The sequence below is a fragment of the Lissotriton vulgaris genome, chromosome 7 (assembly GCF_964263255.1).
Source record: "Lissotriton vulgaris chromosome 7, aLisVul1.2, whole genome shotgun sequence".
NCBI classification, from domain to species: Eukaryota; Metazoa; Chordata; class Amphibia; order Caudata; family Salamandridae; genus Lissotriton; species Lissotriton vulgaris.
This window is the reverse complement of record NC_141695.1, coordinates 470,531,216-471,684,648: the sequence shown is the minus strand read 5'-3', so window position 1 is coordinate 471,684,648 and position 1,153,433 is coordinate 470,531,216. Positions and strand designations below refer to the sequence as shown.

The following is a 1,153,433-nucleotide window of genomic DNA, read 5'->3' as shown; positions in this document are numbered from 1 at the left end:
TCCACCCATCGGGGAGACACCCTGGTGTGTGTCCATTGCTAGTCCATACCTCAGGGTTGAGGGGGCCACCACCCGTCTGTTCTGGTAGTGTGTGGCTCCTGGGCCATCCTGGTGGCGTTGATCAAATGTTTCTGGGGTTGCCTTGCACGTCGTTTGGTTAGCTGATGTAGTCCGCCGTTTGGGGAGTGACATCCGGTCGCCCTTCCGATGCTGGGGAGTCCGGTACGCCATAAATGGCCTCTTCATCGCTGGGAGATTCCTGTGTGCCGCCTTCCGCCACGTCACTCTGCGCTGGGGATCTACTGAGTTCCATCACCAGGCGAAGGGCATCCTGCTTCTCCTGGCGTGCGGTGTCTGCTGGGGGGGAGTCCTCGTCTCGGTGTTCGTCCCCGCCCGTGACCTCTGGTGGGGTCGACGTCTTCTCCTGTAGCCTCCGGGTTGTCGCCGGGGCGCGGATCCCGCAGTTGTTCTTAGGTCCGTATCTACTCCACTGTCCAGCCATGATTCCACTTCCGCAGGGTCCGTAAAAAAATGAGTTCGTTCTCCAGCCACCACCCTCAGTTTCGCGGGGAACAGCAGGGAGTATTGCAAGCCCAGCTGTCTCAGGCGCTTCTTCACAGCCATGAAGTCATGTCGTTGCCGCTGCACCTGTATGGTGTAGTCCGGGAAGAACATTACCGTTGCGTTTTCAATCCGGACCTCATTGAGTTTCCTCGTTTCGCGTAGTATGGAGTCTCTGTCCCGGTAATTCATCACGCGGAGTAGCATGGGGGGATCGGGTTGGAGCCCGTTGCCAAGGGTTTGGTGGGGACTCTGTGAGCTCGTTCTATTACGAAGTGTGGAGAGAGAGATCCCTCTGGCAGAATGTCTTTCAGCCACCGTTCCATGTGTTCCTCCGGAGACCTCCCCTCCAATTTCTCCGGAACCCCGACCAGGCGTACGTTGTTTCTGCGTGTCCTGCCTTCCGCATCTTCAGCCCTGTCCTCCAAGAATTCCACCCTGTTCAGTAAGTCCTGTATTTGCTTGTGCGACTGGTCAGTCCGGGGCTGAAGCTCCTGTATGGTGCCTTCAAGGGTTGTGTTGCGTTCCGCTAGCTTCTTATGGTCCGCCCGTAGGTGCGTCAGGTCCACGGCCACGCTGTCTAGTTTGGTGGCCAGGGAGGTGCGGGCCAGTTGCATGGACTCTTCCAGCCTTTCCATTGCTGCCAGCATTGTATCGAGCTTTGCCGCTGTTTGATCTGGGTCCGTGCCTTTCCCAGACTTATCCATTTTGCCTTTTGAGATCGCGCCTCCAGTCCCAGTGCGTGTTCTAGGCCCGTTAGACATCTTTACCACGGTGTCGCTCCCATGCCAGTGGTGTGTCCCGTCTCCTGGGGGCCTGCCGATGCGTGGATTCACCGAGTGTCAGGGCAGTGGAGTATCCCTCGGTGTGCACAGTTTGCGTGTGTGCAGACGTCTGTGCCCGTGGCTTCGTGACGGCGGTTCTCAACTTCCGGGGACCGTTGGGCCGGTGTCTCACCAGCTGCGTGTGGGGTGGGGTCTAGGTGTGCTTCCCCTCGTCGTGTCTAGGCGCTGCAGTGAGCCGTGCGGGCCGTTGCGCCGCACACTTGATGCCAGTGGAATTGTGGGCGCCGTGTGTCCTCAGCGTGCCGTGGTCCGGCCGTGGACAGGTGCGTATTCCTGAAGGTGGGATGGCGCAGATCGCTTCACTGGAGCGAGGTGAGGGTCAGCCGCGTCCGCCACCCAATTGCGCGCCCCTTTCTGCTAGAGGCAGTACTGGGCCAGTCACACCAGCCGTTGTGTGGAGGGGCAGGGTCCCCGGGGGGGTGCTTGCAGGTCCCCGCTGCTGGTGGAGCTGGTCTCCCCCGCCTACCTCTGGTGCATGTCGGTCCAGCCGGCTCCCCCCAGGCGGTCTCTGGCTGCTGACCGGTCAGGCATGGGGGCGGGAGGCACCTGTTGCGTGGGTCTTCAGATCGGGCCAGGACCGATCTCCGGTGTCGCCAGCACTCCGCAGTACCTTTTGGTCACCTCGTGCGTAGGCCGCAAGTTCTGGCCTACCTCGTGTGGCGAAGCCGCGGTCTTTCCTGATCGCCAGTCCGGGTTGGGTGCCTCGTGGGCGGCCTCCGCGCCACAGAATTCCCGGTGCTTTTTGCGGTCACCGATCAGTCCCAGAGTTGGCAGGGTGGTGAAGGGAGACGTCCCTGCGCAGCGCCGGCGGTTTTCGGCCGGCTGCGAGCGGCGGTTTCACGGATAAATGCGCCGGGAAGGGGAGCTCGGAGCGGAGCTCTACCCAAAGACGGCCATTTCCTTTGCGCGCTTAGCCACGCCCTTCTGATGTCAGTTTTTCTCATTGAAACATTCCTAACCATAGTATTTTACAGTAGATAAGTTTTCATTTATAGGATTGCCAGTTATGAGAGTTTCAAACTTTTCAGAATGCAGTGGCAATTTGCGAGGTAACTTCAGCTTGCTCAAGCCTGCTCTTTGTTGTTCAATGCAAACATGGGATTAAGTGTTCCAGTGCACAAACAGTAGGAATCCGTTCAGTCATCGAACAATGAGTGCTTTGGAGGACGCCTGTCTTAAATTCCTCACATTGACCACGTGCTTGTTTACTTAAATTTCAACCTGGGTGGAACTGGAGTAAGTGCTGATGGAGTATTTATCCTATAAGGAAGCCCCATAAGTTATGTTCCCCGGCATGCAGCTATTCTGCCACAAAGAACAGCCTTCTTCCACGGCTAGCTCTGAGTTATGGGGTTTTGGGGAATGCTTAAACTCAGGTTGCCCCATTCTGTGGCAGATCAGCATGGTCTTTCTGGAAAATGTGCATTTGAGGGGTGTGCCACAGTCCCACCGAGCAGAGGAACAGAAGGTCATCCTGGGAAGAGGACTTGATCAGTTGGCTTGTGCCCTTGGAGGTGTTCTGGATGTGTTGTCAAGACCATTATTAATGGTAGGTTACTCACCAGTAATCTTCATTACTCCGTGTAAACGGTCTTCCCATCACAGTCTTTACCATATATGTCTCTGCTCCTCCCACCAGAACAGTCGCCAAGTAGATTAAACACACCTGTTTCACATCTCCCCCGCTGACCTATCACAGCTTCCCATACTGACTATAGATAACATGAACACCAACCTCACTTACGGGATTCCCCAAGTCTAAGTAACATTGAAGCCGACAGTCATGGATTGAGGGGGTGGGAAACTGGACTGTGACAGTGAGGTTGTTGACTCAGAGCAATGATTACCGGTACGCAAACAGTCATTACCTCCTTGTCCGACCTCCCCTTTCACAGTTGTTACAATATGAGCCAATACCCAAGCAGAAACAAATAGCTTCATTGAAATGCATCAGCCAAAAGGATGCTACAAAAATCATTTATTATCACAACCAGAAAACTCATTCATCTCTTAGCAATCCTGTAAAGCTCCCAGAAGAGAGACACCAAATTTGATAGCAACATTCTGTCTCACACACAACAATAATGTTTCATAAATGCATTAGGCAAGGCCCATGTAGCAGACTTTGAGGCCCCTTTGAATGCAACCCTTGAGGCTGCCACCACTCTGCTCGGCAGTCCCTGAATAACAGTAGGAAGAGCTTCACCCATCACTTCATAAGCGAAAATAATAGCCCATTTTAGACACCTATTTATAGTAGTCTTAGACAGCTTCAATCCCTGACCAGCAATGCTAAATGTACAAACAATGTATCCACCTTCCGTAACTCAGCCATCTGCTCCATATAGACAGAGAGGGCCCTCGCCAAGTCTAATGTCTGATGTAACTGCCCTTCCTAAGACCCTGGGTAGAGATCAAAAGCAGGGAAGACCATATCCCCTGAACAATTAAAAATGTATAAATCTGTTGGGTCAACTAGGGACTCGGTCTAAGCACTGCCCAATCTGGGGCAGATGTCATAAATAGTTCAGAAAATAACAGCCTCCAACTCTCCTATCCTCCATGCCGACGTCACATCCACCAGAAACAACACCTTCAGAGTCAAACACATCAATGCAACGTGATCTAGTGGCTCAAATGGAGGAAACTTCACGAATGGAGGATACTGCAGGGTGCCCAACACTAATGGCAAACCCCAAGGTGGAACGAGAAATATATACCCCGGTCTTTTCAGAAAAAAAGCTTTTAAAAAGCCTAGGAATGAAAGGCATCACAGTCTCACAATCCGGATTCCTAGGAACTCTATTGGCCGCCCATTGATCCCACATGGTGGAAATAGCTAGGCTCTATTCCAACCCTTCTTTTAAGAAGTACAGAACTCTTACTATCCTCAATACAATTACTTATTTTGAGACAAACCACTTCTCAAAAGACTGCCACTGCCTCATATAGGCCTTAAGTACTGCTGGGCGCCTGGACTTTTGGATAAACAGAACACCCTTTGCCTCAAGAGAAAATTATTCAATACACAAGCCCTCAACCTGAGGCATCTCGGAATTGAAAGAGACATCTTCTGACAAACCAGGGGATATGAATTTAGATAAATACACCACATTGAAAGAACCGCCGACTGTAGCGGCAACCGATACCATGGATGACATGATAAGCATGGAACCACCACCAACACCCTTGCCCAATCTTGCTTCACCTTCATCAAAACCTTCTGAATCATGGGAATTGGGGAAAAAGCATTGGTCACAACCTGTGGCCAATTGAAGTGTAGTTGACGGTATCGGAGGAGAGTAGTGGGGTGGGACAGGGGAGGGGAGAGGAGAGGGGATAGACAACAACAAAAAAAAGGGGAAAAAAAGAACTTACCTGCTGACTGCAGCCTGCCGCATCGCCGGACTTCTGCTCTTCTTGTGGCTCCACTGCAGGCAGAGACTCCCCTGCGGCCAATCCTGAAGTTGCTGTCATACTTAGGAGCAACTTCAGGTTTGGCCTGAGCGCTGATGATTTGAGCTTCCAGAGATGCTGGGAACCTGTGCTTGCTCTCTCCAACCCGGCAACTTAGCTGGGTTGGAGAGAGCTTCAGTACACATGAGGTTTTGGCTGACCTGAGACGGCTGGCCAAACTCTCATGCCCACTGACAGCAGTGCTAACCACTTCCCAAAGGTGCATGTCATCCGACTAGCTACTCCCTCAATACTTGACCTGGAAACAAAATAAAATAATAACAAACAGGGGTTTATTATCCTTTATTTTTATTTTATTTTTCAAGCTGCTGGCAGGGGGGCACGACGCTCCTCAGCCATAGGGGAGGAGCTGCTGCTGCAAATGAATGACATATAGCATCGCATTTGATTAATAATTAATAAAATGCCATGCCGATCTTCTGCTCAATCTCTGTTTTACACCCGTATCACCAGCATTATTTTTACTGTAAAAACGGAGCCCGTTAGAAATCAGACATAAAATATAAGCAAAGCCAAGGGCTTCTTGGCTGCCGTACAACAGACTCACTGAACGGACCACACAGGATTTATCATACATTTCTGTGTCTGCAAAATGTTACTGCGGAGGAGAATACAGACAAGTCAGCCTTCCAAAGCCACATTTATTCCTCCTGGCACAGTAAGCAGCCTTTCTAAATTGTAATTTTCCAACCATCCATGACACTTGTGTCTTTGAAGAAAAGCGCATCAATGCCTCACTTTTTCAGCCCCAAAGATTTCCCATGCATATGACTGGCTGCAGCTGGAGTTAAAATATTTGATACTTTTTACAGCACCACGCATAGAGAGCAGCTCAATATCCACAAGCCGCAGTGGTATTTCTTTAAAATAGGTTACTCAAGTAAGAAGAGTGTCTTACAGTTTACAAGAAGAGATAATAATTCCTGCTCACTCTACTCCTGTCAGACGTACAATGAGTGCCTAATTTGTAAAATATGAAGTCCAGGTGCTAAAATATTTGTTGGAGGTCACACCCTCTCCCCCCTGGCTCCACCCACTTCCTCTACAGCGCGCCCTTACCTCCCCATACCAATCTGTTCCCCCACCAGACCTGCAAACACCCTTAAACCTCCCTCCCTCCGGCTGTCTTCAAACACCTGCACACTTTCCCCTCTGCGCTCAGCCTCTAGGGTTGTATGGCATTACAACGCGGGCTTTTACCCCGCATGCCATTACAACGCAGGGATTACAACGAAACTCGTTACAACTACTTTCGCTGGAGGGCGCTGGATAGTGGAATAGTTTAATTTTCTATTCCAACTCCAGCCCACGTTGACAGTAGGGAAGGTGTTGGATAGAAAATTAAACTATTCCCTAACCAACAGCCCCCTCCAGCGAAAGTCGTCGTAACGACTTTTGTTGTAATCCCTGCATTGTAATGGCAATGCGGGGTAATCCCCGCGTTGTCATGGCTGTTCCCCGCCTCTAGCTAGTCAAGCTCTAATCCCCCCACCCTCTTCTGATGTCTCCAAGGCCTGCACACTCACCCTCTTCTTCTCCCAGTCCCCATCTCTTTGAGGCCTTCTCCCCTCTCAGCCATGAGCATGAACCGCCCCCCATGTCAAGTTCTTGCCCGGCTGTCTTCTACTTTCCTTCGGGTCTTTTTGCTATGCCTGACACCTCCCCATCCTACACGCTATTCAGCCCCCTCCCTCTCGCAGGCCTGCATACTTGCTCCTCTCTTCTGCTTTCTAAGCATAGACTCGCCCCTCTTTCCTGCTCTCTCCTACAGGGCTGCGCCCCCACTCCCTTCTGGTCTCCAGTCTCCTATACTAGACTGACACGGACCGACCCCACACGCCCTTCTGTACTCTCCCCCAGGCGGACATCACCTGCCCTCCTTAGCCCTCTCCAGCATGCCTCCAAACCACTATCTCTCCTGCGCTCTCCTCTGTCCATGCTGGGGGGTTATCCTTGCCGGGCGCACTCCCAATTTTCAACCTTCTGTAGGAACGCACTGCACACCTCCTGCAGGGAGGTGCCCCAATGTGAAGTCACTATCTCATTCTACAGACTAACCACTCACAAGCAAGTACATCATGTACCAGGAAATGCCTGCCAACAAACCTTTGACCCCCACTGACCCGCAAACTCCCCTGGGAGGCTGCATCCAGGTCCTTGGACTGAGGCCTCAGGATTCTTGCACTGTTCTTGAGCTTAATTTGTGCCAGGCACATTCTTGCATGGCAAGCCCTCCTAATCCAGTGCACACTCTGGATATATGCTTGTGAAAAGCTCAGTTGGGAGGAGGATATTTGAGTTTATTTTCTCTGCCTTTCTTGTGACCCGATTATCGCAACTTAGTTTTGGAATTGTAAATGTTAGACTGCACATTTCGGTATTTTGTGTAAGCAATATTGTTGTTTGAAAATAAATATGAATAAACTGCTTGCTCAAAAAAGAGTGCAGAGCAATAAGAAATATTTTGAAATTTGTCCATGACATAATCCTACCGCTTCAGGAGAGATGATTTGGAAGAGGTTGCACAACTACGGTGAAACTACTCTCTACACAAATAAAATAAAGTAGGAAATGATACCTTGAAAAGGGGGCTGCTGAAAAAAGAAAACACTTGTGCGTGCAGAATGTCAGTGTGCCAGTCGGTCTGCCTTAATTATAGCGCTGATGGTCACATGGTCAGCGACTGGCTGCCGCCCCCCTCCCAACTTACCACACCAACTCCCGGACACATGAAACATGGTTATCTTTGGAAGGCGGGGGTCGCGGGACCCCCGGCCGTATTTATTAAGATATAAAATTAAAGAATTTTAATAGCATGATAAATACATTATACAAAAATCAGCAGGACATTAGATACAATATTGTCAACAAACTTGAGAGGCTAACCTTAACAGAGACTCTAATACAAGTTGTTCCTAACCGAAACTAACATCCTCAGCTAGATTTTTGTATACTACATTTCTGGCCATATGGCAAGGTCGCTAACCGGTGTCAGGTCTTATTAGCTGCGCCTCACCTAGGGATGTGCGCATGCGCAGCCGGGCCTAGTAATTACCCGGTCCACGCCGTGAATCCAATTACCAGCTGCGCCTCACCAAGAGATGTGCGCATGCGTAGCCGGGCCCGGTAATTACCCGGTCCACGCCGTGAACTCCATTTACCCACTAAAGGAGGGCCCTTACTCTGCGCCATCCGGTGACGTCATGAGTATGCGCGCGCGGGGTGGCTACCAGCCTAAGGAAAGCGTGACTACTCCAACCCGCGCCCCTTTGAACAGCAATTACCTTGCCCCTGAAGTTCTTATGAGGTGCCAAGGGCACCTCCCCTTGGGCGGGAACCTCCATGGGATGATGCCCGCCCCCTCAGACCTTAAAATAGCTGCTCACCGGTCATGACCTTACCGCATGCCCCAAACCTAATAAATACGACGACCTATGGAAGAAAAGAGCTAAAGGACAACTACTCTAACTAAATATCACATCAAAATCGACATATCGCTACAAAGGAGAGAAGGTCCTAACACAAACACCACCACACAGCATATTATAGCATAATTCACTAAACTGGGAAAAAGGCCTAAAATACACTTACAACAAAATACTTTAGTCACATAACGCACGTTAAACCAGGCCTTGTGCTAGTAATAACCCAGCAAAGTATATGTACATTGAACTAAAACAGCTTCGACCGAGTAGTTCCAGGGATGGTGGGTGGGAAAACGAGAAGCCCCGAGCGCGGGGCACGACACACTGTGGGGGAGCGTCCAGAGAACAAGAGGGTCTCCTGGGCGCTCCCCGCTTCTTTATCCCCAAGGGGCCAGGTGAGGGCGGCACGCCCCCACCCAGCCCCTCCTGCAGCCCGCCCCCCTCCCGACCCGGAAGCCCTAAAATGACATCCGGGTCAAAGGGGGGCGCAAACCAATCGGTGGCGAGGCGCGCCCGGAAGGGCACGCCCCTCCACCGAGGAGTTCTGAGGAGGGGGACGGTCGCCGCACCGCCATGCGGGCGGGGGGGCCAAGAGCCCCCCCTTTTCACATGGTCAGCGACTGGCTGCCGCCCCCCTCCCAACTTACCACACCAACTCCCGGACACATGAAACATGGTTATCTTTGGAAGGCGGGGGTCGCGGGACCCCCGGCCGTATTTATTAAGATATAAAATTAAAGAATTTTAATAGCATGATAAATACATTATACAAAAATCAGCAGGACATTAGATACAATATTGTCAACAAACTTGAGAGGCTAACCTTAACAGAGACTCTAATACAAGTTGTTCCTAACCGAAACTAACATCCTCAGCTAGATTTTTGTATACTACATTTCTGGCCATATGGCAAGGTCGCTAACCGGTGTCAGGTCTTATTAGCTGCGCCTCACCTAGGGATGTGCGCATGCGCAGCCGGGCCTAGTAATTACCCGGTCCACGCCGTGAATCCAATTACCAGCTGCGCCTCACCAAGAGATGTGCGCATGCGTAGCCGGGCCCGGTAATTACCCGGTCCACGCCGTGAACTCCATTTACCCACTAAAGGAGGGCCCTTACTCTGCGCCATCCGGTGACGTCATGAGTATGCGCGCGCGGGGTGGCTACCAGCCTAAGGAAAGCGTGACTACTCCAACCCGCGCCCCTTTGAACAGCAATTACCTTGCCCCTGAAGTTCTTATGAGGTGCCAAGGGCACCTCCCCTTGGGCGGGAACCTCCATGGGATGATGCCCGCCCCCTCAGACCTTAAAATAGCTGCTCACCGGTCATGACCTTACCGCCACAGGCCAGCATTGTTAACCGACGATCTGGCCTCCCCCTTCCTAGCCTAAACCAGGTGCCTACTTATTTTGCAAAACCCCTCCAACCAGGCCCATAGATTATTAACCTACAGTACATTCCCTGCCTCAGTCAAGTGCACCCTGTCCCCCAGGTAAAACTGTGCGCCCCAGATACACCCCTGTGGAATCGTCTGGAACGGGGGGCTCAAAATAGGTTGTCCAACTGTGTGCCGATCCTCTCTAACGAGTGATTCAACGCCCTGACCGAGTCCCCCCCCTCACCACTGTCACCAGGGATAAGTTGCGACCATATTACTGTGTCACCCGGGCAAATCCCGACCACCCACCCGCAGTAGAGATAATCTCCTCAATAAGGGTGCGCCTCCCCAGTTTGTCAAATCATTCTCCCCTAGGTGAAGTATCACCACTGACGGGGGAGGTGGGGGGGGGGGGGGCGGGCTGCTGGGCTAAGAGTCCCTGGAAGAATTTCCTAACTGGCTGAGGCATAGACCCCCTCTCCCAAAGAATGAGATATCCGAACCCCTTTCGTGCCGCCCTTTTCCTACGGTCACCTAAAAGAGAAACATTGACCCGGACATGTCTTGGCCACCCCCTGACAGCGGAAATGATTTCCTCAAGAAAGATGCGCCTACCTAGGTTGGCCAAATCGTTCTCCCCCAGGTGAAGTATCCCCCCTGACGGGGAGCGGGTTGTTTAGGGCAGTAACTCAAGCCAGAACAATTACTAAACTGCCTGGGGCGTAGGCGCCCCTCACCCCTAAGGGGACGGAAACCCCTGTTCCGCACTCCTCCTACATTCACTTTCAAGGAAAATAAACATTTTTTGGCAGGCCTCACAAGAGTGGCCCACAACCAAGTCACCAGTGTCCGTTGCACGTCTTGCTGCTTTCGTTGAGCTGTTGAAGCCTGCTGATGCACCGCGGCGAGTTCCTCCCCCGCGTGACAGGTTTGAGAAACTGCAAAAAACAGAAAAAACACCAGGCGTGAGTTACCTTGCACGTTACAACACGTCAATCAGCACACATCATTTAAGAACCCCTGAGACAGGTCCATGACGGCATCCGAGAGCTTTACATGAGCCCCAGTTGCGTTACCTGAGAACACAGTCGTTTTTCTGTTAGGCGCGAGGAGATTAAGTGAATCGCCCAGAATCACAGTATGTTGCGCCTCTTTGCTGGGACTCAAACCCTGTTCCCTCGGACTGAAGATCGACCACCCTTGCTGGTAGGCAGACTTCTACCCCTCGCCTGCTTGCACTGTGATCTTGGGTCCTGTTACCAGACCCTCACACCAAGTCTATGAAACCGTGTGACTGGAGGTATTGCCATTTAATATATTGAATCCTTCCTGACAGAGGAGGCAGTGAATAGACCAGGAGTAATTTCCGTCTGGACTCAAATGCTGAGGAGCCCCCTCACAGGCAGGTGGTGTGAGGGGGTCATGCTGTCTAAAACCCACTGCTGGCTCCAAACTCCGCTGCTGGGAGTAAAAGAGGGGGGGCGGTCACTTACCCGGCTTACCTGACCAGCTTTATGGTCCCCCCCAGGAGGTTTGCAAGGACATTCTCAGAGACCCTCCTATAGACTATTCTTGGGAAAGTAACCGCCGTAAGGATAGGGTCTTTAACCTGTGTGAAAACCTCCTACAGTAGCCAGGGCAGTATATCATATTGCGAGTGCATCGCCTAGGCTTTACGGTAACCTTAATATTGTCAAGAACTGTTGGTCCTCCTTCCCCGATACCACCTTGTTTCCATAAAGAAAATGTTATTAGGGCCAGTGGATATTTATAGTTTTGCTGCATTTGACACCTAATCCAGCCTCTGCTGGTAGTCTGCAGATATGTACAAAAGCAAATTATGTCTAGCTCAAACTGTTCAAGAGTTACAAAAAATTGCAGCAATAGCTGTTGCCTTGCCCTCAAAGGACCTTTGTCGCTTATTGCTATGGCATTTGCATAGCGCACAAATTGCCATTGACATGGATTCACAGCGATTGGCTCACATTGTGCTATACTGTTTCCAAGTATGTAGCACTAAAAAAGGCCACAGAATAAACAGCTGCTCTCTGTTGGAGGGAGAAAGGATGCGACAAAGGAGGAGAGTGTAGGAAGTGGGGTGTTAGCAGGAGACACACAGTTGTCGAGATATTGACAGAGTCGTTTTAGAGGTAGGAGGGTAAACAATTTAGAGGGATGTGTTTAGAACAAATACATATGTTTGTTATACCCCTGTTGTGTTCTTTTTTCATTTACACATTCATGAGATTATAGACTGGTAAAACAAGCTGCTCTACATTCCTTCAAGACTTAGCCTGAAGGCTGCTCCCCACAGCTACCACTAGGATAGCTTTCTAATAAGGTTGTCTTTAACCTACCATCAATAAGGGTCGTTTGGACTGGTGCCATGTGCCCCCTAGAATAGCGGACAGCATATGCCAGGGAACCTTCTCCCACTATGCTCACAAGCACCTCAATGGCTCCCTGCGCGTCTCCCATATAGAGCACTCAACATGAGCAGCACACTAAATTTCCACACCTCATTAGAGCACTCCGAGGTATATCTCTGTCCCTACCCACGGGAGTCCCCACTGCCCGAAGGAGCCCCCAGTTCAGATCTACACAAACAACCTATCCAGAGCTAAAGTGCTGCATAAATCGTCGAACTTTCAAACCTGGCTCTCTCCCATGATCACATGCTTATTGTTTGTTGTTAGTGTGCAGTCCTAGCCGCCAGGGGTGGCAGCACCGTACATAATAAACTCATCTTAGAAAGAAAACAAACACAGGGACTTGCTGCCTGTACGTGTGCTCACACTGCTGGATGTTCATGATATAACCATGTAACGCACCCAACATGGGAATGAGCCATGATTCAAATATCAAAATACGAGCCACCCTGATCTCTGGGCCCGTCCCAGCTAGTAGATGCAGAAAGAAAACAAACGGAGATGTTATGGCATGACGTCATGCCAGGCGAGCCTTGTAGGGGAAGGGAACTCACGTGAAGAGAGCCATTTTTCTAGGGATTTCCCTTCTCTTTTGACATAGTTGTCGTAGTGTCACCAGGCTTTAAGTGGAATCTTTTACTATTGTATACAAGCCCTAGTTGCTGTTTATTCATCTTAATACAACTAACGACCGTCGAAAACCTTGTAGTTCTGCTGTTTACTTGTATCACATAATTGGATGCAATGGCAGAAACCGCCAAACACAATTAGGGCCGCACGCTATGCTAAGCCCGGGTGTTCAGCTTACGTAATTTTATCCACGTATATCGTTTTCTTAAAAACTGTACACATGTCTCTATTTCGAAACATGAATTTGGATTGATCTCGAAATGCAATAAGCAGTATCATCCCCGATATTACTAACATGCTAAACTAGATGGTAGCTTAGGCTGCCACATTTAATCTCCTGCATGCCGAGAAAAATTCCCCTCCCAGACTCTCGTGGAACATCATGTCCTTTGTTTTTAAGTGCTTTTATATATCGCCAACTTAACCTGCATCTGTAAAAGTGCTTCACAAAGAAACAGCAGCGCTACATGGATAGAAACTTACCATTGGTCATGCTACAAAGGTACTGTGCATGTGCAGGCAAAACCTGAGACCCCGCCTGCATCGGTACACAACATTAACTTCCAGCCGGCTGCGCTGAATATCTCTAAATATACCTGAGCTCTCATAGCGCTCCCCTACGCACAGCTCGCACTCAATGATAATCAGATACACAAACAGTGAACACTTACAACATGTCACAAAATGGGTGCTCAGACTGCATTTTCAGCCTGCCGAACGGAAATATGACAGGATCATTTAGATGTGTGTCAGCCACGTCAGTGAGCGCTATCCAGTTGTAGGAAAGGTATCGTGTGTAATTCTGCACAAAGCATAATTGGGAAACCTTATGTTTGTATCTCGTCGAGAAGCACTTAATGAGGACTGCCGACAAACACTGCCAAAGCACCGAGACAGTGGTGGAGAGGAAAGCTGGGTCCTGTCCCCTGAGTGGATTCTGGCAGTGAGATATGGACGAGCTGGGCCCTATGTGGCCTCGCTCATTGCTTTGCACTGAAACTCCTGGCTGGTGCGTGCAGCCTACAGGGGATTAGTCCATAAAGGTAAACTACAACCATTACCGTGTACCATTCCCAACTCTGGACTGTCACAGTGCGTGTGTGTCCTCTACGCATGTCCATCTAGATTCTGTTTACACCAAATGCGTCACTGTATTTGAGCATGTGTACCGAATTCACACATGTGAAAACACAGTTCCCCACTTTACCCGAAGGTGTCAGAGCGCTACACAATCGGACCCGTTACGTTACACGAGAGAACTGTTGCAGGAATAGAGCCAACAACATTTAGTACGAACAGACTGTCTAAGCAAAAGTAAAAACAAAATAAATAAATCTGACATTTTAGTTGACTAACGAACTTCTTGGCGAACAATAGCAGGCCAGATAATCAAAACAACGCATGCAAAATGAACACAATTTCACACAGCAAGCACAGGATGTACTCCCCCCTATTTTCAAATATCTTGTTTGACATTGGCAAAGCCACTTTGTAAGAGAGTATTCCTGTCTGAAAGCATTGCCTGCTAGCGGTGATTTCTTTGCTGTGACAAACCTCCTTTAAAAAACGGCTTTATATATATATATAAAGCACACAATCAACAAAAACGGAAAAAACGTTGCTTTCCGTATTTTTGCCGATGCACACGCGCCATTACTGGAAAATCTCTAACCTGGCCAGCTCCTGGGACTCAGCCACACACTGGAGCATTTATACACGTACTCATAGGCAAGCGCCGATATTCGCGTGGCAGCAACAGGATGTGGTGACTGGATGCCCGCATTAACCACATGGTCGAGGGGACGCATTCAGTTCATGACCTGGAGAATCCCTGCCCATACCGCTATACAGGCCAAATTGGTAAGCTCCTCGTGGGGCTATAATGACGTTCTCCCCTGATCCCCAAGGGCAACACCAGCAGTGAAAAACATTACCGCTAAGGTAACTAAATAACGTGCATTTTACAGTACATTTTTATATCGCTGCACTGACCTCACAAGAAACCGCATGGCAGCTTAAATTAGATTGAGTGAGTGGAAGCCGCAGCTCGAACACTGGTCACCAAGCTCAAGAGTCAGCAACTCGTACCGCTGAACACTCCACTGGCTTCCCTCCCCTCCACATTTTCAGACTCTACACACGCGGTTCAAACCCCGCAAGAGCGCCTTAAAAAACACGGGCAGTAATTCGAGGAGTTTAAATGACGCTCGATCAGCATGAAAGCACACAGCTAAGCAAAGAGAGTAAACCTTGTGTAATCTTGCACTAATTAACCACTGCGGGCCGCTTTTAATCACACCCATCTTGGTATTAAAACATACACACGGGAAGCTTTAGCGGCGCCTTCTCCGGACGACACAGGCACTAGTATTGTAACACTGCTCCCGGTTTGTGCCCCAGAAAACCAATGTGCGCCATGGATATAACCCCTCGGGCCCTCGCAACCTCTATACGCATGGCAGTCTTCCATTATAGTGTGCTATACAGTTTTCCAGCTCGAAGCCACTTAACTTTAAAATGCTCCTGCATCTTCGAGAAAGGCTCCTCCAATGACGACGCTGATGCTTCCGAACCAGAGACCTGAAAGTTGACTCGCCTTCTGCTTCGGGCAATTTTCACCATCGCAAACAGGCGACATTCCGCTCTTTCCCAGGATCAAGCTCCTCCGCCATTCCCGCATTGCAGGCACCAGTTGCTTGTAGTTACGAGACCGGAAACCTGCAGAGGGGACAAAAAGAAAGAAAATTAAACAGCCCCACGGTGGGGCGAGGAGCGACCCTGAGGAGCGCGGGAAAAACGAGAAGCCCCGAGCGCGGGGCACGACACACTGTGGGGGAGCGTCCAGAGAACAAGAGGGTCTCCTGGGCGCTCCCCGCTTCTTTATCCCCAAGGGGCCAGGTGAGGGCGGCACGCCCCCACCCAGCCCCTCCTGCAGCCCGCCCCCCTCCCGACCCGGAAGCCCTAAAATGACATCCGGGTCAAAGGGGGGCGCAAACCAATCGGTGGCGAGGCGCGCCCGGAAGGGCACGCCCCTCCACCGAGGAGTTCTGAGGAGGGGGACGGTCGCCGCACCGCCATGCGGGCGGGGGGGCCAAGAGCCCCCCCTTTTCATTTTGCTCCTTGAATTGAATTTGTAGCAATACGGTGCTAAAGAAACGAAGTAGATTATTTAATGGAGGCAGGGACAATGTTGCTGCACACCAGTGAAGTAGCAATTAGAAGAAGGCATTGCTGAGTTGTATATTTATTCGCAGCACCGCTCTCATAATAGGTCAGTTAGCAAATGTGCTTCTGAAGGCCCCTCGTGCTTTTTCTGTGTTTGATGTGTCACAAATGGATTTACAGCCAGCTGCAGGGGGCTGTGGAGGGATTATTCTTATTTTCGAAAGGGTTGTCTCATTCAGGGAGTGATGTAATAGAAGAGTGCATAACTTGGGGACACTGGAAATGAGGGACAAGTGAGACGTGATTTGGCTGCACACTGTTTGTGTCACATGTATGTGACCAGAACGATTCTTTGCGCTGTGTCGATTCAATACACACCGTGCCCCGCCTGACGCCTGTGACATAATTGCCGGGGCCTGAGCCTCTCTGAGGCCTCAGAGGCCCCAGCAGATGGGAAGCAAGACAAATGTTCAACGGGACATCCTGATGCTATCAGAGAGGTGATGGTTCAAGTGGCCATCACCTCGATCCAGTAAAAGCAGCATTGGATTTTATTTACTGGCTGCGCTGCGGGTTACTGCTGGAGTCACTTCCCACATTGTGCAAATCACATTTTCTGAAAGATTATCACACCTTTTTTTTAAAATCCATTTGGCCTTCGAAGATTTTTTCATTTCTTTTAAGCACTGCCAGCTAAGTAAAAGTAAGTATACACTTTGGCACACAGGGGTTAGATTAAGGGCAAGGCCCTGCGCTTCCGGCAGCCTTGGCGCATAACAGTGCACTCAGTGCCCCGCCCGATGCCAGTAACATGATTGCTAGGGCCTCAGCCTTGGTTCAGATGACTGGTATCTCGAGCCAGTAAAAGCGGCAGTATTGTGTTTATTACTTACTGCGTTTACTGGTGGTGGCGCTGATTTGTTCAGAGGCCTGCTGCTGCTTCAAAATGCCCGCCTCGACGTTGCGCTAACTGGCGCTGGAGACTCATCCAGTGCGTGTGCTGGTGTATGACGTCCACCGTCCCTGGAATGAAAAAAGTTTACGCACGGCACGCTGCGCCGCAGCCCCCTGCACTATACAACCAAATACAGCCCAATCAGTGGCACGCCCACCACCAGCAACACCGAATGCAATTCATTTGCATCATCGATATGGATTTGTCGGGCTCGCTCTCTCAGCAGCCCTGCAGAGAAACACTCTTCTGCACAGACGGAGAATTCTGGAGACTGTCTGTGAAGTGAGCAACACTACAGAAAGGCAATTATATTTAATATACTTTGGCCATGACATGCAGACTGCAGTGCAGTCATGTTGATGATGTAGTTTGGCAGTGGCAGTATAGACCCGGCCCTGATAAAAAGGTGCCGGTGCTGAGCACCGGATAGCACCGGCACAAATTAAGCACTACTCGAATATGTCAATCTCGTGCCGTTATGAATAATAATGCTGGTGATACGGGTGTAAAACGTAGGTTGGGCAGAAGATCGGCATGGCATTTTATTAATTATTTATCAAATGCCCAACCTCCGTTTTACACCCGTATCACCAGCATTATTTTTACTGTAAAAACGGAGCCCGTTAGAAATCAGACATAAAATATAAGCCAAGCCAAGGGCTTCTTGGCTGCCGTGCAACAGACTCACTGAACGGACCACACAGGATTTATCATACATTTCTGTGTCTGCAAAATGTTACTGCGGAGGAGAATACACACAAGTCAGCCTTCGAAAGCCACATTAATTCCTCCTGGCACAGTAAGCAGCGTTTCTAAATAGCAATTTTCCAACCATCCATGACACTTGTGTCTTTGAAGAAAAGCGCATCAATGCCTCACTTTTTCAGCCCCAAAGATTTCCCATGCATATGACTGGCTGCAGCTGGAGTTAAAATATTTGATACTTTTTACAGCACCACACATAGAGAGCAGCTCAATATCCGCAAGCCGCAGTGGTATTTCTTTAAAATAGGTTACTCAAGTAAGAAGAGTGTCTTACAGTTTACAAGAAGAGATAATAATTCCTGCTCACTCTACTCCTGTCAGACGTACGAGTGCCTAATTTGTAAAATATGAAGTCCAGGTGCTCAAATATTTGTTGGAGGTCAGGTAGGATTTTTGTCTGCAACTTTATCAATACAATGTCAATATATGACTTGTAAAAAAATAAAAGGGTATTTCTGGAAAGTAGGACAACTCTGTAACACGCCCAAAACAAACATTCTCGAATTCGGAAGGTGAATGAGCAAAGAACAAGCCGGTTTCTTTTAGTTTTATCCTGTCGAATTGACCTTTACTCTTTGAACATGCAGCTTGGCGTTTACTTTTCTTTGACTGCAAAACAAGATGATTTTGAAAAGTGAAGCATTAGCAATCTTGATGGTGTGAAAGGGAATGCTGTAGGATTTCATTTTTTTTCGCACATACAACAAAATGTAAATACCTGTAAATTTACTGTAAAAATGTTTAAAATGTATTAGCAGTAAGTTTTTTCTTTAATACCTAAAGTGATGGAAATAAAGATTTTAACAGGATCAGAATACATTAATTAATTGGTGTGCAATTGACAAATATTTGCTGAAACCAAATTTCACACACACATTATAATTTCTGTACTCTATAGTTTATCAGTAAAATGTCTGTACGAATAAGTGGCCATTTCAATAGAAAATGTGCTGTCCACAAATGACAGTGTGCAACCCACCATGCTGCAATAATTTATGTGTGACAGCAGTGTGCTCCTAAACACACTAGCGGCTACGTAGCAGACCCTTACCACTGTCTAGCTGAATAAAGTGGCTCTTTTTCTACACTTGGTCTTGGTGTGATACTTACATTTTTCACAATCTGAACGAGTTAAGTGATGTAACATTGATGGCAGCAAACCCATTCAGAAAAGTATCCCAGTACTACAGCCTGAAAGAAGTTGTTTTTAACAGGAGAGAGAGCAAGGCCATAGATGTCTTTTTTTCCAGCCACTCCTTTACTGATGTACATCCGCTGCAGTGTTTTGTCGATGTGGGAAGCAGTGTTGGTTTCTCCGCTATGGGGGAGGAGCACCACCCTAGTGATTTTAAGAAGTGGGAAGCAGAAACATAAAATGATAATAACGTAGAGTAATTATCATTTTATGCTGCTTCCTGCTGCTTTTCGGTGGGGGTGTCTGCTCTGCTCTTGGAGCAGGGCAGGGGAGGAGTAGTTTGCCCACTTCTAAGTGAGCAATGACTGTTTGGTCGGCCCTCTTGGGGCGCCTAAACCAGTCATGCACACTTTCCCCGTTCTCCATGCTAGCAGAATTACAGCTTGCATGGCGAACATGCCCAAACCCCCATTCCCTGGTTGGTCGTCGAACCAGGACTTTCAAAACCAATCACAACACTGCATTGCAGCATTGTGATTGGGCGATGGAGCCTGGGTGCATACCAATCACAACGCTGCATTGCAGCGTTGTGATTGTTCAGTGAAGCCTGCTTACTGTTCCTTGATGTGAAAGAGGAGAGCAGGAGCAGAGACACGGGACCCAGCAGAAGGCAAGGTAAGTTTATTTTTAATTTTTATTATTATAGCACCAAACACGACTGCCCTTGCCTGAAGAATCCCCCCCCCCCCGTGCCTGCCCCGCTACCCGCGAGCCGTGCCGACCGCCACTGGTGGGAAGATTGACCTACATACTTCAAACCGGTTTCCTTTAGGTTCAAAATATATTTCTGACCAATCTAAGCACTAAAAGTATACTTATGTAATTAACACGTTAGAAATTACGATAAAGAATAAGACCGAAAAGTTATTTTACTTTTTACTACCAGGCTTTTAAGACTGCAGAAACTATGTCACTCACTTTTTTATAAAACCGGAAATGCATAGAGTTCACTGTAGAAAGTGTTGGAGTTTCATTTGTACTTGTCACGACTAATTTTTCATATTTATTATTTATATGTATAAAAAATACCAAATATGTCATTATTTTGTGTAACTTGCTTTTATTTGATCAACTGTATTACTTTTTAGTCCATATTTTTAAACATATGGCACAAAGCAGGGGTGCCACTCTGGCCACAACATGTTTATTGGTATTTTAACTTTCCAGAAGGGAGGGGAGAGAGGGAGAGGTAAAGGAAAGCATAAGGATGAGAGGAAGAAATGGGGCCCAATTGAGGGATGTGATGGAGAGAAAGAGGATAATGGAAAGAGGCGTTACAGGTGAGAAAAGGGAAGAGAACATGGAAAAGAAGGATAGATGAGAGATGAGGAGAGGGGCAAATGTGTGATTGGAAGAGAGAGACTGGGCAAGACAAAAAAGTGGAGCTGAGGGAAAGGGTCTAGAAGCAGACAGGAGAGAGGTAGAAAGAAAGGGAGGGTAAGACAAAAGCAGGAGGTAAGGGGTGCAAATAGAACAGGGAGAAATGGGAAGGGGGAGAGATGAAATGAGGGGATTAGAGGAATGGAGTACAAGAAGAAGGGAGTGAAAATACAAAAGATAGAAAATATGAAAGGATAACCCTTTTGCGGAGAAACAGTCTCGTTTTGCAGCCATTCTGGATGCGGGTCAAAGTAGGGGGTGTTTTTTTCTGGCTACTCCCCTGGCACAATGTAGGAAATTGGGTTGCTGGTTAACTGGGATGTGAGTCCTTTCAGGGTAACGCACAAGCACAGCTCAAATTAACCTTTGCTCACCCCCGGTAGTATGGAACAGACCAGTCAGGCTTAACTCAGAAGCGATGTGGATTGTATTTATGCAACACTTTAAACAGTAAAACAGTGAAACCCCCCCACAAAAAGCATCCTACATCAGCTTACAAAAATAGAGCAACATTTTATAAATAAAACAAGACCATAATGACAAAAATCTAATCAGTAGAATCCAGGGATATTCAATTTGAAATATGTAAGTAGTAAAAGGGCCAATAATCACAAAGTGCCAACTGTGGATATCTAGTCACACCGCACAGGGACAAAGCCAATTCAGGCCAACCGCGGTGGCGTGCAGGCTGGCTACAGGGTCCTAGTTAGGCAAGCTGAACAAAGAACCTCAAATCCTGGTTTGCGGAGCTTTGTGTGCATCCCTGTTGAAAATGTGTTGCACACCCATATTGTTGCGTTCGTCCGAGATGTGTTGAGGATGCTGCGCGAGGGCCTGTGTCATCATCAAAGATCCATTCAGCTTGCAATGATAAGCCCAGTGTCGGGATGCTGTGGGCAGTCGGGGTGATGCTGTGAAATCTTTTGTCTCTGGCAAATTGTTCATGCCACACAGTGCAGCAACCAAATTTCCTCCGCTATGTTGCACAACAGGGCAAACAGCACAGAATCATATCTGATAATATTGGCTATTGGCATGCTGCTGCTGTTATTTCCTGCACTTTCAAATTAGATTGCCTTGTCCAATGCACAGAATGTACATGGTGCAGAATACATGTATATTTGCATGTTTGTGATCTTTGTAGTATAGGATGTGTACTTGTACTGGGAGCATGCCCTTCCAGCACAAATTACTATGTCTAGACACATTTCTGAAGTATCCCACACATTGGATGTGCGCTGTGCACTTCAGCACACATGCAATGCATGCTTTTTTGAGAAACTGAAAACATTTTCCCATATCAATGTATATTTCAAGGACGCATTGTTTTTTGGTGCAAAGCTTGGTATGGCTATTTTAGTAGATCATTTGTTATGCCCAAACTTATTGGTGTTTGAGCTGATATTCCCAAGTAATGCCTCAATAATGTACCCCTAAACAAAATGATAAAAAAAACGTTTTCCACCATCACTGAGAAAATGACACCTTTCTAGTGCACAATACCTTTTGAGCTGCAGAAAGCATCACCTTGTCTCACTTTTTGACAGTGCAAAGCCATAGTAAATCTTTTCCAACATTTTGATAGGTGTATTGCCAGCCTCTGGAGAACTTGAAGGACATTAGTTTGGATTCCTCTGAAGATTTTTTGGGTTGGTGTCTGTGTGTGTGTTTCAGTGTGATAAACATACAAGGATATTGTAAAGTATGGGAAATCTTAAGGTTTGGTATATATTGACATGAAAAGGAGAGTATCTATATTTAGGGGCATTTTACAAGAAGCAAACGCCGCCTCAGTGTCACTTTTTTTGATGTTGCAGCTTTTCTTTTGCGCCATTTTCACTAAGTTATACTAAAGCCCCTTAGCGTCACTTTTTCACTGCTAACAACCATTATCTGTTATCACTAGATCTGCTTGCGTCTGTGTTCAGTAATGATATGCAAGGTAGTTGTTCCCTCTAAAAAACCATTGCAAAGCTGAGGCTGCCATATGTACAAGGATATTCAGAAATGGTGCTACTTTTGGAAAACAGGTGCTGAGTCCCATTAGCGGCAGATTTTTACCAGTAGGGAAAAGAATGTCTTAAAAATGACACATGCACACTGTTATAAAAGCAGAATATCTCCAAATCATTTTTCAAGCTCAACTACGCCATGGATTTGCTTCTATCGCAGCTCGGAGCATGAAGGATATCACCACAGAGGCAGGGCAGAAGAAGGGAGCGGACATACCTCCACAGGATAACCCTAAATGACCTTAGGGTGGAGGAGTTTATTGCCAAGTACTGGCTCTGGAGGTAGTCCATTGTCCACCACCTGCACCAGATTGCACCAAGGCTGCAGACAACATCGCAGTGCGGCACTAACATCCCTCCACAGGCCAAGCTACTGGTTGTCCTGCACATGCTGGTGTCTGGAACTTTCCAACACACCACAGCCATAGTCGCAGGAGTATCCCAGGCAGCCTTCTCTAGATTCCTCCCCACCGTCATCAATTCCGTCATAAGCCTCACACCCCAGTACCTCTCCTTCCACAACACAACAAAGCAACAAAAAATATGAGAACAAGCAAGGCTCATATTCGATTGTAGGATTCCCACATGTGTTGGGGCAATTGACTGCACACATGTGCAACTTGTGTCTCCAATGGCAACATTGCACCTCCACTGCAACAGTAAGCCCACATATTTGATAAACGTGCAGGCAATCATTGACCATCTGGGCCTCTTAATAAATGTCCTTGCGAAGCACCCGGGCAGTGCTCATGACTCATTCATCTTCCGTCATTCCGCCATCAATAAGCGTTTCCAAACTGGGACCTAACGGAATGGACTACTGGTCGGTAATTACACTTCAAGCACATGACAGACCACAAGTGAATTATGTAGGAATACGTTGACAGTCTTGGGTTGAATAAGACAGCGCATACGTAGTTGGTGTGAGCCTACATACTTGCACCATACTACATGGCCTAGGCTCAACACAATCCTACGAATCACACATGTGGAGACTGCCTAGGCCACTGTGGGTCACATGTACAATTGAACTGTGCTGATGGAATATCACTATTCATGATGCTCTGGTGGAGCAGCTCTTCAAATCATATCAATGTGGCAAATCAGTTCTGTCTGCATGGCATTGCATGAACTCATTGGTATTCAGTAAAGCAAGCCAGACCAAATGGCAGCATTTAATCACCCTATGTTAAGGATGTATGCGATGGGAGTTGCGTTGGCCTTTCCCATCTAACACCACTAGATCTCACACATTTCCACACAACCTAAGTTCAGGGACCCTGGGACATTAGGGTAGGTGATTTGATGATACATAATCACATGTCTCTTTGTGATGTCCAATTACTCTCTGTCCTGCATTCCGCATGACACATAGAAAGAGGAATTGCATTGAGGGTGTGTTTTTGGTGCTGAAATATGTCCCTTAAAGCATTATGTCATGTGAGGACACTAAGCTGACTCACCTGCACCATAGTGCAAGGGGGAAGTGTTGGCGCTAGTCACTATCATGTGATGGTGCATGTGTGAGCAAATGCTGGCTGTGCCGTATGTTAGCTGAAAGGCACATTCAACCACTTCACTTTGGATGTAGGTCAGCGCAGCCATATTACATCCATTACTTCCCAGTGGCTACAACTGCTTAATAAGGCCCTGTGTGTATTCAATAGTTCCAAAGACCCTCACTAATGCAACACCGTGTAAAAGGATGGGTCCAAACTGTCTCAAGTCTGTGCTTCCACATGTAAAATCCCATGGTCATGAGATGTAATCCAGACCTGTGAAACTGAGAAATATTGTCACATATGAACATCATATGATCGTCTCTACCATGCTATAATATATCAATTATAATCTATACTTCTCACATCCTATGTGCACACTGTTTTGTTGGATACAAACCACTACATCATTCACCCAAGGACCCAGACTGTACAGCAAGGTGCAGCTCACGCAAGACCTACATCTCCAATGACAGCCAACAATACAGTATTCATGGAAATAATGCGCCGGGCTTGGAGCAATGCTGCACAGGTTCTGCCAGCGCAGCCACAGAACCCTGGACACTGAATCATGTAAAAGATATATCCAACATTGTCCACAAGCAGTGTGGCCCTGTAGTTTAGTTAGTCTACATGTTGTACTGTACAGCACGCAATTAACACATACCATCAACCCCTTGTGTACTGTCACCATAGCTGACATTGTGCACTGCCATGTGTACACTGTCCTACCACACATTGATATCCACTCACTATCCTTCCCATGGCAGAAAACAGTGCATAACATTGCCTCCAAAGCAATATATGTGTGACTGAAGCAGGTCACATCACCTACCCCTGTTACATGTTGTCAAATCAGACAGGTATCAGTTCAGGAATGGCAATTATAGACACAATTGATGAATGTGAGACATGTGTCTACTCCATACTGGTGACAGCTCATGACCTGCGTGACATTGGCACTTAGCAGTGTGAGAAATAGAACATTAAATAGGACAGCACACCTGTATGTGTTGCACAATGTCAGTCATTTTGAGTCCCTACTTGTGTGTAAGCCACATAATGTCATAGCACACCTTTTACAGTAAGCTTGGTGTATGAGTCAATCAGGATGCATAACAGAGTGGAAATTAATGTTGGCCATCCCTTGTCATGACTCTTAACTAATTCCACGCCTCCTGTCTTTGCAGCAGATCAAGGATACTCTCTGATATTGTGGGTCATGGCTTCTATGAAGAACCCCTAAACAGAAGCCTAGTGGAACTACAACCATGCCCTATGCAGCAACAGGTCCATCATTGAGCAGATATTTGGAGTATTCAAATCCTGCTTCCGGAGCTTTGACATGTCTAGGGGCAGATTTCTTATACTCGCCACCTATGGTGTGTAAAATTATATTGGTGTGCTGCATATTGTATAATATATGTGTCAGGACAAATGGGCCATGGGCTGATGAAAATGGCGAGCAGGGAATTCTGGAAAATGAGGAGGAGGAAGAAGAGGAGCCTCATTAACCTGGACCACAACATGGTAGAGAGACAACATCATAAATAATTTCTTCTCAGAACCATGATTGATTAACATGATACTAAACAACAATGAATGATCAAACATTGTTCATCTATTTGTAAATAAATGTCTGAGCAGTACTACTGTGTATGCATTTTTATTCCATAGTCACAGTAAACACCTAAACATTCAAATCTGTCCTACTACTAATTTTCACACAGATAATATATGTAGCAGTGTGTAACAAACAGCATTGAACATTATCTCGTACAAATGAAATAGTGTGCCTACCAACTACGTTTAGCAGACAGCCCTCCATTGCCTGCCATAAAAAATGGACTACGGGATAGCTACCTTGATGGGGACAGCAAAAACCCACCTTGCCCCCTTGAGGACAACACTCAACGCAGCAGCAAGAATGGTCACCGGAATTAAGAAATTCTAGCACATCTCTCCAGCCCTCAGAGAACTCAGATGGATCTCAGTGGAGTTGCCAGTCAGCTTTAGAACAGCCTGCCTCATGCACAAAGCCCTGCATACAGCTAAACCAGAATACCTGCCCGCCAAACTCAAAAGGGCAGGCCAGTCCAGAAACCTCAGAAGCTCCAGCTCTCTACTGCTCATCCCGCCAAAAACCTGCAAGCACAGAACCACAGCCAAATCTTTTGCTGGAAATGCACCTAAAATCTGGAACTCCATCCCACCCCACATCAGAACAATCCCCTTGTTTCCAAAATTAAAGAGCCTACTCAAAGCCTTCTTTCTCTACCGACCTCGAGAGAACTTACAGACCATGGATAGCCCCCCAACTGACACTCCATCTGTACTAAAATTCGAGACTGACAACATGGTAGCAGTTCAAGAAATCCTTTTGTGTTTAAACATTTAGATTGCCTATTATGTATGGTTGAATATCAGATTCTACCATCTGACGCAGTTCAAGAAATACTTGTGTGTATAAACTTTTTGACTGCCGATTATGTATGGTTGAATATCAGATCCTACCATCTACTCGTCTACCCTGTGGCCATATGCCAGTCCCACGCCTGCCCTAACCCCCATGTTCCCACACTCTCCTGTATCACATGTCTGTTCATTATTGTATATGTTGTGAAGCGCTCTGATACCTTTTGGTCCAGCTAGCGCTATACAAAACTACTAAAATAAATACAAATAAATAACATTGTGTGGTAACGTAGGTAGTGTGCAATGACTGTGTGTGTGTCTCTTCTGCTGCTTGCCACGTGTACGGCTTCAAACTGGTACTCGAAGAAAGATGACTTTAAAGTGTTCAACATATTATGTGAATGGGAACACAGTCCAAAAACTGCAGTCTACATATGCTACATCAATACCTGTATCCACATGTCAAATTCATTAGGTGATCTCATATCACACATACAAATGCTACATACTACACTTTGATAGTGCAACAGTGCTGCATGTGGACACCCAATGCTATTGATGCAGAGTGCAGTTATGGTGTGTTATATATGTAAAGCTTTCACTAAAGTCCAGGGCATCCTTGCTAGATCACTGATAATGGAAGATGCACTAAGGAAGCATCTGGTGGCAAATTGAATAAAGACAGCTCCAATGCGCTGTCTGAACTTGAGTACTCACAAGGAGACTTTCAATGTAAATGCCTAGTTTTTTCAAGGTTTAGTAAAGTTCAGAGTTCTCAGTATTTTTGGCAAATAAAGCGACCCAAGTCACAGTCAAATTAATGTGATCTGCCATGATTTGGTAAAGCAGAAAAGCTGGATGCCTGGGGCTCTGGATCCTGGGTTAACAAATTAGTGGTTTTTTAGAGTTCGATGGATGTAAAACATCTGACAAACAGAAATCCAGTCCAGAGTTGAGTGGCTTAGTTTGTTATTTCCCTCAATGGCTGCCTCAATTAACCGGTTCCATATTATGCGAGTTTTTCTCATTCAAACATTAATAACCATAGTGTTTTACAGTAGATTAGTTTTCATATATAAGATTGTGAGGTATTCAGGTTTCACACTTTTCAGCAAACTGAGAAGTAACTTCAGTTTGTTCAAGCCTCTCATTGTTGTCAATGCAATCATGAGCGTAAGTGTTTCAGTGCGCAAAGAGTAGGAATCTATTCAGCCATCGAACAATGAGTGCTTTGGAGGATGCCTCTCTTGCATTCCTCACGTAGATCATATGCTTGTTTACTCATAGGTCAATCTGGATGAAACTGGAGTAGGTGCTGATGGAGTATTTATCCAATGATGGCGCTCCATAAGTTTTGTTCTCTGAATTATAGCCATTCTGCCATAATGACCAGCTTTCTTGACAAGAAAATAAACGTCTGCTGCAGTCCACTCTGTGTAATTGGGTTTACACTTAGGTTGACTTTTTTGGGGCCAGATCATCAAGCACTGTTTTTACGGAAAAAGGTGCATTTCCATGGGAGTGCTACAGTCAAATTGAGTGGAAAAAGTACAAGGTTGTTTTGGGAAAAGGACCTGTTCAATTGGCCTGTGCTGTTTCCATTAGGAAGTGATTGCACTCACTGTATTCCGAAATACGCAGACATGGAGCAACTTGGAGATGTTCTTAATGTATTGTCTAGACCATTATCAATGGCCGGTTACTTACTGGTAATAGTCATTACGGTGAACGACCTCTCTATCACAGTCATTGCCATTGTTGCACGGATATGAATTTACCTTAACCTCTTGGCTGCTTGAGTTCTTCTCCCTGCTGTGCTGGACCACAATAGAAATGGGTGTGGTCATGACGAGCTCAGCTCATCATGAGCACACAAGAGGTGTACCTCATGACAAGCTGAGCTCGTCATGAGCACCGAAGGGGCTAAGGAAATGAAAAGACAAGAGGCGCTTGGCAAAACAGGAACAAGTTTGTTTAATCAAACACAACAGATGGGAAAGTCGCACCAGAATGTGTCTGAGAAAGTCTCTGAGTTTACACAGTTTTGTCTGACATTATATACATCCCTGAGGTACAATAAAGTAATTTCTTCTTTCCTGAAAAGCAACTCAGTCATAAATTAACAAATTTGAGAATCTAATGAGGCACAGATGGATTGCGACCTCAGAGAGAGTTTGGGGTGGGCCAGTGTGTATGTGTCCTGATGTCTGGCATCGAGAGCACGCGATCACTACGTGTTGTGTGCATGTTTTGTCCTGATTGGCTGAGTGCTCCTATCTACATTTAGTATCTAGCTCTGTGGTTTGTCTGGGGAACGTGAGCCTTTGGCCGAACGTGATTTTTTTTTAGGGGACAATTTACTCAGACCTGTTTGTGGTGCAACTATCTATCTGTGGCATCGATCAGAGTTTTCCCTGGGTGCATGTTTGTCTTTGGGTTAAGAGAGACGCCACCTGTGACCTGTTACTCGATAGGCATGGGCATGGGTTGCAGGGCCTGACTGACCTAGTATCTCTGACTTGGGGTTGATGAGAAGGTCAGCTTTGGTGAATCCAACTGCAATGATGTGAGTTCATTGGAAATCCTGCAAAATAACATGGCAGTCACTGGTATTATTTTTATTGACATTCTCAAAATCGTGCATTCGGTTGTCATAGAATACATCAACATTGTCCTTACTGATATTTACACAGTTATATTTGCTTAGGTCATAGTGTACATCAACATTGTTGACATTGTAACAACACTGTCATTCATGCATGGACTATGGCATACATTGACATTGTTACTGCCGGTATTGACACTGTTGTGCGGGCACAGGTTCTGGCATAAACTGACATTGCATTTATGGGCATTGACATTGTTCTAAGGCACAGGCTATGACATATGTTGACAATAAATGTATTGGTATTGCCGTTGTCAGCCCTGTACATATCATGTAATTCATTGACATTATATTTACCTATTCCAACACCAAATATGTGTATGCTCATCTCACCAGAATAGTCATCAAGCAGATTGAACACACCTGTTTCCCCCATCTTTCCTATCATAGCTTCCCTTCTGGACTATAAATGATGCAAACACCGACCTCACTTCTTGGACTTCCCAACTCTTACTAAAATTGAAGCCAATAGTCAAGGACCGAGGAGGTGGGAAACTGGACTGTGACAGGGAGGTTGCGGACTCAGAGTAATGATAACCAGTAAATAAAAAGCCATTACTGCCTCGTCCAACCTCCCCATCACAGTCATTACCATATGAGCCCAAGCAGAAAAACAGCTTGAATGCAGTTGAAATGATGCTTCAAAAGTTATTTAATACCACAACCAGAAAAGTGGTTTATATCTCAGCAATCCTTTAAAGCTCCCATAACAGACACACCAAAATTGGTAGCAATATTCTATCCATCACAATGATAATGTTTCAGAAATGTATTAGGTGAGGACCATGTAGCTGAATTCGGTGCCCCTTTGCATGCTGCCCATAAGGCCCCCACCCCTCTGGTTGGCCGTCTCTGAATAACAGTAGGAAGAGCTTCACCCATCATCTCATAAGCATAAATAATAGCACATTTTAGCCATTTATCAAAGTAGCATTAGATGGCTTTAGTCCCTGACCAGCAATGCTAAATGTTGCAAACAAGGTAGCCACCTTCCGCAATTCCGCCACTCTCTCCATGTAGACAGAAAGAGCCCTCTTTAAGTCCAATGTCTGATGTAACTGCTTTTTCTGGGAACCTGGGTAGGGATCAAAAATGAAGAGGACCACATCCTCTGAGAAATTAAGCAATAAATGGACTTTTAGCACAAAGTGCGGACTCTGTCTAAGCACTGCCCTACCTGGGAAAAATCACAAAAATGGTTCCAAATACAACTGAGCCCCAGGCTCCCCCGTTCTCCTTGCTGAGTTCACAGACACCAAATACAAAATCTTCAGAGTCAAAAACATCAATGAATCCTGATCCAGTGGCTCAAATGGAGGAAACTGCAGCACGTCCAACGCTAATGGCAATCCCCATGGTGGAACGAGAAATATATGCATCCGTCCTCCAGAAAAAACATTTTTAAAAGCCTAGTTATGAAACTCACCAGAGTTTCACAATCCATATATTTGGAGCTATATTGGCCTCCAATTGATCCTGCAAGATGGAAATAGCCAGGCCCAAGTCAATCCCTTTTTTCAAGAAGTGCAGAACTCTGACTATGTAAACCGTCAATATAAGTACCTTTTTTGAGACATAACCTCTCAAAATACTGCCAATGCTTTATATAGACCTTCAGTATTGCAGGCGTCTGAACTGTTGGATAAACAGAACTACTTTTGGTGAACATACTTTTACCTCAAGAGATATCATTTCAATAGCCAAGCCCTTAACTGGAGTCGCCTCACACTTTGAAGAGACATCCGCTGACAAACCAGGGGATATGAATTTAAGGGAAGGGAAGACAATGAAAGAACTGTCAACTGAAGCAGCAATGGATACCATAGATGATGAGATCAGAACCACCACAGACAGCCTCACCTAATCCTGTTTAACATTCAATAAAACCTTCCTAATCATGGGAAATGGGGAAAAAGCGGACATCAAATCCCAGGGCCAAATGAATGACATTGCATCCACTGTTTCCTCTAAGATGCGCACCTGGGCGCGCACGCACCTATGTCTCCCCTAGCACGCATTTTAAAATGTAAAGCGCTCACGGGCAATGGAGGACCTTCGAGGCGTCACTTTTAAAATGCGTGCAGCATGAAAACGGTCTGATTGTGTGCCTTTTTGTAAGTAATCATGTTAATCGCAGCGCCCGTCATGCGCTGCAATTAACATGATTACTTTAACAAAGGCACATTATCTGACCTGCAGCTGTGCCCTATGAACAAATGAAAGGCAGAAAGTCTAAAAGCACTTCGTGCTTGTAGACTTGCTGCATTTCATTTGTGAACAGACAGGGGCAGACAGTGTTGTGGGCTCGGCTGGGCAGTGTTTGGAGTCTAATCTGCCCAAGTTTTTCACAGCTCTTAAAAGACCAGTGGCATATTTTCACACTTGTGAACTGATTATCAAGGCTTTCATTTTTACTTTTGGTTCTAGTACCCATTAGCCCCCATTCTGCCTATTCCTTTGTGGTAGTGTGAGAATCCATTTCATGAAAATGAATAAAGTGTGGGGTTGCCAAAAGAAAAATGCCAGCCATGTGTTGTTTAAAGAGCCTGCAACGACCTGTATTGACACTAAATATAGCTATAAATAAAAAAGTATGTATTCATTTGTAATTTTACTTTTCTGCCTTTGATCTCATTAAATCAGTCATGGATCATTCAGGCAGCCCTAGAACACAATTAAAAGTGCTTTTATTTATATTGGCTGTTGGAAGTATGCACAGATAAATGCTGAAAATATGGCTTTAGGTGACTGTTTAATTTTGTACTGTCTGGACATCAAAATATTGACCTGGCAACTTTAATCATAAGACTGGAAGTTTGTTGCAGGATCAGCACATTATTTATTTTCTCCACCCTCGATCTCTGATTAACACCATAATAGCAATAGTTTAACTTGTATCTGAAACCCTATGCCGCTGTCAATAACATGCTGAGTTACTTCAGGTGTCTTGGAATGCACCATGTGTTCAGACAACTTACTCTCGCCCTTCACTTTCACGCTCACCCTGCACTCACAGTGATCACAATGCATTCACACTGATCACCATGCACTCACATCATTCACCCGCTCACCGGCACTCACAGTGATCACTCTGTACTAACAATGCACTTGCGCTGTTCACCCTGTACCTCACTCTGCAGTCACACAAGCACACTACACACCCTGCACCCATGTGGCACTTCACTCACCTGTACCCCTTACTGCTCAATCTGCAATCTACTCAAACAACCCCATCACTAACCATGCATTCATTTGTCCCACTCTGCACTTACATTCGCACCCAAATTCATATGGTCACCTCACTCACCCTTCAGTCTCTCCTCTTACCCTACTCTCACACTGCTGCATTGCTCATCATGCACTCACATGGACACCCCTGCCACCCACACAGTGCAGAGGGATAATGTGCCTGCTACAAAGAGTGTGTACCATGCAGATCACAGAACTGAGTGTGAGTAAACTATGACTAGCGCTATAAACAAATGAAATGTTTGTCAGAAAGGTGCAATAGCGATATGAGGTGCATTGTTGGTGAGTGGTACTTAGGGAATTCATGGAGAAGGAGGAAATGGGGGAGTGGGCACCAAAAAAGACTGTTTGCGTCCCTGAGCAAGCCCTAAAAATTGGAAGGACACTAACCTATTTAACCTGATCGTACTGTTAAAAAATGATGTAACCAATACAGCCCTGCAGCCACAGGCTGTCACAGAACTACACATCACTGGCATTGACCAGGCTGGCAGCTCTGCTGACTTAACGCGCTGGTGCTGAAATTAATTGGACCGGCACCAGGGTGCTATTAACAATTGAAAGTACATTTTGAAGCAGTGAGAGAAATGCCTCACCTAGGCACTACTAATTTTGTGAGGCAACTCTGGAGGAGCAGCAATTGTTATGGGCCACTTCACCGGAACAACTCCCCAGGCAAACGCCGGACCCAGCATGTTTCTATGGCTCAGTAGCAGCTGCACAGGGACAAACTTTGGCCTCTCATAAAAACTGTACAAATGGCCGGTATGTTTCTCAATGTGGAAACCATACACCCCACCAGGATGTCCGGCTCAGCTCTGTCAATTTTATGCCGACTTGCCCTCTTTTAGAAAGCAAATTTTCGAATCCACAAGAGGCCTAGTAGACGCGGTGTGAAACAGGCAAAGGAGATGAACGGGTAGCAATCACATATTCAACCTGTCTGTCGCACACTTCACTCCACAGCGATAGGAGGCTCCACCATTCCATCAAGTCATAATTGCCCAGCGCGCATGAACATGATTCAGTATCATTCCCCGTAATTCCCCCTCAGCCACTCAGAACTTACCACCAGGTTGCCTTTGACTGCGAAGGCAATCGCTGCTTCTGTACCGCTTGGTCAGGGCGTCGACGTACCTGCTCCAGCCTTCAGCCATTATGGCTGTGCCCCCTCTTGCCGTGCTAACGTGAATGTACACCCACTGCCAAGCCCCACCCACATCTAGTGAAAGTTACGATTCTGACTCAGCTTTATTTTGCTTGGAGGGAGCAGTCAGTAGACAACTCAAATAAGCGCTGAGGAGTTAAAGTCAGTCAGTTAAAATAAGCATAGGAGTTAAAGTTAGTCAGTGAAAATCAATCAGTCAGTATTAGTGCATGATTACTAGCACTCCGGAGGACCCGCAATTACGTGTGACTTTGCATTTCAGTGCCGTGATGTAGACCACCACCCTGAAATCCTTTAGTCTAATGCCTGAAGCGTGGTGCTTGGCAGGGCTGAGACTTCAGAGATGATTTAAGGCATAGCAAAGTGGTCTGTCCCCAGCCTTTCAGGGGAGCCTCCTGAAAGTCTTGCCGTGATGACCTTGAATAATTACTACACGGATTGTTTTGAATATCATTATCTCTCAATTTATTTTTAAGGTGGGTGATGTGTGAGAGTCTACTATAGCCATTCTGCAAAGAAATGTTTATTTTTCATACAACATCCATAAAAAGGTTTCTTTTAGATAGCAATAGGACCAAACATATGAGAAAAAACACACACTTTACAATGTGCAACAAGCACGGGCTGAATTTACAGGGGATACGTACAAGACAGGGCCACATGGACCACTGTCAGGAATAGGCACTTCTAGAACTTAGCACTGGGTAGAATTAGCACTTAGAACATAGAATATGAAATTACTGTAGCACAAAATATAAAAATAGAGCACACAACCAGCAACTACTGGTAACAGGTAAGTACCACCTACGCAACCATAACCACCTTAGGAACAGGTAACGCAGGGAACCAGGACCTCACTAGAACCACCTGTACTAGGAGAAAAACAACCACCTAAGTATCATAATACCTGTAGGGGTATAAGCACTTTACACATGATGCATCACAACACATTCAGAGGTGTAGGGAAGGAAAACACATGATGCAGAATCTACATTCAGCGGTGTAAGAACAAGGCACATGATGTATAAAAACACATTCAGAGTTGCAGGGAAGGAAAACACATGATGCCTAAAAACATTCAGAGGTATAAGGAAAAGAACACAATTGCGCAGAAATTACACTAGTCACCACCTGTGACAGTCCCTAGGCCCTCCAGCCTCTCTAGGGCTAGGAGGCCCTGTGTCCCAAAGTCAGGGGGGCCTAAAGTAGCAGCTGCCCACAAAGTGCTGGGCAGCTGGGGAAAATGATGGGGCCAACGTTGGAGCCTCCTGGGCTCAAGAACACAATGGGGCCAAACACAGCGTGGAAGCCTCGTCAGGCTCGGTAACAAAGATATGCCCCTGAGCCTTTCTGGGCTCTAAAACCACTGTGGGACACAAGAGCCTCTTGTGGCTCTAAACAAATGTGGCACTGAAGAGCCTTTTCTGGGCTCGTACTACAAAGAAGCCACCTCACTAGGGGAGCGGTGGGGTCCCTCACGAGGGACCCGTGCACAACGGTGGCGGCTTGAGCCTCTCGGTGGCTCAACCAACAAAATATGCCCCCAGAGCCCTTCGGGGGCAAACAATGACCTCTCAGGGCGCTAAAGAAACACTGCTCCTGTCGGTGGAGCGCCCCGCTATCAACCGGGGCCGCTCTGCTTTCAATTGGGAGGCCCCAGCCCTCCTGCACTCACCGGCTCTCCTGCGGCGGCTGCTCTGGTGCCGCGGGCGGAGGCTCCTCTCCCTCTCCAGGTAGTGCGGGCACTACCAGGCGGACCGGGGCTCTCCCTCGAGACCTCTGCAGGTGGTGGCGGCTCGGCTTCACTGGGCTTCTCCGGCTGGCTGTGGCGGGGCTCTCTCCGCACTCGGGGAGCCTCGCTGCACGGCGGCCGGTGCTGTTCTCCTCAGCCGGCCGGACTTCCTGCTTCCGGTTGTCCGCTTGTCCTACCCCCGGCCTGCCTGACTTTCTGGTCGCATGCCGGGCTGGGATTTTCGGCTGTCCCGGGCTGCGGCGGTGATGCGGGGGGGACACACAAGGGGAAGGCTCCCTCAAGAATCAATAATAAAGCGGGGTGGCACCCGTTAAATACATAAATAAAACAGGGCTAAAATAAAAAGAAAGTGCTCCTAAGCGCTAGGGGCCACAGGAGCGGCAGACAACGCGGGGTGGGCACCCGCGCCGCAAACCACAGGCAGGGGCTCTCCAGGCAGCCCCTCGGCACGGCAGGCCCCCCAGCAGGCCTTCCCCCAGCACAGCGCCTAGGGAACAGGGTCCCAGCTCAAAGTAAGGAAGGCTGGGGCAAATCCAGTGCTCTCCTACGCTTGAGGGTGAGGTCCAGATCCAGCAAAGCTCCTTAGGCAGGCAGGGAGGCAAGGCTGGGCCCAGAGCCAACTCACTGGGCCTCCAGGCAGGGAGGCAATCCAAGTGGCGGTCCTCCTGCCCAGCAACAGCAACACCCCCCTCAGGATCCTGGAAGAGAACAGTTTCTATGGGGATACAACCCCATTTTTATACAGGTCATTCCTTTGTCTTTGTCACAGGGTGAGGGGAAAAACCAGTCCCAGCTGGTTGGTGAGCACCCTGGATGTGCTCAGCCCCTCACTCTATTCACTGGCAGGGCTAGTGTCATCAGTCGCACCACAGGGGACGGAGCCAGCATTGTGTGGGGAAAGCCCAGCCCTATTCAGGACCCAGGTGCACTCCTCCCTAGCCATCAGCATGCTAATCTCACACTCACCACCGGGCAGACCCATCCAGCTCCAGCCAATCACACGCCAGACACATTTTACACTAGTATGCCAACTCCTAGATGTGGCACTTCCACACAAGACACAATCATGCCACATACATCATTGCGAAGCATACAATCACACGAGTCCGCACATGCCAACCTCGAGCCTGCACACCTCACGCATAAGAAACTACCAGGGACACAGACATTCCCAATGCATTCCTATGGGAGGGCAGGCCAACCTTACTCCACGCATTCAGAGTGCGCACGCACTTTCCACCTGGACACAGTGAATGTGCGCAGAAACCAAAAATCACTACCACCAATTCACATTCACAAAGCAAAAAGTTTAGGGGTGAACCTGCCAGAAGGGCCAAGTCCAACAAGTACCATTTTGAGATTTTTTTTGTCTTGTTTCAGTATTGTTTTTACTTTGTCTCCACCCACTAGGACACTAAATTTTATGTCTGCCTCTACCTGCACAGTATGTCGTAAACTCCTGACTTGAAGAGGGTGAGTTAATCAGAGTAGGCTTACCGGTGCTACTTCACGACTACATATGTTGCTAACTTTTCTGCTGCTTTTTAAATGCTAAATCTTGTTATGTTTTTAAGTGTTGTTAGTGTGTATTAGACAATACACATATCACAGATGATACATGCCACAGCTCACCTGTGTTTTGCACGTGTGCTTTGCACCATGTTTCTTGGATGGTGCATGTCGCATACAGTTATCAGGCAGATATGATATCTAATTATTGTCATATTATACTTCCTTTTGAATGTTGGGGTTTAGATCTGCCAGTATCACTTTTTAGGGTGCTGTACGAGTGGACATATATGCACTTCATTGAGGTCCTGACCACCACCAAAAAGTGTAGGTAGATCCTTTTTTGGTCTTGAGGCATTGCCATCAATAGATAAACAGGCAATAAACATGTTGACCTATTACACCAGCACATATTCCCACACACCTTAGAGTGGGAGTGTGCGTTTTTCTAGTTTTAACTAGGGTAGTGACCACAACTTATTAAAATTGTTCTGAGTGGACCACTATTCCCTGTTTTAATTCACACACACACAATATCACCACCTACACACGCATTTCACATTAGGGCCCTCACACGCACTGCATGCAGGAGTGGACCACTATTCCCTGTTTTAATTCACACACACACAATATCACCACCTACACTCGCATTTCACATTTGGGCCCTGACAGGCAGTGCACCCAGTTGCTTAAGTAATAAAGATCTCCGCCAAGTAGGCCCCATCACGGGCACCTGATCGGGTAGTGCAGCACCGGCCTGAGTAGGAGCAGACCCAATGATGAAGCAAGACACCTGCTTGTTGGGTGAGTGAGGGTCTCTTTCCAATAAGGAGGAACCCCTTCTCCTGTCCTTGTGAATACCCACACACTAGGGTTCACTTGCAAGATCACATACCCCCTCCTGCATTACTCGTTAGGAACTACATACTTTTTTGGTTACATTAGTATAACGCTGAAAAATCGTAGAGTGAGAATAATTAATGTACAAAAATACAGCTTGTGTCATGGCCATCAGATATCAGGTACAATTAGCAAATAAGAAGTAAGAGGACTCCATATATCACAGGGTTTTGAGGTTCTAGGCAGTTCTTCAGCGTTGCAGGTGAATTGATCCCAGCAAATTACCATGTCTTGCAGTCAACATTTAGTAGTCGGCGCAGGTTTACCTCCCCAGCATATTGAAACTCTACGTTTAGCAAGTAAGAGCGCTATCGCCAGCAATCTCCTAATGGGGTTTTAACATCGGTAACATTTCCCAGGAGACATAGTTGGGGAGTACATGCTATGGGTGTCCCCACCATCAATAGCAAAGTGTGTGGGACCTGTTCCCAGAACAAATATACTTTCGAGCAAGCCCACGCTAAATGGTAAAAGTCAGCATCCGCGGCGCCACACCTCTTACAATTGTTAACCTCGCGTAAACCATACTTATATAACTGAAGAGGGGTATAGTATATTTGATGTAAATATTTAAAATGTACTAATCGTAGATTGCCATTCGCCTTTACTTGCCCCATCAGTCTACTGCAGGTGCTCCAGTCGTCAACAGAGAGTGGTTCTGAGAGAAGTGCATTCAATTTCTCTAGCTCCCTCCCTCCCGTATTACCCCTTTTCTTCTGTGATGCACAATATAATCGTGTGACTGGTTTAGCACGTGTCGGGGTGGTGTAGAGAAGCTGCAGAGCCTCCAGATTTGGGGGTTCTGCCAGAAACTGAGGGTACAGCCGATCGCAACCTTGTGTACACAAATGTTTGCATTGCAGAGTTCTTCCCATCTCCAAGAACAGTGGCGGCCTCCACAAACTGACCCCGGGGAAATACGTCCCCCATGATAGACAGTCCCACTTCATGGAGAGCTTTCAGTGCACATGCTTTTCCTGTCACCAAAATTGTAGTGTGATGTAGGAGTGGCATATTTGGTGCATAAAGCAGCAATTTACGCGCACACCTTCCCAACCCCTGCCATGCCCTGACTGTGTTTTGCACCGTATCTATTTCCCCTTTGTCAAAAACTGTGTGCTGGTTAACTATCATGGCTTTAAGTGGTATTGGGTGTACTGCACCTGCAACATTGCAGGCACTGCGCGGTGCCTGCCATGTTGTGCATGGAAGTGCACAACATGCCTTCCCGGCATTGTGGCGGGCGGTGCTAAGTGCACCGCCCACCAGAAGGACAGGAATGCAGTATGCGCCTGCCACTGTGACGGGCGCATCCTAATTGCCCCAACGGGACCCCTGCCCTTATGGTGGGTGGTCCGTTTCCCGAAAGGTGTCCGCCTGCCATCCTAATGACCCCCTTGGTGTCATACGCTTCCATGTATATTTCGAGAGGAATGGGGGCCAAAAACTTGGCCGGTAGGCCATCAGTGCCCCCTGCCTTTCCATTTGGCCTTGCGGAGTTCTTCTAATGTTAGCAGTGCATTAAAAACTTTTGTTGATTACGTGAAGGCCACACCAGTGCTATGTCGTCGAGATATTGCGCTATGTCTGCCTCTTTCGCTGTCTGACGATTTTCATACATGGATTGATAATAGTTTGCAAATGTGTGGAGTATGTTGGGTGTATCATAATGTGTATTGTCGCCCTCTGTGATGGCCTTGACTATATAGTTCCGCCCCAGTGAGTCTGCTATTCTACTGGCCAACGTTTTCCAAGGCCTGCCCCCTTCGCTGTAGTATCTAGCTATGTGTCTGAGCGACATATGGCGTATTTCTTGATCGACTACCTCATTGTATTTGGTGACCTTTGTTTTAATACTCGCTCATATAACAGGATCTGCAGTGGCACTATATTCTTGCTCTAGACCACCTAGCTCCTGCTCCAACGAACTCATGGTGCCACACAGGGATTTCAAGACTCCAGCCTGTAGACCTATACATGCACCCCATATGGTCACCATGAACACCTCCCAAAGTGTCCCCACACATGAAATTGACTCAGTATTATGTGAGAAATAATCTGAAATAGCTTCCCGAATACCTTTGCAGAAAACTTGGAGGAGGGTTGGAGCCGCCACTGGAATTGTGGAGGATTGTGAGTCGGTAGAGATATAGTGAGAAGGACCGGGGAGTGATCCGACAAGGTTCTAGGTAGGTGTCGGTCATTGGCAGTCCAGGTAGCCACATCATTTGTGATCAGCCAGTAGTCAATGCGGGGCCAGGACTGGTGTACCTATGAATGACATTTGCCCTCTCGTGAACTTGGATATCGTAGGCGCCAAATAACTGTCAGTCCCAGATTGAGCATGCCGTTTAGTATAGACAAGTGGAAAGATTTAACTAACATTCCTGACCCGGAGTGAAGACTTGGCAGACTGTTGTGAGAGACAAGTGGGTAAATAAAGTAATTTGTCAAGGCTATTCTATAGAGTTTCAGAATCCTCCTTAAAAAGACTGATTTTTTTCTTACAATAGTTCCAAGCAACAAGGAGAAAATAGAAGCTTTCTATCAGAATTTGGTAATTCTCAGAAACAAAAAAGCAATAGTACACGTACCAAAATTTGAAGAAGGGCATGGTTGGCTCTCCCTGGTGTTTCTGGTGAGGAAGCCCTCAGGGGAATATAATCTAATAATACATTTGAAAGAACTAAATGCATTTATATAGACAACCAATTTCAAAATTAACTCTCTCAAACACCTGATTCTATTGGTGGGGGAAGGGAACTTTGCAGCATCAACAGATCTACAGAATGCTTATTTTGAGTTCTGTTGTTGTGATTGAAAGCTTTCCCCAGAGTGTTCAAAATATCCTAGTATCTGTGGTGACAATGTTACATAAGCAGAACATCTAAGTTCATCTTTATTTAGATGATCTACTTATTGTTGCTGAGACTTGAGATTCTGTGATCAGGAATGTTTAGGAGGTGGAAGGGACATGAAAACAGACATAGGAAAACAGGTATTCTCTCCATTAATTTTGTTAGCCAAATTGATTTACATTTGGGCAGACCTACATTTCATCTTGATGAGGGTTGTTCATACAAATGGGAAATAGAATAAGATTGTTTATTCATTAAGCATAGTGTTTCCCATCAGTCAGAATTTCAGATTCTCAGTTTAGACATTGAAGAAAATACATTTGCAGGTTTGGTCTGCCAGACGTAGATTTATTTGCAGAACACCTCCACACCTTCCTGCCTAAGTTGTCCTCAAGGTTTCAGAATTATTTAGCCTTGGCTGTGGACATTCTAACATCGCAAATATTAAAATAAATAGCTGTATGTATTCCCACTAATCGCTCTTATTCTCAGCGGTTAGCATAGATCAGGCGAGATGAAGCAAAAGAGGTATTGGTGTGTACTTATTGACCAAGGAGATAATAGTTTCCCCAACTGAAATAATTGATTGAAGGTCAGGTTTGGTTTATTTTTCTGAACACTTATCTTCTAATCCCTCCAACTCTACTATCCATTTAGGCTCTACAGCAGTTTAGATTTCCAAAGTGAATGCTGAAAGAGACAAGCTTAGAAATTTAGGCATTTTTCAGTGGTAAAATCAATTTAAAATGATGTGGAAATAACCATTTGAATCCTATTCAATGTCCACCTGAGAATATTGCAGATTCTATGCAGACAGGGCTTGAGAAAGGCTGCCATCTCATTTTTTTTGTTTTGGCAAGCCCTTTCTGATAACGAAAAATTAGTTCCTTTCAAGGGATTTTAACTTTTGAGACCCTGGGTCAGGAATTTATTTCCTGATTGGGACCTTTTATTGGTTCTGGAGGTTTTTAGTAAAGTTCCTTTTGAACCTTTGGAGAACAATGGCCTTACATTTCTCTCTTTGAAACTGGCTTTCCTAGTTAACAGCAAGAATATTAGGGGAGTTGACACCTCTCTTATACTGTCCACTATTTGTTTGGGGTTTTGAGGACCACATAGTCTTAAACTGTGATCCCTAATTTGTACTATAAGGAAATTCTCCATTTCGCGCATTGCAAGAAATAATATTACCAGTCTTACCAGGTAATGAAGATGCTAGTTAAAGCAATCTCTTGATGTTGTTAGAACTGTTAAAATTCACCATTCTAGAAATTCTGTTCACAGGAGGAGTGATTCACTGTTCATTAACTTGGGTCAAAAAAGGCTTTCCATTCTATGCTAGGTCACTTCAAGGAAGTAATCTAAACTTCCTACACGAAATCTAGTCTCAACTCTCCGAGATGTTGTTGAGCCTACTCGCCTAAGGAGATAGCATTTTCATGGGCTTAGTATGGTATTCCTTAATGATATTTGTGCAGCAGCCACATGGACAAGACAGTCTACCTTTGTTACACGTTATAGATTAAGCTTTGCATTTGGTTAAGAATTGCAGTTTGGTACAAAAGTTGGGAAGTAAAGAAATGTATTGTAAACTGTTGAGTATTGGACGTTTTCATGTTTTTGAATACATTCTGTTGTTGGCTTGATCCCTGTCGTTCCCATTTCTCTTCCTTGAAACTGTTGCTTTGGTATACGTGCAATTAGACAGTAAGATGTTTAAGAGTGTGGATGTGGATGGCAATGTTTTAATTACCAATAATCCTCATTACTCAGATTCCACATTCTTCGTCCCAGTACTCACATTACCTCCCTCTCGCCGTCGTTTATGTGATAAGTGGAGTGCTAATAACTCCTAGAGTTAGTAATGGAACAATGTTTGTGTTTCTCTTTTACACTCAAAGGGGACATGAATAGTTCTAATTGAAAAAAAAGATGGTTGCTTGAAAGGGGTCTCTGTCACGACCAACAGCACCACTCATGTTCATGGGTGTCAATCAGAGAAAAGAAACAGGAAGTGAGGGTAGGGGCAAACAAAAGGAGAATGAATGATAACAAGATAAAATACTTTCTAATGTTTATGTACACTATGATAAATAAGAGATAATTTAGGGATTATTTGCAATAAATATGAAAAAGGTGTTTTTGGTTTCAAAGGAGTAGACTGGCCATTTTGCGCAAGGCGACTAGGTGATCTCAAAATCATGAGTATAGTGACCGATAAATGAGGGCAGTGGGCGATTTCTCTGTTAATATAATAGAAATCTGATCACATTTTGAGCTTATCAAGGACTGTTTATGGATGATCCAGATGCTATTGCCTCACACCAGTTTCATGCAGAGAAGAAGAGGAAGAACTGGGGGGCAGAATGTACTTTATTGAGAAGTAAATGCAATGCCATCTGTTGTGTGCATACAAATCCATGTCCCATGTTGATAGCAAATTTTATTAATTTTACTGTTTGATCAAATTGAGAAGAGTGTGAAAATCATTTTAAACCTATGTCGAAGTTCATTGAACTGAGCATAATTATTTACATATGTCTACATTTTCAATTACACTGTTTTCTATTGTTAGCAATATTAGTATTGTCTGTCTCCTATACAATGTAACAGATACTCCACACTGCAAAAGGAAATCTTCCAAATATTGGAAGAGATCGAAGAGGTGTTTGTGTTACATGGGTCCCTTGAGCCTGTGCCCTCAGCCCTAGGCTTTTTAATCGTTACATAGCATTACTTGCACATTTTAAAAGGAAACATAGATTATAGTTTTTCGTATGCTGATGAGCAAGACCCAATACTGCAGATTCAGCACAATACTGATATTACTGAAATTATTACTCAACTTTGGACAGCCTTTTTAAATTGCATGAAAGATGTTACCAAATGGATGCTTAGTAATCATCTCAAGTTAGGCTTCAGTAAAACTTAAAATGTTGTTTTAGCACCCATATTTCTATACGATTCACATTAATCTTTATGTTCCTGCTTTTGTTCCAGTAACTGAGCGTTCTACATAGAAATCCTCTTTGGCACAATTATTTTTCAAACTTCAGACCATAAATTGTTTTCACAGGCACTGGTACCTTCTCGACTGAATTGCGACAAAGGGCTCTGTCTTTGACTTACCTCGAAGTGGTTCCTGATAAAAGACTGGAATTTTTTTAAAGTACTGAGTATCTGCTGCATATCACTGGCACATACAATTCAGCACTAGGGTACACATGCATCAAACCAAATACCAGTCGCAAAGGGGCAGATTCGCAGAAACTGCCCCTTTGAAACCAGTATTTTTGCATTTGAGATGCACCATCCCAAATGCAAAAATCGCAAATTAAGGAATCACAAAATTTGCGATTACTTAAATTGCAATTGCAATCTAGGAATCGCAAGATGCGATTCCTTAAATGGAATGCATAAAAGCAAAAAAATGGTGGTTTTGCAATTAAGAAGCGCAAACTACCTTCAATCTAAAGGTGATGGTAGTTTGCGATTTCCCATGTTACACACACACATGCCCTTGGGGCATATGTGTGTGTAACATGTGGATAAATTGTCATTTCAGGGGTGCAACAGGGTGTCCTTTTGACACCCTTGAAACTGAATGCACAATTTGCAATTACCTAATAGGTACTGGCTAATTGCGCATGGAATTCCCATTCATTCCCAATGGCCTCTAGGCCCATAGGAATGAATGGGAAGCAATTCCTTAATTGCGGTTTCGCAATTAAGGAATTTGTAGGAATCGCTGTTTTATTTGTGATTCCTACATGCATAGCCAATAGCAAATCTTTAATTGCGATTCCTTAAAAATAGCAATTAAGGATTAGGTAGTGGCTATTTTGATGCATGTGTACCCAGGTTTCGTCTCTGTTTCACACCAAAGACAAATGCAGGTGAAACAGCAAAAAGGGAAATTTAGGAATAAATACTGGTATTAAGGAAAGGTCATCTGGCTGGGAAAGTATGAGCTCGCACACAACGTGCACTTGTTTGGACATCGTAAACATAAACATAAACACAAACACTGCACAAATAGCCACTGTGTGTTTGATCTCTTTTAAAATGGAACTTATATCCGATCCCACCACAGACACATGCACTTTAGGCTTAACAAAGAGGCGAGCGTGACCTAAAGAAGGGCTGTTGCTCAGATCCATTTTATTACACCCGAAGGACAATGTAAACAATGCAGTGCAAGGCTGCTGCGAGTTGGGAAGCACCTTGCCCAGGGTAAAAACAGACCATATTATTCTGTGCATGGTAACAAAAAAAAAACAGACCAGTTTCCTAACCGTAATTTTTATTAATACCGGATATCCATCCCGTCACCCACACGATGTTCTGAGCTCCTGTGCAAGCCAGGTTGTGGCACAGCTGCTCCAGACTATGAGTAGGTAGTATGATCGATCTGCACACACTGTAGTACAGGAAGGGAGGCAATTAATTCCTAGGGGTTTACACGAGAAGCACAAAACAGGAGGCAGGAACACGCCTGCATTATTAGTGTGTCGCCCTTCCCCCTGCGGCTGCTAATGACAACATAAATTAGCATGAAGCACACCTTCCAGGGTGCCCCCCATTCCCACAGGCCCAGCCTGAACAGCGCTCTGAAGACCTGCCAGACACTGGGGCACACCACAACCCTACCCAAAAACAAGCACTGGTACCACCACTGGTGAGCCACCCGGCCGCTACCATTTAATGTTTGCATGCACCTCCCTGGGACGGGTGCAGACCAGGGAGTATTTAATAAAGGGTGACGTCAGCGCACTTCGCTGATGGCAAGGACTGAGTATCTGTCTGGAAGTGTTTCATGTGAGCTCTGCTGCAAGGTGAAGGCTCTAACCTCCTCCCCCCACCCCCAATATATGTCCTAAGGGTGCCTGGTGGTAGCCTACACCAGGGGACCACAACTGTGTCCCAGAGGGCATTACATTGGCGATGAGGCGGAATCCAGACTCCGCGAGCAACCACGTGGCTAGCGTCGGGGTTGGCCTGGTAGGCGGTTGAGCGACTGCAGCCCGGTGAGTGGGGAGAGCACACCAAGTGGAACAAGAGGTGGGGGTGTGAATCGAGACAGCCATGCCAGATTCACTGGAAAGAAAGGCTGCCGCCGGGGCCACTGGGGGTCGGCCGAGCCGCGCACCTGGGAAGAATTTGCCAGAATTTAGCCAGTTGGCAGATCCCGCGGCACCGCGATGGAAGAAGTGGCTGGGGCAGTTGGAGAACTACTTTGTTGCTACCCGAAAGACAGACAACTCGGTGAAGAGGTCGCTGATGCTACTAATGGGTGGCGACAAACTTTATGAACTGTTCCAGGACCTGCCTGACACCGGAGACAGTGGAGATTACAACAAAGCTGTGCAGGCCTTAAATCACTACTTCGATCCGCAAGTAACCCCGATTATGAACACTTTAAGGTGCGCCAAGTCAAACAACGGAGGGAAGAATCGATCGACATGTACTATGCAAGGTTATGAAAACTGGCCAGCACCTGTAGTGGGGTCGATCGAGCCTTTGAGGCTAGGGCCCAGCTAATTACAGGATGCAAGTCATCAGAACTACTCAAGCTAATACTCTGCCAACCGGGGATCACGTTGGAGGAAATACTGTTAATGGGTGAGGTCCCATGAACTGGCAGACGCACGCGCAGGTGAAATGGAAATGGCACTTGCAAAGAAATCATGTGGGGCCAGTCAGTATTTCCAACGCTGATCAAGGAAGAACGGGTCGAGGCGCTAAAGAAGGCGTATGGCTAAGGGGCTGGAAAGGAGGCCAAACCGGAAGAGAGGCACCGAAGGCATGAGTGCCGAAACTGTGGCATGGGAGCACACAAATCAAGAGTGTGTCCGCACAAGGGAGGCAGTGCATGAAATGTAACAAGTATGGACACTTTGCGAAGGTATGACAAAGTGGGAAGCCACAGGTTGGAATTAGACCTTATGAGTCAAGGCCCACGAGGTCAGCAAATAAAGTACAGGAACAGGAAGGGGCAGACAGCGGGAAGCGGCAATCGTCAATGACAGAAGATGAGGAGGACAACATGTTCTTGAAATGCCATATCAGACACCCCCACGTGCCAAGTATGGATTGTAGACTCCTGAATAAGGGCCCTGATTGACACCGGAGCTTCGGTCAACATACTGGATGCAGATTAGTACAGGCAGCTCAAGCCGAGACCCCAATTGATGCCGACGACAGCCCGGATTTTGACATATGGGGGAGATACGCCGTTTCCGCTACAAGGAGTGGTTGATGTGGAGGTGAAGTATAAAGACAGAGTCACGGCTACCCTGTTCTATGTCACATGTGACAGGGCCGGATCACTCTTGAGCTGCCACACCACCGAAGATCTTCGCAAAGCACATACATCAATCACAGGTAGGCCAAGCTGTTTAAGGGACTCGATGTCTCAAAGGAGTAGAGGTCCAGCTGCACATTGACGAGGTGGTCCAACCTGTAGCGCCGGAGGGTACCCTTTCATCTCTGACCCTTGGTAGAGGTGGAGCTGGATGGTTTGAAGCGGGAAAGAGTCATCAAGAAGATGTCGGGCCCCATGCCGTGGGTGTCCCCCTTGGTGATAGCGCCCAAGCCGAGGTCGGACCAGGATGAATGGGTACCTATTGCCTATGCCAGTCAATCGCTCACAGCGGTGGAGACCAGATATGCGCAGATTGAGAGAGAAGCTCTAGCCATCTGGTGGGCATGTCATTATTTTCACATCTATCTCTGTGGGCATCGTTTCACCATTGTGACTGACCACAAACCACTAGTACTCCTCTTCTCGGGGGCAGCGCAAAGCGGACCACCTCTAATGGAAAGGTGGGCTGTCCAGGTCCAACAATATCAGTTTGAGGTGGTGTATCATCCAGGAGCCAGCAACTCGGCAGATTACTTGTCGCGACACCCACTGGCTCCCAGTGAGGTGCAGGGGCACTAAGTAGACAAAGGGGCTGAAATATATGTGAGGCAACTGCTGGAGGAGGCTCGTCCTCAAGCGTTACTGCTAGAAGATATCCGAAAGGCCTCTTCCGAAGATGAATATCTACAGATGGTAGCCCTTGCGCTGCAAGATCACCACTGGAAGTGGTTCCTTAGTGGAAATGATCGAAGGTCAGCCAGGAGAAGGAGTACTGGGAGAGCATGTGGGTGTGTCGTGGTCAGCTGAGTGCGGCAGAGAATGGAATAATCCTGCTGGGTTCACGGATCGTAGTACCTACCACACTCCAAGAGCGCACGATTGATCTAGCACATGAGGGGCACCAGGGAGTGGAGAAGACAAAGGCTCGTCTGCGGACAAAGGTCTGGTTTCCGGGCGTGGATCGGATGATGGAAGATAAGGTCTCGCGCTCTCATGCATGTATCATAATGGGGGCTGATCCTCAGGAAACTCCTGTCATCACCAGCGGACTCAGCCTATCACCCTGAGAATGAGTGAGTTTGGACTTAGGAAGTTTTCCTGATGGCCTACAAATGGCCATGTTGGTCGATAGCCATTCGAAGTTCTCAGTGGTTGAGGTGGTGGCCTCAACGGCGTTTGAGTGTCTACAGCTTGCTCTGGATAAGACTTTTGCATTGCTGGGACTGCCGACAGAGATATGTACAGACAATGGGCCGCCGTTCCAAGGGCAAGAATTTCAAAGTTTCCTTAAACAACATGGTATCAAACACAAGAAGGTAACGCCGCAGTGACCGCAGGCGAATGGAGATGTCGAAAGGTTCATGAGAACCTTGAACAAGGCCCTACAAATCGGGGTAGCCCAAGGTGTCAACATGGAAACCTGTCTGCATCAGTTCCTGAGAGCATACCGCCAAAACCCACTTTGCACGACGAAGTGTGCCCCCCATGATCTTCTACTGAAAAGAGCAGTACGGGATGGAATACCTATCAGTGAAGCATGGACTCCAGCCGTTATTAATATAGACAGGTCCCTGGCCCGCTGCAAGAAAAACAATGACCGGGCCAGCCAGAGAAGAGGGGCGAGGCCGGCCGAGATTCAAGTCGGGGACTATGTGGTGAGAAAGGACAGCTACTCCGGGTCCAAGTTTCGCACGCCGTTTGAGCCTGACCCATGGAGAGTGGTGCGGGTCCAAGGGACTCTAGTGGTGGCCGAGAAAGGACACCAACGTATAGCCCGTAATGTCTCCTGGTTTAAGAAAGTACCAAGGCCCGGTACGGCTGTGATAAAACCTGATAAAGAACCGTGGGGAGAAAAACCAGTTGAAGTGCCGGCAGATTAAAATCAGCCCATGGGAGCTACCCCGGAAATACCTGACAGAGTGGTCGAGCCGAGTGTAACGGGGCGTGGAGATGGTAACTCTCAGGAAGGAGCCGAGGAGAGAAAGAGCCAGAGCCAACACCATTGTTATGAGTTTCGTGACAATCCAGTGCAGAGCACCAGGCTGCGGGACTTTGTGCGGTAAGGCTCCTTGGAGTGAATATTGTTCTAAGTGTTGCCACATGCTCGTGTGGGTGCTGCCACCTGTATGTTGCCATAATGACTGGCCGTGTTTTGTTTGGACAGTATTCTTTTTCAAGTTGCCATGTTGGATGGGATGTAGTGAGCCACCCGGCTGCTACCATACAATGTTTGCATGCACCGTCCTGGGCCGGGCACGGACAAGGGAGTATTTAATAAAGAAAGACATCTGTCTAGTAGCGTTGTAGAAAACAACCGAGCATTCCCATGTCCCACATTTCGGCATAACACACTGCAATAAAAGCAAGTAGTCCCCAAATGGACCTATCAACACATATGGTGTAGGAAAATTGTAGTTTACCGGTGCTCCAGAAAAACCGAAATGGATGTCTTGGGAGTGCCAACCAATGAGGAACCAGAAAAGAAGAATGAGGCAGGCCTTAACCAATGACAAGCACCAGGTGTGATTACACTCAGTCTTGTGTTTACAGCCTATCTTCTATACAGCACATGCGCTGCCTGGGCTCGACCTAAAAACAGGAAGTGAGGTTGTTGTTTACAACATCCATACATGACAAATTTTAAAGCAGGCAAATTGTAGATTTTTTTTAAATAATCGGAAGAATGTATTTTCCCCCGTGACTTTGATTGAAGCAGAGACAATCTGTCCAAATTGGCCGATTGAGATACATGGTGAAAGAAACTCAGCATTTCATTTTTGGCAGTTTGATAACATAGTGCAAAAAAAACGGAGTTTTTGTATGCAGTGTGTAAAAATGCCCCCCAAAAAATTTAAGGAATGGCACACCCTCTAATATACACCTACAAGAATTAATTGGCTCAGGATGTATATTTCAGAGTTCAAGCTTCCTTGTTTCCAGCGGATCATGATTGGCAAACCGAATTTGGTTTCTACATGCAGGAATGGGGAGCTGGAGTTTAGTCTTGAAATCGGTAGTCTCCCTCTTGAATCGGGAAGGTTGGATGTATGAGCATTTATGGTAAATATGGAAAGTTGTGATAAGTCGGTGTAGGAAAGTGGGTTTCTGTTGTAGTAACCCTCCCACTTTTTCCCAGTCTACTGATGCACTTTTGAGTTGATGAACCCTGGGTCCCTGCCAATCAGGTTCCCAGGGCCTGTGTTCTTTCCCCAAAACTAACCCAATTGGCATCTCTGGCCACAGGTCAGCCCCTGGTAAATGGTACCACATGTCAGCCAGGGCACTGTGAACAGGGAAAACCTCTAAGGGCTGCAGCAGAAATTGTGCCACCCTTGAAGGCCCTGTACCTTTACACACACACTGCCTTTGCAGGCTGTGTGTTTTGGTGCAGAATACAGTGAAGAGTTGACATTGCACACATCCCTGTGTGCCATGCCTACAACCCACTGTTCTGGCATAGATCAGTCACCCCTCTAGCTGGGTGCACTATACCAGTGATGAGGGTACAGGTGCATGAGTCCTGCACCCCTACAGTGTCTAAGTCCATTCTTAGACATTGTACGTGCAGTGCTGCCATTAAGAGTATATGGTGCTCAGAGTTTCTCATTACAAACTCCACAGCACCATAATGGCTACACTGAAAACTGAGAAGTTTGGTATCAAACTTCTCAGCACATTAAACCCACACTGTTACCAGTTTGGGACTTAATGAAAATGCACACAGAGGGCATCTAGGAGATGCCGCCTGAGAAACAACCTACCACTAGTGTCCTGGCTGAGTAGCTGATTTCAGCTGGCAACATTTTTCTGGACCCCTTAGTCGAAAGCCTGCTGCTCTCTGGGGCCTTATACAATGCATATCCTGGGACTAGGTGTCACGCCTCCTCACCCAAGATGGGCAGGCTTGTGAGCTTCCCCAGGCCACTTGCTGCTTTTTGCATTTGGTCCCCACTGGTTCTGACCACCCCCTTTGGGCGGGAGAACCGGCGGGAAAAACAAGTGAGGAAGAGAGGTGTGCCCAACTCTACCAACTCCACCTCTCAGGTGGGTGAGGCAAGGTGAAGCACAACACTTAGTCCCCTCTATCTTGTAGATGGGGGGGCTCAGCCAACCAGGGAAAGGCTATGCCCCCTTGCCCTGGAGGGTAGCATCATAGGGGGGTGTACCCACCCCAGGGAAGGGACCCATTGGTCCCAACATTTTTACCTACCTGTACCACCCCTAAACCCTGAACCCTGCTTCCTCAGACTTAAAAAAACTACAAGAAAAATAGAAGAAGGACCAAACAGGAATGCAGAAACTAACAAGAGGAAGATGCCCACTGATTTGGCCCCAGCCCTTCACCCCAAACCTGCTCCTGCAAAATCCTGGTGTGTCTGCAGCCAGCAACCTCGAAAACCCTGTAGGACCTACCTGCCTTCAAACACAAAGACTGTGTCTCCAGTAAACACCATATTTGTTAATCTGCAACCTCTGGCTCCAGTCGGACACCGTGAATCCGCATCACTCTGCACCTGCGGTCCACGGCTACAGTGGGCAAACACCACGAGGAGGTCCCCCCGGCAATCCTCAAGCGAGATCTGGTGACCCCTGACCTGCCTCAAACCTCCAGCTGACACCTGCAGCTCAAATCTATACGGTCCCCCCAACCGCAACCAAGAGAGGGTAAGAAGATCCGACCCTAAAAGGCACCCCTGCCCCCGACACCCCTCGGTATTGGGTGGCCCAACCGACAGTGCCTAACCAACCCCAACATCCCAACTTACCTCTCAAAGTGGTGGTCACATCCAGACGACCTTCATCTCCATCCTACAGTACCTTTGCAAACCGGAGGTTCCCCACTGCAAACAACATAGCGCCCGACGTGGAAACAGCACCAGGCCACCCTAGTGCCGCTGGGGGTGCACCTTTGGTGCTACTTTGTTTCTCCATTTACCCTGAGCTAAAGTGTAGGAGCTTTGCTGGCACAACCAAGTGGCCTGCTCATCAGCAGCCACCAACCAGAGGTCCCCTATACTTCATTAGATAACATTGGACTTCAGCACTCTGCACCAGGCCGCCGTAGTGCTGCTGAGAGTGTAACAAGAGTGTAGTCTCGACCCTGGGGGACCCCTGTGTTTACCCCAGTACCTCAACACCCACTACCTAATACTTACCTTAATACAGATAACACGATTTTCCTCCGTAGGATAACATTGACTGTTTTATTCTTGGAAATGTTTCTAAGTGTGGAGTTTGAAAACCTAAAGAAATTCTTTAAAATTGCACTAACTAAACAAACGATTTTACTTACCTGTTTACAGGAAATGTCCAGTGTAGTATCCAGGTATACAAGACTGTGTAAGAAAAGTAATCTCAAAAGTAACAACTGTAATTTAACTCAAAATCCCATTCAAAGTATATGTACTGTATTTACAAAGCATTGCATTTCTCAATAACAATACTGTAAGTTAAATCAAAGTACATTTACCATTGCAATTCAAACTGTTTGCAAACTGCATTACTACTGTAAAGTATGTGTTGATTACATGCGCCTGGCGTGCTTGGTTCTAGAAAATAAAACAACTAAAAAAATATTTTTATACAAAAACAATTTGTCTTAGGTTCAGTCTTTGAGTGTGTGATTTCATTTGCTGACTGAGTGTGTTGAACAAATGTTTAAAACTGCCCTCTGACACTGCCTTACTGCTCGACCACACTTCCACAAATAGAGACTGAGATGCTATCTACTTTACCTCTGCCTACCTTTGGGGTTCCACTGGACTCTGTGCACACTATACCTCACTTTGGTATAGTATACACAGAGTCTGCTTCCTACAGTCGGCAGGTGGTGATGGGAAAGAGTTGTGCTTAATCTTCTTATTGATTGTTCTGGGGGAGGAGCAACTACTCATATGATAATGACTGTGGCGCAGGGAGTCCAATGTGGAGGTAATGTGGAGAAGTTCATCATACTCACAGTGTATGTGGTTGCACACGTGTGTGAGTAGGTTTACATATAGAGTAAATAAGCATCATAGTTCTATTGAGTTTGCTGTTGATCGGTTGGAAGGCGGCTGATTAGGGACCAGATCTTGCTCTTAGTGAAGTGTTTCTTTCTTACCTGTAGCTTCAGTCTAAATGTAGAAGAGCTCCTAATTTTATTTGCTGGTATCCTGTGTTGTCATCTAAACAATGCAAAACTGCATAGTGATTTACACTAGCAACATTTTATTTATGTCAGGTGAAAAATCAATGGAATGCCTCTCTAGTGTCTCTTACATTAGATTGTACCAGAAACCGCATCTTCAGGTGCCCCTTCTAAAATAAGTCACTTGAGGAAGAAGAGTATACTGGTCTGGCGTATGCTGTGCTGAGAGACTGACTAATCTGTTTAATCTTTTTTCTGGTACATGCAATGAAACAGCTTACATGTTTGAGGTACAGAGAGAAGCAGCACCTCACAGTGAGTTGCTTACTGTGTCTCTCTTCTTATCCTCCAGCAATCATTGACCATTGGTGAATGACTCTCAAATCTGCTGCACCCTAGAATGGGCTGACTCTCTATACTCACATCAGACCCCATTTCATACAAAAAGAAATGGTGCTTCCTGACTCCAGTGAAGATTGGCAGCAATAACATTCAAACACGAAAAGAGAACCTACCATCAAAATGGAATTGAACACAGAACATTGCACTCTTTTAGAGACATATTAAGGATATATGAAGGAATCTTAGAGTATCACCTTTAAAACTGACAGAAACATTGGGTAACACTGGGAGCACTATTAAAGTATACAAAGTTGTTGCCAAGTGGATCCAGCTTCAAATGTAATTCAACAAAATTGGAATTGAAGTTAGTAAGATTTGGAATCAGTAATGCACGGCCATTCAGCCGAAAGATTAAGGGCAAACACAACTCTATCCGACTCAAGAATCCAACCCAATTCTAAGCTATGTTATGTTTAAGCCCCTTCTCCATGTTAGTCTTTCACTTCCCAGGTCCCTCTTTCATAGCACTACGTAAGAAAGTGATTTACTGGTTGAATGGGTTGTGAGTTCTGGTCAAGCAGCAACCACAATCATTGTCAGCTAAGGCACAAGCAAACCCAAAATTAATGTGTGATCAATCCTCTGGTAGCTTGGCACATAGGCAATGTGTAAAGTATCTGTGAAACACTTCAATCTGTAAAACAGTGAAAATCCCACACAAAAAGTATGCCACATCAGGGTAGAAAAACAGAGCAAATTCAATAAATTGCATGAGACCAAAATTACATAAATGCAATCAGTGGATTTTGGAGATATTCAATTTTAAATATTGAAGAAAGAATAGCACCAAGAAGCAGAAAGTGCCAACTTTGGATATCTGGTTTGCCATGGACCGGGACAAAGTCACAAATTCAAGCCGACCTTGATGGAGCGCGTGCCGGCTCCATAGATCCATTTAGGCCCATGGAACAAAGTACCTTAAATCTTAGTTTGCGGAGGGTTATGTGGATCCAGTTTGAAGATGGATTTGGCAGCTGAATCGATGCATCAGTACAGAGAAGCATCAAGGCTGCTGGGCAAGGACCTGCATCGTCATTGATAATTCTGTGGACAAGGCCTGCAATGCATCTGGGATGCCGGCATGAAGTTGGGGCGATGCACCAGTTCCAAAGAGCTGTGAGGCTACGCTGTAAAATCCGGCGTCTTCGTCAGTGCCACCATTGAGGAGGGATGCGAGGGCCTGCGCTGAGAATGTGTTACGCAAACAAGGCACTGCAGCGGTTCCGTAGAGCAACGATAAGATGCATGTCTTTGCGATAGGTCCAATCCCTGCAACAGGGCGATGCAAAGGCTCTACTTGGGTTTTGTGATGCAACAGAGCAAATGCATCACGCTGGTTTCACAGAGGCTTGTAAGCACCTTCAGCCCACTTCAAAGGGTCCAGGACTAAAGTGGCACCACTTGGCAGGGTAGACTCACAGGTAGCAGAGTCCAGGTGTGGGGCAAGGTTGTTGGAAACTTCTATTCCTGAGGGTCAAATCAGAAGGCCAGACAACTTGTCCTTGGAGTCACTTTAGGGTTCTGGGTTGATGCAGGTACAATTCTTCTCACCCAGGCAGGAGGGCAGTTGGCCGCAGGTGAGCACAGGAAATCAGGAGTCCAGCAGAGTTCAGTCCAGCAGAGTGCAAGCCCTTCAGCAGCACATCATTTCCTTCTTCCCGGAAGAGTATCTACTGGCCCAGAAGTGTACTGAAGTGGTGGTGTCTGAGGTCTAATATCTATACCCAGTTGTGGCTTTAAAGTGTATAGGAAGCCTCTAGAGGTTTCCTTCGAAGTCCCTAGGCATCCTGCCCTCCTCGTCCTGGCTCCAGACTAATTACAGGGGTTATGCAGCCCTTTTTGTGGAGGCAGGATGCAGCCTATTCAGGTTTAAATGGGGCTGTGTCCGGCTCCTTCCTCCCATCTTGCCAGTAATGGAACATCCAGGCACACCTAAGCTCCCTTCTGTGTGTGGCTGTCTAGGAGGAGTACACAAAGCCCAACCGTCAGCTACACCTAGTCATGTCATCAGAGACAGGCTACAGGCACTAAATGGCTACAGCAGAAAAATGCCAATTTTCTAAAAGTGTGATTTACAGATTTGCAATTTGAAATCAGATTTCACCATAAGTTACGATTTCACATTGTGATTCCAGAGACACCAATAAACGGGGTATCTCTTCCCTTTTGGGATTTACACTTATAAAATGTAATAAGGCAACTCTCATTTTATCATGTGGAAGAAAAAGGCCTTGCAGTAGTGAATAGTGAATGTAAGAGTTTTTTAGTACCAGGACATGTAAATATTAAAAGTACATGTCCCACCTTTTAAATGCATTGTACCCTGCCCTCTGGGCTGCATACAGCCTACCCAAGGTGTGACTTATATGTATTAAACAGGAGGGTCTAGGCCTTGCAAATGATTAATTTTGCCAGGTTGAAATGGAAGTTTAAAACAAAACACAGGGGCTTTGCAAAGACAGACCAGATAGATGTTTACAGGGCAACTTAAGCGACTGGCACAATCATAGCAACAGGCTAACTAGTATCATTTAATGTAAAGGCCCTGGGCACATGTGGTGCCATTTTACTAGGGATTTAAAATTAAATAGGCTAATTGCATATAAGTTCATTGTTACCGTGTTTAGAGGAGAGAGCACAAGCATTTTAGCACTGGTTAGTAGTGGGAACGTCCCCAAGTCCTATGGCTGTCAAAAATGGAGTCAGAAAAAATGGAAGAGGAAGGCAAAATGTTTGAGGGAAGGCCACCCTAAGGCTGACAGGTCTGACACTCTAAAATAGCCCTAAAAAGCAAGACATGTGTCGATCTAGAGAATCTTTACTTTGCTTTGTAACTGTCTTTCATAAGTGTTACTTTGAATTATATAACTGATAGTCCACGCAATAATTTAAAATAGTGCTGACATATTGTATCTTTTCATGCTGAAAGTGTTAAACCCCTACCCTGAACACAGTATCTATTATCTGCCCTGACCTGCTGACCTGATACTTGCATTATATATCCGTCTATAGGGTCGTTCTTCAACTAAAATATGCTGCTCAGAATCAGGTCATCCTCTTCACTGTGGGTCCAGGAGATCTAGTAATAACAAAAAAAGAGAGATGCCTACTACTTTATAGCTTCAATCCTACTCAAAAAATATTTCCACTGAATTTCTACCAAAACGTGACTAGAACCTTCAAAATAATTCTCCACGACAAAACCTTGAACAGGTGATAACTAATCTATATTTTAACTCTGTATGGCCCATATTATGAGTGGTCCAATAATACTCCAAGTATCTTCGGTCCCCATAGAGTTTATGATACCAGGGATGTTGCAGAGTTACTGGGGGATTGCTACTATTACCGACCAGGGGCCATATTACAAATAGGATGCACGTTTCCTGTTTATACCACGGGGCACCTTCAAACAGATGCACCAGGAGCAAACAGTAACAGTGCACCTTATTATGTGGATTCCCTGAGGGCAGCACATTCAGTGAAATATGGAGCAGCTGCTTTTAAGCTGCTTTGTGTTTCTCTGTGCATGCAACAACCCTAGTACACTTTGAAAAGTGGCAAGTGATTCCCATGTGCGTGACTGCATCGCTTGCAAGAGGATGCGAAAGGGGTCCAGATGAAGGCTACCCTCCGGGTATGCCCTAACGTCTTTATATGTGGCTCACTTTTAGTGACCTCCTGTTTGTCTTTTCACCTGCATCGTAATAGTGGCGGGAACAGAAGCAAGGTGATTCTGTCATTCACATAGGGCCACAGCACCACGCAAACAAGGTAACCAACTTTCAAGATGAGAGCCCTCGTGCTATATGTGAACCAGCGCTACAGTTTAAATTTCAGCACAGACTATATCAGACTATATCATACACCTGAATGGCTACCTAAAGTGGGCCTGCTAGATGAAGTGCGCTGCACCGGATGCTCGACCCCCTGCACGACTTTCCTGTATTTGTCCTGGGAATGTCCAGGAATAAGTCTCTACTGGGTGTCCGTTATTGATGCAATAGATGGAATGATGGACTTGCACATAGAGCACTTCCTCCTGACTGCGTTGCTGGGGACCATCAAGGAGGTCCCCCTGGAGAACCAGAAGTTAATCACACTTCTCCTATTACTTGGCAAGCGACGGGTGACAATTGTTGTGGTAATCGCACACTTTCTAGTTGGAGGATTGGCTTAAAGATGTGACATATTAGGGGCGTATTTCGATTTAATGGCAGTCCAAGCACTACCCGGAGATATGTGTAATGGAAGAAATTGCTTTAGATAAATAGGATGCAATGGATACAACGATTTGCTAATAGAAGATTTCATGTAGTGGACATAATGAGCATATATTATGTGAGTTCTGCAGTCATGTTTTTGATTTCTCTGCTATGACAACTGCGGAATGTATCACATTTTCAAGAAACAGAAGTTAAAAAAAAGAAATGAGTCGGTAACTTCTCCAGAAAGGAGAAGGGATCCCACGGAGAGGATACAGTGCAGGAAGAACTGTCACTTCCCAAATTCAGCCCTCTGACGACCTCAAGGAAAGACAGAGTGGGACCTGAGGCTTTAGCTGGGTGCAGAAAAGAGAAAAGCTGAAGCTAAGAGAGCCTTGGAGGAGAAAAGGGTCTTGGTAGCTGGAGTAGCAAAGAGGTGCACTTGAAGGCCAAATAGCTGTTAGAGTCTAGCAAAAATGGTTGGAGCACCACTACTGTGTCCATTGCAGAATAAAGAGTTCATATATTCAGAGACTTGGTGCCTGACTTTAAGGAGGGAGTTGAAATAGATAGGCTATTTCAGGCAGTAGAAGAAGCTGTAGTGGTACAGAGGATCTCTGAGGAGGTTACCCTAAGAGAATCATTGACAAGTGCAAAAAAAGAGCTCGCAATCAACACCGAGATGGTCTCTTAGAATCCACACCAAGGGAACCAGAATCAGATATAACAACCTGTGTAACCACATATGGCCCAGCAAGCAATAAATTAAAGAAGATTGTAAGCAAAAATTGGAGGATTTTAACTTCAGCTAATATCCAATGGCCCAAACCTAGATTTGCAAATAAGAGAACCCGCAATCTTAAAGATATCTTGGTCCATACAAGACCTCAACCAAAGAAACAACTGGTGATTATGAACTCACCATTGGACATAATTCCTGTAACTGGCCATTATCCATGTGGATCATGTTCAGTTTGTCCTTTGACAAAAGCCACAAAAGAGATACAATTACTCCCGGACTTCAAATGGAGACTCCTGCATCATACCAACTGCAATACAAGCCATGTTATCTACATGATCACATGCCCTTGCAAAAAGAACTACATAGGCATGACATGTAGAAAGGTAAAACAACGATTGTGCGAACATCGAAGCAACGTGAAATGTAAGAAGATCACAACAAAGATGTCAAACCACTACCTAGAAGCAGGCCATACTGTTAACGATCTACAGTGGATAATTTTAGAAACTTTGCGAAATAAAGATCACAATGCTGAGAGAATTCTTTTTGAAAAAGAGCAACGATGGGTACACAGACTTGGCACCGACCTATCTTTTTTCTGGTACATGCAATGAAACAGCTTACATGTTTGAGGTACAGAGAGAAGCAGCACTTCACAGTGAGTTGCTTACTGTGTCTCTCTTCTTATCCTCCAGCAATCATTGACCATTGGTGAATGACTCTCAAATCTGCTGCACCCTAGAATGGGCTGACTCTCTATACTCACATCAGACCCCATTTCATACAAAAAGAAATGGTGCTTCCTGACTCCAGTGAAGATTGGCAGCAATAACATTCAAACACGAAAAGAGAACCTACCATCAAAATGGAATTGAACACAGAACATTGCACTCTTTTAGAGACATATTAAGGATATATGAAGGAATCTTAGAGTATCACCTTTAAAACTGACAGAAACATTGGGTAACACTGGGAGCACTATTAAAGTATACAAAGTTGTTGCCAAGTGGATCCAGCTTCAAATGTAATTCAACAAAATTGGAATTGAAGTTAGTAAGATTTGGAATCAGTAATGCACGGCCATTCAGCCGAAAGATTAAGGGCAAACACAACTCTATCAGACTCAAGAATCCAACACAATTCTATGCTATGTTATGTTTAAGCCCCTTCTCCATGTTAGTCTTTCACTTCCCAGGTCCCTCTTTCATAGCACTACGTAAGAAAGTGATTTACTGGTTGAATGGGTTGTGAGTTCTGGTCAAGCAGCAACCACAATCATTGTCAGCTAAGGCACAAGCAAACCCAAAATGAATCTGTGATCAATCCTCTGGTAGCTTGGCACATAGGCAATGTGTAAAGTATCTGTGAAACACTTCAATCTGTAAAACAGTGAAAATCCCACACAAAAAGTATGCCACATCAGGGTAGAAAAACAGAGCAAATTCAATAAATTGCATGAGACCAAAATTACATAAATGCAATCAGTGGATTTTGGAGATATTCAATTTTAAATATTGAAGAAAGAATAGCACCAAGAAGCAGAAAGTGCCAACTTTGGATATCTGGTTTGCCATGAACCGGGACAAAGTCATAAATTCAAGCCGACCTTGATGGAGCGCGTGCCGGCTCCATGGATCCATTTAGGCCCATGGAACAAAGTACCTTAAATCTTAGTTTGCGGAGGGTTATGTGGATCCAGTTTGAAGATGGATTTGGCAGCTGAATCGATGCATCAGTACAGAGAAGCATCAAGGCTGTTGGGCAAGGACCTGCATTGTCATTGATAATTCTGTGGACAAGGCCTGCAATGCATCTGGGATGCCGGCATGAAGTTGGGGCGATGCACCAGTTCCAAAGAGCTGTGAGGCTACGCTGTAAAATCCGGCGTCTTCGTCAGTGCCACCATTGAGGAGGGATGCGAGGGCCTGCGCTGAGAATGTGTTACGCAAACAAGGCACTGCAGCGGTTCCGTAGAGCAACGATAAGATGCATGTCTTTGCGATAGGTCCAATCCCTGCAACAGGGCGATGCAAAGGCTCTACTTGGGTTTTGTGATGCAACAGAGCAAATGCATCACGCTGGTTTCACAGAGGCTTGTAAGCACCTTCAGCCCACTTCAAAGGGTCCAGGACTAAAGTGGCACCACTTGGCAGGGTAGACTCACAGGTAGCAGAGTCCAGGTGTGGGGCAAGGTTGTTGGAAACTTCTATTCCTGAGGGTCAAATCAGAAGGCCAGACAACTTGTCCTTGGAGTCACTTTAGGGTTCTGGGTTGAAGAGATGCAGGTACAATTCTTCTCACCCAGGCAGGAGGGCAGTTGGCCGCAGGTGAGCACAGGAAATCAGGAGTCCAGCAGAGTTCAGTCCAGCAGAGTGCAAGCCCTTCAGCAGCACATCATTTCCTTCTTCCCGGAAGAGTATCTACTGGCCCAGAAGTGTACTGAAGTGGTGGTGTCTGAGGTCTAATATCTATACCCAGTTGTGCCTTTAAAGTGTAGAAGAAGCCTCAAGAGGTTTCCTTCGAAGTCCCTAGGCATCCTGCCCTCCTCGTCCTGGCTCCAGACTAATTACAGGGGTTATGCAGCCCTTTTTGTGGAGGCAGGATGCAGCCTATTCAGGTTTAAATGGGGCTGTGTCCGGCTCCTTCCTCCCATCTTGCCAGTAATGGAAAATCCAGGCACACCTAAGCTCACTTCTGTGTGTGGCTGTCTAGGAGGAGTACACAAAGCCCAACCGTCAGCTACACCTAGTCATGTCATCAGAGACAGGCTACAGGCACTAAATGGCTACAGCAGAAAAATGCCAATTTTCGAAAAGTGGGATTTACAGATTTGCAATTTGAAATCAGATTTCACCATAAGTTACGATTTCACATTGTGATTCCAGAGACACCAATAAACGGGGTATCTCTTCCCTTTTGGGATTTACACTTATAAAATGTAATAAGGCAACTCTCATTTTATCATGTGGAAGAAAAAGGCCTTGCAGTAGTGAATAGTGAATGTAAGAGTTTTTTATTACCAGGACATGTAAATATTAAAAGTACATGTCCCACCTTTTAAATGCATTGTACCCTGCCCTCTGGGCTGCATACAGCCTACCCAAGGTGTGACTTATATGTATTAAACAGGAGGGTCTAGGCCTTGCAAATGATTAATTTTGCCAGGTTGAAATGGAAGTTTAAAACAAAACACAGGGGCTTTGCAAAGACAGACCAGAGAGATGTTTACAGGGCAACTTAAGCGACTGGCACAATCATAGCAGCAGGCTAACTAGTATCATTTAATGTAAAGGCCCTGGGCACATGTGGTGCCATTTTACTAGGGATTTAAAATTAAATAGGCTAATTGCATATAAGTTCATTGTTACCGTGTTTAGAGGAGAGAGCACAAGCATTTTAGCACTGGTTAGTAGTGGTAACGTCCCCAAGTCCTATGGCTGGCAAAAATGGAGTAAGAAAAAATGGAAGAGGAAGGCAAAATGTTTGAGGGAAGGCCACCCTAAGGCTGACAGGTCTGACACTCTAAAATAGCCCTAAAAAGCAAGACCTGTGTCGATCTAGAGAATCTTTACTTTGCTTTGTAACTGTCTATCATTAGTGTTACTTTGAATTATATAACTGATAGTCCACGCAATAATTTAAAATAGTGCTGACATATTGTATCTTTTCATGCTGAAAGTGTTAAACCCCTACCCTGAACACAGTATCTATTATCTGCCCTGACCTGCTGACCTGATACTTGCATTATATATCCGTCTATAGGGTCGTTCTTCAACTAAAATATGCTGCTCAGAATCAGGTCATCCTCTTCACTGTGGGTCCAGGAGATCTAGTAATAACAAAAAAAGAGAGATGCCTACTACTTTATAGCTTCAATCCTACTCAAAAAATATTTCCACTGAATTTCTACCAAAACGTGACTAGAACCTTCAAAATAATTCTCCACGACAAAACCTTGAACAGGTGATAACTAATCTATATTTTAACTCTGTATGGCCCATATTATGAGTGGTCCAATAATACTCCAAGTATCTTCGGTCCCCATAGAGTTTATGATACCAGGGATGTTGCAGAGTTACTGGGGGATTGCTACTATTACCGACCAGGGGCCATATTACAAATAGGATGCACGTTTCCTGTTTATACCACGGGGCACCTTCAAACAGATGCACCAGGAGCAAACAGTAACAGTGCACCTTATTATGTGGATTCCCTGAGGGCAGCACATTCAGTGAAATATGGAGCAGCTGCTTTTAAGCTGCTTTGTGTTTCTCTGTGCATGCAACAACCCTAGTACACTTTGAAAAGTGGCAAGTGATTCCCATGTGCGTGACTGCATCGCTTGCAAGAGGATGCGAAAGGGGTCCAGATGAAGGCTACCCTCCGGGTATGCCCTAACGTCTTTATATGTGGCTCACTTTTAGTGACCTCCTGTTTGTCTTTTCACCTGCATCGTAATAGTGGCGGGAACAGAAACAAGGTGATTCTGTCATTCACATAGGGCCACAGCACCACGCAAACAAGGTAACCAACTTTCAAGATGAGAGCCCTCGTGCTATATGTGAACCAGCGCTACAGTTTAAATTTCAGCACAGACAATGTCAGACTATATCATACACCTGAATGGCTACCTAAAGTGGGCCTGCTAGATGCAGTGCGCTGCACCGGATGCTCGACCGGCTGCACGACTTTCCTGTATTTGTCCTGGGAATGTCCAGGAATAAGTCTCTACTGGGTGTCCGTTATTGATGCAATAGATGGAATGATTGACTTGCACATAGAGCACTTCCCCCTGACTGCGTAGCTGGGGACCATCAAGGAGGTCCCCCTGTTGAACCAGAAGTTAATCACACTGCTCCTACTACTTGGCAAGCAACGGGTGACAATTGTTGTGGTCATCGCACACTTCCTCAGTTGAAGGATTGGCTTAAAGATGCGACATATTCTCAGAGTCTATTGGGGGCGTATTTGGATTTAATGGCAGTCCAAGCACGACCCGGAGACATTTTGGGCCCCCTCTCCAGACCTATCTAGTAAAGCAGGTGCAGGATGTGACCCGGACCACCCCCTCCCCCCCCCCCCACACTTGATGGGGAGATGAGTAGCTCCCTTTACCCTTGCATAGTGTCTTGCTGATGGAATGAAAGTCGATCTGCCACCGTACATCTTCTCTAGTGCTATTTTGGACTGTGACAGCCTTTTGTTTCTTTCCCTCTTCATCTCGTCTTCCCTCTATCACGCTGTTTTCTTTACTTTTCATCATTCACACAGTTTTGTGATGTGTAATGGAAGAAATTGCTTTAGATAAATAGGCTGCAATGGATATAACGATTTGCTAATAGAAGATTCCATGTAGTGGACATAATGAGCATATATTATGTGAGTTCTGCAATCATGTTTTTGATTTCTCTGCTATGACAGCTGCGGGATTTATCACATTTTCAAGAAACAGAAGTTAAAACTTCTCCAGAAAAGAGAGGGGATCCCCCGGAGAGGATACAGTGCAGGAAGAACTGTCAGTTCCCACATTCAGCCCTCTGAGGACCTTAAGGAAAGACAGAGTGGGACCTGAGGCTTTAGCTGGCTGCAGAAGAGAGAAAAGCTGAAGCTAAGAGAGCCTTGGAGGGGAAAGGGTCTTGGTAGCTGGAGTAGCAAGGAGGTGCACTTGAAGGCCAAATAGCTGTTAGAGTCTAGCAAAAATGGTTAGAGCACCACTACTGTGTCCATTGCAGAATAAAGAGTTCATATATTCAGAGACTTGGTGCCTGACTTTAAGGAGGGAGTTGATATAGATAGGCTATTTCTGGCAGTAGAAGAAGCTGTAGTGGTACAGAGGATCTCTGAGGAGGATTGTAGAAGTGCCTTTAGAGTCATATTTGTGGTGATGAGAGGGACATCGTACTGATTAGATAAGGAGAAGAGGTTGAGATATCCCACCATAAAGGAGGCCTCTGTCAATAAGTATAAATTAACTCCAGAGGAGTGCACGTTGAAATTCAGGCTTAGTCAAAAACCATGTCACTTTGTGGGGTACTTTGAAATGTTTGTTAAAAGTACTATTGTTGTTTGATAAGGTGTTTTTAACAGTTTTATACGTTTTCAAAGAGAACTGAAAAAAAGCAAGTTGGTTCAAACATGAGATAAAATACAGATGGAATATGAAATTTAGGTTCCTCAGAATATAATCTTGTTAACCTGTACTCTGTTGTAAGTATTTGCACAGGGTGGTCTCAAAGAGTCTGCCTACTCCTGTTTGAAAAAGTTTAAAAAAAAGTTTTTATTAGCATTTAAGCAGTGAACATCTTAGAGGCGACGGCCTCAGAACAGAAAGCACTGTAGTCGTCGACAATAAAATATGGCGGGAGGAGGGCGATTCTGCATAAAGGTAATATATCTTCTTATCATGATAAATGTCCTCCATATTTAAATCCTGCCTTACCTAGCATATTTCACGATGGGATGGGGAAAAACTGGGCCAGATTGAGAGTAGGATGCTTGGGCAATCTTTTTGATTATAATGGTATCATCTCTTTTGAGAGACTACAGTTCATTTATAAGCTGCCAAATCATATGTTGTTAAAGTACTATCAGATCCGAGATTACTTCTCAAGGCACTTGAAGCTGACTAAAAACCCTGGGTCTGAGGTTTGGGATTTCATATATGATGAAGCAGGGCAATCTATGACTGGGTTATGGGGTACAGGGGTAGTTTTAGGGTTTAGGGATAGGTATGGGTTTTGGGGGGGAACAACATTTACAACACAACTTTTACAACGCACTACCAATACCACAAAACTTTTACAATGCAACATACATTACAACGCATGCCATTACAACGCAACCATTACAACGCATGACACTACAACGCATACCACTACAACGCATGTCATTACAACGCAGTCATTACAACGCATACCATTACAACGCATACCATCCCAACACATAGTACCCTTACACTATCCAACACTTACCCTACTGTTGCACCCCCCTGGAGTTAGAATAGTAATTTTTACCCCTACACTATCCAACACTTAACCTACTGTTGCACGCCCTGGAGTTAGAATAGTAATTTTTACCCCTACACTATCCAACACTTACCCTACTGTTGCACCCCCCTAGAGTTAGAATAGTAAATTTTAACCCTACACTATCCAATACTTACCATAAATGCAATGTAATGGTATGCGTTGTAATGGTATGCGTTGTAAAGGTAGTATGCGTTGTAGTGGAATGCATTGTAAACGTAGTTTTTAGACATGCGTTGTAATGGCATGCGTTGTAATGGAATGCGTTGTAATGGATGTTGCGTTGTAAAAAATGTGTTGTAAAGGTATGCGTTGTAAAAGTATGAGTTTTAATGACATACATCCGTTTTGGGGTACAGGGGTATTTTTAGGGTTCAGGGCTTGGTTTCGGTTTTGGGGTATATGGGTATTTTTAGGATTCAGGGGTAGGTTTGGGTTTTTGGGTACAGGGGTATTTTAAGGGTTCAGGGCTAGGTTTGGGTTTTGGGGTACAGGGGTATTTTTAGGGTTCAGGGCTAGGTTTGGGTTTTGGGGTACAGAGGTATTTTTAGGGTTCAGGGATAGGTTTGGGTTTTGAGGTACAGGGGTATTTATAGGGTTCAGAGCTAGGTTTGGGTTTTGGGGTACAGGGGTATTTTTAGGGTTTAGGGATAGGTTTGGGTTTTGGGGTACAGGGTATATTTATAGGGTTAAGATGGGTTAGTGTTTAAGGGTGTTGGGGTATTTTATGGAGTAAGGGTGGGTTATGATTATGGGGTGCAGGGGTATTTAAAGGAAGCAGGGTCGACACCTGGAGCTGGAATGTACAGGACCTGGGAAGAAAAACCAATGAAATATTGGGCACAACACTTGCTTTTTTTTCCGTAATCCCGCGCCCCGCACAAGCCCACACCCCCAGCACACGCCCACTTCGACTGCCTGTCAAGAAATTTTATTTTCCCTGATTTATTGGAAATTGGAGGAGTTGACTACCTCCTTATTTTTTTAAATTGAATTCTGTTACCTTCCAAATCGGATACTGCCCGGTCAAGAAAAATTACCATTGGATTTTCTCAATTGGTATTCAGGAATCATCGCTGTGCTCACTTCGTCATTTCTCACACCCCATCCCCCCCCCACCACACCGGGGGAATTAGCCCCGCAGTCAAGGGGTTAATGAAGATTTGTGGAATAAAAACATGTGTATATAGAGTTGGCGATACCTTACTTGAACCTGATATTCACCCTCAAGGGTATTTTGGCGAAAAGATTGATATGCTAGGTTATAGGTGGTTCACATTTAAATTTAAAGGAAGATCAGCCAGGGCCAAATTGTACGTTGCAAAGAAAGGTCCACTAGTACTTGGGTGGATTGACCAAAGAAAACTTCATTTTGTCTGGATCCTAATAGTGAGGATCAGGTCAAGGTATTTGATGATGGAACTAGAGTTGCTGACACTATGTCTTCATTATTTCCTGAAGTCTTTAGCAATGTCTTGGGCAAATAAAAACATTTTGAGCATTGCATTGTTTTGAAGGAGAACCCTATTCCTAAAGTTCACAAGTGCAGGAATATTCCAACTTTACTCAGAGATGAAGTAACAAATGAGTCAAACAAATTAGTGGCAGCTGATGTCATTGAGCCTATTAATGATTTGGAATGGATTTCCCCATTAGTCGTTGCTTGACGTAGCAATGGCAAAATTTGTGTATGTGTCGATCTTCGCCATCTCAATGAGAACATTGTAATCAACAGCTTTCCCTTACCAAAGATCAATGAGATGGTAAGCAGTTTAAAAGGAGATAAGGTTTTTTCAACAATCAACTTGTCCTCTGCTTATCACCAGATCCCTTTAGCAGAAGAGTCTAGGAGACTTACTGCATTTATCACCCCTTTTGGCTGTTTCCAATTTAAAAGAATGCATTTCAGGTTAGCATCTGGGGCTGCGGTCTTTCAAAGGCTTATGTTTAATTTATTTAACAAGACCGTTGGCACCAGATTCTTCCAAGACGACATTCTGGTCTTTGGTGAAAATAGAGCTTGCCATGATGAGACACTTAGAAATGTAATGAACACATTAAAAATGAACAGGCTCACTGTGGAGGTATTTAAGTGCAGATTTGCAGAAGAGAAAGTTTCCTATTTAGGACACGAAATAGGTATAGATGGTGTCAAACCCAAGGCTAACTTAGTTAATGCCATTAAATAAGCTGCTATTCTAAGTAATATAGATGAATTAAGGTCCTTTTTGGGACTGGTTGAATATTGCTCAAAGTTCATTCCTCATTTTGCTTCTAAGTGTTTTAATATGAGACAGTTATTAAAGTATAATGCTAAATGTGTGTGGTCACAGAAGTGCCAAGATGAATTTTCAAATCTAACATCAACTATTGACAAAGTTCATGCATTAGATGGTTTTGAGACGAATTTGGACAGTTATATGTCCGCAGATGCTAGTGGGAAGGGACTTGGAGTGGTTTTGTTTCAAAAGAACATCAATGGAAAATAATTGATTATTTCATTTGCTTCAAGAGCCTTAACGCCAGCTGAGACCAGATATCCTGCAATAGAAAGAGAAGCCTTAGCCTGTGCTTGGGCTCTTAATCGCTTCAGAGCATTTGTTTGGGGAAAACCTGTTACCATATATTTTGACCATAAACCTTTGGTCAAGCTTTTGACAACTGAAGGTACGGTGAGTGCATCAGTAAGAATTGCTAGATTGTCGATGTGTATGCAAGATTTCATTCACAAAGTAGTGTATCTTCCTGGCAAAGACAATCTTTTGGCCGATTGTTTATCTAGGTTGCTGGTCAAATTAGAAGAGTGTGAGAGGACAATATTTACGATAATTTTCAAGTAGCCTTTGTTCATGATGAAGGTGGTTGTGTAGTGAGCAAAGAGGAATGGTTGTCAGAAGGAAGGATGGATTGGAAGGATACAGGATGGATGTTATTCTCAAACGTGTGATTGAGTGCATTCATAACAATTGGTCTGATTATTCGAAGAGTGATGAGAAATTAAGACCATTTTGGGAGATAAGGTCTTAATTGAGCATGGAGAAGGATAGTCTTCAGAGGTGGGAGGATTGTTCCACCTAGTGAATTATGCAAGGTGATCATTCAGTTATGTCATGATGGCCATTTTGGCATTGTACGTACAAAAAATGTGATGAGAGATTTGTTTTGCTGGCCCGGAGTAGATAAGGAGGTAGAAAAGTATGTGAGGAATTGTATTAATTGTTCTTCAGCTGATAAAACCCTGCAAACCTTACGTCCTCCTATGTTGGAATATGTACAACCCTTATGTCCTTGGGACTCAGTTGCCATTGATTTATTTGGACCTGACGGTAATGATCAAAAGTATGCAATTGTTTTACTTGAGCTTTTCTCAAAATGGCCAGTTGTGGAAGTGGTTGAAACTATTGATACCTCTCCGATCTTAACCTTTTTGGATGGAACATTTATATGTGAAGGATTACCTAGAAAAATTTTAAGTGATAATGGTGTTCAGTTGTTATCTAATGCAGTTAGGAGTTATTTTGAGAAGGTTGGTGTTTTTCATAGAACCACTTCATTATACAATCCTAGCGGGAATGGTGCAGTTGAGAGATTTAATCGTGTGATCAAAGGTGTTGTTCAGTCAGCGTGTAATGCTAGGATTGATTGGGAATCTCAACTGTTCAAAGCAGTTTGGGCTTATAGAGTGACAAAAAATGAGTACACTGGTCTTTCCCCTTTCGTGATGATGAGAGGACGTAAACCTAGGTCCAAATACAATCCAATTTGGTGTTATGATTCTACTGTATGCTAGTGGTCACCTTCAGCGGTTCGTGATAAATTAATTGAACATCACGCGAAGGTTGAGGTTTACAATGATAACAAGAAAAAAGGTGAGAGCCAATTCTTTGAGCCCAAGTAAGGGGTGGAAGTACTTAATAATGCTGTGAGAGTTAGGCGTAGAAAGGTGTGGAATATGCATAGAATTGCCTTAACTTCAAAGTTGTTTGCAGACGTAAATTCACAAACTAAAACTCCTGGCAGTTTCCATTGGTTGGATGAAGACATGGATTATAGTAATGTAGATAAAGGTGATGCAATCGTGAATACTCCAGGTGATGATTTGGTAGAAAATTCTAGAGTTCATTCTCGGTTGGATAGTCATGAAAGTTGTGTGAATGAGGATGTGCGATTTTTCCTTCGTCTTCAGCTCCTCTCAGGATGGAGAAGCGAGCAGAGGGGAAGTAAATTGTGAAGAGTCTAATTCATCAACCTCTGGTATTATTGACCAAAATGTGGGTAGATCTAGGAGACCTCCTAAATGGTTGGAGGACTACGTAGTAGAATGAATCAGAGCTCGGAATTCACAGTAACTTTGTAATGAATTGTAACTATTTTTTATTATTGTTTTATTCCTTATTATGTATTATGGTTATTTTATTATAAGATTGGGCATGTGTTGTATTCTTACTTTAAGTATTGCTAGGCAACTAGTAATGTTCTGCATTAGAATTGTTATGTTGTAAAGATGCAGGTACTGTTCACTTGAAGTGACCGGTGCAGGGAAGCTGGAAGGACATCTATGAGCTCCAGACAATAAACTTGTACAAATACTTCTTGCCTCAGTGTATTTATACATAACAGCGGGGTCCATTAATTATATGCCTGATATTAATTTATGATTGATGTCCCCCTTCTTCATTTATTCGTTATTCATTTTCATGTGCTCCTTGCCTAGTTATTTTATCTGTGATATTATGCTTTGATATTGGCTACATGTAGTATTGATACTGCTCTGATGTATTTGTTTGTATTATGTATTACCCAATCACTGAAATAAAATAAAATGGGGAGAAGGAGAGGGGGAGGGCGAGGCAGGACAGGACCATCAAAACATTAGAATGGCACATACTGACAGAGGCAGGAATAAAATCATAATGAGATTGTTCAAACTGTTAAGCAGAAAGGAGACAGCCCACAAGAGTGCATGTACATCTATAGGGGGTCCATATTTGCATTTTATGGGGATCGGACACTTAGAGGAGATCTCACCTCCACAGGCAATCGTGGCGGGGGTCCCGGAGCCATAAGTAGGACAACAGAGATTCCCAGATATGTTTATCGGCAGTAAATGTTCCAAATAATTAGCCAATTGTTCCTGGCAGTAAGTCGCTTCTTGTACCCAGGACTCAACCTTGGGTGTAGGTTTTCTTCCCTGATGCATACGAACAAAACATTTTGCTAGGACTAATAGCATAGTCGCGAGGTGGTGAATCTCAGATGGAAGGTCCTTCTCATAGTCTAAAAGTCAAATTAAAGGAGTCTGCAGCACAGGGTGATCTGTGATCTGTTGCAAATGTACTTTGTACCAATATTCTGAAACCAGTGGACAGTCCCAGGCTAGGTGTGGAAAGGAGGCCAGGCACCTCACACAACACACCACCGCTACCAGTCCCATGCACTGTAGTTGTGCCGGTGTCTGATATAAGTGGTGAAGGAACTTAAAATGAATATGTCACAGTCTATGATTAGGTGAGAGGGATGCGATCTGCTTGGAGCTATATGTCTATTGCTCATCTGGAATTGGAGGGTCTATGTGCCATGCTCAGAGGTCTCGGGCTATTGGGGTACAGCTAGGTGCCTTGACATTCATAATGGTGTATAATCGAGTGACTAATTTAGGGGGAAGGTACTGGTCAAGGGCATGTAGCAGAGGTGGATGTTCGGGGAACATGTCGTATAGAGTCCTAAATGTGGCGGATAGCTGATAGTAATGTATGGTATCTAGTCCAGTGGAGTGTAGGGATTCGCCTGGGCAGAGGGAGGAAGAAAGTGGCCTTCAGGGTATAGATCTGCAAATGTGAAAGGTTTCTCTTACATGCTTGTGATCTAGTGCCATCATCTTGTAAGGCATGCAGCACTGGGTTCCATGCTAAGGGGAGGGACGGGGAATATATCTTCCTGGAAGACAAAAGCCAACAAATCTGGATCCCCCCCTACTCAGCAGGTCCACAGAAATAGGACACTGGGGTCCCTCAGGGCTCAGCGTTGAGCCCTACTCGGTTTGATATTTGTCTTACCCCTTTAATCCAGTTAGCAGACCCATTTGGAGCAAAAGTGATCTCCTATGTGGATGACACACAGTTGCCCTTCTCCTGGAATAATGGGAAAGTGGGGGATAGCTCTCATGTAAAAACTAGTTTTACCTCAGTCTTCCTCTGGCTAGAAAACGTACAACTGAAATGCAATGCAGCCAAAACAGAAATTCTCCTCTTCTGGGAATTCCCCCCGCAGTTCTAGCTCTCTTTTGGGCCAGATGATGTGCCCCTGACGGATCCACAAGAAGGGCTAGACAACATTAGGGGATCTAGTTCTATGACAGGCGGTCATTTAGACCCCAAATCAAAAGGCTGGTTGGAACTTGCTTCGGTTTTATGAGATCTCTGAAGAAATTTCTGCTCTCTTTCCATTCCATGCTAAGAAAACAGTCGTTCAAGCACTCATCATGCCCCGTATCGACTATGGCGATGTTCTGTGTGCAGGCCTTCCGGAATATCACCTGGACCAACTTCAGTTGATCCAAAATCGGCTGCTTGGCTTCTGCTCAATCGAGCATTGGGCCGCATCTTCAGGATCGCCATTGGCTGCCTATTGGTGAAAGAGTGAAATTTAAGTCTCTGGTGCTGGTTCAAGTCGCCCTTTATGGCAAAGGTCCTACCTACTTGAGAACCAATTTAAGCTTCTACAACTAGTCTAGGCAACTGCGAACTTCAAATAAATTCCTGGCACTCACCCCCAGGATTCATTGAGAGTGAGCTGGCGGCAGATCACTTACCTTGCTTGGGGCAGTAGCATTTAATCAGCTCACTCTGGAACTATGCACTGTAAGCGATCCATGGTTATTTAAAAGGAAGGTGAAATCTGTTTCTTTTCAATAAGTGTGTTCGCTCCCTTCCTAACCGTCCAGTTGGTACGGCGCCGGGACACTCCTGTGCGCAATATAAGTGCCAAATAAAATCAAATATATGCAATTCAGTCTGGATCGTTGGTGCAGGCCATCACACGCCCATCAGGCACATTCAACTATGTTAATCTCTTTGCAACCTAGGCTTCATCCTGGACTCCTCCCTCACGATGACCAAGCAAGTGAACGCCGTCTCATCATCCTGCTTCAACACCCTGTGCATGCTCCGAAAGATCTTCCGATGGATCCCCACCGAAACCAGGAAGACAGTCACCCAGACCCTCATCACCAGCCGTATGGACTACGGGAACACCCTCTATGCTGGAACCACAGCCAAACTCCAGAATAGACTCCAGCGCATTCAGAACGCCTCAGCACGACTCGTCCTGGACATCCCTCGCTGCAGCAACATCTCTGCCCACCTGAAAGACCTGCACTGGCTCCCCGTCAACAAGAGGATAACGTTCAGACTCCTCACACAGGCGCACAAGGCTCTCCACGACACGGGCCCGAAGTACCTCAACAGCCGCCTCACATTCTACACACCCACCCGCCAGCTCCTATCCGCCAGCCTCGCCCTCACCTCTGTCCCACGCTTTCGGAAGTCCACGGTCAGAGGAAGATCCTTCTCCTACCTGGCAGCCAAGACATGGAACTCCCTCCCCACTCACCTACGGCTGACCCTGGACCATCTCTCCTTCAGGAAACAACTTTTTACCTGGCTGTTCGAGCAGTTGCGACCCCCCCCTCCCCCTCCCCTCAGCGCCTTGAGACCCTTGCGGGTGAGTAGCGCGCTATACACATTTTGTTGATTTGATTTGATTTGTTTTGCACAAAGATTTATCGGTATGGTATAGTGCAGTAGTTAGTGGGCAAGGAGATATAACATCTGCCTCTATGGCCCAATGTTATAGAAACTGTGTTAGATGTAGCCAGTAATGCAGGTATTGAACCTGTGCGCTGAGTGCATATAGCAGCATGTCTGAAAAATTGAGGCCTCCTTGTTGCAAAGGAAGTGTGAGTATTTCCCATGCAATTTGTGGTTGCTGTCCGGCCCACACCAATGATATTAAATTGGAATGCAGTTGCTGTAGAAATTGAAAGTTGAGCAGCATGGGGATATTGATGAAAAGATATAGAAATTTTTTAGGCACTACCATTTTGGCTATTGCCAGTCTACCCAGATAAACTTTCCACACTGGAATTATTTCCTCCAGCCAAGGTATGACTCTCCCACAGTCAGCCTACCAGAGTTTATTTGTGTTGTGGCTCAGCCATATGTCGAGAAAGCGCACCAGCTCCTGCGTCCACTACAAGGGAAATCCAGATTCAACCGGGAGTGTGTTGTCCGTAAATGAAACCAGGGTAGATTTTGTCTAGTTTATATGGATTCTAAAGTGGCTTCCAAATCTAATGACTTCTTGTATGATGGGGTCAAAGTTGTCTTGTGGGTCCCACCTACAGTGAGATTAAGATTTTGTGTGTGTAAAGTTAAGCCCTCGCTGAGCTTGGTGTTGTCTCAATCCGGCTCCAGCAGCTCTATTGCAATCGTGAAAATGACTGGGGACAGCCCTGGCAAGTGCCACATGTTATTGGAAACGGGTCTGAATTCATCCCATTTAGGTATAATGTGGCCTAATTCCCAGGCGAGAGAGGAGGAAGAATAAGTAGGACCTTTCCAGTGAGTCATACGCCTTTGTGGCGTCCAGCAATGGCTGCCAAGTCAGGTTTCATGCTGTGAAGCACACAGAATAACATGCACAGATTATGCACTGTGGGATGGCCTAGCACAAATACCAACTGGAACACAAAGAGGCCGTTGGCAATAAGTTTGGCGAGTATTTTATTGTCAACATTTATCCTTGAGCGTGGCCTATAAGAATCCCATTGGTTTGCTGGTTTAGCGGGTTTGAGTATGGTTACAATGACTGACTCAAAGCGATGGTGGTAGTTCACCCACTGCCAAGGAGGCTTCATACAATGCTAGTAGATGTGGGATCAGTAGGGTAGTCTATTCTATATAAAAAGAGGTCGTAAAGCCATCAAGATCTAGTGCCTTATCACTGGGGAGTACTTTTATTAGTTATTGTATTCTAGAAATGAGCGGTGGGTGCGATCAAGCCAGACCAACTGTATTGTGTCCAGGTAGGATGCAAGTTCCTCCTGGCTCGGGTTGCAGTAGCTCTGTAGACACTAGTATAGAAGGAGGTAAATGTGTTCAGCAGCCCAGTGGGGTTGGATTGCTATCTCAGTTGGTCGTCTAGCAGTTCCACTCCATAATCTGAGGTCCGAGATCTGCGGAGCATGCTGGCGAGTGTTCTGCTGGGTCGGTCGCCCTCTCCATATCCATTACCTCGCAGGTTAGAAAGTTCAGCGCTCATACTGCTTCTTCATTATACTCTGTATGTGTTTTATGAAAGGTTGCCATAGTGCTAGGGGACTTAGAGGCATTGTACTCCAATTCTAGCGCTCGGAGTTGGCGCACTAACGCTGCGAGGAGTGTTCTAATCAACTTAAGAACGGCAGCCTGTTTTGCGATACACACTCCTCGAATTACAGTCTTAAAGGCCTTCCACAAGATCGACGGAGAAGAGACAGAGCCTTCATGGAGAATAAATTAATCTGCAATAGCAGTACGTACCTCAGTTTGGAAAACCGAGTAAGGCCCCAGGAGGTAGTTGCCACATGAATGCTCGTGAAGTAGCCTGTGGTGGGGAGATTTCCAGGAGCACCAGGGAATGATCTGAAAGGGTTCTAAGTAGGTGCGAGTCAGCAGTGGCCCAGGTAAGAATATTTTGAGTGGTTAACCAATAATCTATACATAACTACGTACCATGTTCCTTTCGCTCATGTAAGCGCCTCCAAACATCTATTAGATAATTATCATCTATTAAAGTGTGTAGCTGAGTGGCTGCATGGGGTAAGAAGGAGTTCCTGGAGGAAACATACATCAATGTGGTGCCTGGCAATGTAGGCATGCACTAGTCTGGGCTTGCGCTGATCATTAACACCCCGGACGTTCCAGGTAAGACATCCAATCATTGGCATCATATCTTCTGAGGAAAGGTATCTAAGAATGGATAGACTGGTCTTTGAAGTTGTGCACCAGAGACCAGTAGGGACAATAAAGAGGAGGCTGTCAGGAAATGTAGAATATGGGGGGATTTGTCTAGGATGTTGAAAACTGTCAGCATAGGAACTGAAGTAGTGTCAATTGCTGAAGGCTTGGTCTGCCTGGGGAAAAAAACTGAAACAGAAAAAGTCAAATTGATTCCAACACCCATCCACTCCAGACCCTGAACATAGCTAAAATCTGTTGCCCACTCCCCCACGTCATACCTCATCCCATAGAAAACCAGTTTGTGTGGAATCATCCCTGAGGGCGGTAACAAGCCAAGCAAACTGCCCAGTCAGGAACAGACTGTGTGGCAGGAGCACACGTACCCAGGGTTGTTGTCCAAGGACTCCAGATATAGCTTAGTGGAAGCAACGGATATACCTTAGATAAACAGCAAAGTATGATCGTACATTCAAACTCAGAGCGCCTCTGAAACCAGTAAAAGGGGCAATACATCTCATTGGAAAAGTACCAGTTCTACTAGATCAGTCATCATCATCCATGCCGTTCTCCATCCTGGTATGTGGGTACACCCGAAGTGACCCTGCCCCTGCCATAATGTTTTGGCAAATTTAAAGGCGATCTTTGGGTTGCTAAAACAGTGAGATTCTCCCTTGTGTGTCATGCGCAGCTTTGCAGGGTAGGGTAATTAATATTCCCTTTTTGCAAATGTCTCTTGGTAGGCAGGAATTCTCTTCATGCAGCCTGCACCGTGGTAGTAAAATCAAGGTAGAAGGAGAGCGAGTTTAACTGGTATTGTGCTTCCTAGTGCTCCTGGGAATAATGAAGGAATGTGTCTTGGTCTTAGTATCTAAGCAGCTTGGAGACTATAGGTTGAGGTGAAGTCCAGAGGTGGTCGTGGCATCAAGGTGCAGTGGGCGCACTCCACGATAAAAACCAAGGATAGAGCCTCTATAGAAAGCTCTCAGAGCATAGAATCGATGTAGTCTTCCATTTTAGCTATGGCTGAGGATTCTGGGGCTTGAGTAATTTGAAGGATTATGGAGTCAAAAGCACGCCTCCAATTCTTCGTTCTTCGCTTTAATAAGTTCAAGGACCTTATCCATCCATAGGAGATGTTCACTGGCTGTAGCCTGCGGTTCAAACTCATCTGACACTCTGGCTTTCAGATGGTCCAGACTGTCTTCATGTTTGTTGATCCTTCCCTTAATGCAGTCTAAACAACTGGCAATGAGATCTAGTGTAGCATCTATTGCTAGGAGGCTAGATTTGACTGCTACAAAAATGTATTTGATGTCATCATAGTGTCCAGCATCCCAACATAAGGTATAAGGTATCTTCTGATAAATCTTAGCTTACCTGTCATGTGTGCCTCTTGCCTTCAAATGAGCTCTTCGATTGGCTTGTGTCTTGTTTCCCAATTGTGCCTTCATGTGGGAAGCAACGATCATTGACTGCGTGGTCAGGATGGGCAGGAGAGCTACTCAATTACGTAATAATGAGTGGCTGAACAGCTCCGCCGCAGGCAGAACAGCCAAACTCGAGTGTCTACGGTGAGCAAAGATGATCATCCGGTCCTGGGTCCCGCAAGAAGCAGGCATTTAGTGCCGTTAATTTCAGCCAAAGTGCAGGCCTCCAATAAGGAACAAGGCCGCTCGGGTGATTAGGTTTAACGGGCACCTAGGTCGGCAGGTGTTTCCATCCAGAGAGCCTCTCTCATATGTGGCCGGGGGCATAATTGTCATGCAGACCAGCCGGGTGAGCAATGGGAAGGTTCAAAGTAACTGTTTAGTAAACAGCTTCTCCTCTCTCCAGGATGACAGCTGGAAATGGGAGGGAACAAGCATGTCCCTAATGCTCCAAGACCCACCAAGAAGGGCCCAAGATTGGTCTGCATTAAGTAGCGGGGCTTGGCCCAGAAAGTTACGACAATGAAGGGCAACTGATCAATGGTTTTCAATTCACTATGGCAGGAAAATCAGAAAGTCCAGCTCAGTGCCTCAGGTCCTCACCTCACAGCTCTATGAGCTAAGTGGGGGCCTGCTTTCAACAGTGAGATTCTGTGCAAAGTATAGCAGCCAAAGCAGGTAGCGCAGCCCAGTTCAGTGTAGTAGCCAAGGCAGGTAGCGCAGCCCATTTCAGTGTCTCATCATAATGATCTTTAGGAGGGGCCTCGCAGTAGCATAGTCGCCAGGTGCACTTTACAGAGTGTTGGTAAGCAGGTATTGGCCGCAATGTGTAAAACCATGGCCATCTGTCTAGGAAGCCCAGTGCCCGAGTCTTAATCCTAGCTAACTGCATGAAAACGTAGGCCCTCAAAGCCTCCGCTCGGGGATCCGTTTATCCAGTCTGCTCCGCAACTACGGGCCTATCTGTTTCTAGCTGGTGTCAGAAGCAGTACCTGAATTATCTTGATTCCGTGGGAGCGAATGACCAAGGCTTCAATGCTGAATATTTCCCAAATTCCCAAACACCCCTGCACCCGGATTTCTCCAAGCCCAGGAATGGAAGGGAAAGGGGAAGTGGATAACAAACAACAAAGAGAGACTTCCACACCGGTGCCTTCTTCACTACCTCTTGTATTCGAGAAGCTGGTGAACACCTGAAACAATTAACAGATAATTACTATAGTTCAAACAACACTTGGAATTCTACTCTCTCCCTGCTCCACCACTCTATACCTGTTACTAAGTGGATTTTGCCTTTCTCTTGTGGAAAAGTTCTTCTTCAAATAAAACTTCTCTTGAAGAATTGTAGGACTAGAGTTGTTGTTCGTGTTTGGTTTGAAAGTAGCGTCTGGTAAAGGGGGTAAATAACAGTATTACCATATGCATATACTAATACTCCAATTTACTTGAAGTAGTTCATTGATATCTTGCCTTTAGGAATATATTGTAAAGATTCCAACTGCACACTGTACTCTAGGAACTGCAGTTTATCACTGGAGAGTCACTTGACTATATAACGATTGAAAACCGCTTTTCATTCATTGCTTGACTGAATTGAATTGACATAACTGATAGAGTCTATATGAAACTGCGCTGACTATACCAGAAATGATTGTCTCTGCCACTCTGTAGATATAATTCTAGAATAGCGCTGGACAGCACAAGCCCTGCAATGACGTTTTAAATGAGGAATTGAAACTTCTTACCGCTCAAGTACTGAATCGGAGCGGCTGAATTACTTGCCAACTGGAAATGTTCACAGAAGAATATTGCCGCTGAATTTCCCTCCTACTCCACAGAACACTCAGAAATGCGGAGCTGAGGCAGGACACGGGACAGAGCAAATATCGGACTAGGGACTAGACAGTATCCCTCAAGAGCCCAAAATCAGGAGTAGAGAATTATTTAACGGGAAAGGGACTATAACTAGACTGCACAAGGAGACTATGACAGGAGCCAAAAGGGGGACGTCTGACTGCTGGGGAAGGACAGTTGAAGTGCGCCACATAGAACGCGCAGGAAAGGGAAATGGCGGACCGCGAGAGGAACACTAGAACGCTAACCTAACATCCTAGTGGCGCAATCAGGAAGCGTGAACCAACCCTCCCTCTGACTGCGAACATGAACCTGTTTCTGGATGGAACCCCAGATTGGAAACTGCAGTAAAGAGTTACCTTGAACCTTGAAACTTGGGACTGACGGGAGCCTAGTGACCGAACCTGGCATGGACCTGACAGCTGGAGCCGATGTTGGCCCCTTCCTAACTGCACTCAGCAGGGCCCAAGCTCTTGGACACCACACATCAGTCCTCTGTCCCAGGCCAGCTGGCCCCAGGGGGAAGCGCTTGCAGAATCTTCTTCTCCTCTCAGTAGCTGCCCTGGGCACAAGTCTGGATCACTCCACAGTGGTAGCACAGGGTCACGCGGTCTCCGGTGACTTTGCAGGGTAGGGGCATTCGAGGGCAGTCCAGGCCACAGTGAAATCAGACACCTTACAGCCATCTCCCACCCTGCCAGAGCTCGCAACTCGTCTGAGGGGATTCCCAGAAAACAAGGTCAAATTCTTAGGGATTATGCAGATTTAGACTAGCCCGTTGGTGGAGGATAAGTGCCAGATACTAATTTCGGATATCAGAGCCTCTCTACCAAGCAGCCATCTTGCTGCCTGGTGCCGCCCTCTCCAAGTTCACAATAGTTGAGGAAGATGTTGAGCCTCTAAACTTTTCTACAGACACTCATTGGCGTTCTATTAGCTTGCTTCACATGATACAGTTCAATGGCATCCCCGATTACCTCTTTTACATGTAGTAGATGGATATTTTAATACTCATATATTTCTTCAGATCTACTTCAATCCAATTTTTCTAACTGCCCACTTGAAGGCAACATTTCCTGCTCCATGCAACGTCCATGTTTCCATGTTAGACAACATCTACATCTTTATAGTACACATTATTGTCTATAAGATATATTGTAGCTTTCTTCAACTATTTCTATCCATTTGTTCCTGCCAGATTTTTTGGGTTTTTGTTGGTGCACCATTCACTAGAATAACAAGCAGTTCTTCCAAATCTCTTTCTATACCCACAGTTTCAATATTGCGTTTAACATCTAAAGGTACATATACAACTCTACCTTTATGCCCTTTCTGAAGTTCAGTGAATGATACATTTAATGTTACAGTTTGCTTCACTCAGAAAACTAATATCCCATGGATATTCTGCATATCTCCAGGTTAGAAACCAAATTGGGATTCCAAAACATATATGTAAACTCAACAGGACGACAATACCAGTACGCATTCGTCCCTGAGGTAAAGTAAATAGGCACCAGCACTGCAAGTATGCCTTCCTTTTACCTCTTCACCAATCTCTTCCTTTAGATTTTTAGGAACCATCTATTATTTTGCAATGGAACTACTTTCTTTTACTTCATACTATTGGCCAGTAGTTCAAATGCATGCAAGTAATAGGTCTCTCTTGCAAGTAGCTCTTGTCATTAAAGAAAGGCACAGTACTAGTGGTGTCACTGACAATGTCATGAGTGATTTAATATGTGACGTCATCAGCAGTGCATTGTGGGGCCCGAGATATAGTTAGCTCAACTAACTAACGGCTGAATTTCACATGTTTTGTACAAGTGAAATGTCAGCCTAACTATAACGTTTCTGTAACCTGTGCTTTTTTCAGTGAATTTCCAAGGTTTTTAAAATGTTAATTCCTAATTATAACATCCCTGAAACCTTTGTTTTTTTCAGTGAATTTCTAAGGTTTTTTAACTAGCAGTCACGTTTGCTGAGCGATGGAGAAAAGGGGCTGGGCCTCCAACCAGTTCTCAGGAATTCAGCTGTGTAGGACTTACAGGAGGTACCAGGAGGGCCTCTTGGCTCCCAAGGTCCCACAGGAGTAAAGTGGATGTCATCCCCCAACCAGTAGTGCGCCAGGAGGCTCGTTTACAGAATAGTAGAGAAATGCGGGCAGGGCCTCCGAAGACCTCTTAGCAATCCCACTGTATGGGACCTGGGTAGTTGGCCTCAAGGACATCCTTGTGGGCCATCTACCCCTCCTGTTACCTCCAGTAAGTCCCAGACAGCAGGATTACTAAGTTCTGATACCAGACCTCATCCCCTTTCTCCACCAGTCTCCAAAATTGCCTCCTGGTGTGATCTTGGCTGGGGGATGAAGTCCCCTTCACTGGTGGGGGTTATTAGGGGCCAACTAGCCTACCTGTTACCGCCAGTAAGCCCCACACAGTGGGACTGCTGAGAGGCGGTCGCAAGCCATGCCCCCTTTCCCCACCACTCTGTAAATGCGCCTCCTGGTGCACTCTCGGGCGGGGTATCTGGACCTGCCAGTAGGTAATGAATGTGTGTGTATGATATAACTATATATATATCTTTTTGTTGGTAAGATTTTATGCTTACTACAAAAAACTTACATTTGTGTTGTAAAGGTATGCATGGTAACGGTATATTCTTGGTAAAAATGTTTGTGGTAAGACTGTTGTGAAGGCATGCATGGTACTGGCATGCGTCATTCTGTCATACAACTGTGAGTGCTGTTGTTGTGATGAACTCATTTGGGCTAACATTCATGTATCTAACATAACATAACATGTATATTTGTAAAGCGCATGTTCACCCCTAAAAGACATCTTGGTGCTCAATAACAGATGTTTATTGTTACCTAACTCAATGGTACTCATTTTATTGACCTCAGAAAGGATAAGAGGCTGAGTGGACCCACCAGAATTTAAATCTGTGACCATGAGGTCGAACACAGGCTGCTGCAGAGGATGCATTGGTCCACTAAGCCACCAGACCTGGCTAAAACTCTAATTAGTGAAATAATTCAAATCAAACCATAAGAACTGATGGCCATATTTATCAAATATTCACGCAACGCAACAATCCACCTTGCTGCACTGCGCTGAGTGAAAAGGCAGGAATGCTTCGTATTTATCACTATATGGCGTATTCCTGTGTTTTCTGCTCTTGGATGACTAGTGGCACCACAGCCACCCTTATGTTATGTTGCAAGGGTGCCTGCATTGCAAGCTGGATTGTTTTTGTGCAAGAAGGGGCACTTTCCTGCACAAAGTAAATCCCCAGAGTAATTTTCCTGCTGCATAATGCTCTTCTGGGGAGGAGGCTTACAAATCTGATGCATTCCCAGGTCTACCAATATTAGTACATCTCGGAATGTATCAGAATCCATGGGTGGATGCGTGGGAACACCTACGCCCCACTCAGGGCATGCCTTTCTGCCCCAGAGTAATGAAAAAGTAAAAAAAGAACAATTGATGGACAGAATGCAGAACAATGTCATACATTAACCCCAGTACAGAGATCTGGGCCTAAATCCATTGTTCACCATGCCATTACAGTTTGAACCCAGTCATATGCAAATCAGTCTTGACCCTGCGCCCAATGGGAAAAGTCCAGCCCGAACTACCAGGCCAGTTACTCCCTGGACTGGAAACAAGCATCCTAGGACCGATGTCGGGCTTTCAGCCCTCATCAGCCAGGATAGCTTGGCTCCAGTGGCATGGAGAGCACATGCCCACATCTGGGTATACCTGTCCCACTCGGGGTGACAAATGCTAAAAGAACAATTGATGGACAGAATTCAGCACAATGTCATACATTCACCCCAGTACAGAGCTCTGGGCCTAAATCCATCATTTTTTTGCTCACGATGCCATTCCAGTTTAAACCCAGCCATATGCAAATCAGTCTTGACAGTGCGCCCAATGGGAACAGTCCAGCCCGAACTGCCAGACCAGGTCCTCTCTGGACTGGAAACAAGCATCTTAGGACCAGTTTTGGGCATTCATCCCTCATCAGCCAGGATAGCTCGACTCCGGTGGCATGGAGAGCACGGGACCCACAACTGGGCATACCCGTCCCAATCGGGGTGACAAATTTAAAAAGAACAATTGATGGACAGAATGCAGAACAATGTCATGCATTCACACCAGTACAGAGATCTGGGCCTAATTCCATTGTTTTTTTGCTCACCATGCCATTCCAGTTTGGACCCAGCCATATGCAAATCAGTCTTGACAGTGCGCCCAATGGAACAGTCCAGCCCGAACTGCCAGACCAGGTCCTCTCTGGACTGGAAACAAGCATCTTAGGACCAGTTTTGGGCTTTCATCCCTCATCAGCCAGGATAGCTCGACTCCGGTGGCATGGAGAGCACAGGACCCACAACTGGGCATACCCGTCCCAATCGGGGTGACAAATTTAAAAAGAACAATTGATGGACAGAATGCAGAACAATGTCATGCATTCACCCCAGTACAGAGATCTGGGCCTAATTCCATTGTTTTTTTGCTCACCATGCCATGCCGGAACTGCCAGGCCAGGTCCTCTCTGAACTGGAAAGAAGCATCAGAGGACCGGTTTTGGGCTTTCATCGATGGATTTAACCCAGATCTCTTGACTGTGGGAGAATGTCTGAATCATTCAGCATTCTGTCCATCATTTGTTGCAGTTACACTAGAGTAATGCAAGGCAGCGGTTTGCACTGCCTTGCATTACTCTAGAGTTATCAAGTTAGTCAGGATCACGCAAGGTGGCCTTATGTGACCTGATAAATCTCCTTTTGGTTTTGCATTGCCCTTGCATCCCCTTTGTGTAGCGCAAGGGTGATGAAAAAGTTAATATATATGCCCCTAAAGTTTTAACCCTTGGGGGCAAATTTACAGGGATGGTGGCACACAGCAGTACAGCATGTTATCTTACTGCGCTGCCCTACTCCCCAGGGAAAGGGCTGGAATGCACACTATTTATCCAATACGGTGCATTCCTTTCCTTCCCCCCTGCACTGGCACGATTTCAGCAGCCTAATGTCAATGCATTTACCCCTGCACCATGGTGCGAGGGAGCTTGTGTTGTAGACAGGATTGTTTTTGTGTAGGATGGGGCACCTTTCTGCATCAAAACAATCTCAGAGGGGTATTCCTTTTTCTATGTGTGCTACAGAATGCAGCACACATAAAAATGAGGAAAAAAGCGAGGAAAACTTAAGATATTACCTATCCTTTTTTTTTCATAGGTGCGTAGTGGACAGGCGTCACATGTGAAACGCTGAGCCAGTCTGAGTGTTCTAGTCAACAGAAAGTTTTTTTCATTTAGTTTCTAACACCATAATTCTGGACTCTAGACTTCCAGCACTCAAACACCAGTTACTGGCTAAAGGTGTTGCTCATAATAATCATACAAGGCTTTTAGGGAAGCTAAGAGGTTGTGCTAGTGTTTCATTTAGCTCCCAGATCTGTCCCTGCTCCACTCCCAACTATTTTTTTCTCCACTTCTTCCTCTCACCAGTGTATCTGTCTACTTAACCATTTAGTCGCTTTCTATGCTCTCAGTTCTGTCTTTCTCCATCACTCTCAAAATGTTTAATTTATCTAGTGTCGCTTTCTCTATTTTACTACTGCCTCTGACGTCTCATCCTCCTTCTCCTCTCTAGTTAGGTCGAGCCTAGGCGGCGCTCGCGCTGCCGCTTAGCGTCTTGTGTTAATTGGTTTGTGGTGTTTCAACTCCACCCATTACTTGCTTTTGTTTTTCATTTGTGTATGTCAGTGTCCTTCAAAAATCCTTCCTTGCCAGTGATCAGTCCTGCCTCTTTGTCCCTCCTTTTTCTCTTCCATTCCTCCCATGCATTAGGGACTAAGGGCCAGATGTAGCAAAATCAGAAATACCGACTCTTAATTACCGAATTTTACCGATTCGGTAATTAAGAGTAGGTATTTCTAATGTAGGTACCAATTCGGTAAATTTTACCGAATCGGTAGAAATCGGTATTTACCGATTCGGTAAATACCGACTCGGTATTTGCTATTGAATCCTATGGGCCTTGAAGCCCAAATGATTCAATATCAAATACCGATTCGGTATTTACCGAATCGGTAAATACCGAATTTTGCAAGGGTGCAGGGGGTGTCACTTTGACACCCTCTGGCACCCCTGTTTTAGGCTTGTGTGCCATGTGGCACACATACATGCCCTAAGGCATGTATGTGTGCCACATGGCACAGGTGTACATGCACAGATGTGCATGTACACCTGAATCGGTATTTTACCATGCAATTGTATTGCATGGTAAAATACCGATTTTCAAAGCCCTGTGTCAATGTTATAATCGGCACCTACATACCAAACATGCATTTTCGGTAATTTTACCGACCGGTATATTTACGGATTCGGTAAAATATACAGAATCGGTAATTTTACCAATTCTGTAATTTTACCGAATCGGTAAAATTACCGATTCGGTAAAATTACCGAAAATGCATGTTTTTTATCCCCCTACATCTCCATGGCCATTTACCGGTCGGTAACGGCCGAATTCGGCCGTTACCGGCCGGTAAATGGCCAAAATCGCCCACCTACATCTGGCCCCAGATGTTTGGTTCTGATGAATTGCCCTGATGGATAATGATAACCTGTGGCAAGAAACATGCTGACCTTTATGTACACTACCTGATGAGCTGCATTGGATCATTAGCTCCACATTCAGCCACCACTGCTTTTAATCATAACAAGGGGATACACAAATTAAATGTGTTAGGGTACCTCCCAGCTACTTTTAATTCACACTAACCTGATCTACACCTAAAGCACCTCCGTTCACACGTCACATCGGCGTCTTATTCTAAAAAGACCTCCGGCAAAGAGCCCCCTGGAGTGGTCCATTGGGCATCAATTGAGACCAGGGTTTTTTAGAGTGAGGGAAATACTGGGCGCACTGCTCACGGTAGACGCGCAGGAGGCGTAGAAGGTATAGTATTAGGTATGGGTGCATGCAGGTGAGGGGACAAAAAGCCCTAAACCCCTCCAAGAGTGTGTGCCGAGACACACACCGTACACAATAAGCAAAAACCTGTTGCACACCAGTTAAAGAAAGTACAGAAATTGACCCCCCCCCCCCCCCCCCACCCCCGGAGTGTTAGGACTCCTGTTTCTGAGCAAGCAGATACCATGATATGCTTCTGAGTTTCTCACCGACATTTCTCCATCATACCCCTTGATCTTAGAGGAACTGCGTACCCTATTGAACTATATAAGCTGGTGTAAGGCCACAAGTACCAAATGCAAGGCAGTAGTTTTGAAAAGGTGTGCTGAAGCTTACTTTATGAAACCCTGGAGATTGAGTCAGAGTTGAAGGTAGAGACGGAAGTGGCTTTTGAACACAATCAATGAGGTAATGAAACTTAAGCCGATGCCACAGCAACAATGCAACAATGAAAGATAAATGACTTGTAACACACCTCGCTCAGGCGCAGGGTGGTAAGTAAATAGCAAGCCACATACTTAACAAAGGCGCGCCAGCAGCAGAGGAACATTAAAAGGAGAACTGAAATGTTTAACGATATGGAAAATAACTTACCTCCAAAGCAAGCATTTAAAGTATATTGAAAACCAGTAATTGTACGCATTTAAGAGAGTGTGACTGGTACACTGGCTCAGTGGGCTGAGCACCTGCTGCAAGGTTACTGTGTAATTCACAAAATTACAGTCCATCCGATCTTATGGTTCTTCTCGTCCTTCTAATGACTGATTAAGTGACCTCCAGGTGTAACCAAAAATCTACACAACCTTAACACTTGGGAAGTGTGGTGAGCCCTAAAAAAACATTAATATTTCTTAACAATGACCAGAACATTTTTACTGATATGACTGTTTTTTTACTATTAATGTTTGTAGGTCGTACCTAAAAACAGCTTTAGCTGGTGATTTTTGAAGACCAATTGTGTAACACATCAATACTCGGAGTGGGCTTGATTGAATCCATTCCTTATCATTTGCTAATTTCTTTTTCAATTGCTTTCCTCCCACAGAGTATAAGTTCTTTACCATCCTTTTTGAATGAATGAGTTGTATCCTTACATTGCTTAAATGACAGAACTATTTTTTCTCTTTTGTTTAGTACTCCGTGGGACTACGGATGTCGTCCATGCTCCCTCACCTCTTCCCACTGACCGTGCCTTCCTACCACTCAGCAACAGGGAGCGGCTTCTCCGATGCTCCTCTGCCCTTTCCCATGGATTTTTTCTATTTTATTTCTGGTGGGACCTGTAGCTGCCCCTTTCTCTTGAAGGTGCTTTTAAACCCTTTCTATATTTGTTTATCTACTGCCCAAAAATAACTGCTTCAAGTTGGGGCTCTGCCAACTTGAAATTGTAGAATGGTCAATTATTTTAATTTTAAAAATGTGCTGTTATAATGTTGTGGTGATACTATGGTCGTATTATTATGCTGGTTTTTATTTTTACATTGACACATTAAGTTTGGTAACCAAAATCATATGGTCATGAATTCCAGATATGTATTTACAACATTCAGAGCCTGCGATTTCACAAAACCCCTGTGTAGTTATAGTCAGTTCAGGATTCTCATACGAAGAGCATTTTTTGTCACTTGAATAACTTTGGCACCATTTGACAAATCTGCAGTAAATCTTCCCCAAAAAAAGTCATCCATTTTGGCTCCTTATTGTAAAGATTTGCGCTGATCCTTAAAGCGGGAGACAAGGAAAAATAACAGGGGGGGGGGGGGCGGGTTCCAAAAAGTGTGATTTCCCATGTTAATTTCTGTAGGAAACTTCGCTCTCCGACACAGAAAAACTGTACGACTGGAATTACACCAAATTTGAGGAAAGTTAACATTTTACTCAGAAAGCATGCTTTCTGTGATTTAGTCAAGTCAAGTCAAGTCAAAGAATTTATATAGCGCACTACATACTCAGAGGGTCTCAAGGCGCTTAGGGAGGGGAAGAGGATTACTTGTCAAATATCCACGTTTTAAGTTGCTTTCTGAATGCTAGGTGGTTCTGGGTAAGGCGAAGGTAGGTGGGGAGTGAGTTCCATGTTTTAGCAGCCAGGTATGAGAAGGATCTGCCTCCCATGGTTGTCTTGTTGATGCGAGGTACAGTGGCGAGGGCTTGGCTGGAAGAACGTAGTTGGCGGGAGGGGGTGTAGAAGGACAGTCGTGAGTTGAGGCATTCTGGTCCGATGTCGTAGAGTGATTTGTGTGCGTGGGTTAGCAGTCGGAACGTGATCCTCTTGTTGACGGGTAGCCAGTGGAGGTCTTTCAGGTGACCAGAGATGTGTTCGTTACGCGGGATGTCTAATATGATTCTGGCTGAGGCGTTTTGGATTCGTTGGAGTTTCTTCTGGAGTTTAGCGGTAGTACCTGCGTAGAGGGTGTTTCCGTAGTCCAGTCGGCTCGTGACCAGAGCATGGGTGACTGTTTTTCTGGTTTCGGTGGGGATCCAGCGAAATGTTTTTTTGAGCATACGAAGAATGTTGAAGCAGGATGAGGATATGGCGCTGACTTGTCTGTTCATTGATAGTGAAGAATCCAGGATAACGCCTAAGTTCCGTGCGTGGTCTGTCGGGATGGGTGCTTTTCCAAGGGCTTCCGGCCACCAAGAGTCGTCCCATGCAGAGGGGGATGTACCTAAGATGAGGACTTCTGTTTTATCTGAGTTCAGTTTCAGACGGCTGTGTTTCATCCATTCGGCAACTTCTTTCATTCCTTCGTGTAGGTTAGTTTTGGCGGTGCTGGGGTCATTGGTGAGAGATAGGATCAGTTGAGTGTCATCCGCGTAAGAGATGATGTTGAGGTTGTGTTGGTGTGCGATGGCCGCGAGGGGGCTCATGTATACGTTGAAGAGGGTGGGACTGAGTGAGGATCCTTGTGGTACGCCACAGATGACTTCAGTGGCCTCGGACTTGAATGGTGGAAGGCGGACTCTCTGGGTTCTTCCGGTGAGGAACGAGGTGATCCATTCAAGTGCTTTTCCTTGTATTCCGATGTTTCTGAGGCGTTGTAAGAGGGTGCTATGGCAGACTGTGTCGAAGGCTGCGGAGAGGTCGAGGAGGATGAGGGCGACTGTGTCTCCATTGTCCAGTAGAGTTCGAATGTCGTCTGTTGCTGCGATGAGGGCGGTCTCAGTGCTGTGTTTGGCTCGGAAGCCAGATTGTGAGGAGTCGAGGGATTTGTTGGCTTCGAGGAAAGCGGCGAGCTGGTTGTTGACAGCTTTCTCGATGACTTTGGCCGGGAAAGGAAGGAGTGATATTGGGCGGTAATTTTTGAGTTCGGTGGGGTCCGCTGTGGGTTTTTTCAGAAGGGCGGTGAGTTCAGCGTGTTTCCAGCTTTCCGGGAAGGTGGCGGAGTTGAAGGAGCAGTTGATGACGTCTCGGAGGTGCGGTGCTATGACGGAGTCTGCTTTGTTGAAGATGTGGTGAGGACATGGGTCTGAGGGGGATCCTGAGTGGGTGGAGTTCATCAGGCGGATGGTGTCCTCAGTGGAGATTGGGTTCCAGTCGTTAAGGGTGTTCAAGGGGGGAGAATGTTCATCATATGGTTGGGTGGGTTGGTCTCCGGGTTGGTTGTCGAAGCTGTTGTGGATGTCTGCAATTTTGTTGTGGAAGAATGAGGCTAGGGAATCGCAGAGGGCTTGGGAGGGGGTGATGTCGTTGGAGTTGGCCGAGGGATTGGTAAATTCCTTGACGATGTTGAAAAGTTCCTTGCTGTTGTGGGCGTTGTTGTCTAGTCGATCCTTGAGTGTAAAACAAACCCGTTCATCAGTTTCGATAAATTGGAGTTTAAAGAGAGCCTTGGGTTAGGAATGAAGGGATTAATGCTCAGAAAAAATTAGGTATGTATGAACATTTGGTTCTGTGGAAGTCCATTTGCACCAAAACAATAGGCCCTGTGGCCAACTCCATCTGTGCTCTCTCCCCTGGGTTGGGCATATGCTCAACTTAGAATATAATCAGGAAACCACTGAAATTCATCGAAAAAAAACAAAGGAGAGTGTGATGTCGTAGTTAAGTGTTTAAATAAGACAGGAACTATCCTCTAATGACTGAAAACAAAACTGAAGTTTGCCAGTTATAGTTTAGTGAACTAACTATAACTTGCACCTAAGTCATACACTCCTGGATCTGAGAGGCTCCCGCCCTCTTGAAAAAAACGAAGCTGCCTAGGGTGGGCTAGGACCTGGAGGGTCTATACAATTGGAGAGGAATCCCCAGTCCCCCTTGCTAGTATAGTTATTTATGGAGAGGGTGGGCTGCGTCCCCTTCCCCAAGCCTTTGTAAGGCACCAGGGATATAAATATAATATATTATTTGAAGAGAGGGCACTCCCGAGCCTTAGAGAGGCCTTAAGGACCTCATCTCTGGGGACAGTATTTTTCTTGGGGAGAGCAGGGCCCCACTCTTGGAGATGTAGACCTGCCCCGGGGACCCCATACCCTGGGGCCATTAAAGCATTGTCCTAAGGCCTCCATCACTACTGTATTTCCTGTGGGAGAGCTGATTCTGCCTGGGCAAGAGAAAATGAATGGAGCAAGCTGGGAATCCAGCAAGGGTGATGTGTTTTATCTAGGAAACCGGATCAATATTGTGACCTTATGCCCCTATACGGCTATAATCAATATATATCCCTATAATGGCATAATAATCAGAAGCATATTTTCAGTAAATCGCCTCTGCAGTCCGTGACACAGCAGAAGCCACTTCCTCAGATTCCTAGAGAGCACACCGAGTTCTTGCGACACACCTAACCACCAGCAACCTGGGAAAGCCCCGCTTGCTTTGTTTTGATTTGTAATAGAACTCCTGCGAGCACTGTAAGAACAACCAGTTCTTATTGACATCTTTATTGATGTCTTATGTCCAACACCTACGTCAAACTTGGCACCTTTCAGGTATAAATATACCAACGTTGCCTTAAGCAAACTCACGGTGGTGGTGAATACTGGAGCAGAACAGCTGTCCCCTTGCAGAGAGCCCAGCATATGCGAGAACGCCACAGACGCTGCTCCTCCTCCTCTTTGACGCGCTGAGAAAGACGCTGTCTTTTCTCCTGCTGAGAAAATCCAGCTCCGGCGCTTTCAGCCAACCCTTGCGGGTGACTGGGATATCGGGTCCTAAGAGGAGATACCAGACCTCTTACATTCTATTCCAGAGGTACGGTGCTGACTAAACCCTTAGAGAGAATTCTTGAATCCGACTCTTGGCAAAACAAACTTAACTTAAACTGCTACTTACTTACTCCCTCCCACGTATTAGGCTTAGGTCAGGTATATGGGGGTAGGCGTAGTTAGAAGCACCAGTTGAGGTCGTTAGCCAATGTATATATGAATGTATATATTGTATATATTTTATTCATCTTAGCAACCTTATGGCCAAGAAACCATATCAATGCTTTTACAGTATTACTTCGTGATACTCCTTTTACTGTACACACTTTACATTATAACAAGTCTTGCAATTGTGGCAATTCATTTCTCTTGCATGAGAAGAAAGACTGCTCAATAAATAATATCTTTTATTGAAAACGCCCGTCTCTCTATTCTCTGCACCCTGGTGAAATTAAATCTGCACAACTGACTGAGTGAAATAGCTGTCTATTGTTTCACACGACTCTAGAGATTGACTCTTATTCTGAGGAGCAAAGTTGTCATGTTTATGCGGTTGTCGGAAGCTGAATCCCTTCTAGTCTGAGCCAGGGAAGCTGATCACTTCCTATTCAGTCAAGAAAGTTTCCAGTGACCTCTGAGCTAGCTGGCGCAAACCTAAATTAAGTCTAACATAGTCAGTAGAGACCTAGAAGACCTCAGTCCTACGTCTACACTGCTGTTTATGTTATTCCAATGCGCAGGGCCTATAGGGAAAATAGGAACTGCACTACAAGGGATGAGGTGGCCTTGGGGCTAACCCGCTGCCTATGACGATTTCCCTTGCTGTGGGTTCTCTGGCTGGGCTCAAGGACATCCACATTCAAATAATACCCAGCGCCTGCCTGCACCCTCTATGGGAGCTACATGGGAAACTGGCTGGGGAGCCGACAGGAATGATAACTAAGGAATGATAAATAAGTGGCAGGAGTGGCTCATTTAATATTCATTGATTCATGCAAGGAGCGCCCCATTATGCCCTGTAGGGGATTTTAAATTGTATTGTTTCTTCCTGGTGGTACCCCTAGAAGGGCAGGGGTACCACCAACCATTTTCCATTTTTTTAATGTTGTTTTAGGCTGTCCCCAGAGCAACAATTTGAAAAAAAAAACACAGGGCCTCATTAGGATGTCTGTCCGACCACCTCTGACAGGCTGTCAGTGGCAGTCCAACCCACATCCAATAGAGAGGTCGAACCGCTGCATTATTATGCGGTTGGTCGAACTGCATTAGTCGGAGGGACCGACCAATGCTTCTGATGGGCTCTAGGAGCCCATCGGCCCATCCGTCAAATTGCATTCCCAACAATAGGGGTGATGGCTGCTCAGGCTCTACAGTACAATTATGATGCTCCTTTCCATGGTGGTCCGACCCCCATAGAATGGCTGTCAGAAAGGGACTTTTGGGGCACTAGCAGGGCTCCTGTCACCCATTTGCCTCCACTATAAAGCCTGGGGGCACCACAGATGCCCCCCAAATAACCATACCACGTGTTCCGGGCAAGAAATTGTGCCTGGCACACGGTGCATAGATGTGTCAAAACATCCCTTTTTCCATTGCAGCTTCCATTGTGGCCCTTTTTGGGCTGGAGCACAAGCCACAATGGCAAGAGCTATGATTCTGCTTCCCTACACGGTGATGGCATCATAATTTGGCATGTGGGGCCACTGACTAATTGTCGGTCAGTCCCAATCCCACTATGATGGCGGTCGGACACTGGTCTGACCACCATTGTAATTAGTCCCACAGTAAGTCTCCTGGGTTATTAAATCCATGACCCAAAGAGAGCTTGCCATATTTATTTAAAGCACTCTGAGCTGGAGCTGCATGGTGTTCAGCTGGAGTGCAGGGACCCAGTGTGGGGCTGTGTAGCTGCAATTTGTAGACTAAAAAATGTTAAACAAAAGACTCCACTACAGGTTTAATGGTTTTTAAAAATGTTTTTAATAGTGCTTTATTGAAAATATTTTGTGACAATCACTATTATTAAAGCAAACACAAGGAGATGAGCTCTGAGACTTTTCAGACACTCACCCCCAGTCACAGATCTGGGTTGAATCCATCATCATTCTTTAGTTCACTTTGCCACCCCAGTTCAGACACAACTAAATGCAAATCAGTCTTGACCCCATGCCTCATGGGAACAGTCCAGCCCAAACTGCCAAGCCATGTCTCACCCTGGACCAGAAACAAGCATCCTGGGACCGGTTTTAGGCTTAATTACACATGACTCAACTCCCGGAGAGGGAGTGAGAGGGGGTCCTAGGGAAAATATTTAAAGACCCAACCAGTTTCAATCCCCAATCCTACAAATACATAACAAAAGGAAACTGGAGGTCTAGTAAGGAAAGGTAAGAAAAACTACACAGAACGAAAGTAGAAGCAGGACTTACACCAAATCATTTAACTGTCTGACAGTCAGTGACAGTGAAAGAATGATGATGCTAATGCGACTAAATGTCAGAAGAAACCCTGAGGAGGGCAGAAAAGTGAGGATTCCCATCAAACGCCCTTAATGGCCAGTGTCATCATTTGGAAAACCAAAGTAAACCCTGTCTCCTCAGCTCTTCTGGCATCGAGCCAAACGCTGGTAGACTAGGCGTGTTAGAGACAAGGATAAATAATGCAGTGCAAGAAAGTGAAAAAGTGAGTGAATTAAAAAAGATACATCAGTGGTCCCAGATACCTTTATTGATGACCACTGGTGAACTTCTTAAAAAGATACATATACAGTGTCGGTTTTGAATTAATAAACCGAAAGTGGTCTACTAGTTTCAGCCGTAGCGGGTTTAAAAGACCCAAGGCTTTCTTCAGGACCTCGTCAGTATAGCTACTGCATAAAGTACACATTTGAAAAGACAGTGATAACAAAACAGGTTAAAAGCATCACAGTATTAATACATGTGACCAATCACAATACCTCTGTACAGGATAGATGATTATTCAAACCTGTAGGGATAATGAAAGCATCAAGACCACAGTGAAAAGCTTGGTTAAACAGTGTCTCCTAAAAACGTTCTGTGTTACAGGGCAATAATACAAACGGAATGCACTCACCTATCCTGTGTGAGGTAACAAACCTCACCTCACCTGGCACTGACTCAGGCTTGAGAAAGAGGCATCACCCTAAAAAATGAAAGTAACAAATACAGGGTAGACCGGTGAGTCATACCTAGGGTCTGGGCAACATGTTACCATCAGATTGATTGCCACAAAAGAAAAAGAAAGTTCCATTAGTCCTTGTAGTTAAAAATATATTGAAATTATTGGGTCCATGTGTGACATTTCCCCGACAAATATGGTGTGCTAGAAAGAGAAATGTGCAAAGCTAGATGTAAAGGTATTTTCAAAAGGGCATATTGTTGGCAAGAGGCCCAATATAATTTCTGCTACAAACACTAGGGAGTACATCTAGTTGCTGTTGGTAGAGAAAAAAAGGAGAGATATGCCCCATATTTACAAATGCAAAAAGCAATGTTAACTCTGCAGTGTGTGGAGTACTGTCAGCCTCTCCACACACTCGGAAGACATCACAACAAACAGGGACAAGGTAAAGAAACACTTTCCCTAATTTGTGAAAAGAAGGGGGTCATAAAACGTCCTGTCAGCGCTTACCTCTCCGTCGATACCTCGGTTTGTGTCCTGAGGCAGGGGGAGGTAGCGTTCCACCGTGTCTCGTCGCCATTAGTGCCAGCCTCGATGGGTCACGTGACGTGCAGCGTCACCATTGCTCAACCACTGAGAGGCTGCAACTACAGGATGACGTCATCAGACTCGAGGTTGTAGTCCGGAATATCATGCTGTTGTAAAATTAGTGCTGGCCGCCATGGAACACATGACACGTAGCGTCACTGTTGAGTATCCAATACCAGGCCAAAACTACAGAGTGATATCATCGGACTCGAAATTGTAATCCGGGCAGTGTATACCAAAACAAACAGAGCAATTACAATGATGTGGAGAGAGGACCCATAAGGCACTCGAATATTAGAGCGATCCAATTGAGGAGCGATGGTTAATCATTACAGGACATTTATTATGTAGACACCATATAGAATTTTAGGCTAACAGCCCTCATCAGCCAGGCTAGTTTGAATCCAGAGGCAAAGTGAGCAAGGGACCCACATCTGGGCATACCGTGCCAAATTAGGGCGAACAAAGCAAACACAAGGAGATGATGGACAGAGCGCTGAAACTTTTCAGACACTCACCCCCAGTCACAGATATGGGTTGAATCGATCATCGTTCTTTTCCTCACTTTGCCACCACAGTTCAGACACAGCTAAATGCAAATCAGTCTTGACCCCGTGCCTCATGGGAACAGTGCAGCCCGAACTGCCAAGCCATGTCTTCCCTGGACCAGAAGCAAGCATCGTGGGACTGCTTTCAGGCTAACAGTCCTCATCAGCCAGGCTAGCTTGAATTCAGTGGCAAAATGATCAAGGGACCCAAGTGAGGGCATGGTTTTTAAAAATGTTGTTAATAATGCTTTATTGAAAATATTTTGTGACAATCACTATAATTAAAGCAAACAAAAGGAGATGATGGACGGAGCGCTGAAAGTTTTCAAACACTCACCCCCAGTCACAGATCTGGGTTGAATCCATCATCATTCTTTAGCTCACTTTGCCACCCCAGTTCAGACACAGCTAAATGCAAATCAGTCTTGACCCTGTGCCTCATGGGAACAGTCCAGCCCGAAATGTCAAGCTATGTCTTCCCTGGACCGGAAACAAGCATCTTGGGACCGCTTTTGGGCTAACAGCCCTCATCAGCCAGGCTTGCTTGAATCCAGTGGCAAAGTGAGCAAGGGACCCACGTCAGGGCATACCCTGCCAACTTAGGGCGAACAAAGCAAACACAAGGAGATGATGGACGGGGTGTTTCTAAGTAAGGACACACAGGGCCCAATTCACACAACTAAGTTAACTTAAGACAAAATCCTAAAGTTACTACCATTTACAAATTTTGGTATTCACAAAAGGCACTTACTCATCAATGAGTAAGGGCCTTCTGTGAATACCAAAATGAGTAAGTGCCTTCTGTGACTTCTGTGAATACCAAAATGAGTAAGTGCCTTCTGTGAATACCAAAACGAGTAAGTGCCTTCTGTGAATACCAAAATGGTAGTAAGTTTAGGATTTTGTCTTATGTTAGTTCTGTGCATCGGGCCCACAATCAACACAAAGGCTCTTGTCAGGGCCACCATAGTTCTCAAAATATTGTTAATTTTCCTTTAAAAGATACTTTTTTTAAATTTTGTGAATCTTTGCGACAACATCGCAATGGTCGTGGAGACATCATAAGAATGGAAAACATAAGCAGACATTCACGGCCACCAGCAGATCCAAGAATATTAAAAAAATAAATCCATTTGAAACATTGCACTACTCATATTACTATATACATGCATCTTTAAACATGTTACAACTCATGTTTTGGTACTAAGTTTCTTTAAATTCCATCTTTAAGACCTATTTTACCATTTTGCGGTTATTCGGGATGTTGTGATGTCGCTGTTAAATGTGACAATAGCAACTTTTCCATAAAGTGAAGAACCCATTTACGCACACATATTACAGTATTTTACACACTAGAGTTTTATTAATTTACATTTCAAACTCATGTTTTCTAGTGTATTTTTTGAACAACCATCTCTAAAACCTATATTCCGTTTTTGCAGGGAGGTCACGTTGGTCATTGTGAATAGTCTAAGAGTAGGTTTTTGCAGTGTTCAGAAATTTTTTGGGCGCTCAACTTATCACGGTAAAGTATTTGATTAATTTGGTATCAAAGTAGGTGCTTCTTGGACAGAGGAAAACCTTAACCTCTGTGAAGAAAGAGGTACACAAACCTCTATCTTATTCTGACTGGGCAAGGATCCAGAGCACCCTATACACAATTAGATATCGTTCCTATGTTAAACTTTTCACTCATTTAGGATAGATCAACCAAATGTGTTATTTTCAAAAAGTTTTTTATTGTCATCAGCGTTCCCCACTTGGGAGTCACTGTGCTTTTCACTTTAGCCTACACGTGTTTCATCACAGCATGTGGCTGTGAATCTTCAGGGCTGATCTAAATGATCGAGGCGCGTGGTCGGGGAACCGGTGATAATTCCAACCCGGTCCTTATCGGGTGTTATATTAACGTTCAAAAGATATACGGCACCAGTCGGTATGTCCGGTTGCCGTCGGCGAAAATGCTTAACTGTTAAGTATCACAGTTGCGAGTTTCCAATTAGTGGTAATCAGGCCGTGTTCAGCCCGTGTAGAAGCTTACTCCAGCTTCGGTATCGGTCACCAAGTGCGGGAACCTTCACTAAATGAGTGAAAAGTTGAACATAGGAACGATATCTAATTGTGTATAGTGTGCTCTGGATCCTTGCCACGTTGGTCATTGTGATACCCTCGGTTACGTCGCAAAAGCGGAAAGCGAAAGCAGGAATTCAATAGCTACCACCACATAAAAAAGTTATAAATATATAATGCATTCTAACCATGACTCTAGATAACTCACTATTTAAATAAATCTATAGAAACATTTATCACAATCTCAATATCTCAATAACAATGCATATTAATGATTCAGGGATTTCTTTTTTTATATTTCCACCAATATTCACAACCATGTCTGATATTCAAGATGACTCCATGACGGTACATGGGGTGCAGCACTGGCAGTCGCGGCATTGTCACATATATCACGCGTGATAAAAAAACTTAATTTTGGACACATAACTTTTGTCACAATTACACCCATTTCTCAAACATGGGGTCAGAGTATTGCCACCCTGACCCCTTATATTAGCTTTCCCACAAATCTTTAGCCCCAGGAACCATTCCCGGATGATAAAATGGCAGCCGCACCTTTCTGTTTAGGTTCAGATTGCGTGCAGCCAATTAGTGCATTCCTGTTGGCGCACGCATATGCAATTCATTGCGAAACCTTCACGAAATATCCGCGGTCAGAGATATATCTATAATTTTTGGCTTAAATTTCTCAAAAACTACTGGACGGATTTTTACTAAATAGCAAAAATCACAATCTGCGTAAAATCTACATTTCTGCCAAGTTTGGTGTAGTTCCATCCAGTGGTTTGGGCTGTAGGTTCGACAATGCGTGCCTATCGGAATTAACATTACAAACACACCCTTTTTTTGCACCCCTATTTCTCAATCCCCACTGCACAGATCATTCCCAAACTTTCCATGACAACGAGAACCTACTTGGCCACTTTTTGGGGAAAATTTCATGAAGAATGGTCACACTACGCCAAAGTTATTGCCCAGTCAAAAAATACTTTTCATATGGAAACTAGGTTCTAACTATAACTCCATACTGATGATATATATATAACACCTACAGGCAGTTGTCAGTAGGTAGTTATAGTTAGGTCCAAGTTTCCAAGGAAAATGGCAATTTTCTGCTTTGCTAATAACTTTTTCAAAAGTAATTTGTCACTCAATTCAGCTACTATCTGGAAGGTTTAGGGGTGATCCGTCAAGCGGGGAGGGGGGCAGCGGAAGGGGAACTCCCAAAACACATTTTTCCCAAGCAATTGTACATGATTACAACCTGTACTTCTGAACGGAATCACACCAAATTTTGCAGAAAACTTTATCCTGGTCTAGAAAGAGTGCTTTTTGCAATTTGGTGTAACTCTGTTCAGTAGTTTTGGAGTTATTAAAGAACAAATATGTATGAATAACTAGAGATCTGGATCCACCACAGTGATTGGCTGGCTGCAACCTGAGAGTAAAGGTGTGGCTGCCATTTTGTGAATCGGGCGGGAAATATATAAAGAAATTGTATATAAGGGGTTGGGATACATGTGGCTGATCAAGGGATCTGTGCGGGAAAATGTGGACATTTTTTTGGGTGCCCATGAGAAGCTGTGGATCCACTGTGGCACTCACTGAAGCCCCACTTGTGAATCCACGATTGATCTGCAGATCCAGTAAACAATTGAAAAACAATATACCCACTCACAGACCTTCTCACACACTCTCTTATACCCCCACAAAACCACTCACACACCTGCTCAAACATCCATATGCCTACTCATGCATCCATACAGCCACTCACAAACCCCCTCACTCACACATGCACTCACTCACACATCCACTCACAGCCCCAGAAAACCACTCAAAGGCCCACAGAGGCACTCTCACACAGCCATGTGCACAACCATACAGCTACTGTCACACCCACTCATAGACCGTTACAGCCACTTACATATCCAATCATACCTACATAAGACAAAACCACTGACACATCCAATCACAGACCCATACATCTACTCACATATCACTCACAGTCCCACACAGCCACTTACATATCCACTCATACACCCACCTATCAAACACTCACATGCCAACTTTCACATCTACACAACTACTCACACACCCATACAGCCCCTCATGCATCCTCTCAGAAACCCAGGAAGCCACTCACACACTCACTCATACAGGCACTCACAAACCCAGTTACACAGCCAAATAGCCACTCTCACACCCTCTCACACACACATACAGTTACTGATACATCCACATAGAGAAACACTTATACACCCAATCACAAATCCACAAAGGCAGTTAGACACCCAGTCAGATACCCAGGAGACCACTCATGCACTCACTTACAAACTCATACAGCCACTCACAATCCAAGCACATATCCATACATCCACTCTTACACCCACTCACACACCCATACAATCACTTATACATTTACTCAGAGACCCAGAGAACCACTCAGACACCCACTTCACAGACTAACACAGGTACTTTCACACTCACACACCAACTTACAAACCCACACAATCACTCACACACACTCATCCAGCCACTCTCACACCCAGAGACCCAGAAAACCTCTCACACACTCAGTCAGAGACCTAATAAACCACTCACACACCAATTTATACACTCATACAGACACTCACACACCCACTTACAGACTCGGGCCACAAACATGTTGGAGTAGGGACAGTGTGTCACAGGCATCAGTGAAGCAATGTCCACAGAGGTGGCTCTTCGGCTGGAGGCAGCGGCAATGTTTCGGCAAGGTCTGGGCTGCATTGTACATCTAGGTTGATGTGTTGTGCACTCAGCTTGCGGGGACCATGTTTTGGGGCAGGCAGCTGCAATGGTCGGAGTCGCAGAGATGTGCCTGTTCCAAAATGATGCTTTGGAGGCGATGAGTTGGTTTCTTGAGTTTCAGCACAAACACTCATTTTCCAAGGGCCTGGGACTTGATTTGGCACCACTTGGCAGACTAGGGCTCACAGCAGAGGAGCCCAGGTGATAGTAGCAAGATGCAAGTAAAGTCTTTAATGTCCCTGAGACTGCAGAAACAGAAGAAAAGCCCAAACAACCCCTTTGAGAACCTTACAAAGGCAGAATGTAGTGAGTAAATGCCAGCCCTCTCACTTCCAGGCAAGAAGGCAAGAAGTAGCAAGCAGCAGGCCAACACAGCAAACCAATCAGCAAAGTGGCAGTCTCTCCTGGCAGCACAACGGCCATTCTCCCTGGCAGAATGTCCTCAGTATGGAGACTTAAAACAATTATCTTTGTAGGACACAAGACTATTCCCTCCGTAGCCCTGGCTACAATCACACTACAGGGGGGCTATGCAACTCTTTTTGTGGGGACAGGCACAGCCCTGTTTGGGTGCAAGTGTCAGCTTCTCCCTCTAGCTCATGAAGACCCATCAGCCTGGTGATGAGCCTTCAGGATATGCAGGCCACACCTTATCTCCCTTTGTGTGTGACTGTCTATAGTAAATGTACAAAGCCCACCTGTTATCCAACCCAGACATGTCTCTCATGGACAGGCAGAGGCACAGAACATTTAAAGTAATAAAACGCCAACTTTCTCAAAGTGCTTTATATTGTGAGTCCATTAACACCAAACTCCAATTTTCTATCCATTCCCAATTGGAAGTTACACTTGTAAAGTGTAGAAGATAGCTCCAATGCTAAGCTATGGGAGAGATAGGCCTTGCTGTAGTGAAAAACAAAATTAGCCATTTTCTACTACTATGACATGTAAAACTCAAACGTTCATGGGGCTACCTAGGGCCTACCTTAGGGCTGACTTTATGTAATAAAAGGGAAGCAGTGGGCCTGGCAAGCGAGTGAACTAGCCAGGTCAAAATGGTACTTTAAAGCTGCACACCCAGGCGCTGCAGTAGCAGGCCTGAGACAGATTTGAGGGCTACTCATATGGGTGGCACAATCAGTGCTGCAGGCCCACTAGTAGCATTTGCTTTACAAGCCCTGTGCACAAGTAGTGCACTGTACTAGGGACGTATTAGTAAATCAAACATGGCAATCGTGTAGCAACCAAATGCCATTACATTTTAGACACACAGCATATGTACTTTAGCACTGGTGAGCAGTGGCAAAGTGCCCAAAGTCCTAAAGCCAGCAAAAATGAAGTCAAAGGAAGTAGGGAAAAGACAAAAGGTTTGGGCTTACCCCCACAAAAGGGGCCGTTTCCAACAATAAGCTTAACCCACCAGAGAAATACAACAAATATGGCCACTCCATCCCAGCATGCCATAAAATGGGAAGCTGCACCTAACCACATCCTGCTTTGTTTTTCTGTTTCTCAGAATTGATGCCTGCGACCAGCCAGCCAAGGTGAGAGTATTCTGCTTGTTTCCTTCTTGTTGCTTAAACATTTTTCAAATGTTTAATGCTGTTGTGTCTTTTCTATAACACCTGCTCTAGTGGTTTTATGGTACTTTAGGGATATTACCAAAGCGCTGAACTAATGCAAGGGCATTTGGACATGCTGGGCGGTTCTTTTGTGCAAGCGGTGTGCGGAAAGCTGCAAGCTTGTCTTTGATCCATTTCTCTCTGTAATATGGGTGTGCTGAGCTCTAAAATGCAGTTTCTTAGCAGTGCCCCACTAATAATGGCGGCCTGGTGTCTTCTAGTGAGTTTAGCGATGGAAATCAGCAGTGTTGCTAGGCAAGTAAACCAGTTTAAGGAAGTTTAGACAACAAAGCTTTCAACTGGAATTATGGAGTGAGAGGTGAATGCTGGTGATGGTTGGAGGAACAGGCTGTGCCCTCCTTCACCTTGCCTTCTATGAACATCCTTCAAAACATACATTCAGCTGTGGATGTTGCCATAAGGGTTAGAGGGGCTGAGCTGGTGCTTTGTAAGGTGCTTCACATGGACCCTGATCATTTGCCAGATAATAATGAGGAATATGTCAAAGGAAGATTTGTGCAAGGAGCAGACTTGATGGAGGTACTGGCTCACATAAGGGATAACCTGGCATTTTCATCACCTATGGAGACACCTATAGAGGAACATCTTATGCTCATTATCAGCCCTGAGCATGAGTCCCTTCCTTCGCACCATTCTATTAGAATGGTGTTGACCAATGAGTGAAAGGATTTGGAGTATCAATCCTTTCCTCACTTATGCTGGAGGGATAGCCTTTGGAGGGTTTTTCGGATGACTTTCCCTCAAATCTTAAGGTTGACAAACTTATGGCAGGTCGTTCTACTCAGGTGTTAGCCATCTCAGAGGATGCTCTTCCTTCTGAACCTGTGGACAAAAAGATCAAGACTGCAATGAAAAGGTTGTATTCTGCTTCTAACTTTTCGGTCACGGCTAAGGCCTATTCTATGAATGCTGTGCAGTCCCTGGTATGGGATTTCCAGGTGTTAGCTAAGAATATGTCTGAAGGGGCTGATTGTTCTTCTCATGGTGCCATGGAACAACAGGTCCGCTATCTGTCTGACATTTCCTTTGATCATTTGTGTTCTTTTGCAGTAGCATCTGGGACAGCTATTTAGGAAGCAAGAATATCTGGATGCACTCATGGAATGCCTCTCAGAATCTGGTACTTTTAAAGTTGCCATTCTCTAGTTCCAAGGTGTTGGACAGGAACTGGAGGATCCGGTGAAAAAGACAGTTGTAAATAATAAACTGATCAACCTGCCTAAGCCTTTCATAAGGGATAGGGGATTTGGTTATCAGAGAGCTTTCGGTCAGAATGTTGCCAGGGGATTCCACTCAGTTCTTGCGAGGCAACCTTAGATTCTACCAATTCCGGTTCCAGCATCAATCCAGTTTGACTGCTCAGAATCCCCTTTGTTCCCCTCCAAAGGCATGACTATGCCTACAATCTGCCAATGGAGGCCAGCTACAGGCATTCAGTCATGTTTGGCAGGTGTCAGTCTCAGATGCTTGGGCTCTGGAGATTGTGTCTTGTGGTTACAGGATTCCTTTAGTCTCTCCTCCTACTGCTTTTTTCAGGATAACCCAATTCGCTGAACCCTCTGAAGAAAAGCAGTCTTCTGGAGGGTGTTAAATTGCTCCTGGACAAAGATGCAATTTCTGTAGTTACCCCCGGGTAAAGAATGCCAGGGGTAATACTCAATCCTATATTTGATTCAGTAGCCATCAGGGGTGTTCCAGCCTGTGCTGGACTTGAAGGGAGTAAACAGGTTCAGTCCCCACCAATCATTCCAACTGGTGTTCTTGCAGTCCATCGTGCCATTTATCAAGCCAGGCGATTTTTTAAGTTCAATAGACATGCAGGATAGATACCTTCACAAACCCATCCATCCAAATTCCTGTCAGTTCCTCCGGTTTGCAGTAAATAGCATCCAATACCTATTCAAGGTCCTGCCCTTTAGGGTGTCCTCTGCCCCCAGGGTCTTCACCAAGGTGGTGGGTATAATTTGTTTGTTAAGTCTTTATTTTGACCATACTGATCATAAAAGACAAGAACTATATAACATCACAAACAATCATATAATTCATTCTGCTAGTATTCAAGTTTACCTGTATTTGGTCGATTGGCTCATTCCTTCACCTTCGACTTTTAAGGCACAAGAAGATACTCAGAATGTTTATGCAGTCATGGAGAAGGCCAAGTTTCCTCTCAACCTGGAAAAGTCCCCTTTGACCCCTACACAGCTGCTCCAGTTCATTGGAGCTGTTATTCAGACAGATCTGGGACATGTACTACTGTCAGATGAGGGGAGAGTCAGGTTGATGTCTCATTTGGAGTCTCTACTAGCCAACAGGACAGTCCTGGTGGGAACTTGGTTGTGGAGTCAAGAAAAAATTGTGTTGACTTTGGGCATCATCCCTTTGGTTTAAATCATGTTTTAGTGTTTTTGAGCATGGGAGAATGAGTAACAGAACAGAATACCTCAACTACATCAACCAGAAGAGGAGGGCCAGGAAAAGTAGAGGAAGGAATAAAGAAAGGGAGAGCAGAACAGTGAGGTTAGAGGGGGCAGGGTGCATTTGGCTAGAGGATTGAAGACACTCTTACTCACAAGGGTCCCAATGCTCCCTAGTAATGTGTAGCAACATATGGTTTTATGCAGAAACAGAGGTAGGGGTAGAGGAGCTTATTAGGTAGTGGTTTGATCTGCTGGTGGAATGTGCAGCACGCACAGGTAGGTGGGTATGTCAACTCTCTGAACTCTTCTGCTAAGAACTTGATGCAGGGTCTCCAGATTATGTTAAACTGTGGCAACTGATTCTCCAAAACTGCCGTGAGTTTTCCATGCCCAGTAAGTCCCAGAACTTGTGGAGCCAATCTATTTGGTTTGGTATTTTGTTTGTACCCCATCTAGTGAGGAGAGTTTTCTTGGCTGCACATAAGGCCAGTATTATTGCCCAGCCTCTAGAGGACTTCAAAGGGTAGGTTAAGGCATTCGGGAGGCCCAAAAGCACATAGCTTGGAAATCCGATAAGAGTAGTGCTATACTTCCATCAACAGCTTCCAATATGCCTTGAGAGTATGTGTGTATCTGGGGACAATGTCCCAAGAGATGTGTCAAAGTCCCTATGGCCCCACAGAAGTAGTTTGGGGTTAAGGCAATGTCTCACTATATGTGTGATCCCAGTAAAGTTTTGGAGTTCATGTGAGATGTTTTTTGATGGGTCTCGCAATTTTCATGACTCACAACTAGTGGGCTGCAATGCAGGCTATCAGGGGTCCTGATGTTATGCCCAATTCAGGTCTGGCTTCCTATCCGTTGAGGAGTTTGTTCCGTAAAAAGCCAATGTTGCATACACTGGTTACCCTTTGGAATCTACCTCAGTTGTTACATAGTCTACAGGATCCTCTGTTTGAGCCACCCTTGACCTCAAATATGATATTACAATTTGAACAAAATATTAAGACAGATGATTTTAGAATATATGGTCACTGAATTAAAACAGTTACATCCTTATGCTCCTAGGTCCTGATTATGAATATAGATGAATTCCCTTCCAAAATTCTCTGTGGCCAGAATTATCATTACTGGTCAAATTATTCATCTAGAATTCCTAACATTACAGTTTGGTCCCCAAGAATGGGGACTTGCTGTTTGGTTGAATTCCTCCCGGTATTCCCAGTTCTGTGCGGATTAATTGCTGATGTTTCAGCCAAAGACTTATGCTACCCTACCAGTTGGATTTTCCAGCACTGAAAATCGGGTTCGGTGTTCCCACAAGAGAAAAACAGGAGCGTTAGCACTGGGCTAGTCATGAACTGGCAGAACATTATCCCACATAAGGATACAGCTACACCTGTCTTGTATGTTGGTCTTAAGGTCTGTAGTTTCCACACAAAGAATTGAAGATGGAACTCTGCCATGTGCGCGCCTTAGGTCTCAAAAATCATAATTTCACTATAGCTTTGCGACTAATGATACCACCAAAGAGAGGTCTTCCATGGAGACCTAAATGCACAATTTGTAGCCCACTGCACTGCAAAGGCATATCGCCTCTTATAAAAAGGCCTCCTGATGATATTCTAATACATTAGACGTTGCTGTAGACACAGAATCTTGGGATCTTTGAGAACACCATGAGTCAATAGAGGCCCAATGACGATTGTAGGATCTGTTATTAGACCCCCTTCCAGAGGTCAACAGGGAACTTTCCCCGGACAGAGACGATCCCATGTTAAGAAAGACCTCCCTCTGAATCTCCAAGCAATAGTCTTAAATGGCCCTGAGTCACTGTGCGTTTCTTTAGATGCCATATTTGATCTGGTTCTAAATTCAAAGTTTTTTTTTTCTGTAGGTCAGGTGGCATACACTACAGTTGCCACAAGGATAGTGGCCCATTATGTTTGATAACCCCATGTGCTCCGCACTGTGGTTTCTGTTGTAAACATCCTTTTTAGAGTTTCTCGAGTGGCTAAACAACTGTGATACTAACCTCAAATTTACCTATACCATAGGCACGGGTAATATTACTTTTCTAGACATAACTATCTTCTATGAGAACCCTGAATAACTGGTTTCTAGGGGAGACGAACGAGCCCCTCTGTTCCCTCCTCTCTCTCCTTTTTGGTAAGATATTTATTTGTTGAACCACAAAGTACTCGCTTATTCATCTTTACTTTCTAACTTAGTCTGTTTTGCCCTGACAAAATCGGTCATATTTTCACCTATTTATTTGATACCTCTGTAGTGGTTAGGAAATAAGCATATATAAGTACCATATGCAGGCACTGTCGAATACATGTAGAAATGCACCATTGGATCACTGAAAAGTCTACAGAACATTCATAAGCTGTCTTTCAGAGTAGCTAATTATAGATTTTAAATTGCAAAATGAAATAGACTGTTTGTAGTAAGAAGAGCTACTTTCGTTGAAAAAAGTGAATAGCTTAAATTTATTTTTGTCGTTTTATCTAGCACATAGGAGGGCCAAAGGGCAGTCAGTGGTGCACTTTACTTACAGATAATGAGAATAAATATAAAAATGTGACATAACTTCTAGAAAAATAACACTACGTATAACAGAGTACAGGTAAAAATCAACTGCTAGATGAAGAAAACATACATAATGTAGTTTACTTAAAAAGTGGTTATGTTGTGAGCAGCATCTTTCATTGTAATGAGGGAAAAGGACATATAAACGAAATATTGTACTGGCTTTCCCTGAACTCCTAACTGGAAGACAATTATAGTGGTGATTTATATCACAAGCAATTATTGTGCATACAGAGGTGTGGCCACCCAATAGAACGCTCATCTCTTTCCTGAAATTTCTCATATTAACATTAGTTTCCTATATATTAGAGCACAAGGCAAATCCCTATAGATGTAAGAGATATCATTTTCACGTGACCTTATAAACGCCTCTCCATAAATGATCACCTGTGGACACCAACATTTTTTCTGCAGGCTAGGCAGCAGGCAGTGGCTCTTTGGTTTCTGGCTTCTCACGCAGGGCAAAAAAAGTTCTCACTGCTTACTGATTGTAAACACGTGTTATTTAGTGGTCTTTAAATAGTAAACGTCGGAGTAGAAGTGGTTAAATGCATGCCATGAGATACAATCTAGCAACACAAAAATCCTTTTAACCATTCCTATATATATATTTTCAGTTTTCTTCTCATCCTCCCGATTATTTGATGTTAACACTGTTGGGTCTCCCTGCTCTGAGAAGAGTAGGATTTTTGGTGAACATACTGGCAGCTTGTAAATCTAAGCTTCACTTTTGTCTTTGTATGCTGGGTCATAAGTTCTTCTCAATAATGATAGATCCTCAATAAAAGTCAGGCAAAGGGTTGCAGGTTCAGAGATTAAATACGCATGAGATTTCAAAACCAAATGATCAGAGAGGCTGAAATAAGGCCTGAGAGAGTGAAAAGTCTAACACAAACTTGCTTCTCTATTGCGGCTGTGACAATAATTTGTTTCTGTCCTGCTCTGATTTTGCCGTTTAGCACCCTAAGAGCTTACATCCTGCAAATCAGAATGAGCCTTTGTAGTGCACACTCTTAATAGCCCTGCCAGTGGAGATTAGTGAGAGCTTGCCTGTCCGCAGTGGCGTGAAGCTTAGCGGGAACAGTGCCTTTGTGGCACCTCTTGGGGATCAGGCATCAGGGAGCTCTGGTCCAAGCCTCCTCTGTCCATTTCACAGCCGTACATGGTTTGCCAAAATCCTGGGGGATCCTTGGTTGTTCATGTGCTTGTCATATACATCAAGGAGCTAGAGGGGGTAAAGAACAGGTCGCCCCCCCTCACAAAATCATAAACAATGATGGATCTGTTCTGTAGGTGAACAAACTGCACAGTGATCCTTCCAAACGCATAGTCATCCAACTTTGTGTGCTGGAACAGCAGTTATACTTATGCCGTCTATTCGAGAGGGACCTGAATGACCTGCTATTCTTAAAATCAAATGTGTCTGTGAGCTCTGTCTCCCATGGTCTGTGCCACCCTCTAGGGTGAATGACCAAACATAGACAGGAAAAGAAAAAGGGTGAGTAAAGTTGGCAGTGCCTCATGGGAGTAACACCATGGGAGTTCATAGACTGGTACTCGCCTGCATCCTCAGGTTCTCATCATCCCTCCAAACTCTATACGTTTGGAGGGATCACTGAGCAGTTTGTACACCTACAGAACAGGTCCATCGTTGTTTATGATGTGCTCATGTGCTTGTCCCATCTACTCCTTTGTCATGTTGATTATTTCCTTCTGGAGTATGCGCTACACTTTTGTACGTTACACTCTTGTTAGTACCAATGCATGTTTACTGTTATCATTACTAGTGCTTGTTGCACTGTGTTGGTACCAATGCTTTTTTACTGTTGCCATTGCGCTGGCATAGTTCGAGGACAGTCTGCTTACTTTGCTGCTGGGCAACCATCATGCTTGGAGGGGTGTCCAGACTTGTGCTCACCAATGTGTCCTGATTGCACGTATAGTTTTTATTTACCTTACTGCACATATATGTTCCTACGCAATATATAAATCTTCAAGGTATGTTGATGTGGTGTTAGGCACAGAATATCTATACTTCCTCTATATGTACTATAAAATATTCGGTCCTCAATATTCTTGCACGATATTCCGGGGGTCGTTATTTAATATTACAACCAGTATTTGGGAAAGACTGCACCTATGAAGCACTGCCTTAATGTTTGGTCGTAGCTGACGGCCATGCCTCCCGAAAAATATACTTCTGGCTATGGCCATGCTCACACACCCTAATATTATTGACCAAGCTATGCCCCTGTGGGCACATTCACTCAATTCCTAAGGAACCCGAGAAGGAAGGAGATGAGCACATTTGAAATTCAGGATGTTAATTTTTTTTAAATGTTTATATAAAATCAAATGTTCATTTATTGTAACCACCAGAACCGGATTTGGACAAAAAGTAGATCCGTGCAATAAAATAACCCATTAGCGAACATGATAGTTAAAAAAGAGGCCCACATTTGCAAATTTTGCAAGGTATGTAAAACTGCATGCGTCTTTGTTTGCTGTAGGTAGTGCTGGTGGCAATATCAGTGAAATCAACTGGAACAAAATGGCCCATCTAGCCACAAAACAGGCCTACAAACTTAGTCCTGCTAAGCATGGGCATCCGCAGAATTTTTTCCGGGGGGGGGGGCTAACCTGGCAAACGCAGGGGCGTGGCTAATGTTAATCAAAAGGCGCGTGGCTAAATGGCAGACAATCAGGATCGGGAGGATCGGGTAATGCTCATGCCAAGCTGAGAAAAAAAAGTGGAGATTTCTGCATTTGAAACTGGACAACAATTAGAACACACGTATGAACCCTAATAATACCCCCCGGCCCATTAAAACTCATACATTCCCTGATCCCTAAAATTAGCCCCCTGGCACCCCAAAACCCGTAACCCATACCCACCCTGACCCCTAAAATTGTCCCCCTGGCACCCCAAAACCCATACCCGCCCTGAACCCTAAAATGTCCCCTCTTGCAACCCAAAACCCATACCCACCATGAACCCTATAATTACCCCCCTGGTACCCCAAAACCCATACCCACCCTGAACCCTAAAATTACCCCTGCACCCCCAAAACTCATACCCACCCTGAACCCTAACATTACCCCTGGCACCCCAAAACCCATATCCACCCTGAACCCTAAAATTACCCCTGGCACCCCAAAACCCATATCCACCCTGAACCCTAACATTTCCCCTGGCACCCCAAAACCCATACCCGCCGTGAACCCTAATATTACCCTGACACCCCAAAACCCATACCCACCTTCAACCTTAAAATTATCCCTGCCACCCGAAAACCCATACCCACCCTGAACCCTAAAATGACCCCACTGGCATTCCAAAAGCTGAACACTAACGGCCAGATTTACAAGCCCCTTGTGCCATTTTTGCGTCACTTTTAACATGGGAGAAGTGACGCAAAAGTGTCCCAAGGGGCTTGTAAATCTGCCCCTACAAGCTTACACTACATTTGCATATTCGGAGGGGACTGTCCTCCATGACGTTTCCATGCATGTAAGTCTAAAGCACCGTAATCTAGCTATGCAACCATTAGGTAATGCTGGTGATGCTGTAGAATGCATTAAAGTTACTGGAACTTACTTAAAAACTGCTGCCTGCTCCTCTGATACTATTCAGTGGAGTTGGGCTGATCAGCAGCACTGTCGTCCTGGCACCAGCCCCTCCCGAAGGTCTCACTTTCTAGATAGGTGTGGGTCAACTGTCTCCTGGATTCTCCTTGCTTGGGCCTCCTCTGCTTCTTTGTTGGTGCCCTTGAATGCAAAAAGAGACAGCTCCATGGCCCTGGTTACCATTTATCTGGTGAGTAGCGCCGTGGATGTGTATTACATACAAGTGCACAGACAGCAGGGGAAAAGGGATGGCAGTGCAGGTGACACTTTTCCTTTGTAAAGTAATTCCTGCTGGCGTCATAGCCCAGGGTGTGCTCTCTGTGCACTTGTAAGGAATACACATCTATACAAGTGCACAGACAGCAAACCCTGGGCTATGATGCCAGCAGAAATTCCTATACAAAAGAAAAGCGTCACCTGCACTGCCATCCCTTTCCCCCTGCTGTGCACATTTTCCCACTCCCACTCCATGATGGTGGGAGTGGCAGCTAGAAGTGGTGATTTGTCATTCTGAGGGGTGTGAATGTTATACGAATGTGTCTGCCTGTCTGAGACACTTCCTGGAACAGCACACGCACACACACACAGCCGCACTCGAGTACTTTACTCAGGTCTTTAAAAGACCATTTACTTGGTAATGAGGCTTTGTTGTGTTTTCACCCCTACTTAGAGCCCCTGCATCTCCACTCTGCACATGGTTTTGGCTAGATGAATTAGCCCCCCTCCCGAAATTTGAGGGAGACGAGTTGACGTAAGGTTTAAAAGAGGGGTGAATGAGGGATTGAAGACGCAGACTGGTGACCGTGATGGGGCAGACATTTAATGCAGTTTCCTTTCCAAATGGGTTTTTTGTACAAATCTAATTTGACAGACTCGCAGACAGCAAATGCTGCTGCCTTTCCATGGTGTCTGAACATTTTTTTCTGGAAGTTGGGTCGACGAGCTAATCGGGTTCTTTTATTTCTTCATGGGGTGTTGATGAGTGGGTTGCAGGGCGCCTGCATTTGTCGCCTCTGTCATTGGTAGCCCCCTGCTTCCATCTGAACGCCGAGGATCACCACACCCCCCAACCACCGGCACCTGGAGGGGTCGCCATGATGTCTAGGGTGACCAACTGGCATGGGGGCAAATTCAGGACCGTGAGAGTAAAAAGTCAGGACAAAGGGTCAAAATTTGGGACAAAAATTCAGGCCAGGAGGTCAAAATTCAAGACAAAAGGTAAGGTAACTGACACATCAGAGAAGGTTGCGCAATAGTATATAAGTAAGTAAATAGACAACCACTAAAGTACAAGAGAAAATAAGTTTATATTAGGTTGAGACAATTGTGCACTTCATGGTTTGTCAGTATACGCACAGCTTTAAGCAAATGTGCAGGTCTTTTTGTGGTAACAAAACCACCTCCACCTTTCCAGCTCCCAGAAAAAACACCTGATGTCCGGTCCAGCCAGTCTGGCCTTGACACCACCCACCAATGGCACCCCTCATCTTCACATAGACCCTCTCTCATGTGTATTTACCTTCTTCTAAAGTGCTACTCATCCCAAGTATGTGGGGAAGAGTTTTGTAGTACGTTACAACACACACATATTATATAGAGAAAATCACTCATATAAATGGGAAAGTCAATGTACAGGAAATGTTGCTTAAGATAATGGGGCTTACAATGTGTAATCATACTTTCGTCCATCATTCAGTCTTTCACCATTCATTCTGTCCTTCCATCTGTGTGCCCATCCATGCAGCCGCGTCGGTAGTGGGAGTAGCTGCCTGGCAGTGATGTCGTGAGAGGGAGGGGCAGAGTGGGTGGTAGTAATATATGGATTACGGAGCTTTAAAAGTAAGTAAACATATAAATAAATAAAACAAATTTTGTTGCGTGCACTGCATCCCCAAATGCGATGCAGTGCACGCAACGAAATTCGTTTTATTTAGATGATATTTTCCTCATCTGGGGTGGGTCTACTGATGATTTCCCGGGACTCCTACACTGGCTTAATAACAATTGCAACGGCCTCACATTCACCCTAACCCATAGCAAGACTAGCATTTCCTTCCTTGATCTCACTATCCAACATCAAGATGGGGTATTGTATACTTCGCTTTTCCGCAAACTGACGGAAAGGAACACTCTGCTAAGTTATGACAGCTGTCACCCCAGGGCTCTGAGGGACAGCCTGCCATACTCCCAGGGGCATATTATCAAGGGGGTTTATCTCCGCTTTTTTGGCTTTAAAAGCCAAGAAAGCGGAGATAAAATTATCTCCCTATTACCAAGCTGTCGCTAACACCAGTTAGCGACAGCTAGTAGGAGATAGCGACCATCTTGGGCCCCACTTTGCATGTCAGTGATATTTATCACTAATGAGATGCAAAGTGGGCGTGCCAAGATGTTAGAGACTGAAAACAGTCGCTAACATCGCTATCTCCTATTACCAACTTTTGGAGATATTCGCGCTAAGCGGGAATATCTCCAAAAGCTAACACCTGCCCTGAGCAGTTCTTAGCCATGTTATCCAATGGGAGGTGGATAACATGGCTAAGAGCATTTGCTCGATAATGCATGAATATCGCTGACTTTTCAGCGATATTCATGCATTTCGGCCGTTTTTTATCGCATTTGCGATAAACCTTGTTAATAGCAAGGTTTATCTGCGATAAAAATCGCCGATGTGCGGCGATAATTTTTGTCTCTAAACAAGTTAGAGACAAAAATTATCGCTAGTTGTTGGTAATATGCCCCCCAATTCCTTAGATTAAGGAAAAATTGCTTTAAGAAGGAGGACTATTTCAGTGAGGCGAATACCCTATTTGACAAACTCAGTATTAGAGGCTATCCAAGGCATCTAATTAAAAACTCTATGAAAAGGGCCTGGATTTGCCCCAGTGAGACCCTTTTGGAGCCAAAACCTAAACAAACCTCTGACAAAATGGTATGTGTCACCACCTTTTCGACCATCTCCAACCGTGTCAAACAAAGTATAAAAAGAAATTGGCACATACTGAACTCAGGTCCACTTAACTGGGAAACTCCCCTCTTTGCGTTTAGAAAAAGTAAAAATCTTAAAGAGCAGCTAGTTAGGGCAGCCCTACCAACTGTAAATGCAAAAAATACCACACTCCACGACCATTGGTCGTTACCACCCCTCCGAGGTCACTCTAAGTGCGGATCATGTGTTGTGTGTGATTTTTCAAAAGACTGCAAAGAGTTTGTATACAAAGAAGTAAAGAATGAATTAAGAACCTTTACTAACTGTAATAGTTGCAACATCATCTATGCTATCTTTTGTCCCTGCGACCTAATTTATGTGGGCCAGACCAAGCAGAAAATCAAGCTGCGAATATCTCAACATCGAAGTCGGATCCGGTGCAAAACACCTAATGCTCCTCTGGTCGAACATTTTGTCAATAAAGGGCACACGGAAAATGAAATCCGCTGGACTGTGATTACTCAAGTCATCATCCCACTCAGGGGCGGTGACCTAACTCGAATGCTCAACAGAGAAGAGCTTAAATGGATATTAAAAACGGACAGTTTGAACTCACTCTGGATTGAACCTCCAAGAGGAATGGACTGCCCTCATCTGAATTCTGAATCGCAATCTTGACCTCGTAAATTCTGACCTGGTTTGAACAGTCGCTTACATTGTTTTTCCTGTGTAACTTTTTCTCCAAACTTAAAGTATTGTTTTTTAAAACTTACATTTTAACATTTTGTCACCCTCACCATGCACTGTGCACCACCGCCTAGTTTAAATGCACTTTGCCTGACCCAGTATGGCCGCCCAGTTACGTGTCCATCGTTTATTTTTATGCTGCGCACGCCCCATGACCATAGACCAATCGGCTTCCCTCCCCTCACTTTATCACTCCTCTCCTCCATCAACCGAGCACGCCAGGGAACAGACTGAACTACCGACTGACCCGGTAAGTTCCAAGCAGCCCATAGCTCTCCAACATCCTCCTTGCTTAAGCCGCATTATTCTGATGGCTCTTGCTTTCCGAAAGGTAGTATCCTGGCACCGTCGGATTACGCTGTTGTAACGCTGTCTAAACGCGCCTGATTCTGGTAAGAAGTATCTCACGGCCACCCGCGTTCACTCGATCCCAATTTTTGTCCACCCTCCTCTAACAACCTTCCCAATTTACAGGGCTGCCGAACCGAATACAGGCTACACTTCCTGCCGGTCACGTACCAGTGCACTGCCCTGGTAAGCCTGGTTTTAATTGTCACAAAGCACTCCTCACAACGAGGTTAATCACTCCTTGTAAACTACCCGCACTTGCCGCTCTGGAGTTCGTTAAGCGCTCTTGGTATCACTCGAATAGCCAGTCTCACTGCGCCTCCCACCATATAGGCACGGTCTAGTAATTCTCACCTCTCGTAGAAACGTAATTCACTGTTCGCACTAGCCGTTCGTGCTCTCGTCATCACCTGAACAGCCAGCACCACTGTATAGGAATGACTGAGGAAGATCGTCTTCGTTCTGCCTGAACACTGGCACTTGTAATGAATCCATTCCTTGCTCGATCCCCATATCGGCACCACGTCGGCCTCATTGCACAACTTCGGAACAATCGAAGCCACTTTTTAAAGCGACACCACCACTGAAAACCTTCACTTGAGGATGTTACCACGACTTGCGTTGGGGGTGCGGATTTCGAATAGTTTAATTTACTATTCTAACACCAGTCCCCGTGGACCCTAGGGAAGGTGTTGGGATAGTAAATTAATTATTTTTAAACCTTTACGCCCTCCAGCGCAAGTCGTGGTAACGACTTGCGTTGTAAGAGATGCGTGCTAAAGGTACTGCGTTGTGAAAACATCGTTGTAAACGATGTTTACCTTCACTTGACTATGAAAAGAAAGATTGCCCTAACTCACGTGTAAATATAGCGAATAGGTTCACCTTTCACCGCAAGTCACTTGATTAAGTATACTGATTGCTTTATGTCTCTGTATTTAAATGTATATATCTTTCTCTCTATTTCTCCCTTAGGCAATTAGAGGCTAAATAACGTTAAGGCATTAATTGAATGTCCTGATGATGGTCCCCATGATTGAGTAGGGGGACCGAAACGCCGTCGACCTGTCTAGCACCATATGCAAAACTTGATTTCTATGTAATGTAATGGTGCTCTATTGATACTTCTGTACAATTGAATTTTAAACAGAAAACGTTTGTTTGCCTTAAAAAGCCCTTCTATGTTCTTAATTTACCTTCTGTATTTGATCTGTTAGTGTTTGGGCACAAGCTTGTGTACCACACTGGTGAATAGTTGAAGGTATTCTCTCTGTATGGATCATTTGTTCATCGAGTAAACTTAAAGACCTCTGTCCGGCTGGACATGTCGCTCCAAATATAAATTTGATTCTGTCTATATTTAGTATCTCATATACTCTTGAATTCATGGGACCGATGTTGTTCTAAAAAAAACGGACATTGCTCCAGCATGCCGGTAAGTTTGGCCCACCTCCAGCCGCTCCGCATTGGATGATAACCTCTGGTTTTATTCCTTATCCCCTAACCGCCACCTATCTTATTTTCAGCAGATTCAACTTATTTAGGGACCGCTTGCCTTTAAACAGGGACAATCCACACTGGGCATACCTACCGCAATCGCGTTGGTACGTATAATTATCCTCCTCGACTCTGCTCACCTTTTAACCTAAATGCACCTTCCCTTACGCACTGTTTTTTCCTCTCAGCCATACCACACCCACCAAGGAAGTCGGTATAAACACCTACAAGCTGAGCCCCAAGAGCATCGTCTCTAACTGGGCGGTGTTACCCGTTCCATTAAGGTAAAACGCTCATCCTATCACAGCCCGTCCCAAGCTGTTTTCACTCGACTCCCCTTAAATAAGAATTACGGTTTGTTTCACAGAACAAGCCGTCTCCATTATAGAAGTTGGCTACTAAACCAAGAAACCTCGCCGAAAATTCCCTGTCCTACCTCGGACAAGTCACCCGCACAAACGAGGTAAATGCCTATTACACCTCTTGCATGTCGAATTCACGCCAACCTAGTCACCAACCTTGAACACACAGCGAGTTATTAATCTCACAACTGTCTGTCTGACCAATCCCAGTTTCACGCTGAACAACTGCCAACCCTTATTCGCATGACCAACCTAGTCACCAACACACTGCGAGTCACAAATCTCACAACTGCCCGTCCGACCAATCCCACTACTTATGCCCTTCAACTCAGTCACCATTTGTACACTGCGATTCCGATGAAAGTGAGTTTTACAACTGTATTCTCCCCATCACACCGTTCAATGTAGTCACAGGTTGATGCTCACTGCGATTCCGATGACAATGAAAAAGCATATGTGTTATGAACGCACACTGATGTCTCTCTCTCTCTCTCCTTAAAAACTTGAAAAGAGTCCCTTTTCCAAAAATTGAAATCTTTTCTTCTCCTTGTTCCTTCTTCATACAGGCGCATCATTGTTCTTACCAGGAATAGCTTATTTGTACAGTCCTGATGATGATCCCATTGTATTCTTGAGCGCGGGATCGAAACGTCGACCTTTTAAGTAGCCATACAGTGAAACCAATTTGTATTAAGTGCTGTATAGACTACTCTGGTAAACACTTGCCAACACTGATCTAAAAAGTGTCCAGCTTGCTCACTTCTCCTCTGCCTGGAAATCCTCCTTCTCTATTTCAAAAACTATCCTTTATTCCTTCACTGTGTTTCTCTGTTCCGAGTCAAAACACAGGATTGTGCTCTTTATTTTTGAAATGTTGCTGATGCATTAAGATTTTATAAAATTCTACTATCGTTATGATAATAAATTCCTTGTCCGGCTGGACTTGGACAAATATAGAGCAGCCTATTATGGTTTGTTTCGCTATTACTGTGTATCCTTGAAACTGCTTTGGACCGTTGTTTTACTTAAACTGACTTAACCCTTGGTCCACGGCCACCTTTAGGGTCCCCCTTCTTTTTCTTAAAATTGCCACAAATGGACCATCACCTCTTGTGATGAAAAAATACGAGCAAGTCATCACGTGGTTGAAATCTAAGGAACCACTGCAGGATACCGATTGGGTGAAGATAGATCGGACGGATCAGGAGCCTAAAGAGACAGTGCATGAGTATTATGAACGACCTTTTAAGTAGCCATACAGTGAAACCAATTTGTATTAAGTGCTGTATAGACTACTCTGGTAAACACTTGCCAACACTGATCTAAAAAGTGTCCAGCTTGCTCACTTCTCCTCTGCCTGGAAATCCTCCTTCTCTATTTCAAAAACTATCCTTTATTCCTTCACTGTGTTTCTCTGTTCCGAGTCAAAACACAGGATTGTGCTCTTTATTTTTGAAATGTTGCTGATGCATTAAGATTTTATAAAATTCTACTATCGTTATGATAATAAATTCCTTGTCCGGCTGGACTTGAACAAATATAGAGCAGCCTATTATGGTTTGTTTCGCTATTACTGTGTATCCTTGAAACTGCTTTGGACCGTTGTTTTACTTAAACTGACTTAACCCTTGGTCCACGGCCACCTTTAGGGTCCCCCTTCTTTTTTCTTAAAATTGCCACAAATGGACCATCACCTCTTGTGATGAAAATATACGAGCAAGTCATCACGTGGTTGAAATCTAAGGAACCACTGCAGGATACCGATTGGGTGAAGATAGATCGGACGGATCAGGAGCCTAAAGAGACAGTGCATGAGTATTATGAACGACTATTAACGGTCTTTAAGCAGTATAGTGTGTTAGATGTGATGGATCCTAGGGACATGGGACAGTTTGTTTTTAAGTTCATACTAGGATTAAGGCCTGATATTTGTCTTATGATCCAAGTACATTTAATTTGTTGGCAGAACAAACCGCTGGACGAGATTTTGAGGTATGCTAGATACTGTAGTGATGAAATAGACTCGAAGCACAAAAAGCTCAAGGACAAGCTGATTCTGGTCCAGATGCAATCTGCTGATAAGGGAGGTACTTAAGGAAGGAAACAGAATGGTCAGAAAAAGGGAAATGGGCACGACTCTAAGCCAAGGGTAGATGTAGCGACGTTGAAAAGGACTACCGAGTGCCACCATTGTCACCAGATTGGACACTGGAGACGTGAGTGTCCCTATAATCCTGCAAATCAGGAGCAGCAGGAGGAGGAACTGGTTCAGGAACAGGTACCTCAGGTGACGGCAACAGCAGTAGCAAAGACCAAGTCGATAAAAGGGGGGACTTCGGCTCCTCGAGTACAGGTTCCCCAGCCACCAAAAATATCGACAGGAACTCGGACTGTCTGGCAGATGCTTCTCCTTGAGGAGAGCGATGATTTTTACATGGACCCGTTGGCCTGATGGTGCTTGAGAGGGTAGAAGGACTGCACTCTTGGGGCAGTTCTGGAGGTAGACCAGAGGGGACCATTTGTAGAAGCTGATGTTGATGGTCACCCTATCACCTTTCTAGTTGACACTGGTGCTACCCGTTCTAATGTGAGATCTGCAGTAGTCCCAAACCTACCCCTCTCGGGACAGACAATCCAAGTTGTAGGTGTTGCCAATAGGAAAATAACAAATTCTTTGACAGAACAGATTCCTGTGAAAATAGGGACGTTCAGGGATAGACATCAATTTGTGGTGTGTGATTCAAGTCCTGTTTGTTTGCTAGGGAGGGATCTCCTGTGCAAACTTAATTGCATCATCTATTGCACCCCAAGGGAGTGGAATTACAGACTAATGATAATGACGCTACCTTTAAGGTTGCGAATCAGCATGTGTGCATAGAGATGTACCCTGCTTTGACAGTGGAAGAACTTCCTTTGGATTTGAGAGACTCAGTTTCACAGGTGGTGTGGGACTTTACTGGAGAAGACATAGGCTTGATCAAGAGTGTTGAGCCAGTTAAGATTCAGGTCAAGGAGAATGTTGATTTTCCCAGAACACCTCAGTATACTTTGACCCCAGAAACAATTGCAGGGATAAAGCCTGCAGGGATAAAGCGTGTGATTGAGTTTATGATTAAACAGGAAATATTGAAAGAGATATTGGGGAGTCCATGTAACTCGCCAATTATTGGATTGCAGAAACCGAGTGTGAAGTTCAGGATTCTACAGGACCTGCGCCAGGTGAACAACATAGTTGTTCCCTGTTATCCAGTGGTATTGAATCCATCTGTGATCTTATTTCAGATACTGTACCAAGCTGAGTGGTTCACTGTGATAGATCTCTGTCAGGCTTTCTTTTTAATACCTTTGCATGAAGAGAGACAATTTTTATTCGCTTTCAGGCTGGAAAATCGTATCTTAACGTGGTGTCATATCCCTCAGGGGTACACAGAGAGCCCATTGATCTTTAATCAGATCTTGAAATGAATCTTGAGAGTCTAGTACTGCCGCAGAACTCCGTTCTCGTCCAGTACATAGACCACCTCCTTGTTTCGTCAGAGACTGAAGATGCATGCAGGATTGATACCATTGTCCTACTGAATCATTTGGCAGAGAACGGACACATGGTTTCACCAAATAAGTTACAGTACTGTCTGAACGAGGTGCAGTATTTGAGGCACAGGATAGAGAAGGACAAAAGGAAGGTGTCACCAGATAGGATTGAGGCAATATTGTAAATGACGGTGCCTTCAACCCAGAGAGAGGTCAGGATGTTCTTAGGGATGGTTGGCTACTGTCACTAGTGGATTGCCAACTTCTCATTAAAGGGGAAGCCTTTGCAGAGACTGATGCACAAGGACGTGAGCGATCCGGTACCATGGGACAACGACTGTAGAAGGCTTTCCTTGAGTTGCGAGAGGACCTTTGTCAAGCTCTGGCCCTGGGAATGCCTGCTACAATATGCCTTTTTAGGTCACGGCCTATTCCATTCTGCAGGAATGAATAGGACGAGTCTATTGCGGTGAAACCAAGAGTTAAACTAAGCTCTCCAAAAAAGCGGATTTCCACGATTGCATGTGCTCTCGTGCACGAGCTTTTGTCCGAGCCGCCTGCCTCCAAGAGCTTCAAATCCAAGCCATCTGTTACTTCCCCTATAAACACAACAATGGTCCCTAGCAGGGAGATGAATGATTGAAAATGAATATAGACTCAGTCAGTTCTATATTAATGAATACATACCCAGCCGGGCAGTGGTCTTCAAAGTTTTATATTTAAATGAAAACATACAGAACAAAATAACACCTTCAACAAATCACGTGCATGGGGCACAAGCCTGTACCCAACCACGACCATGCACAGACAGAAACATACACAAAGGGCTTACAAGGCAAAATCAACAGTCTCTGTAAGGTTCCAATTTCTGGACAGAGAAATTACTTATAGGTACCATTACAATGTTTTATATTGTGAATTTCACAGGTATATGGTACACAGTGGGTCGACGACGTTTCGGACCCCCTTGTTAAATAATGGGGTCCATCATCAGGACAAAGCAATGGTTGCCTTTTTAGTTATTAGCCTCTTTAGCCTAAGGGGAGGAAAGGAGGACAAAAAAGTACATTAATTTTACTCACATGCATAATGAGGGTGACATTGTGCCGTGGTAGTCGACCTATTTCGCTTGTGTCCTGGTGGAGACAGCGAGTGACAGGCATGTGACTAAGTGCGGGCGCACATACTGTTGGTGACTGGGTAAGTGCTAAGGTGTGAGTGGTTCTCAGAGCCAGGAGTGACATCAAGATTAGGTAAGGAACGACGCAGTGATGCTGGAGAATTCCAGGTGGTTTTAGGTGCTGAGGTACGTAAAAATTACATCATGATCTGGTGAAAAACGCCGCAGTGATGTGAATCGTGTTCAGGAGAACAATGATACTTATACATTATCGCAGAGGACAGCATAGTCAGGTAAAAAAACGGCGCAGTGATGTGATTTGTGGTATTTATCCATTATCGCAGAAGACATCATATTCAGGTAAAAGAACGGCGCAGTAGTGTGAATTGCGGTCAAAAATACAGTAGGGCTCACCAGGACAACAGTAAGCAAGCTCATATAAGAGCGCGCAGACGGTGGGTGAAATCGGGAACAGTAGGATAATCTATTCCGTGGTTTTTGAAATTTTTCTAGGGAAGAGAGGGATTGTACACGATTAGGGCAAACGACAGCCTTTTAATTACTTTAGGCGGTCATTAAGAGCGGGTAGGCTTACCAGTAATTCAGTTAGAATTTTTCGAGGGTCCAGGGGCGGGAAAAGATTAGTATCTTATGTCCGCTTGTACCTGTATACAAAATTAGCGTTTTAAAACAGGGATCTGGGAATTGGTCAGGGGCGCATTTCAGAATGGAGGGTAGGCTTACCAGTAAATCAGTAAGTGATTATCGAGGGTCCAGGGGCGGGAGACGATTAGTATCTCTTGTCCGCTTGTACCTGTATACAAAAATTGCGTTTTAAAGCAGGAATCTAAGGGAATTGACTATCCAACATGAAAATGGCCTACTATATACTTCTTTATATCATAAACCCACTGAGAAAAAAAAACACGCTCTTAAGCTATGATAGTTGCCATCCTAGGGCCCTAAAAGAGAGTTTACCCTATTCACAGTTTCTTCGGTTGCGAAGGAACAATTTCCATAAAGAAGATTATTTCCATGAAGCCGGTCTCTTGGCCACCAAATTGAGACAAAGAGGTTACCCTCGTCGCCTCATAAAAAACTCTATGAAGCGGGCTTGGTATTGCCCACGTGAGACCCTTTTGACAAATAAACCGAAACCCACCTCGAACAAACTGGTATGTGTCACAACCTTTTCCAGCGTGTCCAATAAAGTCACGAAAACTATTAAACATAACTGGCACATTTTGAACTCAGGCCAATTGAACTGGGAACGCCCATTGTTTGCCTTAAAAAAAAAAAAACATCAAAGATCATTTAGTGAGGGCTGCATTACCGTCCCCCACCCCACTCAAAAGAACGATCAATGACCATTGGACTACAACACCCCTCAGAGGTCATGCGAAATGTGGAACATGTGTGGTATGCGAATACACTATTGAAAGTAAAGAATTTGTTTATAAAGAATCCAAAAATGTTTTGAAGACCTTTACAAACTGCAATAGTTGTAATGTTGTATATGCGATTTTATGTCCATGTAACCTCCTTTATGTTGGTCAAACCAAGCAAAAGGTTAAGTTGCGGATTTCCCAACATAGGAGCAGAATACGTTGCAAGACCCCCAACGCCCCGTTGGTTGAACATTTCATTTCCAAGGAACACACGGAAAATGATATCCGCTGGACCATTATAAACCAAGTGACATTACCACCAAGAGGAGGCGATTTGAGTCTCCTTCTCAATAAAGAGGAATTGAAATGGATAATAAGGACAGATAGCCTGAACTCTGGTCTCAACCAGCAAGAGGACTGGACTACACTAATCTGACCTTTTATTCCAATAGAAAAGACTTAACCGTATGAACTAAAAGCACTGTGGCCTTCGCAAATACTCTTATGTACAACCTATGTACTCTAGTTTTAATAATGTTTTTGTAAATTCCACACTCGTTTGTTTCACAAATGTCACTGCGCCGCAACCCTTCCCTTTATGGGTTGTCTATCTGTCTATAAACCTCACTCACTCTCCTCACTCAAAATGGCCGATAACATTGTCCTTCCTTTATGCTTATGGCCCCCCGTCAACCAATAGCTGAGCACAATAAAACAGTGCTCGCAGGACACACCGAACCAGGAAATCACTCCTTGCCGACTGACCCGGTAAGCCCCATGCTTTTCCCTCGCTCGACTTTCTATCATTTTTACCCATCCAGCCCGAATGTCCCCATTGATATTCCCTTCCTTTACCGGCAGGCCCCCTGGTTCCAGGACCCCAGCGCGACACGGCGCTCCCGGTATTACCCGGCTCCGAAGGTAAGCCCCAGCCCGACTTCTCTGGAATGCGCCTCTGACCAATTCCCTTAGATTCCTGCTTTAAAACGCAATTTTTGTATACAGGTACAAGCGGACAAGAGATACTAATCGTCTCCCGCCCCTGGACCCTCGATAATCACTTACTGATTTACTGGTAAGCCTACCCTCCATTCTGAAATGCGCCCCTGACCAATTCCCAGATCCCTGTTTTAAAACGCTAATTTTGTATACAGGTACAAGCGGACATAAGATACTAATCTTTTCCCGCCCCTGGACCCTCGAAAAATTCTAACTGAATTACTGGTAAGCCTACCCGCTCTTAATGACCGCCTAAAGTAATTAAAAGGCTGTCGTTTGCCCTAATCGTGTACAATCCCTCTCTTCCCTAGAAAAATTTCAAAAACCACGGAATAGATTATCCTACTGTTCCCGATTTCACCCACCGTCTGCGCGCTCTTATATGAGCTTGCTTACTGTTGTCCTGGTGAGCCCTACTGTATTTTTGACCGCAATTCACACTACTGCGCCGTTCTTTTACCTGAATATGATGTCTTCTGCGATAATGGATAAATACCACGAATCACATCACTGCGCCGTTCTTTTACCTGACTATGCTGTCCTCTGCGATAATGTATAAGTATAATTGTTCTCCTGAACACGATTCACATCACTGCGGCGTTTTTCACCAGATCATGATGTAATTTTTACGTACCTCAGCACCTAAAACCACCTGGAATTCTCCAGCATCACTGCGTCGTTCCTTACCGTATTTCTTTTCCTTTACTGTGCGCAAACACGCAGACCACAGCCTCTCTCTCATTCAGCTGTACGTTCGTCTATTCCATCCCCCCTCCCTCTCATGCACGCTCTTCGCTCTCCAAACCCATTACTCAGGCCACAGACTCCATTACTTGCGTGCTATTCTTTTAGATTATACAAGATGCATGCTCTTCGCTCTCCAAACCCATTACTCAGGCCACAGACTCCATTACTTGCGTGCTATTCTTTTAGGTGATACAAGTCATCATTGCATCCAAATATGTGATACAAGTCAAACAAGTAAAAACTGTAGCACCCGACTTGTATTTTGCTGTTTCTGTCATTGCATCTAAATATATGATACAAGTTTCATGCTTTTGGTAAATTTTTTCTTTTCCTTTACTGAGTGCAAACACCCAGACCACAGCCTCTCTCTCAGTCAGCTGCACGTTCGTCCATTCCACCCCCTCCCTCCGTCTCATGCACGCTCTTCGCTCTCCCATTTTTTTATCGCAAACCCCATTGATCAGGCAACAGACTTGCTCCATAACTTGCGTGATAGTCATGATTTTTAACAGTGACATAAGACCTACTCACTATGGCCTCTGCCCCACAGAACATTTGTAACAAAGACTAACACAAATCTCTGCAATTGTGTGTACCATCATGTTTTTTTTATTTGTGGGACGAGGGGGGGGCGTCTGGGGACGAAACCACACCAGGATACTGGAGTGCTTTAAGCTCAGCCATAAAGATTCTTATCTGTTGGCGGCATCAGCTGTGAAATGCAAATCTGAGCTAAAGGAAACGAAAACACAATGGCCCATCCACAGTCACATCATAAGTACAACGTGTGCCGCCCGACTTGTATTTTGCTGTTTCCGTCATTGCATCTAACTATATGTAACAAGTTTCATGCTTTTGGTACATTTCATTTCTTTTCCTTTACTGCGTGCAAACACGCAGACCACAGCCTCTCTCTCAGTCAGCTGCACGTTCGTCTATTCCACCCCCCCTCACTCTCATGCACGCTCTTCGCTCTACATTTTTTTAATCTCAAACCCCATTACTCAGGCCACAGACTTGATCCACAAATTGTACTTTGCTTTTTCCGTCTTTGATTTCAATTATGTGATACACATCATAAATACAAAGGGTGGCGCACAACTTGTATTTTGCAGTTTACGTCATTACATCAAAATATGTAATACAAATCACATTACAATTGCAAAGTGTGGCAAAAGAATTGTATTTTGCATGTTTACATCATTGCATCACAAAAATATACAAGTCACATCATAAATACAAAGTTTGTCGCAAGACTTGTATTTTGCTCTTTACGTCATTCCATCCAAATATATTTGACAAGTCACACCATAAATACAAAGTGTGGCAACAACTTGTATTTTAATGCTTACGTCAAGACATCAAAATATGTGATACAAATCACATCATAAAAATAAAGTATGCCGCACAACCTCTAAACATTTACCAATGATGTTCACTTTTTTAACGCAGGCCATTTAAGTATGCCTTTCAAGTATGAGCAAGTCCTAATGTTTCTCAAAACCGCCCACTGCTTCACAATTTTAACGACTACCAGACCATGTCTCAGATTTCTACTCCCCCCCCTCCCCACAGCAATACCAAGAGCTTATTGTACTTCCATCCTCCCAGTCTTGATTTCTTCACAAGATTTACTTTTTTTTTCTAGTGGAAAAAAAAAATATCTAGTACTAAAAAAGGTGGTGTTACTTTGACCACAATAGCTACATTTACAAGACAAGCATTTTTTATCCCTTGTTTTTCTGACCTTCTGCCCTCTGTAACACTCTTTTTTTGTGTCTTTCTAGCCTCAGCATCACCACTTCATCACTCAGCGCTAACCCAGCATCACTCAATACCACCACATTATCACTCAACACCACCACACAAACACTCATCAACACCACAGCACCACTCATCACCACCACAGCACCACTCACCACCAACACAGCAACACTCAGCACCACTCAGCACCACCACAGCATCACTCGGCACCACCACAGCACCACTCAGCACCACCACAGCATCACTCAGCACCACCGCAGCAACAATCAGCACCATCACAGCATCACTCAGCACTACCCAGGCTATAGGTGTCACACTTGCAAACGTTATAACTATTAGTATTGTAAATAACAAATATATTACTTTAACTAATTTCAAAACAAAAACATAACAAAAAATTGTCATTTACAAAACCAATAGCTCAAACTTACCTATTGCGAGACCTATTGCATTGCAAATGCTTGTTCATTGTTCTGCTATGAATGAGAGGGTTGTGCATTGGCAGTCCTAGTTCAGGATCATGGAGGTGTCCATAGACCAGTTGCCTATTTCTCAGCTACTTTAGATCCAGTAGCTTCTGCGTTGCCCGGATGTCTCAAATCCATTGCTGCAACAGGTGTCAGTATTGAAAGATGTGAGAGCATTGTGATGGGTCATCCATTGACTATTTTTGTACCACACTCAGTTGAGTTACTAATGACCAGGACCAAGGCACAGCACCTGACGAATAACAGGTTCACATGCTAAGAGCAGGTTATACTTGCTGTGGAAAATGTGACCCTCAAGAGGTGCTCTGTTTTGAATCCTTCTACCTTGATGCAGTTGCCAAACATGCTTGATGAAGATTGTGAGGACCAAGATTGTCTTGATGTGACTGAACTTTGCACCACACCGAGACCTGACATTGTTGATGAACCATTGAGCGACCCTGATGAAACTTTCTTTGTTGATGGTTCATGTATAAGAGACAGTGTTGGTCAGCTGAGAGCGGCTTTTGCGGTATGCACAATTTCAGGAGTTGTTTAAGCTGCATGCCTAGAAGGAGTATACTCCGCTCAGGTGGCTGAACTCATAGCAAAGGGAATTCGGATTACCATTTACACTGACAGCCAATTTGGGTTTGGTATGGTTCATGACGATGGACAGCTATGGTCTCAGAGAGGTTACATAACTTCGTCAGGATCACCAATCCGGAATGGAGAATTTATTAGGCTGCTTCTAGAAGCCTTGCAGGAACCCCTAGAGATTGCTGTTGTGAAGTGCACGGCTCATGGTAAAGGAACAGACTTCGTGTCACTTGGGAACCGCTATGCGGACGAAGTTGCACAATTCTGTGCCGAGAAAGGTTATTCATTCACTGAACAAGATGAAGAAGGACGCGAGGAAAAGACCGAGTTAGACATGATGCTTACCATAGCAGATACTTGGGATGAGCTCAGATGCATGCAGGAACATGTGTCAGACCATGAGAAAAATGTGTGGATCAATTCAGACTGTGTAAAAGGAGATGTGGATATTTGGGTCTCGACTGATGGGAGAACGGTTTTGCCAGATGAACTGTTGAGTCCGATGGCGAGACAAATTCATGGTGCAGTTCATTTGGGAAGAGATGCGATGATCCGAGTGTTCAGACAGACACGGTATAATCCAAAGTTTCGTGCAGTGGCAGAAGCAGTTTGTGAAAGGTGTATTAAGTGTCAACAAATGAATGTTGGAAAGAGGACTGCAGTCACCATGAGTCACATTGGGAGGTCTGAGAGTCCGTTCAATAGAATGCAATTGGATTTTATCGAGATGCCAGATGCAATCACTTAAGATACATTTTGGTGGTGGTGTGTGTTCTCACGGTGGGTGGAGGCATACCCGACACGTAGGTGCGACACACTTACAGTAGCTAAGCTATTGTTGAGGGAACTAGTGCCTAGATTCGGGGTCCCGACCTCTTTGGAATCGGACAGAGGAACTCACTTCCATAGTGAGATCATGAAGATGATTTGTACAGCACTGAACATTGATCAGAGACTCCATTGTAGTTACCGACCAGAGGCTTCTGGGATAATGGAGCAGATCAACGGAACATTGAAAGCTCGGATTGCGAAAGTGTGCTCATCCACATCTCTTAAGTAGCCAGATGCCTTGCCTTTGGTGCTAATGAGTATGCGCAGTACCCCAGACAGGAGAACAGGTCTCTCGCCTCACGAAGTTCTGATTGGGAGGGCAATGAGGTTACCAGCGGTACCATCGACAGCCTTGCACAGATGATCTGATCCTTGATTATTGCAAGGGACTCACTGATGTTATCCGTTCTGTGTCCCATCAGGTGCAGGCTGCTGTGGTTCCGGCTTCCAGTGATCTCTGCCACGACCTGAGTCCGGGGTACTGGGTGCTGGTTCGGAAGCACGTGAGAAAAAGCTGCTGGAATGCTCGTTGGAAGGGGCCCTGCCAAGTCATCCTTATTACGAACACTGCTATGAAGTGTGGAGGGCTACCGAACTGGGTGCATGCTTCACACACCCGACAAGTTCCCGCAACCTTGGAAGAAACAGATCCTCTCCTTGATGAAAATCTAGCTGAAGTGGCAGGGTCACAGGAGGGGACAGGCCAAGCTGTGAGGGTGCCTGAAGAAGCTGGTGACTCACCAGATCAAGCTGAAGAGGGTCACAACGGAAGTGGATCTGAGATAGTCTCTGAAAGGGGAAGTGGCTGTGAAAGTGACCCAAACTCAGCTGAAGAAGACAGTGAGCAAAGTGAGGACCAGCAGAGCAGGGGAGCAGTGGCCAGGAAGATAAAGGCGACTGAACCTGAGGTTGGTTTCCAAGAGGGATCTTGCTCCTGTGTCTGAGGAGTCTGAAATCGATGGAGACCGCGAAGTGCAAGTTCGCGGAGGATTGAGAAGATCAATGCGAAAGAGAGTCCCTTGTTGAAGGTACGCGACTCCTGAGTGGTCCTACCCTGTGACTGATGCCAGGCATATTGAGATCGGGGAGGGTGAGGGCAGTGACAGTGATCAGTAACAGTCCTAACATCAAGCTGGACGTGCTGTTCTTTGTGCCGGGACTTGAGATCGAAGGTGTACTGACCATCACTGTTCCAAATCCACCGATTTAAAGCAGAATTGGTCATCTAATTTTGAGTAGATTGCTTTTTCCTACATTTGGCCCTGAAATATCTGTTCAAGAATCAATTGTTATTCGTCTTGAACCTTTGAAATATATGTTAGAAGCGGTTGGAACCAATCTTATTATTGATGAATGAGACTGTTGTAAATACTTGCTGTAAATACTCTAGGTCCGAGTGGAAGAAGAAGAAATTTAGGGAATAAAAAAATTGCTGTTGAACGAATATCTTGAAAGACAAGTCCTGAGACCATGGAGGCTGGGAACCTGAATCGTAGAGCTAGGTGCATTGTAGGCACACTTATAGGAGGAGTTATACTCTTCATTATTCTAGTAGTTGTAGTCTCGTATTTAGTACCACATCAGCAGGCAGTAGAGGTCGAGGGTACACCTGCACCTACTACTCCTAGCAAAGAAGAGGTAAAGGTAGGACGTGACAGAGCTTTGCTGCTAGAAGAAAGCTGTAGATTACATGTAGATCTGTCCAAGGGTAATTTCAAGCTTAATGCGTATGCAAAGTTGTTGTATGAGTTTATTGATGCAATAGATGCGTAAGACTGCTATGTGTGCATGCAATTGCCTGCTTCTGTAGATGTGGGTATTAGATACCATCATCTTCCATTGACATATGGAATTTCAGGTAGTTTGCTGCTTAGCATATTTTATGGTCGCAATCATTTTGAATATTTATTTTCAAATTATGATGTGGTGCTCCCTGAAGTGCCTGCCTATAAACATTTGAACAAGTATGATTATTATAAGTCAGAGGACCGACTTGGAACGTATTTTATTCCGACCCAGGAGTTGGATACAGCTTATGCGCATCATCATAATTTGACATGCCTGCTGTCAGACACAGAGAAGAAATTCATTGATCAGGTAGAAGAGAGATACCGAAAACAAAAACAGTTGCGAGATTCAGGACAAGGGAAAGTGGATTGGACAGACGAAGAGAAGCTGCACAAGTCAAAAGGGAGTTATTGTCCAATAGCTCTAGATGAAGTACAGAAGGGGAAGTTGTGCATTCACCGACCACAGACATATTATGAGAATGTCAACGTAGGTCAGACCACGTGTGAGCATACTTTCACTTTGGAGTATTATGCAAAGGATTTTTTGCAGAGTGTGGTGCAAGTGATTCCGATGGTGTATTTTTTCTGTGGGAGGAATGCTTATGTGCGACTGCCTGAGAAATGGTATGGGACGTGCCTTTTAGCGATCATTTTTCCTAAGATTTATCATACAGAAGATTTCGAACTGCTGGAAGGAGGACAACATGTGAGAGTGAAGCGAGGTAAAAGTGCAGGAGCCATAGCTGGGGATATTTTTGGAGCAATGATACCAACTTTGGGAGTGATCATGAATGATGTGAAGATAAGACAATTGGCGACTGTTCTGGATGAGTTGTCAATGACTACAGCGAAGTCGTTGGTGTTGGTGGAAAGTGAGATGTTGTCGATAAGGTCTATGGTTTTACAAATTCGTCTTGCATTAGACGTCTTTCTAGCTAACGAGGAAGGAGTCTGTAAACTTTTAAAGGTTCAAGAATGTTGTACTTATATACCAGACAATAGCAAGTATCTGGAGAAATATATCAGCAACTTTACTGCGAATCACTGTGAGATTGAAGACTTGACTGGAGAAACTGTGTGGGAAAAGATTGGAAAGGGCTTTGGAAAGGTTGGAAGTTGGTTTGCTAACCTTGGAAAGGGATTCTTGGTTACATCTTGAAGCCCATAATAATAGTGGTGTGTTGTGTGATTGGATTGTGGGGATTGGTTAGAGCGTACAAGTGGTACAAGTCAAGTCGATTGGAGAGATCAATGCGAATGCAAGAGAGACGAATGGAGAGACTGCAGGACAGTCAGTATCAAAGTCTGAAGAACATGGAGATGCTCAGGAGAGGAAAAATGGCAACAAGCTCTGTATAAGTCGGTTCTTCTCTAAGGATGATGTAGGGTGTGATGATATGGGTCCTCAAAGGGGGGAATTGAGAGAAGGCCATGTTATTTTGAAATTTGTAGGAGTGCACTATAATCCCGAGTAGTCAGCACCCACATATTTAGAGGGCCTACTAATGTAGTTTCGATATATAACGTTAGGGTGAGAATCAGCGCTATATTTATTGATATGTTTATTAATTAGAGACTAATGTAGAGTTTTAGTCGAAATGCAGTGTTGCCTAATACAGAAACGTAATCACATGTGAAATGTCATATTAATAATGAAATGCTTTTGAAATATGTGTGTTTATTAATGAGTGAATTACCATAGGCTTTTAATATGGAATATACTGCTTATATTGAAGGTAGAATTAACGCCTTGTAGTAGTAAAAAGTAATGTTATGCTGTGTTGTAAATGCCTGGGACATGCTGAAGCCAGTAGAGGCCTAACTGTAATTTCTCTTGTTAGCATTAGTCGAGAAGGAATGATTTTCTCTCTCTTGGGAAAGCTGTCCTCAGCAAAATATGAAATTGTAACTTCGAATGTTTGCAGAGATGTTCCTATGTATTTCAGCTTGCAGGTTCAAGGCCACAAGGCATGTTAGGTAGAAGGGTCCATTGTTTAGGAGTTAGGATAATAGGCGTGAACTGAGAAAAGCTGCCAAAGAATTTGGGAGTGCAACATTTAGCGAGCAAGGTGCCTGGGACCCAAGGACACACCAACAGATGCTGGATGGAAAGGTGCCATACTGGAAAAATCCAAAGATCTTCACCTGCCAGAGGGTTGTACCTCTGGGCGTGTCGACTGTTTTTGGGATTTTGTATTACGGACAGCACCCGAGGATGGAGAGCAACTTTTAGTTAGGGAATGGACAGAACAGGATGTAGCAAGCTGTAGAGAGAGGGTCTTGGGGAACTCAGGGCAGAGTGGAGTGTAAGAAGGAGCATCTTAGAACAAGCTCGATAGTCAGATTATCTGCCTAAAGAAAAGTGAATGTACTTCTTTGGAAGTCTTCACTGCTGACACCTTTACTCTTGTCTGATCGGAATGTTATGTAGGGATGTCACCTTAGAGTAGTGTAGGGACAGACTAAGCATTTTCTTTCCTTTTTTTGTAAATGCAGTCGAAACTTCAAGCTGGGACTGTTCGTGGTTGCCTAATGTTACTCAAATTGACTTTGCTTTTTATCCTGAGTCGTTTAAGAATCTTGCCTAGGATTATATTTGCATTAGTGCCAGTTTATTTTCTGAACCTCTTTCTGAGATGTTTGTATGTTCAACTATTTTTGGCTATGTAATAAATCTTTAAAATTTTAGTTCATAGTCAGTGGTCCTTTGAACTTGCTTGGATTTATTTGGAGGTTGCTTAAAGTCATCATTGAGAAATCTTTCTTTATACTTCTAGAACAGGTAAAAAGTTCCAGACGACCTGGTTTGGGATTCTAGAGATGGGTAGGAAAATCTAGAGGAAAATCCCAACTTCCCCAGCTTTAAGGACCTGCGCACCAGGTGGTCTATCGCAGCCGTAAACAATCAGAACCAGAGTTCCCGACAGGCTCTCACCTTGTTCCCAGGGGTGGCACCTTGACTGTTGTAACCCATGCCAAATGTGCAAGCAGTGAGTCTGATTGGTTCTGAGGCGGCAGACGGCAGCTTTGGTTTTTCGTTGGGGGAACAGCCTCTGCTCAAACCGTGAATACTACACCGAGGCTCATGAATCTGTCAAGAAAGAGGATCTGAAACTGCTTTCCAGCGCGACGCCAATATCAGTGCATCACCATTGAAACAAATATTTTAATAAAGAACTTCTAGAGAGCACTGCACCCGACCTGCAGCATTTCCCAGTTGGTAAGTGAAGGTGTGGCTACCGGCCAGAGCTAACGACTTTAGAGCTGATGAACCAGGCTTGAGTTTCCGTGTCAGCTCAACATTCTGTGACTGTGGGCGAATCACTTAATCTTCCCATGCCTAAATTCAAAACCAACATTGGTAAATGCATTAGGTTTTGCCATATTGAATAAGTACTAAGTACTAAAGCAATGCCATAACGTGCAATACAAAGTCATATTACAATTGCAGTATATACGAAGTCTCTGCATGCTGTTTAGACGTGACCATCCATACCTAGCATTACACGTTGACTTGTAAGCTGCATGCTGCCTGCCAGCATTCTAGATGTTCCTACTGCTATCAAGGTTTTAAGTGAGTGTGCAAATAGGCATTGCACATTCTTTCAGGAGCTCACATGGCCCTTGAAATGCACGGACTCCGGTGGCGCATTCTGTTGCTTATTAATCACACTATTGATGTTGATGAACAAGGAAAAGTCTACAGGGAAACCAATCTAGCTCACTCACGTGCTTCGCAACTGCACAGCAGTTTGTGACGGGCTCTTGAATAAATGCCTTATTGCTAGTTGGTTATATTCGTAATTTCCCATAGAGACAGGTTTGATGTATAGTTGGCTGTCGACAGAGGTAATCATGTCGATATATACTGAATATTATAGAAGTGACTGGTGAATGAAAAGAGCCATTCATCTTATATCGCTTGTCCACAGTACTCACAAAGGTATTTTGTTAACAGACAGTGAATCCTTGGGAAGATAAATTAATTGAATAACTAAAAAGATGTGTGTGTTTATGGCAGTGAGTAAAGTGTGGATGTGGCAGTGAAGCGCCTGTGTTTCATACTAGAGAGATGTGTGGGTTTGACAGTGAAGCGATGTCTCTGTGTGTTTGAAAGGGCAGGATTTTACTTCTAGAGTCGGCTTACCATTCTCCAGAATCCCGACACAGGTCGACTAGACCTTTTTACCTGTCATAGAGTGAATTAGGAAATCTATCTACACAATGATTAGTCAATTTCAACCAATTCCCCTTTTACCCCCAAAGAACCACTGACTTGGAACTAAGTTCAAAGATTTATTACAAAGCCAAAAACAACTGGATGTATAAACATCTCAGCAAAAGGTTCAAAAGATAAACAGGCACTAATACAAACATAATCCTACGGAAGAATCTCAGACGACTCAGAAATAATACAAGAATCAATTCAAGAATCATCAGGCTAACAAGAACTGCTATAACCTGAGTTTTAGTATGCATTTATAAAAGGAATAAATCCAGGTTAGTCTGTCCCTACACTATTCTAAATGACATACCTACTCAACAATATCCCATTCAGAAAAGGTCTCAGCAGTGGTGACTCTCAAAGGAGTTCACTCACTTTCCTTCGATCTCAATCTTCCGACTACTCAGTCATAGCTAAGCTCTCTGCCTGACCAACCGCTCTCTCTGACTCCTCCGCCCATCTGCTCTACCTCCACCCTCGGGGTGCTGTCCCTAATACAAAACCCCACAATGCGGACGACACGCCTTCAGGTACGCCCCTCTAGAAGGTGTTGGTTTTCAAATTTTTCCATTATGGCACCTCTCCATCTTCGTCCGTTAAAACGTCCTTGGGTCCCAGGCTCTCCTTCGCTTCAAGTTGCTTCCTTGAATTCCTCGGCTACTCCTCCACATCTGAGCCTAGTATCCTAACTCTCATACACAATGGGCCCTTCTACTCCACTATCTACTTGGTCCTGCACCTGCAAAGGAACGCATGTGAATCAGCTCACAATTTCTAAATGTTGCAATTGACTTTAGCTAAAGGAGCTTTCTCCAAAAACATTTCTACGATTTAATGCTAAGCAAGGCATTTCAATCAGGCCTACACGATTTCCATGAAATGGGCCTCTGCACGTTTATGTGCGCCAACATCCTAACATAAGCAATACATTTTCGTTCCTTAACATCAATCTTTAATGCAAAATACAATTCTCTACCTAAGCCATTCAATCACCTTTAAAAGGTACAACTGTGAGTTTTAATAAAGCAGTTCTAAAGGCACAATGGTGATTTGTTAAACACATCTCTTATTAGTGAAATACTTCACATCAAACACCATCTCTATGCTAAAACAGCATTATTGATTCGTAAAGCACGTTACATTAGCTCTCAGTGTATTTCTAATACCAACTACATTAGTTCTCAAACCTACATTACATTTGAACATGATTAGTAAGTCCTCTATATATGTGGGTGCTGACTACTCGTGCATATGATGCACCCCTACAATTTTTACCTCTGTTTTGCGCTCTCTCAGTTCCCCCCTTTGATGACCTGTGTCATTACCATCACCATCACCACACCATCCCTGAAGGTAAGAACCGAGTTAAACAGAGCCTGTCGCCACTTTCCCTCGCTTGAGCATCTCCATCGCTCTGATACTGACTGTCCTGCAGTCTCTCCATTCTTCGCTCTTGCACTCTCAACGATCTTTCCAACCTAGTTGACCTATACCACTTATACACTCTTACAAAACCCCACAACCCAATCACACATGCCACAACTATGATGAGGGGTTTCAGTACAAACCCAAGGAAACTCCTTCCCAAGTTTGCAAACCAGTTTCCAACCTTTCCAAATCTTTTGCCAACCTTCTCCCACACGTTCTCTTGCGTCAAATCCTCAATTTCATAATGAATGGCAGTAATGTTACTTATATATTTCTCCAGATCCTTAGAATTGTCTGGAATATACGTGCAACATTCGTGGACCTTCAAAAGTTTACAGACTCCTCCTTTTTTAGCTAGAAGGACATGTAGAGCAAGACGGTTTTGTAAAACCATCGTCCTTATCGACAACATCTCACCCTCAACCAACACTAATGACTTAGCTGTATTCATTGATAGTTCATCCACCACAGTAGCCAACCGCTGTATCTTCACGTCATTCAGAATCACTCCCAACATGGGTATCACTGCTCCGAACACATCTCCAACAATTGCAGCAGCACTTTCACCTCGCTTTACTCTCGTCTGGTGCCCTCCCTCCAAGAGAGCAAAATCCTCAGTATGGTATATTTTGGGAAAAATAATCGCTAGATAACACGTCCCATACCATTTCTCTGGCAATCACACATACGCATTCCTTCCGCAAACAAAATACACAGTAGGAATCACCTGCACCACGCTCTGCAGGAAATCCTTTGTGTAATACTCCAATGTGAAAGTGTGCTCACATGTAGTATTACCCACATACACATTCTCATAATACGTCTGTGGTCTGTGAATGCACAGCTTCCCTTTCTGCACCTCATCTAGAACTATCGGGCCATAGCTCCCTCTTGACTTGTGCTGCTTCTCCTCATCCGTCCAATCAACTTTACCTTGCCCTGAATCTCGCAACTGTTTTTGCTTTTTGTACCTGTCCTCTACTTGTTCTATGAACCTTTTCTCTGTCTCAGATAGCAAACATGTCAAATTGTGTCGGTGAACATATGAGGTGTCTAACTCTTGTGTTGGAATGAAAAAATATCCAAGTCTGTCCTCTGACTTATAATAATCAAACTTATTCAGGTGCTTATAAGCAGGGACTTCTGGAAGCACAGCATCATAATTCGAAAATAAATACTCAAAATGATTTCGCCCATAAAATATGCTAAGCAGCAAACTACATGAAATTCCATATGTCAATGGAAGGTGATGGTATTTAATACCCTCATCTACTGAAGCCGGCAATTGCATACACACATAACAGTCTTTCGCATCCATCGCATCAATATACTCATACAAAAACTTTGCATACGCATTCTGCTTAAAATTGCCTTTAGACAGATCTGCATGTAACCTACGACTCTCTTCTACTAGCAAAGCTTTCTCAGCTCCTACTTTGACCTCTTTCTTGCTAGGAGTGGTAGGTGTCGGTGTTCCCTCAACCTCCACTGCCTGCTCGTGTGGCACTAAATATGAAACTATAACTACTAAGAATATAAAGAGTATCACTCCTCCTACAAGTGTGCCTACAATGCACTTAGCCCTACGAGTCGGGTTTCCAGCCTCCATGGTCTCAGAACAGTGTAGTTCGTTCTCAGCAACAACACAAAGTCTCTTTCTTGGCTGCTTGAATCTCTCGAACCACACCTGGAAGCAGAAATCCCCTTGTAGTTTTTAGTTCTTCATTTACATCAACAACAAACAACCCTAACCCTTCTCCGTCCTCTGTGGAAAGTCCCTAAATTTCTTCTTCTTCCACTCGGCTCTAGGTTAGTTCAACAGCTATTCACAAAAGTCTTTAATAATCGATGATCACACTTGTTCCAACTGCACTTAGCATGTACTCCAAAAGTTCCATGCGAAGAACAATCGATTTGTGAGTTGGTATTTCTGGACCAAATGTAGGAAAAATCAGTCTATTCAGGATTAAATCACGTATCTTGCTTAGGTAAGGGGGATTAGGAACGGTGAGTGTCAGTACGCCTTCGATCTCAAGTCCTGGTACCTACAGCACCACATCCAGCTTAACATTTGGGTTCGTACTGGTCACTGTCACAGCCCTCACCCTCCCTGATCTCAGTACACCGGGCATCTGTCACAGGGTAGGTCCACTCAGGAGTAGCGTATCTTCGGCAAGGTACTCTCACCCTCCTTGACCTTCTTGGACCTCCTTGCTCTATTTCTTGTTCACCTTCTTCCTGGTCTGAATCTTCAGATACAGGGGCAAGATCTCTTTCGGAAGCCAGTCTTATGTTCAATCGCCTCCACCTCTCAGGCCAACGTGTCTCTGCGCTTCTCACTCTTCTGCTTCTCGTTCGCACACCCTGCTCATCACTACTTTCAGCTTGCTCTGTGTTCGAATCACCTTCACAGCAACTTCCTCTTTCAGAGGTAGACTCAGAGTCGCACTCGTCGTGATTTCCTTTAGCTTGATCAGATGAGCTCCCAGCCTCTTCAGACACCCCCGAGCTTGACTTCTCTAGTGGATCTTCCACCACATCTGGTTTTCATCTACGAGAGGAGCTGTTTCTTCCAGAGGTGCTGGAACTCGTCGGGTGTGAGATGCATGGACCCAGTTCGGCAATCCTCCACACTTCACAGCAGTGTTCGTCACCAAGATAACCTGAAACGGTCCTCTCCAGCGCACATCCAGTCAGCTTTTCCTTACGTTTTTCCGCACCAGGACCCAGTCACCTGGACACAGGTCGTGACAAAGGTCTGTAGAAACCGGAATTTCAGCAGTCTGCACCTGAAGGGACCCAGAATGGATGACATCAGAAAGTCCTTTGCAATAATCAAGAATCAGATCATCTGTGATATTCAGCAAGGCTGTTGAAGGAACAGATGGTAGCCTCATAGCCCTCCCCATCAATACTTCATGAGGTGAGAGACCTGTTCTCTTGTCTGGCATACTGCGCATGCTCATTAGCACCAACGGTAATGCATCTGGCCATTTCAGGGACGTAGATGAGCACACTTTTGCCATTCTGGCCTTGAGTGTTCCATCTACTTGCTCCACTATGCCAGAAGCCTCTGGTCGATAGCTACAATGTAGTCTCTGGTCAATGTTCAGTGCACAGCAGAGCATTTTCACGATCTCGCTATTAAATGCGTCCCTCTGTCTGATTCCAAAGAGGTCGGAACCCCGAAACGTGGCACAAGCTCCCTCAACAACAACTTTGCTACTGTGAGTGTATCGCACTCGTGTTGGGTATGCCTCAACCTACCTGGAAAACACACACACGATCACCAAGACATACCTGAGGCGATTACACCTCGGCATCTCAATGAAGTCCAGTTGCATCCTATTGAAGGGTCCGCCGGACCTCCCAATGTGACTCAGTGTGACTGGTGTTCTTTTCCCAACGTTCATTTGTTGACATGTAACACACCTCTGACATACTGCTTCTGCAGCCGCTCGGAATTTCGGGTTATACCACGTTTGTCTGAACACACGCATCATCGCATCTCTTCCCAGATGTACAGGACCATGTATCTGTCGTGCCATCGGACTCACCAGCTCATTCGGCAACACAGCTCCCCCATCAGCCGAAACCCACAAATCCAACTCTCCTTTGACACAACCAGCTGTCCTCCACACCTTTTTCTCATAGTCTGATGCATTCTCCTGCATGCACCTCAACTCATCCCAGGTATCAGCCACTTCCAGTATCATGTTTAACTCAGTCCTTCCCTGCGTCCCTTTGACAGTTTGTTCAATTCTCCATTCCTGATAGGGGAACCTGATAATGTCATGTAACTCCTTTGAGACCACAACTGCCCGAAGTCATGAACCACACCGAACCCATATTGGCTGTCAGTGTATATGGTGATCCGAATCTTGTTGGCTGCCAAACAGGCACGCGCCAACGCAATTATCTCAGCCACCTGAGCAGAGTATACTCCTTCCAGACAAGCCGCTTCCACTATTCCAGAAATAGGACAAACAGCAAAAGCTGCTCTCAACTGACCAGTATTGTCTCTTACACATGAGCCATCAACAAAGAAAATTTCATCAGGGTCTACCAATGGCTCATCAACAATATCCGGTCTAGGTGTGGTACACAGTTCAGTCACATCAAGGCAATCATGGTCTTCACAATCATCGTCTAAGACATTTGGTAATGGCATCAAAGTAGCAGGATTCAAGACCGAGCACCTCTTAAGGGTCACATTCTCCGCAGCAAGTATAACCTGCTCGTAGCGTGTGAGCCTATTATTTGTCAAGTGCTGGGTTTTGGTCCTGGTCATCAACAATTCTACTGAGTGGGGAACATGTACCGTCAGTGGAGGACCCATCACAATGCTTTCACACCTTTTAATACTGACAGCTGTTGCAGCAACGGATTTGAGACATCCGGGCAATGCTGCGGCTACTGGATCTAAGGTAGCCGAGAAGTAAGCAACTGGTCTACGGACACCTCCATGATCCTGTGCTAAAACTGCCAAAGCACACCCCTCTCGCTCACAACAGAACAGTGAAAATGATTTGGTGTAATCAGGCATTCCCAGAGCCGAGCGCGACACAAGTCCTCTCGCAGCTCAAGGAAAGCTATCATACAGTCTTTGTCCCATGGTACCGGATCACTTACATCCTTGTGCGTCAGTTTCTGCAATGGTTTCGCTTTCAGGGAAAAGTTGGCAATCCACTGGCGACAGTAGCCAACCATCCCCAAGAACATCCTAACCTCTCTCTGGGTCAAAGGCACCATAATTTTCATGATCGCCTCAATCCTGTCAGGCGACACTTTCCTCTTCCCCTTCTCTATCCTGTGACCCAGATACAGTACTTCAGACAAACAGTACTGTAACTTGCTGGGGGATACCTTGTGTCCATTTCATTTTCTGCCAAATGGTTCAACAAGGCAATGGTGTCAATTCTACAAGCTTCTTCTGTCTCTCACGCAACAAGGAGATCGTCTATGTACTGTACGAGAACGGAGTTCTGCGGCAGTACTAGACTCTCAAGATTCCTTTTCAGCAACTGATTAAAGATCGATGGGCTCTCTATGTACCCTTGAGGGATACGACACCACGTTAATACACGATTTTCCAGCTTGAACGCAAAAAGAAATTGGCTCTTCTCATGCAATGGAATCGAGAAGAAAGCCTGGCAAAGGTCAATCACAGTAAACCACTCAGCTTGGAACGGTATCTGAAACAGTATCACTGATGGATTCGGTACCACTGGACAGCATGGAACAACTAAGTTGTTCACCTTTCGCAAATCCTGCACAATCCTGAACTTCCCGCTAGGCTTCTGCAAACCCATGATCGGGGAGTTGCATGGACTGCCCATGACTTCCTTCAGAATTCCCTGTCTAATCATGGATTCGATCACAGGTTTTATTCCTGCAATAGTTTCCGGAGTCAAATTGTATTGGGGTGTTCTTGGGAACTCAGCATTCGGTTTTACTTGAATCTTAACTGGCTCTACTCCTCTAATCAAACCGATCTCTTCTCCTGTAAAGTCCCACACTTCCTGTGAGACTGTATCCCTCAAATCCCAAGGGAGTTCCTCCACAGTTAAAGCAGGATACAATTCTATGCACACATGCGTATTAGCAACCTTAAAGGCAGCATCATCATCGTTTCTCTGTAACTCCACTCCCTTGGGGGTACAATAGATGGTACAGTTGAGTTTACACAGGAGATCTCTCCCTAACAGACACACAGGACTGGAATCACACACTACAAATTGGTGTTTATCCCTGAAACTTCCTATCTTCACTGGGACTGGCTCAGTCAGTGGGTTCGTCATTCTTCTGTTCGCAACGCCTACAACTTGGATAGTCTGTCCTGAAAGGGGTAGGTTGGGGACTACTGCAGACCGTACAGTAGAACGGGTAGCCCCAGTATCAACCAGAAAGGTGGTGGGATGGCCATCCACATCAGCCTCCACGAACGGTCCTCTCTGGTCCACCTCCAGAACTGCCCTGAGGGTACAGTCCTCCTCCCCACTCAGGCATCGTCCTGTCACTGGGTCAAAGTAATTATACTCATCCCCTTCAACTATGAAAGGCATCTGCTTGTAAACCTTGTTCCCTGCCGAAATCTTCGGTGGCTGGGGAACCGGCACCCGAAGAGCTGAAGTCCCCCCTTTAACCGTCTTAACCTTTGCTATTGCTACTTTCTGCACCGGAGGGGCCTGAACCTCCTCCTCTTCCTCGTCTTGTCCTTGATTTTCTGGGTTAAGGGGACACTCGCGTCTCCAATGTCTGACCTCATGACACTGATGACACTTGGTCGTCTTCTTCAGAGTCGCCAGATCTATCCTCGGTCTCGTACCGTCCTCATTGTCCCTTTTCTGACCACCCGATTTTTTCCCTAAGGTTCCACCTCTTGACTGACCCTGTCCTCCCGATTGCATCTGAACTAACATCAGCTTATCCTTAAGCTTCTTTGTCTTAGAGTCTATCTCGTCACTGCAGTACCTTGCGTACCTTCAAGATCTCATCTAGAGGCTTGTTCTGCCAACAAATTAAATGTTGTTGTATCATGAGACAAATATCGGGTCTCAGTCCTAGGACAAACTTAGACACAAACTGTCCCATGTCCTTTGGATCCATCACATCCAATCCGCTGTACTGCTTAAATATCTGCAATAATCGCTCATAGTACTCGTGAACTGTCTCCTTTGGTTCCTGCCTAGTCCGATCTATCTTCACCCAGTCGATGTCCTGTGGTGGTACCTTAGTTTTCAACCATGTGATCACCTGCTCATACTTTATCATCACCCTGGGTGAGGGTCCATTTGTGGCAGCATCTTGTTCTGGCTCCACTGTGGGCCATTCAACACTGACCTTACATGCTATCCACAGGTCTCTGGAACCACAATGTCAAACAGAGTATTCAGATCAATCCACAATACCTTTGAGATCTTAACAAACCTCTCTACCTGTTTGTACCATTCCACCGGACTCTCACGCAACTTCGGAAATGAGTTCGTAAAGGCGGCCAAATCTCCCCTACTCCAGGGTACATGTACAGATCCCCCGTAAGCCACCTCCTGCAAGGGGTATGCCTCCACATGCATCAACCCTCCTCCCAGAGATGTCTCAATAGCGTTTCGCCTCACACTCTTTTTCTTTGACCACCTTTCCTCCCATTTGTCCAATTGGACCCATGTTCGGAGTCCCACAACCAATTCCCTGATGTGGATTTTTAATCCGATCACCCTCTTCTCTTCTAGATCTTGGTCCGAGTACTGCAACCTATGGCCACCCTGTAATGCTTTCGTCCTTGTCAAATCCACAGCGTACTTGTTCACTAATTCAGACAATTTCTCATGAGCTGTCTTAGCCCTTCGAGTAACATCTTTCGCCACAAACAACAGTTCATCTGGTTCGTAGAGTTCTATTCTCTCTAGTGGCAATGTGCCTTCCACTATTTCCTCCACTTCTGATTTGAGTCTCATAACATCAATCCTCCTTGCCTTTATTGCCGCCCTCAATGTACCTTGACTAGATGTTCCATTAGAGTCCCCTCTGCCACAGTCCTGACTCACTCGTCTGTCTTCTTCAGGTGTGTTATGGGGGACCCTTCGGTTTTCCCAACCTTCGCGGTCCCACTCCGGTCTGTTATCGCTAGGTGCGTGGTGGGACACCCCCCTACTTTCCACACTCCCGCGATCCCATTCCTGCCTGCTTCCGCTAGGCGCGCAGTGAGACACCCCCCTATTTTCCTGACTTCCATGATCGAAATCATCCCTCGACCTGTTGCTCTGGGTATCCACAATCGTCTCCCACGTTCTCAAATCAGGACTTAATTCCCTAAGCGACCTTGGCCGTGGTCCTCTCAGATCCATCGGTCCTCTCAAATCCCCCTGCTCTCTAGATGAGTCTGCCGATGCTGCCAAAGGGGTGCTCCTTTCCACAGGCCTTGGCAATTGGCTCCATCCGTCCGCCACATTAGTCCTTCCTTCGCTGACACTTCTCTCTCTGTCTGTTTGTGGCAGACACTCGCTTTGTGCCTGTTCTGGATTGTACACTGATACTATGGGACCTATGGTAACAGGTACCGTAAGAGTGTCTGGCAGTCTCTGAGAATGGACGCCCTCTTCGTTTTGTACATTTTGTACCGTAAATCTTCCCACTACTCTCGTCCTTGGAAAAAGTTGAGGTGTCCTTTCTCCCTCCACCGAGCCAGACCTGTCCCCTAAAGGGCCCGAACCGCTCGCCAGTGGGACGCCACTGTCCACGACAGAGGCTTCCCTGTCCATTGCTGATGCTGGTCTTCCCTCTATCTCAGGATTATATGGAGGTGGTCTCTCCGACAACAGTCTCTCTATCAGGCTGTCGTCTGTCTCACTGTCCTCATCCTCAGTACTCTTTCTCTACGCATCCCCTGTATTGACCAACAACGGGTACAACATGTCCCCTTCGATGGTCTGCACTCTCCACCTCTTGGCCAGTGCATCCCATCTCGCATCTTGAACCCCCCTAACTGATATTTTCACTCTTTCTTGTCTCCTATCTCTGTTCTTTTCATGGGCTGCCCTGATCCACGCATTCAATGCTTCAAACTGTGTTGGTCTGGGCAAAGGCCGCAAAGAACCCATAGTCGCTTTTAACTGATACAGCACCTCCAATTTAAACGTTCCGTATCTAGGAAAGGTCAATTCCTCGCTTCCGTCAGTCATCTTACACCAGTTCTCAAGCCACAATATGGTATGCAACCCACCATTCGTAGCCATGTAATGGGCTGGAGTATCCTCGGGTGGAGCCTCCTCCCCACCCGAGGTTCTAACCTCTTCTCGCCTTTGAAACAATTTCGCAACACTTTTAAACATTTCATGATGAAAACCACAACGTTTCTTTGTTTATAGCACTCTTTTACTTCCCAATGACAATCCACCAATACCAGCGCGGCTCCACACTAACCGCCCTATCCCAGAGCAGCTCCACACTAACCGCCCTATCCCAGCGTGGCTCTCTCTGACGTCACTCGCCTCCGCTTCGCAGCAGTTCCCCTCCTCTCTCAGCTCGTCTCCCGGTCACGCATGAGTCCCAATCATACACTTGAAATGATCACTTCCGACCAAGCAACCACTTCCTTTACTGTACGTCCACAGTCTGACTGTAATTGTCACCGAACTGGCAAATGTCTGTCCACAAAACGACCGGACAATCGCCTCAACTGATAGGTTACAAACACACGGCAACATCCGACCAGCGTCCGTTACCCACGCACTCACACATTCGTTCCCCCTATCTCGGTCCTGCGGGCGATCAATGGTACCTCATGACCCCCTTAACAATGGTCGACAATTACTATGGGTGTTCGATACACCCGAACCACTTAAACTCCCCTTGAGCTTAAGATTTTCACCGGTTGCGCGCGCTCACAACCTGATCTCCTTTCACACTACAGGCACTCAACTCCGCAAGACAATACAACACAACAATACAAACGTAACCGCAATCTAACAACGCATGACCCTTTTCATACTCACTCTCTTACGACCTGCTGCTTTCTGCCACACCGTCACTCTCCGTCAGTTTCCATGGAACGCCATCCTCTGTCCGCGGTTCTCTGGACACTCATCACTGAATCTCTATGGGCCTCGGGGAAATCTTAACCTAATATAGATTACCCTCACTCTAGAAGGTAACCATCCTACTCTGCTACCAACTAAAAGGGCGGGATTTTACTTCTAGAGTCGGCTTACCATTCTCCAGAATCCCGACACAGGTCGACTAGACCTTTTTACCTGTCATAGAGTGAATTAGGAAATCTATCTACACAATGATTAGTCAATTTCAACCAATTCCCCTTGTACCCCCAAAGAACCACTGACTAGGAACTAAGTTCAAAGATTTACTACAAAGCCAAAAACAACTGGATGTATAAACATCTCAGCAAAAGGTTCAAAAGATAAACAGGCACTAATACAAACAGAATCCTACGGAAGAATCTCAGACGACTCAGAAATAGTACAAGAATCAATTCAAGAATCATCAGGCTAACAAGAACTGCTATAACCTGAGTTTTAGTATGCATTTATAAAAGGAATAAATCCAGGTTAGTCCCTACACTATTCTAAATGATATCCCTACTCAACAATATCCCATTCAGAAAAGGTGTCAGCAGTGGTGACTCTCAAAGGAGTTCACTCACTTTCCTTCGATCTCAATCTTCCGTCTACTCAGTCATAACTAAGCTCTCTGCCTGACCAACCGCTCTCTCTGACTCCTCAGCCCATCTGCTCTACCTCCACCCTCGGGGTGCTGTCCCTAATACAAAACCCCACAATGCGGACGACACGCCTTCAGGTACGCCCCTCTAGAAGGTGTTGGTTTTCAGATTTTTCCATTATGGCACCTCTCCATCTTCGTCCGTTAAAACGTCCTTGGGTCCCAGGCTCTCCTTCGCTTCAAGTTGCTTCCTTGAATTCCTCGGCTACGCCTCCACATCTGAGCCTAGTATCCTAACTCTCATACACAATGGGCCCTTCTACTCCACTATCTACTTGGTCCTGCACCTGCAAAGGAACGCATGTGAATCGGCTCACAATTTCTAAATGTTGCAATTGACATTAGCTAAAGCAGCTTTCTCCAAAAACATTTCTACGATTTAATGCTAAGCAAGGCATTTCAATCAGGCCTACACGATTTCCATGAAATGGGCCTCTGCACGTTTATGTGCGCCAACATCCTAACATAAGCAATACATTTTCGTTCCTTAACATCAATCTTTAATGCAAAATACCATTCTCTACCTAAGCCATTCAATCACGTTTAAAAGGTACAACTGTGAGTTTTAATAAAGCAGTTCTAAAGGCACAATGGTGATTTGTTAAACACATCTCTTATTAGTGAAATACTTCACATCAAACGGCATCTCTATGTTAAAACAGCATTATTGATTTTTAAAGCACGTTACATTAGAACATGATTAGTAAGTCCTCTATATATTTGGGTGCTGACTACTCATGCATATGATGCACCCCTACAATTTTTACCTCTGTTTTGCGCTCTCTCATGGGCGTGGCAGTAAAGTGATGACCCTGTGTATTCCATACAACAGAGAGTAATGTGCAAGTGTGGCAGTGAAACGATGTGCCTCTGCGTTTCATACTAAAGAGATGTGTGTGACCGGCATTGATGTGATGTGTAAATGTGGCGATGAATGTTATGGTGATCAAACCACTCACCTGAAATCCAGGTAGTTGGTAGGGGTGATGAAGAAGACTATTCCTCAGCTCTTCTGGACTATTTCCCAGCCCCGCTGATATAAACAGTGACGCTAGCAAATACTCCGAAAGGGGCGGGGATTGGGATGACTAACACAGAAAAGAGAAGACACTGCTTCTTCACTCCTGGACCTGTCAGGTTCTTAACTAGGAAATTGCTCGGTCTTGGTATTCTGAAAATAAACATAAATCTTATAAACTTCTAAATTAGCTTAACTTAACCTTTTACCCTATTACATTCAATGATTGTGAGAGTCACCTTGCAAATCAACACCAGACTCCTAGTGCAATGAATGTCCTTCCTGTATGCTTTTGTAATACATGTTAGATCAAACTGAAATTCAAGAAGAAAAAATTGTCAATCCCTCCCTCGCTGGCTTTATCTTTCAAAAATATATATATATATACTGAAAAATAACTTCACCTTCGATTCTAGTGTTAACCTCCAGAGATCTAGATGAATACACAAATTGTAGCTGGATTGCTCTCCAGACTTAGTACTAGGAACTACTTGGTTCACAATAAAAGTGGCATAGAATGAACTGGAACAATTCAATAATAATATTGATGCAGTGTTACACAAGATTATCACATCTGTCCACAAAATCATGAAATAGTTAACGAAGTCTGTATTGCTCAATGTCTATGAGCTTAATACAATTTTTCCCTGGAAACGTTATTCAAACAGAGTCACTTCTAAGTTCGTGTGTCTGTGCTGCTCAATATCTACGAGCTTTTACCAACATTCCTGGAAGCGCTATCTACACACATGGAAAGCACTTAAAGGGCATCCACATTAAAGCGCTACAATAATGCAAACAGAGGCACTATTATAATCATGTGAATCCAAAAAGACAATGTCTATATCCTTGAAAGCGCCACCAACATTCCCTCGAAGGCGCTAAAAGATAATGAACCCGAGTTCATAAACTGCTCCCGGGACTTAGCTTTTTGACGTGCTGCAGCTGTGGTCTCTGTTCCTGGAAATCCCTATGTTGACTGTGGTTGCCAAGCGACGACACATTCAGACGGCGTTTCTTCGAACAAGTCCAACGAAGGCAAGCAAAGGATTAGAGCCCCATGGCTATTTATAGCAGCAGAGGGGTGTTGCCGAGTGTGTGCCTAATCAGCAGAGAGGCACGTTTCAGCGTACGTGCCAACTAAAGAGTACAGCAAGGAATAGGAGCATGTAGGCAATAACAAACAAGCTTTTACAATGCAACGGTTTCGCCTTTGCAAAAGTTTGAGCTACTGGCATTGTAAATGACATTTTTAGGTTTCGACCTGACGAGGGGCACACAGTGCCCCTCCCAGTTCGAAAACTTTTGTTTTCAGTAGGGATGTTTGGACCGCCTCTGTTTCCAATTGGCTAGCTCCATAAATGGAGACTAGCCATTGGGAGACAGAGGCTGTCAATCACGCTTTCTGGTGAAAACGCGATTCGGGGGCGTTTCCGTGTCTTTTTTTAAGTCACGCCCTCTCCTCTTCCCATTGGCTGGAATTTTACCTTCCAGCCAATGGGAAGGGGAGAGCACGAAAAACACGCCCCCGAATCGGCCGGCCTGGGACACCCCCGTGACGTCATTTCCCGGGCCGCACTGTGATTGGCTGCCGGCCCGGGACCTGACTTGTTTTTATAGCAGATACCTCGGCTGCTTCAGCGGGTATGGGGTTTTGGCCAACTAGTTATTAGTTAAATATGTGGTGTGGCAAGCACTGAAGTTGTTGATCAGAAGGGACAGAGCATGTGATCGGGTTATTGAGCAGGCGCGAGCGCTGAAGGGTCGATCAGAAGGGACAGAGCAGGTGATCGGGTTATTCAGCAGGCGCTGGGGGGTCGATCAGAAGGACAGAGCAGGATCTGGCGGTTTGTCGTCAGGTGCTGCTGGGGTTATTGCAGTAAGGGCTGGTGATGATATTGTATCAGGTGGCGGTCAGTGCAATAGCATTCGGGTGAGCGCGGTTGGTCTGTGGCTTGGTGCTGCAAGCGCGGGTTTCCTGCAGCTGACTGCAGGTGGATAGTGGCGCTGCTGATCCGTCCTGGTGCTCCCGCAGCAGGTGGTGTTATTTGTGGTGCTGCAGTCGCCGCTGTGATTAAGAGGTATAGTGGGTGCTTCCCAACAGGCACAGCAGGTGTAGTGGGCGCGTTGTGCCCCCAGCATCGCTTCCGGATCTGGTGCCTCTGCCCTGCTCGGTCCCCTACAAATGGACTATCTTTTCCATCCTACTTTTCCCAATCAGCTCGCCCTGTCCAATAAGGTGGCGCAGGTCCCGCCCGCGGAGCGCTATATATATATATATAGGCTGAGGCGGAACGGGTGGGCGGGCTGAGAGAGGTGGGCTCGCTCGCGCTGGGCCGCTGCAAGGCTGAGGGAGACTTCAGTCTGCGCGCAGGAGGTGGCGCGCGCTGCTGCCGGCCGAGCTGGGAGCGGAGCGGGCATCCTGGGAGGAGCGAAGCAGAGGAGCTCGTGGAGGACCGCAGCCCGTCCGCGGGAGATGTGAGCGGGGCCCCCGGGGAGCCCCTCGGGAGGCGCGCAGCCGGGGATGCTCGGGAGCTGCAGGGGGAGCCCCACGGGGGCACTGGGACTATTGCTGGGACTGGGAGTGCTGGCCCTGGGCTCAGCCGCCGCCAGAGGTAAGATGCAGGATGGAGGTGGGGTGGGATGCTTCTGAGACCCTTGCCCGTCCGTGCTGAGGGGCCCATGTGCCTCTACATCCCATGTTCGTCAGTGTCCGGCTTTATGTGTATGCGCCCCTGCAGCCCTTGCCCCTGCATCCTCACCTGTGTCATTGCTACCAAATTGCCCCATGTGTCCCTGCATTGTATACATGTGCGCCATGCCATCCTATACTCATTCACACACCCTACAAGATTCTAATTGCCTGTCCACGCTGTACTGTAGCACATGCATCCAACCAAAGTATACTCCTCGCCCAGGGCCTCTCTGTGACCCTGCACCCCATGGCCTCTCTGTCGGTCGTGTGTCTCGCTCCCTTATTCCACTAGTCTCCATGTCCCTGCATCCCATGTCCCTCGCTGCTTTACATCCCCTGCTACTCCGTACACCCCATTCCATGACCCCTGTGACCATTTACTCCAAGCCTTTAAATGTCCCTTCAATCATGCCACCTGTTTCCACGACATCCAATTCCAATCTGTGCCCCTTAATTCCGAGCCCTCTGTGCCTCTTCATTCCCTGCCCTCTGTGCCTCTTCATTCCCTGTCCCTCTGTGCCACTTCAACCCATAATCCTCTCTGCCCGTCTACTCAACCCTCGGTTCACTTAGGACCCCTCACCCCAACTCCTCTGCAGCACGAGTGAGCCTAAACCTAACTCTAGTCTCCTCTTAAAAGACGTTCAGTCCCAGCTCCGTGTCCCCCCAGAGACCTCCCTTTACTCGCCAGTGTCACAGACCCTCTACAGCACCCAAGCCAGCATCCTACTCCTGCCACGGCACCCTATACCACCATAACTCAAGAGAACCCTTCAAACTCTCCTATACCATTGAGACTCCTTGACCTCCGCTTCAGCACTCAAGAACCCCATCACCAAAGACTCTCCTCTCAACCACACCTGCAGCACCCGAGATGCACCAATAACCCAAAATCACCCAAGAGAGCGTTTCAGTTCTTCCTGCATCCCCCCCCAAAACACCGACAGTGAATCAACACTGCATCAGCACCCAAAGGACTCGCTCAAACACTCCGGCAGCGCCTAGAAGATCTTCTGGACAATACACCCTTCAGCACCCGAGAGGCACCGATAAACCTTTCGGCAGCTTGGTGGACTCCATGTGCTAGATCACAGCTTTCCAAACTGTGTGGCGCGACACATTACTGTGTCGCACCCCAGCCGTAGGTGTGTCGCGGGAAGAGATGCCTTCTGCCGGCAATCGGCAGAGTCGAGCTGCAGGGGCTCTTAGAAGGGGCGAAACAACAACAAAGCCCCATTAACATACACAAGGTCTTTAATGACCTGTGAAGTGCTCGGGTGCGGCTATGAGCGTGCCCGGGATGCCACACATGAGGGGGGAGGGAGGGGATTGAGTGGGGGCTGAAGCCCTGTGATGCCAATAGGGGGGGAGGGGATTGCATCATCTGCATTATTTGTCGATCCTGCATATCTTCGTATAACAAGCATTTACAATGCAAGGCAAAATCGTTGCATTGTAAATGCTTGTTATTTTTGTGTTGGTTTTGAAAATAGATAAATAAATTGCATTTTTATTTACAATGCCAATAACTTAATCTCTCGCAAATGCTACACACAAAGACACAGACCCACAACGACACACAGCCACACACACACACGGCCACACACACACAGCGCCACACACACAGCCACACACACACATCCACACACACAGCCACACCCACCTTGTGCTCACACTGAGCCATGTGGCAGGGCAGCCCCTTGGATTTTCCGTTTTTAAAAGTGCAATCACTACGATTATCAGCATATTTCTCATGTTGACTGCACAAGATGTAAATTATTCTGCCCATTTGCTTTCTAAAACTGTTTCAAGTGAACATTTTCGAGCACAGGCAGGCACTGTGCGGTACTGCAGTCCACCAAAATGCAACCAACGCATTTTCTTTTCCTATGTCTACAGAGTAATTTGACCTGTGGCTCGAGAAACTCGATATATTCAAGCCATTATGCAAGGTTCAAAGTTCACCAGAATCCGCCTTGTCTTTCAACAACACCCACACAGAGGTAGCATGGTTACCAAGCAGTAATCAAGCATACTACATTTTGATTACCTTTTGTCTCTTATTCAGAAGAAATAAAACTCCAAGCTTTGTCTGGGTGCTGCCTGCACGAAAAACGGTCCCAATTCAGTAACCAAGCTGTGTATTCTCATGTTTTTCTGAAACCTTTTAGGTAACTCATCCCTTCTTCCTTCACATCTGTGCAGAGTCTCATATGGTGGATCAAGGGCATCCCCAAAGCGCTAGCATTTCCCTTATTTATTTTGTAAGGCGCTGACTTGTAATGAGGTCACTTCGTAGCGATATCATTTGTCAGGCGTTTGGCTGTGGCGCCTTACAGCCATGTAAACTAAAACATCCAATTAATTGATGAAAGATTGCCCCGATGGTCTCAGGGTCAAATCTGTGCAGGTCAACTCTGCCTTTCATCCTTCTGATATAGATTAATTGAGTACTACGGCTTTAGATCACAGAAAAAACATCCGATATCGGAGTACTAGACCCCTCGAGGTATCTACAAATGCTGGCTGAATGAATGAATGAATGAATAATAACTTATATTGCGCAACTAAAACCCGAAGGCATCAAGGCGCCTATCAAAAAAGTTCAAAAGAGGGCAAAACAAAACTACATGCAGGCTTTGGCAAATAGCCGAGTCTTCAGGGCCTTTCTAAAGGACTGCATAGTAGGAAGGGACTTAATTTCCACAGGTAAAGTGTTCCACATTTTCGGTGCTAAGCTAGAGAAAGCTCTGCCGCCCCATTTAGCTCTGCGGACGCGGGGTACTGATAGCAGAGACTTATTAGTGGAACGCAGATTTCTGGAGGGGATATAAGGAACCAAAAGGTCTCTTATCCCACCTGACCTATTTCTTGATAAGGCCCCATAGGTCAGACACATTATTTTAAAGGAAATCCTGTCCTCAATCGGGAGCCAGTGTAGAGATTTCCTTGCAGAAGTGGCTGACGCACGTTTGGGTAGGTCTAACACAAACTTGGCCGCCGCATTCTGGACCATTTGTAGTCGCTGAAGCAACCCCTTGTTGAGTCCTGCATACAGCGCATTATAGTAATCAAGTCAGGAGCCTATAAGTGCAACCACGACTTGCTTTCTCGCCTGCTGAGATAGATAGTGCTGGCTGGGGGTTACGTCGAGTTTCTGTCTGCAGCACAGATTCCCGAGAGCTGTCAGGTATATAATTGCGTGCTCAGACAGCAACCCCCTGGGGAAGTACATTTTGAGATAAACGACTTTCGTGTCGAGAGACTGTCAAGCGCAACCAAGTTCCATGCGCTGATTTACAACACAGGCAGACTTCCCTTCTCGATTTTAAGAGGGCTGGCATTATGTGACTGAACATTAAGTAGAATGTGAGGGTTCTCGACCAGCTGCTGGCCATGACTGAGATCAATGAATACAAGATCAATGATCCAAGTCACTTTGAAAAATCGCCATTCCACCAATGCTCCAGGGATTCACATGTTCGTTAAAAATGTAATTGTTCATTTTCCTGTTAATGGTCTGACACTGGGGAGGGGTCTCCTGTCCCACCTAAAGGTAGCCAGAGAGTGGATCGAACACACGTGACTTGCCGAAGATCACACCCATTTAGTCAATGTGTACCGTAGGGTAGGAGTTATTTTCTGTTTCGGTGTTTCCACACATGGGCAACTCTCACTCAGCAAACCAGACCCCCTCCCTATAATGTCGGTTGACTTCATATTTCCTCCCCCTGCTTCATTCTGTGATCAGAAACTTTAAGCTAAGCGCGCAGTCTCCTAACAGCTAAATACAATACAGCTGCGCACCTCATTAATTTCACCACTGTATGAGCATTAAAAATCAACAGCAAAAATTAACAGCAAAATACACATTCTGTTCAGAGCGCCTGAAGCGGGGGCATACCCACCAGCGGCGGGGTGTGCAGACTTACATGTGGAGTTTGCTGGTCACCGTGTTCCTGGGGGCGATGAGGGCGCTGCTCTTCACCCTGGCAGCCTAGCGCCATTAGTGGAGAATGTTTTTATGCCGAAGAGACAGCTGACTATGGCAGGCGCTGGCAGAGGAGGAATTAAGAACTCAAGTATGCACATTTTAGGGTCACACGCAAACACCACTTATTATTATTATTATTATTTGGAATCTTGTATAGTGCGCTGTTACCCTCGGGCATCCCAGCGCTATTCATGACTCAAGGGTGTAGAGCAAGGAAGACAGTATTAAGCCGGGAACAGGTGAGTCTTGAGTAACTTCCGGAACCGAATAGTACAAGTCTCTGTCCGTAAATTCAAAGGCAGCGCATTCCATAAATTGGCTGCGTTCACAGAGAATCTTCTACCACCCGTCCGGGCTCTCTTCACTCTGACCACTTGTAACAAAAATTTGTGGTCAGAGTGCAGGGCTCTGGTAGCCTTGTAAGGGAGCACCATATTACCCAAGATGGGGGGTCCCTTCCCCCAAAGGATTTTATGAGCCGTACAAAGCGATTTAAATTTTATCCTCTCCCATACCGGAAGCCAATGCAGCGCTCTTAATGCCGGTTTTACTGACTGTCTCCTTGGGATATTCATCAACAGCCTTGCTGCTGCATTCTGCACTTGTTGTAGTTTATTGAGCGTCGCTTCCGGAGTGCCCAAAAAAATCACATTGCTATAATCCAACCTCGAGACAATTAGTCCTTGGATAAAAAGTTTCCTAGAGGCCGGAGGGAGAAGAGGTAAGATCTTACGTGCAGATCGGAGCAGACCAAAGCAGACTCCGGCAGTTTTTTTGCGTGGGTCTTAAAAGACAGGTCTTGTTCCAGCCACACCCCTAGGCTTTTGATCTCCTTTTTGGGGCTTGGAGGATCGCCAAGGCAACTCGGCCAGCTGCCTGGCAGAAGAGAAAGCCCCGAGTGTCCCAGCAGCATCATCTCTGTTTTAGAGCCGTTCAGTTTTAATGCTGAATTGCCCATCCATGTGTGCACCTTGGACAGGCAAGAGTGCAGTAGGTCCGGTTGATTCACCAATTGGGAGAGGGCCACCACCAGCTGGGTATCATCAGGGTAACTGATAATTTTGATACCAAATGGTGCCACCACATCCTCCAACGGTGCCATATAGACATTAAACAATGTGGGGCTCAGGGAGGAGCCCTGAGGCACACCACATTGTAGGGGGATAGGGGCTGATTGTGCACTACCTTCCCAGACTTGGTAGGTTCGATGGTTCAGAAAAGACGCGAGCCACTTTAAGGCCATTCCAGTCAAGCCTACCTCTGACAGTCGCTGGAGCAGCACCTGATGGTTTAAGTGTCAAAAGCCGCAGTGAGGTCTAGGAGGATCACTGCCACCGATCCTCCTGAATCCAAAAAGCTCCTGGCTTCTTCCATGACTGCCAGAAGGGCCGTATCAGAGCCTTGGCCCGGCCTGAATTCCATTTGGGAATTCCGCAGCAAGCCATTAGACTCCAAGAACTGTGACAATCGCCTGTTCAACAGTCTCTCCGCGATCTTACCGAACCCGGGCAGCAAGGAGATCGGTCTAAAATTAGCCAGGTCAGATGGATCTAGACCAGGCTTTTTCAGAAGGGCCTTTACTACCGCTTTTTTCCAGATGGGTGGAACCACCCCCTGCGCAAAAGATGCGTTGATAAGATCTGTTACTGGTGCAGCGATAGTAGTTGCTATCTGCTTGAGATATCTCATCAGGACAGGATCCCTAGGCGAGCCGCTCTTGATGGCCCCTAGCACCTTGAGAACTTCGTCCATGGTCACCGGGCCAAAGACGTCAAGCTCGATTTCAACATCACCCCGCTGTTTGACTATATCTAATTCCTGGGCTGGTCGTGGTAAGGAACTCACGATGTTTTCTACTTTCGTGTGAAAGTAGTTAGCCAGTTCCTTACATTTCTTTCGAGGACTCTCATGGTTCTCTGGCCACTGGTTCAGTGGCCAAGATGGCAAAGGGCCACAGTTTCACCCCTTCCTTCCACTCATTCAGTTTAAAGAGCCGCACTGAACACTGCCTCAGAAATCACGAGTCACTGTGATTACCGAGTGACCAAATTAAAAAAGCAGACGTTAAGTAACATGAGGCAAAAGTGACAATTGTGAGCAAACAAAATACACGAGGTAGCAAAAGGTACATTACATATACGAACTCGAAAGTTTCAAGACGGAGCTTCGCAAGTTAGCTACTGCCCGGCCGCCATCTTCGGCGGAATGACAAAAACACGCCTTTGCTGAAAAAAAAAAAGCAACCGCCCACTGCCGGAATGACGTTCACAAAGGGGCGGAGAGTGAAAAATTCGCCGGAACGCCCACGAATCTGCTCCGGCAATGACGGACAGATCTCTCTTCCAATGGCTAGCCTCCATTTATGGAGCTAGCCAATGGAAGAGCAGGCGGGACAAAGCCCCCGTACTGTTCTAACATAAGATTTCGCCTGCGCGAACGCTGCTGCGCAGCGGACGCCAGGCGAAACCTAAAAATAAGGAAAAAAAAAACAAATAAAACAAATACTGCCTTAAATACACATGGCAATTTGTAGGGGAAGGGAGACTTGATTAATGAGCTTAAAACCTGCTGAAACACAAAGGACGCATTTGGATAAACCAGTTGCCTGCTGATTCCTGACAATGAAGCGATGTGTAAAAATGCATTCACACTCTTTAACTCACAATAATAAGCTTTTCAGTGTCAAAAGTAAACATTGTTTTTCCCTTTGGAGCACTCCTCTTCTACGTAAACTGTATTTTGTTCCTTTTTATATGTGCTCTCACAGCGACTGTGCTGTATTATTTTGCTCTATGAGACACTGCTAAAGGTTGAGGCCAGATGAAATAGTTAGTAGTCATAAAAAGTGACAAAGGCAACCTTCCAACATGTTCTCTCACTTTAAAGTCCCTCTTATAAAGTAAACAGTTACAAAAATCCCCCAACCCCAAAAAACCTCCTGTACTATAATTTTTTTCCCCGACTAAACGTGTGTTAGACCGAGGCTCCCTGGTTGGCTGAGGTAGGTACCTTAGGCCAAATAGGGACCCTCATGTCCACGTCAGGGAAAGGAGGACACCTTCTCAGATAGCCCCCTCTCAGCTCCCCCCCCCCCTGGGTAGTTTGGCATGAGCAGCCAGGCTTATCTTCAAGGCAAATGTGTAAAGTATTTGCAAGCACGCTCCCAGCAACCCAATGATGACACCACAAATGGACTCAACACGAGTTTCATAAAAACGAGTATAAATTTATATTAAAAGATATACAATAAGACCACACAATATAAATCCAACATATGCGTATTTGTGATATTCCTCCTGGCCGGTTGTTAGGCCAGCCAGTCCTTGTAAGGTCTGGCGATATTAATGAGCACTTCTAATCGGTCCACTGTAGTCCCAATATAATGTTATGCAGTTCGTAAGGCTAGAATCAGTCACTTTGCAATGTAAAAATAATGCAATGTGTAACACAACAATCAGGCACTCTGTTATGCAGAAATAATGTAATGTGTAGCACACTAATTCGGTAGTTCGTTATGCAGGAATAATGCAATGCGTAATATGCTAATCAGGTAGTTCTGTATGCAGAAACAATGCAATGCATCATATGACAATCAGGTAGGTCATTATGCATAAACAATGCCATGCGTTATACACTAATCAGGTAGTTTGTTATGCAGAAATGATGCAATGTGTAATGCGACAATCAGGTACTTCCTTATGCAGAAATAATGCAATGCAATGCATAATACACCGATCACGGTGCCTTAGGCAGTCTCTCCGCTACTCCTACTGACTCAGCCTCTGTCAACAGTTGCCCCCAACACGGGTATGGTGTAACATAAAGTGCAGCTCCGCACTCCGGCCCGCCACTCCCTTGGCAAGTACGGGCAGCAATATGAGCCAAAGCAGAGGCTTGTGCTGCAGGAATGAGAGAGGCCGAGATGTTCTCCCTCCGAGCCCGCACCCCGCCCCAGGCATCGAAACACGTTACCTGGGGGGGGGGGGGGGGGGGGGGGGGTGCAACCTCACTCTACTCTCCTATTCCAGCGACTTGGGCCTCCGAGGCAATCTTTGTGAAATCCGGGCAGTGGGACTCGGGCTCTCCCTCTACAAGGTCGGCTTTAGGTCCAGCTCCGGCAACGGCAGACTCAGGCCGGTGGCTCAGCTCCTCCCGGGCTGGGGGTCGGGCCGCTACTGCTATGAAAATCTCAGGCTGCCACAGGGCACACGCACACAGCGTCAATGAGACTCACTTGAGCTTTGGGTGTACAATCACAGGGCACTTCTCACGAAGATCTCAGGCTGCACGAAGCACACACACACAATGTTGCTGAGACTCACTTGAACTCTGGTGCACAATAACAAGGCAATCCTCGCGAGGGTCTCAGGCTGCACAAAGCACATGCACACAGCTTCGCTGAGACTCTCCTGGAAACTTTTGTGTTCCTGAGTTTCCACAACGGGGAGCTAGCTCACCTCGGACCCTTGGGATAAGTTACTTCAGGACTTAGCACAGCAAAGTCCTTTCAATTAGGGGAAAACATCACACTGCAAAGTCCCTTTAGCCTCTCCTTGGTTAAAACAGCAAACTGCAGGCCAGCCCCAGAAGACACAGTAATGGTCAGTCTTTTTCTTCAGTTTCTTCTGTTGTTTTTTTCCTTGGCAAAGGTTTCTCTTCACCACATTTTTCTAAAGTTCAGGGGCTTCAGCTCTCATAGTTATACCCCTAAATGTCTTTGAAGGCTTTGTGTTCAGGGAGGCACTGACCCCAGTTCAAACCAGTTCTGGGTGCCTCCGTGCCAGTGACACCTTCTTCCTTTGATTGGTGGGAGTCTGTATTCTCAATCACTCTGCAGGAGATGAGATCATTGTTTTATGGCAGCAACCCAGGCCTCTTCACCTCTAAGGGCTATTCCTCCGCCTACACTCCAGATGCAGGTCAGCCTGTTGCTGTCTCACCTCCTCCCCTGGGAAAAACATTCTAGAGATCCTATCACTTTCAAATCCAGACAGTCAACCCACAACCAGGCAGCGACACAAAGAAATGTTAGAGCACAACAACGCAGCCTCTTCTAAAACAGTGGCTTCTAAACACACAGTGAAAAGACCATCTTCATAAAAAGATGTGTTATTACATTGTGAGTTCAGGTACACTAAACTTCACCACTCCATCTTAAGCCTTTGGGAAGATAGGCTGGAAAACATATTACACAGCCTCCCCATTCTACCCTATAGCCAAGATGTCCTTTCAACATGGAAAAGTGAAATGGAGATTATTTCACTGTCAGGACATGGTACACACCTTAGTACCTTTCGTTACTTTCACATGCACTGCACCCTGCCCAGGGGGTTCCCTGGACCTACCATAGGGGTGTCTGATGTGGATAGATAGGGAAGGGTAAGGTCTGGTAAGTGGTTGCACTTGTCAGGTCATGGACCTTACTAGTAAGCCACACATACCAATCATGGAATACCAATTACCATTATACTTGATACAGGGAGCACTTGGACTTTGACACTGATCAGCAGTGGCAAAGTGACCAAAGCATCTAATTTGGCAACACCATGTCGGAAAAAAGGTCTAGGGGCAAGCAAAAAGTGTAGGGAACTTTAGCCAAAAAGGGCCTAGTCCTGTACAACCCCCTCCCAGCCAAAAGCCAGGGTAGACCAATCAACTACCTTGATGGACTTCCCTGCTTGGGGCGATAGAACACATATGCAGGGCCACTACAGCTACACCCTCCTGTTCTATGCCTTCTTGACCCCAGGGAATTCTCTTGGTCACTACTCCCTGTGCCAACTATGCCGTTTCATGGGTACTTCCAGGCTATTGGGGCCTCTCTAGGGGTGTTGGTCCCTTGCCAACGCCCAACTAGAGTGGTATCCCTGGAAGACCTATCAGTCAGGAAACTGCTCCCAGTTATCCTGTCCTCCAGGTTAGAAGTGGGTTTACCCTGGTCACTCCTTGGGGACTTAGCCATACTGGCTGGACACAGTCACATGGGTTTTCCCATGGGGGGACACCTTCCTCCCTTAACCTTTCATTTAAACTTCTGTGCGTGCCATTTAGAAATGGCACCCACAAACTTCAGGACTGCAGAGGTCTGGTGACAGACGCCCAACGCTTTCCTGATGCTAGGTGTTCTTTCTTGCACAGCTGGCAAGTAGGTGCTAGGCCTCCAACTGAGTGCCTTTCTAAGGAACCCTCTAGCCACCTCTGGGGTGGAGGGGTGAACCTCTGGGGACACTGCTCACACTACCTCCCTCTCCCTTGAGGCAGTGCGGTAGCCTGCCTGCCCTCCCCCCACTACTCTGGCACCTAGCGGTTCTACTTCGCCTCTCTAGGGTCTTTTAGGACCCTTGGACCCATGATCAGGGGTCGGGCTCTTGTGCCAGCTCCGGGGAATCAAAGAGCTCACACTTTAACCCGGTTTGCACAATCCTGGAAAACAATTACTGAGCCTAGGCTCCCTGTGGGTAAAGTTGAGCAACCCCTTCAAATCATTTGCCATGCTCACCAACACCCAATCATCCAGTGCACACTTGTACTCATCCACACTTGGCACTGGCTGTACGCTGCCACCATTCAAACTGGACTCCGCCTGTTTAACCTTAATGTCCAGTTCCCTCATGCTTAACTCATGAGCTAAGAGAATCCTTTTCTCTTCCAAGGCGAGAACGTTCCTGCTCTCCTATGCTCTCTTTTCTCTTTCAATGAAGCTTCTTCTCTTCTGCTTGAGCTTTAAGTTTTAAAACCTCCAGCTCATACTCTCTGACCCTTTGGTTTTCCACCAGCCTCTCTGGTAAAAAAAAATCCTCCCTGAATGGCTACTACCAGCCCCTGAGGCTGGTCCCTCCCTGGCAAATTGTGGACCAAATCCATTCCCTGGGTCATCCTCATCCACCTCAACATCACATGTCTCCTGAGCCCCTTTGGCTTCCCACCAGACCCTCAAGACCATTTGCAGCTCCTCCTTCTTGGTGCTACTTTTCATGGGACATCCCATAGCTCTGCAGAATTGCCTCAATTGATCAACTTTGAAGGTCAGCAATGCCTCAATGTCGAACTCTAATTCTGCAGCCTCACAGGCTACTTGACTCCTCTAAGACATGATGTGTGGTTTTAAGGTTGCTCAAAAATAGAACCAACAAATCAAGAACACAATATGTGGTTGCATCGTGGTCTGCGCTAAACTTGTGATGTACACCAATCACTGTGAGTGAATTTGCAAATTCACGTTCAAATCCCACCGCTGCCACCAAATGTTAGACCCGGGATCCCTGGTTGGCTGAGGTAGGTACCTTAGTCCAAATTAGGACCCTTGTCTCCACGTCAGGGAAAGGAAGGACACTTTCTCAGATAGCCCCAGCTCACCCCCTTGGTAGCTTGGCACGAGCAGCCAGGCTTATCTTTGAGGCAAAGGTGTAAAGTATATGCAACCACGCTCACAGCAACCCAATAATGACACCACAAATGAACTTCGCACAAATTTCATAACAACGAGTATAAATTTATATAAAAAGATATACGATAAGACCAAACAACTCACCTCAGGCCCTTGAGGATAAGTTACTTCAGGACAAAGCACAGCACAGCATAGTCATTTCAAACAGGGGGACACAGCACACAGCAAAGTCCCTTTATCCTCTCCTTGGTTAAAACAGCAAACTGCAGGCCAGCCCCAGAATACACAGGAAGGGCCAGTCCTTTCCTTCAGGTCCCTCTTCATCATGAAGTAGCTTCAGTCTTGTTCAAACTTGATCAAGCCATTTCTCCAAAGTTCAGGGGCTTTAGCTCTCATAGTTATACCCCTAAATGTCTTTGAAGTGTTTGTGTTCTGGGGGGCACGGACCCCTGTTCAAGCCAGTTCTGGGTGCCTCCCTGCCAGTGACACCTTTTCCTTTGATTAGTGGGGGTCTCCATTCTCAATCACTCAGCAGGAGATGGGACAATTCTTTTATGGCAGAAACCCAGGCCTCTTCACCTCTAAGTGCTATTCCTCCCCTACACTCCAGATGCAGGTCAGCCTGTTGTTGTCTCACCTCCTCCCCAGGGTCAAGACATTCCCCAGATCCTATCGCTTTCAAATCCAGACAGTCAATCATCAAACAGGCAAAGGCACACAGAAATGTTAGTGCACAAAAACCCAGCCACTTCTAAAAGAGCGGCTTTTAAATACACAATGCAAAAACCACCTTCATAAAAAGATATGTTATTACATTGTGAGTTCAGGCACACTAAACTTCACGTTTCCATCTTAAGCCTTTGGGAAGATAGGCTGGAAAACCTATTACACAGCCTCTTCATTCTATCTTGTGAGCAAGATGGCCTTTCAACAGTGAAAAGCGAAAATTAGTTTATTTCACTGTCAGTACATGGTACACACCTTAGTACATGTCCTTCCTTTCATATGCACTGCACCCTGCCCAGAGGGTACCCTGAGCCTACCATAGGGGTGTCTGATGTGCATAGAGAGGGAAGGGTAAGGTTTGGTAAGTGGTTGCAGTTGTCAGAACAACATGGCAGTTTGATAAACTGCGCGCAGGCCCTGCTGTGGCAGGCCTAAGTTCTCTCTTTTAAGGCTACTTGTGTGGGTGGCACAATTAGTGCTGCAGGCCCACTAGTAGCATTTGCATTGCCAGCCCATGCACACATAGTGCACTTTACCTGGGACCTTGCAAATAAGGCAAACATAGCAATCATGAACAACCAATTACCATTATACTTTATACAGGGAGCACTTGTACTTTGACATTGATCAGCAGTGGCAAAGTGACCAAAGCATCTAAGTTGGCAACATCATGTCAGAAAAAGGTGTAGGGTTAAAGCAAAAAGTTTAGGGAACTTAATCCAAAAAGAGCTGAGTCTTACAACTTGGAAATGTAGATTGTTTAAAAAATATGTTATTCCTGCTGTGAGCAATATAAGCTCCTTCTAAAATGGCCACTGTAGTACAATTTGAAGTGTGAAAATGACTGTGGTAGTGACCCTTTGTTAGGACGAGTCTAGGCAGCGCATACGCTGCTCTGCAAGGCATGCTGTAATGATGCATGGAATAGAAGCTCTGCCTATTTCCCTCCCATCTTTTCAATTGGCTCCTGTTACTGTCCTTTCAAAATTGTTGCTTTCTATTTGTGAATAGGCTTAGCAGTCCCTCCTTGGTACCGCCTTGTCTGCATTTGCAACTTCCCATAAAGGTTGGGCTTTTTACTATTCCACCCACGACTTTGCAGGTCGCCGCCCTCTTGTATATTGTTATTACTAATCTATTTATTCAATTTACAGCACGTCCTCTTAAACTATAGTGGGCGTGCTTGTTTATTTATTTAATTTACGACATGTTCCGCTTTCACGTTAGCAGCCACGCTTATTTATTTATTTAATTTACAGCATGGCCGCTTTCACTTTAGCAGCTGCGCTTATTTAATTCACAGCGCATTCTACTTTCACCTTAGAGATGGCACCACACAACCTTTCTTTAATTACTTATTTTTGGGGGAAAGCGCCCTATACTGCACTTTCACTTTAATGTTGGCCGCGCCCCTTTCTTTAGACGCTGCTCACTGTAACCTGAATACGGCGAGCTTCGTCTGAAGAAAGGGGCGCAGGACCATTAAAGCGGTCTCGCATTTGCGAGAGTTTGAGCTACTAGCATTAGAAATGACAATGCCTTTTATATATGTGTTGCTTTAAAAAACACGTAAATAAAAGGCATTGTCATTTACAATGCCAATAGCTTAAACTCTGATAAATGAGAGACCCATTGCATTGAAAATGTTTGTTTATACATTTGGGAGCATGTGCTTCCTAATTGTGGCAGTAGTCTTTTCCATCCAGCACAACCACCTAAATAATCAATCAAGCAGAAAAGAAAACATGTGTTCGAATAAACCGAACAGTGAAACGCAAGTTTACAAATATCAATGTTTTGCTGCCATACATGGGACTGGTTGCTATTTAGTTCATGACAGTTTATTAGGTCGACCTTAGCAGCAGCGCACATGTGCTGCTCGCTCTGCGAGGCATGCTGTAGTAGGGCATGCTGTGGAAGCCTTGTCCACTCTCCGCCCATATTTGTCATTGGCTTTGTATCATTGTCCTTCTTAGATGCGGGCTTCATATTGGTCAATAGGCTTTTTAGTCCCTTCTATGTACCGCCTTGTCTCCATTTGTTACCTCCCATAAGGACTGGACGTTTTACTTCGTTGTTACCCGGTACGTGTTATATAGGCTGGAAGCACTAGTTTCTTTAATTAGTTTCTCCTCCTGGAAGTATGACATGCGCTGCTTCAGCTGGTTTTTAAGGATGTTCCTCAACGTCGCAGCGTGCCACATGCTTTTAGTAATATATGTATTTTAATTACAGCGCGGGTCCACTTTAACTGTAGCGGCCGTGCGTATACACAAGGAAGCAGCACAAACCACTTTTTTTTCAACAGTGGGGCATTCGTAGGGTTAACAGTGGCACCATGCATTTCTTTCATCCTTGAATCATTAGCGCTGTACACTAGCCCCCAGAATACCAGGCCACTCACTGCACACTGGCGCACACGGGCATTACAATGCCCTGCACAAGTAAAACATTTCAAAATACCCTGCTAGCTGTAGTCGAAAATCCTCGGTGTGGTAAAGCATTTACAGTTGTCGCCCTCACCCCCTCCACCCCTCCTCCCCGCACCCACCCCCTAGACCCTTCACTTTAGGTATAAAGCACATGGTTGTGCCTTTTCCACAGGGTAGATTAATCAAAAGAAGATTCAAGTCACCCGCTTTGAACAAGGCACTGGTGGGACCTGCCTATAGCTGCTTCAGAAGGGGGAGCAGCCACGCAGTGGGAAGGCGGCTCTTGTTTATGTTTAGGTTCTCTGACCTTTGTTTCGTCAGAGAACCGTGAGCCACTTTTATTGTCTGCCTCCTCTCAAACAGAGCACTGTCCATCAACCGAAATACACAGATTGTGCATTAGATGTGGGCAAGTGCTTGAAGGCTCTGTCTCAACTCTAGGCCATCTTGAAGCCTGGAGCCAAACATGAGCCGAAGCTGGCCCCTCCCCCTCGGTAATCAAACGGAAAAGCAGAAATCCTTCCTCCCCTCCAGCTGCACCTTTATAGCGCTGTGAAGACCATTGGGTTTTTGTATTACGTAATCAGCACAATCTACCCAGCAACTCAAAGGTGCTCTTTTACTTAGCAGCCTCCACTTGCCCAGAATTAGCAAAACTTACACATACAGCTAGATTCCTACATGAATCCCGTTTTGCGAGTCCTTAATAGCGATTATTAAGGAATCGCTATTAAGGACTTTCAAAACGGGATTCATGTAGGAATCGCTAAATAAATTGCGATTCCTACACATTCCTTATTTGTGATTAGCAAATTGCTAATCGCAAATAAGGAATAACTCCCCTTATATATAATATATAATATAATATAATAAGGAATAACTCCCTATTCATAATGAATAGGGAGTTATTCCTTATTTGCGATTAGCAATTTGCTAATCGCAAATAAGGATGCGATTTCAAGGGTGCCAGGGGTGCCCTGTAGCACCCCTGAAATTTAATCTACATTGGTGTTGCGCACACACATGTCCAAAGGACATGTGTGTGTGTAACATGCAACTTGGAAAAATGCATTTAAATGCATTTTTCTAAGTTTTCTCTATTTACCACGAGGTTTGACCTTGCGGTAAATAGCGGCCCAAAATTGCGATTTCGCAATTTTAAAATGGTTCATGAATTGCATTTAAGGAATCTCAAATAGAGATTCATTAAATGCAATTCCTCGCAAATGTGTGAATTCTTTATTAGCGAATTTTGCATTTGGGATGATGAATCCCAAATGCAAAAATTGCACTTGCAAAGGGCCAGATTCTCAGAATCTTGATGAATCTGGCCGATAGCCATTAACATTTTGATTGTAGTTAGTAAGTTTAAGAATGCTAGGCTAACAACTATAACACCCTTTATACAGTACAAGGCGGACACTGCATTTGATGGCTGTAAATTGAAAGCCTGCACTGCCTATTTTTTCAATGAAACTTCGGTGTAATCCACCGCTGGAGGATGAATGCCTTGAAAGGCACTACTGGCAGTGAAGTGTATGATTAATATATTGTATACAAACCATAAGGCACATTTGCCCACCAAATTCTCAAAACGGGATTTTGGGCCATGATGTTACATAACCCATGCAGAGGTCTGAAACAGACACAGAAACCAGAGGAAGTTAAAAATGTCTGCAGCATACACTGTCTGTGTTAGAGCTTTAGGTTCAGACTTCACTCATTTCAAACACATTCTCACAGAGCCTCCTCTGGTTCGGAGGGAGGGAGAAGTACATAATAGCCAGGGACACTGGAAGTATGCGACAGGAGACTACCAAATTGTGTTACATGGTGAACCAGATTTTGCGGCAAGAGAACTCAAATTATGCAGCACAATTAGTGTTAGAATTATCTTGTTATCTTTTAATTTTTACACATGTTAACACTATCTACGCAAAGGTTTTACCTCATGGGAACCGCATTCCCACCCAAAAAAAGAAATGGCCCACAGTCAACCGTTGCGAAGTGCCTTTCACTTCTCTGCAATATGTCACAGAGTGTAAAGTAACTTTGGATCAGTTTGATCTAGAAACTGTTTTTCTGTTGAAATGTGCAGATTACGCAGCACATGAAGAATTGTGTGGCAAAACCATAATTATGCTGAAAACGATGCAGCCCCAGTGTTGTATAATTTGAGTAGCCTTGATTATGGCCTTTGGTAAGATAGTGCTTTTATTGAGGGGTGTGTGGATTGTTTTTATTCATTCACAGGTCCAATCCCCTCCTCCCCCCTCACCTGAGTCATCTACCCAGCTTATAGGAGAGGGGGCGAGAGGAAGAAGGAAGGGGACAGGATGGAGGTTAAAGGAAGGGCTGGACCTGGACCAAACTCAGCACCCTGCTTTTAAAGTGAAGTATGGGCCGCTTTCAGCAATGAAAACTAGATTTTCTTGTTCACAATTTATTAGTTTTCAGTTTGTTGACATTGGAAAGGTGTAAAAAGCTGAGATGACTTTGACAGCAGTTTCTCTTTTGACTTGCAGATTACACCAGATATCAGCAATGAGTGCTTAGCTCACTGAGTTATCTTGGTGGTTAAAAGCCAGTTACTGAATTTTTAATCAGCGCCCTCTGAGGTATGGGCAGCGAAAGCGGAGATAAATATTCTCAGTGAACAAACATTTATTGTCTCAGTTTTAAAGAGTCTTTTTGCATTTGAACCTATTTAGCGAAGCCTACCTCTTTCATTTCTGTACCTACTAGGAAAATCCTCAGAGCAGTGAGCTATAGTGTTCAATGCAGTTATTCCGGATTCAACAGCTTCACGTGAAAAGAGATTCAAGTTTTTAGAGAAGTAAAGGCTAAGTGATCAAAGCAGCATTATAAGTGTGCTGTTACAGTCACTGTAAACAATTAGCAGGCGACCTGCTGGAAGTAATGAAAACCCAAGGGCAGATTGAACAGTTCTGAAGGCTATCTATATGCATATTCCAATAACAAAGATATTTTCTAGAGTAACCTTTCACCACAGTGAATGTTAAAAGTAGAACTCTACCAGAACTAGAGGTGATCATGTTCTATTGATTTGTTCGTTTGTGTTTGCAAATAGATGCACTTGACGTTTCATAGCGTATTTGCAGAAGTGATGTCTTAAAGTAACTCAAAAACAGAATATTTGTATTTGTATTTTGTATTTGTATTTGTGTTTATATAGCGCATAAATCACCCGTAGGTCTCAGAACGCTGGCAGATTGTAGAAAGGAGTGACCGGTAAACCAGATAACTAAAAGAGTCATGTTTTTAGGAGTCTTCGAAATATCATGTGGTTGGATTTGGTCCTGATGTTTAGGGGAAGGGCATTCCAGGGGTCGGGGGCTAATTTGGAGAAGGACCTATCACCATTCCTGACAGTGCGAACTTTGGGAACGGTTAGGAGAGACTTGTTGGCGGACTGAAGGGTTCTGATCGGACAATGGTTTACAAGTTTCTTCCCAAGGTATTTGGGACCTTGTCCATTGATGGTTTTGTGGACTAGGCAGCAGACTTTAAGTTTATGCGCTTTCTAATGGGGAGCCAGTGAAGGGTTCTGAGATTGGGCACGGATGGGGAGCGTCGGGGGAGATCAAGGACCATTCTGGCTGCGGTATTTTGTAGGACCTGGAGTTTAGCCAGGAGGCTCTCATTGATGGATACAAGTAGTGCGTTACCATAATCCAACTGACTAATGATTAGGCCTTGGACTAGGGGCATACGTGAGGAAAGGGGGATCCATTTAAAAATGTTCTTGAGGTTGCGCATCAGCCTGAAACTTGTGCGCACTATCTTGTTGACATGGCTGGCCATGGACAGCTTGTCATCAATTGTCACTCCCAGGTTTTGGACCGTGGTCTTGGGAGGTGGACAGGGTCCTAGTGATGACGGCCACCATTCATCAGTCCAGTGTTTGTGGGCATTTCCAAAAAGCACGATCTCGGTTTTACCAGCATTGAGCATCAAGAAGTTATTTGTCATACAGTCCTTGATTGAGATCATGCACTTTTGGAATCTCAGTTTGGTATCACTAGGGTCAGGGCCTAGGGTGATCAGTAGCTGTGTGCATCAGCATAGGACATGGTATCAAAGCCGTGCACCCTTATTACTCATTCAAGGGGGGATACATATAAATTAAACAATGTAGGGCTCAAAATTGATCTCTGGGGCACCCCCTTGTCGTTATCTTGGCTATTAGAGGTGAAAGACCCAATTTGCACCTTTGAGCGCCGATCAGTTAGGAAGCTTTTGATCCAGAGTAGGGTTGGACCCTCGACACCCATCTCCAGCAGACGCTCCAAAAGAATGCTGTGTGAGATGGCGTCGAAGGCCGCCGACAGATCGAGCAAGACCAGGATGGCGAATTGTCCTGCATTGAGTGTCAGCCTGATATTCACCACAATCTCTAGCAGTGCCGTTTCAGTGCAGTGGTGTGCCCTGAATCCAGACTGAGATGGATCAAGCAGCTGGTTGGCCTCTAGGTGTTCACACAGTTGTTTGGTGATTAGGGATTTCATGATTTTTCCGAATATTGGTAAGAGGGAGATAGGCCGGTAGTTGGAAAGCAGTTTGGGGTCGGCAGAGGTTTTTTTTGGGATGGGTCTTATGATGGCCTGTTTCCAGTGAGAAGGGACCGAGGAGTGGGATAGTGAGAGATTGAGGGTTTTCGTGAGATTGGCAATCAGAGCAGGCACAATTTTAGCAAGAATTTGAGAGGAGGCAGGGTCTGTGGGGGATCCAGATTTAATTTTGTTCAATGATTGAGCTACTTAAGTTTCGAAGAATGGTTGAAATTCTTTAAGAACTGTGTGTACGCGGATGAGGGGACGTATCATCCTGATTAGGGGGTAAGATGGTTGCCATTGCGTTGGTTGTCTTGGGGAAGGTTTCATGGATAGTATTGATTTTATCCTGAAAATAGGATGAGAGGGTGTTGACCCATTCCTGGGATTCAATCGGTGGGGGGCTGGCAGGCCGGAGGCTTCGTAAAATCTTTAACTATTTTGTATAGTACTTTGCGTGAGTTGGCTGCCAGATTTATCCTGTTCCCCAAGTAAGTTTTTTTTGCTGCAGCTATCTCATTCATAGAGTGTCTTTGTGCTGTTTTGTAGTGTTGTCTATCTGTTGGATTCTTAGTATGTTGCCATTTACGTTCAGATGCCCTTGCCAACTGTTTGGTTTTATCTAAGTCGGAGGTAAACCATGGGGAGAGTTTGTTAAAACCTCTGGATACCTTTTTGGGGGCAACTAAGTCTAAGGTGGAGGTCATTGCGTGTTCTAGGGCATTTGCTGCTTTATTAGGATCAGTGCACTTTGTGATGGCGGGGGGAGGAAGTGGGTGGTGAAAGATTTGATGTTGATCTTGTTCCATGGCCTGCTCCATTTCACGAGGTTTTTGACCGGTGGTGTTGTGTTTGTGGAGATATAAAACCTAATGACAAAGTGGTCTGACCATAGGACGGGGAGTGTTTGATCAAGCACCACGTTGGATGAGTTTGTGAATAGGAGATCTATTGTGTGACCTGCCTTGTCAGTGGGGCCAGTTGCTAACATGTTTAGACCTAATGAGTTAATACTGGTGGTGACGTCACTGGTGTGGGGATCTAGAATTAATTCAGCTTGATAGTTAAAATCCCCTACCAAGATGAAGTTGCCAGAGACTAAGGAGTATGGGGCTATTGTCTCCATGAGTATGTTGACAAAATTGGTTTTGGTGCCAACAGGCATGTAGGGAAGGGCAACTTTCCATTGCTCATTATTTCCTGTCACGAGGGAGACGATACACAGTTCGCCCCAGTTATCCAAGAAGGTGTCAAGAACATGCATTAAAATATTTGTCCTGTAGATGATTGCGGTGCCCTCTCCTCTTTTCCTGACTTGGTCCAATCTGAATATCCTGTAGTCAGGAGGCATGGCTACAGCGGTGTCAGGTGAGGAAGACTCTTGCAGCCAGGTTTCAGTCACGAGAAATATGTCCGGCTTTTCGCTATCTAGCAGTGACCATATTTCTAGTGCGTGCTTAGGGAAGGACCGAGCATTGCAGTACAAACAGGTTAGTTTCGATAAGGGTTGGAATAAGGGTTTGCTTTTGTTGTGATTAAGTTTGTCTGGTTTAGTTAAGGATTGCCGACTGGGTCGGGGGTGTTCCTGATCTGAGGCATTACTTTGTCGAGGGCGGGGAGCAGTATTAAAGGAGTGTAGCTCCTGACTCGTGTATTGTATTATGGCCCGCTGCAGAAGATAAGAAACCTTGGCAGGGGACCTGGTGATTGGCGACGGTCTGGCGTGGACCGGCGCAGACGGGCTTGCCTTTGACGCGCCGCTGCGCACGTCCGCTCGGCGCAATCCCTTTTGAGAGGGAGTGGGCGGGACCATGCAGCAGAGTGTGGAATGCTGACCTTGCGTTCCACACAGGAAGTGAGTACTGCCTCGGTGGCCCAAAATAGTGTATAGCCCCTCCGTTCAATCGGCACAAGCCACGACGGACCAGGGGGACACCAGGACACTGGAGCTAAGGGCAGTAGTGCGAGTGAGGAAGCGTGACTTTGATATTGTGCAAACTGCAAGTATAATTTGTAAAAGTGGCAAGTAATCACTAAGTTAAAAAGCTGGACCAGTCAAGACCTGGCGCTTACAATTAAAAAATAAACACACATTCACTTTGGACCAGAACTTGTCTCAGTGGTACCTGGAACTAAGGTTTCCTTTCTGCTGGTGTTTGTTGTGCTGTGCTCGTCCGCTCGGCGCAATCCCTTTTGAGAGGGAGTAGGCAGGCGGGACCGTGCAGCAGAGTTTGGTACGCTGACCTTGCGTTCCACACAGGAAGTGAGTACTGCCTCGGTGGTCCAAAATGGTGTATAGCCCCTCCGTTCAATCGGCATATGCCGTGACGGACCAGGGGGACACCAGGACACTGGAGGTAAGGGCAGTAGTACGAGTGAGGAAGCGTGACTTTGATATTGTGCAAATTGCAAGTATAATTTTTAAAAGTGGCAAGTAATCAATAAGTTAAAAAGCTGGGCCAGTCAGGACCTGGCGCTTATAATTAAAAAAGAAACACGCATTCACTTTGGACCAGAACTTGTCTCAGTGGTACCTGGAACTAAGGTTTCCTTTCTGCTGGTGTTTGTTGTGCTGCATCCTAAAGGAAAAATAAGGAAACCATCTGAGGCCATTATCAAAAATAAAGCACACATTTCAACCCTAAAGGTTGCAAGGAAATTGAGGCGAATTTAGCTGCGGGCGGGAGCAGACCTGTCCAACCTTCTGTTTTATCCTTTCAAAGATTTACAGGAACAATGTATAGGAAGATATCCTAAAGATGACCAAATTTGGTGCAAAACCAGCCAAACTGTTTAAAGGTTATTGGAGGGCTCCCAAATTTGTTTTCAATAGAAGATTTTATCCTCTAATAACTCTGAAACTCCTGTTCGCTCCCTCACACTCCCTATCTCCACTCTATACTGCCTGCTCACAAATGCTACCTTCCTGTACCACTTCAGGGTGTGCAACAGTCCACCTCTCTCCCCCCCACCCTCTGGGTGCCCCATCTTCCTGTCCCATTCTCTGTCTCACACCTCTGTCATTCTCTCATGCACTCTTCACACAACTCTCATATTAGTACACATCAGATCTTCAAGCGCAATTTCTTTCCCGTGCCTTTTGAACATTTCCTTCCCTCAATCCTACACTGTCCTACACTTCTTATGGTCTCTTCTGCGTACACTCTTTGTGCATCTTCGTCCAACTCACCCCTTCTTTCTCCCTTTCTCACACACTCTCTCTGCTCCTCTATCTAGAGTTCATTCACCACTTCGTACACATACTGCCTCGCTCTCTCTCTCTCTATATATCTTTCTTTCAAATTATTCTGTACAGCTCTCACCCCTTTCTGTTCACCATGTCACATTATTCCTCTACACAAATACACTACACATCACACAAATCCACCCCACACAATTCCACAGCGAAAAATTCGAATTCAGACTACATAGTTCCACTCCAAACAATGTACATTCACTCTATTCTAAACCAAAACACATAGATAAAAGACATTATCATTTACACTACCAATAGCTGTAACTCTCACAAATGCGAGACCTATTGCATTGCAAATGCTTGTTTTTGTGTAAGCTCCAGAGACACAAACGCTACAGCAAATGTAGCTTGATGTGCACATCAAATAATTTGGGAGATTGCCAATTCGGTTCCAGCCTCTATGTGAAGTTTCACAGCAGGTAATTCATGGAAATTCATGCCATGTTAACAACAAAACACAAATTTCTAAGTGTGAGCAGCGATACAGCTCTTTTAGATCTCACCGAAGCCTTAAGTGTGGACAGGAGCACAAACCTCCGGCAATTTCTAATCCAGTAGTCAATTAAAGGTTGATCAGCTTCAACCTTCAGCCTTCTGCTTTAAATCTGTATTAGAACTTTGAAGCTGAAGCGTCCAGTTTAAACCAGTTCTTGGAAATTATTATTGGTTTGTGAGTCTACAGATGGCAGTGGTGAAGTTCTAATAATAATAGGATTGCCAGGTGGTCGGACCAAGAAAGCGGAATCGGTGCCAGGAGAGATTCCATATTGGGAAAATTCGGATCCAGGAGAAGGCTAGCCTCTTGAGAAGGGGTTAAATGACAGAGAGCAAGATTTAAAACATTCAGTGAGTTCACTACCGTGGCTGCGCCTGGGGTCCTCTAATGAATATTAAGATCACCAAGCAAAATAAACTTCACACACCTAAGAACAAAAGGAGACAGATGATCTAAAATAGTGGCACACCAATTCCCAGAGTATCCTGGTGGCTGATAAATCAAGGCCCCCAAGACCGTTATACTGTGTGTGAGGCATAAAGGACAAAATAGCGGTTCACACTCAGCAATGGAAAGATAGTTGCAATTCCCCCTCCTATTTTACGCTATCTATCCAGTCTTACTATCAAATAGTTTGGGGGCAGCGCGACAATTACATCTGGTGCAGAAGCCTTATTGAGCCAACCCTGTATAAGGTACATGGCATCTGGAAACTCTTCCCCTAAATAATCAAACAAGTATTGCTGATGTCTGGGTGGGGACTGACAGTTGATACTATAAAAACCAGAATGTATTCCTATAACAACCCCTAGCAGAACTAGCAGTGTGACTCAAGTCGGTATTTTCTTTAGTTTCTGAATGGCTGAAGTCATCTAACTTAGCTGAGCAAGAACAGTGAGAGCAGAAAAGTGGGCTCACCAGTGGGTCCAAGGCATTTGGGGGCACAAGCATCAAGCGATTTTTGAATCGCAAACGGTGTGAATCGCAAAATTGGGCCGTTTGCGATTCCGAAATCACTTTTTGGGATGCATCGTTATTTTTTTATTATCGCAATTTAAGAAATCGCAATTTTTTGCGATTTCTCAAATTGCGATAGCATTTAAGAAATCGCAAATATTGCGATTTCTTAAATGCTATGCATGATTATTTTAAATTTGCGAATTCGCAATTTTAAGGGAAAAATTACCATGAAGTGAACCTTCATGGTAATTTGCGAAAAGTTTCAAAAATGCAAAAAAAAGCATTTTTGAAACTTACATGTTACACACACACATGCCCTTGGGACATGTGTGTGAGTAAAATGTACTTACATGACATTCTCTTGAAATTGCATTCTCATTTTGCGATTCCTTAATTGCGAATTCGCAAAATGAGAATGCCTTCCATTGATTCCTATGGGCCTCTAGGCCCATAGTAATCAATGTAAAGCGATTCCTTATTTGCGATTCGCAATTAAGGAATCGCAAATAAGGAAAATTAGGGAATCGCTAAAAAATTTGCGATTTTTTAATGCATATGAATTTGCGATTCCTAAATTGCGATTCCTTAATTTTCGCAATTTAGGAATCGCAAATTCCTACAATGATGCATGTGGTTGTTGGAGCCTTCCAAACAGACAGGTCGATGTGTCATAAGGTAATCAGGGCCATATGGACAATCTAGACAATCTACAAATGTAGAGCTCCTCATATACGTAAAAGGAATTTGGATCATTTGGTTATTATCTGGTATCACAGCTAGTATGCTCAGTTGTGTACTTTAGGAAAACAGCAATTTTGAAATCCAGCAAAAGGTTGAGAACAGCAGAAATAACAGGAAAAAAACTGAGCAAAGACACATATTCCAATCAAAAAGTGCTATCTTGACTTGAACTTAAAAATAACGTGGCTTCGAGGCAAAAGATGGGAGAAGCAAATGCAGTAGAGCCGGAAGACCCCTGAAAATGGCATAAAAAAAGACGCACCCCTATCTCCACAGAAATGGAAAGGAGATACATTATTTAATAGGGCCCTTTGATGAAATGTTGTTCAAAGATCAAATGTAATCACACGGAAAATAAATCCAGCCGTCGCTATGTTCAAACCTGAAAAGTAAATAGCACTCCTTTCCACTCAAAACACGATATTGTTGTTTTTGTAAAAGTATGTTAACGATTCACACAACAGTACGAACATTTCCCCAAAATGCAAATCATTTGTCCATGGTTACACAACTAGTAATCAGGTAGCCTACCTAAATACACTCGAAGGCAAACTTATCATACAGGTTCTTCCCAGAACTGCTAAACATTTGTCCACACAGTTATTCAACTAGTAGTCATGTAGCCTAAAATCAAGCACAGGCGACCTTTCAATATGAAAAGGGGGGGCCCTTGGCCCCCCCGCCCGCATGGCGGCACGGCGATCCCCTCTCCCCTTGCCTCCCGGTGGTGTGAGGGCGTGATCTCCCGGCGCCCAATGGTACGCTGGAGGTGTGCGCCACACCACTGGTCGGTCGACGCCCAATCCCTGATCCGGAGGCGTGGTGCAGTCTACCGGGTCAGAGGGGCGGGCGTCGAGGGGTGAGGGGAGGGGGCGGCCGGCCCTCTGCCCGCGTCCCTGGGAATAAAGGAGGGGGGAGCGCTCAGTTGGCCCTTCTTGTCGCCTGACGCTCCCCCACACTGGTCGTGCCCCGCGCTTGGGGCCTCCTAATTTTCAGTTTTCTCTTTCAGATCAAGGATTGCTGGCTGGAGTGTAGGGTAGCGCGACGTTAGAAGCAGACAGACGGAGAGTTGACCGTAAAGATCGAGGACGGTGGATCTGTAGAGTGCAGGACACGCAAGTCATCAACAGTAAGAGGAAGCGGGGGGCTTGCATTTCATTGCTTCGTGGGGCCGCCGGGTGGGTCTAAATTAGAGTGTGGCCACCCCTATCATTCGGAATAGCCGGTGTTGCGGTTGCTGTGGCGTGGTGCTCATAGCGCCCTGCACATCCTCCGTCTCGTGAAGGTACAGGGCGCACTAGTTGCGAATCTGAGCAGTAAACAAATTGATCAATAGTGAAAATGCCAGGAGCCAAGGGCGCTAAAGGGTCAAAGATGGAGTTGATGTTTCAGGCCATGATGCGTAAGATGAATGCCATGGATAAAAGATTGAATAAGGTTGACGGCCTAGAGGCCCGTATGATGGAAAGGATGGATGATATCGCAGGCCCGCGCGGTAGGGCCAAGCGGCAGATTGGCGCGCCTTTACTGGAGGGAGATTCCGATTCCTCGCCTAAAAGGGGCAAGGCCAAACGGCCAAGGCGCAATGCTTCCGCGCGTGCACCGGTGGCAGTGGCCACCACCCCGGAGCCGGTACTCCCGGCTCCCGCCTTGCCAGCAGGGGCCACTCCTGTCGGGCCGGCGCCACCTGCCCCAGTTGGCCCACTTCCATTGCCTCCCGTGCCGGCACCCATGGCGCCGTCACCGCCGGTGGTGCCGGCAGCAGTACCGGATTGCGACACTCAGATCCCTCCTGAGTTAACGGCGCAGATAGCGGCTATACTTCCTTGGCTGCAGAAGGGGGGTATGATGCCCTCAACACTAAACCATGCCGCGGAGGCGGCCAAGATGGTGGAGAAGATAAGGGCGGGAACAGTTACGAGTGCGGCTGCGGCCTCTGTTTCTCCTTCTTCTGCAGGTTTGGATGCCGCTCGGCCCAACGGAAGTGACGCAGGACGAGCCCCGGTGTCCAGTAACGGTAAGGAGGTAGCCCTCCCTTTTTGGGAGACGGGACAATCCCGTCTAGGAGTGAAGATTTAGGGCAACATGTTTCTCGGGCAGTGAAAGAGATGATTTGGGCAGGAAAGTACATATATATTTTCTCTTTGCTGTTAGACAATAGGGAAATGGAAAATGCCAAAATGCTAAAGGAATGGATGCATCCTAGTGAATGGAGAGTACAGTGTGCAAAGTTTAGGGTGGAGGAAATTGGATCAGGGCCTTCTCCATCCTTACAGCTTTCACTGTTGAACCCCCTCCAAACGTGCATGCGGCAATGGCTTGCTATCAGAGCAGGATCGTAGGTTGGAGTGAGCAGTATACCGGGGACGCATGGCAAGAATATGATGTTAATTTCAGAAAGGCGAAGGAGTTCGACTTGTCGTTGTCATGGGACAAGGTGGACTCACTGTCGTGGCATAAACAGTTCGCAGGGAGCACGGCCCCTGCCCAGCCCGGGACCGTAGCCAGTGTGTTCCCCGCTAAAATCCAGCAGCCCTTTCGGGCGGCGCCGGGGAATGAGTTCCCAGGGAAGAGTAGGGGAGGCGGCGGGGAAAGAAAGGGTGTGTGTTGGGACTTTAATAAGCATTCTTGTACAAGACCGGCCAGCACATGCAGATTCAGACATGCATGCGCAATCTGTGGTCACACTTCCCATCCCGAGACAACATGCAGGAAAAATGGTAACCAGAGTCAGAGAGGGGGAAAGAAACCAGAATAGCGCTGGAAGCACGGTTAGCCCCTCCCCTGTTAATGTCCTGGCAATGATTCCATGGTTGAATAGATACCCAGACCACGGTGCAGCTGCGTTACTGCAGGAAGGTTTCTCCCAAGGTTTCCGGATCCTGGCTGGGGGATACACCAGCAGTGGGCACTGTAGGAATCAGTTATCAGTACAACATAATCCTGCGGTAGTTATGGCTAAGATCCGAAAATAACTGTCTTTGAGCAGGATAGCGGGGCCATTCCAAGAAGTCCCAATGCCTGATTTTGTGTGTTCACCATTAGGCATAGTCCCCAAGAAAGAGAAGGGTGAGTTTAGACTGATCCACAACTTGTCGGCACCGAGAGGGGCGTCCTTGAATGATGCGATAGATGAAGGAATTTGTAGTGTGAAGTATGCTTCTCTTGACCAAGCAGTGGAGCTATTGCGGGAGTTGGGGCAGGGCACTCTCATGGCCAAATCAGATATTATATCCGCCTTTCGTTTGTTGCCGGTGCATCCTTTGGACCACCACTTACTTGGTTTCACTTTTGAGGGAAAGTTTTACATGGACAAATGTATGCCTATGGGTTGCTCGATCTCTTGTGCGTACTTTGAGACTTTCAGTTAATTTCTGTAGTGGGTCATGAGACAGGCCACGGACCACAGACAGGTCATGCATTATTTGGACGACTTCCTTTTCCTGGGAGCGGCGGGGACTTCGGAGTGTGCCTGGGTATTGCAGGAATTTTGAGTGCTCATGCTGGCTTTCGGGGTTCCGTTAGCGCCCGGGAAGACGGTTGGCCCGACCACCTGTTTGGAGTTCTTGGGTATCGAGATTGATTCATTGGAAGGGTGCTTCAGGTTACCCAAAGACAAAGTATCGAAATTCAGGGCGGCATTAGGCCAGTGCCTTCTAAAGGAGAAGGTTACCTTGCAGCAGCTACAGGAGACGGTGGGCCAATTGAACTTTGCATTGCGAGTCATCCCAATGGTACGCCCTTTTTCTCGGTCGATTGCCCAAGCTATGAAGGGTTTGAGAGAGAAACATTACCGCACTAGGCTGTCAGCGGAGGTTCGCCAGGATATGCGGATATGGGTGGCATTCCTGGAGGATTTCAATAGCAGGGTAGTGTGGCCGCCCCCCCCCAAGACATCGGCAGAGTTGGGATTATGGAGCGACGCTGCTGGTAGCGAGGGCTTCGGCACCATCCTGGGCACCAAGTGGGTCGCCCAGAAGTGGCCTTAGAATGGGGGTCGTGGGGATTAACCACCAACATCGGATTCCTGGAATTATTCCCGATATGGGTAGCATTGATGGTCTGGCCAGCGCACCTTAGCAATCAGTCAGTGGACTTCTGGTCGGACAACTTGAGCGTGGTAGAATGCATTAACCAGCAAGCGGCACGGTGTCCATTCATACTGCGCTTGGTAAAGGAGATCGTGCTACAATGTTTAAAATGGAATGTGACTTTCAGGGCCAAACATGTGCCAGGTATTCTCAATAATGCAGCTGATGCCCTTTCTCGCTTCAAAATGCAGGTGTTCAGGGAACAGCTTCCAGCAGCAGACCCATCGCCAGCACCTTTCCCGGTTGCTCTTTGGTGGATTGGTGCCCCAGACTACCGTACCTCGTGGCATCTAGCTTAGCCCCCAGAACCAAAACGGCATACGAAGGGGCGTTCTTGTCTTACTGTACTTTCCTCGGGCATGGTTGGGAGGCTAGCTGGGCACATGAGGACAGTTTTGTTGCATACCTAGAGCTGATGCACAAGGAAGGGCGCTCGGTGGCAGCCGCAAACAGGCACAGGGCAGCAGTTTCATTCTTTGCACAGGCCAAGGGCGTGAGGGACCCTACGAACACATTTGTAGTGCGCAAGGTGTTGAGGGGCTGATGTCGCATTCAGGGACACTCGACAGATTCGAGAAAGCCGATTGGGCTGGTAAGGCTTATAGCCCTTTTGTTAGCACTCCAGGGTGTCTGTAGTTCGTCTTGGGAGGTGCTGCTTTTCAAAGCGGCGTTCACGCTAGTGTTTTATGGGGCCCTGAGACTAGGCGAGCTAGTAGCCGCGTCCAAAGTTGACAAAATTGGCGGCCTGCAAGTGGGCTGCGGGGTGATCCATGATGATACCATGTGGGTAACGATTCAAAGATCAAAGACCGACCAGGAGGGAAGGGGGGAAACAATAGTGCTTCACCGGGCTCGGACCAACCCTTGTTGCCCAGTCTTGCATGTGGAGGCTTTTAGGAGGCAGCGGGACGGTACGCCGGGGGGGCACTATTGTGTCACATGGATGGTACTCCTTTGACCAGGTACCAGTTTAGGAAGGTCCTGGACCTAACGGTCGCAAAACCAGGCCTGGATCCCGCGGAATTTGGCTCCCATTCTTTTAGAATCGATGCAGCAACTGAGGCAGTGGTAAGGGGACTCCCAGCCGAAAAGGTTAAAAGGATTGAGAGGTGGTCTTCAGAGTGTTACATACTCTACGTACGTGTTGACATGTTGTGACATGGCCGATGACTCACGCTTGTATCTCTTGGTTTTGCAGTTTCTCGAACCTGTCACTCGGGAGAGGAACTTGCCGAATGTCGGCAGAAGGCAGCAGCATTGCAACACAAGCAACAGGAAGATCGTCAGACAATGGTGACTTGGATTGTGGGCCACTCTTATGTTAGGTGCGCGAAAAATGTATTTCTTGCAGGTGACAAGATGAGAAGGGCCGAGTGGGAGGGGTTCTCCATCTCTTTCTTCGGGAGGGGAGGCTTGGGTATTAGGCAGTTCAGGGATTACTTTCTGGAATTATTGTCACAGCAACCCGCCCCCCCCCGTCAGTGGTGATACTTCACCTGGGGGAGAATGATTTGACTAAACTAGGGAGACGCATCCTGATAGATGAAATCATATCCACTGCGGGGTGGGTATCTAGAACTTGTGCGGGTTGCACAGTAGTCTGGTCGCAACTTATTCCTCATTGGCAGTGGCGAGGGGGGGACTCGGTCAAGGCGTTGAATCACTCGGTAAAGAGGATCAAAGCACAGTTGGACAAATTGTTTCGAGCCCCCCGGTTGCAGACGATTCCTCATGGGTGTATTTGGGGGGAGCATTTCTACCTGCGGGACAAGGTACACTTGACTGAGGCTGGGAATGTCCTGTGGTCGAATAACATTTTAGCATGGCTAGAGGGATATGGGAGGGGGACATGACCTTTCTGAGGAGTAGGAAGGGGGGAGGCCAGATCGTCGGGTAACAATGCTGGCCTGTGGCAGTAAGGTCATGACCGGTGAGCAGCTATTTTAAGGTCTTAGGGGGCGGCATCATCCTGCATAAGGGCGCAGCTTGTAAGACCTGACATCGGTTAGCGACCTTGCCATATCGCCATCAATGTTAGTATGCAAAATTTTCAGATGAGGATGTTAGATTTGGTTAGGAAACAAGCTGTATTAGAATCTTGTTAAGGCTAGCCAATCACAATTGTCGATATAAATGTATCCAAATGTTTCTAAATAATTTTGCATAAAATTGTATATTTTGTTTAACAATTTTATTATTTTGTATCTTAATAAATACGGCCGGGGGGTTTTGCGACCCCCCGCCTTCCAAAGACAAATCCTGTTCCATTTCGTTGTGTTCTGGGTTGATGTGGGCATACAGGGAGAGGGGCGGTAGCCGTCACTGACCATGTCAGTTCTCTTACTCTCAAATGCACACATGAAAGTGTTCATGCGCAAATGTATCTCATTTCAAAAGCTGTGCTACTGTAATGGTTCCTGTAGTGCCTGAAGGGGCAGTGAAGGACTATGCCACAAAATGGGGCCTAACTATATACTGCGCACCAATGACATACACAGACACTAGCTATCAGTTAGGGGCCGAAGACCTCGAGCGGTCTTGTGCCCATTTATTTATACCTGAGGGCTGACCCGCCCCCAGGCTGTGTGCATGCGTGCGTGCATGTCTGGACGGGCCAGGCGGCTCCATCAGTACATCCCTCCAAACCTATGGATACTCAGTCCAGCCTCACTTAGGTCTCACAGTGTCTCAGAGTCTCCATGCATAGTCCTGGAGTCTCTGGCTGGGAGTCGGGTTTGGTCGTAGGTTGTACCTCCGCCTTCGTTGCCCGTCGGTCATATTTTCTCTCACTGGTGCTCCTGACTCTCGCTCTGTGCTGGCCTGGGTGGTGTTCGGCTCTTCTTCTCTTCTGGGCGGTGGTTGCTCGACGCTTGGTTGGCTGGCGGGTGTTTCGGGGACGATCGGGTAGTCTTCGTCGCTTTCGACTTCCTCCGATGCCTGGTCCGGCGCGGCCTCTTCTGCTGACACCCGCTTGAACCAGGACACGTTCCGCGTCACCATCCTCGAGCCGTGGGACGCAGACACCATGGTGCCATGAATGTTCACGATCTCCCACACCTCGGGCTCAAATGTTGTTTGGTACTTCCAACTGGGGTGGCGAGTCGTGAGGACCACGCGGTCCCCGACTGCCAGTGGCCTAACCCCAGCTCTCCACGCTCGGCTGGCTCTTTCGTTAGTGCGTCGTCTTCGGTACTGAGTCTCTTCGTGGTTTAGCTCTGGGGCCTCCCACGTTGGGCTTGCCGGTACACAGTCTCTTGGCTGTCTCCAGAACATGACGTGCGCCGGGGAACACTTGGTGGTACAATGTGGCGTCTGTCGGTACGCATTCAGAAACTGCGATAAACACTCCTCTGGTGCTTCTCCTTTCTCCACCCCTATCTGTAATGCACAATTCATAGTCCTCATAAACCTCTCGACCTCTCCATTGGCCTGAGGCCATTGCGGTGTGATTTTCCGGTGGCGTATGCCTCTTCTGTTTAGATATGTCTTGAACTCTGCCCCCTGGAACGGTGGCCCATTGTCAGACCTGATCTCATCCGGGAATCCTAGCATGGTGAATGTTCGATCCAACGCTGGTTTGACGTGGCTGAAGGCGGTGGAGGGCACCACTTATACAACCGGAAATCGAGAGCATGAGTCAATCAATACCAGAGACTGTCGACCGTCCGGGAATGACCCAAAGTCAATGCTTATCTTGGACCAGGGAGTGTTGCATGCCTCCTCCGTGATGACAGGGTGCGGTGCGGACTCCTGACTCGTGATGACATAGGAGTGACAGTTCCTTATGGCCTCCTCCACCGCACTATCCATGCCCGGGAACCATACTATTTCCCGTAGGCGGGCTTTAGTCTTGGCTACGCGTTGATGTCCTTGATGGGCGAGGCATAGCACTTCCCGCTGCAGGCTCGAGGGAACGACGATGGAGGTACCTCGCAGAACCACTCCGTGGGGTCCAGTGCTGAGTTCGCTTTGAGCTCGCCACATTTGTTGGCGAAATGTATGTTCCTCCGTTGTGAGGGCGCCGGCTCCATCTAGAAAGTGCTTCCAACTGCGATTGTTTAAGGTTTGCTTCACTCGGCGTAGGCACTCATCTAGATCAGTGGCAGCTCCGATCTCTTCCAGTGTGAGGGCTTTAGGGCAAGCGTCTTGTGACAGTACTCTGACGAATTCTTCGACCTCCTCCTTGTCTTCTTGTTCCGACGTGCTGGACACATGTCTCAGATGCCGCAAGAGGAAGTCCGCGGGATTGTCTGCGCCGGGGTGGAAGATCACCTCAAATCTGTATGTCTGGAGCTGGAAGGCCCACCGTTCGATTCTGGGTGGCACCAACCTGGCAGTTCCTGCGAACAGCGGGACTAGCGGCTTGTGATCCGTCACGACTGTGAACTTGTGGCCGAACAGGTACAGATGGAAATGTTGACATGCCCACTTTATGGCGAGGGCCTCCCTCTCAATCTGCGCGTAGCGCATTTCGGTCGCTGTCAATGCCCGACTGGCGTATGCCATAGGCACCCATTCGTGCTCTTCTGTTTTCTGCATCAGCACTGCCCCTAGCCCTACAGGGCTGGCGTCCACGACTACCTCTGTTTGTCAATGAGGCCTGAAGTATGCCATAACTTGATCGTCTAGCAGAGCTTCCTTCACAGCACGGAAAGTGTCGTCCTCTTTCGCGGACCATGCCCACGGTTGTCCTGACAAGGTGAGTGCGCACAGTGGTTCTGACAGGGACGCCAGGTTGGCGATGAAGCGACCACAATAAGTGGCCATCCCCAGGAAGCTGCGGACTTTGGTTGCTGACGCCGGCTTGGGTGCTGAGCGGATGGCCTCCGCTTTCTTCGGGTCTACTTTGAGTCCTTCGCGAGAGAAGATGTAGCCAAAGAATTCAACTGACTCATTGTAGAATGAGCATTTTTCTCGGTGCAGTGTTAGTCCGTGTTCCGCTAGGCGCTGGAGTGTTGCTCTCAAGTGTCCATGATGCTCCTCTAGGGTCTTGGAGAAGACCAAAATGTCATCGCTCAGATTGATAACACCGGGCAGCCCCAACAGCGTTTCCTTGATTGCATTTTGGAAAACCTCGACGGCCGAGGACACACCAAAACTCAGGCGCTTGTATCGCGGGAGGCCGACATGAGTCGAAAACGTTGTGATGTTCCGGCTGTCGGGGTGGAGCTCCAGCTGGTGATAGCCTGCGTTCAGATCCAACTTGGAGAACCATTTAGCTCCATTTAAGTCTGCCACTATGTCATCCATAGTGGGTGTGAGATTGCGCTCCCTTTTGACTGCCTTGTTCGGGAGGCGCATTTCCACGCACAGTCTTATTGCGCCCGGCTGTTTGGGTTTGGGCGCCACGACGAGGGGTGACACCCATGGGGTGGGGCCTGACACCTTTTTTATCACCCCGAGCTCTTCAAGCTTCTTCAGCTCTTCCTCCACCTGCGGCCGCAGGTGAAATGGCACTCTCCGATGCCGCAGTGCTGTTGGCCGGACTGTGTGGTCAATATGTAGCTTGAACGTTTTCCCTCGTAGACGGCCTAGGCCTCGGAATAGTGTGGGGAATTCCAGCAGTAGGGAGTCGGCGTGTCGTTCATGTAGTTGGTTGGCGAAAAACACTAACTGGGGGTCTTCAGCCGTGTGGCAGCTGAGCAGGGTGCCTCGCTTGCCACCGGTCACGTGGAATCTTGTGTTCACTTTCTGGTCGTTGCATGACACCATCATTGCGATAACGCCGCGCAGAGGCAGGGGGTTGTCACTGTTGTATGTGTATATCCTGGCTTTCGAGGGCATGAGCGGTGGGCGAGGGAGCAGCAGCTCGTATTGTGTACTGTCCATGACATTCACTGATGCTCCAGTGTCGATCAATGCTTGAACTGGAGAGCCCCCAATCTGGACTTCGCACATCGGTGGCGGCCTCCTTCTTGACCCATCCCGGCCGACGAAGGAGACAAAGAAGACATTGTCGTCGTCGTCATCCTCTAGGCGGAACGCTATTTGATGCGCGTCGCCCTCCGGTTCGGGGTCTTCAACAGAAAGTTGACGTATTCCTTGGGTGGCATTTTTCCCGCCATAGCCTGCGCGACAGCTGCCGCTTCTGCGACATACCTTCGAAAAATGGTTTTACTTGCCGCAGTTGGAGCATGATTTTCCACGGGCAAAGCATCGACCGTTGAGGGGGTGTTCCATCCCACATTTGCCGCAGGCAGAGCGTGAAGTGGACGCCGAGGGGGGCGGTCTCCTTCGGATTACGTCCACGTGTTCCTCTTTAATGGACAAGTGCTTGGCTGGCGCAGTAGGCCTGTCCAGCGCGGCCTGCATCGCATCCGCTCTTGCATTGGATAGCTCATGCGACCTCGCCAGCACGAGGATCTCGTCCAGGCTGATTCGTGGTTGTCTCAGGATGAGGCGTCGCAGCTGAACCAAGCGACAACCTTGGATAAGCTGGGCTCTGATTTCTAGTGTTCTGTCCGACAGCCCACACGCTGTCGCGAGCTTCCGCAGCCGGGCGTAGAAGACGTCGACGGATTCACCCTCCGCTTGTCGGGCCTGGCGCAGCTTGAACCACTCGTAGTCCGGGTTGACGCGGGGGTCAAAATGGCGGTTGAGAGCTGTGATGGCCGCCATGTAGTCGCCGTCGCCGTCGCCGTCGCCGCCTCTATCCGGCAAGGTTTCGAACAGCTCATAGAGCTCATCGCCCCATAGCACATGAGGAGTGAGCGTTTGACTTTGTCGTGGTCTCTCTGACGCCCACGAAATAGTGCTCTAGCCGTCTGAGCCAAAGGCGCCACCGCGCGGCAGCTGTGGCAGGGTCGGACAGTTCGCTGAATGACGGGAGTGGCGCCGCCATGTCATGAACCGTCGCGGTAGGCCCAACGTTGGCGACGGGGACTGGAGCTGGTGGTCCTGCTTGTGCCTGGCCTGCATTGGGTGGTGGTGGAGGTGGTGGAATAGGAACTCACTGGGTTGTGCCGGCGGTCGCAGCCCCACCTGTTGCCAGCTGGTTCATGTCTGGTAGTGTAATGGCACGTGGCTAGCGTGCAGAGGCGGGTGTGGATGGGTCACGTGGTGACTGGCCGCAGAAATAGACTGGAGGGCCTCCTCTCCTTCTCTGGGGGCAGAGCCGAGTTGCCTGTGAGGCAGCATATCCTATCTTGACCCTTCGGGGCCTGGATGGGGGCGTCCCCCTCTTCAGAACGGTCCCGCCGGTCGCTCCGCGAGATGCGTGAGCTTCTGTCCGGTCTCTCTCTCGCGTCCGCGAGAAGTGTGAGCGATCACGGGTGCAGCGGGGGCCGATACACTCCCCCCGAGGGCTGCCATTTCACCGCTGCGGGCCCCTCCCACGCGCAAATTAGTTCGGGCGCTGGGTCACGGTGGGGCAGCGCTAGGCCGTAGCCGAGGTGACAGAGGTGCGGGCGAAACGGCGGACACAGCGGCACCCCTTCGGCTCACCTTCAGCGCCGCGACAGGCGCGAAATTTCCTCCCGGCAGCAGGGAGAAGCAGGGGCCGAGCAGCACAGCGGGGCGGCACCCGCAAGGGAACTCGGCACAGGCCGCGGCTCTAGCGCAGGTGGCGCGAACGCGGCACTGATGGCGCCGCGGGACACGGCAGGCGTGTCCGTGGGGGCGAGGCGTGGGCAATGTACCCGCCTCGTCGCCAGTGTAGTGCCTGAAGGGGCAGTGAAGGCCTATGCCACAAAATGGGGCCTAACTATATACTGCGCACCAATGACATACACAGACACTAGCTATCAGTTAGGGGCCGAAGATCACGAGCGGTCTCGTGCCCATTTATTTATACCTGAGGGCTGACCCGCCCCCAGGCTGTGTGCGTGCGTGTGTGCGTGTCTGGACGGGCCGGGTGGCTCCGTCAGTACAGTTCCCACAAACAACCGCAACACTGTTGTGTCTTTAAAATATGTTAATTCCTCTCTCGAACGTAAAAACACCTTTTAAAACAGCTGCAATACTAAAGGATAAATCGCGGCTTCTGTGAAGCGTTTGCCTAGTTTGTGAGAATTCCTTTCTATAGGGAAAAACAAAGATTTGAAATCACACTGGGGAAAAAAACGCTGAGTACAAAAATTAAATAGCACTTCTTTCCTCACCTACTTAGTAAATTAAAGAGCTGAAAAAGCTATTTCTTCATATGAAAGCGACTAGTAAAAAGTCATCCCAAAACTGCCCTAATGCTGCAAACTGAACCAAAATCACACAGAAAAAAAAATCAAGCAAGCGCTATGTCCGAACCTCAAAAAATAAATATCGCTCCTTTCCAAAAAACAGGGTGTCAGAGGCAAGAATGTAAAATAAGTTTCTGTCAGAAGCAGTGGGTAGTTAAACTAGAAGTCTTTACTCCCCGTTAAAGGTACAGCCTTTCTCACAGTAGGAGTAACATCAAGAGGAAGGCGAGGGTGAAAGAGAAGGAAAAACATGCAGTTGACAAGCAGGCTCGCATAAAAACAAGTTACACACAAATGCGGATGAACACAGTACTTTGGCTCCAGGAACTGATAAGAACCCCTTTTAAGATATATTACATACAAAAGATTTCACAAGCACAGCGCAGGCGAAACCTAAACAAGAATGCATACTTGTGTAATGTAAATGGTGCACCAGTAAAGCACTCTAATACCTTCGGATTATGTTTGCGCTATATAAAAGTGGCAAATAAACAGGATGCCAGTCAAGAAGGGTCAAACACTGCCAGAGATTGAAGCCTTATTGGAGCATGTAATGTGGTATATTTATGAAAGGAAACAGGCAGCGGTTTGAATTTAATAATAAGCCTTGTTCTGGTAAAGTGTATGTAGTCAAACATGGTCTGCCAATTTTACACTTGAGACAGCAGTGTGTACTGCCTGTGGTACTGCAAGCAGGTGCACCGGAATGCATGTAAAAATGTAGGTTGTTACAGTTCAGTAGGTCAGTGTCCTAGTTTTGGTGTTTTGCAGCAGTTGCAACATCTTGTTCTTGTTGCTCAAAAGAGTGTACTGTATGATATCTATTTCATTCTATGGACTTCTTTCCTTGGTTCTACTTGAGAGAAAGTGTCATTCAAAGTGTCACACATTTCGTTGTTAAATATATTTCCCTCATAAGTACACTGAAACCATGTAAATATCACAAATAAGGAATCTGAAAACTTGGCAGCTATGCAAACACCTAGAAAGAATGGTTTACACTGATCTGTGAGACAGGCCCATCAGGCACTGCCTGTTTGTCGTGTAAGCCAGTCCAACCCTGGTAACCACCTGGGCATACTGACATACAACAACTTTATGATCATTCACCACACACAAGAACCAAAGCAGTGTCATGGTTTAACAAATGTTTAGAACTCCCCACCTATGAGGTGCTTCTGCGCTGCAGAATATTTGCCCTCATACTGATGAAATGGGAACTTAGTTAAGTGCCAAACAATGACACTATTTATCAGAGATAAAACCATGCAGATATTTAAACTAGCAGTGACTTGACTTCCAGAGCACTGGCAATCATGCTCAATCGCGGAAGTGGCCCTGTAATTTGTTACGGGTTTTTCGGTACACAGTGAGTTATTGTGCAAGTGTTCTACCAATCTGCAAATTACTGCTTCTAGTATTTGAGCACCTTAAAACTGGTTGGTAACTCCATCAAGGGACTCCCCAAAAATCTCTTCACTCCAGTAAAATAATGTTAGAACTGGGGGTCACTAGTTTGCAATGTTATACACCTTTGACCAAAAAAGGACCCTTGCTGCTAAGTCAGAGAAAGTGGATTACACTCTTGGATATCCCCTGCTCACCCCCTTGGTAGCTTGGCATGGCAGACAGGCTTATCACAGAGTCAGTCTGTTAAGCATTTGTGAAAACACACAGTAATACAGTGAAAACACTACAGATGGACACCACACAGGTTTTATAAAAATAAGTATTCTTTATATAGACTCAACACAAGACCACAAACGACAAAAATCCACAAGACTGTACTTAAAATAGACCTAAAGATGGTAGAAGTTACCTAATTCAAGTTGATGATGAATGCGACAAAGTTCTCACAAAAGTACCTGGATGTGTAATGCAAAACAAACAAAAGGTTCACAGGAAGGGAGATGACTTGGTTCCTTGCTTCGGGGGAAACGATGCTTCACGCCTCAATGCTCAATGCATATGTATAGACTAAATTATGCTGCATACGTATATAACTTATGCAGCAAAATATGCATCTTACTCTCTGGCAATATATTTTCATCCATTGGAGCCACAAATATTTTTGTAAAATTTGAAAATTATGTGGCCAGGTCCATGACAAATACTGTAAGTCCTTAATGCAGATAAAGGCTGCAGCCAAAGACATGCATACATTCATGTATCATCAACACTGTGCATTTCCTTATCAAAAATAATTCACGAATGGTAAAGAAAACCAAACTTTCTAAATCCAATCTGTGCTCACTGTTAGCCGCATTTCAGGAAATAATGTTTTCAAGTTAACTGCCTAATAAGATTCTTGTTTTATAAAAATAAAACATGTGTGACTGAATAAAAATTGTCACTTAGCTGGATCAAGTGCAGTTGGACACAGAGATTCATCTATTTGTTATTGCTCAAGAAAGATCTGGGTTCAAATTCATAGATAAAACAGCGTAACATAACTTAGTCAATCAAGTAGACACATGTTGGTTCCACATCCTTATGAAAAAAACACAGGGTTCTGGGACATTATAGTTAGTTGGACTTTTCACTCTTAAAAAAACATAGAAATTCCACTGTTATAGTTAGTTCAGCGAACTATAACTCGCGCCCCCACAATGCACTGCTGATGACGTCACATATTACATCATTTATGACATGGTCAGTGACATCACTGTTGACATCATCCAGTGACTGTGTTTTTCTGTGAAGTTTAAATATGTATTATATATATGCTAAGGTGTATTATAGAATGAGTGAGTGTATAAGTGTCTGGATGGAGGATTTAGTAGGTGCGTGACTGACTCTATAAGTGAGTGATTAAATGTGTCTTACTGTATGCATGGGTTAGTGACTAAACTGTATGAATGTCAGTATCAGTCTGTAAGCTGCTGCATGGGTTGGGCAGTAGCTACCTGAGTGTCTATATGGGTATTGATTGGTATTTGTATGGGAGACTGTGTGTGTGTGTGTTAGGTGTGTGACTTGCATAGATGTGCGAGGGGTTGACTTACTGGGTGTATGGGTTCAAGAGTGCATTTGGTGACAGCTATATGGGTGGGTGAGTGTGTGTATGGGTGTGTTGGTGAGTGAATGGATGTCTCAGTGGTACATGTGTGAGTAACTACATATGTGAAAGGCAGTGTTTGTGAGAGTTGGAGTATATAAATGACCATATGTGAGAGTCCGTGATTGTGAGATTGGCTGTATGGATGAGTGTGTACTTGTATCCGTCATTCTATAAGAGAATAAGTATGCTTAAGTATCTGTATGAATAAGTGAGGTGGTATGTGTATAACTATATAGGTGAGTATATGGGAGTGTGATTGATTCTCTGCATGACTGACTAGGTGTGTGAGTAACTCCATGGGTGATTGGCGGTATGTGAGTGTCTATATAGGTGTATGAGTGCATATGATAGTGTTGTATTCATGCGTGACTGTATGTATGAGTGATTGTATGGGTGAATGAGTAGATGTGTGTGTAGACCTAGGAATCAGTGAGTGCATATGTAGTAACTGGTATTGATGTGTGGATGGTTTCGAAAATGGTAGTTTGTATTTTTCATTGGGTGTATCAAAGGTTATATTAGAATGTGAGGAGGTGCATCGATTTTCACGTGGATGATGTCATCATTTGAGATGTCATCAGTGATGTCACTGACCATATCATGAATAATGTAATATGTGACATCATCAGCAGTGCATTTATGGGGGCACGAGCTATAGTTAGCTGAACTAACTATAACAGCGGAATTTCTATGGTTTTGTAAGAGTGAAATGTCCAACTAACTATAACGTCCCTGAAACCTTTGGGTTTTTTCAGTGAATTTCAATTGTTCATAAATGTTAATTTCTAACTATAACATCCCTGAAACCTTTGGTTTTTTCAGTGAATTTGAAAAGTTTTTTAAATGCTAATTTTTTAACTTTAATGTTCATTAATCCTATGGTTTTTCCAGTTATTTTCAAAGTTATTTTTAGTGATCTTGTGTGTTTAATATCCTAAAAATACTCTTTCTTTTTTTTATCGTTATTAAAATTATGTAATGTCTTGTGTTTTCCTAAATATATATTTTTTTATAAAATATTGAAGTTGCGTACCCCTCGCGTACCTATCTCGGTGGGTGTGCGGAGTCAAGCTGCTATTTTACCAAAGCCGTGAACTATGCGAGATGGGTTAGTGATGGGTACATGATGCCAGTTGCCACGCAACTCACATGCATATAGGATCTCTTTGTGTGCGCGTTTGGTATGCGACGTGTGCGTGGCCACGCGTAACATCTATACATATGGGATCACGTTGAGTGTGCGATAAATATACAACGGGTGCGCGGTGCCACTCCCCGCATAGCGTTATGTGCGTATAGGTTCGTGCTTGGTCCGCGACTCCCCTAAAAAAAGAAATATGTTTGAAAACTATGGGGCCCATTAGGATGCCACTGCCATGAGGGCGGTGACGATCCATCCGACATCCTTGCCCGCCCGCCACCCATTTCCCCCCCGCCATATTACTATGGCGGGGGGGGGCTGCGGCGGACAGAAAGACCGTCTGCCGCTTTTCCGCCCCGGTCACCTTGCGACCGGGGCGGAAAAGATTTAATATGGTGGCGGCGTCTATCAGACGCCACCATCCATATTAGAATGGGCTTTGTGAGATGCAGGCAGGCGGTCTTCACTTTGGGGGCCCCCTGCAGGCCCATGGTGATTGGAGGAGTGCATAGGTAGTAACAGGGTGATTACTGAACTGTATAGGTAGTGTTCACGGGATTGTAAAAGTGCTTTGGTTTTGTCGCAGTGATTGGATTAGTACATGGTACCGGCTAGGTGACTGGATGAGTGCACAGGGAGTGACAGTGTGATTGCTGGAGTGCATGGTTAGTACCTGGGAAAAGGAAGGTGAGAATGAGCTGCGTGTAGGTGGTTAGAGGACTGCATGGATAGTGCAAAGGTGATTGTAGCAGTACACGTGTTAGTGACTGGGTCATTGCATGAGTACATGGGTAGTGCCTGGATGATTAGAGTACTGCAAGGAGTGTATATGGTGCATTTATAAGTGCTTGAGTATTTGCGGTGTGATTGGATTAGTACATGGTACGGGCTGGGTGATAGGAGGAGAGCATGGGAGTGACAGTGTGATTGCTGGAGTGCATGGTTAGTACCTGGGTAATTGGAGGAGTGCATGAGCAGTGTCTAGGTGGTTAGAGGACTGCATGGGTAGTACACAGTTGATTGTAGCAGTGCATGAGTTAGTGCCTGGGTCATTGCATGAGTACATGGGTAGTGACTGGATGATTAGAGTACAGCAAGGTGAGTGCATGGCGGATTTATAAGTATTTGGGTTTTGGCAGAGTGATTGGATAAGGACATGGGACTAGCTGGGTAATTGGAGGAGTGCATAGGGAGTAACAGGGAGATTACTGAACTGTATACGTAGTGCTAAAGGATTGTAGAAGTGCATGAGTTAGTGCCTGGGTCATTGAATGGGTAGTGACTAAATGAAACAATTCTTTCACTTGTTTTATACAATCTAAATTTAAAAAACTTTCAAACTTTAGAATTTAGTTCTGTAAAAGAGAAGAAAAAATACAGTTATAATATACTATGTTATAGTTTTCAGAACACAACATAATTCTACCATTACTTAACCTATTCAGTTTGCCTTTTTGCTGTTCTCAGAATCTATTGAATTTCACCATATACCGTGATTTCAATGTTGCTAATCATGTAATAGCGGGCAAAAAAATACAATCAATAAGATTGTTAAAAAAAAAATCTGTGTTCAAAATATTTACAATAAACTTTACTATCTCTTCACAATTCCTAAAATAAACATCCTCAATAACATTGCATATAATACAAAGATCAAATATATGAAATATTTTTTTCTAAAACAATTTTGTAAATGCAATACGCAAGAACAGAAACAATAATTGAATCAGCAATTCTAGATATCTTCTCTATAGGCCAAATGATGTTTCCGAATTCATTTGTTATTAGGAATATCCAAAATAAACTCCTTAATTCATAGTCACACCTTCCAAATCGGCTTAATGATGTTTCTGAACTCGTTTGTATAGAAAATTATCAAAATAACGTCATTAATTCCTGTTGACATCTTCCCAATAGGCCGAAAGATGTTCTCAGAACTTTGGAATAAAAAATATTAGATATGAATTTGATAATTCATAGGGCAACCAATATTTGAATTGCAAATGGGCATCATTACAATGTGTCCATCCTTTATTGCACTTTAAATACACAGTGTAGTGTCCAAATGTTGTAGATGCTCCATCATGGAAAATAATTGCTACAGCTTTGAAAGTTCTTCCTGAAATTGACAGTTGACTTGCCACAAAATCTTTAGTATAGTTTCCAATTTGCTTTCATCTTGTCTGCAACGTTGTATCATTAAAATGACATATTGTCCAAATATTTCTATAAATAAAGTTGATAATATTTCAGATTTGCACTGACTAAATTCCATATTTTGATTTGCTGATTTTACTAAATTAAAAAAAAAACACTTTTAAAATCTGGTATTGTCAAATATATGAATCTCTCAGTGTCTATTTCAGTGGTAGAAGTAAATGTACAGTCATCACATTCATGTTTCCATCTGTAACGAATTCCAAACAGATTTTCAATTTGTATTCCTTCCTCTTCCAATACTGCAAGCATAAACATGAGAAGTTCCTGAGCATCTTGATGAACATTCTGTATAAATTGTGAAGAACCAGAACATATATCCAGAAGATTCCGAATGCCAGAAACAATTTGGAGTTTAGTTTTATCAGTACTCAATTTTTCAAAAATAGAATGCAACAAGGAACAAAACCTTTTTCCTCTATCCTCCATTTTTTGCTGTTGGAGATTTTCTTGAAAAAATACAAAGTTCACTACTACATTAGTATAGCAGTTGATACCCGAACTATTTTCCAACTGATATCCTGCAAGCTCTTCAACAGTGTCCTTTTTTAGGTCTCGCCTGGCGTTAGCAGCGCATGCGCTGCCCTTGCCATGTGACAGCTTTTTGCAATCAATACGGATTCAGAAGGGACTTGAAGCCCTGTCCCTGTTTCCCATTGGATTTCGCATCATCGTTTATGGTAAATGGTGGTGCGTGATTGGAAACCTGGCTTCTTGGTTACCTCCTTGTCCACTTTTAGGATGGCCCATTTGGACAGGCCGCTGCCATATTTGGTCCTGTGACATAGGAGGGTCGTAAGCACACTTGTTTTTCTTTCTCTAATTCCACTGCGAGCTCGGGTCGTTGTCCTAGGTGTGGCTTTCCATAGACTCTGTTTATCTTTAAGTAAACATTACCAACCCAGCACCAAACCAATGGCTCACTCTGCGTGGCATTTGCTCTGGACAAAACACGGTTATGGATATGAAAGCGCTCTTATCAGGCTCACACTCGCTGAATATAATGCGGAATGATAGCTGGCAGCAGATGTTCTGCTTCATTTAAAGAATTTGTATCCCCCAGTCACTCTGTACATGTGCATTTTGATGAATGGAGTGTTTTTAGATGATACCAAGTTATTAAATAGTTTTGTGTGTGAACTTCAGCACAGTCTTTCAAAATTGTATCACATTTTTTGTCAACATTTAATTGCCCTGTATGATTTCACGTGCTTTGCAGTACAAGCAAATTTTCTCCTAAAACTTCTAAACGGAAACCCTTTTATGTAAGCAGACTTGAAATCCTATGACATGTTGGATATTATTATTGACTGGTGTATTCTTTCACCTTTGTTACTTATTTTTCCGTAACACTAAGCGCTGACAACATAAGAGGTGAAACAACCACTGTTATTTAAACGGCTAATTCGGGTTCGAGGAATGTGACTGGACATTTATGCTCTCACTGCCAGAATCTCAAGACCGTAGTCTGCTTAATATTGCACTGACCAGAAGTGATACAAAAAGAGTACAAAGTTCCCCAGTGGGAGTAATAGAACAAGGTGAATGTGCAACGTGGAATACAGGAAAAGGGGGGGGGAATCCCTTTTTGGAACTAAAACCCTCACACACCCAGCAAGCTAGGTGTCATGCTTCACCATATGGGTTCTGCTCCTCGTCAGATTGGCGCTGCAATGTCTGACGGGCACCCGTAAAGGGGCTCTTTATCGGAGATCTTTTGTTCCAGCCATATGGTGCATGCGTGTGAGAGGGCAAAGGAAGTGTAGTTGTGAAGTGAAGGTGAGATAAAAAAGGTAAGTCAATCCACAATATACTTTATTAAGGTGGTAGACTCCCTTGGTTAAAAGGGGTGGGTGGGGAGATATAAACTGGGAAGGCTCACAGTAAATTATCTACAACCCTCAGGTTAGGTCAACATGTTTCTTGCCGTCATGGCAATTCTTCAGGACCTAGGTGTAACGTACTACACAATGTGAAAAGAAGAAAAAATTAGGAAAAATTACAACCTCATCCAGTAGGTCAGTAAAGGCAGGCCAATTGGTCCTACTATGATCAAGCGACCTAGAAATGTGAAAGCAATAGAGGAATAAGGTCAGTATGAGGCTCTATTGCCCGGTAGATCGTTGATACATCTACATATTGCACACACACAATTAAAATTAAAAACAAGGATGCTGCAAAGCATCACGAAAGTGAAAAACAAGCTCAAAAGTAGACTAAGGACGAAGGCAATGTAGAGGTATGGAGTACTGTCCTTACCCTAAGGGTTGTCCTAGGGTGCCTTGCAGTCTGCTCCCGTGGGACCTGCACAGAGTTTGGTAAGGTACCTAGGGAAAAGAATATGCCCAGTTGGATGCCACCTTTTTTTAGACAGAGGTTGGGGCAGAGGAAGAGGGCGCAAGCGAGGAGGCCAAAAGATCGTACAATGGCAAGATCAGACAACCGCACCAACCTTGGTAGAAACCAGGAGCACGACCCGGGGAAAGAGAGCCTGATTGTGAATCTCTCTGACAGGACATTGACCCCTATTAATACCAGGATTCTTGAGAAGGGCCTGGACTTTGTTCCCACCCCTACTCCTGACAGTTTCAATGAAATGTGCGAAATCATGCAACTATTCAGGAAAATACGGCTATGTTCCTTTTTTTAATGACAAACCTGAAAACGAGAGAACTGACATCGGGTTACGCAAACCGTCAACCTTCACACCCACTGACAACATGGTTCCTCCGGAGGTTCTAGCCTTTGAAAAGGCAGTACTCAGGAGATTGAAAAACAAACTGAATACCAACAGTTTCAATAACCTGAGCACGGCTGAGAGACAAGCAGTGCTATCACTAGGCAATGACACAACTATTGTCCTAAAACAGGCGGACAAAGGGGGCACCACAGTGATCCAAAATAGCTGTGACTATGACAGAGAGTGTAAACGCCAACTGGCCAATACTACTCATTATAGACCATTGACTATAGACCCCACCAAAAGGCTCACAACCACCGTCACTAGCCTTATTTTAGAGGGTGAAACTAATGAATGGATTTCCAAGAATGAAGCAGCATTTCGTCTGACCACTGACTCAGCAATTCCCTACTTTTACACCCTGCCTAAGATTCACAAGGGGCAGACACCTGTCCCTGGGAGACCAATTGTGCCAGGCATTGGCTCATTACTGGAGCCCCTCTCCAAATTCTGTGATGTCTTCCTACAGCCAGTGGTTAGGAAAATTCCACCATTCCTTCAAGACACCAGGGATGTGCTCCCTCTTATTGATTCCATCGAAGGGAGAGAAGGCGTTGACCTCCTCCTCACTCTTGACGTGGAAGCACTTTACACCAACATCCCCCAACAAGCCACCTTAGAAGCCGTTGAGTCTACACTCTTACTTGAAGAGTGGTCTTCACCCACACTGGTTTAATTTATCATGGCCTGTTCAAATATAGCCCTGACGGAGAATTTCTTCCAATACGGTACACAACTCTACCCCCAGATTAGTGGAACTTCTATGGGTTCGACTTTTGCCCCTAGTCTGGCCTGCATCTACATGGCCACCTTCGAAGAGAAGATTATCAGGTCTGCACTCAACCCCTTCTGTAACAACATCACACTCTGGCGCCGATACATAGATGATATTCTGGTTCTATGGAGAGGCGACCGTGTGACCTGTGAATCTTTCTGTGCCTGGATAAACCAACAGAATCCTTTCCTCAAATTTACCGGCACCATGTCTGACAAAACAATACCCTTTCTTGACCTGAGAATTAATCTTAACGACGCAGGCATCAGCACAAGCCTTTATCCCAAAAATACTGACAGGAACAGTCTTCTGCTCTATGACAGCCACCATCCGAAAGCCCTGAGGGATAATCTCCCCTTTGGGCAGTTTCTCGGGGTACGCAGAAACTGTACCGCCAGATCCGAGTACCAACAGGAAGCGAGGCTCCTTCAGCACAAATTACAGGACAGAGGGTACCCCACCGGACTTATTCATAACTCAAATAAAAGAGCTTTGAATAACCCCAGGGATGTTCTACTTGAAACACGCTCTAGAACTTCTGAGGAGCTGATCACTTGTGTGAGTTGCTTTACAAAAATCTCAGCCTTCATAAAGAAAACAATAAACAAGCATTGGAACTTTGTCAATTCCGGGGGCTAAGACATCCCACGTCCTCGTTTCGCTTTCAAGCGGACTTCCAACTTGAAGGACTCCTTAATCCATACTAGGCCTAAGAAACAGAACATGACCAACCAGAACACACTATGGGGTCTTCCACCAGTAATTGGCCATTTTCCCTGTGGCGGGTGCGCTGTCTGCCCCCAAACAATCCAGTGCAAAGACATTCAACTCACCGAAAACTTTGTGTGTCGCCTACAGAGACACCCTAACTGTAACAGTACAAGATGCATCTACATACTCACACTGAATTGTTTTTGTATCTTAGCCCCCTGTGCTCCCCTTTATTGTACCATTACTATCGCCTAATTAGCTACACCCCTGTTAAGTCATTCACAGTGGGTCCACTCCTAATAATGAGGTTCCATACCCATAGGAAATTCTTCAGCAACCTTTTTGATCTTGATTATAACTTGTTAACGCCACCTTCTATGTATGGAACCACTGCGCCCCACCTTGATTCATGCCTTACCATACATTGGCTATGACTCCCTTGCCTTCGGTTATACTCTCCGCTCTATATTTCCGTATTGGCTAACTTGTACGTAGGTGGTTTTACTGAGTCGTTTAACCAACACTTTGAGCTCATTTTTTCAAACAACCATGCCCCCTCCTAACTATCAGTAGGTTGGCTTGTCCTCCTTTCGTCTGGACAGTTGGTTTCCTCTATTCCTCAGACCATCGCTACACCCAATCTGGCCGCCACGTTTTCCCTTCAGACCGTTACACGGTCCACAGGTCTACCGGCACTCAGTTTTCCGGCAGTGGCGAATGCGCAGTCAGGTACTATCCGCCACGCCTACTCTCAGCACGGACATGGCGGGAGTATGTGGTCTCTTTATATACGGCATTCCGTCATGGAGGGCGCCACCAGCTGCTCTTCGCTTTGACCCGGCGCTGATCGTGGGGGTAGGTGTAGACGGTAATGACCACACACCATTATGGTAAGCTGAGCTTCGACGACCGATTCTGCCGCTCCCTGGATCACGCTGCTAACGATCGGGCAACGTGCACTTCTTCCTACCTGATTGCACCCGTACCTCCACTATCGTGATTTGCACTACATTGATTCCACCATCCGTGTAAAGCACACGGATGTCTGCTGTGGATGCTGCAGGCCTGCGAGTATGGCCGTACCGCGTCCGCCGTTCCCTCTGCAGTACCCTCTGCCGGGATCAGGTGTTCGCGTGTCGTCCCTTTCAGCGGGCTGGTGGCGTCTAACAGCACTTTTGGCCTCATTTACTACAGTGCGCGTTTGGGGCTACCATGATATTCACACAGTGCTGGTTTTGGGGTAATCTGAGAGGCGGTCATTTGCCTGTGTTGTTGCCAACGAGCCCCTTGTGATCAGCTTTATTATAAGTAGTCCTCCTTGCCCTGTCCATTACTGGCATCCAACTGGGCATATTCTTTTCCCTAGGTACCTTACCAAACTCTGTGCAGGTCCCACAGGAGCAGACTGCGAGGCACCCTAGGACAACCCTTAGGGTAAGGACAGTACTCCATACCTCTACATTGCCTTCGTCCTTAGTCTCCTTTTGAGTTTGTTTTTCACTTTCGTGATGTTTGCAGCATCCTTGTTTTTAATTTTAATTGTTTGTGTGCAATATGTAGATGTATCAACGATCTACCAGGCAATAGAGCCTCATACTGACCTTATTCCTCTATTGCTTTCACATTTCTAGGTCGCTTAATCATAGTAGGACCAATTGGCCTGCCTTTACTGACCTACTGGATGAGGTTGTAATTTTTCCTAATTTTTCCTTCTTTTCACATTGTGTAGTACGTTACACCTAGGTCGTGAAGAATTGCCATGACGGCAAGAAACAAGTTGTCCTGACCTGAGGGTTGTAGATAATTTACTGTGAGCCTTCGCAGTTTATATCTCCCCTCCCACCCCTTTTAACCAAGAGAGTCTACCACCTATAAAGTATATTGTGGATTGACTTACATTTTTTATCTCACCTTCACTTCACGACTACACTTCCTTTGCCCTCTCACACGCATGCACCATATGGCTGGAACAAAAGATCTCCGATAAAGAGCCCCTTTATGTGTGCCTGTCAGACATTGCAGCGCCAGTCTGACGAGGAGCAGAACCCATATGATGAAGCATGACACCTAGCTTGTTGGGTGTGTGAGGGTTTTAGTTCCAAAAGGGAATTCCCCCCCCCTTTTTCCTGTATTCCACGTTGCACATTCACCTTGTTCTATTATTCCCACTGGGGAACTTTGTACTCTCTTTGTGTTACTAGTTGGTTGGACTCGTACACTGGACCCCGTTAAATATAGTCCAATATGGTTCCCACCTTTTGTTGACTAACCAGAAGTGGTCAAGGCAGGAGGTCCCTTTGCTATCAATTGGACATTATTAGCACTGTCCAATGATTTGGGCTGTTCAGTGAATGTTACAATTGTATAATACATTGTTTTGTTGTTATGTTTTTCGCATTGTACAGCGCCAACCCCATTGTAACATGATTTTTTTTTTATCTAGATGCTCTTTCATGCTGATTAGGGAATTCTGGTAATCATTCCAGAAGAATCATTGTTTGATAGAGTCTATCATTTGTTGATGTTGGGGGTGGGGTTAAGAATTTTGACAGTTTATTTCCAAACGCTTTGTGTCCATTTGAAAGTAAAGCGAGCGTGATCTAATAAACTCTTTGTGGTGTTTTATGTGTACTGCTTAGTATGCCAAAGGAGTTTATATTTTCCTTTTATTTTTTGGGATATCATAGGTTTTTCGATTGCCATTTGTACTGGCAGAGAACAGTTCTAGTTTTAAAAGTATCACATGGTAGGTTGGTATTTTATGATGCAGAGTTCTGTTTATGGTAATACCGGGTTTTTTGGGTTTATTGGTGGTATGTAACAATGCCATTTTTTCGCTGCCGTCTTTGGAGTTTTTTGCATGACAGTGATACACTTATGTCTGGTGTGTGACCGCATCATATTGCTTTTTTATCTTTCTACTTTCAGCCATACATCAGCGGCAAGGCCAATACTGTACAGCAGGTCCAAAAATTTGGGGATAAAAAGTTTAATGACATGACCAAAGACAGGGGGAGTAACAAGGAAACATGAAGGGCTGGGAGGTACAGGGGAAAGCAATAGTAAAGCAGAAGGGGTAGGATCAAACAACAACTATGCGGGAGGGGGTGGGAAGGACAAGGCAACCAATCACATTGCCGGATAGCTTGGGACAGGCACGCGCAAGCTGCAGACACATGCACTCTTTTGGAGTGCTATCCTAATAATAACAACGCAATGCAATAGGTCTCGCATTTACGTGAGTTTAAGCTATTGGCATTGTAAAGGACAATGTCTTTTATTTATGTTGTTAAACGAAAAACAAAAATAAAAGGCCTTGTTATTTGCAATGCCAATAGTTCAAACTTGTGTAAATGCGAGACCTATTGCTTTGCAAATGCTTGTTTTTTTTGTTTGGAATCTCCAACTTCACTACAGAGATTCTCATATCTTCATTTTTCGACCTACTACACTAAGTTGGGAGTATACAGTCTTCTCAACCGATTTTACACTTTTACACAATTTGCATCTGCACTAAGCTTTCTCTCATCAAAATCAATCAAATACAATTCAGATAAAGTTCTGACTCTGGACAATGCAACATATGCCATTCCCTCTTTAAAAATGCTTCTTCCACTGTTTACCAAAGCGCTGTCTACACTTAAACCTTGAGATTTATGAATGGTCACCGCATATGCGGAAGAAAGAGGAAACTGTTTTCTTCGAACATACAAATCTTTAACAAGCAAAACACTAACAGAACATTGTCAAATATGTTTTACTTCTTCAATCTGATCAAATGTAATGTTCAAAAATTAAATTCCTTCTCTATTTTGATAGTTAACAAAATCAAGAACTTTACCCATTGCTCCATTTACTAAACCTTTTTCCACATCTAAATTACACCATAAAATTATCCGGCAGTTTCCACATACAAATAAATTATTTTCTAAACCAGCAGTTTTAGATAGAGATTTTTCTGAACAATTCAATTTCGTTTTTAATTTCTCTAACAAAATAATAGTAATTCCTTTGTGCTCTTTTTTATCAATGGCTTCCATTTTTATTATTTGTTGTATTTCCAGCTTTAAACGTTCTTCATTGAATGTAGAACACTATTGCAGTGTTAGCATTAGGCAGATTATAGATTTATTTTCTCCAATTGTTTTGTATATTCTTTCTGGAGCAACATTTTAATTTGGAAACAAGTTTGTAAGTAGCAAAGTTGTAAACCTTCTTTTCCATGTTCTGTCAATACACCAATTCTTATATCTTGGAGAATGTCCCCCCCCCCGCCACTATGGCGGGGGGGGGGACTGCGGCGGATGGAAAGACCATGTGCCGCTTTTCCACCCCGGTCACCTTGCGACCGGGGCGGAAAAGGTTTAACATGGTGGCGGGGTCTATCAGACGCCGCCATCTATATTAGTATGGGCTTTGTGAGATGCAGGCAGGCGGTCTTCACTTCTGGGGCCCCCTGCAGGCCCCCATGGTGAAGGCGAGGAGGGGGTGCACATGGGGGGTACCAGTGGGACCCTCCCCCTGCATTTGCATACACAATGAGGCAGGCACCGTGCGGTGCCTGCTGCTTTGTGTATGCAAATGCATTACATGCATTTTTAGCATTGTGGCGGGCGGTGCTGAGAGCACCGCCGGCCACAACGTTAAAAAAGCAGGATGCGGGGGCGGAGCTAGCCAGCAAGCGCAATGGCTGCCTGAAACCGTATCTCCGCCGAGCACACCGCAATTATCCTGATTTGACACCGTTTAGACCGACGATCGTCTCCTAATTTCTGCTTCCCCAGATTGCCAAAGGCGAGGCGCACAGCAGTGGCCCTTGAAGCAGCGAAACTACGTTCCCTGGACCGAGAAATGACCTGATTGAGTTCCGGAGGTGGTAGGCTGCTAGCCTGCGCTCTCTCGTGCTATCTGTGCCTGGGCGACGTCGCTTGACGTGCGGCTGCTGAAAGAGGTGTGGTCCGGAGCTCCGCCGCATGGCCGACCCTGCGTGAGAGGAGAGCTTGATACTAGAGAGGCGCCACGCAGCACCACTACTCGGAACAGTACCCCCCCCTGGGGGTTGATCCTGCGCCCACCCCTGGCCGACGGAGTGTGGTCTGAGCCCCGGGTCTCCTTGTGGGCCTTGACCTTGCACCCGGAGTCTGAGGAAGCGGCGAATGCTGGACATATTGTGGAGGCGGACTAGAGTGACTCTGATTGACAGCGGCCTAGTATCAACATAGTGCTGCTGGATCTTCGTTGCGGTGGCTGGACCTCCCACGCCTAGGAGAGAACGAGGTGGGACTGAGGCGTTCCAATTTTAACGTGATCAAGGTAACGTGCCTAGTGCCCTTGGTGTCATTTTGTCAAACTTTAGCTGCGGGCAGGAGGGCCCCGTGCTCGTCGGGATCCCTTCAAATCGTATATTTTTGGCTTTATGGGGTACTGACACTCATTGCATCTCCTCTACGGAAGATTCTCCCGATAGCTGACTTGCACGGGCGGGAGCCCCCGCGAAGCTGTTCGCACGTAGGCCTACGCCTGTACTGCATTGCACTGACGGAGCGCCTGGGCCCTGGAAATCGACAATCGTTCCACGAGGTGGAGGAGCTGGGTGGTGCCATCCATCGACGCACTAATCGACGCTCTCACACCAAACTGAGAGACAGAACTCAAAGCAGGCTGCCCTACGCACAAAAACGAATACTGCAACAGAGCCCACAGACAGACGACGGGACTGCGTCGAGATCTGAGGAGACTCAGGGCAGAAATTCGGACATTAAAACCATGCTACTATCCATGGAGCAAAGTCTGCAAACTAGCATCTCCGCTCTGGGCACTAAAATGGACACTATGTCATACAGGATGGACCGCATGGCGGAATGGCTAGATAAGCATGCTGAGCGCCACGATATGGCCGAAAGAAGGATGACTGAAGTGGAGGAGGCGCAGACAGACCTAGACACGATGAACAAAAGGATGGAAAGGATGATGCAGGCCCTACAGGATAAAACTGAGGATTTGGGAGCGCGCTCGAGACGGTGCAACCTCCGCATCATTGGCCTTCCGGAGAGTACAAACACAGGCCCGATGGAGCACTTCGTTGAAAAGTTACTAACAACCCTACTGGGAGATGAAGTGTTCCTAAACATGTTCACGGTGGAGAGAGCACACAGGACACTGGCTCGGCGCCCAAAGCCCGGGGCACCTCCTCGCCCCATAATGCCGAAATTGCTTAACTACCGCGACAGAGACACGGCGCTCAAACTGGCGAGGACCAAACAGCAGTTACAATACCAAGGGTCAGCCATATCTTTGTACCCAGACTTTATGGCGACGGTGCAGGAAGAGCGCAAGCAATTTATTCCCCACAAAAAATGCCTCCGGGAGATGGGGCTAGACTGTGCTCTGTTATACCCAGCTAAACTACGCATTAACCGACGTGGTCATTCGCACATATTCACGGACCCCAAGACACTTCAACAGGCTATGAAGCGCTGGTCGAGGGAACAGGATTCGAACAATGAAGAGACTCCGGAGGCGGAAGGGGGTGAAAGCCGCTTGGACGACCAGGACTGAGTTTGGCCACGGAGCAGAGACCTGCTACACACTAGCGCAGCATTTGGCAGTTGGTACCTTTGAGAACCTTCCCCCTGGAGGGGAAGTGAGTGAGGATGATTTGGACTGCGGAGCAGGCAGACTATAAAGATAAGTGATTCGGGGAATGGGAGGAGGGAGGCATAGTTCGGACGATGCATGTCCTTATCTCTCTGGTTACTACTTTTGCTCCATTCTGGACTGGGGACATTGATCAAGCAGAGGTTTGTGCGGAGGGTGGAGCACTGGGGACTACATAAGACAAGCTAACGGTCATGGAGACGTTGCTCCAATCAAATACTTTGTGCATGGCGGGGGCGGGTGGAAGGCTACACGAGAGTTCTGAGATTCTGGCAGAGTCTATGACCCTGGGCTGCCTTTGCCCCTGCGCATTAAGCACAGTTGTGATGTTGGTATGTTATGTTGGGGTATTGAACTCGGGGAGGTGGGAGGATAGCGGATACTGTCGGACCAGGTTGGGGAGGGTCTGCTGTGGGTGGGCAGGAGGGGGGTTAGAGGGGGAGGGGCAAAGTTCGCAGAATGTTTGCTGGCTCAGCATGATAGCCAAATGAATACATGTTCTACTGTAGTTACTTGCTACTGTATTGAATCCCAATGGCTCGGATGTCTAGTGTTCCAGGAGCGAATTCTGAGAATCCTGTAGACACCCTTAGAGCTTTGACCTGGAATGTCAGAGGTTTGAACGACCACAGGAAACTGAGGAAAGTGTTACATTACTTACAGAGACACCACATTGACCTAGCTCTTATACAAGAAACTCATCTACCACTAACGAGTACAATGCTGCAACACAGGGGCTTAGCAGGGAACACCACAGTGGCAGGGTTCACCACACACTCTAGGGGAGTCCTGACGTGGGTTAATCCGTGATCTAACCTAGATTTAAGAATAGTTCAGGTGGACGCAGAGGGGAGATATCTAATATCCAGATGCACTGGGAAGGGTCATGACTTGATTGTAGTCAACGTATATGGTCCAAATTATGACTCTCCTGAGTTCTATGAAAAGCTAGCGCGATGCTGTGGGGAATATTCCACCGCGCAGATGCTCTGGGGAGGGGACTTCAACTTGGTGATGGACCCGGAGTTGGATAGGTCTTCTGGGCCCAGCGTAGGCCTTCTGCGGCTGCTTTGGCACTCCAAGCTGAGATACTGACATTGGACTTAGTTGATGTATGGAGAGAGAGGAACACCAACAGAGGAGGTTACACTCACTATTCGTCATACCACGACATCCACATCAGGATTGACTACTGGTTGGCCTCATATTCCATCACTAGCCAAATATTGTCATGTACGGTACCCACACGCACCTTTTCTGATCACTCGCCAATACTGCTGGTTATGGAGACGCCGATACGTAGGATCCCTCCTTTTACATGGCGCTTTCCCCCGTACTCGTTGCTTGATGATGCCTTCAGAGGGGAACTAGCAGAAGAAATAGATATCTTTTTTGAAAAGAACATTGGCTCTGTCGATAGCTTTCACACAGTTTGGGAAGCGTTCAAGGTCTTTATCCGAGGGATAGCTATGACCAAACATTCTAGTGTTTTGAAGGCTATACGACAGCGACTGCGCTATCTAGAGTCTCAACTGGCCGACTTAGAGAAACAACAGCTGACGGACCCGGACCCCACTATAACAGACAGAATTAGATCCCTTATTTCGGACTTTAATGAGGAGGCGGACAGGGTATGTCATATGGGGAAATATGCAACAGCAAGAACTTACGGTGAAAGCGAGCGTCCAAGCTCACTATTAGCCAAAATACTGCGCAACTGCAGGAGGGCCCCAAAACTGACTGAACTTGCTACGTCCGCAGGGGACATTGTCACGACAGATGAGGAGATCCTGAAGGAATTCCGAGACTACTACTCCAACCTATACACTACAAAGACCGAAAACCTAGAGACTGACATGGATGACTACCTAGAGCACATACAAATGCCATTCCTAGCACAGTCTGACAGAGAGTTTCTAATGTCCCCTATACAGGCAGACAAGATATCTGACGCATTAGCTAGTATGCGTGTACATAGCTCCCCTGGGATAGATGGATTAACGGTGGGGTTTTATAAGGCGTTCAAGGATAAACTTGTTCCTCACTAATCCTCTTTATTTGATGAGATATGCGAGGAGGGCTGCATGCCACAGTCAATGAGAGAGGCCCTATTGGCCCCCATCTTAAAACCTGGTAGACCCCCTAATGTTTGCAGTTCGTATAGACCACTGTCTCTACTGAATGTAGATGCCAAAGTATACGCCAAAGTTTTAGCCACTCGCATGGCTCTGATTGCACCTGAAGTGGTGGCTCCGGAACAATCTGGCTTTGTGCCTGGAAGGAACCTGACCTACAACATACGCACAGTGTTGGGGACCTTGCAGCACGTGAGGCAGGATACGAAGGCTGTTGCCATCTTTTCAGATATGGAGAAGGCCTTCGACTCCGTAGAATGGCCATTCATGCTGAGGGTTTTGCGTAGGCTGGGCTTAGGGGAGCCGTTCCTGCAAATGATTGGTGCCTTGTTCTGGAGACCATCAGCCAGAGTACGCCTAGGAGACCGTGTTTCAGATCCATTTGAATTTAGTAGAGGCACGAGGCAGGGCTGCCCACTATACCCGTTGCTTTATGTGCTGATTGCTGAACCACTGGCCTGCGCGTTGCGGGAGTATCATTGGCACCGTGGAGTCAGCTTCCCGACATACAAGATAGTTATCTCGACCTATGCTGATGACACGCTACTCTATGTGCGTAACCCGGAGACGAACCTGACCCCAGTGCTGCGGTAGGTGGTGCGATTTGGGGCTCTCTCTGGACTCAAGATTAATTGGGATAAATCAGTGGTGTTCCCGCTGACCCCGGTGACTAACCACTTCGAAATGGAATATCCTCTACATTGGTCAACGGACCCGGTGCGATACCTAGGAATAATGATCCACACGGATGCAGAGGTGTTGTTCCGTGAGAACTATGGCGTGGCATTTAGTAAATGCGAGGACGATGTGGAGAAGTGGTGCAGACTCCCGCTGTTGCTAATGGGTCGAATAGCCATCATGAAGATGGTGATTTTACCCCGGTTCCTCTTCCTGTTAAATATTTTGCCCATCATACTCTCGAAGGCTTTCTTCGGAAACTTGACGAAACTTATGGTTCGCTTGGCCTGGGGTGGAAAGCAACCGAGGGTGAAATGGAGCACGCTTACGCGCCCGTACGAGCTAGGTGGCCTTGGCGCCCCAGATCTTGAGCGTTATTATAGGGTTGCTCAGGCTGCCCACTTGCACACGTGGATTCATGATGAGAGAAACATTCCACATGTGAGGATGGAACAACTCTTCGCAGACCCTCTCCCGCTACCTGCTACAATCTGCACCCCTGTGGATCGTAGAATAGGAGTGCTGAACTCGATTACCGCTACAAAACATGCCTGGAACTCGTTGTTGAGGGCCAAGGGGGGTGGTTTGATCTACTCCCCACTAATGGCAGTGGAATGGATGCAATGGCTACCACCTGTCCAGGAGAGGGGTGTTATCCGTGCCTTGCATGAGTTGGGAATTGAGACTGCTGGTGAGCTGTTCGCTGATGGCAAAGCTAAAACTTGGGCCCAGGTGGCCCAGGCATTGGACGGTCCATCGCTACTACAGCGGTTTCAGTTTCATAGAGTCCGAAGTGCCCTAAAGGAAGTTTTGGGCTCAGATCTAGAGGAGCCGCCGGAGTTTCCGGAACTCTCCCATGTTATAGAAACGAAACCATCACGTAACATGACAGCACACCTATACAAGGCAATTACTCCACACAGGGCGCAGGAACCCTCTAAGGCCAGACTTGCCTGGCAGAGGGATTTACAGATTACGATAGACGACTTCATGTGGAAATACTGCTGTACTATCACTAGAAAGCTGTCCTTAAATGGACGACAACAGTTAATTAATTTTAAATTCCTGCAGAGGGTGTACTATACCCCGGAGCGGCTGCACTGATATGGCCTTAGGCAATCCTCCGAGTGTGAGAGATGCCATGCGCCTGTTGCCGATTTCCACCATTTGGCGTGGGGATGCCACAGGATACATGAGTTCTGGGTGGCGGTGATAGCGGAGTTGGTGAAATACTGAACTACGAGCTACCTATGGACCCGGCCCTGGCGCTGCTGGGACATTCAAAGGCATTGCCAGTGGCATTGAGACGATTGACAGACATGGGCCTGTTATTAGCCAGACGGGCAGTAGCACAGTGCTGGATGAGGGGCCCGACGCCGACTAAGAAAAGGTGGGCCAGTGACATGGTATACTGCTGCACCCAATCGGAACACTACAGCGAGCTTCTTTCCCCCCATGAGCCGCCGAAGAACTTCTGGGGTCTATACAATACCTTTAGGAATACCAGAGAGGACACTGCGGATATACAGCAGGAAGGGCAGGTGGAAGCACAGTAATTCTCACACTGGTTAAGGATCAATTTAGCTCACATAGTGGGAGACACTTAGATGGTGGTCTGTGGGGACTAGTTGCGGGCTCTGTGGATCGAGTGGAGCACGGAAACTCGGATTCATCACCGCACGACGAGAGCTGAAGCATTTCCTGGCTACCTGATTGGGAAAAGTGAGAGTGCACTCAGGACATACCAGGGCGAGGACACACGGGACGGGGTGTCATGAGAACAGGAGTGTTATGTAGAGAGACAGTTAGCAACATGCAGGCCAGCGAACCGGTTGCCTAGTTGGGGGGGGGGACTTGAGTAGTTTCAGTATAAGGGGGGGGGAGTTTAACCTAGGGGTTTTTTCATTAGCATGAGATGATTTTAACTAAAAATACACCTTCACTGCTCATTTCGGAGAATAAGGTTCACACGGAACTACCATATCACTGGTGAGAGCTTCTGCGTAATGCTCTGGCATGGTTATAACTGTTAAATGCAACTGTTATTTCTTCTCTCAGGAACCCGTGCGCCGCCGTATCCCAGGGTTGTCGGCAATGTGGCTGTGTATCATTGTCTGATTAGTTGCTTGACTGTATAAATGCCGTGTATGAACCTAAGTATACCAATAAAAGTGTTTTAAAAATTAAAAAAAAAGCAGGATGCGCCCGCCACTGTGGCGGGCACATCCTAATACCTCCCATGGGACCCCCGCCCTTATGGCGGGCTGTCCCGTAATCCGATAGCATGGCGGGCAGACTAAATCCGCATGTCATCCTAATGACCCCCCTGTGTGTCTGGTAATTTAATATGTGTATAAGACCAAGAGATTATGTTAACTAATATAAAAATCATATATTTCTAATTATATTAAAGTTATATTACTATTAAAGATAATTTTGCGAAGCGCCGGTTGCGTGACTCCCATGTGACTTTAAAAGAAAACTTTTCATTGGTTTACAAGGTTTTCCATTCTAGAAGTTGAAAGAACCCTCCCATTTTTCTCATTATTGCTACACCATCCCAGGAGACATACCTGCTGTATTTTTTTCATCGGCTTTGTATGTTTTTGGGTGTTTTCCTTCTTGAATAGAAATGGCTTCCTCAAATCCTATTGTCAACATACCATCTGAAGAAGAGAAGTTGACCGACCTTTGAAAAAGAAGAAGGAATCCATTGTGTGGAAGTTTTTCACTATTCCAGTTGGTGAAAAAAAAGTGAATGCCCACAAGGTTAGCTGCAGTCTTTGCGAAAGAGTACTGTCAAGGGGAAGTGAGAAGAAGTACTCATGCGGAACAACTAGCATGAGCAAGAATCTTCAGACAATTCCCCTCAACCTATGGCACGTGAACAACTGTGACGTGCCCAAGAAGAGATGCAGCAGAATTACCAGGGAGCTGGTACCAGCACTTCTAGAGCCTAAAGCACCTCATCTCGAGGTCCGGACATTCGTCCTCTTCTTGCTACTCTACAGCAAAACTACATGAAATGCAAGGCTGTGGTTTGTTGTGGGGAGCAATCTGTAGAATCACCGCTGGAATTGTTTTTTATGGCGGCAATGACTGTTTAGTTGCAAAAGTTAAAATTTAGTTCTGTTCTTTTTTCGCGTTTAAAAAAACACACCATAAAGATATACACTATGAAAAAAAAGTACAAATAAATTAAATAAGCAAAAAAAGAAGAAAAAAAGAGTTATTTCAGAACTATTCCATCTGTTAAAAAAAGATAAATAAGTGCATGATGATGCCTGGATAATTGTATAAGTGCATGTGTAGATCTTCATTGATAGAAAGAGTGCCTGGGTCATTGCATGAATGCATAAGTTGTGACTGGATGGTTAGAGGGCTGCAAGGAGAGTACATGGTAAATTTATAAGTGCTTGGGTTTGGCAGAGTCATTGGATTAGTACATGGTAGTGGCTGGGTGACTGGGGGAGTGCATGGGTAGTTATAGGGGGATTGCTTGATGCATGGGTACTATCTGAGGAATTAAAGGAGCAAATGAGAAGTGTGTAAGTGGTTAGAGGACTGCATGGGTAGTGAATAGTGGATTGCAGAAGTGCATGTGTTAGTGCCTGGGTCATTGCATGAGTACATGGGTAGTGAATTGATGATTAGAGTACTGCAAGGTGACTGCATGGTGAATTTATAAGTGCTTGGGGTTTAGTGCAGTGATTAGATAAGGACATGGTACTGGTTGGGTGATTGGAGGAGCGCATAGGTAGTAACAGGGTGATTACTGAACTGTATAGGTAGTGCTCACTGGATTGTAAAAGTGCTTTGGTTTTGTCGCAGTGATTGGATTAGTACATGGTACCGGCTAGGTGACTGGATGAGTGACGGGGATTGACAGTGTGATTGCTGGAGTGCATGGTTAGTACCTGGGAAAATGAAGGTGTAGGTGGTTAGAGGACTGCATGGATAGTGCACAGGTGATTTTAGCAGTACACCTGTTAGTGCCTGGGTCATTGCATGAGTACATGGGTAGTGCCTGGATGATTAGAGTACTGCAAGGAGTGTGTATGGTGCATTTATAAGTGCTTGAGTATTGGCGGTGTGATTGGATTAGTACATGGTACTGGCTGGGTGATTGGAGGAGAGCACGGGGAGTGACAGTGTGATTGCTGGAGTGCATGTTTAGTATCTGGGTAATTGGAGGAGTGCATGAGCAGTGTCTAGGTGGTTAGAGGACTGCATGGGTAGTACACAGTTGATTGTAGCAGTGCATGAGTTAGTGCCTGGGTCATTGCATGAGTACATGGGTAGTGACTGAATACTTAGAGTGCCGCAAGGAGACTGCATAGTGAATTTATAAGTGTTTGGGTTTTGGCAGAGTGATTGGATAAGGACATGGGACTGGCTGGGTAAATGGAGGAGTGCATAGGTGCTAACATGGATATTACTAAACTGTATAGGTAACACTCAAGGGATTGTAGAAGTGCATGAGTTAGTGCCTCGGTAATTGCATGAGTACATGGGTAGTGACCAGATGATTACAGTGGTGCAAGGGGAGTACATGGTGAATTTATATGAGCTTGGGTATTGGCGGAGTGGTTGGATTAGTACATGGTACTGGCTGGCTGATTTGAGGAGTGCACGGGGAGTGACAGTGTGATTGCTGGACTGCATGGGTACTACCTGGGTAATTGGAGGGGTGAATCAGTAGTGTGTAGGTGGTTAGAGGACTGCATGGATAGTGCACAAGTGATTGTAGCACTGCATGTATTAGTGCATGGGTCATTGCATGAGTACATGGGTAGTGACTGGATGATTAGAGTACAGCAAGGTGAGTGCATGGTGAATTTGGGCTTTGGCACAGTGATTAGAAAAGTACATGAGACTGACTGGGTGATTGGAGCAGTGCATAGGGAGTAACAGGGAGATTACTGAGCTGTATATGTAGTGCTTAAGGGATTGTAGAAGTGCATGGGTTAGTGCCTGGGTCATTGCATGGGTAGTGACTGGATGATTAGAGTACTGCAAGGTGATTGCCTGGTGAATTTAAAAGTGCTTGGGTTTTGGCGCAGTGATTAGATAAGGACATGGGACTTACTGGGTGCTGGGAGGAGTGCATTGGTAGTGACAGGGTGATTGCTCAACTGCATGGGTACTACAGGGGTAAGTAAAGGTGTGAATAAATAGTGTCTAGGCAGTTAGAGGATTGTATGGGAAGTGCACAGGTGATTGTAGCAGTGCATGTGTCAGTTAATGGGTCATTGCATGAGTACATGGGTAGTGACTGGATGATTAGAGTACTGTAAGGAAAGTACATGTTGAATTTATAAGTGCTTGGATAAGTACATGGTGATGGCTGAGTGATTGGAGGAGTGCATGGGAAGTGACTGGGGGATTGCTGGAGTGCATGGGTACTACCTGGGTATGAGCAGTGTCTAGTTGGTTAGAGGTCTGCATGGGTAGAACACAGTTGATTGTAGCAGTGCATGAGTTAGTGCCTGGGTCATTGCATGAGTACATGTGTAGTGACTGGATACTTAGAGTGCTGCAAGGAGACTGCATAGTGAATTTATAAGTGCTTGGATTTTGGCAGAGTGAATGGATAAGTACATAGTGCTGACTGTGTGATTCGAGGAGTGCATGGGGAGTGACGAGTTGCTGGAATGCATAGGTCCTACATGGGGAATTAATGGTGTGAATGATCAGTATCTAGGTGTTTAGAGGACTGTATGGATAGTGCAGAAGTGAATGAAGTAGTGCATGGGTAGTGTTTTGGTTACCTAATCTTACCTTTTTGAAAGTCTTTGAAACAATTCTTTCGCTTGTTTTATATAATCTAAATTAAAAAAACTTTCAAACTTTAGAATTTAGTTCTGTAAAAGAGAAGAAAAAATACAGTTATAATATACTATGTTATAGTTTTCAGAACACAACATAATTCTACCATTACTTAACCTATTCAGTTTGCCTTTTTTGCTGTTCTCAGAATCTATTGAATTTCACCATAGACCATGATTTCAATGTTGCTCATCATGTAATAGCGGGCTAAAAAAATACAATCAATAAGATGGTTTAAAAAAAAATCTGTGTTCAAAATATTTACAACAAACTTAACTATCTCTTCACAATTCCTGAAATAAACATCCTCAATAACATTGCATATAATACAAAGATCAAATATATGAAATATTTCTTTCTAAAACAATTTTGTAAATACAATATGAAAGAACAGAAACAATAATTGAATCAGCAATTCTAGATATCTTCTCTATAGGCCAAATGATGTTTCCGAATTTATTATATATAAAAAAATAAACTCCTTAATTCATAGTCACACCTTCCCAATAGGCTGAATGATGTTTCTGAACTTGTTTGTATTGAAAATAATGTCATTAATTCCTGTTGGCATCTTCCCAATAGGCCGAATGATGTTCTCAGAACTTTGGAATAAAAAATATTAGATATGACTTTGGTAATTCATAGGGCAACCAATATTTGAATTGCAAATGGCATCATTACAATGTGTTCATCCTTTATTGCACTTTAAATACACAGTGTAGTGTCCAGATGTTGTAGATGCTCCATCATGGAAAATAATTGCTACTGCTTTGAAAGTTCTTCCTGAAATTGACAGTTGACTTGCCACAAAATCTTTAGTATTAGTTTCCAATTTGCTTTCATCTTGTCTGCAACGTTGTATCATTAAAATGACATATTGTCCAAATCTTTCTATAAATAATGTTGATAACATTTTAGATTTGCACTGACTAAATTCCATATTTTGATTTGCTGATTTTACTAAATTTTTAAAAAACACTGTTTTAAAATCTGGTATTGTCAAATATATGAATCTCTTAGTGTCTATTTCAGTGGTAGAAGTAAATGTACAGTCATCACATTCATGCTTCCATCTGTAACGAATTCCAAACAGATTTGTAATTTGTATTCCTTCTTCTTCCAATACTGCAAGCATAAACATGAGAAGTTCCTGAGCATCTTGATGAACATTCTTTGTAAATTGTGAAGAACCAACACATATATCCAGAAGATTCCGAATGCCAGAAACACTTTCTAGTTTAGTTTTAGCAGTAATCAATTTTTCAAAAATAGAATGCAACAAGGACAAAACCTTTTTTCTCTATTCTCCATAATTTGCTGTTGGAGATTTTCTTGAAAAAATACGATGTTCACTACTACATTAGTATAGCAGTTGATACCCGAACTATTTTCTAACTGATATCCTGCAATCTCTTCAACAGTGTCCTTTTTTAGGTCTCGCCTGGCATTAGCAGCGCATGCGCTGCCCTTGCCATGTGAGGGCTTTTTGTAATCAATACGGATTCAGAAGGGACTTGAAGCCCTGTCCCTGTTTCCCATTGGCTCGCGTCATTGTTTATGGTAAATGGTGGTGCGTGATTGGAAACCTGGCTTCTTGGTTACCTCCTTGTCCACTTTTAGGATGGCCCATTTGGACAGGCCGCTGCCATATTTGGTCCTGTGACATAGGAGGGTCGTAAGCATGCTTGTTTTTCTTTCTCTCATTCCCCTGCGAGCTCGGGTCTTTGTCCTAGGTGTGGCTTTCCATAGACACTGTTTATATTTAAGTAAACATTACCAACTCAGCACCAAACCAATGGGTCGCTCTGCGTGGCATTTGCTCTGGACTAAACACGGTTATGGATAAGAAAGCGCTCTTACCAGGCTCACCTTCGCTGAATATAATGCCGAATGATAGCTGGCAGCAGATGTTCTGCTTCATTTAAAGAATTTGTATCACCCCAGTCACTCTGTACATGTGCATTTTGATTAATGGAGTGTTTTTAGATGATACCAAGTTATGAAATAGTTTTGTGTGTGAACTTCAGCACAGTCTTTCAAAATTGTAGCACGTTTTTTGTCACAATTTAGTTGCCCTGTATGCTTTCACGTGCTTTGCAGCACAAGCAAATTTTCTCCTAAAACTTCTAAACGGGAAACCCTTTCATGTAAGCAGACTTGAAATCCTATGACATGTTGGATATTATTATTGACTGGTGTCTTCTTTCACCTTTGTTACTTATTTCTCCGTAACACTAAGCGCTGACAACATATGGCCGAGATACCCGCCACCCCCTCTCAACACAATCCCCAAAGGAGGGAAACCGGAAACAGTTCTTGAAGTTTTTTGGAAGTGGGATGGAGTGACCATCCCGGCCGTATTTATTAAAACAAAATTAAAACATTAAACGTTTCATGTTATGTACAATTTCATTACCATATTGCGATGTTTGGCTAACTTTAACAGATTCTCTAATACAGAGGTTCTCCTAGCCGAACTAGCATCCTACAAAACATTTCTTGACATATTGAAATTGTACAACCTAACGTTTAAGGGCCAACGGCAAGGTCATAACCGGTGTCAAGATCCCTAACCAGACTTACCCCTCCCACTTGGGGTGGGCGACAGCACAGTACCTCAAGTGCAACTATTACCAATTTCCCTTGACTTGACGGGGGCACCTAAAGACTCGACGCCAGTTAAAGGTCGTTCGAATACTCGTGTGAGGTATCTAGAAGGTACCGTAGACCTTATCCCAACCCCACACAACTTACCGCATCTGCCGTCGCAGATGTCACTGGCCCCGGGAAATTCCCCAGGAGGGGGCTGTAACCCCTCCTACAAAGGAAGGGGCCTTGACCGCCTTTCCTTTACTTCCGGCGACCCATCCTTAGAAGGGACCGCCTCCCCATTGAGGGGCCAATGGCCACCTCTCCCGAGCGCTCCCATCCGTGTTGGGTGACGCCCACTCATAGGGATCTACTAATTAGTGCTCACCGATCATGACCTTACCGCCTACCAAAATAAATACGACAGTGCAAATTAACCTACGAATACATTGGCCACTATGACCGGAAGAGCATGCATAAAAATTCAACACTAAACTGAATATCTTTAATGGCAAACATACTCAAAACGACCATTCTTTATTAACTCATCAACATGGCACTACGACCTGTATACGAAAACCGAAGCAAAATTAATCAACTTTATTATACACAACTGGCTGTCTTCAGGGGCTGGTGGGTGGGTCAAAATTGGCTCTTCGTTCTGTCCCGAGCTCACGTGCAGCGAGGAGGTGCAGCTTCAGAGCACAAGAACAAGAGGATGTCTTCTGGTCTTGCGTCCCTTTTTATCCGTCTTCAGGGCGGGCGTATACCCGCCCCTGCCTGCCCCGAGGGCGTGGCTGGCTGCGTCGGTGTCTAGGCCAGCCCACTCTAGGGCGGGAACGAGCGCGCCCCAGCTACGCCGCTTCGGGCATACCAGCTGAGACGCGCCTCCCGCCCAAAAATGGCTTCCCGGGGGGATCGAGGCACTCGGCCATACGTTCGGGGGGACCGAGTTGGTCGCCCCTTTCCATATGGCCGAGATACCCGCCACCCCCTCTCAACACAATCCCCAAAGGAGGGAAACCGGAAACAGTTCTTGAAGTTTTTTGGAAGTGGGATGGAGTGACCATCCCGGCCGTATTTATTAAAACAAAATTAAAACATTAAACGTTTCATGTTATGTACAATTTCATTACCATATTGCGATGTTTGGCTAACTTTAACAGATTCTCTAATACAGAGGTTCTCCTAGCCGAACTAGCATCCTACAAAACATTTCTTGACATATTGAAATTGTACAACCTAACGTTTAAGGGCCAACGGCAAGGTCATAACCGGTGTCAAGATCCCTAACCAGACTTACCCCTCCCACTTGGGCTGGGAGACAGCACGGAGGCGTACCTCAAGTGCAACTATTACCAATTTCCCTTGACTTGACGGGGGCACCTAAAGACTCGACGCCAGTTAAAGGTCGTTCGAATACTCGTGTGAGGTATCTAGAAGGTACCGTAGACCTTATCCCAACCCCACACAACTTACCGCATCTGCCGTCGCAGATGTCACTGGCCCCGGGAAATTCCCCAGGAGGGGGCTGTAACCCCTCCTACAAAGGAAGGGGCCTTGACCGCCTTTCCTTTACTTCCGGCGACCCATCCTTAGAAGGGACCGCCTCCCCATTGAGGGGCCAATGGCCACCTCTCCCGAGCGCTCCCATCCGTGTTGGGTGACGCCCACTCATAGGGATCTACTAATTAGTGCTCACCGATCATGACCTTACCGCCACAGGCCCGGATAGTTGACCGGCTATCCGGGCCCCCCACAAAACTCCTAGCTAAAGGTCATGTTCCAACGTTTTTAACCATGCTAAGAAGTCTCCTATGAGTAACTCATTTCCCACCCGAGACAAATGCACACCATCCCCTAGATACATACTGTCATCATTAATACAACCGTGCGAGATAGAATGCAATGTCCTGGAACGAAACAACCTACTCACTTTGTTATTAAGTTTCCTAACAGAATGGTTCAAAGCAGGGATCGAAACAGCGCCCCGCCACACTTTTCGTGGGATCATATGAGACCACGCAATTGTGCACCCCGGAACTTTCCTCGCCAACCAACTTACAGTGGAAAGCATTGCCTCCAGGAGAAGTCGTCTACCGGTGGTGACCAAATCATTGCCCCCTAAATGTACTATGACTATAGACGGCGGTGACCTCGTCCGCCCTAACAAACCCTCAAAGAATGCCTGAAACTGGTCAATACAGAGACCGCCCCTTCCGTAGAAGGACATTCTGTACCCGTATTCCCCAGCTACGTGAATCATGTCACCTGCTTCGAATACGTCAGCGGCACGCCTCACGTATGAGTGGCCCACGACCCACACCTCCTTTCTCACAGCCGGTGATGTCTGACCGCTGGCCTGGTGTTGGGTCGACTGCATAGTCCGCCCCGCCTCGAAGGCTTGCGTAACTGAAAACCAAACAAAAGACAAGAAGCGTGAGTACATTATTACAGCTTCACAACATGTGCAACCGCACATACCTCTTATAACAATTGGAGGACCAACGCCCCACTCGTTTTACTTGTTCCACATTAAGACCCCTGGCTGTAGCTTCAGTGGCAGCCCCTATCCGAAAGGAATGGGTCCCAAACTCACCCGGGTCCAAGCCCGCTGCGGTAATTGACATCGCGAGCACCCGCTGAAACTGAAACTTCGTCAGTGGGGTGGCGTCCGCGTGTCTCAACAATGTCCCCCCCCATGATGCCACCCTTCGTGCTAGGTAATCTTCTAAACACTTCACCGGACACATGGAAGACCCTGAAATCCTGCGAATGACTATGCAGGCTCCCACCCCACCTTGATCGGTTTTTGACTTGACAAAGGATACAGTCATCGTCTCACCCCTGATCTGAACGTGTTCCCGGCACAAACCCCCCACCACATCCCGCTTGTTCCTTGCTACCAGCTCACTTATCCTCATTGCCCCGTGAAATGCAAGCGTAAAAGCAGCTCGGAACAAACAGGCCTCGAACTGAGACGAGCATGTGGCGGGGAGTGTGGCCAGCAACTGGGACAACCTATCCAGCCCAATCGGGCGCCTCTCATCTACTTTGCGACCCTCAAGCCGTTGCCACCCACGCAGCGCTTTCTGTACCACAAAAGACGCTGTCGGGTCCTGGATATTATGTGCCCTGGCAACAAAGGAAATGGCAGCACGATGCCTCTGGGCTGTAGCCACCGACTTCCCAGCCTTACGCAAGGACATCAGAAAATGTACTACCCAATCCTCATGCCCCCAAAGCCCCTCTCTCTCAGTCCCCAAAAAGGCTAAATAAGCCCGAAACGCCCCTTCGTATGCCTTCCTCGTCCTTGGTGCTAAACTCTCTCCCACGAGGTAACGAAGTTCGGGGCACCGAGAGACCAGAGAGCTTCGGGAAAGGGTGCTGGCTCTGGGTCCGCTGAGGGAAGGAAACCCAAGAAAGCCTGCATTTGAAAACGAGACAGTGCATCAGCAGCTTGATTCATCACCCCTGGGACATGTTTTGCTCTGAATACCACATTCAGTTGCATACACAGTAAGACAATTTCCTTAAGCAGCCTTAAAATCATTTTACAACGTGCTGCCTGATTATTGATGCATTCTACAACGGTCATATTGTCAGACCAAAATATGACAGAGTGATTTTTGAATCCATCGGGCCAGGTTCTGAGGGCCACCAAAATGGGAAAGAGTTCAAGGAAAGCAATATTACTCGTCAGCCCCTCTTCATGCCACCATGTTGGCCACCTTTGTGCCGACCATTTTGTGCCGAAGATGGCGCCGAAACCCATGCTTCCCGCTGAATCCGTCCATAGACCCAGCTCTTCAGAGGACAAGGCCGGTTTGTTCCAGACGACTCGACCATTGAAATCCGCCAAAAATGCTAACCAAATGCGCATGTCTTGGCGGACCTCGGCCGATAATCTCGTGCGATGATGACCCTCTTTTAGGCCGACCATCGCCTGGGCAATTGAACGGGAGAAGGGGCGGGCCATCGGGATCACCCTTAGTGCAAAATTCAACTTCCCAACCAATTGCTGCAATTGATGCAGCGTAACTTTAGATGCAATAATACACATTTGCAGGGCTGCCCTGAATTTCAACACTTTGGCAGCTGGTAAACGAAAACAACCCTCACTAGAGTCCAACTCGATCCCGAGAAACTCGAGGCAAGTCGTGGGACCCACAGTTTTACCTGGTGCCAATGGCACGCCAAATTGATTCATTAAAACACAAAATTCAGTCAAGGCCCGAGCACATTCATCATCCCCAGCGGCCCCAAGGAACAGAAAGTCATCGAGGTAATGCATCACATTTCGAAAACCCGTTTTCTTCGTGTAAACCCATTGTAGAAAACTACTGAATTTCTCGAAATATGCACAAGATATAGAGCACCCCATCGGCATACACCTATCCATGTAATACGAACCTTGGAACATGAATCCCAAAAGACGTTGGTCTTCCGGGTATACCGGGAGCAAACGGAACGCTGACTCGATATCTGATTTCGCCATCAGCGTCCCGGGCCCCAGGCGATTCAAAATGGCTACGGCCTCATCGAATGATGCGTACCGCACCGAACATATCTCCGGATCAATTGCGTCGTTTACAGAAAGGCCATGAGGCGCTGATAAATTGTGAATCAATCGAAACTCACCTGGGTCCTTCTTGGGGACCACCCCTAAAGGTGAACAAACAAAATTCTTTACCGGGGGAACACTAAACGGGCCGGCAACCCGACCTCGGGTAATCTCTTTCTGGATCTTATCCTGCACTACAGTGGTATGCTGCAAGACGGAAAGTTGGTTTTTGCACGTCCCGACACCCTGAAAGTTCCCCACCGGGATGCGGAAACCATATGAAAAACCGTTTCGTAGCACCCCAGCAGAAGTACGATCCGGGTATTCACTGAGCCAAGGAATCATTGCCAGGGTATCAATCGGGGTTGGTAAAGGCGCCCCTCGGACTATATTAGACCTGTTTAGCGCCCCCTCTACCCCCATTTTCACCCGATTTGGCTCTGCACGAGGACTCAGGATGGGATGCCCCACAACCACTACATTCGTGTTTGAATTTACAAGATCCCGGGGGCCTAGTACATTTACTTTTGTTGAAATTGAAACAGAAACCCCTCTTCCCTGTATTGCCGGCGGGTCTCGGGTAATCGTCTGTACCCGTACCCGACCGAAAGGGGGTCCCCCCATTTTGGCGGGAGGACTCACCAACAGTACTCCCCACCAACGGCACTTTCAACATCCCCGACTCTTTCATTTTATTCCATGTCAAAGAATCGTAACAGTCCCAGGTTAAACTTTTGTTATGCTCCATCGCTTTCCTGAAAAGGTTGTCATAACAGAACCATTGGTTACCTTGGTGCGATGTCGAGTACCCCATAATTCGTGACTGATATACTGGAAATTCAGGGAGCAATTCAGGCCTACGTTCCCCCAAAATTGACGTAAAAATTCCCCAAGCATTACCCCAGTTGCCAATATTCTCATTCACTTTAAAGGCGGCCATTTTTGCGCGCCAAACACTTGGATGCATCAGATCCTTTTGGCCCTTAACAGTTTCAACCTCATAATGATCAACGAGCAAGGAGAAAATGTTTACGTATTCCCCCGCCCAAATCTTTTCCTTTATTGCCAAAGGAACATGTTGCCCCAACTTTTCTCTACGAGAGGGTGTTGACTCATCCCTTGCAATCGGCAATGGCCGCTTACCTGCACCGGACGCTGCCTCCGCCACTCGTGGCTTGTCTATCACCGCATCCGACGCGGGCACCTTGGCTGTATCACGTTTCTCGCGCAACTGTTTAATGAGTGCTTGCGCCTCGGCAGCCGTGGCGCCCTCGCTACTGTCCCCCAACCACGCCGCTAACTGTGCCGCCAACTCGGGAGGCATATCTTCAGCGGATGTCGGGGTGACTACTACGGGGATCGGATTCCCCTCCTTCGGTACCGGGGCCGGTACCGGGGCTGGCGCCTCGAGCGGGGAACAGGGAACCGGGACGTCTCCCCCGACCGGCCCCCTTCTCGGCCTCTTTGGCTTCCCTCCGGCCGGTGGACGCCCCGATCCCTCCTCGCCGTCTCGCTCCGCCAACCGTTTCTTAATTTCGGACATGTCCTTCATGAGGGCCCGAACCAACTGCTCAGTCGACATTCTCTTCGCGCCTTTCTTGGGCATCTTTTCAGACGAAGTATCTAGAAGACAAAAAGAGAGATTAAAACGCTCAAAATTGGCTCTTCGTTCTGTCCCGAGCTCACGTGCAGCGAGGAGGTGCAGCTTCAGAGCACAAGAACAAGAGGATGTCTTCTGGTCTTGCGTCCCTTTTTATCCGTCTTCAGGGCGGGCGTATACCCGCCCCTGCCTGCCCCGAGGGCGTGGCTGGCTGCGTCGGTGTCTAGGCCAGCCCACTCTAGGGCGGGAACGAGCGCGCCCCAGCTACGCCGCTTCGGGCATACCAGCTGAGACGCGCCTCCCGCCCAAAAATGGCTTCCCGGGGGGATCGAGGCACTCGGCCATACGTTCGGGGGGACCGAGTTGGTCGCCCCTTTCCATAAGAGGTGAAATGCCCACTGTTAATTAAAGGGCTAGTTCGGGTTTGAGGAATGTGACTGGACATTTACGTTCTTACTGCCAGAATCTAAAGACCGTAATCTGCTTAATATTGCACTGACCAGTAGTGGTCAAGGCAGGAGGTCCCTTTGCTATCAGTTAGACATTATTAGCACTGTCCAATGATTTGGGCTGTTCAGTGAATGTTACAATTGTATAATACATTGTTAGGTTTTGTTGTTATGTTTTTCGCATTGTACAGCGCCAACCCCATTGTAACATGCTTTTTTTTATCTAGATGCTCTTTCATGCTGATTAGAGAATTCTGGTATTCATTCCAGAAGAATCATTGTTTGATAGTGTCTATCATTTGTTGATGTTGGGGGTGGGTTTAAGAATTTTGACAGTTTTTTTCCAAACGCTTTGTGTCCATTTGAAAGTAAAGCAAGCGTGATCTAATAAACTCTTTGTGGTGTTTTATGTGTACTGCTTAGTATGCCAAAGGAGTTTATATTTTCCTTTTATTTTTTGGGATATCATAGGTTTTTCGATTGCCATTTGTGGTGGCAGAGAACAGTTCTAGTTTTAAAAGTATCACATGGTAGGTTGGTATTTTATGATGCAGAGTTCTGTTCATGGTAATAGCGTGTTTTTTGGGTTTATTGGTGGTATGTAACAATGCCATTTTTTCGCTGCCGTCTTTGGAGTTTTTTGCATGACATTGACAGACGTATGTCTGGTGTGTGACCGCATCATATTGCTTTTTTCTCTTTCTACTTTGAGACATAATGCACAGCGGCAAGGCCAATACTGTACAGCAGGTCATAAAATTTGGGGAAAAAAAGCTTACTGACATGACCAAAGACAGGGGGAGTAACAAGGAAACATGAAGGGGTGGGAGGTACAGGGGAAAGCAATAGGAAAGCAGAAGGCGTAGGATCAAACAACAACTATGCGGGAGGGGGTAGGAAGGGCAAGGCAACCAATCACATTGCCAGAGAGGTTGGGAGAGGCATGCGCAAGCTGCAGACACATGCACTCTTTTGGAGTGCTAGCCTAATAATAATAACGATTTGCAATGCAATAGGTCTCGCATTTACGTGAGTTTAAGCTATTGGCATTGTAGAGGACTTGGGGCCCGATGTAGGTAAATTTACATTTACCACTTCATAAATACCGAATCATACCGAATCGGTATTTATGAAGTGGTAAATTAGAGGGGGGGGGGATGTAGGTATTTCAGATTCGGTAAATACCGAATCTGTATCCCCCATTGCTTCCTATGGGCCTTGAAGCCCATAGGAATCAATGGGCATTACCGATTCGGTAATTACCGATTTGTGCAAGGGTGCAGAGGGTGTCACTTTGACACCCTCCAGCACCCCAAAAAAAGGCATGTGAGCCATGTGGCACACAGACATGCCCTAAGGGCATGTCTGTCTGTCACATGGCATAGGTGTGCATGCACACATGTGCATGCACACCTGGATTCGGTATTTTAACACCCAATTGGATTGGGTGTTAAAATACCGAATCTGAAGGGCCTGTGGGACTGAAAGTAGTCCCACCTACATCCCAAATTTAAAAAATCGGTAAAATTACCGATTCGGTATTTTTGCGATTCGGTAATTTTACCGAATCGGTAAAATACCGAATGGGACAATAAAAGGTCCCCTACATCTCAGTAAGCCAAATACCGGTCGGAAAACGGCCGAAATCGGCCGTTTCCGACCGGTATTAGGTACCTACATCGGACCCAATGTCTTTTATTTATGTTTTTAAATGAAAAACAAAAATAAAAGGCATTGTTATTTGCAATGCCAATAGCTCAAACTTGCTTAAATGCGAGACCTATTGCTTTGCAAATGCTTGTTATTTTTGTTTGGAATCTCCAACTTCACTACAGAGATTCTCACATCTTCATTCGATTATACACTTTTACACATTTGCATCTGCACTAAGCTTTCTCTCATCAAAATCAATCAAATACAATCCAGATAAAGTTCTGACTCTGGACAATGCAACATATGCCATTCCCTCTTTAAACAAGCATTTGCAATGCAATAGGTCTCGCATTTGCGAGATTTTAAGCTATTACCATTGTAAATTGCAATGCCTTAAATTTATGTGTTTAAAAGGGAAGCATCCTTTACAACGCAACTTTTACCACGCAGTGCTTTTACATCGCAACTTTTACAACGCAAACCATTACAACGCATTGCGCTGGGGGGCGCTCTAGGATAGGGAATAGATTTAATTTACTATCCAACACCTTCCCTACTATCCACGGGGACTGGAGTTGGAATAGCAAATTAAACTATTCACTATCCAGCACCCCTCAACACTAAGCGTTGTAAAAGTTGCGATGTAAAAACATTCATAGTAAAAGCATGCGTTGTGATGTCATACATCCATTTAAAAACCTGCAATAATAAAAGGCAGTCATTTACAATACCAATAGGTAAAAGTTTAGAAAATGCAAGACCTATTGCATTGCAAATGCTTTTTTCTTTTGTAGCTTCTTCGAATTTCCATTGTGATCATGCATGTATTTTTGTATACATGCCTTCCGTTAATGTTATGAATCATTCATAGTTCTACATGAATTGCTCTAGAAATGTTGTTCTATTATACATTATATAATCTCTGTTTTCCCAACAAAATGTTTATAATCTTATATTTTATATAACTGTGATTAATAAGGTGTTTGTAAAACTCAAACTAGGTAGACCTTAGGTGTTAAAAACGTTTAGAAATGCTCCATTGCCAGCCTGTGGGTCCATCTCCACAGACCCACGTGTACAGGCGGGTATGGCCATGCCAGTTGTACTCACCCAGGACGGCAGGTGATGGCTGCCGATCTGCTTGGAGATGGTCTCCCTCTCCTGCTCCAGCAGCTCGTAGGCCGCAGTCAGGCGTCTCAGATTGCTTCCATTGTTCTTCTTAAACCACATCCTGAGCAGGAGGCCAAGTAGCATCCACCTGACGCCCAAGCCCAGGTATCCGCAAAGGTGGACAGACGGGTATGAGGTAGAAGACGGCCCTGCACCGGTAGGAAAGCATCTCCAGGAGCAGCAGGTTCACAGCCGTGGGGGAGAACTCCGGGGTCCCTCTCTCTGATGGTGCCTTTGGGGGCCCGGATCCCTGCTCCCCCATTCTGCTGCCAGAGCTCATACGAGGGTGGTGGCGAGAAAAAGGACCAGGGCATGGGGGGAACGGCCAGGTGAGGTCCTGAAGTGGGAGCTACAGAACTCATAAGAACAGTGGAGATCAGAGACTGAGTGAAGAGATGCCCTGAGGAGAGCCACCCGAGGGGTGTGGAGCCTGTAATCAGAATCACTATTGCAGATAGCGCCTGGAGAACGAGTGCTCAAAAACCAGGCACTGACCTCCGACACGAATGGCCTCAGGTGTGAGTGTGCAAGGAGAGGCCCGACTGCCAGCCCTTATTTCTTTCAGGTAATAGAAGGTCAGACACACAGCCACAGTTCAGGGAGTAGGGTCTGACTCCCAGCTGCACAACTCGCTGCCCGGATACTAACAAGCCTACGGCAGTGCTGACCCCGGCACTGCACAGGCACACACCTGGAGCAGTGCACATTCAGGAGCCCGCGCAACAAGCCCTACACCGCGCTGCGGTCCGGCAGCCTTTCTGCTTGATGATGGACACCCACCCCTGCACCAGTTTTGTTGAAAAGAAACACCCGGGGTGGCTGTGCCCCACTTGGATCGTCGCACAACTCTGACTGGAAGTTGTGCACCACAGGAGCCGTCCCTGAACCTCTGTAGACCTGGGCGGGGAGGGGGGGGGGGGTTGAGACGGGGGAGTGTTGTGCCTGGTCAGACCGCCGTGTATCTGTCCCTTGCTGAACCCAGACAGGGAATTGTGTACCCCAAGTCTCACTGCCCGGACAAGGAGGTGTGTACGCAAGCCTCACCCTCTCCTGAACCAACAGAGGGGCAAGTAGCTGCTTCTGCTGCCCGCACAAGGAGTGCTCTGCCAGTGATATCGCAGGAGCCGACAGTGCTCTCCCCTTTATGAGGTGCTCGGCCCCAGGTTGCATTGTTTTATTGTCTCATCCCATGCCCGCCATCGCAGCAGCTGCCATGGCTGTGAGTCTCCCGATAGGTATGTCTACCTCCGGACAGGCGGACAAGGAGGCGGGCCGAGTGACACATTAAGCACGGCGCAAAGCACACGGCACCCGGGGGCGGGATGGGGTGATGGGCTTCGAGCCACAGGCGCATTGTTAAAAGTGTGCGCCCCTGTTATTCATACAGCGTGGTAAGCGTTCTGGGTATAAAATGAATGCAAAACATAAGGCGTGCCTGCTGTTATAACAAACAAGGAGCAAGGGGAGCGAACCAGGCACCATGAAAAAACAATGACTTTTAGGCTGAGCACTTAATGCCTCAATTTCTAGCCGCTTACATGTCTGCAGACGTCCCCAATTTGTAGCGTGGGTCAATACTACACCCCATAAACAACAAGTTCCCGCTGGGCCGCCGCGCTGCCTGCGACGACCCGGAAGCGGTTGGGCAGCCGGCCAATCGCAGCGCGGCCCCAACCGGAAGTCCCGCCCCCATCGCGGCGCAAAGAGAAGAGACTGTTGCGGAGGAGGAGAGGTGAGTGGGGGTGGGGTGTGCGCGTGTGTCTGTTGTAGTGTGTCTGTGCGTGCGTGTGTCTGTCTGCGCGTGTGTCTGTTAAAGGGGGGTGCGTGTGTGTGTATGCAGTGTGTGTATGTGCGCATGCGTGCGGGAGCCTTTGTGTGAATGCGAATAGCAGGCAGGGCGACGCGACGTGCGCGCTCACGAGCTGCAATCTCCAGGAGGCTCGTCACAGTCTGATGTCCACAATATTCCCAGAAAAGCGGCAACATAAGTTGTCTCGCATAGACAGCAAAAGCTTCGCTTTTGCTTTCGTCTAGGCGAGACCTAAAAAGCTTCTTCCACTGTTTACCAAAGCGCTGTCTACACTTAAACCTTGAGATTTATGAATGGTCACCGCATATGCTGAAGAAAGAGGAAACTGTTTTCTACGAACATACAAATCTTTAACAAGCAAAACACTAACAGAACATTGTCCAATATGTTTTACTTCTTCAATCTGATCAAATTTAATCTTCAAAAATTAAATTCCTTCTCTATTTTGATAGTTAACAAAATCAAGAACTTTTGCCAATGCTCCATTTACTAAACCTTTTTGCACATCTAAATTACACCATAAAATTATCCGACAGTTTTCACATACAAATACATTCTTTTCTAAACCAGCAGTTTTAGATAGAGATTTTTCTAAACAATTCAATTTCGTTTTTAATTTCTCTGACAAAATAATAGTAATTCCTTTGTGCTCTTTTTTTATCAATGGCTTCCATTTTTATTATTTGCTGTATTTCCAGCTTTAAACGTTCTTCATTGAATGTAGAACACTATTGCAGTGTTAGCATTAGGCAGATTATAGATTTATTTTCTCCAACTTTTTTGTATATTCTTTCTGGAGCAACATTTTCATTTGGAAACAAGTTTGTAAGTAGCCAAATTTGTAAAACTATTTTCCATGTTCTGTCAATACACCAATTCTTATATCTTGGAGAATGTCCCCCCCTGCCATATTACTATGGCGGGGGGACTGCAGCGGACGGAAAGACCGTCTGCCGCTTTTTTCACCCCAGTCACCTTGCGATCGGGGCGGAAAAGGTTTAATATGGTGGCGGTGTCTATCAGACGCCACCATCCATATTAGTATGGGCTTTGTGAGATGCAAGCAGGCGGTTGTCACTTTGGGGGCCCCCTGCAGGCCCCATGGTGAAGGCGAGGTGGGGGGTGCACATGGGGGGTACCTGTGGGACCCCCCCCTGCATTTGCATACACCATGTGGCAGGCACCGCGTGGTGCCTGCCGCTTTGTGTATGCAAATGCATTACATGGATTTTGGAAAGGGGCGACCACTCGGTCCCCCCGAACGTATGGCGGAGTACCTCGATCCCCCCGGGAAGCCATTTAGGGCGGGAGGCGCGTCTCGGCTGGTATGCCCGAAGCGGCGTAGCCGGGGCGCGCTTTTTCCCGCCCTAGAGTGGGCTGGCCTAGACACTGACGCGGCTGGCCACGCCCTCGGGGCAGGCAGGGGCGGGTTTACGCCCGCCCTGAAGACGGATAAAAAGGGACGCAAGACCAGAAGGCATCCTCTTGTTCCTGTGCTCTGAAGCTGCACCTCCTCGCTGCACGTGAGCTCGAGACGGAACGAAGAGCCAATTTTGAGCGTTGTAATCTTTCTTTTTGTCTTACAGATACTCTGTCGGAGAAATGCCCAAGAAAGGCGGGAAGAGTTTGACGACTGAACAGATGCTTCGGTTTCTCATGAAGGAGATGACCGAGCTGAAGAAACGGGTGGCAGAGAGAGACGGGGAAGGGGGGCCGGAACGTCCGTCGGCTGGAGCAGCTCCAGGAGGGAGAGCCAAGAGGCCAAGGAGGGGACAAGCCGGGGGAAACGTCCCGGTTCCCTGTACCCCGCTCGAAGCGCCAACCCCAGTACCGGCGGAGGGGAATCCGATTCCCGTGGTGGTCACCCCGGTGTCCAATGAAGATATGCCGCCCGAGCTGGCAGCACAACTTGCAGCGTGGTTGGGCGACAGTAGTGAGGGCGCCACGGCTGCCGAGGCGCAGGCGCTAATGAAGCAATTGCGCGAGAAACGGGATGCAGCCAAGGTGTCCGCGCCGGCTGCAGTAGTTGACAAGCCACAAGGGACGATTGCGACCGCAGAGGCAGCGTCCGGTGCAGGTAAGCGGCCATTGCCGATTGCGAGGGATGAGTCAGCACCTTCTCGTAGAGAAAGGTTGGGTCAACATGTTCCTTTGGCAATTAAGGAAAAGATTTGGGCGGGGGAATATGTGAACATCTTCTCGTTGCTTGTTGATCATTATGAGGTGGAGCATGTTAAGGGTCAGAAAGATCTCATGCATCCCAGTGTTTGGCGCGCAAAAATGGCCGCCTTTAAAGTGAATGAGAATATTGGCAATTGGGGCAAAGCATGGGGAATTTTTACGTCAATCTTAGGGGAACGTAGGCCCGAGTTGCTTTCCGAGTTGCCGACCTATCAGTCGCGAATCATGGGGTACTCGACATCACACCAGGGTAACCATTGGTTCTGCTACGATAATCTTTTTAGAAAGGCTAAAGAGCATAATAAAAGCTTAACCTGGGATTGTTATGATTCTTTGACATGGGATAAAATGAAGGAGACAGGTATGTTGAAGATGCCATTGGTAGGAAGTAATGTTGGCGAATCCTCCCGCCAATATGTGGGGACGCCCTTTCGTTCAGGTACGGGTACCGACGATTACTCGAGACCTGCCGGCAATACAGGAAAAAGGGGGTTCTGCTTTAATTTCAACAGAGGTAAATGTACTAGGCCCCAGGGATCGTGTAAATTTAAACATGAATGTAGTGGGTGCGGGTCGTCCCATCCTGAGTCCACGTGCAGAGCCAAAACGGGTGATAATGGGGGGAGGGGAGGCGCCAAACAGGTCTAACGTAGTCCGAGGGGCGCCTTTACCTACCCCGATTGATACCTTGGCGATGATTCCCTGGCTCAGTGAATACCCGGATCGTACTTCTGCTGGGGTGCTGCGGAACGGATTTTCGTATGGTTTCCGCATCCCGGTAGGGGACTTTCAGGGTGTGGAGAAGTGTAAAAATCAACTTTCCGTCCTGCAGCATACGACCGTGGTACAGGATAAGATCCGGAAAGAGGTTACTCGAGGTCGGGTTGCCGGCCCATTTAGTGTACCCCCGGTGCAGAATTTTGTTTGTTCTCCTTTAGGGGTGGTCCCCAAGAAGGACCCAGGTGAGTTCCGACTGATTCATAATTTGTCAGCTCCACGTGGTTTTTCTGTAAACGATGCAATAGATCCAGAAGTATGTTCGGTGCGGTACGCATCCTTCGATGAGGCCGTAGCCATTTTGAATCGCCTGGGGCCCGGGGCGCTGATGGCGAAGTCAGATATCGAGTCAGCGTTCCGATTGCTCCCGGTACACCCAGACGACCAGCGTCTCCTGGGTTTCATGTTTCAGGGTTATTATTACATGGATAGGTGTATGCCGATGGGGTGCTCTATATCTTGTGCCTATTTCGAGACATTCAGTAGTTTTCTACAATGGGTCTTCACAAAGAGGACGGGTTTCCAACATGTAATGCATTACCTTGATGATTTTCTGTTCCTTGGGGCAGCCGGGGATCTCGAATGTGGCCGGGCCTTGGCCGAATTTTGTGTGTTAATGAACCAGTTTGGGGTGCCATTGGCACCGGGTAAAACGGTGGGTCCTGCGACTTGCCTCGAGTTTCTGGGGATTGAGTTAGACTCCAGTGAGGGTTGTTTTCGTTTGCCAGCTGACAAAGTGTGGAAGTTCAGGGCAGCCTTGCAAGTGTGTATAAATCGATCTAAAGTTACGCTGCATCAATTACAGCAGTTGGTGGGACAGTTGAATTTTGCCCTGAGGGTGATACCAATGGACCGCCCCTTTTCCCGTTCAATTGCCCAAGCTATGGTCGGCCTAAAGGAGGGCCATCATCGCACGAGACTATCGGCGGAGGTCCGCCAGGACATGCGTATTTGGTTAGCATTTCTGGCGAACTTTAATGGTCGAGTCGTCTGGAACAGACCAGCCGTGTCCTCTGACGAGCTGGGGCTATGGACAGATTCAGCAGGTAGCATAGGTTTTGGTGCCATCTTCGGCACAAAATGGTCGGCACAGAGGTGGCCGACATGGTGGCATGACAATGGTCTGACAAGTAATATTGCTTTCTTGGAACTTTTCCCCATTTTTGTGGCCCTGAGAACCTGGCCCGAAGGGTTCAAAGATCACTCTGTGGTATTTTGGTCTGACAATATGACCGTGGTTGAGTGCATCAATAGTCAGGCAGCACGATGTAAACTGATTTTAAGACTCCTCAAGGAAATTGTCTTACTGTGTATGCAACTGAATGTGCTATTCAGAGCAAAACATGTCCCAGGGGTAATGAATCAGGCGGCTGATGCACTGTCTCGTTTTCATATGCAGGCTTTCGCGGGTTTCCTTCCCTCAGCGGACCCAGAGCCGGCACCCTTTCCCGAAGCTCTCTGGTCTCTCGGTGCCCCGAACTTCGTCACCTCGTGGGAGAGAGTCTAGCACCAAGGACGAGGAAGGCATATGAAGGGGCGTTTCGGTCCTATTTAGCCTTTTTGGGGACTGATAGAGAGAGGCTTTGGGGCCACGAGGAATGGGTGGTGAATTTTCTGATGTCCTTACGTAGGGCTGGGAAATCGGTGGCTACGGCCCAGAGGCATCGCGCTGCCATTTCCTTTGTTGCCAGGGCTCATAGTATCCAGGACCCGACAGCGTCTTTCGTTGTACAGAAAGCGCTGCGTGGGTGGCAACGCCTTGAGGGTCGCAGAGTAGATGAGAGGCGCCCGATAGGTTTGGATAGGTTGGCCCAGCTGTTGGCCACACTCCCTGCCACATGTTCATCTCAGTTTGAGACGGTTTTGTTCCGAGCCGCTTTTACGCTAGCATTTCACGGGGCGATGCGGGTAAGCGAACTGGTAGCAAGGAACAAACAGGAAGTGGCAGGGGGTTTGTGCCAGGAACACGTTCAGATCAGAGGGGAGAAAATGACTATCTCCTTTGTCAGGTCCAAGACCGATCAAGATGGGATGGGTGACTGCATAATCATACGCAGGATTCCCGGGTCCTCCATGTGTCCGGTAAAGTGTTTAGAAGATTACCTGGCACGAAGGGTGGCATCATGGGGGGGGACCTTGTTGAGACACGCGGACGCCACCCCACTGACGAAATTTCAGTTTCAGCGGGTGCTTGCGATGTCAATTGCCGCTGCGGGCTTGAACCCGGGCGAGTTTGGGACCCATTCCTTTCGGATAGGGGCTGCTACAGAAGCTACAGCCAGGGGTCTTAATGTTGAACAAGTGAAACGAGTGGGGCGTTGGTCCTCCAATTGTTATAAGAGGTATGTGCGGTTGCACATGTTGTGAAGCTGTAATAATGTACTCACGCCTCTTGTTTTTGTTTGGTTTTCAGTTGCGCAAGCCTACGAGGCGGGGCGGACTATGCAGTCGACCCAACACCGGGCCAGCGGTCAGACATCACCGGCTGTGAGAAAGGAGGTGTGGGTCGTGGGCCACTCATACGTGAGGCGTGCCGCGGACGTATTCAAAGCAGGTGACATGATTCACGTAGCTGGGGAATACGGGTACAGGGTGTCCTTCTACGGAAGAGGCGGTCTCTGTATTGACCAGTTTCAAACATTTTTCGAGGGTTTGTTAGGGCGGACGAGGTCACCGCCGTCTATAGTCATAGTACATTTAGGGGGCAATGATTTGGTCACCACCGGTAGACGACTTCTCCTGGAGGCAATGCTTTCCACTGTAAGTTGGTTGGCGAGGAGAGTTCCGGGGTGCACAATTGCGTGGTCCCATATGATCCCACGAAAGGTGTGGCGGGGGGCTATTTCTATTCCTGCTTGGAATCATTCTGTTAGAAAGCTTAATAACAAAGTGAGTAGGTTGTTCCGTTCCAGGACATTGCATTCTATTTCGCATGGCTGTATTAATGATGACAGTATGTATTTGGGGGATGGTGTGCATTTGTCTCGAGTGGGGAATGAGTTACTCATAGCAGACTTCTTAGCATGGTTAAAAACGTTAAAACATGACCTTTAGGTAGGAGCTTTGTGGGGGGTCCGGATAGCCGGTCAACTATCCGGCCTGTGGCGGTAAGGTCATGATCGGTGAGCACTAATTGGAAGATCCCTATGAGTGGGCGTCACCCAACACGGATGGGAGCGCTCGGGAGAGGTGGCCTTTGGCCCCTCAACGGGGAGGCGGTCCCTTCTAAGGATGGGTCGCCGAAAGAAAAGGAAAGGCGGTCAAGGCCCCTTCCTGTGTAGGAGGGGTTACAGCCCCCTCCTGGGGAATTTCCCGGGGCCAGTGACGTCTGCGACGGCAGATGTGGTAAGTTGTGTGGGGTTTGGGGGGAGGTCTACGCTACCTTCTAGATACCTCACACGAGTCCTCGAACGACCTTTAAGTGGCGTCGAGTTTATTGGTGCCCCCGTCAAGTCAAGGGAAATTGGTAGTTGCACTCGAGGTACGCCTCAGTGCTGTCGCCCCTCCCAAGTGGGGGGGGTATTTCTGGTTAGGGATCTTGACACCGGTTACGACCTTGCCGTTGGCCCTTAAACGTTAGGATGTACAATTTCAAAATTTCAAGAAAATGTTTTGTAGGTTGTTAGTTCGGCTAGGAGAACCTCTGTATTAGAGAATCTGTTAAGGTTAGCCAAACATCGCAATGTGGTAATGAAATTGTACATTAATATGAAACTGTTTAATGTTTTAATTTTTTGTTTTAATAAATACGGCCGGGGAGGGTCACTCCCTCCCTCATCCAAAAAACTTCAAGAACTGTTTCCGGTTTCCCTCCTTTGGGGATTGTGTTGAGAGGGGGTGGCGGGTATCTCAGCCATATGGAAAGGGGCGACCACTCGGTCCCCCCGAACGTATGGCGGAGTACCTCGATCCCCCCGGGAAGCCATTTAGGGCGGGAGGCGCGTCTCGGCTGGTATGCCCGAAGCGGCGTAGCCGGGGCGCGCTTTTTCCCGCCCTAGAGTGGGCTGGCCTAGACACTGACGCGGCTGGCCACGCCCTCGGGGCAGGCAGGGGCGGGTTTACGCCCGCCCTGAAGACGGATAAAAAGGGACGCAAGACCAGAAGGCATCCTCTTGTTCCTGTGCTCTGAAGCTGCACCTCCTCGCTGCACGTGAGCTCGAGACGGAACGAAGAGCCAATTTTGACCCACCCACCAGCCCCTGAAGACAGCCAGTTGTTTGTAATAAAAGTTGATCGATAATTCTATTTCGTTTACAGGTTGTGGTATTATCGTGTTGATATTGAGTGAGTAATAAAGTTGGTCTAATTTATGTCTGTTTTGTGATTAAAGAAATTCGGATTTAGTGTCCATTTATAAGCATGCTTTTTTCGGTCATAGTGGCCAATGTATTTTTAGTTTTGTTAGCATTGTCGTATTTATTTTGGTCGGGCGGTAAGGTCATGATCGGTGAGCACTAATTGGAAGATCCCTATGAGTGGGCGTCACCCAACACGGATGGGAGCGCTCGGGAGAGGTGGCCTTTGGCCCCTCAACGGGGAGGCGGTCCCTTCTAAGGATGGGTCGCCGAAAGAAAAGGAAAGGCGGTCAAGGCCCCTTCCTGTGTAGGAGGGGTTACAGCCCCCTCCTGGGGAATTTCCCGGGGCCAGTGACGTCTGCGACGGCAGATGTGGTAAGTTGTGTGGGGTTTGGGGGGAGGTCTACGCTACCTTCTAGATACCTCACACGAGTCCTCGAACGACCTTTAAGTGGCGTCGAGTTTATTGGTGCCCCCGTCAAGTCAAGGGAAATTGGTAGTTGCACTCGAGATACGCCTCAGTGCTGTCGCCCCTCCCAAGTGGGGGGGGGTATTTCTGGTTAGGGATCTTGACACCGGTTACGACCTTGCCGTTGGCCCTTAAACGTTAGGATGTACAATTTCAAAATTTCAAGAAAATGTTTTGTAGGTTGTTAGTTCGGCTAGGAGAACCTCTGTATTAGAGAATCTGTTAAGGTTAGCCAAACATCGCAATGTGGTAATGAAATTGTACATTAATATGAAACTGTTTAATGTTTTAATTTTTTGTTTTAATAAATACGGCCGGGGAGGGTCACTCCCTCCCTCATCCAAAAAACTTCAAGAACTGTTTCCGGTTTCCCTCCTTTGGGGATTGTGTTGAGAGGGGGTGGCGGGTATCTCAGCCATATTAGCATTGTGACGGGCGGTGCTGAGAGAGATTTTCCATGTTCTGTCAATACACCAATTCTTATATCTTGGAGAATGCTTCCATAATCTTCATCATTACCTGTCACATATTTTTTATAAGTTCTTTGTATTAAAAATTTGACCAAATGTTAAAATTTCCAATAATTCCCCAAGATTTACTGGTGTCTTCATGCACAAGTATTTTAAAAACTGGTTGCCCTTTTACAGGAGTAAGTTGCAGTAGATCACTAAAAAGTAGCACATGTTTTCCTCCAAATTACACATCATATTCTGTTTTTAAAATGTGCTGCATTCTTAAGGGACAAAGGCAAGCATTTACTTTGAGGCCATGCTCACCTCTTCAATAATTAAAAGTTTCATATTCTTTTGTACTCTTCAAAATTCCAAACAAGCTTCTCCAGAAAGCTTGTGGTATTCCAACTTGTTTTTATGTTCAACAAGTAACATGAGTAAATGATGTAAAGTAATCCCAGTAAACCCAGTTGGAGCAGTTACAACACAAGATAAATGTGATTCAGTGGTCAAAACTTAAATTAAGAAACTTTTTCCTGTACCAGCTTGACCACTGATGTACATTTAAATAGGTTTAAAAGATGTGCAGTTGCATTCTTTTTTTCATGAAGTAAACCATGGTCGATCTATTGTGTCACTTGCTGATATATTTCTTTCTGTTAAATATTTAGTTGCTGTTCCAAATTTCCTCAGTCCATAATATTGTGTTGTGCTTGATGCATTGCTGTTTCCACTTCACTCATGGCGATTGCTGCTTCATTTTCAGTTTCAAGAATTGGTTCTCCTAGTGAATCTTGACTCAGTGGAGCAGAACTTTCTTGTCTCTAGCAATCTCAGCTGCTGCTAGCTGCTAACTTCCTGTTCAATTTCTTCATTCAACATGTGGAGATAATTTATAAAAACTGTGCATTCAATGCTATCTTTACATGCATTAAAAGAATCTTCATAGCACTGAAAATGTTCAAGTAATTCCAGTTCTGTACGCCAAATAGTAAAATTCCCTTTTATCAGGAGCATCGCAACTCAGTTTCTTATGACTAATCAGATTTCCTTTACTATGTTTCACCAAACATCCTTCTGAATCAATCACTGCCTATTTTTCTTCATTTATGTTCTCTGTACATTTCATAATATTTCTCTTAAAACTGTAATATTGCAGCACTTCATAGAGACATATGTTTTCAAGATGATGACTTCTATTTGGATACTACGTATCCAACATGTTTGTTTTAACAATATCTGTGCTTTACAGTTCATTTAATGCTAAATATTTGACTTTTTGTATAGATTTAAGTACTCGATTTCGTGTTGCAGCAAGACCTAAACCACGGGTACTCATAGTACAGCCCGCGGGCCGCCAGCGTCCCGGCAAGCCTTCATTGGCGGCCCGCGGACCTTGCTGACATCATAACTGTGTATTTAAAAACAAAATTTAATAGTGTCTTCAAACACTGCTGGTTGCTGCAGCGCGAGTCTAAGAGACTCTGGCGCTCTGTGGGGGCCGGCCGCTGGGTGAATCCAGTGATAGTCACAGTGGAGCTGCAGTGGCCTAAGAAGAGGTGAAATAAAACAAAACCAGAGGGAGGGAGACAAACTGATGGCGGGAGGGAGACAGAGGGAGGGAGGGAGACAGAGAGAGAGGGGAAGGGAAGGAGGGAGACAGAGAGAGGCAGGGAAAGGGAGGGTGCTAGAGGGAGGGAAAGGGAGGGAGACAGAGGGTGACAGACAGAGGGAGACAGAGGGAGGGAGACAGACAGATGGAGACAGAGGGGGGGAGACAAAAAGATGGAGAGAGGGAGAGGGAGATGGAGGGAGGGAGGGAGACAGAGAGAGAGAGGTGGAGGGAGGGAGGGAGACAGAGAGAGGGAGGAGGGAGACAGAGGGAGGGAGACAGAGAGAGGGAGACAGAGAGGGAGACAGAGAGAGGGAGAGAGAGAGTGAGAGACAGGGGGATACAGAGAAATGGATAGGAGGCAGAGAGAGGGAGACAGACAGAGGGAGACTGACACTGGGAGACAGACAGAGGGAGACAGGCAGAGGGAGACAGACAGAGGGAGACAAGCAGAGGGAGACAGAGGGAGGGAGACAGAGGGAGGGAGAGAGTCAGAGTGAGAGAGACAGAGTGAGAAAGACAGACAGAGGGAGACAAAGAGGGAGAGGGAGTGAGACAGTTAGAGTGAGTGAGACCGTCAGGAGACAGGGAGAGAGGGAGAGAGAGGGAGTGAGAGGGAGTGAGACAGTCAGAGTGAGTGAGACAAAAGGAGACAGGACGACAGGGAGGGAGGGAGAGGGAGAGGGAGAGCAAGAGCTAGAGAGAGAGTTAGAGAGAGGGAGGGAGACAGAGAGAGAGAGAGAGTGAGAGAGAGAGAGAGAGAGAGAGAGAGAGAGAGAGAGAGAGAGAGAGATGTGTGTAGGCTGGGTCTGGTGGCTCAGTGGACGTAGGCGTCCGCTGTAGGGACCTGTGATCAACCTCATGGTCATAGTTTTTTTGTTGCTCTAGCCCAACCCCTCCCCCACTGACCCCGCCCCCACTGGTGCAGCCTCCGACACAAACCACATCGTAAATTTGGCACCCGAGAGAAACTTTGTGAGTACCCATGACCTAGACTAACCCAAATTATTCCTCTTGACTTTGACTTTAAACTTGCAGAGGACAACCGATCCGAACATTCGTAGGGGACAGTCTCTCGATTGGACAGCATCATCAAACTAAAGCTGTACAATTTCTCACTAAGACTCTTCTTGTGGGAAATATCTTCTTTCTTTCAACTCCGTCTTTTCTGATTTAGTTATGTATGGCATAACTTACCGAGCAACAGCAATGGAATTATCCGCAACACACTGAATATCCATATTAGCATTCCACATTGACAAAATAACTAGATTATAATCATTAATATACCTTGATTGTTCACTTCTTTTGAAATTGTAAGTATCTTTGGGAGATTTTCTAGTGATGTTATGTCAAACTGCTGACATGAAACTATTGACTCTTCCTTTGGATATTACTGGAGGTGGAAATCCAAAACGAACTTTGGTATAAACTTTTCCTTCGACTTGTATTTGCGTTGACAGTATTTGCCACATCAATGAGTTTGAAACCGTAAAACTTGTTGCCTTAAGGTGTTTTCTTCTCTTGTTTATGGCATAGCACATGTAACATAGTCTCAAATAAAAGATAAACAGTCTCATCTGAATCAGTTCCAAATTTGGGTGCATTCTTGATCCATAAAAGCATATGTATATGAGGAGCACCTCTAGCTTGAAACTCCTCTCTCTAAAAGAAATCAATAACTTCTCCATGAGTTTTTACTGCAGATAAAAGACACCATAGCTTGAAACCTATGATTAAAATATCTGAACACATTTACAGGATCCAAGGAATGTTGTTCTCCAGGTGTCTTGAATTCAGTGTTTTTAATATTTGAATTTGCTTCTCGAAGAAATTCAAGTAAATAATCCCACGCATATTCAGCACACCTTAGCCTAACAAACCACGTAGGAGTTGCTAAGTTCCTTAACATACGTTTGAGTTTTCCATGATGATGATACCAATACTCATTAGTACCACGTTGACACGCCATTTAATTAATTAATTGAGATTCTAAATAATCATCTCTCTGATTTATTTTGTCCAAGAGTTCCTTTGCAGAAACATTTTGAAGATGAACTCCTGTCTTTAATATGTGGTTCACTGCATATGAAAGTCCAGACAAGTCACTTTCAAACAAAAGATCCCGACAATGCCAATATACCTGACGAACCTACGATGCCGCCACCCGCCACACACTGAACACCGGCCACAACCCCTCCTGCTACCTGGCCACCCCGAAACGCACCCACGGACCCTTCACTTGCCAGGAGTGCAAATTCACCTGCATCCGCCCAGAACCAGCACCCGCCAAACCTACACCAGCAAGAATCACCTCAAGTGCATCCTGCTCAACACCGGCTCCGTTCACAAGCACGCCGTTGAACTCTGAAACCTCCTAGACACAACAGCACCGGACGTCCCCTTCCTCACAGAAACCTGGATGAACGCCTCCTCAGCCCCCGACATTGCCATAGCCATCCCGGAGGGCTACAAGATCACCCGGAGGGACCGCATCAACCAAACCGGAGGAGGCATCGCCATCGTCCACAGAAACACCATCCGCATCACCACCAACTCAGACGACACCATCACCAACGCCGAACACCTGCCCTTCCAGATTCACACCGACCACAAGACTACCCTCAGAGGCACCCTAATCCACAGACCCCCAGGCCCACGCACACAATTCAGCAAAGCCATTGCAGACTTCGCAAGCCCGCACGCCCTCGTCTCCCAAGACTACATCCTCCTAGGAGACCTCAACTTCCACCTGGAGAACAACAATGACAGCAACACCACCACCTTGCTGGACAACCTCTCAAACCTCTGACTCAAGCAACTGGTGAACATCCCCACCCACTACGCCGGCCACACGCTTGACCCCGTCTTCTCCTCCAGCAAGCACATCTCCTTCAGCCACTCCACCAGACTCCACTGGACAGACCACAGCTGTGTCCACTTCACCTTCAAGAAAACCACTACCCACCACCTCCCGCAACAAGCCCCCGCAGAAGCTGGAGCAAGATCACAGCCGACCAGCTCACCACCTCCCTCAGCCAGAACCCCTCCACCATCACGACGGACCCCGCCGAAGCAGCTCGCAACCTCGCACAATGGATCACCGACTGCGCCGATGAACTCGCACCACTGAAGAAACCACTGAGCGGGCCCCACAGCAAGAAAGCCTCATGGTTCACGGACGACCTCATTAACTCCAAGAAAACATGCCACTCCCTGGAGAAATCCTGGCGCCAGAACCAGACAACAGAGAACATGACAGCCCTCAATAACGCCACCCGCAAGCACCACCAACTGATCCGGACCGCCAAGAGAACCACCTACAAACAGCGCCTGGACAACAACACCCACAACAGCAAGGAACTCTTCAGCATCGTCAAAGAGCTCTCCAACCCCAGCGCCAGCAACAACGACATCATACCCTCGCAAGACCTCTACGACTCACTCGCCTCGTTCTTTCACCGCAAGATCGCCAACATACAGCTTCGGCGCACAGACCAAGGACCGAACCAGCGCACCCAACCGCCACCCTCTGCACCTGGAACCCAGTCAGCACCAAAGACACCGCACGCACCATGAACACCATCCACTCAGGCTCCCCTACCGACCCATGCCCACACCACATCTTCAACAAAGCCGACTCCATCATCGCACCCCAACTCCGCGACGTCATCAACAGCTCCTTCGCATCAGCCACCTACCCAGAGAGCTGGAAGCATGCCGAACTCAGTGCCCTCCTGAAAAAACCCGCCGCGGACCCCACGGACCTCAAACACTTCCGACCCATCTCGCTCCTCCTGTTTCCTGCCAAAGTCATCGAGAAGACGGTCAACAAACAACTCTCCGCCTTCCTCGAGACAAACGGATCCCTCGACCGATCACAGTCCGGCTTTCGAGCCAACCACAGCACCGAGACCGCCCTCATCGCAGCCACCGACGACATCAGGTCTATGCTCGACAATGGGGAAACCGCCGCACTCATCCTCCTGGACCTCTCAGCAGCCTTTGACACGGTATGCCACCGCACCCTGATACAACGCCTCAGCGACACCGAAATCCAAGGTGCAGCCTTAGAATGGATCACCACGTTCCTCGCCGGCAGAACACAAAGAGTCCGCCTCCCACCGTTCCAGTCAGCAGCTACCGAAGTCATTTGTGGCGTCCCACAAGGATCCACATTCAGCCCCACCCTCTTCAACGTCTACATGAGCCCCCTCGCAGCCATCACACGCAAACACAACCTCAACATGATCTCCTACGCCAACGCCACACAGCTGATACTCTCCCTCACCAATGACCCCGCCAGAAACAGCCTCTAGGAAGGAATGAAGGACGCCGCGGAATGGATGAAGCTCAGCCGTCTGATCTCTGACAAAACGAAAGTCCTCATCCTCGGACCCTCGCCCTCTGCCTGGGACGACTCCTGATGGCCACCTGCCCTGGGCACCGCACCCAAGCCAACGGACCACGCACGCAACCTGGGCTTCATCCTGGACTCTTCCCTCATGATGACCAAGCAAGTCAATGCCATCACATCGTCCTGTTTCAACACCCTGCGCATGCTCCGAAAAATCTTCAGATGGATCCCCACCACAACCAGGAAGGCGGTCACCCAGGCCCTCGTCACCAGACGCCTGGACTACGGAAACACCCTCTACGCCGGGACCACAGCCAAGCTCCAGAAAAGACTACAGCGCATCCAGAACGCCTTGGCAAGACTCATCTTGGACATCCCCTGCCACAGCCACATCTCTGCCCATCTGAAGAACCTGCACTGGCTTCCCGTCAGCAAGAGAATCACATTCCGACTCCTCACCCACGCACACAAGGCTCTCCACGACGCGGGCCCCAGGTACCTCAACAACCGCCTCGCATTCTACACGCCTACCCGCCAGCTCCGCTCCGCCAGCCTCGCCCTCGCCACCGTCCCAAGTATTCGCAAAACCAACGCCGTAGGAAGATCCTTCACCTACCTGGCAGCCAAGACATGGAACTCCCTCCCTACCCACCTCCGGCTGACACAGGACCATCTCGCCTTCAGGAAGCAACTCAAGACCTGGTTGTTCGAGCAGTAGCGACCCCCCTCACCGCCTTGAGACCCTAACGGGTGAGTAGCGCGCTCTACAAATTCCATGATTGATTGATTGAAAGATGAAATATATATGGGATACATTGTCAAAATCTTGGATCTTTTGAGTACAATCTTCCAGTCCGATATTCTGATGCTGGAATCTGTACTGGTCGTTCATCATAGTGTCCACTTTTTCCAGTGGGGAAGAGCTGTGGAAAACAACGAGCTTCCAAACTTTTTTCTCCAAACACTCATGGGAGTCCCCTTCACTTTCTTCATTTGGAATAATTCAATAGTATTTCCCAACACTTCTTTGGAATGTAAAGGATGTACAATATAAGGTTCATAAATTTCTTCAGATTTGGACATGTCCACTTTTTCAATTTGGCCACCTGAAATTTCGATATCATCTCCGAAAAGTCTTCCACATACACATGTTTGTAGTAATCATTGTTTTTTATGAGATATAATGTAGCCTTTTGCACTTTGCTCACATCTACTAATTCTTGCCATATTTTCTGACTCTTTGTAGGAACACCATTAACTAGTATAACTACAGGTTCAGTTTCCTCTTTCTCTACACTACAATAGTTTAAATATAATGGTAAATACACAACTCTTCCTTTTAATACTCTTTGTAAATCTGAGGGAGGCAATTTACCTGTTTTAGGCTTCATACGAACAATAGCCTGAAACGGATGCACAGATTGAAACAGAATGGACTCATAAGTATTTAAATCTACCAGCTCAAGAGGAATAGCTACCAACTCTAGGGTATTATGTAAAGGTCTACCTGGCATTTTGTTATCCTCTAATTTGGTATAACAATATTTACAAATACGTTGATCACTACCCAAATCAAAGCAATCGTCTTTCAACAAATAAGTTGCAAATTCCTTCCACTTATCATTGTTTTTTTCACTTTTTATATACAATCAACATTCCTAGTTTGATTTTTATAGTGAGTTTGTCAACAACAAATACAAACATAGGGCTCGATTAGGATTGCGGTGAATCCGCATCCTCCGGGCCTGCGGAATCCACCGCCGGCCCGAAGGATGCGGATTTACCGCCGCGATGAATGAAAAGACCCCCCGCCACATCAGGATGGCTGCGGGGTCATCGGGGGACGGGAAGGCCGTCCGCCGCTTTTCCGCTGCGGTCGGCTTCTGACCGTGGCGGAAAAGCTCTAATATAGTGGAGGTGTCTATCAGACGCCGCCAGCCATATTAGGATGTGCTTCAGGACATGCATTGCCGCCACGGAAAGGCATACGGAAAGGCATGCGGTCAAATATAGGATTGTGAATGTACACTCAGTACCTAACAAATCTAGTGTTGTAAATGTTTCTGTCTATTGTCTCAAATTATGCGGGTCATAATTGATTGTTTTTTTCCTTGCTTTTTTATTGTGTACTAATATTTTAAATGGTTTTAGCCTGACATATTTTGCAATTTTTTTTATATATGTATGAAATCATTCTTGTAATAAAATATATTGAGATAGAAGTGCATCCTTATGCCCTTTTTTATTGTATAAATTTGTATTTCGAAAATTGGTTTCAAGGGGATATCTATGTTACTTAGGTATACTACATTACTACTACAATCCCAAGTATACACTGGGTCTTTACTATGTCTCCCTAGAACTTCATCCGCTATTACTTCTTCTACATTTCTAGGAACCATCTTTTCTTTTTCAATTGGACAACCGTTCTTCGCTTCATAAGCACGACCACTGGTATCAACTGCGTACACTAATGTATTGGTTAGAAAATAGCTCTCTTCATTAAAAAAAGGCTTCGAACTTGAACTGTTCTTCCATTAACCCAAAGTTATGGTTTTGTTAATTAGTCTCTTCATTTTACTTTTGGCCTTCATAAAATGTATTGGCTTATCTAATGATCAAATTCTGTTTAAAACTAACATTATATAATTTCCTTTTTAATTCAAAAGCCTTCTCAACAATAGTTTCAATCTGTTTCTTCTTTTCATAAAATGCTGATCTTTTTTTATATTTCTTCCCACCTTTTAATAAATTAAATATTACTCTGTTGTGAAACATTCTTTTCCTTATCTCATCAAATTGTTTCTTTCTCCTTTTATCATAGATTGTTTTTTGAAAACTGGATTTTCCCATTAATTTCTCCTTTTTCCTTTGAATTTTTCTTTGTTGTTGAGGTATTCTTTATACTTTCTACATTGTACAAACTGTTTCTAGTCTTTGAAAGTGTTCTCTTGCTGTTGTCTTTTCTTTAAATAATATTTTCTTTTGTTGTTTCCTCTTTACTGTTTTTTTAGTTGTGGTAAGTTTTTTTTAAAATGATGATGAAGAACATCTGTAAAAAAAATTTAAAATTATTAATATAAATCTATAAAATATACCATTTTATTACTAAAAAACCATGTTCTACATAAAAACCATTAAAACGCTTTGGGGGCCATTACGATGTCGGGCGGATTGACCCCGCCCGGCTGGCAGTAGCCACCACCGGCCTGGTGGGAGCAATCCGCCTGACATCCACTCCCTAATGCCCCCCGCCATATTAGTATTGCGGGGGGGACAGTGGCGGAAGGAAAGACCGTCCGCCGCTTTTCCGCCCCGGTCCCCTTACGGCCGGGGCGGAAAAGGATTATTATGGTGGCGGTGTCTCATTGACACCTCCAGCCATATTAGGATGAGCCAAATCGGATGCCTTTGCCGCCACGGAACCCATGCGGTCTTCACTCTGGAGGCCCTGTGTGGGCCCCCAGAGTGAAAGAGGGGTGGGGGGTGCACACGGGGGTACCTGCGGTACTCCCCATCATTTGCATAAACAAAGCGGCAGGCAATCCTAATGGGGCCCTTTGTTTTGAAATCACAATGCATTTACTGCAGTACACAGGTACTAACTGAATAATTGTAGGAGTGAATGAGTAGTGTTTAGGGGTTTAGAGGACTGCATGGGCAGTGGATAGAGGTTTTTAATAGTGCACGTATTAGTACCTCCGTCATTGCATAAGTACGTGGGTAGTGACTGGATGATTAGAGTTCTGCAAGGAAAGAGAATGGTGAATTTATAAGTGCTTGGGTTTTGGCGCAGTGATTGGATAAAGACATGGGACTGGCTGGATAATTGGAGGAGTGCATAGGTAGTAACAGGGAGATTACTAAACTGAATAAGTAGCACTCAAAAGGATTGTAGAAGTTCATAAGCTAGTGCCTGGGTAATTGCATGAGTACATGGGTTCTGACTGGATGATTCGTGTACTGCAAGGAGAGTACATTGTGAATGTATAAGTCATTGGGTATTGGCAGAGTTATTGGATTAGTTCATGGTACTGGCTGGGAGAGTGCAGGGGGAGTGACAGTGTGGTTGCTGGACTGCATGGGTACTACCAGGGTAATTGGAGGGAATCAGTAGTGTGTAGGTGGTTAGAGGTCTTCAAGGCAAGTGCTCAGAGGATTGTAGCAGTGCATGTTTAGTGCCTGGGCCATTGCATATGTACATGATGGTGGATGGGTTATTGGAAGAGTGCATGGGTAGTGACGGGGATTGCTGGAGTGCATGGGTACTACCTGGGTAATTAGAGGAGTGAATCAGTAGTATGTAGCTGGTTAGGGGTCTGCATGGATAGTGCACTGAGGATTGTAGCTGTGCATATGTTAGTGCCTGGGTCATTGCTGGAGTACCTGAGTAGTGACTGGATGATTACAATGCTACAAATAGAGTGCACAGTGAATTTATAAGTGCTTGGGTATTGGCAGAGTGATTGGATAAGTACATGGTGCTGTATTGTTGATTGAAGGAGTACATGGGTACTGACAGAGTAATGGCTGCACTGCAAGGGTAGTGCTTAGGGGATTGTAGCAGTGCATGAGTTTGTTCTACTGTTTTACCATTTTACAGCTACTTTTAATGGTGCAGAGCAGGAATATTGACGTATAAATATCGAGGGACATAAATATCCCCGCAAAAATATTCGTGAGGAAGAAAGACCGACAAAAAAGTAGTTGACAAGAATATCGACTGACAGGTAAGTAATTTCGATTTCAAAAACATCGACTTTTCAAATATCGTTTACAAAAATGCAGTTGACAAAAATATCGAATTATTAATAGTATTATGTATTTTAGTGTTTTAATGAGAATTGTTTGTCATTTTATTATATGTTTTAAAATGTTACTAGTTATTAATTTATTTTAAGTTTAATTTTGTGTTTTTAGTTCCATAGCGGGGTGTGGGTTTATAGGGGAATAGGGTGGGAAGTAATATAATTATGTGGATTTAAATAATAATTTATAGTAGTACTTTTTTTGTTGTTGAATTTTGCGTTTTTATTTCTGTAGTGGGTTGTGGGTTTATAGGGGAATAGGGAGGGAAGTAATTAATTATATAAAATTTATTGAAAAATTAAAGTGTTTATTTAATAGTTTAATAATTCGTTGTTAAATAATTTCAAATAATCAATTAATAATTATGTTTATATGTGTAAATGGTGTGAAGGGTGGTAAGTAATTCATTTTTTATTGATTAATTATTAAATATTTTACATCAATTTCTATTCTGTCCCGTCTGCTTTCAGGTACTCCTCTTCAAGAATCCACATTGTGATTCCCACAGACACTTTCTCCTCCTCCAGCTGCCGCACGTTCCTGAAGTCCTTCATTGGGTTCGACAGCGGTTTCCGACACCACTTCACACGTAAGCACCCAGCTTTCCTGGTATAGGTAACATGGGTATTAGGGTATCTACAGGTGGGGTGGCTCTCCAACCTTCTGTCTTACATGAGGCTTCTTCAGGGTCCAATGAGAAGGGTCCTTAATCTTTAGAAATCCAACCGCGACTTGCACATAGCCTTGTACAGAGCACGTAGTTGTGTTCCAACACTGCACAAGCTCTCCGAGGGGTCCTTTTTTACTTACCTTGGGTGGTATGGTGTGCATTGTGTATTTCTCCATGTGGGGGATACTTGAATATTCTAGAGAGTATTATATAATAAATACATATTTTTATTAGTACTTGTGCTTCATTTCACTTAATCTATACTATAAGACTGCATTCTGATAAAAACAAGCTGCTTTACACTCCTTCTCGACTAAGCCTGAAGACTGCTCTCCACAGCTACCACTTAAAGAGCTGTCTAAGGTTGTTTAAGACCACTAAAATCACTATACGGGTTGTCTGGACTGGTGCAAGTTGCCCACTTACATTAGTGGACATCATATACCAGGCCAGCCTCTCACTTGGAGGTAATGTGGTTGATCTGTCCTTCAAAAGATAGTTTTGCACACATGCGTTTATATAGCACACATAAAAAGTGGGAATAGTTTTAAAAGATAGTTAATCTACTGAATGGGTTCCCTTCCATTACAAAAACTATGCTTTAGAAAATGCACATACACTTGCACTATGGCGCAAAGGTAATTTTTCACATGACAGTCAAAAGTGCACCAGCCCTGGGGGAAAGAAAAAATTTGGAATATCTTAATAGATATAGTGCCTTTTTTCTTTCTCCCTTTGACACAATGCAAAGTAGTGCAGCAGCTTTGGAAGCTGCTCTGTGCTGTGTAAAATATTAGTAAATCTGGGCCTGAGTCTTTGCACGTAGTAGTGCATTGTATTGTATTGCGATATTTATAAGGTGCTTACTACCCCATAGCAGACGCTGAAGCTCTTACCTACATGGGCAGCATTCTACACCATGTGAGATATGTGGCTGCAAGGGTGTTGTTGTCTTTGGAACTGAGCGGTGAATGAAGGGGTGTGAGAGACAGGCAAGATGGTTTATGGTTTTCAGTAAGCTGGCAGCTTTGAGCAGCTCAATAGGTCAGTTTACGGTATATCTTATGATCATAGTCCAGAACGAAGAAAGGAATATCAGTAAGAATACAATACAATTCTGCTAACACCGAGCAAGAGTTCGAAGCAAAACCATTACTCGTGAAATGAAAGAAAACAAGAAATATTCGTATTTATATATGTAGCAGTCCATGAACACAAACCCCATGAAACACCTCTTAGCATGAATCCATTTTCTTTGTACTGTAGTACGTTTTACAGGACAAGTGGTGCAAAGGCGTCACTAGAGGGGTGCGCTGGTGAGGACCGCACCGGGTGACACTGTCACATGGGGTGACATCGTGCAGGCCTGCCAAGTTATGGAGTGACGCTAACGCATTTCTGGCACATCTGACACCTGTGCGTGTGCCCGGGCGGCCGGGCTGGCAGACTTCACTTGCCAGCGTAGGCTCAGTAACGGTTATAAATCTCCCCTTGTTGCGCTACAATCTTACAATATGTCCTCTGCCGCTTGGAGACTCGGGCGGGGCCTGCCCTCAGCAGAGTCCTTGCGTTGCAGGCTCTGTGGCGCCGTGGTGGGGGGATGTGACCTCAGGTCAGTCAGAAGTGGCGGGCCCCAGGGGTAGGCCTCTGCCTGACACAGGACATGCTGCTCGGTGTGAACTCTGCTCCCACCGTGTCCGCTCCAGCCTGCCTGGAAATGGGACTCACTCCTCTCTGCTGTGCAGTGATGTGCTCTGGCTCCGAGCGCCCACGCTAGGAAGTGCTGGGGGAGGTCCCATGAATACCTGCCCCAGGACGTGAGCAAGTGCAGAGCAGGTCCTCTGAACGGCGGCGCCAGGAGCCCAGCCAAGGTAAGGGTATTATACTGCACGGTCGGGCCTCGAAGCCCGGCTGAACCCCGGCCAGGGCCTTGTACTGCATGGTCACCAGTGCAAACCTTATCTGAGGAAAACACTTTTTTTCCTAATGTGCGCAGATGTTGGGACTCAGTGGGTTAAAGATTTCAGAAATACCAGAGTTTTTTTATTGCCGGTAGTCTCAGGCAGGGAAAGGTCTATAGATGCATCTGAAAGGAGGGACGAATAACGAGCACAACATCGCAGGGCGAGGGGTATTTGTGTAGCACTCGGGTGACAGCGATGAGAGTGCTTACACCTTTTCTGTAGCTGTTCAGACTACAGCTTCCATGAGTGGATAGAGAAGTATTTTGGATGGCGGGTCTCTAATGTCTGTGTGTGTGGGGCGGTGGTTGTAGTCCCATTTTGATACATGGTGGTGAGGGTTCTCATTAGGGGAGAGCGTCCAATGTCCGTTATGATCTTGGCACCGCTGGTATCAGAGCAGTAGGACCGAGCAAAGTTCTATCGGAGGCCGGGCGTGCGAGAATGGAGGGCACCCTCTGTCAAAAAAGACTGCCGTGATGGGTGGGTGGGAGTCAGGATGTAAGAGTTCATCCACGCAACCTGTGCAGCAAAGAAGTTGGTCCCGCGGGGCTCGCGCTTGCAGGGGTATACAAAGAAGTGCGTGCATGAGGTGTTGGGAGCGGAAGCACGAGGCGCCTGCTGGCAATACAGGGCAGTCTGGCACTACGACACTCACTGAGGCAGGCAGCGAGACCTCCCTCCTGAACCACAGACTATGGCTCACCCTGGCACTAGAGGGGGACACGTCATTGTGACACAGGTGAAAGAGCACTGATACCCTTTCAGTGTGGGTGGTTTGCAGGGTCCCAGGGATGCCTCCTTCTTGTGGGTTGTGTCTGTGGAACGTGAAAGCGCATTTCCCCTGCATCTCCCTTACCAGCAAATGTCACATTATTCATCTTGTTTATGGGGCATTTCATAATTTTAGCTGTTGCTGCCTTCGAGTACTTGTGAGTGTTTTGGTTGGGCTTATAGATTCTTCATCCTGTTGTGTGAGTCAATTCAAGGGCTGTCTTTTATGTATGATTAGTGGCTGGGACATACACAAGCGCTTTTTAACGAAATTGTTGGTTACTTCTCTGGTTTGGTAGACCATGCTGGCTATCCTGCTCGTCCGGGGCTGTCGGGCCTTTAGCGGGGGTCTGGAACTAGACCCCTGTGGCCCATTGGCCCGGACCGCCCAGGGCTCAGAAGCTGGAAATCGTTGACCTCTGCAGGTCCGTAGCATAGAGATGTGCATCTGCGAGCTAAGACCGGCCCGTGCTGAGGGGTCATTCGCGCTGATGGTGCTGAGCAGAGGGGATTCGCCCCCCGCAAGTCCAAGGCATAGGGAGGGGCTCCTGGGACATGTAGCCTGTGTGCAAAGACAGGGTGCATTCAGGTCTTTTGTGGAGAGAAGGGCCTGGATGACGGACCCCTGGGGACTCTAAACTATTTACTAAGGGTGTGCGAAATTCTGCAAAATCTTAGGAAATTCGACGTAATTATGCATGTGAAATTTTGTTATTGCAAAATGTACCATCACGTATATTTTTTATGCAAAGACACATTTGCATCAAACATTTGCTGGAAAAAACACAATTGCTGCGAACAACAGCTGCTTGTGCTCTGGTTCGCCACTGTATCAATAGGAAAGGGGAGCCAATGCCTAAGAAAAGAACTTACCTTCCATAGGTACAGTCGTGAGGGGGTGACGCCATGAGTTACCCGCACTTGGTGACACCAACCCTAGTGACGCCACAGAAGTGGTGGAAAATTCTCAATAGGACCCGTACCCTCCAGATATGCCCCCGCCTCCCCCTAATCTGACATAGACATGCAAAATCCCCACATTGAAATCACCAAGAAATTCGGGTGGGGTAAAAAAGGCCATGTTTAATCACAACACTGTATAAACATGACAAGCAAATAACATGCATATCTGATATTTACAATTACACTTTAAAACATATCATGCTCCTCCCACGTTCCCAGCCCTAAGGGAGGAGCCCCATCTGGCTCACATCTCGCAACTGGGTATCCTACGCCAGGTGCCGCGCACCTGCCCCTTGGAGTGGTGGGCCCCCACCTCTGGTCCATGTCCGCCATTACCAGGGCCCACCCCTCGACCACCAGGCTGCCCAGGGACGCCCAGGAGGCTCGAAATCTGTCACCCTAGCCTCCCCAGCCGGTGGTCACTTCCTCCCTGCGGAGAGCTTACCATATCACCCCTCAGAGCTGGCCTATGGAGTCCGCCAGGCGGCCTCCCATCCATTTTGTTAGTCACTGTTTACTGATCGGAGGTCTCTTCTCCGCCACAAGGGTGGCCAAGGCCCTCGGGCTGACACCCTCCCCACCTGCGTTCAGAATAAAACGACCAAAGTTCTCTTATAAAAGTATCTGTTCCTAAGTCCGACAAATGTACCCCATCTTGGTGGTACATCGCTTCTCCAGAAATCATCCGGTGTTGTATGTAGCGCAAGCGGCCCTTCACTGAACACAACCTTGCCAGTTCACCATTTAATCTTCTTACGGAAACGTTCAATGATCTTGCACGCACTCCTGGGCCCCACGTCCTGCGTGACAGCATGCCTGACCAAATAATCCTAGCTGATGGAAAAATATGCCCCAACCAGGCAAATTCTGCAAGTAGGGCCTCCTTGACCGCCAAGCGTCCTCTGTCGACCATGTTGTTGCCACCCAAGTGCAAGATAATTCAATCAGGTGACTTGTGCCCTGTCTGCGCCCTGAGTTCCTCGACGAGCCTCCTCAAGTGCCGGATTCGCATCCTCCCGTCGCCACGCCATAGGAATTCGGTCTCGCTCAATTCTGCTGGCTTCACCACCTGCCGTTGCTGCAAGCGCACTGTCGCGCGACGCACAAACGAGTGCCCGAGTACCCACACCACTGACACAGACATACTAATCAGAAGGAGAGAAATGAAACGGTTAGACACAATCCGGCATGCGACCGCCACATTTTGTCACAACAATTCTGGCCTTACATATCTCTTGTAACACTCCGACGTCCAGCGCCCAATGCCCTTTACGGCATTGGGAGCGAGGCCAGCCCTTGCCGCCAGAGTGGCAGCACCAATTCTAAAGGAATGCGAGGAGTATCCTGCTGCTCCTGACCCCAGTTTTTCCAGAGCCAACCCAAACACTGCTTTGAACTGGTATTGAGACAGGCAATCCCTATTCTCATGAATGAATAACGCCAGCCCCCCCGCCTGCATACGGGATACGGGGCAGGCCGTTACTCCAGGTGCTGGCTGCAAACGAATGGTGGCCCCCTTTCCCACCTGATCTGTCTTGGAACGTCTCAAAAGTACCACCAGACCCCCCGGGGAAAGGATCGTGTCCCGGAACTGCAGGCCCCCCCCATGGTCGGATCTGGAGGCCCCCACTATCTCACCCAGACGGAACGCCCCATAGAAGGCTAGGCAGAAAGCCGCCCCAAGCATGACTCCTTCAAACAGTGAGTCGCATATTGAAGGTAACACCCCAAGAACATCGATCAAGGTCGGGAGATCCAAAGGCCTACGACAGTCCCGCCTTGGCCCCTCAAGTTTGGCCCATCCTGCCAAGGCCTTCCTGATTAGGAAGGAGGCCCCCAGGTCCCGCTCCCCCGCCAGTTTAGCAAAGAAGCCTATCGCAGAAATATTGGCCCTAGCATAAGCCACAGCTCTGCCCTGGTCCCTTAATGCCTGTAAAAAAACGTAGATCGTCTCTGGAGACAAGATCCTCGCTGTCCCTGCCTGTTCTATGAATGACCTATAAGCATTAAAATGCAGCTGATAAGCACGTTTGGTGCGATCACTCAGGGCGGCACCTACCAGCCCCGCTAAAGCGGGGCTCCGATTGTCCACAGTGATGTAGGGAACATAGTCATGCGTTCTTCCACCTGCGGATGGAACCTCCGGAAATCCTGCAACTTGGAACGAGACAAAGCATCAGCAGTGTGGTTATTAACACCTGGTATATGCGCAGCCTTAAAATTCAAATTCAATCTCAAGCACGCCAGCACTAACAGCTTCAATAACCTTAGCACATGCTGGCAAGTGGGCCCCTGCTTATTGATCACTTGGACCACTGCCATGTTGTCTGACCAGAAAGTCACTGCTCTGTCCCTGAAGCGCTCTTCCCAGATCGTGACCGCCACCCAAATGGGGAAGAGTTCCAAAAAGGCTATGTTCTTTGTCAAGCCTACCTTGTGCCACGCCGTTGGCCATTCCGCCCCACACCAGGCAGGACCCAGAATTGCGGCAAAACTAATGCTGCCAGCTGAGTCAGTGAACAGGCCAAGCTCAACGCTGCACACCGACGGTGCGGGCCATACTACCCTCCCATTGAAGTCCCTAAGGAAGTCGCGCCACACCTTGAGGTCATCCTTTACTCCTGCTTTTAAGCGCACCCAGTGTTGTTTCTGGGTAAGACTCACCATTGCTCTAGCAATGGACCTCGAGAAAGGGCACCCCATAGGAATGATTCGCAGAGCAAAATTCAGCTGTCCTACCAACACCTGTAACTGGTGCAAGGTCACCTTAGGACCTGCCAGGGCCGCTTCAATGGCCTGCGAAAAGGCTCGCACTTTATCCATCGGCAACCTACACTCCCCTGCTACCGTATCAATTTCGATGCCTAGAAAGGACATGCATGTGTCAGGGCCCACCGTCTTGTTCGGTGCCAGCGGCACTCCAAATTCTTCAAACATAGCTACTAGCTCACCAAGGGCCTGGGCGCACACATCTGATGCCGCCGGGCCCATCACCATGAAGTCATCCAAGTAATGTATCACATCTGTACACCCAGACCTAAGTGAAAATACCCACTGCAACATGGAACTAAAAGTCTCAAAGTACTTGCAAGAGACCGCGCACCCCATAGGCATACATTTATCATAGTAAAATTGATGGTGCACCTGGAAGGCTAGTAAATGGTAATTGTCGGGGTGTACGGGCAACAGGCGAAATGCTGACTCTATGTCTGTCTTAGCTAACAATGCCCCCCGACCCAGGTCCCTCACTTTCTGAACAGAGGCATCGAAGGATGAGTACGTTACAGAGCACAGCGCAGGATCAATGGAGTCATTCACTGACGAACCTTTTGGTGCGGAGAGGTTGTGAATCATTCTGAACTATCCTGGCTCCTTTTTAGGCACCACCCCCAGTGGGGAACATACATAATTCTCCCATGGAGGAGCCGGGAAAGGGCCCGCTACACGGCCTAAGGCCCATTCCTTGTCCACTTTTGTGGCCACTACTGAGGAATGTGTTCTCGCAGATAATTGGTTGTTACACTGGCTAATGGGGAGACATGCAAAGCTGGGATGCAAAAACCTTCAGAAAAACCATCAAACAAAACCTTGGCTGCTGCCCTGTCTGGGTACAAGTCCAGCCAATAAATCAGTCTTCCAATATCTACCGGAGTAGGTCGATTATGCCTGGGGGGCTTGGTATCCTTGGGAGCCGCACCCCCAAGCTCTTTGGCTTTCTTGTTGCACTTGAATTCAGGGTGGGAGGGGTGACCACAAAAGGCGCATGCATGTTTAAACTTGCATTGCCCGGGGGGGCAGGTGTTCCCCTTGCTATTGAATGCCCAGCAGGCCCCTCTCTTCTCCCCCGGCCCTGCCTGGGAAGTCTGAAAAGGCTGCCTAGCGGGGTGCTCCCTACTGCTCACACTTTCTAACCAGGCATTCACCTCTACCTGATCCCAACAAATGGCTGGGTTCTCCTCTTTCGCCCAATGAAATTCCCTATCATAAGTCAACCAAACTGAGCCCCCATGTGTGGAGTGTGCCTTAACGATCTTGTTAGTGTAAAACACCAATGTAATAGCCAACTCTGGCCTTTTCTCTAACAATACTGTGACATAAACATGAAAACCAAACAGCCAGTTTGTTATTGTTTCCTCAACCCTAGGTCTCCTATCCCTGAAGGATAGCTCCTTCCCATCCCTGTCCTTGTATTCCTCGTCCCTTCTCTTGGGCCTGATAAGGGAGAATATATCAACATATGCGCCCTTCCAGATTTTCTCTCGCACCTCCATAGTCACGTGTGTCGCTAGCATCCCTGACTGAGACAACACATTCCCTTGCACCCCCCCTATCTCGCTGCTCCTGGCTGCTGTTTCACCTGATTTACCTACTGTAGGTACTGCCGCTAGTGCTGCCGCGGGGGGCTGCGCTCCAATTGCCACGCTGGGGGTTGCCTTGCGCGATTCAACTATGAGCGCTAGCTGTCTCTGAATATCCTGTAATGCGCCTGCTCTGGCACCTGGGGTGGGACCCAAGGTGCTGCCGCCCCTGCGCTCATTCTTTCTACCACCTTATTTGGGGCAGATAATTGCCCCACTAATGTGGCCACTGATGCCAGTAAGCCTTCTATTGGGTCCTGAGCGACCGCCACTGCGTCCACCGGCTGCGGTGGGAGTGGGGGCGGTGAATCCACGATTTTTGGTACCCCGCCCCCAGGGGCCAATGCCTTCAGCGCCTCCCTAATCTCCGACAGTAAGGACCCCACTGGATCTGATGGCGCGGGAGCCCCAGCCCCTGAAGAGGGATCTACGCCCTGTGGCACTGCCGGAATGGGTGTGGGAGGCACAACAACCTCTGCTTCTAATGGAGGAGTGGGGACGGGACCTACTGATCCCTCGTCCTTCTCTCCCCCGGCAGGGCTAGGCCTACGCTTCTTCTGTTTGGCCCCCCCCTTCTTCTTTGGCTGCGATTTGGTTTTCTTTTTTAATGGAGGTAAAGCAGCCCTCAGTGGCACCCCATCCCTGCGAGGCCGCTCCACTACCTTAGGCTGCTCTTCTTGTGATGAATCACTATCCTCTCCGCTCTCAGGAGCGTCTTTGCTCAGTTTTGCCAGAAGTAACTTCATAATCTGTGCTATCTCCGGGTCAGAATCCTTCCTTTTTTGTCCTCCCTTCTTGGGCGCCATGCTACCTGTGCTTTGCTATCACGCGCTAACTCGGGATAGCTGTTACCCTGATGCCGCGCCACGCGCTCCTTGTGAGGCCTGTTCTGCGTCTCGCGTCTTCGTTGCCTAGCAACGGTTCCTCCCCGCTCAGTGCAACCTCAGACCCTCCGACCTGCCTCGCTGCTAACCCGGCCAAGATTTCCCCGCTCCCGGTCCCTCCCCAAGCACCGCCCACGTTGCCCGGCAGGAGCCCGCACCACAAAGGAGCCCCGCACACAGCCGCAAAATCCCCCGTAAGGCAGTGACAATCCTAAAACCGTCCCAGCACTCACCGTGACTCACGGCTGCCCACGAGGCCCCCCCAAGCACCTGACTCCTTACCTGGCCACGTGGACGACGCACGATTCTTCTGCCTCGCTTCCCGGAAAGCCGATGCCGACGCCGCTAGGTTCACCCGCTCTTCCTCGACAATCAAGTTTCAGAATGCCGGCCAGGATCACTGTGAATGGCTTCGGTGCCGGCGTGTGCAGTCAGGTATCCTGGAGTGGTAGCGGGAACAGAGACCCCGGTCACAGGGAGTTGACCCTAAATCGGCCAAATGTCTCCACCCCCTACCACCCAGGACACGCGTCACTGCCTGACCCGGAAGTGGAGGCGGCTGACTGCCGATTGGGCCACCCGGCCGCCCAACCACCAGCGACCAGGGGCGGGGTCCGGAGGAGCCGGGTCCTAAATGCACGCGTCCTGATTCTCCGCGCTCGTCAAAGTCCGTTTTTACTACATTATGTAGCTTAAACTCGGGAAAGAGGCATGTGTTGTGGATGCGAAAAAAATGTAAAAACGAATTGCAGAAAAAGTGTGTGTGTTTGTGTGTGCCGTTTGAGTTTTGGATACAAATTGCCGGCAAACATTTTAACTTGAGTCTTGCCCAGGGTGTGTCAGGTGCAAAGTGAAACACATTTAATTTATAGTGAAATTGACAGATATCTATGACTGGTGCACTACTCCTTTGGCAGAACGAGCACAGGGCTGTCTCAGTGACAGACACAATGCCGGCAATGGACAGGTAGAAAGTCACCAATCTGAAATACAGATCCTGTACTCCACCAGACAAAATAAAACATGCGCAGAGAAAGTCACATTTATATCATCACCCATTACTTACTGTTGGAATACATCAATATAGGCCATGAGACGTATGGACCCTCTAGACCTGAACACAGCAATGCGCTCCCACAAGTGATGTGGATACACGAACTGGCGCCTGCAGTCTCACCTGATTCCCATCATCATCCCTATGTGCATCGTGAGCCAATGCAAAGCGCAAGAAAAGAGTGCAAGCCTGTCACGTATGCCGGGCCTTTCACCTGTCAGGACATCACTATCGCAGTAAAAGTTTAAAGAGTTAAAGAGATGCATAAAGTGATGCGGTTCTCGAAATGTTAACTTAAGAGCGTGTTTTTAAAAGAGCAGGATGTAGTTATTTCAAAGCAGCACGTTATCTGCTACCATCATCTGCAGACGAGGCTTCATTTAAAGAGCATCACCAGCATAACAGTTCAGTCCTATTGGAGCCCCTCCCCCAGAGACTACAGCCTGGGTTGCAGGGTGGGAGGCTGCTTTTGGTTTGCTTCCTGCTGTGCAGATGGGGATGGTCAAGCTCTCGGCCCTTTGTTATCTTGAACCTGGGACCGAGCGCGTTGACACCTGATCCATCAGAGGTTGACAAAAGAGGCAACAGAAGAATGGGGGAGGGCTGCAGGAAGGGATGGGAAACTGAAGATGTTCTGTAAGAGGAAACGCTGTGTTAATCCCATCCGCATTTAAAGAGGCGGATAATTGAAATGTGCACAATGTAAACCAGTTTGTTAGGTGTTTGCCCTTTTGCTCTTGCTTTTAATTTTACATGTGCAATGTTTCAGGTGTTTCCCATTAAGTGCTGCTGGCTTGAGACCTCTGCATTCGACCTTAACAAGCTGCTTCTTACTTTATTCAGCAAAAACAGTGCACACCCCTAAGTTGCACAAACCTTGAAAGTGAATAATAACAAAAACATTTTGTGCTGGTTTGCGTCACTTTGGTGATGAGAACACATTTGCAAACGTTTGTAAATCTGCTCCCAAGAGCTCATAGTAGCAAGTGCAAGACATTATGGCCCTCATTTATGGGAATTTGGTATAGGGCAGCAAAGCAAGTCAGGTTGCTGCACTGCCGTACGCCAAAGTGAAAGGGCCGGAATGCACTGTATTTATACAATACAGTCCATTCCTGTCCTTTCTCCCTGTACGGGCGCCGTTTCAGTGGTCTAGCTCCAATGCAGGCACTCTTGCCCGAGGTGCAAAGGAGACTGTGTTGTCGGCAGGATTGTTTTTGCATAGGAGAGCAGATTCCTGCACAGAAACAGTCCTAAGAGGTGTTTCCTTTTTTCCACCCTCCCCATCCTGAAGGAACCTAATTGGCTCCCCTTGCAAACCTGCAACTGCTTCAAAACCAGCTGCATCATTTACAAAGCTATTATGACTAGCACCACCACTTATGTTGCAGAAAAACTCATGATCTCTGGTGATCTCTGCGCACCTTTAGCCAGGACACCATCAGACTGCAAATCAAGAAGTGTAAAAAAGACAGGATATCAGGAACGTTCCATCTATGCACCCAGGATCTGGAACAACGTACCTGAATCCATCAGGAATGTCACAACACCGCTCCAATTTCGGAAAGATTTGAAGACTCACATCTTTAATGAACACTATACCAACACACTCAACCCAGCTTCAGCTCCTATTACTCGTTGACGTTATGATTATCTATGACCATGTACAGGCGCTCCCCTGCCTTTTGGCTAAGGTTGAGCTGTAGGAATCCCATAAATATATGTACAGTCATACATGACAATATATTTTAAATTATTTTATTTTGAAAGACTGCACGAGTTGAAAATTGGTCATCAGATTTACATCTGTCGTGTTATGGCTATGGTGATAAAAACTCTCTACAGTCAAAAAATGCTCTAATGAAGAGCATACCACTTGCACCACTAAATGTAGGATTTTCCATTGCTACCCAGCTTTAAAATCTACTTATCTCTTTGGGACATTAAAAGTAGTATAAAATAGAAAATAAGGATTTGATTTAGAGTTGGGTCATAATGGAAAATCGCCCAATGTTCAGGGGAGGTGCTGAACCTGGATGAGAATCTACTGCAGAATGCTATTAACTAAATCGTATATATTTTAGAGGATCTACCAATGGTGAAGTCTCCTCTAGATTTAGTGCTTTCTCTAATGCAAGGACTCCTTGTTAGTACCTGACTCCTAACCAGGTACTAAGGTTTCTATGGTAGTGATAATTCAGAGCAAGAGTCTTCATTGGCAGAACATCCACCAAAAGGAAGACTTGCCCTGTTATTGTAACACCCATCGTTAAATCAGCTTGCATCAAAATCTCAAAATGATCAATACATCTGCTTAACCACACCAATCCAGGAGAGGGAATACTGCTACCAGGAAAATAAATAATATCCAAGACAAACAAACCTCTGCTAAATCTTAGAATCAATAATCTGGAATAAACCATTTGCTGGAAAATGAGACAGCACCCTGAGACATCCTTCCATTATCTATAATAGTGTCAATCATAATATCCACAGCCATTCCTTAATTCCAGTGCAAGAGATCTCATACCACCACAGCCAGTTACATAAAGAAGACAACCCAATACCCACTAGCAGACTCTGAACTTATTCATTTCTAATGTACCCCAATGTAGGCCTGGGTAGTCACCTAACCTTTCAACTACATTTACGGTGCCATTGTACTACATAATGGATTTATGCTGACCTTCTACCTAGTTATGTGCTGCATAAATGGCATGTGGATTTTGCCAAAAACTAGGCTAATTTATTATGCATGAGGATTCTCAGATTCACAGCAGGACTACCAACTTCTGCATCATAACTATGTATACAGTATGCCTTTCGTTATCCTTGGCTGACATGACACAGCAAGGTAGAACCCCTGAGGGTACCTTTTGAGTATATAAGCACCATATCCTTGCTGGGGCAGGCAGAGGAGGAAAACTTTCATGCTGACATGCTGACGCGAGATGCTGAGGTTCCTGCACTCCAGCACGCAGTGGTCTGATATTCCTCATGTGGTGTCCATCTCGAGACCAAGACAGGGTCCTTTGTTCTCTCACTTTAGGTAACTCTGCTCTATTTCTTTGTTTCCTTTGTTTTGATTGAGCTTGAACAAATGTAACAGCAGTGCTTAATTTGTGCCGGTGCTTTCCGGGGCTTAGCACCTGCACTTAATTCTTAGGGCCGGGTCTACACTCCGTATTGACTTTTTTAAGTTCACCCATGTTTCCCAGTGAATGCTGTAAAATATTTAAAGTTGTATGCGGCATAGGCGCATGCCTTATTACGAGGCTCATTCAGCCACTCAGTGAGGGACTGCCCGAGAGCACACAGCTGAGCGAGCAATGCATGCAAATGCTCCTCCCTAAGGCTACTGGAATATACATAGTTCTTCCCGGCTGTAATCACTCCTGCTTAAAAAGCTGCGCAGCCCCCATAGCAGGTCAGCCTTCTCAAAAAGGCACCTCCCCCCGTACTCTAACTTCCGCCCCCGCACTCTAAGTTCCGCCCGACTCTCTACTACTGCTTCCTGCCCGGCCTGCAGTGATCTCTGGATGTCACTCTCTCTTGATAGTGGAAATAGGCAGGCATTTTCATTTCTAGAGGGAACATATGAAAATAAATGATACAGTGGCTCCATGCCTGCTAGTTAAGTCTTGAACCCTGTCTGCCACGGGTGCCACCGAACTGCCCTTACAAGCCCCAGGAACGGAAGCAACTATTACCACTGTAAGAAGAGTGGGCAAGTGTGAGGTGCAGCACCTTCTATATCACGTTTCCTTTCAGGGCACGAAACGGGGTACCATGCGATGGCATCCCCCCAATTATTTTCCAGGGTGGCGTGATAAGAGCGCGCCAAACCACGCATTTCCGGGGCAAACTAAAAAGCTTGGCGGCAGGAGAGAGATTTAAAAATCCCGAGGGAATCGCAGGATTGCTCTTGCAGATAAAGGAGGAAGATAAGTGTGTTTAACAGTAAAGACAGAAGTTGTGTGTGCTTAAAAAAAGACAATTTGCCAGGAGCAGAAGAACTTGTAACTTCCGACAGGAGGAGACATCCGAGTAAAAAGTAATTTGTTTTTCATGCACTTATTTGCTTCAAAGAAGTGGATGCAGACGAGCTCTGGAAACGCTCACATTCTCGAAGCTGGAATGGTGCAAACGTTGAGCATTTAAAAGTTCATACCTATGCGGTGACCTTTGGATTTGTATAGTTGCTGTCTTCGCTGGCCCAGCAAGCCTCTGCTTGGGAGTTTGCTCTTCGGTTTTGTTTTTTTACAGTTGAGAAAGTGCGAGAGAATCACCTTAGAAAGGTACGTCCCGACTGTTCATGTGTTCACTTGTGTTATGCTGTTTCGATTTCTCTCCCGTCTATGAAAAATGCTGCCCGTTTGGGAAGTTTATATTTTGTACAAAAAAAAAAGCTAAATTGGTATCTTTACTGAAACATGACATTAATTTGCATTTCACGCACTGGTCTGTTTATGCGGGTGGCTTGTGTTAAACCATTATGCAGCACGGGGGAAAGCCGTTGCTGTGTCCGAGGCCGCTCAGCCCTCAGGAGCAGAGTACAGTGAAGTACAGTTGCTTTTAGATGACAGTCCGGGGACAGGATGTGTGCTGAGGATGGGGGTCAGAGGGAGGCACCGGCCACATTGTACATGGAGAGCAGCAATTTGCCGATCATTAGCGCATTAGTGAGCTACTCATTTGTCTGGGTGAGGGAGGGACGGGTCTGCTGTGAAACTTGGGACAGGGTAGTAATGGTTACTGTACTCTTGTGACAGTCTGCTTAATGTTCTGGTACGTTTCAGTGGTGCTGGTGGTCCACAGTTTTTAGGGTCCTTCTTTCCTGTTTGTTGCACTTCACCCGATGTCTCTAAGCGTAATATTATATATTACTACAGCAGCCCCTCCCAGCTACTTAATGCATGTATATGCCTCGGCATCACTACTTCCTCTAGTGCACACAAGTTTATTTTTTTACCCTCTCGTGAGTGCAATAGTCATGTTACTGTTTCCACCCTTTTCCTGAATTGTTACTAACAGGTATTAGTACCTCGTATTACAACTGACTTTTGAGGATGTGAGGGAGCTAATAAAGTGGGTGGAGCCAGTGGAGGAAATGGGTGGAGCCGGAGAAAAGTAGGTGTGGCCACCAGCAAACATTTGAGCACCTGCACTTCATATTTTACAAATTAAGTACTGTGGTGGACACGGACAGAGAAAATGCACATTTCCCCATTGTGCAACGAACAAACTCCATGCGCGTTGTGGACATATCTTTTTGATTTAGAGAAAAGAAACTCCCGAGTGGCTAGTTTTTTGTCTCTGAACAAAAAAGTTTGCCGAGGGGGCGCTTTAAATAAACATGACGGACCTTCAGTGCGGTCAATGGAACCGTTGTGGCAGCTGTGGTTTCACACACAGTATTCGGTGACAGGCAGAGATCGCGCAATAGGGCCGGCAGTCATGACTTCCTGCCCTTTGTGAATCAGCGTCAGTCAGTTAGGATCTAATAAGGCCCTTAGACAACTGAGTGATGCACATTTTATCATTCTCAGAAGGATGAAAGGCTGAGTAGTCAACCCTTTACTGCATCTTGCAGGTGGATGCATTCAGGGTTTGCAATAGTGGAACACATACATACATATATTCATAGCATATCATGGCGTTAAGTACAATGATTATTAGCACAGCAAATTAAACTTTAGCTGTTACAACGTGCGCTTATGTGCTGGTTACATGTTTGAAGGCCAGCACGAAGCCCCCCCCCCCCCCACCCCGCCTTCCATCCTTCTGAGGGTGCCATTACATTAGGTAGTATTAAAATCTGATATTTACAGCGCTTAGATAAGGCAGAAGTGCGGCACCGGCGCATTACAAACTAAAACTACAACACGTATTGCATTGCCCAATAATCATAGAGCAGCCTTTCTTTTCTATGAGGTTACATTTAAATAATGCAGTGTATTATGACAAGCCTGACGGTACCAAAGAAATAAAACAAATCACATTCACAGCAAACAAGCATTTGCAATGCAATAGGTCTCGTATTAGGAAAGTTTGAGCTAATGGTATTGTAAATGACAAATTTTTTATTTAGGTTTTGTTTTTGAAAATAGCGAAATTAATAGCTTTGTCATTTACCATGCCAATAGTTATAACTTTCGCAAATGTGGCACCTATAGCATTTGTAATGCAATATGTGTTGTATTTACGTGACTTACATGTATTGATATTACAAATAACAATGGTTTATAATTTTTTTAATAATGGCAATAACTTAAACTTTTATAAATACCATTTGTGAAGATTATGTTCAGTGTATTTTATTGTGACGAAAATCCAAGAACATAAGTCAAATATTAACATCTTTTTCTTACATTTGTAATAAAGCTTGAAACATTGAGATAACATATTTGAACCAGTTGTTGTTGAATGGTTGCACAGATTGATGCTGTGGTGGAGCTCAGTGATGTTGTGGTGCCAAGAGTGATGCTGTGGTGGTGCTGAGTGATGCTGTATAATATGCTATGTTTTGTTTTGCTATCCTATGTTTTGTTTTGTTATGCTATGCTATGCTGTTTTGTTATGCTATGCTATGTTTTGTTATGCTATGCTATGCTATGTTTTGCTATGCTATGTTATGCTATGCTATGTTTTGTTATGCTATGCTATGCTTTGTTATGCTATGCTATGTTTTGCTCTGCTATACTTTGTTATGCTATGCTATGTTTTGTTGTGTTTTATTATGCTATGCTTTGTTTTGCTATGCTATGATTTGTTATGCTATGCTATGTTTTGCTGTGTTTGGTATGCTATGCTGTGTTTTGCTAAGCTATTATATGTTTGTTATGTTTTGTTAAGCCATGCTATGTTTTGTTGTGTTTTGGTATGCTATGCTATGTTTTGTTGTCTTTTGCTAGGCTATGCTTTGTTATGAGATGTTGTGTTATGCTATGCTTTGTTATGCTATGCTTTGTTTTGGTATGCTATGTTTTGTTATGCTATGCTTTGTTATGCTATGTTTTGTTATGCTATGCTAAGCTTTGTTTTGTTATGCTATGCTATGTTGTGTTTTGTTATGCTATGCTTTGTTGTGTTTTGTTATGCTATGCTATGCTTTGTTATGTATGCTATGGTTTGTTGTGTTTTGCTATGTTTTGTTTTGCTGTGTTTTGTTATGCTATGCTTTGTTATGCTATGCTTTGTTATGCTATGCTTTGTTGTGTTTTGCTATGTTTTGTTTTGCAATGCTATGCTTTGTTATACTATTCTATGTTTTGTTTTGCTATGCTTTGTTATGTTATGCTATGTTTTGTTATGCTATGGTATGTTTTGTTGTGTTTTGTTATGCTATGCTTTGTTATGCTTTGCTATGTTTTCCTATCCTATGCTTTGTTTTGTTATGCTATGCTATGTTTTGTTATGCTATGCTGGTGAGGGTGAGTGAGGGTGGGTGGGTGAGGGCGGGTGAGTGGGTGAGGGTGGGTGAGTGAGTGAGGGTGGGTGAGTGAGGGTGGGTGAGTGAGGGTGGGTGAGTGAGTGAGTGAGGGTAGGTGGGTGAGGGTGGGTGGGTGAGTGAGGGTGAGTGTGTTAGAGCGAGGCTGAGGGTGAGAGGATGCGAGGGTTGTGAGGTTGTGTATCCTATGCTTTTTTTGTTATGCCATGCTATGTTTTGTTATGCTATGCTGATGAGGGTGTATGAGGGTGAGTGAGTAAGGGTGAGTGAGGGTGTGTGAGGGGGTGTGAGGGTGAGGGCGAGGGTGTGATGGTGTGTGAGGGTGAGAGGGTTGGGAGGGTGAGGGGGTGCGAGGTGAAGGTGTGAGGGTGTGTGACGGTGAGGGTGTGTGCGGGTAAGGGGGTGTGAGGGTGAGTGAGGGTGTGTGAGGGTGAGGGTGTGTGCAGGTGAGAGGGTGCGAGGGTGAGGGGGTGTGAGGGTGAGGGGGGTGAGGGTGTGAGGATAAGGATGTGTGAGGGTGTGAGAGGGGGTGTGAGGGAGAGGGTGTGAGGTTGAGTGAGGGTTCGTGAGGGTGTGAGGGTGTGTGATGGTGAGGAGGTGTGAGGGTGAGTGAGGGGGGTGAGGGTGTGTGAGGGTGAGAGGGTGTGAGGATGTGTGAGGGTGAGAGGGTGTGAGGATGTGTGAGGGCGAGAGGGTGAGTGAAAGTGAGTGAGGGTGAGTGAGGGTGTGTGAGGGTGTGTGACGGTGAGTGAGGATGGGTGAGGGTGAGTGAGGGTGTGTGAGGGTGTGTGAGGGGTGAAGGTGAGTGAGGGTGTGAGGGTGAGTGAGGGTGTGTGAGGGTGAATGGTTGTGTGAGGTGAGAGGGTGTGTAAGGGTGTGTGATGGTGAGTCTGCAAAGAAACAGCAAATACCTACAAAACGTACCATTTCTAAATAACAGTTTAAATAAAGGTTGCTCTCCCACACATAAAAAATAACCACACCACCCAAACCAGCTTTAGTATTAACTGCAGACATTTGATTTACAAATGGCCACTGAAGCATCCCTTTATCAGCGCAGCTCAGTCTGCAGCACACATTATGTTTGCACCTTCACGCTGGCCTGCCGCATTTCAAGAAATCGCTTTTCTTGGCATGAAAAGCAGGATATATTGTAGGGTGGAGGGAGTGACTGATGGGCTGAGAGCCCCTCCCTGCGAGGAGGAACCAGACCTTCAGCTATTGCAAAAATGCGGTAGTAAATGCAGCACTCACTGCTATGGAGCCCGGCATTGCTTTCCCGCAGATCGCTCGCGGTGCACACGTCCATTTTGGACGTTCTGTTTTTGAATAAATGTATAAGGCACTGCCGCTCACTTAATGTCAGAACAAACCAAAGAAAAAGAATACAATTAGATGGGGTAATACAGGCGAGGCCCCTGGAAGTGGAATGGTGTCATGTCAACATGGACACAGTCACAGTGTTGGCGAGTCGCACGTTTTTTTTTTGTTAGTTATTTATTTTCTTTGTTATCTTAACAAAGGCCGACAATTCAAAGTAGAATGGTTTTCGGTTATTCTCACAAGAAATCACGATGTGATCAAATACCAGATATGCGCCTTCTTCGAGATAAATATTCCCGTTTAAATGGTTTTTAAATAATTTCTGTACATGGCTGTTACAACAATGGCATTTTAGTAGCTAGTCGGATGCTTGAACTAAGTCTTAATTTCTGTCATCTTTTCTCCTACTCACGTCTCTCCCTTGTCCCTTCCTTCTTTATGGAAAACAAGGCAGCGCTGGGAGGGGGGCTGGGCACGAAGGAAGGAGAAATGTGAGTCACGGCGGCCGTGAAGTGTGAAGCAGATCCCTTTGAAGCTCTCGGAGGCAGGAGCAAATGGTAAGGGGAGGAGAAATGCTGCTGGGGTGAATGCCTGAGGCCAAATCCGGATCGTAAAAGTCAGCTTTGTAGATGGACGGCATTAGGTCTCTCTCTACGAGACCTAAAAATGATGCTTCAAATTCGTAATAGTATGTCTTTATTTTTCTTGGGAAGGCAAAATCCGTCCCAGGTGTTCACTTCCAGATCACAGTGTGTTAGTCACTGAATCACGGGCACCTTCACTGCGTTCCTTCTATAGGGGTGGAAATCGCACCCTGCCAGAGAGTTAACCCGCAGTGCTGCTGATGTAGGTCGAACGTCGATGCACCTCAGGGGGATTTGATGCAAGGCAACACGCAATGGGAGACTTCAACGGCTGAACACAGCCCTGCGAGCGGAGATACAGGACATAGCGGATCAAGCCACATATTCGTTGACACATTAAAACTTTAACAACACCACACCCTGCACTCTCCCTCCTTACCCCCCAGTTTCCTTGTTTATTGGATATTTCAGGACATTGTAAAGATGCATAACGACTGGTCCATAAAATATTAGTAGATGGACTGAAGGGGAAGCCTTTGGCACCCCGGTATAAGCAGAATAACGAACCACATCGACTCATTCACCTCCAGCAAGGCCATACGTCCCCCAAAAACCATCTAGTTTCTTCGTCTACCTGCTTGTAGGTATGTAGATTCTTAAATCGTATTACATTTTGGTACAAAAGCACATGGGCAGTATGTACGTGTAGACAGCTAAAGCGCTAAAAGACAAACAGGCCTGTGAAATTGCTTTATTGTTGTACCTCAAGAGGGCCAAAATCTATCATCAAGGTATCCAGTGAGCCCCGCATGGAACTGCGCAGTTCAGAAATACCCATCACATAGCGCATGGTGTGAGGAGTTGATGCGCTTCTATAGGAATCTGACCTTTCGTTGTTGGTGACAAGGTTCTCATACCGCCATATGTCCTTTATATACGCACTAGCGTTTCCTCTGCAGGCTATTCTGATCCTACAGAATATCCAGCCACAAGCGCGTTACTGCCTATAGTGGAAATATTTTAACTGCAGATATACGAAAGGCGCCCATAATAAACTTTCAATAACTTGTTTTGCTCGTTTGATGGATGAGCTCATACCAGGATCTAGGTACCTTTAGCGAACTTTTTACTTCATCGTCTGTTTCCACCCTGGGGTTATCCTGCCAGTAGTAATGAAACGTGTGAGAAGTTGGCCTGGTATATAATGCTCACTAATTCTTAGTGATCACTTTGTACCATGCCAAGCAACCCTTATGATGATGGTTGTAATTCAACCTTATAGACCAGTTATCCTAGTGGTAACGTGGACAAAGCAGTCTTAGGCTAAACTCTGAAAGGCATGTGAAGCCAGCTGTTATACCATACACAACCCCCTTGAATACCAAATGAAAGGGACACCACACAGATATATATTGAAAATATATATTGATTTATTAACTATAAAATCCCCTGGACTCTTTGTGAGCACAGAAGCACAAGCGTTAAATCACAAGACAGTTTAAAATACACAAAAGTTGCACAATATGGATGAGCCCTAGGGGCCACCTAAACCATATACTAAGAAAGTGGTATAAGAGATACCAATAGGAAAGGGAACAGGCCTAGGGCCTTGGGAATCGCTGGAGCTATTCGAGACTAGCAGTGACTAAGTCGGGAAAGGCCCGCTGGACTCGGGTGCAGTGTTCAAAGTGCACGCACTTTCCAATGCAAAGTCTATGGTGCGTAAAAGTTACACAAAGTTAGTTTAAGGGCACTTCCGCTGAGCCTAGAGGAACAAAACTTAAGACACAGACCCTAGAGGTGTGTACCAGTGTAGGGACACTGGCGTTGCAATGTTACCTCACCCACAGGAAGTGGGTGCACAGGGTCGAAGTGGCGTCGGGTTTTGACACGCAGGTTCTTGGCGCTTGAAGCTGAAGATGCTGCAGGCGATGTGAAGGAGAAGTGTCCGGTGGATCCAAGGGTGGATCTGAAGCGGTGAAGAACTGAAAGCAGAGGGGACAATGTTCAAAGTCACTGACCAGTGACCACCGTGGAACCAGATTGGAACCAGGCAAAGTCGGGTGCAAACAGGTGATGAGGTGTTGCTTCTCTCTGCAGCCACGTAGACACGAAGAGGTCAAGGACGTCCAGGAGTCGATCACGAGCTGCCCTCAAAAGCTCTAGCTGATGGCGGTGTCGGCAACTCGATTGAAGCAAACAAGCCTTGGCTAATGCAAGCCACGGGGAAAGTGAAAAAGGCTTATTACTCGGACCAGCAAGGTCAGAGCAGGTACTCCTTTCTACAGGAGCGAGGGCAGGTCTGGAGCAACCAGACCCATAGTGTAAATCATAAGTTTCGTCGCCAAGATGGCCGCTGATCACGTGACAAGCGGCCGGGATGGCGAGTCAAGTGGCACAAAGCAAAAGGGCCCCACGCAGATCGTGGAGATGCTGGAGGGCTGATCTTTTGTGCAAATGCTGCTCGGTTGTGGGGCTTCTTAAACCCCAAAGCACAGAGTCGAGGGTGCCTCGGGTGCTGCGCAGTCAGCGTTTTGGGGGTCTTTCAAGATGTCCGCTCCCACGTCTCTCGGTGCCTCCACGGGTCCCTTCTTTGCAGGGACTGTGGATCGGGCTGGGAGAAGTCTAGGAAGCTGGGTCTTGTCAGGCTCTGCACTCGGGCTCTGGCGGGAGGCGGCGGCAAAGCAGACGTCGAGGTGCTGGGTGATGCCTGTGTTCACAGGGTGGCCCCTCCTAGGCCACAAGGGAGATTCTCTTCAGTCTTCTGTGCAGCAGAATGTCGAAGTCCAGTCTTCTTCTTGTTTAAAGTTGATTTCAGGATGATCTGCTGTGCAATGGCACTGCTCCCACTCTTATTCCCAATCTGAGGGGTGGATCACCTACTAGGTCCCTCCTCTGGGAGGAACCAGGAAGGGGGGCGGTTACACCCCCTTTCCTTTGTCCAGTTCCGCGCCAAGCCTGGGTCTGGAAAGTCCCAGGACCGGTTTGGACTGGCCTATGCACGGGGACACCTTGTGTGCCCCGGGCATGTCTGATTCTATTCAGCCCTGTCCTACCCAATACACAAAACCCTGTCTGGGGTGGTGCTCGCACCGCCCAAGGCAGGAAACCCTTTGTCCAGGCCACCATCTGCCGAGTTTCGGTCAGCAGCAGGAGGCCAGACTCGTGTCTGTGGTGGCAGCATCCATTTTGTGATGCTGAGGCTCTGTTTAACTTTAACCGGGGTTTAAGGCTACACACATGTCGTGTCCCTCTAGAAGGGTGGAATGCTATCCCCGTCGCCAGAATTGGCGAGGGGATAGTATTCCAATTCGTATGACACCTTACTCGACATGTTTTGATAAAGCCAAACCAAAGATAGCATTTAACCGCGAGGATTATAATGCACTTAAGAGTATATGGTATGGCAATATCCCGGAACAGCTTAGGGAGTGGTTCCCGACAGCTGCAGACAGGCTCAGCTCATGCTAGAGCACCATCTCACATATTTCCAAGCACTCTGCCTCCAGGATTGATGAGGCCTTCCATAGGAGTGGCTGATAGGAACATATGTGTCCAGTTTAGGGTTAGGCACAGACATACTGTACCTAAGTAAGAGGTAATTACACCAACTTACCCCAGCTGAGTGATCAGCCAGTTGTGTCAAATGTGGAGGCCAGGCCAGGGGTGGCACAATACATGCTGCAGCCCCTGGTAGGCCTTGGATATACCTATGCCCTGGGCACCTATGGTGCACTGATACAGGGGCTCACAAGGTGACCCAGTTCCAATTCGTAATGCACCTAGAGTGCATTGGCAGTAATTTAGAGAGAGAACAGCAGGCTGTGGGTCTGATTAGCAGGCCCACAGCCACATTAAGTCAGAAACCAGTGAAGCAAAAAGCAAAAATTTGGGGTGACCATAGGATAGCAGACCCTACTCTCCTACATAACCCCCCCCCCAAACGCAGGGACATTAGACTAACCTTGACCAGTTGTGTCTTCATGTTCTAAGTGGAAGTACCTGGAGAGACCATCTGCGTTGCCATGGTCAGTCCCTGGGCGGTGCTGCACTGTAAAGTCCATCCCCTGTAGGGAAATGGACCACCAGAGTAGTTTGGGGTTTTCACCCTTCATCTGATTAAGCCACAGGAGGGGCTTATGGTCGGTCTGAATCTTGAAGTGAGTGCCAAACAAGTATGGTCTCAACTTCTTCAGGGCCCACACCACAGCAAAGGCCTCCCTCTCTATAGCTGACCAACGTTTCTCTCTGGGGGTCAGCCTTCTGCTAATGAAAGCAATGGGCTGGTCCTGGCCATCTACATTAAGCTGTGAAAGCACTGCTCCCACTCCCAACTCAGAAGCATCTGTTTGGACAATGAACTCTCTTGAGTAGTCAGGACTCTTCAGGATAGGTGCAGAGCACATGGCCTTCTTCAGGTCATCAAATGCCTTTTGACAGATTTCTGTCCACTGAACCTTTTTGGGCATCTTCTTGGATGTCAGATCATTAAGAGGAGTCACAATGGACCCATAGTTCTTAACAAACTTCCTGTAGTACCCAGTCAGGCCCAAGAAAGCTCTGACCTGAGTCTGGGTGGTTGGAGGGGACCAGTCCTTGATGGTCTGGATCTTACTCTCCAGAGGTTGAACTTGGTCTCCACCTACAAGGTGGCCCAGGTATACAACCTTACTCTGCCCTATCTGGCACTTGGTTGCCTTGATAGTGAGGCCTGCCTTCTGCAGAGCCTCCAGCACTTCCTTCAGGTGGACCAGGTGATCCTCCTAGGTGGAGCTAAAGACAGCAATATCATCCAGATAAGCTGCACAAAAGTCATCCAACCCAGTAAGGACTTGATTCACCAACCTTTGGAAGGTGGCAGGTGCATTCTTCAAACCAAAGGGCATTACCATAAACTGATAATGCCCACTAGGGGTAGAAAATGCTGTTTTGGCTTTAGACTCCTCAGCTAACCTGATTTGCCAGTAGCCAGCTGTCAAGTCAAATGTGCTCAAATATTTGCCAGAAGCCAACTTGTCAATGAGCTCATCTGCCCTTGGAATAGGGTGTGCATCTGTCCTGGTGACAGCATTGAGTCCTCTGTAATCCACACAAAACCTCATCTCTCTCTTGCCATCTTTGGTGTGAGGTTTGGGGACCAGAACCACTGGGCTAGCCCAGGGGCTCTCTGAAGGCTCAATGACACCTAATTCCAGCATCTTTTGCACCTCAGCCTTTATACAGTCCCTGACGTGGTCAGGTTGCCTGTAAATCTTGCTCTTTACAGGAAGACTGTCACCAGTGTCCACCACATGTGTACACCAGTTAGTCTGACTGGGTGTCAAGGAGAACATATGCCTGTATGCCTGTAGAACTTGTCTGCAGTCATGTTGCTGATGTTCAGTGAGGCTGCCACCTAAGGCCACACCATCAACTGAGCCATCCTCAGGGTTCTGAGTGAGCAGGTCTGGGAGAGGGTCACTCTCTTCCTCCTGTCCCTCATCTGTAGCCATGAGCAAGCCCATGTCTGCCCTGCTGACATATGCCTTTAATCTGTTCACATGGAGCACCCTGTGGGGGCTCCTGGGAGTTCCTAGGTCCACCAAGTAGGTAACCTCTCTCTTTTTCTCCAGAATTGTATGGGGTCCAGACCACTTGTCTTGGAGTGCTGCTGGGGCCACTGGCTCCAACACCCATACCTTCTGTCCAGGCTGAAATTCAACAAGGACAGCCTTTTGGTCATGCCAAGCTTTCTGTAATTCTTGGCTAGCCTCAAGGTTTTTGGATGCCTTTTCCATGTACTCTGCCATCCTGGAGCGGAGACCAAGTACATAGTCCACTATGTCTTGCTTAGGCTTTTTGAGAGGTAACTCCCATCCTTCCTTCACTAGACACAGGGGTCCTCTTACAGGGTGCCCAAACAACAATTCAAAGGGGCTGAAGCCAACCCCCTTTTGAGGGACCTCTCTGTAAGCGAACAAAAGGCAGGGCAGTAGGATGTCCCATCTTCGCCTGAGCTTTTCAGGTAATCCTTTAATCATGCCCTTTAGGGTCTTGTTGAATCTCTCAACAAGCCCATTGCATTGTGGGTGATAAGGAGTGGTGAACTTGTAGTTAACACCACGTTCCTTCCACATAGCTGTCAAATATCCTGACATGAAGTTGGCATCTCTATCAGATATTACCTCCTTAGGAAACCCCACTCTGGAGAAAACTCCAAGTAAGGCCCTGGCCACAACAGGAGCTGTTGTGGTCCTAAGTGGAATTGCCTCTGGGTACCTGGTGGCATGATCCACTACCACCAGTATGAATCTGTGCCCAGATGCTGTAGGGGGATCCATTGGACCAACAATATCAATCCCCACTCTTTCAAAGGGAACCCCCACCACAGGTAGTGGTATCAGGGGGGCCTTTGTTGTTCCACCTGCTTTACCACTGGCTTGGCAGGTTTCACAGGAGCGACAAAACTCCTTGGTGTCTTCAGACATGTGAGGCCAGTGAAAGTGAGGGACAAGCCTGTCCCAGGTCTTGTTCTGGCCTAAGTGTCCTGCTAGAGGAATATCATGGGCTAAGGTGAGAAGGAAACCCCTAAATTGCAGAGGTATAACCAACCTCCTGGTTGCACCAGGCTTGGGGTCTCTACCCTCTGTGTAAAGGAGTCCTTCATCCCAATAAACTTTATGGGCACCTTCAGCATTCCCAGCAGCCTCAGCAGCAGCCTGCTGTCTGAGGGGTTCAAGAGAAGGACAGGTTAACTGAGCCTGCCCCAAGTCTGCCCTAGAAGGTCCCCCTGTCCCCAGAAACTCAACCTGATCAGGTTCAAGTTCTTCAGAGACAGTTCCTTCAGGGGTCTCAAGATCAGTTTCCTGTGAAGCCTGATCCTCACTTGTAGGCAGTTGGGAAGGCGCAGCCTTAACCCTCCTGTTCTTCTTCTTGGAAGGTGCTTGGTCCATTGTTCCAGGATCCAAGACCTGAGGTTCAGAGAGGCACTTTTTGGCCTGTGACCTGGTCACAGCAAGGACATGTGATGATATCCCTAACATCTCTGCATGAGTCCTGTACTCAACTTCTGACCATAGAGAGTTCTCCAGGTCATTGCCCAACAAACATTCTACTGGGAGATCAGCACTAACCACAACTTTCTTTAGGCCAGTTACCCCTCCCCAGGAAAAGTTAACAAGTGCCACACTATGTGTAGTAGTGACATTGCTGGCATTGGTCACCAGGTAATCATCGCCTGGCATGTATTGTCCAGGGTCCACAAAGTTAGGTGTCACCATTGTGACACTGGCACATGTGTCCCTGTAAGCTTGAGCCACTTTATTGTTGATCAAAGGCGTCTGTCTGTATTTGCCCAGATTACTGGGACTTATGTCAGGGGTCAAATCTATGTCCCCTTCACAAATCAGAACAGCCTGTGTAAGGGTTCTGACTAGGTCAGAATCTCCTTCAGTTCCCAAAGTGATACCCACTAATCCCTTGGTCTGAGGACCAGCACTGCTAACTGTACTAGTGGGTGCAGGTGCCTTAGGGGCTGCAGTGCTGGGGGCTCCACCCTTTTTACACTCACTTGTCCAGTGAGAGGTGTTCTTACAAGTTTTACACCAGGGTTTCTTCTGACCTTCTTTCTTCTTCTTCTTGGAAGTTTGGGACCCACCCTCTGTCTCAGTTTGGGGCCCTGTTGAAGACTTCTGGTCTTTAGATTTCTGCTCCCCACCCTTCTGGTCTGTTTTCTTCTGGTCACCACCCTGGTTCTGGTTCTGGTTCTTTTGCTTAACTCTGGTTCTTACCCATTATTCTGCCCTCTTTCCCAATTCTTGGGGAGAGGTCAAATCTGAGTCAACCAAATGTTGATGCAACTGCTGGTTCTGACAATTATTTAAAATTTGTTCTCTCATCAGCAAATTATACAATCCTTCATAGTCTGTAACCTTGCTTCCCAGCAACCATCCCTCCAGAGCCTTAGTGGCACACTCAACAAATTCAGACCAGTCCTGAGTCTGTGTCTTCTGGGCATCTCTGAACATTAACCTGTACTGTTCAGTGGTTAAGCCTAACCCATCAATCAGAGCACTCTTCAGGACTAGGTAGTTTCTAGAATCCCCATCACTAACTGTGAGGAGTCTGTCTCTGCCTCTACCTTCAAAGGAGAGCCACAAGATTGCTGCTCACTGCTCCGGAGGGATCTGCTGTACTCTGCAGGCTCTCTCCATTGCAGTAATCCATTTATGGATATCATCCCCAGCTTTGTAGGGGGGCACAATCTTACTCAGGTTTCTGTTATCAAAAGACCTGTCTTTATCCTTGTGGATATTGCTGCCACCAGTGGGTTCTATTACCCCACTCTCTCTAGGCTGTCTTGCTCTAGCAAGTTTCTCTTGGGCCAGGGCAACTTCTAATTCTTGTCTCTGGATCCTAAGCTCAGCCTCTCTCATCTTGGCCTCATGTTCCCTTCTCTGAGGGCTAGTCATCTCCTTTCTAGAGTGACCATGAGAGCCTCTAGAAGCATGGGAGTTGTCAGAGTCACCTGAGTGAGTCCTTCTCCTCCTAGGCCTCTGGTTAAGTCCACCTGGGGGTCTGAATGGGTTGTTACCTGATTCATTCCCATGTAAGCTTAAGTTAGCCTGGTTCAGTCTACTGACCAGCACCTGACTATTTCTGTCATCATCTGACTCACTGCTTTCCACCTCCTCCTCTTCCTCTTCCTCTTCCTCTTCCTCTTCATCTACCTGAGGAGCTCCAGTGGTGGAGGCTACCTCATCTACCAGGATGATAGGGGCAGGGGTGTCTACAGTGTCATCCTCTGAAGGATGGCCTCCTTCAGCATTCCCTGTGGGGTTTGCTTTAGAGGGGTTTAGAGTCTCAGACTGGTCTAAAAGCTCTCTTAGGTGGTCTGTAGTAGGGGAAGGCCCTGTCTTCAGACCCCTCAAGACACAAAGCTGTCTTAATTCCTTAAAGGAAAAAATAGCAAATTTGGATGGTGCCCTTGGAGGGTCACTCTCAACAGGAGTAAGTCCACTGGACCCCTCTGCTCCAGACATTGCTCTAGTGTGGGTGGATGTGTTGCAATCTACCTACACTGGTGTTTACCTACTAAACCTATCTAGTAGTTGTAGCTAGGGTGTGCTACTCCCTTTGCTCTACAACAACTAAGTTCAGTAGAACTTAAGTATACTAGTCTTGTTTTATATGTACCTAGCAGGTACCTGTATGATCTTTCAAATGATAATCTCAAAGATTGTAATGGTAAAACAACAGCAAGCTCAGATCCCACCGCTGCCACCAATGTGAGAAGTTGGCCTGGTATATAATGCTCACTAATTCTTAGTGATCACTTTGTACCATGCCAAGCAACCCTTATGATGATGGTTGTAATTCAACCTTATAGACCAGTTATCCTAGTGGTAACGTGGACAAAGCAGTCTTAGGCTAAACTCTGAAAGGCATGTGAAGCCAGCTGTTATACCATACACAACCCCCTTGAATACCAAATGAAAGGGACACCACACAGATATATATTGAAAATATATATTGATTTATTAACTATAAAATCCCCTGGACTCTTTGTGAGCACAGAAGCACAAGCGTTAAATCACAAGACAGTTTAAAATACACAAAAGTTGCACAATATGGATGAGCCCTAGGGGCCACCTAAACCATATACTAAGAAAGTGGTATAAGAGATACCAATAGGAAAGGGAACAGGCCTAGGGCCTTGGGAATCGCTGGAGCTATTCGAGACTAGCAGTGACTAAGTCGGGAAAGGCCCGCTGGACTCGGGTGCAGTGTTCAAAGTGCACGCACTTTCCAATGCAAAGTCTATGGTGCGTAAAAGTTACACAAAGTTAGTTTAAGGGCACTTCCGCTGAACCTAGAGGAACAAAACTTAAGACACAGACCCTAGAGGTGTGTACCAGTGTAGGGACACCGGCGTTGCAATGTTACCTCACCCACAGGAAGTGGGTGCACAGGGTCGAAGTGGCGTCGGGTTTTGACACGCAGGTTCTTGGCGCTTGAAGCTGAAGATGCTGCAGGCGATGTGAAGGAGAAGTGTCCGGTGGATCCAAGGGTGGATCTGAAGCGGTGAAGACCTGAAAGCAGAGGGGACAATGTTCAAAGTCACTGACCAGTGACCACCGTGGAACCAGATTGGAACCAGGCAAAGTCGGGTGCAAACAGGTGATGAGGTGTTGCTTCTCTCTGCAGCCACGTGGACACGAAGAGGTCAAGGACGTCCAGGAGTCGATCACGAGCTGTCCTTCAAAGGTTCTAGCTGATGGCCGTATCGGCAACTCGATTGAAGCAAACAAGCCTTGGCTAATGCAAGCCACGGGGAAAGTGAAAAAGGCTTATTACTCGGACCAGCAAGGTCAAAGCAGGTACTCCTTTCTACAGGAGCGAGGGCAGGTCTGGAGCAACCAGACCCATAGTGTAAATTGTAGGTTTCGTCGCCAAGATGGCCGCTGATCACGTGACAAGCGGCCGGGATGGGGAGTCGAGTGGCACAAAGCAAAAGGGCCCCACGCAGATCGTGGAGATGCTGGAGGGCTGATCTTTGGTGCAAATGCTGCTCGGTTGTGAGGCTTCTTAAACCCCAAAGCACAGAGTCAAGGGTGCCTCGGGTGCTGCGCAGTCAGCGTTTTGGGGGTCTTTCAAGATGTCTGCTCCCACGTCTCTCGGTGCCTCCACGGGTCCCTTCTTTGCAGGGACTGTGGATCGGGCTGGGAGAAGTCTAGGAAGCTGGGTTTTGTCAGGCTCTGCACTCGGGCTCCGGCGGGAGGCGGCGGCAAAGCAGACGTCGAGGTGCTGGGTGATGCCTGTGTTCACAGGGTGGCCCCTCCTAGGCCACAAGGGAGATTCTCTTCAGTCTTCTGTGCAGCAGAATGTCGAAGTCCAGTCTTCTTCTTGTTTAAAGTTGATTTCAGGATGATCTGCTGTGCAATGGCACTGCTCCCACTCTTATTCCCAATCTGAGGGGTGGATCACCTACTAGGTCCCTCCTCTGGGAGGAACCAGGAAGGGGGGCGGTTACACCCCCTTTCCTTTGTCCAGTTCCGCGCCAAGCCTGGGTCTGGAAAGTCCCAGGACCGGTTTGGACTGGCCTATGCACGGGGACACCTTGTGTGCCCCGGGCATGTCTGATTCTATTCAGCCCTGTCCTACCCAATACACAAAACCCTGTCTGGGGTGGTGCTCGCACCTCCCAAGGCAGGAAACCCTTTGTCCAGGCCACCATCTGCCGAGTTTCGGTCAGCAGCAGGAGTCCAGACTCGTGTCTGTGGTGGCAGCATCCATTTTGTGATGCTGAGGCTCTGTTTAACTTTAACCGGGGTTTAAGGCTACACACATGTCGTGTCCCTCTAGAAGGGTGGAATGCTATCCCCGTCGCCAGAATTGGCGAGGGGATAGTATTCCAATTCGTATGACACCTTACTCGACATGTTTTGATAAAGCCAAACCAAAGATAGCATTTAACCGCGAGGATTATAATGCACTTAAGAGTATATGGTATGGCAATATCCCGGAACAGCTTAGGGAGTGGTTCCCGACAGCTGCAGACAGGCTCAGCTCATGCTAGAGCACCATCTCACATATTTCCAAGCACTCTGCCTCCAGGATTGATGAGGCCTTCCATAGGAGTGGCTGATAGGAACATATGTGTCCAGTTTAGGGTTAGGCACAGACATACTGTACCTAAGTAAGAGGTGATTACACCAACTTACCCCAGCTGAGTGATCAGCCAGTTGTGTCAAATGTGGAGGCCAGGCCAGGGGTGGCACAATACATGCTGCAGCCCCTGGTAGGCCTTGGATATACCTATGCCCTGGGCACCTATGGTGCACTGATACAGGGGCTCACAAGGTGACCCAGTTCCAATTCGTAATGCACCTAGAGTGCATTGGCAGTAATTTAGAGAGAGAACAGCAGGCTGTGGGTCTGATTAGCAGGCCCACAGCCACATTAAGTCAGAAACCAGTGAAGCAAAAAGCAAAAAATTGGGGTGACCATAGGATAGCAGACCCTACTCTCCTACAAAACGAAACACAGACGTCTCAACTAAGGGTTCCTTTATGCAAGCAGCAATAGGATATATACAGGAGGTAATGTGCCTGGGTGATATTTGTAACCAATTCTCCTGCATCTGCCTCTTGCTAGGGCTCTAAAGATGGTCAGAAACGTGCACACTGCCCAACCAGAAAAGTAGAGCAACACAGCTGCGTGCAGAGAGAAACAGACAAGCATTGGCATAGCCAAAAGGTCTCGCTTTTGGACCTTATAAGTGTTTAGCCATGCAACAGTTGATGTTGTTGCACCAAGGACATTGTGCTGCATAACTAAATATTTATAAGGTCCCAAAAGCAAGACCTATTGGCTAAGCCAATGCTTGTTCCTAAATGTTCTTGGGTGAAAACTCATGTTTACAAGAATCACCTTTGAATGATTCTCTTGAGACCAACAACGAAAATATTTGGGATCCAGAAAGAATTTTCAATTTTATACCGTTTTGCAGTATTTCAACTTGACGAGGTATTCATTTAGAAAAGAGGCAATTATTAACAGACGCCGCCCCAATAGCGTCAATGAAAGGCAGGGCTGGGTCTGACAGCAAACAAGCACCGGAGTCTGCACAAAACAGCCCAGGAACAGTGAAGGAGAGGCTAGCGGACGGTTACAGGGCACAGAGAGGTGGCAGTGCGGTGCGGGGAGAGGGCGACGCGTAGGTGCAGAGAACCGCCAAAAACATTTCCCAGCTCGCCACTCCCTGCTGGAGGTACCATATTTAATTATATTTCGGCACTGTGAAGGTTCCACCCTCAGTCTTGATAAGGAAATGATACCATACTCTGAACTTCTCATTGAAATATAGTGGTTTAGGCAGGTACTGTGTTGAATAGAAACTGCCTGCACTTCTCCGCACTGGTCTAAAATGTACTGGAGGGCACCGGTACTGCTCGGTAACAAACGTATATTTGGAGGTAGTGAGTACCCGCGTGTCTGTATTTCCTTTTAAACCTCTGGCACCTGCAAGCGTCTAGATACCCTATCGGGTGATTATCCGCGCTTTATTAATCCTGACTGATTGAAGGCACTGTTCAAATGATGGGTTTGCCTTAATTCCTCTTGAGTGTCACAAACATAATTGTGAACATTTCACATTTACACATGTTTGATCCTTTCCACCCTGAACAGTCTGTGATTTTTGCTTTTTATCGTCTGAAATACTTGTTTTCAGTGGCGGGGGCGGTATTTAGTGAAAGAGGAAGCGAATCGGTGCCCAGGGTACCCTTCACATACATCCATACACATTCTCCTGGGACGTACCAAGACTAGAGGGGTTTATTTCTCGATACTGCCATCTGCCGTCTCTCACACTCACACCCCCTGGAGACACTCTTCTTCCTTCCACTTGCCTGCTGTCTTCGCCTCACACACTGTTTTGTTTTAAAACTTTCGTTCTTCTCACACTAGTCCTGTTCACATATCCGTGGAGTGTCTCTCCACACACCTGGCCATAAAGTGATGGTGGACACGGACAGAGAAAATGCTGAATTTCCTAATTGTGCAATGAACAAACTCCATGCGCGTTGTGGACATATCTTTTTTGATTTAGAGAAAAGAAACTCCCGAGTGGCTAGTTTTTTGTTTCTGAACAAAAAAGTTTGCCGAGGCGGCGCTTTAAATAAACATGACGCACCTTCAGTGCTGTCAATGGAACCGTTGCGGCAGCTGTGGTTTCACACACAGTAATCGGTGACAGGCAGAGATCGCGCAATAGGGCCGGCAGTCATGACTTCCTGCCCTTTGTGAATCAGCGTCAGTCAGGTAGGATCTAATAAGGCCCTTAGTCAACTGAGTGATGCACATTTTATTATTCTCAGAAGGATGAAAGGCTGAGGAGTCAACCCTTTACTGCAGCTTGCAGGTGGATGCCTTCAGGGTTAGCAATAGTGGAACACATACATACATATATTCATAGCATGTCATGGCGTTAAGTACAATGATTATTAGCACAGCAAATTAAACTTTAGCTGTTACAACATGCGCTTATGTGCTGGTCACATGTTTGAAGGGCAGCAAGAAGCCCCCCCCCCCCGTCCCCCCTCCCCCGCCTTCCCTCCTTCTGAGGGTGCCATTACACTAGGTAGTATTAAAACCTGATATTTACAGCGCTTAGATAAGGCAGAAGTGCGGCACCGGCGCATTACAAACTAAAAGTAGAACACGCATTTCATTGCGCAATCATCATAGAGCAGCCTTTCTTTTCCACGAGGTCACATTTAAATGATGCAGTGAAAGTGAAGTAAAGAAATAAAACAAATCACAGTCACAGCAAAAAATGATGCTCCAAATTCGTAATAGTATGTCTTTAATTTTTTTGGGAAGGCAAAATCCGTCCCAGGTGTTCACTTCCAGACCACAGTGTGTTAGTCACTGAATCACGGGCCCCTTCACTGCGTTTCTTCTATAGGGGTGGAAATCGCACCCTGGCAGAGAGTTAACCCGCAGTGCTGCTGATGGTGGTCGAACGTCGGTGCACCTCAGGGGGATTTGCATGGCAACACGCAATGGGAGACTTCAACGGCTGAACACAGTCCTGCGAGCGGAGAGGGGCCTGTAACACACGGTTACACACCTGGGATGGGACAGGGCAGTCAGACGTCAGCCAATCGCACAAAACCTGCTTCGGTCGGGGGAGGGGGACATAAGCTCCTCCCGTTGCACGACTGGTTGCTGTAGCCTTTCTCCTCGAGCCGTAACTGTGATGTGTATGTGCTGCCTCGTTCGTTCCTACACCTGTCAAGGTAGGCTCTCTGTGTCCTCACACACATTTATAGAGTTGGTTTCTCACACTTCCCTTCTCTATTCTCTCCTCACCCTGTACCTGCTGCCTTTCTTAACTCCCCACAGTAATCTTCCCAGCCTCTTCATCGTGCTTCTCTTTTGCACCTGCCCATTGAGCCTCTCCCCGCGGGCAACTAAATACAGCGGTTTATTTCCACCTGCACTAATACCATGTGCAGCCTCGCGCTTCGCACCATCTCTGCAGCGCCCTCTTTTCTTCCATTCAATTATCTCTGCAGTCTTGCTCTCTTTGAACATGTCTGTAGGTTCTCTCTCTCTCTCTCTCTCTTCCTGCCTCTGCACTCTCGCCCTCCTTGAACCCCTGTCTGTAGGTTTTCTCTCTCTCTCTCTCTACCTCTACCTGCCTCTGCACTCTCGACCTCCTTGAACACCTGTCTGTAGGTTCTCTCTGTCTCTCTGCCTGCCTCTGCACTCTCGCCCTCCTTGAACACCTGTCTGTAGGTTCTCTCTGTCTCTCTGCCTGCCTCTGCACTCTCGACCTCCTTGAACACCTGTCTGTAGGTTCTCTCTCTCTCTACCTGCCTCTGCACTTTCACCCTCCTTGAACACCTGTCTGTAGGTTCTCTCTGTCTCTCTGCCTGCCTCTGCACTCTCGACCTCCTTGAACACCTGTCTGTAGGTTCTCTCTCTCTCTACCTGCCTCTGCACTCTCGACCTCCTTGAACACCTGTCTGTAGGTTCTCTCTGTCTCTCTGCCTGCCTCTGCACTCTCGACCTCCTTGAACACTTGTCTGTAGGTTCTCTCTACCTGCCTCGCACTCTCGACCTCCTTGAACACCCCTCTCTCTCTCTCTCTCTCTCTCTCTCCCTGCCTCTGCATTCTCGACCTCCTAAAACACCTGTCTGTAGGTTTTCTCTCTATCTCTCTCCCTCTACCTGCCACTGCACTCTCGCCCTCCTTGAACACCTGTCTGTAGGTTCTCTCTCTCTCTCTCTCTCTCTCTCTCTCTCTACCTACCTCTGCACTCTCGCCCTCCTTGAACACCCGTCTGTAGGTTCTCTCTCTCTCTCTCTCTCACTCTCTACCTGCCTCTGCACTCTCGCCCTCCTTGAACACCTGTCTGTAGGTTCTCTCTCTCTCTCTCTCTCTCTCTCTCTCTCTACCTGCCTCTGCACTCTCGCCCTCCTTGAACACCTGTCTGTAGGTTCTCTCTCTCTCTCTCTCACTCTCTACCTGCCTCTGCACTCTCGACCTCCTTGAACACCCGTCTGTAGGTTCTCTCTCTCTACCTGCCTCTGCACTCTCGCCCTCCTTGAACACCCGTCTGTAGGTTCTCTCTCTCTCTCTCACTCTCTACCTGCCTCTGCACTCTCGCCCTCCTTGAACACCTGTCTGTAGGTTCTCTCTCTCTCTCTCTCTCTCCCTGCCTCTGCACTCTCGCCCTCCTTGAACACCTGTCTGTAGTCTCTCTCTCTCTCTCTCTCTCTCTCTCTCTCTCTCTCTCTCTCTCACTCTCCCGCCTCTACACTCTCGTCCTCCTTGAACACCTGTCTGTAGGTTCTCTCTCCCTCTCTGCCTGCCTCTCTACTCTCGCGATCTTTGAACACCTGTCTGTATGTTCTCTCTCTTTTTTTCTCTCTCTCCCGCTCCGACTTATACTACAGTATTATGAAAACAGAATTCCCGAGTTAGAAATGTTTGAGAGAATGTGTGACATTTTGGTGATGGTAGTGTGTATTGTTTTTTGTGCAGCTGTGTTCTAATTTTGCTGTGTGATATTGTCTTATTTTGAGGTTGATGTGCTGCATTTTGTGACTGGTTTGTTGTGGTGTGCCTTGCTATGTTTTATTTGTGTTATTATGTTGCTGTGTGGTTGTGTTATTGTGCCACATTCCGTTGTTTACTCAGGAGATGACAACAAATGCTGTTGAATTTCTTGCCCAAAACATCACATTCCTTTACATTTCTATTGACAACCATGTACCACCGTTTAAGGTGGCACAATACTGCTGCTCCTCCCATTAAACAATTTAAGACACTAGTCAGCCCAAAACTGTGGAAGCGAAGGTTAATTTAGTGCTTGGCCTGCACTCTGGCTCCCTTTGCATACCTCTCTCTAGGGACTTTCACTCTTCTCACACCTGTCCCTGATGTCCTCTTGGCTGCAGTCAGTCTCCTCTCACCATCCCCTGCAGTCTTTGCCCCCCTACACCTCTTGCTATTTTCAGCAGAAGCCTTACTACCCGTACATTTCCCTTCAGACCATCTCACCCATCTGTCCAGGAAGTGTATTTTCCTCCTCCAGTCCAGTTCCTGGTGCCTTTCTCCTTTCTCTGTCCTACCAAATGCACGTGTGTGCTGTCTCTCTCCTCGCAGCTGTTAGTACTGCAGTATGCCTTCTCACAGCTGTCCTTGCAGTACACTTCCTTCCTCACAACTGTCCCTGTAGTTTCTCTCCTCCTACCTGTCCAATCATTTTGTGCCTGAGACCATTCCTTTCAGTCTCTCACCTCACGCTCGTCAGTGCAGTCTCTCTCCTCAGACCTGTCTCTGCATTTTCTCACCACTCACGTCAATGCAGTCTCTCTTCATAGCTGTTGTTTCAGTTTCACATCTCCGACATGTCACTGCAGTCTCTCTCTCCTTTCCCACTCCCCCTTTGAACCTTCAGTCTCTCTCCTCAGAGCTGCCCCTTCAGTCTCTCTCCCTACACATGTCCCTCCAATTAACAATATAAAGCGTAGTAGTGCACCACATCAATAACCAAAAATGTATGAGAAAAAATACCAGAATCAAACTAATAATATTTATGTGGTTCTTGTCTTTATTTTCTTTTGTTAAAAAGTATAACACATATGCAGTGAAGACAGTCAACGCGTTTCGTCCATAACAATGGACTTCTTCAGGGCTGCAATACAACATATATATGTTCAACATGTAAAAACACCAAACTTCACAAGCTCGCCTTACAGCAGACAACCCTGGTGTTATTCGGCTATGCTGTGAATAATGCAGAACAAAAACAGACTATGAAATTGCATGCCCTTTAAATTTGCAAAGAGGTATTACAAGAGAGTATCAACAACAATTGCTCCTTTAAGTTAGCATGCTCTTCAGCTGCTGTAAATGAGTAAGGACATCAAGGCGCCATGTTGCCTAGCAGCTGGCTTCTGAGAGGGGCTGTAGGTCGTGCAGAAACTTTGAGCCACCGCTTTCTCCCGGACTCTGTCGACATAGGGGTATCCACAGGGCCGGCGCTAGGCATGGGCAGTGTGGGCGGCTGCACAGGGCCTCGCACTCAGCCCACCAGCATGGGGCCCAGCACTGGTGGTGTGTCCTGTTGTTTCCCTGGTGGTCTATTTCAAAGAAAGGTGTCGCCTGCAATTAAGGTCTATTGGAGGGGGGCCCCTCCCTGGGCCTCCCAGGGATGGTGTCCGGAGGCATAGGGGAGGGAGACGGAGACGCTCCCTCAATTGCAAGGAGACTATTTACAGACACTGTGGGGGGCCAATTGTCCAGCATTTTGGCGCCCCACAGTTTTAACTTTTAGACCACAATCAATTCTCACACCTATCGGACTGAAGGTGTGAGAAATGCTTGTGGAGTAAATGTTTAAACTGTGGGGACGCAAAAAATGCTGTACAATGGGCCCCTCACAGTGTCTCTAAATGGTCTCCTTGCAAGAGGCCACTTTTCTAAATTAGAGGGGCCCTCGCACGTTCCCTTTTAGCCTAGGGCCTCGCAAATCCTAGAACCGGCCCTGGGTATCCAGCATTGTGCTTGGTATGTGTCGGGGCACAGGTTGCACGAGCGCCTCAGTTGTGCATTAGGAGCATCCTTGCAGAGCGAGCAGGTTAAAAGGGAATAAAGCAGCAAAGGTGGATGATTTCACCGTTCTAGCACTTCACTCCTCGGCTGGAGGCGTTGTCGTCTGACAAAATCTCAGCAATTTACGATTATATGGTCTGCTTCTTCAGAACATTGACTCTGCCCTGGTTTTAAATGTTTTCCATTAATTACCTAGGGGAGATGGTGGGGTGGTGAGAGGCCCATGCTTTTTAATAAATAAGTTACATTTATTAAAACAAGCATTTACAATGCAACGGTCTCGCCTTTGCAAAAGTTAGAGCTATTGGCATTGTAAATTACAAAAAATGTATTTATGTGTTGGGTTTGAAAACAGATAAATAAATGGTATTGTCATTTACCATGCCAATAGCTTAATCTCTCGCAAATGCGACACACAGAGCCACACACACACACAAACAGAGCCACACACACACAGAGCCACACACACAGAGCCACACACACACAGAACCACACACACACAGAACCACACACACACAGAACCACACACACACAGAACCACACACACACAGCACCACACACACACAGCACCACACACACACACACACACACACAGAGCCACACACAGAGCCACACACACACACATAGAGCCACACACACACACATAGAGCCACACACACACAGAGCCGCACACACAGCCACAAAAACACACATACAGCCACACACAGAACACACACACACATACACAGGGGCTCCCCGGGACGCGGCACAGCTGAGGCTCTGACGCAAGCAGCACATCTGCTTGTAGGATTTATACTATGGTGTAAAGTGGTGGCAAACGCATGTGATATTTTGTAAGTTGCAAGAGGATGGGCGCGAGAATGATGTAATCTGGGTCAACAGCAGATACTGAAAACAAGATCTTTTATTTTTTTGGCGCATTTTTTTGGCGCATACACGTAATGAAGCAGATGGGGTTCTAAAGCCATGGCATACTTTTTCAATTCACCCTCCAAGCCCCAAAACAATGGTGATGGCCCTCTGATTGTTATTAATGCAATCACCACCATCAAACTTCCATTCCCACCCATGACACAACACAAGCAGTTGGTACTGAAGGATGACCAATACTTCAGAGTTACCCCCCCACCACGCAGGTACCACAAACACTCACCTATGGTGGAGATGAAGGTGGTGTTGAAGTCATAGCCGGAGAAGCGGAAGAGCATGCAGGTCTTGCCCACCCCCGAGTTGCCGATGAGCAGCAGCTTGAACAGCAGGTCATACATCTTCTTCGCCAGCATGATTGTGGGATAATCTGAAGCTCACCCCACCCCCGTCTTACTGACCAATTTACGCCCCAGGGTTAAAGGCCTTTACAATCTGCCCAGGTCAGGCCTGCACAGCTGAATCTTGCTAACAGTCTCCGGATGGTCTCTAGACAGGACTGCTGCAGAAGCACGCCTCGCAGCCCGATAGGCTGAGATGGACAAATGTCGTCTGTTGAAGCATCAATAACAGACAACAGGTATTAGGGTACATTTACGGACAGTCCGTGAATTATTGGCTGGGGTCACCCCATCTGTGACAAAATTTCACAGGACTGTGCTTCTCAAGTACCATAGAAATTAGATTGTAAGTTACATTAAAAAAGTGAGAATTTGCTGCTTTTTTCCCCCATGATCTTTAAACGGCTAAACATCATTTTAAGTGAAAACTGCTGTGCAACTAACCCAAGGAAACTCTCAAACCTCACATGCCAGTTACTGTTGTCACAAGATGTGGATTTCTATGGTCTTATAACTCCCCCAAAGATACAATGGCTTTTTCAATCAACATTTTGCAGTTTATTTTCCACATTTGCAGGTTCTCGACGATTTTGGATCTTGTTAGAGGAGGTGAACTCTCTGCATGTGAGAATGTGCAGTACAACGTTGCAGTTTATTTTGCACCATGAATGTGGAAAAGTTGTCCACCGTGCAGCTTCAAGCATGAGAGTCCCTCGAAAGCACTGCAGTATTTTAATCCAGAGCCACGCTGTACATATAAGTGCAGTGCGCATGATTGAGGAGTTTTTCCTTTTGTGGATGTGAGGGCATGCTGTAGTTTTAGTCATGTGTGTGGCTGTTTCTGAGTACCTTAGGGAACAACGGCTGGTCAGCTCACTGTATTTAAAAGTGTATGCGTAGCACAGCAAGAAAAGTCGATCTTGTATCGTACTAGGTCAAAAAATGGTTGTCCACCGCCTAATGTTTGCATGCAACCTGGCCCTCAGCAGGGGAAGTGCTGGATAGACACAGCCCCCATCAGTATGTCATTTGGCGCTGGTTGTGTTACTGCAAAATGTAGCTGTGGCAGAGTGTGAAAACTATTAAGAGGACAGCAGAGCCAACTAGAGCAAAAATCCACTTATGCTTTAACATCTCCTTTCAAACACCACTCTCTCAAGCGCCTAAAAGCAAATTAATTGTGCAATGCCCGCTTTACAATTTGGATAAATAAATCACTGTATCTTATCTTCGAATCATAGTCCTAGGGGCACTAGCTGCAGGGACTTGTTCTGTGAGAAAACTGCCATTCTTTCCAGTTGAAATATTGAAAGCACCCAGGGGGCAAGGCATTTGCGAAAGCTGCGCTACAGAGAAATAGAAGAGACTGAAAAAAACAAGACGCCCACACTCACCAGGTCTTCTGTGTCGGGGCTCTTCTCTGGTGCTGCGGCATGGAGCGGGGCTCTTCTTCACACAGGAGAGCCCCCGCTTGGTGCTAGCCTCTTGTCCGGTCCTCTCCCGGGACCAGAGCCGGGTACGGGTGACAGCGAGATTGTAGACAGCTTCCGCCCGCCTGGGGGAAGCAGAAACGGCACCGGCTCACCTCTCTGCAGCGTGGGGCTCTCCCTCACTCCTGGGAGCCCCGTGGAAGACGCCGGCTGGAGGAATTTGCTACTGCACCCCGGGGCTCTCATCTCGTCTGCCGCGGGGAAGGGAGGTCACTTCCGGGTGTCTTGTCGTCCCGCCCCCGGCCTGCCTAACTTCCGGGGTCGCGGCTGCAGCCAATCTCAGCGCGGCCCTGGGTTGGGGAGGCGGGACAGCGCCTCACAGAGGATCCCCGGTTAATTTTATTTATTTAATGGAATTTTATATAGCACGAACATTACCCGAAGGTGTCCGAGTGCTTTACAAAAGAACCATTTACAATACATAAGTACTTAGGATTACATAAACGATACAAACAGAAAAAATCAATCCGGCAACAAAAAACGCCCAGAAAAGTATGACGACAAAAGGGGCGGGACTTAAAAAAAGTCACGGAAACGCCCCCGAATCGCGTCCTGATGGGGAAAGAGTAATTGACAACGATGTCTTCCAATGGCTAGCCTCCATTTATTGAGCTAGCCAATGGAAGAAGGGGCGGGTTCAAGTCCCCAATACTGAGATAACATTAAATTTTGCCTGCGCGAGCACTGCTGCGCAGTGCTACGGCCAGGCGAAACCTAAACAAAAAAAGAACACGTACACAGAAAAGGGAGAGGAGGAGGGACGAGGGAGGTGGTCAATCTAGTTAACAAGAGGGGGGGGAGCAAAGTCAACATTGACAACCTGTGGGGCTGAGAGCACAGCTTAGAACACAAGCAGTAGGGATGCCACCCCGCCCCCGAGGCATTCAAGGGAAGAGTGCAGAGGGCAAGGAAAGAGGGAGGGGAAGCATAACCTGTCCAATCCGCACAGGAAGCACTGGCAGCAGGCTCTGTACATGTTTGTTAGGGGGAAGGTGGGTTTGCGAGAGGCCCGTGTATTGTAATAAAAAAAAAGTATTATTTATTACCAAAAAACAAAAACACCATGCGTTTAGAAAAGGGAGAGAGGAAGAGGTGGTCAACAGACAATGGGAAGGGGCAGGAGCAAAGTCAACACAACAACAGGTGGCACAGAGCTTGGAACTCAAGCTGGAAACTAAGATAAGAAGCTGAGGCAAAAGAGAAAGTAGTGTGCCAACACTATACATGGCCCATAGGGAAATAATCAATATAACAGGGCCAGTCTGCAGGGTGGGAACAAAGCAGCCTAAAGGCACGGCAAAGTAAAGCCTTTCCCTACCAAACCAAAGGAATTCTGAAAGGCTGCAGAAGGAGCCAACGAAAGTGATGGGTGTGGTAAATGCCCCTAGAAGGAGATGCAACATGTTGAGAGACAGCGCGTGCCCAGTCTAGGCTTGACCTAAAAAACACAAACATAGCAACCTACATAACACGTGACACAATACTCAAAGTGAATAATGACAGACATTATAAAACATGTGAATATACAAATGCAAAAAAATACAATATATAATATATATACACATTCACACACAATTGGTACCAAATAAAGTACATCAATAAAAATACAAAACAATTGCCCCAAAACGAAAAATTATTCTACACCCAACAATGAAGAACTTATAACACACAAACACATTTCAGAGATATTGAAAAAAAAGGGGACAAATAGATTTTAACAACATCAGTTAAAGACAATAAATATGTGAATAAGTCCTCTTGCAGATTACAGAATAAAGCCTCTCACCTCATAGTGGTCCTTGGAGACTCTATGTTACCTTTATTACACATCTATCACTACACATGACAATTACAACATATGTTTTACAATGCATATACATCTAACACCTGATAAACTACAACATGGTAAGGCAGAACCTGCCACATCTACAATACATTGTATTGGGTTTGACAGTAATGGACTTCTGCGGTTCAGGGAACAGTAGAGTGAGTTGAGGGGTGGTAAGGAGATTTAAGGGTTCCGAAATGGGGAGTACCAAAGGTCGAAAGGGGTTTTTCGGGTTCAAGAAAGATAGTGTTAGTAGCTGTGAGGAGTTTTTAGGGTAAAGGAATGGATGGTGTTTAGGAGTAGTTAGGCATTTTGGCGTTCAGAAAAGGTTTGATTTAAGGGGTAGTAAGTGCTCTTTAATCTTCAAGGATAGGTAGTGTTTAGGAGTAGTCGGAGGCTTTAGGGTTTAGTGATGGGTAGTGCTAAGGGTAGTAAGGGATCTTTAGAGCTCAGAAAACAGTAGTGTTATTAAGAGTTGTTTATGATTCAGGGATGTGTAGTTTTTGGGGTTATTAAGGATTTTGTATGGTTCAGGAAAGTGTAGCGATAAGGTAGTCAATTGTTTTTATGGTTCAGGCATTGGTAGTATTTACTGGTAATAATGGATTTTTGGGGTTCAGGGATGGGTAGTATTAAGGGATAGTAAGGGTTTTTTAGGGTTCAGGGATGGGTAGTATTAAGAGGTAGTAAGGGTATTTTAGCATTCAGTGATCAGTAGAACTAAGAAGTAGTAAGGTGTCACCTATCCAATGACCACAGACGGCTATGTTGCTTTAGGAAGCGATATGCATTCGGATTGATACAAGAAGGTATGTGTTTCTCCAGGGATTAGACGTCTTGATTCGCCACTCTGTCCTGCGCTGCCATAGGCGTTGTTCCTTTCTTTCTGTTCCTTCTCCCTCCTCGCGCTGGTTGTCCCCTCGGTAAAGGAGAGAGATGCTATTAGCACAGGTCCCCTTCATTAACAGCCCTGCCTAGCATCACGCATCAGGCGTTAGACTAATGCATTTCAGTGTGGTGGTCCGCAACATCGCACTGAAATGCGTAGTCACGCATAATTATAGCGCCTCCCCTCCTCAGGGCGAACCAAATCATGTACCACCAATACAGAAAAACTAATGCTATTCTCGTCTGGAGTGGCGCACATGCCATTCAGGCTGTTCACAGCAGGCTTTTTGGCGTCAGCGAGTCTGCAGCTATATGCTGCTACGCTGTAACAATTCACCGACACGCACAGCAGCGTAAGTCATGACGCTGCAGCGCGAGAGGTGAGCAGGCGGCTACAGTTCAAATAAACTAGTGTAAGGCTGCAGCAGGCAATAGCACTGCTCGTAGTATGACCAAGTTGTGCAACGGTAAAACAGCCAACGAACCCGACTGTTGGCTCAACTGACTCCCGCACAGTCAGTGGCAGCCGTTTGAGTTGCTGAGCCAATCCAACATGCCCAGGCTGGTGATGTTTGCTGCGGCGCGAGTCGTTGGTAGGGTGCAGCGGCCCGTATGAAGGATCGTGTCTCAAAGTTAGTAAATTGTGCTTCATGATGATTCTCTTGTCTCTGCTGCAAAATGTGTTATTAAAAGTGTGACGCAGTTCTGCTGGTCGGACAACCTGCGTTTTACTGTAGTTCAGCATGGATAACTGAATGATTCAACAATATTAGAGCAAGTCTAGGAAAAAAACTAGCCTGTGAGCGATGATCAGTTGACGTAAAGGTGCGGCTCTGCAAGAGTGGCCGTTTGCCCTCTGCCTCTAGAATGCAGCAGAAGCAGGGCAAGAAGATCTGCATTGAGCAGGGGTTGCTGAAGTCAGATGGCAGAGGCGGCATTGAACATGGAAACGGAATGTATACTTCCTGAAGTTCACTGAATAGTGGACTTTCCTGGAATGGAGATTTGTTTCTCTTTCAGCCATGTAATCCGTTGCAAAGGGACTAGCACAGGTGTAAATGAAACACAACTAATGTGGGAGGGTGCAGCACTGATAAAGGGTTCAAACTGCCCTTCGTGAAGACAGGAGAAGAAGACCCAGATGGCTGGAGAGGGGAAAGAGTGCATTATACATCTGAAAACAAATAGAATAGAATAGAATATGCTCTTATATAGCACATGGCTACCCGGGCGCATCCCAGCGCTGGAGACATGTGGTGAGGAGCAGATGGAATTTTATGGGAAAAGCCATGTCTTCAATTGTCTGCGGGATGAGAGGTGGTTGGTTTCCTGACGGATAGGAAGAGGCAAGGAGTTCCAAAGCCTTGATGCGTTGTAGGAGAAAAGGTGTCTTCCGGTGTGGGACTTCCTGATTTTAGGGACCTCGGCTAAATGTAGATCATTGGAGCGAAGACTCCTAGATGCTTTATGGGGTTTGATGAGGTTGTTGAGAATAGGAGGACCTTTTCCCTGCAGATTTTTGTGAGTGATACAAAGAGCTTTAAAGTGTATTGGCTCTTGCATCGGGAGCCAGTGGAGTGTTTTAGAGCCGGTTTGGCTGGGGAGCGGTTGTTAGTGCCTGTAAGGAGTCTTGCTGCCGAGTTTTGGACTACCTCAAGTTTGCGGATAACTGAGGTGGGGGCTCCTAAATAAGGGGCATTTCCATAATCCAACCTCGACAAAATGAGCGCTTGGATTAGGATTTTTTGGGAGCTCTCAGGTAGGAGGGGCAGTATTTTGCGTTTTGACCTCAGCAGGTCGAAGTTGATGGCAGCCGTTTTTCTGGCTTGGACTCTAAAAGTGAGCTCGTTGTCAAGCCAGAAGCCCAGGCTCTTTATTTCCTTTTTAGGGATTGGGGCGGGTTCAATACATGATGGCCACAGTGTGTATGGGTTGAAGATTGCTTAGTTACCCAGCAACATGAGCTCCGTCTTGCTGCCATTGAGTTTAAGATAGGACAAACTCATCCAGCTGGCGACTTCTTTAAGACAGGAGCTCAGGTTTGTGGGATCCTGCTCTGCCTGGTTCAGTGCCACAACAAGCTGAGTATCGTCCGCATAGCTGATAAACTGAATGCCAAAGGGTGCAACTATCTCAGCCAATGGAGACATGTACATGTTAAAAAGGGTGGGGCTCAGGGAGGAGCCCTGAGGAACCTCACATTGCAGAGGTAATGGGCGTGAATGGGTGCCACCTTCAAACACCTGGAAGTATCTTCCTTCGAGGAACGATTCCAGCCAGGAAAGGGCCCTGCCTGTCTATCCCAGTCTTTCGAGCTGGTGTGCCAGATTACAGTGGTTCACCGTCTTGAAGGCTGCACTGAGGTTTAGGAGGATGATGGCTACGGACCCTCCGGTGTCCAGGATCTTTCTGGACTTCTCCACCACCGCCACTAGTGCAGTCTCCATGTCCTGGCCTGGACGAAAGCCCATCTGGTAGTTTGAAGGTTTCAAGATATGCAGAAAGTTGGCGGTTCACATGTCTTACCGCAACCTTACTAATACCAGGGAGAAGGGAGATGGGGCGGTATTTGGCAAACTCCCTGGGATCTAGATCGGGTTTCAATAAGGCTTTCAACATTGCAATCTTCCAGTCCTGGGGGACTAAGACCAATTCAAGAGAGGTGTTGACTAGATTGACAATGGGAGTGGTTATAATAGACTTGGCGGTGGGAGGGGTTATAATAGTCATGCGTGCAGAGGCCTCTCTGCTCATCTGGGCAGACTTGTGCGGGCTATGTATTCACAACACAGTATGTTAGAAATGCAAGTTATAACTTTTTGCAGATGCTTCCTAGGGACTCGTTGAGCAGCTCTTTCCTGAGAAGTATGCATGGAGTGCAGGTTTCAGCTTTAGGCCGAATTTTCCAGTGCATTTGAATTTTTCTTGATTTATTTCATTTGCGCAGGGCTGCTTGGCAACACCCCTGACAGTTATTTTTGTTCCTTGTGCTAACTGTACATCACACAGGAGTCTATCTTCTTACTGACAGTAAGCTGTGTTACTAGAAGTCGCTCGCACTAACTCGTTTTGGGTCAGGTGACTCTGAGAGCCACTGTGGTGCTTGGCAACATAACTTTTCAGCACCCAAAGCATCACTGAGTCAGAAGAGCCTGTCGTGTAGCTCTTTGTGACAGGCTGCAACTGGTGTGATGTTTCCACCAGCAGGGCTTGGCAGGTAGTGGTAGGCATGCAGGACCGGGACGCACCGCTCAGTAATACAGCTTGTACTTATGATGTGACTCGTCTTAGAGTTCCTTGTTGCTCACCTGGGTATAATTTCTTATATTTAGGTTTCCCTCATCTTCACTGCTTGAGTTTGCTCGTGGGAAAGTGTAACTCATAGTCCTTGTGATGTCACTCATAATTACACAGAAATTAAACAAATGTCACACATAGCAATTTGAAACCTTGGCAGCTATGCATTAACAGTATGCCACCTAATTGCGAGCGCACTCTCCCTCTGATTTCCTATCGTGTCTCTCCTCCCCTTGAATGCTGCACCCACCCCGGTGATTTCCTCGCCTCGCAGACATTGAGAAGCCTCTTACGTCAGCTGCTTCGCTGGGCCTTGATGTCCTACTGGGCTTTTTCTAGTTGCCGGTGTCTTGTTTAGACTCCCCTCGTTCCCCTCCCAGCAGTCATCAAATTATAAACCTCCCCAAACGAAAACAAGCATTTGCAATGCAATAGGTCTCGCATTATAAAAGTTTGAGCTGTAGGCATTGCTAATAATAATGCAACACTAGCAGCTCAAAGATTCAGTAATGTGAGACCTATTGCATTGCAATTATTTTTTTTTATATAGCACAAACTTGAGTGAAAGGTGTGTATTTATTTTTCATTGAGTACAGTGTAATTATGTGATGTGTTATTATGGGGCACAGAGTGGTATTGTGTGGAGTGTCTTTATCTTGCATTAAGTAGAGTAAATATGTGACGTGCAATTATGTAGTAATGAGTGGTATGTAGAGTGTATTTATGTTGTATTCAATACAGTGTAAATATGTGATGTGTAATTATGTGGTACTGAGTGGTATTATGTTGAGTGTAGTTATCTACTCTACTCAATGCAACATAAAATACACCCCTCATACCATTCAGTACCATACAATTACAAACCACTTATATTTACACAGTAATCAATGCAACATAAATGCTCTCCACATCATAACACTCAATGCCACATAATTACACAATATTTACACTTTACTCAATACAACATAACTACACTCAACATAATACCACTCAGTACCACATATGCTGGTTTCAAGGGTTGTGGTCAGTTTCAGATATCGTACTGCAGTTAGTTTCACATACTGTGATCAGTTTCACGTATTGTGGCTGATTTGAAGAACTGTGGTCTATTTTATGTTGTGTAGTTAGTTTGAGGCAGTCAGGTGCTAGCCAACAATGTGCAGAAGAACATAGTCCAGACAGGCCACAGCCACACCCACTGACAGCCAACAATGTGCAGTGACAGTATAGACAGCTTACAGCATGCTCACACGCATGGACAGCCAACTATATGCAGTGACCTACAGCCCAGACAGCCCTCAGCCTGCTCGCATGTATTAACAGCCAACCATGTGCGATGAAGCATAGTCCAGACAGCATGCGCACACTCGCGGACAGCCAACAATGTGCAGTGACGCACAGTGTACATAGCCAGCAGGCTGCTCTCATGCACGGGCAGCCAAATATGTGCAGTGAAAATGTAGACAGCCCACAGCATGCTTACACGCATCGACAGCCAACCATGTGTGATGAAGCATAGTCCACTCACATGCATGGACTGCCAATAATATGCTTTGGCACACAGTGTACACAGCCCACAGCCTGCTCCAAAGCACAGAAACCCAACCATGTGCAATGAAACACAGTCCAGACAGCATGCTCACACTCACGGACAGCCAACAATGTGCAGTGATGCACAGTGTAAACAGCCAGCAGGCTGCTCACATGCAAAGGCAGCCAAATATGTGCAACATTTTATATAGCACTGGCTAGACCCGGCTGGCCTTACATATGTTAAGCATTTTTAAATAGTTAGATCAGTTAAATTTTTAAATAGTTAAGTGAGTTACTAGGACGAATCATGACATCGAGAAAAGCCGGGTTACATAGTTACTTACATCCATTACTAAAACCTTAAATATTGTAGAAACCAATTCCAATGGTGCATAGAATGGGGATAGAGGGGAGTTGGAATATAGAACAGAACTAGGTGAATCGTCATAGAGGATCGAACATCAGGGGAACACAACACAGTTAGGGTAAGCGAGTAGAAAACAAACTGGAAAGTGTGAAATCGAACAGCAACATCCAGAGACCGACCCCTCGCTGCATCGGATCGGATTAGAAATGGGAAGGGATGGGTAGGGAGGAGGAGAAAAGGAGCATAATGGTGACCATAGGAGTAAAGCGTGGTGCAGAAGTTCCAGCAGGGAGATCAATTGAGGCAATGGTCAGACTAGAACGCATTACGCGCTGACAGGAGGAAGGAGTTAATTTGAGAAACTGAGCAAACCCCAAAATGGAGGATCCAGGAATAAACCCATTTACTTTTGTGACAAAATGGCGGGAGAACAAAAGTTCAGTTAACAAATTCTTAAGAAAACCTACACCCGGGAGCAGGGCTGAAGCGAAAGGCAGTCACCAGATCTGGCGGGGGGAGGCTGTAGTTTATTGATCATTGTAAGGTGCTCGAAGTCAGAGGGAAATCAGAGTGGATGACTAGGCAGTGGCCCTTGGAGAGGAAGACAACTGCGGGTCAGGGGGGCGTGCTGACCTGGGCACATTGGTACAGGGCAGCAACGGTTGCGGCAATCCCGTTGTTGCTGTTGCTGTCGGGGGGCTATAAAATCCATCCGCAGTCCCAGCGAGGTGAAGCAAGACACCATGCAGCCCCGTCTCAGGCCCGGGAGGCAGGGGAACGGACGGAGAGACATTCCCACGTCAACTCAACAGCAACCACCAGTCAGAGATTACTAGCCATGTACCTGCAACGTGCGTACTTTTTGCCACATGGCGCCCACTGAGCTTCATGAAACATTAAGCCCGGCAGTCGTGAAGTGGGCACTGTGTTGGTAAAAGGCGTGCAGCTGCACACGCACCCACATAAGTACACATTGAAAATATAAAATAAAAACTTAATAGAGATAGTTTAAATTTGGTCAGGTCGAAGCGTTGTAGTGTGAATGTTGCCATAGCACCTGCGGTTGTAAAGGCAAATCGAGTGAAACGCTTCTGCTGCATTTGGTCAAAGAATACATACCTTCAAAAGGTTTCTTTCAAGCTCATCATCGTGCGGCAATTACCTCTCCATGCCAGCGATACGCGGATACAGCTACAGTATGTTTTCTAGAGTGGAGCTGTTGTTTTAAATCGTCACGGCACGAAGACACGCAGCTCCAGCAATACGTGGCACAGTACGAAGACACACAGCTGTAGCCATGTGTGACGGCGCATGGAGAGATTAAGTGCTGATAAGCAGGGGCAATACTGCCTTGCTCGTTACTGAAGCGAAAATAACTAAAACAAAACTTAATAGCCAGCATGCATTAAGGTCTCCAATAACAAAGGCAGGCTACAGCCAGGCTACAGCGTGCTAACCAAATAGCAAAGAAGTGCAAGCAAAGTGAAAGAACACTGTAGTTAGGCCCCACTATATCAGGACTACACAGAAATTAGAAAATCACCAACAGCCAATAGAAAAGGACATTACAACAACACTACCACAACTAAGCCAATAGCAAGCAAGAAAACAAATAACATGAAATTTCAGCCAACATACAAATTACTTTATGTCTCACCGAGACATCGCATGCGCTGCCAAGGCGAGCCCTAAAAAATGTAAAGAAAATGAAGGGATATCCAGCAGGGTAGGGAACGGAGAGAGAAAGGACTCTCTGCTTCCTATCCTTTACTATTCCTTGCTTCTTTCCGCTGGCCCCGCTTACAGACCCGTAAACAATGCATGCATGTGCAGCTACCATCCTAGCCGATGTCCAGTTCCCCTGAGGACTTTCCTGGAGCCGTGACCCGCTGACAAGGTCACAGCCGCCTCGCCCAGCATGCCTTCCTTAGGGGCCGCCTCCGCCTCGCGGTGTGTGGTAGTTCCATCGCCCTCCGGTCCTCTCACGTCTCCATTGTCTCTGCTCGCAGTCTCCTGCTCCTTCTTTCGCTCTCCTTCTCCGGGATTTGGACTGCCAATTTTAAACTCCCTCTCCTCGTCGGCGTCTTCTGGGTCTGTCTTTCCCGGCAGGCCTGTTGCTCTTGGTTCCCTTAGAGAGGGCGCCTCTTCATTCTCCATGGTGACCCCGGGGCATTCCTAGCCGTCCTCCTGTGGCTCCCTGCAACATAAGGGTTTCTTAGGGTACAGAGATGGGTAGTAAGGTTTGTTTTGGAGGAAGGCTAGTGTTATGGGTTAATAAGAAGAGTTGTTTTTGGTTTTCAAAGATTGGTAGTGTTAGGGATAGTGTATGAGTGTTATGGGATTTCAAGTGCTAAGGGGTAGTATTAAATGTTTATGATACAGTGATAAGTACTGTTTAGAGGTGGTAAAGAGTTCTTAAGATTTAAGGATGGGCATTGTTACAGGTAGAGAGTTTACAAGTTTCAGGGATTAGTGGTATTAAAGAACTTTTAAGGTGCAGTAGTGCTAACGGGTAGTAAGAAGAGTTTAGGATTCAGGGGTGGCAATGGTCAGGGGTAGTACGTTTTTTTTCTTTTCTTTATTTTACATTGACAAATATAAGAAATTCTGAAGTTCTAGTTGTACTGTACATTTATTATTTATGATCCATCTCTAAATAACTATAACTTTATTAATTCTTTCTAAACAACAAATCTTAAATTACACAAACAGTAGAACATGTGAAGTTAAGCTATACCTTAAATCTAAATTCTGCACAACCTTCACAATGTTATAAGTAGCGCACCTCCATGCATACTGTTTCCAGCTCACTAACCACTCAACTATAATTTGCCACTCTGCCATGCACTGAGTTTTCACAAATTATGAGATGTGAGATATTATAAGTGTTTTTTATAAATGGTATCATTTCATATGGTGTAAGCAATGTAATATAAAAGGGTATAAGCAGTGAATGGAGAAGATGTGAGTTATAGATATAATTGTGGAGTGGGGTAGAATGTCCTGGTGTTGCATACAGTGAAGTAAAGTGTCACAGCGTGGAGTGGTGTGTCATACAGTGGAGTGGCCTGGTGGGTTTTAGAGTCTTGGAAATTCTTGTCAGTAGAGGGGAGTGCCACAGAGTGGATTAGACTAATGTACAATGGAGTGGAGTGACATGGTGTAGACTACAGTGCATTAGTGTGGAGTGGCATATAGTGGATTCGATTAAAGTGGCATAGAGTGGAGTAGAATGAAGTACAGAATGGTATACAGAGTAGTCACAGACTTAAGTGCTTGGAGTAGCAAAGAGGGACTTGCGCAAAGTGTTTTAAAGTGGCGTGGACTATAGACTTTTTTTTTTGTAGATTTACTTTTATTTGATTTGGTTTAAATCATAAAAAGAGCGGGTTAACCGCTAAAAACACGTTGATGCTTGTGACTTAAAATTCATGAATAAAATACACATTAATTAATTACTTCACGTTAAAACCTTTTTGATCAGTGAAACAGAGGAAACAAAGAAAACAGTACAATTAGTGCCTTTAGTCTTATGAAAATTATTCTAGTTTAAGTTGACAGATTCTTATTCTTATATTGGCTTGAGATCAAGTTCCGTGTCTTTCTTTTATAGTGCTTTTGCCGCTAGGCTTATGATTTACATGCTAATTGCACTGTTGATCCTCCTAAACATTTTATTACTGCGGATCTGCAGGTCCTTATCTGCTCTTTTTTCATTAACGGCCACAGCAGTTCTTTCCGTTTGAATGATAATGCCGGCAAAATACAAAGTAAGTGGAGCACTGATTCATTTCCTTGTCCACAGAGGTGGCAGTCCATTGAAGGCCAGGTGCGTTTCCATGTTGGCGTTAGATCTTTAGTTGGGTACACTCCCAGTCTCATTAAAATTAGTTGCGGATTCATTCAGTTTGCAAAGTGTTCCAAAAGATATGATTGGGCCTTTGGCTTTTTATATGTTGGCATCACCATCCATGCATGTTTTTCTTGGGCAAAGTGGCTTTATCCTGTTCTTGGGACCTTTGATTAATTGTTTTGTTGACCAATGGTTTAAACTCCGGATAGGCCGGTATGTTGGGCCATGCTTCCTCTAGATTTAAATTGCAGAAAACACAGTTGATGGACAGAATGAAGAACAATGTCTTACATTCACCCCAGCACAAAGATCTGGGCCTAAATCCATCGTTTTTTTGCACTCCACACCACCCTAGGTCAGACAATGGCTATTTACAAATTAGCCTTGACCCTGTGCCTCATGGGAACAGTCCAGCCCAAACTACCAAGCCATGTCTTTCCTAGACCGGAATCAAGCATTCAAGGACCGGTTTCTGGCTATCAGCCTTCAGCCTGGATAGCTTGATTCCAGTGATGTGGAGAGCCTGGGACTCACGTCTGAGCATACCCAGCCCACTCAGGTGAAAATTGCAAAAAACACAGTTGATGGACAGAATGCAGAACAATGTCTTACATTCACCCCAGTACAAAGATCTGGGCCTAAATCCATCGTTTATTTGCACTCCACACCACCCTAGGTCAGACAATGGCTATATGCAAATCAGCCTTGACCCTGTGCCTCGTGGGAACAGTCCAGCCCAAACTACCAAGCCATGTCTTTCCTAGACCGGAATCAAGCATCCAAGGACCGGTTTCTGGCTATCAGCCATCTTCAGCCTGGATAGCTTGACTCCAGTGATGTGGAGAGCCTGGGACTCACGTCTGAGCATACCCAGCTCACTCGGGGTGAAAATTGCAAAAAACACAGTTGATGGACAGAATGCAGAACAATGTCTTACATTCACCCCAGTACAAATATCTGGGCCTAAATCCATCGTTTTTTTGCACTCCACACCACCCTAGATCAGACAATGGCTATATGCAAACCAGCTTGACCCTGTGCCTCATGGGAACAGTCCAGCCCGAACTACCAAGCCATGTCTTTCCTAGACCGGAATCAAGCATCCAAGGACCGGTTTGTGGCTATCAGCCTTCTTCTGCCTGGATAGCTTGACTCCAGTGATGTGGAGAGCCTGGGACTCATGTCTGAGCATACCCAGCCCACTCTGGGTGAAAATTGCAAAAAACACACAGTTGATGGACAGAATGCAGAACAATGTCTTACATTCACCCCAGTACAAAGATCTGGGCCTAAATCCATCATTTTTTTTGCACTCCACACCACCCTAGGTCAGACAATGGCTATATGCAAATCAGCCTTGACCCTGTGCCTCATGGGAACAGTCCAGCCCAAACTACCAAGCCATGTCTTTCCTAGACCGGAATCAAGCATCCAAGGACCAGTTTCTGGCTATCAGCCTTCTTCAGCCTGGATAGCTTGACTCCAGTGATGTGGAGAGCCTGGGACTCACGTCTGAGCATACCCAGCCCACTCAGGGTGAAAATTGCAAAAAACACAGTTGATGGACAGAATGCAGAACAATGTCTTACATTCACCCCAGTACAAAGATCTGGGCCTAAATCCATCGTTTTTTTGCACTCACACCACCCTAGGTCAGACAATGGCTATATGCAAATCAGCTTGCCCCTGTGCCTCATGGGAACAGTCCAGCCCGAACTACCAAGCCATGTCTTTCCTAGACCGGAATCAAGCATCCAAGGACCGGTTTGTGGCTATCAGCCTTCTTCAGCCTGGATAGCTTGACTCCAGTGATGTGGAGAGCCTGGGACTCACGTCTGAGCATACCCAGCCCACTCGGGGTGAAAATTGCAAAAAACACACAGTTGATGGACAGAATGCAGAACAATGTCTTACATTCACCCCAGTACAAAGATCTGGGCCTAAATCCATTGTTTTTTTGCGCTCCACACCACCCTCGGTCAGATAATGGCTATATGCAAATCAGCCTTGACCCTGTGCCTCATGGGAAGAGTGTGGAAAAGTAGGAAAATTGATGTACATAAGCGGCGTTCATTTGCCCTTTCCCACTCCCATCCCTGTAAGCACCATGAATACCGTGAAATATTGACCGCATCACTCCGCCAGTAAAAGCCCGTGCCCATATGTACATGACAGCTATTTTAGGCACCATGGCCTTTTTGCCCGTTCATTGGAATCACCGGCTTCCCTTCTACGCTACTTGAACCCCCCCCCCCCTGCGCGACCCTGCTCTGAAAAGCAACCCTCCTGCTTGACCCACGCAAAACCCCCCTTTTTTCTTGAAGAAGCATCCTTCGTCTCAGCTGACATAACCCTCCCCAGCTGTATCTGACTGCCCCCGTTCTCTCACGTACGGGTCATAAGACCTCTCTCTCTGTGCGACTCTGTCCCTGTGCACACCCTGGCTTCCCCCCCCTCCCCTTCTCCCTCACACGGGTAAGTCATAAACCTTCTTCTTCTGCAAGACCCTGTCCTTGGGAGTCACGGCCGCGCCTGACCAACACCTCCTTTCCTTTCATGAATAACCCCTCTGTTAGTAAACCCTCCCTCCGCGATTGACTGTCCACACATGTCTGAGGTCATCGCCTAAGCCAGGATATACTGTTTACTGCCCCTTATTGTATGGAGTCACTCCTCTTCAAAGGACCCACTATTGATCCTGGCCTCCCCACCCCCTGGGCTACGATCAGGCGCACATATCCTAAAAATCGGCGGAACACTCAGCTGTGTGATTACCCTCTCCTCTTATCGGCAGGTCAAGGGTCTCTATTGTGAATATATGTGGGGTAGGATTGACACGAGGATTATGGGGATGTCTTTTCCTTGTTTCACAATGTCGTGATTGTAATACGGAGTGTTTTGTAAGGTATAAAAGACGATGTCTCAGCTCACTTGTTAGAGCACCTCCCGAAAGACACTGTGTTTCGTGTCCGAAATGACAGGCTCTCCTCATGAGTAATAAATCCTGTTCTTGTGATTCCTGCTCCCAGCGCCCGTCTCTTTATTTGGTAACTATTCAGAATGGGAACTAAGAGGCGACTTGCGCCAGCAGCCCGGGCATCGATACTAATATGGGCTCCCTTTCAACAATTTGCGTCCCAACGCGGGGTCCATCAGTGACATTAGGTCCAGTAAGAGAGATCCAGACGAAGAGGTGAACATCTAAATGATCGGAGTATACCTGCCTTGAGAGGGCCCTCGTCCGGCTGCCGATTGAATGAACTTCACCGATTCTGAACGGACCTCTCCCGAGTAACCTACTGTCCTGACTGGAATCCCACAGGAATGCTGCATAGAGTAAGAGAACGATCGGGCGCTGGAGGGGGAAGACGAAGAACTGTCCGTATGGTCCGGTCCGGGTAAGATTAAGTAGGGTGTTTTTACGCCTGATTGGTAGGGTGGTTTTTATCCATCTGATTGATTGATTGATTGTATTGGAATCGGTATTTGAATACTGATATTGTTGTTATTGGTTCATTTAGCTTTGGATGCTACTTGAAATATTGGTTCTCTTCTCGAGAACGAGACATTCTCTGTTTGCAAACAGCGGTGAATAGGAACGTTCGTCCCTCTTTGCAGATAGAGAAGGGTAGGTTATGCCCCTTTATGATTCGTCAGGCCTACCTTTCTCCCCACTGATTGTTTGAAATCGATTAATAATAGATTGTTGCTCTTTGAGATCTTCCCTGTCTACAAACAGAGACGAATAGAAATATTCTGTCTTCCTTTGCAGATAGCGAAGGGCAGGTAATGCAGACGTTTGTCCCCGTTGTAATCCGTCATGCCTGTTTTTCTCCCCACTGATTGATTGATTGACTGGACATTGTTGTCCAAGGAATTGTTTGTTTGAGGTCTTTTCTGTTTGCAAACAACGTGGAATAGAAATATTATGTCTAGTCTTTGCAAGTAGTAAAGGGTAGGTTATGCCCCTTTATGATTCGTCAGTCCTACCCACTCCCCACTGATTGACTATTTATTGGGGGTAGCTCACCTGGTCCGCCCAGGAGGCTACCCTAATGGAGGGACATATGCTCCCCACTCATTGGCCATTTATTGGAGGTAGCCCATCTGGTCTGCCCAGGAAGCTACCCTAGTAATTGGAGGTACATCATTTGGTCCGTCCAGGATGATACCCTAATGAAGGGACATGTGTTCCTCTCTGATTGATAATCTAGTTCCACCCCGGACCATTTATTGGAGGTAACTCATCTGGTTCGTCCAGGAGTACCCCTAATGAAAAGGACATATAAAAATATGAAGTGATCACCGTACCCTGTTAACAGAAACTTTAGCTCGAAACACGCTAAGGAAAAGAAGGAAAAAGAAAAAGAAATCGGGCTAAGTCAGTAACCCCCTGATGAGCTTTCGACTTCACTAAAAATAAGAAACATTAGAAACAGTTCGTAATAAGAAATATAAAATGGCAAAAAGCTTGACAGCAAGACAGCCATGAGGTAGCTAGGTTCCGCTGCCCACTCCTGCCCCAAACATGTCTACCTCATTGCCCACCGCGCCCAAATAACGGTCACATGAAATAGATACAAATCAATAGGTACCTACCACCATTCCGGAAGCTCCCGAAGTGCAGCAGGTCCGCGGTTACGCCCATCCGGAAGGCGAGGCCTCGATGCGTGCAGGGCTCGGCTGGCCGCAGTCGGAAGGGGAGGCTGTGGGGCGGACGGCCCGAAAATCGTAATGATCTCTCCTTTTCCCCTCTTCTGCTGCCCTGCAGGCCACGGGGGGGATGTCTTGCCTCAGCCACCGACCCCCCCCCCCTCTCTCGCCTGATCCGGCTCTCATCGAAGGCCGAAGCCAAGGCGAGGACGGCGGCGCTTCTTTGCGAAATAATGGCTGCGACAACACTCTTGAAATGGCCCTGGATAGTTGCAGGTAGTCCCGCCACATGGCAACCCCTGAGAGTGACAGGTAGTCCCGCCACATGGCAACGCTTGAGTTGCAGGTGGTCCCGCCACATGACAAGGGGGGGGATGTCTTGCCTCAACCACCGACCCCCCCCCCCCCATCTTCATTGCCTGGCACGGCCGTACCAAAGCGCTGGAGCCGGAGAACGGCGCAGGGTCGCTGGAAGAGGGAGGCGGCGCGAACGAGCCTCCCCCACCTCCCTCCAGGTGGAGGCTTCCAGCGACACCCCAACGCTCCCGCTTGAAGAAAGGGTCCATATCAAAAAGCGGGTTTCCTTGCCCGGGACGGGCACATGCCCTGTACTCCTCAACCTTGAAGATTCTAAAAGAGCCGGGGGGGCCGACCTCTCCACGAGGCGCCCCCCGCCCTGTCCTCCGATGGAGCCACGAGACGTCGGTGCGCTCCTGCCGGCGCCAGCCTCAGTTTGGAAATGACTAAAATCCTGCAAAGATACAGATTTGTTCAGTTCCGGTGGAACACCAGAATGACCCGGTAGGAAAAGATTGTTGCCCCCCTCCCCACTTTTGACTGATGGTTCATATTACTAGTCTGACACCCCATTACGAGAAAACTTTTTTGAACTGCCAAAAGAGGTTCTGGTCCAACCACGAGTCATTGGAGACATTCTGACTATACTGGGACCTGCCTGACCTCGCCCAAAATGGCACCGATACAAAAATGAAACTTTCAAACTCCTTGTTCACCCGGATTGCTCAAACCTTGATGCTCCGAGATATGTATGCATTTTTTTGGACAATGAAAGTCGATAAGATGGATAGTGATTATGTGCTTAGAAAAGACAGCGATGTAAGATAGATATTGATTATGTGTTGGGACAATGAACTGATTTAGGGTGGGTACTAATTATGTTTGGAAGCGATGAATTGGTGTAAAATAGGCACCGAGTGAGCATTTGGATAATGAATTAATATTATTGAAAACTTGAATTCTTGACATGCATCATACTCGCCCTGTAGGAAGGTTCGATACGATTTTATGCACTGCTGCACTTTGTGAAATAAATGATCACCGACTTCGTTCCTCTTATGCACAGTTCCAGTCCGCTCCGTGGCCGGCCCACCGGGTTGTAGGCCCGTATTTGTGCGCCAACATTATTAATTAAAGGTATTTTGAAAAGGAAAGTATAATTGTAGTGGTTGCATTAATGAGTTTTTTTAATGTGTTACTACTGTCTGTAATATAAGCGAAAAATGAGCAGCCTTATTAAGGTTGAAGGGTAAAAAGGCCCGATATTTAGCAGCTACACCATGTGTCACAGGCAGCCGGAAAAGTGTTTTTAGACGCCCTTGAACGATACCACAGAAATACCACCTGACTGCCACACTTGCACACGACCTAAAAGGCCACGATCGTGTGATTCATGTAGATACGCAGACCCTCGATGATTATCTATCTGACACTACTGATCCCTCTGGGCTTAAACGCCGAGATGGTAGAGAATGCGCCCCGTGGAGATAGGTCGAGTATGTGGTAGGTAAAAACATTTTCAGATTTATGCGCGTTGACGTGTTTTGAATGCTGCCCCCACCCCCCCCTTCTTTCTCCTCCCTTCTGCAGGTTGCGCCGGAACATCGGCTGAAGTATGGAGGAGTGATGATCAAACAACCGACGGAAAGGGAAGGAGGGGATTTGAGCATAGTACTTATGCTAGACTTAGAGATGACTGTTCCTCCTTAGAACGTAGCGACTGGGAGGATGGACTGACATAGAAACTTGACCGGTACTGTATGACGGAAATTGACTCGAATTAGCACGTTAGATAACGTAACTATGATGTTTAACTAGATAGGGAAAGGAAAAAGAAGAGTCCTGGGGTAAGGGTTACCCAGGCACCACCCGTCTGGGAAGTTAGAAATGTTATTGATGTTCGAAATGTACCACCTCCTTCTCACACTCTTATAGATATAACCAAGCTGTCCGACTGTTCTCCTGATCAATACCCTCTGTTGCCTCAGCCTGGAGAACTTCCCACCAAAAGAAGAAACTCAAAAGTGGTTTAAGATCCAACCGTGGGCAAATAGCCCGACCAGGTTAATTTCTGACCGGCTGACCGAGGTGTAAGTATTGGCAATCAAGAACGCTCGCAAAAATAGCAAGCAAGAGGAAAAGGGAGGAAAAGGTAAAAAGAGCTCAGCCCATAGATAAATAGAATATTAAAGATACGCAGCATGCACAAGGAGATCTTTTTGGCCAATAACTGTCCTGTGTTTTGTCGTAAATATCTTTGAATGTAATACATGTACTGTCTTCCTTCGTCTGAGTTTGTGTGTATGTACTGTAGGGGTTATGTCTTCCCTCTGTTTGCGTCTCTCCGTTACCTGACCCCTGCTGTTCTGTGTTGTGAGCGCACTAAATGACCTATTTTCGTACACGTCTCTCTCTCTCTCTCTCTCCCTCTATCTATCTCTGTCTCTATCTCTCTCTCTCTGTCTCTACATGTCATACGTGTACCGAATGGCTCGTTTAGATCGCGGACGACTCTCACTCTCTACGAGAGTCCCCCTGTTCCATCTTCCTTTTTATGGTAAAATTGTGCCTCGCTGGCACCAGTCTGATTGGATACTTATTGAACGCGAAGGTGTTCAGCGAAATTGACAGAAACTAAAATGATTGTATCTCGCCATATTACTACCTCTCCTTTCTGCAAAATGAATGAACTCGAATTGGCTAAGAAAGAAAGGACAGGTAAGACGACTAAGGTCCCCCAATCTGACCTTTTATAGGGGAACTATATGTCAATGACCCTTTTTTTTTTTTTTTTTTTTTTTTTAGTTCATCAGAGACAAACGCCAACGTCTAGATTGATCCCCAATGCCCAGATTGCCCCACCCCCTTTTGCACCCATGCGCGAATGCCCGAAGCGTCCCCACCCCACTTGATTGACCCCAGCTGCTGTCCCCGATATATACATGATGACCATGAGTAACTGTCGTCCCTCGAGAAAAACTTGTTTTACCCTGACTCTCGATGATAGCGCCCCCGCCCTGTTTGAAAGGGTTAGTCAGCTTTTAAGGGAAATGTTAGACTGTTAAGGCTCAGGTTTGAAAGACAAGTCTCCGCTGGAGGTTCCGAAATGTTGAATTTGATGAAATGCGCAGTTGATAGGAGTCTGATTTCTCTCTATTTTGTGTCATGAATAGACGATGAATAAGCTTGGTATAAACTCAGTAGGAATGCCGACATATGCACTGCTTGGTAATAAACTTCTGACTGTGACCGATGAACGTATCTCCCAAGTGCGTAGGATTGAGGGAGGAATTCACATGCATAAATGTCTTCTCCTGCCAGTTCTCTAAAGCTTGTTTTGTACCTATTCAAAGATATACGATCACCGGAGGAGAAGGGTCGGACGTGCCGTACAGCCTGGCTGCAGATCTTGAGACACATGTGACCTCGACCAAAGGTGGAGCTGCAGAGCAACAAGATATGGGACGAGACAGCAATTTCAGACGTGGAAAATGAAACTTGACGGGCTGCCCTGAAGCCCTCTGTCTGCTAACCCACATGTGCCTGAAGTCTTCGCCCCTTTTTGGGCCCGATCGATGGGCCTGCCTGCTTGTTATCCTTTGCTCCCTTGGTCCCTTGGAAGTGTCTGAAAAGATCTGACCCCACTCCGCCCTCTCTTCCCTTGACTATCCAACACCCCCTCTTTCCCACATGACTTTTTGACTCAGAAAGAAGAAACAGCATTTACGTGGAAATGAGGTTTGCAAACGGAAGTAAACAGAAATATAGGTGCCGAGCATAAGAGACCACCAAAAGGATTGGTTAGGGACCAGGACTGTGGTGTAACAGCAGAGGACTGACCGCACCCTGCAACGCGTAAGGATAGATCCAAGCTGGACCTTTAGCTCCACCGCCGGTGCTCAACAGCGCCAACGAAAAGATACAGACAAGAGCCTACCAGTGATGGCTCACTGCTAAAAAGACACTGTGACGAAGAGATCTTATTGGACTAAATTCCTCCCTCAACTACTTGGTCAAAATGTTCATTGGTCACATTTTTTGAGAAAGTCAGAAGCATTTATGCTATGTAGTGCGTTTGAATGTTAGGAACTCTACAAAATACAATTTCCTATGTGCTGCATTCTGCCAAACACATCAACTGTCCATGATTTTATGCCATATGTTAGTATTGACAAATGCTAATTCTTCAACCGCACCTGTTTATATGTACCCCCATCAATTAGGAAAATGAACTTTGTTATGTAAAAAGCGGCGACTGTGGAAAAGTAGGAAAATTGATGTACATGAGCGGCGTTCATTTGCCCTTTCCCACTCCCCTCCCTGTAAGCACCATGAATACCGTGAAATATTGACCGCATCACTCCGCCAGTAAAAGCCCGTGCCCATATGTACATGACAGCCATTTTAGGCACCATGGCCTTTTTGCCCGTTCATTGGAATCACCGGCTTCCCTTCTACGCTACTTAAACCCCCCCCCCCTCCTCTCTCGCATGCATAGAACATGAAACCCTCTCCCTCTGCGCGACCCTGCTCTGAAAATCAACCCTCCTGCTTGACCCACGCAAAACCCCCTTTTTTCTTGAAGAAGCATCCTTCGTCTCAGCTGACATAACCCTCCCCAGCTGTATCTGACTGCCCCCGTTCTCTCACGTACGGGTCATAAGAACTCTCTCTCTGTGCGACTCTGTCCCTGTGCACACCCTGGCTCCCCCCCCCTCCCCTTCTCCCTCACACGGGTAAGTCATAAACCTTCTTCTTCTGCAAGACCCTGTCCTTGGGAGTCACGGCCGCGCCTGACCAACACCTCCTTTCCTTTCATGAATAACCCCTCTGTTAGTAAACCCTCCCTCCGCGATTGACTGTCCACACATGTCTGAGGTCATCGCCTAAGCCAGGAGATACTGTTTACTGCCCCTTATTGTATGGAGTCACTCCTCTTCAAAGGACCCACTATTGATCCTGGCCTCCCCACCCCCTGGGCTACGATCAGGCGCACATATCCTAAAAATCGGCGGAACACTCAGCTGTGTGATTACCCTCTCCTCTTATTGGCAGGTCAAGGGTCTCTATTGTGAATATATGTGGGGTAGGATTGACACGAGGATTATGGGGATGTCTTTTCCTTGTTTCACAATGTCGTGATTGTAATACAGAGTGTTTTGTAAGGTATAAAAGACGATGTCTCAGCTCACTTGTTAGAGCACCTCCCGAAAGACACTGTTTCGTGTCCGAAATGACAGGCTCTCCTCATGAGTAATAAATCCTGTTCTTGTGATTCCTGCTCCCAGCGCCCGTCTCTTTATTTGGTAACTATTCAGAATGGGAACTAAGAGGCGACTTGCGCCAGCAGCCCGGGCATCGATACTAATATGGGCTCCCTTTCAACAAGAGTCCAGCCCGAACTACCAAGCCATGTCTTTCCTAGACCGGAATCAAGCATTCAAGGACCGGTTTCTGGCTATCAGCCTTCTTCAGCCTGGATAGCTTGACTCCAGTGGTGTGGAGAGCCTGGGACTCACGTCTGAGCATACCCAGCCCACTCGGGGTGAAAATTGCAAAAAACACAGTTGATGGACAGAATGCAGAAAAATGTCTTACATTCACCCCAGTACAAAGATCTGGGCCTAAATCCATCGTTTTTTTGCACTCCACACTACCCTAGGTCAGACAATGGCTATATGCAAATCAGCCTTGACCCTGTGCCTCATGGGAACAGTCCAGCCCGAACTACCAAGCCATGTCTTTCCTAGACCGGAATCAAGCATCCAAGAACCGGTTTCTGGCTATCAGCTTTCTTCAGCCTGGATAGCTTGACTCCAGTGATGTGGAGAACCTGGGACTCACGTCTGAGCATACCCAGCCCACTCGGGGTGAAAATTGCAAAAAAACACAGTTGATGGACAGAAAGCAGAACAATGTCTTAAATTCACCCCAGTACAAAGATCTGGGCCTAAATCCATCGTTTTTTTGCACTCCACAGCACCCTAGGTCAGACAATGGCTATATGCAAATCAGCCTTGACCCTGTGCCTCATGGGAACAGTCCAGCCTGAACTACCAAGCCATGTCTTTCCTAGACCGGAATCAAGCATCCAAGGACCGGTTTCTGGCTATCAGCCTTCTTCAGCCTGGATAGCTTGACTCCAGTGATGTGGAGAGCCTGGGACTCACATCTGAGCATACCCAGCCCACTCGGGGTGAACATTGCAAAAAACACAGTTGATGGACAGAATGCAGAACAATGTCTTACATTCACCCCAGTACAAAGATCTGGGCCTAAATCCATTGTTTGTTTGCACTCCACACCACCCTAGGTCAGACAATGGCTATATGCAAATCAACCTTGACCCTGTGCCTCATGGGAACAGTCCAGCCCGAACTACCAAGCCATGTCTTTCCTAGACCGGAATCAAGCATCCAAGGACCGGTTTCGGGCTATCAGCCTTCTTCAGCCTGGATAGCTTGACTCCAGTGATGTGGAGAGCCTGGGACTCTCGTCTGAGCATACCCAGCCCACTCGGGGTGAAAATTGCAAAAAACACAGTTGATGGACAGAATGCAGAACAATGTCTTACATTCACCCCAGTACAAAGATCTGGGCCTAAATCCATCGTTTTTTTTTGCATATGGCCATGTCTGAACTGGGGTGATGTGGAGTGCAAAAACACGATGGACTTAGGCCCAGATCTCTGTACTGGGGTGAATGTATGACATTGTTCTGCATTCTGTCCATCAACTGTGGTTTTTGCATTTGTCACCCCGAGTGGGATGGGTATGCTCAGACGTGAGTCCCATGCACTCCACACCACTGGATTCAAGCAAGCCGGGCTGAAGACGGCTGGAATGCCAGAAACGGGTCCTCGGGAGCTTGTTTCCGGTCCAGGGAAGGCATGGCTTGGCAGTACGGGCTGGACTGTTCCCATGAGGCACAGGGTCAGACTGATTTTCATATGGCCATGTCTGATCTGGGGTGGTGTGGAGTGCAAAAAAAGATGGACTTAGGCCCAGATCTCTGTACTGGGGTGAATGTATGACATTGTTCTGCATTCTGTCCATCAACTGTTGTTTTTGGATTTGTCACCCCGAGTGGGATGGGTACGCTCAGACGTGAGTCCCATGCACTCCACACCACTGGATTCAAGCAAGACGGGCTGAAGACGGCTGGAATGCCAGAAACCGGTCCTCTGAAGCTTGTTTACGGTCCAGGGAAGGCATGGCTTGGCAGTTCGGGCTGGACTGTTCCCATGAGGCACAGGGTCAGACTGATTTGCAATGGCCATGTCTGAACTGGGGTGGTGTGGAGTGCAAAAAAACGATGGACTTAGGCCCAGATCTCTGTACTGGGGTGAATGTATGACATTGTTCTGCATTCTATCCATCAACTGTGGTTTTTGCATTCCTCTTGATTTAAAGCCTTGATCGATTTCTTTAGGATTGAATAAACAGAATTAGTCAATTTGAATTGGGCAATATTCAGAGATGTTGCATCCTTAGTGTTTAAAAGTTCAGAACCATATGTAATTGCAGGTAGAAATTTTGATGCCACAACCTTAAGTAAGTGAGTGGTAGAACTGTCACTAAGTTTCTTTTGCAAAGTTTTGAATGCAAATAATAGCTTTTTGGCTTTTGTTTTTCTCTGTTCTTGATGTTGTTTGTAGTTAAGGTGACACTCCAAAGTAAATCCCAGATACTTGTATGTTCCCTCGCAGTCCAAATAGTTGCTGTCGATCGTCCAAGTAAATTTTGGTATTTTTTTCTGTCGACTAGAAAAACACATGACCTTTTGTTTTTTTGAAGTTTATCTGTAGTTGGTTTAGGTCTGTGTATTCTACTAATTTGTTAATCAGTCGTTGTAGCCCACGAGGCGTTTGGGAGAGCAGCACAATATCATCTGCATATTGTAAACTTACTGTTCTGACGTTCCCCCGTTTTGGGGGGTCACCTAATGTTGCACTTAGGTTGTAGTCTAGGTCTATAGACTTGAAAAAACCTGCTTTAGATGCTTCCAAACCAGAAAAAAGTTTGCCCTATCTCTCTTCCACCCTTTCTTGCCAAGGTTAAATAGATACAGGCCAATGCTATTTTAACTAAGTTCATGGAAGAGAAGCAGGTCCTGGATGTCTCCCAAAATGGCTTAAGGTCACTACATAGTGTACACTACATAGCCTCCTCGCAGCCACAGAGCAAATTCCCAGCTCTTTAGACAAAGGCAGATTGTCTGTACTGATCTTCCTTGACTATAGTGCTGGATTTGACATTGTCCCACACAATCCTGCTTCAGTATCTACAGGAGATTGCCATGGGTAGACCTGCCTTAGCCTGGTTTGTTTCCTTTCTTTCTGATTGATTTTTCCAGATAATTTCCCCTCACATGCTCTGCACCTTGGCGTTTACCAGGGCTCCTCTTTTAGCCGTACATTGTTTAAATTCTATATTAAACCCCTGGCCCAAGTTGTGAAAGACCTAGGGTTGTGCTGCAGAGGACACTCAGCTTGTGTTCTCATTTACTAAAAACCCAACTTCGGACTTGGCTAATTTCCAAAGAGGTATGTGGGCTGTTGCAGAGTGGATGGCTGCCAACTGTCTGCAAATGAACACAAGTAAAATTGAAATTCTTCTTCTGGGTAAAGATAACCACTTGTGGCGCTACCATCGGTGGCCTCCTAATCCCACGTCAGTGGTTAAAAACCTAGGTGTGTGGGGGAGGAGCAATAACTTTTGAAGCACATGTGAAATCTGTGGTAGGCATTTGTTTCAGGCTTTTATGTGGACTAGAACCCATTCTGGTTTTTTTTTAATCCCCACATTCAACAAGTCATTATTCAGGCAACAATCCTCTCCAGGTTGGATTGATGTAACATTTATACTTGGGTACTAACAAGGTTGGCATTAGAAGACTCCAGCTGGCTCAGAATGCTGCGGCTATGATGTTGTTTTCTCTCCCGAGTATTGTGAGGTAGAGTGGAGGAGTGTATAATGTCGTTGAGTAGACTAGTGTGTTCTAGAGCAGCATGGAGTGTGATGGCATACAGTAGTGTACTGTGTCATAGAAGAGAGTAGAGTAGAGTGTCTAAGGGCCAGATGTATGACCTGCAAAATAGCGCATTGCAAATTGTGAGTCATTTGCGACTCGCAATTTGCACGGCGTTATTTTGCATGTACAACAGTGTGTCTGACACTGTTTGCGATTCCTAATGGGGTTGCAAATTGCTAGGCTCATGAATACTAATGACCCTCTCACAATTTGCAAGCCCATAGGGAATGACAGGCCCTCCCAGGGACGGTGGCCTGCTGGGATCAGCAGACCACCATGTCTTGGACTGCTTTTTTAATAAAGCAGTTTTTTTTAAATGCAGCTAGTTTTCCATGAAGGAAAACGGGATGCATTTAAAAAAGAAAAATGAAACTTTTCAGTTTCGATGTTTTAAATGCAAGCAGTGGTCTCTGGGACCACTGCCTGTTCTTAAATATATTTTACAGCATACTCACAAAGGGGAAGGGACCCTTCTCCTTTGCGAGTGGTTTACCACCTACTTGAAGTAGGTGGTAAACTGCGAGTGTTCTGTGGCCGCAAATGCGGTCGCAAAACACTAGTACATAGCATGTTGACTGGCTATTAGGAAGGGACTCCCCTTCCTAATAGCGATAGTGGCAAATGCAATTTTACTAGTCAGTGACTCGCAAAATAGCATTTGTACATTCGATTACCCTTTTTTGCGGCCGCAAACGAGAGGTTCACCCATTTGCGACTGCAAAAATGGGCAGTATATCTGGCCCTATCTGTGGCATATCATACAGTGCCATAGAGTGGAGAAGGGGCAGAGAGCGTAGTAGACTGTTGTGGAGTGGAGATGGATATAGTAGCGTGGAGTGTCATTGAGTAGAGTGTTATACATTGGCATAGAGTGTACTAGAGTGTTATACACTGACATAGACTGGATTGTAGTGTTGTACAGTGGAGTGGCATAGATTGGAGTAGAGTTTGTTGCACTGATGTGGCAGAGTGTGGCAGACTGGATTACAGTGTTGTTGAGCAGTGACATAGAGTGGAGTAGTGTACAAATCGGTGTCGTCTGGTATACTGTCATTGGGTAGTGTGTTGTGGTGTACTGTGTGGTGGCATAGAGATACCTGGTGAACATTGTAGTAACGTACAGTGGAGTGGCTTAGAATGGAGATGCATACAGTGGAATAGAGTGCCAACCCCTGGGAAATAGCTGTTTCCAATGTCTTGGCGTAAGCTTTGCCGCTCCCGCCAAGCCATAGCAAACTGTGCTCGCTTTCAGCAAGCGAGAACATTGAAAATGGTCTTGCTTGCTGAAAGCTAGCACAATTGCTTTTACAGAGAGGGAGCTGCATGTTAGCAGCTCTCTCTGTGTCAAAGAAATGCCTTCTCCAGCAGAAGGCAGGGAGCCGGCAGCAACAACAGGGGCCTTGAGGCTCCCCTGCGGTCCCCAACACTTAAATATGGATGTCCTGGGTGGAACCAAAGCACCCACACTGGAGGTCGGGCCCCAAGCGATGGGGACCGCGGAGGCAAAATTGGGGTGCTTGGCTCGCCTCTAAAGAAAAATAAAAAGGAAAACCTGAAAAAATAAATAAAGGCATAAGAGGCTGGGCCTTGGGGGTGGGGAGTCCCAGGAGCTGAAATGGGCCTCCCTCCCCTAATAATAGATTTCTTTTTTTATATGGGATTGGCAAATCACTGCAGGCCCCACCCCTTTTACCACCACTCTGGAAATGAACCTCCTGGTGCATGTCTGGTTGGGGGAAGAAGTCCCCTAGGTCCATAGGGTCCTTGGGGGCCAACAAGCCCTCCTATTACTTCCGGTAAGTCCCATAGAGTGTAATTGCTGAGAGGTCTTCAGAGGAGACTGCCCCTTTCTCCACCACTCGGCAAACACGCCTCCTGGTGCACTTCTGGATGGGGAATAAAGTGCCTTGGCTCCAGAGGGTCCTTCGGGGCCAACAAGAGCGCGGTTGCTGAGAGGACTTCGGAGGCCCTGCCCCCTTTCTCCACCACTCTGGAAACATGAGTACTAGTTAAAATGGTAGCAACTGACCATGTCATGATTGATGTTTTATGTGAGGTAATAAGCAGTGCAATGTGAGGGCATAAGTTATAGTTAGCTTTGGTAAATATATATATGCCGAATTTCACTGGTTTTCTACAAGTGAAATCTGAGCTTTTTCAGCCACTTTCTAAGGTTTCTTTAGTTCTATTTCCTAACTATAATGTCTCTATAACATTTATCGTTATCATGTGAGTATAAAAGTTTGTCTATTAAAGTGCATGTTCATCAATGGTTTCCTGATGCTGTGGGGTACATATCCAAAAGTTAAACAGATTGCACAATTACAGGCACGTATACAATTGTTTAAAAAGCCAGGTATTTATATTTTCCCCAAAATAAATAATAAAAAAAAGTGAATTTTGTTTGCGATCATAGGCATGATATTAGCGAGTTCCTCAGGCCAGAAGTGTATTTTTAGGGGGGCATGGCTCCCATCTATGACAAAACATGAAAGTTGTGCTCTATAGGTTTATTTTTTCTCAAATACTGGTGCTGCTACTTCATATCGACCCCCAGAATATCGTGGTATAAGAGTATCGAGGACAGCACATTCCTTGAAGATGTTTATATCGCACAGGTAAATATATATGTGGAATAAGTTAAATAAAATCTATACTTGCTATCCTGTCAGTTTTTTGCATTTGATATTCTGGTTTCAAAATTCAGCAAGCACAATGTGTGATTCTTTGTGAAGGAATATGTGGATTTTTTTATGTTTAACAATAAAACACTCTCAATCAATTTCCCACAATCCAAATTTCTTAGAAATTTGGTCTCAAGTTGGAAGGGGTATGCATCCTCTCCAAGTAGGGACCACAATCCTAGTCTGGGTGAGTCAGATTCATACCATAAATTAACCAGTGCTCGCACGCTGGTAGCTGGGGACTGAGCAGGCAGCCTTAGTTTAAGGAGGCAATGTGTAAAGTATTTGTGCAACACGTAAAGCAGATACCAGAACTGGTTAGAAAAATATAGCTTAAATTATTAAACAAAACAAGACCAAAATGACAAACATCCAATCGACACAACCTGTTCTGAATTTTTAAACAATATCCTGAAATGTAGTGCATTAGAAAATTAAAGCTCCTGAGGTGCTATTTGGTCCCGCTTGAATGGTCAAATCAAAAAGTTCCAGCTGACTGTGATGGAGTGCAGGTCAGATACTAGGACCAGCCTTGTCCCCCTGAAAAAATGCCTGAGTGTCTTTGGGTGATTTTGTGTGTTTTGTGGTTTCTATGCAAGTCTCTAAAGAGTTCATGTGCTTCATTTGTAGTGTGAATCATTTGCTACATAATACATTTTTACTGAACCTTTATGTGGACATGCTATACTTTGGAGGCAAAGTAATTACTGAGAGATTGGATTATTGTGTACACAAGATTATTGTTCAGAGGCTGTGTGGTTTTGGTACCCCATATTTTTAAACAGTATTTTAGTATTTTGGTGTTTTTCACTCTTTATCAGTTAAAGTATATGCACTTGGTTTCAGTGTTTTGTATGGTTACACAGAGGTGTTTTGATTGTGGGGAAGCGATGCCAAGATTTGCTGGAAGTATTAGTTTCACTGATTCCACTAATGTGTCTTACTGGTATTGTATTGTGGTTAATGTCGGACCCTGCAGGATTGATTTCTTCCCAACACCGAGTCCTGAAGATGCTTTTGCAGAATGTTTGGCCACCTGAGAACAAAACGTCAACATTCTATACCCTTTAACACCATTGATTACAGCTCATGGTGCTTCTATCCTAGCCAATCAGTTGAAAGATTATGATTTAACCACTGGGACTATGGATTTTTAAATCTATTTTGTTAAGCGCATTCTGTGATTGCCCAGATCCCTGCAATGAATGCATATTATTCATTTTGAGGGATTGTGTGATTGTGCGACTGTTAATATGTTAATATATTGATGTACTTCTATGTATATAATGCTTTTGTACTGCATGTAGTCACAATGTATATGAGGAAACATTGGTTGAGTCATATAATAAAATAGTTCTGCTAATAGCAATATACTTGTTTGAATACATGTGTTATTGGTATGCAATAGGATCATCTTCATGACTAACTAACTATTTAGTGATGTATAAACAATTTCTCCTGGAACATTTTAGTATGTACACTTTCTAAAAGTGGCATTTTTAAAGTTGTAATAATGAATCCAGCTTTACCATTAAAGAGGGATTTTTATAACAAGTCCATAGGAACCAAATATGACAGTTATACTCATTCTCAATCAGAAATTACACTTATTAAATTTAATAAGGAATTCACTATGTTTACCTAGAGAGGGGTAGGCTTCACAGTAGTGAAAAACGAATTTGGGAATTTTTCACTACCAGGACATGTAAAATTAAAAAGTATATGTCCTATCTTTTATTTACATAGCACTTTGCCCTATGGGCTACCTTAGTCACCCCTAAGGTAGAGGGATACCGTTTGTGAAGAAAAAGGGGAGTTTTTAATTTTGGTAAGGGTTTTTAAATGCCAAAACAACATGCCAGTAAAATTGCACATACATGCTCTGTATGGGCAGGGCTGAGACCTGTTTAAAGGGCTACTTAAGTGAGTGGTACACTCAGTGCTTCAGACCCACTAGTAGCATTTACGTTATAGGCCCTGTGAACACATAGTGCACCTTACTAGGGACTTATACATAAATTAAATATGCCAGTTGTGCCTAACACAATGTTACCATGTTAAGGAGAGTGAGCACATGCACTTTAGCACTGGTTAACAGTGGTAATGTACCTAGAGTTCTAAGGCCAACAAAAACAAATCAGCAAAAAGTGAGGGAAAACAGGTAAAAAGTGTGGGGAAGACAATCCTAAGGCTGATAGGTCTAACAAACTTGAAATCCTATCTAATAGAATTTATAGTAGTGGGGTGTAAATTTGTAAAGTAGCTGACCCACAACTTTGTGTATTTTCTAGACGGTTCATGATTTGTGAAATGTAAAGCTTACGATGTTCTATATTTCTACAAAATAAAATCAACTGGCCCCAGCTCATCGCCCTCCCTCCCACACCTCTTACCTCAGGTGGTGGATGTCCAGACTCCACACTCAACATGGTAATTGCTTTAGGGCAGATAATGACCCGATGGTGTCCACCACTGGACGGTGAACTTCAACAAGTCGTCCACACTACTGGAAAAGAGAATGTTTCTGGTAAAAACACCGGAAACATTTTGTTTAGCAAAATCACATTTGAAACAAGGGAAATGCTTCCCGCAAGTCTTGAATTCGTTTTTTTATTTTGCTGCATTACTGAATACGTGACGTTACACAGTAAAACAAAAGTGAAATCAGGCAGCCCTATTGGAATTTGTGGAGATCCACAAATTTCCTACCCCACAGAATTTCTACATTTCTCTAGATAACAATAGTCCCCTGTTGGAAATGGGGGTTGCCCAAGTCTCAAAGGGGGTAGCATGGCATCAAGCGGGCAGGCCAAACTTGGAGGACATGTGAAGCACTCACGCAGTACCCTCAGTCAACACACCAGGCACACTACAAAAGAGGCAGGACACCAATCTGAGTTGGAAAATTAAGCAGTTTAGTATCTCCAACCTGCAAGGCAAAAATGCATTAACAGTGTAGTGTCATCATAACACGGCGCCAACTGGCACCAGAGCCAAGTGAATAAAGGGGGGATTATTTACATGGGACCAAAAAGGGATTGAGTCCATAGTCCATAGCTATAAGGAAAAAGGATGGTTAATCAAACATTAGATCTGGAGCCCAATCTGGCGGGGCCAACTCAGACTCTCATCCTACAGGGAAGGCTGTAATTGCAAAATACCACATTAGCATAGATATATATATCATGCACAATAACGCCAACCCAACCCCTGTAAAAGAAAACATCAGGGCATCATAGTACCTATTAGACAGGAGCACCTGTAAGAAATCAGTACTGCAGCTCACAAACTTGGGGCGCAGCCAGGGGCCTGGAATAACTCCTCAGGCCAGCATAGGGGCACACCTGTAATAAAAGGGCACAAAAGCATACCAACACCCATCAAGGGTAAAATCACAGTATACCTGGGCCTCAATAACATTAGTGTAGGCATAACATTAGCATAACCACATCAGCAAGGTAATCAGCCTACAATTCAAACTAGGCACGGAAGCGCACCACACTTTGGCAGGTAACATGGAAATGCTGCGTTACCTTAGGGCAACCAATATCCTAACTAGGATTAACCATGGCAATTAACCCTTGCAGGACCCAGGGATAAACAAGCCACTAACAACCAGGCTAAATTACCCCAGCCCTTCACTCCACTCCACAGTGCCTACACCTAGCCAGGGGTTAACTTGTCCCCGTACCAATCCAAAAGGGGGGTTTCAGTAATGTCCCGGTCTGGTTTAGGGGCCTAAACGGGGCTCAAAAACAGTTCCCAGGGGCGAGCACTAGTCCTGGGGTGAGCACCGACCCTGTGCCCCGACTTCCACACAGGTTAACCAAGTCCCCACTCACCGGCCTCTCCTCGATGGCTCCTGCGGGGCCTCCTCTGCAGGGGGGAAAACCAGGCACCGACAATGTGCCTCGAGTTGCAGGACTCCCCGGTGTTCTGCGCCGGTCACTCAAGCCCACAAGGCCCCACTCAGGCCTCAGCGCCGCAACCGGGGCTCCCTCTTCACTATGGGGGCCCCGTTACACCACTCCTGTTGGTTTCAGGCCTCCTCTTGACTCCACCCCTTTTTAGGGTCCCAGGGCTCTCCCCAATACGAGCCAGAGCTCCTTTCCAGGGGAGGGGGGCAGGCACCGGCAATGTGCCTCGAGGCCCCTCCCTCCCTGCGGCATCACTCGGGCCCCCTCCCTCTCCTCTTGGGGGCCCGGGGCGGTCACTGCACCTCTGGCGGCCTCTCGCAGATGCACAGACCGGCGGGGTAGCCTCCCGCTCCGGTCGCTTCTTTCGGGGCTCCCCCTTCGTCCACGGGGGCCCCTTACCAACGCTTCACCCGGGTTCCCTTGTCTCACGGGGACCTAGGGCTTGGCGACGCTCTCCTCGCTCTGGCGGGCCGGCACCGACAGCGTGCCCCGGCCCCGCCTTTCCCCCCGGCCCCTCGCGTGGGGCACAGACCAGCGGGGTGGCCTCCCGCGACGGTCGCTTCTCTTGGGGCTCCCTCCTCGTCACGGGGGCCCCACAACGGAGCTTCACCCGGGTCCCCCTCCTACCTCACGGGGACCCGGGGCTTCGATTTCCCTTCTCCCGGCCCTCTCGGCCGATAACCAATCCCTGCGCGGCCTTCAGGGGTCACGGCCGCGCAGGCCAATCAGTGCGTGGCGGGGGCGGGCCGATGACGCGGTCAGGCCCCCGTCACGTGGGCAGGTCGAGGCTGGCTTCTCGGGCCTAGCGAGGCCCACTTCACATCGGCGGCCCTCTCCTGGCACCGGGGGCCGCCGCGACGATGCACACCACCGCGGGGGGCCTCCCTGGCAGCGACCAGGCAGCGCGAGGCAGCGCCAACACTCCCCGGGCTGCGACGGTGATAAGGGGTAGGCTCCCTTTATTTAATTATTTATATGGCGGACAGCGCGCCAAAACGAGGGTAGGCTCCTCACAGTTTCCTCAGCGCCCGGGCTGCGACGGTGACCTCCAGCTGCGATAAGGGGTAGGCTCCCTTGTAATTAATTAATCAGGTAGCGAGCGTGCCTCCTCAACCGGCGCTATTCACAGGATGCCAGTCTCCTCACCCAGAGCGCGCGCCACAACGAGGGGTAAGCTCCCTCAGCGCTATTCAGTCAACAACTTCCTCAGGCCACACAGCAGGCACAGCGCTATCACTGGAAGGGGGCGCTTTTCTCGGAGGACAGCTCCTCTCTCAGCCCACACAGTTTTCAGGGCCAACAGCTCTCCAGGGGTCACACCAGCCCCAGCGCTTCCACACACAGCGCTCTACAGGCAGTCCCTCACAGGGTCAGAGCTTCCACAGGGGGGGGGCCACAACTTCCTTGGGGGCATCAACCTCCCCAGAATAGCGCTTGATAGGCAGTACCTCACAAGGGCAACAATCTTGGGATTTACAGCGCTCAGGTAGGCAAACCATGGCTTCCAAGTAGGCTCTTCACGGAGGGGGGGCGAACAGCTCCACAGCCAGCCCCAGGGGCACACTCCTCACCTCCTGGGGGGTTCAAGCCCACAGCATTCCTCCTCTTCTGGGCACCTTTTTCCCTCAGCGCTGGCGTAGCTCAAGGTCCCACGGCGTCAGGGACCTATGAAGGGTCCTCCCTTGTCAGGGGCCCATGGGGACAGCAGCGGGGGGGGTTTATAGGGGTGCCGGGCCCAGCTAACAGGCCCATGTGGCGGTCGCACCTCACAGCAGGTCCCCCTCCCTTCCTTGTCCCAGCGCTGACTGAACCTCTGGTGACACTTCCCCCTATTTATACCCTCCTCCCAGGCAGTGCCAGGACCTTCTAGAATGTTGGCACATCTAGCCTAAACTGGTTCTAGGGGAGGGGGTGAGCACCCTGGGTGCCAGGCTTTCCCTCCAAAAGCTAGGGGTAGCTGGGTAATATTAACTAGACCGCTGACCTATGTCAGTCCAGTGGCAAAACCCATGGCCATGGCATCCATTTTAAAAGCAATACATTTCAGTCAGGTGCAGTTTTAAAATGGGGGATATTTTCTGTACACCATTTACAACATGTAATTTTACATTTTCACAAAGTGTCTCACATTATGTCAGGTAATTACATTTTTCAAAAGGGGTCTCACACCACTCATGGCCTATACAGGTTTAATCCCATGGGGGAGACATTCTAGGTAAGGGGGTCAAAAGCGAAAAATTTTGGGGGAAAAAGGCCAAGTCCAACATCCCCCATCTGTGTGATGGGGCTATAGCCAGTGAAAGGAAAAGCTCCCTAAGCCCCCTAAGACACAATTGGCCAGATGTACGCCCACCAATTTGCGACTAGCAAATTGGAATGTATGTGTCTCAGACACTGTTAGCGATTCTCAATGTATTCCCAAATTGCATGCCTCATAAATATTAATGAGGCTGGTGCAATTTGCGCCCCCATTAGGAATAGCTAGCACTCCCAGGGATGGTGGTCTTCTGCGGTCATCAGACCACCATGTCTGAGACTGCTTTTAAATAAGGCTGTTTATTTTTAAATGCAGCCCATTTTTCATGAAGAAAAATGGTATGTATTGAAGGGACCACTAACTCTTTGATTTTACTGTAGTTGTTTAAAGTTGGCACAATGACAACACCTTATGAAATCACAAAACCACCTCTTTTTTTTAGTGTAACCAGCTTTTAAATGGGTACAATGGTTAAGACTGTTTGAGAAATCACATTGTAGGCGTTGATGTAAGCGCTTACAGCACTGAACGAAAATTTGCATTGCTGTTCAGCAGCTTAGGTTAGACTGCTTAGCAAATCTTTGATAATTTCCTCCTATTCAAGTGTACCGTGGTCAGTCTGGTGAGTCACGGCTTCCGAGTCCTATTAGCTGTCCACACTCCCAAAAGACTGTGGTATCTGTCTGAATTTTCAATCTAGGAAAGGGCTTCCTGTTGACTGCTCATGTCCATAAAGCTGTGCAAACTTTCTGGCCTTTCAAGCCTGATTACTAGTCCTTGAGACAACCAGGTTATCGATACCACCTAGGGAGGTGAGTTCCAATATGATTGATAGGGAAGATATAGACACCTAGAGATGGAAAATATGTGATAGCAAGTCATACCTCTTTACCTTATGTGTGCTACCACTTCATTCTCAAGACACCTTGATGTAATTAGAAATGTTTTCATAATTTTTTTTTGTGAATTTTATTATTAAAAATTACAAGTATAGTAAATGTGATTATATAAATTGATAATTATAATAGTACACAGCTAAGTCACCTCACTGGCATCTTTGCAGCGGCTGCACACACCCACGGATAGATTTTCACTATTTGTGTGCTGAAGTCTACATTTGAGTCCTTCAAAACAGTGAACCTTCATGCAGCAGGTATTTGGGGTTCATTACCTTTCATTGTACTGTAGAATATATTAAGTACACCAAGTAAAATGTATGTTTTCATTAAATTATTTTTCCAGAGCTGGGGGTGAATGACCATGCAGCATCATGTAGCAGACTTAAACAAGCACATCCTGTCTCTCTGATCCCCAGTGTATAATTCATTTATGGTCAAATGTCCAGCATGGAGTTAGATTGAGAAGCCTGCAAGACTACTCATCATCAACAACCTTGTTAGAGGCAGCTCAAGCAAGGAATCACATTCCACAGTTAGACATTGCGAGAAATGTGGAAAGCAACACAATTCCTCAAGGTATTTTACAACAGCGAGTGAAGGAGCTTGTTTACTGTGAGCAGATATTTACAGACTATTAAGCAAAAAGCTGAAGCAAGTGTCAGTGCTGATGCTGGAACGAGTGAGTGCACAAGCTTTATTTCGATATGAAATATCTTAAAAAGCACATGGCAGTTAAAATACAATTCATTTGTAAAAAACATTAAATAAGCACTTAAACAGGGATACAACAGTAAAAAATCATTAAACCAATTACAGCTTTGGACATAATTAAAAAGTAGTCGCCTTATAAAATTATCTTAGGTCTTTCAGTCTGATCACCCATGCCCAACTAAGAAATTTGGCCAACCCACAAGCTAGGGTGGTGTTAGGATCTGTCTGCAAGATTCTAAGGGCAGAGGCATGATTCTTGGTCTCAAGCTGACGGCAAACAGGTTTTAACCATTTCGACCTTGGTTTATTATAAGTGCGACATACAAAGAAAAAATGTGGGATGGTTTCAGGTGCATCGGTACAAAACGGGCAATTGGCCGGTGTTTGGTTGAGGGGTTTCCACTTACAGGTGCGTTCACGGACCGGAAGAGTTCTCAGTCTGAACTGAATATATAGAGCCCTATCTCTGGGTTTCCTAATGAAATCCAGATAGGGTTCAAGACGATGTACTGTCTTATGTAGACGGAACTGAATGAAATGAAATGAAAATTATATTTATATAGCGCATAATCTACCCTGCTTTGGTTAGAATCAGAAAGGCGACAGGATAGGGCGCTAACAGGTTCTTCTGAACAAATGAGTTTTTAAAAGCTTTCTAAATGCCAGCAGATTGTTATTCTCTCTAAGAGTAAGAGGAAGGGAATTCCATATTCTCGCAGCATTGTGTGAGAATGAGCGGCCACCCCAGCGGGCCTTGTTTATCTTGGTAGTGGTGGCCAGATGTAACGAGCTGGAGCGGAGAGCTCTGGGGGGAAGGTAGGGAGTGGCTAGAGGATGCATTATGGCTGGACCTGTTCTACGAATAGCTTTCTGGACCAGGCACATGACTTTGAACTGTACTCTAGCTGCCAGAGGAAGCCAATGTAGCTTCCTCAGGGCGGGTTTAGCCGACTGCCAGCATGGAATTTGGAAAAGCAGTCGGGCCGCACAGTTTTGAGTGACCTGGAGCTTGTTGATCGCAGCCGCCGGAGCTCCCAGATAACGAGCGTTGCCGTAGTCCAGGCGGGAAAGTATCAGAGCCTGTACCATGACTCTCCTTGCCTGGAACAGAAGCAAAGGGAGAACTTTCCAGAGCATTCTCATCAACCCAAAACAGGTGGATGAGGTTTTGGTGGCCTGGAAGGTTAAATCAAGTGATTTATCTAGCCAAACTCCCAGACTTTTTATCTGTGGTTTGGGAGGAGGGGGGGGGCCTAGACACAAAGGCCAGATGGGGGTCAAGATGGTGGGTGAGGGGTTGCCCAGTAAAATGAGTTCCGTTTTTTCCCCATTTAATTTAAGGCAGGAGAGTTCCATCCATCTGGCCACTGAATACTAGACGACCCCTGAGCGAGGTTCAATGAAACCACCAGCTGGGTGTTGTCTGCATAGGTGATAATTCGAACACCGAATGGATGAACTCAGGGCCGGTCCTAGGCATGGGCGGTATGGGCAGATGCCCAGGGCCTCGCGCTCAGGGGGGCCCGCCGCCGGCCCCACAGAGTAGACCGCAGAGCAGGGGGCCCGATATGAAATGCGGGAAAAGCGCTGCGCCCACTCGCGCAGGCAGTAAGGCACTTAGAGGGGCCTCACATCTTCTCTTTCGCCCGGGGCCACAGAAGGCCTAGGACCGGCTCTGGATGAACTATCTCTGCTAGGGGCCTCATGTAAACATTAAAAAGTGTAGGGCTCAGGGCAGAGACCTGAGGGACCCCACAACTGAGTGGCTGCTTAGTGGATACAACCTCTCCTTCAAAGACCTGGAAGAAGCGCTCCTACAGGAAGGAGGTGAGCCATGTTAGAGCCACGCCCGACACTCCCATGCCATTGAGACGATGTAATAGAGTGGCATGGTTAACCGTGTCGAACAGGATGCTAAGATCTAATAATATGATGGCGGCTTTTCCTCCCTGGTCCAGTACGGTTCTTGTTTCCTCTGTCACTGTCAGCATTGGATTCTAAGTATTCCACTAGGATGTTGTTGATGTGCTTCTCGAGCAATTTGCTCATCCAGGGCAACAGGGAAATAGGACGGAAATTAGCTAGGTTACTTTGGTCCAGATTGGGCTTTTTTAAAAGGGCCTTGACCATTGCACATTTCCAGGATGTCGGAACTGTGCTCGAGATGATTGAGGTATTAAGGACATCAAGAATGACTGGACAGATTGAGTTGATGACCGAAGTGAGGAACTGTGGCGGTGCTGGGTCTTTGGGGGATCCTGAGGTAACTTTGGGAATTATTTTATCTAAAGCGACAGAATCGAAGGGGGTAAATTTTTCCAGCGTACAGGGGGCCCGTATGCTGGATTTCACTATTGTAGCAGCATCAGGTTCAGTTCTGACAAAGGCAAAGGATGAATAGATGGTCTGAATCTTCTGATAAAAGAAAGTTGCTAAATTATTACAGGGAGTAAGTGCCCCGTCTAATGGTGCTCGCTCTGGGGGGAGGGGAAATCAGTGACTTGGCTATCAGGAAAATTTCCTTAGGAGCATTTGCCGCAGAAATATTTTTTGTTTCGTAAAACTGGGCTTGAGCCGCCTTAATTTCGGTTTTGTAAAGCCTGATTGTGGCTCTGTAGTCTGCCTTCCTGTGCAGTGAGCGGTCTTGTCTCCAGCTCCTTTCTAGTTTACTGCATAATTGTTTCATGTCCCTTAATCTAGGGGTATACCAGGGGGCTACTTTTTGCCTTTTTATACAGTGCAGGGGTTCCTTCGGGAGGACTGATTCAAGGGAGTTATGGATACAGATGTCAAAGTTGGTACTGGCTATGTCAGGATTAGAAGCTTTCGGAGGTTTGAGTTCAACAAGCGCAGATTCTCATTTGGGGGAGGAAAGTTTAGGCCACTTTCTACCCTAGTGTTTTTTAGGTTCTTGGGCAGAGGGGGAATTCCTCGTTACCCATGTGAGGGGAATTAAATAGTGGTCGGTCCAAGGTAATGGAAGGGGCGGTTCGGTATTTAAGGTGGCAAGATTGCTATACACATGATCTAAAAGATGACCCTTATTAGGTGTCGGAAGGAATCCCTTTTGAGCCAGGTCGATCGTTTGAAAGCTCAGCCGGAGACTGTTGGCTGCTGAATCAAGTGGATCGTCCAAATGCAAGTTTAGGTGCAGCACTGTGAAATTCGCCGAGGTGAGCGCTAAATTGGCGGCTAGGTCAGCCATGCCAGAAATAAGCTGACCTAGCGGTCCAGGTGGTGGATAGACCAGAAGGCCTGTAAAGGTGTTAGTAGAGGATAGTTCTAGAGAAAACAACAGGCTTTCACAGACTGATGTAGTGGTAGGGGTAATGCGGCATTTATACTGTTCCCTATAAATGATGGCTAGACCACCTCCTCTGCCCATATTTCGGTCAGATCTCTTTATAGTATAGCCTTGTGGGGTTGCCCAAACGGTGGCTGGATCGGCTCCCAATTGGAGCCAAGTCTTCGTTACAAAGAGCACATCGGGGTTGTGCTCTTCTAATAGAAAGGCCAGCTCTGTATGGTGTTTGGGCAATGATCTACAGTAAAGGAGGAGCATCATCCATGTGCTGTAGGTGGGGTTTCTCCCCATGGTGTTGGATGGTAGTTCCCAGTTGCAATAAGCGCAATTGGTCATAGTGCCCGAAGGGCGCATGGAGTGTAGACATTTAGGGTTGACGACTGTTCTTAACCCATGCAGAGATAGGGAGTCATAAGTAAGTAGGTTACCAGCCATGGAGGCAGGGGTCCTGGGATCTGGGCACGGCTGGGCGCGGACTGGCGCAGACTGGCTTCTCTTAGGTGCCTCTTCGGCGCTTCTACGGCGCTGCCGCTGCGTGTAACCGCTGCGCGGTGATGACATGTGACCTAAATAGATTGGGTTCTTGGAAAGGCTAGAGCGTCACCCTGCCAAGATGGCCGCCCGCTAATGGCACCACCAGGAAGTGCTAAGCGCTCTGTTCTCCCTCCACAACAATCAGCATAAATCGCTGCGGCGGAACGGGGAGTCAGCGCACAATTAATCGAGTGACACAAACAATTTAAAAAAGGTACGTGATTTTAAAAAGCAGTTGAAGCAGTAAGCACAATGTTTTGCCCCCAAGCGATAGCGCAGCAATGATCCAAGTTTCTAGTTCTAACTCATCTGTCAACCTGCCCAGGTTGGTATCTCTAGAATCTTGGGCATCAGCCCATAGCCAATAAGCTCTTTTGATCTCCAGTTTAGACACTGATACACCTGTCTCCCATGCAAAATTAAAACCAATAGCCAATAAAGACTTCTTTACCCTAGTAAGCCAAACAATTTTTATGGGACCCCTGCATTTTCATGACTTCTCTAAGGCCATCTGCGTAGCTAGATACCTCAGGTGTACGCCACAAACGAGCCCAATAGAGAAGAGGGCGCATGATAATGAGATCTTTAATTGATCGGCGTCCAAGGTCATATTGGAGTGGTTTGCTTGGAGTACCCCTAGGTAATGAAATGAGCTCCCTAAAAAACGTATTTTCAGCCATAACAACGGGATCAACATTGTTGAAACCCCAGAGCCCAGCTCCATACAATACACTACCTATGGCTTTTGCAGAATAAACCTGCAGTGCAGATGCTATGGGTCTGGATATTGAGGCTCTATGTTCCCTCCCAATGACTCCCAGGACACGTTTATGATTCAGGGCCATTTTTTCAATATGTGGGTGCCATTTCAATTGATCAGATATCCTTATCCCTAGGTAGTCACATGTTTTAATACGCTCTAAGGGCACCTCGTCAAGTGTAAGCATACAGTTGGCTTTCTTGCTAGGGTTGAAATAAAGGAGCTTGGTTTTGGTTGTATTAATGACCAAGGACCTTAAGTTACAAAATGTGCAGAACCGGTCCAAAAGCTTCTGGAGCCCATAGGTGTTTTAGATACCAATAGCGTATCGTCAGCAAAGAGCATGGCGGGGACTTTGACACCGGCCAGGGTAGGGGCATGGGCATCAATATCAGACCGAAATGAAACAACCCCATTTACAAACAATGAAAAGAGGGTCGGCGCCAGGACGCATCCTTGGCGGACGCCTCTATTTACCAGGATTTTGTTGGTTTTCTGCTCCTGAGTGCCCCACCGGATGCAAGCATAATTTCCATCGTGCATACGGGCCAACAAGTTCAAGATGGGCAAGGGGAACCCCCATCTCCCACAAAACCGTCCACAGGGGCTCTCGGGGAACCAGGTCAAACGCGGTCTTTAAATCGATAAAGGCCAAATACAGACCGCCCTTGCCAATGGTTACTATCTTCCAGTGCAGCAAAACCAGCCTAAATGCCTGGTCAACAGTGCTTGTGTACGCCCTAAAACCTGCCTGGAATTGGGAGAAGATGTTATTCTCCTCCGCCCATGAAAGGATCCTCTCCAGAAGGACCCTGCCAACCACCTTCTGGCCAGCATCAATGAGGCTGATTGGACGATAGTTGGCAGGGTCTCCCCTTTGTCCCTTCTTATAAATCGGGATCACCTCGGCCCCTTTCCAAGAACTCGGAACCGGAGACCTCTGGAGGAGGGCGTTAATCAAAAGGTAGAAGAACTTAGCCCATTGCTGATATTGGCACGAAATAGATTGCCTGGAATGCCATCCTGGCCCGGTGCCTTCCCTGGTACAATTTTATTAATGGCTATCTCGACCTCTTTTTGCCCTACAGGATCGATGAGGGACAAAGTATCTATCGTAGGTGATATTTCTGTCCAGGGGGCCTACTGTTATCTGTTACCCCCTACCCCTTCATACAAACTCCTGAGGTGATCGAACTACGGCCCATCAGTAATATGATTGGGTATTGGTTCTGTGTCAAAATATTGTGCGACCTTAAATGATTATTTACTGAAACAAGATGATATATCAAAATTCAGAGACCATTTTTTTTACATTTTTTACTCTTCTATGTGTTATACATATTATTTATCATTTTTAAATGTTTTTTCAGTTAATTACACAAATTACATTCAAATACATACATTACATATAATCTCATAACAACATAAGAAAAAAGGGGGAGAGAAGGTGCTATACGATATATTCGGTCGGTGTTGAATTTGAAGGAGGCAATGCGGTGGAATAGAACTACGCGCGTTTTGGCCAGTAGCCTTCGTCAGGTGACCATCATTCGCAAGTTAAAGACATGACAATGTGCCACATAGATCTAAAGAAAAAACACATAATATACATATATAAATATATTGGTCGCTATTATACAAAAAGTCTTACATTTTAAAAGACTTAAGGGTCAGTAATTACATTTCATGATATATATAGCAGCAACAAACATTTTAATTTTGTCCAACTATATTGCCCTTTAGTGTTTCACTTATTTATCACAATAAAAACTTCCAGTATCTACAACGTCAGTTTGTAAACATACTCATATCCTTGTGGATAACTGTCTCTATTGTGTGTATGTTTAAATCAATATACAACACCAGATATTATAAGCTATGTATTGAATGTCTCACATTTCACAAATTCCTTCACCTTCTAGTTTGGAACCTTCATTTATAGGTAAAGTGTAGATCCAAGAGGAAAAAGGGAAGGAAACAGAATACAGCATAGATTTACAGGAGAATGGCACTAGGTTGACTAACTAGTACTCACAGACGTGGTATCTAGTGGTGCTTCACTTTAGTATTCCCAATAGTTATTATTCCTGGAACCAGCGTTTCATTTGTACTGTAAAGAAGAGAAGCGTTTTTTTGAGGAATTGTGGACCTTTAGTATTGCAAAAAAGGGTCTTACTGTGTTCAAAATTGTACCTTGTGGGGATCTTTTACAGGTCCCTGTAGTTAGTGGACATCTGCATACTGGACAGGATTTTTTATCCCTCGAGAAGAAATACCAAGGATGTTTCCTAATTTAAGTGCTGTGTGTCGACCTGAGATAAAAGCAAAAAGATGGACACTTATAGCTGAGAGAAATGCTGCAAAATCCAATTTTTTTGTCTATATGTGCTTTTCGTAAATTTTGCCTTTTTTCACTATTGGTCCCCATGGGGAGTGACTGCCTGTATATTGCCGTTGACTGTATACAAGTTTAAGCAAAAGGCCCATAAGTTGCCTCTATTTATCTGTGTGTCCTAAAGTATAAGTGCATTCACGGGTATATTTATTCAAGCCCTCGTGTTTGCTTAGAAAACAAATGCAGTCACGGGTATATTTATTCAAACCCTCGTATTTGCTTAGAAAACAGATGTGATAGTACATTTCTGTTGTGGCTCAATTATGAAGGGTGCTTTGGTATCCTTGATACACCAACAGTAGGTTAATAGATTCATAAATAGAAAATACGGGCTGGATATTCCTAATTAGGCAGTTGCGGGTGAGGCTAGACTGATTTCATTTTTTTGCGACTATTACACTGGCTTCAAATGTAACAGTTTAAAGAAATTAATGTTATTACCTTTCACAGCGCCTTGATTTAACTGCAGAGGACTCGCTCGTTTATGTCAACATTCTTATTTCGAATTATGAGCCAAAGACATCCATCTAATTGTTTCTCACTCTGAAAAACCACCAACAGTATCATTTAGTTACATATTAACCCACATAAGATACTAGTCCTTACACTATGTCATCTAATTTCTTTGACAAATATTACCTGATATGGGTCTGATAATCGAATAATCTTTGTAATGTGTCGGTTAGATTGTCTAAAAAGATAAAATTAATACGAAGGAGACAGTAATAAGCCTCTACACTTCCATTGCGCTAAACAACGTTATACATAATTAATGCAACCCGACTACTGCCGATTTCGGAACGTACCTTTACTTTTGTGCGGGTTTACGGAACACAGGGGTTCTTGACTGGCATCTGCTTGTCTTTGCAGCCCAATGTTTTAACAAAATGTCTCTTCATTACAGGCGTTTTTATATAACTTCAATCCCGTGTTTTTCCGCTAATGCTTGTCAGGTGTTCTGTTTTTGACAGGTGCATCTAAATGACGTGTGTTCGCATCATAGGGTTTGTTGTCCGGGGAGATTTCTAGTTAGTTGAACCATAGAAAACGGACTAGGCCGTTATCATTTGGTTACGTTTTCTCCTCCTATGGAAATAAACAACAGGCTCAATGGTTTTACTGGGGATTCCCCACCGTGTAGAAACACTTTTTTAAGTGCGGCACCGCTCGTGTCGAAAACGCTTAATTGACTTTGACACCACACATATAAAATTATGACGGACGCATCCATATTGTATAGAACTGACTAAAAGGGTCAGTTGGAAAATTAGTAATATTCAATCTGATGACATAATATGTATTGGTCTTTCGTCGTTAATATATCAGTTAGGGAACTTAAATAAAACCATTATATGATGGCTTCTTCCCATAGGATTTCATAGTATGATGACTTCTTCCCATAGGATTTCATAGTTTTACCCTATTCAATGGTATATCAACGAGGGAACTGAAAAAAAGACCATCATATGATGGCTCGTTCCCATGGGATTTCAGAATGTAATCCTGATCTTACTGTATCCAGAGTAAATATCCAATATACTTCACGTTTGCGGCGAATTTTGTCCACACAGATCCCTGGTTTCGCCATAATTTTTTCTAAAAGTGTCCACCGTATCTCTTCTGGCTTGTGGTCACATTCCACATAGTGGGCTACTAGCGGGGCATTCATTTTTCTTGTATGAATAGCTGATTTATGCTCAGTGACTCTTGTGTACACTGAGCGAGAGGATTCTCCAACGTAGCCTTTGTTACATGGGCAAACTAACAAGTATACAATATTTTTGGTCTTACAATTTGTCATACAAGTCAGGGATATAGAGATACCATTGAACTGTAGGTCTTTAGTCTCAATGGCTTGTGGACAGATCTTACAGATTCCACACTTGTGGTTGCCTATTACCGGAGCCCCAGTAATAATGTTTCTTTGACTACTTTCCTTCATTGCTGGCATTCGTATCTGCCCCAAAGAATATGAATATATGAATGTGGACAATCCTAAAATGGCCAGTATATACGGCATTCCAAAAGTACACAAGAATTAACACAATCCGCCGTTCCGCCCTATTGTCACCACCATTGGCAGCGTTACTGAGCCCATATCCAAATATCTGGATGCAATTTTGCGTCCACATATTGGGATACATTCAAGATACCAGACACATTATTATCCAACTTGAAGGCACAGCGTTCAATGCTCACAGACAGTGGATGGTGACATTGGACGTTGAAAGCCTCTATTCCAACATCCCATGTGCAGGTGCCATTGAAGCCACTAAATGGTTCATAGAGTACTTTAACATCCATTGTAACATGCTTTTTATCTTTGATTGTCTTAACATTATCTTGGAAAATAATATTTTTTAATTCAGAGGGAACCTTTACAAACAAACAAAGGGAGTTAGCATGGGCGCTTCTTGCGCCCCCACGATTGTAAACATTTATGTAGCACATTTCGAAGAGAAGCACATCTTTTACGAAGTGGCACCATTTTTTGAATCAATATTTTACTGGTCAAGATATATCGATATCATTTTTATTTGGGATGACAATGAAGACACATTACAAGAATTCACATTTTGGCTTAACGCCTGTGATCCCAACTTAAAATTTTCTGAAAAAATAAGCAATTCAGAAATAGAATTCCTGGACCTTAAGATAAAACACCATAAGGGACAGCTTGCCATGGATCTCTTCGTTAAACCCACTGCTCGAAATACACTCCTCCATTACAGCAGCTTCCATCCAACATCACAGAAGGACAGTATACCATTCAGTTAATTCCTTAGGTTAAGGAGAAATTGTATAAGATTAATTGACTACGATGACAGGGCTGCTGTAATGAAGGAGAAATTCAAAGAACAAGGTTACCCACATCGATTAATACGCGAGTCATATAAAATGTGCAAGATACTATGACCGACAATATCTTCTTACAAACACTAAAACTAAGCGAGATGCTAGTTTGGTGTTTGTAACTAGACATTCCCTGTTGAACAACCAAATCCGCCTAATTCTGTATTCAAATTGGCATGTATTGAATATCAATAAAACCAGTAATGATACGATACTGAAACCACTCTTTGCATACAGAAAGAACAAAAACCTAAAAGACTTAGTAGTCAGATCACGAATGCCAGCAATGAAGGAAAGTAGTCAAAGAAACATTATTACCGGGGCTCCGGTAATAGGCAACCAATCAATCAATCAATCATGACACTTGTATAGCGCGCTACTCACCCGGAAGGGTCTCAAGGCGCTTGGGGGAAGGGGGCCGCTACTGCTCGAACAGCCAGGTCTTGAGTTGTCTCCTGAAGGCGAGGTGGTCCTGGGTCAGCCGAAGGTGGATGGGGAGGGAGTTCCATGTCTTGGCAGCCAGGTAGGAGAAGGATCTGCCTCCAGCGGTGGCTCTTTGGATGTGTGGTATGGCGGCGAGGGCAAGGCTAGCGGACCGTAGCTGGCGGGTGGGCGTGTGGAAGGTCAGGCGGTCGTTGAGGTACTTGGGGCCCAGGTTGTGGAGAGACTTGTGTGCGTGGGTGAGGAGCCTGAATGTGATCCTCTTGTTGACGGGGAGCCAGTGCAGGTTTCTCAGGTGGCCGGAGATGTGGCTGCTTCGAGGGATGTCCAGGATGAATCGGGTGGAGGCGTTCTGGATGCGTTGTAGTCTTTTCTGTAGCTAGGCTGTGGTTCCGGCGTAGAGAGTGTTTCCGTAGTCCAGCCGGCTGGTGACGAGGGCCTGGGTGACCATCTTCCTGGTATCGATCGGGATCCATCGGAAGATCTTGCGGAGCATGCGGAGGGTGTGAAAGCATGAAGAGGAGACGGCGTTGACTTGTCTGGTCATCGAGAGGGAGGAGTCCAGGATGAAGCCCAGGTTGCGTGCATGGTCTGTCGACTTGGGGGCGGTGCCCAGGGCTGGGGGCCACCAGGAGTCGTCCCAGGCGGAGGGCGATGGTCCAAAGATGAGGACTTCCGTCTTGTCTGAGTTCAGTTTCAAGCGGCTGTTCTTCATCCACTCGGCGACGTCTTTCATCCCTTTGTGGAGGCTGGTTCTGGCGGTGTCGGGGTCTCTGGTGAGGGAGAGGATCAGCTGGGTGTCGTCGGCGTAGGAGATGATGTTGAGGTTGTGTTGGCGTGCGGTGGCTGCGAGAGGTCTCATGTAGACGTTAAAGAGGGTGGGGCTGAGTGATGATCCTTGCGGGACGCCCCAGATGACTTCGGTGGCCTCGGAACGAAACGGGGGGAGGCGGACTCTCTGTGTTCTTCCAGCGAGGAACGAGATGATCCTCTTCAATGCCTTCTCTTGGATGCCGGTGTTGCTGAGGCGCTGGACTAGGGTGCCTTGGCAGACAGTGTCGAACGCGGCGGAGAGGTCCAGGAGGATGAGTGCCGCTGTTTCCCCGTTGTTGAGAAGGGCTCGGATGTCGTCGGTGGCTGGGATGAGGGCGGTCTCGGTGCTGTGGTTGGCTCTGAAACTGGACTGCGAGGGGGTCGAGGGATCCATTTGTCTCGAGGAAGGTGGCAAGCTGTCTGTTGGCGATCTTCTCGATGACTTTGGCAGGAAAAGGGAGGAGCGAGATGGGGCGGAAGTTTTTGAGGTCGGTGGGGTCCACTGTTGGTTTCTTCAGTAAGGGCGCTGAGCTCTGCATGCTTCCAGCTCTCCGGGAAGGTGGCGGTGTCGAAGGAGGTGTTGATGACGTCTCTGAGTTGGGGTGCGATGGTGGAGTCGGCCTTGTTGAAGACGTGGTGGGGGCAGGGGTCAGTCTGAGATCCGGAGTGGATGATGTTCATCGTGCGGGCTGTGTCTTCGGTGGTCACTGCGGTCCAGGTGCGTAGGGTGGCGGTGGGGTGCGTTGGTTCGACGGTTGGGTGCGAGGATGGTGCTCCGAAGCTGTTGTGGATGTCGGCAATCTTGCGGTGGAAGAACGAGGCGAGGGAGTCGCAGAAATCTTGTGAAGGGGTGATGTCGTTGTTGCCGGTGCTGGGGTGGGAGAACTCCTTGACGATGCTGAAGAGTTCCTTGCTGTCGTGGGCGTTGTTGTCCAGTCGATCCTTCAGTGATTTCTTCTTGGTGGTGCGGATGAGCTGGTGGTGCTTGCGGGTCGCGTGTTTGAGGGCGGTCATGTTGTCAGTGGTCCGGTCGAGGAGCCAGGCTTTCTCGAGGGTGCTGCAGGCCTTCTTGGAGTCCTTGAGTTCGTCGGTGAACCAGGGGGCTTTCTTGCTTCTGGGTTTGCTGGGAGGGTTCTTCAGCGGTGCGAGGTCGTCGGCGCAGGCAGTCAGCCACTGCGTGAAGTTGCGGGCTGCTTCGTTGGGGTCCGGTGTGCTGGCAGGTGGGTTCTGGCTGAGGGAGGTGGTGAGCTGGTCGGCGGTGATCTTGCTCCAGCTTCTGTGGGGAACCGGTTGCGGGTGGTGGTGGGTAGTGGTTTTTCTGAAGCTGAAGTGGACGCAGCTTTGGTCGGTCCAGTGAAGTCCGGTGGAGTGGCTGAAGGCGATGTGCTTGCTGGATGAGAAGACGGGGTCAAGCGTGTGGCCTGCGTAGTGGGTGGGGGTGTTGACCAGTTGCTTGAGTCCGAGGTTGGCGAGGTTGTCCAGCAGGGTGACGGTGTTGCGGTCCTTGTTGTTCTCCAGGTGGAAGTTGAGGTCTCCTAGGAGGATGTAGTCGGCAAGTGTGGAATCTGTAAGATCTGTCCACAAGCCATTGAGACTAAAGACCTACAGTTCAATGGTATCTCTATATCCCTGACTTGTATGACAAATTGTAAGACCAAAAATATTGTATACTTGTTAGTTTGCCCATGTAACAAAGGCTACGTTGGAGAATCCTCTCGCTCAGTGTACACAAGAGTCACTGAGCATAAATCAGCTATTCGTACAAGAAAAATGAATGCCCCGCTAGTAGTTCACTATGTGGAATGTGACCACAAGCCAGAAGAGATACGGTGGACAGTTTTAGAAAAAATTGTGGCAAAACCAGGGTTCTGTGTGGACAAAATTCGCCGCAAACGTGAAGTTTATTGGATATTTACTCTGGATACAGTAAGATCAGGATTAAATTCTGAAATCCCATGGGAACAAGCCATCATATGATGGTCTTTTTTTCAGTTCCCTCGTTGATATACCATTGATTAGGGTAAAACTATGAAATCCTATAGGAAGAAGCCATCATACTATGAAATCCTATGGGAAGAAGCCATCATATAATGGTTTTATTTAAGTTCCCTAACTGAAATATTAACGACGAAAGACCAATACATATTATGTCATCAGATTGAATATTACTAATTTTCCAACTGACCCTTTTAGTCAGTTCTATACAATATGGATGTGTCCGTCATAATTTTATATGTGTGGTGTCAAAGTCAATTAAGCGTTTTCGACACGAGCGGTGCCGCACTTAAAAAATTGTTTCTACACGGTGGGGAATCACCAGTAAAACCATTGAGTCTGTTGTTTATTTCCATAGGAGTCCTGATTATACCACTTGGCTGCAGGTTTTCTGCTCTTTAGATGGTTTGTAGCCCGAGTATCAAGGAAAAGAGCGGCCATCATATCAATTGTTTTGGCATAAATCACATCAGCCTGGGCGAATCCCAAATCGTTAATGCAAATTGCAGAGAGCTTCTCGGTCTGGTCTCTTACAATCTCCCCAAGGGCGCTGGTTTTTTGTTCATCTAAGATGAATTTTTGCCATTTAATGAATCTTCTACAATTTGAAGGTATTATCTCCCTAGTCACCATCCTCGGTCTACTACTAGACTGAGGCTTCCCATTAAACAACTGGTTCCGCATACAAAGGGACAAGGGGTTATGGTGGCCATGGATAGATGGGATGACAGTCATGTCACTCACATGTTTCCATAGACTCTTGTCGACCAAAATGTAATCTATTCTGCTAGGGCAGGTAACCTTATTGTAGGTGTGGGCTCCCGAGAAATCTGATGGCGTACGCCCGTTAACAGCTACCAGGGCATGCTCCATTAACAGGGCATTCATTTGAATGACAATCGGAGTCCATTTTTTAATTGGTGTGATCGTCAGTTGTGGTATGCCCCATCTCGCATCCTCATCGGAAAAAAAACCTCCAGCTCCATCCACAGCCAGCGGTTTGAAAGTACAGTTAAAATCGCCTGCAATTATGGACAGAGAGTCAGTGGGGAAACTTAGGAGTGAGTCTGCTAATTCAGAGATAGTCGGAGATTTAGCCCCCCCTTGCAGACCTCTGGGATAAATGTTAAAAAGCTCCAGGGTCACTGTAGCCTGAGGATCACTAATCGTTAGCCTCATCAAGTCCATTGATGTACTATGGTGGTGGGTAATTTTACAATTTAATGCAATTTTGACCCAAATTAACAGACCGCCCGATGGGCGACCCCGCCCAGAAGAGATAGCTGGAACATGGAAGGAAGAATAGCCAGACTTGTACATTGGTTCAAGACACCAAGTTTCCTGAAAAATACACGTCATATTTATAAATAAGGTTATTCCAATCCGGAAGTAGTACTTTTTTGTGCAAGCCCGCTACATTCCATGAAATAATGTTAAGGTTGCCGTTGTGACCATCAACGTGTGGCGAGACTAACCCCTGGTCAGAGCCTTTGTCACTACCGTCAATTGGGATCACATGGCAAGTCTTTGCAGACACTGTGGGCTCAATTTGCCCATGATTACCATTTCCTACCAGGGCGGTGTAGTCCAGAGAGGTCATCGGGCCCGAAGGGTGATCTAAGCCTTGGACACTATCCTTATTGCCCCCATATGTCATAGTGGCCAAGGTTGGGAGTGGACTTTCTTAAAGTTCTGGTGACCTGAGGGGACTATTATCGATAGTTCTGGAAGGGACAAATGAAACAGGAGAAGCCAGAGAAACCCCTACCTGTGCCGGAAGTCAGTCAACAGCTTCCAATCCGCTGTACCGGTTTTGGCAAGGGATCAAAGGTGGAACAAACTGGGGGCCTAACCAACCTCCACAGTTCCAGTTACCTCCAGGGTTAAAACTCCCAGCTCTCCGTTGTATTAAAGTCCAACCATCATCAGTAGGTGGAGGGAAACCGGATGGATAAAAATAGGACAGTGGGAGTGCTAGAATGGAAGTTCCTGGACCATGATTTTTCCAGTTGCAAATGTATCTCACTGTCCCGGGATCGTCAAAATTCACTAAAATGCAGTCTCCCCTAATGTCCTTGTCTGAGTGTCCCACCCATCAAACCCTTTTGACCATCAATATTCTACTCACAATATGCATAGGTAGTGGCCTAAATTGATTAAGCCAGGCCATAACCTTATTGCGTAGAGATGCATATGATTCATGGTCACCTTTTTCCAAAACTGGTATTCCTGCTAAAACTACCAGATAAGGACATACTTCCGGCGGAAGGTCGATATTAATTCCTTCACTGGCAGATAGTTTCTTGGGGGACCCATCACCCAAATTTGTTCGAGATATTTTTCTCAGTGTTGCACCTGGGCCTTTGCCTGTAAATTAGGAGAGGGAACGGCTGCAACCGGTATGTCCTAGGGCCTGGGTGATGGAATTATACGGTCATTAACGGCCCCCACGCCCGAAAAATTAGAAGGGGGCCTCAGCCCTAGATTCTTTCGCCTTTTTCCGCGAGTCAGCCTTACCAGCGGACACAATACCAATCCTGTCTAGTTTTTCCTCGATCTTGGTTAACCTCACAAGGACTGTGCGGAGAAGAAGTCTGAAAAGATCTCCTATCTTGTTAATCAAGGGGTCCTCCACATCCAACCCGGTAAGTACCTGACTTCCTAACCCATTAGCCTCCGGGGACAATCTCACAGGGGTTGTGGTTACATTAGAAGTGTGTACGATTGCCTTGCTAGTCTCGGAGGACTGCCCTTTGTCAATTGGAGCTTTTCCCTGGCGTTTGGTGACTTTTCCCAACTTTTGAACATTAGTAGTGACCTGACGCTGTGTAGTTTTTGGAATGGCCCTTTGACGCCTTTCCCGAAGTTGTCTGGTATTATGCTCCTTAACAGGACTTGGCTCTGTTGGAAGTTTGTGGGAGGTAATCAAAAGCAAATCAGAGGCCGTGGTTTGGTTCCCTTCAGAAAAATTATCAATATCACAAACCGGTGGGTTGGAAATTAAAGACTCCAAGGTGGGAAGTGCATCAGGATTAGAAGGACTGTAATGATTGGCCGGAGTCCTTGTATTGGCTATTGGACCCATTGAAGATCTTCTAGCAAGTGCCAGATCCTGAGAAAGAAACCCGCCTCTCCATGATTGTAATACTCTGATCAATGGCTGAATTCATCCTAGTAATGAATTTGTCCATGGAACCTATAAGGTTTACACTGGCCATCTTACTGCTAACTTCCTTAGCTGCCATTTACAAATGAGTCGCAACAATAATACAATTACGAGGGTACAATGTACAGACAACAAGACCCACCCGATGGTAAGATGTAAAGGGGGTGGCCCGCCCTGCCCTTGAACGATCTTGAACGGGCTTAAACGGGCCCGCCCTTGGCCCGGGCTTCGCCCGACGGCAGCCAACGCGCGTCCCGCGTGCGCATAAGATTGTCAATCTAAGTAGGAGATGCTGAGGGCGGGGCGGGAAGAGGACCCAGGTGCGGCCGCTGTCAGAGGCGCTGTGCAACCTGGTCCTCGCAGTCCCGTGGGTGTCAGCAGCAAATGCCCACAATCGTCAGAGTTCTCCGGTAGCTGGCGGCGTCCCAGGAATGAAAGCATCAGAGTCCCAAAAAAGCGTTACTTCAACGCCTCGAGTGGCTCCCGTGAAGCGGGGGCAGCGAGGCACTATATGGAGCTAAGGGCGGGGCGGGAAGAGGTGCGGCCGGTGTCAGAGGCGCTGTTCTCCGGTAGCTGGCGGCGCCCCAGGAATGAAAGCAGCAGAGTCCCAAAAAAGCGTTACTTCAACGCCTCGAGCACAAGTAAATGCTTAAATAGAAGAACATCATTGAGGTCAACTGTGTATGCTGAAGAATGTATATTTTGTGGAAAGGTATTATGCTACAAGGAAATATCAACATGTGAGAAATTAATCAAGGCTACAGAGCTTAGAGTTGGCAAAAGGCTTTGAGAGCGCACAACCATTAATTGTGATTAAGATATCTTAGCAGTTTGTAGAAGGGACATTGTGGCTTCAGAAGCCCATTATCATGCTTTCCGTTATAGGAATTATACAAGGATTAAAGCAAAGGAGGAAGATCATGCATCTATCATTCAAACTGATGATCATTATAAAAATATGAGAGATTAAGCAGACGATGAACTAGTTCAGCACATTAAAACTGTGAATATTCCTAACAAAGAGGTAATATGTGTGACGACTCTCACTGAAAGGCTGGAAACCCTCATGACACGCAGAGGAATACAGGAATAGACGAATCAATCAAGAAGCATATTGAAAGGGAACTGGAGTTTGGTGACAGCCTCCACATATTCCTAGACAAACAAAGAAAATGATTAGCCCAACCTGAGAGGGTCATGTAACAGGACGCTGTTTGAGAAAACCAGAGGGTGAAAAAAGAAATATCAGTTTTAAAGGTTAAGGCAACAGACATGATTAAGATCTCTAATCAAACATCATCGCGCATAAGAACAATGAATAAAACAAAGTTGACATCAACACCATGGCCATATCATCCATCAGACATTGATAAAGATTAATTTCCAGTGCCTTATTACCTTAAAAGGATCTTAGTAGGACTTTTGAACGGAGATCCAGGAAACACAAAATCTTCCAAAAGGGCTGCCTTACTTATGCAATCATTCAGTCAGAACATTATATATGCAGTGACAAATGGCCAGCAGAAACCCCCCAAGCAATTGGTGCTACCATACACCGTAAAAATGCTGACAGGCAATGTTGAAATCATTCGCTCTCTAGACAGACTTTGTCATGGGATTTCATACTCCCATCTGGAAGAAAATGATACCCCCTTGTGTCTTCCAAAACTTGCTGCTACCTTAATTGAGCAAATTGTTCTTCCAGATGACATTTAGCCTCATTCCTTCACTAACTTAACCTAGGATAACATTGATGGGCTGGAAGAGACTCTTATGGGTAAGGGGACAACTCATAGAGCCAACGGTATAGCTGCGCATCCCATGTTGTTTGGACTACAACATTTTAAATCACCTTTCCCAAGTACTGAGAAACAAAAGCATAAGCATTAACTACCACAAATACTGAAGAATTGTTCATGTATGTTTCTGGTTATTGAGTTGGGGCTCAAGCATTTATAACAAGTATTGAAGTCATGCTGAAATGTTTTGCCCAACTGAAGCTAGGACAAAATAAGAACATAATCTGGGTTGTTACAAGACAAGAAGCGAGCCTCGCACAGATAATACCAAGTTTTAATATAATTACTAGAGACCTAGTTAGTGTACCACTTGATACCATTGGCTATTTGCCCACCATTAATGCCACTGTTTCTGAAATTTTCAAACAGTCAGAGTAAAAATCCTGTCTGCAAACAGACATAAAGAGGAAACATTTGCACAGCTCGGAGACAAATGGGATCTCTCTGAAGAACTAATGGACAAATCGGAGCAATGTTTGTGCTTGCTGAATTCACCACGTGAATGCCTTGAGATTTTGCCTATTATGCAAAAAGAAGGGTGGGATGGACAGTCATGAACTTCCACTTTGCAGGGACTGTCTGAGGAAACATGCTGAGCGTGCAAATTATCAAACCGCTGTAAGCAAGAGGTGTCTTCTAGATGATCCACAGACAACTAGTCCAATTGGGAGTGGGGGGAAGTTGGAAAAACAAGAGGGACAGAGCAACTGGTAGTGGACTGGATGAAGGGACAGCCAACACCTCATGCTGTGTTAGATCTACTAGCTTGTAACTGCATTAGGAACTGCAAAGTGCCGACATATTTCTGCAGTCTAAATTACCTCAAATGTGCAGACTCCTCTGCTGTGAAAATCAAACAGACGCAGGGAATGATATCTATTTAGAAGACGATGATGATAAATGTGAATGATAAAAATGGGGTTGTGTTCACTCATGACATACATTGGCTAAGTAAGATGTAACAACTAATATTTGAAATTGTATGTGAAAATAATGAATATAATCTGTATATGAGATATACAATGACGTTTATTGTTACTACTTTAAGGACTATATTATTATTAATAATCATTAATTGTTTTTAAATAGTATTTAATTTAAACAATCTGGTGGAATTATATACATTTTTTCCACTTATTATGATGAATGTGTATGATATTTATCAAAAATATGAAAACCATTATTTTTAATATCAGACAAAAGGAAAAGAGTGATGATATGCTGTCACCTTTTTTTCCCATCTCTAGACATCTATACCTTGAAAGCAAATCATATTAGAACCCATACCCGAGTAGTAACAATGGCCTAACCCTGAGCTGACTTTTTGATACACTACTCTGCTGCCATCAGCTCGTCCACATACATAGTTAAAGAAGTTCAAATGCTGTCTCTGTGTCTGAGAATGCCCTGAAACGGTCATCGGAGATCCTAGATGGTCTTTACATTTCCCAAACAAACCCTCATAGACCTTGAGTCTCACTCTACCAGCTCTCAGTCCATTTTGCTAGCCCTCAGAGCACCTCTAATGAAAGACGGTGGGACCAGATGTGGAAAAGAAGGCATTTATTCCTGAATCTGCCATGACCTGTGATGGAATGTCATCAATCACTGCATCACATGTGGAACCCTTAACCGGAGTATACACAGAATGGCATTCATTGGTCAGTACTACATTTGTAATTGCCTCGGTACACAAATCAGTCTCAGTATCCACACAACCAATCATGACCGGGGTCTTGCTAATTTCAAAATGTCCCATCTTTTGGTATAATAGGCAGCGTTTGACAATGGCTGGACACCCTGTAAAGTTAGTCAGGTGACTCTTTGAACCACACCTGTAACATGCATTAGAGATTGTTTTTCTGAACATTCCTGTATGTTGTGCTTCTAGTGTGCACAAAACATACAAACTCCACTTGATGATCCCCTTCAACAGCCACGCCCTCATAGAAGTGTCTGCATTAAGCACTTTGTTGAAAAACAAGGGACCTTTTTATACTTCGAGTCGATGACCTCTATGAGTGTGGGATTCTGGAAACTCAGAAGTCTTTCTTGTATCTTCTTGGATGAAGAGCTGCAAACAAATTGGTCATGAATGTACTTGTCCAAGTTTGGACCAAATTCACAAGTGGATGCCAAAATCCTGGGGGCGGAGATGTATTCCTCAACCCCCTCTTCAGTAGATTGCTCACGTTTTAAAGACATTGTTGCGTTCCAGCATAATACTGGGTTCATCTGAGTATTGCTTGCGCAGGTGCGCAACAGCTTTAATATATAAATTCCACCGTGACTCACCAGACTGACCACGGTACACTTTAATAGGAGGAAATTATCAAAGATTTGCTAATCAGTCTTACATAAGCTGCTGGACAGCAATGCAAATTTTCGTTCAGTGCTGTAAGCGCTTACATCAACGCCTACAATGTGATTTCTCAAACAGTCTTAGCCATTGTGACCATTTAAAAGCTGGTTACGCTAAAAAAAGAGGTGGCTTTGTGATTTCCTGAGGTGTTGTCATTATGCCAACGTTAAACAACTACAGTAAAATCAAAGGTAATGAACCCCAAATACCTGCTGCATGAAAGTTCACTGTGTTGGGGAGCTCAAATGTAGACTTCAGCACACAGATAGTGAAAAACTATCCATGGGTGTGTGCAGCTGCTGCAAGGATGCCGGTGAGGTGACTTAGCTATGTTCTATTATAATGATCAATTCATATAATCACATTTACTGTGATTGTAATCTTTAATAATAAAATTTAAAAAAAAAAATTATGAAAACATTTCTAATTACATCAAGGTGTCTTGAGAATGGCACACATAAGGTAAAGAGGTATGACTTGCTATCACATATTTTCCATCTCTAGGTGTCTATATCTTCCCTATCAATCATATTGGAACCCACCTCCCTAAGTGGTATCGATAACCTGGTTGTCTCAAGGACTAGTAATCAGGCTTGAAAGGCCAAAAAGGTTGCACAGTTTTATGGACATTAGCAGTCAGCAGGAAGCCCTTTCCTAGATTGAAAATTCAGACCGATACCACAGTCTTTTGGGAGTGTGGACAGCTGATAGGATGCACTCCACTGACTCGAAAGCCAATACATACAGCTTTGGGATGGGAATATTCCCTGCATTATGCACAGTGTGTTCCCTGTCCTGGGTGCTTGACTGGGAGTATCTGGTATCTTAGTGTTTGGATATTTGGCCCCAGCCTTGTGCTAATCTAATGTGTTTGTGAGGAGGCTTATGCCTTTCCAATGATGTGATTATGGTCCTGGACATGTCCTAAACCTGAAGGAAATGGACTACTCTACCTGCATAGGTTCTAGAATGTGGAGTAGTAGGGCCAGTGGACCAAATTTGAGTAATCTTTGTTGACAATGCATTTTTTTAAACTGTGTCACAGGAGTAGCTACTTGTATAAGGTTCCGCTGCTGCAAGCTAACGCAGATCCTTGCACTAACATCCCAAGACCATGTATTTGTGTGATTAGCATGTTACGCATATAGTACATGTTTTAGTGAATCATAGTGAAGGAGGCCTGTAGGTTCTATGAGAGAAGCCCATGGTCTGTTCGCTGCTGGATTCTACTGTCAAAGTTGTAGTCATTTTAACTAGACTAGATTTTAGCAGGACTGGGCTGAGGACCATTAGATTGTTAGTGATGTGCAATATGGCTTTCGTAAGGGTTTGGGTACTGTGGAACAGGGTCTTAATCTAACTATTCTTCTAGGCAAGTACACCAAGGCAAAAAGGGGCAGGTTGTAAGTGGCATTTGTTGATTTAACAGCGGCTGTTGACTGCGTTATACCTGATAAGCTATGGAAGAATTTAGAGGGAATGGGGGTGGAAAAGCAACTTAATATTTCTGAGGCGACTTTACTCAGAGGTGAAGGCAAGAGTCCGTTATGGGGCTGGGGATAGTGCACCAAGATATTTAGTATAATGAGAGGAGTAAGACAAGGTTGTGTCCTGGCACCCTTCCTCTTTACACTTTATATAAACGTTCTAGGATGGTTCTGGTGGAAGAGTGCCAGGACCTACGCTTAGTTGGTAAACGCCCCATCTTCGCACTTCTGTACGTGGATGATGCAGTCTTTTTGGCTCACACTCCGCTGGGCCTCCAGCGGGTAGTTACTAACTTTGTTATGTTTATGTCTGACCTGGGTCTTACTGTTAATACCTCAAAAACATTTGTAATGAAGTGCAGGGTAGGCAGTAATAAAAGCAGAGCCTTCTATATAGATTCTGGAAGGATCGAATGTTCAAAAACGTTTTCTTACTTAGGGATTTTGTTTGGCCGAGTGGGTACCTGGACAGAGGCAGTTAAAGCCAGGAGATTATTATTTACAAAGGCACTGGCAGCCCTATCAAACTTCAGTAGAAAATTGGGCACACCGGCAACGGTAGAACTGCTGCAAAAATACAAAGCAAAGTGTGTATCAATTGCCACTTACGGTGCCAGCATCTGGGGCCTTGCGGATATTAATTCTTTACAGGTTGCTGAGAATATCTTTCCTAGGTTTTTGTTGGCCGTCCCAGACAGCACTTCCACCTACATTTGTCATACAGAATTGGGTATGCCATATTTAGCAGACATTATAAAAATCCAGCCGGTTCTACCATGGCACAAGATCTGGACCACTGAGGAAACGTTATTTAATCGCCAAATCTTGAACGATAGCAGGGGGTCAGATGGGGCCATGCATATTAGATGGTTAAATAATATAAAAACATTCACATGCAATCTTGGCCACCCAGAATATTATAATGAGTAGAATCACCAGGAAAGAACTTAAAAGTAGTTGCCTGCATCTGTTGGAAGCAAACCGAATTACCACGATATGATAAAATCAATTGTACAGGCGCACCATCTTTCTTTAATTACATTCAATATTCAACTGTATATAAGGATCATTGCAGGTGACTACGACAGGTTCATGTTAACCTGCTTTAGATTACGCATTATACATAGAACAATTAGTTTCCCAAATTGAATGATTGGTCCAGACTGATGTGTAAGTGCCCGTGCGATGATTCATGGACACAGTCGTCATGGCATGAATTTTTCCTTTGCAAATTTTATTCTGTCCAGAGAAGGAGGTGGATCCTTCCAATTTTAAGATCTCTCAGTCTTAGACAATGTCACCTTGCACTTCTGGTCCTACAATCTCTAGAGAATGAATTTGTTATCACTTCCATTATTGTGTTTTTAAAAAATGTTTTTAAATGTAGGAAAACCATTATGATGTGAGACCCTTTGAGCATGACTAAGCGAATGGACTACTGTTTTATCACAAAATTAACTATTTTATGAATTGACAATCGTGATGTATTTTTATGTGCTTTTACAATTCTCTTAATTAAGAAATCGAATAAAGCTTTATTGATTTGATTCCATGGTCTGTTCATGTTCACAAGATGGAGGTGAAGATATTTCTCAGAGTGTGGAAGTGTATTGCTGATGTTACTGAGATTGGAGGGAGGAAACCTAGACACTGAAGTGGAGGAAAAGGATACTGGCTCTCTTCGAAATTAAATAATGTTGTTTTGCTCCGGAGAGCTACTGATTAGACTCCCTGAGTAATATTATTTAGTAGGTGGTAGGGGTAAATGGTGGAGCTTTAATCCTTGTAGTTCAGAGTGTGAAGGGTCCCATAGAAGATGTCAGCCTTTTGTCTCTCTTTCTGACCACTTTCAGGTGTGACTGTTGATAGCCAGCTTCAAAATGGAAACTCCTCTTTGTGCTTCTGTCAAGATCATCACTGTAGATAAAGGCTGAGGCTGGACACCCATGTGAAAACCATGTGTCTAGGTGGAGAATAGATTTTTTAAATGCAGACAGAAAATACACCCCCCCCCCACCTATCTGCTGTATATATTTTGTGAACTCATTATGTATTTTAATTTGCATTAAGAATGTATGTGTACGTTTAACTTTAGCGGTTGTGTATTTTGAGTGCATTAATCACCCATGCTAACACTATAATGCTGTCTGATGTTAGAGCAAGAGTCTATTCAGAGGAGTTTCATAAGTCCTTGCCTAGCATCCAAAATCAATGAGGCAGAAAGAGTCTGTTATTTGAGCCGAAGTTTTGATTTAGAATAAAGAGCATAATATGAGTCTGAAATGAGTTCTGACTGGTTGTGTCATTCAGGTGCTGATAAGTAATTGCTGTATAGTCCACTGAATAAGGAAAATTAAAATCAAGGTTACCTTTTCTTGTTTGAACCAGCCTGTGACAAGAACTGGCACTTGGAAAGTTTTCTATTGGTCAGAGCGAACCATTATCCATTTCCAGGCATATGTAATTGCAACATAAAGCTCATTTGATAAAATTGGAACCAATCGCTAGTACGTAGGTGTACTGAACAGATAGTGGGAGTAGGCCTACTGGTTTTTATAAATGCTTTTCTTTAGAAACTAGGGGGGAGAGATCTGGAAAGTGTCAGGATCCCACCAGGATGCTCCTTTGACTCATCTCAAAGGGAGAGGGAGAAGCATGCTTCATCCAGTGGCAAAATGACTCCTCTCTTTTGAATGAGGTATCCTGAGGAAAGGACCTGAGAGAATGGGCATTTCATGTAAGTGACTTGGATGTGAAAGACCTGGGATAACAAGGTCACATCTGTATGCCGTCCTTTGTTGAGGTATATGGAATTTATGCATGTTAGTTACTTCAGTGCTAACCTTACATTGGATAGTTGATCATTATTAATCAAACCACTGTCATCTAATTAAGAAACGGGAGACTAGATAGCATATGATCTGAATTTAAGGGTTTTGAATCAAATTGGCCAATATGTCTTTATTTTTATGTTCCATTGTGTTCTGTTTATTAATGAGTGTTAACAACGTTGGCTGTGATGTGCTTAAGACTTTATCAGAGCAATTTGGGGTCATAATAACTGCACTTGTATATGAGTAGGGGCTTTAATTGACCCCCTTGTTCCCGTCCTAGTTCTCGTTTACCAAGGAGGAGATGCTCCGCAGATTACACAGAGGACTACTGAACAATAAGAATTGGTATCTGTCAGACAGACATCTTCCCAGAGATTATGGCACATCACATGCAGTCTGATTTGGAGGAAGCCATGTCTCCCTGTCCTGTAATGAATAGAGAATCCTGCCCTTGAAGAGGAGAGGAGCTTGACCAGAGTAGGCAAGAACATGTGTCCCTGGTGCTGTCCGTCCATCTAACAGAGACCCCTTTGAGCATGACTACTGTGCTTCTGCCTCAGAGCCTTTCACAGTCACTGAAGCATAGGATCTGAAGCGCTGCTAAAGAGTTCCCAAGAAGTTTACCCTATTGAGACCTACTCTCACTGTCCACTAGATATGTCCAAGTGTGCCTTAGCTGTCTCTACCATCGCAGCTCATGACATTTGACCCAAGAGTGTCTCACTGATATGTTGCTCTAATGAAAAAGAGAAATCAAGCCCTTTGCTCTGGCTGGGTGTTGCCAAAAAGACTTTGTAGTGGCTAGCCCATCAGCACCTCCTCACAAGGTGGGCTAGGCTGCTATAAGTGAAGCTTCTATCTTCAGGCACAAGACTACTGTGTGCTTGAGTGACAGTGCAGCTGGTCAAGGCACTGACCAGAAATGCATATGAATGGATTATGTCACCCCTCTTTGAACTTTAAAGTAGTCAGCAGTGGCTCAACTGTTGTCATTCAGATGGGAGACAATAAGTGGACTGCATCGTTGTCTCAGCCCCATGAGGCCTGACATGCTGTACTGCAGATTCACTAAGTAATAGACGTGGAGAAGGCACTGTCAATGGCTGTGAAACCCAGCCTGCAGCCAATGGCAAGTACCCAGAAGAGGGCAGCCATGGAAGGAAGCTGCCTGAGGACTCTGCCATGCAGCCTGGTGCTGCTCCCAGGACCGGGACATTAAGCTGACACACCTGTGGCCAGCAAGTCTTCACCCCAGGAGGGAGGATCAGGACTGATGTGGAGTGAGCTCATTTGGGAGTGCGTCACTTGTCCTATGCCCCACTAGGGTACCCTGACGCTAAGGTAAGTGGAGGGGCATCCTCATTAAAAAGCAGTGTCCTGCATTAGACACTCAGAGTACATGAACGTCTGTAATATGTATTATTGCGCTATATAGTATATTAAAAGACTTCCTTTTTATAAAGTTGAGCACTGGGCTCGAAATTCTGATTATTGTGCTGTTGGGTGTCAGTTGAATACTGAACTTGTTGTACAGTGCACCAACATTTCTAAGAAGCATGTGACTGCTCAAGTCAAAGGCTGATGGCGTTGTACATGGCACAATTTACAGAGCCATGGTATGAAGGTTCCAGTGACAAACGCTCCTAGCTCCTACGGCTGTAGAGTACAAGACCTGATTATCTTGTGGCAGCACCGTCTATCAAGCCCTGAATAGCTGATAAGAGGGCCTTCTATGGATTGAAAAGCTGGTTGGATAGCATAGTCTCTTGGTGGCTGAACGACTCACTTCCCTGGCATGAAAACCCAGACTAGCAGCTCACTCTGCCAGGGCATAAGCAGCTGACAGAAAGTAGTTTTCCGGCGAGAAGGCAAGAGAGGCAGTATTCCATAGGAATCTGATGAGAAAACGATTAATAGTTTAAAAAAAAGCTGAAGTGTAATTGGGAGCATGGACAAATCCAAACTGATTATTGGTAGAATCATCATCTTAATCAAAGATAATCCCCCCCACCTGGGCAGGTATGGAGGAGACCAACCCTCAGCCAAAGTTGTGATTTTTTTTAAATGACTTCCATTAGATTTATTTTAATGGTTTCTTTGACATTATTTGAATATAGAATACCAATACATTTACTGTGTTTAGAAGCTGGTGTCTTTAAGCATGTCAGGAAGACAATATTGATTCAAGAGTAAGGCCTCCGATTTTCCTATATTGAGTTTGTAGCCAGAAACTGCAGTATATTCATTTAATAATGTAACAAAACTCAGTAAGTTATAAGCCATTTGTTCTAAGATAAAAGAAATAAAAGAAGAGATAATGGGCAACCCGCTCTGATCCCTTTATGAAGGTGAAAATAATACGACTGATTGCCACTGACCCAAATGGAGGAAGAAGGCTCAAAGTATAATAAACTAATATTTTGGAGGATTAGGGGACTTAAACCACGTCATTTCAAAGCTGCTAACATGAATTTCTAATGAACCTGATCAAGCTCTTTTTCGGCATCAAAAGTTATTGCTGCTAAGGGGGAATTAAACTTGGAAGCCAAATGTATGATAGTGAGGAAAGTTCTGGAATTATTTAAAATATATTGTTCATTCACAAACCCCGACTGATGTAAACCCCTAAAACGGGAATAACTAGATCAATGTGCAAGGCCGATATTTTAGCTAGGATCTTAAAATCAGTGTTATTTAGGGAGATTAGTCTATAATTACTACATTGTGATAAACCCTTATCTTTTTGGGGGGCGCAGACAAAACAGAGCCTGAGAACTTTGCATCTGACCTACAGATAAAAAGTGGGTAATTGTAGGAGAGTAGGGTCTGCAATCCTATGATCACCCAGATTTTTTGCTTTTGTTTCACTGGTTTACGACTTTCTCTGGCTGTGGGCCTGCCAATCAGACCCACAGCCTGGCTGTTCTCTTTCTAAATTACTTCATGTACCCTAGGTGCATCTACCAATTGGTACTGGGCCACCTTATCAGACCCTGTAACTCAGGGCATAGGTGTACCCAGGGCTACCAGGGGCTGCAGCATGTATTATGCCACCCCTGGCTGGCCTCCTAAATTTGACACAACTGGCTGCATGACAGCTGGGGCAAAGTCGTGTAATCACCCTTTGCTGTAGGTGTAGTATACCTATACCTAACCCTAAAATGGACACACAGATTCCTATCAGTCACTCCTATGGCAGGCCTTGACAATCCTGAAGGCAGAGTGCTTGGAATCGTGTGAGATGGTGCTCTGGCATGAGCTGAGCCTGTCTGCAGCTTGCGGAATCAAGTCCTAATAGCTGTTCCATGATATCGCATACCATATACTCTTAAGTGCATTATAATCCTCGCGGTTAAATGCTATCTTTGGTATTGCTTTATCAAAACATGTCGAGTAAGGTGTCATACGAATTGGAATACTAACCCCTCGCCAATCCTGGCGACGGGGTTAGCATTCCACCCTTCTAGAGGGACACGACATGTATGTAACTGTGAACCCCGGTTAAAGTTAACTAAAGCCTCAGCTCCACAAAATGGATGCTGCCACCACAGACACGAGTCTGACCCCCTGCAGCTGGGAGTCCTTCCAGCGAGGGGAGCCTGGACAAAGGGTTTCCTGTCAGGGGCGGTGCTAGCACCGTCCCAGACATGGTTTTGTGTATCCTGGGTAGGCAGGGCTTTACAGGAAGGTGACTGCTGAGTGGCACCCCGGTGCTCACTACGCATAGGCCGGTCTGAACCAGTTCCAGGGGCACACCAGCCCCTGGCCTGGGGAAGTCCAGCATGGCTGAGGGGTGTAACCACCCCCCACCTAGTCCCACCCATAGGCAGGACCTAGTCACCGGGTCAGCCCCCTTTTTTAGTATAAAGATGGGAGCGGGCCCCCTGTTAAAATTAGATCATCTTTGGAATCAAGATACCACTTTCTTCGAAAGGACTTCACGATTTCTTCTTCAAGATTCTCCCTTGTGGCTAAGGAGTAGTCACCCTGCATCCGCAGGCACCATCCTAAAGAACACTGCGGCCCGCTGCAAGTCCTTCATCACGAATCCGACGACCCAGCACGACGAGACCCGGCTTCCCTGGCACCTCTGACCTCTACTCACCTCTACAGCAAAGCTGAGAACCGTGAGTGCGACGAGACCTCAAGGGACCGACGATCGCCAAGACTGCACGACATCTTTATTGCAAGCCCACCGAGTCTTCCACTGGTGAGTGCTTTGGGGTCCGAGAAGCCCCAACCCTGCGCAGCTCCAGCACCCAAGATCAGCCTCCCTGCATCTCCACGATCGGCGTGGGGCCCTTCTGCTGTTTGCTGTGCACCGCGTTGTTTGGCTACTAGCCGGCTGGCTTGTGGCCTTCTGAACGACGCCCGACGACAACTCTTCTGCTGGTCTGGTTGCTCCAGGCTGGCCCTTGCTTCCTTCTTCAAGAGAGGCACCCCGGACCCTCCTGGTCCACTCCAGACGCCATTTTAGGTCCACCGCGTGGGCTTGAATTTGCCAAGGCTTTGTTGCCCAATCCTGGGTCCAGCGACGCCGACAGCTTCCATCTTCGTGGGACAGCTCGATCCTCCATCCTGGTCGCCGACAACGCCTCCTGGTCCGTGAGATCTTCGAGTCAAGCGTCACCCACTCACCTAGTCGAGGTGGCTACCATCCGGTGCCCTCCTGGTGCCCATTGACTACTGGCTAGTAGTCTCGAACTTGGTCCCCTCTGCTTTCAGGTGTCATCTTCAAGATCCAGGCTTGGATCCGACTGAACTTTCTTCACTGGTCACCGGCCAGCATCTTTTCTTCCGGCTCCTGGTCCGTCTACGAGGATTCCCGACGTCTTTTCAGACCTATGCAGCTGCAGCCCCTGGGCTAGGTAACTTCGGCATTTCGGTGCCCCAGCATAGCCTCACTATCCAAGGGTCAGAATCTACTTTCGTTTTCTCCCTACCAGGTCGGGTTCGCCCGAGAACACTAACTTTCTAATTCCTAGCTACCATAGACTTTTGTCCCGCATCTCGCGTGAGAGTGCACACACTGCACCCGAGTCCCCTAGGCCTCCTAGACGTAATCTAACGATTCCCTAGTCAAGTCCTAGCGATTCCAAAAGCTATTAGTACTGTACTCACCTGCTAGGAATTTCGCATTCCACTTTCAGAGTATATGGTTTTCCGTGCCCCTCGGGCATTTGTATATACTGTGCTAACTTAAGTATTTTTGTAAGAGTTTTGGTTTGTGCTTAGTACCCTGTCCTCATAAAGAGTACAGGGCTGTTGTGATCTTTAATAAATAACTGTTTATTTTCATAACACTTGTGTGGTGTCCTTTCACTGGGTATTCAAGGGGTATATGTGTGGTAAACAGCTGGCTTAACACGCCCTCTCGAGTCTTTAGCCTTAGACTGCTCGTATCCATGCTACTAGGATAGCTGGTCTATAAGGTTGACTTACAACCAATCATCAATAAGGGTTGCTGGACTGATACATAGTGTTCACTAGAATAGTGAGCACTGCATATCAGGCCACCTTCTCACATTGGTGAGCAGCGGTTGGGATTTGAGCTTGCTGTTGTTTTACCACACGTATCCTAAGAATATCTTGTTGAAAGATCACATAAGTACTGTTAGGTACACATAACTAAAGCTTAGAATACTCTGAGTTCTACTGAACCAGCTGTTGTAGCTCCTCAAGGCTTAGCACACCTTGGCTGCAACTCTTAGCAAGGGATCAGTAGGTAAACACATAGTGTAGGTAGGTGCATCACTTACACCACACTAGAAACAGTATGTCGGACAAAGGAGGAAACACTGAGGTTCCCCTTGTGTCAGTTGACCCTCCACAGGTCATCTCTTCAAGATATACTGCGCTTAGCTTCCATGAGTTACGACAAGTGTGTACCTCTAGGAAGATTAAGCAGGGGTCTAACCCCACAACTGCCTTTCTGATTGGTCTCTTAGAGACTCATGATGCAAGGAGGGCTGGTAACCCAGACCCTTCTAATTCAGATGGCAACATGCCCTCCTTACAGGGTCCCTTTGATGCCCAGGACCATCCTCTTCAGGAAGCAGATGATGCTGATGATGAGGATGATGATTTGGTATCAGGGGATGAGGCAGAAAAGGAACAGGTAGAAGTCAACAGACTAACCAGGTCCAACTTAAGCAGACATGAGATGGGCACTAGGGGACCCTTGGGGCCACTCTCAGGTCAGCTTAACATTGGGAATGGACGAGATAGATCTCTATCAAGAGGCTCTATCAGATCCCTTCATACCAATGGCTCTCAACGTTCCTCTCAAAGGGGAATGACATCTCCCCAGAGGAGAATGTATGAAGCTAAGGAAAAGGCAGCCAACCTGAGGATTGAAAGGGAAGAACTTGCCCTGGCCAAAGAGAGGCTTGCCTTTGCTAGAGAGCAACAATTGAGTGGGACAGTCCCCACTGGTGGCAGCATTGTACCTAGCAATAGGGAAAGGAGTTTTGATACAAAACACCTTGGTAAGATAGTGCCCCCCTTTAAACAAGGGGATGACATCCACAAATGGATTACTGCTTTGGAGAGGGCCTGCACTGTGCAAGGTGTTCCCCCAAGTCAGTGGGCAGCTATCTTGTGGCTCTCCTTTGAGGGTAAAGGAAGAGACAAGCTCCTCACCACAAGGGTGGAGGATGCTAATGATTACCAAGTCTTGAAAAATGCACTGGTTGATGGGTTTGGCCTAACCACTGAGCAGTACAGGGTGCTGTTCAGGGATACCCAGAAAACTCAGTCTCAAGATTGGGCTGACTTTGTAGATTGTGCCACTAAGGCTTTTGAGGGCTGGTTGCTGGGCAGTAAGGTTACTGATTATAAAGGATTGTACAATTTGATGATGAGAGAGCAAATTTTAAACAATTGTCAGAACCAGTTGTTGCATCAGCATCTTGTTGACTCAGATCTGACCTCTCCCCAAGAATTGGGAAAGAAGGCAGACAGATGGGTTAGAACAAGAGTTAAACAGAACCAGGGCCAGAATCAAGGTGGTCAGAAGAAAGCAGACCAGAAGGGTAAAGATTCTAAGGGGGAACAAAATGACCAGAAGTCTTCGACAGGTCCCCAACAACCCAAAGAGGGTGGGGGTCAGGCTCCCCAAAAGAAGAAAGAAGGCCAATCTAAAAGGTGGTGCCAATACTGCAAAAGTAAAACTCACTGGTTTAGTGAGTGCACCAAGAAAGGAGGAGGGCAGACTCCTGCCACTGCAGCCCCTAAGGCACCTGTGCCCCCTAGTACAGCCAGCAGTGGTAGTGCACCTCCCAAGGGTTTAGTAGGGTTAACCCTGGGTTCTGAGGGGTGTGACAACTTAGTTGGTACACTCACTCAGGCTGTCCTTGTTTGTACAGGGGATGTGGATATGTCCCCTGACATAAGTCCCAATACTTTGGGCAAATACAGACAGACACCTTTTATTAATGGAAAAATGGCTCAGGCCTATAGGGACACTTGTGCCAGTGTCACAATGGTGACACCTAGCTTTGTGGACCCTGGACAGATCATGCCAGGTACAGAATTCCTGGTGACCAATGCAAGCAATGTCACTACCAATCATAGTATGGCAATTGTAGCTTTCTCCTGGGGAGGGGTAACTGGCCAAAAGAAGGTTGTAGTTAGTTCAGACCTCCCAGTGGATTGTTTGTTGGGCAATGATTTGGAGTCATCACAATGGTCAGAAGTGGAGCAGAGGACTCATCTGGAAATGTTAGGTTTGCCAGCACATGTGTTTGCTGTGACTAGGTCACAGGCCAGAAGATGCCCCACTGAACAGGTGCTGGATCCTGGAACAATGGACCAGACACCTTCCAAGAAAAAGAGCAGTAGGGTTAAGGCTGTGCCTTCCCCCTTGCCCCAGGTTGTGGATCAAGTCTCAGAGGAGGCTGACCTGCAGGAATTGAGGGAAACTGAGCCTAGAGAGTTTGAACTTGATCAAGTTGAATTCTTGGGTTCAGGGGGACCCTCAAGGGAAGACCTGGGGAAGGACCAGTTAGGCTGCCCTTCTCTTGAACCCCTCAGACAGCAGGCTGCTGCTGAGGCTGCTGGGAACGCCACAGGTACCCACAAGGTATACTGGGAAGATGGACTCCTGTACACTGAGTCAAGAGACCCCAAGCCTGGCATGACCAGGAGGCTGGTTGTACCCTTGTCTCAGAGAGGTTTCCTACTTACCTTGGCCCATGAGATTCCCTTAGCAGGACACTTAGGCCAGACAAAGACTTGGGACAGGCTTGTCTCACACTTTCACTGGCCTCACATGAATGAGGATACCAAGGAGTTTTGTCGCTCCTGTGTCACTTGCCAAGCCAGTGGTAAGTCAGGTGGCACAACAAAGGCCCCCCTTATACCAATGCCTGTGGTGGGGGTGCCCTTTGAAAGAGTGGGGATTGACATTGTTGGTCCAATGGAACCCCAGACAGCATCAGGGCACAAGTTTATACTGGTGGTAGTGGATCATGCCACCAGGTATCCTGAAGCTATTCCACTTAGGACCACCACAGCCCCTGTGGTGGCAAGGGCCCTAGTTGGAGTGTTCTCCAGAGTGGGCTTCCCTAAGGAGGTTGTCTCTGACAGAGGTGCAAACTTCATGTCAAGCTATTTAACTGCTATGTGGAAGGAGTGTGGTGTCAATTACAAATTCACTACACCCTATCACCCACAATGCAATGGGCTTGTTGAAAGGTTCAACAGGACCCTAAAAGGGATGATTCATGGACTACCTGAAACACTCAGGCGTAGATGGGATGTCCTGATGCCCTGCCTTCTGTTTGCTTACAGAGAGGTCCCACAAAAGGGGGTTGGCTACAGCCCTTTTGAACTTTTGTATGGGCATCCTGTGAGAGGCCCCTTGTGTTTGGTGAAGGAAGGATGGGAGAGACCTCTCAAAAAGCCTGCAACCAACATAATGGACTATGTACTTGGTCTCCGCTCCAGGATGGCTGAGTATATGGAGAAGGCATCAGAAAACCTTAAGGCCAGTCAAGAACTTCAAAAAGCTTGGCATGACCAAAAGGCTGTCCTGACTGTTTATCAGCCTGGACAGAAGGTGTGGGTGTTGGAGCCAGTGGCCCCAGCAGCACTCAAAGACAAATGGTCTGGGCCCCACACAATTCTTGAGCAAAAGGGAGAGGTCACCTACCTGGTGGACCTTGGAACTCCCAGGAGTCCCCACAGGGTACTCCATGTCAACAGGCTCAAAGCATATGTCGACAGGAAGGACATGAGCTTGCTCATGGCCATAGATGAGGGACAGGAGGAAGAGAGTGACCCTCTCCCAGACCTGCTCACTCAGAATCCTGATGATGGGTCAGTAGATGGTGTTGTCTTTTGTGGCAGCCTCTCTGAACATCAGCAGAAAGACTGTAAACAGGTTCTTCAGTCTTTCAGACATATGTTCTCTCTGACACCCAGTCAGACCAATTGGTGTACCCATGAGGTTGACACTGGTGACAGCCTGCCAGTCAAGAGTAAAATCTACAGGCAGCCTGATCATGTTAGAGACTGCATAAAAACTGAAGTGCAGAAAATGTTGGAATTGGGAGTCATTGAACCCTCAGATAGCCCTTGGGCTAGTCCAGTAGTTCTAGTGCCAAAGCCTCACACCCAAGATGGTAAGAGAGAGATGAGGTTTTGCGTAGACTACAGGGGTCTCAATGCAGTCACTAAGACTGATGCCCATCCAATACCAAGGGCAGATGAACTTATAGATAGATTGGCTTCTGCCAACTACTTAAGTACATTTGACTTAACAGCTGGGTATTGGCAGATCAGGCTAGCTGAGGATGCCAAACCCAAAACAGCATTTTCAACCCCTGGTGGGCATTATCAATTTGTGGTAATGCCCTTTGGTCTGAAAAATGCACCTGCCACCTTCCAAAGGTTGGTGAATCAAGTCCTTACTGGGCTGGATGACTACTGTGCAGCATATCTAGATGATATTGCTGTCTTTAGCTCCACCTGGGAGGATCACCTGGTCCACCTGAGGAAAGTGTTAGAGGCTCTGCAAGCAGCAGGCCTCACTATCAAGGCCACCAAGTGCCAGATAGGGCAGACACAGGTTGTATACCTGGGCCACCTTGTAGGTGGAGGCCAGGTTCAGCCACTGGAGAGCAAAATACAGTCAATCAGGGACTGGGCTCCTCCAACCACCCAGACTCAGGTTCGAGCTTTCTTGGGCCTGACTGGATACTACAGAAAATTTGTCAGGAACTATGGTTCCATTGTGACACCATTAAATGAACTGACAAGTAAGAAAATGCCAAAAAAGGTTCAGTGGACAGCAGGCTGTCAAAAAGCATTCGATGACCTAAAGCAGGCCATGTGCACAGCACCTATCCTTAAGAGTCCAGACTACTCCAAACCATTCATTGTCCAAACAGATGCTTCTGAGTTGGGTGTGGGAGCTGTTCTTTCTCAACTGAATTTTGATGGTCAGGATCAGCCCATTGCTTTTATAAGCAGAAGGCTGACCCCCAGAGAGAAGAATTGGTCAGCTATTGAGAGGGAGGCCTTTGCTGTGGTTTGGGCCCTGAAGAAGCTGAGGCCATACTTGTTTGGCACTCACTTCAAGATTCAGACCGACCATAAGCCCCTCTTGTGGCTAAATCAGATGAAGGGTGAAAACCCCAAACTGCTTAGGTGGTCCATTTCCCTACAGGGGATGGACTTTACAGTGGAACATAGACCTGGTACTGATCATGGCAATGCCGATGGGCTCTCCAGATATTTCCACTTAGAACAAGAAGACTCACCTGGTCAAGGTTAGCTTATTGTCCCAAAGTTTGGGGGGGGGTCATGTAGGAGAGTAGGGTCTGCAATCCTATGATCACCCAGATTTTTTGCTTTTGTTTCACTGGTTTACGACTTTCTCTGGCTGTGGGCCTGCCAATCAGACCCACAGCCTGGCTGTTCTCTTTCTAAATTACTTCATGTACCCTAGGTGCATCTACCAATTGGTACTGGGCCACCTTATCAGACCCTGTAACTCAGGGCATAGGTGTACCCAGGGCTACCAGGGGCTGCAGCATGTATTATGCCACCCCTGGCTGGCCTCCTAAATTTGACACAACTGGCTGCATGACAGCTGGGGCAAAGTCGTGTAATCACCCTTTGCTGTAGGTGTAGTATACCTATACCTAACCCTAAAATGGACACACAGATTCCTATCAGTCACTCCTATGGCAGGCCTTGACAATCCTGAAGGCAGAGTGCTTGGAATCGTGTGAGATGGTGCTCTGGCATGAGCTGAGCCTGTCTGCAGCTTGCGGAATCAAGTCCTAATAGCTGTTCCATGATATCGCATACCATATACTCTTAAGTGCATTATAATCCTCGCGGTTAAATGCTATCTTTGGTATTGCTTTATCAAAACATGTCGAGTAAGGTGTCATACGAATTGGAATACTAACCCCTCGCCAATCCTGGCGACGGGGTTAGCATTCCACCCTTCTAGAGGGACACGACATGTATGTAACTGTGAACCCCGGTTAAAGTTAACTAAAGCCTCAGCTCCACAAAATGGATGCTGCCACCACAGACACGAGTCTGACCCCCTGCAGCTGGGAGTCCTTCCAGCGAGGGGAGCCTGGACAAAGGGTTTCCTGTCAGGGGCGGTGCTAGCACCGTCCCAGACATGGTTTTGTGTATCCTGGGTAGGCAGGGCTTTACAGGAAGGTGACTGCTGAGTGGCACCCCGGTGCTCACTACGCATAGGCCGGTCTGAACCAGTTCCAGGGGCACACCAGCCCCTGGCCTGGGGAAGTCCAGCATGGCTGAGGGGTGTAACCACCCCCCACCTAGTCCCACCCATAGGCAGGACCTAGTCACCGGGTCAGCCCCCTTTTTTAGTATAAAGATGGGAGCGGGCCCCCTGTTAAAATTAGATCATCTTTGGAATCAAGATACCACTTTCTTCGAAAGGACTTCACGATTTCTTCTTCAAGATTCTCCCTTGTGGCTAAGGAGTAGTCACCCTGCATCCGCAGGCACCATCCTAAAGAACACTGCGGCCCGCTGCAAGTCCTTCATCACGAATCCGACGACCCAGCACGACGAGACCCGGCTTCCCTGGCACCTCTGACCTCTACTCACCTCTACAGCAAAGCTGAGAACCGTGAGTGCGACGAGACCTCAAGGGACCGACGATCGCCAAGACTGCACGACATCTTTATTGCAAGCCCACCGAGTCTTCCACTGGTGAGTGCTTTGGGGTCCGAGAAGCCCCAACCCTGCGCAGCTCCAGCACCCAAGATCAGCCTCCCTGCATCTCCACGATCGGCGTGGGGCCCTTCTGCTGTTTGCTGTGCACCGCGTTGTTTGGCTACTAGCCGGCTGGCTTGTGGCCTTCTGAACGACGCCCGACGACAACTCTTCTGCTGGTCTGGTTGCTCCAGGCTGGCCCTTGCTTCCTTCTTCAAGAGAGGCACCCCGGACCCTCCTGGTCCACTCCAGACGCCATTTTAGGTCCACCGCGTGGGCTTGAATTTGCCAAGGCTTTGTTGCCCAATCCTGGGTCCAGCGACGCCGACAGCTTCCATCTTCGTGGGACAGCTCGATCCTCCATCCTGGTCGCCGACAACGCCTCCTGGTCCGTGAGATCTTCGAGTCAAGCGTCACCCACTCACCTAGTCGAGGTGGCTACCATCCGGTGCCCTCCTGGTGCCCATTGACTACTGGCTAGTAGTCTCGAACTTGGTCCCCTCTGCTTTCAGGTGTCATCTTCAAGATCCAGGCTTGGATCCGACTGAACTTTCTTCACTGGTCACCGGCCAGCATCTTTTCTTCCGGCTCCTGGTCCGTCTACGAGGATTCCCGACGTCTTTTCAGACCTATGCAGCTGCAGCCCCTGGGCTAGGTAACTTCGGCATTTCGGTGCCCCAGCATAGCCTCACTATCCAAGGGTCAGAATCTACTTTCGTTTTCTCCCTACCAGGTCGGGTTCGCCCGAGAACACTAACTTTCTAATTCCTAGCTACCATAGACTTTTGTCCCGCATCTCGCGTGAGAGTGCACACACTGCACCCGAGTCCCCTAGGCCTCCTAGACGTAATCTAACGATTCCCTAGTCAAGTCCTAGCGATTCCAAAAGCTATTAGTACTGTACTCACCTGCTAGGAATTTCGCATTCCACTTTCAGAGTATATGGTTTTCCGTGCCCCTCGGGCATTTGTATATACTGTGCTAACTTAAGTATTTTTGTAAGAGTTTTGGTTTGTGCTTAGTACCCTGTCCTCATAAAGAGTACAGGGCTGTTGTGATCTTTAATAAATAACTGTTTATTTTCATAACACTTGTGTGGTGTCCTTTCACTGGGTATTCAAGGGGTATATGTGTGGTAAACAGCTGGCTTAACACGCCCTCTCGAGTCTTTAGCCTTAGACTGCTCGTATCCATGCTACTAGGATAGCTGGTCTATAAGGTTGACTTACAACCAATCATCAATAAGGGTTGCTGGACTGATACATAGTGTTCACTAGAATAGTGAGCACTGCATATCAGGCCACCTTCTCACAGTAATAAAGAGTAATAGCTCTGGAATTAAAAGATGTTTAAAATGTAAGTAGAATTGCACAGTAAAACTATAAGGTCTGGGAGTTTTATCTTTTGGAAGTTGAGTGATAGCTGTTAATATCTTTTGCTCAGAAATTGCAGTATCTAGGTAGGACAATTCTACCATATGGTCGAGCAATTTAGGAAATGAGAGAAAATAAGCATCTAATGGTTCATTACTAGGAGAGGACTCTGGGGTATATATTTTGGTCTGATATACTGTAAACCACTCTAGTATTTTGGAATCACTGATATGTCTGACCCCATTATTGTCTGTTATGACTACTATCTTACAATTCTGCTTCTTATTTTAAGGTAATTAGCCAAGAATGTACCTACTTTATGGCATTATCAGAAAACAAGGAGATATAGAGGGAAAATGCTAAGGCTCACCCTCCATGGTTTATACAAGTCATGAACACCTCTGAACCAGAGATCAAGAGCCTAGCTATGTTACTATAGTCATATTCACAACACTCATTGGGGTTGGAATAATGTGTTTAGTAGAATAAAAATAAAAATTGTTCTTTTTCTTAGTGTCCCCTCATTCACCAGGGTTGCCCCACGGTGACATGCTTCATCATTGGGGCCATCCCAGTCCCCTACGGGCTGGGGCGTGCTTTGACTTGCGAACTATGTAGGAGCACTTAAATTAGACTATGTGTGGTGCGAGAACTGTGATGCGGTGGAGTGGGATATGTGTAAGTGATTAAAAACACCTGCCTAGTAAGCTATACATGATTTATTCTTGCTCCTAGGTGGTAGAACTAAAAACGGGATATAATAAATAGGGTGCCTAAAGGACAATGAGTTTAGGTGTACCTATTAGCTCCTATCTGTCAACATGTTTCGAGCGTCCCCCAAGCTCTTCCTCAGGACTACACAGGGACCAGCCCTGTGTTCGCCACTCCTAATAATGCCCAAATGAGCTACTAATGAAAAAATTTGAAAATAAATCAAATTAATGCTGCAAGGGATTAAAGCATGCATCCAGTACCTACGTAAGAAATTAATCACGTGGTATATGTTGCATTGCCTAACTTTGCCCCATGGACTCGGAGGGTTTGTATCCCATCAATTTGATTACAGGATACTAGTGGCAGATTCACCTACTCTCACGCCTCTGTATGTCCGGAGGTGTGAGAGTAGGTGAATCGGCCACTAGTATCCTGTAATCAAATTGATGGGATACAAACCCTCCGAGTCCATGGGGCAAAGTTAGCCCCTGCTACATATACCACATGATTAATTTCTTACGTAGGTACTGCATGCATGCTTTATTCCCTTGCAGCATTAATTTGATTTATTTTCTAATGTTTTCATTATTAGCTCATTTGGGCATTATTAGGAGTGGCAACCACAGGGCTGGTCCCTGTGTAGTCCTGAGGAAGAGCTTGGGGGACGCTCGAAACATGTTGACAAATAGGAACTAATAGGTACACCTAAACTCATTGTTCTTTAGGCACCCTATTTATTCTACCCCGTTTTTAGTTCTACCACCTAGGAGCAAGAATAAATCATTCATAGCTTATTAGGTAGGTATTTTTAATCACTTTCACATATCCCACTCCACCGCATCACAGTTCTCGCACCACACATAGTCTAATTTAAGTGCTCCTACGTAGTTTGCAGGTCGAAGCACGCCCCAGCCTGTAGAGGACTGGGATGGCTCCAATGATGAAGCATGTCACCGTGGGGCAACCCTGGTGAGTGAGGGGCACTAAGAAAAAGATCAATTTTTCGTTTTCTTCTACTAAACACATTATTCCAACCCCAATGAGTGTTGTGAATATGACTATAGTAACATAGCTAGGCTCTTGATCTCTGGTTCAGAGGTTTTCATGACCTACTTTATGGTAGCCATTGAACATTTTAGCATTAAATTTAAGTAGGCTACCACAAGCATTTTTACCAGGATTGTTTATTATATTGCGTTTTAACATTTATAAGTTTAGATAAGGTGTCTGTTTTAATGGAAGAGAAGTACTTGTGTTCTAAAGATTTAATTTGTTTTAGGAGCTCTGAAGATTCTTTGAATGGTCTCTTTTTTTTTTTGCAACATAACCTATTATGAAACCCCTAGCGGTAGCTTTAAGTGCTTCCCAAATAAAATTCATCTTTGTTTCTGAGGAGAGATTATTTGAAGAATTTTTTTTTGTTATGAATATGTAAATTGTTCATTACATTACATTGTATTTCAAGCAATAGGGTATTGTTAAATCATCACCTATGAGAGGGAGGCATTTGAGTAGGGGAGTTCAAATCCAGTATAACAGGAGCGTGCTCTGACCAGAGAATAGAGCCTATCTCAGTATGTGCCATAAATCGGAAAACAGTATTAGTAAGAAATATATAATCTAGTAAACTGTGGATGGGGAGAAAAAAAGTAAACTCTAACTCATTGAGATGGGAAGTTATCCAAACGTCAACTAACCTTCTAGATGAGATGGCTTTCTGAAAGGTTTGTGCATTTTGTTGGGAATTAACTGGTCTGGGAGCGACAATCAAGAAAGGGATCGATTAACTGATTGCTATCACCACCTACTATAAGATTTTCTGACGTACATTAAGATAGTGGAGTAGAAAAGTGATTCCAAAATAACATATCTACTCCACTGGGGCCATAGACATTGCACAGAGAAAACGAGGTATCCTTAATTTTAACATTTAGTAAAAATATTGTCTTTAACTTCACTCAGCAATTGAATACATTAAGATTTGTGGATCAGTGTCATAACACCATTTCTGCTGTTAGCAGTAGGAGAGTTAAGGCACTCCCAACCCATTGTCTACATAAGTAAACAATATCTTGTTCATTAAGATGTGTTTCTTGTAATGAAGCAATATGGCAATATCATTTTGGTAAATGAGAACACCCTTTGCTTCTAAACCCGGATTACTAAGACCTTTAACATTCCATGAAACAATATGTAAACTACTCATTAGAAGAATATATAAGAACCATCAAACAAAAAGTATTAATAAACCTAGAAACTAGACACTGCATAATGAAGATGAAGGTGTTAGATAATATTTGGTGGAATAATAAAGAATAAGGCTGCATAAAGTAAAGGAAGCCATTTGAAAAAATATAGAAACCAAGTTGAAGAAAAAGAGAAGAGTTAAGAAAATGAAAGGAAGAAATTGGGGCGTAAGAAGACTCCTCTATAGTTGATAAAGAGAAAAGATGATGAAAAGCAACAAGACTTTAGTCATAAGAAATAGGCTCTAAAAAGGAAATATTAATGATGGAGGGCAGCAAGGAAAACAGAAGCCTTTCTGGGTGAGAACCACTGATAAAAAGAGAATATGATGAGAGCAAGTAAAAAAGGAACAATAAAAATGAGAAAAACACAACAAAGATCTAAAGAAAAAGATGAGACCATTCCAAAATACTACAAACGGTAACTTGCCAGGCACAAAAGGGAACAAAAATTGGTAGACGAAACATTTACCCTAGAACAAAAAGACACGAGAGAACACAACTTTCTGATCCGTTTGACAGGATAAGGGTGGGAACCTGTAGGTAAAAAGAAACATTCAAAGAAACAATTTTAAAATTTACTGATATCCATATTTTCTACCTTATGAATGTGTATGAATTTCTTAAGTTCTGCTGGGTCTTCAAATATGCTGTCTGTCCTTGTAAGTAGCCCTAAAGAAACGAGGATGAATACGGCTGTAGTGAGAATTCATAGAGCAAAGCGTGTGTCTATGATCCAAAATTCCTGTCATCGCTTAGCAGTGGCCCTGGAAACATCTTGACTAAAGAACATTTTTTGGTCCGACCTGACCATTTACTTACATTTTTTAGCAGCTACAAGAAGCGTCATTAAATCAGAATATTTAAGAAAAAATGTAATAACCCCTCTTGGTCTGAATATTGAGTTCGGCTGAGTTTTGTAGGCCAGCTATTTTTGGAATGTGAAGCTTCTAGAAGTTAGAATTGTCAGGCCCTTCAGAACCTTGGTATCCCATAAATGTGCTAATTATTTTGCTGATTTCAATTTTCTAACTCTTCTGTTAACTTTTTAGGTTGAGCTTAGCAGCGCGCATGCGCTGCCTGCAAGACCTGTTGTATTTAGTTAAGGACTTAGCTCCAGCCTGCTGCTTACCATTGGTTTCACCCAGTGTCACTCTTCTTTGCTGCCTGCTAACTGGTTTAGGCAACAACACATCACTTATGTTTTTTTACACAACAGCACCTGCCAAGTACAGTTTTGTTACGTGTTTTTTGCATATGTGTTCGTTCTGGGAACACTTTTTTTATTGCTTTGCATTTCGCTTCCATGTGAGGCCATAGGATCCCTCTACTGAACCTAGCTTGTCCAGCTCCTGTTTACGATGCACCACTAGTTCGGCTGGAACCCCTTTGATTTCTGTCTGTGGCTGTGTCCAATATCTGAGCTTTGCAGTTCCACATAATGTTGCCAGGTACTTACTTTAAAATAGCTCCTCCTACCTAGAAGCCACTCTACGTAAAGGTTCTACTGTTCATTGGTCTTGCCTTGCACATCCGAGCTCTGCTGCCAGCACTACAATGTAAGGTTAAAAAAAATGTTGCCATGGTGCTGCATGGACTGCAGATTAGCAGGGGCCTGGCACCCCAGGGCTGACCTTTGGATGTGTCTGCCAGTGTAAGAATACATTTGCAGGTAGGCTGCCTGATGAGCTGCCATTCGTGCCTTTTGCAGGCTCGCAGACCCACGCCCATGACAACACAATTGTTCTTCCCCCCCTTCCCATCTGCTACAGAGTTGACATCCATTCTTTTCTTTTTTGTCAGCCAAACTGCACTGGCCGTGATTAAGGTGTCTGGGTTTGAAAGCGCACATTTTATTTCCCCACCGCCATTTTGCCAGGCATTCCCAGCCCTTCTCTGTACACTTAACGTGTCAGCTGTCAGGGGCAGCAAACTCACGTTGGTAATTCATGGATGAGTTTCACGTAAGCTAATTGGCGGACGCATTCCCCACATCCACGTACACATGGAGTGCTGGGTGATAATGCTGTCTGTGGAGGCATTAGTGTGGCCCCTGGACAATAAGAGCAAGTGCTAGCTATGATCCTAGGCAGGGAAGAGTTGAGCTAACCCTCAGCACGAAGCCGCTTGTGAACACTTCTCTTGGCGTAGAGATGGCTGGAAATTCTACAGCCTGCAGCCTAATGGTAACTCTTGCTTAGTTACTTATTGCTATATTTGGGTGCTAAATTTCCACTAAAAACGTGAAACATTGCCCATACACAGTTAATGTGAGTAGAAATGACATAATAATATGCTGCATTGTTCTGCGCTATACCACATAATTTACTCAACGCTACCACATAATTTGGTCTCTCATCGTATAATTCCAGTGGTTCTGCCTGCAAGTCACACAGCATCGCCCAGTCTCTTCTTTTGCATTGTGTAGCATAGTGGGTGTAGTTCCTTCCAAGCAAAAGTGTACTGTGGCAGTCTGCACTATGGCAGAGTAAAAACAATGTGCAAAGCATTAACTGACTTAATTTAATAATAAATAATCACTTCTGTTTTATATGGTGTTTCCGTTTTACAGGGTGCTACACACTGCAACTCTTGCTATCTCCGATATCTGAAAATTGCCTAATTTAATCATACACAATACATCAACCCCGAAAGGATGAAATGCTGAGTTGACCTTGCCCTCATTTGGACTTGTGAGCAGCAGATTGCAGCAGCGAATGTTTAACTCATTGAGCCATCTTACCGGCTTACATTTCCGTGGACCTAATTGTCTTTTGCAGCCCTTTTAGAGAATAGTACCAAATATAAAATTGTAGCTGAACTAGTGCACCTTTTTAATATAAATAAATATGCTTGCAATTTCCCTGTTATTACATAAAAACAATGTCAAACGAAATGTATTCTTAGAGATGGTGGTAACTTTATGAAACCACTTTCTGGTAAGCCAGTAGATAGCTCAGGGAGACAATCACTCACTGCTGGTCACTGCTCTGAATTCTGGTGGGAGCAACTCACCGTTTCATCCTTCTGAGATTATTAAATGGAGTAAAGCCTAGTTGTGTAACAATGTATGTTTAGTTCGTTGCACATTACGCACTGCAAGACCTAAGTGTGCTGGTGGTGCACAGTAGCTGACTTGTGTTAGGTGGGTTTGTGCTATGTGTGCGTGCATGTATGTGTGTCCCCGTGAGCGTGCCATCAACTTTTTCTCCTACACATTCCAGACTGGCGCCCCTATCCACGGTGCATTAGCCGAGACCTTTTGAATTTACTAAAATATGTAAACAAAATATTCACTTATGAGCTTCCAGCCTCTCTTTATCCATTGGTTTGTTGTTGTATCATTCACATTTGTTTGTGTGTGATTCCCAAAGCATGGTGCAGTGGGCCAGCCTACTTCAGCCTTTGACCATTTTCACTGTGAGTGAAGGTATTCTGGTCTTACAGAAGGAGCGCATCCACACACAATGTAGTTCCTTTCAGTGCCAGGCGGTTTACTATTGCAATGTGTGTTTTTTTCTTTAAACAAAACAGTGCGCTTTAAGTCAGTAATAGTTTTTATATGATTAACTTTACGAGGTCCCTGCAGCTCCCACAATAATAAAGTTTTCCAGAAACTATGAAAAAACGAAATCTGCATTAATAATTACTTTGTTTGCACTCGCCCAGCGGAAAACCTTCTACACCTCAGCGCCTCGGGAGGAGTTCTATCTAGCGGCCATCTTGTCTCGTCACCGCCACCACCGAACACTCTTTTCAACCTTGAGCAGCCATCAGGGTCCATCTACTTCTCTCACTGGAAATCATTTAGGGCCCTCAGAATCCGTCAAAGCGGCAACCACTGACCCAGAACCAGACCATTCAGCCGCGAGCACTCAATATGATAGCTTCCCTGGCTTGAAAAGCCTGACAAAGAGAGCAGTCTTTACGGCATGGCAGGTCACAGGACGTGCGTCCCTGGCTTGAAAGGCCAGACAGGTAGTGCAGTCTGTTGGCCCATGAACAACAGACTATCCTGGCTTGAAATGCATGGGGGTCGGCGGGTACTGCAGCCTCTCAAGCTGCAGGCACTCAACGGGATGCACTTCCCTCGATGGATAGGCCTAACAATCAGTGCAGTCTGTCAGCTCATGAACAGCCTTTGCAATGGCTTTCCCTGGCGTGAAAGGCAGGCAGGCAGGCACTTGACTGTCCTGAAAGGCCAGGCAGGCAGTGCATTCTTTTCGGGGTGTGAGCAGCTGAGCTGACAGGTTGCACATCCCTGACTTGAAATGCAATATCAGACAGCTTGCACAGTCATACACGTTCTAAGCACTCCACTGGAAGCTCTTCTCCTGCTTGCTCCCCTGTCCTGCTTTTGGGGCATGAGTACCCATCAAAATGAAAATCACTTATGCCAACCAGAAGTACCTGTCAGAGCTTCAGCCTCTAGCACAGAACTGGCTCTTTAAACTTTCCGGGCTTCTATAGCTTGAGGACCACGCTTCTCTCACAAGAAACGCTTTATTTTCAGCAAACTATCCCACAGGGGTGGCACAATCTCTCAGGGCTTGAACCCATGGTAGACTGCACTGGCCTGACTGCAAGTCCCTAGTAGGTGTTGCTATCTGACAGAGCTCAAAGAGTCAACCAGATGTGCTTTCCTGTTGACTAATCTACGGCAACTGTGCAATCAGTCATGGTTTAACATCCCACACCCCGTGTGCTTCTGTCACTCAAAATGGTAAAGATGTGATGTAATTTATTGGTGCTATACTTTGTAAACATATTTGTATATACAGAAACATTCGTTAGGTACTCTTCAGTCTGACAGCGTAGAACAGAATATTGTTTAAGCTAAATGCTCGAGGCTAAGAAGTAATGGATGGCTTACCCAAGCCCAGGCTTAAACAGTTTCTGAACAGTATGTGTCAACTCCATGCAATAGTATGACTGGCTATCTATCTCAACCGTACGTTTGGGGCTCAGAAGTAAATATGAAACAAGCATTGGCATAGCCAATAGGTCTCGCCGTTGGTAGGTGTAAGTAGTTTTGTGAATATGAGTGCTAAGTAATATTTAGCAAAGTGTCCTGTTAAAGATTTTTTTTACCAATTGCAGCAGTTTACAGTTGTAGTGTAGTTGAAGGCCTATTAAAGGGAGTTTGTGTTGGCTAGTGCTTAGTATCTATTATAATGCATTTAAAACACCAATAAAAATGTAGTCACTTTTTTGTTATTTAAAAAGCACACATTTGTTTATTATATGCACACTACTAAATACGATGATGTAATTGCTAAATATTTACAATAGGTAGATAAGACTAACTTTAATGATAGTTTGAAAATATATTTGACCCCTAGTGTGGTATGACTGCTAGTGTGTTGGCAATGCAATAGGTCTGGCATTTGCGAGAGTTTGAGCTATTGACATGGTAGGGTACATTGAAGGGGCAGAGAATATACAGAGGGGCGAAGAAGGCAGGGTACCTTGATGGGGTGCAAAGAATACGGATAGGGGGCGGAGAAGGCAGGGTACATGAAGGGGTGCAGAGAATATATAGAGGGGGCAGAGAAGGCAGGGTACATTGATGGGGTGCACAGAATACTCAGATGGAGAGGAGAAAGCAGGGTACATTAAAGGAGTGCAAAGAATGTACAGAGGGGGCAGAGAAGGCAGGGTACATTGAAGGGGTGCAGAGAATATACAGAGGGAGAGGAGAATTCCAAGCATAATCGACGAATTGAGAGAAGATACAGCAGGAAAGGGGAGTGCAGAGAGGTACCAGAGCGTCTCTCTGGAACCTTTTTGTACCTCCCTTTCCTGCTGATTATGCAGGTACTGAGGTAGAAGATTTTGATTAATCCAACAATACATTTTCTTACACACACACACACCGACAGGGCAGACTAGTGCATACAAGCAGGCTTTCGATGTCTACTGTGCACAGACAACCGTCAGCAGACATGAGAGAATTGCACACACACACACATGACATCCGTAGGCAGACACATGGGAGGACTATACACACAGAAAAGACGTTCTAATGCATACAAGCAGGCATTAGAAGCCTACTGTGCACACATACGAAAGGGTTGTACACACACAGGAAGGACATTGTAATACACACAAACAGACATTACTGTGTACAATTCAGCTGGTTCCTGTAGCCAGATAACAGATACGTAATCTATAATGCCACGCGATGCAACTAGAGTTTCAAAGCGCTGTATATCCAAGGTGAAACACAGTGCACTTAGAGTAAAGAGACACCCTGCTCACAGACACACTGACGCCCCTAGCTCCACCTGTGCCTTTAATCAGATCAGACATGGTGAAGAGGGGGTCAGAGCAGCCTACCAGCTCCTACGGGCTATTAATACAGTATTCTGGCTCCTTCCCAGATGGTGGTGTTTGTGTATCTAGCGCCGTGATGCACACACCGGGTCTTAAGTGACGTCTGACCTGGCAGCAGGTCTATGGCGGCCGAAGCAGGCAATGCGCGTCTCATGGTGACGGAGAAAGTCCCATTTCAGAAAGCATTTAGGGCCCTGCATTACAGCCTCGGGCTCTGCTTAAACCGGGGGCAGTCATCCAGTGAATGTGAATAGAGGACGGAGGTAGTAGGGTGGTCGTGGTGGTACCCGGCAGCCAGGCGTGCACATTGTTGCTGTTGATGAAGGCAGCAAAAGTGACTGGAAGCTCACGAGAAACACTGTGGAGTGCTAGGGAAAGCACCCAAGCCAAGTCTGTGGCAGGGCACTGAGTAAGGGCCAGGGAGGTGGGGGGTAGATAGAGGGGAAGGGGGGCTGGTGAATGAGAGAGGGGCTCAAAGTTTGTAGATGCCAGGCAAAAAGCTCGTAGTGGGCGCTGCTTAAACAAGTGCGCGGGCATCGCACTGAAAGATTAAAAAAAAAGGAATGCAGCATCCCCCGAGTGGCACGCGCACGAGACCGAGCACCAGGCCGTATGTTTTGAATTATCGAGCCTGTGTCTGGGCACGATAATTGAAAACATATGGCGCACATGCGTGTGCGGCGTATTGCTTGCGGTTACCCGCGTGTGGTGAACTTTTCGAAAGCCCCTTACAATAAGTCTCGCAGTCTAGCGCATGCGCGCTGCTAGGCGAGGCCTAAAAAGTAGGAAGAGAATTATGAGAAAATATTTTCAGTTTGTTTTGATTTTGTAATACTTTTTACCGCATGAAAAGCATACATTTTTAACAATAGGGCACAGCTAGGCTGCACAATGTGTATGAGTGACAAGATGTGACAATTGAGGTAATCAAAGAAGAGAATCCACCCATAGCCCTAGAATACCAAAATATTTCTTTAAATGTGGATTAATGACTTGCCTTTTTGTAGACCTCGATATATTCCACTATCCAAATTCAATTCTAATCCTTTTTGGAGACGTTTGGCATGTGAGGTAAACGGCAGTGGTGTTTTGTTTCAAATACCCCTGTGATCCTATTGCCCTTCACTCTCTTTTAGATGACTGACCCATTGCTTGGCTATAATTACATACATCGTGTACTTGTATTGGACAATGTCTAACTTCCTCTTACTTTAACTCTATTGCAGTTGCAGAGCAAGGATTTCAAACAAGGGTTTTGAGCCATTCATGAAGGAGGTAAGTTAATTTTAGGCCTTAATGTTACATGACCGCCTCAGTGGCACCCACTTGGTTTCCAACTTCCCTCCAACTGTAGTCAGCTGGCAGTCTTCAAGCAGCACGCAGACTCCAACATTCCATGCATCCTCGCGTTCCCACAGCACCACTCTGAACATTCTACAACATGTTTTCTCAGTTCACGTTTACACAGGCACATCATGTCATTAGACGTGCTTGATAGGCCTATTAATCCATAAAAATACAAGATGTTTGCAAAAAAGCCTCAGAACCTACTGGACCATGGTTTGCACATTTGAATATATGAAGAACAGGCTGGTTTATTTCAAAATTGTCAAATATGTGTTACTATCTGCTGGTTTCTACAGTACGCAAATATTATGCTATTGTGTCAGCAGAAATGTTTTACATGTCATGGAAGGTTCATGAAATTACTTGCGTACATCTGTTTTTTGCTTGCCCACGTGTAAAAACGTATTGTGAGATGCCAGCAGGAGATTGGTCCGAGCAAATGTCTCTTTGCAAGATATGTTCGGCACAAACCTGTCTCCCGCAAGTGAATATTATGTGAAATTGCATAATGCGCAATTTATAAATTTAATGCAATTCACATGTTTTAAATGTTTTTTATTTTTATTTTGGCCATGTAATCAAAGTGTCTCCTAGGCCTAGCCACTAGCCTTCTCGGCGGCCCTCTAGGGAGCTCCAAGGCGTAGCACACAACTGCCACAAACCATGTTATGATGAAATGAGGAACTCATTAGGATACATAAGTACCATGCATCTGAAGTAGCACTGTTGTGACGGAGACTGCATTGATTCTGCTTGTTGACTCACCTGAGAAAGTGAGAGGCTTGAGCTGACATATTTTGACCCAGGCTGTGACTCTGTGTGAGAGCGAACTGCTGATTTTGAGCTGGGACTGGCTCCATGGATGCTAGGCTCAGCTGCTGTCCCTTGACGGACACTGCTGAGTGGCCAATGATGTTGGCTGTGCACCCGATTGTTGCGCCTGCTCCATTGTGCCCCCGAGGTGGAGTGACTTTGCCAGCTGTGGGATCCAGGGCCGATGACCACCATGGCTGGCTGGAAACTGGTGACAATGGTGGGGTGCAGGCGCGCAACACCCATAGGGCTCAAAGGGCTTCAGCCCTCACAGTCGTGTATGTCCACCCCGGCTGAGACACCTTGCCGGGCACACACACAGACAGTTTTTGAGCTGCTGCAGGCTGGCTGGTGTGCACCCAATTACTTCACAAGTCTTTAAAATACCATTTACTTGCTAATGAGTCTTTGTAGTTTTTTCACCCCTTCTAAGAGCCCCTGCATATCCGCTTCACCTATTGCTGGAACAATTACCCCCATTAAATTTTTATTAGCCCGCCACCTCCAGAAATGTGGCTCTAGTTGCGCCTCTTGTGGGGTGTGTGGAGAGAGCTTAGGGGCTGCACTAGAGCTGCTGTATGTGGAGCGGGACTCCCCTGCTGCATGTACAAAGCAACTGCTCCCTGTCAAAGGGATGTGGGGCCCGATTCACAGAACTAACTCAAGACAAAACCCTAAACTTACCTCTTTTGGTATTCACAGAAGTTAGGATTTTGTCTTAAGTTTGTCTTAAGACAAACTTAAAACAGACTTAAGACCGACTTAAGACAGGCTTAAGACAGACTTAAGACAGACTTAAGACAGGCTTAAGTTAGGGTTTTGTCTTAAATCTGTGTTAAGTTTGCTTTAAGTCTGTCTTAAGTCTGTCTTAAGACAAACTTAAGACAAATTCCTAACTTCTGTGAATACCAAAAGTAGTAAGTTTAGGATTTTGTCTTAAGTTAGTTATGTGAATCCGCCCGTGATAACTAACTCCAGCAGAGAGAGCGCTCCCTCAGGTGAAAGGCATATAGGAGCGGTGATCTGTAATATGGTAACAGAGGTGACCCTTGGAACATCAATAATTTTCGAACAGCCATTATTTGTGCTTTTGCACTGCAGCCTGCAGTCTACATCTACCAAGCACCTAGAGGGTTGATATACTGATGCAGTTCTTCAAGACAAGTAAATGATAAATGAAGGGAAAATCATTCAGAGAATCTACCCCTACAGTTACAGAAACCTCTAGTTACAGAAACCTCTATTTGATTGTAGTGTAGTTCCTATATCCCGGATAGGCTCTGTGCATTGGAATAATATACAGTATAGATTTCACATAGGACTGAGGTCAGTATGTCTCTATGAAGTACATTAAACTTAAATTACTTGTGTGTGCCAACTAACTCCGAGGTCACTAGAAACCTCTTGAATGAACAAGAAGGGATTAGTCTCTGACAACTGCATAAACATGACAACTTTGTTTCCCTTTGAATCGGAACAATCTCAGAATTGTGGAAACAATAGATTACAGTTTCACTCACTCAATCGTGCATGCTTCGTTTCTACAGTGTTGCACAGAAATAGTGAGATGGGCGTTTAATTAAAAAGGGTTTATTGAACAGTCATATTTCTTGTGCAAGAGATATGACCTGCTTCAATCGTAAGACAGAATACGAAGTATAATACGTACAGCGTTAGCAGTAAAATAAAATAATACTGTAATAGCCAGGCTTGTAGCTGTGACATATATTCATAAAAATACATGCATAAGTAACAGGCTAATATACTCATCTGATGCTTCTAAAATAATCCTACCCCAGTGTACCTTACCTAAGTGTAGTACGAGGGAAGAAGTAGGTGCTGTTTTAGCTATACTCTAGTTTTAGCTAAAGTTTAGTTTTGCCAACAGTTGCCAAAAGTTTCTCTATGTTCTAGCCTGCTCCATACCTTAGAATGAGAGAGGTTGGTATCTCTTTCCGCGACTCGATCTCTAACCCCACAAGGGGAATCAGAAACACTGGAGCTGGATTCTCGGCGAGGAGGATGTCAGCGTCTGGTCAGTGCATCAGGCGGGGACTTGACTTCCTTCCAAACTTGCCATGGCGAGCCGCGTCGTGCAAGTAGGCAGCCAAACTGTGCCTTGCCATGGCAAGTGAAGGTATATTTATACCTTGAAGGTGTTTAGGAATGCCAGTATTGACGTACAAGTCAGGCATAAGAACGTCATAAATGAACCCCTAAGGAATAGATGTTCATGTATTATAAACGATTTCTTGGGGAAATCAAAATCCAAGCAAGGGGAAGTCCTAAAGGCTTAAGAGTCTGGGTTTCCAAGAACTCGTTGTGACGAAGAAGAACGGATGTAGTTGACCATGCTTGTATTTCGTTAGCATGAGCAATGCCTAAATAAGGGCTGGATTTCCATGACTAAATAAGGGCAATGTGAATTGTACCTATATAAGGGCATGAATCGGGAAATCTATATACGGTATCTAAATTGACACACAACACTCACTCCACTTTCGTATGAACGACATTACTAAATCCTAAACATGTAAAACATATCTAAGGATAGCTACACACGAAGTGCTATAAACAAGTCTAAAATACATTGTAGAAATGCATTAAAACTGTTGCTTATTCATAAAAAGCAATGGTGCTTTACATATTAAATCAAAGTTTCAATCAAAGCATATGTAAACTTTTGAATGCTACATGAATGAATAAAAAAAAAAAATATATATATATATATATATATATATATATATATATATATATATATATATATATATATATATACATATACATGATGAAATGGCTTTTAAATACAGAAGAAAAAGGGCTGATACCATTTCATGTCAGATTACATAAAAATGTTGTGGACAAGGTTACATATTGTCTGTGGAAGTATTCAAAGAATTCTGATCTCTATGAATAGTTCTACTATAAGCAGATTACTTGTGCCAATAATGAAAAATACAAATTTGGAGAAAAAAAAATAATCATAGGAAAAAGTTCCAAGGCTAGTCCCTTGTTTTGAAAAAATGAAGGCCAAATTCAGAGTCTCTCAGTACACTGTGTGCCAAAGTCAGTGTTAGGGCTTGGAGAAAACATGACATCTTCTATTTCTGTAGACAAAAAGTTGTCTACCGTTGTAGGTGAAAGTTGGAATACCTTGTTTAGAAGATTAATCGCACATAGATGTGAACTATCGCCTTCAGTATTGGTTGCATCAGCAATATTCGTATTGAATGTTACCTGTGTGCCTGTTGTTTCCTCTCATACTTCAGAAGTAGTAATTTGCATTTGTGAGATCTCAATGAATGCCGTCATCAGGATTGGTTGCCGCTGGGGACAACACAGAGCATGGGCCGTTACAGGGTCCGGCAGAGTATCGACGTCCGTAGACATGACTGATGGGTGTGTTAGACAGATGTCTAGCACGCATTCTTCACCGCAAAGCAGCCAGTGTAGAACAGGTAAGATGCAATCTTGCCAGATTGGTCTGATTGACAGAAACCATGTGGTATTTAATTCTCGTAGACGAGGTAAACCCAAAATTTGGACGATGCGCTCACAACACTTCATCTCCAGCAGAGCATTTTCCACGGTGAATTGGGTGTCACTGGTGATTTGGCTTGCCATATCGTAGCAGTAGGACCAAAAATAGGATCCCTGCAACGAGTGCTATAAGGAGCGTCAATCCGCCAAACACAGAGTGCGCGAAGTTTGGAATTATTCTGAGGACTGCTTGAAAAGGTGCTAACAGTCCTGCACACACGTTCTTAAATACATGTACAATACCGCTCCTATCAGACATGTACAGTTTGTATTCGAAAGGGCATGTATCTCAGCAGAAGTCCTTGCGACTTGTACATCATAGGTTTCTTTGGCCGAGGTCAATGGCACTTTTTGTTGCAAAAGAATGGCTGCTCAGAGTATCAATTCGTATAGAAGATATGGGCCATAAAGGCGACTTCCTGGCCATCTTGGTTTTTGGAAACAATACTTGCTTACCGCAAATGACCCTGGATGTAACAGTCACTAGGTATGGGATATCTGGCAACATGCCACAGCAGCTGTGATCGTTCAACATGAGGTAACTTCCATTTGAAAGTTGTCCAAAAATTGGATCAATCACTGCAGCTGGTGAGCCTTGCAGGTGACATGATAAGTTGGTAGTGGAACCATCGCAGGCTCCGTGTAATTTAATACCCTCACAAAGGAGAGAACCGATTAGTGCGTTTTCACAGTTTGTACCACTAAGAAACACTTCACGTCCCCCACTCTAACATCTGTGTGTGTGTGGTAAATCCCAGGATGTCTTGAAGTATTCTTTCCCAACCTTTCATATTTGCTTGCTGGTATATGTTTTAGGCAATGCTGAAAATGGAAAATTGTAACAGGCAGAGTAATTTTACCATTTGTGATCCACTCAGTAGCTGGTTTCTCTGCCACTGTGAATGGTAATTTTTCCAGTTTTTCAATGCTCAGCACCGTCTAGTCTGCTCCTCTTTGTGCCAGTTTGATCTGTTTATCAGTGAGATTGAATTCTGAAAACAGTGACGTAGCGTTGATTAGAACCCAAGGCACATAGCCTGCACACAAGTTTTGTAGCATCCAGCCTAATAGCATGATAGAACGTAATTGAGACTGACCATTTGCAACATGACCAAGTCTTGTTCCATGATGTCTATGGCAGAAGACACAATGCCGTCCAATGAATATATCCTGGATGACAGAGTTGTTAACCCATTGTCTACTACAGAGAGAGATTTCTCTAAATTAATGCGAACAATTTCTCGTATTTGTTCTGCAGTCTCTGCTTGGGTAATCTTCCATATTTCGTTATATGCAGCATAGATACCGGCATATATGAAACATTTTTGATGCGATTTTCTTGGTCTTAGCAAGAGTTCCCCAAGGTCTGCGCCATTTTTAAGTAAAGATAACTGTTGTTTTACATCCTGTAGTGTAGCTTTCAGTAGCCAAACAAGGCATAGTTTCCCTACACTGTATGCTGTTATTACCCCAGGATGCTGTCTTTCAACATATCGTGGGTCTGGCCTATTGATAGTGAAACCCTCTGTTTTGTTCAGGAATCAATCTTGACAGTTGTTTGTGTCTATGGGCCAGAGCAACCATTTGTTCCAATCTGGATCTGATATGTTGTGATGAAAATATTATGTACGTCGACACCCCCCCCCCCCCCCCCTGTAGTGCTATTACTTGCAGGTATAGGTATGGTCTGTGTGTTCATGTCTTTGATCTTGGCTATCCCAAGGCAAGACGTTTGTTGGACAGTGTCATTCAAAAACAAAATTTGCTCAGGGATGATACAGGCTCTAAACAAATTTTCTACCCCATGCACTTGCCAATCTTTTGAACCCCAGACAGATTTTGTCTCAATGATGTCTTTCCAAAAGTCAAAACCCTGTCTAGACAGTTGGGCAATAAAGGCTGCAGAATAAATCTGTTTTGTATTTATTAAAATACTTTTCATTCCTGTTTTGTTCACATTCTTTTTTAAAAACATGATTTTATTGTTAATCCATGATCATACAGAAAGAAAAAAAATTACATTTGAATACATCAGCCAGCGGTTCAGAATACATAGTTTCCTAGTTAACATTCATCCTAGAAAAGAAAAAAGGACATAGAATTTATTCACCCATATAAGTAACCACTGGACCCCATATTTCGCAACCAAGTTTCGTTATCACTTTGCCTTTCAAAGCATATAAACAATATTCAGTTCAGTTCATTCAGTCTTCATTTCGAACAAATTGTTCATAAAAGACAATAAATAACAAATAGATAAAACAAGGGTTCAGATGATTACAATCTTACAGAACAAGAGTAGATATTCTTAATTTTTATAAGCCAATACAAGCAGGTTACATTTCTAAAAGAATAAACAATGCAGCCTAACTAACATTAGTTACTATATTAAAAGACTTTTTATATTAGAAAAAAATCTGTTTAAAAAGCTGGACCCATGCAACGTTATACCAACTAAAAACGATTGTAGAGTTATTATAAAATATAAGGTCGTGTGGTGAAATATTAAGTAGAAGACTGTGTTTGTAAAAAGAAAATACAATATCACTGTCGCAGTCTACTTGCTGTCAATCTGACGTCGGATTCTCCACATCCAACCTAAAAACTTTGCCAGGGCAATCACAATTACCTACTGGGTGCTCGTCTTTAATATACGCAGTGCAGTGGCACTCAATCGGGATGACCTGCTTGGCGCCTTGATGCCCTTGGGCTAAGTTGCGCGGTATAAGTTTCCTTTCATTCATTCATTCATATTAATACAAATAGGTTTGAGCCATTTAATTCTAGGAGAATTATATGCGGGACAAACAAACATTATGTGTAGAATTGTTTCATCCTCGGTCGGGCAAGATGAGCATTTGCTACTGTCGGAATCAAGCCAAGTACTAGTAAAAACTTTAATGGGTAGGGTACCTACCCGGAACTGAAAAAAACTGTTTCCTGTCATTGGGCTTGCTTATAATGCTCCAATATTCTTCAAAAACGGGTTCCGACTTGTGGTCCAAAAAGGGACTACTTAATGTTGATACTTTAGAGGAGCCCATATTTGCCGCTCTGATCATAGCCCAATACGCTTCTTTATAAACTTTTTTTGAGGGAAACATATTATTAATCGGATCTTCCCACAGGTGCCTCATGCCCATATTCACGAGAGAGATTTTTATGCGCGGCAACCAGCTGATCTTATGGGATGTATCAGCATCTCTAATGTCTTTGAGGGCTGTGGCATAGTGTGCTAGTTCTGGAGTGGACCAGATTCTCCTCCAATATGCCAACTGCCTAAATTTTGCAACTTCTGCCAAGAGGGTGCTTCCCAAAACAAGATATAAAGGGGTTAATGGCGTACTTTGAGGTAGGCTAGTTAGGCCTCTCAAAAATCTGTTTTGGGCTAGTGTTAGTGAGAGCCGATTTATGAAGCCCCATAACTCTGCACCATAGAGTGTATTGTATATCTTGAGTGCAGGACCCACAGGCTTGGTTTGAGACAACCTGTGTTCTTTTAATATTACACCAGCCAGTTGGCTATGTTTTAACGCCAAAGTTGCTATCTGTGGTTTCCAGCCTAATTTGCGGCTGATACTAATCCCTAGATAAGTAAAACTATCTGCTTGCTCCAATGTCTCCGTATTCATTACTAGACTAGCCTTAATCATTTTACGTTTATGAAGCACCTTAAGTTTTGTTTTTTCCACGTTTACTGCCAGCTCGTGTACCTTACAGAATGACTCAAAATGGATTACTGCGCGCTGGAATCCGTCTTGTGTTTTAGACACTATCAGAGTGTCGTCAGCGAACATTAATATTGGCACCTTTTTACCTGCAACTATAGGTGCATCAAAGGAAAGATCTTCAAAATGATCGACCACACCATTTATGTATAAAGAAAATAAATGGGGGCCAGTACGCACTCTTGTCGCACCTCTTTTTGGATTGGAAATTTGGGGGTAGTTTTGCTTTGTGGTCCCCAGCGAACCTGCGCGTAATTATTTGAATGTAACTTAACTACTAACTCAAGGAGCTCAGGGGGCATCCCCAAGTCTTTCAATACGGCCCAGAGCTTATTTCTCGGGACCGTATTGAAGGCTGCTTTAAGGTCAAGAAAGGCAGCATATATGGTACTAGTAATACAGTACGCCAATAAGTTAAAACAAAGTAAAATACTTGTAGCTCAGCGCTTTAAACTTGATTCAGTTCTCCACCCTAAGCCAATGGAGGTCACTCAAGGAGCCAGAGACAGAGGCTGCTCTGGGAACCCGACCGAGAAACCTGTCCGCTGAATTCTGTACCCGCTGTAGCTTTCGTGTCACGTCTTTGTTAGCTCCTAGGTAGAGAATGTAGTCCAGTCTAGAAGTAACAAGAGCCTGGACTACGGTTCTCTGGGTATGGCTAGGCAGCATCCAAACAATTTTCTTCAGCCATTTCAAAATGGTGAAACAGGGTGTGGCCACCTTCATGACTTGTTAACGCATAGACAGTAGGCCATCAATGATAAAGCCAAGGTGGGAAGGCTGCGGCAGCACACCCATTTCAATAGGTCAATGTTGAGGACCCCAGAGATCTTTGTCTTTCCCCAAAATCAGGACCTCTGTTTTTTCACCATTAAGCTTAAGAAACTTGGCTTGCATCCAAGATGCAATTTTTCTAAGCCCAGACCGGAGAGCAGATAGCTCTGACTCCTTCCCGCAGTAGGAGAACAAATAATCTGGGTGTCATTGGCGTACAAAAATAAAGACAACCCAGCCTTCTCAACGATCGCTGCCAGGGGTCAAACATAAATATTAAACAACAGAGGACTAAGGATAGACCCCTGGGGAACTCCATAAGGAGAGGAGTGGATCTTTGAGTTGGCTGCAGGAGAAAAGACCTGAAATGTGCGATCGGTGAGGAAGGAAGTTAGCCAGCTAAGTGCAGGACCAATGACCCCCAAAGATTGTAAGGCCTTTAGCAACACAGCGTGAGATGGCGTGTCAAAAGCAGCACTTAGATTAAGTAAAACAAGAGCTACCATGTCGCCGGTATCCAAGCGCTGGCGTAGCATTTCTGTAATGCCAAGGAGAGTAGTTTCAGTGGAATAGCCGGTTCTGAAACCAGATTGCGATGGATAAAGAAACTGCCGCTCGTAGTCGTGTTCCTTGACAAGAAGCCTGTAGCGTGGTGCAGTGCCCTTTAATCTGCTGACAATTTCCCCACTTGGATCATCGTTCTTAGAGCCCGTGTGCTCCAACGCTTGTGCACTATCCGTGCTTGGGGACCCTGGTGACCGTCTGAGCCTGCGTGCTCCATCGCGCTGCTTTGAAGAGACTGTGCCTGGGGAGCTTGGAACTTTGCAGTGCCCGTGTGCTCCATACCGCGTTTTGTCATCTGCCCGTGGGAGTCGTGGTAGGAAGTGGGAGCGGGACTGCAAGGCCCAGAGGTGCTTGCACAAGGTAATCGCGCGCACCTGGTGCCTCTTCCCGCCCCCTCCTCCCGGCAAGCATTTAACGACTCGCGGCCCCCGCTCCGCAGGTGCCGCTCGTAGTCGTGTTCCTTGACAAGAAGCCTGTAGCGTGGTGCAGTGCCCTTTAATCTGCTGACAATTTCCCCACTTGGATCATCGTTCTTAGAGCCTGTGTGCTCCAACGCTTGTGCACTATCCGTGCTTGGGGACCCTTGTGACCGACTGAGCCTGCGTGCTCCATCGCGCTGCTTTGAAGAGACTGTGCCTGGGGAGCTTGGAACTTTGCAGTGCCCGTGTGCTCCATACCGCGTTTTGTCATCTGCCCGTGGGAGTCGAGGTAGGAAGTGGGAGCGGGAATGCGAGGCCCAGAGGTGCTTGCGCAAGGTAATCGCGCGCACCTGGTGCCTCTTCCCGCCCCCTCCTCCTCCTACTTAGCCCAGCTTCCGGACGCGTACGCGGGACGCGCGCGAAGACCGGGCAAAGAGCGGGCCGTTGTGTGGCCGTTAGGTGGCCGGAGAGGCTGGGCTGGGCCCCGTCCCTTTCATTCTTGTGTGTTACCCAGACCCGAGTTCTCTATGCATAACACTGTTTGTACACTCTGTTTATGTGTTGTACTGCGTTCCTGAACCTATTATCCTGTGTTAGTATAGTTCCTTTATTAGTGCTGGCTAGGTAATTTTAGGAACAGTTACTCCTGTATAACTATCACAGTTGTGTATCCTCTTGCCATCATGGACACGGCCTCACCTGGGACAGTGGGGGTAAACCCTAATAAGGGCACACTAGATAATTATTTTAAGAAATCTATTTCAGAAATTGAAAGGGAAGAAGCTCTAGCGGAGAGAAGGGTGGAGCGTCGTCGCTCTATCGAGGGTTATAAGGCAAGACCCCCCTTGGCTACGTCCCCGCATATTTTATTACCCAGTACAGAGGTGACCCCTATCACTGAGGATCCCTTCACATCGCAGGGTATCCCAGAACTTCTAAGGGACATTGCTCCCACACCACCTTCTCCTGGGGACCCATTTAGTCCGCCTACTGTCGCTCCCCCACCACCTTGCAATTCTGATGCAGCCCAGAAACTTACGCCAGCTCCTATCCTTATGGGAAAAACCACTGCCAAAAATCAACTAAGGAAGATTGAGGCCCAGATAATCCATGGTCCTCCGCCCAAAAAGAGAATGAGGAAGGGGGGTACTATACAAAAGGGCAAAATTAGTCACTCTGAATTTGGCAAGGGGAAAGGGGGGGGTGTAGCCTCTGTTTCCAAACCAACTGCGGGTACTAGACCTGCTATTTCTACAGTGACTACACAAGAAACACCATCCCTTACACTAGTTACTACCCCTCCAAGTGCAATTTCGGAGGAGACTCTCCCGCTCGCCCCTACCTTGGAGTTCCTTGGGCAAATGCTCAGGACGCTTGCTTCCCCAATTGTAGACAGATTATTGGCCATTGAAAAACGGCTAGGGAACTTGGAACAGGCTATTCTAAATAGACCGGACAACCAGAAGGCCCCTTCAATACCTAGTATAGCACTGACTGCAGTCAGTTCACTCAATAGCTCAAAACCTTCTACATCTAAAACGGCCCATCTAACATCTACTAATCTAGCCAAGGCGGCCCATACAACTTCCACCACCACTACAACGGCCTCATTTCCTATGCCCAATGTTCCCACTAAAACAGTGTCCTATAATCCCTTAGGTACTACAACCTCTGCCACTCCTTCTAGAGCTGCCATGAACAAGAATGGTGCCATCCCGAAGGGTGGAAATAGTATAGCCACAAGACCAAGCCACCCGGCTGGAGAGAGGGTACCCCCTAGTAAAGCACCAAAACGTAGGATTCCCCAGGTTGAACTTCCTCCGGAATCACTACCTTATGTAGTGGTGCTTACGGGTGTGCCCACCCTGGACCCTGATAAGCGAGAAGGCCCACAGCAACTTAAAAATAAAACCATGTACTGGTTGTCCAAAAATAGACCACTCCCGGAGAATGTTAATGGGGACATAGTGCACGTGCGCCGACTCTCCTGGTTGGGGGGGCGGGAGAAAGATATAGAAGGCGACTTGATTGTGATTAACTTCAGGGACCCAGAAGCTGTTAGGCACATTCGGAGCTGGATGCCAGGGAACTTAGGCAAATCAATTATGCTGTGTGATCTTACCTATTTCTACCCTAGAGCCTTAGTAGCTCCCCTGTCATGCCCATGGCCTCCCATGCCCCTGACAGGGATTAATGGTCCAAAACAAATTAACTATTATCTCCCCTCGCACCCTGGCCCCATGATCCCAAAGAATGCTCATGGGTGGGAACTTGTCCCACAAAGGGGCTATGGCACTAATTATAGGAGTTCGGACTATTCTTCTCAAACAGGGGAGATGGACCATTTGCTTCTTTTTACACCTTTGGAAGTTAGTAATAGATTTGAAGTTTTCTCTGGCTTGGACTCCTGTGATTGACGCCTGGGGTCCTTTCCTGGTCATTTTGCTGTAGAGAGGGCCTTAAGTGGACAGAATGGAAATGTTTACGTTTCCGGTGTTAACTCCCCTCGCCAGTTGTCAGGTGATCCCTATGGCACGATCTAAACCCTCCCAGTCACATTAAATCACAGTCCACCTCCCCCTCTAGGGGTTCCTATCTCAAATGTATGTAGCGGTAGTAACACCTCAGGGGGGCAGGGACCCAATTTGCACACTCCTTCTAGAGCCCTGAGGGTACTATCATGGAATGTTGCAGGTATTTTCAACAAAATACACACGGAAGAATGGGACTCCCTAATAACAAACAATGACATCTGCCTCTTTCAAGAGACATGGGCGAGGGAACCGGTTCTTAAAACTGGCTACGCTATATTTGAAATCCATGCTACCTGGAATGGCAAGGGTAGGCCCTCGGGTGGTTTGGCGGTGTGGATAGCATCTCATATTGGCTGCAAAGCGGAAATTATAGCTACGTCTTCTCAAGACATCCAGTGCGTTCTATTAAACTGGAAGGGCGCCCCCAAGTTGGCAATAATAAATGTTTATTCCCGCCCAGTAGGCCCAACGGCGGAGTCCACCACACTTGAAGACCTTGCGTCCTTCTTGGGCCAGTTGCCGACAGACTCCAAGGTGGTAATGGGTGGTGATTTTAACTGCCACTTCGAGCCCTTAGAGGGCTTGAGGGAAGGGGCCCTTACTGCAGAAGACGATTTCTGGGGTATACCAGTGTGTCACTCGCCCCATCCTAGATCCTGGTCTCCACTTGCGGTCCAAATTATGTCACTAACTCTTAATTTTGCGTTAAGAGCCTGCAATGGACGCACACCTTCAGACACCCCCTCTAAATGTACATTTAATAGACTAAATCATGAGTCACGACTGGACTACATCTTTGTTGATACCAGCCTTTGGCCAAAGGTGGAGGACTTTAATATAATCCCCCGCACTGATAGTGATCATAATGCTCTCCTACTCTCCTTGGCCTATCTTCCTGAACCTGCAGGACCCTCTCCCCCGGAGGAAAGAGATGAACGGGGAAACCTGGTACTAACTTCAAACAGGCGTAGGGTGAGATGGCAGAAATGTTCCAAGTCGGAAGAAAATATTGGAAAAATTTATAATCTGGTGCTGCCTAAATTTGAGGCCTTGGATGAACTAATTAGTCTATCCAGTACCCAGGACTTACAGAAAACCCTACCTTTTATTCACAAAGACAGTGGGAGCATTGGGAGAGGTCCTCTACCCAGAGGTGCCCTAGCCCAAGTACAAGACTAGAACTTCCACCTGGTATAACTCTGATTGCAGAAAGGCCAAATCTGACCTTATCACCGCAATCAAAGAGGGTGTACCCCGTACCAGGGTGTCCGTTCTGCGACGACAGTACAAGGACACAATGGCTCGTGTGAGGTCAGACTGGGACTGGGATAGATGGCAGGATCTTTCAGCAGCCCTAATAACTAAGGACTCAAGAAGATTTTGGTCCTTAGTCACTACTGGCTCAGGGGAACCCAAAGCTGCAGTTGAGCCCAATATAGCAGCACAAATATGGGAAGATCACTTCGGGAAACTCTATGCAGATGTCGTGGAGAATACCGATGCCACTGTTGCAACACTCCTCTCCCTTCCTGGAGATACCTTGGAGTTCACGTTAGGGGAAGTGGCTAGCGCAATAGATGGTTTAGCGTTGGGCAAGGCCCCTGGCCTTGATAAATTACCTGGTGACCTTTTTAGGTCCCATCCAGAGATCTGGGCGCCTTACCTTCACATCCTTTTCAATTCACTTGCACGTGGAATGGCGATCCCCTGTACTTGGCTGGGGGCAGAGATAGTCCCTATCTTCAAGAAGGGCTGTCCTCTGCTCCCATCCAACTACAGGCCGATCAGCCTGATAGATGTCCCCCAGAAGATTTATTCGCGACTCTTACTGGATCAACTCATGGACTGGATGGAGGAAAATGAAATCTTAAGTCCTCTCCAGGCTGGCTTCAGGAAAAATACGTCCACCATGGATAAAATCTTCCGCCTAGTTCTCCTCTTCTGGAAAACGGTGACTATCGAGGGCGGGAGATTGTACATGGTGTTCGTAGACCTGAAGTCAGCATTCGATCTGGTACCGCGAGGAAAACTCTGGGAGGTCCTGAAGGAGATGGGAGTGCCCACTAATCTACTCCAGGCCATAATTAGACTCCACCAGGGCAACTTCGCCCAGGTACGATGTGGGCGGGGTGGAGCACTGACAAAAAGGTTTCCTGTTTCCCGGGGGGTCAGGCAGGGCTGCGTCCTTGCCCCTACTCTTTTTTGTCTATATGTGAACAGTGTCATCCCACACTTAGCTAACGTTAGGGACAATGACGCCCCAGTCTTGGCAGGCAGGAGGGTACCAGCAATTATGTTTGCTGATGACACCCTCCTGCTTTCCAAATCACCCATGGGAATCCAGAGAATCCTTGATGGCTTTGATCTTTTCTGTAGGCAGTATGGCCTTGAGATAAACGCAGGGAAGACCAAATACATGATCTTTAACCCCTCCTCCACAACTAGACCCAATCCATCCCTAAATTCTACGGTCCTAGAGAGGGTCAAAACATTCCAATACCTGGGCGTAACCCTCCAAGAGAACCTTTCATGGGGACCACAGATCGCAAGCTCGCGAATAAGGCTTTCTCAACTTTCTGGGGCTATTTTAAAGGTTACAAACACCTCAACATTCAAACCTATAGCTCCTGCAATTGAGATGTATAAAGTCCAAGCGAAATCTGCTGCACTTTATGGTAGCGAGCTATGGGGGCACCAAGCTGCAACTGAGTTGGTGAGTGCTGAAAATAACTTCATGAGGCGTCTTTTGGCCCTCCCAACTGCAACTCCCCTGTTTCCCTTACGTCTTGATCTGGGTTTACCGTCCATCAGGGAGGATCTCAAATCCAAACCCATAAGATTTTGGCATAGACTCTGGTCAACAAAGGAGCTTAGTCATTATAGGCAAGATCTTGTGCATGTTATGAACCTAAACCACAATGACAAGATCCCCTGGCTAGCCTTTGTTAAAAAAGAATTGTTCCGGCTTGGTTTTAATGAGCTGTGGGTGGCTCCAGAAATTGGTTGCAACAAGGTCCCCAGGAAAAGACTAGTGGAAGCATACAAGGAACAAAATCTTGCATCCCACATGACTGCACTTAGTATCGGCACCTTAACTCACTGTTTTACTCAATCCAAAAATTCTTATAAGTTTGAAACTTTTATGGACTTCATTTACCCGACTATGGCAAGGAAGCTGTTCATACCGTGGCGGTTTGGCTCCCTACCTATCAAATCCTTCACTAGTAAATGGACCAATGGAGGGGACAAATTATGCCCTGGCTGTAATTTGTGCGATGAGGAGGAAATCCATGTTCTGTTTTTTTGCCCCACCTATAAGTCCCCAAGGAAATATTGGTTGGTGCCCCTATGCAGGAACATGGCTATAAGGAACTGTCTGACATCCTATAGAATATTGAAATCTGATCCCTCCCCCCACTTTGTTTTTGCAGTCTCAAAATATCTCCTCGCCATGTGGCGTATTAGGTCCAAGTTGATTAAGGGCAAACCAACATAGGATGAATGTCTCTGCCACTGTCTCACTGTAACTTCTGGCTTCCGTTGGTAATGCCTTCCATCACATTGACTATTTTATTCCCACTGATATGAATTGTATTGTTCCCTTTTTTATGCATTTTATCTATTCGATTTTAAATGGCTAAGAAATGTGGTTACTTGTATTTGTATACATTCCAATGATGATTTTAATATGTTGTATGTATTTTCACGTATCTTTTATGGTCTAAATGGCCGAAATAAAGACTTTTGGATTGGATTGGTAATGCCAAGGAGAGTAGTTTCAGTGGAATAGCCGGTTCTGAAACCAGATTGCGATGGATAAAGAAACTTCTGAGTTTCGATGAAATGGAACGATTGACCGTTGATATGCTTATCCAAAATCCTGGAAGTAAGGAGATTGGCCGGTAGTTCGAAGACAGCGCAGGGTCAGAATTTGCCTTTTTTAGCAAAGGGATGACCATTGCATGCTTCCAATCAGAGGAAACGATGGACTCCTTAAAGGAGGCATTTAAAAGTTCCACGATAGTTGTAAGTGCTGGCAGTTCAAGCTGCTGCATTACTGTGATAGGAAGGAGGTCACGGGGGAGCCAGATTTAATACTACCTAGATGCTGTTTAAGGGTAGTGATGTCTAGTGGTGACCAATATTCCAGCTTATTGGTGAAGTCTGTAATGCGCGCATCTCTGCAATCGATCAAAGGGGCTAGCTAGGAATGAGTAGATGGTGGTGGAGCAGAATTTGTTGGCTTGTTACTGTCCAGAGTAGAATATATTGTTTCCAATTTGTTCATAAAAAATTGAGCAAGGTTCTCGCATTGCACTTCATTCAGACTGGGGGGAATGGGCAGGGTTGCAGATCCTGATAATTCTTTAACCATCTTAAATAATGTTTTAGAGCAATTCTGTGCATCAGTTATAGTTAAGGAGGTATTGTCTGCCAAGGCTGTCCTACAAAAAGAATGAAACTCTTTTAGTACGCAAATAAGCACCTGTGGCATCAGGTGCATAGACCCTCCTCCATCATCTTTCCATATTTTTACATTTACTTTTCTCAATTATTAGCCTGTCAGAAAACCAAGAGGCGGGGGGACGGTGATTATGCACCTTCTTAATGGAGGGAGGAAGGCAGATGTCCGTGGCTTTCTGGATCCAATTTTGAAGAGCCACTAAGTCAGACGTAAATATGCTTTTTAAAGATAGGGTCATTGGTGGATAGAAGTTTATTAGAGATAACAACATCCATCTTTCTCCAGTTCCTAGCTAGTTTTTGAGTACCACAAGTCGCCACATTCGAATTCTCTGGAATCACTAGCCTGAAACCAACCAAAAAGTGGTCAGACCAACACAGTGGAATAGCTGTGGAGCACTCAATGTTGGATAAATTAGAAAAAATTGTAAATTACCAGCTTTGTGAGTGGGGCCTAAATACCAGAGCAGAATATTTATTGTTGCCAAATCAGAGATAAAGGTATTACTAATAGTACATGCAGGATCCTCCAAATGGAGATTAAGATCCCCCAGAATGGAAAAATTCACAGAGCTAAGAAGGAAGGGTGTAACTAGATCTGGGAAAGTTGTGGCCCATGGGCCAGATGTCCCAGGGGGGGCGGTAGACCAGTATCCCCGAAAAAGTGAAATGAGGATTTAAGGTCAATTTAAATACTGCAGATTCGCAGCCAGTAATAAGCAAAGCATCAAATTTACAACTATATGCACGTTTGAAAATTATAGCAATCCCACCACCTGTTTTGCCATCCCTAACTATAGCATATTTAGGTGGCAGAGCTATGGCTACATCCGGGCAAGAGCTGGCATTGAGCCATGTTTCTGTAAGAAAGATAGCGTCAGGCTGTTTGTCTAATAAAAATCGAAAACATCAGCTTTGGAAGTGAGTGACAATTGATGTCGAGGAAAGAAAATTCCTTAGTAAGTGGGGTTCCACATTTAACGCACAGATGCATTTGCTGTTTGGGAGGAATATTGGGTGCTAAGACACAGGGTGCCCTACATAATCCTATGTGCAATGTAAGGTTGCATCCCAAGCAGGAATCAGTATCTTCCTCCGTATGGAGTAGCATACAATCTGGCTGCGGATTAATGCGATACTCGAGCAACTGTTTTGAAGAGTAAGTTATAATGTCCCTATTGATTGAACCAGAGGTCATGGCCCCGGGTCCTGGCCAGGTACGGACGGGCGAAGACGGGCTTGCCTTTGACGCGCTGGTGGCGTGCCTGCTTCGCGCACGTGCCATTGGAGCTTTTTGTAATGTCCGGCTTAGATAGGGAACGGAAAAACTAGACCGTCCCTTTCCCAAAAATGGTGTTGCGTGTGGCCCAAACAGGAAGTATGCCACTTTTAGTTACCCCGAGACCACCCTCCACTCAAATAGCCCGCTTATGACTGCAGTGGACAGGGGAGGGATCTCAAGGAAAAGCGCTATTCCACACAGTAAGCAAAAACTAATAACACTTAACCTCAGAGCTGCTATTAAACATTCCTCCCCAGTGCTGCGCTGTCCATTAGAACTAGTGCTGAATGGACGTTCAATGGTCGTGCGCAGCACTGGGGAGGTAGTGCTGCCGTCGGCCAATGCACCGAGGCAGCACTTAAGGGGTTAATGCAACATATACAAAGTAGAATACAAAATGACCCCATTAAAATATTATTCTGTTTAAAATTCAGTCCTAACACAAACATTTAAATTCTCTTATAACCCTTTCTAGCTAGTAAGTAGCAGCAGTAAGGTTCTCCTTGTTTAAACTAAAGCCGTTCTGTTAGTAAAATCCTTTGCGTGCGAGCGCCGTAGCCTCTCTTTATAGTGTCCGGCTTGGGGCACTATATAATTTAATTTGATCCATCCTCATTTGAAGAGGCTCATACAGTCTGCATTTCGAAGAATGTTGAACTTTTGGTTAAAGTGGTAGCCCTATTTTCTTATTACATTTGAATACCCCATGCACTTATAGCGACTCAACCGAGGGAAATGATGAAGACACTACAAAACAAACAGGGCTGCCCAGAAATCTGAAAAGATTCATTGGGTCAGCACTTTCCATGAAGCGAGATGGCACCTGTAAACAATACCATAATCCGGAAAGGCTTTAAGAGTTGAATTGTGGTCTAGGACACCAGCGAGACACAATTCCGGCTAGTTTTGACCCCCTTGTGTGATGTTGAACAAATACATCTCTCTCTTTGAGTACTCACTTTGTAGCTATTCTCAAATGAGCACCTTTTAAAAGTTGCCTAGAGCCCATAAGACTTTGGGGGTAATTGAGTATTATGCATATCGCCGAAAAGCACTTAAACTCCTCTACATGGGTAGTAAGCGCTGTAGAAATGCAATTACAAATTATTATATTAAACTAAATGCATCCAATAAAGGAATTGATTAAAACTAACAACAATATGTTTTCCCGTATAGCTTAGTGCCCAAGGCACCAGCCACGGCTCAACGCAGGATGAGTGCCTACTACACCATGACTGACTGAATACATCAATCGCTGCTTAGAATAATATCCACAGAGAGCCAGCCGGTGGTTCTTTTTCTCAGAGGAAGTTCTGGTCCAGCAATGGAAGAACAAGCATTTACAATGCAATGGTTTCGCCTTTGGAAAAGTTAGAGCTATTGGCATTGTAAATGACAAAATTTGTATTTATGTGTTGGTTTTGAAAACAGAAAAATAAATGGCATTGTCATTTACATTGCCATTAGCTTAATCTCTCGCAAATGTGAGACCTATTGCATTTGCACCCACACATACACACAGAGCCACACACACACAAAGGCACACACACACACACACACAGAGCCAGCCGCACACACAGAGCCAGCCGCACACACACACACACACACACACACACACACACACACACAGCCAGCCGCACACACACACACACACACACACACACACTCAGAGCCAGCTGCACACACACACAGAGCCAGCCGCACACACACACAGAGCCAGCCGCACACACACACACAGAGCCAGCCGCACACACACAGAGACAGCCGCACACACACACACAGAGCCAGCCGCACACACACACACACACAGAGCCAGCCGCACACACAGAGCCAGCCGCACACACACACACAGAGCCAGCCAAGGCTGCAAATAAGATAAAAAGTAACTGGGTATACGGTGGTTAGCTAGCCATGTTTAATGCTAGTTTAAAGCTAGCTTACCATGGTTGGTTTGTAGCATGGCCACCTGTTTGAATGATAGATTTACCATTTGCATTATGCTTCTATTAATATGTTTATATTTTTCCAACTTTTCTCTTTTGAAAGTTTGGCCTAAGCCATTCTTAAGCTTTTCACTGTGACAGTGTGCCCTAGCTGATGTATCCGTTCTGGGTCAAGCAGATTCCCTTCTCTCAGTTTTAGGAACTAGACATGCCCAAACCATCACTGAAGTTCAGCTTTCTTGAGTGATTCCGCTAGAGAGGAGAGCTGACAGCCTATGTGCACAATCCTATGGCATCTTCCCATTGTAGGTTAAGCAGGACCCATAGGTCTAGAAATGCTGCACTATTAACCCTTATCCTTGCACCCTTAAATACCCTTTGAATCGCCTCTCATCACCTTAAATCAAACTACATCTATATGTTTTTTCCTGGCAGAGACACAGAACTCCGCACAGGAGGGTCTCTGTAAAAAATGTTAAGTCCTTCCCTTTTGGTAAATTATGAATCATGTACTGGTGAGGGGGCGAGGGGAACACCCATTTGTGGGGTGGGGTTGAGGGTGTGCCCCTTTCTGAACCTGCCCTCCGACGGCCCCTTTGCCAGATCCCGTCAGCTGAGTGGTGATTGTAAATGCTGACCCACGAAATGACCAAAATCCTCCCTCGAACTGGATGACAGCCAGTGCCTGTGACGTCAGACATGTATTTCCTCCCTCTGAACCAGTATCCTTGTGTAATTAACTGGTGCTCATATAAAGCGCTGCAATACCTTCGGGTAGAGTACGCGCTATTAAAACTACAAAGATTTTTTTTAAAACGCTGCCAACCCTGGCAGATGCGCGTGACAGTTGATGTAATAGCAAATGTGTGCACGTAAACTTCGTAGTGTTTTGTGCTTCCGATCCTCCCCGAGTCCTTCCTCTAGCATTTATTGATGGATCAGTTTTACGACATTAAATATCATCTCCTTAATCTCCCCTTCACTGCAGACTCCGATTTTGTCTTCGATTTTATAAGGTGCCCAGGTTAGCCGAAGGGACATTAAAAGCTCTTTGACCGTGATGAAATCTTAGAGTGACTTAATGATATCAAGGAAAGTGAATGCTTTTGCCGATTTATATAGCGCAAAAACGCCCCGATGGTATCAGAGCGCTTTACATGAGCACCAGTTCCGTTACACAAGGACACAATCATTTTTTGTTTGGTAGGCGCCGGGAGATTAAATGGTTTGCCCAAAAACACATGATGTTGAGCCGAGCGCTCGAACCCGAGCTCCAAAGTCGGCATCTCTGGGTGTAAGGCTACATGATCCCCTCCCCTCCCTTGTACGTGGATTCTAACGTTGGCGTTATTGTGGAAGGTACTATTACTGGAAACACTTTGTGCAAGATTACAAAGATGCAAGCATGCCTTTTGCCCCCATTTCGTGCCAGGCCTCCAGTCGTGGCCATTCAAGGAGCCGTGATATTATCGCAGAGTTAATCCACTGCATACTTCTGTGCGATCACCATAGGAAGAACAACCTCACGTGCGCAGAGGAAACCTCACATCCACCGGCACAACATGCAAACCCAAGTATCACTTTGAATGTATAGGCACGGTGTCGGGATGCAGGATCCTCTTCACCATATGCCCAATGAAAACATCAAATGCCCTTACATTCCTTCTGAAAACAAGGAAAGGCACGGACAGCGGGAGGGAGGGCGGGAAAGGCACGGACAGCGGGAGGGGGGCGGGAAAGGCACTGACAGCGGGAAGGGGGCGGGAAAGGCACGGACAGCGGGAGGGGGGCGGGAAAGGAATGGACAGCAGGAGGGGGGGCGGGAACGGCAAACGGCAAGAAAGGCAAAGCAGAAGGCAAGAAAAAGTACTCACCTGGACTTCTTCTGGTGGCGGTCGGCCTGCAATGACCAAAACAAGCCTCCCCCCCCGCCCAAAAAAAATAGCTACCGTCCACCCCCGCAATGACGGCAATAAAGGGCCTGGATGAGAAAAAATCTCAGGAACGCCCACAAGTCGCCTCGCAGAATGACGGACGCCTCTCTCTTCCAATGGCTAGCCTCCATTTATGGAGCTAGCCACTGGAACAGAGAGGCGGGACTTTTGTCCATACTGGTAAACAAAAGTTTTCGCCTGCACGAAACGGCGCTTGCGCAGCTGTTTGCCAGGCGAAACCTAATGATGTAGCTCAGAATGTTTAGGAACAAGAATCTATATTTTTTGCAATGACCTATATGTGGACATAAATTCAGATGTAGACATAAATATCTACTTTCTGTTGATAACTCTTCATGTTTGAAAAAAGATCAGAAGAAGGAAAACCATTTCTCCTTTTCGTTGTTTAAAGTGCAGCTTCATTTATCCTGTGTGAGCTGCTTTTCACATAGGCTGCTGGCAGCAGACACTATGACTTCACAACTCAACTATGATAAGTTCTTAGACTTAAAAAGCTATGTCAATTGATGTCACAAATCAACTACAACAAAGTAGAGATTGGCTTTAAATATTAGAATTGCAGGCTTCCGTACATTATAAAGAAGCATTGGCAAAGTCAGTAGGGCTGGTGTTGGCCGCCAGACTTCTGGCTATGTAAATGCTTTTTTTTTGTTTCTATTTCTTTTTTAACGTGTGAATGGCAAAAATATCTTCCTTACGGTCCTTTTGCGGTTTCTATGTCATAGAAAGCATGGGCGAACTTTAACAAAGGTTCTCTTGCTACTCAACGAAAAAAAAACTGCCCCAGCGGCAGATACAGGAAGTGATTAGTCTAGAAGGGCGGGAAAGATGAACAAGGAGCAGAGGTGGAAAGAAGAGGGGGCTGGAGAAGAAACAAGAGTGTGGCAGGCTAGGAGAAATGAGGAACACACATGTGAAGGAGGGGCTAGAATGGGACAGAGAAGAAAAACAGAAGAGAAGCAGCAACAAACATGGAAGGGAACCAGTGGAGCGGACAGAGTATAGTTATAACATAGACCCCTCATGCAGTCTGAATCAAGTACTCAAGTGGAGGTGGAAGCAAATACCCAAGAGTATGAGGTGAGAATTGCATACTTGACTGAGTAGAGCCAAGATAGTATTGGCAAAAACCATCCAGCAAATGGCTGAAAAGGATGCTTGAAAAATCAGAATGGTAAAAAATGTGCAACCCAAATACAACTTTATATATAGTGAAAGTGATGAATATCTCTCACAGCAATGCTGTCAAAACCTGGACCTAAAAAATATGCCAACACAATGTCACAGTAGACCATAACAGAATAAAACACCAACAAAACGCAACACAACAGGAGAACAACAAAAACAAGACAACAGCACAACAATACAATATTGTTTTTTTGCTTAGGTTGTTTTTTTTTGTTTTTCTTTAAATTTATTTCCTACGTAGAGCAGGCTTGGGTGATAAAAAAATTATAGGGCACAGATGTAGGAGGAAAAAGAAAAGGCAGTTTGCGAAGACAGATGGCACAAATAATTGATACACATTTGTGCATACATTGTTTTTGCAGGTGTTAGCACACAAAAGCAAGTCCTGCTGACTTTGCTATTCCTTGTTATTTAACCGTGGACCTTTTCTTGCTAATAGGGGGGGATAGATAAAGTCCAATATTCAGTGACCTGTCTGCTGCAAATGAATCTGGTGGAGATACTTTTTAGATGTTGAACTTGAATTTTAATCAGGGTTGGTTGCGAACTTGCGACCCACAGACAGTAGCTTAGGCTAAGAAGCAGGATGATAGTAGGTGACACTGCTGCAAGGATTCTGGTCTCCACCAGGTCTTTAAGTGGGATGTAAAAACTGGAGGGAAGGGGGTTCTCAAAGGGGCGTGGCCAGTGTCACTAAAGGCGTGGCTTAAAACACTCTAAGAAGCGAAAAATCTGTGCTTAGCATAGTGTGACGCCCAACTGGCATTTTGCTGCATCTGTCATTGCATCCAGATATATAATACAACAAGTAACAATTCTTGATTTTCTTTTTCAGTTTCACATCAGTTTTGTACTCTTCCTCCTTTAACCAGGTTTTTTCTTCTTCTCATCGTTTCTTCTTCCATTTCCTTTTTTCACTGTCTTCTGATCTTTTTTAACATGGTCGCTTTCTTATTGTTCAATAAGCTACACCACACATCTACAGTCAGTTTTTAGATTTTTTCACTCATTGGTATTACATTCCTTTCTTCAGTTTATCTTTCACGTTCCTAATTGGATCCCTCATGGTTCTGTTCACATGATTTTTTCCCTCTGCCCTTCATTGGGTCTACCCCAAGTATCTTTCTACCTTTGACCTTCACACACATTCTGCACTCGCTTTCTGTCGTGTTTCTGAGTGGTTTCTGTGGGTTTCCTTTTCATATTTCCAATCCTCGCTTTTACTTCTGTTTTGCGTTTATTATCAATTTTCGCTGTTTCTTTTATCGGTCTCCATTTATCTTATCATTTTTGCATCATCACTGTGTTTGTTCGTATCCTTCTTTTTTTATATCCATGTTCATCTGGTTCCCATAGATTAGTTCACATTGTCAGTTTGTCTCAATATATATATATACACAGAACCATTTGTCGGGCCAGGTTCCTGTAGCCCGCTCCATGACTCACCTTTTTGGTCCCATTTCTATGCACGTTACTTTACTTTATCACGCATGCTCACGGACGCTCGCATTTGACTTCTGCACTCCGATCACTTTCGTTATGTCTGGTATTCTGACATTTTGTGGCACAGCATACAAAAATACAAAATAACATAATGCATGCTAAGGCACAGGCCTGTACTTTGACTCGTACCTCCAGAGTAGGGATGGGAAACATTCCCTTTTTAACTTTGACAGAAAGCAGATAGGAAACTAGGGGAAAATGTGCAATTTCCACTCCTGCCTTTCATGGATTAGAAAAAGTAAGTCATTCAGGTGGAATGCAAAACATGAATTCCTCATTCTGGGCATTGAGGAATGCAAGGAACGAGAAATTATTGTGCTGCATGGCACCAACAGGACTGCCCACTGTAATTAACTTAATGGTAATTACATTGTGTTTATTACTATGCCTGGTCCCTAACAGTGCTCTTCAAAACAACTTTCCCAATCAGGAAAGCTTATCTGTAGGTCATGCCTGCTAGAGTGCCAGGAAGACCTTGTGGGCACTCACTGCACCCAGACTTTCTTGTTGGAGAAGTTGCAATGGAGCGTACTGTCTGGAGTCCAGACAATGTATTTACTTCAATACAGTTAGCATTACAGAAAGTACATTTCCCAGCCCCTCTCTGTACATTAGACAAAATGTGATTTTTTTATTTTGCCGGGACAGCAGTTGCCTTGTGCTTGTGAAATCTATTGTACTTAATATACATCTTAAAATGGGCTTGCATCCCGCCACTAGTTTTCATTTGTTCAAGTGCTTGCTGCTTACGTTTCCTCTTTCTATTGGCTGTAGCTAGCTATTTCCTGTTCTTCGTGTGCTTTTCTTATCAGTGGCGCTTGATTTAAGAACTCCTTTTCATCCACTTTTGATGACCTACTTTGTTATCTGTGAGAAAGCGTGATAGGCGGCTGCATGTGATTTTACATTTGTTCTCTGCCCTTCACCTAATCTCCACTCTGTTGTTTCCCGCTATCCCTTTTATTTGTTTACCAACTGGCTTCTGCCGTGGGTTCTTTTATGTTATCAATTTAAGTTTAGATGAGCACCAGTTGAAATAAAGTAAATGATGAGCAACTTTCTGTAACTGAACTCACTTAAGTTTGAAACTGGGTTGTCTGAGCAAGAGGTAATGGACAAGGAGATTGTACTTTAAATCTAGGCATGAGCATCCGTGATTTGCCCAGAATTACAGGATGTGGACCCACCTCTGAGACTCGAACCCTGTTCTTTAACTTCAAGGTTGGCACTCAAGCCCCTAAGCTACATTCTCTGTTCGAATTGGGAAGATCAGCATATAAAATGGCTGGCACTCATTTGGAATGCAACATTTTTTATGTATTTAAATTATGTGTTCAAAACGAAAGCAGCGGCAACCATCTTGTTTTTTATATCATCATTGCTTTTTGACTTGTTTTGTACATGGGTTGCTGGCTCTGAGCAGTTAGTGGATAAACTGTGAATTAATGGGTCCACTGGTACTTGAGGACATGTGCCACACAGAGTAGGTAAAACCATTCCTTATAAGTGCTATGCACCCAGTCAAGCACAGTCTTCTGTGAATAAAGCTGCCTGCCAGTCAAATTGTTTACGCTTCACAGATGTTTTTTGCAATTCTTCTTTATGTATAGCTATTTAATATACTTGCCAAGATTTAAGATTCAAAGCACAGCTGTCTTGCTGTTTGTTGGTTTGTCTTAGTCCTTGGAAGTGATTTCTGACTGCTGTGGTACCCCGAGAAAAGGCCTTATATATGCAAAGGATTTACAAAAAGGGGGTGGTGATGAACAGAGTGTCTGAGTTAAACAGACCACTCTTACCAAGTCCAAAGATCAGGGCTTGATCCAGCACCGTTATTTATCTCACTGCCCCATCCCAGCTCAGAACCTGGCTATATGCAAATCAGTCTGTCCCTGGCCCAGTGCATCATGGGAACAGGGCAGACTAAACTACCAAGCCAATTCTTCACCAGAAAGGAGACAAGCTACCGGGGACCGGTTTCTGGCATTTCAGCCTTCTTCGGCCCGGCTTGCTTGAATCCTGATGGAGCAGTGAGAAAGGGACTCATGTCTGAGTATACCCTGCCACACCTATAGTGGCCTAAAACGATTTACAAAAAGGGGGTGGTGATGAACAGAGTGTCTGAGTTAAACAGACCACTCTTACCCAGTCCAAAGATCAGGGCTTGATCCAGCACCGTTATTTATCTCACTGCCCCATCCCAGCTCAGAACCTGGCTATATGCAAATCAGTCTGTCCCTGGCCCAGTGCATCATGGGAACAGGGCAGACTAAACTACCAAGCCAATTCTTCACCAGAAAGGAGACAAGCTACCGGGGACCGGTTTCTGGCATTTCAGCCTTCTTCGGCCCGGCTTGCTTGAATCCTGATGGAGCAGTGAGAAAGGGACTCATGTCTGAGTATACCCTGCCACACCTATAGTGGCCTAAAACGATTTACAAAAAGGGGGTGGTGATGAACAGAGTGTCTGAGTTAAACAGACCACTCTTACCCAGTCCAAAGATCAGGGCTTGATCCAGCACCGTTATTTATCTCACTGCCCCGTCCCAGCTCAGAACCTGGCTATATGCAAATCAGTCTGTCCCTGGCCCAGTGCATCATGGGAACAGGGCAGACTAAACTACCAAGCCAATTCTTCACCAGAAAGGAGACAAGCTACCGGGGACCGGTTTCTGGCATTTCAGCCTTCTTCGGCCCGGCTTGCTTGAATTCTGATGGAGCAGTGAGAAAGGGACTCATGTCTGAGTATACCCTGCCACACCTATAGTGGCCTAAAACGATTTACAAAAAGTCCCTCACCACCCCTTGTTGTAAATATTTTTGTCCACCCTAAGCATGGAAGGGTATTCTCAGATGTGAGACCCTTGCTCATTGCACCATCAGGATTCAAGCAAACCGGGCCGAAGACGGCTGTAATGCCAGAAACCGGTCCCCGGGAGCTTGTTTCCTTCCCAGTGTAAGAATTGGCTTTTGTAGTTTGGTTTGCCCTGTTCCCATCATGCACTGGGACAGGAACAGACTAATTTGCATACAGCCAGGTTCTGAAACTGGGATGGTGCAGTGAGCTAAAAAACGGTGTTGGATCTAGCCCTGATCTCTTGACTGGGTGAGAGCTTTCTGCTTAATTCAGAGACTCTGTCCCTCACCACCCCTTGTTGTAAATATTATATATGCAAAGAGCACATGATGCAAATTGTGGGCTGAGTGTTTAGAGTTTACTTTGAGGGCACATAGAGCCTTGTTTGTGAAGAATTTATAATTCTGGCACTCTTCTTCGACAGGCACAGTGTTAGATTCTATTCCACCTCCAAATAATCTGTGATGGCTGAGGTTGAACACGTTTTAGGGAGCACTGTAGTTTTTGTACACTAATCTTAATCCCTGCACTGGGTGCAGCATCCATGAAAAATGCGGGTGTGTGTGTGTGTGTGTGTGTGTATGTGTTAGTTACTATCCTTGTGGGGACTTGAGTATGATAACACACTCACCCTGTAAGAACTTGATTGCGCTGTGGGGACCTGAACCTAAGTCCCCACAAGGTAAAGTCTTCTAAATGATTGGAAATTACTTCAAAAGCATATGTGCCGATTTTTACAACTTTTGTGAAAATTGCCTTGTGGGGACCTGTGTTTCACCAAGTGTGTTTATGTTTGTTGCTCGCTCTGCCCCTGTAGACAGGAGGTGGTACTGCAGCCTTAAACACACTTATCATATTAAACACACTTCAGCAATTGGATCCTATCTAGCAACACAGAGGACAGTGATTTTAAAGAAGCATACCCATAAGACAAATAATACCTGGAGAAGTGTGGCTCACTGGTTAGAGCAGGCAGACTCTGAAGCAGAGGTCAGACCCGGGACCAGGGTTCAATTCTCGCTTCGGTGCCTGACCTAATCATGGGTTCACACTCTGCAACTCTGGGCATTAAGCTTGCTTAATCTCCACAACGGCCCCCCGACGGCTGGATGCCTGGCTTTCACCTTGGGGATGCCCTGTAGGGGCTATCTCACAGGGAAAAACCAGGACGGGTTACCAAGGCAAGCGCGGAGATACCCCTTCGGGGGTCGATTCTGGTGCTATATAAGAAATATAATAATAATAATAATAATAATAACATAATGGCCTTTTTAATTGTATGGAACCTTTTTTCCATCTTTTTAGAAGCAAATGAAGCTACTGACATTGCACTTTTATTTTCTTTGAAAAGCATTGGCACAAACAATTAATTAAATCCTAATTTTAACACTTTTAACACTTAACCTATTCACTATTTAAGATCTTTCTTTACCTCAAAGCGCAATCATCACTGCATGCAATATGGGGCAACTGAACAGCCCACGTTAGACACTGACTCTTGCACAGACAGTCTTTGTGCTTGTAAAACTGTATGTTCTTGGTGGTAATATTTTTCAAAACGTGTGAAATTGAAATCCCCGATAAAACTGTCAGTGTTCTCAAAGAGTTAAACCTGGTATGCAAATTGTAAGTCAAGATTTAAAAGTCTGATAGATATAAATACGTTTATAAACCACACAAATATAAGCATGTGGGTCACGTTGCATTATTTCTTATTTATATCAATTGTAAGTTTGAGGAGATCCGGATGGTTACAGTAACCATGTATTTGCTGTGCAAAAATGTTCCCCAATCTAAGCTGCGCTTCATTTCTTTCTGTCTCTGCACGCTCAGCCCAAGTAAAATGAGAGGCACTCTAAAATGTGATGAAAGCATATTGCCATTTGTAGCTGTAAACGCATTAGAAAAGCTGAAACCTTTAACTTTTCTTTTGTGATAGTATAGTTTAAACAGCGTGCAAAAGTGTAATTTCTGAGAACACATAAAACGGGCTTTCTCATCTCGTTAAAGCTTCAACCGGAATATCTGAGAATGAATTCCTAGTGGCTTTCTGCGCATAAACTTAAATTCGTCAAACACACCACCCACCTGGTCCATTCTCAAGACTGAAGTGAAACCAGCCTGGGAAGTTAAAAACACTGTTCGAGGCCAAGGTCAATGTGCATGTGAAAGCTTAGGAGCAGCTCGCTCAAGGTGCCTTAATTGCTCCTTTCAAAATTAATAGCCTGCCATCCCCTCCTCCCACGGCCTCAGGTTACAGGGAACACCATCACCTTCGACTGAATGGATACGATCAACTCCTTAACTCCCTGAAACTCGTCAGTCATGTCCTGCTTCTGAACCCAATACATGGAGCTAGTCGGAAGTTATCTGCACACGTTCTCTTAGGGGAGTCAGTGAGATTTCTACAATAAAAAATTACAGAAATAAAAAAAGATAGTTGCATAATCATTTAGCACATTAATTTTTCTAACTATTTGTCATTGTTATGGAGCGCAAACTTGACCCGTTGTTTCTAGAGCGCTTTACATGAGCATCAGTCACATTACACAAGGACACACACGTTTTTAGGCATTGGGAGATTAAGTGATTTGCCCAGAATCACATCGCCGAGACTCGAACAGGATTTCCCAGTTCAAAAGTGAGCAGCTTTGGTCATAACGCCAATTAAGCTCCCCATTAGACTATTCACTTTATTAACAGAGTAAGCTCAATAAGTGCTAGACCTATTGGCTATACCGATGCTTGTTAAAGCTTCCAATCCAGGCTTCTTGTGCAATGCACAATAGCAACATACATGCTTTCATATAAGGAGAGCGCCACTACAACAACCTTATTTACAAATGGATTGGCAGTGTTATAACCCAGGTGCGCGGCAAAAGGCGCACCTCCAAGCAAGCTTCTCCAGAAATTGATTTGTAGCAACACAACCTGGCAATTTCTAGTGTTTATTATGTGAAAATAAGTTTAGCAGAAAGACAATAACTCTGTTATTTTGCATTCTTCAGTCTTCATTTTTCATAGTCTTTCTAAACTCAAAAAGATAATGCAAAGAGTGGCATCCAGCTTGAGATCTGGAGCTCCTTGAACCTGCTGTTTGTTGCTTTTACAGATGAGAAACACTAGTGCTTGCACATCATTGTGTGTACCATTTGGAGCATCGGCCTAAAAAGGCGCACACAATGTGCACAGATGATGAGATCATTCTTTATTAGATTTGTTTTAAATTAGATTTGTTTTACCTGCCTTTCCAAAGTCACACTCCTCACATTAATCAACAGCATGTCTGCAACAACCGTCTTTCTTCATATATATATATATATAGATATATATATCTATATATATATATATATATAGATATATATATCTATATTACCTACTGGCGGTCGCCAGTAGGTAGTTATAGTTAGGATTTTTTTCAATGGAAAATCTCAAAATTCTATTTGGAATAACTTTGGCGCCAGTTGACGAATCTGCCTGAAAATTTCCTCAAAAGGGCCTCGTCGAGCTCCGGTCCTTCCCTGAAAGTTTGGGGGGGATGCGTCAAGCGGGAGCCGAGATAAAAGGGGGGTCCCAAACCGGGTTTTCCCCATGTTAATTTCCATAGGGCGGTCGACCTCACTGTTAGCCCGAACGGCTGAATGGATTTACACCAAACTTGGCAAAATTGTAGGGACTGGTAGCCCGATGTGCCTTTGCTATGTCTCAAGATATGTGCTCCACTGGATTTTGAGTAATTTAGGTTAAAAAAAATATATATATCTGTAAGTGCGCACCGGGCGCGCCACGCGACTTGCGCGCGGAAAGCTGATTGGCTGTCGGGTGTCTGTAAACATTCTAAACAGTCCGGAGCGGCCGCCATCTTGTGTCTCGGTAAAATCGAGACACAAGAGGTGGCCAAAACAAAGGGGGAATTGACCATAAGGGGCAGAGTAGACCTCCCCTGACCCCCTAGGTTTGATGTGGGGGCTATAAAAGGGCTCCACGGGAGAACATTTATTTATTTATTTATTTTTGCGGGGGGAGCACCCGGTACGCGCACCGGGGAGCGGACTGGGGAGCGTACCATGGGGAAAAAAGAATGAGAGACTTTTCTAAAATTGTATGTTTATTAATTGCTCTTTTTGTTGTTTTTATTTTTATTTTATTTAAGTACCAACATAAAGGTACCAATGCAGCGTCTAAAATTTAATATACACCGTCTCCTTTGTAGATATCTTTCATGTTGTTATAGAAGTTATTGTTGAATATGGAATTCATACCATAGTCTGTCAGGAAAGCAGAAACAACATGGAGGCAGGAGATGATAAAGAGATGTTAAAGACACATTGGGGATAATATAGTGGGAGACAAGAAGTAACTATGAGCAAACTTACTATGTAACACAAAAAAGTGGCACAGTATACTATAAGTCTGACTTTACATTATAATACATTTGGTACTAGTTTAAGAATTACATATAAAAATGAATAATGTCTGAAACAATTTTAGAATTATTAAATATAAATTTATTTTTCAGATTCTTTTTCCAAATTTAACAGAACTTCTAATATTTGATTGTCGGAAATGTCCTCATTTTGAATCAGGAAATCTACTGATAGTACACATTGAAGTAGTTCATAGTCCCGTGATTCATCGATGAATTCTAAGTTATCATTTGGTTCAATAACTTTTTCATTGTTGCTCTCCAGAACAATTTGGAAGGAAATGTTTTGCTCTCCTTCCATTTTCGTGCTGTAATTTGCATTTTAAAAAAATATATCAGTAGAGATAGGGCACTGTTGGGTTTAAGTTTAGACAGGTAGTTTGGATTTTTAAACAGTGATTTTATCTTTGGGCAGTGTATGGTATCAGACTGGAAGTAGAAATATAAAAAAGTGTATGTGATAAAGTAACAACGTTGGGAATAGGTATAAGGGGGCATGGTAGACACTCCCTGACCCCCTAGGCTTCCTGAGGGGGTCTTAGGAGGCCTATATAGGTAAGCGAACGGAGCGCTTACCGTTGGGAATGGGTATAAGGGGGCATGGTAGATACTCCCTGACCCCCTAGGTTTCCTGAGGGGGGTCTTAGGAGGCCTATATAGGTAAGCGAACGGAGCGCTTACCGGTGCGCGCACCGGGAAGTGCACCAAAGTGAAAAAAAGTATGTAAGAGTTTTAAAAATGATAGCAAATTGTTATTATTGGAAGGTAGTTCTGAAAAGAACTTTTTTTTTATTTTTGTTTTATATATTTTTTTTTCTGAACATTTTTTGTTTTTTTTGGTTTTTATGAACTTTTTTTTTTAGGGAAGAAAAAAAAAACTGGGAATTAACAGTGGCTCAACAGGAGCAAAAAATAAAAAAAAAAGCTACTGCTTTCTTTTTTTGCTGAAGTGGTGGTTGTCTATAGCATCATTAATGAGGGAAATACTTAGTTGCCCGTAGGTGATGGTCTTTCCACAATAAATGCAGACCATCTTATATCCACCAAATTTATTTTGTATGTTTGGCACCATTTCGCGCCCTTCTGGTGCTGCAAAAGAAATTTCACCTGTGGAGGTGCTGGCCTGATGATCTCTGTTCTTCTGAACCACGTCCCGTACCTCAGCCTGTGCCAAATTGTTAGGATGCCATCTCTCCATGTGGCGGATCATTGTATAATTCCCAAAGGAATACTTTTTATTTGGGTTGCCCCTGGAGAGGACTTTGTCACAAATCAAACAGGTGACATGTTGGGCATTCACTTTTTTTTGCCCAGCAGGGATGGAGAAGTACTCCCATATAAAATGCACTTTCACATGCCTTTCCCTAGGTTCTTCCCGCAAGAATCTCCTAGGCTGTTCTTCCTCATCATCTTCTTCCTCCTCTTCTTCAACTCCTGGAAGGATCTGGGGTGGCGGACCTTCTTTTCTGGGTGGTGGTGGTGGTGGTGGGGATGCACCGGCTGCAGCTACTACTGAAGCCATTTCTCTGCTCACAAATAGCTCTTGCTCTCTCAAAGAAGAAAGTAAGAATGAGGAAAAAAGGAGGGGGCTTTCATCATTTGGAGAAAAAAAAAGTTGAGAACCAATAAAAAGTGTTATTTTCAGGTCACACGTTACGCGCTCCGGCGCGCTTACGTTTCGCGCTCTGGGTTGCGCCACGGAGCGCTTCCGGGTGCATTTACGCAGCGCGCTTAAAGAACGCAACACGCGTTTACGCGATACGTCACGCTTACGCAGCGCGTCACGATGTTGTTTTCGTTCGCGGCAATTGCGCTGACGGGGCGTTTACCGTTACGCGCACCGGGGCACTAAACAGAGTTGCGCTTACCGGTGCACTGCCCGGCGCGCGTAACGGGAGCGCACCGGTGCAAAATTAAAAAAAACAAAAAAACAAATGCAAAATTAAAAAAAATTGTATTTAATTAAAATAAAAAACATTATTCATTTTAATGAAGTATCTATTTTACAGCTATTGATATTTGCTATTAAAAAAACATTGAAATTCACAGAAAAAACTATTGGTTTGAGACCATATATAGTTAGGTGAATATTTTAATCATACAAAACCAATGAAATTCCCATATATAGTTAGTTGCACTAACTATATATTTCGCGCACCCGCAGTCCACTGCTGAAGATGTCACATATTACATCATTCATGACTTGGTCAGTGACATTACTGATGACATGACTGATGACATCTCAAATGACATCACTGATGACATCACTGATGACATCTCATTTGACATCATTGATCACATCACTGATGACATCATTCTTGTGCTAATACGATGAACCTCTTCAGACTCTAATATAACCTTAGATACACTCAGTGTATACAGACACTCACACACTGTCACTCATCCATGGAGTTACTCACACACCTAGTCAGTCATACAAAGAATCAATCTCACCTCTATTTCCTCAACTATACAGTTATACACACCTTACTTATTCAAACATATACTAACACATATTTACTCTCTTATACAATCCCTGATACAAGTTCACAATATTCCATACAGCCACTCACACATTCACTGGCTCTCATGCACAGTTATTTATATATGCCAACTCTCACATGTACTGTGTTTTACATATGTTCTTACTATGACATGTAGCATTCAGATATCCATTCACTCATCAATACACTCATGCACACAGTCAACCGCCCATGTAGCTGTTTTCACATGCACTCTTGAACTCATACACCTAGTGAATCAACTGCTCACACATCTATGCACAGAGTCACACACCTCCCAGCCACCCCTACACACACTCAATCTCCCATACAAATACTTGGGCAACCAATCAATTACACATATAGCCTCTCGTATAGCTAATGATCAACACATGCAGCAGTTTACACCACAACAGACATACTGATGCACACATTCAGACAGTTTAGACACTAACCCATGCATTTAGTACAACACATTTATTCACTCACTCATACAGTCAGTCAGGCACCTACTAAATCCTTCATCCAGACACTTATACATCCACTCATTCTTCAATATGTAAAACATATTTAAACTTTACAGAAACACACAGTCACTGGATGATGTCATCAGTGATGTCATCAGTGATGTCATTTGAGATGTCATCAGTGATGTCATCAGTGATGTCATTTGAGATGTCATCAGTGATGTCACTGACCATGTCATGAATGATGTAATATGTGCTATTAAAAAACCTATGAAATTCACTGAAAAAACCATAGGTTTCACAACTGTTATAGTTAGGAATTAGCATTTAAAAAACCGATGAAATTCACTGAAAAAACCATAGGTTTCACACCAGTTATAGTTACCTGGAAATTTTACTGACATAAAACCATTGAAATTCCCACGTTATAGTTAGTTGGACTCGCTATAACTTGCGCGTGTAATGCACTGCATGACATCACATATTACATCACTCATGACATGGTCAGTGACATCACTCATGACATCCCTGATGACACCATCCTTGTGACAGAGTAACAGACCTCCTTTCAGTGTAATGTAACCCTTGAAACACATATTAAAAAAAAAACCTAACATTTTCACACAAAAAAGAGATATCCATACCAGTTACAACCAATTCAGTATTATGACCATCTATATACACATTCACTCATTCATCAATAGTTCTATATAGTCACTCATACATATACTCACTCATCATATGTAGTGATACACCTATACATCCTGTTACACACCGACAGTCATCAAAAAGTTACTCGCACACATACTCACACATGCAAATAAACTATTGAACATCCATTTATTTGCATATACAGCTATACACACACTACCACCTTACTTCTAAGGAAACATACACATACTTACTCTCTTAAACATTCACTTATAGAAAAACATACTTATTTAAAAAAGAACTCTTTCAATCTCTCACTCTCACATATACTCACTTATATACATCAATACTCACATATACTAGATTAGAACAAATTTAGTTAATGATAAAGATACTAGTGTGACAGTCATTCACTCACTAACACACACATATACACACTCATCCACCCATACAGTCCTGCACATATGCTGTCTTCTAAACTCATACAAACAGTGAGTCAGTCACCAACCCATGCAGCCAATTATATATAAAATGAAACTCTGATACAAAAATTTAAATATTTAAACAATACTCGCTAATATATGTATTCACTAAGATACACTTAATAAGCCAGTTAACCAATCAATTTTTTTTAAAAAAAACATCCATTAAGACACTTATTTACACATGTATTCTTCCATCGACCTTTACATATACATATATAAAACATATTTATTTTTCAGAAACACACACATTCACTGGATGGTGTCATCAGTGATGTCATGAGTGATGTCACTGACCATGTCATGAGTGATGTAATATGTGATGTCATCAGCAGTGCATTACACGCGCAAGTTATAGTGAGTCGAACTAACTATAACGTGGGAATTTCAATGGTTTTATGTCAGTAAAATTTCCAGGTAACTATAACTGGTGTGAAACCTATGGATTTTTCAGTGAATATATATATGTCTATATCTATGTATATATATATAGATATATATATAGATAGATATATCTGTCTATGTATATTTAGATATCTATATATAGATCTATATCTCTCTCTTTTTAAAATTTTTGCTGCCTAAGTGTAAAAGCGCATAAACCTTAGTAGTAATGTAGAGTTCTGGATAGGTGTCACATGACATGCAAGACACTGCTTTTTAGCAAGTTTGCTGTAGGAGTTTGGATCACTGCTTGGCTGCTCAGGGGTACGAAATTAAGCCTGAGACAGATATTAACAAAAAATACACTTGATAGGTTTACTTTACTTACTATCTAGAAATCCAACTCTATGAAGGCTCACAGACACACCACTCACCAATGTCAATGCAAGTTTTAGATTGATATGAGTACGCCCCATCCTCTATGCACACACCTCAATCCATGAAAGTAACAATTGCGGAATCGTTAATAGGTGCATTCACACGTTTATTTAGATTTTTTACATTTATATGTTTATTTATTTTATCCACAAGAGAAGTTATTTTCTCAGTGGAGAAACTGTTCCCATCTTACAGTAGTGAAACATTGGGGAATGATGCATATATATGGTGTCCACACTCCCGTACTCCACATCGTGACAAAAACTTTTTTAATACAATCTTGGCATACATTTATATGTGTTTTCACTTTTAGGTATGAATAATTAAGGTAAGCGGTTGTCATTACCCACAGTTGCATTGTTATGTGAGGTATCGATGGATTCCCAACTACCGGCCATGCAACGTTGCATTTACCATCCTGATCATAAGCATTGCCACACTTGGGGAAGTAGATGTGCTTCTGTGAATCAACATCTTCAAATTCACAGTCATGCATTGCCATTTTGTGGCCATTGGTTGAATGAGCACTAAAACATTGTGAATTAACCTTCTGGATTCTAGGCCTAGTTTGCACCCTCTTAATCCACTGACATCCTGTGCAGTCTAGACATATTCAGCGCATCTGACAGAGGCAATTTTAAACTGTGCAGAAGTTCGGAAGTAAGTGCTTCAATTGTATTGAAGATCTCGTTCCAAAACATCGTTCTGTAAATTGTTTTCCCCTGGTTTCCTCATTTGATTAGATGTCAATGTACCGGACTGGAGCTATAATAGTAAAACTAGTGTTCCTGGAATTAGAAGTGGCGAAAATTAGAGAATGTTGGAGTTCAGAGATAATACTGTCAGCTAAAAGGAAGCAATTTCGGAGCAGGCGAAGTCAGCCTGTCCTGTATCATTATAATATTATACTCTATACAAGTACCATTGTTTACTGTTTCGCATTTTTCTTTTACAATTGCTGTGTACATTTCATTTTGTTCTCTCTTCCAACTTACTATAAAGCGCTCCGATATCCTTCGGGATCTTGTTCGCACTATATAAAACTTTATACATAAATATTGTAAATGGTCGATGCAGGTGAGGAATACTTTTGAAACCTGTGCTGTTTGCATAGTGCATATAACCACACAAATCAAAGTTTGAAAACGTTTACATTTCACTGATGTACCAGAGTGACAAGGCCACACCTATTTCCAGACATAGAACAAATCCTTAGGATACACACTAGAAAGTACTGTGTGAGTGCCCCAGGCACATACTAATCCCATTCTAAACCACTGTCCCACATATGCAAATAATAGCCAAAGTAATCCATAGGTTACAAAGATCAACTGACTCTTGTCTCAACAATATCTCAGGAGACAATTATTCATACATGCTCAGGTATTACAGAGTACAAATTACAGGCTCAGACATAACACAGAGCGATTCCCCTCTTGTTATATATACCTTTGAGTGCAGGTTCTTCATTTTTTAAAAATATATATTGTATTACATTTTCAAATATTGACATGACAGATTAAACTAATCATGCATTATACTCCAAAACAGGTTATCATTTACAAAATTAACATTCCCAACTGCGTCTCCATTGTAATAAATGCATACAGTGTTTCTCCAGCTCTTAATAATACCTCTAATGATAACATTCGCCGTTGGCTTCCATATTCACACCGGCATGTATATGGCATGTCCAGTTCTTGGATATAACGACTGAGTGCAGAGGTTCGTAACTAGGCTACATTGAGGGATCACTGTGTTGCGTGCTAGCCAAACGTCTTTTAGTAGTACTTACATTAAAAGATATTGCAATATTGTTCCACTTAGAAAGCCCTGACTTGTGGAAAATGAGAAGGGCTGTAAAGAGAGAACTAAGAAATATGTAACAACAAAGAAGAAAAGAAAAACGAAAAAAAATACATATATAAATTAATGTAACAATAAGCCAGAAGAAAAACAAAAGATTGGTCATCTAATATATGGTGTGGCTGGTAGCTGGGTGTGTGCCTAAGTATGTTGAAGCCATGTGTGGCTGGTGCATGAGATAGGGACCAAGTGCTATTGTGACAGGATGATTGGTTCCTTCTAGGGTATCTCATTTATGAGTAAATGCGTATGAGCGAGGTAGCTTGTCTGTAGTGTTCTATATAGCCAGGAGAGGAGGTACTAGTCAGCTGGGTCTTCATCAACGACGCTCACTGGCTGTGAGAAGGAAGTACTATCTGCGCCCTCAGGGTGTGTGTGTTTTAAGCATACGGTCCCAAGGCTGCGGTATTGGATACTTCTGCAGTCCCGCTGTCTCTTCATTGTGCAATGTTGTGCTCTCGGCTTGTGCCCATCCCATGAGGGACTGCACCCAGCTGGTTGATGCTGGGGTGTCTTTGTGTTTCCATCGTTTTGTGATCAGGCGCTTCGCCGTTATCAGTCATAGGTCTCTGAATCTAGATATTACTTTATTTTCCTTTGGCCGTGAATATACGCCTAATATGCAGACTCCCCATGTGTGCTGTAGCGGCAGCTTGGTGTATTTCGTTAATGTCTCCACTACAGCGTGCCAATATGTCTGGAGTGTGGTGCATGACCATAACATGTGCAAAAGATCAGCACCTGCCATGTGGCATCTAGGGCAGGCAGAGTTCATAATATTAAAGTATTTATTTATTTAATCGGGGGGAAAGGTATGCCCTATGTAGTATATATGTCTGCATAAGTTTGAATCTTGAGTTACGTGGTTTATATGTGGAGCTAGCCACAATCATGTCCAACTCCTGTTCCGTCCATGGGAGTCCCCTGTCTACAGCCCACTTTTCACGGAGACTCGTCAGTGGCTTCTGTGTGTATATGTGAAGAGCGTCCACCAACCAATGTACTCCACATGCTCCTGTCCCCATGACATGAAGGTATTGTAAGAGCAAATGCGTTTTTGGCTCTGCTGACAAGTCCCCCCAGGTTGCTGTCAGTATAAGCAGTATAGCAGCGTGTAAGAGGAATTGACCTACAGGGATATGATTTTCCATGACCAAAGTTTCAAAGGTTAAAATGATGCCTTCTGCATACAGGTCCCCCACCGTTTCCAATCCTGCCTCATGCCAAGTCCTTAGTTCTGTATCTTATACCCTTTCTCTGCCTCTAGGAGTACCTGCTAGTGGTATCAATGGGACGTAGGGAAGTTTGTCTCGAGATATCGGCCAATATAGATGCAAATATTTTGTAATCTGTGTTTAGAAGCGCTAACTGGTGATAGGAGCCAAGGAGTTCAGGGTCTCTGCCTGGTTTAGGCAGTGAGACCAGTTGTGCTTCATTTTGTGTGGAAGTGAGAGCAGAGTCTTCGATAGCAGCTTCATATAAAATCAATAACTGCGGTGTCAGGGTGTCAGAGTATGCCTTGTAGAATTCAACTGGCAGGCCATCCGGGCCTGGTGATTTGCCTTTGGACAATGAGAATATGCTTTCTCTGATTTCCTCCTGTGTAATGGAGGTACACAGCTCCTCGATTTGCTCCGGAGTGGGTTGTGGTAATGTTATCTCTGCGAGAAAGGATTGGATATCTGTAGGCGTGCCTATGTTATGTTATGTTAAAATATTTTATACCGCGCACGTTCACCGAAACGGTTTCTTGGCGCTCTTAACAGATGCGGGGGGAGGGCAGAGGTCTACTCAAATGCTAACTGAAAAAGAAACGTCTTCAGTGTCCTACGGAAACACTCATAGGTAGGGCAGTGGCGAAAAGAGGAAGGAAGGGAGTTTCAGAATTTAGGAGCTAGAAAAGAGAAACGGAGGCCGCCATGTTTTTTGCGACGGAATTGAGGGGTGAGCAGAAGGTTATCAGCAGAAGAGCAGAGATTTCTCGTGGGTGTATACCGTTTCAGGCAAGAGGAAATAAAGGCAGGCGCAAGATTGGAGAGGGCTTTGAATATTGTGCAACCAAGCTTAAAGGTGCAACGTTTGGCCACCGAGAGCCAATGCAGGCTACGTAATAGCGGCGAGACGTGCTGATGCTTAGGCTGATGATATATTAAACGAGCAGCCTGGTTTTGTATCAGCTGCAGCCTATGGAGCTGGTAGGTGGGGATCCCAGCGTAAAGGGTGTTGGCAAAGTCAATTCTGGACATTACAAGAGCCAAGATGACGAGGATAAGTGCATCTCTGGTGAGAAATCTACAGATTTTGCGTATCCTACGCAGGTGGAAGAAGCAGGATGATGTTACAGCACTAATCTGAGGCTTCATAGAAAGATCACCAGAGATGACCACACCAAGGCTTTTCACAGAATTGACGGGACGGGGGGGGATCCCGAGAGAGTGGGGCCAGAAGCTGTCAGTCCATGGATTGGCGGATCCACCTACCAGCACCAGCTCGGTCTTTGTGGGGTTTAATTTAAGCTGGCTGTGGGACATCCAGTCTGAGATGTCTAGCATAGTGGTTTGGAAACTAATGCGGGAAGAGGGAGAGGAGTCTAAAGGAAAAATCAACTGCAAATCATCCGCATAGTTGAAAATTGTTGCAGAGGATTTGCGAAGGGAAACTATCAGGGGCTGCATATACAGATTAAAAAGCAGAGGGGATAGAGCGGAGCCCTGAGGGACTCTGCAGGAAAGAGAGGAAACAGGAGCAGAAAAAGTGGAGAGATGTACGGCTTGGGAACGCTTATCCAGGAAAGATCTGACCCAATCGAGGGCTACGCCCTGGATGCCAGCGTTGTTGACACGGTCGATCAGTATAGAATGATCGACCGTGTCGAAAGCCGCCGACAAATCCAGCAGGACGAGGGCTTGGGAGATGTTATTATCAGCAACTGTTCTTAGGGTGTCCATAACAGCCACAATGACCGCCTCAGTAGAATGGAGAGGGCGGAAACCGGCCTGTTGGGGGTCTAAAAAGGACGAGCTCTCGATGAAAGTGCTAAGGCAGTGCGTGACATAGGTCTCCAAGATCTTTCCTAGAAAGGGGAGAAGGGAGATGGGCCTGTAATTACTTAGGACCGTAGGGTCAGCGTTAGATTTCTTTAAAATTGGTATGACCACTGCCTGTTTAAAGGAGTCCGGAACTACTCCAGAAGACAACGAGTTGTTAAGAAGTGTCAAGGCAGGGTCAGGACAGGCCAAAAAGATTTCTTTGAAAATCTGGGGGGGGGCAGCAGTCATTGGGGGAGCCGGAGCTAACTTTGTGCAGCAGCCTATGAAACTCAGTGATAGAGATTAGAGGGAAAGCATCTAGGTGCTGTGAATTATTAAGTGGTAAGGGAAGAGGACAAGGGGATGGGGGCAGGGGGATATTGTTTTTAATAGTAATGATTTTGTCCAGAAAGTATTTACGAAGGACTACTACGAGACATGCATAAATAACGCTACAAACATCCAGAGAGAAACCTTCCAAATCCTGAAAGAGCTAAGTAAGAAGGAGGAAAAGGCAGACATATTGATCGACTGTGATACCTTCCAAGGATATTTCCTTGAAAAAGTAGCGACTATCTTGTCTGATATCAAGAAGGATAATCCAGTCTCACACACCGAACAATTGCCTCCTTTAAACCCTCCCTCTACTCCTATCTTTACCAGATTCCCCGAAATCGACCCTACCACCCTAAGACAACTTGTAACATCTACCAAGTCTGGCTCCCCCGCTGATCCTTGTCCACCCGACATCATCCGACTAGCAATTCCGATTCTAGAGGATCAGATCTTAGACCTCTTAAACACCTCACTAGCTACTGGATCATTACCAACTTCCTTTAAAGAGGCACGCGTCAGACCCCTGATAAAAAAGCCTGGGGCAGATCCAACTAGCCTGAAGAACTACAGGCCAATCTCCCAACTGCCATTTCTGTCAAAAGTACTAGAACAGCACGTGCTAAAATCTCTGTCATCCCGCCTGGAATCTCACCATCTTCTCCAGGAGCGGCAAGCTGGTTTTCGTGCCCACCATAGCACAGAACTAGTAATGCTGTCCATACTAGATGAGCTCAGATGCATGGCTGACAGTAAAAAGCCAAGCGCCCTGATATTACTAGATCTTTCAGCGGCGTTTGATACTGTCAGCCATGCACTACTCCTGGGCAGATTGGCTAGGTTCGGGATAGGAGAGCAAGCCCTCAAATGGTTAACAGCATTCTTATTAGGGAGGACGCAGAGGATCCAGCTAGCAGATCAGGTCTCCAATGTGGGCACCTTAGCCTGTGGAGTCCCGCAGGGTTCTGCGCTTTCTCCACTCCTATTTAATCTTTATCTACAACCATTGATAGAGTCCCTGGGAAACATAAACTGTAAAGTTTTTAACTACGCCAATGATACTCAGCTGCTGCTGAGTATCGACAACACACCATCGTCTCAGTCCACGGCCCAAGACATATTACGTTTTACAGTAAACTGGATGTCGTCCAATTTATTGAAAATCAATCCAGATAAAACGGAAGTTCTCGTAGTTTCAACCTCCACTTTCCCCTGGAATGATTTGTTTTGGCCACAAGAACTTGGACCTTCCCCAAAACCGTGCCCTTGTGTTAAGAGCCTCGGTATGAAAATCGATCAGGAACTCTCGATGACTAACCAGGTGTCCGCTGTAGTTGGTTCTTGTACCAATTTGATCAGGCAACTGTGTAAGCTCGTCCCCTTACTCTCAAGGAATATGCTTCGAACCATTGTTTCAGCCACAATAGTGTCCAGAATCGACTATGGCAATGTACTATACCTTGGCCTCCCAAAAAACTCAGCCAATCGTCATCAGGTCATTCAGAATGACGCAGCACGCCTGATATTTGGAGTGCCGAGGCGGACTCATGCTTCCCCTCTGCTCCATAGGCTACACTGGCTGCCAATAGTGCAAAGAGTCGAATTCAAGAGTTTGTGTATCTGCCACAAAGCAATTCACGGACAGGCGCCAGCCTATATAAAAGATAGGCTTGAAATATATGAACCCAAGCGCGCCGGTTCTTTTTTGCTATCCTGCCCATGCTTTAAGCTGGCAACAAAAGGAGGCAGATCCTTTTCAGTTCAGGCTCCTATCATCTGGAATAAGCTACCGGAGGCGCTTCGTAGAGAATCCAACCTTCTCCACTTTAGGAAGTCCCTGAAGACTCTACTTTTCAAAGACGCATTTATATCTCAGTAGTTGGTTTCTAGCTTCAGACACTTCTATTCCCTTATCTTGTTTCTTGTTGCTGTACTTGGTCAGTTTACAAAAGGGGGTGGTGATGAACAGAGTGTCTGAATTGAGCAGACCACTCTTACCCAGTCCAAAGATCAGGGCTTGATCCATCACCGTTATTTATCTCACTGCCCCATCCCAGCTCAGAACCTGGCTATATGCAAATCAGTCTGTCCCTGGCCCAGTGCATCATGGGAACAGAGCAGACTAAACTACCAAGCCAATTCTTTACCAGAAAGGAGACAAGCTACCGGGGACCGGTTTCTGGCATTTCAGCCTCTTCGGCCCGGCTTGCTTGAATCCTGATGGAGCAGTGAGAAAGGGACTCATGTCTGAGTATACCCTGCCACACCTATAGTGGCCAAAATCGATTTACAAAAGGGGGTGGTGATGAACAGAGTGTCTGAATTGAGCAGACCACTCTTACCCAGTCCAAAGATCAGGGCTTGATCCATCACCGTTATTTATCTCACTGCCCCATCCCAGCTCAGAACCTGGCTATATGCAAATCAGTCTGTCCCTGGCCCAGTGCATCATGGGAACAGGGCAGACTAAACTACCAAGCCAATTCTTTACCAGAAAGGAGACAAGCTACCGGGGACCGGTTTCTGGCATTTCAGCCTCTTCGGCCCGGCTTGCTTGAATCCTGATGGAGCAGTGAGAAAGGGACTCATGTCTGAGTATACCCTGCCACACCTATAGTGGCCAAAATCGATTTACAAAAGGGGGTGGTGATGAACAGAGTGTCTGAATTGAGCAGACCACTCTTACCCAGTCCAAAGATCAGGGCTTGATCCATCACCGTTATTTATCTCACTGCCCCATCCCAGCTCAGAACCTGGCTATATGCAAATCAGTCTGTCCCTGGCCCAGTGCATCATGGGAACAGGGCAGACTAAACTACCAAGCCAATTCTTTACCAGAAAGGAGACAAGCTACCGGGGACCGGTTTCTGGCATTTCAGCCTCTTCGGCCCGGCTTGCTTGAATCCTGATGGAGCAGTGAGAAAGGGACTCATGTCTGAGTATACCCTGCCACACCTATAGTGGCCAAAATCGATTTACAAAAGGGGGTGGTGATGAACAGAGTGTCTGAATTGAGCAGACCACTCTTACCCAGTCCAAAGATCAGGGCTTGATCCATCACCGTTATTTATCTCACTGCCCCATCCCAGCTCAGAACCTGGCTATATGCAAATCAGTCTGTCCCTGGCCCAGTGCATCATGGGAACAGGGCAGACTAAACTACCAAGCCAATTCTTTACCAGAAAGGAGACAAGCTACCGGGGACCGGTTTCTGGCATTTCAGCCTCTTCGGCCCGGCTTGCTTGAATCCTGATGGAGCAGTGAGAAAGGGACTCATGTCTGAGTATACCCTGCCACACCTATAGTGGCCAAAATCGATTTACAAAAGGGGGTGGTGATGAACAGAGTGTCTGAATTGAGCAGACCACTCTTACCCAGTCCAAAGATCAGGGCTTGATCCATCACCGTTATTTATCTCACTGCCCCATCCCAGCTCAGAACCTGGCTATATGCAAATCAGTCTGTCCCTGGCCCATGTTTACCCCTTGTTGTAAATAAGTACTTGGTCAGTGGCGCTTTGAGACCTGTCGGTGAGTTGGCGCGATACAAAACCCAGTTACAAATTACAAATTATAAATTACAAATTTAACGAGTCACATAGGGCCTCGGTGGGTAAGGGGGGAGGGGTGACCCGGTCTGGAAGGGAGAGCTCATTCACTATGGAGAATATGTCTTTTGCCTTAGAGGCAGACTGCATTATTTTGTGGGAGAAGTAGGTTGTCTTAGCCGAGAGAATGGAAGATTTGTAGATTTTTAGGCGGTTCACAAATTCAAGCTTGAGTAAAGGGTCGTAGTTGCGTCGCCATCGCCGCTCGGCCTGGCGAAGAGCAAGTTTATCCAGTTTTAATTGATGGGGGAACCACCGCTGGGCGTCATGAGGGCGCAAGGATTTTATGGTTTTCAGAGGGGCCACAGAGTTGCATGCAGACAACAGCCATTGTTCAAGGGCAGAGGCCTGATGAGTTATTGAGCCGGAGAGCATAGGAACTGTAGATGCCAATATGGAGTGAAGTTCTGTCAGGTTAGCTTTCTTCCAGTTACGGGCTAGAACATTGATCGAAGGGGGGGACGACAGGGAGTAGATAGATTAAGGGAAAAAGAAATGAAATGATGGTCTGACCAAGAGCAAGGAGTCACTAAGGGGGGCGAGATTTCAAGATTTGCCGTCCAGACCTGGTCCAGAATGTGACCCTTGCAATGAGTGGGTGTCTTGATAAATTGTCGGCAGTTCATGCTTAAGAGGAGGTCCGAAAATTCCTCCGATAAGCAGCTTTCCCGGGGATCAGAGGGCCAGTAATTACAGTCACCAATAATGATAACTTTGGCGTTATTGATGATTAATTGGGAAATGAGGGCACCGACCTGTTGTGGAAAGTAGGGTGTGTAGTCAGGGGGTCTATACACAAGGACACAGATGAAAGAAGACCTAATGGAGGTGAATTTGATTACAAGGCTTTCTGTTTTGGGGATCGCAGTACATGCCAAGGTGGTAAAGGTATGCTCTGTACGGATGATAGCTGCAACCCCCCCGCCAGCTTGTCCCGCTGGGAGGTTAGATTGCAAGATATAATAACCAGTAGGAATAGCGGCGAGAATGTCGGGACCAGAGTCATCGGTCAGCCAAGTTTCGGATAGAATTAGAATATCCACGGCACTGTCATCTAGTAGATGAAAAATTTCAAGCTGGTGTTTTACCAAAGACCGGGTGTTAAGATACAGCACTAGTAGCTGAGATTTGTACAGTGCATTGTAATGAGATATAAAAGCGGCGTGTATGTCGGCCTGTGCGTGCACAGTAGCACCCTGCATTGTTCGTGTGGATGTGGCCGGTGTAGTCGCCACCTCTTGATGAATCAGCCATGAGAGTAGTTGGCCTGCCTTGTCACCTTGGCGGTGTGTTTTCGCAGCATGCGCAGCATAATTTAAGCAACTTAACCTGTCTAGTAATCGAGAGTGCTCTTCACTCTCATTATTTGAAACTGCAGTGGCCTCCCCGGCCGCCCCATGTTCAGTCAATGTATTCTTCTATCTGCTTACGTGCCCATGCAGTGACCCCTTATAACCATTTTGAAGGCATTCCATTCTAATTGCGGTGTGGAAACTGTACCCACGCTTTCATCAAAATGTTGGGCAGTGGCAGTGGCTAATGAGTTACGGAAAGAGGCGTCCAGCAAAGTATATGGTTGCAGCCTCCAAGCTAGAATAGGTGGCCTGGCATTTTCCCTCAACAGTTCCAGTATGTGGGGGATGTGATCCGAGTGCGTCCTCTCCAAGTATTGTGCTATAGTAACATTGGGCTGCAGAGTATTTGAGATCATGAAAGGGTCTAGGCGCACGTGTAGTCCATGGGCTCCCGAGTAGTAAGAATATATTCTGTCTGCGGGGTGCTGGTGCCTCCATGCATCTACTAAATGCCACTATGTCGCCCAGTCCTGCAGCGCTCTCTTGGCATTGGAAATATCTGTGCCTGCGAGGGGAGGGAATGAACAGTCTAATGCGATATCTAACACAATGTTGTAGTCGCTTCCCAATAACATGGGAGTATCAAATCAGTGTGCTAGCAGCTGCAAGATATTGTGTAGAAAGGCCCCTTGATCTGTGTTGAGTGCATAGAGTGATGCAATCACTATAGATCTACCGTCCAATATACCTTTCACTACAACATACCTGCCTTCAGCATCTATTTTGGTGTTAATGACCTTAAAAGGGATACCTGGTCTAATCCATATTAAACACCCACGTGCAAATGCTGAATAGCTCGTGGCATATAGTTGTCCCCGCCAGCGTCTATGTAGGTGTGTTAATTCCAATCTGGGTACGTGTGTTTCTTGGAGGAGGACTATTTGTATGTGGTGTCTCCAGAGATAAGAATAAACTGGTATCTGCGTGACGGTGTGTGTATTCCTCTCACATTCCACGTGCCTATTTTAACTGATGTCATTGCATATAGATAATGTTAATGTGAGGAAAACAATTGAAGATTGCACAGGGAAGTTAAACACTACAGTCATAAAGTATTGTGCCCCTGGCGACTCGTCCATGGCTAAGCTTCTAAGCTTCTGTACCCAGCGCACTGTAGATGACGACTTAAACAAAAATATACATATAAAAAATTCCAGAAGGGCGAACATGCAAAAGGCAATCGTCCAAACCATGCATCGAGGCAACATTTAAACTATGACTGGGGGGGTGAGCTATGCACTATGCTATGAAAATAGATAGTACATTATTTTTGCTGTCTCTCGGGGAGGGGGGCTCCCTTACTGCTGGCCGTTCTAATTGGGTAGAGTCCACAGCTTGTATTTCAACATCCTGGACACAAGTACATACCTATATTAAGGATACAATCCCTAACATTGTCTTACAACTGGCATGATGGTCACATCTCTCTAACTATTCACATTGTGCTAGGTTTACAACTGTTTGGGCATAGAGACCAGCAAATATTACTCAGAAATGTTTGGTGCACAATTAGTTATACTTGCTTGCTTGTTTGGTAGCAGGTATAGCATCTTGCAATAGAGAACTAGAGTGGTGTCATTAAACGATAGCGTCAGATGTCTGCGGGTGACATTTGGAAGTTCACATGAATCTTGCGCGGCCCTTAGATCCTCCGAGAGATCATCATCAGTGGCTTGCTCCTGTTGACTGGAAACCGAAGTGACCTCCTCCATCATTAATCCGCTAATATCTGCTACAGCCTGAAGGGCTATACGCTGTCCATCAAACACCTGATCTGGATCCGGACCCATATGTTGGGAAGACAATGACCGTTGCTTTCTCCGTTCAGTTCTGCGGCATCAGGAGGATCCACTATGTGTCTGTGCTCACTGCGCCAGAACCTGCAGAAGTGTATGTGTCCAGCCAGTCCTCTGCCATTTCTGGGGTGGTGAAGAAATGCGTTTTATCATTTGCAACAACTCGTAACCGTGCTTAATATAGGAGGGAATATTTTAAGTTGTGTTGGCGGAGGCGCTTTTTGACTGCCATGAAGGAGAACCTTTGCTTCTGGACTTGTATCGTATAGTCCGGGAAGACATCACTCTGTGGTTATCAACTTGGATGTACTGTAATTTCCGGGTTTCGTGCAGTACAGTGTCTCTGTTTCTATAATTAGGCAGATGGATTAGGAATGGCCTTGGATTCGATCCTGTGGGCAGAGGTCTAGTTGGCACCCTATGTGCATGCTCTACCATGAAGTAAGGCGAGAGAGTCCCCTCACGGAGCAGGGAGCGGAGCCAGGTTTCAGTGTAGGTTGTTGGATCATTCCCTTCTTTTCTCTCCGGTAAGCCTATTACGCGGACATTGTTCCGCCTAGCCCTCCCCTCGGCATCTTCAACTTTATCCTCTAGATATTCCACTCCATTTAATAGGTTTTGAACATGTTTGTCAGCTGCTGCCACTTGAGGAGTGAGATCGGCGACAGTGGACTCCATAGAGGCAGTGCGGTCCGCTAGCTTACGGTGGTCAGCACGTAAATGGGTAAGATCAATTGTTACTTTATCTATTTTATTTTCGAGGGAAGTGAGAGTTTTATTTACTGCGTCTCCCAATTTCTCCACCGCTGCAAGCACTGCGTCGAGCTTGTTGGAGGTGGAATCTGCGAGAGTTTGTTCCGCCATTTTTACCGGTTTGTCTTTAGATTACAGAGGTGGTGCTAGGGGGCCTCCCGCTCCTATCTTCGCACGGGTGCCCTGCAACACAGGTTCGGGTTGTGTGAGTGCAATTGACACTGACTTGAAAGGGTGCTCACCTTTTCTCCACCCCAGCAAGCTTGGTGTGCCAAGAGCCCAGTGTGTTACTGACCGTCAAGTGATCAGTGCAGAGAATTTCCGCCTTCCTCTTGCCCCCTCCGCTTTTGAGCCATATTTTCCGCTTTTCACAATATGATGAACCACCTGTAGTAAGTTGTTTTCTACCGGTGCTCTGTCCCCAGATCGCCGCTGCACACCAAGAAGTGTCTTCAGCTGTGTGTGATTCCGTTAATGCTTCGACATTTCTGTATCTCAATGGAGGGACGCGAATTGTGTGGGAGAGTTACAGGTTCCCGCAACAACAGCTGGGTGAGAGGTGGACTGCTGCGGGGCCCGTGTTGCGGGTAGTAGTGGCTGCCAGACGCACTGTTGCTTTGGGGGGAGGGAGGCCGGGTAACGCCACGATCACAGGTAACTGGCTGCACGTATCTTCATTGCTCCTGTGTGCCTGTGGCGTGCAGCTCGGTCTGATTCATGTTTGCCAAGGCCCCCGGTCACTTGCTTGGTAGGCTTCTATCCCCGATGGGGAGCGTGCCTTACAAGTTGCCCCCTCTGTGTCTGTCTCCAAGAACTATGTCATCTACGGCCCAGTGAATGATGTCTGGCTGTGGTTAGATTAGGAAGGCCATTCTAAGCCTATAAGAAACCACTCAGTCCAGCAGGGGTGTGAAACGTGCAGCTCAAAATGGGACCGCCGCTCAGTCTCTGATGTAAGGGGGATCCAGCTCCACCACTCCAATAGGGCAAGTGTGCAAGGGAGTCCAGGAGAAGAACTCTTAAGCCCCCAGGTAGGAGCGCTACTCAGCGTGACCAAAATGCAGCAAATCCACAACGGGCAAACGGGGGAAGGGGGCCTGTCTGAGGAGTCACGATGCAGTCACCGCCTCCGGGGCCTTACGCTGGTTGAAACCCCGTGCCTCCCCACTGCCGCCTGCATCCCACCTGTGATTCAGATGTAGCAGGGCGAGGGCACTCCAAGTGCGCTCCGTTCACTCGGTGTCACAACACCACAGCCCCCAGGTCTGGACCCATGCACTCTCCGGGCAAGCCTGCGAGTCAAAGTCAAGTGTAAGTGCCAACAGAGCAGCAAGGTGCCACCGCTGGAGCGCGTCCTGGTGATTCCAGTCTGCCTGTATTTTGGGCCGGGGAGTTGACAGTTTAAATATGCTGTTGACTGGAGTTACAACGCAGGGGTTCCCAGTGCAATAGGATGTCCTACGTTCGGGCAGCTTGCATTCTGTGCTCCAGTGCCTTTTAAAAAAGCAGATGCGCCACTCGCCCCGGCCTTGTGGGCGGGGCAGGACTCTGGCCTCTTGTGATTCGCGTTCCCGGTGCGCTGCAGTCTGCCTCGGCGTCGCAGCAGGCCAGGAGGCATGGCATGCGGCGGGGTCCCCGGTCACCGTCCAGCGAGTTGCAGAGCCTCAACTCGAGCCCAAACGCCACGTCAGTGAGCCACAGCCGCCGCAGTATAATTATGAAGGAGAAATTTGGCCATAGCAGGGATTCCTTGACGGAGCTCTAACTGATCACGTTTTGCTCCATTGCTGGCTAAGCCACGCCCCTTTGAGTGCTTGTTCTTCATGGAACACAGCTATTTTTCAGATTTACAAACATCAAAAATCTAATTCTCACACAACAGCTATCCTTCAAATTATCCCTCACATCAAAATGTGGTCTCAGCTATGGCATGTGTACTGTAATAGGTGATTGCCAAAACCTACCTCGAACACAACTCTTGGATGCCCCTTAAAGTATATGCTTCACTTCCTTCAGAAGAAAAACCGAGGAAAAAGCTTTTTATGTTACAACCTAAAATCTGTACATACTTGATAGTAAAAACGCATCAATGTAAACTTTAAAAAGTGATATTTCTGTTTTTAGAGCAATAGATATATCCCGAATATTTTCTGTTCCTTGAATTGCTTCTTGATACAAGGTGTACAGTTTTGTAAAATAAGGAATTAACAACATTTAGTGACATATTCCTTTCGTTTAGAAAATATGAGACTCAGATTTCTCTCTCAGCATACATCTCTAATCTGCTGATATGCTCTTGTGACAATAACAAATAAAGGGTCTCAACTGAGTAGCAATTTGGAAATTTGCATGGCACCTGATAATGCTCTGCTTACCGTTGTGCCAGGAGCAGTCATTTTCTGGGATGCTTTCACTGTTTATGTGCCTGTGTCAATCTATCCTAAGCTTTCCTGCCCTTCACTTTCAGTAGTAAGCATGGGCATAAATGTAATGACACTAGCAAAACTGACAAAAATCCAGTATGTTGTGCTGCACAAATTTTTCACTGTACGCATTTTCCCATTGTTTTGCCTACGCAAGATTGGTTTATGCAGAAAATGTCTTGCTTCAAGGCTGTCTAATATATGAGGCTTCAGAAGGGGTGAAATAGTTGGGGAAAAATGTTTTGTCTGCATACAGTTCTTAGCAAACACAAACATGTAGATCACATCACTAAGGGAGGTGGTGTAAAGCAACAGAAGGAGAGGACCAAAGTCAGAACCTTGGCGGATATCAGCTGGTAGTTGGTGGTCTGAAATGATTTGATGGAGTGCCAGTACACAGAGGCAGGCCAACCAAAGAGGTGGCAGGACCAGTTCGAGCCTATGAATCCTATGGGCCTTAGGAGTAAAAGTAAGGTAGGTGGTTAATGGTTTCAAATGTAGCAGATAGTCCAGTAGTATGATAGCTCAGAGAAAGTTGCAATAGGCTGATTTTATTAAATTAACTTTGTGAATGAGGGAAAGTTCAGTGGATGGAGGGCTCACAATCCTAACTGGAACACATGGGCCGCCAATAACCAACATAGAGTCCAATCACTACTGACACTTAGCGATCATAAAACTTGAGGCAGGTCTATTTTTGAAAACAACGACATGCCATAGTAATAGTACTAAACAAATTACAACATGCTGACATGCAACAGTAATAAAAAAGAATTCAATCAGAGAATAGACTCTCTTGAACTGAGGTGACCTGAAAAAAGCACCTCCCCATAGTACTGATCAAGGAGAGAGTGCTATATCTATGATGTGTCAATCCCGCTAAATAATGTGTAAGACCTGTGTCCTAAACTGTGAACAGCACTAAGCAATGTAACATGTATGTATGTATGTATGTATTGGCATACTTGTATAGCGCAATGGCTGTCACCCGACGGGCATCCTGGCGCTTAGACTGTTATAACACATACATGATGTTTCCAGCTGCCGATCCATTTACATTATTCTAGGGAAAAGGTATGTTTTTAAGGCTTTCTTAAAGAAAGGGCAGTCTCCCAAACCCCTCAAACCCAATGGAAGGGAGTTCCACAGTCTCGCTGCGGTGAACAAGAAAGACCGACCACCCATCCGGGACCTCAGAATCTTGGGCACTACTACCAAGTAAGCTGAGGCCGAATGGAGTGATCTGGACGGGGTGTACCAGGAGAACAGGTCCTGCAATGGAGACGGACCTTGTCTGTGAAGAGCCCTGAATACCAAGCACAAAGCTTTAAAGTCAATCCGCTGAGGGACTGGCAGCCAGTAAAGGTCCCTGAGTGCCGTGGCAGAAGAGTCAGAACATCGGCGAGACAGTGCTAGTTTGGCGGTGAAATTCTGTACACGCTGCAATTTTCCCACCAAGGTCGCAGGTGCCCCCAGAAGTAGCACGTTACAGTAGTCAAGCCTACTTAAAATTATACTCCGCACTACCTCTGGTCTAACCTGCACAGGGAGCATGGGTAGATTCTTCCGCAGCGAGCAAAGCAGTGCCATACAAGTGGCCACCGTTTTATTCACGGATACGTCTAGCTGCAGGCTGGAGCTAAACATCACCCCCAGGTTTCGAGCGGATTAAGCAAGCAAGCTGGTACCCTGAAAGTCAGGAGGCCAAAAATCCTGTGGAAGAGGCCTAGGGGTACGATCCATGGAGCAGTGCAGCACCTCAGTTTTGGAGCTGTTAAATTGCAAGGAATTGTGGCCCAACCATTCCGCCGTAGTGATCATGCAGCGGTGGAAGATCTCCTGTGACACCGCCTCCTTACCCTCAAACGAGAAGATGAGTTGGGTGTCGTCGGCATAATTGGTGACTGCTATGCAAAGGATTTTATCAGCTTGATCAGGGGGTGGAGGTAAAGATTGAATAGGATGGGGCTGATGGCCGACCCCTGAGGCACGCCCTGTCCAACCCTCCTGATGTTAGATTTAAAGGGTGGCAGGGCTACCACCTGGTGCCTGTTATCAAGATAAGACACCAGCCAATCAAGGGCCAAGCCGGATACCCCAACATCCTCCAGTCTCCTGGTCAAGATCGCATGGCTGACCATATCCAACGCGGCCGACATATCGAGCAGCACTAAAAAGGCTGCTCGACCCTGGTCGGCACGCGTCCGAAGATCATCAAGAACAGTCACCAATGCCGACTCTGTCCCATGGGCTGGTCTAAAGCCAAATTGGGCCACGTCCAGGCAATCAGTGGTCTCAAGGAAGTTAGAAAGATGTTTTGTGGCCAGTTTCTCAAGGATTTTAATTGGAAATGGCAGTAGAGAAATAGGCCTATAGTTAGCTCGGCAAGTGGGATCCAGATTTTCCTTCTTTAGCAGTGGGGAGACCACAGCCAGCTTCCAGCAATCCGGGACCTGTGCTGACCTGAGGGACTGACAGCAAATGGAGAAAAGTGGGGGGAAAAGCTCTTCCCGGAACAGTTTCCAGAATTTGGGTGGAAGAGGATCATGCGGTGAGCCCAAGGAAACACCCTCAGCCAATACACAGAAGTCCTCAAAGGACGGCGGAGGGAATTTGTTCAGCCAGGCTAGCTTGGCACCATCCTCTGTGGTCTCAGTCGAAATGGGATTGAGCACGGATTGAGGGACAGGGCCTGATGAAGAGGCGAGATTGTTCAAGATGGTGGCGATCTTGTCCTCAAAGGCCTGTGCCAACGAGTCACAAAGAGCTTGGGAGGCAGGGATATCATTTGTAGTACAGGCAGGATGTGCAAGGTCTTTAACGATCTTAAATAGGGCCTGAGACTTGTTGGCAGCTGCCATCAGCGATTCTTATAGAAATGTAGCTTTAGCAAGCTTAATCTGTACTTTATAGGTCGCCAACGCCTGTTTAAAAAGGACGCTGTCTGATTCAAGATACTGCTTTCTCCAGGCAATCTCAGCCCGTTTACACTGGAGTTTGAGCTGCCGAAGTTCTCCTGAGTACCATGGCATAGCAAGATTAGTCCTGGCTCTAATTTTTCGCTACGGGACCAAAGAGTCCTGAGAAGCCAGAATTCGCTGGCAAAGGGTCTCGTAGCTCACGTCCACACTGTCTCCCAAAGTAAAGCCAACCATGAGCAAAGTAGGTAGGGTTGATTGTTTAAGGAGTTTAGACCATTGTATGCCCACCTTAGTGACTCCTGCGCTGCCTTTCTTTACTGTAGCGGCTGTAAGTGAGAGAGAGAAAAGGACGAGCGCATGGTCTGTCCAGCACTGGGGTAGGACATCCCACAAAGTCGCTTGACGTACGTCAGCGAAGATAAAATCAAGGATGTGACCCTTTGAGTGGGTTTGGGAGAGTACGAGCTGCTGTAACTCGATGTTACGGCAGGCCTGGACCAGCTCTACAAATGCGGAGTCCGTCGGTCCATCCGGCCATAGAATGAAATCCCCTAGCACCATAAGCCTTGTGTGAGAGTAAGATAGATCGTAGATCAGGTCTATGAGCTCAGACACAGCAGATAGCGTGTTAGCCGGGGGTCTGTAACATAGCAGCCCAGTGTGTAACACACCTCCCAGACCCTTAAGGGAAAAGCCCAACAGTTCACAGTCAGGAATAGCCTTAATGTCGAGCTGGGAGAAATCTAATGTCTCCCTAAAGATTAGCCCGACTCCACCTCCTCTGGCCCTCACCCGAGGATTGTGTGTTATTTTGAAGCCGGGGGGGCAGGCTATCCCCAATTCCACTGTGCTATTCGCTCTGGTCCAAGTCTCTGTCATGAAGAGTACGTCTAGATCATAAGACTCGATGAGTAGCGCAATTTCTTCACAGTGCTTGCTGAGAGATCTCACGTTCAGCAAGCCACAGGACAAGGATTCTGGGTGCCTACAGATGGTATTAGGCTTACAACTGGGAGTGGTGCCAAGATTCAGGCTTACAAGTTCATCACGGGAATATGATAAAGCGGCTCGATGCAGAGAGGCAATATTTCCGGCACCTGGCGCATCCTGTGCACGAACGGGCGCAAATGGGCTTACCTCTGGCGCACCTCCGGCGCTCCGCCGACGTGCCCGCTGCGCGCCTACGCTGCGCGCTTTAGGATCAGACATCTTATGTAGCCGTACACACAGGAGTCCTGCAATGAAATCACTAGCCCCCCAACCAAGATGGTGCCTGCTATTCGGCACTCACCTATTTCCCTCACCTAAGATGGCGGCTAAAATCGCAGCGACGCGATGTCCCCACGAGCCCAAGGTGCCCTGAAGCGCTCTGAGTCCCGCAAAATGCAGGGTGAGGTCCAATTATGGTGCAAGGAGAGAAGCTAATCTAAGTATTGCCCCCAAATAACTAACAGAGAAGGATAGCGCCTAGCGCCAAAGATCGTCAGCGCGAGCGCGCAGTAGAACAAGTGATTTAAAATATTTAAAACGAGCAGTGCAGCAGCAAATGATTCAGCGCGCTATGTCAAAATAGTCATACAATAAGCACAGGTTTCAGAATCCAGGACATTAAAAACGATGCTTAATTTAAAAACATGGAGAATGGTAATCGGATAAGAAAAACTACATGTCACAGAATGCCTCATTATGGGCACGACTGGGCCAGAACTATAAATAGAGAAAGTAAAGATGGACTCAGTATACCGTGAGCAAGACCCGTGGTGGGTTGAAACGCATAGGTGGTGATGGTAGATGTGATGATATTTGCACACATGCAAATAAAAGTCTAGATTGAGTATTCTCCTGGTGTGCTGTGACTCCTTGTGGCTATTTTTTGGTGGTTGAATAAGCAAAACCAGATGCTTTACAAAAAGTAAAATGAAAAGTTTTCTTTTGATTATTTTATGACAAGGCAGTGGTCCACGGGACCACTGCCTGCTCTTAAAAATGCTTTTACAACCATTGTCAAATGGAAAGGGGTTCATTGGGGATCCCTTCCCATTTACAAATGTGTTACCACCAACTTGAAGTAGGTGGTAATATGCAAATGTATTGCGACCTTATTCACGGTCACAAAACATTCATGCATATCGTTAGGATTCGGTATTTGGAAGGGACACCATAAACACGCCCCTTCCAAATACCGAATCGCAAACCCATTTTGCGGTTCGGTATCAGGTTACCAAATCGCAAGTTGGGGCTTGCTGCATCTAAAAAACATTTTTTGTGTTTGCAAACTGGTCGATTCTGCAAATCGGCCCATTTGCGAAAGCAAAAATGCTTGATGCATGTGCCCCAGATTTTTCTATTCACACTTAACTCTGAATCAGCCCTTTTTCAGACGTTTTAGGCAAATGTTATTATCCCCATTGTTGGTAGATAATGCAACTAAGACAGATTTAGACTAACAGACTGATTTAGAGTTGGGTTGTAACCTTCATTATAGGCAGGGTAACTGGAATTCAGCAGCCATGGCATTTTCTGCATAATTATGGATCTCCACATTTGGTAAATGATCTGCCAACTGCTTCCTAATTTGCAGATTTTACTAAAAAAGCTGTTTCAAGCTCAAACAGATAAAAAGTTACTACAAATGCAGGAAAATGTTTATAAGGGAAGGCCCTTCTCAAATGTTGACTGGTCACCTTTCAATTGTCTATTGCTAATTAGGTGGAACTTTAGCCCAACCAATATTACCATTTAAAAAAGACAAAATAATCAAGTAATATTGTCACAAAATGTGCAGCATTACACCACAAAACTTGCCCTTGCTTGCCACATAATTTAGTCAACCCTACTGCATAATTTAGTCCTGCATAATTTCAGTGGCTCTGATCATAGGTCTAGCATAAAACAAGTAATATGCTGACAGATTCAACACCAGTAGAGATTCATCTAGTGAGGGAATTGCCACCTCCTTGTTATATAGAAGTCATTGGGAAAATAAATCTGGCAATTTCTGGTACAAGGGATAAAGAATAGGAAAAACCACAGGTGGAGTTTCACCTCCATGGCAGCGTATGGATATTCCACAATACGGCTAATGTGGGATAGTGAGAAATTTAATTTACTTCTCCATATTATTCATACCTTGGACAAAATTTTACTTGTTTTTTTTTCATTAGAGTTATCACTTCCTTCAAAAAATAGTAGGATTGTCAGCAACTCAAGGCATTTAGGCAAACTAGATATTTGACACCCAGCGGGTCTATTTACTAAGATTTAATGTTGTGATTGCGTCACAAAAGTAAAGCAAGATGATGCTCACTTTTTCACCTATTTGTTTGCCACTGGCAGCTTGGATACGCCAAGATTTGATAATCAGGGGCATGCGCTGGTCTCCAGACTGAGAAGACCGGATCTCCCTCTATGCGGATGATATCTTTTTGTACTTGACCTCCCCTAGAAGATCCTTGATTGTGATTTTGGACATCTTCACGATCTTTGGAAGGCATTCTGCGTTAATCAATAATCCAGAGCAAGTCCCTCCTTTTCTTGGTAGAGGGCGAGCCTCCGATCCCACCACGTGGGTGTCCACTACAGACCCGCACTTAAGGGTTTACATATCTGGGTATCTTTCTATCTTTAGATCTCTCTCTTCACTATTTCTGCAACCTCCAGCCCCCTCTGAATCAGCAGTGCAAAGACATTGCCAGGTGGAAGTCGCTTCCTCTCTCCCTGTTGGGAAAGGCCGCTCTTTTTAAGATGATGTCCCTACCCCGGTTCCTGTGCGCTCTCCAGAATTCCATGGATCCGATCCCTGCATTCTATTTCCAGGAGGTCGAGAACCTTCAACGGGACCTACTGTGGGGCGGTAAACCTTGCATTGCCCTTAGCAAACTATCCCTGAATTGGTACGATGGACGCATCAGACTCCCAGATATAAAATTGTATTACTGGGCGTCTCATCTGTCCTTCATTAACCACTGCACCTATGCCCAGCCCTGTGACCCGGGATATATTATGGATAGATGGCTCCTCTCTGGAGGGACCTTCAGTAGAGTCCCTTACTCTAGGCCCCGGCGCTATCCACTTACGGGCCCCACCAAACATGCAGTGCACGTTTGGCATAAGTCTACCGCCCGTTTAGGTTGGAAACTAAAGCTGGCGCTCGCAACGCCACTATGGGACTCCGAGCACCTTGGTGGCTTGTGGAAGAGTAAGGGTTTCGACAAATGGGACGTCATAGGTATTGCACGCATAGGGGATATATGTGACAAATCTGATATTAAGTCCTTTGCAGAGCTGCAGCAACAATATAACATGGCCGAAACGGAGCGCTTCCGGTACACACAGGTTCGACACGCACTTCGCACACATCTAAAGCCCGGCACTACTTTGCTGGAATCATCCCCCCTGGAATAGAGTGCTAGATGGTCACCTCCCTGATAGCACCATTTCCCTGATATATAAAAAGCTGGTCAACAACATCTCGGACCCTCTTGCAGCCCAATACCAGCTCGTCTCTGCCTTGTGCAGCTAAAACTCCTCCGCCATATTTACGTAACTGGGCCCCAATTGGCGGGAATGGGAAGGGTAGATGAGGGTGCTTGCGGGCAAGGATGTGGCCAGCTGGGAACCTATTTTCACATAGTGTGGGTCTGTACATTGATCCAACCTTATTGGCGTGATATTCATGACATTATCAACACTGTTCTACCTGTCCAGCTCCGTGTGGAAGCCCACAGGAGTCTCCTAAACGTCTGGGAACCTGCTGATTTAAATGTTTGCTTGACACAGTGGGTTACGCTGGGGCTTATGTTAGCCAAAAGGAATATCGCCCAGCGGTGGGGGGCGCGGACCCCGCCCATGGTGCAGGATTGGGAGAGAGACTTGGACTGGGCAATGTTTAGAGAAAAGACTGCATATATTGCACATGGATGTCTGAAAAAGTGGTCTTGTGTGTGGGGCCCATGGAACTCATATCGTGGAAAAAGATGTCAGCCTCCCTTGGGCCCAGCAATGGACGATCCCCTGTCACCCTAGACCTTCCATCATGTATGAATGTATCTTGTAAAATCACGTACTGTACCATTGGTGCTTACTGAGTGGCTCCCTTTGAACTGTTATGCTATTGCTGATGCTTGTTTTTTTCTTTCTAAAGAAAAATGTTTTACAAAAAAAAACTTGTTTTGTTCTGGAAAATCATTTCCACGTTCCCATGCAACACCCAAGGTTTCTGTCGCTAAGCCCTATTTACTTAAAATAGTAGACAAGGTTAAGTGTCAGAAAATAAAGCTAATTTCACATTGGCACTATGAAGGAGAAACAAATCACTTCTTTCCTCCTTTATTTTCTGACTTTGCTTGTCTGCTGTACTGAACAGCACACATACAAAGTGGGAACATGTTTAAAGTTATTCTAAGATTCGTATCTTGTACCGAAAGGCTATCCTTCCAGTACAAAACCTAAGCTAGGCTCACAGAGACACCCTTGCACTATAGTGCAAAGGTGTATCCGTGGCACACAGCAGCACATTTCTGCGCCGGTGTTAGGGTGAGGGCAGGAGAGGACTATATTTCTGTAAATATGGGGCTCTCCTGTGCTCTCCTTCTCACGCAGCACAGCATTTGCGGCTGCTGCACAGTTCTGTCTGCATGACTAAATGGTAAATCTAGCCCCCAGTTAGTATGCAGCTCTTAACATCCACAATGTTGGCAGACTGGAGGCACCCATTTAGAGAAGAGTGGGAATGCAGGAGTGTAGAAATCCATCATTGGAGGATTATCATTTGGTGGAACATTTTGTTGTGAAATTACTATGCATGCTTTCCTTAAGCCGGATGTAATTTCACTGGCAGTTTTTGATTATTTTTTTTAATGGCCCACAATTATCTAGCAAAGGACTAGGGGTGTGTGAAATTTGCTTAATGGGCTTTTCCATAACCTGCTTTTCTGTATCTATGCAAACTTTAAAAGAATTACACAAAATTATGCAGAGTTAAGTGAAATGCAAACTTGACATTTAGCACTGTATTTTAGCATGAAATGCATCCTCATATTATTTTTTGACTCAAGGACGCATTTCACAAAAAAAAAAACACACTATAGCAGTCATTAGCCTTCTGTTGTTCCTGGGTGTTTGAGGTACATTTTTACCACAAAAGGCATGTTCACTGTAATACTTTACTGTGAATGGTGAATATTTGCATGAAGTAGCATGATGATATAATTTTGTCATTTCAGACATTTGGCAAAACAGGAACTTTTTCTTTCTTATATGCCTCCAATTTTCCTTGCAGCAAAACGGGCTGCATTTTTTTTTTAAAACTGCTTTATTTAAAAAGCATTGAAAACCCCAGCAGGTCACCATCCCTGTGAGTGCTGGCCATTCCCAGTGGGTCACAAATTGGGACCTGCCTTATGAATATTAATGAGGCAGGTCATTTGCGACCCCATTGCGAAGCGCAAACATTGTCTGAGACACTTATGTACATTCCATTTTGTGAGTCGCAAATTGGCGGCACAAAATGGCACAATTTGCGACTCGCAACATGGAAAAGTCATGCATCAGGACCTATATCGTTTAAATGATGTTCTCCTAATAGGTAAGATAAGGGGGCTGATTTCAAAATGGAACAATCTACCCCTGTCAATAAGGGGGCATGCCGTTCTGATCCACATATCTGTCCTGCCTTTGTGTAATTTGATGTTTTCTGCCATTCCCAATGATGTACAGATACAAATTTTCAAATAAGTGCAGGGCATTTTTTGGGCTTTTCTTTGGGCTAACAAAACATGTAGATTAGCTTTGGATAGACTTTGTAGGCCAGTAAAACAAGGCAGCCTGGCCCTTCCTGATCTGAGAGAATACTACACTACGAATTTTGTATGTACCACATAAAGGTTTTTTGAGGCCCTAAATACCGGTAGGTATGATACATTGTTTTAGATCTGATCTTTCAAGAATATGATATTGTTGATTTTTTTATGCCTTACGAAAGTTGCTAAAAAAGTTTGATATAGGACTTTACAGTGGACAACGTAGGCAGCTATTTTTGGGCAGATGAATGTATCAGAGATTATTCTCTTGTAGATAATAATGCTGCCTCTAAGTGGCAGAGCAATGAATATTGTGAGATATGGGATTTTCTGAATTGGAAAAGCTGTCAGGAAGTAGAGCCCAGCATCAAACATTTAAAGGAATCTATGCAATCGTCTTTTATTAGGATTAGGCATTTCCTACGGGATATATATCCAAGAGACATAATTGCCAATATAGAACTCACATAGGATCTGATAGAATCCAAGACCTGTAAATCAAATAGCTGCTGGATTTCTTCCTTACACAACCATAGGGCAACTAAACTCTATGAGAAGGTGCATGAAAAATAGCAGTCGAAAGAAAAACTCCAGGTATCTGTTACAACTTGGAATAGGAAAAACAAGTTACATTTTACCCTGCTAAAAGAGGCCCGTCTGCGCCGAATACAATTTTACACCAAAGGGCTTCTGTATAGAACTCCCGCCTTCATCCATTAAGTTAATCTGCAGATTGTTTTAGGTGTGATACAGAAGGAGTGGGGAATTGGACCCACATTATATGTGACGGCCCAAGATTAAAACAGTTCTGGGATGAGATTAATCAATTCTGTACTTTCACGCTACAATTGGAGTATCCGTTAGATGTTCTGACAATGGTATTAGGGTACTCATCTGAATTTAAGGTGGGCCTTCTACAAAAAAAGTGATTCATTATTATTGTTTTATTAGCCAGATCCTTAATTCTTCAAAAGTGGTGATATATAGAAATTCCAAAATTTCATAACTGGTGGTCCAATTATGTAGAATTAAGGAGTCAGAAAAGAGATATACATTAAGGTCTGGAGTTATTCATTATAGGACTGGACACAGTAATATGAATCACAAACTACTAGTGCTAGTATCAGGGATTTGAGTTCTGCCAGCTGCTCCATACAGTCCCCTAGGGACAGAGTGTGTGTTTTTTTCACGACTAAAATTTCCATCATGCATGCACTCCTTTATGATTATGCATGCCGTGGAATATTGCTGTCTTGTCCCAATGACAGGCTGTGCAGACCCATCAGTGTAAATGATAGTCATATCGCTCTACAGGCATTATTTTATTTGTCAGAGGATATTCTTATTATTACAGAAAAAATCAAAACCAAAGGGAATGATGGATGGAGTGTTGAACATTGCAAGCACTCATCCCCAGTCAACTGATCTGGGTTTAATCCATCATCATTCTTTAGCTCACTCTGCCATCCCAGTTCAGACATGGCCATATGCAAATCGGTCTGACCCTGTGCCTCATGGGAACAGTCCAGCCCGAACTGCCAAGCCATGTCTTCCCTGGACAGGAAACAAGCATCCTGGGATCGGTTTCGGGCTCACAGCCCTCATCAGCCAGGCTATCTTAAATCCAGTGACAAAGTGAGCAAGGGGCCCACGTCTGGGCATACCCTGCCAGCTTAGGGCGAACAAAGCAAAACCAAGGGGATGATGGATGGAGTGTTGAACATTGCAAGCACTCCCCCAGTCAACTGATCTGAGTTTAATCCTTCATCATTCTTTAGCTCACTCTGCCATCCCAGTTCAGACATGGCCATATGCAATTCAGTCTGAACCTGTGCCTCATTGGAACAGTCCAGCCCGAGCTGCCAAGCCATGTCTTCCCTGGAACGGAAACAAGCATCCTGGGATTGGTTTCGAGCTCATAGCCCTCATCAGCCAGGCTATCTTGAATCCATTGACAAAGTGAGCAAGGGACCCACATCTGGGCATACTCTGCCAACTTAGGGTGAACAAAGCAAAACCAAAGGGGATGATGGATGGAGTGTTGAACATTGCAAGCACTCCCCCCAGTCAACTGATCTGGGTTTAATCCATCATCATTCTTTAGCTCACTCTGACACTCCAGTTCTGACATGGTCCTATGCAAATCAGTCTGACCCTGTGCCTTATGGCAACAGTCCAGCCCGAACTGCCAAGCCATATCTTCCCTGGACCGGAAACAAGCATCCTGTGACTGGTTTTGGGCTCACAGCCCTCATCAGCCAGGTTACCTTGAATCCAGTGGCAAAGTGAGCAAGGGACTCAAGTCTGGGCATACACTGCCAACTTAGGGTGAACAAAGCAAAACTAAAGGGGATGATGGAAGGAGCGTTGAAAATTGCAAGCACTCACCCCCAGTCAACTGATCTGGGTTTAATCCATCATCCTTCTTTAGCTCACTCCGGGCTGGACTGTTCCCAGGAGGTACAGGGTCAGACTGATTTGAATAATGCCATGTCTAAACTGGGGTGGCAAACGGCCAAACCATGTCTTCCCTGGACCAAAAACAAGTATCCTGGGACTGGTTTCAGGCTCACAGCCCTCATCAGCCAGGCTATCTTGAATCCAGTGGCAAAGTGAGCAAGGGACACACGTCTGGGCATACCCTACCAACTTAGAGCGAACAAAGCAAAACCATACGGCAGAAAAGCCTGATTGTAATGTAGAATCAAACCTGTAGTCTACATCTGTTGTAGTGAGAGAGTTAGCCCATTGCATCCAATGTGGATGTAAAGCTTTAGCTTTTGTAACGCTCACTTTTATAACAGCCTATAATTCAGTGCAGAGGTTATGTCAATTAAAGTATTTTTCCCGTAGCTAGTGCTCACTCTCTCACTACAGCAGTCTGTACCGCTGTGAGAATTTTCTCAGTGGGTGCAAAATGCATTTCAGCGTTTGTGTACAATTGTGTGAATTGTATGCAATCTGTACTGTATTGAAGTGATATAGGTGTTCCCGGTTGGTCCAGCTACTACACGGATCACCAGGTTGGTTGTATTTACATGTTTAGAAGCTATCATATCAGCTTGTACGAACTTAAAATGTTTGTATGTTTCCTGTATCCAATGGTTGATTGAAAAATCAGGTCTAATCAAGTCGTAGAATAGTTTTACTTGTTCTGCATAATCCAAAATGTATGTTCTGGCAAAATGTAAAAATCCTAAAATGGATTGTAGTCTTTCAGGGTCGTTGGAAATCGGAGCAACTCAAATTTTTCGAAAAAATGTTCTGCCACGATTTTGCCTTCACTTGATAACTCATCTCCCAAAAACAGGTCATTGAGATGGGCAATTTTAGATTTTTTTAAATTTAATTTGTAGCCCATGTGAGTATTCCATAGATTTGTACTGTCTACTCTGGCCAAGTGTTATATTAATTCATCAACCGTCAGATAAATAACATCTACATATTGCAACGCCTCCTCATCAAATTTTGAAGTTACTCTATTACTCTGCCTGAAAACAGCCAAGGGCTATTCTTTTGTCTCTGTGACCCTAGTGCCAAAAATGTTGTCAAATATCTGCCTTCAGGTGGCATATTTTGGCTGAAAAATCCATTTGAGATGTGTGATTTTGTACATTTTTTCGCACAATATTAATAATTAATGTGGCACTGTGCAGTTTGTACTGCAAATGTTAGATTAGATGTGTTTAAATGCTGGTAGTGTAAAACTAGATGTTATGAATTGTTCAGTAGTATTACAGAAAACAAGGGATTATTCATTGGATGAGGTGCAATTTTCTATTACACCCTGGTAGTCAGGTTGTTCTAGGATTTGCATAACTTTTTTTTAGCTTCATGTTTTATTGGGTCATGTCTCTGAGGAGTGGTTTTCAATGGGATTTTGTCATGAGGTGACTCATCATCCCCCCCAGCATCATTGCGGTATAAAGCAGGAGCTAGTGCTAATGACCACACCTTGGCATATGAATGTTTAATTGATTCTGGAACGAGGTCAGATAAAGCAGGTCAAATTACCGCTTCCTTCATTAGGCATTCCATTATGACCTCAGGGCCCCAGTCTTTTTCAGCCAAAAGAATATCAGAACCAAATGTCAAGTTCTCCCAAAAGAGAGCGTTGATGTTTCTCTTATATCCCCCTCCAAATGAAGTGGTATTTTGTATAAATGATGGAGGACGCTTACCTTTTTATCAGGTGTTTCCACCCTGATCTGCTCACCGAGCGCTGCTACCACCAGATAATCCATCCGGTTCTGGGGAGGTATTGTGACTTCTGCTGCGCTGTCCAGATCGTCACTGTCCATTCCCTGTAGAAGCAGAGTCCTCAGTAGCCTGGGCATGCCTTACTTTAATCCCGGCTACCATCTTCTTATTAAATTCAGATTACCGTTTTTTTGTTTGTCTTTTTTAATGATGTAGTCTGATGAACTTGTGATTCCCTCTTCGGTTTCACACACTCGTCTAATCTGCGCTCGGACCATCCCCCTCTCTTCGAACGTGTATCGGATTAATCCTGAATGGAACGAGAGGAACGTGTATCCGTGTCTTGGTACTTGTCGGACTTTTTAATATTATCAAGATTTCTCAGATTTTATTTCTTATCAGTGATTTCCTATTGAGGAGACCCACCCCATGTAGTTTTGTTTATTTTTTTTGTTTATCCCATTTATTCTTGGAAAATCGAGTGCTTGCTCAGAGCTATCCTTTTCAAAATTACTCTTAACCTGTGGTTTACTAGGTGTGGCTCCCAAATTATCATAGGCTTCTTCGACAATTTTAGGCAATTTACGCTCCTGCTGGGCAGGAGTGGAATCCCTCAAGCATTGGTGTATAGCTAAAGCTGCTCCCTCCTCTTTTATGTTACTCAACATAATTGTGGATACTATTGCAAAATTGCACATCAGTTTCATCCCTAAATCCAAGGCAGGTGCTGCCCCATACTCAGTCATAAGCTGTTTCAATACATGAGGTAAGACAGCCAGTGGAGGGCTACAATGAGTTCTGGTGTAAACGGCAGTGAAGACTATACCCCAAGGGGCACAATCTTCCACCGGGGGAGCCATCCCCATTAGCAAGCAAATTATTCATATTCTGTGTTTTTCCTGTGGGCACATATGGGGAACACTGCCTTGAGCTGGATTTTTTTCTTTGCTATGCAGAACTGAATTTGCTCCTCACTGGTGGGAATCTTTCCCATTATGACATTCAGCATTTGCAGGCTAATATCCGTACTAGGCAGTTGTGATTGTGCAGCCAGATCTGTCCGCGCAGGGTTAATTGTGAGTGTTCACACTGTGAACTTTGCTGGAGTCTATGATCACTCCCACTTCTTTTTACCTATTCTCACTTCCCTTTACCTCGGTGAATTTATGCCAAGTTCCTGGAGCCAGACTGTACTAGAATGGTCAGACAAGTAAGCTGCACCTCTCATACCCTCTATTCATGACAACCTAAGTGTAAGGTAAGTTATTAGCATCCATTTGGTGATCTAGAAGTGGATTGCTCCCTTTTGGGAATGCAAATGCAGGAATCGTGGCTTGCTGCTCCTTGTAGGCCAGAATCCTTGTTTATGTAGCCAATCACAGGGGGCGGCAAATAGTGACTCTCCTAATTAATATTCATTAGGCAGGTTGTTCTGTAACTGGAGATTTTGTTATGTGAGCTAATAGTACATAACAGTACTCAAACAAAAAGGAAACCCCAGGAGTTACCCGAGGACCCTGGGGCAGTGGTTCTTGGAATTTCAAAAATATCACTACTAACAAGGACACATAATATGATGATGCACTTAATGCAACCCAACCACGTACTTTATACAAATAAATATAGATGGACACTAAGGGCCCAATTCTGATCTTGTTTGAAAGGGCTCTGAATCAGATTTGGTTTTAACTAAACAGATCCGGAGCCCTTTTTTCCAACCGGCTCGTTCCCAATTCCGAACGACGAAGTATGATGCCTGGAAACCCTAGGCACTGACCGAATCATTACCAAAAGACTTACAGAGAGATAGAGCCCTCCGCAGCTGAATCATTCAGCTCTACAGATTAGGTTTTCCAAGTGAGCAAGTATAATGAACAATTCGGACAGCCTTTATGATTTGTCTTGCCCAGATCCAAAAGGCTGCCGGATTTGGTCTTTGGGGTCCCATAGCATGCCCCCTTCTCCCTGGGCCCTCCTGTTCGTGCCCCCTTTCAGACTATGCACAGTGCGACAGGAATCAAGAGGTGCCGCCATAGGGTGCATGATGATCCCCAACCTCCACTTTTGTAAATAGGAGACTGTGTATGCGTTCGGTACACAGGCTCCCTTTGAATTCAATGGGAGTACGACCGAATCGTATCCGGATGCATTGAAATGCATTGTACTTGTTCGGACAGACTACTCTGACACGAGTCATACAGAAAGCATTCCGGATATGAGTCATTCGGTGTGCTTTCCGAACGAGATCGGAATAGGGCCTCAAGTATTAAATAAACACAATGTAAGGTACCATATGCACATTAAAAAGTTTTAATATGGGATAACATGAAGTGGAGGAGAGCATTCTGTCTGTACAGTTCATTAAGTTTAGGACTTTTTTGGCTTTCAAAATGGATTTCAACTAACCAAAAGGCCATTTTGCTGTTGCAAACACTGATTTTTCAAATCCACTGCAAAATGGCTATATTGATTATTAGGCTTTACATCCCACAAAGTTTTCAGTAATATAGAAGTGGAGCAAATGTTTTTCATTGTTGTGCTGTTTCTTGCCTTAAATAGAATGGAGAGGGAACTATAATAAAGTTTTGCACAAGGTAAAAACGACAGAGGCAGGCTGTGAAATTATTGTACAGATGCATGACATGCAATAGTTTTAAAAATAGTGAAATAGTTTTAACAATAGAAATAGGTTGATCCATGTCACCTTTGTCTAAAACATGAAGTAAATTAAGAACAGGGCAGACTGATTCATATATAGTTTCCCTGTGATGCAGTAACTTGGAATAAAACTACAGAGAAATGTTAATTAAAATGACGAAAGGAGGTAAAAACCTTTATTAACCCCAAAGTCCTAGGGAAAGATATTCCTCCATCACAAATGCTCTTTAACCAAATTTCATGCTTCTTTGAAGAGAAGATCATGAACATTCAAAAAATCGTTATTACAAAACGTTATTACTGATACTGCCCTCTCGAGGCATGCCATTTCTGAGCACGAAGATGGAAAGGACATGATCAATCAATCAATCAATCAATCAATCAAAACACTTGTATAGCGTGCTACTCACCCGGAAGGGTCTCAAGGCGCTTGGGGGAAGGGGGCCGCTACTGCTCGAACAGCCAGGTATTGAGTTGTCTCCAGAAGGCGAGGTGGTCCTGGGTCAGCCAAAGGTGGATGGGGAGGGAGTTCCATGTCTTGGCCGCCAGGCAGGAGAAGGATCTGCCTCCGGCGGTGGCTCTACGGATGCGTGGTACTGCGGCGAGGGCGAGGCTGGCGGACCATAGCTGGCGGGTGGGCTTGTGGAAGGTCAGGCGGTCGTTGAGGTACTTGGGGCCCAGGTTGTGGAGAGATTTGTGTGCGTGGGTGAGGAGCCTGAACGTGATCCTCTTGTTGACGGGGAGCCAGTGCAGGTTCCTCAGGTGGCCGGAGATGTGGCTGCGTCGAGGGATGTCCAGGATGAGTCGGGCGGAGGCGTTCTGGATGCACTGTAGTCTTTTCTGTAGCTTGGCTGTGGTTCCGGCGTAGAGGGTGTTTCCGTAGTCCAACCGGCTGGTGACGAGGGCCTGGGTGACCGTCTTCCTGGTTTCGATCGGGATCCATCGGAAGATCTTGCGGAGGGTGTGAAAGCATGAAGAGGAGACGGCGTTGACTTGTCTGGTCATCGAGAGGGAGGAGTCCAGGATGAAGCCCAGGTTGTGTGCGTGGTCTGTTGGCTTGGGGGCGGTGCCCAGGGCTGGGGCCCACCAGGAGTCGTCCCAGGCGGAGGGTGATGGTCCAAGGATGAGGACTTCTGTCTTGTCTGAGTTCAGTTTCAAGCAGCTGTTCTTCATCCACTCGGCGACGTCTTTCATCCCTTCGTGGAGGCTGGTTCTGGCGGTGTCGGGGTCTCTGGTGAGGGAGAGGATCAGCTGGGTGTCGTCGGCGTATGAGATGATGTTGAGGTTGTGTTGGCGTGCGATGGCTGCAAGAGGTCTCATGTAGACGTTGAAGAGGGTGGGGCTGAGTGATGATCCTTGCGGGACGCCGCGATGACTTCGGTGGCCTCGGAACGAAACTCTCTGTGTTCTTCCCGCGAGGAACGAGATGATCCACTTCAATGCCTTCTCTTAGATGCCGGTATTGCTGAGGCGTTGGACTAGGGTGCGGTGGCAGACAGTGTCGAACACTGCGGAGAGGTCCAGGAGGATGAGGGCCGCTGTTTCCCCGTTGTCGAGAAGGGCTCTGATGTTGTCGGTGGCTGCGATGAGGGCGGTCTCGGTGCTGTGGTTGGCTCTGAAACCGGACTGCGAGGGGTCGAGGGAGCCATTCGTCTCGAGGAAGGCGGCAAGCTGTCTGTTGGCGATCTTCTCGATGACTTTGGCAGGAAAAGGAAGGAGCGAGATGAGGCGGAAGTTTTTGAGGTCGGTGGGGTCCGCTGTTGGTTTCTTCAGTAGGGCGCTGAGCTCGGCATGCTTCCAACTCTCCAGGAAGGTGGCGGTGTCGAAGGAGGTGTTGATGACGTCTCGGAGTTGGGGTGCGATGGTGGAGTCGGCCTTGTTGAAGACGTGGTGAGGGCAGGGGTCAGTCGGAGATCCGGAGTGGATGGTGTTCATCGTGCGGGCTGTGTCTTCGGTGGTCACTGCGGTCCAGGTGCGGAGGGTCATGGTGGGGTGCGTTGGTTCGGTGGTTGGGTGCGAGGATGGTGTGCTGAAGCTGTTGTGGATGTCGGCAATCTTGCGGTGGAAGAACGAGGCGAGGGAGTCGCAGAGATCTTGTAAAGGGGTGATGTCGTTGTTGCCGGTGCTGGGATTGGAGAACTCCTTGACGATGCTGAAGAGTTCCTTGCTGTCGTGGGCGTTGTTGTCCAGACGATCCTTCAGTGATTTCTTCTTGGTGGTGTGGATGAGCTGGTGGTGCTTGCGGGTTGCGTGTTTGAGGGCGGTCATGTTGTCAGTGGTCCAGTCGAGGAGCCAGGCTTTCTCGAGGGTGCGGCAGGTCTTTTTGGAGTCCTTGAGTTCGTCGGTGAACCAGGGGGCCTTCTTGCTTCTGGGTTTGCTGGGAGGGTTCTTCAGTGGTGCGAGGTCGTCGGCGCAGGCTGTCAGCCACTGTGTGAAGTTACGGGCTGCTTCGTTGGGGTCCGGTGTGCTGGCAGGTGGGTTCTGGCTGAGGGAGGTGGTGAGCTGGTCGGCGGTTATCTTGCTCCAGCTACTGTGAGGAACCTGTTGCGGGTGGTGGTGGGTAGTGGTTTTTCTGAAGCTGAAGTGGACGCAGCTGTGGTCGGTCCAGTGAAGTCCGGTGGAGTGGCTGAAGGCGATGTGCTTGCTGGATGAGAAGACGGAGTCAAGCGTGTGGCCGGCGTAGTGGGTGGGGGTGTTGACCAGTTGCTTGAGTCCGAGGTTTGCGAGGTTGTCCAGCAGGGCGGCGGTGTTGTGGTCCTTGTTGTTCTCCAGGTGAAAGTTGAGGTCCCCTAGGAGGATGTAGTCGGCGGAGGGGAGGGCGTGTGGGCTGATGAAGTCTGTGATGTCTTCGCTGAATTGTGTGCGTGGTCCCGGTGGTCTGTAGATAAGGGTGCCTCTGAGGGTCGTCTTTGGGTCGGTGTGAATCTGGAAGTGGAGGTGCTCGGCGGCGGCGAAGGTGTCGTTGGAGTCGGTCGTGATGCGGATGATCAAAAATTCTATCTGTTCATTTGAAGCGGTATCATTGGATCACACGCGCAAAGCTATTATGACATGCAAATTGGGGTCACCTTTAGATGCTTGTCCCCCGTCAGTCCTTCAGCAGATCATTGATATAGTCAACCCTGTTATTAATCAGATTGTTAACTTCTCTTTAAGTTCAGGGATTGTACCAGAAGATTGGAAATTAGCTATAGTTAAACCTTTGAAAAAGAAGCCGAACATTGATCCATCGGTCTTTTCCAACTTAAGACCTATATCACTTCTTCCTCTATTAGGACAAATTACTGAAAAATGTGTCCAGAAAGAACTAACAAGATTTATAGAGGCCGCTAATATCCTCCATCCCCAACAATCGGGTTTTCGACCTAAACATTCGACTGAATCTGCACTCCTAGAGAACAGACTCACTTAAAACTATTGCTGATAGGGGTAGGAAGGCTGTGTTGATTTTACTCGACCTATCGGCCGCATTTGATACTATATCGCACAGCATCCTCCTCTTCAGGCTTAAATCATGTGGTGTCTCACACATTGCCCCTGAGTGGCTAAAATCTTTTCTTTCAGGACGCAGGCAAGCTGTATCCCTCGGAACCTGCTTCTCAATGGAACGTAACATTACAACAGGGGTTCCACAGGGCTCTTCCCTAAGTCCCCTGTTTAAAGTTTACATGACCCCACTTATTTCATTAATAGCTTCATTTGGGATCGAGGTTACGTCCAATGTTGTCGACACCCAGAGGATTATATCCTTAGATCAAAATTCTAAGGAGCCAGAGCTAAATTTCAAAGAATGTTTTACCAAGGTTCTCCAGTGGATGAAAGATAACCATCTTAAGTGCAATACGGAAAAAACTGAAATACTACCTATAGACAAAGAAGTTTCTTTTTTGCCGGAAGAATGGTGGCCAGAGGATACGACAACCCCGCCAGAAATGGTTATGACAGCAAGAAACTTAGGGGTACAGTTTGATTCCGCCCTCAGTTTCATACCACATGCACTAAAGGTCGCAGGGACTTGTTTTAATCTTATAAAGTCACAAAAAAAATTATTCGACTTTCTTCCCCTTGCAGCAGGAAAATCAGTAGCGGTGGCCTTAATATTAGCACGGTTGGACAACTGTAATGGTCTCCTGGCAGGAGCCAACAAAGAAAGTATTAAAAAGACTTCAGGTTGTCCAACATGCAAAAACACAACTGGTTTTAAAACTCCCGCGAAGATCTTCTGCCTCTGCTGCTCTGAAAACCTTGCACTCACTTCCACGGCACATGAGAATACTTTTTAAGATTCTCCTGATTACCTTTAGAGCCTCACTTAAACGGGGCCCCGTTTACCTTTCGTCAAGATTCACCCCTTATACTACAACCAGAACCCTCAGGTCTTCGACAGCCAACCTACTTAAACTTCCCCGGTTTAGATGCAAAACTAGGGGAAGAAAAACTCTGATCACACTAGGCACAGGGCTTGGAATCTTTTGCCTCCCCATTTGAGAATACATAAATCCGAAACTCAATTTAGGAGAGGATTAAAAACTTAGACTTCCGGAGCTCCGGACGCATTATGTCTTTCTTTAATTTAAATACCCTTGGTACAACTTCTCACTTCCATATCAGCGCCAGGATGCTCCTTTCGGAGTGGCAGATTCGCGCTTTATAAATAACAATTTTCATTTCATTTCATTTACCAACAAGCCAACAAGTTTTCCATCTTCACTGCTATGCTTAACTTACGTAATAACTTTTACATTGTTTGTCCTTGTATAAAACATGAATCCCGTGACGTTTTTGTTTCATAAGCATAAAAGGCAAATAAACAAATAAATGTTTAAAATATTTTTTTGTCCGAAGATATAGCAGTAAACTGAATATTGTGTTACATTTTTGCTATGTTTGCATACAAAATATAGGGGATACATTAATAGCTGGTTCTAAAGTGTAAAAGATAAAAGTATTTTTTAGGTGAAATAGTGTTCCAGGCAAATTAATTAAATGTAAACAACGTACCACAAGCAGTTTCTCTGTTTCGTGCCCATATGGAGCTTTGTCCGATATACTTTCATAGTCTGAGCAAAACGCTATTCTTCAACTTTTTTCCTTATACAAAGAACAAGGCCACAGAATTAACGACAGGAGGATTTTCAGAGCACAATTTACTAATGCACAATCACCCCCCTCCCCCCATTTCCCAATCACCCCCTTAACCACCCCCTCAGCTTACAAGTAGTGTCTTTAGTTATGTCAGTCGGGGGTGGACTCGGAACCCAAAACCTCCCTGGCAAACATTTTTAAACCAGCCCCTCTACGCGGGATGCCATTCCTGAAACTGGTGCATCAGACTTTGCTGGTGGGATGCTTGCAGTCCACCCAGATCTTTTAGTAGCCCCCAGCCTGCAGCCTACTGTGGGAAAGAGAGAGTTGTCAGTCCGGTCCTACAATCAGTAAGCCCAGAACAAAGAACACAGGTGCAAGAAGCTTGCGAAAGCACCGCCTGTTTCACAATGTGGGTGACGTTTCTCACTGGCTAACCAAATATTTAAAGCAAACTTTGGGGAAAGTTTTATTGAGCAAAAAAGTCAGTGCTATCAATCCCATTACTTTTATTGCTTTGATTGTGCAAAAGGAATGTGATTGATTGCTTTTCGCTTTTGTCTTCTAGCAATAAAACGAGGGCTTAAGAATTCTGGAATGGATTTTAACGGTCGGAACCTTTCATTCTGTCCCTGAGATGTTTGGAGTCTTCATCGGACCGGCTCTCTTTCCCCTTTGTGACTTCCAGCACAATGTTATCACTTGACAAACAGGTTTAGAGTAGCAGATTTAGCCTCCTGGTCTAATTATCCATTAATCCCCTTTTCTCTTCAAGTAAAGCTGCTGTAGTTTCTGCAATACTTCTACATTTATTTGAGATGACTGATTTAAGAATTTAAGTGTAGAAACATTATTTTGCTTAATAAATGCACCAGTGAGGGAGCAGATTCATCTTGTGGAGGAGTCATTTTGTTCAGCACTTGATTTCTAGACAGATTGTTATGGCAGGTCTTGATGTTCAATGGGATTCCCAAGATACCGGCCACACACATCGAAGTTTATCTCAATCTCGTGTTAGGCTAGTACCTCAATTATAGCAGCAAGCAGCTAATTTTCAAGGTAACAGGCCCTTGCTAAGCTGCACCAGAAAGGCCTCGGGCTGTTCCTCCCAGCCTCACACCTTGGGGAGGCTGTTTCAAGCAAAAATATGTGTGATCACGATTTTCTCAGCATAACAAGTGACTGCTTCTGTATCATTCCAAACATTTATTTCGATTAGTAGAAATGTATGCGAAGTGTATCTGTATTGTGGCCTAAGCTTGTTTGTTTATTTTCTGCTGGTTAGTAGGGTGGGCCACTTTCCGTTATCTCTACTTTGCACATGGAGACTTTGGAATATGTTTGTTTGATGGGGTGACCCATGAGTCACCAAGTGGGACTTTACATGTGCTAAAGAGGGTTTTCTTAGATGGCGTTGCTGTGACAGAGAGGAAACAGAGCTGTCCAATCCTAGTGTGCGTAGGTAAATTGAACTAAAAACTGTATCAACGGCTGAACCATATCTTTTAGGGCCCAAAAGCATTTATGATTGCTTTCTATTGACTAGATTTCGGTTTGATCTTTTTCACTATCAACTGGCACAACCACATGGTGTTCACAGCGTGCAGGGCCTCATGCCCTGTGGCTGCGACGGTCAGTCTCCTCAGGACATGATGCACTATTTAATGTTTTGTAGTTTTTATAAGGTTCCCAGAAAGTCTTTTATTATCCTTATTCTTGAAAAGGCTTGTTTTAGGAATGTGAGACCTACTTTACATTTTATTTACAGCTTCTCTCTAATGACACGGTCTTGTACACGCTCAGTTTTTTAAGGGCCGCTACTAGGCTTAGATCAAGCTGCGACTAACCATGGCATTGGGATCTATACATCTTACTCTGTGATTAGACCGCCCAGGAAGTACTGTATCTCAATTTTGTATTCATGTGAAGTTTTTATCAATGCTTGTATGACTTTTATGGTTTTATTTTAAAAAACGAATACACTTTGATGATGATGATGAGTCGCCATGTGTACATTCGGGGTTTCATTCTATAAATCCTCCCTCAAGATCAGGTCCTTAGTCTTCTAAAACACATAGCAATTACCTGGTATAGAGTTTATAGAGTATGACTTCCTTGTCATACTGTCATTGAGTTCTGATCTCTGCACCACTCCATGGAGCTAGCCTTCTGTAATGTCCTATTCTATTGTTGTTAACCTATTTCTTGTTCTGTCACTTTAAGTGGAATGTAGAACCTTGTTGTTCCTATGGTTTGTGAGCTTCTTGATGAGACAGTTGCCTGCCTTTGGTGCTGGATGGGGTTTCTGATTCTTGGATCCTAATAAAACTACCCTACATCATCTTTGCTGCCTTTGGAAGTTTATTCAACCTTGATGTTACATTCGGCGACCATGGAGAATTAAGGACCAACTTATTTTATTCAAGAAACCTCAACACAATTTTGGAAACAATTTGCTTCAACCCTTTACAGATGATCTAGATTCATTTTTATTCCTGGACATTTCTACAAAATATCTGGTGAGGTGTATGTGTGACTTATGGTGCGCAAGCTCTGAACTTTTCTTAAACTTTTCTAAGCTCTGAAGTTTACTCTTCCATGTGATCTCCACGTTACCATACCCTCACATCTTCTGACGTGATCTCTACTATTGTTTCCATTCTTTAAAAGAGAAGAAATACGGCTTCATTTGATGCACTTTTTCGTGTTTAGACTGCACCTTGCTTTCCTGCACTTATGCCTTCAACTGGAGTAATTATTTGATGACATGTGTTCTTTTCATCCAAAACGAAATGTTTACACTGGCTCCAACTCGTTAATACTTGAAGCCTGATTTTTATCTTCAGATTACATTATCCATTGTTTCATGGCTTACTTTTTGCTTTCTCACAAATAAACAATCTCAACCTCCATATCTCATACCTACTACAGTGGACGACATTTTGCTGCATTTTTTTAACTGTTCGCATTCCTGCTGTGAGCCGTGGAGTGTGTTTGTTTGAGTCTCAATTCTGCTGCGAGCTGTGGAAAGCGACTGTTCGACATAGTTGATGTCTCCTGTGACGTGCATTGATCTTCCGGTATCCTCTGCGTAACGTCATCACGCATCTTCACATTTATTCGGCCATTTTGGATCGGGATCAAATCAGTCGCGGACACGCATCGCTTTCATTCTTGTACTTTCCGTGTTCCTTCAGATCATTGCAACTGAGAAGAAGAAAGAGAACTGTCGCGGACACGCACCGCTTTCACTGGACTCTTTGCGTGTTCCTTCATCACGTAGGTAGGGAGAAGAAGAAGGGGAACTGTCGTGGACACACACCGCTTTCATTTAGCACATTGCATGTCCCTGTGTTCACTCTGCATTTTGTGTGTCATTTGTTTGGTCAAGGTTGTGAGGTATGTGAAAGTGCATACAATTATTGTTATTATGTTCTAGTCCTTGATCCTCACAGCCTTGTGTAACATTTTACAGTGTTGTTCTATATGAGGTGTTTTCTTTATTGACTCATATTTTATTATGCTCAAAATATATTTATCTGCTCTGTGTTAAGTGAAGTTCCATCTTGAGATATTAAGCATAAGCACTTTTGGAGTGACAAATTATATGCTATTACTAGTTTCTACTGATTTGAATCTCACCACTTTCGTTTAGTTTACAAAATATTTGTATTTAGCACAAGTGTTTCTTTTACCTTATGCTTTTTATTATTCATTTTAAAATGCAAAATGTACCAGCATCTCTTTTTTCTGGTCTTCTCCTGGGACCCTGCTCTACCTTGGATAAAATGGAAAAAGGTGTTTACGCATTATGCAAGGGTTTGTGGCACGTCCCTCAGTGCAGAAAGAAAAACTTCTCTTTTGATGCACTGTTTGAGCTCTGAAGGTCAGGAGGTTTTTGATAATCTTCCTGACCTCGCAAATAGTGATGCTACCAGTTTAAATGAATTTGATATAGCAGTGAAGAAATTGAATTTGCATTATCTGCCAAAGTTAAGCACGGTTCTTGAAAGGTACCATTTCGGTAGAAGGATGCAGAGACAGGATGAATCTGTAGAGCAGTATATTATGGAATTACGCAAACTGGCTGCTACATGTAATTTTGCCTCTTCCCTTGATGAACGTCTACGGGATAAGTTTATGTTAGGCTGCACTATTGACAAAGCTTGTGATAGTTTATGGCAGAAAGATGATCCGTCTCTTCATGAGGTTATAACAATTGACAAAACCCACGAACATTCTAAAGCTTGCATAGACACGATCAAGAAAAGCGACCCTGTTAAATAAAATGGTGGTGAATCCATTTTAGTTGTAGAAAAGGTTGTAAATGGAGTTTCCTCCCAAATTGGAGAGCAAATCCCAACCAGGTCCTTCTAAGCCTTTCTCTGGTAGATGCTTTTAGATGTGGTAATACAATTCACTTAGCCAATTTTAAAGGATGCCCTGGATTAAAAGCCTCATGCAGTGTTTGTGGGCGCAGAGGCCACTTCACTAAGTGCTGCAGATCAGGAAAAGATAAGAAAACAATTAGAGAAATAGATCTTTATGACAATGATTCAGATTCTGATGTTACAAACATTTGTCAAGTCAAGAGTTCAGGTGGTGATGATCCAATGGAGGTTGTTTTAATTAATGATGCTCCTGTTAAGATGTTATTCGACTCTGGGGCGATAGTGACATTAATTCCCAGGTCATTCTTTGAACAACATCTTGCCAACAAGGTCAAACTTTCGAAACCGGATATTAAACCGAGGGGCTACAGTGGAGAAATTATTGATTTACAAGGGTGTTTTTGGGGCACTATCGATCTCAAAGGGAGAATTGTACCAGGGAAAGTGTATGTTTCTATGAAGGGGGATTCGCTCATAAACTGGTTCCACCAACGAGATTTACATGTTATTCTTGATCCCAACATGAATCCTTCTGTATGTTTAAAGGAGTTACCCTCTATAAGCCAGGTTGGTGACGAAAAGAAGTCATGGGTAAAAGAATTTCCAGAAGTTTTTGAAGCAAAGTTGGGTTGTCTCAAAAACTACTACCATCATATCAAAGTGAAACATAATGCCCTACCTAAGGTTGCTAAAGTTAGGAATCTTCCTCTTCTTGCCAAAGAAAGCATGAAAGTTGAATTGGACAAGTTAATATCCAATGGCATTATACAAGAAGTAGAGGCCACATTTCTCCGATTTCTATGGCCCACAAAGCGAATGGGGAGGCTAGGCTCTGTGTGGACTCGAGAGAGCTAAATAAAGCTGTTATTGTGGACCATTACCCCCTATCTAACATCAGTGAGATGCTGTGTTCACTAGATGGGGCCAAACACTTCTCCTCACTCACTATTTGACCTCGGCCTACCATCAGGTCAAATTACATCCTTTGTCCCAAGACCTTACGGCATTTGTAACTCCTTTTGGTACTTTCACATTTTTGAGAATGCCGTTTGACCTTATTTCCGCCGCCTCTGTTTTTCAGAGAGTGATGGAACGTATTTTGAAGGGCATAGAGGGTGTGAGGATTTACCAGGACGATGTGCTGGTGTTTGGTACAGACATAAATGAGCATGACAATAGGTTGAGAGCAGTTTTGAGGAGAGTGTGTGATGCTGGTCCCACTTTGAGAGCAGACAAATGTTGTTTTGATGTGGCCGAGATACAGTACCTGAGTCATCTCCTGTCTCCCAATGGAATTAAACCAAAACGTCCCCTTGTTGACACAATTTTAAATTTAAAAACCTCAAGATAAGGATGAACTGGTAAAGTTTCTAGGAATTACTGAATTTTATCCCCAATTTTACAAGTGTTACAGAACACTTGAGAAATCTTCTATAGAAAGGGTGGGAGTTTCTCTGGTGCAAGGAGTGTGATAAAGAGTTTGTGAATCTCAAAAGCCTATTGAATAAAGCACCTGACTTGAGTAGCTTTGATCCCAAGAAAGCATCGCATCTGATGACTGATGCCAGCTCAAAGGGCCTTGGGCTGTACTTTTACAGAAAGGAGAAGTGGAAAATAAGACAATTTTGTTTTTGTCAAGGCCATTGAGGGATGCAGAATTCAATTATTCTGTGATTGAGAGAGAAGCGCTGGCAATATTTTGGGCTATACGCAAGTTACGCAAGTTCTTATGGGGTTGTCAGTTTTCGGTCTTAACTGATCAGAAGCCTTTGAAGGAAATTTTCTCAAAGAAAGGTATTGACTTAGTGTCCCACCGCATTAGAAAATGGGTGGTGGCTTTACAGGAGTTTAACTTTTTAATCAATTATCTTCCTGGTGCCAGCAATAAATTAGCAGATGATTTGTCCGGATTAGCTGGTGTGTCTGAATGTGTAGACAACACTTCGGTTCAGGAGGAAGGTGATTGGTTTGATGGCAATGAACGTAATGAAGAAGTTGATATCTGCCTCATTAGTGCAGGCATAATTTCTGAGGAAGAGTGGAAAGATTCAGTTGTCAAGGATCTAACGTTACAGAAAGTCATCTCAATGGTGTTGGGTCAGTGGTGTGATCAAAAAGATTGCAGCGTTGAAATTAAAGGTTTCTGGGATGTTAAGGAGGAATTGGCTGCTGTGGATGGTATTCTCTTGAGAGGCAGCAAGTTAGTTCCTCCTCAGGGAAAGTCTGCTAGAACGAGCTCATTCAAGTCATATGGGTATTGTGAAAACTAAAGAAAGAGTGAGGGAATTGTATTGGTGGCCTGGCGTTGATGCATATGTTGAAAGGGTTGTTAGGAATTGTTTAGATTGTGCTGGCAGTGATAAAGTTTTCAAATTTAGAACTCAACCCATGGTAAAGAGGGAACACTCTCAAGGGCCATGGTGTGATATTTCTATTGATATTTTAGGTCCTTTAAGAAGAAATGCATCTGATCGATGTCTTTTAGTTTGCATGGACATGCACTCACGTTGGCCTGAGATTAAGATAGTTAGCTCAATTGAGTCAAAAGTTGTGATAGATTTCCTTGATGAATTATTTGAAAGGGAAGGCTTCCCTTCTTCATTATTGTCAAACAATTGAGCCAATTTACATCAAAGTTATTTGAAGATTTTCTTTCCACAAGAGGAATTAAACATAAAAAGGCAGCACTTTACCATCCCGAAAGTAATGTTTTGGTTGAGAGGTTTGTGAACGTTCTAAAGGACTGTTTGCAACAAGCTGTTGTTTCTGGAAACAATTGGGAACAGGCCACGAGGAAGAAAGTAAGGGTATATAGATTTACACCACATTCTTCAACAGGTATTTCCCCTTTTAGAATTTTCAAATGAAGAATACCTAATGTGGAAGTTTATCCTTCATGGGTTTTAGCGAAAAGAACCCTGAATGATAAGGCTGGCTGTATTGAAGGGTGGAGAGAGAAAGAGGGAAATCTGATGGACAAACTTAAAGTGTGGTTTGATAGTCGTAATACGGTGAAGTTAACAGTAGTGTCTGTGGGAGACTGGGTAAAGATAAAATCACCCCGTCTTGATTCAGGTTGTTCAAAGTTCAGCAAACCATTTAGAGTAATTAAGGTTTTTAAGAAAGCCACAGGATTTGGAATCTTAATAGGGTTTCTAAATGTCTTCCCTTGGAAACATTAACGCCTTCCACTTCTTCAGCAATGCCTTTGGTGGATGTACATGTGAGACCACATAGGGCAACCAAAAGCCTCCACAAGTTACAAGACTTTGTGTAATATTACCTGCCATTTCTTTTTGTGTAAGTTTACCTGCCAACTCTTGTTTCATCCTTTCGTTTGTTTGTTAGGGGGAAGATAATGTAATGTCCTAGTCTATTGTTGTTAACCTATTTCTTGTTCTGTCACTTTAAGTGGAATGTAGAACCTTGTGGTTCCTATGGTTTGTGAGACAGTTGCCTGCCTTTGGTGCTGGATGGGGTTTCTGATTCTTGGATCCTAATAAAACTACCCTACATCATCTTTGCTGCCTTTGGAAGTTTATTCAACCTTGATCTTACACCATCCCTGCTCTCAATTGCTATCCTTGGAGGTATAAGTAAACACTATGTAAAACTCCATTATCCATTTGGAATGCCATATCGTCATCCCTGAAACATCAAAGGAAAACAGCATTATCCGAGATAGTTGCTGACCAGAAACTTCCCACTTTCCTAGGACCCCTAAAAAGTTCTTACAATGTACTTCTGCTTTATTCCCATCATCAACAATCATCAGAGGTGCTTAGAAACAAGCTCAATTCAAATAGCCGGTGCTAAAAAAAGAAACCTTGGCAGGGTCACTTATAAGATTGACAGGTCCCTGAGATGGGCTAACACCATCACTAGTGTATAGTGTAGTGAATATGTTTTACCAGTGAAACGAGGAGACTTGATATCTAAGCCTCCCTTTACCATTTTAACAAAAATGTTGGTGACAAACCCAAAATTACAAATCTGAGCTGGGCTTCCAACACAGTGGTATTTCCCTGTGAGGATGGATTTAAAAGAATCCAGAGCGGCTGACTGGCTACTAAGTCAATCAGGCTGTATTAAAGGCTTTGGGGCTGGTCTTCTGATGGCAAATGACCATTCACATTCCTCCTTATCAGCATCTCTTAAGACAAAAGTGTTTCTAAATTTGCATTTCGCAGGTCAACTTCTTTGCTGCTGCTCCCTCTTGTAGCCACCCTAAAAACAAGCTCTGGGCATCGACATGTACTAATTAAATGGCAGAACCGAGTAAAGCAAAGGGTGTGGCTCCTCTATGTGTGCAGGTGCTCGAGCCAAGCCTTGAGAATATTTGACTTGTAAATCATGCAGCAAACATCGTGTAAAGAAATGATGAATGCTATTCAAAATTTAAAGTGTGTACTTCTTTAACTTGCTGAAGCTTTTTTACTTTAGTACTTGAGAAAGTTTTTAATCAAAAAGTTAGACATTTCTACTTCCCTAGCTCTGATGACAGTGCCCGTAGTGAAAAGGCAAGTCAGTTGTCATGTGTACCCTATATGTGGCTTTGATTCTTACTATACATGGAGCAATGCAGCGATGTCATAGTGTATTACATCAAACACAAGGGGTTTTTGTGAAGCGTACAACATCAACTCAAGTTTTTGAAGCTGATCTAATGCGTAATAATGATGGAAAAGGAGGCTCCGTGAAACAACATATTTCTAGTATCACACAATTTGTACAAGCTGGGGAGCCGATGTTGGTCCCAGATTATCTAGTTTCACATTGTACAATTCAGCAACCAGATGGGTATCTCTCCCTCTCTCTCTTGTTTTACATAAAAGTCACTGCTTTGTCTTTAACGTTTTGCACATGTTGTTTGAACATGGATGGCAGGCAAAAGCCACATGAAGACTGGACTCATTTTGGTCTAGAGAATCTAAGAAGATCTCAAGCTGAGTCAGATTGTATTGAATTTTACAATGTGCTCATACACCCAAATGCACCTTGGTGCTAGGTAGACACTAACAGAGAGAGGGTACCATCAGATGATTCATAGAGTGGAGCAGATCCAAGTTTATTGAGGTCTTCCTAATTTTCAGAATTGTGCTTTCTTGTCTAATGGATATACTGAGTTGGTTCCACTGATTGGCTGCGGCCACTCAAAATGCTCTACCTTCTATCTTGCATTTCCTAACTTTAGATATATGTAACAGTAAGAAACTGGGTTAATAATTGGGGTGGATGTGAGTCCACCACAAGGAATAAGACCATAAACCTCTCTGATAAAACACATTTTAAAGAGGTGAACTCTGTGTTCAACCCCCTCGGGAACTATGACACAGAGAAGGCAGGCTTAGCATAGGACAATGAGTGAAGTATTTAGCAGTAACAAAAAATAAAATCAAAACACAACACAATAAAAATCCAAGAACCAATTTAGAAAACTAGATAACAACTAACAGGTAAAACAACACCAAAATTACAAAAATCCACTTAAGGGAACCAGAGAAATAATTTTTTCAAGGTTTTTTAAGATTTACGGCAAAAAGTGATAAGAGAAAGTAAAGCACCTATCAATAATCACTATTTGCCATTGATTGGGACATGGGCATGATTTGAGGTAAAGCACAGGTCAGATAAAGCAAGAGCATTTGTCCTGGTCAAAGAATGTACCTTCTTAGTCTCTGAAATGGAAGTTGAAATCCTCCAATGAGGCAAAGTTGAGTCTGTATCTGTCAAAGTCCTCTCAAAGCCGGGCAGTCGATGTACAAGGTCCCTGAAGCTGTTAGTTTCAGCGGGAAAAGCTAAAAGTGGGAGACAGACCTGGAAGCACGCAGAACTCAGCGCCCTGCTAAAGAAACCTACAGCGGACCCCACCGAACTCAAGAATTACCGCCCCATCTCGCTCCTCCCGTTCCCAGCCAAAGTCATCGAGAAGACCGTCAACTAACAGCTGGCCGCCTTCCTCGAGATGAATGAATCCCTCGACCCCTCACACTCTGGCTTCCGAGCCAACCACAGCACCGAGACCGCCCTCATCGCTGCCACCAACGACATCCGAGCCCTGATGGACAACGGAGAAACAGCGGCCCTCATCCTCCTAGACCTCTCCGCGGCATTCGACACTGTCTGCCACCGCACCCTAGTGCAGCGCCTCAGCAACGTCGGAATCTAGGAGAAGGCTCTGGAATGGATCGTCTCCTTCCTCGACGGAAGAACACAGAGAGTCCGCCTACCACCGTACAAGTCAGAGGCCACCGAAGTCATCTGCGGTGTCCCTCAAGGATCGTCACTGAGCCCCACCCTCTTCAATGTCTACATGAGCCCCCTCGCGGCCATCGCACGCCAACACAACCTCAACATCTTCTCCTACGCTGACGACACCCAGCTGATCCTCTCCCTGACCAACGACCCCGCCGCCGCCAGAGCCAACCTTCACGAAGGGATGAAAGACGTAGCTGAGTGGATGACGACCAGCCGCCTGAAACTGAACTCAGACAAGACGGAAGTCCTCATCCTGGGATCCTCACCCTCCGCCTGGGATGACTCCTGGTGGCCCCCCGCCCTGGGCAACGCACCCAAACCGACAGACCACGCACGCAACCTGGGCTTCGTCTTGGACTCCTCCCTCACCATGACCAGACAAGTCAACGCCGTCTCCTCGTCATGCTTCAACATCCTGCGCATGCTACGGAAGATCTTCCGGTGGATCCCCACCGAGACCAGGAAGATGGTCACCCAGGCCCTCGTCACCAGCCGACTGGACTACGGCAACGCCTTCTACGCCGGAACCACCGCGATGCTCCAGAAGAGACTCCAGCGGATCCAGAACGCCTCAGCCAGACTCATCCTCGACATCCCACGACACAGCCACATCTCCGGACATCTGAGAGACCTGCATTGGCTCCCCGTCAACAAAAGAATCACCTTCCGTCTCCTCACCCACGCACACAAAGCCCTACATGATCAAGGCCCGAGCTACCTCAACAACCGCGTCAACTTCTACGCTCCCAAACGCCATCTCCGATCAGCCGTCCCCCCGCATCCGAATAACGACAACAGGAGGAAGGTCCTTCTCCTACCTGGCCGCCAAGACCTGGAACTCCCTCCCGACCAACCTGCGCCTGACCCAAGACCACCTCTCCTTCAGGAAGAAGCTTAAGACCTGGCTCTTCGAGCAGTAGCAGCACGCCCCCCCCCCCCCCCTAGCGCCTTGAGACCCTCCGGGTAAGTAGTGCGCTCTATAAATATCTTTGATTGATTGATTGATTTCATGGCCACCGAAGTCCCTGCGGTGGGCATATACTTTTCATGCCTTCATCTGGTCAGAATATCTGTCTTCTTTATGGAACCCAAAGTCCTCCGGGAAGGGGGGGCAGAGGTGTAAGCCTAAAGCTGTTTCTGGCAAAGTTGCTTCATTATCAAACACCTTTGCCGCAAAGTCCCGCTGATGCTCCCGAGGTCACGGAAGTTCAACCTTTTAGAGTTTCTGGAGCACATTATATTAGTTGCTTATAAGGATCGTAGGACCTCAGGCATAGAACTTATGGGCCAGGGCTTACTCCAGTAGAGACCACCAGCATGGTCCAATCCAGTTCCACGTGCTTCTGGTCAGCTTGGCACTACAGGCAAAAGGCTTCTTGCAGCTGGTTGTGTCCCTACTGCCACACAAGTGGTCATCCATCTAACCCTTCGAGTCCACTTCCTAGTCTTATGTACAAGAAGGAGCAGATCAAGTCCATTAGGACTCCACCCTGATCTCAAACAGAAGGTCCATCTCTGTTGTTCTGCAGGTCCATAACTGATGACCTGTGGGTGAGGTGCCAGTTTTGTGGACTTTATTAGACAGTGAGTAGGGGTGACTCCTGGACATGCCCTAATAAAAATGTAAAAAGTTCATTAGGGCAACTCTTCCCACATTTGTAGCATATCCTGTTTTCCTTACTACAAAGTATCTCACATTGCACTACTGTAGCAGAATCTTTCTGCCCTTTAAGAAAACCTGTGTGCCAGTCAGAGCTATGCTTAGGGAAAGGAGCAGTACCCTCCTCCTGAGCTACACCAAACTGGTTCTAGGTCAGCTGCACCTTTTGCTGGGCTGGTACCAAACTGGCCACAGCGGGCCAGGGGTCTCCATTCACACTTATTTGTGAATGGCCAACCTCACTCTGGTCCCTTTCAACATAATAAAATTGCTAGAACCTCCCCATCTCCCCTTCCTTAGCTGATATCCGTCACAAACATCACTTCCAGGTCTTCCTGTGTAAAAGGCATAACGGAAAGCACTGGCAGGGCCAGCTGCCTACAGGATAATGCTTATTAGACCACCAGAGGCTTAGGCACATAAACGCTAACTTTTTAAAAGTAACTTTTCGCAAATATGTATTAAAATTCTGAATTCATTGTTCAACTGGATTTTTAATAAACATTACAAGTAGTGTTGGGATTATTACAGTAACTGTTCCAAACCTGGGTTAGTAGAGTTATGATTTCATTCTGAACTTTGTTTTTTCTCATAGGATGTCTAAGGGCCTTTACAATGAAAAGAGCGTTTAGGGGTTAATCTCTGTAGGTACATGCAAAAATTAAATTCAAGTATTTATCACCTAAATATCAGGCACCCTACCTTGTAGGTTACAAGGCCTACGTAGAGGTGGCCTATTTAATGTTTAAAAGTATGGTTCTAACTCTCATAGAGGGCTATTTTGACAGGTCGGTCTATTGGCTTAGTGGCTACAGAAGTACCCCTAAAGCCATGTTTCCTGTCAGTATAGCGGACGCACAATTTGTAATGCAGTCCGCAGGTGACGTTTAACTTTTCCATACCATTAGTGTATTTCTGTCCTTAATGGGATGTTAAAAATAATTGGAGACTAGCCAAATTGGCATGTTTTAGGGATCAAAACACATAATACAATAGGTTCTGGACAGCAGTGCCCCAGTGGGCATAGTTAAATAACATCAATACAACCAGCAAAAAATGGGGGTAACCATGTGAAAAGGGACACTTTCAAACAATAGCAGGCTTTGATTGCCCCCATTTAAGGTATAAAACTGAACAATACCATTGATAGTGAGTAGACCCCAGGCCCGGATTTCTCCAAGCTGCTGCACCACTTTGCTTCCTCCCCTTTTCTCTGAGTGCTTTCTCCTGATTTTGCCTTGTTTTTTACTGCCTTCTCCTTCCTCTCCGGCTGTTGTGGGTACTTTCCCATGCTTTTGCCTCATAATCTACTGCTTTCTCCTGTTTTTCTGAGTGCTTTCTGCTGCTTGACCACTCGTTTTTTACTGGTTTCTCCTTCCTTTCACCCGTTTTTCAGAGCGTTTTCTCCTGCTTGTGCCTAGGTTTTCTGCTTTCTCCTTCCTTTCCACCTGTTTCTCTGAGTGCTTTCTCCAGCTTTTCCATTGTTTTACACTGCGTCTCCTTTTTTTTTGCGGTGTGTATAAATCTTTATTCGGTAAATTGATCACCATAAAAGACAACAATATACATTTTAAAATACATTTCATCAATTTATACTAGCAACAACAAGGGTTGACCATACTTAAAATACGACTGAGCACTGACATAATTATTAAAACCACAGACAAAAAATACTCCAGGCACTCAGAATTAGCAGCTTCAAACAACTCCACTCTAGGTAGGTAGAGGCCTTGCAATCATTCCCAGAGATCTTGATCTAATAATCCAGGCACTACCTAAAAACTTTGCCACCCCGCATATCAATGGGGTAGATGATAGATCCGATGTAATCACTCGTAAGGCCGAGCGATGGCACCTCAACCCCAAACCTTTACATACTGGTTTCAACCAGTTTTTCCGCGCCACTTTGTACGCGGGGCAGGCAAAAAGAAGATGGGCCACGGACTCTTTAGGGGCCGCACAGCCAGGACAAGATCGCAAGGGGCCGCCCTGGTTGGACCATTTTGAAGTAAATTCGCGTACCGGGAGGGTACCGTACCTTAATTTTAAAAAGAGGGCCCTGTCTAGAGGCTTAGTTATCAAGTCAAGGAAGGGTTCAAGTTTCCTTACACTCTTACACTCCAGAAAAGACTCTGTAAGTGAACCCCCTGTTATACCACGTGATGCTTCAGCCTGAACCCAATCCCAATATAATTTCTTGATCACCATTTTGGGCGGGGGCGCTTGAGACTCCCAAATATCTCTCAAACCCAATTGGGAGATCAATAGCCTCAAATTTTTCAACCAGCCAATTTTACACCCAGAGTCGAGTAAAATTAGCTCGTCCAGTACTTCAGCATATTTGGCCAACTCCTTAGTCCTTCTCAGGCGGACCCAAAAAAGCAATGGTCGCAGCCTCACTATATCCTTTAGGGCACGTCTTCCAAGGTCTAACCGCAAGGGGATAAGCGGGGTGGAAACAGGGAGTGCCACCACATCTCTCAAAAACTTATTTTCTGCTATGGTTAGCTCATTTACATTGTCGAACCCCCATAATTCGGAGCCGTACAATGCAGCCGGGAGTATCTGGCCATCGTAGATGGCCATTACCGGGGACACTGGTTTGCTGATTGATGCCCGGTACTCTCGTAAGATCACCCCCGACACTCTTTTGTGGCCCAATAGCACTTTCGCTAAGTGATCCTTCCAGGACATTCGGCCATTTAGCCGGACCCCTAAATAGTCGAATGCCTCGACCAGCTCCAAGGGAGTCCCGTTAAGCAGAAAATTGTTTTTAAAATTTTGGGCGGGTGAAAAGGCCATCAATTTGGTTTTAGTGGTGTTGATGGTTAGGCCTCTCTCTGTACAAAAGGAGGAGAAACGCTGCAGGAGTTTGTGCAGGCCTATCGGGGATTTAGCTATCAGTAAGGTGTCATCAGCAAAGAGCAGGGTCTGGATCTTTTCCCCCGCCAGGGTTGGGGCATCCGTCTCTTCTCCTCTCAGATGGTCCACCACTCCATTCACAAACAAGGAGAAGAGAGTCGGAGCCATGACACACCCTTGACGGACTCCACTCCTCACAGGTACCCTATCTGTCAGTTGGCCCTGTGTACCCCATCTGATCCTAGCGTATGTCCCCTCGTGGAGTCTTACAATTAATCTTAAGAGTGAGCCAGGAAAGCCCAAACTTTCCAGAATCTCCCACAGTTTAGCACGGGGGACCAGGTCGAAGGCCGTCTTGAGATCTATAAAGGCCATATATAGGCTCCCCTTCTTGATGGTAACTGCCTTCCAATAGATCCCAAACAGCCGAAAGACCTGGTCCATCGTGCCCACCCTCTGGCGAAATCCGGCCTGCAGATGAGAGAGAATGCCTACCTCCTCCATCCAGTCGCCCACCCTGGCGATAATGACCCTGCCAACCACTTTCTGGATTATGTCTATCAGACTAATCGGTCTGTAGTTGGCAGGGTCATCTCTTGCCCCCTTCTTGTACACTGTGACCACCTCGGCACCCTTCCATGAATCTGGCACGGGGTGTCCCTTTACTAACAAATTCATTATGGTGGCTATTAAATTTGCCCAGGCTAGGGGTTCAGCAATCAAGAGGTCCCCAGGGATCCCATCCGGCCCAGCTGCCTTTTTGGGCGTCAAGTGTTTAATTGCTGCCACTACTTCGGAGGCCATAAATAAGCACTCTGTCTCCCTGTCAGGATCCCTTCCCTCCCCACAAGCAACCAAAGGGCCAGATGTATCTTCACTGCCGCCATACAGAGATGAAAAATGATTGAACCATTGCAGGCTGGTTATATGGGTTGCTAAAGGCTGGGATTTACCCTGCCTAGCTCTATTGATTAAATCCCAGAATAACGTCGAATCCCTCCTGCTGACGGCGTCTGTTATTTCCCTCCAGTACTCCTCCTCCCACTCGCGCTTTGCCAGAGCAATTGCTCTCAAGTACTCCCTCCTGGCCGCTCTAACCAAAGTAGGATTCCTTGAGAGCAAGGCAACTGACAGACTTTTCCTCTTCCCCCTGCAGTCCGATGAATACCATGGGTTGCTGGATATGGGGGGAGTCCTATTTGATCTGGGGGGTTTTCCTTTAGAGGTGAAATAAAGACTCACTTGATCTATCGTGCCTTTATATGCAGAATCTAGTTGTAAAGAAAGGCACGGAGGGCTAGCAACCACCCGATCCATTACTTCCAAGTCCCTGTACAGGGCTTCGATGGTAGATTTAATGGTCTCTAGTTGGTCTGCGTTTAACTGAGCCTTGTCCCACTTCAATCTACGATTGTTTTCATAGGGGATGATCTCTTTGGTTAGCTTCAACGGTGCACTCATCCCTTTCTCTTTAATTTTGCCCCATTTAAACTTGCAGCAAAGCGGATTATGGTCACTATCCTGGGTGGGTACCACCTCCATATCAATAAGGTCCATCCACATACTAACACTCATTAAAATATAATCAATTCTGGACGGGGCCGATAGCCTGTTAAAAGTCATTGCACCTAATATATCAGACCGGGTCCTGCCATTAAGGGCTCTTAATTTGTGCTCCCTAGTGAGGGCGTTCAGTTGGATTGCCCTAGCAGACCATTTCCGGATGGGGGGTACCGTCAAGGGGGGGATAGACCACCTGGAGTCGTCCTCCTCAGTACCTAGTGGATCATCACCAAGAAGAGGTTCGAACGTGCAATTAAAATCGCCACCCACCATAATTCTGGCTGAGGGAGGGCAATTAGCTAGAGCAGAATCAAGGCTCAATATGGTTGCCGAAGTATTATCCCCCGCAGCCCCTCTAGCGTACACATTAAAAAGTTCAAGCCTAATCCCCTCGATATGACCCCTGGAAGAAAGGTGCATTAAATCATTACACTGTGTGTCATTAGAAGCCATGTCCCAATCTAGGTCAGTTCTTATCCAGACTAAAAGACCTCCTGCTGGTCTACCTTTCCCTCTACTTATCGCAGGGGAAAAGAAAGTAGTGTAGCCAGATTTATCAATTGGTATCAAGCACCAAGTTTCTTGAAACAGGCAGACATCGAACTTCTCCATGAATTCATGCCATTCAGGAATGTCTAACTTCCTTTTTAGTCCGGCTACATTCCAGGAAATCAGGTTTATTACCCTAGAACCCTTGTGCACTAGAGAGTGCCCAGCCGTGATCACCCCCCCCCCCCCGGCTCCATTCCCACACCTCTAGATTGGTGGCTGTTACTCACACAACAAAATTGCCTGTCGGGTTCAGAACAATCAACAACAATAGACATATCCGGGGCATCAAAATGAGGCAGATTCGAGTGGATGACATTAGAGTCATCTATGGTTATCTCCTGGGAATTGTCACAAATAATTCCTCCTTGCTGGGGATCCACTCCATGTCTACCGCCTCCCTCCTCCATAGGCTGTAAGCATCAATCGCAGTCCTCCATGCCACTAAGCTGTGAAAACCTATTGAAAGTATCTAAGGGGGTGAAGGGTCTAAGATGCTCCATTGCACCATTGTGGCTTGGGTGATGTCTCTGTGGAACCGTAAACCAACCAGCCTGACCATTAGGGTAAAGCTGATGCTGGCCAAATACCTGATGAGTACTATTGTAACCAAACTGCTTGGGCCATAGGGCATAAGGCTCTTCCCTATGTTTGGTGGGGTAAGGAACCGGCCTCGGGTAAAAGTAGGTTAAGGGCCTAGGTGTAATAGAGTTTCCTCCTCCTGCATAAGGCCAGTTTAAAATGTAGTCCACTGCACGGGGGTCTCTAAAATTGACCACCACTAGATCCCCGTCAATATCTTTCCTAGTGTTACCCAACCACGGGATCCTTCTAACATGTACAATATCTCCATCCACATTTGGGGCTATAGGCCTGAATGTCCTCAACCAGTGAATTATTTTATTGCTCCTTTGCCACTCCCGCCCGCTGCCTGTTTTCCCACCTAGCCCCGCCCACTGCCTACCATTGCCCCTTCCTCCTCCCAGTTTCTACTTGACAGGCCACAGCGCGAACCTGTTGAGCAGGTCTCAGGTCCAGCTCTCCGGTGTTGTTGCACCTCTCTGCTTCCTCCATGTCTTTTTGAGTGATTTCTCCTGCTTTTGCCTAGTTTTTACTACTTTCTCCTTCCTCTAGCCCTGTTGTTCTGAGTCCTTGCTTCTATTTCTTCCTCATTTTAAGTGCTTTCTCCTTTCCCCCCATTTTTCTCAGTGCTTATTCCTTCTTGCTTCCTGTTTTTTACTGCTTTCTCTTTTCTTCCCCCGCCTTTCTGAGTGCATTCTCCTGCTTTTGCCTTGTTTTTCTGCTTTCTCCTTCCTCTCCCCCCGTTTTTCTTGGGTGCTTTATCCTGCTTTTCCCTCTGTTTTTACTGCTTACATGGCTGTTTGAATGAATAGAGCACAGCGAAGCAGCCAGCAACTCCAGTGCCTTGGGCCCATCACAGGTGACTTGCTGCGCTTTTTAAAATCCTGATTGAGGAAGTGGTGTGATCCATTTACTATACATGGTTTTTAGAGCAAAACACAAGTACTTAAACAATGCTCACTGTTAACAGACAGCCTGGGTAGAGGTTTCAAAGCATGGGTCATGTGATCTTGTTATGGTAGTCCAATAATCACTTTTGCTGCAGTTTGTTTGAATAACCTGGAGTCTGGATTTAACACCAGCCTGGCTATCCAGGTATAACCAGTAGTCAATGTATGTAGAAAATAGGACCTTCATAGTCAGTTTCAGTTTCAGTTTAATATGCTTTATTCGGTTTATAGAACATAACCATATAAGCAAGCAAATACATAAACATGTCAATTAATTAATTAACAAAATGACGTCAAAAGGATTAACAGTAATCCATGATTAATTACATCCTTAAAATCAACATATAAAATAGTATTTAGGTACTAAATCAATTGCAAGATTTCCCAAAAGGTGACAGGTGCAAAATGCGCATATATAACACATTCAGCCCTAAAGTGCATAACTACATTATTACAAGAGTAATCTATGATTCCATCCTAATGTGGGGCATGGTAATTACCAGAGACCACTCCCTTAGTCTGATGTATACAATACAAGAAGATTTAATTGACTAGATAAAACTACAGACATTTACTATAATAATAAAAATAAAAACCAAAATTACTTCAACATAATTGTATTATTATGAATGTACAGACAGGTCAAATCAAATAGCTGAATTAAACACAGTCACTAAAGTCAAATGACTATGGATTTCCTGGCAGCTGTACATTTCAATATATAGGTTGCCACAAAAAAGCAAATATCTGGGCTTCCCAAACAACAAATAAATGTCATTGCTCTCTTAGTGGATCGAACATGAATCTTTAAGAGGATTGGTTTTAAATAAAATTTCCTATATGAGTGATAAAATTTACAGAACAATAAAAAATGGCAGCAACTTTGTCTAGAGGACCTTCATAGTCATTACTGTAGGTGAAAACAGAACGGATGGAATATTCTCCTGGGGGTACGAAAATGGAAAAGCCGACACTGACGTACATTAATCAGGCAGTAAGATGAAGTCCAGTATACACCATGGCCCCTAAAATCTTCACCTGAAAGACTGGGTAGGTGCAAGTTGCTAACTCTGGTTTCTAGAACAGGATGGCAAAAAAAAGGTTTTTGAACAAATGAGGATAGTATCTCAATCTGGTGACATTGAATTTTAATTAGTTACTGTTCATCCAATTCTCTACCTGTTGTGGGCAGGACAGTGGAATGATAGCAGTAGCATTTGCCACATTATATAACATAAGGGGATTTATATATCATTGGCTTACAAAGAAAAAAAGAGTAGTTGGATTATTGAATAAAATATTTTATGGAAGGATGTATAAAATAATAGAAGGGAAATGATAGACCACAGTGGTACTCCAGCACTGCTTGATCTAGTGCTGGATGTGAAAGATGATAGTACTACTTTCTGGGTTCTCGAAGTTAGTAAATCCTGAACCCTGCAGAGCACTGTGTCCTTGACACCGAGACTATCGAGGCAAGTTCTCAATGTCTGCTGGTCTACGATGCCAAGTGCTACAGACTAGTCCACAAATATGTGGAATCCAGGAGCTTCTGCAGCAGAACCTGTATGAGTTTATCTATTGCTGCCTCGTACTATGTACTAGTTCCAGAAAGAACACCGGCCTGGGAGGGATGAAGAATGATACTTCTTATCTCACATTTTTGTAGTTGACTATGGAGGGCCTTCTCTAAAAGTTCGGAAAAGTATAGTAATTGTGAAATGAGCCTTTAATTAGCAAATACTGCTTGGCCCAGTGAATCTTTTAGCATTGGAATGACAGAGGCAGACTTTAGTCCATTAAATGCTTTCCCCGCCTGCAATGATGCACTGATGATCACTTGTGTGCTAGCTATTTGTAGTAATTCTTTATGAAGCGTAGGCAGTCGCTGAAAGACGAAATAGGGGCGCTGTGACAGGCTGCTCAAGGCATCGGAGCAGGCCAATCAGCACATCACAGTCTGCCCATTACTCTGACATCCTTCTGATAAACGTTTCGCTTCTTGGTCTTCTGTGGCCAGCAAAAAAGTGCACATTTGGTATCTGCAGTAGCTGGGTGTGTCGCAAGCAACAGCAACCCCAAAGACAATCCAGCTGAAAAGCAGGCGGTTGGCAACTCCACAGTTTGTTAGTTTGTTCTGCATAGTTTGCTTAATCTAGCTGTTCTTGACTTTTACGATCACTTGTTTTGTTTCTCCTGCTTGAGGATCTTGGAGACTTTCATAGTTTGTTTCCTTATTTGCATTCCAGAGGAGATCTGACAGTCCTTTGTCACCTGCAGTTCAAACCGACCTGCTTCACATCCACCCTCTACCTCGTCACTGCTCCCAAACCATTCAGCCCCCTCATTTATGTACAGAGGTCAAGATAGTGCTTTAAATGGGAAAAAGTGCATGTACTCTTCACATTGAGCTATGACTGGGGGGGGGGGTGACGAGGAGGGGTGTTTTCAGGGTGAAGCCAGGGGCAGAGCTACTAGGGATTCAAGTTTTTCTTGGAATGAGTAGTAACAGATGCAATTCTGCAGTCTGTGGTTGGGGGGATTCAGCACATACACAGAACTATTCGCAGGAAATCAGGTCCTCAGTGTATAGGGGTTGTACCTTCCTACCACCTTAGTTCCCAAAATAAAAAAAACGACTATCTATAGTGTCTCATTTGTTTTCCTATATAATCGTGAAGCTACAAATGATTAGACAACCCAGAACACAACACTACTGACTCTCTCAGGAATCGGGGTAGCAAGACCTACCCTTTCGCTCACTCACTCGTACTTGTCCACAATAACGATTGTCAGAGTCACTGTATAGTTCAAAATGTTTATTTTAAATATTGTGCTCTATAATGCAGTGTACAAGCCAATACCAGCAGCAAAATGCATAAACCTCAAATGGTTAGCATTGTTACAATACCATAGAATATAAAGGGGGATGTCATCCTATGCAGACAGTGGAAAAGGACTATATGGCCTAACCAGCCTCCCCTTGGTAAGCTGATGTTTATTATATGAAGGAAGATCTTTGGGCTTTGTCAGCAGACCCCATACCTTAGAGCCTAGATGAAAGGTTTACATCAAAGAAACAGCAAAGCTCTTCTCCAAGGAAAGGTCCCTCTCCAAGTGTGTGTGAACAACATGCACCCCAGTATTATCAAAGCATGAGTTTCCAGCAGTGCAGCTGGGTTTAGCATGTTTTGTCTAGGTGCTAGGGACTGGCCAGAACAGAATAACAAGGGGCATGTTTCTCGACCTTGCACATCATGTTCAGACTAAACTCCAGGAACAAGCAGAGAATGCAGAAAGCAGACAGTTCTCATGTGAAAGGCGCAGAACAGATTCTTGCGGAAAAAATCATGTAGTGACGTGTGCAAAAGCAGCATCATGGCAGCAGACCTCATGCTAACTTAGCAATATCGAAAATGACCCTAACTTCCATATAACAATCTATGAAGTCATAGGGTTTGTGAAAAATCCAAGCATTACAAAAAACAAGTGTAGGAAATGAGTCGCGTCCGGCATGAAAGTGGGAATTGTGTGGTATCTAACTGGTCCTGTGTGGTGTGGTAGCACACTGTCATTTAGAGACAGCACGTTTTCCATTGACATGACCACTACATTTGCACAGGCATGCAGTTTTTCTGATATAGCTATACAGCGTACTAAGTATGATGTGTTGAATCAGGTTCCAGCCAGTGACGTAGCCAGTGAGTCAAGGTCCTGAGTGCAAGAAAGGAAACCGCCCCCTACCCATGTTTGATCTGTGAAATACAGCAATAATCTAGGTTCATTGGGCTCCCCCAGCCTCTTTTCCACTGCAGCTAGTGCATCAATGGAAGCTAGGCCCCTTTTTCCAGACAATGTTTATTTTTGTACATCACCCAGTAAAGCACCATGCTTTATTTTGATCTTATTAAAGTATTCCATGACACGTCATAGTTACAAAAGAATTGCTTAATTTTTCCATCCTTTACTTCTAATTTTGAAATATTCCTACAATGAATTGGCAGGATTTTATGTTTGGTGAGTAAGCAAGAAATAATATCCCACAGACTTTCAAAAATTCCTCTCTCTCTCTCTGCATTCAGGGAAAAGCAGTAAACATAAAACTCCATGTTATATAAATAAGTAGCAATTTGTCAGAGTATCGCTTTATATTCGACCTTTGTGAGAAGAGGGAAAAAAAAGTTAAAGGCATCTTTCTGCTCTTTCACCTTCTTAACTCCGGCACAGTTATTAGGAGGATCACCTACTTCTTGCTGCTTCCTGGGGATTAACAGCCTGACATAAATGTGAAAACAAAACTCAAACAGAAATCCATCCGACAATAGCATGAGATTTTGCTGGCAGAACACCACCATTAGCCTCGATAAAAGTTATCAGTCCAACTTATCTTTCTTATCCCTTGAAGATCTCTGCAGCAGGTGCTGTATAGGTGGAGATTTCAGCAGCTGTAAGAATAGAATCCTGGGGCCTCATCGACACTGCATGGATGAGGAGCCCAGCTAGAGGAATCAGATCCTTGCTTTCTGGGTCCTCGATGGCGGTGGATGAGGGAATCGGGGCCTAGGTCCCTGGCTAGCGCTGGAGGGAACCATGCTCAGTAGCTGCTGCTCCTGCCAGCAGGTCTACCAACTCGTCCTTGAGCCTCATCGACGCTGCATGGAAGAGAGGCTCAGCTACAGGAATCTGAACCTTGCATTCAGGGTCCTCGATGGAGGTGGATGGGGGAATCTGGGGCTTGGTCCCTGGCTAGCACTGGAGGGAACCCTTCTCATTAGCTGCTGCACCTGGCAGAAGATCTGCTAACTCACACAGTGTCATTGTGTGACACATGAAATGGGATTCCATCACATGGTCACCCAGTAAGGCACCAACATCGCACAGTGGCATGGAAAGGGAGCAGAAAAGCACTGTAGACAGAGGTTTTTGGCTCATTTTCATTGGCTTTCAACTGCCAAAGTCCATTAATCGGTGTGAAAACTAGGCCCAGCTGGAGTTGCTCTATGCGGAACTTTGCACAGTGGCTAAAAAAGTCCACCCCACTACGCCGAGTTCTGCATACTCATGTTCCACATCATATACAACTGGCACCACTCGGTTCTCATGTGCGTCTTTGAGTTGCAAATCATGCACCACAGGGTTTGCATGGGCTGTGCCATCTTGTTTTTCTACTCTCTCTAATGGTGCTGGGTCTAATTTTAATCCATCTTTAATCCTCCCCTATGAAACTTATCTTCCTCCTATTTTTCATTTATTATATTAGTGTTTGTCCTTGTGATTGTGTATTTACCGTGAAAAAGTTTTTGGGGGAGTCTTTGTCATGACTTTTTATATTTTGTTTATTTTTCCCCTTACTTCCTTATGTCTTCTTTCCTCTTCTTACTTTTCCTACTTTTCTCCTCTTTCTTTACTCCACCCAGTGCAATGGCAGAGGGCATCAACTTTTTGGAGGCGGCTGCGCCCAAAAAACAGCTCGGGGCAATGTTTACTGAGGAGCAGTTGGCATCACTAGTTTTTTTTTGTGCAGCACCACCTCCCCTTCATGCTGGCAGAAGGTAACAGGACCGGCAGTGGATACCCCCTGCGGGTGCATCGGCTGCACTGTGAAAGTTGCGCTCGTGAATGCAGTGAACCAGCCAGGTTTGGCGTTCGGCGCACCATCCAACAGCTGACGCACCACTGGGTGGATATCTTTGACCATGGGCAGGACCTGCTCAACCTGCTAGGCGTTGAGATTCCGGGGCTTGGTGAGTATTAATTATTTGTTGCATTTGTGTTCTACAATGCTAACATTTATTTTTCTCCAAAAAGCATGCTGCTCACATTTGGAGGTATGATTCAGAAAAGGGGGTGGTGATGAACAGAGTGTCTGAATTAAGCAGACCACTCTCACCCAGTCCAAGGATCAGGGCTTGATCCATCACCGTTTTTTAGCTCACTGCACCATCCCAGCTCAGAACTTGGCTATATGCAAATTAGTCTGACCCTGGCCCAGTGCATCATGGGAACAGGGCAGACCAAACTACCAAGCCAATTCTTATACTGGGAAAGAAACAAGCTACCCGGACCGGTTTCTGGCATTTCAGCCGTCTTCGGCCCGGCTTGCTTGAATCCTGATGGTGCAATGAGCTAGGGACTCACATCTGAGTATACCCTTCCACGCTTATGGTGGACAAAATGGAGGTAAGCTGTGTTTAGTTTACATTGGAATATTATTATAAGATCTAGTTTCTGCTAGGAAGGTGCTCAGTGCTACCAAGTTATATTTCTTATTAGCGCTCACTATGGCTGATTGATTAAGAAGCCATTATAGACTGTCCTCTTGTCGCTTAAGTGAATCTGTGATATCAGTGAGCAGCGCGTTCTCTCTGTGACTTTGTATATGTAGCGCGTACACTTCCAAGCTATTTCACAGTGATCTGTAGTATGCATCTATGCATTGTAAAAAAGGGAGACTGAGTTGGTCCATCAAGGAGTTGAGAAATGAGAGTAGAATCAAAGATCATTCACTGAACTGCATTAGTTACAAATGTAGTTTTTGTTAAGGAAATGTGGTATAAGGATTTTAGGATTGGTATGGGAAACTCAACAATAGTTGACAGACTCAAAACTAGTACTATAGGGGATCTGTTTCAGAGAAGTACAATTATGTGATTACGTTTGCCTGTCATAATGAGCGTTGATGGCTTGAGGGAAACGGGAAAGAAAGGAAGGTTAAAAGATGACAGGAAAATTGTATATGAGGGAATGGATGGGTGGGTGAAAGGGTGCATGGGTGGATAAAGGGATGGATGGGCAAAAGGATGGTTGGAATAAATGCTGGATATTGAATTGATGGGTAATGGATTGGAAATTTTGGTGAAATACTGGATGAGAGAAAGTAAAGCCTAATCATGGTGGCTTTGGGTGAATTATAATGAAAGGATGAATGAATAGTTTGATTGTTTGGATGAATAAGCGAGCAACTCTTATCATGCAGAGGGGCATGCTGCTCATCTACTTTACTTACTTTATGTATGTAGGGTTATCAAGGATATGGTTCAAAGTAGGGTCATTTTATATTTTCTGTTCTACTTGTTTGACTCGCTCTATTTGTTAAGTGAGCCAGAAGCAGCCACGGCCCGTGCAGGTAAAAGCGGTAGGGCTGGTTTGGGGGGATTCGACAGACAACCATGAGGGAAAATTAAATAAATAATTTTCCCTCATCGTTCCTGTTGAAATCCCCCCCACCCCCACCCGGCCCCACCACTCTTACCTGCACTGGCTATGGCTAGCCAGATGTATCCCATCCATCATTCATCATCCCACCTATGACCTAAGTGCTGTATGGTTCAATTTGTGACTGCAGTGTTAGCTATGCAATGTGCATCTGCTGCAATTAATGTGGCATTTACAAAGTTTTCAATGCATTGCAAACTAAAGACACAAGGTGTGTTTCCCTTTGCCCACTCAGTCACCTCTTAGTACTTTTCTCCTTTATTTTTTCTAAGTTTTTCCATCCCAGCCTACCAAAAAATTGAAAAAACATTCTTGGCACTTTCCACATCATAACTATGTGAAGTGATTCCAGAATATATTTCATGGTTTCCCAACAGATTTATTTTACACGTGCTCAGATTTTTCCCTTTTAACTTCCATCAACTAGTAGCTTGACAGAATAAGTCAAAGATTATGCATATATGATCAGTGTAGTGACCTCTGTATTCTATATCAAAAGCTCTACCCTACCCACCTAATTCCTGTACCCTTCCCTGCGGTAGATTAAGTCAAGTTTCCTTTCTTTACTTGCTGCCCAGCAAATTATTTAGTTGGAAATAATACTTGGTGGTCAGCGAGGCCAGTGATTAAATTGGGAATAAGTGCATGATTGCATGTCAAGTTTGATATATGGGTACACAGTGGGAGAACACCACACAGAGCCGACTCACCACGATGGAGCAGAGCCTGGACCAGCTCCTGACCCAAATCAAGAATGCCCTCTTTTAGCCCTTTTAAAAACAAATTGTTTCAGTGGGAGTGACTTGTTGTTACTGAGTGGAGACGGTAGGACGGGAATTGGGACCGGGTTTCTTTGGACATTTCCGATTTTGGGACATTGGAGCTTGGGTCAGTTTGTGTTCTGATGAACATGCCAAATACAATCTATATAGCCTGTTCCATGCCCTGTAGTGCATCCCATCACTTTCCCCAACGTTTACTCATGGCAGACAGGCTGAAATCCCCATTTAATACGTGAGGTGTGTTACGTAGTATCTTATTATTCACCTGCATCGTTGGAGTCAGGGTAGAAAGAAAAGGCTTTTGGAGAAGAGAAGGGCCATTGGAATTAAAGAGATATTTGTCAGCCAAAGCTGCCCCAGCTGCAGACAGTAGCAAAACCACTTGACACGCTGGCTAGCAATGAGCATGGCTCCATTATTTTAGCACAACACACAACTTGTACTCCATAGTGCATAATTCCATTCTCATTAATGAGAGATAATTTATTTTTCCGCTCAAAGTGTCTTTTTATAGTTACTTCAAAAGCCTGTAGAAAAAAATCAAATTATTGTTTTTATAATCGTGTGTTATTCTGTTTAAATCTTTTCTGCCACACAGTCAGTGCTTTTATGCAAGGTGTGTGTGGGTAAAACAAAATTTGCATTGTGACTCTCCTAATCATAATCACATCAATTTCCTATGGCCGTAGAGTACCAGCAATATACTGCTACTGTGCCACCCACAAATGTAACACAATTGTTTGCACAGATCATTATTTACAATTTGTCTTTTTTTATTTGTTTTTCTCAATATAGCCACTCATGCTGGTCCATCGCAGGAGATAGCAGCATATCTGCAGTGGCAGAAGAAGGACCTGATACAACAGAACACCAGCGGCTGGTGGTCCTAAAGAGGAGGAGGATGAAATGGATGCCTCTCAGCTGGGCCCCAGTTCAGCCTGTCCCCCTCAGCTTCCGGTCCATCCCTTTGCTGGAGCCACTGCCAGTTGGCATCAACTGCTGCCACCCCCTCCCACACTGACATTAGCAGGCCATTGCTGCAGTGGGAGGACACCACAGAGAGCCGGCTCACCATGATGGAGCAGAGCCTGGACCAGCTCCTGACCCAGATCCAGAATGCCCTCTTTTAGCCCTTTTTAAAACAAATTGTTTCAGTGGGAGGGACTTGTTGTGGCTGGGCGGAGAGGGTGGGAAGGGAGTTGAGACCGGGTTTCTTTGGACATTTCAGATTTTGGGACATTGGTGCTTGGGTCAGTTTGTTAGGGGAGAAGGCTGGGCAGGTTGTGTGGGTGGAGAGGGCAGGTTTCTTTGTAGAAAAATAAATAAATCAAGGGGAAATATAGTTTATTGAAATGTATGCTTCAAGTGGTTTTTATTGTTTTTGCTGTGCACTACTGCCTTCGGTTTTTATGCAGCCTGTTTATGTATGTGCTTGTAAGAGAAAGTATACTGCTTAGTTATAGAGTAATACGTCTCTATCTTGACCATTGGGGGGAATGCTGCTGTGATCTCTATTGTCTACAACAACTTAGATAACCAATTATTTGTTGTAGCAATTAGTTACTTACCTACTAACTTAACTAGTTCATTTCACTTCATAGTTTGCCTTACCTGAATATTGATGAAGCAATAACAGGAAAAGCCTCACAACTTCACAAATGAGGTCCCACCTCCATCTTGGATAGCTCCATCTGTAGGATTAATCAGAAGTATTGTCAATTGTAGGCAACTAAATGGAAATAAAAACACTGAATTAGTGAGTTATTTCAAAGCATTACAAAGAATTGATACCAGACTACTACATGATGACACAACAAAAATTCCTGATTATGATAAAAAGAAATAGTAATTGTAGTAATTTGGCTAATGGGGAGTTACTATTAATTCATGAAATCCTCAGGTTTAAATAATAGACTCAAAGTCTGGAGTGGACAAGCTTAGGTTAGGCGTTTACGGTTACGCAATACAGGGCCTGAACGATGGTGCTGCCGATTGATGTTCTTCATTCTATATTTAAAATATTGATATGGGGCCGGTGTGTTGCTTTGAAGATTCTGCAATGAGTTGGTGTTGCTTTCACCACGTCTGTCCCACCAAGTGTGTGATCTATTGATGGTGTAAATTCTGCTAAACCTCGATAGATCACAAGAAGAAAGAGGGTTAGGGGTTTGATGGATAGGAAAGGGGTTTTGGGGAAAGGTTTGACAAATACAAACTCTACACAAGGACAACATTCATTCTGCAAATGACTAGTACATCATTCATCATCAATCTGTTGTTTAAGGAAAGGAAGGAAGGAAGGAGTATGAGAGAGTATAGGTAAATAGTTTGCAAACAATGCTCTGCCCCTGAGACCCAAGTAATCAAATATCTAAATGTTCTGTCTTCTAGGTGGGAAGTAAACTCACCCACCCAGTTATCCAAATATGATTGTTAAAAGAAAAATGATGCTGCATTGAAAATTAGGTGGTGCATCTGCATTCTCCTCGGGAATGTCCACCACTGTTTGGTGCCTGTCTGGTCTGGCATGGTAGGTAAGCAGGAGTGTCGAGCTCAGCTTTCGTGTTCATTCATGCAGGAGACTAAAAGGCCTACGAATTGTAAAGCAGAAACTGTATTTTAGAGTCAAGGAGAAGGACAGAAGCAAGGTAAGCTTCATGAGGAGTGCATCAAGAAGTCGCAGAGGCAGAGAAAAAAAAACAAGAGAGGTACTCAGAGTTTAACTTTTGCAACAAGTGCAACACACACACACCTGCATTTCAACGTACCACTCTCCATTCCACATAGCTGAGTACTTGGCCTCAGACTCATGGTTTAGTCCCGCAGCTCCGGTACTGAGTTCTTCTAGCCTCTTCCTGACTCTGAGTAACTCCGTCCCAGACCAGTCATGGCCCAAGCAAGATAGACATATAGTGCACTGCTGATGAAGAACAAGTTGAGAACAGAATTGCTGTATTTTGCTTAGGTTTATTTTGTTAACTAAAGTGACTGTTTTGGTCTCTGAAGAACCTGAAAAAGGGAGAGGATCCTGCAAGTAAATCTCACTAAGTATGAAAGGACCAATCACATCAGGGAAAAAATTATCGCCCATCATTCAGGCTTCAAACATTGCCAATCAATCATCTCAAGCAAGTTCCCAAATTACAGTTCAACACCCCCCCTCACTGTCTGCCACAACATAAATAATCAATCATCACTCATGCAATCACTCACTCAGAGTTCCAAAAGTTTTAGTTACCTCTTTCAAACCTAGCACAGGTACTTTAGGAATTAGGGGAGGCGCGGTGTGAAGGAACCGGCGGTGTTTGTTGCCTGCAGCAGGGGCACGAAGAGACTCCACGGCCCAGGAGACAGCAGGGCCGCGGAGCGGACCGGCAGCCCCTCCCCCTTACCTGCGGGGGCTTTATTAACTCCTTGCACCTCCCGCTTGATGCGGCGTGAAGGAACAGGCGGTGTGTATTGCCTGCGGCAAGGGCACGAAGAGACTCCATGGCCCGGGAGACAGCGGGGCCGCGGAGCGGACTGGCAGCCCCTCCCCCTTACCGGCGGGGGCTTTATTAACTCCTTGCGCCTCCCGGGAGATGCGGCGTGAAGGAACCGGCGGTGTGTATTGCCTGCAGCAGGGGCACGAAGAGACTCCATGGCCCAGGAGACAGCGGGCCACAGAGCGGACTGGCAGCCCCTCCCACTTACCCACGGGGTCTTTATTAACCCCTTGGGCCTCCCGCTTTGCGGGAGACGTGGGGGGAAGGAACCGGCGTTGTTTGTTGCCAGCAGCAGGGGCACGAAGAGACTCCACGGGCCAGGAGACAGGGGGCCACAGAGCGGACTGACAGCCCCTCCTCTTTACCTGCAGGGGCTTTATTAACTCCTTGGCCTCCCGCTTCGCGGGAGGCGTGAAGGAACAGACGGTGTTTGTTGCCAGCAGCAGGGGCACAAAGAGACTCCACGGCCCAGGAGACAGCGGGCCGTGGAGCGGACCGGCAGCCCCTCCCCCTTACCTGCGGGGGCTTTATTAACTCCTTGCGCCTCCTGCTTCGCGGGAGACGCGGCGTGAAGGAACCGGCGATGTTTTTTTGCCAGCAGAAGGAGCATGAAGGGACTCCACGGTCCAGGAGACAGCGGGGCCGTGGAGCAGACCGGCAGCCCCTCCCCTTTATCTGCGGGGGTATTTAACTGCCTCCAGATTCCCGCGACGCGGGACGCGCGTGGCGGTCGCCGCGCTAGGCTCGGGCAAAGGGCGGGCCGTCTGTGGCCGCCAGGGGCCGAAGGAGGCCGGGCAGGGCAACCCCTCTTGGCTCCCCTGTGAGTGAATGGACTGGACATTCTTGTTGCGGTAATCATCATTATTATTTTATCCAGTCAAAGTTTGGCCCTATTGTGTCACTGTTATATTGACCATCGAAACTCTGTTTTAGGGTCTTATTATTTGATCTTTTTTTTTTTAATGACTAGATTACCTCTTTTAAATGTAATTCACATCGAAATGCTAATTTGAGTTTAAGTAATTATGAACTAAGAAGATTTTTACGCTGAGCAACATGGGCAAAACTAATCCCCCAACCTCTCAAGTCAAAATGCGGCCGCAACACCTCCAGTACTGAGCCTAACAGCTATCGACAAAATGCTACAAAAAACAATAGGGGTGGTAGCGTCGGCTATAGAGAATAATGAAAGACGCCTTTCACTTACACCTGCTATGCCCCCCCCTTTGTCTACTAGGGATGTTTCTCTAGCTACTGTTAATTCTCCTGATTCAATGTTGGTGTCCTCTTTTGCTGAGCTTCCATGTGCGCAGATTGTGCCAGATGCCAGCTTTTCTATTAATCTTGTATGGTCTCCAGCCCCCCAGGCAGGCAAAAAGGTACCTAGGTCTTGTCCCAGAACCAAGAAGCCGAAATCTCTTTAAAAAGTACCCAAGAGAACTGTACCTACTCCTGATCCCCCACAGACAGAGTCAGGCCCCCTTTTCCCCACTTTAGCACCCCCGGTCTGGGCCACACATTTACTAGTTGACCTCCAAGCCCAAATGGAAAAACTCATTAATTCGCACTTTAAAACCTTGATGTGTAGAATTGATAAAGTAGTTTCACTGTTAAATAATAAAGGTGGAGGAGGAGAACAGCAACACATTTCGACTGGGAATAATACTGTGAAAGCGGTTTTTAGGCAATTCCAAGCAGGCCATTCGTGGCCACAGCTCAAATGAAGGCCCCCGTTTAGACAACCCGGTACAGGGTTTGGTTGTACTAAACACGCATAAACGTTCCTCTGCCAACACAGTTTCTGGTTCTGCTATTCCACCCAGGGTGAACCCTGACACAGCTAGCTTGATTCCCTGAGATCCAACCCCTACCTAAAAAGGTTCTAGAATGCAGCGGCCAGAACCAGGCTTGGCGTTTCATAACCCTGTTATGAAATCTGGCAATGGAATCCGACAACCTCCTACTTGCCCGCAGCTACCATCTGAAGCTTCCTCGTATGTGGAGTCCCTTTGCTGGCAGGTGAGCGAGGCGAAACATTCCCCGAGTTGAACAAAATCATTTTCTGGCTGAACAAACCCAGACCTCTAATGAGTCCAGGCTACTGGGAAATTTTATTTGCTAGAAGAGTCCGCTGGCTGGGGACAAAACCCAAAGATATTGGAGGGGACTGTGTGATTGTTAACTTCAGGGATCCCGGTGTGGTCAATCAAATTCTCGCATTGGGAGGTCCCTGTAACTCAGGTTCAATCAATACTCTTCACCTGGGGTACTTCTACTCACGAGATTCAGCACCGGGTGGGCCTGCACCAACTTATTTCCACCAGGGTGGACTGGAACTAGAATATAACATACCCGTAGCCAATAGTTTCAGTGCCCTGAATAATGTGGATTGACTACCTCATTTACTGGGGCCCAATGAAATGGTCTCCAATGTAGCCAGGTGTCCTGTGGAGGAGGGTGAGAGAGCTGAGGAGGGCTCACCCCAGATGGCCATTAGGATTAAGGATGATGGCATGACAACAATCCCACTAAGCTTAAGCTTAAATATTAGCCTTTTAGGAGTGGGAATGGAGTCGGATACCCATATAGCATGTCCCCCTGCAAATGCGTTACTATCCACTATAGCCAGCCCTGTCAGGGCTGCGACTCGTAGATCTTTATTTGGGTCCTGGAACGTAGCTGGGCTGGGTCCTAAGCTAGCCAATCAAGAATGGGGAGAGTGGATGGACAGGTTCGATTTGTGCTTGTTCCAAGAGACTTGGCTGTTGACTGCCCCTACAAGGGTGGGCTTTGCAACATTCTATACAACGGCTTTACAGGGACTCAGGGGAAGACCTTTGGGGGGGTTGTGTATCTGGGTAGCAACACATCTGAGGTGCTCAGTTAAGGTAATAGACTCCCACTCCCTGGATATCCTCTGGTTTGTACTCAAATGCTTGGATGGTTCGACGGTGGAGGTGTTTAACATCTATCTACATCCTACCAGTTGGTATTATCTATGTTAGAGGCCCTCGAGTAACTCCTTTCCTCATATCCCTCACCGATACACAAAATTATCGGGGTGATTTTAATTGCCACTTTGAACCCTGGCTGGGATCCCCTCCGTAACTCTAGATGAGGATTCCATTTGGCACATCCAGGAGTGCTCCATGTACCCGGCTAAGTGCATAACCCCCTTGGCCCTCCAGATTAATAAGCTGGTAGTAACTCATTCCCCAGGGCCTGTAATGGGAGCCTCATCCCCGATGTACCAAGTACATGCACTTATAGCAGAGTGGGGAAAAGTACAACCATTGATTACATCTTGGTTAATGTGGAATTCTGGGTTCAAATAAGGCCCTTCACTGTAATCCAAAGGGTAGATAGTAACCACAATCATTTGTCAATAGAATTAATTTGCACACTGGGACACCAACATGAACTGGGGTTACAGGAGACTTTCGCTGACTCGAATCTATTTACAGCGGTAGGTGGCAGACGTATCAGGTGGGCCAAGGTTAGCTCCTGACAAAATAGCTGAGCTGTACCAACACACCGCCTGCTCCCTAGCAGAAGCTTTTGATCTCCAGGTTGACAATTACGATCTGACCTATTTCCAGGAGCTAGAGCCCATCTACACTAAGCTCTTCTCTACTCTGGCTGATTATTTTTACACTACAGACAACAAGAGGCCACGGGCAAAAAAACAGGCCCACTGGTTTAACAAAAATTGAAGGGCGGCCAAATGTGCTCTTATAAAGGAGGTTAAAACCGGGTCACATTTTCAAAAGAATGATTACGAAGTCTAGGTCGGAATGGGAGGCTATGAGATGAGAAAACATAAAAGAAGCCCTGGACGGAAGCGAGTACAGGGCCTTCTGGAACCTAGTTAGATCAGGCTCGGCAGAGGGGTCGTCCACCATCACTCCTAACCTGAGCGAAGAGGTTTGGTTAGCCCATTTTAAGCCTCTCCATTCCCTCACTGATTCCGCATCTCCAGCACATCTAGCTCCACTAATGAAGAGTACATCTGTGTTAGTATTATCGGATGCAAAGGTTCCTGATTCTCCACCTTGCACTATGCTTGAAATCCAGGCAGCCCTCAGAAGCTTGTCTTCTGGGAAAGCTCCGGGCCTAGACAGGATCCCTGGAGTTCTATTTTTGAGTGAGCAGAAGGTATGGGCCCCCTATATTTGGCTATATTTTAACGCCATCTTACATGGCATGGAGATCCCTTCAACCTGGCTGGGTGCAGAGATTATCCCCATCCATAAAAAGGATTCCCCTCTTGACCCGGCTAACTACCGCCCTATTAGTCTCATCGATGTCTTCAAGAAATTGTTTGCCCGCTTCTTACTATCGAGGTTGCAGAGCTGGATGGACGAACATCACATCCAAACCTCCCTCCAAGCCGGCTTTCGCGCCAAGGTCTCTACCATCGACCAATTGTTTGGACTCCAGCTGGTCTACTGGAAGACAGTGACTATGGGGGCAGGCAGTCTGTACCTGATCTTTGTGGATCTTCGATCCCCATTTGACTTGGTCCAGAGGGATAAGCTCTAGGCAATATTATTAGAGATGGGTGCCCCGGTATATCTGTGCTAACTGTTTAAACGTATGCATCAAGGCACTTATGCAAGGGTGAGGTATGGGAGGAATGGGGATCTTTCAGCCCCCTTTCCGGTGCAAAAGGGTGTGAGGCAGGGGTGTGTGTTGGCCCCTACACTCTTCTCCCTGTTCCTTAATGGACTGATTGAACATCTAATGGGAGCGAGGGATCTAGACTCGCCTAGTCTAGAAGGCCACAAGATACCAGCCCTGATGTTCGCTGATGATACCCTTTCGTTATCAAAATCTTCCATGGGTATACAGCGAACACTGGAGGCGTTTTGCTCCTTTTGTAGATCTAGAAACTTGGAGATTCATTTCTCCAAAACCAAGTATATGGTCTACAACGCTAAATCATCCAACTGCCCTCACCCCCATATGGATGGCTCGGTGATGGAAAGAGTGTCCACGTTTGACTACTTAGGGGTAACTCTAAACAACAGGATGGATTGGGGGTCGCATATGGCCAGGGCAAATCTGAAGTTGTCCCAATCCTCTGGAGGTATTCTAAAGGTTTAAAATGAGTGCTCATTTAAATCATTGGGACCGCCAGTGGAAATTTACAAAGCTCAGGCGAGAGGTGGGGCGCTCTATGGAGCAGACCTTTGGGGACATGTTTGCGCCGCCTCTTTGTCTACCACTGAAAATAGCTTCATCAGGCACCTATTGAGACTTCCCCAGAGCACACCTTTGACCCCTTTACGGTTAGACTTAGGCTTGGCCTCCATACAGGAGATTATTTTAAATCACCCCCTGCTGTATTGGAGGCGACTCTGGTATACCCCAGAGCTCCTAAGCTATAGGGAGGACCTAAGGGACCTTTTGACTGTAGGGGGTGTGGAAAAAATCCCCTGGTTAAAACACGTTAAACAGCTGGGCCACGCACTGGGTAGGGGAGACATGTGGTCTGCTCCCGAGGAATCTTGTGCCTTGACTACCAAGAGGTCGTTGACCGTTGCTCTCAAGCAATATTGAAAGGACCTTACATTATCGAATCGGTCTCTGGGTAGGTTGACTAATACTTTCCTGGAGGTCAAGGTTAATCACCAATTTGAGAAATTCCTGGATGACATCCAGCCCTTACTGGCAAAGAAATTATATGTCGAATTCAGACATGGAACACTTCCAGTGAGGGCCGTGACAAACAAGTGGTCAAACGTTTCCTTCGTATCAAGTTCTTGCCCAGGGTGTGAAGGTAGTGAAGAGACAGATCTGCACATTCTGCTCTTCTGTCCTTTCTACTCCAAGGCAAGAGCTAAATGGATCGTTCAATTATGTAAGTCCAGGGGTTTCAGGGATTACAGGGAGGTATTTAGAATTCTAAAATATGACACCACCCCCCTGATTGTGTGTGCAACTGCCAGATACCTTCTGTCTATGTGGTGCGCAAGAGGGGCTAAAATTAAAAAATGTCAAACTGCCTCAACCGCGCTAGCATAATTATTGGAATCCTGAAGGTATCCATAAATCATACGCCTAGGGATCGATTTACTTGTCCTTTTACTGCTCTATTTTAGTCTGTATAAGACTTTGTCATGTTTTTTAATATTGTATTTTAAACTATTTTAGGACTATTGTCCATTATTTAGAATTTTGAATGTATTATATTGTTGTCTAATGGCTTGCTTTTATTTCAAATGGTGTATATTTGTGCTTTTATAGTTTTTAACCGATAAAGCTTTTTGAGTGACTAAATTAGGTATTCCTCTTTGATGCAGGCAACACATTGGAATTTGGTATTGGCACTCTTGTTAATCAATGATCTTCTGGGGCAGACCTGCTAGTGCTAAGTGATGCAAAAAAAGGATAGGCAATGGTCATGCGAGGAGGTCAGGCATTGTCCATAATGGCATGAGTGAATTGTGGAGGCTTCTTCAATGCACACTGGTCCAACTGCATTCCGGAAATATACGTGACTTAAAAAACAGTGGGGCAGCATAAATCCAACCCAGAAATACTGCAAAGATAGAAGTTCAATGAGAACTAATTAAAAAGTTAGATGGGGGCACTGGCATACTTAATCCAGGAAGTAGAGTTTGTCCTCAAACTAAGGTGGTTCACTCAGAGGTTAGTCAGCTAACACACTTGATTCTGGCCAATCATCCTTCTCATCCTGTGCTGTTTCAGGAATGATGTGGTTTTGTGGTATGAAATGTTTGTTCATTTTGATCATAGTCACTCTCCACATTTGAAGGCAAGAGCCTGGTCCTTCTCACTGTAACAACCCCATCGCTTCACTGAACACATGCTCAGCAGACACACTGGCTAAAGGACAAGCCAGATACTATATTGCTAGCCTACTGAGCTCTAGACATGGGCACATCTTGCCATATCAATACATTAATGGATTTTAATCCACCTAGACTCCTTTTGGATCATCAAGATACTCCTGGAACATCCTGTGGATGGTCATTAGTTCTGCCACATACATGACCTCTTTTGCTATTGCCTCTGCACTGGACTTAAGCCCTGCTAATTGAAACCAATACAATACAAAGGTAGTGTCTGCTTCTTCTGTTGCTGTTGTTGCTGGTGTTCTGGTTGATGGTGGGGTTGGCTGCTGTTGGACTGCCCTTTCTGGAAGTTGAAGGCGGCACCCCAGAACTGCAGGGTGGGACGCAAAGTTCCAGCCATTCTTCTTCCAGGTCTCTGACTTGCTCAACAATCCACCTCTTGTATTTTGAAACATCCCCTCCAGAAAAAAGGAATGAAAGTGGGCAGAATTGTTTTGTACCATGGATCAAGTAGTATGGCACAGAGGTACTCTTTGGACATGATGATGTCCTGTTGCAGACTTGTATTTGAAGCCAAGCAAAGAATTAGGCTCTCAACCAAGTCATGCATTTCTGTGTTTTTTTATTCACACCTGCAGGGTCGAACCTTTCAGGCACCTTCTTTACCTGGTCCGGTAGCAGATGCAACAACGAGATAGTTTGGCCCAACCTACAGTCCTTCTTGCTAACTTCCTGTGTGAAAACCTCAAAAAGGGAATAGCATCTGTGTCAGGTATTTGACTAGGCCCCATTTGTCCGCATCCATGGTCTTGGCTTTCCTAACTGCATCACCTCCTCTTTGAATGACATAGTCATTGATCTGTTTGTAGTCCTTAAACAGATGTTGGGACATGCAATAGGTCAAGTTCCAACGTGTTTGCGCCTCTTGCATCAGTGCTTTAATTAGTGCTCTATTATTACGCCGAATATACAGCAATTGCTTCCAGGCTTTAAAACAATGGCTGAATCCAGTGCATATTCTTCTGCAGGTTGTCAATATGTTGTTTGAGAAACTCATGCACCACCAGATTGATGCAATAGGTCAAACACAGGACCCTGAAATAGCCTCCGTCTGACAAGGCCTTGACTATGTTACTGCCATTGTCTATAGCAACAAATCCAACTCTGAGACCTCTGGGTCGCAGCCATTCATAGACCTTGCTGCCAAAATTAGTCTGAGATGTTTAAAGCTGTATGTGATTTCTCCATGGTGAACATGGCCACTGTTGCATGCAGCCAAATGCTTTTAAAACTTTTTTTGCTTTACCCCTGCAAAAAAGATCCAGTCTGCAGTGATGCACATGTAATCAGTCCCCTGACAGCTGGTGCACATGTCTGTCATCAGGTGGATAATGTGAATAACTCTTTGCTGCAGCTTGTCCAACCATCTGCAGCACATCATGATGCAACGCTGGAACAGAAACTCTGGCAAAATAGGTCAAACCTGGTACCTTCCATTTCAAGCAGATGGCTTCAACACATTCTAGAAATCCCACTCCTTCCACAAAAGTAAAAGGGAGGAAGTCCAGCGCTAACATTTTTGTCAGCTTCCTATTGTACAAACGTGCAGATGGGTTGTTCAACACATGGGGCTCCTTCTCCCTAACCGTGCCCATTTTAGTAGCCTACATTTTCTTCTTTTCTGGGCCCACTGACACAGGCATCTTTCGAGAAGTAGATTGCGGTGGTAGACTCAATGTGCATCATGGAGAGGCAGTCTGTATGCCATCTTGTCTCAATCTCCTTCTGAGTTTTGTGCCATTGTGAAGGCTCTGAGGTGGGTGATTCTGCTGGTACACTGCTACAGACTTGGCTACTTTGCGTGAAGATGTCACCCTCTTCTTCCTCTTCATCACCACCGACTGTGATTGGGCTTGTAACTGATGTTTCCTGGCTCTTCTCAGCACCATAACAATGTTCATCAATTTGTTTAAGGTGCTCCTCCCACTTGATTGTGTAGTGTTTTTTCATATGTGTATTTGCGTAGTCGCATTACGCAAAATTCTGCGAAACAGTAAAAAATCTCAGCGAGCTACGTAGAATTCTGTGAGCACGCAGAATTGCTTATTCCGCCCATTTGCGATGCATTTTTCTTGTTTGGGAACGCTGTTTACTTGCTCGGAGGGAAATATCTTGCAAACTTGCCCATGCGGTCGCCAATAGGCGCGGCCATCTCGCTTCACTTGTCCCACCCGCTCGCGATGCGTGTTTGCGACTGCGGATGTCCCAATGACGTGTTCGCGATCGTACACTCTTGCGGGATTGCGCGGCCGGGTACCAAAATCTCATGCCACATGCGAACGGATAGGAAAACTAGTCGGCGAAGGCAGGGATCCCGGTAAGTTGCTACCATGAGCGTGAACAAGCATTTTGAAAGTGCGAACAAGGAAAAACTTCCACTACACCGCGGTTCGTGGAATTTTCGGCAATTCGGCATTGTCCGCGGAAAGCATAATTGCCAAAATTCCACAAATTCCGTGAGCAGAGCGGAATTTACCAACCAGGCCTATTGCATAGGCTGCATATTGCAATGTGCGCCCCTTCTTTCCTAACCGTAAAAAAGTCCCAAACTGGGAAGAAGAGGGAGGTGGATGTGTCATTGATTACCTCTCTGCTTCTCCTGAGGTAGGGGTTGGTGCAGGTCTTAGCTTGGGCTTTGCAACTAATGGAGCTAGTGGTGCCACATCCCTTGGAGCAGATTTAATAGCAATGTCAGAATCCTCTGTGTCACCTACGTCAATGACTGCCTCGTCGTCATCATCCTCCTCATCATCCCCTTTCATAAGCCTAAGTTTTTCAGGAACTTTTCTTTTCTCTTGCCTCTCCTGTTATCACTTGGACTCTGCCTGAGTCAACTCCATGTCCCTATCGTCTTCATCCGAAGTGGTCCTTGGAGAAGATGGTGGAGTAGTGCCCTTCCTTTTCCTTGCTGGTGATCTGTAAGCCAGTGATTCTAAAAGAGGAGGTTGTTGCTCGGAAGTAAGCTCAAAATCCTGTTCTTCTCCAATATCAGGAAAATTTACTTTTGCTGGCTGCTGTCCCCTTTTCACGGTTTCCTGAAATGATTGTGTACTTCTTTGTGAAAGGGACACATCCAATATAAAGTCACACTTGTCAGTGTTGACATGATTGCAGTGGTTGCCTCACTGACAGACATGGTCCTGGGATTAGGTTGGGGTGGTGCTGTTTTGCTGGAGCCCTGCTCTCTACTTGCTCTCTGTAGGCCAGTGTAGCTGGCACACAACAGGATGGACCAAAAAAGATTTAGGATGACATGTCACTGGTGGGAAGCTGCTTCTTTTCACTGACCACTTTCTTGTATCTTCCTATGTGGCCATCTTAAAGCTCTCAGTTGGTAGTTGCACCAAGCTGCACAAGCAGAAGAGACTGAAGGACTGATGTGTGACTGCATTGGTCTTCTGTTTGGCAGTACAGTGGGTGATGTCTTTTCTCTTGTACACCTAAAAACAAGCAAAGAAGAAAAACAATTAGTGTGAAATCTGTCATTGTTTACAGTTTGACTTAGTGCAGACAAAGGCAATATTTGTGTGTTTGTTTTGTTATCTTAGGTAACCACTTTAAAGTCAAACCACACCACTATACAATAATTCCCTATCAGATTAACCCACAACAATGTACTAAATGATAGAGTGATTTCCTTTATGGCCATATGTTCTAAAGTAGACACCTGTGGAACTGAATGGGTAAATGGAATTGTAATCTTTTAAAAAATGGAGGTTAGTGTGTGCCTATTGCAGGCAATGTGGTCCGGGGGAATGGAATAATCATCATCATCATTAAACACAAATTAATGATTCTAAAGTGCATCGCAGCCAGGGTGTCCAGGAGGAAATTGAATTATATACCTATAAGACATGAATGCTGTTGTGTGGCTGTGCACCTAGGGTGGATGGATAATGGATTGACTGAGGCAAAATGGGGAAAAATAAATTTAAAAAAAATTTAAAAATTGAAAAAAATTAACATTAAAAAGATTTTAACATTTAAATAAAAAAGTAAAAATTACAATTAAAAATTAAAACATTTAAAAATCTAATTACAAAAATGAACAATAACTGATATTATACTCAAGCATATTATTAAACTGATCTCTCACCCTTCCATGCAAGCCTATAAGTGGATGCACAAAATGGCTGCCTGCCAGTGCCACATGGTCAACAGCAACACTGAGTAAGAAGGCATGGGTGACACAGAAGACATGCAGGCCTATGGGAAAAGCACACTGGTTGGCTACCCAAAATGGCTGCCAGCCAAATGGTCACAACAACAACTATAACAAGCAAGAAGGCATGGCTACAACAAAGAACATATGCAGGCCTGTGGCAAAAGAACTCTGCTGGCTACACAAAATGGCCACCATCCACATGGTCAAAACCAAAGCAGGAGGCATGTAAAACTAAGAACACATTCAGGCCTAAGGCAAAAGCACACTGGCTGCCTACACTAAATGGCCACCAGCCACATGGGCACTACAGCAACAGCCACCAAGGAGGCATGACCACAACAAAGAAGACATGCAGGCCTATGGCAACAGAACACTGGCTGGCTATACATAATGTCCACCAGCCATATTTTCAAAACTGAAAGCTGGAGGCATGGAAAACAAAGAACACATTCAGGCCTATGGAAAAAGTGCAATGGCTAGTTACACATAATGACCGCCAGCCACATGGTCACAACAACAACCATCACGGAGGCATTGACACAACAAAGAAAACATGCATGCCTATGGCAAAAGAACACTGGCCGCCTACACAAAATGACACCAGCCACATGGTTAAACAACAAGCAGGAGGCATGGAAAACAAAAAACATATACAGGCCTATAGACACTGACTATACGAAAAAATGACCCCGGGCCACGTGGCATGGGGACTGGGGAACACAGACATATGGTGGCCCATGACAAACACAATTATCCACTGGCCAGATGAAAGAGGGATGGTAACACAGAGAAAACAGCATTAATTCACCAATGCCAAAAATGAAAATTAACTGAGCTAAAAGGTTTTATAGCAACACACATCCTCTAACGGCATCACATATAATTACCCCACCTACACACTGTTTGCAGGGGAACAAAAGTGAAACAGCCCTCTCCCCTAAAAAAACCCACATTTTGTTATTTGATCCAATGCCGTCTGTGGCCTGAATGATGTTTCAATTCAACAGACACGACAGAAACAGTTGTTTCATGCAGGCCTACTGGCTGAACGGCCCATTGGCAGACTAGGTCACATACTGAATTAAATGAATATTACAAATTTATTATAAAAAATGCAGAAAATGTACTAAACTGGGCAACATTTTTCCTTTACAAAAGGAGAAAAATAACATGCAAAAAAATAACTAGGTCCCTAGAGAAACTGCAGGCCACCCACCACAACAAATTTTAAAAATCACCAAAAGTATAAATAAATCCTGGTGCATGCCCCCAATCAAATGAACAACACCCTTATACAACACGTTTTAAACTTACTTGTAAAATCTCAAATCAGAGTCCTTAAATTCAATGTTCTATATGCAGCAGACAGGGAGTGTGATCCTTTCAGCTCCAAATCCCAATGAAAAGTGCCCAAGAGATGGGCGAAGCACTGGGAGAAGCCTGCTAGACAAAAACAAAAAGTTGCAGTCTCTGGGGCACTTCTTTACGATTGGAAAGAAAAGTAAAAAATGGCTTCTCACACAAAAAATACAACTCCAAGAAGAGCAGAAAATCCACTCAAAACCTCTCAGCTGCTTCTTGAGCAGAAAGTCTGCTAAAGTGGTGCATTCACGATCGTCACTACATTGGCACTGTTGTGGCCGGAAGCTGACAATCAAGTATGAAGTATTGTACACGCTTGCTAACTCATGAGTGAGCACCAAAACAAATCTCGAGCATATAAACAAAATAAAACCCTCTGCTTTGTGCCTGGAGAGGCAAAATTCAAGAACTCCACGCTCCTCTGCAGAGTGCACAGTGCCTGAATTCTGCAAACTCCACCAACGGAGCAGAGTTTACTTCACGGGCCTAGGGAAAACCCCCAAATCTAAAAAAGTCTCAGCAAGCTTTTACGTTTTTTTTTGTCCAGAGGAGGGGGTCTTGGGGCAAAAGATATTTCTTGGCAGGAGGTCCCACCTCCTCCTCACACAGTGAGGCTTATTTTTAAGTTGGCAGGTCTTTGGCAGGCCCCTCATGGATGAGCTTCACGATGTATTGCAAATAAGGAATGGAAATCCATTGCAAACTACAGTTTCAAAGATCTACCTTTCCTTTCCGCCACACAGCGGTCACTGTGGTGACGTTAAAAGTTGTCTGACACCAGCGTGCTCATCACTGCCAATGTGAGCATGCACGAAGAATAAACATGCTGTGTATGTTCACATGATCACCATTTCTTTTGAAATCCTGACATGCTGCAGGCACTAACCGTTCTCTCCATGGGTATGGAGAAGTTCAGGCACTCATACACCCTACCCACTTAAAGCACTGGGTTTAAGGAAATCTTCCCATGGATTTTTTTGCTCTTTACAGGTCCAAGCATAAGGTCAAAATCCCAATACCTCACACTCTTCAAGATTATCCTTTCCTTGCTATTCCCTACTTCAACCCTTCCTTTCTCTTGGGTTTCTTTCCATCCACCAATATACAAAGAAATTCAAATGTATGTTTCGATCTTCTTGCTGTCCCTCTTTGACGTAGGCAAGATAAACCGCAAGGCTTGCTATATTTTAGAGCTCATGCGCATCTGCTGCAAGTCGGCTCCACACAATGCAAAGAGGAGGAAAGGCAGTACTGGCCTACTCTGACAATCAAAGGGGGTTTTGCAGCTGGGTTTGGTGCAAGTGCAGTATCAAATCGCTTTGAACAGTATTAGACAAAGTACCTGATATTGCATAATGAGTGGGTGTATCAGGGCACTAATAGAGCAAACTTTCCCTTATTTATAACTAATCTGCTGCTGGTAAAATAAAATTAAGTTGTAAAAAAGAATGACCCACAGATAGCGTGCCTAATGAAGGATGGTGAAAACGTGCGATTTGTTAATCAACATATAAACACCTGCCTGAGTCACCCTTAAAAGTCAGAATGGAAAGGAAGTTGCATTATGCTTACAGAGACTGTGAATGCTCTAATTAGATTAACTACGTTAATACGGCTTTATATAAATATAAATCTGCTCTCTGTGTGCTAGAGGGTGTGCTTGCACCGTGCCTCTCCACCCACAGTTTTAGAGAATAGGAAACTGAAATATTAGTACTAAATGCAATGTTTTCGGATCCAATACTTTCCAGTCTGAAAATAGGGCACTACTTGTACATAGTTTGGCAAATTGGTGTCTGCAGCGGGGATACCGCAACATCATACCCTTAATGAAGGCCATAGTCATAATATGCAAGGATCAACTTTAAACTCTGACCTCTTACCCTGAAGCTGGACGATGGAAAGAGCACAAAAGTGTGAAAAATCACTCATGACCAGGGCCAAACTGGGAATGCAAATCTGCCCAGACAATTAAGCCTGACCGGCTCCAAGAGTGGGACGCGGGGGTTGGGAGTGGGGTTGTTGGTGGCAAACACTGCTGCTGCTTTTGGTACAGGAGGCCTATATTGCCCGTACCCCTACCAAAGCTGTCCTCACTTGTCCAAAACCGGCCCCTACTGTTCCGGCCAACCTGAGCAATGCTTGGTGCCCGCTACGGCCAGTCCGGCCCGGCTCATGGCTAAAACTTCCAAGTTCTAATCAATGTAGCGATGTGTTATCATTGAAAAAGATTCCTATGTATATTTGTAATCAAGATACTATTTGCATTTTATAAGATTATCGAAGATAGGCAGCTCATTTAGTTTCCAGATATTTCTTTCAAATAGTCTCTTTTTGATTATCTCAAAAAATTGACCCTATTTTTGATAAGATGAATGAAAGAGGCCAGGTTGACCTTTAGCTTGATGTTTTTTATTATAAGGACTTCCCAGACAAGTACTTTACATTGGAACATTTCTGGGGTACAGTACAAAAAGGCCAATAATGTCATTAACAGTTATATATTGTAGTTAGTTTCCTACCTGAAGAAACATTAGGTGGACTAAGAAATACTCTGTAGTATTGTGTACATGGTTTCTACTTGCATCAGAATGCTGGTGTTGCTAGGTAGCTACTGTTGCCTAGCCACATGGAATGTACTTGTAATGTTGGTCCTAACTGGTGAGCCTGGTGGAGCTGTTCTCTGCTCCACGACCATGTAATTCAATAAACCCCATGTGAATCTGTTCCGCCTCCGCCTCAATTACTACAAATATTTTGGCGCTGATTCATGAATTACACGGTCACAAAGTGACGAATCCTGCGTGCTACACTCCTTCTGAAGAGACCACTACGCGCAAGAAAACAACGCCCTGGAAGACAGCCCTATCAGCCATGCAACGTCCTTGCACAACCCTGCACGTCATCTGCCTATCTGCCACTTTCCATTTCAACTCATCAGCTAGTCTTGCTGCTTCTCTAAGGAAAAGCTACTAACTGGTAGGGTGTGTGTGCGCTTTCATGATTTATGGTCCTTCACACACTCTGTCCCGTTCAGCGCATTAGGCTGAGCCCTGTTTGGTTGTTTCCCTTCCACGTGCATTTAACTTTCCAGACATTTCAATCGGGACATTTAACTCAAGCATTTTTTTTAAAACTACATAATGGCCACTCACCACATGCCTCCTGCCTAGCAACTCTGGAATATAGACAACATCCATTGTCGCGTCTGTCTCAAGCTTGTCTTTTGCGCTCCAGTGACGCACCACGCTTAACGCCAGTCACGCAACATCCTGTGACGCCGTCACGTTACATGAGCTGCCATTTTGAGATAGGCTCTCTGCATTCCAGTGCCATTGACAATTCTTTGGGCTTGCATTCCACATCCAGCAAGAGTGTTGATTAAATGTGTGCATCACTCGGTGATGCGCACACCCGACTTCAGATACAATTTGTACATCACAATGATGCACACGCCCGCTGGCGGTTGACCTCTTTACCTCATTGTGCTCTTCACTCGGTGATGCGCACACCTATCCACGTGATTTGTTTTGCGTATCCATCGGAGCCCTATCTGTTTCTCCTCACTCGGTGATGCGCTCACCTTCATAATACTTCAAGCAGTGTTATTCAAGCTGAAACCCTGTCAAGTGTCTCAAAATTAATTGCACACTCACTGAGACTTCGCCTTTTGCTCTGAACTCGGTGATGCGCACACCCTTTTCTGTTTATAAATGCTTTTGTACCTTGCACCTGCTTCTTGATACAGTGATGTTCACGTACCCTGCTCTTCATCTGTGATGTGCACACATTTTGGTCAATTTATTGTGCGTTATACGGTGATGCACACACCTTAATCTTGATATATACTTATTGTCTGGCAGTGCACACATCAACGCTATTTGTTTAATACTGTTCTGTTTCATTTTGATTGTGTTCTGATATTGCTCTTATTTTGTGCACGATTTAGGATATTTTCTGTCTGTGTTAACTAAACCTCTTTTTTCCTTTTGCCCCAAATTCATCAACATGTGCACCAATCAAGTAGTAAACGCGCCTCCCTCATTTTTAAATTATCCTTGGGAGCCTCCTGTTCTGTGGGAAAAATGTTTTGATGCTTTTGAGACATATATAGAAGCTATCGGGGCAACAAGGTACATGGCTGACAGAAAAAAATGTCTCTTGCTCCATTCGCTGGGTTTTGAAGGTGGGTCAATCTTCAAACACCTACCCGAGCTTACTCCTAAAGAAAGTGTTGGTTTAGACAAGTTACTCCAAACTGTTTGAAACTAAAGAAGAGATTTGATAAGCAGCCTAGCCTTATTGTTCTGATGCATAAGTTCTTTAAAAGGAAAAAACGCAAGATGAAGACGTCGATACCTATATTTCCTTTGTAATAGATGTGGTAATCCTCCCCATGGTAAGAATAGCAGATGCCCCGCCATTTCCTTCACTTGAAATTATTGGAAGAGAGTAGGGCATTTTGCCAAGGTCTGTCTTCGAAAAAAAAATGTTAAGAAACCTGTGGTGTATATCGTTGAATCTGATTGTGAATGTGACTCAAACTATTTCTGTGATTAGGGAGGAGAGTGAGGAACATGTTCGGGTTAGCTCTCCAGTTGAAGCTATCAAAGGGGACCCTTCTGATTGTAGGGATCCTATCGTTGACATTGGGGTTGGAGAAAAGATTCTTCCCCTTTTGGTAGATTCGGGTGCCCGCATCACAATGATTAGCAAAAAGCTTTTTGAAGAAATGTGGGGTGATTCAACTGAACTGTCCCCTCCACATCGCTCCCCAGTTTCCTATGAGAGGCGTAAGATCAATCTGTTGGGATTCTTTGAGGATAAGATATATTTTAAAGGGAAATGCATAAAGGGTAAGATTTATGTCGCTGTAAAGGGTTTGAACATCCCCGGATGGTTTCACCAGGGATGGTTTGAAATGATTTTGAAGCCCGGCACCCTTGAACAGGTTCTAGTAGTGGAATGTTGCGATGACATCAAACAAAAGTGGAAGACAAAATACCCTGCTGTTTTTGGAAAGTGTATGGGTAAAGTTAAAGGTTTTTAAGCACAGGTTTGTTGTCAGGCATGATGCCACTCATGTTAAGCACAAGCTTAGGGGTGTACCTTTCAGCGTTAGATCGGATTTGGAGAAAAAACTAGAAGAATTGTGCGCTAAGGGAGTCATTGAGCCTGCTGAGTCATCCATGTGACTTTCTCCTTTGGTGGCTGCCCCTAAAAAGAATGGCCAACTAAGGGTCTGTGTTGACTTAAGGTCCCTTCTTAAAGAGATTTGGGTAGATTCCCATCCGTTCCCCAAAATCTCTGATCTTTTTACAGCCACCAAGGGAGTCAAATGTTTCTCCTAACTCGAGCTAGCAAGTGCTTACCATCAGGTTGAACTCCACCCAGAATTCAGACATCTCACAGCTTTTGTTTCCCCTCTGGGCACTTTCCAATATCGCAGGATGCCCTTTGGTTTAGCCTCAGAGGCATCCGTTATCCAAAGAATTATGAACAACATTCTTCGGGATTTGAGCTCAGTCTTGGTGTTCCAAGACAATGTTCTTGTATTTGGTAAGGACAGTGCCACTCACGATGTCACCTTAGATAAGTTTTGTCCTTGTTCAAGGAGCATAGCGTTGTGCTCAAACCTGAGTTTTCCTGCGATAAGGTTGAATACCTGGGTTACGTGGTGTCTCAAGAAGGTGCGAGTCCTAAGCCTGGGCTATTGGAAGCCATCACTAATGCTCCTGCCCCCACTGATAAGTCCAGTGTTACATCCTTACTGGGGCTATGTGAATATTATTCTAAGTTTGTGCCCAATTTTGCAATGATCGTTCGCCCCATAAGTGCACTGTTAAATGAAGGTGTTGTGTTTGACCGGGACAAGGAGTGTGTGAATGCATTGGATTGTGTAAAGTCCTCTTTGAGCTGTTGCAAGGCTCTCAAGCCTTTCGACCCATCTCACTGATGCTTCATCATGGTGTTATGTATTAGTTTAGAACCCTATTGTAAGTTTCCCGATTCATGCCCCTATATAGGTATAAATCACCATATCCTTATATAGGCATAGAAATCATAACCATTTTTAGGCATAGCTCATGCAGTCCAAATACGGCAGGGCTACTTCCACTAGTTCCGAAAATCCACAACGATTTCTTGGAAAACTCGGCTTCAGCAGTTAGGGACTTCCCCTTGCTTGAATATTGATTTGTCCAAGAACTCATGGAGTTTTCAAAGAACTGGGACTCTTTGATGACGTTATTATGTCAAACTCGGCACCTTCAAGGTATAATCATGCCCACACTTGCCCAAGGAAACACAAAGTGGTTTGGAGCAATTCGACTATCTACTTGCCCGCGCAGCTTGCTACAGCAAGTGCCATAGGATGCCGACCCTCCAGCAGACGCACTGAGAGAGACGCTGTCTTTTCTCCTGCTGAGAAATCCAGCTCTAGTGTTTCCAAGCTAACCTTGCGGGTTGTTGGGAAATCAAGTCCCAAGACTGACCTTCTTCATTCTAAACTAAGGTACGGAGCTGATTAGACCCTAAGAGAAATCTTGAACAGATTCTTGGCAAAATAATACTACATTTATGCTACACCTCACTTACTTCTTCCCTCGTACTAAGCTTAGGTTAGGTACACCGGGGTAGGCTTATTTTAGAATCACCGGTTGAGTACTTTTAGCCTCTGTTATTTATGTATGTATTTATCTATGGTTTAGGAACCATACAATGCTCTTACAGTATTATTTCATTATATTATTTCTACTGTATGCATTATATTTTACAACCAGTTTTACGATTGAAGCAGTTCATTTCTTATGCTTGAGAAAGAAGACTGTTTAATAAATCCCTTTATTGAAAACGCCCATCTTTCTACTTTCTCTGCTCCTCTAGTGAAATGAAGCATGCACGATTGACTGAGCGAAATATATATCTATTGTTTCCACAACTCTGAAGATACGTTTTATCTTGGGGAAACAAAGTTGTCATGTTTATGCGGTTGTCAGAAACTAATCCCTTCTTGTGAATTCGAGAAAGTTTCTAGTGACCTCTGAGCTAGCTGGCACTCACAATTAGGTCTGGTATATTCGATAGAGACCTAGTTGACCCCAGTCCTACATCTAATCTATAGGATATATTATTCCAATGCGCAGAGCCTATTGGGAAAATAGGAACTACACTACAATGGTGGACGCCAGTCAAGTGGGATTAGGGGGCATGTTTATTTGGAAAGTTGACGGTATTGAACATACTATTGGATTTGCCTCTCGTGTACTGAGAGGTGAAGAACACCAATATTCAGTCACAGAAAAGGAGTTACTGGCATGTTGTTGGGCAATAGAAAAGTTTTGCCCGTATGTGTGGGGTAAACACTTCACTCTTCTCACTGACCACAAGCCCCTGGTAAGCATTTTAGGGGATGGTATGAGTAAGTGCTCTGCTCCTAGGATACTCAGAATGGTCACCAGATTGTTGCAATTCCATTTTGAGGTCAAACATACCTCAGGTGGGAAAAACGTCAGAGCTGACTTTCTTTCAAGGTTTCCAGTTAGCGAAAACGAACAGGAGAACATTAAATGTGATGATCTTGTTGATGAGGATTGCGAGGATTGCTTTGTTACTGCCCTAGATATTCCTCAACACAAAGTGGGATCTGAGGAGGAGTGGAGATCAGCTTTCATTTCTGACTCTGTCCTTCAGGATGTCAGTGCTTTAGTTACGAGTGGCTGGCCACCCTGAAAAGGTCCTTTCTCCTTTGCTTCAAACCTTTTGCAAAATTGGTCGAGTTGTCTCTCAAAGATGGTCTATTACTAAGGGGTGGAAAACTTGTTCCACCTTCTTCCCTCAGGTCAGGAATTTTGAGGCGTGTGCATGAAGGACACCTTGGAGCAACACTCACAAAGCGCCGCCTTCGCGATGCTTTCTGGTGGCCATCTATGGATGTTGACGTTGAAAACATAGTTAAAGAGTGTTGCATTTGCAGTTCCTCCGAAAAGTCCCTTAAAGTGTCCACACCTCCCTTAAATCCCATTGAGAGTCCGGACAGACCCTGGGCAAAGGTAAGGATTGATGTACAAGGACCCTATGATGTTCTTTGTGGACCCGACAAGTATATCCTGGTTTTAGTTGATTATGCATCCAAATGGCCCGAGATAAAGTTGGCGAGAGAGGCTAATACCAAAACTATTGTTGACTTTCTCACCGAAGTGTTTTTGAGAGAGGGTTTTCCAGAGGTTATATTCTCTGATAATGGCAAACAATTTGTCAGCAGCGGGGTTCAATCCTTTCTCCAGTCCGTCTGTGTCAAACATCTCAAGAGCTCATTATACCATCCCCAGACGAATGGGCTCATGTAGAGGATGAACCGAGTAGTTGGGAACTGTGTGAAGTGGGCCAAGATGGGCCATCATGATTTTAGACGGGCCCTTGGTGATATAGTGTGGTGTAGTTCTGTAAAACCACGTCATATCACCAAGGTTGCTCCTATTGTCCTCATGAGGGGAAGAAATGCCAACACATCCTTCATGCCTGGGTGGATGTCTAAACTGCTGGTCTGCCACAAACATTGATCATCTCATGGATCGAGTCAAAGAGAATGTAACCAATTCACAAATTAAGCAAAAAACTTTGTTTTATGCAAAAAGGGGTGTCAAGATGTCTTTTCTCAATGTTGGGGATTTTGTTATAATCAAGTCTCCTCTGTATGCAAAGAAAGGAGAGAGCAAATTTGTAAAGGTTTATGGTAAAGCTGTGCAAATTGAAGGAGGGTACTTGTGTAATCTTAATAAAGTCTCTAAGGTTATGCATAGCTCTACCCTGAGCTCTTCTCGTGAGAATAATGGTGTACATAAAGCAACCTCTAATTCGGCAGAAGCTCGGGTCAGTCACGATCCTCTAAATAATGAGGGTGTTAGGAAGAGCTTGAGGAAATGTTTTTTGCCTGTTTGCTTCAGACAAGTTATTTTGTATTCTTTGTATTTGCTTCAGATAAGTGCTTTTGTATTTTTGCATTAGTTTTTTTTGTCCTTTTGGGTTTTATTCAGGAACAAGGGGAAGTATGTAGTATTGTGTATTGTTTACATGGTTTCTACAGAATGCTGGTGTTGCTAGATAGCTGCTGTTGCCTAGCCACATAGAATGTACTTATACTGTTGGCCCTACCTGTTGAGCCTGGTGGAGCTGTTCTCCTCCTCTCCACGACCATTTAATTCAATAAACCTCATGTGTATCTGTTCCGCCTCCGCCTCAATTACTACACACTCATGTTTCAGGGACACAGAGTAATGTAACAAAGACAATTGTGTAATACATACAATTCTGTATATAGGTTGTTTCAAAAGAAAACATTTGACAGTATGAAAAGTAAAAGGTTCACTGAAAATAATACATAATAAAAACCTATTTCCAGTACTCAATTTCACTAAACTGTGTCCCTTGAATATTGTCTTACACTAAGGGGCCAATTACATTGGCGGTCGGACAGCCTCTGACCTTCATTCGGAGGCTTTCCGACCGCCATAGTCTGTTCAAATTCCGACGGGCTGATTATGCATCAGCCGGTCAGAATTTAAACTGGTTGATCATTCTGCCTGGGTTCACCAGCTCATAATCCCAACGAGCAGGTCTATCCGGCCTTGGGATTACATGCACGGTTTCCGGCATGGTATCCATGCTGGCCTTTCCGACATGGAAACCATGTCAGAAAGCGTGTTTGGGGACCCCAGCAGGGACGCTGTGTGTGTGTGCGGCCTCCGGTTGGGGGCTGAGGGGGCAACTATGGTGCCCCCCTTTTAATCCCTGCACCCTGTGGCATGCAGCTTCTATTTTCCTATGGGAGCAGGTACTACTGCCGGTTTACAGCTGTAATGCATGCGCTCTTAGGGAAATGTCTCAATGCTGGAATGCGAGAGAACACTGTTCGGTTGCATCCTAATGAGGTGGGCGGGACCGGTGACCGGAGGTAGGTCAGTCCTGTTTACGAGATGGTGTTGAGCGGACGCAAGGCCGCCTGACATCGTAATCGGTCCCTAAATGCTTTCAGGATATAAATAGTCTGACATTAGGAATCATATTACATCGTTTTCTCAGTAAAAAAATAATAGGGCAAATACTTTGCACTCTTCTGCTACTTCTTGCTTAAAACAGAATGTAGAAGCAGTATGTATTAAACAGGTTGTGTGGATGGCATAGTTATGTGTAGGGTCTATATCTAAACACACAAGATGATGGACGGAAGGTTGCACATTGGCAAAACATTCACCCCCAGTCACAGATCTGGGTTTAATCCATCGTTATTTTCCTCACCACCCCACCACAGTTCAGACATGGCCTTATGCAAATCAGTCTTGACCCTGTGCCTCATGGGAACAGTCCTGCCCGAACTGCCAAGCCATGTCTTCCCTGGACCGGAATCAAGCATCATAGGACCGGTTTCTGGCTATCAGCCGTCATCAGCCAGGATAGCTTGACTCCAGTGTCGTAGTGAGCACAGGACCCACGTTTGGGCATACCCTTCCCACATAGGGCGAACAGCAAAACACACAAGATGATGGATGGAATGTTACACATTGGCAAAACATTCACCCCCAGTCACAGATCTGGGTTTAATCCATCATTATTTTGCTCACCACCCCACCCCAGTTCAGACATGGCCATTTGCAAATCAGTCTTGACCCTGTTCCTCATGGGAACAGTCCAGCCCGAACTGCCAAGCCAACTGTTCCCTGGACCTGAATCAAGCATCCTAGGACCGGTTTCTGGCTATCAGCAGTCATCAGCCAGGATAGCTTGACTCCAGTGGCGTAGTGAGCACGGGTCTATATCTGACTTTGATTCTCCTCCGCCAAGTACTATTACTATGGTCCATGTTAGACCAGTCAGCCTTAGGCTGGTCATCTGCCAAACATTTCACCTCCATTTTTACTCATCTTGTTTTTGTTGGCCTTTAGGACTTAGTCCCTAGTAAAGTGATACAACTTGTACCCGGGCCTGTAAATTAAATAATACTTGTGGGTCTGTAGCATTAATTGTGCCACACCGCTTAAACCCTTGGCTGCGGGGTAAATTTTTCCACGGTGTGTGGGGGGCGGGGGGGGGGGGGGCGGTGCTCAGGATGGCTCCCGGCCGTCATGAGTCACAGTAGACGTGTGCTCATGATGGCTGTGGCTGGGAGCCGTCCGAACTCCAGCCACTGATTTCTCCCCCGCACAGGTGGGGAATTATTTGCGCATGGGTTGAGCGGCAACGTACAGATGGCTCCCGGCCGTCATGAGCACATGACTACCGTGACTCATGATGGCCAGGAGCCGTCCTGAGCACCAAACGAGTTGCAATTGCAGCCTCTGTGTGCAGTTTTAAACTGCCATTTTGACCTGGCAAATAAACCTTTTTGCCAGGCCCAATCCTTCCTTTTGAATACATGTAAGTCATACCTAGGGTAAGCCTTGGACATCCCAGAGGGCAGGGTGTAATGTATTTAAAAAGCAGGACATGTAGCTTTACATTTTTCATGTCTTGGTAGTGAAAAACACTTCAATTCCTTTTTCACTAATGCAAGTCTTATCTCTCCCATAGGATAACATTGATGTTACCTTTTTACATTTAATAAGCTGTGATTTCAAAGTGGGAACAGGTGACCAGTTTATGTTTGGTGTCTTTGAAAATGAAATAAAACATATTTTGTTATGCTAAAGTTTGATTTTACAATTTGAAAAATGCCTCTTTTAGAAAGTTTGTATTTTCCTACCTAAGCCATTTAGTGACTGCACCCTGTCTGTGGGTCATTTGTCTTGGTGTAGCTGACGGTTGGGAATTTTGTATTCCTCATAGATAGCTATACACAAAAGAGAGCTTTGGTGTATGTGGATGGGCCATCACTGGGAGGATGGGAGGGCAGAGCTGGACACAGCCATACTTACACTTGAATAGGCTGTGACATGCCTCCACACATAGGGGGCATACCCCCTGTTGTAGTTAGTCTGAAGCCAGGGCAGTGGAGGCAGGAAACCTGTGCACTTCAAAGGAAAACCTCTAGAAGCTTTTCCCCACTTCAAAGGATGCACCTGGTATAAATATTAGGCCTAAGACACTAAGGGCCTCATTTTTGAGAAATGACGCATCGCTGCGTGAAAGCAGAGATGCGTCAATTCTCAGTGCGCACTCCTTGCGACATACCTGATGTATCATATTTAATGTATGACGCCTCATGTCGCACGGAGTTACAGATACGTCAGTATTACTGACGTATCTGTAAGCGCAAAAGTGACGCATTGCTGGAGTGTGTCACAAAAGTGACGCAACTTCAGCAATGCGTCCTTTCACACGAGGCAGGCGCAAGATTTTGACACAACGGCGTCCTAGAAGTGACACAGTGAAATCTCATAGATTTCACTACGTCACTTCCACGAGGCTTTTTGCAGGGGAACACCCCACCTGCATACATTATACCTGACGCAGGTATAATATAGCGTAGGGGTTTACAAAGTGAGGCATCTGCTTAGATGCATCACTTTGTAAATAGTGCGCAACAGGAGGCATGTTTTAGGCCGCCGATGCGTCACAAAAAGTGACTGATCGGAAGCGCAAAACTGACGCAATGCTTCATAAATAGGCCCTAACTCTTTAGTACACAGGTGGACCTGTGGATACTTTGCCAGGAACAAGGAATGCTGGGCTGTTGAAAAGACTGCTACTCTGCTGCTCTGAACGACCACTCACCTGCTGTGCTGACCTGCTGCCCTTTTGTCTGGGCATCGCCTCTGCTGCATGATGCATGCTCAACGCTGGACTTCGCATCGCAAAGCCCTCATCATGGGATCCTCGAATACGAAGTAGGACCTCACATCACAACTTCACATCTCCTCAGAACGGACACACCTCCTTGGCTGTACAACTCATCCCCAACACAGTAGATTGAAATGCTCCACAACCAGGATTTTAAGGTACTCTTTTTTAGCAGGTCTAACTGGGTCCCTGTAGCTGGCCCAGGCCCCATCACAGTAGGCCTGAACATGTGACTGTGTCCACATCAGGAGTGACCAGCTATTTTCACTGAAATATTTAAACCTGCACTGATTGGATTTTTGTCATTTTGATCATGTTTTACTTATTAAAAAATACTCTATTTCTCTAGTTTTCAAATCTAGTGTGGGATCCTTTTGTGGTTATTTTCACTGTGAAGTGTTAGACAAATACTTTACACAATGCCTCTGAGGTGAGCCTGACTGCTCTTGTTGCATTGCTTCTGCGCATGCACAAAACTATGAACAGGAAAACAGGAGCTCATTGAATAGGTGGTATACCAACCTTCCACATCCGTACCCAAAACCCTTACCGACTAGCTATAGTGTCTCATTTGTTCTCCGTCTATAACGAAGCTACCAATGATTTGACAACCCAGAACACATAACTCTATCTTGGGAATCACGGGAGCCAGACACTCTTTCGCTTAACCGCTCATACTTGTCCACAATGCGAGTAATCAGCGACGCAGTATAGTTTAAAATGTTTATTTCAACTAACACGCTTTATGGTGCAGTACAGGAGCGAATACTAGCAGCAGAATGCATACACACAATATTGTCAGCGTTGTTACAATTACATAGAATACAAACGTGGATGTCATGTTATAGAAAACAATGGAAAAGGACGGAACAACCTAACCACACTCCCCGTGTCAAGATATTGTAATGTAAGCAAAACAAAACGATAATCCATAAGACCGACTGAGTGTCGCAAGAGGCAGTGTACCGCAGCATTCATGCATCACGTCATGAAGCAGTTGCAGCCAGCCTGGCCTGCGCAGTATCACAAGCGGAGCAGCCATTGTGTAGCAGGCATAACAGTAGCAGGACACCCGCTGCCAATACCAATGATAAAGGTAAACCGCCAAAGACACTGTAAAAGAATTAATGGATGAATGCAGGTATCGCACCAATTATAGTCTGAAACAAAGTAACAATGCCAGAACACACATGTTTAGAAAAATGAGCCATGCCTTGTGTATGAGGTGCATTGAATATATGATGAATCAACTCCCCAAAATGTAGTGGGAGGTTTGTGTTTAAAAGTGTTTGAATCGCCTTTCAGGCATGGGCCCGGGCGGAGTGGACAGCCATATGTAGGGAGGAAACGTTGGGGCTTCGGAAAGAACCAATAGCGGAGCGCTGGGAACACATGCTCGATACCTTGAAATTGCCGGGTGGGGGGGGAGGAGCCTAGCCTGCAGCCGAGATGGCCGCCTAGCTCTTCGGCTCCGCCGGCCCTGACGCCCTTCGCCGATATCCTGGTAAAATCCTGAGCCTCCGAGCATCACGCTTACCTGCGCTGCACTCCTGACCACGATGCTGTGTCTCTGGCCGAGAACGGAGCTGCCACGGCGGAGTTGAGCCTTGGTTACCATTCCGGCCTTTCAAGCGGGAGCAGCCGGGCCATTGTTTGGTGGGGACGGCCGGCGGCGGCTACGACAGCAGCGGCCGCTGCGGAGAGGGAGGAGCCGGTGCACCGGACCTGGAGCGCGGCGCTGGAGTTTTCACAGCAGCCTTTTCCCTGCTCGGCTGCCCAGCGCGACTCGCTCGCAACATTGTTTCCGGCTCCCGCTTAATGTATCCCGGCCCAGCTGAAGGGGGCCGGGATCGCTTCTTTGTTGCAGCTTGTAGCAGCGGTCGCCATCTTCTGCATCGGACGCCCTGATCTTGCCGGTGGGTCTCCCTGTGCTACAGTTACTCCTGTCCTTAGAGCTTCTCCACTGCCGGCTGCCTCCGCGTTTCCTGCACCATCGGGGCCTCGCAGAGATTTCACTACTTTCCAGATACCGATGGCTGGTGTCGGGGGCTTGTCTCCCGGGGCGCTCGATGGTTGTTTGCCTAAGATGGCGGACACAGCAGCACCCTCCATCCTTGATCCACCGCTGAGGCTTTGCGACATCCTGGCTGCACTGAGGGATCTGCGATCGGCCTTCCGCGACCTTGCTACCGAATTGGGGGACCGGCTTGATGGGGCCCTGTTGGTTGGCCATGATGATTTTCCAGTGCGGCGTGTTAAGCCATATCTTCAGCCGACTGTCGGTGGATCATCCGAATTGGGGTATGTGGCGGTGGCGGGGGGACGTGTCCCAGAGCCCGCTGCGGTACTCCTCGGTTCTTCTCTGGAGGAGTCTGACAATACTGCTCCCTTGGTACGGCCGGGGCTCGTGTCTCCGTCGCCGCTTCGCCCATCCCCTTTGTCCTTGGGTGCCACGTTTTTGAGCGTCCTCCTGGACTTGCTTCCTGAGCACCGGCCGGCTGCTACTTTGGATCTTGTACATCGTCCTGCTCCCTGTTGCTCTAGACGTGGCATGGCAATGGTGCATCCTTTGGTCCTTTATTATCAAGCCTCACTCCAGTTTGCCTTGTCTCCTGCACCTCAACTTCCACAACGGACTCCATGGTGGTCCATTTCGTCCAAGCTGGCTGTACTGACACCGGTTTCTGTTGGACTGCAGATTCGAAGGGGCCAAGGCTGATGAAGGGAACTCTCTTGTTGCACATTGGAACATATAAGGCTGGGACTGGGACTTGTGACTGTTGGAGGTACACGTAGCATGGGTGTTAGGTTGGGGCCTGGGGTTGGGTGACCGCGGGTAACGATTTTGCTTGCTTATATAAATCCTTGGCCCTCCCCCGATCAACCGTGACATTCTATTTCTTTTGTGAATTGAGCTTCTTTTTCTCTTCCTTTTCCCTTTTCTTTCTTCTTCTCAATTTCTCTCTCTTACTACATTTCGGGTTTTTTGGGGAGATGAAACACTCTGCTAGGGGGGGGGGGGTAGGCCGTAGCCTCTGCATGTGTGTAGGGTGGGGGGGTACATTTTAGTTGGTGTTTACTTTCTATGGTGCCTTTTGTTATTATATAATTTTTTCTTTCCTAGGCCCGTGTTAGGCAGACTGGGGGATGGGTGGTGGCGCGGTGTTGGTTGGGATGTTGCGTCCTCTCTTGGGGTATGCATACTGTGTGACCGTCCTCTGGCTGGAACTTGCATGTTGCGAGCCGCACTGATTGATACGTGTGTTTGTTGTCGAGTCCCACCTACATGGACCTAGTTTTCTTTTTCTTGCTTGTATTAGTGTGGAGTAGTACGACCTAATCTTAATTGTCGCGATGAAAACCTTAAAATTAACCTTCACCGATCCTGAGACATGGTAATATGGTAATTACAGTGTAACCCATTTAATGCTTGCCTATAACGAAAGATATTACTGTGTCGCCGTAAAGTAGCATTGATGCTCAACTGTTATCGTGGCCGGCCGGAAGGTTGTAGGCCCGTATTTGTTCTGATTTGATGCACAATAAAGGTTTTCAAAAAAAAAAAAAAAAAAAAAGTGTTTGAATCTCAGATGCCGCACTAGCCACCTGGGGCATGAAGGTTGCACATGCATAAGTCAATGCAACTTCTTGTTGCGTTAAAAGTGCCTTTAATCTGCTCAGCTTGTTGAAATATGCCTTCAAAGTTGGAATTGAAGGCCACACTGGACTATACAGCGGCCCATGCGGGGGTGGGAAAAGCACAATAATGCAACAAATTACACACTGGTTAACCGTTACAGTGTAAGGAATGCCAGCCTTCAAGCCGCAGCTACCGTTAGCAAGCAGTGTGAACATGGGAATTATGGCTGGAGCTGGTTTACCTTTTAAAACACACGCAATATACAGAACTGAAAGATTGCAAGCCCCTTGCAACTGTATGTTTTTACATACCAAGGAGTGTGCCACAGTGGAATCACAATCCTGCCTGTTTAGGTAAAGTTTGGTGTTGTCCCTTAAACATCGATAGGTGAAAGGCAGAAACCACAGTTCATGTACAAAAGCACTTACAAGAGGTTCAAAACGGCCCACAGGGTAATGTTTCATACAGGATGTAAATAGAAACAGTGAGAACAGTAAACTTATAACCCTATGGATTAATCAAACAGCAAAATCTGATTTCACTACAGAAAAGGGTAAAGGGTCTATTTTTTCAATCTCCAAAAGAGTATGAGTTGCATCTTTCATGGACATAAATTGCTGTTTGTCAAATTAAATGGGGAAAATAAAGCGGTAGTGTTCACAAAAATCCCATGGCACTTTTCCCATTTTCAATGTTTGCAAAGTCCATACAAATTGCATTACTGAACGTAATTGATTTTGACCATGATATAACAGAGAAACATCTTCTTGCACAATGTCAATAACAGAGGAAACAATATTTTCTAATGTATAAATGCTAGAAGACAGTGTACTAAGGCTGTTGTCAGCAACAGCTAACAATTTTTCCAAGTCTGCCTGCTCTATTTCCCCTAAACGGGATACTGCTTCTATTTCTGACAGTTTCCACATTTCATTGTAAGCAGCATATATCCATCTCATTGTTCTAGGAGCTCTCGGTCCTAAGACAAAGTCGGCCAAATTAATAGTATTGGACAGCAAGGATTATTGTTGTTTAACAGACAACAGTGTTGAGTGCTGTAACCATTGTTGACACAGTGTACCAACAGAGTCGGTCCTGACAGTATGTGAATCAGAAAATCTAGGCCTGTCTTGTTTATAACCTAAACTAGAGTTAAGAAAACGGAGTTGGCAGGCATTCGAACCATTGGACAAAGATTAACCAACCTAGGGGATCCATGACAGATTCATTATATGAATAATTTTTCAATAAACTCTGTAAATCTTCAACGGTGTAATTTGTGTGTCAGTGCCAATTATTATATTCAGCTAATGTCAGAATTGCTAGGGCGTTCATTTGTTTAGTAGTCGTTAAACCAAAACATGTGGTTTAGTAAATAGTATTATTCATCAATAGCATTCGAGTGGGGATGAGGCAGGTATGATGTAGGGCCTCAGAGCCTCGCACCTGCCAGTCTTCAGAACTCCAAATTGATTTTAAGTCAATGGTTGCCTTTCAATGTTAATAACCCTTTATGGCCAGATTATGCCGAAAGGAAGAGGAATATATTGATTTACTATGTGTCAACATGATTTTCTGAGAGGAGGGGCTATTCATTTTGAAATAGAAAGATTCAGGATTGGATGGGCTGAATTCTGTAAAGTAGGTAAACTTTTTCTTTAATGTTTTTGAGCTGCCCTTTACTGGTGTAGGGCATTGCTCCCAATGAGTGTAATTTACAACAGGACGTAATGTACTAGCCTTGTGTATGAAATGATGCCCATAATGTTGATAACAGAAGAGGTCAGCATGATTAGCAGAATTCATATACAAGTCTTCAGCATTAAAAGCAGCATAATATTTTAAATCTGAAAACAAAGCTTGAATGGCATGCACATCCCAATCTTGTGAACGAATGTCTTGTGTAACCACATCTCCCATAGAGACTATAAAGACGTACGGTAAATTAATCATCTCTGTCGGACTGTGAATTTGGAAACCCACTTTATTCCAAACGATACCATCCGAAACAAGGAACGCTGAAATGTTAACAAGAGTCTGGTCACGCTTCATGATGTGTGAAGAAGAGTGTGGGGACAAAATTATATCAACAAAGTTCGCAGCAGAGCATTCAGGCAAGTAGTGACCATTGATGAGTTGAAAAAATACCGTTAAAAACCCAATGGACATATAAAGAAAATTTTTAAATAGAGTCAACCCAATGTATGTCCATGGAGGAACCAAATAAGTCTTTTTAAACGAAGATTAAAAAATTGACAATTTTGTCGGGTCACCTGATGATGTGGAGGATGTGTCAAATGAAAATCTGTCACGGTGTAAAGGAGTATCCGGCAAATCATGCACCGAGTCACTTGTGACATATGTGTATTCAGCATCTGTCATATCTGTTGATACACGAGGGACGGTAGGGGGCCCAGTAACAGTGACCATCTCGATGACAGTGTCAATTGGCAAATTAGAAGATGTTATAGTCTCTCGAGTTCTTGAAATTGTGGGACAGGAAACAGCAGGTGTCACACTATTCAGAGTTGGCCAGATGTGGTAACGTGACATTGTCCACTGATATATATCTGTTTCCTTTGCGACCGGGTAGAGGAGGTCAAATTACTGTTCGAGTACACTTCAGGACAAACACTGGAACCAGTGCACAATAAGAGGGACCAATTTCTTTTTTGTTCTCCACCTTTTCTCGGACCAGATCTCCAACTTTTGAAAGCCAACCGATCACTGAATTTTGTAACGCTGCTGCAGTTGCTGAAGACAAATGTTCAGTAGCAAGGCTAGCACAGGTCTCTTGAAGATTATCTAACATAGCAGAATGATTATCTACGTCAAAGGTTGCGGCAGCTGCTGCAACGTCTAGACTATCAAGGTCTGGCACAAACATTTTGATGCCAAAGAGCATTTCGTATGGAGTCCGCCCACCCACAGGTCTTCTAGGGATATTATTATGTTCACGTTAGACGCCATACAAATGGGCTAACCGTTCCTGCCAGTACCATAGACTCTAGCAGTCAAGGATTGCTTCAAGTCACGGTTCATTCGCTTCACAATTGAGTTGCCCTCAGGCCTATATGGAGACGAAAATTGCACCTGCACCCCCAACGACCTCATAGCATCCTTGTACGCCTTAGAGGTGAACGCTGGACCCTGGTCGGAATGAAAGGTGCCACAGGCAAAAATCCCTACAAAGACACGCAAATCCCTGATGACAAATATATTTATATGCAGTATCTGAAGAGAAAGGACCACAGTGATCAAGGTACACACAAGCAAACGGCCGATTAGCAATGTTAAGCGGTCTTTGAGAAGGACGTGTTACCACAGATGCTTAATCTGCTGACAAATGTCACAAGAAAGCACATTATTGTGGGTCTGTTTATATAAACTGCGCCACCAGTTCCACTGATGTACAATAGAGACAGTAGCAGACACTCCAGCTTGTGCAGAAGCCATGCCTTCATGTGCAGTTGTAATTAAAGTGTGTCTGCAGTCCGCGTAGGGAATCAGCCGATCTCCAACATCTGGTATTATAGCAAAAGGAACTTGTTAACGAGTAAGAATATTTCGAAGGGAAACCCAGTGGGTAATTAAAGCCCTTCTTTGTTGCAGCTATCTCTGCCAAATGTAATTATCAATGTTCGTAATGGATCTAGTAACAGTTGCTACGGAACACGTGGCTACTGCAGATTTGGCTGCTTCATCAGCCAAACTATTCCCCGACACCCTGATGGTCAAGAGTATGTATAACATATGTGAAAGGCAAACGTTTTTTAAGATCAGCTACTTAAGCCCAAAGCATTTTATGGTTAATTGTACTGCCTTTAGAATCTTGAATAATCATTTTGTGACCAGAAGAATAAGTTGTCATTGAAAGACTGAACACAGTCATAAGAATCGCAGACAATAAGAGAAAAAACTTTTAGATCAGCAAACTCGAGAGCAAGAACTAAGGCACGCAGCTCAGCCAATTGTGCAGTACAGTCTCCTAGAGCCCGAGTGTGCACTATGGAAGATTCGAATTCTCCATTTACAATTGTACATGCAACTATAGTACATGCTGCTGAGTAAGCATGTTTAGAAAACTTGGCCGGTTGAGCCGAAGTATCGGTGTAAATAATACATGCATAGTCTTCCAAAGGAAGTAAAGACAAAGGAGCTGGATGAACATGTTCATACTGCAAGATCACCTGTGTCTGAAGGGAAGCATCAAAGATAAAAGTGACATCCGGGGACATCAAAGAAGTCACCCATTGTATCCAATGGGGGGGTAAAGCTTTTGAGTTTGGCACACTAGCCTTCGTTACTGCCTCTAATGCAGGGTAAGGTATAACCACCAAAATGTGTTTTCCCTGGGCCAGGGCACAGTTTTTCAAAACTGCCTTTTGAACAGCTGTCAAAACTTTCTTGACAGTTGAAAACCTCATTTCGGCCGAAGTGTACAAATGTGATTTGTATGCGATTGGCATTATGTCTCCTTCATTGTACGTCAAGTAAGTGAAACCCACTACGCCTGGTACGATTCGTATCACCAGATTAGTATGGTTATCATGTGTCAACAAGTATTTAGATTCAAGCAAATCAGATTGCAAAGGAAGTAATATTCAGACCCCCCAGGATATAGCTGCATGGATTAGCAAATTTAGCGGCACAAAAATGGTAATTTAGCGGCACAAATATGGAAATTTAGCGGCAATTTTGCGGCATTTTATGTGGCCATTTTTCCTACAACAAACACAGATATCTTAGTTTTTTTTGTTATTTAACAACATGAAGCTATGCATATTTAGTTTCTTTACAATGTAGACACTTTGGGGCAGATTTACAAGCCCCTTACGCTGCTTTTACGCCGCCGTTGCGTCACTTTTGTGACACAGCGGCGGCGCAAAAGATGCACCATGGTGCGGGGTATTTACAATGTGACGCATCTCCCAGATGCGTCACGTTGCAAAGCCCTGCGCCAGAAGATGCGTACCATCGCAGGTCAGTTTCTGTCTTGCAATAGCCTTAGAGCTTGGTGCCACTGTACCTGCTGCACTAATGATGGCTATATCCATCGCCCCTTTTATTAGTAAGCACGTTAAATAATACAGTGTATTTTTAACACAACCTGATATCCCACCGGATGCCCGTTTGACAGACCTAAACACTAGAGAAAGAGCAGTCAAAACCGCCAAGTAGTTGTTGGTTCTGTGTGAAGCCTACGGCCACTTGTTAAACAGTAGCGAACTGCATGTTGGTACTTGTAGTTTTGTTGCAAAATGTCAGCCTGCAAATCTTTGCCGATTTAAAAGCGGGGACTGGTTGAAGTTGTCACCCATGACATGGGGCCACTTGACGCCTGTGTTAAATTTCTCGCCTCTAGGATTTTGCCCATGGCTCACTCCCAGGGGGAAACGGTGTGCAATAGGTGAGCTCAACCCTCTGACTTCATCCCTTGTCCAGAGCGCCTCTGCAGATACCCCGTCCCGTGTGCGCCTCAGCTCTCTCCGCTGAGCGGTTCTGTCTGTTTATCTTGAGGGACAGATATCTCTGCACGGCGCTCCGTCTCCAAGCCCGCAAAGCATTCCATCAGGGTGACGCACAGGCAGCTCGCGCCAGCACGTCCTTGTTCGAATGCTCCATGATTGGTGTGGGCAGACAGGCGTGGCAGTGAAGGCTGGGCGTGGCGTGGAAAACTCAGCACTGGATGTCTTTGGCTGCTAGCCCAATTCACTGGAGATAGCCACATAAAGCTGACCCCCCAGGATATAGCGTCTTTTGTAAAAATGTGGTGATTTCTACAAAAGTGCCGATTTCGCAGGCACTTTTGTAAAAATCGCTGCATTTTTACAAAAGTGCCGATTTTGCGGCAAATCGCGAAATCGTGATATCCTGGAGGGTCTGAATATAGCAGAATTTTCAAGTAACCAGCTGGCTTTTGAAAAAGTAGGTTGTATCAAGGCATAAAGTGGCTTGATATGCTGGGCATATTCAGGAATATAAGAAGTCAAGTCAAGTCAAGTCACAAAATTTGTATAGCGCACTACATACCCAGAGGGTTTCAAGGCGCTTAGGAGGAGGAGGAGGATTATTTGTCAAATATCCACGTTTTAAGCTGCTTTCTGAACGCTAGGTGGTTCTGGGTGAGGCGGAGGTAAGCGGGGAGTGAGTTCCATGTTTTAGCAGCCAGGTAAGAAAAGGATCTGCCTCCCATGGTGGTCTTGTTGATGCGGGGTACAGTGGCGAGGGCTTGGTCGGAAGAGCGTAGTTGGCGGGAGGGGGTGTAGAAGGACAGTCGAGAGTTGAGGCAGTCTGGTCCGATGTCGTAAAGTGATTTGTGTGCGTGGGTGAGCAGTCGGAAAGTGATTCTCTTATTGACGGGTAGCCAGTGGAGGTCTTTAAGGTGATCAGAGATGTGTTCGTTGCGTGGGATGTCTAGTATGAGCCTGGCTGAGGCGTTTTGGATTCGTTGGAGTTTCTTCTGGAGTTTAGCGGTGGTACCTGCGTAGAGGGTGTTTCCGTAGTCCAGTCGGCTCGTGACCAGGGCGTGGGTGACTGTTTTCCTAGTTTTGGAGGGGATCCAACGAAATGTTTTTCTGAGCATGCGAAGAATGTTGAAGCAGGAAGAGGATACGGCTTTGACTTGTTTGTTCATTGAGAGTGAAGAGTCCAGAATGACGCCAAGGTTCCGTGCGTGGTCTGTCGGGATGGGTGCTTTTCCGAGGGCTTCCGGCCACCAGGAGTCGTCCCAAGCAGAGGGGGATGTGCCTAGGATGAGGACTTCTGTTTTGTCTGAGTTCAGTTTCAGACGGCTTTGTTTCATCCATTCGGCGACTTCTTTCATTCCTTCGTGCAGGTTAGCTTTGGCGGCGCCGGGGTCATTGGTGAGAGAAAGGATCAGTTGAGTGTCGTCCGCGTAAGAGATGATGTTGAGGTTGTGTTGGCGTGCGATGGCCGCGAGGGGGCTCATGTATACGTTGAAGAGGGTGGGACTGAGTGAGGAACCTTGAGGTACGCCACAGATGACTTCTGAGGCCTCGGACTTGAATGGAGGAAGGCGGACTCTCTGGGTTCTACCGGTGAGGAACGAGGTGATCCATTCCAGTGCTTTTCCTTGGATTCCGATGTTATTGAGGCGTTGTAGAAGGGTGCTGTGGCAGACTGTATCGAATGCTGCAGAGAGGTCGAGGAGGATGAGGGCGACTGTGTCTCCATTGTCCAGTAGAGTTCGAATGTCATCTGTTGCTGCGATGAGGGCGGTCTCGGTACTATGTTTTGCTCGGAAGCCAGATTGTGAGGGGTCGAGGGATTTGTTGGCTTCGAGGAAGGCGGCGAGCTGGTTGTTGACGGCTTTCTCGATGACTTTGGCCGGGAATGGAAGAAGCGAGATGGGGCGGTAATTTTTGAGTTCGGTGGGGTCCGCTGTTGGTTTTTTCAGAAGGGCGGTGAGTTCAGCGTGTTTCCAGTCTTCAGGGAAGGTAGCGGAGTTGAAGGAGCAGTTGATGACGTCTCGGAGGTGCGGTGCTATGACGGAGTCTGCTTTGTTGAAGATGTGTTGAGGGCATGGGTCTGTGGGGGATCCTGAGTGGATGGAGTTCATCAGGCGGATGGTGTCCTCAGTGGAGATTGGCTTCCAGTCGTTAAGGGTGTTCACGGGGGGAGGATGAACAGCAGACGGTAGGGTGGGTTGGTTTCCGGGTTGGTTGTCAAAGCTGTTGTGAATGTCTGCAATCTTGTTGTGGAAAAAAGAGGCTAGGGAGTCGCAGAGGGTTTGAGAGGGGGTGATGTCGTTGGAGTTGGCCGATGGATTGGAAAATTCCTTGACGATGTTGAAAAGTTCCTTGCTGTTGTGAGCGTTGTTGTCGAGTCGATCCTTGAATGCTGCTTTCTTGGCTTTTCGGATTAGTTGGTGGTGAGTGCGGGTGGCGTTTTTGAAGGCGTCCTTGGTGCTGGTGGTTGGGTCTTTTTTCCAGGCCTTTTCAAGGGAGCGGCAGAGTTTCTTGGACTTCTTGAGATCATCGTTGAACCATGAGGCCTTCTTGCTGCCAGGTTTGTTTTGATGTTTTTTCAGAGGTGCTAAGGTGTCAGCGGTGTTGGATAACCATAGGGTGAGATTAGCGGCGGCTTCGTTAGCGTTGGAGGAGGGGGCTGGGGTGTGTTGAAGGAGCGATGCGGAGATTTGGTCCGTGGTGATTTTGTTCCAGTTCCTTTTCAAGGTAGGTTGGAGGTGGATGCTGGGTTTTGGTTTGTTGTAGGTGAAGTGAACGCATCTGTGGTCAGTCCAGATGAGGTCCGTAGTGTGGCTGAAGGAGACATGGTTGCTGGAGGTGAAGATGGGGTCGAGTGTGTGACCTGCGATGTGGGTGGGGGAAGTGACCAGTTGTTTAAGTCCGAGGTTGGTGAGGTTGTCCACGAGGGTGGCGGTGTTGCGGTCGTTGGTCTTATCGAAGTGAAAGTTGAGGTCTCCCAGAAGGATGTATTCTTTGGAGGGGAGCGCGTGTGGAGTGATGAAGTCCGTGATGTCTTCACTGAATTTTGCGCGGGGTCCTGGTGGCCTGTACAGGAGGGTGCCTCTGAGTGTGGTCTTGGGGTCGATGTGGATCTGGAAGTGAAGGTGTTCGGAATTGGCGAGGTTGGCGTCAGAGCTGGTTGAGATGCGGATAGATTTTTTATGGACGATAGCGATTCCTCCTCCTGTGTGGCTGGTGCGGTCCTTGCGTGTGATCTTATATTCATCAGGGATGGCAATGGTGATGTCTGGTGCTGAGGAAGCATTCATCCATGTTTCCGTAAGGAAGGCGATGTCCGGAAAGATGGTGTCTAGTAGGTTCCATAGGTCGATGGCGTGCCTGTGGACTGATCGGGTGTTGAGAAGGATACAATGTAGGTGGTTGGGGTCGGGTATCTGTGGTGAGGTTGTAGCGGAGTTGTTGAGGGTGCCGATGAATTTGCAGGAGTAGCAGGAGAAAGGTCCATGGGTGTGTCCAGGAGCGGCTTGGACGCAGTTGGGAGCGCGACCAGGGTTAAGGGCTAGGAGGGTGGCGGCATCGTAGGTAATGCGGGAGGGCTGGGCAGCGCGAGCGGCAGGGGGTCTGGCGCTGGGCGCGGTCCAGGCGCGGACGGGCGTAGACGGGCTTACCTTTGGCGCACCTTCGGCGTGTCCGAAGCGCGTGGACGCTGCGCGTGGAGGCATTGGCCATAAATGGATGGTGGAGGGGGCGGAGCGTGGGAGGGTCAGCAGCTGGGAGGCGGTAGCGGGGAGGAGGGGCAGGGAAAACAACAACAGCAAACAAGATGGAGGTCAGAGGGGAGGCGAGGCAGGGGCAGTAGGTCGCCAGCGAAAATTAATACAATAATGCACGTTGCTGCCAGGTGGGCCAATACAGTTAAATGCAGTGCAGGGCGGGCGGCGCTACAATCACATGCGCTGAGAGCTGTGAGATTATTAAAACACTGCGCAAATTGGTGAAATGCAGGCGAGCAGATTTTAAACACAGCGCTAATTAGTCTAATGTAGGCGATACCACTAAATTGCAGAATGCAGGCGATACCCAAATGTTTAAATCCCAAAAATGCCCAAAATGTTTAAATCCCAGCAAGGACTGAAGTTTTTTCAATGTGGTTGGAGATTGCAACTGTGCGCATTTCACCAGGAAATGAGGAACCAGTCCTCGACATTCATTGTTGAGCTCATAGCCCAAGAAGAGCACCGCATAACATGTGATGTGAGACTTGGCAAAATTAAACTTGTAACCGTAATCTGCAAAATGCAAAATTATGTGGTCAACTCGGCACAGATGCGGCCATGATTTGTCACCAGTGAGGTAGATATCATCAACATACGAATATGCATCTGGGCCTATGCTGTCTAACAAATTTAAATTTAAAAAGAACTTATAGAGCGCACGTACACTGAAACAGTTTCATGGCGCTGGTGAGGTCCCTAAAAGAATGAAATAGGAGAGCTGATGGTGATAGGATAGCTAAGTGCCAAAAGCCTGCTGGAATAAGAATGTTTTTAGTGACCTCCGAAACTCCATGTAGGAGGAAGAGAGTCTTAAAGATAGGGGGAGGTCGTTCCAGAAGGTAGGAGCAAGTACGGCAAACTTCTGCCCTCCTGCCCGCTTCTTTTTGAACCGGGGCGTAGTTAGTAAGGTTAAGCTAGAGGAGCGGAGGTCTCTAGAAGGAACATAGGGAGAAATAGCCGAATTAATGAAGGCCCGGGCTGTACCCGCTCTTGCTTGAAAAGTCAAGCACCCTAGCTTAAACCTGGCTCGTTCTTTTATCGGGAGTCAATGTAAGCTCCTGAGTAGGGGAGTCGAGTGATGGGACTTAGACAGACCAAAAACCAGGCGGGCAGCCTGGTTTTGTACTAACTGTAGGTGCTGCAAGGCATACGCAGGGGCTCCATTGTAAATGATGTTTCCATAGTCAATCTTTGACAGGACCATGGCCATCAGGATAAGCTTTAGAGCAGAAGTGGAAAAGAATCTGGCAATTTTCCGGATAAGTCGAAGTGTAAAGAAGCAGGAAGAAACCACCGAATTGATGTGTGAGTGAAGGGTTAATTGGTGGTTAAGCATGATCCCAAGGGTTTTAACTGAACAAGAAGGGGAAGGAGGGGGTCCAAGTGAGGAGGGCCAAAAAGAAGAGGACCAGGGATTGGCAGCGCCGCCCGTCGCCACAAGTTCCGTTTTATCCGGATGGAGTTTTAGCTGGTTGGTGTTCATCCAGTCTCGGATAAATAGCATGACGGACTGGAAACTGCCAACCCCTGAAGGGGAGGAAAGATCAAAAATGAGTTGGAGATCATCTGCATAGTTATATACAGTGACCTCCATGTTCTGTAAAGCAAAAACCAGGGGGAAGATGTAAAGATTAAAAAGTAAAGGGGAAAGAGCAGAACCCTGAGGGACACCACAGTTCACAGTACGTGGGGAGGCCGAGAAGGTGCAGAGATGGACTGTCTGATTACGATCCTTCAGGAAAGACTCGACCCAGGCAAATGCAAGCCCCCCGATCCCCGCCGCCCTGACCCGTGACAACAAGATGTTATGGTCCACGGTATCAAAGGCGGCAGAGAGGTCCAAAAGGACCAGAATCTTGGGGGCATTGGCGTCGAGTCCTTCCCTAAGTTGGTCCATGACCGAAATCACCACCTTCTCGGTAGAATGTCGAGGTCGGAAACCAGCTTGAGATGGGGCCCGATAATTGCTGTCCTCAACAAAGGTGCTCAAAATTTGAGACACGTGCGTCTCCGCCACCTTGCCCAAGTAGGGAAGCAGGGATATAGGGCGGTAGTTGGCTAAGGAGGCAGGGTCAGCCCCAGGCTTCTTTAGAATGGGGATGATGGTGGCCGATTTAAAAGCAGTAGGAACTAGACCTAAGGTGAAGGTATTGTTTAGGGCAGTAAGAGCGGGGGCGGGACAGGCCAAGAACACCTGGGCCAGAATGCGGGCCGGGCACGTGTCAGAAGGAGACCCAGATTTTACACGCTTAAGTAGCGGGGAGAGGGACTCGCTGGTTAGCATCGGAATAGAAGTCAGGCACTGGGTGTTCTGTGGCGGGGAGCAATCCGATGAAGAGTTAGATGGAGGAGGAATGCGAGCTTTTATTTGCGCAACTTTCTCAATAAAAAACTCGTTCAGTGAATTGCACAGTGACTGGGAAGGTATAATCGTAGGTGAAGGCCTATCTGATAGGGCTAACTCGTGGACTGTAGCGAAGATTTCACGTGGCTGGCATTCTGCTTTCAGAATGCGTTGGGAGAAGTAGTCTTTCTTGGCCGCTAGGATGGCTTTTTTGTATTCTGCTAGCAGGGTGATATAGTGATTCTTGCTAGTAGGGCAGTATTTCAGCCTCCAAGCCCGTTCAGCTTGACGAACAGTTAACTTAAGTGCTTTAAGGGCAGGGGTGAACCACTTGTTAGCATGATGGTGGTGATTTATAGTAACCTTCTTTAACGGGGCCTTTTTATCCCGAAGGTGGATTATCCAGCTGTCTAAGGTGGCCAGCTGTTGTTGAGGGGGAATGTCAGTAAGATCAGATCAGGTGGCAGTTAGGGCCTCACAGAAAGCAGCAACAAAGAGACAACATGTGCAGCGAATATTCCAGGGCTGTTTTTGTAGCCCATTGGCAAACTCCAGTATTTTGTCTTTATTCCACCTGTTGTGGATGCGGTCCATTGGCTGCATTCAGGGGACAGAATATGGCTGTAAAAACCATTTGAAATATGAAGTGTCTTTTATATTTTTTACGATCTATGCTGTCCACCAAGGCAGAACTGTAGTTATTCTGTATAGCAAAGGTCCAGCAATGGGAGTTCAAATGCCGGTAATCAAAAACTATGCGGTTTGGATACAGTAAGGAGCGGATTATTCAGTGGCGATTATACACATCACTATCACTCCTTGATATTCCAACTGAGTGAGAATGTTGGCGACAGGACCTTTTGCTTCCCGCCTAATAGGATATTGGGGTAGTGGTTGAGGTATCGACCGTAATGGAATATCATGTGTCAGTGAATCTTTATCCCAGCCAACCTGATTGTGGTACACAGCCGGAGCAAGGGCCAAAGCCCACTCAGCTGCAAAGCCGTCTGCATGCTCTTTGGGAACGTAACGTGAAAAACTAGGAAGTATCATGTCCTCCCGTGAGCCGCGGCCAGAACAAAAGGTGGGGGCCAGTCCGCCTCCGCTAGCAAAATTTCCTAGGAAGTTGTCAGATTCTCCCAAAAAATCCCAGTAATTACACCCTCAATGTCTCCCTCTATATCAAAAACTATTTTGTACTTCCGATACTGGGGGCTACCAGTGTGTCAGCTGTCTCCACAGCAATGAATGTTTCAGTTGCTGTCCCCTCCAGACAAGGACTCAGTGCCTCCCACACTATTGTAACTTCCGCTGAGCTGTCTAGCAGGGTTACCACCCAAGTCCAGTCCAGTAGTTGTGTTCTTACTGTCTGAGGCACATCTCACTGTCAAATTGGCAACTTTTTTCTTTGGAAAAGGGGCGCGGAAATGTTGTTGCTCTTCCTTCTTCCCCTTGTACTCAAATTGACGTAGTTGTTCACGTCCCCTTGCAACCTGTTGACTCTTTCCACAATCCTGGAAATTCCCACCACCAGCTTGTGAGCCAGATGTGTCCTGTGACAAACGAGGAGAACGCTGATCCGGGACTTAAATTCTATCAGGAGTCTTCATTTTCGCGCGTCGAGCAAGCCATAAGTACGCTCAGAAGATTCATGTGTTGGGGAACTAGTACGCGAGTCTTGTTTCTGTTGTTGTTGTTGCTCCTTTTTCTTATTTCTCCAGTTCTTTTTAGAAAAGACTGGGCGTCCATCTGTATCAGCTGGAACCTTAGGCTGTGCCTGTGTTTGCCCTTGATTACAAGGCTTGTTTCCCAAACTATTATTGCCAATTGTTTTAAAAGCCTTTGCAATAATACTTGGTAATTCACGTGTTTTGTCCAGTTCAGGGACAGCCGCCAAGCTGTTAGCGATTTGGAAGCTTACAGCATCACTCTCGACATATGCAAGAATCAAATCAGCCACCACATCGAATACTCCCACCAGACGTATCCCCAGTTCCACAGCCGCTTCTGCGCCATGTTCATCTTGAGCGCGCTTTATCACGGAGGGGAGGACAGTCATGGATGGTGTGCCGAAACACTTCGAGTATACAGCTGCAAACACCTTTCCCCAGGTGTTACAATCAGCTAACTCTGGAATCAAATCAATAGGCAAACCAATAGTCATAATTCTGTGTTTCTCTACAGGAGAGGTATTAGGAAAAACAGCCTCAAGCTGTTCAAATTTTTCAGCAAGCCAATAAGGTAGTTATTTGTCGGACGCTTGCCCATTACCGAATTAACCATAACGGGACTGATAGTTTCACCACCAGTCCCCGCAGGGTGCGTGACAACCCCAAGTGGAGCTGCCTGAAAAGCACAGGAAACGAACCGTATAACAGCTCTATGAAAATTAATTAAGGAAGTATGCAACACCCGCAACTCATCGAGATTAGCGTTCGTTAACCCACACGGGTGCTGTGCATACCCAGCCAACACCGACCATGAGGCTCCTTCAATTGATAAAGGACCTAAATGGACAGGTGTAAATGTGTGAGGAAGGGCACCATGAAATCAAATTCGGTGTTGCCAAGCCGATAGTGGAACCTCTAGGGTCAGATATGAATGATACGCGACCGGAACCGGAGAGGCGGTATACTCATGAAACGGATTATCATCTGCTTCAACTGCCGAAAAGGTGACCTAAGAATAAAAGACTTCGAATGGATATGTAGGATCCGTTTCAACTACAAAAATGTACCCCAAAATTCCTTAAGTAGTCCCTGAGTGGGGCACGACTGTGTGCGGCAATCTCATATCCCACCACAAAAGAAGGATGTACAACTTAACGACAGGCAGCACAGCAAGGGCTAATAATTGAGAGTAACCTTTTTTATTTAACTTCAAGCTTAAAAGAACCTATTAAAACTTCAATATAGGAGGTTGTCCCGTCACAGCCACCTCCAGAGGGGGATGTGAGGGTATCGTGGGCGAGCACAAGCACTACTCAAGCGTATTGCAGATAAGAACCAGACCAAACGATGGTGGCGCCACGTTGTGGGGATTCTGCACCTACACAGAACTATGCACAGGAAAACTGGACCTCAATGAATAGGTGGTAAACCAACCTACCACACCTGTACCCAAAATCCCTCACTGACTAGCTATAGTGTCCCATTCATTCTCCTCTACAGCAAAGCTACCAATGATTAGACAACCCAGAACATGTAACACTATCTTGGGAATCGCGTAGCCAGATACTCTTTCACTTAGCCACTCATACTTGTCTACAATGCAAGTAATCAGAGACACAGTATAGTTTAAAATTTTATTTCAAGTAACGCGCTATACGGTGCAGTACATGAGCCAATACTAGCAGCAGAATGCATAAACACAATATTGTCAGCATTGTTACAATTCCATAGAATACAAACCGGGATGTCATGTTATAGAAAACAATGGAAAAGGACGGAACGCCCTGACCACCCTCCCCGTGACGAGAGATAGTTTATTATAAAACAAAAGACCTCTGGGCTTTGTCAGCAGACCCCCATACCTCAAGGATTAGATGCAATATTCACATCACAGGACAAACACAGTTCTTCTCTCTGGAAAGGTGTCTCTCTGTGTGTGTAAAAACAGGTTATGGTTGCAATATTAAAGTACACGATTTCCAGAGGTGCAGCTGTTTGTAGCCTGTTATGTCTAGGTGTGAGGGACAGATCAGAACAGAATAACAAATGGCATTTTTGTTTAACCTTGAACATCGTGTGCAGACTAAACCTCAGAGCACAGCAAAGAACCTGCAAAGCAAGCAGTTCTCATGTGTAAAGGGGCACAAATAAAGTCTTGCAAAATAGATGCTTGCAGTGTCGTGCTCAAATCAGCCTCATGGCAGCGAAGCTCCTGCTAATTTAGCAATTGTCGATAATGGACCTATAAGCCTTACTACATTCTGTGCCGAGCTACCAGACGGTTGAGCAAAGGCTACTTTAGGGTTTGCTTGTGACTTCACCTTGATAAGATGTGTGGTTCCTACTGGAGTCTGGTTTCATCTCACTGAACCAGTAACCCAATTTCTTACACTGGTGATCAGCGGTGAAGATTTGGACTCATGTTTGTGCAGTTATTTTGTGTTACACTACTATCCCGTATAAATAATTTTAGACCATTTCAAGTTTTTTTTTAATTCTCCATGATTGTCTCTTTGGGCTATTTCCAAATTACTCTAATTTTCACCGGAATGTCTGAAACCATACCTGCAGTATTGCTGTTTGAGCTGGCCAACTTGGAAAATTACACTGTGGTTGAGCCTAAACAGTTCTAAAAGGAAAGGGTACTATATATGAAGAAGGGTGCCAAAACGTTGCTGCTGCAGATAGCTCTGAGGGGATGGGCACAGGTACACCAATTAATGACAGCCACAGGGGAGTAGGATAAGGAGGATGGTATAGACAAGTGGGATCAGGATCTGGATATCAGCCCTGAAATGCAGTTTTCAGAGGATGCCTGTCCTCAGAGGAGCTGGTGGAAAGGAAGGCAGAGAGGGAGATCAGGCTACACAGCGGCCAAGCTTAAAATGGAGGAGAAGCTGGCCTTGGAGGAGAAAAGATTTGCTCACGAGAGGATCCTCACAGAGCTGATTCTTAAAGCTAGACATGCAGAGTCCAACAGCAATGGTGGCAGCATACACTCCATGTCTGAAGGAGACAAAAAGGTCTGTCTTCTCAAACAAGTGGTACCCAGTTATTTGGTGGGAGATGACAAAGATAAATGGTTTTCCCCTTGTGAGGTGACCCCAAGAGTACACAAGATCCCAGAGGAGCACTTGGGTGGCGGGGGGAGGGGCTGTGGAAGTATATACCTTATGTGGGGAGGGACACACTCCTGACCATAAAAGTAGAGGACCAAACGTACACTCGCATGAAAGCTATTTCTACAGCTCAATGTGCCTTGACCCCTGAGAGGTATCACTAGAGGTTCAAGTACACCCATAAGCTCCCAAATCCGTCCTTGGTGGACTCCCTGGACAAGTTCAACAAGGCACTGAATGACTGGGCGAAGGGCATTAAGGTCAAACACTACAATGGGCTAAACACATTGATTGTCAGAGAGCACATGCTCCCCGTCCAAAAAAGTTGCCAGTTCAGACTGCTGACCTAATCAATCAATCAATCAACCAAATTTGTAAAGCGCGCTACTTACCCGTAAGGGTTTCAAGGCGCTGGGGGAGGGAGGGGCTGCTACTGCTCGAAGAGCCAGGTCTTGAGGAGTCTTCTGAAGGTGAGTAGGTCTTGGGTCTGTCGTATGTAGGTGGGTAGGGTGTTCCAGGTCTTGGCGGCGAGGTAGGAGAAGGATCTGCCGCCGGAGGTAGTTCTTTGGATGCGGGGAACGGTGGTGAGAGCGAGGCTTGCGGAGCGGAGCTGGTGGGTGGGAGTGTAGAAGTTGAGTCTGCTGTTCAGGTAGGCTGGTCCGGTGTTGTGGAGTGCTTTGTATGCGTGGGTGAGGAGTTTGAAGGTGATCCTCTTGTTGACGGGGAGCCAGTGGAGCTCTCTCAAATGAGGGGTGATGTGGCTGCGGCAGGGGACGTTTGCGATTAGTCGGGCGGAGGCGTTTTGGATGCGTTGTAGTCGTCGTAGGTGTTTGACTGTGATTCCTGCATAGAGTGTGTTGCCGTAGTCCAGTCTACTGCTGACGAGGGCCTGTGTCACAGTTTTTCTGGTTTCGGTCGCGATCCACTTGTAGATCCTGCGGAGAGTGCGGAGGTTGTTGTAGCAGGAGGCGGAGACGGCGTTGACTTGTTTGGCCATGGAGAGGGAAGAGTCGAGGATGAATCCCAGGTTGCGAGCGTGGTCGGTGGGGGTTGGTGCCGTTCCTAGGGTGGTAGGCCACCAGGAGTCATCCCAGGCTGAGGTGGAAGGTCCGAGGATGAGGACTTCAGTCTTGTCGGAGTTCAGTTTCAGGCAGCTGTTCCTCATTCAGTCGGGGACGGCCTTCACTCCTTCGTGGAGATTGGATTTGGCGTTGATGGGGTCCTTGGTGAGGGAGAGGATGAGCTGGGTGTCGTCGGCGTAGGAGATGATGTTGAGGTCGTTACGGCGGGCCACTTGTGCGAGGGGGGCCATGTAGATGTTGAATAGCGTCGGGCTCAGGGAGGAGCCCTGGGGGACGCCACAGATGATGGTGGCTTCTGAGCAGAATGGAGGGAGGCGGACGCTCTGGGTTCTGCCGGAGAGGAAGGATTTAGTCCAGTCTAGGGCTATATCTTGAATTCCAGCTTGTTGGAGGCGTGTCATTAGGGTGCGGTGGCATACCATGTCGAAGGCTGCTGAGAGGTCCAGGAGGATGATGGCAGAAGTTTCGCTGTTGTCGAGGTGGCGCCTGATGTCGTCTGTGGCGGCGGTGAGGGCGGTCTTGGTGTTGTGGTTTCGTCTGAATCTGGATTGGGATGGATCCAGGATGTTGTTGTCTTCGAGGTGGCGTGTCAGTCGCATGTTGACGATTTTCTCTGCGACCTTTGCCGAGACGGGAGGAGGGAGATTGGACAGAAGTGTTTGAGGTCCTTGGGGTCGGCCTTGGGTTTCTTGAGAAGGGTATTGATTTCTGCGTGTTTCCAGCTTTCCGGGAATGTAGCTGTTTTGAAGGAGACGTTGATGATCTTGCGAAGTTGGGAGGCTATGACTGTGTCTGCTTCGTTGAAAATGTGGTGGGGCAGGGGTCTGTCGGAGATCCTGAGTGGATGGAGTTCATGACCTTGCGCGTCCCGTTGTCGTTGACGTTGGACAAGGAGGTGAGGTGGTTGATGTTGCTTGTGTTCGCTGGGGCGGTGGGGACTGGCGTGGTCGTGGTGTCGAAGCTGTCATGAATGTCAGCGATCTTGCGGTGGAAGAAGGTGGCCAGTGAGTCGCATAGTTCCTGTGAGGGAGGGATGTCGTTGATGTTGGCACTGGGGCTGGATAATTCTTTCATGATACGGAAGAGCTCTTTGCTGTCGTGTGCGTTGTTGTCCAGGCGGTCTTTGAAGGAGGACCTCTTGGCTGACCTGATGAGGTGGTGGTGTCTACGGGTGGCGTCCTTGAGGGCTGCGTGATTGTTTGGTGTGCGTTCGCCTACAAGACCCTGCACAACAAAGGACCAGCCTACGTGAATCACAGACTGAACTTCCACCAACCTGGCAGACAACAACAATGTTCTGCCCCCCCCTCTCCCTCAACCACATGCCCCACTTCCACTAAAGCAGAAGCAGAAGCTGCACCTTCTCCTACCTGGCTGCCAAGGCCTGGAATGGCCTCCCATTCCACCTCTGGACTGCACCGACCCTACAGAAGTTCAGAGACAGCCTAAAAACCTGGATGTTCAACTGAGAACTCCCAGCAGCAGCCCTTCCCCAGTGCCTGGATACCCTCACAGTGATAAGCAGCTCTCTACTAATCGTTGATTGATTGAATATTTGTTTTACAGAGCTGCACCAGCACTTAGTGGAATCGAGTTGAATAAACCATAGGAAGCTTTCTGAGGAGGCAGACTTCTGGGTCAGCACCAGAGTGTCCAAAAAAACATCTGGGGGTTATCCAAAAGAAAGAGGGGGAGAAAAAACTGAGGACTTCTCAAAAGGCCCCCACATTTATTCCCAAGGGAACGATGGGAAACAGTCCCAATCTGAACCAAAGAAGAAGGAATTATTTGATAGACAGGGGGTTTGTGCCCCAGTGTACTAAGTATCGTACAAATCTGGACATTCGAAGGGAGACACCAAATGTCCTAAGAAGGCACAGCCTCCCACCAGTGGACAGACACCAGGATTAGCGAATGTAGCACTTCGGAGGCAGTGGTCCCTGTTAGCTTTGGAGAGCAGTCAGAGGTTACCCTAGTGTCCCTGGGGAATAAGGAGATGGTGCCAAAATGCCCTTATGCATGCAAATACTTCCAAGTATAGCTCGTAGGTCACCATCAATGGGCAATGGGTGGAGGCTCTTCGGGACACAAAAGCCCGCTTGACTCCTTGGGATGTCAGCTGATGTCCTTAGAGCAGGTCCTCCCTAACACATACCACCATGTCATAGTTGCAGATAACCGTCATCTTCCAGTGGTTTTGGGTCAGAGTGAGTGGAGTGTGGTCTCAGGTTCTCTAAAATAGTTGTGAGCCATGCCTGTAGGTTGTTTGTTGTAGTGTGATGACTTGGACAATACTATCTAGTCATACTTAGAGATATTGGTATTGCCTGAATGCATCTGTATTACCACAAGGTCCATTGCTGCCTGGGAAGGGAGTCAAGGGTACCTGGGGCCTGGTGAAATGGCCCAGGCAGGTGCCAAGTGGAGAAAGGGCAAGGGGCAAGGGGTGGAGAAAGCCAGCCCCTTAAGTTCCCTGGGTTCAGCTTGTTGGGACACTTGAGGAGGATCCTCCTGAGCCTTACAGGGAGGACAGTGCAACCCTGGGTGACCTTCCTGAGCTTGCTGGATGGCAAATTGAGAATGGACTTTCCAGGGAAGAATTCTGAAAGGTGCATAAAGAGTGCACTGCTCTAGAGAACTTGAGACAGCAAGCTGAGGCCTAGGCAGAAGGTGAAATCTCTGGAGAACACCTTATCTATTGGGAGAATTGTCTCCTATAGAGTAAGCATAAGTCCTTGTACTGGTGGTCCCCCATGTTACAGGGTCTTCCTACTGGGATTGGCTCATTATATCTTCCTGGCAGGACATCTGGCTCAAGACAAAACCTTGCCAGGCTTTTTACCCACTTTTATTGACCCCGGTTGAAGACAGCCTCAGGTGCATTTTTTAGGTCCTGTCCCACATGCCAGGCCAGTTGGAAGTCGGGGATAAATCTCAAGGCTCCTCTTACCAAACTACCTGTTGTTGGCACTCTCTTTGAGAGGGTGGGCATCAACATTATTGGTCCCTTAAACCCCTGGACAGCTTTAGGCAACAGGTTCATCCTGGTCTTTGTGTACCACACTACTCGCTACCCAGAGGCCATTCACCTGAGGTTGATGACCACCTAGGGGTGCCAGGGCCTTGATGGGGATTTTCCCTCTTGTGAGGATGCTCAAAAAGGTAGTGTCTGACAGAAACACTAACTACGTTTCAGCGTTCATGAAGTCCATGTGGGATGTGTGTGGAGTGATTTACAAGTTCTCTGCATGTTTTCACCTCTAAACAAACAGGCTTGTTGAGACATTCAACAAGATCCTCAAGGGCATAATAATGGGCCTACCTGAGCCCAGGAGGCATACGTGGGATGTCCTCCCGTCATTCCTACTCTTTTCCTACAAGGAGGGGCCACAGAAAAGGGGTAAACATAGCCCCTTCAAACTCCTCTATGGCCAGGCAACCCTATTAGGGGACCTCTCAGCTTGTGAGAGAGGTGTGGGTACAAGTTCCAAGGAAACCCCCTGAGGATGTGATGAGCTACATGCTGGCACACCACATCACTTCTAAGAAAAGGCAAAAAGCAATATTGAGGCCAGTCAAGTTGTGAAACTCCGGTATGACCAGAAGCCCACTCTAGTAGAGTTTCAACCTTTCTAGTAGGCGTGGGTTATCCCCTACGAGCCTAACAGAACTCTCCGCTCTGGGGGAACTGGATTGCTTAAAATTCCCCACACCAAGAAAGCCAGAATGGGAGGCTGTTCCTTTCGTATAATGGCTGCCAAGGAATGGAACTCCCTCCCCATAAATATCAGATTAGCGGACTCAGAGACCTTGTTCAGAAAACTTCTGAAAACCCATCTGTTTTCCCTCTAACTCCCTCTCCTGGCCTTGACTCTCTTCTCCACAGCGCGGGGACACGCCGGGATGGCGTCACCAGGCGCTTTACAAGCCCCTTTATTATTATTATTATTATTATTATTTAAAGAGTTTTATATAACGCTGGCTAGACCTATAGGTATCAGAGTGCTTTACATAAGGTCAGCAAAGTTACAACAAAAATAACAATTACACGTTACATCAAATAAATGAGACACATTAATGGGAGATAAGAAGAGACCAGTAGAGAGGGAAGGGGGAGAGGGGGAGTAAGAAGGGAGAGGACGAGGGGGAAGACGGAATAAGAGACAGAGGTAAAGTTAGCCCAAAGACCGAAAGGGTAGGTGACAGCCAGGGAGGTAGTCCAAGGCCAGTCTCCCCTATAGCTCTCAAGGAAGCTCCAACGGGTATCGGTCAGACAAGAGGATAGAAAGGAGACAAGGCAAAAGCAGAGCAGCAGAAATACGATGAGGGGGAGGGAGGGTGAGGCAGGGAGAAGGGGAGAAACTGTGCCCAAGGTCCGGCTGGGCAGGTGACGGTCAATAAGTGAACCAAGTCCAATCTCCTCAATAGCTGAACTGAGCAGTTCCACCGGGCATCGGACATAATGCTCAGACTCCGCTGTCAGGAAAGAGGTCATGCGTACTCAGGGATTGTCAGAGTAGTGCGGGGGGAGCCATGGTCTGAAATAATTCTAGAAGTCCTCTTCAGGTCATGCACAGTCCTGAAAGGGTTGAGTAAGTAAAAGTTCAGCAAGGGGGAAGAAGTCTCCATTGTCGGCCATGTTGGGGTCAGGCATCCTGGGGCCCTTATCCTAACCAAGGGTGTGCAGAGTATGACAGAGCTTAGTAGGGAGGGAAGGGACAGACTTCCATTAGATCTTAAAAGAAATCTTACACTTGAGTGGGCTTGGTAGCGGGGTCCTGGAGGGTGAGTAGGAACAGGGTCTGGGTAAGGGCTGATCAGGATCCAGACGATGACCCATGATTGTAGACCTGGAGAGAAAGAGCATTGAGGAGGGTGTCACTGTGGTGGCCATCTTGAAGTCAGGCAAGGGGAGTGAGTCCTTGAAGTTAGAATTCGGTGTCAGGATCGGTCCGATAGATTCCCCAGTTTAACTCATTTTCACTCGTTTTCAGGTCCAAAGGGACATGATACAGATTACATTTTGTTTTGTTAAGTAAAGACTGCATATTTCGAAAAGCGGAATTCCATCATGGCTGCTGTTATGTTTCATGAAGTTGCGGTCTACTTGTTCTAGTCGCGCGACTCCTCTCAGCTGAGTTGGTGGTCCCAATCCTTTGGAACTACGCACACGATTTTTAGGAAGCAGTTGCGTCTTTCAGCTAGCTTCCGTTCCAGTGCGTTTGACTCCCCTGGACTCGAAAGGTTTTCGTGAGTATTGGAGAGTTCAGCGCAATTCCTTCTGCTGCGGTAAGTGTTTTGGGTTAAGTTCTGAGTTTCTGGAGAAATAACTTGCAGTCTTGAAGGAAGGTTCTTGAGAAATAAACACTTGACAATTCTGAATTCCCTATCTGTATAAGGGAATAGAGTTAGAGCAATTTTGGAGATATTTACTTGGACTTTTGAGATTTTCAGAGACATTGAGAACTTAATATGAAGTAATATTGTTCTTACACTGAAGCTCAATATTCCGTACGAAAAGAAAGGCGTAGTCAAAGCAGGAGCAGTCAAGAGAATAGACAGTGACTTCAAATATGTATGTGTGGTTATATATATATATAATATACTTACCATCTTTAGTGAAGACTTCAATTCATCGTCTGTTCCTGGATTCCTGCTAGTCTATGTAGAAGAGATAAAAAAGGTAGAAAGAGGAATTAGAATTCAAAGAGTTTACAGACTATGAATTAGAGCACAAAGTAATGGTGTTTTGTATTTTATAGAGAATTCTACTTGGTGTTCACACATTCAACCCGTGCCTCAGAAAATAGAGAACAGCTAGCCACTCTGCAAGAACAGACACAAATAAAGGAGTAAGGTTATTAGTCTGGTTAGAGTATAAGAAAAGGTGTTTAGTGTATTGTTTCTTTCAGAAAGAAAATCTAAAAGAGAAGAAGAAGCTGACAAGAGTAGAACAGAATTGAGTACAGAAGCAGATGTGGTGTGTTTCTCTCTCATTCCCAATCCCCTTTCAGTCCTCTTGGATGCTTACGTCCTTGTGACTGGGGTATCTAGGTAGAGGGTTAGAGAAATAGCGTCAGTTCCAGCAGAAACTCAGATTCTGGATTTCAGGTACTCGACAGATTGAAGTGGCCAAAATACCAACATTTTCCGCTTGAACAGGATGGCTGAGGGAATCAATTTTAAGACTCTAGCCTCAGTTTTGGAAGGAATTCAGACTCAGTTAAGTGAAGCCCAGTCTGAAAATAAAACACTAAGAGAAGAAGTAAGGAGGTCAAGCCTGGAGACTCAGTTTCTTAGAAAGAGGTTAGATGAATTATCTGCAACTAATTTAGTGGGTAATAAGGAAGCTAAATCACCAACCTTTTCTCCAGCCCCCTCCACCTCAGAGTTGACCACTCAGGTAATTCATGCAATGTCCCCACCAATCCTTTTGGCGGCACCTGAAAGGTTTAGTGGGGATCGACAGAAGGCTCAGACATTCCTCACACAGTGTTCCTTACACTATCTTTGCAAGCCTGACATTTTTAAGGAGGACCAGTCTAAAGTAGCTTTCATGTTGTCCTACCTGAGTGGAGATGCAGCTGCATGGTCGTTACCTCTTGTGAATAATAACGATCCAATACTTTATGATTTTGGAGAATTTAAGAAAGAATTTTTGAGAATTTTTGACCGAAGATCTATATCTCAAATCACCAATAACGAACTATTGGATTTACGACAGGGTATAGAGATTTGGTGGCATACCTGGCTCATTTTAACAAGTTAATAGTGGAAACCATCTGGCTAGAAGCAAAGCAAGCATCCATTTTTTATCGATGTCTTAAAGATGAATTGACGGATGGTCTGGCCCAAATTCCCAAACGACCAACTGAGGTTTCAGGACTAATTGATTTAGTCTTGCAGATAGATCAGCGTTTGAGTGAGAGAAAATGTGAACGAAGAAAGGGTTTTAAGCCCTATCCTCCACGATATGATCGATTTAAGTCTGAAACTCTAAAGACAAGAGAGACACCTTCAGAAGAAGAACCCATGCAGATAGTCTCAGTGAGAGGACTGTTATCGAAAGAAGAGAGAGATCGTAGGCGAAACGGTAAATTGTGTATGTATTGTGGCGACTCTGGGCATTTTCTGAAGGATTGTTCCAAGAAACCAAAGCAGCAGTTGCCATTAAAAGACAGGCTCCACCAGTAAAGGGCGTTGCCCTGGTGGGAGCAGAAGAAGAGCCAACTCTAAATACACAGTCTGTGGCTAACACATTACAATCTGCTGCCCCGCATTTGATTGTTCATAGTGTAATCGAATTCAATTCTGCTCGTTTCGACGCTATCTCAGTGATGATCGATTCTGGAGCCATGGGCAATTTTTGTGACATCAGTTTTGCTAAAACGTTGGGAACTGAGTTTGTCAGGAAGGAAAGACATGAGGCTGTGAGGGCCGTTGACGGAACCAATTCGTCATCAGGCCCCATCATACATGACACAGAAATGATCCGACTAACTGGTCCTGGAGAACATGTTAGTGTTTTGAGATTTAGTCTCATAGATGCGCCTTAATTTCAGTTCATTTTGGGTTTACCCTGGCTTACGGAACACAATCCGCTTATTGATTAGTCTAAAAGAACAATAAAGATGAATTCGGAATTTTGCAAGAGTCATTGTAACAATAAACAGTCAGGAGTTGTACCAGTCTTTTCCTCATACTTTTTAGCCAGTCAAGCGAGTTCAGTCTGTGTTTTGGCCACACAAGAAATCCCGTAAGAATATCTTGATTTAGCAGCAGTGTTTGACGAGAAAGAAGCTAACAAACTGCCGCCTCATAGGGATTACGATTGCAAGATTAAATTGGAACCAGGAGCATCCTTGCCCTGCAGGGTATTTATGCTCTTTCCGAAAAAGAAAATCAACATCTCAAAGATTATCTCGATCAATATTTGGCCAACGGATTTATTCGTCCTTCTCAGTCGCCTGTCTCATCCATGCTTTTTTTTATTCCTAAAACGGATGGAAGTTTAAGAATATGTATAGATTATCGGGCCCTGAATTCGGTTATAAAAAAGAACAGATATCCGTTGCCACTAATATCTGAGCTATTGGATTAAGTGAAGGGAGCACGAGTTTATACCAAGTTGGATTTGAGGGGAGCTTATCACTTGGTACGAATGGCTGAAGTAGACGAATGGAAGACCGCTTTTCGAACCAGGATGGCTCTTTTTGAATATCAATTGATGCCATTCGGACTCTGCAATGCCCCCGCTGCCTTCCAGAATTTTGTTAATGATGTACTGCGTGAGTGTCTGGATCGCTTTGCGGTCGTTCACATAGATGACATCCTCATCTTTTCTGAAACGGTGCAAGAGCATATTCAACATGTTCGAACAATTCTGCAGAAGCTTCTGGATCATCAATCGTTTGTCAAGCTGCAGAAGTGTGTTTTTAATTCAGAAAGTGTGGAATTTTTGGGATTTGTTCTTTCTTCATAGGGAGTATCCATGGATGACTCAAAAGTGAAGGCGATAAAGGATTGGCCATCTCTCAAGAGTGTGAAACAAGTACAAAGTTTTATTGGCTTTGCCAACTTTTTTTTTACGCTTCATTGAGAACTTTTCCGAGAAGGTGGTACCTTTAACTCGATTACTAAAGAAGGGAGTAAAATTTGAGTGGTCGGAGAACACCGAAAAGGTTTTTTGTGAATTGAAGGAAGCCTTTTCCACAGCCCCTGTGTTGATGCATCCGGATCCAGGTGAACCCTTCTTTGTGGAAGCAGATGCTTCAAATCTGGCAATTGGGGGAATCTTGTCGCAGGGAGATAAGACAAATGGTCAGTACCACCCTGTGGCTTATCACTCTAGAAAGTTAACACCTGCTGAAGTAAACTACCCCATAGCCGATAAGGAGTTATTGGCAGTGAAGGACGCTTTGAGAATGGAGACATTATCTGCTGGGTGCTCGGCATGAAGTGACAGTGTTTACCGATCATCGGAATCTCCAATTCTTAAAGTCAGCTCGAACCTTGACCCCTAGACAATTGCGTTGGTCCTTATTTTTTGCAGATTATAATTTTGTACTGACCTACAAACCTGGTTCCGCCAAAGGTAAGGCAGATGCCTTATCACGGTTGGTAACAAGAGAAGAATCTCCAGTTTCAACTGAAGAATTGATAATTCTCAAAGAAAGAATCATTGGTGTAAAAAGACTGGATCAAGAATTGGCTTCATTTAATCTAGAAGAATGGATCCAACAAGGTGAAGACAGGGAAGAAATAAATGGCAGACCATATTTCCAAAGGAAACTTTTCATTCCCAACGAAGAGATCCAAATCATGATCATTCAGCATTCTCATGACGACCTGTTGGCAGGGCATAAAGGAGTGAAAAAGACTTTGGAATTAGTGCAAAGAGATTTTTGGTGGCCGTCCATGGAAGCTCAGGTGGTACAATATGTGGCCTCTTGTGAACAGTGTTTCAAAGGGAAGGCAGTTAGAATGGCTCCACAGGTTTACTTCACCCTTTACCCCCGGCTCCCTATCCCTGGCATACTGTGTCTATGGATTTCATCGTGGAGTTACCTTCAAGTCAGGGGTTTTCTGTCATTTGGGTGGTGGTGGACCATTTTACTAAGATGAGTCACTTTGTTCTGTTAAAATCCATTCCAAATGCTACGCAATTGGCTTCCTTGTTCACTCAACATGTAGTTAAGATGCATGGAATTCCAAAAGTGGTCATCTCTGATCAGGGTCCCCAAGTTGTCTCTCGTTTCTGGAGGTCCTTCTTAAAAAGATTGGATATAGACTTCGTTTGTCATCAGTTTTCACCCTGAGACTGATGGCCAAACGGAAAGAGTGAATCAGGAATTGGAGCAGTTTCTGTGACTATTCTTGATGGATAATGAAGGAGAGTGGCCAGACATCATTTGGGCAGACGAGTTTGCCTATAATAATGCTAAACATTCTAGTACTGGATTCACCCCCTTTTATTTGAACTCAGGCAGGCATCCAAATACATATGTAGGAAGGCAGGAGAGTGATGTTCCAGCAGTCGAGACAACAGTGCAAAATCTAAAGAAGGTTTATAAAAAGGCAATTGAGAATGTGATCACAGCTAAGGCTTCCTTTAAGAAACAGGCCGATAAGAAGAGGCGTCCCAGGCCAATTTATGAGTCTGGAGAAAAGGTTTGGTTGTCTAGACGAAATTTACATTTAAAGGGGAGTCATAAATTTCTACCTAGGTTCATCTGCCCCTTTTTGGTGGAAAAGATGATTAACCCAGTTAGCGTACGGCTTCAGCTTCCCAAGAAATTTAAGGTGCATTCAGTTTTCCATGTATCCTTAGTCAGGAGGAATCCGCCAGATTTAAGAAAGAAGGGGGTTCCCAAGCCTGTTCTAATTCAGTCTGAAGAGGAATTTGAATTTCAGAGAATAATTGACTTCAAGTTTAAGAATGGGAAGCTGTTCTATTTAATTGATTGGAAGGGTTTCGGTTCTGAAGAAAGAACCTGGGAACCTAAGGTTAATGTAACAGCTCCTAGATTAATCAAGGAATCCAACAAGAGACATCCAGGCAAGCTAAGTGAGAGGCGAGGGGGAGTTTTGGAGGGAGGTACTGTCAGGATCGGTCCGATAGATTCCCCAGTTTAACTAATTTTCACTCGTTTTCAGGTCCAAAGGGATATGGTACAAATTACACTTAGTTTTGTTAGGTACAGACTGCATATTTCGAAAAGCGGAATTCCGTCAAGGCCACTGTTATGTTTCATGAAGTTGCGGTCTAGTTGTTCTAGTCGCGCGACTCATCTTATCTGAGTTTGTGGTCCCAATCCTTTGGAACTACGCACTTCAACTGACGATTTTTAGGAAGGGGCTGTCTTTCAGCTCGCTTCAGTTCCAGTGCGTCTGACTCTCCTGGACTCGAAAGGTTTTCGTGAGTATTGGAGAGTTCCGCGCAATTCCTTCTGCCGCGGCTGCGGTAAGTGTTTTGGGTTGAGATCCGAGTTTCTGCAGAAAGAACTTGCAGTCTTGAAGGAAGGTTCTTGAGAAATAAAGACTTGACAATTCTGAGTTCCCTATCTGTATAAGGGGATAGAGTTAGAGCAATTTTGGAGATATTTACTTGGACTTTGGAGCTTTTCAGAGACATTGAGAACTTACTATGCAGTAATATTGTTCTTACACTGAAGCTCAATATTCCGTACGAAAAGAAAGGCATAGTCAAAGCAGGAGCAGTCAAGAGAATAGACAGTGCCTTCAAATCTGTGTGTGTGATTATATATATATAATATACTTACCATCTTTAGTGAAGACTTCAATTCATCGTCTGTTCCTGGATTCCTGCTAGTCTATGTAGAAGAGATAAAAAAGGTAGAAAGAGGAATTAGAATTCAAAGAGTTTACAGACTAAGAATTAGAGCACAATGTAATGGTGTTTTGTATTTTATAGAGAATTCTACTTGGTGTTCTGAGGAAATATAAATTCTTGGTCAAGTTATGTTCCCTATCGTGTACCCCACCGACTCCATGTACGAGCTTAAAGTGCATGTAACTTCCCTCCTGTGCCAGCTATGAAGACGCAAATACATTTGCGTCCAACGTTAACATGTCCTCTTTCAGACCCACCCTGAATGGGTTGAATAGTCCGTTCCTAAGTATGCCATGCCAACGTCTTTCTGTGGTGTACTTTACACGTTTTCCAGCTCTGGCGAAGCAGGCCCTGAAATCTGCCATCGAGCCTTTTTTCTGCCTTCTGACTCTGAAAGCCTCAGCCCAGGCTGCCCCTGTACCTGTGAACTCTGCCTTACTTCCAGCGCGGCCCACCGCGCTTAGCTCAGCCTGCTGCCTGCCAAGAATGAATTCAACCTTCGAGTTATCTGTTTCCCTCTCCGAAGATGCATTCCTGCCTACTAGTTTAAGTAAACATCCCCCCCAGCTGCAGAGCGAAGGGCCTGGCCTTACTGTCTCTGTGCAAGTAATTCATAGCCTCTGTTACCATGCTCCCATGGAAGGCCCATGCCCCCACGCTTCTCATGCAGACACTTAGGCGCTTATACACGCACTCACAGTCAGTATAGAATAGCTTCTGCCCCAGAGACCTTTCCACCCAGATAGTATGGTTCCCAAACATCAGATATCAGATATGATAGAAGCACAAGTTGATCTGACATGCCAGACTTCTGTCTCTTTCCGCTAGTGTAAATGTCAAGTCCCCTGCACCCTCCAGTTTCACGTCAATCACACGTCATGCAGCTGCGCGCGCATCCAGGCCTCAGATTTCTGCTGACATTGCAAGATTCTGCTTTTTGTTGCCACCCACTTATGACACCTACCTGTGACGTTTCTAGCACACACCTCTATGTTCACGCCTAGTTTACGACTTCTAATTACGTATCACGACCACGTGTGTGTTTTATCTTGTTTCTCTCAGCTGTTACGCCTACCATATTGGTTTCTATAATGTAACTCAAGTATATAAGCTATGTATTGTCAATAAAATATTGCTCTATCCCTTCCTGCACCCTCAGTGGTGGCAGGAACCAGATATCCGGTCATGACCATTCCTTTTTAAGGAATAAAACCCCTAAGAACTCTAACACCACGGACTCTGCGTCTTTCTTTCCGATTGAGTTATTATTGATTAAGTACTTACCTGCATAGAAATTAAGACGGTAAATCAAATATTTACCACATTATTTTGGCGCCCGAATAGGGACCCCTCCCCCACCTCACGCGCTGGTTGGTGCGTTGCAAGCTCTGTCCCCTGCCATCAGTTAGACGGAAACTACGCGTACTGGCAGGATTTCCTGTATCTCCCTCTGGCCCACGGAGGCGACGAAGACTGCAATCAGCACCCAGACGAGGCGGTGAGGAGCGCGGAGGATCCCGACCAGAGCCTAGCCGAAAGAAGCAAGGTCCGAGGTGTCAAGAGGCCCACCAGTTTCCCGAAGTATCCACGTGTCGAGTCGAGTCGAGTCCGGTCCAGTCCAGTCGAGTTTTCCGAGGCCTTCTGTTTTCCGTGCTTCCCGGTGAGTACCATTGCTGGGACGTATCTAGACGGGTTTGGGTACACAAGTCCGGTCTGCACTGTTTTAGACAGTGTATCTGTACTGTTTAGCAGTATATCCGATGATTCAAGTTCTTGCACTGTTCTCAGCAGTGTATCTGTGCTGTTTAGCAGTACATCCGGTATAGGGGGTAGTAATAAGTGTTTTTAAATGTCTTTTTCCATGTGATTAATGTCGTTGTATGAGTGACTGTTTTTATGTGCATTATTGTGTTCTCGTGTAACTAGCTGTATTCAGTATTAAATAGCAAGGATTGAGCATTCAGTATTAAGTAAACAAGATGCCGTTTTTCAACAAGTTAAAGCAGATAGGAACTAGGAAAGGGATGCTAGAGGAAGAAATTCCTATCCCCCCTAGGGACACTCCTGGAAATTTCATGTACCATAAACATGGCATAGACGCCATACTGTATCTAGATTTATGGGCCGATTATACTAAGCATCTAGACGAAAGACACAGATGGCCCGTTACCGGAACATGGGATGCCGAGTGCATCATGAAGGTAGAAGAAGCACTATGGAAAAAGAAAGCCAGACAATCTCAGAAAGATGCCATAGAATTTTGGCGTAAGGAATCACATAAGCGTGCTGAAAAAGCACTCCGTAGAGAAGACAGACTTAAAGAATCAGATAAAGCTCAAGAAAACGAATTAGTTACTGAGGGGATTCGAGTAAAATCAGAGCAAATAGACCGCGCACGAAACAATCTTGTAAATGGCATGTATCTAGTGGCCGAGGGTTCGCCAGAGGCCATTTCAGAAATACCGAAAAATCTGCCGCCACCATTAATTCCAACTAAAGTAACTCACAAGACCACTAAAGACATATTCCTGAATTCCTATCTAGAGGATGTAGCTCCCGCTTACACAAATTTGCCTGTCCGCGTCCCGCCTACCGACGGTGACGGGGGTGGTAACCCGCCCCGAGACCGTATCCCGCCAATACCACAGCAAGGTTCTCCCGTCCGACAGGCCCCCCCTGTTCCACCACCTCCACCACTTCCCGCACCTAAAATTAATCTACCGAAACCGCTTCTACCTGATCCCACTAAAAGACAAATTCAAGTACCGATACAGACTCCACAAAGAGATAACGCTCAAGCTTCAGCCTCAGGAGGTGCGTCCGGGGGTCACCAGACCCCGCCGCCAACACACAGATTACACTTGCAGAAGCCCTTTATGCTCCACTCACCCCGCCTCGACCCACTCAAAGAACCGCTTCAAGTTTGCAGATACGACCCAGTACCCGGTAAAGATGATAGGATGTTTATAGCATCACTACGCTTACGACAAGCTACAGATTACCTACTGTACTTCTCAGGAATGAAAGAGTACCTAGATAGAATATATAATTTTGTCCGGACTGGGGAAGACCCTGACAGTATTAAGGAAGCCATGGCACATCCGAAAGTTGACACTCAAGCATATATACTACGCTTTTTCATAAATTGCTTAATAAGAGAACGAGACAGGCCTGAGACAGACCAGGATGAATTAGATGGACTCAACAAGTGGGGTCAAAATATATCTGAAGGAAAACATGATAAAGGGGGTTGCATAGCCAGTATGTACAAGAAAATAAGAAAAGAAGTAATAGAGATACACGAAAAAGAAAAAGAAAAAGAGAATGCATCCTCCGAGGAGGAGGAAGAACCTGAAGAACCAGAAAAGACTACAGATACGATAGCATATGTAGGTAAGGGAACTTACCTTAGAAAAGGCATTCGTCCAGAAAGCAAGAGAGTTTTTCTCTCTGGCATAACAAAACCGAATTCTCCTGAACATCAGTTCCAGGAGACTGATAAAAGGCTTCGAGAACGAATGGGGTACCATGTACTCAATTCTATGGACGAACAAGAACTAGCCCGGTCAGCTGTACTATGGGCTGACAACCCGAATATATACAATGATGACACCGTAGCACAGACATTTCTGCACCTTTCCCCAGACGAGCAGAAGTTAGCAGGTGTATACATGATCCAACACCTCCTCACGCTATTCAGATATCAACACGCTGACCCAGGTCCCTTACACGATACATTAGAAGCACTACTCATGGATAGATGGAGAGGTTTAAGTACCAAATTAATTCAAATAATTCTAGAACAACGACACAGACATAATACTTTCCTGGGTTCACAATATGTTCCTGCTCCGCCCCCAGAAAGAAAAATGTATCATATGGAGCGCCTGCATGGCATTGAAAGTCAGAACCCCTTACGAGAAGTACATCCAGTCATGGGTGCCGATCATAATCTGAAACGTGTGTACGTACACACGCCTCTGACCAAGTTAGAACTATTGGAAATGAAGAAACTAGTACCCTGTCATGATAAAGACCCTGCAGGTTTTCATAGAGAACTTAAAGACATGTTACTGATGGGGGATTACACATATGAAGATATCATGAAAATGTTAAAGGTACTGCTGCCCACGGGCATCTACGAGAAACTCAAGGAAAAAGAATGGGAAGTGGGAGACAAAAAGATTGTATGGGCAGAAATAGAAGAAGAGGAGGGAAAACGTACCCCAGGGCTAGGCCTTGGGGAGAAAACTAAAGCATTACCAGGTTTAATAGTACAGGTTCTCCCAAGATTACTGACAACTAGAAAGGAAGATTGGGACGCAATCTCGTCCTGTAAGCAGAAACATGATGAAGATACTAGTGACTTCTATTCAAGATTCGAGAAATGTTTCATTATTAATAGTGGCCTTAAACCAAGTAGTGAGTCATACCCGCATCTTTTTGTATCAAAATTAGTCGAGAATTCCCTGCCATTAGTTAAGAACCGCGTGTATAAAGTTGAAAGTACTTGGCAGGCAAATACGCCATCCCAGATGTTACAGATGTTACAATATCATCAGAACAGAATTAGGGAAGAACAGGATCAGGAACAGAAACGCATGAAAGACACGAAAATGAAAATGTTAGTGGCCCAATCGGTTCCAGCCGACGGCCAGAGAAAGGGTACGACCCAGACAGGCCATTCCGCAGCTCCCGTTAAAGGGACATGCAACTATTGTAAGCAGCCAGGTCACTACGTACATGAATGCCCAGTCCTGAAACATAATATAGCGACAGGTAAAACTAAAGAAAGACCGCATCCGCCTAGACAAGATCATAACCAGCATCAGTCTTCACAGAATATACAGCCCATGCAGAATACACAGCCTATGCATGCTCCATCACATACAGTACAGACAGTAGCGGTACCTCAGAGACAGTCACAGCCACAGCCCATTGCCGCGACTCAGCAAGTATCTCAACAAATGTACCAGTATGCCCAATCTGATTATCCCGATTATCAACGATACACATGAAACAGCCTAGAGAGGGAGGGTGGCTTGCCTCTTATTGAAATTCCTGTAGATCAAGAGGGTCCTTATGTACACAGTCAAGTATTGGGAAAAGACAGAAAGTTTTTAATTGATACAGGGGCAAGTCGCACCACAATCAGTCATGATGAAGTCCCAGGGGCACCCCTCTCAGGCTCACAGAATGTTTCCCTTGGTTTTTCAGGACAGCCTATTGTAAACGAGGTATCGAAACCAGTCCCCCTGGCTGTGGGTCCATTATCACGTGTTACAGACCTGTTACTCACGAAATCATGTCCAGAAAATCTGTTAGGAATAAAAACATTGAAGGCTCTAGGAGCCGTGATCTGCTGTTCCCCGGAAGGAGTTAGACTTTTCTTAAGAGACTTTAAGGGTCATTATGTGTTACGAGAGTTTGATGTCAGATTGAAAAATGTACCAGATCACTTGTGGGCAAAAGGCCCAACTGATGTAGGTTGTATGCACATTACACCATACCGTGTTACACTCAAACCAGGTGTAGTTTTACCCAGAATCAGACAATACAAGTTACCGCCCGATGCTGTAGTGGCTTTACTGGAAATCATTGAAGAGCTCATTGCCCAAGGAGTGGTCGTAGAAACCGACTCCAATATCTGTAATTCACCCATCATTCCGATTCTTAAACGTACCGATCCCAATGCACCGCCAGTATATCGGCTGGTGATTGATTTAAGAGAACTGAACAAATGCATTATTCCACAGTACCCTGTGGTTCCGACATCTCATCCTTATTAACTGCTATTGATTCAGAAGCAACGTTCTTTACTGTAATTGACCTCAAGAACGCCTTCTTCAGTGTACCTATTGATCCAGAGAGCCAATATCTCTTCGGATTCAGTTTAAATGGACGAAGTTTCAAATTTTCACGCGCACCTCAAGGATTCACAGAAAGCCCCAGCATCTATAGTCAAGCACTGAAAAGACAACTTGATTGTATCATAATGCCAGTTAACACTGCCTTACTGCAATACGTCGATGATCTGCTGATCACCGCACGAAGTGAGCCCGAATGTGAACAAGCATCACTGACAGTTTTACATTTTCTGGCCGACAAGGGACACATGGTGTCTCCTTCGAAGCTACAATTCTGTGTTCAGCAAGTTGTGTACTTGGGTCACTTGCTGTCCAAAGTGGGGAGACAGCTCACTCCCGATCGCATTCAGTTAATTGTAAATATGCCACTACCACAGACACAAAAGGAAGTGCGGGCCTTTATAGGCCTCACCTCGTACTGCAGACAATGGATTCCCCAGTATGCATTTCTAGCTAAACCACTGATTCAGTTAACAACACAGGAGGCAGCGACTTCGACTGCCCTCCCTTGGACTCAGGAACATACACAGGCTTTTGAAGAATTAAAGAAAGCTTTATGTCAAGCACCAGTTCTAGCGACACCATGTTACAGCAAACCTTTTACACTTTTTGTTACAGAACGTGACGGTACAGCATTGTCTGTCCTCACTCAAGACCAAGCAGGTTCACATAAGCCTTGCGCCTATTTTTCAAGTACATTGGATTCAGTAGCCCAGGCACTCCCTGCGTGCTTGAAGTCAGTAGCAGCAACAGCACTAGCAATCAGACAGAGCGACTCAATTGTTTTAGGACATCCATTAACAGTTCAAGTTCCACATTCTGTAGAGGTCCTTTTAAACAGAACTCAGACTCAGCACTTGACTATAGCACGACTGACAGGTTATGAATTGACACTGTTCCAGCCACACATAGAAATCAGACGCTGTAGCATTCTGAACCCCACAACATTGTTACCTACAATTATGACAGATCCAACGCCGCATGATTGCATAGAGATCATTAATGCAGTAACAAAGCCTCGACGAGACTTAACAGATGTCCCACTGACCGATCCAGACCTGACACTTTATGTGGACGGTTCATGCATGAGAACAAGTACAGGAGAATTAGTGGCCGCGTATGCAGTGACCACTGAAACTGAAGTTAAAGAAACATATCGTATTGACACACTGTCTGCTCAAGCGGCGGAGCTCATCGCTCTGACCCGAGCTTGTATACTAGCCAAGAACAGAAATGTTAACATATACACTGATTCCCGTTATGTGTTCGGAGTCGTACACGACTTCGGAATGTTATGGCAAGAAAGAGGTTTCTTGACCTCTCATGGTGCCAAGATACAACACGGTCCCCTCATTCAAGCACTGTTAGAAGCAATACATTTGCCCTCTGGCATATCAGTCATGAAGTGTAAAGCACATACTAAAGTTACGGATTCTGTTTCCCAGGGTAACGACCTGGCAGACCAGACAGCAAAACATACAGCATTGACTCACACCCAGACTACTGATGTGACAAAGACAATAGTACCAACTCAGTGTATGTCAGTCAGGGATCCCACCCTAGACGTAATCGATATTCAGACACATGCCACTCCAGATGAAATAAAGAAATGGACTGAACTAGGAGGGATCCAGACAGATCAGGGATGGGTCACAAAGGGAAAATCTACATGGTTCCTCCCCGACTCAATGGTCCAAATCATGATAAATACAGCACATAGTCCTGCACATCTAGGAGAGAAAGCTATGTTAGACAGTTTACACAATCTCTGGTACAACAAACACTTACGAGCAGCAGCAAAACAGAAAGTGCGTACTTGCATGATCTGTTGTCAGTTCAATCCAGGTAAAAGCGTTCCTGTAGAGCAAGGTGGATTTCATCCTCCCGATCACCCTTTTGAAGTCCTCCAGATGGATTATATCCAAATGGACCGTTGTCGAGGATTCAAATATGTCCTCGTAGTTGTCTGTGCACTTTCCCGTTGGACCGAAGCATACCCAGTCTCAGATTACACTGCCCCGACCACTGCCAAGCAGCTGGTTCGAGAATTCTTCCCACGATACGGCTTGCCTCGTGTCGTGTACTCAGATAACGGACAGCCGTTCTCATCCGAACTCATGAAGCATGTCTCCCTTCTGCTAGGATATCAGTGGAGATTCCATTGTGTCCGACATCCCGAAGCCGCAGGCCTTGTAGAAAGGCATAACCAGACATTAAAGACCCGCCTTGCTAAAGTTTGTAAAGAGAAAGGGGTCGACTGGATAGTCGCCCTGCCAGTTGCATTGTTCTATATGAGAATGGTTGCCCACTCGAGATCAGGACTATCCCCGTACGAAGTGGTCTTTGGCAGACCACCGAATATGTGGGGGACGCCCATGCCTAAGAAAATCACTGATGTCGATTGTAATATGCTGACAGATTACCTTGCCTCCTTGATGTCTGCACTCCAATCATGTCGTTCACAGGTTGCCGCAGCCTTCCCTGACAACACTGATGTAAAACCGCACGATGTCCGACCAGGTGACACCATCTTAATAAGGAACTTTGACAGGAAAAGTCCGCTGGAGCCCCGCTGGAAAGAGCCGAAGACCGTCCTGCTCACTACGAGGACAGCAATCAAAGTGGAAGGCAGAAAGGGGTGGATACATACGAGTCATATTAAAAAATGCAACGAACTGAAACCAGATCCTGACTCGTCCACCCCCACCAAAGACTGTATTAAACCTAGTGACTTTAAAATTCCCGAACGAGAGAAAACTCCCCAAGAGGAGTATAAACTGAAGCTTCGATCTAGCAAGTCAGACAGTTTAATTGTTTAAGTCCTCCCCTAGGTGAATCGGTTAAATAGTTTCTGACATGTATCCCCTAGATCGAGATAGAGAGAGAGAGAGACAATTCAAGAAACGTGCATATTGCAAATCACTCCGCAGCCACTGTATAGTGACTTTATTAATCATGTTTTTTCTAAGTCTTCTGATTATTGTGGCGAGTATATTGCTTCCTGTATATTACCCTATCTTCAAGCGTGAACAATCTGCTTACAATGTTTCTGCTGAACATTCTTTTAGTACATTACCGCCTCACGAGTTGTCTTACAGACTCGCGCTGCGCAACAACACATTCATTAGCATGTTACATCACTCCCATCAGACGAGCAATGCTACAAACTGTTGGATATGTGGCCGACTCCCTCCCCATCAGAAATACAAGGGAGTTCTGCCCCTCTTTCCGTACCCGTTCACTCATAATGGCTCCTGTGGTGCATGGTTCAGAATAATTAATTCTTTAGATCCTGATGTTGCTGTTTATAAAGGGAGCTGGGTTTGGGGAAACTTGAACTTAGTTCTGCTTAAGGCCTGTTACCCTGACAAGAAGGGACTTCCCACTAGAGTAGGAACTGATCTAGAAAATGAAGTATATGGATTAGGTAATTATACAGTTAACCTCATGATCCTTACTGTTGAATCCGAAGCTGCACCAATTCTCCCTGCTATGTCAGTACTACCAGTCACAGGCGACTTATGTGTCAGAAAGAAGGGTTCAGTACACTTAGGTCATAGTAAATGTACCACCGTGGTCGATTTCAGTGATCATGGCAAGTCCTCCTTTAAAGCTGCCCGTCATTCCTACTTTGTTTGTGGCTATACCGCATACATACGTTTACCTCCAGATTGGGATGGTACCTGTTACATTGCCTTCCTTCTGCCACCTGTTTTCCTAGCCCCTCCTGATTACCACAGAAATACAAACCTAGTAAAGAATAGACTCAGAAGAGATCTCCCGATTGTCGACTATACTGAAACGGCATGGGAACAATACACAGATTTCAATAAAGGATTCTTTTTCTTCACAGGCCCCGTCCAAAACAGTAAATTAATACGTAGATTAACCAGAACACTCGAAGCAGTAGTACATGAAACTGCCTCCGCCCTTGGTAACTTGACGGAGGAACAGTCTGCTATACGGATTGTTGTCCTTCAGAATCGTCTCGTTATTGACGTCATCTTGGCAGATAGAGGTGGAGCCTGTAAGGTCATCGGGTCAAGTTGCTGTGTTTTCATTCCAGAAAACGCGCCAACTGTTTACAAAGCTATTACACGTCTTCATAAAATTGCAAGTTTAATACATCAGAATCCAGGCACCTGGACTTGGTCCGGTTGGTTCTGGACAACGTTGACCACTTGGGGATGGAAGATCCTATCCTTCCTAGGCATTGCCCTTGTCATAGTATTCAGTTGTTGCCTGTGCCTACAGTGTGGGCCAGCGATTTGTGGACTGTGCGCCACATCATGCATTGAACATTCCAGTTTTCTCTCAAACCGACAACGGAAGAGAGACGAGCAAATGATGTTACAAGAACAGACTGATCGATTCATGATGATCGAGATATCATGAAGGGTCCGTAGGGAACAAGGAGGGAATGAGGAAATATAAATTCTTGGTCAAGTTATGTTCCCTATCGTGTACCCCACCGACTCCATGTACGAGCTTAAAGTGCATGTAACTTCCCTCCTGTGCCAGCTATGAAGACGCAAATACATTTGCGTCCAACGTTAACATGTCCTCTTTCAGACCCACCCTGAATGGGTTGAATAGTCCGTTCCTAAGTATGCCATGCCAACGTCTTTCTGTGGTGTACTTTACACGTTTTCCAGCTCTGGCGAAGCAGGCCCTGAAATCTGCCATCAAGCCTTTTTTCTGCCTTCTGACTCTGAAAGCCTCAGCCCAGGCTGCCCCTGTACCTGTGAACTCTGCCTTACTTCCAGCGCGGCCCACCGCGCTTAGCTCAGCCTGCTGCCTGCCAAGAATGAATTCAACCTTCGAGTTATCTGTTTCCCGCTCCGAAGATGCATTCCTGCCTACTAGTTTAAGTAAACATCCCCCCCAGCTGCAGAGCGAAGGGCCTGGCCTTACTGTCTCTGTGCAAGTAATTCATAGCCTCTGTTACCATGCTCCCATGGAAGGCCCATGCCCCCACGCTTCTCATGCAGACACTTAGGCGCTTATACACGCACTCACAGTCAGTATAGAATAGCTTCTGCCCCAGAGACCTTTCCGCCCAGATAGTATGGTTCCCAAACATCAGATATCAGATATGATAGAAGCACAAGTTGATCTGACATGCCAGACTTCTGTCTCTTTCCGCTAGTGTAAATGTCAAGTCCCCTGCACCCTCCAGTTTCACGTCAATCACACGTCATGCAGCTGCGCGCGCATCCAGGCCTCAGATTTCTGCTGACATTGCAAGATTCTGCTTTTTGTTGCCACCCACTTATGACACCTACCTGTGACGTTTCTAGCACACACCTCTATGTTCACGCCTAGTTTACGCCTTCTAATTACGTATCACGACCACGTGTGTGTTTTATCTTGTTTCTCTCAGCTGTTACGCCTACCATATTGGTTTCTATAATGTAACTCAAGTATATAAGCTATGTATTGTCAATAAAATATTGCTCTATCCCTTCCTGCACCCTCAGTGGTGGCAGGAACCAGATATCCGGTCATGACCATTCCTTTTTAAGGAATAAAACCCCTAAGAACTCTAACACCACGGACTCTGCGTCTTTCTTTCCGATTGAGTTATTATTGATTAAGTACTTACCTGCATAGAAATTAAGACGGTAAATCAAATATTTACCACAGTTCACACATTCAACCCATGCCTCAGAAAATAGAGAACAGCTAGCCACTCTGCAAGAATAGGTACAAATAAAGGAGAAAAGTTATTAGTTCGGTTAGAGTATAAGAAAAGGTGATTAGTGTAATTGTTTCTTTCAGTAAGAAAATCTAAAAGAGAAGAAGAAGCTGACAAGAGAAGAACAGAATTGAGTACAGAAGCAGACGTGGTGTGTTTCTCTCTCATTCCCAATCCCCTTTCCCTCCTCTTGGATGCGTAAGTCCTTGTGACTGGGGTATCTAGGTAGAGGGTTAGAGGAATAGCGTCAGTTCCAGCGGAAACTCAGATTCTGGATTTCAGATACTCGACATTCAGTCGGTCCCCATTATTCTCAATAGCCCAAAAGGAAACGTGGGTGTAAGCTGAGCAGTGGATCTGTAAGGGGACTGAGCCACGGTCCGAAAGTCATCAGGGGGGCATGTGATGTTGAGAATATCCTCCTGTGGAAGGGACACCTGCCATTAGCCGGTCAGGCAGGGTGCCTCCAGTATCTTTCTTGCCTTGAATTGGAAAACCTCCGCCGTCCGAGGTGCTTGCTTTGTTGTCGTCGGTGTTGGGCCCACTACACTGCCCCCTCGCTCCCACATTTCTCTCTGGCTTCCTGCTCAAGTTCCTGCCCTGGCGCTCAGTTCTCTGGGGATTGGGTGTGCCTTGGACTGCCTGCGTCTTGCTGGGTCCCTGGTGCTCGACAGCTACCCGCACCCAAGTTCAGGGTCTCACCGCTCCTCAACCGCAGTCTTGATTATGCGGGCCCGGCTCTGTTACTCAATAAGAGTGAGTCCGCTCCAGTTTAGGCGCCATTTTGAGGCATGATTATTAGACACATTTTTGCCAATTTCACGGCAACGTTGCATTTTTGTGGCGTGGCGCCGACATCAGCAGATGCTCCCGGTCTTCCAATGCCGGTAGTACATTTCTCCTGTTGGTTTTGGAGCAATAAAGCACTGCGCTAGGTTGTTGAGCACAGGGCTTCCCCGGAGCAACAGCTCCAGGCAGCCCAGAGCTTTCCAGGGCTGCTGGACAGGCCACCACGAGAAGTTCCTTAGGGGTTTCACATATAAACGGTCAGTTGAAGATGTCAAACACTCCCTTATTCTGACACCAGAACAGCAGAGGGACTGTCACCAGATGCTGTACCAGTTTCCCTCTCTGTTCTCCCTCACCCACGGACGTACATGTTTGTGTGCCCATGACCTAGATACTGGAGACAGTTCACCTGTTAAAAATATAAAAAGATAAAGTGAAGGCCAGTATCAAGGAGGAAGTCTCCCAGATGCTGGCAGTACCGGAGCTGAGCCATCCAACAGTCCCTGATCGATCCCTGTGGTGCTGGTACCCAAGGCTGCTTCACCAAGCACCATTACAGAACCTAGGTTCTGTGTTAACTACATGGAACTCAACCCTATTATGAAGACTGAAGCACACACACTCCAAAGTTCCTCAGTACGTTTGCTCTGACCTCCCAATACCGTAAGGTTGCTCTGACTGAGGGGGCAAAGGAGAGGTCTCCATTCTCAACTCCAGAAAGCCACTTCCCATTCAGGTCAATGCCCTTTGGCTTAAGGAAGACCCCTGCCACCTTTCAGAGATTTGCAATAGGTTCCTAGCTGGTAAGGAGGTGTTATGTGCTGTCTTCCTCGATGGCAAGGGTGTCTTCAGCTCCAGCTAGGAGGAACACATGTACCACCTCCAGGATGTGTCTCAGGCCTCGCTGCAGGCAGGCCTAATGGTCCAGGCCAGTAAATGCCAGATCGAGCAGGGTTCTGTCATGTATCATGGTGGAGAAGTGCAAGGTGCAGCACCTCCATGACAAAAGTGAAAGTATCTTGGCTTTGCAACCCCTTAAAACCCAGATGGATTTAAGAGCCTTCCTAGGCCTCACATGATACTATAGGAGGTTGTTAAGGGATATTGCACCATTATTTTGTCCTTAACAGAGATGACTTCAAAGAAGCCATCCAGAAAGGTGATCTAGACAGAGGCCTGCCAGAAAGCCTTTAACACCCTCAAGGAAGCCATGTGTACAGCACCAGTACTCAAGGCTCCTGACTTCTTTCAACATTTATTATGCAGAAAGAAGCTTCAGAACATGGCATAGGGGCGGTCTTAATATAGTTAAATGAGGAGGGCCTAGAACAACCGGTAAAGAAGGAAGTCTTCATTAGGAGGAGGTTACTTCCCTGGGATCAGAGGTGGAGTGCAATTGACAGGGAGGCCTAAAGTGTAACTCAGACAAATCTGAGGTACTCTTTTTCGGCTGTCGTTCTGATCCAAGTTGGCAGGATTGGTGGCCTGTAAATATGTTTCCTCCATCAGCGGCATCTACGATGGCCAAGAATCTGGGAGTTAAAATCGATAACTGCTTAACGTTGAAGCCCCAGATTCTTGGTTTAGCAGGAACATGTTTCGGCCTCCTTAAGATGCTCCGTAAGTTCCTTCCCTTGCTCTCATTGGCACACAGGAAAACTACAGTGCAAGCCCTTATTGGATCACGGCTTGACTATGCCAATGTCCTGTACTTGGGCGTGCCGGAGTATCTTCTCCAACGTCTACAGGTGGTTCAGAACTCGGGGCTCGGGCCATCTTTGGCCTACATAGGCGAGCCAGAGCGTCTGACCTCCTTACACTCTTCACTGGTTGCCTATCCAGAAACGGATAGTTTTCAAGGCACTTACTTTGGCCCACAAGGCTTTTCATGCTTCTGGGGCCAAATACATTCAGAAGCGGCTGGCTCTCTATCAGCCTGCCAGATCTCTAAGGTCAGAGTCGCAGGGTCTGGCCGTGGTCCCAGTTATAAGAAGAGTACGGACTAGTGGCCGGTCTCTCAAACGTCTGGCGCCTCAGCTCTAGAATACCCTGCCAATTACTCTTCGCAGGAATACCAAGCTGTTGGCCTTTAGGAAGGATCTTAAATCCTGGCTTTTTGTTCAGTAGGCCTGCCCCCTCGCCGCCTGCCACCCTGTTTCCACTGTAGGTCATTAAAGCGTCGGGACACTCCTCGGAGTAGCCGAGCGCTATACAAAACGCCAACTAACATTAACATTAACATTTACTGTGGTTTGAGCTGAGACCTGTTCGGAACTCGCTTCCGGATTTATTCATACCACAGGTAAAATTAAGGTGGTATATCTTTCTACAGGGAATGGACTTATAGTGGAATATTGTCCTGGGCAGGGCCACACAAATGCAGATGGTCTATTCAGGTTATTCTGCCTTAGTGATGAGGACTCCCAAGTGGTTGGGTAGTTCTCCCCACTTTCAGCTGGGGGATACTTGTTAGACCTGTGAGCCTTAGGGTGGTCATACCTCAAACATTTTGCCTTCCTCTATCTTTTGCTGATCTTATTTTTGCTGGCCTTGGGATTCCACTACTGCTAATCAGTGCTAAAGTACATGTACCCACTGCTAAAAACATACTTATCCCCAGCTGACATATTTAATTTACTTATAATTCCATCACAAAGTAGTACAACATGTACCCCGGGCTTCTAAATTAAATACTACAAGTGAGCCTGCAGCACTTATTGTGCCATGCACTTAAGTAGCCCTTTAAACATGTGTAAGGCCTGCCATTGCAGCCTGTGAGGGAAGTTTAAAACTGTCAATTTGACCTGGCAAAATATACCCTTTTCCTGGCCCAAGCCTTCCTTTTTAATGCACATAACTCACTCCTAGGGTAGACCGTGGACAGCCCAGGGAGCAGTGTACTTAAAAAGTCGGACATGTAGTTTTACATTTTGCATGTCCCGGTAGTAAAAAACTCTTAAATTAGTTTTTCACTCCTGCACTGCCTTCCTCTACCATAGGGTAACATTGGAGTAGCCTTGTTATATTTAACAAGCTGTAATTTCCAAGTGTGAACAGGTAACTAGTTCATGTTTGGTGTGATTGGAATTGGAATGAAAACTTCTCCCTTATGGTAAAGTAGGATTTGAAATGAAAATTTTAAAAAGTTGTATGTTCCTGCCATATTAATTTAGTTACTGCACCCTGTGTCTGGGTCACATGACTGGGAATAGCTGACAGTTGGGCTTTATGTAGTCCTCCTAGACAGCCACACACAATAGAGAGCTTAGGTGTGCCATAACTGGCAGGGTAGGAGTGCAGCAGTGGGCAAATTCCTACTTGCACTTGAATAGCTTTGACCTGCCTCCACAGAAAGGGCTGCATACTCAGTGTAGTTAGTCTGGATCCAGAATAGGGAAGACAGCAAGCCTAGGGACTTAAAGGGAACCTCTAGAAGCTTATCTCACCTTTGAGTGGGGGGCACCAGATATAAATATTGGACCTCAGACACCAACTCTTCAGTATACTTCTGGACCTGTGGAAGCTCTACAGAGTTGCAGAGAAATAGATACACAGGCCGTTTCAATGAAAATAGGTTTATTGAACAGTCTTATTTCTCATACAAGAGATATGAACTGCTACACTTGTTAGACAGAATGCAAAGTATAATGCATACAGTGCAAACAGTAATATAAAATAATACTGTATAGCATGGTCAGTAGCTAAGGCATATATAAAAATAGATACATAAATAACACAGGCTAAAATACTCAACTGGTGCTTCTAAAATAATCCTACCCCTGTGTACCTAACCGAAGTCTAGTATGAGGGAAGAAGTAGGGGCTGCTTCAGCATAAGTTTAGTTTTGCCAAAAATTGCCAAACGTTTCTCTATGTTCTAATCAGCTCCATACCTTAGAATGAGAGAGATTTGTATCTCTTTCTCAGGACTCAAGACCCTGCAAAATGTAACACTGGAGATGTATTCTTGGCAGGAGGAAGACAGCGTCTGGTCAGTGCATCAGCTGGGAATTCGGCTTCCTTCGGTACTTGCTGTGGCGAGCTGCGTCGTACAAGTAGGTAGTCGAACTGCACCGAACCACACCGTGCTTTGCCATAGCAATTGAAGGTATATGTATAACTTGTAGGTGTTTAGGAATGCCAGTATTGATGTAAAGGTCGGGCATATGAACGTCATGAATAAACCACTAGGGAATAGATGTTCATGCATAATAATGAGTTCTTGGAGAAATCAATATCCAGGCAAGGGGAAGTCCCCAAACTTAAGAGTCTGGTTTTCCAAGAACTCTTTGGGATGTAGATGAAAGGATAGAAGTAGCCATGCCTGTATTTGGGCAGCATGGACTAAGCCTAAATAAGGACTGGATTTCTATGCAATATATGAGGGCAATGTGAAATATACCTATATAAGGGCATGAACCGGGAAATTCATAGGGAATCTAAATCAATACACAACACCCACTCCACTTTTGTACGTACGACTTTACTAAATTCTAAACATGATAACATATCTAAAATATATCTATACATGAAGTGCCAAAAGATGTTTCAAACACATTCTAAATAATGTATTAGAACTGGTTTTAAGCATAAAAATGCATTGGTGCTGTGCACAATAAAGCAATGTTTCATTCTAAGCATATGTTGACATTTGAAATGCAAATTGAATGAATCATGACAATACACATTTATGAAATGGCTCGTAAATACAGAGGAAAAGGGGCTGAAAACATTTCATGTCAGATTACATAATACTGCTTGTTTGTGGACAAAGTCAGATATTGTCTCTGGAAGTATTCAAAGAATTCTTGTTCTCTATGAATAGTTCTACTATAAGGAGATAACTTGTGCCAAAAAATTAAAAATACAAATTTGGAGAGAAAAAATTAATCATAGGAAAAAGTTAGTTATTACCCTGTTTTGAAAAGATGAAGGTCAAATTCAAAGTCAGTCAGAACACTGTGTGCCAAATTCAAAAGTCAGTGTTAGGGCTTGGAGAAAACATGAAACCTTCTATGTCTGTAGACAAAAAGTAGACTATCATTGTAGGTGAAAGTTGGATTATCTTGTTTAGAAGATTAACCGCACATAGATGTGAACTATCGCCTTCAGCATTGGTCGCATCAGCAATGTTCCAATCGGATGTTACCTGCGCGCCTGTACTTTCCTTTCGTACCTCAGCAGTAGCATTTTGCGTCTGTGAGATCTCAATGAATGCCGTCATCAGAATTGGGAGCCGCTGGGGACAACACAAATTATGGGCCGTTACCGGGTCCAGCACAGTATCAACATTTGTTGGCATGACTAATGGAAGTGTCAGACAGATGTCTAGTACGCATTCTTCACCGCATAGCAGGCAGCGAAGAACAGGTAAGATGCAATCTTGCCAAAAGTGGTCTGAATGACAGAATCCATGTGGTATTCAATTCTCGTAGTCGAGGTAGCCCCAGAATTTGGACGATGCCCTCATGACACTTCATCGCCAGTAGAGTTGTCTCCATGGAGTACTGGGTGTCAATGGTGACTGGGCTTGCCATATTGTAGCAGTAGGAGCAAAAATAGTATCCCTGCAACGAGTCCCAAAAGGAGGGGCAGTCCGCCAAACAAAGTTGCACGAAGTTTGGAGTTATTCCCAGGTCTGCTTGAAAAGGTGCTAACAGTCCAGAAAACACGGTTTTAAATATATGTACAATACCGCTCGTATCAGACATATCTAAGATACGACTTAACATTTCTGAGAAATGTATAGGGCAGTTTGTATTTAAAAGGGCATGTATCTCGGCAGAAATCCTTGCAATTTGTAGATCATAGGTTTCTTTGGCTGAGGTCAGTGGCACAGTTTTTTCCAAAAGAATGGCTTTCATTCTGCTTAGAGTATCAATTTGTATAGAAGAGATGTTCAGTGAAAGCCATAAAGGCGACTCCCTGGCTGTCTTGTACTTTGGAAACAATACTTGCATACCGCAAGTGACCCTGGCTGACACAGTTACTAGATATGGGATACCTGGCTACATTACTAAACCACGAAGGAGCCAACATTGGCTCCACCAAGCTGTACAGCCACATCATAGCCTGAATCCAATGAATTAAATGTGTATAATTTTTTCAACATTTTTCCTTTTTTCAACATTAATTTTAATCCTTCTCTTTTGCGTTCAATTCATTTTATTCAATCCATGTTTTACGTCATTGTTCAAAAACGCTCGGGAGAATGAGGTGGATTTCATGCCATGATTTATTTCCTCAATCTCAATGCATTTTCAGGAATTAACTTTCCTTCGTCAGGGGAATCTATAAGAGCAAACAAAATACTTTCTTTAAGCTATATTATGTCAATTAAGCATTTCATCCACATTTTAAAAAACAATACACAACAATAACATGATGAATAAACCTGTAGGTAAGGCGAGAAATATGCACTAAAAAATTACACTTATTAGCTACATTCAATCTTTTATACACCCACAATGTTCATATATTTGGTATCCCAAAATAACTCCATTGTTGAGAAATAAATGCACCCCCTTTTTTTAAAATGTAGAAAATAGTACCACTAGTTTAAAGAAACATAAACATGTATAAAAATCCCTGCGCTTACCATGACATGCTGTTACATCTTAAAACGTGCGAAACCATTCCAAAATGAGCAAATCCAATTTAAAAGACCATGAATTCATCTCTCTATTGTATTAACGTGCCGAAGCATGCATGTCTCTTTTCAATGCAAACTGTGTCTTTTGTAACAGAACCCATTTATATTAGTTTCCACCCTCTATAATGCCACACAAGTGATTAATTAAGTCTGTATGTCACGTGACTCTAAACAGCAAACCAAGTGAGCTGCACATTTAAACCCATACTCCTCCAAGTCCCAGAGTGCAATATCCCATGTTCTTTTCTCCCTGGAGTCTCACTCGTATCCAAATAGCTCTTCAATAAATTGGTGTTGATAAAAATAAAAATCCACTTCTTTCCAACCCGCCTTATTTCCATTATTAATGTTAGTCTCGTAAGTCTTAGAAGAAATGCTTCATTACGATATTTTTTCTCAAATGCTTGCAGATTCCATTTAATCTGTAATTTTCCAACATGACACGGCACCCAGCCTCTGCACCATACGTCATCTCTGACATCGACTTTGGATCATTATTCTCTGCTGATCTTGTTACTTGCTGTCTTTTTCAACATTTCAATCATTTACTCATGGGTGCAATCTCATTTGGAGACGAAAAATTCATGCAATGAGTTCAATAAGGATGAGATGCACACCTTTGTTTCACGATCCATTTTAGAAGAATATTAAACCAAATAGTTCTGTTCAAACATTTACTGCGTGCTACATGCCACAGCAGCTGTGATCGTTCAACATGAGGTAACTTCCATTTGAAACATGTCCAAAATGTGGCTCAATCACTGCAGCTGGGGAACCTTGCAGGTGACAGGATAAGTTGTTAGAGAACCATCGCAGGCTCCATGTAAATTAATACCCTGACAAAGTAGAGAACCGCTTAGTGAGTTTTCACAGTTTGAACCGCTAAGAAACACTTCACGCTCCCCACTCCAACATCTATATGTGTATGGTAAATCCCAGGATGTCTTGATGTATTCTTTACCCAACCTTTCATATGGGCCTGCTTGTATGTGTTTTAGGCAATACTGAAATGGAAAATTGTAACAGGCAGAGTGATTGTCCCATGTATTATCTATTCAGTAGCTGATTTTTCTGCTACAGTGAACGGCAATCTTTCCAGTTTTTCGATGCTCAGCACCGTATAGTCTGCTCCCCTTTGAGCCAGTTTGATCTGTTTATCAGTGAGATTGAATTCTGAAAACTTTGACGTAGTATTGATTAAACGCCAAGGCACATAGCCTGAATGAAGGTTTTGTAACGTCCAGCCTACTAGCATGATAGAACGCAATTGTGACTGAGCATGTTGCAACATAACCAACTCTTGTTCCATGATGTCTATAGCAGAAGACACTATGCTGACCAATGAATATATCCTGGACGACCGAGTTGTTAACCCATTGTCAACTACAGAGAGAGATTTCTCTAAATTAATACGATCAATTTTTTGTATTCGTTCTGCAGTCTCTGCTTGCATAATCGTCCATATTTTTTTATATGCAGCATATATACCGGCATATATTAAACATTTTTTACGTGGTTTTCTTGGTCATAGCAAGAATTCCCTAAGGTCTGCGCCATCTTTAAGTAAAGATAAGTGTTGCTTTACATCCTTAAGTGTAGATTTCTTTAGCCAATCAAGGCAGAGTTTAACTACACTGTATGATGTTACTATTCCGGGATGCTGTCTTTGAACATATCTTGGTTCTGGTCTATTGATTTTAAACCCTTGTCATTTGTTCAGGAATCTATTGTGACAGTTGTTTGTGTCTTTGGGCCAGATTAACCATTTATTCTAATCCGGATCTGTTCTGTTATGATGCAAAATAGAATGTACGTCGACCTCCCCCTCTGATGTGTCATCACTCTCAGGTGTAGGTATGGACGGATTGTTCATGTCTTTGATCTTGGCTAACCCAAGGCAAGACGTTTGTTGGACAGAGTCTTTCAAAGACATAATTTGCTCTGGGATGATACAGGCTCTAAACAAAGCTTTTACCCCCTGCACTTGCCAATCTTTTGAACCCCAGACAGTTTTTGTCTCAATGTTGTCTTTCCAAAAGTCGAAACCTAGTCTAGACAGCTGGGCATAAAAGGCTGCAGAATAAATCTGTTTTCTATTGGTCAACATAATTTTCATTCCTGTTTTGTTTACATTTTTAAAGAAAAACGATTCTCAATGATACATTGAACACTGCAAAGTATGGAAACTTCATAGCAAAAGTTTTTGAGCTACCCTTTGAAGTTGTAGGACAATGTTCCCATTGGTTATACATTAATACATTTCTAGGACTTGCAGATTTGTGCAAGAATTGATGACCATAATGGGTACAACAATACATTTGTTCATAATCTGATGAACCTTCTAAATATTCATGATTTGTGAATACTGCTGACATCTCTAGATCAGACATCATATTATTAACAGTCTCGAAGTCCCAATCATCAGAAAAGGTACTAGATGAAACAAAGTCACTTAATGAAATCTTGAATAAGTGTGGAATCTTCAACAGCTCCGACGGGCCAAAATGTCATATTCTGTTGTATCCCAAGCTATGGCTATGAAGAGAAAGAGTTTTCCCAAATAAACCCAGAAAGGACCGGGAAATGTCACAATCAAACAAAAAAATTCCTTTCTGTGTGTTTCAAATTATGTACTAGCATATATTTTGCACAACATCATTTGTTTAGACCAATTTCATCCTCATAACCCCATACAGTATATTTAAATCACAACATAGAATTGTATGTCTCTAAATACTTTTTATTAAAAAAAAATTCTCATAGTGAATGCAAGCAATTCATTAAAAACAAATCATACATATTTTTCAAAACAACATTCTTAACAAATTTCCTAAATTTCACAATAAATCAATACATGTTTCTCAATACATCATTTTAAAAACCATCATTTTTTCATTCTGTGTTTTATTTGCCCGGTGGAGTTTTCTTTCTTTTGCTCCTCCTGGGGTCACGCAACAATCCTTCCTCTTTATTCTTTGAGGGGATGTTCAGCGTCTCTCCTCGAAAAAGTAGCGGTCCGCGGTTCACAGAATGAACAAAATCTAAAAGTCTGTTGAAACATAGTCTTTGCACCGGAGCGTAGTGCCCCCACGCCTTTAATAAATCCTCTGATGAAACACAGAGTGGAAGTGGAGGTTCTACATTCATTATAACCCCCGGGACATATCTGGTACCCAAAAGAGAAATTGATTACTAATAAAGAAGATGTGATGTTTTTAAACCTGTCCTGAGGAAGGTGTTCTATAAAAACGAAACGCGCCGACACACGGATTTTTATAGGTACAATTATGGTTTTTAAAATGATGTATTGAGAAACATGTATTGATTTATTGTCAAATTTAGGAAATTTGTTTAGAATGTTGTTTCGAAAAATATGTATGATTTGTTTTTAATGAATTGCTTGCATTCACTATAAGAATTTTTTTTTTTAATAAAAAGTATTTAGAGACATACAATTCTATGTTGTGATTTAAATATACTGTATGGGGTTATGAGGATGAAATTGGTCTAAACAAATGATGTTGTGAAAATATATGCTAGTACATAAATGGAAACACACAGAAAGGATTTTTTTTTTATTGTATCCCATGCTATACCATCAGGTATAGGAACGGCTGTGTTGTTCTGTCAGAAGGTTCAAGAATCACTGGAGTCGACGTAGGTTCCTATGCCCCACCACCTCTGAAAGGAATAACTTAATGTATTCACACTCTAAACATTTTATGTATATTTACTAGGTATAACAATCGAAGTCTCTTACCCCCAATGTGATCTGGACTGTGCCTCTCTTATGTGGTAGCTGACGTATTCCTCACAGTTCCTGCATATGAACCAATGTTAGTGCGTAGTTCTATTCGGAATTTCACTTAATGAATCTTGGATAAGAGGGATTGCCTGAATGTAATAGTCTCAAGAAATGTTCACTGGAAGTCTGTACAGATATGCTCAGGTAACGAACTAAAACTTGCTATAAGTAAGCTAAATACTGTCCTTGAACCGGTATGCAAATTACTAAGGTGAGTAACTAACCCTACTCTGGTTCTACTGAATACCTAACTTGAATTCTATGAAGTGGCACTAAAACGAAATGCTAAATACTACAAAGTTTTCCACAAAGTCACTTGCCGGAATCCCACGTTGCGCATGCGATAAGAAACAACCAAGAACAAGAAGCGCTGACAGGAATTTTCGGAACAAGAACTTCACACGAGAGCCGCGCTATGTCTCCGGTGAAGAAGCCAGTTGAAGTGCGCAGATTCCAGAGCTGCCGTGCGCTTCATCTCCACAGCTGCTCGCGCGCTCTTGAAGACTAGAACGCTTCCCCAGCACAGTTCGTGACTCTCCTCTGCGGCCATGTTGGGGTACTCGCTTTCCAAGGTTCTGAACGCAGCGCTGCAGGAATAAGGTGGTCACTCTGTGCTGTCTCCTCCAATGTGGATATTTTGAGACCTGCTTTAGTGACCGCTGAGTTTTTGCTTGCACTGACCTAATGCTAGCTATTGTGCCTGGAGTCTTGACAGTATCCCCCTTCAAGAAAGGTCCTCCCAGAGTGGGTTTGTTGGGGTACGTTTTATGAAAGGCTTCAACTAGTCGTGGGGCATGTACATTAACTGATGGTTCCCACGACCGCTCTTCAGGTCCGTAACCTTTCCACTCTATCAAGTAAAACAGTTTATTCTTAGTGATTTTGGAATCTAAGATCCAGCTGACCTCGTACTCTTCGCTAGATTCAATTACAATAGCTGGTGGGGAGTCTTTTAATCTGACCTGGTCTGGACTTTTCTTCAGAAGGGAAATGTGGAAAGTCGGATGAATTTTCAATGATTTGGGTAGTTGTAGTTTAACCACTACAGGATTGATGATTTTCAGGATTTTAAATGGCCCTATGAATCTAGGCTGAAACTTCCGATTACCCTTCAATCTCAAATGTTTTGTGGATAGCCATACCTGATCACCTACTTCAAACTGGGGACCCTGTCTTCTCTTTTTATCTGCCTGTTTCTTATAGGATTGTTTTGCCTTTTTTAAATTCCTCAATGCTCTTTTGTAAGAACCCTGTAGCTCTTCCATTACACTAGTAATGGCTGGGACATCTCCATTCTGTTTTCCTAGTGTGATTGTCGGGTGCCTGCCTGTATTCAAATAAAATGGAGTAAACCCTGTGGAGTCATGAGTTGCGTTATTGTATGCAAATTCTGCAGTCCACAATAATTCAGACCATTCAACATCCTGCTCCAACAGATAGAGACGCAAATATTGCTCCAAATCTTGGTTCAACCTCACGGTCTGACCGTCTGTTTCAGGATGATAACTAGTCGAATAACGTGTATCAATGCCTAAATTGTGCATAAAGGCCTTCCAAAATCTAGACATAAACTGTGATCCCCTATCTGATATGATTACCTGAGGAATCCCGTGTGCCCGAATTATGTGTTGGTTAAAGGTCTGCACTAATTGAGAAGCTGTGGGTACTGCCTTAAAAGGAATGAAATGTCCCATTTTAGTAAATGAGTCCACCACCACCAAGATCACTGTATTACCTTGACTAGAGGGCAGATTCACTATCAGATCTAGTGTCACTGTGTGCCATGGGTATGGTGCATTAGGTAAGGGTTGCAGTAAACCCTGTGGGGCCTGTCGACTAGGCTTCCCCTTTATGCAAATCTCACAGGTCGAAACATATTGTCTTACTTGAGCTGCCAAGTCTGGCCACCAAAAATGTCGCCTGACCAGTTCTTCGGTCTTCTTAACTCCTTTGTGACCCGCCAACCGATCATCGTGGCAACCCTTCATGGCCTCTTCTTGAAGTTTTCTGGTCGGAAGATATAGTCTACCTTCATGATAAGGAAGTCCACTGACAAGAGTTCTTTTTACATCCGACTCTACCCATTTACGGAGATCCTCTTCTGAGCAAACTTGCTGAATTTGTTCATCGAATTCTTTCAATTGCATGGCACCAATGATTTGTTTCAACTGAACTATTGGTTCCTCGACTGAGGGTTTCTCTTCGGCTGCTGGGTTCATGCGTGAAAGGGCATCGGCCTTCCCATTTTTCGCACCTGGTTTGTACGTGATCACAAAGTCGAACTCTGAGAAATACAGGGACCATCTCAATTGACGTGGCGAAAGTGTTTTTGCAGACTTAAGAAATTGGAGATTACGATGGTCTGTAAATACTGTGACAGTATGCTTGGCCCCCAGTAGGTAGTGTCGCCAGTCTTGGAATGCCTCTCGGACAGCCAACAACTCCTTGTCGGCGATGGAGTAATTACGCTCTGTGTCAGACAGTTTCCTGGATCGGTAGGCCACCGGATGTAGTTGTCCCGTAGTTTTGTTTCTCTGCGATAATATTCCACCGGTTGCAAAGTCTGACGCATCTGTCTCAACAAAAAATGCTTGTTCCGGGTCGGGGTGCATTAGAATAGGGGCGCTAATGAATGCAGTCTTCAATTCTTGGAAGGCTTGTTCTGCATTTGCGGTCCACTCAAATTTTTGCCCCTTCTTTAGCAGATGAGTGATGGGAGTGACTTTAGACGAGAAATTTTGAATAAACCTCCGGTAAAAATTGGCAAAACCAATAAAACTTTGGATTTCCTTCACACTCCCCGGTGATGACCACTCCTGAATTGTACGAACTTTTGAATTATCCATCTCGACCCCAGCTGCGGACAACATGAATCCCAAGAACTCCACCTTCTCGGCATGAAATGAACACTTTTCCAACTTCACATACAAGTGGTTATCCAAAAGCTTCTGGAGAATGGCTCGCACGTGCCTGACGTGATCCTCCATATTGTCGGAAAAAATCAGTATGTCATCAATATACACTACAGCCACTCGATCCAAGAATTCTCGTAGAACATCGTTTACGAAGTTTTGAAATGCTGCTGGGGCATTGCTCAACCCATAAGGCATCACTTGATACTCAAACAATACATACTCGGTCCGGAAGGCTGTTTTCCATTCATCACCCTCGGCAACTCTCACCAAATGGTAAGCCCCACGTAGATCAAGCTTGGTGTAAATTTTAGCTCCTTTAACTTGGTCCAATAGTTGATTGTTGAGAGGTAATGGATACCGGTTTTTTACAGTGACTTGATTCAGGGCTCTATAATCAATACACGTGCGAAGGGTCCCATCCTTTTTGGGCCGGAAGAAGAGCGGAGAAGAAACTGGGGATTGTGATGGCCTTATGAATCCCATTTTAGTGTACTCTTCCAAATATTCTTTGAGATAGATGTTTTCCTTTCAGTGAGCGCATAAACTCGGCTACAGGGCAGGTTGGCACCGGCTTCCAACTCAATTTTACAATCGTAGTTCCTGTGTGACGGTAGTTTTTCTGCATTTCTTTTATCGAACACACTTGCCAAATCTTGGTATTCTTTTGGTATTTCTTCAGCACTAACAGTGCAAATGTGAAGCGACAATTGAGCCAACTCAGTGGCCGGTGATCCCTCGCATTCCTCCGGCTTTTTAGCAAGACAATTCTTCTGAAAAAATTCTGAGTTCATCTTGACCGTCCTCCTCTCCCAATCAATCATCGGGTTATGAGCAGTCAACCACAGCAACCCCAAGATCAGCTGGAACTGGGGTGCATCTATAAGGTTAAATCTGATAAATTCTCGATGACCCTGTAACCCCACCAATTCCAAGGTTTCTGTTTCTTCTACTATAGGACCTGAAGTTAAATTGGAACCATCGACCACCTTCACCACTTCAAGGTTCTTCTTCTTAATCGCCTTTATGCCCCTCTCTTGCGCATATTTTTGGTCGCAGAAGTTCCCTGTAGCCCCCGAATCAATCATGACTGAAATTTCTTCCAACTTCTGGGGTCCGAATTTGACTGTAAAAAACACTGTAAGGTGAGGGGCTGCTGACTGTAATGTGTTAATCAATTGCTGATGTTCATGAGTTGACTGTTCGGAACATCCCACCAGGGCAACTCCCTTTACTGGTGGGATCGGTCTTTTAACCCCTGGTTATTTTTGTTTCTCTTCGGACACTCTCTCACAAAATGCCCCGAGGTTCCACAATACAGACACAACTGATTTGCTCGTCTCTTGTCTTTTTCCTCCTGCGAGAGAGGTCCTCTGATGGAACCTATTTGCATTGGTTCTTCTCCGATACCTGTATCGGGTTTCGAGGGTTCAGATCTCATACGGTCTAGGCGTGGCATAAATGACTTGTAATCTCGCTTCTTTTCTGACCTTCTTTCAAACAATCGATGTTCAATTTGAAGAACTAAGTCTATCAGCTCTGATATCTCCTGAGGACGTTTAGGGATCTGTGCTAAGGCATCTTTTATTTCATCTTTAAGACCTCGATAGAATATCGCCGCACGTTTACTGTCGGGCCAATCTGTTTCGACGATTAGTTTGTTGAACTGGGCTATATAAGCTACCAATTCTCGATTCCCTTGTTTGAGATCTAGGAGTTCATTGTCTGTAGCTTGGTTAGCCGTTCTTCTATCGAATATTCGTAGAAATTCTTTCTTGAAACGGTTAAAATCATATAATGCTGCGTCATTTCGAGTGACCAACGGCATAGACCAGGCAGCGGCGTCTCCGCTCAAATAAGACAACATGAATGCGACCTTGGCTTGATCCTCCTTGAAGACCACTGATCTGCACAAGAAATGCAAGGAGCATTGAGTGAGGAAAATTTGGGCCTTATGGGGGTCCCCACTAAAGCGTTCAGGGTTGGCTAAAGGAACTATTGGGCCCACTGAATGAATCACTTGCGAGGCCACTTCTGAACCGGAGATGTGAGAGGAATTGAAACTAGGCAAAGGAGTAGTTCCCGCTATGAGTTCCTCTAATTTCTGTTGAACGTGACGAGTTTCTTGTTGGGACCTTTTTACCTCATCCCTAAGGACCCTATTCTCTTCTGTAGAGCATGTAAGCTGAGCCTGTAACCCTTCTAAGATTCACGCCAAAGAATTCATATCAAATCCCTCAGCCATATCGACTCGAGTGAAAAGTTGGCACTTCAATCTGTCAGAAGGTTCAAGAATCACTGGAGTCGACGTAGGTTCCTATGCCCCACCACCTCTAAAAGGAATAACTTAATGTATTCACACTCTAAACATTTTATGTATATTTACTAGGTATAACAATCGAAGTCTCTTACCCCCAATGTGATCTGGACTGTGCCTCTCTTATGTGGTAGCTGACGTATTCCTCACAGTTCCTGCATATGAACCAATGTTAGTGCGTAGTTCTATTCGGAATTTCACTTAATGAATCTTGGATAAGAGGGATTGCCTGAATGTAATAGTCTCAAGAAATGTTCACTGGAAGTCTGTACAGATATGCTCAGGTAACGAACTAAAACTTGCTATAAGTAAGCTAAATACTGTCATTGAACCGGTATGCAAATTACTAAGGTGAGTAACTAACCCTACTCTGGTTCTACTGAATACCTAACTTGAATTCTATGAAGTGGCACTAAAACGAAATGCTAAATACTACAAAGTTTTCCACAAAGTCACTTGCCGGAATCCCACGTTGCGCATGCGATAAGAAACAACCAAGAACAAGAAGCGCTGACAGGAATTTTCGGAACAAGAACTTCACACGAGAGCCCGCTATGTCTCCGGTGAAGAAGCCAGTTGAAGTGCGCAGATTCCAGAGCTGCCGTGCGCTTCATCTCCACAGCTGCTCGCGCGCTCTTGAAGACTAGAACGCTTCCCCAGCACAGTTTGTGACTCTCCTCTGCGGCCATGTTGGGGTACTCGCTTTCCAAGGTTCTGAACGCAGCGCTGCAGGAATAAGGTGGTCACTCTGTGCTGTCTCCTCCAACGTGGATATTTTGAGACCTGCTTTAGTGACCGCTGAGTTTTTGCTTGCACTGACCTAATGCTAGCTATTGTGCCTGGAGTCTTGACATGTTCACTGCTGACAAGTCTCTTTGTTCAAAATGGGATGATTTGTGTGGCTTGAGGAGTAAGTTGACTTTCTTACTTGCTGTGTCCATTTTGACATATTTTCCTTTTATCAGCATACCCAGAGTAATTACTAGAGTCAACCAAAGTAGAAGAAAAAATTATTCCCAACACAATCCAAAGTTCAATCCATGGTGAAACCAGATAAATCTTTTCCAGGTGATGAAAAAGGTCTGTTGCTTTTTCTTTGAATGTTCTTTTTGCTGGCGTCATTTCAGGTTCACTGGGATCCTCAGAAAACCTATCAAAGTTAATGAAATAGCCAGAAGCAATTCTGTCAATGGTTGGAATAGCATCAGGATTTATTGAAATTGCTGGAACCACAGGATCACTTGTTACTTCTTAGTAGACAGGTGTTTCTTGAGGAACTGGTATTTGGGTCTCATGGGAATGAGTTCCATAGCTTTGTTGCTTAGTCCTTCTTTTCTCACTATAGAATCTTCAAAGGTGATGAGTCCCTCATTTTGAACCTCGTGGATTGTAGATAGAGGAGTGCGTCTGCTACATTGGCGGAGGCCACTTGGCCTACTGCTTAGTTTTGGCCACATAGTGTGGTTTAATCAGGTCGATGGATACGAACCTGTTCTCTTTTTTACCAGCAAGGAGCGGCAGTAAAACTGTTTTTGATCCGTGGATTGCTAGGACAGGTACTGGTTGTCTGTAAGAAGGCCCGAATTCCTTCATGTCCACTATCTTTTCTCTGACTAGATCACCAAGCTTTGGGATCCAGACAGGCCTTGCTGGGACGGTTGGTTTTACCCCAGTGGTGGTTAGCATCAGGAAAACGTTGCTATGTTTTGTTCTTAGTTCATTTAGGTCCTGTAAAACAGCCAAACGATCTTTGATATCAAATTTCTTTTGTTCCACCACTGATGTGTGACAATCAAGGTCTGGGACCAGCATTCTTGTCCCAAAAAGGACCTCATATGGAGTGAAACCACCTAGAGAACTTCTTGGCAAGTTGTTAAGTCTATGTTGGACACTTATTAGATGTTTGACCCACCCGTCACCAGAACCTAATACCCTAGTTGTTATAGACTGCTATATATCCAGTTTTTTTCTCTCCACAACTGAATTTCCCTCAGGATGGAATGGATTAGAATATCGCAATGCAACGCCCAAACTGGCCATGGCCTCTTTGTAAGCTTGAGAGCTAAACGCAGGACCCTGGTCACAATGTAGCGCGCCTATTGCTTATGTGCCAATAAAGACTCGCAAATCTTTTATAACAGTTTGAGCGTCAGCCGAGCGCTGAGGCCACATCCAAAGGAACCTTGATCACGACCACAGTGGTCCATGTAAATGCAAGCTAATGGTTTATCTGAAATGAACAGGGGCGTCTGCGTAGGACGTTTTACAGTAGAGACTTTCATCTTCTGGCATATTTCACAATCCAAAACATAGTTCCGGTTCTGTTTCCTAATGCCTGGCCACCAGTACCTCTGTATTAATAATGATGCTGTGGCGGAAACACCTGCATGTGCTGCTAGGATAAGTCCTGATCTATGTTCCATGTTTGGAATTACCCTATCCCCCATACCAGGGATTCGAGCAAAACTGAACATATATGTATCAGTTATATATGAGTATTTGAGTGGAAATCCTTTAGGTAACACAGCACCGCTGCCTTTGCTAGTAATATTGACAGCCTGCATTATTTTACTGTCTATTTTAATTTTTGAACGAGTGATTGCAGTTACAGAAGCCGTTTGCACAGCTGCCTTCGCAGCTTCATCAGCCAATGAATTCCCTTTAACGTGAACGCCATCACGTTGATTACTCAGCGTGTGTATCACGTGAGTGTTTTGTAGTCCTTCTCGTAATTGAACTACTTGTTCCCAATGCGTTTTATGCTTAATTGTGCCACCTTATGCATCTTTGAAACCGTTTTGAAGTCAATTCTGTAAATATTCATTGTAGGATTGAACACAATAGAAAGAATCACACACTATGAGTGTGGGGAATTCGCGATCCGTATTCTCAAGTGCCATTTTGAATGCTTATAGTTCAGCTCGCAGAACTGTACAATCTCCTAAAGATTGCGTTTTTGTGACAATAGGTTTGAATTTGCCATCTCGCATAAGACCTTTAATGATTGCGCATACCACACTATAAGCCTGCTTACCACAGTAGCGGGTTGCGCAGATCCGTCAGAGAAAATTATACATTTATACTGATCAAGAGGGAGAATTTCAGTAGTCAGGGGACATTCTTGTTCGTATTGCAGGAATGCTTGTGTTTTCAAATAAGGATGAAAAACCTATTCAACATCAGTTGCAGCAAGAGAATTAACCCATTGTATCCATCTCGGATGTAAAGCTTTAGCATTTGGAATGCTCGCTTTTGTCACTGCTTCTAAAGCAGGTACAGGAGTTACGATCATAATGCGTTTCCCCTGTGCTAGGGCTCTCCCTTTTGCTACAGTGGTTTGAACAGTTGTCAGATTTATTTCCGTAGAAGTGAATTTCATTTCTGCTTGTGTGTACAAATGTGATTTGTATGCAAGTGGTACTTTTTCACCTTCATTAAAAGTTAAGTAGGTGAATCCACATTGACCCGGAATGATTTGGATCACTAAGTTGCGCACGTTTCTCCGTGTTTGTAAATGTTTAGTTGCTAACATGTCTAGAGTGAACGCAAAATTTCTGTGTGTTCTTTTTTCCAATTAATAAGTTTAAAATCAGGTTTGAATAATTCGTGGAGAGGTTTAACCCTTTCTGCGTAGTTTAGAATGTAAGTTCGGCCAAAATTCAGGAAACCTAGAATTGACTACGTTTTTTTGCGTTTTTGGAGGTTGGAGCAGCGCACACTTTTCCTAAACGTTGGCTGCCAGGCTTTTGCCTTCACTTGATAGTTCATATCCTAGAAACAGGACATTGAGATGGGCAATTCTTGATTTTTTAAAATTTAATTTATACCATTCAGAGGCGAAGCCCAGTATAATGGTGTTCACCCTGTTCAAGTGCCTATCCAGGTCATCGTCTGTCAGATAAATATCATCGACATATGACAATGCCTCGTCATCATAAGTTTGTAGTAACTCTGCTACTCTTCTTGAGAATAACCCAGGACTATTCTTGAATCCTTGAGGGAGACGACAGAAGTGACGCTGTATCCCCATTATTGAGAAAAGCGGTCAAATACCTGCTTTCAGGTGCAATGTGTTGACAAAAGAAACCTTTAATATGTCTAATGTGGTTTTATATTTTTACGCACAGTGTTATTCAGTAATGCTGTACTGTGTGCATATTTCACTGTAAATGTTTTGCAACAGGAGTTTAAGTGTCTATAATCCAAAACAAGATGATATGTGTTGACTGGTTTGGAAACAGGAAACACAGAATTGTTCATTCATGAGGTGCATGTTTCAATCACCCCTTGGTATTCAAGTTGATGTAATATCTCCCTGACCTGTTTTTTATCTTCTTGCTTAACTGGGGACTGCCTTTGTGCAGTTGGTTGATTTTTTAACTCGATTTTGTGGTGAGTTGAGTCCTCAGCCCTTCCTACATGATTTTTGTATAATGCAGGAGCTTGGGCGACTGCCTATTTCTTGGCATAAAAATATTTTAAATATATTGGAATATGGTTAGAGAATGCTGGCATAATGATGTCCTCGCCATGTAGGTACTCCATAACAAATTCTGTTGGCCAGTCTTGTTCTGCTAGAAGTATATCATAACCCTTTGAAAGTAGCTCCCAAAGGAGTGCCTTCACTTTTCGTGGTATGTCTCCCTCCATCCGGAGTGTTATTTCATATAACCTATGTGGAGAGCTAACCCTGGTGTCTGCAGTTTCAACTTGAATGTCTTCATTCAAGTCCACTGTCTCCAGATGTCCCTTCAGGTTCTGGCGAGCGATTGTTACTTCTGCTGCGCTATACAACATTGTCTGAGCCCATTCTCCATTCTGGAGTTGTGTCCTCAAGATCCTCTGTATGTCTGATTTTTAGACCTGCTACCTTCTTTTTGGTAAATTGAGCTTTTGGTTTACTTTTCTGAACGTGTTGATCGTCCTTGGACTTCACGCTTTCTTCCTTGTCCTCTGACCGTCCTCTTCTTTCGGATTTCTGTGACGATATCTGAAAGATACGAGAGGAACGTGTATCAGTATCTTGACACCTGTCCGGTTTTCTCAAGTTATCCCTATTCCTGAGGGTATACCTTCTTTCAGAGGGCTCCTTTTGAGGAGACCTACCTCAGGAATGAGAACGCTTCTCTTTGGAAGGTTGTTTGCTATTTTCCCACTGCTTTTTAGAAGATGTAGGAATGTTTTTGATAAATACCTTTTCAGTATTTCCAGACAGTTGGGGTTTAACTGTATAATTCTATTAAATGTGATATATTACTAAGTAATTGCTTTTCCGACATTGCTTCAATGTCAGGGTCAGGTATGTGGCTGGTTAAGGCTGACCATGTTGCTCCTCATCTACCTAGGGGACTGAGCCTGGTAATGTGATTTAAATGTTTTAGGGCACCTTTAAACCAGAGTTCATGCTCCTTGTTTGTGAGTGGAATTTCAATATCCTCGAAAGGAATATATTCCTGTGGTGGTTCATCTTCTTTGTAGAAGTGAAACATATGTGTTACTGGATTTGCTTCTGGGAAGACTATCCATGAATAGAATACCTCTGTCTGGTGATATTCATGAGCCTTTATCACAAAAACTGCCCTACCACCTCTTGATGTTAGGCTATGTTTTATAGGTTTTATAGTCATGGCTCACCTTAAATTTGGAGGGATGAATATAGCATCCTTATCGGTTTCTTGTAAACCTTTTATTTTAAAAAGTGGTCCGTGTCGTCGCCTGTAACCCTACAGCTTTCAGCGTTATCCTAGTCAGCCATTTTAATGAAACTTGCAGAGCAAGTTTCAAGGAAACAAAGATAAGCTGCACAATATTTTGGAACATTTTATCCTTCAACATTGAATAAAACCAAAAAGCTAATACATAGGATTTTTCGTCCTACTCAGCTATGGTGGATATTATCCTTTTACTCACTCCAGACATCTATTGGAGCATTACGGGAAAAAAGGGGACTCTGAGAAAAGCACGACTAAGTTAATTCAGTATCTAGCGTTAAATTAGTGCCTTACCAAAACGTTGGGCACCATGTAGTGTAGTTCCTATATCCCTAATAGGCTCTGCACATTGGAATAACATACACTATAGATTTGACATAGGACTGAGGTCAGTATGTCTCTATCGAGTATATTAAACTTAATTGTGTTTGTGTCAGCTAACTCAGAGTTACTAGAAACTTTCTTGAATAAACAAGAAGGTATTAGTCCGTGACAACCGCATAAACATGACAACTTTGTTTCCCCTAGAATCGGAACATTATCTTCAGAGTCGTGGAAACAATAGATACCTATTTCACTCAATCAATCGTGCATACTTCGTTTCTACAGAGTTGCAGAGAAATAGATAGGGCATTTCAATAAAAAGGGGTTTATTGAATAGTCTTATTTCTCATACATGAGATATGAACTGCTACGATCGTTCGACAGAATGCAGAGTACAATGCGTACAGTGCAAACAGTAATATAAAATAATACTGTAATGGCATGGTCAGTAGCTATTACATATATAACAATACATACATAAATAGCACAGGTTAAAGTACTCAACTGGTGCTTCTAAAATAATCCATAATCCAAGATTTAGCTAATGCTAAAAGGTCCTCTATGAGACATCTGGTGGATGCAAGAACGCCGGATCAACTTAGGGACCCTGGACCGAGTGAAGCCTGTGGCCAAAGGCATAGCCTACCAACCACGGTCGATCTATCGGTCTCACAGCTTTCCGACTCACAACTATCCTTGGATTTAGAAAAGACCCCAGATCTAGTGATTCAAACTACCCCAGAAGAAATAAGACAGTTAAGAGGGAGGAGAGAGGGAGCAATAAGAAAGAAAAAACCTACAGCCCCAAACATCCAAAAAACAAAAAAATCACATAAAGCTCCTAACAAGACAGGAGAGCCCCGATCCCTTACCCCATCAAGAGGAGATCAGGAAGTCCATAATGTGATTGTCCACCAAACACCACATGACACCCCGGCCCCCATTACTGTGGAAATCGTAAACGATCTCCCATCAGGAAAGGAGGCAGATGACAATTTCGATTCTAATGCCCAATTACTAATAAAAATCGGAGACCTATTTAAGCAACTACTCACACCACTAGAAGCGAGACTGGCACAAATAGAAAAAGCATTAGCTGAATTGACAACTTCCGTAAAAATTAAGCCAAATCAGGGGGTACAAAAGACAGGGGGAGGCAAGCAGCCACCCGCAACCTCCACTGTTCAAAATAAACAATCTATCCCCCTAGTAGCCAAACCAGCCCAATCCATAGTGACCAAAAAAAAGACACCAGAAAATACTGTAAGTAATACCCCGAATACCATCACTAACACTAATTAGGAATACAATAACATGGGCCCAAAAACACCAGCTGCACAATCGAACAGAGGGTGGGATAGAGGACCCCCTGATGGAAGATTTTCTGTCAATCTCCCACCGGAGGCCAGTCCTTTCATAGTTGTAATGACCGGCGTACCTGAACTGGGAGATCAAACTAACGAAGCAACTTGGTCGCTAAAGAACAAGGTCCAACATTGGCTTAGTGCAAATCGCCCACCTCCTCCCTATTGCTCAACCAAGATCCTGATGGTAAGAAGAGCCCCCTGGGTAGGGCATGGCAAAAAAACAATACAGGGTGATTGTGTCCTTATCACCTTTGATGATCTTAGGCTGGTTGACCACATTTGCTCATGGGACCACCCGACCTCAACTGGCGGTATAGGAACAAGCACCTTTCCTTCTTCTACCCCCCGGGACATCGTAATGGTTATCATTATGATGGACCCTGGCATACAGTAGGCCCTCGACATCGGGGTAGAGAAAGGGATGATTGGAGAGGACCATATCATAGGGATCCCTATAGAGAACCACTATCTTGGGAGGGCTGGAGCGGCATCCCAATGACGAATAGATATAGTGGCCTTGAGTTCGTTGATTGGCCACCATAGGCTGAAGACCATCCTAGCCCCAAAAAAAGGGAACCAGAGAGCAATACTGGACCACAAATAACTCAAACTCCCAATAGGGACCCCCAAACTTTGAGTGTTGTGTCTTGGAATATTGCTGGCCTCCGCCCCAAGATTGAGGACGGGTCCGCCATAAGTTTCCTAGACAGACACCAAATTGTATGTCTCAAGGAGACATGGTCACCACCGGAACTCCATCTTTTGGGTTTTAGGACGTTCTTTTCCCCAGCTTTGGCAAGGGGGATTAACTATCTATATAGCGAATACCATCCACCAACTAACAAGCATTAGAAATGCAATAGGTCTCGCAGCATTAGAGTTAGTGCTTTTAGAATTGTTTATGGGTTTTTTTGTAAATCTTTAGCATGAGGTTGAGGGTGAGTGAGGGTGAGTGAGGGTGAGGGGTTGAGGGTGAGTGAGGGTGAGGCTGAGGTGGTGAGGGTGAGTGAGGGTGAGTGAGGGGTTGAGGGTGAGGGGTTGAGGGTGAGTGAGGGTGAGGGGTTGAGGGTGGGTGAGGGGTTGAGGGTGAGTGAGGTGAGGGGTTGAGGGTGAGTGAGGGTGAGGGTGAGTGAGGGTGAGTGAGGGTGAGGGTGAGTGAGGGTGAGTGAGGGTGAGTGAGGGTGAGGGTGAGTGAGGGTGGGTGAGTGTGAGTGTGAGTGAGGGTGAGTGGGGGTGAGTGTGGGTGAGTGTGGGTGAGGGTGAGGGGTTGAGGGTGAGTGAGGGTGAGGGGTTGAGGGTGAGTGAGGGTGAGTGAGGGTGAGGGGTTGAGGGTGAGTGAGGGTGAGTGAGGGTGAGTTAGGGTGAGGGGTTGAGGGTGGGTGAGGGTGAGTGAGGGTGAGGGGTTGAGGGTGGGTGAGGGTGAGTGAGGATGAGTGAGAGTGAGGGTGAGTGAGGGTGAGGGTGAGTGAGGGTGAGGGTGAGTGAGGGTGAGTGAGGGTGAGGGTGAGGGTGAGTGAGGGTGAGGGTGAGTGAGGGTGAGGGTGAGTGAGGGTGAGGGTGAGTGAGGGTGAGTGGTTGAGGGTGAGTGAGGGTGAGTGAGGGTGAGTGAGGGTGAGGGTGAGGGTGAGTGAGGGTGAGGGTGAGTGCGGGTGAGTGAGGGTGAGGGTGAGTGAGGGTGAGGTGTTGAGGGTGAGTGAGGGTGAGTGAGGGTGAGGGGTTGAGGGTGAGTGAGGGTGAGTGGTTGAGGGTGAGTGAGGGTGAGGCTGAGGTGTTGAGGGTGAGGGTGAGTGAGGGGTTGAGGGTGAGGGGTTGAGGGTGAGTGGGGTGAGGGGTTGAGGGTGGGTGAGGGGTTGAGGGTGAGTGAGGGTGAGGGGTTGAGGGTGAGTGAGGGTGAGGGTGAGTGAGGGTGAGTGAGGGTGAGGGTGAGTGAGGGTGAGTGAGGGTGAGTGAGGGTGAGGGTGAGTGAGGGTGGGTGAGTGTGAGTGTGAGTGAGGGTGAGTGGGGGTGAGTGGGGGTGAGGGTGAGGGGTTGAGGGTGAGTGAGGGTGAGGGGTTGAGGGTGAGTGAGGGTGAGTGAGGGTGAGGGGTTGAGGGTGAGTGAGGGTGAGTGAGGGTGAGTTAGGGTGAGGGGTTGAGGGTGGGTGAGGGTGAGTGAGGGTGAGGGGTTGAGGGAGGGTGAGTGAGGATGAGTGAGAGTGAGGGTGAGTGAGGGTGAGGGTGAGTGAGGGTGAGTGTGAGTGAGGGTGAGTGAGGGTGAGGGTGAGGGTGAGTGAGGGTGAGTGAGGGTGAGGGTGAGTGAGGGTGAGTGAGGGTGAGGGTGAGTGAGGGTGAGGGTGAGTGCGGGTGAGTGAGGGTGAGGGTGAGTGAGGGTGAGGTGTTGAGGGTGAGTGAGGGTGAGGGGTTGAGGGTGAGTGAGGGTGAGTGGTTGAGGGTGAGTGAGGGTGAGTGAGGGTATGTATGTATGTATGTATGTATGTATGTTGAGTTTGAGGGTGAGTGAGGGTGAGGTGTTGAGGGTGAGTGAGGGTGAGGGGTTGAGGGTGAGTGAGGGTGAGGGGTTGAGGGTGAGTGAGGGTGAGTGAGGGTGAGTGAGGGTGAGGGTGAGTGAGGGTGAGGGTGAGTGAGGGTGAGGGGTTGAGGGTGAGGGGTTGAGGGTGAGTGAGGGTGAGTGAGGGTGAGGGGTTGAGGGTGAGTGAGGGTGAGGTGTTGAGGGTGAGTGAGGGTGAGGGTGAGGTGTTGAGGGTGAGTGAGGGTGAGTGAGGGTGAGGGTGAGTGAGGGTGAGTGAGGGTGAGTGAGGGTGAGGTTGAGTGAGGGTGAGTGAGGGTGAGGGGTTGAGGGTGAGTGAGGGTGAGGGTGAGTGAAAGTGAGGGGTTGAGGGTGAGGGGCTGATAGTGAGTGAGGGTGAGGCTTACATTGTCTAGTTCTTCGGTTCGGTCCTCGTGTTTTCTCCGCTTTGCCAAACCGTGTGATCTTTGGCGCGGCAGCGAATGCCTCTATTTCTGTTGTTGTATCTGCTGGTGCTACCACGGTCGGTGCTTAGAATGAGGGCGGACATCTTAATGCCAAAGCTGCTTTAAATGACACGTCGCTGACAGTTTCCACTGGCCCTTCTTTTCTTTTCTGTTATTTTAAATGCACGGTGTTGTGTAGACTAAAGTTGACCTTGTGTCTCCAACGCTGGACACAGTTTTTACAGATGGGCGTTTCTTACAGCGGTAATTTTTTTAACTAAAATGCACATTTCTGCCGAGTGCCCGCAAAGTCCAGATGTCCTTCGTATGCCCTTGTAAAAGCTTCACTTTAATCAACTTGTAACTGTCCACGGATAAATAAAAAAATAGAAGAATAAGGAAACATTTACGTTTATAAACACCATATTTGCTGGTTTCTCGCTTTAAAAATATGAAATAATAAAAACAGAAACGCTTTCGAAACAACCCGAGAGGCAGCGCACATAAACCGGCGGTTGACTTAAAAGTAAAATGAAAACAAGCCTTTCACCGTAACACGGCGGGCAGGGGAGGGGGCGGAGAGGGGAGAGGTGCGACACGGCAGGCAGGCAGGGGAGGAGAGTAGGAGGAGGAGGGGGGAGGAGAGTAGGGGAGGCACGGCCTAGCGGCAGGCAGGCAGGGGAGGAGAGGAGGAGGGGGGAGGAGAGTAGGGGAGGCACGGCCTAGCGGCCGTGCAATCAAGTAGTGAGGGGGCGGAGCTGGGGGAGGCTGTGAGAGAGAGTAGGCAAGGCTAGCGGCAGGCAGGCAGGGGAGGAGAGGAGGAGGGGGGAGGAGAGTAGGGGAGGCACGGCCTAGCGGCCGTGCAATCAAGTAGTGAGGGGGCGGAGCTGGGGGAGGCTGTGAGAGAGAGTAGGCAAGGCAGGCGGCTGGGGGCATGTGCACGCGCATTTAAGCTCAATGCGCATGCGCATTGAGCTTAAATTTCTCGTGCACTGCAAGGAATCGCCACGATTCCTTGCAGTGTGGATAAAGAGTGGATAAGTGCCAATACTCTTGCCTTGCTCGATGCGCATGCGCATCGACAGGCGAGACCTAAAAATAACCACTCTTGAACTGGACGCAAACTTCCAGCTTCTCTCCCTTTCCCTACCCAAAAATGAGACTATCCTGCTCATTAACTCCTATAACAACTTGGAAGAAGGAGAATTTCTGAGAGTAATATCAAACCTCAATGAAAAACTCTCTAATTTTAGACAGACGAAAGGAGGGAAAGGTGTTGTCTTCTTTTTATGGGGAGGGGATTTCAATCTACATTCCTGTCCATATTCTAGTAAAAATTGTGGTGGGATGGCTAAAGAGCTGGATATCCCCCTACTAATTTTTGTCATTCCAAATCGGTCACAGCCATGAACGATCTTCTGTCAGACTTGGGCCTCTTAATAGCTAATAATTTGAACTCAAAAACTAAAAAGTTAGAACCAACATATGTAGGGAGGGGTTACCAGTCTACTGTCGATTACATTCTCCCATCAGACAGTTTGTCAAATAGGACTAAGCACGTTGAGGTTTTATTAAATACACCAAGCGACCACTCCGCTATTAGGATAGATCTCAACTTATTACATTAACAATCCCCTGCTTCAACGATAGCTAAAGCTTTGAACCAGAACAAACTACACCTGGCTCAGGTAAATGGTTATACTTTAAAATGGGGGAAGATAAATCCCTGGCAAATCACCGAAGAGGTGATTAAATTAGCCTACCCTCACATCATAAAATGCCTTGATTTAATCACGACAGAGGAGGAAGTCTTAAGTAACTTCTCCCAAATTCTAACCGTCATTAAGGGCCTCCTCACAAAAAAATCAAAGGTAGAAACTTCAAATAAGAGAGGTTGGTTCAATCATAGCTGCACTTCGGCACACTCCAAGCTTAAAGTGGCCCTGAATAACGAAGATAGAGATCCACAGCTAATTGCCAGACTTAGAAAAGAATATCTGTCTGTCCAAAACCAGAGAAAGGCCGAATTAAAACAGGCCTTGTAGGACGAACTACATAAAAGTGCCCTAAATAAAAACAGCGAGGCATTCTGGAGAGTAGTAAAATCCCCCTTCTTAGCTTATGATAATCTTCCAAAAATAGAAGTGGCCATAGAAGAAGGAGCCTGGGTTTCTCATTTTTCAAAAAATGTTAAGAAACAAACGCTTTTAGGAAGTGAAGACATAACCCATCCAGCTGTCGTTTACCCCATTTTAATAGAATTCGACATTTCCGAAGTCCTCACAACCCTAAAATTAAGTAAAAACTGAAACATCTTTAAATACAATACGGACCTCTGGGACCCCATATTGACCAGGGTGTGTGCGGCGGCTGCAAAAAAGGGGCTCCTGGAATCCTGGACCAAGTCTGTTATGGTCCCGATCTTTAAAAAAGGAGATCACCAGGACCCTACCTGCTATCGCCTCATCTCACTGTTGGACTCATTGGGCAAGGTAGCTGGTAGGGTCATCCTTGAGCGTCTCCAGCAGTGGGCAGAGGATAGGGGTGTACTGTCCGATTTACAATTCAGGAAAAGCAGTGGGAAACAATTGAATTATATAATGGGATGGCAGGTAAATTTGTGCTACATCTGCTGCAGATGTTTAAGGAGGCTAGAGGGCAGGGTCAGCTTCCAATGGACCAATGCCTAGCACCAAGAGTTACGATTCTCAAGGAAGGTAAGCCGCCAAGTAATTTTGGCTCATATTGACCGATCTCATTGCTCTTGCTCAAAGTGAAAGTTAAGATACTAGCAGAGTTGCTAGCAGCCAGACTATGACGGGTGGTGATACGACACTGCTCTGTCCCAATCAGTCTGGCTTCATGCCAAACAGAGGAACCAGACTTAACTTTTGATGGCTAAATGGATACATGAGCTGAACCGAACAAATATCAGAGCCACTAATGGTGCTGTCGCTAGATGCCAAAAAGGGCATTTGACTCCCTAGAGTGGACGTACATGTTAGGATTACTAGAAAGGATGGGATCGATCCTGCATATAGGTAAAGGGTGGAATTATTATACCAACCATCTATGGACCAAGTCAAGGTAAACAGAGTACAGTCAAAAGACTTTCAGTTAGGAAATGGAGCAAGAAAGGGATGCCCACTCGCCCAAATGCTCTTTGTATTGGATTTGGAACCATTGGTGGTTTGGATAAAAAAAAGGTGGCCTAATTAGGGGCCTGTGCTGGAACACCACATGGGATGAAAGGATATCACATTATGAAGATGATGTCCTGCTGTACGTGGCCTAGCCCAAGTCCATGGTCCCTAGGTTTCTCCATATTTTCCAAATATTTGGACATACTCGGTCTATACAATAAATTGGGAGAAATCACACTTATAGCCAATGATGCACATAACAATTGCTATTCTGAGGGGGATCCAACTGCAAACCTCGGAGGGGGGCTTAAGATACTAAGGGACTCAAGTCCAGAGAGATGAGAAAAGGTTTTTGAGGGAAAACGCATACACACTTTTAAGTCAGTAAAAAAATTATTTGTAGCACAGGAGACCATTGTCGTTGTCTCTACTGGGTAGGGCAGCAATGTACCAAATAACCACGTTACTGAAACTCCTATGTGCATTACAAAATACTCCCTGTTCGATTATTGGACAAATTCTTTCAGCTGGTAGAAAAAGAGAGAGGCTTGAAATTAACAATATAAAATAAAAATTGCTCATTTGTAGAGCACAATATAAAGCAATGGTGTTGACCAGTCTAGCCCAGAACCTGGGGATTAACACTACAAGTGAAACAGTGGTTCTGCCACTATTACAAATCAAAACTTATTTATATGCAATTATGTCTCTCCAAATGGATGAGAACAGTCAACAAATGAGCAGGAAAGATGTACCTTACGTCCAAACCAAAAACGCAAAACTCTTCTATTATTTCCACGATATATTTGTTTTATCAGTAAGTGTAAACCTATTTTAGTACATATATTTACATACACACAAGAGTTCTTTGGAACTAAAATTTAGTATTCAAAGTGCACAAACATTAAAATATTTACATGTCACAACACATTCCACAAGATACATGGACATATACTACATAGAAAAATTGTATCTAAACACAGTGCAAAGTTTTGAAAAAAGAAAAAAGAAATATCAGCCCGGTGAGTGATTAGTCATTAGTTTGTTATCCTGGGCGATCATCAACACTTGAGAATACAGCGTCGACGTTTCGACCCCTGAGCAAAATGCGATATTAAAACCGCCTTGGTGGGGTCTTCCTCGGGACTAACTGGAGGTTCTGTGTGCAGCCTGTTTGGAGAAACAAATTGTGGGTGCGTACTTTAATATTATGTGTGGTTTGGATAAATAATCTGAAGTGGAGAGACCAAATGTCCCTGCTCACCTTTATGGGGCTCCCATTCGTGGCACTGTGGTCCTAATAAAGTGCGGTCAGTGATCTGGTCACTTCAAGGATTAATCATGTAAGCCATCCCTGCATGGTAACAAAAGCAATGGCTACAATTACAGCCTATCTATGTTCACTCTTATGCACTGGGCTGTATAAATTATAGTAGTGAAAGACTAACCTCCGGCGTCACGCACACGGGCTCCAAGTGGGTTTCTTTATAAATTAGAAGGGGAAATCTGAGGGGCCTGCTGCCTCCTCTCACTGCCCTTCTATTGACTCCAAAAGGATTAATATTCACCTTTTTGTAACTGCAGGGTAAAATAAATGGGAGGTTAAACTTTGATGGGCAATCACAAAGATGATCCTCCCTTCAATCAATTAGTCATTACAGTGACTGCATCTCACCTGGGAAAAGATTCTTCCTGTCCTCCTTTAAATACCAAGCGTGCTCATGGCTCAGAGCACGTATTAGACATTGCTGCCACCTGGTGGGGATCAGCTATAAAGAAAGTTATTTAAAGTGTTTACGGGGCCAAGGGTAAATCGAATCGAGCAGGAATTTTTCTTCACTTTGAACCTGACGTCGTTTTCCTTATATATTCGACGGTGGGGAAATCTACATGTTGTGGTGATCACTACAAATTTACTGTATATTCCTATTAGACCTGATAAAGTGTTGGGACATCTGCATACTGTGTTCTCACTGGAAAAATGAGCACATTCTTATATGCATGCTACGCAATATGTTGAAATATAAACACGTTTTCTTACATGTGTATGCATATGCTGACACTTGTGTGACGATATTATTATCTCCAAACATAGATATTCTTAAAGTATGTATATATTATGTATTAGACATACCAACTAATGATAATTGATATGGTTAACTTCATACAAATATTTTTGCATGTATAAATTGTAGCCTGTATACATCTCTTAGGCAATCTCCATGCATTTCAAAATATAAATCCGATTTCTTACATATGTATGTATTTGCTGACAATTGCGTGAAGACATTGATATTGTTGTCTACGTACATAGATATTCTCATATGTATATATTATGCATTTGACATACCAAAAAATGATCATAGATATGGTTATCATCATACATATATTTTAGCATGTATACATTTCTTAGGCAACTCCATACATTTGACGATTAGTAGGGAGAGGTTCTCCCTACTAATTTTCGTCACTAATGGGTGCCTATAATGTACTCATTGCACGGTATACAATAATCTTTACACATCAACAGATTCAGTTACATATATTCGCATACTCACATACATATTGGACATAATGATGATCAGTGACACATTAGCTATTATATTTGTGTAATTGTATACATAGTCCATCACCTTTAGCGAATCTCAATCTTGTTTGTATATAATTAAATCCCTACATGTTGGACCATTGCCATCCCGGTACGTGTATGGATAGAAGACCCCTGTTATGTGTACCTTGTTTAGTGTTGGTCCAGCCTGCTTTCTGTCTACCAGTTATGTCATAATTAGAGCAAACCTATGTGTTATCAATTGATAAACCTGCCTACCAGGTCCCTGTAAGGTACAGGTTACAAGTGTTCTATTGTCTACATCGTCCTATGAATCCTCTCAGTTAGTGATACTGAGCAGAGATATCTGTCTGGAGATCTCCTCCTGTTTATTCAAACCCCCCATTGACAGAATCAAGCAAGTGAATCCACTTGCATTCACGTAGTTTCATGATAGCGGATGTAGGCCCACCTCTGGGATTTGGCGTTATCTTTTCTAGCACCCACCACTCAAAGTTGTTGCGTGTGTGATTCTCTTAGCTGTAGTGTTCGACAAGGGGTGTCCCCTGAACCTTGCAGCGAATGCGTGAGCAGTGCTGTAAGATGCGTGTCTTTACCTTTTGCTTTGTCTGTCCCACATACACTCTTTGACATGGGCATCTGATTAGGTAAATTACATCTTGTGTGTTGCAGTTTGTGTGAAGATGTAGTTCATATTGTTTCCCATTGTGTGTAAACTCTTTTTGTTCCACAGTGAGTTCACACGCCTTGCAACGTCCGCATTAGAAGTAGCGATGACAAAAAAATGTCTTCATCTTCCAGAAATAGTTTTTCCAGACAAAGGGAGTGGCCATGGGAGCTGGATTCGCTCCAGATATAGCGAGCCTATACATGGACAGTTATGAGGACAAGAACATCAACAATGTCGATAACCCTTTCACAGAGAATGTAACTCTGTGGAAGAGGTACATCGACGACATCCTCATGATATGGACAGGTGACGCAGCCACCTTAGAAGCATTTTGCGTCTGGCTGAATGGAAGATCAGACGACATTGAGATGACTATGACTTACAGCACGGAACAAGTCAATTTCTTGGATTTAACAGTACAGAGTGAGAATAATGTGCTCCACACAACCTTATACAGGAAACCTTTAGAGAGAAACACACTCTTGGGGTACAGGAATAGTCACCCGAGGAATTTGCGAGATAATCTGCCCTACGGTCAATTCTTGTGGATTTGCAGGAATTGTTCACACAGGGCAGATTTCTTTAAGGAATGTGATGCTCTCTTAAACAGACTACATGAACGAGGGTACCCACGTAGCCTTCTCAAGAGATCCAGAAAACGAGTTTGGTATTGTCATTGTGACACACTACTGCAAACCAAACCTGATAAAAGTACGGATAACAACCGAATTGTTTGTGTCTCCACCTTCAGCAATAGGAGCAACGAAATCAAGACAATCATAAACCGAAATTGGCACCTGATATTTGATGAGATGGGCAGCACAGATAAACCACTGTTTGCATTTAAAAGAGGAAAGAATATCAAGGATTATGTGGTCAGCTCTTATCTTAATGAAATACCAGTGCTTGACACACGTTCACTCTTAATGTTGCCACCCTTGAAAGGACATTATAAATGCGTTTGTTGCAAGGCATGTGAACTCACTGTGGAACAAAAAGAGTTTACCCACAATGGGAAACAATATCAACTACATCATTACACAAACTGCAACATGCAAGATGTAATTTACCTAATCAGATTGTTGTATAGCGTTTTAGGACCCTAGTGTAACTTTCCAGATTTATGCCCTTATATAGGTATAAAGTACTGTATCCTTATATAGGCATAGAAACCATATTAAGACATAGCTCAAGTAGTCCTAATACGGCTTGGCTACTTCCACTAGTTATGAAAATCTACAACGATTTCTTGGAAAATCCCGCCTTCAGCAGTCAGGAACTTCCCACAGCATGAATATTGATTTATCCAAGAACACATGGAGTTTTCAGAGAAGGGCGTTATGTCCAATCTTACGTCAAACTCTGAACCTTCAAGGTAGAAATATGCCCACACTTGTCCAAACAAACACACAGTGGTTTGGAGCAGTTCGACTACCTACATGCTCGACGTACCCTGCTGCAGCAAGTGCCGAAGGAAGCCGACCCTCCAGCTGATGCACTGAGAGACGCTGTACTTTTTCCAGCCGAGAAATCCAGCTCCAGTGTTTCCAGGCTACCCTTGCGGGTTGCTGGGAAATCGAGTCCTGAGAGAGAGATACCAGACCTCCTACATTCTAAAACCAAGGTACGGAGCTGATTAGACCCTAGGAGAATTCTTGGATTAGATTCTTGGCAAAGAATACTGAAACTAAGCTACACCTCACTTACTACTTCCCTTGTACTAGACCTAGGTTAGGTACACCGGGGTAGGCGTATTTTAGAAGCACCAGCTGAGTACTTTTAGTCATTATTTATCAATGTATGTATTTTATATATTTTATGGCCTAGAAACCATACCATGCTTTTACAGTATTATTTTATAATACTCTTCGTACTGTACGCTTTGTACTTTACAACAAGTATTACGATTGCAGCAGTTCATTTCTTATGCTTGAGAAAGAAGACTGTTCAATAAATACATTTTCTTGAAAATGCTTGTTTCTCTAGTTTCTCTGCACCTCTGGTGAAGCGAAGCAGGCACGATGACTGAGTGAAATAACTATCTATTGTTTCCGCGACTCTAGAGATACATTTCTTATTCTTGGAAAACAAAGTTGTCATGTTTATGCGGTTGTCAGAAACTAATCCCTTCTTGTGAATTTGAGAAAGTTTCTAGTCATCTCTGAGCTAGCTGGCACACTCACAAATAAGTCTAGTACATTCGATAGAGACCTAGTAGACCTCAGTCCTATGTCAAATCTATAGGATATATTATTCCAATGCGCAGAGCCTATTGGGAATATAGGAACTACACTACATGGCACCCAACGTTTGGTAAGGCGATAATTTAACGCTAGATACTAGAGTAACTCAGTCGTGCTTTTCACACAGACCCCTTTTTCCCATAAAATACTCCAATAGACGTCTGGAGTGGGTTAAAGGATATAATATCCGCCTTAAACTGAGTAGGACGAAAATCCTATGTATTAGTTTTTGGTTTGTTCAACGTTGAAGGATACAGTGTTCCAAAATATTGTGCACCTAATCTTTGTTTCCTTGAAACTTTCTCTGCACACTTTTCGGTCAACAAAATGATGGATACTGACGAGGAGAGAGCTGCTGCAGCAGCAGCTCAGGCAGTTTTGGACGACACAAATCTCCATCAAAATGACCTGGATGCAATACTGATTCCGGTAAATGTAAGGAAAATAATTACTATAAAATTAATAGAAAATGGGGTATCACCAAGAGGTGGTAAAGTAATATTTGTTATAGAGGCACATGAATATCGGCAGACAGAGGTATTCTATTCATGAATTCTGTTTCCTGCAGCAAATTCAGTAACACACGAGTTCCACTTCTATAAATTAGAGGAACCACCAGCGGAATACGTTACTTTCGAGGACGTTGAAATTCCACTAACTTACCAAGAGCATCAGCTCTGGTTGAATGGCGCCCTACAACATCAAAATCACATTACCAGGCTCGGTCCACTAGGTAGACCAGGAGCCACATGACCGGTACTAGCCAGCTATACACCACATCCTGACATTGAACAAATGACATCTCCTGAACTGTTAGCTCAGCTAAAACAGCTGATTAAAATACACAAGCAGTTGGTTCAATATGTCATGAGGACTTTAACAGTCCAACCAGCTGTAAGAATTCCACAGCACATCCCTCATCAGGGAACACAAACAAAATGACACCACAGACTATAGAGTCAGTCATTGGTAAATTGCCCGCAAAACGGGAACAAATTTCGTTCTGGTTAGCTCAAAATATTACTCAAATAGAGGCAGTATTTCCTGATAGTACCCCTCATGAGAAACACAGGATTCTAACAATATGTTTACAAATGGGTATTGCACCACACGTAGAGGACTGCGACACTTGGGGTACAGTCTTTGCCTCAATCTACACAAAAACGCATGGTGTCCTGTCTATGGCGGTAATACCAGACGTTCTGAGACAGATTCAAAATGAATACGGTCCAGAACCGGCCTTAAATCTGGGTATGAAATTACTGAAAGATTTCAAACAGGTCTAGGCTATACTATTAGACAACATCAAAGGTGAAGCAGCATCAGTGGCAATCCGCCAAAAACTAAAGGAAACCGATATTACTGAGCGACCATATGAGCTTGCCAGAATTATTGAAAAATCATATGAAGAACTGGGTAGAGATAGTTTGGGTGGGAAACCAGTAAAAGCCCAACTAACTGAAAATCCTGAAAAAGTTTTTATTAAAAATAATCTCATAACTCCTAAGAAAAAGTGGGAAAACACGAAACAGACACTTCCTAGAGAGAAGCGTTCCTAGTCCAGAGGAAGGTCTCCTCAACAGGAGCCCTCTGAAAAGAGGTACAACCTCAGAAATAGGGATAATTTGAGAAAACCTGATAGATATCAAGATAATGATACATGTTCCTCTCGTACCTTTCAGACTTCCTCGCAGAAATCCGAAAGAAGAGGACGATCAGAACAAAAAGAAGAACGAGTGAAGTCCAAAGACGAACAACACGTCTCAAAAAATAAGAAAACTCAATTAACCAAAAAGAAGGTAGCAAGTCTAAAGATCAGACATGCCGAGGATCTTGAGGACACAACTCAAGAACGAGGAGTGGGCACAAACAATGCTAGACAGCGCAGCAGAGGTAACCATAGCTCGCAAGATCCTGAACGATCATCTGAAGACAGTGGACTTGAATGAAAGCATCCAAGTTGAAACTGCAGATACCAGGGTTAGTGTACCACATAGTTATATGAAGTAACACTCCGGATGGAGGGGGACAAACCAAGAAAAATTAGAGCACTCTTTTGGGAGAAGCTCTCTAAGGGTTATGACATCCTTCTAGCTGAACAAGACTGGCCACCTGAATTTGTCGGAGTGCCCACATGGTGAAGATATAACTAAGCCAGCCTTCTCTAATCACATTCCAATTCATAAATACACCTATGCCAGGAAATGGGCTGTAGCCCAGGCCTCAGCACTATACAAAAATCATTTAGGATATGAAGAGGACTCCCCTCACCATAAAATCCAGTTGAAAACTCAACCAACAATCCAATGGCAATATCCTGTAAAACAGGAAGCTAAAAAACAGGTCAGGGAGATTTTAAATCAACTTGAATACCAAGGGGTGATTGAAACATGCACCTCATCTATGAACAATCCTTTGTTTCCGGTCTCCAAACCAGACAATTCATATCGTCTAGTTTTGGATTATAGACATCTGTTCTGACATGGTTTTTGGCTCTATTTCGGAGTGATGATGACTTTAAGCTTGCTAACATCTATAATCTGTATTCTTACCTTGTGTTGGCCCTTTTAAGCCCTTTCTTCCAGACCTAGAAGAGGATAGCTGCTTTATATGATGATAGATCCCTTATTCTTTACTCTAATCCATCTATTGCCTATTGGCTTTGACATAATTATGTGTTCTTTGTAGTCCTGACTTTATATTACATATTGGTATGGTTTGTGTAGGTACTCTGACAGAGCTAAGGGTTATTTCATCCTTCTCAGGCCTACAAGGCCCAGAACTAGAGAGACTCCATTTTGCTTTCTATCCCTGCAGAACTGAGATGCTTGTAGGGTAAAGGTAATATTTTAGTTTTGAGCTGTTGTTCGTCCTAAGCGCACCGGAGAGAACCGGCCAGAGCTGAATCTAATCAAGAAGTGTCCCTGGGCTCAGGGCTCTAGACGAAACAAGCAGCTGATCACTGTGGGAGCGTCTAGAGCAAGGGATCCCGGTGCATGGACCTGGTGGGAGGAGGCTACTGGCTGGAACTTTCCACTAGAGGAGAGGATTCCATATTAGCGAATTGCAGGAGAGGAGGAGTGGTCAGTTTGGTTCTTGAAGAGAGAAGAGTAGGATGTTTGCTGGAGCTGAAGAGTATAGTTCAGTTCAATTGGTTTTCTGGAATGAAGAGAGAAGGCAGATAATTGCTGAAGCTGGAGAGAGCAGTCATATGAACAAAGTTGGAACTATCAGCTGGGGCTGCCAGTTTATCAGAATGCATTAAAGCAGATGGAGGAGCTGAAGCTGCCAGCTGAAGCAGTTGAGCCAGAGGAGTGAAGCTGTGGTGACGGAGCGAGAGAGAGAGAGCCCTGATCCCACCAGAGAGAGAGAGAAACATTCCTTCTAATAGGTGAGGTAGTCTGAACTAGTTTGCTTTACACTTACACCTTAATCTTGTCTTTTATTCCCTAGGCTATTGTATGTCTAATCCTTTTTCTTTCAGCGGTGTGTTACAGTTCCTGTTAGTTATAGAGACCCTGCAGATCTGTGTATGTGTCTATTCCCATTTTATTGTTATTGTAATAAAGATACCCCAGTTCTTAGTGAACCAGTGTGCATGTGTTGTTCTTATGATAGAGCTAACCTTTCTTCTAACCAGTTGCTATATATATAGCAACTGATGGATCAAAAGGGAGTAGGAGCGCTTAAATCAGGGAATAACTTTTGCATACAGTGTGTGTCTCTTGTTCTTAAAGCGCAGGTAACCTTTCCTTCTAGTCAGGTGTTACAGCCAGAACAGATGCTGCCCCTGATCAGGTAAGTAGCCACTGAATATTTAGGGAGAAAGAGGAGCCCTTGAGTTAGGGAAATAGATATACACTAAGTAATTCGGCCATTCCATAATATGATTGTAGGAGTGAACCTTTAGTGAATAGTGAAAGAAACTTCCCAACATAGAGAGAGAGAGAGCTGAAGGTATTCATAGGAGAGTGATCGTCGTTGGTAAGCGGCGTTAATAAGAACACCAGGTGGGAGACTGGTGCTTAGATCCGCCGGATTGCGGATCGGGCTGTGAGTTAGAGAACACTGGGGGGGACACCAGTACTTAGGTCCGCCGGATTGTGGACAGGGCTGTGAGGAAGAGAGCAATAGGGCTGCAGACCAGTGTGTAGGCACGCAGGATTGCGGAGGTGCCGAGCGAGCACTGACTGTGGTCAGTGTGTAATGGTAAATAATCAGAACTGCCCCAGGGTAGATTAGTCTGGACCCATGTGGTCGCGAGACTATGAGGTATGAGTGTGTTGCAGGGCATGGACGTCCTTAGTAATCAGTGAGTATTCCTAGTAATCCCTATAGATTTAGTGGTGTTTCTGATGATATGAGCTTGTATATTGCGAGTTCCCCATCCTCAGATAGGTACCCAGGTGCCTGGATAGATGGGTCCTGAGGAGGGAGGTGGTTACGTTCCGGCTGGGTTGGAGGTGCTCCGAGGAGCTGATCCTATCTGGTCCGAGAATCCGGCCGTTACAACATCTAAACTCTTGTTGCAAAACTTTTGCAGTACAAAATGCACATAGTGCAGCACTAATGAATAACATTGTGTGCAAAAAAATATAAAACTACATTAGGTATCTCAAATGGTTTCTTTTGTCAAAACATTGCACCAGAAAGCAGGTATTTGACCGCTTTCTCAATAATGTGGACACAGCGACAATTTTGCCATCTCCCCCAGGGATTCAAGAATAGTCCAGGATTATTTTCAGCCAGAGTAACAGAGTTACTACAAACGTACGATGATAAGGCATTGTCTTATGTCGATGACATCTATCTTACAGATGATGATTTGGACCTACACTTGAAGAGAGTGAACACCATTAGACTGGGGTTCGCTTCTGAAGGGTATAAATTCAATTTTAAGAAATCACGAATTGCCCACCTCAACGTCCTATTTTTGGGATATGAGTTATCAAGTGAAGGCAAAGCCTGGCAGCCAACTTTCTAGAAAAATGTGCGCTGCTCCAACCTCCAAAAACGCTGAAAAACGTAGTCAATTCTCAGTTTCCTGAATATTGGAAGAACATATGTTCTAAATTACGCAGAAATGGTTAATCCTCTCTACGAACTAATCAAACCTGATTTCAAACTTACTAATTGGACACAAAAACACACAGAAATTTTGCATTCAGTACAAACAGACATGTTAGCAAAAACAAAGTTACAAACACGTGACAACGTGCGTAACCTAGTGATCCGAATCATCCCAGGGAGATGCAGGTTCACATACCTAACATTTAACGAAGGTGAGACGGTACCAATAGCATATAAATCACATTTGTAGACACAAGCTGAAATGATTCTGACAGCGGTTCAGACTGCTGTAGCAAAAGAATGAGCCCTCGCACAGGGTAAACGCATTAAAATAGTTACACCTGTACATGCCTTAGAGGCAGTGACAAAGGCAAGCATTCCAAATGCTAAAGCTCTACATCCAAGATGGATACAATAGGTTAATACTCATGCCGCAACAGACGTTGAATACGTTTTTGACCCGTATTTAAAAATACAAGAATTCCTACAATACGAATTAGAATGTCCTTTGCCAACTGAAATTCTGCCACTTGAACATTACGGCTGTATAATATATACAGATGGCTCAGCACAGCCAGCAATTGGGGGTAAACCAGCTTTTTAGTGCTGCGTGCACGATTGTTAAAGGTCACTGGCACGAAGGTAAATTTAGACCTATGGTCACAAAAACTCAATCTCTCGGGGACTGTACAGCTCAGCGAGCTGAACTACAGGCTTTCAAGATGGCGCTTGAAATTACCGATCGCAAATTCCCCACACTGGTAGTGTGCGATTCGTATTACTGCGTTCAATCTTACAATGAAAATTTGCAGACCTGGGTTCAGAACGGTTTCAAAGACACTAAAGGTGGCACAATTAAGCATAAATTGCTTTGGGAACAAGTAGTTCTTTTGCAAAAAGAAATACAAAAGACTCACTTGATTCATACACTGAGTCATCAGCGTGATGGCGTTCACTTTGAAGGGAATTCATTGGCTGAGGAGGCCGCGAAGGCAGCTGTGCAAACTGCTTCCGTAGCTGCAATCACAGGTTCAAAAACAACAATCAACGGTAAAACAATGCTAGCAGTGAATGCCTCAATGAAAGGCAGCTATGCAGCGTTACCGCTAAATTATCCACTCGGATATACATACATAATTGATGCAAACTCCATTCCGTTTGTTCGAATCCCTGGAGTGGGGGATAGAGTAATTCCAAACAGGAACGAGAGAAGTACTTTGGTTCACAAAGCACATATGGGATAGGGTCTGATACATCAAGGAATCTTAATGTCTCTAATAGAGTTAGAAAAGAGTTACTGATGGCCAAGAATGAGTGTCCAAGTCTACGAATTTGGAATTAACTGCCATACCTGTCACGAGGACCATAGCTTTGAAAACAAACAGATTCCTGACTACAGTGTAGCCAGCCCAGTACAGACACCATTGTTAGACAGCATTAGACTATCTACACACAGACGCCATTATAGACGTATGCGGTCCCACAAATATTAAGACAAGATTCATTTGGATGTGGCTCCAGCGGTCGGCTGACGCCAGAACTGTTATAAAAGATTTGTCTTTATCGGCATATACGCAATCGGCACGCTACATTCTGACCAGGGCCCTGCGTTTAGCTCTCGAGCTTACAAGGAGGCCATGGCCAACTTGGGCGTTGCATTGCAGTTTTCAAGTCCCTTCCATCCTGAGGGAAATGCGGTAGTGGAAAGAAAAAACCATGACATAAAGCAATCTATAACAGCTAGGGTATTAGGTTCGGGTGACAGGTGGGACAAACATCTAAATAGTGTCCAACGTAGTCTTAATAAACTGCCAAGAAATTCTCTGGGGGGAATCACTCCATATGAATTTTTGGTACTAGGATGCTCATCCAGGATCTTGATTGTCAAACTTCAGTGGTGGAACAGAAACCCTTTGATATCAAAGACCGTTTGGCTGTTTTACAGGACTTAAATGAAACAAGAAGAAGTCTGAGTAACACAACACAAAGCCCAACGACCACTGAAGAAAAACCACCTGTCCCAGCAAGACCTGTCTGGATTCCCAAGATTGGGGATCTAGTCAGGGAAAAGATTGTGGTAAAGAAGGAATTTGGGCCTTCTTATAGAAAAGCAGTACCTGTCTTAGCAATCCTTGGAACAAGATCAGTGTTACTACCGCCGCTTGCTGGAAAAATGGAGAACAGAATATTATCAATTGACCTGGTAAAACCACAATCATGTGGCCGATAATAAGTAGTAGGCCAATTGGACTCCCAAGAAGTAGCAGATGACCTAATCTGGCTACTATCCAAGAGGTTCAAACTGAAAGACCTATCACCTTTGATAAACCAGCAGTGAAAAAAGAAGGACTATGCAACAAAGCCATGGCACTCGTCCCTCTTGAAACCCAAATATCAGTTCGTCAAGAAACTCCTGTCTACAATGATGTAGCATCTGACTATACAAACATGTCAAAGGAGGAAGCAACTCCAGTGATTTCAAGGAATCCGGATGCGATACCAACTATTGACAGAACTGCCTCTGGCTACTTTATCAACTTCGATAACTTTTCTGAGTATCCCAGTGAACCAGAAATAACGCCACCAAAAAAATGTTTAAAAGAAAAAACAGAACTCTTTCATCAACTTGAGAAAACATATCTAGTTTCGCCATGGGTTGAATTTTGGATTGGATTAGGTGTACTTTTTCTCCTGCTATGGCTCATTCTTGTTTTAAGTTTGGGAAAAAGGATAGATGGAAAATACAGTACAAAGGACACAGCAAGTTAGATCATCAACTTGCTCCTGCAACCTTACAAGTCATCTCATCGTGAGCGAAGAGACTTGTCATCAGTGAACATCACAGCAGTTCCTATACCTGGTGGTATAGCATGGGACACAACTGATTATGACACTTATGGCCCGGTGGAATTGTTGAAAATTCCACACCAGTTTAAGGTTTCTTTAAGGGATTTTGTTTCACCAAGCACTTTTTCTGATGATTGGGACTTTGAAACTGTTAATAATATGATGTCAGACTTAGAAATGTCAGCAACATTTCAAAAACATTAACACTTAAAAGGTTCATCAAGTTATGAAGAACCGTTTTGGTATAATCATTATGGTCACCATTATTTGTACACATCTGCAAACCCTAGAAATATTTTTTCTTACAATCAATGGGACATTGTTTAACGCCATCAAAAAGCAGCTCCAAAACATTTTATGAGAAGTTTCCATTCCGTTTTATTTTAACCCCTTCACTGCGCGGGTTAATCTCCCGCTGTGCTGGGGGGAGGGGGCGCGCACAGCGCCCCATGCTCATGACGAGCTGAGCTCGTCATGAGCTACGGCACTCCTGTGCTCATGACGAGCTCAGCTCGTCACAGGTGTATTGCCTCCCGTGGAACGCTCAGCACAGCGGGGGAATTCTCCCCGCACCTGAGCGTTCCACGGGCCATGACGAGCTGAGCGCGTCATGAGCACTGGAGCGTCGTGGCTCATGACTAGCTCAGCTCGTCATGAGCATCCAAGAGGTTAAAAATATAAATTCTGCGAACTTTTATGCTCAGCTGTCTACATTAGCGTTTAACTTTTGAAAAGACAATATTGAGACAAAAACTGTCTGGGGCACAAAAGAATGGCAGGTGCAAGGGTTAGAAGCCTTGTTCAGAGCTTGCATTATTCCAGAACAAATACTATTTTTAAATGACACTGTTCAACAAACATCATGTCTTGACTTAGCTAAGATAAAAGATTTAAACAAACCGTCCATACCTAAAACCACACCTAACAGTAATGAAACTGCAGATGAGGAGGTAGGCGTACAACAGACTTTACAACACATTAGAACTAATCCTGATTGGAAAAAATGGTTAATCTGGCCCATAGACATAAATATCTGTCAAGATAGATTCATGAACAAAATGGAAGGGTTCAAAATGAATAGGCCAGATCCAAGATATTCCCAGAGACAACATCCAGGGATAGTAACAACATACAGTGTAGGAATACTATGCCTTGACTGGCTACAGAAATCCACACTTCAAGAAATTAAACAACACTTGACTTTACTTAAAGAAGGCGTTGAATTGCGAGACGTCTTACTTGGGCCTCGTAAACAACGTCAAAAATGTTTCATATACGCTGGTATATACGCTGCGCACAACAAAGCTTGAAAAATAACACAAATGGAAACTGCAGAAAAGATACGTGAAATTGACCATATTAATTTAGAGAAAGCTCTCTCTGTACTGGACAATGGGTTAACGACTCTGTCCTCCAGAATTTATTCTTTGGACAGCATTGTATCATCTGCCATTGACATAATAGAACAGGATTTGCTAATGTTACAACATGGCCAGTCTCAATTACGTTCTATAATGCTGCTAGGCTGGACGTTACAAAATCTCCATTCAGGCTATGTGCCATGGCGTTTAATCAATACCACGTCATTTTTACTGTTTTTAACCTTACAGATAGGCAAATCTCTTTGACACAAAGAGGAGCAGACTATACTGTGCTGAGCATTGAAAAACTGGAAAGATTACCATTAACAGTTTCTGGATAATACATGGCACCATCACGATACCAGTGACGATTTTCCAATTTCAGTATTGTCTACGGCATATACCAGCAGGTCTGTATGAAAGGTTGGGTAAAGGATGCATTAAGTCAAACTGGAATTTACCATACACACACAAATGTTGGAGTGGGGGAAAGGAGGTATTTCTTAGAACAAAAAATTGTAAAAACTCACTAAGCGGTACACTTTTATGTGAAGGTATTAATTTACATGGAGCATGCAAAGATTCTTTAAATAACCTTTCTTGCCACATGCACGGTTCTCCAGCAGTGGTGTTAGACCCGATTTTCAGGCAGCTTTCCAATAACAGCTACGTTATGCTCAATGATCACAGCTGTTGTGGCAAGTGTCCAGGACAAGACTATCTAATTAGTGTGTCTGCCAGGGTCACTTGTTGTATGCAAGTATTGTATCCAAAAAGCAAGACAGACGGGAAGACGGAGTTATGACCTTCACTGGATATCTCTTCTATACAAATTGATACTTTAAGCAGAATGAAAGCCATTATTTTGCAAAAAACTGTGCCACTGACCTCGTTTAGAAAAACGTATGATCTGCAAGTTGCAAGGGCTTCTGCAGAGATACATGCATTATTATCAATAAACTGCCCAGTACATTTCGCAGAAATGTTAGGTCAAATCTTGAACATGTCTGATACCAGTGGCATCGCACGTGTATTTAAGACGATCTTTTCGGGACTATTGACACCATTCGAAGCAGTCCTCTGCATTTTTCCAAATTTCGTGCACTCTGTATTTGGTGGTCTGCCTCGTTTTGGGACTCGTAGCAGGAATTCTATTTTTGTTCCTTCTGCTCCGATATGGCAAATCCAGTCACCGGCGATACCCAGACCACAATGGAATGAGCTCTCCTGGCCATGCGCTATCGTGACAGAATTACACAGATTCTTGGCTTGGCTCATTTAAGAGATCTGAATACCACTTGGTTCCCTTTATTCACACCAATCTGGTAAAATTGCATCTTACCTGTTCTACGATGCCTGCTTTGAGTAGAAGAATGTGTGTTAGACATTTGTCTTACACTTCCATCAGCACTGCCAACGGATGTTGACACTTTGCCGGGTCCTGTAACGACTCATACATCGTGTTGCCCCCAACGGCTGCCAATCCTGATGACGGCACTCATTGAGATCTCACCGGCGAATCCAGCTATTGGTGAGGTACGTGGAACAACAGGCACACAGGTACCATCTACAGCGAACATTGCTAATGCGGATGACGCTGACGCTGACAGTGATGCTTCATATCTATGCACATTTGATCTACTTGGTGAAGTAGTTCCACTTTCACCAACTGTGGTAGACGGTTTCTTTGCAAGCTTAGATGACTTGATGTTTTCTCCCGACACCGAGACTAACTTTTGAAACGTGCACACAGCGTTCCATGAACTCTGAAATTCGGCCTTCCCAGAATAGAACTTTTTTTGCCTTGGCACAAAGTAATCTGCTTAAAGTAGAACTATTCTTAGAGAACAAGAAATTAATTTGATACTTCCTATAGACAATATTTGGCATTTTATATATTATGCTATGGAATGGTCTCAACCTTTTTCTTCTGTAAATTTAGAGCCATTTCATTAATGTCATTTCATAATTCATTAGATAGCATTTTTTTATGACAGCTATTGCTCATAAAATGCGTGCAACACAAATACTCATGTATGTGTATAAACCATGTTTGATGCATTTCATGTATTTTGGGTGGGATTATGAACACATGCTTCAGTTATGTTTTTTATGCTTATAGATTTAGTAATATTAGACATAATACGTGGAGTGGATGTTGTAGAGCATTTAAGAACCCTAGTGTAACGTTCCCGATTCATGCCCTTATATAGGTATAAAGTACTGTATCATTATATAGGCATAGAAATCATAACCATATTAAGACATAGCTCAAGTATTCCTAATATGGCTTGGCTACTTCCACTAGTTCTGAAAATCTACAACGATTTCTTGGAAAAACCCGCCTTCAGCAGTCAGAAACCTCCCACTGCATGAATATTGATTTATCCAAGTACTCATGGAGTTTTCAGAGAATGAAGTCTCTAATGACGTTATTATGTCTAATCTTACGTCAAACTCGGAACCTTCAAGGTATAAATATGCCCACACTTGTCCAAATAAACACACAGTGGTTTGGAGCAGTTCGGCTATCTACGTGCTCGACGTGCCCTGCTGCAGCAAGTGCCGAAGGAAGCCGACCCTCCAGCTGTCGCACTGAGAGGCGCTGTACTTTCTCCAGTCGAGAAATCCAGCTCCAGTGTTTCCAGGCTACCCTTGCGGGTTGCTGGGAAATCGAGTCCTGAGAGAGAGATACCAGACATCCTACATTCTAAAACCAAGGTACAGAGCGGATTAGACCCTCGTAAAATTCTTGGATTAGATTCTTGGCAAAGAATACTGAAACTAAGCTACACCTCACTTACTTCTTCCCTTGTACTAGACCTAGGTTAGGTACACCGGGGTAGGCATATTTTAGAAGCACCAGTTGAGATGCAATCAGTTAAATCCTTTTGTTATCTTGGGATGACATTTGCCGGTGATGGGAAATGGAGAAATGAGCACGATAACATAAGCCTGAAAATGAGCAGGAACTCAAATAGCATATTCAGTTTTCCGACCAATTTGAGGTCTAGAAGAATTAAAGACATGATAACCATCTAAAACGCTAGATGTGTGTCATCTGCATTATATGGGGCAGAAATCTGAGGCCATCAATGCGGGAAATCGCTACAACATGACGAAAATAAGTTCCTTAAGAAATTGTTGTGCGTCCCTCCCTCAGCATCAACCGAACTTGTACATGAGGAAGTAGGTATAAATTACATCTCGGATTTAGCAGCATTACGCCCTTTAACACTGTGGCGATCTATATGGTCTAAAACTGAAATGCTGTTTACACAAAAAATTATCAGAGACTGCTTGAGGCTCGATCACTTTTCCCATATCCCGTGGCTTAAATATATTCATCACTGGTATAATATCATATTTGATTGTAATATTCTGTCCGCACTTGAGTTTGCAGCTTCAATCACTAAGAAGGAATTAAAAGAAAGGTTTTTATCATACAAGAAGGAGGTTAGAGAAAGGCATTCTAGGAAGCTACCCACTGTTGTTTTTTATCTGGGATTAAACCTAAACAAAGACTTCCAGGCTTACCTAACCATAGTTACACGTAACTCCCATCGATTTGTTTTAATTCGTCTCAGGCTAGGTATTGTGCATCATCTGGTGGCATTTCCGCACATGAAAACTAGTACAAACTCTGCATGCCCTTGCGATCACACCTCAAGACAAAGTTGCTGCCATTTTTAATTGTTCTGTAAATTTTATCTTTTCTTAAGGAAATTTTACCTAAAACGTATCTTTTTAAAACATAATGTTCAATCCACAAAATCAGCTATGAAATTAATGTTGTCCTTAAAAAGCCCAGACATCTGTTTTTTCGTTGCAACGTGCATAATAAAATGCATAGCCGCGAGAAAATCTATCATTCCTTGATGTAACCATTTATGGCCAATAATACTAACATTAAGCTGTGTCCTATTTTATCTTGTTTGTATATTTATGAATATGAGAGAACTAATTTATTTATATACTGTTATAATTTAATTAATTTTTGCAGAATCTGAGTTGCATTTATCTAATTATTAATTTATTGCTAAACTTACACATAACTAGTTTATACAATAGGTGGAAATTTTGTTGTCACAAGCGTTTTGTTCAAAATATTGTGCCACCTAAACCTTTTTGGTAACTAAGGAAGCATATTGCATTTTTACTGATGAATTTTTGCACCGAAGCAAAATTTGCACAAACTATTTGCACTTGTCACGGAAGCATATTGCACTTTTTCCGATGTATTCTTGCATTGAAGCAAAATTTTCACAAACTATTTGCACCTGTCACTTTATTGCATAAATCCAAAAAATATGATAAAACGAAATATATCTTAGTAAACCCCTTTTTTAAATGGGTATGTTATGGTACATATGTATAGTATCGAGTACGGATGTACATCAGATCAATGATAATTATCTTTTGGTACCTAATGTTGCTTTAATCATGAGTTGTAATTGAGAATTTGTAACTCTGATGTTTTTTTAACTATATATCAATGTTTTTAGTAAATGTATGTTTCATTGTTCTGCTTATATGGTTTTGTTTTGACAAACCAAATAAAAGCATTTTGAACTGAACTGAACTGAGTACTTTTAGTCATTATTTATCAACGTACGTATTTTATATATTTCATGGCTTAGAAACCATACAATGCTTTTACAGTATTATTGTATAATACTCTTCGTACGGTACGCTTAGTACTTTACAACAAGTATTATGATTGCAGCAGTTAATTTCTTATGCGTGAGAAAGAAGACTGTTCAATAAATACTTTTTTTTGAAAACGTCCGTCTCTCTAGTTTCTCTGCACCTCTGGTGAAACGAAGCATGTACGATTGACTGAGTGAAACAACTATCTATTGTTTCCGCGACTCTAGAGATACATTTGTTATTCTTGGGAAACAAAGTTCACTGGGCAGATATTTGTTTTTTCTTCTTTCAAAACTTTGCACTGTGTTTAGATATAATTTTTCTATGTAGTATATGTCCATGTATCTTGTGGAATGTGTTGTGACATGTAAATATTTTAATGTTTGTGCACTTTGAAGTCCTAAATGTTAGTTCCAAAGAACTGTTCTTTGTGTATGTATATATATGTACTAAAATAGGTTTACACTTACTGATAAAACAAATATATCGTGGAAATAATAGAAGAGTTTTGCGTTTTTGGTTTGGACGTAAGGTATATCGTGCCTGCTCATTTTTTGACTTTTCTTTTCATTTGTAGAGCACAGCAACCACCCCAAAAGTGGGGCATCTCGGTGCTAGATCCCTGGGACTGGGTATTTGTCACAACATACTATCCATTAGACGGCACACTGAGAGTAGGAAAAAAGGTAGGTTCTGAGAAGGGTTCTGAAGCATCTATTATGACACAGTAAAATGCCACAAACAGCACAAAATTAACACTGGTGATATATGACGGAGGGATAGCACTGCCAGATATCATAAAATATTACTTGGCATTACAATTGGTAACAATAAATGAGTGGGTTGTTGTAAATATGGAGGTGATAGATGACAGGATACTTCTAGTTGATTACATGTCGATTTATTGTAGGACACAGCTGAGTACAGAACCTCGCCAGCTGACCAGACCATCAACTGACACTGGTAGAACTGTCAGCCATATTACAAGAAAAATCAATATACAACATGGGTCTTTGCCTCACTAGAGGAACCAGTATTAAGAGTAGTTAGAAATGCCGTGGGAAACGGGATATCCTGCTATTCTCTATTGAAAACAGCCTCACGTTTGGTTGCCAATGCACACTGACATGACAGTGGCATGAGTCTGGAGACAGGCCACGAGATATCCAGGTTGGGATAGCAAGCTCAGGAAGTACATCCTGATGACGGACAGTGATTGTCCTTTTGGAAGTGGGGCAATTGGGGAAGGGTTTGCCAAGTGAAACAGCCTGATGCACCTAGAGGCACTCAGACATGACAATCAATTAGCTGAAATGGAAGTCTTCCCATATTTAAAAATCATACACCCTCTAGTGGTCCATGTAGCCAAAGATACAATAATTGAGGCCTCCTAGCCACTGGAAGATAGGATGCTGACCAAACAAGCGTTCTCACTGATATATAAGAAAATCAGGTGTAACTCCCCAGATGTGATGGTTAGAGCAGACTGTGAGTGGGACATAAGACCCCAAAAAGGAGGGAAGTGGGAAGAGGGTCTTCAAGACCGCCACTCCCCCTGCACCCCCCTCCCCCCCCGCAGTCTCAATGCGATTGAGCTTTCACCTGATATAATTGCGGGTATTGCACCGATCGGTCTACAACAAGAAAATACCACGCAGAATGGGATGGGGACTGACAAGTGTAACAGGGGGTGTGAAGAGCTATAAGACTTAATTTGTACAATGTGGTCCCCGTCCTGTGCTAGTCTTCAAAACTACTGGGATGCGGTGAGGGACAGCCAACACGCAGTAATGGAGACAAGAAAAAAGAGTGCAGCAAAAACACTGGTACTTAACATATGGGGTGACGATGAACCTCCAAATCAGCCAAACTACTGTTAGTGTTAGGGCTCATGGTTGCGAAAAGATAAATAGCAAGGGGTTGAGAAGCAAGACCCATCAGACATACACACCTGGATAGATGAAATGGACTAGTGCACGCTGGCAGAGAAGCAAAACTGTGAGGGAAGGGGATACCCTGTGGTGTCTTGCGTAATGCATCTTTCTAGTTGCCAGGTTCCATGGTAACGGGATGATGCATTGCTGCTAGATTCTAGAATGGGTGGTTGTAAGTTAGTTGAAGGGAGAGGCTAACATGGAGAAGATGTACCTGCTTGTTATCCAATAAAGACTACTTTAATTGCTACACCTTGATCTTCATTCATTACATTTTGGCGACTGAGGATAGGATAAGAAGATAACAAGCAGAAGAACTGGAAACCCACGTGATCTGGCAAATCCTGCATTATTTTCCACCTTTTTGGGATTATTTTACATGAACATTGAACATTAATTTTCTCCGGTCAAAGAATACCTTCTCCTCAATTTTAAACTTCCTCTTGAACTTGAAATTACCTCTACTTCGATTTCCTTCTCATGTAAATTGGAACATTTATATTATGCTCTGGTTTATTTAAAAGTAAAAACTGACAATCTGAGGTGGAATTACCTTAAGAAGTCTTATGAGGAAGCGCTGTTTACTTGGTTTCATCTGGAATTGCAGCAATTGACGAGCATTGTCACGATAGCACTGTATTCCTATCTTCACATGTGTGGTGCTGTTTGTTTTAATGACGAATATCGCCGCACTGACAATTGCGCAATTCCGACTTCAAAAGAAACAGGAGTTCTGATCTACACCACAGAGTTGGAGCTAAAAGGTGGAATTCTAACAGATATTTTGGCTATTTGCTGCCATCTACTGGTCGTTATTTTATTGGCATCACAAAGTCATCGTCACACGATTTCCATTTTTCCATGACGACAGTGTAAGCATTTTATTGTAAAGTTACAGCTATCGCATGGTGCAGGCATAACGTGGACAGCTGTGTGGAGGTGGTAAGATAAATCTTGGAAATCCTGTTTCATCATTTTTTACATGGGCGTGTCCCGCCGTGTCGTACAGTTTATTTTATGCTTTGATCGCCTTTGACCATTTCCCTCATCACAGCAGTTGAACCGACGTTGTACATTTTTAAATTACTGCTCCAGCTGCCTGCCACGCACTCATTCTGTGATTGTGTAGTCCCTCCTCTTTGTCCATTGCAACTTCGTTGCGATGTTTCTTCAGTGGCTATGACGTATCTTGATGGAGCGAGGATGGAGTGGAGTGTTCTGTGCTCCTTGAGCCATACATACGGCATTACGTGTCTAACGTGCTGCCATCTTAAATTGAGGTCATCAGATTAGTTTACACGTCCTGTTTATTCAAGCGCATTGTGCCTTACTTCAGCGATGCGCACGCTTACAGTTCTAATTATAGACAACGTGAATCATATCAGCGACTCGCACGTTTTTTGAGCAGTTATTTCAGCCAGTCTCTACATAATTCACCTGTGGCATTTTAAGCTCATCTTCTTGTGCTACGGCCCGGAACAAAAAGTTAAGTAACTTTGAGCATTTGTTGTTAAAGAACATATAAATAAACAACGAGGGAGTTCTCCGCTTCATGAAAAACGTTGGAAATATTAACATGAGTCTACAACTTATTTTTACATGGATATTTCTTGACACGGTGATGTGCACACCTTAATTGTTCAGCACTTTGTTTTAATGCCACTTTTGGGAACTCTTCTTGATACGGTGATGTGCACACCTTATCTATTACGGCACATTTATAACTTTACTTTACATTCTTAGGATTATTATATTCTGAGTATTTTAAAACGGTTATTTTAACACGGTGATGTGCACATTTTAAAAATGCAGCTTGTCAAATTCTATAAATATTGATTGTTCATCTTGTAGTGCACAGGTGTACTGGTATGAAATACATGAAGTACTCACTTCTCTTTTATTGTGTACACTCTGCATTTTAGGAATTTATAATATTTTTTAATTGAGCGGTTTAACATGGTATGCGTGGATCTCATTATATTTGGTGCACTTTAACACAGTGAAGTGCACACCTCAACTGCAGCACTTCTAGCTTTAAGAATATTATTAGTTATTTTACAATGAATAAGTAATATCCTCAACTGCAGCACTTCTAGCTTTAAGAATATTATTAGTTATTTTACAATGAATAAGTAATATATGTATGAAATAAGAAACCTTCTTAACACTGTGATACTTATCCAACATTTTTACTCTTGCCTTTACAGTAAGTACATTGAATAATTATTTTTTCCTTGCTCTTTTTACCTATGGTATTTTTATTAATTACCGTGGCTTCACAGGGAGGATTGAATACTCCTGTTCCATTTTTAGCACGTCCAGGCGAACCACTAATTAAATGGTCAGACTGGAAGGTATATTTTTTGAATTATATTGAAGCTTCGGAGGAGGAGCATGATGAAGCATTTCCCCAGTCTAGAAAAAAGAAAATGCTTCTACATGGATTAGGTCCTGAAGGCAATAGAGTGTTTAATCAGATGGAGAAAAAAGTGAGACCGTCTGGTTCCACAAATGTATTTATTGATGCACTTGATGACTTAGACACTTACTACCATCCACCTGTTTGTGTAGGAATAAGCAGATATGAATTTTATAAAAGGAAACAGGGGAAGTCTGAATCTGTGGAAGACTATGCTTCGGCCTTAAAAAAATTAGCCATTAATTGTGATTTTAGGATACTCCATGATAGTTTAATTAGGGATCAACTGGTGATGCACTCAAACAATTCATCCATCCAAGAAAAATTATGGACTTGTGGTGATGCTCCCTTGAATGAAATTTTTGCAATTGTAAGGAAGGCAGAGATGTCTAAACGGTGTGCTAAGGTTGCTTCGAAGGACGATAATAAAGAAGAAGGATTAACGGTTAACATGGTATCACAAAGGACACATGATGCCTAAAACATTCAGAGGTGCAGCGCATGGAAAGAAAGACACATGATGCCTAAAAACATTCAGAGGTGCCAGAACAACACAATAGCGCAAAAACACACAGTAGGCAATTACTATTAAAAACATAGAAATCATATTGCGCATAACTTACATAAGCCACCACCAGTGGCAGTCCCTAGGCCAACTGGCCTTGTTTGGGCTCAGACGCCCTGTGTCTCAATGTCAGGGCGCGCTGCTATGCAAGCGCCAGTCCAGGGGTGCGCCAATGGCGCAAAACCTAAACGTAGCAGGTGCCCACTACTTGCTGGGCACCTGGGAACACTCACAAGGGCCTAAACGCTGCAGCTGGCACTAAGTGCTGCGCAGCTGTGACTGGCCGGGCACCTCTGTGCCATCTCTGTCCCTCTCAGGGACTCACTCTCCAACTTGCGCCTAAACGGTGCAGCTGCCCACTAATTGCTGGGCAGCTGGAGATCAGCAAAACTGTGGAATGGGCCCTCAGTAGCCCTTGAACATAAAACTGCACCACACGGAGCCACACAGGCTCCGGGCATATCACACATGCCCCATTGTGCAGAACGTTGGAGCCACACAGGCTCTGAATCACTCGTGTCCCCAGGGCCCTCTAGAAGAGGACAATGGCTCCCTAACTCATGCTGGAGCCTCAGGGGCTCTGAAACAAAATATGGCCTCAGGGAGTCTCTCGGGGCTCTAGACTACGTTGGGGCGACCCGCTGCCAGCCGGGCCGCCCTACAGCACCACACTAAACAATGCCCCTACGTTGGAGTCCCGCTCGGGGGACTCGAGAGATAATGGCCCCCAGAGCCCTCGGGGCTCTACTCACCATCTGGGCCCTGAGCCTCTCAGGGCTCGCAACCCATGCCCCACTGGAGCCTAGTGATCACCACCAAGGGGGCCTGGCACCGGCAATGTTCCCCGACGGCCCCCCTCTCCTCTCAGCAGCTCCAGTCGCCTTAGCACACACGGGACTCACCGGGCATTGCAGGCGGCTGGTAGCGGGGCTCTCCCTCGCGCTGGGGAGCTCCGTTTCTCCTCTAGTCACGGCCTATGCTCATCTTCTATCGGGGCTCCCTCCCTCACGGGAGCCCCGCACCGGCGCTCCAAGCCTCCTCTGCTTCTCCGGGGCTCCCTCAGCAATGGGAGCCCCGCACCGGCGGCACCAGCCGCCATCTCCCGGGCGCCTTCTTCTTCTCTCCTGGGCTGCGTGGCGGGACTTCCGGCCGGCCGGCCATCCACTTCCGGGTCGCTGCGGGCAGCGCAGCGGCCCGCTTCAGGCACTCGTAGGCGGGGGCTGAATTAACCGAGGAGTGGGCTCCCTCGAGTTTAAAATAAAATAAAGAAGCGAGGTGGGCACTCGCAAAATAAATAAATAACCGGGCAAAGTCGCAGGGTAGGCACCTGCCAAACCTCACGCAAAATGCGTGACGGCGACACGCTCGGATTCCAGCAAAAAGCGCTCTCAAGCGCTACAGGACAAAATAAAGCGCTTCCATCGCGCTGGGGGCACTGGCAGCACCCACAGGCCCCTAGAAATGACCCCTATGGCAAGAAGGGTCCTCAGAAGTTCTTCAGGGGTTGTAGCAAGTCCTTCCAGGCAGGAAAGTCCATCAGAGGTCCAGGGGCTGGGCAGGGCCCAGGGATTCCCCTGGGCCCAAGCAGCAGCAGCCCCTGGCAAGATTCAAGTCCACAAACAAGAACAAATTGGAAGGGGACACAGCCCCTTCTTATACACAGAAAAGTCTTTGAAGTCTTTGTGTAGGCAGTGTGAAAACCAGCTAGAACTGGTTATAGGGAAGTCCTGTCAGTATCAGGGACAGAGGTGACAGTCGCCCAGTGGGAGGTGGAGCCAGCTTTGTAGTCAGGCAGGCACAGCCCTTCACTATCAGGTGCCATCTCCTCCCACTTCCCTGGCAGCAGATGCTGCCTTTCATCCATGGGCTGACTCAGACAACCTCCTGGGCTCTCCAGCCCCTGTCACCCTCAAACCAGACAGTCAATCCACAAGCAGGCCCAGGCACTCCTGGACCGGGCTCACCAGCCAATCACACGCCAGACACAAATTACACAAATATACCAACTTCTAAAAGTAGCACTTCTAGACTAGACACGGTCATGCCGCATATACCATTTCGCAGCATTAAGTCTCGCGAGTTCTCTCATACCAAACTCGCCCCTGTACTCCCCACACATCAGGAACTACCATGGGCATACATATTCCCCATTCATTCCTATGGGAGGGCAGGTCACTCACCACACATACACAGAGAGCTCAAGCACTTTACACTGTACCACAGTGAAAAAGTGCGCAGAGGCCTAAAATCACCAACACCAGGTTCCAGAAACAGGCTAGGAAAAAGCAAAAAGTCTCGGGGTGAACCTGCCCAAAGGGCCGGGTCCAACAAGCAGCAATGCATCATCCCGTTACCATGGAACCTGGCAACTAGAAAGATGCATTACGCAAGACAACAAATCTTCCCTCATTACAACAAAAGAATAGAATAAGAATAAAGGCTGATGAAGAACATGAAAAACAAAAGAACCTGAAGAACATGAAAAACAGATGAACCTGAATGGAACATCATCCAGTTACCACTGGAGCGGATGGATGTCTCTCAGCCATGACACCATCTCCTCCCTCTTTGTAATAAACACAAAAACATAGGAGTATAAAATACAAAATAAAACACTATAAGTAATATGAATAACAATTGTGCATACAATAACAGTAATGTACTAACAATAATAATGAAAAGGAGGCGCATCATCTCACTAATAAAAAGGAATTACAAAACCATTAGTACTTATATTTTCTGTATTGCTGGATGTGGGTTGTTCTAGGAGCAACCTTCCCCCTTTGTTAAATTGACCAAGAAAAACAAAACACGAACAGTATCTACATAACTTTTGAAGAGATCAGGAATTTTTACATGTCTACCAGCACGTATGGTCTTCACATACTGCATGAAGTTTGATCTAACGGTGTGAAGATATTGAGTAGGTAGTTTACTCAATGTGATACTGGTATATTAACTACTAATACAATCCATGACATCAACCACCTGCATCAGGAGATGGAGAACAAACATATTTCTCCACGTCTAAAACTAGGGAACGTGTCAAGTTTTGTCAACATTGGTGTAACCAAGTTGGTTGAACCACTTTTTTACAATTTTAACTATAAAATACTATCTTCACTAGATGAATCTGAATCGTTAATGGTTGTCTCATCAATCTCATTAATACACTTGACTGTTTTCTTTTCTTTGTTTAAATTAATTTTGCAGGCTTTGGTGAAATGACCAATTTTGTTGCAACGACTGCATTTAGATTTTAAGCCAGGACATTTAGTATCGTTAGCATAATGCCCACTATGACCACACCTGTAACAAATGGGTATTCTATCATTTTTAGCACCCCTGAATGTATTTTATTGCATCATGTGCTTTATTCTTAACACCTCTGAATGTTTTAGGCATCATGTGTTTCTCTTTATTACTCCTCTGAATGTGTTTCATGCATCATGGGTAATGTGTTCTTGTGTAGACCCCTAAATGTATTTTATTCTTAGGTGGTTGTTCTTTTTAGTACAGGTGGTCCTAGTAAGGTCCTGGTTCCTGTTACCAGTGGATACTGGTTGTGATCTTTTTGATTACCATTTTATGTCTAGTATTTCATTTCTACTAAGTGCTGATTATGACAGTGGCCCATGTGGCCCTGTCTTGTGAATAATCCCTTGTAAATATTGCCCGTGCCATTTGGCACAATGTATATGTGTGATTTTATCTGATGTGTTTTTATAATACAAAAGTTATTTTTATAATAACCTTGTGTGGAGTTCCTTTTGTGGTGTGCCTAGTATGTTGCTGCTGTTGTGCGCTGGCGCAAATGCTTTACACATTGCCTCCGAGTTTAGCCTTACTGCTTGTGCCAAGCTTCCAAGGGGGTGAGCAGGGGTTATCTTGGCGTGTGACTTCCTTGCCCTGACTAGAATGGTGGTTTCTGCCTGGCTTTGGCGTCAGCCTTAGCCTACCAGAAATAGCCAGTTCTAACATTGTTGGTCAGCGGTGTGGATTTGGACTTGTGTTTGCGCAGTGCCACAGCGACAACTGGCTACATTACAAAACTCTGCAATTTTTTTCAGATAGTCACATGTTTTGGATTATTATTTTGGATTTTTGTTTTTCCTCAAAGTGTCATTTTCAAATGTGTTTCTGCGCTTTATGTTTAGTGGCAGATGAGAGAAATTGACAGGGCGGACGCCAGTAGAGGGGGAGCTTCCCATAGCTTAGGAATCCCTTGCTGGGTCCAGTGCCCAATCCCTGTTCCTGTCCCCATGTGTGTGTGTGGGTAGATAGGAGAGAGAAGGGGTGTGGAGGAGAAATGGCTAGCTCAGGAGGGTGGTTGTTCCCTGAGTGTAGTGTGTGTGTCTGGATTCCCCAGTGTGGTAGGATCCAGTGGTGGCAGCTTAATAGTGTCCAGTACATTTGTTCCCCGCCCCGCTCCCAGAGTTTGGAACCTGTGTCACGTGTGGTCAGGTTGAGGAATCAGGGGTGGTAGAAACTGCCTTACCAATCCGAGGGGGGAGTTGTGGGTGGATGAGTGGTGTCTTGAACTGGAGGAGTTGGTGTGAGTTTTTTTTAAGGAGCTTGCATGTGAGGTGTACCTCTGGTGGTGTGCAGGAGGTCCTGCAAAGGCACTGGACAAGAAGGTGGATGTCTGGCGGTGTGCTAGATGTCTTGCAGAGGCATTAGGGAGTGATTCTAAATGGAGTGGCTTGTGTATCTGATGATCCTGTGAAGGGGAAGAGATTCATGTGTAACCCAGCTAGGTCCCAGTAGGATGGTAGGGGTATAGGGGCTCACGCCCTATCTCAGTGGAGGCGGAGTGAGTGTGGGACGGTGTGTCCCACGTTGGCCTGAAACCCTATCTCAGGGCCTGGAGGGTTCCCTAAGGGAGCGCCAGGTCAGGGGCCTAAGCTGCACATAGGTCATTTGAGGAGGATCTTCCTGTTTCTAGAGGACGGGGAGTGTCTGTAACCAGAACTCCGCCGGTCCTAGTGTTGGGCAGTACCGCTCCTAAGTGGAGGGTGCAGAAGTCCTGGCTCGCTGAGCATTTGACCGTCTAGAGTGCTTGACCATTTGTGGGGCCTCTGGAGGTCGTTCCCCGAGGAGGGGGGAAAACCAGGTTGGGGTTGTGGCCTGACCTGGAAGGAGTACTGAAGGAAAGTGTGTCAGTGATACGCCGCTGGCGTGTGCTCTGTCTAGCCTTGGACATACTGAGAATTACCCTGTGATAGGGAGTACTGGAGGAGAGTGAAGGACTGGGTTTTTCTAAGACCCAGCGGTGCCAGGGGACAACACCTGAAACCTTCGTGGGTTACCTGTTCCGGCGTACAAATGACAGAGACACGGGACACTTCCTTCGGCGTCAAAGATCAGGGTTTATTTACTGCAGGGAACACAGAAGTCACAAGAAGTACAACGTATGTAGGTTCTAGGAGACTGCTTCAAATTGTATCTGTGGATCGCTCCTTTTATACAGTTTTTCGTCATAGAACAACATGGCAAACAAAAGGTTACAACCCAGTTCCCACAGTAAATCTCATATGGGGTCGCTTTCATGTATTCAGGGTCCCGGAACATAATTACAGTAGCATCGCCAGTTCTCAACTGTAAAAGTACATCTTCCCATCATTAGTGCATTCCATTCCAGCTGTAAACGAGTTAAGGAAGAGTCAGAAACAGGTGCAGAGGAAGGCGAAGATAGTCAATAGATTGAAAAGAGTGTAAGGGGGTGATATCGGAAACACGATTGCAGGATCAAAGGAGACGCGCCTAATGAATGCACGGCTGCAACAATAGACCGGCACGGCAAGATGAGCCTCGAGCGGGCCATCTGCCTCTGAAGTGTCATCCCCCTCGTCATAAAGACACCCTCAAAAGAACACGTGTCTTCCGCAAGAGTTTGGGAATCCCAAGGTCACGAAGCGGACAGTGTCCGTTCGCTGGCTACTTGAGGGCAAGAAACAAAATGGATGCCGTATCTAAAATGGAACCCGCGGGTTCAGATGAAGAAACCCACGAAACAGACAAACGGTTTAGGTCAGCATAGCGAAAACGCATGCACCCATTAAACTCGTCATTTGCGGTTCATAGATACCAAACTCGACCATATTCGAGCGAGTCGAAAACACCACTTACAATTGTCACGGAACCTCAGACGCTCCTTTTGCCCCCATGTAGGCAAGCACTAGTCGATATCAGAATCGATCTCGATATTCATCAGACCATCCAGATGTCGCTGCAACATCATTCTATTCATCAATGTTTCTTTGGTAACAGATGGCCGTCTTATACACGTCGTAGCACAGAGGCCACATAAGGCAGGACCACACTGCACACAAAGACAACACGTGAACAGAAATGCTACAACAACCCCAATGACCATCAGAATCTTCCAACCCCACGTCGACATCAGGCCCCAAAACCATCCTAGTAACGTCCAATCACCTACGTCCACGTGTATGGACTCGGAGATCTTATGCAACTTCGAGATGGCTTGATAGACAGTTGGAGCGTTATCAGGAATGAAAATGCAGCAACTCGAATGGATCACCTTACATACTCCACCTCTATCTGCAAGAACAACGTCTAAAACCATACGGTTTTGTAACGTCATAAGCCTGTCCGCCTGAAACTCTGCTGTAAGATTACCAAGGGCACTTGCAGTGATATTAGCAGTCGATTCCACCACTCAAATCAACTGTCTCAGGTTCCTACTATTGATCATAGGTCCCCAAAACGGCAAGAAACCCTTAAAGAAGTCTCCTGCTTCTTGACCGGCAGTGTCTTCTTCGCTAATCACGCCTCTCACAACTCTGGTCTTGTGATAATCCGACCCAACAGTAAAGGTCGGCGGCAACAGATTCGCAATATAACAGGTGCCTGAGAAGTCACGAGGCAACCATGTATATGCGCGGTCGTAACACACAAAGTACGTACCCTTGGCAGTCAAAAGAACAGGGGAAGAGGCCATCGGTAAAACATAGGTTTCAGTACAGGCACTCCTCCCGAGCTGAGCTCGCGGGCTTCGGCCAAGACCTTTCAAACAGAAATTACCGAGATGGGGTACGATCCAGATCGGAGACAAGCTTTTAAGCAGCCGATCACCCACTGACATGCTATACTCAGCCTCACTCAGATCTCTGTATGCTCGCACCTCTTCCTCTGGAATAAGCGATGCGTCGAAGATATCCCTATCTAAATCGGCAATCGCTCTTGCCAAAGGCTTGTGGTACGGGCCAGGACCATGATCTGCAGTGCGTGGCTCTCGATGGGGGTAGGAATCTAGTGTGCTACGAAACATAGTTTGGAATGCTCGAGCTGAACCCTGGGAACTGTAAGGAAGGACCGAGTACGGAATTCCCCTATCCATGGTATGTGGCATTAAACCACACACCCAACAATTGGTAGTGTTCATCACCAACTGATGTTGATGAAGAAGTTGGACAAAGGAGTTGTTCATGAATTCCGCACGTCTAACCTGCTCGTGTTGAGGTAGAGGGTGAAAGGAATGTGGAGAAACAGTGGGAGTAGGTTTTGATTCAGAGGAAAGAGTAGGTGAAGCAGAAGGCAATAATGTTTGTATTCCAAAGTATACTCCACCCACCAATAACATGGAAACAGTTAGGAACAGCAGGAACCACTGAAACAGAAAGCATTTGGTACGTACAATCCTATGCAGTACTGATCTTTGCGAGAGAGTCTTCTCCACTTCCGACAACTTTGAGAATTCCATCCTCTAAAAACCGTCCGCAACGTTCTTGACGCACTTCGTTCTGAGTAGCAATTATCAATCCCCAGGAGTTCCTAGAAATCGACGGCCTCCGACCTAGTGTCAGGAACCTGCTAAACAGAAGGAAGTACCCGCACGACCCTACGGTCAACCCGGATGTAAGGTTCTTTTAAATCAAACAATATAATACAAAATCTCCTAGCTGTGGAAAAAACACACACGTGGAAAAGGACTCAGAAATTAAATAGGAACCACAATTGTTCAGAAATGTTCAAGATGATAATGGGGGGTAATGTGAATTTTCAAAAAGGGGAAAAAAAACAAAAATATTTTATTAGTCTTTGGTATGGGAACGAAGAAAATATCTGCTTCTTCCAGGACGAGTCTGCTCTTCAAATAATTGTTCAGGTTGCGGAACAGAGTCCTGTCGGTCAGACGATAGTTTAAGTCTTGAGTTCTCCAATGGCAAAGGTTCAACAAAGTTATCTGATTGCACTGAAGTATCTCCCACAGGCTGAGCGTCACTGAACAGCACAAATTTCACCAGAGCTTCTGTTTCCGATGCGGCGATACCGGTCCTCACCCACGAGTCTGCTGGTAAAGGTATTGGTACCTTCTTTGTATGCATGCACCCAATTTTGACGGCCCTCCAAACGAACTGCAGTTCTCGTGGCGAGTAGAACCTGAAAGGGTCCCACAAACCTCGGCTCCAGGTTCCGCTTCCGGCCAAAGTTTCTGGTCACCACCCAGTCTCCTGGTTGGAGCCGGTGGCCAGGACCCTCCATCTGTGCTGGCAGTGCTTCAAAGACCTGTTGATGAATTAACCTCAGTTTAGCAGTCAGATCATGAAGATAATCAATTAACATTGGATATTCAAGACTGTCGAAAGACCTGGGTCTAGGAACCCCCAAATATTTGCAGGACGGCCGAACACAATCTCATATGGGCTGAGCCCTACTCGAGAGTGTACAGTCGCCCTAGTCGACAAAAGAGCCAGAGGCAAGGCATCAGGCCACGACAGACCAGTCGTAGCCTGAATCTTTGCGAGTTTCAATTTTAGAGTACCATTGTACCCTTCAACCAAACCTGCTGACTGGGGATGATTGGCGCTGTGGATTTTTTGTGTAATTCCAAGGCCCTTACACACACTCTTCATCACACTCCCCACAAACTCACTTCCATTATCAGACCATGCAATCCGTGGCATTCCATACAGAGGAAAGTATTCCTTCAGTAGGACTTTCGCTGTGGACAGGGCAGTATTGTCTTTGAGAGGGTAGGCTTCAATCCACCGGGAGAATGCGCAAACCACAACTAAAACGTACTTCAGGTTATTACATCTCTCCATATGGATGAAGTCTAGCTGGATAACTTCAAAGGGACATGTAGGAGGAGCAAAGTGGCCAGGGGGTGTAGGAGTGCCCTTGCCAGGATTGTACATCATACATACCATGCAATTCTTAACCACTCTCTCAGCACATTTAGCGATACCATCATTCTTCCATACAGGGGACAACAACTTGCAGATACCTTTCGCGCTAATATGTGACAAGCCGTGTGCCATACTCACAACAGCTAGCACATATGCATCCGGCAGCATCCACCTCCGATTCTCCGACAAATCAATCCAACATCCATTCGCATCCAACTTTCCTGTGCTCTCCTTCCACTTAGTCTTTTCAGTTTCGGTGGCCTCATTCTGAATTGCTTTCACACTTTCAACAGTATCCTCACACATACCAGTTTCTGCAGGCCACCTTACAGAACTCGTCACATACATTCTAGTCGCAAGGTTTCTAGCAGTCTCTTTAGCAATCTCATCCCCAAACGCATTACCACGACCAACATCATCCGTCACCTTACGGTGCGCACTGCATTTAATAATCGCCACCTGCTTAGGCAATGTAAGTGCATCCAAAAGTTCGTTCACAAGCTGTCCGTGCTGGATCTTCGTACCATGCGATGTCATAAAACCTCTCTCTCGCCACAATCGACCAAAACTATGCGCAACACCAAAAGCATACTGACTGTCAGTAAACACATTCACTCGCTTTCCCTTCGACAAAACACACGCTCTCGTCAACGCGATCAACTCTGCCGCCTGCGCAGAATTCTGATTCAATCTCGCAGCTTCCACAACCGTACTCAACGTTACCACAGCATACGCAGTCGTCACATCACCATTCGGCAACTTAAAACACGACCCATCAACATACAAAGTACCATCAGGGTCTGCCAATGGAGTGTTTTTTAGGTCAACACGACCCTTCGTTTCTTCCTCAGTTCGCAAATAACAATCATGTGGTGGTACGTCGTCTGATCCCATATTGGTTGGCAACAACGTCGCCGGGTTTAGAACATTACAGGGCTTTATTTGAATATGACTTGCCAAAAGCGTCAACTCGTAACCAGACAACCTTGCGCTTGTCAAGTGTTGGGTTTTCGTACGATTTAAAAGAGTGTCAACTGCATGCGGAACCATCACCGTAAGCATATTATCCATGACCAATCCGGCAGATTGTCGAATGGACACCGCAGCTGCCGCTGTCGCTCTTAGACAACTCGGCAACGCTCTAGCTACTGGGTCCAAGGTCGAGGAAAAATATGCACATGGACGCTGCTTACCGCCAAATTGCTGTGTCAAAACACTCAACGCACAACCCTCTCTCTCGTGAACGTATAGTGTAAACGGCTTGCTGTAGTCAGGGGTACCTAACACAGGAGCCGAACACAACGCATCATGCAGTTCAGAACAACTTTTCTGATACTCGTCCGTCCATGGCAAAGGAGATGGAACATCCTTGCACGTGAGGGCTACCAATGGTTTCGCTAGCAATGAAAAATTCGGAATCCATTGCCTGCAGTATGACGTGATACCTAGAAAGGCACGCACATCTTTCTGAGTTGTTGCACAGTCATTCGAGCGATCGCTGCAATTCTCTCTGGGGTCAACCTTCTTCCCTCCTTTGACAATAAGTGACCTAGATAGGTTACTTCTTGGCAACAATATTGCATTTTAGAAGGTGACACCTTGTGATGTAAGTCACAGAGATGCTGTAACAGCGACACCGTAGCAGTTTTGCAGATGTCTTTTGTGTCGGCAGCCACCAACAAGTCATCAACATATTGAATCAAGGCCGCACCAGCCGGTAACACAAACGCATCGAGTTGACTCTTCAGGGCTTGGCTGTATATCGATGGACTCTCACAGTAGCCTTGAGGAGCGCGTTTAAACCTAAAGCTGCGACCACCTAATGAGAAACCGAATAGATCTCTGCTTTCCTCAGCAATCGGAATGCTAAAGAAAGCATTCTTCAGATCGATCACTGAGAACCAAGAAGCAGATGCTGGAATCAGAGTCAGTAAAGCCGTAATGTCAGGCACCACAGGAAACTGAGGAATCACAATTTTGTTCACCTCCCGTAAATCAATAACAAAACGTTAAGCAGGAGGCTTGTAGGGATCAGTGCGCTTCAAAATAGGTAACACAGGACTATTGCACACGTTTCTCCGAGTCTCCTCGATAACATCTTTCTCGATCAAATCATAGATGATCGCTAACAACGCTCGCTCTCCATCAAGGGAGATACGATACTGGGGAATACGTGGCAATCGCACATTCGATTTCAATTGAACAACATAAGGGGAGATGTCAAGCAGGCCCACGTCATTGGGACCTGTTGCCCACAAAGATGCAGGAAGAGAACTCAATTCCGGTGGGAGCTTATCAGATGACAGGTACATGGGAGAGATCACTCTCTGGCCCAACGTAAGCTCCACTCCCGCAGGAGAACAATACAGAGTCGCATATAACCGTTTCAGCAAATCCAGGCCCAAAAGATTTTCACCACAGCCAGTAGTCAAAATCAAAGGAGCTTTCAGCTCACAAGGCCCAATTGTAAGGGGCAAAGGGCTAGAGACCGGATTGCTAACAGGGGCGCCAGAGAATCCAACGGAAACATTTGTTAAGCCAGACAAAGGTGCGCCAGGGAGTTTTGAATGCATGATAGAACTTTTCGCTGCACCAGTGTCCAACAGAAAAGGCTCAACTACGCCCGATGTGGCAACTGCGACGTAAGGCCCTCTCTGATCAACCGGAACTGATACTACTCCCTCTCTTTGTCTGTGGCTGTCCTAGTAATTACTGTCATCAATACCCTGCTCGATATAAAAATCGTCCACGTGGTACTGTGCGGATCTACCTGACGATAAAGCATGCTGATCAAAACAATTATTGGAATCAGATGAATTGTTAGAACGCTCATTTTGATTCTGAGTAACACCACGACCTCTACCTCGCGAAGCCTGTTGAGGACCACTGCGACCTGCCTAGATGAATTACCATTATTTCGATCACGCAAAACCGGACAATCAAACTTCAAATGACCCTCACCTCTACAATAAGCACATTGATTGTATCCAAGCATAGATCTCTGCGAAGAAGAGTCATTCCGCGATTGCGACCTAGCGGATTGCGATTGTGATCTATTCCGCTGCTGAGAATCATTCTGATTTGAGCGCGGAGGATACGCTTGCTGCAACAGAACTTTCGTTTTGAGATCTTTCGTCTTTTTCTCCGCACGATCATTTTCCTCTTTTTCTCTATTTTCATAATATTGAGCCGTGGCCAATATCTGAGCAGACGTAGAAACAGCCCACTCACTTTCTGAATTCTTCAATTTGTTGCTAAGTTCAGGCAACAAATTCGATACAAATTTATCCACGAACAGCCTCTGACCTCCCTCAGTGCTCATATCTTGACCACTGTGATCGATGAATGCCTCCTCAAATCTCGTAAAGAAATCGGGGACACTCTCGTCCTTCTTTTGCTTACAGGCAGACAGTTTATCCCAATTAACTTTCATTGATGGCATAAGTGTCTTCATTAGAGTAATAATTCTCTGAGGCAGAGCCGTAATTAACTGCTCAGGCTTAGCCCCACCAACCTGCAATCCGTCAGCCGCTGTAAGCGCAGCCCAATCACCACCCAACTCAGCTGCGTGATCTTCGCGACGTATTTTCGCCCAAACCGGTTGAGGTACGGCATTTCCGAACAACATGTCGATGTCGGCAAGATTCATGATCGTAGCGTCCACTAATTGGGACAACTCTTTATAGTACCCTGCAGGATTTTTGCGAGGGTCAGGCAAAGATTGCTTCACCTGCAAGACCTCCGATCGCTTCCATGGGAGGCGTATCCAAACTCTCTGGAAGTGTGGCAGAATCGGAGGGGCAGCATTAGGGTTACCTGGCATATACACTGGTGGAACTTCCCTCATGGGATACTGACCAGGCGTTGCCATCCACTCCTCAGATTCGTCTTTAAACAATGCTCGAGGTATTATAGTGGGACGAAAAGATAGTAGGTGTTCTATAGCACGTCGAACATTGCTACCCACAAGTATACCACTCGAAAACTGAAGCTGAAGTTCAGTTACGTCAACCGGTACTTCGTTTACCTCATCATTTGATATCGCTTCACGTAAGAATTTGCACATTTCATCAAACACGAATCTCTGTGTTGGCTCATTGAATTGAGAGAAAGTCTCAACAATTATGCGCGGGGGATTTTTAAGAGGATACCTAATCCAATTACGCGCCATTTTGATTAGCGTATCACGTTCCCTACCACCAGGAAGCTGACTTCGTCGTTGGGGAACATCAGAATCATCAGACCCAAGAAGCGGTCCAAAAGGAGAGTAAAGATTAGCAACAGCATTAGGAATGCGTCTTCGAACAGACGGAGAAGAGGAGAAAAGTACAGGAGCAACAACATGAGAGCTAAATACGGGAGCAGTAGGAGTAGCCACAAGAGCAGAAGTAGCGGGAACAACAGCTGGAGAAGGTATAGACAGTGGAGCAGTAGGAACAGCAGCAGGTAGAGGAATAGGAACAAAAGGATTCGCAAGAACAGGACCAGCGACAGGCTGACCAGCAGCCACCAGGGCAACAGGTTGAGGAACAGGGGGAACCACAGGCACTGTAGTATCTTGTGCGTATGGAGGTGGCGACTTCAGTAGGTATGATAACAAGGGATCCTCTACTGCTTCCTCTCCCTTCTTATCAGTACCCGTTGGTAAATCGGGATAACACTTATCCACTGTCATACGTTGCAATCTATCAAAAACTTCCTTTTCCTTCTCATCTTTATCTCGCTGAAACTGCTCTGCATTTCTCATCGTCGTAACGATACCTTCTCTCTTATTACGTTTAAGCTGTTTGATTTCTTTCTGCTTGGCTTCTTTACGCCATAACCGAAAGGAATCGAACGTGGCCGGCCTTGCTTTCTTTTTGAACAATTTTGCTTCTAAATTATCCAAAATCGCTGTTTCGAAACTACCATGAGGTGGCCAAATGAGAACACCGTCATCTTTAGTATAACGAACCCAACAATCATTAAATGTGATAGGACCCACACCATGGCGACTATATAATTCATAGACTGGAGTTTCAACTGGAGGTATCGGACATGATCGGGAATCCGCACCACAACCTCTAAAGCAACTAAACAAAGTACTACGGCCAGGCATCGTGCACACTAACCGAGTTTCACAGACGTCAAGGGTTATTGGATTACAACGTCCTCGCAAAAAAATGCAAAACCCTCGGTTTTGGCGACTGCAATCGTCAAAAATAGAACAACTGAGAACAAAATACGAAGAACCACAAATGCAATGGAACCATGCAACAACTAAGCACCCACAACAACTAAGGATTCTGGGAGCGACCCACAAATACTTAACTCAAAGAACAATGGCGTCACCAGGAAGGCCCGTCAATCGTCTCGCTGTACCAAGGTCTACGCCAGGCTCCAAAACAGGTCGACAGTCAGGGCATCAGTCCGTCGCAGCCGTCAGGAGGCGGGGATCTTCGCGGGAAAAGTCTTCGGGCCACTTATTTCGACAACAGAATCGATGAAGCGGGGTGCACCTTCCCTCGGAGATTTCACACGAAGTTCCTCACGATCGTCGGGCTTTGAACCGGTACCACTGATGTCGCCCGACGTTGGGCGCCAACTGAAGGACTGGGTTTTTCTAAGACCCAGCGGTGCCAGGGGACAACACCTGAAACCTTCGTGGGTTACCTGTTCCGGCGTACAAATGACAGAGACACGGGACACTTCCTTCGGCGTCAAAGATCAGGGTTTATTTACTGCAGGGAACACAGAAGTCACAAGAAGTACAACGTATGTAGGTTCTAGGAGACTGCTTCAAATTGTATCTGTGGATCGCTCCTTTTATACAGTTTTTCGTCATAGAACAACATGGCAAACAAAAGGTTACAACCCAGTTCCCACAGTAAATCTCATAGGGGGTCGCTTTCATGTATTCAGGGTCCCGGAACATAATTACAGTAGCATCGCCGGTTCTCAACTGTAAAAGTACATCTTCCCATCATTAGTGCATTCCATTCCAGCTGTAAACGAGTTAAGGAAGAGTCAGAAACAGGTGCAGAGGAAGGCGAAGATAGTCAACAGATTGAAAAGAGTGTAAGGGGGTGATATCGGAAACACGATTGCAGGATCAAAGGAGACGCGCCTAATGAATGCACGGCTGCAATAATAGACCGGCACAGCAAGATGAGCCTCGAGCGGGGCCATCTGCCTCTGAAGTGTCATCCCCCTCGTCATAAAGACACCCTCAAAGGAACACGTGTCTTCCGCAAGAGTTTGGGAATCCCAGGGTCACGAAGCGGACAGTGTCCGTTCGCTGGCTACTTGAGGGCAAGAAACAAAATGGATGCCGTATCTAAAATGGAACCAGTGGGTTCAGATGAAGAAACCCACGAAACAGACGAACGGTTTAGGTCAGCATAGCGAAAACGCATACACCCATTAAACTCGTCATTTGCGGTTCATAGATACCAAACTCGACCATATTCGAGCAAGTCGAAAACACCACTTACAATTGTCACGGAACCTCAAGAGTGTGTCACTGATACGCCGCTGGCATGTGCTCTGTCTATCCTGAGACATACTGGGCCTGTAGTCATGGAACTGGAAGGGGGTGCAGAGGGACGGTGTCCTTACTTCTGACCCCGGTGCAACCTAAGGGTTTAGATCTTAGGTTGGGAGATTAGGAAACTTCTAGGTCAAGAGGAATCTCTGCCAAAGTGGATCAGCTGAAGAGACTGAGGGGGCTGCCCTTGCTGTGTGTTCTGGGGCTCACCTGCAGTTTGCTGTTTCCACTAAGGTAGAGGAAAGGGGACTTTGCTGTGTGCTGTGTCCCCCCACCTGCTTGAAGAGGAACTGTGCTATGTGCTTTGTACCTCAGAAGTGAAATAGTTTCCAGGTGGTAGACCAGTGATGGAGTGAGGTCCTGAGCTGGTAGGAGAATTGTGTTCTGGGGAGTGCTTCTCTGTGAGGGTGCGGAAACCCAGAAGTAGAGGTAGGATGGGGCATTCTTGCCCGTGACCTCTGGTCAGCCTGAGGGTGTGGTCCCTAGGTTGAAGGACCAGTGGTAGTTGTAGCTACACTGAGGAAGAGTGGAGAATGGCTATTGTGTGCCAGGGGTTACTGCCCCCGCTCTGTGGATTGGTTACGACCTGTGATATTTGGATGGCCTATGGCTGTGGATGACTAGTGAGTACCAGTGGGGTATCCTAGTTGTGTCAGAGAGTTATTGTTTGGAGGTAACCAGGTGGGTTCAGAGTGGCGTAAAACCGGAAGGTGTCCCTGCTGTGCGGGTCCGTGTTTTGTCGCCCAAAGCAAGGAAGCCCATCAGTGGAGTGATTGGTCTACCCTGCGTTTTGGCTGGAAGGGGGTTGTGTTGGACCCGGCCCTTTGGGCAGGTTCACCCCGAGACTTTTTGCTTTTTCCTAGCCTGTTTCTGGAACCTGGTGTTGGTGGTTTTAGGCCTTTGCGCACTTTTTCACTGTGGTACAGTGTAAAGTGCTTGAGCTCTCTGTGTATGTGTGGTGAGTGACCTGCCCTCCCATAGGAATGAATGGGGAATATGTATGCCCATGGTAGTTCCTGATGTGTGGGGAGTGCAGGGGCGAGTTTGGTATGAGAGAACTCGTGAGACTGAATGCTGCGAAATGGTATATGCGGCATGACCGTGTCTAGTCTAGAAGTGCTACTTTTAGAAATTGGTATATTTGTGTTTTGTGTCTGGCGTGTGATTGGCTGATGAGCCCGGTCCAGGAGTGCCTGGGCCTGCTTGTGGATTGACTGTCTATTTTGAGGGTGACAGGGGCTTGAGAGCCCAGGAGGTTGTCTGAGTCAGCCCATGGATGAAAGGCAGCATCTGCTGCCAGGGAAGTGGGAGGAGATGGCACCTGATAGTGAAGGGCTGTGCCTGCCTGACTACAAAGCTGGCTCCACCTCCCACTGGGCGACTGTCACCTCTGTCCCTGATACTGACAGGACTTCCCTATAACCAGTTCTAGCTGGTTTTCACACTGCCTACACAAAGACTTCAAAGACTTTTCTGTGTATAAGAAGGGGCTGTGTCCCCTTCCAATTTGTTCTTGTTTGTGGACTTGAATCTTGCCAGGGGCTGCTGCTGCTTGGGCCCAGGGAAATCCCTGGGCCCTGCCCAGCCCCTGGACCTCTGATGGACTTTCCTGCCTGGAAGGACTTGCTAAAACCCCTGAATAACTTCTGAGGACCCTTCTTGCCGTAGGGGTCATTTCTAGGGGCCTGTGGGTGCTGCTAGTGCCCCCAGCGCGATGGAAGCGCTTTATATTGTCCCGTAGCGCTTGAGAGCGCTTTTTGCTGGAATCCGAGCGTGTCGCCGTCACGCATTTTGCGTGGGGTTTGGCAGGTGCCTACCTGCGACTTTGCCCGGTTATTTATTTATTTTGCGAGTGCCCACCTCGCTTCTTTATTTTATTTTAAACTCGAGGGAGCCCACTCCTCGGTTAATTCAGCCCCCGCCTACGAGTGCCTGAAGTGGGCCGCTGCGCTGCCGCAGTGACCCGGAAGTGGATGGCTGGCCGGCCAATCCTGGCGCGGCCGGCCAGAAGTCCCGCCCCGCAGCCCGGGAGAGAAGAAGAAGGCGCCCGGGAGATGGCGGCTGGTGCCGCCGGTGCGGGGCTCCCATTGCTGAGGGAGCCCCGGAGAAGCAGAGGAGGCTTGGAGCGCCGGTGCGGGGCTCCCGTGAGGGAGGGAGCCCCGAGAGAAGAGGAGCATAGGCCATAACTAGAGGAGAAACAGAGCTCCCCAGAGCGAGGGAGAGCCCCGCTACCAGCCGCCTGCAATGCCCGGTGAGTCCCGTGTGTGCTAAGGTCACCGGAGCTGCTGAGAGGAGAGGGGGGCCGTCGGGGCACATTGCCTGTGCCAGCCCCCCTTGGTGGTGATCGCGTAGGCTCCAGTGGGGCATGGGTTGCGAGCCCTGAGAGGCTCAGGGCCCAGATGGTGTGTAACTTCTGAGGACCCTTCTTGCCATAGGGGTCATTTCTAGGGGCCTGTGGGTGCTGCCAGTGCCCCCAGCGCGATGGAAGCGCTTTATTTTGTCCTGTAGCGCTTGAGAGCGCTTTTTGCTGGAATCCGAGCGTGTCGCCGTCACGCATTTTGCGTGAGGTTTGGCAGGTGCCTACCCTGCGACTTTGCCCGGTTATTTATTTATTTTGCGAGTGCCCACCTCGCTTCTTTATTTTATTTTAAACTCGAGGGAGCCCACTCCTCGGTTAATTCAGCCCCCGCCTACGAGTGCCTGAAGCGGGCCGCTGCGCTGCCTGCAGCAACCCGGAAGTGGATGGCCGGCCGGCCGGAAGTCCCGCCCCGCAGCCCGGGAGAGAAGAAGAAGGCGCCCGGGAGATGGCGGCTGGTGCCGCCGGTGCGGGGCTCCCATTGCTGAGGGAGCCCCGGAGAAGCAGAGGAGGCTTGGAGCGCCGGTGCGGGGCTCCCGTGAGGGAGGGAGCCCCGAGAGAAGATGAGCATAGGCCGTGACTAGAGGAGAAACGGAGCTCCCCAGCGCGAGGGAGAGCCCCGCTACCAGCCGCCTGCAATGCCCGGTGAGTCCCGTGTGTGCTAAGGCGACTGGAGCTGCTGAGAGGAGAGGGGGGCCGTCGGGGAACATTGCCGGTGCCAGCCCCCCTTGGTGGTGATCACTAGGCTCCAGTGGGGCATGGGTTGCGAGCCCTGAGAGGCTCAGGGCCCAGATGGTGTGTAGAGCCCCGAGGGCTCTGGGGGCCATTATCTCTCGAGTCCCCCGAGCGGGACTCCAACGTAGGGGCATAGTTTAGTGTGGTGCTGTAGGGCAGCCCGGCTGGCAGCGGGTCACCCCAACGTAGTCTAGAGCCCCGAGAGACTCCCTGAGGCCATATTTTGTTTCAGAGCCCCTGAGGCTCCAGCGTGAGTTAGGGAGCCATTGTCCTCTTCTAGAGGGCCCTGGGGACACGAGTGATTCAGAGCCTGTGTGGCTCCAACGTTCTGCACAATGGGGCATGTGTGATATGCCCGGAGCCTGTGTGGCTCCGTGTGGTGCAGTTTTATGTTCAAGGGCTACTGAGGGCCCATTCCACAGTTTTGCTGATCTCCAGCTGCCCAGCAATTAGTGGGCAGCTGCACCGTTTAGGCGCAAGTTGGAGAGTGAGTCCCTGAGAGGGACAGAGATGGCACAGAGGTGCCCGGCCAGTCACAGCTGCGCAGCACTTAGTGCCAGCTGCAGCGTTTAGGCCCTTGTGAGTGTTCCCAGGTGCCCAGCAAGTAGTGGGCACTTGCTACGTTTAGGTTTTGCGCCATTGGCGCACCCCTGGACTGGCGCTGCATGGCAGCGCGCCCTGACATTGAGACACAGGGCGTCTGAGCCCCAACAAGGCCAGTTGGCCTAGGGACTGCCACTGGTGGTGGCTTATGTAAGTTATGCGCAATATGATTTCTATGTTTTTAATAGTAATTGCCTACTGTGTGTTTTCGCGCTATTGTGTTGTTCTGGCACCTCTGAATGTTTTTAGGCATCATGTGTCTTTCTTTCCATGCGCTGCGCCTCTGAATGTTTTAGGCATCATGTGTCTTCTTGCGCTGCACCCCTGAATGTATTTTATTGCATCATGTGCTTTATTCTTAACACCTCTGAATGTTTTAGGCATCATGTGTTTCTCTTTATTACTCCTCTGAATGTGTTTCATGCATCATGGGTAATGTGTTCTTGTGTAGACCCCTAAATGTATTTTATTCTTAGGTGGTTGTTCTTTTTAGTACAGGTGGTCCTAGTAAGGTCCTGGTTCCTGTTACCAGTGGATACTGGTTGTGATCTTTTTGATTACCATTTTATGTCTAGTATTTCATTTCTACTAAGTGCTGATTATGACAGTGGCCCATGTGGCCCTGTCTTGTGAATAATCTCTTGTAAATATTGCCCGTGCCAGTTGGCACAATGTATATGTGTGATTTTATCTGATGTGTTTTTATAATACAAAAGTTATTTTTATAATAACCTTGTGTGGAGTTCCTTTTGTGGTGTGCCTAGTATGTTGTTGCTGTTGTGCGCTGGCGCAAATGCTTTACACATTGCCTCCGAGTTTAACCTTACTGCTTGTGCCAAGCTACCAAGGGGGTGAGCAGGGGTTATCTTGGCGTGTGACTTCCTTGCCCTGACTAGAATGGTGGTTTCTGCCTGGCTTTGGCGTCAGCCTTAGCCTACCAGAAATAGCCAGTTCTAACACTGCTAGATTCTAGAATGGGTGGTTGTAAGTTAGTTGAAGGGAGAGGCTGACACGGAGAAGATGTACCTGCTTGTTATCCAATAAAGGCTACTTTAATTGCTACACCTTGATCTTCATTCATTACATACCCCAAAAAATGGAAAAGGTCTGGAATCCCTAGCAACAATACAAGAATTTGAACGTGGGCCTACAGCCTGGGGTGGGAGGCAGTGTTACTGGGTGGATGAGGACCTGTCAGAGTTGCAAAGCAAAACAATTATGATTATACAGATGATTTATAATGTGAGACGAAGATCACTGTTTATGGTTTCTTTTTTGTTACAAAATTGAATAAATATATTTAAAAGACAGAAAAAAAGGTCGCTTGCTACCTGTTGTGGTCTAACGTTTGCCCCTCTCCCAACATACCTTTCAGGGCAGAGGTTGCTCAGACACAGTAACTACTTGAAAGGATTTTGTTTATCTTCGATTCTTTCCTTGTAAATACTTATTTTGTTATTTGTGTTACTGCTTTTCCTTTTGTTGGTGAGTTTGTCACTCATAAGTGATGTTCATAATCCTTTTGGTCTCGAAGACATTTTCTTTTCTTTCTCTCTTTAATTTCATCTTGTGGAGTTTGTAAATCCCTTTTCACTCTATCCAAAACTAGTTCAATCCCATGTCTTCTTAAATCATGCAGACATTTAAATTTCCTGGCCCTAAAACATTTGTTATGTGTTCCAATCAGTTGGAGGCCAGTGAATTTAGAAAGTGGTAGTGTGTAAAAAAGATTTTTATTTTGACTGAGCAATACAACAAAGACAAAACTACATTTCTAAGATCATATTGTATGTGTATTACAACAGACTTCCGTGTATTACAACAGACTTCCCTTGTAGTTTACTAATGGCATTGACATGGTTTCAAAGTTCATGTTTGAAAACATAGAAGGCGATGTGGCCTTGTGGCTACAGCTTAAACCATGCAACTGGGTGAAGCAGTTTAGAATCCTGGTAAATCTTTCTGTGCCGAAAAGTGCAATTTAGTCTGTGCCTTTTGTCAAGTGCTCTTATATCTTTGGGCAAGATTAACTCTATGTAAAACTGCTACACATAAAATTAAAAATCTGCCTGTCATTGACGCTCTGACCTCATCCTCCAAGGATAAAGGACAAAACACTAACATTTGATGTCATAAAGAGATGTGTCTTACAGAAAATGTACCTAATAAGTGGGGACCAAGAAAAATAGTTCAATGGATTGTAACAGAGCTGCAAACTAAATACTAATGGATATAAAGACCCTCTTTTTTAGGTGGAGCCTAGGCAGCGCGCATGTGCTGTCTAGAAGACCTGCTGTTATTACCATACGGACAGTAAGCCCGCCTGCTGCTTGGCAGTGGTTCACTTCTGAGTCACTTTTAGTTGCTGCCGATTCATTGGTCGGTGCAACCGATACGTCACTTCTGTTTTTCAGTCAGGAGTACCACCCAAATACAGTTTCCTTACACCGTAGGTATTTATATATTCCTTTGGGTACTACTTCTTTAAATTCCTCTAATTTTACTTTGTGTGTGCTTACTCCTAGTACCATGCGCTGTAGTGCTGTTTATTTAATCATTACGCCATGCATACGTTTTATGTACACAGGAGTCGCTCTTCATGTTTCATGGAGTCCAGCTGGGTAACCCCCACGAAGGCTTCAGGATTTAGGGTGTCCTCCACAAGGGAGTGTTGGGTGCAACAGAGGGCTCTCCTCCACCAGTGGCAAGTTGCTCCCCCAGCCTCTCAGCGATACGCTCTTTGGCACGCCCTCTGAGGTCGTACCACCTCTTTTTTAATTCGTCAATGGAGCACTGGGTCACCCCGACTGAATTGACCTTTGCGCGGATAAGCAGCCAGATGCGGCGCTTGTCCGCCTCAGGCACCCTCCGGGAGTCCTTTCCAAAAAGGCGAGCATGGTCCTTAGAGACTCCCTCAATGAGGAACTCCAGTTCCTGCTCAGAGAATTTTATCTTCCTCTTTCTTCCTGGGGCACTGCTCCCTGCTGCTTCCTGGGACATTTTGACAGTTGTTAGTGTCCTGGTGTGGTGCTGCAAGTAGTCTGTAGTGGAGCTCTGGCCAGTACTTCTTCCACTTTCAGGCTCAGTGATCAGAAAGAGGGAGGGAACAGCCTACTTCCTGGTTGTGATGTCATCATTGGGCTCGAAATGCGACTTCCCATTTTTGCGGCCGATTGCGATTCGCTTTTTGTAATCGCATTTGTTGATGCATCCCATTCTGCGAATTCTAAATTGCGATTCGGTATTTTTCGCAATTTAAAATTCGCAGCATATGGGATTGATGCATCTGGGTGTAGGTTTCCTCTATTTTTTCAGAGTATGAAATACATTCTGTTTGCTCAGGTCTAAATATTTCGAAGAAAGACTAAAACTTCTCATTTGTAGGCTTAAGCCTTTGGACAGTGCCATTGCATGTACAGTGAGAGTTTGAGTTGGGACGTCAATTTATTTATTTAAGGAATTTGATTGTGTTTCTTAAATGCTAATCATGCCCTGTCACGGACACTTCAGAATGAATTTACATTTGTGCACACTGTGTTATTAGTGCAGCCAGGTGTAGGGTATCGGTGTAACTTTACATACAAAGTTCTATATTTCCAGTTCACTGCTGCGGAGAAAATAGATAGTGAAGTTTATGGAAGATCATTAAAGTGATGGGGCAAGTATGCGGTCTTACACCGTAATACCATAAGGTGTAAAAAAAACACCAAACTCACAAAACACTTCCTTGAATGCAATCATAAAGACACTGACCTTAAATGGGTTGTTCTTGAAGTAATGAAGAAACAGAAGAATGACCTAACAAAACCATTACACATTAGAGAACAGAGGTGGGTCTACCACCTACGCAAGTGGATTGATGGTCTCAATGACTACATACTGTGGCTACAACTAGCCTTGTGAAACTGAATTACAAGTGTCTACACCAAGAATTACAAATAACTTACATAATTTGTTTTCCCACGTCATTTACTTTATTTGGATTTTTCATCTACACATAGACCTGTACTTCATACTCATGTACCACCCTTGGTAATTTGCTAATTAGTGATCGTCACCATTTTCCGGTGCGTGCCCCCTCGGAGTATTCAGTACAATATGTATGTAAAAATATATATATAGTGATACTCACGCACATGCTTTTATATAACCCTATGGACATCCCGGTATCAGGGAGCACAAACTGTTAATATATAACACAAAATGACTTCCACTTGCAGATACCTGTTTTCCCCCCTTTAAAACCTCCCAGGCCACCTGCCTCTATTGTCAATATGTGCCCAGAAACGTGGAATATTTCACTAAATCTATTCCAACGGGATTTGCGATATATTTCACCGATAGAGCACATAAAATACTCGCATGCGCAAACTGTTAAGGGCCGGCAATCTGGACTAACACTAGGGCGCATGCGCGAATCTATGACACCGAGCATGCGCGGTTCCGGAAACACTACCCATTTTAAACATAGATGAGGATCGGGCATTGATTACCGAGGCTCCCGCTCTGCTAATACACAGGTGATCTCATTCGGAAGCCCACCACTGGAAAGCCCATATTAGGCAGGCCAGGCATATTTAGACCTTTTTCAACAAAGTGGGAGGGCCAGGCAACCTCTGTGGCTGCTTTTAACATAGCACCGAATGGGACAGACAACCGCCCACATCAGGATTTAATTCTATCACAAGGGGCCAATTAACTCACGCTGACACTATATATAAGGCCATTTGTTAAGCAAGCAGTCTGCATCAAGGAGAGGAGGAAGACGCACCTAAGTGGAGCAGTGGAGAACATCTCAAGTCACAGTAAGAGTGTGAATGTGGGAGGGAGTGTGATATAGTCCAGGTACTTGTATTCAGATATAGAAAGAACCATATGTTCTTTGTCTACGCTGAAACGTTTTTCTGAAAAAAAACATGGCATTTCTGTTTTGTCTTTCTCCTCATTTTACTTGCAGTCTAGCTCTTGGCCTAAGGGGTCCGTGATCTTCACCCTCCTATGGGGCCTTGAGTTCCATTTTGTAGGGTAAGCATGATCAATGTATTTCCTAGTGCACAGATGTAAATACATTTTTCGCTCTTAAAGCCTATCGCATGGAATGTTTCTGCATGAGGCAATATGGTTTTTGTTTGCTTTGTGCAACTGTTTCGCTACACAAAGTTTACATCTCGTTTCATGCTACAGAAATCAAGGCCATCATGCAGTGGAGTGTGTTCCTCTTCACCCTTATTCAGTGGATACCCTCCTACCCTAGTGTGGTAAGAGTGGAGCCCCCCCTTTTCACTTTTTCACCCAGGTCCTGATGTTTGCCGCGGACCCTACTGGGCCACCAGGCAGAAACATGTCGCCCTTTTGATATTGGTGAGGGGACACTTATTTCCCGAACACACCAACAACATTTTTTTAAAATACCATACAGATGACAGCAATATTAAAGTTAATGTGACATCTGTAATGAATTTTTAACACACTTTTTCTTTATATGGGCCCCCACTTAGTTTGGAAGTGCATCCCTGTCGTCAGGTGAATGCCCGCCCTCCACCAGACCAAGTTTCTGGAGGGCGAGGACTGGTCAATGACGAAGCATGACACCAGGTGGTGTGTGAGACCAGTCCTACACTTTTTGTGAGATGCCTGCACTCACGAACTAAGAAACATTTGCACTTAGCCCTTTTGTCCCGCTGGGAGAAGCTTTATTGTGTTTAAACATTTCTGTTGGAGGCTACTAGCTCCCGGTACCCCGTGCCTCTAATTCCCCGTCCCAGATACACTCTGGGATTCTGTGGTTATGCATGATTGGGGGACTACCTAAAAACCTCAGAAGGAGATGGGATGTCATACTGCCTACAGGGTGGTGCCGCAGAAGGGAGTAGGGTTTTACCCCTTTGAACTTGTTTTTGGTTATCCAAAGGAGACCATTGTGTCTTGTGAAAGAAGGATAGGAGAAGCCACTCAAAGAGCTTAAAGAAGATTGTGTGGACTATGTGCTTGACCTTCGTTCTAGAATGGGGGATTACATGGAAAAAGCAAACAAAAGCCTTGAGGCCAGCAAGAGTTCCAGAAGCTCTGGTATGACCAAAGGGCTGCTATGGTGGAGTTCCAACCAAGGCAGAAGGTGTGGGGTTTGGAACCTGTGGCTCCATGTATCCTCCAAGACAAATGGACTGGACCCCACCCTATCTTTGAGTGAAACATTGAAGTTACTTGTCTGGTTAAACTTGACACTTGCAGGAAAATCTGAGGTTACTTATCTGGTGGACCACAGCACAACCATGAGAACTGCCTTAAACCCTATCATGACATGGCTGAAGTGACCATGGTAATGGTCACAAATGAGGATCAGGAAGCAGAGAGTTAACCTCTCCCTTACCTCCTCTCAAACAACCCTAAAGATGGGTCAGTTGATAGAGTAGCCTTGTAGGATACACTCACTGCCCGATTACAGACTGATTGCAGGCAAGTCATAAATCAGTGTGCTGATCTCTTCTCCTTGACCTCTGGTCAGACTATCTGGTATGCACATGATATGGACAGTTGTGACAGCCTACCTATCAAAAATAAAATCTACAGGCAGTCTGATCATGTTAAGGAGTGCATTAAAGCTGAAGTACGCAAGCTGTTGGAAATGGGATGAGGTTTTGTGTGGACTATTGGGGCCTCAATGCAGTAATCAACATGGATGCAAGCCAAATTCCTAGGGCTGATGAACTGATTGACAGGTTAGTCAGCCAAATATCTGTCTGAACCCTGGAGCAAAAGAAAGGTGACCATTATCAACCCCAGATGGGCATTGCCAGTTTATTGTTATGCCCTCTGGATTAAAGAATGCCCCTGCCACCTTCAAAGGTTGGTAAATGAAGTTCTCTCTGGGGTGGAATCCTTTAGTGTAGCTCATCCTAATGATATTTCTGTGTTAAACTCCACCTGGCAGGATCACCTGATCCACCTTGGCAAGATCCCTGAGGTTCTGAGACGTTCAGGCCTCACTATCAAGACAAGCAACTGCCAGCAAGGAATGGCTGTATACTTGGGGCATCTTGTAGGTGGAGACCAAGTTCAGCCCTTACAAACCAGGATCAAGACAATTCTGGGCTGGGTAACTTCAACAAACCAGACTCAAGTCAGGGCATTCCTTTGCTTGACTGGGTACTACAGGAGGTTTGTGTAGGGCTATGGGTCCATTGTGCCTTCCCTTCACAGAACTGACCTCCAAAAAGATGCCCAAAAACGTTAACTAGACAGTGAGTTATCAAACGGAGCACTGTGCTCAACACACATTCTGAAAGCTCCAGATTATACCAAGCGCTTCATAGTGCAGACAGATATCTCTAAACATAGGATAGGAGTGGTCCTATGCCAGACCAATGATGATGGCCATGGCCAACCTGTTGCTTTCATTAGCAGGAGGACACTTCCCAGACAGCAGTCTTGGAGTGCCATTGGGAGGGTAGCTTTTTCTGTGGTTTGGTCCCTGAAGAAGCTGATAATCTACTTGTTTGGTTCTCACTTCCTAGTTCAAACGGACCACAGGCCTCTTAGAAGGCTCATACAAATGAAAGGAGAAAAGCCCAAACTGTTAAGGTGGAACATATCTCTATAGGGAAAGGATTTCTCAGTGGAATACAGACCTGGGACTGACCATGCCAATACGGAAGGCCTTCCTAGGCTCTTCCACTTAGCAGATGAAAAACAGGGGTGGGCAGGAAACTTTGCTCCATTGGCGGAGTTGGCAAAGTTGTGCTACTCTACGCTCCGCTTGGAGTGCAGAGTTCTGCAAATACATACCGCCATTTGCCAAGGGAGCGGAGTTTCCTGGCACATGCCGCTCACCTACACATGCACATAACAAGCATGACATGCTTTTCCTGCCACAAGAGGCATCATGATGGTCAGCCATGCACCGTGCCTGAGACAGACACTACCTACACATGTATGAAAAAGACGGCTGAAGTCCAGAGCTGCAGAGTGGAGCTGAACTGAAGACAGGGTGCAGAGCCTGTGCCCCGCTGCCTGCCGCTGAAGTGGGTGAGGTGACGTGCCACCAGAGTTCAGGGGGACCAACACCTGCGATGTTACCGCTGCTGTTTGGGCGCACAGCCAGGGGTGGGTGGTGTACATTTAGAAGGGGCAGGGTTTGTTTGTGTACCTACCTACATCTTCAGTACACTGAAAGTAGCAACTTGAGTTAACACTGTCTGAAGCTCGCCCTTTGTATCAGATTGCTGAGATCGCAATGCAATTGCAAGCCAGATATATCATATTATGTAACTGTCCTCTACCTCTATATACTGCCAGGTACTAATGAGTCTGGCACAGGAAGAGGCTCCGACCCGTTTGTTTTTAATCTTTAGAAGGCCGCATTTACAGTATTATTGGCATTTAGTGCGTACATACTTAGGGACAGCCTAGCGTGAATCTATAAGGGGTTTGTAGCAGTTTGTGAGAGAAATGAATCATAAAAAAACTTGGCCTTCGGAGTGTTCGAAAGGCTCTGCAGTACACCACATTTTCTTATTGACTGCTGTGTAGTGTCCGTGATCTGTTTAGTGTTATTTTCTGAGCCCATTTTTAGGTCGAGCGTAGCCAGCGTGCATGTGCTGTATGCAAGACCTTTTCTAATTGCTAAAACTATGTTATTCCGACCTGCTGCTTGTTATAGGTTCACTCATGTGGCTCTCTTATTTGCTGGCTCCTAACTCGTCCTGGCCGCCGATACCTCACTTCCGTTAGAGGCAGATGCGCACCGGCCAAGTACAATCTCCTTCTGTTTCATTCTTCATTTAGTTTTTGAAAAAAAACATTTATTAGGTCTCGCAAGACCCAGCGCATGCGCTGGTCTGGCGAGACATTTAGTAAGGGGGTTTTTAAAGTGCTGCCAAAGGCAGCCACCAGCTTGCTCTTTCGTGCACAATCGGGCGCACCTCACTCCGTCTCTCCAATGTTCTGTTGCTTGCTTAACTTGCAGCGAGAGGCGCGCGTGCACTTGTCTTTTCTTGTTTTAATTTTGCCGGCGCGCGCACTACTCGCGTGCTTTTTTTTTTCTTTCAGCTGGCGCACAGAGCACCCGTGCTTGTCTAACAAGCTCCAGAGAACGGGGCCAGACGGTCACCCAGCTCTGCAATGGAATATTAATAACAGTTACGCCTATAAACACAACCAATATGGCATCCGCTGACCAGCTTTCCGGATTTAGGCATTAGTTTCAGAAACATTGTGAAGCGATTTACTGAAGGAAATAGCGCCCCGTTTTGATTCACCCGGAGGAACGTGTGTGTCGCGGACATGCGCTTTCCTTTGAAATACATTTAGAAAATATTGGGCGTGTTGCGAAAAAAAAATGGTAAGAGCTCAGTTGTGTTTTTAATTGTAGAACGTGCTGCTCATAAGGGTAAAGGGTGTTGTTTGCCTGTTTTATAAAGCTCGAACTCAACCAGCAGGTATCAGAGCGCTTTACATGAGCACCAATTGCATTCCAGACAGACACACACATTAAGTGATCTGTCCAGAATCCCGGGATATTTAAGTCTCCTGCCAGATTCGAGCCTGGGTCCTCAGTTCCACAGTCGGTCGCTCTAGCCATTAATCCACACATAGGTTTCGTACGGGTACCGCCAACAGTCAAGTTTTGAGTGTTGAATAAATGCCTTGATTTCAGGTAGCGATTTAGGGGTAATCTCCCCTAAGTGCTGGGTGAAAGAGGTCTTAATCACCTAGTACTTCGGAGAGATTAAGACTCCAGGGCTTGGCTGATGAAGAAAAGCCACGGTTTAGCTCTCCCAGTATATTGCCCAACATCTAAGCAGATGAGTTCCACAGCTCCCTAAGATGTGCATTGATTCACAGGTCATCGAACGTTGGTGATTAGTATCTGAAATATCATTGAAAAAAGGAAAATTTACATGTTACAGTTACAGGCTAAATAAATAACTGCACACTGCTGTGTAAACCATGTTCTGCACCAGATGAGCATTAACTTGTTGTCATCTAAGTTACAAACCTTACTAATAGGCAGCTGTCAACCAAGGAGATGGATCCTTAGTTCTCTTTAAATAAATACTATTACTTTTTTTATCCACTTCCATCCTATCGTCCGTTTTATTTGTTCCACCTCTGGGCACTCTCCAGCCATACTGCTCCTTTAGGGGCTAAACCACACCCTCTGGATCCTGACTGAATCCCTATATACCATGCCCTGCAGGCACCAGTAATTTGACGCCCCCTCAGAATATACAGTGGTCTACCCCAGGACCACGTGTCACTTTCCTAAATCGCTTCCTTAATCTATCACAGTGTGCACTACAGTGCATCACACTTTCCCTTATGTCGTCTCAACATCTAACTGAGGCATAATCTACAACCAACAACAATGTATTACATTCTTGTGATTATGGTAAGTGTACAACAAAATCCATGGAGATCATGGACCATGGCTGAACTGGAATGGGATGAGACTGCAGTAATACTATAGGTTTACCTTTGTATGATCTGAGTGATGTGCGAACTCATCGCCTTATGCGCAGTGAGTTCGAGGCCACACCCCTGAGCAGAGAAATGGCGGCGGTGGCAGTGCTGTACGGCGAAGGCTGCTTGAAGAGTACTGGAACTCTATCTCTTAGTAAGGGCTTTAAGGGAGCCGGGTCCTGTCGCTGCAGTTTTAAAATGCAGGTGCTGAGACCAGTGGTCGAAGTGGGGGAAAAAAAGTAGGGGAACTGTGGGCAGAGCATCAGGAGGCGGGAATAACAGAGGATTGGGTCATTTTTTTGTATGTTTTGCATTTCACTGACCTGTTGCAGCTTATAACGAACGTTATTTAATACAACCAATGGATACACATCTATATGAGGTTTAATATATGCGTTAATGACAATTTACAATGTGGGATACGTTTTCAATCACAGAATGTCGCAAATACTCTTATAAGTGGAACCAGACCCAAGTTGGCTCCGAGTCATTTAGTTTCTTTCATCAGCAATTCTCCCTTTTTTATTAACCGTTTCTGAACATAAAATGTGGGTTTGAATTCTATGACTGGAGGCCTGACGTGTTGGGAGTACTGTTGATTACATCATTCTGTGCCCCTCTGTCAATGCAAAATTGCAGTCCTACATTTTTTATGTGCTTCACGCAACATGTCATGAAGCCAGCATTAGTTGCCTCCTGGTTTCCTGTTATTGTATCTAGAAACAGCACTCAAAAATGAATATATACACCTAAAACAACCCAGACCTGTTGGCTTTTCATATGCTTTTAGCAATATCAGATGAATGAGAAACAATGATTATATTAGTAGTTTGTGAAATTACTACTCAAGTTAGTTAGCAATGAGAATTTCAAATGTATCAATTCTGAAATTATGAGACTCAAACAGTGGCAGAATCAGAAATAGGTAGTGGACTTCGGATTATCTCAATCAGTTATTTTCTTCCCTTCAGACTAATATCCTCTGTAATCACTATTAGACAACTTAATTCTTTGTCTCTCCACAAGCACTGTAGGTGTCTATAAATACTACCCAACATAGACTGCACGAAGAAGTTCAAACATGAATGGCGAAATATCCTATGTTTTACACATAATTATAGCTCTGCCATTTTTGCCACATAATACATCTCCTCCAACTGGGCACTCGCACGGCACAGGAGGCAGTCCTTCGCCTTTACACATTGGACACAGTGAAGCACATGGCCAACTTTGGCAAATTTGTCCACCTCACTTGCCTAAAACTGATGGACACATCACCCTAGGCCACTAGGCAGGTACGGATGGGACTGCCGTTCAGCCTCCTTCTCAAAATAGACTGATTTAATACAAAATGCTGATTTAATACAAAAGACTGATCAACACTTGGCTGTTTTTACCCAACAAAGCAAAGAGAATATTAACATTGTATTGTATATACACTTGCTTTTTTAAAGATTTTTAGATTTTATACCGTTTTGATATAAATTGTATTTTTTGTAATGGTTTTAGGTAACCACACAAATTCATTCATTCATTCCACATAATACATCATCCGTGACATAATCTGATGTTTCTAACAAAAAAATAATTTGTAGCTCAAACCGATCAAAACATGTGACTTGTGTTGCTGTGAAGTAGAAGGCCCTCTACAAAGGTTGACTGGTCACCATTGTCACTGCTGCACTTGTATGTTAAACTGGTATTAATGAGGCAAAAGCTTTGCAGAGACTATTAGTATGTGTAAAAAAGTAAAAATAATAAAGTATCCGAAAATGCACAACACATTATACTGCAGCCTTTCTTTGCTGCATAATTTAGTCAACACTGCACCAGAATTTTGTCCTCCATTGCTGCATAATTGCAGTGGCCCCAAAGTAAGCAGCACATGTTAAAAGTGCTTATGCAAAAAGCAGAGAGACTGAAGTTTGCGCACTAAGAGGCATATGTACGGGAATGGTGGCGCAGGGCAGCCCAGCAAGTTATTTTGCTGTGCTGGCCTGCGTCACAAGGAAAGGGCAAGAATGTATCCAATATGGTGCATTCCTGTCTTTTCCCACAGCACTGGCGCTATTTTGTTAGCCTAGTGCCAATGCAGGCAACATGTTACATGCAGGATTGTTTTTGTGCAGGAAGGGGCACACAAAACAATCCTTAGAGGCTTTTTTCCTCTCTCTAAGTGTGCTGCACATATAGAAAGAGAAAAAAACAGAGAAATAAAAGATATTACTCCTTGTTGTGCGTCCCTTGGGGAGGCGTAAGATTTTGATACATTTCAGGTTTACAAGTCCTTGTAAATCTAGGAATACATCAAACACCATGGGAGTTGCATGGGAACACCCACGACATGCGTCCCTTGTGCAGAGGAAGGCAAAGCGGCGATTAGCGCTGTCGCATTACTGCATATTTATGAAACCATTCAAAGCCAAGTTGCTATGAGTGGCTTCATAAATATGACGTGGAGATTTGCGTTGTGTATTTACCATGTTCTGTGGTGCAAACATGATGCATGGCCCTCGTAAATTTGCCCCTTAGTTTTATGTGCGTGCAAATCCTGCATTGTCGATACCGGGTGAGTTTCACTACTACTGCTGGAACAAAGCCAATGGAGGCACCAATGGGTGATATGGACTGGCCTCAAGGGTCCTGTGACCTCAGTGTATATTGTGATTTTCTTTGTATGTGCTTTTTTTACTTCGAATTTACTAAACAGCGCTCAGTATACAAGTTTGTCAAAGTTTGCTCTTCACAAACATAAACAAGCATTAACAGTGGAATAGGTCTTGCATTTGCGAGACTTTGAGCTATTGGCATTGTAAATGACAAACCTTCTTTCTGACAGATAAATAAAAGGCATTGTCATTCACAATGCCAATAGCTTAACATTTTGCAATTATGAAACCTATTGCATTGGAAATGCTTATTATTGAAAGCGCCAAGGTTTGAGGACAGCCTGTCACAAATTCCACACCTGGAGTGCTCTTCCTTTTTTGTGGCGTTGTCAGTCTGGGTGAGCTCCAAAAAACAGAGCAGATGAGGTCAAGGGTGGTGCCGAAAATGCAGAGGTGTAAATCACTGCAGCAGCAGGGCCACCAAAGGAAGCCGTTTTCGCTGCCGATTGATTATTCCTACAGTAAAACACTTCTCCTACAGTGTGGCCTCAGATACAGAGGGGAAGGTGGAGGAGGTTGTGGTGACTTCAGAGGCCTACCTTAATCTGCATCACACAGGGCTGGACCATCACACAATACTTTTTATATTCAGACCATCCCTGCTATCCTAGGACGCATTTTTAAAATAAAGAAGTAGGGGAACGGATCGAGTTAAATTTAAAAAGTTGGGGCACGCTGTGCCCTTCTGATTCCGCCAACTTCTACCACTGACTGAGATGGGTCCCTATCGGGCTCTAGATTTTTGCCCTAGCCCTCAGGATGAAAAAAAAACCTTTTCTGGGCAGCAGATTTCAGTGTGCGAGAAGGTGAGAGCTACGCGCAGCCCCTGGGGGAGGGAGGAGGGGTGCCGGCTATCTGCTGCCATCCTGCCCCAGCATGTCACCTGGATATTGAGACACCAGCCACGTAGTGGCTCCGTTGCTCCCTTTTCCCTACGGAACTCATATCCCCTGCCTGCACATGCGGGAGGAAGGTGAGCCTCGCCGTACCCAACCTCTGCCCACTGCCTACTTCCTACTAACAGTTTCTAAATCCGTTCGCATTTGGGCTGAATTCCATAGTTCCCTTGTAAATATCTATTCACAACCCCTGCGAGACTCCAATTCCCTCCCCCTCTCACGGACAGCCCTTTCTCCTAATGGCATGATAAAACGCAGCTATTCTTTATCCCTCCTGGATGTCTTTGCATAAGTGCATCTGTACCCCTCTCACTGCCAGTGCAGTCAGTAAAACGCTTACTTTACCCCCGCTTACCTCAAATCCACGTGCTTAATCAGTTCAACTTGTGTCACTTTTAATTGGCTTCTTTTGTATCTAGCGGACTAGACCCAGGTAGGTGTCAAGAGCATTAAAACACACTTTGTGTGTTTGTTTAAAACTTTTTATGTATATACATTGTCGTTCAGGTGGGCATCAAGAGCGCTAAATGAAACACTCCATGTGTTGTCATTGTCCCTTCACCGCGCGTTCCGTGGTTTCAGCTGGTACAACTCTGGGTTTCCACCTAGCCTACCATGCCCATGATGTATTTGGGGCTTGCAGTCTGCTCGTGGCACGTCATTGCCATGCACAACTGCCAATATAGAGTTTAGACATTTTAACTGCAAGCTGCAATTTTTTAGGTGTGTTTAAGCTGCTTCGTTAATATTCTTTTGCCCACGATTGAGAGAATAAACTTACTAACTGACAAACTAAATCAAACTAATGCACAGGCACAGATGCGGATTTGTCATTAATTATCACGGTAGCAATATGAACATGTGACTGTCCAAACCTGGTACAACTCTGCATTGTAGACCTCAGGAGATGTTCAGGGAGGCTGGTACGTCTGCCTGATTAAGTCATCAGTTCTCGAACAAGGAGACAAGTGTCCTAGTGCTCATGACTAGGCCTGGGCAAAGCACTACGCTACGCTCGCGTAGTTTGCACAACTTCGCACCACGCGAACTGCACGTAGCACAGTGTGAGCACACGTAGCGTAGCGTAGTGCAGCGGTCATTTTTTTGCTTACTCGCTGTCCTCAACGTCAAGTTGGCGACCGCGAGCAAGCAAAATGACATCCTGGCGAGACTTTTTCCTAGTTCGCGATCAGCAACATCAAGTTGCTGATCGCGAGCGTGGAAAATAAACCTCCCTGCGAGATTCTCAACGCGGGAAGGTCTGGTTTCTCATTACGAGTGGTCGCCTATGCTCATGACCGCTGGCAATGAGAAACTACCAGTCTGCGTTGAGAAAGCAGCCACCTGAGTAAAAATCTCCTTGAGCGGCAGAAAACTACAGCTCGCACTGTGCAAGATGCCGTTTGCAATGATTGCACAGTGCCGAATGCTTGTCCGCACTGTGCAATCATTGAAAACGGCATCTTGCAAAGTGCAAAGATGCTACTACGCAGTTTGCGTAGTGCTATGCGTAGCTCGCGTAGTGCGAAGTGCACTTCGCAAAGTGCTACTTCGCAAACTACGCCCAGCCCTACTCATGACCATTGTTCTTAAATAACAAGGAAGTAACCTAATAAAAAGCAACATCAAAGCATACCATGTACAAATTCCATTATAATGAAGACGATTGAGCAATTGATCTGTGCAGCTTGACTCACTTGTAGCAACCACATCTTTATACTCAGTGAATCAAAAAAATCCAGGCAGCTAGACACGCCAACCACTCCACACTTAAGAAAAACAGAACAAGTAAATACATGCACAAGTATGACTCCTTCACACTGCACAGCAGAACAAAATATCTTGCACTTGCATGACATAGTAGTATACTACACAAACTAATGTTAAACATCTGGTTTGGTGAAAATATGTAAGACAGTGAATGTTATGTTAGGGGTTTTTGTATAGCACTCGAATCACCCGGGGGCACCTCATCATTTCAACCTAGCAAATACAATGAGGGCATGAAGATAACCATGAATTGGGAGTAGTTAAAACAGGAAAGTTTTCAGGAGTTTTCTGAAAATCAGGTAGGAGGTACATTTTCGCAGTGGTAAGGGGAGCTGATTCCAGTATTTGGGGGCAACATAGGAAAAAGCTCTGCCACCGGTGCGCACAAGACGGATGCGTGGAATTTTGAGTAGTGCTAGGGAGTTGGACCTAAGATTGAAATTGAAATTGAAATTAAAATATTTATAAAGCGCACATACACCACGCGGTTTCTTGGCGCTGGAACATAAAACCAAGAGGGAGCGAAAAGACAGCCAACTAACATGAGAAAGCTTGAGTGAACAAAAATGTTTTTAGGAATTTGCGGAATTCTGAATAATGGGTGGAAAGTTTAAGGGAGGAAGGAAGGGCATTCCAGAAGGTAGTCGCAAGCGTAGAAAATTTTGCGCCACCTGACCTCTTCTTCTTAAAACGAGGGACAACCAGAAGGATTGTGAAGAGGAACGCAGTTCTCTGCTGGGACAGTATGCCTTGATTTCAGAGGAGATAAAGTGAGGGGCTGTCCCTGCCCTTGCCTGGACAACCCATCTTAAACAAGGCACGCTCCCGGACAGGCAACCAGTGCAGAGCTTTAAGCAGCGGGGTAACATGACAGGACTTGGACAAGTTGTAAACGAGTCGGGCTGCCTGATTCTGCACTAGTTGGAGTCTCCGAAGATGGTAGGCAGGGATTCCGTTATACAAGGCATTGCCATAGTCTAGGCGGGAGATCACCATCGCAGACAGAATGAGTTTGAGGGCACAGAAAGAAAAAAAACAGGGCACCTTACGGATCGTGCGAAGAGTGAGAAAGCACGAAGAAACAACTGAACTGATCTGAGAGTGTAGTGAGAGGTGCGCGTTAAGTTTAATCCCAAGGGTTTTGACCGAAAAAGAAGGGGTGGGAGGGGGACCCAGGGAAGAAGGCCAAAAGAGAGAGGACCAGGGACTGGAGGAGCCTCCCGTTAGTACCAGCTCGGTTTTGTCGGGGTTAAGCTTCAGATGATTAAAGATCATCCAGTCCCTGATAAACAACATAATAGAGTGAAAATTGTGAATGGACTCAGGGGAGGGGGATAAATAAAAAACCAGTTGGAGATCGTCAGCATAATTGTAAATGGTGACGTCCATCTGCTGAAGTGCAAAAATAAGAGGGGAGATGTACAAATTAAACAATAACGGGGACAAAGAAGAATCTTGCGGCACTCCGCAGTGGACCAATTGAAGGGGAGCAGAGAAGTTGGCCAGATGGACGGCCTGAGTGCGGTCCTTTAAAAAGGATGCAAGCCAGGCCAGGGCGGACCCCCTGATGCCAGCCGCCTCGACACGGGAGAGAAGGGTGGAATGATCCACCGCGTCGAAGGCGGCGGATAAATCAAGGAGGGCCAAAGCCTGGGGCCGGCCAGCATCCATGCCCTCAATAAGGTTGTCCGAGGACAACAGACTCCGTGGAATGCGCCGGGCGAAACCCAGCCTGACGAGAGGCTAGGCAGCCGTTCTCCTCCACGAATTTACTAAGCGTTCTCGTGATGTGGCGCTCCAAAATTTTGCCAAGGAAAGGGAGGAGGGAAATGGGACGGTAATTAGTAAGTGAGGATGGCTCGGAACCAGGTTTTTTTAAGATGGGAATAATGATTGCCGATTTATGAGTCTGGGGAACAACATCATGAACCAGGGAGTTATTGAGAAGAGTGAGCAGAGGGGAGGGGCAAGCCAAATAAATTTGTTTTAAGATATGAGCAGGGCAGATGTCAGATGGAGAGCCTGACTTAACCGTCGAGACGAGAGACAGGAAAGCTTCTATAGTCAGGGGAGGAAAGTGGTCCAGATATGTCTGAGGGGAGAAGGGCTGTGGATCCAAGTAGGACGGGGGAGGGGGAACAACGTTAGACTTAATAGCCAAGACTTTGTCTAGGAAATAGCAATTAAGTGAATCGCAGAGAGTCTGGGAGGGGGAGGGTTTGAGGGTTACTCCATCAGAAAATGCCGGATCTTGCACAATAGAGAAAATTTCTCTAGGCTAATTTTCAGCGAGCAAAATTTTAGAGGAGAAGTACTCCGTTTTGGCCAGAAGGATGGACTTCTTATATCGGTTCAGAAGAGTGGTGTACTCAGTTTTAAGAGTAGGACAGTAGGCACGTCGCCAGGCACGCTCCGCTTGCCGGAGGGTCAGCTTTTCCTCTTTCAATGCGGTATTAAACCACCTATTGGCGTCATAATTGCGCCTGGCAGAAACTCGTCTGAGAGGAGCCACCTGATCACAGCCTCTACTGAGCCAATTATTTAGAGAGTCCATTTGCCGGTGAAAAGGGAGGTCTTGAAGGTTGGGGCAGGAGACAGAAAGGGAGGAGCAGAGTGATGGCACGTCCACATGAGTCCAATTCCGGGCCCATGTGTTCCTGGGAAGGGGGGATTTCCTAACAAGACTGGGGTGCAAAGAAAACGAAACTAAAAAATGATCAGACCAAGTACAGGGGGAGACCACCAAGGAGGAAACAGGACAATTAAGCGACCAAACCTGGTCCAAAATATGACCCTTGATATGAGTAGGGCAGTGAACTTGGGACACCAAATTAAGAGAAGAAAGAGAGTCAGAAAATTCTTTGGATGAAAGGTCCTCAGCTGGATCAAAAGGCCAGTAATTGAAGTCGCCAAGCAACAGGATAGAGGAGTTATTGACTGCTAGGGTAGCTAGCAAGTCCTGGAAAGCGTGAAGGAAGTGCACTGTGGTCTGTGGGGGACGATACACAAGCAGGCAGGTGAGAGGCAGCGTCCACCCACCCCATGCCACTAGGGTTAGTGTCCGCTGCGCGTGCGCATGGGGGTGGGCTAAATGGGGTCTCGAGCGCGATGTCAGGAGCGCGACCTGAGATCTGTTGGACAAGCAGCTTTTGAAGATATTTAGGACCACTGCCTTCCAAGGCTTTGTACGTCAGACAGCAAATTTTAAAGAACGAGCGTTTCTTTATTGGAAGCCAATGTAATTTCTTCAGTAGGGGGAGTGATGGAGAGCCAGGGGGACAATTTAATGTCATCCTGGCGGCCATGTTCTGAATGACTTATAGTCTGGCCAGTGCGGTCTCACTCACTTCCGCCAATAAAGCAATACCATAATCGATGCGGCTGATGACCAGCGCCTGTGCCACGGTTCTCCAAAGGCATTCTGGCAGAAATTGTATTATTCTGCGCAGAAGACGTAGGCTGTAGTAACAGGAGCTCACTGTAGCTGAGATGTGGTCTTTCATTGTTAGGGCTTGGTCTAATTTTAGTCCCAGATTTTTTACTGATAATGATGGAACAGGGGATTTTCCCAAAAGGTCTGCCACCAGCTCTCATTCCAGAAGGATGATGCTTTTCCCATGAGCATTAGCTCCGTTTTTCCTGGGTTCAGCTGTAAGCAATTGTCGGTCATCCATTGGGAGATGGCCAGCATGCCCTCTGAGAAATGCACTTTCTCTTCTTCTGGTTTAGAACCGATTGGGAACAATAGCTGAGTGTCGTCAGCGTATGAAATAATTTGGAACCTAAATGGTTCAATGATGGAAGCCAGTGGGGCCATATAAATGTTAAATAGCTTGGGGCTCAGGCATGAGCCCCGGGGTACCCCTTTGTCTAACCGATATCTTTTTGACAGATAAGGCCCTAACATGATGGTTTGCCACCGGTCTGTCAGAAAGTCGTTGAGCCATTTTAAGGCCTTACCTCGTATGCTGCATGCATTTAGTCTCTCCGCGAGCATTCTATGCGAGATGGTATCGAATGCTGCGGAGAGGTCGAGGAGAATCGGACCCATAGAACCACCCGCATCCAGAGACCGTCTCAGAGAATCGGTTACAGCGAGAATCGCTGTCTCTGTGCTAAACCCTGGGCAGAACCCAGATTGAGATGGATGAAGGATCTAGTTTGTTTCCAAAAAAGAGCTAAGTTGTCTATTTATTGATGTTTCTAGTAGTTTACCGAGCAGGGGGAGCAGTGATATAGGTCGGTAGTTGGTGAGCACTTGGGGGTCAGCGGTGGCTTTCTTTAAGATCAGGCGAACAAAGGCTTCTTTCCAGTTTGCGGGGATACTGCATGATTGAATTGAGCAGTTAAATATTTCTGCATTGTCCTGTGCACAGCTTGGGGAAAGGAGGGCCATGATTTTTGGAGGGCAAAGGTCCCCTGGCGAGCCTTATTTTGCGGATAGCAGAAGATTCTCTATCTCATCCGATGAGATGGTGTTGACTGGTGAAGACACCCAGCGGGGAGATGTTGCCCTCTCAGCCTCTGGGCTGGGGGTAGTAGCTGTAGTGTCTGGCCGCGAGGGAGAGAAGTTAGCATAGATCAGTTCGATTTTATTATGAAAGAATTCCGCTATTGAGTTGCAGAGTGTCTGCGACTCCACTGGTGTCTCCTTACATGCCTAAGGCGCTACAAAGTCTTTGACTATGTTGAATAAGGCTTTAGAGGAATTAGTTGCAAGTTCATGATATACGAACGTCTAGCTGTCTTAATATTTTGATGATAATTGGCAAGTGCTAATTTATAGGCTAGTCAGTCTTGATGACTTTTAGTGCTTCTCCAGCGTGTTTCCAGGTGCTTGCACCTGGCTTTTTAATTTTTTAGTTCCCCTGAATACCAGGTGGCAGAAGGTAGTTTCTGAATAATGCTAAGATTTGATTGGGGGATTACTAGGTCAAATGCGGTCGTCAGTGTTGCGTTAAAGTAGGCCAACTTATCCGTGACACTTTCATAGGTATTGTCTTTATTATTTATATTTTTGTTTTCTTCCCTGTTTCGCGACATAGCCGTGTTAAAGGCCTCCAGAGTGAGTTTATGCAACGGTCTGCCTCGAAGTCTCTTTTCCTGTAGTAAATAATCAGGGTAGGACTGGGCGGGCTGAATTTCGTTTGTGAATACAATCATAAAGGGATCCGTCCAGGTAAGAGGGGAGATAGAGAGGCAACTGAGACCTTCCATATTGGTAAAGATAAGGTCCAGCGTGTGGCTTGCCTGGTGTGTGGGGCCTTCCACCTTTTGGATCAGACCCATTTGGTTTAGGCTGAAGACTAATTTATTAACTTCTGGGCTTGCAGTGTCATCAGCATGAGAATTAAAATCGCCAAGTAGACGAAAATTTGTGGAGGCTAGGACTTGCATGGCTATAAGTTCTATCAAATGATTTGCAAAATTCGATTTCAGGCCAGGTGGCGACGGTAATGACCCAACAAGCAGCCATCCTCACCCCTGACACGCTGCAGAAACAGGAGTATATGCACATAGGAAATACATACTAAACAGAGCCATCTCCCTGCTCCATTCTTCAACTACACATGATTTGCCTCTGAATTCAAACATACCCAGCACTTAATGTGTGCCAGTGGTTGCTGGTGGTGGGCACCAGTACTTTTTTGGGGGGTACCGGGTCTTATGCTTCACTAACAGATTTCCCCGGGAGTAAGACAAAAAAAAACAGAAATGGGAAAAATAAGGAAGGATTGAAAATAGGATATCAGTGACAAAGGGAACAAGTATTTACAATGCAATAGGTATCGCATTTGCGACAGTTTGAGCAATTGTCATTCTAAATGAAAATACCTTTTAATTATTTGTTTTGAAAACCTGCAAGCAGTGCGTAAACACTCATTTTGTACATATACTCCTTGATTACAAGAAGCAAAGCTGGCAGTAAAAAGGCTCAGTTCGCGTAAGGAAGAACTATAACTGCAAAGTGTGCGTTTACCCACCGCTTGCAAGATAAAAAAAGTAAAATAAAAAGCATTGCCATTTACAATGCAAATAGCTCAAACTCTCGCAAAGAGCTCTTTTTTTCCCTCTCTCCTGCATTCTGACAATGTCGCTCAGATTTGTACCACTACAGTGCTGCAGCAGGCCAAGTAGAGAACTAGAGGAGGTTTCTTTGCCTGCTGTGCCTAGGGTAGGGCAGGTGTGGATGTGGGTGAACGGAGTCCCCGTCTCCACCTCCTACCTTTACCCCTTTTACAGATGAGTCTTCACTCTCTCTGCCCGAGACTGAGAGGCATCACCCTGGGTCCCAGCACTGCAGATGTTTATATTTACTAACATTGTGAAATGTGGCCTCAGGACAGGGCGTCGGGTATGGTGGCTTAGTGGACTAATGAGTCCAATGTAGCGGCCTGTCTTAGACCTCATGGTCACAAGTACAAATCCTAGCAGGTCCACTCAGTCTTTCATCCTTCTGAGGTCAATAACATGAGTACCACAGAGGTGGGAAACAATAAACAACTCTCCTCCTCTAAATGAGCCGGGTGTGAGAAGCCAAGATTCTTCCATGTATCCATGTCTAGTGGTTTGCTTTTGTATTTTATCTTGGGGTTTGCCCATAGAGCTACCCATTTCGAATTTCTGATGCTTACTTCTAGTTTCTGATCTACCTTGAGGAGTGCCATTTTTGTTATTTTGAGCAAAGGGTTATTCTTTATTGTTTGTTTATTGGCTGTTAGTAGAGTTATGGGGTCTACATTGTTGAGGATGGCTTTCTCTATGTCTAGCCATGTTGGTGTATATGTCTGGTTTTGTGTTACCCAGAGCAGACCCTGCTTGGCAATACAGGCTGTTTGGAAAGTCCTTGGGTCTGCAACATTGAGGCCTCCTAGTTCTTTCCTCAGTCTCAGTTTTTGTAGAACTAGTCTTGTTTTTTTGTCCCTCCAGATGAATTTGTTAAGAGCCTGGTCTATTTTCTTGTGGAAGTCATCTGTTAGTGCTAAGGGGAGCATGCTGGCTAGGTAGTTGACTATTGGAGTAACCATCATTTTGACTGTCTCTACTCTTCCCCACCAGGTGATGAATTTAGGTGACCATTTTTCCAGCAAGTCTTTTATCTTTTTCAATGTGCAGTCCTCATTTTGTTCAAGCATGCTTCGTAGGTTTCTCCCAAAAATGATTCCTAGGTATTTTATCGATTGCGTTTGCCAAGTCAGCCCAGAGTCTTCTAGAACCTCTCTAGTTGTGTGTATGTTCATGGGCATGCACTTTGATTTGTCTCTATTTAATTTGTACCCTGAGTAGGAGGCGTATGAGTCTATGGTGCGCATGAGCCCAGGTATTGATCATGTTGGGTTTTCAGTGGTGATCAGCAGATCATCAACGTAGGCCGCTAGTTTGGCTGTCGTTTTGTTGATGGAGATGCCTGCAATATTATTATTGGTAAGGATATCTTTGATCAGTGGTTCTCGGGCCAGTAGGAACAGCGGTGGGGATAGTAGGCAGCCTTGTCTTGTGCCTCTCTGGAGATCAAACGATGCTGAGGTGGTGCCGTTGATGGCTATCTGCGCTTTTGGGTTTTTGTACAAGGCCATAACCTTCTTGGTGTATGCCTCCCCTAGATTGTATGCCTGTAGGCATTCTTCTAAGAAGTTCCAGGACACCCTGTCAAAGGCTTTTTCAGAGTCTAGTGGGATTGTGACTGCTGGGGAGTGTGTGTTTGAGCAGTGTTCTATGACTTGGCAGAGGAGTCTGGTGTTATCGCTAGACATCCTGCCTTTCATGTACCCTACTTGTGTGTTTCCTATTAGTTTTGGGAGCACTCTGCTTAGCCTAGTTGCTAGTATTTTGGCATATATTTTGCAGTCTAAGTTGATAAGTGGTATAGGACCGTAGTATCTTGGCAATTGTGGGTCTTTACCCTCCTTTGGAATGACTATGATGCTGGCTTGTGCCATTGTGGCCGTTACTTCCCCTAAATCCCCGCAATGGTTGAAAGCTTTCGTTAGTGTCGGTACAATTTGATCTTGGAAGCATTTGTAGAACTGTGCTGTGTAACCGTCTGGTCCAGGGGCCTTGTTGTCTTTTAGGGATTTTATGGCCGTTTTGATCTCTAGGGTTTTGAAGTCTTGGCCTAAAGCTTTCGCTTCTTCAGCCGGTATTTTCGTTAGCTTTAGCCCCTCTAAGTAGGATTTCGTTCCTTTACTGTCTAGCCCTACGTCTTTGTTATAGAGTTCTTCATATAAATCTTTGAAGGTGTGTATTATCTCGCTGTGTCTGGTGTGTGTTTTGTTTGAGGTGTCTTGCCGTGATGCTGTGCTACATTTGTTTGCTTTTGAGATAAGATGCTAGTGATTTCCCTGCTTTGTTTGCTTCACAGAGGTTGATTTCTTTGTATTTCCTTATCCAAAGACCCACTCGCTCGCTGAGTATTCTATTGAATTCGTATTTCTTTTTTGTGAGTTGCGTCAGTTTACTTTTATTTGCGGTGTCCCTGATGTGTTGAGTCTCTAGATTTTGGATGTCTTTTTCAAGCTGCGCAAGTGGGGCTCTTGCCTCTCTGTCTCTTCTCGCCTTTATTTCTATTAGTACCCCTCTTACTGTTGCTTTGAGTGCCTCCCACACAATGCCGGGGTTTGTGTCTTGTGTTCCGTTGTCTGTGATGTAGTCTGCAATGGCTTTCTGGATTTTGACTCTATCTTCTTGTTTGGCTAAGGTTGTAGGATTGAGTCGCCGTCTAAGGGTTAGATGTTCATTATGTCTCCCTGCCAGGTGTAGGCTGATACATGCGTGATCTGATATTGTTCTGGCCGCTATGTCTGTGTGTTCGGTTAGGTGAGTGTGGGTACCGGAGATGAGAATGTAGTCTATTCTGCTGTAGGAGTTGTGTGGGTACGAGTAGAAAGTGTAGTCTCTGGTGTCGGGGTGCTGTAGATGCCATGGGTCCGTTAGGTCCATTTTGTTGCAAAGGTTAATTAGCGTCTTGTGGGAAGTCACGGTGAGTGTTTTAGATTTGGCCTGTCTGTCTAGTGTCTGGTCTAGTGCCATGTTGAAATCACCCGCAACTACCATCATGTTATTTGGGGGACTGGATTCTAGCTCTTTCGTCACCTCCTCCCAGAATGGAGTGTCATCTGTGTTGGGTGCATAGATGTTGGCTACCAGTATTGTCTCCTCTCTTCTTTTCAGCTGTGTGATCAGTAGTCTACCTTCCTTGTCATGCTGCACATTTTCGATGGTTATGTTAGATCTGCTATTGATCAGGGTTACCACTCCTCTTTTTTTCCCAACTGCTGGTGAACATGCTACCTGGCCTATCCATCTCGCTCTGATTTTGTCTGCCTGTTCTAGGGATAGTTTTGTTTCTTGTAGTAGGATTATGTCTCCCTTTGTTTTGGCTAGGTAGTCTAAGGTTTACTTTCTCTTAACTGGGTGGTTGAGACCTTAGACGTTGAGTGAGATGATCTTGAGGTCAGCTAATAGTGTATTTCTACCTGTTCCTGTCATTGTTGGCTGCTTCTGGGGCTAAGTACACTTTGGCCTCTGACGGCCCTTCCATCTTTGCCTTGCTCCCTTCCTTTGGAAAGTGTTGCCTCAGTGCGGAGGCCGATTTGTGTGATTTGCTGGTGGCCTCGCTAATGGAGACCTGGACATGATGAACACCACAAACTTGACATACTTGGCAAACATGACATACAGGATGAAAAAACCTACTCCCTGCTACTGCACCGCCCCCATTCTCCCTCCCTCCCACCCACCTTTTGTTCAGTCCTTCCTCGTGCTGTGGGCGTGCAACAGCAAGATCCCTCTCCTCCCGCCTTGACCCCGGGGAGGTGAGACCTTCAATTTGTCCTGAACAAATTATTTGCTACTTTAAAGGATATATATAGAATGTCTGGGTCATCTGTGCTGGTCCCTGAGGTAGATTATCATCATTGTGCAGTGCATGAGGCTGTTCTTAAAGTCACTGTGAGTCCATAATGCTCTTTCTTCTCTCCGCTGCACTTCTTCTGTGTTGCCATTGTGTATTGCTTGCAGCCCGGTTCTTTGGTTTCTTCTTTGGGTTACTGAGAGGTAGATTTGTTGTAGTGTCTACGTTTGTAGATATATAGTCTGTTTCGGTATGTCTTGCGAGGTAGAGTTGTGTTTATCAAGGGCTTCTCTAGAATTTTTGTTCAGCTGTGATTCTTTTTGCTTGTAACTCTTTTTCTTTATTTGTTGGTCGGTGCTTAGCCTCTGTCCTTTGCTGTTCCTGGTGATGCGCTCCTTTTTGCCGTCGGCATAGAGTCCTTAATTTCGTGCATTGGTGGCCCCTGTAGATACCTTGCAAGTTATGCAGGGTCTTCAAAAATCATGGCAATTCCTTTGTTGTTTATCCTGAATTTTGCCGGGCCTGTGAATGAGAAGGTGATGTTTCCTTTCCGTAGTTTGTCCCTTTGGGCTAGGAACCCTTTTCCTATATCTACTGTCGGCTTTGAGTAATCCTGCGTCAGGATGATTCTGTAGCCGTTCCATATTAGGTTGGGATTATTTCTTGCTACGCCGAAGATGGCGTCGGGTTGATGAGAGCGTAGCGGTTTGCATATTTTCGGTCTGGGGTTAGTTCTTCCCGCTTTTCTGCTTGCAGGAACTCTGTATGCCTTATCCAACTCAAAGGGGCCTTCGAACTTCAGGTTTGTTAGTTTTGGGATGAGGTTTTGTATGAGTGAAACACATGATCCCGCTTTGTCCTCCTCTCCTACTGGTATCCCCAGAATTCTTATGTTGCTCTTTCTACTACGATCTTCGAATTCTTCTGCCTGTCTTCAGAGCTCTGTGGTTGCTTTGGCGATATTGCCTATGACTTTGCCCGTTAGTTGTGAACGATCCTCGATGTCACTGACTCTTTGCTCTATTACTTCCACTTTGTTGTATGTTGCGTGGATATCCGCTCGGAATGCTGCTAGCTCCAGTTCTATTTTGTCAGTTGTTTTTTTGGTTGATTTGGCAAGTTCGTGGACATCTGCCAGCTTCCTGAGGATACTGTCTAGTGTGCTGTTTATGCCATTTTTTGTTTGATTGGAGATTCGTTGCTGCCCACTATTCTATTTTTCTTTAGTTGTTGTGTCACCTTACTGTCACCACCTGCCATGTTGTTGGGGTCCGCTTGTTGCGGTGGCTGCGCTTTATTTGTGCTTTTATTTTGGCCCTGAGGCTGCAATTGGTGTTCCTTTGTTTTGTTTTTGCACCTTCTAGCCAGTCCCCTTTGTTAGAACACTTTTGCGGAGCGATAGCACGGCTGACTTGATTTAATCAACAGAAAAAGAACTTCACAAAGTACTGCACAGATGCCCTCTGTCTCTGCCCACATGTTAATCTTCCTTCTTACTGTATTTGTATGAGCAGAATGTGTGTGCTTCCTGTTGAAAGAGTGCTTGTAAGCCACAGTAGGCTGAGGCGGATATGGTGACAAGCCAATTAATCAAGAATGTAAAACTGATTGATTCATTGGGAGTTATGCCAGATCCAATAGCTCCTATCTGTTATCACAAAGGCATTAAGACTGGATTATTTATTGTGAAAAGCATATGTTAAAGCCAGTAGGCTTTTTGGGATGTATTGTCCTTAGACTGAGTTACAGCCTGTAGTCAGGAATAGTCTAGCACAGATTTCCCAAATTAATTTAGAAGGCAAGGGTCTGACTGACAATTTATTTTCTAATTTCATTGGTTTTTGGGAGCATGATTGATAGAGCAGTTCTGGGCAAGGGTTTATGTAATCACTAGAAAATGCGCTGTAAACAGAGGTAATAAAAGAGGGGCTGCAGCACAGTAACGGATCAGGACTGTAAGACAGTGCTGCAGTAGTTTAAAGGAGGCTGTGCCCACAGATCTCTACTGCTGGATCCCCGTACATCATGAAGTATTGCTGCTTTAAAAATCAGTCTGCTCCTATTTGCTATCCTTAGCGCTTGCTCCCAGAGATCTGTGGCTTCACAGAGGTTGTGGAAACAAATATCCGCACTTTTATGGGTATTAAGACTGCACCACTTTCTTTAGAAGATTTGACATACAGATGCATTTTTTTTTTTTGGAAAAGCCCCCATGCCGCGGTTTCACTTTGTTAGATACTGATTTTTAGGTCTCGGCTAGCGTAGGCTGCGCACATGCGCAGTCTCGCTGGCGAGATTTTATGTTTTAAAGTACGTTTCACTAGTGAGGGTTAAGCCCCGCCCCTCTTTGCCATTGGCTGGCGTCACCGTTCATGCTAAACGGTGGCCAGCCATTGAAAAAGAGGTTACAGTGATGTACTCTTTTCTCTTTTAGAGCCATCCCATTCAGACAGACTTCCCCGACTTACTGCTGGCGTAAAAGGTTTCTTATCTTCTTTATGGGGCGAAACAGATGGCCCCATAAAGAAGATAATAAACCTTCTACGCCATCAGGAAGTCAGGCTGAGTCCGTCCAAGTGAGACGGCACCAAAAGAGAAAAATCTCTGTCTGGCGAGCGCTTGTTAACAGAGGGGGTGCGGCTGTTTTGTTTGGCTTCAGTACATGATATATTTATATTTGAGAGTTTATATTAAAGCAGTTTTATATGCTTTAATATATGAAGAAGCAGCTTCTTGCAACACAGCTCAGCGCGTCGCGCCAGCAACGAAGGACACGGACCAGCCAGGTACAGCAGATAGTAGTTTATTCACAGGTTACAGCTACGTGTTTCGGGCCAACTCGCCCTTGTTCACACTGTAATGCTACTATAAACAGTTGCTTTTTTTATATGCTTGTGAAGTGAACACACCTCTAGTGATGACATCACGAATCACATGTTCACAGACATGAAAAAAATATTTATTTCTTTTTTCTTTGAGTAAAGCGTAAATTGCATTTGATAACAGGATGAATCCTATTAAGTTTCAAAAATATAATATAAATATTTAAGAAACAAAAATATATCTGTATAAATACATTGATAATACATTATATTGCACACGCTATTACATGAAGAAATTCAACATAGATATGTCAATAAAGTGATAAGTGCAAAAATAGAAAAGCAGCAATTGGATAAAGTGCATGTGAGACTGTAAGAATTGTGCAAAAAGTGCATACTGCGAGGTCAAGAAGTAATTAATTATCTGTAACTTGTAAGTACTCAGATCCCTGAGATAGTTACATTTAAAATTTACAAAAATAACCCTAAAAACAGTATAGACATTTGCATGTATACATCCAGATGGTCATGGCCAGATATATACGATGAACCATACACAAACATGAAAAAAAGGAGATCATCATATATATAAAATTGTGTTAAAAGTGTATATACAAAAAAATAGTAGAAAATATTAAGAATGAAGAAATAGTATCAAAATATCTGAAAAAGAAGAAGAGAAATAAAATGTATAAGATACAGTTAAAAACGATATTATCATATATACATATATATATTTACAGCACAGAATCAGAATGATCATAAATAAGAAAGCTTCAACGCAAATCACTAGACTATTTATGCATAACAAATAATGGTAGATATTGCACTCAATAATAGGGATCCTAACTACTGAGTGCAAAGCTGTTAAAGTCAAAATAAAAGAATGTCGAGAAAGCACATATATTGTGAGTGTATCAAGGGAACATAGATCAGAAAATTGCAGATTATATATCATTAGTCATATAAAATGGTGCATTTCTTCCGTGTTGTTTAAACCATTTGGCCATTTACTGTCAAATTGTAAAATCATTTTGGTTTCTAGTTGTCTGAGCATAAGTTCTCGATCTCCTCCTCTTCTAAGTTGAGGGATAGCACCCACCACAAAGTATTTGAGACATGCCACATCTTTATTGTGTACATGCTTGAAATGGCGGGCAACCGGATATGCCGGATCGCTATGGATGATTGCCCTCAAATGCTGTAGTATCCTGACATGCACCTGTAGCTTGGTGCTACCGATGTAGTTCAAGCCACAGGTGCAAGTCAGGACATATACAGAATGGTCGGTTTTACAATTGTAATTACCATTGATCGGTATACCTTCTGGGCAAAACGGGGTGACGTAACGTGTTGCATTGACCCCGAATTTGCAAGCTCGACAGCTTTAACATTTTCGAAATCCTTTAGCAGATTGAAGCCTTGATGGTTTCTGTTTGAGTTCAGGGGCAGCCTTATCCAAGGCAGATCCCATATTGTTAGCCCTTCTAAAGGTAATGACAGGAGACTGTGTAAGTTTAGGACCCAGTACACTGTCACTTAATATTATGGGTCAGTTTTTCTTCATAATGGCTTTAAGTTGTCTATCTTGGCTGCTAAAGGTGGTTATCAGGTGTGGACAATTGTCATTGATAGTAAATGTGACAGGACTAACTAAAGTATCAATTTCTTGATCATTGTGCTTAAATAGGCTATCTCTAGTTCTTAATGTGGATTTGTCCATAGCCAATTTTAATATGGCATTGGTATAACCACGAGCTTTGAAGCATACAATCATATCTTTTAGGCAGGAATCAAAATCAGAGTTAGTGCTACATATCCTTTTGAGTCTTAAAATCTCACCATACGGGATGCTGGAGATAGTGTGTCTGGGATACATACTACTTGCATGTAAAGTAGTATTACCCGCGGTGGGTTTTCTATGTAGTGTAGTTTGGATGGAGGAATTCAATACATACATCTCTACATCCAAAAATTGCATTTGTTCTTGCAAAAATGATCCAGCACACAAATCAATATTTTGAAAATCTGTACAATAGTAGTCACAGTTCATAAGTCAAAAGATGGAAAATCATTCAGTAGCAGAATCTTTGGATGTTTTTTAGAAGTTCAATCTTTATTTGGTTCTTCACACATGTAGCCAACGCGTTTCGTCCTCCAAGGACTTCTTCAGGGCTACAAATAATATATATATATATACACACAATTAATATATGTACAATATAAACACTATTTTACATTTAAAAATACATTTCATTTAATTATGACATATTAAAAGGAGCAACAAAAGAGTCACTTGTGCACACCTGATTGCGTGCCATTTCCACACAACACATTTTTACAAAATGTACATATTTACAAAAAACACATCTATGACAGGATGAGTCCTATAGCATCTTCCTATACTGAACTCTGCTACTTTCTTTTCCTATTACATAACTTTGTGCAGAAAAATAGTAGTTAAGACTAAGAAAAAGAACAGAGGTGGGCCTAACAACCTCATTACCTACGACTTTATGGTGGGTTTTGGATATTATATTGATATGCACTGATTGATTTTGTGCCTCTGTAGTGTAGTTGTCAATAGAAAGGAGAATTTTTCTTTATTATAGAGCCTGAAAGTTAGCTTACCAAATAGAATAAACTCTTCTTAGGACTGAATAAATATATATTCTTCCATCCAGTCTAAAAGCAGTGTTATTTTAAAGAATATTCTAAAATGAAAGGTTTAAAGCCTTATTAGTGTTTAGCATATTATATAAGCAGTCTTGTTATTATAGTCACTTTCAAGTTAATAGCATACCTTCTCTTGGTAAATGACAGACACTTCAATTTCATTAAGTAGGATCACTCGGGTCAGATAGCCCAATGTAGCAGGAATCTGAATAAAAAAGTGCAAATAAGTATAGTCACTATGAGCTAGGCGAATCATTTGTTATTTTTTAATTTAGTCTGCCACAGGAATTAAATGCTATGTAGCGCTCAAAGATTTGAGCAACCAAATTTGCTGTTTGGGTCAGGTTTTTAATGCTATTTGTAACAAACCGATTTGTACAGAAGGGCATCTCTATCACAATATGGTGTTTCTTTCTAATAAGGGTGGGAATCTAGTAATTTGGCCAAAGAAGGTCTATATAGCAGAGGCCAATAGACAGTTGAATGATAACATGTGTTATGTTAAATCTACAAACAAAGAATATGCCAATGCAAAAACAACTTTAAACAAACTGCTTGGACAATGGAGAAGAGTGGGGTTAATTTCTTTTGAGGAATATAAGTTTATGAACTTTGAGTTTCCCGTTCTTCCTTCTTTATACCTAATCCCGAAAGTGCATAAAGGTGTAAGCCCGATTCCAGGCCGTCCAATTATATCAGCCATCAAAAGTGTGGGCGAAAAAGCTGGCAAATATATTGATTTTTTCTTACAGGACATAGTTAAGCAATTACCTAGTTTTGTAAAAGACACTAGCGACTTCTTAACCAAAATTAAAAATCTGAAGTGCAATGGTAATATGTTATTAATAACGCTTGATGTAGAATCACTGTATACCAGTATTGAACACACCCAGGGATTAGCGGCAATTGCACTCTTCTTGGCATAACAAAGTCATTCTCAATTTGATCAAATAGTGTCTACATAATAATTTCTTTCTTTTTCGAAAGGATATATTTAGGCAGTTACAGGGAGTTGCAATGGGGGCCTGTTTCTCCCCCAGCTACGCGTGTCTTCACGTTGGCTGGTGGGAGGAACAGGTCCTTGCAATCACCCACGGCAAATGGATGCAGGAACATGTCAGATGTTATCTAAGATATATCGATGATATTTTCATCTTGTGGGATGGAAGTATGGAACAGGCACTTGATTTTATTAAAGAGATTAACATCAATTGCTTAAATTAGAATTTTACTGCTCATATCCATGCTACACAAATGCAATTTTTACAATTTGAGAACAGAACAATGGGAAAAGGGGTTTTAAGCACAATTGCACCTATCCTGTATATTGCCTCGTTCTTTATGGTGCCACGGATCGGAGATTCTTTTCCCCAGACCTCCCAGAACAAAGAATTTGTTCTAACATACAATTTTTGCAAAAATGATCCAGCACACAAATCAATATTTTGAAAATCTGTCAGAGGTTTTTATAACAATTTCATGATTGTCGCTCAATTTCTTTATCAAGTTCACATATTTTCGTTTGATATTAGAATTTTTTTTACTTCTTTTGCTTCTGGTACTGTGGTATAATTTCTTGATATCGCTTGTTATGCAGTCATGGAAAACATCAATGCTGTCTCTGGGCATCAGTGGTATGTAGGATGATTTACTTTTAAATGGACTCAATCCTGCTCCTTTTTGGTGAATGTCAATTTTACTTAGCCTGATTTGGGTGGCTAAATCAGGATCTGTTTCTGCAATATCAGCTCTGGCGCTAGATAATTCTTGTGCATCCAGAAAAGTATGCGTGTCCGAGGCACTTAGGGCATAAACATGGTCTACTGGCAATTCATCCACATTAATATTTGTATCTGGTACAGTAGGATCATTGACAGATAAAATCCATTTCCTGCTCTAAATTTAAGAACACTGGTCTTTGTGCGCAGTAGTATAAGAGTCTGAATTGGTGCCACTTGTTATTGAGGCCGATTCCAAGCTAACTTCATCGTCCTCTTCATTTACAGTTATGGACTCACTGATGTTAGAACTGGCCCCCGGTTACAATGTTGTAGCAGCTGCAGTTCCGCTCTTGCTGCTATACGCTTGTCTTTTGGCACTATTGTATTTCCTTGCAAACATAAAAATCTGGCTGTTATTATAATCATCTTTGTCACGGTTAAATTTGTGAGCTTTGATATAAATGTAACTTCTTTCAAAGTAAAGTGGCAAAATTGAAATGCGGACTCTTCACGCGATCTTGATTTTTTTTGCAAAAGTTACCAGCAGGCGTTGTGCTTTTAAGGTATCGACTGTTAGCTCACTATAGTACCCATGTGAAGTTTGTGCGCGCATATATAGGCAGTGATCTCTCTCATTCCCGAGCAGTATTCTATTTGTTCCTCGTATTCATTCCTCATAATCTTAGGTGGACTATTCTATCAATTAACATTCTCTAGAACTTGCTTTTGTATCTTTAGCAGTCCGCCAAGTCCTCTACAGCGGCAGCATGCGCAGACCCAGCCGGACTTGGAGTTTCTCTTTCACTTTTCAGCTCTGTTTTTCAGATGTTGTTGAGGGGGACCACGGGTAGAAACGGGGGCAGGAAAAGGAGACTACTGCTGCCTGTGTGAGCAAAGCTGCCCCCCTCAGGACTGCCCCCCCACACTGGACATTGATCTATAGTCGAGGCCGGGACGGTCTGACGGGGTCCTTTTGTGTGGACTCACCGCTGTGCACTGGAGATTCTGTAGGACAATATTTCAAACCTTACCAGTACACTCAGGAATTCTGGATACCTTTGCCTCTAGTTTACACCTGGGGTGTGGATTTAGTCCTGTTTTTGTAAGGAGTAAATGAAAGGGTTTGAATAGCACACCATTTGTGCTGGGATGTGGTCGGAGAGGAGTTTGAGAACACCCACACTTTTCCAAAACGTACCAGAGAACCCCTGCCGCTGCCCACAGCTTGTGTGAGATTTACTCATGCACAATATTAAACACTCCTGGGATGGTGCTGTGTGTTGCAAATTAATTTGATACCTTGTACTCATAAATCCAGTCATTTTAAGCCATACTTAGACACGACAATTACTTTGTGTGTACATCACCTGTAGAGTTTAACAGGGCATCTTTACTGTTACTGACTTTGAGTCTCTTTTCGCCATATGGCGAAGAAGCTCTCTGTCTGGAAGGGCACAAGGCCTAAACAAGCATTAAAAATGCAATAGGTCTCGCCTTTCATTAAGTTAAAGCCATTTGCTTTGCTATACAATACCATTAGCAAAGCAAATGGATTTAACTTAATCAAAGGCGGGGCCTATTGCATTTTCAATGCTTGTTTACAGAAAGGGGCGCAGCCTTGATTCACATGAAAGTGCGGCATGGGGGCTTTGACAACAAAAACAATATTTACAATGTAAATAGGCCTCGTATTTGCAATGCCAGTAGCTCAAACTCTTGTAAATGCGCGACCTATTGCATTGCAAATGCTTGTTAACCTAGGTTATACTGCATGCCCCAGAGGGCCGAGTGTATGTACACATGTGCCGGAGAACGGTATTCCTCTCAAGGGCCCCTATGTATTCAAATTGACTGGTTCTACAAGAAGGTGGATGACGACTTTCTCAACAGGAATTTCCTCATTGCTCTACTGCTGATAGACGGTCTATCGTGACTTGGACAAATCTGTGTGTGGTATGCGCTATTCAGTACGATCTATTAATGGTCATGTTTCTCGTGTTTGACACCTAGTGACTGGCACAGTATTGTGCTGAATGCACCACAATATGACAATAATGGTGGCTGATCAGTTTTAGCAAATAATTCGAGATACAGTAGATCTCAACGTATGTATAGTTAAAATGACGGATGTGCATTAGAATGCAGGCTAAGGAAACAGACGTTTATTTTCTGCAAAGTTTTAGCACGTTAAGTTAACTAAATAAAAGGTTCGGGGTTGACACGAAGTGTGCACAGTAGTGTTTTGTGTAGGTGTTAATAAGTTTCATGCACATTACAGATGCTCCAGATTTAAAGGTTGAGTGTGCGTGCAAGAGCAGCTCTTATTTTGTCTTCATAACACCAGTGCCACCAGACTGCGCATTATGTGCCTGTGCTAGGAAACGTGATCCATTGTATACATGCATTGCTTGGCTGCATATGTATATGTGACACATATGTGCGAGGTCATGGTGCAAACTCACAGGTTGATTGGTGCGAAATACCTGATATGCTTCCGATGTCGGTCCTGGATGTGTATATTTTTGATTTCTGGTTCCGGGTGGAAATCAGAATGTCACTTTCTTCTAAAAGTTACTGACAGTACATTTCTGGTCTTAGTTTATCAATCTGATATGAGGTTGGCTGCATTCTCACAGGATGCGCGAGTATCACCGTGATCCAAACCTCTAAACACATTTTTGTCAGGAAGAAGCTTGGAAATCCACATATTTTCAACGCTTCGCATAATATATATTTGAGCTTGCAGCTTCATCTAGTGGCACTGTAACTGTATACATGTTTCTACTTATTTCAAATGAAATTAATTCTGGCGCTTCTATTAATGGCAATGTGATCGCTTCAACTCAAATGAGAAATCGATTTTTGGTGGCCAAGCAATACTCCACCCGGTTGCGGACCTCTGCGGAATTTGGCAAAATTCTGTGGAGTGCAACTTCACGAGCTCCACACAGGTCTAATGAAGACTCTCTAGTGAAAGGTTAGTTTCATCCTCTTTCCTTGGGGGGGGGGGGTGGGGGGGGTGAGGGAGAACATGTCATGTAGGAAAGAGCCTCTTTTGACATGTTTAGCCCCCACTTTTTTCCAGGAACAAATGTAAGTGCACAGGGTCCCTGCTAACCAAGTTCCCAGTGCTAGAGCTCTTTCCCAAAACTGTACCAGGATTGGCACAATTTCAGCGACTCCTGTAAGTCCCTTGTAAATGGTACCCCTGATATCTAGGTCATTGGGAATGAAGAAGGTCCACTAGGACTGTAGCACAAATTGTGCCACCCGGGGGACCCCTGACCAAACCCATGCAAACTGCCATTGCAGACTGCGTGCCTTGGTACAGAGAAAACTGAAAAGTCAACAGCATTCATGCCTGTGTACTAGGCCCACAGGCACTGCATGCGATATAGATAAGTCACCCTTACTGCAGGCTTGACAGCCCCAAGGCAGGGTGCACTATCTTACATATGTGGTCATATCTTCCTGATCAGATTTGATCCTATAAAATCTGAATCAATTCTTGGATATTGTAAGTGTGCAGGGAAGCCATAGAGAGTACATGGGCTGGACACCCATCGTTATGGGTTTCCCAGCACCATGAAAGCTTCCAAACATCTCATCTAAATACATCCACACTAATGCTGGTGTTTGATTTATAATTAATACACACAGAGGACAACTTAAAGGGGCCCCCTGAAAACCTACCAAACACTGGTGTGGTCTCTGACTAGTCTTAGCCTGGCTGCCGCCACCAGACATGGTTCGGACCTCATGGGGTTAAAGTATTTGCCCTCAGAGGCCAGGAAATATGCCTGCTCTGGGCGTGTGGTGCTTCACACCTCCTCCAGGCCAGAATGGCATTCCAAGGCGGAAAGCTTCAAATGCGATGCTGCCTTTGAAATGCAACCCAGGCAATCCAGCTAGTGGAGGAGGCTGACCCCCCTTTCCTGCTTCACTTTTGGCAGGAAAACAGGCAGGAAAATTAGTCAGATTAGGAGGTGTGCTCACATTCAGCAAGCACCACCCCTAAGGTAGGGCAGGTGATTTGGACCCCTCTTTTCAAATTCTGCCACCTTTCTTGGTGAGAATTAGCCAACCATTGTCAGGGTTATGCCCACTTCCCAACAGAAGTGGTCTTCTGAATGTGTAGTCGCCCTAATGGTAGGAGTCCATTGGCTACTACCTGTCACTCCCTTTAACAACCCTAAAATAAGTGTTTAGTTGCCACCCCTAGACCCTTAACTCAGATTCAACGGACCTAAGAAGAAAACAGACAAAGAAAAGCTGCTGAGCATGAGAACCGAGTGCATGCTCTGGACGTGAAACCTTGCCTGCTGCTGCCAAGACTCAACTATCAGGGGGTGCTGTCTTGTCCTGCTGTTGTGAGGTCTCTAAGAACCCTGGAGTTTCTCCAGCATTTGGCAAATTGCCCAAGAATGCCCTAGAGTAGAGGAGCTACTCCCCTGGTGGCTGCAGTCACCAAACCTGCAGAGTTTAGCCTATCGACCAGCAACTGCCAAGCCCAACTGATGCTGTCGCCACCCAGGAAGAGGTATTCATGGTCTGGATGTCATCTCTGTCTCCAGTGTGAAGACATCAGGACCTACTGAAGCCATGCCATACCAATCCCCTTTTTACCGGACCACCTGCTACAAGCACCACTGAAAGAGTCCCCTTTAGACTCGAATTGCCCGGAAGCAAGCTCCTGTTGAGGGATATCACAACCCCAGAGACCAACTTTTTGAATGGCACAGCTCTCTGGAACTCGTTCCTGCAACCTGCTTGCCCTTGACAGGGAAGACCATCTTGACGCTTAGAGCTCGGCTGACCAACCTGCTCTGTACCCAGGCTTACCGGCCTGGGTCCCAATGAACCAGCTGGGCTCCCGTGCTCCTGTGGCCCTTGCGACATGAGGCCCCATTTGGGAGCCCACTGACTTGCCTAAGAGTCCCTCTGCACAGTTTTTATGTGGCCCCTCCCTTCTTTGAAGCGCACTAGCCATCAACACCTCCAGCACCCTGCACATAGCTGAATCTGGGAATCTCCCAAGGATCCGCAGGTGGACTATTGGATCTTGGCCAGCTGCTAACCTAGCTTTCAAAGGTGATCCCCTAGAAACTACTGTATGATTGTATCTGCATTTTTTATTTTTTATCAATAGAGAATCATTGTGCATAATTGCGCACAATATTGAACTATTTTCCGAACTTTTGAAAATTCATAAGAAAAGAAGTACTTATCTGTGAACAAAGTTCTTGGTCTGAAAGATTATTGTGCAATTGGTCTCGGGTTCGTTCTTCAGTGTGTGTCTCAATTATTGCCTCTGTGAGTACAACAAATGCTTAGGCCCCCGTCCCTCTGATAAGCCTAACTGCTCACCCACACTATCACAAATAGAGCATTAGTATTATCTACTTTTGCCTCTATAAACCAATAAGGGACTCACTGGACTCTCTACACAGTGCGCTGCTTTAGACTTCCAATGCCTCAAACACTGCCTGCACGATATCTAGACCTGGATGTCCAGTGCCTACTTAAAAGTTAACCTAACCAAAATATAATTCCTGTTATTTGCCAAGAACAGCAAACAAGAAACAATATAACCCAGACTCAGTGCCATGAACTTTGGTATTTTCTGGACTATGAGAGTTCCTAGAGATCAAGATACGCTGCCATGCTGGTCATGATGGCTTTGTAAATGATGCAGATGGTTTTGAAGATAGTGCGATTGGTAAGGGGAGCCAAATGAGTTCATCAGGATGGGGTTGATGTCATCAGATTTTTTCAGACCCTGGATTAGTTGTGCTGCTGCGATGCTTGTAAGGGATGCCAGTGTTGAGTCAGGGAGGCCATTGAGCAGGTCGTTACTACTATCCAGAAGCAAGATACAGGGTCTTGAACAGAACTTCAGAAGCCATTTTCTTTGGAAAAAAGAGCAGGGACTTTTTTTTTGGGGGGGGGGGGGGTAATCTGTTGCTAGAGTTAGAGATTGATGTCCAAGGTAAGTCCAAGTAATTTGGCATTCAGAGAAACTTGGGGTTCAAAACCATCAAACTTCATGTCACAGAGTCAGGTTTATACTGTTTTTTAATTGTTGTTCTTTGCAAATAACAGGAATTATGTCTTGGTTGGGTAGACCTTACTTCAAGTAGGTGCTGGACATCCAGGTCTTGATATCGTGCAGTCAGTGTTTGAGGCACTGGATGTCTAAAGTAGTGGAGGCTTTTAATTCGAGTTGTGTATCATCAACATATTGGTGAATCATGATGGTGTTATCTGTGAGTACAGCACTAAGTGGCTTCATGTTGAAAAATCATGTCAGGAAATGAGAATAAAGGGGTGAATAAACTGTATGTGAAAATGTGGTGCTAAAAATAGATGTAATAGTAAGGTTTTGAAATCAATCTGGGTGTGGTGCTCAAGGGAAGGGGGATGAATCTAATCCCTCCAAATTCAAGACCCTAGGATATTCCAAAAGTCCTAAGCGCACGCAAAATTACATAACATTTCAGTAAGTATTATCCACAAGAATATGTTCTTGGCCTTTGTCTTTAATTTTCATCACTTCATTTGCCCAGACTTATTACGCAGCAAACACAAGGAGATGATGGACGGAGCGCTGAAACTTTTCAGACACTCACCCCCAGTCACAGATCTGGGTTGAATCCATGATCGTTCTTTAGCTCACATTGCCACTCCAGTTCAGACCTAGCCATATGCAAATCAGTCTTGACCCTGTGCCTTATGGGAACAGTTCAGCTCAAACTGCTAAGCCAAGTCTTCCCTGGACCGGAAGCAAGCATCCTGGGACCGGTTTCAGGGTAGCACCTCTCATCAGTCAGGCTAGCTTGAATCCAGTGGCAAAGTGAGGGACCCATTTCTGGGCATGCCCTGCCAACTGAGGGTGAACAAAGCAAACACAAGGAGATGATGGATGGAGCGCTGAAACTTTTCAGACACTCACCACCAGTGACAGATCTGGGTTGAATCTATCATCATTTTTTGGCTTACTTTGCCACCCCAGTTCAGACCCAGCCGTACTCAAATCAGTATTGACCATGAGCCTCATGAGAACAGTACAGCCCGAACTGCTAAGCCAAGTCTTCCCTGGAATGGCCACTAGCTTCCTGGGACCGGTTTTGGGGAAGCACCCCTCATCAGTTAGGCTAGCTTGAATCCAGTGTCAAAGTGAGCAAGGGACCAATTTCTGGGCATGCCCTGCCAACTTAGGGCAAACAAAGCAAACACAAGATGATGACCAGAGCGCTGAAACTTTTCCGACACTCTCCCCCAGTCATAGATCTGGGTTGAATCCATCATCGTTCTTTAGCTCACTTTGCCACCCCAGTTTAGACCCAGCCATATGCAAATCAGTCTTGACCCTGTGCCACACGGGAACAGTCCAGCCCAAACTGCTAAGCCAAGTCTTCCCTGGACCAGAAACAAGCCTCCTGGGACCAGTTTCAGGGTAGCACCCCTCATCAGCCAGTCTAGCTTGAATCCAGTGGCAAAGTGGGCAAGGGACATACTTACTAAAATGTTGTGTAATTTTGCGTGTGCTTAGGACTTGTGTGATATTTGGAAGATCCTATGGTCTTGAATTTGGAGAGGTTCGGGTGATTCCCCTTCCCTTGAGCAACGCACCCAAATGGATTTAAAAACCTTACTATTACGTCTATTTTGAGCGCATCATTTTAACCCAGAGTTTATTCACCCCATGTATTCGCATTTACTTTAATCAGCTTAGGAGGATGAGGTATTTGGAGCCCTGTGCCTCAGTAAATTATGCGCCAAAGGTGCAGTAGACCATATGCAGATTGCACCAACCATCTAGTAAACAGTCTTTTTGGGGCTGTGAGCGACAGGGAGTCATGTGACTGAGTATGGTCAACATTTGAGCGATGACTTCAGGATCCCTAACTTAGAAGACATCAGTATTGTGAGCAGGATGAGGGCATCTTCACGAAGAAGAGATTGACAGGACTGTCGATCAGAGACCAACATTTGCAGAGAAAGCTGATCACCGGAGCATACAGAAGAAAAAATAGCTTGCCAAACAGATTAGCATCACTGTTGTCAGACATTGGTCAAATGTAGGGGAGAAAACAAGCAGAGTTTCGGTAGGTGATCATGACCATATTGAATATATTCGCCGTGATTTCGGTTAGTGCACTCCCAAGTGGTAGTCCTGTGAGTCCTGACAAGGATTTATCAACCGAGGGTCAGAATTCCACTGAGTAGCAAAAATAAGCCAGTACCCAGGCTCACACAAATGTGGGGCTAATGTAATTTAAATGTAGATGCAAGGTGGTGAGTTGCACACCTATGTAATCACATGCTCTCAGTAAACTTCGCTTAACGTACTCTCGTAATTAGACCTTCTGGGCGTGCTAGCTTCCTCTGCGCTCTGTCCTATTGCGCTGCAATAATGATAAGAACACAAGAGAACCGCATGTCGATTCCCATTAAGCTGCATAGCCATGTTTCAAACGAATCCAATGAATTAAATCATGAAATTCTACGCTTATACCACAGTTTAGTTCATCATTTATCCTTTTTACTCCTTTGTTTAGTCAATTCATTTTACTCATTTTTGTTGCACTTCATGTTGTTCTCCAAAAAAGCACAAGAATGATGAAATTTTCCACATGTCACGCTTTATTGTAAAAATGCCCAATGCATTTCGGATATAAAACCCTTCTTCGGGGGCATCTATGAAAATAAAAAATATACACATCACCAATAATTGCCAATGTCATGATTATAATACAGTCTACTAACCCCATGCGCTCATATAAGTATAAGACTTTAAGCCTGTTGCCTGCGCTTATGTTCACATTCTGAATATGCCTGTTCCAAACAGTAGCGGGATTAACATCGTCCTACGTTTGCCCGTGTTACCCCAGAAACCATTATCTGGAATTTACTCAGCAATGCTCCACTCGCTGATTCATAACCCCTCCAGCCGACGCTCACTATTCTACAACAACATTTTACTGCCCCACGCTTACCGTGACACATGCTCTTCTATCTCCAAAACAAATATTTATGTGAGCTCCCTACTCGTGAGTCATCCATATTCCTTCTCTTTCGGGGCAAAAGCCGTGGAACACTCTTGCTTGTACCATCTGCATAAAATGGCTTGGCTGCAACCAGCTACTGCCCACTTTTATTCACTTAACTCTCCCCAGGTGAGGAATCCCATATGAGCAAACGTACTCTTACTCTCATATTGCTGCACTCAATTACCCTGAATGCACCACTGTTTCAACTTGCACAAACTTAATGAAGCGCTTCACAGTGCTAAAAAATAGCTAGAAATAACTGCTGCATTTGAACTGTCTGACTTAAGTGCATAGTAATCACTGAAAATCACATTACTGGATAAAATTACGTTCCTCAGTTGAAATTCGGCAAAGCGGCTGCGGCAGCCACGATCCGGGCGGTCGCCGCGTCTGATGTCGGCAGCTGGTCCCGGGGTCGAGAACGGGTCTCCCCCCGAACGATTTCTCACTGATTTCGGGGTCCCCCTCCCTTCGCCCCTGTTGGGCTTGCTTGGTGTTGCTGACATTCTTTGTGAGGACAGACCTCTCCTCCTCCCCCCCCTGTTCCCGTCTTTTCTTCCTCGTTAGTGTGTCCATTTTGAGCAGCATTGGGTGCCCAGCGGATTGGAAGCTCTGTGAATGCGTTGGTGCTCACTGGGGCGCCTCTTGTCACTGACTGCTGTGCTGATAGGCCCCCCCCCCCCCATAACCATTGTTTTGTGGACACTGCGCTGCATAGGGACGCACAGCTGGTCTCACGTTGATATTTACGGGTGCAATTTCTGGCAGTAGGTGAGGTATCTGTGGTGGTGGATTGCTGCTGGGGTAAAGACTTTGTTATTAGCCGGTGTGTGGGGTTGACGCTGTGCAGTGGAGCACGGCTCCTTTGGGCCTATAGCGTGACTGTGGAGGGGTTCCCCCCCTCCCCCACCCCCCTCCTTCTTTGTTCTGTGATTCTCCTTCCCTGGATATTCTCCTTGATACTTGGTATAATTGTGTGCCGCTACCTGACGGTGCTCTGAGGTCACTGGAGGCTATAGTTGCCCGCTTCCAAGGCGGGAGGGGCTGTGTTGATTATCCCTGCTGCAGCCGATCAGGGGGTGGCTGTGTCCAGGGTGTGCCGAGCTTGGAGTACCTACTGGCTGGTTCTGCGCTGGCCCCTGGCTACAGGCTGCACAGGGCATGGAGCGAATGAGGAGCACCGGAACTAGAGGGTCAAAGCCTGTTCAGTCTAACAAGCCCGACAGGTACACTGTCACTAAAGATATGCCTAAAGGTAGGTTGTCGGAGGAATCGGCGAGGGGAGCGCCGCCTGGAGACAACACTGAACTCTCTCTCAAAGATGTTATGGACGCGATAGCGGGGGTCGAGACCTCACTTGAATATAAGATGGATTCCATGGCTATAGACATTAGCCTAATTCGTGCAGACTTGGGGAGGGTGAATGAAAAAGTGAAGCAGGTTGAGCTCGCCACCTGTAGCCTCGTGTCAGATGTCTCCCAGCTGCAGAAAGAGTTTGGAGAGTTGCGTGATTCGCATGTGGCATTTGACCTCAAGTTAGATGACTACGAAGGTTGCCTCCGTAGCAACAATCTGCGCATCGTGGGTGTATATGAAAAGTCGGAGGGACAGACCCCAGATCTGTTTGTCGAATAAATGATTCTCAAACATCTACAGCCGAAGGGCCTCAGAATTTCTTTTGTTGTTGAGTGGGCTCACAGGGTCCCGGGTGGCGGCCCCAGACCGGGCGCTCCCCGCGACCCATGTTGGCCTCAATTTCCGGGACAGGGATGCTATTCTCCAGTGCTCCAGGGCCGGCGCTTCTCTTAAGTATGAGAATGATACTATCGCCTTCTTCCCTGACTTCATGCAGAGGGTGCAGAAAGAACGAAAATCCTTCCTGTCGGTGAAGCGTGCTCTGCGGGAGAGAGGCATGAAGTACTGTATGTTGTTTCCGCCCCGTCTTCGAGTGGCGGCGGATGGAAGAGCTTGTTTTTTTGATCAGCCAGAGACAGTTTCAGAGTGGCTGGAGGTTCGGGGCCCTCCGGATCGAGCGGACCAGGAGGGTGTTGGTGGTGCCGAGACTTAGCCTTCCTGATTGGATGTTCTGCCATGTAACTGGGTTTTGTTGGGGGTGGGGGATGGTTGGGGGTGTGGGGTGGGGGTCTTTTTGGAATCTGGGGGTGTGTGATGTAGAATGTTTGCATGATTGTGTTCACAGCGGACTCATTTATATAGTTTCTTGGGGGCACCGACTTGATCTCTTTGGACTTATCCCCCTAAGTACCTCTTTTTTGTTCTTTCTTTTGAATGTTAGGGGCGACAGGCACTCTGCTTTTTCAATGGGCAGTTTGAAGCCTAGAGGGCAGGGCAGCGGGGTGGGGGGTGTTGGGGTGTTGGGGAGGGAAGTTTCTTTCACCAGGGAATAAATATAGGGGTGAGATCTGTGTTGCGCCCTAGAACAGGTATTTACGGCGCTCCCCCATCTCCCTAATGTCTTTAACATGTCTCTACCTTTATCTCCTATTCCCCGGATGGTGGACTCCTTTTATGACATTATTCCTCTGTATTGTGCTTTTACTGATGCTTGTTTCAATAAAAAGAAATATAAAAAAAGAAAATAATCACATTTCTAGGACTTTTATTTAGAGTTTTAGTTTTTATCACTGACAAAAATTCAGTATAGGTTGACGCTTGCTTATCAAGCAGTAAACTGTAACCTAAAAGTTATTAATGTTGGCATGAATAGTATATTTGTGGCTGAAGGAATGGAGTGTAGACTTAAAGGTACCAGCCATCATCCAAATATCACTATCTCCAGTTTAGCAAGTTTACTGGGGGTGCTAAAAGTTAGTACTGGTCTTGGAGGTTTTTTGTTGTCATGCAAAAGGAAAGATGCGTTATTAAAGGTTACTGTCAATTCTTCAGGTATATTGATATCTGAGTAGGTTTGAAGAATACACGTTGAGGGTTACTTGACTGTTTTTTGTCTCTTTATAAAATGACATAATTAGTAATAGTAGGCATAGAAATAGCTACAAGCATAGGTATGTCTTGGGAAACCTCCCTCAAAACTGAGTCACAAGATTCATTAGAGGTAGATGCAAGGGTTTTCATTTGTTCAATATTTTTACGAACTTTAGTCTGTATTGCAGAGGCAGATTGGTTATTATTTTTTTCAACAGTGTCGCCAAGAGTAACTGCTCTGCCTGTGCAATGGGATGCATAATACTGCACACACCACCAATGAGTCCTGGCCTCAGTTAAACTCTCCTTACCATAAAGGTATCCACCGTAACTCAGTAGTCTGTTTCTCCTGCTTGATTTAATATAGTTTGTTTGATTTCTTGCTGCCTATCTTTGTCTGTAGGTAGAAAGAAAACAAGATTAACAAATGTTTTATTGAATTTGTATATGAATGTGATTTTTTAAATTTTATCTGGAAGTGAAAGAGGTTTTAAAATTACTTATTTCACAATCTACATGTCTTTTTGATAACAATGGGTATTAATCTTAGGTTTTGCTATGTTAGCTTTTAATTGTTTTTTGGTTGATACCTAGGAAAAGAAAGTCATTTTGGCTATTGATTGAGTTTTGGTCATATGTTACCTTAAATGGGGTTCTCTGGTCTGTGAAAAGTAACTTTGAAAGATGAGGGTGTGGCTTTTTTGAATTGTGGAGATTGTGTTATTCCAGTTGGTAGTGTGGAATGGCTTGAACTCTATAGAAAGGAATAGACAACAAAATGTGTTCATGATTTGGTTTAAAAATGTGCTTTTAATATTATCCTGCAAGAGAACCTGTTTAGAAATTATTTATATGAGATTCTACATTTTTTATTCATTATAAAGTTCATATTTATTAGCCAATGCTATCTTTGCAATCAAATGTTTTTTTGCTTGAAACCTGTGAAAAGAAATGTGCTATTGGTGATAACTATGATTTAATTAAATTTTGGCCGGTAGTGTGATAAGCAACTTCTGATAGTGATGATTTGTTTTTTTTGGGTCTTCCACATTGTACAGAAATGTAAAAAAGACATGGCTGTAATAGACTTTTTTTTCCAGTGGATGATTGGTTTGCAATAGACCTATAAAAGAGACAATGGGATCGATTATGATGAGGCTCGGAAAGCCTCCCACCGCACGTTGGAGGCTTTCCGAGCCTTATTGAGTTTCAGTTTCGACCGCCGCATTACAATGCAGATGGTTGAAATTTAAACCAGCCGGACAATCCGGCTGGATTCTCAGTTTCAGTTTTGACCGCCGCATTACAATGCAGGTGGTTGAAATTGAAACAAGCCGGTCATTCTGGCTCAAGGAGCCTGTCCGCCAGTCACGTAATCCCAATGGACGGCATTTCCGCCGTTGGGATCCCGATGTTAGTTTCCGACGAGCTTTCCATGTCGGGTTTTTTTTACATGAAAAGCTTGTCAGAAAGTGACATTGGGGGCCCATAGCAGGGCTTTATTAACCCTGCGGAACCCGGGTGGCGGTTGAGGGGACACCTGCAGTGCCCCCCCCAGTGAATTCCTGCACCGTGTGGCAGGCACCGTGAGGGATTCACACAAACTCCAATATCTCTATGGGAGCTTGTGCTACAGCCGGTTGGCGGCTGCAGCACCAGCTCCCATAGGGAAATGTGAGTTTGCGACTTCACCATGTGTGGTCACATTTTAATTAGGTATGCGGAACCACTGACCCATGGTCGGGCGGTTCCCATACCAATATGATGCGTCCGCCCAACATCGTAATAAGACTCAATGTCTTTTTCTCTGGTTAGTTTTTACATACTCCATTTACTCAGATATATATATTTATTCTGTTTAGTGAGATTGGGTTAGGAGTAGTTTTACATTTCCCTTGTTATATTGTTGCAGATTTTAATACTATTGGGAAGTAAGCAGTTTCTAATATAACATTTCAATGTTCAGAAACTCTTTGGATCATTTGTATTATGTTATTTTGGAACCTTTAATTTCAAGGTAAACATTTGCAGTTCTGGTAAATAAAAGAAAATGTGAGTATTATTTCCTGTTCATGCTTTGTTTTTTAATAATTAAGTACAGTTGAATACTTTGGGGCTGATTACGATGGCAGACGTACTTTAGTCCTTCCGTCATCATCCCGCAGCCTGGGACCGTCCACATATATGGCGGCAGTACCGCACATGGAATTACAATGCGACCATCACTGTGGTGGTTGCATACTGCATCTTTACCACTGCGGAGGGTGCTGCTAGCTGCAGCACCCGCTGCAATGGTAAAAATGCAAGTTTTGCATTTCCCTGCACTACGTGGTGCCTGCTACCGTGTGCAGCGAAATGTAGGGGGGTGCTGCAGGTACCTCCAGTGCACACCCACCTCCCCCAACACTAGGGGGGCCAGCAACGGCCCCCAAATGCAATCCCTGCTATTCCTGTGAATGGCGGTTGACCCGCAATACACCGGCTGGTGGGGATGCAGCATCATAATTTGGCAGACAGTGCCTGCTAGGCACCGCCACCATTTTGGAGAAGCTTTCCGGGTCCGCCAAGCAATTGTAATGATTGCCTGTGGCGTAGCTGTGGCGGGCAAACTTAGCATCCACCAGCACCCCACCCATCATCATAATATGGGAACAGAGCGGAGGCAGCACCAAATGTGAAGCAAGACAGGACCACGTTGTATCAAAAAATTATATTTTCCATTATTTTTTCATTTTTAGGACAGCCAACGCGTTTCGCTCCCCAACCATGGGAGCTTCGTCAGGGCAAAGATATTGGTAGATCCCGATGCGACGCAATAACGTAGACAAGAAAACTGGCCAATACAGTAGTAAAAGATTCCAATATCAAGATTCCTATATCAGGACAAGGATGCAAACACACGTCACGGGCTTTACGATGAATCGCATCAGTAGCCAAGAGGGTAGTATTTCAATTGTATCCAATATCAAGATTCAAGATTCCTATATCAGGACAAAGATGAAGACACACGTCACAGGCTTAAAGGTGAATCGCATCAGTAGCCAAGAAGAAAGTGTTTCAATTGTATAATAGTATTGTCGACTTTATGAAGAGCGAAGAGCATGTGTGCAGGCCTTGGTAAGCTGCTATCACAAGTGCTCCAAACTTCGTTTTTCAACAGCGGCCCGTAACTGATTTGGTCGACCAAATCAGTTACGGGCCGCTGTTGAAAAACGAAGTTTGGAGCACTTGTGGTAGCAGCTTACCAAGGCCTGCACACATGCTCTTCGCTCTTCATAAAGTCGACAATACTATTATACAATTGAAACACTTTCTTCTTGGCTACTGATGCGATTCACCTTTAAGCCTGTGACGTGTGTCTTCATCTTTGTCCTGATATAGGAATCTTGAATCTTGATATTGGATACAATTGAAATATTACCCTCTTGGCTACTGATGCGATTCATCCTAAAGCCCGTGACGTGTGTTTGCATCCTTGTCCTGATATAGGAATCTTGATATTGGAATCTTTTACTACTGTATTGGCCAGTTTTCTTGTCTACGTTATTGCGTCGCATCGGGATCTACCAATATCTTTGCCTGACGAAGCTCCCATGGTTGGGGAGCGAAACGCGTTGGCTGTCCTAAAAATGAAAAATTAAAGGAAAATATAATTTTTTGATACAACGTGGTCCTGTCTTGCTTCACATTTGGTGCTGCCTCCGCTCTTTTCCCAAAGTCTTCATCTGGATTTCCAGTGGGACCAAACCACAGCAGGTCCTGGAGGTTGTCAGCACAACAAAAACTGAACACTTTGAGGGACGTTGGAAAATAGAGGTGCTGGTTGCTTGATCCGCTGTGGAACACTCTTTTTTGCATCATCATAATATGGCGGGCGGAGAAGTGCTTCGAGATAGCGGTGAAACCACCACCGGCAGGCTGCCGGTGGCGGTTTCCCTCTCATTGTAATCACTCCCTTTGTTTCAGGGCAGCCCTCCTAGGGCTCCTTGTACTTTACTTTACTAAACATTTGTTGGAGTAGGAATAGTAATTTTGCCCCCCTCCACCATCCAGCACCTTCATTGAGATAAACACCAGTCAGCGTAGGAATAGTAATTTTGTCCCCCCACCAACCATCCAGCACCTTCCCTGATGTAAACACTTGTCTGAGTAGGTATAGTAAATGTAATACCCCACCCACTATCCAGCACCTTCCCTGAGGCAAACACTTGTTGGAGTAAGAACAGTAATTTTGTCCCCATTACCATCCAGCACCTTCCCTGAGGCAAACACCTGTCAGAGTAGGAATAGCAATTTTGCCCCCACCACCATCCACCACCATCCATGAGGCAAAAACCTGTCAGCGTAGGAATAGTATTTTTAACCCACTACACCCATCCAGCACCTTCCCTCAGGCACACACCGGTTGGAGTAAGAATATACATGGTGCACCTCATCACCATCCAGCACCTTTCCTGAGACAAATACCTGTCATAGTAGGAATATTACTTTTGCCCTCCCCACCCCCCACCACCACCATCCAGCATCTTCCCTGAGGCAAGCACCTTTCGGAGTAGGAATAACAATTTTAGCCACCCATACCTATCCCACACCATCCCTGAGGTAAACTCTTGTTGGAGTTGAATTAACAAATACGATTCCCTTCTCTTTCCAGCATCACCCGTGAGGTAAAATTTGAGCACTAGTTTTCTGAATGACAGCCACTTGTATACTACTATTAGTAATTTTAAATGCCACATCATTGATTCAATTTATGTATTTACAAAACATTACATATTTTTTCTCCATAGCAATCGATTTATATAACATACACTTACTTTTGTGCGTGTCCTGTAGAGAGTCAGGCAAAAGTCTGTGGATTATTAAAAAAAAAAAAAAAATCCCAAATTGTAGTAATCACACTGGTAGGGTGGTGAAGGAAGCTTTATTCCTGGCTACGTGGTTAGTGGAGCCATAAAACCAAATGGCTCCAGCAACGACAGCTCCAAACACAGTAAAGCCTTAACATTCTTACATTCACTAGGAAGCACTAACATTCTAGAATTAACTGAATCTCTAAAGTTAAACGGACCTGTACAAATACAGTTTACCAAGTACTACACAAATGTTCAGGGGGTTTAGTGTATTATCTGTATGTGTCTTTCTTATAAGTGTTTTACTTACTTGATCTGTAGGTGGCAGTGTTCAAAAGCAATCTATCTCTTTTTTTTCTCTGTGCTCCGATGCGTGTGGACACCAGAGAAGTCAGTGATCCACTGAGTACAAAATAGTGGACGGCTCAATTTATACTTTTTTGTGTGGTGAATGGTAATTTTATAACAAAATATAATTTTTATTACATTTTTAATTGTGAACCTAATTCGGACAGAAACTATCTTTAATACGTAATTTTTAGAAGCACAGCTTTTTTCTTTCATGTTTAGAACTGCATCCATTCAATTAGGCCACTGAATACAGAGATTTAGTAAAAATAGAGAAAGGACACCTGAAAAATTATTTTTTTAATGCATCTGCTTCTTTTACTATCTGCCTTGTATTGATGAACTTTTTTCAACCTTGCTAGGTGCAGTAAATGTTCATTCTCCATTTTATTTCCTTACTGCTATCTCAAAATGTTACCGGTTTTTACAAAAATGTACGAGAAGCTGATAAACCCTATTTTTATGTCTATTATAATTATGTTGTAATGATAATGCGTTGTAATGGTATACATTGTAATGGTATGCGTTGTAATCGTAGCAATAATGGTACTCCATAGGACTACATTGTGATGGTATTCGTTGTAAAATTTGTTATAAAATCATGCGTTGCAGTGGTTTTTGCATTGTAATCCCCGCATTGTAATGGTATATGCTGTAACATCAGACAACCTTCTCAACATTCTAAACAGAAAAAAGCAAGATGAAGTTAGTTTATTGCTCTGATCTGTAAAAGACAGCTCAGTATGAAAGATTACCCTGAGGTTCCTGATTTTGTACACTGGTAAAAGGGGCGGCAGGTTCTGAGGCCAACAGAACTGATTCTACAGGAAAGTGTGCTTTCTGAAGAGGAGAACCTTTGCTACTCTGAGTTTGCATAAGGCAAATGCCTCTCCTCCAGCTGACAATAGCATTCATGATTCTGTTGAGCCGGTCAGCCACCTCATCTGCAGTGCTTGACATTGAGACATCAATTAGAGTGTCATCAACAAAAGACACTGTGGCAAAGCCAAAGGAAAAATAAGCTTAGCTAAGAGTGCCACGTAAATATTGAGCGCTGGGCTCAATGATGACCCCTGGGGGAGTCCGCGAGGCAGAGAAAATGGTTTTGAGTTGAACTCACCAAGGGCCACAATCAGTTCTCTGTTAGTTAAAAATTAGGAGAGAAGAGGTGTTTCCCGTGACCACGGCGACCACATAGGTGGGCTGAAAATTTCTCTTGTCATGATGCGACATTGTATTGATCTGCTTTTCACAAAAAGGACAGATTTTCAACCCAATTCTCACCTGGGCCAAGGTATAACTAACACTCTCCCAGGGCGAGAGAAAATGATCAATCCAAACTTACGGAGTATATCTTTTACACAGCACTTCCTATGGCGGGCAAACTTTCAACCCCCAAAGGCAAGGTAAGAAAACAAATTCAGATGCATGGAATATAACACATTTGCCTTTTATGCATGCATTACTTTAACAAAAAGGCAGGCCGGAATACATTAATCATAACAGACTCTCAACTAACAAATGACAATTGAAATAAACAATCAAAATAAAATACAATATGTACAAGGAGAATAAATGAAAGGAATCAAGAATAACAAGGAAAGAAAAGAATCAGCAAAGAATCAAGAATAAGATCAAAAAGGTTAGTAGGAACACCTCACCAATCGGTATACATCATCTTGCCTCACTTCGCTAAGGGGAGTCCGGTACTTCGCCAGGCCAAGAGCTCGATTGAGAAACAAAGTTCCCACAAGTCCGCAGCGACACGTCTGCCCTACGGTGAACTTCCCCGTAGCCAGTGAAGGCCCCTTGCTTTAATACTGATTCAAGCGTAACGAAGCTTCTAACAAGCCTCAAGCCTCGCCCCTTATTCTCATTAGAGCTTATACCAGTCTGCACCAAGGTCACAGCATCGGTTGATCAGGCCTTTGCTATGGATCCGAGACGGAGCATGTACATTCCTCTGATAAGAATTGGTTCTCTCTAGTCGGTAAAGTGCGAAAAACAGGAGAAGAGCAAAACATGCCCTTCCCACCTTGTGAAGCTCAGAAAATGGCGACAGGCAAGAAAATGGAGTCGGGTCTGCAAACACGCAAAGAAGCTAAAGCAGAATTAAATTAGTATGCAAGGTAACATGAGATCATGTCGGAACAAGCACTGCCGTAAAGCAAGACAGAATGGAAAAGCAAGAGTGACATAGAAATATGTCAAAGTCAATAATAAGAACTCATAATATAAATGTCATGTCAAAGCCAATAGTGAGAACTCATTCTCATGATATAAATGTACTGTTCTAAATGTACTGTTCTACTCTGTGACAGCTCCCACTAAAAGACAGCAAGATTACTGGGCAGAAGAGAAGCAGGCATATGCAGGACCATCCTACATTAAGGCTGGAGTAAAATAACTCACTAAAGTCAATTAAAATGGTGGTATTTGGAGGTCATCATAGGGTGCCAGTCTACAAAAGTGGCTCTTTCACTACAGACATTTCTGTTGGATACCTGAGTATCCATATACATAGGGATATAGAACAGGTTTTAAGCCTCAACTATGGCTCGGCAGTAAATAAACTGACCACCTGGGTTAAGCGCTGGGTGTGCGTGCCTCTATCAATACAGCGCTGCATTGCTATCATTCAAATAGTAGTACTGCGCCAATTTGTATACCTTTTTCATAACATCCCTATCCCATTAACCAATGGATTTTTTGCAATGCTCTGTAGTGTATTAACATGCCTCATTTGGGGTGGCAGACAGCTCAGTATTGAAAGGGACACCTTAGTGTTCCTGTATAAACGCAGTGGACTCGGAGTTCCCCATATGCACCTATATTATCTTGTGTAAGATTATAAATTCCTGCAAAGCGCGTACGTCACACCTGCTAAATTATCACACATAGACCCTATTCAAATGCCTGACTGACCAAATGAAGTGCACCAACAGTGGATTATGCTCATATGACATGGTTGTGTGGTATAATTGCGCCATACTAGGGGTAAATCTCTGATAAACCTTCCCTCATGACACAACTTACTTTCGAACCCACCCTTTGCTAGCCCTTCTGAGCTATGTACAAGACATACCCAAATCACTGCGTCCCTGTGTGGTCATTGCTTGTTAAGAGGGAAATAGCTATACACGGGAGAGCAAACACCCACCCACCACAGAGGCGTCAATTGAAAGCGTAATGCATTCCCTTCAAGGTGGAACACTGGAGAGATGCAGTGATGGCACCCAAAACAGACACAACTTCAGCCAGACTCCATCTGATCCAACTGTATTACTTGCATGTTGCTTACCTAACACCAAAACGCCTTCATAACACAGGGTTGAAACTAAATGCATCATGTACGCGTTGCGAACAAGATTAAGCAGATTTTTATCATATGATATGATCTTTCCCCTCTATAGGACGATATTGGGACACCATCAAAAAGGAACTCTCAGAAGTTCTGGGCTGGGAGGTCCCACATAATCCGTTAAATGGGCTTCTGGGAATCACAGATGGTCTAGATGGCTCCAGATCTGACAAGTTATTTTTAAAAACACCTTTGGCCGTGTCCAAGAGGGACATTGCAGTTAACTGGTCAAACGCACTATAACAAAATGGCGCAGGGGGTGGGCTGGGTCCCACACCAGAGAAGTCTTTGTATGAGACCAGAGGGTGCCCGGCGAAGCACCGCAAAACATAGGGCAATTGGTTGGGGCAGATAGAATAACAGCACCCTACCGTGGAAATGTGAGCAGGGTGTGAGGTTTTTATGAGACTATGTATTGTTAGTGCATAGTCTTTATATGCAACATGAGGATATTCTACAACTGCTGTAACATGATGCATTTTATTACCGCTGGTTTTTATCTTCCCTTTTCTTGTTTAAAATCAATAAAATAGATTATCAAAAAAAAGCGTAATGCATTGCAACACCAATAGTGAGCTCCTTGCATCTCTCCAACCACCCACCTCTAGACCTAAAGATAACTAGCAACCATTGAGAGGCTACCTCCTAACCCTGGACCCCTCAGCTACCACTCAATCATCGTAAGCAGCCTCTCTCACGCACTATAAGCACCACATATGCTGCTACACGAACTTGGGGGATGGGGAGATTTTACATCTAACGTCTGTATCCATTCACGATGACCTGTGATATTCTAGCTTTATTTGTTTTACTTCCTGTGTTTCTCTTTGATGTCTATGACATGTAACAGAACAAGCATTTACAATTTCGCCTTTGCCAAAGTTAGAGCTATTGGCATTGTAAATGACAACATTTTCATTTATGTGTTGGTTTTGAAAACAGATAAATAAATGGCATTGTCATTTACAATGCCAACAGCTTAATCTCTCGCAAATGCCACACACAGACACACCGACCCACACCTACACACACACAGAGCCCCCCACACACACACAGTACCCCACACACACAGAGTCCCCCACACACACACAGCCCCCCCACACACACAGAGCCCCCCACACACACAGAGCCCCAAAACACACACAGAGCCCCAAAACACACACAGAGCCCCCTCACACACACAGCCCCCCACCCACACAGAGCCACACACAGAGCCACACACACACACAGAGCCACACACACACACACACAGAGCCACACACACACAGAGCCACACAGAGAGCCACACACACAGAGCCACACACACACAGGGCCACACACAGAGCCACACACACACACAGAGCCACACACACACACACACAGAGCCACACACAGAGCCACACACAAACAGAGCCACACACACACACAGAGCCACACACACACACACAGAGCCACCCACACACACAGAGCCACACACACACACAGAGCCACAAACACACACACAGAGCCACAAACACACACAGAGAGCTGGGTTTGATTTTGGGCATAATTGCAAACTATTTCTCATGCTTCACTATATGACTTCAGCCACCCCAGTGGTTTATGCATTCCATTTTTGCAGACTCTGTAAACACAAACATTGGCATAGCCGATAGGTCTAGCTTTTGGGACCTTATAAGTATTTAGTTATGCAGCACAATATCCTTGGTGCACCAACATTAAGTGTTGCATGGTTAAACACGTGTAAGGTCCCAAAGGCGAGACCTATTGCCTATTAAGTGGATGAAGTAAAGACTTAAAGCATAATCTGAGCTTCTGGTCCTTAATAGAATAGAAACTAAGTTATGATAGCTAGGAAATGTTTCATTACATCTTTCTTTAAAAGATCCAGGTGGAATTGGCTACTTTTTCTAGTGATTTGCTCCTAATTTTGAACAATATTAAATCACCTTTCTACTGGTATTTTTTGCCACACTAGAAACTTTCATTTGCACACCTGGAGTGGATAAACTAGGTGAAAGAATAAAGTAGTTATTGATTTCCTCCTGCTGGCGATATCAAAACTGCTTAAGTGGAATGCACATACCACTACCACTCTCAGGTCTGCTTTATTGGTTTGCATATTTTTGTTGTGTCTGACAATGTTCCCACTGAGCGGTTTGAGCCTTATGGTGGTCAATTTGTTAGTCCTGATATTTTCTTATGGTGTTTTTGATAGTCTTTTGTTTTACCACAACAACACACTTTGGAATGTTAGTTTCCGTTTTTATCCAGAGCATGCCTTCATCTACAAGGCCTTTTTTTTACAAGGTGTTACTTTACCACATAGGGAGTTTTTTAATGACATTTCTAACTGCTCAGTCACAGGCACAAATGTAAACGGTGGTAAAAGATTTTAATGGTTCAGGAACACAGAGGTAAAGGGACTTTTATGAAGAATGTCACTCAGTATGTTTATTTATTTATTTATTTATTTTGAAAGTTTTATATAGCGCGGACAAGATCTTTGCAGATATCAGAGCGCTTTACAAAAGAAGGGGTACATGAGGTAGCATAGTCGAACAGGTAAGTCAATAAAGCTAGCAGTACAAAAAGGTGGGGGCAAAGCCAGTCATTTAAATCAATAACACAAGTAATACAAATATGCAATGGGGTCAAACAAGTAGTACAGATCGGTGCAGAGTCTTTTAAGAGTCTGAAATGATAGTTCAGGCGTATTTAGCCATGAGGATAGCTTTTACTTATTTCTTAAAGAGTGTAGTGGAAGAGATGAGCCTTGTTTCGGGAGGGAGTGAGTTCCAGATCCTGGGTGCCATTCCTGAGAAGGAGCGTTTATAGGTTTTTTCCTTCCGGAATCTTCGAGGTTTCAGCAGAAGATTGTTTGTGCCTCTAGTGTTTCTAGCGCCGCCAGAGATTGTCAGCTTCTGAGTGAGGTAGCCGGGTGAGTTCAGGTATACCGCCTTGTGTGTCAAGCAGGCGATTTTCAGTTGTATTCTGGCTTCAAAAGGCAGCCAGTTCAGGGATTTCAAGTCAGGGGAAATGTGAGAGTGTTTTTTTGACTCAGTGATGAGTCTCGCTGCAGCGTTTCGAGAAGCTCTTAGGGGTGCGGTAGTAGTTAGGGGGAGTCCGCAGAGGGCGATGCTGCCATATTCAATTCGAGGGATGACTAGTGCTTGTACTGCGGTTTGGAAGTCTTTGGCTGGGAGGAAGGGTTTAAGTTTCCTCAGGGTATTGATTTGGAAGTTCGCTCCCTTAGTTGCCTTGCTGATATGTTGCTGCATGTTGAGATTGGTGTCGAGTGTTATGCCTAAAGAGTTTGCTGAGTCCACGATGGTGGGTTGGACATTGAGTGCGGTTAGGTGTTTAAGCCAACTTTGAGTGGCGGAGATCTTCGCTGGAGGTGAGATCAGAAGGAACTCTGTTTTCAGAGCATTGAGTTTGAGATGATTATCGGCAAGCCAGGATTGGGTGCTTCTGATCGTTGAGTTCAGGAGCAAAATGTATTTGGGGGATTGTAATTTGAGATAAAGTTGGGTGTCATCGGCGTACATGTGAAAGTGTACATTGGATGCTTGTAGCAAGGTGGTGAGAGGTTCCATAACTAGGTTGAACAGAGTCGGGGATAGGGAGGATCCTTGGGGGACGCCTAGCGTTACAGGTATTGGCGAGGACATCAGGTTGTTGCTCTTGAATTTCTGCGACCTGTTGTGTAGAAAGGAAGTGAACCACTTGAGAACAGTTCCAGATAAACCCATTCTTGTGTTTAGTAGTTCGAGTAGATTCTCATGTTTAACGGTGCCGAATGCTGAAGAGAGATCAAGAAGGATGAGGAGGCAGGTGTCGTTTTGGTCTAGCATTTGAAGTGCGTCGTCAATTATGTGAGTCATAGCAGTTTCTGTACTGTGTCCTGCTCGGAAGCCTGATTGATGAGGGTTGAGGAGATCCAACTGTTCAATGTGTTTAGTCAATTGTAGTTGTGCGCATTTTTCCAGCAGTTTGGCGAGTGTGGGAATATTGGTAATGGGACGGTAATTGTTCAGATCAGAGGGGTCGGCTGTAGGTTTCTTTAGTAAGGGTGTTACTTGTCCAACTTTGAGGGAGTCAGGTATGGTTCCTTGTTGAAGAGAGCTGTTGATAATTTTAGTCCAGAGTGGGAGAAGCAAAGGGGTAAAGTCTTTTACAGCGTTAGCAGGAAGGGGGTCCGTGAGGTGATTGGATGGTTTCAAGGTGCTGAGCAGTTTACCAATTTCTTCTTCAGAGTAGGTGCCAAAAGTTGACCATGTAGCATTGTTTTTTGGTTCAGTGGGTGCTATGCAGTGGGGTTTGGAGTAGAGGCTTGCGTCAATGAGGAGATTGCTCTTTATGTTGTCAGTTTTTTGGATAAAGAAAGCGGAGAAGTCTTCACAGGAGGGTGCTTCGCGTACAGTGCTGAGTGGTTGGGGTTGTTCCTTGGATTGTGTTCTGATAAGCTCAAACAGTTTTCTCAGACGGTTTTTTGCTTGGTCGAGCTGGAGGCTAAAGAAATCTGATTTTGAGTGTTTTATTTTCCTGAAATAGGCGTTTCTCTTTTTCTTCAGAGTTTTGAGGTGCAGTGCAGAGGGAGCTGATCTCCAGGTGCGCTCTGCCATTCGCATGTCTCGTCTATCCTCATTGAGACTCCCGTCGTACCATGGATTGGAGATTTTAGTAGAGACTCTTTTTAGCTGCATAGGTGCAGCCTCATTAATTATTGAGGTCATAGTGTTGAGATAGTGGTCAGTCAGGGATTGAACGTCCGTAGCGCCGGTCGGTGGCAGTAGGAGGTTGCAGCTGTTAGGAGGCAGAGAGCTTGGGTTGAATTTTTTCAGGTCTCTTTTCCAGACTTTGGGCTTGGAGGGTTGAACCGGGTTAAATTTAACTTTTTCATTGATGAAGAATGTGACAATATGGCGATCTGACCAGTCACAGGGTAGGATGGACTCGAGTTGGATAGAGTCCTCTTTGGAGATGATAAGGTCGAGGAGAGAGCCTTTCTCGTGGGTCGGGCTGTTGCATATTTGGGTGAGGTCAAGGGCATTGAGGAAATTTTTAAGACTATTCACCACCGCGTCATTGCGATAGTTCCAGTGGAGGTTGAAGTCGCCAAGGTATATTTGGGTGAGCTGCCGTCCGGATTTGGTTGAGATCATATCCATGATTTGTTGGGAAAAGGTGAGGTTGTCCCTGGGTGGGTGGTAAATGCTGTGAAGAGAGCATATTGGTTTGCCCTCACTAATAATGTCAAGGCAGATGTATTCACAGGATGTAGGGGATGCTAGGGAGGCGGAATTGACTTTCAGAACAGAGAGGTTGTTCCTGTAGATGCATGCGATTCCACCACCTATTTTGCCTGACCTGTCGAGTCTAATGATGTGGTAGTTGGGAGGAACCAGAATGTCCATTATAGGTGACGAGGATTCAGCTAGCCAGGTTTCAGTCAGGATGATTAGGTCAAGGTCCAGCGTTAAGAGGAGATCAGCGATGGCGGCGGAGTTTTTCGAGGCCGATCTGCAGTTGAGGAGAGTGCATTTAAGACGGGGTGTGTTAAGGGTGGTAGAGGGTTCTAGAGAGAGAGGGACTTTTCTAAGGTTATTGGGGATGGAGATTCTGCTGTTTAGTGTGTGGGGTCTAAGGGGATTTGAATGTATTGTGGGAATGGTGAGGTGTGTGGTGGAAGTGTTTTTGGGGAGCTGGGTCTTAGGAGCGGAGGAGGGTGAGTGTGTCGAGGTCCGAAGGAGGGTTGCAGGGGCGACGAGGGCGGTTGTTGCGATTGCGAGCAGGGATTGAAGTCCAGTGTGGGGAGTGTTGAGTGAGAGAGTCGCCCAGAAGGTTGGGGGACATGTTGGGAGGGGAGGTGGAGGTGGGTGAGGGGTTGCAGGGGCGACAAGGGTGGTTGTTGCGATTGCGAACAGGGATTGAGGTCCGGTGTTGGGAGTGTTGAGTGAGAGAGTCAACAGGAAGGGTAGGGGACATGTTGGGAGGGGAGGTGGAGGTGGGTGAGGGGTGTATGGGGTGTGTGGAGAGTAGTTCTTTGATGATCTGCATGTCTTCTTTGATCTGGATGAGGGAGGCCATAATCTTGTCCAACGTGGGGTAGGTGTTGGAGGTGGGGGTGGAAATCAGAGGTGAATGACTGACCAGGGAATTAGCGTGCAGGTGGGGGAGTGGGCTGGTGTTCGTGCAGGGCTCCGTTGTGTTAGTGTACGGGATGGTGTTAGGGAGGAGAGAGTGTTTGGGCAGGAGGGGTGTGGCTGCGTGGAGGTCCGAGGGTTGGTGGGGGGGGTGGGGGTGTGAGTGGTGTATGAGGGGGAGAGATCTGTGTCTGTGTTTGAGGCGTGTGTGGTAGCTACCTGGTGCTGAACTGGGATAGAAGGGTTGTGGGTGGGAGCTGAGAAGTCAGGGGTGGTAGGTGTGTCTCTAAATGAGGAGTGTGTAGTAGTTACCTGGTGCTGAACTAGGTTAGAAGGGTTGTGGGTGGTGGGAGCTGTGAGGTCAGGGGTGGTAGGACTGGAGGAGATAAGAGTGTCGGTCCGCGGATTGGAGAGGTGCTCTTTGAAAGTGGGGAACAGGTTGTCTAGTAGTTCCAGGTTCCTGTCTGTGGATTGAGATAGGACAATCCCGTTATTGTAGATAGTAATGGTGGCTCTGCCTGGGAAGAGTTGGGATGGTATGATGGAGAGAGTTAGGCCATGAGCGGATTTCCTGGTGGTGGAGACGGTGAGTAAGGTGAGGAACGCTTTTCTCCATTGAGCTCTGCGTGTGGTGTGGAAGATGATATTGGTGTTCAGAGATCCATTGACCGGTGAGAAGTAGGTGTCGGCAAAGGGGGTTTCAGGGTGGGACCTCAGGAAGTTGTGTTTAAAGCGTTTAGCAGCTTTCTTGGTGAGTGTGGATGGGTAGTTGATTTTATATGTGTGCTTGCCGATGGGATCCATGTTGGGATGGCGGTTTGGGTGGGTATGGGAGGATGTTGTTTGGACTGTCTCCTTCCCCATCATCATGATCACTGCATCTTTCACCAAGTAAAGACGCAGTGGAACAAATGTCCAAACAATGTGTAGGCTGCTCTGGGGTGAACCTTTTATGGTGACAAGTTACAAAAGTGCCGACTTTAAAGGAATCAACATCTCGGACGATGCCATGCTTAGTTATTGCTGTTATCTGTGAAGTGGATGATGAATTAGTTGATGGCAATGGGAAGAGATTTAGTGTCTACAATGATCGCGATCGCCACTGAAAGTACAGATGGAAGCTGTGGCATCATCGACTGTTGTACCAGTCAAAGAGATGGCAGGTGTTGCTAGTGTCATAGTGAACAGGATTGAAATAACATTGGTAAGTCTGTGTTATCACTATTGGTGTTATTGTAATGGCCAAATTGCACTGACAACACCAAGGTAAAACTAGAACAAAATATATGGCCGGGCACCACAATGAAAGCGGCCCCATTAGTAAATTAGATACCTAAAACAAGGCAGATATGTAGATCACAGGAAGCAAGGGCGGCATACAGAGGTGCACACATAATTATATATGGTACAGCAGTATTTTCCTGCACGAGATCTAAAGCCAATGGATGCCTTCTAGGATGCCTGACAACCCTGGCATGATCAGAGCGCCTAAACAACCTTACCTGCCTCTGCACCTCCCCTTCCTCCTGCAGCATTCATAGAACGGGAGGTGGTGGTGTACCGTGCTCCCCCGAACCCTCAAGCCCTACACCACACTTAGTCCCACACCTCTGTTGCCAGTGCGAGGCCTGGCTCCTGGGACACGTGATCCGGTCACATGACCAATCTAGTGTGTGTTGCTGTAACCGGAGCCCACTACAAAGGTGCATGCTCAGATATTTGTTTGAAGCTTTGCCTAACAGCGGTTAACCCTTTGCACATCGGATAATATAGTGTTTGTTTTTTACATGAGCAGCATGGGCATCTGAGACAATGGATATTTATTTGCAAATATAACAGAGGAGAGAGTTAGGGAAATTACACAGACTATGTGAGGTGGGAATTCCTGGTCCCCGGGGTTAAATGTAACAACAATGGAGGAGTACCCCCTGAGGGAAAAAACAGAGAGCAATCTCTGCTTCTAGAGCTGAAAGCTCAGGTCACCACAGTGTGCCCCAACCCGTTACCGGACAATGCATATCCTTAAAGAAGACCCCTCACTCACCAACCTGGTTGGTGACATGCTTCATCATCAGGGTCCCACCCCATAGGCCGAGTGCCCACAGGGTGTGCTACGACACCTGACTACAGTGGAGCGGGTTTCTTTTTCTTTTATATGTGCATAAAATTACAGTGACAAGTGTGTTAAAAAGGGCCAAAACTACTCACTTCAAGACACATGTGAGCCCACCCTCTCTCTGTTGTTCAGGCTAGGAGTTTCCTCTGTCATAAATTAAAGGGGATGCTGTTACAGCTTTTGAAATTCATATCCCTTGCATTCCCTTCAGTAGCAGAATCTTAGGTTCTCTAAAATACCCCTATTGTACCATAGGGCCATTTATTCCTCAGCAGGTGGATCGGAACGGCAATTCGCGCCACTCATCAAGGTTGTTCAAAGGGGCCATGGCATTAGTGGGAAGCCTAGGAAATTCTGTGTCATGCACACCTTTGTGACAGAATCCTGTTTGGTAAGTTTAAGTAACTTTTATTACTCTTGATGAAGAGCCACCAACCCCAGCTACTGGTCTGTCAGTTCTCCTGGTAACAACTGTCTCACACAAGACGCTTGCATGGAGATTGAACAGCCAGGCTCATGCAGCTCCTTGAATTATTACAACACATCCCCCTTACAGGGAATACAGAAGAAAACACAAGAAAAAGGAAATAGAAGAGAAAAGACATAGAGAGAAGGCAGGAGAAGAAGAAAAGTGCAGAGTCATAACAAGGATAAAAAAACCAGTTCAAATACATCACAAGAAAAGTGCAGAGTCATAACAAGAGAAATCAATACATTTCATAGTCTTCATAACTCTTGGAGACCTTGTACAATGGCCAGGAGAATGGAAGCTCAAAGGGGAACCAGACTTGGGCAAACCTGGACCTGGTGAGACATCTGGGCATGAAGGAAATTTGTACTTATCACCTTGGAACTTCACGAGATGAGACATGCTCCACTTACCACTATTATGAACTGTAACTACATTCTTATAGACAGAAGTAATGACAAACGAGCCCATAAATTCAGTGACCCCCTTCCTATGCTGATCCAGCGGCGTACTAACAACAGATACTCCACTACCATATACTCACCTGGGCCCATAAACACACACACTTGGATGAGTAAACCGCTGGAGCAGTGGCAGCTGATGAAATTTGAAAGTGGTAGGGCGTACACGTTCCAGGTGTGCATGGAACGAGTGAGTGACGTAACAACCTGTACATATATCTAAACAATCGTAGCTGATAATACTCCCTGATTGATCGAACTTGAAAAAGAGCTATGCTCCAAAATAGTTATTTTGGAACTAAATTTATATAGACGTGTTTGTTGAAAATACATGCGCATTTGTTACTTCCATCTGTGCTGAGATTTCCCACTAAGGACTAAAAAAAACAGCCGCAGCTGCACTTTGGATTTCATGTTTCTATAACCATGTAACTGGCTTATAAAAAAAAATTATGTTATAATATCTTTAAATCAGTAATGTGCATTCTCAGTAGAGCTGGAAAAGGAAAGTTGTATGCTTTTATTGTGCTTTTGAATTGTTCTTATGAAGAGAGAAACTGCTTTGAAACCAGTTCAGGCTCCGTATTTCCTGTCTTGCTAATTTACATACTAAATTAGGTATAACTGGCATGAATCCGCCGTCGACCTAAAACCTGAAAGCCTGTCACCACCTCAAGAAACAAAATTAACACCAATCTTAATCAATAGAATATGTTTCAGCCTGGACAAAAATGCACAGCTCAAATGAAAGAAATTTTTAAGAACACTGAAAACTCGGGCAGGCTGTACTGCTCTGAAGGGGGACGTGGCATGAGACAATATCCAAGTACCTGAATGGTACTGTTCAACTTCTCGCAAAGCTGTAAAAAGGACAACAGAACAACCGAGAGACGTGCATGGTTTAAGATAGGCGACTGCAGCAATAATTACACACGATTCAACTGGGGGTGTGATGGTTGCTGCTGTCTCGGGTGGCTTGATTTTGTTGATCAAGCAGTCATGGGGAATGCCCTAGGTACTGGGTGACAGGGAACTTCTGCCAAGCACCCCATCATTCCTGAGCATTCGAAGTCGTAAACTGCCATGGTGCTGGGGCCTAGCCTGCACCATGGCAGTTTATGACTTTGAATGCTGGAGGCGCCGCCAGAACTTCAACACCCCCAGTCAACCAGTCCTGTGTAGGTAACTTACAGGCCTAGCAGCCAGCAGGAGTTGTTGAGGTCCGTTCTGGTGGCGTTGATTGGCATAGGTGCGCAGTGCGCACTCACAGGGATTATCCAATGAATCGCGGCCCGACCCTACCAACACAAAGAAAATAAACTTAATTTAAGGGCCCACCCAGCCGAGCTTACTTTTTTAACTCTTGTTGATTCGTCGAACGATGTAGCCAACCAAGTACATCAGACTGACTCAGCACACACACCACGAGCGAGCAGTAGGCACTAGGCACCCACACTGGGCGGGGCAGACAGTAGGAGGACGTCACCAGCACGAGGTCTGGTCTGGACTCTGGCGCTGTGACGGACTACAACAACACGAGCGAGGCACGTCACGAACGAAATGGCCAATCACTGTCTGCATGGCTTCACATAAGCCACAGTGATTGGCCATAAGTTTTTAACCAACTGCGGCAGTGACACCACCCACGCGCTGCACCCGCCACCCAATACGTTTTATGCCTTCCCTCAGGCTCAGGCTGCGCAGTGTTTCAGCCAATCCTGACACTGCATTAGCAGCACCAGGATTGGCTAGAGCAGGAATGCTCCCTGCCCCCATCCGGGGGCTGCTGCTCGGGGACCCTGGCTCTCCTATGGCAAGTATTAGTGGCTGACTGTGCGCATGTTCGGGATTGTAATAAAAATTATTAGGCCTAACTCGAGCATGCGTACTCTGCTGGCGTTGTAAGTGACACAGTCTGTCACTCAAACCCTTTGCTGGCGCGGCCCACCCCTTTCAGCTCCAATTACCTCTGGCGTGTCCCGGACCAATTTAGCGTGAGCTTATGAACTTCAACTAAGTTGCAGCAATTGGCGTGTCACCGTGAAATGCAGCCATATGGCATTAGTGGGGCAACGCCCCAGCGCCCCCAAAGGACGCACCGCCACTGCCCTGGAGTCAAAGTTTATAATTTTCCCTACAGTTTTCAAAATTAGTTATTCAATACTCCTAACTAACCTTTCACTGATTAAAAAGTTCTTTCCTCTGGTCGATGGACCATTAGTTGAACTAGTAGGATAACTTATTCTTTATTCAATGTAAATAACCACAGACTCAGGAAGGTTTAAATCTTTATCTAAATGAAATGCATGTGAACCATCTCAAATACACAGTGCAGTCACCATCATTCTTAGGAGAGAAAATTCAATTAATTCATCAAACAAATATACCATGGACTTACTCAATTAACGATGTCTAAGGAAAAGAGAGGATAGAGAAAATAATCTACAAATAACGAGAATGTATAGTTACCAAGAATGGTGTGCAGATCAACCCCCTGGCCAAAGGGCTGGTAAGGGTCCCCCGGGATAGATCGGGCGACAAAGACTTCAGGACAGGAGTCAGGACAGGATAGATGACCTCTCTAAATACTGATGACTGCTTCGCACCCCTGTCTGACCCTCCCTTCCTCCTCGAGATTCTTCCACGATCTTCTGTCTAACTCAATTAAATTAGCATAGAAGGTTCTGCATTCGGTTTCTTCATCTTCATCTCACAGCATCTCTCCCAGCAACAGCACCTCCCACAGCAACAGCATCCCAAATCGCGCTAACTGAATAACTAAGGCTACCTCAAGGATACCTTTCGTTCTGCATGTTCCACCCATTAATGTTTCAATATCGTAAAAATACTAAATCTGATTGGTCAGGCAAAGGGAGAAGATCATCACACCATGCTTACATGTTATTAAATTCAGTTAAACTATTGTTCACCACCCCATTCCTTTAATTTTTATTCACAACTTGATTTCATACCTGCATTCACATTTCCTTTGCAACAAAAATGTATACAGTCTGAATGCAATTCCACATTTATTGAACTTTTCACCGTCCGTTCTCAGGCTGAGACACTTTGCAACCTTGTCCTTCTTTCAACCTCTGTGTCATCATTCCGAGTTGATTTTCAGTAGGCATGTGCAATCATCACATGACTCAGCTTACTTCAGTTATAAATGAGAAGCCCAAATACGCACTAGTGATAAAGTCAGAAAGACAGATGTTACTTAAAAAAAAAATGGTTTCACTGTATACCACCCATCTCTATTCTATCCCAGTTTATTTAATAGACTCATCCCCGCGTTAGCTTTACTAAAAAAAACACTCGATTTAGTTCAAGCAAGCTGATGCCATGCACGTGAATCTTCTTGACTCCATTTTGGTACCTTCTACTCATGTGCAAGAATTTCCCTTCAAGCATTAGCTTGTCATCCTGCGTAGATGCAGTTGATGCATGCGCACTAAAGATTTCCAATTTAAAGCAATTTTAGTCCTTCGTTCATGCTATTATCGTTAGTAAACACATAAGCAAGCTTCACTAACCCGCGTGTTGGTGTGGTGTGCATTGGTTTTACACAAAACAGTTTTTAATACTTGTTAGTGAGTTAAAGGAGTGGATTGCTTCCGAGCAAGTCTCTTTTCTACAGGTCCTTGCTCCATCAATGCCACCGCGGTCTTTTAATAAGTACCCACTCACCAACCTTCCATATCGTTGCTTTGGTTGATTTCCTAAAATCAAACCTATCCTTGTACCTATTTTGCTAGGATTTGATCTTAGCACTCACCTCCTCCTTATCCAAAATAGTACCCTCAATGAGAGGTAGCCACCCTGGATTAAGTTTGGATAATTCAACCTCCCTCGCAACACTTAGAAAGGAGATTTTTGCAGAATAGTATTGATGGCAGTGCAATGTGCCCACCAAGGTTCTCTTAGGACACACTTGAGAGGAACCTTCATCTCAATTGCTCTCTGCACATATGCCTTGACTACTCTGTTCATGTGCTCCGCATGCCCATTGGTTTGGGGTGCATAGTGTGCGGTTCACTGAGGAATGATGCCATAGTCTCTCAAAAAATCTTTCATCTCCTGAGTTATGAACTGCACTCCATTATTTGTGCTGAGGAACCTTGAAATGCCCTGGTACTGACAGAACTCATGCAATTGGTGGAGACCCACTTAGATGAGTAATCCACCAAAAGAATTACAAATCTTTCTGAGGTATTTAGTACCTCAAAAGGGCCCATGGGGTCCAAACCAAACTTGATCCAAGGTTCACCTGGGACCTCAACAGGTGACAATGGAGCTGTGCTGGTAACTCGGGATTTGTCACTGGAGGCACACTGACAGCACTCCTTTACTACCTTTTCAACTTGCCTATCCATTTTCGGCCAACAATACCTTTCACGGAGACGTGACTTAGTGAGATTTCATCCTAGGTGCCCTTCATGAGCCAGATTTATGAGCTTTGGCTTAAGGACATCAGCCGGCACCACTCTTTCCCCACGCATAAGTTGGCCCTGACAAAGGGTAAGTTCATGTCTGATGGACCAGAAAGGCAATAGGTCCAGTTTTTTGTTTTCAGGCCAACTCTTGATGACAACAAGTGTTACAACAGGAAGAAACAGATCTTCCAGCAAAACCTGTTCCCACTCCAATTCTTGGATGGCAGGCTCTTTGACCCAACAAACATTGACAGTATCAGAGCCTGGTGTATTTCCACAAAACTCAATTGGCAGTCTTGATAAGCAATCTGCAGCTTTGTTGGCAGAACCAGGGAGATAATGTACCAGAAAAGTGTACTCTTCCAGCCCTTCCCTTCAAAGTTTAAGTCTTGGAGTAAGTCTCTCACTCTCCAAACAAGAGAACACCTGAACCAAAGGGCGATGGTCTGATCTTACTGAGAAAGGAATGCCCTACAATTAAAACTTAAAATGCTTTATCACTCACACTATAGCCAAGTCTTCCCTCTCGATGCATGAATACTGTTGCTCAGGTTTCTTCAACCCTCTGGAGGCAAACGCAACAACTTTCTCCTCACCACCATCAATCTAGGAAAGCACCACCCCAAGGCCACATAAGCTGGCATTGGTTGTCAGGAAATTTTTCTTTTTGGAGTCAAAGAGACCTAGGGTGGGCATCTTGCCTATTGCTTGCTTGATGGCATTAAAGGCTGCAACACACTCTGGTGACCAGACAAAGTGTGTTCCTTTCCTCAGGAGAGCTCTTATGGGTTTGACAGTGATGGTGAAACCTTGAACAAATTTGTAATAAACTCAGAGAGGCCAAGGAAAGACCTCACCTGCTCTTTGTCAGTTGGGGCAGGGGCAATACTCTTTGCCCGATCCAGTTTTGGTCGGATGACCTCCCCAGATATGATGTGTCCCACAAAAGTGACCGAAGACACACTAATCGCAGACCTTAGATGATTCACAGTTAAACTTTTGCCAGCTAGCCTATGCAGAGTAACTCTCAAAATACTGTCATGTTCTGAGTCATCCTTCCCATAAACTAAGATGTCGTCCTGGAAGAACATGATGTTAGGGATGCCTCCCAGGATCATTTTCATAAGGCGCTGAAAACAAGCAACTGCCGAGGCTAGCCCAAATGGCCTACTGATAAAACGGAATGCCCCCAGTGGTGTCACAAAAGATGTAAGGTGTTTGGACTCTGGATGGAGTGGTGCCTGGTGGTAGGCCGAAGATGTCTAACACACTAAAGACCTTCTCACCACCAAGCGTACTGATTGACTCAGAGATATTAGGAAGTGGTTGGCGATCTACCCATATCCATGTGTTCAGACTCATCAAGTTGATTCACTTCTTATATTCTTTCCTCTATCTTTGGGGGCCAAAACCACTGGGACCAACCATTCCGAGGATTCGATTTCCTCAATTATACCCAGGGTCACCAGTTTCTTAAGTTCACTCCTCAGAGGTTCTAACATGTTGGGGACCTTTCTAACCTTGTGTACCACAGGTACAGCTTTTTTTCCTAAGTACAATGTGGTAATTGAAATCCTTAAGCAACCCAAGGTTGTCAGAGAAAACTTGAGGAAATTCCTCAAAAAACTTGTTTGAGGTTGTATTGTGATCAACCAACATGACCTGCTCTGAAAGATAGTGAGCATTCAGGTGGAGAATTATCCCCAAGTCTCTCTGATGTCTCCACCTAAGGAGGTTGTCACCACGTTTGGCAAGATAGATTTTTCCAATAGTCTCCCTTCCTTTGAAATGAATCTTCATGATGGTAAACCCTATCACATCAATGTGTGAGCCACCATACCTGACTGGGCTAATGTCTGGGGCAAAAAGTTGTGTCTCAGGAAAAGTTTTGTCCCAAACTTCATTGCCCAACATGGTAAAAGGAGATCCAGAGTCTGCCTGAACCACAAACAACTTGTCCACAATCACCACGTCTCATTTCGGCATACTGATGAGATCTGCATCTACTGTGCGATCACCTCTCACACTTAGCATGGTGGTTCTAGAGGTGACATTGGTCTCGACGTTCTCCACTGTGCGTACTCTGCCACCAGACTTGCATACTTTAGCAAAGTGGCCTTTGATTCTGCACTTGAGGCAGGTTGTATTCCTCACGTAGCAGTTAGGGTAGTTAGAAGAGTGATTGTTACTCCCGCATCTGTAACATTTCATCCTTGAAAAGTTTGTGGAGGGGTTAGTTCATGAATGCTACAGGGGGTTGGGGTAACGCCAGTTGTTGCCTTATGGGCTTTCTTCTCTTTGACCCAGCCAGCGGTGTTTGCCATCCCTTCTAAGATGGCTATAGCTTCTTTGAAGGAAAGGGTTTCTAGAATAGAGTTTCTCTTGCCCCCTTGGACTATTGGTGCACCTGACCAGCTGATTACCTATCATCGAGTCAGTGAGGTCACCAAACTCACAGGTGCATTCATAGTGTCTTTAGAGAAGCTATGTAGTTCCCAACCTTCTCGTTGGGTTCTTGGATTCTCATGAAGAATTTGTGTCTCTCCAAAACAACATTGATACGTGGCCCTAAATACATCTCTAACATTTTTATGGACATTTCGAACACATCAGACGGCTCGCCAGCACCTTCACCCACACGGATTACGTCAATACTCTCATATATGTTGCCTCCCTCTATTCCGAGGTTATGAAGAAGAATTGCTTGCCTCCTGAGAGCTGAAAACTTTTCACCCCTGATAGCTACCAAATAGGAATCAAACAATAGTTTCCACCTCTTCCATAGTAGGAGTGGTTCACCTTTCTCGCAAAGAAATGGAGGATGCTGTCTCACTGAAGTGACAGACATGGTAGTGGATTCAAAGTAAAAAAAAATCAAAAGTTCAATCAATAAGTTGATAACTATGGCAGGTGTGACAGAAATTGAATAGAGCAAAATAATTTCCAATAAAAAAACGTTGTGTAAATAAGGTCAAAATCTTTAGAAATGTGGTAAACAGTTAATAAGCAGAGCGCTGAGCAAAGTCGTAATCCACAAACCATGTATATTGGTAGCTGGCCTGCCACTGGTAGGCAGGCATTCTAGAAAGGCAGTCAATCAGCATGTTGTATACATGCAAGGAGAATGTGACGGGCAGTTTCAGAGAAAATAAGCATAAAATGGTAAAACAGTACCTGTACCAGGAGGTTAGTGTAAATCAATTGTAAATCCAATGGCCAATGCTGTTTGTCGTGAAGTAATGGACATATGGGCTCCGTAGCAGTGTGAGTTGCTCCGTTACCAAGGAGATGGGAAAACCAAGATGGTGGTACGCACGTGGGTGTCACGTAGTGACGAAATGGCTCGACATGACTTTGTAGAGGCTGTGCACATGAGGAGCAGTGCCGCGAGCAGGAACCGTTTGAAATAGGCAAAACTATAAGAAATTGCCCACTTCCGGTTCCAAAGTCATAGAAAGTCGGGAGAAACAGGAGAACACGTCGGGCATTCACGGGAGAAGCTGGAGAAAACCTCTTCACTGGTCACATGAATCCAGTTGTCGTGGAGAAGAAGGCAGTTCCGTGGGTTCAAAGAAATGGGGAAAGTTGGTGGCAGGCTTGTCCCCCGCAAGCTTTGCTCGTCACCAGTGTTGAGAAGAGGTACACTGGTAAGTTTAAGTAACTTGTATTATTTTTGACGAAGAGCCACCAACTCCAGCTGCTGGTCTGTCAGTTCTCCTGGTAACAACTGTCTCACACCAGACGCTACCATGGATATGGAACAGCCAGGCACATGCAGCTCTTTGAATCATTACAACAAATTCATCTAATGTAAACCTGAATTCTCCATAAGAGACAATGACTTTTGCACTTGCAAAATGTGTTTGTTAATATTTATTACATTTTTAAATGTAAAGTGCACAATTGTGAAACCACCACAGATCAAACCTAGTAGGAAAGGCGCATTTCCTTTCAGTATCCAACTGAATCCTACCCCTGCTGGCCATAGGTAGCTGACCTTATAATAAAAGATGGGCATCTGAGATTCCAGCTCATAGTCTATTTAAATGTAGCACTTCATACAGTGAGGCTCAGTTTGGCAGCCTCTCACCAAAGCTTAAGTGTAAAATAAGTGGTTTAAGAGTGAAAAAATTAGGCAGGACACTGATAGAACAAACTCTGGTAAATCAGTAATGACAATAGTGGTGTATCTTTGATGATGGGGGAATTTAGAAGGATTATCACTTTTAGCCAATCAATCTCAAATGTAAAATGTATTTGGTGATGGTCAGTTTACTTGGAAGGCTATCCTTCTGTATGTATGATACACAGGTTAATCCCAGGACACCCATTTAAGTGTTTTTAAGCAGTGCCGTAAATACTTGAACCATTTGAACCTTGCAGCATTCAATGCACGCGCAGTCGTGGTTACCTGGTTTGTCTTCCTTTCATATGTTGCCATTGAGCTTTTCAGGAGCGTAGGAAGTGAAAAAATAAAGATTATTCTGGTGCTCTTTACACAATATGATGATCACAGGGTCCATCAACCTCCTCCCCTTTTATCCAATTAAATTAAATTTAAATCTCTGATCTGACCCTGTTGAAATGTAGGACTATCTGATTGTGTCTGTAGAGCTGTGTCTGTAATAGCTATTCAGTCTGCCTAATCACAAGTGCCATAGGATATAATGCACATACTTGTGATACGGTGGACAGGATGTCCAACATGTTTGTAATGGAGTACATATCATCCAACATCCAAATGAGGCCCTAGATGCTGAACAAACCCGGAATGCAAACCACTTTCATCTCTCCAGAGTCAAGTTTCCAGTAGTGACTGGTGCAGGTAAGAGCGGTGGGAGGTGGGGCTGGTTGGATGGTAGGTCTGAGTCAACAAATAACGAAGCGAGAAAATAAAAACTTGACTCAGTGCAATGTAAGTGGTTTTCTTTTTTTTTTCCCCTCGTGGTTGTCTGTCAACTTTCCACTTCTCTTACCTGCACTGGACGCAAGTGCAAGTTGCAAGTGCAAGTTTCTAAAAAAAAAAGGAAACTACTTACCTTGCACTCGCTGTATCGTCAACTCTATGATGCAGTTACTGGTTTTCTGTTTTTTTTTCTTTGTCATAAATTACAAATGAGTTCATGAATGAATGAATTATTCAGGTTAGGGTGTGCTCTTGGTCATGGGGTTTGGATTTAACATATGACAATAGTACAAAGAGAATATGAAAACACTTAGAGAACCAAAATGTATGTTTTTCTGTAGCTTAGAAGGTTTCACTCTCTTAACACACTGCACTCTATCAAAAACCCACAGCGATGCAAATGTTACTGTAATATGTTCTCCCAGATTTCACCAGTTTTTTAGCTATATTCCCCACTTCAAAACACTCTGGGGCTGATTACGATGTTGGTCCGAAAGCCTACGACCGACACCGTCTCGGTCTCGGGACTGACCGACCTCCAGTCAGCGGTTCCGACCTCCTGATTACGATGTGACCGAACATTGTTCGGTTGGATACTCACATTTCTCTATCGGAGCTTCTGTTATGGCCGTCAACCGCCCGTAATACAGGCTATCAGTGCTTGCTTATCATTGCTTTTAGTTCTTTAGCAATTCCTGCTATATGCTATATTGACCTTATTTTATCTCGCATAGCATGCCCAAAATGCAGGTTGCTTCCCCAGGCAGGTCTTGTCAGTATTAAAACAGGTGACAGAATGTTTACCTTCATATTCTTCTAAGTAACTTTTATACCCAGCTTTTCCTCATGTAAATATAACAGATCTGAGATGTTCTCTATTCTAGTCTAAGTAGCAAGATGAAGAAAGATATCTGGCTTAGCTGAACTTTCAGAGCATATATTAAAATTAAAGTTAGCAATCGAAATGTGGCAGATTCTGGAAGAAACACCAAACCATGATTGGTGCCAGTGTTAGGAGCACTACCTGACCCACAATAATAATTTGTAAGGTGCAAGAAAGGAAGCTTCACCAAAAAGCATGCAACAGTACTCCGAGAGTCTAGTTGACCAGAAACCTCCTGAAATGCTGGCGCATGGCACAACTGGTGGAACTTCCTTTCAAAGTGCTTGCATGGAATTAATATTGAGCCACATTTGTTTTACTAAGTCTTTCTGAAATGTAGCAAATTATATGATGTATTTGATGTTGATTCTTTAATGGTATTAGTCAAGTGCTGACAAAATACCAAAAGATCAGTGTTTTTACCCCATCCACAAGGTAAGTGGCAGTGTTATGTTATGTATTACAGTCTAATTGCACCTCCAGTCTGACTTTTGAGTATGCCCACAATCTGTAAACTGTGAAGAAATGCAGGGGCGGCTGGTGACATTTTAAAGTGGTGTGGCGCAAACTGATTTGCGAGTGCGGGCCCCAGGCCACTCAGGCCGGCGGCGACACCCCCCCGACCCACGTACACAACACTCAAAGAAATGTATTCACACACGCATACACACAAACACATCCATTCGCAACACTCTCCACCAAACATTCATGCATACACGCACGCCCGCACCAAACACTTTAAAATAAAATAAAAACACACACTTATACCTTTCTGCCAGTCCTGGTCCGCGCCACCTCTGGGCTCTGCTCCCCACACGTCACTGGCTCACAGCGCCTCTGGCCAATCCTGGCGCCAGGGGCACAGGTACCTTCTCGCCCGCAGCACGGCCATTAGGGCTCCTAATGGGCATGCGCAACGCCGCAAAAACACAAGTGCGCATGAGTGGGCACGGGTAAAAATTCACCCTCCCTCCCCACTCATGCGCACTTGTGTTGCTGCCTGTACAATCATGTCAATCAATCAACATGACCCCAGGCAGGGCGTTCTGACGTCATGTTGATTCATTGACATGATTGTCACAGTCTTAACTCAAAAACGCCGAGGGAGCTGTGGGCGGCTTCGGGCAGGGGGGGCTACGCCCCAACGGACGAATCGCGCCTGAAGAAATGTGATGTTATATACAGCAAAGTGTGATGTTATATACATAGATTGATATCTACTGGTCATCTCTTTCTCTCTAGGTGCACCATGCTCTGGGACACTGACACATATGTGCTGGATATTTTCATCTTCCGCTCAATTGTTGTAGCCGCTGCCATCTTCTTCATCTACAAGTATGTTATTCTTAACTGTTCATTAATTTTCTGTATCGCTTAAAATCTGCCACATTCCACAGTGTTCAAGAGTTCTGTGACAACAAGACACACACAAAATATTGTTACCCTCCTGTTCAAATACAGTGAAGAGGTTTCTAGAAAAAGCATATCACTGAAGATCCAAGCTTTTCCAGGCATTTTTGTGCAAAGTAGGTATACTGAGATGCCATAGTAGAACTGTGTTGTGATTCCAAAGTTTGGCTCAGCATATTACAGTATAGAGTATGCTTTACAATTTAGTAAAATTATTCTGGCTAGTGATCCATGGATCAAACCATAAGAGACTTAGGGACTGATTTTGAGTTTGGCGGTCATAAGATAGCCAGATTGGCGGTGGTCCGTCTGCCGCATTACGACTTCAAATGTCTTTGCAGTGGAGGACCACCAGCTGTGCCAGGGAACCGTCGTTCCCTGGCGGTGGTAGAGCTCGGCCACAATGTAACATACTGAGCAGGCCTCTTGAGCATTGCAGACAATGATGTGTAATGACAGAACACAATTTAATTATCCTATATTTGAAAAATAGATTTATTTAAAAAATGAGAGAAAGCAGTTAATTCATTGAGGTGAATTGGTGTGCAACTCAAGTAATAAAGCCTCTATCCTCTTAGGTCCAGCCAAAGGTTTCAGTAATTTAAACCTGAGCTCAACCTCTGGTATCTACAGCACCAAGTGGACAGGCTTAACCTTTCTTTTTTTTAATTACATTTTACAATACACATTGATAGTACAGTATCATGTAATGATTCAGCAAATCAATGTACAATGCCCCATTAGGTCAATGCATCAGACATAGTAGCGGAAACATCTGTAGGGGATATTGGTTCATTCTTTAAGGGTACTGTGGCAAATTATATGATTAACAGTTTGAACTGGCAGAGCACTAATAGTTCCAGAGTCAAGATTTGTGTCTCCTATGTGGAGGGCGGTATGCGTGGCACATGGCAGGCATCCAGCTCCTTAGTTCTGTTATCAACCACAGCAGGCCCACAAACTGCTTTCCGGCACCGCTTCAGTTACACACAGAAGAGGGAATGAGGCAAGGTGGGGGATCTGAGGGGAACACTCCAGGCATGGTGTCACGTTGATAAATCCCCAGCAATCCCGCCTCCATGGTGCTGAGATCGACTCTACCCATAATCTCGGCCAAGGCATATAAGACTGCCACCCATAATAACTGTGCCTCTGGGCAGTTCCAGAACATATGAGCCATATCTGCATTTCTAGAACCACATCTAGGGCACACAGACTTGCTTCCATACATTTGGTGGAGTTGCTCTGGTGTAATATAGGCCATGTGAAGGATGTTGTGTTGGATGTATTGGAACTTCACATTGCGGGAACGTTTATGGGGTTAGATAACCACCCTATTCCATTCTTGAGGAGTGATCTCACTGCCACTGTCGTCCTGCTCCAAGTCTAGTTTCGCAGGCTGCATCAAGTCTTGTGAATTAGAGGCCATCACATGTGTGAACCACATGATAAGGTGCCGGCTGGAACCTATCACATGGATGGCGTGTAACAATGGATATGTATTCTGAAATGCATCAAAGCTACTGTAGTTCAGTCAGTATTGTGCAGTGGGCTAGGAAAGGGCCTGGGGGAATGTCAATATGTTCGCATAGTTGCTCAAAGGGCGCAAGAGCGCGCCTGTGAAAGAAGGTGCCCAGTGTGTCTGCCTCTCCTACCTCCCAGAGTTCCACCCTTTCCCTTCTGATCAGGTCCCTGAAACGTCATGTAGATCTAACTCTGATCTCTGGCATGTATAGCACCTGTGTTAGAGACAAGCAGAGGCTTCTAGTTTAGCTGGCATGTGCTATGGTCAATAGGGTATTGAAAGGCGGGGCAGTTTATTAGTCTGCAACAGTAGTTCATGTATCATTTTAGCGGCTCTGTCCAGCGAGGATAAGCCCAGCTCAGCCAGATGTTGACCCGCCAGCCATCGTGATGGCCATTGCAACTGCGCAGAAATAATAATGTTCGAAGTTGTGAACCCTCAGTCCCCCAAAGCAACAGACAGCAGGAGCATCCTCTGTACAACCCATCTCTGCCCTTTGTTTCAGATAAAGGAGTCCAACATCCGGTGTAGTTTGTGGAATGTGGAAGCGTAATACAGTGACCAGCAGGTTCTGGAAGTAATATAGGAGCCGGGGGACCATCACGATCTTAGAGAGGGAAACTCGCCCCTGCACTGTGAGGGGTAGGGTGCTCCAAAAGGATATCTGTGGGTTCAGGGAGGTAATTGCCCTCGGACGATTGCCATCTAGAAGATCACAGGTGTCATGATAGATACAAACGTCAAGATAGCAGCACGTGGACGGCTACCAATGACCTTTGTAGGTTTGTGCCGTGAGGAGCTGCGGTTGCCATCTAGAAGATCACAGGTGTCATGATAGATACAAACGTCAAGATAGCAGCACGTGGACGGCTACCAATGACCTTTGTAGGTTTGTGCCGTGAGGAGCTGCGGTGGGCATGACGGCCTCAATGGAAACAGGCAAGTCTTGTCCGAGTTCACTCCCAGACCTGAGTGTTCCTAAATTGTTCAAGCACTGAGTTGACTCTCCCAAGTCCTTGCCGGATGTCTTGTATGTAAATAAGGACATCATCCATGTATTGGTAGACCACATGTAATTCCGTCCCTAGAAAAATGCCCGACTCCTCCCATATGTGACTCAGATGCTAGGCCGATGGTTCCACTGCCAATGCAAATAGAAGCAGGGACAGCAGACACCCTTGGCTTGTGCCTCAACTAATTTCAAGGGGAGCTGAGATACGCTTTCCGTTTTATCTCTGGTGGTAGAGTCTGTGTAGAAAAAATTAATGAGGAGGAGTAGCCTCATCGGGAGTTTCAGCCGAAAGAGTACTGCACACGTGTTCCCAGTCTATGGTGTCAAATGCGTGCTCTAGGTCTATAACTAACCCGGCAGCAAAGGGTCAGTGGGGTGGAGCCTGTTCCTGTACTCTATGCCACCTGCATATGTTTAGAGCGTTTGAGCGACCAGGTATGAAACAATTCTGGTCTGCGAGCACTTATGCTGGCATATACTTTTTTAGGTAGCCGGCAATTACTTTGCTTAATATCTTGTAGTCTGTGGCTCGCATTGACAGAGGGTGATATGACTTCACATCAAGCGGGTCCTTGTCCGGTTTTAGTAGCAAAATTATAAGAGACTAGAGACTTGCGGAGTGTCGGCAGTAAACCCCGGTCTGATGCTGCCTGATAAATCTCCAATAAATTAGGGACTAGAATACCCTTGTAGACCTTAAAAAATTCAGCTGGCAGACCATCCAGGCCAGGAGTTTAGAAGGTGACTAACCCCCGTACTGCTGCCCGCAGTTCTTGTTCTGTTATGGGCTGCGTCAACTCATATTGGACTGCTCGGTCAATAGTAGGCAACTCTAGGACCTCAAAGGAAAGCGTGTATTTGCACTTCACGGGCAATAGGGTATGGGTAATATAATGCTCTGTAGAATGTTGTTGTGACAGGGCGGGACGCTCCTGTGAGGAACATGGTAATTCCCAGGACTGGTGGTCAGCTGTTCCCTTGTCGTCCCTTTCTGTTCCCTTTCAACAGCCTAACTCCTCTTATCCAGTGGAGTGGCTACTTGCAGACACTGGACACAGTTGGGATTACGAGGACGAAAAGGAACAAGGCGCCTTTAAATCCGCCTTTCAGGAAGGCGGGACTACGCCCATCTGGAGTGTCACAGAGCCAAAAGGAGGAGGAACCCGGAAGACGACGGACGGCGTTTCCCCGGAGGAAGTAGGTGTTGCGGAGTGGAGAAGAAGAGTGGAGTCGAAGAGTCGTGGAGAAGAAGAAGAGGAAGACCCGACGAGCCGAGGTGTGGACATCAAGCCAGGAGGCCAACGTCTCTGCGAATATCCCGCCACGCTCCCGCGGGAGGAGCGTGGCTAAGACAGGTACGGGGCAAAGTTGCGGGTTGGGTGGGACGGCGTGGCCAGCCTACCGACTGAAAGCCTGTGTAAATACGCGGACAGTCTCCCAGTACCTTTTCCCTCATGAGCACTATCGGCACTGTACTAGCAATTGTATATTCACTTGCGCACTTGGTTTCCCTCACTCCCAGCCCCGAATACCCTGACGTCCCAGTAATTGCTCTTCTTTTCCTTTACTTACGGTCCCGGCGCATACTGCGGAAGTCACCTGTGGCGGATATTGCGGAAATCACCTGTGTGGCAGAAACATCTCCCCTGCGTGGCAGAACCATCCTGGAATTCCCATGTTTCCCCAAGGGCGTGAAAACGGATCCGGAAGGGTTCGCAAGAAAAAGACTCTCTAGTAGGAGAAGAAAAGCGTATATGAAAATAAAACCCTCTTTAAAATCGCTAATCAAGGTTTCAGACTCAGTTCCTTCTGCACCCCCTGCTCCCACCCCTGTACAGTTTTGAATGCCTTTTGTATATCTAGCTGGGTGGTGACCATGTTTGTTGGGGATTGCTGTATTGCCGTGATAGGTACCTGTGGTGTCGCGCTGCGTAGGAGCCAGCCCAGTGTCTCGTCCGCTTTGTCTCCCTCTGCATGTACCCTCGCCTGGTAGACCCTAAAGTCGAGCCATTGCAGCTGTGCCACCAGCTGGCATTGGCAGTCCCTGCAGTAGTGAGGACTCGATGTTCTGCTGTGGCCTCTCACGCCCATGCCTCAAGGGTACTCAGGGTTGCCTCCAAGGTTGTCATCCTTATATGTCTATCCACACCCCCATAATGGTGCTAATGCAATGCTCCCGCACTGTCCGCCTGGATATAGCTGTGCCCCAGTTTTCTGTAAAGTGGTTAGTCAGCATTTCCTGTTTCCGATCCTGAAAAACACTGCCTTCCTGTATGGTCAACTGAAATCACCAGGTGGGTGCGGTGGGTGCAGGTTGGACACACACCCAGCGCAATAGCAGGGGATTGTGGTAGGAGAATATGTGGCCTTAATATTCACCATCTGTTCGTTGTGCATGTATTGCTGGGGAAGATGTCTGTGACTGCTTTTTTAATAAAGCAGTTTTTTTTAAATGTAGCCTGTTTTCCTGAACGGAAAACAGGGTGCATTTAAAAAAGAAAAATTAAACTTTTCACTTTCATTTTTTAAGGGCAGGCAGTGGTCCCTGGGACCACTATCTGCTCTTAAAAAAATATTTTCTCACCCATTCACAAAGGTAAAGGGGTACCCCATTTGCGAGTGGCTTTTCACCCTTTTGAAAAGGGCAGGGAACTGCAAGTGTTTTGCGACCCCAAATGCGGTTGCAAAACAATCATACATTGCAGTCAGAATCGTTATTAGGAAGGGATGCCCTTGGCACGCCCTTTCCTAATAGCGAGTCACAAGTCATATTTTTTAAATCGCTAATAGCGACTCGCAAAGTACGACTTGTACATGGGTCTGACAAACTTTGCGGTCGCAAACTGGACGAATTCTCATTTGCAACTGCAAAAACGGTAGTACATCTGCCCCTAAGACTACAGTTTAAAGGATGATCAGAAAAGATAAGAAAATATCTTAAATGTGACCCTCAAAGTCCAATTATCAATTAGTAAGTTTGAAGGTAGTGAAAATAAGAAAGAGGACAAAAGACCAAGAACCTTTGCCAATAAAACCATAAGAGTCCAAGGCAAGACACACACCATGTGTTTTTAAAAGAACCGATTAGTCAAAGAAACCATGGCCCAACTTTCCAAGTACGAACAATATATATGCTAAATACCTCAAAATTCTCACGGAGCGGATGCGCTCCAATTGCATCTAGCACAAAAAAATTCAATGCCTCAGAACTCCAAGGACGGAAATCAATTAGTTTGGATGATTTCTTAAAGATAAGTAATAAAATGTACAGAAAATCCAGATTGGAGTATGCCAAAAATTGCTGGAAAGAAAAAGAAACAACACCCATAAATGTTGTAAAGATGACACAAAGAACAACGTATGAAATAACGTGGAAAGCGATATTGACATGATTAGTGGTATGGCCAATGCATGCCAGTGAGTTCTCATCATATTGCCATACTACTCTTGTCAGTCAGTCACCGATATGCACTTAGAAGCAGCATCAAGTATATAATCAAAAAGCGCATCTGCAGGTTAACGCCATCTTACCTGAAGTCAAATAGTCAGCATGCAGCTTTGGGCCCACTTTACTCCAAGTGGTTCACTCATATATCGTCCCCCTGGCCCGGTTGTCGACTTCCTTAAATCTTGTGGGGACGCGGTGGCCGAGCGAGCATTGCGCTTTTTGCACTATTTGGTTCTTGGTGTTGTAAATCTTCACCTCGACCAACCCAAGGCGGGTGATTCTGTTGTCTTTCTTGACTCCCTTCACTTGGCTCAGCTTTCTCAACGGATCAGTCATCCTACACATCAAGGGGGTCACATCATAGACTCCATTTGCTAGAATTTTTCGATCCTGGTTGTCAAACCCTCGCCTGTCTCCTGGCCGGCCCGCTGCCACCACCATGCATCTTATAGTAAAATTGACCCTCTCCAGTTCCTTAGTTCCTTGGCTGCCTCTCGGTCCTCAATTCAAGAAGATCTTGAGGGTATTGTATCCATGTTTTCCGGCTGAATTACTGATTCAGTGTCTACCCTATCCGCATCGCACAGGCTTAAGCTGACAAGAGAGTCCCCTTCCAAGCCCTGGTTTTCTCCCGAGTTGAAAGCCCTAAAACATGATTGCAAAGTATTGGAGAGGACGTGGCGCTCCAGCGGTTATTGCTGTAAAGCTAAACTTGCACTTAGAGGCAAACAAAAAAGCTATTATGCTGCCATTGTGGTCGCTAAAGGCCGATACTACACTTCACGTATCGACCTGACTAACAATAATTCAAAAGAAATGTTTGCAATCGTGCAAAGTTTTATGTCCCCCAGCCCGCAGGCTCATGTCGCGCCAGTTTCGGAGTCCTGGTGCAACATACTCCCTAAGTTTTTGGGACAAAATATGTAGTATACAAGATACTTTCGCGATCCGTACCATGGTGTTTATAGTCGCTCTGTCGGGGCAATTGACTGCCGGCCCTGCCAATTCGCTCTCCACTTTTATGGCAATGGATCCATCCTGCTCACTTAAAATCCTTAAGGCTTTGAAGTCGGGTTCACCAAATGACCATTGTGCTGCCAGACTCCTGGCTGCTGCTGCGGACATCATTAATCCAGAAGTTTATCTAATTGTTAACTAGATCTCTCTGCGGCATTTGATACTGAGCCCCACTCCTTTCTCCTTGATCGCCTCTCGGAGATAGGCATATCCGGGTCTGTGCTGTGTTGGATCAGGTCCTTCCTGGAAGGCCAGTCGCAGCAGGTCTGGCTCCCTCCGTATGCCTCGGTGCCTCAGCAAGTGGCCACTGGTGTCCCGCGGGGGTTAACCCCTAGCCTCTACTGGTTTATCTAGCAGAATCATTAGGGGCTAAGGTGATGGCCTACGCTGATGACTGTTCTGTTCTCTTGGGGCAGGGATGATGACTCAGTCCTTGCTGCGCAACATTGCCTTTCATTGGCTTGCTCAGGTGTAGCTGAAGTGTAATGAAGAGAAGTCTATGGTTCTCTTGTATGGCTCATTTCCAGCTGACTTCAGAGGGAGGCTGTGGCCCTCTGGCTTCCCCCTGCCTAGTGCAGGTAGAAATGCTGCAAAAAATCTGGGCGTTTTAGTTCAATGAAAATTTTAACTTTTCAACACAGGTCAAGAAGCTGGCTGGGACCTGTTTTGGCACTTATAAAGCGCTGAGGAAGTTTCTATCTCTTCTTCCTAGACCTGCTAAAGAAACATTGGTCCGTGCCTTCATCTTGTCCCGCCTGGACTATGCTAACACACTCTTTGTGGGTATCCCTGACTACCTCCTAAAGAAACTGCAAGTAGTCCAAAACTCGGCAGCTAGATTCCTACTGGGTCTGTCAAATAGGTGTAGTGTGCGCGCTCATTTGCGCACACTGCTCTGGCTCCCAGTGGAGTCTCAAATAAAATTTTAAAAGCTGACCATTGCCCATATGGTCCTCTATGGCTTCGGCCCTATCTACCTACAGGAGAGATTTGCTTTCTATAACCCAGGGAAACAGCTGCGTTCCTCTTCTCAACTTCAGATGCAGTCTCCGAGGTTCAACCGCCAAAGGCTAGGCGGGAGCTCTTTTGTTCGGACAGCTGGCTTGGCCTGGAAAGCACTGCCATTGCCATTGCGTTGCATCCAGAAACATGATTGCAAAGTATTGGAGGGGGCGTGGCACTTCAGCGGTTATTGTTCTAAAGCTAAACTCGCACTAAGAGCTAAACAAAAAAGCTATAAGGCTGCCATTGTTGTCTCTAAAGGCCGATACTACACTTTGCGTATTGACCTGGCTAACAATAATTCAAAAGAAATGTTTGCAATCAGCAAAGTTTTATGTCCCCCAGCTCTCAGACTCATGTCGCGCCAGTTTCAGAGTGCTGGTGCAACCTGCTCTCTATTTGTTTTTTGGGACACAATATGAAGTATACAAGATACTTTCGCAGCCCCTACCAGGGTGTTTACAGTTGCCCGGTCGGGACAATTGACTGCAGCCCTGCCAATTCGCTCTCCAATTTTATGCCAATAGATCTGTCCTGCTCACTTAAAGTCCTTAAGGCTTTGAAGTTGGGTTCACCAAATGACCATTGTGCTGCCAGACTCCTGGCTGCTGCTGCGGACATCATTAATCCAGAAGTTTATCTAATTGTTAACATGTCTCTACGGGAGGCCGTTGTCTCGGTGTCTTGGAAGCAGGCAATAATTCTTCCTCTTCTTAAGAAGACATCCATTGACCCGTTGCTACCTGGTAACTACTGCCCAAAATCGCTTCTGCCAAGTTTGGCTAAGGTCTGCGAGAAGGTGGTCACAAATTAACTTACCAATTATGTGGAGGTATGGGGTCTGCTTCATCCGACACGATCTGGTTTCCGGCCATCGTGTAGCACAGAGTCAGCATTGCTAGAGGTGTCAGAGGCGATCCAGGAGTGTTTGGACACCAGTGGGAGAGCAGCTCGGGTTATGCTAGACCTCTCTGTGGCATTTGATACTGTGCCTCACTCCTTGTTCCTTGATCGCCTCTCGGAGATAGGCATATCCGGGTCTGTGCTGTGTTGGATCAGGTCCTTCCTGGAAGGCCGGTCACAGCAGGTCTGGCTCTCTCCGTATGCCTCAGTGCCTCAGCAGATGGCCACTGGTGTCCCGCAGGGGTCATCTCTTAGCCCCCTTCTTTTTAACATCTATTTTACTCTGCTGGTTTATCTAGCAGAATCATTAGGGGCTAAGGTGAGAGCCTACACTGATGACACTCAGTTTCTGTTCTCTTGGGGTAGGGATGATGACTCAGTCCTTACTGCGCAACATTACCTGTCCTCTGTTTTTGACTGACTTGCTCAGGCGCAGCTGAAGTGTAATGAAGGGAAGTCTTAGGTTCTCTTGTATGGCTCATTTCCTGCCGACTTCAGCGAGAGGCTGTTGCCCTCTGCCTCCCCCCTGCCAAGTGCAGGGAGAAATGCTGCAAAAAATCTGGGATTTTAGATGAATGAAAATTGTAACTTTTCAATACAGGTCAAGAAGCTGGCTGGGACCTGTTTTGACACTTTCAAAGTGCTGAGGAAGTTCCTCCCTCTTCTTCCTGGACCTGCTAAAGAAACGGTGGTGCTAGGTGTGGGCAGAAAATCCGTTCCGCTCGCGGATTTTGCGGATTTTCGGGAAATCCGCAATCCGCGAGATTTGCGAATTTCCCGCAAAATCCGCAAATCCGCGAGCAGCGGATTTTGCTCGCACTGCTCGCACTGTTAGCGTGAGTTCGCGCCCCGCGAATAAGTGCAAAATTGCAGAAATACGATCTTGGCAAAACTGAAAGTAACTACTTACCAGGTTCAAAAGTTCAGGCACATCATTAGTAGCCATTTCCTGTAGTGCTTCCTGAGGGGCCCCTCCAGAGTTCAGTTGCCAGTTGAAACTATTATGTGACCCTGCTCTGAACCTCAGAATAGTTACACATATGCCACAAAGGTCCTGAATTACAGCTAAGGGAGACAAGCAGGAGCCAGGCTGGAAGTTAAAATCCATTAATCAGCCCCTAATTCATTATTGTCAGTTGGGGCAGGGCAGGTGTTGTAACTAATTTTGCAACAATGAAAGCACTTAGCAAGTGCAAAAGATCACTAATCAGGGCGCACTAAGGAAGCAGGTGCCAGCTAAAAAAATATTCTGTGACACATTAATCAGCCCCAAATTAATTCAGGTCACTTGAGGCAGGGAAGGTGTGCTTTGCTTTGCCGAAAATAATGTACACTGGACAACCAGAGGGTGTAGTGATGAAACAGAGGGTGGCATGGGTGGGCCAGAGGGTGGCATGAGTAGTCAGAGAGTGGCAGTGGTGACAGAGAGTGGCAGTGATGAAGAAGAGTGTCCCAAACAGGCTGGACACGTAGAAACAACAAGTTCGCAAAACTTGCGACCCGACAGGTAAGTTCGCAAATTGCGAAATTGTAAAAACCCTCGCGAACTGGCAGAAACACGGGCGAACACAAAAAAAAAAAAATCCGCAAATTCGCGGGAATTCGCGGATTTTGCGGATTGCGAATCCGCAAATCCGCAAAATTCGCGGATTGCCAATCCGCAAAATCCGCTCATGCTTAGGTGGTGCGTGCCCTGATCTTGTCCCGCCTGGACTATTTTAACGCACTCTTTGTTGGTATCCCTGGCTACCTCCTAAAGAAACTACAAGTAGTCCAAAACTCGTCAGCTAGACTCCTACTGGATCTGTCAAATAGGTGTAGTGTGTGCGCTCATTTTCCCACTCTGTACTGGCTCCCAGTGGAGTCTCGAATAACATTTAAAATGCTGACCATTGCCCATAGGGCCCTTTGTGGCTTAGGCCCTATCAACCTATAGGAGAGATTTGCTTTCTATAACCCAGGGAGACAGCTTCGTTCCTCCTCTTAACTTCTGATGCAGACCCCTAGGTTCAACCGCCAAAGGCTTGGCGGAAGCTCTTTTGGAAAGCTGGCTTGGCCTGGAACGCACTGCCATTGGCATTTCGTGGCATCCAGGATCCTATGATCTTTAAGAAAAAATGTAAAACCTTCTTTTCTAGCTACTGCTTGGCTGAGTAGCCATGCGCGGTACAAATAATATAATATATCATAACATAACAAATAGCAGCACTGAAGTATAGACGTTGCTGTGTCGATGGCTATGATAAGGCCATGATTATTGTATTTCTAAGTTGCAAAAAGGTAACAAGAAATACAAAGAAACACACCATCAGTATCCAATGTAACGCCTTGATCACCCTAGTCACACCCCCAACATGTACGTAGTGTAGAGCCAAAGCTTACCAGCACCGTCTTAAGTTCCATCAGTGTGGACGCATGCTTAATGTGATTAAATGATCAGCTCTCTTAATATGGACAAGGTTAGTAGACAGTAAAGACGGTCCAACTTCACTATCCCATCGTGTAGAAAATAGGTGGCATATTGAGCATTAATTCTCCCTCCCCCTTGTTAGATAGGCGATCTAGAGATTCCCCTTCTAAACCATGGTTTTCTAATAAACTTAAAGTGCAGAAACATCACTGTAAAAGATGAGAACGATGCTGGAGACTGTCATATTGTCCTCTAGCCAAAGCGGCACTAAGGAAAGCACAGCATTTATACTACAAGTCAAGAGCCTGTACTATGCTGAGCATATAGCTCGTTCTAAAAATAATGCCAAAGAATTTTTTTCTATCGTGCAGAACTCCCTAGTCCCCAGCGCAGAGATCATTACTCTACCTACCTTGGCCGCCTGGTGTGAGAAACATATCCAGTTTCTTCATTGATAGGATTCAGGCGAATCTCAAGATCAGCACTATTGGTCCTGTAAGGAATTCTTCGATTGAGACTCCTTCATCTGGCACGTCCCTTTCACCCTCCTTGACATCATTTTCACGCATTGCTCCACAAGACTCCTCGACTATCCTCAAATCATTCAAGTCCGGCTCTCCGTCGGATCCCTGTTTTGCCAGGTTGTTAGCCTCAGTTGATGTGGTTGTTAATCCAGAAGTCAACACTTTGATTAATATGTCTCTTCAGACCGCGATAGTTCCCCTACATTGGAAGCAGGCCAAACTCCTGCTTCTGTTGAAAAAGCCTTCTTTGGACCCTTCCCTTCCAGCTAGCTACCGTCCTATCGCTCTTCTCCCGGCCGTGGCGATAATTTGTGAGATAGCTGTTGACAAACAGCTTACCAACTTTGTTGAAGTGTCTAGCTTGCTCCACCCAGCTCAATTGGGGTCAGAGCTACCTATAGCACAGAGACAGCACTCGTTGAAATCTCAGAGGCAATCAGAGAGTGTTTGCTGGTGGCAGAGTGGCTCTGGTTTTATTAGATCTCTCTGCCTCCTTTGATACCAGGCCTCACTCTCAGCTATTGGCCCGTCTCTCGGATATCGGTATCACTGGAGCAGCCCGGAACTGGTTCAAATCATTCCTGGAAGATAGATCACAGCAAGTTTGACTGCCCCCACCCTCATCGGCTCCCCAAAGTGTGACCACAGTAGTACCTCAGGGCTCTACTTTGAGCCCTCTCCTCTTCAACATATATTGTTGTGCGTCGATTTAGATACTGTATATAGGATTCCAGATTTATGTCCTTATAAAGGGACAATTCGTATTGCTCATATTTAGGCATAGAAATCCTACCCTTATTTAGGCATTATCCTTGCTAACCAAATACAGGCATGGCCACCTACATCTGTCCATCCACGTCACACGAGTTCTTGGAAAACCAGACTCTCAAGCCTTTAGGACTTCTCCTTGCATTCATTCATGACGTTCATCTACCCGACTTTTGCGTCAATACTGGCATTCCTAAACACCATCAAGGTATAAATGTACTTTCACTTGCCAGGGCAACACACGGTTTGACTGCATACTTGCACGATACGGCTTGCCACGGCAAGTTCGGAAGGAAGTCGAGTCCCCGCCTGATGCACTGACCAGATGCTGTCATCCTCCTCACAGAGAATCCAGCACCAGTGTTTCTGACTCCCATTGCGGGGCGTTAGAGATCGAGAGCCGGAAAGAGATTCCAATCTCTTTCATTCTAAGGTATGGAGCGGACTAGACCAAAAGGGACTTTTGGCAACACCAATCCAAACTATAGGTAAACTAGACTATAGAAAAATAGTACCTACTTCTCACCTCGTACTACACTTAGGTTAGGTACACTTTGGTAGAACTAGCTAGAAAAGAGTATTCACATTTTAGCCTGTGTTATTTATGTATGTATTTTTATGAATATATGTCATAGCTACAAACCATGCTATTGCACTATTATTTTATCTTACTGCTAACGCTGTACGTATTATACTTTGCATTCTGTCTTACGAATGTAGCAGTTCATATCTCATGCACGAGAAAGAAGACTGTTCAATAAACCCATTTTTATTGAAACGCCCGCCTATCTATTTCTGTGCATGATTGACTAATTGAAACTGTTATCTATTGTTTCCACAATTCTGAGACTGTTCCGATTCTAAAGGGAAACAAAATTGTCATGTTTATGCGGTTGTCAGAAACTAATTCCTTCTTGTTTATTCGATAAGTTTTTAGTGACCTCTGGGTTAGCTGGCACACACAAGTAATTAAGTTTAATGTTCTCAATAGAGACATACTGACCTCAGTCCTATGTCAAAACTATAGTGTATATTATTCCAAAGCGCAGAGCCTATCAGGGATATAGGAACTACACTACAAGCCTTGGTAAGGCACTAATTTAACGCTAGATACTGAAGTAACTCAGTCGTGCTTTTCTTAGAGACCCTCTACCCATAATGCTACATAAGAAGTCTGGAGTGGGTAGGGATAATATCCGTTATAGCAGAGTAGGACAAAAATACTATGTATTAGCTTTTTGGTTTGTTCAATTTTGAAGGATACAGTGTTCCAAAATATTGTGCACCTTATCTTTGTTCCCTTGAAACTCGCTCTGCAACTTTCATTAAACAATGACTGAAAACGGCACAAACACCGGAACCGGTGGAGCTGTACCCGACTATGTCGCGGTAGCTTTTGGTTATACAGGTTTTTATGAATCCAATGAAAATGAGATAATCATCGCTCCTAACTTAAGGAGAGCCATCACTCAAAAAAGTATAAAACATGGCCTAACACCAATAGGTTGTAGAGCAGTTTTTGTGATAGAGGCACATAAATCTCACCAGACAGAGTTATTCTACTCATGGATAGTATTCCCTGAATCACACGCAGTAACTAAAATGCTTAATTTCTAAAAAGAAGATGATCCACCTGAGGAATATATTCCTATCAACGATATTTAAATTCCACTCACATACCAGAAGCATGATCTCTGGTTTAAAGGCTCCCTAAAACATTTAAATCACATTACCAGGCTTGTTCCACTAGGTAGACCAGGAGCAACACGGCCAGTTTTAGCCAGTTACACACCTCATCCTGAAATCGAAGACCTGACAGACGTAAAATTTCTTATTCAACTCAAAGAGTTAATCAAAATCTACAGACAATTGGTCCAATATGTCACGGAGACTTTCACAGTCCAACCACCGATAGTTATTCCAAAACAAACTTCTCACCTGGGGAATACACCCAAAATCACTCCACAAACTTTACTCAGAGTTATGGGTAAATTGCCCACAAAACGTGAACAAATTCCGTTCAGGATAGCTAAAAAAATTACTCAAATCGAAGCAGTATTTCCTGATACTAGCCCTTATGAGAAACACAGAATCTTAACGATATTTTTACCAATGAGGATCACACCAGATCTGGAAGATTGCACATCTTGGGGTACAGACTTTGCTGCTATCTATACTAAAACACATGGTGTTCCGTCCATGGCGGTAATACCTGATGTCCTAAAACAAATTCAAAATGAATACGGGGCAGAGCCTGCTCTGAATTTAGGTATGAAATTACTGAAAAATTTCGACCAGGTCTCAAAAATAATATTATCGAATATTAAAGGAGAGGCAGCATCAGTGGCGATCCACAAGAAATTAAGGGTATTTGATGTAACTGAACAACAACAAGCACTAGCCAGTATAATTGAAAAATCCCATGAAGAATTAGGCAGACATAGTTTGGGTGGGAAACCCGTTAATCCACAACTCTCTGGAGGTCCTGAGAAGGACTCTATTAAACACAATCCTATCTCTTCTAAAATGAAGTGGGAAAATAACAAACATTCAAAAGAGAAACCTTCTTAGTCCCGAGGTAGTTCTCCTCAAAAGGAGCCCTCTGAAAGGAGGTATAACCTTAGGAATAGGGATAATTTGAGAAAACTTGACAGGTATCAAGATACTGATACATGTTCCTGTCGTACCTTTCAGATATCGTCACAGACAACCGAAAGAAGAGGGCGGTCAGATCAAAAAGAAGAACACGTTCAGAAAAACAAACCAAAACCTCAATTCTCCTTGAAAAAGGGAGCAGGTCTGAGGAACACACAACTCGAGAACAGAGAATGATCTCAGACAATGCTGGACAGTGCAGCAGAAGTTACAATAGCTCGCCAGAACCTGAAGGGACTTCTGGAGACCGTGGACTTGAATGAAGACATTCAAGTTGAAACTGCAGACTCTAGGGTTAGTTTTCCTCATAGGCTACATGAAATAACACTCCGGATGGAGGGAGACCTACCAAGAAAAGTGAAAGCACTATTTTGGGAGCGACTTTCAAAGGGTTATGATAAACTTCTAGCAGAACAGGACTGGCCACGGAATTTGTCAGTGAGTACCCACATGGCGAAGATATCATTATGCCAGCCTTCTCCAACCATATTCCAGTACATTTAAAATATACTTATGCCAGGAAATGGGCAGTTACCCAAGCCCCAGCATTATATAACAATTATGTAGGATGAGATGAGGACTCACCTCACCACAAGATCCATGTAAAAAATCAAAAAACTGCACAGAGGCAGTATCCAATTAAGCAAGAAGCTAAAAAACAGGTCAGGGAGATCTTTGATCAACTTGAATACCAAGGGGGGATTGAAACTTGCACCTCATCAATGAACAATCCTTTGTTTCCTGTTTCTAAACCAGACAATACATATCGTCTAGTTCTGGATTACAGACACCTAAACTCTTGTAAAACATTTGCAATGCACACTGTACAGCATTAAGGAATAACATATATATAAAACCACTTTAGATATTTGTCTCGGTTTATTTTGTCAAAACATAGCACCTGAACGTAGGTATTTGACAGCTTTCTCAATAATGGGGACCCAGCGTCAATTTTGTCGACTCCCACATGGATTCAAGAATAGCCCGGGGTTATTCTCGGCAAGGGTAACAGAGTTACTACAAATATGTTGATGATATCTATCTGACAGACGATGGCCTGGACAGGCACTTGAACAGGGTGAACACCATTATACTGGGCTCCGCCTCTGAGGGTTATGTGGTATTGGGTTCTCCAGGCCTACATACTCCGCAAAACCCGCTACAGCTTAAAAGATGTTGGCACGGAAACTGAAAATGCAAAAGACAAGTTTATTAAGACCCCATGGGGTGGTGGTACATTCCTACAGCACCCTTCAGTAATGCAAGAAGTATCACACCGAACATCGGTGCGAACCTTCTTTTATACAGTTTTTACAGTAATAAAAATGTAGGCGGAACACGTTTACAGAGTTTTCGGTACATATATGGTCATTTTTGGAACACAGCCAACTCATGGGAGGAGTTACAACACCACTGGTCAGTTTGGATGGGACATTCCTAAGTGATGACTGTCCACTAGTACAGAGGATTTAACTGCGCATGTGCGAGCTTGACCAGTGCTAAAAATAGCCTGTTGCTGGGCAAATTCAAGTGGTCAGTGGTACAGAGAAAGGACAAAAAGGGCCAATTTCCTATTTTTAGCTATGACTATAGCCCGATTATGTATAGCCACAGAATGGTTACAACCTGAAGCACCGACTTTTGATTTCTGGAGAAGGAAAATGTTTAATATATATGAACTAGAATGGAACCTGTATGTCTTGAAGGGTATCAGGAAAAAACGATTAGGCATATCGATATGGGGAACACTCAAAGAGTATATAGATGAATAATAGTTTTTTGTTGTACAGGAACCCATCCTTACCACCTACCCGTCACAATTATCTTTTTAGTAAAAGAAGATTTTATTTACCTGTTAAATGTCATGTAAATTGGTGAACGAATCACTTGTACAGTCAAATGACCCAACGATGATAATAAAACAAAATAAAAAAAAAGAAAGGACAAAAGGGTATGCTGGCCACGAGGCGACGCATTCATATAAAATGGCCGCCAGCACTTTCAAAATGGCTTCCGACAACCATAGTCAACATAAGGGAAATTCGTGTAGCAAAAGCTTGACGCTAACCCGATCACGTCAAATTACGACAGACGATCCTTTTAGCGTTTAGCTGAAGCTACCTCATAGTGGACATAATCAGGGTATTCATCTTTAATATCAATGGACATAATTTGCGCTACTTCTTTATGCATCATTTGTTAATTTTTAGCAATAGCTCGTCTGGACGGGATACAGGCAGAAAGACACATTGTACATAACATAGGGCCACATTGAATACAAAGGCATAGGAAGAATAATATCCCAATTATTACACATAGAATTGTCAGTAACTTCCAACCCCACATACTAAGATTTTGTCCAAAACCACCCCGAGAATGTCCATGTACCATTATCAGGATGTATCTCAGCAGCAATCTTATGTAATTTAGATATTGCATCATAAACAGAAGGTGAATTATCTGGCACGTAGACACAACAACTACTTCCGATAATGCGACATGCTCCTCCACGATCAGCTAATATTACATCTAACACCATGCGATTTTGGAGCGTTACAATTCTGGTAATCTGAAGCTCTTCTGTTATGTTTCCTAAAGCAAAAACTGTCTCATTAGCAACAGGTTCTAGAACAATTGTCAGTCGTAGACTTTTTCCGACTATTCAAAGCAGCTCCAACAAATGAGAAGAGACCTAAATTGAAATCAACATATTGTTGCAAAGCAGTGTCTGTTTGGCCAATTTCATCGAACTAATGTTCTCTTTACTCTATTCAATATAAAGTTGTGATACAACACGTAGTTATTATGATACATAGTTGGGGCATAAAAACGGGGGGTAATACAAAAGATATATAACATGTTCCTAACCATCCTATTGGGAGACGGTGATAACCTTTATTTCCACAAATAAAGTATGTATTTCGTGATGCCACAAACGTAATACCATTTGGAGTGTCGAAGGTGAGAGTAGTGTTACATTCACTTCGTCCTACTGGGATTGTACCTTTATTACGAACACAAAGATCGGCTTTCGTATCAATAACAGTAATCACGTGTAGATTAGACATATTTACATTTCTCTGATTACTATAAATTCGTGGCGCAGATACGTTATCGGGACGGTACTCTTCCCATTCGAACTTAGTCCCTTCAGCTTGTGTATAACCATCTCGATCATTGAAACAAACTTTGTTAAGTCGGAAAAGTAGTCCACCTTTCGTTGGCCATCGCAAAGTAAACAAGAGTGTATACCAGGCATTGCAAGAACCATTATGGGAAAACGGGAGTGGAATAAGTGGTGTGCCTCCTTTCTTTTGATGTCCAGGCAACATCCCACATACCCAACAGTTCGAAGTATTAGTCATATTGTGGGTGTGATGCAGAATCTGAATGAAGCTGTTATTCAAATAAGTCTGTCTGTGTCGCTCTTCATGGTAAGGCATGAAAATGTTCGGACGGAATTGGGGTAGTTGGCAATAAATGTTCTCTTGCCGGCACCAGGAGTTCTACTACCCATGCTATCACAGCTATCACCACAATTGTCATAACAAATAGTACTGCACCAAGAATTCTCTTATTTCGCATTGTAGTAGATGCCATAGTTCAAAGTTCAAAATGTCTAAAAAAAAAAACCTAAAAAATGAAAATATGAGTGCTGAGCTCCGAGGTAGCCGTTGGTTTCTCCTCCGAGATTCAAGACGGGTGTCGCTACACTTGGCAGAACAGATCCCCCCCCTTGATATTCCCGGCTTCTGTTTCACAAACCTCAGAGCGGTAACTCAACCAGTCTCGCACAAAAAAACTGCTTCTCTTGGCCGTAAGTTATATCTCTCTCTTCCAGAGACGGTGTGGTCCGGGAAGGCTCCCTCCGGCTCAGTAGGCACAACAGCTGGGCTCTTCTCCGCGTCCAAGATTTCTCGATAATCAGACAGCACAGTTGGGTTCACCAGATCCAAAGAGACACGGCGGCAGTGAGTGGAGTACACCCACCGCTTCCTGGTGGTGACTCGCACAGCCGTTCGAGTTGCGAGCAACACCTGCTCGGGGCCACGCCACCGCGGCTCCAAGCTGCTTGTTCTCTCAAAGGACCGGATCATGACATGGTCCCCAGGACGAAGATTGTGAGCCTCTCCAATGGAATTGTCAGGGAGCGCTTCTCGAACCTGTTGATGAATGGAAAGTAAATAATTTGTTAATCGTGCCAAATAATCGTTCATCATTATACAAGGCACATCATGTAACAACCGAGGCTTAGGAACTCCCCATATATTCATAGGCCTTCCAAACACACTTCATAAGGTGTGAGGCCAGTTCGGGAATGGGGCACTGATCTAATAGATAGCAATGCCAGAGGCAGAGCATCCGGCCACTTCAAAGACGTAGATGCCACGATCTTTGCTAGCTTTAATTTCAGAGTAGCATTATATCTTTCAACTAGACCTGCTGACTGAGGATGAAATACAGCATGAAATTACTGCTGAATTCCCAATCCCTTCATCACGTATTCCACAATTTTCCCAACAAAATGAGGACCGTTATCGCTTCACAAAAATTTACAAACACCGTAGCAAGGGAAGTACTCCTTGAGCAAAACCTTAGCTGTTGTCAACGCTGTATTATCTTTCGTGGGGAAGGCCTCAATCCATTTACTGAAAGCACACACCACCACTAAGACATACTTAAGGTTATTGCAACGCTCAAGCTGAATTTAATCCATTTGTAGTACTTCGAATGGTGCAGTAGGTGGAACAAACCCTCCTTTCGGAGTGTACGTCCCTTTTGCGGGATTGTGCTGCAAGCATATCAGACAGGTCTGCAGTACTCTTTTGGCCATATTGGCAATCTCAGGATGCTCCCAAACTCGCGTTAGCAATCGAGTAATTGCAAGAGCTCCAACATGTGCCAATCCATGTGTCATTTGAACCATCGCTTGCAAGTAAGCTGCAGGCAACTTCCATCTTTCCATATCTTTGCTTCGCCAACAACCCTCATCATCCAGCACTCCCTCTGCCACCCAGGTTGCAAGTTCTGCTTCAGACGCTGATTTCTGAATGTCTAGTATCTCCTCTCTAGCATCATGCCATCGCTCAGCCTGTGATTTCACTACATACATTGGCGAGGCATTTCGTAACATTTCGGTCCAACTTCACTATCCCATCGTGTAGAAAATAGGTGGCATATTGAGCATTAATTCTCCCTCCCCCTTGTTAGATAGGCGATCTAGAGATTCCCCTTCTAAACCATGGTTTTCTAATAAACTTAAAGTGCAGAAACATCACTGTAAAAGATGAGAACGATGCTGGAGACTGTCATATTGTCCTCTAGCCAAAGCGGCACTAAGGAAAGCACAGCATTTATACTACAAGTCAAGAGCCTGTACTATGCTGAGCGTATAGCTCGTTCTAAAAATAATGCCAAAGAATTTTTTTCTATCGTGCAGAACTCTCTAGTCCCCAGCGCAGAGATCATTACTCTACCTACCTTGGCCACCTGGTGTGAGAAACATATCCAGTTTCTTCATTGATAGGATTCAGGCGAATCTCAAGATCAGCACTATTGGTCCTGTAAGGAATTCTTCGATTGAGACTCCTTCATCTGGCACGTCCCTTTCACCCTCCTTGACATCATTTTCACGCATTGCTCCACAAGACTCCTCGACTATCCTCAAATCATTCAAGTCTGGCTCTCCGTCGGATCCCTGTTTGGCCAGGTTGTTAGCCTCAGTTGATCTGGTTGTTAATCCAGAAGTCAACACTTTGATTAATATGTCTCTTCAGACCGCGATAGTTCCCCTACATTGGAAGCAGGCCAAACTCCTGCTTCTGTTGAAAAAGCCTTCTTTGGACCCTTCCCTTCCAGCTAGCTACCGTCCTATCACTCTTCTCCCGGCCGTGGCGATAATTTGTGAGATAGCTGTTGACAAACAGCTTACCAACTTTGTTGAAGTGTCTAGCTTGCTCCACCCAGCTCAATTGGGGTCAGAGCTACCTATAGCACAGAGACAGCACTCGTTGAAATCTCAGAGGCAATCAGAGAGTGTTTGCTGGTGGCAGAGTGGCTCTGGTTTTATTAGATCTCTCTGCCTCCTTTGATACCATGCCTCACTCTCAGCTATTGGCCCGTCTCTCGGATATCGGTATCACTGGAGCAGCCCGGAACTGGTTCAAATCATTCCTGGAAGATAGATCACAGCAAGTTTGACTGCCCCCACCCTCATCGGCTCCCCAAAGTGTGACCACAGTAGTACCTCAGGGCTCTACTTTGAGCCCTCTCCTCTTCAACATATATTGTTGTGCGTCGATTTAGATACTGTATATAGGATTCCAGATTTATGTCCTTATAAAGGGACAATTCGTATTGCTCATATTTAGGCATAGAAATCCTACCCTTATTTAGGCATTATCCTTGCTAACCAAATACAGGCATGGCCACCTACATCTGTCCATCCACGTCACACGAGTTCTTGGAAAACCAGACTCTCAAGCCTTTAGGACGTCTCCTTGCATTCATTCATGACGTTCATCTACCCGACTTTTGCTTCAATACTGGCATTCCTAAACACCATCAAGGTATAAATATACTTTCACTTGCCAGGGCAACACACGGTTTGACTGCATACTTGCACGATACGGCTTGCCACGGCAAGTTCGGAAGGAAGTCGAGTCCCCGCCTGATGCACTGACCAGATGCTGTCATCCTCCTCACAGAGAATCCAGCATCCAGTGTTTCTGACTCCCATTGCGGGGCGTTAGAGATCGAGAGCCGGAAAGAGATTCCAATCTCTTTCATTCTAAGGTATGGAGCGGACTAGACCAAAAGGGACTTTTGGCAACACCAATCCAAACTATAGGTAAACTAGACTATAGAAAAATAGTACCTACTTCTCACCTCGTACTACACTTAGGTTAGGTACACTTTGGTAGAACTAGCTAGAAAAGAGTATTCACATTTTAGCCTGTGTTATTTATGTATGTATTTTTATGAATATATGTCATAGCTACAAACCATGCTATTGCACTATTATTTTATCTTACTGCTAACGCTGTACTTATTATACTATGCATTCTGTCTTACGAATGTAGCAGTTCATATCTCATGCACGAGAAATAAGACTGTTCAATAAACCCATTTTTATTGAAACGCCCGCCTATCTATTTCTGTGCATGATTGACTAATTGAAACTGTTATCTATTGTTTCCACAATTCTGAGACTGTTCCGATTCTAAAGGGAAACAAAGTTGTCATGTTTATGCGGTTGTCAGAAACTAATTCCTTCTTGTTTATTCGAGAAGTTTTTAGTGACCTCTGGGTTAGCTGGCACACACAAGTAATTAAGTTTAATGTTCTCAATAGAGACATACTGACCTCAGTCCTATGTCAAAACTATAGTGTATTTTATTCCAAAGCGCAGAGCCTATCAGGGATATAGGAACTACACTACATGGCTTGGTAAGGCACTCATTTAACGCTAGATACTGAAGTAACTCAGTCGTGCTTTTCTTAGAGACCCTCTACCCATAATGCTACATAAGAAGTCTGGAGTGGGTAGGGATAATATCCGTTATAGCAGAGTAGGACAAAAATACTATGTATTAGCTTTTTGGTTTGTTCAATTTTGAAGGATACAGTGTTCCAAAATATTGTGCACCTTATCTTTGTTCCCTTGAAACTCGCTCTGCAACTTTCATTAAACAATGACTGAAAACGGCACAAACACCGGAACCGGTGGAGCTGTACCCGACGATGTCGCGGTAGCTTTTGGTTATACAGGTTTTTATGAATCCAATGAAAATGAGATAATCATCGCTCCTAACTTAAGGAGAGCCATCACTCAAAAAAGTATAAAACATGGCCTAACACCAAGAGGTTGTAGAGCAGTTTTTGTGATAGAGGCACATAAATCTCACCAGACAGAGTTATTCTACTCATGGATAGTATTCCCTGAATCAAACGCAGTACTAAAATGCTTAATTTCTAAAAAGAAGATGATCCACCTGAGGAATATATTCCTATCAACGATATTTAAATTCCACTCACATACCAGAAGCATGATCTCTGGTTTAAAGGCTCCCTAAAACATTTAAATCACATTACCAGGCTTGTTCCACTAGGTAGACCAGGAGCAACACGGCCAGTTTTAGCCAGTTACACACCTCATCCTGAAATCGAAGACCTGACAGACGTAGAATTTCTCATTCAACTCAAAGAGTTAATCAAAATCTACAGACAATTGGTCCAATATGTCACTGGGACTTTCACAGTCCAACCACCGATAGTTATTCCAAAACAAACTTCTCACCGGGGGAATACACCCAAAATCACTCCACAAACTTTACTCAGAGTTATGGGTAAATTGCCCACAAAACGTGAACAAATTCCGTTCAGGATAGCTAAAAAAATTACTCAAATCGAAGCAGTATTTCCTGATACTAGCCCTTATGAGAAACACAGAATCTTAACGATCTGTTTACCAATGAGGATCACACCAGATCTGGAAGATTGCACATCTTGGGGTACAGTCTTTGCTGCTATCTATACTAAAACACATGGTGTTCCGTCCATGGCGGTAATACCTGATGTCCTAAAACAAATTCAAAATGAATACGGGGCAGAGCCTGCTCTGAATTTAGGTATGAAATTACTGAAAAATTTCGACCAGGTCTCAAAAATAATATTATCGAATATTAAAGGAGAGGCAGCATCAGTGGCGATCCACAAGAAATTAAGGGTATTTGATGTAACTGAACAACAACAAGCACTAGCCAGTATAATTGAAAAATCCCATGAAGAATTAGGCAGACATAGTTTGGGTGGGAAACCCGTTAATCCACAACTCTCTGGAGGTCCTGAGAAGGACTCTATTAAACACAATCCTATCTCTTCTAAAATGAAGTGGGAAAATAACAAACATTCAAAAGAGAAACCTTCTTAGTCCCGAGGTAGTTCTCCTCAAAAGGAGCCCTCTGAAAGGAGGTATAACCTTAGGAATAGGGATAATTTGAGAAAACTTGACAGGTATCAAGATACTGATACATGTTCCTGTCGTACCTTTCAGATATCGTCACAGACAACCGAAAGAAGAGGGCGGTCAGATCAAAAAGAAGAACACGTTCAGAAAAACAAACCAAAACCTCAATTCTCCTTGAAAAAGGGAGCAGGTCTGAGGAACACACAACTCGAGAACAGAGAATGATCTCAGACAATGCTGGACAGTGCAGCAGAAGTTACAATAGCTCGCCAGAACCTGAAGGGACTTCTGGAGACCGTGGACTTGAATGAAGACATTCAAGTTGAAACTGCAGACTCTAGGGTTAGTTCTCCTCATAGGCTACATGAAATAACACTCCGGATGGAGGGAGACCTACCAAGAAAAGTGAAAGCACTATTTTGGGAGCGACTTTCAAAGGGTTATGATAAACTTCTAGCAGAACAGGACTGGCCACCGGAATTTGTCAGTGAGTACCCACATGGCGAAGATATCATTATGCCAGCCTTCTCCAACCATATTCCAGTACATTTAAAATATACTTATGCCAGGAAATGGGCAGTTACCCAAGCCCCAGCATTATATAACAATTATGTAGGATGAGATGAGGACTCACCTCACCACAAGATCCATGTAAAAAATCAAAAAACTGCACAGAGGCAGTATCCAATTAAGCAAGAAGCTAAAAAACAGGTCAGGGAGATCTTTGATCAACTTGAATACCAAGGGGGGATTGAAACTTGCACCTCATCAATGAACAATCCTTTGTTTCCTGTTTCTAAACCAGACAACACATATCGTCTAGTTCTGGATTACAGACACCTAAACTCTTGTAAAACATTTGCAATGCACACTGTACAGCATTAAGGAATAACATATATATAAAACCACTTTAGATATTTGTCTCGGTTTATTTTGTCAAAACATAGCACCTGAACGTAGGTATTTGACAGCTTTCTCAATAATGGGAACCCAGCGTCAATTTTGTCGACTCCCACATGGATTCAAGAATAGCCTGGGGTTATTCTCGGCAAGGGTAACAGATTTACTACAAATATGTTGATGATATCTATCTGACAGACGATGGCCTGGACAGGCACTTGAACAGGGTGAACACCATTATACTGGGCTCCGCCTCTGAGGGTTATGTGGTATTGGGTTCTCCAGGCCTACATACTCCGCAAAGCCCGCTACAGCTTAAAAGATGTTGGCACAGAAACTGAAAATGCAAAAGACAAGTTTATTAAGACCCCATGGGGTGGTGGTACATTCCTACAGCACCCTTCGGTAATGCAAGAAGTATCACACCGAACATCGGTGCGAACCTTCTTTTATACAGTTTTTACAGTAATAAAAATGTAGGCGGAACACGTTTACAGAGTTTTAGGTACATATATGGTCATTTTTGGAACACAGCCAACTCATGGGAGGAGTTACAACACCACTGGTCAGTTTGGATGGGACATTCCTAAGTGATGACTGTCCACTAGTACAGAGGATTTAACTGCGCATGTGCGAGCTTGACCAGTACTAAAAATAGCCTGTTGCTGGGCAAATTCAAGTGGTCAGTGGTACAGAGAAAGGACAAAAAGGGCCAATTTCCTATTTTTAGCTATGACTATAGCCCGATTATGTATAGCCACGGAATGGTTACAACCTGAAGCACCGACTTTTGATTTCTGGAGAAGGAAAATGTTTAATATATATGAACTAGAATGGAACCTGTATGTCTTGAAGGGTATCAGGAAAAAACGATTAGGCATATCGATATGGGGAACACTCAAAGAGTATATAGATGAATAATAGTTTTTTGTTGTACAGGAACCCATCCTTACCACCTACCCGTCACAATAATCTTTTTAGTAAAAGAAGATTTTATTTACCTGTTAAATGTCATGTAAATTGGTGAACGAATCACTTGTACAGTCAAATGACCCAACGATGATAATAAAACAAAATTAAAAAAAAGAAAGGACAAAAGGGTATGCTGGCCACGAGGCGACGCATTCATATAAAATGGCCGCCAGCACTTTCAAAATGGCTTCCGACAACCATAGTCAACATTAGGGAAATTTGTGTAGCAAAAGCTTGACGCTAACCCGATCACCGTCAAATTACGACAGACGATCCTTTTAGCGTTTAGCTGAAGCTACCTCATAGTGGACATAATCAGGGTATTCATCTTTAATATCAATGGACATAATTTGCGCTACTTCTTTATGCATCATTTGTTAATTTTTAGCAATAGCTCATCTGGACGGGATACAGGCAGAAAGACACATTGTACATAACATAGGGCCACATTGAATACAAAGGCATAGGAAGAATAATATCCCAATTATTACACATAGAATTGTCAGTAACTTCCAACCCCACATACTAAGATTTTGTCCAAAACCACCCCGAGAATGTCCATGTACCATTATCAGGATGTATCTCAGCAGCAATCTTATGTAATTTAGATATTGCATCATAAACAGAAGGTGAATTATCTGGCACGTAGACACAACAACTACTTCCGATAATGCGACATGCTCCTCCACGATCAGCTAATATTACATCTAACACCATGCGATTTTGGAGCGTTACAATTCTGGTAATCTGAAGCTCTTCTGTTATGTTTCCTAAAGCAAAAACTGTCTCATTAGCAACAGCTTCTAGAACAATTGTCAGTCGTAGACTTTTTCCGACTATTCAAAGCAGCTCCAACAAATGAGAAGAGACCTAAATTGAAATCAACATATTGTTGCAAAGCAGTGTCTGTTTGGCCAATTTCATCGAGAACTAATGTTCTATTTACTCTATTCAATATAAAGTTGTGATACAACACGTAGTTATTATGATACATAGGTGGGGCATAAAAACGGGGGGTAATACAAAAGATATATAACATGTTCCTAACCATCCTATTGGGAGACGGTGATAACCTTTATTTCCACAAATAAAGTATGTATTTTGTGATGCCACAAACGTAATACCATTTGGAGTGTCGAAGGTGAGAGTAGTGTTACATTCACTTCGTCCTACTGGGATTGTACCTTTATTACGAACACAAAGATCGGCTTTCGTATCAATAACAGTAATCACGTGTAGATTAGACATATTTACATTTCTCTGATTACTATAAATTCGTGGCGCAGATACGTTATCGGGACGGTACTCTTCCCATTCGAACTTAGTCCCTTCAGCTTGTGTATAACCATCTCGATCATTAAAACAAACTTTGTTAAGTCGGAAAAGTAGTCCACCTTTCGTTGGCCATCGCAAAGTAAACAAGAGTGTATACCAGGCATTGCAAGAACCATTATGGGAAAACGGGAGTGGAATAAGTAGTGTGCCTCCTTTCTTTTGATGTCCAGGCAACATCCCACATACCCAATAGTTCGAAGTATTAGTCATATTGTGGGTGTGATGCAGAATCTGAATGAAGCTGTTATTCAAAATAGTCTGTCTGTGTCGCTCTTCATGGTAAGGCATGAAAATGTTCAGACGGAATTGGGGTATTTGGCAATAAATGTTCTCTTGCCGGCACCAGGAGTTCTACTACCATGCTATCACAGCTATCACCACAATTGTCATAACAAATAGTACTGATCAACAACAAGAGAGGTAGGGAGAGTCATGAACACTCTTAGTCCCCAAACTATACTAGAAAACAACAACAAAAGAGTGTTCCTCTTCTGATTTAAATGAAGAAAAATGCACAGAGCACAAGGAACCAACAAAGCCCATTTGGTTTGTTAAGAAAGCCCTCACTCACCGACCTGGTCGGTGACTTGCTTCATCATCCACCCCATAGACCGCGGGAGGGAGGGGACGGCGCATTTGGCACATCGCCCACAACGCCAGTCTCCTGTGGATACACCTAATCTGCCCTCGGAACCGGGTCTATGGGGTGGATTTTCATCCCTTGTGAAGTGCTTTTTACTTTTTGTCTCTAAATTTAGAGACTTGAGGCTGTGTGCGTCCTGCCCTCGGGTGGTGATGCCCCCTCGTTTTTTGCACTTCACAGACTTTTTTCACTTTCAAGTCCTTTGGTTGGGTGGGCCTTAGCGTGCTCATACCGCCGAGGTTTACACTCTAGGTCCTGACGAATGCCAGGTTAATTATACCACACCGGCTGAAACATGTTGACCATTCACGTTGTCACTTAATGTTAGTGGTAGTAGACCATCCAATTAGTTGGCCTTACTTACCATCACATTTTTTAACCTTGTCCTTGATGATCTCTGATTAAAAGAATTTTTGATACATACAAGGCAATTTTAATTCACCACTTCACACTATTCACATAATCTTTCACATAGCCCTCCCACCCTCACAAGACCAGCTCCGCAGTAATTCTGGCGTCGCAGCACACCGGGGTGGCATTCGGTCACACCCGGTGGGGCCCGATGATGAAGCAAGTCACCGACCAGGTCGGTGAGTGAGGGCTTTCTTAACAAACCAAATGGGCTTTGTTGGTTCCTTGTGCTCTGTGCATTTTTCTTCATTTAAATCAGAACAGGAACACTCTTTTGTTGTTGTTTTATAACAAATAGTACTGCACCAAGAATTCTCTTATTTCGCATTGTAGTAGATGCCATAGTTCAAAGTTCAAAATGTCTAAAAAAAAAAACCTAAAAAATGAAAATATGAGTGCTGAGCTCCGAGGTAGCCGTTGGTTTCTTCTCCGAGATTCAAGACGGGTGTCGCTACACTTGGCAGAACAGATCCCCCCCCTTGATATTCCCGGCTTCTGTTTCACAAACCTCAGAGCGGTAACTCAACCAGTCTCGCACAAAAAAACTGCTTCTCTTGGCCGTAGGTTATATCTCTCTCTTCCAGAGACGGTATGGTCCGGGAAGGCTCCCTCCGGCTCAGTAGGCACAACAGCTGGGCTCTTCTCCGCGTCCAAGATTTCTCGATAATCAGACAGCACAGTTGGGTTCACCAGATCCAAAGAGACACGGCGGCAGTGAGTGGAGTGCACCCACCGCTTCCTGTTGGTGACTCGCACAGCCGTTCGCGTTGCGAGCAACACCTGCTCGGGGCCACGCCACCGCGGCTCCAAGCTGCTTGTTCTCTCAAAGGACCGGATCATGACATGGTCCCCAGGACGAAGATTGTGAGCCTCTCCAATGGAATTGTCAGGGAGCGCTTCTCGAACCTGTTGATGAATGGAAAGTAAATAATTTGTTAATCGTGCCAAATAATTGTTCATCATTATACAAGGCACATCATGTAACAACCGAGGCTTAGGAACTCCCCATATATTCATAGGCCTTCCAAACACACTTCATAAGGTGTGAGGCCAGTTCGGGAATGGGGCACTGATCTAATAGATAGCAATGCCAGAGGCAGAGCATCCGGCCACTTCAAAGACGTAGATGCCACGATCTTTGCTAGCTTTAATTTCAGAGTAGCATTATATCTTTCAACTAGACCTGCTGACTGAGGATGAAATACAGCATGAAATTACTGCTGAATTCCCAATCCCTTCATCACGTATTCCACAATTTTCCCAACAAAATGAGGACCGTTATCGCTCCACAAAAATTTACAAACACCGTAGCAAGGGAAGTACTCCTTGAGCAAAACCTTAGCTGTTGTCAACGCTGTATTATCTTTCGTGGGGAAGGCCTCAATCTATTTACTGAAAGCACACACCACCACTAAGAAATACTTAAGGTTATTGCAACGCTCAAGCTGAATGTAATCCATTTGTAGTACTTCGAATGGTGCAGTAGGTGGAACAAACCCTACTTTCGGAGTGTACGTCCCTTTTGCGGGATTGTGCTGCAAGCATATCAGACAGGTCTGCACTACTCTTTTGGCCGTATTGGCAATCTCAGGATGTTCCCAAACTCGCGTTAGCAATCGAGTAATTGCAAGAGCTCCAACATGTGCCAATCCATGTGTCATTTGAACCATCGCTTGCAAGTAAGCTGCAGGCAACTTCCATCTTTCCATATCTTTGCTTCGCCAACAACCCTCATCATCCAGCACTCCCTCTGCCACCCAGGTTGCAAGTTCTGCTTCAGACGCTGATTTCTGAATGTCTAGTATCTCCTCTCTAGCATCATGCCATCGCTCAGCCTGTGATTTCACTACATACATTGGCGAGGCATTTCGTAACATTTCAGTCCAACTTCACTATCCCATCGTGTAGAAAATAGGTGGCATATTGAGCATTAATTCTCCCTCCCCCTTGTTAGATAGGCGATCTAGAGATTCCCCTTCTAAACCATGGTTTTCTAATAAACTTAAAGTGCAGAAACATCACTGTAAAAGATGAGAACGATGCTGGAGACTGTCATATTGTCCTCTAGCCAAAGCGGCACTAAGGAAAGCACAGCATTTATACTACAAGTCAAGAGCCTGTACTATGCTGAGCGTATAGCTCGTTCTAAAAATAATGCCAAAGAATTTTTTTCTATCGTGCAGAACTCCCTAGTCCCCAGCGCAGAGATCATTACTCTACCTACCTTGGCCGCCTGGTGTGAGAAACATATCCAGTTTCTTCATTGATAGGATTCAGGCGAATCTCAAGATCAGCACTATTGGTCCTGTAAGGAATTCTTCGATTGAGACTCCTTCATCTGGCACGTCCCTTTCACCCTCCTTGACATCATTTTCACGCATTGCTCCACAAGACTCCTCGACTATCCTCAAATCATTCAAGTCCGGCTCTCCGTCGGATCCCTGTTTGGCCAGGTTGTTAGCCTCAGTTGATGTGGTTGTTAATCCAGAAGTCAACACTTTGATTAATATGTCTCTTCAGACCGCGATAGTTCCCCTACATTGGAAGCAGGCCAAACTCCTGCTTCTGTTGAAAAAGCCTTCTTTGGACCCTTCCCTTCCAGCTAGCTACCGTCCTATCGCTCTTCTCCCGGCCGTGGCGATAATTTGTGAGATAGCTGTTGACAAACAGCTTACCAACTTTGTTGAAGTGTCTAGCTTGCTCCACCCAGCTCAATTGGGGTCAGAGCTACCTATAGCACAGAGACAGCACTCGTTGAAATCTCAGAGGCAATCAGAGAGTGTTTGCTGGTGGCAGAGTGGCTCTGGTTTTATTAGATCTCTCTGCCTCCTTTGATACCATGCCTCACTCTCAGCTATTGGCCCGTCTCTCGGATATCGGTATCACTGGAGCAGCCCGGAACTGGTTCAAATCATTCCTGGAAGATAGATCACAGCAAGTTTGACTGCCCCCACCCTCATCGGCTCCCCAAAGTGTGACCACAGTAGTACCTCAGGGCTCTACTTTGAGCCCTCTCCTCTTCAACATATATTGTTGTGCGTCGATTTAGATACTGTATATAGGATTCCAGATTTATGTCCTTATAAAGGGACAATTCGTATTGCTCATATTTAGGCATAGAAATCCTACCCTTATTTAGGCATTATCCTTGCTAACCAAATACAGGCATGGCCACCTACATCTGTCCATCCACGTCACACGAGTTCTTGGAAAACCAGACTCTCAAGCCTTTAGGACTTCTCCTTGCATTCATTCATGACGTTCATCTACCCGACTTTTGCGTCAATACTGGCATTCCTAAACACCATCAAGGTATAAATATGCTTTCACTTGCCAGGGCAACACACGGTTTGACTGCATACTTGCACGATACGGCTTGCCACGGCAAGTTCGGAAGGAAGTCGAGTCCCCGCCTGATGCACTGACCAGATGCTGTCATCCTCCTCACAGAGAATCCAGCATCCAGTGTTTCTGACTCCCATTGCGGGGCGTTAGAGATCGAGAGCCGGAAAGAGATTCCAATCTCTTTCATTCTAAGGTATGGAGCGGACTAGACCAAAAGGGACTTTTGGCAACACCAATCCAAACTATAGGTAAACTAGACTATAGAAAAATAGTACCTACTTCTCACCTCGTACTACACTTAGGTTAGGTACACTTTGGTAGAACTAGCTAGAAAAGAGTATTCACATTTTAGCCTGTGTTATTTATGTATGTATTTTTATGAATATATGTCATAGCTACAAACCATGCTATTGCACTATTATTTTATCTTACTGCTAACGCTGTACGTATTATACTATGCATTCTGTCTTACGAATGTAGCAGTTCATATCTCATGCACGAGAAATAAGACTGTTCAATAAACCCATTTTTATTGAAACGCCCGCCTATCTATTTCTGTGCATGATTGACTAATTGAAACTGTTATCTATTGTTTCCACAATTCTGAGACTGTTCCGATTCTAAAGGGAAACAAAGTTGTCATGTTTATGCGGTTGCCAGAAACTAATTCCTTCTTGTTTATTCGAGAAGTTTTTAGTGACCTCTGGGTTAGCTGGCACACACAAGTAATTAAGTTTAATGTTCTCAATAGAGACATACTGACCTCAGTCCTATGTCAAAACTATAGTGTATATTATTCCAAAGCGCAGAGCCTATCAGGGATATAGGAACTACACTACATGGCTTGGTAAGGCACTAATTTAACGCTAGATACTGAAGTAACTCAGTCGTGCTTTTCTTAGAGACCCTCTACCCATAATGCTACATAAGAAGTCTGGAGTGGGTAGGGATAATATCCGTTATAGCAGAGTAGGACAAAAATAATATGTATTAGCTTTTTGGTTTGTTCAATTTTGAAGGATACAGTGTTCCAAAATATTGTGCACCTTATCTTTGTTCCCTTGAAACTCGCTCTGCAACTTTCATTAAACAATGACTGAAAACGGCACAAACACCGGAACCGGTGGAGCTGTACCCGACGATGTCGCAGTAGCTTTTGGTTATACAGGTTTTTATGAATCCAATGAAAATGAGATAATCATCGCTCCTAACTTAAGGAGAGCCATCACTCAAAAAAGTATAAAACATGGCCTAACACCAAGAGGTTGTAGAGCAGTTTTTGTGATAGAGGCACATAAATCTCACCAGACAGAGTTATTCTACTCATGGATAGTATTCCCTGAATCACACGCAGTAACTAAAATGCTTAATTTCTAAAAAGAAGATGATCCACCTGAGGAATATATTCCTATCAACGATATTTAAATTCCACTCACATACCAGAAGCATGATCTCTGGTTTAAAGGCTCCCTAAAACATTTAAATCACATTACCAGGCTTGTTCCACTAGGTAGACCAGGAGCAACACGGCCAGTTTTAGCCAGTTACACACCTCATCCTGAAATCGAAGACCTGACAGACGTAGAATTTCTTATTCAACTCAAAGAGTTAATCAAAATCTACAGACAATTGGTCCAATATGTCACTGGGACTTTCACAGTCCAACCACCGATAGTTATTCCAAAACAAACTTCTCACCTGGGGAATACACCCAAAATCACTCCACAAACTTTACTCAGAGTTATGGGTAAATTGCCCACAAAACGTGAACAAATTCCGTTCAGGATAGCTAAAAAAATTACTCAAATCGAAGCAGTATTTCCTGATACTAGCCCTTATGAGAAACACAGAATCTTAACGATCTGTTTACCAATGAGGATCACACCAGATCTGGAAGATTGCACATCTTGGGGTACAGTCTTTGCTGCTATCTATACTAAAACACATGGTGTTCCGTCCATGGCGGTAATACCTGATGTCCTAAAACAAATTCAAAATGAATACGGGGCAGAGCCTGCTCTGAATTTAGGTATGAAATTACTGAAAAATTTCGACCAGGTCTCAAAAATAATATTATCGAATATTAAAGGAGAGGCAGCATCAGTGGCGATCCACAAGAAATTAAGGGTATTTGATGTAACTGAACAACAACAAGCACTAGCCAGTATAATTGAAAAATCCCATGAAGAATTAGGCAGACATAGTTTGGGTGGGAAACCCGTTAATCCACAACTCTCTGGAGGTCCTGAGAAGGACTCTATTAAACACAATCCTATCTCTTCTAAAAAGAAGTGGGAAAATAACAAACATTCAAAAGAGAAACCTTCTTAGTCCCGAGGTAGTTCTCCTCAAAAGGAGCCCTCTGAAAGGAGGTATAACCTTAGGAATAGGGATAATTTGAGAAAACTTGACAGGTATCAAGATACTGATACATGTTCCTGTCGTACCTTTCAGATATCGTCACAGACAACCGAAAGAAGAGGGCGGTCAGATCAAAAAGAAGAACACGTTCAGAAAAACAAACCAAAACCTCAATTCTCCTTGAAAAAGGGAGCAGGTCTGAGGAACACACAACTCGAGAACAGAGAATGATCTCAGACAATGCTGGACAGTGCAGCAGAAGTTACAATAGCTCGCCAGAACCTGAAGGGACTTCTGGAGACCGTGGACTTGAATGAAGACATTCAAGTTGAAACTGCAGACTCTAGGGTTAGTTCTCCTCATAGGCTACATGAAATAACACTCCGGATGGAGGGAGACCTACCAAGAAAAGTGAAAGCACTATTTTGGGAGCGACTTTCAAAGGGTTATGATAAACTTCTAGCAGAACAGGACTGGCCACCGGAATTTGTCAGTGAGTACCCACATGGCGAAGATATCATTATGCCAGCCTTCTCCAACCATATTCCAGTACATTTAAAATATACTTATGCCAGGAAATGGGCAGTTACCCAAGCCCCAGCATTATATAACAATTATGTAGGATGAGATGAGGACTCACCTCATCACAAGATCCATGTAAAAAATCAAAAAACTGCACAGAGGCAGTATCCAATTAAGCAAGAAGCTAAAAAACAGGTCAGGGAGATCTTTGATCAACTTGAATACCAAGGGGGGATTGAAACTTGCACCTCATCAATGAACAATCCTTTGTTTCCTGTTTCTAAACCAGACAATACATATCGTCTAGTTCTGGATTACAGACACCTAAACTCTTGTAAAACATTTGCAATGCACACTGTACAGCATTAAGGAATAACATATATATAAAACCACTTTAGATATTTGTCTCGGTTTATTTTGTCAAAACATAGCACCTGAACGTAGGTATTTGACAGCTTTCTCAATAATGGGGACCCAGCGTCAATTTTGTCGACTCCCACATGGATTCAAGAATAGCCTGGGGTTATTCTCGGCAAGGGTAACAGAGTTACTACAAATATGTTGATGATATCTATCTGACAGACGATGGCCTGGACAGGCACTTGAACAGGGTGAACACCATTATACTGGGCTCCGCCTCTGAGGGTTATGTGGTATTGGGTTCTCCAGGCCTACATACTCCGCAAAACCCGCTACAGCTTAAAAGATGTTGGCACGGAAACTGAAAATGCAAAAGACAAGTTTATTAAGACCCCATGGGGTGGTGGTACATTCCTACAGCACCCTTCGGTAATGCAAGAAGTATCACACCGAACATCGGTGCGAACCTTCTTTTATACAGTTTTTACAGTAATAAAAATGTAGGCGGAACACGTTTACAGAGTTTTAGGTACATATATGGTCATTTTTGGAACACAGCCAACTCATGGGAGGAGTTACAACACCACTGGTCAGTTTGGATGGGACATTCCTAAGTGATGACTGTCCACTAGTACAGAGGATTTAACGGCGCATGTGCGAGCTTGACCAGTACTAAAAATAGCCTGTTGCTGGGCAAATTCAAGTGGTCAGTGGTACAGAGAAAGGACAAAAAGGGCCAATTTCCTATTTGTAGGTATGACTATAGCCCGATTATGTATAGCCACAGAATGGTTACAACCTGAAGCACCGACTTTTGATTTCTGGAGAAGGAAAATGTTTAATATATATGAACTAGAATGGAACCTGTATGTCTTGAAGGGTATCAGGAAAAAACGATTAGGCATATCGATATGGGGAACACTCAAAGAGTATATAGATGAATAATAGTTTTTTGTTGTACAGGAACCCATCCTTACCACCTACCGTCACAATAATCTTTTTAGTAAAAGAAGATTTTATTTACCTGTTAAATGTCATGTAAATTGGTGAACGAATCACTTGTACAGTCAAATGATCCAACGATGATAATAAAACAAAATAAAAAAAAAGAAAGGACAAAAGGGTATGCTGGCCACGAGGCGACGCATTCATATAAAATGGCCGCCAGCACTTTCCAAATGGCTTCCGACAACCATAGTCAACATAAGGGAAATTTGTGTAGCAAAAGCTTGACGCTAACCCGATCACCGTCAAATTACGACAGACGATCCTTTTAGCGTTTAGCTGAAGCTACCTCATAGTGGACATAATCAGGGTATTCATCTTTAATATCAATGGACATAATTTGCGCTACTTCTTTATGCATCATTTGTTAATTTTTAGCAATAGCTCATCTGGACGGGATACAGGCAGAAAGACACATTGTACATAACATAGGGCCACATTGAATACAAAGGCATAGGAAGAATAATATCCCAATTATTACACATAGAATTGTCAGTAACTTCCAACCCCACATACTAAGATTTTGTCCAAAACCACCCCGAGAATGTCCATGTACCATTATCAGGATGTATCTCAGCAGCAATCTTATGTAATTTAGATATTGCATCATAAACAGAAGGTGAATTATCTGGCACGTAGACACAACAACTACTTCCGATAATGCGACATGCTCCTCCACAATCAGCTAATATTACATCTAACACCATGCGATTTTGGAGCGTTACAATTCTGGTAATCTGAAGCTCTTCTGTTATGTTTCCTAAAGCAAAAACTGTCTCATTAGCAACAGCTTCTAGAACAATTGTCAGTCGTAGACTTTTTCCGACTATTCAAAGCAGCTCCAACAAATGAGAAGAGACCTAAATTGAAATCAACATATTGTTGCAAAGCAGTGTCTGTTTGGCCAATTTCATCGAGAACTAATGTTCTCTTTACTCTATTCAATATAAAGTTGTGATACAACACGTAGTTATTATGATACATAGGTGGGGCATAAAAACGGGGGGTAATACAAAAGATATATAACATGTTCCTAACCATCCTATTGGGAGACGGTGATAACCTTTATTTCCACAAATAAAGTATGTATTTCGTGATGCCACAAACGTAATACCATTTGGAGTGTCGAAGGTGAGAGTAGTGTTACATTCACTTCGTCCTACTGGGATTGTACCTTTATTACGAACACAAAGATCGGCTTTCGTATCAATAACAGTAATCACGTGTAGATTAGACATATTTACATTTCTCTGATTACTATAAATTCGTGGTGCAGATACGTTATCGGGACGGTACTCTTCCCATTCGAACTTAGTCCCTTCAGCTTGTGTATAACCATCTCGATCATTAAAACAAACTTTGTTAAGTCGGAAAAGTAGTCCACCTTTCGTTGGCCATCGCAAAGTAAACAAGAGTGTATACCAGGCATTGCAAGAACCATTATGGGAAAACGGGAGTGGAATAAGTAGTGTGCCTCCTTTCTTTTGATGTCCAGGCAACATCCCACATACCCAATAGTTCGAAGTATTAGTCATATTGTGGGTGTGATGCAGAATCTGAATGAAGCTGTTATTCAAAATAGTCTGTCTGTGTCGCTTTTCATGGTAAGGCATGAAAATGTTCAGACGGAATTGGGGTAGTTGGCAATAAATGTTCTCTTGCCGGCACCAGGAGTTCTACTACCATGCTATCACAGCTATCACCACAATTGTCATAACAAATAGTACTGATCAACAACAAGAGAGGTAGGGAGAGTCATGAACACTCTTAGTCCCCAAACTATACTAGAAAACAACAACAAAAGAGTGTTCCTGTTCTGATTTAAATGAAGAAAAATGCACAGAGCACAAGGAACCAACAAAGCCCATTTGGTTTGTTAAGAAAGCCCTCACTCACCGACCTGGTCGGTGACTTGCTTCATCATCCACCCCATAGACCGCGGGAGGGAGGGGACGGCGCATTTGGCACATCGCCCACAACGCCAGTCTCCTGTGGATACACCTAATCTGCCCTCGGAACCGGGTCTATGGGGTGGATTTTCATCCCTTGTGAAGTGCTTTTTACTTTTTGTCTCTAAATTTAGAGACTTGAGGCTGTGTGCGTCCTGCCCTCGGGTGGTGATGCCCCCTCGTTTTTTGCACTTCACAGACTTTTTTCACTTTCAAGTCCTTTGGTTGGGTGGGCCTTAGCGTGCTCATACCGCCGAGGTTTACACTCTAGGTCCTGACGAATGCCAGGTTAATTATACCACACCGGCTGAAACATGTTGACCATTCACGTTGTCACTTAATGTTAGTGGTAGTAGACCATCCAATTAGTTGGCCTTACTTACCATCACATTTTTTAACCTTGTCCTTGATGATCTCTGATTAAAAGAATTTTTGATACATACAAGGCAATTTTAATTCACCACTTCACACTATTCACATAATCTTTCACATAGCCCTCCCACCCTCACAAGACCAGCTCCGCAGTAATTCTGGCGTCGCAGCACACCGGAGTGGCATTCGGTCACACCCGGTGGGGCCCGATGATGAAGCAAGTCACCGACCAGGTCGGTGAGTGAGGGCTTTCTTAACAAACCAAATGGGCTTTGTTGGTTCCTTGTGCTCTGTGCATTTTTCTTCATTTAAATCAGAACAGGAACACTCTTTTGTTGTTGTTTTATAACAAATAGTACTGCACCAAGAATTCTCTTATTTCGCATTGTAGTAGATGCCATAGTTCAAAGTTCAAAATGTCTAAAAAAAAAACCCTAAAAAATGAAAATATGAGTGCTGAGCTCCGAGGTAGCCGTTGGTTTCTTCTCCGAGATTCAAGACGGGTTTTGCTACACTTGGCAGAACAGATCCCCCCCCCTTGATATTCCCGGCTTCTGTTTCACAAACCTCAGAGCGGTAACTCAACCAGTCTCGCACAAAAAAACTGCTTCTCTTGGCCGTAGGTTATATCTCTCTCTTCCAGAGACGGTATGGTCCGGGAAGGCTCCCTCCGGCTCAGTAGGCACAACAGCTGGGCTCTTCTCCGCGTCCAAGATTTCTCGATAATCAGACAGCACAGTTGGGTTCACCAGATCCAAAGAGACACGGCGGCAGTGAGTGGAGTGCACCCACCGCTTCCTGTTGGTGACTCGCACAGCCGTTCGAGTTGCGAGCAACACCTGCTCGGGGCCACGCCACCGCGGCTCCAAGCTGCTTGTTCTCTCAAAGGACCGGATCATGACATGGTCCCCAGGACGAAGATTGTGAGCCTCTCCAATGGAATTGTCAGGGAGCGCTTCTCGAACCTGTTGATGAATGGAAAGTAAATAATTTGTTAATCGTGCCAAATAATCGTTCATCATTATACAAGGCACATCATGTAACAACCGAGGCTTAGGAACTCCCCATATATTCATAGGCCTTCCAAACACACTTCATAAGGTGTGAGGCCAGTTCGGGAATGGGGCACTGATCTAATAGATAGCAATGCCAGAGGCAGAGCATCCGGCCACTTCAAAGACGTAGATGCCACGATCTTTGCTAGCTTTAATTTCAGAGTAGCATTATATCTTTCAACTAGACCTGCTGACTGAGGATGAAATACAGCATGAAATTACTGCTGAATTCCCAATCCCTTCATCACGTATTCCACAATTTTCCCAACAAAATGAGGACCGTTATCGCTCCACAAAAATTTACAAACACCGTAGCAAGGGAAGTACTCCTTGAGCAAAACCTTAGCTGTTGTCAACGCTGTATTATCTTTCGTGGGGAAGGCCTCAATCTATTTACTGAAAGCACACACCACCACTAAGAAATACTTAAGGTTATTGCAACGCTCAAGCTGAATGTAATCCATTTGTAGTACTTCGAATGGTGCAGTAGGTGGAACAAACCCTCCTTTCGGAGTGTACGTCCCTTTTGCGGGATTGTGCTGCAAGCATATCAGACAGGTCTGCCCTACTCTTTTGGCCGTATTGGCAATCTCAGGATGCTCCCAAACTCGCGTTAGCAATCGAGTAATTGCAAGAGCTCCAACATGTGCCAATCCATGTGTCATTTGAACCATCGCTTGCAAGTAAGCTGCAGGCAACTTCCATCTTTCCATATCTTTGCTTCGCCAACAACCCTCATCATCCAGCACTCCCTCTGCCACCCAGGTTGCAAGTTCTGCTTCAGACGCTGATTTCTGAATGTCTAGTATCTCCTCTCTAGCATCATGCCATCGCTCAGCCTGTGATTTCACTACATACATTGGCGAGGCATTTCGTAACATTTCAGTCCAACTTCACTATCCCATCGTGTAGAAAATAGGTGGCATATTGAGCATTAATTCTCCCTCCCCCTTGTTAGATAGGCGATCTAGAGATTCCCCTTCTAAACCATGGTTTTCTAATAAACTTAAAGTGCAGAAACATCACTGTAAAAGATGAGAACGATGCTGGAGACTGTCATATTGTCCTCTAGCCAAAGCGGCACTAAGGAAAGCACAGCATTTATACTACAAGTCAAGAGCCTGTACTATGCTGAGCGTATAGCTCGTTCTAAAAATAATGCCAAAGAATTTTTTTCTATCGTGCAGAACTCCCTAGTCCCCAGCGCAGAGATCATTACTCTACCTACCTTGGCTGCCTGGTGTGAGAAACATATCAAGTTTCTTCATTGATAGGATTCAGGCGAATCTCAAGATCAGCACTATTGGTCCTGTAAGGAAATCTTCGATTGAGACTCTTTCATCTGGCACGTCCCTTTCACCCTCCTTGACATCATTTTCACGCATTGCTCCACAAGACTCCTCGACTATCCTCAAATCATTCAAGTCCGGCTCTCCGTCGGATCCCTGTTTGGCCAGGTTGTTAGCCTCAGTTGATGTGGTTGTTATTCCAGAAGTCAACACTTTGATTAATATGTCTCTTCAGACCGCGATAGTTCCCCTACATTGGAAGCAGGCCAAACTCCTGCTTCTGTTGAAAAAGCCTTCTTTGGACCCTTCCCTTCCAGCTAGCTACCGTCCTATCGCTCTTCTCCCGGCCGTGGCGATAATTTGTGAGATAGCTGTTGACAAACAGCTTACCAACTTTGTTGAAGGGTCTAGCTTGCTCCACCCAGCTCAATTGGGGTCAGAGCTACCTATAGCACAGAGACAGCACTCGTTGAAATCTCAGAGGCAATCAGAGAGTGTTTGCTGGTGGCAGAGTGGCTCTGGTTTTATTAGATCTCTCTGCCTCCTTTGATACCATGCCTCACTCTCAGCTATTGGCCCGTCTCTCGGATATCGGTATCACTGGAGCAGCCCGGAACTGGTTCAAATCATTCCTGGAAGATAGATCACAGCAAGTTTGACTGCCCCCACCCTCATCGGCTCCCCAAAGTGTGACCACAGTAGTACCTCAGGGCTCTACTTTGAGCCCTCTCCTCTTCAACATATATTGTTGTGCGTCGATTTAGATACTGTATATAGGATTCCAGATTTATGTCCTTATAAAGGGACAATTCGTATTGCTCATATTTAGGCATAGAAATCCTACCCTTATTTAGGCATTATCCTTGCTAACCAAATACAGGCATGGCCACCTACATCTGTCCATCCACGTCACACGAGTTCTTGGAAAACCAGACTCTCAAGCCTTTAGGACTTCTCCTTGCATTCATTCATGACGTTCATCTACCCGACTTTTGCGTCAATACTGGCATTCCTAAACACCATCAAGGTATAAATATGCTTTCACTTGCCAGGGCAACACACGGTTTGACTGCATACTTGCACGATACGGCTTGCCACGGCAAGTTCGGAAGGAAGTCGAGTCCCCGCCTGATGCACTGACCAGATGCTGTCATCCTCCTCACAGAGAATCCAGCATCCAGTGTTTCTGACTCCCATTGCGGGGCGTTAGAGATCGAGAGCCGGAAAGAGATTCCAATCTCTTTCATTCTAAGGTATGGAGCGGACTAGACCAAAAGGGACTTTTGGCAACACCAATCCAAACTATAGGTAAACTAGACTATAGAAAAATAGTACCTACTTCTCACCTCGTACTACACTTAGGTTAGGTACACTTTGGTAGAACTAGCTAGAAAAGAGTATTCACATTTTAGCCTGTGTTATTTATGTATGTATTTTTATGAATATATGTCATAGCTACAAACCATGCTATTGCACTATTATTTTATCTTACTGCTAACGCTGTACGTATTATACTATGCATTCTGTCTTACGAATGTAGCAGTTCATATCTCATGCACGAGAAATAAGACTGTTCAATAAACCCATTTTTATTGAAACGCCCGCCTATCTATTTCTGTGCATGATTGACTAATTGAAACTGTTATCTATTGTTTCCACAATTCTGAGACTGTTCCGATTCTAAAGGGAAACAAAGTTGTCATGTTTATGCGGTTGTCAGAAACTAATTCCTTCTTGTTTATTCGAGAAGTTTTTAGTGACCTCTGGGTTAGCTGGCACACACAAGTAATTAAGTTTAATGTTCTCAATAGAGACATACTGACCTCAGTCCTATGTCAAAACTATAGTGTATATTATTCCAAAGCGCAGAGCCTATCAGGGATATAGGAACTACACTACATGGCTTGGTAAGGCACTAATTTAACGCTAGATACTGAAGTAACTCAGTCGTGCTTTTCTTAGAGACCCTCTACCCATAATGCTACATAAGAAGTCTGGAGTGGGTAGGGATAATATCCGTTATAGCAGAGTAGGACAAAAATACTATGTATTAGCTTTTTGGTTTGTTCAATTTTGAAGGATACAGTGTTCCAAAATATTGTGCACCTTATCTTTGTTCCCTTGAAACTCGCTCTGCAACTTTCATTAAACAATGACTGAAAACGGCACAAACACCGGAACCGGTGGAGCTGTACCCGAAGATGTCGCGGTAGCTTTTGGTTATACAGGTTTTTATGAATCCAATGAAAATGAGATAATCATCGCTCCTAACTTAAGGAGAGCCATCACTCAAAAAAGTATAAAACATGGCCTAACACCAAGAGGTTGTAGAGCAGTTTTTGTGATAGAGGCACATAAATCTCACCAGACAGAGTTATTCTACTCATGGATAGTATTCCCTGAATCACACGCAGTAACTAAAATGCTTAATTTCTAAAAAGAAGATGATCCACCTGAGGAATATATTCCTATCAACGATATTTAAATTCCACTCACATACCAGAAGCATGATCTCTGGTTTAAAGGCTCCCTAAAACATTTAAATCACATTACCAGGCTTGTTCCACTAGGTAGACCAGGAGCAACACGGCCACTTTTAGCCAGTTACACACCTCATCCTGAAATCGAAGACCTGACAGACGTAGAATTTCTTATTCAACTCAAAGAGTTAATCAAAATCTACAGACAATTGGTCCAATATGTCACTGGGACTTTCACAGTCCAACCACCGATAGTTATTCCAAAACAAACTTCTCACCTGGGGAATACACCCAAAATCACTCCACAAACTTTACTCAGAGTTATGGGTAAATTGCCCACAAAACGTGAACAAATTCCGTTCAGGATAGCTAAAAAAATTACTCAAATCGAAGCAGTATTTCCTGATACTAGCCCTTATGAGAAACACAGAATCTTAACGATCTGTTTACCAATGAGGATCACACCAGATCTGGAAGATTGCACATCTTGGGGTACAGTCTTTGCTGCTATCTATACTAAAACACATGGTGTTCCGTCCATGGCGGTAATACCTGATGTCCTAAAACAAATTCAAAATGAATACGGGGCAGAGCCTGCTCTGAATTTAGGTATGAAATTACTGAAAAATTTCGACCAGGTCTCAAAAATAATATTATCGAATATTAAAGGAGAGGCAGCATCAGTGGCGATCCACAAGAAATTAAGGGTATTTGATGTAACTGAACAACAACAAGCACTAGCCAGTATAATTGAAAAATCCCATGAAGAATTAGGCAGACATAGTTTGGGTGGGAAACCCGTTAATCCACAACTCTCTGGAGGTCCTGAGAAGGACTCTATTAAACACAATCCTATCTCTTCTAAAAAGAAGTGGGAAAATAACAAACATTCAAAAGAGAAACCTTCTTAGTCCCGAGGTAGTTCTCCTCAAAAGGAGCCCTCTGAAAGGAGGTATAACCTTAGGAATAGGGATAATTTGAGAAAACTTGACAGGTATCAAGATACTGATACATGTTCCTGTCGTACCTTTCAGATATCGTCACAGACAACCGAAAGAAGAGGGCGGTCAGATCAAAAAGAAGAACACGTTCAGAAAAACAAACCAAAACCTCAATTCTCCTTGAAAAAGGGAGCAGGTCTGAGGAACACACAACTCGAGAACAGAGAATGATCTCAGACAATGCTGGACAGTGCAGCAGAAGTTACAATAGCTCGCCAGAACCTGAAGGGACTTCTGGAGACCGTGGACTTGAATGAAGACATTCAAGTTGAAACTGCAGACTCTAGGGTTAGTTCTCCTCATAGGCTACATGAAATAACACTCCGGATGGAGGAAGACCTACCAAGAAAAGTGAAAGCACTATTTTGGGAGCGACTTTCAAAGGGTTATGATAAACTTCTAGCAGAACAGGACTGGCCACCGGAATTTGTCAGTGAGTACCCACATGGCAAAGATATCATTATGCCAGCCTTCTCCAACCATATTCCAGTACATTTAAAATATACTTATGCCAGGAAATGGGCAGTTACCCAAGCCCCAGCATTATATAACAATTATGTAGGATGAGATGAGGACTCACCTCACCACAAGATCCATGTAAAAAATCAAAAAACTGCACAGAGGCAGTATCCAATTAAGCAAGAAGCTAAAAAACAGGTCAGGGAGATCTTTGATCAACTTGAATACCAAGGGGGGATTGAAACTTGCACCTCATCAATGAACAATCCTTTGTTTCCTGTTTCTAAACTAGACAATACATATCGTCTAGTTCTGGATTACAGACACCTAAACTCTTGTAAAACATTTGCAATGCACACTGTACAGCATTAAGGAATAACATATATATAAAACCACTTTAGATATTTGTCTCGGTTTATTTTGTCAAAACATAGCACCTGAACGTAGGTATTTGACAGCTTTCTCAATAATGGGGACCCAGCGTCAATTTTGTCGACTCCCACATGGATTCAAGAATAGCCCGGGGTTATTCTCGCAAGGGTAACAGAGTTACTACAAATATGTTGATGATATCTATCTGACAGACGATGGCCTGGACAGGCACTTGAACAGGGTGAACACCATTATACTGGGCTCCGCCTCTGAGGGTTATGTGGTATTGGGTTCTCCAGGCCTACATACTCCGCAAAACCCGCTACAGCTTAAAAGATGTTGGCACGGAAACTGAAAATGCAAAAGACAAGTTTATTAAGACCCCATGGGGTGGTGGTACATTCCTACAGCACCCTTCGGTAATGCAAGAAGTATCACACCGAACATCGGTGCGAACCTTCTTTTATACAGTTTTTACAGTAATAAAAATGTAGGCGGAACACGTTTACAGAGTTTTAGGTACATATATGGTCATTTTTGGAACACAGCCAACTCATGGGAGGAGTTACAACACCACTGGTCAGTTTGGATGGGACATTCCTAAGTGATGACTGTCCACTAGTACAGAGGATGTAACTGCGCATGTGCGAGCTTGACCAGTACTAAAAATAGCCTGTTGCTGGGCAAATTCAAGTGGTCAGTGGTACAGAGAAAGGACAAAAAGGGCCAATTTCCTATTTTTAGCTATGACTATAGCCCGATTATGTATAGCCACAGAATGGTTACAACCTGAAGCACCGACTTTTGATTTCTGGAGAAGGAAAATGTTTAATATATATGAACTAGAATGGAACCTGTAATTCTTGAAGGGTATCAGGAAAAAACGATTAGGCATATCGATATGGGGAACACTCAAAGAGTATATAGATGAATAATAGTTTTTTGTTGTACAGGAACCCATCCTTACCACCTACCCGTCACAATTATCTTTTTAGTAAAAGAAGATTTTATTTACCTGTTAAATGTCATGTAAATTGGTGAACGAATCACTTGTACAGTCAAATGACCCAACGATGATAATAAAACAAAATTAAAAAAAAGAAAGGACAAAAGGGTATGCTGGCCACGAGGCGACGCATTCATATAAAATGGCCGCCAGCACTTTCAAAATGGCTTCCGACAACCATAGTCAACATAAGGAAAATTCGTGTAGCAAAAGCTTGACGCTAACCCGATCACCGTCAAATTACGACAGACGATCCTTTTAGCGTTTAGCTGAAGCTACCTCATAGTGGACATAATCAGGGTATTCATCTTTAATATCAATGGACATAATTTGCGCTACTTCTTTATGCATCATTTGTTAATTTTTAGCAATAGCTCGTCTGGACGGGATACAGGCAGAAAGACACATTGTACATAACATAGGGCCACATTGAATACAAAGGCATAGGAAGAATAATATCCCAATTATTACACATAGAATTGTCAGTAACTTCCAACCCCACATACTAAGATTTTGTCCAAAACCACCCCGAGAATGTCCATGTACCATTATCAGGATGTATCTCAGCAGCAATCTTATGTAATTTAGATATTGCATCATAAACAGAAGGTGAATTATCTGGCACGTAGACACAACAACTACTTCCGATAATGCGACATGCTCCTCCACGATCAGCTAATATTACATCTAACACCATGCGATTTTGGAGCGTTACAATTCTGGTAATCTGAAGCTCTTCTGTTATGTTTCCTAAAGCAAAAACTGTCTCATTAGCAACAGCTTCTAGAACAATTGTCAGTCGTAGACTTTTTCCGACTATTCAAAGCAGCTCCAACAAATGAGAAGAGACCTAAATTGAAATCAACATATTGTTGCAAAGCAGTGTCTGTTTGGCCAATTTCATCGAGAACTAATGTTCTCTTTACTCTATTCAATATAAAGTTGTGATACAACACGTAGTTATTATGATACATAGGTGGGGCATAAAAACGGGGGGTAATACAAAAGATATATAACATGTTCCTAACCATCCTATTGGGAGACGGTGATAACCTTTATTTCCACAAATAAAGTATGTATTTCGTGATGCCACAAACGTAATACCATTTGGAGTGTCGAAGGTGAGAGTAGTGTTACATTCACTTCGTCCTACTGGGATTGTACCTTTATTACGAACACAAAGATCGGCTTTCGTATCAATAACAGTAATCACGTGTAGATTAGACATATTTACATTTCTCTGATTACTATAAATTCGTGGCGCAGATACGTTATCGGGACGGTACTCTTCCCATTCGAACTTAGTCCCTTCAGCTTGTGTATAACCATCTCGATCATTGAAACAAACTTTGTTAAGTCGGAAAAGTAGTCCACCTTTCGTTGGCCATCGCAAAGTAAACAAGAGTGTATACCAGGCATTGCAAGAACCATTATGGGAAAACGGGAGTGGAATAAGTGGTGTGCCTCCTTTCTTTTGATGTCCAGGCAACATCCCACATACCCAACAGTTCGAAGTATTAGTCATATTGTGGGTTTGATGCAGAATCTGAATGAAGCTGTTATTCAAATAAGTCTGTCTGTGTCGCTCTTCATGGTAAGGCATGAAAATGTTCAGACGGAATTGGGGTAGTTGGCAATAAATGTTCTCTTGCCGGCACCAGGAGTTCTACTACCCATGCTATCACAGCTATCACCACAATTGTCATAACAAATAGTACTGCACCAAGAATTCTCTTATTTCGCATTGTAGTAGATGCCGTAGTTCAAAGTTCAAAATGTCTAAAAAAAAATAACTAAAAAATGAAAATATGAGTGCTGAGCTCCGAGGTAGCCGTTGGTTTCTTCTCCGAGATTCAAGACGGGTGTCGCTACACTTGGCAGAACAGATCCCCCCCCTTGATATTCCCGGCTTCTGTTTCACAAACCACAGAGCGGTAACTCAACCAGTCTCGCACAAAAAAACTGCTTTTCTTGGCCGTAGGTTATATCTCTCTCTTCCAGAGACGGTATGGTCCGGGAAGGCTCCCTCCGGCTCAGTAGGCACAACAGCCGGGCTCTTCTCCGCGTCCAAGATTTCTCGATAATCAGACAGCACAGTTGGGTTCACCAGATCCAAAGAGACATGGCGGCAGTGAGTGGAGTGCACCCACCGCTTCCTGTTGGTGACTCGCACAGCCGTTCGAGTTGCGAGCAACACCTGCTCGGGGCCACGCCACCGCGGCTCCAAGCTGCTTGTTCTCTCAAAGGACCAGATCATGACATGGTCCCCAGGACGAAGATTGTGAGCCTCTCCAATGGAATTGTCAGGGAGCGCTTCTCGAACCTGTTGATGAATGGAAAGTAAATAATTTGTTAATCGTGCCAAATAATCGTTCATCATTATACAAGGCACATCATGTAACAACCGAGGCTTAGGAACTCCCCATATATTCACAGGCCTTCCAAACACACTTCATAAGGTGTGAGGCCAGTTCGGGAATGGGGCACTGATCTAATAGATAGCAATGCCAGAGGCAGAGCATCCGGCCACTTCAAAGACGTAGATGCCACGATCTTGGCTAGCTTTAATTTCAGAGTAGCATTATATCTTTCAACTAGACCTGCTGACTGAGGATGAAATACAGCATGAAATTAGTGCTGAATTCCCAATCCCTTCATCACGTATTCCACAATTTTCCCAACAAAATGAGGACCGTTATCGCTCCACAAAAATTTACAAACACCGTAGCAAGGGAAGTGCTCCTTGAGCAAAACCTTAGCTGTTGTCAACGCTGTATTATCTTTCGTGGGGAAGGCCTCAATCTATTTACTGAAAGCACACACCACCACTAAGACATACTCAAGGTTATTGCAACGCTCAAGCTGAATGTAATCCATTAGTAGTACTTCGAATGGTGCAGTAGGTGGAACAAACCCTCCTTTCGGAGTGTACGTCCCTTTTGCGGGATTGTGCTGCAAGCATATCAGACAGGTCTGCACTACTCTTTTGGCCGTATTGGCAATCTCAGGATGCTCCCAAACTCGCGCTAGCAATCGAGTAATTGCAAGAGCTCCAACATGTGCCAATCCATGTGTCATTTGAACCATCGCTTGCAAGTAAGCTGCAGGCAACTTCCATCTTTCCATATCTTTGCTTCGCCAACAACCCTCATCATCCAGCACTCCCTCTGCCACCCAGGTTGCAAGTTCTGCTTCAGACGCTGATTTCTGAATGTCTAGTATCTCCTCTCTAGCATCATGCCATCGCTCAGCCTGTGATTTCACTACATACATTAGCGAGGCATTTCGTAACATAGCAGTTTCTTTCGCTATACTATCTGCAAAAGTGTTTCCTTGTCCCACTTTGTCAGTCACTTTCTTATGTGCACTGCATTTGATTATCACCACTTTCTTTGGACAAAGTAACGCATTCAAGAGATCACGCACTAATTCTCCGTGCATGATGTGCACTCCATGTGAAGTTAAAAACCCTCGTTCTCTCCAGAGTAGGCCAAAATCATGCGCTACTCCAAAGGCGTACCGGCTATCAGTGTAGATGTTCACACACAAGCCAGCACTCAATTCACATGCTCTTGTTAAGGCTATCAGTTCCGCTGCTTGGGCCGATTTCTGTAGTATTCGTGCTGCTTCTACCACTGTCTTAAGTGTCGTGATCGCATATGCTTCAGAAGTTGTACCATCTGGCAGCCTCAAACACGATCCATCAACCCACAGTTCCCCATCCACATCCTGTAAGTCAACACGACCCTTTGTTTGTTCTTCAGTCAGGAAAACACAATCATGGTGTTCTTCCTCCTGGCCCTCAGCAACTGGATACTGCAAGAAAGTAGCAGGGTTCAGGGTAGCACATCTCTTTAGTGTGATGTGTGGCGCCAACAGTGTGAGCTCATATCCTGTTAGACGTGCACTCGTAAGATACTGGGTTTTTGTTTGGTTTAACAGAGCATCTACCGCATGGGGAGCTAACACCAGCAATTTGTGTGACAAAACTATTCCCTCACTCTGCTGTATGGCCACTGCTGTTGCTGCAACTGCTCGAAAGCACCCAGGTAATCCTCGTGCTACGGGGTCAAGCACTGCCGAAAAATACGTGCAGGGCCTCTGCTTATCCCCGTGTGTCTGCACTAAAACTGACAATGCACACCCATCTTTCTCGTGTACATACAACGTAAAAATCTTCGTGTAGTCTGGTGTACCTAACACTGGTGCAGAGCAAAGGGCTTGTCTCAATTGTTCAAAAGCATTCTGGCATTCATCTGTCCATTCAAGGGGCACTGGTGTAGTTTTGGACAATAGCGCTAACAAAGGTTTTATAATGTGTGAAAACCCCATTATCCACTGCCTACAAAAAGACGTTAAGCCTATGAAAGCGTGCACATCTCTCTGAGTACGGGGGACTGGTGTATCTAAAATTGCTTGAATTCGATCGGGTGTTAATGCACGCCCCTCCGTAGACAAAAGATGACCGAGATAGGTCACCTTTGGTCTACAATATTGCAATTTTTTCCTAGATACTTTGTGATTATTCTGGACAAGAAAGGAAAGCAAAGCAAGAGTACTCTCTTCACACTGTGCATGTGTGTCTGCAGCCAGTAAAATTTCATCGACATACTGGATGAGAGCCACTCCAGATTGCAAATCAAAAGAATCGAGCTGTCTCTTTAAAGCCTGGCTATAGATGCTAGGACTTTCTGTATAGCCTTGAGGAACTCGACAAAATCTATACGATTTATTATTAATGTGAAGCCAAATAGATATCTGCTATCGGGATGTATGGGAATAGAAAAGAAGGCATTCTTAAGGTCAATCACGGAAAACGTGGTGGCAGTGGGCGGAATCAGAGTAAGTAAGGTGGTGATGTCAGACACCACCGGATACTGGGGCACTACAATTTTGTTAATTTCCCTCAAATCAATAATAAATCGATAGACTTTGTCATCAGTATCTTTCTTTAAGATTGGAAGAATCGGACTGTTACAGACATTGTAGGGAACTTCCTCCACTACTCCTGCAATAATCAAATCATGTACAATGTGAGTTAAGGCAATTTCACCTTCCCTGGATATTTTGTATTGTGGTACACGTGGCAAAGACACACCCTCCTTAACAGTTATTCGAATAGGGGGAATAAGCATCTGTCCCACATCCGTGTCCGAAGTAGCCCATAACGTTTGTGGGAGAGAGGCTAACGCTTCAATTTCTTGCATAGTACACAGTCTCTCTACATCTGGATAATTGTCATTCAAGATGACCCGCACTCCTTCAGGAGCGCAGCGTATTGTCGCTCGGAAGTATTTAAACAAATCTATACCCATAATATTGTCTGGAGTGTTTGGTGACAATAAAAACGGGCACGGACCAAAGAATCTGTCAATGTAAAATGTAAGGGGTTGTGACAAAGGGCTACGCAATCCTATGCATGCACATAGTCCTGAGACTCCACATTCTCACCCTCCGATATCTGATACTGAATTCATCGATCAAAGGTATTACGATCATCCTGACCACGACCCCTTGCTTCAAACCAACCACGATCACTTGCTCCACCCCTCGCTCCTGAATAACTATTCCGTGTCCTTCCACCTCCTCGACCACGCTGATTACGTAGTTCACGTAGCACCGGACAATCTGAAGCCCAATGCCCAAACTCTTTACAGTATGCACACTGATCCTCAGCAATGTCGGTACGACCAGAAGACGCACCATATCCTCCACGCCTGCCTCTATCGTTCCCTCTCGGCTGCGTAGCACGAACCTGAGCCAACATCACTTTCGTCTTTAACTCCTTCTTTTTCTTATCAGTACTTTCCTTAGCCTCTAATTCCTGTCGCTCATAATACTGAGCCATAGTCAATAAGGACGCAGGGGTTGCCGTGGTCCAGGAACTCTCACTAGTCTTTAAACGTTTCGCAATCTCCGGCAGGAGATTAGCCACATACTTATCAACAAACAAATGCCTACCCGTGTCGTCTGTTAATAATTGCCCACTGTAATCATGAAATGCTTCCTCAAAACGTGAAAAAAAGTCAGAAACCGATTCATCTTGTTTCTGTTTACAAGATGCTAACATGGTCCAATCAATCTTTTTAGGGGGGACAAGCGTTTTTAATTTATTTAAAATAGCTGTTGGAAGATCTAAGATTAATTGACACGGCTTACATGCCGGTTCCCTATCTAAATCAGCTTGGCCTAAAGTTTTCCAATCCGCTCCCAATATCGCTTGATCGTCAAACTTGCGAATCGCTCTCCACATATCAGGGGGTAATATTAACCCAAAGAAAAGATCAATATCAACTAACGTCATTACACATGAGGAAATAGCCCCCTCCACTCCTTCATAGAAAGCTGCCGGATTTTTATGGGGATCAGGTAAAGCATTTTTCAGTGCCATAACATCTGCTCAATTCCAAGGTGTATAAACCCAATTATATATGAAATAACCCTTTGCATCCCCAGACAGTTTATCGTCACTTGTACCTTGCCCTTTAGGAGGGACATACAAAGGTGCAGCTTCACGCATAGGCATAACATGAACCGTAGAACTCTTATCTGTTCCAAAGATAGAACACTCTTTGGATTGCTCCGTCGATCCCGGCGCAGACACATCTGATTCTTTTCTTGCTTCCCGTAATCTTGGCGCCGCATCCCGTAGCTGGACCAACCGATGGAAAAACCCATCCGCATCTGCAATAACAAATTAACCTTTACGCATATTTTCACGACTGACTGATATATCCTTTGGCTCTAGATCAGTCGAATATTTCCTAAACCGATCTACAACTTCATCTCCAAACTGACTCAGGAAATACAACCGTTCTCGTTCGGACCACCTGCTCATCTCATCATTAATCTCTGACATAGTTATTTTGTTAAAATTAAGTTTACGGGCAAAACTGCGCAATTCCGCAGCCTCACTAGCACTTAGCCTCATACTCTTACTCCCTTGACCATCTCCGTCCGAGTCCTCGTCTGGGGCCGTAGGCAGAACATACGGAGGCGGGCACCGATCTAATAATGAAAAATCATCAACTTCATTAGTAAGGACAGGGTAAAGAGGACGTCGAATAGGGAATTGACCATTTGTTTGCAAATTACGTTCCCGTGCCTCCCTCTCTTTCTTCTCCTGTAACTCCTTCTCCTCTAGCTGTAAAGCCTTATCACGGGCAGCCTTACGCTGTTCTTTGTCCGCCAAGGCTAATTCACGCTTCATTCGCTCACGCACTGCTTTCTCCCACATACGTACACAATCAAACATATCTTGTCTAGACCTGCGCTGAAACAAACATTGCTCCACATACTGAACCTTTCGTACATCAAACGACCCATGTAGTGGCCATTGCAATTCAGGATCATGCTTTGTATATTTGTGCCATAGTTTACTATATAAAATAGGGGGAAGGCCGAATTTGATATACATCTCCCTATTAGGGGTCCCCTCAGGGGGAGCCGGCTGAGATTCATTTAATCGATAAGTGGTACCATTTCCAAAACAGCACATTCCTCGGAGTGTGCTTAAAACAGGCATGTCAAAAATATCACAGAAACGGGATATCACAAAAATGGCACTTAATATACTTCACACAAATGTGCCGTTCAAAGAAAAACAAGTTCAGAGAAATATCTCTACATGCTCAGATAAAAATAAGAAAACAGTTTTAGCAGCTTAGGAATGGAGTGCAGTTTAATTTAAACTATTGCTTGCAAAGGGGAAGCATACGTAAACTTACGGTATGCAGAGCGTATATAGGTTGTAAGGCCTATATTTAAAGCTGTGTTTTCGGGGCTTAGAGCTGCAATAATTGCCTGTCTGCAGGTCCGGATACCCAGCCTATCCCACTCCGTTTTCAATTTGTGTCTACGCTGTGGCATAAGGGCAGGGCAGAGACAGACCACGTGCTCCACGGTTTCAGCCGTCTTGCCGCACCCTCTGCACCATATAACTTCTGACGTACGATGCCAGCAGGGCAAATCTTTTAGGAATTGCCAGTCACCCAGTCTAATAGCCATAAAGATAAGTTTTAGGTACAGGGATTAAGTGCAGGACAGGTAGCTGGCAGGAGATAGCCGCCCATAAGAATTCACAATTGACCATGCGTGTCTGCGTTTGGCAAAATGGGCTTTGCCAATAATAAGGGAGCTCATTCTGACACATTTCTCAATGCTAGTTTTGAATCCTGTCGTACTGGGGTTGAGGGCTCAGAGCTCACCCGCGGGCATTTCGCAGATGGAATCCTTAAAAAGGCGACCATACGAGCCCCCTGGATTTTTCTCGGTAATGTCTAACCAAACTAGTGACTGTAATGAGTCAGTGTCTGCTTGTCTAAGTTTGTGACAAAAATGTAAATACGAGTCTAGACCTGCGCTGAAACAAACATTGCTCCACATACTGAACCTTTCGTACATCAAACGACCCATGTAGTGGCCATTGCAATTCAGGATCATGCTTTGTATATTTGTGCCATAGTTTACTATATAAAATAGGGGGAAGGCCGAATTTGATATACATCTCCCTATTAGGGGTCCCCTCAGGGGGAGCCGGCTGAGATTCATTTAATCGATAAGTGGTACCATTTCCAAAACAGCACATTCCTCGGAGTGTGCTTAAAACAGGCATGTCAAAAATATCACAGAAACGCGATATCACAAAAATGGCACTTAATATACTTCACACAAATGTGCCGTTCAAAGAAAAACAAGTTCAGAGAAATATCTCTACATGCCTGCCTATGTGAAGTGCACTGCACATATAGCTCAAATCATAGAACCAAATGTTAGCTAACTCAGAACATATTCATAGAACCACAGTAAGTGTCCGTAGACTATCTTACCAATCACAAGCTTACCAAATTCTCAGATATCCAGATTCCAACTGCCAAGGTCTTTAATCGAATCAGCCAAACCGGCACTGTACGACAACTCAAACGAGCAGGATCTCAGTCGAGGACCGGCGCCACCTGGAACGTCAGATCAGAAGGAAAGGAAGAAAACACCGTGGGTGCCAAGACTCGGGTCACTCAGTGGCAGCGTACGCGTCCATGGCAAGTTTCCAATCCTTCGTCAGGACCTCTCCTTCGGGCATCCGAGCCGCCGATGAGTCCCTTCGTGGTCGCCAATTTGTGGTATTGGGTTCTCCAGGCCTACATACTCCGCAAAACCCGCTACAGCTTAAAAGATGTTGGCACGGAAACTGAAAATGCAAAAGACAAGTTTATTAAGACCCCATGGGGTGGTGGTACATACCTACAGCACCCTTCGGTAATGCAAGAAGTATTACACCGAACATCGGTGCGAACCTTCTTTTATACAGTTTTTACAGTATTAAAAATGTAGGCGGAACACGTTTACAGAGTTTTAGGTACATATATGGTCATTTTTGGAACACAGCCAACTCATGGGAGGAGTTACAACACCACTGGTCAGTTTGGAGGGGACATTCCTAAGTGATGACTGTCCACTAGTACAGAGGATTTAACTGCGCATGTGCGAGCTTGACCAGTACTAAAAATAGCCTGTTGCTGGGCAAATTCAAGTGGTCAGTGGTACAGAGAAAGGATAAAAGTGTATGCTGGCCACGAGGCGACGCATTCATATAAAATGGCCGCCAGCACTATCAAAATGGCTTCCGATAACCATAGTCAACATAAGGGAAATTCGTGTAGCAAAAGCTTAACGCTAACCCGATCACCGTCAAATTACGACAGTTATACATTCAATTTTTAAAAATCAAGAATTGCCCATCTCAACGTCCTTTTTCTAAGATATGAACTATCAAATCAAGGCAAAAGCCTGGCAGCCAACATTTTAGAAAAGTGTGCGCTGCTCCAACCTCCAAAAACAATGAAAAACCTTCAGTCGATTCTACGTTTCCGGAATTTAGGAAGAACATACATTCTGAATACGCAGAAAGAGTTACACCTCTCTACGAATTAATCAAACCTGATTTTAAAATCACACGTTGGACACAGCAACACACAGATATCCTGCGTTTACTTCAAGCTGACATGTTAGCAACAAAACACTTACAAAAGCGTAAACATAGGCAACTTAGTGATCCAAATCATTCCGGGTCAATGCAAATTCACCTACTTAACGTTTAACGAAGGTGAAAAAGTACCAATTGCATACAAATCCCATTTGTACTCGCAAGCAGAAATTAAATTCACATCAACAGAAAAAATTCTGACAGCAGTTCAAACCGCTGTAGCAAAAGAAAGAGCCCTAGCACAGGGCGAACATTTATGGTTGTAACTCCTGTACCAGCCTTAGAGGCAATTATGAAAGCTAGCATTCCGAATGCAAAAGCTTTTCATCCAAATGAATACAATGGGTTAATTCACTTGCTGCAACTGACGTTGAATATGTTTTTGATCCTTATTTGAAAACAAAAGCATTCCTGCAATACGAACATGAATGTCCTCTGCCTACTGAAATTCTCCCTCTTGACCAGTATGAATTTTTATTTTCGCGATGGCAGCCACCCGCGCTGAACCGACAGCCTACATGCGCACGACCCTGCTATAACCCTCATCGCCTCGGCCTGCTGTGCACCTACCATTTCCGAGGTCCCCGCCATCTCTTTTTTGACCCTGCAGTCATTACCACCTAGCTGCCCGGCAGGCCCAACGAGATTTTTAGCGACTCGAATCTCATTGAACTTACAACTCCAGAGTCCTCGCCGTACGACCCCCTGCCACACAGATACTGCCACCTTACTACGCGGCCGGACTCATTGGCTAATTGCACATATTTAAGGAAGTGCAAGTTCCATTTTGCTGTTTTAACACCCACCGGTACATTGTACATTTCTGGATGTTGGCGGCTCCCCACTAATTTTTGACAAGTCTCCTCACTGCCTCATTGATCAACAGGAACATATTTATCCTGCTGTTTCATCGTGACCTTCTCCACACAGTCACTACTGCTGTATTTTGATCAGCATCGTCATTTTAACTACAGCGCTTTACCTAAATGCATACCACACTGAAGTGAGACTGTGTCTCCTAATCAAAAGTTACCCCCAGCTGAAGCCGTACTTACCTGTTCGCTTTGTCTACTGAGTACTTTCTGGCCATGGTACTCTTTTTCTAGTCTGATATACCTTTGTGGCTATCCTGATGAAGGTACGCCCAGTGCCGAAATGCGCGAAGAGAACCTTAACAACTGTTACCATCTGCCACAATATATCAACTGCCCAGCTCCGTTACCTTTTTATCATTCCTTTCAGAATTGTATTTTATGTATAATTGTTGTTTATGTAATGTGTATGCCCATATTGTATTGTTTTGGATAAAGTGCTTACCACTCGTTACTCATGGTAATAATAATATTAATAATAATAATAATAATAATAATAATAATAATAATAATAATAATAATAATAATAATAATAATAATAATAATTATAATAATAATAATAATATTTATTTGGATATAAAAAAAAATATCCTTAAAGACAGCGCCAACAACAGTACACATTATTAAGACGAGAAACGCAAAAATCAATTAGACAACAGTGATTAAATGCAAATCTTCCAAATTGTGTTATGCAACATCTTATTACATATAGGTGGTTAAAAAAAAAAAACAGCATAGCTTTAACAGAACTTTAAAACATAAGAAGTTTGTAGTACTATCAATTAGCAATATTGGGCTTAAAAAAAACGGTCTAGTAGTCGGCGAATAACTGCAAGTTATTATAAAATGAGATCAGATAAAAAGTAGCAGCAACAAATCAATAGCAGCGGGTTATAATAAAATGCGATCAGATAAAAATAAGAAAACAGTTTTAGCAGCTTAGGAATGGAGTGCAGTTTAATTTAAACTATTGCTTGCAAAGGGGAAGCATACGTAAACTTACGGTATGCAGAGCGTATATAGGTTGTAAGGCCTATATTTAAAGCTGTGTTTTCGGGGCTTAGAGCTGCAATAATTGCCTGTCTGCAGGTCCGGATACCCAGCCTATCCCACTCCGTTTTCAATTTGTGTCTACGCTGTGGCATGAGGGCAGGGCAGAGACAGACCACGTGCTCCACGGTTTCAGCCGTCTTGCCGCACCCTCTGCACCATAGAACTTCTGACGTACGATGCCAGCAGGGCAAATCTTTTAGGAATTGCCAGTCACCCAGTCTAATAGCCATAAAGATAAGTTTTAGGTACAGGGATTAAGTGCAGGACAGGTAGCTGGCAGGAGATAGCCGCCCATAAGAATTCACAATTGACCATGCGTGTCTGCGTTTGGCAAAATGGGCTTTGTCAATAATAAGAGAGCTCATTCTGACACATTTCTTAATGCTAGTTTTGAATCCTGTCGTACTTGGGTTGAGGGCCCAGAGCTCACCCGTGGGCATTTCGCGGATGGAATCCTTAAAAAGGCGACCATACGAGCCCCCTGGATTTTTCTCGGTAATGTCTAACCAAACTAGTGACTCTAATGAGCCAGTGTCTGCTTGTCTAAGTTTGTGACAAAAATGTAAATACGAGCCGATGTTGGAGACTTTGTAATTTAATAAGCCCAGTTCTGATCTGATCTGGGCAGCAGAAGCGTTTTTAGACGAATTGAGAACTTTTTATATATTTTGGTCACGTGTTGGTTTAGATTGGTGTTTAAATTACCCCTGAAAATCTCACTGCCATATGTCAGGGTCGGTCCAATCTTTGCTCATGGTAAATACATTACAATTGATGTATAGGCACTTATATATAAATGTTTTTGATTTTTGCCTTTAGATGTTTGATCTTTTTAGATAAACCCCAATAAAAGAATAACCAATATGTTTTAAACAGTTGTTCAATAATTTCACTGAGCTTGGGTCATCCCCCACATTATGTCAAATGAATTAATGTAATGTTTATGATACCCACTGCCTAGGAAAGTTTTTCCCTTTGGTATTTTGCCCTGTCCTAGGAGTTCTAGAGCCATACAGGGGGTCCTAGTTTTTCACATAATGAATTTATAATTTATACTGATGGATCTGCACAACACACTACGGAGGGTAAACAAGCTTATAGTGCAGCATGCGCAGTCGTTAAAGGTCGTATGAGCGATGGCAAATTCAGACCTATGGTCACAAAAACACAATCTCTAGGAGATTGTACAGCTCAGCGAGCTGAACTACAAGCATTCAAAATGGCACTTGAAAATACGGATTGCGAATTCCCCGAATTCCTCATAGTGTTTGATTCTTTTTATTGTGTTCAATCTTACAATGATTATTTACAGAATTGGTTTCAAAATGGTTTCAAAGATGCAAAAGGTGGCACAATCAACCATAAAACACTTTGGAAACAAGTAGTTCAGTTGCGAAATGGACTACAAAGCACTCACGTGATACACACGCTGAGTCATCCACGTGATGGCGTTCAAGTTGAAGGGAATTCATTGGCTGATGATATCGCGAAGGGGGCTGTGCAAAAGGCTTCCGTAGCTGCAATCACTTGTTTAAAAATGAAAATAGACAGTGAAATATACTGGCTGTCAATGCTTCAAGCAAAAGCATTGGTGCAGCGTTACCTAAAAAGTTTCCAATCAAATACTCATATACAATTGATGCGAACAATGGTTCATTTGCTCAAATCCCTGGAGTGGGGATAGGGTAATCCCAAACATGGAACGGAGAGATTTACGAAGCACATCTGGGAGAGGGTCTGATGCATCAGGGAATCTCTAAAGCAATTTTAAAACTAAAAGAGAGTTACTGGTGGCCAGGAATTAATACACTGATTCACATCTTCAATAACTGCAAAAACTACAATAGAGGTCGCAGTACAGAATGCCACCAGGCACCTGACTACGATGTAGCCAGCCAGTTCAGACACCACTGTTAGACAGCATTAGACTATCTATGTGCAGGCGTCCTTTTGAATAAACGCAATCCCGTAATCACTAAATCAAGGTGCCTATGGATGTGGCCTCAGCACTCGGCTGACGCACAAACTGTTATAAAAGATTTGCGAGTCTTTATCGGCACAAACCATATGCAATTGGCACACTACACTCTGACCAGGGCCCTGCGTTTAGCTCTTGGGCTTACAAGTAAGCCATGGCCAGTTTGGGTGTAGCATTGCGGTATTCTTCTCCATTCCATCCTGAGGGAAATTATATTGTGGAAAGGTGATGGATGGGTCAAACATCTTTATGGGGTTGAACGCTCATTAAACAAGTTCTCTAGGGGTGTCACTCCATATGAGGTCCGATGTGGGACTAGAATGTTGATACTGGAACTTGACATGAAAGGCACAGTGGTGGAAAATAAGCAATTTGATATCAAAGATCCTTTGGCTGTTTTACAGGACTTAAATGAACTAAGATCGAAACAAAGCGACATGTTCCTGAAGCCAACCACCACTGGGGAAAAAACAGCCGTCCCAGCAAGGCCTGTCTGGATCCCAAACCTTGGTGATCTAGTCAGAAAAGATCGCAGACAAGAAGGAATTTGGGCGTTCTTACAGACAACCAGTACCTGTCCTAGCAATCCATGGACCAAGAACAGTACTTTTGCCGCCCCTTGCTGGTAAAAAGGAGAAAAGATTTCTGTCCATCGACCTGATCACACCACACTATGTGGCCGACACTAAGCAGTAGGCCAAGTGGACTCCGACGATGTAGCAGACGCACTCCTCTAGCTACAGTCCAAGAGGTTCAAACTGAGAGACTCATCACCTTTCGAAGATTCTACAGTAAGAAATGAAAGACTAAGCAACAAAGCTATGGAACTCGTTTCCCTTGAGACCCAAATACCAGTTTGGCCTGATACACCTGTGGAAAAAGGTAGGGCTGATGACCTTTTTCAGAGTTGCCTGGCGTTAACCGCCTCTATACCCACTCAAGTTACCAAACAAAGAGGCAGGCGCTGGAGACTGGAAGGCAGGAAACAGAAGTTTTATTCCGACGGAGCAGAACACGTCAAATCAGACAACAGGGTATCTTCTCGAGGTGCTCTAACCGCATCTCTGAGGCCTGGCCTCTTATACACAAGTTTATTGTTTTATTACGTTAAACACATCTCTGTCACTACTTTGATGTACGGAAAGACATCCTCGGAATCCCCGCTTCAGGCCCGTTCCCACACACATTTACAGTTGAAGTCCCCACCCCGGTCACAACAGGTGATGATTATCGCGCAGCTGGACATTCCGCCGATTCACGGAATGTATGTGGTCGACCGGATCTCATGGGGTGGGGGCTTTGATCAACTCATGGATCCTTTGATGGGGGAAGCTTCCTACTGTACAGGGGGGGCAATAAACAGTATCCGCAGGGCCAGGTGGCGGCCTGGGAACGAGTAAGACAAACGGGCACAAAGGAAAGGGGGTTTTATCAAAGGATCCGGGACCATGAAAGGAATGGAGGGAGGTGTCGCGCTGGGAACAGGATGGGGTTCCGAGGCAGAGCTGCGCTGAAGAGGGGTTTATGACCCAAGGCATGTGAGAGCGGGGGTTGTCAGCGTGTGGGGGATGCTTTGCGAGGTCAGGAGAGAGAGAGACGCGCTGGCTATCAACGATGGGCAGAGAGGCCATGGTACTCAAGATGGCTGCCGCTTACGCGCACGAATGGGCTCGAAAAGGGGCAAGATGGCACCGATAATGTTGATGCTGCAGCCTAAGTTTTAACAGTCCTCCCTTTTCAACATATCTAGCCAGCTTGCCTACTCGATATCGATCTTCATTAAATTCCTAACCTTGGCATCATACAATGCTCCCATGCGTTCATTTCCAAAGTCCACAGTCTTAGGGCAAATACAATTTGTACGTAATGAACACAGAGGTGGCAGGCATTGAATTCCTAAGCATAGACCGCATATTACAACTACAGGAATCAGGATAATGGTAAACAGTCTCCAGCCCCAGTTCTTAACAGTACTCCAGAACCATCCACCAAGTGACCATTCTTCCTGCTCCTGGTGGACTTCTGAAGAGAGTCTGTGGAGATGTTCGATGGCTTTGTACACTGAGGGTGAATTGTCCGGTATATATGTACAGCAGCTGGACCCAATAATGCGGCATGCTCCACCACGGTCCGCAAGAACCACATCTAGAACAAGGTGGTTCTGGAGAACCACCAAGCGGACTGCTTGAAGCTCGGCGGTGTTGTTAGCAAGGATACCAGCTGTGATGTTCATTGTTGTCTCAACTGCCTGAGTCAGATGTCGGATGGCACGGCTGTTTGCCATCGGGCCCCAGAGCGGAACAAGTCCCTTCATAGCATCGAGCAACTGTGCTCCTGTTGAGTCGGCTTGTTCAATATCCTTGGCTCGTTTTTGTCTCTGGTGATTCGCTGGAGCCACATAAGTCGGAGGAAGGATGAAGGAGATGAAACAAGTGCCCCCCCAGCCTTTGGGGAGCCAGGTGTAAGCCTTTGTGCCGCAGACGAAGTACATGTTTGGAGACGATACGAAGGAAGGTGGATCGGTGGAGTCCAAAGTTCTGGTAAAACGGCAAGCACTGCGGCCTACCAATTGTGTCCCAAGCCCTTCTATGCACATGTGGCCTGTGACGTTGATGACAGATAGAGCCACAGTCAGGGTGGCAGCCGTTCGTTTCCGTAGGTAGGAGAAGGTGGGTCTGGTTGGATTGTTGAACACCTGCATTTCAATTCGTTCTTTAGCAGGGATGTCCATGTGGATAGAGTCGTTGGAGGTCTGCGGGCAGAAGTGAGTCTTGGTTTGGTTTCGCCAGACCCCATGAAAGAAATGCGTCATTGTTTTGCTGGAGGTGGTATTGTCCTTATAGCTTTCTTGCAGGAGGATCAGCCAAGCAAGGCAGGAGCCGTGAATTGAGAAGGGTGAAGGGATGAAAGGTATTGAATGTCCAGTGGCGTGGGGTAGCAACCCACAGATCCAACAGTTGGTGGCATTGGTGGCAAGATTGTGCTGGTGCAGCAGCTGTACAAAGGAGTTATTCCAAAACTCCTTTCGCCTCTCTCTGAGTTGAGGAGAGAGCGAAATCAGATAATGTTCCTTCATGGTGGTAGGCTGAGCAGTGGTCAGGAATGTTTCATGAGCAGGTGCATTTTCTTCCACAATCCAGAGTGTGGTCATGAGGAGAAAGCAGAAAAGGATTGCGATGAAAAGTGCAATTGTCTTTGAGCTGTGGAGTCTGTCTGTTTTTGGGTTTCTGTAGTGGGTATTTCCAGTTGCTTCCATCATCTTCTTATTTGGCGCTTCCATCATCTTCTTATCTGGCGCTTCCATCATCTTCAAGGTGCTCGGTAGCAGGCAGAACCACAGACTTCGTTTAGCTTCTCTCCGGGTGACCTTTGGTGGTGTTTAGGTCACCGTTCTGAGATTTAACTTAGTCTGTGGTCTACTTAGCCGAAGCTACCTCCTTTCGACGCAGGAAATACCCTTCTCTGGATGGCACAGTGGGATCAGAGAATTTTGCAAGTTCAAGTGCCTCGGTATCAGGATAGCAGTTCAGTGATGGTCGGTCCTTGTTCAGGAGCTCTTCCTGGTTGTCGATGCTTTCTGTTGTGGCCAAGGTCGAGGAGACCTTTTTGCAGTGGTGCGCGTGCAGCCAGTGCCGTTTCCCCTCCACTCGAAGAGCCGTCCGGGTGGTGATCAGTACTTGCAAGGGGCCCGTCCACCGGGGTTCCAAACTCTTCGCCCGTTGAAAATTTCAGATTAGTACATAATCCCCCGGTTGGATGTCGTGGCCCGGACCCCTGGAAGCATCGGGGATGGCCTGCTGCACCTGCTGATGAATGACAGACAGAGTTTCAGTCAACTTATACAGATAATCAGACATTAGGACGTCTGGGACGTCATGAATGGAAGTCGGTTTTGGTGCAGACCAGACGCTCATGGGTCGGCCGAAAACGACCTCGTAAGGTGTCAAGTGGTGTTTGGTGGGGGTGGAACGCATCGATAGCAATGCCAGGGGGAGAGCGTCTGGCCATTTCAGTCCTGTGGTAGCCACTATCTTGGCCAATTTTAGTTTTAATGTGGCATTGTGTCGTTCGACAAGTCCAGCAGACTGGGGGTGGAAGACTGCGTGGAACTTCTGCTCGACACCCAGCCCCTTTAAGATGAGCTGGATGACTTCGGCTATGAAGTGGGGGCCATTGTCGCTCCATAAAATTCGACAAAGGCCGTAGCGAGGGAAGAATTCTTTTAACAGTACTTTTGCAGTGGCCATAGCAGTGTTGTCACGGGTTGGGTATGCCTCCACCCACTTGCTAAATGCACACACCACAACAAGTACATATTTCAGGCCTTGACATCTGTCTAGCTGGATGTAGTCCATCTGCAGGACTTCAAACGGGTGATTTGGGACCCCAAACCCTCCCCGGGGTACCACAGTTCCTTTCCCGGGGTTGTGTTGCAAGCATATCAAGCATTGTTGGACCAGACGTTTGGCGGAGTCTGAGATTTTATCATTATGCCAAACTCTGGAGACAAGTTCAATCATGGGGGCTGATCCTATGTGAGCAGGGGAGGGTGCCATAGTCAGTATGGGAATCAGGTATGGGTCAGGTAGCAACCATTTGTTTGTGTCTTTTGTCCGCCAGCAGCCTTCGTCGTCTTTTAATCCCACCCGTGCCCATTCAGTCAATTCGTGTTGTGTGCTAGCCATTTGAATGTCTCTAATAGTGTCCCTAGCGTCGGTCCATTTTTCTGCTTGTGACCTGGTCACGTACATACGTGTTGTCGTCCTATTTTCAGCTGTCGTTCGGGCACTGATGTCGGCTAGTGCATTTCCCTGTCCAATAATGTCTGTCACCTTCTTGTGTGCCTGGCATTTGATGACCGCAAGTCTTTTGGGGAGAAGGACAGCTTCGATCAAGGCGGAGACTAAATCCCCATGTAAGATGGGAGTGCCGTGTGAGGTCAAGAATCCCCTTTCCTTCCAAAGGAGCCCAAAATGGTGAACCACCCCGAAGGCGTACTGGCTGTTGATGTAAATGTTCGCTGTCGTTCCTGCTGCTAGGATGCAGGCTCGTGTCAGGGCAATCAGTTCCGCTGCCTGAGCAGACCGTTGCGTGATGCGGGCTGTCTCGACTACAGTTCGAGCCGTGGTGACTGCATAGGCGGCTGAAATGGTGCCATCGGGGAGTTTGATGCAAGAGCCGTCCACCCACAGCTCTCCGTCGGGGTCAGGAAAAGCCGTGTCTCTGAGGTCAATTCTACTTCTAGTCTGTTCGTCCGTGAGGGTCACACAGTCATGTACAGGGGGCGCATCGGGATCATTCTCTGGTAGGGGTAACAGAGTTGCTGGGTTCAGGGTGGTGCATCTTTTCAGGGTGATATGGGGTGCAAGCAGAGTCAGTTCGTATCCAGTCAGTCGTGCACTCATCAGGTGTTGTGTCTTGGTCTGGTTCAGGAGGGTGTCAACTGCATGGGGTACCAGTACCGTGAGGGAATTCGAGAGTACAATCCCCTCACTCTGTCGGATAGAGATAGCAGCGGCAGCTACAGCTCGAAGGCAGGCAGGTAAGGCTCTGGCTACAGGGTCAAGAGTGGCAGAGAAGTAAGCGCACGGTCGTTGCTTTGGGCCAATGGACTGTGTCAGGACAGATAATGCGCACCCCTCCCTTTCGTGAGTGTAAAGGGAGAAGGGCTTAGTGTAATCAGGGGTACCTAGGACAGGGGCCGAACAAAGGGCATCTCGTAATTCCGTGAAGGAGGATTGGCATTCAGTGGTCCAAGGGAGGGGGGAAGGGACATCTTTGGCTAGCAGAGAAAGCAACGGTTTTACAATGAGACTGAAGTTTGGTAACCACTGTCGACAGAAGGAGGTGAGGCCTAGTAGGGAGCGAACTTGTTTCTGAGTCTTAGGGACAGGGGTGTCGAGAATGGTTTGAATCCGGTCGGGAGTGAGTTTCCTTCCGTCTTTGGACAGGAGGTGGCCTAAGTAAGTGACCTGGGGTTGGCAGAATTGCAACTTCTTTTTGGAAACCTTGTGGCCATTTTCCGCAAGGAAGTGCAGGAGTTGAATGGGGCTGTGACTGCTAGTGGAGTGGTGTCAGCTGCCAAAAGGATGTCATCGATGTATTGTACTAACACCACTCCATCGGGTAACTGGACTTGATCCAGTTGTCTCTTGAGGGCCTGGCTGTAGATGCTGGGGCTTTCCGTGTAGCCTTGGGGTGCTCGGCAGAACCTATATGAGCGGGCTTTTAGGGTGAAGCCGAAGAGATATCGGCTGCCTGGGTGGATGGGGATAGAGAAAAATGCATTTTTGAGGTCAATGACAGTGAAGGTGGTGGCAGTAGAAGGGATCAAAGTCAGGATGGTGGTGATGTCTGAGACCACGGGGTACTGGGGTACAACCACTTTGTTGATCTCTCGAAGGTCAATGATAAAGCGGTATGCTTTCTCATCTCCCTCCCTTGATGATGGGCAAGATAGGGCTGTTGCAAACGTTGCTAACCACTTCCTCTACCACTCCTGCGTCTATCAGTGAATGAATAATCTTTACCAATGCCTTCTCGCCCTCGGGCGATATCCGATATTGTGGAAGTTTTGGGAGTATCGCGTCCGGTCGGACAGTAATGTGCACTGGGTCAATCATCATGCGCCCTACGTCCGAATCTGTCTTGGCCCACAGATACGGAGGCAGAGTGTCAAGCAGGGATGTGTCAGCGTCAGTGATGGAAAACATGCGTCGGGAAGGGCAATGTCTAAGCAGAACGGGGTTGTCGTATAGGAAAACTCGAACTCCGTCTTGGGAACATCTAATGGTCGCTCGGAAGTGTTTCAGTAAGTCAAGTCCCATAATGGCGTCAGGGCTATTGGAGGAAAGCAAAAACGTGGTGTCAGTGGTGTTGTTATCTAAGTCGAAGAGGATCGGAGCGGACAAAGGGTTAGTGGAGGGCGTTCCATCGAAACCTGTCGATGTTATAAGTGAGCCAGACAAGGGTGCCCTTGGAATCAGTCGTTTAGATAACGCACTACGTGTTGCGCCAGTGTCTACCAGAAATGGAGACTTTGTACCCAGGACCTTAGCAGTAACATAAGGGCCTTGCTGGTCAACATAGAGCTCGACTGGATCCCTCCCTTGCCCTTGGCAGTCCTATGCAAAGTCGTGGGCGTCATCGTAGTCAGATTGCTGGCACTGGTTCTGTCTGGGTCGATCAAATGTATTTGGTCTGCTTAATCTATCGTTAGTCGTGTCATTTGCGGGCCCTCGTTGCTGTCCCCTAGTTCTCGGTCCGCTTGCTACGTCCTTGGGGTCCCTATTTCTGATTATTTCCAAAAGAACCGGGCACTGGGATTTCCAATGGCCGGATCCTTTACAGAAAGCACACTGGTCCTCTCTAATGTCTGTACGTCCAATGTGGGGAGTCGAGGTGCGGTCTTTGGGAGGTGCGGTCTTAGGGACATTCGTCTGATAGTTTCCTTTGTATTGGTCTCGTCCTATAGTCACCCCTTGCAGTTGTGCAATCATCACCCTCTCTTTCAAGTCTTTCTTCTTTTTCTCTGTTGCTCTATCGTTTTCATTTTTCTGGTGTTCGTAATATTGGGCCATCTGAAGGATAGCCGCAGGTTTGGAGGCTGCCCAACTACTCTCGCTGGCCTGCAGTTTCTGGGAGACCTCTGGTGACAAACCCTTAACATAATTCTGGACAAACAGATGGTGTCCGTTTGCAGTGGTCATGTCCTGGCCGCTGTAATCGGAGAACACCGTTTCAAACCGGGAGAAGTAGTCCGATACATCCTCCTGGGGTTTCTGACGACAGGCCGTTACTATCGACCAGTCCACTTTCTTTTCTGGAATCAGGGTTTTTAATTTCTGTACGATTTTATCTGGGAGGTCTAAAATGGATTTCAAAGGCTTCTGTCCAGGTTCTCGTTGCCTATCTATGCCATCGAGTTGTGACCAGGTATGTCCAAACAGCTCAGGGTGGTCGACTTTCCGGATTTGCTTCCACACATCAGTTGGTAGACATAACCCGAAAAACAAGTCGATGTCAGCCAGGGTCATAATGGTTGAACCTAGGGCTGTACCTAATTCAGTATAGAAGGCAGTGGGGTTTTTACGTAGATCAGGCAGAGATTTCCGGAACGTCAGAATATCTTGCCGATCCCATGGCTGGTAGACCCAGTTGTACACTACCCTCCCTCTTGCGTCTTTGTGGTTGACGTCATCGTTAGTTCCTTCACCTTGTGGAGGAACCCAGTAAGGGGCAGCCTCTCGTATTGGCATCATGGCGTTAGATCGCTCAGTTTGTGGTTCGGTTGCTACGGATGTCGTGGGTTTAGCTTCCGATTTTTGTTCAGTGAGGTGGCGGAAAACCTCAAGCGTACGCGTAAGGAGGTCCGTCACATCACACTCACCCTCATCCCCGATATCGACCTTCCTGTACAGAGTCGTTAGGCTCTCGGGACCTTTGTCTCGATATCGGTCCTCGTATGCGTTCAAGACATGATAACACAGTCGTACGGTAAAATGTCGTCTGTGACTCCCTGCATACGAGTTGAACATATCCGTGATGTACTCTTCACCTTCCTTTCTTTCTACCAATGTCCTCGCTATCTTGTCAATCCCTGCTCGCTCATCCTTGCTTAATCTGTTTGTTCTTGCGGAACCAGCCTTTCGGGTCTCAGGGTCGCCTAACGTTGTCGTTTGTGTAGTATCTAATACAAGGAGTTCGGCCGGCACAGAGGCCATGGGGGCCGAAGCTGTGGCGCTACTCTCGTTTGTGCTTGGGGGTAGCGGGTGCTGTGCTAAGGGTTGGGAAGGGGCGTATGGAGGGGGCATGTAGATGATCGGAGGACCTAACAAAAGATCATCGTTGGCCCGTTGTTTCAAGGGCAATTCAGGATAGAGCGTAGAGGGCGGTCTAACCGGGCACTGGTTTGATGTTTCTACCTCTGGTTTCTGTTTGGCCTCCTCTCTTTCCTTAATCTCTTCTTCTAGTTTCTTAGCAGCTAGGTGGGCTGCCTTTCGCAGCTCTTTTCCCAACCTACTCTCATTTCTCTTCTTACGCTGTTCGGTTTCTTTGCGCCACATGCCAAGACTATCAAGCATAGTGGGCGTTGTCTTGTGTTTCCCAAGGGCTGTTTCTAGCGCGCTTATTTTATCCTCATCAAAGGACCCTATCAGTGGCCACTGACTTTCTCGATCCTTTTTCGTATATTTATGCCACAGCTTGCTATACGCTATAGCGGTCAATCCATGCTTCATGAACATGTCCTTATTAGGGGTGCCTTCCAGTGGAGCCGGATGGTTCATCTCTAATAAGCGGTCCGGGCTAAACAGGCTACCAATCAGTGGGGAGAAGACAGGCATGACGGATTACAATAGGGACAAAAGTCTGCACTACCTATCTTATCACTGCGTGCAAAGACTAGACAGAATATTTCTATTCTTCGTTGTTTGCAGGCGGTGAATACCTCAAAAGAACCAATATCGAACAGTCAATGTTCGGTCAATCAAACAATCAATGGGGAGAATAAGTAGGCACGACGGGTTAAGACGGGGACAAAAGTCTGCGTTACCTACCCTTTCACTACCTGCAAAGAGAGAACCTGTTCTTTCCTGTTTGCAGACAGAGAATCTCCAGAAAACAATCCGCGAACAACAGTTCGGGTCAAACAATCAATCAGTGGGGGAGAAAAGATAGGCACGACGGATTACAATGGGGACAAAAGTCTGCGTTACCTATTCTTCACTGCTTGCAAAGAGAGAGCCTGTTGTTTCTCCGTTTGCAGACAGTGAATCTCCAAACAAATCAACAAAAGAGTAATACTAGTATTTTCCAAACAATCAAAACAATCACTTCGCAATTCGTCGTGTTTACACGACCTTACCCGGACCGCATGGACAGTTTCTTGTCTTCCGAATCCAGCGCCCGATCGTCCTCTATTCTTCGTGATCCTCGCGGCACTCCTGATGGTTCCCAGTCAGGACCGTAGATCACTCGAGAGAGGTCTGTTCGGAACCAGTGAAGTTCGGATGATCGGCTGTCAGACGAGGGTCTATCGGACAGGAGCTCTCCCGATCGTTGCAGTCGTTCACTCTGTCATCGGGACCTCTCCCACTGGATCCACGAGTCGCTGATGGGCCCCACGTTTGGGATGCCAATTGTGGAAAAGGGTAGGGCTGATGACCTTTTTCAGAGTTGCCCGGCGTTAACCGCCTCTATACCCACTCAAGTTACCAAACAAAGAGGCAGGCGCTGGAGACTGGAAGGCAGGAAACAGAAGTTTTATTCCGACGGAGCAGAACACGTCAAATCAGACAACAGGGTATCTTCTCGAGGTGCTCTAACCGCATCTCTGAGGCCTGGCCTCTTATACACAAGTTTATTGTTTTATTACGTTAAACACATCTCTGTCACTACTTTGATGTACGGAAAGACATCCTCGGAATCCCCGCTTCAGGCCCGTTCCCACACACATTTACAGTTGAAGTCCCCACCCCTGTCACAACAGGTGATGATTATCGCGCAGCTGGACATTCCGCCGATTCACGGAATGTATGTGGTCGATCGGATCTCATGGGGTGGGGGCTTTGATCAACTCATGGATCCTTTGATGGGGGAAGCTTCCTACTGTACAGGGGGGGCAATAAACAGTATCCGCAGGGCCAGGTGGCGGCCTGGGAACGAGTAAGACAAACAGGCACAAAGGAAAGGGGGTTTTATCAAAGGATCCGGGACCATGAAAGGAATGGAGGGAGGTGTCGCGCTGGGAACAGGATGGGGTTCCGAGGCAGAGCTGCGCTGAAGAGGGGTTTATGACCCAAGGCATGTGAGAGCGGGGGTTGTCAGCGTGTGGGGGATGCTTTGCGAGGTCAGGAGAGAGAGAGAGACGCGCTGGCTATCAACGATGGGCAGAGAGGCCATGGTACTCAAAATGGCTGCCGCTTACGCGCACGAATGGGCTCGAAAAGGGGCAAGATGGCGCCGATAATGTTGATGCTGCAGCCTAAGTTTTAACACACCTGTCTACAACAAAGTAACAAGTGATCAACTGGTTTCAGCGATTTCAACGAATCCCGATGCAATTCCAACCATTGACAGAACTGCCTCTGGCTATTTCATTAACTTTGATACTTTTTCTGAGGATCCCACCGAACCTGAAATGACGCCAGCACAAAGAACTTTCAAGGAACAAGCAACTTTTTTTTCGTCACCTGAAAAAGACTTCTGGTTTCACCATGGATTGAACTATGGATTGTTTTGGGAATATTTTTCTTTCTACTTTGGTTACCTCTGGTAATAACTCTGGTTATGCTGATAAATGGAAGATATATTCAAATGGACACAGCAAGTCAAAGAGTGAACTTACTTCTCCAGCCACATAAATCATACCATCGTGAAGCAACAGACTTGTCAGCAGTGAACATCACAGCCGTTCCTATACCAGATGGTATAGTTTGGGACAGAACTGAATATGCCATTTTTGGCCAATAGGAACTCTTGAAGATTCCACACTTGTTTAAGATTTCATTAAGTGACTTTATTACCTCTAGTATTTTTTCTGATGATTGGTACTTAGAGACTGTTAATAACATGATGTCTGATCTAGAAATGTCTGCAGTATTCACAAATCATGAATATTTTGAGGGTTCATCAGATTATGTACAAATGTATTGTTATAACCATTATGGTCCATTATGGTTTCCTGCATAAGACTGCAACACCTAGAAATATATTTATGTATAACCAATGGGAACATTGTCCTACACCTCCAAAGGGTAACTCAAAAACCTTTGCAAAGAAATTTCCATATTTTTCAGGGTTCAACTTGTCAAATCCAGAAACGTTTTCTTTAAAAATGTGAACAAGACAGGAACAAAAAATATGTTAACCAATAGCAAACAGATTTATTCTGCAGCCTTTATTGCCCAACTGTCTTGACAGGGTTTCAACTTTTGGAAAGACAACATTGAGGCAAAATCTGTCTGTGGTACAAAAGATTGGCAATTGCAAGGGTAGGAGCTTTGTTTAGAGCCTGTATCATCCCTGAGCAAATTATGTTTTTGAATGACACTGTCCAACAAACGTCTTGCCTTGGGTTAGCCAAGATCAAAGACATGAACACTCCTTCCATACCTGCACCTGCAAGTAATAGCACTACACAGGGTGAGGTCGATGTACATACTATTTTGCATCACAACAGATCAGATCCAGATTGGAACAAATGGTTGCTCTGGCCCACAGACACAAACAACTGTCAAAATCGATTCCTGAACAATACACAGGCTTTCACTATCAATAGGCCAGTCCCACGCTATGTTCAAAGACAGCATCCGGGGGGAGTAACAACATACAGTGTAGGGAAACTTTGCCTTAATTGGCTACAGAAAGCTACACTAGAGGATGTGAAACAACACTTATCGCTACTTAAAGAAGTCGCAGACCTTAGGGAATTCTTGCTAGGTCCAAGAAGACCGCGTCAAAAACGTTTCATATATGCCGGTATCTACGCTGCTTATAATGAAATATGGAAGGTTACCCAAGCAGAAACTGCAGCGAAAATACGAGAAATTGATCATATTAATTTAGAGAAATCTCTCGCTGTAGTAGACAATGGGTTAACAACTCTGTCGTCCAGGATATATTCATTGGACAGCATTGTGTCTTCTGCCATAGACATCATGGAACAAAACTTGGTAATGTTGCAACATGGTCAGTCTCAGCAACGTTCTATCATGCTATTAGGCTGGAAGCTACAAAACTTGTGTGCAGGCTATGTGACTTGGCGTTTAATCAACACTAAGTCACTGTTTTCAGAATTCAATCTCACTGATAAATAGATCGAACTGGCACAGAGGGGAGCAGACTATAAGGTGCTGAGCATTGAAAAACAAGAAAAAATACCATTCATGGTGGCTGAAAAACCAGCCGAGTGGATCATACATGGTGAAATTAATCTGCCTGTTACAACTTTCCATTTTCTGTATTGCCTAAAAAATATACCAGCAGGCAAATATGAAAGGTTGGTAAAGAATACATCAAGACATCCTGGGATTTACCTTACACACATAGATGTTGGAGTGGGGGTGTGAAGTGTTTCCTAGCGGTACAAACTGTAGGTTCTCTCCTATGGCAAGGTATTAATTTACATGGACCTGTAATGGTTCCACTACGAACTTATCCTGCCATCTGCATGGCTCACCAGCTGCAGTGATTATTCCAATTTTTGGCCAACTTTCGAATGGAAGTTACATTATGTTGATTGATCACAGCTGCTGTGGCATGTTGCCAGGTATTCCATATCTAGTAACGGTTACATCCAGGGTCACTTGCTGTTTGCAAGTCTTGTTCCCTCAGATCAAGACAGCCAGGGAGTCGCCTTTATGGCCTTAACTGAACATCTCTTCTATACAAATTGATACTCTAAGCAGATTGAAAGACATTCTTTTACAACAATTTGTGCATCTGACCTCGGCCAAAGAAACGTATGATCTACAAGTCGCAAGGACTTCACCCGAGATACAAGCCCTTTTGAATACAAACTGCCCTATACATTTCTCAGAAATGTTGGAACGTATCTTAAACATGTTTGATATGAGCAGTATTGTACATGTATTTAAGAACGTGTGTTCAGGACTGTTAGCACTTTTTCAAGCAATCTTCGGAATGATTCCCAACTTCGTGCACTCTGTGTTTGGTGGACTGCCATTACTTTTCGCACTCCTTGTAGGGATCCTATTTTTGCTCCTACTGCTATGATATGGCAAGCCAAATTACCAGCGTCGGTCCAAGCACCTTAGAGAGAGCTTTATTTGGAGAGGAAGTGTCATGAGCACATCGTCCAAATTTTAGGTTTACCTCGTCTACAGAATTAAATACCACATGGTTTCTGACATTCAGACCAATCTGGCAAGATTGTATCTTACCTGTTCTACGCTGCCTGCTTTGCGGTGAAGAATGCGTGCTAGACATCTGTCTAACACTCCCATCAGTCATGCCTATGGATATCGATACTCTGCTGGACCCGGTAAACGCCCATGCTCTGTGTTGTCCCCAGCGGCTACCAATTCTGATGACGGCATTCATTGAGATCACACAGACGCAAATTGTTACTGCTGAGGTACGAGAGGAAACAACAGGCATGCAGGTAGCATCCGATACGAACATTGCTGATGCCACCAATGCTGAAGGCGATGCTTCTCATCTATGTGCGGTTAGTCTTCTAAACGAGGTAATCCAACTTTCACCTACAACGCTATAAGACTTTTTGTCTACAGGGTTAGAACATTATATGTTTTCTCCATCCCCATACACTGACTTTTGATTCAGCACACAGTGTACTGGGAAGACTCTGAGTTTGGCCTTCGATTTCTCAAAAGAAAGACTAAACTTGGAACTTTTTCCAATGATTATTATTTTTTTCCAAATTTGTATATTTCTCTTTTAGCAAAGTAATCTGCTTACAGTAGAATTATTCATAGAGAACAGAATTCTTTGAAACACGTTCAGAGACAATATGTCACCTTGTCAATAACAATTGTTTTATGTAATGTCATTCATTTAGCATTCACTGTGAATATATGCTTGGAACCATACATTTCTTTAATATGTGCAGCACCATTGTATTTTTATGCATAGCAACAGTTTTAATGCATGTTTACAATGTATTTTAGACATGTTTTTAGCACTTCATGTGTAGCTATATTTTAGATATGTTTAGCATGTTTAGAATTTAGTAATCTTCTAATCAGAGGTGGGGGAGATGGAATGTCGATCCATTCACTTTCCAAATTAGCATATATTATTCAAAGGAGAATGGATCACTTGTCCTGCTCAACCTTAGGCATGCAGGAAGAACGGAGAATGTCCCAGTATAAAAAGACCCTCATGCACGTGATGGGTATGGTGGTATCTGAAGCAGTATATCTTGGTTCTCCGCTTATGGATCACGTGTGTGCATAATCATTAGGTCTATTTTAGGTTATGCAGCCTCCACCAGGAGGTTCTTACCCAAGGTTGACGCAGTAGTGAGCCAGTGATAGGGGATTTAAAAAAAAAACCAAAAAAAACACACAAAAGTCAGGAACTCAGATTCTTTATTGTGCCTGGTTTTGGGTCTGGTAAACTCTATGGTAGTGCATCTTGTAGACTGGGTTATGAGTATTAGGTGCACTTAGAGTATCGAAAGATCAGGGGTAGTGAGGGGTGTTCAAAAACTGGTCGACATGTTTCTGCCCCGATTGCCTGGGTTTAGGAGTAGAGTAAGAGCAGAGCAGTGCACTCACGAGGAAAGCCGAGGATCGGGCGCAATAGCCCCCTCCAAGAGCTGTACGATCCGAAAGGAGCATGTTAAACAAATGCGCAAGGTACCATAAGACCTCCAATACAGAGAAACAGGTCAACAACCTTTTTCCTTCACCTTTTGAGCACTTTAATTATACTATCTCACGTTATTTCTAGGTATGGGCGGATTTTGCGGATCCACGATCCGCGGATTTTGCGGATTTGCGGATTTGCGGATCCGCGGATTTGCCCTGCTGAATGAGTCACTTCATTTCAGCTTCAATAGTTTCAGCGGCCATGTGTGTGTTACTATGCAATCGCCCCGAGGGGCGCAGGGTTCCCTTGGGTGAGCTGTCCATCATAGTGGGTGAATGGCGGGAAGACGGTGCAAACCGCGAGTGTGTGGGCGGGGCCAAACGGGGAGGGCTTCCATGCGAGTTCACACATGCTTCTTGTGTGTATAAAAGGTCAGAGAAAGATCAGTTCAGCAGATGAAGAGAAAGAAGCTCCTGGTCACAGGAACAGCACGGGTATTGCGCTCGTGAAAGTCAAGGATGCAAAGGCCTCTATCCAGCATCACAGCTGATTTTCCACGGTAGATTTGGGAAGAAGGCACACCTGCCTCGACGACGCTCACAATTGTTTTTGGGCTGATGAATGAGTCACTCACAGGAAGGGCATGTTGCAGCGGCCATGTGTGTGTTACTATGCAATCGCCCCGAGGGGCGCAGGGTTCCCTTGGGTGAGCTGTCCATCATAGTGGGTCAATGGTGGGAAGACGGTGCACACTGCGAGTGTGTGTGTGGGGGGGGCTTCCAAGCCCAAAGTCAGGCGCCCCGAAGGGCGCAGGGGTCCCTTGAGTGAGCTGCCCATCATAGTGGGTGAATGGCGGGAAGACGGTGCAAACCGCGAGTGTGTGGGCGGGGCCAAATGGGCAGGGCTTCCATGCGAGTTCACACATGCTTCTTGTGTGTATAAAGGGTCAGAGAAAGATCAGTTCAGCAGATGAAGAGAAAGAAGCTCCTGGTCACAGGAACAGCACGGGTATTGCGCTCGTGAAAGTCAAGGTGCAAAGGCCTCTATCCAGCATCACAGCTGATTTTCCACGGTAGATTTGGGAAGAAGGCACACCTGCCTCGACGACGCTCACGATTGTTTTTGGGCTGATGAATGAGTCACTCACAGGAAGGGCATGTTGTAAATATTTTACGATGGCGCCGGCAAGATGCCAGCGCCATCCTAAAATACTTACTAAATTAGCTTCAACAGGAAGCTCTAATAGATAAAATAAAGCAGGTGCGAGCACCTGCTTTATTTTATCTATTAGAGCTTCCTGCGAGCACCTTCCTGCGAGCACCTGCTTTATTTTATCTATTAGAGCTTCCTGTTGAAGCTAACTTAGTAACTATTTTAGGATGGCGCTGGCAGCTTGCCGGCGCCATCGTAAAATAGTTACAAGTTGACAGGCCAGCCAGGCTTCAACTTTTGCCCCCGGAATCCGCCGCTCGCGGATTTGCGAATTCGCGCTAAATTTGCGGGAGTTCGCGGATCGCGAATTTACCGAAAATTCTCAAAATCCCCGAGCGGAACGGATTTTGCGCTCACCCCTAGTTATTTCACTAACGGTCCTGATGAATGCCCGTAAGTCCTAAACCCAGGCAATCGGGGCAGAAACATGTTGACCAATTTTTAAACACTCCTCACTACCCCTGATCTTTCGATACTCTAAGTGCACCTAATACTCATAACCCAGTCTACAAGATGCACTACCATAGAGTTTACCAGACCCAAAAGTAGGCACAATAAAGAATCCGAGTTCCTGGCTTTTGTGTTTTTTGTGTTTTTTTGTTAAAATCCCCTATCACTGGCTCACTACTGCGTCAACCTTGGGTAAGAACCTCCTGGTGGAGGCTGCATAACCTAAAATAGACCTAATGATTATGCACACACGTGATCCATAAGCGGAGAACTAAGATATACCGCTTCAGATACCACCATACCCATCACATGCATGAGGGTCTTTTTATACTGGGACATCCTCCGTTCTTCCTGCATGCCTAAGGTTGAGCAGGTCAAGTGATCCATTCTCCTTTGATTAATATATAGAATTTAGTAATGTCATTCATACGAAAGTGGAGTGGGTTTTATGTGTTGATTTAGATACAGTATATAGGTTTCCCGATTTATGTCCTTATATAGGCACAATTTGCATTGCCATTATTTAGGCATAGAAATCCTACCCTTAATTAGGCATTATCCATGCTGACCAAATACAGGCATGGCCACCTACATCCATTCATCCATGTCACAACGTGTTCTTGGAAAACCAGACTCTTAACCTTTAGGACTTCCCTTTGCTTAGAATATTGATTTCTCCAAGAACTCATTTATTATGCATGAAATCTATTTCTTAGGGGTTCATTCATGACGTTCATCTGACCGACTTTTACGTCAATAGTGACATTCCTAAACACCTTCAAGGTATAAATATACCTTCACTTGCCATGGCAAACCATGGTTCGGCTGCATGCTTGCGCAATACGGTTTGCCACAGCAAGTTCGGAAGGAAGTCGAGTCCCCGGCTGACCCACTGCCAGACGCTGTCATCTTCCTCGCAGAGAATCCAGCTCCAGTGTTTCTGACTGCCCTTGCGGGGTGTTAGGGATTGAGACCCGGAAAGAGATGCCAACCTCTCTCATTCTAAGGTATGGAGCGGACTAGAACCTAGAGGGACTTTTGGCAAATCTTGGCAACACCAATCCAAACTATAGGTAAACTAGACTATAGAAAAACAGCACCTACTTCTGCCCTCGTACTACACTTAGCTTAGGTACACTGGGGTAGAACTAGCTAGAAGCAGCAGATGAGTATTCACATTTTAGCCTGTGTTATTTATGTATGTATTTTTATTACTGTATGTCATAGCTACAAACCATGCTATTGCAGTATTATTTTATCTTACTGCTAACGCTGTACGTATTATACTTCGCATTTTGTCTTACAATTGTAGCAGTTCATATCTCTTGCACGATAAATAGGACTGTTCAATAAACCCTTTTTATTGAAACGCCCGTCTATCTATTTCTGTGTAAACTCTGTAGAAACGAAGCATGCACGATTGACTGAGTGAAACTGTTATCTATTGTTTCCACGATTCGGAGACTGTTCTGATTCTAAAGGGAAACAAAGTTGTCTTGTTTATGCGGTTGTCAGAAATGAATCCCTTCTTGTTTATTCGAGAAGCTGGTACACACAAGTAATTAAGTTTAATGTACTCGATAGAGACATACTGACCTCAGTCCTATGTCAAAATTATCAATAGTGACATTCCTAAACACCTTCAAGGTATAAATATACCTTCACTTGCCATGGCAAACCATGGTTCGGCTGCATGCTTGCGCAATACGGTTTGCCACAGCAAGTTCGGAAGGAAGTCGAGTCCCCGGCTGACCCACATACATACATACATACATGTCAAAATTATAGTGTGAATTATTCCAATGCGCAGAGCCTATCAGGGATAAAGGAACTACACAAATTTATTTGGCGGAGGAGCTGAGGGCTAAGATCATCACTTATGTAGATGATACCCAGCTCCTCTTTACATGTGGTAAAAATGATTCATCCCCTGCTCGTGCTAGAGCCTGCCTTACAACCATTTTCCAATGGCTACTTTCTGCCCAGCCTAGGTGCAATGAGGATAAATCTGAAAGCCTCTTGTATGGGATTTTCCCTCCTCAGTTTAGGGAATCGCTATAGCCTGATGACTATTCTCCGCCCATATCCGCGGGTCAACTGGTCAAAAACGTTTGATCTGGTTCAACGAAGTTCTCCGGTTCCCTACTCAGATTAAGAAGTTAGCGGGGAAATGCTACGGCACCCTCAAATCACTGAGGAAGTTTCTTCCCCTCTTACCTAGAGCAGCTAAGGAAATGGTTACCGCGCCTTGATCTTTTCACATATTGATTGTGCAAATGCTTTGTACATTGGCCTGCCCGGGTACCAGTTGAAGAGACTACAGGTAGTTCAAAATGCTGCAGCAAGATCTCTACTTAACATCCCCGGGAGATCCAGCATAAAGCAACATCTGCACGACCTTCACTGGCTGCCCGTGCTTAAAATAGTTCAATTTAAAGGTCTTATCCTGCCGCATACAGCCTTGTACGGTTCGGGTCCGCTTTATCTCAGCAAACGCTTTGGGTTTTATGTACCCTGGAGACAGCTGCGCTCAGCTGAGCAGTTTCTGCCAATTATACAACATTTACGCCTTACCAGAATGGGTGGCAGTTCATTGGCCTACAATGCAGTAAAGGCCTGGAATTCCCTTCCCCTAGACCTTTGCACGACTCAAGATCCTAAACTTTTAAGGAAACGTTTAAAAACTCTACTTTTTATCTAACTTTCTTTGCTGACTCCTAGGTTGCCGCGCCGGACACTCTTGAGTAGCCGTGCGTGATATAAATGTCAATAATATAACATAACATAACATATTGGTCGCGTCAATGTAACCAAATTTACGAGTTGCATGACACAAAGCAACAATAGTTCCAATGTATTGTACACACAACCAAAGAAAACAGTCAATAATTGAAGGAGCAAAAGCCGACCCCTTGTGCATCTCGTGCTCTGAAATCAAAGTATACTGTGCTTGAGGAAAAGAAAAGACTGGAAATAGTGATCCCAGAAAAAACTGAAAAGATGTAGCAACACATGGTCACTATCAAATGTAAACAATGCACCTTAATAAGCATAATGATCATATATTAAACATTAAAAAAAAGAGCAAAAACTTTAGGTTCAGTTGAAAAATATAAGAACCAAGCTTAATCCCAGCAAACATTCACCAGCAGATATTTTTAGCGAAAGTATCAAAATAATCATTATATGATTTGTAGTTATTACATTATACAACGTAAAATCAATTTTCCCATTCGGTTTCAGCGTTAACACCAATAACTAGCCATACATATGAAGTATTCGCCTAAGTATATATGAGACTAGAAATATATTATTATTATTATTGTTGCTGTTATTATTATTATTATTATTATTATTATTATTATTGTGGATTTATAGAGAGCATGGCTGCTCTAGGGCTTCCCAGCGCTAATTGATCAGTTACAAGAGCAGAGTAGAAGGTTCAAAGATATTGTCTGAACAGCCACGTTTTGATTTGCTTCCGAAATTGCAGTTCATTGTCTAGTTTTCTACATTCTGATGGAATGGAGTTCCAAAGTTTGAGAGCTAGATGTGAAAAAGCTCTATCACCCATCTTTCTCTTTTGACCTTTGTTTGTGTCAGACGATCTGCTGTACTGGACCGCAGCTGTCTGCGTGGTGTATATGCCGAGATAAGCTTCTTGATCTTCCTTGGACCTTTATCATGATGCTCTATATGTGATGATTAGCGTTTTGAATTTTATTCTTGCCTCTATCGGGAGCCAGTGTAAATTAGCTAGGTGTTTAATTACTGGTTCCCGACTGGGGATGTTACATAGCAGTCTAGCCGCTGCATTCTACATGGTCTGCAGCTTTCGTGTAACCTCTTTTGATGCACCAAGGAACAAAGATTTTCCATAATCCAGTCGGGAGGTGACTAGAGAATGGATCACTGTCTTCCTTAGGTGGGTTGGTACCCTGTCCAGGATTTTCCTGATACTTCTTAGTAGGCCAAAACATATTGCAGCTACCTTTGTGGCTTGTGTCCGCATAGATAGATCAGGTTCCAACCAGAAGCCTAGGCTTTTGATTGTGTCTGTTGGCGTGGGTATCTTACCTAAACTCTCTGGCCAGGCTAACATGGGGCTGGGTGTTAGTTTGTTCCCAAGATATAATATCTCTGTTTTTCCCCATTGAGCTTCAAGCTGCTTTTTGTCATCCACTCTTTGACTTTTATCAAGCAGGGAGACATCTTCTATTCGTCTGTGCTGTTTTATGGGTCTAATGATATCACTAATTGGGTATCATCAGCGTACGAGGTTATAGGTATGTTGAACTCTTGTATGATGCCTGCAAGGGGTTCAATATAAATATTAAAAAGGCTAGGTCTCAGGGCCGATCCCTGTGGCACCCAGACTCTAGGTTCATAGTTTCCGAGAGGGTAGAGTTTTCCTGAACTTGAAAGGTTCTTTTTTTCAGGAATGATTGCAGCCACTTGAGAGCATTGCCCTGTATCGCGATATTGGCTAGCCTTCTACGTAGTATACGATGATTCACCGTATCAAAGGCAGCACTCAAATCCAACAGGAGGAGCACCGCGGATTTCCCCTGGTCTAAAGTTTTTCTCAATTCTCTACCACAACCAAGAGCGCAGATTCCGTACTGTGCTGTGCTCGGAAGCCCATCTGGGTTGGATGTAGACACTGATTGCTATCCAGAAAATCGGACAAGTGCCTGTTCACGTGTTTTTCTAGCAGTTTGCTTCATATGGTAACTGGGATATTGGTCGAACATTTCCCAGCTGTCCAGGATCTGCATTAGCTTTCTTCAGTAGGGGCTTTATTACTGTATGTTTCCACGTTGCTGGGACATCCCCTGACTCTAGTGATTGATTCAATATTCTCACTAGCTTCAGGGTGATGACGGATGTGATGGTCTTAAGAAATTTTGGAGGGGCTGGGTCTAGCGGGAAGCCAGATTTCACCTTTTCCATGTGTGTAGGCATTTATATAGCGCACTACTTACCCGTAGGGTCCCAAGGCGCTTCGACCGCTGCGAAACCCTTCCTGGCTTCCCTGAGAGATGGTCCCTTAATGGGTATCTTCAGGGTGAGACCAGGCATCCCCAGCGGTCTGGTGGGGCCGTTAGTGAGGATGAGGCAAGCTAATGCCCAGAGTTGCCGAGTGTGATCGCTGATCAGAGTGGGCACAGAGGCGAGAGAATTATCGAGTCCGCTGACCCCGGTCCAGAAACCTGCCGCGCCGGGAATCGAACCCTGGTCCCGGGCCGTCCTCTGCTCTCGGGTCTGCCGCCTCTAACCAGTGAGCCACACTACCTCATCAGTGCTACAGCCTCTTGCAGTTCCATACGGGGGAACTGTATCAACATTTGTAAGGGTGCTGACTCTATATCTTCATCTTCCTTTGAGGCTGTGTCTCTCACATTCTTGAAGTTGCTATATATATTTGTTATTTTCGAGAAAAAGTATGTAGCCAGCTCATTACATCTCTCTACTGATGTTTCCATGGTACTAGAGGTGGGATTGATATTGGATAGTATTTTAATTACTCGAAATAATTCTTTTGAGGAATTCTGGGCCTTGTTTATTTTTCCTCAAAGAATCTTGCTTGGCTAAGTTTAATATTCTGGTGATAGTTTCTGATGGCCTTTTTGTATTCGACTTTTAGGGATGGATCGTATGTTTTATCCCAGTATTGCTGGAAACAAAGGTGACTCTCCCCATAAGTTAGCATGAGAAAGGAATTGAAATATTTTCTATACATAATGTATACCAGAGCATCCAGACTTAACCTAGAATAAGCAAAGTTCAAAACACAAAGGCCCTCATTACGAATTCTGTTGGAAAGCATTCCAACTGACTTGGTCTCAAATGGTTTCTGACCAAATCGGATTCGGCGAGTCCGACCGGCCGATTACAATGGTTCCGAACACTGTTTGGTTGGCAGGCTCCATTGTAGAAAGGGTTGGGTGCGGAACACCTTGCACTCTCTGCAGGGCAACCCATGGTGCCTGTCACACTGTGCAAGGTTGAATAGAGGGGACCCATGGGTACCCCGACTGTCCCCAACCAGAGGCCTCAAGGTAAAGGGAGGCCTACTACGGGCCCCCAGAGTCAGATTCTGACAGTTGATCTGTGTCGGACAGACCAATTTGGAAAGGCTGCCCTAATCCAACATCATAATCGCTTGGTTGGAATGGCGGTCCGTAGAGCCGTACGAGTTGGCTCCGACCAACTCTGTTTCTCTGAATGCTCCTCGAACGCAAAGCTGAACCGATTTGGAAAGTCTGAACAGTTTCAGAACATCGTAATCGTTCGGTCGGAAATGTTTCCGAGTCCGTCGGAAACAAGGCTTCCGACATGGATTCAGATGAACCGAATGCCGTTCGGAGCCTTTCCGGCCGACATCGTAATTAGCCCCATAGTCATTTAAGAATGCATACAGTTCCCTGCCTACATTCGAACCAAAATTCATGGCCCTAAATTTAGTAATCCAGCCTTTCTCTAGTTTTCTCAGCATTTGTGTCCTATCACCTCCTCTGGATGATCCTGAGCCATCCCCACACCATGGAATCTTACTAGTGGCAGCTCGGCAGACCCATGGCAAGTGTTAAAGTGCACAGTTAGAGGGTAATTTTTTAAATAATTTCTGATAGCACATATGTGCTCTTGAATCCTTACCTTTAAGGGCCGGATAGTACTGCCGATGTAAATGCGTTTGCACACACACAGAACATAGTAAAACACACATTTTGTATTGCAATTTATAAAGTCCCCTAATTTATATTCCACAGAGGGATTATATTAAAAGCTTTTAATTTTATCTAATGTGAATTGACAAATGTTGCAATGTCCACATTTGAAAACTCCCTTAGGTTTAGGAGGTAACCACCCTAAATTCATATTTCTCTTCTTGGGATTGTAAAAACTGGGACAAAGTATGTTGTGCAAACTTGTACCTCTTTTATAAATGATCCCAGGTTTATCTGAAATACATTTATTAAGAGTGGAATCAACCCTGACCATGTGCCAGTTTTTGTGCATAATATTGTAAAACATGTGACTGTGTACAATAGAGTGTAATCAAAGATATAATCACAAGGGTGGAGGGAGGGAGAAGCAGTGGTCCATTCATCTTCCATGTAATATGCAAAGATCAAAAGGGAATGGACCACTTGTACCTGTGTGACCAGGGGAATAGATAGTTGGTACCTTTCATAAAAACCGTCATACACGTACGTAGGTGGAAAGGTGGTATATCTTGGTTTTCCGCCTACATGTAACGTGACAGCATCGTCATAGGGTTATTTTTTGGTATGCTGACCTCCATCAGGAGGTAGACCCACTGGTACTACAGTAGTGTCCAGAAACCAAAAAGGGAAAAGAAAGTGAAGTGCTCAAAAAATGTCAATTTTAGATCTAAAAACCTCATCTTCACTGCAATTACGTCTTATCCGAGTCATCTCTCCAAATGGTATAGGAAATATCTGTGACCTAGGATGTGAGTAGTGAGCATATAAAATTGAATTGCTTGCCGTGGATTTTCCACGGAGACAGTCCCAGTGTGGCTGACACCACAGGGGAGGTCGCAAAGGGGGGATGGGAGCGATCTAACCTGCTGAAGTCTCCCTCGAATAACCAGGGAATATGTTTCTGCCTTGCAAGGAGGGCAGCAAGGCAGGCCAGAAAGGCTGGCTGCGCTACATTCAGGGTGTAAATACTCCCCAGTAATATAGGATGTCCACAAAGACATAACACCCCTCAGGGACAATTGCCACTACACTGGGTCAAAAGGGGACTGCCTGTCCGAATCCATATTAACGCCCCTATTGCGAATCCTGAATATGTTGTGCTATATATTACTGTGTTCACCATTTTTTATTTAAACGGACATTCTCCCCACCCGCCACATGTGTCTCCTGGAGTAGCACGACATGTGTAGGTATTGCTGAACCAGATGCCGCTTATGTGCTGTCCCCATTCCCAGTATTTTCCAGGTGAGGACATTGAGGTTTGTCATTGTGTTTTTAATAAGCCCTGCTTCCATGTGTAACCTGTCTCATGCCATGCATAATGATAAAATACGAAATTCCCAACTCCTCTCCTGGGGTAAACGCCAACGGCGGTCACCCAAACATTGATCCAACATACCCATTATATGTGAGTTCTCCTACCAGAACTTCATAACAGATCCCCAGTACCTGGGAGGTGGTGGGGACCACCTAAAGAAGGGGTTAGCTACCATTGGGGAATGTTGGTACTCCAACTCCTATAACACCACTGATCTGGCAATTAAAAAAGAGAAAGAGTTAAGGGAAATAATCAGTCCACAAGCCAACTTTACAGCCAGTGTATTACGATCCATCAATGTATCAACCATATGCAATTAAGATAATATTAGTAGCTGACAGTTGAACCAATAGACAGGTGTTCACCAAAATGAACCAATTACTCAGTAACAGATATGATACTGTTAGATTTGGGGGTCTCTAGTTGGCACAGGTAGGTAATTGTGACAAATAGGGACCCTTGTCTCTAGTCAGGGTAAGGGGGTACACTCCTAAAATTACCCCTGCTCACCCCCTTGGTAGCTTGCCATGAGCAGACAGGCTTATCCCATAGGCAGTGTGTAAAGCATTTGTGAACACATACAGTAATCAAGTCACAACACTACAGATGGACACCACACAAGTTGTATATTAAAAAGAAGTATCTTTTATATAAATGTAACACAAGACCATAAACGACAAAAATCCACAATACTGTACTTAAAATTGTAGAATTAGCTCAGTTCTCTTTAGATTTTAAAATGTGACACTTTGAGTCAATGTACCTTCAGATGTGTAACGCTTCTACAACAAAAGTTTTGCAGGGATGGTATGCCGTAGTTCTACAATCAAAGACGGGGATGCGTTTGAAGATCCGATGCAAAGAAACAAAGATGGCGTCTTCTTCTTGATGCGACACGCTCCTCCGATGTTTCAAGATGTCTCGACTCGATGCAACAGCTACAGTGGTGACACCATTGTTCAGTGATGCGATGACAGCGGCTTTGGCGGCGACACTCTTCTCGGACGATGTGGAACGCTTCAGCTCGATGCGACAGCTGCAAAGGGGACACCCTTGTTCACTGATGCGAGGACAGCAGCTGCGACTGCGGCACGCTTCTCCGTGGATGCAAAGCATTTCTGCAGTGCAATGCAACAGCTACAGTGGTGACACCCTTGCTCAGTGATGCGGCGACTGCGACGGCCACACGCTTCTTCGATGTTGCGAGAAGTTTCTGGTGATGCAGTGAAATGCGACGGTTACAGCAGCGACATCCTTGTTCAGTGATGCGACGCCGCAGCTGCGACTGTGACACGCTTCTTCTTCGTGAGTCACGCTACCAGCTCCTTGCAACATGCAGTCCCTCAGAACAGCTGCAGGCACTTCCAAAGAACTCTTGGGGTGCTGGTGGTTGAAGTCTGTTGTCCCTGAGACTTCAGCATGATGCAAGCTATTCCCTCAAGCCCTTAGAGATCCTTCACAAGTTTAATAAAGCACACAAAGTTCCTTTATCCTTTCTTTGGCTGCCAGGCAATCACTGCAGGCCAATCCCCCAAGCAGCACTTCAGCTTCTCTCTCCTCAGTCTCTCTGTATCCACTCCTCAGCAAAGGTTTCTTCTTGTTGTCCAAAAGTGATCTAATTCTCTGGGGTTTGGGTCCCCTCTTCTATACCTAGTTTCAGTTTGTTCTCTGAAGGCAGAGAGGCCTTTACCTAGTTCAAACCAGTTCTGGTCAGTCCTGGAGCACTCTGTTGGCATGACTCCTTCTTTCCTTTGACAGTGCAGAGCAGAGACATCAGACGCACCACAGGAGGTGGAGCCAGCATTGTGGAGGGAAGGCACAGTCCTCTTCAGGTCCCAGGTGCAACTCCTCCCTCCCATCTAGATACAGATCTCTCTATTCACCACTGGGCTGACTCACCCTGGCTCTTGTAATCCGCCAGCCCCTGTCACTCAAACTCCAGACAAGGAATACACAACTTATCAGAGGCAGGCTTGGGTAGTTAGACAAGAAAATACCTACTTTCTAAAAGTGATATTTTCAAACACAGAATGTTAAAACCAACTTCACTAAAAGATGTATTTTATCATTCTGAGTTCCGGCAAATTAAAGTCGAATTTCTATCTAGTTCCCTGAGTCAGTTAGGATTATAACATGTTTCAGTTTCATAATCTTTTATTCGGTTACCACTTGTTTGCAACCATAAAAAGTACATCATTTTAAAAAACTTTTTTTTAAAAAGCAATCGATATCTTCTAAAGGAAAAAGAGAAAGAACATTTATAAACTGAGAAGACAGTATAAAACTGAACTAAAAAGATTCTAAAAAGGGAAAAAAAAATGTACATTAAATTACATAAGAAAAATTACGCGGCTTTATGTAAAACAACGAAAAAATAACTTTTCAGACATAAGCTTGACGTATCTTGATAGTAGCTTTTAAAAAGGTAGCTATACACTTAGCAGCATGTACTGAGTCCAAGAGCTGCAGGAAAAGAAATGCAGGATAGCAGCACCTAAGACCGCTTGAGCGGAGAAACGGAAGGATCCATGTGTTTCGTGGTAGTTTATAATATTTGCAAAAGAAAATAATATGGATTGTTGATTGGTTGGATAGTCCGTCGCATGGGCAATTCATGAGAGTACTTGACCAGATTTGGACTTTTGGGAAGGAAATCAAACGAAAAAAGGTGTTGAACCGGAATCTTGTCAGTAGGTATTTCTCATGGTTGGACAGGTAATAGTTTAGATAGGGTTGAATTCCTTTGACAGATTGAGTTGCACAGATTTGGGAGTTCAAAGGTTTTACGATCTCCGTTTGGTTGCGCAATTCTCTTAGATGATCCAGGCATAATTTTTTTAGATCTTTTTTTGAGATGTCCTCCACACTGGGTGGTTCGTCAAAATAAGAGCTGCGACCGAGATCCTTAAAGAAGTTCCCTACATAGACTAACCAGGGAATCCTACGCCAGTTGGTTAAGGCCATGCAGTCTGTAATCAAGGAGCGTGTTAGATGACATTCAGGTTTGGTCCATATGCGTTGCCATAGTAGGATGGGTTTGATGCGTATTGTATCAGTAATATATTCCATACCAAGCTCATTATTAGTGGCAACGTTCGGAGCACTTTGTGGGAGGGCCAGCAGGTATTTAACGAATCCGTTCTCTATTTTTTGGATAGAGTCTACAGGACTATAACCTATTACACCTGCTCCATAGGTGGCCACACTGTGGCATTTTGCATAGTAGATTTTCAGGAGTTCAGAAGGAGCAGGCTTGCCCAACTTTCTTGAAAAGGTGACCAAGGCTGATGTTGCTCGTTGGAATAAGAGTTTTCTGCTGGCCGTGGCGTGGCGCCAGCTCAAAGAGTCATCCACCATAATGCCCAGATAAGGGTAAGCAGAGGTTTTTTTCAACTTTGTTTTTTCCACCAGAATTGATTTAGAACTCTTAACCCTAAAACCAATGTGCATGGTGAATGTCTTTTTTATATTGATTTTAAGGCCAAGAGAACTCATAAAGGAGGAGTATTTGTTAAGTTGCTTTTGGAGTTGATTCAGTGTACGCGCTATAATGACCGAGTCATCTGCATATAACAGTGTTGGTATGGGTCGATGTTTAATATGGGGTAGCTCCTGGCTCCCCTCCAGCATAGCCTGCTCTAGTCCGTTGGTGTATAGATTAAACAGGAAGGGAGCCAGTACACATCCCTGTCTTACCCCTTTTCCTATAGCGAAAGAGGGAGAGAGCTCACCGTTGACTCCAAATCTGACGCATGCCATGGCGACAGAGTAAAGTTCGTGTAGAAAGACTATAAGGGCGGGATCCACCCCAAGGTCGCCAAGGATAGCCCAAAGTTTGGAATGCTGGACACAGTCAAATGCTGCACTAAGGTCAACATACACAAGGAAGATGTTACCTCCTTTTGCACCCACGTATTTTCCAATCAAGAGGGCGAGGTTCAAGGCCTGCTCCACGGTCCCCAGACCCTTCTGGAATCCATATTGCAGGTCGGTCATGATGTTGTTTTCTTGGGCCCATGATTGTAATCGGTCCAAAACTACCCGACCCGCGACTTTACCCATGGAGTCCAGAAGGGAAATAGGCCTGTAGCAGGCCGGATCATTACGATCGCCTTTCTTATAGATGGGGAGCAGAATGGACGTTGACCATGAATCCAACAGCCCTATTGAAGAAGCTGCGGCTAGGACCTGAGTAAGAAGTGGTGACCAAAGTTCAAAGTTGTGGAGAAAAAAGTCCAATGGAACACCGTCAGGCCCGGGAGCTTTTCCAGGTTTCGACGCCTTAAGGGCTTTAATAACCTCCTCATGATTAAAGTGGATGTTAATTGGGTAGGTATTCTTCTCCAAGTTATTGTCTCCACTATGTTTTTCCCCTGGCGAGTCCGTGGGGAAATTCCCAAAGATTTTGGAGAAATGAGCGACCCATTCGGCAGCCGTGACTGCGACATCTAAATGCTGTCCCTTAGATGTATCAGCCAGAAAGGGAGATCTAATGACTTGCCAGAAGAGGATGCTATCTTTACGTTGACAGCTGTCATGCAGCTGTACCCATAGCATTTTCTTGATTTCTCTCCTGCGTTCCTGTCTGGCTATGTTATAGAGTTTCCTTAGATTGGAAATGTCTGAGGTATCTCTCGTAGGTCTATGGAGGGCTTCTTTTAAGTTTGAGAGGGCCTTACGACAGTCTGCATTGAACCATCTCTCAGAAGGAGACTTGTTGTTCCTGTGTTTACCAGAGAACTCTTGTCCAATTACTTTCAAAATATTCTGGAAGTTGGTGATAATTGTTTGGGGAGAGGAGTCAGCTGATAAACATTCCAGTACCCAGGGTCTAGTTTTTTCAAGGACTCTCTCCGTAACTACACCTGGATCTACTTTGGCCCATTTGACCGTGTAACCATTCAGTTTGTTCATAGTTATAGAGTTTTGTTTTAAGTGGCTAGAGGTAATAGAATGCAGTTTTACTTTTTTTGGCTTTAATCTTACGCTAATGGGAAAATGGTCGCTACTCACGTCAGTCCCAGTAGAGAAGTCTGCCACTTGTCCCTTTAGAGTCTGAGAAGTCATAATAAAATCAATAGTGGTTGAGGACCCCTACAATGAAATGTTGGTGAAAAGTCTATTTGGGGTTCTACTAGTTCATTTACGAAATCAAACTCTAGGGAAAAAGGCACTCATTTAATTTATTACAGCTGGTGGAATGTGCAAAGTGGGGTAAAGGGCTACCATGTTCCTCCTGCAGTCCGCAGTTACCATTTTTATAATTTGTGCATAGTGTGTGGTTAAAATCACCACCCCAGATTGTATATACAGGGGATGTGAGAGGGTCAGTTTGCAAGGATTCTAAAAAAGTGGTAATTTCATTTAGAATTTTTATACATTCCGTTGTGTCTGAATTATTATAATAATTAATCATGATATAGGTACTGTTTTTGTTAAAATTTAATTGTAGAATTTGATAGTTCGGAGATTCTTTTAGGTTGCGTATGGATAAAGAGGGCAAGGTGTTAGCAACGTAAACCACAAGTCCTCCCTTTGGTCTACCCATAGCTCCCTGAGCTGCCGGTACAAAGAAAGTTTTGTAACCCGCTAGATGGATTGTGGTAACTGACCATGTCTCCTGGAGACAAATTATCTGGTGTTCCCTCACCGTATTGAGCCACGGTTGCAATAATATCTTGGCACGTAGACCCGCAACATTCCACTATATAATCGAGAGGCTCAGGTCTGTGGTGCTCAAGTGGTCATTTGATTGAAAGGGTGGCTGGGGATCGGGAAATCGCAGAGATGAACACAATGATGGGGTCGCAGTGGTCTTTTTGGTCTGAAATGATTCTCTGTTCGAAGTAGAATTTATTGTTTTTGCTCCAATAGCGAGCTCCAGAGGACTAATCATGTTTGTAGTTAAGATGGGATGGGGGGAATCTACGACAAGACCCGTCTTATTACTGTTTGTTTCTGTAAGAACTTGAAAATTTGACTGATTTGGTTTTAAATTAGGACTTACAGGAAAACCAGGAGTTTTTAAAGGATGGGTCGTGGTTTTTATGTTCACTAACGGTCAGTCTACCATTTCCAAACAGTCGTATCTATTCCCAGTTGGAAAACCCTGCCAACCTTCTGCTATAGGATTCCAAAATTGGGACTGCCAGTCTCTATTCCTATTTCTATTTCTATAGTTGTGGCTGTGGCCGTAGGCCACCTGGTTCCAGTGCTCTTCCCGTGGGTGTTGCCAGTTTGAGGTAGGAAAATATTGGTAAGTGTTCACTGGGGGGTAAAAAAAGGAAAGGTGTTGGGCATCAATACTACCTTTTTTTTCCAATAACGGCCAGGAGCAGATATGTTCGACCGTTGTTGAATCATCACATTTTACTATGATGCAATCGCCCTGAATTGATTTGCGTTCATCCCCTATCCAGGCTACTCTGCGGACTGTAGAGATCCTACCGACATGCCATGGCTCTAATGGTCTATTTAAACTTAGCCACTGCAAGACCTTATTTTTAAGTGACCATGCAGATTCAACTGTGCCCTCAGTTAATTCGGGTACTCCTGTAAGGATTACTGTATAGGGGGATGCCTCGGATGGGAGGTGTACTGGACGCCTTGGTCACACTCCCTTTTTTACTGTCACTGAGGGTTTTGAATCCGCCAATTTAGATGATGAGGGTGTCTGATTGTTATTTGTCGGTTGAATGTTATTTTTCACAAGGCCTAAGGGGACTTGGGGCAGAGCAGTGGACGTTGTAGTCTTTGGTACACCAGCCGTTGGTTTGGACTGTTGTTGAACTACGGGGGAGGTGTGTTTTGATTTCATTGGGGGTGAGGTAGCCAGTGCGGGCTGTTTGCTGTCAGCATTGTTTTGATCACTATGGGGAGTTTTTGTTGGGTGATTGGGTTTTCCCTTCCCTTGTTTGGGTGGGTGTGAACTGGGTGCGGTTGATGGCATACGTGATAGGATTGCTATCTGACTTTCTAGATGTCTCATACTAGTTTCCAGAGGTTTCAGGTGTCGTATAAAAAGCTCTCTGATGGTGGTTAGTATTTGCGCAGTGGAATTGCAAACTCTACAAGTGCCCCCTAACTGAGTAACTTTTGGTGAATTTCCAGGCAGTGTCTCTACGTTGGTAATAATCACTGCGGAGTTAGTATTTGGTGTATTTATGATTGGTTGTGTGAGTTGCCTGGGCTGATCCCTCCCAAGTTCCAAGGGGGTATCAGGGGCTGCTATATTTCCACATACGTTGCTATTTCCCCGTTTAGGTATGGCGCCTTCCCTCGCCCCACGGAGCTGTTTATCTAGAGTTGTTTCCAACGTACCCAAAGATTGGCATAGTTCAAGGTCTGGGGTGTTTTCCAGATCTACCGACGAAAAAGAGTCAGGCTCAGATTGAGTAGCAGATAAGTCCACTGAGCAGGGCACCGTGTGGATAACTGCAGTCGCATCAGATGGTGACAATATGGAGATGGTGGGGACTTGTTTGATAGGGGAGGCTGCTGTGGCCAGAAGGCCCTTCGAGGAGCGTTTTGCATTGGCAAGATCTAGGGATACTCTTTGCTCCAGGATGGAAATGCTCTGGTCAATAACCTTGTTTGTTCGGGTGATGAATTGGTCTATTGGCCCAGTGAGCTGGGCTACACTTAGTGCAGACTTGGTTTTACTTCTAGATCCACGGGTCATGTTGCAGTGGTCAGGAAAGCTAACAGCAACAGCAACAGATCTGATGGTTGTGATAACAAAAATCAAAAGGGGGTGGCCCGGTCCGGTCCTCTCCGGTCACTAACGGGCAACAACGGGCCCGCCCTTGGCCGGGGCTTCGCCCGGCGTCCCGCTCGCGTCCCGCGAGGCAGGTCCGATGCTGATTTTAAGCGCCACCTGGCGCTCCCTGATGACGCTGGACCCCAGCAAGGGCTTATGGGTGTTGTAGTTTTAGCCCCTCGCCGGTCTCCTCTTGGCGGCCCCGCTCTTGGTGGAATCACGAGCAGCCGGGCAGCTGGAGACTGGCGGGCAGGTCCAGGCAGTAGCGAAGATTTAGGCAGCAGGGTTTTGGCCAGAGATTGTGAATGCAGCAGGTAGGGCAGAAAGCGGTTCTGAGAAGGATCACCCGCTCGATGGCGCCGATGCTGATTTTAAGCGCCACCTGGCGCTCCCTGATGACGCTGGACCCCAGCAAGGGCTTATGGGTGTTGTAGTTTTAGCCCCTCGCCGGTCTCCTCTTGGCGGCCCCGCTCTTGGTGGAATCACGAGCGGCCAGGCAGCTGGAGACTGGCGGGCGGGTCCAGGCAGTAGCGAAGATTTAGGCAGCAGGGTTTTGGCTAGAGATTGTGAATGCAGCAGGTAGGGCAGAAAGCGGTTACAAGGTTATAAATGTCCTATGGTACACTTGTCACGATTGTCCGGTGTAACAAGTGTATAAGGTGTCCAAAGGTGTTCTTTCTGTCCACAGCAAAAACTCTTCTGATAGTAGCTTGTATCGATTTTTCACAGTAACAGGTGCAGAAGTGTTGTCAAACGAAGTTATTTCCGTACACCAGAAAATAAATTGTTGCTAGTACACTTTTAACGATTTGCCACGGGAACAGGCGTAGAAAGTGTTTTCAAACAACGATATTTCGTGCCTTGGATTCTTTTAGAGTCGCGTGCCGCCCGCAGCCACAGGCAGTATAACATGTAATAATCTAACTGCCCATTCTGGCCTAGGGGGAATAGTTAGCCTTGCAATAGTGAAACACGAAAATGGCTGTAATTCACTTTTAAGACATGCCAGACACATCAGAGCTTGTCCTACCTTATACTTACAATGCACCCTGCCCTTGGGCTTACCATAATGTTATCTGATATGAAGAAAAGGGAAGATTTGGCGACTGGCAAGTGGGTGCCCTGCCCAGCACATGGCAGTACCAGACTGCACACAGGCTCTGCAATGGCAGACCTGAGACACACTTTTACAGGCTGCTTCTGCGGTTGGCACAACCAATGCTGTGCACTGTCCTAGGGTCTGACCAGTAAACCAAATCAGCCAATCATGTAATCACTAATCCATACATCAATTTACAATAGGGAGCACTTGCACTGTGGCACTGGACAGCAATGGCACAGTGCCCAAAGCATCTAACACCAGAAAAAACATATGAGGCAACAGCAAAAATGGAAGGGAGACCCACACCAAGGTGCCAGGTCTAACAGTTACCAACTGTGTAACAGTAAGCAAGTCAGATCATTGAGCCCACTTTCTGTGTGGTGACATTAAGCAGAATAAATGAGGCGGTGTTACTTGGCGAAGTAGGTGATCCAATGTCTGACTGCAAGTCATCAGTAGGTCTGTTGGGCAGGGGAGAGTGGCGCTCCATAATCTGGAGTGTAAGCAAAAACAATTCCCAACAGGTATCATGCAAAGACAATTTCAATGATGTATGCAATAAGCATTACACAAAGGAAGAAACCAAGGAGTCATTTGAGTTTTTTGATAAAAGGCAGTATTGTTCACCAAGAGACAAGGGGGAATGGTCTTTCACATGGCAATACAGTTAAAACAGCACTGTCCAGAGCAGATCATGTGACAACCCGGTGGCACTTGGTGCAAGGTGCTATATACAATTAGTGATGGTGAAGGTGCAAGTGCTAAAGTGAACAGCGTCATTGACGCATGAAAATGAAGTATTTACATCAAATAATAGCTCCACAGAAACAAGTTGTAATCACTTTAAATTAAGATTTTCCAAAATTTAAACAGGAGCACAAAACGTGAAATGCGTCATATAATTCCAGCTGTGAAGTCGACGGCGTTTCGATCCCCTTTAGTCGGGATCGTCATCAGGACAGGGTTGTCGGTGGAACCAGTGAGTGGTACCCAGGCCGGGAGGCGTGGGTAGCCGAAGTCCAAGCGGTCGCTCAAAAGTCGAAAACTGATCGTAGATTGTATCTGATCAGCAGGCGGGATATTTTCAGCGCCTGAGTGAATCAGGGCTGTTGAAGGCAATTGGGGCTCTTCTGGGGGTGGCTGCAAGCAGTAAATGCTCCAGCAGATACACGGTTCATGTTGCAGTGGTCAGGAAAGCTAACAGCAACAGCAACAGATCTGATGGTTGTGATAACAAAAATCAAAAGGGGGTGGCCCGGTCCGGTCCTCTCCGGTCACTAACGGGCAACAACGGGCCCGCCCTTGGCCGGGGCTTCGCCCGGCGCCCCGCTCGCGTCCCGCGAGGCAGGTCCGATGCTGATTTTAAGCGCCACCTGGCGCTCCCTGATGACGCTGGACCCCAGCAAGGGCTTATGGGTGTTGTAGTTTTAGCCCCTCGCCGGTCTCCTCTTGGCGGCCCCGCTCTTGGTGGAATCACGAGCAGCCGGGCAGCTGGAGACTGGCGGGCAGGTCCAGGCAGTAGCGAAGATTTAGGCAGCAGGGTTTTGGCCAGAGATTGTGAATGCAGCAGGTAGGGCAGAAAGCGGTTCTGAGAAGGATCGCCCGCTCGATGGCGCCGATGCTGATTTTAAGCGCCACCTGGCGCTCCCTGATGACGCTGGACCCCAGCAAGGGCTTATGGTGTTGTAGTTTTAGCCCCTCGCCGGTCTCCTCTTGGCGGCCCCGCGCTTGGTGGAATCACGAGCGGCCAGGCAGCTGGAGACTGGCGGGCGGGTCCAGGCAGTAGCGAAGATTTAGGCAGCAGGGTTTTGGCCAGAGATTGTGAATGCAGCAGGTAGGGCAGAAAGCGGTTTCAAGGTTATAAATGTGCTATGGTACACTTGTCACGATTGTCCGGTGTAACAAGTGTATAAGGCGTCCAAAGGTGTTCTTTTTGTCCACAGCAAAAACTCTTCAGATAGTAGCTTGTATCGATTTTTCACAGTAACAGGTGCAGAAGTGTTGTCAAACGAAGTTATTTCCGTACACCAGAAAATAAATTGTTGCTAGTACACTTTTAACGATTTGCCACGGGAACAGGCGTAGAAAGTGTTTTCAAACAACGATATTTCGTGCCTTGGATTCTTTTAGAGTCGCGTGCCGCCCGCAGCCACAGGCAGTATAACATGTAATAATCTAACTGCCCATTCTGGCCTAGGGGGAATAGTTAGCCTTGCAATAGTGAAACACGAAAATGGCTGTAATTCACATGCCAGACACATCAGAGCTTGTCCTACCTTATACTTACAATGCACCCTGCCCTTGGGCTTACCATAATGTTATCTGATATGAAGAAAAGGGAAGATTTGGCGACTGGCAAGTGGGTGCCCTGCCCAGCACATGGCAGTACCAGACTGCACACAGGCTCTGCAATGGCAGACCTGAGACACACTTTTACAGGCTGCTTCTGCGGTTGGCACAACCAATGCTGCAAGCCCACTAGCAGCATTTTGTTTCCAAGTCCTAGGCACACTCAGTGCACTGTCCTAGGGTCTGACCAGTAAACCAAATCAGCCAATCATGTAATCACTAATCCATACATCAATTTACAATAGGGAGCACTTGCACTGTGGCACTGGACAGCAATGGCACAGTGCCCAAAGCATCTAACACCAGAAAAAACATATGAGGCAACAGCAAAAATGGAAGGGAGACCCACACCAAGGTGCCAGGTCTAACAGTTACCAACTGTGTAACAGTGAGCAAGTCAGATCATTGAGCCCACTTTCTGTGTGGTGACATTAAGCAGAATAAATGAGGCGGTGTTACTTGGCGAAGTAGGTGATCCAATGTCGAAAACTGATCGTAGATTGTATCTGATCAGCAGGCGGGATATTTTCAGCGCCTGAGTGAATCAGGGCTGTTGAAGGCAATTGGGGTTCTTCTGGGGGTGGCTGCAAGCAGTAAATGCTCCAGCAGATACAATCTACGATCAGTTTTCGACTTTTGAGCGACCGCTTGGACTTCGGCTACCCACGCCTCCCGGCCTGGGTACCACTCACTGGTTCCATCGGCAACCCTGTCCTGATGATGATCCCGACTAAAGGGGATCGAAACGCCGTCGACTTCACAGCTGGAATTATATGACGCATTTCACGTTTTGTGCTCCTGTTTAAATTTTGGAAAATCTTAATTTAAAGTGATTACAACTTGTTTCTGTGGAGCTATTATTTGATGTAAATACTTCATTTTCATGCGTCAATCACGCTGTTCACTTTAGCACTTGCACCTTCACCATCACTAATTGTATATAGCACCTTGCACCAAGTGCCACCGGGTTGTCACATGATCTGCTCTGTACAGTGCTGTTTTAACTGTATTGCCATGTGAAAGACCATTCCCCCTTGTCTCTTGGTGAATAATACTGCCTTTTATCAAAAAACTCAAATGACTCCTTGGTTTCTTCCTTTGTGTAATGCTTATTGCATACATCATTGAAATTGTCTTTGCATGATACCTGTTGGGAATTGTTTTTGCTTACACGGCACACCCATCCCAACGAGGTTTATGGGTCCTCTCCTGTTGTTCTCATACACCATAATCTGGAGTGACACATCCGACAGCATGCCCTGCTGATGATTGCACATCTATTCTAATGAAGGCACCCCTTCAGCACCAGATCTTGTCTTGTCCCGATCACGCCATTTCCCAACATGTTGCTTCCTCTCTGTTCCAGACCGCTTGCTTGGCACGGCTGGAGCAGATGATGCATATCTCCTCTGCTCTCCCCAGTCCAATGTATCTGTCTGTTCCGTGAAAAAGTGGTTGGTTTGGTGGCTATCACTTTTAGCTTTGCTGGGTACAACAGTGAGTCCTTGAGACCAAACTCTCTCAAACGTTTCTGGACACCCAAGAAAGATGCTCATGTGCCCTGCACCAGCTAGGTATAGTTTGGAAAGATATAGAAGTGGATGTTCTCGTATTGTAATGGCCATGCATCCCTGACAACTTTCAGTTTAGTCTCTTTGTCCTTAAAGTTCAAAAGGTGAGGCACCACCGGTCTGGAGAGGGATCCTGGCATTGTGGGCGTTTGAGTCTTGCTGGGCCTCACCAAAGGTCTGCTTGAGCACTGGGCCTCTGCGATGCCTCTGGCACACCGTCTGCCAGTCTTAATCCCTGCTACACAGGTCGGGGCACAGACAGCGCAGGCCACAGCTGGTTAACACAAGTAGTGCAGTCCCTGCACTGGTCTCTGCAACAGCAGAGAAGAAGGGGAAGGACCTCTGGTGAGCAGGGTGGGCCTCTCATCTGCCCGTGTGCCACTGCAGCAATCCAGCTTGCCTCACATCGGAGTCATCACTCGAGCCCGCAATCTCTCACGATGAGGCCCTGCACTGCTCTGGTGGGCCCCAGCGCCATATGGCGCTGCTCAAAAACTTCAGTGGACTCCACGGGTGTTCCGCTGCACCTGGAGCCAACAGCAGATAAGATGTTTGAGTATGACAGGGTCGTTGGCTCCAGATCAGGGCTCATAGCTCACTTAACTCGCATCCGCCATCTTGCCGTGGTTGGTCCTATCCCAGCGGACATGCTTAACCTAATACAAAATGTATGTGTGAAGCATTTAGAAGTACCAAAAACAGTTAAAAAGTTGACACCTCAACTCAATAAAAATCCTAGTCCAATTCACAAAAGTAGAGTTACATTTAATGAATAAAATGACATTAAAAAGTAGATAAATCCAATAAGGAGAACCAGTTATACATATTTTTAAATATTGAATGGGAATTGGCATCAAAAAGCTAAAATCGCCAATTGTAGTCAATGGCTGTGGTAAACTGGGACCTAGGTGTGATGTGTGGCCAACTGTGATGGTGCACCAAGTAAACCAAGTAGATTGGTCCTAATGTAGCTTGGAAGCAGAAGAGTAAAAAAAAAATCGTCCTATCAAAAAAGGGACTTTGTCATTTGCCTGAAGAAATACCCTTCTCCATGTGGAGCTAAGCCAAAACTGCAGCTGCTGCTGTGGAACAAAAAGTTTGACACATGAAGCCAATTGCTGAAGCTTTGGAGTTATTGGCTTTTTTGGTAACAAAAAACCTTCTAAATCCTAACGTAGAGCCTCTCAGAGTGTCAAGCAGAGGATACCAGCAAAGCTGTGCTGATCATCTGGGAATGTATAGATAAAGGCCTCTTGAAGCTTCTTGTATTCATGTTGCCACACAGGAGGCCATCCAACTGATGACTGGAATCCATTTATTTTTCCTGGGTGCAAAAAGGAGCAGGTTAAGTCCTTCAGGGTCCTCTCATTTAGCAGACAGCAGGCCTAGTCCTCTTCTGTTCTTCCACAGGTCCAGAAAGAATTTTGAGGTAGCGTACTGGGTTGCAACATTTATGCCTGGCACTAACTAACCAATGGGGTAAAATTTCCTGGTGGCACCCCTACCAACTATATCAGTAGTTTCTGTTTGTTTTACTGCAAAAAGTTTTAAAATGCCTTGCCAGGGCAATGCCAAGATAGATGAAGTCTTCCGTCACACACAAATTGAGCTTTGAACACTGGGGTTGTGTGGGAGAGTGGACTATGAAAATTACCAGTGTCAACCCGCAACTAACACTAAAATGTAGTTTAAAGCAGGCCCTTTCCCACAAAAATCGGGAGACAGAAATCTGGTAAGACAAAAGCATGGCCCCTCAGCATTAGACAATGACTGCCCAAGAATTGTCCTGGCAAACTTTTCTCTCTTTTTCAAGTGCAGCAAAGTGTTATATGTAACTCAAACAGATCTGTCAGGCCAGGTTTGAGATTGTGGTGCCCACAGAATGGCAAGACTCTACCCTTTTGCTGGGCCCCAAGGAGTCATCCTTGCCTATTCAGGTCGACCTGTTTATCACTGTGACCTATTGTGTAGCTCCTGGAGGAATGTCATGCTCATTCACACTTTATTCAGGCCAAGTACATGGTTGGGAGTTGCTTGCAAATTTAAAGCAATTCAGCTTCCAATATATTCAGGCAGGGAAAAAGTAACTTTTTAAAAGTTACTTTTGTTTAATATTCATTGAAAATCCAACTTCACCATTAAATTGGAGTATTAATAAATCCTAAAATTCGTAATTTTCTTTCTATCTGGTCTTAAGATGCAATATAAGTATTTTAATCTGTACTCTGATTTTCTACATAGAACCTCTAGGCTTGTGGCAATGAAAATAGCTTTTCGGGCCTTGTCACTGCATGGTCATGGTATCTGTAAGGAAAAGTAACTTTTTGCATGTTCACCATCCAGCTTTTGGACAGATGCTGCTGGTGTATGCACTTTTTGAAAACTGGGACACTGCCTTCCTGCACTCACTGTATGTGCTCTGAGTCCTAAAAACATGCGGAATTGGCTAATCCCTGATTGGCATTTTAATGTACCTACTAATCACTAGTTGATGGTACTCTCTGTGCCCAGAGCCTATATGGCCTTGGTTGACTGCAGCACTTATTGTGCCACCACTAAAGTGACAATTGAAATATGACTCCAGGTCCGCCACTGCAACCTAGCTGTGTTATTTTTAACATGTAAATTCAACCTGGGAAAATAACTTTTGCCACTCCAAAACCTTCCTTTTTAATACTTATAAGTCACACAAAGGGTGGGCCTCAAATGCCCATAGGACAGTGTGCAGGGTTTTTAAAATGTAGGCTATGTATACTTACGTTTTACGTATCATGACAGTGAAAAATCTTCCAACTAATTTTTCACTATGTCAAGGCTAGCTTTTCCAAAGAAATGCACTGGATTACATTATAACACTGTATAATGCATAACTTCAGTTTGGGAATAACTGTGCTTGAAGGCCGAAATTAGGAATTTAATATCCAATCAGATGGGAAAGTCAGATTATAAACTGCTAGTTTGAAAATGCCACTTTTTGACAGTTCTTTTCAACTACAGGGGTTGGATTTTTGCCTCAGCCAAGTCTAGACCACGCTTTAAAATGAGAACAACATTATAACCTGGCGAGGTATAATGCCATTCTCACTTTTAGACAGTTAGCATTTTCCTGCCTAAAACCTCTACTAGCCCTTTCAGAGATAATTGTCATATGGCCGCCAAATGGGAGGTGTGCATTGCTCAAAGGAAAGGGAAAAAATGGGCCTTGGCTGTGAGGAGAAGTGACCTCCTATTCACAGGATGAGTTGGGGGATGTACCCACCAACTGTACCAGCGTTATAGGGGCAGACTGTGTCTCAAGCAGTTGTAACTCGCACACCAGCCAGCCCCTCCCAAAGTCAAAGTAGCCAGAGTGGCATCAATCCCAGTGGGAAGAAAACCTGGCCCAGAACTGGTTTTGCAGAGGGAGTTCCTCATTTCACTATACATACTGTTGTAAGTAAACAAACACTGAAGCGGTGTACGAATTCAAGTAGATTTATTGTGGCGGAAAGCCCACAATGCTCCCAAGCATCTGGCCGGGAACTCCCATCAGGAGAAACTGCTGTGGAACCGAAGCGTAGCCTAGGAACCCAGAGAGACTTCATAAGAACACATTCAAGGGCGTGCTGTGATGCCATGCGTTCTCAACAAATAACATATAAAAGCATAGCACTTAGTAGATCACCTTCCCTTCTACAATGAGAAAGGAAAGATAAACATAGAAGTACACATCATGACAAATGTCAAACTACATACTAGTAAACAAAAGTGAAAAGTATAACGTCATATAACATTGGAAATCTAACGAAAACATAAACTGAAACCACAGAACCAATACATCACAAAATCCTTACATTTTGAATGTGTTTTGATGTGACGGGACCTTGTTATTCATAAGCCAGTATTGTTGGAAACCGAGGTACTGCCTGAAATGGGCAAAAGGTCAAATGAACATCTTGAATTGCCCTCATCAGTAGAAGCTGAAACATGAACCTTAGATAAGGATGCCTGCGCCAAAGTAGATGGCTGCACCCAAGTGGTACAATCAAATCCTAAAACAGGCTTAGACCTGCCAATAATAATGTTGGATTGCTGAGGAGTCAATCTGACTAATTGACGTTTGTTCCACCAACCTCTTCCTGCTAGTAAAACAGAAGTTTTGACAGCCCTTTCCACCTGGACAGGGACTGAATAGGTTGATTGTCCTTTGGTGACTTTCATGGGACTTTTTATGAGTACCCACTCACCTTCCGTAAATGGTTGAAAAGACACATTGTTTTTGTAGTCAAAGTATTTTCTTTCATGTTGTGTTGTGATTGTGTCACTTTGGAAAAAGGTTTCCCTTGAAGTGGTAACTTTTAACCGCCTATCTAACAAAGAGGGAGATAGGCTTGTGTGAGCTTCCCTACTTCTAAGCAGAGAAAATGGTGTTACACCTGTGGTGCAATGTGGGGATGTGTTTCAACACCACACTTTTTTTTAGGTTGAGCTTTAGCCTCTGCGAGGCATGCAGTAGTAGAGTATGGGGAGACAAGCTGACCTCACTCTCCGTCCATATTTTTCAATGGCTTCTGTTTTTGTCTTTCATAAATTTTGTCTTCTGATTGATTATGAGGCTTGTTAGTCCCTCCTTATTGTGGCCATGTCGTTATTTGTTCCCTCCCATGGCTATTGGCCCCTTTACTTTGAGTGTTACTCTGTACGGTATGTGTTATTTAGTGCACTATTTTCTTGCACCCCCCACCCCTGCCCGCACTCCCGCTGTCCGTGCATTCTTGTCTTGTACCCTTCCCCCGCCCGCACTCCCGTTTGCAATTCAATAGGTCTTGCATAAATGCGATTCCTATTGCATTGCAAATGCTTGTTTGTCTAACATTGTGTTTGTCACGTTTCATTGTTTGCAAGCTTACGACGAAGACCAATTGTAACGTGTGCTAAATTTAATCCAACCAACAAAATCATGTATTACACATGCAATGCATGTTTTTGTTGGTTAGCATTTGGGCAGTACCGGCCTCATCTCTGCAATAAGACAGAGCAGTTAATGTGCATTGTGTTTCATATAAATATTAATTTCATGTTCTGCCAAGTGTCCCTCTTTAGTGTCACTTGGCGGTGTCTTGTGCCTGGCAGTTTATTCGTCCTCTCAGAGTACAACGGAAGCTTTGTTGGGGGCAAGAGCAGGGGTGGGTATGTTCACTTAAGCCATGTTGTCTTTGTAGCCATTCTGTGAGCAAAATACTGGAGCAAAACCGTTCTTTCAAATTCAATGGTTTCTCCGAGAATTGGAGCTTGTATGTTTGATTTCGGATAGACATCTAGTAGCTGTGTTTATAGCAATCCAATTTGTTCAATACAAGAAAACGGCAGGAACTTAGTTTACAAAATAATGAGTGTGCATCCCTTGTTAGTAAAGATACTTGAATGTATGACAAGCAGGCGAAAATATTTGCATGACTAGCATTCCGTTGATGCCTTTAATTGGTCGAACATTTTCAATTAAGGAACCGGGATGATCAAAGTTAGGCATTGCAATGAAAAAAAGAGAGGAAAAGGGAGGAACGCGATGAAATAAACAATGAAAAAGTCAATAGGTCTGGCTTTCTGTAAAGAAATATACTTGTTACTAAGCTCGGATCAACTTTCAATAATTTTTGGCATTTCGCTTAGTTCTTTTAATGTAAAATTCCATACAATCATGCCATTTACCGCACAGCATAATCGGGGGTCACTTGGGTAACAAGCATTTGGAATGCAATAGGTCTCGCATTTGCGAGAGTTTAAGCTATTAGCAATGTAAATGACAATACCTTTTATTTATGTTTTAAAAACCAAAACATAAATAAGAGGCATTAACATTTACAATGCCAATAGCTCAAACTAATGTAAATGCGAGACATATTGCGTTGCAAATGCTTGTTTAATAAACATTCCGACATCCATCTTGCTTGCCAGTGCGGTTTGTACACCCTCCGCCACTTCAGCTCCATGCAACGCCTTTGAAATGCACGGAATTGTTCTAAGACCTCCTTAACTTCCTAAAGCATCACAGCACCTAACCGGTAAATGCTAGAGTCGATAACCAGGCAGAACTCCAAAATGGATTGAAACAATGCAGATTGGGTACTCTCATTTCTTATTGTTCGCCATGACCCAAATGCACATTCCATATCTGTAGCAGTGACCTTTGCATTTAGTACTGACAGCACTAACTTTTTTCGAGTTGCTTTCTTGTTCTTATTAGGCAACTGTCTACTTTTAAACAGTTTTTAAATCACTTTCTTTAGCCACAGTCCTCCATTTAGAAAAATTGTGAAGATCTATGCATATTTCGAATTCATTCAAATCCTACGCCTCATCTTTCTCCAAGTATGGTAAACTTTTAGAAATCGCTTGTCCTTCCACTCCTAAAGAATGCATTAAAATCGAGGTTTTCCTTCCAGGTCTAAATATAGAGCCACACGCTTTACCTTGGTGCCCAAATGTTTTTCTCTGCTCAGCCCACTTGATGGTGAGTGGGCTCTCTGGGCAACATCTGAAAGAAATGTGGTGCTGTACTGTTCTACTTATCCTAAATTAAACAAAAAATAACACACTTAAATAAAACAACATTCACCACCAGTGCCATCACTTGCACAGAATAATACAACTGCGGCAAGGAAGAAATGCGGAACCAAAGAAATCATGGGGTGGATGTATCAAGCTTTTTTCTTGTCGCAAACGCTGCGAATCGTAAAATAGCAGCGTTTGCGACAAGAAAAACGGGAAATGAGATGTATCATGCAAAAAGTTTGCAATATTACGGAATCGCAAATTTTGCGATTCCTTAACATTGCGTAAGCATTTAAGAAATCGCAAATTGCAATTTCTTAAATGCATTTCATTTTAGCGAATTTTGGCTAAGAAATCGCAAATTACCACCAACTTGTAGTTGGTGGTAATTTGCGAATTCTTTTACAAATGCACTTTATGCAATTTGTAAAGGTGCCATGTGATGCTCATACCTGCCCTTAGGGCATGTATGTGCGCCATATGCGCACACATGTCATTTTCAGGGGTGCAGCAGGGTGTCCTTGAGACACCCCTGCACCCTTGAAATTATTCTCAATTTGCGATTAGTAAATTGCGTATCGCAAATTGAGAATAATTTCACATTCATTCCTATGGGCCTCCTGGCCCATAGAAATGAATGGGAAATTATTCCTTATTTGCGATTAGCAATTTGCAAATCGCAAATAAGGAATTTTGAAAAATCGCTAAAAAGTAGCGAATTACTACATACATGCCATTTTGCGATTCCCAAATAGCGTTTCTTTAAAAATCGCTATTTGGAAATCGCAAAAAGGTATGTTGATACATCTAGCCCCATGTATTTTTTATTACAATGCCATGGTTCATTAATGGCGTGCTATTGGTGTCTGAATAAAAGTTTAGTAAAACCTCATGGACAACTACAGAAGCACAGTATGTTAATGTAAGCATTCCAAGATACAAAACATATGGCAACTGCCGCAGCACAAAAAACAGTGAACCGTGATGAAATAGTTACACTGAACAAAGAGTAGAGCAGAATCATTCCCAAAATATGGCATTGAACAAGATTTATCATAGATGTGGTGTATAGTCACACCACCAGGGGCTGCTGTAGGCTCATGGCGGCCCTGGGCAGGGAGCGTAGGTAGGGGGCCCTGGAAGAGGGGGTCCGGGTGGGGCGGAGCGCAGAGGCCAGTGAAGAGGGAGGGGAGTCAGGGTGTTTGGAAGTGGAACAGAGCCGAAGGCCGCCAAATCCCTGCCAGGGGCCGCCACGCAAATATGTATCCATCTTCAGAGGATTATTACATTAAGGATATATATTGGCGTGGGGGGCCCCTGGGGTTTGGTGGCCCTGTGCAGGTGCACAGCTTGCACATGCCTAAGGCCTCCCCTGACACCACGTTGTCAGATGTCCTGTACAATGTTTTATGCACGCACTGGCAGTAAATAACAGCAAGCCCACCATTAGTAACAGTGCCAACTCCCTGGGAGTCATTCTAGATAAGAAGCTTAGCCTACGATTGCAAGTCAACGCCATAGTCAGAAATGCACACTTTTAATTGTGTCTTCTCTGGGGAATTCGCCACTACGTTCCAGAACAAGACCTGGAACCTCTATTCAACCACTGATGCTATCCAGAATCAACTACTGTAACTCTTTCCTGACTTGTCGTCTTAAGGCTCAGCCCAACCCTCCTAAATCTTACATTCGGCAACAAGCTTCGTCTATGGAGTCAAAAGGAGTGGCCATATTCCACCAATACTGGCTACATTTCAATGACAGCCCATTGAAGCCAGGGCCATATACAAGAAGGTCTGTATCTTTCATAAATCCCTACACATATCCACTCCACATTAACTAACAGACAGAGCCAAACTATCTCTGGGTACTAGACCATCGCAGAATACCAAAGCCCACATATAACAAGCATTGGAAATGCAATAGGTTTCGCATTTGTGTGTTTTGGAGCTCTTGGTATTGTAAATGCCACTTTTTTGACTTATGCAATAGGTATGCCCTTGCCACCGTAATAAATAAAGATAAATCTCTTGCATCCACCATCGTAAGAAATGAAATGAAAAAGACATTTATGTAGCGCGATAGCTACCCAGAGGCATCCCAGTGCTGTGGACATACGCAGACAGAAGAAGGAATCAACGGTTGTTAAAAAGTAAAGTTTTTAAGAGTTTGCGGAAAGGTAGGAGATTGGGCTCCGTCCACAAACGGAGGGGGAGAGCATTCCAAAGCTTGGTGGAGTTGTAGTAAAAGGAGCATCCACCGCATCTAGCTCTCTTTATTCTGGGCAGTAGGGCGAGGGAAGAAGAAGTTGAGCGGAGATGCCTGTTTGGTTGGTAGAGAATTTTCAAGGACTGGCTGATTAAAGAGCCTGTCTTCTAAAAAAAAGCCTTGTGCGCAATGCACATGGCTTTTTACCTTGATTCTCCCACTCACCCATAACCAGTGGAGGTTCCTCAACGTGGGGGCTGAAGACTGTCGGTGAGGGGTCTGGAGGAGCATGCAGGCTGCATAGTTTTGAATTATTTGAAGCCTGCATCTGGTGGATTGCGGGGCCCTTAGGTACAGGGCGTTCCCATAATCCAAGTGGGAGAGGATGAGGCCTTGTACCATGATTTTCTTTGCTTGAAATGAGTAGGGGAAGGATCTTACGTAGCATCCTCAGCAGACCGTAGCAGGTTGCCGAGAGTTTTGCCACCTGTTAAAGCTGAGGGCACGGTCCAGTCATATGCCAAGGCTTTTGATCTGATCTTTGGGTACTGGAGCGGGACCAAGGCATTTCGGACAAAATTGCTCCGACCTGAGAGAGGGGGAGTTTCCGAGAAGCATAATCTCAATTTTGTCCCCATTGAGTTTCAGGCAAGAGAGTTCCATCCATTTGGCCACCTCCTTAAGACAGCTTTCAAGGTTACTTAACACCATCAACTCTTATGATTTTCCCCCCCTGCGCTGAAAATCTGTAAAACCCATTGTTCATGACGAGCTCAGCTCGGCATGAGTGTACGAGAGGTGTACCTCATGACGAGCTGAGCTCGTCATGAGCGTCGAAGGGGTTAATGATTTTTTGGGGTGGTTTAATGCCACCACGAGCTGAGTGTCATCAGCGTAGGTGATAATTTTTATGCCAAATGGAAGGACAATCTCTGCCAGGGGACACATGTAAATATTGAATAATGTGGGGCCCAGGGAAGAGCCCTAAGGCACACCACTGCTAAGGGGCATCCTTTTTGATACAACATCGCCTTCGAACACCTGGAAGGATCATTTATCTAGCAAGGAATGTAGCCAGGCAATGGCATTCCCTGATGCACCTAGATCCCTTAGTCTCAGAATCAGTGTGTCGTGATTTACAGTGTCGAATGCAGCTCTGAGACCAAAAAGTATGATTGCAGCAGAACCTCCCTGATCCAGGATCCTCCTTGCCTCCTCCGTTACAGCGAGGAGGGCGGTTTCCGTCCAGTGTTGGGGACGGAAGCCAGTCTGTGAGGGATGGAGTAAGTTATTGGTTTCTAAAACTTTACCAACACTGAGTTAATATGTTTTTCCAATATCTTACTCAGCCAGGGAAGTAGGGAGATTGGGCGATAGTTGCTCAGGTTGTTCTCGTCTAGATTTGTTTTTTTTAAGAGGGCTTTTACCATGGCACATGTCCAAGCCGGGGAGACCACTCCAGTAGAGATGGAGGAGTTCAGCAAGTCGAGGACAGTTGGTATGATGTTTGCTATGACTGGTGACAGGGCGCGGGGAGGTGCTGGGTCTAAGGGGGAGCCTGACTTTACCTGGTGCATAATGGGATCTAAAGATACAAGATCTGAGGGAGGAAGTAGTTCCAATGTGACTTGAGTTCCGCGTCCTAAACAGTTAGTGGTTTCAAACTGGATAGGAGTGAAGGTGGAGTAAATATTTTGTACTTTCTGATGGAAAAACTCTGCCAGATTGTTTCACCGGGATAGAGCATAGTCAGAGGTAGGTTGCTTCTGGGGCAGTTTAGAGAGGATTTTGGCTATCCGATAGATCTGCTTGAGGGAGTTGGAGGCTGCCTTAATTTTTTCCTCGTAGAAGGCAGCTTGAGCAAGTTTAATTTCAAGTCTATTGGTTTTTATTGCCTCCCTGTATTTGGCTTTGCTAGGGACTGCATACGTCTGTCTCTATTTCCTTTCTAACCTTTTGCAGTGTTGCTTGAGCTTCCATAATTTAGGGGAGTACAAGGGAGAAATCTTTGCTCTGCATGTATTGTGGGTGTGACCTGTGGGGAGTACAACATCTAGGGAGCTCTGGATCCAATAATTACATTTCTCGTTGGCTAGGGTGGGGTTGGGGTCTTTGTTAGGTCTAGTGGTTTCAAGGGCTGAAATCCAACGTTCTCTGGGAAGCTTGGACCAATTGCATTCCCAGTGTGAAGATGGTTTGGAAAGAAGGAGTTAAATTGGGATTTCTAAGTCATGGGAATCAAGAAATGGTCAGACCAGGGAAGCGGAGATGGCATCCCTGATGTGAGATCAGGGCAGTTGCTAAAGATGGGGTCAAGCATATGGCCTTTAATATGGGTAGGTTTAGATACTAATAGCTTTAGCTGAAGTGCGGAGAGGCTCAGGTTTAGTTTGTTAGATGTGTGCTCGGAGGTATTGTCTAGATGAATATTAAGATCTCCCAGTACTGTGAAGTTGGATAGTGAGCAAGCTTGATTGGCGATGGTTAATTGGAAGGGTATTAAGAAATTGTCCCAGGGGGCTGAGTGGGCGATAAATTAGTAGCCCAGAGTAAGTGATAGTGGGGGAGAAATCTATGGAAAAGAGACGACTCTTGCAATTTGAAACCTGATCTGGAGAGATGTGACACTTAAAGTGGTCTTTGAAAATGATCGCTAAGGCCCCCCTCTACCTTCATTACGGTCCTCTCGTTGTATGAGGTAACCACCGGGAGATTTTTGGCGAAGAACGGCTCCGACTCATTGTTAAACAATGTTTCCGTCAGGAAGAGAACAGCAGGTTTAAGTTCTTCCAATGGTTGGGCGATCTCGGTGGAATGCTCAGGGAACGATCTGCAGTTTAGCAAGAACATCTTTATACTGGCTCGCTTTATAAGGGTGTTCCGTGTCTTGACTACCGGCCGAAGGTTAAACCCACAGTGGGGACAGTCAGTGTGCTTATTTGCTACATTCCACAAGTGGAGGCACTTGTCCGATGTCGTTGCTCTTAGATTACGTAGGGTATGTGGGTTATAGGATCTTATGTGCGACGGGGGTTCAGGCCCCTAGCCCCGACCAGCCGTGGATGAGTGCAGATGGGCTTGCCTTTGACGCACCTTCGGCGCACCGGCGGTGCGCCCGCTGCGCGAAGCTTGTGCCATGTGGGTTAAGTAGTTGGGAGGCTTTGCCCTCTCCGGTCTCATTCCCAGAAGTGGGTGGGGAATGGTGCAGGATACTCCCTCCACGAAAATGGGACAACCTGTGGTGGACCGGGAAGCAGTGTGGTTTAGGGAATGCAGGTTAGTAAAATGAAATGCGGAGCAGTTAAAAGAAGATTTTCCAGTTTAGCAAGAACATCTTTATACTGGCTTGCTTTATAAGGGTGTTCCGTGTCTTGACTACCGGGCGAAGGTTAAACCCACAGTGGGGACAGTCAGTGTGTTTATTTGCTACATTCCACAAGTGGAGGCACTTGTCCGATGTCGTTGCTCTTAGATTACGTAGGGTATGTGGGTTATAGGATCTTATGTGGGACGGGCAACGGACAGGGGTTCAGGCCCCTGGGCCCGACCAGCCGTGGATGAGTGCAGACGGGCTTGCCTTTGGCGCACCTTCGACGCACCGGTGGTGCGCCTGCTGCGCAAAGCTTGTGCCATGTGGGTTAAGTAGTGGGGAGGCTCCGCCCCCTCCGGTCTCCTGCCCGGAAATGGGTGGGGAATGGTGCCGCATACTCCCTCCATGCAATCGGGACAACCCGTGGTGGACCGGGGAGCAGTTAGGTTCAGGGAAGGCAGGTGAGTAAAATGAAATGCGGCACAGTTAATAGAAGATTTTTCAATTTTTAAAACAATTCTAGCAGCAAGGTATATTTAAAAATAGCAGCGCTTTTGCTTGTCTTCAGCATGTGCGCGTCCGCTGCACACAGCTTTTGGCAAGTGGGTTAAGTAGTGGGGAGGCTTCGCCTCCTCCGGTCTCATGCCCAGAAGTGGGTGGGGAATGGTGCTGGATACTCCCTCCACGCAAACAGGACAACCTGTGGTGGACCGGGAAGCAGTGCAGTTCAGGGAAGGCAGGTTAGTAAAATGAAATGCGGAGCAGTTAAAAGAAGATTTTCCAATTTTAAGCTTATGCACAGCCTGGATATAGGGGGCTGGTGTCACTCCACCATGGGTCACACTGAGAAAAAGAACATACAAGGGCATTTGAGTGAAGAACTGGAAGCTTGTCACTGATGATGTCAGAAGTAGGCACTGGCTGTCCAACCTCGAAAGCCTGTTTGAGGACACAGTCAGCCCTTCCATACTCACGAGCTATCAGGCAGACACCATGGATAATCGTGTTGTACCAATGCAAGTGCGGGCGGGGTAGGAACAGCTAACTTGTGAGAAGTGAGGTTCAGGGCATGTCCCGGAGGGTGGGTCACGAGCTGGGACTGCCTGGCATTGCACTTGTGTGCGCTGAGGAAGTGATGGGCAGAATGAGCAGGGTACAGAGTTGGCCCTTCTGGACAGTGAGGGGAGCTGCCACTGATGGGCAGGGCCGGGCGTGTGTACGGAGGTTACTTTGGTGGGCAGTGTGCATAGCTCCAGCTAGCACAGTTCAGGAGTGCCACAGATGCACCCTTAATATTCACGGACAGAACGTGTGCAGCCGAGGAAGAGACAAAAGAACCAGACCAACAACTCATCTCCTCCTGACAAACACCAGCTTGCTGTAAGAGAGATGGAGGGCAGCAGTCCTGTCTAGGCTTCAGCGTCATTTTATGGGGAATCTGCAGTTAGTTTTGTGTTCTCTGCTGCTTGACCTTGTGACCCTGGCAGTGATACTTCCTTCTCCCCCAGTTTGTTTTATAATCTTAGCTTAGACAGTTCTGTTCTAATTGTATCTGTGCGTTTCATGATTTTTTAAACGCTTGGGGAGTACGTTTAATGTATTCCACACGAATGCCAGAGAGAACCTTAATTGTGAACCTCTAATTTACATAGGACGGGAACCGTGTAGCATCCTTGCAGCCATTGCCGTAGCTAGCCCTTTGGGCTTCCGTGGTGGTCTTTGCGTTTGCTGCCAGTAAAGATGGGTGGATCCTGCCTGTCACTTCTCCTGCCCCGTCACATTACTTCTCCTGCCCCATCACTTCTCCTGCCCCATCACTTCTCCTGCCCCATTACTTCTCCTGTCCCGTCACTTTTCCTGCCCTTTCACTGCTCCTGCCCTTTCACTGCTCCTGTCTAGTCAGTACTCCTGCTCATGCATGATCAACGCTCCTGCCTCATCAATTTCCCTGCCCCATACCTTCTCCTGTCCCGTCACAACTCCTGGTCTGTCAATCAATCAATCAATCAATCACGGCATTTGTAAAGCGTGCTACTCACCCGGGAGGGTCTCAAGGCGCTGGGGGAGAGGGGTATGCTACTGCTCGAACAGCCAGCTGCTTCCTGAAGGAGAGATGGTCTTGGGTTTGCCGAAGGTGGGTGGGGAGGGAGTTCCAAGTCTTGGCTACCAGGTAGGAGAAAGATCTTCCTCCGGCAGAGGCTCTGTGGATGCGTGGTACGGTGGCGAGGGCGTGGCTGGTCGATCGTAGCTGGCGGGCGGGCGTGTAGACGGTCATGCGGTCGTTGAGGTACTTGGGGCCGAGGTCGTGGAGAGCCTTGTGTGCGTGGGTGAGGAGTCTGAACGTGATTCTCTTGTTGACGGGGAGCCAGTGCAGGTCTCTCAGGTGTCTGGTGATGTGGCTGTGTCGGGGGATGTCCAGGATGAGGCGTACGGAGGCGTTCTGGATGCGTTGGAGTCTTTTTTGAAGTTTGGCTGTGGTTCCGGCGTAGAAGGTGTTCCCGTAGTCCAGTCGGCTGGTGACGAGTGCCTGGGTGACGGTCTTCCTGGTTTCAGTGGGGATCCATCTGAAGATCTTGCGGAGCATGCGCAGGGTGTTAAAGCACGAAGATGAGACGGCGTTGACTTGTCTGGTCATCGACAGGGAGGAGTCCAGGATGAGGCCCAGGTTGCGTGCGTGGTCTGTTGGTTTGGGAGCGGTGCCCAGGGCCGGGGGCCACCAGGAGTCGTCCCAGGCGGAGGGTGATGATCCCAGGATGAGGACGTTGAAGAGGGTTGGACTGAGTGAAGATCCTTGTGGTACGCCGCAGATGACTTCGGTGGCCTCGGATCTGAACGGGGGGGGAGGCGGACTCTCTGGGTTCTTCCGACGAGGAACGAGAGGATCCAGTCCAGTGCTTTCCCTCGGATTCCGATGTTGCTGAGGCGCTTCACTAGGGTGCGGTGGCAGACACTTCTGTCACTTCTCCTGCCTCATTCACTGCTCCTGTCAGTTTACCGCTCCTTCCCAGTTACCACTCCTGCTCATGCCTAATCACCGCTCCTGCCCCATCACTTCTCGTGCTTTGTCACTTCTCCTGCCCCCGTCACCTCTCCTGCCCGTCACGTCACCTGTCCATCACGTCACCTGCCCGTCACTTCTTCTGCCCTGTCGCCTCTCCTGCCCTGTTGCCTCTCCTGCCCTGTCGCCTCTCCTGCCCTGTCGCCTCTCTTGCCCTGTCACCTCTCCTGCCCCATCACTGCTCCTGCTCCGTCACTTCTCCTGCTCCTTCACTGCTCCTGCCCTCTCACTTCTCCTGCCCTCTCACTTCTCCTGCCCCGTCGCTTCTCCTGCCCCATTCATTGCTCCTGCCCCGTTCACCGCTTTTGTCCCATTCACCGCCCCTGCCCCATTCACCGCTCCTGCCCCATTCACTGCTCCTGTCCTTTCACTGCTCCCGCTCGGTTACCGTTACTGCCTAATCACCTCTTATGCCGAGTAACGTCTCCTGCCCCATCACCTCTCCTGCCCCGTCACCTCTCCTGCCCCGTCACCTCTCCTGCCTCGTCACCTCTCCTGCCTCGTCACTTCACCTGCCCGGTCCCTTCACCTGCTCTGTCATTACTCCTGCCCCGTCATCACTCCTGCCCGGGCACCACTCCCGCCCGGTCAACACTCCTGCCCAGTCGCCACTCCTGCCCAGTCACCACTCCTGCCCACTCACCTCTCCTTTCCTAATGCCTCTCATACCCTGTCACTGCTCCTGCCCCGTCACTGCTCCTGCCCCGTCACTGCTCCTGCCCCATCACTTTTCCTGCCCGTCACTTTTCCTGCTCTGTCACTGCTGCCCCATTCACTGCTCCTGCCCGTTCACTGTTCCTGCCCGTTCACTGCTCCTGCCAGATCACCGCTCCAGCCCGATCACTTCTCCTGTCCCATCACTTCTCCTGCCCCGTTCACTGCCCCTATCCGTTCACTGCTCCTGCCAAGTTACCACTCCTGCTCATGCCTAATCACTGCTCCTGTCCCATCACTTCTCCTGCCCCGTCACCTCTCCTTTCCTGTCGCCTCTCCGGTCCTCTCATTGCTCCTGTCCTGTCACTGCTCCTGACCCGTCACTTCTCCTGCCTTGTCACTTCTCCTACACTGTCACTTCTCCTACGCTGTCACTTCTCCTGCCCTGTCACTTCTCCTGCCCGTCACTTCTCATGCCCCGTCGCTTCTCCTGCCCCGTTCACTGCTCCTGCCCCGTTCACTGCTCCTGCCCCGGCACTTCTCCTGCCCCGTTACTTCTCCTGCCCTGTCACTTCTCCTACGCTGTCACTTCTCCTATGCTGTCACTTCCCCTGCCCCGTCACCTCTCCTTTCCTGTCGCCTCTCCGGTCCTCTCACTGCTCCTGTCCTGTCACTGCTCCTGACCCATCACTTCTCCTACACTGTCACTTCTCCTACGCTGTCACTTCTCCTACGCTGTCACTTCTCCTGCCTTGTCACTTCTCCTGCCCTGCCACTTCTCCTGCTCTGTCACTTCTCTTGACCCGTCACTTCTCCTGCCCCGTCACTTCTCCTGCCCCGTCACTTCTCCTGCCCGTCACTTCTCCTGCCGGTCACTTCTCTTACGTTGTCACATCTCCTAAGCGGTCACTTCTCCTATGCTGTCACTTCTCCTGCCCCGTCACTTCTCCTACGCTGTCACTTCTCCTGCCCTGTCACTTCTCCTGCCCGTTACTTCTTCTATCCGGTCACCTCTCCTGCCCCATTACCTCTCCTTTCCCATCGCCTCTTCTGTCCCGTCACTGCTCCTGCCCTGTTAACTCTGTGTACAACATTGACAAATTACACAAGGGGCAAGCTCCCCACAGAACTCTGTTTGGGGAAAGCTCCTCTGTAATCATTAACTCTGATCTCACTGGCACGATATGCTAAAGGCAGAGAGGGTGGGCGCACTGTCATTCGAAAGGGGGTAATTGGCCTCAATCGGAATGACAATGGGCCTGCCCACAGCCTGTGAGAGCTCAGGGAGGGGCTGCTGCAGCCTCTGGAGTTCAAGAGAGAAGTGCGTGCAGACCCTGGAAGCAGAATGAAAAAGTTATCGTTTTTTAGTAGGTCTATTCTTGCCGTCCCGGACGATTTTTTTCAAGAAAGAAGTAGGGGAATGGGCTGAAATAATTTTTTAAGTAGGGGCACGCCATGCCCTTCCGATCCCGCCCACTTCTACCACTGCTTATGTTGCAGCTACCCGCTAGTTGGCAAACTGTACTGACGTCTAAGGAAGGTGAAATTACATTAGATCGAACTGCAAATACTATCCCATAGTTGAGAAAAGTAGATTATACAATGAATGCTAGAAACACACAACCCATTTAAATATGTTGTAAATTATGTTGTAATTGAAAGACTCCAATCGTGGTAGTACAGTTTGCAATACCAGCGCGTTACAAGAAAATGCAGCTCATAAAAAAGCCATTGACACTATAGCTCCTCTAAAAAGACATAAACAACACCCAGTGTCAAAACAAGAAAAATGGTATACGAAGGAACTGAGAACAGAGAAACAAAAGTGCCGACGAGCTGAGAAAGCCTGGCGGAAAACAAAATCCGAGGATAGTCGGAAAAATTTTTTAAATGCTCAAGCAGAGTATTATAAAAATATAAAGCTGGCCAGGAAACAACAACTAACTCAGCAAATAGCTGAAGCAGGCAACAGCTCTAAGGAACTTTTTCATATTCTGCAAAACTTTATAAAGCCCACGGCATGTGAAAGCTCTGATGACTTCTCACAGGATCTGTGTGACAACATCTCTCTATATTTTGAAGATAAAATTAACACCATCTATGAGAGAATAGTAGAAGCTAATGACATCAGCAAAAATAACTCCAAAACGTGCTTAATTACAACCCCCTCCACATACAATGAACCTTCTCTGACGTCTTTCCCTTCTATTGACCACACAGAGCTCCTTATTCTTTGCAACCACATAAAAACAGGTTCCCCTAATGACCTAGTTCCAGCTAAAATGGTTGGTTCTCTGATCCCTTTATTAGGCTCACACATACTTGAAGTGGTCAACATCTCCCTTAGGACAGGACAGGTCCCGACAGAATGGAAAAAGGCAGTGGTGAACCCGATAAGGAAAAAGACATCATCTCCCTGGACAGACCTTTCCAACCTACGTCCTATCTCTCTCCTACCTTACCTGGGCAAAATCACGGAGAAGCACGTGAACACCTATCTCTCTCAACATCTTGAAGCGACGGACGGCCTGGACTATTCTCAATCTGGGTTCAGGCCGAACCACAGCACAGAATCAGCACTTCAAACAGTGACCAACAACATCAAAATGGCACTGGATGATGGTTGCTCTATGATTCTGGTGCTGTTGGATCTCTCCGCCGCTTTTGATACGGTGTCTCACAAGGTGCTTCTCCATCGCCTAAGGGAGGTAGGAATAGGAGGAGAGGCTTTCGCGTGGTTGGAGAGTTTTCTGTCCGGGCGCTCCCAAGAGGTTAGGCTGGGCTCCCATCAATCCACCCATAGAGAGCTCAATAAGGGGGTGCCACAAGGCTCTTGTTTGAGCCCCACACTCTTCAATATATATGTGGCCCCCCTAGCCAACCTAGCAAGATCTTTCGGGTTCACCCCCGTGTCGTACGCTGACGACACCCAACTCCTTTTTCCTTTTAAAAATCTCACACCTGCAATAAAAAAATCTTTTGCAGATGGCATGAGTGCCATTGCAGACTGGATGTCATCAAATTGTCTGCAATGTAATGTCGGGAAAACCGAAGTTATGTTGTTCGGTCAAGCGACGACACTTTGGTCATCAGATTGGTGGCCCCAAGAACTAGGTCCTGTCCCTACCCCTAATAGCAAGGCCAAAAACCTAGGAGTACTATTTGACCAACAACTTACTTTTAAGGATCACATCAATCAGGTAGCTGGTACCTGCTTCCGGGCTATCGGGATGCTAAGGCGTGTTTTCCCCTATTTACCAGACCACTACAGGAAAACACTGGTCCAGGCTCTTGTTATCAGTAGGGTAGACTACTGCAATGGTTTGCTCCTTGGAGCTAACGAGGAGCAAATCAAGAAACTACAGGTTATACAAAATACTGCAGCAAGGATTGTCATGAATGCTCCACCTAGGACACCCTCCGGCCCCCTACTGACTCATCTACACTGGCTTCCTGTGAAGAAGCGAGTTCAGTTCAAGACCTTATGTACTATACATAAGAGCTTAATAGGGATGGGCCCCAAATATTTCATTGACATCTTTCAGCCCTACATCCCAGGGCGCTCTCTGCGATCCAGCAATCAGCAACTGCTGAAGGTGCCCAGAGTTAAGAAAGCCAGGCAGGGTGGCCGTGCATTGGCTCATACCGGACCCACACTCTGGAACACATTACCGCTGGACCTAAGGTCCATTACCAACCATATGAACTTCAGAAGAAATCTAAAAACCTACCTGTTCCCTACCAACTAATGATCATATTACATCTGGCTACACCTCTTGTTCTCACTCTCATTTGCAGTTATAGCGCGGAGATACCCCTTCGGGAGTCTAGTCCGGCGCTTTATAAGCATATAAAATAAAAATAAAATAAATAAAAACCCTGAGGAAACACGGGCAGACAGTGACAAAGTGGCCGAGAGCCCAGGAAGGTGTAAATAAAAAACAAGCAGCTGATCGATCCTTACGCTGTGTCCCAGAGGCTGAGAGGAGTGCGTCAGGAACACTCACGGAAAGCATAAGCTTGTTTACACCACGCTGTATCCCAAAATAAAGGGGCAACACCAAGTAATAAAGGGAGAGAGTGTCACGCCACCAGTAAAGCATCCAGTCCAGGTGGGCTGGCTTAAAACTCGACTGGGTGGTAAACGGGAGGGACTAAAAAGCCTCACAAAGAATAGGAGGCCAGAATTTAGCATACAGAATTAAGCTAGTGAATGAAAATAAGGAGCCGAGCCTACACTCCACTTCTGTAACTGTATCGATTACAAAAGCTTCGCAGAGCGAGCAGCATGAATACGCTGCAACGAAGGTCTGCAAGACCTAAAAAATTATAAAGTCCCAGGGAAGGACAACGATCTTTGTACTTACATTTACATGAAACAAGGTACGAGAAACAGCCTAATGCTTATACAAAAGAAGAATAAATAATAATCTCCACAGACATCATACAGTGTATTGAAATAACATGACACCCTTCCCCCACATCGCGCCTGCCAGGAGGCAGTAAAAGGCGGTATCGCCCATGTAGTCTAGGAAGGTTTGCATTGTTGTGGATACATAATATTTAAACATTTTAAAGCGCTATAATTCTAAGAAAACTTACTCCTGCAGCTCCTGAAGCTCCACGAATCGTCGATGCAACCTAATTCTTCGTTGTCCAAAAAGCACAAGCTTCACTAAAGCAAGAATTTTAGTCAGGTGGGGCCAACAAAACATGGATGTCATTGCAAAGCTACATCAAACAAACAAGGGGAGCTATCATTGGCGTGCACAGTTGCCAGGGGAGCGGGTGAAAACACTGCAGGAGGGAGAGGGAGGTGAGGTAGGGTGGGGACGGTGAGCTGTTTTCAAGCACTCGTGCTTGCGGGAGTGAGGAGCGGCGCATGCGGCCATGCAAATTGAAAACAGATGGTCGGTGCGCAGCTGCTCGCTCCTGCAAGGTGGATGCCATCACAGGCACGAGTGTGCTTGGAAAGGAGCAGACCGATTTCTAAAGGTCATCTTCTTGAGCAGTGCATGCATGTTGCCTAGGCGAGACCTAAAAAGGAACGACTTCGCAGGAAGCGTGACCAGAGAATGGCACTTGTTATTTCTGAATCTACGCACCAGTACCTCAAACACTGCATTTAAAACTGAGCTGACAGCCCACGTCTTTCAAAGACATTTTAGCTAACCTCTCCTCCCCAGTGTTGACCTCCCTGGTTTAGTCTTTGAACTAATTGGTACCTCGAGATTTACCGTACTACATTGTTTTCATTAGATTCCATCTCGCACTTGACACCTGTCGATATCCTCTTATGTAACTTCTATAACTGCTGCGACTTATACTTGACTCCAATGTTCATGGGTTTTTAATGTATCTGCATCTTAATCCTACTCCTTATGTAATAATCTATTCTTATATTGCAATTTTCTTGGTGTACCTAAATGTATTAACATCCTTGGATAATATAATTGTGCACTTTATGCAATGATCCATTTCTATTGTACAGCGCTCTAACACCTTTAGATAATGTCCTCGCGATATACAAATACATCAATAAATAAATTAATGAATAAATAAGAGAGCTTGTCAACAGTGCAGGTGCCGCAGCACAAAGATTATGAAATGCACAAGTTGTGTTTTTTAAACAGTTTTTATTGATTTTCATAATACAGGCATGCATCACAGTTTAACAGTCTTCCAGAGCTTAATCAGTACATCATCGATTATAATATGTTTGTAGGTTACATGGTAAATTGAGGACATTCCAGCTGTCATTTTATGTGAAAGAAGATAAAATGAATGAGAATAATACACGCTCAAGGGGTATGCTCAGGTGCCAGATTCCCCTGTCAGAATGCAAACAAACAACAAATCACAACAAACAAAACCATTACACTATGTTATCCCAGTTATAACACAGTGAGGTGCCCATTTTAGGCAGACGCACAGAACCTGTGAAATTTCAGGAGTCATGTAACCTGGGGGGAATGGGGTCTCGGGTGAGGCCCAGTGTTAGGGGGAGGCAGTGTGTGGATCAGGTAGGGGGAATCGAGGTGGGTCTGCAAGTGGGGTGGGTCTGGTGGACGACCGAAAAGGGATAGTATGTAGAGTACGACAAGGTGTTGTGTCGTGTCAGGTCTGAGATTGCTGGGGTGCATCAGACACTGATTGTAAATACCTACGGAGGGTTGCCATATGTCTTTTGGTCTTTAAGGATGGGGGTTGGAGTCAGTGAAAGAGCTCGCTGGTGGTGATGCAGTAGGCCAGACTTGCCAGCCAGTCTTTAAAAGTGGGAGGGTGTCTGCTCCCCCAGTGCAGGGCAATCTCACATCTGGCAAGCAAGAGCGCCATCGCCGTATGTCGGCGGATGTTTCGGGAGGTCCTGCGCATATCCCAGTAATACTGGGAGTGGGGCTAGGTTGAGGGTCACCTCTACCATTTGGGCCAGGTGGGAAAAGATATCTGCCCAGTAGCGTGCACGCTATCTACAAGTCCAGGTCATATAGCAGAAAGTCATCTCCTGTGTTGTAGCATTTGGGACATTCGGGGGATCTGGAGTGATCAAACCTGTGTTAGTCTATTAGAGTGAGATATGTGCAATTTAAAAACGTGAAATGGATGAGTTTATGGTATTAATTAGGGGAGATGGAGTGCGTTTGTATACACCAGGCTCTCCACAACCTAGCTGTCAACTGGCAACCTAAATCATGTGCACAATGGCATTGAAGTTTCTGACCAAGAGTGGGAAATAAATCCAGACATGTATGATACAGCTTGGACACTAAAGGAGTGCCACTATCATAGTATATGAAAAGGGTGAGGGGTAGGAACTCATTGGGTACCAATGGATTACCAGAAGCCTAATATATAGTGGCTATATAGATGGCACATCACAAACAGGTCCATGACGGTTGTGGACGCAAAACACATATCTGTAGAGTGTGAAATAAGATGTGAGTCGGGGAAAAAGATCACTAAATGTGAGGAGCCATAGCGTGCCATAGTATGTTTAACCAAGGCCTTACAGGTGATGGGGAGCCAAGGGTTATCAGTTAGTACAAAGGAAGGGAAGAATGTATTGAGGCCCTTAATTGATGCTTGTTGTGGACAAGTCTGCACATCATTTCGGGCCAAGGGGAGACCCTGGGGTAGGGTGGAGGCGAGTAGTACTAGTTCAGCCTGATCGATTTCCGGTTTAGTGTATGAGAGCCTGGCATCTTTGTGAAACCAGTGATGCGCATTTTGGCATTGTGCCGCCAAGTAATATTGGTGAAGTGCAGCACCCCAAACTATCCTTTCTCACATGGGAGGAGCTTTGTGTCACAATGAATGCAGGGGTGCTTACCAGCCCAGACGAGTCTCAACAGTAAGCCCCATAATGTGGTGAAAAACAAATTGGCCACTTGCTTTTTTCCATGGTACATGCTATGTGAGGGAACACAGTACATGCTCCAGAAATTGCTAGGCTTGAGAGTGATGTGCCAGTAAGCTCTAGTAGTAACAGTGAACATCTGGATCCTGCTTCTGTGTCTCCCTACACATTCCACATGACTTATGTTGTCCACATTGAGTGATACCAAGATGAAAAAGCCAGGCAAGTATAGGCAATATTGTCTGCCTCCTGGTGCCTTACTTGACATGGCCTCCACCTGACTTCCATTTATGGGCTAGCTCGAACCATCAATCTACAACTGCGGTTTCTGGGAAAGACATCTGATGTCCACTCTCAATTCGCCACAGGGATCCGCCGATTGGTGGATTAATGGATTTTGTTCCAAACCCAAAAAGTGGAACAGGACTCCACAGCACAAAACTATTGCAGCAGCATTGGGAGATGCATATGAAGATGTCCAGCTTAATGTTGGGGTGTTACAGAATCCTTTCGTCCCCACTGTAAGAAAGGCTCTGGTTGCAGAAAAGGATTTAGGTACGTTTAAAGAGGTTAAGACCCTAGCAACAGCTCCAGCCCAAACTGCCAGCATGCAGATTTGCCTTTCAAAACATACCAGGAGTTTGAATACTTGGGGGATTCCTCACACGCCAACTCCTCTAGATTCCACTCCCTTAAAGGCACAATGAGCAAAAACATATGTCCATAAAACACTGCAACTCTTGTCATAAGAGAGTGCTTCATTTATGTTTGAGTCAAGGGTATTTTTACTCTGTTATGCAAGTTATCCGGACCTTCCTTCCCCAGTACTTAAAGGGACATACTCCTTGCTTAATGTTCGAATGGAAACCATATACAACAAAGTAATGAGTAAGAGAAGAATAAGTGAAACCATTTACTATAACCTGCTGTATTGCCTGAAAGTGATCTCGTTGTACTTACTCCTGATGATCTGGGGATGCCTTGTTTAAATATGTGCTTTTCTTTTAATTTCTGGGAACACGTACATTGACATTAAATCATGTTCTCTTTGACGCTGGCCTGTACAATTACGGACAAACTAACTGAGCAATCTCTCTACTTCGCAGGCTGTTTTTTCTATCCTGAATTAGCATCTCGTTTATAGCATGTATGGATTTTGCTTGTGCCTCTCAGGCAACTGTGGATTGGTGAATTTCTTAAGCAATGCTGTTGCTTAGAGCAACCTTTTAATGAATAAATAATATGCGTGCGTGTATTTTGTTCTTACTGAATTTTGTACTCCATTGTTAACTTGAGTCATTTTTATGTTTCCTACAGGTACACAGAAAGCACGACAAGATACTTTTTATCTATTCTTCTCTTTTCTCTTGTACTTATTGTTATATTTGCTGACTCCTATTTTTGCAGGTAAGCACCATTGTGTTATTTATCCGTTAGCACCAGGTATATATTTGGTTTGATAAGAGATTCTCTCCCTCATTACAGTGGGCCTCATCTGACAGTGGTGGCAACCTTGACCATTACTGCTTCTATCACATTATTTGTTTGACACACACCAATGGAAGTTCATACACCAAAATGGCAGGCTTTGCAGAAATTGACTACATCTTAGTGACCATCGGAGGCAAAGGGTTGAACCTGAGCCCAGACCATTGCGCCTCAACAGTTTCCTGTTTGCTGCGATAGAGTGGGTCATGGGCAGGGAGTTTAAATTAAGGATTATAAAGTGGGATCCTAAAGCCCTCCCTACTTTCTGTTCCTGCTGCTCTCTTCATGAACCCTTAAACTTATAGATAACAAAAGGAGTTGCATGATGAGTATGAGACGGCAAGAGGTGTGTAGCAGCAGCTATCTCCCAATTGACCTCCATGCTTGCTCCACCAAAGAAGTCAAGTCTCTTTGCTCATACTTTCAGAAAGACTGCTGTGTCCACAAAGCGCCTGAGAAAGGTTGGGGAGGGAGGATAATCCTCTAGATTCTAGCAGAAGTGCTACATTCAGAGAGGATTTTCCTCCACCATAGGAGCAGGGTGATTTTCCATATCTATCAGCCTTTGAAGCAGACCCATAATGTGATGTGCTCTGGAGCCTGTTCGAGCCTAGTGGTCTGGGGACAGCGAAGTCAGACTTTAATTCACTAGTATCTAGTAAATATCAGCTCAACCAGCAGCAACTTTCGGTGATATAGAGACATGGAGAGATGCTGCCTGAATGAAGCTAATACTCCAAGGCTGCAAATTACTATCTGGAATAAAGACGGTGTGTGTAAAGCCTCCCAAGAATGATAAAACGGGTTGGTGTACAATGCAATACATCTGCAGGGAAGAGAGGCTGCTAAACATGGCATTACAACCCACGGAATCCTAAAGCTTTGTCTTGCAGGAAGTGACTAGAGGCTGGAAATGAAACACTATAAAACACCCCCTACATTGACTCTCACATTCAGTGCCCAAAGCAATAGTAGACGCAAAAGTAGAAGCAAGAGGCTGTAAAATAAAAAACGCTTTCTTGCTGCAGGTGGTAAGAGTCTTAGAGCAAGTGCAAGGATTCTTGTCTATCTCACTGATAAATTGATACTTGTATAGCGCACTACTCACCCGCAAGGGTCTCAAGGTGCTTGTTCGAATACCGCTGTGGAACCCATCCTGGCTTTCCCTGTGAGGCGTCCACTCCTGGGCGCCCCCATTGTGGAGGCCAGGCATCCTTAGCATTGTGGGGGCCGTTGTGGAGATTAAGAAAGCTATTGCCCAGAGTTGCAGAGTGGGACTCCATGATTGGAATAGGCACCGAGGCCAGAATTATCAGGTCCGTGGAATTTTGAGCCCAAGACCCGCCGAGGCAGGGAATTGAACCCTGGTCCCGGGCTAGACCTCTGCATCAGGGTCTGCCGCTCTAACCATTGAGCCACACTTCGGGGATGCCAAGGGCACCACTGATCATGGGACCTAATAGAGGGAAGTATGATGGTTGTAAGGCTCTGGATCCCGCCGAAATGTTTGATTTGATATAAGCTTTATTTCGACTGAGATGTCATAAAAGCTACGATTACAATAAAAGCCCCTTGCTGTTCTTTAAAAAAGCAGAATACAAATTTACAGCGTCATTGGTTTGTGTAGATGTTACTACAACAAAATGATCAATTAAGCTTGTGATAGAATGGTGCGAATGTCATATCCAAAGAGTTGAGAGGCTAACCCCGAGATTCATCAAAGTCCTGTTTTGCGAGTCCTTAATAGCGAATTTTAAGGATTCGCTATTAAAGACTCGCAAAACGGGATGCATGTAGAAATCGCAATAATTTTAGCGATTTCTACAGCTTCCTTATTTGCGATTCGCTAGTTGCTAATCGCAAATAAGGAATGGCTTTCCCATTCATTCCTATGGGCCTAAAGGCCCATAGGAATGAATGGGGAGTCATTCCTTATTTGCGATTAGCAATTAGCGAATCGCAAATAAGGAAGCAATTCCAAGGGTGCCAGGGTGTCCAAAGGACACCCTGTTGCACCCCTGAAGTGGTGATGTCCACTGGTGTTGCGCACACACATGTCCCAGGGACATGTGTGTGTGTAACATACAACTTAGAAAAATGCACTAAAGTGCATTTTTCTAAGTTTTTGCTATTTACCACGTAGTTCGACTTTGCGGTAAATAGCGGCCCCAGATTCCGATTTCGCAATTTTAAAATGGTTCATGAATTGCATTTAAGGAATCTCAAATTGAGATTCCTTAAATGCAATTAATCACAATTTAGCGATTTCTACATTTGCGATTTTTGCATTTGAGATGATGCATCCCAAATGCAAAAATAGCGCTCGCAAAGGGCCAGATTCTCAGAATCTGGCCCTTTGCGAGCCGATTCTGGTTTGATGAATCTGGGTGTAAAACTTTAAAATGGGAAAACTTTAATATATACACAGTTTAGTTCGAATTATTTAGTGCGTCTCTTCATTAAAAGCTAAGATCATGTAATGCTTCATTGTTACAGTGGGATATAAAAAAATTCAGAAGGACATTCAATTTTCCTTGGCTAACGTCAAACGTTTTAGCAAATAAAGGGGCATATTACCAAGGGCTAGTATTGCCGCTTTCTCGGCGAATTGTGCCGAGAAAGCGGCGATACAGCTAGAGCCCTATTACCAAGGGCACTTTAAAGCCTGGGCCGAGCCCACTTTGCATGTCAGCGATAAACATCGCTAATGACATGCAAAGTGGGCGTTCCCACGTCCAACCACATGTAAAATGTGGTTGGAGGTGGGAACATCCTATTACCAAGGCAGGCGTTGGGAGACAAAAACCTGCGATAAACTCATTTATCCCAGGTCTCCCAACGCCTGCTCCGACCAGGCGTTAGGCATTGTTAACATGGGGGTGTGGATCATAAAGCTGAATCCACCCCCCCATATTATCAAGGCCCACATTAGCACATGAAAACAACGTTTGTTTTCATGCGCTAATGTGCCATATCGCTGACTATCGCCGGATTTTTAATCGCCTGCCTGATGCGCATTGATAATTGCGCGCTAATTAGGCGATGAAATCCGGCGATAGCCGGCGATACGGAGATGTGCGTTGTGCGTTTTGCAACGCACACCTCGGTAATATGCCCCAAAGTGCTTGTGCATAGTGGGTCCAGTGGCTTACATAATAGGGCTTTAAGGTCTCCGCTAATCTGCTTACAGTTAAGGCTATTTTTTTTCTTGTGAGCACCTTACACCTTGTTAGCCATGCTTATCCTAGAAATGTTGCTACACAACATGTGTAAAACATTCCTGGGATCGGACCTAAGAATACGTAATGTTGTATAGTAATCTCGTGTGCCCAGTTGTTGACAGAGCGGTTTCAGCCATTTTGCCCGCGATGATTCATACGCCTGGGCAAACAAACATTAAACGTGCAATGCGTTCAATCGGAGCCTTGCAACATCCGCAGTTTTTCTTCTTGCTTGGGCCCCACGTTACTGTCTTAAATGTGCCAGATCATGCATTTAATGGACAGTAGCGCTCTCCTATGTGCGTCTTATATACTGTATGTGCCTCTCATGCCAGATCAGTTTAGCCTCCCTCCACCTGGGGCAGGTAGGCTGGAGTATAGTACGAGGGTAATCTACTATTTACCATTCTAGTGGCAGGTCTAAAATATTTGTTGATTCGCCAAAGTATCAGGAGACTTTCTTTACTACTCTAGGTCCAGCATTACATTTTTGCGGAAAGTGCAACCAGAGAAAGCCAGATCATCACTATGACTCTTCTCTTTCCTCGGCACTGCCTTTGCAGGTCAAGGTGGATATCTTGAATGCATCTCTGCATAACCTACTATTGATCTTTGTTGTGAAGCCTATATTTCTACAGTTGTACCTCACTTGAGATGATTGGGTTTAGTTCTAGCGGGCATGGAACACACACAAGCGCGCGCGCACACATACACACACATTCGTTCTTTCTGCATCTAATTCCTTCTCTAGAAGTAAGTTAGAGTTGTATGCTTGATAAACCGCCTGTTCACAAATATTTCAAGTTTGTTTTCTTTTAAAACAGCATGGATTTATAAGCTCATGCATACCTAAGATGCTAAGGGTCTCATGTATGAAATTAGTTTGCGGCTGCAAACCAGGGGTTTAAAAAAATCGTAGTAGTTGTGACTGCAAAATGTCATTACTTAATGAACCGAAATCTTTTTTGTGATTCGGAAAAGCCTTTGCAAAACGTAAAATGTTTTTTGCAAATCATTCCAAATTATAAATACGAGGAGGGGTGAAAGGGACGCTGTCTCCTTTTTAGGAATCACAATGAGATGTATTATTGGTTTGGGACCGTCTTGCAGTCGCAAACCACAGAACACCTTTGACACCACAAACGCGGTGGTAACTGATTGACAAAGGGAAAGCTGTCTCTGTGTAAATCTTTGTGCTGACGGATGCATTTATTCTTCCATTCTCTCAGTAATGGTTCATATTCTATAATTGTTCACTTGAATTTATCATGCACAACTTTTCTTTAGCTACATACACCTCATTAGTTTGAATGGAGATGACCTTGATAAATATGTACTCATCATTTCACAAAGCGCAGATGCATATCTATTTACTACACTCAGCAGTGTAATGCATGGACTAATGTGTTAGACTTAGCAGGAATGGGCCATTTATAAAACAAGCATTTACAATGCAATAGGTCTAGGGATAATTAAGTGTGAGCTATTGGCATTGCTAAATATTGCAACACCAACGGCAACTAAAGTCTATAAATTGTAGGCCAAAAAAATGTGTATTTATTTTTGAAGCAATGGTGGCATGCTGCGCTTTAGATGAATATGTTTAAAAGTAAAGTGCGCCATACTGCGATTACTACAATAGTTAATTGTGGATGCGTTAACAAATGATGTGTGCACTAATGGCTGGTGGTGTGTGTGCCTGTAGAAATTGTGCACTGGTGGCTAGTGGTGTGTGTGCCTGGTGGAAGTGTGAACTGCCGGCTGGTGGTGTGTGTGCCTGGTGGAAGCGTGCACTGATGGCTAGTGGTGTGTATGCCTGGTGAAAGCGTGCACTGACGGCTGGTGATGTGTGTGTGCCTGGTGAAAGCGTGAACTGATGGCTGATGGTGTTTGTGAGCCTGGTAAAAGCGTGCATTGACGGCTGGTGGTATGTGTGTGTGCTTGGTGAAAGCGTGCACTGACATCTGGTGGTGTGTGCCTTGTGGAAGCGTGCACTGACGGCTGGTGGTGTTTGTGCCCCGTGAAAGCGTGCACTGACGACTGATGGTGTCTGTGCCTGGTGAAAAAGTGCACTGACGGTGTGGTTGTGTGTGTGTATGTGTGGTTTTATGTGTGGTTGTATGTGTGGTTGTGTGTGTGGTTGACACCTTCGGGTAATGTTTGCGCTATATAAAACCGCATTAAATAAAACTAGCACGTGAAATAAGACAAGCCGCCGTATGGTGCAAAAAACTGAAAAGTATCACAGCAACCACAAGCTGGGGACCACAAGTCAGACGGTAGTGGGTTTTCATTCTGGCTCGTGGGTAATATTAGCGCTTTACAAACTGTGCCAATGTGCATTCTGCGTAGTTTGTGTCAGGGCTTTACCATATCGAGGCATTACGAATACCGACCTGAGGGTGGCGCTTTAGATACAGTGCCTGTGCTGGACCTGTTGGCTTCGCTGCTGGTCTGCGAGGGGTGTGGCGGTGTTTCTGGTACTGTCTGACTTCCAGCATGTGAGGGGAGTGAGAGGATGTTAGTGGTGTGAGGGTGCTTCCGGTAGTGCAGGACTGTTAGTTTGGGAGGCGTGTGAGAGTGGTGTCTGTGAAGGGTGTGTGAGAGTGTTTGAGTGAGTGTGAGACTGTTAGTCTATGAAGGGTGTGCGAGTGTTGTACGTAGTGTGAAGGAGTGAGATTGCTGTTAGTGGGAGACTGCTACTTTATCAGGAGTGCGCAATTGTTGTTGGTAGTGTAAGACTGCTAGTTTGTGAGGGATATGGCTTTTGTGGGTATTGTGGAACTGCTAGTGTGGAAGAGCTGTGAGCGGCTGGTGATAGTAGGGGGATAAGAGAGTGGTGAAAGTAGAATGGGGCTACTACTTTTAGGGTGACCAACTGGCATGGGTGCAAATTCAGGACAGTGAGTGTAAAAATTCAGGACAGAGGGTCAAAATTCAGGACAAAAATTCAGGACAGTAGGTCAGAATTCAGGACAAAAATTTGGGACAAAAGGTACATTTTACAGACACATCAGAGGAGGTCGCGCAATATTACATAAGTAAATAGACAACCAACACAAGCACAAGTCAAAATAAGTTTATATTAGGTTGCGAGAACCTTACACTGCATCTGTTGTGTGCCGGAGTGAAACCTGGTAACATTAGCCAAAATGAGAAAAGTTTGAAAAAAGAGTGGGCAAATGGTGCCTTTCCAAGAATATTTGAGAAAGCAAGAAGGTTAATAAAGCAATTATGGAAGTGTAGTTATTCCATCAATAAGGAGATTTCATATGATAATGACGTAGGGAACCTCTTATTCAGTATAACCACATAGCTGTCAGTTTGTCTGACATGGCTGCTCATCGCTCTCTGCCCTGGCTCTTCTCGAGCCCCAGCCTCTATCTTCCCTCCTGCCAGGCCCAACTGTTTTTGTGCTTTCCCTTATCTCCACCTAGTTCCTAGACAGTCAACCCCTTGTGCTGCCTGTGTTCCCTTGGTTCCAGCACTTTGTTTGTGTGCTAGAAGTCTCCTGTGTTATCGTCTGACACCTTTACATTGCTCGTATGCTCCCTCTCCTCCTGATGCTCTTTCTGGGCCATCAGCCTCTTGTGGTATCCTTCGACTCCAGTGCTTAGTCCTACTATCTCTTCTCCCTGTGCTCTCTCCTTCACTGCATACCCAGCCTCCTGCAATCTCAAATCTCACATCCAGAACATTACGGTAAGTGAATTCTCCAGATCATTCTAAAATACTCTGTTCACAACAAACGCACACTAACTCTTGTACATGCAAAGAACTATCCAGAGAACTGTCCGACAAACCTGCAGAACCATTCCTACAGTGACATAATTGATCCACATTATCCTTAAAATTCTCTGTTCACAACTCCCTTACTCCACACACGTATTCAATGTTGTGATTCACAGGGATTGCGATCGTAAAAACGCCTCGTACGTGAGGCCTTTACACACCTTTTGCTAGTGGGATACGCTAGATGCACTGTGGGATAGACTACCTTAAATTATTCTTTATGTTAGTCTGTCTTCTTTATGTAGCCACACAAAGGAAGCCAACAGAATGGTAGGCAACAACATCATCAAAAGAAGAGTAAAATAACTAAAAGCAACATAACTAAGGAAAGAAGACAGTGAGTACTCTAGCTTCCCATAAGCCTGAAAGAGTATATGTACGCTTTTGTGGCAAAATCCACGGTAACACTTTCAGTTTTTATTCATCCCTCTGCTCTGCCGGTCGTCCACTGAGTAGTAGTTCCACTACACCCTAACTATAGCGGGTGCGTAGGAAGCACAGCATAAACAGGAGTATATAAAGCTTCACTGGCCCATGATTAACAGAAGCCATTAATGGAACCCCTTAACCTTAAAGATTTTTTTTTCATTTCATTTCATTGAGTTTTATATAGCGATGGCTAGACCCGGAGGTATCAGAGCGCTTTACATGAGGAGAGTTACATAGGTTCCACGTTACACATTGTTACAGAAGGTACATCAGTTACAAGTTACATCCGAAAGGTACATCAATTACAGGTTACATCCATTGGTTCATGGCGCGTAGAAGGGTAGGTGTGAAGGGGATAATGTCAACGGGCGACGGGGGGAGATTAAGCGGAGAATAGACACATGAAAGAATAAAGCAGGCAGGGGGAGAAAGATTATGGGGGAGAGGAAAAGAAAAGGGGAGGCAAGCCAAGAATGAAGGAGGGAAGAGGTGGGGGAGGGGGTAGGAGACACAGCGAGGAGACGAGGAAGTAACTGTGTCTAATGTCCGACTGTGTGGGAGAAGGCTCCCTGCGGTAATGGGGTAATTCCCAGACTTCCATTTTGTGTGATTCCCTTGTCGCAGTGGACTTTCTCAGCGGGGTTGCTGATACTCCAGGGCATAAATGCTGGATCCCTCCCCAACAAGGGGAGAGGAGTACTTTGGTCTCGGGCACACTTAGAAGAATGAAGGAGGGAAGATGATGGGGAGGGGTAGAAAACCTAGCGTGAACACAGTGTCCGACATCCGGTAGGTAGGAGACAGTTCCCAGAGTTAAGGGTATCAATCCCAGTCCTCTACTATGAGAAACTCCCTTGTCACTGTGGACTCTCTCAGAAGGGTCTCTGAGACTCCAGAGCAAAAATGCTGGATCCGTCCCCAACAAGGGGAGTATGAGTGCTTAGGACAAGGGCATACTTAAGGGGCTGTTTTAGGGAGTTAGGCTGGTAGGGTTACATAGGTTACAAGTTACCAATTGTTACAGAAGGTGCATCAATTACGGGTTGCATCCGTTGGTTCATGGAGTGTGAGGGTAAGGGGATAATGTAAAAAGGGTGACAGGGAGGGAGATTGAGCGGAGCATAGGCACAGGATAAACAAAGCATGGAGGGGAAAGAGATTCAGGGAAAAGAGGAAAGGAATAGGGGAGGCAAGCAAAGAATGACAGAGGGAAGAGGTGGGGGAGGGGGTAGGTGACATGGCGAGGAGGCAAGGAAGTCCAGGCTGGGCCCGAAGGTATCAGAGCGCTTTACATGAGAATTAAGACGAGTGTTATATCAGTTACAGTTAAATTTGTTGCAAGAGCATTCAGTAAACATAGAAAAACAAGATTGATGGTGGGAGGAAAAGGAACATAACAGGTAGATGAGTAAGAAAACAATGTTCGATATCCAGCAGGGTAGGTGCCAACCAAGGTGGGTGACCCGGAGTCAAGCTTCTCTATAGCTACATGTGATAGCTCCACGGGCATCAACCAAAAGTTAATCTAGCTCCGCAAAAAGTCTGAACAATTATGGATTCCGCCCTGGGGGCAACGTCATAATTCTAGCGAAGCAGCGTTGGTCACCTCCTCCTCCAGCTTGCCCTCAGTGAATGTGAAAACAATGGTGAGTGTTTGATCATTTGCGCAGGCACCTAATGGAAAAGCTTCATGTTTTCACTAAGTGTCGACACGTATCCTGAATATTGAAGGTATTAATTGGGGATCAGTATAAATCAGAAATAATGATTGGAAAAAGTAGTTTTATGAACCGAGTCCATGTTCAGGCTAGGGCAACATTATCCTGTGTTTCAAGCGTGGCTGCCATTTTAAAGTCAGGCCGAGCGTAGGGAGGATTTACATGAGACACTATTTCAAATTGAACATACGTCCAGATAAAATCTTTGGGAGCAGCCCAGCGTGCCTGGTGTGGCACTCTGGCTAGAGCACCAATCTGCATTTTGATGCCGGCCGGTTTGCATGTGGCTGTTCGCTGATCCACAATGCCCCAAGCGATTTTGAACAAATTGGCTAGGCTCCCGCAGTGAGGAGATCGGCTCCGCCACTGCCAGCGGTATATCCTTACATTGGTATCGCACCTACTGCCTTCTTTTAATCTGGGCCGTTTGTGCAGGAGGATTGTTCACCTCTCACTCACTGCATCACGGACCCAGAAACACAGAGGCATCCTCACACTCTAATGTCTGGAAGACAGAGCCTGTCATTTCTCTCGTGCTCCTATGGGGGAAAAGTGCTGGTCTCTGGGCAGCCCCTCTTCTGCTGTTCTTCAGCTGCTGGAGCGCTCTCTTTCTGTTGAAGACGCTGTCTCAGCTACAGCTTTCCATCTCCACTGCAGGTATCCATCTCTGCTGCAGTTTTCTGCTGCAGGGTTCTAACTCTGCTTCAGGTTCCTGCTTTCTGTTGGAGACACTGTCTCCGCTGCAGGTTTCTGTCTCAGCTACAGGTTTCCGTCTCTGCCACGGGTTCCTGCTGCGGGTTCTCCAGCTCTGCTGCAGCTCTCTTTCTGTTGGAGAAACTGTCGCTGCTGCAGGTTTCCGTCTCTGCTACAGGTTTCCGTCTCTGCTGCAGGTTTCCGTCTCTGCTGCAGGTTTCTGTCTCAGCTGCTGGTTTCCGTCTCTGCTGCAGGTTTCTGTCTCTGCTGCAGTTTTCTGTCTCAGCTACAGGTTTCCGTTTCAGCCATGGGGTTCCTCCTGCAAGGTCTCCAGCTCTGCTGCAGCTCTCTTTCTGTTGGAGACGCTGTCTCTGCTGCAGGTTTCCGTCTCTGCTACAGGTTTCCATCTCTGCTACAGGTTTCCCTCTCTGCTACAGGTTTCCATCTCTGCTGCAGGTTTCCGTCTCAGTTGCAGGTTTCTGTCTCAGCTACAGGTTTCTGTTTCTGCTGCAGGTTTCCGTCTCTGCTGCAGGTTTCCGTCTCAGCTACAATTCTGTGATTATTCCTAGCTGTTGTTTAATCAACAAAGGCACAATTGAGAAAAGGAGTAACCTAGACTAGACCCATTACCTGCAGTCAATAACTTGGCATAATCCAGGAGACAAAGAATGAAACAGAGGAGGAAATCACCCCTTGAGAGGTTTCCGTGGCCAATGGATCATTTCAGCCCATCAGAAACTGGAACTGTGTTGACTAATGTAACACACAATAGGCAATTCTCTGGGCTGGACGCACAAGTGACAAATTATTTGCAGAGTGAAGTCATGATACACCAAGGCTGGTCAAATAAATACCAAAGTGAAAAAGCATGTTTTGGAAAGATTATCTCACTGAATGATGGTGAATAATCTCATAGAAGATTCTATTGATTAGAGTTGCTTTTGGGCTCTGATCAAGCTGGCGTCAACCACTCAGCATAATTTGTAATGGAATAAAATGAGTGATCATTATGCAGAAGTGTCATTTCTGTTCCTACACTAGATAGACATAAATCGTTTGGTACTTGTCAATGTGCCTGGTTTCTGATCCCTGCTAAACTGTAACATCAGATTACGATCAACAAATAGCTTGGGTAGATGCAATTGATTTTCCGCAGACCTATATAATACCAAAAGCCTTGATGCAATAGCTAGCAGTATCTGCCTCCGTTTATTTAAGCCATTTAATAATTAACTATTTTTGTGTACAAAGTGAAAGGAAACATTACGTGAGAATCAGGGTAGGTAGCAGGATCTTAAAATATTTCTATTTGGCTTTGTACTACCAATTAACTTTTTCCTACAAAGAGCAGTTTCTTTTTTAAATAACTAAAATATTTGAGATGTTAGGAGATTTACAGGTAATCAAAACCGTTGCACTGCACTATTTCATATTAGATCAGGTGCCTATTCGAACTGCACTGCATTTTTAGATAAGCTTAAAAGAAAGTAAAATCTTTGGGCTTCCTAAACTTTCTTCTTATGATGCGAGCACATTTTCATGCAGAGTGAGAAAAGGGGAGCTTCATAAACCACCTGTTTTTCATTGTGTCTAAAATATGCAACTTTTTCAAGCATTACCGTCCAAAAAATTGCAAGTCACTACATCCTTTGAAATGAAGATTAATTTGTGTTTTGGGGCTGTAATACCTTCTAAGAATGCAGAACAAACTGTGATTAACTAAAGGCAGATTCGATGTGATGAAAGTGGTATCGCAGTGGCAGCTGATAACACTCACTGAGCAATGCTGCTGCACACATGATCGATCCCTGAGAAGAGAGTGAGTGCAAGAGGAGGCCCAGCAAATGCTGTCAGTGGCCCATTATCATTCTGTTTGTGATAATTAAGCCGGCATACAGAATGATAATGGGCCTGATAGCAGACTGTGCCAAGTCGGGGAGGGACTGCTGCAGGCCACTGATCACAGCAGGAGTGCGAGCTGACCCCTGATGTGACAGTTACAGGACTGCTTGCAGGGGGCAGCTGAAATTACGGACAAAAGGCGTCCGTGAAAGAATCCTTCATGGACAAAGGACAAGAGGCCCAAATTACGGGCAGTCTGTGAAATTTACGGACGGTTGGTCACCCTAACTACTTTACACTGATGTACACTCACCACCAAGCCAAACCGTCCGTCACCATGCAACTGCTGCTGCAGTCATTCGCTGATGGTGTGCATTTTTATTTGGACAGGATGTGTCACTCACATTACTGGTCCGAAATCATTAAGTTGGTCATTGCTAGAAGTACACAGCTAAAAGTACATTCTAGTATCGAAACTGCCTAAACTGAAAGCATGTTAAAACCAGCTCTTGGCTGCCGCATCACCCTTCGAAAGAGTGGGGCACGTGTACTGGAGACCCCGTAAGCACTAGGCCAACTCTCTGCTGTCTCAGACGGCAGCACCCTGAGGTATATATGTCCTGGAGACCCATAAGCACTACACCAGCTCGGGCTGCCTCAGATTGCAGCATGCCTGCGGAACAGTGGGGCACCATGTTCTGGGGACCCCCCTGAACTCTGAGCCAGGACTGGGGTGTCTCAGGCAACGTCACGCATCGGGAGTGCGGAGTAGATGTGTTCAGGAACATCTGAAACTCGTCCATAAGCCACATAAACTGCCCCCTGACTTTACCTTAACCTGCCCCTGAGATAGCTCAGTGGGATAATGATCACACAGCAGCTATCTGTGAGTAACCTCTGAAGTTCGATAGGAATCCTGCGTGGTAGACTTAGTCTTTCACTGTCCTCGGATGGTTGCACTACCGTACGTACCATATCTGCTGCCGCTGCTAGTCTTTCTGCAAACTTGGTGAAGCGCCTAGACATTCTTGGATGGATACTGAACGCTATATGAACACAGCAATTATAGAGCAAGACTAAGTTGGATACCCTAAGGGGAAACATGGAAATAACAACCCAGAATGAATTAAATGAGTTCTGAAAGGGAGGCTGGGAGGAAGGGGTAGTAGTGTGGGGGTATGTGTAAGGCTGAAGACTGCGCTGGGTTGAGAGTAAACAGCCGGGGGGCCAATGACACGAGACGTGTTTTCTTGTCTGAGCACTTATCTAGAATTTGACAGCAATGAGGTAATACCCCACCAGTGACACATATGCAAACCGACCAATTACTTAAGGTTCGATCTAGTAGGTATTTGCTAATATCAGCAACCTTTTACACCCTCCTAGCTTTAGTATTTATTGGAACTTTGACCGTGAGAGATAAAGGGTTTGCCCAGGATGACACAATATGGCCTACTGGGAGAGCCGGGATTCAAAATCATCAGGCCCCGCAGTCTGTGGTCCAAAATGCGGGCACTAGTCCCAACCGCTCAGTTAAACAGCTCAGCGGGTTAGGTGCATGCTGCGGAGAGTTCTATATCACTTGTTAACTACCCTTTAATCTTCCGACAATTGTAGCTCAGCGAGTCACCCGCCTTGGACAGATAAAATGATCAGCAATAAATCGGGCAAAACAACACGTATCCTTGCATTAGTTTTGTGGTGTGTAAGACAGCGATAGCAACAACCACACAAGTCCTCAGTCTCCGAGATCTGAGCTCAGCGGTTGTGAGAAGGGTGCACTGAGTTTATGAAGTTGTTTCTACTGGTCTGTCCACGCGCTCAGCCTTTGACTAAAACACGTCACCCCCGTAGTCATCGTGGCATGTCCCCAAAAGATGAGAAATGTTCCTGCCCCATTATTTCCAGGCTCAGACCATCCGCACAACTCTTCTAAGCGCCAAGTTTTTTTTTATTATTAGAACGCTATAAAACATTGTCATGTAATTTGACATAACATATCAAGTACGGCGTACATCAGCATGCTATACTGAAACCGCACTATTATGTACATGTAATGCATTTAAACACAGAGTATTCCTGTTAAATCACTTACTACATGGCAAATCAAAATGAGAGCCCACAAAATTCACTTAAATCCTGGCCCTAATGCATGCGTTGCAGGCTAAAACTGGGAGTGCATCGAAACTAACGAACTCCAGTACCAAGCGCTACATGATCGCAGTGCCTGCACATTTCACACGTGTTTTCCATGTATTTACATTTCGCCTTAGGGAAAAGTGCTTCATTGAGGACATGAATTCCAGGCACCCCCTCAGACTAGTTAACTAAAATACATGCTCCATCTGTCCATGTGGGACGTATTGCACACAGTTGGTTTAGAAGCAGAATAAAGTAAACCAGTCATTGCTTATCGTAAAGGAAACAAATACAATAAAAACAAGGAGGAGTGAATGCATGCCTGCTCTCTTTAATGCAAGACTTGTGTCTGACTGTAATGCAATTGGTGCTGATTTAAAGCGTTCTGATACCTTTGGGAAAAGTTTGTGCTATATAAAAGTTCAAACAAATAAATAAATAAAAAGCCTACCTGTAGCATGTCCGTTCATATTCTGCGATGCCACATGCCTTCAGGTCTGAGTACTGATTAACTGCAATTCTCGGAATGTAGTTTACCTCCTGACATGCCCGTGTGGCCTGCGCTATGTCGGCATGACTACGCGCAAAGTACGTACCAGATTGGTCGAGCATAGGAGCACCATAAGATGCAAGAAGAACGTGAGCAAGCTCACCGACCACTTCCTTCGACTCGACCACACACCCAATGACCTTTATTGGACAGTAATAGAACAATTCCCAGACAATGGGGATGACAATGAGAGAAAATTTCTAAACAAAGAAAAACGGTGGATTTGCCGCATTTCCCTGCAAAAGGACGGCCTCAACAACTCTATACCGTGGAACTCCCTCAACCCATAATGTTGACTCCCACCCACTTCCTTTTCACAAATTGACTCACACTACTGTGAACTAACTCCGTTTCATGGCATTATGAACGTATAATCCATGAGTGGCATCCCAAACTCTTCTTAGTTCCCAACCCTGATGTGCAGGAATCGCGCTTGACGCCCTACTTTCCAAGCGTTCTTACATATATCTTTCAATGTTGCGCCGTGCCCAGTAAGAGCATCTCACTTCATATGGGCAGTCGGACCAACTGTGCATGCGCTAGATTAAACCAACCAGTCCCAGAGCCCTCGCACAGGCGCCTACACCGGCTATGGCTGTCTTGGCCACACGCATGCGCAGCTCGCACGCACCTCGCAAGTCTCTCCTCTATTGCTGCCTCCCCACAGGTGCCGGCAATTTACGAACACATAAAAACAACCGCCATTCAGGTTCCAGAGTGCGAGGACGACACACAGGTATCCCGCAGGTCCTGACCGAGACTGTTGTGAGTATGCTGTTCGACCAACACAACTTTCGGGTAAGCGTTTCTTCCCATACAGGTCCCTAACCTCCAGTGGTCCCCCGTTTTTTATTCCAGGGTCAACCTCTTTGCCGACCCACTCCTGGAAGCATCGCAGGCTAATCATCAGCGTGAGAACCCTTGTCCTTACGCCCATTTCTCCACATAATGTGTGTGAGCTATCCGTTTTCTAGCATCACCACGAAATGTAGAAACCGATTATTACCACTAACAGTACGACCAGTACTGTTACACTTTTGCCGCTTGTAGCCTCCACACGAAGCACTTATAAAATGACAAATTACCTTGACTTGTGCTACATGCTAATGATTTTCTCTATATATGTCTTGTCTATGTCTTACATGTTGTATGTTCAGGTATGCTTGAGGAGGGAATCCCCCCCTTTAACACCTAGAGCACCTTAGTGAGTGCGACACATAGCCTACAACACTCACTTAACTTTTTAATATGCACCAACACTTCCTACGGTCCTGAGGAAAGCCAGATTTAAGAGAAGGCACTGGCTGAAACATGTCGACCAACACCGGATGTAGGAGGTCGCAATTCCGCCACCACAACATCCATCTTGCCTTGTTTTTAACCGCTGATAGGGGCCCATTTATTAAAATTGAATTGGCCCTCGGGTATTGGGACCTCTGTCAAGCCGTTTTAATCTCACTTCACCTTTCACTACACTGCACTCTCAGTAAAATACCTGCTCCGCTGTAATCAGTCGTTGAAGCACACCCGGGACACATTAGGTGTCACTGGGTGGGCCCGATGATGAAGCATGCCACCAACTAGGTTGGTGGGTGAGGGCTTCATGAAGACACCAAACAGGTGCCACCTGACAAGATATTTCAGAGTAACTAATCCAAACAGAGTTCCCAGTACCCAGGACTCTAGTTAGTAATTATCTAACGGGCATGAGACCCTCGTCCGCTACAATTCTCAGATCGTAGAATTGCGGACAGCACCTGATACTATTTCTATATTTAGATGTTTATTGTCTCTAATGCCCTACTGTCCCTGAACAGACTCTCTAATCTGTCAATATTGCTTATTATGGGGGGTTCAATGTGTTTTTCAACTCGGCGCAACCAAAAAATGTTGTAAGCCCTACCTAGGACCATACACACTCCCACACATACACAAAAATAATCAGGAGAAAATGTGTGGCGGAGAGGAATGCACCTCACGGGCGAAAACCCTCGGGGCGATCTGGTCAGATGTTTACCAGAAACTTGGCCCCTTTCTCATCATAGGTGACCATTCCTATTCCAGAATTGGTGAATAAGTGAAAGAAAGGAAAAGGTAAAGAAACGGTGCAATGCAAGGAGCTTAGAGCATGACTCCTTAAACATACAAAAAACAGAGTGAAGAGTAAAATCAACAGTCACACCTCTTGAACTTCTTTTATTAATAACTCAGGTGTGCACGGTTGAAATAAAAAAGGCTGGTAGCTTAAAGTCGCATACCACTACCTGTAACCGTAACCGACATGTTTCACTGCCCAGTAACCTTTATGGCAGATTCATCAGGGTTAGTACTCTGTTGCTGCACCCACTTCCGACATTTTTAAACAGGAAGCTGCCGAGTTGAAAAGAAATTTAAAATCACAACCAGTTCTCAATCTAGAAGTCCAGAAAATACTACTTTTATTTAAAAAAAAATGTAAACAACATTTCCTGATTCTAAGCAAAAAGTTATCCTCCACCGGTTTACCATGTGTCATTAAACCCAACATACCCACCAAACATAGGGGGTGGACAAATGTCTTAAAAACAAAGCATTAAAAAAATGTGTTCTTGTAGATATTACCCTTATTCAGCTATGCTCCCTCGTACCAGCTGAAAAAGCAGGTCTCCGCCTGGTTGTCGGTTGTCACATCAACCTATGGAATGTTTACATATAGTCAGTACAGTATATGTCCACTGTACGAAAAAATGCCTTAAATACATGGGCTGCCCCTATACTGGCGGGCTGACATTGGCCCGATGCAAGTTTATTCAGGAAGAGCATCCACAGAGAATTACTAGACAAAAAACAACCAGCTTTCTGCTGTTACAGTGTATGTATATGCTAATTTAAGTGACCTCCGCATAATCTGATTCAATAGAGTCTGCCAGCGTGTGCAAAGAACTGGTGCAGCGCCAGTGAAACCCACTGCCAATGTGCATTGCGCGGTCTTACAAACAACGTGAGCATGGAAGGGATAATACACGCTGTTTACTTAAATATGCGCTGACACAGGGATGAAGCAAACCGGTATGCGCACTGAGGCAGCCTGGGGACCCCACATCACAGAGCCCTCTCCTTACCATACAAACAGAGTTCGCGGATGTTGTATCATCCCAGGAACACCGGGCGGGAGCACACGTGTGTCTTTTAAACCTCCCGGATGAACCGGATCCCCTCGCATGCCACACTCACGTGATCGGGCCAAACCCCTATCACGTGAGTAGAGACCGAAAGACCTCAATGCAGCTCAAGGGCTGCACTGCCCAAAACGGGCGCCATTTTGTAGTGGCGAGATCGCTTCATAATAGTGTCTAAATCACAACAATGGTTTAGAAATAAAGACAGTAAGGTCGATAATAATTATGTAGAGAATCTCGCATGTGACTAGAATACGGAGTCTGAACTTAAAAATGTTATTTCAAAATTTCAAACAGAGCTCGCGGTTTTTTTTTTTTTTTTTTTGAAAAAAAGAGAAAGTAGTGTCAGGGTATTAGAGTCAAAAGGTATCCCTAACCAGTGTGGGCGCCATTAAGAATTGGCGAGTTGGTTATGTGATAATATCTCAATTATACCAGTTGTATCAGTAAGTATAATCAATGCCAGTAAAGTTGTTTAGATCATATGTTATGCACATCATATTAGGCTGAAACTAAACCTCTAGACTTTAGAGAAGTGTGTTTATAGTTGGAATAGAACCAGATTGTAGTGAAAGCTTAGACGAAAGACCCACTTTAGTGTGAACCAATATCTTAGTATCGAGAGATCACTACATTTGGTATTACTACACACAAATACTGACAGGTTCATGAATACTGATGGCGTGCAGAGGCTAGATGCATAACACTGTTTAGTGTCTACACACTCAAAATCAAAATCAAAAGGGCTGTATCACAGGACAGGAGGCAAAAAATGGTGGCCAAGTTATTTTACCTTATTCCACTCTATAATTTCATTAAGGCCCCGCTTATCACTGCCCTCTCTGAAAATCCATTTTGCTTCCTTTGTGATCAAAATGGACTCCACGTTAGTGGGATTGCCCTTTACTGTCTCTAACACTGTCCATGTGAAGCTGTGTTTTTCTTGACAACAGTGTTGAACCAATTTCGTCGTGAGTTTCCCAGCCCTGATGGTGCTTAAGTGTTCCTGTATACGAATCTTTATTCTTCTCGTGGTTAGTCCAATGTATTGGAGGCCACAACTACACAGTAACCTATACACCACATTGGTGGTGTTACAGTTACTAAATTGATTTAGGAACCAATTTAGGATATTTTAGAGCCCTATATACAAGTCATTAGTAGCTAGTTCTTTTTGATACATACTGATTAACTGCACCAGGCTATGGGTAACCTCCAGGGCAGGAACAACGTGTTGCGGGGCAGACGCGGGTAATGTAGCCATTGTCCTGTGGCTGCACCACGTGGTAACAGTGCGGAGCAGGAAGGCAGGCAGTCGGTACTGCTGTGCCATGGCAGTGTAGTCCTTGGTGCAGGTGGGGCATGGGGTTGGCTGTTGGTTGACGGGAAGTGGTGTGGAGGTGCCGGTTCGGTATGCCTGCTTCCTGAACTTGCGCAGGCCACGGTAATAAAAAACAAGACCTATTGCATTTTCAATGCTCTCTTTATTACTTTTTTGTCTTCCATCTTTGCCAGTACCGCTGGTGCCCCGCCCCCTGTTTGAATGCTGTTGATAGCCCACCACCTGCCTGAGTGCTGTTGGTGCCCTGCCCCTGCCTGAGTATTGTTGGCGCCCTGCCCCTGCCTGAGTATTGTTGGTGCCCTGCCCCTTCCTGAGTATTGTTGGTGCCCTGCTCCCTGCCTGAGTGTTGTTGGTGCCCTGCTCCCTGCCTGAGTACTGTTGGTGCCCTGCCCCTTCCTGAGTATTGTTGGAGCCCTGCTCCCTGCCTGAGTGTTGTTGGTGCCCTGCCCCTGCCTGAGTATTGTTGGCGCCCTGCCCCTTCCTGAGTATTGTTGGTGCCCTGCTCCCTGCCTGAGTGTTGTTGGTGCCCTGCTCCCTGCCTGAGTGTTGTTGGTGCCCTGCTCCCTGCCTGAGTGTAGTTGGTGCCCCCTCACCGCGTTGTTTGTGCTCGCCCCCTGCCTGATGGTATTTATACCCCACCCGCTGCCTGGGGGCTGCCGGTGCCCCATCCACCCTGCCTGCCTCCTGCTGGTGAGCCCAGCTCTGTTTCTGCACGCCCTCTCAGCGTCCCTTTGGCCGCGGTGTCCCAGCACACTGAGTTGTCTCCCAGTGATGTCATGACTCGCATAGCTGAGGGATGACAGCCAAGCCCCAGGACCCAGCTGGCTGCGATCACAGACACATTCTGCCCTCCGCTTCCTGCAGGTTGGAGAGATGGCTCCTTGCCCGAGAGAGTCAGTATGGGAGGGCGGAGATTGTCCGCAAGCATTCAGGGACAGAGAGCAGAGAGAGACATGGGAGACCAGAGCAGAGGGCTTTGTGGCACTGGAACTCAGAGCAGCAAGAGCCCGTGGAGAGAGAGAGAGTACTCGGCAGAGAGACCTACCTAGGACAGAGCCTTCGGAGGAGTAGGAAGGGCAGGGACCTGACCAGAGGAGCCCGCACGGAGTGAAGACCTGCTGAGAGCGGCTCTTGTTTTTTCTGCCGTTGCTGTATATGGATCTTGTTCATCTGAAAAGGTCGACCCCTGCAGATCTGCCATGCTCAAGCATCCCAGCCTGCCCTGCCAACATGGCAACCCGCAATGCGCGCCTCATTTCAATATTTAGAGAATGCACTTGCATTGTTTTAGGTGTACACAGGCAGCTGCTGTCATTTGTCTATGAGCAGATATTAGACCTCTGAAAGCTTAGCTGATAATTAAAATACTAACAGTTAGAGTTTTATCCCAGCTGCAGGTTCTGTTTACAGTAAGTTTGATTTTAATGGCGCCTCTGTGCCGCCATTGAATAGTGGTTTGTTTTCTTACATAGATCCAGATATATGCAAAATGAAGACAAATGACAATTTCCAATCTCCTGCTCTCAAATGAAATGATAGGTTGCTCGATGGGTTTAATTTGAAACAAAGCACAAAACTTTCGAAAGAAAGATCTTGAAACTGCCCTTTGCCCCGGGGGGGCATACAAATTGAAAGAAGCAACATGCAAGGAAAACAAGCAGCAGTGAAAGCGATCGATTTCGCGGTCGCTATTGCAAAAAAAAAAAGCTTGTGAGTGGTGCGCGCGTGCCCGCCACTGCGAGCATATGTCTTCAATTATCGCGGCCGTGACGGCCGTGATAATTGAAGACATATGGCCTCTGGTGCACGTAACAGACACCAATAGGCCATGGATGGAGCTACGCGACCGCCCATGGCCTATTGCGTGTTCTGTTTTAAAAGTACAAGCACGCAAAGGCCAATGAAAATGGACCTAGGAAATAACACGCACGAGCTGCGTGGAATTTCCAGGTCCATTTTCAAAACCCTCAGAAAAGGACTCTGGCTGCGCGACACTGCTGTGCAGTGTACACTAGGCCCGAGACCTAAACATATAGGCTAACTGTTTATGGAGGAGCCATTCCACCATTCACACCAGCTGCAATATGAGAGCTGAGGCTGAAAAGGGAAGCAGCAGAGGTCTTCTGCAAAGACCAGGTTCTTGACCCAAAGGATGTTGATTCACCATCCAGCAAAATCAAAGGAAAGAAATGTTTAACCCTGCACCCTGTGGGGCTGCTACCAAAATTTTGAGTTTTAAATAACGTCTTACAAAATATCATAACCAGCATATTGATAGCTACAATATTGTAAAGGTAAGTATGCATAGCTAAGTAAATATTTACTATTCGCAACGGATCTTCCTTACCAGGAGTAGCAAAGGAAACTACCTGCATTTTTATTTGGATGCCCTGAAGAAGCCTGGATATGGGCGAAACTCGATGGCTGTACAGAAGCCTTTTTGTCTAAATGAAAATTGAATAAAGGATAAAATAATTCAAGACACAACACCTCTTGATTAATCTCTTTGCGAACAGTATTTTGCTTGGAACTTATTTCTTGTTTTGATAGTTGCCTCTCAGATATATTTATAGCATTGCCTTAACCTTTAACCTAATGGCATGCCCCCCCGCCCCTGGAACACCTAGGGGAGACCCTCAGGGTACCTAAAATGCCAAGATATTGTGGTTTATCACTTTTTAAGTGATCCTACTACCAAAGTTGAATTCAGACACAATTTACATTTTAAAGTAGTGCTGCAACAAAGGGCTGCTTTTTAAAATGACCTCAGGCTCTCAGCAGTGCACATTTGCAAGGGCAGAAATGGATGCTGGCCTCTAAAATGCCAATCCCTATTATATACTAGGGACTTATAGGCAGTTTTAATCCCCCTGCCCTTTCATCTACTAGGTACTTATGGGTGGGGTAATCATAATTATAGGTGTACCCTACACATAGCACTGGACCTGGGCCTGGTTAGACATAGCTCAGGAATAGTCAGTCGGTTACCAACTTCACAAAATGGGAGTGTACAGGGCACATAGGATGACTGCAACAGATAGATAGAAAGATAGATAGCAAGATAGATAGATAGATAGATAGATAGATAGATAGATAGATAGATAGATAGATAGATAGATAGATAGATAGATAGATAGATAGATAGATAGATAGATAGATTCACTGAAAAAAACACAGGTTCAAACGTTTAAGTAACATTATAGTTAGGTGAAGTGTTCAGTTACAACGTAATGTTTTGAACTAAAAAAAAACCCAAAGAAATTCCCCTGTTTTTAGTTATAGTTATCTCGAGTAACTATAGCTCGTGCCCTTAGGCAACTATAACTTGCATCTCTGCCATGCACAGTTTTTATCAGTTATTTAATTGCAAAAGTTGCCGTGATATTATCAATGATGTCTTAGAAGAAGTCATGAGTGATGTAATATATGGGGTAATTAGCAGTAAACTAAGAGAAACACAGAAATTAACCAGTTATTAGTTATCAGCGTTAACTATAACTTGCATCCCCACCATGCACTGCTGATGACCTCACATATTAACTCACTCATGACATGTTTTATGACATCATTTATGACATCACTGATGACCTTCCTAATGACATCATTGATGACATCACTGATGCTGCCAGGTCCTGCGACAAAGTCCCACTAGCAGCCAACTCCACGCTGCGCACAGCCTTAAGTGAGGCACAAAAGGGGGTTGGCCACAGGCCAACCCACCCAGAGACAGCCAACCCCCTTGCAAGCAGCCAACCAAATGTTGTGACCACTCTTTTGTTGTGTGTGGCATGGGTTTGGCCACAGGTAGCCACCCTGAGATAGCCAATCCTGTGCTGTGTATGACTTTTAGTCATGCATGGTGTGGGGTTAGCCACAGGGCCTATCAAGCAGCCAGGCCCTGCTTCCAATCCCCTGCAGGTAGCTAACTCCATGCTGCTCACAGCCTTTGGCTGTGCTCAGCAGGGTGTTGGCCACACAACTTGGACTTCGACCAGGTCATTTGGCCAAACCCCCAGCAAGCTGCTAACCCCATACTGCACACAGTCTTTGGGGTGTGCAGTGTAGGATTGGCTATTGGACCCTGGGGACCGCATTCCCTTGGGCAAATCATATATATTAAGGGGATTGAGCCTGCACCCCATTCCCTGACCCTTAATTGACTCTGGGTACTCCGTCCCGGGACCAGTTCCAATAAAAAGGGGATGGGCCATGTAGCCTTCAGCCCTAATCCTTAAAAGAATCTCAGGACCTTACTGTTGGGGGTCATATACAATTGAGCAGGGGACAGTAGCGGCTCCCCGATTGGGGCGTGGGGGCGTCGCCCCACTGCTTTTTCACAGTGTGAGAAGGCAGAAACATAAATGGTACTAACAACCATTTTAGGTTTCTGCCTTCTCGCCATGCGAGAAAGCAGAAGTTCCTGTTTGGGGGTGGGAGGTCCAGCTCGAGGGCAGTGTGGGAGTGGCTTGCTCACTGTTGTGGGTACTGACTGTTTGGTCGGTCCTGGGGCCGACCAAACAGTCAATACCCACAACAGTGGGCAAGCCACCCCCTTCTGCCATCGAGCAGGACTGCCCACGCTCCCTTTTTAGGTCGAGCCTAGTGCAGCTCTTGGCTGCTCTAGGAAAACGACCTCTTGCAATCACTTAAGCTTTCCTAAAAGCTCGTGCATGTGTGGCTCACACGCCATTGGCCTTTGCGTCTATTTTTCTTACGCAATTGACTAAAGGCATGTGAATGTCCCACCTCTTGTAGTAGGGGATCTCTGTGTATAGTCATAATCTAGTGAATAGTCCCGCCCATGTGCGTGGACCCCGGAGCAATCAAAAATAATCTCTGAAGGTGTTGAAAAAATGCAGAACTGCACAGACACTTAAGAGAGAATTTAAAGACAGATAATGCAGCCTATACCACAGGCTACACTGTCCAGTACTTCAACTAGAAATTCCACCAAAAATCCACAAACATCAAAGCCTGTCCAGATTTCCCTTGCTTCAGCAGCAAAAACCCCTCTGGAATGATAGAGAGGAAGACCTGGACAGACAAGCCCCATAGGCTGCCATTATGTGGCTCAAAACAGGATACTGTGCCTTTAAGAGAACTTTCCAGAACTTCACAGTATCCCAGAATGCCCTGCAGATCCCATTTACTTTCAGTTCTTTTTGAAGGCGTAACACGCCAGACCTGTAGCATTCCTTACATGAATATCTCTCTCCACCGGGGAGGAGGGTGGGCGCTTATGACTATAACAGAGATACCCCTACTACAGAACTGGAGTTACAGGACAGAAACTACTCCTTCTGTAGTAGGGGATCTCTGTGTATAGTCATAATCTAGTGAATAGAATGGCAAGCCCATCCCCACACTAAAGCGGCGGTGGAGAAACGAGAAATAACACCACTATTGTGCGAACAGATTTCGCAGCGAAGCCTGCCCAACCTGAGTGTCTGCCCTGGCATCAGTGTCCAGGCAGTAATGCTTAGCAAAGGTATGGACCGACTTCCAAGTGGCGGCCTTGCAGATTTCTGCAATTGGAACATTACGGAGCAAAGCCGTCGTGGCAGCTTTGCCCCTGGTGGAATGAGCCTTAGGTTTACCCCCTAAGGTCTTATTAGCCTTTTGGTAACACAGTTGTATGCCGGACACAATCCACCTAGAGATGGACTGCTTAGAGGTAGCAAGACCCGTCCTGACTGATCCATAATTGAGGAACAATTGATCTGACCTACGAATATCTTTAGTCTTATCCAGATAAAAGAACACCCTCCTAACATCCAGGGAATGTAAGGACCTTTCCGCTGGAGATGAAGGATTCTGAAAAAACGTAGGCAACGTTATAGTCTGGTTGACATGAAAATCAGAAATAACTTTGGGAAGAAATTTAGGGTGAGTACGCATAACAACCTTAGCAGCATGAAATACAGTATAAGGTTCTTGGCAACACAACGCATGAATTTCACTCACCCTGCGGGCCGAAATTGAAAAGTAAAAACAGAAAAAAACAGTTCTTTTTAGAACTACCTTCACTGATCAAAGAAAGAACTATATTTCTATGTTAGTGTGTATAAGTATGTTAGAATGAATGTGTAGTTTATAAATGAATGAATGAATATATTACTAGTGTATGGAGAATGTGAAAGTGCAGAACTATATGAAAGTGCTACAGCCTAAATCTATAAGGTGTTTACCTATAGTATACTGTAGTATGTCCGAAGCACTTGAATGTAACATATGTACATAAATATGTTACAAGTCTGTGCTTCAATTTGCGCTGCTGGTGAAACTGTCTGGGTGAATTTTTTATGTGCGAGGGGTGGATTTACAATCCCCTTGTGCCTCTTTTACACAGCCGTTACGTCACTTTTGTGACACAGCGGTGGTGCAAAAGATGTGCCATGGTGTGTTGTATTAAGAATGTGATGCATCTGGAGAGTGTATTACATTGTAAAGCCCTGCGCCAGAAGGAGGCTTTCCTGTGCAGGAGGGGGTGCAGCAACGCCTCCTAAAAGTGACTGAGTGAAATGTATAACATTTCATTCAGTTACTTTTGATCTTATTCTGCGTCAAAACCTTGCATATGCTTGAAGCAGGTGTAAGGATTCATACAGCGTTGTGAGCATACGGTCTCGAGAGCTTTGCTGGAGTTGTGTTATGGTTGCAATCGAAGTCAAGCAATAATTGATCCCAAAAATATTTTGCAATTTAGTTTTGTTAGTATTTTATAATAAGAATATGAAATATAATCTAAAAAATAAAATAAATATGAATATTTATATTAAAAATATAAGAAATTAGTATAAAAAGAAAGACATAATAATTAATACATTTATAAATTATTATTAACAAAACCTTTGAAATTCACTGAAAAAACCATAGGTTTCAGGCACGTTATAGTTAGGAATTAGTATTTAAAAAACCTTAGAAATTCACTGAAAAAGCCATAGGTTTCAGCCATGTTATAGTTAGGAATTAGCATTTAAAAATCCTTAGAAATTCATTGAAAAAAACCATAGGTTTCAGCCATGTTATAGTTAGGAATTAGCATTTAAAAAACCTTAGAAATTCACTGAAAAAACCATAGATTTCATCCATGTTATAGTTAGCTGGACATTTCTCTCATACAAAACCATTGAAATTCCTCCGTTATAGTTAGTTCAGCTAACTATAATTCGCGCGCCCGCAATGCACTGCTGATGATGTCACATATTACATCACTCATGACATGGTCAGTGACATCAGTCATGACATCTTTTTTCTAAGGTTTTTTAAATGCTGATTCCAAACTATAACATGGCTGAAACCTATGTTTTTTTCAATGAATATATATATATATATATATATATATATATATATCACCTACTGGAGGTTGCCAGTAGGTTGTTACAGTTAGGACCGAGTTTCCATAGGAATAACTTTGGCGTCGTTTGCTGAATCTTTATGAAATTCTCCAAACTAATTCTTTGTTTATATCAGCTCCTAAGTTTGGGGGTGATTCGTCAAGGGGGGGCTGAGAAAAAAGGGGGGTCCCAAAACGTGTTTTCTCTATGTTAATTTCCATAGGAAACTGTAGACAAGGCTACCGGTCGAACGGGTGAACGGAATTACCCCAAATTTGGCAGGGAGAAGGGTCTTGGTCTAGAAAGCACGCTTTTGTTTATTTGGTGTAAATCCGTTCAGTAGTTTTTTGAGAAATATAAAAATGTACAGATATTGATATTTGGGAATTCTGCCATCTGATTGGCTGAGGCATTACGAGCACGAGCTTGCTGCTGATTGGCTGCAAGCGGTGCAAGCGGTTGCTACTAGGAAGTGTTGGCCGCCATTTTGTTATTCTGTTGAAGCGAGTAAGGGGAAAAAAGGGAGAAAAAAGTAGTAAAGAGGAGGGTAGGAGCGCTGTGAGCTCTCTAGGGTGGTTAGGGTGTGCTATAGAGGTAGTGTGAAGCAAAGTATTCACCCCTACCAGTGTGAAAGTGCTGTTTTGCCCACTGTGAGATGGTGGTGAGGTGAGGTGCCAGTACACTCGGGGATGAAAGCGTGTACCTAAACTGTGACCTGAGTGCTCTGTAGCATACTGACAGAAGCGAAGTATGTACCCTTACATGTGTGAAAGTGCTGTTTTGTCTAGAGTGAGATGTTACTGAGGTGAGGTACCGTGCACCTAAACTGTGAGCTGAGTGCTGTGAACTGATGTGCTATGAGCGGTATAGCATACTGGCTGCTGTAGCATATGTGTGCAGGTGGTGTTAGTATGCGGTTATGGTATAGCGGGAGTGGGATGCAAACTACTCACTGGTACTGGCCTGAAGACTCGGGGATGAAACTGTGAGTGTAAGCCGTGAGTTTATTGCTAAAAAGTGATGTGCAGTGGACGCTGTAGGATACTGGCCGCTGTCGCATACCTGTGTAAGTGGTGTTTATACTATACAGGAAGTGGGAAGCAAACTACTCACCCCTACAGGTCTGAAGACTCGAATGAAGTATTTTAGGAAGCAGGAATAAATAAATAATCGTGAAGAATATAATGCAGAATGTTGCAATGCCACAGAAGACAAATGGTGAAATGAGGTGTGTCTAAGAAAGTGGCTGTGTGTAATAAAGGGATGGAGTTTGAAAATGATATAGAAAGTGTCTTTAATTAAGTGCCATAATTGGACCCACTAGTGCAAGAGTTAGGGCATCCAGCTGATGCAAAGTTGAACCACTTCTGCTGTATTCAAACGTAAGCTCCTGCATCAGTAAAATGCATGTTACATGTTACAGTTGCATGTGACATAAACAATAGCTATTACACTTGAATGACTCTACATTCTAAAAGGAAAATAAAGGTAGGATACGATTACCACATGTATCCTTTAAGAAGAGAAAGAAATAAAAAAGAAATTGCAAAACGTAATCATCAAACATTTTAGGTACCATGGCAATGCTTTTTTGTAACACAAAATTATCAACAGTAGAATAGTCAGCAATCTGTTGTATAGTAGATTCAATGTGGTGTGTGTCCAAATTGGTACTAGTTCTACCCACGTTGGAACTTTGAGGATGAATACAAACATTGCACTTCTGAGAAGCACATTCGGTACCTTTGTAGTCAAACCATATATTATTGTCTTCAGCTGTTTCAAAAAAACATTCTTGTGTAGAGAGCTAAGGCATCGAGCTGTGACAAACTCCAACCGCTTCTGCTGTAGTCAAACCAAAGCTCCTGCATTAGTGAATTGCACATTATATGTTACAATTCTATTTGACATACACAATAGCTATTAGACATGAATGAATAAATTGTATAGTGAAAATAAAGATAGTTTACGATTACCACACTGTGCCAAGCAGTCCCTAAACAAAGTTGTCTTTTTTCATTTTTATCGTCAGGTTGTGAGCAGAGGTTGAGTTTAAGTAAATTTGTGTGAAAGGGCTTCATGAATAACAGGCAGACAGAGAGGCGTTTGCACAAAGAATAGACCTGGTTTCTAAATGGGTGCCGGGTTTAGGCTAATTTAGGAAGTAAATAGCGTATTTGCATAGGCCATACATCAGCGATCCCTGGTTAGAGAGGAGAAGTAAGGGGCAATAATGAAGACAGAGTTCAAATGTAAGAAACGTGAGTTTCTTACAAGTCTTGGAGATTGCAGTCCAGGAGTTCTTCCGCAGCTTGAGATGCGTAATGTTCCAAGAGGCTATTGTGTTGACATCGTCTGAGAAAAGGGAAGCAATCCATTCATATCCTCAAAGGGACAGTAATGTTCCTTGAATGTTGGAGTGGCAATTTGAATAGGAGATGCAATCAGCGATGTTGTAAAAGGTTGCACATTGCAGATCTTTCGCGGCTGCGCAGAAATCCCATTCCGCTACAATACTTTTTTTGCATTGCATTTGCCATTGCTCCACTGCCCGAACAATCACGTTCTTGGTTTTCAAGATAATGCATTACTTGCTGGATATCGGGAGCGATTGTTGGGATGTTGGCAAGGCATAGATCCATTCGCCAGTCAAATAGGCAAGTTTTGTAATCAAACGATGGTTGTATGCATATTGCATAAGTGTAGATAAATGTTATGTTGTAGCTGGCGACGAATATAGATAGAGGCAGGTAGCCGAAAAGTTTTTCTGTTTTTTTACAGTATTGATGAAGCTTGGCGTAGAGGCGTATTCTGTCGGATATAGTTGTTTCCACAGAGAGCGTAGCCATTTTTAGATGTAGAATTAGTAGTAGGATGGCCCCAAAAAGAGCGAGAATTATGGACACAGTTCCTGTTATTCCAGAGATGATCGAATTAATGTAGTCTGGTATTAAAGAAAAGAACAGTTTGAAAGCGTGTTAGAAGGCTGTAGGAGACCGTGTTCAAAAAGTGGGCAAGACCTTGAGTGTGACATGTGTTGAAAATTGTGTAACAATACACAAAGTGTAATTGGCGATTCGTATTTAAAAGGGAGTGTATTTTACTTGAAGTTTGTGGTATCTGCAGTCGATAAAAAATGTTGGCAGAAGTGAGAGAGACTTCTGTTCTGAACAAAAGCACTTTTAGTTTGGTTTGTTTCATGAAATCTGTTTTCAAACTAGGAATTGAAGGCCAAGTTGAAGTTTGGGAGTTAACTTTGTGTGGGTGGGAATAGACATTGCCACAGGAAGTTACTCTGTTTGAAACAGTAAGGACATGCGGTATGCCAGCTCACATTCCGTAGGAGTGCATGTTATTGAGAAGCAGATACCTACCGTTAGAAAACAGTGTGAATGTTGGTCTGATTGTGGGAGTTGGCGTCCTTTTAAGAAAGGACACAAGATTGAAGTCTGTAAGCTTAGAAGCGCCGTGTAGTTGGACATTCTTGGATAGTAATGAATGACTGCCATTGTGGTCGCACTATTCACCTGTGAGAAAACCTTCTGTCTGCTCTCTAAGACAGCGATATGTAAATGGGAGAAACCACTGCTCGTGAATAAACAAGCTACCTTATATAATCACATTCAACATGATAAACAACATGTACACCTAGCAGACACAATGATATTACATACTGTGGGAAACATGGCTAGCCATGTACACAAAGCAAACATGGCATGGCACCTCTGCCTCACAATGCAGAATGCAGGGAGTGATGGGAGCAAACTATGTGCAAAGGTGGCAAGTAATTATCGATTATAAAAGTATATAATGCAAAGTCTTGAGGGGATGTGCCAGACAGAGTTGAGTATGCAGAGCACAGACATGTACATGTCAACATACAATGATGGTCTATTGAGTGAAGTGGACAGTGGACGCACCCATGATAGTACAGTCAGTAGGGAAGATTATGGAATGGTAGTGCGTACGTGCCTCCCCCCCCAAAATGTTTAGGGTAGTGGGCTGGCTCGGCGTACACAAGGCTAGCGTAGGGGTATGAAGAAGAGGCACGTTTCTCTGGGTGTGGATCTCTTCAGGATTAGTGAACGTGTCTGCCAGGTCTGCGCAGCTTACACCGCCACGAGGCTGACGCCGTGAGCGAAGGTGGCTGCGTGAATGATGCTTTCAGCGTGCTGGTATCTAGAAACCGTCATGGCCACTGCGACACATATATGCCCCACAGTTCACCTTTTGACACTATCGTATGTGAAAAAGGGCCCACCATGTGCCGGCGGAAGCTCCAGGGCTGCGGTCTGCAAGCTCCGAAGGCTCCTGAGGTTAACGCTGGCTACCGCGACACAGGCACACAGCGCCCAGCCTAAAGCCCAGCACCATGCAGTGCTCTGTATACTACTAACACAGTAGTCCGACAGGTCCCAACAGTGGAACGGTGTTTTGATAGCATAGTGGGCGATGTTAGAACTGTATCTTGAGAGTGGAGCTAAAGGTACTCCCTTCGAAAAGGTGTAACCAACTCTACGTCCCAACAGTGGAATGGTGTATTGATCCCACAATAGCAGATGTCCGATATTACCTAGTGCTTGCTTTTCACAGAGCTCCCTCCGTTGAGGTGCATTCCGTAGTTAACTGTTGCATATGTCAGTCAAAATTTAACTTTATTTGGTTTATCACAACCTTAAAGTTTACATATATAAAAATAGCAATCAACATAAAAACAAGATAAATTTCATGTTCTTTAAAATTTACAAAAAAGTAAAAGAAGATCACACGAAGTTTAGTCTGTTTCAATTTTCGAAAGTAAGGTCTCTACAAAAGTCATGAATTTTACTCCACGGCATATTAAGATGTTCGATGATGCACCCATCCAACTTGTGACCGCCTGCCTGCAGGTGCGAATTCTTAAAGTGTTTAGAACTGATTTCAACAAAGATCTTCTTTCGTCTTTTACTGTCTCGCACGTGCACATTAGATAGTACAAACTTTCTGTGTGGTACCCACAAAGGCGGCATGTCATATCCTGCGGCTTACTTTTCCAAGATGGAATTAGGTCTTTTGAGCAATGGACGGCCAGTCTGTATGCCATGAATTTCATCTTTAGCGATAGCCGGAAGTGAGCTTCAAGATACAGTTGAGGTTTTAGTCTTTTATGTGAATTGATTACTGACCAAGCGTGTCGGCATTTGGCCACAGTCCGTTTATCTTCTACCAACGATAGTGACTTTGCATTTAGTTTACAAATTTTATAGAAAGATGTTCGTTCCAAGTGGCTGTTCCAAACTTCCTTGATGTTTAGCGCCTCCAGGGCAGTTCGCAAATAGATGCCCCAAGTGTTTGGTTCTTTTTCATCATATTGTTTCTTGATTTACAGCCAGCATAGGTTATTCAGTGATCCTATTTCTGATGCTCTAAGTTTCCAGCACCATTTTGCAAAGATAGCTTTCCTCTGGTAGACTTGGTTTTGTAGGCCAAATTCCAGGCGTATTTGCGCAGGGGATGATCCTTTAAAAAGATTAAAAACAGATTTGTATACTCTTGTCTGTAATTTGTTTAGGATGTCAGTTTCTTTCCCGTGCCATATTTCCAACCCGTAGGACAAGGTAGGTAACAGTTGAGCTGCCATTACTTTTAAAAGGTGACCGTAAGAGGGGCATTGTAATTTCTTTTGGAGCAGTTTATAAGCAAAGGTGAGTGATTGTGCTTTGGCTGTGATGTCCCGTTTTTGGTCCACCATGGACATGTTTCTGCACAATTTGATACCCAAATATGTATACGTTGTTGTCTCCTCTATTTGAGTATTCTTTGAATACCATTTAAATGTTCCTCAGCTTGGGCCTGCCAATCTCACGACCTTTGTTTTTTTATTGTTAAGTTCCAAACCTGCTAGGTCAAAGTACTCAGTTAATTTATTTATAACCCTTTGCAGGCCTATCGGTGTATGGCTTAAAACGACAATGTCATCTGCATATTGCAGAAACTGGATTGATTCGTTTGCCAGTGTGGGTGGATGTCCGTTTACCTGTAGCAGGTAGCTGTTTAAGTCTGCTAGATATACATTAAATAGGCTTGGAGAGAGCACACAGCCCTATTTTAGGCCATTTCTTATGTTTATTTGTTGTGATATCTTTCTCTCATCCCCAAGTTTTACTTTGGCCCATGTTTCGTTATATAAGGCAATTATTATATCTATTAGTTTCTGTGGGAGGCCCCAAGATTCTAGCTTTTTCCCCAACCGGTCTCTTGGTACTCAATCGAACGCGGATTTTAGATCGATAAAGCATGCCAATAATCCTACCTTCTTTTTCTCCGCTCTTTCTATTAACAGCGCCAGAACGGAAAGATTTGTGGTACATCCCATGCCTTCTCTAAAACCCGTTTGGAACTTCGGGATTATTTTGTTTTTATTTATCCATTCCTGTAGATGACGTAATATACAGGATGAGAAAAGTTTTGCCTCTACATCAATGAGGGCTATCAGCCTGTAATTCCCGGGTTCCATTGTGCTCCCATTTTTATAAATCGGGTGGAAGATGTTGCCATACCAGGACCATGGTATCTTTTTGTCAATGAACAGATGGTTGAAAAGTGGGGTGAGATAGTTTGCCCAAAAGTCAGGATCTTGTTTAAATAGGGCATTTGGTAGCCCATTAGGGCCCGCTGCGCCTTCTGATTTCAGTTTTTTTATCAACAAAGTTGTTTGTTTCACTGATGTCAATGTTGTCAATGGGGATGGGTCCATAGGTGCCCCGCTTGGTTTTGCTTTGTCCCATTTTTCTTTTTTGTGTTTAGTTACTACGTTTCCCAAATCATTTCCCTTAGTGGTTTCATGTCTTAATTCTAAGCACGGGATTTGCAGCGTGTGGGTATTATATAGGGAATCTATATATTGTAGCCAAGCGGTTTCACTTATTCCTATGTTTTGCTGCGCACCAGTTCCTTTTGATAATTTATTGATTAAGCCCCAGAATTCACTGCTATTCGGTAGTTTACTTGTCCTTAGCAGGTCTACCCATTTTGTCCCAGTATATAGCCGTTTTGCCCCTCCGCAGTCTTCTTTATATTCTTTTCTCATTTTCTGTATCTCACCATTGTCTGAATCTTTTCCCTGTCTGTTTATTGTAACCTTTTGTCTTAATTTTTTTGCAATTTCCCTTTTTTTGTCTCTTAGCTTTGCGGTATACCATGGCAGTTTATAGGCATCATATGCATGTTTCACTATTGATTTTACAGGGAATTTTTCTAGCAAAAGTATGTGTAAATTCTCCCAATTTTTTGCAAGCGAGTGGTGTTCCAGGGCCTCTGAATTTTCTACATGTATATACACCGTTTCCATTATTGCATTTGCTATAGCGCCTCTCCATTTGAGCTTCCTTAGATAAAAAATTTCCGGGATTGTGGCTAGCGACGCAATACTTGCTTTTTGGTGAGTGTTTAGGCTCAGTATGGTTTCTTGCGGGAAATGATCGCTTTCTGGTCTAGTTATGATGCCGAAGTGGTTAACCAGCTGGGAGAGCTCTTTGCTGATTAATGTGAAATCTATTATCAATTTTTTATTTCCGCACATGTAGGTGGTTTTTGCAGGTTGGTCGCTGTTGATGTTTCCATTTAGCGTCATTAATCCCAGTGCTTCCAAATCATTCCTTATAGTATGGATATTACTTTTGTTTCCATTTGCTCTCATCAGGTTACTGTTGAAATCGCCTGTGATTAGCATCCCGTGGAATTGATGAGTTATTCGTAATGTTTTTATTAAATTTGTTAGTTCTAGCAGTTTTTTGATTTTTGTAGACTTCTCAGGGTAAATGTAAACGTTTAAAATCAGTAACTTCCACCCAACTTCTTTTGTGAGTTGTTTATTTTCTAGCTTTGTGATTTGAATCCAATTTACTCCTGAGTCCATTATCTCTGACTTCCAGTTGAAATCATTTGTTATATATGTGGACAGGCCCCCCCTTGGATGACCATATTTAGCAATTTTTTCAGCCATCACATGATGCTCTTCATATCCAGCGATTTGTCTGGGGGTGACATTCCATGTTTCTTGCAAGACAATTATGTCGAATGTACCCAAGAAAGTAATTGTCTCTTGATCTTGTTCCATGTCTTTGAAACCGTGGACATTCCAAGAGCAAATTCTTATTTTTCTTTCAATTTTTTTACGTTCCTCGATGTTTCTTACATGCTCTTTACGGTCTGAAATACTTCCATCAGGATCGATGAGAATTCAATACTTGTCGGATCCAAGACCAGTCCTGGTCTTCCTCTGGTCCATGCTTATATTGTCCTGTTTTTGTACTGTTAGGCACGGGTTCCCTCCTTATTTGTTGGATGATTGTCTCATTTCTTGCTCCTCTTAAAATGGAAGAGGTTTTTTCTTTTGTATTTGTTACTTGGAGGGCCACGCTGTTTAATAGTGGGTATGGATACTTTATAGGAGTAGGATATACCAGTGTTATGCCCCATGCAGCAAAGTCTGCTCTTGTTGAAAAGATGAGGTCCGTTATCTCCTTTGATGCCCATGTGGTGCTACTCATTTCCCACTCTATGTCCTTATTCGTTTGAACAAACTCTACTGCTATAAGGTCATTTGATGTTATTTCCCTTAATTTCGGAATCTCTCTAAAAAGCCTCAGTATGTTCCCCCGGTTTAGTATGTCCATTTTTCCTTTTGTCGTGTATTCAGGCTTGAATAGTAATTTGCGACCTGTCTCTGAAGAAACCGTTTGGGGTTTCTGATTCTGACCGAGTTCACTTCTTTCCTCGGTTTGGTCTCGGTGGATAACTTGCCCTAGGTGTTTAACAGTGGATACTTCTAATGGACTAGTCATTAATGATGTCGCTGCTTCTTTATGGTTCCATGTTGCTGATTCAACTAATCTGAGGGTCGAGGTCGGCCTCTCAAAATCCCTTTGTATCACCCCATGGGGGACATTATATATCCCTCCTTTGTTTCCTACCGTGATTCTTAATTTGGTGTTCATGCACAGTGTTTGTTCTGTTTGGGCTTTATGACAATTTTTTTTTTGAATTGAATTAATTTCTTTTCATCGCCTTCCCCTACAGTCTGTTTTAAATGTTCGAGCGCCTCAAAATCACGTGGACTTTCTTGTATTTGCACTTTTTCCAGTGGTATTTGCTGATTGATTCCTGATCCTCCTTGTGTTTTTGCAGGATCATCCATTAATCTTTTTTGTTTTATTTATTGGATTTATTTCTGTGATCGAATCATTTTTTTTATTCCGTTGGGTGTTTGACGTTGTAGTTGTATGCTTTGAACTTTTCAACCGCTCAGTATTTTCTTCTGGATTTACCTCTTGATTTTTTGCTTCTATTAAGTCAGGTTCTTCTCTCTGATCAATTACACTCTTATTCCTCCTTTGTTCAAATATAGGGTAATTTTGTTTTTCATATTTGATCTTGATGGCATTCTTCCTTGCTTTCCGTGCTCGTTTACGTTGTCTTTTGGTTTGAGTTTTAATTGTAATTGATGACTCATGTACCTTACTTTCGCCTTGTCCTCTTTCATTTGTTTCCCTTTCTTCAGTTAAGTTTATGACCATTTATTTCTCAATGGATGAGGTTTTACCCTTTTGCATTTCGATCTTTAAGACTTCGCCCTTTGTTTCCTGGTACGAGATCTCTCCAGGTGTCCTTATTGTATGTGTCACACGTAGAATTTCTGACAAAATTGCTGGTAAAGTGGCCAGTTTATCTATTATCTTCCCACAGTCGCAGTTTGGTACCATTGATTTTCCCTTTGTTTGATTTTCCATTTTCGTTTCTTTTGCGATGTGTTCTGAAATTGAATCCAATTTGGTATTTATTCCCGCTATATGTATTGCAATTAGGTTCATTAAATCCACCTGAACATCCAGCTTGTCAGATTGGAAATTTAGGACATCGATTGCTTTCTGTAAACTTTTTAATAAAGATTCACTCCAGGGGACCGCCTGTGTGTTTAATGTTTGCATCGGTGACCCTGAGGTAGACTCAAAGCCACTGGCGGAGGAAATAGTTATGTGTGAGTGTTTCTTTGCATTTCCTTGTGGATGGCCACTTTTCTCAGTTTTATTTTCCTTCCATCGGATTGGGCTAGATGTAGGTTTTTTGGGGGTTGAGGTAATTTCCAGTTTTTCTCCCTTTTCTCTTATTTTTGCCCGCTCTATATCTGTATTTTCCACTTGCTTTTCTCCCCCTGGTTCCTCTGCATTTTGTGTGTTTACTTCTAGCATCTTCAGAAGTTCGTCTTCCTCGAAGATTGAGAAAGATCTTGTCCAGTCTATCTTTTGTGTATTCCCTTGGGCTTTTATTTGACATCCAATTTGACTTTGGTCATTTTTTAAAGTTAGGCTTTTTCCATATACTTCATTGTTTGATTTGTCCGGTGTGGACATAAGTTGGCAGATGGGTGCATGGATTTGTGCTGTTGTTTTTAACAACCAGTTTTTAATCGTTGATTTTTCTCGGGGTAATGTACCCGTGCTGCCCTTCAGTTCTTTTCTTTGTTTGTGTTCTGGCTGTTTTTCTTGCTGTACCTGACCTTTTCTTTCTTCTTTACTTGGTGTAATTGAGTTTGTTGGTTTTAATGGGATTTGTAAGCTTTTTTCTTCTTCTGTTGTCGCATAGATTGCTGCCATTTGGTCTTTTAGGAAATTAAATCTGTGCCTTAGGTTTTTTTTCCCCCAACTTAAAAAGTTCTGGAGTGGGGAGCTCTTTTGCTCCTTACCGTCCGTCTCCCTTGTTTTGGTTTTGCTTGCTTGCTTAGTTTTGTCTTTTATAGCTGCTCTTTTCTTTTGTTTATGTATCGGTACTAGGCGAATTTTTCCTGACCTCATGGTCCTAATACAGTTATTTGAATTGATTTCCTGCTAATTGGCTGAATTTGGGTTCCTAATTTTCTGTGACTCTCTATTGACTGCTTTTCTGATACCTCCTGATAATGGGGTGGTTTTAAACCATGTTATTGACTTACTCTGATCCACTGTCGCTAAGCGGATTCACATGCCCCTACTCTCGCTTCCACTCCACTCCTTCTGCCAAATCTGCAAAGGTTCCTGTTACTCCCCAAGTGAATTCTTTTCCCTTGTCTCTTTTCCCTACGCCCTATTCCCTATGTTCATTATGTTCTTCTTGAGGTGACCTCTTCCCTCCCTCTCTCCGCCGCACCAACAATCACAGTGAACAAAACACCTCGGCTTACCTCCAAGCCTGTCTGCTCTTCAGGATACCCGCCCGACCGCCTATCCCGGCTGGCTGAGAGTATGGTATTCGGCCCGTGACAATGTGGTGGGACGGAGATGTGGCGGTGATCAGTTTGAGCAGCCGCCGTCAGGAAGCAGCCGTTTAGGTGACAGTGACGGCCGTGACGTAGATGGAGGGGAGTTAGATCTTAGATCGACGATGCGAAAAGTCAAACCTCAGTGGCCAGCCTCGTAGGTCGGGTGATTTGGAAAGCAGGGATGACGTGGGAGGCGGAGGCCTGCTCCAGTTCTGCGCCTCCACGAGAAAAAAGGGGTGATCCTTCACACTGGCTTTTCTCCTTGTGTTTGATTTGGTATATTATTGGCTGGTACTTAACAAATGACAAATTCTGGCGGGGTTTGAGCTATAGTAGTTCCAAAATCGAGCCTCTGACTCCTGCCTCCCCAACCTTAACAGGGTGTTCTCGCTCTGTGGTGGCACTTTCTCAATAGTGCTTTCTCTCCGGTGCTTTTGATGTCTCACCGACTCTGCACCTTTAAACCCAATATCATGCTGCAGCTTTCCTTTGGGGCCCCACCTCTGCCCCCCTTAAGGTGGCAGGCTCCAGCAGCCGCAGAGTCAGCGGTACACACGGAAACTCCTCATATGCTCCTCGTAGGCTCCTAGGTTCCTGCACCCTGGGTAAGCTCCTCAGATTGTGCTGACCGTCTCTAATCCACAATCACCGATCGTTTCTGCTCTGTCCTCTTCCGTTTGCCTCCTGGTAGGGCCTCTCAGCGGGAGCGGTCACAGCAGCGGCAGAATTCTCAACTACTATGGGCTGCCTCCGTGGGCTCCATCTCTGCTACACTGCCCACCTGCCCACCTGCTCACCGGAGCTCATGCCTGCTGTCCTCCCGCCGTGATCTGTAGCGAACTCCACTGCCACAGATCCCCTGCGATCCTCCGCGACTCAGCTCAGCTCAGCCATGGAGCTGAGCGCCGCACGGCACAGATGGAAAGATGGCCAGGCAGGCAAGAGGGCCAAGCGGAGCTTGAGCTTGAGCCTCTGCAGCATTCGGCGGGGGTTTAACGGAGCTTCCACGGGGGTTCTACGGCAAGGGCAGACACGGCTAAGGCCAGGGCAGACAGCGAGCCGATAGCCCGGTTCCGCAGCAGCAGCAGCCCGTTCGTCTCGTCCGAAATGCCGTTCTGGCGATTGTCGCAGCTCTCTGGCACACTTTAGTGGATCTGTCAGGAATGGTAGGTTGTGTTTCTTATGCATATGCATATGATTATTGGGGTTGGTTGACTGCAGTTGCTGGACTACACAGCTGTACAGCAGGTCCGAACAGTGAAACGGGGTCTTAATTATATGAATGAGGATATCAGAAGTTAAAGTCTGTGATGATTTGTGTGTACCCCCTCTGATCAGGAGCAACCAGCTGTAGGTCCCAACAGTGGAACAGGGTCTTGATCCCACAATGGACAATGTTAGAACTGCATCTGAGAGTGGAGATGAAGGTACTCCCTTCGACCAGGTGCATCCAACTCTAGGTTCCAGCAGCGGAACGGTGTCTTGATCCCACAATGGACGATGTCCGATATTATCTGCAGCTTAGTTTTGATAGGACTCCCTCCTTTGAGGTACATCACAGTCTGTGCTTCCGTAGCTAACTGCTGCACAAGATTATTGGGCTTTGTTGACTGTAGTCGCTGTACTACAGCGCAGTACAGCAGGTCCGAACAATGAAACGGGGTCTTGATTCTATGATTGATTTCAGTGTACCCCCTCAGATCAGGTGCAACCAACACAGGGTACCAACAGTGGAACAGTGGTATGATCCCACAGTGGACGATGTTAAAACTGTATCTGAGAATAGAGATGGAGGTACTCCTTTCGACCAGCTGCAACCAACTCTGGGTCCCAACAGTGGAACGGTGTCTTGATCCCACAATGGATGATGTTAGAACTGCATCTGAGAGTGGAGATGAAGGTACTCCCTTTGACCAGGTGGAACCAACTCTAGGTTCCAACAGTGGAACGGTGTCTTGATCCCACAATGGAAGATGTCCATTTTAACTTCTGCTTGGTTTTCACAGAACTCCCTCTGTTGAGGTGCATCTGTCTCTGTGCTTCCGTAGTTAACTGCAGCACATAATTATTGGGCCTAGTTGACTGCTATCTCTGGAATACACGGCGGTACAGCAGGTCCGAATAGTGAAACGGGGTCTTGATTCTATGATTGAGGATCTCAGAAGTTAAAGTTTGTGGTGATTTCTGTGTAGCCCCTCCGATCAGGTGCAAGCAACTCTAGGTCCCAACAGTGGAACGGTGTCTTGATCCCACAACGGATGATGTTAGAACTGTATCCGAGAGTGGAGATGGAGGTACTCCCTTGGACCAGGTGCAACCAACTCTAGGTCTCAACAGTGGAACAGTGTCTTGATCCCACAATGGACGATGTCCGATGTTACTTGCTGCTTGTTTTTTTCAGAACTTTGTCTGTTGAGGTGCATCACACTCTGTGCTTCCATAGCTAACTGCTGTTTATGATTATTGGGCTTAGTTGACACTAGTCAGTGGAGTACATCGCAGTACAGCAGGTCCGAACAGTAAAACAGGGTCTTGATTCTATGATTGAGGATGTTATAAGTTAAAGTCTGTGATTATTTCTGTGTAACCCCTCTGATCAGGTGCAACCAACTCTGTGCTTTCGAATCCAATGGTACGTGGCTGTGAGGTGTTAATGACCACTGCCTCTAGCCTACACTGCGGTTAGCAGGGTTCATAATTCAGATTGAGTGGTGATTGTTTAATTGCAGAATCCAGTATTCAAGTAACTACAACGTCTATTGAAATATACTCAATATTGTTTTATTAGAACATTGGAATGTTGGAAGGTCCATTGAAAACAAGTGCCTGAACCCTCATCAAGAGGCCACTGCTGCCTGCACCACTCATTGCCCCTGTTAGCGCTGCCAATGGCATTACCAAACCAGCTACTAACCATCACACTCCTACAAGTGTGACAGTTCAGGCTATTCCAGGCCCCCAAAACTATAAAATTAGCAAAGATGGTAGGTATGTCAGTTCAGTTCAGTAGATCTTTATTTCGATGATTAAAAACCATCATAAAAATACATTATACAAAATACATTAATTACATTTCTGAACCGTACATCATTAAAAAAGAGGGTTAAAACATTTAAAACATATGACATTATATACATCATTGCTCAGTCTCTTGTGTTTCTTAGTCTTACTACTATTTTCGAAAAATTCATAATAGAGCACAAGGTACGCATATCACTTGCCTTTTGCAAAAAGAGTAGGGCAGTCTTGGCTTGACAGAGTTTTGCCTCTTTTAAAATATCAAAAAGGAATCTACGACGGGGAGTTCGATAAAAAAAACACAAAAGTACAAAATGAAGGGTGTCCTGCGGAGACCTATTGTTGCAGCCGCAGGCTCCCTTCTGCTCAATTGTTAAAGTAAAACCTGATGGATAGGCTAAAATATTATGTAACAAATTGAGCCTAAAAACGACACATTAAAAATCTATCCTGCTGGTTGTACATTAAAAATAAGTAGGGCTCCATGCCTTCTCCATTACTCACTAGACGGTGTGCCACAACCGATCTTTTTGCTGAGTCGGAGCTTAATCTTCGCAATTCAAATTTTTCTAGTACCTGTTTTTTAATTTGGTGTCTGCATGAGGTGGTAATGGAAGTCGGATCACTAAAGAGTAACAACTGATCGATGATTCCTAGTGTATCCTTGATATACTTCAGCCAAGGAATTTGGAGACAATTGTCTTTTTGTAAGCAATCGCCAACTATTACCCTACTTAGTTCAGCTTCGGGGTTCACCCAAATTCTGAGCCATGTCATAATAGGCCTCACCTTCACCTGGTCTATGATAAATGGAATCCCAAGCTCAGTGTGTACAATTCCTGCTGGGGTACTCTCTGGTATCTTCAGGATCCTACATAGGAATTTGTCTTCCTCCAATTGTAAAAGTCTTGCATCCCTAAAGCCCCAGACCTCTGCACCATATAAAGCATTTGCAGTGCTTAGAGCTACGTATAGATTCATTACTTGCTCTGGTGACCAGCGACCCAGCCTTCGGGCAAAGTTGAGTATCGCACCGTTTGCAGAAACCAGCTTTCTACACCTTTCCTCAATTAAAAAGTCGAACTTTATCTCCCCGTCAAACAGAAGGCCCAAGTAGGAGAAGGAACTTACAGTTTCTAGTGTGTGGGACCCTATTTTAAATACAAATTTCCTGCAGGGTTTCTTGCCCACCACCATCACGTAGGATTTGTTCAGATTCACGGACAGATCGAATTTGTCCATGAATTCCACAAACCCATCAACGAGATGTTGTAGACTCAGAGCTGTTCGAGCAAGCAGGACCGCGTCATCCGCGTACAGCAGTACCGGAATATGACGCTTTCCTGCTTTGGGGCAATCCACATTTAAGGCAACCAGTGTTCTCTCCAAATCATTTATATAAAGAGAAAATAAAAAGGGGGCAAGGATACATCCCTGCCTCACTCCGCTGGTGCACGGGAAGGGATCAGTGCTCCCCCCCCCCATGCTAAAGCGGACCTTGGCAGTGGTGTTCCGATGTAATTCCTTGAGAATGTTGATAAGTCCGGGGTCAATTCCCAGGTTGCTCATCATGGCCCAAAGTTTACTCCTATTTACATTATCAAAGGCCGCAGCCAGATCCATAAAACCCATGTAGAGTGTACCTTTACTAGCCTTTGTGTATTTTGCAGCTAATAAGTTAAGGTTAAGGCATTGATCGCTTGTTGATTTACCCGATCTAAAGCGATATTGGGTATCTGCTATGATGTGGTGCTCTTCTGTCCAGGCCATGAGGCGATTTAAAACCACCCTGCCCAGCAATTAGGCTGACACGTCTATCAACGAGATTGGTCTGTAGCATTGAGGATTGTCCCTGCTCCCTTTTTTGAAGATAGGGACAATCAATGCAGTAGACCAAGATCGCGGAAGACCAGATTTTATAGCTGCCTTTAGCACCCTTGTCATAATAGGGGCCCAAAGGTCGATGTTACTTAGATAGAGGTCTGGTGGCATGCCATCAGGCCCCGGTGCTTTGTTACGGGTCAGGCCTTGGATCGCTTGGGTGATTTCTTGAAGTGAAAATTCTGGTTCACCGAGCCGAACCCCGTCCCAACCCCCTACAGACACAGTATCACAGCTATGATTGTAAAGGCCCTTGTAATGAGCCACCCACTGTTCGGGGAGTATATTATTGCTAATCACCGGGGCATTACTGTCTTGAAAGCAGGGTCTATTGAAGATTTTCCAGAATTCATTAAGATCTCTATTCTCCCCAGCCTCCCTCAAGTCAGCCCAGACTTCCGCTTGAAGCGTGGTCTTCCTCTGTTTTACCTTTGTTTTATATATATTTCTGCAGAGAGCTACTTTCTGCTTGTCCCTAGGTTGGGTTTTAAGGCATAATTTTAAATCTCTCAGTGCTCGAGAGCATTCGGAATCAAACCAGCATGGTTGTGTTCCGTTCTTTTTGGTCCCTTTTACTTTCAGTAGTTCGCCAACCAAGTTAGTTAATGACTCGAACACTGAGACCAACACACCTCCCTCTACTAAGGGATCAGGACAATCATGGATCTGATTTTTGCCTTTTTCTACTAAAGTTCCATAGAACTCCTGGGCATTAATTTTTGCCCATCTAAGTCACCTCCCCTGGTCCACTTATCGCAACTCGATGGCTGCCGGTTTACTTCTAATAGAGCGACCACTATATGTTAATTCCATCATCAATGGGTTATGGTCACTGAAGGGACTCCAATCTATTCTCACCTCCTTGACCCGGTCCTTTGCAAAGGTAGATATCATAATATAGTCTATGATGGAGTGGCATCCCCTACCATTGAATGTTGGTGTAAGGGTACCGTCCCTACCCGGGGCCACCAAGTCTATTGTATGTGTTAGAGCATAAGTGTCTAATAACTTCATAAAGGTTATTCCCTCCTTGTTATGCTCGAAATGTGGCCCACTCTCTGCCGGGCATGATGACCAATCAGCACTTACAGGGAACAATTTTGGGCAAAGATGGCAATTTAGATCACCCATAATCAGGACTATTGGTTCTCCTCCCCCTTTCCTCTGTTTGATCTCATAATTGAGTCTGTTATCTAGTTCCTGGATTACTGAGTAATTCCCATCCACTGGCCCTGAATTATAGATATTGAATATCAGTAACCTCAGCCCTTGACCTTGAAATACAACTGCCTGGAGGGTGTGCGACGCCCAGGAAGGTTGTGACCATGAGCCTTCTACGTCTAGATCGACATACAAAGCTAGCCCTCCCTTAGCTCTGCCTGATCTGCCTTCTATAGCTGGTACGAAAAAACACTTGTCCCCCTCTATTTGATAAGGGGAGGATTCTACCGCCCATGTCTCCTGGAAAGCAAATATATGATAGCCGCGGAGGTTTTTCTTCCAATCACCATTTTCAAATTTCCCTGCTAGGCCTGCAATATTCCAGGACAGTAGCATCAAACCTTCTCTCTGTGCTTTTCCAACCTCTCCTCCCTGGTTGTGTGTCCTAGGATCATCATTCCTAACCAATGTAACTCCCTGATCACCCTCGCCTACAGATGCTCGATGTACATCCACCATCTTTGCTTGATAGCTTTCTGAGACCCTCTGTGCACTTAATTTATTGCCTACCCTTTCAGCCATCTTTTCATGACATTTCCCAATTTGGGGTAGTCACTTGTTTTCGTCGAGGGACTGTAGCGGGCTGAATCTGTTTGCCCACTGAGTGTAAACCTGTCCTCTCTGCTCTTCCATTCTAGCCCAGTGTCTTGTTGGTGTATTTCCTGTTCTAGCATAAGCATAGTTCAAGATGTTTACAGCGCGTCTCCTCGGGTAGAAATATCCTAATGGTAAGGAACATATGGTGCTAGTGTGGTTTTTATTGTAGCTACCTAATATGTATTTCACTAGATCAGTGTTCCTAAAGTTTACCACGATGCAATCCCCTGTGATATCTTTCCTCCTGCTGCCTATCCAGTTTACCCTTCTCACATGAAGAATCTCCCCACATTCTCCTCCCCGCAGGGGCCTATGTATGTTTAACCACTTTATTATTTTGTTTTTCAATTCCGTGTGTGACTCTTTCTCCCCTTCCCTGAGTTCGGGAACCCCAGTAAAAACTACAACATAAGGGGATGTTTCAGGGGGCAGATTAATATGTGGTGGTGCATGGTGAGCAAATCTGTCATTCGGCTCATGACTTGTCGGATTTGTGTCAGTGTGGACATGAGTTGTTGGATTTCCTATTTGAGCTAGCAGAGCATTTGTTCGCTGTTGGGCCTTATCCGTGTCCTTTGTCCCCCCCATCTGAATGTTTCCCCTCTCTACCTGAGCTGTAGGTTTAGGTGTTTCGTGGACTTGTACAATAGTGCGTTGCTCATTACTCACACAGTTATTATTATTGCCAACTATATAATCAGCTGGCGTGGGGCCTGCTAGGGAGCGGTTTGCTGTTAAATTACAATCTGTAGGGCCCTTAGACCTTTCCTGCTTTGTCAATTCGTTTACCACTTTATCTAGCCTGCTAATTATTGGTTTCAGCTGGTTCATAATGAAAGTTTCCATGCGTTTTTGGAAGTCTCCTATTACTTCGTCCATGCCTCCCTATCTTTCGAACCATGTGTAACCCTACTTTTTTTGTTTTTCCGAGGTTTGCCCTTCCTGCAGCCCCCTTGTTTTGATTTCCTGTTTGTGTCTGTGACTACTTCTTTTACCACCTGCGCACAAGGAATACCTTCAGTGGAATTTTCTAGAGAGTCATTATGGGAAGTTGCTGATGTGTTTAGATCAATGGGTTGTGTAGGTGTATCTGGGATAGACAGACTTCTCTCTGTGCGCTCAATCTCCCTATTGACTTTTTGCAACATCAGGTCAATCGCAGTAGGTTGTAACACAACATTTGGTTCAGTCCCTAAAGGATTCAAGGTGCGAGACGAATGTACTTTGCTCATGGCAGAGCGCGTTTTCGTTCTGTTGGACATGACTAAAACAAACAAGAAGGGAGGAAGGTGTAAGAACTTACTCTCCAGCAACCCACCACTACACTCCCTCCTTGTCTGGTTAGCTTATGAGTGAATCCTCCCTACTTTACAGCAAAATATATGAGAATTAAACCCTCCCGCGATTGCACAATGATATATAGTCCACTGTTTATAATGTCTTTTTGTTTGCAATCAGTTCAGGGTTGGGTAGACGTCTGGGTAACGTACTACTAAGGGGGAGTTAATAATGTAGTACCTCTGAGGCAGTCACAAGGGGGGTGGCCCAGGCCAGCCTCTTCTGGCCGCTGATGGTCGCAGATGGTCCCGCTCTTGTCCCGGGCTTCTCCCAGCGCGCTCCAGCGCGCGTCCCCCGGCCTCGGCACCAAGGGAGCCTTTATGCGCCTCCTGGCGCTTCCGAATTACGTCAGCGCCGTCCTTGCTGCGATGGGGCTGCTGGGAAGTGTAGTCAAGGGGGCCCGGCGGAGCCAAGCCCGGCCAGAGAAACGAGCGGAGCAAAGCCGGGCCCACAGGTGCAAACACAAGGGTGCAGGGGCTCGGCGGAGCCAAGCCCGGCCAAGGAGATGGAGCGGAGCAGTGCCCGGCCCTCAGCAACAAAGCAAGTAAGGCTCCCCCCGGCATCGGGACCAAGGGAGCCTTTATGCGCCTCCTGGCGCTTCCGATTTATGTCAGCGGCATCCTTGCCGCGATGGGGCTGCTGGGAAGTGTAGTCAAAGTGAGCCCGGCGGAGCCAAGCCCGGCCAGAGAAACGAGCGGAGCAAAGCCCGGCCCACAGGTGCAAACACAGGTGTGCAGGGGCTCAGCGGAGCCAAGCCCGGCCAAGGAGATGGAGCGGAGCAGTGCCCGCCCCTCAGCAACACAGCAAGTAAGGTAGGTATGTCATTTTTAATGTAAATTGAATTAGTAAACAACTGTTGCTGTTCCCTATTTCAGGCTAGCAGCCCACCATGTGCGAGACTGTCATAAATGCATACGGTGCTGCCAATAATGTATGAGTGCTGAGCACCAGAAACCACCACCTCAAAATAAGCACTTGTGTCTTCAGAGGACTCACCATAATGGTTGCTTCTCTGAAGGCCGGGGAGATCCACTGTGCGGGCAGTGAACACTGAATATGGTGGGCAGTAGTACTTGTTCCCTAACTTCCAGACTTTTGATTTCCCTTACAAATTAAACTTATTACTTTTGACCTTTTTATTGGATGCTGTGTAGGCTGTGAGTGGCGAATGTTATGGCTTTCTTCACTTTTGGGAGATTCGCTGAAATTAGTATCATCAGCTGTGTAGTTAAGAAAGCTCAAACAAATACATGTGGGCATGCCTGTGGTATGTCTCTTGCTCTGCTTTCCCAGGTTTTTTCATTTTAGCTCTGTGGTTTGTTCCATGCATGCTGCTTTTCACTTTAGTATCATACAAGGTAGAGTGTGCATATAGTCGTGTTTGCCAATTGGTGGGTCTTCATTGTTTGTTGTTATTTTTGGGGGTATGTTATCATGGAGGTGCAGCAGGCTGTTTCTCACAGCTACTTCAGAATTTACTGCTTGTTTCAGCAGCTCCTGCTGTTAGAAGCCTCAGGAATGGGTGTGCTTGTGGACTGGAGATATGCTTAACCAGATCGTTTTTATGGTATTCATTGTGCTGTATTTTTCTAATACCTAGGACTTCCCTGAAATTTGAAAGACAGAGCGAGACTGGAAACATCTCAACTACATGCCGGTAACAAATGATGTTTAAAATATTTAACAATTGAAATAGCCATAGATCATCATAATTCACATTATCATATTTCTTAGCCTTGGGGAAAACCCTGGCTGCAGTTCATCATGATATGGGTCAAGATATGGGTCATTTTCAACTGAAATACTGTGCTCCTAAAGGGGAGGAGGGAGATGGGTCGGTAGTTCTTGAGGTCTGTGTGATTTGCTGAGGTCTTCTTGAGCAGGGGTTTTCCAGTTGTCGGAAAATATACTGGTCTTGAAGCTAGCTTTCCAAACTAGGGCCAGAGGGTCAGGAAGTCCCTACCCTGCTCCCTTATATGTTTTTTTTACAACTCGAAGACACTGGTACACAGTCCCCAAGTCCTGTAATGTCCACCACAAAATTTTTCTCTGAGATGCGGCCAGTCGCAACTTGAGTTTTCTGAACAAATCAGCCTCTATTAGAAATAAAGAATGTATGTATAGCTTACCATGCATCCTCCTTTACTATCATGGTTTGCTGTCTGTGTGTGCAAATCTATCTTTCTTGACAAATTTAATCTCACCATGCATTCTCTGTAACTGTCTTTCCAGTGTGTTTACTATGTCTGTGTGAGTCTGTAATCGGTCTTTCCTGCTATTCACTGCAATTTCAGCCATTTAGGAAGTCCATCAGTTACCATACTGAGTGGTGTTAAAACACCAAAGCGTTGCTATAAAAAGCAAAAAAAAAAAAAACCTTTAGTACTTTCAAATATATACCTTTGCATATAAATTTACCTTAAAAAAGTTACAACGAGGGAAATCTTCGTGATACCACTATACCCAATCATCAGAACCTCAAAAGCTTCCAATAGAAAAGCAATCTACAGATTACTGTATGACAAACTGGGAACAGTGAGGGTGGTGCGTGGGCATTTTGAGCCTGTAATGGTACTATTAGAATCAGGATCATTATAAAATGACAAGTATCATTAGCAAGGAGCTGGCCGGTCTCCACCATTGTAAAATAACTTGGACATTAATTCCAAAGAGCATTCACTAGGGCCACAATTATCTGAGACAACTATTGATGAGAGAGATCGGATTACAATATAAATTCCTCTCCAGGTAGGTGCATGGATGTTTAGGCATCAAGGGAAAGAATATGTTGTGGCTGGGGCGTTCCTCATCCACTAAGAAAACAACATGATTTCAGATTTTACTTATAATTTGGAGTTAATTAGTTGATGCCATAATGCAGCAACCTTGCTAAACCAATGGAAGCACCAGACCTGAACCTGGCATCATAAACCAACTGCAATTATTATACTATTCTGTTGCATTACTTAGAGTGTCCACATAGCAGCTAACCTTTAAGGTACTACATTCTGTTTTTTATAATGTACTGAAACTGATAATCAAGATGCATGCACATTTATGGGGAGGTACATTATGTAACAAATAATTATATGTCGTTGGAACACTCAAAATACTGTAACTTACTTAAGAGGCAGTCAATATATGAAGATGTGTTTCCTTTATTTTCACCACTTTAACTCTTGCCAATACTACTGGCAAACACATCTGGTGGCCAACACATATTTCGTCTATCTTTCTGATTTCTTCAATGAGTTATCTATTTCCAAATGGTAAGGAAAAAAGGGACAGTCCTTCGGGGAGTAAACACTTTAGGGCCCAATGTAGGTAATCTAATTTTACTGATTCCTAAATACCGAATTTTACTGATTCGGTATTTAGGAATCGGTAAATATGATGTAGGTAAAAAATCAGTAAAATTTACAGATTCGGTAATATTCCTTATTACCGATTCGGTAATACCGATTCGGTAATAAGGAATACCTTCCCATTCATTCCTATGGGCCTGGAGGCCATAGGAATGAATGGGAAGCCATTCACTATTACCGATTCGGTATTTATCGAATCGGTAATAGCGGGAGCATATTCAATGGTGGCAGTGTGTCACATTGACACCCTGTTTCACCCCTGAATCGTGCATGTGTGCACATGTGGCGCACATACATGCCCTAAGGGCATGTATGTCTGCCACATGGCACCTTGAAAAAAGAAAATTATTGCTTTTTTAAAGGTACTCAGTATTTACCACCAACTTGTAGTGGGTGGTAAATAACGAATCCTTAAAGCAAAAATGCACTCACTTAAGTGCTAACTACATAGGTTTTATGGAATCTGTAATTTACCGATTTCTTAAAATAAGGATTCAGTATTTTACCGATTCCTTAAACCAAGGAATCGGGAAATTACTGAGTCCTTATTTTAAGGAATCGGTAAATTACCGAATCTTTCTTCACAGCCTCCTACATTAGAAAGGGGTAAATACCAGTCGGTAACGGGAAAATCACTGATTTCCGACCGTTACAGACCGGTATTTAGCTACCTACATCTGGCCTTAGCGCTTAAAAGGCAAATCAAAAGGTTATCCAAGTCTCACATGACCATATATAGAGCCAAAGGAAAAGAGAAGATATAAAGTCCTGCAACGGTGAGAGACTCAAGTGAGTTCACTCCGCATTCAACAGTATTACTTACATAAACCATGATATGCTGTATTGCGAGACTGTAACCAAAATGTAAATCAGGTTTTGGTTACTCTCTATATTGTTACCACTTTACTCAGTGACATAAAAAATAAAACTGTGATCGACCTAATAGCTGCAGAAATTAACATGCACAATCCTTAACCTTACTTTCCTTCTTCCACAAATAGTACCATAGCCACTGCATAATAGATCTTTTCTGACCCATTTTACACATGGCAGCTGGTAAATAAATCCTACCAGCATTGCAAAGCACAGCACAAATTGAGCAGGTACCTAGGCCCACGTGCCTGTGACCGGTCCTCTGACCGATCAAGTCCCTTTTCGATCTGGCTCCTTTGCCTCGTGGCTCCTTTGCCTCGAGGCTTCCGCCTCGCTCCTTCCGCTGTACACTTTTAACCAGCTCCTTCTCTCCTTTCTTTTTCATCTGACCCTTGGCCTCTGGCAAGCTTTTTCACCTTTCTTTGCCTTTTGCTCTTTCACTTCATATTTTTGTCAATCTTTCACTTGTTTTTCTGATTGCTGTCTCTTTCACCCCTCTGTGCTCTTGTCACTCATTAGTGTTACTTTTTTCACCCATTTTTAGGTCAAGCCTAGGCAGCGGCCATGTGTTGTCTGCAAGACCTGCTGTAGCATAAAAAACACTTTTGTCCCACCTGCTGCTTGACATACGTTCACGCCAGTGTCACTCTTTTTTGCCTCCTAACTCATTTGGCAGCCCGTATGTCACTTCCATTCAAAGACAGAGGAGCACCGGCCAAGTACAGTTACCTTACAATTTAATTCTTGAACAATTGTTTGGCAGCACTCTTTTTTTTTTTGCTTACCGCCCCACTCTGCTTATTATTAGTGCATGCTTTCTTTAATCAACACGGCTCACTGCTCTTCATCACATTTCCATTCTCCTCTGCACAGAGCCATTTCCCTGATAGTTAATTATTTGCCGCTCGTAAAATAATACGGATAAGGAAGAACGTTTGAATAAATGATCTCGAAGATTATGTTGTTGGGCTTTTTTGATCCGACACAAGTTGGCGGGACCCTGGCACCACAGGGGTTACAGAAGTTTGCATTGCGTTACACCCCTGGGCTGCTTCATTTTACATCACTCCACTGCCTCAGCGCCTATGCCCTATTGTGGGTCTCCTATTATGACACGCATGGGATCTGGCTGTTTATCAGAGGTGTTCTGCAGGAAAAGGTGGAGGAAGTGCTCAAGTAAAAATTCAATGAAAACATTTGATTAAATGAATAATCCTGTTCAAGGCAGAACCTTTGAATGTCGCTGTGTCACCGGCAGCAGGTATTAGAAGAGACACATGATTGGTGGTCTAACACTAATCTAGCAACAGGTCAGCAGCTGTGCCGCAGGACTGGGGCACTTTGCGGTGGGGCGCTGCTCCTAAATGGTGATGGGGGGCTCCTGGATTTATGGGCATGCCTTGCTCCGGTTCGGAATTCGGACAGCTCTCAACCAAGTCTGCTCTCTCTGAAGAAGCCAGTGGGAGAGATTGCTCGACGATTGGTGCAGGGAATTGCATGAAACCTGCAGGTCACAGATTTACAAAGGGGATAACTCTGCATCCTTCAGGGATGTATAAAGTAAGTGCTGTATAAAGTAAGTGCTGATGGTAATCAGCCCCCTGTTAATTAAAAAGGCGTGGAAAAGCTAGTGTGATAGCAAGTGTTACATAACTACCACTCATCATTGTAAGTTTAATAGTTATCTAAGCGCCTAAAATTAATCCTGCTGACACTAGGACCTATACAGATGGCCTGCTATTTCCATCATCACAGCTATTATCAACAGCCTTCTCTGTGCCCTCTCGCTCAACACAGACATTTACTCTTTTCTTATTCAAAAGCACAATGCTCCATGAGTACCAGATCCCCACAGCCCCCTTTCCGGGGTACCTCCCTTTTTAATCCACACTGCTCCTTTGGTTTATAACCCTCACGATTTTCCTCATCCTTGGCTGTCGAAGGGAGAGGTGGGGGAACTGGGCTCTGCCACTAACTGCAGCTGCCATGTTCAGGGATGTAGATTCTGCTTGCGTAAAAAGACAGGATAATTTGAAGAAACAAGCATTTTCAATGCAATAAGTTTTGGGTTAGTGAAAGTTTGAGCTATTTTTATTTCAAATAATAATGCAACACCAATAGCTCAAACTTTCAGTAATGAGGGACCTATTGCATTGCAAATGCTTGTTCTTCCTGCCTTCTCTCTACCCTTTCCGACCTTTGTGCTCTTTTCATTCACTTTGTCACTCTTTTTTTCACCCATTTTTAGGTCTCGCCTACGCAGCGTGCATGTGCTGCATAGGAGGGCCTTTAGCCGCCAATCTGCTAATTTTCAAGCACACACTCATGCTTGTGACGGCATCCACCTTGCGGGAGCGAGCAGGGGCACGCCACAAGCATGAGTGCAGTGCTAGAAAATGAGCAGACTGAGCGTGCCCGCATGCACCACTCCCGGGCTCACCTCCTGTTCCCCCTCTCTCTCATGCGCATTCCTTGTTTAGGTCTCACCTGCTACCTTACATCATACCAATTGGAAGAGAGAGACACTCTTCTTGTAGTGTGAGTTTCACACACATGCAGCGCATATATCATTAATGTGAACTGCCGCTCTACAGGTGAAGTACAGGCGTCAGCAGTATAAACCTTTTATAGAAATTGCATGTAGAGTGCAGGGAACAACTGTACAGTGTTCACCTCACATGTGATGTCAACATACAGAGCAGGGAGAAACAGTGTCAACCCAGTTTGTTTGCATGGTACAGCACCGGTGGTAGCAGTGCAGTGCTGCCCTCACTTGTCACAGCAAATGCAGTAGCTGAGCGCGCAGGGCCATGTTTTTTTAGCGTCCTACAAAGCCATTATGTCAACACCTGCAGTCTTTTTAAATGACTTGAAGAACTCCGGTGTCTACCGGGACGCTCATTTGCCACCTTAAAGAAATTAGAAAACCAAAAACAGGACGTAACACTTATGCTTATGTCACATCATATAGTAAGGTCTGCCTGCTGGAGGGCATCTTGTGGTAGGTGCTACTTTTGAACAAGCGCAATTTAAACTCAGCTTACTTTATCGACCTTGGGAGCATCAACGTCTGAGTTTTCCAAACTGAGATTACATCTGTATGAGACGTTTTGCTACCATTTTTTTTATTGTACAGAGTGGCTGGGATACAGCTTGAGAAGTACTGCTTTTCCACTTTTTTGCCAATTAATGTTTAGTGTATTAATATACTAAGCATCCTGCCTTTCATTTTGCTTTTTGCAATATCGCTGGTGTAACGTTTTTGCATGCATACACAGCACATTTCCTCCACTTGCAATAACCTTCGGTTCACCTTAAGCCAAAGTTTTACACAAATGTAATGAAGCCCTCTGGCGCTCCCATTAACATCAATTAACAAGTTGTTATGACAAAGCTTTATAGGAACCAGACAGGTAACGCCACATAAACAGCAGGCAGACACAGAACACCTCCTACTACACTTTCTCAACCATCCTCCTCTCCCATCCGTGGTTTGTCCTCACCTGATGCCTTTCAATATAGCCATATCTCCACACACAACGTAAAGTACTTTCTCTAAGATCCTGCACTTTCCTGTACCTTTTCTCTCTCTCTTAAAACCCCTATTTACGATGAAACTGCATTATTTTAAAAACATGAACAAAAAAAATCAAGTTCTCCTTTGTTCCACGTCTCACCTCAACTACAGCGGGCATACACAAATGTACATAACACCCTAAAAAATTAAATAACATCTAAAATTCTAAAAAACATTGCACACTTTACCTCAAAAACATATTTGCACTTTTTTTCTATATGTTTCAGGGTGTACTATGCTAAACTATTCTGTATAGATCAAACCATGTGCGTAATGTAATGATGTGCAGGAGGCTAACATTAAGCCGGTGTTAAATATTGGCCACTTACCCGTAACACCATTTGTAAAACAGTTTTCAACTTCTTTTGCAATGTGCTGGTGAAAACAGTTAATTTTACTTACATCAGAACTGTAAAATTAGCACCTGCAATGAGCCTAAATTAGGCTAGTGTCTACTGGGACACTTGTCATTCTCTTTATGTTTATCTACTATAAACAATATCGGCACATTAGTTTGGACTCCTTTAAGGTTTTTATAATGGATTAATGTAGCACAATAAATCTAAAATCTAGAAGAAAAAAATTAGCCCTCAAATGCTACAATGCCAGTGCAATGTGCACCAGTAATAGCTACACCAATAACCAACATAGTAAACTTGACTTTATCATACTCTCACTAACTCAGTAACTATCTCACTCACACTAACAAACTAACACACACTACCTAACTACCTCTCTAACTCTCTCTCTCTCTCACTCACTTAGGGGCCCATTAGGATAGCGGGCGGAAAATCACCCCGACCGCCATGGAGGCGGAAAACAACCGTCCGCCGGGACCGCGGATAAACTGGCTGTCAAATTAGGATCACCTGCCCAAAAAAGACTGACCGCGGCGGTAGCAGGCTCACAAAAACCAACCGACACGGGCGGTGATGACCTAAAACCGACTGCTGCGGTTGGAAACGCAGCGGAAAACCTACAACCCGCCGCAAGCAAAGCGGAGACAGCGCACGGGAAATTAGGATTTCCCCGATGGTCCCGCGGTACGAACCGCTGTTTCCGACTGCCGCTGTCGCACACAGCAGTGAATGGGAGAGTCAGCGGAAGAGCTGCAGCATAGCCACCACAGTGAATGGTACATGGAAAACATGGCGGACGAAGCCAAAACACGCAACGATGCACAAAACACATACCAATGATAAAAACAAATACAAAAATATAAAATACAATTCCCAGGACGACACCTGCAATATACCTCACAGCAAAGGGCCAATTGGACACACCCACACAGCTGAGTATAAAAACAGCCCCTTTACTGACCACAATCCTTTGCAACACTCCAGAAGAGAAGGCCAAACACCACATCTGACAGGAGAGGTAAAACAACACAACACACACACCACCAGCACCACCACCATCACTACCACCATCACAGCAGCACCAACAATCCCCAAGCACACAACACACCTCACACCTCAACACCACACCCACCACACACACCCCTGCACCCACAAACACTGCAAACACCAACTACCAAGGCAGCAAAGAAAATGCCAAAATTCACAGAGGGTGAGTTGACAGTCATGGTCAATGAGATAGTGAGAGTGGAACCACAACTGTTTGGTAGCCTGGTCCAACAGACACCATTAGCCACAAGGACACAAATGTGGGAAATGATAGTCCAAAGGGTCAATGCAGTAGGGACCACCCCGCGATCCAAGAAGGAGATCATGAAGTGGTGGCATGATCTCAAGAGGGTTGTCAAGGAGAAGAGGAGCAAGAACTGGGAGCTGGCGAACTGGATTGGCAGTGGCCCTTCCATCCCACAGAAAACATTCACACCATGGGAGGAGAAGGTGTTTGCCATACTGCATCCTGAGAGTCTTACAGGAGTAGCCGGGGGAACGGAGGCTGGTAAGTACAAACAAATGGCAACCAACACACTGATAAGTACTTCCTTGCACAACCCAAACACCATTGCACTGGTTACCCTCACCTAACAGGTAATGTTGTAAACAATTGGTTCATTCGGGTGCAAAAATATTTCTTTTCAATTTCATAAACATATGAAGTTTTCAACAATTTCTTTTACTCAAGAACAGTTCTAGAGAAAATGAGAATCCAAAACCATCTACGTATTCATGCAGTATTTTATAAATCGTATTCATTCATAGATATTCAAAATGCATATCTTTCCACATAAAAAAGGCTGAACAAAAGTGAACAATTGGTGCTCTTCGTGAAATAAAGTGCTTTGTGCTCACGGCGCAAGTGAAATATACACTATATACAGACAATATGTACAAGGGGATGTGCAAGAAGATCCAGAGTGGCCTGTATTATTTCTACTGTAAACTGTAAACTGCAAATGTCAGTATTCAATACAGAGTCTTCATTGGGGTGGGAGGCCTGCACTACCACTCCCAGCATGCCCCCTATTCCACACTCCAACAGCATGGATGCCTCCCCCACCCAGGAGTATGTGTCAGCCATTGCACTGTCCACCCTCACCTAACAGGTGGGTAGCTATCTTGTATTGGAGGACTGTCTGGGAGTGGGAGGCCTGCACTACCACTCCCAGCATGCCCCCTGTCCCACATCCCAACAGCACGGGGGCCTCCCCCACCCAGGAGCATGTGTCAGCCATTGCACTGTTCACCCTCACCTAACAGGTAGGTAGCCATCATCACAGGTCTGGCTGTTTGTGGTTGTGCGACCTGCAACAATACACACGGCACCAATTGCATGCAATGCATCGACACAGGACCTGTTTGATTATTTGATGTTTCCATGCACCATGTAATAACAGCCAGTATTGCATGTAAAAAATACTTAAGTTGTCTCAAATGTGTAGTGTACAGACAGCATATGACATGCAGCTAACAGAGTACTTGCACATTGCACTACACTGATAATTTCCCAACTAATCCACAGGTGATGAAGATCATGCTGCTGAGGACAACAACGACCAGCGGAGCCAGTCTCCACCCCGGTACATGAACTCTCGGATGTTGACTGCCAGGACAGTTTGCACAATGTGCTCCAGGCAGGCCCATCTGGTGTGCCAAGGACCAACAGGTCCCAGGACCCCATCCTCCCAACCACCACGTCTGCTGCACCAACAACTGCACAGCAGACCCCTGCAGTCATGGCCTGTACCTCCACCACTTCCACCTCAGCCACCACCACCAGCACCCTCCCTGTCCCAGGGGACGATCAGAACACAACACCAACTGTGGAGGGCAGGGAGAGTGTGCGAGGACCCACCCTAGCGAGGCAACAGGTCCGTGGCCGCAGGGCAGGTAGGAGGGCCAGGGTCCCACCCAGACCTCAGGAGGTTGGCACGCCATCCCTGGACCACTTCGCCAGAGTCATCAATGCATATGAACAGGTCCAGGGACAAAGTGGCCAGTCGGAAGAACTATTGCATGAGCTCATCCTGCTGATGAGGTCCATTGACACACGCATTGGTCAAATGGTGGACCTCATGGCCCAGCAAGTGGCGTTGCTGAGGGACAGGCCTGGGTCACAACCAACACCTCCGCCCCCTTCTGTTGTGCTGCAGGATGGCAGTGCACCATCCTCCCCTGCGCCAACAGAGAGGGGTGAGTCCTCAGACGCCTCTGGCCATTCAGCAGGTCCCCCACCGCCAAAAAGATCAAGGGGGAGTCCAAAAAAGAGCCTGGGAGTCACCGGAGGCAAAGCACCAGCCACACGCCAGTCACGGAGCCAGCCCTGAAGACAACCCTCTTCCCCACTGCATTGACTGTTTGGACTATCCTTCCCCACACTGCCTTGGCAATGGCACTTGTCTGTTGGACTGGGTCACCATGTGTTGTCTACTCTTGCATCTCATATACCATGACTGTCAACTCACTGCTCCTTCACCACCTTCATGTAAATATTCCCCCACCCCTCACATGTCCACTTTGCAAATAAAATACCTGACGCACCAGATTTTGTGCTGTATCGTTTTTAGTGCAATATTTACAGTTTAGAAATGTCAACAAATAGAGTCCGGCATACGTCCACATATGGAACGTCAATGCCACCTTTCCTACACACAGGTGACTCAACATGAGCCTGTCTGTACCATCCGCCCATAGCCCTTCACAACAACAACCATCACAACAGACAATGTAGAAGTCATACATCTTCACACACCTTCAAGTGAAGTAGTGGTTGATGAGCTGTTGACAAATGTCAACTCCTTCCTCCTCTCCACTGTCCTCATCACTGGACTCTGGTCCTTGGGCAGGCGCGGGCCTTGGTTCCTCTCCGTCATCCAGGAGCAGGGGAATCCCCTTGTGAATGGCCATGTTGTGCAGCATACAGCATGCTACAACGATCTTGCAGTCCTTTTCCAAGCGAGTATGCCAGTGCACCTCCAGTCCTGTCAAGGCAGTGGAATCTTGACTTGAGCAGGCCAAAAGTCCGCTCAAGGACACGTCGGGTTCTGCCATGGGCCTCATTGTACCTGACGTCAGCCGGGGTCCTGGGATTTCTCAGTGGACTCAGCAGCCATGGACGACTGGGATATGCAGAGTCACATAGGAATGGCAAACACACATTGCAATGTTGCACAGGCAGAGGGCAGCAGGTCACAAATAAGGGTGGGCGGCCAGCTACGCTCCGTGCACGGAGTGTGCGTAGTGCCGTCTCCTACGCAGACGGTGTGTAGCCGGCCGCCACCCGCCTCCCTCCCGCCCTCCCTAAATACTTAAATAAAAGGATAGAAAGCTTTTAAAAACACTTACCTTGTCCGCAGCGTCCCCGGGGCTCCCTCTCGCCGTCCCTGGATTTGCGCCGCCATTTCGTATACTAATGCGCATGCGCGGGCGCGAATCGCGGGACGGCGAGAGGGAGCCCCGGGGACGCGGCGGACAAGGTAAGTGTTTTTAAAAGCTTTCTATCCTTTTATTTACGTATTTAGGGAGGGCAGGAGGGAGGCGGGCGGCGCGTAGTTGGGCTACGCGGAGTGCGCGGGTGGGCGTAGTTTTGTGCCCACTTCGCGTAGCTCCGCGTAGCCCCACTCCGCACACTACGCCCAGGGTTAGTCACAAACACACAGCACAACATATCACTAGGCATACTCACCCACAATCCAAGCACGATCGGGATGCCGGTTAGCCATCATCGGGGGCACCATGCTGTTCCTCATGACGTATGAATCATGGGCTGAGCCGGGGAATCTTGCACACACATGTGAAATTGTCATGTCCGCAAGGCAAACCACCTGCACATTTATTGAATGGTAATGTTTACGATTCCTAAACATGTGCTCAGTGGCCTGTGGTGCCACCAGACCGACATGGGTGCAATCGATGGCTCAAACAACATGGGGGATGTGCCCAAGTGCATAGAAGTCACCCTTCACACTAGGCAATTCTGCTCCCCTGGGGAAATGTATTTAACGATCCTTATATCTCATCATGGCTGCAAGGACATCCCTCAGCACCATGCTAAACATGGGTTGCGACATCCCTGCAGCGCCGGCCATAGTCTCCTGGAAGGAACCAGTTGCAAAAAAGTGGAGGGCTGCCATCACTTTGTATGTTGGTCTGAAGGCTGTTGGGTAGTGGCGACGAGGCTGCAGGTGGGGCTCCAACAGATCACAAAGGGTCTTCATGGTTGTTCTGTCGAGGCAGAATTTTCTGATGATCGCTATATCCTCCATGTCCTCCAGCACTGTCAGGTGATGTATGAGATTTGGCCTCCTCCTAGTTGAGATGTACATGGACACATGTCAATGACAACCATCATGAGGTGGACTCAGCACATGCTGTTAAACATGTCACGCAAAAACTTAAAATTCCATTACAGATGCGTGGCACACAAGGTTAAATGTGTTTAAATTTGAGACACACAGAGGACACACCAATCCATTTTCAATACACAGGTGCCGCAAACATAATAGAATGTCAATGCAAATGCACAGTTTCTGAACACCACATTCCACATGTGCACGCCTCATACCATACCATCCACAAAAGTGTGTAAGATTAGCATGAATACCTCACACACATCTGCTGTACCTGTCACACCTCAATGCATCATGTGAAGCTGGCGCATATCAAGAGCACAATGATCACACTAGATGGTAAACGTGTGTGCATGGGCTGATATGGTAGCACAAGTATGAAAAAACACCATACAGTGAGACAAGCCTTGCCAAGGTCAGCACTAACCCACAAGACATTGATTGGTTACACATTATTGACAACAGCTGAACACTGTCAGGCATCATCAACCATCTAATTCATCAATGACATTGCAGGGACACCAGACCAATGTGCGTCACACATCGTGCGACCACCTGTGCATGAAACCAATTAATGGCATGGTTGCTGCTGTGTACTGATGCAGAGTTCACGATGGAATTTGCCATTGCATGTAACCAAATTCACGGTTGCTACCGCCTGTCCACGGCAGTGTGACACCAGCACCACCACCTACACAGGTGCGGTGGACATTGGCATGGGTTGCTGGCGGTGGGCATGCTGCACCACACTTATGGCGGTTGCTACCACCTGGCCACGGCGATGTGACACCAGCACCACCTCCTACAAGAGTGCGGTGGACATTGGCATGGGTTGCTGGCGATAGGCATGCTGCGTCACACATATGGCGGATGCTACCTCCTGGCCATGGCGGTGCGACACCGCCATGGAGCATTGCCTACAGCCAATGGGAGCGATGATTGCGGTGGCATGATGCAGATTTGAAAAACGCGGAAGGCGTGCTCCGCCACAGCGGAGCCGGTCATTGGATGCTTTTGAACGATGCACCATCGCGGTAGCGCACCCCGGGGACCTGCGGTGCGTCACCGCCATGGAGCATTGCCTACAGTCAATGGGAGCGATGTTTGCGGTGGCATGATGCAGGTTTGAAAATCGCGGAAGGCGTGCTCCGCCACCGCGGAGCCGGTCATTGGATGCTTTTGAATGAGGCAGTCCTGCACAACCAATACTTGCAGCTTTGCACCTCATAAACGAGCCCAGGGGGTTATAAATCTGTGGGAGTGAGCAACACATTTCCACTGCTCACAGAGCCTGCTGCCTGGGACCCTCTCCTGCTGCTGCCAGAAGTGCCTGCTGCCTGGGACCCTCTCCTGCTGTTGCCAGAAGTGCCTGCTGTCTGGGACCCTCTCCTGCGGCTGCCTGGGACCCTCTCCTGCTGCTGCCAGAAGTGCCTGCTGCCTGCGACTCTCTCCTGCTGCTGCCTGGGACCCTCTCCTGCTGCTGCCTAGGACCCTCTCCTGCTGCTGCCAGAAGTGCCTGCTGCCTGGGACCCTCTCCTGCTGCTGCCTGGGACCCTCTCCTGCTGCTGCCAGAAGTGCCTGCTGCCTGGGAACCTCTCCTGCTGTTGCCAGAAGTGCCTGCTGCCTGGAACTCTCTCCTGCTGCTGCCTGGGACCCTCTCCTGCTGCTGCCAGAAGTGCGTGCTGCCTGGGACTCCTCACCACTCCCAGGTGTTGCATGTCCACAGGGATGGCAAGAACAGAGAAGATCTGTGCCAGTCCATTCGCAAGCGCAGAGCTGGAGGTGCTGGCACAGTACCCGAGGCTGTATGGTGGCCCCAATGTAGTGGGACGTTTTCATTGAGGGTGCTGTTGGGCAGTGGGGGGTCAGACATACATGGGACTGGTGATGTGTGCGAACCACTGAGGGGTTTCAGTTCAGTCATCCTGCATGTGTGTGTGATTTGCATGTAGCCTCTATGCCCTCATATATGCATGCTATGATATCTATTTGGGCCATGCAGAGTGCCCTTGTGAGGTGTCCCCCAGTTTGGGAATAAGGGGGATTACAATTGGTCCTGAGTCTGTGTATTGCTACTATTGTGATAGATGTTGGTACATGACACTGTGTAACTGGTCATTTACCCTACTTTTCTTCCAGACCTGCAGCTCAAGGTACACCAGCGTAAGGCCGTGTTGGAGGGCCATTGCTGCAAAGGTACGAGCCCTGGGGGTATCCAACAGACGAAGCACCCACTGCCACAAGAGTTGGGACGACATCAGCCGTCTGGCAAAAAACGTGGCCGAGATGACCTTAGGGCTGTAACCGCGCACTGGGAGTCTGGCACGGCGCACCTTAACACCACTGATGTTCCACATATTGGCAGTGAATAATCCGGAGTTGGATGCACGTCTGAAGGAGCATCGCCAGCAAGTCAGGGGTGAGTATTTGGGGAGGGTGACTTTGCCTGGGAGCAGATGCATGTGTACAGAGCCAGTGGCAGCGGTGACCCATGTTATGTTCGTGGGGTGGTGCAGTGATGTGTCATGTGAGTGGCTGCAGGGATGTGTGCTAGTGTCAGGAATTGTGCCAAACAGCCCTTACAAGGCTGATCATCCTTGCTGTGCTTTATCATAGCCAGGTGTGTTTGGATCCACATAGTCATTCTGCATTATGATGGTGTGGGAAATGTATTAGGGGGTTAACATAAGGGTCCACTATCTGAGTGTGAGTTCATGTATTCCAACTTTGCATGCACCATGATTGTTGAGGCTCACACGTCTGACAACAAGGTGCCCCAGATTAACACATGGTGCTTGGTATGACCTACTTGGCATTGTGGACTGTCATATCCTAATAGGTGTGTGTGTGTTCTCCCCTCAGGTTCCCTGAAGGCCTGTCAGTGGCAATGAGTGTTGGGACATGATAGGTGTCGACATGGCAAGTTGTGTGTGGTACACTTCATCCACGGGTAAGGTGTTGTGCTGTGTGGCCTAAACATGGCTCAGTCATGGCAGCTATTCAGTGTTGTAGGCACTGTTGTGGTGTATGTAGTGTGTTGATGCAATATTTATGCAGGGTGATGTCATTTATACAACCCTGCATCTCTCTCTCTCATGCAGAATCGCCAGTGGGCACGGAGGAACAGGAGCTGGAAACCAGTGGTGGCGATAGTAGCACTACAGCTGCACCGGAGGCCAGTGACACAGAGCTCACCAGCGCATCTGAAGGGGACAGGAGTATGCAGGAGGAATCCGTGGCTGAGACACAGAGTACTATATCATCTTATGCGAGTGGTGATACATCCATGTTGTCAGGCACAGGGGATGGGGAGTCTGCTACATCATCTACCACTCAACGGCCAGTGCCCAGCCTCCCATCCACTTCCTCTGGTGCTGCCCGTGTCCGTAAGAGGGGACGAGTTACATTCACACCAGGCACCGCTGAGCCTGCACCTGTCCCCCCTGCTGCCCTCAGTGCTGAGTCTGTAGAGCTCCTGCGCCAGCTTTGTGTGGGCCAGACCGCCCTGCTCAATGCCTTCAGCAACCATGACCAGAAATTAGGGCAGGTGGTTGCCTACATGGAGGGCATACACTCTGACGTGGGTGGCCTCCACCGTACAGTCCAAGCTTTGTCATCCGCAGTGACGTCTGCCCTCCAACAGGCACATGCTCCCATTCCTGCTCAGGTGCCTTTGTCCACCCCCCAGTAAGTGGCCACATCAGAGGACAGTGACCACGGTTCGCATGCGTCACAGACACAATACAGCATAAGGAGCACAAAGCAGACACAAGCCAAGCGGTCCCGCCCACAGACACCATCCCCCCAGTAGAGCAGAGCCACCCCAGAATGCAGAGACAAGAGCCCCTCAGGGAAGAGCAAGGCCAAAAAAGAAATTAGGCTGACATCAGCCTCACAAACCTCAGAGGCATCACCAGCAAAGGACTCTCCTGTCCCTAAAACTTCACGCAGAGCTAGGCGGGCAGTGTCTGTGCCTACTGAGGAGGTGTTGTATAGTAAGGGTACACCTAGTAAGGGCACAGACCCACATCCCCCCACCATATCAACTCCAATTCCAAGCCCAGTGAAGCAGGTGGAGGAGGGCACTGTAGGGGCCACCCCAGTCAAAGTGGCAAAGTAGGGCACTGTAGGTGGGACACCTGGCAAACAGGCAAAGGAGGGCACTGTAGTGACCACCCCATGCAGAGGCAAAGGAGGGCACTGTAAGTGGGATACCTGGCAAACAGGCAAAGTAGTGCACTGTTAGTGGGACACCTGGCAAGCAGGGTAAGGTAGCCCAGAGGCGTAGCCAGACAAAGCGTTCCGCAGAATCCAGCACATCACCAGAGGGAGTGCCAGTGTCTGAACCAGATGCGGGACAGTTGGTGTGTGTACCTGTTGTGTCATTACCAGTTCCCATTAATCCCAAGACAGGGAATCGATTTCGTATTCCCAAGAAGTGGAAGGGCACCCCTCCAACCTCTCCCACCCACACTGTGTCACAGGTCTGCATGACTCCACCTCCACGTGCCACTATACCACCTGGTCCAAACAGCCCTCCAGCTTGCCAAACGACTGATAGCCCTACATCACCTGCTTCTCTTTCTCCCCAGTCCAGTGTTCCTGCTGACCCCTACACACAGCCAGCTCCAAGTCCACCTGACAGCCAAATGTGAGTGGCAGTCCCCCTCATACACCAGTCTCTCATAGATGTGTGCTAGTCCTGACCATTGTTTGCCACCTGGGTGTGTTGCTGGCCATGGAAGGGTACCGTCAAACACACTCACTGTGCAGCTTCTCGTGTCCTGACTCTGCACTTCTCCCTGGCCACTGGCCTTGTAGTTCACTGCTGTTCTGCCCTTGCCTGTGCAGCCTCTCATGTCCTGACTCTGCTCTTCTCCCTGGCCACTGGCCTTGTAGTTCACTGCTGCTCTCCCCTTGCCTGTGCAGCCTCTCATGTCCTGACTCTGCACTTCTCCCTGGCCACTGGCCTTGTAGTTCACGGCTGCTCTCCCCTTGCCTGTGCAGCCTCCCATGTCCTGACTCTGCACTTCTACCTGGCCACTGGCCTTGTAGTTCACTGCTGCTCTTCCCTTGCCTGTGCAGCCTCTCATGTCCTGACTCTGCACTTCTCCCTGGCCACTGGCCTTGTAGTTCACTGCTGCTCTGCCCCTGCCAGTGCAGCCTCTCATGTCCTGACTCTGCACTTCTCCATGTTCAATGGCCTTGTAGTTCACTTGTGCTCTGCCCTTGCCTGTGCAGCCTCTCTTGTCATGACTCTGCACTTCTCCCTGGCCACTGGTCTTGTAGTTCACTGCTGCTCTCCCCTTGCCTGTGCAGCCTCTCATGTACTTGCTGTGCCACTTGCCCTGGACACTGGCCCTGTTGCTCTGCTGTGTTGGAGTCTCCCCTGTGCCATGGACACTGGCCCTGTTGCTCTGCTGTGTTGGCGTCTCCCGTGTCCATGGACACTGGCCCTGTTGCGCTGCTGTGTAGGAGTCTCCCCTGTGCCGCCTCTCATGTACTTGCTGTGCCACCTGCCCTGGACACTGGCCCTGTTGCTCTGTTGTGTTGGAGTCTCACCTGTGCAGCCTCTCATGTACTTGCTGTGCCACCTGCCCTGGACACTGGCCCTGTTGCTCTGCTGTGTTGGAGTCTCCCCTGTGCCATGGACACTGGCCCTGTTGCTCTGCTGTGTTGGAGTCTCCCCTGTGCCCTGGACACTGGACCTGTTGCTCTGCTGTGTTGGAGTCTCCCCTGTGCAGCCTCTCATGTACTTGCTGTGCCACCTACCCTGGGCACTGGCCCTGTTGCTCTACTGTGTTGGAGTCTCCCCTGTGCCATGGACACTGGCCCTGTTGCTCTGCTGTGTTGGAGTCTCCCCTGTGCCCTAGACACTGGCCCTGTTGCTCTGCTGTGTTGGAGTCTACCCTGTGCAGCCTCTCATGTACTTGCTGTGCCGCCTACCCTGGACACTGGCCCTGTTGCTCTGCTGTGTTGGAGTCTCCCCTGTGCCATGGACACTGGCCCTGTTGCTCTGCTGTGTTGTACACTCCCCTGTGCGATGCCCACTGGCCTTCCTGTTTACAGTTTGCTTGTGCAGGATATCTTGCATTTGATCAGCATTTTGTACCTTGATCTTGTGTACAGTTGTTCTACTGTCACATCTGTGCAATATGTGAATAAAGACAGTTACTCCTGTTGTCTCTTTTGTCAGTGTACTTGCTGATTAAAGTTATTTTTGTGTGTGCATTTGGTTGCCTGTGCCCCATGCTCTATGTGTCACTTACACATTGCCAAGCTCTTTGACCGCATCACATTTTTAAACAGGGGTGACGTGGTCTTCAGTCCATTCAGACACAGATACTTGTGTTATCTGTGTTGGCTCTTTTAGCTGTCATGCAGTTTTCTTTTGAGTGGTTTTCTGTTGTTGGCAACGTTGTTGCCATGTCAGGTTGGGGTACTCTGCCAGCACAGTGTGTAATGCTGTGCACAGATTTGCATGCAGGCTGGGCGCTGTCATGATGTATGCGTGTTATTCCTGTATATGTGCCCAGCTATGTATGTTCATGGTCATCCTGTGTTGGCCCTTAGACCTGGTCCCCTGGCATACATAAGTTGTGTGCTCTTGGGTGGTGAGGAGGTGTGCAGTGTGAACGGTGTGACTGTAGTGGGTGTGGATGTGTGTGCGCCCCTGTATTGTGATAGCCGCACATGTGTCAGCCAGGAGTTGTGTGCCTCTTGTTTGGATTGTCCTGCCCTGTGTAAATGATTGTATGCGCTTGTGTGTGTTGTCTGTTGTGCACTGTGCAGTGTGTTGGTGTGTCCATGCAGTTCTGTGTGAATACTCCTTGTTGTTTTGGTCACTTATGAGTGTGCAAAGTGTGTGACTTGCACATCATTGTTGTGTTAATTTGATCACCAATGTGTGTTGTGTGTGTTTGTGTGGACTGTGTTGCCCTGCTGCTCCGCAGTGGCAATATGTGTGACTTTCTCTTACACTGCAGGCACATGGTGCCTTTTCACCTCCTGTATGGCATGGTGTGTGGTGTGATGCTATCCCCTATGTGTGCCACTGGTGCATAGCCAATGTGGGTCTGCATTTCCTCTATGTGTGTATGGTACACACCTCACATGTCTAATGCTGACATGCAAGTCAGTTGATTTGGATGTCAGCTGTCCCCTTTGTTTACATGTGTATGTGCCTCCCCATCCCTTCATTTGTGAGGCTGTGCCTTGTGGTGCAGTTTTTTGGCCAAGAGTGCTGTTCCACTCTGGACATGGCCACATTGGTTTATGTGTGATTTTCTTGTGCTATTCATCAGTGTGGATTGCCCTTGTGCACTTGTGCTGTGTGTGCTGCCCAGAGCTCTGGTGTAGCTGGTTGTGCTCTTGTATCCCAGAGTGGTGCATCCTGTTGTTGTTGTGTTGGGTGTTTGTGTGTTGGCTGTGGTGTAGTTTCACTTCCTGAGTGTGCTGTTGGTTTGGTGCCTTGCTGATTTGTTGTGCATACAGTGCTGTGGGTATGTGGGCTTGGCATTGCCTGATATGCATCCCCTGATGTCCTGTGGTGTTTGTTAATTTGTGCTTTCATGTGCATGTGTGGTTTGTTTGATGTGGCAGTGTAGTTCTGTGCAGGTGCACTTCTTGTGTGATTTGTGTTATGTTGTGTGTGTTTTGTTCGTGAGTGATGTTGTGCAGTGATGTTGTGTTTGTACTCACATTGCTTTTCCACAGTTTGGCTGGCTGGGTATGTCTGATTCTGTTGGGGTTATGTGTGTGTTCCTGTGGTGTTTGTGTGTAGTTTTGGTCAGGCATCTGTTCAGGCTACCCTGTGTGTGTGTTCTGTTTGTGGATACACCCAGGGTGTGTGTTTGTGTGTGTATGTGCTGGGAAGTATTGTCAGCCTTGAGTGTGTGAGGCACTGGTGTTGTGTGTTCATTGTCATCCACTCCTGCAGTGGCTGTCTCCCTGGTTCTCTGTAATGTGGTGCAGGGTGTGTACTGTGCTTGCTTGTTCCTGTGCTTGTTGCTGTGCATCGGGGTGCCCAGGATGGGCACCTGGCCTGTGACTTGATGGGGTGTGTTGATGTGTGGTTGGGGGTGGTGTGTCCCTGTGGTGTCTGTGCCCTGCCAATATCTTGTTGTTGCCTTGCCTTGTGTATTGTGCACATGTGTCGACCGCTGCGGTGACGTGACCGGGAGCGGGACGTTGCTGCTAGTTCGTGGTCGATGTGTGTCCAGGATGCAGAGGGGTGACTTGTTGGCAGGTGGGTCATATAGGGGTGCCCTGGTGGATGTGTTGTGACCCCCAGCATGGTGTCTGTGGTGGACTTGGACCCTGTGTCAGCCTGCGTGTTGTGTCTTGTGTTTGTGTATTTACGTACCTGCGTCGTCGTCCGCGGTGGCTCAGTTGATGGTAGTGCAGTAGCAGGTACATGACCAGATGCATATGTAGAGCTGGGTCCATGGCATTCATGACCGGGTGGTGACGACAGGCTCTGTGCTATGGCGCTCCGAGATCGAGTTTCCGCCGTGTCTGGTTGGGCGGTGTCTCCGCTGCGGTGCGTCTACCTGTTTGGGCCACCCTAATTTGTGGAGCGGTGCGGACGTCATTCCGCACGGCGGAGAGTCTCCATTGGCTTCTACCGCCGCGGTGGAGGGCGCACTTAGATGGCGGTGCGCGTCGCTCCGCGGCGGACGGGAAATGACCTATGTTTTGCTATACTAATATGGCGGACGTGAGTTCCCCTGCACGCGGGCGGAAAAAGGCATTTTTCCGCCCCACCAGCACCGCGGTGGTAACACCGCCCAACAACCTAATAGACCCCTGAGTCTCTCGCTCACTATATTTCACTAACTAATTCTCGCACCGACAAAAACACTCACTCTCACTATCCCTACCTAACACGCTACCTCAAACTCTATCTTAATACCTCTCACACTAACACTAACTTACTACCTGACTCACACTAACAAACTAAATAACTCAAACTCTTTCAATACCTCACTAATTAACTCTCCGCTCGCTCACTAACTCTCTCACACACAAACTCACTAGCTCACTCACTAACTACATCACTAACTCACTCTTTCACTAATTAGCTAATCACTCATTAACTAACTACTTCTCTCACTAACACACTAATTAACTATCTCACTCTCTCTCACACACTCTCATTCTCTCGTTATCTCACTATCTCTCACTAAATTTTTGCTCTTGGATTACCAGGGCTCTGGACACTCTGATCCCCATCGTATCGAGTAAAATCAGTACCAGAGAGTCGAGTCCCTGGTATGACAGCGCCCTACGTGCCTTGAAGGGAGCCTGTAGACGGGCGGAGAGAGCATGGCGGAAGACGTATGAGGCTGATTTAAAAGCTGCGTATGCTGCTTCCGTCAAGATCTATCACCGGGCTATTTGTCGAGCCCGTGCGGCATTTTATGCTGCAGAAATTCGTAACAGCTCAAACCCGTCGAAGACCATCTTCAAGGCCGTGAAAGATCTTTTGGCAAAGCGGACTTCCTCTGTGACTGTGGGTTCCATTTCCCACTGTGAATCCCTTGCTTCTTACTTTCTGGGAAAAGTCCAAGCTATCTACCGGACATTCCCCAGCCCTGGGATTGACTCGGGAAGTTCCAATGGGGCACTACGTCATACTTCCCTGCTTTCATTCCCCCCTCTTTCTCCGGAGGGGTTTGACAAACTTGCTTTGCAAGTTAAATCTGGTTCTCCATCAGATCCAGTAAGACCTGCTCTATTTAGAGATCAGGCTCTTATGGGACGTTCCGTTGTATGTTCCCTAGTCAACCTCTCACTGGAGTCGGGTGTGGTTCCAACTAAGTGGAAGCAGGCGGTGGTGTCCCCAATCATCAAGAAGCCCTCCTTGGACCCATCGAAGCCCGAAAGTTACCGTCCCATCTCACTGCTACCCTGGCCGGCGAAGATAACAGAGGCACATGTCAACTTGGCCCTGTCAGAACATCTCGCCCGGACCAACGCCCTAGATCCCACACAAAATGGCTTCCGTGCTGGGCACAGCACGGAGACCGCTCTCCTCGTGATGGTAGAACATCTACGTGCGGTGTTGGATGCTGGTCAGACGGCGGCGCTGATATTGTTAGACCTCAGCGCCGCCTTTGACACAGTCTCTCACAGTATCCTTCTGCGTCGGCTCAAGGAGATTGGTGTCGGGGGCCAGGCGCTGCAGTGGTTCCGCTCCTTCCTCGGCAATCGTTCCTTCTGTGTTGCCATCCCTCCCTTCAAGTCCAATTACCAGCCACTGGCCATGGGGGTTCTGCAGGGATCCTCGCTGAGTCCCACGTTGTTCAATCTGTACGTGAGACCGCTGGCTGAGGTCGCCAGGCAGTGGGGCCTAACCTTGGTCTCATATGCCGACGACACACAGCTGGCGGTTACTCTCAGCGGGGATGCGGAACAAGATGCCCCCAGGTTTCAGGATGGACTGAAGGCGGTGGCTAGCTGGTTGACGGGGAACTGTCTCCAGCTCAATGCCACTAAGACAGAGGTCATGATTGTCGGAAGGGGAGTAGAACTATGGGGTGACCAATGGTGGCCGCCAGAGTTGGGACCAACTCCGACTCCGGTGTCGGAGTTGAAAAATCTGGGAGTCTGGCTGGATGTTGGTCTTACCTTCGTAGGACACACCAAAAAAACAGCCGCCTGTTGCTTTGGCCTGCTGAGAGGCTTAAGACCTGTCCTCAAATATTTTGACGCCCCAACCAGGCAGCTGGTAATCCAGGCCACTATCATCTCTCGCCTGGATTACGCTAGCTCTCTCCTGGTCGGGGCCAATCAGGCTGAGCTCACCCGCCTGCAACGGGTACAAAATGCTGCGGCCAGAGCGATTGTCGGCCTGCCCAGATTTTGCCCGGTGTCAAGTGTCCTTCGCTCCTTACACTGGCTGCCAGTGAGGAAGCGTATCCTCTTCAAGGTCCTTTGTTTGACCTTTAAGATTTTGAGAGGTATAGGCCCTGAAATTATGTCCAGCTTTCTTTCTTTCTATGTCCCGACCCGCACCCTCCGTTCCCAAGGCCAGGCCTTTGCTGTAGTTCCTAGATACAGGCTTTGCCGTGTGGGGGGACGTTCCTTCAGCGTCAAAGCTGCAACAACTTGGAACTCTCTTCCGGTTGAAATTCGCCTACTGGAGGACCTCACGGCTTTTCGGAAAGCCATAAAAACCTTTCTGTTTTAGTTGCCCCTTCTAGTTTTCTGTTAGTACCTGTTGTGTTATGTCCTCCTTGTCAATGCGCCAGGACGCTCCTTAGCTGGAGTAGCTGTGCGCACAACAAATAACAATAACATAACATAACAAATAACTGTCCACCTCTCAATAACTAACTATCTGAATCACTAACTCTATTTCTCTCACTAACTAACTAATTCCCCCCAATAACAAAACAACCAATAAAAAACAACCATTACAACAAGCAACTATACATTCCCAGTTTTTTAATAAAATCATTACATTCTCTACAATGCTCTCATAGTCATGTATACAGTAACAAAAATACTTCTAATACGTGAATTGCTGCCGGTCAGTAGTATATTGTTTTGTAGGATTTCGTTTAGATAGCATTTCTTATCTGTGACAGGCCTGTGAAACGCTCCGTTTCACAGTGCACTGCTGATGCACTTAAGAGTGCGTGTTCAGTATTGTGTGAACTCGAGTTTCCCTACTTTATTTTTCCTTGCAATATTATATAGAGCGAACTCGACAACATGGCATGAGCACAATTTACATTACAGAAGAACACATTCATTTGTGGTAGGCACGGGGAGACAAAGCGATTTGCCTGGAATCACAGGATGTTGAGCTGATGCTGAGATTCGAACGTAGCTCTCCAGCTCTAAAGCTCGCAATTCTAGAACTTGTGGCGGGAGGTGTGTCTAAAAGTGTATGTCGGTGCTGGCCATCAATGAGAGAGACCTGTGCATTTTTCGAATGGGTGGTGAAAAAATATGAGTATGTTGCTGGAGATGTAAGCCACCAATGTACTTACCGGGGAGGGTAAACACCCATTATTCCGCAACTTTCTTTCCACATACCATCCCTCCGCATACTTTCATTACGAAAGTACCATGACTCCGCAATGCCATTATAACGCATGGCATTACTTTTGATATGCTTTTACCATGCATACATTTACAATGAAATTCGTTGTAAATGCATGAATGGTGAAAGCATGTTTTTTTAAGTATGGGTATAGGGGTTTATGTTTTGGGGTACTGAGGTATATGTTTTGGGGGGTTTGGGTATTTTAAGGGTTCAGATATAGTTTTGGGTTATGGGGTACAGGGGTAGTTTTAGGGTTTAGGGATATGTATGGGTTTTGGGGTACAGGGGTATTTTTAGGGTTCAGGGCTAGGTTTGGGTTTTGGGGTATAGGGATATTTTTAGGGTTCAGGGGTAGGTTTGGGTTTCGGGGTACAGGGGTATTTTAAGGGTTCAGGGCTAGGTTTGGGTTTTGGGGCACAGGGTTATTTTTAGGGTTCAGGGCTAGGTTTGGGTTTTGGGGTACAGGGGTATTTTAGGGTTCAGGGGTAGGTTTGTGTTTTGTGGTACAGGGTTATTTTTAGGGTTCAGGGCTAGGTTTGGGTTTTGGGGTACACGGGTATTTTAGGGTTCAGGGGTAGGTTTGGGTTTTGGGGTAACGTGGTATTTTTAGGGTTCAGGGCTAGGTTTGGGTTTTGGGGTACAGGGGTATTTTTAGGGTTCAGGGATAGGTTTGGGTTTTGAGGTACAGGGGTATTTATAGGGTTCAGGGCTAGGTTTGGGTTTTTGGGTACAGGGGTATTTTTAGGGTTTAGGTATAGGTTTGGGTTTTGGGGTACAGGGTATATTTGTAGGGTTAAGATGGGTTGGTGTTTAAGGGTGTTGGGGTATTTTAACCCCTTCCCTGCTCATGACGAGCTCAGCTCGTCATGCAGTACACTGGTCGTGTGCTTATGACGAGCTGAGCTTGTCATGAACAATGGGAAAAGAGTAGACTCAGCACAGGAGGAAAATCTCCCTAGCAGCCAAGGTGTTAAGGAGTAAGGGTGGGTTATGATTATGGGGTGCAGGGGTATTTAAAGGGAGCAGGGTGGGATTAGCACATGATATGAGACATGGCATGAAGGGCGGAACGTACCACACGCCCCCAGCGTTTGTCACACCCCCAGCACACGCCAACAGCACAACACAGACACGCCCACAAGGGACTACTTTGCTGGCACGGTTCTTTTACCTTTTAAATGTATATGGTGGGCGTCTGCATAGCCTATGTCCTTCTGCTGCAACTGCCCTTTCCAACACTGTATTGGGTGTTGTGATTGGTGCTGTGGTTCCTGAGATTACCCGCCACAAAGGTTTGGGCTCTCTCTTTATTATATTAATATGGATGTTCACCATACTACACACTTCTGCACATCACAACTTAAAAACATACTTTCACCCCTTATGGCTTTTTGACCTCCTCTGTTTTCTTTTGCCTGCTTTCTCTCTCGTCACTCTGCCTTTGGACTTTTTTCACCCATTTTTCTACCTGCTGTCTCTTTTACCCCATGTGCCTTTTTGAGCTTTCCACTCATTTTCATGTGCCCTTTTCACTTGTTCCAGGCGACCCCATGCTGTTATGCTCCCAGGAGCCCCTCAGCACCTCCATGCGCCTTTCCCAGCCACCTGCCTCATCCGCTCCTTACCAGGTCTTCTTTCTATGTCTTTTTTCTGCGTCTTCGTTCTGCGCCTCTTTAGCCCCACACACCCCTGCCCTCCTTCCCACTCCCAGGACTTAATAGTGGCCGGGGGATGTGCCACCAGCATGCCTGAAGTGCACCAAAGGCAGGCCAATTTGCTCACATATGCACCTGGACCATGCCCAGCTGTACGAACCTTGGTCCAATCTCCCTCCAGCGATACCTCACAGCTGTCCTTTGATCACTCAGCCTGGTGTCGCACCATGCTACCCAACACAGTAGGAAACTTTACCTGCACTCACTTCTGGTTTACCAACAGTACCCTCCCACACACCCCAAGCCAACACCAGTAACACCATCAACACCGCTACCTAACTCTACATGCTACAGCAAACCAGCTCCGCAACACTCACTCGCATGCATGCTTGTCATGCAAGCAAATTCTTGGGCCTACTGGGCAGCGACGTACAGTACCTCCTCCTCCAGATGCAAACCTGGCTCAACTCCACATAGGCACCTAACATCGCCACTGCAATCGCAGCGAATTTCAAGATTTCCTGACAGGACCACCTTCAGAAGCCAGGACAAGTACTCACAGCCATCTATAAAGATTCCATTAAGTGCTCAATGAGCGACACCCCAATAATGATTGGGGTGTTGCTCATCGAGCACTTTATGGAATCTTTATAGATGACTGCGAACATCAATGGAACATCTTCGTTTCAAGCTGCAAATCTCTGAAAACTTCACCCTGAATGGAGCCTTTACCTACCAACCAACCGAGACCAAGAGCTACTTTCACCAGCCTCCTCACTGGAATTCAGCACCCTTCTCACCATAGACTCCAAAGCCTTCATACTCCTTGATGACCTGAACTTCCACTTAGAAGACAGGACTGACCCCCTGCTCCACACCACTCCTCGAAAGCTTGAACAATATTGGACTAACCCAGCTCATTACAGAACCAACACACAACATGGATTGCAGGACACACACTGGACCCCATCTTCACCACCAGCAACAGAATCAAGTACAATTGCACCTCAACATATCATGGAGGATATAGGAACGATCATGAAGACTATTCACTCAGGAGCCTAAAATACCCATGCCCCCACCACGTTTACAACTTTGGAGCATTACCCATCAGCACTGCCCTCACCCACATTATCAACACCTCCATCTCCAGGCCCTTGTAACTTTTTGACCACATAAGGTATCCACGCACATTTTTGCGTCCTTTTTTTCCAACATCATGGGGATTCCGAAGGTACCCAGGGTTTGTGGATTCCCTTGGAGGAGTCCCAGAAATTAAGCAAAATACAGTGAAATTTTTCTTTTTTTCAGAAAAATAGAAAAACGGGCTGCAAATGAAAGCCTGTGGATTTTTCTCTGCAAATGTTATCAAAAAAGGGTTTGTGGGGCTAAAATCACAATTTTCCCAGCTTTTACAGAATGACAGTCTTTTGTCAGAGAACCGACATTTTTTACACAGTTTTGGCATTTTTCTGGGACATAGCCTATTTTTGCTATTTTTAGTGCTTTCAACCTCATTCCAGTTAATGGTAAAAATGAGTATGAAAGCAATAATGGATCCTGAAAAGCTATACATTTTGAAAAAGGAGACAAAATTTTGAATTCAGAAAGAGGCCCTTTGTCTAAATCCATGAAGGTTTCTTTATAGAAACTAACAGCTAAATATTGGAAAAATTGAAAAATTGTTGATAAAACCAGCCTTTTGTGTCAACGTTTTCACCTGTAACCTCTTAATATACCGTTACATCCACTGGACCTTCCTGGTTGTGGGGATATATAGGACTTGTAGGTTCACCAAGAACCTGACGAACCCAGAGCAAAAAACTGAGCAGAAACTTGCAATGGTATTTTATTATATACCGGGTATAGAGCAATTATTCTTGGAAAATGTATGCATTGGAAAAATCGGTATGAAAGACATCTATGTATTTCTGAAATGGGTACAAATTATAGAGTTTAGAAACAGTACATATTTGCACATTTTCAAAGTTAGGAATAATCATACTAGCCTGAGAATTATTGGTCATTTTTCAAATGACTTCTTTTTTACACAATGTCTTTCATTTGGAAGGGAGAAATGCATAAAAACTCAATAGGTAATAACAGTTGATTTACAAATCTGAATTACGCTAAGTCTCCCGATAAAAACGGTACCTCACTTGTGTGGGCTGGCCTACTGCCTGCGACAGAAAACGGTGCAAAATGCAACGTGGTCGCACCTCAATTTTGCAGTGAAAAATTACCCTTTTTTGGCAAAGTGCCTAGCTGTGGTTTTTGAACCATAGCGCTGCCGGCACCTAGGGAAACTTAGCAAGCCTCTACATTTTTGAAAACTAGACACCCAGGGAAATCCAGGATGGGGTGAGTTGACTGTCTCCCACCAGGTTCTGTTACCCAGAAACCCTTGCAAACGTAAAAAATTGTCCAAAAAAACCACATTTTCTCCATATTTCTGTGGTGGAAAGTTCTGGAATCTGCTTGTATCCACAAATTTCCTTTCACCTTCCGTTTCCCAAAGTCTTCCGAGAAAAATGGTACCCCACTTGTGTGGGTCGGCCTAGTGCCTGCGACAGGAAACGGCGCAAAACGCATCGTGTTCACACCTCAATTTCACAGTAAAAAATGACCCTTTTTTGTCAAAGTGCCTAGCTGTAGTTTTTGAACCCTAGCTCTGCCGGCACCTAGGTAAAGGTGGGCGCAAAATCCTTTCCGCTCGTGAATTTTGCGGATTTATGGCAATTTCGCGATCCGTGAATCTCGCAAAATTGCCGAAAATTCGCAAATCCTCTCGCGGCCGGATTTTTTTTTTTTTTGCAGTAGCGGTGGCATCTTCGTGGATAAATATGCAGGCAGGATTCATTCTGGCACGATGCTCCTGTCACAAAAATCAAACCTCAACAGGAGGCACTTACAGATACAAATAAAGCAAGTGCCTGAGTTAAGGCTCAAATTCAGTCACGCATTATAATCAGCCCAAACAACTAGTGAGCATGATCAAGGCTAGGCAGGTGTGCTTCCTCCCCATATCTACCGCCTACAATTAGATGTAATCCTTGATGGAGGTCTTTGCATCCACGAGTTTCTCTAGCGCAATCCCCGTGTACTTCCTGTGACCAAGAGGCTGCTTCCTTCTCATCTGCTGCTCTGATCGGTCTCTGACCCTTACAAGAGGCATGTGAACTCGCATAGAAGTCCTACCCGTTTGGCCCCGCCACACACACACTAGGGTATGCAACTTCTTCCCGCCCTTTCCTCGCTATGATGGACAGCTCACTCGAGGGACCTCGGCACCCAAACAACAAGTGAGCATGGTCGAGGCTAGGCAGGTGTGCTTCCTCCCCATATCTGCTGCCTACAGTTAGATGTAATCCTTGATGGAGGTCTTTGCATCCATGACTTTCTCTAGCACAATCCCAGTGTACTTCCTGTGACAGGAGGCTGCTTCCTTCTCATCTGCTGCTCTAATCGGTCTCTGACCCTTTATAAACAAGAGGCATGTGAACTCGCATAGAAGTTTTGCCCGTTTGGCCCCGCCACACACACCAGGGTATGCAACGTCTTCCCGCCCTTTCCTCACTATGATGGACAGCTCACTCGAGGGACCTCGGCGCTTTTCAGCGTGGCTTCAAAGTTACAGACACACGTGTCACAAATGCCAAAAAAATCAGCGAGTTCGCGGGAAAATCCGCAAACTCGCAGAGTTTGTTTGCCGTTTCGCGTGAATTCGCGTACCGCGAATCCGCAACATTCGCCCATACATACACCTAGGGAAACCTAGCAAACCTATACACTTTTGAAGACTAGACACCCAGGGGAATCCAGGATGGGGTGACTTGACTGCCTCCCACCAGGTTCTGTTACCCAGAATCCCTTGCAAACCTAAAAAATTGTAAAACAAACCCACATTTTCTCCACATTTCTGTGGTGGAAAGTTCTGGAATCTGTGTGGATCCACAAATTTCCACCGACCCCGCGTTCCCCAAAGTCTTCTGAGAAAAAAACATTTTTTGATAGGCAATATCGATGTTGCCTCAAAATGTTTTGGGCCCTTGCCTGTCGCAGGTACTAGGTCCTCCCACACAAGTGAGGCATCATTGTTATCATGAGACCTGGAGGAACGATGGGTGTTAGGAAATTTGTGTGAGCCCGGAGATGCCACACTTTCCCACACAAAAATGTGTGAAAAAACTGATTTTTCAGTTAAAATTGAGGTTTGCAAAGGATTTTGGGTAAGGGGACGTTGGGGGATCCATGCCACCCATACCTCTTTGGAAGCCCACGGGTGTCTACTTTTCAGAAATGTGTGGGTTTGGTAGGTCTCTCTAGATAGCTGTCGAACACGGGGCCAAAAACCCAGGTGACCCCCTTGCTAAAGCAGGTGGTTTTGAGATAGGCAATTTTGATGTCGCCTCACTACGTTTTGGGCCCTTGCCTGTCGCGGGTACTTGTACCTCTCACACAAGTGAGGCATCATTTATATCGGGAGACCTGGGGAAACGCTAGGTGGTAGGAAATTTGTGTGAGCCTGGTGATGCCACACTTTCCCACACAAAAATGTGTGAAAACTGATTTATTCAGCTAAAATTGAGGTTTGCAAGGGATTCTGGGTAAGGGGACGTTGGAGGATCCACGCAAGCCATACCCCCTTGGAAGCCCCCTTGTGTCTACTTTTCAGAAATGTGTGGGTTTGGTAGGTTTCCCTAGATGGCCATCGAGCACGGGGCCAAAAACCCAGGTGACCCCCTTGCAAAAGCAGGTGGTTTTGAGATAGGCAATTTTGATGTCGCCTCACTACGTTTTGGGCCCTTGCCTGTCATGGGTACTTGCGCCTCCCGCAGAAGTGAGGCATCTTTTTTATCGGGAGACCTGGGGGAACGCTGGGTGGTAGGAAATTTGTGTGAGCCCGGTGATGCCACACTTTCCCACACAAAAATGTGTGAAAAAACGTATTATTTCAGCTAAAATTGAGGTTTGCAAGGGATTCTGGACGTTGGGGGATCCATGCAAGCCATACCTCCTTGGAAGCCCCCTTGTGTCTACTTTTTAGAAATGTGTGGGTGTGATAGGTTTCCCTATATGGCCGCCCAGCACGGGGCCAAAAACCCAGGTGACCCTCTTGCAAAACCAGGTGGTTTTGAGATAGGCAAATTTTATGTTGCCTCACTACGTTTTGGGCCCTTGCCTGTCGCAGGTACTTGGGCCTCCCACACAAGTGAGGCACAATTTTTATGGGGAGACCTGGGGGAACCCTGGGTGGTAGGAAATTTGTGTGAGCCCGATGATGCCACAGTTTCCCACACAAAAATGTGTGAAGAAATTGATTTTTTCAGCTAAAATCGAGATTTGCAAGGGATTCTGGGTAAGAAAACACTGGGGGATCCACACAAGCCATACCTCCCTGGAAGCCCCCAGGAGTCTAGTTTTCAGAAATGTGTGGGTTTGGTAGGTTTCCTTAAATGGCCGCCGAGCACAAGGCCAAAAACCCACATGACCCCCCTAGCAAAACCAGATTGTTTTGACAAAATTAGTTGTTTAGTTCTGTAGCGTGACAATTTTGGCACAATATTGCAAGGAAAATGTGACAGACATTGTGGATAAAATAACTTGTTAGAATTCACCATATACTCCCATTGGTTTTCAACAATATCTACAGTTGGTAGCTTATTCTTAGGCTGAATGTACACCTTGGCAGAGAGACTAAAAGACAAAGATTCATGCACAGCCATCTATTCCTCAAACACACACACATACTGGTTGGAATTGGCACGATGGCGAGTGATGGTTCAGAATATAACATTTTATTAACAAGAGATTTTACAAAAATGAAATGCACTGTCAATTAAATGGACTAAAAAAATAAACCAATGACTCGCACCTCGTGAGCTGTAAAGCCACTGCAAGGCACCAACCGCTTTACAGCCCATTCGCACACCTTTCATACTTGATACACAGAAGACCATTCACACCACCAGGCACGAAAGCAACATATCATAACATTCACAAAAAGGAACAAGGGGCACCTTGCTTCAAAAATAAAAAAATATTACTGCACAGCCATCGATTTCTCAAACACACACACATACTGGTTGGATATGGCACGAGGGTGAGTGATGGTTCAGTATATATAATTGTATTAGCAAGTGATTTCACAAAAATGAAATTCACTGTTAATAATTGAAAGGACAAGAAACTGAACCATTGACTCACAGCTCGTGAGCTGTAAAGCCACGACAAGGCACCAACCTCTTTACAGGCCATTCATACACCTTTCATATGTGTGACACATACAAAACATTCACACCGCCAGCCGCAGGCCCATCACATTACAACACTTCCACCAGCAGACAGCGCCATTCAAGGGCCCATCACTTTCACACGCCCACATTCCTGACACAGCAACTACACAAACTGATGGATTGCATGGAGTGACGCTCAGCTAGCAGTGTGTGTAGTGACCAGCATCAAGTCACTACTCGCACACCGCCAGCTGAGCGCCAGTCCACGCACACCGCCAGCCAAGCACCAGTCCATGCACACCACCAAACGCCAGTCCACGCACACTGCCAGCCAAACGCCAGTCCATGCACACTGCCAGCCAAGCACCAGTCCACGCACACCGCCATCCAAGCACCAGTCCACGCACACCACCAGCCAAACGCCAGTCCACACACACTGCCAGCCAAACGCCAGTCCACGCCCACCGCCTGTCAAGCGCCAATCCACGCACACTGCCAGCCAAGCGCCAGTACAAACACACTGCCAGCCAAGCGCCAGTACAAACACACTGCCAGTCAAGAGTCAGTACAAACACACCACCAGCCAAGCGCGAGTCCATGCACACCGCCAGCAAAGCACCAGTCCATGCAAACCACCAACCAAGCACCAATCCAAACACACTGCCAGGCAAGCGCCAGACCACGCACACCGCCAGCCAAGCACCAGTCCACACACACCGCCAGCCAAATGCCAGTCCACCCACACCGCCAGCAAAACGCCAGTCCACGCACACCGCCAGCCAAGCGCCAATCCATGCACACTGCCAGCCAAGCGCCAGTACAAACACACTGCCAGCCAAGCGCCAGTACAAACACACTGCCAGTCAAGAGTCAGTACAAACACACCACCAGCCAAGCGCCAGTCCATGCACACCGCCAGCCAAGCACCAGTCCAGGAAAACCACCAACCAAGCACCAATCCAAACACACCGCCAGCCAAGCGCTAGACCACACACCATCGCCACTCCACACAAACCGACATCACATTTAAGATTTATTTTAATACAAATAAGAAAACACAAACAAATTGCAAATTGATACAAATCTACTACCACAACAACTAAAAGTAAATACACTATACAAATTCCAACCTTGAAACTGAACAAAAATTATTAAACAATAGAGGCCAGGCAGTTCACTTTACCACTTATGGATGCTCCCAAAAATTGTTTTGCGTGTGGTACATTCTAAAACAAGCAGGCACGCACAGCCCAGGGTTAGAAGGACACTCAGGGCAGTACATACAAACCTCCTTCCGCAAACCTCTTCACCAACAGACTCTACATCTCTTACTGGGAAAGTCTTTTGAGGATGTAGGAGGAATGTGATCAGGAAAGTGGCGATATTTCAATCTAGCAACATCCTCCACCACTCCAACTCTAGGAACACTTGCCTGTTCCACTAAAACAAGGGTACCTATTACAGACTCCTGAAACTTTACAAAAGTCATCTTTGACTCAGGACAAGATTCCTGGAACACAACAAAAGCATTAAAGGTTGCCAAGTGGAAAAGATGGATAGCCAACTTCTTGTACCAAATGTAAGCCTTACAAAGAGCAGCATTCGGTTCCAACCTCTGATATACTCTGTCAACACCACCCATGTGCCTATTATAGACTAAAATGCACACAGGTTTGTGCGCTTCAGCAACCTCACCCCAAACAGTCACCGGTTCAGTGCTTTCATCATGGATGGTAGTCAACATGTAGACATCTCTCCTGTCTGAAAACTTCACAGCTAAAAGCTCCTCGCAACGCAATGCACTACACTGTCCCCGGGCAAGCTTTTGACAAACAAGTTCTTTTGGGAAACCTTTACTGTTACGGCGGATTCTGCCACAAGCAACAGTGTCCACTTTGGCCAATTCCCTGAATAACCGCACACCAGTGTAGAAGGTATATACATATAAATGATTGCCTTTGTTAAATAATCCTCTACCAAGTTCCCACACAATTTAATTTTCTCAGTCACTCCAAAAGTGGACGGACAACCAGGGGGGTTAATCCTGGATTCCTTACCGGTGTACACCCTGAAATTAGAGACATATCCAGTCCGACTGTTACACAGCATATACAGCTTAATTCCATTGCGTGCCCTCTTAATAGGAATGTATTGCCTAAAAACCAAGCGGACCTTGAACAACACCAAAGACTCATCCACTGCAATTTCTTTCCCTGGAGCATAGATCTCAGAAAATCGATCAACAAAATGATCAATGACAGGCCGAATCTTGAAAAGACGATCATAATCAGGGTGATCTCGTGGCAAAGCTAAACCATTATCTGCAAATGCATCATCCGAAGCAGAAGCAAATACCTTACGACTCATGACTGCCGGAAATATAGCAGTTGCCATCAAGGGACTATTAGACCAATATGAAGCCATTGATGGCTTCTATAGCGAGCCCATCAAACAAGTTAAAACCAAGAACTTTTTCATCCAGATTTGTGGGAGTCTACAGGGTAGCTTTAGAGTGGGGCTTAAGGCTGGCACTGTTCTCCCTCAAAAACTGTTTGGAATACAAATTAGTCTGCTCAACAATCTCTGCCAAAAACACATCATCCATAAACATCTGAAAAAAATTAATCGGCAAAAAGTTTTCAGTGTTCACCCTACACCCTGGAACACCAGTTAAGTCTGGCAATGCCGGCTGCACCATGCCTGGGGCAACCCAGAGGTCAGCAATTTCAACGGGAAGCCTTGCAGCCCCAGGCTGCTGCCCAGCTGCCTCTTGACTCACTATACCAACGGAAAGTCTTGCAGCCTCAGGCTGCAACCCAGATGCCTCTTGTCTCACTATACCAACGGGAAGTCTTGCAGCCCCAGGCTGCAGTCCAGATGCCTCTTGTCTCACTATACCAAAAGGAAGTCTTGCAGCCCCAGGCTGCAGCCCAGATGCCTCTTGCCGTACTACAGGCACTTCATCCGCACCAAGAGTAGCTTCATAGCTTCATCTGCACTCAGAGTATCTTTATTATCAGATGATGCCATGTGGAGAGAAAACTCACTGCCTGAATCTTCCCCTCCCACCTCTGCCTTAGAATCAGAGTCAGTCTCTGGACCATGGTCAGAGGAAGAATCAAAAAGCATTCCAACAACTTGCTCAGCTGTAATTCGGCGGCTAGCCAATATCCTTACTAAGAAAGGAGACTGCGCAAACAAGTAAAAAACCAACACTATGCAAAGTAAGTAAAAAAATGTGTTCCTTTATCACAAAGATCTATATACTGAAAAACTATACAATTCACTTACAAGGGACAGCGACACTGACCAGCCTCTACTCTGCAAAGACACAGCAAATAGTCGACGATATCCCACTAGAAAGAAGAAAAAATAATTAATCTACAGAAAACGAAATACACATTAAGCACAAATGCAAAACATTTTTTAGACACTCAAAAAGCAGAAACCAAACATACTGGTATTATTACACACTTTGCAAGAAACACATTTACATTGAAATTGTACAAAAAAGGTGTTTTACCAAACACATACAACTACACAAATTGCAGAATCACCAGTAACAAAACGCAAACCTGCAACAGTTTAAAGAGCAAAAGCCTTGAACTAGAATAAAAAAAGGGGGAAATAAAACATTACAATTCACAAGAAATAAAAATAATACACATCATAACAGGCTATGTGACTACACAAATGGGGGCAGAAAGGCCAAATAAACGGGCTGAATACAAATAAACAAATATATGTCTCCTGGAAGCAACCAATTTATTTATTTTTACATCCCTGGCACTAGTGGGCTTTTCTGCCCCCCCCCCCCGGGCCAGAAATGCCAAAAATATAGGTAATCTGTCCCCAAGGGGGAGGGGGGGCAGAAAAGTCTTACAAATTAATTAGGCCCATAAGGAAGTGACCCTTGCCCAAGAGATCGCTTCCATTTCAGATTTAAAACACTCCCTGGTGTCTAGTGGGGCTTTCTGCCCTCCACTGGAACCAGAAACGCCAAAAAATCAGGCTATCTGTCCCAAGGGGGAGGGGGCAGAATATAATTTAAAAAAATTGGGCCCCCTGGAAGTGACCCTTGCCCAAGGGGTCGCTTCTATTTTTAAAAAAAATGAATTCCCTGGTGTATAGTGGGGTTTTCTGCCCCCCCCCCCTGAGGCAGAAAGGCCAAACAAATAAACCGATCTGCCTCCAGAGGGGGCAGAATGAATTTATGCCTAATTTGGGGCTCAAGGAAGCGACCCTTGCCCTAGGGGGTGCTTCCAATTTTTATAAAAAAATAATCCCTGGCTCCAGTGGGCTTTCCCCCCCCCCCCCCCCCCCAGGTCCAGAATCGGCCAAAAAACGGCCGATCTGCCCAGAAACTCTTCCTCTGCCATCCCTGTTTGTGTGGGCACGATCGTTGCCCCAGGGGGGGAGCGCCAGCGCTCCCCACAGGGGCTGTGCTGATGACGGAACCCCTCCATCATCAGCATCGTAGGGGTTAAGCTGTACGAATCCGTCCCCACTGACTCAGATTCTCCGAATGCAGGTAGAACCAATTCGGAATGACCAAACGGTTCCCCTTTCCGACTGCAAGCATTGGAATCTGTCGGTCGGAATTGTTTCTGACCAAGTCAGATGGATGGGTTCCGACACGGTCTAGGGAATAGAGCATTAACAGGTATGAAGCGCTACACAACACAGATCAATCTTGGGAGAACCCCCTGAAGAAGGGCTGGACCCGAAATGCATCAGGGAATTTTCTTTGTAACCCCAGTGAATCAAACAACGGCTGAGGATTAATGTTATAACATTCAAATGCATTTGTGAAAGAATTCCTAAAAAAGCTGATGGAAATTTCACTACTGGAACATGAAGATTAATAAACTGAAGTGAAATTATGTTTAACGGAATGGCGATTGTTTAAAGCGGACATTTTGACAACGGAGTGCTCAGAGGAGTTTGCCGTTCCAGAGGTGAAGGAATTTACACTACCTTGACATACTGTCACAATGACATTGACAGCCCTTCTTCTTCCAATAACTAGCACCCACAACTGTCCTGCGAAGGAGTAGAGTGGGGCAAAGTAGTACCAGCAGAGACACTACTACAAATAGGTTACAATCAGGGTTGGCCCTCCACTCTGACCCCTCAGCCTGCTCTGGAAATTGTTGTCTGGGAAATTACTGAAGGACATCTGGAGGGGAGCACAGCTGCTCAGCGTGTGATTAAATAGGAGCAATCAGGCCAGATCAGGCAGCTCTAATGCCTTCACCTGAGGCCCATCCCACTCGGAGAAATCGCTAACTCCACAGAGCAGCCAAGGGCCCAATCTACAAGGTGTCAAGAAGGGCACTTCCTTTTCTTCAAGGATGGAAGTAGTCTCACAGAGCATTCCACCCACGGCGAGCAACTGCTCTCGAAAAATGGAAGGACCAAAAATCTAAGACACGCAGTTCACCACAAAAAACATCTAAAGTAGCGGAAGTGCTGATGACAACTCAAGACGGACCATGCACATCCCTCTCCCTCGGTGGTTGTCCAGCCTTAGCCTTAATCAGATAAACCTACCACCCTTGGAGACCCCGGCAGCTACCAAATCCACCAAAGACGGAGATCGCGTAATCCCATTCAAACTCAAATATTCATCTATCGTAAGAGCACGCATGGATAGTAAAAGGGCCAGCTATACTCAGAGCGGAAGTCCTTCATAAATACAAAAAACCTCAATAATGTACTTCTTCTCAAACAAATCCCCTCACACTACTCAGCCAGCCCATCTGGACACCACGGACACCTCAGATATAATTAAGAAAAAAGAACCCAACGAGGGCCCAGCAGCTACTCCGGCTCCCACTGTGGGTATAATATCCTTCATAACTCCGTCTCCTACAACAAATAGTATGCACAACCAGGTGCTACCACACTTAATAAATAGCCCAGTTATTGATATATCTTCTGGAAGCCCCTCGGACAACCTGTTGGTGGACATTGACCTAACAACCACCACGACGGAGAAAGCCCCATGAGACGAATAGGTGATTTGCCACCCAACACTCAAGGATAGCCCGGAGAAAGCACCACTCCATCTTAAACTAAACTGTAAAACTACGGCTGCACAGATTCACAGCCCCTCGGAAATAGGTGCAGGAGTTACAGGGCAACTGGCAATTGCCGGCTGCGGCCTCTGGTCTACTGATCAAGTAGCCTTTGAAAAGTTTCAAAGGCAGCTACAGGGGAGCTCACACCGGCCTGGACTGGCCCAGGGTCCTTTCTCGAACCATGGGCAAAAGTACTATAAAATCTACAGAGCCCGGGCAAGCACTCGAGCTGCATGAGCTCCAACCCTAGTGGTTTGCAGCTCTACACTAAGTTCAAGCATTATGGAAAGCCTAATATTATCTGCTTCTAAAACTATTACAACAACATTGAACAAGACTCTTAACTGGCTTCCATAAATGAAACATTAGCAAATACAGCAAGGGCCCTGACATGGCAGTCCGACAAGTTGGAGTTGCAACTATACCTAATTCAAACCCTGGCTACCTCAATACTAAAGATCGAGGAAAAAATCAGCGCCCTGCATGAGAAGCTAAAAAAAGCCGCAGGCAAGGAATCTCCTTGCACTTCTTGTTCCTGGCATTTGATAGCGGAAAAATTATGCTCCCTGAACTTAATGCTAACAGACATAAAGCTGGCCCTACTGCAACAACTAAGCAGTAGCCATAGCAGGCTCGACCAGAAGCCAACAGACAAAGAACCTGGCCGCAACACGGAAAGAGAGACTACCACACTGGAGTCAGCTGATGGGGAAATCTCACTGCTGGGCGCAAAATTTCCATCATGCACCTTGGAAGTAAATCACAAACAGGGGGCTGATTTGCCCCCCTCCCCCCTCTCCCCTCCCATAGAGCACGAATTGGTCCTGGAAGCGAGGGACAAACATTCTCCATGTTACCAACACAGGAAATCTCCAACTGATGACAACAAATGGCCCGTTGCTCTATCTAAAAGAGCAAAAAAAGACAAAAGAAGGCCAGAAACAAAGCTGAGAGAGATTGTCTTTCAAACCAGTTTACACTCAAGCTAATAAAATTAGATAACAACTTCCCTAACATATATCCACTGTTTAAAGGTTGCGGCAATTTGACGAATGCATTACGATCTGCACAACCACCTTCTCTCTGACCCCAGGCATCCTTGGCCTTGACAATGACACCATCTAAACCAAATACAGCCCCCACCGCGGTACAAAACCTAACATCACGATCCATTACACCAGGAAAACACCTGCCGGGGCACCCACTCTCAACTACGCAAGACCATAAGGAACCTCTGTCTTGTAACAGTGGTAACACAACAAAAGATCCAGAAGTAGGACAACGGCCGGCATTCTCGTCCGAATGCACTAAGATATTAGTTCATTCCACAACCAAGAAACACCTAGGCTCTAGCACTGATCAAAGCCCCCCACCTCGAAACTTAGAGCCCCCAATTTTACTCACAGAGGGCAAAGCAATCCCAGGACAGGTGGTGACTCCAGCCCCACAAGAAGCTTTCCCATCTGCGACAGAAAGTGGAGACCCACGGAGATCACCGCTAGTGCGTGAATTGATTAGACCAATGATCAATTATCACTTCCCCCTAGCTCACCTTAACAATGAAGGTCATACTAAAAGGTGCCTAGGAGAGGATCAACCGACCAAGCTGGCCCTCTTCCCATGCTATCCGTCGGAAGGGAGGCACGACGTACTGAATCGATCCAACATATTAAGGTTACTTCAGGCTACTTCTATTCAGTCAAAGCTAACCTCAGATGACATACTGAGTGTGGAATTTAAAAATACCCCGGAGCGCCATAATGGGAAGGAAGCCCCTTTTTAACATTAAAAACAACTTTACTGGCAGAAGAAATACTAGATTGTAAAGACATCCTCGAAGAATGGGGCATAAGAATTTCAAAAATACAAGCACCGAAGTACCCAGCTCCGTTAAGAAAGCCACACGATCCATTCAACCCAAAATCCCACCCCTATAGCATACTGAGGAGGACCGGGCCCCTCCTTCGCCAATCACAGATAGATAATATTAATATATCTTGCTTTCACTCTTCATCAAGGGGCATGACCAGGAAAATAGTAACAGGACAAACTGGGTGCACATCAACCCGATCGGAAACAAGTTCCCCACATTTTGCTGAGTGAAGCCTTGGCCTATTCCTAGCAGTTAGAAGTGCGCATTAGTGCCACAACATTGATAATTTTTCTGTCATGGAATGTAGCTGGGCTCTTAATACTTCAAAGCTTAATTACAGCAAAATCACTGCTACTGGCCTCTGATGTTCTTTGTCTCCAAGAAACATGGTCACTAACACCATTACCAATTGTGGCTTCTAAGGGATCCATCACACAGCTAAGTAAAATACACATCTTTGGTAGGCCCTCCGGAGGCCTGTCAATATAGCTCAACTTGAATATGAAAATAAAAACACACTCAATTTCAACTCAAGATGAGATGTTTCAAGCGGCCGTACTGTAGACCACCAAGTCTTTGCCGCCCGCCTTAAAATCATCCTGATTAACATCTACTTTAACCGCTTTGGCTTAGATCGAGCAAGACGACTCCGCCAGCTGTGCGACAATTTGGACCAAATCCTTTGCAATCATCTTAACCAATAATCTGCAGCGACTTTAATCTGCGACAACTAGGATTACTTAACACAGCCTGCTCACCCCTAAATCCTCTAAGCACCCAAATAAATAACATTTTAAGTAAATATTGCCTACAATCTCTACAGATTTTAGCAAACAGCCAGGAATCATCATCCCAACCCTTGAAGACCTTCGGGGTAATAAGTACGATCGACTACATCTTTGCTTCGGCAAAACTTACGAATCACCTTGTGAGCTTTAAAGTGCTCTCCTCAAATAACAGTGACCATCTTCCACTTCGCACAACCTTTAACATTAATCTCCCAAAATGCAAAGGCCACAAGGTGCTGGGCACTACCTGCAATGGCGAAAGATTACATCTAACTCAAAGAATAAAATGGGGCCATGTCAACCTACGGAACCTAGCATCTTGGAAAGCTGCCACAAGGCAGTCCCTGCAAGCCCAAAGTGGCGAATACCTATTACTGGACTCCCATCACTAGGGGCATCCGTGAATTACCTAATCCCCAAACAGGCCCCAGGCGACATTAGTTAAAACCCATTAATAAAAATCAAACTATTTTGGTAAGCTCACTGCATATTTGCAAGTTGACAATGGCATGTGAGAAAACTTGGAACGAACAAGTCAAAAACGACCCGTCATTGGAACTCCAAGGTGCAAGAAAACATCAGGCAATTGATATGGTAGAAAAAAAATCAGCAGAGGGAAAAGGATTGACAATACGTCCACTCAATCATGTGCAAACATAATCAGGCAGACCTATGGAGATATATTAAAAACAAAACAAGCCAGATCTTATAAGGAGCAACTCCATCACCGAAGCAATGTGGTCTTTGCATGTAAATAACCTTTATGTAGTTGATCAACCAGAAGGTTCTCAGCTTGAACACTCCGATCTTTCTGATGACTCAGAGGACTGTGCCTCCATATTTATGACTAATAGCATTCAAAAAGTACTAAGCAAAATAAGATCTTCAGCTGCACCTGGTCCAAATGGCCTACCAGCCCAATTGTTCAAAGAAGACTTGTCATTGTGGTCCGCAATACTTTCCTCACTGTTTACAACCTGCACTAAACTCCCATCAAGTGCCCAACAGCTGGAGAGGCTCCATATTGCACCCAATTTTTAAAAAGGGTGACAGACAGAATTGATGTAATTATCGACTGATAGCCTTACTGGATATTGAGGCTAAGACCTACGCAGCCATACTCTTAAAAGATCTAGAGGATTGGGCAACAACAACTGCAAAAATTCATTTCTGCCAAACTGGCTTTAGACCCAATTCCTCCACATTGGATAAGATAATCACCTTATCCTATCTTGTCCACCAGGCAAAACATCAGAAGACATCAGCGTGAACTTTTCATCTGCTTTCCATCTGGTGGACACAGGTATCTTATGGAGAAAACTGCAGGCGTGGGGTATTCCCAGCGGCCCCCTTAACGCCATCATATCACTACACACAAATACCTGGGTGAGGGTCAAGTTGTCAGACACCGCGTTAACCAAGAAGATTACCATCCAAGGGCTAAAGCAAGGGTGTGTCCTTGCTCCAATGTTGTTTAATTTATATACAGCAGATATGTCCCGGGCACTTATCAACGCTAATCTAATCTTCCCAAAAATCAGCAATTCAAAGATCACTATATTGCAATACGCGGATTACATCGTCCTCCTTGACAACTCAAAAATAGGACTGCAGAGAGCACTTAATTCCCTTCACTTATATGATAGCATAAACAAGATGAAAGTAAATGAAGCCAAAGCAAATGTTCTATTCTTCGGAAGGACGCTATAAAAAATAAATAATAACTGGTCCCTGGGTCCTTTAAAAATCTCTGGAGCCAAATCTTACAACAATCTGGGCACATGGTTTTCCGCAAATGGCACATCAACAATACACAAGCGTCACTTAAAGAACAAGGTAGCATTAATAACTACAAGACGTTGTCAACTGTATACAGCCCTTGAAAGCCCCTCATCAGCGCCAATTAGAAAGGTGCTCAGGGCAGTATTACCATCCGCAATTACCTACGGCAGCGAGGCCTTTCCAGGTCAACTCACCAAAACCATTGAACCATTACACATAAAAATATATAAATGAGTATTTAAATTGCCCTATTACACCAGGTGACCCTTGGTGAGACTTGAATTTGGCCTGGAGGGCATCATATGGTCTAGTATGGGGTCTTTCATTTAGTACTGCAATAGATGCATTACGGCAATGCCGGGTACCCTGAAGTTCACTTTGCAAGATATTTTCAAATATAAAATCAACTGGTAGTCCACTTACTTAAGAATGGCAGTAGAAACATTACAAATGGGCCTGACCACTCTAAACACTTCTTCACTTTCGTCCACTGCAATAAAAACTATAATGAAAAAACAAACTAAACTACTTTCCAAGACCGAGGACCTAATTTTTTTTTATTCTACATCGCCATTAAGGGCCCTGGCAGCATCATACAACAATGACAGCCGAGTTGGACTTAGGGCACAACCTTACCTTAACAGCACAATAGGGAAAGCTTGCCTGACTAAAATCCTGGCAGTAAGGATGCTGGCATTACAAATCAAAGACTTTAATCTTAACTGGCCTTTGCTCTCTAAAGTAGTCAAGTGTAGACTCTGTGGCTACAAATCAGAAACTCTTTTACATCTACTGTGCAGCTGTCCAACGTTGCTCAACTGCCGCCGAACCTTATTAAAGCCGCTCTTCTTAATTCATGGTATAAGAACATGCAACCATGCATGAACTGAATTTTCTTAGCACCATTGTCCCCATAGAATTGGCAAGAATAGGAAACATTTTCAAAGCAGTGCAGGACTACCTTAAAAACTCCCAACAAAGCACTGAAATGATCATGAACTCTTAGCTCTCAGATCACAGACATTGATGCACAGTAGAGTTTGACCACGCTGTAACTGAGTTCTTTTTTGAGTTTAAACTTTTAATCCATTTTATGGTGGATTTTTAACTCATTTTTATTCGTTATTTCCATAACAGATAAGGGAAAGGGAAGAAGGTAGAGAGAAAGCCTGTACACCAAGAGTTTTGCTTTTCCCAGGCATAAAAAGCCATCTACACTATAGGTCTTTAAGGAACCATTATTCTTTTCTCCCCTTGCATAATCATCTTTCATCTTTTTAAATGTTTTCTATTTCATGGTTTTAAGTAATCTACACAATAAACATTATATTGACTTGACTTCAACTGATACATCTCCAGATGAGTAGGAAATCTGGTGAGAGGATCCTGCAAAGGCATAATAGCAGGGCTTATCCACAGTACTGCGTGTGGTATGCGAAATTGAAAGGCTTTGGTATATCACAGACGCTGAACCTGGGAATGATGATCTAGTTTCCTCCATTGAGAGTATTTCAAAGACCAACAAACGACCGTCATGCCTCTCTAGAAAGCCCTACAAAACAGGCATTTGACCCTCAGACACCATTAGTTGCCAATTAGACACATAGGATGTAGCATCAGAGACCCTTTGAATACATTCTGGCTCTCCCAGAAGACCTCAGGCATTGCCCAGAGATCCTTTGTCTGCATTCAGACACCCCTATCCAAATCACAAACACCTGTGGCCCACCTCAGACAGCTTTAGGAGTCCCTCAGTATATCCTCTGATACATGAAAGCTTAGCCAGCCTTCATCCACACTCATTTAGTCATTAAATACCTCATCTATCCCTTAGTCTACATTCAAACACCATCAGCAGTCCTACGAGGCCACTGGATGGCCCTCAGAAACTCTCAACATGCTTTTAACCACTCACAGCAGACCTTCAGAGATTCTCAGCCAAGATTCCACCAAACTGTCTGATCAATTATACCACAGTGAACCCCCGGGTTGGAATTACCCATAGCTGGTATGTAGACACTGCTGGAGATCATCAGTCTGCCATCAGGTTCCTCCCAACCGGTTTTTAGATACTAGCTAAAGACTCTCCACCTGTCTTCAGACAACTCAACTGATGCTTAGAGATCCTTGACTGGACTCGGAGTTCCACTAACCACGCTTGAATACTCTCAACTTGCACTTAAATACCCTCAGTTGTTTCTCAGAGACCCTCTGCACATCATCAGAAACCCACACCTTGCTGTCAGTTACTCACAGCTGTTACGTAAACACCCATGTCTGGTCTTAGAGACTTCTAGTGTCTCCCCAGGAACTTCCAGCATTACCTTGGAAACACTCATCCTGCCTTCTGTCACCCCTACTAGACCTTGCATTCCTTTAGCAGGCCTCAGAATGTCTCAGAGATCTGTCCCTTGCCTTCCGACTCCCCATACTGACTTACAATCCACAGCCATCTTCATACACAACTAGCGCCCTCATTAAGGGCCTCAATCAGTATTCAGTCGCCCACAGATGCTCTTCCCCACAAACCTCAGTGCTGCAATTCGACATCTGAATGGCCAAGTGACAACAAATTAGAGGGATAGAAATAATAAAGGCCAGTGCACTGAGCACAATCCAGAGCAATGCACTACAGTTACCAACCAAAATACCAACATTTCTTATGTTAAGATTGGCATACGTACAGTACTATCACAGGTTTATGCTTCATACATGTATAACAATAAAAAAAAATGCCCAAACAACAGCGCTGGAGCAACAGTGATTTGGAGCAATTAATATCCGTCAAGAAGTTGTCTCATGACGGTATTTGCTGTCTTGTCCAGCATGATGTACTTACTACTTGCACTAATAAATGTTCCACTGTGCAAGCTGGCCCTAAGTCTCAATCACAGCATCACATGGTAATATTCACCCCAGGGCATGCAACATAGGACAGGAGTGCATTATCACCTCCCAAGCAATGATCCAATTTTTTTTTTGAAAACATATTTTATTGGCTTTTAGACATACATCAATCATATAACATCATCTCGCATCGCACAATACGAAACAGCCCATTATCCCTCCTCCTCGTTTCATCCTACAATCCCTTCAATTTTAATGCTATTCCATGTTGAGAGGTCAAGTTACACCCAGCCATACTGGAGCTCCCAAGATGCTATCACCAGCCCTGAATTCACTCATCCCCCTCCTACAAACTCCTCCCACCCCCCTCCCTCTGCACCAGTGTGTGTAACTGCTCTTAGCGTCATCTGTCTTACACTGCTGTACGACCATACTTGGTTACATTCTGCTGCTTATCCATTGTTCCTAGGGGATCCCGTCCATCCCCGCTCCCTTGTTTCAGCGCCCCCTTGCTGTATCTCGGACAGTGTCGGCACTAAAGCCTCCCAAGCTTTCACCGAGTCTAGCGCCTTTTCATTGTTAAGCCATCTCGCCTGCCGATATCTAATCTCGCTCTCACTGCTTGCCCACTTTACAAACTTGGTCCGACATGTCTCCGCCTTGGGACCCTCTCTTGCTTTCCAACGTCTTGTTATTTCCCTTTTTGCTAGAATTAGCCCCATATCCACAAATTTGCTCGTTATTTTTGTTTTTGAAGTGTGCGGAAACCAGTGCAATATACATGTTGCAATATCAAAAGTTAACTGTCGCTCTGTGATTGTGTTCAACGTGTCACCCATTTCTTCCCAATAGTCCCTTAATTTAGTGCATGACCACAACATATGTTCCAATTCTGCTCCTTCGTGCACACACCGGGGGCACGCAGCTCCTCTTACACCAAAATATTTCCCAATTTTCCCAGGTGTCAGATACGCTCTATGAAGTATATAAAAATGCACCAGCTGAAACCTTGCGTTTCTCGTGCCTTTCCAAGCCCTCCGCAGTATTTGCGCCCAGGCTGCTTCCGGTATGGGTTTCTCTATGCCTGCTTCCCACTTTGCTTTCAGGGTGTCCAAGGGTGCCAGCCCTTCATGTAACATCCTAGTGTACAAACAAGTGACCGCCTTAAAGGTTTCAGCTGCCATCATTGTATATTGACATGCCATTGTCGTTTTAGGTTCAGCGAGCCCTTCCCTCCAGTGTGCTTGTAGTGCACCTGTCAGTGCTGCATGCAGTAGGAACCCACCTCAAGTGAGGTCATCCCCCTCCTGTAGCGCCTGGTAGGACAGCATTTCCCTGTTCTCATAGAGGTCTCCTATTACTTGGATCCCTTCTTGCTCCCAGCCCTGCAATGGTGTCCAATCACCCCCATGTGATAGTGCTATGACGTGACCATCCCTAGCGGGATTTCAGGCGCATAAGGATGCAATACTCCCGCCCTACGCTGCGAGCGATTCCAGCAGAGCCTCAACGTCTTCTCCTCCAGGGATAGATCCCTAATAACCAGCTTTTGTTGCATTACTATAAAAGAGAGGACATGGTGTGGTATCCCTGTACCTCGCAAATGCTCTGGACCCCTGAATTCCTTGGCCACTGCTTGCGTTAGCACTTGTAGTTGGGCCGCCAAATAGTACAATTCAAAATCCGGTACCGCTAATCCGCCCTCAGCCTTGGGCCTAATCAGAGTTGCCTGTGCCACTCTCCTCCTACCCAACCCCCACAAGAATCCCACTATCAATGATTTTAATAATTTAAAGATCGAGCTCGGGATCCATATCGGCAGTGTTCTAAAAAAATATAGCAGCCTAGGTAGCGCTACCATCTTTAATAGGGCTATGCGGCCTGTCACCGACAAAGGGAGCACAGCCCAAAAGGCCATATTACCCTTCAGTGCCCTTATGCCTCTCCCAACATTTCCCTCTAACATGTCAGTAACACTGTGATATACATGCACTCCCAGGAATGCTAGACAAGTCGGTTCCCACCGAACTTCCCTAGGTCCACTGGGGGGAGGTTCTCCAGGTCTCATCGGAAACAAACATGTTTTCGACCAGTTCACCCCCAGTTCTGAGATATCTCCAAACCTCGAAAACAGACTCGCCGCTCCTTCCAGCGCTCTCCCTGTGTCCTCCAGAAACATCAGCAGGTCATCGGAATATAGCGAAATATATTGCTTGTCCTCCCTGTAGCACAGGCCCCCGTAGTTCTCTCCCAGCCTGGTCTTCGCCGCTAACGGTTCCATAGCTAAAGCAAACAACAGGGGGGAGAGCGAACATCCCTGCCTAGTCCCCCGATCCACCCAGTACTGGGATGATGACAATGACCCAACTCGTACTCTCACTACTGCTGATGTGTATAGCACTCTAGTCCAAGTCACAAAATCAGACCCCATCCCAAAGCTTTCTAGCGTCTTATATAGGTATAACCACTCTAGGCTATCAAATGCTTTCTCGATATCCGCTGACAACACCACAGGTTGTTGTGTCCCCGGCTGTTCCTCCTCTAGAATCCTTATTAATCTCCGAACACTAAGGGAGTATGGTTGGTATGAAACCAGCTTGATCCACATGGATCAATGTGGTCATGTGCTGCAATAGACGAGTTGCCAGTATCCTACTCAAGATTTTATAATCAGTAGTTAACATCGATAATCGACGATAGGAGGCCGTATCCGTCCCCGCTCGTCCAGTCTTCAGTAATGGGATCACAATCGCTTCTCGCATGGAGCCAGTTAGACGCCCCAGTTCCTTCGCCTATTTGTAAACCTCCAATAACCTCGGGGCTAGCAAGTCCACATATTTCGCATAAAACTCGATCGGTAGTGGTAGACCATCAGTACCCGGCGTTTTATTTCTGGCCATATTCTTGATAGCAATCCTAATCTCCTCTAACTGTATGTCTCGACCTAGAAATTTAGCTTGCTCCTCCTCGATTGCTGGGAATATCACCTCATCCAGGAAGGAGTCAATCTCGAAATCCCCCGCCTTCAATGAACCATCATACAACCTCTCATAGTACTGCTGGAACCGATGCATTATTTCACTCTGGGTGAAAACTACCTCCCATCCATCATCCTCTAATGCCAATATAGGCGAGCCCCTTTTCATCGGATTGGCCAGCCAGGCCAGCAGCGTACCTGCCTTATCCCTCGTACGCATGCTTTTTCGTGAGATAAGCCTTATAGTCAAAACAGCGTAATCTCTCCACCTCCACTGCTACCTCCTCTTTCGCTGCTACCACTTCCTCTTGAGCCTCAGGGTGTCCTGGTCGTGCCAACTCTGCCCTCCTCAGCCTACCCTCAGCCCGGTCTACATCCTGGAGCAGTACCTTCCTCACCCCTACATATTTGCCTATACAGAGCCCCCGTATCAACGTCTTAAAGGCATCCCATTCCAGCGCTCTCGTAGAGGCCGTACCCGCGTTCTCAGTGAAGTAGTGTGTTATGCCTTCTCCCACCTCTTTCTGGAAAACCGGGTCCTCCGGTGTCTCGGGTCGTAAAAGCCAGGTGGGAATAGCCGACACCGCCGGCATCCAGTGCATGGTAAGCAACAATGGATTATGATGTGACAGTGTCCTGGTGAGGTATTCGGTATGCACCACCGAAGGCACTACCGAGGGTGAACATAAGACCGTGTCCAGTCGAACATGTAGATCATGCACCGCCGAGAAATACGAGTAGTCCCGGTCAAAAGGGTGGTGCGTACGCCACACATCTATTAACTCCCATCTATCCTGCCAGTCCCGCCTACTTTTTGCTAACCTATGTACCGGGGAGTCAATCAGAGGGGGATGTGACCTATCCAGTCCCACGTCCGCTATAGTGTTGAAATCCCCGCCCCGCATCATCGAGCCTGTGAAGTAATGTGCTAGACAAGCGCTCCAAAAAGCGTGGCTGGTCAATATTTGGTGCATAAATGCTACATAGCGCTATATCCCTGACCCAGAGTCTACCTTCTATTGCTACAAATCTGCTTTTCGGGTCTATCGTCTGCCTTGTCACCTGGAAAGGAACTCTGGCCCTAATCCATATCAATGCCCCCCGCGCGAACGCTGAATATGTAGTGTTGAATACCTGGCCTCTCCCCCTCCTCTGCAATGCTACCTCTTCCACTTTAGTGAGGTGAGTTTCCTGCAGCAGCGCTATATGGACCCCTCTTCTAACTAAATATGCAGGGACCTTATGGCGACGTGTCATGGTATGGAGCCCCCTTACATTCCAGGTTATACAGCGTAGGTCAGCTACCGCCCGCATCGCTAACACACACTGTCATCCTCTCCATACTTGTCACAGAAACCACCCTAGTGCACCCCTGAACCCAACTCCCTTCCCAACATCCCTACCCTACCCCCTCCAAAGAAACAGGACCTAGAACTAAACAGCTAGTCCCCATCCAAACCATTACAACAAATAGCACACATCTAAGCCCAGCAGCCATCTCTGAGGGCATGCCTTATATGCAATGAGGGGGGCTCAGCGCCAACGGCCTGCTGTTTGTCCTCTGCACACACCTCGCCTTGAAACCCCTAATCAATTGAAAGCCACATGCATTTTCCTTCCCCCCCAGCTACCATCTGATATCTCAATGGGCATTAGCGAATGCAGCTCCCGCCTCCCATCTTTAATATGCCCAATGTCTCTCAGCGGCCCCTGCAACAACCCGTGCTCCGTCCACATTGCCTCTGCTCATTCGTCGAACAGCCCATCTGCCGTCCCTGGAGTAATCTGCGGCACACGCACACTGTCCACCTCTGAGACCTCTGTATCAGAGCATTCCTTGCCTTTGTCCGAGTCCGTGCCAACTGGAGACTATCTTCCGCCTCCCTGATAATGCAGTTACCGCCTCCAACACTCCCTGCCGCTCCACCTCGGTCTGCGACACTGATGGCCGCCGCAATCCCCGCCCTCCGAGTCGAAGTCGCTGAGATTTGCACTGTGGCAACCCTTCCAAGGTGCTTAGAGTTCCCCGATCTTGCCCATCTTTTCCAGCTCTGTAGGATTCTAACCAGGTGCAGGCTTCGTCTGGGGTTTCATGGTAACACGTCTTGGCATCGACAATTATTCATAGTTTGGCTGGGAACAACAAGGAATACTGAAGCCCCTCTTCCCTAAGCTCTCTCTTAATGGAAAGGAAGGATGCTCGATGCCGCTGAATTTTGAAAGTGTAGTCTGGGAACAAGTTGACCCTGCTTTTCCCAACCTGATAGGGGCCGTCCGCAGGCGCTCTCTGAAGTAGGAGATCTCTATCTCAGAAGTGCAGTAGGCGAGCTATCACCGGTCGTGGGGGTTTCCCCTGCTGTGGAGGTCTGGCAGGCACTCGGTGGGCCCGTTCAAGAGTATAGAAGAAAGACAGTCCCTCCGGGGCCACTTCAGCTCTCAACCAATTCTCTAGGTACTGCACCATGTCCGCCCCCTCCGCTTTTTCCGGCAGGCCAACTATGCGTATGTTATTCCACCTATTTCTACTTTCCGCATCCTCCGCCTGCTTTTCCAGTGCAGTAATGCGATCTAGGGCATCCGGCATTGTGGCCTTCAGCACATTCTGTACCGGTTCTACTACTTGAACCGCTCCCTCTACAGCCTTTACCCTGCCCACCAACTTAGAGTGGTCTGCCCGCAGGAGCCCCAGCTCCGTAGCCACCTGTGCTATATCTTGCTGGAGAGCAGTACAAGAGTTCGTAATCGCTGTTAAAATGTTGTCAAACTGCTGCTGCAGATCAAGGTCTTAAGACATTTCTGGCGCGGTCTGTTCCACTCGGCTAGCGGGTTCACTGTCCGACTGCTGCTGAGCGCCCTCCTTCTTACCCTTCAGTTTCCCCATGAAATTGGTCGTTGGCGGCTATCTTCGCAGTTCTTCGCAGTACAGCAATGGCCTCACAAGCCAGATTGGGAACAGCGCGTCGTTGCCACCCCTTATCGGGGAGAGTTAATCGTGGGATTATCTTATCGCAATCTACATGGAAGCGTGATAACCCCCCTAACATCCGGTATGGTCATAGGTTCTTATCTACTGTCGGGGGTATGAGTGGTATCTGAAGAGAATCCCATCAGGTCCTTCCCGTTCCGTCTTCTGCTCCGGCCATCGCAGCTTGTCCCAGAGCCCCCAACATCAACATCCACCTTGACAAATTCAGGTTCCAGTCCCCGTGCTGACCTCCACTCTCAGCCCCGGCACCATCCACTTAGTGCTTCACCTCCTCCGTTCAGTGTTAAGGCGCAAGCTAGTGTGGAACTCAAGCGTGTTCAGACGCTGCCAAGTGTCCAAACCCCCAGCGCCAAGCAGCTCTTCCTACCCTGGGTATCAACACAGTCAGCAGCGTCCCAACCCAGGTTCCGCCAGTGGGCCCCCAGCTCCCGAGGTCTATCTGCAGCTCACTGCGGCCCACCGCCCTGTAGGCTCCAACTTCTTAGTCTCCCCCTCAGCCGCCTCCTGACCCCCACAGGTGTCCGCACCCTTCCACGCCCCGGCTCGAAGAGTGCGGCGGCCCCAGGACCCCGCGCCCACCTACACAGCTTGCGGGCCGAGGCCCCCCACGCCGCACTCACCAGTGCGACGTCAGGTGCCCACCGCTTGGTCTCTGCGGGATTCCCCGGCCTCCTCTACGCTGTCTTCCTCTCGATGTCTCTGCCTGCCGAGGATCACACCAGCACTGGTCAAGGGCTATCTGCGTCCTGTTCCCGTCACTCTGCTCAAGTCAGGTGTTCCCAGCTGCCGCCAGTCACGATCGTGTCCCTCTTGCAGTTCCTCTCCAGCTATCAGCTGTTGCCACCTCTCCAGTCATCAGGGCCATCGCCGCCGCCCAGCCGCCATCTTTTGCTCGCCTCCCGCACTCCACTGACTGCCAGGAAAACGATGGGGAGTCTCTGCAATTCCAGCTGCTCAGCCCTCCGCATAAGCTTAGGCGGGCGCACCCCACTCCGCCATGTCCATACGCCCCGCACCTGGGGCTCACAGCGGCTCCAGCTCGTTCTCCGTCGTCCTCCTCCCAGCAGCCCCGTTAGCAGGGTGGGTGCCGCAGCACCGGCTAGGTCTCGCTCCATGCTCCACGGCCCGCCTCCTCAACAGTATTCCCGGCTCCCAGCTTGAGGAAATATAAATTTGTGGTCAAGTTATGTTCCCTATCGTGTACCCCACCGTCTCCATGTACGAGTTTAAAGTGCATGTAACTTCCCTCCTGTGCCAGCTATGAAGACGCAAATAAATTTGCGTCCAACGTTAACATGTCCTCTTTCAGACCCACCCTGAATGGGTTGAATAGTCCGTTCCTAAGTATGCCATGCCAACGTCTTTTTGTGGTGTACTTTACACGTTTTTCAGCTCTGGCAAAGTAGGCCCTGAATTTCTGCCATCGAGCTTTTTCTGCCTTCTGACTCTGAAAGCCTCTGCCCAGGCTGCCCCCGTACCTGTGAACTCTGCCTTACTTCCAGCGCGGCCCACCGCGCTTAGCTCAGCCTGCTGCCTGCCAAGAATGAATTCAACCTTCGAGTTATCTGTTTCCTCTCCGAAGATGCATTCCTGCCTACTAGTTTAAGTAAACATTCCCCCAGCTGTAGAGCAAAAGGGCCTGGCCTTACTGTCTCTGTGCAAGTAATTCATAGCCTCTGTTACCACGCTACCATGGAAGGCCCATGCCCCCACGCTTCTCATGCAGACACTTAGGCGCTTATACACGCACTCACAGTCAGTATAGAATAGCTTCTGCCCCAGAGACCTTTCCGCCCAGATAGCTCAGTTCCTAAACATCAGATATCAGATATGATAGAAGCACAAGTTGATCTGACATGCCAGACTCCTGTCTCTTTCCGCTAGTTGAAATGTCAAGTCCCCTGCACCCTTCAGCTTCACGTCAGTTACACGTCATGCAGCTGCGCGCGCATCCAGGCCTCAGATTTCTGCTGACATTGCAAGATTCTGCTTATTGTTGCCACCCACTTATGGCACCTACCTGTGACGTTTCTAGCACACACTTCTATGTTCACGCCTAGTTCACGCCTCCTAATTACGTATCATGACCACGTGTGTGTTTTATCTTGTTTCTCTCAGCTGTTACGCCTTCTGCATTGACTTCTATTATGTATATTAAGTATAAAAGTAATGTAATGTCAATAAAGTATGCTCTATCCCTTCTTACACCCCTGTGGTGGTAAGAATCCGATATCCGGTCATGACCATTCCTTTTTAAGGAATAAAACCCCTAAGAACTCTTAACACCACGGACTCTGTTTCTTTCTTTCCGATTGAGTTATTATTGATTAAGTACTTACCTGCATAGAAATTAAGACGGTAAATTAAATATTTACGACATTTTGGCGCCCGAACAGGGACCCCTCCCCCACCTCACGCGCCGGTTGGTGCGTTGCAAACTCTGTCCCCTGCCATCAGTTAGACGGAACCTACGCGTACCGGCAGGATTTCCTGTATCTCCCTCTGGCCCACGGAGGTGACGAAGACTGCAATTAGCACCCAGACGAGACGGTGAGGAGCGCGGAGAATCCCGACCAGAGCCTAGCCGAAAGAAGCAAGGTCCGAGGTGTCAAGAGGCCCACCAGTTTTCCGAAGTATCCACGTGCCGAGTCGAGTCGAGTCCGGTCCTGTCCAGTCGAGTTTTCCGAGGTCTTCTGTTTCCGTGCTTCCCGGTGAGTACCATTGCTGGGACGTATCTAGACGGGTTTGGGTACACAAGTCCGGTCTGCACTGTTTTAGACAGTGTATCTGTACTGTTTAGCAGTATATCCGATGATTCAAGTTCTTGCACTGTTCTCAGCAGTGTATCTGTGCCGTTTAGCAGTACATCCGGTATAGGGGGTAGTAATAAGTGTTTTTAAATGTCTTTCTTCATGTGATCAATGTCGTTGTACGAGTGACTGTTTTTAATGTGCATTATTGTGTTCTTGTGTAACTAGCTGTGTCTAGATTTAAGTAGCAAGGATTGAGCATTCAGTGCTAAGTAAACAAGATGCCGTTTTTCAACAAGTTAAAGCAAATAGGAACTAGGAAAGGGATGTTAGAGGAAGAAATTCCTATCCCCCCTAGGGACACTCCTGGAAATTTCATGTACCAGAAACATGGCATAGATGCCATATTGTATCTAGAATTATGGGCCGATTATACTAAGCATCTAGACGAAAGACACAGATGGCCCGTTACCGGAACATGGGATGCTGAGTGCATCATGAAGGTAGAAGAAGCATTATGGAAAAAGAAAGCCAGACAATCTCAGAAAGACGCCATAGAATTCTGGCGTAAGGAATCACATAAGCGTACAGAAAAAGCACTCCGTAGAGAAGACAGACTTAAAGAATCAGATAAAGCTCAAGAAAACGAATTAGTTACTGAAGGGATCCGAGTAAAATCAGAGCAAATAGACCGCGCACGAAACAATCTTGTAAATGGTATGTATCTTGTGGCCGAAGGTTCGCCTGAAGCCACTTCAGAAATACCGAAAAATCTGCCGCCACCATTAGTTCCAACTAAAGTAACTCACAGGACCACTAAAGACATATTCCTGAATTCCTATCTAGAGGATGTAGCTCCCGCTTACACCAATCTGCCTGTCCGCGCCCTGCCTAACGACGGGGACGGGGGTGGTAACCCGCCCCAAGATCATATTCCGCCAGTACCACAACAAGGTTCCCCCGCCCGACAGATTCCCCCTGTTCCACCACCTCCGCCACTTCCCGCACCTAAAACCAATCTACCGAAACAGCTTCTACCTGATCCTACTAAAAGACAAATTCAAGTGCCGATACAGACTCCACAAAGAGATAACGCTCAAGCTTCAGCCTCAGGAGGCGCGTCCGGGGGTCCCCAGACCCCGCCGCCAACACATAGATTACACCTTAAGGATATGAAGAATCCTTTTATACTCCAATCACCCCGTCTCGACCTACTCAAAGAACCGCTTCAAGTTTGCAGATACGACCCAGTACCCGGTAAAGATAATAGGATGTTTTTAGCATCACTACGCTTACGACAAGCTACCGATTACCTACTGTACTTCCCAGGAATGAAAGAGTACCTAGATAGAATATACAATTTTGTCCGGACTGGGGAAGACCCTGACAGTATTAAGGAAGCCATGGCATATCAGAAAGTCGACACCCAAGCGTCTCTACTACGTTTTTTCATAAATTGCTTAATAAGAGAACGAGACAGGCCTGAGACAGATCAGGATGAATTAGATGGACTCAACAAGTGGGGTCAAAATATATCTGAAGGAAAACATGATAAAGGGGGTTGCATAGCCAGTATGTACAAGAAAATAAGAAAAGAAGTAATAGAGATTCACAAAAAAAAGAAAAAGAAAAAGAGAATGCCTCCTCCGGGGAGGAGGAAGAACCTGAAGAACCAGAAAAGACTACAGATACGATAGCGTATGTAGGTAAGGGAGCTTACCTTAGGAAAGGCATCCGTCCAGAAAGCAAGAGAGTTTTTCTCTCTGGCTTAACAAATCCGAATTCTACTGAACATCAGTTCCAGGAGACCGATAAAAGGCTTCGAGACCGAATGGGGTACCATGTACTCAATTCTATGGATGAACAAGAACTAGCTCGGTCAGCAGTATTATGGGCTAATAACCCGGATATATATAATGATGACACAGTAGCGCAGACCTTCCTGAACCTTTCCCCAGACGAACAGAAATTAGCAGGTGTTTACATGATTCAGCACCTCCTCACGTTATACAGAAAGCAACATTCTGATCCAGGTCCCTTACACGATACATTAGAAGAACTACTCATGGATAGATGGAGGGGTTTAAGCACCAAATTAATTCAAATAATTCTAGAACAACGCCACAGATATAACACTTTCATAAGCTCCGAATATGTTCCCGCTCCACCCCCAGAAAGAAAAATGTACCATATGGAACGTCTGCATGGCATTGAAAGTCAGAACCCCTTACGAGAAGTGCATCCAGTTATGGGTGAGGATCATAACTTGAAACGTGTGTATGTACACACGCCTCTGACTAAGTTAGAACTGTTAGAAATGAAGAAACTAGTACCGTGTCATGATAAAGACCCTGCAGGTTTTCACAGAGAACTTAAAGACATGTTATTGATGGGGGATTACACATATGAAGATATCATGAAAATGTTAAAGGTACTGCTGCCCACGGGCATCTACGAGAAACTCAAGGAAAAAGAATGGGAGGTGGGAGAGAAAAGATTGTATGGGCAGAAATAGAAGACGAAGAGAACAAACGTGTCCCAGGGGTAGGCCTTGGGGAGAAAACTAAAGCTTTACCAGGTTTGATAGTACAGGTTCTGCCAAGATTATTGACAACTAGAAAGGAAGATTGGGACGCCATCTCGTCCTGTAAACAGAAACACGATGAGGATACTAGTGACTTCTATTCAAGATTCGAGAAATGTTTCATTATTAATAGTGGCCTTAAACCAAGTAGCGAGTCATATCCGCATCTTTTTGTATCAAAATTAGTCGAGAATTCCCTGCCATTAGTTAAGAACCGCGTGTATAAAGTTGAAAGTACTTGGCAGGCAAATACGCCATCCCAGATGTTACAGATGTTACAATACCATCAGAACAGAATTAGAGAAGAACAAGATCAGGAACAGAAACGCATGAAAGACACGAAAATGAAAATGTTAGTGGCCCAATCGGTTCCAGCCGACGGTCAGAGAAAGGGTGCGACCCAGACAGGTCATTCCGCAGCTCCCGTTAAAGGGACATGCAACTATTGCAAACAGCCAGGTCACTACGTACACGAATGCCCAGTTCTGAAACATAACATAGCGACAGGTAAAACTAAAGAAAGACCGCATCCGCCTAGACAAGACCATAACCAGCATCAGTCTTCACAGAATATACAGCCCATGCAGAATACACAGCCTATGCATGCTTCATCACATACAGCACAGACAGTAGCGGTATCACAGCCGCAGCCCATTGCCGCAACTCAGCAAGTTTCACAACAAATGTACCAGTATGCCCAGTCCGCTTACCCCGATCACCCTTTTGAAGTCCTCCAGATGGATTATATCCAGATGGACCGTTGTCGAGGATTCAAATATGTCCTCGTAGTTGTTTGTGCACTTTCTCGTTGGACCGAAGCATACCCAGTCTCAGATTACACTGCCCCGACCACTGCCAAGCAGCTGGTTCGAGAATTCTTCCCACGATACGGCTTGCCTCGTGTCGTGTACTCAGATAACGGACAGCCGTTCTCATCCGAACTCATGAAGCATGTCTCCCTTTTGCTAGGATATCAGTGGAGATTCCATTGTGTCCGACATCCAGAAGCCGCAGGCCTTGTAGAGAGGTATAACCAGACACTTAAGACCCGCCTTGCCAAAATATGCCAGGAGAAAGGGGTCGACTGGATAGTCGCCCTGCCAGTTGCACTGTTCTATATGAGAATGGTTGCCCATTCGAGATCAGGACTATCCCCGTACGAAGTGGTCTTTGGCAGACCACTGAATATGTGGGGGACGCCCATTCCTAAGAAAATTACTGATGTTGATTGTAACATGTTGACAGATTACCTTGCCTCCTTGATGTCTGCACTCCAATCATGTCGTTCACAGGTTGCCGCAGCCTTTCCTGACAACACTGATGTAAAGCCGCATGATGTCCGTCCTGGCGATCTGGTCTTAATTAGGAACTTCGACAGGAAAAGTCCGCTGGAGCCCCGCTGGAAAGCGCCGAAGACCGTCCTTCTTACTACGAGGACCGCAGTGAAGGTGGAGGGCAGAAAGGGGTGGGTCCACACGAGTCATATTAAACAATGCAACGAACTGAAACCAGACCCTGACTCGTCCACCCCCACCAAAGACTGTATTAAACCTAGTGACTTTAAAGTACCCGAACGAGAGAAAACTCCCCAAGAGGAGTATAAACAGAAACTTCGATCTAGCAAGTCAGACAGTTTAATTGTTTAAGTCCTCCCCTAGGTGAATCGGTTAAATAGTTTCTGACATGTATCCCCTAGATCGAGATAGAGAGAGAGAGAGACAATTCAAGAAACGTACCTATTGCAAATCACTGCGTAGTCACTGTATAGTGACATTATTAATTATGTTTTTTCTAAGTCTTCTGATTATTGTTGCAAGTATACTGCTTCCTATCTATTACCCTATTTTCAAGCGTGAACAATCTGCTTACAATGTTTCTGCTGAACATTCTTTTAGTACATTACCCCCTCACGAATTATCTTACAGACTTGCGCTGCGCAACAACACATTCATTAGCATGTTACATCACTCCCATCAGACAAGCAATGCTACAAACTGTTGGATATGTGCCCGACTCCCTCCCCACCAGAAATACAAGGGAGTTCTGCCCCTCTTTCCGTATCCGTTCACTCACAATGGCTCCTGTGGTGCATGGAGTAGATTGATTAATTCTTTAGATTCTGATATTGCTGTCACCCGCGAAGGGGGCTGGGTTTGGGGAAACCTGAATTCAGTTCTGTTCGACGTCTGTTACCCTGATAAAAGTGGACGATCCATTAGAATAGGAACTGATCTAGAAAACGAAGTATATGGATTAGGAAATTACACAGTTAACCTTATGATCCTTACTATTGAGTCCGAAGCTGCACCCATTCTTCCCGCTATGTCAGTATTACCAGTCACTGGTCATCTTTGTGTTAGAAAGAAAGGTTCAGTACACTTAGGTCATAGTAAATGTACCACCGTGGTCGAATTCACTGATGAGGGTAGGTCCTCATTTCGAGCTACACGTCATTCCTACTTTGTTTGTGGCCATACCGCATACATACGTTTACCTCCCGATTGGGATGGTACATGTTACATTGCTTTCCTTCTGCCCCCTGTTTTCCTAGCTCCTCCTGATTATCATAGAAATACAAATCTAGTAAAAGATAGATTCCGAAGAGATCTCCCGATTGTCGACTATACTGAAACGGCATGGGAGCAATACACAGATTTTAATAAAGGATTCTTTTTCTTCAAGGTCCCGTCCAAAACAGTAAATTAATACGTAGACTAACTAGAACCCTTGAAGCAGTAGTACATGAAACTGCCTCCGCCCTAGGTAACTTAACAGAGGAGCAGTCTGCTATGCGGATTGTTGTCCTTCAAAATCGTCTCGTTATTGACGTCATCTTGGCAGATAGAGGTGGAGCTTGTAAGGTCATCGGGTCAAGTTGCTGTGTTTTCATTCCAGAAAACGCGCCATCTGTATACAAAGCTATTACACGTCTTCACAAAATTGCAAGTTTAATACATCAGAATCCAGGCACCTGGACTTGGTCCGGTTGGTTCTGGACAACGTTGTCCGCTTGGGGATGGAAGATCCTATCCTTCCTAGGCATTGGCCTTGTCATAGTATTCAGTTGCTGCCTGTGCCTACAGTGTGGGCCGGCGATATGTGGACTGTGCGCCACATCGTGCATTGAACATTCCAGTTTTCTCTCAAACCGACAACGGAAGAGAGACGAGCAAATTATGTTACAAGAACAGACTGATCAATTCATGATGATCGAGATATCATGAAGGGTCCGTAGGGAACAAGGAGGGAATGAGGAAATATAAATTTTTGGTCAAGTTATGTTCCCTATCGTGTACCCCACCGTCTCCATGTACGAGTTTAAAGTGCATGTAACTTCCCTCCTGTGCCAGCTATGAAGAAGCAAATACATTTGCGTCCAACGTTAACATGTCCTCTTTCAGACCCACCCTGAATGGGTTGAATAGTCCGTTCCTAAGTATGCCATGCCAACGTCTTTTTGTGGTGTACTTTACACGTTTTTCAGCTCTGGCAAAGTAGGCCCTGAATTTCTGCCATCGAGCTTTTTCTGCCTTCTGACTCTGAAAGCCTCTGCCCAGGCTGCCCCCGTACCTGTGAACTCTGCCTTACTTCCAGCGCGGCCCACCGCGCTTAGCTCAGCCTGCTGCCTGCCAAGAATGAATTCAACCTTCGAGTTATCTGTTTCCTCTCCGAAGATGCATTCCTGCCTACTAGTTTAAGTAAACATTCCCCCAGCTGTAGAGCAAAAGGGCCTGGCCTTACTGTCTCTGTGCAAGTAATTCATAGCCTCTGTTACCACGCTACCATGGAAGGCCCATGCCCCCACGCTTCTCATGCAGACACTTAGGCGCTTATACACGCACTCACAGTCAGTATAGAATAGCTTCTGCCCCAGAGACCTTTCCGCCCAGATAGCTCAGTTCCTAAACATCAGATATCAGATATGATAGAAGCACAAGTTGATCTGACATGCCAGACTCCTGTCTCTTTCCGCTAGTTGAAATGTCAAGTCCCCTGCACCCTTCAGCTTCACGTCAGTTACACGTCATGCAGCTGCGCGCGCATCCAGGCCTCAGATTTCTGCTGACATTGCAAGATTCTGCTTATTGTTGCCACCCACTTATGGCACCTACCTGTGACGTTTCTAGCACACACTTCTATGTTCACGCCTAGTTCACGCCTCCTAATTACGTATCATGACCACGTGTGTGTTTTATCTTGTTTCTCTCAGCTGTTACGCCTTCTGCATTGACTTCTATTATGTATATTAAGTATAAAAGTAATGTAATGTCAATAAAGTATGCTCTATCCCTTCTTACACCCCTGTGGTGGTAAGAATCCGATATCCGGTCATGACCATTCCTTTTTAAGGAATAAAACCCCTAAGAACTCTAACACCACGGACTCTGTTTCTTTCTTTCCGATTGAGTTATTATTGATTAAGTACTTACCTGCATAGAAATTAAGACGGTAAATTAAATATTTACGACAAGCTGGTCCCAGCGCCGGTCCGTACCTCCTGCGGCCCTTCCTCGTTTTGCGGCGATCGTCGCAGGACTCGTCCTCCCAGGCTACCATTGGAACCCAGCCGCCATCTTGCCACCACTTTTCCTCTCTCAGCGCCAGCCGTAAAACCACGGTAAAGTCCCAATTTTGGTGCCGCTCCGCTCGCCGAAAGCGCCCAGGCGAGCGCGCCTCGTCCCCCTCTCAATTAGTGGTGCCAGGGGGTGCAAAGCTGCATTAATTTAGGATTTATCAGGGGTTTGACAGCGGAGCTCGGCTCCTATGCAGCCACCGCCATCGGCTGCCAAGCCACGCCCCTCAAGCAATGATCCAATTATGCTTCCTCAAGCCCCCATCCACTTTCGGCTTCAACACGGCCTCCTCACTGCTTGCTTTCCCATTTAAGAAATTCCTTGCTCCAGCTATATAAACTAGGCCCTCCAGGTGCCTTCCAATTTACCGCCAGCTGGCCACGTGCCAGTATAAATGCAAGTCCACAATCCTAGACGAGACTGAATTAGTTTTCGATCTGAAGAACAAGCCCAGTAGACAGACTTCAGTGCTTAAACAATACTCCTATCCAATGTCTCATTTACAAATTGCACTACTGTGGTCCAGTATACCTCTAGTGATAGGCTTTCCACACCATATGGTAGTATACTCCGCATCTGACTCATCATACTTGCACTCCTGGGAACATAAGCTTCACCCTCTTGTAAATTATATATCCCTGTATAAGAAATAATACTAGATCAGATCCAATCTGGTATTCCATGACAGGTATGCCCCTATCCTCAGACAACCAATTGCACAGTGCACCCAGCTCACACTTTGATTGTGGAACCAGCACCTTGTACAACAGGGATATTGCACATACTTGTCCACTAATTTCACATATGCCTTTCAGTCAGTCATGCTGCGGCATGTCTATTGTGCTAATCCTCCACCACTCGCTCATCACAGCCACAACTGCACCATGTCACAAAAAGTGGTGTGGTGTGGTGGAAGGTTGTAACGCTCTGTCAGGTGTGCAAACCCCACAACCACACCATCCATCTATAGATCCCCAACTACAGTCATACCCACATTCACCCACTCGTGCAGAAAAGCCAAAGGATATGCCAGGGGATGTCTGTGGGCACATGACACTCATGTTTGTTTTAGTTGCAAAGCCCTCAACCACATATAACTGAGCGTTGTAAACAATATCCTGGCGCCCTGAAGGTTGGGCCTATTGGCGACTTTCAACAAAAGTCTAGCTAGTGTATTCCTAGTGGGGGCCTCAGTATCCTCTCTATTCCGGGTTCCCCGTTGATAATCATGCCATATAGTAGCCGCTACAGCTGCGCTGCTAAAAATCACCACGCCCGGGACGTCGTTCCCCTAATAACAGCTGGCAATTGTAACTTTGCCAATTCACTGTGGTCCCCATATTAGCTGAAGCAATAACCCACCAATGTCCCTGAAGTGTCTTATTAGATATATAAATTGGGAGGGTAGTGAAAAAAACACAGCAACCTCAGGAGAAGAAACATTTCCCTTAGAGCAATTCTTCCCATCATCAACAATGGCAACATTTGCCAAAACCGAATAGATTGTCCCAAGCCGGACAGTGCCACCATGATGCTGCCAACCTGCTGATTGGTAGATGCCCACACTCGAGTATCTAATAGTTTCTGTCTCCCTTCAGATAGCGCCTCCAATTCCCTCAAGTCTGCCATTTGCAGTGATACCCACATTATTTCTCCCACTTAACCCTTAGTCCTGATAACCTGCCAAAGTGTTGAGTGCTGAGCATGTCTTTCACATCCTCAGCTGTCTCACACAAATACAATATATTGTTTGCTTCTAATGATAAGTACAGGTAAGTCCCATTGATAAACAGCCCGCAATATTGGTTGCCCTGTTAAATAGTCCTAGCCAGTTGTACTAGTGCCATTGCAAATAACAGCACTGGCAACAGCAAGCAACCTCCTCTGTGCCATAGCCATAGCCCACAGGACAACTATCTGATATGATGCTACCCGTCTTGATTCGGGTCGTAGGAATTCATTCTGCAGAGAAAATCCCACTGCAAGGAGTCAAAGGCCTTTTCAATGTCTATTGCCAATGTTAGGGACTTGGGATAGACTGGCAAAGAGTGATGCAACACCTGCACCAGCCTTCTGATGTTCAGAGTTGTGCTGTGAGTGGGGAAAAACCCAGACTGGTCAAGGTGCATCAATTCTCGAAGTCCAGGTAGCAATCTTTTGGCTAATATGCTATTGAGGATCTTGTAATCCACATTCATCAACAACATCGCCCTATCAGAGGCTGCATTCTCGCTGTACCTGCCTGGTTCAGCCAGCATAGTGATCAGCGCCTTGCACAAAGTTGGTGGATGAGCCTGTGACTCCCTGGGCTCATACAATGCTACAAGGTTTGGAGCAAGTTGCTCTCTGTATGCAGCATAGAATTCTATAGGGAGCCCATCTGTCTCTGGCACCTTGTCTCTTGCCAGATTCTTAATAATTCCCCCTGATCTCTTGTACTGCTATTACCCGACCAAGGAATGTGCTGAATAATCTATGGAACTTTGCAATTATTTTTTTAATATATTTTTTTATAAAGATGCAATACAAACAAAGGGTAATATAATACAGTACTACTGTTAACGTGGGATTTTTACTTCTAGAATCTGCTTACCATTCTCTAGAATCCCGACACAGGCCGACTAGACCTTTTTACCTGTCATAGAGTGAATTAGGAAATCTATCTAACAATGGTTAATCGATTTCAAACAATTTACCTTTCATACCCCCAAAGAACCACCGACTAAGGACTAAGTTCAAAGTTTTATTACAAAGCCAAAAACAACTGGATGTATAAACATCTCAGCAAAAGGTTCAAAAGATAGACAGGCACTAATACAAACATAATCCTACGGAAGAATCTCAGACGACTCAGAAATAATACAAGAATCAATTCAAGAATCATCAGGCTAACAAGAATTGCTACGACTTGAGTTTTAGTAAGCATTTATAAAAGGGAATAAAATCCAGGTTAATCTGTCCCTACACTGTACTAAATGACATCCCTACTCAACAATATCCCAACCTAGCAAAGGTGTCAGCAGTAGTGACTTCCAAAGAAGTTCACTCACTTTCCTTCAGATTCAATCTTTAGACTACTCCATCATAGCTAAGCTCTCTGCCTGACCACCCGCTCTTTCTGACTCCTCAGCCCATCTGCTGTGCCTCCTCCCTCGCGAAAAGAAATTGGCTCTCCTCATGCAATGGAATCGAGAAGAAAGCCTGACAAAGGTCAATCACGGTAAACCACTCAGCTTGGAATGGTATCTGAAACAGTATCACTGATGGATTCGGTACCACTGGACAACATGGAACAACTATGTCGTTCACCTTTTGCAGACCCTGTACAATCCTGAACTTCCAGCTAGGCTTCTGCAAACCCATGATCGGGGAGTTGCATGGACTGGCCATGACTTCCTTCAGAATTCCCTGCCTAATCATTGATTCTATCACAGGTTTTATTCCTGCAATAGTTTCCGGAGTCAAATTGTATTGGGGTGTTCTTGGGAACTCGGCATTCGGTTTTACTTGAATCTTAACTGGCTCTACTCCTTTAATCAAACCGATCTCTTCTCCTGTAAAGTCCCACACTTCCTGTGAGACTGTATCCCTCAAATCCCAAGGGAGTTCCTCCACAGTTAAAGCAGGATACAATTCTATGCACACATGCGTATTTGCAACCTTAAAGGCAGCATCATCATCATTTGTCTGCAACTCCACCCCCTTAGGTGTACAATAGATGGTACAATTGAGTTTACACAGAAGATCTCTCCCTAACAGACACACAGGACTGGAATCACACACTACAAATTGGTCTTTATCCCGGAAACTTCCTATCCTCACTGGGACTGGCTCCGTCAGTGGGTTCGTCATTCTGCTGTTTGCAACACCTACAGCTTGGATAGTCTGTCCTGAAAGGGGTAGGTTGGGGACTACTGCAGACCTTACAGTAGAACGGGTAGCACCAGTATCAACCAAAAAGGTGGTGGGATGGCCATCCACATCAGCCTCTACGAATGGTCCCCTCTGGTCTACCTCCAGAACTGCCCCAAGGGTACAGTCCTCCTCCCCACTCAGGCACCGTCCTGTCACTGGGTCAAAGTGATAATACTCATCCCCTTCAACTATGAAAGGCATCTGCTTGTAAATCTTGTTTCCTGATGAAATCTTCGGTGGCTGGGGAACTGGAACCCGAGGAGCTGAAGTCCCCCCTTTGGCTGTCCTGATCTTTACTACTGCTACTTTCTGCTCCGGAGGGGCCTGAACCTCCTCCTCCTCCTCTTCCTGTCCTTGATTTTCCGGGTTAAGGGGACACTCGCGTCTCCAATGTCCGATCTGGTGACACTGATGACACTTGGTCGTCTTTTTCAGAGTCGCCAGATCTGTCCTTGGTCTCTGACCGTCCTCATTGTCCCTTTTCTGACCACCCAATTTTCTCCCTAATGTTCCACCCCCTGACTGAACCTGTCCTCCCGACTGCATCTGAACCAAAGTCAGCTTATCCTTAAGCTTCTTTGTCTTAGAGTCTATCTCGTCACTGCAGCACCTTGCGTACCTCAGGATCTCATCCAGAGGCTTGTTCTGCCAACAAATTAAGTGTTGTTGTATCATGAGACGGATATCGGATCTCAATCCCAGGACAAACTTAGACACAAACTGTCCCATGTCCTTCGGATCCATCACATCCAATCCACTGTACTGCTTAAATATCTGCAATAATCGCTCATAGTACTCGTGAACTGTCTCCTTCGGTTCCTCCCTAGTCCGATCTATCTTCACCCAGTCGATGTCCTGTGGTGGTACCTTAGTCTTCAACCTTGTGATCACCTGCTCATACTTTATCATTACCCTGGGTGAGGGTCCATTCGTGGCAGCCTCTCGTTCTGGCTCCACTGTGGGCCATTCAACACTGACCTTACATGCTATCCATAGGTCTCCTGGAACCACAATGTCAAACAGAGTATTCAGATCAATCCACAGCACCTTTGAGATCTTAACAAACCTGTCTACCTGTTTGTACCATTCCACTGGACTCTCTCGCAACTTTGGGAATGAGTTTGTAAAGGCAGCCAAATCTCCCCTACTCCAGGGTATATGTACATATCCCCCATGAGCCACTTCCCGCAAGGGGTACGCCTCCACATGCATCAACCCTCCTCCCCCCGCAGATGTCTCAATAGTGCTTCGCCTCACACTCTTTTTCTTTGACCACCTTTCCTCCCATTTATCCAATTGAGCCCATGTTCGGAGTCCCACGATCAATTCCCTGATGTGGGTTTTTAGTCCGATCACCCTCTTCTCTTCTAGATCTTGGTCCGAGTACTGCAACCTATGGCTACCCTGTAATGCTTTCGTCCTTGACAAATCCACAGCATACTTGTTCGCTAGTTCAGACAATTTCTCATGAGCTGTCCTAGCCCTTCGAGTAACATCTTTCGCCACAAACAACAGTTCATCTGGTTCGTAGAGTTCGATTCTCTCTAGTGGCAATGTGCCTTCCACTATTTCCTCCACTTCGGATTTGAGTCTCAACACATCAATCCTCCTTGCCTTTATTGCCGCCCTCAATGTACCTTGACTAGAGGTTCCATTAGAGTCCCCTCCGACATAGCCCTGACTCACTCGTCTGTCTTCCTCAGGTATGTTATGGGGAACCCTTCTGTTTTCCCAACTTTCGCGGTCCCACTCCGGTCTGTTATCGCTAGGTGCGTGGTGGGACACCCCCCTACTTTCCATACTTCTGCGATCCCATTCCTGCCTGCTTCCGCTAGGCACACAGTGAGACACCCCCCTATTTTCCTGACTTCCATGTTCAAAATCATCCCTCAACCTGTTGCTCTGGGTATCCACAATCGTCTCCCAGGTTCTCAAATCAGGCCTTAATTCCCTAAGCGACCTTGGCCGTGGTCCTCTCAGATCCATCGGTCCTCTCAAACCCCCCTGCTCTCCAGATGAGTCTGCCAATGCTGCCAAAGGGGTGCTCCTTTCTACAGGCCTTGGCAATTGGCCCCATCCGTCCGCCACACTACTCCTTCCTTCGTTGACACTTCTCTCCCTGTCCGTGTGTGGCAGACCCTCGCTTTGTGTCTGTTCTGGATTGTGCACCGATACTATGAGACCTATGGTAACAGGTACCGTAAGAGCATCCGGCAATCTCTGAGAATCGACACCCTCTTCTCCTTGTACATTTTGTACCGTAAACCTTCCCACTACTCTCGTCCTTGGAGAAAGTTGAGGTGCCCTTTCTCCCTCAACCGAGTCGGACCTGTCCCCTAAGGGGCCCTAACCGCTCACCATTGGGACGCCCCCGTCCACGACAGAGGCTTCCCTGTCCATCACTGATGCTGGCCTATCCTCTATCTCTGGATTATATGGAGGTGGTCTCTCCGACAACAGTCTCTCTATCAGGCTGTCGTCTGTCTCACTGTCCTCATCCTCTGTACTCCTCCTCTGCGCATCCCCCGTATTGACCAACAACGGGTACAACCGATCCCCTTCGATGGTCTGCACTCTCCACCTCTTGGCCAGTCTATTCCATCTCGCATCTTGAACCGCCCTAACTGATCTTTTCACTCTCGCTTGTCTCCTATCTGTGTTCTTTTCATGGGCTGCCCTGATCGACGCATTTAATGCTTCAAACTGTGTTGGTCTGGGCAAGGGCCGCAAAGAAGCCATAACCGCTTTTAACTGGTACAGCACCTCCAATCTAAACGTTCCGTATCTAGGAAAGGTAAATTCCTCGTTTTCGTCTGTTATCTTACACCAATTCTCAAGCCACAATATGGTATGCAAACCAACATTCGTAGCCATGTAATGGGCTGGAGTATCCTCGGGTGGAGCCTCTTCCCCCACCCCGAGGTTCTAACCTCTTCTCACCTCTGAAACAATCTCGCAACCCTCTTAAACATTTCATGATGAAAACCACAACGTTTCTTTGTTTACATCGCTCTTTTACTTCCCGATGACAATCCACCAATCCCAGCGCGGCTTCACACTAACCGCCCTATCCCAGCGCGGCTCTCTCTGACGTCACTCGCCTCCGCTTCGCAGCAGTTCCCCTCCTCTCTCAACTCGTCTCCCGGTCACGCATGCGTCCCAATCATACACTTGAAATGATCACTTCCGACCAAGCAACCACTTCCTTGACTGTACGTCCACAGTCTGACTGTAATTGTCACCAAACTGGCAAATGTCTGTCCACCAACCGACCGGACAATCGCCTCAACTTCCAACCAGCGTCCGTTACCCACGCACTCACACATTCGTTCCCCCTATCTGGGTCCTGCGGGCGATCAATGGTACCTCATGACCCCCTTGTCAATGGTCGACAATTACTATGGGTGTTCGATACACCCGAACCACTTAAACTCCCCTTGAGCCTAAGATTTTCACTGGTTGCTCGCGCTCACAACCTGATCTCCTTTCACACTACAGGCACTCAACTCCGCAAGACAATACAACACAAAAATACAACATAACACCGCAATCTAGCAATGCATGACCCTTTTCATACTCACTCTCTTACGACCTGCTGCTTTCTGCCGCACCGTCACTCTCCGTCAGTTTCCATGGAACGCCATCCTCCGTCCGCGGTTCTCTGGACACTCATCCCTAGATCTCTAGGGGCCTCGGGGAAATCTTAACCTAATCTAGATTACCCTCACTCCAGAAGGTAACCATCCTACTCTGCTACCAACTGTTAACGTGGGATTTTACTTCTAGAATCTGCTTACCATTCTCTAGAATCCCGACACAGGCCGACTAGACCTTTTTACCTGTCATAGAGTGATTTAGGAAATCTATCTAACAATGGTTAATCGATTTCAAACAATTTACCTTTCGTACCCCCAAAGAACCACTGACTAAGGACTAAGTTCAAAGTTTTATTACAAAGCCAAAAACAACTGGATGTATAAACATCTCACTTTCCTTCAGATTCAATCTTTAGACTACTCCATCATAGCTAAGCTCTCTGCCTGACCACCCGCTCTCTCTGACTCCTCAGCCCATCTGCTCTGCCTCCTCCCTCGGGGTGCTGTCCCTAATACAAACCCCACAATGCGGACGACACGCCTTCAGGTACGCCCCTCTAGAAGGTGTTGGTTTTCAGATTTTTCCATTATGGCACCTCTCCACCTTTGTCCGTTAAAACGTCCTTTCCCAGGCTTCTTCTTCGCTTCATGTTGCTTCCATGAGATCCTCGGCTACTCCTCCACATCTGAGCCTGGCATCCCAACTCTCGTACACAATGGGCCCTTCTACTCAAATATCTATTTGGTCCTGCACCTGCAAAGGAACGCATGTGAATCGGGTCACAATTTCTAAATGTTGCAATTGACTTTAACTAAAGGCAGCTTTCTCCCAAAAACATTTCTACGATTTAATGCTAAGCAAGGCATATTCAATCAGGCCTACACAATTTCCATGAAATGGGCCTCTGCACGTTATATGCACCAACATCCTAGCATGAGCAATACATTTCGTTCTTTAAACGTCAATCTTTCATGCAAAATACATTTCTCTAGCTTAAACGATGCAGTCACATTTAAAAGGTACAACCGTGATTTTTAATAAAGCAGATCTAAAGGCACAATGGTGATTTAATAAAGCACACCTCGTATTAGTGAAACACATCAAACGGCATCTCTTTGTTAAACAGCATTATTGGTTTTCAAAAGCACTTAACATTAGCTTGCAGTGTATTTCTGATACCAACTACATTAGTTCTCAACCCTACATTACATTTGAACACGATTAGTAAATCCCCTATATATGCGGGTGCTGACTACTTGTACATATGATGCACCCCTACATTTTTTTCTCTGTTTTGCGCTCTCTCACTACTGTCACCCCTAAACCCCCACCCTCCAACCAAGAACAGTAAACATTTATCACAGCAGGGGAGATGTTTGCAGTTAAGCAGTGATCACATATTCAACCCTCATTAACATAAAAAAAGATTGAGCTTTTTCAAGCATAACATTAATTAAGAGGTTTTTTTTTAAGAATCAGAAAATACTTAAAGTGCATGTACCTTAATTATATAGCCCTACAGCGTGGTAAGTGCAATATCAAACCAATGTATTCCTTAATTATAAAGTGAGCAGTGCCTTTGTGCAAGAAGTCCCAGGCAATCTTATCAAGCAGGATTAAAATATGACCTGAGCAGTTAAAAATCACAGTTTGTTAACATTTTAAAGTGAAAAAATTACAATATATCAAGCAAAAGAGAAAGGGTAGGAGTTTGGTCAACCCACCTGGATAGGGGTTCCCAAATGACTATCCCCTTCTTTCTTGGCCGAATAACTTTTTTTGCATAGATAGCCTTCTCAAGGTTAGAAGTCGCGACAAGTCGGGCAACCACTGAGAGAATATGGGGGGATTTGGATCCATCCAAGCAGATGTGATACATAGCCTGAGAATTATCATGGTGACAAAAATAGAGCTCCCCCCCATTTCTTCCTATCAATCCTGTATACCCAGCAAGATGGTCGTAGGCGTTAGCTGGACATCATGCAACAGGACTATCCTAAGGAAGTCCTGGATCTTCTTCAGCAATGGCCCAAGTTCTATGCAGGTGGTGAATATGTGAACAGAGTCCACGCTAAAATCCCCACATCTAGGGCAATAAGTGCCCTTGCCTTATATATCACTGGCAGTGATATATAAAAAAAAAGCCAGTTTTGTAAAACTGTGCTTGTAATTTGGCAGATAACAAATCGCTCTGGGCAGATCGCAGGGCTAGATGAAATACATTGGCAGTAGTAACCAATTTGTGTTGCCATTTGCTTTCGATTTTGACCACGTCGTCAGGCATTCGGCTATTCAACATAGAGTATATGAGCCCAATGCGAGGGAGTGTTGGCTCATTTAGTTTACCGATGAGATCATTTTGCATAAACCCCATAGGCCCACCCGCCCTACGTGACAGAAAGTCCTTAATAGCACGGTATTTGAAAGCCTCACTATGGCTAAGGATAAATTGAGTCTGAAGATTATTAAGGGAAAGGATCCTTTCAGAGTAATTCAATGCTCCCAGTTTTAAGATGCCCACATTAAACCAGTTTTGAAGGTATGCTGTCCCAAAGATTGCAGGCAAATTGGAATTTTAATTGATAGGGATATCGTGATTCAATCTCCCTAAACCTAGGAGCTTGTTTCCCTCAGAAAAGGCCCTAAAGGTACCCATCAGGGTCTTAAACCTGACCCTCTTATAGTACCCGAATTGGAACTGCCACCACAGGCAGCCCCAGGCCTCAGCCCCGAGCAATAGCTCAAAGGGAGATGGGAGCTCTGCTGTTACAATAAAAGGCTGCTCTTGCAGCAGTATAGTGCAGTTCTGCAGGATCGTGGCTCAGTAATACAAACTCAGATTTGGGAGCGCCCAGCCTCCTCTTTCGCGGGGAATGGATAGAAAATTTAGCAATCTCCTAGGCTGAGTGCATGCCTAGATAAATTGAGAGTAAAGCTGTTCAAATGTATGCAACCTTACCTTAGTAAAGTCAAGGGGGGTGGCTCTAAAAAAATAAAGAAGTTTAGGAAAAAAAATCACCTTGAGCACATTACATCGGCTCACTATGGTCAGGTGGAGATTATTTAACCGATTAAGTGCTTTTTTAGTTTCTGTTGCTAAAGGAATCATATTTTCACTAACGATTAAATCGATATCCGCCACGATGTTGACACCTAAGTACTTAGCCCTATGGACAACTCTGCTATCTGTCCATTTGATTTCCTTGTTTAGGATGATCTGCGTTTTGCCTTTATTGAGTGCATACTCTGAGATCTGCCCAAATCCTTGAGCCTCACGTTCTGTAGCTAAAATAGCCTTTTCAGGGTCCAGAGTTACCAAGGTGAGGTCATGATTTTAGTTTCAAACCCTAATCAACTTATAGCCTGGATTTCTGGGTTATTTTCAAGTTTTTTAATAAAGGGATCTATATAAATGGCAAAGAGAAGTGGGGAGCAGGGACAACCCTGCCGAGTCCGGCATAACATTTTAATCTGCTCCATTAGTTGCTCATTTATTGAAATCCTGGCTATAGGGCTAATATATAAGACTTAAATAGCCTTAGGCCCAAAGTTCATCCTCCCCATGATGCACCAAAGGACTTGCCAGGAGACCCGATCAAAAGCCTTTTCGACATCAAGTAGAATTAGCACCATCCGGTCCCCTGTAATCTGTGCTGCATCAAATAAGGTGATGGTCCGCCAAATATGATCGGTAGTGCCTTTTTTAGGGATGAAACCATGGTACCACTTAGAGACTTGGGGCCAGATGTAGGTAATTCATATTTACTGACTCTTAAATACCGAATTTTACCGATTCGGTATTTAAGAGTCGGTAAATATGAAGGGGGGAGATGTAGGTATTACAGATTCTGTAAATACCGAATCGTTAAGATTCGGTATTTACCGAATCTGTAAATACCGAATCGGTATTGCCCATTGATTCCTATGGGTCTTAAGGCCAATAGGAATCAATGGGCAATACCGATTCTGTAATTACAGAATCTGTAAATACCGAATTTTGCAAGGGTGCAGGGGGTGTCACTTTGACACCCTCTGGCACCCCAAAAATAGGCATGTGCGCCATGTGGCACACAGACATGCCCTAAGGGCATGTCTGTCTGTCACATGGCTAGGTGTGCATGCACACATGTGCATGCACACCTGAATTCAGTATTTTAACACCCAATTGGATTGGGTGGTAAAATACCGAATTTGTTGGGCCTTTGGGACTCAGAAGAGTCCCACCTACTTCTGGGAATTACCGAATCGGTAAAAATACCGATTCGGTATTTTACAGATTCTGTAAATTTACCGAATCGGTAAATTTACAGAATCTGTAAAATCTGGCCCCCCTACATCTCAAGATGCCAAATACCGGTCGGAAACGGCCGAATTCGGCCGTTTTTGACCGGTATTTGCCACCTACATCTGGCCCCAGGTTCCCAGCAGCATCCTCCATGTACAGAATCTGGGAGTGCTTCCTGTCCGGATTAGCCAGCCATGCAAACAGCCTCCCAGTTTGACCCTTTCATCATGCACCTTATTAATGTATCTGTGGTAGCCATAACCCTTCAAACACTCTGAGAGCCAGCAATTCTTCTCACTCCTCCCACACTCTAGTGTCAACTCACGCATACCAAAATAGAACAAGTACTCCCATTGACGGGGATGGAATATCTTCCAAGAATCTAATACACCCAGACCTTCATCTTTGTTAAGGAAGTTGCGGGGCTGAGCAGATGATTATGAACTTTGGTGCCCATCAGGGTTGCTTCTTCAGCAGCCTGCCTCTGTTTTCATGGTGAGACGTAGCGAGAACTGGGTCATTACTCTTGTCTCCTTGTGCTTCCATAGTAGCAAGGCGGCAGCACAGAAGTTCAGAAGAGAATGATGATGGTCAAAAGCCTTAGTCAGAATGAAGTAGGCAATATAGGTCCACACAGTCTCAAATGAACAAGATGCTCAGGGAGTTAAAGGTCACTTCCAGATTTTTCCCAGAGTCAAACAGCTGGGCTGATATCCACTGCCAGTCAGTGTCCAGTTCCTCCTTAAAATTCACATGTCCGGCCTATCAGTCTTTCCCTCCTTGGAATGGAGTCTTAGAAGTTTTCTACCACTGCAGTACACTGCAGTGGCCTCTGCCCTTGTGAAGGGGCCTAGTTACACACTCCAGGACCTGCAAGGGGAAAATAGGTAAAAAAGGTTGAAATGTGGTGGAATGGTTAATACTAGGCCCCCTTTTTACAAACACCATTCTTGCTGTAAATAAAAAAATGCACATCCACAGTTACGAGTAACCCTAATGGCAGGTGGTTTATTGTAATTCACTCATTCTAATCTAGGTTTGTGATGGGCTATGCGTACGATAACTGTATGTAATATGTGTGAACATAGCATTCATTAAAAATAAGTATATTCAAGCCTCTATATTTCTATTTGTACCGGGAGACCAGATGGTAATACCACAGGATGTGAGCAGGCACTGCAAAACTATAGTTAGCTGCCCTAACAAGGTATTTGCACATAGGGAGTCCAAAGGGCCACACCATGAATACTGCAGCCCAAATTCACAAAGATTTTGCATCAGGGTTGTGTCACTTTTTGTGGCACACCCCCAATGCTAAATCCTCATTAGTATTCACAAAACCACTCATGTTGATTTGCGTGGCTTTGTAAGAAAAAGAAATGCAACACAGTGCATTGAGCTGGCTTGTGCTACTTTTTTCCTGGGAGGTGTTCCATAGGTGGTGCAAGGGTAAACTGATGCATCATTTCATGGATTTTGATGCAAACCCATATTTAAAAAGAAATGGAAACATGGGTTGACGCCAAAATGGTGCAACTGCCTGAGGCTGGTGTAATGAGAAGATATATTCTCCTCGTTATTTCCACTTTATATTCTGCTGCACACACATAGTGGAAAAAGCCTCCAAAGATATATTTTGTGCTCGAAGGTATCCATTCCTGCACAAAGAATGATCCTAACCACAACACAGGCACCCTTGTACTAAGGCACAAGGTGCCTGCGTTTGCATTAGGTAGCACAAAGAATGGACCTGAGTCATTTCTTTGAAGATATGATGCAGTTCTGCTCTCTTCCTTTCACGCAGTGCTGCAACTTTACTTACTCCAATGCATTTCATGAATTCTTTGTAAATATGCCCCTGTGTGGGAGCCAATGGTGGTTCTACTCCTCAGGCACATCAAGGGTTCTCTGAAAAGCACCAGAAGTTTGAGGGATTCCCAGCACTTGTAAGCTCCACAGCCTCTATCAATCGAAAGTAAAAGTTCATGAGAGCATCTAAAGACAAAGGAAAATGGTATTGAAGGGCCCGCCTCTGTGTTGCTTCTGGACTTTCACTCCAAGAGATGACACCATGCATGTGAACTGTGGATTGCATGCAGTGTCTGGCCTCGATAATTTGCTCGCATTGATTTCAGTCCAACAGCCAAATAAATTCCATGCATGAATATTCTTCTGAATATTTTAAATATATAGGGCCATATGTAGGTGGCCAAATACCGATCGGTAACACCGAAAAAGGGTCATTTTCGGTGTTACCGACAAATATGTAGCCATGTGAGATGTAGGTAATACCGAATAGGATCGATAATAACGAATCGGTAAAAACCCTAAGTTACCGACTTGGAATTACCGAAACAATGAATACCGAATCGGTAGAAACGATTCGGTAAAACCCCCAAATATGCTATGTAGCAAACCCCGGTAATACCGATTTTGGCCAAAATCGGTAATAACGAATCGCTAATTACCACGTTTCAGGAGCATGTGGTAATCAGGAGGAGTCTATATAAACAGACCCAAAATGCATCAGTATGAACACAATGGCAGGCCTCTATCTCATAGCAAGGCGGCTACGCCTGAGAGCAGCAGGAATGAGGATCTGGAGACGTGAGGAGCAGGTGTACAGAGTACGCATCACTCTGTTCCAGTTGACAGACGCAGAAATACACGAGAGATACAGATTGCACCCAGACACCATCCTGGAGCTAATACGGGACCTAACACCCTATCTGGAGCATCAGACGCCAAGGGCCCACGCAATCCCCACCCATGTCCAGGTACTCTGCTGCCTGCACCTCCTTGCATCAGGAAGTTTCCAGGGTGTGATAGCAGCAGTGGGTGGAGTATCACAGAGCTGCCTATCCCGGTTCTTCAACACCTTCCTGGACGCCATGATGGACAGAATGGAACATTACATATCCTTCCCCAGTACGCAGGCGGAGCTGCAGAGAACCAAGCTGGAGTTCTATCAACTTGCCCACTTCCCCCACGTGATCGGCTGCATCGATGGGACCCACATTCCCATCTGCCCACCTGCAGCAAGTGAATACATTTACAGGAACCGCAAATCCACCCACTCAATCAATGTGCAGGTGATCTGCAATGCCAAACACATTATCACAGACATCGTGGCAAAATACCCCGGGAGTACCCACGATGCTTACATCTTCAGGAACAGTGGCATACATACACGTCTGCTTGCTAGTGAATTTGCCGACGGATACATACTAGGTAAGTAAATGTCACACACCCTGATGTACACCCTGCCACAAGCTGTTGGTCACACCAATCAATGCCACTTACTTCTCTTCATAGGTGACAGCGCATATGCCCTCCGGCCGTATCTCCTCACACCATATCTGAACCCAACCACCCGAAGGGAGAGGAGATACAATGTGGCACATAGGAGCACACGCAACGTGGTGGAGCGCACTTTTGGTTTGCTCAAAAGCAGATTCCGTTGCCTCCACAAAACAGGAGGTGCGCGTCTGTACAGCCCCATCAAATGTTGCAAGATTATTGCTACGTGTGCAATGCTACACAATCTGGCCACTAAAAAAGTAACTGCAGTGGAACTAACTGAGTCAGAGGACGAGGACGAGGACAACCCTCAGCCAGAGCCCAGCGCGGCTGGTGCTGCTATTGAACATGATGGGAGACATAGACGGGCAGAGATAACATCACACTATTTCTGAGTGAGTAACGACACTGAGGCATTTCAAATTACATGTACAGGTGTTTATTTGGCACACCTCCAGCATTGTGAGCATTGTCCAATTGGATTTGGGTTACATCACCCATCACATGCATGTGGACAGCCAGTGTCCTTCACTTCTTGCGTCCCCGTGCTGCACGTGCATGTTCCCCATCGACACAGACTTGTGAGTTGGACCGTTCCTGTGCTGGGACATTACGTCCACTACGCCTCCTGCACTCGGTGGGTGAGGGTGTAATGCTACCACGGCTGGTAGCCTCCTCACTGTCCCCCCCCTTCCATATTTGAGGCCTTAGCATTCTGCATGAGCTCTAGCACTGAGGTCATGGACACCATCCCCCTGGCCACATCCCTGCTGCAATGCGCCATCTCCTCCTGCATGGCGATGGACCGGCGACACATCAGTGATGTCGTAGTGGCCAGCCGGTTCACCGACTTGGTATAGTCCTGGAGTCTCAGTCTCTGTCGGCGCATGCCAACACGGTCCTGCTCCAGCTGGCTGCAGAGGTTGTCCACCGAGGTTGCTACCCTCTCCATCCCTGCAGACATATTCTCCCCCATGGCACTGATACCCTTCTCCATCTTGTGCATATGTCTGTTAATGTTTGCCACCTCCCTGTGTAACGACTTCATCTCCCTCCATTGCAGGCGCTGGACCTTCAGCATGTTGCCGTCCAGTCCAGCAAACACACTGTCACCCTGCTCAAATGCCACTGGACTGTCCGGCCTTGCCCTGCGGCGTCGTGATGAGATGTTCGCACCCTCGGATGCTGAACCAGCCCGCTCCCTGTTGGATCTCTCTACGATAGGACTTTGTTCGCGCTGGCTGCCCTCCTCCTCCGACGCCTCCATCTGCTGGAGGGTGATCACGGCATGCCTCCTGCCTGACTGTGGTAGTGGTGGTGGTGGTGGTGGTGGTGGTGGTGTTGGTGAACGTCGCAGTGGTGACTGAGTGAGAGGGGATTGCGGCCCTCCCTGGCGCTGTGGTGATGTGTGTGGTGGAGGATTGGCTGGCTGCGATGGCGCAGAGCTGGTGTTCCCTGCAGGCATGCTGTCTTCATCCTGTTCACTCCCCTCTGGCCTGGCTGACCTGCCTCTGCTGCCCTCAGCTGCACTGCGAGATGACTCGCCTGAAATGACACAAATGTAAATATTCTCAATGCTCTGTCTGCAATGCCATTGCATTAAAGTACATGCCAACAGTGCACAGTGGTTATCCTGACCTATCCAATTCTATTACCATGCTATTGTGTTAGCTGCCCTGACAGTCCTGATCATGATTTCACACTGACTACATCACCCAGAATGCATTGCAGGTAAGCAGTAAGACATGGTGGGAAGTGGGAGCACTTTTACCACTATGGGGGTTGGGGTTGGGGAGGGGGTAGGGCAGCATGCTGGGCATGCTTCTTACCTTGTTTTCTAGCTGCTCTGGCGGAGCTGTCTGCGTCTCCTATGCCACTCACACTCTCCCGCTGGATGGTGGACTCCACCATCTGTTCCAGTGGTGTTGGTACTGGGGCTCGATTTTTTCCTCCTCCAGTTTTCCCTGCCAGCCTATGTCTCTCTGCCATCCTCTGTTTTGCTGTTTTTCTGAGGTCGTACCACCTCTTTCTGATGTCCTCTATGGTGCGCAGGGTCACACCTATGGCATTGATCTTGTCCCGAATGCCACTCCATATTTGCCTCTTCTGTGCGTCTGGCACTTGGTGGGACTGGGCTCCAAACAGCTTGTGGTACTCTTGGGTGACATCCTCGATCAGGATCTCAAGCTCCTTGTCGCTGAACTTGAGTTTTCTTTTTCTTTCACCTCCCTCCTTCTCCTTCTCGTCCTGGCTTGCCATTTCAATGCTTGTTCAGTGGTTTATCTATTTTTTTTTCTTGGCTGTGTTGCTGCTGGCTCCTCAGCTCTCCTGCCTGCCTGCCTGCCTCACAGTGAGCTCCAGGCCCTGTGCACCTGGCTGGGTGTGGCAACTTCCTGTTTGGGAAGTAAATGGGTGTATCAGGATTGGCTGATTCACCAAAACGCTGTTTTTTAAATTACCGATTCGGTATTTCCGATTTTGGGTGTGGATTCGGTAACACCGAATCGGTAATAGCCTTTCGGTATGTATTTTTATTACCGATCTGTTCACAATCGGTATTTAATACCGATTTGCAACGAATCGGTAATGTTTAACGAATTTTTTACCTACATCACGTTTACCTCATTCTTAATACCGATTCGGTATGATTCGGTATTAAGGAGTCGGTATTTGCAATTTACCTACATATGGCCCATAATGTTTAAACATGTTGTTAATAGCTACAATTCCTTTTATTAGCATTCTCTCCATGAACGGTGAATAAAACACGAGCTTACTGGAAGCTTCCTACTGCTAGCTGAAAGTTACAAAAGCCCTATACATTTTCAGACAAAATGTGCTTTTGACATAGTAAAGGCTTCACTAAAATAAATCTTTCTTACTAAGATTAATGAACATTCAAATCTATTTGTTTTACTACAATTAGATAATATAGGGCCCGATGTAGGTAATTCCTATTTACCTACTCTTAAATACCGAATCATATCGATTCGGTATTTAAGAGTAGGTAAATAGGAAGGGGGCAGATGTAGGTAATTCTTATTTTAGAATTACCGAATCTGTAAGATTCGGTATTTACCGATTCGGTAAATACCGAATAGGTATTTCCTATTGATTCCTATGGGCCTTGAAGCCCATAGGAATCAATGGGAAATACCGATTCGGTATTTACCGAATCGGTAAATACTGAATCCTGCAAGGGTGAACGGGGTGTAACTTTGACACCCTGTAGCACCCCAATTCCAGGCTTGTGTGCCATGTGGCACACATACATTCCCTAAGGTCATGTCTGTGTGTCACATGGCACAGGTGTACATGCACAGATGTGCATGTACACCTGAATTCGGTATTTTACCACCCAATTGTATTGGGTGATAAAATACCGAATTCTGAAGGCCTGTAGCACTGTAAACAGTGCTACCTACATCTGGGATTTACCTAATCGGTAAAATTACCGATTCGGTATTTTACAGAATCGGTAAATTTACCGATTCGGTAAATTTACTGATTCTGTAAAATAATGGCCCCTACATCTCAATCACCAAAAACCAGTTGGTAACGGCCGAATTTGGCCGTTACCGACCAGTATTTGGTGACCTACATCGGGCCCACAGTGTAGTATCTTACTTCTTCTGGGTTAAAATAAAACATATAGGGCTAGATGTAGGTAAATCTAATTTACCGATTCATAAGTACCGAATTTTACCGATTCGGTATTTATGAATCGGTAAATTAGAAGGAGGGAGATGTAGGTAATTTTTTATTTTGAATTACCGAATCTGTAAGATTCGGTATTTACTGATTCGGTAAATACCGAATCGGTATTCCCCATTGATTCCTATGGGCTGAGCCCATAGGAATCAATGGGGAATGCCGATTCGGTATTTACCGAATCCAGCATGGGTGCAGGGGGTGTCACTTTGACACCCTCTAGCACCCCAAGTGCAGGCTTGTGTGCCATGAGGCACACATACATGCCCTAAGGGCATGTCTGTGCGTCACATTGCACAGGTGTGCATGCACAGATGTGCATGCACACCTGAATTCGGTATTTTACCACCCAATAGGATTGGGTGGTAAAATACCGACTCTTAAGGGCCTGTGGCACTCTGTGGAGTGCCACCTACATCTTGATTTACCAAATCGGTAAAATTACCGATTCGGTATTTTACAGAATCGGTAAATTTTCTGATTCAGTAAATTTACCGATTCTGTAAAATAATGGCCCCTACATCTCAATCACCAATTACCGGTCGGTAACGGCTGAATTCGGCCGTTACCGACCGGTAATTGGTGACCTACATCTGGCCCATATTCTCCTCTCAAATGAACAAAAATAGGCGGGTCATTACGATGGCAGAAGGCCCGCCACCGCCAGCAGTGCGGTCTCAGGCCCTCCGCCATCGAAAGCAATTAACGATGGCGGGGGCAATCGCTTTGCGACTGCGGTGGACACAATTACTGCCCGCCACACTTCCGCCACAGGCAATAGTACCGATTACATGGCGAACAGGTCAGCATGCCTAAAATGGTGGCGATGTGTTACAGACCCCGTCTGCCTTTCTGTGGAGGGTAAACCGGCATTGAAAGCCTGGTGAAGATTGCATTCGAGGGGCCCATTGCTGGCCCCCTTGTGGTGGGGGAGATGGTTTTGCACTGGGGGGTACCCATTGTACTTTCCTGCATTTCCCTGCACTGAGTGGCAGATACCACGTGGTACCTGCCACGTAGTGCAGTGAAAGGCATTACATGCCTTTTTACTATTGCGGCGTATGCTGCAGCCTGCAGCACCCACCGCAATAGGTAAACATACAAGATGCGATCGCCACGGTGGCGGTCGCATTGTAATTTAATGTGCGGGACCGCGGCCATACAGGCGGGTGGTCCCAATAACCACCTCGATGGCGGATCGTAATGACCCCCTAAATATGCTGTATAAACAGTACATAAACGGCTACATGTATTATGGTCCATCAAAGATGTTACTGTCTCAAGTGACATTTACAAACCATTAGTCCTTTAGTCTCGTAATTTATTATGTGACCAAAAATCCTCATTTGTATTACTGGAATATAATACAAAGTTGCCTGTTGAGTACATTCTGCTCAATCTATAGATTTACAGGGATCAATAAACAACTCATTCCTAAATAGAGTTCAGTGTAAAGCTGATTCCATACATATTAAATGAAAAAATCAAATATTATATAATTAAATCAGTCTGCTGAAATGTAAAATGAAGAAGTCACTTCTGAGATACTAAACTCAACTTTTGTTTAAAGGCATTCTACCCAGGAAGATAGACGAGAACTGAACTGCAACTCCCTCGATGTTCCTGGTTTACCGAGGTGAGCTTTGCGATTAAGTTTCCATATACTATTTCTATTCTGTGATACAATATTCTATGCTCCTGCTCTTCCGCGGAATCACGTGATAAATGTTCAAAAACGTTCTATATCTGGGGAACGGGCACTTGTGCACTCTTGGGGCATTTTGTGTTTAGAGAAGGGGCTGCAAATGTTTGTGCTGCCCCTTCTGCAATACAGATAGTGCTAGTGCATATGTAGCTCCAGTGCGATCTCAAAACGGTGTTCCCTCATTTGCATGGGGGCATTGCGCCTGCAAAGGGATCTCGAATTCCTCTTTAAAGTGCAGTTGGTTGTCGCCTACACAGTGAAACACAGAATGGCTTTGAATCAGCCTCTTCGTGTTTCACTTGAATGCGCTGCCCAAAGGCAGCAAGTGTTTACAGTTACCCTGAGGGCAGAGCATTCACTGTTATAGTGTGTACTTTCCCTTTTTGCGCTGAACACTCCTAATAAAGGTGAGCTGTGGCGCTAACAGGAAATGTGAGCCCTATGCATTATAAGGACCCTATGGGTTCTCTGGAGGTTTGCGAGAGATCCACTATCACACAACTTCAGATAACAGAGTGATCTAAATTGGCCGAGGAGGCTTTTATCCCCGTCGGTCTTCTTGCTGTAGCTTACACTCTGTTCGACTGGCCTTAACATGAATAGAAATGTTGTGCCTGCATTTTCAGGACACAGGGATTCTGGTCCTGTGCCCTGCGCCCTGAAAACGAATGAAAACATATAGGGTAAGAGGGGGCAGGGTAGGGGTACCATTACCCCCAAGAACATGTGGGAGGGTCAAATTAAAAAAAATAATTTGGGGGGTTTCCACAATCCAGAGGGTATCCCACTGGATCTGACATGGCCCCATGTACTCCCACAGGACTCCAGTGAGAGTCTTTTGGTGGTGGAGCCTGAGTGTATGTGGTGGTTTGGTGTGAACAGGTGATGGCACTACATGATGAGCAGTTGGGTTCCAGGGGGTTTGGGTGCAGGGCCTGGTAGTAGCTAGGCACTATGGCCAGCCCCACACTAGGCACGACAGGAGTTTGAGGGGGGGTTGGATGAAGACATTTGGCTGTGTGCAGCACGGGAGGATTTGTCTTATGTTTGGTAATAAAATATTGCTTTATTATTTTTTTTTAAACTAAAAATTCACAGAAAAGCAGAGGTTAAAGTGACTTATAGTTAGGTGAAAGTGTCAGTTTAAACATTACGTTGTAAACTAAAAACAGTGATATTTATTTCAAGTAACTATAACTCATGCCCTCGCCTACACTCATGACATGTTAGGAACATCAATGATAACAGTCCTAATTACAACTGAACTGACATAATTCACAACAATGATGTATATGGCGGGGGCATGAGCATAAGAAATACATTCTTTGGTTTGCTAATAACTTTGTTGCCATTTGAAAAATATTCACGATCCTTTAAAAAAAAGGTTCATCCTCCTCAGCTCCTTCTTTGAAAGTTTCGGGGTGATCTGTCAAGCGGGGTCTAGACAAAATGGGGTCCCAAAATATAATTTGCCAATGAAATTTCCCTAGGAAATTTTAGACACTTTGGTGTTAATCCGTTCAGTATGTTTGAGAAATTAATGTTCAAAATTATACATATCTGGATGTTTGGATTCGCAAAACTCTCACAAGAGTCCTTCAGGCATGCAACATCAAATAACAGACTCCAGTTCGTGCTGTGATTTGCTGGCTGCAACATGAATAGAAATTACAGGACACAAGGACTAAGTCCCTTGTCCTGAAAATAAAACAAAAAGAAAATATAAGGAGGCAGAGAACGGTAACCTGACCCCATGGACCTTGCTTGGGGAATCCTGGGGTAGATTTAGGGCCTACTTTCAAATATATGAAGAGTATAATAGATGATTCAGCCATGCTGTCATGTTAGTCATATAGTTTCAAATACTAAAAAGAAAACTTCGACATATGTAAACTTACACCATTGCATGGGTGCAGTTTTACAACTCTGCATTTCTCAAAACTTTACTGACGTTTTGTCAATCACAGGTTTTCAGACATAATCCAGGACGAATTTCATGAATTGCTTTTAACAGCTTTACGGCAGAGTTTCTTCTGGTGTAATGGCACTAATACATCAGCTGAAATGCACTAGCATAACTAAAATTTAGGGGGCCCCCTTGCAAACTACATGGATGGGCCGCCCTCAAGACTCGGTAATAAGCTCTCAGGCCAGGGTACTGTGCTGAGGGTACTCTCTATAGCTTAGAACCCCCCACGCACTGCAGGAACCTACGTTACACCACTGCTGAAATACCTTTACGTTTGTGCAGTGGAATGATTTCTTGGTTTTGTTCTGCACAGGGAACATATTTTTTATTATGGAGGAATACACGCCCTCTAAGTTGCGAGTTTTTTGTGCTACCTTCTCCTACCCATTCTGGCAACGGAAATACTCCTGCCTTCGGCAGGAGTAAATCACTGACCATTGCCATGGTGGAAAGGGATTGGAGAGTAGATTTAGGATACCCGCAAAGTCAAAGAGCTTGGGGTGTTCCTAAATTTACCAAGGAAATCCTGACCTTAAACACTCAACTCCCAGCACTCGGTTGGAATTTGCTCACTGCACCATTGTGGGGTTAATAATGTGTGTGTATAAAAAGCTTTAAGAGTAATAGATATCATTTCCTGATTACCTTGCACTTGTAAACCCAGTCAATTGTGCATGAATCAGATTTACGTGTGCAAATAAATTTGTCAATTTGGCCCAAAGCCCTACCCATTTACCTCTTATTGATCCTACCGTCAACTATAAAATTAGAAAGGGACATCCCTATCCAACGGCAGGCAAAGATGGAGTTACTCTGCAACTTTAGCCGAACACTTGATGAGAACATACCAATTTAATCTATTACAAAGGGAATGAGGAAAAAATATTTAGGGTATCAAAGAAGACATTAATGCACGTATAATACCTATTTCTCCTTATGTTTTTATCAATCACTTTTTCTTCACGACCCACATTTGAAGAGTTCCAAAATATAGAGCATTTTCAAGATGACATTCTAATCTTTGGGGACACAGTGGACTCTTCACACGTTCAAGAAGAGTCATCCACCTTTTCTTCCTTCTAAAAATCAACATCCTTAATTAGCATAAAATAACTAAAACCTTCATCTTCCTCACTTGTGTGATTTATTTCTCTCTCATACACCATCCCTCTTTGACAATTCCATTCTCTGAGTGTAATACTGATGTACAGTTTGAACTTCGAACAAAGTTCGACACACCTTTTGTTATTCTTCCAACTTACCATTCATCAATGTTCCATTTTTTTCACCTCCCTTCTTCACCAATTCTTTCGTTTATGATGGTACTAACTTGGTGCCCGGTACTCTCTTCATCTCATCACTTCAAACGGATTTTTTTTTAGCAGCTTCCTATACTATGATGTGGTATGTCCATAGCATATCCTATACCGATCTTTCTATCTCTTGACCACTCATGTTAGCCATCGGAATGATACCCTTCGCCAAGCAATTTGCTGTTTCTGTGATATCATTGCCTTGTGGGTTTAAAGTGAGGTGCAATGATGAGTGCAACCAAACTTAGACATAAACATCTTCATCTCCTGAGATATAAGCTGAGTCCCATGGTCAGTGATACTCATCGGGCCAATAAAATCCATGCACAACACTGTGCCAGGGTTTACCGGGATTGATAGTATGCCCCATAGAGGACTGTACCCTTACCTTTAGCCTTTTTTCCCCTTCATTTCACACTGCACACTTCTCAATCCATGAGACTACTTACTTGTCCAAGCCTAAGGGCAGCACAAATCTGTCCACCATCATCAAGAATCTATTTCCACACATTGTCTGCTCATCTAACACTTCAACGTGTGGCTGCACTCATACAGCCACACGGATTTCTCTTCTGCTGCCAGCAACCACCATTTTTATAACTTCTTTTAGGGTGCTGTCAGCATCCATTTAACAGCACTACTCCTCCACCATAAAGGCACCTTCAGCCCTCTCTACCGCATCACGGACAGAAACCACAGCACCTTCATTCCCATTGGCTAATACAGCTGGACCTTCCATTACCCGCCACTTTGCTGGCAATTTAGATAGACAATCTGCCTGTGTGTTTCTCAAACCTTGGATGTGTTCCATTTAGTAGCGATACTCCTGAAGTCTGGCTGCTAATCTAGCTAAATTCACTGACCCTTTGCTAGCTCTACCTGCTTGGAATATTTTCACTATTGGCTTATGGTCTGTCCGCAGGGTGAATTGTGTTCCCTGTAAGTAAGTTCAATAATATTCCACACCCCAAGCTGCAGCCAACACTTACCTTTCGATAAGTGAATGCTTTTTTCTGAAACAGTAAGTGTTCTTGATGCATAAGCCACAGCTGTTTCTGTATACTCATTTGTTTGAGACACAATAGCCACCAACCCAGTGGTACTTGCATCAACAGTAAGAACAAACTAAAGATTAATATCAAAAGGTGCTAACATTTCTACAACACAGATTTCTTTTTTTATCACTCAGAAACACTTTTCCTATTCCAAACTCCACACAAAGTCTGTCCCATTTCCCAATAATGATCTCAAACACTGTTTTATCTGCAACGTTTTTCACACATTTGGAATAATATTCTTGTAGTAAGCTTGCTGGACACAGAAGTATCTTTCAAAAATATCTTTTATTTCATCAGGAGAAAACCTGTTCAGAGCTAGGCTCAGCCAGCAACTGCTTTGGCATGATACAAACTTCCCAGAACCCCATGATGTCATAGGAGCTCCGCCTGGCAAATATTCCATCAGCCAGAGGCTGAGCTACGCAGGGCTCGGAAGGATTAAACAAGTAAACACCATAAGTTTGTATATTTCCTCTCATTGACAGCCAGGAAACTGGTCATACAGTCATTGGTAACATCTAGGCCGGATTACGGTAACACGCTGTGCTTGGGTCTCCCGATCTAGTGCATTAATAGATTGCAGGTGTTCCAAAATGCAGTGGCCTGCACTCTTCTGCATCTGCCTCTGAAAACACACATTTCCCTGCATTTGCGGGCTCTTCACTAGCTCCTGATAAAGAAGAAAATTTTATTTAAAACAAATTGTGTTGGTCCATAGGGCTCTTCATCATACTAGTGCAGACTATATCAAGGCAAGGATTAGCTTCAATGCCCCTGCAAGGTGCCTGTGTACAGCCAATACTCTCCAGGCCAGAATCTCTAGGATTCAGTGTTCCAGGGCTGGGGAAGGTCATTTTCTTTCTTAGGGCCATCTGCATGGAACAATCTTACATCTGAGTTATGAGCCATTGCTTCAACCTCATTGTTGTTGAAGAAACTGAAAATGTGGTTATTTTATCAGGATTAATTGACTAGACTATACTTGGCAGTGAAGTTCTGTGTGCAGAGCACCAGGACACTCTTTGGAGTATCAGCGTGCTATACAAGTATCTTTTCATCATCAGCATCACCATAATATGTCATTCCCATTGTTCCCTTAACCAACCTGTTGACCCTTTCCACCAAAACGTTACTTTGGTGATTGTACATAGATGTACACACATGCTTAACCCCCAGATTGTCCAAGAATGATCTAATCTCCAAGAAAGTGAGCTGGGTGTCATTGTCTGTAAGCAAGGTTGAAGGAATTCCTTCCCTTCTAAAGAACTCACCCAGGACTGCTATTGTAGATCTAGTGCTGATGCACCTCATAAAAACTGCTTCAACCCATCTGGATTTGGCATCCACTATGACTGCAGCAAACTTTTCCTGACCCAATATGAAAACCAAGAGACCAATGAAATCCAAACACGTCTTCTCCAAAACTCCCTTTACTTCTGCCACCTGATGACCACCTTAGACCACTCTCAATCTTTTTTCTGATTCTTTACAAAAACCATATTCTTTTCACCCATGTTGTCACCTGACCATCCATAAGTGAACACCAGACTTTTTGCCTCAACCTCCTCAGTGTGACTGTCTGACCCAGATGACCCTCATGTGCCACATGTACCAGCTTTGGGTGCACAGAATTGAGTGTCATGAATCTACTACCCTTCATAACAATGCACTTGCCTAGTAAGGGTAACTCATAAGGAACTCATGGAAAGGTTTGTTAGCTCATAGCTCTTGAGGCACAGCCGGGAGCAGGGACAGACAGCTCTTTTAATCTGCACTGAAATACCTTGTTGTTGTTTTAAAATCGCCGTTTCTGCAGCACCCTCGCTACTCAGCAGATTGCTTGCTGACGTGGGCAAGGTTTCCTAGCTGCCACGACGTGATTGGCCTGTCGCCAGGACACGCCCACTAGTGTAGCCACGCCCCCTTCGACACAAAACGCGCGCTGATCACAAGCGCAGCGTTTGTTAGCTCATAGCTCTTGAGGCACAGCCGGGAGCAGGGACAGACAGCTCTTTTAATCTGCACTGAAATACCTTGTTGTTGTTTTAAAATCGCCGTTTCTGCAGCACCCTCGCTACTCAGCAGATTGCTTGCTGACGTGGGCAAGGTTTCCTAGCTGCCACGACGTGATTGGCCTGTCGCCAGGACACGCCCACTAGTGTAGCCACGCCCCCTTGGACCCCTCCCCCTTCTGCTACAAAGCATGTGCCCCCACCGGAAGCGCAGCGGACGAGCGCAGCGGGCGCGACGATTGCGCGCCGAGGCCGGGCCTAGGGCACCCCCCTACCCGCTGCACACCAGCACATGATGTGCTCAGATATAGCAGGGAAACACTCATGCTACTGAATGCACAGGCAGACAAAATTGAATTCCCACGCCTACTCCCTTACGCAGTACACCAGGACGACAAAGCTTGTTCTCTCTGCCAAGCTCGGCTTCCTCACATTAATCCCCTTCCCCCCAAATCAATCCCGATGCCGTATCCAAGCCCTGACAGCACCATGACCCTTTCCCCATCAGCCCAAGTAGGAGCTAAACGCAGCACCAAAGGGAAACTAATCAACGGACTTCTAAATGTCCGTTCCCTTCCGAAACACGCTACTGAAATACAGCTACTGATTGAGACTAATAAACTCGACATCCTGTTCCTAACCGAGACATGGATGGCTGAAGGAACAGAATCTGAGCTAGGCATTGCATGTCCAGAAGGGTTCAAGATCATTCAAAAACCCAGACCCTCAGGTCGAGGAGGAGGCCTGGGGATCATTTTTAGGGAACAACTTAACATCACTACCCTGGACATTGACACCATCTCTTGTGTAGAAATCCTCGGGATTTCCATAAAACCTGATTCTGAACACTGCCTCACGGCCCTTGTATGTTACAGGTCTCCGGGGCATTTCAAAGCCTCACAACAGCAGGAATTAATCACGGTCATAAATAATATGTCAATCTCCCACAACAGGCTGCTGATACTGGGCGACTTCAATTTATGGGACAATGACCAACTACGTGCAGCCCTGCACAACATTACTCAATCCTGCCACAATCTAGGGCTGAAACAGTGGATAAACACCTCCACACATAGACTAGGAAACACACTAGATCTTATCTTTGCGGCAGAAGACCTACTGACCCTAGACACCATCCTTCCAGTAGCTTGGTCAGATCACTACCTCATCAGGTTCAAATCCCACATCCCGTCCCACACAGGAGCCACGGGTTCGCAAGTCAAAACCTTCGTGGGTCGGGACTGGAAGAACCTGTTGAAGAGGAAAGAGGAGGGAAAGCTCGACCTACGCCAGGTTGGGGCCTCGTTCAAATTAGAGAATGATGTCACCGCAAATTATCTTTCCTTTCTTCACGAAACCACAAAAAAACTCGACGCCGTCATCCCGCTGAAAACAATCACAAAAAGGGGAAAACCCTCCGCCCCCTGGTACACGGAGAAACTAAGAGAACTAAAAAATACCTGCAAATGAAGCTTTGGAGGAAAAACTACTCAGACTAGGATAAAGTACGATGGAGGCTTACTATCTCACAATATAAGAAGGAAATAATCACAGCCAAATCCAACCATTTTGCTGAGGTAATCCTCAGAAGCTCTAATAAATCTCGGGATACATTTAGGCTCATCAAAGAGCTTTCCCACCCCGCCTGTGCTAATAGCCAAATCAAGCCCTCACAAGAACTCTGCAACGACCTAGCAGTGTTCTTCCACGATAAAATCAGCAAAATTGTAGAGGGAATGAATAGTAATCCTATCTCCCCACCGCAAGACAACAGCATCCTAACAATTAAAGACGGAAAGGCGGATCCCGATACGTACCCCCTCTCAAATGCCACCCTGGAAAACTTTATGATTCCTTCGGAACAGGAATTCATCACAACAGCCCTCAATACGTCCTCAGGCTCTCCTCTAGACCCTCTTCCCCATAGAATAGCCAAGAAATTCGAGGATGACGTTTTACCAGCCCTGCACCAACTATGTAATCAATCCCTGCACACAGGCTCCGTTCCCAAAGACTGGAAACTAGCGATCGTCACCCCGCTATTAAAAAAACCTAATCTGGACCCAAACTGCCAAAAGAACTACCGACCCATATCCCTCTTACCTTATCCTATAAAAATCATAGAGAGATGGGTCAGTAGAGCTCTAGCCCTCTTCCTAGAAACCAACAACATCCTGGAAGAGGAGCAGTTTGGCTTCAGACCAGTTCATGGAACGGAGTCAGCCCTGCTGACAGTTATGGATGACCTGCGAATGAGGACGGACAGGGGAGAATCAGCAACTCTGATTCTGCTTGACCTGTCCGCCGGGTTCGATACGGTGAACCACGGCATCCTGATAGAAAGATTAAGGAACATCGGAGTCAGAGGGGTCGCGCTCGACTGGTTCCGCTCTTACTTGACGGACAGGTGGCAAGCTGTATCTATCCCTCCCTACCAATCCGAGTACACGAAAGTCCCGCACGGAGTCCCACAGGGGTCTGCCATCAGCCCCATACTCTTTAATATTTACATGCAACCCCTGATGCGAATCATCAAAAGCCATGGCATCAGCGTGACAAACTATGCAGACGACACCCAGCTGATAATCTCGCTGGACGGAACTCGAGCAAGCTCAATGGAAACTTTCCACACCTGTATGCTGGACATGTCTCTCTGGCTCAGTCAGAACTCACTAAAATTCAACAGTGAGAAAACTGAAATACTACACTGCACAGTAGGAAAAATCCCCAAAAATCTACCGCCAGATTTCTGGCCTCAGTCGCTAGGAGACTCGCCCACCCCAGTGAGCTTTGTAAAAAACCTTGGAGTCACTATCAATAACAAATTAAGCCTAGAGACCAATGTCAACAAGCAGGTTAGCTGCTGTTTCACCTTATTAAGAGGACTCCAAAGACTGCTACCTCTCCTGCTTCCACAGACCAGAGCCGACATAGTCAGGAGCACTATCCTCAGCCGCCTGGACTACTGCAATGCTCTCTTGCTGGAATCCTCCGCCTACCTCATCTCCAGACTCCAGAGTGTCCAGGCAGCTGCAGCCAAACTGGCACTCTCCCGTGAGCGTAGATCTTTTACCACTCTTGCCCTGGCTGACCTACACTGGCTGCCCATACATCAAAGGATCTGCTTCAAATCCCTATGTATTGTTTTCAGGGCAGCTCACGGACTAGGCCCCCGACCACTCCAGTACAAATGTAAGTGGTATGAGCCCAGACGGTCTCTTCGATCCTCATCCTTGAACTTCATCAGCATCCCTAGGATCAAGAAAGCCACCTGTGGAGGACAAGCTTTCAGCATTGCTGCAGCCCACTTATGGAATAACCTCCCCTTTGACATCAGAAAAACTAATGATCTTCTGACCTTTCGGAAAAAGGTGAAAACTTGGCTTTTCCCAAAAAACCCTCCTAAAACCCTTCGCAATAAATAAATCTACCCAGTTCAGCATCTCGTTCATGTTCCTGTCCCCACAAAGCTTTAGCTATGTACCTAAGCGCCAGGATGCCCGTAGGGTTACAGAGCGCTCTACACATGCTATAAATAATAAAATAAATAAAGGTCTGAGCGCCTCATGTAAATAACTTTCCCTCCTCACTGCTCCTCTGAGTAGTTTACTACTGCCTTCAATGTGTTGTCACTCTCTATAGCCTTCGTCCACTCTGTCATGGAGACACAAATCTCCAACCCCTCAGTAACATCCATCACATTAGCCACCACCTCTACTGAGGGATTGGTGGGTTGTGTCTCCAAGACAGAGTGGATGAGGGCTATGGAGAGTGATAATGGAGAATGATAATGAGGCCTGGTACACAAGGCTATCACAGCTGGGTTCTTCTTTCTCTGGGGTTCACCTGGCGGTTTTCAAATGTCTGGCCAAGTCATCACCAGAGAAATGTAGTAAGCAAGCTGGAAACACAAGTATCTTTCATCAAGATCTTATATTCCATCAGGAGAAAGCCCATTCACAGCATCCCAAGCCAGGCTCAACCAACAACTGCCTTGGCATGATTCAACCCCCCAGAACCCCTTGATGTCATTGGAGCTCTACCCGGATAACATTTCATCAGCCAGAGCTAAGTAACCCACTGTAATAATTCTATTAATCCAATAAATGATCATAACTGTTCTTTAACTATGGGAGTGGGGGACAAATCTTTTGCTTTTAAGAAGTCCTTCATTCGTTTCACTCCCCCCCCCCCCTGAGAAAGCATGTCCTACATTTTCAACTTGCTCTTCCAGAAAACAGCATTCATCTTTTCTCAATATTAGCCTCACTTCAGCAATTCTATGTAAGGCTTCCTTAAGTGTAACACTGTGCTGTTCAATTGTTTCCCCAAAGATTACAATGTTGTCTTGAAAATACAGTACATTTTGTAACCCTTTAAACACTTTGCTTATCATCCTCTGTAAAACACTCACTGTTGATGACAGTCTGAATGGCATGTAAGTAAACAGTAACATTCCCTCTGTGGTGATGAAAGCTGTTAGTGATTTGGACTCCTCATGGAGTTAAATTTGGTGGCAAGTGCATTTGAGATCTAATTTGGAAAAATACTTCCCACCACTAAGCAACAGCCCTAGTTTACCAGTGTTGTGCAATGGAAATGTATCTGCAACACTCTTTTGATACAATGACCTGAGATCAACACAGCAGCTTAACTTTCCATCAGCTTTCTCCATTAAAACAACAGGGGATATCCAGCTAAATGCTTCTACTGGCTCTATCCCCCCCCTTTAACATGTCCTGTATTTTTCTTTAACTTCTTCTTGAACACTAATCGGTGCCGGCCTTACTTTGTGTTGCACTGGCACTGCACTTTTCCTGAGTATGGTTTTATGCACATACCCCTTACATTGTCATGAAATATTTCCTTAACCCCATCCAATATTTACTAAATTGATTCATCTTGGCCATCCAAGGCCTCTAAATATTTTTGATACATTCAAATCCTGTCTTGCAGTCTTCCCATAGAAAAGGTGGTGTACCAGCCAGAATCACCCTACTTCTGCTCGCATTTCCAGCGGTAGCCATTTTGATAGGGAGACGGTCTAGTCTCTCCCCCGGGGCATCTGCCCCACAGTAATAAAGTGGGGGATGGCACCGACGCGCAGCGGATTAGCTGCTAGCAGGACCTAGGTGCTAGATAAGTGTTTGTACCACACCACAAGTGCTATAGTATTTTTTAAATCACTGTGCTGCTAATAACTACCGATTCTTCATTCAAATAATAAATGGAATAGAATTGTTTTAAACTGCCGTTTTTGTATGCACAGCAATTTTAAAAGAAGCATTTCTTAGTACTTTCTCCCCTCTCACCTCTCACCTCTTAGTTCCACCATTGTTTTCCCGCCCTCTTTTCCTCCCTGGTCCACCACTGCCTGTGCTGACTGACTGGAGGGAGGAAAAATGCCAGAATCGCCCTACTTCCGCACGCACTTCGAGCGGTAGCCATTGTGATAGGGAGATGGTGTAGTCTCTCCCCTGGGCCATCTGCCCCACAGTACTAAAGTGGGGTATGGCGCCGACGTGCTGCGGACACGGGCAGCGGGCGCCAAAGGCAAGCCCGTTTGCACCTGTCCGCGTCTGAAACAACGCGTCTAGTGCCAGGAATGCTGCCTTTTTCTCCCCAGGTCATGGTTTGACTAGGGAATCCATCTTAGCCTTAAATAGAAACCTCCCTAACTGCACAATTCTTTGTATGTGGATAAATGGGAAGGGGCCAATCGGCTGTAAGAACTGCAAACATGTTTTTAGGCCTAGACAGGACATTGTAGCCGCAAATAGCACCATATCCACTCTCTTACATAGTGGGCTAATAAATGCCAGGTCTATGTACAAGCATACTCAATATATTCACGATTTAATAATAAATGACAATCTCGATTGCCTTTTCATCACCGAAACTTGGAGAAGGCCTGGCGCAATCCAGATATAGTCAATACCCTCCCCTCTGGCAACTTCATTCAGCAATTAGACAGATTAGAACAACGTGGGGAGGGCTAGCAATCATCCACCGTAGCTTTCTGAGGTGCTCTACATCCCAACTATCAGGCATAAAAGGAGCAGAGGGCATCAGCTTCTGCTTCCAATTAGACAACTCCCTCGCGTTTGTAGGAGCACTACATTACCGTTCACCAGGGTCTCATAAGTCCTTTTTGGAAAGTATTGGAGACATATTGAGCTCATTTGCTCTTAGATTCTCCAATTTCACTCTGTTAGGAGATGTTAGACCTGTCAGCCCTAGGGTGGTCTTTCCCAATTTTTTTCGCCCTTGCCTTGTTTTTTCCACCACCTTTTTTTGTTGGACCTAGGTCTCTGGGCACCTTAACACTGCTAATCAGTGCTAAGGTGCAGGTGCTCTCTCCTACCAACATGGCTGCCGCACGCCCCTGCTACTGCGAAGTGGTCTTTTTAGTAGCACCCTAGTAGCCAGGAGCTGGCTGGGACATTAAGATACTGTAGCAACACCAGCCCGCCTTTTCTGCCCATAGCTAGACTGTGGATGCTCCTGGAACCTTCCGGAATAGGGGAGGGGTCTCACTTTGCCGCCTTAGAGAGTGGTCACCTGACCTGGGATTATTTAAGGAAAGGAGAGAAACCTTTTTGTCAGTTGGGGCATCACTGGACCTGGGGGATCCTGCGCAGGAGTTTTAGGCAGTAGGGCCTAGGGGAGGAACCTATACCACTGGAAGTGACTGGGCCTAGGCACTGCCTTCTAAGTTGAGTAAGGGACTCTACCAAACCCACTGATCTGGCCCAGCGTGTGGGGAACCCAGGGACCCACCTGCAGTGATCTATAGAAACCAGCCTGACCTTAAACCACCAACTCAACCCCCCTTATTACCTACCCCCAAGGAACCACCTGAGAAGGGCGCAGAAGCCATCAAGCGTCAAGAAGAACACCTATTAACAAGAAGGACTACTGGGGATCAACCAGGTACTAGCGCTGTACCATTTACGTGCTCCCATGCTCAGCCTGTACCCCCCTGTGCTGTCCTGCCGCAGTTGTGGTGCTACACTGCCTAAACGGCCTAGACTGCCTGAACTGCCTTCTAAGCGCTCTCATTTCTGAGCGCTGGAACCCTAAGAACTGCTGTGGCTCTGGTAACTGCTGTGCCCCATAGCTCTGTGCAACCCCGAGTGCTATATCCCCTGAAGCGCCTCAAACCTGCTTCACTGCTGCGGCCCGGGCTTTCCTGCACTGCCCCGCGCTGTCTGGGAGTCCTCTGGGCGCCGGGGAACACCGCCGCAGCCCGGGAGCCAAGTCACGAGGTTGCCACTGTCACAGCCGCGGCACGGGGATTGCTGGTGCTGCCCCCTTGGTGTCCGAACGCCGTCTGGGCTTCGCAGACACCGCCTCGGCCAGGCGCTTGCCTAGGGAGGTCCCCGCTGTGAGGTGTATCGTCGCGGCGGTCCTCGGAGCCAAGGGAGGGCCGCCGTAGTGAAGTGATAGGCCGCACCCGGCCCCAAGCCGCCACCCGCATCACGTGACGGGGGTGTCGTCATGAGCCCCGCCCCCGCCAGCGCTGTAGCCCGATTGGCTGCCGGGCCCAGCCCCTTTCAAGTGAGCCTCGGATTGGCTCTGGGGCCCGGTCCACAACAACACTGTCCCGCCATTGTTTGGCTCTGCGCACCTCGTTGCCGGCCGCGCTGGGATTGGCGGCCGGCATCATGCCCCTCCAGGAGTGGCCTCCGATTGGGCCCGACACCGGGGAGGAAGCTCCATGATCGGCGCCACCACCGGTGAGGGGGCTCGAAGGAGCACGAGCCCCCTCCCTCTGCAGAATGCCCGAGATCGGCCCCATGGTCGCGTGAGGCCTACCGGAGGGCAGGAGCCCTCCCCTCTCCTCTGCACCAAGCCGCAGGAGGCCTACACTGCTCCCCACCACCAGAGCCTCCGTGGAGGCCCGAAGACGCAGGTAATCCCCCCCGGGGAGGAGGGTGGAAGGCCAGAGAGAGGAGCGGGGCCCCCGAGGAGCGGAGAGGGAGCCCGGTGGCCGCACCTTCCCGAGGGAGGAACTGTGGTTGGGCCCCGTTGGCCCCAGTTGCCCATAAATCACCCCTGGACTGGGCAAGAACCCCCAGAGAGAATCGGGTGACTGTTTTGCTCACAAAGTTAACCCCTCATTAGGGGACTGTTCTGGAAAGACTGCCCTAAGCAGGAACTGGGTACCCAGTGCTTACAGGTCCCATTGTTTACATCGCCCCTGCTTAGGCCCATGTTGAAGCTATGCCACAGGGGTCCTAATGGTGAATGATTAGCAGACCCCACTTCATTGATCTTGCTGAGGTTAATGTTAATGTTATGCAGACCTAATGAAATAACGCCTGTGTTTTGAAGGAAGGGTTTTACCGATATCTAGGCCTCTATGATGAAATGTTGCCTGTTTCTCTACATGAGTGGTTTTACTTCTGCCTAAATAAATGTTAGCTGAGTTCGGAAAGGATGAATTACTTACCTATGCTTTTATGATGAAATGTGCTATTGAGTTGATGCTGAATTGATTAATTGTTTGCCCTAAATGATTTGCCAACCCTGAATTAAATCTAGATAAAAGTGTCTTGATTTTAACAGACCAGCTGGTGTGGTGTCAGTTATTGTGTGCGTTTCCTGTCTCAGTGGGAGTGTGTGCTGTACTGTCACTTTACACCTAAGCTTTCGGGTGCCTTCTCGCTCACAGGAGACATTAACAGCCATCTTGACAAAATACCTAACAATCCAGGGACAACCTGTTTCAAGGATATTATGGACACACTCTGCGTAGAACAGCAGATTTGTTCCGCTACTCACAACGCCTGTCACACGTTAGACTGTATTTGCTCCAACCTAGAAACTCTCAAAGTCAAGCTTCCAGTTGACCTAACTTACACAGATCACAAACTGATCCCCTTTGAAATCATAGCCAAGAGTGGGTCTAATATCAAGGGGCATGTCCGGTCCCGTCAACAAGATAAGCCCAGGTGGAGGGAGATGACAGCACACCCTGATCTCCATCCAACTGCGCTAGCCTGCAGACCTAACCTGTCAGGAGACCCAATAGTAGATAACAAGCTTTTTGTGCAATGGTTTCACACTTTGAGGGACGGTTTTGCCCCTCCTGGCCCACACAACCGCCGACTAAAAAAGAAGCCCTCCTCCCGTTGGTTTTCGCAAACCCTGAAAGAATTACAAATTCATTGTAGGTTCTTAGAATGCAGATGGCGTTGTAACTACGAGCTGATGGAGCGAAGTAATTTTAAATCTGCCCTAAAAAAAAATCATACCCACAATAAAATAGCCAAAAAGGTTACTATACAGAAGTAATCAAAACAACCAATTCCAACCAAAAAGCCATCGTTAACAAAGTTAATACCTTCACTAATCCTAAAATCCTACGACAATAGATCCCCCCTCACAGTCCCTCTGCAATAGCATAGGAGATTACTTCTTACAGAAAGGCTTAATATTACAAAAAGATTTCTCTACACCCCTTTTTCCTCCCACAAATAATGAGGCTGCCTTAGGCAAAGACAGAACGACTTTGCCAAATTTTAAGCAGATCACTTTTGAAGAATCGCTTCAGACAATCCTTACCACTAAATCAGGCTCCCCCTTTCATCCCTGCCCTCCCTTGGTATTACATGCCATTATTGACACTGTGAATTTCATCATAAACAAAATTATACATGCCTCCTTGTCAACTGCTAAGATTCCTCCAGAATGGAAGCGTGCAGTTGTAAAGCCGCTACAAAAGAAACAACTTGCGGACCCCTCTACCCTCTCCAATTTGTGACCTATTTCTCTCCTACCCTGTCTCAGCAAGATCACAGAAATACTCGTTAACATCTTACTTACAACATATCTGGAACAAGCAAATCTACTCAACCACAAGCAATCCAGTTTCAGATCTCAACATTTCACTGAATCTGCTTTACTGTATACGGCTGAATCTCCTAGAGCCGTCCTTGACCAGGGAAAAAATGCAGTCTTGGTGTTATTAGACCTGTCGGCCGTGTTGGACACAGTCTCACATGTAATCCCCCTAGACCATCTTGCATCCTTCGGTATCTCCCACATAGTCCTGGCATGGTTAAATAATTTTCTGCAGAATCGCAGACAAGTTATCACACTAGGCAAATATAAATCAGAAGAAAAACCACTACTCTCTGGTGTACCCCAGAGGTCTAGCCTTAGCCCCACACTTTTTAACGCCTATATGGCCCCATTGATTAACTTGATATTGTCCTTCAATATAGAGACCATCTCATATGCGGACAATACCCAGCTTATTCTGGTTTTGGACAATAACACCACACAGGCAGAAGAAAACCTATGCCTATGCCTTACCACTACCTTCAAATGGATGAAAACTAACTGTTGTAATTGGCCCGGCCGCATTAGCGATTAGCTGAACCTACACGTTGTCCTCCTTAACTTGGCTATATATGAAAAACGCCATTTTGAATGTTGCAGCGGCCATCTTAGATCATGAGCGGCCTCGTGGCCGACGTGCCCTTTAGTCCGTTGTCCGTTCCGCTGACCACTCCTTTCTGCCCAGCAACAAGCTATTTTTAGTACTGGTCAAGTCGCACATGCATAGTTCCCACTGACCCGTAAACCTTCTGGAATGTGCACCAAACTGACCAGCGGAGTTGTGCCCCCTCCAATGAGCTGGCAGTATTCCAAAACATGACCATATATGTCCTTAAATGTGTCCTAACTTGTGCCGCCTATCTTTTATTGCCCCAAAACTGTATATAAACGGGGTCACACCGGTGTTCGGTGTGATACCTCTAGCATTACCGAAGGGTGCTGTTTGAGTGTACCACCACCCCATGGGGTCTTAATAAACTTGTTATTTGCCTTTTACAGCTTCCGTGCCAACAGTTCTTGAGTGTGAGTGGGTTATCTTTGGAGCGTGTAGGCCTTGAGAACCCTGAATTACTTCAATTGGCGACCACGAAGGGACTCATCGGCGACTCGGATGCCCGAAGGAAAGGTCGTAACGAAGGCTTGGAAACCCGCCATGGGCGCGCGCTGCCACGAGTGACCCGAGTCTTGGCTGCCACGGTGTTTTTTCCTTTCCTTCCGATCTGACCTTCCAGGTGGCGCCGGTCTCCGACTGAGTTCCGAAGTGTCTGCATCGCTGAGAAAGTGCCGTTTGGCTGATTTGGCTTACAAGACCTTGGCAGTTGGAATCTGGACATTTGGGAACTTGGGTAAGCTTCGTGATCGGTAAGGCAGTCTTTGGACGCTTACTGAGGTTCTATGATCTGTGTTCGGTAAGGTAGTCTTCGGACGCTTACTGAAAATCTGTGCTTTGTGACCGGTAAGGTAGTCCCCGGACGCTTGCCGAAGTCCTATGATCTTTGATTTGAGTTAGCTAACATTGTGAATTTGTGATCTTTGAACTTATATGTGTAGTGCACTTCACATAGGCAGGCATGTAGAGATGTTTCTCTAACTTTGTTTTTTTTTTCCCTTTGAGCGGCACAATCGTGTGGAGAACTGTAAGTGCCATTTTGTCTGGTGTCACGCTTTCGTGATACTTTTTGAACATGCCTGTTTTTAGCACACTCCGAGGAATGTGTTGTCTTGGTGAGGGCACCTCAATTAGGTTAGCGGAATCACAGCCGGCTCCCCCAGAGGGAACCCCAAATAGGGACATGTACGTAAAATTCGGCCTTCCCCCTATTATGTACAGTAAATTATGGCATAAATACACCAAGGCCGATCCTGAATTGCAATGGCCTCTACACGGGTCGTATGATTTGAGTAAAATACAATTTGTAGAGCAATGTATGTTTCAACGTAGGTCTAGACAAAACATGTTTGACTGTGTGCGAATGTGGGAGAAAGCGGCGCGTGAGCGAATGAAGCGTGAGGTTGCCTTGGCGGACAAAGAGCAGCGCAAGGCTGCTCGGGATAAGGCTTTACAGCTTGAGGAAAAGGAGGCTCAGGAGAAGAAAGAAAGGGAGGAACGGGAACGTAACTTGCAAACGACTGGTCAATTTCCTATTCGTCGACCACTCTATCCTGTCCTTAATAATGAAATTGATGATTTTTCTTTGTTAGATCGGTCACCGCCTCCGTACGTTCCGCCGACGGCTCCGGCTGCAGATCCCGAGGGTGATGGACGGGATTCGTTGAGCAAGAAGGGGGTATCGGCTCTCAGGTTTACTGCGGAGAGGTCCGCTCATTTACGTAGTTGGGCTCGTAAAGTGAATAAGCATTGTGTTACTCAGGAGCAGTTGTTAACAGAAAAGAAAGGGTGGTCGGATCTTGAATTAATGTATTTTCTGTCCAGTCTGGCGGATGAAGTTGTAAATGCATATCGTGATCTTTCTGATACGTTAGAGCCTAAAGTGTTGTCGGTGCATCGTGAGAATTTAGCTAAAGGTGATTTTGATCTTTCAGATGTTGACGACCTGTTCAAGCAATTGATCAAGCTGCGGGATGAGACAACCCAATTGCGGGAGGAACGGAAACGGAGGCAAAAGGAGTCCGAATCGGAGAATAATGGGCGGGCTAAGGAGTGTTCTCTCCGTGGTTCAGATAAGAGTTCTGCGTTGCATGTTATGCCTATGCGTGAAGCCGCGCCTTTGTATGTTCCACCAAAGGGGGAAGGTACGGATGATGATAAATTGTCAAAGGATGCGAAAGGGTATTTTGTGTATAATTGGGTATATACGCCATGGAATAGAGCAGATGTCATGGCATTGAAAAATTCGTTACCTGATCTTCGGAAGAATCCGGCGGCATTTTATGAGGGAGTAGAGGGGGCTATATCGTCTTGCGTGATGACTCTGGTGGATATAGACTTGTTTTTTGGGCTAATATTACCACCCGATATGTGGAGGCAGATTCGTAAAAATAATGATGAAACGGTACTGGGGGGGACGTGGAAGGAAATAAATGCCGCAGATTTAGACAGAGAACCAGCCTGTAAGCCTTGCCAGTTGATTCTAGATCTGCCAGCAGCTATCTTGAATAAATTAAAAACGCTTGTTCCCTCCAAAAAGATTGATTGGACTATGCTAACATCGTGCAAGCAGAAACCCGATGAAACGGTTTCAGATTTCTTTACACGCTTCGAGGAAGCTTTTCATGATTACAGTGGTCAATCTTTAACAGATGATACGGGTCGGCATTTGTTTGTAGATAAGTATGTAGCTAATCTCCTTCCAGAGATTGCAAAGCGATTGAATTCGAGTGAAAGTTCCTGGGCCACGGTGACCCCTGCGTCTTTGTTAACTATGGCTCAGTATTATGAGCGGCAGGAAGTGGAGGCTAAAGAAAGTGTAGAGAAAAAGGCGAAGGAATTGAAAACGAAGGTGATGTTGGCGCAAGTTCGGGGAACACAGGGTAGAGGGAATGATAGAGGTAGACGAGGTGGAGGAAACGCATCGTATGGTCGTACGGATATTGCGGTGGATCAGTGTGCTTATTGTAAGGAGTTTGGGCATTGGGCTGAAGATTGTCCGGTACTTCGTGAACAGCGTAGTCAGCGTGGTCGAGGAAGCGGAAGGTCGAGAGGAGGTTATACTGGAGCGAGGGGTAGCGGAGGTGATCGTAGACAGGTTGAGGAGAGGGGCCGTGGCCAGGACGAACGAAATACGTTTGATAGACGGAATCAATATCAGATTTTGGAAGGAGCGAATGTGGAGCACCAGGATTATGTGCATGCATAGGATTGCGTAGGATGGGGTAAGGAATCAGTTGAAGTGCCGGTAGATCAGCAAGGTCCATATGTAACAGCGGGTATTTTGGGTTCTACTGATCAATTTCTAGTCGACACAGGAGCTACTCGTAGCGCTCTGTCGAAAAACTTGGTTCCGAGGGCTCCCCTGTCTGGCGAAATGATTACGTGTGTAGGGTTTGATGGCACACCCTCCCCCAGCCCATTGTCCAAGCCCCTTGCACTATGCATTGACAAATATTTTAGCTTTGGTCAATTTTTGTTATCACCCCATACCCCAGACAATATCCTGGGGATTGATTTGCTTAAATATTTTCGAGCAACAATACGCTGCGCTCCAGAGGGAGTGCGGGTTATTCTGAACGACAATTACCCTGACCCTGATGATTGCCCTGACCCTGACAGATTTTATGCCATTTTAGACATCCCTGCTCTGGCTTCCCTGCCGCACACGTTGTGGGCGACCTCAGATACGGATGTGGGAGAGATGCGCATTCCACCAATACACATTACTGTTAAGGAGGGGGCTCCTCTACCACGAGTGCCACAGTATAAGATTTCGAGAGAAGGTGAAATTGCACTGACTCATATTGTTCAGGATTTGATTTCTGCGGGGGTGGTGGAGGAGGTCCCTTATAATGTTTGTAACAGCCCTATTCTACCGATTCTTAAGAGAGACACTGATGGCAAGATCTATCGATTTATTATCGATTTGCGAGAGATTAATAAAATTGTCATTCCCCAATATCCGGTGGTGTCTGATATTACGACCTTGCTCACCTTAGTTCCACCGACAGCCACCACCTTTAGCGTTATTGATTTAAAGAATGCGTTCTTTTCCATCCCTGTTCATCCTGATAGCAGATATCTGTTTGGTTTTACGCTCAATAATAAATCGTATAGATTTTGCCGTGTTCCCCAAGGATATACTGAAAGTCCTAGCATCTATAGCCAGGCTTTGAAAAGGCAGCTAGATTCGTTTAAATTGCAGTCCGGCGTAGCGCTCATCCAGTATGTGGATGACCTTCTGCTTGCCGCTGACTCCTATGCACAATGTGAACAGAGTACACTTGCGTTGCTTTCCTTTTTGGCGCAGAACAATCACAAGGTTTCGAAGAAGAAGCTCCAATATTGTAGACCCCAGGTGACGTACCTCGGTCATCTGTTGTCTAAGGAGGGGCGTGCATTAACATCTGATCAAATTCAAGCAATCTTAGACACACCAGTCCCCCGCACCCAGAGAGATGTACGTGCCTTTATAGGGTTGACATCTTTTTGTAGGCAATGGATCATGGGTTTTTCGCATATCATAAAACCTTTGTTAGCATTACTGTCCAAAGCCACACCAATGCCTCTTGAGTGGACAGATGAATGTCAGAAAGCTTTTGAGCAGTTGAGGCAGGCCCTTTGTTCCGCACCCGTGTTAGGTACACCAGACTATACGAAACTTTTCACATTGTACGTGCATGAGAATGATGGGTGTGCGTTGTCAGTGTTAGTGCAATTACACGGGGATAAGCAGAGACCATGTGCATACTTCTCTGCAATTTTGGATCCTGTAGCACGAGGGTTGCCAGGGTGTTTTCGAGCGGTAGCAGCAACTGCAGTAGCCATACGACAGAGTGAGGGAATAGTGTTATCACACAAATTGTTGGTATTAGTTCCTCACGCAGTAGACGCCCTGTTAAACCAAACTAAGACCCAATATCTCACGAGTGCACGGCTAACAGGATACGAGCTGACACTCTTGGCGCCACATATTACATTGAAAAGATGCGCTACTTTGAACCCTGCCACTTTATTGCCCTATCCGGCCGAGGAGGGTCAGGAAGAAAAACATCATGACTGTGTTTTCCCGACCGAGGAACAGACAAAGGGTCGTGTTAACTTACAGGATGTGCCACTTCCAGCTGTGGATGGGGAACTGTGGGTTGATGGATCGTGCCTAAGGCTGCCAGATGGCACGACTTCCGCAGCATATGCGATCACGACACTTAAGACAGTGGTAGAAACAGCTAGGATACCACAAAAATCAGCTCAGGCAGCAGAGCTGATAGCTTTAACAAGAGCCTGTGAATTGAGTGCCGGATTATGTGTGAACATATACACGGACAGCCGGTATGCTTTTGGAGTGGCCCACGATTTCGGGCTTCTTTGGAGAGAACGTGAGTTTCTGACATCGCACGGAGAGCACATTATGCACGGAGAGCTTGTGCGTGATCTCCTAAATGCGTTGCTTGGCCCTAAGAAAGTAGCGATAGTAAAGTGCAGTGCCCATAAAAAGATTACGGATAGAGTGGGTCAAGGAAATGCCTTTGCAGACAGTATAGCAAGGCAAACGGCTATGTCCCGAACTAGCTCCCCCATGTACGTGGTACAATCACAGGCTGAGCGATGGAATGATGCTAGAGCAGAGATACGGGATATCCAAAAATCAGCCACAGAATCTGAAGTTGCGGCTTGGGCAGCAGATGGGGTACTAGATGACGAGGGTTGTTGGAGAAGCAAAGACATGGAGAAGTGGAAATTGCCTGCGGCCTACTTACAGGCGATGGTCCAGATGACACATGGACTGGCTCATGTCGGAGCTCTTGCAATAACTCGGCTTTTAACACGAGTTTGGGAACATCCCGAGATTGCTAATACTGCAACGAGAGTAGTGCAGACCTGCCTGGTGTGTTTGCAACACAATCCTGGAAAGGGGACCCATACTCCGAAAGGAGGTTTCGTTCCACCTTCAGCACCATTTGAAGTGCTTCAAATGGACTACATCCAGCTTGAGCGATGCAACCACCTGAAGTACGTCTTAGTGGTGGTGTGTGCTTTTAGCAAATGGGTTGAGGCCTACCCCACGAAAGACAATACAGCTTTGACAACAGCTAAGGTGTTGCTTAAGGAATTCTTTCCTCGCTTTGGAGTTTGTAAATTTTTGTGGAGCGATAATGGGCCCCATTTCGTTGGAAAGATTGTGGAATATGTACTGAAGGGGTTAGGGATTCAGCAAAAATTCCACGCTGTATTCCACCCTCAGTCAGCAGGTTTGGTCGAGCGGTACAATGCCACATTGAAGCTTAAGCTGGCCAAAATTGTGGCGTCTACATCATTGAAGTGGCCAGATGCGTTGCCGCTGGCATTACTGTCTCTTAGATCAGTACCCCACTCACGAACCGGCCTTACGCCCTATGAGGTGATGTTTGGCCGCCCTATGAACATTTGGGGGGTGCCCAAGCCGCGATTAATACATGATGTGCCTTGTGTTATGATGAATGATTATTTGGCACGATTAACAAATGATTTGCTCTCTATTCATCAACAGGTTCGAGAAGCGCTCCCTGACAACTCTACTGGAGAAGGCCATGATCTTCGTCCTGGTGATCACGTGATGGTCCGCTCGTTTGAAAGAGCAAGCAGTTTGGAGCCCAGGTGGAAGGGTCCTGAGCAGGTCCTCCTGGCGACCCGCACCGCAGTACGAGTAACAAACAGGAAGCGGTGGGTGCATTCGACACATTGTCGCCGTGTCTCTCCGGATCTGGTGACTCCTGCTGTGTTGACTGATTACAAGGAGATTTTGGAGAAAGAAAAGAGCCCAGCTGTGACGTCGGCCGAAGTGGAGGGAGCCTTCCCGGACCAAACTGCGATTGGGAGAGAGCGCTACAACCTACGCCCACGATAAGAAGATTTTTGTGTCCTTTTTTAAATGACTGGTTGGTTACCGCTCCAGGTTTGTGAAACGGAAACCGGGAATTCCAAGGGGGGGGGATCAGTTCTGCCAGAGTAGCGACACCCGTCTTGGCCCGGAGAAGAAAACAACGGCTACCTCGGAGTTCAGCACCGCATTTTTCTTTTTGTTAGGTATACACGTACGTGTATCTGGGACAATTTGTGAACAATTTATGCCACTTGTGACTTTGCACTAACTTTCTTGAACTATGGCATTAACGGCATCTCGTGATAAGAAAATCTTGGGTGCCTTTCTCTTTGTCTTGACTATTGTGGTGATAGCTGTTATAGCCTGGGTAGTCGACCTTGTGGTGCCTGTACGTGAACATTTGCTGCCGACTACCCCGGCACCGTCTGAACATTTTCATTTTACATTGCCATTCCATGAAGAGCGCCATCGCCAAACATATTTGAATAACAGCTTCATTCAGATTCTTCACCACACGCATAATATGACCAATACTTCTAATTGTTGGGTGTGTGGAATGTTGCCTGGGCATCAGAAAAGAGGGGGCACCCCACTTATTCCACTTCCGTTTTCACACAATGGGTCATGCAACGCCTGGTACACCCTCCTTTTTACTCTGAGATGGCCAACTAAAGGAGGGGTGCTTTTTCGTTTGAATAAAATATGTTTCCATGACAAAGATGGGTTTCCCCGGGCGGAGGGCACCCGTTTTGAATGGGAAGAGTACAGGCCTGACAATGTATCTGCCCCACGTGTATATAGCAATCAGCGAAACATGAATGTATCTAGTGCTCATGTCATAAATGTTATTGCTACCAAAGCCGATTTATGTATTAGAAACAAGGGCACGATTGCAGTGGGGAAGAGTGAATGTAACATTACTCTCACGTTTGATAGCCCGAATGGCATTTCATTTGTTGCATCCCGAAACACATACTTTATCTGTGGAACGAAGGGGTACCATCAGCTCCCAGTGGGGTGGTTGGGCACGTGCTATGTATCGTTTGTGCTACCTCCTGTATTCATTGCCCCTCCAATGTACCACAACGATTACACGTTATATCACGATTTCGTTTTGAACAGGGTTAAACGAACTGTTGCCCTAGAGGACATTGATCAAACGGACACTGCATTACAACAATATGTGGATTTTAATCTGGGACTATTCTCCTTTGTGGGGGCTGCATTGAACAGCCGGAAAATTAGACGACTGACACGCGTTGTCGAGGCTGTTGCGAATGACACTGCCGTTGCTCTGGGGAATATTACCGAGGAACTACAGATTTCCAGAATTGTCACCCTCCAAAATAGGATGGTGTTGGACGTTGTTTTGGCTGATCGTGGGGGGGCATGTAGGATTATCGGAAGCAGCTGTTGCGTATATGTCCCGGACAATTCTCCATCTGTGTATGATGCTATTTCCAAACTTCATAAAATAGCTGCTGAAATCCACCCGAACAATGGAACTTGGACACTTTCAGGATGGTTCTGGTCTACGATTGCAACTTGGGGCTGGAAACTGTTGACAATTCTCTGTATACTTGTGGGAGCAATGTTTTCCATATGTTTATGTATTCAATGTGGTCCAGCTTTATGTTCAATGTGTTTATCAGCTTGTATACCATCAAGACGAGCTCTTGCCCATGACAAAATGATGCTTCACAAGGAGGTAACACAAATAATGTTAATAGACATCGAGGACGAACATCCTGACTATGTTCACTATGAGGTAGATTCAGCTAACCGCTAAAAGGGTCGTCTGTTGTAATTGGCCCGGCCGCATTAGCGATTAGCTGAACCTACACGTTGTCCTCCTTAACTTGGCTATATATGAAAAACGCCATTTTGAATGTTGCAGCGGCCATCTTAGATCATGAGCGGCCTCGTGGCCGACGTGCCCTTTAGTCCGTTGTCCGTTCCGCTGACCACTCCTTTCTGCCCAGCAACAAGCTATTTTTAGTACTGGTCAAGTCGCACATGCGTAGTTCCCACTGACCCGTAAACCTTCTGGAATGTGCACCAAACTGACCAGCGGAGTTGTGCCCCCTCCAATGAGCTGGCAGTATTCCAAAACATGACCATATATGTCCTTAAATGTGTCCTAACTTGTGCCGCCTATCTTTTATTGCCCCAAAACTGTATATAAACGGGGTCACACCGGTGTTCGGTGTGATACCTCTAGCATTACCGAAGGGTGCTGTTTGAGTGTACCACCACCCCATGGGGTCTTAATAAACTTGTTATTTGCCTTTTACAGCTTCCGTGCCAACAGTTCTTGAGTGTGAGTGGGTTATCTTTGGAGCGTGTAGGTCTTGAGAACCCTGAATTACTTCATAACCATATAAAGTGTAATTCCGAAAAAACTGAAATACCATTAGGGCATGGGAATGCTTTCTCTCCAAGACTTGGTGGCCAGCCGACACCACCCCCCCCATCCAATACTGTAAATGTGGTCAGAAACCTAGGAATAAACAGCAATCACTGGCAGTTGCTAGTACTTGTTTCCATATGATAAAAACCCTGTAAAGGTTTTTTGAGCTGCTTCCCATGTCAGCAAGACAGACAGTTGCAGTCGCCCTTATCACTTCCAGACTGGACTACTGCAACAGCCTTTATGCAGGTGCCAACAAGACAGTTTTGCACAAGCTTCAGGTGGTTTAACATGTAGCAGCACGTTTAGTGCTGAAATGGTCCAGGTCCTTTGCATCAGCAGATTTAGAAACACTTCATTAGCTGCCAATTCAGAAACGAGTGCTATTCAAGGTCCTGATAATTACCTTCAAGACTGTTCACTCCTCAGGTACTTATTATCTTCGAACCAGATTTATGCGCTATACGCCCTCCCGGAGTCTTAGGTCTTCAAACGCTAATCTGTTAAAAATACCCGCTTTTAGATTGGTCTCGAAAGGAGGAAAATCGCTTGCAGTGATCGGGCCCAAGGCATGGAATAAACTCCCAATCCAGCTTTGTCAGATCCAATTCGAGAATCTCTTTAGGAAAGCCCTAAAGACCTCGATTTTCTCAGCATCGGACGCCCTGTGCAAAACTCTTATCTAATACCTGCACCCTCGCCTTTGGCAGTCACCCAGTAGGCTTCCAACTCTGGGTTCCGTTCAGCGCCAAGATGCTCCTCGGAGTGACAGTAGCGCTCTACAAGTGTCTAATTACATTACATTACATTACCAGCTTGTAACCAAAAAAAGTGGAGTGATGACTGACATTTGAGTTGTATTCATTAGCTCAATATTCAGTCACCAGTATTCTATCTGACAGAGGTTATGAAAGCACAAATTACTTTGCACACACAGGCACTGATATGTTACCCAATGCACTCTATAATATGAGGTCTAAAACCAAGGTTATAGAACCACAAAGAACTTTACACAGTAAACTACACTCTGTCCAGTACACTATATAGTACGTGGTATGCGCATCACTGAACCTGGACGCACCTGAACAAAATCTCTCAACTAATGCATGTACAAATATGTTCGGCCTTGATCTCTGAATGCGTATGACATTGTATGGCTGCTGTCCACTCTGTTTTAGTGTGTGCATCACCGTACACTGTGTTTTATGAGTTATGCGTATCATTGTACTCTTTGCCTTAATGTTCCAATCAAATGTTAGGCTCAAAAACATTAGCCGTGACCATTATGTTTAAAAACTGCTTGCTGACGCCTTACAATTGTGTGCACATCACCGTACGCCCTCTTGATATATGTTTGGCAAGATGTGCGTATCACACAGTATTCACACCAACTCAAGATGGCCACTGGTTGTCCTTAAACGCCCGCAACCATGCACATTTCAGCGGTGTCACATGGCAACACATGTCAGATTTTCTTGGAATGATTGGGTCGTCTGTTGTGCTCACTCCATCATGCGCACTCGATCTGCCAAATACCGTTTTACCACCAAAAACACTTCTATACAGTACTTGCGGTGTCTCATTCAAGGATGCTACTCCCAGCTTCTCCCACTTCACAACACCTCTAAGCTGTTCCGACACTCTAAGATTACAGAGCTTCGGTTTACACATACATTTTTTTCTCCACCACTACTTAACACTGTAGCTCTTTCACTGGCCAGCTTGTTGCCAAAATGTAGTAAATAAGTTCCGGGTACACATCTCTGTTGTCTTCAGAATTACTTTTATTAGAGCTACAGTCATGAGCGGTCTCTCCCTGCTGGCCGGGAACACCTGACCAACACGGAACGCTCCCACTGTAAACATACACATAGAAAGAACATCACAGAGGTTCTTATTCCAAAGCAATGCTTGAGGCATATGCCATTATAACAAAATATCTCTATCCAATGCCAGGTACAGATGGTGTTAGTCTGCAACTCTAGCCAAACGCTTGATCAAAACATACCAATGTAATCAATTCTAAAAGGAATAGGGGGGGAATATTTAGACCACAAAAGAAGACAAATAATGCATGTATGTATAAACAGAATAATTGCTTTATTACCAGCTGTCCCATTTGTCTTTGTCCACAGTCCCGCCACCACCAAGTAGTGGTTCTATGAATTACCAGAAAGATGGGGGCGTGGCTAATCCCCTAAAATGGCGGACGGGATCCGGTGAAGCTCCGGACCCCGGGGAATATATCCTGCGCTTTACTGCCGGGGGGTGACCAACATTGCCCGCAAATCAGGGGGGCTGCCGCCGTGACCTCCGGTGGTGCTCTATGACTCCTTGGACGCTGCGGCGATCAGCCGCCATATCAGGCAGAGAGAGAGTGTGAGACGCGCGGCCTTACCTGAGGGTGCACTGGAGGTGGAAGACCGCGCCCTGCACCCTGGGCACTTTGACACCGGGCATCTGGAGCCGGCGCTGTGGAGGGACTGGATCGAAGGGTGTGTCGGCGAGACCGGCTCTCCGGCACAGAGCTGCCTGCAGGGGAAGACGACTGCCAGAAACGGTGAGGAGGCGATCTGCAGCTGGCCTTGTGGCGTCCGGGGAGCTGCTGAGACTGGGCCTCAGCATGGAGCAGAATTGCTGAGGGGAGGCCTGTAATATCCTGAGACTGCCCCCTCCGGAACACAGCGGGTGGTGGAGTGTGGCGGGGGTGCCCACTTCTGCTTGGCAGACTTGTGCGAAATCTGGTGACATTTTTTCCCTCTCACCCCCACTGCCGCTCAACTCATACTGGTCTAAGAGGACGGAATTGGCCCGGGGCCCCCCAAGGAGAAAAACCAATCCCCCGAAACATCCCCCCCATTCCTATTGGATGCAGTATGCAGGCTGCGAGGACCGTGTCGCCTGGGGGCCATAAATTGTGTAACACACCTGCCTATACATGCTATATATGAGCTCAGTGAAGGTGTAGCCACGAATTAGAAGTTGGACCGAATGGTACAGGGGTGGCCCAACCCTATGGAACGGGGGGGTTGCTGCTGGGAGTCCCACTGGCCCCTGATGCTGCCACCTCCTGAGGATACTAGCATGAGTGGGTGGCCTGGCGAAGTACTACAAACAGTTTCTGGGCGGGTCTGCACATAGAGGGTTACTTGCCTGACTGGACCCCCCTTGACCTTTGGGCCTGCCATTATCATGCACCACGGCCGCCAACCTTAGAGACACATGTATTGTATTGCATTGTAATTGTATTTATATAGCGCTTACTACCCCTGGCGAGGCGTCAAATCACTTTTTCGGCAAGTAGCATGCTACTCCGGGACCCATAGAGGATTAGTGTTGAATTAGTATAGTGAAACATGCAAGTACATTTTAAGTGGTAGATTTGTTAGTCAGTTAATTGGATTTGGAATGATAGCAGAAAGATAGAGGAGGACAAAGGTTTGTATTTATATAGCGCTTGTTACGCACGCTATTCAGGAAGCCTACAAAGGATTAGTGGTGAATTAATATGGTGAAGTATGAAGTAATTTCAGTGGAGGATATTAGTCAGTTACTTGGAGTGAGAAGGATAGCGGAGGGATAAAAGGGGAAGAAAGATTTGCCTTCATATAGCACTTGTTACCCCTGATGGGTGTTGAAGCGCTTTTCTGGCGAGTAGCACGCCACTCCGAAACCCATAAAGGATTACTGTTGAAAATTAGTATAGTAAAAAAATATGAAGTAGTTTGAGTAGTGGATATGTTATTCAGTTATTTGGGTAGTATATTAGTATAGTTTAATATGGAATTTGAGAAGTGAACATGTTAGTCATGTTAATTTCGATGGAAAAGGATGGTGGAGGAATAAAAGAGTGAAGGTTTATTTTTTTTAGGAGGAGGCTTTTGGATGAATATAAAGGAGTTTTGGAGGGGAGGACTCAGAGGGAAGAGTTTAGAAAGTTTGTTTTAGGGGATCAGTATAGTAAAAGAGGTGTCAGATGATGAAAGGAGGGGTAGTGTAGGAGAGAGTCTAGAAAGGGTTATTTTGGCAATCATAGTAGTGGTATGGGGTTTGGGATAAATGAGAGAGTGGAGGTAGAGGATATATTGCTAGATGTATAGGATGAGAGATAGGGTAGTGATTGGAAGGAGTAGTAGAAGAAGTTTGAGATGGGTCAGAAGGTTGGGCTAGAAGATATATTGAGTTAAATATAGGCTGAGAAATACGGTAGTGCATTGGAAATGCTAAATTAGAAGAAAGTGATAAATATATAGATCCATAATTACACTGAAAGTATATAGATACATAAAGGAGGCAAACAAGAATTATTTATAGGTAGGAAAGTTTGGAAGAAAAATGCTAGTACTAAAATATTTCATTGTAATCTTAACCACGAATCTCCAATTCCACCCTCAGAGATCCCATTGGCAGGTTGGTGCATTGGATTCGGGCTGTGTGGCCTGTGTCTTCTTTGCTGATGCTGCCCCTCACGTACTGACGCCACCCATTACCTCTTGACAACCAGTATGGGATGACTTAAAGGGAAGGTGCAAGATACTCACATGACTACAGGGGGTCACAAGAAACAAATGGGGCCACAACTCGACCCCCATCGCCTGGCGCCTCATCCTCTGAGTTGGGTGCACCAGCCCCGGACAAGCTTGACCTGATTCTGAAGGAAGTCAGAGACTCGCATAGGGCGATAGAGCAGCAGATTGGGTCACTCACGACATGCCGTCCAAGACCAGAAGAGAAGACTGTCTGCCCTTGAGCCTAAACTTGCAGACCATGATACACAAATTACACAGTTGCAACTGCAAGTGACCGGATTGCAGGAACAAGTGGAGGACGCAGAGGGAATAAATCAACGCAATAACATACCCATGATTGGCTAACCGGAACGCAGCGAAGGTACAAAACCGTCTGATCATATGGAGACTTGGTTTGGAGACTATGTGGCCCAAGGCAGTCTCTCTCTGTACTTCTGTGTTGAGAGGGCACACAGGATTCCTACTGGAGCGCCCCCCAGACTGCTAATTGTAAAAATACTTAATTATAGAGATCGGGATGTACTCCTGCAAAAAGCGAGGGAAAAACATCATATTCAATTTGAGAACCAGAAAATCTCTCTCTATCCTGACTATACTATGTTAGTGCAACGTCAGCGGGCCTCCTATCAAACGGTTAAGAAGAAACTGCAAGAGGCCCAACTCAAATACGCGCTCCTATTCCCGGCAAGATTGAAGATCATCCACGATCGGAAGACATATTTCTTCGACAGCCCATCGGATGCGGAGGAATGGCTGGAGGTGATGGACTTGGAATCCAACCAGGGCAGACAATCTGCCTCCTCGTGATGTGGACTCAAGCAATTACAAAGAAGTGGTACGCAGCGCAGCGCAGCGCAACAGACAAATCCGGTTCCGGGAAGGTGGGCCCAACATGTGATCAGAGATTGACGTGGAGAGCGGAGGCGCTAGCATTAGCTGAATCCTTCAGGGAAGATTCCGCCAAGATCCTATCAGACTCAGAAGACAGTAATACGGTTCAGTCGGACTCTGAACATAGTATCACCTTATATGGGGTGTCTCCTCTGTTACACCCCAAACCGGGGATGGTCTAATAGATAACTGAAGATGGCCAATACATAGACTCGTCGGAACAAGATGGAAAGAATCATACAAAGACTGTGGCAGAACTATACAATGTATTTGTATCCTTTTTGGTCTTAAGTCCTTGTATGCAATGTGTCGAAAATTAGAACCACACATGATGTGATTATGACTTGTCCTGAGGTATTGTTCCTCCCCAATGTTTATATAGCTGGACTCCGGCCTGGTACTGCTACTGATAATTGACCCTTGCATGGGATGGAGCCCACCGCTTGCAGGTATGCTCCTAAGGAGGGGCCTTTCTTCCTCCCCTCCCATTAGGCGACAACGGATATTCAGTTATTAATCATTTTATCCCCCCCGGTGCTATCGAGCTGCTGGAGTTCGAGAGTTGATCGCTACTGTTATGGCTGGTGATGCCATCCACCCACAATGTGAACGCAAAATAGAATTGTTTAGAAATGTTTTAGTTAATTGTTTGGCCCAGCACTGTTCCATGTCTGTGCCGTGTATTGTTGGTTTGATGGGGAAAGGGTACTCCTGGTCTGCAAGCCCTACTGGACTCCAAGTTGAGGGAAGTCCCGTCCTCCTTGTTCAATTATGCCCAATACTATTACTACGTTGGGTTCTTATAACCCGTTGATTTGGAATGTACGCGGCCTGGGGGCGGTTTATAAACAGCATAGCGTCCATGCTTATTTACTCAGACGGAAGGCCCATATTGTTTTCATTCAAGAATCTCACCTCACTGCCTTAAAGACTCGCAGAAAATGGCGCGGGCAAGTCTTCTCCACCAACTACTCGGCTTTTCCATGTGGGGCGGCAATATGGATTCGCCATGGGGTCCCCTTTACAGAATTAGATCGTTGAGTAGATGATCAAGGCAGGTACATACTACTGAAGGGTACGTTAGACGGGCTATGCCCCGAACTTTGATCAAGATTTTTTTTTCCAATGATTGAGCAAGGCTCTAGTGGGGTGGGATTCATTTCCCTGGCTCCTAGGAGGGGATTTCAACACAGTCCTTGACGTGGACTTGGACAGATCACATCCACCATTGCATGGTGCTGGCACACGCAAACAAGCAGATCTCCTTAACACCTGGCTGAGCGGTTGGGGTCTGATGGATATCTGGCGATTTTTACACTCTACACATTCAGAATACACCTTCTATTCACCGGTCTAACAGCTCCACACCAGGATTGACAGGTTTCTGGGGTCCCGTACACTACTCACACAAATTCACCACTCCACCTATTTTGCTAAGACCTTCTCCGACCACAACCCTTTAGAAATCACACTCACATGGGGTAGGGTCCCCACCCCAGTCCCCACTTGTAGAATGTGGCCTCAGCTTCTGGAAGATACCCCGTTCCGTTTAACTCTGTCCATGACCATCACAAATGATTTCGCTGAAAACTGGAACACAGCCTCTTCTATTCCCGTAGATTGGGAGGCGCTTAAGGTGGTAGTATGGGGTTCGGTTATTGGGGCTACTGTGGGGGATAGACAGGAAACACATAAATGTCCTATAGAGATTGAAGCCCAGATGGCGGATCTGGAGCAGGGGGCTGCATTAGACCCAGTCAAACGGGAGTCCTTGCAGGAAGCCCGTATATGACATGCTGAGGTACTGGAGGATCTCAGAGTAATAGATTATCAAGCCAATGGAAGCACGTAGAAGCTGACAAGTCTGGCACGATATTGGCTCGGATCCTGAGGGATACCCCTGACCTGCCTATGATCACCAGCATTATGTCCCCTACCGGGGACATAATACATACGCAGAATGAGATTATTGAGACTTTTTGTAGCTACCTTAGCGGACTCTATGCGGCCCCCACTCACAATGAAGGTGCGTTATTGGAGGAGTTCTTAAGATACCTGCCATTCCCGACTATCTCAGACACCGCTAAGAAGGAACTCTCAGGCTCCATTAGACACAGAAATAAGAGTGGCAATCAAAGGCTTCAATAGGAACAAATCTCCCGGGCTTGATGTCTTGCTCATAGAATTTTATGCCACCTACTCTGACATTCTAGTTCCTAAATTGGAGGAATTATACAGGACAGCCTTAGAAATTGGGCACCTCCCACACTCTACCATGCAAGCTCTGGTTATTTCCCTCCTTAAACCGGGACCAGATGACACTGATTTATCTAGGCACAGGCCTCTATCGCTCCTAGCGACCGAATACAAGATACTTATACCAACCGCATACTACCCACCCTAAATGCCCTTATACACAGGAACCAATGTGGATTCCTCCCGGCAGTAGTACCTCCCTAAACATCCAGCGACTGCATCATTTCATGGCAGCTACACCGCCAGACTACGTTGATGCGTGCTGCATAGCATTAGATCTCCGGCAGGCCTTCGATTCTATCACTTGGGAATATATGTTTACAGCCTCGAGTCGATTCGAGCTTCCTGCTTGATACCTCCGCTGGATGCGTTTGCTCTACACTGATTACACCGCCAGAGCACATACCGGGAAACGTATCTCCCGCCCATATAGATGCCCGCTCTCCCCCATTCTATTCGTCTTGGCGCTTAAACCGCTAGCGATTGCGCTGCGGCAGTCAGCTGACAGGTTGGGGATTCTGCTGGATGGTACAGCGCACTTAATTTTGATTTATGCGGATTACATCCTTATTTACTTACGCAATATGTCAGCCAACACGGAACCCCTTCCCAGCATATTCTCTGCCTTCGAGCGTGTCTCGGGGCAAGCCATAAACGAAGGTAAGTCAAATGCCTTCTACTTCATAGCGGGACCACGTTCTGATGCGTTCGCCTTTGGCACTTATAGCTTACCTGTTGCGCACAACACCTTTAAATACCTAGGGATTCGAGTATATAGGACACAAACTGAGCAACTAGTTGGTAACCTAATGAGAGCAATCGCTGCCATACGATCAAGTATATCTTTTTGGAATTCTCTCCCATTGTCGCAATGGTTCAGATTGCCATTTTCAAAATGGTGATGCTACCCCGTCTATTATACTTTTTTGTTAATCTATCCCTGATAGTTCCAAAGGCGGTATTCCGAACGCTGGACGTGCTTCTACTAGATTTAATATGGGGGAAGGGTAGGCGTAGGATAAGCCTCCAGAAATTACTGTTAAAACCTCGCAAAGGAGGATTGGGAGTCCCAGACTTCAGGGCCTACTATTATGCGTACCAACTTCAATGGTTATCCTTTTGGACGGCGGGTAGGAACCTGCAGGAAATTTGATATGGTCCCAGGGAATTGGAAAGCGGGACACTACACAGATTCCTACTCCCTAAAGGCAAACCCCCACCTCGGGGTCCCCCTTAGCTATAGACTGCCGTTCAATTTTGGAAGAAGGCTATCCAGTACACTTCGGGAGCAGTCCCATATGCGAGCAACATCCCACTATTAGGTATACCGTTACCAGATCGGAGACTGACTCGGGCGAGAGTACGCGATTGGGAGGAGGTGGGAGTGGAAGAGGTGGGATCGCTTTTTGAGGACAGCACCCTTATGACCCATGATATGTTTGTGCAGACCACAGTCACAACAGATCGTCATTACTTATTATATGCTGCTGTAGCACATTACACTAAGGAGACATGGGCCCCACAGCGCACTGAACAGCCTTAACACGAACTAGTTCACCTACTTTACTACATGGGCAGGGGAGGACACCTAGTGAAGTGTATGTATGCTGGCATTAGGGCACAGGTCTCTACTACACTCACTACTCTCAGGGCAAAATGGGCGGATGACACGGGCATGGCCATAACAGATAAGGCATGGGCGAGTATTTTGGATCATCCCAAAAGGGTGTCCCGGAATGCCCGCCTGGAATTCATACAAACTGTGGTGTTACATAGATCATACTTAACCCCGAGGAGGATCCAGCATATGCTCCCTGAGGCCCAGAATAGTTTCCCTCGATGTGGCGCTGAAGCGGAAGGATTCCTTCACCAGTTGTAGTTCTGCCCCAGCTCGGCGTTTACTGGGGCAAAATCTGAAGGGCACTGGAGGAGGTCACACAGTTGATGATTCACGACAATGCTGTAAATGTTTACTAGGGCTGCGCAAATGAAACAGCGCCCTTAAGGTGCAGTTGCGCTTTCTTGATTTAGCTCGCATCTTAGCTATAAAAGGGATTACCATGAGATGGAAATCTCCCCGCTGCCCTCCATTAACATTATGGCAGGATGAGGTGGTGCGATGGTGTGGAGCTGAGAGTGCGGCTATTAGACGCGAGGAGGCGAGAGGGCTCAGAAAACACCAAATCTCATGGGACTGGGACCGTATGCCTGAAGAGTTTTGACATTTAGATCTTACACCAGGACCGATCACACCTACACCATAGTGCACCCATATGCCCTCGACAGATGCGACACAAACTAATTAATTACCTACTTGAGGTTCCCCTGCTGTCCAGACACTGCGGCACCAGCAACAGGATCCTGGAGATCCTAGATAGATACACAGGACTGGAATACAGGACACAACATTGAGATGCGGACCAGGAGGAAGGGAGGGGGGTGGGCACAGGGTTGTTCTGGGAATGGTACAAGTTTATTTGCATATCACTTCGAACTGTCATTGGCAATACTTGCGTGATATTCAGGCAAGTGATATTGACCGAACATACGATCAACCTATATCCTGTGGATTCATGCATCGCACTCTATGGTATAACATTCTGTGAGAGAATATATGTAATGAAAATGTTTACCGGTGCACCGTTTAAGGCTGTGCAATAAAGTTTGGTAAAGAATAAAAACTACCAGAAAGATGAATCCAAACGTATCCACAGCCAGACCAGAAGTCTGAAAGGAAAGAGAGTACTTCGAGAAATGTGAAGGATAGTTTTAGGGACATTGAGGTAAAATGCCGCAACTTGTGCACCTGGACGTTTGGGTGAGCACAACCAGGGCTTTAGCATCACCTTTCTCAGGATCCTGATGGTGGCTGTTTGAGTACTACATAGTAACACACCCCAATTTTGAATTGGGTACTAATTAATTAGGATATATGTTAATACCTCTAGATTTTATTAGCCCTAAATGTAGCATCCCGGCAGACAAAAATTCAGTGACATATGTGGATCAGCAGCTTGAGATAGATTTTCACGCACAATATTCTCACCGCCCATTTGTTGGTGGTAACTTCTGTGGAGTAATGCGGTGCTCCTGTATTATGCAAAAATGGTAGTAAAGAGCAGTAACCCAAACACTGTACATTGTCCCCACTATAACTAGTTTCTGCACGAGTCTGTCCGTGTTCTTGAATTTAACCCGTCACTGCTGACTGCTTTTAGTACCAAGTGCGTACTCTCCCAATAAAGTCTATTTTACTCTGCATGTTTCTGCCAGCGAACCCGGGCCTGGAGTACACTTACTTCTACAGCTGCTCTACAGTCCCCTTTACTAACACCGCTATATTGTTTCCTTAAGTTGTGTCGCATTGAAAACATGAGCAATACAGTCTTTTTACACTAAGTTACAACATGGATAAAAACATTAATGAGATTGTGATTGTAGCCCAGCTGCTGACCACTTCAGAACTGCAGCTTTAAACCTTCTCTTGCATCTTTCTCTTTTCAGCGTTAATTACGAGAAGCCGAATATCATGCAACCTCAGTGAGTATTTCTGCATTTCACGTATTTTGCATGAATTCTATTATTTGTATACTTAACATTGATGTATAGGTACAGAACGCCTAGATCTCTTGAGGTTGGTACACCAGAGGCCTATAGGCAATACAGTATAATGTTCTACATTTTAAATCTAATCTTCTCTGCCATTTTTAGGCAATTGAAACAACAGGGGGTCTAGGGGCCAGTTAATAGGTCCAGCATACAGGCCCAAGGAAACCAAAACAAGAAGAGGTATGCTGTTCCTAATGAGTCCTGCAGGTCAATGTGTGTAAAGAAAGCACTGGAGTGCTAATGAAGGTCAGAGAAAATCTTTTCTCCTTTCAGAAAAAGACCCTCACACACCCAGCCAGCTAGGTGTCTTGCTTCATTACTGTGTCTGCTCCTTATCGGGTCGGCACTGCCATACCCGATCGGCGTCCGTGATGGGGCCTTATTGGTGGAGATCTTTTTTCTTAGCCATTGGGTGCGGTGCGTGTACGGGCCCTCGTGAGTGTAGATGTGTGAATGTGGAATGTGTGAAATCTAAAACAGGAGTTAGTGATCCATCCAAAATGATTTTAATGACTGTGGTCACTATCCTGATCAAAACCAAAAGAAAGACGCGCTTAAACTCAGGCCAACATGTTTCTTGCCTAGTGTTAGTTTGGCAGCAATTCTTCAGGACCTATTATTGATCATTCTACACTTTTTGGTGGTGGTCTGTTAGTTCAACAATTTTAGTGACCACCCATACAGCAGCCTAAAAAGTGGTACCTGTCGATCAACAACAAACAATGCCTGTAGGAGAGAAGAATCATAAATATTAGTGCATCGTTTTTCTATGGTCTGCAGTTTAACCTTAATGCTAAAGTCTGTAATATGACCATACTATTGTGGCTCTGCAAAACAAAATGTGTAAAATAAGCATGCTTCACATGAGGGTGTATGTGATTATGCATTCGGCGATTATAGGAAAAGTTAAAAACAGAAGTAGTAGAAAAAATTACAAACCCACTACATCACTCACCCAGATTAGGTCCGCTTTAAGTATCAACGTGCCTCAGAACACTGTATCACCCTCTCGTAAAAGAGGCAGAAACAACAACCGGGAAAGTTTGCTAGTGAGCAGACAAAAAGACCCTGATTCCACAATTACCTGTGTGACCACCTTCACTCCTGACTCGAACCAAGTGAGAAGTATTGTCATATAGATACTTATTTATATATACTGTGTTAAGTTAGCATGAGCTTATTACATGTTTAAACCCCATTTTTCCTTCAGCTTCAGTTTGCACACGACACATACTTGTTGTTGTAGCTTTCAACCTAGAAGAGTGTTGTGATTTATTTGAGAATTATGTGTTATTATTCTGATATCAGCTTTGCTTGGTACACTGTCTGAACAGTGAGTGCTGAACCCTCTAAGAATAACTCGATACAAGGTTGTTAGGAGGTCTGATCTTCGCACCACATTAGACATAACATAAATACAGTTGCTGCCAACATTGGGCTCTAAGTGGGTTTAAGATAGAGTTACAGGAAATGCAAAACACACTTGAAGATGCTTCGCATGCAGAGAGCTGGTAGCTGATGATGTGATCCTCTCCTACTGATATTAGCGGTATGGGCCCGCCCTGCTAAAACCCAAAAGAGACCTTCATAATATAATATAATATGCTAAATAGGGAGGTGAGAAATAGGTGTTGTTAATTCCTATTCAATTCAGCATTATAATATGCTATCACCGTTTGCGTACTATGGACTAGTAACTATGCTGATAACTTTGATTCTTATAATCTGTTTGTTAGTATTGTATAAGATACTGCATTTGAGAACATTGCATTGATTAATAAATATTTCAAATATGCACGTGTCCTCTTTACTCCATGTTCTGGTTTGAAATGATTATAGAACGAAAGAGTGTTCATGTGTTCCACGATACCTGAGGTATTCTAAGTTCATGTTCTGGTTTGTCTAAGTCATTGGGAGTTTGTTATGACCAATAAGACACTGTAGCTAGCTCGGTAAGGGGATTTCTGATACTAAGGTGAGTTTTGGGTCACCCTAATTCACTAAGGTTCTAGATCTCTGTGCACAGTTCTGTGGGAGAATGGAAACCATGCTACATGGCGCCCATACGTTGGTGGTCTTATATCATGACACTCGAGTAGTATATCATTCAAACCTTAACACCCTAATTGCCGTTTCCGGAAAACGGTGGTGTCGGAAAATACCTACCTATTTTTGAAATAGGTCTTTTCAAGCTTGAATCTATCTAAAACGGTTTCCTTGAATTACTACCCAGTTGTGCTACAAAGTACTCTTTGTTTTTTCACGTTCCTATGCAGTCATGGCTCAAGCCGTGGACATTCCGCTACATAGTCGCATTGCGGTGTAAGATCATTTGCGGGCTTATGATGTTCCTTTGGAAGGCTTGGCTGTGGTTATGGTGGTGAGTGCGGAACATGCTTACCCATACGAACTCTTTTATTTATGGGTGACATTTCCAGCAGTGGACGCACATACTGGTGTGTTCCACTCGTACACTGCCTCTGTTGTACCTGCTGAGTACGCTCCATACAGGGCACAGGAAGTTCCTATTGATGTCTGGCAGCATGGAGTTTGGTTTGGTGGCGCCCTACCCCATTCTTTGGCCGCTCCGAGATTGGGTCCTTTGTCCATTCCGGGCACGAATTGGCCCGCTTTGGCTGGATTTACTCCTCACCCTAATCACGGCAATTGTAACTTAGGTGAACTTAGGCGACTTCATGTTGTCGCTATTGCCGTGATCAGAGCTCTTGTACATTACACAAGTCGTAATGTTCATGGTGCGGCCCCTAGAGGTGCAGCCCTTCCGGCAGGACAGGCTGGTTTGAAAATCAGTCCTTTCATGGTGAATTCCGTTATGGGCAAGAAGCCCCTGGATAAGGATGATTTTCCTTTCTGGCTTGCCGAGAAATTCGACCAGCTGGAGGCTGTGTTTCCTGATACGTCTCCTGGTGAAAAACACCGGATTCTAACGCTGAGTTTGCCGAAAGATCTGGCCCCTGAGCTTGTTGACTGTGAAACTTGGGGTAAGATTTTTGCAGCGGTCTATTCGAGGTGCTTTGGCACCCCGTCTATGTCCAATCTGTCTACGGTCCTTAAACGTGTTCAGGACGATCACGGACCGGAGTCTGCGGTTGAGTTGGGTATGCGCCTGTGTGGCATCTTTGATGTAGTTTGCGATCTGATCCTTGCGAATGTCAAGGGGGATGCAGTGAACTTTCAGGTGGCTAACGCTTTGGCGGTAATTCCCGATGCCGAGAAACCCCGACAGTTAGCAAGGATAATTGTGGCGGCTTATAAAATAGTTGGCCGCAATGCTAAGGGACTTAAGCCTTTTTCCACTAAGGACAAAAAGCAGCCCAGGGACAGGCTTCGGAAACGGACGTTCAGCCCAAGTCCAAAAAACAAAATTGGCCTAAAAAACAGAAACAGGGTAAGCAACAGCAGCAACAACAAACACAGGTTTCTTGTCCTGCATCTCCGTTGCCTGCGCAGTCGGATCGAGTTTATGATTTGCGTGACCGCGCATTGATTAAATCACCTGAACGTTTTCAGGCTTCTGACCAACGCTCTCCTCGTTCCTTTCAGGACTCATCGGCTCCGACAACCGGTGGAGGAGGAGGCGGCAGGGGTCGGGGTGGTCAGCAAGGACGTGGCCAGCCCCGCCCGCGAACCGGTGGAGAGCAGCAGGAAGGCTCTACGCCCAAGAGACCGCAGTTTGCCAAAAAGAAAGTCGCCGCCTTAACAGCGCATCGTTATGCCCCAGATAGTGAGAACGCGGCTTCGGAATCTGACGTGGGCTCTGACCTTGCTGGACAGCGCGGTGGAGATTACCATAGTGAGAGAGGCCCTCCGTCCACTATTGAAGGTGAAAGCGACTGATACTTATGTTGTGATTGAAACAGCTGATACCAGAGTTGCACCCCCTGATAGACTTTTTGAAATTGTCCTGTTAATTGAAGGTGACATACAGCGAACTGTAAAAGGGGTATTTTGGGGCAATCTTTCGTCTACATATGACATTTTGCTTTCGGAGGCTGACTGGCCCCCGCCTTTTGTTCTCGCAGCTCGCGAGGGGAGGAGGTGATCCTCCCCAGTTTCGCGCATACTGTTTCGAGAGTGGAAGCGCAACATTTTGCAGAAGAGTGGGCTCTGGCGCTTGCGCCGGCTGTGTACCGCAATCAATGTGGCTGGGATAAATTGTTTCCGAGCCACGAGATTCCTTTACGGTCTCAGGCACAGCCTCAACCACAATATCCCATACGACGTGAAGCCAAAGCTTCGGTCGCGGCAATCCTTGAACAATTGGAATATCAAGGTGTAATTGAAACGTGTGTGTCACCGATGAGTAACCCCCTTTTTACTGTAAACAAGCCGGACGGCTCATATCGTTTAGTTTTGGATTACCGGCATTTGAACTCGCATTGTCGTAACTGTGCAGTACAGAATACTCACGGCTCTGCCCTAGTGAATAGTCTTGAGCGTAAACGGTTCAAAACCACGCTTGACATTTCCAATCGTTTTTATGCCCATCGATTGGATGGTCTGAGTTCCCAATGGACCTCCTTTACATGCGGCGGTGTGCAAAAAATGTTTTGGCGTCTCCCTATGGGCTATAAGAATAGTCCTGGAGTATTTTCCGCCCGCATTGTCTCTCTCTTGGAGAGAATCGACCCAGTTGCTTGTTCGTATGTGGATGACATTTATCTCACAGACGACGAACTTTGGGAGCATCTGTGTCGAGTTAATAGCATAATTTGTAACTTTGCAGACATGGGTTACAAGTTTAACTTTGCAAAATCACACATTGAAGAGTACACAGTGTTGTTTCTGGGCTACGAGCTTAACAATGAAGGAAAGGGGTTGGCTCCTCATTTTCTGGAGAAATGCGCACAGTTGCGCTCTCCGACAACACTGAAAAAATTACAATCTTTACTGGGCTTTTTAAATTTCGGGAGAACATACATTCCGGAATACGCCCAGCGTATCAAGCCTTTGTATGCTTTGATACAACCGTCTTTGTCCAAATCATGCTGGCTGCCTGAGTATTCGGCTATTCTGCAGTCCTTGCAAGCTGATCTGCTCGCTTCTAAATACTTACAGACTCGTGATAACCAGACCAACCTGGTGATAAGAATTATCCCTGGGACGGTGGGTTTCACATACCTGACTTTTAATGAAGGAGATACAGTACCTATTGCTTACAAGTCACACTTGTACACTTCGGCTGAAATGCGATTTTCCACTGTGGAGAAAGTTTTGACGGCTGTGCAGATGGCAATTCTTAAGGAACGTGCCCTGTCACAGGGAAAACGCATGTTGGTTGTTACCCCGTGTCCTGTTTTGGAGGCAGTTACGAACGCCAGTGTACCAAATTCCAAAGCTTTGCACCCTCGGTGGATTCAATGGGCTGCATCCTTGACATCCTAGGATGTCACGTTTATTTTTAACGCCACCTTACGGTCGCAGGAGTACTTACAGTATGAATTTGTTCATCCTGCTCCTTTAGCAATGCGGCCGTTGGAGGATTTCCATTGCATCATTTACACTGATGGTTCGGCGCAGGTTGCGCATGGCTCTAAACAAGCCTACGTTTCCGCGTGCGCCATTGTGGTCGGTGCCATGGTGAACGATGAGTTCAAGTCCAGTGTCGTGCATACGCAGACACTTGGGGACTGCACTGCACAATTGGCAGAGCTTCGTGCTCTGATGCTTGCATTGGAGTACGCAGATCCTTGTGTGATGACCTTGATTGTGAGTGACTCTTACTACTGTGTCCAGTCTTTCAATGAGAACTTGTTCTTTTGGATTCAGAATGAATTTCGTGATTCCAAAGGTAGCACAATAAAACATAGGTTGATCTGGGTCCGAGTGGCGGAACTTAAAGAGAAGTTGCCACTCGTGTTTGTGATTCATACTCTTGGCCACCAGCGCGTGGAAGTTCACGCTGTCGGTAATTCGCTTGCTGATGAAGCGGCGAAATCAGCAGTATCAAAATACTTAGTTGCAGCAGTTACACGGTCCAAAAGTAAAATAGATGATGACATCTTGGCGGCTGTTGTTGCCACGGAGAAGGGAGGTAAATATCCTGCGGGGTTCCCTTCGAAGTACACATACCACTTAAGTCCCGATAAGGTTCCTTATGTGAAAATTCCTGATGTTGGTGAATGTTTAGTTCCCAATTTGGATCGCAGACCTGCTCTGATTACAGCGGCTCATGAAGGTGTGGCGTATGCGCATGCGGGCGTCTCAGCCACTGTAACTCAGCTACAACAGAGATTCTGGTGGCGGGGACTGTACAAACAGACGCGTGATTATGTCCTTCAATGTGATATTTGCCAGCAGATCAAGCCTTCGACTGCTGCGCGTCCGCCACAGACACAGTTGTACATTTCTAATAAACCACTAGGATGTGTTTATTTGGATCACTGCGGTCCTTTTTCTTCTGATACTGCGTATAAGTACATCTTAGTAGCAGTTGATTCATGCACACGCTTTGTGTGGGTCTGGCCCCATCACAGCGCTGATTCACGGACTGTCATCAGAGATTTGCGTGTCTTTGTAGGGATTTTTGCCTGTGGTACCTTCCATTCGGATCAGGGTCCGGCTTTCGCCTCTAAGGCGTATAAGGATGCTATGGTTTCGTTGAGGGTCCAAGTCAAGTTTTCGTCTCCATACAGACCTGAGGGTAACAGTGTAGTGGAACGAATGAACCGTGACTTAAAGCAATCTTTGACAGCTCGAGTTATAGGCACTGTCAGAAACTGGCTAGCCCACCTTAATGGCGTGCAGCGTGCTCTTAATAATCTCCCTAGAAGGTCTCTGGGTGGGCGGACCCCATACGAAATGCTCTTTGGTATCAAGATGTATGTTCCTGACCTCGACGGGCTAGACTGCAAGGCCCAGGCCGCGGCCTTTGACGTAGATGAACATTGCAATGTTTTACAGAATCTACAAATGACCAGAGACAGTCTAGCTAAGGAACATTTGCCCTCCACATCGGATGATGCGTTGCAGATCCCGGTAGTTGGCTGGCTACCCCAAGTTGGAGAACTGGTTCGAGAGAAGATCGATAACAAGAAAGAATTTGGTCCTTCATATCGTGCACCTGTTCGAGTTCTTGGAGTGAAGGGCACGAGGACAGTCATATTACCACCACTTCCAGGTCATAGGGAAAACAGATTTATCTCAATTGACAATGTCAAGACACACAGGGTGGCCGATTCTTCATAGCATGACACCAGCAGTATCCTGTCCTTCCATGATGAGACATTCTGTGTTGGCCATTACTTCCAGTGCTGAGCCAGAGGTGACCCTCGAGATGCCTGTAGTTTCCAATCCTTTATTGAACTCATTTCCTTTAAATGACAATGATGACCTGAATTATACCTATCCAACTGATTTATCGATGCCCGATTTACAGACTCGTTTGGCCTCAGAATCCAGATTTTCTTTTGTTTCAAGTTCTACACATTCGAAGAAACCATCACGTTTAGCTACATATGTCGCTTTATTTAAAAAACATTTTTTGGTTCCCCCATGGACATATATTTGGATGGTTCTTTTTTCAATTTATCTTGTTATGTCAATTGGTTTTGTGTTTTATTTTTTCCGTCTGATTGATGGACACTATGTCAAAGAGAGAACAGGGATTCGGCACCTTATTGGAACATTGGCCCCACTTTCCTCTTCACATTCAGCACACAGACTGAAAAGAGAACTGAATACAGTTAACATCACTGCTTGGCCTGTCCTTGATGGGATTGTGTGGGATGCGGTTAGATTTCAGATCCATGGCCCCACTGAAGTGATTAATGTTCCAAATGTGCTTAGAGTGAATATGGGGGATGTAGTGAAACAAAACATACGTTCTGATGATTGGGATATTCAGGCCGTTGAAGCATTATTCTCTGATTTGAAATATTATGCAGCCTTTGATGCTGAGGATTTATACTTAGATTCTGTTAATTATGGTGATTTGTTTTGCTTTCAACATTATGGAAATCATTTTCTGCATAAAACAAGTTCCAGGAGGGTTAATGTAAATTACACACAGTGGGAACATTGCCCAGCTCCATTACAGGGAAGCTCCAGTACGTTTCTGGGAAAATACACTTATTTTACAGACTTTAATCAATCAAATCATGAGTCGTTTTATTTTAAAATGACACAAAAGTCCATGTCCAAAGTTAGACTTACCGATACTAAATTACTGTATTCGAAGTCCTTCCTAGACAAGTTAGCTGTGGATGGCTACGAGCTATGGAAGGAGGTTATTGACCTTAAATCGGTTTGGGGTACCAAAAATTGGCAGGTACAAGGCACTGAGGCTTTGCATCGTGCATGTCTCATCCCGAATCACATGCTGTTTCTAAATTCTACCATTTCTCAAACAACATGCTTTGGATTGGCTACTTCTAAAAAATTAAATACACCAACTATCCCCGAATTGGAAGAATATTCAGGTTGGAGTAACTACACTAAATTGTCCATTCGTGAATTACAAACACTAATGCACAATTCATCCTTTAATGTATCCAGTTTGGATCCAAAGGGTTGGGTGATGTGGCATAGAAGCTCTGATTCTTGCCAACGTCGTTTTCTGGGTTTTTCTGAAGGTTTTACACAAGTCAGACCTGATCCCCGTTTTGAAACTGATCACACTGTCACAACTTACTCAGTAGGCAAATTGTGTCAAAATAGGCTACAACATTCCACATTAGCTGCAGTTAAACTACATCTGTCCCAATTGAGTGATAATGTGGATTTAAATGATTTTATAAAGGGCCCAGCTAAAGGTAGAACTAAACGCTGGCTTTATGCGGTTTACAATGAGATTTGGAAATTTTCACAAATTGAGGCTGCTAAACGTCTAAGGGCTATTGACCAAGCTAATTTGGAAAAAGTTCTTGCAGTTGTCGATAACAGTATTAATATGCTTTCTTCCCGAATTTATACGTTGAATAATATTGTTTCTTCTGTTGTTGACATTGTGCATGATGAAGTTTCTGTATTATACCATGGTCAAAATCAATTGCGTTCTGTAATGCAGTTTGCATGGATCCTACAGACACTTAAGGCAGGTCGTGTGCCCTGGAGCTACATGAATGTGTCTTCCCTTTTTGCCCCATTTAATTTGACTGACAAACAGCGCATGCTTTCGATGCGTGATGCATCATTTTCTATGTTACATATTGAAAGGTTAGAATCTTTGCCCTTTTCTGTAGCTGAAGCCACTGCTGCAACGTGGCTTATTCATGGATTAATTACATTACCATTTGCTTTGTACAAATTCACAAATTGTATGCGGTATATTGCAATAGGCCGATATGAACCACTAGGCAGCACGTTCCTCCATGAGGCATGGTCTTTACCATACACTTACAGATGTCTGAAGGATGGAAAGGAAGTGAATCTTAATGGTGAAGAATGTACGCAGTCGCCTGACCGCTCATTGATATGCAGACACATCCAGTTACACGGTTCTTGTAATCAGGACCGGCCTAATTTAGCCTGTGTTTTAAAGGGTACACCAGTTCCAGCGATAATTCCCACATTTACATTATTGACAAATGGTAGTTATTTGCTTTTGAATAACGAGGAATGTTGTGGTTGAATAATCGGTATCGCTTATCTGGTAACTGTATCTGAACGGGTGGTGTGTTGCAAAAATGTTCTGTATCCTCCCACACATGGGAATTCAGATGTTTCAATCTGGCCGCGCATCCCAACCTTGAAAGCGGAGTTCAATGGTATGAGTAGAATAAGAGCCCTTTTGTCTCAAAAAGAAGTGGCCCTGAGCTCGGCCCGTGAAACTTATGTCCTTCACATAGCTAACACACGCACAGAGGTGCAGGCACTTTTAAATACTGACTTGCCGTTTCATTTCTGCGAGCTGGTTCATCAAATCTTTAATGCCTCCTCCACGTCTGGGCTCGCACATTTTTTTAAATTGGTTAGCAGTGGTCTGGTGACTACGTTTGAAAAAGTATTTGGTGTTATCCCCGCGTTCTTCCATTCTATATTTTCAAGTTTGTTTGGCGGATTCCCTGTTTTTCTGGCTTTGGCTGCAGGCGTTTTGATATTGTTTTGCTTTATAAAACATGGATGCCCATCCTGCGCAAGAAGCCGTTCAACGCCTCCTGACACTGTTTCGTAACCGGATGCTTGATTACTATGGCACCCTGCCGCTTGCGACTTTAAGCACGGCTTTTGGATTATCATTTCGATTTTCCCATTTCACATGTGTCCAGCCTGTGTTTAATTGCCTGAGCTGCGATTTCAACTGAGCCATTGATTTGTGTCTATGCTTGAAGACCTCTCCTGACGTCGATTTTAATCACCTGATGAGCCCCGTAGTTGCTCACGAGTTGGTTTGTTCTGGCGAAAGGGTTATGGCCTTGGCAGCGATGCATGGACTAATGGGTCAGTGGGACATACCCGCAGCGGCGCATGACTTTCTGGCACATAGCGTTCTTGAGAACCCACCGAGTTGTCCTCTGATGTTGCAAGAGGATCCGGTGCTGGAGGAGCACGTATGTTCTTTCCCATTACTTAATTGGATTGCTGAACTGTTTTCGGATGATGACAGTGATTTCATGTTGGAGGCTATTGCTGCTTATTTTGCATATACTGTCCAATCATGAGATGCCTTGGAGACTTTCATTATTGTGGCACGTGAATTTTTTTTTTTTTAAAGTGCCTTTTTTCTTATAAACATTTGGATTTATGCGGCCTAGTCCTATATCCTTATACTTTGAGGCCTTGCACTGTAGTCTTTTATTAATTGTTGTTTGGCCACTATAGGCGTTCATACATATGCATTCATACGTATTTTTATATTTAGCTTAGCTCAATATTGTTGAACTCTGCTTTCATATTATGCCTTTATTCTAGTATTGGCTTTCCTTTTTTGACCGTGCTCGGATCATTGGGGGGTGTCATATAGATACTTCTTTATATATACTGTGTTAAGTTAGCATGAGCTTATTACATGTTTAAACGCCATTTTTCCTTCGGCTTCAGTTTGCACACGACACATACTTGTTGTTGTAGCTTTCAACCTAGAAGAGTGCTGTGATTTATTTGAGAATAATGTGTTATTATTCTGATATCAGCTTTGCTTGGTACACTGTCTGAACAGTGAGTGCTGAACCCTCTAAGAATAACTTGATACAAGGTTGTTAGGAGGTCTGATCTTCGCACCACATTAGACATAACATAAATACAGTTGCTGCCAACATTGGGCTCTAAGCGGGTTTAAGATAGAGTTACAGGAAATGCAAAACACACTTGAAGATGCTTCGCATGCAGAGAGCTGGTAGCTGATGATGTGATCCTCTCCTACTGATATTAGCGGTATGGGCCCGCCCTGCTAAAACCCAAAAGAGACCTTCATAATATAATATAATATGCTAAATAGGGAGGTGAGAAATAGGTGTTGTTAATTCCTATTCAATTCAGCATTATAATATGCTATCACCGTTTGCGTACTATGGACTAGTAACTATGCTGATAACTTTGATTCTTATAATCTGTTTGTTAGTATTGTATAAGATACTGCGTTTGAGAACATTGCATTGATTAATAAATATTTCAAATATGCACGTGTCCTCTTTACTCCATGTTCTGGTTTGAAATGATTATAGAACGAAAGAGTGTTCATGTGTTCCACGATACCTGAGGTATTCTAAGTTCATGTTCTGGTTTGTCTAAGTCATTGGGAGTTTGTTATGACCAATGAGACACTGTAGCTAGCTCGGTAAGGGGAGTTCTGATACTAAGGTGAGTTTTGGGTCACCCTAATTCACTAAGGTTCTAGATCTCTGTGCACAGTTTTGTGGGAGAACGGAAACCCTGCTACAGTAACACTGGGTTATTTTGAACATAGGAGCACTTGACCTTCCTGTACCGAGATTCGTGTTTAAACGCACAAGCAATCTGAAAGACATGCTCATACATACACGACCAAGCCCCCAGAAAACCAATGTACAAAGGGGACTATGGGATTTACCACCAGTAGTGGGACAATACCCGTGTGGGTCATGTTCGGACTGCCCTTTTACCAAGACCACAAAAGAAATAACGTTCACAAATGGGGTCAAATGCGTAATGATGAAACACACCAATTGTAACACCAACAACTGTATCTATGCATTGACCTGTCCATGCGGACTTCTTTATGTAGGGATGACGACTAGACCGGTGAAAACCCGGATTACAGAACACAGGAGCAACTTCAGGTGTCATAAAACCAACACCAAGATGACGACCCATTTTGAACATCACAAACACTCACCTGACTCGTTTCGCTGGGTGGTCCTGGAAGCTCACCCCGGTATGCACAAAAATACCTTGTTCCGCATAGAACAGAGATGGGTACTGAGGTTGTCCTCAGAGAAAGATGGATTAAATGAGGACATCCCATAGAGTTTGCAAGCATAATACATCATTGATGTACCGTCTCTACTTCAATCTCCCGTAATTGTATATCTTGATTAAGACTAACACTGCCATGCCCTAGCCTGGACATCATCAACAAGAGCTACACCATAAACCTTAAGTAGCACTCCCTATGACACTTCCCTGCGAGGGGCAAAACTACCTGATGTGACCATGTATGGACAGTGGTGTACACCCCCTCTGAGTGTCACCTCTAAGACCTTGAATACTTGGTGATCTATTTATCCTACAGCGACCTCACCGACATCTGGGTGATTAAGCATCCCTACATCCACACATAAGAAAAGGGACTTGGTCATTACAAGGAGGACAATATGTGAATTGGTCATACACGATGATAAATCACTTTTTGATCAACAATGCATATCTCATGAGCGTGAGACTATGTTGCTCCTCCTTTATATGTATTAAGTTGCAACACCACGTCTTGACCTTTTTAAACTGGGCAACAATGAGTTAAGTGAGGAGATCTGTACTGACACACGCAATGGGTATTCCAACATGGCACCCGTAAGTGCTTGTTGATGCTCTAGTCTTTGCCCCGATGTCGGTACCGAAAGTCCCGCCCCCACTGCTGTCCGATCGGAGGATATCCTTCGAACACTGAAGAGAAGTGACACCACCTGGGTCCCGCAGAGTGAGGGGTAGGTCGACAGTAATCGGACAGATCGGAAAACGCGAGTATCAAGGGGATGGGCTCAGACTCTGGAGTGGGGGACCCTTGCTTTATAACTCGGAGGACTAACATGGACTTTGACGCTATGTTTTCAATGATTACCTGGCCAGACTAGCCTAATGTGTTCCGCCACTACCGATGACTCGGCGTGGGTCCTGCCTGTGAGACGACCCCCCGAGGCAGTACAACTGCTACGAATATGCATAGGAGGTACAGGTGACACAACATGGCTTAGCTCCCTGGCTGAAGGGCTCACTTTTAACTGAGCTAACTTCTATTGTGTCATTTCCTAACTTTGGATGGATGGTAGCGATACAGGCAGGTGTCGGCGGTGTGCAACAGCGTTCCACTCTAGATCACTTGTGGATACTGAGGGGTTGCTGGGAGCACGCTGCATGGCACACCAGCGATCTACCGTCTGCTACCTACGTTAATGGAATGCAGTGTAATCAGAGTAATAACCATCGGTGGTACATAGTGACAGACGCCTCACGGGAACCATGTTGGAAACTATTACCCGGTTTTCTTAATTAACCTGCATTGAACTACTACCAAGAGTTTAGCTTAAACATTCATACTTATGCTACATTTCTTCCCCTCCTTTTTAGGTCGAAGCCTGCATTGCAGGGCATTGCCCTGCTGCAGGCAAAGACCTATTGTGAACAGGAGAATTTCAGTACTGCGTGAAACCACGCCCTCTTTTTCCATTGGCAGGCCTCGCGAAATGGAGGCCTGCCATTGGAAAAAGCTCATGTTTAGCAGATTTGTCTGCTCTGGATCCCACCTCTCGAGGACTCCATGACCTGCCTTACGGTAGCACGACAATATTTTCAGAAATATTGCCTTGGCAACCATGAGGCAGGTCAGGGAGTCCTGGAGGGGCGGGATTCAGTATTCTGTTCCCGCCCGTTTTTTTTTTTTTTTTGTTTAGTTTGTGCCGTCATTACTGTGAGTTCCTGGGTGGTGGAGGAGGTAGGGGAGAAACGGTGCTTGTTTCCTTAGAGCTCAAATATGCCTGTTCGCGATTTATGCCGTTTCCCAACACTCCTGTGTCCCTGGATGTTGAAGTAATTATTTAATGTGGGATCTAGATGCCGTTTCTGGCACAGGTGGTGTTTCTGCGTAAGCCCCTGGATTCCGTACATATTAACCCTTTCAAGGTTTTACTGGTGTTTCCGCCCGCGGGTTGTAAAGCGAACTTAGCAGCTCGGGCTGCAGGATATTCTTGCTGCGTAGGGAGTGCGGCTGGCACCCTGTCCGAGCAGCAGGGGGCTTTACGGTTCACCAGAGCTAGTATCACGCTCGTCCAGAGTGCACGCGAGACACACCAAGGCAGTCCCGGAGAAGTGCTGACAGGAGCAGGACTGCACCTCAAAAGCTCGTATGACCAGCGTAGGGCAGCGCTAGAGCTCGGGCTGCACCAGAGTGTGTGACGGGACTGGAGCCGCGCGCTGCTGCTCTGTAGCAGATACGGGGAGCGCCAGAGCTCCTGCGGCGCGAGGAGCAGGGCTGCACCACAGCTTTTGCCACAAAAGCACGGCCTCTCCTGTGCTTCTGAGACAGCGACAGCACCAGAGCTCGTGGAGTAAAGGCCGAGCTGCAGTAATGCTGCTATGGCAGGATTGTAGCCTGGCTACAAGGTCAGCTGGGTGGCGAGAACTCTTGTGACAGTACCACGACTGCACCAATCCCTGTGTGTTAATAAGGAAGGGGCCTGCACCTCTCGTGCCGGAAGCAGGGTTGCACCAGAGCTGGTATGACAGGTTTTTCCTCCTCCGAATTCAGGCCCCCCGGAATCAAACAATCTAGATCAATGATGTACCTGTTCTCTAGTTGTCTTAATTTTCGAATCTTGTCCCCCCCTCTTTTCATTTGTGGTAATTTATCTATCACAAAGAATTTTAGGAGGTTACGGTTTCCTCCATGCAGATCCTCGAAGTGTCGAGCAACGGGGGAATTCTGTTCTTTATTTTGAATTGCCCTCATATGTTGCAGGATCCGAGTCTTCGCAGGAAACATGGTGCTGCCTACGTACTTTTTGTTGCAGGGGCATGTGAGAACGTAAACACAGTATTCTGACAGGCATGTAAGGTGCTTTTCAATGAGTCTTTCTTTTCCCTCTACAGGAAAGTATACCTTTTTGACGTTCGAACTATACTTGCATGCTTTGCATTTCATGCAAGTATAGAAACCTTGAATCTTAGAGGTATTCGGTTTGACCATGCTCACCTCATTTCGGCTTACCTTACTCCTGAGTGTGTCTGATCTCCGATAGGTGCTACTGGGCCTTTCTTTGAGGATATCATTGAGGGTAGGTTCAGTCATAAGGACCTTCCAATGTTTGTTAAGACTTTTTTGTACCCTCCATGATTTGGAATGAAATGTGGAAATGAATCTGATCGTTTCATTTTCCCCATTTTCCATTTTCTGTTCTGGGGTTAAAAGGGACAGATGAGTGATTTTGCTAGCTTTTTCAAAGGCACAATCTATGATTTCTTGTTTATAGCCTCTTTCTATGAAACGGTTTTTCATACATTCGCCTTCTTTGATGAAGTCACAATCTCTACTACAATTTCTCCGAGCCCGGAGAAATTCTCCATATGGGATGCTTTCAATCAAGGCCTTGGGATGACTGCTTTCTGCGTGCAGTAAGGTGTTACCTGCGGTCTTTTTACGAAATAGCTTCATCGCAAGTTTGCCTGCAGATACCTCCACTGAAAGATCTAAAAACACTGCCCCAGATTTGCTTATGTTCCCCTCTAGGGTCAGGTTAAGGTCATTCTTGTTCAGATCCTCGATAAATGACTCTGCGATGTTGCTAGGACCATCCCAGATGATAAATAGGTCATCTATGTACCGCAGCCATATTTTCACATGGCTGCGATACAGATGGTTGGTCCTGGCCACCTGCTGCTCCCAGCTTGCCATGAAAAGGTTGGCAAAACTGGGAGCAAAGCAAGTTCCCATCGCTGTCCCCTGGCGTTGGCGATAGTACGTGTCATTAAACACAAAATAATTGTGTTCCAGACAGAATTGCATCATAGTGATGATCATGTTCGTATGTTCCAGATATGAGATGGATCTTCTTTTGAGGAACATGCAGCATGACTCAATACCATTGTTGTGTCTTATAGACGTGTATAAGCTACACACGTCCAGTGTTATAAACAAGTAATTGTCATTCCATGCAAAATCCTTCAATTTCGTAATGAAGTCCCTACTATCTTTGAGATAGGATGGAGTCTCTTCCACAAAGGGGCGTAGAAAGTGGTCGATGTATCTGGATGTGTTCTCCAGCAAGGACCCAATTGAAGAAACAATTGGTCTTCCTGGAGGATGTTTGGGGTCTTTGTGCAGTTTGGGTAGCAAATATAAGACTGCTATCATAGGGTTGCGGTTTAGAAGGAACGAGTACTCATTCCATTCAATGAGCCCTTGATCCTTCCAAACTTTTAACATATCAAAATATGTGACATTAGTTTCCTCAATCTCTTCTATGGATGAAATCTCATAACAATCAGCACATCTCAATTGCCGTATCCCTTCAGCAATATAGTCTTTCGTATCCATGACCACCACATTCCCCCCTTTGTCAGACTGTCTAATTACAAAAGAGGAATCATCACGTAATGCTTTTATGGCAATCCGTTCACATTTGGTCAGATTGTCTCCCGACCAATGTTTTTGTTTTGCCAAGTTTTTAAAGTCAGCAATCATCAAAGACTCAAAAGTATCGATTCCACATGTAGGTAAAGAGGGATTAAATGTAGATTTCGGTCTGAAAGGGTTTGGACAATTCAAATTCGTATTAAAACCCAAAGAAATAGCATTGATCCCTTCATTGGTTGGTGTACCCATTTCTAAACTTTTCAAAGTAATGAGTGCTTCCACTTCAGTTATGCTTTCATTCGCAGGTTTGGCATTGGGTGGAATAGATGTGGTGTTTTTTACTTTAAGTTTATTCCACTTGTGTAGTCTTAATTTCCGTGTAAATTTAAAAAGGTCTATACGTTCTTGTGAATAGCAAAAATTGGATGTAGGACAAAAGGAAAGGCCAAATTGGAGTACCTCATGTTCACTCTTGGATAAAGGGCGAGAGGACAGATTTATCACATTCTGTTGATTCATTTTCCTCTTCTTTTTTGGCCCCGTGTTTCCACTCCCATAGGGGCTGTGTTTCCTTTTACCGCCTCCGCCTCGCCTGTCTTTTGGTTGGGCTTGTTGGCGTTTTCTCCTAGATTTCCTTTGCCTTTGCCTCTTCCTCTGAATCCTCTGCCCCTTCCTCGGCCTCGGTCTATTTGCCAATTCTGCTGGTGTTGGTTCTGGTTCATACGTTTGAATTCCTCCCGAAAATTTGACGGTTTGGTTGGATCTTTTGTCACATTTTCTGTTGATCCTGATGCCTGTTCCTCCACAGACACATCACTCTCTACCACTTCATCACCGGATTCTGCTTCCATCTGGGTCTTATCAATGTTTGCTTGTACTCCTTTGCGTACCATGTGATCATATTTTTTACCAAATGTGAATACTCTTCCAGAGCTATAGTCAATGTGGTCTCTTAGGAATTTACGTTCCTTTTTGGCTATTATTTCATCTTCATGTTTGCTGATTCTTTTATTGATTTCCTCCATCTTTTTGGTAAAGGTTTCTGGTGTTTCTTCCTTTGAGATCTCCTCCTTAAGTTCTGCTATTTTTTTGAGCAGTACAAGTCTGTCTTTCCATGCATGCTTTATAAGGATAGACAACATCCTGTTAGAACAGTCCATAAGATTATCTGCCCACTCTTCTGCAAGTTCCATGTCAGGTTCCTCATAAGAGGGTGCTATTAAAATCCGTAAACCCCTTGGTACTCTTTTTTCTTCTTGATATTTCTCCAGGGTTATTGCCTCCCACCATTTGGAGACTTCTTTACGGATTAACTTTTCCAGTTTGTTATAGTTGTTCTGTAAATTCATTGTTGCAGATTGGGGTTCTTTGTTGGGTTGTCCTGTGGGTGTTGCTACAAACATTGTTTGTGCCCTGAGCCTCCTGCGGGACTCCATATCCTCCTCCATATTGCCGTTTCATTCACTGGGTGAATTACCCTAATGTATGCTGGTTAATCACAATAGTGTTTGTGACGCTCACGCACTGTTAAGTATGTGAATCAAAGTTAATAACTGGATGCCCGTGTCACCTACCGGCAGACTTATTTTATGCTGCGGGTTGAACACAGGACAGTAGCGTAATGAGTTGATAACTTGAGCGAATTATGTCTATGGAAATGTTCGACTGAGTCTTTTGCGTCTAGTCAGGTGCTCCACATGGTAGCTTCATCCAAACTTTTACAAAGTCATTTCGCTATGTACGCCATGTGAGCAATACTCGCATTTGCCAGAGAAGGTAATCAAAGATGGACTTACCCAGGGATCCCGCCGACGAAGTCCGACAGAGTCCTCTGTATTTCTGGACAGGCAGTTCCCTTCCGAGCAGTCCAAAGTCCAATCTGGCAATCTTCCGCAATACACGTAGATATATTGCATATGAACTGTGAATGTGCCAGAATTCTTTGATTTACAGTGATCGACAACTGTGTATAATGATAATATCGACTTTGGCACACTGTTATTTCACCATGCTAAGATGGCCACCATAGTGATCACTAACTATGTCCATCATTTATGTTCATGACCGAGTCACTGATCACATGTGCACTTTGGGTAAAACTTTATTTATTGTTTGTTTTGCATACACGAGTTACCCGTGAGCAAGGCGAGAGTCATCGCCGAAACGCGTTGGGTTTTTTGTTCTATACTTGCCGTGTATTGTATGCTGGAACTGCGAATGGAAAATTAAATTTTTCAAGCACACGCACTGTTTTCGTGGTTTCCTTGGATTTACTGGTTGGAGTGCATTGGCACAGCGGCTGCTGTGCTTGGTGGTCAATAATATATACAGGGCGACCTCCGCCCCTGGATTGCACCGCAGTTTTAGGTCCCGGTGTAAACGGAGGAAGTGGGTCGATTTATTGTGAGAGACACCGGTCGACCGCGTTGGAGTATTAACCACGGAGCGAATTATTGCGGAAGATTGCCAGATTGGACTTTGGACTGCTCGGAAGGGAACTGCCTGTCCAGAAATACAGAGGACTCTGTCGGACTTCGTCGGCGGGATCCCTGGGTAAGTCCATCTTTGATTACCTTCTCTGGCAAATGCGAGTATTGCTCACATGGCGTACATAGCGAAATGACTTTGTAAAAGTTTGGATGAAGCTACCATGTGGAGCACCTGACTAGACGCAAAAGACTCAGTCGAACATTTCCATAGACATAATTCGCTCAAGTTATCAACTCATTACGCTACTGTCCTGTGTTCAACCCGCAGCATAAAATAAGTCTGCCGGTAGGTGACACGGGCATCCAGTTATTAACTTTGATTCACATACTTAACAGTGCGTGAGCGTCACAAACACTATTGTGATTAACCAGCATACATTAGGGTAATTCACCCAGTGAATGAAACGGCAATATGGAGGAGGATATGGAGTCCCGCAGGAGGCTCAGGGCACAAACAATGTTTGTAGCAACACCCACAGGACAACCCAACAAAGAACCCCAATCTGCAACAATGAATTTACAGAACAACTATAACAAACTGGAAAAGTTAATCCGTAAAGAAGTCTCCAAATGGTGGGAGGCAATAACCCTGGAGAAATATCAAGAAGAAAAAAGAGTACCAAGGGGTTTACGGATTTTAATAGCACCCTCTTATGAGGAACCTGACATGGAACTTGCAGAAGAGTGGGCAGATAATCTTATGGACTGTTCTAACAGGATGTTGTCTATCCTTATAAAGCATGCATGGAAAGACAGACTTGTACTGCTCAAAAAAATAGCAGAACTTAAGGAGGAGATCTCAAAGGAAGAAACACCAGAAACCTTTACCAAAAAGATGGAGGAAATCAATAAAAGAATCAGCAAACATGAAGATGAAATAATAGCCAAAAAGGAACGTAAATTCCTAAGAGACCACATTGACTATAGCTCTGGAAGAGTATTCACATTTGGTAAAAAATATGATCACATGGTACGCAAAGGAGTACAAGCAAACATTGATAAGACCCAGATGGAAGCAGAATCCGGTGATGAAGTGGTAGAGAGTGATGTGTCTGTGGAGGAACAGGCATCAGGATCAACAGAAAATGTGACAAAAGATCCAACCAAACCGTCAAATTTTCGGGAGGAATTCAAACGTATGAACCAGAACCAACACCAGCAGAATTGGCAAATAGACCGAGGCCGAGGAAGGGGCAGAGGATTCAGAGGAAGAGGCAAAGGCAAAGGAAATCTAGGAGAAAACGCCAACAAGCCCAACCAAAAGACAGGCGAGGCGGAGGCGGTAAAAGGAAACACAGCCCCTATGGGAGTGGAAACACGGGGCCAAAAAAGAAGAGGAAAATGAATCAACAGAATGTGATAAATCTGTCCTCTCGCCCTTTATCCAAGAGTGAACATGAGGTACTCCAATTTGGCCTTTCCTTTTGTCCTACATCCAATTTTTGCTATTCACAAGAACGTATAGACCTTTTTAAATTTACACGGAAATTAAGACTACACAAGTGGAATAAACTTAAAGTAAAAAACACCACATCTATTCCACCCAATGCCAAACCTGCTAATGAAAGCATAACTGAAGTGGAAGCACTCATTACTTTGAAAAGTTTAGAAATGGGTACACCAACCAATGAAGGGATCAATGCTATTTCTTTGGGTTTTAATACGAATTTGAATTGTCCAAACCCTTTCAGACCGAAATCTACATTTAATCCCTCTTTACCTACATGTGGAATCGATACTTTTGAGTCTTTGATGATTGCTGACTTTAAAAACTTGGCAAAACAAAAACATTGGTCGGGAGACAATCTGACCAAATGTGAACGGATTGCCATAAAAGCATTACGTGATGATTCCTCTATTGTAATTAGACAGTCTGACAAAGGGGGGAATGTGGTGGTCATGGATACGAAAGACTATATTGCTGAAGGGATACGGCAATTGAGATGTGCTGATTGTTATGAGATTTCATCCATAGAAGAGATTGAGGAAACTAATGTCACATATTTTGATATGTTAAAAGTTTGGAAGGATCAAGGGCTCATTGAATGGAATGAGTACTCGTTCCTTCTAAACCGCAACCCTATGATAGCAGTCTTATATTTGCTACCCAAACTGCACAAAGACCCCAAACATCCTCCAGGAAGACCAATTGTTTCTTCAATTGGGTCCTTGCTGGAGAACACATCCAGATACATCGACCACTTTCTACGCCCCTTTGTGGAAGAGACTCCATCCTATCTCAAAGATAGTAGGGACTTCATTACGAAATTGAAGGATTTTGCATGGAATGACAATTACTTGTTTATAACACTGGACGTGTGTAGCTTATACACGTCTATAAGACACAACAATGGTATTGAGTCATGCTGCATGTTCCTCAAAAGAAGATCCATCTCATATCTGGAACATACGAACATGATCATCACTATGATGCAATTCTGTCTGGAACACAATTATTTTGTGTTTAATGACACGTACTATCGCCAACGCCAGGGGACAGCGATGGGAACTTGCTTTGCTCCCAGTTTTGCCAACCTTTTCATGGCAAGCTGGGAGCAGCAGGTGGCCAGGACCAACCATCTGTATCGCAGCCATGTGAAAATATGGCTGCGGTACATAGATGACCTATTTATCATCTGGGATGGTCCTAGCAACATCGCAGAGTCATTTATCGAGGATCTGAACAAGAATGACCTTAACCTGACCCTAGAGGGGAACATAAGCAAATCTGGGGCAGTGTTTTTAGATCTTTCAGTGGAGGTATCTGCAGGCAAACTTGCGATGAAGCTATTTCGTAAAAAGACCGCAGGTAACACCTTACTGCACGCAGAAAGCAGTCATCCCAAGGCCTTGATTGAAAGCATCCCATATGGAGAATTTCTCCGGGCTCGGAGAAATTGTAGTAGAGATTGTGACTTCATCAAAGAAGGCGAATGTATGAAAAACCGTTTCATAGAAAGAGGCTATAAACAAGAAATCATAGATTGTGCCTTTGAAAAAGCTAGCAAAATCACTCATCTGTCCCTTTTAACCCCAGAACAGAAAATGGAAAATGGGGAAAATGAAACGATCAGATTCATTTCCACATTTCATTCCAAATCATGGAGGGTACAAAAAAGTCTTAACAAACATTGGAAGGTCCTTATGACTGAACCTACCCTCAATGATATCCTCAAAGAAAGGCCCAGTAGCACCTATCGGAGATCAGACACACTCAGGAGTAAGGTAAGCCGAAATGAGGTGAGCATGGTCAAACCGAATACCTCTAAGATTCAAGGTTTCTATACTTGCATGAAATGCAAAGCATGCAAGTATAGTTCGAACGTCAAAAAGGTATACTTTCCTGTAGAGGGAAAAGAAAGACTCATTGAAAAGCACCTTACATGCCTGTCAGAATACTGTGTTTACGTTCTCACATGCCCCTGCAACAAAAAGTACGTAGGCAGCACCATGTTTCCTGCGAAGACTCGGATCCTGCAACATATGAGGGCAATTCAAAATAAAGAACAGAATTCCCCCGTTGCTCGACACTTCGAGGATCTGCATGGAGGAAACCGTAACCTCCTAAAATTCTTTGTGATAGATAAATTACCACAAATGAAAAGAGGGGGGGACAAGATTCGAAAATTAAGACAACTAGAGAACAGGTACATCATTGATCTAGATTGTTTGATTCCGGGGGGCCTGAATTCGGAGGAGGAAATGGTCTGGCACCTAGGAGAGTGAAGGGTTTGGTGGTATTCCAGGGGTCTCAACTAGTCCTGGTTCTCAAAATGATTTCTGTAAAATTTCTGAGCTAATAACTCTGAACATTATTTAACCAAGACAACCATGTAGACTACAATGTTTGTTCCAAATGTCCTGCAACTACAACATCTTTTTAACTGATTTTAATCACTAATATCACCGGGGCACAGTTGTGTACCGAGTTTGTCTGAACATAACTTGAGTAGTTTCAGGCTGTTGACACAATATGGTGGAATGCTGACTGTCTGTATTTTCTGTTTTCTCTCGCTGCTGTACAGGTTTGAGAAGACTTGTCACCTGAAGTGAATAGAGGTTGAAATTCCCACTGGGGAAGAAAGGATGAGAAATCTGTGATGAGTGTAGTAAGGTTCCAAGCCACTCACCCTGGAACATTATCTTCTCTATATTCTTTAATTTATCCTGCACTTTTAATATTTGGACAATTTGCTAATTAGCCACTTGGCACAGAATTTATGAAGCTTTATTTGATTGGTTTTTCAATATTCTATCAGTCAGGATACTTTGTACCTTTGCTTATCTAGTCCACTTGGACAATTAAGAAAAGCGTAACACAACAGCATATGTAAGGGTGACTAGACCACTGTTGATCAATTGTTGACAACTATATAATATGAATATCCACTTGGACAAATATTATGTATTTACTGCCAACCAACGAGAACAGGTAAACACAGGCATCCACCTCCAGTGGCAGTCGACAATGTTACTATATTATGAGTCTGATACATATGGCCGTCGTATTTAAGCCACTGGGCTTATTGTGGATACATGTAGATATATTGCATATGAACTGTGAATGTGCCAGAATTCTTTGATTTACAGTGATCGACAACTGTGTATAATGATAATATCGACTTTGGCACACTGTTATTTCACCATGCTAAGATGGCCACCATAGTGATCACTAACTATGTCCATCATTTATGTTCATGACCGAGTCACTGATCACATGTGCACTTTGGGTAAAACTTTATTTATTGTTTGTTTTGCATACACGAGTTACCCGTGAGCAAGGCGAGAGTCATCGCCGAAACGCGTTGGGTTTTTTGTTCTATACTTGCCGTGTATTGTATGCTGGAACTGCGAATGGAAAATTAAATTTTTCAAGCACACGCACTGTTTTCGTGGTTTCCTTGGATTTACTGGTTGGAGTGCATTGGCACAGCGGCTGCTGTGCTTGGTGGTCAATAATATATATATATATATATATATATATATATATATATATATATATATATATATTTGGATTTCTCTTTCAATGCCACTTAGACTGCAGCCTTCCTACTGCCTTGTGGGATTTGAGCAGACGTTACGAGTGACGAGACTGACTTTTGGCCCAAAAAAGCTATTGGCATTGTTAAATAATGCAACACCAATAGCTCAATCTTTAATAATGCGAGACCTATTGCATTGCAAATGTTTTGTCTATAGTGTAATTGGAACTGCATTCATATAGCACGTCCTGTCACCGACGAGTGTACGTGTTTTCTGGTGATTTATTGCTCTGTTTATTGTGCCTGATTATACTTTTATGCTGAATTGTTGAGACCTTATAGTGTGTGAACGTAACAATTTAGGCGACGTTTTGGAGCACTTACCTTTGCATGCTGCTGTTCGGTGCACATTTGCAGTGTGTGCGGAGTGCCTGCTAATTTCACTGATCTTGGCTGCTTTGCGGAGCATATTCTGGTGAGTGGGAGCCGACGCAAGTACTAACCCACCACTTCATAAATAATTTTTGTTGTTGCAATTTTGGTGCTTTTAGGGTGTCTGTCTGGAGGCTATGGTTTAACGGCTCGTCTACGTCCAGGAGCGTGTGATCCCTGTACATGTATGCGTATTGATCTACATATAGTATACGCAGCCACTGATGACGTCAAAAGAAGGAAGGGTCGGCCATCTTGGAAGTTTCTGTTCTGTATTTTTCCAGCGGTCCAGTGTGGCTTGCTACATGTTCACGTATTTACGTCTAGTACATGCCACCACCTTTGATTTCGGGACAGACTGATTTGCATATAGCCAGGTTCTGAGCTGGGATGGTGCAGTGAGATAAATAACGGTGATGGATCAAGCCCTGATCTTTGGACTGGGTAAGAGTGGTCTGCTTAATTCAGACACTCTGTTCATCACCACCCCCTTTTCTGAATCGTTTTTGGCCACTATAGGTGTGGCAGGGTATACTCAGACATGAGTCCCTTTCTCACTGCACCATCAGGATTCAAGCAAGCGGGCCGAAGAAGGCTGAAATGCCAGAAACCGGTCCCCGGTAGCTTGTCTCCTTTCTGGTGAAGAATTGGCTTGGTAGTTTAGTCTGCCCTGTTCCCATGATGCACTGGGCCAGGGACAGACTGATTTGCATATAGCCAGGTTCTGAGCTGGGATGGTGCAGTGAGATAAATAACGGTGATGGATCAAGCCCTGATGTTTGGACTGGGTAAGAGTGGCCTGCTTAATTCAGACACTCTGTTCATCACCACCCCCTTTTCTGAACCACCTTTGATTTCGGCACAGCCTTCAGATTTGTGCACCAATATCCAGCGGTGGTTACAGAGAACCTGAAGCAAAGTTACGTCAGTTTTGGATGTAATTCTATGGGGAATGCAAGTTCTCCCCAAAATTCCCGGATTACACCACTATCAACGACTATTACTTCAATTCTGAGTGAGGTACTTTTATTTTCCAGAAACTTTCTTCGTTGTGGGTACTATTGTTCATTTGTCATATTTATAGTACTCCTCACTTAACGTTTGGAGAATCTTTCGTTGCCTTTTGCATGTTTTCGAGACTATAATGGAGAGCGCAAATCCTTCCTGAGGAATCTGCAGAGGACTGCGACGTAGTTCTAATATACAGATTTACACAACTTGGGAGACTTTACTTTTCAGAGTTTTTTAAGATTTACACAACTTTGGAGACTTTACTTGGGAGACTTTACTTTTCAGAGTTTTTTCTCCATTTCTCTCCAAGTAAAGGAAACATGTTTTGGTATTAACTAGAAGTTAAAAAGTCTCAGTCGTATCTGAAGTTGGAGTTGCATGCTACTACTAGGGTGTTGGCATTTACTACAGAATAATTGATCCACCTGTAGAGTTTTAGTGTATAGTTTCAAAAGAACTTCTGTTGTGGTTGGGTTGGATTTAGGTCATATTTTGTGCCAGTATGTGTACATCTCATACCTTTTCCTTAACACCTCCTTAACCATTTTTAGGTCGAGCTATTTATAGCTCTGACGTATTGTAGGGGAAACAACACTCTTGAACAAGCGGATTCCTCCCAATGCATGTGATCTATTGAAGCGTGACGCTTCACCAGCGCGTGCTTGGCCTCACTCACACCCCATATGCTCATTCCCTCCCACTCGCTCGCTCCCCCGCCCGACTTGCAAGTAAGCCTCGCACACCACCAGGCTCTTGAAGCGGGACGCTTTGCCAGCACGCGCTTGGCCTCACTCACACCCCTTATGCTCGTTCCCTCCCACTTGCTCACTCCCCTGCTCCCCCGCCCCCCCCCCACCCCCATCCAACTTGTTTCACTCTTATGGTTACCTTGTTTCGCTCTTATACCTCTTGCCTGTATCACATCACCTCATTATATATTTTACCTTTCTTTCTCCTGCCCCTGTATCTTCTGCCCTTCATTTCTCCATCTTTGCATTTCCATGTTTTCCATATTTCCCTTCCTACCAACACTTTCCCCACTAACTTGGGACTCTCATCTGTCTTTCGCCATTTGTTTCTCACGGTGTCTCTCCCTTTTGCTTCTCTTACCTGTGTTTTTTGTTTGTTTCATTTTATTGCTAAATCACTCTTTTTTCCTTCTCGTTCTTTTTCCGCTTTGTCTCCCCGTTCTCTTCTCTCTGTTCCACGCGGTCCCCCTCTCTCTTGCCTTCCTCTCCCTTCACCCCAGTGCTCTCTCCACGTCTCTCCCAGCTCGCCGCAGCCTCACTGCCAGTCTCACAAGAAGAACAAGGCGGCCCTGGTGATCCAGAGTTGGTGGCGTTGCGCACAGTTCCACCGGCGTGAATGGCGCCGCGTGTGGGTGCTCTCGCAGTACACCCGGTGCCCCGTACATTAACTCTACAACTGTTAGATTAATATTTGTCACTCTACAGCTTGTTTTTCCTTTTGACTCTAATTGCGAGTTATATAATTTCACTGCTGGGGCTGGATTAAGAGTCTTGCGAACAGGGTATTATTTTAATGCGATTTTATATAGCGCGAACATTACCCGAAGGTGTCAGAGTTCTCCAGAGGTACTCCATTCCAATTGCGATGGCATTCCATCTGCCCGCCTAATTTAGAGTTGGGCCGGCAGGTAGTTTTCCACTGGCAGAGCCAGATGTTAGCTCTTGTTACACTCTTCCCCCTAAACCTCTTTCCACAATGTATCGCCTTCCTTCAGGCCGTCATGCCTCAAAGCACAGCGCTCTCCCAAGCGCCTCGCTGCCCCTCCCCACATCCTCGTCAACTTCCCCGCCCCCCCAACCTTTCCTATCCCTCCTCTCCACCCCATTCCGTCACAATTTCACACTCCACTTTTGTTCTGGCGCCACCCAAGATCCCCTCTCCGCACTGCTGCATCTGTAAATTCAGACCTCTCCCCTTCCCTGCCAGGTTCTTCTCACCTTTCACTCCTGCCCGCTTTTAATTATTTATTTAGTTGTGCACGTTTTATATTTAGCATGGTGCCCGCTTTTAATTATTTATTTAGTTGCACGCATTGCTTGTTTAGTGGTGCCAGCTTTTTACAAAAAAAATTAGTGTTTGAGCGGCATCCAAGAGCACCTTGCTGCACTGCTACATCTGTAAATTTAAACCATCCTTCCCTGCCAGGTTCTCCTCCCCTCGTGCTTCCTGTGACTGCCCATAGTCCCCACAGCTGTTAGCACTCCTACAATACGGCCACACAAGGCAAAACCTTCTTCAAACAAGCATTTGCAATGCAATAGGTCTCACATTTACCCAAGTTTAAGCTATTGCCATTGTAAATGCCAATGCCTTTTATTTATGTTTTACAAACAAAAACATAAATAAAAGGCACTGTCATTTACAATGCAATAGCTCAAACCCGCATAATTGCGAGTCCTACTGCATTGCACCCTTCAGCGCCACAGCACCCCTCAGCGCCACAGAACCACTGAAGGCCACAGCATCACTCTGCACCACTGAAGGCCACAGCATCACTCGGCACCACTGAAGGCCACAGCATCACTCTGTGCAACCATTCAAAAACAACTGGTTCTAATATGTTCTCTCAATGTTTCAAGCTTTATTACAAATGTCACAAAAAGATGTTAATATTTCACTTCTGTTCTTGGATTTTCATCACAATAAAATACACTGAACATTAATCTTCCCAAAAGTTATTTACAAAAGTTTAAGCTATTGCCATTTATAAATTACATTAACTTTTATTTAAGTATTAATTATTAAAAAAAATAAAAGCCATTGTTATTTGTAATATTAATACACCTAAGTCATGTAAATACAACACATATTGCATTACAAATGCTATAGGTGTCACATTTGCGAAAGTTAAAACTATTGTCATTGTAGATGACAAAGCTATTAGTTTAGCTATTTTCAAAACCAACACATAAATAAAAAATGTGTAATTTCAATACCAATAGCTCAAACTTTCATAATGCGAGACCTATTGCATTGCAAATGCTTGTTAATCACTACAAACATTAGGACACTTTCCCTTGCAGTGTCTACACCTGCCGCACAACTTTGATACATAGAGCTGCCCTAATCTGGGTGGTGATGTAGTGTGCTTTGTAATTTTTTCTGCTACTTCTGTTTTTAACTTTTCCTCTAATCGCCGAATGCACAATCACATACACCCTCATGTGAAGCATGCTTATTTTACAAATTTTGTTTTGCAGTGCCACAATAGCATGGTCATATTATGGACTTTTGCATTAAGGTTAAACTGCAGACCATAGAAGAATGATGCACTAACCTTTATGATTCTCTCCTACAGGCATTGTTGTTGATTGACAGGTACCACTTTTTAGGGTGCTGTATGGGTGGTCACTAAATTGTTGAACTAACAGACCACCACCAAAAAGTGTAGAATGATCAATAGGTCCTGAAGAATTGCCGTCAAACTGACACTAGTCAAGAAACATGTTGGCCTGAGTTTTAGCGCACAACCCTGCAACTATGCGCTCCTTTTATTTTGTTTTATTCAGGCTAGTGACCACAGTCATTAAAATCATTTTGGGTGGATCACTAACTCCTGTTTTATACTTTACACATTCCACATTCACACATCTACACTCACGAGGACCCGTACACGCACCGCACCCAATGGCTAAGAAAAAAGATCTCCGCCAAGAAGGCCCCATTACGGGCACCAATTGGGTATTGCAGAGCCGACCCGATAAAGAGCAGACCCAGTGATGCAGCAATACACCTAGCTGGCTGGGTGTGTGAGGGTCTTTTTCTGAAAAGAGAAAAGATTTTCCCCGACCTTAATTAGCACTCCAGTGCTCTCTTTACACACATTGACCTGTAGGACTCATTAGGAGCAGCATATCTCTTCTTGTTTTGATTTTTAGGCAATTCTCAGGGTTAGGTGTGGTCTTACATGTATTTTGTTAGTAATATGATTCCATTGTGACCGTCCTGTTACTGATAACTTCCCTTTCAGTGTGGTCTGATTAAATCTACTTTGACATTTGCTTTGTGGTTGGGCTCAAGAGTCAACACCTGTTCATGGCCTGTTATGTATTTTTATGTGGATGGATGCCATTTTGGGCAGTTGTAGTAAAGGAATTATTTTTCTCAAGTAACACTACGTATTTGTTCTTGGGTGCCTACTTCAGCAACAAGATCCTCCAATACCCACCTCTCTCTGAATCCATTGGAACCATGAGACACAAAGACCTCCTTCAGCTGTAAGCAGAATGATGGCAGTTCCATGAAAGGTTCCACTCTTACAATAGGCTTCATAAGCGAGATCATATTTAAAGCCATGTTAATTGTACATAAAGAGAAGTACTATAAAATCCCATTTTTTTTACCACAAATGTGGGTGGTATTCACCCATGCATTCACTGCACCCATGGAATCAATTCCTCTTGCGGTCTTCAAAGACAGATCAGTGAGCTGCAGGAAATGATCTTTTTCTGTTACAGCAGCCAAAATATGGAAATCTCTACCTCCCGCCCTGAACAAAATCCTTCGAAAGCCAGAAAACTACCAAAGACCTGGCTTTTTTGTCGATAGTATTTTATTTATTATGTGTCTCTCTTTTACGGCCCAGTCGGTCCAGTAGAGTGTTGAATATTTTTAGCTGTTATTTAAATTATCTCAGGAGCAGAGCTATCAAGGGTGCACCTGGTGCAGTGGCACCCGAGCCCAAAGGGGCATGGAAACTAACTGTCCTGCACAAGCCACTATTTAACAGGCAGCTAGCTTATAATTTCTTTTGTGAGTGCCTCCCTCTGGGCCTGGCTCGCTTGAGGGTTAAACAAGCTCCATGAAGACTTTAACACATACAGTCCGGAGAGAAGTTCTATCAGAAGCTGTGCACTGGGGAAGCCAGGACCTGAGCATAAGTAGAACACGGACGTGGACTATGCCCACGTTGGAACACTGGCCTGTGTAATTCATACTACTTCTGGAAATAGTAGGTAGGTTGAACAAATAGACAAGGGGAATACAAAAGAGAGAGCGTAAAGAAAGAGCAGAGACAGGGTGAAAACAAGCATTGACAAAGTCAATAGTTTTTGGCTTCGCCAGTGCTGTTTTCATTACCATTCACATGCAAGCACATTCCTTATGAGGTATGCACCCACATGGTGAGCAATGTTGGTACAGGTCTGCAATTTTGTAATTTATACTACTACTAACAAGGATGCCACTCTACCTGTCAGACATAACAGGCTCACAACCACCTGAACCAGCACCCTGATCCAGCTGGAGCAGAGCAAGACCCTGACCCCCAGGTGGTGCCCCTCATATCCTGGACCCTTGTTGTTGCCTCACAGAGGCTAAATTGAAGATTTTGTGCTTTTCATTAACAAACCCGCTGGCGCCAAAATGTTGTGGCTTGCACTGCCCCCCAATTCAAAGTTGCATCAGCTCAGTTGAGACCCTTTGCTTTGCGCAACATCAACGGGCACTCGCGATGAGCACCATCACGAAGCACCGGTGAGATAGCATTTTCTGTTTCTCAAGGAGAGAAATGTTTTGGCACAGAGCCTGCCATTTTGTCTGTCTCTGATTACTGCTTCGGGAAGCCTCATGAAGGCCAGGTGCAAAAAACTCACATTTCATTGTGTCTACATTTTGGGCGATCCTTCTTTGTGCCAGCCATATTACTACCTGCTGTGGGAGACACCACTTTACAGAAATCCCCTGCATGGGACATTTGCATAAAAGTGGGATCCAAACCATCCTTCTTTATTTAACTTCCAAGTTATTTATGACCAAGAAAGGGGGTGCTCTATATAGTACTCAAAGGACTGTTGTCTGTCAAGGCATGGTGTGTGCATGACAGACAGTTTCTAAGAGGTGAGGTAAAATCACTAGAGTTCTAAACTTTCTGCTGGAGTAGCGAGGTTCTGTCTGGACCCTAGAAGCCTGCCTGTGATCCAGTGCGGCTCCAAATAAAACCTGCAAACCATCACCATACTTCCTGGGAGCTATTCACACATTACTTGTCAGTGGGGGCCTGTTGGCACTGGCCCTTCTTGCAGGGTCATCCCCAAACTTTTTGCTTCTTCCTCCCTTATTTTTCCTGACCCGTGGCTGTTGGCAATAGGACTCTGCGCACTTTACCACTGCTGATCAGTGCTAAAGTGCATATGCTCTCTGTGTAAATCGTTATTGTGATTGGATCTACATGATTGGCATATGTGTATCACAATGAAGTCCCTGGTAAAGTGCACTGAGTGTGCCAAGGCTGGTGATGACAAATGCTACTAGTGGGCCTGCAGCACTGATTGTGCCACCCACATGAGTAGCCCCAAAATGGTGTCTCAGGCTTGCCACTGCAGTGCCTGTGTGCAGTCTGTGAACTGCCATGTCCTCCTGGTCAGTGTCCCCACTGACCAGGCCTAACCCTTCCCTTTTTGTGCACATTGGTCCCCCTTATGGAAGGCCCAAGGTACCCCCCCTGGGCAGGGCGCAGTGTATGTGAAAGGTAGAGCATGTACTGGTGCAGGTGACATGCTCTGGTAGTGAATTACAGCCATTTTCGTTTTTCACTATTGTAAGGCTATCTTGCTCCATAGGTTAACCACTTGGCTGCGGCGGTAATTCTGCTGCGGTGCTGGGGGCATGGGGGGGGAGCGCGGCGCCGCCATGTTCGTGACGGAACCATGCCGTCATGAGCCACGGGCAGGCTATGCTCATGACGGCGTGGTTCCGTACCGACTCCGCCCACTCACTAATTAGCCCGCACAGGTGGGGAATCAGTGCCGCATGGGCAGAGCGGGCGCAGCATGATGGAACCACGCCGTCATGAGCACAGGACGCCCGTGGCTCATGACGACATGGTTCCGTCATGAGCAGGGAAGGGGTTAACATGGGGGATGCTGGCTACAGTGGCTACCAGCATTTCTTCCCATAGGAGCAAGATAGGACATACGAGTCTAGTATCCCTGAACTCAGAATTTAATAACACATCTTTTAGGAAAGGTTGTTTTTAAATCCTGTGTTTGAGAACAGCACTTTTAGAAAGTTGCTGTTCTCTTGTTTGACCCTTCTGTGTGCCTTGGCCTGTTTGTTTATTGACTGTCTGGTTTGAGAGTGACAGGGGCTGGGGATTCCCCAGGAGGCAGGCTGAGTCAGCCCTAGGCTGAATGACTGCATTTGCAACTTGATTGGTGGGAGGAGATAGCACCTGGGCCTGAATAGGGCTGTGCCTGCCTTCCACAATGCTGGCTCCACCTCCTGCTGGGCGGCTGACGACCCTGTCCCTCACTCTGAAAGGAAAGGAGAAGCCAGGAAAACAAAGTGCTCAAGAAACACCCAGAACTGGTTCAGACCGGGCTCAGGGCCCACTTGCACAAAGAGAACAAAGACTTTTAGGGGTATAAGTACAGGACCCCTGACAACAGAGAATTAGATCATCCTGGAATCAAGAAGGAACCTCTGCCAAGGAGAAAGCTGAATCTGAAGAAGGAAGACTGTCCTGCTGTTGCTCTGCTGGACTGACCTGTTGCTTTGCTGCCAAGGAGAGGGGAAGGAATTTTTTTCACTTGTGCTGTGTCCCCTGTCTTGAAGGAATCTCCAAGGGCCTGAGAAGAGCTGGCTCCATGTTCTGAAGTCCCAGGAACAAAAGGACTTCGCCCACAACTTCCCTGAACTCTGCTGAGAGAGTTCTGTCCTTCCTAGAGTGCTTGATCCAGTTGTGGGGCCTCTGGAAGTTGTACCTGTGCTGGTGAAGCTTGAAACTAAGCTTGAGAGACTTTTTGCAATTGAAAAGTTATCGCATCGCTCGCTGCGGAGCGCATCCCCAACAGTGCGACAAGTTTCCCGCCGCTACGAAGGTCGAGATCGTAGCAGTGCCTGTTGCCGCTGTCAGAGCCGTCGCATCCTTCGTTTGCGGGACGCACCCGATCGGTGCGGGAAGCCTAACATCGCTGCGAGTGTCGTCGCAGAGCCTGTCGTCGCTGGGTGAGATCGCCACACTGCTTGCGTGCAGACCGCATCACGTCGCTGCGAGTGTCGTCGCAGAAGCCATCGCATCGAGAAGCTGCGAGAGAGAAGATCACCGCTGGTTCGCGCATCGTTGCCCCGGAGATTGTCGCAACTCCAGAGATCGCCGCATCGTGCCTTTGCGAGAACAAACTTCCTACGGAACCTACGCGCCGGAATCCATACAAGTGGCCTTCCACCCCATACAAACCGGTTTCGTCGCAACACGCCCGCTGCTGCAGCGGGGCTGTCGCATCGCCTCCCCAGGGTCTCAGGAACAACGCATCGCTTGTTTTCCACTGCACCAGCTTCTGCTTTTGGAACTTTGTCGCAACTAAAGATACTGTGTCTAAAACGTGACGCAACTGTGAACTTTTCACGCAACTGTGGATTATTTTATCGCAACCTAAAGAACTTTTATTACAATCTTAAGAACTCTTTTGAAACCATATTCTTGAACTGTGTATGTTGGATTTTTGTCGTTTTGGTCTTGTGTAGTTTAGATTAAATACCTTTATTTGTCTAAACTGTTGTGGAGTCAGTTTGTGGTGTTTTCACTGTGTTACTGTGAGTGTTGGTTCAAATACTTTACACATTGCCTCCTGAATAGCCTTGACTGCTCGTGCCAAGCTACCTAGAGGGTGAGCAGGGGTTATCTCAGAGGGTTTCCTCCTTACCCTGACTAGAATCAAGGGTCCCTATTTGGACAGTGGTACCTACCTCTGCCAACTAGAGACCCCCAGTTCTAACAAGGCCCATAACACAGCGAGTCATTTATACACACATTCACCCTGCTCCCAGGATTAGTAAAGACTAGAGGAGAGCTGCTGGATTTTAGCGGAGTGTCTTATTCATACTAAGTTTATACACTACTAGCAGCCTGTCCCGACCTTGTCCGGGAGCAATCAGGCTTCCCCGACCCCCGCCCGCCCCGATATTGTCCAGAAGCCCGGGCCCCCGCCCGGCCCGTCCCCCGCCTGCCCCGAACCCCGCCTGCCCCGACCCCCGCCTGCCCCGACATTGTCCGTGGGTCCCCTTACCTCAGCCGCCGCTCCTCCCCCGCACTCCTCAGTTTACCGGTCCGCCGCTCCTCGCCGCCGCTGCTCACCGCTCCTCCCGCCTGTCCACTGCTCGTCACCTCACCGCTCCTCCCGCCTGTCCGCTGCTTGTCACCTCACCGCCGCTGGTCACCGCTCCTCCGGCCTGTCCGCTGCTCCTCACGTCACTGCTCCTCCCCCGCGCCTTGTCCGCCGCTCCTCGTCGCGCTCCTGGACGCCGCTCCTTCCCGCGCTCCTGACGTGAGCACGCACGTGGCAGCCGGTGCTACTTTGGAGGGACTACTTTTTTTTTTAATGTACATTTTTTAAATAACGTTTTTTTATTTATTTATATAGCCTATAACCATCTGCACACCCTGACGATTACAACGGTGTATCGGGTGTGTGGATTGGCGCTGTGGTTCCCGAGTTTACCCGCCTCAAAGCCTCAAAGTTCTTCCTTTATTATAGTAGTATAGATATACACCTGCAGTTAGTCGCTATTACCATGGTTTTATTTTCAAGAACACATTACAACACCCCACTATTTTGTCAATGGATCTGCTAGTAAAAGTTAACTAATGGACAACAAGACCAGCTTAATTCTCCATTTAATAAATTTTTATTTAGAAATTAAATCTCCTAGCATGACCTTACATTATTCGCTCTATTTTAATAATCAGTTACACATTCAATAACCTAGTGAGAAAGAGAAGTTAAATTCAAACATTTATATTTATTAGCATAACAGTTCAGAAAAGTAAGTCAAAGTAATATTACCAAGATTTCATGATACGGACATCAGAGCAAGGACAGCATAGTTCCCAAAAACCACCTCTCTATTCTTTCTCGATGTTCACCTCCCATCCGGACCCCGCACCCATCAAAAGTCAAGAACATTTCAAAGTCTTTGCACCATTGAAAAGTTTGTCAGTCCGACAGCATGTTGTGGTGCAAAAATAAAATCAAAAGCAAGCTTTTTTCTCACTTCCAAACGTTCTCTTTATCCCCTTTTACCCTAACTTTATCTAAGATTTGAAACTTTTAGGGTCCTGGTGTATCCTCATTGGTCGAAGTAAGGGGTGGATGAGCATAACCTCATCTGCTCATTGTCCATATTTCCGCAAAGTCATTGTTATACTAAAATAAAATAAGGTCTCGATTGTTCTTTAACAGTTTTTTCGCTTCTGTCCTTTAAATTGGTATTTCAGACTGGTTTCCCATGCTCATGATGCGGACATACACATTTTTGGCACTTGGTTGAATATTCAGGCCACGCCGACCTTGACCCACGCTGTAGAGGCACAAGCTGCTTGCACTTCTCTCGAGCACAGTCGCGCATGCGTAGATCATCACAGTCTCGGAATATCGCAAACTTCCATTTTACTTTAGGCCTCATGGGCCTTTATGGGAACTATTACAGAAACAAACACAATTAAACGTTAGATTTCGAACTATAGCCCTTCTGTTTACCTCCCCCATTCTAAGGTATCCCTGTTAGTTATTACCTAGCGTTTTTAGCCACAAATAAGCATGGTTTACTTACCATTCTCCATCATTTCTGCCACAATAAGACATACAAAAGCATATACACATAGATTTTCATTGGATTATGACAATTGCGTACAAGATTAATACAACAATTTCACTTTATTAGTGGATTAAAATTCGCAGCACGAGCAAATTAGTATCCCACGTGTATTTGTGTGTGTACATTCTATTCTATGTTGGTTAACTTCAAAACCACACAATTAATACATATTACTGTTATGGGGAAGAAACGTCACGAGGGGTATACAAACATTTTTGTTTTCACCCTCGCTCCATCACCTGCTTGCTGAGAGAGGGAAGGAGAGAGGAGAAGCCCAGTATGTTCCTGTCACAGGGACTAGCCAGATAGAGGGAGAGACTGCCAGAGACTGAAACCAGGAGCAACACGGATGTGAATATGGGACCCTGCAGTCTCTATACATGTTTCCTTTTGTGAACAGCATCTACACTTCTAGAGAAAGCAAGCATCAAGCAAGATCGACAGCAGCTGAAAGACTGGAACTGATGCTGCTGATGTAGAAGGCCCGAGTGCTCCATTAAACATAAGAAGTGCAGCCTTATTGGCTCAGTCAGCTGCAAGGTCAAGATTGGCCCAAGGCCACACCTGTCAAACATGCATTCATTCAGCACCTGGCCTAGGGACCTTGAAACTGATGAAAAAAGGATGCTGCTGGGAGAAGACTGCTGCCCACACCCATCCCGCCAATGCTTTCATTACATGAAGCTGGTTACCACAGGGCACAACATCTGTAAGCAAGACTGAAAAATGGGCTGAAACCTATTGCACAAACTAAGACTTTTTCTGCATGAAGGGAAAAGTGAAGTGAATTGGTGGGCATATAAGCCTTGGGTAGCGAATAAGTAACTGCGGTTGAACATACCCAGTGCAGTTCCATGTCCCTACAAGGTATCATAGACAGTGGAAAACTCTATTAGAAGGGCGGAGGTACAGAAGGGTTTGTGCCTAGAATCACAAGCAGCATTTTAACCCTATATTGCATTTCTGTAATTGCACTGTCTAGTATTTAGTAAACGTGTGCGCTTAGAGGAATTTCTTTTACTTAAAAGACTAGGGGCCAGATGTAGGTAAGTAACATTTACCGATTCTTAATTACCGAAAATTACCGAATTTTACCGATTCGGTAATTAAGAATCGGTAAATGTGAGGGGTGGGTATGTAGGGAATCCAGATGTTCCCTTTTACCGAATCGGTAAAAGTCGGTATTTACCGATTCGGTAAATACCGAAGCGGTAAAGCCTATTGATTCCTATGGGCTTCAAAGCACACCGGAATCGGTATTTTACCATGAAGTTGGATTTCATGGTAAAATACCGATTTGTTAAGGCCTTTGGGACTCAGAAGAGTCCCACCTACATATGGAATTTACAGAATCGGTAAAATTACCGATTTTGTATTTTACCGAATCGGTAATTTTACCGATTCTGTAAATGTAGATTTACCTACATGTGGCCTTGGATTTAGGCCCCTACATACCGATTGGCCATTTGCCGGTCGGTAACGGCCGAAATCGGCCGTTACCGGTCGGTAAATGGCCTGAAACGGTCACCTACATCCGGCCCTAGATGTGGGTGAAAGAATCCTTTATTCTATCTGCTATTGGCGAGATCTGAGCTCTTACCCCCTACCCACTGTCTCCCCCACACACCTGTGACAGCTCGCCATCGCTGCCCTGAAACTCAACCACTGAAGGGACCCAGTAGCTTCCATCTAGCCTGTGACCTCCCACCCCAAACGGACCTGACACCAAGGCAGAATGTGTATATCAAAGACTGACTGATGGTCTGGTTTAACAAAATATGGAAACATTGCCTCATATTATGAAGAAGCTGTGCACCTGGAAAGGGTCCTCCCAACCACATCTTAAGAGCAATGCTGTCAATCATTTTAGACCTCTTCAGAACCCCAATGAGTTACCAGTGACAGGGGCGGCTCTAGGCTCATGGCGGCCCTGGGCAGGGAGCATAGGTAGGGGGCCCCGGAAGAGGGGGTCTGGGCGGGGCGGAGCACGGAGGCCAGTGAAGAGGGGGGTCAGGGTGTTTGGAAGTGTAACAGAGCCGGAGGCCGCCAAATCCCTGCCAGGGGCCGCCTCGCAAATATGTATCCATCCTCAGAGGATTATTATATTAAGGACATATATAGGTGTGGTGGCCCCTGGGGTTTGGTGGCCCTGTGTAGGTGCACAGCTTGCACATGTCTAAGGCCGCCCCTGCCAGTGATGATTACTATGACGGATGAACAATAAAGACATACATATCTTAAATGAACAAGCAAATTGAGCCAACCTCTTCTGCAGTCACGGTAGTACTGACACTGACAGAGATATTTACCACCACAGAGAACTCAAATCAGACAGTGGTCCAACACATCACCAAAACCTCTCCTTGATGGATGCAATGTAATGGTGCATCTACCTGCGTCATAGTACTTTTATAACGCAGTGATGACATCACATGAGTTGCGGACAGGTTGGAGATCGCTAGGCCTTGGTTTCTCTCGAACTTATGCATCACCCTTATTTATTTAACTGATGCGCCCTGGTGGATGTCTTGAGGCTCCATTATTGATTGTGAACGTCTTCCAACATCAATGATGGAAGGAAGTGAAAAAGGAAGCAAGCAGTCATCTGCCAGGCAGTGCCAAACAATCAGACATCCATGCTGGAATCCGCTGCTATTTTGTGACCAGCATCTTGGGACAAGGCTCAGAATGCGCTTTGAGCCCATCTCCTCACAGTGGAGCAGAACAAAGAAACCATACTGACAGCTAGACGTGACAAACTGACTGTCGCCTGGAAGTGGTTGACCTTTGAGAGTTTTCGGGCTAGGGCACGGCCCTGAACAACACAGCTCACAACTCCTATAACTCCAGTGGGTCCAAAGCGTTCAGCCAGGACACTGACCCATGGACCTATTTAATGGTAGATGAGATGTCTTCCCGCCGGAAGCTGAGGATCCGTCACAGTTTGAAGCTAATGAGCCATCTCCACTGGATCGCCAATTTTAGCCCAGTTCTGCGAGTGATGAGAGCTTCCTCCTTGCATGTAGAAACAATAAACAACTGATGCCTTAATTCAGATTTTTTACTTGATATTTACTTTGTGATGTTTCATTTTTGTTTTGAATTTTATTGCATGTTACTGTTGTGGTTCCGCAACGCTTGATAGTTGTCTGGCTTTTCGTATGTGATATTAAATTAATAAATATAAATAAAAATTATGTGGCTCTCAATTTATCACTTTAAGCCAGACCTACAGTCAATTAAGATACTGTTTGACATAGTCAAGAAGAACAGGACATCCAGCCCCGGTTGGACTGCCCAATCCCCTGTGTGAACTATTGAAAACCGATGACAAAGTTAGGTTTGAAGTGGGGAGTTGTGCTCACATTTTATTCTAATGCCACAATACCTCCACAATTTCTAGTATGTACAATCATTATGCTAGGGCAGTGTAGTGAGCTAAATAAAAGTGGATGTGATTGTGCAAGTGCTCTTCTCGTTATCAAAATAGAGTGTGCATGTGCCTTGAGGCTGGTGGTCTAGTGCATCCTGAAGCACAGAAAGCATGTGACAGGTGTGATGACTAGATATTGTGACTATGTGGCTTGAGGAGAGACTGCTCAGGGATCTAAAGTATCCTATGAAAAAATTAGGCATTCTGAGAGTTTCACCGTTCTCTCATAAAAATCAAATGATGGAACTGCCCTTCCAGAATACAATATTTTGAAACAGGAATTCAGGACTGGAGTCAAGGTCTCTTCTGAGAAGGTGGGGTGGTGACATCACATTGTGGTTAAGGAACAAGCACTAGAGAGATAGGCAAGTGCTTGAAATATTCGAGGACATCCAGACTTGGTATTTAGATCAATAACAGCATTATAATTATTATATCAGGATGTTTTGTGCCTGACAATTACAGCTCTTGTGCTACAGACCGTGCAAACTGTTGTCCATTTTGTATCTTTCAGAAGCTCTGAGGTGATGACGGTCACTCCCTGGCTGGCTCCTGTGGTCTGGACCGGAACGTTCAACAGAGACATCCTGAACAAGGATTTTGAGAGGAAGAACTGCACCATAGGCCTCACCGTCTTTGCACTCGGGGGGTATGATATGCTGTGAAAATGTTGCTTGTGAAATACCCTTCCAATCTCCCCCCTCTCTCTCACAGACATAAACACATGCACCCGATGCAAGCTGAACTACAGCATAGTGACTGAAACCTTCAATGTGGGCCTCGGTTTTTAGCCACACTGTAAAGTTGTATTAATATATTCTGTTACCATAGTTTCTACTTCCCTGTGTAATGTAGAATGTGTTAGGTAATTTTAGAATGCGTGTATGTCATGATTGGAAGGGAAAGGAGAAGCGGTTGGAGTTGGTGGTTACTGGATGCCTTACTGCAATTCACCAGTGGGTCTTTTATTGGTTTCTTAATAAAACCAATCTTTCGACAAGTTACCGACTCTAGCGCCTCTTTACACACACATTCACCCATGGGGCACTGCTTTGCTAGTGGTACAAACAGTTCTGGCCAAATTGTTCTGGTACACATAAGACCACGGCACTTCCGGCAGCACTGGCATTTTCCGACACAACTCCTCTTGCTAAAACTCTCAGTACATCTAATCACACCCCCTCTTTGTCTCATACTAACTGCTATGCATTTATAAGCCGCCCTCTTCTTCTCAGCCTGTGTTCTCACTCTCTTATCTTTTAATATTTCTCTACTGCACCTTCGTGTAGGTGGCAAATGTTTCCTCCCACCACTAGCTTGTTTTCCAGCACACTACCCCTTTCTGCGATAAAGGCAAGTACCCATCCTTTGCATAGTCTAAGACTTTCTCCTTCTCGTCCTCCTTTCCTGAAAACTCAAATCTCAAATGGGAATGGCACTAGTAGTTGTACTCTGTCCTTCCTGCTTGACCAGCTCCTCCTATTTGAAGCTGCTCTGCGTCAGTTTACTAAAATCTATCTCTTCAATATCACATTACTGTATATACATGCTCTTCCTACAATCTGCCCCAAAAGCGCCTCCATCCTCTCTCTGATCTATCTTTGGGATGATTAAGTATCATTGGGTTCAGAGGGTATCTCTCGGTTCAATAGGTATCAGTGGGTATCATTGGGTTCAATGGGTATCATTGGGTTCATTGGGTTCAATGGGATCATTTTGTTCACTGGGTATTATCGTGTTTCAGTGGGTATCTGTTCGAAATTGGGTTTCTAACTGGCAGAGGTAAGCATCCTATCCAAGCAGGTACCACAATCCTAGGTAGGGTAACTCTCTCCACACCTTAAATTAAACTATGCTCCCCATCTGGTAGCTTGGCACAGAGCAATCAGGCTTAACTTAAGAGGCAATATGTAAAGTACGTGTGCAACACTTCATACAGTACCTCAGTGAAAACACCACAGAAAGACTCCACACCAGATTAGAAAAATAGATTATGGGTTTATAAATTAAATAAGAACAAAACAACAAAAATCCAAAACGTAGAAGTCAAGAAACTCATTTTTAAAGTATAAAAGTGTACATAGTGCTAAGAAGCAATGAGGGTTATCTGGACTGGGTCAAAGTCAAGAGTTCTGACCAACCGCGATAAAGCACGGGCCGGATACAGGTGCCATGCAAGGCCCACTGAACAAAGAACCTTGATCCTGGTTGCGACAGCGCAATGCTGGGTGCAGCTGAGTGATGCGTTGGTGTCTATCCCACAGTCAAGGTGATGCCTCGACTTTCTCCACGCAAGAATAGCGATGCACCAGTTCTGTAGATGAAGGGCTGGAGCTGGGATGCATTGGTTCTAAAGCTGATGCACGATTTTCTCCACACACTCGAGGGGATGTGCTGATTGTCGATCACTACAGCGGTGGTGATGCAGTGGTTCCGATGTGTCATGATACGTCGGTTCCACTGGAGCAAGCTTCTGAATCCACTTCCAATGGACCAGGGACAGTAGCAGGAGGTGAGACTTTGTTATTCTTGAGTCTCAAAGCTGGGGACAAGCCAGCTTGCCCTTGGTGATAACTCTGGGTTCAAGCAAGAGTCCAGTTCTTCCTCAGCAGGAGCAGAGAGTAGTAGCCAGCAAGTCAGAACAGCAGAAATGCATTTCTTCCAGAGCAGCAGTCTACCAGAGAGGCAGTCCTTGTTGCAGCCTAGCAGTACTTCTTCCTGGCAGAGTTTCTTTACAAGACTAGAAGTTCTGATATGATGGGGGTCAGAGACCCAGCACTTATACCCAGTTGTTCCTTTTAAGTGCAGTTGGCTTCAAAGAGGGGCTTTGAAGTGCAAAGAGGACCTCCCGTTCCAGCGCTGGCTCCAGACTAACACTGCCTGTTCAGGTGTAAGTGTCAGCTCCTCCCTCGCATCCAGCCCAGGATGACCCATCAAGATGCAGATGGCCACTTAGTCACACCTAACCTTCCTTTGTGTGTGGCTATATAAAGAGAATGCACAAGGTCCAGCTGTCACCCATCCCAGACGTGTTTTGGAGACATGCTGACGTCACACAAAGCTAAGAGCAGAGACATTCCATCTTTCTAAAAGTGACATTTATAAAATAGTAATAATAAATTCAACTTTGCCAGCAAAGAGGATTTATCACTACCATCCTGATGACATTAAACATGACAGAGCGACTCCTTCTCAATCAGGAATTAAAGCTCATAAGCGAAATAAGGAATTTCCCATGTTAACCTATGAGAGGGGTAGGCCTCACAGCACCCTGTCGTATGGGCAACCTAAGGCCAACCTTAGTGGTGACTTATAAGCACGAACTTAACCCGAAGGTATCAGAGCGCTTTACATGACCACCAGTTATGTTACACAAGGACACATTAATTTTTGAGAAAGGAACGGGAAATTAAGTGATTTGCCCAGAATCACAGGATGTTGAGCGTCAATGCTTAGACTCCAGCCTAGTTCCCCAGATTGGAGATCAACCGCCCTAGCCCGTTAGGCCACATCCTCTCCCCTTATATGTGATAAAAAGTGGAGTTTAAGGGTTGGCAAGGAGTTTTAAATGCCAAGTCAACAAGGCAGTGTAGACTGCACACAAAGGCTATGCTATGGCAGGCCAGAGACATGTTTAAAGACCCACTTGTTTGGGTGGCACAATAAGTGCTGCAGGCCCACTAGTAGCATTTAATTTACAGGCCCTGGACACATGTAGTACATTCTACTAGGGACTTACTGATAAATGAAATATACCAATTGTCGATAAGTCAATTAAACCATGTTTAGAGGAGATAACACATGCACATTAGCACTGGTTAGCAGTGTTAAAGTGCTCAGAGTCTTAAAGCCAACAAAAACAAGGTCAGAAAATAAAGAGGAGGAAGGCAAAAAGTTTGGGGTGACCCTTCAGAGAGGGACATTTTCCAACAGTATAATTGGGATCAATGGGTATCATTGTGTTCAATGGATATCAGTGGGTTCAATGGTTGTCATTGGGTATGAGTCAGTATCACTGGGTTAAATGGGTATCATTGGGTTCAGTGGATTTCATTTGGTATCAGTGTGTATCATTGAGTTCAATGGTTATCATTTGATTCAAGGGGTATCATTGATTTCAATGGGCATCATTTGTTTCACTGGGTATCATTGGGTATCACTGGGTATCATTGGGTATCAATGGGTGCTATTGGGTTCAATGGGTGTCATTGCGTGCGATGGGTGTCATTGTGTTCATTGGGTATATCCACGCCGGGATGTCAACCATGTTTGAGACACACTAGTTGGCCTCTTATGCACCTTTCTGCAGCCTCCACAATACTCATGTATGGGTCTGACTGTCTTTCCCAAAGAAGTGGGTCTTCTCCTTCCGATAGCATTAGTCTGTGAACAGATCAGCCACTCTCTTTCACTCGATTATAGCTCTTTTTTCTAGATGTGAATGAGGAGCACCTTTTATTTTTTTCAAAAAATCAAATAATTTAAATAATGTTTTCTAAATTAACATAGTGTTACACAAGAGGAAATGTTCCACCTCATTTCATATCAATATTGCATAACATGTTCCCTACTAATTACTCAGTCTTACACCTTAGTCAAGAACCTATTTCTAGAATTTAGGCTTCTTCACCTGAGTTTAATATGTTGTCTTGTATAATATTTCGTTTCTTTTGTTTTTAAAAAAAATCTGCATTTTCCTGTAAACCATTACTAAATACACCCCCACAAATATTTCCCTCGCTAACTTCTTTCAGTTCATTTGCCATGCATTTGGGAGCTTTAAAGCACCACATGTTCCCATAAAGAAATTTTTGAGTCTACCATGTAGTTATGAATCAGCTTTATTTTTTCCTTACACACTTTCATCTTTTCTATTATTATATTAGACCCCTACATTCAATGGCTGCATGTCTTTCTCCTTTTCTTTCTCTCCAATCCAAATTTTACTTCACTTGGCAAAATAAATTCTCAATCCATCACTCTCCCATTAAATGGATATCGTAAATATCCATTTATTATCCAGCCTTTCCAGTATATATTCCTATCCCTTTCCTTCATTAAAAGTCTCCCCCGTGCTGTTACTAGGTTTGTGGTGCAAAATTTAAGTGAGTGAGCTAAATTATTGTAATGGTGTGTCAGGGTTGGACCAATTGCAGACAATACATTGCAGGTTTCCTCCATCACTAAATCCTCACCCCCTTCTCTCAATTGGACTCAGCTTGTGGCGAAGTATCGTTTCGCCTTGGTTCAATCATTTCCCTGTTGCCAGTGTAGTGGGGCCAGTTAGCGTTCTAGTGTTTGTCTGGAACGCTGGCTCTGTGACTTGAAGCGCGAGCGTTCGGTAAACGTCGCACTTCAACTGAAATTCCCCGAGAGGCGGACGTTTTTTCATTCGCGCTCTCTCTCAGTAGATATTTCTGTCATAGTTAGATTAGTTCAGTCTGGTCAGGTTTACCCTCTTTTTCCAGTCACCTGCCAGTTTAATTTTCCCGGTGTTTGGCGGCTTGTCAGCTGCGTCTATCTTCCGTTGCTGCCCATTAGCCTCACGGACATTAGTTTGGCTCCCATCTGACCCCTTGACACGCTTCCAGCATTTATCCCCTTCACCTTCAGTCAAGTTATCCTAATTCTCCAGTCTGGGTCGGCAGCAGCGGCTTCTTCGACATCCTGGCAGCTTTTCATGGTGCGCTGCGAAGGCGCTTGAGACTTGACACACGGAGAGGTTCCCTCAGCGGCCAGCAGCATTTAGCCGGTGAGCTCGAACCGATTTCTCTTCATTTCTGAACTGTTTATTGCTCCTCCGCAGTTTTCGTTGAGACTATTGGAACTCTGGTACTACGCTTGTCAGCAATAGACATTTATAACAAACTCTTTGGAACTTACCAGTTGGAACTTGATGTTAAAAGACTGTGACCTCATGTAGATAAAAATATATATATATATTCTTGTGTACCACCAATATCTCCTGCTCATTACGTCAGTTCTGCTACCACCTTCTACGCAGCAGTATATTAGACCTTCAAGAGAGTAGCTAAGGCTCACTCACACACAGGTAATCGGGGTTGGGTCCCAGAGAGATAGTTTAAGTTGACTAGTGTATTTAGGAGGTCGGAACTTAGTAATGTTGTCCTTATGTTTTGCAGAATAACTCTTCACCATTCCTTGAGCGGGAGTAGATGATTGTGTGAGCAGTCTCTCTGTCTGTCTATCCACTTCCCCTTTCCCTGTTATCACTGTTGCAAGAGAAATCCGGCACAGTGGTGAAGGGGAATTGGGAGCTAGCTTCTTCTTCGGTCTGATACTCCAGCGGATCCAGAATCTTCAGGTACCTTCTGACAGATTGAAGTGCCCGCTGTATTATCCGCTTGGGTGTCATGGCCGAAGGACTAGACCTCAAAGCCCTGGGATCCATTTTGGAAGATTTACAAAAGCAATTGATAGAAACCAGAGAGGAAGTTAGGAAATCTAATCAGGAAACAAACTTTCTTCGTCAAAAGATAAATGAATTCACCACTAGTCCAAGTCCTGATTTCGGGGGTGCAAAGTCCCAAACCTTTAACCCTTCACCAGCCACTAGCGAGTTTTCCACACAGGTAGTACATGCTATGTCTCCCACAATCCCGCTAGCCCCTCCCGAAAGATTTCTGGGGGACCCAAATAAGGCACAGATTTTTGTCACTCAGTGTTCATTGCATTATCTCTGTAAACCAATAATATTTAAAGAAGATCAATCCAAAGTGGCGTTCATGCTGTCGTACCTGAGTGGAGATGACGCTTCTTGGTCATTGCCATTGGTTTCTACCAATGATCCGGTGCTGTACAATTTTCAGGAATTCAAGACAGAATTTTTACGCATATTTGATCGGAGAGCCATTTCTCAAACCACCGACAATGAGCTTCTGGATCTAAAACAAGGAAATCGAGAGTTGGTGGCATATTTAGCGCAGTATAACAAGCTTATAGTTGAGACAAATTGGCCAACAGAAAAAAGAGCAGCAATCTTCTACAGAGGTCTGCGTGACGAATTGAAGGATGGACTCTCCCAGATTCCCAAGAGACCCACCGACGTCTCAGAACTTATAGACTTAGTTCTTCAAATTGACCAGAGACAATCAGAGAGGCGTCAGGAGCGGCGAAAGGAAACTCGAACTTTTCCTCCGAGATTTGATCGCATGCGTCCAGAGAGTGTAAAACCCAAGGAAGAAGTCACGGTAGAAGAACCAATGCAAATTGGAACGGTTCGGGGACCGCTTAGTTCTGAGGAACGGGAAAAGAGAAGACAAGGCAAGTTATGCATGTACTGTGGTGGTTCTGGACATTTTGTCAAGGAGTGTCCACGCAGACCCAAGACATCGACATGGGTAAAAGACAAGCTTCACCAGTAGAAGGGGTTGCCCTGGTGGAAGCTGAATCTAAGTCAACTCCTCTAATTCAGTCGTTGTCTAACACCATGCAGTTTTCGGCTCCTCATCTCATTCTATCTTGTCAAATAATTTTTGGAAAAGAACAAGGTGCAAACGTAGCAATCATGATCGATTCAGGAGCTACAGGAAACTTTTGCGATATTCTGTTTGCTAAGAGGTTGGGCATTAACTTTGTGAGGAAGGACAAGCCCGAGCCTGTGCGTGCTGTTGATGGAACCCCTTTATCTTCCGGTCCGATAGCCTTTGATACAGAAACAATCTCAGTGATTGGACCTGGAGAACATAAAAGTTACCTTCGATTCAGTTTAATTGATGCTCCTCAGTTCCAACTGATTTTGGGATTGCCTTGGTTAACAGAACATAACCCGAAGATTGACTGGGCTAGGAGAACTGTAGATTTGACCTCAGACTTCTGTATGGAACACTGCTTTCATCCTCATACTTTGAAGACGGAGTCTAGTGAACCTTACTGTTTGGCCAACCAACCGCAAGTAATTTGCTTGGTGGAACTCCCCAAGATTCCTGCACAGTATCAAGATTTAAAATCCGTTTTTGATGAGCGAGAAGCACAAAAACTTCCTCCCCATCGAGAATATGACTGCACAATTGAGCTGGAACCAGGAGCCTCGCTACCCTGTAGTCGCATATATGCTCTTTCGGAATCAGAAAATGTGCATTTGAAGGAATACCTTGACAAGAATTTGGCTAATGGATTCATCAGGCCCTCACAATCCCCAGTTTCCTCCCCTCTTTTTTTTATTCCGAAGAAAGACAAGAGCCTGAGGACTTGTATTGACTATCGGGCCTTGAACCTGGTGACTCGAAAGAACCGATACCCGTTGCCACTTATCTCTGAACTTTTGGATCAGGTGAAGGAGGCCCAGATCTATACAAAATTGGATTTGAGGGGGGCTTACCATTTGGTCCGGATGGCTGAAGGAGATGAGTGGAAAACGGCTTTCCGAACTCGTTATGGGCTTTTTGAATACCAGGTCATGCCCTTTGGGTTGTGCAATGCGCCTGCGGCATTTCAACATTTTGTAAATGATATACTTCGTGAATTTCTGGACCGCTTCGCCGTGGTGTATATAGATGATATTCTTATTTTTTCCAAGAATACCGAGGAGCATATCCAGCATGTTCGAACCATCTTGGAGTGTCTGTTGCAGAACCAACTTTTTGTGAAATTGGAGAAATGTGTATTTCATACAACCAAAGTGGAGTTTTTGGGGTTCATACTCTCTCCCGAGGGAGTTTCCATGGACGACTCCAAACTCAAGGCAATCCGAGATTGGCCAGCTCCAGGTTCAGTGAAGGAAATCCAAAGTTTCTTAGGGTTCGCCAATTTTTATCGGCGATTCATTCAGAATTTTTCTGAAAAGGTGAGCCCCATTACTCGTTTGTTGCGGAAGAACGAAAAGTTTTTATGGGGAACAGAGGCAGAAGGCGCTTTTCAATTCCTAAAAGAATCCTTTGTCACTGCACCCATCTTGCAACACCCGGATCCGTTGGAACCATTTTTTGTAGAGGCAGACGCTTCCAATCATGCTATTGGGGGAGTTCTGTCCCAACGCAATAAGAAGACGGGGCAACTTCATCCAGTAGCCTTTTACTCCCGAAAACTTACCACAGCAGAAATAAATTACGCCATCGCCGACAAGGAGTTGCTGGCAGTAAAGGTGGCGTTTCTCGAATGGCGACATTATTTGCTTGGAGCCAGGCACGTGGTGACTGTGTTCACCGATCATAGGAATTTGCAGTTTCTAAAGTCTGCGCGGACCTTGACCCCGAGACAGCTTCGTTGGTCCTTATTCTTCGCCGACTATGATTTTGTTCTCACATACAAACCGGGAGTAACCAATGGAAAAGCAGATGCTTTATCTCGATTAAATGTGGGGGAGAATGCAAAGGAAAAGACAGAGGAATTCCTCATCCCCGCAGAAAAGATCTTAGCAGTTGCAGTAGTGGATGAGTTACAAGAGAAGATTGTCTTGGAGTTCAAAAAAGATGATTACTCGAATTGGGAGAATAAGGGTCCAGATCGAATTGTGGAAGATGGGAAACCATATTTTCAAGGAAAGATGTTTGTCCCTGGAGAGAAACTACAAGAGGAGATCATTCGAAGTTTCCATGATCAGCCTTTGGCAGGCCACAAGGGAGTCTTGAAGACGTTGGAACTGATAAAGCGAAATTTCCTTTGGCCAGGTATGGAAGCTCAGGTTCGACAGTATGTTGCCACTTGTGAACTATGTTTAAAAGGGAAAAGTCTCAGGCAATCCCCACAAGGTCTACTTATGCCTTTACCTGTACCACCTTATCCTTGGCACACAGTCTCCATGGACTTTATTGTTGAGTTACCATCTAGTCAAGGGATGTCAGTCATTTGGGTGGTGGTAGACCAATTTTCTAAAATGAGTCATTTTATTCCTCTAAAGGGTCTTCCTACTGCCACTGATTTGGCCTCTTTGTTTGTTCAACACATAGTCAAACTGCATGGAATTCCGAAGGTAGTTATTTCGGATAGGGGGTCCCAATTTGTGTCCCGATTTTGGAGATCCTTCCTAAGTGGCCTGGGGGTGGACTCTCGTTTGTCCACCGGTTATCATCCCGAGACCGATGGACAGACTGAGAGAGTAAATCAAGATTTGGAACAGTACTTGCGTTTGTATCTTCTGGATCAGGAGGGAGATTGGCCATCTTTACTAGCTCCAGCTGAATTTGCCTATAATAATTCAGTGCACACTGCCACTGGATTTTCTCCTTTCTTTTTGAATTCAGGTAGACACCCCAATATGCTGGTGGGCAAAGTTGTAGGAGAAGTCCCAGCTGCTGAAGAAGTCATTCATAAGTTACAGATTGCCCTGCAGTCAGCAACTGCAAACTTGGTCAAGGCGAAGTCAGCTTTTAAGCAGCAAGCAGATAAGGGTCGCAAGGCTAATCCAGTTTATCTTCCTGGGGATCAAGTTTGGGTTTCCACGCGCCATATGCGTTTGCGGGGAAATCGAAAGTTTCAACCTAGGTTTGTGGGGCCCTACTCTGTGGACAGAATGATAAATCCTGTTTGTGTGAGACTCCATTTGCCCAAAACTTTGAAAATTCACCCAACATTCCATGTATCATTGATTCGGAAAAGCCCACCTAATCTTCGTAAGGTTCTCCCACCCGTTTCAGTACAGGTAGACTCAGTGGAGGAATATGAAGTTAAGAGAATACTAGACTCTAAGATCAGGAAGGGACAACTTTTCTATTTAGTGGATTGGAAGGGGTTTGGGCCAGAAGAACAGTCCTGGGAACCCAGCTCTAATGTTCACGCAGCCAGACTAGTGAGAGAGTTTCACAAGACTTATCCACACAAGCCTAGGAAGGGGGTTTTGGTGGGGGGTACTGTCAGGGTTGGACCAATTGCAGACAATACATTGCAGGTTTCCTCCATCACTAAATCCTCACCCCCTTCTCTCAATTGGACTCAGCTTGTGGCGAAGTATCGTTTCGCCTTGGTTCAATCATTTCCCTGTTGCCAGTGTAGTGGGGCCAGTTAGCGTTCTAGTGTTTGTCTGGAACGCTGGCTCTGTGACTTGAAGCGCGAGCGTTCGGTAAACGTCGCACTTCAACTGAAATTCCCCGAGAGGCGGACGTTTTTTCATTCGCGCTCTCTCTCAGTAGATATTTCTGTCATAGTTAGATTAGTTCAGTCTGGTCAGGTTTACCCTCTTTTTCCAGTCACCTGCCAGTTTAATTTTCCCGGTGTTTGGCGGCTTGTCAGCTGCGTCTATCTTCCGTTGCTGCCCATTAGCCTCACGGACATTAGTTTGGCTCCCATCTGACCCCTTGACACGCTTCCAGCATTTATCCCCTTCACCTTCAGTCAAGTTATCCTAATTCTCCAGTCTGGGTCGGCAGCAGCGGCTTCTTCGACATCCTGGCAGCTTTTCATGGTGCGCTGCGAAGGCGCTTGAGACTTGACACACGGAGAGGTTCCCTCAGCGGCCAGCAGCATTTAGCCGGTGAGCTCGAACCGATTTCTCTTCATTTCTGAACTGTTTATTGCTCCTCCGCAGTTTTCGTTGAGACTATTGGAACTCTGGTACTACGCTTGTCAGCAATAGACATTTATAACAAACTCTTTGGAACTTACCAGTTGGAACTTGATGTTAAAAGACTGTGACCTCATGTAGATAAAAATATATATATATATTCTTGTGTACCACCAATATCTCCTGCTCATTACGTCAGTTCTGCTACCACCTTCTACGCAGCAGTATATTAGACCTTCAAGAGAGTAGCTAAGGCTCACTCACACACAGGTAATCGGGGTTGGGTCCCAGAGAGATAGTTTAAGTTGACTAGTGTATTTAGGAGGTCGGAACTTAGTAATGTTGTCCTTATGTTTTGCAGAATAACTCTTCACCATTCCTTGAGCGGGAGTAGATGATTGTGTGAGCAGTCTCTCTGTCTGTCTATCCACTTCCCCTTTCCCTGTTATCACTGTTGCAAGAGAAATCCGGCACAGTGGTGAAGGGGAATTGGGAGCTAGCTTCTTCTTCGGTCTGATACTCCAGCGGATCCAGAATCTTCAGGTACCTTCTGACATGGTGTTAGTATACATTAATTTTCCTGCCAGAATTTTCCATGTGCATTCCTGCAGGTGAATTCTAAGATATACACATACACGCGAAGAGCATAATATCTCACACAAAACAATAAACACAAATAGGGAGTAACCAGGCACAGGGTCAGTGAAAGAAGTATCAGGGCTGGGCATCATCATCTGGAGAACTGTTCCTCAAACGCTCTGGTCTTTAACCCGCACAACAACTCTAAAAACATGACCGATTCAGTTTATACACACTGAAACAATACTTCTTTGCTAAAATATCTAAAAGAGTTTACAAAATGTTCTTACCCCACTTAGGTCAATCCTTGTGCAATACCAATATGATAATGGTCAGAATGCTAAGGATGGCTCATAGTAAAACAAAAAGTGTGATAGTTCGTGATCCTAGGCAGATGTTTCGCTGTGAAACAAATACAATTGAGTTTGTAATCCTTATAGTTGTAAGATGTCTTTTGTCAACTTTACTACAGAACAAATGACAGGATTCCAACAAAAAGGCGCAACTATGTATCATGATTGCATAGCAAGGTTACTATTCTTTCAAGATGGCTGCTACCTACCTGAAGCCTGGAAAGTCCCGTGGGCTCATTGGGCATGTAGTCCTTCTTTGCGGATGTACGTTGTTACAACGCAGGTTGTAACAACGCATACCTTTACCACGCGGCCGCTACAATGCAAGTCGTTACCACGACTTGCGTTGGAGGGCGCGGATTTAGGATTTTTATAATTTTATATTCCAACACCAGTCCCCGTAACAGTAGGGAAGGTGTTGGAATATAAATTTATAAAAATTCCTTATCCCACAGCGCCCTCCAGCGCAAGTCGTGGCAACAGCATTTGTCTCGTCCTCTACTACCACTAGTACCTGGATTGGTAGAACCTGCAGCGGAGCTGTTCCTCACACCAGCGGTAGTGAAGGCCGCTCCCTCCCGCCTTCTGAAGAAGTACACGGCCCCGGATTCGGACCCGGCCTTTCTGAGGATAGATCCGGTGCCTGATTCGGTGATAGTGACGGTGGCCAGGAAGTTACATTCTACCTCCCCGTCCTCCACCGTGCCGCCAGATAAAGAAAGTCGATGGATCAACTCGGCTGGAAGGAAGGCTTGTGGGACTGCGTCCACGGCCATGAAGGCGACTAGCGATACGGCGCTGCTAGGACGTTATGACCGGGCCCTGTGGGACTCCCTGCAACAGTTCGTGGAACTCCTGCCAAGAGACAAGAGGGAGGACTTCCAAGAGATCCTCAAGGAAGGGATGCTGGTGTCAAATCAGGTCATCAGTGCAGCGGCGGATGTCTCCCTGTTGGCTGCCCATGGTTACTGTTATGGGATCAATCAGCGGTGCCATGCTTGGCTCAGGCTCACGTCACTCAAGCCGGATGCCCAGCAGCGGGTGGCCAATCTGCCCTTTTCCGGGGAAACCTTGTTCGGAAAACACGCAGATGATGAGATGGCCGCATGAAGGTGGAGGCGGAGACCCTTATGGCTGTGGGCTTGGAGAAGCCCAAAGAAAAGAAGTCCTACCGCCCGTTCCAGAGACGGTTCGGTGCACAGGGAAGAGGACGAGGGCAGTCTTTGGGACAGCAGCAGTAACAACAGCAGCAGTTCTGGAGACCCTTCCAGAAGCGCCAGAAGGGAAGAGGGGGACAGCAGCGGGTGGCCAAGAAGAACTGCCGCACCCTCGAGAAAGCCTGGCTCCTCGACCAGACCACAGACAACATGACCGCCCTCAAAGACGCCACCCGCAAGCACCACCAGCTCATCCGCACCAACAAGAAGAAATCACTGAAGGAACGACTGGACAACAACGCCCACGACAGCAAGGAACTCTTCAGCATCGTCAAGGAGTTCTCCAACCCCAGCACCGGCAACAACGACATTACTCCTTCACAAGATCTCTGCGACTCTCTCGCCTCGTACTTCCACCGCAAGATCGCCGACATCCACAACAGCTTCGGCGCACCATCCACGCACCCAACCGTCGAACCAACGCCCCCCACCGCCACCCTCCGCACCTGGACCACGGTGACCACCGAAGACACAGCCCGCACGATGAACACCATCCACTCCGGATCTCCAACCGACCCCTGCCCCCACCACGTCTTCAACAAGGCCGACTCCATCATCGCACCCCAACCCCCGGGACGTCATCAACTCCTCCTTCAACACCGCCACCTTCCTGGAGAGCTGGAAGCATGCCGAGCTCAACGCCCTCAAACCAACAGCGGACCCCACCGACCTCAAGAACTTCTGCCCCATCTCGCTCCTCCCTTTTCCTGCCAGAGTCATCGAGAAGACCGTCAACAGACAGCTTGAAGCCTTCCTCGAGACGAACGGATCCCTCGGCCCCTCGCAGTCGGGCTTCCTAGCCAACCACAGTACCGAGACCGCCCTCATCGCAGCCACTGACGACATCCGAGCCCTGCTCGACAACGGGGAAACAGCGGCCCTCATCCTCCTGGACCTCGCTGCAGCGTTCAACACCGTCTGCCACCGCACCCTAGTTCAACGCCTCAGCAACATCGGTATCCAAGAAAAGGCACTGGAGTGGATCATCTCGTTCCTCGCCGGAAGAACACAAAGAGTCCGCCTCCCCCCGTTCCGTTCCGAGGCCACCGAAGTCATCTGCGGTGTACCGCAAGGATCATCACTCAGCCCCACCCTCTTCAACGTCTACATGAGACCTCTTGCAGCCATCGCACGCCAACACAACCTCAACATCATCTCCTACGCCGACAACACCCAACTGATCCTCTCCCTCACCAGAGACCCCGCTACCACCAGAACGAGCCTACACGAAGGGATGAAAGACGTCGCCGAGTGGATGAAGAACAGCCGCCTGAAACTGAACTCAGACAAGACGAAGTCCTCATCCTGGGACCATCGCCCTCCGCCTGGGACGACTCCTGGTGGCCTCCCGCCATGGGCACCGCTCCCAAGCCAACAGACCACGCACGCAACCTGGGCTTCATCCTGGACTCTTCCCTCTCGATGACCAGACAAGTCAACGCCGTCTCCTCATCGTGCTTCAACACCCTGCGTATGCTCCGAAAGATCTTCCGATGGATCCCGACCGAAACCAGGAAGACAGTCACCCAGGCACTTGTCACCAGCCGACTGGACTACGGAAACACCCTCTACGCGGGAACCACAGCCAAACTACAGAAAAGACTCCAGCGCATACAGAACGCCTCCGCCCGACTCATCTTGGACATCCCCCGACGCAGCCACATCTCCGGCCATCTGAGGGACCTGCACTGGCTCCCCGTCAGCAAAAGGATCGCGTTCAGGCTCCTTCCCCATGCACACAAGTCTCTCCACGACCTGGGCCCCAAGTACCTCAACGACCGCCTAACCTTCTACACGCCCACCCGCCAGCTACGTTCTAAGAGCCTCGCCCTCGCCGCCGTACCACGCATCCGAAGAGCCACCGCCGGAGGAAGATCCTTCTCCTACCTGGCAGCCAAGACATGGAACTCCCTCCCCATCCACCTCCGGCAGACACAGGACCATCTCGTCTTCAGGAAACAACTCAAGACCTGGCTGTTCGAGCAGTAGCGGACCCCTCCCCCAAGCGCCTTGAGACCCTTCCGGGTGAGTAGCGTGCTATACAAATGTTATGATTGATTGATTGATTGATTGACAGCAGTCCTCTACAGCGAACAAGGGCCCGGCCGGGTCGCGCCCCTGAGCTGTTACTTCCCCTTCATCCGTTACCCGCTCCGGTGGTGGGAAGCGTTCAATTTTTTCTGGCAGAGTGGAGAAAAATTACTCAGGACAAGTGGGTGCTGAATATTGTTTGCAATGGATACAGTCTTCGGTTCATCAGCCCGCCTCCAGCGATCCCTCCGGTCAGCTCACAGTATCAACTGCGCGAGCTCCAGGCGGAGGCCGATATCCTGTTTAGGAAAAGGGCGATAGAAGACGTACCTCTGTCTCAAAGAGGAAGAGGTCTGTACTCCCGGTTCTTCCTGGTTCGCAAGAAGGACAAGAACTAGTTCAGGCCCATTCTGGACTTGCGGCAGGCAAACAAGTGGATTCGCAGAGAAAAGTTTCGCATGCTGTCGTTGCATCAGATTTATCCTCAGTTGCAACAGGGAGACTGGCTTTGTGCAATAGACCTACAGGATGCGTACTTCCATGTGCCCATTACATGCAAACACAGGAAGTTTCTGCGATTTCAAGTCGGCACCAATCATTATCAGTACACAGTACTGCCATTCGGGCTGAAATCTGCGCCCAGAACATTCTCGAAGTGCATGGCAGTGGTAGCGGCACACCTAAGGAAGAACAAGGTGTTTGTCTACCCGTACCGGGACGATTGGTTGATCAAGGCCTGCTCCTTCTCGGAAGCTCAAGCACACTTCCAGAAGACATGCGTTCTCTTGAACAAGCTGGGGTTGCACATCAACATGTCCAAGTCTGTCCCGACTCCGGTCCAGTGCATTCAGTACTTGGGAGCCACCATTAATACGCTGTCAGCAAGCGTGCCTCCTTCGGAGGAGCGACGGCAATCGATCCTTCGGAAGGCTCAGGCTCTTATGACCGCTCCATCTACAACAGTGAGGACGGTGTCTTCTCTACTGGGGTCGATGGCCTCTTGTATCTTCCTCACTCCTCATGCACGGCTGCACATGAGACCTCTGCAGGAGTGCTTGGAGGACCAGTGGGACCAGAGGAAAGGATCTTGGGTCGACAGGATACGACTGTCTCTGCATGCTCTTCAGTCTCTGAAGTGGTGGTGTTCAGCGGAGAATCTCCTCAGAGGAGTTCCCTTCCACAAGGACATTCCCATTCAGACTATCGTGACGGATGCTTCTCTCCACGGCTGGGGAGCGCATTCGGAGACTTACAGATTCAAGGAACGTGGTCCCCGATGGAGTCCACGTACCATATCAACTTCCTGGAACACAGAGCTGTTCACTTGGCACTGAAGGCCATTCATCCGTCCTTCCAGACCAACTCTCTGCTTGTACAGATGGACAATACGACCACGATGTATTACCTCAACAAGCAGGGGGGCTCGAGATCACGCACTCTGTCGCAGGAGGCGCAGGCGATCTGGCACTGGCTTCTGGCCAGAGGATTGACGATAACGGCTACCCATCTACCAGGTGTGCAGAATGTTCAGGCAGACGCACTGAGCAGACTGATTCAGAAAACCACGAATGGGTCATAAACTACGAAGTACTAGGAGAAGTCTTCGAAAGGTGGGGGACTCCAGACATAGATCTGTTCGCCACCGCCGAAAACAGCAAATGCCGAGACTTCGCCTCCAGGTACTACCAGCAAGGGACGCTGGGGAATGCGCTTTGGATCAACTGGTCGAACAGCTTTCTGTACGCTTTTTCACCCGGGCACGGATGATCCTGGTTGCCCCGGAATGTGGAAAGTGAGCCCATAATTCTAACGATGCCCAGGTAGCTGGCGCAAACCGCCTCTTAGTTCCCATTCTGAATAGTTACCAAAAATAAAGAGACGGGCGCTGGGAGCAGGAATCAAGAACAGAGTTTAATTCTCATGAGGAGAGCATGTCATTTCGGACACGAAACACAGTGTCTTTCGGGAGGTGCTCTAACAAGTGAGCATGAGACTCCGGCTTTTATACATTTGCAGAACGTTTGATGATGCAATCGGGTCAATGTGTCGCAAAAGGGAAACATTCCTATAATCCTCGTGATGATCCTATTCCACATACATTCACAATGGGGACCCTTGACCTGCTGATAAGAGGGGAGGGCAATCATGCAGCTGAGTGTGTCGTAGGATGTGTGCGCCTGATCATGGCCCAGGGGGTGGGGTGACTAGGCATACAATAAGGGCAGTAAATGGTATCTCCTGGCTTAGGCGATGGCCTCGGACATGCGTGGTCAGCCGGACTCGGGGGAAGGGGTCATCAAAGGAGTGGTATTCATGTCTGCGTGGACAATCGAGCGTGGAGGGAGGGCTCGTCAATAGAGGGGCATTCATGGAAGGGAAGGAGGTGCTGGTCAGGCGCGGCCGTGACTCTCAAGGACAGGGCTTTGTGGAAGAAGAGGGTTTACGACTTGTTCATGTGAGGAGAAGGAGGGGGGGGGACGGGGTGCGTGCAGGACCAGAGCCGCGCAGAGAGGGAGAGAGAGAGAGATCTTACGACCTGTACATGGGGGAACAGGGGCAGTCAGATACATTTGGGGGGGCTATGTCAGCTGAGGCGAAGGATACTTCTTCGAGAGGGGAATGGAGAAGGCCTGGGTCAAGCAGGAGGGTTACCTTTCACATCAGGGTCGCGCAAAGGGAGCGGGTTTCATGGCCTATACATGAGAGAGAGAGTGCAAGATACGCGCAGGAGGGAAGCTGGGGAGTCTAATGGGTAAAAAAGGGCCATGGTGCCTAGAATGGCCGTGCATATACACAGGGGTACGGGTTCTTACTGGCAGGGTGATATAGTCAATAATTTACAGTATCCATGGTGCCCACAGGGAAAGGAGTGGGAGAAGAAGTGAAATGAATGCTGTCTATGTACATCGAATTTGTCAGATTTCACAGTCGCCCCTTTTTACATAGCAGCAATCATTTTTACAGCTGATGACATTACGGGCAGGCAAGCATCGATGACGAATTAGCATTTTGTCGATACTAACATGTGGTGTACAATCATAGACAGTTAAGGTGAAGGGAAGAATGCAGTACATACGAAATTACATTTTCGGTATGTTCCTAACAGTTAAACGCATTACATGGCACAAGGCTTTCTGACTTAAAAAATGTGACCAATGAACAGTTTTGACCAGGCAGTTGAGAGCGGAATTCAGTCCAATGCACAGTATTTCTTCGTCACAGTGTCTTTTTATCAGCGAGCCATCACTGGTAGGCTCTAATCCGGGTACCTTCGGTGGCGCTGTTGAGCACCGGCGATGGAGCTACGGGTCCAGCTCGGTTCCATCCTCACGCGTTGCGGGGTGCGGTCAGTCCTCTGCTGTTAGACCACAGTCCTGTTCCCTAAACAGTCCGTTTGGTGGCGCCTTATGCTCGGCACCTATAGTTCTATGGCAACACCCTATTCCCATATGAATGCAGTTCTTTCCTTTGGCAAAAAGTCACGTGGGAAGGTGGGTGAATGTTGTTCAAACAGTCAACGGGAGAAAGAGTGAGCGGAGTTGGGTCAGAGTTCCTGGGACACACAAAAGGGACCAAGGGAGCAAAGGATAACAAGCAGGCAGGCCCATCAATCGGGCCCAAAGAAGGGGGACGGAGACTCCAGGCACACGTGGGTTAGCAGACGGAGGGCTTCAGGGCAGCCCGTCATTTTTCATTTTCCACGTCGAAAGTGCTGTCTCGTCCGTATCTTGTTGCTCTGCAGCTCCACCTTCGGTCGAGGTCACACGTGTCCCAAGATCTGTAGCCAGGCTGTACGTCACATCCGACCCATCTCCTTCGGTGATCGAGCATCTTTGAATGAGTACAAGACAGTGTTTTAGAGAAATGGCAGAAAAAGATATCTACGCATGTGAATTCCTCCCTCAATTTTTCGCATTTGAGTCCTTATGGTCATTGGTCACAGTCAGAGGTCTATTACCAAGCAGTGCATGTGTCAGCATTCTTACTGAGTTTATGGCAGGTATATTCATTGTCCTATTTATAACTTATGCGAGGATAAATGACTTTTCCATCAACTGTGCGTTACATTGCATTCAATATTACAGAGCATTTCCCTTCAGGACTTGGCTAACATTTTCAGACAGGGCGGGGATGCTATCGTCGAGAATCGGGCAAAACAACATTTCCTCAAGGGTCAGCAGCTACCCATGGTCATTATGTTTACACCTGGGACAACGGAAGCGGTTCTATCAAAAAGTGGGGCGGGGATGCTTCAGGCGCTTGCGCTTGGGTGCAAAGGGGTGGGGCAATCGGGGTATTGGGTGTCAATCTAGACGTTGGCGTTCGTCTCTGAAGAACAGACATAGGATGCCATTGACATACAGTTCCCCTAGAAATGGCCTGATTTGGGGGACTTTTAGTCGTCTTACCTGTCCTTTCCTTCTTAGCCAATTCAAGTTCATTCATTTTTGCAGAAAGGAGAGGCAGTAACATGGCAAGATACAGTCATTTTAGTTTTGGTCAATTTCGCTGAACACCTTCGTGTTCAAATACGTATCAAATCGGGGTGGTGCCGGTGGGGCACAATTTTACCAAATGAGCGAGGAACAAATAGGTAGACTCTCATAGAGAGTGAGAGTCGTCCGCAATCTAAACGAGCCATTCGGTACACGTATGACATGTAAGGAGAGACAGAGAGAGAGATAGAGAAAGAGACAAAAAGGAGCGGAGAGAGAGAGACGTGTACGAAAATAGGTCATTTAGTGCGCTCACAACACAGAACGGCAAAGGTCAGATGACCTATAGATACAGACAGAGGGGAGACACAAATTCGTACGTTACATACACACAGACTCAGACAGGGAAGACGGCACATGTATTACACATAGACAAGACATTCACAACAAGACGGGAAACAATTGTTAGTCCACAACATCTGCTTTTTATATATATCCTACATATCTTTACTATCCTATTTATCTACGTGCTTAGCTCTTTCTGCCTTTCCCCCCTTTTTCTTCTCGTTTGTCATGCCTGTGAGCGTTCCCAATTACCAATACTCACACCTCCGTTGACTGATCGGAAATCAACCTGGTCATGCTAGTTACCCATGGTTGGATCTTAAACCATTTTTCTGTTCCCTCCTGTGGTGGGAAGTTCTCCAGGCTGAGGCAACGGCAAGTATTGATCGGGAAAACAGTCGGACAGCTTGGCTATATCTGCAAGAGTGTGAGAAAGGGAGTAGTGCATTTTGAACATCGGCGACATTTCTAACTTCCTAGACGGGTGGCGCCGTGGCAACCCTTATACGTACAATTTTCTTTTTGTCCTTTCCCTACCTAGTCAAAACGTCCAGTCATTTCATCTAACGCGTCTTTTCTTAGTCAATTTTATTTTTGTCACTCAGTACCTGTCCAGTCTCTATGTCAGTCCATCCTCCCAGTCGCTATGTCCTAAGGAAGATCAGTCATGTTAAGTCTACGTCTTGTCTGTTAAGAACCTATCGTTATGACGACTTCTCACATATTCCCTCTTTTCCTTTTCCGTCGGTGGTCTGACCGTCGCTCTTCCACACTTCAGCCGACGTTCCGACGTGACCTGCAGAAGGGAAGGAAAAGAAGGGGTGGGGGTGGCAGCATTCAAAGTACATCAGCATGTAGTAGCCCGAAAATGCTTTTACTTACCACATACTCGACCCATCTTCACGTACCGCCTTTTTTTACCATCTCGGCGTTTAAGCCCAGATTTGACCAGGGAGGTCAGACAGATAATCGTTGACGATCTGTGCGACATGAGCTACTTGGTCGTAACCTCTTTTGATCGGGTACAAGGGTGGCGGCCAGGTGGCATTTCTGTGGTGTCGTTTCAGGGCTTCTAAAGCACCTTTCCGGCTGCCTGTCACACATAGTGTGGCTGCTAAATATCGGGTCCTTTTTAACCTTCAACCTTCATCATACTTTCTCGTTGCTCATAGTAGTAATTCATTCAAAACTCATTAATGCAATCCGCTACAATGATGCTTTCGTTTCCAAAATACCTTTAATAAAAGAGGGTTGACACATAAATACAGGCCTACAACCCGGTGGGCTAGCCACGGAGCAGATTGGAACTGCGCATGGGAAGAACGAAGCTAGTGGCAGTTCATTGTATAAAGTGCGGCAGTGCAATAAAATCATATTAAACTCTCCTACAGAGCAAGCATGATGCATGTCAGTAATTCATCTTAAATACGTTCATAAATACGTCGTCCAATGATCATTCATTTATACCAATTCATTTCCCAACTCATAAACAGTACCCACCCTTAAGTCAATTCATTGTTCAAGCACATACTCAATATCCTTCATATTTACTTTCATTATCCAAACGTTATATATATCTCGGTGCAAAAAGGTCGCGCGATCAGGGTGCAACAAAGTTCATTAAAAACGTCACATTTTGTGTCTGCGCCATTTTGGGTGGGGTCAGGCGAGTTCTAGCATAGTCTGAGTGTCTCTAGTCTCGCAAGGTTGGCCCAGAACTTTCCATTGGCAGTTCAGAAAGTCTCGTGCAATATGGTTAACAGTCTAACAACATGGACCATGAGTCAAAGAGTGAGAAGGGCGGCAACAATTTTCCTACCGGGTCATTCTGGTGTTCCTCCGGAACTGAACAAGCCTGTGCCGTGGCGGTATCTTAGCCATTTCCGATCCAAGTCTGGTGCCGGCAGGAGCAGCACCGCTGTCGTGGTTCCCGGCGAAGGGGACGGGGGCACCCATGCAGGGGGTCGGGGGCCCCCCGGCTCTTATAGAATCTTCAAGGTCGAGGAGAGGCGATATGGAGCGTGTGCCCGTCCTGGGCAGAGGACCTCTTTTTGATGTTGACCCTTAAGCGAAGAGCGTTGGGGTGTCGCTGGAAGCCTCCACCTGGAGGGAGGTGGGGGAGGGCCGTTCGCGGCATCTCCCCCTTCCAGCGACCCTGCGCCGTTCCCCAGCTCCATAGTTTTCGACATCGGCCATGCCAGCCAGTGATGATGGGGGGGGGGGGTGGTCGGCGGCTGAGGCAAGACAGCCCCCTCCCTTCCCTCGGCGACATGTGGCGGGACTACCTTCAACTCTCCAGGGAGCGTGGAATGTGGCTGGACCGCCTATACCTATGAAGGCAGGCGGTGAATTTGAAATGTGGCGGGACTACTTGATTCGCTGTCGTTTCGCCTTGGCTCCGGCCCTCAACAGGAGCCGGATCGGGTGAGAGAGAGGGGTGGTCGGCGGCCGAGGCAAGACAGCCCCCTCTCTCCCCGCGGCCTGCAGGGCGGCAGAAGGGAGAAGACGGAGAGGTCCTTGTCATCCCTTTTGGCCCGCCTGCCCAACATCGTCTCTTTCTGACCGTGGGCAGGCGAGTCCCTCGTGCCTCCAGGCCTCGCCTTCCGGATGGGCGTAACCGCGGGCCTGTTGCACTTCGGGAGCTTCCGGAATGGGGGTAGGTACTTATTGAGTTGTTTCTATTTCATGTGACCGTTATTTGGGCGGGGCGGGCAATGAGGCAGACATGTTGGGAACAGGAACAGACAGAGAAGCCTAGCTACCTCGTGGCTATGTTCTGATATCGAATCGTTTCGCCATGTTACATTTCTTATCCCGAACTACTTCTAATGTTTCTTATTTTTGGTGAAGTCAAAAGCTCATCAGGGGGTTACTGACTTAGCCTGATTTCTTTTTATTTTTCTTTCTCTTCCTTAGCGTGTTTCGAGCCAAAGCTTTCTGTTAGTAGGGAACGGTGATCACTTCATATTTTTATGTGTCCTTTTCACTAGGGGGGTACATCTGGACGGACCAGACGAGTCCCCTCCAATAAATGGTCCGGGGTGGAACGAGATTATCGATCAAAAGGGGAACATATATTCCTTCATTAGGGTATCATCCTGGACAGACCGAGCGATGTACTTCCACTTACTAGGGTAGCCTCCTGGACGGACCAGTCGGTCTATTTCTATTAAATGGCCCATGAGTAGAGAGCATATGTCCTCCATAAGAGTAGTCTCCTGGGCGGACCATGCGAGCTACCCCACAATAACCAACCAGTGGGGAGTGGGTAGGACTGACGAATTCACAAAGGGGCATAACCTACCCTTTTCTACTTGCAAAGACTAGACAGAGTGTTTCTATTTTACGTTGTTTGCAAATAGAAAATACCTCAAACGAAACAATTCCTGGAACAACAATGTCCAGGCAACCAACCAATCAGTGGGGAGAAAAACAGGCATGACGGATTACAACGGGGACAAATGTCTGCATTACCTGCCCTTCGCTATCCATAAAGGGAACAGAATATTCCTATTCATCTCTGTTTGTGGACAGGGAAGATCTCAAAGAGCAACAATCGATTATTAATCGACTTCAAACAATTCAGTGGGGAGAAAAGTAGGCACGACGGATCACACCGGGGACAAAAGTCTGCATTACCTACCCTTCTCTATCTGCAAAGAGGGACGACGTTCCTATTCGCCGCTGTTTGCAAACAGAGAATGTCTCGTTCTCACAAGAGAACCAATATGTCAAGTAGCCCTCAAAGCTAAATGAACCAATACCAATAATGCCAGTATACAAATACTGGTTTTCAATACAAACAATCAATCAATCAGGTGGACAGAGCCACCCTACCAATCAGGCGTAAAAACACCCTACTTAATCTTACCCGGACCGGACCATACGGACAGTTCTTCGACTCCTTCCTCCAGCGCCCGATCGTTCTCTTACTCCATGTAGCATTCCTGTGGGATTCCAGTCAGGACAATAGGTCACTCAAGAGAGGTCCGTTCAGAATTGGTGAAGTTCTGTCGATCGGCAGCCGGGCTAGGGCCCTCTCAAGGCAGGCATACCCCGATCATTTTAGACGTTCACTTTTTCGTCTGGATCTCTCTTACCGAACTCCATGTCACTGATGGACCCCGCGTTGGGACGCCAATTGTGGAAAGTGAGCCCATAATTCTAACGATGCCCAGGTAGCTGGCGCAAACCGCCTCTTAGTTCCCATTCTGAATAGTTACCAAAAATAAAGAGACGGGCGCTGGGAGCAGGAATCAAGAACAGAGTTTAATTCTCATGAGGAGAGCATGTCATTTCGGACACGAAACACAGTGTCTTTCGGGAGGTGCTCTAACAAGTGAGCATGAGACTCCGGCTTTTATACATTTGCAGAACGTTTGATGATGCAATCGGGTCAATGTGTCGCAAAAGGGAAACATTCCTATAATCCTCGTGATGATCCTATTCCACATACATTCACAATGGGGACCCTTGACCTGCTGATAAGAGGGGAGGGCAATCATGCAGCTGAGTGTGTCGTAGGATGTGTGCGCCTGATCATGGCCCAGGGGGTGGGGTGACTAGGCATACAATAAGGGCAGTAAATGGTATCTCCTGGCTTAGGCGATGGCCTCGGACATGCGTGGTCAGCCGGACTCGGGGGAAGGGGTCATCAAAGGAGTGGTATTCATGTCTGCGTGGACAATCGAGCGTGGAGGGAGGGCTCGTCAATAGAGGGGCATTCATGGAAGGGAAGGAGGTGCTGGTCAGGCGCGGCCGTGACTCTCAAGGACAGGGCTTTGTGGAAGAAGAGGGTTTACGACTTGTTCATGTGAGGAGGGGGGGGGACGGGGTGCGTGCAGGACCAGAGCCGCGCAGAGAGGGAGAGAGAGAGAGATCTTACGACCTGTACATGGGGGAACAGGGGCAGTCAGATACATTTGGGGGGGCTATGTCAGCTGAGGCGAAGGATACTTCTTCGAGAGGGGAATGGAGAAGGCCTGGGTCAAGCAGGAGGGTTACCTTTCACATCAGGGTCGCGCAAAGGGAGCGGGTTTCATGGCCTATACATGAGAGAGAGAGTGCAAGATACGCGCAGGAGGGAAGCTGGGGAGTCTAATGGGTAAAAAAGGGCCATGGTGCCTAGAATGGCCGTGCATATACACAGGGGTACGGGTTCTTACTGGCAGGGTGATATAGTCAATAATTTACAGTATCCATGGTGCCCACAGGGAAAGGAGTGGGAGAAGAAGTGAAATGAATGCTGTCTATGTACATCGAATTTGTCAGATTTCACAGGAATGGCCCAGGCAGTGGTGGTTCACGGACCTGCTTCACCGGTCTAAGTGACCTTCCACTCGGACTTCCTATGCTTACAAGTGGAAGAGGTTTTGTATCTGGTGTAAGTCCAAGAACTATGACCCGACGACGAGCAAGGAAGACGTCATCCTTCCTTACCTTCTACATTTAGCGCGGTCTGGCCTTAATGTTCATTCCATTAAGGTTCATCTCGCTGCATTGACTGCCTACAGGAAATGACCTTCACAGACTTCCTTCTTCCAGATCCCTGTGATCAAAGATTTCTTGGAAGGCTTGAGGAAAGTATTCCCTCCTGTCCAGCTTCCTTCGCCTTCATGGGAATTGAATGTGGTGCTGTCCAGATTGATGAAGGAGCCTTTTGAACCTATTCATAAGGCTTCGTTGTTGCTCGTGGCCATTACATCGGCCCGCAGGGTGAGTGAAACTCAGGCGTTGTGTTGCCAAGAACTTTATACTGTATTTCATGCTGCTAAGGTTGTTATGCGTACTCACCCTAAATTTCTTCCCAAGGTTATTTCTGATTTTAATGTCAACCAGACTATAACTTTGCCTACGTTTTTTCAGAATCCTTCATCTCCAGCGGAAAGGTCTTTACATTCCCTGGATGTTAGGAGGGTGTTGAAATTTTATCTGGACAAGACCAAAGATATTCGTAGGTCAGACCAATTGTTCATCAATTATGGATCAGTCAGGACGGGTCTTGCTACAGCTAAGCAGTCCACCTCTAGGTGGATTGTGTCCTGCATACAACTGTGTTACCAGAAAGCTAATAAGACCTTAGGGGGTAAACCTAAGGCTCATTCCACCAGGGGCAAAGCTGCCACGACGGCTTTGCTCCATAATGTTCCAATTGCAGAAATCTGCAAGGCCGCCACTTGGAAGTCGGTCCATACCTTTGCTAAGCATTACTGCCTGGACACTGATGCCAGGGCAGACGCTCAGGTTGGGCAGGCTTCGCTGCGAAATCTGTTCGCACAATAGTGGTGTTATTTCTCGTTTCTCCACCGCCGCTTTGGTGTGGGGATGGGCTTGCCATTCTATTCACTAGATTATGACTATACACAGAGATCCCCTGCTACAGAAGGAGTAGTTTCTGTCCTGTAACTCCAGTTCTGTAGTAGGGGTATCTCTGTTATAGTCATAAGCGCCCGCCCTCCTCCCCGGTGCAGAGAGATATTCATGTAAGGAATGCTACAGGTCTGACGTGTTACGCCTTCAAAAAGAACTGAAAGTAAAAGGGACCTGCAGTGCATTCTGGGATACTGTGAAGTTCTGGAAAGTTCTCTTAAAGGCACAGTGTCCTGTTTTGAGCCACATAATGGCAGCCTATGGGGCTTGTCTGTCCATGTCTTCCTCTCTATCATTCCAGAGGGTTTTTGCTGCTGAGGCAAGGGAAATCTGGACAGACTTTGCTGTTTGTAGATTTTTGGTGGAATTTCTAGTTGAAGTACTGGACAGTGTAGCCTGGTTATAGGCTGCAATATCAGTCCTTAATTCTCTCTTAAGTGTCTGTGCAGTTCTGCATTTTTCGACACTTTAAGAAATTATTTTTGATTGCTCCGCGGTCCATGCACATAGGCGGGACTATTCACTAGATTATGACTAGAACAGAGATACCCCTACTACAGAACTGGAGTTACAGGACAGAAACTACTCCTTCTCCTACAGCATGTGGAGGAGAACCTTTCCCATAATGTAACATTTACCAAAAGCGACTACCCTCAAGCTATAAAGTCTATTTCATAAAAAGGGCAAGTCTCTATCTATCAAGGACCTAGACATAACAAAGATAGAGAAACGTACCTTGTGTTATTCCTAAAAATACTCGCCTCTGAGTGTCTCGTATCTCATGTATACATTTTAAAACATGGATACAAGAAGAATATTATTAAAATTATCTCTAAACCAATCGCATCACCTATACATACTCAGCCGTGTAGAATATCAGGGTCTACCTGTTAAACAAAACAGCCAAACGGCGGCCACCCCCTGTTTCCACAAGAGGGATTAAAATGCCCCCTCACATTCCCGGAACCCTTCTCATAGACAGAATTATACCACGGAATATAAGTCTGCCCCTCGTGTCCCGACACTCACTGGAGATCCCATAAATTAACTTTGTAACTAAGCCTTCACCACGCCATCTCGCAATGGATCTTACTTTCCTTCTTTTTTTCTTCAAAACGCACAGGGACCGCACCTCCGGTTTAGAAACACGGGTAGGAAGGAATTTATTTATTTATTTATTGTCATTTTTAAAGCGCGGCGAATACCCGTAGGCGTCTCGGCGCTAGCTGAGGGCATAGGTCAACATCCAGGAGAACCAGCGGAACCTTCCTAACTATTGGTCAAACAACCACGTCTTGAGTTGTTTACGGAATATTAGCAGGGATGGGCTAGTCTTGATGTAAGAGGGTAGGGAATTCCAGAGTTTTGGGGCGGCAACCAGAAAGCGTCTGTCGCCCCAGGTGACTGTTCTAGTGCGTGGTACTACTAGATGATTGTGATGGGTGGAGCGGAGAGCACGCGTTGGTATGTAACGTACAAGATTGTGTTTAAGAAAGGGGGGGCCTGATTGTTTAGTGCCTTGTAGACAATGCACAGCGATTTAAACTTAATTCGACTGCGTTTCGGGAGCCAATGAAGTTTCCTGATGGTGTTGGAGACAGGTGCAAATTTGGGGAGTCCCGAAAGCAGCCGGGCTGCTGCGTTTTGAATTGACTGCATCTTGTTTGTCACTCGATTTTGGGCATGTAAGTAGAGGGCGTTGCAATAATCCAAGGCGGACAACACCAATGAACTGATCAAAGTTTTCCTGACTGAATCCGGTAGAAAAGGTAGAATTTTCCTTATCATTTTAAGTTTCATGTGGGCCATGGCTGCAATTTTATTGGCATGCGCCATGAAGTTAAGACCCACATCGAATGTGACTCCAAGATTCCTGACTTTAATGGCTGGGCTAGGAGGCGTTCCGAAAGATATAGGCCACCAAACTGATGACCAGCCAGGAGAAAGGTGACCAAAAATGGCCACTTCGGTCTTTTCTGAATTAAGCTTCAGACAATTGGTGGCCATCCAGTCACCTATGGCCACCATCCCCCTTGTGAAGCGGGAGGCCACCTCATCACCATTCCCCTTAATGGCCAATACCAATTGGGTGTCATCGGCATAGGAGGTTAGGCTCATCCCAAATGCTTTGATGACAATAGCAAGGTCCGACACATAGATATTAAACAGTGTCGGACTTAGGGATGAGCCTTGCGGAACCCCACACGGAAGCGACACCTTAGAGGATTGGTATGGTCCTAAGGATACCGCCTGCGTTCTATTAGCCAGAAATGACACAAGTAGATCCAGCGCCGTTTTCTGGACCCCCATCCTTCCGACACGGTTGGCCAAGATCTTGTGGTCGACCGTGTCAAAGGCCGCCGAGAGGTCCAGCATGACCAGAACTGCTGTCCCCCCCTGATCCCGTATGGCTCTGATGTCATCAGCCGCTTTCAGGAGGGCGGTTTCCGTGCCATGGCATTTACGGAATCCGAACTGGGTGTTATCGAGCAGCTGATATTGCTCTACAAAGTCCAACAGCTGCTGATTCATGGCTTTTTCTACGACTTTGGCCAAGAATGGGAGACTGGCAATTGGCCTGTAGTTTTTTAGGTCGTCTTTATTAAGGCTGGCTTTTTTTAGTAAAGGTTTTACCAGCGTATGTTTCAGGGAGTCGGGAAAAATCCCGGAACTAAACATGACGTTACAGACCGAGGTGATGGCCGGAATCAATGTGTCCATAACTGGGGCAAGAACTTTAAGCGGACAGGGATCCAGTGCTGAGCCGGATTTGATTCTAGAGATAATGATCTTCGTCTGATCCATAGAGAGGTCGGTAAAGCGTGTCAACGTATTCTCCATTGGGGGAAGGGAGTAGGACTGATGACCAGATTGAGTGTTCAGGGAAAAAGCCTGATAAATGTCATTTACTTTCGTAAAGAAGAAATTAGATAGGGCATCGCAAAGATGTTGTGAGGGGGGAGGTGTGAGATCCTGCATGCTGCCAGAGAGGAGCTTAGTGATGTTAAATAACTCTTTGCTTGAGTTTTTTGCCTTATTAATTTGTTCGGAGTAATAAGTTCTTTTCGCCTCTGCAATCATCTGTTTATATCGGGCGAGTGATTCCTTATATATTGTTTTGCTCTCGATGTCGTAAAGCTTTCGCCAATGTCTTTCCCTCTGTTTATTAAGTTGTTTCTGCTTTTTTAATTCCTCGGAGAACCACGGTGCACTAGGGGAAGTTCGATTCCGGGAGATAGTTTTTACGGGAACTAACTGGTGTGTGGCCTGATTAAGCCAATTATTGAACTGATTTGTCGCAAGAATGGGGTCATCTGACAACGAAGGCAGTGTTCTATCCAGCAGTGATTTCAATTCTCCCTTATTTATGTCGCTCCAAGCCTTCACCGTTTTGGGGGTATGGTCAAGGAGTCTAGTCTTAGGGCTGGCAGGAATGACTAGCTTGCTTAAAATGGCATGGTGATCCGTCCATGGCATGGGGAGAACAGCTGAGATATGTAGCGTCTTAATATTGGTGAATATGCCGTCCAAAGTATGACCAGCCTCGTGAGTAGGAGCAGAAATCAGTTGTTGCAAACCCAACGTTTCCATGTCAGCCATAAGACATGTAGTGTCGACGTCACTGCCTGATTCAAGGTGGAAGTTAAAATCCCCTAGCACCGAAAAAGAGTCTTCAAGTGCTATGGATTCTAGTATCGACCCCAAACTGAGTAAAAAAGGGGCACAAGCTCCTGGTGGACGATATATCAGCACACCTTTAAAGTTGAAAAGGGCGGTGAAGTTAATACTGAACATGATCGCTTCACATGAAGTGGATGGTATAGGGGAGGTCCTGATCGGCAAATTATCTTTGGTGATAATAGCAAGCCCACCTCCCCGTTGGCCTATTCTGTCCTGCTTATGTATCATGTACCCATTCGGGACTGCTATGACCAAATCTGGGTCGGATGCCCCATCTGTCCAGGTTTCCGTAATAAACAGTGCGTCCAGGTCTAAGTCTAATATTAGGTCTGCGATTTCCTGCCTATGTCTACACATGGAGCGGGCATTAATAAGCGCTAAATGGAAAGTAGCAGCGGAGGAGGACACAGTCATGGAAGAGTTGATTTTAGAGTTAAGAATCGGTATCCTAGAAGTGCACTGCGGGCAAATCAAGAGAGAGGGCGCATGACAGTAAGTATGTGGGTCATATTTGTGACAACATTTACTTCCTGAAGAACGAAGTGCTCTTAACGATGAAGGCGCATAGACCAGTCTTGATAATTGGGCAGGGGGTGTGGCAGGAGGCAGGGATCTGGCACGGACGGGCGCAGACGGGCTGGACTTTGGCGCAACTTCGGCGCGCATCCGGCGCGCCCGCTGCGCCGTCTGGTATTGGTGCACATTTATAGGCGGATGAGGAGGGTAGGAGGCAGCCAGCGACTAGAGCGCTGCCCTGCCTTCCTCCAAGATGGCGGCCGTCTATCGCCCCAGCACCTGAATCGGCTGGGCGAGAGAGAAGGGCATCAGAAAGGCAGAGGTAAGCACATTTAAATGCATCCCCCTCCATCACACGTGACTGCCTGAATGTCAATCGCATATTTTTCAATATGTATCAAAAAAGTTGGTGCCCACATACGTAAATTGGGAACGCCATCTTTAAGTGGTTACAAATCCTATACAGCTAACTTTTATGTGGAATAATATTCTGCAAGATCATGAAAGTTCTTTAAAAGTTCCTTCTCCTTTCCTTGGCAATGAAGAGATCACTGCAGGTCAACGCAGCAAACAGCACGCTGGCAGAGGGGCAGTCCAAACTCCTGCAGCTTCCTTGGTTCTTCTCCTTAGCAAAGTTTCGTCTTGTTTTCCCAGAAGTGATCTAAAGTCCGGGGGTATGGGCCCCAATATCTATACTAGCACATCCTTTGTCTCTGAAGGCAGATAGTGTCTGTACCTTGTCCAAACCAGTTCTGTGCAGTCTTGGAGCACTTTGTTTACAAGACTCTTTCTCTTGTCAGGATGGGCCAGGGTCCTCAGACACACCACAGGAGGTGAAGCCAACATTGTGGCAGGCCGGCACAGCCCTATTCAGACCCAGGTGCTACTCCTCCTACCACTCTACATGCAGATGGGTCTATTCAGCCCTGTGCTGACTCTCCCTGTCCCCTGGAGCCTCCACAGCCCCAGTCACTCACAAACCAGACAAGGAATACACAACCTAGCAGAGGCAGGCTTGGATGGTTAGGCAAGAAAATACCTACTTTCTAAAAGTGCTATTTTCAGAAACAGAATGTTAAAACCAACGTCACTAAAATATGTATTTTATCATTCTGAGTTCAGGCATACTAAAGTCAAATTTCTACCATGTTCCCAGGGTCAGGTAAGATTATAACATGTTATAATCAAACTACCCATTCTGGCCTATGGGGACAGGTAGCCTTGCAATAGTGAAAAACGAAAATGGCTGTAATTCACTCTCAGGACATGCTACACACATCAGGGCATGTCCTACCTTTTACATACAATGCACCCTGCCCTTGGGCCTACCTTAGGGGTGACTAATATGTAGAAAAGGGAAGGTTTAGGGACTGGTAAGTGGGTGCACTTACCACGTCGACATGGGAGTACCAGACTGCAAACAGGCTCTGCAATGGCAGGCCTGAGACACACTTTACAGGCTGCTTCCGTAAGTGGCACAACCAGTGCGGCAAACCCACCAGCAGCATTTGATTTACAGGCCCTGGGCACACATGGTGCACTGCACTAGGGTCTGACAAGTATAGCAAACAACCCAATCATGGAGTCACTAATCAATACATTAGTTTAACATAGGGAGCACTTGCACTGTGGCACTGAATAGCACACAGTGCCCAAAGCATCTAAACCAGCAAATCAGATCTGTGTGCAGACACGCCTTGGAGATCTTTGACCTCCTTGTTACGGAACAACCATTATGTTTGATGCTAACAGAAACATGGTTGGGCGAATCATCCAATCCGGATATCTTGACGGCCATTCCACCAGAGTATAATATCTTCCGCCAGGATAGATTGAAGGGGAGGGGAGGGGGGGTGTCTCTTATCGTGAATAAGAGGGCTGTTTGTTCTATCATCCCGACGGAAACTATCACAGGTTCTGAGTCTTTGGCATTCTCCATTACTCTGGCTCCTCATCAAAATCTCATAGGGTTGCTGGTCTATAGACCCCCTGGTCCGACGGGATCTTTTTTTGATGATCTTCAGGCACCGGTGGCAGGGCTAGCTTTGAGGGCAGAGCACTGTGTGTTGGCCGGAGATTTCAACTTCCATATGGATGAGGGCGAGGATCCAGATGTGATTAAGCTTTTTGATATCACGGCTCCCCTTGGTCTGTAGCCTTTTCTTTCTGGCCCCACACATGACAAGGGCCACACTCTGGATCAGGTCTTCTCCACCGCCCCAGTAGAGGACATAGAGCTGGTCCCGGTGCTCTGGTCCGACCATAAGCTGGCGAGGTTCTGTATACGGGGCAGGGATAAACTGTCTAGCACTGAGCCCAGATCACAGGGATCTGTTTCTAGAGCACTCCATCGTGTGACTCCTGAGATGCTAGCTCCGGCCTTTCTGGACCATCCGTGTACCCTCTCAGGTGACTTTGAGCAGGATGTGGACTCCTTGCAGCTGTGGCTGACTGATAGGCTGAACGACTTAGCCCCTGTATCGGCGTCTCGGGCTATCTCTAAGCGGGTTTCTGCTCCGTGATTCACAGAAGCACTGTTTGCCTCCCGCCGCCAGTGCAAGGTGGCGGAGAGGGCCTGGCGGTCTCAGTACGATCCGATGGCCAGACTTGCTTATAGGACTGCAAATAAAGCCTATCACTGTGATATCCTTCGCGAGAAAAATGACTATTTATCGAGGAGGTTTGAGGCAGCCTCCAATTCTTGCAAGGAGATCTTTACTGTTGTGAGGGAGTTTATAACCCCTAGATCTAACCTTTCTCAAACCGCTCCCTCTGAGTCATGGGCTTGTGACCTCGCAAAGTTTTTTACAGACAAAATCAAACTGATCCAGGACTCTTTCCCTGGGAGGCCAGTTGAAGTTCATCCCAACAGTGGGGTTGGGTCAGTTCCATCGCCCACCCCGGATTCTGCCCTGTTTGTCTTCCCGCCTATCTCTCCTTCCACATCATTGGCACTTTTGGCAAATCTTAAATCAGGGTCGCCGCTAGACCCCTGCCTGGCCAAATTTTTGGCGAGGATGGCGGAGGTGGTAAATCCACTGGTTAATCCACTCTTGAACCGCTCTTTGAGGGAGGGGATGGTCCCGCAGGCTTGGAGGCAGGCAATGGTGATCCCCCTCCTCAAAAAGCCGGGCTTAGACCCCGAGATGTTGGCCAATTACAGGCCTATATCGCTCCTTCCAGCGTTGGCAAAAATTACGGAAAAGCACGTACATAGCGTGCTATCTGTCTTTCTGGAGACTAACGATCTGCTGCACCCCTCTCAATCCGGCTTCCGGCCTAATTTGAGCACTGAGACGGCGCTTTTAGAAGTGTCTGAGGCCATTAAGGAGGTTCTGGACTATGGAGGCAAAGCCATGCTTGTCATGCTTGATCTGTCGGCGGCCTTCGACACCGTCCCCCATGAGGGGCTCCTCGCCAGACTCTATAACATCGGTCTGAGGGGGACGGTGTTCAGCTGGTTTACATCTTTCTTAGCTGGCCGCCGACAAACGGTCTGGGTCCCCCCTTGCTCCGCTGAGATGCCGCCACTGGGAGTCGGAGTTCCGCAGGGTTCTGTGTTGAGCCCGACCCTTTTTAACATTTTCATGACCCCTTTGGCGGCACTGGCGGAGTCTTTTGGGGCCCAGATCGTTTCCTACGCCGATGACACCCAGCTTCTCTTCACGTGTAGGAAAGGTGAGGACTTCGATGGAGAGAGCATCCGGGATTGTCTCGGGGCGGTTTTCAACTGGTTTCAGCAGAACAGCCTTAAATGTAACTCTGACAAGTCGGAGGTGCTGTTCTTTGGCTGTACCTCAGACCCTGATTGGCAGGCATGGTGGCCGACTGATGTTTCCTCCTGCTCAGGCATCCCAGGTGGCAAAAAACCTGGGAGTTAAGATCGACAACAGTCTGACGATGAGATCTCAGATCCTTGCCCTCATGGGCACATGTTTTGGCATTCTAAGGATGCTACGGAAGTTTCTCCCTCTGCTCACTGAAGAGCATAGGAAGATCACGGTGCAGGCTCTGATTGGCTCCAGATTGGATTATGCCAACGTTCTTATTTGGGTCTCCCGGATTATCTTGTGCAGCGACTACAGGTCGTGCAGAATTCTGCGGCGCATGCCATTTTTGGCCTCCGCAGGCGAGCCAGAGTGTCCGGCCTTTTACAGTCACTCCATTGGCTGCCTATCCGGCAGCGGATAGTTTTTAAGGCGCTGACCCTGGCCCATAAAGCGCTCTTCGGTGTGGGAGCAAACTATCTCCAACGCAGAGTTGCTTTCTATCGCCCTACCAGAGCTCTATGTTCTGATTCTCTGTCTCTTGCGGTGGTCCCTCGAGTTAGGAAGGCCCTTTAGTGTGAGGGCGCCCCAGCTCTGGAACACTCTGCCACTGGCCTTACGCAGTACCTCTAATCTGCTGTCTTTTAGGAAAGGCTTAAAAACTTGGCTTTTTACCCTCTAGTTATGTTATCTTGCTCTTCTGAATGTCTTCTTCTGCTATGTTTTCTTTTTATGAGCTGCCAATATAAAGCGCCGGGACACTCTGTTGGAGTAGCCGTGCGCTATAGAAATTAAATTTAACATAATATAACATAACATCAAAAACAGAAGAGGCAATCATTAAAAAAATGGAAGGGAGACGCACGCCAATGATACCAGATCTAACAATGTTTTTATGTCTTATCTTTGTCTTTGCATTCCTCTGTCTTTTTGTGTACGTGTATCATAGATTATACCATTGATAAACCGGGAGATATCAACAATCCTGAAGAAGGTGGTCTCTACAGTGTGTTACCCCTTCCGAAACGCATGATGCTTTTTGTATGTAGACACTAGATTACTTGGATAACTGGCATTTATTGAAACAAGTTCATGAAAAATATCTTAACTGTGACGGATAATCCCGAAGTTACTGGTGACTCTATACAATTAAATGAATTATTTCTGTCTACTGTTTTCTCACGTTTGTATGTATTATGTTTTGAAATTGTAGAAAAAGTTTTTTTATTCTTGTCACATATGTGGATTTACAAAATATGCAAAGATTTTCAAAATATTTTTAACATGATTGTCTTAATTTAGGCATAAATGCATCAAGCAAATTTGCGCTCACAATCACTGCGAAACAGCAATTGCGATCGCAAAATCCACTTACGCAATACATCAAGTGGAAAAGCAACAATTAGCGAATTCACAAAACTAAGAATCACAAAACCCGTAGAAACCCTAATTGCGATTCCTTAAAAGCGAATCTCCACATATTCTGCGAATTAAATAGCGAAATCGCATTCAAATTGCAAATTAGCAAACAAATTGCTATCCACATGCATCAGCAATCGCAAATAGCGAAAACACCATAATTCGCCAAATAAGAGTCACAATTTAAGGAGAAGCTAAACCAGGTGGTAACCACGAAGTCAAAGTGGAAAAAAAAATCTTTGGAAATAACAAACAGGTGTTGGCTAAATCAAACACACTTAAGGAGACTCATTAGGAGCATGAGGAAAGTCACAATGGCAGGTCTATACATCGTGGCAAGGCGGCTGGGGCTCCAGGCTGCAGCCCAGAACAGACGCAGGATCCATGAACGCATCTACCGGCTGCGGATTACACTACATGGACAGACTGAAGATGAGATCTACTCCAAATACAGGCTTAAAGGGGCAATGATCCTGCAGCTCATCACAGACCTTGAGCCCCTGATGCAGCACCCAACATGGAAGACCAATGCCGTGCCCACCCACGTCTAGATCCTGTGCTGCCTGCACCTCCTGGCCTCCGGCAGCTTCCAGTGGATAGTCGCAGTTACAGGGGGTGTATCCCAGAGTACACTTTCACGCTGCCTACAGAGTTTCCTGGACGCCATGCTGAGCCGGATTCATCACAACATCACCTTCCCAACAACCGAACAGGACTTAATGCAAACTAAACAGGACTTCTATCAAACTGCCCATTTCCCCCATGTAATTGGCTGCATCGACTGCACCCACATACACATCTGTCCACCAACAGAGATCGAAAACATGTACCGGAACCGCAAGTCATATCACTCCCTCAACATTCAGGTGGTCTGCAATGCGAAGACCATCATTACTGACATTGTGGCACAATACCCAGGGAGCACGCATTATTCATTTATCTTCCGGCACAGCGGCATACACACCCGCTTGGTCAGGGGTGAATTTGGTGAGGGACATCTCCGAGGTAAGTACACATGCCCACATACAGTATGTTAAGACCATGTTGTCGCGCATAACAGGCACTGACCCTCTGCTCCTCCCTTCAGGTGACAGCGCCTACACCCTCCGTGAATACCTCCTCACCCCATACCTCAACCCATCAACACCACAGGAACGGAGGTACAATGGTGCGCATATACACACCAGAAATGTGATTGAGCGAACATTTGGCATGTTAAAGAGTAGACTCCGCATCCTCCACAAGAATGGCGGGGCCCTCAAATACCGGCCCGAGATCTGCTACCGCATCGTGGCCGTGTGCGCCATGCTGCACAACATTGCCACCAAGCGGAGGATACCTGTTGAGGTGTCTGGTAGTGAGTCGGAGGGGGACGACCTGCCACCTGCACATGTGCATCATGCACACGGGGAGAATCCTGTTGAAGGTCACAGGCACCGCGCGCACATCACACAGAACTATTTCTAGTGCATCCATACCCCTCACACAACACTGCACTCATGCAAGCCACATCAATGATTGACATGTGAATGATTTGTTGTCAAAATAAAGCTTTTGTTTATTACACAAAGTCTCAATGTGCTTCCATCAGCAACAAATAAGGGTACAGCTTTTAAACATCCAAGGTCATGTAACCTGAGCTGGTGTGCATGGTTGCCTCACCACAGCACAGCCTGAAATGTAATGAAACTAGGGCCTCCTGCCACTCGCACCCTGTTGCCTCTCACCCTCCACGTTAGGCTGGTTCTGTTGGGATGCAGTGTTGGGCCGGGCACTGCGCCTCCTGTCTGTTTGCACCGGCACAGACAGGCTGCTGAGGCCAGATGCCTCTTCGCTGGCATCATCCTCCACCCCTTGCATTGGTATAGTCTGCCGCCTGTTGGTGCTCCACAGCTTTGGTGACCTGCTCCAGGGCCCTTGCTACGTCAGCACAGCATTGGACCATCTAAATTTGCATAGCCAATGATCTTCGTGAGAGCTGGGATGTGGCATTCCCGATCAGGTGATTGGAACGGGTGTAGGCTGACAGCCGTGTGAGCAGCTGCCTGTGGCGTCTGTAGGTGACCTCCTGCTGCGCTATCATCAGCTGGTTGCTCTCTTTCACGGACGTGGTCAGTTCCTGCGCACTCTCTGTGAGGAGACTGATGTTGCGTGCTGTTTTGTATAGCTCCAGCTGCATTGCTGCCATGTGCTGCACCTGTTTGCTGTGCACACGCAGCATCTGAGCCTCAATGCCCAGGCTCACGTTGTGTGCATGTTGCTCCATGGCTGCTGTGGTGGGCACGGAGAGCTGCCTTGACCTGCTGCGGGCGTGGGCCGGCACACTTGCTGTGATTCGTGTCTGCCTCCTGGGTGGGGGTGGGGTCTGCTCCACTTCCATATGTGCCGAGACGTGATGTTGTGCTCCGCATGTAGCTGCAGGGGTGGCCCTGGGTATCGGTGCAGGTGCAGGCTGCCTCTCCCCCTCCATCTCTTCAGGTGTCTCCGCGATGTGGAGGATGTCACTGTCGGACGTGTCAGTATCCGCAGCACCTGTGATGTGGAAGAGTGCATGATTACTGGTATAATTCAGGCACCTGGGATGTTGCAACATGCACGCAGGCTCGCTATTTGTTAATGTCTGCACTCCCTGGCTGGCTTTAGGGGTCTGTGTATCTTGACTATTCTGGCTGTGTGTGGCTATCAAGGCACATTTACACACTACAGATTCCACAATGCGTTTGGGAGAAGCAGGGCCTGGAATACGGTGGTCACAAATATGGATTGCACTGGGGGCATGGGCATTGTTAGGGTACAGGGTTCCAGTAGCATGCCTCTTACCTTGAGTTTGGTGTGCAGTTGCGTAACACCCACGCAGGCTTCAGGGTGTATAGTGTCCTCCACTAAGTCCTCCATGGGGGTGTTTTCAGGGACTGTGGAGGGTCCCCCTCCCGTACTCCTTGTCTCCCCCAGTCTATCAGCTATCCGCTTCTTGGCACGGCTTCGGAGGTCGTACCACCTCTTTTTTAAATCATCGATGGACCGGTGGGTGACTCCCACCGCATTCACCCTTGCCTTGATGCGCACCCAGATGCGCCTCATGGATGCCTCGGGCACTTTCAGGGACAGCTTCCCGAACAGTTGATCGTGGTCCCTGCTCACTCCTTCAATCAGGTACTCAAGTTCTTTTTCACTGAACTTGAGTTTGCGCTTGCGGGGTTTTGCACTTGGTCCTGCAGCTTCCTGGGACATTGTGGTTTGATTTCCACTCCTGTATGGGCACTGCAGGGTGTGGCTCCTGGAGGTCAGTGCTCTGCCTCCTCCTGTATCCAGCTCTGTGGTAGTGGTAGTGATGTCGTCATTGGGTTACAAATGCGACTTTCCGTTGCGATTTCGGTATTTGCAAAATCGGTAATTGCGGATTCGCAATTAGGGGGTTGGAAACAGCAGACTGCGATTTTGTAGGGATTTTTGCGAAGTCGCATTTGGCGATTGCGGGTGGGTGCGATTCCCAGATATTTTGCGATTTGGATGATGCATCCCATTCTGCGATTTCTAAATAGCGATTCGTTATTTTTTGTTATTTAGGATTCGCAGAATGGATGCTTGATGCATCTATTCCGTAGTTGGTTTTATCATATGAAATACATTTTTGACATATATATTTTGAGATTCGATACATTTATGTTCTGATGATGCAGGTTGTACAAATTTATGGTGTGTTTGAGGCCAAAAGAGGATACTTGTTTTTTTACTTATGTCTGTTTGGTGCTCTACCTCGTTTGGTGTTAAGAGCCCCTCTCATTTGTTGAGACCACCCACAGAGTGGGCCTGGAATTATGGCTTCTGGCCTATAGTATGTAGTCTAACAGCAGCAGTTTGAACCCTGCTGCACAGATCTATCAAGCAGGTCAGTGATTATTTTAAAATAATAAAGTCACTCCTAAGCACACCTTGCTGCCCACAAAGTAGGATGCATAAAATTTAGGAGTGGTACATGTGTGACATTATAAATTGCAGATTCTCCTAGTGGCAGGGCCCAAATTTACATTGTCACTTGTCAGACTTTAAATGGCACATAAGAAACATCAAAGTATAGATTATATACTTTAATCTGTAAGTTTTGTGTATTTACAAAATATACAAAGATGTTCTATTTTTTTAACATGATTATGTATTATTTTAGTTGTTTTTATCATATGAAATACATTTTTGACATATATAGTTTGAGATTCGATACATTTATGTTCTGATGATGCGGGTTGCACAAATTGTATGGTTGTAATTGTATGGTGTGATTGAGGCCAAAAGAGAATACTTGTTTTTGACCCACTCTGTTGGTGGAATAATAGGGGCTGAAGTCCACATGTGGCATCACACTTCAAGGCCATGGGTTAATTTCCTATACCGTACACTAGGGACTTGTAGGCAATTTAAAACCGTCATTTAGAGATAAGGCAATTTATGTTTAAAGGGGAGCACAAGCTCTCTATTCCTGTTTAACAGTGTGCACAGAGCTCTAAATCCAGCAAAAATAGGTTTCAGAAAATAGTGAATAATCTGTAGTTATCATGCATGGTAAGGCAAATGCCCTGCTCTAGCACTATACTGTTGAGAGGTGAATCACTTGTGCTGTTTTGAATCTCTTAGTGCAGTTGATGAATAAGTAACTTGTAGAAGACCATTAAGTGATCAGGCATCATGTTCATTTACTTAAAGACTAGAACACCCCACATTCTAAAGAAGCTCAGCTCCATACATGTGCACTTTTGTACATTATCCAACCCCATAGTTAGTGGAGCAATGCCTTTGCTGTCTTAGGGCCAATTACGAGGCTAGTGGTCCTCGGACCACCAGACTTGTGGTGGGGCGGCAGTGGTGGTCTTCTGACTGCCATATAACCACCTTGCTGGTTGTGCCGCCCTGGGACCCCGACGGTCCAGAGGCATCAATATGATTGGCGGGACCACTGTGGTCCCACCAAGTGTATTACGACTTTCCTCACCGCCACTGATTTCATGGAGGTCTTTCCTCCATCAAAACAGTGGTGGTGAGGAAAGATTACACGCCTCACTCCATGTGGATGCACCCAGGGGAGCCCAACATGTGCCCCCCTGTGTGCAGTACATACCGTCCTGGAACTTTCTTTGATGTTCCCATTGCGGGGCCTATTTTATAAGCACCGCCATCGGAACGGCAAAGGAAACTCTAGACAATGACTAAAAAAGTCATCATATGGTGTGCGGTGGCGGGGCGATCCTGCCACCGCACCATCAAACTCATAATCGAGCCCTTCATATTTTCTGTCAATGTCATTGTTAGTGGTATACAGTGTGATGGCCAAACTGAAAATAGAAGAATACTTTGGAGCATGCCACTCTCTGTTTCTGTGTCTAACACGCTTGTAACTCTTTTTTTCCAGGTATTGGAAGCTACTAAAAAGATTCTTGGAATCTGCAGATAAGTTCTTCATGGTGGGACACAAGGTCATTTACTATGTTTACACAGATCAGCCAGAGAAAGTGGAGTGCATCACAACACATACCGATCGGAAGTGTAAAGTTTGCAAAACGTCATCATATGACTCTAGGATTCGAGTTTTCATGAAGAGGATGGAAATTTTACAACTCGACATCAAGTCGAAGGTCATCGATGTGCAATATTTAGTTTGTGCCGATGTAGACCTGGTCTTTCATAATGATGTGGGAGTGGAAATTCTTGGTGACCTTGTCGCCACAGTGCACCCAGATTATTACAAAAATGGACGAGATGGCCTTGTGTACGAGAGGAGGGAATCTTCCCAAGCCTATATTCCAGGAAATGAAGGAGATTTCTATTATCAGGCTAATTTCTTTGCCGGCACAATACAGGAAATGTATCGTCTGACAAAAAAATGTGACGATGCCATTAAAACTGATGACTCCAAAGGTATCATTGCAGTTAATCATGATGAAAGTCATTTTAATAAATATTTGTTATACCATAAGCCTACAAAGCTTCTCTCTCCAGAATATATATGGCGAAGGGACCTCCCTGTGAAACCAGAAATAAAAACAATAAGAATTATTCACGGAGATAAAAACTTATAAAGACTTTGTTTCCTCCAAAATAGAATCATTTTATGGAGTCAGATAGGCAAAGTAACCAGTTCAAAAATATTTTTGTCTGATCAAAACCAAAAACAACTCAAAATGTAGCTTTCAGAATGCTCTACATATACTTTCTTTATTAGGGCTAGGACGGGAAGTATGGCGCAATCCAATATTCAACAGTGGCGATTTGTTCATTGGGGAGAGAAACAAACCTCCGTTTAACAAACCCTGATCCTGACTCCAAATTATGAACACATTACAAGTAACTTGATCAAGGACATGTAAAATGGAGGTAAACTGCTACAGCACAGCTGGCAAACAGCAATAAGGTTCAGGCAAGGAACAGCTTGGATCGCTAAGACATTTACTGTAAACTGTGTCAATGCTCGTGTGTCAATGCACCACAATTCACTACAGATAATGACATACTAGTTGGACCAGTACGATAGAAAATGTATGTAACAATATGGAGTGAGGAGTGTACCAACATAAGCTACGTGACAATATTTGAAGCATTTATCTTCGAACCAATGCAACTGCTTTATCTCTCAGGACCTGGAGATGCTTGTTATGAGTATATGATTTACTTCACATCAAGGTAAAGGCTAGCATTCCCAGGAAGTTGCTGGAGTGCTGACAGAACGGCATGTGCCTTAGGAACAAGTAAACTTACTAGTAGTAAAATTACACACATGGTTTGTGAATACCAAAAAGTAGTAAAGTGATGAAAGTTACATGGATTACCTCAATTCCCCAGATATTCATAAATCAGTATCATATGAGAGGGGCCCTCCTAAATTGAGTCTTCTACCGAATCTAATAGAGGCACTCCAATCTTCCTAATAGATTCTCACCCATCTATTTTTATGTGGCACACTTCATCATCAAGTCCTCACCCGGTGTACATGTCTAAACCAGGTGGCCTCAATCCTTCTCTTGGGGAGAGCACTTGGATACGATTGGGGAGTTGAATCTCAGGACTGGGAACAGATTAAAATGTCTGCAGGTGTCCTTCAGAGAACTTTATTGCATTACTATTGGGGAACCTTTGGCATGTTTAGAATGTTCAGAAGTTACGGGTCACAAATAGGTAGTCAGCATGCCCTCTGATGCAAGTTTGGTACAAGGACTGCTCAATCGTAATGACCAATGGGGCAAAATAGGAACCCTTTACCAAAGTAAGACACTGGGGAGTGCCTGGTTGAAAATAAGCACAAACATCCATAATCTTGTAAACACTGAGCATATAGCATGAGAGTGTGCATGGTAAAAATGTATAGATGTTTGGGCTATCTGCCCTTCTAACCAAAACGTTTTATACATTCGGGAGAAAGAGGTTTGTGTATGAGAATCAACATTCCCCTTTTTCTGTAGGCCAATACAATGTCTTGGGTGAGGGGCTCCCTTTGTTATTGGAACCGGCATGAATGATCCTTCCATTCCAGTCCCTAAAACTTTTGTCACCCTACTCTAGTGTAAGTTGAGTCTCTTGCAAGAGGGCTGTGTCTGAGTACTCATGGCAGATGGATCTAAGCACTTTGTTGTGAAATATGTGAAGCCATTTACATTTAGAGATGTTACCTTTAACGGCAAGGCATGTGTAAAACAAGCGGTCTGGGTCAAATAGTCTAGGGAGGCTCCTGTGTTTCGAAAGGAGTATAACAAAAGTGTAATGAGTTCAATTACTGCTACCAACAGGTGTTCGATTTAGGAAAGTGAGTTCTGTGTAGGGGCCCATGATTTTCTCCGGCAAATGCCCCAGCCTCGGGCATACTTCATTTTAAAAAGCGCTAGTGCGCTCCACTTTCTTGGGGGCATAATTTGTTCTACAGAGCCCAGGTAGCTCCAACGTTTGGCAACATTATTTTCAGAGCCAGATGGCTCCAACGTTTTAAGAATTATTTACTGAGCCCCAAGTGGCTCCAACAAAGGGGGACACATTTGTCCTGAGGGCCAGTGAGAGCCCATGCTGCATTTTTGCTTTCACAGCTGCCCAGCAAGTAGTGGGCAGCTGCACAGTTTAGGTTCTTCTTTATTTCAGGGGACATGTCTTTTTACTCCAGGAGTGAGACGCACTCCTTTGCCCCATCCCTACCTTGGCCTGCACAGCTGCAAAGCACTTACTGTCAGCTGCAACATTTAGACCCTTCATTGAAGATTCCCAGCTGCCCAGCAAGTAGTGGGCAGCTGCCACGTTTAGGTTTGCGCCAAGTGCACCCCCCGTGGCCGTCGCTGCATTGGCAGCGCATCCTGACTTTTCTGGACAGAAGGTATTTGAGCCCCTTATAGATGGCCAGTTGGCCCAGGGGACTATTAGGTTTGTAGGGCGCAAGGCCCTAGTGTACTTTTTATAGGTGCTAGGAAATGTAATGTTTGTAGTGTGATTTATGCACCTTGATTTATGCTTATAGATGTGATGTTATGCTTACTAGGTTTTACCTACTGTCTTATGTTTTCGACTGTGGTCTAGGTTTAATTTATTCCCTACTGCAGGTTATGTTACTAAGTTTATTTCCTAATGCAAGTAATGTTTAGGAGTTGTGGTCTACTAGATTTAGGCTTATGAGGTTGGCGCAGAATAGAGTTCTCGCCTTATGTGCTACTGTGCCTGTTCTTTGATGTAATTATGTACGCGAGGAGCTGGTATGCTCGATGGGGCTGCAGAATGGGAGGGCTCCCTGATTATTGCAGAATGACTCTGGAGACGCCACGCCAGACCTGACACTCACCCCTCTGAAGACATGCGGACACTGGCCCTGTCCTCCTGCTGCTTCACGGCCTAGATTACACCCCGTATGCTTTGTGAATTTTGGTGACCGACTGATCTTAACACCAAGGTCTCAGCACCCCTGCCTGACCTCAAGTTGGCAGCCTCAGTTGGTCTCTCCACGATGCTCTAATGCTCCCGGACAATAGAACTGGTCAGCGTCCTGAGCTTAACCACATCCCTCACCTGACATTGATCCTGCTCTCCCTCCTGGACATGTACTCTGAACCTTCCCTCGATCGTAGAGACCCTGTTATTTGTCTGATGTCCAGTGGAGCTACCTGTTAGCTGAAGAGGAGATGGGTTGTGGGTTCCCCCTCGGCCGTCATCTACCTAGCGGATTTTGGGCAGACTTTCCTTCATCTCTCTGTCGTTTCCCTCTCCTACCCTTTCACCCCACCCTTTCCCCCTCTACCCTCCCTTCTTCTCGCCCTCTTCCCCTTTAATGTTTTTCTGTTGAGACCTAGCCATTTGATCGATGCCCAGTGGAGCTACCTGATGGCTGAAGAGGAGACGGGCCGAGGATTCCCCCTCGGCCGTCACCTACCCAGCCGGACCTTGGACAAACTTTACCTTTGTCTCTCTGCTGTATCTATACACTACCCCTTTTTCCCTCACCCCTTTTCCATTCCTCATCCCATTTTCCTTTTCTTCTATGCTCTTAAAAAGTTTTTTCTGGTATCTTTTGTAACTATTTTCCCCTAGTCTCTACATCCTGTCTTTCTCCTACCACTTTACCCTATCCCCTTACCCTTCCTGCTCCATTCCCTTGTCCCCTATGTTCTTTAAATGCTTTTCTAGATTCTAGATACTTATGTAACTTTTAACTGATGTAATTTGCAACATTATTGTCACTCATGTAAAGCGCTCTGATTCCATCGGGTCTAGCCAGCGCTATATAATAACTCATTAATTAAATTTGTTCCCATTTAGTACTCTTTCTCCCTTTGTCTACCTCCCTAGCTCCTAGCTCCTATCCACACTCTCCCCTGAATCTCTCACCTTGCCTGCTAGTCTGCCTAGCCCCCTGTCCTTGTGCCATTTGATTAAGCACTCCTTCTCCCCTTGTTGGGGAAAGATCCAATATTTATACTGTGGAGTCTCAGCATACCCGCTGAGATAGCCCACTGTGCCAAGGGGGGCACTCACAGCTGAGGTATAGTATGGCACCCCTTGCCAAAGCACTCCCTCTCCCCTTTTTGGGGAAGGATCCAGTATGTAAGCCTTGGAGTCTCAGAGACCCTCTGAGAGAGTCCACTGCATAAAAGGGTGCCTCCCGCAACAGAGATAGGGAAGTGATACCACTTCCCCTGGGATCACAGCTTACTGGACTTTGGATGTTGCTTTGACTCGTCTACCGGTTTGTGTCCCCATCGCCCTTCCCCTCCTCTTTCCATGCAATGTCCTTCACCCTCCCCTCCTCTTTCCCGCCTTCATTACCTGTCTACTTCCCCAGCTCCTTCCCCCCTCCCCTGAATCTTTCCCCTTGCTTGCTTTTCCCCTTTCGTATTTGTGCTTATTGTTTATCTTGACCTTACAAGTAACTATATTGCCATGCTCTAATAACTGTGTAACCTCTGTAATGATGTAACCTGTAAATATGATCTGATGCTCATGTAAAGTGCTCTGATACCTCCGGGTCGAGCCAGTGCTATATAAAACCTTTAAAATAAAAAAAATAAAAATAAATCGTAGTGTTAATGTAGGCAAAATTGTTTTTTATGTATCTGGGGGCTGGCAAGTCTCGCAGTCCTGTAGAAGTTCTGCATGTTGTAGTTATAATAAGGGTCAAGGGAGACTGGAGAGCTGGAGGGAAAGTTAGAGTATAGTGTCTGGGATTGTGTGTTGCTGTTAACACCGAGCCTAGAAAGCTCTGTACAGCACAGGTATAACTTCTTTCACTACGTTTCAGTGGTACTGTTAAAACCAGTGGTAGTAGGACTTCTGAGCAACACGCCAGATTATCTGTGTTCAAGCAGCTGCACGAATATTCTCCCCAAAAAGGAGTGGGGGAGGTTGAGCTCAGTACTGGAGCTGTCTAAATAATGGCATGATGGGAAGGCTTATAGAACAGAGGAACTAACAGACACTTTGACTTTGGGCCACAGCTTGCAATTATTTTATGTTCTTCATATTTGGCAAAAGTTCTCCTTTTCACAGGAGAGTAAAACAGTCTGTAGACAGTAGAGAAAGAGCTTCTTGAAAGTAGGTTTGGACTTGCAATAGTGATGGTTAACTCAGAAAGTCTCGCTATCAAATGGGGCTGTACTATTACAACTTTTGTGAGAAATGGTAGCAGATGTGAGAAGATACGTGTTGGAAGTAGAGGTGTATTCTCCATAGATTGCTTCTTGAAAATTCACACTTCAGTCAGAGGATTTTGTGACTTTTATTTGGTACCAGCCAGAAGACCTCTTCTGGTGGCTTCTCTTGTTTCTGTTCACCGTCACACCGGGCCATATCACCAAGGAAAACCTAGGACCATATCGGACAGATGCACAATTAAATGTCAACTTAATCTCTTAAATCATCCAATGGACTTGGTTCCCTTGACTCCAAGGCTGTATGAAGCCCAGGGATTGCTGTGATAGTGCACACGTGGGTGAACTTCACATTGCTTCTGCAAGGCCCAAAGGTTAGTGCACCTGTAGTTGTCAAACACTCCTTTATCTGGTAACCTAGGTTCAAGAGCAAGTCCATAAGGAGACTTTCTACACAATGCTTTGCGCCGGGAAACTAAAAAGCAGCTGGGTGGAGCCTGTCAACTTGCTCCTGCTGCAACTGACACAAATGTCGGAAAAAATAAAGCTAGATGTAATTAGTTGGTAAAGATATAGAGAGTTAATTACGTGATAGTCCAGTCTACAAAGTTGATCTTAAATACTAGACAGGAACAGTTTGTATGACATGGGATGAGTACAACTGGCGGATCGAAAAGTATCCTCACACAGAACGAAGACGCCTAATTACGCTTAGAGCTAAAAAAAACTGGGAAAGTTGAAAAAGTGCCTAAGGAAAAAATAGTAATGGATAGAAAGGTCAGAAAGTATTAATCAGACAAATTAATTGATTTGGATTCCAGTCGAATAATAATTATTAACAGTTATGTGGCTCAATCAATCAATCAGGGAATTTTAAAATGCGCTAATCACCAGTGAGGGCCTCAAGGCGCGGGGCTGGAGGTGCAGCTCCAGGTTATTCGAAAAGTCAGGTCTTGAGTCTGTACCTGAAGGTGTGCAGAGTAGGAGAGCTTCTTATGTTGACTGGGAGCTCGTTCCAGGCCTTGGCGGCGATGTAGGAGAAAGCTCTTCCACCTGCTCTGTTTCCTCAGATGCACGGGGTTTCTGCTAGGGCGAGGTCGGCTGAGTGGAGGTTTCTTTTGGGTACGTGGAAAAATAGTCTTTCGTTGAGGTATTTGGGGCCGAGGTTGTGGAAGGATTTGTAGGCGTGGGTGAGTAGCTTGAAGGTTGCTCTCTTCCCGACGGGGAGCCAGTTGAGGTCTAGCAGGTATTGGGTCATGTGCTGATGTTGTGGGGTGCTGAGGACGAGTCTGGCCCACTCTTCTGGATGGTCTGGAGTTTGTGTAGCAGGGACTCGTTGATTCCAGCGTAGAGGGCGATTCCGTAGTCGAGTCTGCTGGTTATGAGTGCGTGGGTTTCGTCTTTCTGGCTTCGGGTGGGATCCACTTGAAGGTTTGCGGAGGATGCAGAGGGATTTGAAGCAGTTGGAGGCGACAGCATTGATTTGGCGTGCCATGGTGAGGGAGTTGTCAAGGATGATGCTGAGGTTCCGGGCATGGTCAGTAGGGGTGGGTGGATTTTTGAGGGCAGGTGTTGTCCCAAGCGATGGGGGAGGGTCCAAGGATGAGGACCTCGGTCTTCTCCGAGTTGAGCTTTAGGCAGCTGTTGCTCATCCAGGCTGCGACATCTTTTATTCCTTCCTGGAAGCTGAGTCTGGTGTCTTCAGGGTTCTCCGTGAGGGAGAGGATGAGCTTGGTGTTGTCGGCGTAGGATACTATGCTGAGTCCATGCTGTCTGACAATGGCGGAGAGGGGGGCAAATAAAATACATTAAAGGCAAAAACAACAATAATAAGTGGTGCACAGCTGTGAAAATAAGGATTCAAGCATTGACTGGGTGGGAAAGAAGAATGGATGGGAGATGATAGTAAATTGATGACAAAAACAACAACATTACGTGGAGCAGGGCTGTACATGCGGGATCCAAAGTCATGTGAGGCAATAAATATGTGAATTTGGCCATAAGGATGCTTTTTACTTCCAGTTTGAAGGAAGAGGAGGATGGGTTAAGTCTTATTTCTGGAGGTAGGGCATTCCAGATCCTAGGTGCCATTCCGGAGAAGGAGCGAGTATACGTTTTTTTCTTTTTGAATTTTTGTGGTTTCAGGAGGAGGTTGTCAGCACTCCTAGTTGATCTTGAACCTCCAGATATTGTGAGTTTTTGTGTGAGATAGCTGGGCGCATTGTGATGTAGAGCCCTGTGCGTCATGCAAGCTATTTTCAGGTGGATTATGGCTTCAAATGGCAGCCAATTTAAAGATTTTATATCAGGGGAGATGTGGGCCCTTTTTTTTGAGCCAGTTATTAGTCTTGCTGCCACGTTGGTAGAGGCTCTTAGGGGAGCTGTAGTGGTCTTAAGGAGACCGCATAAAGAAACGCTTCCATAGTCCTGTCGAGGTAAAACTAGGGCCTGAACCGCTAGCTTGAAGTCAGTCAGTCAAAGAACTTTATTCGAATGTACATAATGACATTCATAAAAGCACATTTCATTAAAAGAAGAAAAATTTTACAATTAGTTCATACATTACTTGAAATCACAAACAGTATCAGTTTACAGGCAGAATACACAATTTAAAAACAATCGAATTTAAATAGTTAAAAGAGAAACTCACGAGAGAACATAAATTATCCCTCCATGCTTTTCCTAAATTTGATGGCAAGTTTTAAAAAGTTACATACAAACAAGGTGCAATCACTACTTAGTAGTTGGAGATAATAAAGTGCTGGTCGTATTTGTGCAAAATTCAGCTTTTTGAGTATTGGTTTTAGGAACAATTTCCTCTGTATCAAGTAAAAAGGGCAGATGAATAAAAAGTGAGCCAGATCTTGCGGAGACTTATCGTCGCAGCCACAAGATGGCAACACTTGGCCCCGGCGGGCCCCCCTCGGTACAGCCAGTAGAAGGTGGAATAGATCTAGGCGGAATCTCGAGAGTAAAAAGCGGTCATAGCCTGACAGAGGCCACGACAGGTACGGTTCCATATGAACAGAAGTTTTTACAAGTATATGTTTCCGTACACTGTCTTTCTTTAATTCTGCCTCCTCCCGGGCTAGATACCTAGAGCAGAGAAATAACTTCTTCACAGAGGTGACATCCGTTTTTCTAATGAGTTCGGGGGTTGTAAAAAGATTAGGGCGCCCTAGTTCAATTAGGCACTTTCTAATGTATTTAAGCCAGGGAACTTTGAATCCGTTTTCCCAAGTTATTGCTTCTTTTAAGATTTCTTGGGTTAGAGGTATCGCAGTATTTGTCCAACAGCTTAGCCAGCACAATACCGGATTTAAGGCTAAACTGTCGCTCAGGTATGACATACCTAATTCTTCATGAACGGTAAAGTTACCAGTACCCCTTGGTACCCTCAGAACTCTTTTTAGGAAGTTGTTTTCTGCAATTTCCAAACCTCTGTGGGAAGTAAACCCCCATAATTCACTACCATAACACGCAATGGATATACTTTTTGCCTTATAAAGTTGGAGCAATGCAGCCACTGGTGAGTTACCCATTTTCCTTTCAAAATCAAGTATGGCGGCATTAGCCCTTGTTACCTCTCCAATTTTCCTCTGTATGGCAGGTCCCCAATTCAGCTGGTAGTCCAGAAGGACACCCAGGTAGGAGAAAGTCTTTGTCACTGGAATTTTTTCCCCATCTATGTTAAAGATATTTGGTTTTTTATGCCCCAGGCCTACCTTCATGACGTACGATTTTGAGTTATTTATACTCAGGTCACGGGATTGCATAAAGTCATGAAATGCTTTTAATAACGTTTGCTGTCCTGGAGATCAGGACTGCGTCGTCCGCATGAAGCAGTACCGGCAGTCCTTTACGGCCTACATAGGGGTAATTGGCTCCCGTGTCTAAGAGATATTGTTCTAGATCATTAATATACAGATTAAATAGGAATGGAGCTAAAATACACCCTTGGCGAACACCACGATGTATTCCAAATTCCCTTGTTACTTTTAAATCTTGAGTATATCTAACATTAGCACGTGTATTGGAGTGCATATCAGCTAGGAAGTTTATCAAATTCTGCTCTATGCCCATTATAGCTATGACACCCCATAGTCTGCCCCGATCTACGCAGTCGAAAGCCGACGATAAATCCATAAATGCCATATGGATAGTACCTTCTCTGGCCATGGTATATTTCCCTATAATCATATATAGGTTCAGGCATTGGGTGATCATTGAATGACCAGGCCTGAAGCCATATTGGATTGGGGAAATTATGTTATTTTCATCGGCCCAGGTTTTTAATCTGTTTAAAATTACACCCCCTACCACTTTTGCTATAGAGTTAATTAAAGATATTGGTCTATAGCAAAGTGGACTACTGCGATCTCTTTTTTTGAACACAGGTACTATAGTGGAAATCCCCCAAGAGGATGGGCAACCAGTTGATGCCACTGCATTTATCACTGCGGTGAGGACTGGGGCCCAAAGAGATGGCAGGGATTTGAAAAGATCAGGGGGGAGGCCGTCAGGCCCCGGGGCCTTGTTACAAGTTAGGCCTTGGATACCTTTTTCAATCTCTTTAGCTGTAAAGTGCCATAAATTCTCCATAGGAGTAATAACAGAATATTCTGCCTGGGACTTGTTACTTTTAAAAATGACGCTGAGATGAGTGACCCAATCTTCCTCAGGGATATTTGTGCCAAGTACCGATTACTAGGGTCATCAAACATTGGCTTGTTTATGATTTCCCAGAACCTGGCACTGTTACCCAGGATTTTTGGGTCTAAAAGAGACTCCCAGGTACTCGCCTTAACCTCTCTTTTCCGGGTTATAAGACATTTTTTGTACTGTATACGCATGGCTTTAATATAAGCTGGATCTCTAGGTTTAACTTTTAAAGCTGTCTTGAGATCTCTATTCGCCTTGGAGCAGGAATGATCGAACCATTTTGGGTTATTTCTAATACTCCCTTTTACAGGCACAGTTAATAAAGACCCCACTGCTACAGCGACCCCCTCAAAAGCAGACAAAATTTGGCCAGGAGATGATGTAGGTGACACACAGGTTTCAAATTCCGAACTGCATAGATTATTTATCGCTGTGTATAAGTTATCATGGTCCACCATAGTCCATTTTAATCGGCGCTTTCCATGTATAGTTTTAATAGTTCCACGGCTTTCGCTATTCTTTCGCAATTCCAGGATACCTCCACCAACGTTAATAGAGATCGGGTTATGATCACTATGGGTATTCCATTGAATGCGAAAATCCGAGACAAAGTTCACAAGTTCAGTGGATAATAAAATGTGATCTATATATGAGCCTTTTGAGTTACCTCTAAACGTAGGAACTTGAAAGAGTGTATGCTCCGGTGTCTCGGACATGGCAGCAACCAGATTGTACTTGTCCATCATGTTATTGAGCTGGGTACCACGCTGCGAGTGGTCAAAGTGAAAACCTTTTATGTTATTGCACCCTAGGTGTCCAATGATTGTCTCTCCAGGGTTCCCACAAGGATGTGTATTAAAGTCACCGGCGATCAACAGTTTACTCGACAGTTTATCTTTGTTGTCATTCAAAAAGTCACTCAGGAGCAATAAATTATATTCTCCAAACTGATTTGATGCATTATAAAAATTAATCAGGGTCAAAATGGATTTACCCCTTTTTAACACAAGTACTTGTAGGTTCCTGTTACCTGTATGTCGGATGGTTTTATGGTGGGTAAGAGCCAGGCTTATATATATGGCCAAACCCCCCTTTGCTCTCCCACTGTTTGAGGGTTCAGCCGGGTTGAAAAAACTTTGGTATCCCTCAATGTGGGCAGGTTTTTTGTCTACCAACCAAGTCTCTTGTAGGCATATCACTGCGTACTGTTTAACAAAAGACAGCCAGGTAGGATCACAGATTTTGTCAGCCAGGCCTGCCGTATTCCATGATACCAGACTTGTAGCGTTTAGATCTAAACTTAAGGATACAACTGTAGTAGTTTGTAGAGATATGGGCTCTGTTCAGGCAACTTCCTGGTCTTCTGGTATATTATACTGTTGTTGTTCATTTGGTGGTTCTTGACTAGAAGCTTGTACATTATTTATAATCAACTCAGGACTATTTTGTGGGGGTATGCACCCTTCTATAGTTCTTGTGGTAATGCCCATTTGCTCAGATGTTATAGGGTAATTAATAGTATCAGAAGCGTTTAGTCCCTTTATGCTATTACTTTTGCCTGATATCATCTCACATTTTGCCGTGTCCTTATTCACACAGAAAGTTTGTAAATCGGGTAGTCAGCCAACCCCCTCCAAGCCACAATGGTCGTAAAAGGCATGAAATCTATTAGAGATGGGAACATTATACTGATTGTTTATGTTAGGGAAGTAGGGGTATTCCTGTTGGTGTGTCTGGTATAAGCCTTCCCTACTCTCTGGGTACATTGCTGAATAGTCGTTAATTCTAAGATTCCAAGGTACAGCCTGGCCTGGGTATGAATGGGCACCCAAAACGTGGTGACTATTTTTATCAGCGTTTTGCCAATGTGGGTGTTGGTTAGTGTAAATATAAGACCCTCTCTGTTCCCCTTGTGAATGGGGATACCTGTTGTTTGGCCCAGGACCATTAGAAGGATAGAAATAGCTGAGGTCCTTAGTGAGAATCAAGCTATTTGTGAAGCTGTCCCTCCATCTGGTAATATACCCTGCCACTCTGGTGTCATTAAATGTGACAATAATGCAGTCACCTTCTGTAGATTTAAATCTATGACCCACCCAATCTACCCTCCTAACATGTGCTATACGGCCATCAAGGTGAGGTTGTGGTGGCCTATGTGTGGTTAACCAGTGGGACACTTTATTTTTTAACTCCCCGTATGTCTCTGTCTTTACCTCGATTAGTTTAGGGACGCCTAGCATCACCATTGTGTATGGATGAGACTCTGGAGAAAGATTGATGAATATTGGTTTTTTAAACGGGTTTTGATTTGAGATTACATTGGAATCATTGGTTGGCACCTTATGTGCTACCAGGGGCCTTGAGGTTTCATGCTGGCCAATTTGTTTGTCCAGACATAGACCCTCAGCTGCCCATTCACTCTCATCGTTTTCCGATAGTAACGACTCTAGAGTCTCTACTGGGGCACTAGTATTATTAAGGTCAGTGAAATTTTTGTTGGAAACATCCAAAACAGTACCTGTCGCAGTACCTGTCAGCGACAATGGTAGTGGCTGTTTGGCATTGCCAGTATCAGGAAGATTTTTTGGTCGTGCAGTCTTTTTGTTGGGCAGTTTAGGTGGGCGTTTAGATAGCGCTTTTTTTGCTGGTAAAGAATCGATTTTTTCCAGTATTAATGCTGAATTTTTATTTTGTATGGAGTTAAATTTCTCCGTTGATTCTTCCAACTTAATGATTCTTTCTCTTATTGGTAGCAAGAGAGACCTTATTAGATGTTCTATACGGTCCATGAATATGGTATCATCTAACGATGATGGGTCAGTTTGACATGACCGATGGACACTGCCCAATGCATTTTTTGATGGAAGAGACTGGCAAGTATTTAAATTGTTTATCTGTTTTGATAATCTAAAAGTAGACCAAATGTCTTTAGCAGTAGACTTAGATCGTAAAATTTTTCTCCTATTCATTTTTAACTTTTTCCTGTACCGGCTTCTAGATTTATTTATCAGATTTTCCTTTTCACCCACTGGGGAATTTAAAGGTAGTAGTCCCCCTGTGTTAGCATCGCATGATAATGTTATCGGCATGTCCTTCGTTAAAGAGGGAGTACCTTGATGTATCTGTGGACTACAGTTCAGTAGTATGCTACTTTCTGAACTATGACAGATTATTGGTTTGTCTGTGTCTGGGATAGGGGTTTCTCTTGCCTGAGTGTTGGGCAAACCTGTAAAAGATTGCATTAAAAGTGAGTCCTGCGAATTAGTACTAAGATCCAATGTATTTCTAACAGGGGTATTGTGTTGTGATAAGTTAGGAAAACACAAGTTTGGAGTTAAGGAAAGACGTCTCTCAGTACTTTGAATAGCATCAGCTACAACATTGATGGTTTTCTGCAGCATCATGTCAATTGCAGTGAGAGTGGGCAAGGGTGTGGTAGGAACCACTTTATTCCTGGTTGAGGATCTGACAGCAATGGGTGTTTTTTTAACTTTCATCATGCTATGATCGAGATTATCCTTAATCAGACAGTTGAGTCGCCACAATTATACAGATGCCTTTACTTCGGTTCGTGGTTATTTGTCACTGTACTAATAGGCGGTAGTATATGGAGACTCTCACCTTGTTCTGGAAATTAGGGCCAAAGTCAAGGGGGGTGGCCCGTCCCGTCCTCCTTGGGCCTCCGAGGGCCACAGAGGGCCCGCCCTTTGCCCGGGCTTAGCCCCGGGCGCTCCCGCGCGCGACTCGCGGGGCGAGAGGCACTCCTCCCTCTTAAGGGGCGCTCCGGTGATGTCACGTTGGTCGCGCCACACCCGCCGTCCCAGCTGGGAAATGTAGTCCCTGCGGCGTTAGTAGCTTGCTGTGACTTCGGTGGCCGTTCCCCTCACGGCGGCGTTGTTACCCTTGTGGTGGCACTCCCAGGAAGGGTTCAAGAGCCGTTTCCCTCACGGCAACGATTGTTGGCAAGTCAGGTAGGTTTTTCAGCGTTCTCAGCGCTCGCTCGGCGCTCCTCCCTCTTAAGGGGCGCTCCGGTGATGTCACGTTGGTCCCGCCACACCCGCCGGGGCAGCTGGGAAATGTAGTCCCTGCGGTGGTAGTGGCTTGCTGCGACTTCGGTGGCCGTTCCCCTCACGGCGGCGTTGTTACCCCTGTGGCGGCACTCCCAGGAAGGGTTCAAGAGCTGTTTCCCTCACGGCAACGATTGTGGGCAAGTCAGGTAGGGTTTTCAGCGTTCTCAGAGCTCACTCGGCGCTCCTCCCTCTTAAGGGGCGCTCCAGTGATGTCACGTTGGTCGCGCCACACCCGCCGGGGCAGCTGGGAAATGTAGTCCCTGCGGCGGTAGTGGCTTGCTGCGACTTCGGTGGCCGTTCCCCTCACGGCAGCGTTGTTACCCCTGTGGCGGCACTCCCAGGAAGGGTTCAAGAGCCGTTTCCCTCACGGCAACGATTGTGGGCAAGTCAGGTAGGTTTTTCAGCGTTCTCCAAGTTCTTGAAGTCATTGGGGGGTAGGAAGGGCTTTAGCTTCCTTAGGGTATTGATCTGAAAGTTTGCTCCCCTCGTAGCATTGCTAATATGCTTCTGCATGTTGAGGTTACTATCCAAAGTTATACCAAGTGATTTCGCTGAGTCCACGATGGTTGGTTGAACATCAAGTGCTGTGAGGTGTTTTATCAACTTGTGCATAGTGGGGACTTTGGTGGGTGGGGCAATAAGGAAGAATTCAGTTTTTAAGGCATTCAGTTTGAGGTGATTCAGTGCTAGCCATGATCTGGTGTTCTTAAGAGTATTGTTGAGTAAATTAATGTCGTCCAAGGTGTTGATTTTGAGGTAGAGTTGAGTGTCGTCTGCATACATGTGGAATTGCACGTTGGATGTTTGTAGCAGATCGATAAGTGGTTCCATGAAGAGGTTGAAGATTGTGGGGGATAACGAGGAGCCTTGTGGTACACCTAACGTTACAGGAACTGGTTTGGACAGTGTGTTGTTAACTTTGAATTTTTGAGTCCGGTTATGCAGAAATGATGTAAACAAGTCAAGTACTGGTCCTGAAAGACCCATTCTGTGTTTCAGCAGATCTATTAGGTGATCATGTTTGACCGTGTCGAATGCTGAGGAAAGGTCTAATAGGATGAGGAGACATGCTTCGTTCTGATCGAGAAGTTGTAGAGCATCATCTATGATGTGTGACATGGCTGATTCCATGCTATGATTTGCCCGGAAGCCGGATTGGTGATTATTTAGGAGGTTGGAGTGGTCGATATGTTTAGACAGTTGGTGATGAGCACATTTTTCTAGAAGTTTGGCCAGGGTGGGAATGTTCGAGATTGGGCAGTAGTTGTTGAGGTCCGTAGGGTCAGCTGTGGGTTTCTTAAGGATGGGAGATACTTGTCCAACCTTTAGAGCGTCTGGGATGCATCCTTGTTGAAGTGAGCTATTGATGATCTTGGTCCATATGGGTAGTAGCCAAGGCGTGAGGTCTTTGACCGCATTTGCGGGGAGAGGGTCTATGAGGTGATTGGAAGGCTTCAGGGCACTGAGAAATTTTCCTATAACTTCCTCAGTGTAGGGGTGAAAGTGAGACCATGTTGCGTAGTTTTTCAGGGAAAGTTCTGATGGGATTTGTTGAGATGCGTTAGGGGGTAGGTGGGGGGAATTGTTGAGGGGGCCAGAGTGAGAAATTAAGGGGCATATTACCAAGCAATAGCGATAATTATCGCTATTGCTTGGTTAGAGACAAAAATTTACAGCTGAGCTGCGGTGATTTTTATCGCAGATAAACCTTGGTATTACCAAGGTTTATCGCAAATGTGATAAAAATCGGCCACAATGCATGAATATCGCTGAAAAGTCTGCGATATTCATGCATTACCGAGCTAATGCTCTTAGCCATGTTATCCGCCTCCCATTGGAAAACATGGCTAAGAACTGCTCAGGGCAGGTGTTAGCTTTTGGAGATAGCGATGTTAGCGACTGTTTCCAGTCGCTAACATCTTGGCACGCCCACTTTGCATGTCATTAGTGATAAATATCACTGACATGCTGGGTTTGAGGAGGAGTAGGGAGGTGCGCTAAGTGTGTGTGCAAAGGGGGTCAGTTTGTTAGATGAATGTGGTATTATCGGGGTGTGTGCATTTGATTTTGTGGTTGTGTGTGTGTGTGGTAGAGGAAGTGATGTAGATGGTTGGGAAGAGGGTATACCATTTCGGTGAGCATGAGTGAGAAGAGAAGAGGGAAGGAAGAGTTGTATAGAGGTTGAGCTGGTGTTAAGGTGATAAGGAAGACGAGGGATGGACCGGGTAGTGCAGGGGACTGGGTTGAGGAAGGCTGGACAGTGTGCGTCTTGTCCTTCAAAGGTGAGAAATTGTGAGTGGAGGAAGGAGGGGGAGGAGTGATAGTTCCCGTAGTGGGTTCCGTTGTTGAATTGTATACTTGATCAGATTGGGAAGAGTAGGAGGGGGTTAGGTTGCAATGTATGGAGACAGTGTTTGTAACGCTATTGGCTGCATCGGTGGGTGAATCTGGGGTATCTGGGGTGGGGGAAGAATCAGAGGAGTCAGAAGGAAGGGGAACAGGGGGGGGGAGAGGGGGTGGTGAGCTATGGTCCAGCATATAGTGGTATCCGTGGGAGTGTAAGAAGCAAGAGTGGTCTCGGTCATGCTGGGTAGGGGGAGCGTGAGCAGTATCGGTGAGGTGCTGATAGTAGTATAGATGGGGGTGCCCATCCGAGGGCCAGGTGTAACGGAGGGAGATAAATCAGGAGAATCAGGAGCCGGAAATGACCTGGAGGGAGGGGGAGGAGGGTGGCACTAGCTGTATCATGCCTGGTACAGTTGGTGCGTGTGTAGGTGGGTGTTGGAAACAAAAGCGGTTTGTCTAATTGTTCTTTAATGAAAGGGAAGATGTTGTGTAGGAGGTTTAAGCTACGGTCATTGGCTTGTAGAAGGATGGTGCCGTTGTTATAGATAGTGATTGTTGCTGTACCTTGGAAGAGTTGGGAAGGGGCAATATGGGGTTCTCTGCAGTTGATTTCTGAGGGTTCAGAGAGGATGGGAGGTCGTTTTTCCTTTGAGTTCTGCAGGCGAGAAAAGAGCGGATCCAGTCAAGGACGGTTTCCCATATGCCGGCATAGTGGAGTCTGGCTGAGAGAGTGTAATGGGAGATGGTGTTGAAGGCTGCGGAGAGGTCTAGCAGGATGATGGGGCAGTGCGGCCCTTGTCGAGGAGCCTTCGGATGTCCTCAGTGGCGGCAAGGAGGGCGGTCTCAGTGCTATGGTTGCTGCGAATTTCAGACTGGGAGGAGTAAAGGATGGCATTTTACTCAATGAAGGTGGTTAGCTGGGCATTGACGATTTTCTCTGTGACCTTGGCTGCGAAGGGAAGGAGAGAGATGGGATGGTAGTTCTTCAGGTCGGTGGGGTAAGCAGAGGGTTTCTTGAAGAGGGGCTGCTAATCACCCACTCGTGGACCATTGCAAGATAATCAAGTGGTGCAGGCACCTGTGGCAGTAGAAAGTGATCATCCTAACCTGGGTTCTGACTCTGAGACCGTTTTTGTATTTGATGAGGGTAGGACAAGTTTCACTAAAGTCAAACATGAATCATTTCAGTTGCCCAGACCATCCGAATGTCAGGTTACTCATATAAACCATTTTAGCCCAAAGTTCTTCTGGTATTCAGTGTAAAGTGCTAATGAAAGTCTTATAAAGAGCTTATCTGTCAGAAATTGTGAATTGAAAATGTAACAGTGTTAGAACTAACAATTCAGGAATCTGTTATTTGTTTTGCAAATTGTGACGTAATGTTGTCTATGCTTGAATATCTATCGACCCTTCAGAAAGTGATATATTTCAGGAGCGTTACTCTTAATACCTATTAGAGTAGAATCACTCTTATGATCTAACATTTACGTTTATTAAGACCAGTGCAGAATTGGACACGCTGTTTTTAAAGGCAAGGGCTATTTTACAAAACAAACATCCTTTGTGAACTGCATTGACAATCCAAACCTAATCTAAGGAAACCCTGACATTCACTGACTCCAATTTCTAACTCGAGGATAAACCTGATGACTCTTTATATGCCCCCTAATCTAGCCAGCAATAGATTGGAAGAGGGTCCATCTTGGAGTTGGTTGAATCAAGCCATGGTTATGTGCCTATACAGTTCTATACGTAAATACAAATGCTGGGAGTGGGAAAAAATCAAATAAACTCATTTTGTTTCATGCCACATTGTGTGTATCATTGTCCGACACTTTGATCACTGATAGCATGATAAAGAGTGATTGAATTAAATACCTTCTTAGACTAATATATGAATATTGTGTTGTTGTTGTAGTGATTGTTTTTTAGGGATTCTTGCACTTGCTCTGATGTACATCGGTAACATAATGCACTGCTTACAGATCTGTATTCTTAGTCACATTGTGTAATTAGGCAACAGGCAAGGTTTAGGAGCACTGCCAAGCCTGTGTTATAAGTCTTCCAAAAAGAACAACGGTCACGTCCTAAGTGAGGACATGTGCCTACATACTGTTATTGAGGTCTCTGCCACGTACATAGCAAAGTACAACACACTAGTTAATGGGATTTTCCTTGATTGTGCCACACCACACAAACACACACACACACACACGTGAGCCAGGTACTCCACACTGAATAGTGGAAAAACATTAAGCATTCCGTCATTAAGACCTTTGATTGCACCTATTAAAACACCATCTGTGCAAAGTATGGGAATGTTGAAAGTATGCTCACAGGCAAGAGCACAGGCATTTCAGATGTGGTGGACGTGATAGTAGGAATTATGCAGCGTTAAAGACTAATGAAACCCTCCATCAAAACATGCTAGGAGGTTAGTATATTTTAGCTCCTTTTTATACTAACCCTCCTTTTCATTTCTTTTCCTTTTATTGTGTATTTCTTTTTGTATGGTGCAAGTAATTCCTGTTTCAGAGTCAGTGGTTAACTTGAGTCAACAATGCTTCTTCATTCACTGCTAAGTCATTCGAAGATGGATTCTTGGAGACAAATTTGGCCCATTGAAAATCATTTCGCCTTCCTAGTAGTCCTCTCCATGTGTCTTTTCCTTGAGTTTGAGGCGGACAAAGTCGTACCAAGGCTAGTAAAGTGTGGATGTATGTCAATACATCGCATACTAATACCACGCGTGCCATTACAACGCGGGTATTACTACGCGATGTCAATGACATTGCATACCATTACATCGCATACTTTTACAACGAGTATGCCTTTACCACGCATGCCATTACAATGCAAAGGCATGCGTGGTAAAGCCATACTCACAGTAAAAGTTTGCAAGATAAGTAAAATCCCTACCCCTACAACTACACAACACACTACTCCCATCCCTACACTACCCCAACCCAAAAACACTACAACACTACCCCTACACAACCTACTACTACCACCCCTACACTAACCCACAAACACTACCACACTACCCATACACTAAAACCTAAGTCACTACACAAACACTACTACACTACCCTAAAACCTAAATCACTACACTACATAACACTACTACACTACACTAAACCCTAAAATACTACACTACCCTAAACCCTAAAACACTACATCTTCATCAATGTCGACAATCTCAATGCAGTAGTTCACCAATTTTTCATAGCGAATCAACAAAAACATAATACGATCGCGTACTATATGCATTACATCATGTGCAGACATTACTCAACATCGGAGTCAGCTGACAACGGGGAAGCATCATTGAAGGGAGTACATATCATCCCCCTGCTTACATTCCATTGCCCCCAGATTCTAGTCCATTTTTGTGGGCATCCTCTACCTTCATAAATCACTCTTTCTGCTTGCATGCACCAATCCATGTCGGATTCCCATTCCCTGAACTTTAGCTTCATCACTCCTTTCCAAGTACTAGCTATGTTGCGCTTTGCTACCATACAGCCCAGGGAAACTCACAATCTCTCAGTTTTGGACAAGTCGGTACTCTCCCAAACGTTAAGAAGGCAAAGGCAGGGTGGTACTTTGATAGGTTTATGACAGGTTAAAGTCAGCACGGATGTGACCCTTCCCCAGTACTTCCGAAGGATTGGGTACTCCCACCATCGGTGGAGGTAGGTGCCGGTGTGACCACAACCTCGGGGACAGGTGGGGGAGCCCAGCACACCCATTTTGACAAGCACTGAGCTCGTGTAATAGGCTCTGTGTAATAGTTTAAGTTGGATGAGTTTGAAACGGGAGCGAATTGGCACCTCACGGGGAGAGGCCAGTGCCTCCTGCCAGTCTTCGTCACTAATGTCCCCGACATCGTCCACCCATTTGGCACAAATCTTTTTGAGTGTATCTGGTGTATTCGTGAGTATTTTGCGGTATGTCAGTGAATGGCTTTTTCTTGGAGGTAATCGTCCAGTAGTCTATCCTCTAATGGTGAAGAGACCGGAAAGTCGGTACCTTTGGGTATTGCTTTCTGTAGTGCACTCCGGGCTTGTAGGTAACAAAAATGTTCCCCTCCATGCAGTTGATAATCCCGCTGAAGGTCACTGAACGGGACCACTTTGCCCCCACCCACATGTCACCCACCTTCGAGAGACCTATCAATTCCAATTTATCAAATCCCGGTCGCTTCGACAATACTCCCAGCTGGTATGACTTACTATCAGAGAACAGTTCTTTCTGCGTGCATATCTCATGGTAGGGTAGAAAGTTTTCCTCTGCTATAAAATTTCCTGAGAATCTTCCATGCATGTGTGATTGACCACTCAATTGATATTGTATTCCAATTATATTTACTGATTTTTTGGGGGGTTAATGTTGTTTCTGATAGTTAAGCAATTAGCAGACAAGGAGCAAAAAAGTGAGACAAAAAATCTGCTGTAGTTTTAGACTGTTTCAATAATCAGTAATGTTTTCATTATTTCAAAATGGCCACACCTTTTCATTTTCTTTTGTTTCCATCACATTCGGGCCATAGGTCAATAATAATTATTTAGGAGGTGGCCATTTTGGAGATTTGTGTGTTGCAATTTCTCAAGATATTTTTTAGGATAGCTGCTTCCTTTAATCGTCGGATATCCTTGAATTATTCAGGGAAGGTTTATCTTCATGACTTGCATCTGAATTGCGGATTGCTGATACTTCGGAGGTCTTCCACACCTCTTGTTTTTTTTTTCTCTTTCAAACGCTGCTCTGGCAATCTGTTGTAGTAGAGTAAGGGGGAGAAGCCCTGCCGACTCCCCTGCCCATATTTTTCATTAGCTTGTGTCATTGTCCTTCCTAAATGCTGTCTTCTGATTCCTAAATAGGCTTGTTAGTCCCTCCTTAGTACAGCCATGTCTTCATTTGTAAGTTCCCATGGCCACTGGCCCCTTTACTTGGTTGTTACACAGTATGTGTACTATTTACTTTATTGAGTTTTTCCTACGTTAGGCATGATGACGTGCTTTGCTTACATTCAGCGCGCCATGCAGGCTTTCACTTTCAAAGCAGCCGGGACAATGGTGGCGTTTGTTTGCAATGCCATAGCTCTTGCATTTAAATGCGAGACCTATAGCATTGCGAATATGTTTTTCTTTACACGGAGCATGAGTCCTTTCAAAATGTAAATTAAGTGGCCTGTGCTCGAGGTGTGAGGGTTGACAACTCCCCCGCGCAGGAATGTGTGCATCCGGACCACAGCCAGCTGCACATCACTGATTGATGCTTCTTCCACAGGAGTTGGAGCTAGCTCTGGTTCCTGCAGTCTTATTCCTGATTTCTGGGAGTACAGAAGTCAGAGTTCGAGGGGTGTTCCCTGCGAGGCTTACAGGCACGCTTTGACACTCATCTAGTTTAAGGTGGTCTGGACTTGGCTGCCAGACTGTATGTGGCTGCTGAAATTAAGGCTTTGTGGCTCGATGCGAGAATCCATAGCAGGCCCTAGCCCGTTCTCTCCTGGTCAGCCTTGTAATTAGACCCTTAGCAGTCTTTTTCCTCAAGCTGCCGAAAATGAAGTTTCTCCCATCCCCCCTGCTGCTCCCACTAATGCGTTCTTTCGTCTCCCTTTAACCCGACTCCAGTAATGACGCATTTTACATGAGCACCTGTTGTGTTATACCAGGACAAATTCCTTTTTGTGGTAGTCACGGGGAGGTATAATAATTTGCGAAGGACCCAGGATGTTGAGCCATGCCAAGATTTAAACCTGATTCCCCCACTCCAAAGTCAGAAGCTCTGAGCATAGGGCACCTCCCTTCCCCCTCAGTCCCCGCTATTGTCTACTATTGTAAAGTGTAATACCCTTGTGTTCCTGATCATGCCCACCCCCCCTCCGTAACCATCCTCACTGTGCCTACTCCAATTCCCCTGGTGCCCACCCAAGCTCTACCCGGCAAGGACACAACCCCTCACTTATGGCATCCACACCCGCTTGTGGCAAGCACCGCAACTCTTGCCCTCCACCACTTGAAGAATGCGCTCTTCCCCACAGAGATCTCCTGTCACCCTGTCCGAGCCCTAAAGCCTGTCACGTGACTTTGTGACAGTATTTAACTTAAACCTCCTGAGCAGCAGATAGACCTGTTGAAGACTCCACCCTTTGGGGGTCAGACTTGTGGATCCTGCCCCCCACCATGTGCGTGTATTTGGGGGGAGGAGGCTGGTCTATTCTGGGCCGCAGGCGGTAAACAGCTGCAGGCATGTGATAATCTCTCACCCTCACCTGGGTGCTCTCGGAGAACACTTCGAGCTGTGAAGTGAGTGTGCCGCAGAGTAAATATTTGTCCCTTCCGTGCACGCGAGCCTCCTGCCCGGAGTTTACATGCTCCTCCTGCCCTGTTCTTCTTAAAGAGCCCGCTGGGTCGCAAAAACATTGCACTAGTGCAAATATGGGTAATCCAGGTTGCCAGGGGTTTAAGTGGGATGCAGAAAGCGAGGGGTTCTTTGAAATGGGCGGGCCTATATAATTAAGGGAGTGGCTTAATCATAGTAAAGAATATGAGAGAAGACCCCACTAGTTCCAGGGAACAGGGTACTTAAGACACTAGAAAGTCAAAGGGCTATCCCTGGAAAGGTTAATGGATCGGAATATTCACACTCAAATTGCAATGTTCCTATCTCATTCACTCAAAGCATGCACTCAATCAGTTTCTCAAGTCACTGGTCACAAACTAGATTATAACATTTACAGTCTTTTTATTAAGAAATAATTTTGTTAAAATTTCAGTATAGAGTCAAATCGAATCCACTGAAAACATATAGCATAAAAAAATCTCATAATATAAGACTTTTTTTTTTTTTAAAAATAGTAAAATACACTTCTGCAACATGTTAAAAAAAGAAATACATTTTCTAAGTTGTCTGAAATAATCATACAGTAAATTGCAAAATAAATTGTACATAAGCAACAAAACCCCCTATTAATTGCGGTCAATATCTTCTTCTTTATTAAACAGTATTCATCTGATATAGGCACAGCCAACGCGTTTCGTTCCATTTGCCATTACGGAACTTCGTCAGGGCTGTAAAAAGTGACAAACATATATATACATAAATATACATTTAAATTTGACACATAGAAAATGATCACAATAGACGAGAACAGACAATGGCCCAAACACACATATTTACAACGTTTATGTTTAAAACATAAACGTTGTAAATATGTGTGTTTGGGCCATTGCCTATATCAGATGAATACTGTTTAATAAAGAAGAAGATATTTAATACATCACTTTCTTTTGGACTCTAATTGTGTGCACCTTCCATTTCATGTTTTTGTATCTCTGATTTATACACCTATTGGTAGCAGGTGTAGGAAGAAGTTTGCACCATCCATAATTTAGAACAATACGATCCGAAGTGCTTGACCTGGTCTGCTGCCTTGGTCTTTTGGAACAATCACTTTATTGTACTTGGCCATTCTGCTGTGGGACCATACTTTTCCATCACTCAATAAGGCCGATCGTATGGAGGCTTCTTTAACTTGCAGAGGTTCGCTGAACTTGCTGTCGCCTTTCCTTCATAGTTGTGCCAGCTTAACTTGGACCCACTCCCCCTTTTCTAGTGAGAAGTCTTTCGCCCTATGCTTCTTGTTGAAGTGATCTGTGTACATTTTCTGGGCCTTCTCAGGGACCATTTACTCTGGAGCGTCAGGTTAATCCAAACTGTGTTGTCTTGTGTAAACGGGTCTCTGCCTCATAGGATTTTAAACGGGCTATATCCCGGGGGTGTGGGAGTAATGCAATAAGCCCATACAGTGTGTCTAATTTCCGTCTCCCAATCCTTTCCCGCGCTGATGGCTGCTTGCACCGACCCCATGATCACGCGGTTAAACCTCTCTGCGAGGCCATTTCCTGCCAGATGGTACACTGGGGTGTGTCTGGTCACAATGCTTTTCCTCTTCATGAACGCAGTCCATTTGTTAGAGGTGAACTGGTGGCCGTTGTCATGTGATGACTTTCGTAATTCCCTCCCTCAAGAATGTTGATGTGAGGAAGGCCAGGATTCTGTCCGTGTCCGCTTTTTCGCACAGTCCTACTTCCGGCCACTTGGAGTATCGGTCCATTAAAAAGATGGCGTACTTGGGGACACCCCACTTGTCGAGAATGGGTCCCAGTATGTCGACTGACAATTTTTCCCATGGGTTGGTGGGAGTGGTGAACTTCCCCAGAGGTGGTCGGAGCATGGTTTGTGCCTTGTCTGCATTGCTCACTGCTCGCAGGCCCTTACATTCTTCTCCACTTGGCTGTTGACAGCAGGCCAACAATACGATAGTTTGACTCGATTCTTCATCTTCACGATTCCTAAGAGGCCTTTGTGCAAGATTGTGAGCAGGCGTTCCACTAATTGTTGTGGCGGTATCACTTTGTCCCCTCCCGCACTTCCCGGAATTTCTGGAGGTCGGTGTCCAAGTGATTCTTCTCTGGCCACCCCTGCATGACGAATCTTTTCACTCTTCCATTCATGCGCGCCTATGACTTCTTGCTGATCACTGGTGAAGGCGATCATGTACTCGTCCCATTCTCAATGTGCGGGCGCACCTTCCATCGCCGCCGATCTGCTGAGGTAGTCTGATACTTTGGTCTTGTTGCCAGGTATGTACTCTACATTATACACAAAGTCCAACAACCTGAGAGTCATTTTTGCTATGCGTGGAGTGGCACTGGCATGTCCGTTGGATGTAAGAACTTTAACAAGCGGCTTGTGGTCCATCCGGCTGGAGGTCTCTGGAGCCCCAGAGAAACTGTCGGAATTTTTCCATCGCCCAGATGGCTGCCAGCATCACCTTCTCAACTACACTGAACTTCTCCTCGTTGGGGGCCCGAGAGCGAGACGTGAAGCTAATGGGGGTCACGGCGCTATCCTTGGACATTTGTGATAGAACAGCTCCCAGGCCTTTGTCACTGGTGTCCGTGGTGAGGATGGAGAGTGCAAATTGATCAAATCCATGTAGAGGCACGGCATCACAAATGTCCTTCTTGATTTGTAGAAATTCTTCATTGGCATCGGTTGACCAGTCGAAGGCGTTTTTTTCTTTGAGAATTTGACGTAGATGGTGCGTCTTGGTGGCGAAGTTTTGTACGAATTTACTATAGAATTCGGCCAAACCATAGGTGATGGTGTGGAGGCCAACTCTGCGCTTTTCCCACTCTGCTGTGAGGCCATTTTGTGCTAGGATTCATAATACTGCAGAGAGAGCTTCGCATCATGATCTCATTTGATCTCGCCTATGATCAGGATGTCATCCTGGAAGTATTGCACTCCACTGATGTCTTTGAACAGCTTGTGCATCAGCTTCAGGAACACCGCTGCGGCGGATGCCAGGCCAAAGGGCATCCGCCGGAACCTGTAACAGCCGAATGGTGTAATGAATGATGTTAGTTTTCTACAGGAGTGGTGTTGCGAGATCTGATGGTACGCCGCTGTGAGGTCAATGGTCGAAAATCATTTGATTCCTTTGCTATGGGGCAATATTTCATTGATTTTGGGCAACAGGAATTTGTCTACTATGATGTCCTTGTTTAGTTCCCTCAGGTCTATGCAGAGGCGCACCTTCCCATTTGGCTTACGTGCGACTACCAACGGTGCCAACCATTCCGCGTTCTTGATTGGCTCGATCACCCCGTTGTCTTCCAGGCGCTGGAGTTCCAACTGCACCACCTCCCTGCAGGTGAATGGGATGTTCCTTTCTTTATGGGATACTGGTGTGGCTCCTTCTTTGAGGCAAATTCTGTGCGTGAATTTGGTGAGTTTGCCTATTGTGCCGTCAAAGACAGCTGGAAAGTCATCCTTCCATGTTCCACCTTCACATGTCTGTGGATTGTCTGTTATGAGTACTTGTGTAGCCCCACCTGGATTCAGTTGAATCCCTAGTGCCTCTTGGTCTCCCCACCCCAATACAGAGGGACCTTTTTCCGCCACGTACAGTTTGCCTTCTGAGGTCCTGCCCTTGAACTCAAAGCGGAGTGGGCGGAAACCTACCATGGGGATCCTCTTTCCCATGAAGGTGACAGGGTGAACATCTGGGGGATGAGGTGAGTGCCTAAGGTGCGTATGAAGTCCCTCTCCCAGATATTGCATTGAATGATGGTGTATGGTGACCCTGAGTCTGCCACCATGGAAATTTGTAAACCCCTTCTGGTTAATAAGCATGAGGGTTTCATGGTGCTGTTACAATCAATACCCAGAACCTGGTCATCAATGCAAAGAACACTGTCCTCATCAACTCCTCCGTCCACCCCATCTGTGTCGGAGTCCTGTAGGACGCATTTAACAGAGGAGTTGCTGGGCTTGCGCCTACACACTTTCCCAAAATGACCCATCACCCCACAATAAGAGCATTTGACGCGAAATGCTGGGCACCGTCTGTCCTTGGCAGTGCGCGTATGGCTGCCGCACCTATAGCAGCTGCTCTTGTGGTAACTAGGTGTCTTGTGGGGTCCGGCCACTTTGGATAGTGGCTTCCTGTTGTACCTGGTTCCGACTGTGGGTGGAGGTTTGCTATTGTGGGATTTGGTGTCAGTCACTTTGCACACTGTAGCTTTATTGGCACTGTCCTTCTTGGCAGCTGCAGCGCACCGTTTAGAGAGTTCCGCTTTCTTGACCATGGCTATGATCTCATTGAGGGATGCATCTCCGCTAACCCACAGCTTCTCCTGTATATTTGTATTGACAGTGTGCATTATCTGGTCACGTACCAGATCATTGTGGAGGTGGACCACTAACCGTTAAAGCGCCGCCACATAGTCTTCCACAGACTCCGTGTCTGTTTGTTTCTGCTGAAAGAAATTATATTGGTCTATGGCCGTACAGACTACAGGTTGGTAATGAATGTCTAAATCCTCCAACGCATGTTGAAAGACATCATCGTCGTTGGGGAGTCTGGCTTTTTTCACCATATTCTCATACACTCTAAGACCTTCTGGCCCCAGATTGTGCAAAAGGATTTCTTTTCTGCGTTTATGGGAAAATGCTTCTTCCCCTTCGTCCTCCAGAGTTGACAAATAATTCAGAAAATACCCCTTCCAGTCCTCCCATTTCATGGCAGGTTCTCCCGGTTTCGGCAGGAATGGGACTGGATTTGTGAGGGAAAATGTCTGTGCACACATCTGTAATGACCTGATAATTCTGCCAATCACCAGGGCATACGGCCTTATCCCTTCTTGAGACCCAATAGGACACAATACTTCATTATACTTACCCAAGAAAGGAACAATACTAACAACTGCTGTGATCTCCCGAGGCGACTCCGGGAGCAACGAGACTTCCAAAGCAACTTTGCTTTTTTAAAACACTTGCTCACTCACCTGCACTGCGCCTCGATCCCGGCGCTTGGATCCTTCCTGGCTGCCCCTTCCCTGCACGCGACCAGAGACCAGACCGCCGCCGCTGATCGCCCCCTCCTCGCCTGACTCTCGGAGGGGACGGGCGGCTCCACCATCTTGGGCGGCTCTGTCCTCGGCGCTGCAGCGCTTTTGGCTCCTCCCCCCTGGCTTAGCTCTTAAGGAGCTCACTCACCTGGGCTCTCCGACCTGCTGTGATCTCCCGAGGCGACTCCGGGAGCAACGAGACTTCCAAAGCAACTTTGCTTTTTTAAAACACTTGCTCACTCACCTGCACTGCGCCTCGATCCCGGCGCTTGGATCCTTCCTGGCTGCCCCTTCCCTGCACGCGACCAGAGACTAGACCGCCGCCGCTGATCGCCCCCTCCTCGCCTGACTCTCGGAGGGGACGGGCGGCTCCACCATCTTGGGCGGCTCTGTCCTCGGCGCTGCAGCGCTTTTGGCTCCTCCCCCCTGCCACGCCCCCTTGACCCTCCCTCTTCATGTGTCGTCCCCACATAACTGTTCCTGTCTTCCGGCGGCGCAGCGGGCGCGACGAAGGCGCGCCGAAGTTGCGCCTAAGTTAAGCCCGTCTGCGCCCGTCCGCGACGGGCCGGGACCAGGGGCCACCCACTCTGCCTCTCGCCTGGTTTACACTGCTGCCCAACTTACTGCACTTTCTGCCTTTCCCTCTCCTGCCCCTCTCCCCCTTCATCACCTACAATCACTTGGTATTCTCTCTTCTCCTTTACTTCGCCCGACTTTTGTTTCTTCCGATTCCCTTCCTCTCCCCTCTATTTCCCCTCCGGTTACTCGTTCCCCTTTGGCCCCTACGGTTGCCTCTGCCTACCTACTCAACACCCGGTCCGCAGTTAAACACCAGACAGCACTTTTTAATCTTTTAACCACTGATTTTCCAGACTTTTTATTTTTGACCGAAACCTGGTTCACCTCTGACTCTCTCCCTGATCTGCTAGCCATCCTCCCTGACACCTACTATGCTCTCCGAGCTGACCGCCCGGATGGCAAGGCTGGCGGGGGGGTGGCGATGATTGTCCGGTCGCCATTTAAATTTCAGCTCCTTCCTCACCCCCCCATTCCTAACGTGGACTACCTGGTGGCCCGTTCCCTCAACCTTCCTTCCCCCCTCACTGTGGTTCTTGTCTATCGCCCCCCTCAATCGATGCCTTCCTTTGTAGCCTCCATCCAGGAGTTGCTGGCCACCCTCGTGGTCAACAACTCCTCTGTGCTCCTTCTTGGTGACTTTAACTTCTGGCCAGGAGACCCTAAGGAAGATCTTTCTTCAAAAGACTTCTCTGTCACTCTTCAATGTCTGAACCTTACCTCTTATGTCACAGCCCCGACCCACGTGCATGTTCATATACTTGACCAAATCTGGTCGTCTTGTCCCCTTGCTTTACCTCCCTCCATCTCTCCTTGTGTCTGGTCTGATCACTCTATTATTTCCTTTTCTGTTCACTTAGGTATGGTTGTCAAACCCTCTCCCCCTAAAAACCTTCTAGCCCGCAACTGGAACCAAACCGACCTTGATTCCCTTTCACTCTCTTTGGTATCCTCTGCACCTGATCTTACCTGTCTCCCCCTTGAATCCCAGGCCAAAGCCATAAGTACATGGCTTGCTGCTTCGTGTGGCCCCGCTTAAAAAGATCAAAGCGGTTCGTCCATACGACGCGCACAAATGGTTCTCCACTGAGCTCAAGGCACTAAAACTTGATCTCAGGCGGGCGGAACGCCTTTGGAGACGTCAGTATTCCCCTCCTCTGCGAGTTCAGTACAGACAACTCCTTACCAACTACAAAAAAGCAGTCCTTAATGCCAAAACCTCTTACTTCACGGAGAGAGTATCGCTCTCCGTGAATAAACCTCGTGAAATCTTCTCTTTGGTTCGCAATCTTGCCACTTCTGATCGCTCCACCCCCAGCCTGGTTCCCTCCCAACCTCTCTGTCTGTCACTCAATAACATTTTTATCGACAAGATTGCGAAAATTAAAGCTGACATTCCTACTGTGCCTCAGCCTACCCTAACCAGCCCTGCCACTCCCCCTTCTTCTTCCCTCGACACTTTCCCCCTATCTCCCTTGACTTGTTTCACAACTACCTGTCTAAAGTTAAATCTGGCTCTCCTTTGGACGGTGTTCCTGCACGTATCCTCAAAATCCTCTTCACTAATTGTCCTGGTCCTCCCCTCTCTTTTCTCAACTCCTCACTGGCCTCCGGTGCTGTCCCCTCTTCCTTTAAATCTGCTGTTGTCCTCCCTATTCTAAAAAACCTGGTCTAGATCCTTCCCTTCCCGCTAATTTCCGTCCCATTTCCCTTCTTCCCTACTTGGGTAAGATCCTAGAGACCCACGTCACCTCCTGCCTCTCCTCATACATCGAGGACAATGGCCTTTTAGCTTCCCACCAGGCGGGTTTCCGCCCTGGCCATTCTACAGAAGCGGTGGTTCTAGCGGTCTTGGAGGAACTCAAGGGCAAGGCAGATGTTAACCTTCCCCAAGCCTTGGTGCTTCTCGACTTGTCCGCTGCGTTTGACACGGTCGACCATTCCATTCTTCTCGGCCGTGTCTGCGCAGCGGGCATTCGGGGCGCGGCCCTCTCCTGGCTAGCATCCTTTCTTCAGGATAGGCATAAGGCTGTTCATCTCTCTGGTTTCTCTGCCCCTTCCTGTTCGGTCACTTGTGGTGTTCCTCAGGGCTCTTCTCTTTCCCCTCTCCTCTTTAATCTGTATATCTGTCCCCTTGTTTCTTCTCTTCTCAAGCTGGGGGTCTCTGTATATAATTATGCAGATGACCTCCAGCTTGTCTTTGATCTGTCTTCCTCTCCTGATTCTATTCCCAAGTTCAGTTCCACCCTTATCTTTATCTCGGAGTGGATGAGCGCCAACCATCTTAAGCTCAACCCCGATAAGACGGAACTTGTCCTCACGGGTGGTCCCTCTAACCCTTGGTCCCCTGCACATTGGCCCCCCCCTCTTTTGGCCCCCCCCCCCACGCCCTCTTCCTCTGTTCGCACCCTTGGCATTAAAGTCAGCTCTGACTTAACCATGCACAGCCAGATCAGCTCTGTTGTGTCTTCATGTTTCCTCTCCCTCCGTCTCATTCGGAAAATATCTCGCTTTTTCACCATTGACGCGCTTAAAACCATAGTCTTGGCTTTAGTCATCTCACGCCTCGACTATGGCAATGGCCTGTACGTGGGTATCCCCTCCCACGAATCCCGACGTTTACAGGCCATTCAAAACCAGGCTGCCCATCTCATTCTCTCCCTCCCCAAATCCTCTCACATTACCCCGGCTTTGAAATCCCTTCACTGGCTCCCCATCCGCTTCAGATCCCTTTTCAAACTTGCTTGCTTTGCCTTTCGCGCCCACTCCCGTTCTGCCCCTGCCTACATCACTTCCCTTATTTCTTCCTATGTTCCCAGTCGCACTCTCCGCTCTTCCTCTCTCTCCCTTCTTCACATTCCCCACTTCCGCAAATCCAGATCCGGGGGCACTCGTCTTTCCGTCTTGGCCCCCCAGTTCTGGAATAGTCTCCCACTTCATCTTCGCTCCATTCCTATTTTTAGCCACTTCCGTAAAGCCTTAAAAACTTTTCTTTTTTCTTTGGCTTTCCCTTCTTAGGTCCCCTGTGTCCCCCTCCGTGAGTTCTGACCCAGGTCCCCCAGCGCCAGGAAGCCGCTTGGCAGCAGTGCGCTTTATTAAATATTGTTTTCAACTAACTAAAGCTATATGGCTATTGCTGAGGAGCTTGCAAATAACAACGCCCATTGGCGACAACAACGCAGAAACAATACCAGTGACAACAAAACAATAACAATCCAGGAAAAACAACGGCACTCTGTAGAACAACGCAAGAAACCAGGGGCCACAAGGTAACAATGTACCCCAGGGTACGAAAACAAACACAATACCAAGGGCCACAAGGTAACAACAATGCGAAACAAAGCCCACCCTGGTGGAACTAAAACAACACGTACTCCTCCTAACAATGCCTCGGGTACAATACTTACCACTTTAGGCTTCCCTGGATGAGAGCGGGACATCTCTCTCTCAACAATTACCTGCAGGAAGGGAAACTTACCATCCTTCCAGTGCTACAGCACTTGGACCAGAAAGGCCCTGACCTCCCATCCCAAGGAACACAGACAAATAATTATATGCTCTGTGGTTTCTTTATTACACTATGATAGAAGGACAAAAGGATGAAATTACTACTATGTCACGATAGGCCATCTATATCACTTACAGCACCAACTTCAAACTACCAATTATATGATCACTAAATGCAATCAGAATAACATATATATATATATAGAACGTATATGTATGGAACGTGAAAACAGAGGATAGTTAAGGCAAGAACAGCTAGAAAATAAGAGTTAGTGAACACCTCACCAAGTCTCTACACATCCCATTTCCACTCCGCTAGAGGGGAATCTGTTTCTCCAGCCAAAACAGGATTCTCTGCTCCACCGTCACAGCTACACGTCTGTACTGTGATGAACTACCAGAGATTAGGTCTCAGACAACTCCTTTAGTAGAAGTGGAAACATAGGACGAAGCTTCTAGCAAGCCTCGCTCCCTCTCTCTCTCTCATCAGATTCCGTACCACTCCATGCCAAGGACACAGCATCGGTTGATCAGGCCTTTGCTATGACTTGGAGACAGAGGCTGTACATTCTTCTGATAAAAACCAGTTTCTACTAGCACACAGAGTGCAGAAAACAAGTGAAAGCAAAACAAAACTTCTCAGAAAGGCTCAGAAGATGGAGACAGCTCAGAAAATGGAGTCGCTTAAGCATAGGCCACTACTCCTGCAAAGAGCCAAAATTAGTATGCAAGATGGCATAAGATTATGCCAAAGCCAATAGGCAAGCCCTGCCATTAAGCAAGATAAAGTCAGAAACAGAAAGGTACATAATCAAACCCTACTTTGTAGTGTGGCAGGCCTACACATCACCATGTTATGTGACAGTATAAATTGCAAAGCAAGATGACATGAGAGCATGTCAAAGGCAATAGTCAGCATTGCTGTTAAGCAAGACAAAGTCAGAAACAAGCCTACACATCACTATATTAGGCCAAAATATGCTGAGATGGTAGTGGGCAATGGTCAAAATCGAGCCATTTATCCATAAAGTAGCTCAATCACTACAACATCCTGACTGGGAGATGGGACCGTGATCTGCCCAGCGAAGGCTAGTGACTGCTGGACGGTGGCACTCTGGTTGGATTTGCAGAGGCAGTCTGTCTTAATAGGCCTTTGGCTGTGTAGTCTTGCCCATTGTGCGCAATGGCTGGGTGTGTGTAAGAAACACACCTCCCTTCTACGTCCCTACTTCCCTTCCTTTGTGCTAGTGGAGACCTCTTGGGGATGTGTCTGGCTGAACCGCAGGCTGGGATGAACTCTGTGGACAGTCCATTTTAGTCCTGCAATGAGTAATGGCAGCAGGGACAGCAGGGGTCAGTCGGGTGGAGCGGCGCAAGGGTAGCTTCCCTGTGGGAGGGCTCCTCTAATTTCAGCAGGCACCACAGGCACTTATTTGGAACGTGCCTGCCGTTAGTAGCACGTTGTGCAGCACTGCAGGGCTCTGGACTGAAGAGCTCAGCACAGTGGGCGAAGGCTGTGTCTTCTCGGTCTGGGGCTGCTGATTACTGTTAAAGTTTGAGGGCAGAGTTCCCCCCGCAGCTGCCCTGGAGTCCTGGTGGGGCGCCGCATTAGCCCTACGACCCGCTGCCACGGTCTTCCCAGATCAGGATTTCACTGCGCGGAGTGCGGCGGTCGTTCCTCTGTGTGCGCAGATGTCACACGGTGGTGGCGCGATGTGCAAGCCAGCCTCGTCGCCAGTTTGTAGCGGCGGCTTTGCCACAATAATTGGGATTGCACACAGTATAGGCTGGTTTAACTGTATTTTATTCTTTTGGGAAGAGCGCCGGGGTCACTGCAGTGACGAAGATCAGTCCCCGCCTCTCCCAGCATACATTGCCGACATCACGTGGTGTTAGCACTAGAGCGCTACACCACAGAAACGTTTTTCTGCCACCAGCCAAGCCCACAGAAAGGGAGTTTGAAGGGGCACAACCTCAAGGTATATTGTGGAGAGGTCCGTTTATATACCCCTATCTCAGGATGTCTATTGGGTGATAAAATTGCTTTTCGATGGCTTCTTAAATTAGGCGCACCTCAAACATAGCTAACTGTCAAAAGGATAAGTCGGCAAAAATGGAATATGATAGGAGTTAGACAACTGATATGAACAGCCACACGCCTCAAAAACATACAGTGGTACCTAAAGTCTACCATTGTACTGATCCCGAAATAGCAGACAAATAAGGCAAATTTAAACTGAGGCATGAATTAGGTCATTGGCAATATGAACTTTTCAAGTACAAAAAGCGAAGGATGAACAAACAAAATTGGGAGAAATTAATATTGACTAAGACTACCCTTCTACAGACTGATAAATCATTCATCAGGCAAACTATGGCAACAGGTGTTTATATAGTGAACGTTTCCAACGATTAGATCATAATCTCGTTAACTGATATCATCAGGCACATACTGTAGACTAGTTTGGTTTCTTCCACAATCTCAGAATATGTCTCCTTCAAATAGAACTCATACCTTAAGAATAATTGTCTGTCAAAATTACATTAATCGCATATCGCAGATGTTGATTGACTTCTCCTAGATAAGACCTGAAGAAAATAATAATCCAAACATTATTGCATCAAATAATGTATAACACCAACACCTGGGGCTGTATTATAGAAGTGCCCTGGGGGCGCAACAGTTGATTGCACCAGCTTTGCACACCCGTGTGATTTCGCCAGGTTTACGCACTACAGAAGGGGCTGCAGATGCTTGCACACCCGGGGGCACTTTGGTATTACAGAAGGGCCTGCAGATGCTTGTGCGTCCTCTTCTGTAATACTGAAAGCTATGGCGAACACACAGTGCCAGCTCTTCCTCAAGAGGGCGATCCCTCATTTGCATGGGGGCCTAGCCCAATGCAAATGAGGGAATCCCTTTGCCTCTGTGTCATATTACAGCTGCAGATGCAGAGGCAAAGAAGCTCTCAAGAGGTTCATTTTGAATAAACATAATCTCAAGTCAAACGCACGGACAAGAACTTGCAATGACTCATTTATAGGTGATCAGTAACACTCCAGTTCAATTCTTAGCTCCTGTTTTGCCTCCTTACCTTTCGCATCCTCCACCTCATTTTGAGGAGGGGTGGTGGTGGGTTTCCTGATGCCGAATGGTTCACCACCCTTTTGAAAAGGGTGGTAAACTGCGAGTGTTTTGAGGCCGCAAATGTGGTTGCAAAACAACAGTACATGACATGGTGACTCACTATTAGGAAGGAATGCCCCTTTCTAATAGCGAGATTCGCAAATGTTATTTTGCAAGTCAGTGACTCGCAAAATAACATTTGTACATGCCTTGAACCTTTTTTGTACAAAAGGGCCGATCTCGCGTTTGCGGCCACAAAAAAAGGATTGTACATCTGGCCCCAGATCTTTTCCAGATGCTCTTGTTTTACTATGTTATTGACAACATTAAGAGCACACTGACACACAAAAGGTTTCTTGTTGCGTCATTTCTGGTGAAAAAACTCAGTGGCATATATTCTCCTCTCAGGACAGTTCACCTCTTAATCATCATAATGTGTGGAAGGTAGGTGGCTCCATATTGCTAGTGAATTTCTTGAGTCACAGCAGTAGTGTCGTGAAACTGGTCCCTACTTATCCTCAACTCAAGTGCACATATCGTCTTTAGGCGTTAAAGGGGAACTCTTGTGCTTGCTCTGGTGTTCTGTTACATTAAAGCTTGTGCTACTGGAGGGTAATCAAGTGCTCAAATACAGGTGCAGCAATCATTAAAAAACAAGCATTTGCAATGCAATAGGTCTCAATGGATTAAAGAATAAATTAAGTGTGTCTCAACAAACTCCAGTGGCTGGAATGGCGGCTTATTTGTCTTCTGTGGAATACTTTGTCTTCTGTGGAATACGTTGTTGGAATAAAGAGCAGGGAGGTTCAACCGCAAAAAGCTACGCACCTACAAGTAGCGCCATACAGAAGGGCACTGTGAACCAAAATCGTTGAAGCATATATATATATATTTATATATATATATACACAAAAAGTCGTCACCACCATTCACATACCCTTTAGCAGGCAAAAATTACGAGTAGACCCAGAATTGCTGGTGCAAAGAGTTAAGCAGTTTTGTTGTGCCCAGCGCGTCCGCCATAACGCGTTTCGCTTCAACCTGAAGCTTGATCACAAGACATACTACGTGTAATGCTGACGGGTTTTTAAAGTGACAGTGCATGAAAACAATTGCTCTTGTGACACGTGGCTCAAAGTATAGGTATAGACATAAACAAAATACTGTGCAAATTACGCAAGATTATTATGTACAATAAAATATTGTTCGATAATCTAAAACATCCTATACATAATATGCTATGGGGCTCATAAAATGGAATACAGGTACAGTCATATCATCCAGAGCAAGGGCGGAAAAATATATTGCAATTCACGCCCTTTTCCAACTCCTATTGTTTGCTGATGTCTTTACACCACTTAAAAAGGCCCATCAACATAGCACACAGAAGTTTTCAGTAATTTTCTTTTGCACAGCACCAGATGAACTGTACTATGTCATGGTGCCGGACAGACTTAATTGTTGCCTATTTGGTTTTATAAAGCCCATAGTGGGCAATGGTCACGCATCACAATTCAAAATTTATATTCACTTTACATGAGGATGGCATTATAGCAACACAGTATTATTTGGCGCAGCAATCTCATATTTATCAAGAACATAGTGAAATGTTAATTGCTATGATCAAATTTTGTTTACACAATAACATGTTTAAGTTTAATAATTTGCTATTCCAACAGATTCAGGGAGTAGCAATGGGGGCCAGCTTCTCCCCTAGTTATGCCTGCCTGCATATGGCCAGATGGGAGGAGCTGGTCCTTAAGAAGCAATTCGCAGAGATTTTGGAGAACAAGGTGAAAGTATGGCTTCGCTTCATCAATGATTTATTTATAGTGTGGCAAGGCACAAAAGATGAAGCAGAACAGTTCATAACTCAGATCAATCAAAACTCCCTAAATCTTAAATTTACAGCCAATATTAGCGAAACCAGTGTGAACTTCCTTGATACTCAGGTCTTTGTTGAGAACAACATGTTGGAGACTAGGCTTTACCGTAAAAAAACTGCGGGTAACTACGAGTGCCCACCCACGCCATTTGATAAACAGCATTCCTTACAGCGAAATGCTTAGATTTAAGCGCATCTGCAGTACCAACAGTGAATCAGTAGCATCTCAAGAACAGAGTAAGCAGCGCTTTCTAAGCAGAGGTTACTCGCGCAAAACTGTGGAACAAGCAATCGTAAAAACAAATTCACTTGACCGCAATGTATTGCTAGGAGCCAACGCATGTCATGAACACCCAGTATGTATTGATCCCAAAGGTAAGAAATTGAGTATTCCAGAATTTTGCCTAATCATGGGTTATAGCAGTCAGCATAAAGAAATTAACAAAATAGTGCAAACAAGCTGGCCTCTAGTTCTAAATGACCCCGTGATGGTACCCCTGCTTCCGCGGAGGGTGTCCATTACGCATAGTAGGGCTCCTTCGATTAGGGATTGTTTGGTAGAATCAAATCCTGAAATTATGGCCAATACTTCCTGGCTCCTAACACACAAGGGATTTATCCGTTGCAAAACATGTAAGGCATGTACTCACGGAATTAATACCACTGCATATACAACTCCCTTTAGCCATAGACCCTATAAAATATCGAAATTGTTAACCTGCAAGACAGAATACACAGTATATGTTTTATCCTGTCCACATGGCCTTCGCTACGTTGGTAGCACAAAACTTCAGGCCCATGTTGGAATTCTCCAACACCTCTGAGCCATCAACAATGTAGATAACACATATCCAGTGGCGAGGCACTTTAAAGATTGTCACCAATCAAACAACAAAAGCCTCACCTACTTCTTAATCGATGCTGTTCCACCTAATAGAAGGGGCGGCGACCGAGAAGGCAAACTCAGGAAGCTGGAAACAAGGTATATATTACAATTGGATACTAAACACCCGAACGGATTAAACATTACGGAGGACATGTACACATGTCTTTAAGATCTAAATATTTATATATACACCTTGTCTGTTTTACTGTTTTACTATTTCCTAATTCGGCATAACCCCATTAGTACAGATAAAAATTAGCAGACTTTTTTATTAGAAATCCTATATCCCTACACATAAATAGCGGTCTTAGTGAAAACATTTGCACATACCAGGAAGGGATATAATCTTGCTATTTTAGCTTGGGTTTAAATAGGTTTTTTATATAATCATAATATTATATAGTCTATATTTATTACAACTTAGTATTTAACATTTGATATTCAATACTTAATATTTTATATTTTTAAATTGTATAATTATGTGTAGATTTTCTCTTATAAACCTTGGGCCAGGATGCATCCAATTAAAAATGGCATTTGGAGCATTATTTTCTCATCAAGGCAATATTTGGATTGTACCTGCCTGCTATCAAATAATACTAGGGGTTCATGAATTTGAGCTGAATGTTTATACATACCACGTGTCATCATGAGTAGGATCTAATGCATTTTAATCTGTGTAAATAAGCGGGGATCCGCTGCCACAGTCATGAATCTGATTAATTGAAATACAAGAAATTCAATATACATGCAAAAATGTTTCTCTTTTTATAGATTTATATATATATTTATATATTTACTAATTGATCTATATTTAGGTTGTTCGTCTCTAGTTAGGAACAATGTATTATTGATGAGTTGCTTGAATTGCATGAGACAAGTTTTGATCTTAGCATATACCAATCAAATGATAAAAATAAGTTCCTTGTTTAATTTCATTTTTGCACTTTAGCACATTATCACACCATATTCACATAATAGGTCTTTAGTTCAGGTGATCTGTACTGTAGTATTTTATCCTGACATAACAAAAACAGTTTGGGTTTGAAAGCATACAAAACGAAAATGTTAACCAATGAAATTGAAAAAGGTCCATTATTGAAGCATACTATTTTAGTGTGATTGAATCGCAAATGGTGGTAATTTTGGATGTATTTAAATATGTATTGTACAGATATTCACTCAAACTACCTTAGAGTGTCAGCAATATGTTTTCTATTTCTATGGTAGACTAGATCACGTGAAAAGATTGTGTGCAATGTCACTTTAAAAGTACTATCCTGAGCAACCATAATTTGTTGAGTGAGCAAGTGGCTGTGTGCTGCGAAACGCGTCTTGGCATCGGGAAAATAAAATCATCTTGAGCACTTACTTTGGGTCTGTGTCCAGTGTTGCGAGTGGCGCTCTATATAGCACGAGTCAGCAATTTGGATTCTTTGTATATATATATATATATATATATATATATATATATATATATATATATATATATATATATATATATTCACTGAAAAAACCATAGGTCATAGACCATATATAGTTAGGAATTAGCATTTACAAAACCTTATTTTACTCACACAAAACCATTGAAATTCGCATATATAGTTAGTTGCTCTAACTATATATCGCGCACCCGCAATCCACTGCTGATCATGTAACATATTACATCATTCATGACATGGTCAGTGACATCACTGATGACATCACTGATGACATCTCAAATGACATCACTGATGACATCTTAAATGACATCACTGATGACATCACTGATGACATCTCAAATGACATCACTGATGACATCTCATTTGACATTACTGATCACATCACTGATGACATTATTCATGTGATTATACGATGAACCTCTTCAGACTCTAATATAACCTTAGATACACTCAGTGTAAACAGACACTCACAGAGTGTCACTCATCCATGGAGTTACTCACACACCTAGTCAGTCATGCAAAGAATCAATCACTCCTCCATTTCCTCAACTTTACAGTTATACACACCTTACTTATTCAAACATATACTAACACATATTTAATCTCTTATACAATCCCTGATACAAGTTCACAATGATCCATACAGCCACTCACACATTCACTGGCTCTTATGCACAGTTATTTATATATGTCAACTCTCACATGTACTGTGTTTTACATATGTACTTACTTTGACATGTAGCACTGAGATATCCATTCACTCACCAATACACTCATGCACACAGTCAGCCGCCCATACAGCTATTTCCACATGCTCTTTTGAACCCATACATCTAATGAATCAACTGCTCACACATCTATGCACAGAGTCATACACCGCCCAGCCACCCACACACACACTCAGTCTCCCATACAAATTCTTGGGCAACCAATCAATAACCCATATAGTTACTCATATAGCTACTGATCAAATGCAGCAGTTTACAGAACAACAGACATAATGATGCACAAATTAAGACAGTTTAGTCACTAACCCATGCACTCAGTGAGACACATTTAATCACTCACTTATACAGTCAGTCATGCACCTACTAAATCCTTCATCCAGACACTTATACATCCACTGATTCTTCAATGTGTAAGACATATTTTAACTTTACAGAAACATACAGTCACTGGATGTTGTCATCAGTGATGTCATTTGAGATGTCATCAGTGATGTCATCAGTGATGTCACTGACCACGTCATGAATGATGTAATATGTGACATGATCAGCAGTGGATTGCGGGTGCGCGATATATAGTTAGTGCAACTAACTATATATGCAAATTTCAATGGTTTTGTGTGAGTAAAATAAGGTTTTGTAAATGCTAATTCCTAACTATATATGGTCTATAACCTATGGTTTTTTCAGTGAATTTTCAAGGTTTTGTAAATGCTAACTCCTAACTATATATGGTCTATAACCTATGGTTTTTTTCAGTGAATTTCAATGGTTTTTTAATAGCAAATATCAAAAGCTGTAAAATGTATTCTTCTTTTAAAGGAAAAATATATTTTATATGTATTTAATATAATTTTTTATGTATATAAATTTTTTGAGGGAACGAATTTATCAACTATCATGCTGAAGAAGAGTGTGGGGGAAAAAAACAAAGAGGAGGACTAAGAGGAAAGAACAATCAGTTCAAAAATACAATTGCTTTAAAGCATGAAGTGCTTTTCCACACATTTACATTTAAATAACCCATATTAGAACATACAAAATATCAACAGAGGAGACGGTGTACATTGAATTTTAGACTCTTCATTGGTACCTACAAGTTGGTACTTACATCACCCACACAACACAACAGCTCTATTCAGAGCTACCCTACCTCAAAGCACTCTAAAATATTATTTTACTATTTCCCTTGGTTTTCCCCTTGTTACGCTTTCCGGAACGCTACCCGGTGTGCGGACCGGGCGCTAACCGTGTGAAAATTTGAAAAAAAAAGGTGTTTTTTTTTACATATATGGGCCTCCTCAGCCACCCTCAGAAAACCTAGGGGGTCAGGATATGTCTCCCGTGCCCCCTTATACCCATTCCCAACATTGTTTAACCTCCATCTTGTGACTAAATTCGTCCGAAACACAAGATGGCGGACTCCCGTTACGCTACCGGTGAGCTACCCGGTTCGCGTACCGGGTAGCGCTTCCACCGCGAAAAATCGAAAACAAATTATTTTCTTTTTTTGCCCCGCGGGGCCCTTTAATAGCCCCCACATCAATCCTAGGGGGTCAGGAGGGGTCTACCTTGCCCCCTTTCATTCATTTTCCCCTTTGTTTATTTCCACCTCTTGTCTCTCGATCCTACCGAGAGACAAGATGGCGGCCGCTCCGGACTGTTTAGAATGTTGACAGTCACCGGAGAGCCAATCCACTTCTCCTCGCGAAGTTCCGTTACGAGTCTGGTACGCGAACCGGGGCGCTAACCGGGACGCTGTCACAGATATATATATATTTTTGAACGTTAATTTCTCAAAATACACTGGAGCACATATCTTGAGACCTAGCAAAGGCAAATCGGGCAAACAGTCTCTACAATTTTGCCAAGTTTCATAGAAATCCATTCAGCCATTCGAGCTAAAAGTGAGTCCAACCGCCCTATGGAAAACTCAATGTTAAAAACACGTTTTGGGACCCCCCTTTTTTCTCGGCCCCCGCTTGACGAAACCCCCCAAATTTTCAGGGACGCTCAGAAACAAAATGTGCCATTTTCCTGAAAATTTGAGCCAATTCCGTCCATCAACGCCAAAGTTATTCAACATAGAATTTTCAGAAATCCCTATTCAAAAAAATCCTAACTATATATACCTACTGGCGACCGCCAGTAGGTAATATATATATATATATATATATATATATATATATATATATATATATATCGCAGCTCCCACAAATTGACGAAGGCCGATGCCAAAACGCGTCTTTGCTATGCTGTGAGGTTTCCTAAATAAAACCATATTGTAAACCACCCCCACGAGTGCTGCGTTCCTTTGACAGGTTTAATACCTGTGGATGCTGTGAGCCGAAATATATATATATTACCTACTGGCGGTTGCCAGTAGGTATATATAGTTAGGATTTTTTCTCTATGGAACTTTTGAAAATTCTATGTCTAATAACTTTGGTGTTTGTGGACGGAATCGGCTGAAATTTTCAGGGAAATGGCACATTTTGTTTCTGAGCAGCCCCTGAAAATTTGGGGGGGGGTCCGTCAAGGGGGGGCCGAGAAAAAAGGGGGGTCCCAAAACACGTTTTTCCCATTAATTTTTCCATAGGGCCTTTGGCCTCACTTTTAGCTCGAACGGCTGAATGGATTTGCACGAAACTTGGCAAAATTATAGGGACTGTTAGCCCGATGTGCCTTTGCTGGGTCTTCATATATGTGCTCCAGTGGATTTTGAGAAATTAACATTTAAAAAACAGATATATCTGTGACAGCGTCCCAGCTAGCGCTCCAGATCGCGTACTTTTTGCGTAACGGAGCTTTGCGTAGCGAAGCTGATTGGCTCTCCGGTGTCTGTCAACATTCTAAACAGTCCGGTGCGGCCGCCATCTTGTCTCTCGGTAGGATCAAGAGACAAGAGGAGGAGAAAAACGAAGGGGGAATTTAATGAAAGGGGGCTAGGTAGACCCCTCTTGACCCCCTAGGAATGATGTTGGGGTTATTAAAGGGTCCCGTGGGGCAAATAATAAAAATTTGATTTTTCGCGGTAGAAGCGCTTCTCGGTTCGCGAACCGGGTCGCAAACTAACGGCTGAATGGATTTGCACGAAACTTGGCAAAATTATAGGGACTGTTAGCCCAATGTGCCTTTGCTGGATCTCAATATATGTGCTCCAGTGGATTTTGAGAAATTAACATTTAAAAAACAGATATATCTGTGACAGCGTCCCAGCTAGCGCTCCAGATCGCGTACTTTTTGCGTAACGGAGCTTTGCGTAGCGAAGCTGATTGGCTCTCCGGTGTCTGTCAACATTCTAAACAGTCCGGTGCGGCCGCCATCTTGTCTCTCGGTAGGATCAAGAGACAAGAGGAGGAGAAAAACGAAGGGGGAATTTAATGAAAGGGGGCTAGGTAGACCCCTCTTGACCCCCTAGGAATGATGTTGGGGTTATTAAAGGGTCCCGTGGGGCAAATAATAAAAATGTGATTTTTCGCGGTAGAAGCGCTTCTCGGTTCGCGAACCGGGTCGCAAACTGGTAGCGAAACGTGAATTCGCCATTTTGTGTTTCGATTTAATTAAATTACCAGGTATAAGGGGGTACGGGAGACGTATCCTGACCCCTTATGTTTTCTGAGGGTGGCTGAGGAGGCTCATATATGTTGATACATGTCTTCCAGCGGCTGTGCGTGAGCGTTTGTTTTTTTTTGCTGCGTGACGTCTGTTAACGTTCGATTCGATGGACATCAGGAACTGTTGACCGCCATTTTGTCACTGCGAGTAAATATTTTGTTAAAAATAATTGTTATAAATTAATCCTTATTGATAAACATTGTCTGCGCCATCTTGTCTTTTTTGCAATGCCACACTTTTGTTGAGCACGGCAGCCATTTTAGATGCCTTGACCAGACCCACTCTCTGCACGCCGCCGATCCTCAGCATGGCTCCCCACCCTCGCAAGCATCTCACCCACGCACTGGTCACCCCCGCTCTCTCTCTCATGCATGGGCCAGAAACCTCCTCCCATGTGCGCTGCTCTTCCCTGAGAATCACACCCTGTGCCCGCCCGACACCACCCTTTCACCCTATTCACTACCGCACCCTCTGACACTCCTCTTCCTCTGTGTCCGATTGTCCAGGCCGGTCCTAGGCTATCACCTAGCCCTGCAGATGTAGTTTATGGCCCCAGCTGTAGAGAATCACCCCTCTTTAAAGGAGTTACAGTAGATCAAGGCCCCCACCCGATGAGATCCGTCACACCACACGCGTTCCTACTATCTGATAACCATCCTGTATTGTGCTTGGGGAGGGGATTCTCACTGTGAGGGTGTGTGGGACCGAGCCTGAAGCGGAAGATTGCAGGGATGCCTCTTTGTACATCAAAGTTTTTACAATTATGTGTCACATTAAAAATATATAGCACTCCAACAAAGTAGTAGGATTATAACACTTTAATAACTTATAAATATATAGAACGCAACAAAAACAGTAAATACATTTAAACATTTTTTTGAAAAAAGAAGCAACAATGGTCAGTAGCTGTGTTTTGTGCAAATAGTCCCAAGGCAGCACAACGTGCTGAGTTCTGGACGGCACCCAGGTGATGTTACCTGGGTGCCGCACTGGTTTTTGGTATTCTACAACGCAGCTCCGAAAAACGGCGTGGGGCGTCCCGGGGGGTGCGCGGGGAGGCCTCGTCAGTAGCGGTCTGTTGTGCGAATAGTCCCAAGGCAGCAGAACGCGCTGAGATGTGGATGGCACCCAGGTGATGTCCAGTAAGTTGTCGCACTGGTTTTGGCATCCTACAATGCTGCTCCGAAAAACGGCGTGGGGCGCCCCGGGGGGGGGGGGGAGGCGGCGTGAACGGGCCTCCCCAGGTGGAGGCTCGTTTGCTGTACTGGGGCGCCCCTTTACCGTTTCAGTTGCCATTCCGCCCGCTTTTGCTACACTGTGCCTCATCCTCCATTCAGCTGTTTATCGCCCGCTCTTACGGTTACAGCGTCTCGCTCACCATGTAGTTGAGTTGCGCCCACTCTTGCGGTGCAGCGATAGGCGGCTGCCACATGACTCTTAAAATGGCGGACGGCTCTTCGGATTTGGGCCTGGTCCACTAAAATGGCCCTGGGACACCATGGAATTTGGACGTCCCCTGAGCCTTGAAGATTTTACAAAAGTTTAGGGGGCTCCCGACTCCTGCAAGCTTCCGGTGAGGAGCGGCTGCCATGATTGCTCGCGGAATGACCACGACGGAGCCACGAGATGGTGGTGCTCTCAGGCTGACGCCAGCTTCAGTCTGAAACATCTAGAAACAAGGTGGGGCTTTCATCGTTTGGGAAAAAAAATGTTTCAATCCAATGAAAAGTGTTATTTTTAGGTCATATGATCAAGCCTTCCATCATTAGGAAACCAAAAGTAAAATGAATCAATGAAAAGTTTTATAAAGAAGTCACATGACCTGTTATGCTTACGTTACGCGCTGCTATAAAAAGCGTAGAAAATCCGTTGGCACGTGAGGCGGCGTCAGTAGCGGACCGATGTGCGAATAGGCCGAAGGCAGCACAACGCGCCAAGATCCGAATGGCACCGAGGTGGTGTCCAGCAAGTTGCCGCACTGGTGTGGCCATCCTACAATGCTGCGCCGAAAGTCGGCGTGGGGCGCCCCGTTGGCCGGTGAGGTCGCGTCAGTCAGTGGGGGCTGTTTGAGGATCTGACTGCATTGGAAAGCAATGTGATGCTGTGCGTCGCCCCCAAGATGGAGGCTCCTCGGCTGCAGTGGGGCGCCCCTTGGTGTTTCACTCGCTATCCAGCTGAGTTGCGTCCGCACTTGCGGCTACAGTAGGCCGAAGGAAGCACAACGCGCCGAGATCTGGATGGCACCGAGGTGGTGTCTAGCAAGTTGCCGCACTGGTGTGGCCATCCTACAATGCTGCGCCGAAAGTCGGCGTGGGGTGTCCCGTTGGCCTATGAGGTGGTGTCAGTAGCGGACCGATGTGTGAAAAGGTCGGAACCAGCACAAGGTGCCAAGATCCGGATGGCACGGAGGTGGTGTCATAGTTGAGAGTTCTGAGCAGCGCTTGTAACACTGTCTGAAGCTTATTTGCACCTGCTGCAGCTTCACTATTGCCCTGGTGTGGCCAAAGATCGCCCATGACATAGGCAGCAGGCTCCCGAGGTCCGGCGGAACTTTTTTCCTTTTCCTTTTTGCATCTTGTCCCACAATCCGTTTGACCTGAAGACACGACCAGGTCCCTGAATGTGTGCAGGGGGACGCTATTGATTGAATCAAAATGGCGGCTTCACACAAAGCTGACTCAAGCGTTGCTGCTGATGCTATACAGACAAAAACTGGTTTTCAGTTTGTACATTCTTCAGGATTTTTCCATCCAAGGCTGGTTGAGAGTTTGTAGAACAATGGCTTCAGATCTTGCCCTCCTCTCTTTTGACTGTTGGTTCTTGTTGCCTATCTCTTCTGTTGTCATTTAACTGAACCTTTTTTGACTGCCGAAAGGGGTTCTGGTCCGACCGCTGGTTGGTGGAGACATTTTGACTATATCCTGGACCTGCCCGGCCTCGCCCAAAATGGCGCCGGTATAAATGGGACTCGTAACTCCTTGTTGTGTGCTGGTTGCACAACCTTGATATCACGAGATACGTATGCAGTTTTGAAGCACATGGCGGGCGGGAACGAGAATTGATTGAATATTTCGACATCCCTATTGATATTAAGTTCTGATGTGTTATTGATTACTGTACTATTGAAAGTTCGAATTAACGTCACCCATGGTACTTGCCCGCAAATGTATATCTAGATAATTTTATTGTAAGTGGCCCTGTCGTATTTTAATTACAAAATGTACGTCCACCGATTCCGCAACTGTTACGACACCTTAGGTCTTGCAACCTAATGGCCCGCTTGTTGCGTTCCTCTACAGTGTAAATGTCTCCTCATCATATACGATTCCAGTTTGCTCCGTGGCCGGCCCACGTGGTTATAGGCCCGTATTTGTATACTGACATTTTCACAATAAAGGTTTTTAAAACAAAACATGGTAGTAGTATTTACATTGGTAAAGTTTTTAATTTTAGTCACTGTTTTCGAATCAGTAAAAGGCAAGTGAAATAAAGCAGTCCAATTACATGACGGATAAAAGGTATAATACGCAGGAACGCAGTAAAGATAAATGGTCAAGGGCTGTTGTGTTTTTTACTCCTGCAACATAAAGTGATCGATAAGAATCTGATATTCAGGCGTATCGGCCACTAAGACAGCAGGCCGAGCATCTTTTGCTCAACGGCTCCTTCATGGGATGAAGAAACGCCCTTTTTCTAGAAAAAGGAATATATTTTACTTGCAGGACAGTTGTAAATTTTCCGGGAAAATACATTAGCCTGGAACATTATAACATATATGTTTAAGAAAAAATAATGTTCGAAAGCAATAAAAAGCGTAATTTTTAGGTCATATCACCAAGCCTTTCATCATTAGAACAACAAAAGTAAAATGAACCAATGAAAAGTTTTATTAACAAGTCACATGACCTGTTATGCTTACGTTACGCGCTGCGCGCCGCGCCCCGGATCCCTTCCGGGAAGCTGCGCTTCGCGCACTGGAGTACTTCCGGGTGCGCTAACGCGGCGTGTCATATAACGCATTACGCGACAACGTAGGTCCAGAATATAGTCAAAATGTCTCCACCAACCAGCGGTCGGAACACAACCCCTTTCAGCAGTCTAAAAAGTTCTGTTAAATGACAACAGAAGGGACAGGCAACAAGAACCATCAGTCAAAGAGGGGAGGGCAAGTTCTTCCCTACCGGGTCACGTTGGGGCGCTACCGGAACTGATCGAATTGGTAGTCTACAGTGTTTCTGGATGTTTCAGACTGAAGCTGGCGTTAGCATGAGAGCACCACAATCTCGTATCTCAGTCGTGGCCATTCCACGAGCAATCATGGCAGCCGCTCCCCGCCAGAAGCCTGCGGGAGTCGGGGGCCCCCAAGACTTTTGTAGAATCTTCAAGGCTCAGTGGACGCTTTCGAGAATGGGGCCCAAGCCCTAGCAGACAAGCGTCCGAGTTCCAAGGTGTCCCATGGCCATTTTAGTGGACCACGCCCAAATCTGAAGAGGCGGCCGCCATTTTGAGAGTCCTGTGGCAGCCGCCTATAGCTGCATCTCAAGAGCGGGAGCAACTCAACTACATGGTGAGCGAGACGCTGTAGTCGCAAGAGCGGGCGGTAAACAGCTGAATGGCGGAAGAGGCACAGTGTAGCAAAAGCGGGCGGAATGGCAACTGAAATGGTAAAGGGGCGCCCCACTACAGCGTGTCTTCAGGTCAAACGGATTGTGGGATAAGGTCCAGAATGGAAGTCATCAAAAGGCAAAAAGTTCCGCCGGACCCCGGGAGCCGGCCGCCTATGTCGGGGGCGATCTTAGGCCACGCCAGGGCAACACGACTTGGGAGGGGGCAGGAGTCAAGCGCACCCTCCCAGTCCGCGCCACCACACCGTATATTGAAAATCTGAAGCCATCGTTCTACAAACTCTCAACCAGCCTTGGATGAAAAATCTTGAAGAATGTACAAACTGAAAACCAGTTTTTGTTTGCATAGCATCAGCAGCAACGCTTGCTATCAGAGTGCATGAGTTTCATGCTCGATCGATTGAGCTAGCCGGATCAGGCAACAAAAAGTATAAAATAGTTATGTAAATAGTTATTTAATAAAATGTTTTACCCTGTTACTTTGCTGGTGTGTTGTATATATTTATAATATTTGCATAGAGTTTATCGTTATTTTGGGTGGGGTGGGTGGCGGAGCCGAGCTGTCTTGCAGCCATCATGGTGTGGAGCTCAGTTCATCTCACTAGTTTCGTATTTCTCATGAAGGGTTGTTCCTAATGTTTCTATTTTAGCGAGGTCAAAAAGAGATCCCATTAGTGGCCTACTGATTTTGCTGGATTATTATTTTTTTTTTTACACAATTTTTCACTATCTGCAAAGACTAAACAGAGTATTGCGGCTTTGTGCTTGTTAGTAAATATAGAATGAACCAAAGAGAATAAATTCTAAAATAGTAAATGCTTGGATAACAATCAATCAAATTGAGAGACAAGCAGGCACGACGGATTACAACGGGGGCAAAGGCCTGCGTTAACTACCCTTCACTATCTGCAAAGAGAGAGTACTTCTAAGAGAAAAGAGGGGGGGGCAGAGTTCAAAGCACATCAGCGTGCATAAATACGAAAATGTTTTTACCTATCACGTACTTGACATTTGACAGCTTTTGATATTTGCTATTAAAAAACCATTGAAATTCACTGAAAAAACCATAGGTTTTAGCCCATATATAGTTAGGGATTAGCATTTACAAAACCTTAATTTACTCGCACAAAACCATAGAAATTCGCATATATAGTTAGATGCAATAACTATATATCGCGCACCCGCAAACCACTGCTGATCATGTCACATATTACATCATTCATGACATGGTCAGTGACATCACTGATGACATCACTGATGACATCTCAAATGACATCACTGATGACATCACTGATGACAACATCCAGTGACTGTATGTTTCTGTAAAGTTAAAATATGTCTTACATATTGAAGAATGAGTGGATGTATAAGTGTCTGGATGAAGGATGTAGTAGGTGCATGACTGACTGTATGAGTGAGTGATTAAATGTGTCTCACTGAGGGCATGGGTTAGTGACTAAACTGTCTTAATTTGTGCATCATTATGTCTGTTGTTCTGTAAACTGCTGCATGTGTTGATCAGTAGCTATATGAGTAACTATATGGGTTATTGATTGGTTGCCCAAGTATTTGTATGGGAGACTGACTGTGTGTGTGGGTGGCTGGGAGGTGTATGACTCTGTGCATAGATGTGTGAGCAGTTGATTCACTAGATGTATGGGTTCAAATGTGCATGTGGAAACAGCTGTATGGGTGGTTGACTGTGTGCATGAGTGTATTGGTGAGTAAATGGATATCTCAGTGCTACATGTCAAAGTAAGTACATATGTAAAACACAGTACATGTGAGAGTTGACATATATAAATAACTGTGCATAAGAGCCAGTGAATGTGTGAGTGGCTGTATGGATCATTGTGAATTTGCATCAGGGATTGTATAAGAGAGTAAATATGTGTTAGTATATGTTTGAATAAGTAAGGTGTGTATAACTGTATAGTTGAGGAAATGGAGGTGTGATTGATTCTTTGCATGACTGACTAGGTGTGTGAGTAACTCCATGGATGAGTGACAGTCTTTGAGTTTCACTTTACATTGAGTGTATCTAAGGTTATATTAGAGTCTGAAGAGGTTCATCGTATTATCACATGAATGATGTCATCAGTGATGTGATCAGTAATGTCAAATGAGATGTCATCAGAGAAGTCATCAGTGATGTCATCAGTGATGTCATTTGAGATGTCATCAGTGATGTCATCAGTGATGTCACTGACCATGTCATGAATGATGTAATATGTGACATGATCAGCAGTGGATTGCGGGTGCGCGATATATAGTTATTGCATCTAACTATATATGTGAATTTCTATGGTTTTGTGCGAGTAAATTAAGGTTTTGTAAATGCTAATCCCTAACTATATATGGGCTAAAACCTATGGTGTTTTCAGTGAATATACATATATATATATATATGAACAGAACTCCTCCAAACAAATGAAGAATAGAGGCCACATCAGGGGAAACAGTGGAGGCACTTTTATTCGCCAAACATCGCCGCCTCATCTGCTCCCCAACCGCAGCACCCTCCTTGCCACGGGTCAAACTGTAGCGGGGGCAGGGTCGGAAGTCCAGCTAGCCCAGCGTGCACTCAATGAGAACAACACTGCCTCTTCTCTTCCCAGGCACGGAGGTGGGCTTCAGTCATTCCGTTACCACGGATTCAAACAAGATTCCACCGATGCGGAGACCAGTAGTTACTGAAGCCAACTTTGAACTGCGGGGGCCTCCCAAAGCGCGACTTTGGAACTCGCGCTGGTAAATGAACAGAACTCCTTCAAACAAATGAAAAATAGAGGCCACAGCAGGGGAAACAGTGGAGGCACCATTATTCAGCAGCAACACACCCAATATGGCGAATGCATTTCGGCGTCTGTGTTGCCTTCTTCAGCGCCGGGGGTATGTAACAGGATGTCCATCTGGGGATAAATGCCCTGCCCCATCCTGTTAAATAATGCACAGGTCCGCCCCCAAGGTAAGTAGTCCATGCATACACTTCCTGTTGGTAACCTGTTGTCTGGTTACTACAAGTCCCAGAATGCCTTGTAATGTGGGCCAGTGTTGCGGGGGGTGGATGTTCTGCCTGATAACTTTGGCCCCCAAGTCGAGTGTGATCGCCAAACATCGCCGCCTCCTCTGCTCCCGAACCGCAGCACCCTCCTTGCCACGGGTCAAACTGTAGCGGGGGCAGGGTCGGAAGTCCAACTAGCCCAGCGTGCACTCAATGAGAACAACAGCGCCTCTTCTCTTCCCAGGCACGGAGGTGGGCCTCAGTCATTCCGTTACCACGGATTCAAACAAGATTCCACCGAAGCAGAGACCAGTAGTTACTGAAGCCAACTTTGAACTTCGGGGGCCTCCCAAAGCGCAACTCTGGAACTCGCGCTGGTAAATGAACAGAACTCCTCCAAACAAATGAAGAATAGAGGCCACAGCAGGGGAAACAGTGGAGGCACCTTTATTCAGCAGCAACACACCCAATATGGCGAATGCATTTCGGCGTCTGTGTCGCCTTCTTCAGCGCCGGGGGTATGTAACAGGATGTCCATCTGGGGATAAATGCCCTGCCCCATCCTGTTAAATAATGCACAGGTCCGCCCCCAAGGTAAGTAGTCCATGCATACACTTCCTGTTGGTAACCTGTTGTCTGGTTACTACAAGTCCCAGAATGCCTTGTAATGTGGGGCAGTGTTGCGGGGGGTGGATGTTCTGCCCGATGACTTTGGCCCCCAAGTCGAGTGTTGTCGCCAAACATCGCCGCCTCCTCTGCTCCCCAACCGCAGCACCCTCCTTGCCACGGGTCAAACTGTAGCGGGGGCAGGGTCGGAAGTCCAACTAGCCCAGTGTGCACTCAATGAGAACAACACCGCCTCTTCTCTTCCCAGGCACGGAGGTGGGCTTCAGTCATTCCGTTACCACGGATTCAAACAAGATTCCACCGAAGCAGAGACCAGTAGTTACTGAAGCTAACTTTGAACTGTGGGGGCCTCCCAAAGCGCGACTCTGGAACTCGCGCTGGTAAATGAACAGAACTCCTCCAAACAAATGAAGAATAGAGGCCACAGCAGGGGAAACAGTGGAGGCACCTTTATTCAGCAGCAACACACCCAATATGGCGAATGCATTTCGGCGTCTGTGTCGCCTTCTTCAGCGCCGGGGGTATGTAACAGGATGTCCATCTGGGGATAAATGCCCTGCCCCATCCTGTTAAATAATGCACAGGTCCGCCCCCAAGGTAAGTAGTCCATGCATACACTTCCTGTTGGTAACCTGTTGTCTGGTTACTACAAGTCCCAGAATACCTTGTAATGTGGGCCAGTGTTGCGGGGGATGGATGTTCTGCCTGATGACTTTGGCCCCCAAGTCGAGTGTGGTCGCCAAACATCGCCGCCTCCTCTGCTCCCCAACCGCAGCACCCTCCTTGCCACGGGTCAAACTGTAGCGGGGGCCGGGTCGGAAGTCCAACTAGCCCAGCGTTCACTTTTGTATATATACAAAATTTCGTCACCAACATTCACAATCCCTTTAGCAGGCAAAAATGACGAGGAGTAGACCCAGAATTGCAGGGGAAAGAGTTAAGCAGTTTTATTGTGCCCAGCGCGTCCGCCATAACGCGTTTCGCTTCAACCTGAAGCTTGATCACATGACATACTACGTGTAATGCTGAAGAGCTTTTAAAGTGACAGTGCATGAAAACAATTGCTCTTGTGACACGTGTCTCAAAGTATAGGTATAGACATAAACAAAATACCATGCAAATTACGCAAGATTATTTTATACAATAAAATATTGTTCGATAATCTAAAACATCCCATACATAACGTGCTATGGGGCTCATAAAATGGAATACAGGTACAGTCATATCATCCAGAGCAAGGGCGGAAAAATATATTGCAATTGACGCCCTTTTCCAACTCCTATTGTTTGCTGATGTCTTTATACCACTTAAAAAGGCCCATCAACATAGCACACAGAAGTTTACTATGACATGGTACCGGACAGACTTAATTGTTGCCTATTTGGTTTTATAAAGCCCATAGTGGGCAATGGTCACGCATCACAATTCAAAATTTATATTCACTTTAACCACGCAAACCTTCATATTCGAATTAAAGTGCCCACAGTGCATGGAAGTGCAAAAACCGCTGAAGTGCAAATATACAATAAATCGAATTAATTCATAACAGACTATATGCACATACATTGTTCCATCTATTAAAAAAAAGGCCTTGCGGAGACAGAGACTTCATTACTACTGATAGTTGGAATATGGATAAAAACCTATAAAACATCAGATAAAAGTACACAGCGCTCAACCTCATTTATGTTCTCTTAAATTAAAAGCCATCTTGCAGAAGTCAGCCTTAAAACAGAACCCCAGGCAATTTCTAAATAGAATGGTTCTATACTATTAGATACAGGTATGTAGGTCGTCCCTGTCATTCAATCCATTAGGGTTTTGCTGTCTAACTCCAATATATATCTTGTCTCGAGGAGACGCAATTTTGCCTCACGATCCCCTTCTCTTTTAGATGGCAACACTGTATCTATGACAAAATATTGGAGACGACATGGATTGCCTGCATGTTTAAGTTCAAAATGCCTGGCAACCGGGTATGCCTGATCATGTCCTGTAATAGCCCTTATGTGCTGGAGTATCCTTTTGTGGGCGGGCACTTGGTGCTACCACATACCGCAACCGGACACTCCAGCACATAAACTCCATAATACATTTTACAGGACAGTCTTTTGGAGATGGCTATTGGGTCTGATTTGAAAGGGCTAGTAAAATGTGTTTTATTAATGCCAAAGCGGCAAGCCTTACACTGGGTACATTTTTTAAAGCCTGTACTTAACGACAACCATGTGTTAGAGATTTGTGGTTCCAAGGTGTTACTTACTAAAGCCTTAGCCATGGATGGAGATCTTCTGAAAGTAAGTAAAGGTTTGTTTGCTACCTCGTTCACTTTTTACTAAATTCCAGTTTTTACAGAAGATCTTTCTCAATTCTGCATGTTGTCGATTGTAAGTGAGGATTATATGGGATGGTATACTAGGCTCTTTATCACTCACTACAATTCTTGGAATTCTTGGAATTAAAGCCTCCTGCCTTGTCATATTCTGTGTCCGTCTAATTGCCTTAGTGAGCAATTGATGGGAGTACCCTCTAGCCAAGAAACGCCTCCGACTGGCCTCTTGTGCCACAACACATTCGGAATCAGAGCTACAGATTCTTTTGATCCGCAGCATCTCCCTGTAGGGGATACGGCGGATCAGATGTGGCGGGTGATGACTGGCCGCATGTAGTACCGTATTACCGGCGGTGGGTTTCCTATACAGTTTAGTGGCTAGGGCTTTGTTCTCCACAAATACCTCCACATCCAAAAAACATAGTGATTTAGCACTAATGTTGGATGTGAAGTTCGGATTCAAACTATTGGTGTTAAGCTCATCAGAAAATGCTATGGCACTGGATACTTAAAATAGGTCATCAATATATCTCAGATACAGGAGGATATGTTGTTGGGCAATTGCATGGTGTAGCCCATGCAGGACCTGCTCATCCCACAGCCCCATGTGCAAGCACGCGTAGCTGGGGAAGAAGCAGGCCCCCATTGCGACTCCCCTGATCTGCTGATAAATGGCATTGTTGAAAATAAAGAAATTTTGTTACAGACACATTTGTATCATACTCAATAACATTTTGTTATGCGTAGCAAAAATTCATTGGACGCCTATTTCAAAAAAGTTCAGCAGCTTTGCTTTCAATCCATCACAGTGTCTTATTGATGTATATAAGGCGGAGACATCCAAAGTCATTAAAAGCAAATCCGGTCCCCAAGTAACCTGCTCCACTTTTCTTAAGAAATCAGAGGTGTCTTTGACATAAGCAAAAACCACAGTTGATCGACAGAATGCAGAACAATGTCATACATTCACCCAAGTACAGAGATCTGGACCTAAATCCATAGTTTGTTTGCACTCCACACCACCCCATTTCAGACATGGCCATATGCAAATCAGCCTTGACTCTGTGCTTCATGGGAACAGTCCAGTCCGAACTGCCAAGCCATGTCTTTCCTGGACCGGAATCAAGCATCCTAGGACCGGTTTGACATAAGAACTCAATGACTTGACCCAGTCCTGTGGAAAATAATCAATATATTTGGGCACATTCTCTGTGGAGCTGTTAATCGCTGAAATAATCGGTCTTCCCGGGGGTCTTTGTATATCTTTGTGAACTTTCGGGATCAAATTATAAGTGGGATTAACTGGATGTTCCTTTTTTAAGAAACGAAATTTATCCTCCGATAGTAGACCTCCACTTCTCTAAGCCTGGAGTTTCAAATATTGATCCGCCCAAGTAGATTTCAAAATTTGGATGTTGCTTCTTCTATAACAGGATGAGTCTCCCAAATGCACTTTGGCCTCATCTAAGTACATATGACGGGGCCACAGGACAATGTTTCCGCCCTTGTCAGCTTGTCTGACTATTATATTATGGTCAGATTCTAATTTGCTGACTAGTTGTTTGTAGCACCAGTTGGGCCATTATTGGTTGAAAAACAGATTTCGGTTTAAACGTAGTACTGCAATGGCCTGAAACTTCAGCTATTGTTGGCTCAGCTCTGTGAATAGACTCCCCTTGTTCATGTTGCAATGCCCAAATTTCCTCAAAGGCTCACGGTCTTCAACAGATAACAATGAGGGACTACAGACGGTGCCCGGCTGTGTTATCTTTTTTGATTGCAGCCAATGGAATTTACTAAGCTTCAATTTGCGGGTGAATCTATAAATGTTCATTCTCGTATCGGCATAGTTGAAATTGCAAGGTGGATAATATGACAGTCCTAAGCCTAGGACCGATTTTTCTCCCGCAGTTAATTTTAAACCTGTGAGATTAATTACTGAGTTTGAGGTTTCACTTGTTCCCCATTCCGCTTCTGAAATCAGTTCCAGCGTCCCCGCCTTGCTGGCTTGTCCACGTTTGTTTTAGCTAAACTAGAGTAGAAATATGTTTTATTTTAGCAAAGAAACAGTATATTACAGAACTAGGACAAAAAAAAATTGTCAAAAATAAAAGGAGAAAGGTGCCAACTTTGAAGCTGGGGATGAAAGTTTGAGTATTGCTGTGGTCCCAACATCCTGTGATCCTGGAAATGAAATGAGTGCCCTTGTATGAAAACATATGTTATGGCCTTAACTGCTGCTATTTGAATTCACTTTACTATGTTTGGGTGAATTTTTTGCTATAAAAGCAGATTCTAATAATTAATTGCTGTAGTGTGCACCAGAAAACCCTGGCTACTCTGTAGCGTCACAGGTTGCATAGGCAAAACACATGTTGTTCAGCCGACAACAACAAATGTGGCGTGGCCTAACCGCGTGTGTTTGGGAAAATCCTGTAGTTCTTGTCTGTATGAAAACTTAGTATGACCTTTAGTGATGTTTAAAAAAAAGTGTCACATCTTTGGGTTAAATCAACATATTTGCATTACGGATGGTACAAACATTTTGTAGAAACCTATAGTAATGTGCAATTGTGTTTTGAAAGCAGGATGTTAATGTATCCAGCAAGGAAATATTGTAGCCTCTTGGTTGAAAGTACACAGCCAACCAACCATGAAATGAAACAGCATGTGGTGAAGCACATGTTCTGTTTACTGTCTGGGTGCAAATTAACTATATACAAAGGGGCAGATTTATGAGGCCCTTGCGCCACGTTTACGCCGCTGTTGCGTCACGCAAGGCGGCGTAAACGTGGCGCATCCCTACGAACGATTTACAACGTGACGCATCTAGGCAGATGCGTCACGTTGTAAAGCCCTGTGCCGCTTGTGGGCGTTCCGGCGCAGGGTGGGCGTTCCGGGGCAGGTGCGCCTCGCAAAAGTGGCTGAGTGAAATCTATGAGATTTCACTCAGTCACTTTTAAGCCAATGCTGCATCAAAAGCCTGCGCCTGCTTGAAGCAGGCGTAGGTCTTGATGCAGCATTGTCAAAATGGGGCACCCCCGAGCCTTGCTGGAGCTGCGTCGCGCTTGCGACGCAACTCCAGCAATGCAACACATTTCCGGCACAGATGCGTCACGCATCTGTGCCGTTTTTGCACCATGGTGCGCCGCATTATAAATGCGGCACACCATGGCTGGCAGAGCTGTGGCGCACTGTGGCGCATGTTAACTGGCGCATCCCTGGGGATGCGCCAGTTAACATAAATCTGCCCCAAAATGTGGCAATGCTGATAATTATCAAAAGGCCTTCCAATGCAAGTGGAAAACAGGATGCTTAATGACTCTGATTTGGAAGCAAAAGAAAGAATGCCATGTGTGCACTGTTGACTTAAAAGGCCATCCAAGCCTAAAAATAAAAAAGAGTGTTGAACATTAAATATGAAAGAAAACATTATTTAACCAAAGAGACATAATATTTATTTATTTTGTAGGTAAGAAAAGGTATTAAAGGGGTGTTATTTAAAATTACTTTCAATACTTTTGGGTGATTTTGTTACTATTAAGTGCCGTGGTGAGCACTGGAAAACCCAGGCTAAAATGAAGGACTAATTTAAACACAGTTAATTTCACTGTGAACTGTGCCCTAGGGAGAGGAGTGTATGAGAGAGGGAGGGGTAAAACGGATGAGGATGGGAGAAGGAGAAGAAGTGTGGAGAGAGTGGCTAAGAAACAGATGAAATAGGAGTAAGTGAAGGCGAGTGTTGGGAGAAATTAGGAAACAAGTGGAAAGGAGAAGGAGAACATGTTAAAAGGAAAAAAAGTGTGAAGGGAAAATAGCAGAAAAGAAGGAAGGGATCAGGTGAGATAGGCAAATGAATGTGCTGTAAAGAACAACCAGAATGTGTGAGAGAAAGGTCAGTGTGGAGCGGATGTGGCGTAAGGGAGAAAGATGACGATTCTATGGTTGGGGATCAAAGTTTAAGTGGCCCAAAATGTTTATTTACTTTGTATGTACGTACATTTATTAGGTGCTTAAGTGCTGTTATTTAAAATCACTTCAATACCTTGGGGTGATTTTTTTTTTTATTATAAGAGTATGTGTTAAGCATTAAGGGGTATTGCGCACCGGAAAACCCTGGCTAAAATTAAGCACTAGTTTAAAAGCTAAAATTGTTTACATAAATAACTGTGCGCACATTTACCCCCAATATGTACTAATAAAATACATTTATAAAAGCTTGGAGTAAAGCCGAGAGGACTTGAGTGGAGTTAAATAGAGTGGAGTAAAGCAGAGTGGCATTGAGCAGAGTGGTGTGGAGTAAAGAAGAGTGGCATGGAGTAAAGGAGAGCGGTGTGGAGTAAAGCAGAGTGGAGCTGAGTGGAGTGAAGTAGAGTGGCGTAAAGACCAGTGGGGTGGAGCAGAGAGGCATTGAGTTGAGTTGAGTAAAAAAGAGTGGCATGGAGTAAAGTATTGTATTGTCATTAGTCAGAGTGGAGTACAGTAAAGTGAAGTTGAGCGGAGTGGAGTAAAGCAGAGTGGTGTTGAGTGGAGTAAAGCAGAGTGGCTTAGAGTAGAGCAAAGTGGCATTGAGGGGAGTGGAGTAAAGCAGAGTAGAGTGTAATAAAGCAGAGTGGAGTGGAGTAAGCAGAGTGGCATTGAGTGGTGGTGAGTAAAGCAGAGTGGTGTGGAGTAGAGCAGAGTGGCATGGAGGAACCCATAGTAGTGTGGAGTAAAGCAGTGTAGAGTTGAGCAAAGCAGAATTGAGCAAAGCAGAGTGGCATAAAGCAGAGTGGCGAAAAGCAGAGTGACATAAAGCAGAGTGGCATTGAGCATTAGTGGAGTGGAGTACAGCAGAGTGGAGTAAAGCAGAGTTGTGTTCAGTGTAGTGGAGTAAGCAGAGTGGCGTGGAGTAAAGCAGAGTGGCATTGAGCAGAGTGGTGGCATGGAGTAAAGCAGAGTGGCATGGAGTAAAGGAGAGCGGTGTGGAGTTAAGCACAGTAGAGCTGAGTGAATTAGAGTGGCGTAAAGCAGAGAGGCATTGAGTTGAGTAGAGTAAAGAAGAGTGGCAAGAAGTAAAGTATTGTATTGTCATTGCATTTATATAGTGCATACTACCCTTGACGAGGTGTCAAAGCAATTTTTTGGCGGGTAGCACGTTACTCTGGAACCCATAAAGCATTAGCACTGAATTAGTGTAGTGAAATATGAAAGTAATTTGAGTGGTGGATTTGTTAGTTCACCAGAAGAAAAAACACACAGAAAGAAGAAAAGGAAATGCAGAAAGAACCAACAGAAGTCCTCAAAGACGAAGAAAAGTGCAGGAAGAAAGAAGATATGCAGAAAGAACAGAGGAGCAGAAAGAGGCCTTGTTGCAAAATCATCCAGTACCCTCAACTTTTTCAGATGGGTACTGGTGGTAACTGACTCTGACTAACCCGTCCTAGAGCCAGGGCTATGCTAAACGGCGTTTAGAATACAGTTAAAACACCTACATGCACTAGGGAACACTATACGTTGAGGTACTCCTGTGATTAGAATGACCTCCTCTGTAAGCCCTTCGAACATAATATGACTTGGGGATTAAAACTACCTCTTAAAACATGCCACGGGGTGCATTTGCACACCGGTGAAGGGAGCGGGGTGACCTGAGATGACATGTGTGCAAACACGACCTGTGACCATTTTAAGTTGGGAGATTAAGTCCCCTTGAATCCTGGAGGGCCAACTAGCTCACTAGGTACCTCCATTAAGTGCCACAGAGCTGCGTTGCAGAGAGGTGTAAAAAGGGGCATGGCCTAGTCCACCTCTCTGCAACGCAGCGCACAGCACTTACTGGAAGCACCCGGTGCGCTTGTTGGCCCCCAGGGGCCCTCAGGATTGAAGGGGAATCATTTCCCCAACTTAAAAGCGCCACAGGGCGTGTTTGCACAGGTCACCTCAGGCCCTGTCCCCTCCCTTCACCACTGTGCCCGTTTTAATTTGGGAGATTAAGTCCCCTTAAATCCTGAGGGTCCCAAGGGTCCAAGTAGCCAACTAGGTATCTCCAGGAAGCACCACAGAACTGTGTTGCAGAGAGGTGTAAAAAGTGGCACGTCCTGAACCACCTCTCTGCAACGCAGCACAGTGGCGCTTACTGGAAGCACCTGGTGGGCTAATTGGCCCCCAGGGGCCCTCCCAATTGAAGGTGAATTATTTCCCCAACTTAAAACGCGCCACAGGGTGTGTTTGCACACGTCACCTCAGGACCCGTCCCCTCCATTCCCTACGGTGTAAGCGAGCCCTGTGCCCGTTTCTATTTGGGAGATTAGGTCCCCTTGAATCCTGAGGGTCTCTAGGGTCCAAGTAGCCCACTAGGTACCTCCAGTAAGTGCCACAGAACTGTATTGTAGAGAGGTGTAAAAAGGGGCACGTATTGAACCACCTCTCTGAAATGCAGCGCAGTGGAACTTACTGGAAGCATCTGGTGGGCTAGTTGGCCAAGGGCCCCTCAGGATTGAAGGTGATTTATTTCCCCAGCTTAAACTGCACCACAGGGCATGTTTGCACACGTCACCTCAGGCCCTGTGCTCTCCCTTCACCACTGTGTAAACGCGCCCTGTGAACATTTTAAGTTGGGAAATTAAGTCCATTGTATCCTGAGGGTCCCTAAGGTCCAACTAGCCCATTAGGTGCCTCCAGTAAGCGCCACAGATCTGCGTTGCAGAGAGGTGTAAAAAGGAGCATGGCCTCTGAACACCTGTCTGCAACGCAGCTCACTGGCGCATACTGGAGGTACCTGGTGGTCTAGTTGGCCCTCAGTATTGAAGGGGAATTAATTCCCCAATATACAACTCGCCAGGGGGCGCGATTGCACAATGGTGAAGGAAGGGGGTGGGGCCTGAGGTGACATGTGTGCAAACACGCCCTGTGGCGTGTTGTAAGTTGGGGAATTAATTCCTCTTCAATCCTGGGGGTCCCTGGAGGCCAACTAGCCTACCAGGTACCTCCAGTATGCGCCACAGAGCTGCATTGCAGAGAGGTGTTCAGAGGCCATGTCCCCTTTTACAACACTCTGCCACTCAGGATAGGAGCGGACCGGAGCGGGCTATAAGTTTTAAAAATTTTGAAAAGATTCATCAACCGGCGCCAAAGTTATTGGGAATCGAATGTTGCGAATTTACTATGGAAAATAGATCCTAACTATAACTACCTACTGGCGACCGTCAGTAGGTAATATGGTTTTATATATATATAACGTGAAATATCGTCTGTTTTTGTATTCCATTCTGTAATTTGCACCTTTTCTATGCCTATGATTAATGGTCATGTGATGCACGTTAGGAGGTGTGGCCCATAGGAGGGGTCAGGGAATCTAAGCATTTAAAAATAACAGGCTGACCGACTAATTGGTGTGTGATCAAGTGTACACGTTACTCGAAACGCGTCACCAGAAAGGTTACTAATAAAACGCAACATCTTGCCTGAAGCTGTGGGGTCTGTCTCCTTCTTTCGCCACGCTGTGCGGTGTGGAGGTTTGAGGATTTTCTTTGGATATAAATATATATATACACAACAACTTCAGTCACCGCCGCCGCACCACTCGTCCCGGGTGCCGCCCATGGGGTGGTGAGCCGCAATAGATTCCTACACTTAGGCAAGGTTCGAGACAAAAACTGACACACTTTTGGGTTGATATTTCAGCAGTTCTTTAATGTACGGGCACCCCGCACCAACAGACGAGTTCTGGCGTACAGCCTTCCTCGATGTCGGGGACCACAAGTAAATGCAATGTTTCAATGCAAATCAGTCAACTATCATGTGACAATCATAGATATCAAAGACGGTTTCATACCTTTTCATAGCCTTTGCCCAAGGAATCATGGCGGACATCTTTTAATGTGCTATAAACTTCGTGCATATTTACTCATGTATATAAAGTATATATACAGAAAGGATATCTAAGAAGATTATAAAAATCATGTTTGAGCTTGCCGCATTGAGGACACCAATAGTACTATTTCATAGATGCGTTCCATCACGTATCCTCAGATAGTTTAGGCAAATACCCAATGAATCAAAATTGCACCCTCAATGGGCAATTACTAGTATCTTCTAATAGATACCTCATCCCATTTCTAAAGCATTGTATAATTTATGCACAAAATCTTTTTTTTTTTTCATCTAGCCTTAAAACATATTCAGTTCATATTTGTGCCTTGAATGGGCCATATCCATCATGTCACAGTGATATAGAGCGAGACAATTAGATCATTACAACCTCTCTTTTAAAATTCATATCATGGTCTGGCATTATTCAACATAGATGAAATTAAATAAAAATAGAATAATTCATTCAAAAGACGACTGTATAGCATGGCACTCCACACCTACAGTACAATGCCTAATATTGATTATCAAATTAATTAATACATTTGTTAAAAAGAGGAGAGAAGAGGTATATCAATGTCACTGTTCTATTTCTCTGGTGCATGTGAACAGACCCCCTACGTGCGGCAGGAATGGTAGAGGATGAGTAGTCGGGAGTATATATGGGCATTAATCAATTTTCAATCTAAATGTACCCACATCTCCTCATCATTGTTGAGGCCTAGGGGGGCCAGCGTCTGGAGTTTGATTATGTATTTGGACTCCAGGATACGTAATTTCTTTATCCTGTCTCCCCTTCTCTCATCTCTGCGTACTTGGTCCAAACAGAAAAAACTAAAGAGGTCCCTGCTGCTCTGATGGACCTTTTCAAAGTGGCGGGAAACCGGATAGTGACAGTCTTTATTGCTGATAGCCCGCATGTGTTCTGAAATGCGCTTCTTGATAAGATGGATCGTACTACAAATACATTGCTTGTTGCATGGGCATAGCAGACAATAGACAGAGTATTCTGAATTGCAGTTTAGTAAAAGATTAATTTTCCACATTGAGGTGGGATCTTTTTCTCTAATCTTGTATGTGGAGATTTTCTTGCTATATTTGCAGGCTTTACACCTCATACAAGTAAAAAATCCTATAAGGGGATGCTTTCTCTGAGGTGTAGGTTGGAACTGGCTATGTACTAGATGGTCACCTATTGATTACCCTCTTCTATAGGTAATAGTCCTTTTAGGTGGAATCACTTTACTAAGGACTTTATTGTACTGGGTAATCATCCGTACCGGCTCTATAGTCTCTTGCTTCTGCGTGCTCTCTTTGGTTTTAGCCAATACCAGTTGTATCCTTTGTACTAGATTAATCGTTGTTTCAGCTACAATTAAGCTATTGGTAGTGTAGCCTCTAGCTTTGAAGCGTTTAAGTGCATCTGTCTGGGCATGTTGGTACTCTGCTTCTTTAGTGCAATTCCGCTTCATCCGCAACAATTCCTCATAGGGGATATTGGTGATTAAACTCTTCGGATGATAGTCCCCTGAATATAGGATCGAGTTCCCTGCTGTCGGTTTCCTATATAACCTGGTTAGTAGTCTATCTTTCTCAAAAAAAACCTCTGAATCTAGATAACATACTGTGGTTTCACTGATGTTAGCTATGAAAAGCAAATTCAGCTCAATGTCATTCAATGATTCAATATACTCTTCAGCCGGCGAGCGGTTGCCTCGCCACAAACAAATAGGTTGTTGATGTATCTAGCCCATAGGGCTATATTATCAACATACTTTTCGTTCCTGCCTGCCCAGGCCACGTGCTTCTCCCAACAGTCTCCGAACAAGTCTGCATAGCTGGGGGTGAAGCACGTGCCCATAGCGGGCCCCCGTTGTTGTCTGTGCAGTCGTCCAGAAAAAATGAAAATATTATTTTCCAGGGAGAACTTTACCATTTCTAAGAGCATATGGTTGAGTGACTGCAATTTGAAAGGTCTGTTATCTAAAAACCACTTAACTGCATGGAGGCCCTGAGTGTGATTGATACAGGTATAGAGACTGGTGATATCTAAGGTTATTAAGATCATGTCTTTTTCCATTATAATCCCCTCAATCAATCTCGAAGTGTTCTCCAGAAGACTCTTTATCGATGCCACAATTGGTCTTCCTGGAGGATTGGTCAGATCTTTGTGGACTTTTGGAAGGTGATAGAATGTGGGAAGAACTGGATTCTCACATAGGAGGAAGAGATACTTATCGTGTGTCAGCACCCCTTCACTTTCCTACTTCAGGAGGCATTGGTGGAAAACATGTATGCAGTCTACATATTCTGATGCCCAACACGAAAGCCTCTACAGAAAGAAGACTTTATAGTCTGGCATATGTATTGGGTCCATATATCACCTATGCAAAGAGTCTGGGCCAGAAAGCCCCAGGGCACGCAGGAGTTACTGGACTCCAATGGTAACAACTGGAGTATTTGACCACTAGTGTCCATGGGTCCCCATGCTGCAGACCCTCCCACCCCCAACTGGGAACCAAATACCCATTTTCAGCAATTGACTCTTAGGGTATTTTGTGACTTTCATGTGTGCTGCATGAAGCAGCATAGATACAATTGACAAAATAGCATTTTAGGATTGTTTATGTACAGGAAGGGACACCTTCCTACACTGAACAATCCTCCCCTGCAAGCAGACACCCTTGCACTTTGGTGCAAGGGGGCCTGTGTTGGCGCTACACTGCTAACTGTCGCGCCAGTGCAGGGGTAAACGCAAGGCTGCAACATATCCTTGAAAATATGGTGTAGCCTTGCGTTTCAGAATTGGCAGAGTGAGGTGTTATGCCATGAGGGCTAGCCCCTCATTCCGCCACTTCCTCGTACATATGCCCCTTAATACGTTGCTGTCCAGCCAGTTCTATTTCTTTTAAAAAGGAAAGGCACTTTATCACAAACGCTTTTAAAAACTACTCACAAATACAAAAAAATGGAAGGTGGACACCTTATAAAGGTACTAACTAACAGGCCACTCACCAATGAAAGGTCGTACAGACGAGATATAATGTGCGCTGGAGCAACGAGAAATATCTATGCACAAGCAAAAAGCGAACCCCAAAATCACAATACTCTCCGTATGAGCCCAACACAATATGAGGAGTACCTTACTTAAAGATCGTACCTACTGACTTGGTAAGGGCGTCAAAGGCAAAAGATAACGTCAACAAAGTGAAAATCTAGGTTGAAACACTTCAAGTTAGTACCACCACCTAACGGGTTTAAACAATACATAGTGATTTAATTTACTACCAGCATTGTTCATACGAATAAAAGTTATCTATTTTCAACAGAATGCAGTGTTTAAGTTAGTCTTGCATTTTTAACCTGGCTGCAAGCAAACAAGAGGCAATGGCCTCCGGGGTCTTTCTTATACACACAACAGGGGAGTGCCACTTGCAGACCCCTCACAAAGTAAGCCTTCAGAGAACTGGCCCACCCCAGAGACACTCATGACTCACCAGCTGTTTGAAGTGAAGGTTTTGAGGGTCCAGCTGCAATGGACACCTGCCAGCAGGCCCAGCAAAAAGGCCAAGCAAAGGCAGCTTTCTCTGGCTACTTAAGGTCAAACTGATTGGCGCTTGGTGCATTGTGATCCTGGTGGAATGCTCTAGCCACCAGGTGGGTTTATTTACCTCCGCCTGAAATGTACAACTTTTAGATTTTCTTGAAGCTGATTTTAGAACTGCACTTGTTCCAATGAGGGAGAGCTCAGGGTCTACCTTTCGGCCCTTCATCTCTTCAGCCTGATGTTTAAGGCCTCTTTGCAGCTTAAGCTGTCAGTTGCCTTCTTCCAGCAGCAGGGAGCTGTTCAGTTTCCATGGTTTTCCTCTCATGTCTGAGCTCCTGGGATGCTCCTTCTCTCAGGGTCAGTGCCACAACCCTCAAAGCAGGCTATATTCTTTGCCTGCCCTTCTTAAGCCCCATGGCCTACTAGCCACTTGGAAAGCACCTATGTGTCAAGCAAGATCAAGGGGGTCTCTATTCGAAGGTAGCTTCCACAAACCTTTTCACAGAGGTTCCAGGCGTACTCTCTCCTCTAGGATACCAAGTATATCCATCCTTTAATGCTCTCTAGAGAGAGTGGGGAGGCCATTGACACTGGTCCTGGGGACACAGGTCCAACAGTGTTCAAGTAATTAAAGTCCAGGGTGACCCTTCACTAGGTCTTTTGAAGTTCCCTGTGTGTCTCAACGCTCTCCCCCTGCGTGAGACTTCAAAACATGAGGTTGGGAGTTCTGCAAGGTGATGTAATCTAGAGATGCCACATCATCCCCTCACTTCTGGCTCATTCTCCTGCACAGCATCTTGGGACTTTTCAAAATGGAAAAAACAAGCTTTGGTCAGTAATACTTTACTAGTGATATTTCTTTTCCAAAGCCCAATTAAAGTATAAAGCCTGTACAGGTCAAAAACCAGTTATTCAAGGTCCAATCTCCGACAGGCTACTTATAAGCAAGTACCAGGTTGAGTTTGACAGTAGTCCCACTTTCTGTGTGTTCATAGAGGTACACGTGAAGCCAGTGCAACAGCTGTTACCCCAGTTGTGCGCGGCAGACATATTTAAAAAAAGACTGGCACTAGTGGCTACCACTCAAGACCATTTTAGCAGAGGTTACAGCGAATGAGACACACTCACAGCAGAGACACAAAAGAACAGGTGGTCCAAAAATTAAAATAACTGTGGAGTGGTTAACACCTTCGCTGCTAGGCCTCCCCCGTGCTAAGCTTTTTTTTGCCTATTTGGGGTAGTTCACGCTTAGGCCACTATAACTTTTTGACCACATAAGGTATCCACGTCAAATTTGCGTCCTTTTCTCCCAACATCAAAGGAATTCGAAAGGTACCCAGGGTTTGTGGATTCCCCTGGAGGGGGCCCAGATAGTAGGCAAAATACTGCTAGATTTAGTTTTTGGGGGGAAAATGGGAAAAAAGCGTTGTGAATGAAAGAGTATGTTTTTTTCTCTGCAAATGGTATCAACAAAGGGTTTGTGGGGCTGAAATCACAATTGTTCCAGCTTTCAGGGACTGACAGACTTTTGTCAGAAAAGCAACATTTCTTTACACAGTTTTGGCATTTTCCTGGGACATAGCCTATTTTTGCTATTATTTGTGCTTTCATCCTTCTTCCAGTTAATGGTAGACATGGGTATGAAAGCAATAATGGATCCTGGAAAGCTATACATTTAAAAAATAAGTAGACAACATTCTGAATTCAGCAAGTGGTCATTTGTGTGGATCCTTCAAGGTTTCTTTATAGAAACTAACCGTTCAAAATAAGGAAAAATTGCAAATGAGTTGAAAAAAACAGCCATTTGTGCCAACATTTTCACCTGTAATTTCTTTTAATTATGACAGATGTTTGAAAGCAATATACTGTTACATCCGCTGGACTTTCTGGTTGTGGGGATTTATAGGACTTGTATGTTCACCAAGAACCCGATGAACCCTGAGCCAATAACTGAGCAGCGTCTTGCAATAGTTTTTTATTATGTACCGGGTATATAGCAATTAATTTGGGAAAATATATACAGTGAAAAATCGGAACGAAAGACACCTATGTATTTCTGAAATTGGAACAAAATATTGAGTTCAGAAACAGTAGCTATTTGCGCATTTCTGAAGCTGTCAGTACCCATACTAGCATGAGAATTATAGGACATTTTTCAAAGTGACTACTTTTTTACAAATTGTCTTTCATTTGGAAGGCAGAAATGCATCAAAAGTCAATAGGTAATACCAGTTGCTCTACAATTCTGTGTTATCCTAAATCTCTAGATAAAAATGTTGAATGTCTGACATAATATCGACAGACAGAATATCGAACTACAAAAATATCGGAACAAAAATATCGACATCAAAAATATCGGAATCCTATCTTCATAAAGGTAAGTACAAAAATATCGAAAAAATATATCTTAGTACAAAAATATCGGAATTAAAAATATCGTTTTTTTAAATGTATTAATAATAATGTAAAAATAATTTTAAAATACATATAATTTTACAAATATTAAATAAAAATATTAAAACAAAATTAAAACTAATACATATACATTTAAAATAAATAAAACACTTAATAATTTAATGTAATTTTATTTTTTTTAATGTTATTTAATTGATTTAATGTAATATTTTTTTGTTTTTACCCTGTACGCCTGTACCCCAAAAACCCAAAACTGACCCTGAACCCTAAAAATATCCCTGTACCCCAAAACTGACCCTGAACCCTAAAAATACCCCTTTACCCAAAAACTGAAAACTGACCCTGAACCCTAAAAATACCCCTTTACCCAAAAACTGAAAACTGACCCTGAACCCTAAAAATACCCCTTTACCCAAGATCTGAAAACTGACCCTTATCCCTAAAAATACCCCTTTACCCAAAAACTGAAAACTGACCCTGAACCCTAAAAATACCCCTTTACCCAAAAACTGAAAACTGACCCTGAACCCTAAAAATACCCCTTTACCCAAGAACTGAAAACTGACCTTGAACCCTAAACATACCCCTTTACCCAAAAACTGAAAACTGACCCTGAACCCTAAAAATACCCCTTTACCCAAAAACTGAAAACTGACCCAGAACCCTAAACTCACCCCTTTACCCAAGAACTGAAAACTGACCCTGAACCCTAAAAATACCCCTTTACCCAAAAACTGAAAACTGACCCTGAACCCTAAAAATACTCCTTTACCCAAAATTAATTAATATTATTTAATTACCAATTAATTATTAATTAACAATAACAATAAAGTAAATATATTAGCACATTAGCTGTAATTAATTTAATTTAATAATTAATATTATTTTTCCCAATTAATTATTTAAGAATAAAAAAATATATATATATATAAATTACTATAATTAATGTAATTAACTAATTAATATTAATTAATTACCAACTATTTAATAATTAAAAATATGTACAAAATTATATTAATTAATTAAATAATTAATATAAATTAATTACCATTTAATTATTAATTTAAATATGTACAAACATATATTAATTAATTAATTATTATTAAATTACTTCCCACCCTATTCCCCTATAAACCATTAACCCGCTACAGAACATATTTATCAAATAATCAATTAATTAAAATTAATTAAAAATTAATTCTCAATTAATTAATTAATAATTCCTACTAATTAATAATTAATTTAACATAATTAAATTACTTCCCACCCTATTCCCCTATAAACCCACAACCCGCTACAGTAGTAAAAGACAATATTTAATTAAATTACATTAAAAATAAATAATAAAACATAATAAATACAATATAATATACACTAAATTTATTTAAAAATTGATATTAGTAACATCGAAGTTATTTATTTCGATATTATTGACATCGATATTTACAACTTCGATATTACTGATATCATACTAATATCGATATTTAGACTGTCGATATTACTTACCTTCGATATTTTGTCCCATCGATATTTTTGTATATCGATATTTAAAAATCGATATTTTGTCTGTGTACCAAAAATGTTAGCTCACGTGTGTGGGTAGGCTTAGTGCCCACAAGAGAAAACGTCCCAAAACGCTAAGTGGACACACCACTTTTTCACAGTGAAAACTGACCTTTTTTTTTCAAAGTGCCTAGCTTTAGATTTTGAACCTAGCTCTGCCGGCACCTAGGGAAACCTAGCAAACCTATAAATTTTTTAAAGCTAGATACCCAGGGGAATCCAGGATGGGGTGACTTGTCTGGCTCTCACCAGGTTCTGTTACCAAGAATCCCTTGCAAGCCTCAAACTTTGTCAAGAAAAACTATTTTTCCTCACATTTCTGTGGTGGAAAGTTCGAGAATTTGCGTGGATCCACAAATTCCCACTTGCCCCGCATTCCTCAGTCTTCTGATAAAAATGGTACCTCACTTGCGTAGGTGGGTCAAGTACCTGCGACAGGCAAGGCCCAAAACATATTCGGGAGGCCATCTTGGGGAACTACCAAACCCACACATTTCTGAAAACTAGACACCCGGGGGCGTCCAGCGAGGTATGGCTTGCGTGGATCCCCCAATGTTTTCCTACTGAAAACCTCAAATTTAGCTGAAAAAAAACATATTTTCCACATATTTTGTGTGGGATCACTGTGCCGGCACAAATGTCCTACCTCACAGCGTTCCCCTCAATCTCCCGTGTAGTGTAGTTCCTATATTCCCAATAGTCTCTGCGCATTGGAATAATCTATCCTATAGATTTGACGTAGGACTGAGGTTGACTGGTCTCTATCGAATATACTAGACTTAATTGTGTGTGCCAGCTAGCTCAGAGGTCACTAGAAACTTTCTCGAATAAACAAGAAGGGATTCGTTTCTGACAACTGCATAAACATGACAACTTAGTTTCCCCAAGATAAAACTGATCTTCAGAGACGTGGAAACAATAGATAGATATTTCACTCAGTAAATCGTGCATGCTTCGTTTCACCAGAGGTGCAGAGAAATAGATAGATGGGCATTTTCAATAAAAGGATTCATTGAACAGTCTTCTTTCTCAAGCATAAGAAATGAACTGCTACAATCGTAAAACTGGTTGTAAAATATAATGCATACAGTATAAATAGTAGAATAAAATAATACTGTAAGAGCATTGTATGGTTCCTAAACCATAGATAAATACATACATAAATAACAGAGGAGAAAAGTACTCAACTGGTGCTTCTAAAATACGCCTACCCCGGTGTGCCTAACCTAATCTTAGTACAAGGGAAGAAGTAAGTGAGGTGTAGAATAAATATAATATTATTTTGCCAAGAATCTGTCCAAGACTTCTTTTAGGGTCTAATCAGCTCCGTACCTTAGTTTAGAATGACGAAGGTCGGTCTCGGGACTCGATTTCCCAACAACCTGCAAGGGTAGCTTGGAAACACTGAAGCTGGATTTCTCAGCAGGAGAAAAGACAGCGCCTCTCAGTGCGTCTACTGGGGGGTCGGCTTCCTTCAGCACTCGCAGTAGCAGGGCGCGTCCGGCAAGTAGATAGTCGAACTGCTCCAAACCACTGTGTGTTTGCTTGGGCAAGTGTGGCATATTTATACCTTGAAGGGGCCGAGTTTGACGTACAGTTGGACATAACATCATCAAAGAGTCTCAGTTCTTTGAAAACTCCATGAGTTCTTGGACAAATCAATATTCAAGCAAGGGGAAGTCCCTAGCTGCTGAAGTGGAGTTTTCCAAGAAATCCTTGTGGATTTTCGTAACTAGTGGAAGTAGCCCTGCCGTATTTGGACTGCATGAGCTATGCCTAAATATGGTTATGATTTCTATGCCTATATAAGGATATGGTGATTTATACCTATATAAGGGCATGAATCTGGAAATTTACAATAGCATCCTAAAATGATACATAACATGGTAAAATGATACCTCACTTGTGTGGGAATCCAGGATGGGGTAACTTGTGTAACGAGATTCCGTTACCTAGAACCCTTTGCAAACCTCAAACTTAGTTAAAAAAACAGATTTTCCTCACATTTCTGTGATGGTAAGTTCTGGGATCTGCGTGGATCCACAAAATTCCATCCACCACGCATTCCCCAAAGTCTTCTGAGAAAAATGGTACTTTCACTTGTGTGGCTAGGCCTAGTGACTGAGACAGGAAATGTCCCGAACCAGAGGGATTCCATGTGCCATGCGCAAGGATGGCTGGGGGCCGTCCGACGCACATGAGCGCTGGTGCGTCGGACGGCAGCGCTCATGTGCACCAATTGGGTTAAAGCAAGTCAGAACCACTTTCTCAAAAAAGATTCATCTCATTGCAGGCACGGTCTTGTGATATTTCTGGCTCTACTCTCCCCAAAAGAAGGGGGCAAGGACAGACGTCCATAGTCAGGACACCAGGGGCCACATTCATCAAAGGTACCTTGAACTGTGTGAAAGAGCAGGAATGCACCGTATTTAACATTATACAACACATTTCTGTCCTTTCCCTGTGCTGGCGCACAATGTGCTGTCTAGTGCCAATGCAAGCACCCATGGCGCTGTCATGCAAGGGTGCCTGCATTGCAGGCAGGACTGTTATGCAAGAAGGGGCACCTCTCTGCAAAAAAACAATCCTCAGAGGGTTTTCCTCTTTCTATGTGTGCTGCACAACACAGCACACGTAGAAAGAGGAAAAACAAGGGGAAATATAAATATTTCTCCTGGGTATTCCTCTCCTGGGGAGGCATAGCTTTTCTACACAATCCCAGATCTACCAGTAATGGTAAATCTGGTAATGCGCCAAAATCCATGGGTGAATGTGTGGGAATACCAATGCAATGCCTCCCTGGGGCAGAGTAATGCAACGCAGCAATGTGCGCTGCGTTGCGCTACTCTAGATTTATCAATCCATGCAGGTCCACACAAGGTAGCCTTGCGTGGCTTGATAAACCTGACTTAGTAGTTGCAAAGCCCTTGCGCTCCCTTTGCGTTGGGGAAGGTCGACATAATTCAATGATAAAAATGCCTCCAGACATGCAGTGTGTATACTCAGAGCCCCAAGCCACAGAAAACCAAACCAGGCATAAAAAGGTGCCTCTCAGGATACTGGCAGGGGCAGTTGCATGGAAGGACACAATCTAGAAGACACAAATATAGTTGACCTCCATTTGCGGTAATAGTCGTGGGGCTTCATTTAGAGTTTGGTGGGCACATTAATCTGTCATAAACGTGGCAGATGGCCAACTTTTTATAACTACTTTTATTAATTTTAAGTCAAGCATTCAACTATCTACTCATTTTTACACAGTAGTATGTTTTACAGCATTACATACAGACATTTATTCTTCGGGATCCATTTTGCTTGTGCCAGCTCCCTTTGCTGCAGGTCTCTCCTGCTGATGATGGTGAACTGCTTACGCTGTCACCTTCCTCCCAAAGCCCTCCGCCACCCCCTTCCCCCACACAGTTCACATCAGTCGGTCTTGCGTCATCAGTGACAGTCTAGTTTGTCCTCTTTAAATGTGCACTATGTTTTAGTCCAATTGTGCCCATTTGCCTTTTGTTTTCCTTGCCAGATTAGCCTTTTATCTTATGCACTAGTCTAATTGTGCTAATTTTGCTGATTGTTTCACCTTGACAGATTATCCTTTTTTTCCATTCCATTCCCAAAAAACTTTATTTCGGTCAGCTTGGACCATAAAAGTGCAAACACAGTAAATTAATTCACATAAAACCATGTAGAATAAAAACAGTCCCCATTAGTAGCTGCACAAATATTTTGTTTTAGTTTAACAACGTTAAATTGCATTGCAGAGGTCACCGAGTGGTGGATCCGGGCAATTCAATTCTAGAAACTGTTCCCAACCAACTACCAAAAGTGGAGAAGGCGTGGAGCGGCTAGGTACCAAATCTAAACTGGGCATATAGTTTCCTTGCCAAGGTTGATTGGGTGTCATCTAGAAAGGGCTCTATTGTATACTCGTCTTTAATTATCAAAAATTCGGCTGTCAAGTGTCCTAATGCCGAAATCCCCTGGATGACTGCAAGTTTATGCATTCTATGAGTTTTTACCAATTCGGAGCGTGAAATTGCAGCGCACCTTTCCCCTGGATTGCTCCAAAGACTCGATTTTCTAAGCCTACTACATCCATCCTTTATGTGTGCAAACCATGGGATTTTTCCTATACCCGGGAAACTCAGTACCCCTTTTAATTCTGACTGCGGATGGCCCCGGAACTAGCCATTTACCAATCTGCACCAAAAAGTTAGGGGTCTAAGTTCAATCTTATCCCCAATTGGTCTGATTCCTATATCCAACCGTAGGGGGATAAGAGAGGGTGCTGGTGGGCGGGAGGGGGGGGGGGAGACCCAGCATCTGCATCATAAAACTGTTCTCTACTTTGCTCACACCACTTGAACAACAATGACCCCATAATTCAACCCCGTACATTGTCGCACCCCTAGCTTGCACCTTATAAATCTCTGCCATAGGCACAGCAGGTTTGTAGGAAGAATTTTTATACAGTTTTACAATTCCCCCAGTAGTCTGGGCTAGCTTGAGACTTGCTTTGGCTATTTGTGGCCCCCACTCCAAGTTGTGTGTCAAGGTGACACCTAAATATTCAAATACCGACACCCTCTCGAGCATAGTGCCATCTAGACAAGGGTTGGAGCGGGATGTGTTGGCTGGGTTGAAGACCATAAATTTGGTCTTCTGTGTGTTCATCTCCAGCCCCCTGTTTTTACAGAAGATAACAAAGCTATCAAGAACCCTCTGGATGCCCATGGGCGACTTTGACATTAAAAGGGTGTCGTCTGCAAACATCATTGCTGGAAACTTTCTGCGTGCTAATTTCAGGGCATCATTATCCTTTGCCTCGGTAAGTTGGGCGAACAATGCGTTAACAAAGATGCAAAACAGGGTGGGTGCAAGCACACACCCCTGCCTTACTCATCTGTTTAGTGGGAATCGGGAAGTTAGTTCACTGCCTTTCCCATACCTTACTTGGGCAAAGTTGCCTTCATGTAATCTCATAAGCGGATCCCCAGGTCTCTAAGTACACCCCATAATTTAACTCTGGGCACCAAATCAAAAGCTGTCTTCATATACAAAAAAGATTAAATTGAGACTGCCACCCTCTATTGTCACTGTGTTCCAAAATAAGAGTTAAAGTCTGTATAATTGGTCGATGGTGGAAATGTTTTTTTCTGAATCCGGCTTGATATTGGCTCAATATTTCGTGTCTTTCCATTCACCCCTGAAGGCGATCAAGAAGTAGCCTTGCAAACAGTTTCTGTGTGACATCGATAAAACTGATCGGTCTAAAGTTTGCAGGCAAAAGTGGTGAGTCCTTTTTAAAAACTGGGACAATTTCTGCCCTTGCCCTGGTTTCAGGGATCGCCATACCTTTCATAATGGCATCCCCATATTTTTGGTTCTTCCTGGAAAAGGTCCTCCGGTAACTTATCCAATCAGGGTGCTTTGCTGGAGGGAAGCTTGCTTATTGTATTTAAAAATTCAACCAAAGTAATCTTGGGGGCTTCTTCGTGAGTGGTCCTTAAATGAATTATGGATGTTTCATCATTCAGGCAGAGTGCTTCCTTTGTGGTGTATAACACCTGGAAGTGTGCTTTCCATACATCTGCTGCTATGTTTGGTTCTATGGCTGACTTTCCTTTGCTACTGCCTGAACGGACTACGGACCAAAATGCCTTCATATCTTTATTGGATAGGGCGTTTTTTTGAGCATACCATCTATCCAATTCCCATGTCTGTTTTGCTTGTTGGATGCTTTCTTTACACAGCACCTGCATTTGTCGGTTACAGACTTAACCTTTGCTTTAATGGCCTCTATCAGAGCCCGCTTGGTCTTTCGGCAGTTATCATTAAACCAGGATCGAGTAGCCCATTTATTTTCACCTTATAGGTTATCTTTGGATATAATATGTCAACCAGTTTAGATGTCAGTTCTATATGCAAATCTGCAACTCTGTTAATGGTTAATAGATTACCCACCACTTTGGCAACCTCTCCAAATTCCAGTAAGGCTGGAATAATCGCTGTATTTAATGCGGTCAGCTTATCGGCTTACTTCTAAATTACCCCCCACCTTATTCTTCTCCTGTTATTGGAGAGTGTTAGTCTATTGTCCGAGGAGGCACTGCTGACCATGGCATTTCCAGGTTCCGGCATCTTCAGTTCCATGGATGGACGGTTGTGATGGCTGTCGTGCCGCGGCAGGACAGCTAAGTCAACAAACCTTTGCCATAACCTAGTCTCCACTAGAATAAAGTCCAGCAGGCCCATTCTGTTGAATGTTAAGTACCCCGATCTATCCGATTTTGTGCAGCATTGCACACTCTCAGGGAGTGGGTCAATGTGATCGAGTTAATCTGGAGTACCAGTGGGGATCAGGGCTTAAGCGGTGGAATTTTTGGATCTGGGATTAGCCATAGCGAATCCTCCTCGCTAGAGATTGAGCCAGTGGTCTCGGCAAGAGGCTCAAATTGACAATTAAATCTCCTCCCACAATTAACCACATATTTGTGGGGACAGCAGGAATAAAAAGATTCAACTGGTCAAGAGTTGGGGATTCGTTACTCAGGCTTACAGGTCGGGAATAAATGTTAATGAAGGCCATTTTCGGTTTAGGTGTGAAAAGTGTGTGCTACACACTGGATCTCATTAGACGAGGAATTCAACTGATTAACTTTACAGCCCAGGTGTAAGCCAACCCAGATGCATAGGCCCCCAGACGGTCTACCCCTTCCCCCTGAAATGGCAGGGACATTGAAAAACACATTCCCCACCTTTACATAGTCTTCTAATGCGCAGGTTTCCTGAAACATGCATATATCATATTGGTCCACAAAAAGCCCCCAGTCGTGACATGGCCATTTGCTTTTTTAGAGGAGCAAGGTTCCACAATAAATATTGAGGGTGAGTACCCCTTGTTTGGGTTCTCCTGTCCTCATAATACTGTTGTTTAGGGGAGCGGGGATTATGGCAGCTAGTAATCCTTGCAACTCTTCCTGTATCCCTACTACACCATCGGTCGCCTGTAGTGTTAGTATATCCACCTCCTTTGGATCTGTCCTTACACCGAGGCTGGTGGACTGTCTGAGCTGGCCACAACAGTGCTCATCTAGTTCTTTAGGAGACCTCGAGGTTCTGATACCCTTGCCTAGTCCTGTTATCATTGCTTGTCAATCCATCTCTTCCAGAACCCCAAATCTATTTGTTACAGGTAGATTGTATAGCAAGGGACTGGGAGATGGATGCCAATGGCCCACATTTTGATGTTCCAGTGGCCACCTGCCTAAGTTTAAGCTAGTGTTGGCCCTAACTTATATATAACAGTGGGGATACAAATAGTCCGGTGAAAGAGCCCTGACCCCTGTATGAGGCTCTTGGGGACTGCATTTCTGACTTAATAGACTACATACAGTCTGAGGATTTTTAAAATTGATAACTGCACAGTCCCCTTGTGTTGTTTTTTAGCTGTGGGCCACCCAACCAACAATGCGGACCATTAGAATTACCCCTACCCTATTATAGGGGAGCTGTCTGTATCTTGCCAACCAAAACAAACATTTATTCCTGAGGTCCAAATGTGTCTCCCTCTGGCCATTTTTTACTTCTGGTACTCCTGTCAGTATAATCACATATGGAAATGAAGCTGAGGGTAAATTTATAGTAGGCTGGATCATTACTTCTGTCCTTCCCGCTGAACTGCCCCCCCCCTCCCACCCAGCCCTTCTCTACTCACTCTCCCTAGACTCTATTGGAGTTGTTTTTATTTATTTATGCCCTGCATGGAACCTTGGTTCCTTAGCATGCCAGGCCTATCTAAAGATGTCATGCTTGAACTGTTTACCCGGCAGCTAAAATTAACTCCCCTCAGTGAGGGTTGTGTGGTATTAGTACTTATATGTGCTTATCTACTGTCCCCCATTGTTACCAATTTGTCAGCTAGGGGGCAACTTCTTCCTTCACAAAAAAGTTAGGTCTGTAAATCCGTTAACAGATTCTGCACCCAAGATGGATAATCCATATCTGTGCGAGTGTTAATGGTGCATTCTACAGTTTCATCAGAGATATCTAGATCCTCCACGCGAATAGTAGGCACCTCATTAATTTTCTTTCTTTTGGCTACCCCCCCACTTGCTTGCTTATGCTTCCTGTTCTTTGCTATAGTAGAAGCAATACCCCCTTTGGAGTTACTGTTTTAAGTGCAAATTCTTGTTGGGGGGATGGCAAAGGCACGGTTACCCTGGGTGTAGAAGCTGGGGTGGCAACTTGGGAAGAAAACAGATCAAACACCGGGCGACAGAGTTCTGGGGTTAATGACAAATGCCTTTCAGAGAGCTCTATTTCTGTTGCTAAATACACCTAGGGCCCTCTGTAGCATCCTTTCTATTGAAGTTGGTGGCAGTGAAAAGGAGGGGGTTACTTGAGGTCGGGATGTTGTTTGACAGAGCAGGTGCAATTCCCCATTATAAAATCTTAGCGGAGCCACAATGTAACCACCCAACTAGGATCCACAGACCGAGCACCTGAGATTAATATAAACAACAAGCCCCAAAACATACAACGAGCACAATTAGCCGGTTAGGCAGGAAGAAGATTTCAACCTGTATACTCGCAATTCTGACAAGTAATCGTTCACCGCCCTTCTAAATCCGTACTAAATGGGAATAAGTGATTACAAACTAATCGTGTAACAGTCAGAAAGGGTTGTCAAGAATGTCTCAGGAATAGTCCAGACCCCTGGAATAGGAAATGGTAGTCAAAACTCTTCCCTTGGATCATTTAGGAGACACTCTTCTGGTTCCTTCAGCAGAAGCTCCTCCCCGTGATCCACATTAGTCTACGCTGCGATAGGACCAGATAGCAACAGATGGCTGCGCACAGTTCAACAGGGAGCAGACAAAACAAAGAAAGTATGAACCCTGCAAGGTCTTACCCAAGGTCATCAGAAGGTCAGAGTCAAGGGGGTGGCCCCGCCCTGCCTCTTCCTGGCAACGCCCTTTATGCACGTTAAGAAACAAGATCCCGCGCACACAGATTAGGTACAAGCAAGTAGAGTGCTCCTCTGTATGATTCACAGTAACAAAAGTCCTTATCTGTAAGGGCTGTGTATATAGAGATGAGTAAGCAAGAAAAAAGGGGAAAAACAGAAAGAGCAAAGGTTAAGTAGGTGACGGAGAGTAGCAGTGCGAAAGATCCCAACCAAAGGGAAATAGTATGAACATAGCTTCTTACCCCTAGTCCAGTGATAATTCCAACCCGGCAGGGTACCCAATTAGTAGAAAAATGACGGCGTAGTAGTTCTGTAAAAATAATTAGGTGCCCCGAATTAGGCATGGGAAATTTTGCATGGGAAGTTAAAAGCAAATCAGTATCTAGAGACTAAATTCCAGTCTAAGTGCACATATCAAGCGTAAACATCCCAGGTCAAGAAGGATCAAGGATGTATCCAATAAGACACCCAATCTCACGAACATTACATTGTGTGTGAAACCAAAAATGTATAAATGAAAACAAACGTCGTGGCTGTCACAGCCCCATGTGTTAAACTCAATGACCCAGCCTATAACTGGGTACATGAACTGAGAAAACCTCAGTCCCACCCTAACCCATGATGGTAGTCTCTTACCCGTTAAAGCAGTTCTAATCACACTGTACAGCAGGGACGCCAAAATTCAATTAGTCTGTATCAACAACAAATCCATAGTCCAAATCGTGGAATAACAGAAATTCCTCATAGTACAACACATGGGTGCGTGTGGTGTCCAAGTTCTAAAAGTAAGACAAAAAACGCGATCTATTAGTAGATCAGTACCAGTAATGAGAGTTACTCATGTCAGTAAGGCAGTATCCGAAGGATTCAAAATTAAGAGTCCGCACTATAAACAAAAGTCGTCTTTACCTGGGTAGAATCACCCTCGAAGTTACTCGCGTCCCGGACCCGGAAGTAGCTCACACGAACCCGGAAGGTAAGGTTATAGCCTCCAAGAGTATAGAAAGCCTAGAATGCGAACCTCCGTTAGGGTCTGGCGAGATAGAAAAAAGACTACGATGCCGCTGGGGAAATTCGAAGTCACACCAGTATGACTGGGAAAGTTTGAGGTCCCGATTGAAAAATTAAAATTAAAGATAAAAAGGAAACAATTTAAGTGGTTCCAAATGAATCACCAGCCATAATGAGGCTATAATATTCAAAATGCTCATGTACTGTAAAGGCCACCAATAGCAGCCACCACAAAGTCAAAAAGAAACACAAGGAAAGCGGAAAAGAAAGGATAATGGGAATAACGTAAAGATGTAAATAGAAGAGACAGTTATAAAGCACAATAGTAAGAGAGAAAAAAAAAGAATTTAAGAAGAGAAGGTGAAGAGGAACATGATAAACTCTATTAGGTATGACAAAAATTTGTGAAAGTGAAACGCAAAAATAAGTAACAAAGTGAAAAATAATATAAGCCATTATTCAGACAATGGTACGTATGAGTGTTACAACATCCACTCTACGTCCAGGATATTAAGTGAGTAAAGGCAAAAGGCTGAATACAAAGGGCAGAGAACAAAATGCTTCCCAGACCCTGTGTTAAATGACCGCATTAAAAACAATTTATTTCGAAAATAATTATTTCTAGTTTCCATTAGTAAGCAGTATTGTTACAGAATATGGAACATAATAGAGGGACAGTGGTGAGACATAGGACTATGGTGTACCCCAAATGACTATATTTCAGACCAGTAATAGTCCATCAGTCCCCCAGAAAGAATTGCATCTCGGGGTCACAATTGAGTCCCCGCCCCACTGTATGAAGTCTCATGATCCAAAACGCTTTGGCTCGTCTCAAACAAAGCTCTCTGTTGCCCCCTCTAATGTCAACAGGAATGTGATCAATTCCAAAAAAGACAAATTCTTTTTTGGGGCCTTGAGCTTGGCAAATACTTGCGTGAATTGCCACTGGATATCTAGCATCCTGTTGTAATAACGCTCTAACATGTTCCCCAATTCTCTCTTTCAAGCTCCTAATGGTGCTACCCACATACTGGAGTCCACATTTACATTCGATGATGTATACCACGAATTTGGTTAAGCAATTGATATTCATCCGAATGTCATAGGTTTTGTTGTCACAACCCTTGAAATTTTTTGTCTTATGTTTAGCCCACCTGCATATTCCACAGAATCCACATTTGAAAAAACCTTTATTCGGAGAGGTCAACCATGAGTTAGTTTTTAGTGTTCTAGGAACTGTAGGGCTGAGTCTGTTGCGTAAAGTCCTACCCCTCCTAAATGTAATCTGAAGTTGTCTGGTCACATAATTGGTAAGAGTCGTGTCCGCAGTTAGGATGCTCCAATGTCTCTTGAGGCTCCTACGTAGGACATGGCTCAATTCATTAAAGTCAGTGACCATACGGATATTGTCTTTTTTGTCCCCATTATCAATAGGTTTGGGTTTGAGAGTTTCTCCCCTCCTGACTCGTCCGATTCTCTTTTTGGCCTTGTGAAGAATCCTGGGGGAATATCCTCTTTCTACGGAACGTTGGTTCATATCCTCAAGGCATTCTTGAAATTCTGGTTCCTCACTACAATTACGTCTGGCCCTAACAAACTCACCATATGGTATGGCACTGATTTGGTGTACAGGGTGGGAGCTTTCAGCATGTAAGATAGAATTACAAGCAGTATTTTTCCTGAAGAGACGGGTTTTTAATCCGTTGTGCTCTGTGTACAGTTCTATGTCTAGAAAAGAGATGTGTGTATTGCTGAATTCCATAGTGAATTGCATCCCATATAAATTGTTATTCATGCATGTAAGAAACTAAAAAAGTTCAAACTGTGTGCCTGTCCAAAGAAGGAGACAATCATCTATATATCTCCCCCAATAGAAGATCTTATCAATCCATTTTGCGCCTCCTATGCCCCAAATCCAATCTTTTTCCAGACAACCCATGAAAAGACAGGCGAAGCTAGGTGAATATTTAGACCCCATAGCGACCCCCTTGGTCTGTTTGTACCATTTCCCTTCAAATAGAAAAAAGTTGTTATGGAGAATAATTTGCATCATTCTTATTGACATTTGGTTATGTAATCACTCCGTGGCTGGCCGAATACTCAACATTCGTTTTACTGCTTCCAAGCCCAAATCTGAGCTGATGTTTGTATACAGTGAGACCACATCCAACGTGGCCATAATCATACCAGTCTGCCAATCCACATCTGCAAGAATGCTTAAGATATGTTTTGAGTCCTGTATAAAGCTAGGAAGATTACGTACAAGAGGACCCATGAAAAAGTCCACGTATTTGGACAGTTTTTCAGGGGGGCCCGATACCCAATATAATCGGTCTACCTGGCGGAAAGTCCTGATTCTTATGAACTTTTGGTAAAGTGTATAGATATGGAAAGGTGGGTCTAAATACCTTTAAGTAAGCTAATTCATCATCATCCAATAAACCTTGGGAGTGCCACTCAACCAAGTGTTTATTGATCATAGTTCCCAGTTGTCCAGTAGGGTTAAGGCTAATGGGTTCATAACATGTAGTATCTGAAAGTTGTCTAAGAATTTCATTAGTGTAATCCTGTTTGTTCATTATCACAACATTGCCTCCCTTATCCGCCTCCCTTATCAGAATAGTTTGATCCTCACTAAGGTTCTTTAAAGCCAATCTTTCTCCTTTGGTAAGATTATCCCCAAAGAGTAGCCCTCGATGTTTATGTGTGGTTTTAAAGTCCCAATCATCTAGGTCTTGTAAGACCCGTTTATAGAAAGTGTCAACCGAGTTCCCACCCGGGAGAGTAGGTGTCCATTTAGATTTATTCTTCAAACCACTAGTAATAGAACAGTCCATGTCTATATCAAGGTCTTCCAACAGTTGGGTCATAGTTAAAGGAGAATCCTCAATCTCAGTTATTGGTGGCCTTTACAGTACATGAGCATTTTGAATATTATAGCCTTATTATGGCTGGTGATTAATTTGGAACCGCTTAAATTGTTTCCTTTTTATCTTTAATTTTAATTTTTCAATCGGGACCTCGAACTTTCCCAGTCATACTGGTGTGACTTCGAATTTCCCCAGCGGCATCGTAGTCTTTTTTCTATCTCGCCAGACCCTAACGGAGGTTCGCATTCTAGGCTTTCTATACTCTTGGAGGCTATAACCTTACCTTCTGGGTTCGTGTGAGCTACTTCCGGGTCGGGGACGAGAGTAACTTCGAGGGTGATTCTACCCAGGTAAAGACGACTTTTGTTTATAGTGCGGACTCTTAATTTTGAATCCTTCGGATACTGCCTTACTGACATGAGTAACTCTCATTACTGGTACTGATCTACTAATAGATCGCGTTTTTTGTCTTACTTTTAGAACTTGGACACCACACGTACCCATGTGTTGTACTATGAGGAATTTCTGTTATTCCACGATTTGGACTATGGATTTGTTGTTGACACAGACTAATTGAATTTTGGCGTCCCTGCTGTACAGTGTGATTAGAGCTGCTTTAACGGGTAAGAGACTACCATCATGGGTTAGGGTGGGACTGAGGTTTTCTCAGTTCATGTACCCAGTTATAGGCTGGGTCATTGAGTTTAACACATGGGGCTGTGACAGCCACGACGTTTGTTTTCATTTATAAATTTTTGGTTTCACACACAATGTAATGTTCGTGAGATTGGGTGTCTTATTGGATACATCCTTGATCCTTCTTGACCTGGGATGTTTACGCTTGATATGTGCACTTAGACTGGAATTTAGTCTCTAGATACTGATTTGCTTTTAACTTCCCATGCAAAATTTCTTATGCCTAATTGGGGCACCTAATTATTTTTACAGAACTACTACGCCGTCATCTTTCTACTAATTGGGTACCCTGCCGGGTTGGAATTATCACCGGACTAGGGGTAAGAAGCTATGTTCACACTATTTCCCTTTGGTTGGGATCTTTCGCACTACTACTCTCCGTCACCTACTTAACCTTTGCTCTTTCTGTTTTTCCCCTTTTTTCTTGCTTACTCATCCCTATATACACAGCCCTTACAGATAAGGATTCAGCCATTGAGGTAGCTTTTAACTACTTGTACAACGCATGGCACTGATGGGGTTGCATGCGGTTGAAATATCACGTCTCTGCTCTTTCATACATTCTTAAGCGCTGTTGTTTTAACACAGTCTGATCATGCTCATGTACTTACAATAATAATTTTTGAATGATATACTGCAGATATTCATGTTGTATTTACCATGAATATGTTATTTATATTTCAAAGTCAGCACAGGTGTCTTTCCACAGCTTTTTGTGATCTTATTGACGTTTATATTCAATAGTGCTGCTTTAATTACTATGGACTTATTAGGACATGACGAAATGGGATTAATTTCGCTTAAAACTTGCTTTTAGAATCACTCTTGGGTTCCATATGATTGTTTTTATCTTTTGGAATGAGGATATGTCACATTCACTCTGGCACATTGATCATAAACTACTTTTGTAGTATATTGATTATAGGTCACTCGTTTTTCTGTATCTTTCCAGCCCTGAAGAGTTATAGTGTCTAGATTTGTAGAGACCTATAACGAAACACGTGTCGGCTGGCTGTGAATTTCCATTTGTGTGACGATTAAATAAAAGGAGATATACATCACAAGCACCTACGTTGGACTTTTGTTACTGTGAATCATACAGAGGAGCACTCTACTTGCTTGTACCTAATCTGTGTGCGCGGGATCTTGTTTCTTAATTCTTAGATGTGAATTTTCACATTTAAATTGAGGGGTTCTTTGGCTCTCCCCTCCCTGCCAGCACCAGTGATTGTTGTAAATTTCACTTGATATACACGCTAATATTGTTTGAGCGCCATTTTTCCTGTACACTTAATACCCTTTTTCTGTTGTGCCCTTTATGCACGTTGTTGGCACCTCCTGCTCATCGATGGTACAGGGAAGAAGAGCAGAAGCCACCAGGGTGAGCAATGTTTTACGAGTGGTGTGGGCAACAGCATGTGGTGCACCCTGGGACTCGATTCCCACCAGGGTGATACAGGGAAGGTGGTGAGTGCCCCCAACAATGTCAAACGAAGCCCCACAGAGGAATCAGCCTCCTGGGCCGTGGGGCATGAGGCAGCGATTATGCGCATTGTTGGCACCTACCCCTCGTCTGCGGCAGTGGCAAGAAGAGCAGAAGCACCCTGAGACTTGCAGTCACACCAGGGTTACCAGCATTTTACTGGCGGTGCGGGCAACAGCAGGTGGTGCACCCTGGGCCTGGAGTCCTATCAGGGTGATGCAGGGAAGATGGTGAGTGCCAATAACAATGCCAAACAAGCCCAACAAAACAATCAGCATCTGCCTTTTTTTCTTCCTGTTCAGTTAGCCTGTATTTGCCTGCTGTACCTGCTTGCGAGCCAGCCTGCCTTGCCGCTGGTTTCCTGGCATATCTCCCTCTTCTACCTCTCACTTCACGCCGGCCAGTACCCCTCCCTCCCCCCAGGAACTATGTAATGGAGGCTGCAGCATGACCCCATTGAGCAGGTCCTTGTGCAAGCTTCCCTCGCTGCCTCTAGCAGGTCTCCTCTGCGGACTCTGGTGTGCTGCTGATGCTGCCACCTTCCTCCCCAGCCCTCCGCCCTCACATCACTCGGTCTTGCGTAATCTGTGCCACTCTCGTTCGTCTCTGTGAATTGTGCATTATGTTTAAGTCAAATTGCGCATATGTTTCTGTTTGTTTTCTTTGCCAGATTAGCTTTTTTCTAATGTATTAGTCTAATTGTGTGCATTTTGCTGCTTGTTTTACCTTGATTGATTAGCCAGACTAGTTGTCATTTCCTCCTGTTTACTGAGCATGTGTTTTGCCTGCTGTACCTGCTTGTGGATGGGGCCCACCGCACAGCTCGTTTAAAACCATTTCCTCCTCTCTCACCTCCAGCTTCATGTCACTCAGTGCCCCTCCCTCCCCCAGGACCTACTTAATGTAGGCTTAAATGTGGCCACGCAGGTACTGCTGGCGGGTTGAAGACGCTTAAAAGGCATACCTGTCTAGACCTGGACCGCACCAACCACTTACACTCCACCGCCAAGCTCCGGGCCCTGGACCGCAGATGCTACAACTGCTGCATCACCTCTCCCTGATCAACAGAAAGACTCTTCACCTGCCACTGCTTCACATGCAATGCAGTACCGCCTGCCCGCACAGGAACCCTTGCCACACCCACCCAGAAGACCACAAATACCCTGGACCTGCTCCAGTGTATTCTACTGAACATCCAGTCCCTCTGCAAACAAGCCACAGAAATTTGGCACACCACCCCTGATATGATCTTAATCATCGAGACCTGGCTCAACCTTCAACATTGCCACAGCAACACCTGGCGGCTACAAGATGATACACCAAGACCGCACCAACAAACACGGAGGAGGCATTGCCATCATCCACATGGAAACTATCTGATGCACCACTACCAAAGATGACACCACATCAATCATGGAACACCTTAACTTCCAGCTCCTAATTGACGCCAAGACTACCATTAGAGGGGGAGGAGCCAAGCCTGCATCCGAGATGGCCGCATAGTCGCAAGGCTCCGTGAACCCTCTCACACCCCACATACATCCTGGTACTTATCCTGAGTTGGGTTGGCGTATTTAACTAGGCGAAGGAGAACTTTCACTCACCGTTTGCTCCTGGGGCTTCTACGTGCTGCAGATTCGGTGATATGTCCCCGACAGTTCTGCGGCCCACACTGCGTTGAGACCGGGGTGTCGAGTGCTGAGAGCAACCGGCCGGGACTGCGACAACAGCGGCCACTGATGGAGGTGCGGAGCCGGCTGGAAGGCGCCGGAGGTCTGATGGGCCGGTGGTGACGGCGACGACTCAGTCTACCCCGCGCTGTGCCTCGAAGAGAAGCGCAGCAAGGCGAGATCGAGGGGTGCTCATGATAACTCACCCCCTTTCTGGCTGTATGTCTGGGTATAATCAGAGGCTTCCCCCAGAATCGGCGAGCGGCTCCAGGGGAGCGACAGAGATTTTGTTTAGCCTTTTGGTGACTCTTCACTGGGAGTCCGCCTCTCTGGGTCCGCGCTGGTGCTCCTGCTGCGCCCTGGTCTGGGGCCCGGTCCCGAAGCGAGGTCTAGAAGGACAGGGCCGGATCAGCTAAGATGGCGGCTGCCACCTTCATGCGCAGACCACAACTGGATGGAAATGTGGCCGTGCGGGAGAGTCCTGGGGTCTGGCGGCATGAGAGAGAGCCCACGTCCCAAGATATAATGGTTGCTCTAACGACTCTACAAGCGACCCTGATCTGTAACACCCATGACCTGGGGAAAAGGATGGCCGCCATTGTTGTCCCGTCGTTCCACACGGGCACAGTTTGATTTCAAGGTGGCGCCGACGTGTCCGCTGGTGTGTTGCTGAAGGGTACCCCAGCTACGCCCAATTTTGTTGGGACGCCGGAAGTCCCGGCTCCTACGATTGCCTTAGATGGAACCGTAACACATGTGAGTGACTCGTTGGGGCACATCTCTGCCCGGCGGATTGGGAAACGACGTTGATCTATGTTCTGGACTGCCGCGGCGGCGTCTCAGCGATTGCCGTATGGTGTGACTCTCTCTCCTTGGAACATGAGACTGTGTCCGTACTCGAGGATGTATTCGGAGTTGATACTGACATGGATAGACTTCCGCCATACGTACTCGGCTGGGTTTTGGTTGGTGAAGTCTCATGGTGTGATAACACGGCCCGGTCCGCCTGGATCGCTTGTACTCTCCACGCCGCTCTGTAAGCTGACTGATAAGTGGGCGTATGTTGGTGCCGCTGACAGACAAGGCCTGGGGTGATACCGCCTGTGATCCGGTGGACTTATTGATGGCGGACGGTGATTTGGGGGACACTTGGTGGGGATTTTATTGATGGTGATATAGGTGATGGGTGTTTCCAAGGCGAATTTGTTTTGCTGTTAAGATGTTTTCTGTGGGTGGGGGGGGGGCGGGCCGGGTGGCGAGATTGAAGGCCCTTCTCCGCTTTTCTCTACTCTAATTCTTCTCTTCTTTCGGGTCTCTAATTAGGGCGACAGGCACGCGGCTGGGGGGGGGTAGGCCATGGCCTTCTGCGGGCGTGCAGGGTGGGGGGGGAGGGGGTTCGGGACTATCCATCTGTCCGTTATTTGTTTCTATGGCCCTTTTGTCTTTCTTCCTTTTGATGCCGTCATTTTCATGTTCCCTGCCGTCTTTTTGTTTTGAGGGGGAGACGCAGTTTGGCTACGTAATGATTTGGTTTCACGTTTATCCTGAATCGTATACCTTACCCCCAATACTTTAATCGTATTTGCACTATTTGCGGATCTTCTGACTCATGTTTGTCATTATGGAACAAGGTATGACTGTACGGCATTGATCCTTCTTTTTTCTCATTGTAAAATGAACCTTCATCAATCCTGAAATTGGGCCAGTACGCTTGGATGCAAGTCATATCCTGGACAATTGTTAGACCACGGTTTTCGGGCCGCTATACATTTTTACACTGATTGCTGTATTTACGACTTGACTAGCGGCCAGCTGGGATGGTTGTAGGCCCATACTTGTATTTGCTTGACGTAATAATAAAGGTTAAAAAAAAAAAAAAGACTACCATTAGAGGCACCCTCGCCTACAGACTCCTGGGACCTCGACCTGTATTCTGCGACGCCATCTCAAAATGTATTGCCCCTATAGCTATTGACTCCAAGCACTACATCCTACTTAGTGACCTCAAATTCCACCTTGAGAACACCAACAACGCCAACACAATCTATTGGAAAACATGAGCAACATCGGCCTCACCCAATTATTCACCAACCCCAAACACAGCGCAGGACAAAGCCAAGTACAGCCATGTCACCAAACTCACCTGGACCAACCACTCCACGGTCTACTTCAACATCACATGTTCGCTCCCGGAACAACCACCAAGTCCTGGAGCTCCTCTCACAACAGCTGAATCAAAGTGACTGAAGCTCAGTGGTTGGAGTCCCTCAACACTAACCAGCCCAGCGCTGCATCAAACCCGAAACAGGCCATCCAGAAATTCTCTGACTGGATGAACAAATGCGCTGACACAGTCACCCCCATTAAGCCACTCAAAACCAGCAGATCCTCAAGTCAAACCAGCTAATATACACCAGAACTCAGAACCATCCAGCACAACTGCAAACAACTAGAAAAACAATTGCGCACCACCAAAGACACCACCGACCAAACCATCTTCAAATCAGCCCTCAACAAGTACCACCAACGTCGCAAAGACACAAAAAGATACGCCCTCACAGACCGCATCAAAACAAGAGCCAACCACATGAAGGAACTCTTTAACATCGTCCCAGAGTTCTCCTGCCCGTCAGCCACATGGAGAACACGGTTCGCCCTTCCCAAAAGCTCTGCGACACCCTTTCACACTACTTCCACAGCAAGTTAGCCATCATCTACAACTTCAAACTCATAGACTTCGACTTCAACTTTAACAACCTCCGCCCACCCACTGACACTAACCACATGATCACCACATGGAATCTGCTCGCAACGCAGATCACAACAGCCATCATGTCCTCCAACCACTCAGGAGTAACCACAGACCGCTGCTCCTACTATTTCTTCAACCTCAGAACCAAAGAAATCAGCGCAGGATTCACCAACATCCTCAAAGCCTACATCACCACAGTGGCCTTCCCTGACAGGTGGAAACGTGCTGAGGTCAGACCCATCCTCAAGAAACCCTTCACCAACCCCAGCGAAATAAAAAATTACTGCCCCATCTTGCTGCTTTCGCTCCCCGCCAAAGTCCTCGAGAAGGCCATCACCCACCAGCTCACCAAGCACCTAGAAAAAAACAACCTGCACGACGCCTTCCAATACAGCTTCCGCACCAACCACAGTGCACAGAGCTCGCCCTGATCAACACCACCCACATCAGATACCGCCTCAACTAGGGGGGAAATAGCAAAATAGCAGCCCTGATCCTTCTCTACTTCCCAGCGGCATCCAACACTGTATCCCACCACACCCTCATCAACAGACTCAACCACATCAGCGTCCAGGGGGATGCCCTCAAATGGATCACATCCTTTCTCACAGGACGAACTCAGAGAATCCATCTGCCACCATTCACCTCAGAACCCAAGCGCATCATCTGCGGTGTACACGAAGGATTGATCCTCAGCCTCACGCTGTTCAATACCTACATGACACCCCTCGCTAACATGTTGAGAACTTATGGACTCAACATCAAGCCTATGCAGATAACACCCAAATCATTCTCTCTCTCACCGAAGACCCCTCCACAACTAGAGCGACGGTCTTTATAGCTATGACCAGTGTCACCGACTGGATGAGGACCATCTGCCTGAAGCTCAACATGGACAAGGCAGAAGTGCTGGTCTTCAGGAAGAATACCTCCGCGTGGGACAACAGCTGGTTGCGCCCGAGCCAACAGACCACACACGCAACCTTGGCATCATCCTTAACAGTAAACTCACCATGAAGTGCAAATCAATGCCGTCCCCTCCGCCTGCTTCCACACCCTCCACATGCTCAGAAGAATCTCCCGAAGGATCTGATAAGACCGTCACCCAGGCTATTGTCACCAGCCGGCTGGACTACAGAAACACTCTCTACTCCAGTAACACCACACAGCTCCCCAAGAGACTCCAGACCTTATAGAACGCAGCAGCCAGACTCATCTTCAACCCCCTCAAATGAAACCTGCATCACCCCCACCTCAAGAACCTTAATTGGCTCCCTGTGCAGAAGAAATGCCAGTTGAAGCTACTGACACACGCCTACAAAGCCCTACCCGACCAAAGACCAGCATACATCAACCACCACCTGAACATCCACCAACCCACCAGATACCTGCGCTCCACCTCTCTGACCCTCGCACATACACAACTCATTCATCGTAGCCACAGTGGAGTTTGTCCCTTCTCCTAACTCGCTGCCAAGGCCTGGAACAACCAGTCCCTCCATTCATGAACATCAGCCTTCTAGGTAGATTTTAGAAGGAGACTTAAGATCTGGCTTTTTGACTGAGACCAGAGAAACCTCAGCATCCAGATAACCTCAGGGTATCGAGCGGTGCTTAATAAAAAAATTATCGACTGCTTTTGATGAGGGTTGTATCTGAACACACAGCTTACAAAACAAACTTTGATAACTTTTCAAAGCTAGGTGGTAAAATATGGTGGTTCCTTTGTGCATATGATAGACTGTTCCAGATGATTTCTGTCTATATCAAGCTCCTATGTAGTTTCACTACCCTAAGCATGTCTGATATTTTCATACAAGTGAAAAAAACAATTAGTGGTCATATATATCACCTGTTTCCCCGGGTGTCATCTAGTTTGTTTTCACAGTGCATTCTGCATATTTGGCATGACATCACCCTGGAGTCCAGCTATAGAACGTTTGCTCTTTCCACAGGCTCCTCTCTTCTCAGCTCTTCTCCTTATGCCCTTGCCCAGTGCTCCACATCTCTTTTCCCATCTTATAATGTAAGATGCCCATATGCTCACTTTCCATGTCATGTCATGGCTATCGATCTTTTAGTCAGTACCCACACTAAAACTTGGAATCTATTACTGATTTATTTTGGCTTAGAATCCTGGAACATCCCCAACAAACACGTCCCTGGCTTAAACAAGTCTCCCCGTCCTGTGTATCCTCAAGGTGCCAGGTTATCTGTTCCCAGTAAAGGACAATCTTGGGGGCCGCTCCACACCATATGGAAAAAGTCGGCTGAGTTAGATGCACATTA

At 45.4% G+C, this 1,153,433-nt stretch overlaps 1 protein-coding gene across 2 annotated transcripts; it reads left to right on the top strand.

Annotated features, from left to right (window-relative positions):
- Positions 1-276,861: 276,861 nt before the first annotated feature.
- On the top strand, positions 276,862-1,066,882 carry LOC147701894 (histo-blood group ABO system transferase-like). Of its 2 annotated transcripts, none has more exons than XM_086930523.1 (9): positions 276,862-276,992; positions 370,681-370,729; positions 691,768-691,860; positions 814,114-814,203; positions 861,436-861,492; positions 942,983-943,048; positions 980,384-980,419; positions 1,020,699-1,020,833; positions 1,061,757-1,066,882. In XM_086930523.1, exons 3-9 carry the CDS (start codon positions 691,775-691,777, stop codon positions 1,062,421-1,062,423), a joined length of 1,137 nt encoding a protein of 378 aa, XP_086786649.1. In that variant the 5' UTR covers positions 276,862-276,992; positions 370,681-370,729; positions 691,768-691,774; the 3' UTR covers positions 1,062,424-1,066,882. The 2 variants fall into 2 exon arrangements, with proteins under 2 accessions (XP_086786649.1, XP_086786648.1); XM_086930522.1 differs by lacking the exon at positions 276,862-276,992 and adding an exon at positions 278,972-279,024.
- The last annotated feature ends 86,551 nt before the right edge of the window (positions 1,066,883-1,153,433 follow it).

Coding starts and splice junctions, on each gene's coding strand:
- LOC147701894 (XM_086930523.1), top strand. CDS start 691,775: ATGCTCTGGGACACTGACACATATGTGCTGGATATTTTCATCTTCCGC. Junction 691,861..814,113: donor GCCATCTTCTTCATCTACAA/GTATGTTATTCT, acceptor TGTTTCCTACAG/GTACACAGAAAGCACGACAA. Junction 814,204..861,435: donor GCTGACTCCTATTTTTGCAG/GTAAGCACCATT, acceptor TCTAATACCTAG/GACTTCCCTGAAATTTGAAA.